Source organism: Apis florea, unplaced genomic scaffold, assembly GCF_048593485.1.
Source record: "Apis florea isolate Af1SG1 unplaced genomic scaffold, ASM4859348v1 contig_3203_pilon, whole genome shotgun sequence".
Classification (NCBI taxonomy): domain Eukaryota; kingdom Metazoa; phylum Arthropoda; class Insecta; order Hymenoptera; family Apidae; genus Apis; species Apis florea.
Window position 1 is genome coordinate 7,926,814 of NW_028256723.1, and position 1,025,687 is coordinate 8,952,500.

General features: G+C 27.4%; 102 protein-coding genes, 40 long non-coding RNA genes and 2 other non-coding genes across 290 annotated transcripts in view; 72 read left to right on the plus strand and 72 right to left on the minus strand.

Moving 5' to 3' along the window:
- The first annotated feature begins 778 nt into the window (after window positions 1-778).
- l(2)k09848 (WD repeat domain 74 lethal (2) k09848) lies at window positions 779-3,182 on the plus strand. Its single transcript, XM_003692443.4, has 8 exons — window positions 779-1,186; window positions 1,338-1,485; window positions 1,550-1,645; window positions 1,718-2,024; window positions 2,101-2,198; window positions 2,276-2,477; window positions 2,553-2,834; window positions 2,926-3,182. The coding sequence occupies exons 1-8, from the start codon at window positions 1,129-1,131 to the stop codon at window positions 3,010-3,012; spliced, it is 1,278 nt and encodes a 425-aa protein (XP_003692491.3). The 5' UTR covers window positions 779-1,128; the 3' UTR covers window positions 3,013-3,182.
- Window positions 3,183-3,258: 76 nt separating this feature from the next.
- SNF4Agamma (SNF4/AMP-activated protein kinase gamma subunit) lies at window positions 3,259-100,987 on the minus strand. Its single transcript, XM_086910943.1, has 17 exons — window positions 99,261-100,987; window positions 80,934-81,647; window positions 78,894-79,172; window positions 78,413-78,732; window positions 68,974-69,067; window positions 68,552-68,886; window positions 67,944-68,159; window positions 59,953-59,992; window positions 37,411-37,544; window positions 24,278-24,326; window positions 7,704-7,841; window positions 7,431-7,583; window positions 7,161-7,339; window positions 6,878-7,081; window positions 6,647-6,793; window positions 6,345-6,438; window positions 3,259-6,261 (listed from the first exon to the last, which is right to left on the minus strand). The coding sequence occupies exons 2-17, from the start codon at window positions 81,637-81,639 to the stop codon at window positions 5,981-5,983; spliced, it is 3,369 nt and encodes a 1,122-aa protein (XP_086767069.1). The 5' UTR covers window positions 81,640-81,647; window positions 99,261-100,987; the 3' UTR covers window positions 3,259-5,980.
- LOC147657242 (uncharacterized) lies at window positions 12,256-16,221 on the minus strand. Its single transcript, XR_015292862.1, has 3 exons — window positions 15,559-16,221; window positions 13,261-14,473; window positions 12,256-13,126 (listed from the first exon to the last, which is right to left on the minus strand). It is a non-coding gene; the product is annotated as an uncharacterized LOC147657242 (long non-coding RNA).
- LOC105735043 (uncharacterized) lies at window positions 28,007-34,578 on the minus strand. Of its 5 annotated transcripts, none has more exons than XR_015292866.1 (6): window positions 33,755-34,578; window positions 30,538-30,806; window positions 30,173-30,354; window positions 29,877-30,087; window positions 29,407-29,700; window positions 28,007-29,154 (listed from the first exon to the last, which is right to left on the minus strand). It is a non-coding gene; the product is annotated as an uncharacterized LOC105735043 (long non-coding RNA). The 5 variants fall into 5 exon arrangements; XR_015292864.1 differs by having other exon boundaries at window positions 32,962-34,041; XR_015292863.1 differs by having other exon boundaries at window positions 30,173-30,398; window positions 32,962-34,041.
- On the plus strand, window positions 33,227-34,584 carry LOC147657243 (uncharacterized). The gene is made up of 2 exons (XR_015292870.1): window positions 33,227-33,765; window positions 33,947-34,584. It is a non-coding gene; the product is annotated as an uncharacterized LOC147657243 (long non-coding RNA).
- Window positions 42,041-43,306, plus strand: LOC147657244 (uncharacterized). The gene is made up of 2 exons (XR_015292871.1): window positions 42,041-42,737; window positions 42,798-43,306. It is a non-coding gene; the product is annotated as an uncharacterized LOC147657244 (long non-coding RNA).
- LOC147657245 (uncharacterized) lies at window positions 79,335-86,760 on the plus strand. 2 transcript variants are annotated; one of them, XR_015292868.1, is made up of 2 exons: window positions 79,335-79,583; window positions 85,509-86,760. It is a non-coding gene; the product is annotated as an uncharacterized LOC147657245 (long non-coding RNA). The 2 variants fall into 2 exon arrangements; XR_015292869.1 differs by lacking the exon at window positions 79,335-79,583 and adding an exon at window positions 84,245-84,382.
- A 12-nt stretch (window positions 100,988-100,999) lies between the features above and the next one.
- Window positions 101,000-104,423, plus strand: AsnS (asparagine synthetase). The gene is made up of 10 exons (XM_012484771.3): window positions 101,000-101,760; window positions 101,868-102,011; window positions 102,102-102,227; window positions 102,312-102,548; window positions 102,614-102,788; window positions 102,870-103,099; window positions 103,170-103,297; window positions 103,424-103,713; window positions 103,785-104,019; window positions 104,101-104,423. The coding sequence occupies exons 2-10, from the start codon at window positions 101,886-101,888 to the stop codon at window positions 104,267-104,269; spliced, it is 1,716 nt and encodes a 571-aa protein (XP_012340225.1). The 5' UTR covers window positions 101,000-101,760; window positions 101,868-101,885; the 3' UTR covers window positions 104,270-104,423.
- A 159-nt stretch (window positions 104,424-104,582) lies between these two features.
- Window positions 104,583-104,655, minus strand: TRNAR-CCU (transfer RNA arginine (anticodon CCU)). The gene has a single exon. It is a non-coding gene; the product is annotated as a tRNA-Arg (tRNA).
- Window positions 104,613-108,089, plus strand: Pgant35A (polypeptide N-acetylgalactosaminyltransferase 35A). Its single transcript, XM_003692340.4, has 7 exons — window positions 104,613-104,974; window positions 105,154-105,502; window positions 105,687-106,368; window positions 106,480-106,597; window positions 106,668-107,156; window positions 107,248-107,379; window positions 107,460-108,089. Exons 2-7 carry the CDS (start codon window positions 105,154-105,156, stop codon window positions 107,619-107,621), a joined length of 1,932 nt encoding a protein of 643 aa, XP_003692388.3. The 5' UTR covers window positions 104,613-104,974; the 3' UTR covers window positions 107,622-108,089.
- A 469-nt stretch (window positions 108,090-108,558) lies between these two features.
- On the plus strand, window positions 108,559-110,522 carry LOC100863400 (transcriptional adapter 1). Its single transcript, XM_003692341.4, has 5 exons — window positions 108,559-109,033; window positions 109,254-109,290; window positions 109,365-109,574; window positions 109,656-110,168; window positions 110,254-110,522. The coding sequence occupies exons 1-5, from the start codon at window positions 108,963-108,965 to the stop codon at window positions 110,383-110,385; spliced, it is 963 nt and encodes a 320-aa protein (XP_003692389.3). The 5' UTR covers window positions 108,559-108,962; the 3' UTR covers window positions 110,386-110,522.
- Window positions 110,523-110,742: 220 nt separating this feature from the next.
- Window positions 110,743-113,076, minus strand: carmine (AP-3 complex subunit carmine). Of its 2 annotated transcripts, XM_003692342.4 has the most exons (9): window positions 112,849-113,076; window positions 112,441-112,625; window positions 112,122-112,356; window positions 111,883-112,042; window positions 111,673-111,786; window positions 111,436-111,615; window positions 111,205-111,363; window positions 111,047-111,097; window positions 110,743-110,980 (listed from the first exon to the last, which is right to left on the minus strand). In XM_003692342.4, exons 1-9 carry the CDS (start codon window positions 112,881-112,883, stop codon window positions 110,846-110,848), a joined length of 1,254 nt encoding a protein of 417 aa, XP_003692390.1. In that variant the 5' UTR covers window positions 112,884-113,076; the 3' UTR covers window positions 110,743-110,845. The 2 variants fall into 2 exon arrangements, with proteins under 2 accessions (XP_003692390.1, XP_086767097.1); XM_086910971.1 differs by lacking the exon at window positions 111,047-111,097 and having other exon boundaries at window positions 112,849-113,006.
- fws (Conserved oligomeric Golgi complex subunit 5 four way stop) lies at window positions 113,028-117,057 on the plus strand. 2 transcript variants are annotated; one of them, XM_003692444.4, is made up of 14 exons: window positions 113,028-113,327; window positions 113,416-113,508; window positions 113,592-113,716; window positions 113,861-114,080; window positions 114,161-114,303; window positions 114,377-114,643; window positions 114,763-114,883; window positions 114,941-115,058; window positions 115,137-115,277; window positions 115,397-115,777; window positions 115,847-115,972; window positions 116,040-116,148; window positions 116,224-116,445; window positions 116,521-117,057. In XM_003692444.4, exons 1-14 carry the CDS (start codon window positions 113,288-113,290, stop codon window positions 116,710-116,712), a joined length of 2,298 nt encoding a protein of 765 aa, XP_003692492.3. In that variant the 5' UTR covers window positions 113,028-113,287; the 3' UTR covers window positions 116,713-117,057. The 2 variants fall into 2 exon arrangements, with proteins under 2 accessions (XP_003692492.3, XP_086767090.1); XM_086910964.1 differs by having other exon boundaries at window positions 113,189-113,327; window positions 114,941-115,042; window positions 115,199-115,277.
- LOC100867397 (uncharacterized) lies at window positions 116,850-119,400 on the minus strand. Of its 3 annotated transcripts, none has more exons than XM_086910968.1 (9): window positions 119,362-119,400; window positions 118,765-118,922; window positions 118,427-118,549; window positions 118,236-118,356; window positions 118,053-118,158; window positions 117,847-117,981; window positions 117,402-117,748; window positions 117,104-117,326; window positions 116,850-117,026 (listed from the first exon to the last, which is right to left on the minus strand). In XM_086910968.1, exons 2-9 carry the CDS (start codon window positions 118,853-118,855, stop codon window positions 116,874-116,876), a joined length of 1,299 nt encoding a protein of 432 aa, XP_086767094.1. In that variant the 5' UTR covers window positions 118,856-118,922; window positions 119,362-119,400; the 3' UTR covers window positions 116,850-116,873. The 3 variants fall into 3 exon arrangements, with proteins under 3 accessions (XP_086767094.1, XP_086767093.1, XP_012340290.2); XM_086910967.1 differs by having other exon boundaries at window positions 119,256-119,393; XM_012484836.3 differs by having other exon boundaries at window positions 118,765-119,398.
- A 455-nt stretch (window positions 119,401-119,855) lies between these two features.
- LOC100864588 (putative phosphatase phospho2) lies at window positions 119,856-122,016 on the plus strand. Its single transcript, XM_003692349.4, has 2 exons — window positions 119,856-120,364; window positions 120,669-122,016. Exon 2 carries the CDS (start codon window positions 120,669-120,671, stop codon window positions 121,401-121,403), a length of 735 nt encoding a protein of 244 aa, XP_003692397.1. The 5' UTR covers window positions 119,856-120,364; the 3' UTR covers window positions 121,404-122,016.
- A 149-nt stretch (window positions 122,017-122,165) lies between these two features.
- On the plus strand, window positions 122,166-128,798 carry LOC100863887 (zinc finger MYND domain-containing protein 11). Of its 2 annotated transcripts, XM_003692344.4 has the most exons (8): window positions 122,197-122,364; window positions 125,452-125,862; window positions 125,947-126,277; window positions 126,383-126,696; window positions 126,899-126,931; window positions 127,045-127,545; window positions 127,613-127,795; window positions 127,877-128,798. In XM_003692344.4, the coding sequence occupies exons 2-8, from the start codon at window positions 125,467-125,469 to the stop codon at window positions 127,997-127,999; spliced, it is 1,881 nt and encodes a 626-aa protein (XP_003692392.1). In that variant the 5' UTR covers window positions 122,197-122,364; window positions 125,452-125,466; the 3' UTR covers window positions 128,000-128,798. The 2 variants fall into 2 exon arrangements, with proteins under 2 accessions (XP_012340296.1, XP_003692392.1); XM_012484842.3 differs by lacking the exon at window positions 126,899-126,931 and having other exon boundaries at window positions 122,166-122,364.
- LOC100864345 (protein LZIC) lies at window positions 128,407-130,962 on the minus strand. The gene is made up of 3 exons (XM_003692347.4): window positions 129,898-130,962; window positions 129,679-129,814; window positions 128,407-129,586 (listed from the first exon to the last, which is right to left on the minus strand). Exons 1-3 carry the CDS (start codon window positions 129,996-129,998, stop codon window positions 129,245-129,247), a joined length of 579 nt encoding a protein of 192 aa, XP_003692395.1. The 5' UTR covers window positions 129,999-130,962; the 3' UTR covers window positions 128,407-129,244.
- Window positions 130,963-131,077: 115 nt separating this feature from the next.
- On the plus strand, window positions 131,078-170,270 carry Eif4g (eukaryotic translation initiation factor 4 gamma). Of its 16 annotated transcripts, none has more exons than XM_086910951.1 (27): window positions 133,752-133,894; window positions 134,498-134,716; window positions 146,317-146,695; window positions 151,772-152,130; window positions 152,310-152,552; window positions 152,787-152,913; window positions 152,980-153,180; window positions 154,197-154,393; window positions 155,031-155,919; window positions 163,357-164,153; window positions 164,241-164,342; window positions 164,533-164,844; window positions 164,920-165,141; window positions 165,243-165,319; window positions 165,546-165,705; window positions 165,789-166,053; window positions 166,356-166,453; window positions 166,551-166,711; window positions 166,953-167,005; window positions 167,205-167,431; window positions 168,062-168,231; window positions 168,459-168,538; window positions 168,721-168,947; window positions 169,046-169,183; window positions 169,275-169,350; window positions 169,436-169,594; window positions 169,673-170,270. In XM_086910951.1, the coding sequence occupies exons 3-27, from the start codon at window positions 146,365-146,367 to the stop codon at window positions 169,885-169,887; spliced, it is 5,886 nt and encodes a 1,961-aa protein (XP_086767077.1). In that variant the 5' UTR covers window positions 133,752-133,894; window positions 134,498-134,716; window positions 146,317-146,364; the 3' UTR covers window positions 169,888-170,270. The 16 variants fall into 16 exon arrangements, with proteins under 16 accessions (XP_086767078.1, XP_012340229.2, XP_086767074.1 ...); XM_086910946.1 differs by having other exon boundaries at window positions 133,756-133,894; window positions 152,310-152,558; XM_086910947.1 differs by having other exon boundaries at window positions 133,759-133,860; window positions 152,310-152,558.
- On the minus strand, window positions 157,774-158,866 carry LOC147657246 (uncharacterized). Its single transcript, XR_015292873.1, has 2 exons — window positions 158,417-158,866; window positions 157,774-158,356 (listed from the first exon to the last, which is right to left on the minus strand). It is a non-coding gene; the product is annotated as an uncharacterized LOC147657246 (long non-coding RNA).
- A 2,823-nt stretch (window positions 170,271-173,093) lies between the features above and the next one.
- Burs (Cuticle-tanning hormone bursicon) lies at window positions 173,094-174,906 on the minus strand. Its single transcript, XM_031915666.2, has 4 exons — window positions 174,829-174,906; window positions 174,532-174,698; window positions 173,755-173,880; window positions 173,094-173,382 (listed from the first exon to the last, which is right to left on the minus strand). The coding sequence occupies exons 1-4, from the start codon at window positions 174,845-174,847 to the stop codon at window positions 173,233-173,235; spliced, it is 462 nt and encodes a 153-aa protein (XP_031771526.1). The 5' UTR covers window positions 174,848-174,906; the 3' UTR covers window positions 173,094-173,232.
- On the plus strand, window positions 173,570-187,995 carry LOC100864114 (zinc finger CCCH domain-containing protein 10). Of its 2 annotated transcripts, XM_086910970.1 has the most exons (6): window positions 173,570-173,892; window positions 174,538-174,705; window positions 185,194-185,797; window positions 185,949-186,234; window positions 186,310-186,490; window positions 186,569-187,995. In XM_086910970.1, the coding sequence occupies exons 3-6, from the start codon at window positions 185,268-185,270 to the stop codon at window positions 186,778-186,780; spliced, it is 1,209 nt and encodes a 402-aa protein (XP_086767096.1). In that variant the 5' UTR covers window positions 173,570-173,892; window positions 174,538-174,705; window positions 185,194-185,267; the 3' UTR covers window positions 186,781-187,995. The 2 variants fall into 2 exon arrangements, with proteins under 2 accessions (XP_086767096.1, XP_012340271.2); XM_012484817.3 differs by having other exon boundaries at window positions 186,310-187,995.
- Pburs (bursicon subunit partner of burs) lies at window positions 176,172-176,851 on the minus strand. The gene is made up of 3 exons (XM_012484820.3): window positions 176,710-176,851; window positions 176,505-176,629; window positions 176,172-176,431 (listed from the first exon to the last, which is right to left on the minus strand). The coding sequence occupies exons 1-3, from the start codon at window positions 176,849-176,851 to the stop codon at window positions 176,261-176,263; spliced, it is 438 nt and encodes a 145-aa protein (XP_012340274.1). The 3' UTR covers window positions 176,172-176,260.
- On the minus strand, window positions 177,244-178,473 carry LOC105735057 (G patch domain-containing protein 11). The gene is made up of 2 exons (XM_012484819.3): window positions 177,956-178,473; window positions 177,244-177,810 (listed from the first exon to the last, which is right to left on the minus strand). The coding sequence occupies exons 1-2, from the start codon at window positions 178,176-178,178 to the stop codon at window positions 177,299-177,301; spliced, it is 735 nt and encodes a 244-aa protein (XP_012340273.1). The 5' UTR covers window positions 178,179-178,473; the 3' UTR covers window positions 177,244-177,298.
- Slmap (Sarcolemma associated protein) lies at window positions 179,472-183,075 on the plus strand. The gene has a single exon (XM_012484815.3). It carries the CDS (start codon window positions 180,130-180,132, stop codon window positions 182,515-182,517), a length of 2,388 nt encoding a protein of 795 aa, XP_012340269.2. The 5' UTR covers window positions 179,472-180,129; the 3' UTR covers window positions 182,518-183,075.
- Window positions 187,996-190,195: 2,200 nt separating the features above from the next.
- Window positions 190,196-192,345, minus strand: Dpck (Dephospho-CoA kinase). Its single transcript, XM_086910974.1, has 3 exons — window positions 191,691-192,345; window positions 191,253-191,544; window positions 190,196-191,134 (listed from the first exon to the last, which is right to left on the minus strand). Exons 1-3 carry the CDS (start codon window positions 191,800-191,802, stop codon window positions 190,831-190,833), a joined length of 708 nt encoding a protein of 235 aa, XP_086767100.1. The 5' UTR covers window positions 191,803-192,345; the 3' UTR covers window positions 190,196-190,830.
- A 67-nt stretch (window positions 192,346-192,412) lies between these two features.
- Window positions 192,413-198,083, plus strand: Haspin (haspin). Of its 3 annotated transcripts, none has more exons than XR_015292872.1 (11): window positions 192,413-193,018; window positions 193,091-193,322; window positions 193,426-194,965; window positions 195,430-195,693; window positions 195,779-195,929; window positions 196,020-196,193; window positions 196,269-196,536; window positions 196,671-196,823; window positions 196,994-197,045; window positions 197,152-197,427; window positions 197,659-198,083. XR_015292872.1 is itself a non-coding variant. In XM_031915665.2 (11 exons), exons 1-10 carry the CDS (start codon window positions 192,810-192,812, stop codon window positions 197,384-197,386), a joined length of 3,369 nt encoding a protein of 1,122 aa, XP_031771525.1. In that variant the 5' UTR covers window positions 192,413-192,809; the 3' UTR covers window positions 197,387-197,427; window positions 197,659-198,083. The 3 variants fall into 3 exon arrangements, 2 of the variants coding, with proteins under 2 accessions (XP_031771525.1, XP_086767089.1); XM_031915665.2 differs by having other exon boundaries at window positions 196,903-197,045; XM_086910963.1 differs by lacking the exon at window positions 197,659-198,083 and having other exon boundaries at window positions 197,152-197,466.
- Window positions 197,826-206,486, minus strand: LOC105735027 (uncharacterized). The gene is made up of 22 exons (XM_086910962.1): window positions 204,473-206,486; window positions 204,239-204,391; window positions 203,862-204,144; window positions 203,748-203,800; window positions 203,595-203,675; window positions 203,247-203,519; window positions 203,067-203,171; window positions 202,909-202,977; window positions 202,681-202,830; window positions 202,417-202,611; window positions 201,913-202,333; window positions 201,673-201,836; window positions 201,395-201,614; window positions 201,055-201,321; window positions 200,381-200,852; window positions 199,616-200,273; window positions 199,190-199,546; window positions 198,888-199,055; window positions 198,640-198,826; window positions 198,404-198,551; window positions 198,242-198,320; window positions 197,826-198,169 (listed from the first exon to the last, which is right to left on the minus strand). The coding sequence occupies exons 1-22, from the start codon at window positions 204,680-204,682 to the stop codon at window positions 198,080-198,082; spliced, it is 4,803 nt and encodes a 1,600-aa protein (XP_086767088.1). The 5' UTR covers window positions 204,683-206,486; the 3' UTR covers window positions 197,826-198,079.
- Window positions 206,487-206,960: 474 nt separating this feature from the next.
- Window positions 206,961-210,230, minus strand: par-6 (partitioning defective protein 6). Of its 2 annotated transcripts, none has more exons than XM_003692355.4 (6): window positions 210,112-210,230; window positions 208,983-209,178; window positions 208,596-208,827; window positions 208,196-208,323; window positions 207,825-208,103; window positions 206,961-207,683 (listed from the first exon to the last, which is right to left on the minus strand). In XM_003692355.4, exons 2-6 carry the CDS (start codon window positions 209,037-209,039, stop codon window positions 207,372-207,374), a joined length of 1,008 nt encoding a protein of 335 aa, XP_003692403.1. In that variant the 5' UTR covers window positions 209,040-209,178; window positions 210,112-210,230; the 3' UTR covers window positions 206,961-207,371. The 2 variants fall into 2 exon arrangements, with proteins under 2 accessions (XP_003692403.1, XP_086767098.1); XM_086910972.1 differs by having other exon boundaries at window positions 210,030-210,121.
- Window positions 210,042-213,318, plus strand: Dredd (Caspase-8 Dredd). Its single transcript, XM_086910966.1, has 7 exons — window positions 210,042-211,118; window positions 211,210-211,793; window positions 211,887-212,146; window positions 212,235-212,427; window positions 212,543-212,668; window positions 212,742-212,876; window positions 213,004-213,318. Exons 2-7 carry the CDS (start codon window positions 211,244-211,246, stop codon window positions 213,204-213,206), a joined length of 1,467 nt encoding a protein of 488 aa, XP_086767092.1. The 5' UTR covers window positions 210,042-211,118; window positions 211,210-211,243; the 3' UTR covers window positions 213,207-213,318.
- LOC100865614 (sodium channel protein Nach) lies at window positions 213,305-217,148 on the minus strand. The gene is made up of 11 exons (XM_003692356.4): window positions 217,035-217,148; window positions 216,669-216,913; window positions 216,256-216,462; window positions 215,692-215,857; window positions 215,244-215,395; window positions 215,038-215,149; window positions 214,577-214,871; window positions 214,352-214,402; window positions 213,933-214,125; window positions 213,607-213,713; window positions 213,305-213,445 (listed from the first exon to the last, which is right to left on the minus strand). The coding sequence occupies exons 2-11, from the start codon at window positions 216,833-216,835 to the stop codon at window positions 213,315-213,317; spliced, it is 1,581 nt and encodes a 526-aa protein (XP_003692404.1). The 5' UTR covers window positions 216,836-216,913; window positions 217,035-217,148; the 3' UTR covers window positions 213,305-213,314.
- Window positions 217,149-235,036: 17,888 nt separating this feature from the next.
- Window positions 235,037-237,501, plus strand: LOC147657247 (uncharacterized). The gene is made up of 2 exons (XR_015292875.1): window positions 235,037-235,738; window positions 236,539-237,501. It is a non-coding gene; the product is annotated as an uncharacterized LOC147657247 (long non-coding RNA).
- LOC147657248 (uncharacterized) lies at window positions 237,336-242,806 on the minus strand. The gene is made up of 3 exons (XR_015292876.1): window positions 242,704-242,806; window positions 238,858-239,260; window positions 237,336-237,782 (listed from the first exon to the last, which is right to left on the minus strand). It is a non-coding gene; the product is annotated as an uncharacterized LOC147657248 (long non-coding RNA).
- A 581-nt stretch (window positions 242,807-243,387) lies between these two features.
- Window positions 243,388-244,361, minus strand: LOC147657249 (uncharacterized). The gene is made up of 2 exons (XR_015292874.1): window positions 243,850-244,361; window positions 243,388-243,746 (listed from the first exon to the last, which is right to left on the minus strand). It is a non-coding gene; the product is annotated as an uncharacterized LOC147657249 (long non-coding RNA).
- Window positions 244,362-245,137: 776 nt separating this feature from the next.
- Window positions 245,138-249,873, plus strand: LOC147657250 (uncharacterized). Its single transcript, XR_015292877.1, has 2 exons — window positions 245,138-245,335; window positions 249,512-249,873. It is a non-coding gene; the product is annotated as an uncharacterized LOC147657250 (long non-coding RNA).
- An 11,926-nt stretch (window positions 249,874-261,799) lies between these two features.
- On the minus strand, window positions 261,800-268,744 carry tj (Maf family bZIP transcription factor traffic jam). Of its 2 annotated transcripts, none has more exons than XM_012484846.3 (5): window positions 267,720-268,744; window positions 265,312-265,834; window positions 264,414-264,742; window positions 262,960-263,422; window positions 261,800-262,202 (listed from the first exon to the last, which is right to left on the minus strand). In XM_012484846.3, the coding sequence occupies exons 1-4, from the start codon at window positions 267,801-267,803 to the stop codon at window positions 263,033-263,035; spliced, it is 1,326 nt and encodes a 441-aa protein (XP_012340300.1). In that variant the 5' UTR covers window positions 267,804-268,744; the 3' UTR covers window positions 261,800-262,202; window positions 262,960-263,032. The 2 variants fall into 2 exon arrangements, with proteins under 2 accessions (XP_012340300.1, XP_003692407.1); XM_003692359.4 differs by having other exon boundaries at window positions 264,423-264,742; window positions 267,720-268,225.
- LOC147657251 (uncharacterized) lies at window positions 263,705-266,317 on the plus strand. The gene is made up of 4 exons (XR_015292879.1): window positions 263,705-263,824; window positions 265,346-265,785; window positions 265,923-265,960; window positions 266,031-266,317. It is a non-coding gene; the product is annotated as an uncharacterized LOC147657251 (long non-coding RNA).
- Window positions 268,745-271,777: 3,033 nt separating the features above from the next.
- Window positions 271,778-274,548, minus strand: LOC147657252 (uncharacterized). The gene is made up of 4 exons (XR_015292880.1): window positions 274,421-274,548; window positions 273,136-273,259; window positions 272,943-273,046; window positions 271,778-272,318 (listed from the first exon to the last, which is right to left on the minus strand). It is a non-coding gene; the product is annotated as an uncharacterized LOC147657252 (long non-coding RNA).
- Window positions 274,549-277,668: 3,120 nt separating this feature from the next.
- Window positions 277,669-279,028, plus strand: LOC147657253 (uncharacterized). The gene is made up of 3 exons (XR_015292883.1): window positions 277,669-277,949; window positions 278,358-278,437; window positions 278,520-279,028. It is a non-coding gene; the product is annotated as an uncharacterized LOC147657253 (long non-coding RNA).
- A 1,398-nt stretch (window positions 279,029-280,426) lies between these two features.
- On the minus strand, window positions 280,427-285,303 carry l(2)gd1 (lethal (2) giant discs 1). 5 transcript variants are annotated; one of them, XM_086910976.1, is made up of 12 exons: window positions 285,092-285,303; window positions 284,880-285,024; window positions 284,684-284,796; window positions 284,231-284,603; window positions 283,782-284,156; window positions 283,284-283,661; window positions 282,847-283,223; window positions 282,234-282,409; window positions 281,890-282,153; window positions 281,552-281,590; window positions 281,117-281,207; window positions 280,427-281,019 (listed from the first exon to the last, which is right to left on the minus strand). In XM_086910976.1, exons 1-12 carry the CDS (start codon window positions 285,149-285,151, stop codon window positions 280,900-280,902), a joined length of 2,511 nt encoding a protein of 836 aa, XP_086767102.1. In that variant the 5' UTR covers window positions 285,152-285,303; the 3' UTR covers window positions 280,427-280,899. The 5 variants fall into 5 exon arrangements, with proteins under 5 accessions (XP_086767102.1, XP_012340265.1, XP_086767103.1 ...); XM_012484811.2 differs by having other exon boundaries at window positions 282,847-283,217; window positions 285,092-285,234; XM_086910977.1 differs by lacking the exon at window positions 281,552-281,590.
- On the plus strand, window positions 285,110-288,121 carry VhaAC39-1 (V-type proton ATPase subunit VhaAC39-1). Its single transcript, XM_003692360.4, has 7 exons — window positions 285,110-285,436; window positions 285,930-286,161; window positions 286,288-286,638; window positions 286,760-286,917; window positions 287,033-287,209; window positions 287,343-287,420; window positions 287,518-288,121. Exons 2-7 carry the CDS (start codon window positions 286,041-286,043, stop codon window positions 287,677-287,679), a joined length of 1,047 nt encoding a protein of 348 aa, XP_003692408.1. The 5' UTR covers window positions 285,110-285,436; window positions 285,930-286,040; the 3' UTR covers window positions 287,680-288,121.
- Window positions 288,122-289,556: 1,435 nt separating this feature from the next.
- THG (tRNA-histidine guanylyltransferase) lies at window positions 289,557-291,253 on the minus strand. The gene is made up of 3 exons (XM_012484812.2): window positions 290,818-291,253; window positions 290,383-290,627; window positions 289,557-290,071 (listed from the first exon to the last, which is right to left on the minus strand). The coding sequence occupies exons 1-3, from the start codon at window positions 291,185-291,187 to the stop codon at window positions 289,613-289,615; spliced, it is 1,074 nt and encodes a 357-aa protein (XP_012340266.1). The 5' UTR covers window positions 291,188-291,253; the 3' UTR covers window positions 289,557-289,612.
- Window positions 290,766-291,428, plus strand: LOC147657254 (uncharacterized). The gene is made up of 2 exons (XR_015292884.1): window positions 290,766-290,966; window positions 291,155-291,428. It is a non-coding gene; the product is annotated as an uncharacterized LOC147657254 (long non-coding RNA).
- Window positions 291,429-291,584: 156 nt separating this feature from the next.
- On the plus strand, window positions 291,585-296,997 carry LOC100867763 (tRNA (guanosine(18)-2'-O)-methyltransferase TARBP1). Of its 2 annotated transcripts, XM_012484814.3 has the most exons (10): window positions 291,585-294,338; window positions 294,408-294,637; window positions 294,715-294,919; window positions 294,977-295,129; window positions 295,211-295,375; window positions 295,439-295,624; window positions 295,758-295,932; window positions 296,031-296,365; window positions 296,432-296,568; window positions 296,628-296,997. In XM_012484814.3, the coding sequence occupies exons 1-10, from the start codon at window positions 291,594-291,596 to the stop codon at window positions 296,776-296,778; spliced, it is 4,482 nt and encodes a 1,493-aa protein (XP_012340268.3). In that variant the 5' UTR covers window positions 291,585-291,593; the 3' UTR covers window positions 296,779-296,997. The 2 variants fall into 2 exon arrangements, with proteins under 2 accessions (XP_012340268.3, XP_086767101.1); XM_086910975.1 differs by lacking the exon at window positions 295,439-295,624.
- LOC100867274 (ATP synthase F(0) complex subunit g, mitochondrial) lies at window positions 296,898-298,270 on the minus strand. The gene is made up of 2 exons (XM_003692367.4): window positions 297,558-298,270; window positions 296,898-297,264 (listed from the first exon to the last, which is right to left on the minus strand). Exons 1-2 carry the CDS (start codon window positions 297,595-297,597, stop codon window positions 297,005-297,007), a joined length of 300 nt encoding a protein of 99 aa, XP_003692415.1. The 5' UTR covers window positions 297,598-298,270; the 3' UTR covers window positions 296,898-297,004.
- LOC100867040 (ankyrin repeat and MYND domain-containing protein 2) lies at window positions 298,023-300,579 on the plus strand. The gene is made up of 3 exons (XM_003692365.4): window positions 298,023-298,462; window positions 299,078-299,455; window positions 299,579-300,579. The coding sequence occupies exons 1-3, from the start codon at window positions 298,262-298,264 to the stop codon at window positions 300,221-300,223; spliced, it is 1,224 nt and encodes a 407-aa protein (XP_003692413.4). The 5' UTR covers window positions 298,023-298,261; the 3' UTR covers window positions 300,224-300,579.
- Window positions 300,580-303,031: 2,452 nt separating this feature from the next.
- On the plus strand, window positions 303,032-309,881 carry LOC100866680 (uncharacterized). Of its 8 annotated transcripts, none has more exons than XR_004224567.2 (14): window positions 303,032-303,243; window positions 304,065-304,239; window positions 304,689-304,867; window positions 305,033-305,142; window positions 305,218-305,343; window positions 305,404-305,569; window positions 305,643-305,891; window positions 305,969-306,112; window positions 306,193-306,332; window positions 306,420-306,551; window positions 306,646-306,819; window positions 307,098-307,330; window positions 307,739-307,860; window positions 309,023-309,138. XR_004224567.2 is itself a non-coding variant. In XM_086910981.1 (13 exons), exons 1-13 carry the CDS (start codon window positions 303,180-303,182, stop codon window positions 309,078-309,080), a joined length of 1,917 nt encoding a protein of 638 aa, XP_086767107.1. In that variant the 5' UTR covers window positions 303,037-303,179; the 3' UTR covers window positions 309,081-309,187. The 8 variants fall into 8 exon arrangements, 5 of the variants coding, with proteins under 5 accessions (XP_086767107.1, XP_086767109.1, XP_086767108.1 ...); XR_015292886.1 differs by having other exon boundaries at window positions 303,037-303,243; window positions 307,131-307,330; window positions 309,023-309,146; XR_015292885.1 differs by lacking the exon at window positions 307,739-307,860 and adding an exon at window positions 309,299-309,881 and having other exon boundaries at window positions 303,038-303,243; window positions 309,023-309,134.
- A 115-nt stretch (window positions 309,882-309,996) lies between these two features.
- Window positions 309,997-311,387, minus strand: SmB (small ribonucleoprotein particle protein SmB). The gene is made up of 3 exons (XM_012484808.3): window positions 311,132-311,387; window positions 310,273-310,807; window positions 309,997-310,173 (listed from the first exon to the last, which is right to left on the minus strand). The coding sequence occupies exons 1-3, from the start codon at window positions 311,132-311,134 to the stop codon at window positions 310,058-310,060; spliced, it is 654 nt and encodes a 217-aa protein (XP_012340262.1). The 5' UTR covers window positions 311,135-311,387; the 3' UTR covers window positions 309,997-310,057.
- Window positions 311,388-311,803: 416 nt separating this feature from the next.
- Window positions 311,804-313,623, minus strand: LOC105735055 (uncharacterized). Its single transcript, XM_012484807.3, has 2 exons — window positions 312,432-313,623; window positions 311,804-312,342 (listed from the first exon to the last, which is right to left on the minus strand). Exons 1-2 carry the CDS (start codon window positions 313,138-313,140, stop codon window positions 311,933-311,935), a joined length of 1,119 nt encoding a protein of 372 aa, XP_012340261.2. The 5' UTR covers window positions 313,141-313,623; the 3' UTR covers window positions 311,804-311,932.
- A 25-nt stretch (window positions 313,624-313,648) lies between these two features.
- On the plus strand, window positions 313,649-314,715 carry Cbp20 (cap binding protein 20). Its single transcript, XM_003692366.4, has 3 exons — window positions 313,649-313,872; window positions 313,996-314,316; window positions 314,407-314,715. Exons 1-3 carry the CDS (start codon window positions 313,798-313,800, stop codon window positions 314,509-314,511), a joined length of 501 nt encoding a protein of 166 aa, XP_003692414.1. The 5' UTR covers window positions 313,649-313,797; the 3' UTR covers window positions 314,512-314,715.
- Window positions 314,693-322,133, minus strand: LOC100866799 (ras-like GTP-binding protein RhoL). Of its 12 annotated transcripts, none has more exons than XM_086910992.1 (8): window positions 321,688-321,730; window positions 321,503-321,603; window positions 317,599-317,840; window positions 317,277-317,437; window positions 316,284-316,413; window positions 315,996-316,110; window positions 315,780-315,897; window positions 314,693-315,338 (listed from the first exon to the last, which is right to left on the minus strand). In XM_086910992.1, the coding sequence occupies exons 5-8, from the start codon at window positions 316,334-316,336 to the stop codon at window positions 315,139-315,141; spliced, it is 486 nt and encodes a 161-aa protein (XP_086767118.1). In that variant the 5' UTR covers window positions 316,337-316,413; window positions 317,277-317,437; window positions 317,599-317,840; window positions 321,503-321,603; window positions 321,688-321,730; the 3' UTR covers window positions 314,693-315,138. The 12 variants fall into 12 exon arrangements, with proteins under 12 accessions (XP_086767118.1, XP_086767122.1, XP_086767112.1 ...); XM_086910996.1 differs by having other exon boundaries at window positions 317,599-317,853; window positions 321,688-321,726; XM_086910986.1 differs by lacking the exon at window positions 317,277-317,437 and having other exon boundaries at window positions 321,688-321,728.
- Window positions 322,134-322,728: 595 nt separating this feature from the next.
- LOC105735028 (uncharacterized) lies at window positions 322,729-323,919 on the plus strand. The gene is made up of 5 exons (XM_086911093.1): window positions 322,729-322,874; window positions 322,995-323,230; window positions 323,377-323,440; window positions 323,532-323,716; window positions 323,811-323,919. The coding sequence occupies exons 1-5, from the start codon at window positions 322,791-322,793 to the stop codon at window positions 323,917-323,919; spliced, it is 678 nt and encodes a 225-aa protein (XP_086767219.1). The 5' UTR covers window positions 322,729-322,790.
- A 519-nt stretch (window positions 323,920-324,438) lies between these two features.
- Window positions 324,439-330,343, plus strand: Cse1 (chromosome segregation 1). The gene is made up of 16 exons (XM_003692369.4): window positions 324,439-324,658; window positions 325,241-325,386; window positions 325,478-325,816; window positions 325,910-326,017; window positions 326,085-326,177; window positions 326,268-326,435; window positions 326,502-326,631; window positions 326,731-326,894; window positions 326,968-327,157; window positions 327,232-327,430; window positions 327,807-328,067; window positions 328,145-328,236; window positions 328,317-328,620; window positions 328,717-328,884; window positions 328,963-329,273; window positions 329,443-330,343. Exons 1-16 carry the CDS (start codon window positions 324,574-324,576, stop codon window positions 329,586-329,588), a joined length of 2,904 nt encoding a protein of 967 aa, XP_003692417.1. The 5' UTR covers window positions 324,439-324,573; the 3' UTR covers window positions 329,589-330,343.
- Window positions 330,344-331,058: 715 nt separating this feature from the next.
- Window positions 331,059-339,654, plus strand: TM9SF2 (transmembrane 9 superfamily protein member 2). 4 transcript variants are annotated; one of them, XR_015292889.1, is made up of 15 exons: window positions 331,059-331,528; window positions 332,262-332,329; window positions 332,432-332,525; window positions 332,948-333,083; window positions 333,157-333,278; window positions 333,437-333,560; window positions 333,651-333,790; window positions 333,878-334,054; window positions 334,267-334,411; window positions 334,495-334,672; window positions 336,586-336,745; window positions 336,903-337,054; window positions 337,195-337,319; window positions 337,388-337,559; window positions 337,650-339,464. XR_015292889.1 is itself a non-coding variant. In XM_012484675.3 (15 exons), exons 1-15 carry the CDS (start codon window positions 331,400-331,402, stop codon window positions 337,715-337,717), a joined length of 1,977 nt encoding a protein of 658 aa, XP_012340129.3. In that variant the 5' UTR covers window positions 331,059-331,399; the 3' UTR covers window positions 337,718-339,654. The 4 variants fall into 4 exon arrangements, 2 of the variants coding, with proteins under 2 accessions (XP_012340129.3, XP_031771492.2); XM_012484675.3 differs by having other exon boundaries at window positions 337,208-337,319; window positions 337,650-339,654; XM_031915632.2 differs by having other exon boundaries at window positions 334,255-334,411; window positions 337,208-337,319.
- On the minus strand, window positions 339,288-346,026 carry Acn (apoptotic chromatin condensation inducer acinus). 5 transcript variants are annotated; one of them, XM_086911002.1, is made up of 11 exons: window positions 345,677-346,016; window positions 345,515-345,602; window positions 345,264-345,380; window positions 344,809-345,010; window positions 344,349-344,557; window positions 344,015-344,239; window positions 343,602-343,862; window positions 342,686-342,835; window positions 342,217-342,321; window positions 341,154-341,244; window positions 339,715-340,361 (listed from the first exon to the last, which is right to left on the minus strand). In XM_086911002.1, exons 1-8 carry the CDS (start codon window positions 345,805-345,807, stop codon window positions 342,713-342,715), a joined length of 1,356 nt encoding a protein of 451 aa, XP_086767128.1. In that variant the 5' UTR covers window positions 345,808-346,016; the 3' UTR covers window positions 339,715-340,361; window positions 341,154-341,244; window positions 342,217-342,321; window positions 342,686-342,712. The 5 variants fall into 5 exon arrangements, with proteins under 5 accessions (XP_086767126.1, XP_086767125.1, XP_086767127.1 ...); XM_086911000.1 differs by having other exon boundaries at window positions 339,288-340,361; window positions 342,217-342,835; window positions 345,677-346,026; XM_086911001.1 differs by lacking the exon at window positions 341,154-341,244 and having other exon boundaries at window positions 339,636-340,361.
- Window positions 346,027-348,943: 2,917 nt separating this feature from the next.
- Window positions 348,944-358,474, minus strand: Kr-h1 (kruppel homolog 1). 2 transcript variants are annotated; one of them, XR_001111798.3, is made up of 4 exons: window positions 358,335-358,474; window positions 354,840-355,614; window positions 353,712-354,514; window positions 348,944-352,932 (listed from the first exon to the last, which is right to left on the minus strand). XR_001111798.3 is itself a non-coding variant. In XM_003692370.4 (3 exons), exons 2-3 carry the CDS (start codon window positions 355,590-355,592, stop codon window positions 353,765-353,767), a joined length of 1,503 nt encoding a protein of 500 aa, XP_003692418.1. In that variant the 5' UTR covers window positions 355,593-355,614; window positions 358,335-358,474; the 3' UTR covers window positions 348,944-353,764. The 2 variants fall into 2 exon arrangements, 1 of the variants encoding a protein (XP_003692418.1); XM_003692370.4 differs by having other exon boundaries at window positions 348,944-354,514.
- Window positions 358,475-358,569: 95 nt separating this feature from the next.
- Window positions 358,570-360,145, plus strand: LOC147657255 (uncharacterized). 3 transcript variants are annotated; one of them, XR_015292891.1, is made up of 2 exons: window positions 358,570-358,851; window positions 359,842-360,145. It is a non-coding gene; the product is annotated as an uncharacterized LOC147657255 (long non-coding RNA). The 3 variants fall into 3 exon arrangements; XR_015292890.1 differs by having other exon boundaries at window positions 358,570-358,712; XR_015292892.1 differs by lacking the exon at window positions 359,842-360,145 and adding an exon at window positions 359,513-359,568.
- Window positions 360,146-363,579: 3,434 nt separating this feature from the next.
- On the plus strand, window positions 363,580-366,824 carry LOC100868202 (eukaryotic translation initiation factor 2-alpha kinase 1). Its single transcript, XM_086911005.1, has 9 exons — window positions 363,580-363,855; window positions 364,183-364,347; window positions 364,575-364,731; window positions 364,820-365,289; window positions 365,382-365,572; window positions 365,667-365,843; window positions 366,023-366,178; window positions 366,243-366,380; window positions 366,458-366,824. Exons 1-9 carry the CDS (start codon window positions 363,786-363,788, stop codon window positions 366,671-366,673), a joined length of 1,740 nt encoding a protein of 579 aa, XP_086767131.1. The 5' UTR covers window positions 363,580-363,785; the 3' UTR covers window positions 366,674-366,824.
- Window positions 366,825-367,269: 445 nt separating this feature from the next.
- LOC100868323 (divergent protein kinase domain 2A) lies at window positions 367,270-369,278 on the minus strand. The gene is made up of 4 exons (XM_012484830.3): window positions 368,419-369,278; window positions 367,998-368,298; window positions 367,743-367,873; window positions 367,270-367,637 (listed from the first exon to the last, which is right to left on the minus strand). The coding sequence occupies exons 1-4, from the start codon at window positions 369,016-369,018 to the stop codon at window positions 367,440-367,442; spliced, it is 1,230 nt and encodes a 409-aa protein (XP_012340284.2). The 5' UTR covers window positions 369,019-369,278; the 3' UTR covers window positions 367,270-367,439.
- Window positions 369,209-373,743, plus strand: Tango6 (transport and golgi organization 6). Its single transcript, XM_012484829.3, has 8 exons — window positions 369,209-369,285; window positions 369,431-369,548; window positions 369,682-369,913; window positions 370,004-370,537; window positions 370,623-371,813; window positions 371,893-372,097; window positions 372,218-372,369; window positions 372,531-373,743. The coding sequence occupies exons 1-8, from the start codon at window positions 369,231-369,233 to the stop codon at window positions 372,822-372,824; spliced, it is 2,781 nt and encodes a 926-aa protein (XP_012340283.2). The 5' UTR covers window positions 369,209-369,230; the 3' UTR covers window positions 372,825-373,743.
- Window positions 372,844-395,739, minus strand: Rab3GAP1 (RAB3 GTPase activating protein subunit 1). Of its 2 annotated transcripts, none has more exons than XM_086911004.1 (14): window positions 395,007-395,739; window positions 394,577-394,859; window positions 394,342-394,478; window positions 394,000-394,213; window positions 393,510-393,918; window positions 393,095-393,309; window positions 375,818-375,875; window positions 375,476-375,563; window positions 375,158-375,296; window positions 374,873-375,053; window positions 374,437-374,536; window positions 374,015-374,334; window positions 373,726-373,929; window positions 372,844-373,507 (listed from the first exon to the last, which is right to left on the minus strand). In XM_086911004.1, exons 1-14 carry the CDS (start codon window positions 395,200-395,202, stop codon window positions 373,280-373,282), a joined length of 2,772 nt encoding a protein of 923 aa, XP_086767130.1. In that variant the 5' UTR covers window positions 395,203-395,739; the 3' UTR covers window positions 372,844-373,279. The 2 variants fall into 2 exon arrangements, with proteins under 2 accessions (XP_086767130.1, XP_003692419.3); XM_003692371.4 differs by having other exon boundaries at window positions 375,158-375,299.
- On the plus strand, window positions 376,715-393,089 carry haf (leucine-rich repeat and fibronectin type-III domain-containing protein hattifattener). Its single transcript, XM_012484827.3, has 7 exons — window positions 376,715-377,146; window positions 388,725-389,599; window positions 389,719-390,034; window positions 390,181-390,767; window positions 390,848-391,280; window positions 391,676-391,852; window positions 391,928-393,089. Exons 1-7 carry the CDS (start codon window positions 377,143-377,145, stop codon window positions 392,209-392,211), a joined length of 2,676 nt encoding a protein of 891 aa, XP_012340281.3. The 5' UTR covers window positions 376,715-377,142; the 3' UTR covers window positions 392,212-393,089.
- LOC147657256 (uncharacterized) lies at window positions 376,840-378,959 on the minus strand. Its single transcript, XR_015292893.1, has 2 exons — window positions 378,822-378,959; window positions 376,840-377,127 (listed from the first exon to the last, which is right to left on the minus strand). It is a non-coding gene; the product is annotated as an uncharacterized LOC147657256 (long non-coding RNA).
- A 1,751-nt stretch (window positions 395,740-397,490) lies between the features above and the next one.
- Window positions 397,491-410,959, plus strand: mnd (L-type amino acid transporter minidiscs). Of its 2 annotated transcripts, XM_003692373.4 has the most exons (8): window positions 397,491-398,788; window positions 403,662-403,880; window positions 404,280-404,550; window positions 405,565-405,688; window positions 406,294-406,494; window positions 407,453-407,602; window positions 408,440-408,617; window positions 408,956-410,959. In XM_003692373.4, exons 1-8 carry the CDS (start codon window positions 398,524-398,526, stop codon window positions 409,015-409,017), a joined length of 1,470 nt encoding a protein of 489 aa, XP_003692421.2. In that variant the 5' UTR covers window positions 397,491-398,523; the 3' UTR covers window positions 409,018-410,959. The 2 variants fall into 2 exon arrangements, with proteins under 2 accessions (XP_003692421.2, XP_086767132.1); XM_086911006.1 differs by lacking the exon at window positions 408,956-410,959 and having other exon boundaries at window positions 408,440-408,685.
- A 1,001-nt stretch (window positions 410,960-411,960) lies between these two features.
- Window positions 411,961-415,008, minus strand: LOC147657257 (ubiquitin-conjugating enzyme E2Q-like protein 1). The gene is made up of 4 exons (XM_086911009.1): window positions 414,852-415,008; window positions 413,675-413,944; window positions 413,035-413,442; window positions 411,961-412,765 (listed from the first exon to the last, which is right to left on the minus strand). Exons 2-4 carry the CDS (start codon window positions 413,921-413,923, stop codon window positions 412,637-412,639), a joined length of 786 nt encoding a protein of 261 aa, XP_086767135.1. The 5' UTR covers window positions 413,924-413,944; window positions 414,852-415,008; the 3' UTR covers window positions 411,961-412,636.
- Window positions 413,266-415,273, plus strand: LOC147657258 (uncharacterized). Its single transcript, XR_015292894.1, has 2 exons — window positions 413,266-413,448; window positions 413,712-415,273. It is a non-coding gene; the product is annotated as an uncharacterized LOC147657258 (long non-coding RNA).
- A 1,033-nt stretch (window positions 415,274-416,306) lies between these two features.
- Window positions 416,307-418,013, minus strand: LOC100868367 (transmembrane protein 231). Of its 2 annotated transcripts, XM_086911008.1 has the most exons (6): window positions 417,897-418,013; window positions 417,485-417,634; window positions 417,167-417,330; window positions 416,924-417,046; window positions 416,655-416,862; window positions 416,307-416,585 (listed from the first exon to the last, which is right to left on the minus strand). In XM_086911008.1, exons 2-6 carry the CDS (start codon window positions 417,621-417,623, stop codon window positions 416,314-416,316), a joined length of 906 nt encoding a protein of 301 aa, XP_086767134.1. In that variant the 5' UTR covers window positions 417,624-417,634; window positions 417,897-418,013; the 3' UTR covers window positions 416,307-416,313. The 2 variants fall into 2 exon arrangements, with proteins under 2 accessions (XP_086767134.1, XP_086767133.1); XM_086911007.1 differs by having other exon boundaries at window positions 417,485-417,979.
- Window positions 418,014-418,027: 14 nt separating this feature from the next.
- LOC100868569 (centromere protein I) lies at window positions 418,028-423,316 on the plus strand. Its single transcript, XM_012484682.2, has 15 exons — window positions 418,028-418,404; window positions 418,520-418,645; window positions 418,724-418,873; window positions 418,964-419,052; window positions 419,229-419,359; window positions 419,431-419,611; window positions 419,675-419,787; window positions 419,858-420,012; window positions 420,106-420,306; window positions 420,667-420,773; window positions 420,959-421,150; window positions 421,314-421,438; window positions 421,505-421,622; window positions 422,019-422,189; window positions 422,330-423,316. Exons 1-15 carry the CDS (start codon window positions 418,350-418,352, stop codon window positions 422,396-422,398), a joined length of 1,983 nt encoding a protein of 660 aa, XP_012340136.1. The 5' UTR covers window positions 418,028-418,349; the 3' UTR covers window positions 422,399-423,316.
- A 3,921-nt stretch (window positions 423,317-427,237) lies between these two features.
- On the minus strand, window positions 427,238-431,960 carry Trf2 (TATA box binding protein-related factor 2). Its single transcript, XM_003692383.4, has 5 exons — window positions 431,831-431,960; window positions 430,485-430,781; window positions 429,223-429,473; window positions 428,310-428,404; window positions 427,238-428,166 (listed from the first exon to the last, which is right to left on the minus strand). Exons 2-5 carry the CDS (start codon window positions 430,770-430,772, stop codon window positions 427,889-427,891), a joined length of 912 nt encoding a protein of 303 aa, XP_003692431.2. The 5' UTR covers window positions 430,773-430,781; window positions 431,831-431,960; the 3' UTR covers window positions 427,238-427,888.
- A 254-nt stretch (window positions 431,961-432,214) lies between these two features.
- On the plus strand, window positions 432,215-435,210 carry LOC100869542 (uncharacterized). Its single transcript, XM_003692384.4, has 5 exons — window positions 432,215-432,950; window positions 433,041-433,141; window positions 433,258-433,454; window positions 433,591-434,062; window positions 434,141-435,210. The coding sequence occupies exons 1-5, from the start codon at window positions 432,938-432,940 to the stop codon at window positions 434,312-434,314; spliced, it is 957 nt and encodes a 318-aa protein (XP_003692432.3). The 5' UTR covers window positions 432,215-432,937; the 3' UTR covers window positions 434,315-435,210.
- A 2,133-nt stretch (window positions 435,211-437,343) lies between these two features.
- Window positions 437,344-438,042, minus strand: LOC147657259 (uncharacterized). Its single transcript, XR_015292895.1, has 2 exons — window positions 437,711-438,042; window positions 437,344-437,638 (listed from the first exon to the last, which is right to left on the minus strand). It is a non-coding gene; the product is annotated as an uncharacterized LOC147657259 (long non-coding RNA).
- On the plus strand, window positions 437,737-442,724 carry mts (protein phosphatase 2 catalytic subunit mts). Its single transcript, XM_003692381.4, has 6 exons — window positions 437,737-437,876; window positions 439,041-439,250; window positions 439,380-439,643; window positions 439,710-439,882; window positions 440,021-440,128; window positions 440,287-442,724. Exons 1-6 carry the CDS (start codon window positions 437,775-437,777, stop codon window positions 440,357-440,359), a joined length of 930 nt encoding a protein of 309 aa, XP_003692429.1. The 5' UTR covers window positions 437,737-437,774; the 3' UTR covers window positions 440,360-442,724.
- Window positions 442,725-445,108: 2,384 nt separating this feature from the next.
- On the minus strand, window positions 445,109-448,782 carry LOC100869067 (mitochondrial coenzyme A transporter SLC25A16). The gene is made up of 7 exons (XM_003692380.4): window positions 448,501-448,782; window positions 448,049-448,141; window positions 447,828-447,961; window positions 447,283-447,468; window positions 446,849-447,005; window positions 446,289-446,430; window positions 445,109-446,195 (listed from the first exon to the last, which is right to left on the minus strand). Exons 1-7 carry the CDS (start codon window positions 448,562-448,564, stop codon window positions 446,021-446,023), a joined length of 951 nt encoding a protein of 316 aa, XP_003692428.1. The 5' UTR covers window positions 448,565-448,782; the 3' UTR covers window positions 445,109-446,020.
- A 242-nt stretch (window positions 448,783-449,024) lies between these two features.
- Window positions 449,025-450,752, minus strand: mRpL15 (mitochondrial ribosomal protein L15). The gene is made up of 5 exons (XM_003692379.4): window positions 450,495-450,752; window positions 450,115-450,269; window positions 449,691-449,856; window positions 449,462-449,621; window positions 449,025-449,380 (listed from the first exon to the last, which is right to left on the minus strand). Exons 1-5 carry the CDS (start codon window positions 450,591-450,593, stop codon window positions 449,079-449,081), a joined length of 882 nt encoding a protein of 293 aa, XP_003692427.1. The 5' UTR covers window positions 450,594-450,752; the 3' UTR covers window positions 449,025-449,078.
- Window positions 450,521-454,039, plus strand: Rack1 (Receptor of activated protein kinase C 1). Its single transcript, XM_003692382.4, has 5 exons — window positions 450,521-451,691; window positions 452,298-452,506; window positions 452,788-452,994; window positions 453,181-453,291; window positions 453,686-454,039. The coding sequence occupies exons 1-5, from the start codon at window positions 451,583-451,585 to the stop codon at window positions 454,001-454,003; spliced, it is 954 nt and encodes a 317-aa protein (XP_003692430.1). The 5' UTR covers window positions 450,521-451,582; the 3' UTR covers window positions 454,004-454,039.
- On the minus strand, window positions 454,034-456,054 carry LOC100869780 (NFU1 iron-sulfur cluster scaffold homolog, mitochondrial). Its single transcript, XM_003692386.4, has 4 exons — window positions 455,517-456,054; window positions 454,968-455,389; window positions 454,674-454,777; window positions 454,034-454,328 (listed from the first exon to the last, which is right to left on the minus strand). The coding sequence occupies exons 1-4, from the start codon at window positions 455,594-455,596 to the stop codon at window positions 454,107-454,109; spliced, it is 828 nt and encodes a 275-aa protein (XP_003692434.1). The 5' UTR covers window positions 455,597-456,054; the 3' UTR covers window positions 454,034-454,106.
- A 37-nt stretch (window positions 456,055-456,091) lies between these two features.
- On the minus strand, window positions 456,092-467,312 carry LOC100868683 (thioester-containing protein 1 allele R1). 2 transcript variants are annotated; one of them, XM_086911011.1, is made up of 28 exons: window positions 467,116-467,312; window positions 465,502-465,577; window positions 465,114-465,306; window positions 464,816-465,040; window positions 464,497-464,747; window positions 463,659-463,817; window positions 463,417-463,588; window positions 463,125-463,325; window positions 462,934-463,035; window positions 462,712-462,845; window positions 462,520-462,640; window positions 462,284-462,427; window positions 462,074-462,193; window positions 461,943-461,997; window positions 460,903-461,125; window positions 460,198-460,315; window positions 459,927-460,113; window positions 459,690-459,850; window positions 459,421-459,559; window positions 459,043-459,161; window positions 458,827-458,966; window positions 458,531-458,750; window positions 458,062-458,442; window positions 457,723-457,875; window positions 457,335-457,510; window positions 457,083-457,254; window positions 456,901-457,003; window positions 456,092-456,710 (listed from the first exon to the last, which is right to left on the minus strand). In XM_086911011.1, exons 2-28 carry the CDS (start codon window positions 465,564-465,566, stop codon window positions 456,508-456,510), a joined length of 4,437 nt encoding a protein of 1,478 aa, XP_086767137.1. In that variant the 5' UTR covers window positions 465,567-465,577; window positions 467,116-467,312; the 3' UTR covers window positions 456,092-456,507. The 2 variants fall into 2 exon arrangements, with proteins under 2 accessions (XP_086767137.1, XP_086767138.1); XM_086911012.1 differs by lacking the exon at window positions 460,903-461,125 and adding an exon at window positions 461,532-461,667.
- Window positions 467,313-469,446: 2,134 nt separating this feature from the next.
- Window positions 469,447-472,606, minus strand: LOC105735041 (uncharacterized). Its single transcript, XM_012484755.3, has 9 exons — window positions 472,256-472,606; window positions 471,827-472,045; window positions 471,257-471,443; window positions 470,984-471,198; window positions 470,753-470,881; window positions 470,337-470,673; window positions 470,040-470,269; window positions 469,780-469,948; window positions 469,447-469,694 (listed from the first exon to the last, which is right to left on the minus strand). The coding sequence occupies exons 1-9, from the start codon at window positions 472,483-472,485 to the stop codon at window positions 469,566-469,568; spliced, it is 1,845 nt and encodes a 614-aa protein (XP_012340209.2). The 5' UTR covers window positions 472,486-472,606; the 3' UTR covers window positions 469,447-469,565.
- A 307-nt stretch (window positions 472,607-472,913) lies between these two features.
- On the plus strand, window positions 472,914-478,613 carry RpI135 (RNA polymerase I subunit Rpl135). The gene is made up of 16 exons (XM_003692375.4): window positions 472,914-473,085; window positions 473,165-473,497; window positions 473,559-473,798; window positions 473,864-474,186; window positions 474,274-474,533; window positions 474,612-474,854; window positions 474,945-475,222; window positions 475,283-475,480; window positions 475,566-475,673; window positions 475,939-476,115; window positions 476,333-476,547; window positions 476,625-476,763; window positions 477,249-477,405; window positions 477,500-477,753; window positions 477,817-477,981; window positions 478,362-478,613. The coding sequence occupies exons 1-16, from the start codon at window positions 473,017-473,019 to the stop codon at window positions 478,569-478,571; spliced, it is 3,369 nt and encodes a 1,122-aa protein (XP_003692423.1). The 5' UTR covers window positions 472,914-473,016; the 3' UTR covers window positions 478,572-478,613.
- VhaSFD (V-type proton ATPase subunit VhaSFD) lies at window positions 478,593-483,185 on the minus strand. 4 transcript variants are annotated; one of them, XM_012484757.3, is made up of 10 exons: window positions 482,979-483,185; window positions 482,457-482,538; window positions 482,173-482,362; window positions 481,335-481,553; window positions 480,719-480,811; window positions 480,004-480,209; window positions 479,841-479,925; window positions 479,326-479,732; window positions 479,149-479,262; window positions 478,593-479,038 (listed from the first exon to the last, which is right to left on the minus strand). In XM_012484757.3, exons 1-10 carry the CDS (start codon window positions 483,034-483,036, stop codon window positions 478,945-478,947), a joined length of 1,548 nt encoding a protein of 515 aa, XP_012340211.1. In that variant the 5' UTR covers window positions 483,037-483,185; the 3' UTR covers window positions 478,593-478,944. The 4 variants fall into 4 exon arrangements, with proteins under 4 accessions (XP_012340211.1, XP_012340213.1, XP_012340212.1 ...); XM_012484759.3 differs by having other exon boundaries at window positions 482,437-482,538; window positions 482,979-483,155; XM_012484758.3 differs by lacking the exon at window positions 480,719-480,811.
- A 3,263-nt stretch (window positions 483,186-486,448) lies between these two features.
- On the minus strand, window positions 486,449-505,030 carry Hr39 (nuclear hormone receptor FTZ-F1 beta). The gene is made up of 8 exons (XM_003692377.4): window positions 504,657-505,030; window positions 493,039-493,579; window positions 491,326-491,753; window positions 490,725-491,069; window positions 489,573-490,254; window positions 488,431-489,314; window positions 488,051-488,341; window positions 486,449-487,765 (listed from the first exon to the last, which is right to left on the minus strand). The coding sequence occupies exons 2-7, from the start codon at window positions 493,370-493,372 to the stop codon at window positions 488,075-488,077; spliced, it is 2,940 nt and encodes a 979-aa protein (XP_003692425.1). The 5' UTR covers window positions 493,373-493,579; window positions 504,657-505,030; the 3' UTR covers window positions 486,449-487,765; window positions 488,051-488,074.
- Window positions 500,680-501,477, plus strand: LOC147657260 (uncharacterized). Its single transcript, XR_015292896.1, has 2 exons — window positions 500,680-501,066; window positions 501,220-501,477. It is a non-coding gene; the product is annotated as an uncharacterized LOC147657260 (long non-coding RNA).
- A 704-nt stretch (window positions 505,031-505,734) lies between the features above and the next one.
- On the plus strand, window positions 505,735-507,968 carry LOC147657261 (uncharacterized). Its single transcript, XR_015292897.1, has 2 exons — window positions 505,735-506,049; window positions 507,782-507,968. It is a non-coding gene; the product is annotated as an uncharacterized LOC147657261 (long non-coding RNA).
- LOC100868610 (GTPase-activating Rap/Ran-GAP domain-like protein 3) lies at window positions 507,750-526,777 on the minus strand. Of its 8 annotated transcripts, none has more exons than XM_086911017.1 (18): window positions 520,771-521,234; window positions 517,238-517,705; window positions 516,062-516,128; window positions 515,421-515,504; window positions 514,900-514,981; window positions 514,490-514,608; window positions 513,957-514,021; window positions 513,825-513,891; window positions 513,570-513,672; window positions 513,141-513,239; window positions 512,505-512,717; window positions 511,910-512,181; window positions 511,252-511,564; window positions 510,719-511,161; window positions 510,151-510,487; window positions 509,876-509,962; window positions 509,513-509,782; window positions 507,750-509,022 (listed from the first exon to the last, which is right to left on the minus strand). In XM_086911017.1, the coding sequence occupies exons 2-18, from the start codon at window positions 517,561-517,563 to the stop codon at window positions 508,772-508,774; spliced, it is 3,198 nt and encodes a 1,065-aa protein (XP_086767143.1). In that variant the 5' UTR covers window positions 517,564-517,705; window positions 520,771-521,234; the 3' UTR covers window positions 507,750-508,771. The 8 variants fall into 8 exon arrangements, with proteins under 8 accessions (XP_086767143.1, XP_086767142.1, XP_086767145.1 ...); XM_086911016.1 differs by having other exon boundaries at window positions 520,684-521,234; XM_086911019.1 differs by having other exon boundaries at window positions 511,252-511,498; window positions 520,498-521,234.
- A 6,238-nt stretch (window positions 526,778-533,015) lies between these two features.
- On the minus strand, window positions 533,016-556,351 carry pot (zona pellucida domain protein papillote). 7 transcript variants are annotated; one of them, XM_086911023.1, is made up of 8 exons: window positions 556,153-556,351; window positions 546,808-546,888; window positions 546,418-546,744; window positions 545,232-546,202; window positions 541,955-542,291; window positions 541,151-541,307; window positions 540,245-540,602; window positions 533,016-539,976 (listed from the first exon to the last, which is right to left on the minus strand). In XM_086911023.1, the coding sequence occupies exons 5-8, from the start codon at window positions 542,289-542,291 to the stop codon at window positions 537,838-537,840; spliced, it is 2,991 nt and encodes a 996-aa protein (XP_086767149.1). In that variant the 5' UTR covers window positions 545,232-546,202; window positions 546,418-546,744; window positions 546,808-546,888; window positions 556,153-556,351; the 3' UTR covers window positions 533,016-537,837. The 7 variants fall into 7 exon arrangements, with proteins under 7 accessions (XP_086767149.1, XP_086767152.1, XP_086767151.1 ...); XM_086911026.1 differs by lacking the exon at window positions 556,153-556,351 and adding an exon at window positions 549,381-550,188; XM_086911025.1 differs by lacking the exons at window positions 545,232-546,202; window positions 546,418-546,744; window positions 556,153-556,351 and adding exons at window positions 549,381-549,696; window positions 549,840-550,186.
- On the plus strand, window positions 540,476-540,968 carry LOC105735046 (uncharacterized). The gene is made up of 2 exons (XR_004224562.2): window positions 540,476-540,633; window positions 540,730-540,968. It is a non-coding gene; the product is annotated as an uncharacterized LOC105735046 (long non-coding RNA).
- A 2,401-nt stretch (window positions 556,352-558,752) lies between the features above and the next one.
- On the minus strand, window positions 558,753-581,051 carry LOC100868795 (innexin shaking-B-like). 7 transcript variants are annotated; one of them, XM_086911030.1, is made up of 7 exons: window positions 579,296-581,051; window positions 576,159-576,245; window positions 574,305-575,598; window positions 566,672-566,891; window positions 562,364-562,653; window positions 561,425-561,678; window positions 558,753-560,045 (listed from the first exon to the last, which is right to left on the minus strand). In XM_086911030.1, the coding sequence occupies exons 3-6, from the start codon at window positions 574,665-574,667 to the stop codon at window positions 561,430-561,432; spliced, it is 1,122 nt and encodes a 373-aa protein (XP_086767156.1). In that variant the 5' UTR covers window positions 574,668-575,598; window positions 576,159-576,245; window positions 579,296-581,051; the 3' UTR covers window positions 558,753-560,045; window positions 561,425-561,429. The 7 variants fall into 7 exon arrangements, with proteins under 7 accessions (XP_086767156.1, XP_086767158.1, XP_086767159.1 ...); XM_086911032.1 differs by lacking the exon at window positions 576,159-576,245; XM_086911033.1 differs by lacking the exon at window positions 579,296-581,051 and having other exon boundaries at window positions 574,305-575,505; window positions 576,159-577,103.
- Window positions 562,696-563,457, plus strand: LOC147657262 (uncharacterized). Its single transcript, XR_015292904.1, has 2 exons — window positions 562,696-562,990; window positions 563,305-563,457. It is a non-coding gene; the product is annotated as an uncharacterized LOC147657262 (long non-coding RNA).
- On the plus strand, window positions 573,616-575,473 carry LOC147657263 (uncharacterized). The gene is made up of 2 exons (XR_015292903.1): window positions 573,616-573,847; window positions 574,207-575,473. It is a non-coding gene; the product is annotated as an uncharacterized LOC147657263 (long non-coding RNA).
- Window positions 581,052-587,823: 6,772 nt separating the features above from the next.
- On the minus strand, window positions 587,824-596,043 carry ogre (optic ganglion reduced). The gene is made up of 4 exons (XM_003692388.4): window positions 593,948-596,043; window positions 592,712-592,819; window positions 591,004-591,159; window positions 587,824-590,044 (listed from the first exon to the last, which is right to left on the minus strand). Exons 1-4 carry the CDS (start codon window positions 594,194-594,196, stop codon window positions 589,472-589,474), a joined length of 1,086 nt encoding a protein of 361 aa, XP_003692436.1. The 5' UTR covers window positions 594,197-596,043; the 3' UTR covers window positions 587,824-589,471.
- Window positions 596,044-599,287: 3,244 nt separating this feature from the next.
- Window positions 599,288-604,781, minus strand: LOC147657264 (uncharacterized). Of its 7 annotated transcripts, none has more exons than XR_015292899.1 (8): window positions 604,499-604,592; window positions 604,068-604,390; window positions 602,587-602,712; window positions 602,158-602,509; window positions 601,807-602,084; window positions 599,976-601,309; window positions 599,769-599,853; window positions 599,288-599,649 (listed from the first exon to the last, which is right to left on the minus strand). XR_015292899.1 is itself a non-coding variant. In XM_086911036.1 (4 exons), the coding sequence occupies exons 2-4, from the start codon at window positions 604,257-604,259 to the stop codon at window positions 602,285-602,287; spliced, it is 387 nt and encodes a 128-aa protein (XP_086767162.1). In that variant the 5' UTR covers window positions 604,260-604,390; window positions 604,499-604,781; the 3' UTR covers window positions 602,061-602,284. The 7 variants fall into 7 exon arrangements, 3 of the variants coding, with proteins under 3 accessions (XP_086767162.1, XP_086767161.1, XP_086767163.1); XR_015292898.1 differs by having other exon boundaries at window positions 601,433-602,084; XR_015292900.1 differs by having other exon boundaries at window positions 601,433-602,084; window positions 604,224-604,583.
- A 1,022-nt stretch (window positions 604,782-605,803) lies between these two features.
- Window positions 605,804-607,604, plus strand: LOC147657265 (uncharacterized). Its single transcript, XR_015292902.1, has 2 exons — window positions 605,804-607,097; window positions 607,322-607,604. It is a non-coding gene; the product is annotated as an uncharacterized LOC147657265 (long non-coding RNA).
- A 406-nt stretch (window positions 607,605-608,010) lies between these two features.
- On the minus strand, window positions 608,011-614,690 carry Inx7 (innexin 7). The gene is made up of 7 exons (XM_031915629.2): window positions 613,171-614,690; window positions 612,946-613,036; window positions 612,014-612,095; window positions 611,365-611,542; window positions 610,534-610,874; window positions 609,670-609,860; window positions 608,011-609,204 (listed from the first exon to the last, which is right to left on the minus strand). The coding sequence occupies exons 1-7, from the start codon at window positions 613,256-613,258 to the stop codon at window positions 608,949-608,951; spliced, it is 1,227 nt and encodes a 408-aa protein (XP_031771489.1). The 5' UTR covers window positions 613,259-614,690; the 3' UTR covers window positions 608,011-608,948.
- A 4,401-nt stretch (window positions 614,691-619,091) lies between these two features.
- Window positions 619,092-622,816, minus strand: Inx2 (innexin 2). Its single transcript, XM_086911038.1, has 2 exons — window positions 622,537-622,816; window positions 619,092-622,473 (listed from the first exon to the last, which is right to left on the minus strand). Exon 2 carries the CDS (start codon window positions 621,934-621,936, stop codon window positions 620,860-620,862), a length of 1,077 nt encoding a protein of 358 aa, XP_086767164.1. The 5' UTR covers window positions 621,937-622,473; window positions 622,537-622,816; the 3' UTR covers window positions 619,092-620,859.
- Window positions 622,817-623,642: 826 nt separating this feature from the next.
- Window positions 623,643-625,166, minus strand: LOC116414108 (uncharacterized). The gene is made up of 2 exons (XR_004224557.2): window positions 624,965-625,166; window positions 623,643-624,284 (listed from the first exon to the last, which is right to left on the minus strand). It is a non-coding gene; the product is annotated as an uncharacterized LOC116414108 (long non-coding RNA).
- TRNAR-ACG (transfer RNA arginine (anticodon ACG)) lies at window positions 624,198-624,270 on the plus strand. The gene has a single exon. It is a non-coding gene; the product is annotated as a tRNA-Arg (tRNA).
- A 661-nt stretch (window positions 625,167-625,827) lies between the features above and the next one.
- On the plus strand, window positions 625,828-628,329 carry KFase (kynurenine formamidase). 3 transcript variants are annotated; one of them, XM_086911042.1, is made up of 8 exons: window positions 625,828-626,645; window positions 626,710-626,800; window positions 626,921-627,022; window positions 627,226-627,360; window positions 627,460-627,538; window positions 627,618-627,809; window positions 627,882-628,017; window positions 628,095-628,329. In XM_086911042.1, exons 1-8 carry the CDS (start codon window positions 626,637-626,639, stop codon window positions 628,155-628,157), a joined length of 807 nt encoding a protein of 268 aa, XP_086767168.1. In that variant the 5' UTR covers window positions 625,828-626,636; the 3' UTR covers window positions 628,158-628,329. The 3 variants fall into 3 exon arrangements, with proteins under 3 accessions (XP_086767168.1, XP_012340139.1, XP_086767167.1); XM_012484685.3 differs by having other exon boundaries at window positions 628,115-628,329; XM_086911041.1 differs by having other exon boundaries at window positions 625,844-626,140; window positions 628,115-628,329.
- Window positions 628,043-631,994, minus strand: Daxx (Daxx-like protein). 2 transcript variants are annotated; one of them, XM_086911039.1, is made up of 5 exons: window positions 631,801-631,930; window positions 631,304-631,373; window positions 630,019-631,186; window positions 629,252-629,950; window positions 628,043-629,156 (listed from the first exon to the last, which is right to left on the minus strand). In XM_086911039.1, the coding sequence occupies exons 2-5, from the start codon at window positions 631,364-631,366 to the stop codon at window positions 628,522-628,524; spliced, it is 2,565 nt and encodes an 854-aa protein (XP_086767165.1). In that variant the 5' UTR covers window positions 631,367-631,373; window positions 631,801-631,930; the 3' UTR covers window positions 628,043-628,521. The 2 variants fall into 2 exon arrangements, with proteins under 2 accessions (XP_086767165.1, XP_031771484.2); XM_031915624.2 differs by having other exon boundaries at window positions 631,304-631,994.
- Window positions 631,995-632,600: 606 nt separating this feature from the next.
- Window positions 632,601-642,411, plus strand: kto (mediator complex subunit kohtalo). 8 transcript variants are annotated; one of them, XM_086911043.1, is made up of 12 exons: window positions 632,601-633,349; window positions 633,848-634,560; window positions 634,948-635,728; window positions 636,304-636,620; window positions 636,814-637,345; window positions 637,444-638,037; window positions 638,277-639,991; window positions 640,078-640,503; window positions 640,606-641,077; window positions 641,223-641,509; window positions 641,600-641,761; window positions 642,050-642,411. In XM_086911043.1, exons 1-12 carry the CDS (start codon window positions 632,806-632,808, stop codon window positions 642,254-642,256), a joined length of 6,750 nt encoding a protein of 2,249 aa, XP_086767169.1. In that variant the 5' UTR covers window positions 632,601-632,805; the 3' UTR covers window positions 642,257-642,411. The 8 variants fall into 8 exon arrangements, with proteins under 8 accessions (XP_086767169.1, XP_086767171.1, XP_086767173.1 ...); XM_086911045.1 differs by having other exon boundaries at window positions 642,056-642,411; XM_086911047.1 differs by having other exon boundaries at window positions 641,223-641,491.
- A 1,503-nt stretch (window positions 642,412-643,914) lies between these two features.
- On the plus strand, window positions 643,915-644,846 carry RpS23 (ribosomal protein S23). The gene is made up of 3 exons (XM_003692394.4): window positions 643,915-643,948; window positions 644,291-644,450; window positions 644,529-644,846. Exons 1-3 carry the CDS (start codon window positions 643,945-643,947, stop codon window positions 644,794-644,796), a joined length of 432 nt encoding a protein of 143 aa, XP_003692442.1. The 5' UTR covers window positions 643,915-643,944; the 3' UTR covers window positions 644,797-644,846.
- Window positions 644,847-644,857: 11 nt separating this feature from the next.
- LOC100869379 (uncharacterized) lies at window positions 644,858-647,480 on the minus strand. The gene is made up of 6 exons (XM_031915605.2): window positions 646,946-647,480; window positions 646,792-646,850; window positions 646,584-646,709; window positions 645,887-646,114; window positions 645,175-645,366; window positions 644,858-645,091 (listed from the first exon to the last, which is right to left on the minus strand). Exons 1-6 carry the CDS (start codon window positions 647,151-647,153, stop codon window positions 644,954-644,956), a joined length of 951 nt encoding a protein of 316 aa, XP_031771465.1. The 5' UTR covers window positions 647,154-647,480; the 3' UTR covers window positions 644,858-644,953.
- A 164-nt stretch (window positions 647,481-647,644) lies between these two features.
- Klp3A (kinesin-like protein 3A) lies at window positions 647,645-653,212 on the minus strand. Of its 2 annotated transcripts, none has more exons than XM_086911051.1 (14): window positions 653,074-653,212; window positions 652,396-652,621; window positions 651,874-652,309; window positions 651,509-651,774; window positions 651,002-651,439; window positions 650,134-650,527; window positions 649,660-650,026; window positions 649,284-649,581; window positions 649,054-649,181; window positions 648,689-648,877; window positions 648,425-648,595; window positions 648,164-648,346; window positions 648,002-648,075; window positions 647,645-647,928 (listed from the first exon to the last, which is right to left on the minus strand). In XM_086911051.1, exons 2-14 carry the CDS (start codon window positions 652,619-652,621, stop codon window positions 647,916-647,918), a joined length of 3,183 nt encoding a protein of 1,060 aa, XP_086767177.1. In that variant the 5' UTR covers window positions 653,074-653,212; the 3' UTR covers window positions 647,645-647,915. The 2 variants fall into 2 exon arrangements, with proteins under 2 accessions (XP_086767177.1, XP_003692507.3); XM_003692459.4 differs by having other exon boundaries at window positions 653,013-653,080.
- On the plus strand, window positions 653,201-655,827 carry rho-7 (rhomboid family intramembrane serine protease rho-7). Of its 4 annotated transcripts, none has more exons than XM_086911054.1 (9): window positions 653,201-653,420; window positions 654,066-654,131; window positions 654,206-654,392; window positions 654,542-654,643; window positions 654,734-654,899; window positions 654,970-655,187; window positions 655,252-655,353; window positions 655,460-655,557; window positions 655,619-655,827. In XM_086911054.1, the coding sequence occupies exons 2-9, from the start codon at window positions 654,085-654,087 to the stop codon at window positions 655,713-655,715; spliced, it is 1,017 nt and encodes a 338-aa protein (XP_086767180.1). In that variant the 5' UTR covers window positions 653,201-653,420; window positions 654,066-654,084; the 3' UTR covers window positions 655,716-655,827. The 4 variants fall into 4 exon arrangements, with proteins under 4 accessions (XP_086767180.1, XP_086767179.1, XP_003692443.1 ...); XM_086911053.1 differs by lacking the exon at window positions 653,201-653,420 and adding an exon at window positions 653,423-653,602; XM_003692395.4 differs by lacking the exon at window positions 653,201-653,420 and adding an exon at window positions 653,532-653,813 and having other exon boundaries at window positions 653,885-654,131.
- A 225-nt stretch (window positions 655,828-656,052) lies between these two features.
- LOC147657266 (S-formylglutathione hydrolase-like) lies at window positions 656,053-658,078 on the minus strand. Its single transcript, XM_086911056.1, has 5 exons — window positions 657,748-658,078; window positions 657,409-657,479; window positions 656,964-657,341; window positions 656,363-656,588; window positions 656,053-656,302 (listed from the first exon to the last, which is right to left on the minus strand). Exons 2-5 carry the CDS (start codon window positions 657,477-657,479, stop codon window positions 656,120-656,122), a joined length of 858 nt encoding a protein of 285 aa, XP_086767182.1. The 5' UTR covers window positions 657,748-658,078; the 3' UTR covers window positions 656,053-656,119.
- On the minus strand, window positions 657,997-662,680 carry LOC100871060 (coiled-coil domain-containing protein 39). The gene is made up of 11 exons (XM_086911052.1): window positions 662,525-662,680; window positions 661,836-662,261; window positions 661,525-661,746; window positions 660,718-660,909; window positions 660,416-660,631; window positions 659,901-660,284; window positions 659,568-659,822; window positions 659,001-659,483; window positions 658,670-658,882; window positions 658,326-658,611; window positions 657,997-658,224 (listed from the first exon to the last, which is right to left on the minus strand). Exons 1-11 carry the CDS (start codon window positions 662,678-662,680, stop codon window positions 658,130-658,132), a joined length of 2,928 nt encoding a protein of 975 aa, XP_086767178.1. The 3' UTR covers window positions 657,997-658,129.
- Window positions 662,144-664,665, plus strand: LOC100871374 (putative peptidyl-prolyl cis-trans isomerase dodo). Of its 7 annotated transcripts, none has more exons than XR_015292905.1 (5): window positions 662,474-662,760; window positions 662,974-663,135; window positions 663,665-663,877; window positions 663,989-664,289; window positions 664,422-664,665. XR_015292905.1 is itself a non-coding variant. In XM_086911057.1 (4 exons), the coding sequence occupies exons 2-4, from the start codon at window positions 663,081-663,083 to the stop codon at window positions 664,207-664,209; spliced, it is 489 nt and encodes a 162-aa protein (XP_086767183.1). In that variant the 5' UTR covers window positions 662,144-662,487; window positions 662,974-663,080; the 3' UTR covers window positions 664,210-664,665. The 7 variants fall into 7 exon arrangements, 4 of the variants coding, with proteins under 4 accessions (XP_086767183.1, XP_086767184.1, XP_003692447.1 ...); XR_015292907.1 differs by having other exon boundaries at window positions 662,482-662,760; window positions 662,925-663,135; XR_015292906.1 differs by having other exon boundaries at window positions 662,483-662,729.
- Window positions 664,666-670,920: 6,255 nt separating this feature from the next.
- Window positions 670,921-692,834, plus strand: Gs2 (glutamine synthetase 2). Its single transcript, XM_003692403.4, has 3 exons — window positions 670,921-671,443; window positions 688,947-689,137; window positions 690,595-692,834. Exons 2-3 carry the CDS (start codon window positions 688,954-688,956, stop codon window positions 691,515-691,517), a joined length of 1,107 nt encoding a protein of 368 aa, XP_003692451.1. The 5' UTR covers window positions 670,921-671,443; window positions 688,947-688,953; the 3' UTR covers window positions 691,518-692,834.
- On the minus strand, window positions 692,821-695,487 carry Surf1 (surfeit locus protein 1). The gene is made up of 5 exons (XM_003692406.4): window positions 694,528-695,487; window positions 694,252-694,373; window positions 693,982-694,170; window positions 693,732-693,905; window positions 692,821-693,390 (listed from the first exon to the last, which is right to left on the minus strand). Exons 1-5 carry the CDS (start codon window positions 694,747-694,749, stop codon window positions 693,174-693,176), a joined length of 924 nt encoding a protein of 307 aa, XP_003692454.1. The 5' UTR covers window positions 694,750-695,487; the 3' UTR covers window positions 692,821-693,173.
- A 940-nt stretch (window positions 695,488-696,427) lies between these two features.
- Window positions 696,428-706,823, plus strand: Tsp (Thrombospondin). 4 transcript variants are annotated; one of them, XR_015292908.1, is made up of 16 exons: window positions 696,428-696,703; window positions 697,460-697,630; window positions 697,824-698,056; window positions 698,908-699,460; window positions 700,539-700,624; window positions 700,698-700,761; window positions 701,772-702,003; window positions 702,690-702,815; window positions 702,891-703,167; window positions 703,295-703,447; window positions 703,538-703,919; window positions 704,078-704,431; window positions 704,546-704,773; window positions 705,020-705,529; window positions 705,756-706,008; window positions 706,182-706,823. XR_015292908.1 is itself a non-coding variant. In XM_086911060.1 (15 exons), the coding sequence occupies exons 1-15, from the start codon at window positions 696,625-696,627 to the stop codon at window positions 705,878-705,880; spliced, it is 3,573 nt and encodes a 1,190-aa protein (XP_086767186.1). In that variant the 5' UTR covers window positions 696,428-696,624; the 3' UTR covers window positions 705,881-706,049. The 4 variants fall into 4 exon arrangements, 3 of the variants coding, with proteins under 3 accessions (XP_086767186.1, XP_086767187.1, XP_086767188.1); XM_086911060.1 differs by lacking the exon at window positions 706,182-706,823 and having other exon boundaries at window positions 705,756-706,049; XM_086911061.1 differs by lacking the exon at window positions 706,182-706,823 and having other exon boundaries at window positions 701,796-702,003; window positions 705,756-706,049.
- On the minus strand, window positions 704,518-724,312 carry LOC100871728 (C-Maf-inducing protein). 3 transcript variants are annotated; one of them, XM_086911063.1, is made up of 10 exons: window positions 723,938-724,312; window positions 718,938-720,913; window positions 716,369-716,554; window positions 715,255-715,844; window positions 713,351-713,440; window positions 713,019-713,271; window positions 712,695-712,952; window positions 712,214-712,514; window positions 707,925-711,901; window positions 704,518-705,263 (listed from the first exon to the last, which is right to left on the minus strand). In XM_086911063.1, exons 2-9 carry the CDS (start codon window positions 720,228-720,230, stop codon window positions 711,777-711,779), a joined length of 3,096 nt encoding a protein of 1,031 aa, XP_086767189.1. In that variant the 5' UTR covers window positions 720,231-720,913; window positions 723,938-724,312; the 3' UTR covers window positions 704,518-705,263; window positions 707,925-711,776. The 3 variants fall into 3 exon arrangements, with proteins under 3 accessions (XP_086767189.1, XP_086767190.1, XP_086767191.1); XM_086911064.1 differs by lacking the exon at window positions 723,938-724,312 and having other exon boundaries at window positions 718,938-720,573; window positions 720,689-721,284; XM_086911065.1 differs by lacking the exons at window positions 707,925-711,901; window positions 723,938-724,312 and having other exon boundaries at window positions 718,938-721,284.
- A 430-nt stretch (window positions 724,313-724,742) lies between these two features.
- Window positions 724,743-726,797, plus strand: LOC147657267 (uncharacterized). Its single transcript, XR_015292909.1, has 3 exons — window positions 724,743-725,139; window positions 725,941-726,045; window positions 726,688-726,797. It is a non-coding gene; the product is annotated as an uncharacterized LOC147657267 (long non-coding RNA).
- Window positions 726,798-727,059: 262 nt separating this feature from the next.
- On the minus strand, window positions 727,060-734,986 carry Dip-C (dipeptidase C). Its single transcript, XM_003692402.4, has 9 exons — window positions 734,572-734,986; window positions 733,004-733,202; window positions 732,693-732,932; window positions 731,940-732,001; window positions 731,819-731,863; window positions 728,446-728,715; window positions 727,801-728,245; window positions 727,458-727,609; window positions 727,060-727,375 (listed from the first exon to the last, which is right to left on the minus strand). Exons 1-9 carry the CDS (start codon window positions 734,604-734,606, stop codon window positions 727,333-727,335), a joined length of 1,491 nt encoding a protein of 496 aa, XP_003692450.2. The 5' UTR covers window positions 734,607-734,986; the 3' UTR covers window positions 727,060-727,332.
- Window positions 728,910-731,473, minus strand: LOC105735061 (FAST kinase domain-containing protein 3, mitochondrial). Its single transcript, XM_086911066.1, has 2 exons — window positions 731,248-731,473; window positions 728,910-731,176 (listed from the first exon to the last, which is right to left on the minus strand). The coding sequence occupies exon 2, from the start codon at window positions 731,174-731,176 to the stop codon at window positions 729,029-729,031; it is 2,148 nt and encodes a 715-aa protein (XP_086767192.1). The 5' UTR covers window positions 731,248-731,473; the 3' UTR covers window positions 728,910-729,028.
- A 1,584-nt stretch (window positions 734,987-736,570) lies between the features above and the next one.
- Window positions 736,571-739,921, minus strand: LOC147657268 (uncharacterized). The gene has a single exon (XM_086911079.1). The coding sequence runs from the start codon at window positions 738,958-738,960 to the stop codon at window positions 738,415-738,417; it is 546 nt and encodes a 181-aa protein (XP_086767205.1). The 5' UTR covers window positions 738,961-739,921; the 3' UTR covers window positions 736,571-738,414.
- A 471-nt stretch (window positions 739,922-740,392) lies between these two features.
- Window positions 740,393-742,834, plus strand: LOC100872405 (bolA-like protein 3). Its single transcript, XM_003692407.4, has 5 exons — window positions 740,393-740,755; window positions 741,395-741,633; window positions 741,892-742,018; window positions 742,476-742,564; window positions 742,653-742,834. Exons 2-5 carry the CDS (start codon window positions 741,592-741,594, stop codon window positions 742,716-742,718), a joined length of 324 nt encoding a protein of 107 aa, XP_003692455.1. The 5' UTR covers window positions 740,393-740,755; window positions 741,395-741,591; the 3' UTR covers window positions 742,719-742,834.
- Window positions 742,835-742,864: 30 nt separating this feature from the next.
- Window positions 742,865-743,868, minus strand: LOC147657269 (uncharacterized). The gene is made up of 2 exons (XR_015292911.1): window positions 743,731-743,868; window positions 742,865-743,630 (listed from the first exon to the last, which is right to left on the minus strand). It is a non-coding gene; the product is annotated as an uncharacterized LOC147657269 (long non-coding RNA).
- On the plus strand, window positions 743,434-746,172 carry LOC100872169 (sodium-coupled neutral amino acid transporter 7). The gene is made up of 5 exons (XM_003692405.4): window positions 743,434-743,637; window positions 743,824-743,987; window positions 744,284-744,644; window positions 744,843-745,092; window positions 745,192-746,172. The coding sequence occupies exons 2-5, from the start codon at window positions 743,879-743,881 to the stop codon at window positions 745,846-745,848; spliced, it is 1,377 nt and encodes a 458-aa protein (XP_003692453.1). The 5' UTR covers window positions 743,434-743,637; window positions 743,824-743,878; the 3' UTR covers window positions 745,849-746,172.
- Window positions 746,173-752,219, minus strand: LOC100869741 (E3 ubiquitin-protein ligase RNF123). 3 transcript variants are annotated; one of them, XM_086911076.1, is made up of 11 exons: window positions 752,035-752,219; window positions 750,689-750,796; window positions 750,291-750,613; window positions 749,193-750,140; window positions 748,989-749,116; window positions 748,787-748,890; window positions 747,558-748,627; window positions 747,155-747,483; window positions 746,919-747,084; window positions 746,696-746,842; window positions 746,173-746,607 (listed from the first exon to the last, which is right to left on the minus strand). In XM_086911076.1, exons 2-11 carry the CDS (start codon window positions 750,784-750,786, stop codon window positions 746,297-746,299), a joined length of 3,624 nt encoding a protein of 1,207 aa, XP_086767202.1. In that variant the 5' UTR covers window positions 750,787-750,796; window positions 752,035-752,219; the 3' UTR covers window positions 746,173-746,296. The 3 variants fall into 3 exon arrangements, with proteins under 3 accessions (XP_086767202.1, XP_086767201.1, XP_003692509.4); XM_086911075.1 differs by lacking the exon at window positions 752,035-752,219 and adding an exon at window positions 751,133-751,439; XM_003692461.4 differs by lacking the exon at window positions 752,035-752,219 and adding an exon at window positions 751,133-751,405 and having other exon boundaries at window positions 750,689-750,964.
- Window positions 752,078-757,285, plus strand: LOC147657270 (uncharacterized). Its single transcript, XR_015292910.1, has 3 exons — window positions 752,078-752,431; window positions 754,712-755,910; window positions 755,975-757,285. It is a non-coding gene; the product is annotated as an uncharacterized LOC147657270 (long non-coding RNA).
- On the minus strand, window positions 752,095-790,717 carry LOC100871605 (SLIT-ROBO Rho GTPase-activating protein 1). Of its 8 annotated transcripts, none has more exons than XM_086911067.1 (15): window positions 789,862-790,068; window positions 789,720-789,787; window positions 789,451-789,613; window positions 763,914-764,097; window positions 763,561-763,726; window positions 762,950-763,174; window positions 762,341-762,469; window positions 761,083-761,313; window positions 760,374-760,649; window positions 759,196-759,791; window positions 758,736-758,957; window positions 758,583-758,653; window positions 758,323-758,503; window positions 756,846-757,116; window positions 752,095-754,745 (listed from the first exon to the last, which is right to left on the minus strand). In XM_086911067.1, the coding sequence occupies exons 3-15, from the start codon at window positions 789,527-789,529 to the stop codon at window positions 753,720-753,722; spliced, it is 3,657 nt and encodes a 1,218-aa protein (XP_086767193.1). In that variant the 5' UTR covers window positions 789,530-789,613; window positions 789,720-789,787; window positions 789,862-790,068; the 3' UTR covers window positions 752,095-753,719. The 8 variants fall into 8 exon arrangements, with proteins under 8 accessions (XP_086767193.1, XP_086767198.1, XP_086767196.1 ...); XM_086911072.1 differs by lacking the exon at window positions 789,862-790,068 and adding an exon at window positions 769,079-769,486 and having other exon boundaries at window positions 789,720-789,782; XM_086911070.1 differs by lacking the exons at window positions 789,451-789,613; window positions 789,720-789,787; window positions 789,862-790,068 and adding exons at window positions 769,079-769,486; window positions 780,280-781,670.
- LOC116414129 (uncharacterized) lies at window positions 772,535-773,653 on the plus strand. Its single transcript, XR_004224591.2, has 2 exons — window positions 772,535-773,196; window positions 773,290-773,653. It is a non-coding gene; the product is annotated as an uncharacterized LOC116414129 (long non-coding RNA).
- On the minus strand, window positions 781,153-783,059 carry LOC147657271 (uncharacterized). Of its 3 annotated transcripts, XR_015292914.1 has the most exons (3): window positions 782,643-782,836; window positions 782,395-782,510; window positions 781,153-781,281 (listed from the first exon to the last, which is right to left on the minus strand). It is a non-coding gene; the product is annotated as an uncharacterized LOC147657271 (long non-coding RNA). The 3 variants fall into 3 exon arrangements; XR_015292913.1 differs by lacking the exon at window positions 781,153-781,281 and having other exon boundaries at window positions 782,139-782,510; window positions 782,734-783,059; XR_015292912.1 differs by lacking the exon at window positions 781,153-781,281 and having other exon boundaries at window positions 782,139-782,510; window positions 782,643-782,915.
- On the plus strand, window positions 783,040-788,333 carry LOC147657272 (uncharacterized). The gene is made up of 2 exons (XR_015292917.1): window positions 783,040-783,606; window positions 787,270-788,333. It is a non-coding gene; the product is annotated as an uncharacterized LOC147657272 (long non-coding RNA).
- Window positions 790,718-790,978: 261 nt separating the features above from the next.
- LOC100863097 (intraflagellar transport protein 74 homolog) lies at window positions 790,979-794,259 on the plus strand. Of its 2 annotated transcripts, none has more exons than XM_003692411.4 (3): window positions 790,979-791,071; window positions 791,737-792,232; window positions 792,376-794,259. In XM_003692411.4, the coding sequence occupies exons 2-3, from the start codon at window positions 791,895-791,897 to the stop codon at window positions 793,898-793,900; spliced, it is 1,863 nt and encodes a 620-aa protein (XP_003692459.2). In that variant the 5' UTR covers window positions 790,979-791,071; window positions 791,737-791,894; the 3' UTR covers window positions 793,901-794,259. The 2 variants fall into 2 exon arrangements, with proteins under 2 accessions (XP_003692459.2, XP_086767203.1); XM_086911077.1 differs by having other exon boundaries at window positions 790,983-791,579.
- A 2,440-nt stretch (window positions 794,260-796,699) lies between these two features.
- On the minus strand, window positions 796,700-798,230 carry LOC116414128 (uncharacterized). Its single transcript, XR_015292915.1, has 2 exons — window positions 797,841-798,230; window positions 796,700-797,754 (listed from the first exon to the last, which is right to left on the minus strand). It is a non-coding gene; the product is annotated as an uncharacterized LOC116414128 (long non-coding RNA).
- Window positions 798,231-805,950: 7,720 nt separating this feature from the next.
- On the plus strand, window positions 805,951-806,703 carry LOC147657273 (uncharacterized). Its single transcript, XR_015292839.1, has 3 exons — window positions 805,951-806,132; window positions 806,199-806,272; window positions 806,462-806,703. It is a non-coding gene; the product is annotated as an uncharacterized LOC147657273 (long non-coding RNA).
- An 18,027-nt stretch (window positions 806,704-824,730) lies between these two features.
- Window positions 824,731-825,280, plus strand: LOC147657274 (uncharacterized). Its single transcript, XR_015292916.1, has 3 exons — window positions 824,731-824,842; window positions 824,974-825,023; window positions 825,144-825,280. It is a non-coding gene; the product is annotated as an uncharacterized LOC147657274 (long non-coding RNA).
- A 14,815-nt stretch (window positions 825,281-840,095) lies between these two features.
- LOC116414130 (uncharacterized) lies at window positions 840,096-846,623 on the plus strand. Of its 4 annotated transcripts, none has more exons than XM_086911122.1 (6): window positions 840,096-840,238; window positions 840,453-840,799; window positions 840,871-843,484; window positions 844,376-844,609; window positions 844,716-844,946; window positions 845,331-846,623. In XM_086911122.1, exons 2-4 carry the CDS (start codon window positions 840,477-840,479, stop codon window positions 844,520-844,522), a joined length of 3,084 nt encoding a protein of 1,027 aa, XP_086767248.1. In that variant the 5' UTR covers window positions 840,096-840,238; window positions 840,453-840,476; the 3' UTR covers window positions 844,523-844,609; window positions 844,716-844,946; window positions 845,331-846,623. The 4 variants fall into 4 exon arrangements, with proteins under 4 accessions (XP_086767248.1, XP_086767252.1, XP_086767251.1 ...); XM_086911124.1 differs by having other exon boundaries at window positions 840,111-840,391; XM_086911126.1 differs by lacking the exons at window positions 844,376-844,609; window positions 844,716-844,946.
- Window positions 846,624-854,556: 7,933 nt separating this feature from the next.
- LOC100869861 (uncharacterized) lies at window positions 854,557-856,435 on the minus strand. Its single transcript, XM_003692462.4, has one exon. The coding sequence runs from the start codon at window positions 856,178-856,180 to the stop codon at window positions 854,792-854,794; it is 1,389 nt and encodes a 462-aa protein (XP_003692510.1). The 5' UTR covers window positions 856,181-856,435; the 3' UTR covers window positions 854,557-854,791.
- Window positions 856,436-862,403: 5,968 nt separating this feature from the next.
- Window positions 862,404-867,470, minus strand: LOC100869979 (uncharacterized). The gene is made up of 7 exons (XM_031915650.2): window positions 866,825-867,470; window positions 866,614-866,745; window positions 866,193-866,401; window positions 863,581-866,126; window positions 863,335-863,468; window positions 863,028-863,240; window positions 862,404-862,952 (listed from the first exon to the last, which is right to left on the minus strand). Exons 1-7 carry the CDS (start codon window positions 867,461-867,463, stop codon window positions 862,737-862,739), a joined length of 4,089 nt encoding a protein of 1,362 aa, XP_031771510.2. The 5' UTR covers window positions 867,464-867,470; the 3' UTR covers window positions 862,404-862,736.
- Window positions 867,471-867,879: 409 nt separating this feature from the next.
- veli (L27 and PDZ_signaling domain-containing protein veli) lies at window positions 867,880-870,240 on the plus strand. Of its 2 annotated transcripts, none has more exons than XM_012484677.3 (6): window positions 867,880-868,313; window positions 868,404-868,442; window positions 868,582-868,623; window positions 868,916-869,028; window positions 869,308-869,553; window positions 869,792-870,240. In XM_012484677.3, the coding sequence occupies exons 2-6, from the start codon at window positions 868,406-868,408 to the stop codon at window positions 869,948-869,950; spliced, it is 597 nt and encodes a 198-aa protein (XP_012340131.2). In that variant the 5' UTR covers window positions 867,880-868,313; window positions 868,404-868,405; the 3' UTR covers window positions 869,951-870,240. The 2 variants fall into 2 exon arrangements, with proteins under 2 accessions (XP_012340131.2, XP_086767207.1); XM_086911081.1 differs by having other exon boundaries at window positions 868,178-868,313; window positions 868,388-868,442.
- Window positions 870,241-870,248: 8 nt separating this feature from the next.
- Window positions 870,249-875,683, plus strand: Mfe2 (peroxisomal multifunctional enzyme type 2). Its single transcript, XM_086911080.1, has 16 exons — window positions 870,249-870,945; window positions 871,010-871,147; window positions 871,397-871,549; window positions 871,633-871,905; window positions 871,981-872,097; window positions 872,411-872,541; window positions 872,661-872,732; window positions 872,811-872,871; window positions 873,005-873,168; window positions 873,227-873,350; window positions 873,423-873,598; window positions 873,742-873,918; window positions 874,142-874,259; window positions 874,536-874,739; window positions 874,816-874,910; window positions 874,988-875,683. The coding sequence occupies exons 1-16, from the start codon at window positions 870,885-870,887 to the stop codon at window positions 875,105-875,107; spliced, it is 2,184 nt and encodes a 727-aa protein (XP_086767206.1). The 5' UTR covers window positions 870,249-870,884; the 3' UTR covers window positions 875,108-875,683.
- On the minus strand, window positions 874,533-877,578 carry LOC100870100 (uncharacterized). Its single transcript, XM_012484823.3, has one exon. The coding sequence runs from the start codon at window positions 877,072-877,074 to the stop codon at window positions 875,863-875,865; it is 1,212 nt and encodes a 403-aa protein (XP_012340277.1). The 5' UTR covers window positions 877,075-877,578; the 3' UTR covers window positions 874,533-875,862.
- Window positions 877,579-884,542: 6,964 nt separating this feature from the next.
- LOC147657275 (uncharacterized) lies at window positions 884,543-887,043 on the minus strand. Its single transcript, XR_015292928.1, has 4 exons — window positions 886,804-887,043; window positions 885,361-885,672; window positions 884,908-884,975; window positions 884,543-884,823 (listed from the first exon to the last, which is right to left on the minus strand). It is a non-coding gene; the product is annotated as an uncharacterized LOC147657275 (long non-coding RNA).
- A 4,547-nt stretch (window positions 887,044-891,590) lies between these two features.
- Window positions 891,591-913,523, minus strand: LOC116414109 (uncharacterized). 8 transcript variants are annotated; one of them, XR_015292923.1, is made up of 4 exons: window positions 913,226-913,459; window positions 894,955-895,099; window positions 892,191-892,321; window positions 891,591-892,100 (listed from the first exon to the last, which is right to left on the minus strand). It is a non-coding gene; the product is annotated as an uncharacterized LOC116414109 (long non-coding RNA). The 8 variants fall into 8 exon arrangements; XR_015292925.1 differs by lacking the exon at window positions 894,955-895,099 and adding an exon at window positions 899,797-899,924 and having other exon boundaries at window positions 913,226-913,398; XR_015292920.1 differs by lacking the exons at window positions 894,955-895,099; window positions 913,226-913,459 and adding exons at window positions 899,797-899,924; window positions 900,175-900,314.
- On the plus strand, window positions 894,383-898,223 carry LOC105735060 (uncharacterized). Of its 2 annotated transcripts, XR_001111796.3 has the most exons (4): window positions 894,383-894,722; window positions 895,320-895,515; window positions 896,650-897,156; window positions 897,668-898,223. It is a non-coding gene; the product is annotated as an uncharacterized LOC105735060 (long non-coding RNA). The 2 variants fall into 2 exon arrangements; XR_015292929.1 differs by lacking the exon at window positions 895,320-895,515.
- LOC147657276 (uncharacterized) lies at window positions 900,419-912,514 on the plus strand. Its single transcript, XR_015292919.1, has 3 exons — window positions 900,419-900,799; window positions 908,015-908,578; window positions 911,864-912,514. It is a non-coding gene; the product is annotated as an uncharacterized LOC147657276 (long non-coding RNA).
- Window positions 913,524-914,997: 1,474 nt separating the features above from the next.
- LOC147657277 (uncharacterized) lies at window positions 914,998-916,768 on the plus strand. Its single transcript, XR_015292930.1, has 2 exons — window positions 914,998-915,154; window positions 915,224-916,768. It is a non-coding gene; the product is annotated as an uncharacterized LOC147657277 (long non-coding RNA).
- Window positions 916,769-919,721: 2,953 nt separating this feature from the next.
- ebo (exportin ellipsoid body open) lies at window positions 919,722-925,195 on the plus strand. The gene is made up of 16 exons (XM_086911083.1): window positions 919,722-919,924; window positions 920,486-920,689; window positions 920,914-921,105; window positions 921,183-921,342; window positions 921,528-921,784; window positions 921,895-922,061; window positions 922,149-922,455; window positions 922,533-922,625; window positions 922,715-922,883; window positions 922,941-923,079; window positions 923,161-923,519; window positions 923,608-923,935; window positions 924,013-924,210; window positions 924,284-924,562; window positions 924,635-924,800; window positions 924,880-925,195. The coding sequence occupies exons 1-16, from the start codon at window positions 919,922-919,924 to the stop codon at window positions 924,955-924,957; spliced, it is 3,099 nt and encodes a 1,032-aa protein (XP_086767209.1). The 5' UTR covers window positions 919,722-919,921; the 3' UTR covers window positions 924,958-925,195.
- Window positions 925,146-928,360, plus strand: Aldh7A1 (aldehyde dehydrogenase 7 family member A1). Its single transcript, XM_003692417.4, has 9 exons — window positions 925,146-925,680; window positions 925,808-926,024; window positions 926,107-926,294; window positions 926,367-926,566; window positions 926,651-926,766; window positions 926,834-926,962; window positions 927,050-927,159; window positions 927,430-927,690; window positions 927,749-928,360. The coding sequence occupies exons 1-9, from the start codon at window positions 925,531-925,533 to the stop codon at window positions 927,959-927,961; spliced, it is 1,584 nt and encodes a 527-aa protein (XP_003692465.4). The 5' UTR covers window positions 925,146-925,530; the 3' UTR covers window positions 927,962-928,360.
- On the minus strand, window positions 927,981-928,701 carry LOC147657278 (rRNA N(6)-adenosine-methyltransferase Mettl5-like). Its single transcript, XM_086911084.1, has 2 exons — window positions 928,362-928,701; window positions 927,981-928,293 (listed from the first exon to the last, which is right to left on the minus strand). The coding sequence occupies exons 1-2, from the start codon at window positions 928,699-928,701 to the stop codon at window positions 927,998-928,000; spliced, it is 636 nt and encodes a 211-aa protein (XP_086767210.1). The 3' UTR covers window positions 927,981-927,997.
- Window positions 928,702-928,825: 124 nt separating this feature from the next.
- LOC100864044 (SOSS complex subunit C homolog) lies at window positions 928,826-929,820 on the minus strand. 3 transcript variants are annotated; one of them, XM_086911085.1, is made up of 4 exons: window positions 929,456-929,820; window positions 929,289-929,352; window positions 929,091-929,212; window positions 928,826-929,007 (listed from the first exon to the last, which is right to left on the minus strand). In XM_086911085.1, the coding sequence occupies exons 2-4, from the start codon at window positions 929,314-929,316 to the stop codon at window positions 928,852-928,854; spliced, it is 306 nt and encodes a 101-aa protein (XP_086767211.1). In that variant the 5' UTR covers window positions 929,317-929,352; window positions 929,456-929,820; the 3' UTR covers window positions 928,826-928,851. The 3 variants fall into 3 exon arrangements, with proteins under 3 accessions (XP_086767211.1, XP_086767213.1, XP_086767212.1); XM_086911087.1 differs by having other exon boundaries at window positions 929,580-929,795; XM_086911086.1 differs by having other exon boundaries at window positions 929,289-929,455; window positions 929,550-929,791.
- Lis-1 (LisH and WD40 domain-containing Lis-1) lies at window positions 929,794-949,602 on the plus strand. Its single transcript, XM_003692418.4, has 7 exons — window positions 929,794-930,023; window positions 933,367-933,514; window positions 943,365-943,518; window positions 944,107-944,313; window positions 944,775-945,185; window positions 945,542-945,890; window positions 946,761-949,602. Exons 2-7 carry the CDS (start codon window positions 933,477-933,479, stop codon window positions 946,832-946,834), a joined length of 1,233 nt encoding a protein of 410 aa, XP_003692466.1. The 5' UTR covers window positions 929,794-930,023; window positions 933,367-933,476; the 3' UTR covers window positions 946,835-949,602.
- LOC147657279 (uncharacterized) lies at window positions 936,703-938,683 on the plus strand. The gene is made up of 2 exons (XR_015292931.1): window positions 936,703-936,829; window positions 937,991-938,683. It is a non-coding gene; the product is annotated as an uncharacterized LOC147657279 (long non-coding RNA).
- Window positions 949,603-957,220: 7,618 nt separating the features above from the next.
- The window catches only part of cut (homeobox protein, cut), a 107,695-nt gene continuing 39,228 nt past the window's right edge, over window positions 957,221-1,025,687 (minus strand). Inside the window, 8 exon segments of the mRNA XM_086911082.1 lie at window positions 957,221-959,158; window positions 959,160-959,478; window positions 959,691-959,964; window positions 960,101-960,737; window positions 962,179-962,533; window positions 974,237-975,481; window positions 977,297-977,615; window positions 1,013,331-1,013,537. Of these exon segments, the coding sequence (XP_086767208.1) occupies window positions 957,748-959,158; window positions 959,160-959,478; window positions 959,691-959,964; window positions 960,101-960,737; window positions 962,179-962,533; window positions 974,237-975,481; window positions 977,297-977,615; window positions 1,013,331-1,013,537 (4,767 nt within the window). The 3' untranslated portion in view covers window positions 957,221-957,747.

Consider the following 1,025,687-nt stretch of genomic DNA (forward strand, 5'->3'; position numbering starts at 1 on the left):
AGAAAAAATAATACAAGAACAAAAATAAGAAATAAGGTAAAAATTAGGAAGTTAGCGCCATCTCTAGAGTGTTGCAAATGAAATACATATAGACAAGAAAAACAAATAGCAATGAAAAGAATAAAGATAAGGTAGGAATTGATAATTAGCGCCATCTCTTGAATATTAAAAAAACAATTTTAAATTTACATTTAAAATTTAATAAATGATAATTTTTCTAAAAATATTATTAGAAAATTTTATTAATATTTTTATTCTTGTTGTTAATTCTTATTCTATTTGTATCTTTCTCTTATTATTTTCTTTGTGAATTTTATTCGCGGCACTCTAAAGATTTCTTAATTTTTATTCTATCTTTTTTCCATTATTATTCTTTTATTATTTATTTCCTTGTTTATATTTACTCTGCAAAACGTCATAATTCTGATATTGATTAATAATTAAAAATTAATTAAAAAAAAAGAATAAATAAATAAAAATAAAGAAAACTTGTAAACTTTCTTATATTTTTAAAATAAAATTTCCTTAATTTTTATCAAATTTTCATGAAATCGTCTTTTGTTATTTGTATAAATATTAATATTTATAATTAATATAAATATATATTAAAACTCAAATAAATTTAGATTTAATAATATTATATTTAAATACATTTTTATTAAAAAAAAGTCTCATAAATAGATATTATTTTCATTATTATTTTATAATAAAAAATACTAGCATTAAAATTATTGCTTAATTTTTAATTCAACTTATACATGAGTTTATCGTATTCAGTAGTTAAAAAATTTATGAATAGTTATATGAAACATATAGTGCATAGGAATATTTATGAAAAGATATATATATATATATATATATATAATTATTTTTAAAGTCTATTCACTTTATCAACTTTTAGAAAGGAATTGAATATAATTTTTATACTTAAATCTTTCAAATCATAAAAATACCGAAAATTCTGACTGTATCTTATCTCTAATAGAAATTGCATTTTAAATATGTATTAGTTGTATTGTATTGGCTATTTTGCACTTGTCTATAGTCTATAGTAGTTTCGTCACGTAGTTAACTTTTAATGTATATATAAATATAAATTCTTATTGTTTGTAATTTATTTTTTTCAAAATGAGTGTAAAAGATAATTTTAATGTTTATGTTGGTGGTAAATCTGGAATTTTCAAAGGTAAAGTATTATTATTAATATTATATTAATATTGTTTTTTTAGTTAGGTTAGTTTAGTAAAGTACTATATAACAATTAATCATAAAATATTTTTTTTGTTATATTTTTGATAATTTAATAATAATCATTTAATTATGAACTTTGTTGATAGGTGTAAAAATAGAAAAAGAAGAATATTTAATAGAAAATATACAAAATTTAATTTCCATAACAGATAATGATGAAGTTACATCAATGTCTTGGGGTGATGATGATGAAAGAGAAATTTTAATTGGTTGTGGAGTAAAAGATATTAGAAGGTTATATATGATAAATAATTTATCAATTATGTATATTTAAAAACATTATAATTTTTTTTTGTAGTGTAAAAGTTTATGACTCGGAGTGTTCAACATTTACATGTTCTTTTTTTTGCAATATTGGAACAGGAAAAATAACTGGCATATCTCGATATGATGAGTGAGTAATATTTCAAATAAATGTTTCTGAAATAATATATCATTCAATTTTAATATAATATTTTATCCACAGAGCAATTTTAACTGCTGTTAAATCAGGAGAAGTAAAATTATGGAGATTTAAAGAAGAAGATGGATTTATAATAAGAGCTGGTGAAAATTTAGATAAAATGCGTCATTCAAAAATAAATAAACATGTAATAGCAACTGGAGGTCAAGAACATGAATTAAAATTATTTGATATAGAAAGACAAACTCGAATATTTCTAGAAAAAAATGTAGCTCTTGATTGGTTACAATTAAGAGTTCCTATTTGGATTTCTGATATAGATTTTCTTCCTTATACAGACGAAATTGTTACTGTTGGTAGATATGGACATGTAAGATCCTGATTAATACACATTATGCAATTAGTTAAATATATATATATATTGTATATAAAAAAAATTTTTTAAGGTACGTTTATATGATCCAAAAGTGCAAAGAAGACCAATTATAAATATAGAAATGAAAGATGAAATATTAACAACTTTAAGTGTAGTACCACAACAGAAGTATATATGAAATGCATGTAAAAAATATAATAATTTTTCTTTTAATATAAATATAAAATGTTTTCATTTAATTGCAGACAAATTATAGTAGGTACTGGTAAAGGTAAAATGAATCTTGTGGATCTAAGAAAACCAGCTAAAGTATTAAATACATATAAAGGATTTGTTGGAGGTGTAACTGGAATAGCTTGTAGTACAGTTGAACCTTATATTATTAGTGTTAGTTTAGATAGATATTTACGAATACACCATATTAATACAAAACAATTATTAAAAAAGGTATAATTTAATTTAATATCAAAAGAATAATATATTAAAATGTAATTCATTATATAATTTTATTTTTTATTGCAGATATATTTAACATCAAAAATATCATGTATGGTATTACGTTCAGAATTTTCATTTTCAAAGAATAACGAAATTAATGAACAAAGTACACACAAGTATAATAAAAATATTAAGAATTTTGAAGTAAAAAAACAAGAAAATATACAAACCAATTTAGAATGTTCAGATTCAGAATATGATATGTTATTTGAAAAAATGCAAGTAATTAGTAACACAGAAGATAAAAAATTAATTGAAAAAAAACAAAAAAAGATTAATAAAAAAGATTTATCAGATAATGCAATTGTAAGTATGTGTATTTGTTTATTTTTTTTTATTTATTAAAGACACGAATTAACGAAAATAAATTATTTTTCTTTTATTTTTCAATATATAGATTTCTCGTAAATCTGAACTAAAGAGAAAAGAAAAGGCAAAAAAATTGTCCAAAATAAAGAAGATAAAAACATTAAAATCAACATAATATTATAAATAAAACATTGATAATTATTAATTAATTATTTATTAATTATTAATTAATTAATTATCAATATTTCATGTGAATAATCATTTTATATTTAGATCTCATAAAAACAAAGAAAATTGTCATATTTTTATATGTAAGTCTGTTTGTATAAATGATAAAAAATGTTATTTATGTTAAATAAGAAATTTAAAACCTCACAATATTTAAGGGAATAAGGTATAGAAATCATTACAAATACTGAAGTAAAATGTTTCATTTACGATGTATTTTGTCACTCAGCAATTCGTTTCTTTTTTTTCATTTGTACCTTACATGTACAAGGGACATGAATAATACGCTAATAGCTTTTGCCCTGGATATACAGTACTGAGACGCGACTAAGTGTACTGCCTAATTATTCGATTAATTCTTTATTGTACAATTTATTCTTAATACCTTGTCTATATATTGTTTTGGTTCACGAATGCAGCGTACACCGACTTCAATGGTTTTTAATCACTAATAACGTTTATTTTTTGTTAACATTATATTAACTTGTGCCTTTGTTTGCAATAATAATATTGAAATCGGTTGCGCTGCAACATAGGCTACTGTAGATCTTTTTACGTCTAAAAACTAGAAAAAGTGAACGTGACAACTTGTAAAGTTGAAACGTATTTTGTACTAAAAGGAAACAATATATTCGCAGCTACAGCACACTAAATCTTATTCGGCTATAATCCTTTCAGCTGTACAAAAATCATTGTCCACTACGCCTCTTGTTAATTAATACTAACGTAAATTTTCTTTATCCTGACTCCGTTCTCGTTTGAAATGGAATATTTATTCTTATCCCCATAAATGTAATCTAGGAATAACTTTACTAAATTACAGGCACTGTCCTCTTCAAGATTCAAATAAGTGACATTCATCCATATTTCTATAAACAAAATGGAACTTTGTGCCAAAAAGGAAAATATATTCCCTGACACAGAGGCCATTTATATATACAAATTTTCGCATAGATGTAACATTCCAAGATCTGTATAATTTATAATTCCATCTCTTTTTTTCGTGTAATAAGCGTAGAATGAAATCTGTTTCAAAATGAAACAGTTTTCAGCCTAATAAATCGTTTGTACAGGAATGCTTTCTGCCATTCATTTTATAATTTCTTATTCAATCATATATAATGTGAAAATCAATGAAAATCATATTTTACATAATTTTTAAATATAATTCAACGTTGGTGCTTGTTTATAATCTATATGTGATATCATTAGTTTTATAAATATTTATGAGAATTGATTTTTTCATTTTTTAAAATAATTTCTTTTAATTAATTATAATTTGACTACATATGAAAATTAGCAATAATATAAAATGTAATTACAAAACTTTTCATCCACTATATTTTTCATGATATCAATTATATTTTCGTCAATAATAATATAGAGAATTTAGTCAAAAATTATATAAAAATTTTAATGTTTTCTTATATTTCCATTTTCTTTCTTAAATGAAAATTTATGAATAATTTATTTATAAAAATTTCTTGTAAAACAAATACAAACATAGGAATATTTAAAAGAAATACTACTAAATAAAATTATATGTACACACAAATCTAAAATCAATTTGATGTGTTCCTAATTATTAATTATCATTTTGAAAGTACGAAACTTGAAGAATGTGCTGCAAATATTGTTATATACGTAAAATATTAATTAAAACAATCAGTATAATAATGGCAGCGCATATTAAGTGTAGAATTGTTATCATTCATTTTTATAGGCCCTTTAATACTTAATAGTGTACTTTTGTCTTGTAAACATTACTTTTTAAAAAAGATACATGAAATAATAATCTATAAATTCAACAATAGATAGTAATTTGATTTTATATAAGTATTGCTTTCCTGTACTGAAATATTTCATGAAGCTGATATAGAAGTTACAGTTAATAATACAATAATTAATTTCGAATATTTTTTTCTATTATACATATTTTATTGTTATTCATTGTATGCATACTACTTCCATTTGTTTGCTATATCAGAGTCAGCTGTTAATGCAAAATCAAAAGCACCATGTTTTTTCCTTTTTTTTTATTTTTTTGTAAAATATCACATGCTGTGCAATTGTTTAAAACAAAATCGTTTATTATGCACATCAGTTTCTAGTATTCAGACATCTAACGTGATAATTCACGGACAAGAAGCTACTTTTTTTTATAGATAAGCATACAGGATATACATATTTAGATATTTGCTTAACACTATAGTATTTCGTTCCTGTCAGGAAAAGCGTGGAAGGCCTCTGTAAAAACGAGGTCCATATTTATGAATTATGGAGCACTCTTTGATATAGGGCTACTTTATCATGTCGTCCGGACATTTTTCTACACTATTTGATGTAAATAAAGTAAATTATTTCATAATTTTTGATCTGAAATAAAATACAAAGATTTCAGTATAAGGAGCATAGCAATATTATAAATCTAAAGGATGCAAGAAACCACTATTTTAAAAGTTCTATTGAAACATTCCCAGTATACGATTGAAGAAAGGGTGTATAGAATATTATACCCTGAGTAAATAATGGCGTAGCAATCGTTCCTGGCAAAAAGCTCGAACGTCTATGCTGAGTAGCATTTGTACCATAAAAAATTAAGCTTATCAATTATTATATATATGGAGCATCGCATTATCGTTTGTCGCGTCCAGTAAAATTCATTTCGTTATTCTCACATTCAATGCGATTTCATTATTTCAAATAACAATTAATTTTGTGACGTAAATTGATTTAACGAGCAAAAAACAACATTTCGCATTTTGCGTAAGTTCTTAAGCTTTGAACACACAAGCATTAAGAACAAACGAAAAATAAACTTAGTCGAACATTGCTTATTACTCTATAAAGTTCAATTTTAAAGTAAGTCGATTCACATTATATCATGCTTGATAGCATATTAAGATTACATTGCCTCAATCTCCTCCCGATACGGTTACTTCTCGCCATGCTGATTCTTGAGATTGATTTACTAAAGATGACTGAGGTTCAGAAATATCTGATGCTACAGGACTCAGCGGTGGACTAGGTGTTGCAGGTGCTTCTTCAGATTGGTTCACTTCAGCTGTATCTTGTTCAGCTTCTGTTTCACCATCAGGAATTGAAGCCTCTGATTGCACAGAACTTGGAGCTTTTGACATAGAATCCTGTGCTCTTAACGATATAGAACTATCTTTATTGCTACTGCCATCTTCACCTAAATATGACATTCATTTATTATTATTATATATCTTATGTATTTTTATTTTTAAAAATGTATAAGTTAAAATATATTCTTACCACAAGGCCTAAGAACGAGGTAGAAGAGTAAGTCAGATAGAGAAATTATACCGATCACTTTATCATCATCATCAACCACTACTAACCTATGAACCTACAACATTTTTATATATTTTACTTATTTGTTAATATACATAAGTGTATATAATAGCATGACAGTATATATTTACATATAATTATATTTACATCAAATTATTATAAAAAATAACAAATAAAAAATATATTATTAAAAAAAATAACTTATAAAAAGTTTATATATATATTTATATACACTCTTTTTTTACAAAAAATAAAAACTATACCTCTGCTCTAACAATTCTCTCCATAATAGTAAACAGGGTTTCATCTAATTTACAACTTTGAACTCCTTCAAACCATTCATTGCGGTGCTCATTTGCTTCTCTCAATGAAACATCTAAATTGTTATATGTTTTTTCTGCAGCTAAATTCTATAAAAATATAAATTTAAAATATTGTAAATGATTTCATTAAGAATCAAAATGTACTAATTAAAATTTATAAAATTCACTTACAATAACATCAAATTTTGAATATATATTAACCAATTTTCCTTCAGTATCAATAATTGGTAATGCAGAAACTCTCCTTTCAACAAATTTCTTTAATGCTAAAATTATGCTAGTTTCTTCTGTTGCTGTTTCTATATTTTCAAATGTACCTATCCTCAATTCCCTCAATGTTTTATTTGTGAAAGATGGTTTTGGTAACTCATGTATCTATTATAATAATAATATAATATATTAATATATTAATGCATTATATATAGTGTTTTTCTTATTATTATTTCATACTTACATAAAGGAAGAGGAACCTAAGAATTCGTTTGTGTGTCAAGATATAGAGAACATTTCCAGTATCTGGATCTATCACAGGTAAACGATGAATTCTATTTTGAATTAGAGTTTTAATAGCTTCATACAAAGATGCATCTGGACCAATGCTCACTAATGGATGAACTTGATCTTTTAACACTTCTAAAATATTAAAATTGACCAATTATATTATTCTGATACTTATTAAATCTAAAATTTATCAAAGAAAATTTTATCAAAGAAGAATATTTACTTCTCCATGTATCTAATTCATGTTCTTCTAATTCATCCATTGTTACAGATGGACTAGTATAGTACATCTGCAAGATTTTTATAAAATCTGTTATTGTTAGCATTCCAACAAACTCTTGTCTTGCACTGTCCCATAATGGTGCAGCTCTCACACCTGGAAATAAAATCAAACATAATTTTTTTTTTTTTATTATTGAAATTGATTGTCAATGAAATAAAATAATAGCATTAAAATATATTATAATTGAATATTTTTAATTAAATTTTAACTTACCATTATAAACAAGAGCAAAGAAGGCCTTTTTAACGAGGAGATGCGTATCGAAAACGACCAATTTGGCACTGGTCGGTATTAGGTCATAACATTTGTGAAATTTAAAGAACTTCACGAAAATCTGTGATTCGTCCTCCTCTGAAAGTCCAAACAGTTGACAGTAGAGTAATGCTTTCTGGTTGCGACGAAGCATCTTTTTTTATACGATGTCACAATGTTGTTACAATTAATATTTTTCAAATCACTTTCAAGTTTTTATTATAGGAAATTATTTACTATTATTCTTAATCTATATAACAATAAATTGACACTTGTCATTTTTAAAAATACTTTAATTTTGATGAAACAATTGACAGTCTACCTGTTAACCGCGTTTTTGATTACATTATGATAGGTTATGGTGATAAAATTCAGCACAGCGCTATCTTCAAATACTATAATAAATATTTTAATGAAAATGCATTGTTAAAATGAAATTTATAAAAATATATAAGGATAATAGAAGAAATGTAAGATAAAAAATATAAAATAAGAAAATTGGAAAATCAAAGAAAATTGCGTCGTACGTAAAATGTACACAAATCAATAAAACGTATATTGAACATTATGTTTTAATATCACGAATAAAATGTAAAACACTTTCTTTCACATCGTTTCATTCATCTTCAAAGAGCAAATAATAATTTTTTGGAGAACAAATAGATAAATAACAAACGAAATAGATACGAGAGAAAAAAAAGGGGAAAAAAAGAAAAGAATGAAAAAAGTAAAACTCTCGCGAACGCAAGTATACTAGATAAAAGAGAACAACAGAAAAGGAAAAAAAAGGATAAAAAATATGGTGAGATATATAAAAAAAAAAAAAATAACGAAACTGAAAATAACTGCAGCATCTATGTCAACAGAATGAAGTGTTATTCAGTTACAGCAATGAGTTAAAATGGATCTGTACCAGATAAATCGAGAAAAATTCTAATTAAATTCGAATTGCATCTATTCTTTAAGAATTTTATCTAAGAATTTTTCTCGAGCATAATAATTTCTTTATCTTGTGAAGATAAACATGCAAGTATATAAAATAACTTTAAATTAAAATTATATATCAATTAAATCAAATTTCTAGTGCATAATTGTTTTTTTGTCATAGTATTGTCATATTTAATATGATTTTCCTTATAAAACCGATATAAATTAAAGAAATTTTTTTTAAGATTGTATGATTCTTTTATTAGGTTATTCATCAATTATTTCTAATAAATTATCTAATATAGAATCTAATTAATCTAATAATCTTTTTAACCTTGTTTTAAATATATTTTATATAATTTTTTCAAGTATTACATATTATATTGTTAAATTGTGGATAATGATACAATATGAAGAGAAATACAAATTGGAGCTCATCATTTAAGATATTTTATCCTTTCATCTCATCATCGTTAATTATTGAAGTAATAAGTAGAATCAAACATCCAACGCAAGACACTTATATTACGCTTAAGAATTCAAATAATTTTCAGGAAGATGAAGTCTGAGAATTCATTGAGAGCCTGTTCAGAATACTAAAGTTATATTTTATATTTATTTTCTTATATTTTAAGAATACAATTTTAACAATTTTAACTGTTTTTTAACTGTTAAAAAAATATAAAATCTAATATATAGATATTGGTGTACACATTACATAATTATAAGCAATTAAAATAGTTGATTGATTCACCGGTATAAAAAATTATATATATATATATATATAGGTAATATCTTGTTTTAAATCTCTAATTTACATATATGAAAAATATCAAGTAATAATATGCTTATTAATAACACAATGTTAAGCGAAGAACGGAGAATTCAAATTACGTGTAAATGAGTCATATTTAACAAGAAAAATTAATCATTATTTCATGATAAAACTTTTAAGGTTGTTTTTTAAAATATCACGAAACGATCAGATTGTAGACAAAATTTCAAACGATAATTCTATAAATTTTACCAATTGAATAATAATAATTATTACTATAAATAAAATTCGTTTCAAAATTTTAAAATAATGAAAAATTATTTTTAATAAAATATTTAAAATTATATTTATTTTTTAACATTTATCAATTATATATATTATAAATTTATTAAAGAATAAAAAATAGATTTTAAGAAATCACAAAACAGAAAATAATTTCTTTCTAATTTAAGATAATTTCTTTTTAAGAAGTAATTAAACAAATATATATCACATCGGTTACAAAACAATATTCTAATTCTATAAAGAATAAAGGCCACTCGATCGATAAATGGAAAAGAATGAATCCATTGAATCGTTCAAAAATTGATCAAAACCTATTGTAGTTACATAACGTGACACTAGCGGCAAAAAAAAGGAAAAAAAAAAAAAAACCGGTGACACGCGGTTTACGTAATTTTTATGTGAAATCTGAGGAATGTAGTCATCCATATTCCTTCATACTATATGCTATTTCATAACGAACCACTCTCACAATCAACCTTGCGATTCAATTCTTACGATTTTTCTTAATACCGTAAGTCAATCTCATTAGATTTTGCTATATTGAAAAGGAATGTTATACTGAAATTCTCGGTTTTGCCTTTCCTGTACGAATGTCATCCAATTATCGACTGGAAATGCAATATCCTAATCTTACTTCCGTATCGCTGGTAGGGAAAGAAGCTAAAGTGGCGACACTGGCGAATCGAATTATTGGAAAGTTACAAAAATGTTACGTAGAATAATTAATTAAATGGAAATTTGGTTTAAATCTAATCTAAATCTTAGAAAAATAAATACATTTATATTTACGATAGTTGTTAATCTAATGGAAATTTGGTTTAAATCTAATCTAAATCTTAGAAAAAAAATACATTTATATTTACGACAGTTGTTCTTAACCTAATGGCTGTTTTTAATCTACGTAAATATGAAGTATTAAAATCGATCTATATCAGTAGATTCAAAGTTATATAATTTTCATTATTAATTAGTCTTATTAAATGATCATTAAATTGACTAAATCAAAAATAATCTAAATATTATTGAATTTATCATAATCATAATCCTCGGAATTTTATATTTTCACGTAACTTTGAATCATGAAGAATTTTCATAGTTGTTCTATTAAATCATTCAGTTTAAAATAGATATATAAACATATGTATGAATAATCATAAAACATTCATTAATATTTTCTATTACAAAAACCTAACCTGATCGCTTATGATTTCTTATTGCTAGAGTCAGATCATTAGTCTAGATACTTATCACTAAATTCATTACAACATATTATATAAAAAATATTAGAATTAAAATAATATAATTTTTCAGTTTAAATTAAAACCAAAATTTGACAAAAGCAATAGTATATTTTTAATAATGACAAATACAATAAATTCGAAATCAATCAATTTAATTGATACAATTCTAATGTTCTAAATTCTATAGAGAATTAAAAATTAAAGAAGCTGAAAAAATATCAACGAAGCTAATGATCGTAATGTATAATTAACTTTACATGCAAAAATCAATTAAAATCTTTGCCAAATTTTTTGACACTTTAATTATGAATCTATCAATCGTTAAAGAAAATTTATAGCAAATTCACTATTTTTTAACAAAGCTATTAATATTCTACAAATATTAATATAGAAAATAACTTTTGCAATAAACCTACAAGTAAAAATAAATTAAACTTTTGTCAAACGAATTTTCTACATGAGACATATGAATGTAGCGATTGTTAGAGAGAATGTACAGTAAATTTAAAACACTGATATAGGTTATAAACACACTAAAGAAAACAAATGAATTTCGTGAACTGTATTGAACTAAGTGGACACGTAGAAATTAGAGAAACGTCCACTACACTGACTTTCGTACACTGCTTTCAGAGATCATGAAACTACTGACCAGTGAACAGTTTGTGCACTTAAGCGTTTGTTCGTCGACAAGCATATTGCGAACACACTTAATCGAGATAGAGATGGTGAATCGGCTCAGAAACACGTCAGTACTATTACGATTTTAATGTGTAATTCTAATTTAATAGAATAATTTTTCATATTAGAAAGAATAATTTTTGACATTACTGAATATAAATTTTAAAATAAGATGTGTATTGCTTTTTAGATTTATTTATTTCAGATTAATTTCTAACTGAACGTAGTAAATTAGGTTAGAATATAAATTTTAAAATACAAGATATGTATTGCTTTTTATTAGATTTATTTTCAGATTTAATTTTTCGTCTAACTGAATTAGATTAGAATATAAATTTTAAAATAAAATATGTATTGCTCTCTTTAAGATTTATTTTTAGATTAATTTTTGATCTAACTGAATGTAGTAAATTAGGTTAGATATATGCAAGAGAGTATATTGCTAAATTTAATTATAGATGAATTTGCGTTATAATTATAGGTAACTTAGAATCTATGCGCAAGAGAATCTATATGCAAATAATTAAATCGAGCTGACTTTTTTCTAAGTTATAAGAAGTCAACAATTTTATTTAAATGGTTTGATATTTTTATAATTATTTGAAAAATATTTTATTAAAATAAAATTAATATGAATATTAAAATTGAATTTACATAAAGTTTTAAATTATTCATATGGAGAGTAATTTTATTTTTAATACTTCTCAATAATTTTTTAATTTCCGTTTCATCTTACGATTATACAAATTTTTCTACAAATTTTTCTAAATTCTGAATCATCCTTTATGTATTGATACAGACTCGTTACTTATCTATTGCCAACGTAAGAAGAAGAAGATACTGATTCGTACACACATATGTAAGTTATACTCGATCAAGGGATCGTTAACCTAACACAACGTACACGTGAGAATATAAATCGACGACTCTGAAATGTTATGTTCAATTGCACTTTGTTCTTAAAATGGAATCACGTTGGTTCGACGACCTGAACGCGTCTCACTTTCCGGTTTTTCGTTTTTCGCTCTCCAACATAACCTACAAAAGTCTCAATGGTAACTGTGTCACGGTTATTACGTCGATTCTCCGGCCAGGAAATTGACGCAATTCGAAGGTACCCTCGACGTTAAAATGATTTGCATGGGATCCCATTACGCTTTAATGGAATGACATTGTATCCCCTTCCTTCCCCCATAGTTGGTACAATTTGTCGACGATTCCAATTAGCGAGTTAAATCTTGTACTTTGATGTTTCTTGATACACGACCATATTTTTTCTTTTCTCTTATAATTTTCTTCGACTATACTTATAGATTATTTTATAAAATAATAACATTTTATAGATATATAAGTTTAATTTTACTATTTCAATTGAATATAAATTTTGTAATGTATTTGTTAACTCGGATTATAGAAGTTTCGAATAAAACTTTTGAAAATCGTCGATAATTTCTTTCTCGATTTTCAGTTTCAGACTGCAATCGATAGCATAATTTAACAGTTATTAATCGATTGTGTTGTATATATATTGTATAAAGATCTCTACATTTATAAACTCTTTCTCTAGAATCAGGTAAGATTTTTAAAAAATGTCGGAAGATCGAAATACCTTTTTTTAAGATCCAAGCGAGCTCATCCTCGAGGGGTGGATTTTCCACTTCGAATTCTTTGATGAGGTGTTTCGAGTAAACAGGATCATCGTCCTCGCTCCACCAGCCAGTCGTGACCTTGGTCAACGTGGCACGGACTCCTTTAGCATTCGAGTAATAATGCAGGGTCAGCATTATTTCCCATCGTCACTTCTCGTGACCGGACTATTGCCCTTATTATCGATTTTTTACGAGATGACATCGCCTCGAAAATTCGACTACTTGGATTACATTGTCAAACGTTCATCGTGTATCAAAGTATCTATCTTGGTAATTTAAATCACCAACAAATTTTTTTCTCTAGTTCAAAATTTTAATCAATTTACATTTATATTTCTTCTTCACGTATCTTTAGTTTTTCTTTCTCTTTTTTTTTTTTTCTTTAATTTTATTAGATCGAAAGATCGAAAATTTTAAATATCTTACTCCCACACTTTCTACTAATCTTGATTAACAGTATTATTCGACGAAATTTCAAAACACCTGAAATCTAACTCATAGACGGAACGATCAACGTATCAAGTGCATCTGATGCAATTTCATCCATGAAGTACTGAAAAAAAATTTTTTCAAGGATAGAAGAGTAAAAATGGATATCCAACTGATCGATAGAGGAATATAAGAAGCCTGAAAAACTAGTACTGTGCAAAGTGGAAAATTCATCGAGGTGGAAATACATTGTACGATCGACGAATATCATAAGAAGAACAAATAAATTTTCGATCACACCGATTTTACGAAAATTTTAAATATATTTTCGCTCGTTTGAATAAATTAATCCTGATTTGGATTTGGATTTTAAAAAATCGAGGATCGAAATACGAGTTTGCTTGCTTGGGCGATCACCGCTTCACCTGTTGGCCGAGAAATGTATCACGATGAACCTTGAATATTTCGAATCCCTCAAATAAAATTCACGATTCACGAACCTCCCCCCCCCCCTCCGTGTGTTTTCTCCGACAATATTTTCAAGATAAACGCTCTCGTTGATCTATGACAAATATCGGATTTTATTTTTAGCTTTTAAAGCGTTCGTTTTCATGGATGATGACTTTTTCACATGACTTACCATTTGTTGGTTAATAGGATTAACCGCCACTGCGACGGCCGGATTATTATCATTGTAATTTCGTTCCGACGTTGCTTCCTAATCCAAAGCTTGAATAAGAGAATCTATTTGAAGGAAGATAATTTTACTTTCTCGTTAGATAGGATAAAAAAGAATATTGTGTTTACTTGTGATCCAAGAAAAAAAAAAAAAAAAGAATACGAATGTTTTGGACTTAATTCCAAGCAATTTATTACTATTTAAAAAATTTTTCATGAAGATGCACACCTGAGAAGAACGATTATTTATAGTCTAATGTTCATACCTAATACGCGTAGAATTCGAAGTGAACGTAGATTTAAAATTTTCTCGAAAATCGGGATTTTTTTTAATTTAATCGAACACGAAATGGAATTTTGTCATTTTTATTCAAAATTATGCGTGCGTAGGCTAAAATTTAGCCAAGAATATGCAAAACGAAATTCCTAGAATATTCGTGAGATGTTCGCGAAAAACAACCAAATATAATATGAAAACGTGTTGCAAATGTACGATTTATAAATAGATACGTTTCCATTGGTAATATCTATGTGACGGGTAATTGACAGTTGGCCAACGTCCAAACGTAAGGTGGTCAGTCTATAATCGCGTTATCTCAGCGCCAATTGATTCGTATCAATAACGCATTTAATTATTAATCTTACGCAAAATTCATATTCGTTTGTACATAAACATATCTATCGACATTGCAAAGTGAGCAAGAACATTCGAATTAGTTTAATAATCCGATTATTCGATGGATTTTTGTTCAGATTATAAGAAAAATAACGAGCGATATATTAATGAGCGAAGAATTACCTAAACCGATTAAATTTTTACGATCAAAATTATTATTAACACAATCAAACTTTTTTTTATTTTAATAGAAAAAAAGAAATAGAAAATTTAATCGTTGTAAGAACTTATAAAGCACACAATAAGAAGTAATTAATATTTTCTAAAGATATTTAAAATTATTCGATTCTTCGATAAAAATTATTATTGCAGAAATTGAAGCAATTAACATCTTCCAAAGAGATCGGAAATAATTCGATTTTTCGATAAACGATACACGATCCAATCAATTTTCTCTCTACTTTAACAGAGAAAGAAACGAAAATTCAAATATTCAATCGTGAGAATTTGTAAAACGCAATAAAGATTAACTAACATATTAACGATCACATTCTTAGATACAATTTTCTCCAGTACGAAATACCGATTTTCGATTTTCTTCTACCTTTACGAAAAGTCGACGAGAAAGAAGCAACAAGGTCGAAGCAAGGATCGAGCAATCGATCATTCGTGATTGGATATGCCGCGAGATCGTGTCAACGAATCGGACGAGTTCAGCCGACAATACGACATGTCCGCGACAAAATGAATCGGACGGTAGGCGATAATCATCGGCCTTTGACCGACGCACGTCGCGAGATTTCCCGGTTCCTTTGCCGAATAACCGTCTCCAACTACTCCGTACCTTCCCTCTGTTGCTGACCACCACCTCATCGACGATGCTCGTCACCGTCATGGACGATCGTGCCAAGAATAACTCCACACGAAAGCCGAGCATCTTGCCAAGAAAAAATTCACCCGTGAATTTTCTCCATCTTCCATCTTTCTAATTCTCACACACTTATTCTTCCCGATTAAAATTGCATTGCAAAGTATTGCAGAAAAAGGATCCACCTTTTAGTTGTTTTCTCGATCGTGTAAAACGATATGCAGAAAGATATAGGTTATATCGCTTTGTTGTCATCGAGGCGAATATAACATAGGGTCAGAGTTGGTAAGGCAAACGCGTCTGGTCGATGGCAACGCTCGAGTTAATCTGGCGAACTACCAGCAAGGGGCTCGACTGGCCAATTCCTCCTTTTACGACGTTACTCGCGTGATACGAAAGTTTTCAAGGTGAAAATTACTTATTTACTGGTGTAAAAGAATTGTACTTTTAAGAATATTTTATCACGAGTAGATATTGCGTTCAAAGTGTAAGAGTAGAGAGAGTAACTTTCATTTACAGAAATTATTCACTTGTGAAAATTAACTCTCGAAAATTTCATATAACCTAACCTAACATTAAATCGATACCGATAGACATATTTCTTCGTTTGTTTATTTTTGGATATTTTACATCACATATTTTTGTTTTCTTTGTTTTTTTCTTAGTGTTTATAGTATATATATATATATATATTCTATATTATATATATATATATATATATATATATATATCTATATATATATATGTATGTATGTATATTCGAGCACGTTGATCAAAAGTGTTTGTATATTTTTGGAAAATAAAATCAAAATAAATGGGTAAAATAAAAATGTTATATGATTAAAAGAAAGAACAATCTAGTGATAATAAATAAAGAAAAAAATGTTTTTTTTTTATTTTCAAATATATTCGTATCCTTGGCCATTGGAAAATGTTTATTTTCATTTTCCTGTATAGTTAGATTATTTAAATAGATTTTATTTTGCCGGGGTAAGTTATAAATGAACTGCATTTCGATTATTATTTTTGATCTAATTTAAGATTGTTATATATAATGTATATGGCGGAATAAAAAATGTAAAAATATCAGGAAAATAAATAACCAATGAAAAAAATTAAAATAAACTGAAATATATGATTATCATAATTTGTGCAATATCATTAGCACTTATGTTTTAACACAGAATTATATTTATGCTTTATTTTATTAATGATATGATAATTTTTTATCTTTTAAAAAGTTATAATGGTTAATTTAATTGTTAATTTTAACATTTATTTATTTTAATATAATTAATACATTTTTTTCTATTAATGATGTGACATTAATTCTATATAAATAACAAACAGAAGAAAAATAATTTTCTTGCTAGAAAATCTATTTTTTCAACTGTAAGAATACATATACTTTTGAAAATGAAACTTTTCAGAATATTTTTTTCAGAAATTAATATTAAATTAAGAATAATTATTTGAAAGTAACTTTCATTAAAATACATTTGTGAAAATTTCACATAACCTAATCTAATTACATATATATTGCATTATATTAAATACTAATAAATAATTATATTCTGAAATATTTATCTCTATAAATTTTCTTTACTTTGTTAAATTTAATTTATTATTTTCTACTGTTGTGGAAAAGGGCTAGATTTAAGAAAAACAATTAGGAAATAGAAAAAGAAATAGACACAATATGTTCAAGCATCAAAAGAAAATTAGATTTATAAATAATAAATAATAAAGAAGTTGGCGAAATGTCATCTACAAAAGAGTAAAAGAGTACGCAGGAAATATAAATACATATGTTCGTGAAATCCACAGGATTATCATTAATGAAAACTGCCCATACAAAGGTATTGAAAGCAATTGAAACTACTCGTACAGGGGATAACGATAAAAAGATTATTAAGGAAATTGGACAGGATATATAAAAGCTTTTTCAAATTCAATTGAGGTCACCGATCGATTTGTCGTATATCGCGGCATTTTTTTCGTGTCGAAAAATAAAAAAAATTTTAATTCATTCATAAGCCGCCGTTTTTATGCAGAAAATACAATTTTAATGAATAATTAAGATTGAAGAAGTAGATGAGATGAGATGAGATGAGATAATATTAAAGAAAAACAACATAAATCATAAAATATATAGTAATTTAAAATTTACGAATATTCGAATAAAAAATTATATGAATTATAGTTTCAAAAATAGGGAAATATTAATCACTGGAAATATTACGATCAGAATTCCATATACCGTTAGAATTATCGATTGCTTTGGTTTAGCAATAAATACAGTACACGAGCATAGCGAAGGTTAATCGATAATACCATTACCATGATTGTTATTACGCAGCAATATTAGCAGATCCCATTTTCAACGAAATATTCGAAGAAATTTCAATGGAACATTTGTATTCTTGGGCTTGTGTTGATAATTATTTCTTAGGAAGCGAAGTAACACGATATAACAACAATCGTAATGAAATTAGTTTACTCGAGATACATGTGTCAACATTGTATCTGCTTCCAAGAATTGCAACAGGTGACTCTTGCATCATGCATTCAATACCCTAATATATATCGATTTCGCGCCATCTTGTGGATCACTACTTTATATATATAGAGAGAGAGAGAGAGAGAGAGAAAGAATATTTTTTTTTTTATATTAAAACCTTTATCTCATGAACAAAGAATCATGTCAACACAAGTCCATGAGCTTTAAAAATAAAAGAATATATATTCGTCGAAATAAAGAAGAAATTTTGAATAAATGTATAAAAGTTGAAAAGATAAATATTTATAAAAAGATAATTCTCAATATTTTAATATGTTATTAAAGGTTACCACATTGAGTGTTGTGAAAATTTTAATTGGCATGATCAAAAAGTTATAAATCAAAAATAGTTTAGATTAAGTTATTATTTATAAAGAAAAAATTATTAATATAATCTAATTCAAATCCAATATAAATTATGAAATCAGAAATTAAATAAATTTTTGTTTCGCATCAATTGACAATGTGTTAATTCTAAGTTTAATTTAATTGTCAAATCAAAATTAAATAAGAATTAAATAAGAATTCATTTAACTTAGTTTAACAGTTTGCATTGAGTTGAAGCCATCAATTATCAGTAACAACAAAACTAATCTAACTTAAATTGTTTCGAAAAAAAAGTTTTAATATATCAAAGATAATCTTAACAATTAACAATATTGAAAAATCACCAATAAAGATCTTTTCATAAATAATTATCAATATTTAAAACTAAAATTAAAAATCTAAAACAATTTTTAAATATCTTGAAAATTTAAAAATTCTTAAATATAGATTAGAAAATAACTTTTGTTTGTTATTAGAAGTCACAAAAAGAATTCTGAAGTTCATTAACCAATTTTTAGCTTTGATAGTGTGAACAAAATCAACTATTATTCAGATCTCGACCCATATTGTTAAATTATAAATAAAGCATTCCCTTAGTAGAAACATCACAAGTATCGTTGTGAAAAAAACGAGTTCGAATATATACACCAAGAGTAATACGTTTCTTTGTGAAGAGTTTTCACTCACTCAAGTGAATCCTTTGTTTCGCAACAAAGCTCTCAAACTTTTTTTATTCCAGCCTGTACACGATCATCGGCACTTTTCACATTTTCCTCGAAATTTCATTCGATTGAGATTATATCCACTGTGCTCGAAAGTTTTTTAAAAGTATGTATGTAGAGGGCGCTTCGAAAATACATGTTGATCGACATTCGCCATTTTGAAATAAAATTGAGAACAAGGAAAAGAATTATATAAATAAGGAATAAGGAAAAGCAGATAAGAAACAAGGAAAAATTATTCGAAAAATGGAAATTCGTCTGATTGAAATTTTTCTATCAATGAAAAGCTGTAATAAATTTCTCATAATCAATTCTTTTCATTTTCAATATTAATGCAAATTTAAATATTCATTATAATTGTTAATACATCCTACACATCATATACAATCAATCCTACATAATTGATTTTCTTCTTACTCAATAGAATCTTATTTTCACTTTCGATACAAATAAAAATAATTTAATTATTCTTCGATTCAACAAAATTGAATTCATTGAACACCATTTATTTCCAAACTTGCACAAATAATTTAGGTCGTCATACTCGTTAATACCTACGTATAAGTCATATCTAAACAATTTTACGCCATATTCATTGATTTTTTTCGAACACAATGGAACTCCACAATTTTCTTGATTCAACATGGTGTATAGAAACAATATTTTGATATACCAGAGCGACACGAAGCAGCACACAAAAATTCCATTAGCACGCTTTGTCGAGTATTATTATCGAACGCACCCTATGACCTAGACCCAAATCTATACGAATGCATCGTAGAATCGCCCGACCTTGCACGCTAAAGCTTGCATCCTTTCGTTCCTAAGAAACGTTCCTTTTTTTCCTTCGATCCCCTTGTTCGATCATTTTTCGACTCGTCCTATATAATCCTCTGAAACATCACTTTTCCCCCTCTCCTTATTTTTGCCCTATGATTTCTTCATTCACATTCACGAACTATCACTGTATACATTATATAGTGTACACCGTTTATTGCATGTGTAAAATGATGGAAATACGTTTGATGTGTATATAAAAAAAAAAGAAGGTTGGAACAGTGTGATTTTGCACGATGGAATTTCTCTGAGTCACACAGGTGTTTTCGCGTTTCACTTGTTGGTTATCTGCTTGCTACTTTACTATATATCATATGTTTTTATGCGGCAGTTAATTTCTTTAAGGATTTGATGAAACACGTGAAATTATTTTTAGGTTAGGTCGATGGTAGAACGGTAAATATTAATTTAATTTATTACGTATTATTTTTGCACGATTTGTTTATTATAATTTGTAAGCTGATGAAATTCGTTATCTCATAAATATTCATGGAAACGTAATATTTTACGAAATTGTATTACGTTTATTATATTACGAACGTACATATTTTTACGAAATTAACATTACAAATGATTGTAATTAATGCCGTAAAAATAATACTGTCTCAAAATTAATATTAATTTTGTCGAAAATATTTTTACATTGTTTTCAATCATCGTGAAACAATAATCATACAAAATCAATTTTAAAAAATCATTTTGATTCTTTCTTTGTTAATATATATCGTTTAACCTAAATTCAATTATCTCTTCCATTTTGCATGCTAACCTAACCTCGCAACAAAACCGCATCCTTCCACATTTCTTCATTTATTTCAATATCGATACACTTTCTTTCCCTTCACCATTATCCTTTTTTTTTTTTTCATTTTCTTCTCTTTTTTTCAACATTCACATCTCCATTATGTATCTTCTTTTTGCCATTTGCCCGTCTACTTTATCCGCGATGTTCAAGAAAATCGACCTATATGTAACATTCTCTCTGTCCCACTTCCGGTCCTCTCGAATCGTCTCTCTCTGTCTGATGTGCACACTGAGCGAGCTGGACTCCCGGGAATTCATCGATCCATCCACCCACGACAGACAGGAAATGGAGGGAGGGGAGGAGAGGTAAAAGAGGAAGCAGAAGCACGATTTCAAGGGACAACCGATATAGATCGTCGAGCACGTGGTTTAAACTTGCCTTCGATTCATTCTCGGCCCGGGATACGCGGTATATAATCCTTATGTGTCTCTGATACGAGCTACAAACATCATATACATTTTCGAGTAATGGATCGAATGAAGTAAACAATGTATGTATGTATTAAATTGTATATTTTGTTAAAGGTTAGTAAATATTAATCGGCGTAGAACGAAAGAATTATTGAAAGAAAAATTTTATAAGAACGTGTACTTGAAATGTAGTAATAGTACAAATTAGAGGTTAGGTTGGAATTTTGTTAGACAATGATTTATAGACCGATATAGAATCGAATAATTACTGAATGAAAAATTTTGTAAATTGTGTCTTTGAAATGTCTAAGAAATAAGAAATTCAGGCATGGAAAAATCATAGATGATTTAATTGGGATAAAGATAGGTGATTTATAAAAGAAAAATTTTATATGAACGTATTCTTCTGAATATATGATTAGGTTGAAATTTTGTCAGACAATGAATGAAACAAATTTTGTTTAAAATAGGATAAAATTATAAATACATGGACTAGTAGAAAATGAAAGAATTTTTGAATGAAAAATTTTATTTAAACGTATCCTTGAAATATAATTTGCATATTTGAGATTAAATTTTATTAAATTATGAATAGCAATTTTTTTCCTAATCTAGAGTAGAATTAGAGATGGAATTTAGAATTGATTCAGAATGAAGGAATTTCTAAATAAATGAATTTTTTAAATATAATGATTAGGCTACTATGAAGTTAGGTTAAATGAAGTTTTTTTTTTTTATGAATGAAACAGCAATTTTGTTTAAAATAAGACTGAAAAATTTAGAAAAGAAAAGAGAAATTATATCTTTAACGATTTTAGTTATGGATCATCTATTTTTCAGCTTAATTTTAAAGATAAATATATCATTTTTTCCTGTTTGTTTTGTTATTTATTTCGTTTTTATTTTTTTGTGTCTTATTAATATAAATCTTTTTTTAAAACTCGTATGAATGTACAACATCTATATTAAATAATATAATGCGCGTAGTACGTCGGCAAATTTTAGAATATTCCAAGACTTCGTAAATTTTTGAAGGTATATTTATATTACATTTACTATTCGAAAACATGACCTGAATCAACTGGTACCTTTCTGCTTTAGTGAAATAGCCAATAAACGATTACAAATTTCCATGAAATTTCATTTCCGTTTACTCTCGTTCTAGTCTATATATTGCGTAGTTAATAATAGGGAATTTTTATATCTGAAGTTGGTACTTCTTCGCAACTTGTTTCTGCTTCGGTTTCTTTCGCCTCATTGCGATCTTATGTAAGTACTTTAAGATTTTTTTCTAATGGACAAGGTAAGATAACTGGAACTTACTTCTCTCTTTTTTTTTTCCTTTTTTTTTTTATTACCATAAACACGACTTAAACATAAATGGAAATGAAATGTATTAAACGATACCGATTACTGTATCTCTCTTTAAATAAACAAGGATCATTTTTCGATTGCATTCAATAATTAATTTTAATAATTGTAATTGTCGATACGAAAGAAATTAACGTGGATTATCTATCTTTACTCATCAATGTATTTCCAATACATTTTTATTCCATTCATAATTTCAAATTTCGCTCGAATTAAAATTAACCTCAACACACACATAAGTATTACGCATAATCAACTTTGTTAAATTTCCTCTGAATTTTTTTAAACTTCTTTTTTTTCCACAAAATTCCAATTTTATACTTTTTTTTTTTTTTTTTTACGTTAAAGTTAATAATACCGTTTTTTTTTTAATCGAATATATTTTAACCGAATGATAAAAATAACACTCGAGCTTTCTACGTCACTAAAAATTATTCTACATTATTCTATAAAAGGATTAAAAATAATCGTTTTTTATTGATATTTATTATTAGATGTACGAGCAATAGATAAATTCCATTGTAACCCTAATTATTTCGATATAATTTGTTTAAATTCTCCTTATTTACGCACTATTCTTTATTTATAAATATGTCACCTGTTCCATCGATTTATCAGCTTTTACCTTTTACCCTATTCACAGCATTTTCTTCGCCTGAACATAGTCAACTCGGATGGTAAAACAAAAAGAAATGGAAATGCAGACGAATGTATACAAGTGAGTGAAGAAAGGGAGGAAAATGAGAATTTAAATTTTATTTTTTCAATCAAGGAATTTGAGATTTTTCTATTGGAAAATTTCCATAGAAGAAATTAAATTGGAATTCTTTTAACAAAGGATTCGATTAGAAATTAAAGAAAAGTAAGATAATCGATGAAAATTAATAAAAATATAACTTTTCATATAATAAAGAAAATCTGAGGTATCTGAGATTTTATTTTTCATATGGAATTTAGAAAAGAGATTTCAGTGTTCAATAAAATATTACATCTAATAAGAATTATCCATTTAATTTTTGATATGTAATTATTATTAATATAAAAATTCTTACTATAAATTGAACATTGTGACTTCGTTTCATTTAAAGATATATATATATATATTAAATTTGATCAATCTTCTGGAACAGTTCTTTTCTGCTTGAAAATGAAATAATTTTGTCTCGATCGGTAATGAAGTATCGATTTTTTTCCCACCGAAATAATATTATCACCATTACTTCTCAACTATTCTTCAAATATTTTTTTTCAATCTAATTATACGCTGCTAATTATTCATTCTCGAAATTATCCAGAAGATTAATCGAAGCCCGAATTAAATAATCAAGGATCAGAGAAGAAAAAAAAAACTTACCGAGATCAGACAACGAGACTTTCTCCAGGAAAGGATCCACGACTGGCAGCTGAAAATTGAAAGAATGAAAATGAATATCGAATTCTCGATATTGTAAAGTCTCTTAATTATAATTACATCTCTTCTCTTTTACACGGAACAATTCGTTTGCAATATTAATTTTTTAATATTATCCAACGAGAAAAACAACGTTCTTCGAATTATTATCTTTTTAACAAACATTCGTGCAGATAATGAATCGTGACATGAAAAAAGACATCGTGTGAAAGCGTAGATGTAATTTTTTCTTTTCTTAATGCATAAATTTTTAAACTTTCAAATCGAAGATCTCCCTCCTTAAAAAAAAAAAAAAAATATCATCGAAAATTTCTCGAGCTTGCGTTGCAAAGAAATTCATTCAGAAAGAAAATCAATCTTCCCCAAGATCATGATAGATAGATAACAACCATTTCTTCTTCGCTTCCAGATTAATAGACAATAATGCTTCAAAATATTCTCTTCTCTTTTACAAATTAAAATAATGCAAGAAAAAAAAAAAAATTCTCGAAGAAAAAAATTTTCTTACTGTGTTTCTCTGTGATCCTTCTGCAAATATCTCTTTTACTTTCGTTAATTATTTCGATCGAAATTATTTTGGAAAAATCTTCGAACAAAGAGAGAGAGAGAGAGAGAGAGAGAGAGAGAGAGAGAGAGAGAGAGAGAGAGAGAGAGAGAGAGAGAGAAGATAGAAGAGATCGAAAAAAAAAGGTTAAGTACCAACGCCTTCTTCAACAAAGATTTCGGGCTAAACGGTTGCCTCTTCTTCACGTTCGTAGTGATTTTCGAGTACCAATTCGACAAGATCCCGGACGAGCTGGTGCTATGCGCTATGCTGGGGCTCTTCGTCACACTTCCGGTCGGTTCGCTGGTTTGTCGACGAAACACCATTTTTTTTTTTTTTTTTTTTTTTCACCGAGCAGCAACTCACTCGAGCAACGATTATTCTCTCTTAATTATCTCGTTTAGAAGAAGAAAATGAAAAAAAAAAAAAAAAAAAAAAAAAGAAATGCACTCGAAGAATTTCCAAAAAGTTCTTTCAACTGTCGTATTCTCTTTGAAAAAAATCCTCGTGAGATATTTTTTCCTCTCGATCCTCTCGATTTCCGGTCGGTTGATCGTGAAACGCGATTAAAATTGTTCACAAACAGTTGCGTCAATTTTCATGATTGTTCGAAAATTTTCGAGACGGGAGAAATTCTAACGTTCGATCGAAGATCCTCCGTAACGAAGCGGCGGCGGATGCTCTCGCGTCATGGTCGTTCCTCGAAATCGAGTTTTTCACGTGATTATCGGAAAATAATTGAACATCGAGATCAAGAGGCAACGTATGAAACACATTTTCTTTAATTGTTCTTTCACGGCTCGTTCACTTTTATTCCCTCCTTTCTTTTTTTAATTCACGAAATATAATTCTCTCACAATTTTTTTACTTTCCCAAAGATACGAAGATCCACGACCGTCCTTCGTGCAAACGTCGTTGCAAATTCGGATTATCCGGGAAGGCAGGAAAATCGTCGAATCTTCGTGTGGTCGAGTATTTTCTGGGCTATTCGTAGAAATGATACGGTCAGTTTTGATTAATTATTTCGATTGGAAAGATACGGGGAAAAAAGGGAGAAAAAATAGAAATATTTTGCCTCGAGAATATTGGATGCAAACAATTTGATTATGAAAATCTCGATGACGAGTGTGCGTTGCACTCTGTGTCTTTCGAGGAACGGACGACCGATTCGAGTAGCGCAGATGCCACATTGGCATTGAACGCCGATGACTACCGTCTCTGAATACGAATGAGCCAAGTACAACGATACAGAGAAATGATTCCTTCTGCGACATGATCCGAACTGCGCTCGATACCAACTGAACCGAAAACCCGGTATCCCTTTTGATACTTTGACTTGGGAGAGGAAGAAAAAAAAAAAGAAGAAACGTAATAAGAATATATCTTTTCATTTGTAATTGAAATTTTCATAATGACGAATCGTCAAGTAAAAAATTTCCAATCCTATAAATTATTGAAATTGAAATGATATAAAAAAAAAAAAAAAAAAAAAAAATTGAGAAACAAGATTCTACGGAAAATTAATGTAAATATATGATACACAGAATACCGATATATTCGAGAAAAGATTCTACTAGGTACGTAAAGATGTCGTTTGAAGCTTATTTATTAATAATAAGACATTGACATCTATTATATATTTACGTTTCTTTTCTTAATTTAAATTATTCCAAATAAAATAAAACTTTTTAATAATAAGAATAAAATATTCAAAGCAATATGACGATCACTGCAAAATACCAAATACCTTTCGTGTCTTGTGTATCTAAAGAGAGGTTATGTTGTAACCAATTAGACGTAGAGATAACTCTATCTCTGTCTATGCTCTATGTCCGTCTCGCTTCATTCAACGCGAACTTCACTCGTAACTTAACAAACAAGCCTAAACCAAGATTTTTCTTGTCATCAACTTTTGTATTCGTCTCTAGAATCCATCCTCTAAACTATTCCACGAATTATTAACATTCTACATGTGTATATATATATATATACATATGTGAATATTTAATATATCATATATTACAAGTGTAATAGAAACAAACTGTTATCTGATCGGATGTAAAATTTACATATTTGATTCCAACAAGATCAACAGTCTACGCTATGGTATTCTTGCTTAATTAAAGATTGTCACCCTCCTTATCGTTGATAGGACGCTATACGCCGTATTCAAATGATCTGCAAACCCGCTTATCATCCCAATGCATATTGTACAGTTGTCGTGTATCATATTTGCAGACCTCTGGCTGGAATCTTTTAAACCCATTCATTGACTTACATAAATAAAAATTAATAATAAAGATGAATATGTTGTGTAGAAAGAGTAGGTATATCCTTTCAAAAACTTTGATAAAACTTTTGACCATAATATTTTCAAGATCATTTGATTTTTATTTATAAGAATTATTCGCTTTTTCAATCGATTTTCATAATAGTTTTATCACCTTATCTGACTGAGGATTATCTTGGATCATATTGTGTAATCTATGAAGCTTGGATATTATATTGACACTAATATGTTATTGATATGTTATTGATAACTAATCTACGTCTTAATAAAAAGTAAAGAAATAAAAAATTTAAAAAAAAATCTTCAACATACATATATACATACATAGGAATAAAAAATGAATTATAACAATTGATTTTTTTTTTTTATAATTGTGGAACTTAATCTCTAAGCAACATATCTTACTATTTATTTTTATTTAGAGAAACTATAGTATAAAATTTCATCCATTGTATTGCACGTGTGTCATTATATTTATGCTACATAAGAATAGAGTCAATATTTATTGACACGAGGAATTATCTCAAATACACGATTACACATCTCATAGGAAATAAAATTCGAAAGGATTTAAAGAAAACTGCAAATTTTGAACGATACTTTCATAAAATCATTTACCTTAATTTCTAACCTAACTCAACCAAACTTAACCTCTTTAAACGAAAGAAAGGGATCTATCGAGATGATTCGCACGGGTAATCGCTATTATTTGCAAAAAAAAAAAAAAAATGATCACCATAAAAATTTATCTTCATCCTCTTTTATCGCTTATTGTAAATTGTAATTGTTAGAATAGAAAGATAACACTTGTTGATACGTTTAATGATCATTCGTAAAATATTTGTATCAATATTTATTCATTTGTTCATACAACTTTTCTAGCTTCCTTAAAGACAGAGAAAAATGACACGAATATGACTAAATCTTTGATATTATATTATAACTTTGATATATTATAACATTACCATGGAGAATATAATGTAAATTTGTAATAAATTTTTCATTAAATAAAATTAATAAAATTATTCTTAATTTCAATTATTTTTCTTCTAAGATATATATATCATAAATAAATTCATGATAAATTTATTTTTATAAATGATTAATTTATACCGAGTTTTATTTTTTCATCGAAATTTTTCTTAATTTTAATTATTTTTCAAGAAAATACCAAATACCAGAAATAACGACGATTATTTTTCCTCCGTCAAAGGTGAAATATCGAAGGAATCGTTCAGGATATTTTGGAAAATTATCGTGGAAAAACTCGTTGGTGAAATAAGCATGTCGATCGTGCGTTCGTTTATTGTACTTGTTACGTGTATTTTTTGTAAAAGCTGTCTACGATATATCACTATTCCTGGCACGGATCGAACGAGTCTGTCTCGCATGTACATAAGTGTATACAGTGTCTGAAAAATAAGAAAAAGAGGAAAACAAAACGTTTCGTGATCAATAATTCACGGAAAACAATGATTTCTCGCATAATTACCGACTATATTTAAATTTTCAAGAGTTTCTTAATCCAAAGAGATGTACAGTTAATATAAATAATATTATTGGATATCTGAAATATTTTTATATTAACAATTTATATTGATTAGATAACTTGCAAATTAAATGTTTCTTACTAATTTCCTTTTGGTAAAATTTTTTGGTATATTAACACGTTTTACTTATCGGTTGTGAATTAAACAAAAGACAGATCAGTTTAAGAATTAAAATTTTGACTATCGTGCAAAAATAAAATGAAAACTCGAGGCATCATTTCTATTCATCATTGCTTTCCAGATAGTATTTGCATATATTTGTATATTATTTTCAGTATATGTAAAATCAATGTATTGTAAAAATAATTTAAATAAATGTATTGATACCAATATCTCATCATTTATCACCATTATCCAACGAACAAATAGAATTTGTTTTGACGAATGATCCAAAAATATTTCATTTTCGTTTTTGAGAGTTATGATCAATGGAAAACTATAAAAAAAAAATAATAAAATATTATTATTAATAATATAAGTGCTTAATGTGTTTAATAAATTTTTTATCATCTCTAATAAATTCAGAAAAATTAATTATCTATCAATCGATAACGAAAATCAACAGAATACCGATTTATTTTATTATCTGTTATCGGTCAATAAATATGAGTGATATAAAACACATAAATAATATGTTAAATTGTGTTAAATTAATACAGATTAGCGATTAAATATATATTACTATTACCCATTATATGCTGTATTCAAAAATAAGTACGTGAACACTTAATTCTTGCAATTATTTGAAAAAGTTTCGTGAAATTTTTAAGAGAAGTTTCGTTAAATTTTTGTTCCATTGAACTTTTATTTTAGAGTATTGGAGATCAAATTTTAATAATAATTTATATTTCATTAATAATAATGAAGAACGTATATTTCCTTCTCGTTTATCGTTTGGCTTTTATAATCGTGACATTCCGATTATTAATTATTTTCATTATTTCGCTGCCAATAAGATTTTCATTTTGATTTGTAAAATTTCCTAAAAGCAAAATAAATTTTTCTCCGACTATGGACACCGTTCTCAAATTATCCAAATTTTAATTTGTTCAAAATTACTATTACATTATCTAATTACTATTACAATATACATTTTTATAAAATAATAAATTTAAAAAAAAAAAAATTTGTTCAATATTAATAATTTACATTACATACGTAACACGAATTCCATAAAATTTGGAATCCACAAACTTTGATCGCTAATATACGTCAGTGAATGATCGTATTAAGGGATAAAGTCGCGCGAGGGTGTGTAGCAAAACAAATCAATTTCCTGAAGTGACCCCTACAGCTTTCCTCGCCATATGATTCAGGGCTTCATCTGGTATCATGTCTACTTATAATCAGCAACCGTTTCAACATCTTTCTATAAGAGAAAAGAAAAATTGTAATTGTAGTTATTATATGTTTTACCAAAGAAAGAAAGAAAAAATATATATATATATATATACCCTATGAAAGGAAGAAAAATGATCAAAAAATTGCTTCGCCCCGAGAATCATGCGGCGAGGCGAAATTTCGACTAGATGAAGGATAGCGTAACGTGTGTTGTTGTTCGTAATGACCTTGAAACTAAACACACCGTCTCACATATTGGTCAATAGAAATGGCGACTCGACCGAATTGTATTATCCTTGGGTATGTAAACATAGAGGGAAAGGTTGGAAAAGAAAATACCTAGGACGATTATCGTGAATTTACAGATTGAAAAATTGTGAATTTTTTATGATACGATCATCCAGAAATGAAAAATAATAAAAAAAATTTGAAAAATATATATGGACAGAGTGATATAGGAAATATATAAGATGTGTACCTTTCAAGTTTTATGGAGATACGAGGGTTAATAAAACGTGTGAGTAGTAGCTGTATACGTTTCATTTTACGATTATATTGGCCTCTCTTCGGAGAATGATAAAACGTTAAAAAAAGAAGAATCGAAGATCAATAGATATAAACAATCTTATTCATTTCTCTTATTTATTTCTTTCTTTCTTTTTTCTTATGTTTCGTTAGCGCCACGAAGAACGCTCTGAATATATGCCAGTTAACAAACGCCTTCGTAAAATGAACTGTGTTGTAACACTAGAAATAAACAATAAGCGATAAATTACATTATAAATATCAAAGTTCTCTTGATTTGTCCTCTTAATTCTTTTATCGTGTTTGAATTGTCAATGATCTAATCTTTGAAAAAAATTAAAAATGAATTTTCTTATTTTGAGACAAAAAAATATAAAACAAAAATTCCACGTATTATAATAAAAGTTAAGAAAGCAATATTCAAAAATAAAGCTTAAGAATGAGATATATTATTATAAATAGCGCGCAGAACATCAACAATAACAATAAATCTAATGAAATAGTTTTGACGAAGTATTAATAACAATTTGTTGCTTTAAATTATTTGTCCAAACATTTCTGGAAATGTTCCATGACGAGTGCCAGAAAAAAAATCTTAACTCAATAATTCTGGAAATATTGTGAAATTCTTATTGGATTAATGAATCGATATCATTGTACAAATTTCGATAAAAAAATTAAGACGAATAATGTTAAATTTGAATTAAAAATATTGCTCGTTTGATTTAGAAATTAAGTGGTATAAAAAGAAATTTATGGCTTTCGGGGGATAAAAGTAGGGAGAAAAAAAATTCTCTAGATTTAAAGGGGAAAGAGTGAAGATCGAAATTCGATTGAAAGGAACTCGTTTTACGCAACTGTTGATTTGGCACTGACAATTACACGTTATGTAGCGATATCTTTGTTGACTTCGAGCTTAAAAAGGCGCAAAGGAGTTGATTCTAAAAATAAAATTTACCCTCGTTTCTGGCGTGTATTCAACCGCGATCGACTATCGAACGCATTGGCCATCGATCGATCAAATAGTTATAAATTAGAAAAACTATTATCGTCAATCATTTAGATTTGCAATTTTAAATTCGTTACGAATTATTTGTTATTAATAATATATCAATTATTATTATATTCGACTATACGTATGTAATGATAAAATTTATTTTATTATTAATATTATTTAATATTGTTTACTAGGAATTTATTTTTATAAATATAGTAAAATTTCTAGATTAAATAAACGATGAATAAATTAATTTTAATAAAAACAAATTTTTTAATGTTTAATTAAACTAACAAAAATTTGACCATCATACTTTGATTATGTGAAAATTTTCGTACGTTGGCAACACTGAATTTTACGTCGAAATTATCGAACGAGCTTAGGACAGAGCACGAAACAAATTCGAGTAATTAACAAATGGAAAACTTATATACGAGTTGTCGTTCTTTACTTTTCTTTCGTTCATCAAAACGTCGTGAAACGGACATACAACTTGAGATAAGTCTGGATTTAAATGGGACACCTACGCGAAAATTCCGTTACTATATATTATAAAGTACTTTAGTACTTGGAGGCTGTGTAAATGACACAAGAATCATTATCTGCGAACATGACATTTTAACGCGTCATTTTGATTTTACGACACAACAATAAAATTTCCAACCAATTTTTCAAGTAAAGATTTAATTTTATTTTAACAGAAACGAAATAAGGTTATGTTGCTTTAAAGACAAATTTAAGACTCGAGAACGAAAAAAGGATTAGATTTGTAAATAAATATACAAAATTATATGAAAATGAAAATATACATTGATCATAAATATTGATCCCGTATATATTCGCATCACTATGTTATCATGTCAACGTGCATTTTGGATGATGACCGTATTCTTATAATAGCGGAATTTATGTTTCGCTGAGAACATCAACTACCAGCAGCTTGCCAGAAATTAGAGAAAATTATTTGATGCTTGTTATTCTTACAGAATTGTCAACCACAATCCAAATATATGTATTTTCCTAAACAAAAATATTTACCAACTAGTAACTATAAACATTATCAATCGTATGAAGATAAATTTGGAAATTAATCATTGCAGTCTTTTCCTTGACGAGTGAACGAGTATATAAGAGAAAACGTATATAAACCGTCATTCAAAAATTTACATTCATAACATGCATTGTAAAAAAGTATCAAATTTTTACAGAAAAGTATCAAGCACAGAAAATGTATTGAAAAATTAAGAAATTAATTTCTTAATTTTTTCCTTTCTAAAAAAGGAAAATAATATCTAAAATTCTCGAAATTTTAAATATAGCATTCACAGAAAGTTATCATAAAAAAAAAAAAATAAGAATATACGAAAAAGCTTGAATTACCTCCTAATGAATGATACGTCACCATAACCTTATTAGGAATATTTATGAAACTTCATATTACACGATTGTTTCACATCACAATAATAATAAAAAATTTTTAATTCACTTATAACCTATAAATGAAATTCTTCGTTTAAAAAATGGTTTTACAATACACGGATAATTCTCATTCAGAACGATTCGATTTAAAAAATTGAATTCATTCTATTCGCGTGGGAACAACGGTATCTAAGATAAATTTCGATATTTTACAAGTAGAACAGTCGATTCTGTCTCACGAGCGCAACAATTCCACCAGAAAACAATGTTGGAGAGCAACGGCAGCAGTCATTCGTTCGACACACGTCTCTAGCAACAAGTGTTTGTCGTGGTTGTCCATCGGTAACGAAGCCCATATTAGTGTTCGTGGCGGTGTTCTGTCTGGAGGGAAACGCATTCCCAACGGTCTTTGATCCTGTACGAATTCAATTTCAACACTGACCTAGCATATCATCGTTTGATTGATGACGTCTTATCAACTCGAAACGACTGTATTTCTTGGAATACCGTCTATAATGAAAATCTAATGACTTCGAAACGACTTCGATGATATCAAGAAACAAGAATGCCTTTATCTTAAAATCACGTTCATGTTTCGTCAAGTTTCCGTCAAGTTCGTCGCAGCCGTTATGTTTCAAATTACGGACTACCATCTATCGACCTATCTACGAAGTTTCGACGTAACAGAGGGGAAACTCGGGAAAACTGGTTCTCACACTTGGCTAGACTCAATTTCACCTTGAACTACACTGACCTAAATCACTGGTATTGTTCATCGTCACATTTTCGACCGCACGAATCGTCTTTTCGTTCGCCGATTATTTAACGAAACGAGATATTTAACTCTTCGATATTTATCTCGTCTCGATCAAAAACTAAACTTATCGATTGAACATCAATTGTTATTTTAATATTATTCAAAAATAATGCGAAAATTTTCTTTCAGGATTGATTTCAAATTCTGATTTAGATCCGTTCGAGGCAAAAATGTCAAAGTCGGGGGGGAGGACGAAAATTTCGCTCGTGTTATGGACGACACCAGCGCGGTCGCTCGTTGCGAACTGGATCGGCTTTCAAGCCGGCAGACACGTTGTGCGGAATTTACGGCGCATCGCGCTTGTATGCGCGCGCGACATAACCATTGCAATTTCACGGACTTTCTGTTTCTCTCTCCCTGGGAAAGTCACGTGCGCCGCGTGAATCTTCATTTACGTCGATTATTATTCTGTCATCTTAATCCTGTGTGCAATCTTTCGTCACTTGAAAGGACCCGGAAAAAAATTTATGTCAACATGGATTACGGTCAATGAAAGGAGAATTATGGAAGTTGTTTGACCAAGGGTGAATATGATTGATCGATGTATCCTATCCGTATTATTAACATCGTGATACTCTCAAGTTTATTTTGCGCACCTTAAATTTTGTGAATGTTCCATAGCTTTTTCGAAAATTGTGAAAAAATTCAGATTTATTTTTAGTATTTTTATGGTTTTTCTATATCTATCGATAAGAAAAATAGAATATATACGAATCAGAATAATTTTTATAAAAAAAAAAATTACATAAACAATTTTAAACATTCTATCTACTTTTTTTAATTCGCTTTACATACCAATATTATTTACTCTCTGACATAAAATGTAAATGATCGCGTTTCGATACTTTTAAATAAAGATAAAAATATGATTCTTAATATATAATAACTACGCGATATAAAAAGAATTTCTTTACGTGCAAAAATCAATTTACGACGAGATTCTTGAAATAACTCTAGAAATTATATCTCAATCGATTTGACTATCAACAAATTCACAAAAAAAAGTTCGGTTGTTGCTTTACTGTTATCCACCGTGTACTTAACGTGTATAATTTGCATGATAAGATTCGTTCCTATCGCGGCCTCTTTTAGATGTTTCGCGAAGGAAAAAAAGAAATAGAAACAATTTGCAATATGCAAAGCTGTGGATCAGTGGTGGCATCGTTTGCTCAAAACATAAAATACAGTCGATTGTTCACGGTTCAATTACTCTACATAGGGAAAGCATTTCAACGATGCTTAGATAATCGATATTCAATCACACTTGCGAAACAGCCTTTACGCGAACTGCTACAATGGCCGTTTTACCGCGAAACTTGGTGTTCGTTACGTAACTAATAAATTTTACGACAGAGGGATTTTCTCTTTTTTAAATATTTAAATCCAATTAAAAAATTATTGATCTTTTTTTTACTTTATGTCGAGGTATTTAATTGCTATTTTATTCATACCTTTAAATATTGTTATGGCCATTCTGATGGAAATCATTTTAATTAATATTTTCTTAGAAATTAAATTTCAATTCCTAAATTTTATAATTCAATCTTTATGGACAAATTATAAAAATAAATCTGTATACATATATCTTTGATTGCTATACATATTAAATGTTATTGTTCTCTCTACTTAACTTTCTATATGGTTATTTTTTTGTTAAAAAAAAAAAATGATTTCCAAGAATTTTAATCTAACAAACTACCTGAAATTATCTGAAAAAAATTACTTGTATTGAGATTGTAACATGCATACGACCTTTAGATACGTTCTCTGTACAGAAGTGTAACCGCTTTTTATCTTGTGCAGTCGTTCAACTATGGTAACTCTGGCGATAAGACTTCAGATAAGCTCAGGAGCATGTGCTCATAAATGTAACGTGAATAAGAGAAAGTACTAAAAATTAGAAATTTATTCTTAAAGAATCTTTCAAGAATTTTAAAAAAATAAGGAATTCGAAAAAAAAACTTAAAAATTGTTGAATGTAAAAAAAAAAAACATAAAGAAGAGAAAAAAATAGAAAAATAAAATTAAGAAGAAAAAGTGAAAAATAAGTTTTATATAACTCAATATTTTTTTTTTAAATCTACTTGTAAATGTATTTATCACTTTAACCTCGAATTTCATGCATTCTTGACAAAGATCCAAAAATACAACTTAACAAATCGTAAAAGTTTCGATTGTTAATCCGCGTTTAAATAATAGTAAAATTTCAATAAACAAATATGTTCCTTTATATGTTTTCGAATAAATTTGTTAGATTGGCAGAGTTTCGCGTCATGGCAAATAATTATCAATGTTTTTAAATTGATAATTATAAATTCTTTTATGTTGTATGAAAGCTTCATTGTGAAACAAGTTCAATAACCTATTTTCTAGTCATTATTAATAAAACAATGTTTCAATGATTGTAAATATAATAAAATTTTATATTTTATTTTCTATAATCATAATGTTGGAAATGATATTAAAAAAGAACATTTGGCGCCACCAAACAGCAAAATAAGAAAGAATGAAAACCAACAGCCAGTATGAGTTGATAATATAGAGAAAATGTTTTATCATGTAAAAAGCATTCTACATTTTCATCTTTACCGACTGCCAAACACATTTTACCGACTGTTACAACTGGGTCAATTCATTTGTATCTTTATTGATGAAAAAAGAAAATATGTAACGAATATTAATATTAATTAAAATCAAATTGAATTTATCATAATAATTTATAATTTGATACGTAAATAAAAAAGAATAACGTATTTTTACGGTATGAAAAAACCTATAAAAAGAATATCACTTCTTTTCTATGATTTGGCTGAATCTTTCTCTCTCTCTTATGTTTTCAGTTTTCATCATGACCTACATCCTCTTGCGTATCGTTAAATCGATATGTACAAACAGTATACATACAATAAATCGTTAGAAGAGCGAAAAAAATAAGTGGCTTGCATAAACATTTTGCTTATGTTTCATTTGTTATCGATTAAGAATTGTATTGTTATTCGTGAGAAAATCATAGAACAAAGATAATTCAGATATGCAACGCGATAAAAATATTACATATCGTCGAGTTGTACAAACAAGAAATATCTCGGAATTTGTGATAATTGATAAATGTGATGCATCATAAAGTTTACTGTCATCAAAGTCAACGACAAGAAAGTAAAAGAGATATTTATATACATATAACGTATTTATATTAATTATTTTAAGTAATGACTTATAAATACACAACAAAGTAAACAATAACTAAAAACATAAATATTGATTGTCAATATTTCAAAATCCTATTAAAAATACAAAAATCAATACAATTGAAATCAGTATTTAAATATGTATACATCTAATTGAAACATTTTTATTAACCCGATAAAATAAAAAATATGAAAATTAAATAAAATTATTTTTCAAAATTACTTTTACAATATATTCGTATGTTTCAGTTATATAGAACATCCTATATAATACTTGCTTTCAACGAAATTAAAAATAACGATATCTTATTAAATTTTTCAATATCCACGAACCATTATAGGACTGAAATATTTGCTAAATTTAAAAACCTTGGGCATAATCGAAAGTTAAAGTTTAATACTCACTCCTCTCGCATCTCGGAAGAGAATGGCGGCGTGCACAGGATCTAGGCAAGCATCTGAAGCTCTGTGAGGGACGGCAGGTGTACCCAAAGAAAACCTTCTGGCACCTGGATCCAAAGAACTCCTTCTAAGCGCTCCTATAATTTAAAATTCACAATTCATAATTAACATTTCATTTATCTAATGTAATGCAATTACTAATATTACAAAATCGAGTATCTGATATAAAAATGGTAATATATCTAGATTTTAATGATTTAGAAAGAAAAACAAATTTCAAAGAATGTCCAAATGATCATAACGTTTATATATAATTAATAATATCTATCATCATATTATTATAAAGTATTTATTTTAATATTTGACTTTAACAATATATAGGTTATAGTATTATTATTATTATCCTGCAAAATTTTACACTTAAATTATTACAGAAAATATTGTGACCCAATTCGTTTACATATTATATGGTTGGTAGATATGTAAATTGAGTTTATCGTAACCCATATGTAACTCATCGAATATCTGTTAGACATATTTTTTTCCTGACAAACTACATCCTCACCGGTTGACCATGATGGCAGTTAATTTGAACGGGAATTACAACACTGACCTTAACTCGTTACAATTTAACACAATTTATGAGCATACGTGCACAATCTTCCATGGGGTTACGTAAAATGTAATTCCTTATTTACATTTCAATTGCATCCACGTTCAAACCCGCTTATGTGTCTCCACGATTCATCTTATTATACTTTTCTAACCTCACTTTTTTTTATTCGAAATAAGTGTAATATTTTTAGAATAATTCATATTAAAGCTTTTAAAAATACTTTTCGATAAATGATATTAGAATTGTCCATTTTGATATAGAAAAAAAAAAAAAGTTTTTAAGCGTTTATCAATTATTAATATCATAACATAAATAGAATGCAAAAAGAAAATGATATATTAAGCATATATTAAACACTTGATGTTAATTATTTAACGTGAAACGAGTATTTTTTTAATTTTTTTAATATTAACACATTTGCGAATAAATTAATCATTCAAATTATATTTCAATACTGAAATTTTTTTAGTGTGATTCATATTTAAATAAATTATTTTTAAAATCATATATAATTTATTAATTTATATATTTTTGTAAATAACAACTCAACTTATTTTATTTATATAAAAAAAAAAAAAAGGAATCGGTTTAGTACGTACCTTTCTAATAGCGAAAGAAAGATCATTCTAACCTATGTATTCTTTACAAGAAAACAATAACCTTTCATGTGACACAAAGTATCTGATTTCTGTTTCGAGTTATATCACGTTTGCATTCCTCGTAACGCGAAAAACAAAAGATTCAAATTCTGCACGTTCTTGCAGTTTCGACGGTGTTAAGAACGTGAAGGTTTCCGACCATGTGTTCTGCAAAATAAACTTTTTCTCGGTTGAAGAACGTCAAACGTGTAGTATTACAGCGCCACGGTAGACCGGAATTTACTATCCAATTGCACGCTATCCTTCTTCGTTTTCATCGCATTCGAATATTTTATCGTGTACAAAAAATTGGCGTGTTTAAACAATTTATATGGTGAAATTCAATATGGAAAATAAATTTTTTGATGTTATCAATTAATTTATAAGAATATCGATATATTTTTCACACTGTCTTAATTTTCGCGTGAATTGTAAAGATTTGATTTTTCACAAGTACGTTCTCCTATTACACGTAGTATAGGAAAAAATTTTTGAAATAGGAAAAAAATATTGAGTTTGGAAATTTTTTTATTACACATTTTTACTACTCGCATTTATTCAGATGATATTTCATCTCATGATCATCTAATTGACATTCTCGATTAATTTTACCTTGAATAAATTTAACCTTTTTTGTCTTAATACTTTTCTTTTTATTTTTTTCGGGTATTAAATAATATTTGCATTTTATACGTGTTTATATTTTTTTAATTTTACATAAATGCATGAACATTCGCAATCCCTTGGCGATACACTTTTTTTGATCATGTTTTATCATGTGAAAAGGCCTAGTGAAATTATAGAGATAGAGATGATCAAACGATCGAAACTCTGCTTTTAAAGGTTACTTTTATTTGCTCTCAATTCTTACAGAGAGACGAAAAAAGAGCTGAAGCTGAGCTGAATGAAAAGAAAGCGAAAAGAAAGCGAAATGAATGCGGATAAAATTTTCAAATAATTCAAGTAAATCATTAAAATTTATTGTTTGATAAATATCATTCGCCCTCATTATTGCAAAGAATCTACTCGATTTCGGAGAGAAAAGAAGTCTGTAACTTTTATTAATTCAAGTGAAAGATCAAAATTATGAAACCGTTTCTTCTATCAAGAAAATGAATAGTGAAATTTTTCAGGATTTACGTATTCGAGAAATCGGTCTTTCCTATCATTGCTTGAATTATTGCCAAATCCTCGAAAGGTTAAATCTATCTGAAAGCTTCGAGAAAGAGAAAGAGAGAGAGATGGAGGAGTTTAATATCGTGATTATTTGCATTGTACTGTCAAGGTAAGAAATCTTGTTGAAACAATAGAATACAATAGAACACCCATTATTTCTTTCATCTCCATTTCTAAGCTTCTCCACCACCATTACGTTTCCCCCACTTCTCTAGTGACGGTTACTCGTAAAATTCGTTTTTCTCGTTGCAAAGATAGGCGACGACGTATAATGTATCCGCAGTTAATATTCGCTTCCTCAGCTTGAAACGATAGCCTTATATCCTCGGTTTATCATGATTGTTTATTTCTCTGGCGCATTCTCGTCTACGCAATGTCAATGACAGACGCCACGGATGACAGACTCTTCGTCAATGATAGGTCAAGAGAATATCGATATATTACACGATAAATAATGAGTCGTGAGATTTTCGACGAAAATCGCGCAGTCGTCCGTTATCATTTTTTTTTATCGTGGATATGGATTTGAAAATGAAATAGCGCGGAAATTTATGGAATAATTAAATAAATAAATAAATAAATAATTATACTTGGAATAATTTTAGGAATATATTAATAATATTACTGTTACATTCTAGCTACTAAAAAAATCACAAAAATTATGTGATGAAATCATATTAACCTGAATTTGATGATCGATTTTATACGAAAATTTTCGAATATTAAATTTTTCAAAAGATTGCGGTCGAAGAAGTTCAACTGATTAGAGCAGTGGCTCGAAAGTTGGGGAAGCTTGAGAATTCCGGGTGAATAGACAAATAGGTTAATTCTTTTTATTTTCATGAAATTTTCAGAACGTACTTCGATCATATAACTTTGTAGATTTAATTTTCTTCAAATTCTTTTCTTTTTTTTTTTAATTCTTCAGAATGCTACGAAAGAGAATTTTATAGGTTAAATTAAAATTGACAGCTTTGGCCCGATATATTATGAAGAAAGTTGATCTACGACCTGAACAAGCATCACTGATCAGCGTAATAATATAGATTGAAAATGAATTAATTTTTAAGACTATTTTAAAAAATTTTTCTTATTATCATTATTGTACAATTCGAGATAATTTAATATATTTAAAAAAAAATAGACACTTTTTGATTTATATTGATTTAATTCAAATACTTGGTATCAATTTTTTATATTTGCAATATTTTTGAGATAGAAAAGTGACCTTTAAATTTTACATATACTTTTTTTTATATCGAAACTTAATATTTTTTTATTCGGTGCAAATAATTTATTTCAGTTAATCAAATTTTTTTGGAGGTACATACATCATGCATATGATTTTGAAAAAATATCTTGAAAAAAGCAATTTTTTAAATTAAAACAGATTTCTACAATTATTATTTTTTTAAAAAAATGGAAAAAAAACCAAAGAGATTTTTTAAAAATTTCCATCATATTTTTGTACAGAAGCGTAAAAAAAAAAAATTTGAATTTATACAAATTTTTGGAAACAAATCACGATGGTTCACTTGTTTTTCGATATTGTGCCATGAATCGTTAAAAAAAAAAAAAAAAAAAAAAAAAAATTTCTAGTTATATTTTGCAATAAAAAATAAATTTTCGTAGAAACGTAGATATAATTATGTAATGTTGCATAATAAATTCATACAATATAGTCGATGATGTCACTCTAAGAAAGAGATGATGTTATGAAATATTTAGTCTTTTTTCTGTCCAAGACTCCCGGATTTATATTCCCTTTCGAGAGTCGCCACTTCTCAAATAGCTAAAAACAGAATCCTCTCTCTGCCTCCGCGTCAACATTCGCAAAACTTAGAAACTATTGACGTTAGAGCAAAGCTGTACATAAATAAGACTTCTGTTTTCGTGTAGAATTGGATAGAATTTAAAAAAAATTAGATCTGAGGATTTCTTTCAACTTTGAAACTTTCCAACAAATGTAAATTTTATTTTTAATATTTCTTACAACAATTCTTCGAAATTTTCAAATTTTCAAATTCTTTTATCCGAGTATTTTAAATAATTCAATTCCTATTTAAATTTCATTCATTCCCAAATCAATTCAAGTCTTTGATCAAATTTTCTATAAATTAATTTTCTATAAATAAATTTTTCACTTTCATACTTTCCGAGCGCGAATATTCTAAAAACATTCATCCAAAACCATTGACCGATCCTTAGCGACGACTTTACCTTATTAAACCTTTGACAACCGATCACAATGTGAAGTCGAGTCCATTGATGCGTCTATAGAATGCATTAATTATCATCATTTAAAGAAGCCAGTTGGTTTATTTTAAGCAAGGAGAATTCAACATCGACCTTGCGGATCGTCGAGTCGACTCGAAGGGAACTGCGTCAATGGACTCGTTGCAGCTGCAGCACGTAAGTAAACGGGCGAAGAACACACATACTTTGCGCGAATAAACCCAACAAACTATTAATTTTATTCCCCATATTCTGGAGATATTGTTGGAAATATTACGGAACAAGATCGACTCTCCCCGAATAACGAGAGTGAAACGATAATACTCGATGAAAAATGGCCGACAATAAGCCTGTAACGATGGATGGAAAATAATGCGTAATGGGAAAGATGAATAATGAATACACTGCGAAATTATTTTCCTCGAAACACATGTTTGTGATGTACAAACATGTATATATATACTCGTGGAAATATCTTTCGATCGATTCTGAAGGCCAAAACAAATACAAAAGTTGGTAATACGAAAATGTCGATCGTAAATTATCGCAAGTTACAAGCGACTGAAGTTTGCGTTGGGCGGGACGAGAGATAGAGATAGAGTAAGATTGCTATCTCTCTTACACTCTGTGCCTAGTTTCACTTGGACGAAAATTCAAACAACTTGGTGAGTAATACTTAACCGAGATTATTGTGTATCAATTTTTATACTTGTTTTGGTTTCTAGAAATCATCCATTTATTAATATACAGAGAAAAGATATATATGAATCTATATATTTGTGAATATTATATAAATATATAAATCAGTATACATATATGTGATTTCTATTAGGAAAATTCGAAGTTGATTATTCTGTTTGTTTGCTCGTCGAACGTGAATAAAATATATATGTAAATTTCATCATCAGATCATCAGAAAGATAAGTAAAGAAGATAAGAAGAAGAGATGTAAATTAATTTCCTGTGAAGATCATCTTACTAAAATAATAAAAATATTCTATGATAATATTTTTATATGCTATTTTAGTTTATAATTCTGAATTCAATTTCAAATTCCTTGTAGATAATTGTATGTTGTAGCAAAATCATAAAATCATTTTCATACTGCATTATAATAAAATCGAAAGATAGAACCTAACCTAACCTAATTTAGAGAATTCTCATAATATGTTTTTAAATTGTAATGTATGCAACTTGAACGAGATTAAATAACTAATAAATGCGAAAAAATGGATTTTTATCAATTTGTAACTGTAAAAAAAAAAAAAAAAAAAAAAAAAAAAAGCATCACTTGAAATGAATTTTCGAAAGTAGAAAGTGTTCGAAGTGGTTGGTCATACTTTCCAATATAAACTTCGAACATATTTTCTCGTATTTTCAATTTCTGCCTGATAAACACGTTAAATACGAAAAATTACAATTTTTCCACATAATAAAGAACGTGTTGTTAGATATAAATTGCACATTGAACAGTTAGCTGTCAGTTTTATGCGTTGTCTAACATTGAATCGCTTATTTATTCACTTTGATAAATTATTTATCCGATTTCGCGATTATGGAGAATCCTGAAACGCGTTTGATGTAGCATTTTCAAGCTTATACGAGCCATTAAACGTTTAAACGATGCATAAAATTACGTAAATGCTTAATCTTCCCTTTCAACAAATATATATTCGAAACGAATATCGCAAATATCGAGCCTTTCTCCGAATAAAAATTTTATCCATCATTTTCTCCTGTTTTCATTAATTTTTTCATTTTTTTTTCGATAACATATTTATCGAACATATGATTCTGAATAATTTTTCAGTCCTCGAGTTATATATTGCAAAAATACATTACACACGATATTTTTTTTAATATTTGATACGCGTGAAATTAAGATTAGGTTAAGCTTTAGATTATTAAGCAAAAATATATTTTCAACGTTTATGAAATTGCATTTGATGCGAAATTAGGATTAAGTTAGGTTAGGTTTTATAATATTAGTCGAAATCTAACATACACACACATGCACGAAGTTTTCATTCGAAGAATCCACGTTTATAGGTACTTTTATTTATAGGCACTATAAACAAAAAGTAAGGTTAGGTTTGAATTAGTTCATTATTCCGTCGTCACGAGGCGCGTGCAATCGCAAATGCTAATGCGTTGCCACGATTGTGCATAGAATTTTGCATCGATATCGAATATGCCGAATTATTATATATATAAAAAAAAAAAAGTTAGTTCAGAATATTAAGAACATATTTCAAGGTCATCAAAAAAAGAAATAAACATTTCTTTCGCGAATAATTATCATCCCGGGATACGTAATTTTTAACATTTACATTTACGTACACGCGATGTACAATTTAAAATAACATCGTGACAAGATTATTATATATCAGATTACATCATCGTTAAAACCGTATAATAAAGTAATTTTAAAACTCGCTTATGCACTTGGACGACCGATAATACAGGATGATAAAATCTTATAAGCAACCAAGTTTCAAATTCCGCAACTACACTTGTTATATAGTGGATTAGTTATACAATCGGGTCAAGGTGGTTCTCGCGTTTCTTTCAATGGTGAACTGAACTCGACGAAGGTTGAACTTGGAGAACAAAATGTTACGTAAAGTCATTCACTGAGCCAAAAATAGAAGCAGGCTACCACCGTTGAAGTACACAGCGTCAGAAATAACCGTTAAATGCTAAGAGGATGTCCGGGAATAAATTTCAATGAATATTAAATTCAAGGAAGATCGTCCTTGACCATGATCATATTTACGACATTGTTATTTATCGTTGCGTTGCCCAATTTTGTTAGAGTGAGAAAGAGAAGGAGCGAGCGAGCGAGCGAGCGAGCGAGAGAGAGAGAGAGACGCGCGCGCATGCGCATAAGAAGGCTACACACGAAATATAAAAGAGGAAGATTGCGTGTTTACAGTTACCATATTATTACAATGTAAAAATAAAGTCAACGATATTATATTGGGTTGTTTGTAAGGTAAAGTTTTTGGCACGTATCGAATATCACGCATTCAATCCGGAGAGAGAGCTTATTTATTATTAAACTTCTGCCGAATAATAGAATTCTGGTTTCAAGTAAATCTCATTCGAGAAAGAACAGAATTCAAACTTAAATTTTTATTGATCTTGATGATCGAAAATCGAGAAGATTTATAAAAAAAAAAAAAATCAAAAAACTCCATCTAATTTAAATCTACCTAATTCACATTTTAAAAATATAACATGTAATTTAAAAATATTTTAATCCAAGTTAAATCTCGATAAAATTCTTCGATGCAAATATTTACCAAACGTATTTCAATCGTCTCAATGAGAGAGAGAAAAAAAAAAAAAAATCAAATTGACAGCCCGAACACACATTTCTCATTATTATTCTGTTACCTTGCCTGAGAATGCTTTCGTAAATTCTGTAAGTTGTCTCGCAATCGGCATCCCTTAGACTGGGATACCTCACACCCCCGTCCAAACTCTGGCTCCTGTTCCTGAAGTCCTCCTCCTTCTTCCTAGGCGGATCCTGGCACTCGCTCTGCCGCCTAATGTGGCCCAACCTCCTTCCAAAATGGCGTATCATCTCTTGAATGCTGTAGTGATGGTGATCCTTCTGATGATGGTGCTTCTCGTGATCCCCGCTCGGGCTTGGCAACGTGGGCGACGCTCTTCCACTGCTCGTCAAATGGTGTTGTTGTTGTTGTTGTTGTTGTTGTTGCGGGTGCAGCTGGTGATGGGCATGATAAAGGGGATGATGATGATGATGATGATGGTGATGATGAAGCTGATGATGATGATGGCTGCTGCCGTGGATCGTGTGGTACACAGAGTGGTGAGCACCGTGATGATGTGACGAGGAGCTGTGATTGGAAGAATTCGAGCCGTGAGACGAGCCGTAGGACGTCGAGGAACCGTAAGAATAGGTCGAGCTCACTGAACCTCTCGATATTCGTTTCTGGATATTTTTGTGGTTCAACAACTCCTGGAGGATCTTCGTGTCGTGGTGTCTGCTCATCGTGTCCGACGCGGAGGAACTTTTGTTGTTGTCCTGGTGAGGATGATGGTGGATCATCCTTGTGTCACCGTTATGAGAGTTGTGGTGAGAGAGTAGGTGACTTATCCCGTGCATCTTTTATTTTTTCCTTTTTATTCTCGATTCGATCGAAGTGGAGATTTCAAATTTTGGACGAAGAGCAATCTTTTCTCGAAAGTTTCGGTCCTCGAGGATCGGTCGTTGTTGATCGTTAATGTATCGAGGGAGATGATAATGCGCGTTTCGGTAACACTGCGACAGATAATTAAATATTACGTTTAAATGGAATAAAAGAGGACGGATGATTTGAGAGAGACACGTGGACATTATCGATATTTTGTTTTTTTTTTTTTTTTTGAAAAGAAAAAGAAAAAATTATTAAGGGAATGAAATGGAAGAGATAAAATGGAATTAATATTGCTTCACTTCGAAAGTTAAATTCATTGGCTAAATTTATCAAAGGTTCGAACTCTTAATAAAAATTGCATGCAAAAATGTAAATTACAAATTTGCATGAAACAATCGACGAAAATTTTATGAATTAATAGATTTCTATCTTCGAAGAGATGGTTCGAAATTTAGATTGGCGCGTACGAGTGAATCAATTTCTGGCAACGTGGGAAGCGATGCGTCGTTTTCTATAAACAACCAACTTCGTGAAACAGCCACGTGATACGGCGACATTGCGCGAAACTTTGGCATAATTGCAGAATTACGGATGTGTTTAAACGATACTTGGATTTTTAAGCGTTTAGCTTAAGTTCGTTTCGCTACTTTTCCCCTGTATATTATTTGCATTATTTATAACTTTCTAAAGTTATAAAAGAAGAGAGAATGGAAAATTAAATTTCAAATTTCTTCCAATCAAAATAGGAAAGCAACTGAATATACAACGATAAATTATCCGATTTAATTCTTCCGTCCTAGAAGCAAGACCATTTACTTCAATTAAAATCGATCGTTAAGTGTCTAACGAGAGGCTCATTGAACCTTGTTACCAGCTAAACTTTATCGTTGATTGTTCAAGATTTAAAGTTGGAAACAGATCCAATCTAAACAAGGAATAAATAAGTGAACTAAATATACATTAAAGAATTTTTTGCGTATTAATAATTTTATGAAAAAAAAAAAAAGAATTATTCAATTCGATTATTTATAATCTATGATAAATTAACAAAAAAAGTTGGATAATTGCAGAACGATCTATGACGCGGTCAGCCTAACCTAATCTAAATATACGCAATGAAATATCTTCGTTTCGACTTTCGTCCTTTTTTCTCTTTCTATACTTTCCTATGAAATACAAGAAGAACTTTAACAATATTGGAAATACGAATCGATTCCAATATTACTTCGTAACTATCTGGATTAAGTTCTAATTTTCGAAGAAATATACTTTACTATATCGTATCTTTGAGATGGCCAAAAAATCTTTTTGGAAAGTGCAAAAATCAACGTAAACGATACGCTTTCAAGATGCGACAGTTTGTACCAGTATTTCACGGTCCCATGAATACGGATAAATGGTTTAACGGTCATCGTAGTTCTCGCTACCGAATGCGAAGGCTGCGCATGCGCATTTCTTTATGTACATATTATATACGTGCACGCGTGAAACTAGTATAATAAGAACACATTAGGAAAGTAAGAGTGTTTTTGTTCTGTCTAATAGAATTTTAAAATTATGACGGTTCATTCAATATATCATTCTCGTCTTTTCTTTAATTATTATTTTTTTTTTTGTACTTTGTTTTCGATCTTCAATAAAGTTATCCCTGATCTATTTATTTCTCAAACAAAATTGGCTTTCACGATATCAAATCATTTATAATATTTTGTTAGAAAATATCTTTTCAGTTTCAAGATGTTTAAGCGGTATACATACATAAATGTATTACCTTCGAGCGAGAGAAGTTAAATTAGAATTCAGAAGGAAGCATTTAGCACACGCGATTGATTGCGAGATTAGAGGAAGTAATCAGAGTAACTGATTACTATATGTTGTTTCTACTGAGAATGATCCGATTTTCCTATTACTTAAAAACAAATTCATCGATAATTGCTTCAACGATATTGTAATTAATTTCGTTTCAACTTAATTTAAAATATTATCGTTTCTAATTTAAGCCATGTAAAATTAAAAAAAAAAATTTCCATTTTCACTTCTATTATATTATAAAAAATTTCTCTACGTCAAATCTTTCTATGAAAAGAGATATATATTCTCTTAAAAAACGCGCTATAAGCGAGCCTTCAATTTTATTTTAAAGAACAGTTTACGATAAAAATCGATTTAATTTCGAATCGTTCAATCGTTCATGCTCTTCCAGTTTCACCGCTATCAGGAAGTTGAAATCATGCTACTAGCCTTCCGGCTATACACTTGAAAATGTCCCGATTTTGACAACGAGGTCGTCGATGTGGCAAATTTCGGGGTCGTGGCAGAGAAACTGGGTCATATCGATTGACTGTCTCCCTATTCTAAAGGAGTGCGCGCTCAAAGGAATTATTATAGTTCTCTTCTTTCACTCCTTTATCTAACAAGAGGAAGGAAAATTGGCGGTTGGAACTAAGACAAGAAACTTGGGCAACAATAATATCAACTCGTATCATTATTTCACTTCCTGTCCTTTTTTTCATTTTTCATCTAATCATATTTCGAAACTTAATCTTTCGAAAAAAAAAAAAAAAAAAAATTAAAAATAATTTTTCTATAACATATATAAACTTCAATACTTATTTAATCTAATTTTAATTTTTTCGTTTATATTTAATAATTTGATATTATTTTTGAATTTTTGCCTCTTTTTAACAATAAATGAAATTAACAAAAAAAATTAACAATAAAATGAAGAGAGAAGAGATATTATTTAAAATATAAATTCAATTTATCTAATTTTTCGGAAAAATGGAAATGGCAGAATATGTATAAAAGTTTGATAAAACTTTTTTATGTAATATTTTAAAATAATAGATGACGTCTGCAGAATCATTGTTTTCCCAATCACGCATAGCACTTTTAACGGAAATCATTGTTTTGCATATCATTGATAGAAGTGATGCATTGAAAAAAATTACACACGATTGAAACGATGATGACACATAAATAACGATACTTATCAATTTTCAATGATATTGCTATCTCATTTTAAATCTATTTTTAATCGATTTACACGTTTTAATGGGAAGAAAGATTATATTGTTAAAATAAATTTTACTAAAAAAAATTATCAGGAAAGTAATAATGATAAATTTAAATCTATATATAAAATTTAAAAAAAAAAAAAAATTAAATTTTAACATTAGATTTTAATATTAAATATTATTATGTACCCAAAATGTATCGTAAATACGTTTTTGCATTTTATTTAATAATGTCAATTAAAAAAAAGTTATATAAAAAAATGTTAATATTGATAACGATTTAGATAATGAATAATCTACGCTTTTAATGCAAAAATAGAATATTTCTAAACACATATGTTCATCTGTCCTCTATATTTCTATATTTTCAATTATTTTACGTATATTCTTTTCGAACATTCTCTTCTCGAAATCAACTTTGATTTCAATGCAATTTCGATAGAATTTACGCGTCAAAGACAATAACTTTTTTCGCTGCAATTACTTCTAAAATTATCTGAGAGAAATTCATTGGAAAACTTTAAAAAGTTTTAGAAAAATAAACATAGGATTATCAACGATATAATTGAAAAATAAAATTGAAAAACAAAATAATATCTTATATTCTCAGACATTGTTTATTTTGCTCGACGACGATTTTATCGAAACTAATTACTTCTTACATTATTTTTTCACTACTATCAATCCACAGTTTTATCACGCGTGTAAGAAATCAAGCAAAACAAATTTCTCGTATAAAAGTTTATCCGAACAAGAATAAGAAAAAAATGTACAACAATTATTCTCTTGTCCAATTACTTTCACCGGTGATTGGTTCAACGGTGAGAAAAGGGATCTTTAAGACGACAACAAACAATTCATAATATCTTAAAAACAAGAGAGAAATTTCTCCTAGTAAAGGTCAAACTCAAAGTCATTGTCATTAACATGAAAAATTATATCAAAGGGGATCTATAAATATGTTTTAGATTATCAACTCATATATTTCATCGGTTTTATTGCGGAGGTTCACCGAATCGACCTTTAAAATGTCAAACACAATGTGATTATGCTGTGAAACGTTACCGACAGAGTAATACACTTTCTCTCTAAATACGTTAATTACGATTCGACATTGAACGTTGAAATCTATCTTACACTCGCGTCCACTCTACGGAAACATCGTATATACCGATCGAAATTAAGTTACCGCTTTTAACGATAGCTATCATCGTCCACGATATTGGGTGCGTGTGTTCGATAGAAGTGAATGCAGAAAATGTTTATATTTACAGAGTGTGTTACTTAACATGCTCACTGTCTATTGGATTTCCGTTATTTGTGATATGGTGTGATATTATCGCTGAGAGTTTCTGATTCAATAATTAAATCTTAATTAAAATGATGCTCTCTTCAAAATTTAATCGCTTCTAGATAATACAGATAATGCAGAATATAGTGTTTTTTATACGTACGAATGTATACTTTATATACTGTAATTAAATTTGACTTTGAAATGTTTTTGAGAAAAAGACTTAAAACTTTTATCTTATAGAGATATAATAAAAATTTAATTATTTCACGATTTTTTTCTAATTTTCAAATATTAATTAAGCTGTTTAATCCAGTCCAAGTATTGTATAGATAAGCATGCAAAATAGAACAAAATAGAATATTTTTAATACCCATTATACACTAATCTCTTTGCAAGAGCAGTTCACGGCACGTCGCAATATCATCCAAAACAATCGTTTTTCTTTCTTTCTTAACCTGCACTACCGACGCGACAGCATTTCTATTTTAGAGAGCTCGAACATTTTTCGACTCGCGTAGTTATGTCTTGACAACTTGTAATTCATATGTCATCGTATCTTCGACTGTTTATTAACACTTTATCTTCGGAGCGCTTTTCTTATTAACAATAGCCTATTATTAAATGTGATATCGTCTAGTATGTTTACGCGTCACTTTGCACGAGCCAAAATGTATTTCAATATTTAAATTTCATTCATTGTGAAATGTAAATGTGCACAACAATGTGACCATGATGATGAAAGAAACAGAAATTTATTTTTTCGAATTTGGCGAATAATTTATATAAAGTGTTAATATATTCGTGATACGTTCTTCTTTGAAGAATTTATTTTAGAAAACTAAAACGAATATAAAACTTGATACGTCGGTTGAGACTTGTTTATTAATTTACCGAGCATAATATAAATTTGCGCGTAGAAATGAAAGAGTAAGAAAACATGGCGTTGCGACAGTGCGACAGAGATGGAACTCTTATCTTCATTTCTCTTCATCTAACGTAAATTTCAATTGCTCATAACGTAAAAAAGTAAAACTAAAACGATATTTTCTTACTATTTTGTATATACCAATTTTTGTTTTTATTTTGGCCTGCAATTGATCTTATCTCACGTATTGAACTGAAATTTGTATTTACTTTTATTTAATTTATTTTATTACAAAACTACTTACAATAGCATAAATTATGAATAGAGATATTAATGTTTTTTTTCGAAGATGCACAACTTTTTTCTACATACAATGATCATCCAATAAATGTTATTATTGCAATTTTTAATAAATCATATAACAAACTAGTTCAACATATTGAGATAATATTAATAATATTTTTAATAGTCACATATTAACGTTATTACATTATATTTATGAATTATTTTTGCTTTAGAATTTAAAAATTGTAAAAAGTAAAATTTTACTTAAATTAAAATAACAAACACAAAAAAAAAAAATTTTAATATCGCGTAAATCAAATTGAAAAATGTCTATATTTACAACATTTACAATAATATGAATATGATTATTTAGAATCGATCCAATTAACAACAAGGCTTTGCAAACAATAATATGCAAATTTGTATAACATTTATACGAAACAAACATGTTTACAATCGGTCGAATGAACTTTGTTTCAGTTTTTTAAATTAAATTTTATCATTTTCATTTTTTAAGTTATGTAATAAATAATATTACATAACGCAATGAAACATATGTTTCTAACTAATTTAATATTCATTGTGTACTTGAAATATACGTGTAGATATATATATATGCCGTTTGTTTTAATAAAACAAAAGTTTTAAAGTTTTACGCATTAACATTCGATGTAATAAAAAAAGATAATAAATAATTTATGCAAAACTATTTTGTTGCATATGTAAATTAATAAACTGCAGATGGAATATTTAAACAAAAATGTATAATGTAACAAAATGCATATAATAAAATGCAAAGATTACACAAAATAAAATATTATGTTTAAAGATATATATATATAAATATAAAACAGATTTTTCTTCAAGTTTCTATTTTTCTAGTTTGAAAAAAATTTACCATCAAATTGCATTTTAATTTGACATAATGCAAAAATATTAATATTAATAATATTAAAAAGAAAAAAAAAATACCTTGATTTAAATATTACCAAATATCATTATTGATGTTAAATTTAACTTTTTTAAAGTAAAAATACATGTCAAGGTATTCTTTTCCATTACTTGGTTAAACAATGTTTTCCTTCATTTGCAAGTTAACAAGCTGACTGATTCGCAAAATAACAACACAATGTTTGTATTTCTACGTGTAAATGAAAATGTATCGCTAGCGAGCAAGTCGTCTTCAAGAAACAAAAATATACGAATACTCCAGTGGATACGAGTAAAGCTTCGTTTCTATTCGACTGAAATACTATACTATAGAGCGATGGGCTCAAAATAAATTTCTTCTTCTTTTAATATTTAAATACACCATATTAAAAAAAAATATTCATTTATTAACGATTACACCTCGACAAAAATATTTTAATGAATATTTATTACTAAGAAACTGGAATTCCCAACACTTATACTTATTTTCAAGGGAACCAAGACTGAAAATCCGTTGCACATGTATGTAGTTACAGTTAGAACACGATAAGATACTTTGTAACACTCGAGTTACATGATACATCTAATTATCATGAATATGCAACGAATTGTTCTATCACTGAAACCTCGCACCTCGTCAACTGGCAATAATTTTACGATTGTGCTGCATTTTTATTCATCGAAATTGCAAAATTCTGTATAATTCGTTATTATTACATTATAACAAAACACCTATATATAGAACTACATAACAGATTATATAGAAAATATGATGAAATTCGTCATTATCAATTTAGTATTGATAAAAAAAAATCCGTAGAAGAAATCTGATTGGTCAGAATGGAAGAGGAATGTTTACTCTCACACGCATTTTTATTTCCAGCTTGTTATTTGTCAACACGTACTGACCTGACTGGGATAGAAAAAGACAATAAAATCTAGTGAAACGATAAGATGAAAAAATCTCTCTAATGACTTTGTGATTGAAAATAATTAATTATCTTATAATGGAATTTCTTTTTATCCACTGGAATATTCAAGCGAAAGCTATAGTGTGTGATATTAGGAGGCTCCAACGCATGGTCTCGAACAGCATCAAGAGTGGGGATAAATGTTCCTTTCTTCGTTCCGCAAAGTATCTCTTTTGTGCCGTTCTTTTCACCAGTGAACAGTACACATGTGTGCTAATAACCTATTCTTTTGCTCTCTGAATTTTAAAGATTTTTGCTTCAGAACACGATTAATAACACGCAGAATAATACATTTTCGAGAAGATTGAGAAGAAAGAGAAAAAGGAGAATGAAAATGATTCGAATATATTGCTATATTAAGAATTACGGATCGTTGATATCTGGAAGTTGTAACTCTGGTATTACATAACACTGTTAACTAATGCGAGTAACGCTAAGACATCGGGAGAAAATCGATTAAAACGATCGAATTGTATTTGAAACGTTGAATCTTTTTTTTTTTTTTTTTTCAAATCTTGATGAAACAAGATTATATCTATTTTTATATATTTTTTTTAATTCAATATCACATATACGATTTCAATATTGATAAGTTGAAATGTATTCTTATAATGATAATATTATCACGATTTTAAAAATATTCGTTTATTTTATTGAATACATGCCACATGTATGTATACGTATAGTACACACATATTGATTATAGCGCATTATTAACTGCAGTGAAGTGATGCAGCACACAATGACTACGTCGAAGGGCCAATTCTTTTTCAGACTTGGAAATTCGATATCATAGCAGGATATATAACGAAGTATTACGTCACGAAGACTTTGAGATGTGGATTACAAGCAAGATTCCTTGCAACGAATTGTAATTCGATTTAAAAGAATAGTATATATAAATAGTATATATATATATAATATGATGTTTATTTCGAAATATACGAGGATCTAGCTAATAAGATAGAGCATTAATGGGATTTTCGAAGCTTCCACTGATATTGCACAACTCGTGTCAAGTATTATATCAAAATTTGACACGAAAATAATAGTTTTTTAGTATTCACTGTACTTTATAAATTTCTGTAAATTCGTTAAATATAATACTTGTTATCCAATCCTTTGTAGATACATATTTCTTGTTTCGTTTAAAATGTGCTGTCGAAAATAATTAAATCGTTAAATTATTGATGATGTTTCATTTCGTGTGGCCTCGTTAAACGATGTAATTATTAATAGTTTATACATTCCAATGAGCAATATCGTAAACAAAATGACAGGTAATAAATATGATATTTATGTGCGAAACCAATGAAAGGTTCGTAATAAATCATGTAAAAAACAAATATATGTAATCACGCTTCATATAATAAATATATTAATAAATATATATATTTCACATTCCATTCAAACCATGAAATTTTAAAAAGATATTTTTGTTCTCATTGTTATGAATGTAATACTGATGAACACAAAAATTCTAATAATATAATATTAATAATAAGAAAAAAAAAAAGGAAAAAAAGAAATCATCTATTTTGCATCTACTGAATAAATGTTTAAAGACTGTAAATGATAATGTACATGTGAAAATAAATCTTTCACGCTCTTTCATAAAATATTTACTTTACCATCGATACGTAATAGCATAAAAAAGCATTTTCTTCGCGAGTAAGCAGCTATAAGCTATGAATTATTCGAGAGTGTAGAGAGGTTAAGTTAGAAACTTATATAAATGCTGCCCTCTCAACGTAGACACGTGAAACAATGAAAATCGATATATAATATGATTTTAATATCACGAAAGGAATGTGTATCCATAGACAAGTGTTTTAACATTACATCTTCTCCCAAAACACGTTTCCGGTTTCGAACATCGATTCTATCGACATGTGGATCTTGGAACCGGTTCTTCAAGGTCGATGAAGACCCGTCAGTACTACTACTGCATTTCCAGTTGTGGTGAAGCGTTTACCATACTACTTAAGAAGCGTGTATTACTTCGACGATCGACCTACATATCTAAAAGTATGTAAATTATGTTTCACGAATAATCGAAAGTATTACTTGAAAACCGGTTATTACATCATAAGTTTTTCTCTCGGGTAGAAGATTTGGCTTCCCTTTGAAAAAATTTTTTTTTAAATTATATTTAAAGTTAAATCTATCGTCGTTATTATTAACACGTTAATTTAATTTTAATTAATTTTTTATCAACTCATTTCCAATTCATACGTGAAATATATCAGTATGCTTAATATTGTTATTTAATATATATATATATTTAATTTCTAAAAAATGGAAGCAACACAATAACAATAAATATTTTCCATTTTTAACTTAACGATATAATGGAAGATGGAAGAAAATTGAAAAATCTAGAGATTCGATTAAAATCATAAACAAGGGAAAGTATGAAAATTAAGAAAATAATCATATCTTCGACTATGCACAAATTTAATTACAAGCATCCTTTTATCCTCGACTACATCATAATAAGAACGGGAGCAGAAGATTAAGGAAAAGAAAGCATCCATGAGAAAAGGGTCCGTCCTGTTTACGACGAGGGGAATCTTGTGTACCGTGTGACCTTGTCCTATCCTTGAAACACTACTATGTTCTGAGGAGTTGACAGAATAGAGGAACTCGTCTCCTATTGGTTACTTACACATTGCGCACGCCACACACCGATGAACCAGTGTCGCCACTCGTCCGTAAGTGTTATCTACTGGTGGTAGTGCGAACGTGTGTTCCTACTCTTCTCTTGTATCTGGTCTTTGTTCAAAAAATGCTAACTAGTAAAATTTCACATCTAGCGAAATATAGTTCAAGATGATTGTTCCTTGGAAATTATAAATTACAAGAGTTTGTGTGTCCAATCGTTAAGAATCGCTTTTACACGAAATACTTCGTTTCTATATACGTATGTAAAAGTAAAATTAACTTTTCGATTTTCGAAGAGAGAAAAAAAAAAAAAACGTCCTTTGCGAGCGTGGAAATTAAATTGAAAAAGTTTATTGTGTAGCTTTTGTATAGAATAGATAATGTAATTAAATTTCGTTTTCTTATTTATAAAGATTATGATTAAGAAGAAGAGTATTAAAAAATTTGCAAAAAAAAAAAAAATAAGAAAATTGATCTGAAGATGTAGAAAAATTAAAATTTTCTAAATTTTACTTTTGGATTATAAAATTAAATAATTGAAACATTGGTGTTATAATTTCAAAATTTTTCGATTATTATTTATTAACCAAATAAGTATTACTTATATACTTTTATGTATATTATTTTTAATTTATAAATTTATAATTGTAATTAAAAAAAAAAAAATTAACAGCGACATATGTATATTTTTTAAAATTCATATAGCAGAATATTGACTTTGTCCAAAGAATGTCCAATTTACGAAATTATCACAAACTTCAAAAGATATTTTATACAATAACGATATTTAAATCGAATATAGAAACTTTTCAATTACGTAAAATAGTTTCGTACAATAATTTATAATTACGAGTTTAAAATTTAATTTCAACCAATTTGATCTACCAATGACCTACATATCTTATATATCTTGCATAAAAAGAAAAAAAAAAAGAGAGAAAAAGAATGAACCGTAACGAGCATTAGCTACGACTAATTTCCTAACAGCGAATAAAGTTTGCTGGATTATCACATACGAGATCCGTAGTAGAATTAATGTCAACTAGGTCAGTAATCTAACTCTATAAAAATCTTTAACTCTGAAAATTAACTATTGCCAAATGATGATATAAATAATTTGCCATGTTTTCTGCTAAATTCTTTTTATTTTTATTCCGATTTCAAGTATTTGAACTTGATTAAAAACTTTCAAGTTAAATATTCGTTTATTCGAAATAAAAAATTGAATTAAAATTAAAGCATTTAAATATCTTTGCAAATCTTTCTTCAAATACCAAGAACATAAATATATAATCTAATGAACGTAAAGAATAATGTTTATCATTTTTGTGATTTTTAAACAGAATTACGTACTTTTTGCTCTTTGCATGCTGCAGAGAACATCGAGATAAGCTTTTCACTTTCATTGATACACATGAGTTTGGAACGTACATACACAAAAGAATTCTATTTTAAAATTCCTACGTACGGTAAGTATACGATAAACGTGAATTACGTGAGCGATAGTGTCTCTAGATACACAAATTAATCGATTTATATTTTTAATGTCGATATAACCTTGATTGAGCGAAATAAATAATATGTAAAAGAATGTTTTATATCGCTTTGAATTAAATTTATTACTTGAAAAAAACGATAATCCTTAAACTCGTTATTTTCTTCTTTACTGCTTATTAATTCAAGTATAACCACACACGGAGTGACTAAAGGAGAACACGAGAAAACAGAAAATAATGTATCTGAAATGTATGGTGCATATTTGCGTGAACATATACCATACATATTGGCCAAGAATATTGGTACATGAACACGATGACTCAATTTTCGTCTGCATTGCCGCAGAAAAAAGCAAAATCCAATCACGAAAGTATAAACGAAAATCTCAATATTTTAATACGTAATAAAAAAAAAAAAAAAACAATTTAGAATTTGCATGCATTTTGAATGACTATTTCATTATTATTTTCTCTTTTTGAATTTTGATATAATTTTTAAATTTGAATTGTGGTGTATAATTATGAATTATGATAAGAATTGAAGATAATTGATGATATAACATTAAGATGTTTCGAACCTTTAAGTAATGTCAAATGTTCATATACATGTATATACTTCATTGAATAAACGTCCACGTTTCTCGATTCGTACGGAAATGAAATTTCAATGAGATGAAAAAATTTATTAATAGACACTTACCAACTGTTGCAGAGTATATCACTTAGAATATGTTGAACAATTCTTCAATTTTTGTTTTTCACTTCGAAATTTCACAATGCACTTCACAACTTATGAGCTTAATAAATTCAATTTTTTTAACTATCAGAACTATAGACAGAAAACAAAATCTTTTTTACATCAACAAAAATAAACACATAATCACTTGCACACAATAAATTTAAATTTGTAATGACTTTACCGGTTGTCACTTCACGAAAAAACGGCAAATCAAACGTTTCTTAATTCGACGCATAAATGAATATTATCGGGAACATTGATTGGAAGCACCATTAAACAGATTTTGCGCAACGAACAAATTATCATCGATTAAGTCGATCATCAACAAATAAAAACTACCGAAGTTCGATTGACGAATAAGGAAAGACCGGTTCTAATACACATTTGTCGCAAGATAATAAGCAACGCGTAATAGTGTTTACGTTTACAATCTTAGATCGTGCCGTTATTGATACGTTCTTGTTATAATCCGTTTGAACAGCCATTCGCTTGTTAATGTTATCAACAAAAATTCGCAAAAACCAAGGGATATAATATCGAAAGTTTTATGTTACAACCGTTAAACTAGACCCGTGCGAACTCTCCTTCGATGTTACGTTACATTTCGCACGTACGACTTTTCTGCGACGATTCGCGCGCGCAACAAAACAGTTTTAATCGAACGTGATTCTAGGTTAAGAACGGGCCATGACTCGTGCACAATCTCGATAATAACTCGTGCTTTCAAGGAATCGCGGGCATTGATCATTAAGCTGGTAAGTGAATACGAAGTGAACAACTTTCAAGCACGTGCTACCGTACGCGTTGCGGTACAAAAACCTTCTGAGGCGCAAGTCCCGCCAGCATTGGCTACCTACGTACTTCAGAATATACGCGCCATATTAAATACACGACCTAAAGTCGACATCTAGTGTGGATACCGTGAATTATTACGAAATATTTCATCTCCTGAGATAAACAAGTTCTCCAATTTTATAAAGTGTATTATTTTATAAAACATCTTATTTTACAATAAAATATATTGAATTATTTATTGAAATTATTTATCTAAATATTGAAGAAATTGCAGATGCATTAGGTAATATTATTTTATAGTCATGATATAATATAAGAAAAAAATATGCGTTTACAATTTAATAATTTAATGCATTTAATATTCTAACAAAAAAGACTACTTTTTTTTTATTATTAGTAGTTTTATGTTATATCTATCTGAATATTGATTGTATGTGACATGTATCGCGATGAATAATAAATAAAGAAAATAAAAAATAATAAACTATATATATATATATATATATATATATATATGTTATTTTTCAACTATCAAATATTTTTCAATTACCTTGAACATATAATATTTATTACTTTGTATAAAGTTAGAAATAATCAGACACTCGATTTTAAATCTATTTAAATATAAAAATATATATATATATATATTTGCACTTACCTTGTGAAGTTGATTGAGACTGATGTTGGGCCGCAGTCCTCTGAAACAGAAATACGTGTTTATTTTAATTAGATCCTGAAATAGCATAAAAGTTAAAAATACATCTATATGGATATATGTATTCATTGCAATGATGATTGTTTGTTAAAACCATTGTCGCCAAAAAGTCGGAAAAATTATATCATGTAAAAAAAAAAAATAAATTGCAAGTACATTTTGAATAATCAGTCGTATCCCTGATGCCTCGAGACTCTTCGAATCTAAAGAACGACTTCTTGGTTTTGCTCCAAAGTAATCATCCTTCTTTCCGCTCTTTATCCATCGAAAATATGAGGACATATTGTTTTTTTTTTTTTTTTTTAAATTTATCACACTGTCACAGTATCACAGTAAACACATAATCACATAATATTCAATTTTGACGTACATACAACGTTTTCTTTTTCACCACATTTCCTGTATAACATAGATCAAAATCATCAAGTATAATATCAAAAATAAATTATCTTTATGAATGAAATGTAATATTACTATTTTTTTATAATGAAGAGAAAAAAATTGGGTGGGGGGGAGGAAAAATAGAATATAAAATAGAAGAATTACTATTCTTAAAAAAATGGAAAAAAATATATATATATCCTGTTACCAATCAATATTATAAACTGTAAAAAGTTATGTGAACAATGATAATGTCAATGTCAAAAGATCAAAAAAAAAAAAATTTGTTGAAATATTATTATTAATTTAATATTATTTATTATTTAATATTTTTTATTAATTTAATATTAATATTATTATTAAAACATTATATCAAATTGGATATGGAGAAACATTCTGCTCAATGAGTAATCATGCATGAAAAAAAATGCACACTTTCTTTTTCTAATGTAATTCAACACTTTCTCGTTAATAAAATCATTCTATTATACATTGCAATTGTTATATAATTCACGATACGTTATGTTACGATGATATATCCACTTTTATCAAGAGAGTAATTTTTAAATAACAATTTCACGTATTCCATACGAATTAACATTATATATATATATTTTTTAATTGCGCTTTCAAAATCAAAATCTCTATATTTTTCTCATCAAATGAATAATCTATAAAAGTTTCTCATTCAATTGAAATGATTTTATAAATTTGCTTATAAGGATAAACTAATTTTAAACTAACGCAATAAAAATTAAACAAATAAGAGCATGTGTTAAAAATGTGTGCAATAACAGTTGTACAAACAAAAGACACACGTTATTACGACGAATCAAACGAATCGCATTATTCGCATTATTATCATGGTTAAATTTATTTAATGTGTGTTTAAAGATAGATCAATTATTTATTTATTCATTATCACAGGATTCTAAAGATCAAAACAAGTAGAAAAATAATATGCAAAAATACCGATTGAAGTTCGTTTACTAAGCAATTTAGATTTTCGTTGGATGAAGCGAGAGAGAAGCTAATGCGTGACCTCGATGTGACGAGGACAGAGCTATCCCACTCTATCTCGCTCCATCCAACGCTATCTTAAATTAATTTACAAATTAATAAATAAGCCTCGATCAAGATTTCTCTGTTAACGTATAAAATATATATATATGTCATCTTTTTAACATTTAACCACGTTATTATTTATATATTAACATAACATAGTGATTCACGTATTATCGATTATAAATAATTAATTTTCCTCGTGTAATTTACAATTTTGTTGAAATTAAATTATCGATAACGCGTCGCCAATTAACTTCAACTTTTTTTTTTTTTTTTTTTTTTTTTTTAGTCAATACACAATTTATATTTCAAATCGAAGATAAAAATTATCGTTTCAATTGATCTATCTTTTTGAAAATAGATCGAATCGGTTTTTTCGCATTGGTAAAATATTCTCGAGCGGAATAATTTAGTCCTAATTTTAAATAATGATAAAATAAAAAATGCTATCTAATGAAAAAAACATTATTCCCGTCGCATTTATTAACATCGTACGATTGGAATACATAAATAATATGAATGATGTCAACCAAAAAAAAAAAAAAAAGAGTGTAACTTCTTACCTTTAGAAAACATTTTTAGAATTGTAAAATAATTAAATTTATTTCTTTATTTAATATTTTTTTTTATATATGCATTTAATATTTTACCATTGATGCAACAACAATGCATCTTTAACTCGACCAAAAGGACTTTCGTTGTAACAATTTTTTTTTTTTTCTTTTTTTTATCTTTCGTGATAAGAGAAAGATATTGGAAAAATCGTCGTCGTTGTGACATTAGGTAGGAAAAGTCCAGTTTGTTATGTAGACATAATGTAAAAAAAAATATAACATAAAATATGAAAAAAAAAAAAAAAAAAAAAAAATTGCTCGATGGAACATTCCAATGTTATGCAAATGAAACCTTCGCCTCGCTTCAACATCGTACACAATCGTCACGATTTGCACAGGTTATCGCTTTCATAAGGCAGCCAACGTAAAAGAAGAAGAGGAAAAAAAAAAAAAAAGAAAAGAAGAAGATATGCACGGCATAGTTTACATTGGAGACAATGAATCTAGGTCGTTCGCGAGAGAGAGAGAGAGAGAGAGAGAGAGAGAGAGAGAGAGAGAGAGAGAGGGAGAGAGATCCCAAAAATTTCCAGAAATCTGCTGCAAAGAATATAAATAATTTCAATGTGAGAAATAAAAGAAATGAAAGTAGAAATAATTTATATTCGATCGTATCATATTATTCAATAAAATGTAGAGTGATGTGTACAATTATATAAAACGTATTTTTATATTCAATTTTACTTTTTAACGAAATTATTTTTTTTTTTTTTTTTTTTTTTCCGTTTTCAAATGCGACTATAAATAATATATAAAAGGTGTACATTGTGCAGCCAAGTAAACATTAACGTTGCACATCTAATCGAGGCATAAAGAATACTATTGTGAAGAAAATTATTATGAAACCGTTTAAGCCGAGAATACGTACGAAAAAGTAGAATATTGTTCGCGTATTATACGTTGCGAACCTCTCTTGGATCTTGGTATAAGAAAATAAAGCGAGGGAGCGAAGAGAAGTAGCATAAAACTGCTACCTTTCAATTTAGAAGAACCGAACAATAGAACGAAGGCTTCGTCGATGAACTCGAGACATCTTCCGACATGACCGTAAGTCAACCCATTCCGCGGCTTTTATATTTAAGAAAATATATGTGTGTATTTTTTTTTTTCTTTTTTGTTTAATATGTATAAGTATGACTAGGTGGAAGTCACGTGACTGCGATATCTTTAGTAACAAAATAGGATTGTTATTTTTCTACGCAATTTGAATAAATTGTATCTATTGCAATCATAATTTTGAGACACATATAACATATATCTTATAAATAGAGAAGTGTTTCTTAATTCATAGATTATGAAATGAGAGATATTCGAATCAAAATATATCTATTTTAAAAAAAAAAAAAAAAAAAATGATAATTTTAATTATCTAAGTAACGTAAAATGACTGTACTGTAATTTATTAGATCTTCAAATTTTAAATTTTATACCATTAATATTTGAATCGCATGATATATCGTGTGACGAAAAAATTGAAGAAATGTTGTTATACAGTATAAATATATTTAAGTTTGGAATATCAAACGTATAGAATACCGCAGCGTCATTACAATTCCGAAATAATCGCTGGAAGTAACATCTTCTCTAATCAAGAAAATCTTTGATATCAACGCGTAGAACGCGTCGTTGTGTAGAAAGAACAAGAAAGATTAAACTTTTACTGAACACAATATTTTCTAACTAATTCCATAACTTCATTAATAATCTCTATTTATCACCTATTCTCCGCTAGAAGATTCTACACACATAATAAAATCGAATAATTTTATACACTGTGAACACCGATTATTTCGAGATATTTATATCATTTGAAAAATAAGAAAACCGAATATTGAATTTTAAACAATTAAAATTTAATTATTCCATCTTCATCCAACAATAATACTTATAATTAATTATTAATGTAACTTTTTAATTGATAATTATATTCAAACTTAGCAATTTTCGCCACCGTGTGCTTTTTTATTACTAAAAAAAAAAAAAAAAAAAATCATAATCAAAGTCAAATATCGAATTTTATATAATTAAAAGAATATATTTAATATATCCTCACGATAATAACCAAAATAAAAAATAAATTATTATCACATTCTTTAATTGACAAAAATTACCAATTATCACTATATACTACCAACCTATTTTCCCATTAAGTAAAACCACAATGATATGTATGGTTTTCGATTTAATAGAAATGCAATTAATTATTGTATAATACGTAAAAACTGACGTTAAAAGTGTTAATATTTCAATCACCGCACTGCTAATTCTCCATGGAACTTGAAAAATAGAATTTCGATGATCGAAATGAAAGATCCAATTGTAAAGGGAGCGCGCACGATTCGACAAATAAAAATGCGAGCACGTTTCCCTAGCACCTTGAACGCCGCAAGTTCCGTAGCTCACTGAGTGAAAAACGCGCGTCTTGAATCTGTCTTTTTCTTCTGCTCTTTGCTCGCATACGTCACATACATGCTTAGACCGTTTACATGTGCACCGGCTCTTACATAAAAACGTGACTCCCACCAAAATACTACCGGAACGTCATAGATTCGAACCACCTGTGCGTCCAACGAATTCTATTTACGTATTATATATATCGAATCGAATCGCGAGCTAGTGAAAAATTCTAATTCGAAAGAATAATGATATTAATAATAACGTGACAGGATATATTAGAAAAAATAAAATGTTTTATCGATGGAGAAAGCATGCTATAATTTAAGTGGAATACTTTGAACTATTTGTTAGGTTATCTTAAAAATAACACGTTTTAGAAATGTAATTTAACTTATATAGAATTATTTAATATTTTAACCGTGTAATCGAGTTATATTCATTGTGTATAATTCGTATGAAGAACTGGATAAGTAATGTATAATTATGATAAACAAACGAGCGACAATCTGCCAAAAGATTCTTTTTCAATGTTACGATATTCGGTTATGTAAAGTGTTAATATATTCGTGCGACTACTTGGAGAATCAATTCTAGAGGTCAAAACAAACATAAAAACTAATATATAAAAATGTCGGTCGAAGATTATTCAAGCTATAAGCAATTGAAATTTGTTAGATCAGATAGAACGAGATAACTTTATCTTTGTTGCATTGCCGTATCGCTCTAGCTCTGTCTTGCTTCATCTAATGCAAATTTAAATTGCTTATAATCAAATAAATAAGCCTCAATTAACTTTTATCAACTTTTATGTTTATTTTGACTTCTGGAATCGATTCTGCAAATATATTAACTGTATATTATAAAAGCAATGATAAAATGAAGTAAATAGATTGTAGAATAAATAATTGATATTAACACTTGATTTATGAAATTTTTTCAGGTTTCACGTTTAAAAATTCAAAAAATATAAATTTTTTTTTTTAAAATATACATATTATAGCATTTAAAATAAAACTGATTGTAAAAAATTGCATCTTAATGTTAAACTCATTAAAAAGAAGGATTTCAGAAAAAATAGATAAATAATAAATATCCATAAATCTAACAAATCGATATATATATATATTTATTCATTATATTCTTTTAACAATATTAACGAATCCCCGTTTATTTTTTTTCATTTTTCATTTGATATTTAAATTTTCAACTTTTTCAAGTGGCAAAATTTTTCAAAAAAGGATAAAATATCTTTGGAAAAGAGAAGTAAAAATTTGTTCATTAAAATTAATCATCGAAATGATATTATGAGATGACCTATTATATTTCAACATTGTCAACTGCGTAAAAAATAGATTTCCTAATAGCGCAAAGAGTTTATCTGTTACTTAAATTATTTTTCCTATGATATTTCAAAATAAACTAAATTTAGCTTACACGAGAGAATTAAAATCAATTGATAAAAATATATAAATTATTCGTTCCAAAAATTTATGTGAAAATAAAATGAATTAATGAATTAATTAATCTTGTTCCATAAAGTTCGAATGAAAACATTCTCTTCGTACTCGATTAAATTTAAAATTTCATTTCAACATATAATTTTGAAATTTTATACGATGTCTTTTAGCTTTTAAATAAATTCGAAAAATTCTATGCATTTTTCAAAAATAAAATCGAATCTCGAATACTTTTTTTTTAAATAATGGCGTTACAAAAAAAATAATAAAAATTTCAATTATCTCAAAAAAATTTTAATTCTAAAGAGAACAAGAGAATAAATTTCCAAGAACGAAGTAACGAAACTGTTACGGTATTGTGATCGGTAGGAGAAGCGAAACTGGTTTCAGCACTAACGAGTCATGTGACATATGACCAAGAACGTTGAAACGCGAAAAAGAGTTTCGTTGGAAAATATTCAGATAAAAATCGTTTTATGGTTAAATCATGAAAAAAAATAAAAAAAATTAAAAATAAAACAAAGCATCGAAGACAAAAATAAGTGAAATAATAATTCAATCAATGAATGTACAATTTATTGTTTATTTAAGTATTAGATAAAATGTATGTATATTTAGAAATAAATGAAGTTGATTAATGTATAATTTTAAAGATAAATAGGCGGGATTTAAAAATCTTCAAAGTTTGCAAGTTTTACTGACATAAAAAAAAACTTGAAAACTATATTTATTAAAATAAACAATGATGAAGAATGAATTGATGATTTCAATGTTCAAACAAATACTATTTACAACTTTATTGTAAGAATCACTGCTGTTCAGTGAATTCATCTCTTCTATGTAAAAAATTAAATTAAATTTTTATGTTAAAACAACACATATGTATAATAAAATATAATAATTCGTTTTTTCATTTAAATTAATATTCTAATATTGTGATAAAATATATAAGAATTATAAGATATGATAGTATATAATAACATGTTTGATGAACAAAAATTAATGCTAAAATAATTACAAAAATAGCAAAAAATGTTTTTCTAAAATTATATAGTCGAAAAAAAAGGTAAAGACGTAATCATCAACATCAAAATTTAATTAACATTCTTTTGTTTGCTGAGATTTTATTGTTAAAACGAATCAAACAATGGACCTTAAAAGTCACGCTTTGTCGAGAAGAGAAACATTGAAACGACATTTTAACTTCTTTGTTTAGAACTCGGGCAGAAATGAGCATAACCTATAAGAATTCGCCCTAATTTTTTAGTTTCCTCATCCAATTTTTAGAAAATTTTTCTTGTAAGATATATTGATACATGTATCAATACTTAATCTCGAAATAATTTAAAATAAAATAAGCAAGATAAAAAAATTGAATAAATTTTTTAGTATTATAATTGAAATGTTAAATGTTTGTAAATCGTACTTTGTATTCTTTATTAACAGAATGCAAAAAATTAAATTAATAACATTATTATATTTATTATAAAATTTTAAGCGTTAAATCAATTATTTTATGTATTTAATATTAATAAAAGTAGGTACGAAATAAACTTGCATTTATGAAGCTTTTACCATTTGAATGTAGTTTTCAACTTTAACGATTCAGCAGAGAATAAAATTACAGAGCATTAGTTGTGATGAAAATTAAAACTAAATGTAAATGTATAAATTGAATTTCAGATCTTTTACACGATCGGTAATTCAGAATATGATATTTCAACGATGAAATCTCATAAAATAATATATCTATTTATTTATTTATTTAAATATAATTGTTATTCGGATTTTATTTTTAAGTACGAGATCATGTCCAGTATGGCTATACATAAATAAATTTATTTTATATTTCACATTCTGATGAAAACAATTACCAAGTTGTATTATTCATGATAAAGTAGGAAACTATCTTAAACGCTAAGTCGGTTATTCATAAGTATTCATAACAAACACCATTGCAATATTATAACAAAAAGAAAAAAATAGTGAATTTTAAACTTCTATAATAGAATAAATCGCTTACCGCTTTTCGTTTGTCATCTGCACTAAGGGTACTGTGACTTCTGTGTCTAATTAGATCCATAACTTTACTAACAGGATTTCTGCTACTTTCTGAACCTGCTCGAGGACGTCCCATAGGTTCTTTACCTTCCTTATGATCCTTGCCATCTCTATGATGATCCCTATCTGTACGTATATCTGTCGTTGAACTTCCATGTGAGCCTCTGTGCAGAGAATGCTGCAAGATATCCAATGGTTTATTACATTGACATAATATGATTTTTTTATTGATTTTTTAATACAAATAACTCTCGAAACATCTCAATTGGCCATTATAATTAATTTCTTATAGATATATATTATCCTATTTAAATCATTTTACTTCTTTTTTCATGATATTTCATCATTATCTGTTATACAAATCTTACGTCATTACGAAATCTTCTTTAACAACGGTTGGCAATTTATAGAATAAAATTATGTCTGTTATATTCGCGATATATATATATTATATTGTATATATGTTCAAATATTTTATAAATATCATTTCATAATATAAGAAACTATATATTCTATTCTTTTCTACAATTCATTTCATTTCATTTTTTTTTACAAAAATTATTATTATACCTGCATAGCGCTCTTCATATTCGCTATAATACTGGGTTTTCGTTTGCTAGCATCAGATTTACTCCTTGGCCTAAACGCATCAAAGAGTGCTGGTTTTTTGGTAGGACTGGCTGTGTCATCAACAGTTCCACCACTTCTTCTGCGTTCCGCGCTATTACTACGGCTATTACTACGACTAGTGGAGCCAGATCGCGTGCCAGAAACTTTCTTGCCTTTACTTGAACTTGATGAACTTGAAGGCTCCACTTGCTGCGGGAGAGGAGTTGATTTTCCAGAACCAGGAGCACTGCCCGAGGTGGGCTTCCTGATAGTTCTAGAATGCGAACCCCAAGTCCCTGTCGTAATGATTGAAAACATTAGAGATAAATCTGATAAAAAATTTAACCATGTCATTCAATTAAATGATAATATAATCATTTTACCTGCTCGTGGCCTATGACCTTGATCGTGAGACGCTTGACCCGAAGTATCTGCATCTTCGGTTACGATAGTTGGTAATGGTTGCGATCCAAGTTCCTGTAAAAATCATTATAATAATTATTATACATATAAAATATATATAATTATTTTAAATTATATATTTATATTGGAATTTCAATTTATATAGATTTATAATTATTATTATACAAAATTTATTATACTATTCTTACTATTCCAATTATTAGAATTTGTTATTATTTTGATTTCGATTACTATTATAATTCATCATTCTAAAGCGTATGACATATTATGAATAATATTTTTCAGGAAAAAAATCTTATCAGTTACTGAAGAAAAATTATTCATTCACTATTGACTTTGATACTTTGAAAAATTAATAGACAAAAAGTTGTAATAAACTTCTATTGCTAATGGAACTAAAACTTTACAATAAGAAAATAAGATTAGATACGATTATTTAATCAACAAAGCTAGATAATACGATGATGTTTTATATTTAGCTCGATTATCATCGATCGCTTTTTTTACAAAATGTCTTGCAACAAGAGATTTCGATATGTCATATGTTTTCTTGATCATAAGAAATATCATTCGAGTTATCGTTGTTGAAAAAAATGAACGTTTATCACGAATAGCCGTGAATTCGTTAATTTCGCATCATTAATCTTGATATTAATCATATTACACTTGACGATACATTATAAAATTTATATTAATAAAATTACAAAGAAAAATCGACAAACAGAACACGTACCGAGATAGCAAATCGATTATGAATCTATAAAAAGATAAACATAACCTAAAAGTTATTGTATCCAAATTTGTAACTAGTTGGTTCTTCTAATTTTCTGGCTATTTTACTGCCATGGAAAAGTACACGTAAACAATCTCAAAATATTGCAATAAATTAAAATTTTCGGTTTGTTTTTAATAAGAATTCTAAAGATTCGTATATTTTTCTCTTCCATACATCCATAACATTTTTAGCATAACGCCATCTCGATTCATAAAAAATTGAATAAAATTTTAATCGTTTAACTCTCGGAATACGAGTCATGGAATGACAAAAGAGATTCGTGTCAGTAAATCCAAACTTATCTAATTTTTATTATCTATGTAATTAATGTTATCGTCCATGGTTAAGTCAACTGGATCAAAAATGACCCAGCCATTGAACGGCGAAGATCATATATAGTATTACCATCTGATGTATTATTTATAGCTCTTAATATTAAATTTTATTTGATTTCAAATGCGAAAAAAGATAAAATGTCACAATTAGTAGAATTGAAAACTTATTATTGACATTTATTGTTCGTGATAATCTACCAATCCAAATGATGCTTATATGGTATTAGTACGAAATTCTTGGGATTTCAAATAATCTGTTAAGCCAGAGAAATATTATTTCTCGTTTTTTACACAGCATCGCACAAATTCTTGGAATATTTCCAATTATATTGAACAATCGGTTGGAATATTTCCAATGAACAATCTATTATATACATATATATAAATGATCTAATGTTTTATACACGTAAACTCGCTTGTTATGAAAAATAATATAACCTTCATTTCGATCATTTGAAAATCTATTATTAATTATACGTTAAATATAAACTGAAAAAAAAATGTAAATTTATTTTATGCAAGATTTAAAGGATTCATATATGAACTAATTAAATACTTTCATTTAACAGAAATCATTATTTTTAAGTAAAACAAAAGATTACATTACGTATACATTGTCATCTATGTTTCCCAATAAAAAATGAAATACATAATAAATGATGCAGAAACTCATGTCCTTATCTATGATCGTTATTACCATATGATGATCTAGTATTTACACATATCTTATAAATTTTCATTTATTATGATTATTAACCAGTCAGATAAGAAATATTAGCTACCTAACCTAATATAAAAACAGAACCAAAGAAAAGCACGCTATATTTTTATATTTTACGTCTCCTGAAAAAATATAAAATAATTTCTATTAATAATAAAATTTTAAAATAAATAAAAATATATCCTTTAAAAAAAAAAAAAATAAGTACACACACGCGATTAATCATACATTATTCTCTAATATTCTTTAAATTGATTTTCCTTTTTCATACCCTTCGGACATAATTTGGTATCAAATCATTGAGCAAACTCTCGGCAGTCTCTTGAAGATTTCGCAATACAAAAACTTTGAAAATCATCTCATGTTGAGATGGCAAACATGCACAAATATTTATTTTACTTCACCATATTACAAACGTTTGTCGTCCAACTTGCGCGACATAACCTCTCTACCTGACTGAATTATATTTTTCTTTTTAATTTATCGGCCCGTATTAAATCGTACGATGCCAAGACGTTTCGTAGAAATACATGGCCACGAAGAAACCGTATAAATTCGATCGATCGTTACCATTCGTACAATTGTATTCACTCTGGACATAAATTCTAATCCTAACCTCGATCGATCTGAGACATCATCCGTGTTAAGAGATTTTACGTACGTATCCCCAATTCTTTTTATTTTGGCGCTAAAGCATTTAAGTAATTTTCTTCTTCGTTTCTTTTTGCGGACAGATATTTGTAAGCACATTTTAATATCTCTTAATTAATTATATAGATGAAATTATTGTTTTATTATATTGTTGTTTATGATTTTATATCGCTCAACAATATGCTATTGATAATATGCTTCGATTAAAAAGTTTCATGATTTTTTTCAACTGTAATAATATTTTTCTTTAAGTCTATGAAATCCATATATCTATAATGATTATTATTATTGGCACGTGTCATAAGCAAGGAGATAGTTAAATATTTCATTTGTATACAAGGTAACAAATTAAGAGATACGATAGTGTCTGAATAAATAATGTGTGTAACTGTATATGCAAATAGTACTTCCGTATCGTGTACACTATACAGAGTGTCCAATTCGAATCTTTAAGCACAGTTATTCATTTCATAGAATTATCCGCTATATCCCAACAAATACATATCGTGATTGTCACAAATTTTATCTAGATGAATATATCTTCAATACTTCAAATTTTTTAAAATTTATGAAGGTAATTTTAAAAATTACAAATCGAATATCAAATTATGCATATAATTATATCACCAAGATATAATTTTCACGTCATTTTCCAAAATGATGATAAATATAATATATCGTTAGAAAGTTACGTAATTATTTAATAATATTTAATATATTTTTTGGGAAAAATAAAACTCTCGATGATAAATAGAAAATTTTCAAAATACATATAATTATACGTGATCATTATCTCGAAACGATAAAGTGTGATTCTGACATCATAGTGTAAAAAAATAAAATAAAGAGATTCAGTGACCATAACAAAAGCATGCTTAAAAAATTATCTCGCGCTCTTTGAGATAAAAATTTGTAAAAGAAAAATATAGAACTCGATCGAGACAAGGTGAAAAAGGAAGATAAAAGATTCATCAGAGATAAAAATAAAATACTTATAGCGCCAGGACGAAATGAAAGAAAAAGAAAAAGAAAAATAAAATCAATGCGAACATAAAGTTTCAACGGGACAAAAGGAACTACAATTGAAACAAAACAAAATACATGTGTCGCATGACACAGGGATACAAAATGGTCGTTCAACTTCACATAACCTTTCGTGCAATTTATACATCCGTTATTAGTTTCATCGAACAAACAAGTGTATATTCGTGTAAATCGCGATTTGTTTTATTCGCTGTGCCGAGCTCGACTGCCGTTTTAAATTAACGTTGTTGTCTAGGTCTAAACGTCTAGATAGAAGACCACGTGAATCACATGACACAATAACGATTGTTATGAAATCAGAGGTAAATCAAAATTGGTGCTGGATCTGGTAAGGAAATCGACCAATGTTTTGTAGTATTTTAAAAAACTTCTGAATTTTAAAGAAAAACATAGATTTATAATTAGATATACATGTATTTTGTTAAAAATGGAAATCAGAATGATTCGAAATTCAAAAGAAAATGTTGAAAGAAAGTCATTTTGATGACTTTATTATTAACATCAAGTGACACAACAGCTACGAAGAGCATTTCAAAAGAATATTTCCAAAATTGTTTTCAAGGATGAGTAACATTGGCATTGGTGCATAGCTTTCCAAGTATATATACTTCAAAGGTGGCTACATTCAAGAATGAGGCACTTACATAGTAATTTTATCGCAAAGAGTTGGCGAACTTTATTGTGAAACCACGTGCACATTGCTGAATCGTTCGATACCGGGGAACAAGGACGTACTTACAGCTTCCAGAAGGACGGATACAAGATGCCAACGAAAATAAACAACAAAGGACGCGAGTTGGAACTCTTTGGAAAAATAAAGAATGACTTGGCTAGTTTGAAAATTTATGTCAGAACTGTATCAGATTGTAAGTAAAATTAATTGCACCATAAAGTACAATATGTATAAGGACATACATACGTATTTTTATTATACCGAATTATTTGAAATTTAAATAAAATAAAATAAATTATAGATTGAAATAATAAAAATAAGGAATGATAAATAGTAAAACTTAATAAAATAATTTATTTCAGTTTGTTATATATATATATAAATAGCTATATTTTTTATTTTTTATTTTACGAATGTAATTTTCTTAATCTTGATGCAATTTTTTTAATAGTCAATTACATGAATTAAATCAATTAAAGAAACATAAGATAAGATTAATAAATATCTTAATTAACACAAAAGATCTTTGTTAATATAATTTGTAAACATGTAAGAGAATTTCTTGTGAGAAAAAAAACTGTTAATTTTAAGGAATATTTTAAAGCGCAAATAAACCTCTTAAATATTTTAAGAAATGTAAAAGTAATTTTAAAAATATTATTTGTTGTTTATTGTTAATTGATGAAGAAAAATAATATTCAAAAATAAAACTAACTGAAATGTTATTCTTTTTAAATGAACGAATGAATGAATAAACATTATGTGAATTACTCTAATGAATTAATATTAAAAAAATATATATATATTTATTTTTGAATAGCAAACATTCGTTAATTATAATGAATTATATTTTTAGAATCACGTTTTGTTCAATTACTTAATTATTATATATAACATTTAATAACATTGTATTTCATAGTTGAAAAAGAATTTATTTTAAGAATTAATTTTCTATAAAAATTCATATTTGCAATTAAATTAAAATCAGCATTGAAATCAGAACCAATCAATGAAGTGTATAAATATATGCAATTATTGCACAATTACTTCCGATCAATATCAAGTAAATTTCTAAGTAAAAAGAACGGATGTATCTCTAACAAATTATTCAAACAGATCATCAGATGACTATACTATCATTTGCATCATTCATGTATTCTAATTATATGAATCGCAAATCAAATTAAAAATATCTCTCGTTTAATAAATATTTCAAGCAATTAACATTTACCTAACCTCAAATCAAAATCATACGAAATAAATTATTTGTTAATAAAATAGATTTTTACAACAAACAAAATCATACGTTTTAAATTTATTTTATTTTATATTTTTAAATTTAAAGATTAGAGAAGTAGTTTCGAATACCTTATAATGTCCATCAGTGCCACGGAACTCTGGACATCGATCTAGATACGGGACTAGAGAATATTTCCGAATTCGTCCCAATGACACTGTCATATTTTCATAGGTTAAAGAGAAAATAATGCACTACCAAAGCTTTCAAATAATCATGACGCAAGTACCGTCGATCCTATCGAGATTTCATCGTAGACTGACAGTGCTCGTGGGTGGTACAGGCCACAGAAATTCACTATCATTTGTTTCGTATCTTTTCATATTGCCGAGAAATCATATCGATAAATAATTTTCCCTGGAGGATTGTTGTAATACTCTCTTATCACGAATAAGATAATACTTCGAATATACACCGGTTCAAAAATTTGAAAAACACAACCTAATCGTGATTTCAATACACATTCTTGTCTAATTGATAAACTCAATTGTTAATCTATTATCGTATCATTCACGATTATATAGAATGAATTACACATTACATACCTATATATTTCTTTTCTTTATATTTTATTATCTTGTTACGTTGAATACCAATATATTTTGCAACTATAGGCAAAAAAACGATTATTGCCATCACATAATATCAAGAAGGTTAGAAAAAGTTATTATACAGTAACAGTAATTAACGATTTATACTCACTGATTACAATGATTTCTTTACATCTTAGAACATGGGAATAACATGCAACTAATCACTTTATACTCATGATTGTTTTATGGTTGCCTAATCTAATAAATAGAAACAAAATATAATATAATTTTTACATTTACTTATTAATTTTTAATAATTTCGTGATAAAAATGAAATTGAATATCAATTACTTTTCTTAACTCGTATTCTTTTTTTTATATCCTTTGATATTGAAAATGGTAAAAAAATATTCTATACGATGAGATATAAATATGTTCCACGATTCTCTGAAAATATCTATAAAATATGAACTATATGTCATTAAAATGCAACGGAGTCGAAACAAAAGAATAAATTATTTTATTTACAACGTTAACAAGTTATACGATATTTGGATAGAGGGTTTAAAATGTTCAATTAGTTTTCATTTAAAATAATTTCATAAAGATGGCAGCTAAGGTACAATATATCGCATCGCCATCTATCAACGACTAGTGCAAATAATATGATACTATATCGAGAAGTGAACGTTTGATGATAAGGATGTATACCAATTTCTTTCCATCTCAAAAAAAAAAAAAAAAAAATTAAAAATGTTAAACGACCCTCATTATCGAAAATGTCGATACAACAATTATTCAAACAAATACGGTTTAAGAATGTTACGACTAAAATAGACTAAATATATAGAGTATGCAATTACTCAGTTCGAATGCCTATAGCGAACACGAAGCACGTGTAAAATTCTTTGTACTCTAAAACGGGCTTATGAGTCGTCAGACAGCCATGTTACGCAACAAAGAGTAAAATATCGCAAACAACAAATAAAACGCGTTTATTTCACTTAATTTTACTAATAGATTTTAACAAATCTTCATATAATACAAAATCATACGATTAAGAATGTAGATATGTATTTATATTACACTTTTCTTCAATATTCAATTAGCATTATTGATCGATATACTATAAACATATCGGTATATATTCGTTACGAATTTTCTTTCGTCCTCTTTTATTTCTTGATCTAATCTCTGCGCGTTACTAATTCAATGAACAATCCACGCACGAAAAGCATTCGTAAAGGAGATCTTACGTGTCGAGGCATCCATCATAACAGCCCTCAACGCATTGTAATTCGTGTTTCGACCGAATCGATAGAGCTTAAAAGAAGCCTTGTACCTAACCTCCCTCGCCTATGAAACATTAAAGTCACATATCGGGATCTGGGCCGAACGATATCACGAATTCAGAAATGCAAATCTTTATGTCTCTAAGATTTCATGTGATTGATTTCAATTGAAATTTTTTTTAATAAGAATCGTTGAAGATTACAGTATCACGTAAGAATTAATAACGATAATTCATTATTATTATCATACCATTGAAAGTGAAATAATATTTTCTACTCTTTTTAATTTTATCTACTGTTATTCACTATAAAATATATACTTTTTATCTAATCTTTAGGTGAATATCTAATATTTTAATATTGCATTGCAACTTTTGCAATATATGCATTATATGTCAATCTCAACTTGACGTAACAACAAATTTTATTTATATGTCTGACGTAACAAATTTTATTATATGTTTTATTTTTATAAAAATCATATAAATCGATATATATGATCTTGACTTATTCACTTCTTTTGAAGAAGTATATTTATAAAATTATCTATCTATAATTAAAATAAAAAGTTTGGAAATTTCTATATTTATTAATATTATTTTTAATAATAAAATATAAATTTGCTAATTATTTTACTACTATATGAATATATAGAATATTATTTTACGAATAAGAAAGAGTTTATTAAAAGGATTCGTATCTAGCTTTACTTTGCGAAATTTCATATTCAAAGCAAATGTTTCCAGAAGAAAAAGGGAAATTTCTTGCGATTATTTCGCTTTATATCCATGTTTTATAACGATTGTTCGTTACTTTCGATATTTATAAAAGTTGGCTTATTTGAGTCACAAACTCTGTATTCTTGAACATGAAATTTTAAAGAAACGCGATTTCACTATTCGAAACGAATTTTTAAATTCGTTTTAATACCAAACAATTAACAAAAAAAATCGTACATCACTTAAAGTGTATTTAAAGTAAATGTATTTAAAAAAAAAAAAATCGCTCGATGAGATCACGCGTAAAGAAAAAGAAGAACCAATCAATGATGGCATGCCAGTGATTGGTCGTTCGTGAAGATTATAGTTAACGACCACACCTTGCTGATTGTAAACGATACTTTAAATGGTCACTCGGTTATCAACGAACGTCCATTTTTACACATTTAATTTTTTTCTTTAAAGATAACGATGTAAATAAAATAATGTATTTTTCATGAAACTACCTATTATTTTTTTCCATTCTTCTAGCGGAAACGAACACTATTATTGCTATCGATCGTTTCCTGTCCAAGCACAGGAAATTCAGTTGAAAAGTATCTAGGCTCTATAATTTTCATATTGTTTATTCTCTCCATGATAACTAATTCGTAATTGGATTAAAAAAATTTTCCAAATTCAATATCAATTTAAATTCGAAATTTATTTTTACACATAATTGCGTAAAATCACTTTTTACCTAGTTGTCCATCTGTCTGTGTGTATACACGCCTAGCGGGATGTTTTATGAAGATTGTAAAATAAAAGAAGATATAAAGCGAACAATCGTGTCGCAATCTGAAACTCTATCTTCCATTTCCGTCATCTCTCGCGATATTCTCGCGCGACCGTTCACTTTCGCAACCGTTCAAGTGGCAAACGTTGTAAACAAATTTGCTAGATAGATTACTTCTCCGTACCAATTAATCAATTATTGCAATTAGACGTAACAAACGTTCCTGCTACTCGTACGAAAATTCGTGTAAGCGAATTCTTAACGGTCAGGTTAAGTTTTAATGGCGTAGGGAAAATTTTATAATATCTTTTCTCAAAATGTAAATCACGATACAAAATATATACAGGGTGTCTCAAAAATGTGGAAACATTAACACCGGATTTTATCAACGACGTATTAACACCGGCCAATCACTTCGTTTCTCGTTCAACCAAGTATTAACGTGATTGGCCAGCGTTTTTCGTTAATAATTTTCGTCAAACAAAGCAACGGCGAAGGAAAATGTTCATCTCACATTTTTCTCTACACATCCCATACTATATTTGCGTATTCGAACGAAAAAAATAAAGAAATACCACGCTCACCTTCCTCTTCCTCTCCTGGACAAAGTCCACTCTGCGAACCCACACCTCCTCCGTCGAGTCGTAATCAAGGGTGCTGGAGCTGCTCGCCTGACTCTTCATCTCTATCAAACTGCTGTCGAAGAACCTTTTGTCGAAGTGAGGGCTAGGGAGGGGGCTGGTCCTGGAGAAGGTCATGCTGTTCGAATACGTCGGCGGATCGGTGGCTGGGAAGGTCATTCCTGGCCCGGTCGTGTGCCTCCTTCTCAACGGAGGCTTCGTGCTCGACGTCGGCGAGGTCACCGTCGACGTCGTGAACCTGGACGACGTGGCGGTGGTGGTGGTGATGGTGGACGCGGCGGTGACGTCGTCGTCGTCGTCGTCGTCGTCATCGTCGTCGTCGTCGTCGTCGTCGTCGTCGTCGTCGTCGTCATCGTCGTCGTCGTCGTCGTTGTCGTCGCCGTCGTCGCCACCGTTGTCGCCGCCATCGGCGTGGCCGTCGACGACGTGGTCGTCGACGTTGTCAACGATGCCGCCGACGCTGTCGTCATGGAGGTAACCGTGGAGGTAGCGGTTTGACTCTTCGGCTCCGGGATGCTCGAGGAGGCGGCGGGATACGATTTTTGATCGATCCTTTCGGAACTCGATTTCTCGGAGGAAGATGGACTAGAGGCTTTCGAGGAGACGCTCTCGTTCCTCTCCTCGGATTCTTCGGTTTTCAACGTGGCATCGTCCTTGCTGCTTTGCACGGTATCCTCGGCGCTCGAGGCGTCCATGTTTTTCGCTGGAACACGAGACAAAGAGGGGGGGGTTAGAGGAGTAGGAGGGGGAGGACGACCGTTGGCGACCGTTGGCGACCGTTGACGCGCAATTCGAGACAAAGAGCCGTTATTCTTCCATTCGGTCACGCTCGCCCTCTTCAAGGTTCTCGGTTATGCTAAATATTAGTCTTAGATCGTACGAAATCTAGCTACACTCGTGTGCCAGATTTTATCCTGTGACATCGTGCGCAACGTTATTGTACACGTGTACGTGTATACATATTTTTTTTCACGCGAATATTTGGTTATTCTTATGTGTTATGAAAAAAAAAAAAAATAGTAATAATAATAATAATAATAACGCATCATTCTGAGAGCTACTCATCGTTTCGATAGATTTCCAATTGTTTTAACAATTGGAAGGGAAATTCTAAGTAAGTACTAAAGCGAATAATTTTAAATATAAATTGTAAGAATCCTTCACAGAAGAAAAGGGGAGAAGAAAATTAATTTTTCGAAATTACAAAGATTCGAGAATGTTGCGCGAAGAGGCTGTGCAAGCGCTCTATTACATCGTTACAAACGCGGAATATCATGCTTCCGGTGACACTCTATAAATAAACATCGACTGAATGAAATAACTGTTCGCATCTATAGCTATATTCATGTGTTCCATAGATCGCAAGCAGCGTGAACGTTGCTCTAGCAGAGATGGCTCGGCTGAAAAATAAATCGTGCACGGTAATAATTTCCAGTCGTGCAATGATCACGCGTTATTATTTCAAAATGTATAAAAAAGAGAGAAAAAAAAAAAAAAAAAAAAAGTTTCCTATTTAGGAAGATAATCGATAAATATAACGTGTGAATATTGGCTAAGTGGAGTGTGTCTTTCTCGCGGTGTTGGTAAGAAGTAAGAAACGTTGCCAAACGGAACTAAACGAAGCTAAACCACTGGCCGCGCTCTAATCTTAGCTCTCATTGAACGAGTGCGAGCGAGCTCCTGTTAATAGCTCTCTTCGCGCGATTTAATGCCCGAATCGCGTTTCGTAACGCTTTTCTCGCAATCTTCCATAGGCATTCGCGGTGCACACGATCGAAACGAATCGATCGCGGTTTTTAAAGCGGAACGATAATTCAACCATCCGCTCACGCGTTTCTACATATTCAACATATCGTAAATGATTCTATAATTTTGATTTGATCGAAATTGGGCGATGAAATTACGTTTGCATCTTAATAGAATATTAATATTATTAATATCAATCTATTAAATCCTAAAGTTATTCGTTCCGGGAGAAAAATTTACAAATAGATCTTATCGTCTTAAGATGCTTAAGATAATTTTCCTTTCTTAATTCTAACATCATTCTTAATTTAAAAAAAAAAAATTTAAATATTTCTTATATATCGCGTTTCTAATAATCGACAAGAATTTAATAACTTTGCTCAAGCGAGTAGATAATTAATAATTCAATTTGAATATATAATATTATTTTAATTATTAAATTATCAAATAGAATATATTTACAAAACTCGTTACTGGGATAGTATAATTAACGTTTTTTTCTCACATGAAGTGCAGTAATACGTCCGTCGATACATTAGCATAAAGCAAAATGGAAGAATCAATAGAATTTAAATTAGAATCTTAAAAAATTCGCGTCTCTTCCCTTCTTTTTACATTTTTCACTTTCGAGGCGATATATTTAAAACGAACCATCCTATTTATTTTAATTTCTTACCAAAAAAAGAAACGCATTAAAATCACAAGAAATCTCTCTTACCATCCTCGTTCTCGTATTCATCCTCTTCCTTGCACTCGGACAATCTTCTGCCCCAGGGATAAGGGCTGTGCGTCTGATTCCTCGACGGTAACCTGTTCACGTGGGAGAGGAAGTAATGATGAAAGAAACTGTCCACGCCGTCCGAATCCTCGCCCGAGGATTGCAGCATATCCTTGAGGGCGGCCAACGAGGTGATCGTGTTATAATTGATAGCCGAAATTAGATCGTCCTCGATGTCGCTGTCGTCCGTTGTGTCGTCATTTTTCGACGTTTGATCCTCTTTCTTCGCCTCGCACGTCACCGCCTTCGTGTTATCGGCCTTCGAGGCCTCTGTTTTATCGTCCGAGCTTGTCTCGGACTCGTCGTCAGACGTGCTTGTCGACGTCGTCCCGCTCGACGTATCCTCGTCCTTTTTCCCATCCGTTTTCTCCTCCTTGAGCTCGTCCTCGTCCGACCCTTTGCACTCGTCCTCGTCATCCTCGTCCTCTTGGGAAACGGCCTTTGATAATTTATTCGAAGCCTCGTCATTCTGACTTATATTCTCCAAGTTCTTCAAATTCTTCAACGCCTCCTGCTCCCCCAATTCCTTACTTATTTTCACGTTACTGTCCTCCTGGCCCGTCATTTTATTCGTATGATGCTGATTATTGGCAGTCACATCGCACTCGTCCGATTCGTTCTGCTTCTCGCCACCGGAACTCTCCATCGAGGTATCTGAAAAGTATATCGACAAATTTTCTTATTAAATAATAATATTGATTTCAAGGTGGAGCAACGATTGATGAACGGTGATCACTTTTATGAATCTGTCTCATAATTCTCGATCCTTTTTTCATTTTACGCGCAATTCGATTCGCATCGATCGATTAAACCGAAGAAAATTCCCCGGTGAATCGACGTTTTTATTTCGATGCGGATAGGAGAGAAGCGTGAAATTTTTTATTGTTCTAACATTAGACTGGGGAAGAAGAAGAAGAAGAAGAAAACATTCTTTGCATTTTTAATATAAAGGGGATTATTAACACGTTTCGTGTTTGCATAAGTTTTTTCCACTCTCTTGGACACGTGCGTCAATAAGACGACGACGATTCTTTAAAATTACATCAACGTACGGCGCAAGCGGATAAGTGGAGAGAAAATTGTTGTCTTGAAAATTTAATAAAATCGTTTTTTCCTCGAACAAGCATACTTCCGGTGTACAACGTGAAAGGTTTCCCTCGAAACGGTTAATGATGGTGTTCACTACCTCGCCTATTCATTGCGCGATCGTTCTCTTTCCTTTCTTGAACATTCACTTTTCTGATCTTTTCTGTGAAAGAAAAAGGGGGAGAAAGGTGGGAGATTTATATTATCGGGGCGACGATGAACTAGGACACCGAAAAAAAAGGTAAAAATAACTCGTCAATCGATTAATTAATTCTCTAATAATAAATGCTCGCAAACGTTGACGCGTTAAGCTTGTCCTTATTCCATTCATGTGGATAGTAGTAGGTGTTTATAATTATTCACGCTTCTTAGTGAATAACGTGTCAAAGATAATGGAACAATTTTATCCAAGATGTTATTCTTCTCTTTCCTTGTTTTTTTTTTTTTTTTTTAAATCTAAAAGACGAAATTAAACGGTAGTAAATGATTTATAATTAAAATTGAAATAATTTTCTTCGAATATTAGAAATATTGGATATTTCAATTTTTTTAATTTTATTATTAAAATTTATTATAATTATAATTAATGCGAGATGTATAAATGATATAGTAATAAGCAACGTAATAATGGAATACATGGGGAAATATAAATATATTTTTTGAAGCAAGTTTTAATGAGAAACGGAAAAAAGAATCTCGAGAAATATCGCGACAATGTGTGAAATGAATAAAATCTTAAGCATCGTTCTATTCATGTAAGAAACGCGTCCTTCTTCTTATTGACCAACAGTATTTATACCGTGTTGAAAAATTGTTTGAGAAACTTGCATTTATTCTTTCTATAACTATATATAATGCAAAAAAAATATTGTGAATATTTCAGTAGATTCCTATTGAATGACATTTTATTTTGAAACGATAATGTTACATCAGGTACACATTAAAATTAAAGGTACACTTAAAATTTCTTTTTTCTAACCTCAAAATCTTAAATATCACGATAAGTGGGAAAAACTTAATTTATCTAATCTAGCGAAAATAGAATTATAATAAAAAAAAGAAGAAGAAATAAGATTCAACAATCAAAATTGATGGATCAAATCTCTTTTCAATTTTTTCAACTTCCGTTTCTTTACCATTTCGTAATTTCGATACGTATTCGACTTACCACCGTTTAAATCTTAGAGTTAGAGGAAAAAATAAAAATGGCTGGTGACCTGGATAATTTAATTGATTAAATTCAATCAGTCGGCAAACAAAACTTTGAATTCAAATTCTAATCCGAGTAGCTCAATCGATTGATTCTTTTTTCTCTTTTCCTTCTTTTCATTCTGAAATTTTCGTTTTTTTCGCGCAAAATTCTGAACAGTTGCACTCGAACGTCTCTATCGAAATAGAATAAATTTACCGTATATTTAGATTCGACTGGCTAGCGCGATAAACGTAAAAATTAATAATAATAAAGTGCGAATAGTGAAAATTATTTGTTAAATATTTCTTTTTCCTCCCCCCCCCTTTTTTTCTTTTTTCCTTTTTTCTTAAAAATGAAAAAATATTCTTTGTTGCATTCGTGAACGCGTCACTGGCGCATTGCGGTAAGTACGCCCTCTATTTCGTAACCGTGGAAACGTTTGTCTGTATAGCATGCAAGTTCTGTTATAGATGCGTATCACACAGCAACTATGGTCCTCTATTATACGCGGCGGGAAGAGCAAGTAAAACACAGTGTAACAAACAAAAAAATATATAAATATTATATATATATATATATATATATAGTTATGACTAATTATTTTCGTTGGTAAATTTTTTACATATTTTCGTATCGATCGATGGTTAAAAAAAAAAAAAAAAAAAAAAAAAAAAAAAACAAAATATAAAGTAACGTTAGTTTACAGTTAGTTTATAGTTCGTTTATAGTTTGTGTTTTATATTGTTTTCAAAAAATTATTACCAGTAAAATACCGATAAGTTATATTAAAAAAAAATCCGATTTTATCACGTGTGAGGTTATATTTACGAACTTCGATAGCAATTGAATGCGAATAACTTGTGACGAATTAATTCCAATTTGAAATAAAGTTCGTTATATAATAGCAATTATAACTATTGTTAATTCAAAATTTCTTTTTTTAATTAACAATTGTTAAACCATTTATATTTGTCATAATTTTATTGAAATAAAATACACGCCAATATATATATACATATATATTTAGATATTACATTTAACCATGAAAACTTTGTCGAACGATTGAAGATGCAATCATCGTGTAAGATGAGGAAATACGATATCGATAAAGGTCAGTTTACAAAGTATTACTGCTAATACAGCAACAGGTATGGTTTGCTCAATAACAAAGTTGCTTGTTCCCTGAGATATAAATTAGATTTCGTTCAACGAATCTAATTGAATATAAAAGACGAAAAAATTTGAAATAGGCGATCAATCGTAATCCCCTTGAACAAAATTACGTTGGAATAATTTTATCTACCAAATTTAATGGGCAAGGTGATAGATAATGTTTGCAAAGCAAATGTGATACCACCGATAAGATAAATAATTTTCAGACTAGTTTATATATCAATATATGAATGCAACAAAATCATAGTTCATCGGAGATAGATCTATAAGTACTTTAAATTACAGATAATCTACAGTGATCGATCGAGTGGAAACGAAATAAAAATAGAAGAATAAAACAATTAATAAATACGCATACAACGCATACACTGACTGAAAAAAAAAAGAAATTACAAATAAAATGTTCTGTTCTATCGAATTAATTTTTTTCTATCACAAGTTGCAGAATAAAATTTACCGGAAGAGAAGGAACAGCGTCGTTTAACACGATCTTGACAGGAGTAATGTAAAGTGACGGTGATATGGGCGGACATATATCGCGGGAATATACGAAAATCTTTGGCAATATGCCAAACTCGTTTCGCGAATACTTGTTTACCGCGTGCTACGTAGTGACGTAAAACTCTATTGGGCTCGTAGACCGATCCGGAACATGTGACGATCCTCCACACACATATATCTAGATCTTGCTAGTGTCTAGTTTCTTTCTCGCTAGTCTTAAAATGACCGAAGTCGAGACGATCCAAATCGAACTTAGCACGAGACACAATGATGATATATATTGAGCGACAGACAGAATCGAAAAAATTAATTTTTATTTTTATACCTCGATTCAACTTTCGAGAATGCACATTTTTTCTCGACTTGACCTGAATTTCGTAACAATGATTCATCGCTATACGTCGAATCAATAATGTCTTTTAATGAGCATAAAAATAATTAATCTGCAAGCTCATTCGAAACGACGACAAAAATATTTTGGATAAATTTTTGAATCGTAAAATCAAATTGTCCAACCAAATCAAACGAGATATTCAAGGTAATTCGAATTATTTTGTTTATAGGTTATAATTCTTCGCGTCGGCCGTGTAACGTGATGGTAATATAGAACAGAGAAGCGTACAAATTCGAGTATCGACGTGGGATGAGACATCGAACGAATGTACGCCTTGTCGCAAGTGTTTGCAATCGTATCACGTATGACGAAATCTACATGTGTGTGTAATGTGGAAGAAGAAGACATTCGAAACGCGACTTTCGTGCAAACGAATGAAAGTATTGAAAATGCTAAAGTTTCGAAATTGTTATGTTTAATTTATATATATTCATGATCAAAAATTGCAAAAATTTTTTAACGTCATATCGACGGAAATTCAAATAACTTAACAAGGAAGGAAGATTTCACAACAATTTTATTGACAAAGTTATTCCATTCTTTTCAAAAATGCAATTAATTGATAAACGATTTTAAATATTTTTTTTGTTAATCCGTTTTTCTCAAACGGATTCGATATGTCGAGTACGAATGAAAGCCATACGAATGACCAATGTTTAAAGGTAAATAAAATTCCTCGATACTTAATACTTGTTGAAGAGTTAAACAAAAGTTACGTCGATATCATCTCGTTATCGCGGAAGAGGAGGAAATATACCGATTACATACTTTTATCGGTAGTGAGAAAAAAATATTGGCTTTCGCAGATACGTCCATTGCGTGCAGGCAAGAATAACAGTAATACGATGAAAACGCCAGTAACCGTGTAAACTGGAGGAACGCATGAAAGAAGTGAAAGGTTCTTATTTCTCGAAAGCGTTCAAGGAACACTACCGTTCTTTTGTAATTATCGACAGGGTACTTGTGTTTTCTACCTAAGCTAGAGAAAAACTAAAAAAAAAATTTATTTCTACAATATTTCTAGATATATTTTTCCGATCATTAAGATAATTTCATTACTTGAAAAAGTTAAAAGAAGTTTTCGAACGTGATTCTCAATATTTTAACGAGTTAAAAATAATCACAGCGCCAATATTAAACGATTGTTGCTGTCAATAATTTCGTCAACAATCGACAATAATTTACGAATTTAAGAAAAAGTTAAACTTTTTTTTTTTTTTTTTTTTTTTAGGTAAAATTTTTAAATTTCAAAAATTCACTAAAATTATAACTATTGCCGGCCTACATTTAAGTGTTAATGTATCGACAGTATATAATTGACTAAAACAAAATGATTATATTTTTTACCTTCGTTTTACTTCATCTTCAATGTAATCTTGAATGAAACGTTTATGAATTTAATAAATAAGTCTCAAACTCAATATTTTTGTATACCAACTCTTTTATATTTGTGTCACGAACGAAAATATTAATATTCCAATATATGAATGGAGATTAATTTATAATCTTTTTAAATTTATATTTTCAGCAATTCATATATTTTCAAGCTTAGATTTATAACATAAGATAAAATCTGATGAATCTGATTCTCGATAATATTTTTATCATAAATTTACTATACATAACTATAAAATTTGGAAAAAAAAAACTAGGGCGGAACGATATGTCGATGATAATAGTGTAAGAACAAAAAAAAAAAAGACCCTAGGAAATATTGACGAAGCTTTCCATTCTCGTATTGTCGGTGCCATAGTTCCATAGTATCGATCACTTCAACCGCACGAGTGACGAAAAAACCTCGTGGAGAAAGAAAGTAAAAATGGAAACGGTCGCAATAAACTATGAGTCAAAGTTTGCTTCGTGTGTTTCGTGCCCCGCAGTATTCTCCGAGAATATCCAACGAGGTGCACGCGCTTTAATCCGGCATGCGAACTCGGCGAGTGAAAAGGCAGTTATGAAAAATACAAGAGAATATAATTCTAATAAAAGATTTACACTGGAGAGGAACGTGTCTCTCATCGAGTCGCGTACAGTTGCTCTCAAAAATAAATGAAGATCGATACAATTCGAAAAAGACAATGAAATTTTACATTGGATATTTGGATTTAAAATTTGTTTTATTATTTTTTACACGATATCTGCAAAATATTTTTTACGAATCGTCTACGTTTTACGTATACTTATAAAATATTACAAAATCATATTACATATTAAAATCATGTATGAACGTAATCGTGTGTTCGTGAATACTTTTTATATCAATTAAATAAATAAATTAAAATAACTCTTTTTTTTTTTAATAAAATGATAATACGAATAATATAATATATAATGATATTAATATGAAATATCTTCTCGTTAAATGGAGATATTTAAGAAGAATATAAAAGCAAATCGATATCATTGAAAAAAATTTACGATTTTGCTCGATTTTACGATTCGATTTTAGTATCCGTACCGTTTCACGTATGACGTAACCGATTTTCTTTTCCCCCTCTCTTAAAGCCCCCTGTTAACGATCCAATCTCTTTCATCCGATGACGAGTGAAAACACGCGAATGTACACTCATCGACGAAAATACAATATGAACCAACATCTAGATATCGTTACAGGGTGATTCACAATACCATTTTCTAGGATGAAAACTAAGAGAGGAAGAGTCATCTAGACAATGGAGAATCGGTGACCCTTAACTTTCTGTTCTACCATGATATAGAAGTATCTCTGAAAGTGAAATCGATAAAGGTCAATGTACCGACCGAGTACGCAGCTCGGAATAATTGGAAGATTTTATTTACTCGAAAAACGAGCCAATTGTCGAAAATAAGAAAGAATGTTATATAGTCATAGAGAATTGTCGAGTCAATTAGAAACAATTTTCTAATATTATTTATTATCATTTATTATAAAAACGATCTCATTAATTTTACAAGGATTCCATTTTCCAATAGACTAATAAAAAAAGTAAGGTTAAGATAAAAAAATTTCATAATTTTTTTATTTGTAATCAATATCTTTCTTTTTTTTTTTTTGAAAAAGAAACAATAGAAATTCTTTCAATTCTATTCCGTATAATAAATAATGTATGATAAATAAAATATTATAAATAGTATACAGGTTATGTTTTACCACCTCTGGAAGGTCGATTCTAGAGTTCAAAACAAAAGTTGGTATAAAAAAATGACGGTTGAGGTTTATTTATTAAATTAATAACGAATTTAAGTTTGTTAAGTTAAACGAAACAAAAAAAAAAAAAAAAAAGCAAAACCGTTCTGTCCTCGTTACAATATCATATTCTATTTCATCTAATACTTCACCGGATTTAAAAATGCTTATAACTCGATAAATAAGATTTAACCGAGAATTTTACATACCAATTTTTACGTTTGTTTTTGCTAAAATCTACTCTCCGATAGTATCTCATAAATACGTATAAACACAACATATATATATATATATATATACTTGTCAATCATTGAATAATTTTTCTTCTGAAGATATATATATATATATAAGTTAAAGTATCATTTATTATTCGTTGGTAGACATATCTATAGACAATAAATATAGACAACGTATCTCTATGTATACCGAAGGAACGGCTCGAACAACTGAATACACAAGTTTTATAGAACACGCGTTGCATTAATACCGGTCAACATTGAAAGCAAACAGCTGATTCAAGGCTGACGCCCATTGACGTCGCCCGTTTCTCTAATAGTAATGTTTAAGCCCACATTACACCTAACCTCTGACCTACCTTAAGCAACGTGATGAGGGCGACACGCGTTTATTCCTTCATCTTCATTGGTCTATTTTTACGCAACGCTGTCTCTCTCTCTCTCTCTCTCTCTCTCTCTCTCTCTCATGAAGAAAGATAGTTATATTGAATATCTCTCGTTATCGTGTAATTTTCCATCAACCGTGATTTCAACAAACAGTTTGTTGAAATCTTGGTTAATAGATCAGATCACGTCTGGCCTGTTAATAAGCGTGAATTGAATTTTAAGAATGGAAGAATGGAGTTAATATGAAACTGCGGCGAAACTGGAGGTAATTAAATGGAAATAGTATTACCATTTTGAATTGAATTTTTTCCAGGATCGAAATCTCTTTTGTGATGAATGGATAAATGTGATAATAAATGTGGTTCTTTTTTTTTTTTTTTTTTTTTTTTTTGAAAACGCGCAATATCAATTTTTCAAAACGAAAAGTGGATATTTTATAATTTTATAATTTCGATATTGATAATAATAATTTGAAATAATAGTGGAATAGTTTTATTTACGGTTGTATTAATCGTGATAACGTGATGATCCTTCCTACCTCACGTCACAGACGATTACGATATCACGACTTTTTCCTTTACATAATGCCGCAAAAGAGATGTTGCTCGCTTCAATTGGCAAACGGTGTATGAATTATAGCGGATATACCAGAAGTTATTTCTGACGGAATTTTTTGGCATGATTCGAAAGCAATTTGCCAACGATTAAAGTGTTCCATTAATAAGCCACGGGATCTTTATGTTAACTGTATTACTGTCATCAGGTGAGTGTCTCATTAAGTCTCGTTGGCAAAGTTTAAATTGATTATCTAATATCCCAGGGATATTATCGAATCACATTCTTTTTTTCCTTCCTTCTTTTTTTTTTTTCATCTTTAATATCAACGATAGAAGAGAAACTTGGAAAATTCAGAAAGTTTCACGTTCGACTTTTTATGATTCAAAATTTCGAATTGTAAAAATTTAAAGATTTTTGCTTATCTCTAATTTTGAAAAATAACTTTTACAAATTTATCGAGAAAGAAAAGTGAAAAGATGAAATGTGATCGATATGTTATTCGTGAAAAAAAAAAAAAAAATTTCAAATTCAAATTTCGACCGATTTGTTAATAATTGAAAAATAATAAAAATAAAATAATAATAAAAGTGATCGCATTGTACGTGATTTGTACGATAAATTTTTTTTAAAAAATTGTTTATAATCAAAATGTAATCACAATTTTTAATACGAATACGACACAATGTACGAAAACGTTGTATCGATTTCAATACGTGTGCGTGGGTCGCTGTTTCGATGATCCATTGAATATTACTAAGCAATAAAGGAGGAAAACTTTCCATTCTGCACCAGAGTCTGGAAAAGTACCGAATGCTTATGACGCAAATTTTAACAGAGGACACAGGATGATTGCCAATATTCCATCCCATAAAGACGAAGGATAATAAGAACTTCAATTCGTATTAAATCTTATAAAAATATCAACGTCCAACAAAAAAATTCATATGTTCGTTTATTAAAACGAGTTTGTTGGATAAATGATGACGATATGTTCGTGGAATTAATAAAATTTTTATATTTCAACTTTATAGCTTTTCAAAATATTCAAAAGATTTTGATTGTCGAAAATGAATAAATTTTCAAGAAATATTAAAAATAGATAATAAATAATCTGAAACAGTTGTTAAATATAATTTCAAAGTTCAAGAACAATAAACGTGACTATCGATTCAACTTTTAACAAACTTTTAATAATCTCCAAAAATTAAAAATTTTCGATAGACAAACAATGATAATCTTTGACTGACTATGCATAAATATTCTAGAAATAAATTGCCGCATTATCGCTATTTTTTTTTTTTTTTTTTTTTTTATATATATATAATTAAGTGTCTTCATTCCGTTTTAAAATTATCTGCATATCTATTTTCTGTATCTCATCTCATACATATATATTTCAATTTCGAACAATCTATCTTAAGAAAGAATAATAAAAATATGAAATCCATTGCGTAATATTTCTGCAAAAAAAAGTTGTCAAAGGAATAAACCGATTAATAAAGAAACACGCGCTCAATAAATATCTAATCACGCGGTTACCACTGAACGATAAATCCGTACGTTGGTAAATCATGCGATTGTTGTACTGAATCGCGGGAAACTTGTATGAGAATGGCGATCCGTGGTCGACCACGTGACAAACGTTGAAAGCACGTGCTCCGCATCAATTATGGTCGAAACCAGTGAACAACGCGCGACCCGAGAAGGAATTCCACGCAAAGTGACTCGTTTCTCCTCAAAATGCACGAATGCGCACACGGAGAGCTCGTGTTGCAACTGTTTCGCAACCGAAGAAGAAAGAGATGCGGGGAAAAAGATAATAACGCATATTGCGTTCAATGAATAGAAACGAACTAAGAAAAATGAAACGTGTCATCGAGTTAATCGGTTCGAGAAAAAGAAGAACAATACTGAAACTCAATTGGTATACGGTGATACACGTGAAACGTAATTGACACCGCGAAAACAACATGGTTAACATCGATCAGAATAATAAATGAAATGTAGGTATATTTTATCTATCGTGAAATATTTCTAACTTTTAAAAATTGAATTGAATTAATTGAATTAATCGATTTATTTTACATTTTACAATTATATCAATTAATTGTTTAGAGATACGATAATAATCGTACATCTGTAATAAAAAAAAAATAATATTAAATATGAGAGAATGAAATAAGCAAAAATTAATAGGAATTTTTCGAAATAAAAACGATAAAATTCGCGAATGAGTCACAATGGAACAATTTTTAAATCAGCTGAGTATACTAAATGTAACTAGAGGAATCAACAATTACGACAGATTTACTTAGAACTTTTGTTTATATGCGTATATGACTTCATCTTTGGCATCTTCGTGGCAAGAATACAAAGCAAAACTAAAAATGATTGAGAGAGAGGGAAAGAACGTAAGTGGGTGTACGAGTTATGAAATCAGGATAAGGACGAAGATTACCCTTGGAAAATCTACTAACTTCTATTAATTGGTATTACACATTCAAAATTCATCACTAACTTTCTAAATCTTTATTTCTCTATGAAAAAAAAAAAAAAATGACAATCTTTCCGATGTATATAACCTATAAAATTATACGACATTGCGCAAAGGATTAAAAACATTAATCATACTTTAAACATCGATAAAGAAAAAGAATAACAAACGAAAAACTCTTATTAATTTGTTCGACTTTCTCTGCACACTCGATTATGCTAGATTTCTCGAGAAGAATCGTTGCCAAAGGTTTTTGCAAATGACAATCAAGAATCGCTACAACAAAGAAAAGCACTACGAGCAACAAATGATGGCAAGTCGCCTTGGCGACCCAGTCGGTAAATTCCCGTCGCCACAATGTCTGCATCGGCGAAAGATAATCGACATACATTATTTCTTTGACGATCTTGTTACTCTCGTTAGAATAAGCCGACTATATATATATATATATATTTATATTCAACCAAATAAAAAGAAAGACATGGTGATAGTAAAGGATTTAACAAAGCAAACTTATATATATATATATATACACTATTTTATAAATGCCTGAACATTTTAGTAAATTAGAGGTTAGAAGTACTACTTGAATTTTATCAAAATATAAAAGATTAATGGTTCACTAATATTTAATATCTTTGTATCAAATTAGTAAATATAAATATAATTTTAAAGATATTATTTAATACATAAAAAAATTTAGCAATAATATAATTTTCATAATTATAAATAATCGTAAGATATATAATTATAACGAACGTGCTATCGAATCATTGAAAATGTTTTTATTTGTAAATAAAAAAATTAAATTCTCTCTCTCTTTCTCAAAAAAGAAAAAAATATTTAAATATTTTTTAATTAATAATATAATAAGCAGCAGAATGCCAAATCATCTTTTTTGATGAAGGAAGTTGAGATTACGTATCGTGAATTGAGGATTTTCTAATATTGATTTTTGCATTGAATTATAAAATTACAAATTTGATTCGAAAAATACAACCACGATAATGTATATCATTCGAAAGTGATAACAGCGCGAACACGATAAGAGAAAACGTAATTAGAAAAGTAGATTTTTTTAACAAATCTTTTGTAATGTTATATATACACGTTTATATATGTTTATTATTCGCTAATTCTATCGATTAATGTAGTTGAAATATAATAAATAGGTTATATCCGATAGATACCAACTTCTTAAAATCAAGACTGAACTTGAATTTAACTCGGTTACGAGTAAAATTTTTTTTTTTAATAGAACTATGATTCACTCACATATGCCAACGGTAATTTTCCTTTACCAATTATAAATTACAGATTAGTCATAGATAATTGCAATATCGTATTGTTTTGTAATTGTCATAACTTTTCTTTTTTTCATCGATCGAAGGTCACATTCGATCTTCTCGTAAAATAGCTTATTAATCTAATTTATAAGAATGCGAAACATGAATAACATGGCAATTATCCGATAGAAAGAATATTTATAAGGAATGAAATAAACGCGTGCGATATACATGCATCTAGATACATCACGTACTGTTCGATAGAAAATACACTATTGAATCCATTCCTAACGTAAGCGATGACGTATTACCGTATCGTTCATAATATCTAGAATGACACACTTTTATGAACGTGAAATATATTTTTGCCGTTTTAGAAATTATTTAACAAATTTAATTGTAAAATACAAAATCCAATAATAAAGGATATTAAACGAAAAAGAAAAAGATAACTGTAATTTTTTTTCTTATTTCCAATATTCGTCGAATAAAATTTCTTCCACGAAAATTTTATATTTTCAGCTGTTACAAAAGCAATTACAAAAGATTACAAAAGATATTTATCACTGTGACGAAATCTGCATTGTTTTATTGAGGAAATATGAAAATCATCGAGTTTTTAGTAATAAAATATTTGTTGTATAATTCATATATGATGTATAATAAAACTTGTAATATACTATAAAATATAGTATAAAATAATATAATAAAATTTGAGTTTTTTTTCTTTAAAAAAAAAAAAAGAAACGATTAACTAAAAAAAATCAACCACTCGTGCATTTTATCATCATATTTACGAGAGGCTTAAACTTAAAGTATATTATTGAAAAGTTTCGATTATTTATTAACTTCACAAAGTATCGTTTCATTAAAGTATAATGATACATTATGCTCGATTTTATATAAATGACGTTATTTTTTTTTTTTTTATCAAGAATAAAACAAAAGTTGCTTGATTCCTCGATTTTCCATTATATGAAAAAAAAGTTACATGGGTTCAAAGAAAAGATCAAAAAACAAGGAACAAAAATTTCATGAAAAAAATTACTGTAATACATTGATACTTGGAAAACTCAAACTTCTCAGTTGGTATTCTAAAGATTGAAAGATTTCTATATTCGCGAAAAAGAATCGTTAAACAAAGATGCAATGCCTTTTATTACCAGAACTTGATTCCGTTTCGTGATTTAGATACGGAAAATCTCAATTGTTTCCAACAATTTGCAATTCATTCGACAAACACAATATCCAATTTTGAGGTTAGCAACATTAATCGAGCAATGCCGACGACTATATAGGTTAACGCTGTTTAACCAACGCGAAGATCAAACAAATAAATAATTCCATGAAAAGCGGATAACAAAGAGCGGAAAAAAACTAGAATGACGAATGATATATAAGATGATGAAAGATTAAAACGAATTCAATTTGACTGTTGAACGCGACACGAAATATGACGATCGCGTTTCTTGTATAGTACGTGCACAGTGTCACGCGCATTATCCATCAGAGGTGACATTCATCTTTCTTCCGTAAAAATACCGGCTAATTAACCACTATGCCTATCCGACCTTGCAATTAATCGTACTGTTGCGCATGGATACGTGTTTGCTTCCGGCGTAATCCCTGATATACTGCCAATAGGCTTCTTAATTACAACCAGCCGTTCCGAATTACACTTTCCGCCAGAAATATAGGTTAAGTACGTACACTCCTGGCTTCTAAATGTCTTACGACATTTATTTCTAATCAGATTTTAATACTTGTTATAAATTGTGATTTTTTATTGTGCCTTTTTTTTCATTAAAATGCATCTTTCTAATATGATATATAAATTGAATATTTATGATTATCATTAGATCAGGTTAGCTAATATCGATTTATTATAAATTTTTTATTATTCATATATTTTTATATTAATTTTTTCTTTAAGACAAATATAATGAATATTTTTTTTTTGATTTTTGAACGGGAATGTACATCCTTGAAATAATGTGCTCGTGCACATTTCGTAATAATATACATTGTTTGAAGTAATCAGGAGGCCAGCTAAATGTATTCTGATGAGTTTGCTGATATTTTATGAAGCTTGGAAAATTCAAATCGAACGCTAAGTAAATTAAATAGATGAAAAAGAGATATTATTATTCTAATATTCAGAAGGATTTATTAAATTGTTGGAAACATTTGAATCTATAAATACGAATAGTAATTGAAAGTAGTTGAAACTAGTTAACAACTTGTCTCATATTTTATGATAAGAAGTTTATTACTTATATGCTATAAGGAAAATTTTAATGCTCGAAGAAAGATGAACGAATTTGAATTTCAGATATCTTCGTTCATCTTGTAAACTCGGTTATATATCTATGGACAAATATATTTATCGAAAACAACTGGTCTCTATTTGTACAACTTGAATAAATAAGCCGCAGAATCTTCGATGCAACATATTCGAATGTTTTAAATATCACAATTGTTTTATTAACACATTATGAAACGACGATATTGTATTAAAATGAAATTAAATTAATTTAATTTTAAATCAAAAAAAAAAAAAAAAAAAATTATTACTATTATTAAAAAAAAAAGAAAAAAAAAAGAATACGTTGATGATAATTTATATTATAATTTACAAATTAATTTTAGAAATTATAATATATTACTGATATGATCACTATATTAAATATTCACTCAAAAAAGATGTATGTCATTATTATTATTAGAGTGTGATAAATATAGCATATGCAATGTACAAATTGCCAATATTGACGAACGAAAAATCACTTGAACTTTATACAAAGATTATATTAAATTTCTGAAATACAGACAACGTACACACCTTACCTAATCCAATTCGAACGATAACACAATCATCGGATTAGATACACATGACTTCAGGATCATGAGAATCCTTATAGAAGACATTTCATCGTATCGTCCTACAGCAAAATGTAACATGGATATAACTTGAATTTAAAATCAGATAAAAAATATATAAAATTTAGTTAGTTAGGAAAAACATAATTAGATATAATTAGATATATTAATTAAACTTTATGATAGAAAAAAAAAAAAAAGGAATGACTTTATGCTAAAGCCCAAGAATCCAAACGTAAAACTTATTAGGTTAAGACTGAATCATATATTTTAATTAGGTTATGCATTATTTATTTTAATTCGACTTTCTCGTGATGGCTAGCTAATTAAATGGATTTATTTAGTTTGGGATGATTTGACCTTGGCTTGAAGTCTTAAAAGATACTCAAAAGATACATTTGACATGCAGATTAACAAAAGATTATGTTTCACAAGGTTAAATAAATCAAAATTAATTTACAAATAAATGATTGGGTTAAAGAAAATAATAAATCTAATCAAACCCTTATACAAATCTAAATCTGTTCCAAATGTAACTCAAACTAATTTAAGCTAAATCTAATTTGAATATCTATCTCAAATTTCGTTGAAAATGCACTTATAAATGCACAATAGGATAGAAAATATTTTTATCGAAGATCAGAATTAGTGAGATAGCGGTATCTAAATAATTATCAAATAATAATTTATCAATAATAATATTACTACGTCGCAAAAACAGACAAATTCTAGTTTTTTTTTTTTCTCTCCTCATACAATTGATTTCATACAAATCAAACGTTTTAAGCTTGTGAAAATAGACATACGTCTACCAACGATATCATAAATATTTAAAAAATAGAACGATGACGTAAGTAACCGTTACTAACCTAAGTTGTAATATTTACGTTAGGAACGAAGTCAAATCCGATCTATCTGGGAAAAATCACATCCCACCAAGAACATATCGAAATAAATCATGTATAACAATCTTATGCATATCTATAATAAAGTGGATCACAAAACTGAGCAAAATGTAAACGACCCAAATATCTGTTATCTTAATTTGAAAGTATAAAGAAATATAATTCTGTAACAACGAACAAGTATATTTTTACATTCTACAAGTTATAAATTATTATAAATTATTTATCCAGTTAGAGATAAATTTGAATATATATAAAATAAAATCGATGAAAAATCGATGAAATATAACATTGAAATTTTTAAAAAATAATTCATATATAGTCAATTCGTTTTAATTAGGTATATAATCTTTCGTATGTAATTATCTTAATAACGTAAATATTAAGTTATAAATAACGTTGTTTTTAAATAGTTTAGCTTTCTATAAAAAATTAATACTTATTCTTATTTTTAGTAGATACTTATCTTATTTTTAATAGATAATATATTAATTATTATTGGCGAGTTTTTATTTTTTATTTATAAAATAATTTATTAATTCCGTTTAAAAAAAAGTCTCGCTTTTTGTAATTAAAAAAAAAAAAATTGATCTCAAATATTAATTTATTGACAATTGTATTGTCAAATACAATTTTATCATTTTGTAATGAATAAAAATAAATGATAATTTTTAATGCTACATCAGAAAAATACAATGAATATATTGAAATCGTTTAATTTTTATCATTATTACTTTTTTCCATCTATCAAACTATATTATATTAAATTAATTAAATTAATTTAATATCAGTTCAATTACATTCAATTTTATAATTTAAGCTGTATAATTTAAAAGTTTGTAAGAAGTGATTGGTGTAACTTCTAAAATATTACAATGCTACTCATAAAATAAGAAAAATATAAATTTATATTCATGTTCTCTTTAATATCATATTCTATTTCATTATGCTTAATTTTTAGGCATAAATAAAATCATTTTATTCATTTGATTTAAAATATTTTATGTTTTTATCCAGAATGGATAAAATAAATGGAAACAATTGACAATTAAAAATCGTTTCCTATTAGATTTAAATTAAATTAAATAAAAGAGCATTCTTATTGCACAAAACAGTAATGATCTTCATCCCTTATTTTTTATTTTATTATCTTTCTTTTTTAATAAATATATTTTTAGATATATATATATATATAACTTTTGTTGTAAAATTTATAAAAATTTATAAGTTATAAGAGCATGTATCAAATTTATCGAAAATTTCGATTTATCTATATATGTAACGGTAATTAACATGGATAATTATAATTTGACTAACGGCAATGTTCGACGAAACGAGCGACTAAGTGATTACAAAAACATTTACACATAACTGAATGTGTAACAGCTCATAAAAATAAAAATAGAAAATTAGAGCTAATACGCTTCATATGAAACATTTCGTAATTTTGATTTACTTAGTACTATATATATACTATATATATAGTATATATACTATATATATACATCTAAACATTATTTGTTCGAATAAATATGAAAATATAAAATAAATAACTATAACTAATTTTCGAATCCATGATATCAAAGCCAAACATGATTTATACAGTATTTATATTATAAATTTATTCCAAACATATCTAATTTTTGTCATCTAATTAATATTATGACTCAATCGCTAAATTGTATCAAAAATGATTCGGCTATCGAATTACAAAAATTAATTGACATTAAAACATTAAAACATATAATCTATTTTACTAAATCAATTACTTACTTCAAAATCATTTCATAAAAAAATGAATAATATGTTATAAAATAAAAGTACGTTACGTTTTATTTTTAAATAATTTAAACTGAACTTTGATATTATAATAAGTATATATAATTTAATTATTATTAAAGATAGAGATTAAATAAGATTAAAAAAAAAAAATTAAGAAAAAATTTTATAAAATGAAATGTATTAATTAATTATTTTATTTTTACACCATTGAACATATATGTATTTACCTTGATACGATGCGTTGTACTGTTTAAAATTTTTTAGCAACGATGTCGTTAATTTGTGTAATAATCGTTCTTGTTGCTGCTATGGAAAATAATCGTTGCGTGCTTTCCCAATAGCTGCTTTGCTAGTAGCAATGAAATTGTTAATATCAAAAAGCGTTTCACGAATTATGTATACACACACTGGACAAATTTTTCACCATTAAACTCTGTACACTGTCGATAAATAGATAATGGCACAGTGTGTTTTCTCTTTTCCAAGACCGAAAGATTGTTAAGTACCAATTATTATTTTAAAAACCATAAAAATTAACTTCATGTATTCTCCAGTTTATTTCATTGATAAAAATTAAAGTAGTACAGATTTCGATCTATGATAAGTACTTTGTATTATTTGCATTGAGGTTAGGTTTTTGCATTAAGTACAAAAATGATGTAAACTTTTAGATGATATTGATAACAAACCCTATGATTTGTTAATACATGCCAATCATATTTTTTTGTCATTCAGTTGTATATATTTTCTTTTGGTTTTTTGCATATAAATATAAATTAATAAAGTCATAATTCCAATATTCAATGATTCAATAATATTATAACTGATTAAAATCAGATTTTATTTTATTTTATTTATTTTGTCAAATTTTATTTAATTCATCGTATTACGTTATCGAAAAATCATCTTATATCATTCTCATTTGTTGAACGCATAACGCATAATCATCAAACTGTTGAAAAATTTACAAATTTTCTTTTCTAAAACACTTCCATGTATTAATCGATTTGTGTTTGTAAAAATTTTCGTTACACCAAAAAGCGCACACAAATATATTGGATTTGACCTCTTGCAATGGCGAGCTTCGTCTCCTCGTTTCTTCACCACAATGAATGACGTTTATTGCTCTTTCTCAAAGATAGAATTCGAGCACTTGTTCAACATTCGTAAGAAAAGCATTGAAATAATTGAGACGACAAGTAGGTATCTGTCTCCTTTTGAACTTGTCATTCAATGATGGTATGTTGACACTTAACCTAAGCGCGTCGTAAAAATGCCGAACGCACCACCGTCTTCTTGAAAATATTCGTCGCTTTTAACCTTGAAAATACAAGTTTTAACATCAAACTTAAACTTTACATTAAGTACACGGTAAGTAACGAACGTCGACGATCCTCGATATCGTTTCCACCGTGAAAAATGATTCGTCACCAAAAACTTTTTCGCCAACGATTATTCCATTTTTGCAAATATGTTAATCACACTCTTTACACCGGACGGATAAATAAACCACGAAATAAGGATATTTTATTAAATAGCCGAGGCTATGGTGCCGCGTTATAGGCCATGAAGCGGCCGGCACGCAAGAAACCGGTGGCAGTTTCAAGAAGCGTACACCCCCGATCGCACATCCTTCTTGGAGCCCTGGCGAGAGCCAACTGCTCCATGCACTTGTATGCCAACATTCAAGGCGGTTCTACAAGTGACCAGCTGATTGAATAAACGATCTGGACGTTTGATACACACACGATTCAATTATCATGTTTTCTATATAAACATGATTTTTATAATTAAGTATGAATTGATCAAATTTCAAATATGTATATTATTAGAAAAATAATCTGTGACAATCGAGAAATTAAATAAAAAAAGAATAAACGGAAAAGAGGTATTGCGATCATATCTCTTTCTCGTCTTTAATATAATCGCCACTTCATATTACCAAATTTTTAGATGCATTGGAAGAGGGCACCACTAACTACAAACGATATATGAACATGTTTGATTATATAGTTTTTTAACAAATATTTGCCATAAATAAAAAAAAGATAAGGCGAAGATAACTGTTTAACAATTTAATTATCTAATACATTACTTAATTAAATTAAATAAAAAAATTCTATCTAATATCAAAAAGATTTTATATAATATGTTAAAGTACAAATGTGTACAATAAACATATTTTAGAATTAATTTTATTAAAATAAATAATTTTAAAATATACTAAGAATATAGACATTTTGACAAGATAAGAAAGTAATATTTTTCATTTAAATTAATTATACTGTTTCTTATATTTGTAATGTGAAATTAATTTTTTAACTATATAAAGAATAAAGAAAAATTTTTATTTTTTTAAATTTATTCCAATATCTTAAATTTTTACTATGATATTTTCAATAATTTTGTGTCTATTATGGAAAAATTATATTGCAATTACAAAAGATAAAATTAAAAAATTGAAAATGTGTTAAAATAATAAGATTTGTTATCTTTGATAATAATGAGGTAAAATAAAAAAATAAAATCATCAATTATTCTGAAGTTTATATTTTGTGCATTGGCATATTGATAACGAAATGTCATAAATATTACATCAGAAAACTGTATGAAATCGTATATTGCACAATATATATGTACGTGAAATAACCGCTCACGTGTCCATTTGCTGTTGATGTTCACGATTGCAATTTTACACACAGTATAATACAGTATAATAGTAATAACGTAATGTATTCTTTATTGTTTTTGATACTTTAATCTAATATTTATTTAAAAAATATTTTAACTTCTTATGTATAATAAATCAATAATAATTTATAATTTTTTTATAGGCTAATATTATAAGTAAAATGTGTGGAATTTGGGCTCTTTTTGGATTAAATGTATCATCTTTAAGTAATATTTGCAATAATTTTGAAAAAATAGCACATCGTGGTCCAGAAGCATTTAAACTTGAATTTGATTATACAATTAAGGTATAATTTTATGAAAAAAATTTTAAATAATTATATTTTTATTAATATAATCATACTATATAAATAAATTTTTACATTGTTCATTTGTAGAATAGTTATTTTGGATTTCATAGATTAGCAATTATAGATAATCTTTATGGTATGCAACCAATGAGACTTCATCAATATCCACATTTATTTTTATTATGTAATGGTGAAATTTATAATTGTAAAAAGGTAATATTTCTCATTGTTTATTTAAAAATAATTTTAATTTCATTTAATCATTTTACTTATTATATAATAAATTGAAATTTACAGCTTGGTCTAGAACATGGATTTACATATACTACTCAATGTGATGTCGAAGTGATAATACATTTATATGTGCATCTTGGTATTGAAAATGTGACCAAGATGCTTGATGGAGTTTTTGCATTTTGTTTAATGGATATTAAAAATAAAAGAATTCTTATAGGTAGAGATCCCTATGGTATTAGGCCTCTTTTCAAATTAAATTCTGATGATGGACAATTAGCAATTTGTTCAGAAAGCAAGGTATCAAATTAAATGATTTATTTTTATATAAAATAAATGCATATAATATTGAAATTTTTATTTAGGGACTTATAGAAATAATTAAAAATATAACTTCAAAATGGACATTAAAACCATTTCCACCAGGATATTATGAAGAATATGAAATTTTAAATGATGGTAGAACAAAATTATTAAAAAGTGTAAACTATTATCAACCTGGAGACAAACCCTGTTTTCAAGCTTTTATTCCTTATAATAGTTTGTTGAAACTGTACTTATTATGTAATATAGTATTTATAAGTCTAAATGAATGAAATAATATAATAAATTATATTTCAGGTTTGAATAATACAGATATACATGGAAATATAAGAAAATTACTTTCAACTGCTGTTCAAAAAAGATTAATGTCTGATAGAGAAATTGGTTGTTTATTATCAGGAGGTTTGGATTCAAGTTTAATTGCTGCTTTACTTGTAAGACATGCAAAAGATGCAAATTTATCATATAAAATAAAAAGTTTTGCAATTGGTATGGGAGATAGTCCAGATATTATTGCAGCTAGACAGGTTAAATAATAGTTTTATATTATATTTTGATATATTTTGATTAATAATTAAATATAATGATATTTATTAGGTTGCAGAATATATAGGAACTGAACATCATGAAATAATCTTTTTTCAAAATGATGTAATTGATATTTTAGACAAACTTATTTATCAGTTAGAGACTTGTGATATTACTACAATTCGAGCTTCTATTGGGTAAATTATATTTTACTGTGAAGTATTTTATAATTATGATAACTTTATAAATAATAATTAACATAATAAATTTTATAAATAAATAATAATTAATAATTATAGTAAATATTAATTTTATTTTCATAGTATGTATCTTGTCTCAAAATATATCAAAGAAAATACAACAACAACTGTGATATTTAGTGGAGAAGGTGCTGATGAATTGGCACAAGGATATATTTATTTTAGGGATGCACCAAATCCAATAGAAGCTCATAATGAATCTGTACGATTATTAAAAGATATATATTTGTATGATGGTTTAAGAGCAGATAGAACAACTAGTGCATTTAGTTTAGAATTACGAGTTCCATTTTTAGATATTCAATTCACAAATTATTATTTATCATTAGATGCTGCTTCTAGACAACCTCAAGGTATGATGTTATAAAAAAAAAAATTAAGAAGATTAAGATTAATAGATTAAAGTATAAATTGTTCAATGTAGGAGGAATTGAAAAATATTTATTGAGATCTGCATTTAATGATACAAATCTTTTACCATCAAATATATTATGGAGGCATAAAGAAGCTTTTAGTGATGGTGTAACATCAATTAAGAAATCGCTTTTTCATGTTATATATGATATTGTAAATGCTCATATATCAGATGAAGAATTACAAAAAGCTCATTTAAAATTTCCACATTGTACTCCAAAAACAAAAGAAGCTCTTTATTACAGGTGTAATATTTATATATTGTTGCAATAGTTTTATATTTTATAAATTAATATTAGTATTTAATAAGCATATTAACATTTCAGAAAAATTTTTGAGAAATATTATGAAGGACAAGCTGAAAGTTTTGTACCATATTTTTGGATGCCACGATGGATAAAAGGAATTTCTGATCCATCCGCAAGATTTATTATACATTATGCAGCAGATGTAAAAAATAATCAAAAAGAAAATGAAACGAGATTAAAAGTATAAAAACTAAATAATTTAAATATATATATATATAAGTTTGTAATTACTTTATAAAAAAAATTGTAAAAATGTAATTTGTAAAAAAAACTGTATATTATATATTATTTATGTTGTAATACAATAAACATTTTAATAATAAGATATTTATGTAAATATATATGATTATTTTATTTTTATTAATTTTTTTATTAGATTTTTGTTATTAGAAATAATATATAATTTTTGTTATTATATAGAAATAATATTATAGAAAATAAACATTGTAAATATTATAAAAATATAAACATTGTAAAAAAAAAAATTAAAACGTATAAATTACCCCTGGTGGGACTCGAACCCACAATCCCCGGTTTAGGAGACCGATGCCTTATCCATTAGGCCACAGGGGCTGTTGTATAAGTTTTCTTATATCTTTAAATTACTATACAATTAAAATTAGAAATAATTAAAAAATCATATTAATAAATATATATTATACAAATACTATTTTTTGACATTTATTATAATTATTTATATTTATTATTATAAATACGTATATCACAAACTAATAAGAAACAATAATTAGATAATAGTAGATATTATTGCTAAATTCCAAGATGGTGACATGTATTTTATAGTAAAGTTACTGTATATTTTTTTCAACCTTAGAATGCAATTTAATTAATTAGTTGCAATTTAAATTGGATTAACAAAAATATATTCTGTAAAGTAAGTTAGAATATATGTAATATTCTATTTATTTTTAAAATAAGTTAAGTTTTAATAAAATTAATATTCATATAACTATATATATAATATATATATAATTAATATTCATAATAAATATATAGTAGAAATGAAAGATATTATATATTTATAAGTTCTATTTACTTTTTAAAATTTTGTAGATGATGTCAACAAGATATATTTCATTTATATCTGGAATAGTAATAGCCTCGTTAACTTGGACTTTTAGTTTATATCTTTATTCGAGACTATCTCAAAATACTAACACTGTCAATCCAACAATGATAGTGTTAGAAAATTCAAAATTAGGAAAAGAATTAGAATTTTATCATAATATATACACTAATAAAGATTTAAGATTGCATAATAATTTAATTATTCATCATAATAAAGAAAATGCAATACATAAAAATACTTATAATTTAAAAGGAAATAACTTTAAAAATAATGACAAAATGTTACAACAATTAGGATCTATATCAATAAAATCTGCTGTTACATTAGAACAAGGTATATTTAAAATATATTAAAAAATTAATTTTTAATTTTATATAATTATTTGTTTTAATTTCTCAATATATTATGTTTTAATGTTATTATTTATCAAATATTAATATCAAATATAATTATTTTTATTGAAATTTTATTTAATTTTTAAAGAATCAACCTAATTTCATTGAAGATTTATTTATAGGTTTAGATGAATTGGGAATGATTAAAAATTTAGATGATCAACGAAAACGAGATGAAGGATATAAAAATTATTCTTTTAATATATTAGTGTCAGATAATATTGGATTACATAGAGAATTACCAGATACAAGACACAAATTATGTGAAATACAAAAGTATTCTTCTAAATTATCAAATGCTAGTATTGTTATATGTTTTTATAATGAACATTACATGACTCTTTTAAGATCTTTACATTCCATTATTGATAGAACTCCTACATATCTTTTACATGAAATTATTTTAGTAAATGATTGGAGCGATAGCAAAATTTTACATGAAAAAATTAAAATATATATTGCTAATAATTTTAATGGTAAAGTGAAATATTTTAAAACTGAAAAACGAGAAGGTTTAATCAGAGCAAGAATATTTGGTGCAAGGAAAGCAACAGGAGAGATTTTAATTTTCCTAGATAGTCACATAGAAGTAAATAAACAATGGATAGAACCGCTTCTCTCACGAATTGTTTATTCAAAAACTATTACTGCTATGCCAGTTATTGATATTATTAATCCAGATACATTTCAATATACTGGTAGTCCTTTGGTAAGAGGTGGTTTTAATTGGGGATTACATTTTAAATGGGATAATGTACCAATTGGTACATTTGTGCATGATGAAGATTTTATAAAGCCTATAAAGTAAGAATACATATATATGTATGTATATATATATATATATATATATATTAGATATATTTAAATTTATAATAATATTCTGTTATGTACATGTTAGTAATTGTTACTAAATAGATCTCCAACAATGGCTGGAGGTTTGTTTGCAATGAATCGAGAATATTTTACAAAATTAGGAGAATATGATGCTGGTATGGATATCTGGGGTGGTGAAAATCTTGAAATATCATTTAGAGTAAGTTAATAATCATTTAATCATATATTGTTTAATTTAATAATAATTTGTAATAAATTTTTTTTTTCAGATTTGGATGTGTGGAGGAAGTATTGAATTAATACCATGTTCAAGAGTTGGACATGTATTCAGAAAAAGAAGACCATATGGAGCATATGATCAACATGATACAATGTTAAAAAATTCATTACGAGTAGCACATGTTTGGTTAGATGAATATAAAGATTACTTTTTACAAAATATTAAAAAAATTGATTATGGTGACATTACAGAAAGAATAAATTTGCGAAAGAGATTGGCATGTAAAAATTTTGCATGGTACTTAAAAGTAGTATATCCCGAATTAACTTTACCAGATGATAATAAAAATAGATTAAAAGATAAATGGGCAAAAATTGAACAGAAACCAATACAACCTTGGCACTCTAAAAAAAGAAATTATACTGATCAATATCAGATTAGATTATCTAATTCAACATTATGTATTCAAAGTGAGAAAGATATTAAAACAAAAGGTTCCAAACTTATTTTAGCACCATGTTTAAGAATTAAATCCCAGGTAATTAAATATAAATAATAATGTTCTTTAATTTGAATTGATATTGTTAATATTAGATTTTTAAAATTTTTTAAATTATTTCAATTTTTAGATGTGGTATGAAACTGATAAAAGAGAATTGGTACTTGGTCAAATGCTTTGTATGGAAGGAGCTGAGAAGATTCCAAAACTTGGAAAATGCCATGAGATGGGAGGCAACCAAGAATGGCATCATAAAAAAACTGTATTTATTAGTTTCTTGATATTTATAATTAATTTATATATATATATTACATATATATTGAATAATCATATCTTCTTTAGAATAATACACCTATATATAATATGGCAGCTGGTACATGCTTGGGAATATTGCGAGGAGCAAAAGATATTCAAATTATAATGGATTTATGTACTAAATCAAATACAAATTCAATATCTTGGGATTTGGTACACTTTAAAATATTTTTAAAAGAAATTAGATGACATCAGATAAAATATATAAAATAAATATAGTTATAAAAACAAACTAAAAGAGCAGCTCTCTAGATCAAAATAAAAGCAAAGAATTAAACTCATAAATTTTTATGGACATTTGTGATGTAAAATAGGTTATTGTAAAAATTTTAGAATTTTTATATTGTTTTTATACTATTTTACATTATAAGAATAAAATGATATGTGATTAGTGATCAAAATGTATAAAAATAATGAACGAACTTCTTTTTAAAAAATTTTAAATATATTTTAGTTAATTTTAAATATATATTTTCAAAGTAATGCAATGTTCATTATAATTAATATTTTTTTAATCAAGAAAAGAAATTAATTTCTTTTAAAATAATATGTTACGTTTAAAGTATATGTTATAATCGTATATTTCTATTTGTATATATATGTTCATATCTTTGTATTCATTCTTTACAAATTAAATAAAATTAATATATATCCTTATATTATTTTATTATATAAGTATAATTTATAATTTTGAATAATATAATATTTATATAATTTAAATATTTTTTCAAATTCATGTTAAACAATATAAACATTAAAAAATATATATAATATATATGTGTAAAATATAATAATAATAATGATAAATATATATAATTTATATATATATATATTTCTATATATATTATTTTTATATAAAAATAAAAAAATCAAATTGTTTTGATTGATTATGTATTTTACTATATATTATATTAATATGTACAAGCAAATAAAACTTCAAATTTTAAAATAAATTTAAAAAAAATTTCTAGTATGTTTATTCTGAATATATAACAATGATTATGAATCCAACCGATCAATATCATTTATTTATTAAACATAATATAATATAGATATAAATATTGTTATTGAAATTTAAGAAAAGATTTTTTATTCTTGTTGATTTCGTTTTGATAATTAAATTAATAATTCATATATAAAAATTTTGTTTTCAGTCGATATTTCAGAATACGAAATACAAAATCCTATAAAATCACATATCTATTCTGCATGTTATCTATGATTGAATGTATAATATATAATATACATATGTGTATAATTACTTTATATATCAATATAATAATTAGTATTCAGTGTTCAACATATATTAAATATATTAATTCTTTTTAAAGAAATTAATTATTATTGAAAGAAAAAAAAAATTAATTTATATATAATCTTATAATATAAAATTTTATTAAAATACAACGCTTAATAGCATAATTAAATTGAAGATATTGTAGTAAAAATAAAAATAAAAACAATAATTAAAATTCAAAAATTATTCAAATTAAGAATATTTGGTTATAATATTTGAAACTTATTTCAAAAATGACAACTTCAAAAGAATTAAATTTAGCTAGAAAAAGTCTTGTAGCCTCGCTTGGTGAAAATGCAAAAATGTAAAATATATATTTTAATTTTAAAAGTGAAATAAAAATTATAAATTTAAAATATTTGTATAATTTTAGTTATAAATAAAACATTAATTCAGAATTTCAAATAATTTTAAAATTATAATTGTTTCAATTTCTTATTTATTTCAATATTAATTTTTTATTTATTATAAAAAAAAATTCTTAATTTTCAAATATTATTTAAAAAATTTTATTTTGTTGACAGATACTTTGAAAAGATGAAGCTTTGGTTTCAAATGAAGGTGCTATTATAAAACTAATATTTTAAAAATTTATAATTATTAACATTATCATTTATAAAATGTTATAATTGTAGACAACGAAAGAAGAATTTGATTGTGAAGCACGAAATATTATGACAGAAGATCAAGTTCATCTTCATAATGAATTTCTTCTTTGTTTATTTAATAAAGTTAGAGGTTTAGCTGCTGCAACACCTACACGTAAATTAGATCGAGATAAAGCTATAAAAGAAAAGAGATTAAGATTAAAACGTAAATACAAAACTGATAAATCAAACTTTGAGGTATAAAATAATTATTAGTTTTTATATAATTAATGTTGGATATATAAATTATAATTTTTTTTATATTTGTTTTATATTTAGCCTGCAGATATGTATGTTGAAGTTTTAAGTCAAACATCATCACCTGTTGGAGATGAGCCTATTGGAGCCAATCGTTCTAGTGCTCAAGAACTTGTTTTGCCAGATAGAACTTTTGTTTTAGCAAGATTAATGTTAGCAGCATGGGAAAATAATATGGATGGAGCAGAAGAAAATACTGCACATATAGTTATTGCAGCTACACAGATTTTTTTAAAAAATATACTTACAGCAATATTTACAAGAAGAAAAGGATATGCTATTAGAGATGGTTCATTTATTTATAATATTGGAGAACCAGTACCTAGTTCATGGAAAAGAAATTCTACTCATATATTAAAATCATCAGAGTATACTGCAACAGAAATAATAGATCCTTATGGTCAAGTCCCTATGATAAAACCAAATATTGAAGAAGCAGAACAAGCTACAGCTTTTGCTTATGCATGTTCTCCACAAATTATTCCACCTTCATTAAAACCTGTTAATACAGCTGATTTACAATATACACTAAAGGTAAAAAAAAATTATAATTATTAAAATTATTTAAATATATAATATGTAATATTTTATAGTTTTAATATCTTTTTATTTTATATAGATTTATAAAAATCTTGTTAGCAATCATACTATATATGCAACTAATATGGAACGTTTATTTACATATTCTACACATCCAACATGGGAAGATCTTGAAGCTAAGAAATTATCATGTCATCAATATATAATATAAATAACTTGTTCTTATATAAATAGATTACACTTTAAAATAATTATTTAAAATATATATAAACTAAAGATTTAGATTTATATTTTGTAATAAAATATACTTTGTTAATAAAATAAATTGTAAATTAATTAAGATAATAATTATAATCTTTTCAATATTTTTTTTCACAAATTTTATGTTTATTTTCTTAACTATAAATATTTTTTTACTATTTTATTATTAACATGATACACTATGGATTAAAAATATGATTAAATTTGATTAAATTTGAAAAAATATGATTAAGATGAATATATTTGTCTAGAGATTTATAAAATATATAAAAATTTGATATATTATGTAATATGAATGAAAATCGAGTTTATTTTATAAGGTTTTATTTTCAATTATTTATATTTTTATAAAGTTTAAAATATGTATTTAGTCTTAAGAATGATATGAGATATTTTCACATTATTTTTATTTACATTCTAATTTGAAATTTTCCAGCTTTAGTAATATATTTAACGCCTTTGAATGGTTTATATTTTTCTCCATACATATCTAATCGATTAACTTTTAAACCAGAAACTGCTAATTGATTGATTGTAAAATGAACCTAAAATAAAATAATTTTTTAACTTTATTCTATGAAATAATAATGTAAAATATGAAATATCCATACATTAATTGCAGGATTAGATTCCATTGTACTTGCAGAATTTTGAACAGTAATCTAAAAAATTATTTTTTTGTAATTTCTGCATATTTCTTTAAATTTCAAAAGATATAATTTATATTTTATTATTATTATATTATTATTATTATATTTTATTATTATACCGAGCCTCTTAAATTAGGTAGTTTAGAAACATCTATTCTTCCAATATCCCATAATAGTATTTTGCTAACAGGGTCAAATGAATATTTTCCTTGATTTGGAGTCAGTGTACAATTTAAAACTATTTTTGGCATAGGAATTTCTAATGTTACATTTTCCACCTAAAATATATGTAATGTTTTTTAAATTTATATTAATTTTCATATTTTAATATAGAAATAAAATATACATACAGTTCTGCCAATGGTTTGTTTTGGTCCAACAGTTATATCTAATCTGCCACCTCCTAATTCTTTAAGGCTTATATTATGCCTTACATATATTGGAATTGCCACAATACTTTGTGATCCTATATGATAAGAAAGAAGACGAAAATTACCATCTGGTGGAATAAAAGAAAGTATTCGTTCAGACTGAAAAAAAAAGTTTTGTTAATAAATTAATAAATTTAAATATTTACTTATTCTTACCTCCCATCGTTTGAATCTAACACAAGGATGAAAACTAACATCATCAAATAATCTAGGATTCATGAAGGAAAGTGTTAAATCTGGCATACCACTTAATTTTATACAACAGTCAATCTATAATTTAAACAATATATTGCAAATATTCTTATCAATATATAATTAATATTTTTAAAATTTATTAATATTAATAACATTAGACAAAAAACATACATAGCCTTGAATTTCTGCAAATACAGTTGCACCAGTTCTATCAATAATAGCATCAACTTCTTCCACAACATCAAAGTATGCTTCATTATTTGTATATTTAACACCAGTACGTCTCCAAGGAACATTAGATAATTGTCCACTTGGTAATGTTGCACTAACACTATATATTTATACATATATAGAATTAAATATAACTTATAATTTTTATATTTTCATTTAAATATATTTAGTTAACATACTTAGATTTTCCTGTAACAGTATTCGCAATAGTTCTTAATATATTTGGTGGTTTAATAAGTTCTTTCAAGATATTAGATTCTGTGGCTAATGGAAAACCATTGTCCAACATTTCATCCAATAATTCATAAACAACCACATAATTTTCTTTTATAATAGTTTCTGTACATTCACTAAAATAATCTTCAAAAGTATCTACTACTCTATGTAAAAATTCTATTACGAATAATGGTGGAACTAATACAAAAATGTAAAACAAAAATAATATTTAGAATAGAATTTGTAATTAATATAATTTTTCATTTATATTTTAATAAATACCTTCCGTCATACATACTGCAACAAAAAACATATTACAACGATATATACTAATAAGATAATGATGAGGTGTAGCTATTACAGGTGGTGTATCTTCAGGAGATAAAACTCTCCTTTGTTGATCAAAAAAATAGTCACATAATGATCGTGCCACGGCACTTTTCCAATGCTTTTCCATAAAAACATCTCTAAGAATAATATTAATAGATATTAATATTTAATTTTATTTAAATTAGAATTAAAAACTACTAAAATAAAAAATTAAAAATATGAAATATTTTTTAAATATGAATAAAAACTTTGAATACCATACAATAAACATATACTATATATTATAACAAAATCATATAGACATTTAACCAAATACTTATAAAATATTAAATATACATTTTTCTTTTGATTTATGCTTACCCTGACGAATTAATAATAAAAAGACTATGTATCATTTTTTATAAGAAATTATTTTACACAAACCAATAATGTTTTAAAATATTTAAAATTATTTGTCAATTTTATATTTGATATTCTACATATACTTGACATATGGTTCTGTATTTACAAATTATACTAACACTCGTGCATCATGAACCTATATTTATAAGCTGCATGCTGCATGTAACGAAGAAGATAGCTAAATGCAGAAAAAGATATTTTTATCAGTGAAATCTTGGCGTAAAATAAGCATGAATAATAAAATACATAATAATCAATTAGTATAATAAATAAATATAATATTTAAAAATTAATTAAAAATAAACTGATTACAATTTTTATAAAATTTGATTACGATAAAATAATTATTAATTATCTTTTATTTTAAATTTGTACTTTCATTATTATTAATTCGATAATGGAAGAAATTACAAGTTGGAAGGATATAGAAAACGATGGTAATTAACATATGTTATATATTATTTACATGTCATTCTTTTAATTATAAAATTGAAAATATTCTTTTAAGTGTTAATATTTTTTCAGACTTTTTTAAACAATTTTTTAATGATGAATCTAAGATGAATGATATTAATCAAATGCTATCAGTAGCACAACAAATAAATAAATTAGGACAGGGTAAATAAAAAAATTATTTCTCATTTCACATCACAATATTATAATATATATAATATTACATATTATATATTTTTTTGCCATAGCTATTGAAATCTTGAACACAGAATTACAAAAACAAGTATTAGCTAATCATGAAGATTTATTATCACAAGCAACTTGGGTAGAAAAATTAGAAAGTGTACTTTCAATAATGCAATTACATGTTCAGGTATGCATGTAATATAAATGCATTCTTAAATATGAAAAAAAATATAAATTATTTTGAATGAAAAATATATTTTATTTAATTATTATTAGTTATTATACATATATTCATTATTGATATAGATATTAATAAAAATTTATATTTTAGAGTCTTTTGTCAGCTGTAGAACGTTTACGTGGAAAAATTATTGATCCTTTCAATAGAATTGAGACTCAGACAATTGTCTTAGCAAGACTTCATGAAACTTCTGATTTGTTACGAAGAGTAGCCAGAATGCAACATTTATCAAAACGTTTATGTTCTCAAATGACAAATAACATGCAAGGTCCAGATATTATAAAAGCTGCAAATAGTCTTCATGAACTTGGTATTAATTTATTTATAATTTTTATTTCATGACATTGTAAAATATGTTTATAAGAGAAATATAATAATCTAAACTTATAGAACATTTGATGATGGATACAGATTTAAATGGATTAGATGTTATTGCTGATGATCAACAAGTTGTAAAATCTCATAGAACAACAGTACAGAGACTAGCAACTCATACTTTAGCTCAAGGATTACAAACAATGGATAGAACTAAAGTATATAAATATATATTTTGTATTAATTAGATATTATTATCTTTTATAATTATTAATTATAATTTGCAAATAGATTAGTACAGCTGTACAAGTATTTCAAAATCTGAGAATTGTAAATGGAGCTATAGATAATGTTATAGATACTGCCTTATCTGAAATAGAAAAAATTGCTACAGAATCATTAGATGTAACTTTAACAACAAATCAAGATCTTGGAAAAAGAGCAGCACCTGGACGTGCTGCTATTCCTTCTCCAGGATCTTCTGGAAATTTACGCACTCGAATTTGGGAAAATCTTGAAAGACTTTTTCAAGATACTCTTTATACATATTGTTTACAAGTAATTAATAAACATTTATTTTACATTTTTTTGAATTCTACTTAATCATAAAGAATATTATATCTTCAATTGTATTGTTACAATGCATTATCAGTTGTATTATGTATATTTTATTTTAGATTGAATTATTACAAAGAATACTATTAGAACATCATACAAAGGGATTAGATGAATTATCACAAAAATTTTGGAATAGTGTGAATTGTCTACTTTCAAAAGTATTAATTGAACGTACACAAGGTAAATATCAATCATATTAATTTTTTAATGAAAAATTTATCTTATTTATATTTTAAGGATCATCATTTGTAAAACAAGCATTAGAAGGCGAATATCCAAAATTTTTAAGAATATTTCTTGATTTGAGAAAACGTTTAAAGGAGCGATCACAGAGTATTGGTATTTACAAAATTAAGTAAATAGAAAAATATTTAATCAGATTTATTATCTAGCTTACTTATGTAATGCAAATAATATATTTATATTTTTTTAGTCATGATATATTATTACCATTTGAAAATGCATATTTATCTCGATCAGTATCACGTTTATTAGATCCAGTACACACTATGTTTTCTGGAGAAGGATTACCAACACAAGATGAAATTGATGGTCTTATACGAACAATAACAAAGTAACTTAAAATAATACATATATTCAGATTCAACTATAGCTTAACTCAATAGATAATCACACTTTATAATTATTATAACTGTTATATTATATCAATATTAATATCAAACTTCATTACAGTGAATTAAGTGTGTCATTGGTTGATGATGGTCTTTCAACAGTAGTTGCTCGTAATGTAGGAAAAGCTATAAGATTATTTTGCTTAAAATGTGAACAAGGATTACTTGTGGGTGGAGAAGCTAGTCAAGTAATCGATTCTCCAACCACTGTTCAGCAGACAAATGTATCTCTTGCAAACCTACTCTATTATCTTTCTACTCAAATAACTCGTGTAATAGCAAATTTATCTGGTCTCCCATCTGAAGGAAGTTCAATAATTTTTATAGCTCTTAAAGAAATAGATTTATTAACAAAAAATATATTATCGCCATTATTGGCTTCAATTAATGATGCGATTGAAAGTATTATTTTAACTATGCATGATGATGCAGAATTTCGAGAGTAAGTGAATATGTTATTATTTTAAATAAAAGATTAATTTAAATATATATATATTTTTCTTTTATACAGTCCAAGTAGCCCATTAGGCAAAGAAATTAATTGCTCACTCTATATGCGTGAATTGCAAGGATTTATTTTACGTTCTGTAAATACATTTCTTATTCCATATAAAAATCAAACAGTAGTTGCTGAATGGTAATCAAAAAAATTATTACAATTTTTATATTATATTCTAAATGTAATACAGAAATTGTTTTTTTAGTTGTAAATCTGTTGCTTCGCGTTGTATTGAACTTTTTGTAAGACATGCTTGTTTATTAAGACCATTAACTGATTTTGGAAAAGCTAAACTCATTATTGATTTTAGTCAGGTATGTTAAAATATATAGAAAATTGAAATTATATATTATATTTAAGTTTAAATTTTTTTATTTTTTTATTTTTAGATAGAAATAGCTGTTGCTTTATTATGTAGAGGAGGACAATTGGGATCATCAGAACAACAACAGTATAGAACATTGCGAGCATTAAAAGCATTGCTTCCACTTAATGCAGATGAAATTGTACAAAAGGTTTTAGAAGGAGAAGGAGATTGTGGCGTACCTCCTTCTCTTGTTCTTTTACATTTATTTTCTATTGCTCCATCTGAATTAGAATCTCCACATCAGGTATGAAAATATACATATATATATATTTATTTATATATTTTTTCATTATTAATTCATTGATTGTTATTAATATAGAGTACAGGTTGGTCTGTAAGCCGTTTATCTCAGTGGATGGATAAGCATCCAAATGAAAGAGATCGATTAGCTTTTTGTAGTGGATCATTAGAACGTTATCAATTAACAGTTAGACAACAGAATCTTCCAACATTCCATCCATTATTTCCATTAATGAAAAAATTAGTCAATTTAAATGAACAAAATTTGTGAAATTTATACTACATAAAAAATACATATATGAATTTTAATAACTATTTTCTATATTCATAAAAAATAATATTATTGACAAATAATTTATTAGTGAAATTGAAAAAAGAAAAAATACTAAAAAAAATTATATATAAAAATTTTAAATAAATACAATTGTATTTTTAATGATGTATCAATTTTTGAATGCAAATTGTTTTAGATACATAAACTCCCATAATTAATGTAATACTTAAAAACATAAGCCAATTTATTTTATATTTTTTTGGACCAATATATGCTGCTGGCATACCAATATCATTACTTTTTTCTTGAATCTATATTAATAAAATATATGTTATCATTTAATTTGAATGTATTTGAATGTACTAAATAGTATCTTATAATACCTTACCTTTTTAGAAAGTATTTTTACTTGTACAAGTTCTTTTTTCAAAGAACTAAGAATTTTTTGAGTCTTTTTAAGTTCTTGCTTATAATTAGATATTTGTTTTTTAGTTAAATATATGTTTTCATTATTTGCTTTTAATAAACTATTTTTAATATACTGAAAACTAGAACCAATAATAGCAATTTGTTTAGATACTATACCTAATGAAACTACACCATCATACAATCTGAAAAATAAATATACAATCAAATTTTTATTATTAAATTTTAAAAATTATAGTATTATGAAATAAATAACGTACGTATAAGGTAATGATTTATTGATAATACCAATACTTTGTATACTCCATTTTTTCCTATGAAATTTATGAAGACATTCCATAAATTGAATTCTATGTACATTAATATCCATTCCTAAATGATATAAATCGTTTTCAGTTAACATTAAAAATTCTGTAAGTTTTATTCCTTGAAAAATATAAGTATATTGTTCTAAACCCATTCCATGTAAAATTGTAAATATATCAAAATCTACAGTTTGATTATTTATGTTAATTAACGATGGAAACATATCTTTCCAATCACATATTTTAGATATTTGATAAGTAGGTACCATTTCTGCTTCATCAAAGTTCAATAATGATGATATCTATAATGGTGTATTTGTAAAAATATTTGTAAAATTTGTAAAAATTGTATTTTATAAAAATATTGCATTTTACAATAAGATACCATATTTTAACTTACTTTATCATATCCTTTCATAGAAGCTATGTCATTTGCAGTTAAATCATTGAAGTCAGTTAATGTGATATCTGCTCTATTTTCTATTAATATTTTGACTATTTCTGGTTTATTAGCTATTGTTGCATACATCAATGCCTATAAAAAATAAATTATTTATAATTTTATTGCTATTATAAAAGATTGCTATGATTGTTAAAAGAATTTACAGTTTGTTTTCTATTGTCATATGCATTAATATTTTTTACATATTTAATTAATTCTAGTACAAATTTTAATTCTTGTGACATACAAGCATACATTAGAGGGGTTTGTCTGTAAAATATTAAATAATTATAAAAATGATTAAAACATCAATATATTGTCTGGAAAATACGAGATATAGTTAATACCTTTGTTTATTGCTTGCATTTACATTAGCACCTGCTTCAATTAATATTGTTAAACATTTTATACGTTGTTCTATTGTTCCTTTATTAGAACTGCATAATGCCATTAATGGTGTATAACCATCTAAAATTTTATATTATCATTACATTATAAAAAATAATAAAAAACGTATTCAAATTGAAAATATAAAAACCTTTATGCTTATTGACATCAGCTTTATTGTTTACAAGATATTTAATAACTTCTAATTGTGCACTAGATGTAGCATACAGAAGTGGAGTCCATCCATTGTATAAAAATTTATTTATATCATATGCTATATATAATTGCATAAAATTATTTACAAAATATATTCAAAATATATTTCAAATTAAAATATTTTAAATTATTATAATATAATATTTATATATATTTATATTCATATTTAGTATATAAATATAGTATATATATTATTTAATATTTAAAATATTATTATCTTAAAATTTATAATAAAATATTATAATTTATATAATTAATATAAAGAATAATTACATTCAAGATATTCATTAATAATTTCTAATTGACCCATTGTACATGCATTCATTATACGATATTCAATCACTTTTTCCTCATCAATATCCATATCTTTATATTGATAAAATATTTCGTTTTTCAATACTAAACTTTTTTGTACATAAGTACAATTGTTTCTATGTAATACGAAATATAAAATATTAAATATCTTGTTATTGAATAAAATTTTATTTCAGATTAATACAACATTAATTATCGTAATAGACAAATATTAAAATACTGATTAAAACTTATATATTTCTTCAGAAAAAATATTATCACTTTTCATTTTGCTATAAAAAATTTGAATAATTCTTATACATGTTATTTATTATTTTATTAATACTATAATGATATATAATTACAATACTATAATAATATATAAGGTTATATATTTTTAACTTAACTATACAGTCTTAACTATATGTTCGAAAATGATTTAAATTTTATGTGCATATACTATGAAATACCATTAAACATATATTATTATGAAATATATTATTATTAATAATCGAAAGAAATGCCAAATCTGGTTGATTTCAGTAAATTTAACATTTAAAAAAATACGCTCTTTACATTGATTATCGCATCTCTAGATAATATCTTTAATACTGGGTATCTGTGAAAATAAATGTACTTGGCGTTCTATTTTGATCTTGTGACTTTTTGATATTCAATTTAGCAACAATACTATATATAATTTATATTAACTCAATTTAATTTTTAATATATGATGAAAATAAATTTAATTAACCAGAATTCGAATTTTTACTATGTTTATATTGTGATTTCCCTCAATTCGGTGAAATATTTGTTTATAATAATATGTATTTTCATCGAAAATGAATGAAAAAATTATAGCAGAGTGCAATAACATATATAATTTGGCAAAATGTGATATATTTATATTAATTAATTTTTATATTATTTATGTCTAGCATAATTATATAGTGATAAAATATTAAAATCTAAAATAAAAATTTTTAAATACATATAATTTATTGATTATGTATAAATTACATAGGAGATAAATACATTTTTTTAAAAATAAGCAATTGAATTTTATTACTATTCTTAAATTTTAAAAATGAAAAATATATAAATATATAAATAGTTATAATAATATCTAAATAATAATATCTTAATTAATTAATTTTATAATAAATTTTATAAATTTATTAATAAGAAGTGATTAATTATTCACAAAATATTATATAAACATAGCATTAAATAAATAAATGTATCAAAATTTAAGAAAGTAATAAGATATGTAAAAAATATACAATATTATATTTAATATATATTATACGTTTATATAATATATTTATCTATATATGAAAGAAGAAACAACGAATTTGCATCTATTATTTATTATCTTGCTTAATCTTTAAGTGTCAGTTATCTATTTATTGGACACTTGCTAAAAATTTAATTGTAGGTTATCCATTTATATTTCGTACTGCTTAACCTATGTTAGTCATCTGATATCTGATACAGAATCCGGTTGTAAATTTTTTCTTATTTATAATTTATATTGTTAAATTAACAATTTTATGTATGTTTAAGAATTTATCTAATAGTAAGTAAAATATATAATTCATAAGTAACTACATAATATATTCAAATAATATTTATCATTAAAATAATATTTTTATAATTATTTAAATATAAATATTATATTATACAACATTGTACAATTTTATTTAATATTAATAACAAAAATACAAATTTCATCTTGAACATTAAAAATTAAACAATGAAGAAAAAATATAAAAAAACATTCAAAATTAAAAAAAATATTACAAAAAAAATTTTTTTTAAATATTCAGATTGAATAATTGATTAAAATCGCGTGCATTTATAATCTATTTGAATTTTATTAGATGCATCGATCTATACTCGTGGCATTTGACTTTGATCATACGATTACCGATGATAATACTGATATCGTGGCTCGAAACCTGTTACCTAAGGAAAAAATAACAGACAACGTGAAGAATTTGTATCGTTCTAGTGGTTGGATCGCATATATGACAAAAATATTTGAATTGCTCCATAGTAATTCCATCGATATAAAACAAATCAAAACTGCTATCGTTAATATACCTCCTGTATCGGGTATTGAAACTCTATTAAAAGAATTATATGTTCGAGGGTACGAAATTATTATTATTAGTGATTCAAATACATTCTTTATTAATGAATGGTTAAAAAACAGAAATTTAAATAATATTATTACTCAAATATTCACAAATCCTGCATACGTCGGTGATGATGGTATGATAAAATTAGACATGTACCATGTTCAAAATTCTTGCAAATTGAGCACTGTTAATTTATGTAAAGGACAAATTTTGGAAGATTATATTAAAAAAAGAAACAATGAAAACGTATATTTTGATCGAATAATATACATCGGAGATGGAAAAAATGATTTGTGTCCTATTTTACGACTTTCGGAACGTGATATCGCATTTCCGCGAGAAGATTATGTACTTATGAAAATATTAAATAGTACTGAAAATAATCAGATTCCAAAAATAAATGCACGTATATTTCCATGGAACGATGGTATACAAATTTTAAAAAAATTAGAGGAAGAAATTGGATTTTCTTAATCTTTTTTATAATTTAAAGAGTAGTATGAATAAAATGTTCATATTCTTCTTATATCAATTAAAGATCAAATAAGTCAATAGGTTAAAATATTTATACTATTATTAGTAATTAATATGTGATTGATCTTACGATTTTCTTCAAAAATAATATATATATATACATATGACTTCTCTTTTTCTCTTTTTTCTTTTTTTTTCCATATTGTTTTAATTTGATAGAAAATTTTGACGACATAATACACAAAATAAAAATAAAATAAAATAATAATAAAGATTCAATTATATTTAATGATACTATTGTGTACTATTTAATATATCTTTTTATGTAAACATCATTCTGTGTATTTTATATAATGAAATTATATTATTTATATATGCAATGTATGCGATTTAAAATTAAAATTTTAATTATTTAGTAAGAAAAAGATTCATATGAAATTTTATAATTATTATTTATAAATATGTATAATTCAAATATGATAAACAATATAATTTAATAATGATTGAATTATGTTAAAAATATTTTTCAAAAGATTACTTTTAATACAAAGTGAAAATTTAAATTATATATAAAATGTAAAAACAAAAATAAATTAATTTATTATATAGAAAATAGAATATTTTCTGAAGTTCAAAACTTGAAAAAGTTAAATTTTATAATAATGGAATAAAGTATGATTATTTTAGTTTTTTTCAATACTTAATTTTAATATGCGCGCGCATTGTTGAAGTTAGGTTAAAGTTATGACGTACTCGATATGTGCAATGTAGTTGCGCGTCTCTAACATTAATTATTGTCTTATTATTGCTTACGGGCGTCGGCAAAAAATTTATTTTTGTTTTAAATATATTTTATTATAAAACAGAAAAATATGAATCATTAACTATAATTTAAAGTTGAAATTTTTATTTACGATACAAAGTAACAGTATATGAACTACAAATTAGTGTTTTAGCTTTGGTAAGAAACTTTAGACTCGCATAAAATTGTATACTGAATTATAATTATGAAACAATAATCAATTAAAACATAGCAGAGATAAAACTATTTATTTTTCAACAATGTAATATATATTATATTATATGAAAAAAATTTGATAAAATAATATTTTAATTAAATTTAGATAATTTCACTTAAGATCTAATAAAAAGCATTATAACGCCATTTATATGCATAACCAAAAATATATACTATATATAATTTTTAATATAAAATTATATATAATAAAATGTTTTTAATCATTTAAATAATTAAATATAGTTCAGATTTATGTAATAGGATGAATACTATTTGTTTTTTTATTGTTCATATTCTTCTCTTGAAGTTTTATCATTTTAAGATTAAAGATATTCCGTAAAGTATTAAATGAAATACCTGTTAAATATGTTATATTTAATAACCATTCTGGTATGTATAAAACTGTAAATACTTTTATTAAATATTCAAAAACTAAAGGTGTCCATAATAATATTCCACAAAGTAAAGACATTTTAATATTATTAAAAAGATGTAAAATGTTTTCTATTTGATGTATCGTGTTTAATTGTATTTTTTTCTCATGAAATGAAATATTTTGTTGATTATCTTTGTAATGTTTATTCCAATTTTGTTTAAAATCTTCTTGTCGACTTTTTATTGGATGTAATTTATTAAAACTTATTGATTCTTGAATGTTTTCATGTAAAAATGTAACATCTTTTGAATTACTAGATCTTTTAGAATTAATTGAAATATTACAATGTATATTATAATCTTTATTTGTGGTGTCAGAATCAAAATTGTTTAATTGCATTATATATTTTGCTTTTAAGTTTTTTAGAATAATTTGACATTTTAGTTTACCATATTGCTGTAAAATTGAAGAGAATAAAATTGGCAGAAAATATATTACAAATATTAATGCAAACAAATGTAACTTTAAAAATTTAGTTGATATAAAACATTTATCCATTACATATTCTTGTATTATCTTTGATACAGTATCATTTTGATAAGTATTGATTTTAATATTTGATAATACATTTTGTTTATGGAAAATTGAATTATATTGAAAAATTTCTTTTGATAATTTTTTTATTTCTTTTTGTTGCTTTTTATTAAGATGATTTTTATCTTTATGATAATTTTGTATATTTTGTTCAGAAATGTTATAAATACATTTAAATATATTAACATATATTTGATCATTTAATATAATTGATGTATTATATCTTTTAATTGTATTTATAAAATTATCTATAATGTCTTTACTTTTATTAAGACACATTTGTAATTCCTTAAAATTTAATTTTTTTGTGGCATTTATATTAATTCTATTGTTAGCAATTTTTTCCCTTAATAAATGTTTTGAAGAATTTGTTGTTAAATAATTAAACAATAATTCTTTTTTATCTTTTTCAATATAATTATTTACTTGCATATTGCTTTTAAAATTTGTATCATTTTTAATATTATTTATATCAAGTTCACTTTCAACACTCTTATTTTCCTTTATAATTTTTCTATAAATATCTAGTTCAAAATATTTTGTTATATTTAAAAACTCAGAAACATTTTGAGAAATTATGTTGGAGGGAATAGTATATGTATCATTCATTGCAGAAAAAACAAGATTTTGTATTTTGGATATTATTTCATTTACTTGAGTAATATTAGAAGTTTTCATTAAATCTTCATTATTAATATAATCTTCATATAGTGGAGTTGTATATATTTCAAAATTAATATTCTGTGGCATATTTGTAAATTTTATATTATAATAACAATCATCAAGAAAAAGTATACTTTCACTAAAACATTTTTTATTTTCCATATCATTTGTAGGATTTATATCATATTCAGATAAATATAAAAGTCCAGTAACAATAATAGGCAAAATCCATTGATTTAAGACAAATATGACAATAAATTTTGTATCTTTTTTCATTTTATTACATTTGAATATATGTAAAATATTCTTCATATTTTTTTTTATTCTTGAAACTCTTTTCACTATTTTCACTATAGAATTAAATTTTATTTCAGTATTAAATTTATTTATATTAATATTTTCTTTATATATCATTTCTTCAGTTTGTAGTAATTTAAAATATTGATTTTTAAGATGAAATGCATTTAAATTGCATTGTACAGAAAATATTAACAAAGACACAAATGAATTTGTAAATGGAAAGAATAGCATTCCATATTTCATTATTATATTTATTATATTACACTGTGGAATCATGTTAAAGTTGTTTTGATTTATATTAATAGTATATTCCATAAATCTTTTAAATTTAATTTGTTGATTAAAATTAGCATCTTCTATATTCCATGTACTTTCATTTATTGGAAAGACTTTATTATTCACTTTATTGTGATTCAAATAAGTAATACGTATCATTAAATTTGTAAATATTATACTTGATGTAAATATAGAAAATAATACATCAGATAGTGACAAAATATATAATGGTGTATTCCTCCATTCTTTAAATTGTCTTTTTAATAAAACTATAATAGTAAAAACACTGGATAATAATAACATGTACGTAGATATATTGAGTATTATGTAATACATCTTATGTATGTATAAATTTTTTATGATTTAACGTGCACTTGTGTTATGTTATATGCAATAAAATTTTAAAAATTATAACTATTTACTTGTATACTTTGTGCAATTTAAAAAGATACTATTTAGAAATGCTATTGAATAGAGAAGCATGGTATTTTATTTTAATATATAGTACGTTAAACATGAGGCTATCTCAACAACTGTTACATTTTAGATATGATAAATATTGTAACATGAGGGTATATTGATTACTTATATAATAACAAATGTTGATATGAAAAATGTTGGTATGAAAAATGTTGATATTTTATTTCTAATATTCTTATATATAAACTATATTTATATAATAAGTTTTAATAAAATAATTTATTCTATTCTAATAATTTAGAATAATATATTCTGACAAAATATTTTTTTATTATAATTTAAAGTTGTTAATTTCTTAAAAACAACATACAAGATTAATATTCTTTTGATATTTGTTTTAGTGTTTACTTATCATCATGTCGATTCGTCGTAAAACTGATCCTCTTATGATACAACGAATATGGGATGCTATCAAAATAACTGTACATCAAAGAAGTTTACCAAGCAATGATCGTATGGTACGACATTTAGCTCGAGTTTATGGAATTACAGAACAAGAGGCACAAGAGGAATTAAATAAAGCTGTTGATGATGGACTTGTTTACTTAAAAAAAGTACCAACAAAAAATGGTATAGAACAAGAAAGTTATAGATTACCATCTGATATTATACCTAATGATGGTCACGATTGGTACTGTTATAAATGTCAAAAAGCAGGAACAGTGGAATGTTGTCAACAATGTCACAGAGTTTATCATCCTGAATGCCATATGCTCAATAATGTTAAATTGAAAATATGTAATTTCTGTGAAGTAAGTATAATTGTATATTGAATTGAAAAATGAAATTTAAAATTTTATATATATATTGATAAAATATGGAAATAATTTTTACAGAGCATAAATAATGATACATACCCAGATAAAATTGATCTCAATCATATTCTAAGTTTTACTTGCGGACACTTGAAAGCAAAATTACCACCAGAAATTACAAACCGTACTATTGTTTTTAACAATGATCCTATTGTTACACCAGCTAATAGATATTCAGGTACAACTTGGATTAGTGAAGGGGAAGATGCATGGCGACCAGGTGTTCTCATAAAACACCATATGGATTTAGCTATTATGGATACAAAAATTAAGAAGAATGAGTACAATAATTTGGCTGAATTTCAAGCTGATGCACATAATATTTTACACAATATTATTGTATATCATGGAAGTACGTATACACATGCGCACACGCATATATACACAACAAATATAAATTATTTATAATTTAAAAATTTAATTATGATTTATAATTTTAATTCAAATATTTATTTAGCACATAGTATAATTGGAGAAATGGGTCATACAATGTATCAAGATTGCTGTTATGATCTTCAAGAAATTCGTCGTTGTGCTGACTGCTATAGAATATCGAATGAAAAATCAGAAAAACTGTGGTTTTGCATACCTTGTAATCCACCACATCAGTTAGTTTATGCAAAACAAAAAGGATACCCCTACTGGCCAGCTAAAGTGATGCAAGTTAATGGCAACATTTATGACGTTCGCTTTTTCGGAGGTCATCACATGCGAGCCAACATCGAAAAAATGTTCATTCGACCGATTACTACCAGTCTACAAAGTTTACAGGTAAAGATAAGTCACAAAATTATCCGGCGTTCAACGCGAAATTGTCACGCGAACACTGTGAAATTCTCGGTTTAGGTTACACGCCATTTACAATGTATTGTATCACTGACACAATAGAAGAGAACTCTTGAGAGAAAAAGAAATTTAGAAATTGTTGTTGCACTTAGGTATATTATTATCTTAACAACGAATTCTTGCATAGCCTTCGGAAAAAGGAAAATGGAAAGAAATGAAGGTATGCATATACTGTGGCCTAAAGTGTACAACTAATTTCTCACCACTCTGTTTCATTGTGCAATTGGAAGAAAATCAACTTTTCTTAAAACGTGCACAATTTACCTTCCATAGATAAAAAGATCCACTGCTTGGAACAGAGCATTTGATGAACTGAAGCATCATCAGAATTTGCTGCAAAAGTCGGGCAAGACCATCGAAGAATTGGACATCGACGACGATAATGAGGGTCCTAAACCAAACAAAATCCGAAATATAGAGTCATCAGGTTCAAAAAATACAACGGGAAATTCTACGAAACAACTTTTTAAGGATTTAAGAGTTAAAGTAGAACGTCTCAGTTCGGATGGTCACAATGATATACCATCAAACCAAAAGGGAAACGAACATAATGAACGTTCTTCAAAAACTAAAGCTAAAAGTGAAGAAAGACAAGTACCCTGTTTGCCAGTAGCAGAAGAAGAACCTGCAAGAGAAATATCCAGTACATGTCCTCAAGGTTTGAAGAAAGAAGGTTCTCAAGAAGATATGGTCACTTCTAGCTCTCAAGAACCAAGAACCAAGTGTGTTTTTGTACAGACAGAACAAATACAAACAGAAAAATTACCAGCAAAGGTATAATATTTAATAATTATTAATTATCATTTTTATGATTTCAATTTTATTATGTTATGTATTATAGATAAAAAGAGAACGCAGAACATCAGAACAACCTACTACAACAGCATTAGAAAAATTACGTCGTGAATTGGAATTGGAGAAATGTAAAGAATTAGAAAAATTACAAGCTGAACATGCTAAAGAATTACGACAACTAACAGATAGACATCAACAAATTATATCAGAAATAAAGAAGAAACAATGGGTAATAATTCTTTAATAGTTTTATTTACATACAATCTAATATTTCCTTTATATATTTTAATATCTATATTATTAATTCTAGTGTTATAATTGTGAAGCTGAAGCAATATATCATTGCTGTTGGAATACTGCATATTGCAGTACTGATTGTCAACAAGTCCACTGGCAACGTGAGCATAAAAGAGTTTGCCGTCGAAAGCGTTAAACTAATAATGGATATAATAAATATGGTAATATTAAAGAATTTATAAAAAAAAAATTAAAATTGCTGTATTTGAAAAAAGAAGATACTTTGTAGAAGCATATTAATATATTCTTGACACTAATTTGACATGCCTTGATGTAAGCTTTCTGCTTGAATGGAGGCATTTGTAATATGTATGCAAACAAATGTAAATCCTTTGATTTGTAATTATTAATTATAATTATAAGTAAAAATGTAAAAAGATAATAAGCGATATTATTATATATGTATATTTGTTTTCAAATTCAACATTTTTGGATAATGAAAAAGTATTTTATTTTAATTATTTATTAAAATGATAAAACTAAAAATATTGTTAATCTAAAATCTTTAGATGTTAATAAGAAATTCATATAATTAAAAACAAATTTATTAATATAAAAATAAGTTTATTAAATACATTAATGAAATATGTAATATTGTTTTAATATTATAAATAAATGTTTTTTAATATTCTATTCATAATATTTTTGTAAAACATATGTATGTATACATATTAGTAATGATACGATCTGAAATATTATACATATAATAAATACATACATGTCTCCTTATTCTCATATACATATAATTTATATGACAATGAAATAAACATATTTTATATATTAAAATATTTAAATATATATTATATATTTATATATAATATACGATTATATATTAAAATATTATATAAGAGATACTGATACTACAATGATATAACTAGAAATAAATACATATATTTAAAATGTAAAAAAATATATTAAAAAAAGATTATTTATAATTATTTATTATACATTTCATATTTTATTTATTTTGAATATTAATAACAATATTTTCAGTCTTCAGTCTTAAATGTTATAATTTAAGAGCAATTTAATCAATAATAACCAAATAAGCAAATAATAAGCAAATTTAATCAAGATTAATAATAAAATGAAGATAAATATTCAAACAATTAAAATAACAAATGATACAAATTTGTTACTTTAGAAATCATTTATTTATAATAAAAAATATTAAATAGTAAAATTAAAAATATATATTAATATCTTTTATTTTTATTAACTATTAATATTATTTAAACATTATATTTCATAAATAATGATTTAAATTTATTAAAGTATTTAAATTTAATGTATCAATCTTTTCATATTTAATTTTTTATTTATATGAAGTATCATTCGTTTATAAAAAATTAAAAATTAATGTTAAAAAATATCCTAAGATTTAAATATTTTGAATTCTAGCCTCATCACCTACTACTGCCATGGCCATTCGACCTTTGTCTACATTTTCAGTTACTTGCACATAATTTGTAGTATCAATATTATTAAGCATCAATTTTTCCAATAACTGTAATTCTTGAGGTTCTAATTTTTCACCAAGTTGTCTAAGTGCATTTAATACCTCTGCACGCTGAAGATCACAAACTTCTTTTGTTATTTTTCCAAGTTTCATATCATGTTCAATTTGACTTAAGCGGTTTCTAAGTTGTGATGTTTCACGTTTTCCAAACATTCTGATAACAGCTGGTGTTTTAAATGCTTCACTAATTGCTGCTTGAATGGCCTAATTAAAATTTTAAGAACATATTTATGATATTTATTACATTTTATAATAAATATTTTTTCAACTTGAATGTATGCATTTTTATAACATACCAATTGTATTGCACCTAATTGATCAATTAATGTTGTATCACCAGATATCAATCTTTGTAAACTTTCATTGAATTCTTGTAAATCTTCTTTTGTGAGTTGCATAGCTTCTTCATATGCAGCTGCATCTAATAAATTCCTATTAATTGCAATAATGTTATAAAAAAAAATATTAATTTTAAAATTATTAAATTAACAATTTGAATAATTTATCAAGTATACCTATTTTCTTCTATATCCTCTAATTGTTGTATTAGTCTATCCAATTGTGCCTCTAAATTTTTTTTTAATTTCTCAGTTTCTAATTTACCGTGAGAACCCATTTTTAAATGTGAAAACAATAATAATTAAATAAATTTGAAAAAGTAAAAATTATTATAACTAGCTGAACTTTACGAGTGAAGTCACGATTAGAATTAATTTTTTATACTTATTACTTGAAAGTTACTTTGCTGTATATTTATTTGAAGATCTTTTATATTATTTTATATATATGCTTATATATTTTCATCACATATATATTCACACTGGTTTAATACATTTTTTTTTCAATTAATAATCTATTTATTTTTTTAATTTTAAAGATATAAATATGATTGTGATTTTTATATGCAATTTCATTCTATTAAAGCAATATTAAACAACAAAAATATAATGTTTTAACAAATCATCAATTTTAGATATGAATATTACATGTAAAAGTAGCATATGCACGTGCATATCTGCATATATGGATAAGTAAAATATATGATCTTACGTAAGTACTAAGTATTTAATGATTCTGTTTGTTTAAGTAATACAAGTACGTAGATATACTTATATTATATTATATTATATATATCCATGCGCGCGCGCACACACATACACATCATATAATTATCTATAAAAAATGTGTAAAAATAAATGTATATTCGTATATAAATCTAATAATATATATTGTTTGTTCTGTTGTATATTTTTTAAAATTAGAATTTATTAAAATGGAAAAATATTTAACTAATTTAAATATTAATATTAATATAATCAATGTTATGTCTTCAATATAATTATATGCAATAATTTATCTCTTTTTACGATTAAATGATAAAATATTTTCTATTAAAATATATAATTAATTTAATGATAAACTTATTTTTAAAATTATTTTTATTCATAAAATAATAAATACTTTGCATATCAATAACAGTTGTATAATGTTATAATATATAGAAATGGTTTAAAATCCATTATTGTATTTTTTACATTCAGATATAGTATTAACTATCCAATGTCTGTATAACCGTCAGTGTGGTTAACAGTCAATCAAATAGTTACCTGATTGACTCTATATTCCCTACATAGTTTATGCCAGACATTTGATTGGTTGCTGTAGAATTTTGTTTCACTATGTTACCACAAATCCGTTTGTGTCGTTTCGAAAAAATAATATCTTTTGGACAAATTAATTAATGCGCATGTAATTCTAATTTATAATTAAATAACTTAACAAATATCGATTATCGACGATTTTTTAATTTGTTTTGAATTATCTTTATATCGAATGTGTAACAAGTTTAGATTCTTGTATATTACCATTAAAGAACGGTAGATAAGAGGAAATGGAAAGAAAGGCGTGCTGTGGTTGTGCTCAATGTATGGTGCGCGTCGCTTCTTTTTTCTTACAAGAAAACAAGTCATTTACTATTTGTCAAACAATTTACGCGACATTTTAGGCAGGTAGAACGATCTAGGTACGATTATTGATGATAATAGTTTATTAGTATTTCAAGAAGGAATAAGTGATCGTGCGCAGTTGAATATTGCAACCGCGCGCAAATCTTGGAAAAGTAATAAGAGCGTAAACACTTTTGATCGAACGAACCAACGGACAAAGACGTTGTGCAGAAAAAGTGTGTAATTTATTGATGAGTACAAACGAAAACTGTTATTTCGATAAAAACAGAAGTATGGAAAAAGTGAATATATAGTTTTACGTATGAATTGACCGTAGTTGAAGTGCGCGCGCGTGTAAATGTGCTACCAGTTCCGTACGGGTGACCGAACGCTAACCATCGTTTTACGTACGTCGAATTTTTCAGCAAAGTTTGCTTGGACAAGAAGTCTTTCGACAAACATTACGGTTAACTACGTGCGTGTGAAAATAACGTACCTATGAGGACCTCAGCGAGCCACATAAGGCAACAAGCTTTGAAGGTAGTGGAGAGTTTAAAGAAGGGAGGCCTACGCCTGCGATGAGCATGCCAACGAAAGGGAAACATCACCACCTGCCCCAACATCATCAACATCATTCACAGCCACATCATAATCCACCACAACATCAACCTCAACTCATAGTGAACGTCAATCAACCAAGTGTTCATTCGTCTCAAACTTACAACACTGTGGTTACGACTAATACACCGCGTTTTGTACCAAATGCTGGTGAGTACAAATTGTGAACTATATCTTTAATTTCTTTTAATTTTTATATATGCTAGTATATATTTATTTTATTCATTTTATATATATATTTTTTTTACGTCATTAGATTTTTACGTATAACTTAAATACTCAAATGAGGTTAGGTTTTAAGGTTAGGACAGCCATGCGGTCCATGTGGCTATCTTTTAGGGATATTTCGTAAAAATCTCTACAATGATGCATTTATTTTCTTACATTATTTTATACCCTTTATATAAGAATTAATTACTATTTTTGTTTTCGATATTAATTTTATTAAAAAAATGCTTAAAAACGTTGGAATTCTAATTAAATAAAGAAAACACTACGTATATACAAATTGATTTTTCTATAATTTGTATATTTTTGTTTTAAAAAGAATATATTGAGATTATGGCTTCCCAAATCTTTAATTTAAATAATATATTTTTAATGAATTTTTAATAATTAATTTATTTTGTTGCTTTATATTTTTGTTTAAAACGATAAAATATATTTTTTAAAAATTATATTTTATCTTTTTATATTTTATATAATATTAATAGTAGTGATGTTTTGTAAATCTTTTATTTTATTTTTTAAATCCTTATCTATTTATTTTTTTTTTAGGAATTATGATTTTTTAAATATTTAATAATGTTAATATATTATTTGAAAATTATTTGATTTCATTTACATATATATAGTTAACGATTAAATATACAATTTATTAGTTAACAATTAAATATATAAGAAACTTATGTTAATATAACTTAATGAAATTATGGAAGCCATGAAAGAAACATTTATGTTTATGTTAGTTTTATTATTCTCTGATACAATTCTGAATTTTTTCATATAATTTTACAAATTGTGATTATTATTATTTTTTATTTAGTTATTATTTTATAAAAAAATTATGTAATGTAAATTATTTATACATATTTTTATATATTTTTTTTTAAATAATTCTTTGGAGAATTATCTATCAAAATAGCATAATTCACATAAAATGTAACATCTAAAATAAATATATTTTTAGAATAGCTATAGATTTATTGATGATATACATATAAAAAAAATATAAAAAATTTATAGATCATAAAATAAAAAGAATTTAAAATCATGAGTAGAATTATAATTATATTGAAAAAATTTGAATTTTTTGTTAAAAATATAAATATTATTATATTTTTAAGATGACTTTATTTATAATACTTGATTTAAAATATTTCTTTAAATCTACAATTTTTTGATTTATGTTTATTTTGCTTTTATTTTTTAATCATAGTACAAATTCTTTTTTAAAAAAGTATATTAAGGAAAAGGAAAATGACGAGGCAAATATGCTTAATATATATATTAATAAAAACAAACGTGAAAAAGAGACAAAGTGGGGGAACAATCTGTTGATTCTTATGAAATAGTTTTGTATTAATAAATTAGGAATTATTTAATGAATGAATTAAAGTAATAAAAATTATAGATATATGGGTCATGTGAAAGGATATACAGAGAAATATCCTAAGAGAAAACAAAAAAATAATTTCTGAAAGAAAAAGAGAAGGAGAAAGATAGAATGAAACGAGGCGACATAGCTAACTTGCCGAAGATTTACGAAAATATCCGAACATTAAGTTCGGCTATATGTCGCGCGTAGTCTGTGTACATGTGGCAATCAAGCCACACGGTACACACGTTTCTTGCTCTCTTTTCTTTTTCTTATTTGACTTATAGTGAAAATAATCGAATATAATTTCACGACAAGTATATAAAAGTTCATGATAATATATTAAAAATTGTGCGTAGTATCATTAAAGAATCGTTATATTTTTTTTACGGAATAATATTTTCAAGGTCTCTTATAATTTTATGGTTTGAAATATAGTTAAAAATATATTATTATTTCTTTTAAGTCATTTTACAAAGTTAATTTACTTTTGTATGAAAATTTTCCTGTTTATATTTTGTATATAGTAATTTTTGCCAGCAAATTGTGTTATTTGTGTATTACGCAGAAAATTATCACTACAAACAGCATATGGTTATTAAAATGCTTGTTAAAATGTATGAATTGAAGTAACAAAACATATTTAACATAATTATCGCAATAATATAAGTAACATATATAAGAATAGAATGTAAGAAAATATTTTTTAATATTTGACAAACGAAATAAATCTTTTTAAAATTTGGTGATTTACCGTACGAGAGTGAGTTTAACGATAGTAGTAACAGCAGTGGTATTGCCGGGTTTCGTGGTTAGTAACTCGCATAAAAACATCGCCTTACCAGTATCATATCGTCTTTGCTACCGCGGAGGTTATATAATTTCGACAGCGGTCTTTTCGTTTGCAAAGCACGAGTGTCCATTCATTCAAATAGCCATCGTTGTTTTTTCAAGTATTCGCGCCATACGAGGCGTATATTCTTCAAGGAAGAGACCTCGTGTGTTACCTTCGCATGTTGAGAACGAAAGTGGATAGGATCACCAGTAGGCAATCACGCCACTAAAGATGTTCTCGATCATCATTGTTTCTTACCATCACTAGCAATAACGGTCATAAGAGAACTTAGGCTAGGCGTACAGCAGCACACAAGCCAAAAATGTCTACTGTGATAGGTAAGTTGAATGTCATGCTATGTTCGCGACAGTTGTTTATTTATTCGAATGATCGAATGTTTTCATATTGCAGATACATTTTATACATAAACTTATAGATAGTAAATATGCTTCGCTACTTACAATAGTCGATTATTATTAACATATTAATTACACAAATCATTGTGATTATTATAATTAATTTTTATATTTGTTTTTATTTTACATAAAAATAATTCATAATTTTTTCGATAGATAAATTAAAACTATTTAAGAAATATCAAATGAAATAATACTTATGATAGATTTCGGGAGATGTCGCGTGAGTCAGTAATCATTTACCAGTTGGATGTGTCACGTGTGTCACGAGAGCACGATTCTTTCCTAAGATTGTCTGATATTTTTCAAATGGTTAATATCAATTATAAAAGTATGTTTTCTGTTATGTACAAACGCATGAATTTTGATAATTTTTATAGCAGCTGTAAAAAAACTCTATTTAAGAATTACAATTACAGTAACAATTTATTTATATTTATATTATGCCACTAAATAATCAATTTTATATATAAAATTTATCTTTTATTATTTATTTACATATTTTTATATAAAAAGTTAAATTTATATATTTTTATATATAATTTTAATTTAATTTAAAAGTTTGTTTCTTTTTAAAAGATTTTTTCTTTTTAAATTTTTTTTTTATATTCTTATATTTATAGTTTTATATATTTATAACTATTTATAACTAGTTTTCTGGAAAACATAATTATCGTAAATATGACTTCTAATTATGCTTTATTAAAATGTAATATGCAATGAAAAAATTGTTCAGTATTAAGATTTTATCGAATTTGCCAAAGTTTTTGATTTTCATCTTATTGAGAAATAAGTATATTATTATTATAAAAGTCATTAGGAAATTGTATAATACTTGAAATAAATAATAATATCAAAAAAATACTTCATTAACAATTAGTTGCATATATAGTTTATATTTTTTAACCACATTTTCAATTTTATTGGATAGTACATTCTTAAAATACATGTTTATGATTATAACTCATGATTTAGCAAATATAACTTTCTTGTGTCATCTTTGTTTTAATTATATGTCTTTTAATAATTCTAATATTCAAATACAATACATTGTATATAAAAGTTGTAATTTTTTATATTTATAAAATTTTTATTACGTATCAGAACATAACTTTTTACATAACAATACTAATTTTGCAATTCAACATAATTTCAGATTGAATTTTATATAAATTTCATTATTGATTTATTTCGTGAATCTTTTATACATGTAATTTAACTTTTCTATAAATATATTAAATTTAATTTCAAATTTTTTTTATTTTATAGATATACATTTATTTTTCTATAATATATCGTATGTTATATTGAATATTATCGTATGCATCATACTTCATTTTCGTGTCCAATAGAAACTTAGTTATTTATTCGAGTTAAAACACTTGGGAACTTCCTTTCTCTTTCTATATATATATATATATATATATAGTAATAATTTAAATAAGAGATTAAATTATTTAAATACAATAGATTATAAACATTGATCTTGTTGATTTTTAATTGAATATTTTAAGTTCACGCTTATAAACAAATCATTGATATTTTGATTGAATAACAAAACTATTCACTTGCTCACGATGCAAAAAAATATTATTTTATTATTCTAGTTAATAGCTTGAATAACAGAAAATAATAGAAAAAAAAAAATATAATTAAAGATATTTATTATCATAGTATCAATTTTTGAATAAAAATTTATTTTCATATAATTAAATAAATAATCAATTTGAAACTATAGATGTATTTTTCAATTATTTTCTACATAACATATTCTCTTCATATTCAATAAAATTAATTAAGAAAACTAGAAAATATTCGAAAGAAAGTTGATCATCTTAGAAAGGTCCATACGACAATAAAGATCATGACGAAGTTAAGCGATAACAAGTACGGTCACGTGATTAAAAGACAGTTGGGTGAAAGGTAGTAGACGTCTGTGCATCGATTCGAATCGAAGCCAAAGTAAACGGTGAACCGGCAGAAAATGTGCATTCCTGACAAGGCCGCTTGTACGAGAAAGAGGCCATCAGACATCCGGGGAGAAACTAACCGTACTTTGCTTGCTTCTTACTGATCTTTGCTCAACAACTATGCCTATTCAACGACCATGCTTTTACGATTGCACTTAATTACTATTCCCTTTTTAGATTTGTCAAATCTTCCATATACCTGCTTTTCGTCCTCTGTATACCTGAGAATAATTTTCCCTGTTTGTTCCTATGTCCTTGGAATCCCATCAATAATTCTTTGTCAATTCAGGCAATATATTTTACAAATCAGGGTTCATCTTTGTCACAATAAGGATTATTATAAATCTTAGCAAATCTTTATTTTTATTTGTAAGAGATTTTTATTTTAGAATTTATCGATTTTTTGATAATTAGAAAGAAAGTATTTTTCAAAATTCTATGATTTTCTTAGTCATGTGATTATTATTACAAAAGATGTATAAATAAATATTAGAAATGGCTTAGAAAGTTTTAATGAAATGTATAAATAGTTTGATCAGTTTGTTAGATATGTCACAAATATATATGTAATATGTAAATGTTTATTCTATATTAATATTTTATGTTATTAATGAATGTTAATTTATGAAAAAGGAAGTTATTTCAATTCAAGTTTAACATTAATATTTTTTTGCAAATTTTTTTCTTATAATATTTAAATTATTTAAACGGACAATGAAATAAAGGAGAATTTAGAGGAACAAGAGTATTGCAAGATTTCATAATCTATAAAACAAATATTTTTTGTTCTTTTTTTTTCTTGCAAAAAGTGAATAAAAAACTTACTTTCTGTGATCGTATTCTCAAATTCACACAAATCAATTGATCTACGATTTGTATTTGAATTGTAACTGAATTAATATTTTATTTTTTGCTAAATAACATTTTTTTAATAAATATTTAAATCAGAGTTATAAATAATTTAATATAAAAATATTAATTAAATTAATTTTCTATATTTAAAATTAGTCAAGTAAAAAATTAGAAAAAAATATTTTGAAAAAATTTATATTCCATGTTTAAAATTATAGCATTTTAATATAAAGAATTTTTGAATTTTTTTGTCGATACAATTTAGTTATAAGACCAATTCTAATTACACATTCAATGCGTCCTTGCCAGCAATGCGGTAAAAGATTATGAACCAAAATGCGAACATTGGCTTTTAGAATTTTATTTTTCAACAGTTGCAACTATTTTTTGACACATATGTTGACGAAATTACTAAATTTAAAATTTTTAAAATATTTACATTTATTATTACACTTATATTTATGAATATTGAAATGAATTGTTATTAATCTTATGTATTTTGATTTCAAAATGTGTATTTGATATTTTATCTTTAAAAAGTTTCTAATTAGTTAATAAAAATATTTTATAATTATCCTTTTTTAATATTTTTTTATTCAATTTTTATGCAATATATTATTTCAATAATATATTATTGAATCATTTAAAAATACATTAAAATATATTCTTACTGAGAATTTATTATATAATTTATTCATAGTGAGTTATAGCAACTTAGTATTGTGACATTTAACACGCATGTTGTATCGGTTGGTAAACCAGGTTTCGAACAGTTCCTGATAGAAAGTGCACTTTTACACGTTGAATAATTTTTATATTGATATACATGTATTACATATACATGTATTTATTTCAATTACATACATATATTTATTTCAATTACTAAAAATTATTTATTTTTGATAATTTGCTTATATTTTATTTTTAAAGTATGACAAATATTGAATAAAAAAAATTTGTTCTCTTATCTTTCTTCTTTTTTTGTATTTGAACCGTGGTTTCATAATGGAAAAATAATTATTAATTTTTTTAAATTTAATGTTTTTGATTATCAAGAAGATATTTCTCTCAAGATAACAATTACGTACTGTTAACATAACTATAAATTTAATTAATTTTTGTTTTTATTATACTAAGAAGTCTGTTATTATTAATATAATTTAATAGAGGAATATAGTTTTCGATTTTTTTCAATAATCATTTTTTTCTCTTGAATAGAAATTTGTTCAATTTTAAAAAAAAACGAGTAATTATAAAAACATTAAGAAAAAAGTCAAATAAAGTCAAATTCTTGAATTATTTATAATTATTTTTACAATTATAGTTAAATTTTAATGTAAATATCCTTAAAACATGTTATATTTCATTATGTAATATAATACATATAAAAGTCACTGATATGACATGAACAGTTTTATTTAATGTTGATTTCAATATTTTGTAGAGTACATATGCAGGATAAGATAGTTGCTTTTAACTTCGAATATAAATGAGAGCGTATATTTTCTAGAGAATTGTTTACACGATTCGAAGATATTTTTGTGCGATGAAGTTGAAAGAAAGAAATATATAATTCTTGGAAATTTCCGAGACAAATGAAGTATGTAAAAAATACATTAACAATAGCGGATGTTATCCGTTTCGCGATAAGCACGAAAATATTCAAATATGAAAAATAAAGGCAAAATCAATGAATACGCCAGTGAAATAATCCTAGAAGAAAACTTATAAGATAAGTTAGAAATAATAGATAAATTTCATTAAGAATCATAATATTTTCATGTTAAATTTTTAATACACATGTGTGAAACATGATATAATAATTTAACAACAGACTTTTTGTTAAAATAATTAAATATAATATATAATATTTGATAGGCCTATTCAGTTTTATTGTTTCTTCTTTCTCAGAATATATAACTGATTTTGATTAAAAATTTGTTTGTAATATAGAACAAAAATATATGAATAAAGGAGAAATGCTATTAGATCAGTTAGTAAAATTGTTACTTCCGCTTGAGCTTCATTCGATGTAACTAATAGAACATACTTCTACTGTGCAATTCTGATTTGAGAAGTTGAGATGTTGAAATACACATTCGTGATCGTTTAAAACATTTATACTATGTTTTTCGGTATCTTTATTATGCAAAATTTGTCTTTTATTTTTCTATATTAATGGCAATAAAATTTTAAATTTTTAAAAAATTTTTCGGATTTAAAAATATTAAAAATATATAGAATATTAAATGTTATGTTTATATATATATGTGTTAATAAATTTATTATAAATAAAACTATATAAAATAAAATTTACTTTAGAATATAATCTTAAACAAGATGAAAAAGAGATATTGAAAAAAAAGAGAGAGGATTAGATTAAAATATATGAAATTAGATTAGGATATTAATGAAAGATTTTCAAATCTCTCTTTTTTAAACGAATTTCATATTTTTACAATCAAATATTAATTCGTACGAAAGAAATCATTTTAACATGTTTTTTACCGACTGAGTAGGCAAAATTCGTTGAACTATTTACATATAGGTGGCAGTACAATATCATATTATACATAGTATTTTTTTACTTAAATATTAAATAATATCATATACATTATATGTACACTTTTTGTATCTACTATCATAAAATTGATTAACATTTTTATTTTCTGATAGCTTTATATATATTGCACGTGTGATCAAAAATATCCATTTACTATGTTATACATGTGAAATTGAATGCAGACTTAAAAATAAATTTAAGAGCATATTAAACATAAAAAATACGCTTATATTTTCATTAGAATAAAAATTATTAAAATAAATGATTATTTAAATTAATTTATTTATATTATATATATATATATTATATAAGTAATTATTAGTATTTTTGTTAGTTAAATAATATAAAAGTAAATGAATTATGATATAAAATTTATATATGAATTATGAATTTTAACGTTTGAAAATTGATTTTTTTTAAATAATATATTCATTTATTGTGAAATCTTTTAGTGAAAATACTATAATTTATATTTGTTAATTCTTCTTTTTCTCCTTCTTCTCTTTTTCTAATCGATAAGTTTTCCGTTTTGTGCTCTCCTCTATTCAGTGAGCCATGGTCGGGTCCTCGCTCTTGACCACGACGTCTTGGTAGTTGGTGGGTGTCTCAAGGGACACGAGTTGGTTTGTTTCAGGGTTAGAACGCAATAACGTAGCGACACTAAGGGTAGTCGGAGAAGGGGAAGAAGATTGTAGGTAGTTGAACGTTGGGAAGAAATAGTGAAGGGGTTGAGAGGCGAGGTAAATTGAATGCAAGAGAGAAAGCGATATGAAGGGTAAAAGAGCGAGTTCAGTGAATATGCAGGGGTGGTAGGTCGTTGCCCGGCCAAGAGAGGGGGGAAGTCGGTAAATATCGACCCTCTCTTCACAGAGAGACTCTCTGTCTTTGTCCAGACATACGTTAGCTCGTATTACTCCTTCCCTCCGCATTCGCAACCGGCCTTTTTCCTCTCGCAAGCTTGTAACCTCCTACCGGACGCCCACGAGAGGCAGAGTACTACTGCTCTCACACCACAAGATCTCCGTGCTACCTTTCCAAGGTCAACGGCTTGAGGGCTCAAAGACCCCTGGAAACCAACTTCTATGGTTTGTGAACACCTCTGTCTACTTTCTTCTCGTTTCTTATCTTTATAACCATTCTATGGAATTTCTATAAGGCACATATATATCTTTGGCCAATTTGGAATACTAACGATTTTATATTTCTGCTGTTACTTTACTAAAGAAAATGCATTCCTAAGAATATTACAATTAGAATCTAAATTTTTATTTTCCTTTTTAAATAATATTCTTCATGGATATGGTTTTGGAAACGATTAATATCGTATGCATTTTCGTTTGAAAGATTTAATTATCAGTGAATCATACTGTATACTTTGGAAAAGTTCGCTTTCATGCTTGCTTTCCTTGAATTCTTTTGGCAAGCATGAGTCAGTAGCTATGTTTTCTCCAGAGGACTTTGAACTACTACGTCTCGACTGGGTAAATTATTTGAACCGAGACAAACGAAGGTTGTCAGAGGTTACTAGTCTAACCTCGCTTTTTTTTGCTACCATCTTTATATAAATTTTGTACATCTTTGATACACAATTTATCTCTCATCCCTAATTCATCATATTCATTAATTTTTTTCTATTTAAATAGTTAAACAATTTTTTTTTCATCATTTTGTTCATTATCTTTATATGTACATATGAAAATATTCGCTGTGTATATTTGTGTACATGTATAAGATATTAATTTTTCAATACTTTATGCGCTGATATCGCTTTAGTTTATGATTTGAAATAAAAAAATAAAGATTTCTTATTATTTTTCTGATATTTGTATGCAATTAAAATTTGAACATTAAATATATGCATTATATTGGAAAATTAATATTTTTTATTAATTTTCTTATGATATAAGAATATTAAAAAAATTAAATTTTTAAATATTTTTTTTTTTAATATCTTTTGAAATACATTAAGTTTTTTTGTTCTTATGTTATTCATTGTTGTTATATATATTGATATTATATATGTGTAATATGATACATTTTTATCTTTACTTATTAAGTAAATACATCATCAAAATTAAAGTAGGAATGTTTATCGAGATAAGGAATAATCCGATGATAAGAATTGTTAATATTATTAATTAATTTAATATATTAATACAATAAAATATTTTTTTGACTCTATTGCCAATTTCGAATTCAATACAATTTAAATCATTTTCGTTACATTTTTTCTAAGATGTAGGTCACACAGTCCCCTTCTTGTACCTATCCTAGACAAGCGAATCTAGGCTGTGAGCAGTACCGGGTGCATATAGGTATCGATCGTAAAACGGCGTTGCTGCAGCCTGGCCTGGTGTACCGGCGAAACTGGGTTACCTACCTAACCTATACACATCATTCGCGGATCTTGTTCCTCATTTGAACAAAGTCGAGTACGCCTCTCGTGTTTCTTCTCTGTATTTACGCGTTCGTGCAGTTTCGCCCACGCATGGCACACGTTCGTGCATCTTCGTGATTCGTCTCTCTTTTCTTTCTCTGTTTGCTTCATCGTTCTGAATGTCGTTAAGAAATATACTATCCTCATCGTCTTTTTTCTTCATCTACAATAATAATATATATAGTATATTCGCTGTGGCAATAATATATATATTCTATGATCACGGAGATGTTTTAATTCATTTAAATCAATGTTTATTATCGTGAAGAAAGCAATTTAAATTAAAAGATTGGATTTCACCTGTTTTATCGTATTATTATTTATGCAGAAAAAGGGGTGATTCATTCTTTTTTTTAATTTTTTAAAAAATTTTTTGAAAAGATAATTATTAATCTTAATTTAAGAAATATTGAATAACTAATATATCTATTTAAAGGAAAAATATACAATAGAAATTCTTTATTACATGTATATCTCAATATACATAAGTATATATATATATATATATATGAACGATTTCAATACATAATATAAAATTATAATATTAATTCTTTGAAATATAATGCATTAAAAATGATAAAGAATATTAATCAATCTATAAATATTTACGTTAATCTTATTTATAAAAATTTTTTTAAATTTTTGTAGAAAATTGAATTTTCATTCGTGTGAAATAATATATTAATATTTTTTAATATAAGTTTTTTAATATAATTATTAAAATTTTAATGATATATAAATAATATAAAAATTACCAATTTTATATAAATTATATATTTTATTATATATTTTATATAAATTATAAATTATTTTTATTGTATTCTATATTATATTGTATAAGTGCGCAAATAATTTTAAGAAATATTAATTCCATTAATTTGATAGTAATTAATGAAAATTAAAAATATTTATTTATATCTTATTTATATTATTTAATTTGAATTTTTAAAAATTTTGAAATATATTTGAGAAACATATCTACATCAAATATATGCGCGTTTGATTCTTGCGGTAATAAAAAGTGAATACAAATATACGGGTGTGACAAAGTTAAAGCGAATAAACTATATGTGCGCATGCACAAGGCTGCACGTCACCTTACCCTCAAGTGTTGTGGGGCTGCGCCTACTGCATTCATGCGAGTTGAAGGGTCTACCGTGTCGACGTCCATTACGCATGCGCAGGGTTTTGCACTCTGTCCACTGGTCTGCGCACGCGGCCGTAGGTATATATCTTCCACTCAGTGTGAGTTTGGTGTTTGACTACTTTTCAGGGCCGTAACGTAACACGTGTATTTTGCTTTTATAATATTTGAGTTTTTTAATATTTCAATAAAAATGTAATGAAAAATATAAAAAAATAATAGATCATTTATTTATATTTAAAATATATTTCATAAAATAATTTGAATCTTAATTGCTCTAAAAAAATAAAAATTTATTAAGAAAAAATATTCATAAAAATTGACATTTTAATATATTTAAAAATAAAAAAAGAATTTTTATCACGATAAAAATAAAATAGTAATCATAAATTTATTCATTTAGTTATTTTAAACAATTTATTTAATTATATTTTTTTTGTACATAAAAAATAATATATAATTAATTTTCTGTTAAACATTATTTAAATATTTTGTTTAGTAAAAAGATAATTCTATAAAATTTTAAATCATCAAGTTTGAAAGGGTACTTATAAAATCATTACACAGTCCTGTCGCTCCTTAGTTGCAGAGCGAAACGGGTAGGGGGCCGCGGGTCGCGATTCGTGAGTCGTGTGAGAAGGACTAGCCTGCATCAGTCTCCTTCGCGTCCCTTGCAAAAGGGTACGCTCGTCTTCACATCATTGTTAATTTATTTCTCCTATTTCTGAGTGCACACGTTATATTGCTATAAACGCGTACGTTAAATATATATCAAGCTTCGATTGCAATATCGAACAAGCAAAATTCTTGAAAAAGGGTGATATTTTGAGACACTTATGGTCTCCGAGAAAGAATCTCACGCAACCTAGGAACAACTTGACGCCGTTTCAATTTTCTGTGTAATTTAAAATCTTTTATTGCACTTTTTTTGAGCATATACGCGTGTGCTATTAAATATCCATAGTGCTACTAAAAACGTGCGTGCATAGTGTTGCGAGTAATTCGCTTCTTTACCTGCGGCGCTTTTTATCGCGTTCATAAATCTCAATACAGAGAAAACTACATAGAACGCAACTCGGTACTTTTCGGCACGCGGCCGAATACTTCCGATCATCAATCTTGAGACTTTTCTTAGTGATTCAATAGTAAAGAAAGAAGGAATATGTGAAAAGAATTTGGAGAAATCTATTGTGAATCAAAATCCTATGCTGCTGGATTTCATTCGAATGCTAAATCATTGGTGGACATAACCTGTATGTGTTCTGTGAACAGGAAGTTTCCCGTAGCAAGAGTGGGTGGTACGAAGAGGGAGACGCCGGTCGAGCCTTAAATATCGATTTTGGTATGGAAGAGGTACGATAGTCCGTCCGTTTCAACGTGTCTCTTACCTTAGTGTATCTCCACATTAAGAAGTTTTGACAGTTGAATACTAGAATACTTCATCAAGAGGAATCGCGTGCATCGATACGAGACAAAAACAATATGGCGCGATATTCTCAAGTAGAAAATTAAATTTCATGTGAAGTCATTTTTGAACAATGAAATCGCATAAATAAATTAATTTGTTTTATTTGAAAAATATCGAATGAAAATGTTGCTTTCAGATTATCACGTGTACAGACATTTCGTCTATAAAACACGTCTTAGACAGCAAAATTCGATGAGTATCTATCGATTATTTAATTAAATCTTGGTCAAGGTATTTTATTCTTTTCATTTAATATCTTACCAATGGAAATTTTTACACCTTTCAAGAATTTGATCAGTCCCTTTAATCGTCAAGAATTTCTGTTTTCAAGAAAATTTTTCCAATATTATCTGTATTGAATATCTTAATATGTAAAATTTAAAATATATTACTAACTAATTGAAAAATAAAAAATAATATTGTTTTGAAGATGAAAATTGGAAATAATTATACATGTATAAATAAAACAAATGTTATGAATATGTAAAGAAAATTGAAGAAATTTGAAGAAAACAACATTGCTATTAATATTTTCAAAAAGATTTCTCGTGACTTCTATAGGGCGTATTCAATTTTCACGATAGATGAACACTGTTCAATAAGACCCTTTGTTATATTACCGATCAAGTAGACAATGACATCATGGTACTACATTGCCGATTGAGAGATTCAAAGACAACGAAAAAAGTGTCAGTTAAAAATCGATGAATTTTTTATACTTAATACTATTGATCATTTGTTCGTCGTGTTGAATCAATTAGTAATTCTGAGATCATCAACATAACAAAAAAAGAAGAAACGAAGAGAAATAAAAAAAAAATTTATATTTACGGCTTGAAAAATGTGCTTTTTTACGGTTACATATATTTTATATAAAAATATGAACGAATGAATACGTATGATCATACACTTCAACAATAAAAACGTTCAAAGATAAATTTATGCAATATTGTTTTTATCTATTAAATTTATAAATATTGCATATACGAATCCTGATGCATTCGTCATTTAAAAAGATCTTAAAACCAATCTACGAAAACACTTTCTTTTGATCGATTCTTTTTTCTTGATCAACTTTATCGGCCAAGGCGTGTATCATTGACGCTGGATAAGAAGAAAAAGGTACATCAGGAAGAATGGTTTCGAGATATGGCGTCTCAAAGGAGGGCGCAGTGGGTGTAGCCGTGGGTGTAGGACCTATGCACTGTCTTTTACCACATTGTGGAGGGCCTCACCACCACCATCACCTTTCGGCCCCTCATCCACAAAATCCTCAGCCAGGTCATAATCACCACGTGCATCCGGTCCATCAACCACCACCCTCGCCGAGTCCCCACTTGAATCATCAGCTGAGCCATCATCAATTGACTGTTAACATTAACCATCTGAGTCATCAGCAGCAGCAACAGCAACAAACCCAGCATCAACAAGCACCGCCACAGTATCGAGTCGTTACTGCAAATGCTAGTAAGTACAAGAACAAACAATGCAGAAAGAGAGGCGGGAGAGAAAAAGAAAACGATGTTGAAAATTATATTGAAAATCTTACAAACAATATTTTTTGTGTAATTATTTCATTTAAAATAAATATTTATGATTTTTTATGAAATTATAAAATTAGTTAAAAAATAATGAAAAAATATAAATCTTTTATATTTGATGATATAAAAATTAATTTTTTTAATATATATATAAAATGCTGCAAAATAATTAAAAATAACGAACTAGTTATCTGAATATAAATTAAAAATTAATATTTTAATGACTTATTAATATTTTCATTGATTATGTAGTATCATTTTATTTTATAATTTGAATATTATCATTGATTTTTGATTGATTTTATCTATTTAAAAAAAGAATATTTTAATTGTTTAAATTAGCAATTATATTTTACATAATAATTAATCTTCTAAGACAAATAATAATAGTAATCTCTTACACTTTTTAAACGTATATATTACACTATTATATATACTACGTACATATATTAATAGTATCAAAACAAAATTTGAATTTGATTTAAAAAAATGACTACTTTTGAAAATATTAATTAATATTTAAAATTTATATTTATATTATTGAAATTAGCCATTTGTGAATTAAAAAATATTTATAAAATAAATATATTGAAGAAATTTATCTTTTTAATTTATAACGGAGGATATATATTTGTGCATTTAAACAATTCTCATAAAATATTCACTATATTCATAATTATATGGAAAAAATTTTTTCAAATTGATCTGAATATATAATTTTCCAGTATCTATCCAAAAAAAATTCATATAATATTATTGTATCATTCTTTAACGTGCAAATTAATTAAAAGATTTATATTATTTTAATAATATTATTTGATTTAATATATAATAATTAATAAATAATTTAATAAAAAAATTTTTTATTTAAAAAATATTAATTTAAAAATTTTGATAGAAAAAAAAAATAAAATAATGTAGTATTTTATAAAAATATAAAAATTTAGTTTCTGTTATTTATAGTTTTTCATGTTTTCTTTGTTCATCATTTTTATAACACATTGTCTAATAAATAAAATGGAAAAAATTGCCTTTACTCACGTTATTAGATATTTGTTTACATACTCTTTAACATTATGTTTTCATTTGCTCCATGGACATACATTTTTGTGACCAATGGAAGCATTGTCTCATTTAGATTTTATGTGTTTATTTACATTCATTTTTAATTAAAAAATTTTTGTTCACTTAAGACAAGTTTTCATACTCCATCAATTGATATATATATATATATATATATATATATATATATACATTATATATATTGTTCAATTGCAATTATAATTAACCGTATCTGATACAATTTATATTGATTTGTTATCTCAAATTCTCAATTTTTATCTTAATCTACAATTTTTTTTATAAACAATAAATGTATAGTACATATTTGTGTGACACATTTATGTATGTAGAAATAGATATACATACATGAAGCCCGTTATTTTCGAGCACTGGAGGTAGTTAATTTGACCTGGTGCCCTATCTGTCAGAAGTCGAATCGTTTGCATCTATTTGTGGATAGACGACTAAGCTCGATTTATACTACGATGATTATAAAAATAAATTTATTTTTTGATATTTTTATTTATAACAATGATAACTGTATTCTTAATTTGCATTAGTTTTTTTTATAATTAGTCCAAAATGATTAATAATTCTGAAAATGTCATATTTATTTTCATTAAGTTTTTATAATATAAAACATTTTTCTTTAATAAAAAATTATTTTATTATTAATCAAAATTTTTTGCATCAGATGAATTTTTAAATTTTTATTCAATCAATAAATTATTCGTAATTTATGATACGTTACTGTATCGATATATCGAATTTCATAGTATTTAGGTTAGTCCTTAGCGCCCCTGGGCGGCATTGTAGACAATTCACGATATAGGTCAATCGATAAAATGCTTTCTACCTTGTACAGTCGTGGAGCTATACACGTTCGATTCTTTCCTCTTGCACGACATGCCTCGCTACGATGACGCCAACATTCTAACATTTCAAAAAATTTTTACCATTCAAAGAATTATAAAGTTTGTTAAATATTTTATTCATTTAATATGAATTAATGAAATTTGTTTAATTACTTTTAAAATATATTATAATACAAAAAAATTTAATTTATATAAACATATGGTATTATATAGATTCTTTTTATTAATATTTTTCAGCATTGATAAAATTAGATATATTTATATATAAATTAAATACTACATTAATTAATATTGTAAAATATTTATAATAGTATCATTCTATTTTTATCTGATTTATAAAAAATACTTTGAATTCTTAATTGATTAGTAAAATATCAAGCATAAACTATTAAATTTCATATTAATCCATATCGTAAAAAATGATTCTATTATATCTTCTAAATTTATTATATAAATTTTTATTTAATGTAAATTGTCAAAAATAAATTAATATGAATTTATATTAAAAAATATTTATCTTTTAATATACGAAAGCAATAGCAGAAATTAATAGCAAAAAAATTTAACGGATAAAGAAGAACTTCGATATTTATTATTAGTATAAATAGGAATTATATATATATAAATTATATCGTTTTTCTTGTAATCTATATATATTTTGATAATAATATGTATTTTGCTCCTAAAATTTAATATTTAAAAAATTTTACAAACTTGATACAAATTTACAATTTTATAATTCTCTTAGTATTTAAATATCAAAAGACTTATTATAATAACATTAATGATTGATTTCCGATGATAATATTCTTTAAAAGATCTTATTTCTATGCTTATCGTTTCAACATGTTATTGTTCTTAGATTGATTTAGCCACGTGGCTAAAGCGTGATCGTTCTAACCTCACTTTTAGTTTTATACGTATTATCTTCTTATCCATTTATAATTTTTCCTTATATTTTTTTTACATTTTCAAATCATATTGATGAAAATTAAAATTTTTATATGATATATTTGTTATATATAAATTTATATATATAACAAGTATATCATATAAAAATTTTAATTTTCATCAATATATTTGTTATATGATTTATTATTATATTAACATGGAAAAGAAAAAAATAGAAAAGCAAGAGAGAAAGAAAAGAAAGAATTAACATCGGAAATGACGTATTACATTCCCGATTGTATTTTCCAGGCCACGATTTTTTTATTCTGTTGATATATTATGCTATGCCTTAAGGTAGCCAATGATAAACAATAAATAAATAGATAATAATTTTTCAATTTTTTGAATGTAATTGTATATCAAAAGTAAAATGAAATATATAAAAATTATTTTTAGCTTCAATTATTAAATAAAAATATTATAAATAATATGACAAATCAAATTTTAAAATACATTCAGTGACATTAATATTGTCATTAAAAAAAAGATTACGAAAAAAGTAATTTAAAATATGATTTTAAATAAAAATAAATATGCAATTTTTGTTTAATTATTTATAATATATTATATTATATTATATTATTTTGTAAAAATATAGTTGACATGTTATATATAAATATAATACTATATATATATATATATATAAACTACTATAAAATACTATATATAAACTCTAATATAAGCGATCAATTGTAATATTTCAAAATTGAAATTCTAAACATTTTTTGAGATATGAACATTTAATTTATCATCTTTTTACTTAATACGATCCTGATGATGAAGTTCGACCTCGCCCCCCTTTTAGTAATCAATGCACTCACGGGACTACAGATAGCAGCACTGCTCTGGCTTCTGTCCACATGTGCAAAGATGGCCGTTCGCGAGGCCGTCTTCTCGGTTTCTTTGCTCACGTTAGAGCCTTGTTGTCACTTCATTGTTCTTTCGTTGTAAAAATCCATTTATGCAAATAGGCATAATATATACTTGACGAAAAACGATAACCAGCTTCGTACCGATCTTCAACGGTGAGCGTCGAAGTATCCATATTTTTTTTATTCCTTTATCTTTTATATCCTTAACGTATTTTTTTTATGATGAATTCGTAGCATGTGGTGAAAAATATTTTCCACATTTTTATAATATTATTGAAAATTTATGGAATTTTTCGAAGATAATAATTCTAGTACATTAAATATTTTGATAATGCATATAATCGATTGCACTATATCTCTTAGACAATGACGACGACGTGTCAAGCGATGTCATGCAATTCCACGCATAATCGCTTTCACAAGTAATTCGTTTAACGACAGAATGGCGAATACAATACGGCAAGATACTATTACGCATATACGAATTTAAATGTGTAATTAATTTATTTTCTTTTTTTTTTTTAATATCACAAAACCAGTATTTAATAGTTAAAAGATAAACAATTATAGTAAAGAAGATCTTGATACATATTTTATAACAATTATTGATATAAATTTTTTCGAATCATTGTTTGATGAATATGAAAAAAACAATTCCAGATATATTTAAAGTATAAAACTAAATTTTTTTTTTCCATATTTTACTTAGAACAATTGTATATAAGAATACATTAGATTTATAAAATTTATCATAAATTTATCAAAAAAATAAGTAACAATTAAAATCAAATTAATGTTTATTAATTTTAATAAATATCTTCTCGAAATTCAATATAATTTTATTTTGATTTTATAATATGATATAAAACATTGATTGGTAATATTGTTGAATTGTTAATTTAATCACCAGAATCAATCTCAATTTTTACATCGAACAAATAACTTTTTTTTTATATATACGCTCTTAATTAATTTCATTAAAAATTTGTTAATTGTTTGTTAATTTGTTAAGTGTAAAGTAAATAATATAAAAAAACAAATATATGAATTTTTAAAGTTATATATTATTGTGGAAAAATTTATAAATCTATATGTGAAAAAATTTTGTGATATGAATCAAAACAATAATGAAAACAATTAACTATATTTTTATTTATATTGAAGATTTAATTATTCTTCATATCTAAATTTTTATGTATTCCAAATTAAGTATTAAGCGAATTCTTTTTCTTTGAATTTCAGGATCAGATTTTCATGTGTCTGGACAAAATTACGGCACCCAACCAGGGGGCCAGGTGGGCGGGGGAGGGGGTAGTGTAGGAGTACCTGGGGGCAGAGGACCTCCACCACTCGGCGGCTTACAATCTATTGGACAGTCAGCAGCAGGAATTCCACCAGGAGGTCCTGCTGGAGGACAAGCACCACCACAAACCCCGGCTCCCGGGGTACAGTCACAACCGCCGCAAGGTCCGGCTCCCACCACTACTCCCCCGGTACACACACCGTCACCTCAGGAAATGGGAAAACAGGCCCATTTACAACCTCAACCACAACCTCTTTCACAAGTATATGGGCCAACGCAAACAAGGCCGACGTCACAAGTAAGTAAGAATAGTATCGTTTATATCAGTGATATAAATTCGTACATTACGAATATTTTATGAATTTTATACTATAAATGTACCATATTATAAATTCTATCCATGTATTAATATAAATTTGATTAATGATTAAAGAAATATTTATAAATTTTACTTATTATTTTAATTATCAATTTCAGGGTTACTATCAAGGACCTAGACCTCAACAACCTCGAGGCATTAGTCACAGAGGAGGACAAGGAGGTACAGGTGCACAAGTTGTAGGAATGTCAGGAGTTGGTGGAGGTGGAGGCCAACCAACTGCGATTTATCACCCAGGTGGTTTGCCAGTTCAAACTGGAGCAATATATCCAGTTCCTAATCTTCATCCTGGCCCACATCAACAATCTTTATACGCAATGAACAATCAAATGCCCCTTCAGGTAGTAGTTAAGTACTGTTGATTTTATATATTTGTCATCATATATCATTCATTTCATTTATATTAAAAAAATAATTTTTCTGAAAAATTTATCATATTTGATTATTATTTTTATAATAAATTTTAAACTTTATTTCTTTTTTATTTTAATCACATAAATGTGTAAAATCATTATCATATTCATCATTTTTATCGGTAATAACTGTAAATGTAATAAATATTTTTACTATTTTAGTTCGGTGGTCCTCCTCAAAGGCATCAAACGCATCAAAATCAATCTTATTTTCCACCATTTCAACATTCGGCTATTCTAACGCAAAATATGTTTGGATATGGTGCACCTGCACCAACTCCTCAACCTTGTAAGTAATGTAAAATTATAGAGATTAAAAATAAAATTTAATCATTATTATATTTTTTTTTTATAGATTATTGGCCTACTGGTCAACCACCAAATACACCACTAATAAGTAGGGCAGGTGCAAGCGCTGTTACTGGTGGAGCACAACATGTTGCAGGCCCGCTGGCCGGTGCCCAAGGAGCCCCAGTAGTACCACAAGGTACACTTCAACAGCCCACACAACAAGCGCAACCTTTACCCCCAATGGGTATATCTCTTTCTCAGACTGGTAAGTTGTGTAAGATGTCTATCATATTTTAATATCATTAATTATCATTATCTAGATTGTTATATCTTTTTTGATAATAAATAGATTCTGTAATTAAATCAAATCACATATATGTAAAGTCTTTTTTAAACAGTATTAGATGTCAAAAAAAATTATAATCTTGTATAATTTTTTTTGATATCTAAAAAAATTGTTGAATTTAAAAAAACTCAATTTTAATAGTTTCAAAATTATTTTATTTATTAAATTAAATGTTTCTAACAAACTTATATGAATGATTTATGGTTAGTAAATTTATTAAAAGAAAATATTTTAAGAAAGATGAAATAATGAAATATACCTGAAAGAAATGTAGAAAGTACAGTTCATTTTATTTATGACTTAAGAATTCAAAGCAAAATAAAACTTAAATTTCTAGATACTATTAAACCATTATACCTGTTTAATCTTTTTGGTACAAACGTCGACTTTAATTGACAGCTTATGCTTATTATTTTTCAATACCGTTATCGACCTTAGGATTTATACCTGTACTTTTGTCTATCATATATTTTCTTTGAGACGACCTATTATCGTACCGAAAAAGTTAAAAGATTTACTCAGGTAGAAATATTGTGAGTTGAAATATAAGGAGAAGTCGTACTTCGACATCAGTTGAGGTACGTTCAAGGAATGGAACAGTTGTACTTTTGCATTAGTTGAGATACATTCGAGGAATAGAACAGTTGTATTTTTGCATCAGTTGAGATACATTCGAGAACATCATGTATGTTGTAAACAACGTATATAAAATGTATGGTATGTTACTGATTAAATGTATTTGAAAAATATATATATTTATAAAATAGAAATATGCACTATATATAACGTGTAATGTATAATTATTACATATATGTATGCGTAAATAATACAAATTATTAATAAATATTTACATTTATATAATAAAAATATTATAATTAATTAAATTATTTACTTTGTACACATTGTATATAAATCATGTTTCTTTTTATTTGAAGATGTATATTCGGGTCATAACGGTGGTGCAGCGAATACGACAAATAGTACGACAAAATCTCGGAAACCAAGAGGACAAAACGCTATTACTGATATAGTTGATCCATCAACTGGTAAAAACATAAGCCATGAAATTTATAAAGATAACGAAACTATTCAAAGTGGTGAATCTAGCAATCGTGAAACACCTCAGCCACAAGTGAGTAATATTAGAATGTTAATAACTAACAATTGATTATAAGAGACAATTAAAAGAACAATGAATATAAAATTAGAATTATATTTCTTATATTAAATAAATAATTTTAAGAAACTAAATGAGCTTTAAAAATAAGAGATGTTCTCTTATGGTCCATTGTTTATATTATTAATCTGTACCCAAAGCCATGAAATTAAAATATTTATATTTTTAATAACTTGTAACTTCAAAAATTCTTAATAATGTATTTTTTGTATTAGTAGAAATAGTAGTAATATTAAATTAGAATTGATATAAATTGATGGAAATTTGAAGAAATTAATAAAATAAATTTTAATTGTAGTTACTTTTATTAATTAGGAATTATTTTTATCTGGACTTTATATGTACATTATTATATAAATATATTACTTACATACAGTTTTATGATTCTGCTTATAGTATGCAAACCATGGCTGAGGGGTTACAGAGGTATAAAATATATTGAATGTTTATTATTTTATTTCTTTTAGTATATTTAGTTTTATTTCTCGTCTTCTATGATTTAAGTTTGGAGCCAGTTTTTAGTTATCAAGCATAATCTTTATCTGATTGCTATGTATCATTGTCTATCACGCAGAATTGGTGATTGTTACAGAATAATGACGCTGAGGTGCAAGCCGAGTTTGCAGCCCGGGTTGCAAAAACACTTGCGAAAGCCGGGACCGAAGAGTCTAGTTCTGACTCGACGGTACCGACTTGTGTACCAAATACATCTACAACTCAAAATGTAACACAAAGTTTATCTAATTCTCAAACAAATTCTACTAATGATGTGAATAGTCAGTGTAACACAAGTTCAACAACGCAGAATATACCTAACGTAACCACGATATGTAGTCAGTCGTTAGGTACCACTAGTAACGTATCTCAAATAGATTCCTGTATAATGAAAATGGAGTCTAAACAATTACAAATTCCTGTGAAGGAATTTCAACCTCGAAGTGAATCGAAAAGTGTGGTCATTGAAGAACCACCACTAGCCGTATCGCGTAACGTAAACAAGGATGATATTTCTGCGCAGTTACCCGTAACTGAAGTTGAAGTCAAGAACACGAGTGCCACACCTATTATAACACAGACGTCAATTCCCATTGTGACTATACCAAGTACGAATATTCCGGAGGTCCCAAAATCGTCCACCACTGCCCCAAGTATTAATCCCGTTCCTGCCAGAGATCCTTTTCCGAATTTATCCAATAAAAATTCATCGAGCTCACCACCTAGAAGAAAGTCCCAGACTCACACTCACAATCAATCTGCTGCTACTGCTGCTGTTTCTACCGGTGCAACTGAGTTGCCGTCGAGTGCCAAAGAACAAAAAGAAAAAAAAGCGAGGGAAAAAAGTCTTAGTTCTAGAGGCACTACTCCTACACCTACTCACAATCAAACTGAGCATCATTTGAAAACCAATGGAGATGCGACTGGCGATAAACCGGAATCTGAACCTGTTCGAAGTGAAGTACAACAGCAAAAGTCATCTGATGGTAAGTTTTTGAAATATTATAATTTTTTATGCGTTTTATATGCTATTTTATTTCTTTTACATGTTAAAATTGTATAATTAATAGTTATATAATCAGATATATCAGATATATAATTAATAATTATCAGAATCAACATAATAATGCTCAAATATCATGTTTAAAAATTATCTATATTTTGATATTTGAGTAACATTACGAAAAGGATTTTTAAATTATAAATAGAAAAATTAAAATAAAAGTCAAAAAATTAATGCAAGATGTAAATTTTATATCTATCTTTCTTAAATCTGTTTTTATGATGTAGGTTAAAAAATTACTTCATTATTGTTGCTAAATTTAAAATATGTGCTTAAAAAATAAAAATAAACTTAGAGATTATTTGAAAAGAAAATTAAAAAAAAAAAATTATTGAAAAGATTATTTGAAAAAATTTTAGTTAAAAACTTATATATATTTTATATATAAATATACAATTTTACTATTATTATTTTTATTTAAAGAATTATTAAATATTTATATTACATTTTTTATAGATATATCATTTTAAAATATTTATTTGTTCTTAAATATTTTTAGAGCCAAAAATATATATTATATATTATATATTATAAACATAATTTTTTGATATCCATACAGTATTTTTGAAAAATCATTCAATATTTTGATTTATATATTTTCTTTATATAATATTTTTTGCATTATTGCATTGTATTAAAATTGTTATAAATATTTGTAATGGATGTATGATATACATTTGCTCATTTCATATATAAAATTAATTAATTTATATTTAAAGAAGAAAAAATTATTTATTTATAATATTATGAATTATTTATCAAATAACATACACTTTGCATTTATATATTGCAATTATTTTTTTTTAAAAGTGAGAATAATAATTATAAAATTTTATATATTTATATAAATTTTATTTTTACTTACATACAGTTTTATTTACTAAAAACTAATATATATATATAAAATTAAAATTATAAGTTAGAATTTTAATCACTTTTCTTCTTTCTTTTTACATATTATTATAATTTAAACTTTATCTTCATGATAGTTTCAATACTCATCATTGCATATAATTTTACATCAAAATACCTATAAATAATTATTTTAATTAATGTATTTTTATGCATGTTTGATAATTTATATAAGTTCTAAAGTCACTAAAAATCATGATATATGACATATAATATATATGTTTATTCATTAGATGTCTTTATTTAGGCATATATATATATATATCATATGACATAAAAAGAAATGAATTTCTGAAGTTATTTACATATAAATAAATTTTGATATTTTTAAATTCTTTTTTTTATACAAAATATTTACAAATGAACTTACATATAGTTATTTTATATAAAATATTATTAATCAAAGTTGAATATTTTTGTGCTATAACTTATTTTAATTTTACCATAAGTTTTACTTTTTTTTTCATAAAATATTTATTAAATTTTATGTTTACATATAAATTTTATTTTAAATATTTGTTTATAAAAAAATTAAGATATTAAATGTTTTTTAAAATAATGTGAAAAATAATATTTTTTTTATAAAATTTTTAAAATGATACGTTCTGCTCATATTATTAATATTGAAAAATATTTAAATATTCGAGCAATTGAAGTAATGATATTTGAATCATGATTTTCAAATTCGTAATTGATATAATCTTTATAGAATAAAAGTACAAATATTTTATAAATATCAATTAGTATCAATTAGTAATATTTTTATATCAATTAGTTTTAATATAATTTAGATTTTTTAAAAATAAGAAAGAAAAAGAAGGCTAAATTAATATGTAATTATTTTTACAAAGACATTGATAAAACATTTATTTGCATTTACCATTTATTTTAATTTTGCATTAATATTTCATTATAGATGTTATATCTTAGAAAAAAGTATAATTTAGATATTTCCAATAAAAGAACAGATATAAATATAATATAATGTTCATTACAGTAAAGTTATTTCTTAATTGCATTAAATAATAAATTAATAATTTCATTTTTTTTAATTAAATCATGTTTTATATCTATAATTTGAATTGCTTATTTGAAATAATTCTCAAAATTGAAAAATATTATTAATAAAATAGGAATAAATTATAATAATAAATAATAATAACAACAATTTACTGCACGTTTTTAATGTGAACGGATGTTCTTTCAATTATTGAAACGCAAAGCATGGAAGTATAGAACTCCGAAAGGAGCTTCGTGCCAAATGGTGACATCATCATGTGACGAAAAGGTGCGAAAAGTACCGAAGTTGCACGAACATTGACGATCTTATTGCTGGAGGGAGGTTCCCGACTTCTTTTCTCATCGAACAACGGAGTTCCTCCAGTAGCCAGCACGTGCTGTGCTAGCCGGGTGTATTTTTTTACTCCGTTTTTCCCATTTCCCTTTTCCTTTATAATTACTTTTTTAAACAATTGTATATTCGTAGTTATATATAAGTATATACTTACATTCATACTATTTAAAAAGTTATTCATTTTCTAACTCTTATACATTACAACGTAACGAATACGCTTAATATATTGCGTTTTATTGCATCCCGTTCCTATAAGGCTTCTTTTTTGTGTTAATATCTGGTAGAATTTGTACATATAACTTCTTATTTAATTATAACGAGCGCCCTTTACACGCATCGTTTTCTTTTTCTTATAAAATATATATTCTATTTTTAACTTCGAAGTCTTACGTACCGGCTTTAAAAGTTTTATTGCATTTTTTACTTTTTTATTTTAAATTATTGTTACTGTGACAAAGTGATCAAGCGGATGCAACGGCGACGGCAGAGAACTATCTTGATTCAAAATGTATGTATAAATTATTTTGTTACTTTGAAGCGATCTTCGATAGCTATAGACGCAATGTATCTGCTTTCTGCAACGTGGTTCCGACATTTTGTACTCACGAACATTTCTCAAATGTAAGATTAGTTATAATACAAATACTTATCTAATCATTGAACTATATATTTATAATTAGTTAACATTTTTTTTTATCCAAAATTATTATATTATTTCTTAATCAATAGTAAATGTTAAATCATAAAATTTGTTTCAAAGATTAAACTATAACTGTGTTCAAATATGGCTGCTTTTGACCTCACTAAGTGTATATTGAATATTATATATTTGATTTTAATAAAAATAGCATTTAATAAGATTAAACATTAAGAAAGATATTAAAAAAATATATATATATATAAAAAAGAAATATTCAGTTATTTTAAAATAAGTATTTTTGATTAAAACTTAATTAAATTTCATTCACATATTTTAAACACGTGTATCCAAATTAATATAATGCTTAAATATTTTATTTTTTATCAGATATTTATAAAGTTTATAGGCTTATAAGTTTATATTTTATAGATTTTTTATATTATTTTTTTTGATTAATTATTTTTATGAGATATATAAATATTATCATAATTTTATATTTTTATATATCAATATGTAGCCATTTTGTGAATGATCTCAAAAGATAGCTACTCCATATTTGATCATTAGTTCTATATGTGATAATTGAAATCATTAGATCAAGAATTTGATATTGAATTTATTCACTTCTTTCTGTTTTAATATTTCTTTATACAATTAATTGTATTATATTTTATTAATTTAGTTGTGAATCATTAATATTTTTTTTATAAACAGAATTGTAAAAATTCTATTATAAAATTTATTATCGTTTAAATTAAAAAACATATTTGATTGTCTAAAAATAGCATAGATATATCACTATTTTTTTTTATTTGTCCAATTTCATTTTTTCTAAATTTTTATAATTCTTGAAATTAAATGATATTGAATAAAATTAAAATGAGAAAATGTTAACTTGATAAAAAATCTAATTCATCGAAAATTTTATCATTTTCTATATCATTATCTAACTTGAAAGATTGTTTCGTGATTCGAAATAGGATACAATTGATTTTTTTAATATTATAGTAAACAATTTATTATTTGATCATTAAAAACTCATGAGGTCACGGCCACGCATGTATGGCGAGCTCCGTGCATGGTTTGAAGGTCTCTTAACGCCATTTCACAAGAGCACGCGTCGTGCGTGTGCAAAAAATATCTTAAGACTTTCGGCGTCAGTGGTAACCTTGAGCGTTCACCAATCGGGTGAAAGGTTCTTACTGGTTAGAAAAATGATCGAATGGACTGCATATATTTTCCATAAGATAAAGTCCGATAAATTAGAATAATGTGATATTATATATAATTTCATGAACAAATTCAATAATATAAACTTATAAAGTAAAAAGTTTCTTCAATTTTATTAATAAAAATATTGTTTTTTATATAATAAATTGTTCTTTATATATTGAAATTATAAATTGTATAATTAAGTTTGTGCAAATGAAACTATTACAATTTTTAAAAAATCTAATCATCATTATTAATTTGTTTTCATACTTGTTCGTTTCGTATTGACAGTTTTAATTTTAGTAGCATACTAGTACATATAATAGTACTATAAAACATATGTTATAGCCAATGTTATTATCATTTTCTATATGTCTTTATTGTTTGAATGTTTGAATTAAATTTATAATTTATAGATTTAAAAAAAAAAACAATGAAACGGAAAAAATATTATGTATACCTTCGACAATCATTTAGTATTCTTTTTAGATATTGTTACCTCGACCTGCTTTTGTAAAATCTTACTCAAGCTACTTTCATGCATCAAATTAACACTACTTCATAGTGAATTACTTTAAATTTGCTGATAGAAAATAATATATAAGAATATAATTTTTACAATTGTTTGAAAGTAACAAGATAAATGTCATTTTAGTTCAATTATTCAGATGAATATTAAAATGTACAGAAAATAAGTAATGATACAATCAAAATGGAATTTTGTATGCAAAATTTTTTTTCATTTAATGTTTTGTTTTCAATCAAATTTGAAATCTTATCAAAAAGATATTTAATTAAATTTAATTTCAATTGCATAGAAATAAATAATTAACAAGAAATTAATCTATATGGAAAAATAACTAAAAAATGTAAAATTTTTTTTATTTTAGAGTTTATTTTTGAGAAGATTGAATTTAAAAAATTCATCGAATGTTTAAATAATTTTTGGTTATATATTTCAAACTCAATTTTCTTATGAACAAAATCTTAGATAAAAGATTTTTTATGTACTTTTGTACATTTTTTTTATTCATTTTCGCATATATCTTAATATGATTATCCATTCATATAATAAATATTATTTTCAATTTGATTTATTCATAAACATTTGAAATGAAAAAATTTTATTTTCATTTTCAATTTCATATTTGTAAAATCATTTCCTTCCTGGTTGTAACATCACATGATACATTTGTATATATAATTTAATTTGACATACATTTTATTTTACATACATATATGTGGATTTCATTTTTATATTATTATATTATTTAAATGATATTACTCGTATAGAAATATAAGAAATTTAAGAATAGTAAATTCTATTTATTATATTTTTCAATATAAAAAATATTGATAATGATTTATTATTAAAAAAAAATTTATTCAATGATTTTCTTATTATTATATATTAAAATTTATTTGCTCAGTTATTTCAATGTATAATTTATTTTTATTTTTCTGCTGTCACGTTTCATCTTAAAATTTTTAATTTCGTATTTTAATTTATATATCTTTGTACAATTATAAATTTACGAATTCTTTTTATAATATAATTAATAGAAGATTTCAGAAATTTTTGTATCAATTAAATATTATTGCTAAAGAAATCCGCACATTAAGTTAGGTTATCAAAAAAGTTACTAGTGCGCTTGCTCCGGCGCGCAACCGGCGAACAGAACTAATTTAAGAAATCCTGTGTCGTGCCTGTCGGTTTGCACCAGTTCACAGGTTAAAATAGATGCGCGAAAGTCGTGTAAGAAGAGCTTCCAAGGGAAGTTTCAAAGTGTTGCCACAATTTTCAAGTAAAGTGAACTGAAAAATCTTTACACGACAATTTTTTTTATTTAAAATCATTAGAGCCTGTTCTTTTTTGTCGGTTTTAACAAGAATTCTGTTCTTATTGCTCTATATAATCTTGACTTTCTCCTGTGTTCTCTTCCCTTGTAAGAAGAAAAAAGTTTTAAATGCATACTTCACGGTTGCTCATTGTTACGCATGTGAACATGGATCCATCTACCTTAGTTTTGGCAAGCTTTTGGCAGATTTATAAATAAATACTGATTCAGTGCAGCAGCAGCAGCAGCACATAAGCCGTTGAAACTCGAGCCGCACAGAGTTTTATATTGCAAGAATGTGATTTGTAATATGTGATATGCTACTGATATGGAAAGAACAGGCACTGTGGCTTAACATGTGTAAATAAACAGTGCGTGTATGATTATCGATAACCGTGAAAATGAGTGATTGCAAAGTTAACGGTAACGCTCGTGTCAGCAGTAGTTCCCGATCAAGAAGTCGTAACCGTCGGGGGTCCAGAGACCATGGTATATATGCTATTGTATATTCGTTGAAAACGTCAAATCATTATAGTAGTATCACATGTTAAAGGAAACAATGACTACTTATATATATATATATATATATATATATATATTATATATATATATATAAAAATTAATAATAATAATAACAATAATAATAATAATAAATATATCATTAAATTAATTATTAAATTTTTAAATTTAATGAAAGATTAGTATATATTTTAACATGATTTGAAATTAATAATATAGTCATTTGTTTTTTTATCTCTGAAATTATTAAAAAAATTTATAATCTTATTTTAAGATTGGTTTAAAAAAAATATTAAATATATTATATATAAAACAAATATAAATTATCAATTTATATAATTATATATTAAAATCTGTTATCGAAATATTATTATAAGAATTGTAATCGAATATATTTAAAACTTGTTGAAATGAATATTTTTACAATAGTATTTTTATAAAAAGATTGAATCTTTTTCTCTCTTTTTCTTTTTTTTACAATTACAAAACGATATGTATTAATATTATTAACATTTATAACTTTTTTAATTTTTATGAATTTAAGATATATAATTTTATGAATAACTTAATAAAAAAGTGAAATGTCATACTACGAAATGTACTGTGATCTGGGACTATAATTATCCTTGGCTTGTAGCCGAAATACTCACTTTTCTTTACAGCTACATCTCTCGGTACTGATATCAACGTAATAATACTTTTGTATTGGCCATTTATGATTTTGATATGAATCCAACAAATATGTATATTTTTTATATATTCTATAGTTTTTTATATAAACTATAATTGAATGTTATTTGTTATAAGTTATAATTTGTTATGTCTATTATTTTAATATTTGTATTAATTTTAATTATTATATTTTATGATGTCTTTATTTAATAGGTAAAGCCATGCAGAAACAGAAAAATAAAAATAAGCTTAAGCCTCGAGAACTTAACCGAAAAGGAGCAGAAAAAGAAGGTACAGATATGGATGCTTTCGTAAATACTGTACCTCCGGTGCAATCTGAAATGAAACGAGATCCTTTAACACCAAAGGATAGCAATAAAGAAACAAATCGCGAGATTATGAAAGATAACAAGGAAAAAGATAATTATGAGCCGAAAAAAGAGAAGGAAGTTATTTCCGTTAATACAAAGACGGAGAAACAAACTGTTTCCGTGACATCAGAAATCTCAAAAGAAAGTGTTCTCATACAAACACCTGCTATAGAAAAACTGCCAAGTAACAAAGAAACTATAAAAGAATCTTCTCCTAAAATAGAGGATAATAACAAAATGAATGTATGTAATATGCAAACAAAATCAGTTCCTAATGATGTTGTTGATCATGTGAAAGTTAAAGAAGAACCTGATGTGGAAGCAATAGTAGCACAAAAAAATGAAGAGAATTCAAAGGTTTCCGCAATTCGAACATCTAATGAAGACAAGTCACAAGTATCTTCTGTTATTGAGAAGTCAGCTGAAAATGAATCTTTAATTCAAACTGAGATCACACCAATTACAAATCAGATACAACTAAAATATAAGTATAAGGAAGATCAATGGAGTCCTATCAATAAAAACGGTAAAAAGGTTTACGATCGTGAGTTTTTAATGAAACTTCAGGATGATCCCAACAGCAAAATTAAACCATCTAATTTACCAGATTTAGATGTTGTTTTGAAGGATAGTTCAAAGGTATTACATAAAAATGATTATTTCTAATTGTTATCATTTTAATGTACTTAATGAATAATAATTTAATAAATTAATAATTTCTTGTAGGCAAGAACTACTCTCGATCTTAGGCCATTTAAAGATACAAATATGAATAGACACGATGTTTTATTTCCAGGATTCATAAAATCAACTTTAAATACACGAGTGGTAAGTCAAGAAAATTGAAAAGTGCAAATTATATCAATAATTGAAATGATTAAAGAGTGATGTATTAAAAATGAAAGTAGTGGACTGAAATTATTTGATAGAAAATTTTTTTCTGATATTTGAATATTATTTTATATTAAATTCTTATATGTATTTGTATTTTAATACAACATATTTATTTCTATTCTAGCCACCTCCTAATCGTAAAAGCCATCCAGGAAAATCATCAAAACCAACAAAACCAAATGTTATTCATGTTTCATTATCTCTTAGAGAAGATGTAAAATTAAGAGAAACTGAAAATGCATGGAGACCGACGAGATTAAAAACGTTAAATCTTAGTGAAGAAGAAGCAAAAACAGAAGCTCTTTTCAAGAGAGTTAGAAGTGTATTAAATAAACTTACACCTCAAAAATTTAATACTTTAGTTGATCAAGTACGCGCGTTAACTGTGGATACCCCAGAACGACTACAAGGTGTAATTAATTTAGTCTTTGAAAAGGTAAATTTATTAACTATAGTAACTAATTGATTATTTATTAATTATATACAATATATTTAATTATATAATTTTTAGGCTGTTGATGAACCAAGTTTTTCTGTAGCATATGCACTTATGTGTAAAGAACTTGCTGTTATGGAAGTTTCAGGCTCAGATAAAAATTCAGATAAACAAGAATGTTCGTATACTTTTAAAAAACTCATTATTAATCGTTGTCAAAAGGAATTTGAAAGAAACCCAGTAAATGAAGTTGCAAGAGCTAGTAAGCTTAAAGAAATAGAAGAATGTACCGATCCTGTAAGCTTAATATATTTTTTTACATAACATATTCCTTGATTACATTTATATTAATTGTATATGTTTTCATTATTAATAAAATTTATTATATTTAAAATTAGGAAAAGAAAAAGGATTTGCAATTAGCACTTGAAGAAGAAGAACGAAGAACACGCATAAAATCAGTAGGAAATATTCGGTAAATAATAAATATAAATGTATAAAACATTTTTTAAAAAATAATTACATAAAATATTAATCTTTATATAATCTAATTTTATTATATCTAATAATTTTTTATGTTGCTTCTAGTTTTATTTTTTAATTTTTTTTATTGAATTTTTTATTGTGTATAATATATATATATTATTATTCTTTTATTACATTGTTAACTTTATGCTATTTTTTTATTTTTTACATTGTAGATTTATTGGAGAATTGTATAAGCAAGGAATGTTAACAACTAAAATTATGCATCGTTGTATAAAAGAGTTATTAATTCAGAGCGATGAAGATAGTCTGGAATGTTTGTGCAAATTATTAACAACAGTTGGAAAAGACTTAGAATCAAAAGTATCTCCGGAAGTAAGTTTATTTTATTTTATAATTAATAACAAATCTTTAATGCCCCCTCCCTCAAATATTTATTAGTTTTTTTATTTTATTAGGAAATGCAAGATTATTTTAATAAAATGCAAGATATTGTTGCACGACGGGGACATGGGAAAATAAGCTCTCGAATTCGTTTCATGCTACAAGATGTCATAGATTTAAGAGCAAATAACTGGATTCCAAGGAGAGATGATAGTAATCCTAAAACAATAGATCAAATTTTAAAAGAAGCTGATTCTGAAAGATTAGATAGCCAATTAAGTAATACTCCTTTGAATACACCTCGAAAGGATGAACGTACTAGTGATAGAAAAAGAAATCGTAAGTATTTAGTCAATATAATATGAAAATTAATATAAATAATAAAAGTGCAATAAAAATATTATAAATAAAAAATTGTGAACTAATATTTTACAAACAAAAATTTTTTTTAATTTAACAGCATGATGATTTTACACATTTTTTGCCAGACTAGAGTTTCTGATACAAATGATTTTATTGTGTATTCTGACAATTTATATTTAATTTTTTATATGTAATTATAATATTAATTAAATATAGTGATTTTAATTTTACATTATTATTTTTTATAAATAATTAGTTAAATTATGATTTATATTTAGGTGGTGTTGGTCCGACTGATGATGGTGGTTGGAGTCAACCTGTTGTAAGAACAAGACCGCAGTATTCTGTTGAAACAGCTAAACTTAAAAATAAACCTGTAAATTTTTATATTATTAACATTTTTATAAAATATTAAAATTTTACAATTACAAATATATGAATAACAATAATTAAATGTATTGTTTTTATTTTAGCCTCCAATGGATGATTTACAATTAGGTAGCAGAAATGTGTATATGTGGAAAACACCTTCGAGTTGTGGCTCAAAGGCAATAAATTCAAATAAATTTGCATGTTTAGAAAATGTATCAACTTTAGATCAAGATAAACGAATGACATCTCCACAACTCTCTGGGTAAATATTATATATTATGTATTAGTGCATATTATATGCTAAATATTATGTTTTTCATTATTTAATACTTATTCAAATAGATGTGATGAAATATAGATTTTGCTAGGCTAGAGTTTCTGACGTATAATATGATCTAAAAAAAACATTCTGATTAATTTTTTAATTATCATGTATAAAATATATAAATTAATTGAAATATTTAAATTGTTATTTAACAATTTATTGTTTGAATTTGTTTTAGATCAAGGTCTACTGGACCAAGAGAGTATGGTCGTGACTACAAACCTTCCTATGGTATGTCTATTTTTTTTAAATAATGAGATAATTAATATAATAAATTTTAAAACATGATGAAATATTTTATTTTTGAAAAGTTAAACTTAATGTTGTTAGCCAAAAGGATTCTGATTTCTTAAACTTTTAAAAAGAATTTAATTTAATTCGCTTGTATTATACATACTTCTCATTTATATTTTTTATTTTATTGTTACAGATGGTAGGAGTTCACGCAATGGTAGTCATCAATTAAACAGTTCGTCGTCAAGTAGAGAAAGTTCATTATTAGATAATTCACAAAGTCAAAACGTTTCTATGCCACCACCCTCATTGAAGTCTTCACAATCTACCTCTAGCAGTCATAAACCTTCGATGACACATGAAGAATTTTTGAAAACCTTAAATAAGATAATGAAAGATTATTTAAAAAATCCTATTGCCGAAGTGAGTTTTTTATTATATTTATATTATAATGAGTTTTATTATTATATTTATATTATAATGAATTATTACGTCACAATAATAATTATTTCATGCTAAGAAAAGAAACAAATATTTTCATAGAAATTTTAATTTAAGATTATAATAATTAAATATTTAAATTAAAATATTTTCATTTATAAAAATAGAAATAACTAAAATTATACCGAATTGCAAACATTTTTATCTTTATTCGTATCTTTATTTACTAAAATTTATTACTAAAATTATTTACTAAAATATTATAAAAAATATCTTTATCTATTCATGAAAATTTTATTACTATTAATTATCTTGAATTATGAAGCATGGAATATATTATATAGATGATAATATTTGCACGCTCCTTAGATCCATCTCTATTTTTTTGCAGAGATGCATGAGTCATTAGTGTGCTAGATTACGCAATACCTTCTTTTTGATCTTTTTAAACAGTGTTATAAATTAACTTTAATGTTATATTTATATAAATAACTAGTTGTATGATCAACAAGAGGACATTTTATAAAAAATTATTTTATAAAAAAAATCTATTTTAATAGATAAAAATTTATTTAAGCATGAATTATTTCATTAAAATCTTTTTTTTTATAGAAAGTTTCATTGGCTATTCAACAAAATTTCGACAACGAATTATCAAAATTTACATCTGAATTGATTAATTTTGTACTTGAAAAATCACCCCTTGATAGAGAAATCATATCGTCTCTTCTATCTCACTTGATAACTCAAAAGATTTTACCTGTATCACATCTAAGGAATGGGTAAGTGATATTTAATTATTTATATCTTATTGTAAAGTAAATAAGATTAAATCAATTATTTTTATTTAATCATTATGTAAAAATGAAAAATGATGAAATTTTTATACAAAAAAAAAAAACGTGTTGATTAATAAAAGTATAGCCAAAAGGATACTGATTAAAAATCTCAATATAAAAATTGTAAGAATATGTTTTTTCGATAAAACTAATTATAATTAATTTTTTAGATTCATTGAAATATTGGATGTAGTTGATGATCTTGTGCTTGACATACCTAAAGTTTGGTCATATATACCAGAGATACTATGTAAGTAAATAAATTAAAACTTCTTATGTTAAACAAAAACTCAATTATGATGATTATTTTTTACCATAGAGTTTCCATGCGGGAATTTTTGCTCAACAGGACTGAGAGTCACAATATGAAATTTTATTTTTATTATAAAAAGAAAATTTATATTACGGTATTTTTTTTTTTTTTTTTTACAGCACATCCAATAGAAGAGGAAATACTCTCTCTAAATGAATTGAAGCCTATATTTGATAGCTTAAGAGGTCGGGGATATGTAGGAATATTCCTTGGAGAATTATTATCAAAACTATCCCGGGATAAAGGACCGAAGTGGGTTGCAGATAAGTGGGACCAAAGTGGACTACAATTGAGTAATATAATTGATACAGAACTTGAAAAAGTTGATAAAATTATTAAAGATTATGTAAGTTATTGTTAAAAACATCATTTATTTTTATAAAACATCAATATTTTATTTTTAAATAATAATGATAACATTAACAATGACGTTATTACTTTCAGAACTTGGAGTTCTGCACTGGTGATTATAATAGTGCCAAAAGTTCAACTAGTAATCAGCTCACATTACAACAAATTCATGATGAACTTAGAAGACTCATGAAGGAAAGTAATTTCGATGTAATTTGTGCTTGGATAATTGTAAGTATATTTTGAATTTATTAATTATATTTATATTAACTCATTATATTTAAAAAATTTTAAATAAGATTTTATTCTTTGATTATTGCAGGAAAATGTAGGTAATCGAATTAAAGAACCTGAATTTATTCGAGTATTAACGACTGCCATTTTAGAGACGTCCATGGGTATATTTTGCTATTTTAATATAGAATATTTTAATTTTTTTTTTTACTTTATTATTATTATTATTATTATTATTATTATTTTCAGAACCAGTAAACACTAACACAAATAGGTGGTGTTTAAAAACCGATGTTTTCATTAATTTACAACAATTAATTCGTCGGTTTGTCGATACAAATGAATCTTTAGAATTACAGTGTCTTTATGCAATTCAACTTCATTTGCATAATTTACAATATCCACACGGTAAGATATGATATTTTTTTCTTTATAATAAACTATCAATAGTTATTGTATAATTATATAACAAAATTCTTTCTGTAGGAATTCTGTTTAATATTATGACAAGTTTATCAGACTATAATATAATTTCAAGTGAGGCATTCTTGACATGGAAAAAAAGTCCTGAGCCAGCTCAACGCGAGTGGCATGGAGTTGCGACGATGGCGTTGACATCATTTTTCACAGGTTTACAAGAAGCTGATGATGCTTCTAGTGTAGAAGACGTATCAACTAGCGTGAGCCAAGACCGTTGTTGACGATACCGTGAACGGGTACATTATCGTCTGTTGAAAAGACTTAAATATACGTTCCCTCGTTAAAAAACTACGCGAAGTGAGATCAAATTGCAGTTTTTTTAAAAAAACGTCGTATATAATAAAAAAAAAAAAACAATGGAGTGATAGTAGTGCGCGGGTGTATGTAATATAGTCTAGAACTTCGAAGAAAAAGAAGTGAAAGATAATAAAGAAGGTTGTCATATAAAAACGGACACAATGGCTGAAACCGCTATACATAATGAAGATAAAGATTAATTATTAATTATGATACAAAAGTAAATGCAAGATAATTATTATATATAATTCATTGAAATGGTTTAAAGTTTAAATAAAGAAAAAGAAAAAAAAAAAGAAAAAAAAAAGAGAACATTATCGTATTTCTTATGTCTTGCGAAACGTCACTACAGCTTGTCAATCGCCCAATTTAAAATTTATGTATAATTTTTCTTTTACGCTTTGTATTGGAAAATCGTAAAGGATATATTCAATTTCATCAAGCGATATTCGCAAAACAGCCGGTGTTTGCTGTGTATAACTTAGATAACAAATTGCAGATCACAGGTGTGTATAAGTAGGTCAATTTTAAGTAAATTATATTTGAGACATATACAAAAAGAAAACTATTGATAACCAAGTCTGATGCAAGGGCGACGGTTCTTCCTATTATTATAATAAATATAAACAGAATTACTAATTTATATCTTGCGAATTTAACAATGTATTCAACTGTATGAAGAAAAAAATACATTCGTAATTAAAGAAGAATGAGAGTGAACAGTCGAAACATAACATTACGAAATAATTCGTAATGTAAAATATGTTGAAATTAGGAAACGGAAGGATACAAATGGTGTGAATATTAAGGCGCTACTATTTTTTAAACTAGTTATTTATGAACATTGAGAGAGCAAATAATAGTGCGTGGGATGGAATGTTTGCATGAATAACAGGTGGCAGGTGTCGTAGCAAATTGTATAAAATTATTATTCTAATTTAAAGTACAGTGTGAAAAATACATTTTTTTTTTTTTTTTGGATATACTATATATTGTGTATATATATATATATATATATATATATATATATATATATATATATATATATATACACATATACATATAAAAGAATATATATAAAATGAAATAGGAAATTTGAGTGCAGTTATGAAAAATTATTTTCATTTAATTCTAGAAAACAATTCTCTACATTATTTTTTGTCTAATGTTTTTCATATCAAACATATTTTTATTTATAAATTATAATTATTAATTAATACCAAGATATTCAGATTTGTTACTCGGTTATTAGCAAAGTTTGCCATTTATATTTTTTATGGACTTTCTGCTTTGTTGAAGAAATAAAAAAATACCATGTATATTGTATTTGACTCGCATGAACACATGTACGTTTAAACTTGTGTTTGTACATTTTCCATGTATATACACATGGGAACATACAGTGCTACAAAATTATAATTATATCTTTGCTTATAATAGAAAGTCTATACTTCGTCTTTAAATTTTTATATGATATATGTATCCTTCATCGTGATTTCTTGATATTATGATTATATGTTTATTTTCTTCATTGTATCTTATCATCATAGTATATAATTTACTTGCATTCCAAATGCATATATTATGTTTGATAATCCAAAATTAATTACAGGATGTTTAAAAAATCCTTTTATTACATTTTTATCAATTATGTAATAGAAAGTTTTAAAATATGAAAAGCTACATATTTTTTTTAATAAAATGAAAAGAAAAAGAAAACTAGAAAGAAAATAGAAAGGATGAGAATGAAGAAAAAACTAGATCATCGTTATTCCTTTTTTCACACTGTAAAAATGAGATATACTGAAAAGTGTGAATGAGTTAAGGATTAGTGATTTAAATTTGTCTCCTTGAAAGATTCCATTCTACTCCAACAGTAGAATGTTTCATTCGATGGGATAAAACATGAAATGCACTTGAGACGCAGTAAATAAAATTAAAATAATTTATACATAATTAAAGAAAACGTTGTTGGAAACATGTCGATAAATGAATTACAAGAAAAAAATTATCGCTGTAAATATTTAATAAGTAAATATTGTAAGAAAATCGATTAGATTGCAAAAATAGAGAAAAAAAGACAGCATTGTTATTATGCTGCTTGGAAATGTTGCACGTGCATGCGACGCATCGTGTCGATAATTCACGTATGAACACGCACGTATATCGCAATTTATACATATATTTGCGTGTGCTTACGTTTATATTAATATACATATACAGAATATAAATAAAATATCACTAAAAATTCCAAAACACAATACATAAATACATACACTTCTATGATAAATCATATCTATACAAAAAAAAAAAAAAAAAAAAAATAAAAAAGAACTCCATGTCAAACTGTTGTTGATTATTTTCTCGAATATATGCCTGTCGATCATACGCCGAAGGAAATCGTTAATTAAATCAGTAATTTATATTACTGATTTAAAAACATGATATACAAATTACATACATACACTTCTATGATAAATCATATCTATGCGAAAAAAAAAAAATAAAAAAGAACTCCATGTCAAACTGTTGTTGATTATTTTCTTGAATATATGCCTGTCGATCACAACGCCGAAGAAGTCATTAATTAAATCAGTACTTTATATATTTTTTGTAACAATTCATATACAATATTGTTTCTAATCTTAAATAAAATACGTGTAATACTGAACGAATTATATAAATATATAAATCTTATTGAAATTTCAACGTTAATATCTGATGCATTTGAAATTAAAAAGATGTAGATATATATCTACATATATATATTGTATACTTGACAGAATAATTTACCATTTAACATTAAGATGCAATAATTATAATCATACTGTAACGTATTACATAAATACGCATTTTTAAAAACATTAACGTGTAATATCCTATATTGTATATTTATTACAATGTAGTTATTTTATATGTATGTAATATAATTGAAATTATTTATAACAAAATAATAAGGCTTCTGATGTACATCCACCAAAACGTTAATTAATTTTTACAATTAAATTTTTCATTTTTTTTTTTTTAACTAAAAAATACTAAGATGACATAAATAATACATGACTTTCAAAAGATTTCTAACTATACAAATTATTTAATAGAAATAAAATTGATATTTTTAAATATTTAATTATTTTTATATTGTTTTATATTTTTATTTTATCTATATTTTTATGTTTCATGCATACAATAAAATATTTCTTATTTTTAACATTTTTCTTCATTTGTTATAATAATATATAATTGTTATGATACGAAGTTAGATGAAATTATTGCAAATCGGAAGATCGTCTGAAGTGTGCTGATGTCGTAAACGGACCTTCGTCGGCAAATCCAGCGATCTCTTGTGGGATAATAGCATATTCTTCTACGCTTGTGCACGGTCTACACATACATTCTAAAGGTGCTTTGGTAATTACCTGTTAAAGAATAATTAATCATAAATTCATGATATACTATACATAAATATATAAATTTAAATCATTTTATATAAAAATATTTTCATTTGATTTCTTATCGTTTGTTATAAAATATAGAAATAAATATAATTTTATATTTATTAATTATTCTTATAAAATAATTTAATTCAAATCACGCGCGATATTCATTTTCTGATGTGCTTCCCACTGGTCGGTTAGATGAAAACAATATGGCTGCGGGAAACTCGTGGTGTCAAAAGTTTTGTTCTTGATTTTATGGTTCAAGTGATTAATTGACCGACGTCTTATTAGTTTTTAATATTTGTTCAAAATGTTTCAAATTTTATGATTAATTCAGAGCAATAATTTAACCTTTCGGAATTTTTTTTCGCCTGGTTTGGCTCTCGGACAAAATAGTGATACACTGGCCTCTCTTTCGCCGCTTTCTTGACAACACATGCAGCTTCTTTCCATTTGCCAAATTTTTGATCCAGACACCTGTAGAAACAGGTATGAATAAATAGACATTTATGTGTATATATATATATATATATGTATATATATATATAAATTTGAAAATTTTCTTTGAAATACATATTTAATTTTTTTAATGTTGCATAAAATACAATGGCATCCAACAATTATAAGTATATAAAACTGATGCCTATATGTTTATATAAATTCTAAATAATGAGTAATGGAAAATGTTTAGAATTTTTATACATATTTAATTAATAGAAAATAATGGAAAATATAATAAATCTTACATTTTATTATTCAAAATTATATAATTACATAAAGAATTGAAATATTATAAAAATAATGGGAGAAAAATTTTAATCTTAAATATTTAAATAAATTTAAATTATTTTAATATTAAAATTAACTAATATTAAGTGACATATTAAGTAACATAAATTTATATATATAAGATTTATAAAAAAATATTAGTATAAATAACATTTTTATATTGTTTTGAATAATAGTTAATTGAATAAAGATACTTTAAATATGACTGTTATTTTTGTTAACTAGTGCAAAAAAAATTATACAAAAATTCATAAATTTATTTGTATAAAAATAAGATATAATATTAATAAAATGGAACATATTTGTAAATATATTTATATATTTATTCATACATATTACCTGCAGGTAACTGCTGCAACGTCCTCTACATGCATAACTGGGAATTGGTTTTGGAACACATCCAGGATATTGTAAAAAGTGGATAACTGGAGTTGCTTGACATTCATCAACACCTATAATTGCTTTCGCTGTTTCATTTAGCAAGCATATTAATACACTGGCACCTACTACATAGTAAGTAATAGAATTATATAAAATTACATTTTTATTTAATTTATAGTTAAAAAATCAAATTATTTCATTTTTTTACTTAAAATTTTTTTTGATTTTAAATATGAGTATTAATTTTCTATTTACCAATATGATAGAGTAACATAGTGTTAGTAATAATAGGATACTTTTGCTCCTAGATCTAATACTTAACTGTGCTTAAAGATTGTGCGCTCTATCCTTTTATACTCTGTGGGTAAGCATGTTACTCCCCTTCTATGATTGTGTTATGTTAATAACACAAATAAAAGGATCAAGTATATAGAAATGCTATTAAAGAATAAGTGTTCTTCTAAATACTGATTATCCCATATTTATTTTCATGAGAAAACATTTTCATTAAATATTTTTACATTTTTTATAAAAAATTATTGTGATAAAATTGATTATTATGAAAGCTATTACATATAAATTGATTAAAATTAAAGTTTATAAACTAAAAATTGAAATTTAATTTTCTATATTATTTTTATTATGTTTTATTATATATATTTATATTATATATTATATATATTTTTTAATATAATAACTTTATATATTGATTGTATATGATTTTCTGAATATAATTCTAACATATATATAAAAATCATATTTTAAAATACAATAATATTATAATATTAAAATAATTAAGATATCTAAATCATAAAAAATTTTATTTATTAGAAATATTATAATTATGTAGAAAAAGTTCTATTAAACATTTTTTTTCAAATCAACTGTTTAGGTAACATTACAAATGATTTTTTTATTGGAATATTATAGACTTTCAAGAATAATTTATATATTTAATTAAAATTAAATTAAATTGATATAAGAACAATGACTGTCATATAACTATAATATTTTAATCTAAATAGTGAAAGAATTATATTTTATTATATATCTAATTATATAAAGTCTATCTAAAGTCTTATCTAAAAAATAGTATTATTACTACTTTTTATATTTTTATTTTCTTTAAATATTTTTTTTAAATAATTTCAATAATAAAAAAATTAATAAATTTCATTTATTATTTTATATTAATCATATTAATAATTATATATATTCTTTAATTTGTTTTTTAATAATATTATTATTAATAACCAATATTATTATTATAAACAATAATATTATTTAAATATATATTATATAATATGTTATATATTATATGCATTATATATCTCAATTTTTAAAAAAAAATTAAAATTTCCAAATGAATAATTATAAAATTATATAATAAATAAAAATAAAGTATTGAATATAATATTCAATCAGTTTTTAGTATATAACTTATTAAATTATAAAATAATTCATTTTAAATAATATTATAATATTTAAATTTATTTAATTTTAAAAATAAATTTAATATTTAATAAATTGTATTTTTATATTATTTAATATTATTTATAAATATAAGGAGATTAAGGGAAAGTAAATTATTTTATATGTATTCTGTATATTCATTTTTATTTTGAACTATATAATTTTTATTACATAATTTATAAATGATAATTTTATTATCACTTTTATAATTTATTTATTGTGATATATCACCACATTTAATACATTTACATTCTACTGGTTCACGTATCTTGATTTCCATTACTCCATTTTCTTCATTTATTAATTTTATACCATCTGCATCATAACAATGATGTAGTGTAATATGTCTTTCTTTTAAATAACTTTCACGACAGCAATAACATTCCTATTAAAAAAAATAAGAATTTTTTTATTGCTTTTATAGAAGTATTTTTTGTATTTTATCTTAACATTTTCACCTTTGAAAATCCTGTTGTACTTGCTACACTTGGTTGTACCTGTGAATTACAAAATCCTTCACATTTTGTAACAGATATATCTCCACTACATGTTCTTTTCAACCGACCTATTTCATCATATTCATCTAAAATAAATAAAAAATGTTTTATTTTCTTTATACTTATTTATATATTGATTTAATGAAATTAAGAAAAAAAATAATACCTTTTGTAATATGTACTTCTGATTGTAATGTTTCACAACTCTCATCATCTGTTACTTGAGCAACTGTTTCATTAGTATATATGAATACAATTAATATCAAAAAAATTGAATATATAAACATAATACTGAAGTTTTCTTTCATTGATATTTTATTGATGTTTTACAGATTCTGTTTTTAATATAGCAAAGGTATGCTTAGAGATTCTAAGTGAAATGAAAGAACAGAAAATCAAACAGATGCTTTTATAGGTAGCTTTCCCTCCAACATGTTGTTACTTGGGGGTGCTGAACTCCTGCTAAGACATAATAGCATATCTGAAGCAGGATTAGTTTCCCTTACATTGCACACTATTAGATTTTTTTCTAATATAGAGATTGTTCTTTTTTAGTATTTTGCATTATGACTCTAATGGCCTTTTTATGTTTCCACTCTCTGGGTGATCATACTAAAGAAGCATTATTAATATTTAGATCTTAAATCTTTTATATTTTACTATGTGATTGAAATATAGGTGTAAGTAAAAACATATTAACAAAATTTTAATTTATTTTTATTTATGCACATTTAATTAAATTAAAAACATCCCATTTAATGATCATTTCTTTCATTTCCTGGACAATTATCTGCTAAATCTTTTTCATCTAGAAATGCTACTCCACACCAAATACAATAAAAATATTTTTCTCTTAAATATTTTGTTAAAATTTCAAGTTTTTCGTTAACAGAGAAGAAATCATCATCTTTTTCACTATCGCTATTTTCATCATCTTGAGGCAACCAAAACCATATTTCTTTAGGTTTTATTATTTCTTGTTGCATATCTAATTTTTGACAAATTTTTTGACTTTTATATAAATCTGTTTTTAATAATTGTTCTTTCCTTTTTTGTGCAATTCTATCTCGAAAATCTTTCATACTCTTATTATCTAATTTATCATTTAATGTATTATTTTTATTTTTTTTTCCTTTTCTTTCATTTTGTTTTCCTAAACCTTGCCTATCTAATTTAATGTCAAGGTTAATTGGTTCAGTTCTTCCTGATTCTGTTTTACCTATACCATGACCAGGTTTATATCCCATTTTCATAATCATTTCATAACCTAAAAACAAACAAAATTGTATAAATGATAGTTATAAAATTATAAAAATTATAAAAATATTTTAATAATATTATATGATATAATATTATATATGATATATATATATATATATATAAAATTTTTATTAAAAGATAAAAAAACAAACCTTTATTAGAACTTGTAATTGCAGAAGATAAACCTGCTTCTCTATTTTCTTCTTCAATATGTTTTAAAGAATGTTTTTCATCTAATTTTGCTTCAATTTGTTTTTTTTTTTTTAAAAGTTCAAATTTTCTTTTATCTGCATGTCTATATATGAGACTAGATGAAGTAGGTTTTTCACTTCCTTGTAAAAATTTATCTGACATATAATCTTCTGCATCTGACATTTTTATTTATTTTTTTATTTTGAATTATTATTTCTTGGTTATTTATATGAAACACTAATTCTTATAAAATTCCATTTATTATTGAAATATAATTCGTTGCATTTTTTTATTTCATATATTAATTATAAAAGAAAAAAAAATGAATTTACACAATAAAAAATTAGTTATTAAAATTTAAATAATATTTATATATTATTTATATATGAAAAATTTTTTTAAATTATGAAGTTTACTATGTATTATTTACTAGGTTATGTTCGCAATGTTGCCATATACAATAAACCATTCAAAAAACATTGGCCTTTGTATGTTCACATAAGAATACTTGAAGTATATATGCTCAAAAATATTATCTTTATTTAAATTATTGATTTTTCAGAAATCTCTATTCAATTATTTTCAAAGATTTGCAACAAAATTTTTAAATCCCAAATTTATTTCTTATAAATTGTATGCAGATATAATATTATATAATATTTAATCATAAAAATGTGCATTAAAATTTTATAAATAAAATAATAAATGATTCATACAAAAAAAAAATAAATAAAAAAAATAATTTAATAATTTATCATAATTTAATTATTTAATTTTTGAAACTAAAATTTTTTGACATATTGATATATATATATATATATAATTTAATAATATTTTGAAATTCTAATTATTATTTTTAAATCTCAAATAAATTAAATTATAGTATAAAAAAATAAAGTATAATATAAATCATAAAAACTAAAATGTACAGTATTTTACGTTTAATAAAATATTCTATGAAATATTTTATGTTTTAAAAACAAATTTGTAACATTTTTTATTCTTTTATTCTATATATTTTGCAAAAAAAATATAAATATATTTTTTAATAAAAAGTCGAAATCAATATTATATATCTTAATTTTTAGTTTTGTATTTATAATTTTGATTGATATTTCAATATTATTATTAAATTTTACAACAAATTTAACAAATTCTTTATTGCTAAATATAAATAAGGAAAATCAAATATACAAATCTTTTAATAATTAGTATAATTATAGCGCTTTGTTTTATTATTTCAAAATATATACTAATATTATAACTTTTATTTCTATCATATTTTTTAATGGTTATAAATATCTTTTTAAACCCTCTTAATAAACCCTGTTAATAGTTGTTTGCAATATAGCACGCCCAAGAATTTACTACTTTGAATTTGCTACACCGTTGTAATCGTATAGATGACTATACTGCCGTCGGTCGATAAACAGCGAAACGCGGAATTGAAAAGTACTAAGTTAAAGGAACGTGGACCGTTTGTATCTCAATACAGTAATGCAGTAGTTCGAGAACAATATTTTTGGTCTTTACCTAGTTGATCACAACATTACTCGATTCATTATGTTCGAGTATTGTTGATTACGTATTGTGTGTTTCACACTTTTCTAATGAACTTCCTTGAATATACCGTCGAAGACTTCAAAGTGCAAGGGAATTGGTACGAAGGACGAAAGTGTGAAAGCGTACGCTCACCGCTACTTACGCGAAGAAACATATCTTTTGACTATTTTCAATACACTTAGAAGATTTGATCTGATTATATTTTGATGAAACATTCGTTGAAATAATCAAGCAATTAAGAAATATTCTAGACTTGACTAATTGACAAGTACAGTAACCATAACGTTTGTACTAGAAATTTTATGATAAATAGAAAAGAAATACCACAAGGTCGTTGAAATAGTAATAGAATCTTTTTTGCTGTAGAGACATTTGAATACGTATGTCGGGTGTGAATAGTGGCTTTTGTGACAAATCAAAACGACAGTAAAAATATTCAATGATATTAAAACGTGTGATTTTCAATTTTCAAACTTATTATTCTTCATTATGTGTTTGTAATTAATTTTTCTTTATACGTGTTTTGTACTGTTCTTGGAAAGATTTGTTGTTTTTGAATTTTACATCGGCTATGGTTGTAGCCAGTGGTGAGTGGGTACAAAATGCCAGTTTTCCTGCCAGTCAGAATTCCAACCTGAAAATAAATTCTGTGCAAAATAACAAAATGACAGCAAAGGGAGTCTTAATTTGTCGTGATAATTCTCATCCTTTTGAAGAGCGTACATTAATATTGGACCAACCTGTTAAAATTGGCCGTTCTGTAGCGAGAGCTAGAGCTACTCCAAATAATGCAATTTTTGATTGTAAAGTATTATCGAGAAATCATGCATTATTATGGTATTCAGGTGGAAAGTTTTTTTTACAAGACACACGTAGTAGTAATGGAACATTTGTTAATAATCAAAGACTCAGTGCAGCTAGTTTAGAATCAGCACCAAAAGAAGTATGTTCAGGTGACATAGTGCAATTTGGAGTAGATGTAATAGAAAGTACAAAAAAAGTTAGGCATGGATGTATAGTTGCAACATTAAAATTATATTTACCAGATGGAAAAGAAGCTAAAGCTAGTCATAGCACAGCTGTTACATCACCATTTAATAATGTTTCTTTGGAAGATGTGTATAAATTAAACCAAGTTATGCAAGAAGCTTCAAGACGTGAGAAAGCACTTTATTCTAAGTTAGCATATCTTCAACAACTTGTAGCAAATACTCGAAAAGCTGCCAATCAATCTTGGAAAGCATTAATAACAGAAGACCGGTTATTATCTTGGGTGGAAAGTATGGAAAATCAATTGGCAGTTTATTCTAAAAATTACACAGAGGATAAAATTAGAAATGAATTAGTAGCACTTCAAGAAGAAAAGATACAATACCAAAATGCAGCAAAAGAAGCATTACAAAAAGTATTACAAGAGAAATTAGAAGTGACTCAGAGATTAGTTCAATTAGAAGGACGTTTAAATGAAACAGAAGAAGAATGTCAAAGTCTTCATAATGTAGCAAAATATACGCAAACAGAGCTTCAAGAATTATGTAGTAAATATACTGAAGCACAAAAAAAATTACAAGAAACTACAAATAAATTAAAAGAAAGTGAAGAAAAAATAAAAGATATAGTACAAAATACAGAACAAGAAAAGCAAGAACTTTTAAAGAGACTTGAAGATCAATCTAGAATTGAAAAAAATTTGCAGGCAAGATTACGTGATTCTCGGTTAGATTCTGTTAATATTTATAAGCAGATCACTGCCCTCAGAAATTATATGCAAATTCTGCAGGATATGAATTCAAAGTTAGTAACAAGTGATATTATAGATTTAAAGGATGAAGAAAATCCTATTGAGGCTATCAATATTATTCTTAACAAATTAAATTCCATTCATGTTGACAATGTAGATATTGATGCAGAGACTAATTTTTATTCTTTGAAAGATGAACATGATAATCAAATTAATTCACAAGATATTGATTCAAATCAATTGAAAAATTCTGATGATTCTTTTTCAAAAGAACAGATGGATGATTCATTGGCTAATAATGACAATTCAACAGAATATATTTTACCCCCACCTTCTCGAAAAACTTTAGTTAATGGGAATGTAAATATAGATAATACAGATACAAATTCAGAACCTGATGCTAATTCAGATGTAACTGATGATGCATGTAGCATTACCAATTTTGATACAAGTGAAATATCTGTTTTTGAAATTCAAAAAGAAGAACCTTTATATGCAAGAGAAGAATTTTTTGTACCATACAAAATGGAAGTTAGATTTATATGTGAAGAAAATAGTAAACAATTAGAAACTTCTAATTTTTCTCAATCTGTTCAAAAAATAAAGGAAAATGAAGAAACAGAAATTAATATTGACAGCACAAATAATATTAAAATTGTTTCAAATGAGCCTTTTATAGAAATTAATCAACTGGAAAAGAAGGATGAAACAGATAAAGATAGCAATGAATTAGATGAACAATATGAAGAACATTTAGAAGGAGATTATGTTAAAACCTTAAAGCCATTATCCAAGAATGATACTATAGAGCATGGTATACATACAAGAGAATATATGTTGCAAACTTTGATAGGTTCTTTAGACTCATTAACAATCGAAGATAATTTAGAATCACAACAAATCATTAAGAAAGAATTAGAAAGTCTCAAGGATTGGTTAATTTGTGAACCTCATGAAGAAATTGTAGAAAAACTGAAAGAAATATATTATCGTGCCAAGAATGAAGCTCAAAGAATTGAAGAACTCCATGAAGAATTAGTTATTTTAAAGGAAAAATACAATGCGTTTACTGAAGAAAAGGCAGAACTCTCAAAAAAATATACAACTCTTAAAGCACAATGTGGTGACTTGTTAAATACGACTTACACTGTACCAATACATTATGTAGCACCTATTGCAATTATGTTAATATGGATGTTGCTTGAAAAGATATTTTAATGTTTTCTTTTTGTTTTTTGTATATAATTTTTACAATTGATTAATATAAAATTTTCTTTTTTTGCTTTTTTTTTTTTTAATTAAGTTGTTATAAATATTCAAATGATCAAAATATAATAAACTGGATGGTGTATAATTTCAACAAAAAAATTTGAACATTTTTATACCAATGAAAATATTAAAAATTGTATATATTTTTCTGATATTTGTTATTAAAACACCAATCTCAGAAGATGTTCTAATAAATTATAAAGCAAAGGTATACCGTGTTACCATTTAAAAAAAAGAACCAAAATCAAATTAAGCAGAGAATTGTAGCAATAAATATGTATATAGAAAAAGATTTTAGGCTAGGAGGAATGTTTAGAAAAATATAGACAATACCATGTAAAATGTTCAATATGCTGCCAATCTCATATCTTCTTGAATAAAATGGTATTAATCTCGATTTAAAAATATAATACACAATTTACGTCATTATTTTTTGCAATCAATTTAAGCACTGCACCTAACAATTGTATTATTATATAAATTATAAATAACGTTTATATGCAAAAACCGATTTTTATAAATGCCCGATATATCCTACGTCTTAATAATCTTCCCTTAATATTTCTCCTAGAATTAATCTTGAATCTGTGCTAAATTAAAATACTCGATATTTATTTTAAATGATTCAGAGATGTGTTCAAAGCGTAAATCATTATTTAGTTCGATTTTTTCAACATTTTTTAATATTAAAAATTTGTATAAGAAGAATAATAATTATAAGCTGAAAGAAATCGAATTTATTCATTCTTTACGATCAATAATCATATTATGTATATTTTAATTAATAACATAAATTAATGTTGATTTAAAGAAATTATTTAATCTTAAATATTAGTCAATTTTAAGTTGTAATTTTTTCTCTCTTTCTTTTTTATTTTAACTAATGTAATTGTTTCCTGTACATACTTAAAAATCATTTATTAATGTATAATGTTTAGCATGATTTAATACAAAGCTTTGATTAATAATTATTTTTCATAGTGCTATTTTTTTTGTATATGCGCTTGTCTTCCTTTTTTCTTTTATTATTATTATTATTATTATTATTATTATTATTATTATTATTATTATTATTATTATTATTATTATTATTATGCTCTCTTATTTATTTTAATTTCTTTTTTTTTTCTGATAGAATGACAATAGAAGCATATCAACTTGAACGACCTAATAAATTTTAAGACAAAAAACAATACTTCAACGCGAAACTTTTAATATGGTTCTTATTAAATCAGTGTATTCAGCGAATTTTTAGATAATAATAATGGCCTAAGTGTCCGTTTCTAGTTTATAAAAACAGCAAAAAAAACATTATAATTATACTTTTATTTACTATTTATTTTGTTTTTTTTTTTTTTATACAAATTAACATTAGAATTTACTGTATTTTCTTAATTCATAATTACTGTGCCATTGTTCGATCTATTTTTGTCCTGTTAAACAATAAATATTGATCGATTGTATGTAAGCGAATGATAAATATATTCATTTTCCCAAAAAAGGAAAGAACCATTCTTTCTTGGCAGATTAAATGGATCTTATTTTTCTTGGTGAATTGAATATATATTTAAGATCGTGATGGTTTATATAAATAATAAGATAGTATTGTACATAATATTGTTGAACACTCTTACAATTCATGTAATAGCCGCTATATAAGAAAAAATAAAAAATTAACTTAACTGAAACTCTTTACTGTTATTTATTGGTAACCTTTATTGATTACGTTAATATCGATCAATTTATATCGATATGATATTGATGATTTTATTATTTTAAATAATTATACACATAATATTTCTGCAAAGATCAGAAAATTAATATAAATTTGTAAATACATTTATCATACTAATATTTATTAAAAATATGATTTAATATCATGGAGGATAAATATAATTGATATAAAAGATAATTATAACTCGAACACATTCTACCTTTAAATATTAAATATCAAATTATATATAAAGTTCATAAAATGCTTTTGTTATATAATTTTTTTTCTTGCATAACTATACATTATTAAAAATAGTATAGATATTAATATTATGGACATTATATACGAAGAATATATACGAATAATCGTAATAAATATTTTAATCTTACAATTTTTCATTGATATGTAATTATTATGAATATAATTGAACAATTAGTTTCCATTCATTTTGCAAGAGATTGAAAATTGTTTTTTATATAGAATATATATTGCATAAATGCAAAATTCTATGTAATAAGTGTTTGTATTTGATATTTTTAGAGATTTTCTTTTTCAATACATTTTGTTAATGTATTACTCAACGCAAAAAAAAAAAAAAAGAAAAAAAAAATGTAAGTCAAATATAATTCAGAATAAAATAAGAAATTAAGAACATTCAAATCATGTATGTTTATCGATTACAACAATAAATCTTGTATTTCTAAATGTCTTTATGACAAATAATTATGAAAAGCTTTATTTTCGTATGAAATAAATCAATGAATTATTAAATATATAAGTTTCAATGTTCAACGATATGTAGTTTAGTATTTTTAGTTTGCTCTACAAATTTTATCTTTATACAAATTAAATTAATTTATTTATTGATATTTATTATATTTATATTATAACAAACTATTTTATAATTACAGCATATACATATAGTGTGTGACTAATAACGATCGACTAAGAATTCCTTACGAGGTATGAGCGCAATGTATCATCGATGAAGAAGCTGAAAAAAAAATTGGATAGCGCGAGAGGTGGGCAAGCGAGCAAGACAGCAAGCGCCACAAATACAAGCGGAGATGCATCACCTACCCGTGTGTGTAGAGATTTCCTGCGAAACGTGTGCCACAGGGGTAAACGTTGCAAGTATTTACACGAACGTTCCGAGGACGATCCTATAGATGAATATACGTTCTGTCATGACTTTCAAAATGGTATGTGTAATTGGCCTGGATGTAAATTTCTTCATTGTACGGAAAGTGAGGAGAAGAGATTCCGAGCAACAGGGGAATTACCTGCTCATATCTTGAGTAGGCTCAAGAATAATAATGAGAAATCTGAATATCCCATGTGCAAAGATTTTATCAAGGGTAGCTGTCAAAGAACAAATTGTAAATTCAGACATTGGAAGAATGAAGAACCACAGCATAATTTGATTGCTACTTCCCATCATAATGTATCTAGACCACAACATAATTTCAATGGCACTAGCAATGATGAAAATCGAAGATACGAGGAGGATAGAAAGTAAGTTTGTTCAATGTTTTTTTTTTTTTATTCAATTTTAAAAGAATACGATTTTTTTAAAAATATTTAGTATACTTTGTAAAATTTTAAACATAAATATTTTTGAAATATATATATCTTTAATAATATATCTATATATCTTTATATTTAGTTTCCACTGGCAAATGGAAGATCAACATAATTTAGTTACGAACAATGGTTACAATACACCTTCACATCCACCTGATTATATAGGACCTCCTGAACCAAAGAGACGAATAGTTTCTGGTGAAACTGTTGTTCATTTTGAAACTTCACAACTTGTAGGTCAACATACTGCACAACCAGTTACACCAGGATACTATTATCCAGTAATACCACGTAATGAAGCTAGAGCAATTGTTTTAGAAGATGAAAATGCTTTATTAAGAAAAAAAATAGAAGAATTGAAAAAACAAGTTAGTATAATTTTATTATTATAATTTTTTTCACATTCTATGCATATGATAATTTTATATATTTTATTTTTTAAGGTTAGTGATTTAACAGCAACTAATGAATTTCTTTTGGATCAAAATGCTCAGTTAAGAATGTCAGGGAAACGGACTGCAAATGTAACGGCTGTTACAGTTCCTGCAGTTACTATTACAAACACTGTTCCACCATCACAAGCTCCAACACCTCAACAAATGGTTAATGCAGCAGTAGCTGCTGGTACCTTACGTACAGTTACTGCAAGTGTTGCGACCGTTCCTGTAAGTATAGCTACAGTTGCACCTGTTTCTATTGCAGCAGTTTCAATGGCACCAGTATCAATTCCGCCTCCCATCGTTACAATGGCTCAACAAACTATTACGATGAGCGGTTCAGGTCCACAAGCAACTAATCAACAGCCACCTAATACACAACAACCAGCTAGCTTACCTCTTTCAATATCTGGTGCTACTGCACCATTGGTTTCGTATCCTATTATGACTCAAGAACTTAGGCCGGTATTGCAGTAAATACACTATAAACAAAAAATGAACATCAAATAATACCTCAAACATTTGAAGAATCAAGAATGCTGTCTTCTGCATTCAGTCTTTCAAAATGATATTGTATTTCTACTATTTTTTCGAATATAAATTATGAATGAAAAAAAATATCTTCAGACGATCAAAAATTTTAAAGAAATAAATTGTTGAAAATATATTAATAAAAAAAAGATGCGACATCCTCAATATTTATGTAGAAACTCATAGAAATTATGTACAGGATAAACAAACATAATGATCATGACTGTTTTTTAGCAGTATGGCTTAAATAACACGCCCTTATTATAATTCCTTAAGTCTAGTATTTTCGTTCCTTTCAATAGTTTACCCTATAAAAGGTGTTGACTACATTAATATGTTAATATGCAAGAATAAATGTCCAAAGTGTGTATAGATTTAGATTAATAAGAATACTGATCTAAAACCATGTTGAATGGTTGAGAATGATATTCTCTTATTCTTTTTTTGATATTGTAATATCATAAAAATACAAATAATTTTGTAGGTAATTTTTTGTATCATTAAAAAAATAATCAGATACAAGTAAAAAAAAAATGTAAATTAAAGAAAATATAGATAAGAAATGACTTGTTTAGGCTAATATGTTAAAATAAGTACAAAACTAGGATGAAACATGTAAATGAATTATATTAAAAGTTCAAACTTAAGGTTGCTGTTTTCTAATGGTAAATCTTACATATTCTGTATGCAATGCTGTAAATAATATTTTGTTGCTTCCTCATTTTCTCAGAAAAAATTTTTATACTTCCATCTCTTTAACAAATAAGTTAACTATTCTTATAAAATAGTGATATTTTAATAAATTAAGTACTTACTTATTGTGGTTTTTTGTGTTTTTACAATTTTATTTAAGTAAATAGCTTTGCATTCAGGTGATGGAAAGTAAAGACTATGGTTTTAAGCCGAATGTAAAAATCAGATACACAGATATATAATGTGCATCCCATAAACCAAATAAACATATGTACATGTTTTCAAGTTATATTATCAGTCATGGATTGATATATGTGTAAATATATTTTGCGTAATTAGTATAAGAAATTGAGCAATAAGTACATACTCTTGTATTTTATATATGCATACAAATGTATAATCTTTTATGTATCATTTTATGTTAACAAGCATCTTATTAAAATGATAAATATTTAAATTCTTCAAAAATAGCATTCATACTATATTTTTTATTAAAAATTTGATGCGTATATATAATAAGACTTTTTTTTATTTAATATTTAATTTTATTTAAAAAATTTTTAAAGACAATAATATGTAATATATTTAAAATAGCTTTTTGTATAATTTATCACATTTAAATTTTTATTTTCATTTTAATTTCCTATTTTAAAATATTTGTTACCAAACCAAAAAAATAACTTTAAACAATAATTAAAGAAGAAATATTGATATTGATATGATATTAATTGATAGCAAATATGAGTGGAAATTAAGTATTGATTATCGTAGTTTATAATATTGTCTATTTGATTAGTTGGTGAATATGTCAATAGAATCTCCATAATAAGATGTTATTACAATATTTTTACTCTTATAAAAATAATATTTTTAATTTTTAAATAAACTGTGAGATACAGGAGTTTCATTTAAATAATTTCTAATTACATTATTTTAACAATTAAAATATTTAAATGTAATTTATTTTGTTAATACATTGATAAATTTTGTTTGATTTATTTAACATAAATCTAGAATTAAATAAAAGATCTTAAATATAGATATACAAATTACTTATATTGAATTTTATAATTATCATTATGACATTTTTTATATTAATATTTTACATTTTTTGTACATAAATAATTAAATCTCGGAATAAATATATCTTGTTATAAATTAAATTATTATTTATATAGAAAAATATTCATTTATAATTTATAAAATTTATATCTAAATATGTATTTTATAATTTGCTAATATGATATAATAAGATCTTTTAAATTTTTCCTATGAAAATAAGAAAATTTTATTAATTCATGTGGAGTTTTTTCTCAAGACCAAGTGAAATATGATTGACTTTCCATGATCAATCTTATAATAAAAATACGAAATTAATAAATGAATGTAAAAATTCTATCATAAGAATAGAAAATAAATATGTAATGAAAAATGTTTCAAAATACTATTACATAATTTCATAAATATCTTTTTTCACAATTATTCTATTGCTTTTGTATTTTTTTTGCCGTTGTAGAAAAGTTTTCATTATAACAACATTTTATAATATTAGATATTTAATATTAGATGCTGTATTTTCTATCATCTTTTTTATATCTCTTTTATTCGATGTTACACACGATTTAAAATAATAACTACATAGCAAAAAACTTCTTCTAAATCTTATTTTTTGTTTACAAAAATTATCGAAGAATTAAATTCATCATATTCACATGAATAGATTCATTAAATTACATTTCATATTGATATATATAAGTATATATATTAAAAATCCTTACTTCATATATATCTAAATACGCGTATAATAAATGAAATTGAAATTCGTGTTTTTTAATTTATACATGTTACATGTATATATTATTTTTATATTTCTTAATATAAAATAGATTATGTATATATAAATTATATATATATTTGTATTTTTATGTTAAGAGACAATAAAGATAATCAGATCGAAATCATTTGAGCACATGAATTTTGCACAGTAAGTATATAAATATAAAAAAGGAGAACAAATGGAAGAAAAATAGAAATAAGTTAAAAATTAAAAAATCAACGCCATCTCTAAAGTGTCATAAAAATGTTTTATTATATATATATAAAGATATTTTTATCTAAATATCTAATTTATAATTTTGTCACAAAAAAAAATAAAAAATTACTTCATTTGTGACAGTAAGAAATCATAGAAATTATATTCAATTCAATCACAAAAATTGAATATTAAATATATATATATATGTATATATATATATATATTAGATGAATTCATAATTGCTATTTAATTGCTATTAATAATAAATAAATGTACGAGTCTCTTGAGCAGAAAAATAAAATAATTAATATAAAACAAATATACATTGAGATCAAATAGGAAGATAAACATAGGATAAAAATTTATTGTCAGTATTTTGAATATTTATATCAAAAACATTTTTTTTAAAGTATTAAGAGATGCTGATGGTAAATTGTTATTTTATTTTATAAATTTATATTTATATTTGTTTCAATTGCGATATTTTAGAAATCTTTCATTCCAGCTAATTATTATCTTTAATTTTTATAATTATCTTTTTTTATTTAGCTGGTTTTTTTCTTTATTATTTATTCTTCTTTATACTCGTTTTTGGCGTATAATAAAGATACGGGACGTTAATTGAATACATCATTTTTCTTTCAAAAATACGTTTTAATCTTTAATATATAAAATAATAAAAATAGATATATTTTTGATTTTACAAAGTATTTTTAGAACAACAAATCTTGCAAAACAGGCCATAGCAATGAGATTTAAATTTCAAAAAGTAGAGAAAATTTTCGCGTATCAGTTCTTTTCTAATTATATTCTTCTGACTTTAAATTGTAAATTCAGACAAAAATTTGTATTGTTGGAAATTTCGATTTTATATTGGGAGAATATAAATTGAGATAGCATGTATTTATTATCTTTATCAGCCGTTTTGTTTAAGCAAAATTCAAAATGTTACAAATATTAATATAATTTAAATATCATTCAAAATTGAGATATTTTGGATTTTAACTATATAAAATGTGTATCATCATTGATTCAGAATTTGTCTATAATATATAATACATAACAATAACAATAATCATTACACCTTATTTTTTAAAAATATGTTTAGAATGATTATATATTTTGATTAATTATTTTATCAATATTTACAAGTAGATTAATTTTTTAATTTTTAAATTTGGTAAATATAATATTCAACCATTTGATATTGATTTGATATGATTGATAATTTGATATTTGTATCCACAAATATTTTTAAATAATATTTTTTATGCTATTGTTAGCAAAGATCGTAAAGTTCTATTTTTTAACCAATATACACCTGCTAATAAAATGGTACAACAAAATCCAACTAAGAATCGTAATTTCCAATGATATTTGGAAGCTTTTAAAACATTAATGATTCTAATAGATTGCTGTCTAGTATCATATTCACTACCAGAATTTTCAATAACAAAATTTGCCATTTCTGCTTTCTTTTCCAATGACATTTGTGCAGCAATTCTTAATTTTGCTTTAGCTTCTGTGAATCCTGTTCTTTCCATAAGCCGTTGTAATTGTAAATCTTCTTCACTAAAATTAAACATAGTTTATATATATATATATTATATATATAGTTTTTTTATATTTAATAACTTTTATTCATTAATTATATCTATATCTTTGTATAAATGAAGGCCATTTTTTTTACCAAGTTACAACAATTATTTTATGTAAGTAATTTAACATATGTCCTGTTTCAAAAAGTAATGGTAACTCCATGAGTATAAACTGATGACCTTGTAAAAAATATTTAAATGCTTGCCAATATATTTTCTTATATATATATGGATGTGTTATAGCATTTAATTTTTTTCTTTTTTCTATATCGTTAAATATTAAATCTCCAAGTTTTGCTCTATCAAGTTCATTTGTGTCTAAAAATATTTCCAAACCAAATTCTTTACGTATTTTATGCCAAGCTGGTTTTCCAGGTTCTACAACTAAATATAAAATATATAAATTTTTAAACAAATAAAAAATAAATGTATTAAAATAATCTTGTAAAATATCATAAATATATTAAAATAATCTTATAATAAAATATATTATAAATTTCTTAAATGATAAGTTTTGTTTTATTTCTAACCTTTTCGTGCAATTTGATCAGCATCAATGACAGGTATGCCGAATTCTTGAAAAACAGCAGCAACACTACTTTTTCCAGTAGCTATTCCACCTGTCAAACCTACTAAAAACATTTTTCTTTGATATTTATTTCTATACTTTAATATTTATTTTTTAATAATTAAATGAACATCGTTATTAGCATTGCATTGCAAAATTTGATCTTATTTAATATAAATTATATTATGACAGTTTTCACTAAAATTGAAAGTTTTTTTCTTTTGTATAATTTTAATATAATATATATATAAAATATATATGTATATATTTTATTGAAAGGCACATGAACCAATTAAAGATGGATAAAACGAACAGAATATGAATATATATAATTAATTATATGTTTAATTAGAATATATTGTTTCAGTTAATAGTATATTACTAAATTGAAACAATTAATTTATAAAAATAATTTTTTAAATTATTAATTTTTAAAATTAAAATTTTAAAATTATTAATTTGATCATTTGTATGAATTGTTATACTTTTAAATAACTTTTTTTTTAAATTATTGAAAATTTTAAATCTATATTAAAATTCGTAATTCGTAGGAACCTGAAACTAGTAACATTGTCTACAAAACAGAATACTGAAGTGAAAGTACAGAATCTGAACATTGTTGCCGGATTTTTCATTATGTTTTTTTAATATCTAAAATAGTGTGTTATTGTGTAAAATATGTCAATATTTCTAGATTTGTGAATCGTCCTTAATTTCTTTAGATTTTGATCATAGTTTTATTTACATCGGTTTGTTGAACAATATAAGAAACTATAATCATGATATAATATTACCTCGCCATTTTTAATTTTGAAAGAATTATATTTTGTATTATAATAAAATCATAAAAAAATTTGAATTAGATTATTGGATTTCATTATATTGTTTTATTTAATTTAACTTTAAAAAATTAAATCTTAAAAATACTATTAAAATACTATAAAAATAATATTACATTGTAAATAATAAATATTTTAATATATTTTCTATACTATTGACATAATTTTTATATTCATTTAACAAAAATTAAAGAAGAAGGATTTATATAGAGAAGTTATAAGATTATAAAGAAAAGATTAAAATGAATCGCCGGTTTAATAAACCTATTCGTACTTATGAAAGGAAAAAAATTAGAGAAGTAGTAATTTCAATACCAAAAATAAATAATTCAGATGATGCTAATAATAAAAATAATGCTTTGTTGAATCAAAATTTAAACGAAGAAAGTAATGATTCTATGTATGATGATCCTTTTGAGACTACATTCGATAGACTCCTTAAGAATACGAGGTAAAAAATTTTATAATTATTTTATTAAAATATTTAATAGAATATATTAATAGAATATAAACCTTTATATAGAAAACCTCTACCACCAGCACCTAAAACATATAATGATACAATATTAATAACTAGCACAGATAGTAAATCTGAAGTAAGTAATCATAAGTCTTCATTACTTGAAATATATAATTTTGATACAAAATTAATTTCTAATGAGAAAGTAATGCATAAAAAGCCAAAAATGCGAGTTGTAAAGAAAACAATAATAAAAAAAAAAACATCTATATCACAAAATAGTAAAAAATTTAAAGTAAGTATTTATTTACTATTATAAAATAATATTGAATTTATTATCATTTATTATTATATGTATCATTATTATATAAATTAAAAATATTGAAATAATTTAATAGGTATATAAAGATGAATCTCAAAAGAAATATGAATTACGTAAAACAAGAAATAATAAAAAAATATTATCTAAAAATTTAAATGTTGATTGTTTAAGTTTTAATTTTAATGAAACTCCTCAAAGTAAAAAACGCAATCAAAATAAAAGAAAAACTTCTAATAAAAAATATTTTGTAAAAAAGAAAAGAAAAGATGATAATAATATCTCAAGAATAAAATCTTCTAATAATATAGAAATAAAATCATGTTACGTTAGTTTGGATAGATCCATTGTAACACAATGGAATAATAAGTTAAATGCAATAGAGAATAATTTAGTGAAGAAAAATGATAAATTATTGGATCAATATTCGATTATTAATACCAATATTGATAATTTTAAATCTAATATTGAAAATGTGAAATGTTGTTCTATTAAAAAAGAACAATTAAAAATAGATTCATATGTAAAACCATTCAACATTGAGAAAAAATATAAAGATATATTCAGTAGTACACCTAATGGTAAACCTATTAGACCATCTGTTCATTTGATTCCTTTATCACCAATTTCTATTGAACATTTAAAAAAAAATAAAAATTCTATAATGCTTGCAAATAATACTTTAATTAATGAAAATAATGAAGTTTCATTAGAATCCAAATTTATAACTAATGATATATGCAGAAATATAGAAGAAAAATGTGTATTCGAAAATAAATCTAAGTTATTATCTAATTTCAGTGAATGCAATTTAAATCAATTAGAAAATATAGATAAAAAAAATATTAATTTATTGACTATATTTAACTATACTACTAATGAACATTGTAAACAAAAAAGAGAATCTTTAATAAAAATAGATTCAGAACAAAATATTTCAAAAAATCAAACTAAACAAGATGAGCTAAATAAATTAATAACACAAGAATATAAAATTTCAAATATAAAAATGGATGAATATTACTTAAAATTTTCTATTGATGAAAATAACTCATGTTCTTTATTTGATAGCAATGAAAGTATTCAAAATATATTACATAATTTTCCTGAAGAATCTAAGGAAATTGAAGATAAAAACAATAGTATACTAATTGAACAAACTTTATCAAATGAAAACAATATATCAAATAAAAAATATTCTTCCATAGATAGTGAAAACAATATATCATCATGTCATGTAGTTTTAAAACAATTGCAAGATCCCTTTAGAATTACAAGAAGAAAAAAATATTCTAAATGGGATCTTGAATTAATTGCAGAAGATTCTAATAATAGTATCAAATTGAAAGAAAAATCTATGCATTCAAAAAAAGAAATTAAGGATAAACAAATATTACAAAAAAGATCATCAATTTTAGAAAATGTAATAGAGAAATCTAATAATAATAATTGTATAGAAATAAAGAAACCTATATATTTAAAACCAGGCAAATCTTGGGCAAGATCTTTATCAATTTTAAATAATATACAAACTGAATTTAATTTAGAAAAATTATCTGTTGGAAAAGGTAAAAAATGGAGAGATAGTGTTCAGGATATTTTGAATATGCAAACACAAGGTAATTATAAATTTTAATATAATTAAAAATGCTAAATTTATTTTATTTAATTAAAAATTATACTTTATTAAAATTTTTTTATACTTTATATTAAATTTATTTCCATATAAAAGATTAATACACAATGTATATATAATCACATAAACATTTGAATGTTGTTTTTATATTTCACAAAACAAAATATTTTATTAACCTGAAACATTAATATTTTATGCTTTTTTATGATATAATATACATGGTTTATTTCATATTCTACTTCTTACATATGTATTTTATTTTTTAAGAATGTTATTTTAAAATAAATTTTTATTCCAAATATGCATTTTTATTAAAAAAAAAAAAAAAATAAAATATATATTACTTTGTAAATATGTTGTAAATGGGTAGGTCTTTAAAGTGAAGAAACATGAACAAATATTTATTTAGATTATAATATTATAATTAATTGAATTTTTTACACATAGGAATTATACAAAGTTGTATAAAAAAAAATGATAGTGATAAAGAATTACAAATAACTAATGAAGTAATTAATAAATCTGAACATGAATTGGTTAATAAAAAGAGTAGGACCTGTGATTCTACCAATTTTGGACGTGTTTCAAGAAGGATATCAGTTCGTGTTATTCCAATTCATAAAACAGTAAAATCCATTGAAGATGCACCATTTCTTGAAGTTTATGGCATTGTTCCTGTTAAAAGTCAGAGATTTACATTATTAAATAATAGTAAATAATATCAAATAATAATTTTATTTTATATTGTATATTGTTTATATTGTTTATATTGTATATTGTATATATTTATTTATAGATCCTCGAAAATCTTCTACATGCAACTTTCAACATGATGATATTGATGGTCAAATTATTAGAGAACATGTAGTTTTAACAGCTAGAGAAGTTATTTTACAAAGATGTTCACAAAAGGATTACATATCATTTTCAACATATTTTTCAGATTTGTAAGTATATATATGTATATATGTCTGTGTATAATGAAATTGTTAAATTAATATATGTATAATCATATAATAATTTATTTATATACTTAGATACTTAGAACACTGTCGAAAAATTGGAGAAGGTGTATATGGAGAAGTTTTTCTTTATGAACAAGAAAATAAAAAATCTGTTATAAAAATTATTCCTATAGAAGGTAATGATTATGTTAATGGAGAACCACAAAAAAAATTTCATGAAATATTATCAGAAATTGTAATTGCAATGTAATTATAACTTTATTATTTATGATAAATGTTAACAAATATTAATTATAACATTAATGTATTGATAAATTTTAGGGAATTACATAATTTGAGATTCAATGCAAGATACAATACTGATGGATTTGTAGAAGTAAAAAATATTAAATGTATAAAAGGAAAATATCCAGAAAGACTTATAGAATTGTGGAATATCTATGACGAAGAAAAACATTCGGATAATGATTGTCCATCAATGTTTAATGATGATCAGTTATACATTGTTCTTGAACTTGGACATGGTGGTCAAGATCTAGAAGCATTTGTATTTAATACTGCAGAGGAAGCTCATATTTTATTTCTACAGGTTACTTCTTAATATTATTATAAAAATTTTATATTAACAATCTAAATTATATTATTGTATCTATAATTAATAATATATTAATAATTTTTTAAAATATAATTACTTTCGTTTTAATAAATAACAATTTTTAATAGGCTGCATTAGCATTAGCTGTTGCAGAAAAAGCTGTTGAATTTGAACACAGAGACTTGCATTGGGGAAATATATTAATATCTCCGACAACTGAAACTTATGTACATTTTAAAATTGGACAAAAAAACATTGAATTGATTAGTAAAGGTGTAAAGGTAAACAAAAATATTTCTTTTTTAATTATTCCATTTTTTTCTAATTATATAAATAAAAATATTAAATTTCTGTATTTAGGTATCTATTATAGATTTCACTTTATCAAGAATAAAATATCAAGGATGTAGTGTATTTAATGATCTTGCATCAGATCCTACACTTTTTTCAGCTCAAGGTGAATATCAATTTGAAATATATCGATTGATGAGAGATAAAGTTAAGTAAGTATTTAAATATAATTTTTATTACATATGTATTATATACATATGTATTATTACATATGTAAAATAATATAATTATTATATAATTATTTAAAAATTATTTCAGGAACAATTGGCAAACATTTGAACCTTATACAAATATTTTATGGTTGCATTATACTTTAGATAAAATGATTACAGCAGTTAGGTATAGAAAAAGAAATTTAAAAACTCATAAAAATGGCATAACAAAGTTGAAAGAATTGAAAAATGAAATTTTGATATATAATAGTGCCTTTGAGTTTGTAACAAACTGTGATAAAATTGATAATTTATTACACATTAATCCAAAATCTGGGTGACACATATATAAAAAAGAAAAATATACAATTGTATATAAACAGTAAATAACAATACAATTTTTTAATATTTATGCTACAGATTCAAAGTAGTTTATATTATATTAATAAGTATAATAATAAAATTAAAATAAATATTTCATAATATTAAGATGAAAAAAATTACAGAAATTAAAAAGAAATATGTAAATTTATATATATATTATATATAATATATATATACATACATACATACATATGATATGATATTTTAAATATTTTTTTTATTTTTACAGGTTTGTTAAATTTTCTTCAAACTTTTAACAAGTTTTAAAATCTTCTTTAGATATAATTTGATTTAATTTAAAAAAATATATTACAAAAAAATTCTATTTTTTATGATTTTTAAAATCATTTGTTGTAAATAAGTCCCGCCTTACTATAAATGACAAATGCATTATAATTAATTTTGTATTTTTTATTAAAATTTATTACAAGCATTTTCATTTGATGTTAAATCTTTTAAAACTATAATAATATAATTTATATGAGAACAAAATTACAGTATCAAAATTGTTATAACATTAAGATTCAGAATAAATATCTTATAAAAATATATTGTATTTTTGACAAATTTTATTTCAAAAAATTTTATTGTTAAAAGAACAAATTTTTTGAAATATATTAATAAAATTTATCTTGAAAACTTTAATAATATTAATCTGTTGTTTTAATATATTCATGTATATTGCTCAATTTATGGTAAACACTACATTGATTAATAAAACTCCATCTTTGTTTATCAAACTATAAAAATAAAAGTATATATTAGAATAAAATAAATATAATTAAAATAAAAATTTATAAAATTAAATATACAGTGCTATCTTTTTCCATTTGTTTTTCTTTCTCATATTTATTTTCTAATTCTAGAGATTTTTCTTCACCATTAAAATATCTGTAATATATATTGTAATATAATTTAATAATACTTTATGCAAATTTAATAATATTTTTTTTATAATAATATTTTTAAGTTACCCAAAATTATGTTCTAAACTGAATTTATAATCTTGTGTTTGTAAAGTTGGATACTTTTGATCATTGAAAGATCTAAATTGCCATTGATTTTGTAAATGTGAAGTTTTCTCCTTTACAATTGATGACATCATTTTATTATACATTGATTCTTTAAAATAAAATAATTATGTTAGTATCTTGTATAAATTTAAGATAGAATTATATTTTTTAAATATTATTATTTTATTTATATTTACCTTCTTCATTCATCGGTAACATTTGAAATTTCTTTTCTGGTTCATTTAATTTTGTATAAAATTGCTCTTGAACACCATTATCAGACGAACATTGATTTACATTTTCCATGTGTATTATATTAGTGTTGTTATTAATAATTACATTTATTCGTTCATGCAATTCCATTAATTCTTTCATATTCAATGACTAAAAATATTTAATTATTATTAATTAAATGTTATTATTATATAAAAATGCAATTACATACTAATAACCAATTTTCTGAGTCAAACATTTTTTCATTTTTTATATCATCTTCAAATTGTTTTTGTAAAATTTCAATATTTGCTTTATGTCTCTCACAAAGTGCATTTAAACTACTATCATAATTTTTCTTCATTAATATTAATTTATCTTGATATTCTTCCATCTGAGACTATGCAAAAATTATAAAAATATTAAAATAAAAGTATTATAGAATATATATAATACACAAAATATATAGTTAAATATAATTTAATAATTATAATAATATATTTTATTCTTATATTAATATCAAATAAAAATTACTTTAAGAATAGTACGAAGATCATCATTTTCTTGCATTAAATGTTTTATGACTTCTTTAGGATGTTTTATTTCAAAATCTTTATTCTCCATTTTATTTTGGTTTACATTATGTTCATTTATAATATTTTTTTCCTTATATTTTGTATTTATGTTATTATCTTGCAAAGAATCAAATCTTTCAAACGTTTTATAATTATTTTTAAATATTTCGTCTTTTATATTTACATTATTTAATAATTGTATATCAATTTCTTCTATTTCATTTTCTTTTATTTCTCGTTTTTGATCACTATATTTTTGTTTGAAATTTTCAGTTGTATTATCTATAGTTAGTTTTATTTCTCGATCTTGATGAATCTAAAAATAAAACGAGTATATAATTAATTAATAATAAATAAAAGATATATAAGAATATATTTTACTAACTATATATTTATCTTGCAAATTTTTAATATTTGATGATTCTTCTAAGTTAGATAACTTTTTAAGATTTAATAATCTTTCATATATTTTATTAGAAAGAACATATAATTTGTTTTTTAGATTTTCTTCTATCATTTCGTTGCGTAGTCTAATCGATAATTCAGAGATTTCATTTTTCCAATATTCCACATCTTTTTTCAAGATTTCATTTTCACGTAGAAATGCATCTAAGCTAATATCAAGTTTTTTATTATTATTTTGATCACTTATAAGTTGATTTCTTAAGTTATTGAGTTCAATTTTTAATTTCTTTTCATTTTTATCCAATTTTGTTAGATTCTCTTGCATTGTATATATAATATTAATTTTATCATTTTGTTCAGTTAAAGATATAATTGTTAGATTCATTTCCATAAGTTTATGTTCCATATCTTTTACTTTTTCATTTAATAACTTATTTTCATTTTCCAATTTCAAAAGTTCACAATGCTTTCCTTCCATTGCATTTTCATATTCAGCAACTTTTTGTGATAAAATATTATCAGTTTTATCAATATTACTTTTCAAGCTAATTATAGTTTTATCTTTTGTAGAAATAATTATATTAGCTTGAATATTATTTTTTTTTAATTCATTATTTTCAAATTGTGAATCAATTAATCTACAAATATGTTAAGAATTAAAATATATATAAAAAAAAAATATGCTACTAATGAATTTAATGAAAAAAATACTGTTTATAATTTTATAAAACAAAATAAGTATTACCTTTTTTCTATTTCTTTAATTTTATTTTCCAAAACAGTATTTAAATTTTTAGTTTCAAGGAATTCATGAACTTTCTGTGATAAATTTTTAATTTGTTTGTTTTTCATTACTAATTGTTTCTTGCTTTGTTGACATTCTTTTGATAATCTATTTTTTATATTTTCTAGATTTTTGTTCTCTTTTTTTAATGTATTACAATCTTTATCATATATAGACAACTCATTTTTAAATACTTCAAGTTGCCCTTCTAATTTCAATATAAGATCATCTTTTTTATTAAGATCCATGATCATTTTTGATAACTGTTCTTTAATATTATTTTCAAACTTTTCTTCTTTTAAGGAATCACCTTCTCCTCTTTGTTGTTGTGCCATTTCCTTTTTTAATTGAGCTATTTCTACATCTTTCCTTTTTAATTCTTTTTGTTGTTCTCCTATTCTTTCAATTATTTGTATATGTTGATCTCCAGAACCTTAAATTATTTTTTGACATTAATTATTATAAATATCTCTTTATTGTTAAATTTATCATTTTTAAATATTTCTAAGTAAATAAATAAAATATATATTAAATGATGGGTATATATATTTAATATATTTATATTATATATTAATATATTTTATTTATTTATATTTAAATAATTATATTGCATTATAATTATTTAATATAATTACCTTGAAGAATTGTATTTATTTTATTAATACACGATTTCAAATATATTTCAATTGCTCGATTAATTTTTTCATCACATAAATGTTTTTTTTCCGTATATAAAATTTCATTTAATAATTGATATAAAATTTCTTCAATAAATTCATTTATCTTATTTTGTATCTGTAATAAATCACTAGGAAACTCTTTAATGTAAGAATTATACTTTATTTGTTCTTCTTTATGTTGATTATACAAATCAGAAATTACTTTCTTCTTCGAGATTATATCTAAAAAAAAAATAATATATTAATGTATATTAATAATAATTTTGTAAAAATACAAATCAGCAACTTAAATTACCTTGAGACATATTAATAGCTGATTGTGTATCTTTAAGAATTTCGTAAAAATAATAAGTTTGTTTAATCATTACAGGACGTTCAATTTCTATATATATTTGTAATTTTTGTGTAAGCGAACGCAATTTTATAATAAAATGCGTAAAATATTTAATGATTTCTTTTTCTATCTTATCTATATTATCATTTCTACTCAATTTAATCATATAATTATGATATTCCTATTAAAAGATATATTATTTGTTTTAAGAAAAATATTAAATGAATGAAAAATATTACCTTTTGGAATTCAGGAGAATCGAAATTATTTATTGTTTCATTTGATTGATTCATTGTTAAATTTGTATTATTAAATGAATTATTAGGTGAAATAATGTCTAATTCTAATTCATTTGAATTATTTTCATTTTGTCTTACATCAAATAAAACTATGTTGTCCTTAACTAAAATATATGAGTTTGATAATATTGATCTTATTCAACACAATATATAATTTATATAAATTTTGAAGAACATTACTTATATTTTTTGAATCTTCTTGAAAGTCATTAAAAAATTCTTCACAAATTATATTTTTTAAATTTTGATTAGAATAATTTTGCTGTTTATTATTTTTTATATAATGTTCTAAATCTCCTATTTGTTGTAAATAATTCTGTCTTTCTATTTTGTAACTTTGAAATCTTGTCATAATAATGTTTATATTGTATAATATATTATTTGCTTCTTCACCGATGTCCAAGTTACATTTTGTACAACTACAAACTTCTTCACAAACATCATTAAGCTCTTCTAAATTGTTTAAAATGTATTTTATATTATTGAAAAAATCACTAATATCTTGCTTCATAGAAACTAATTGCTCTTGATATTGAGAAATCTTAATATCTTTATTTTGAATTTCAGTTTTTAAGATCTCCAATGTATTGTTTGTCTCCATCTAATAATTACAATTAAAAAATATAAAAATATAAAATATAATATTTAATAAAACATTTAATACATATAATAAAAATAATATACTTGTTCATTATATTTAATAGATAATTCTTTAATCACTTTTAATAATTGATTTAATTTTTCTTCTTGATCTGTTAATAGACAATGCTGCTCATAATTTTGTTTCTTAAGTTCATCTCTTTCTTTTAATATATTTTTTAACTGTTCTAAAGATTCATTATAATTTTTTGTTAATTCTTCCATGTCTTGTACTTTTTTCTACGATATAGAAAGAATAAATAATATTTTTTTTGAAAATTTTAATTTTAAATATGAATAATAACTAACTAAAAGTGACTCTTTTTCTAATCGTAATGTTATTGTTTCTTTAATACATAATTGAAGCTTTTCAATTTCCTGAGAATATAAATAACAACTTTCACATTTCTCATTTAAATCTTGTTTGAGTTGTTCCATCAAGCATTTATAACCATAGAGCTAAAAAAAAATAAGATAATATTTATAAAATAAAATAATAACATTAATAATTATATTACTATTAAAAAATTATATTACTTTTTGCTTCAAATCTTCTATTTCATAATTACGTTCATGATCTAATTTGAACAATTTTTCATGTAATATCTGTATAACAATTATTAAATTAATTGACTTAAATATTTTTATACAATATATTTTAAAATTAATTTGTAAAATTATAATTTATAACTTGCTTTAAGATTCTCTTGTTGAGTGTGTATAAAACTTTCTTTTTCTTTTAATAAAATCTCCAAATGTTTATTCATATCACGTAATTCTTCTAATTCAGCATCTCTTACCTGAAAAAAATAAAAATATAAATTATTATATAATTATAGATTTGTACATCATAATTATAAACTTATATATCATACACAAAGTTCATTTTTCAAGACAATGATTTCAGAATCTTTTTGAATGATAATTCCTTTGTGAATACTATTATGCCGATCAAAATCAGATTCTGTTCCTATTTCAGTATCAGATTCTGTTGGACTTTCAATATCTTGTGAGCTATCACTACAAGATGCATCACATTCAAAACTTTGTTCCTCATGATTATTTGTTTGTGTACTACATTTGTCTAGATCTACTACACTGTTATCTTCATCACTAGATTTGGATGTGAATGATGTTTGTGACATTGTCTAAATAATATAATATTTATATAAATATTATTAAAATAATAAAGAGTACAATTAGATTGGCAATTAGATCCATACAGATACTGTTATAGTTTTATTTAAATATTTATCAACTTGATCATTGATTTGTACTTCTACATCACGTGTTTCTTTCTCTACCTATAAATAGATATTAAATTTAAAATGATATTAATAATAATATGAAAAATTTGATTGATATAATTTAACTACTTGTAAAGCTACATCAACATATTCTATCCATGATGATGTCTTTTCACTGTATTCTGCAAATTAAAATAAAAAAAATTAAAAATTTTATAAATATTCTTATTTATATTGTTTTACCTGAAATAGGAAATGATTTCAAAATAGATCTACATGATGATATTAAATTATAATTTTTCAAAGATGAATCAAATGCTGTTAAAGAATATAAGTGATTATGATTTGTTATGGTTGATGCATTTTGTTTATTCTGTAAATTTCTCTCACAAGGTATATGAATTGATAAATATGAATTTGAATGAATCACAGGACCTGATTTATTCATATTAAAAAATGTATCCTTTAACAATCCTGTTGTATAATTGTTTTTCTGTGACGAAGTTTTTACTTTTGAAATATAATCCTAAAAAATAAAGTAATAAAAGATTGTTGCATAATTTTTTTATTATATATAGAATATTTGTACTATATAATAGTATAATATAAAATATGTTTACTAAATTTCTTAATTGTTCTTCTTGTTCAGGAGTAAGTCTAAGACTCTTATATTTGTTAAGTTCTCTTTTAACTGCTTGAAGTTTATTTTGAGTTTCTGAATTGAGTTGAATAATATTATCAATGACTACATTAAATGGTATTATTTTTCCTATCTACAAAAAAGATAGTTGAAAATTTTCATCTTAAATTTTATTTTTTATTAATAATTTTATTATTATTACTTAAGTACATACTGATGAATCATGTTCATTGAGTTCACGAAAATAACGTGAATTTTCTAAAGAATTAGGACTCCAAGCTCTAATATCTGAACAAGAATCATGTAATTTTAATCGACCTTCTAAACGTTTCTTCGGTAAAACATAATCACCATATATCAAAGGTGTTCCAGAGTTATGTTTACTAGTTAAAAAAATTCGGGGTCCATGTTCTACGTAAGACATATTTACTTTCTTTATTCAATATCACTTTATACATTAATTACTATTGTTAACATAATTGATGAAATCTATATAAAATTCTTCTTTTAAAAATACAATTTATAAAATAAATTGCATTATTTATTTGATTGTTTTTATTTACATACTATAGTAACTATTAAGAAACAAAACCTAAAATAATGTAAATGGTGATCAACATAAAATTCATGCATAAAATTCATAATAAATATTTTATTTTATAAATAATTATTAGAAAGAATTGTATTACATTTATCATAATTTTTCGCTTCTAAAATAATATAATCTATAAAATCTATAATACGAATATAATATGAATATGATATGAATTTTGTAGTAAATTAGTATTACTTAAAATATAGAGAATAATGAAATGAAGATTACAAATAATTTATACTGATATGTATATTTAAGTATAAAATATTATATATAGATTGTCAGAATATATATATGTAATTTATAAAGACATATATGTATATCACTACATTATTTACTGCATAATTGACAAAACATTACTTATATATCTGTTTTCTCTTACGAAAAAGTTCTTATTTTAATAAATAAAATTCTACAAAATATATTTCACATATTTTTTTCTCGTTTATATTTGTAGTAATTAATATAAAATCAAATCAAATAAAATTATACATGAAAAAATTTTGCAAAAATAAACTTCTTTAATTTAATAACTAAAATATTTATATATATTATATATTTTCATATATATAAATCAATTTATATAATTGTATTACAGTGAAATATTTCTTTATTATGATGTATTTTTGCCAATTTAATTGAAAAAATGTAATTAATTAATATGCATAATTAATTAATATGTAATATTAATATGCACATTAATGATATATATAATATTTAAGATTAAAAATGTTTTCTTTTTAATTAAATATTATAAAGTATATTATATGAAGCATTATATATTTTTCTTGCACTACAAAAATACTATATAAATGGAATGCCATATACAATTTATCACAATCCATTTTTTGTATTAAACAATAAATGATAAATAAAGAAAGTACATTTTACATCTCTATAAATATATCTTGTAATATTAAAAGATTTTACAACTTGTAAAATATATACTTTAATATCTAGTATTCAATTAGATAACAAATAACATTTATAAAACTGGAATTAAAATTCAAAAACTTCAACATTCTTTAAACAGAATACATATAAAAGTAGATGTGTTTCTGAATACATTGCAATAGGAGTATTCTCAGTTTTGTATATTTGTATTGTAAAAAATATTTGGAATGTATAAAATGTAAATATAAGGCCACTCAATTATTTTTTTTTTACTTCTTATATTCAATTTGAAATGAAATATTCATATTAGTATTTCACTTTCTAATAATTTATATACATTTTGTTTATTATTTAATAAAAATTCTTCTATTTATAGTGATAAATTAAATTATCTAACTTCATTATAACTGTATATACTATTATAACTGTATTATATACATAAAAAAATAATTAAAAAAATTAATGTATCATAAAATAATAATTTTAATATTAATATTAATAATAATTTTAATATTATTAAGCAATAACAAATTACAAATTATCAAATGCATGAGAATAGTAAAACATAATTTTGTAAGAATTTTATATATTAAATTTTAAATTTTCATATTTGCAGTTCATTTCATTAAGTAAAATTTAAGTACATTTTATGTATTAAGTACTACAAATATTATTTCAATACTTTTAAAATTTACTTTTAAAAACTTTCAATATTTTTCTCAGCACTATAAACAAATAATAAATGATTTATATAAATATATATATGATGTGTGTGTGTGTGTGTGTGTGTACACACGTGCGCGCGCACACACACACAAACTGTTCCTTTGTATTAATTTATCTTGAAAACTGATATGAATATTTTAATATTGAATGTATACAAAATATAATAATAAAAGAATATAATAAAAGAATCATTGAAAAATATAATTTTTCTAAATATTTCACATAAAAAGACTAAAAAGTTTTTGTTTTTAACTAAAAGTATAACATGAATCATTTATTTTCTAATTTTAATATTTTTTAATTGTAATATTTTATCTATTTTATCTATTTCCATTTATCATATCATATCATTTTTTTTCAAATAAATTTATCGTTTTAATACTTTCTATATATAATATTTATATTAATTTACAAAAAATATTAAAATATATGAATTATTATATAAATTTTAAAAAAATTTAATTCTAATCTATAAAATAATTCTTCATTTTGTTTCTTTTTCATATCAATCTATTTTATATATGAAACATATTTCAATTTAAAAGACATACATTAAAAATTTTTTCATAATGATTTAGCAAAATTAACTTGTAATTTGTAATATTAAAGAATAACTTTAATGAAAAATATATTAAATTAAAAAAAAATAATGAATCTTTTGTAAAATATTCATTTCATATAAATTTTATATTAATTTCTTTATTTAAATGAATTAAATTATTATTCAATTATGTAAAATGTAGCTATCAGACTTTATAATGCTTCATTTATTTCTTTATCTCTTATTGTCATGTTATATTTTCATATTTCTATATATTTCTTTTTGTAAATGAATATTTGAATTAATATTCGATGAGCATGATGTAATGTAAAAAATAGAATTTTACATTTTTGTTACTTATAAATGTAAAACACCTTGATCAAAATGATTTTGATGATGATGATGATGATGATGAAAATGATGATGTTGAGCAGTAGAAGTAGATGTTGCTGCATCATCTTGTAATGTTACACCTGTTAAGTCTACAATTTCATCTGCATCTTCATCGCTACCAGTAGCAGCACTTTGTGTAGACTGATGACTTCCAGAGGACAATTGACTATTACGTGAAAATGATCCTCGTCTTGGAGCAGCTAATGCTGCTCGTTGATTTGCTGGTTTTACTGTGATTATGAGATTTGAAGAATTGGCAATCATCATATCTGTCACCTATTTAATATACATATATATATGTATGTATGTATATGTGTAATATATATATATATATATATATATATATATATATATGTAATATATATATATATATAAATAAAAAAATGCAAATAAGATAATAAATATGGTATTGCATACTTGATCTAGAGTTTTTCCAGCAACCTCTATACCATTTACTTCAAGAACTTCATCATTTACTGCCAGAAGTCCTGTACTTTCAGCTAAACCACCTGGTACTAATCTACTTATAAATACACCTGGAACCTTTTCAATGCCACCTCCAGCAGATGGTGGCAATATTCGAAAACTTTCTCCATCTTTAATATAAAATCCTAATGGTTTATCAGAACCATGTTTTAATAAACGCACCCGACGACAAGTTTCTGGCAATATATCTACATCAATTATTGCTGATACCTATTATATTGTCAATAAAATTTGTATTTTATATTTTAAATAATATATATAATTATATTTATAATTTGTATTTATATAATAAATAAACTTACCTGCCTAAAATCATGAGGATTAGATATAGCTAATGATTTTGGTTTGCCAGGTGTGCCACCAAGAATACTTGATATTAAATTTTTTGGTTTCATTGTTCCATATCCATTTATATCTTCTAATCCATCTCCTATTATATACAAAAAACTTATTTTTATGTAAGTTATAAAGATGCTATCAATATTAAGTTATAAAATTATTATCAAATTTAATAATAATATTAGTAATATTATTTAATAACAATAATAATAATAAAGAGATAAACAATAGATACATTCTTTATTATTACAAAGTAGATTTTTTCTATTATTAAGATTTTTTTTTTACACATTTTAAAATAAATATTGATAGATTTACATATAAATTTATATTTTATAATTATTTAACATAAAATTATCTTACCCTTTATTCTTTGAATAAAAATTCTAAGCAATGGTTTTGCAGCAAGTAATGCCCTTGCTAAATTATTATCATTGTTAATAGGTAATAAATCACCATCAGTTGGATCAGTATACCATATTAAAAAACTTAAATCAGGACCAATATCATGTCGCTCAGCTAATAACTTTCTAAAATCCTCATAATTAATTGTATCATTACGATTGACTGAAAATCTTATTATATCTGCGTCAAACTATAAAAAACAAATTGAAATTCTCTCTATAAATTTAATAATATAAAGAAAGAAAGAAAGAAAATATACTTAAATCTTACTACATCATATTATTTCTATTTAATAACAGCATAATAGTAAAAAAATAGGAACTTCGACATTAAAAAGAAACTTACTTTACTCTTTACTGCTACAATATTGCTATCGACTTGATGATGCTTACTTTTAGACATGATCTTTAATTTTGAAATTAGTTTAATTTCGAAATAAATCTACAACTCACAAATACGATGACGTGACGTCAAAGCACCTGTTTAGTAGAACGTACTTGACCGCAACCGACTCTAAGTATAAGTTGTGTTGAACATAAATCTGGTAACAATAAGAAAGTCCAGTTTCGGTATAAACATAACCTAGTCAGTATTATATATTCCCGCGATTTTATAAAATATTTGTTTATCGTAATATGTCATTACGATAAATAATATGTAATAAATGAATGATAATAATGACATAATCATAATGCAAACATAATAAATCTTAATCCTATTTATGAATAATAGATTGTGTATATTTAGAAAAATATGGAAAAAATAAGAAAAAAATAAATTTAAGTAAAAAATAGATAATAATAAAATAAAATAAAAATCGTATCAATTAATATTCTATCAATCAAACCACTGCTATATAAATATATAGAAATATTTTATAAGATATGTAGATATATAATAAAAGTATTTAATCAAAAGACAAATGGAAATAATAAAAAATCTCTTTTAATCTAACAATAAAAAATTCAAAAAGTATATTTAATAAATATATAAGATAAATTTATATTTAACCAGAAAAATATAATTGAAAATTTTAAGCTATTTATTTAAAAAAATGGCTTATTCTTAATATTTTATAAGACTAAATTTTTAGGAAATTAAAAAAAAATATATTTATTCTTTTATTTTCAAAACATTTCAAAAATGTAATTAAATTTTTTTTAAAACCTGTTTGTAACCTTTTGGACAAGGATGATTATTAATAAAAAAAATATGCAGTAAACATTTCTATTTTTATTAGAATTAATATATAAAAACTTAAAATTTTATACTTCTAATATTAATTCCATATTTTTTACCTATTTTTAAAAATTTTATTTAGAATCAGTCATTTTTTATTTTATTATTTGGTTAAAATTAATATAAATTAAATAGTTTAAATATAAATCAAACCATAAATTTTTTAAGGACGAAAAAAATACAGAGTACATTCAATCCACACGAATTAAAATATTTACGTGTAACTTTTACTTACTAAATATTATGACTATATTTATAATAATTTTTTTAGAAAAACGTTAATTACATTTCATCAGAAATTTTATAAGATATTTGTAGAAGCAGCGTTGCCACGATTTGTAGATCCTAGTAATTAGACATATAGTAACTTAGCTAATTCACTATAAATTTTTTAGTGAATAAACTTAATTTCGATGGAAATGATATAGAAATAGTTCAAGATACTACATTTTTTTTTATTTTTTTATTTTAACAGATAAAATTCAAAAACAACAATTTTAAGAATCAAAATTCAGTAATTCCAAAATTATTTATAAATTATTTAAAAAGTTTTGCATTTTGAAAGATTTTTGAAAGTTATATATTAGTTATAAGTCATATTGAATTTTTATTCGATACATTTAGAAAAAAATACCAACACATGCTAAATTCAAATAGTTTTTAATTAAAAAATTTCATGATACATTTAATATTATAATATATAATTATTTATTTAATGAAAAATATATTGTTAAAAATAAAGAAATATCATATAGGAAATATAAAAATGTAAGAAATGATACAAGAATAAATTGAGATTGTTAGTGGGGATTTGGAGATTATATGTACACAGAATATATGTGATGCGACACTTTCGTATATTTTATGTATAACTTATTTTAATAATGTTGAACTTGACAATATCAAATCGAATAAAAAAATATGCTCGAATAGGTTTATTTAGTTACTTATTAGTGAATGATGAAAAAAGTGTGATCTTGATCAATTGATTGTATTGATTTTATCATAATAAATTTGAAGAAAAGAATTTTTATAAATATTAATAAATAAAAAAATAAGATGTCATAATATAATATTTACATATTGATATATGAATAAGAATATAAAAAAATATATTGTATTATTATATATTATATATTTTTTATATATTGTATAAAAACAATAATCATATTTTACATAAAATAAAAGAATAAAAATCATATAAATATTTCAATAAAATTGCAAATAGGAATATCATACAAAGTAAGTATTATTTTTATAAGTAATAATATGTTATATTTATTTGTTGTTAAATTATGAGTTTATTTATATTAATATTTTTGTTTCTTTTTAGATTAAAATTTATATGTAGAAATTTTTAGGAAGCAATGTTATCAATTGATGCTTTGCCAAATCTTGTTTTAAATAATGATATAAGTAAAATATTAAACAAAGATATTTTATGGAAAATAGAAGATGATTTTGATATTGATGAAAAAATATCTATTTTATTTTTAATGATAACTGATTATGTGCATAGTTTTAAAATAATTTATGATTTATTAAAAATACATCAAGAAAATAAAGCTTATATACTTACAGAATTTATAAATAAATATCCTCAGAATTGGAAAAATAAATTATTAGAAGCTATATGTATTATACAAAATTTGCAAATTATACGAAAATTAGGATTATCTTTTAAAGATTTAGATTTATTCTACTTACCAAAAAATAGATCATTTTCTAGATATGTGAATTTAACTGTAAAATGTTTATATTTGTTATGTGAAACTCTTTCTGAAGATAAAATAAAATTATTATTACATTATGTCAAAACTGATATTATTGAATATAAAGTAAATTTGAAAGATTCAGATTTTCTTGAATTACATATGTTATATTGGATGCAAGAAAATTATATTTCAATAAATTTAGGTTTGTTTTTTAATTTAATTTGTAACAATATTTTAATATTTTTTTTATTTCTGTAATAAATAGATATAAGTTTTTGTAATTCTTAATTATTAGATGGTACAGTAAAACTTGAAAATTTGTTGAAACATTTGAAGAAAATTGAAGATTTAGAGTCCATTTATAATGATTTGAAAAACCTTGAAAATCATCGAAATGTAGATATTCAACATATTAGTTCTGTTAATACATCTCAATTACAAACATTTTTTATAAAAGAACATAAAACTATTTCATCAAATAATGAAGAAAATATAAGAAAAATAAAAAAGGGTCTTTGTATTATTATAAATCAAATGTTTTTTGTAGGAGAAAAGGTATCTAATTACATTAATATCAATATAAATTTTATTTTAATATAAATTAAATTCTATATATTTTACATATATAATATTTTTGTTTTAGTATGAAACCAGATTTGGAACGGAAACTGATTGCATGAAATTATTAGAAACATTTAAAGGTTTTGATTTTATTACTAAAGAATTTAATAATTTAAAAAAAGATGAAATACTTACAATGTTAGAAGATATTCCAAAAACTTTTGGTGTTGATTATGATTGTATTTTTGTATGCATCTTAAGTCATGGATATGAAGGTATGGATATACTAAATTATTTTAGTAATTATATAATATAATAAATTATAAGTATTATAAGTATTTCATATGTATAAGTATTTACATATGTCATAATAATTTATGAATATCCTAGGTGGTATTATTAGTGCAGATGAAAAAGAAGTTAAAACTGAAGAAATTGAGTATAAATTTTGCAATGCAGAATTAAAAGATGTTATTAAAATTGTTATTATACAAGCTTGTCAAGGAAAAATAATAGGTAATAAAAATTTTTATTTTATTATATTAAAATTAATATATATTTATTCATTCATAAGAATTTTTAATTTTAGGACAAGTAGAAGGTAGTTTAGTTACAGATGGTTCTATAAATTGTAATATTTCAAAAAATATTTTAGCATACAGAAATTTTTGTATATTCATGTCAACTATACAAGGTTTTGTATCTGTGCGCCATAAAGAAAAAGGTAATAAATAATTATATATAATAATAATATAAATATTTTAATAATAAGTTTTAAATATATTATTTATATAATTTATTATATAAATATATTAAATTTATTATAATATATTAAATTTATAATTTCGTAGGATCATGGTTTATACAAGAATTTTGCAATATTTTACAAAGTGAAAAAAATAAACTTACATTTTTGAAAGCTGTTTCAAAAACAATTGATTTAGTAGGGAAAAAAAAAGGAGAATTAAATGGAATAAATTCCGTTGCTCAATTACCCGAAATAAAATCATGTCGATTATCTTCGGATTTTCAATTTCCAGAATATCGAGCATAAGTACAAAAAAATAAAAAGTAATATTTTCAACATAAAATATAAAATTATAAAATGCAATAACATATGTATATTTAACAAAATTATTTTGTTAATAAAAATTTCTATCATCTAATTCATGTTTTCTGTGTTTCTTCTTGCAAATGCATCTGTTAGAATTCGAATAACAAAAAAATAAATAATTTCAAAAATGAACATGAAACTAAAACCAGCGAATATCCCTAAAAGACCGCCATATGTTGCTAAAAAAAAACATTAATATATATTAATATTGTTACTATTATTATTATTATTATTATTATTATTATTATTATTATTATTATTATTATTATTATTATTACTAATATTAATATTCTATTTTAATTTAAATTCATTCATTATTTCCAAAAATAATTAATATTACCAAATATGTGACGCCAACCATAACGCGTATCTCGACGATATCGAATAGAAATTAAATCTCCAAAAAATATATGAATTATACTTTGATTTTTCCAAGCTTTACCTTTGCTATAAAAAAATTAATCTCTTTGTAATATCTAATGATCTATTAATAAATAATATAAAAAATTATTTATTTATAAGAGTTTATAAAAATTCTTATTTTTTATTAAAAATAGAAAAATAAATTTTTTTTATAGAAGTTTTTTAATATTTTGATATTTTGAATATTTTCAATTTATATTAATATAATTTTAATAATTCTAATAAAAAAATTATTATAATTACCTGAAATAAGTTGTATAGGTAAAATCATTATAATAAACGCGTTTGTCAAGACTTGCTGCTGAATTTTCCATAATATAACGATAAAAATTACAATCAGGTTTACAATTACAAGGTCTATTTCTAATATCTAATTCTACAAACGGTAAAGTTTTAGGTGACATGTCTGTTCCTGGCCAAGAGGTATCATACCAAACTGAAAATTTAATATTTTTTCAGCTATTAATTATAAAAAAATTTAATATAAAATATTATTGCGTTTTATATTTTAATAAATAAATCATCTATAAATATAATTATAAAGATATAAATATAATATATTATAATTATAAAGATATATAAAAAATTATAAATAATTTTAATAAATATTTATAAGTAAATTTATAAATAAATCTTAAATTTATTTAATATTTTAAACTTACATTTAAATGTTTCTAGACATTCGACATCTCTCAAATTACATATTCTGGTATCTGTAACAGAATATTATTTATTTTAAAATTAATAAATAAAACAACAATTTACAAATATTGTTTCTCTTTTTATCCCATTTAATCTTTAATAATTATTTAATAGATATAATATTATCAAGTATTTTTCATGTTTACAAGATATGTTCATGTTGTAATATTTTTGAATAAACTAACTATTTTGTGGATAATAATATGGGATGCATCCACATTCTTTTTTAATTACAGTTGCTCGACAATCCGTCAAACAATTTACGAATGAATATTTTGAAGAAATGAAGTTTCTTTTCAAATTATCAGGTATTGTATTTCCTTCATTATATAACGTGCATTGTTTATTAGATACCCATTTGATATCCTTAGTTGAATAAATCTCCATAGGTTTAACAGTTAAAAATGAATATTTATTTACACCTATTAATTTGCTTGATGCATCATAATCAGGATAATCATAAGGATCGTGTAACATAATCTGTAAAAATATAAATATAAATATTTATTTAAAATTTATTAAATATTAATTCGATTACGTTTCTTGAATTATTCTTAATTTAATCATTTTTTTTTATTTATAAAAATATATTTTATTATAATTACTTTAGTAATTAATTTCTTTTTCAGAGGTTATACAAAATTACCTTTATTCCTATAGATTCTACAATACTGGCATGATAATCTTCAACATCGAAATTAAGCAGAATTTTGAGTCCACTTTGATATCCACAAGAAGTTATTTTATGTGGTTTTATGCTTCGAAATAAATTTTGAAAAAATATGATAAAAATAAAAAATGATATTAATAATCAACAATATATAAAATAAAATATATAAAATAACTTTATACCTTGGCTGTTTCATAATCAAATCATGAGTGATATAATTAAAACTACAACATATACCGTTACGACTCATACTCGTTTGAAATATACTACTGCAATCTTCTTTTTTTGTTTTCCATTTACACAATTCTAATAAACTTTCACAACTTCGCGTAATCTGAAATTTAAATTCCATGTTTCTGTTTATAACTATATATAATGAAACATAAATAATAATAAATAAACGATAAAAGATATTTGATAACAATTATTTTTATGCTTATAATTTAAAAAACATAAAAAAAAAATTGCATGAAAATTTAATATTTCAAATTAGAAATTTTTCTTATTAAATATTAAAAATTTCTTTTTTTAAATATATTCAAAGTTCGTTATCTTCGTAATTTGAACTTCATTACATTCTTAAAAAATTTACCACATTTTATTAACAGTTTATTACATACAGTTACATACAGAATTCATGATGATCGGTATTGTGAGATAATTCATGTCAAAAATATTTTGTAATAGTGAGAGATTATTTCGAATATATAATCCATGTATACCAGGATATAACAATTCGTCCAGTAATCTCATTTCTTCAACAACAAATTCCTTTGACACAGCTGGTGGAAGTTTTCTACAACAAAAATAAAAATATCTTATTAAAATCTTATTATCTTTTATAATATCTATTATAAAAGATATCTTATTGTAAATGAATTTTCGAATTTTAAATATTTCCTTATTTATCATTATCAAAATCCAAGTAAATAATATAATTTGTATAATATAATATAATAATAATAATTGTATAATAATTAATTAATTAATTTTTACTTAACCAATAATAATCTGCAATGAAGTTAAATCTTTATTGAATTTTTTGAAAACTATGAAATAACAATTTCAGCTCCAGATTTAAATGATTTTTGAAGTGGAAAAATGAAAAATTATAATTCTATTTTTAATAAAAAAAAGTAATATTAAAATAAAAAATTAAAATGAAAATGAAAATGTAAGTAATAAAAAACTTACAAATTATCGACTAATTTTTTTGTCAATTTGAGAGATACACGATTGAAATCGCATATCGTGACCGCTGGAAATGGATAATTCCATATTCCATGATGCGTCGTTTCGATCACTGTGAGAATATGATTTTTCATAAAATATTCGTAAGTAATTTTCATCATCCAAATCGCGATGCACAGGGATGAAAGCACCATTACTGCCCACACGACTCTGTTAGAAACACTTAATGAGTATTTTTCGATTATATCGCGAATTTAATTGTGATAAGGTGAAAATAAATCTTCTTTAATGATATCTATTTATAATCTACACAATAATTCGTTTAATCGGTGTACCAAATGAATTTTAAATCGATTGATGTTCAATTAAAAAAAAAAAAATAAACAATTTATATTTCTAAAATTTATATTTCTCACCTTTCTATCATTGAACGTTGAGGTTCGCAAATATATTTGCATCCATGAAGTCCTGTTTTCTGACAAAACTCCGAGATTTGTTTCATAATGATTTTCAAACAATTTCGTATTATCTTTTGCAAAATATTGCAACAATTTTGTTTTCGCATGCGTTTCATATTTTTCATGGATTTCAATTTTATTTAACAACTCCTTTTATAACGAAAAAGATTCTTCGAACACTTCTTTCAAATCTCTGTTCTTTACTTTTAAATTATCAAATTATTTAAATTATTATTGAAAAGGGAATAACGAATATATAAAATTTTTTACAATTCTAAATAAAATATTACACAATATATAATTTTTGTATTAAAGATCACTTACCTTTTAATTAAATAAATTATAGTTGATAATCATTACACATTATTCACATAAAATTTATCTTACCTCTACTAAATAATAATAAGAATGATTTTAAGCATGTAGTATTAATACGACTATCTATCGAATGAAATGCAATATGTTATTTAATAATATATGATAGGAAGCATGCTATGTCTAATAAAAAATTCATCGTGCATTCTACTGATTGTGATTCTGTGATAAGTGTAAAATATGCATTTTCTACTATGTACTTGTAAACGATTTTTTATTATTCATAGTTAATATTAATATTTCATATTTTTTTAAATATTAATATTAACACATGAGAATTCATAGAAATAAACGCGGATATGAAAGAAAAAATTATTATTATTATTAGATTTTTCAATTTTGGATAAATAATATTATAAATTTTATTTATTGATAAAAATCGAGATTATTAAAAAAGAATAGAATTTAATCAAAGTCAAACAATAACTACTATTTATTATATATATTATATATTATAACTATAATATAATTGTACCATATTTTCACAATGATTGATTCGTCTTTATTTCAATTATTTTGCAAATTTCTCAAATTTGGAACACAAAATTAAAAACATTGTTCAAAATCTGTATTAAATCATATAATCGTTTTTATCCGTGCATTCGATTTATACCACGCGACGAATTTTTTGTTCAAACACATCGCGCGCAATAATCGAGAAACGTAATGAAAGATAGATCTCTGCTTCCCTCTCGCGGCAAGATCCTCAATTTCTGTCCTTTGGTTGGTGTCGCGATAGAATTCTTTTTTATATTTGAACCACTTGTCCGCGGTACTTGTGCGAAATAAAAGCGTACTCGTTTGCCGCGAATAGGCGACACTCGATTCTCTCTTTCTCCCTCTTTCTCTTTCTCTATTCGGCCAGGGTGAAGGATATTGGAAGCGAAATGTCCCGGCCCACCGGTCTCGAACCACGAGTGTACTACTCTTCTCGAGGCCAACCGCGGCCCAAGTAGTCGGCCGAGTGACTCGATTCTTCGGATATTAAACTCTGAAGATGCCGCACTTCGCCGCGGCATCTGACTCAGCGAGTGTCATTAATAACAAGGAGGAGATAGATAAAGTGCTAAACACTGTGGAGCCGTGTGCTCGAGCACACGTCATTACCCTGACTACCGAATCGCTCGATTAAAGGGTTCCTAAATGCATCGACCTTGTCGAGGTCGCTACTTGTCACCCTCCTTTCAAAGGGGGCTTTATTATTTTTTTTTTCTTCGCTGAGTGAGATTGTCGAAAAAGTTTTCGAACAAGATATATTAAGTTAAATTGTAAATCCACTTTGATGATTATTTACGTTTATTTCAATTATAATGGAACGAATCCTTTGTATTATAATTTTTTGTGCGATAACTTTATTTTTTTTTTTAATATTGACGAAATGTAATAGAATTGTCGATTATCGGAATTAATCAATATTCTACTATACCGATCAAGATTGATATCGAAAAAATTTTTGAATGAGATTTATATCAAGTTAAATGATAAATCCTTTGTACTGTGATCTTTAGCGTGATAACTCTATTTTTTTTATTATTGAAAAAAATAAAATAGTTATAATAGAATATTGATTATATTGAAATTAATTGTAGAAAAAATCCATTCGGATGATCAATTAAGAAAGACCTATATGATGAAATAATTAAAATTTTTAAAGATAATTTTTAAAAATAAAAATGTTTATTATATAAGACATAATATATACTTGATAAAATAAATTTATAAAATCGTTTTTAGTCCATATTATAATATGGACTAAAATGTAAATATTAATGAATATGTTAATTTAAATACACATATATTCATTATTCATCTTGTATTCGAATAATCGAAATTGTATCGTATAATGCAAAGGATTAAATTTTTACGATTATTCTCTAATAATGAAACAACGAACTTGATAAATTTTCCAATTTTATTTTCCTCAAATGGTACTCGTAACACATTTAATTTAACCTAACCTAACTTTCAAGTATATATTTATTTAATATTCGCTAAATACGTTATATTGAGTGAATATCCAACTCGAACGTGAATTAAAATAAGTTGAAATTAAAAACTGTGATCTGCTGATCACGAGAAATTCTGTGACATCTTCATCTCCGTGAAGAAATCGGAAATTTAGTAACCTATGCGTTCCGATCCCGTTGTATGATATATGTGCGTCCCGTATATCGATATAATCCAATATTAGGGTGATTTCGTGGCACCCCATCTCGAACGACACGAAGAACTTTCGTTCCGCGGAGGGCAAATGTTTTAAATCGACGGGCAAAGATTGGAGGGAAGAAAGCTGGTATTTGCCACCACCCTCATTTTCTTCTCATTTAAACACTTTCGCGCTTGAAATAGGAAAATTTAATAAACAGCAATTTTAAAAGCAACATTTGTATATTAAATTTCGGATAAATGAAATTGCTCGATATTTGAGACGATATTTCATTATAAATCTCATTATAAAAGATACTATAATAATTTTAAGGCAGTATTTTTAAACTAAATTAGATTTATTATTATTACTTAATTTATTATTATTTTATAAATAAGAATTTTATACACAACTTGTTAAGTTTTAAACAGTTATCATGCAACAAAGAAATATTCTTTAATATTTATCTTCATAAAAGTGAAATGTGACTCATATACGTTTTTTATAGTAATTATGATTAATTATGACTGAAAGTATCACATATGTTTAAATTATTTTATAAATGTTTATTGATCAAAATTTTATTTGTAATAAACAAACTGTAGCGTATTTCACCCATCAAGAATTGTCTAAAAAAATATATAAAAGTTAAAGTATTGTATTTGTCTTATTGTTATCATTCTATAAATAATGTCATTTTAAGGAAAGAATTTTTAATTCTCTTTCAATGATAAATTGTTTATCATTAAACAAATAAATTGAAAAAAAAAAAAGAAATTAGAAAGTTGGAAAAATTAAAATTAAATGAAAAAATGAATGTACTATGATAGCAATGTAAAATATCGATGATAATTAATGATAATTAAGCGACAAATAACAGCCGCGACGAATATAACGTAAATTCAACGCGTGTTAGGGTGTTGAAGTCTCTCGATGCGTACGTATAGTACGGTAATTTTAATTATGAGATAGTTCACTCCGATGTCGAGTTTCGCGCGGAGAAAATTACTGCACGTGGAAGGGGGAGTTGAATCCGGTGGATGGGGTAACAATGTATTATGCGTTCCCCTGTCAACCCCTCACGTTAACCGCAAACCCCTTCTATTCACCCCCAACAATTCGTTAACTGCTATCGAATTGACTTTAACCGGCCATAAGTCGAGAGCGTGGAACCCCGCTCTGCCTTTGACGAAAGTTTACAATCGGGATCGTTGGTAATTGTATCTCTCCTTCCTGTAAATAATACAAAAAAAATTTATAACAAATGTGTATTAATTCTATTCTACTTTTAAACTGAAAAAAAAAAATTGAATTACATACTACCAATTTTTTAAATTTTGGAAATTTTGAAATCAATTTTTTCCTTTTCTTTTTATTGGATCTTCTTTTAATTGTAAATTTGAAATATTATAATAAGATAAATTGAAAGAAGATTTAATAAAAAGAAAATTATAAAAAAGTAAATTATAGCCTTGTTATATATATATTGAAAGAATTTTTTAAAATTAGAATGAGTAATTCTGACATTATACTTCTCCACGTGACATTCGTGTAGATATGAGACCCCCTTCGATTACGTATACCTCGACGATAAAACCTCCTTTGCGTGGATTAGTCCGCTCAATCAGGAAATATACTTGGAGCCCCCATAAACTTCTCCCGGCGTGCAAACCCCTATGTGCGTTCTATGTACCATCCCTCTATGTGCTTCCCTTCTTTTACGCATTCTCGTTGTGCTGATCGCACATACCGACAGATAAGAATTTCTATCTTAATTGACACACCGAATCAAAAACATTTCTCTTTAAATTTTGTTCGAAAGAATCGTTCTTTAACTACTGGAATTTGAGGAAAAAGTCGATCGTTTCAAGGAGATCCATCGTATAACGACAAATATGTAAAAAAGTTTTAATATAATCAAAAATAATGTGTTGCATTAATAACCTAACATAACCTAACTTAATCTAATCTTGTTGCAATGTTAGACTAGTGATAATTTGTTGTTATCTATAATATAAAGAAGTATCTCTAATGAAAATAAATAAGATAAGCATTTATCTTAAACAAAATATGCGTTATATTATGTGTGACGTATTATAACGAAAGAATTAAAATCAAAATAATTAATTGTTTTAAATATTTTTCCATTTGAACGATTATTTAATCTAATAATTATTTTCAACTTTTTCAATTTAATTTCAATTTAAATCTTTCACGATATGATTTATTTTATATAAAATTTTTTTCCTTACATTAAATCGTTCAAATTTTTAAACTACAAACAGAAAGAGAAGTTACACAAACAGAAAGAGAAAGAGCCAGATTCGATTTCGGATGTATTTTAAAATCCATGGGGCTCAATGTTCCGCGAAATACATCGCTCCCTTCCAATCGGTCCTATAATACAGATGCCGTATAGATGGCTACAAATCCCCCGAAACTCTTCATATCTATAACCTCTTTTCATTCTCGACAACAAGGGCTCACACGCGACAGGGTAGTTTTAAACAATTCACCCTTCAAACCCTCCCACGTGGTTAACTTTATTGCTACTTCCTGGCGTATATCATGGAAAGCACTTCGATTTCGTTTAAGTCGGTAAAAATTTGATAATACTACTGTACACTATTACTATTATTAGATTCACTTTTAAAAAATCTAAAAGTCAAAAGTAAGATAAACACAAAAATATTAGTTATATTTATGTTCACGTTAGATGAACACGTGAGACGGAAACAGAACTACTCACTCTCCTTTAATTTCATTTCGTTTAACCTAAATTTTAATTGCTTATAACTCATGAAAAATGTTTAATAATGTTTTATCTTAAATAAAACAATATCTAAATAAAGTCAATATAAGAGTTTCGTTTAAACTCAAATATAGAGATAATGATTATATTTAATTGGATTTGAAAATCTTTCGATAAAAAAATATCAAATTTTAAATTTAATATCTTTAAATAGAACGACACCTATTTATATTTATATTTATAAACGTGAGAGTTTCTCCTAATTTTGCGTGCAGTCAAGTCATACACTGTCGTTCATTCTTATACTTACTTCGATTCGTATTTACATCTTCGCATGGTATCGTTGTTTGTTTCGAGTTATCAACACACGGATCTCTCATCCATTGGATCGAGTTGCCACGAGATTCGTCTGCAATGATGTTTACGATAAGCATAAATCCGCGAAAGTCTTCCGAGTTGGGATTCGAAGAATTGAACTTCCGACGTTTAGTTCTCGAGAAGAGTTGGCTTTCTGATCCCTCTGTCACCCCAGTCGTATTCTTCGAAACCGAGAATTCGAGACACGGCCTGGGCGGATCTGCGCCGCGCTCTTTTAATCGTAACTTGCGGCCCGATAGTAAGCGGGCCAAACTTAACCTATACGGGAGGTCTATTTTTATCGTTCCCGCCGATAGTACAATCGTGCGTTTCCGTATTTATGGCAGAGTGAATAGAAAAGACTTGGAAAGGGTCCTATATAAACGGTATCCCAGACTTCTCCCTTCGTTACTGTCCATTTCGATGATAACCGTTTCAAGACTTCGATCGAAGAGAAAGTTCGAATCGTTCTGTGCTTAAACGTTGCATTGACGAATAGCGAGTTTGCGAAAGTAATCGCCTCTTATGTGTGCGTGCTCATGCGATGATTGGTCAAACGTAATTTTTTCGAACCAATAATGTATTTGCTTTTAACCGTTCGAGAAATGGATCTATTCCTATCAGAATTAGACTATTGCTCATTATTCGTTATCAAAATCCTTAATATTGAATCCTTATATTCATTATATTTTTTAGAAAAATAAAAAAATATTTCGATATTCATCTTTAAGAATTTTTTACTACACGATACATTCCATAATTATTTTTCGATAAAAAATTAAATTTTTGCTTAAAATTTTATTTATTTATTATATCGAAAAAATTAATTCTATTTTTATTTATTTTTCTTAAAAATGAATTAATAATGAAAAAAAGTTTCTTCCGTATACGTATGATCTCGAGAACGTTTTGAATGTTAATCTCTTTACATTCTGATCTAAGTATGAAACAAACGAATTGTATGCGCGAAGCCTTTCGAATAAAAGCGACAAAAGGGTGTCGGCTAAGCGGTCAGCCTAGCTACACACACTGGTTAATGTGTAGACATTTGGTGTTCACGGCTGTATCAGAGCAAAGAATGAATATTCAACGGTAAACAGCGGGCAGCAGCGGTTTGCAAAGGGTTGTACGCGGAGATAGAGAAGGGATAGGAGGCAAGGTGGTTCCTGGTTTGGCCAGCAGGGGAGATCTGCCGTGACTTGTGCAGATATAAACGTGGCCACGGTTCAGAGGGGCGTTGTTTACGATATTACATCTGTAATACCCGGTCAAGTGGGCAGCGTCCACCGGTGTTCCGTAATCTCTTCCGTGCCAGGACTTCGTTCCTAACCAGATACAGCACGTCGAGCTACGGTAATGGTGGTGGCCTCGTAAGTGCATCGAGGATAGTACACCGTGGTTTAATACTTTCTCAAGTATCTGCTGCAGTGTACGCTGCCTATGCGACGTAACGTTGGGGCATTATATTTTCAGCGTTATCAGAAAGAGGAGAATAAAAGATAAGACGAGAATTTAGGTTTGTTTGATCAAAGTATCGGTATTCGCGAGGATGGACAATTTGATCTTTTGGAAATTAATAGAACGATGCGTAAGATAATTTTGATGAGAATCGTAAAATTATTTTTTTTTTTTATTATCAATTAGAGATTTGTTGGATATATGATTTTACTAATAATTTTCTTATATATATAAAAAATGAAATATTTACTGAAAACTTGAAATAAATTCTAATGTACGCGTCTTAAAATTCGAATACATTTTTCGAAAATATTTTTTTTTAACCTATATTTAGAGTGTTTGTTCAATGACAATTAATCACACAGTTATATATGAAAGAGAAAGGATGATTTAATTATATTTAAAAAAATAGTAATGACAAAAAAAGTACTCGTGAATTCTTTTCTCGTTTTTTTAGATTTCATTCGAAAGAATAATATTAACCGTAATCAGAATTGCTAGATTCGATTTCTCCTGTAACTGGCAATTTACTGTTAATTAATACAGCGATTTCACCGATACCAACTGTCCGCCTTAGAAGTCAATGGCCGAAGGACAAACATCGGTGTAGCTAGGGAGGACGATGTTTTGATTCTGGCTGTTATAGGGAAGACATATATCACTGGTCCACCCTATTGCTATAGATGCTAGTAGTTAGGGTGGCGATGTTGGGCCCGAATGGACATGCAGCGATTTATTGCTACGTCCGATATATATAATTATTTAAATCTTTTCCAACTATCATGGCTTCCTGCACATAAAATTTGAGGCGAATATTTGGGAAAAATTTTAAATTTACTTTATAAAGATTATTCGAAAAACAATGTATTCTTGAAACACAAATATATATATATATATATTATGAAAATCAATTGTGATGTAAAAGTTTAAAAATTGACTTTATAATTTGATCTATTACTTCTTTTAAATTTTATTTTTATTAATGAAGCATTAATTTTTTTTTTTACTTCAAATATTATTTTCACTATAATTTCCATTTCATAGGACAAAATTTACTTTGACGTGTAAATTCCTCGCATGAAAAGCAGAAAGGCGTGTAAACGTGGACACGAAGCGATCTTGGATGTTGGCTGGGAAGTCCGGTAACACGTTTCCGTTATGGAGATTGGTTCTGCTGACGGAATACAAAGCGCGTGTGTTGCATGGGATATAGTAATGGCGAAACTAAGGACACGAACCGCGTATATCTTGAACAGATCCGTCTCGAGTTTATTGAGATTGACACTTGCCTTTAACATATCGAAAGATCTTTAAATTGAAGTTTCACCTTTTGTTACTTGGTTTCGATTCGTTCGATTATTAAGCGGATCCGTATTCTTTGAGGTTATGTATAAATTTAAAAATTTCAATTTTATTTACTCATGAATTTACAACTAATAATTGTTTTAATTATCTTTGGTTTTAGATTCTTTTCTATGAGCTTATAAATAAATAATGAAAGTATATTAAAATCCATAATAAAAGAAAAATTATACGAGATACAGTCCTCTCTTCACAATGCCTCGAATTCAACTAACGAATACTTTTCACAGGCAATGACTTTCACTTTAACGTAGTATCTATTATTATATAATATAATAAGAAATAATTTTTGAAAATAATTTTCGTTCGTCGATATAGTTTTTTGATCATGTTATCGAATATATTCAATTTTTTAACCTATGATTACTTTTCCATATTACTTTATTTAGAAAATTGTATCAACCAATTCAAGCAAAAATTAAATCTGGATATTGTAAATAAGATATTGTAAGTTGCGTTTCTCTATCTGTCCAAGATTAAAAAGATGTGTGAGAAGGAGTTACGATGCAAAAGAGATCCGCGACGATTCGCAGCGAATACAAAGGGGGGGATCGATGGATCGTCTAAGGCCGTGTCTGACAGGAAAGTCGAAATCTGTCGGTGGCAGAAATATTCGAAGCGCATGGCGTATTTCACGCCTAATTTCTCGCGAATTCCGCGCTGAATATTCTTCGTTCTCGATCTCATGCGGGCCACGTGCCATTCATCTCATAGCCGGCTGAATCTTTGAATCGCGGTTTCAGTCACTTTAATCTTTTTTTTTTTCTTCTCCCATTTTTTTTATCGTTTTTTTTCTCGTTAAATTTTTTTATTTATTAGATTGTAGATTTAATTTCTTCGAATTTTTCATTATTATAAATGACAATCATTATTTTTTTTACATATATTTAGAAAAATATTCAGAAAAATAACAATTCATTGGCCAGTTTTTCAGTTTTGAAAATGACAACAATGAAATTTACATCTAAAAAAGGAATGTAGAATTTATTTTATTTAACCCAAAAATTTTTAAACATACAATTATTTTTGTCATTTGGCGAAAAAAAGAATTATATCAAACTTTGATATTATTTTGAATAATGTCAAATGTATCCAAAATATATATACATTTCATACACAAAAAAATATATGATAACAATATTGACAAATTTATTTGAAAATATTATTTTGAATAATGTAACGTTAAACGTGTCTAAGATCTATTTATACCAATTACTTAATATGCAAAGACAAAAAATTGGAATATCTAACAAGCTCTGAATTATTATTTTAAAGATTTTCAATAATTTTCACATCAAAGATCTATTTATATTAATTTCACTTAATATGTAGTACATAACGAAGAAGAAAAAATTGTATCGTGTATACACCACAAATTTTAAAAAATTATTTGAAAATATTGTTTTCAATATTATTTTCATATCAAACATGTTCAAAATTTATTTATACTACATATGGAAAAAAATATAATCACATATATGTCACAAACTTTAAGAAAGTAATCAAAATTTATTTATTTATTTGTACATGCCACAAACTCTTTACAAAATTATTTTAAAATATTATTTTGAAAAACACATAATATCAAATACCAAGATCTATATCACTCAATATTATAAAAAATTAACAAAAATTTTGATAAAATTATTTCAAAATTCCAATTTCGCTTGATGAAGACAAAAAAAAAAAAAAAAAGTTTGACAAAATTATTTCGAAATATTATCTCATATACAACCCCTAAGATCCCGATTATATCAGCATGAAAAAATATTTGGCGACGAGTATCGTTCGATTAACAATAAAAAGCATTCGGCTTGTGGATATTTCGGTCAGGACGCGCGTTGTACTTGGTGTCGTCGGTTCACCCCATATTTCTTTCAAACCCATCCCTACCATCCCTACACACGTACGCACACCAGCCCAGAAATTCATTAGGGGTATCAGATATTTCTGGTGGGTGGTTCGCGCCGGAATAAATCATACGCGCGGCGGGCCACGGAACCGTTTTGCTTCTTTCGGCGCATGCGCGATCTATCCGTTTTATCTGCTCTATCCGAAAGAAGGGTGAAAGATGAGTAAATGGACAAAGTGGAGGGGCGAGAGAGACAGAGAGAAAGGGAAAGAGAGGGGAAGGGAGGGAAAAAGGAGATAGAAACGCGGAGTAACTGGACAGTATGAAAAAAAAAAAAAAAAAAAGAAAGAAAAAAGAAAAAACGAAGAGAGAAGCGCTTAATAGCGTAGAAGGAGGCAAAGTGCTAATAATAATATTGGAAAAGAAATAGTGAAAGATGGAAGAAATTATCTTGAAATAGGTTAAATAGGTTAAATAGGTTAAAGTAACGAAGTGTATACAAGTGTAAATAATGAATGAAAAGAAGGGAAAAGTGAATCGATTAAAAGTGAGATTAAGAAAAGGAAGATAAATTGAAAATAGTAAGTGATATATAAAATAGTGAAAGAGTTATCTTGAAAACAGATTAAATATTTGGACAAAATGTAGCAATGAAGAAAAGGAGGGAACGAATGCAAAGCGGTGTAATATCGAAGAATATAACGAAAAATAAAACAAATCGATCAGGAGTGAAGAAATCTTAAAAAAAAAGGGAACAAGAAGGAAAGGAATAAAATAAAGAAAAAAAGAGGTATAACGTTGAAAAAGACTGAGAAATACTTGAAAAAAAAAAAAAAGTCGGTCAAAATGAACAAAACCTCGAATGAACAATGAAAGATTCGACGGATAAGTAAAGTGAACGAAGATGAAGAAACGAAGGAATCGATCGAAAGCAGAGAAACTTTGAAGACTAAATAAAATAAAATTATTACTATAGATGTACATGGAAATACAAATTAATGCAGTAACGTTGAAAAATAAAATATCAAAAGAAGACGAATGATCGAAATGAAGAGAGGAACTAATGCCGCATATTTCGAGAGAAAGAGAGAGATATCGGAAGAGAAACAGAAAGAAGAGGCGAACGAATCTTTGGAAAGCGTTTACGTATAAGCGAGTATGTAAGAAGAAAGAAGGCTAAACGTTTGAACGTGATCCGAGCTTAAACCATTCCTCTGGACACGAAGGAAATCTCGTTACCGACTCGACCGACCACCCCCCCTCCACTAGTCAATCCAACAGGAATATATGCTTTATACACAGAGGAAGCATGGTCGAGATCTAAGAACCTCCTCCCTTCCTCACTCTCTCTCTCTCTCTCTCTCTCTCTCTCTCTCCTTTTCTTCATCGGCTCAATCTTACCGGCATTCGTGACCGTTCGAGCGTGGGCAGCGTCTTACCGTGCCTCCATCCGAATAGATTGAAATTAATTTCGGTATTGCGATTGAAAACTCGATGACCGATACCGACGGATGGACGGATATCTCTCCCCTTTAAAGGCGAGAGAATTATCGTATTTCGAACGATTGGACGGATCTCTCTGGCAAGGAATGGAGAATTTTCTTCTCAAGAATTGTCAAAGTGACAAGGAGGGGGATTCGTGGGGATTCGTTTCCGAAATATTTGTTGCGCGAGGATGAACGATGGATTCTCTTCGATTGAAAGTTTCAAAAAGTTTGGAAGTATTTTTAAAAAAGAGATGTAACTAACATAACATTTTTTTAATAAAAAAAAAAAAAAGTTTTTGAAGAAATTTCGAATTCTGGAACTGGAAAATTTTTGAAAAAAAAAGTTACGATCGTAAATGTGACGTTTCAAGGTGAATGATAGGATGAGAATAGGGATGTAAGAAATCTTGAAATTTTCGATTTTTTCTTTAAAGAAGCTGGAATCTTTTTTGTTATATAAAGAAGACGTAAATTAAATTTATTTCGAATATATTTTAAATATATTGATAAAGCTAATGATAAAAATAGAAATGAAAATAAGAAACACTGAGAAAGCTTCGAATCTTTTGTAAATATATTTCGAAAAATTCTTCGAATTTCAAATTTCTTTTTGATAAACAAAACATTTCGTAGATATAAATCTACGTACAAATCTTGGAAACTCTTCGAAAAAAAAATTCTCGAAACTTCTCTAAAAAAAGCTTACAAATATATATGTTTATATAAACGAAACGAAAAACGATTGAAAATGAATGAAATAAATATATAAGAAGATGGAAGAACGATTGGTTGATTAAAGCGATAAAACGTTAAACAGAAAAGGGGAGAAAGTTTGAGGGAACGCGAATATAGGAGTCGCGAATTATTCGTACATTACCGAATTCAAATTAATTTCACGCGGCGCACCGTAAATCAAAGCTCGCAGCTCTATAACGGGTGGGCCCTAAATCACAGCGCGGTAATTGCACCACAGCGCGGTATACGTAGCGGAACTAGCTAACGGACCACGGTATTGAACGGAACAGTTTCTTCCGTTGAAAAGAGATTAAAGACCCGATCTTTTTCCCCCTTCCTCGCGTGCCAATATATGTACATATATATATATATATAAGTGAGGAACCGAATAAATATCAGGAGCGATGAAATTATAAGAGTGTTTATTATTGTACGTATCAATATATATATATTTATATATATATATATAAAAGTGACAAACCGAATAAATATCAGGAGTGTATGAGATTATAAGAGTGTTTATTATTGTACGTGACAAGTGAGGCAAACATCGAAGAATTTAAATGATATATGTGCTCGTATGAAAATAGTGTAAAAGAGTATAAAATAAAATTTTACATAAAACGTGACGAATGAAATGAAGTAAATGTTGGAAATTTAATGTATCGAAATAATGTATAGTAATTTCTATTTTAATGAAGAATAAGTAATCAACAGTTGCGAATATATTTGTAACAAAAAGAAAGAAATAAAAGTATGAGTGAATCAAGAAGATTTTTTTAAGAAAATTTAATTCCATATTAATTCGATGGCGAGAAAAATTCTTGGAATGGAAAAAGCGTAGCAAAATTTTCTAATCGGATATTTTCCTTTTCATTCGAAGATTAATTTTCGATAAAATTAAAACTTCCGCATTGAAACACTTACGAACCTTAAAATGAAATATTTTCGAGTTATAGTTATATAGAAACAGGCGCTTTTCAATTCTCTTCCCAGTGAAACGCGGTGTATTCTACGTTTTCACGGAACAAACGACGCGAGGAGGTTGGTTAACGAGGAGGAAGGTGAGATTTCGCGCGAAAGCACGTCAACCCGATATATTGGAGCGGAGCCGGGTCAGTTTTAAAGGAAAAAGGTAGAGAAAGGGCGGGAAAAGGCGAAGGCGCAAAGGGCCGTCTTTCAACAAGGCTAATTTTTTCGCACGACCCCTCTCTGTATCAAGATCACGTATGCCATTCGCCTCTGGGCACGATTCTGGTGAAAATTCATGCGTCGTATTTCTACATTCGCTTCTTATCCTTTCTTTCATTGACGGAAGGGGAAGACCGAGCGATCTCTTTTGCTCGAGAAAATATTTATCGGAATTATTATATCGATTTATGTCTCTTTGCATTTCTTCGTTGTCCATCTTAGTTATTTCTAAGTCAATTAAGTCAATTAAGTCAATTAATGGGATTAATTTTAAATGCATTTTTAATTTTTCTTGTGTCTTCACTCGTTTTCAGCATAAATCTAAAACGTATTAATTTAGAATTGTGACTATCGATATATCAGTTAACGACGATAAAGACGAGTATATAGAGTTAAGTTAGGTTAAAATAGATGTAAACTAGACTTTTAACCATTGATTATCGATATGTTATTAACGATAAAATCGTTAAGACTATCGATATATCGTTAACGAATAAAGATGAATATATAAAGTTAAATTAGATTAAAATATACTTAAAATAATGACTATCGATTATTAATAGCTTTTAATATAAGGATACATAGAGTTAGATTAAAATAGACATAACCTAGAATTATAATTGATTATCGATATGATTATCGATATGTTGTATATAGTTTTTGATATATCAATAATAAATTATGAAATACATATAAAGTAATTATTATTAAAAAAAACATAGAACCTTTATCTTTAATAAATTACATACGAGAAATATATAAGCTTACCATATCGATATCATCGATATTTTCGAACGTATCGAAAACGAAACATCATCGATCCACCAATACTTCTTAACAACGTATAACAAAACTACATCAACGACAAATATTTATCAATAACTTAGCACAATTACAATCTCTATTCCAATCTAATCTAACCTAACTTCTCAACATCGAATTCGCAATTTCTCGTCTAATTACCAACTTCACGTAATCTCGTCCCCTCTGTCGAGGATAACGTGGACTCCTAAACATCCTTTTTTAGGAAACGGAATCCAACAGTCGATGCAGTCGATCGTCGTCACTCGGTTACGCAGGATTGCCCGAGACTCAATGACGACTGACGAGGTTTGCCAAAAGGATGGACGTAGGCTGGAAGGAGAATTCTTATTAAAGGGGACGAGGAGCAGTATAAAGAGAGAGAGAGAGAGAGAGCAGAAAAGGAAGATAAAGAAAAAGGGTGGGAAGGGAGGAGAGTGTGGCTAGTGATTGGATTACAGTCAGGGAGTCCCCGTGGACTCGGCAAATGACCGGGACAAATTGCCCCTCGCCTTCGGGAATACTTATATATCTGGAGCGATAGAGTGTTCGCGTGTCCTCTCAGGTCCTGTTGCCTTGCTCCTGTGCACACCCAGTCTGTACGTTCGTACAGTGGTTACGAATGGCAAAAGTTGGAAAAATATCCAGTGTAAGATGTTTCGACTTGATTTTCGACAGAGGTTTGGATTTAAGAATATGCGTTCGTATTTTTAGGTTATGTTTCGATGCAATGTTAAACTCGCGAGAATAATGCAGCTTTATTCGAGAGATTTGGATTTAAGGATTTAAGAATGTGCGTTCGTATTTTTAGGTTATGTTTCGATGCAACGTTAAATTCGCGAGAATAACGCGAGAGTTTTATTCGTAATGTTGGACAGGAATATTTTCAAAATTTTATTTTGAAATTTTAATCTTCAAGAACGATGAACGATTACTCGAACGATTACTGCAATGTATTCTTCGTACTTGTGTTTCTGAAAAAATTAAAATAACATTGTCGATCTCAGTGTAGTATTCATTTGATCAAAAATAATCTCAAGAGCAATTCTCGAGAATGCTTCTTTTATTTTAATTCTCAAAAAAAGTTAAAATAAAGATCAGTCAAAAGCAATTTTCGAAAATTTTAATCGCAATCCATTTATTCGAAAATTTTATCTGTTCAAATCCTTATGTATTTCTGCTTCTGAAAAAGTCAACATCTTATAATCATTCTCAACGCAATGTTCATTTATTCAAATATAAAACAATTCTCGAAAATTTTATTTCAAAATTCTCATATTCTCTAAATTCTGTAAAAATTTAATCACAACCAGTCGTGATATTCACTCGTTCATAAACGCTCTCAAGAATAATTCTCGAAAATTTTCTCTCTCGAAATTTTACAAATACTCACAGTCTAAAAAAAAAAGGAAGAAAAAAATAGTACCATCGTTGATCTCGTGCACTGTACGGTGAAACAAGCCAGGAAATATGTCCAGCCCGGCAAGGTGGACACACCTCTCGGATGCGGCAATTCCATCCCTGGTCCGGGCGTTTCTCACCCCCTACTACTCTTCTTGACGTAATAACCTGGCGTTTACCCATTGTTTATAGTCGTGGAGGATCGTAAATCGCGCGCTGGTAGTTATTGCCGGCGTATGCATCTTCGTGAGAATTCGAATTTCTGCAGCTATAGATCGATAGAGATCCGTGTATCTAAAAATGGTGGATAACTGCATTGTTCTATTCTTCATTCTCTGTGTATATGCAAAACGTTTCAGATATTCAAGCTTAATGATGCGATTGCTGAGGTGATTTCGACGAATTTTTTCCTTTGCAAAAATTTTCGTTTCGGTTTAGTTAACGAATTATTAACGAGAAACGAATTGGAGCGCGAACGAATGGTAGCGTTGGGTGTGAACCGCTCGCGAATCGCCAAAATTTGAACAAAAAGAAAAAGAACACGAATAAGTTTAAGAATAAAAACTTTCGCAAAAGTGACTTTTGATTACTTTCAATGCAGTGCAACACTCGCGATAAATAAATATTTTTGAAGGTAATAGTTTTATTTTCAAGTGAATTTTACATATAGAATATTCATAAAAATATCTGAACAAGAACAAAGAAATTCATCTAATTGTGATTTTTAATGAAAGTATGTATATACGTACGCATGGCGAACATATCAAGTTATCAAGTAATTTATTTGTTGATGAAAAATCTTTTTAAAGTGAAATCAAGCCTAAAGTTTCAACATTTTTTATTTTTTAAATATAACTTTTGCCTGGCGATTTCCTTCACAATAGTATGATAGAGCATTAAATTTTAAATATTTAAAATTATGTTTTATCTTTAATATATAATAATTATCATCAACTTGTTCGAAAGCAGTTCAGAAATCGTCAATTCACTTTTGTCAGTTAATTTTCAGAACATCACATATAGCAAATATACGCAAAAGGGGAACGACGACGACGGTGACAGTAACGAGTCTCTCAGGAGCTTTGCGAGAGTGTCGAAACGCTACCGCTGCCGAATCCGCTGATGGTCTTTTTACATACTATCCCTATGGTGCTTCGCGGAAAAAAAAACAACGATGGTTAAAAAAAACAACGTGTAAAAAATCGAGAGCAGTGTGACTCACCGAAATCGTATTTTTTTTTTTTTTTTTTTTTAGAATTAAAATAAGATATCAATAGAGGTTTGTAAAGAAGGATTTATTCTTTAACATCTTTTAATATCTTTAATATTAGAAGGTTGAATGTTAATTCTAAAAATGTATCATAAAGATTTCTTATTCTATGGCGGATGATGCGTCATGAATTTTTCCAAAAAATATGAAAGATAGGAAAGAATTTTATTTTTCCGATTTTTTTTTGCATACATGTATGTTCATATTTCACAAATATGCATAGTTATTTTGAATTTTATCGCATTTTTTATAATTGCTTTTACTTTTATCGAAAATCAATATCCGTCACCTTTGATTTCTAATTCTACTTTATTATATACACGATATTAAATCCATTGAAATAAATATAATAAAAATAGTTACTATGTTTTTACATTTTTTGACAAAATGTTACATTTAACAAAGTGCAATAATCATTTTTTTTTGTCAAAGATTCAAAAAGAATGTCAAATTAGTACGATATTTTATGGAAGGAACGTGATATAAAAGAACATGCGGAGAAAAAAGTGGAAAAGTCGATCGACTACAAGCAGAACCAAAGAGGATCAATGAGCTATACGCGATTCTTTACGGGTCTAATTGAGCGCAGAGATAACGCGACCGATTCCTGCTGGGTAATAACGTTTCCTCCGCTTTCTTTAATGGCCGACCTAATCGCTGCTGGTACCTCGACTATGCCTATAGATATCTCGTTTGCAAATCTATTGTGCGCATTAACCACTTTTTTTATCGTATAAAAAATTTATAGATATAAATGGAATATATTCAATCTCTAATAATAGCATTTTCTATTTCTTTCCCTAATTATCTATACACAAATTAGAAGAATCCAACATATATATAACTTTAAAAGATTCATTCGAAAGTTTGTTTCAACATTCGAAAATAATCTCGAATTATATTTTCACTTAATCTATTCAGGAATATTATAAAATATTAAAAACACCGTCATAATATTTTTAAATCATTTTCAAGTCAAAATAAAATATCATTAATGCTTCAAGTTTTTATTATTGAAAGATTTTTCAACAGACTTTAATTTTTTTTTTTAATTATAGTATAGATATATGAAACAAGTGGCGTGAAAAACAGAATATGTATATATGTTCCTATTCACTTTATACATTGAAAAAAAAAATAAATAAAAGACAAAAGAACATGGATAATCTAAGCTAACCTAACTTTTAAAGACACATGTAATTCAAAAACTAAAATTTCCAATTCTATAAATTCTTGTAGAATAATTTCACGACAGTACAATTCATTACACATACAAATATAATGAATTGTAATATAAGAATACGTATAAATGATTATCCATGATGAAAATAAAAGGATAAGTGACAAAGTGTTTGTGCACATATTTCGATTTGTGTTAGAAAGAAAACAGAGTATCGATGGGTAACCTAACCTAATCTAATTTATCTTTAAAGGCATACGCACGCTTAAAAACTAAAAGTAATTCTACGAATTACTTCTTATAGAATAATTTGGCGACAATCAAACATTATAATTTTATACAAATTCTTGTAATTTTAATTTTTAAATCCTTCCTTCGTCCAAGTTTCACCATAATTGGGTGAAATCGATAAAGATATTGAGAAAGAATTCTGGATATAAGAAAGTGGTGTAAATGGGACAATAAGACCGAGACCCTCGATTCACCCTCGCCTGAGTCTGGCGCGTAGGGTTACGGGAAATCGGGATGCAGGATATCCTCGATCTGATTGTTCACGGATACAGCTGCTGACATTCCCTGTACACGTCCGTCGAATAGATATTATCCAGGTCTCGAGAGGATTGCCTCGAGCACGTGACCATTGCGCATCGTAATAAAACAAGTATTAACCTAGTTGTTAACCAATTGCGTTATTTACGCGGATAAACACCACCAATTATGTACATTTGATTTTTTAGTGAACTTTGATTTTAATCTTCGTTACGTGATTAATATTTTGTATTAATAGACTTAAAACATTTATTTCTTGTCTTTATTTGTTTTTTTCTCTTAAATATGAGTAAAATTTTAAATATGAAAAAAATGCTACATATTTGAAATATTAGATAAAAATATTAACCAATTTGCAACATTATAAATAACAAATAATTTATTAATGGTATTTATATAAAAATTGTAATTTCTGATTTAATCTACAAAAGAATAAAACATCAATTTCAAAAAATTTTTGAAACAATAATTGTTGAAATCACAATTAAAACTCAAAAGTAAATCACTTATTTTTAAATCTATTTATTTGCATTTTAATACACACAATGTAAAATATTATTACAGATTGTAATATATTCGTGAACTTTTAGAAATAAACGCAAAAACATCATCTAAAATTTCAATTATTCATAATTTACCAAATCTCGACATTTTTATTAATTTTTATATTTTCTTTGATCTTTAAACTCTGTAAAAAATTAATTTTTACACGTATATAACCATATATAAAGAAACTCAATATAATAACATCAGTACATTTCAAAAATCTCTAACTATATTTTTAAATCCTAAACAATTTTTTTATCAACAATAATAATGGTATAAAACGAAATATGGTACATGAATAATAATATTTGAATCTGTATATTTTTAACATAAACTATTAAATTCAAGATATCATTTTCCAACTAGATTCACCTTCAAGAACTAATTATCAGTGCCATCTGTGAACGTCGCAAATCATCGTTGACCAATCATCTATCCATTGGGGGGAATCGGGAATCAGGTCGAAGCAATTAAGTCGCAAATGCCCATTCCGCCTCGTGAGGGAGAATTTACTGCTGTTTAACCCCCTTGGCTAACTTCTTCGATAAATAAGCTATACAAGGAGGAGAGACACGCTCTCTGGCAGAGCTTGTTGTCCCAAACAGTGGCAATCTGATTGCCCGTTAGCGAAGTCGAGTTAGCGCCAGTTCTGACTTTCTGACGAGTCCACTCGAGTCAAGGGAGCTGGGAAGGGAAAAGAAGTATACGGAGAAACGAAAATAAAGGAAAGGAAAGAGGCGTCGAATTGAATAAGAAGAAGGAGGAGAAGAGTCTCGTTTCGTTGAAAGAGGGGGGAAGTGCAAGCTCCTGATTAGTAGCCTTCGAAGCGAACAATCGTCATCTAATTTACCAACCGATTCCATCTTCTTCGGTTACTTTCTCCATAGCGATACTTATTCGTTTTTTCTTCTTTTTTTTATTCTTTCTTTATTTCTCTTGATATTTTTGTTTCTTTCTTGGCACGTAGATCGTCTCACAATTCCATTTATTAATGAAGAAGAAGAGCCGTGAAGAAGAACAAGAATTGGCACTGAAAATTTTTATTTTATTATGTGTCGAATAATAAATAACAAATAATGAACTGTGAATTTTTTTTGGAATGAGGAAAAAGATCTAACCTCTTCAGGAACGCTATGAGATGTTAAAATAATATAAAATATTACCAGTGCTTCGAATCTTTTGTTTTTATTGTTATTAAAAGATTCTGTAATGAAGAGATTCTTCAATAGATTTTAATTCTTCTTTCTTAGAATAATTTTAATTTAATATATACATATGTGTCAATGTATCTGAAAGATAAGAAATAAATTGAAATGATTGGTTTGAAAATAATGATTTACAAGAAATGAAGAGGTAGTAATTAATCAATAGATGTTGGACAATTTTTTATCGATCCTCGTTTATCTTCAAATGTTTTCCTTTTGCTTCGATTCTGCAGGGATTTGGTTCCCCAAGGTGCATTACTTAATTGCTTCCATAATGATCTTGTGGAGGAGTGAGAATTCGAGGGATTGTTATTCTTCTCTAGCAAGAGAATATATCTTTCCATATTAATACGCTTCAACAATACTTCTTTGATCTTTTTCCTTTCACAATTTTCAATTTTTATTCTACAAAACAATAGAAAAAAATTTATAGAGCGAATTATTTTAACAAGTATTTCTTAACCTAAAATTTAAAAAAAATTATTAATTTTCATCTATCTCTAAAAAATTTCTATATCTCGATTCTTTAAATTACAAAATTTACCATCGATGAAATCTCCTTTCGTCAAACATTTCTTCCAACTAGAAAGAAAGTAGAAATCTTCGATCACCAATTCGATATACCGATTAGGCTTATAACGTTTCACGCGTTTCCTTGTTATACGCAACTATATAAAGGGTGATCGATTACGCGGAAAAATAGGACGAAAGAAGCACGAAACGCGCCGATTTTCGTTCCAACTGCTCGGATTGGAAGCTGAAATATGTCTGGAGCAGTAAATCCTATCGCATCCGTACCCCCTTTGCTCCCATGCTTCGGTGAAATAACCGAAGGAGGGTTGACGCGAGAAAGGGGTGGGGTGGTGGCCTTCCAGGGTGTGGAAGGCCTTAAAAGTTGTACGTCGATCTTGAGACGGGTTTAATACGCTGGCAGTCGCATCGGGTCCAAAATCGAGTAATTCATAAAGGGGCCAGGATATTCGATAGACTAGCTGACGGTTCTGGAAAACTGGATAAAGAGGTTATGTTTGCCTCCTTGTCGCAGTTTCTATCACAGTTTTTTTTTCTCTCTTCCTTTTATACATCAACCGTCTTTAAATATATGTGGAAAGTTTTAATGGAAATATCGAGAGAAAGGTAGGTTTTGCCACACTTTTTGAAATATTTGTTTGGTAAGACGTTTTGGAATGCTTTTGACAAGTTTATAAATTGGATAAAATGAGACTTGCGAGTAAAAAAATAGATTATTTATTTATTTCTAAAAAAAAATCTAATTTTAATAAAAAAGAAAATCCATTTTTCTCGAGATAAAATTTTCCAGCTTTTCTATCTAATCATCAAATATTATGTGCTAACCTGTACACTGCGTAATGTACCATGTTAAAATTTCTAAGGAAATAAGTACTATGGTCTGGAATACCTTATCTCTTCCTAATATTCACGCCATGTTCTCCTCACGACAGGTTTGAACAACACTTACGCAATCTTCACTGGTAATCCATGGCCGGGTCAGTCCTCACACTTTCCATGAACTTGTTCAAGTACGTATGGCAGGTATAGTAGTTCGGACAAAAGAGCAATACGCCTCGAACGACCCTGATAGCGTATTGTCACTTGTCGGGCGCAGCGTGTATTGTCCTCGCCATGGAGGTCCACTTGATCACGATCCACCGGCACTCGAAGCTCGCTCGTGTACTAGATAAGATGTCGATTGAAATTCATGCAGTCCTCTCCCCACCCTGCCTTCACCTATCGCCAGCACAAATCGCTCGTCGTATTGTTTCCGACCGAATCTCGGATCGGGCTTCCGAGTGTCGACACAACTCGAGCCGTGTTGCGATCAAAACGATTTGCAATTCTTCGACCGCGGCATATTATCTCACCTGGAAAGATCCAATGCGAAACTCTAAATCGATGTTTCCTAATCATCTTTCCATCATGCTTCACTTTAGCTCGTCAATAATTTCGATGTTTCATTTCTAGATTAAGTATTTTTATAATTTATTCTTTATATTTTTTATATTTTTATGTTTTATATTTTACTTTTATGATTTTTATGCAATACAATAAAATAAAATTGATAAAATTAATTCTATCGGTAAAGTTCTTCAATGAACAATTTTATTTCTGATTTATCGATACCATAAATCAATAATCACAAATCAGTCGAAACGAACTTTTCCATGCAGTGTATCCTATCCGCCATAGTTCTACTAACCTCAATTGCGTTCTCGTGGACATTAGTTTCAATTTAACGTTTCAAATTTGCGACTAAAGAAATTCTTTCGAGTGGATTGTTCAGCCTCATCGAAATTTCGCTAAACGATCCGATTTCAAGGATCGAGTTATCCAACAGACGTAGAAGTAGCCACGATAACGATTTACGTCGAAACGCGCGTTTTCACGAACGATCGATCAAAAACAGAGAGAAAAAGCTGTGCTGAAAACCAAGGGAGGGACGAAGAGAGGAGAATGCACACTCGCGTCGCGTCTTTCGAAAGGAAAAGGAAGGACTAACGAGAAAAGTGTCGAGAAGGAAGACGATCGGAAAAAGAATGAGAAAGAGAGGTTAGAGGGGATGGACTTTTCTTTCTTCCACATCCCCAAGGAGTAACTAACTGAACGAGAGTCAGGATAGAGGGTGTTAAGGTAATGCCCCATTAGTATGTGGCCCCCGTAGTAGAGCCGTAACACCACCGCACAGTGGTCAAACCGTGGTTTGTCTCATCGTCGTGTGTCCCCTTGCTTCTAGAGAACGATGTGTGTCTCTACACAAACGCACACACAAACGCAATCTTTCACTTGTACACATGTAAACGCGGGACGTATATACGTGTACGTGCCACGCGTATGTAACGGGCGTTCGAGAACGAGACCTGTCAATAGCCGGCTTGTTACCGCGACAATGATCGGCTTAACCAACGGGAAAGATCCACCCAGACGTACTGGATTTTCGGTACGGAAAGACCACCGGATAGCGTGTCAACATCGTTTCCCTTCGTCGCACCGCGAGGCTCTATAGATGGGAGATTCTTCTCCTGATTCGAATCGTCATCTCGATGAATTTAGGAGGACTCGAGGACCCGATTTATTGCCTGGATTACGTAGGACCGAATAATCGTAAATATTGAAAGCAGAGTTTTGAAGAATATATGGAGTAGCGGAAATATCGAATGAAGATTGTTTAATCGTTACTCTCAATGAAATAAGCTAGTTTTATTAGTTATCGAATATTTTTTTCCACACGAAAATATTTAAAATGATTTTTAACCACAAATTTTGATAAAAGAAAAATTCACATTAAAATACAAAAATATTTCCTCGAATACTTATAAGTAATTGTTACATATTATTTTTAAGTGTCAAATGAAATTATCTACAACATTCTCAAATTTACTAACAATGTTATATACCAAGAAAAAAAAAGAAATCAAGTTCTCAAATAACTTTACAAATAAAAATGTTTTCTAGTAACATGATCGAGTTTAAAAAGATTAAAATACACTATATAACTTCAACGACAACGGTATTGAGTTATTATCATTGATCACGATAGATCCTGTTACAAAATTAATTTTACACCGGCAATTTATTTACCTGATACAAGAACTGATAGGAACAATGTAATAGTAGATGCATACGTACTGTAAAATCACAGACGCATCATGCGATCATTATTTTCTTAGAGTTGACAGGGATTATGTTAAGTTCGCGGGTCACATGAGACGTGTGCGTGACAAATACGCAAGTTGGTTATCGTTCGGATACATCGACTACCGTGAAACCACTGCTGCCCTCTTTCTCGCTCTCTTTCTGAGAAAGTCTCAAGAGCGCGACTTATAAAATGATACTTGCATTGAAATTAAAACTTTTGGATATTTGAAAATTCCTTGAATTATCTTATTTTTCATTTTTTTAAAAAATAGCATGCAAACTTTTATTTTAATACTATATATTTATTATATAATTATATAATATATACTAAATATATACTATTATATATATTATATTATATTTATTTTAATACTATAAATCATTACATCAAAGTTTATAACGCGAAAGAAGATTTTCCAATATATTTTTTTTGAAATTTTTAACAAAAATATAATACCAATCATGATGAATTTTTCAAGAATCTAACCACTTATCTCAGTTCGGCAACAAGGATGCAAGTCACCTACCCTGTACCGTAGGAAGACGTTGATGTGAATTAATGGCAGCTTAAGTCATAGTTAGTGCCCGAGTGTTGCGTTTACAGGGGTGCCGGTAGCGCAGTATTAATTAACGCGACCCCAAAATCTCTTCTTAACCCCTGAACTCCCATCTAAACGGTACTGTATCATGTTGATGCCCGGTAAAAGGGGAACGAGGGATTCGTTCGTTGGATTCTCGAACGAATTCTCCATAAATATTATCTGTTTCTATTCTGATATAAATGAGGGTCTGGTATGCAATGATAGTCGATTATAAAATTCTATTAAATTCGAATAGCTTTATCCCTAAAGATATTGTAACATTTCTTTTAATTTTTCTTCGATTATTTCTTAATTTCTCTCTTCTAAATAAGAATCACATCGTCATATACATTTTATTGTTAACCTAACCTATTATTATATCTAATGTTATTGTTAATTTACATAATATAACCTATACATACCTAATCTCGTTATGTTTTTTTTCCAGTAATTGTATTATTTTAGAATATAACTGAAAATTGCAAATATAACTGAATATCAATTTCAAAATTGCTGCGGGAATAAGTTTATTTCACCGACTCGCGCGATATATAATACCCGAGAAATATTATATTACAGAATTCCCTTTTATGCGTGGAAACTTTATTCCAGCGGAAAGTTTCTTCCTTAAACGCCAGAGAAAATAAGTAAATCGTAGATCTTGGAATTTCCTTCGAAGAGACGAATGGGATCGTCGAGGTGGCACCGGAGATTCCCCCAGATTGGAAAGAAAATCTCAGGTAGGGAAATGGAATCGAATGGGACGCGATGTGTCAGTGGTAAAAAGTGAAATTTATAATCCGTAAAAACAATTATATATAGAGGCCACGCTAGTAGAATCTCGTCCCGTTGCCAGCAAAAACGACCAATATCCATCGTTTGATTTATATGATCGTGATATCCGTGACTTGTACAGGGGCCGTCGATATTAAATAGAATATTAAAGATTTAGCGAAAGACAACAACGAGAAACTTCGATCCCTCCTTTTTCTGTCGAAACGTTGCTTTATGTCGTCGAATGCGAAAAGTCATATTCTTTGCTTCCGTATACACTACATGCATACACTACGTGAATAAATGCCGGCACTTACATGCGAAAGATCAAGAAACGTTTGGGCGATCGCAAGGGACGAAACCAGGCCGGCCATTTCAATAAACTGACCGTCATAAATCGTACGCGATACGTACTGGCGCGAACATACACGCATTTGCATGTGTCGCCAGCTAGCGTTTTTATATTCAAGTTTTACAAGTTGCATTTCTATTAGAATTTTTCTATAAAAACTTTTTTAGGTTATTTTAAAAGAATAATTTAATAAGTTTGTTTGTAAGTTATGAATGCATTTGAAATGCAAGTTAATTTAATAAAAGTATTGAGTAAATAAGAAAAAAGAAATAATAAGTGATATATATTTATTTTAAAGACGATAATAGTGTCTAAATGCGTCCATAATAATAGTTTATCTTATATTTTGCATTATTTCAAAATTTGTACTTTTATGAAATTAATTCTGATATATCTAATATTGGTAAAAAATCATTATTAAACAATTTATTATTAATTTATATAAAATTTATGTTTAGGTTATGTTCAATAGTGAAAATATCAAATTAATTGATTCGTCGATAACATGGAAGTTAATCTTTTTAATATTGATTATTTCTCGAATAATAGACATAAGTTTTCTCAACTGATCACCATTATTAGATGTAATTTGCATCTTAACCAATTGATATATCAAATTTATCAATATATTAATATATCTGTTTGAATATTATTTTTAATTTAATATTTTATTATAATTGTTAATTCATATCTGATATAATTTATTCGATATTATTGCACGTTACAACTATGTTACATAGTGTTTTCGCATTTATATGGTTAGTTTTTTTTTACACCTCAAATCCCCACTCTAGCGTTTTTCTTCGAACGAAGCCCCTTTGCGGTCAAGTAATAAAATTGGACTGTGGGCAGTTTCGTCCAGCCGGGGCGAACACCTTATTGCATGTAAAACATTTATGTTCTGTGGATATTGGCAAATTCCTACGTGCCACTTTCGACTCCGCGTACATCTTCTTTTCTTTCGATTCTAATCGTGTGTGTATCAGTTTTGTTAACATCTGTTTCAATCTATGAGGCATTTTAATTTTCAAATACAATATGTTAACAGAGATTTCATCACATTCGTTCGAAACATTAAATCTTATACGTGCATTCATTTAATCTATCTTACCGACAGTTATTCCGATAAAATATTCAAAATTATATGTAACAAAATGTTATATTTCTTTCACATTTCGATGTTTCACTTTCTCTCGCGTAACTAGCACATTGTGCACAGGGAGAACAATAAATTTACACGGACACGAGTCTTGGGACGTGTTACACGGAATTATAACGATTTGACAGCATGGATTCCGTGCCGCGAAACGCAACGCGGACCGTCAACGTGACGTTCAACAGTTGTATCGTGCTTCGGGAAGCGCGACATTAATCACATGTCGTACGGGACGTGACGCCAAGTATATAACGGATACCGGTCGCTCCGTGACGAGTGTATTAGCCTCGTTAAGGGTGACCACGGTGTTTCTCTGATTCTTCCTTTTCTACGCTACGCAACCCTCTCGTCCATCGCTTTCGACCCTTTGGTTTACGCACCGTGACGTATTCGCGTGCGTCTCGCATTCGTTTACGTGCATGCGTGCAACGTCATGCGTGCAATTGAATTTTTTTCGATGCCAACGCGCATGGCAATTTTGGTACATTCAACTTCAGACGGTTTATGGTTTCGATAAAAGTCGATATTATTTTATATTTGTAAAACTAAATCTAAAGAGATTTTAAATTTGATAGAATTTCGAATATATATATAGAATTTCGGTTATACATGTAAAATATATATTTAAAGAAAAAAAATACAATAAAATATTTTAACACATAAATAAATTAACACACGAGTAACTACAGTTATAAGATCGTGATCGTGCTAGACTTTTAATTGTCGAATATTCGAGCGAGTTTACATGGTTCGATTCGCTTCAGAGCCAGATCCCTCCATCTGTGACAGCGCGTCGCGATACACGCTTGGGGACCATTTAAATCCCCTTTACGGTCTATTTTAAACAATTTGCTGCCCTTGCAAACAGACTTTCCCTCGGTCGGTAATAAATCGAAAAAAAAAAAATCGACAATAGGATGGAAAATATTTTTAACCTAATTCCGTTAAATTAGACTTCTCATTTCTTTGTTTCCTTCGTTCGTAACGATTAATTCGATTGAATTGATCAATAGTCTAATCCGCTCTCCGATAGGTAGAAGTCGAGAAAAGTAAACATCTTATTACGATAGAAAAATGATACGCACATGATAAAACAATCGTACGTGAAAAACATAATAATAATAATAATAATAATAATAACAATAATTCGACTGAATGTCCAAGTGTCAAACACGATCCAATTGAAAGATGATCTGAGCTTAACGAATATTACGACTGACGCAAGCATCGCAATGTATAAGCCAATTTCACACGCGTCAGTTACACACATCGGATCATACAGGTGCGGGTCAAGAGGTAATGTTTCTCGTTGAAACCGATTTCGCGCTAAAACGTTACGTCGAAGAATGTAACGATCAGCTGGCCTACCATACCGAGTGTCAAGTATGATCCAATTGAAGATGACCCTAGCCTACCTAGCGTCACTATTGGCATAATAGAAGTAAGTAGCCCGCAGCTAGTATCCGATACTATCCGTAGTTGCGACCACACGATGGGGCTTCGATTCTGTGGTACGAAGCGAAGGTGGTACGGTCCATCTCCCCTCCACCCCGCATTCTCCATTGTGTGGCTTCCACGCTCGACTCAATCTGCATCTACTTAACCTTATTTACCCAGCTGTAAATTCCTGAATCCATCTCGAATTAAAGGCAACGAGTAAAGTAGACTTTGGCGGACTAATAGTTGACTCGTTTTTAATCCGTTCGACTTAAAGATGAACAATGATATTAATCAAAGGATGAAAATTAGATAAATTTGGATATTTTTCGGTATGGATTACTTTTGACTCATGCTTCGTAGTCCTATGAGGATTATCCGGTGTGGATTTCGATTGTGGAGGGGGAAAGAAAAAAAAGAAAAGGGCTCGAAATGTATCGTTCTCGAACGTAGACCAGTCGCTCTGGACCACTAAATTTCTTTTTATGGCTCGAATCTGTGACATCATCGACACCCATAAAACGCCTTAGGTGTCCTTCTTGTCTTGAACAACTTCCTTCTTGATACGTCTCCTTTCATCCAAACCTTCTATTTTTCTTTATCTCTTTCTTTCTTTTTCCCTCTGGCATTGTTTTTTCCTTCGTTCTCTTTGCCAGAACTATCGCTTTTCCTCCACTTTGTTATGACGAACTATGATTTTTCGAGATTTGACAGGAAATAAAATTACTTTGAGTAGCGTGATGCTCGTAATGTTCTGTCAAATGTGGATAAGGAGAAAGTTAGGTTAGATTGAAATTTTATATTGTTGCAATTTAATTGAGGAATATTTATCGACACGTAAATATATACGGTGATGCGTAAATCAAAATAGAGATTCGAATATTGGATTAATATATTACATGTAATGGAATACTTAATAAAAATTCGAATTCTTAAGAACTCGAACCCATTCGATAGAAAAGCAAAGAAATTCTAACCAAACTTCGTAGACACTTAACCTCCACCAGTATTCGGATGAAATATCATAAGTTTCGAAGAAGAATCTTGTTTTGAGAACTGAATATCTTCTAACTTTTCTTCACGTTCAATTTCGCTTGATATGTACTTCGTCTGGTTCTTCTGTAATAATATTAATTTTTTCTTGGACAAATAATAAACTTTTTAACTAACTATCAAATATTAATATCTCTTTATACTGTAAAATCACCATTAGCGTGACAAGACAGCTTCATTATTTATGAATGACGCTTATGAATAATCTGATACTCGAACATACAAAAATTTTATTTCTCTTATTAATTAAATTGAATCCTTTGCACTGTAAGGTCACTGCTAGCGTGACAATGTTAACATCATTATTTATGAATTATGATTAACTTGATACTGAAACGAACAGATTTTTTATTTCTTTTATTTTCTCGTATAATTAATTTAGATAAAAGGTAAAATTTGATTTTCAGTCTGCCAATAATATAAAAAATTAATTTTAAACGATAAATTAAAAAATTAATTTCATTTGTAATCTATGTGTAGATACTTACATTATTAAATATTCAATATTAAAGATGAATTATAAAAAAAAAAAAAAAGAATCAAGTGAAAAACAGTTGGCCGTTTGCCAACGAAGAGGACCGTTTCAACTTCCCTTTCACGAGACTGTACTATCTGATACACGCTATCTTTATAGCCGTTACATATATGTAAGTTATGTACGCGAAGATCCCCCGATGCGTGCACGCATGCTTACACACGGGCATCGGATCATTTCGATATTGAATCCCATTGATATATCCCAGCCTGTTATTATTCCACCTCGTCTAACCACGGTTCCTCGTATATCTACTTTCTTTCGATTTCTTTCCATCCTCTCAGGATGCTTATACGTTCTTCGTTTTGTCTCTCGACATAAAATCCTTCAGTTCTCTAATGATCCAATAGGATTGAGTTGGTCGATGAAAAATGATAATTCGTATTCCTCTTGCAAAAAATACGAGTTGTCCCACTTGATAAGTTATAAATGTTTATAATTTAAACGTGAAATTATTATTGAAATATTATAATATCTATTTAACCTCTTGGAATAATTACTTTCTCAAATAATAATTAATTTTCAATCTCAATCTTGTAGTACTCAATCTTGTAGGCACTATTATATGTAACAAGAAAAATGAACAAATATTAGTAGTTATTTCATAATCTTAAAATAAATTAAATAATATTTTTGTATATTTTTCAAGATGATCGAACAACTTTTTAATTATATTGAATTATTTTCAAAACTAACAAAACCACAACAAATTTTAAATCAATACTGATTCATAAACTCTTATTTTTCTAAAAATATAAAATAATGACAGTCACCAGAATCTTTCTTCTAGTTATGTTTGAATAACAAAATCATTAAAAAAAAATTGCAAATAAAATCATTGATTATAATTATCCAATGTACAATTTTTCCACTATTTATAAATCACAATAAGAATTTAAAAAATCCATGGTGCGAAAATAGTACTTTAACTAGTTAACCTAAGCATCTAACCTAAATCTAGAAATGTTATACACGCGCCGGTACTGACCCCTGTTGATCGGTAACAGAATTTACGACTAGAGGAATCCACATTACTCCTTCTACCGATTCCATGCAAACTGCCCAGTGTCCCGTGGACTTGCACTCGATTAGCATGACAACGCCAAGTTCGAGAAGTAGTTCGCCTCTGCTCCCTCGGTTGGATTTCCAAGGGTCGGGCCACGAGCGAGAAAAAGGAAGGGAGAGAGGGTTGGTCGGCTGTCAGGCAGTATTTTTTATCTAGTCACGGTCAACTGGCTGATCGGCTCACCCGCCCATTATTAGCGCAGCACACAAACCTTGCTTCGGGGTCGCCGTTGCCCATTGTGAACGCTTGCCTCCTACAAGCGTGGTTCGTTCTACGTATACGTGTGTATGTGTGCGTGTGCATGTGGCTCGTCGATATAAAGAGGATGGAAAATGAGATGGAGCATGAATGGAAAGAAAAAGAGAGAAAAACTGGACTCCCATGTCTATCTACGTAAGGTTGGTAGCTTATGGGCCACCTAGCCTCGAAGCAATAGCCGACCGTGTTCCTCGAAGGGTGGACACCCCCTACCAGAGGGAAGGTTTTATCTTTTTAGTATTATTGCGCGATCGCACCCCCCTTCGAAAGACACAGGGAAAAGGAAAGTGATGGAGGGGAAGAAGCGATCGGTGCCGGCTGCGATCTACGAACTGGCGATTTGGACAATGGTTTGAGAACGTTCTCGTTAGCATAGGAACGACGAGTCGCATTGCTCTGCGTTGGAAATTGTGTGAAACCGCCGGAATTAGGGTGATCTCATGTGTGTGTCCCTGATTGGAGACTATTGGCTGATCTTGCGTTTAAACAAGATTATGTATATCGTATCTTGATCGATTGAAAACTAGATGGATAAGTTGATCATAATATATCTAATCTAATTTGTGCATGGAATATTAAACTTATAGAAAAAAAATTACTAATAATCAATATATAAGTAATGATAATAGTATTAGATTTTAAAAAGTAGATTTTATAGATTGTAATATATCCAACCTAACCTATTTGTAGAATATCGAAAAAGATAAAATAATCAATTTATAAGTAACAATAATAGTATTAATTAAAAAGGTAAATTTTATAATAACTTAATAACTTAATAATAATTATAATAACTTAATCTAAATTAAATATATAATATTTAATTTGACGAAAAAAATTAATAATTAATATAACTAATATTATTAATTAAAAATTAACATTTCTTCTATCATGCATATGAACTTGATCAATCGACCATCTGTATCGACAGTCGTAAAGAACCGCGAACAAATGGATCCAGACTGTGCCAAAGTTGTGTAGGACTTGACTTATGAATTCTTCTGGAGGATGGACGATGGGCAGCCGCCTATATAATAAAATAAACTGTCAGCAGCAGCACGCATAAAAATGCTAAAAAGCTCCATACAACCCCTGCGTGCATCGTCCAGATGTTCCCGCACCCTTGATTTAATTTTACCGTTTTACAAATTTTTGTCTTTTTTTTTCATTCTACTATTATTATGGATCATTTTTGTTTTTCATCGTTAATTATCACGCTTTCTTCTTATTTATTTTTCTCTCTCATTGCTTGTTTTTTTCATTACTAGGTATTCAGAAGGTATTCCGTTGGCCGATTCTGTTATGCAAGTGTGGATATAAGATGACCACTTAGCGTCCATCGGGTTGATGAATGCATCGGAGATAGATTCCTATCTTTCTCTTCTCGTTCCTGTAAATCATTGCCGGGACATTTAACTCTCGGCCGGTGAAGCTTGCTAACCGAATATATGTAAGGGATGCCCGTAAACCAATTATTATTCCCAATATAATTTTGATTTAATATTTAACAAGGAACAAAAAAAAAACTCACTAATCAAAAATTTTCCATAGAAGAAACATTTATATTTCTTTTTTTACCTCCAATATTATTTAAATTTACAAATTAAAAGAGAAAAAAATATAAATATCAGTCATCTCTCTTCCTTCTTTAAATATTCACATCCAAAAAATATTAAAAACAAAATTATTTCCATGAATCATCCATTCGATGAAATCTCGATGGAATTTCGATTTAAAATTCCTTTTATTTTTCATTCGAAAAACGTCTTATTATCTCCTTGCTATATCCTAACCTTCTCAAGCATGCATATCCACAAATTTTACGTGCGAAACGTTTGCACACCAGCGAAATATTCCCACTTCAATGGCCTACAATCTATTCTTCCCAACCTCGAACTATTCCCTCCTGTTTACGCAACATACGATTTCGGATTTCTCGAAAAGACGCGTAAAGTGACTTCGACGTGGCTCTACACGCGGATTAGGTCGGAAACAAGAGGTGTTCCATTGGCGAGAGAGTGGAGGAGGAGGATAAAGGTGGAGAACGGCCACAATGATAATAATAACCGGGCATTGGGGGTGTGCGAGAGTCGAAGGTTGTATCGTGAGTGGGCGGGGCCACCGATGGCAAGGCGCCTCGATTCCAACGAGGAGCACCGAGGCCGACCCTACAACCGGATAGGTATTTCCCCGTGCCATAGAAACTTCATGGAGAGCGACGGCGCGAGAACCGCTACCCCCTGGTCACCACCCACACCCACGATCACCCTCTGCGGGGTGTGTTCGAGCGTCTCTCCACGAGAATATGCTGTTTCCTAACTCGATCAAATTCGATCATTTCTACGTTTAATGATCGAATTTCGTGACGCGAGAAAACTAATGACGCCATGATGGATCGCTGATACGACACCAGCGCCGCGTTATTAATTATTGGAACTTGGCATTTAAAACGACAGAGAGCTACATCAGTGCGTAATATGTGAACTTTCGTGGGTTTGAATAATTATTCAATTAATAAAAATAATGACGCTGTGATAAATCGATGACGCGATACCAGCGCCGCGCGGCTATTAACTATACTAGAATTTAATAAAGCGCTGTGTGTAAATCCATGTCATTTAAAACATATTTTAGGAGTAATGTGTAAATTCTCGTAGATTGAATAATCGAACTATTTTTAGCGACGCGATATTTCGTATCGCGTAGCTATTAATTATCGAAACTTATACTGTTTTAAGGCGTGAATTTTCATGCGTTTTTTATAGTGTTGTGTATTTCTAATTTCGATATTTTAATGTTTCTTGTTTTTTCATATTTCTAGCTCTCATTTCTTTCCATCAATTCTACGTATACTTTTTACTTTTACGTTACAATTAGATTAGAAAAGTGCATTGAAAGTAATTTGTTACCATTGCTATATTTTTGAAATTTACCCGTTCCATTTACTTTCCTTTCGTCTATATCATTACAATTCACTTCGATTAAATTGCGATTACAACATCATCATCTCAAAATTTACCGATTTCATATCGAATTTCTGATTCACGTTTTACAACATATTTCATCGCGCTTACGCGGGAAGAAGCGTACGTATAAAGCCGCGATGGGAGGATTAAAGCACGCATCGCAGGGGTGACGTTTAACGAGATCATCTGGCGCATCGCACGCATCTCCAAGGGGGTCTTAAAACCTTTAACGATATCACTCGTCAATCACGGTGATGAGTGATTGATGCAAAGGAGAAGGAAGGAAGGAAGGAAGGAAGGAAGGAGTTGGACGGCGTAATGCCGGAAAACACGATCAAATCTGGGTTTGGCGAAACGTAGCGCGCAACAGTGGCGCTCTCTCTCTCTCTCTCTCTCTCTCTCTCTCTCTCTCGACTCGCATCAACGACCATGAATCGAATCGTCGTCTACCACCACGATAAAAGTAATTCCATTTGACCGGACGGGGAAGAACCGTTCGTATCCCAGCCGATCTGACTTCAAGTTCAACGAGTTCAAGGGTTGAAAATCGATACCTTCGACGTTTTTCAGTATTACAATAGCAATTTTTTTTTTTTTTGCACGTGTGATTTATGAAGCAGATATCGAAGAATTGATATCCTCAGTTAATGGAATAACAATTGATTATTCTGTTAATTGTGGATAATGATAATAATCAATATGGAGTGCAATAATCTGGTGAAAACTGAAAAGAAAAATACAAAAACAATATTAATGATTTTTAATTATAATATGAAATATCATACTATGAAAATGCTGATTTCAACAAAGAACAATTTTTCCCTTCTCTGATCTGAATACTCGTCACAAAAACAATATGTAATATCTTTGAGTGTTAACGGCATCTCGTTAAATAAATTTTAACAAAAAAAAAAAAAAAACAAGAATCTTCTCTAATCTAAAATTCACTGAAAGAATGCAATATGGAAGATCGCGACAAATTTCAATAAAAAAAAATTCTTCCTTCTCTAATTCGAAAACTCGCCGAAAACTCGCATAAAAGGAATGCATAATTCCTTTCGGAGAATCGAATACTTGGATGACTTTTGGCGTGGGCGTCATCAACGTCACTCCGAGCAATCGAGGTCTCACCCTCTTCTTCTTTCCAGCTCGCCGCAACCAGTGTACCGCTTCGGTGTGTTCCTCTTTTAACGGGGAAAAACGAGTGGCGGCACCCCGTAGCTGTTTGACTTAATTTTATGAGGGGTCGCTCAGGACATGGAGGGCGGTATACCCACCTCCCTGTGACGCCGCAGTTGGCCGAAAGGGGGGGAATCCACGACGGAGGCTTAGGAGGATAAAAATTATCCGTTTAAAGTCGAGAAGCGCTATAAAAGTGTAGTTAAGGTAGCGCCTCGGAAACGGGCTACCTATTACCATCCTCGCCTCCTCATTTGCCAAACTCCCTATAATAATTATAATTGATAAGTAACCGAGGGGACCGCGAGGAGAAGAACTTTCGAGAAATTAAACTTCTTCATTCTCTAGATCGGCTCCAGTTTAATCCACGAGCTCTTTCCTCGTTTCAATCGTAATATTTCCCGTTTTTATTCTTTCGTTTTTCATTTATTTTTTTTTCTCTTCGATTGAAATGGATTTTTTTTTTTTTTTTTACCATATTTTTATCGTTATCGTTACTATTTATAATCGTTATTATTAAATTATGGCAATGCCGATAGGAATAATTGAATGATTTAACTGATGATTAATATATCGCGAAATTATTTCTTTTAAATCTTTTTTGAAAATCTAAAGTATAGAAATTGAAATGTTAATTGAAAATATTAATTAAAAGGTTGCTACGATCGTAAGAAATGATCCTCTCAAATTGGAAAGCGTTGTTACACTCCTACCATACAATTGAATTTCTTTCTAGTGATATTTTTTTACCATCAAGGTGGAAAAAATCACTAAAAGGGTTATCGGCAGTGCAAAGGATAAATTTCCACCGTCTAGTGGAATTGAAAGAAATTTGACGTCGAAAAAGGATGGTAAGGCCAATGGTATGATCGCAAAGCTTTCGGTCGAATGGGTCACTTTTATTTCTCTTTAAGAGAAAAAAAAAAGTAGAAATGGACGAACACGCGCGTCTCCGTATGCATAGAAAAAAAAACACCTAATATTTATGAGCAAACTGATCGGTCTCAGGTCTCCACTCGCAGATCGGATCTCACTAAATCACCGTTGGTATACGCCTAGGAAGGAACTAGTCGTTCCCTCGTCCCTTTTACGGGCGGAAGACAGACCGTAAGGTCCAGCGTATGTTTCGTACAACGACCAAAGACGAGGAATAAAGGAAAGGGATATCGATCGAACGGGAACAGAGGCGAACGATATCTGCTTTCTTTTAGTTTCTTTGAAAACTATACGCGTTTGTAAACATGATTAATAAATTGTTGATTTTTATCAACAACAATTTTTATCAACAGCAGCTTAAAACAAGTTATTTACAGAGATAATTGAATGTGATATGATATAGTGTGAGAAATACTATTATACAAAATAAAAATTATTGTTACTAGAATAAATACCTAGAATCATATTATTTTCACGTTAGATTACTAAAATCATATTACTAGATACGATAAGTTACCAACGTGATAAATATCGATTCGATAGAAATTCGTTTCTTAAAGAAAAATGAACACTTTCTAAGAAACGTGAGATATTCGCAAAACCAAGTTCAGAATCATGTACGTGGTCATCGAGGAGGTAGAAGAAGGGTAGTTTGATCTGATTAGTGAGTATCGATTCTGTTTGACGACCCAACTGTCCGACTGGGTCAGGGTAGTATTCTTCAGGGTCATTACACTATCTGTATTAACATAATGTCGTGATTTCATGAAAATATCATGTCAAAAACTGTATCAGAAAGTTTTTACTTCTTCATTCATCATTCACAAATTCTTAAAATGAGATTTTACATTTTCTAAATTTTTAAAATATAATTATTTTCTACATTTTTCTAAATTTTCACTTTTTAAGTCATTTAACTACCGTTACGAAGTATATTTTTCAACTTCGTGTCAATTATAATAAAGTGTGATTATTGATTATCGATATCTTATTGATAGTTTTCAATATATCGATAATATAATCGAGATATCATTGATAAATAAAAAGAGTTCCAATTTTTAGTCGAAATTATTATTAAAACACTTCATAATGTTCTTTTTAATAAATTTCAACAAAATAAATTAATTTTATCGAAAAATTATTCTGTAATCTACCTGTAATCTTCTATTGATTGTATTATCGATATCTTAACGATATATAAAATTGAAAACTCAATGAAACATGATTAATCCATAATAATAATCGTTAACAACATTTTTGATAATAAATTTGAATAAAAAGAAATAGAAATTTTAATTATTTTCATTTATTATGAATATCTTAATAATATTATCGATATATCGAATCATCGATTATCATTTTGAATTATAATTCAACACTAAATAATAGTAGTAAATAATACTAATAGAATCGACATTAAAAACGAACTAAAGAGTTAAAACCAAAAACAAAAAATATTGAAATGTCAAAGAGACAAGCAAATTACTTGATCGGTCGGAAACATCGTGAATTTCCATGGTAGCATTGGACGCGACCATTGAACACGGATCGTCGATCGAGTCGTCTACGAAGAGAGTGGGTCAAGGTGGTCGTCTTCGTGATCTCCTTAGTTCCGCGTTCTACTGGCGGGTTTCGTTCATTCGTTTATTCGGTGAATATGGATCGTGTGTGCATCGACATGTACATACACGCGTGTTCCTTCACTTATACGTATGTGCGACACGATTGTATATAGGTACGGATATAACCTATATGCCGCGTCATCAACCACTGCGAACCTACACCGTCATCAGAAGTGAAAGATGCTGGCGTCGCCAAATCTTCCCTTTCTCCACCTTCTATACAGAGAGAGTAAACGTGACGTCACTAGCTTAAAGCTGCTAGACGAAATGAGAAGAACCGATTGATTCGTCCTTTTCGTTTCGTTTACCTTCGTATTCTCTCCTTCTCGGAAGTTATCTGTATAAGTGATAAAGAATCTTGGATTCAATGAAGGAATGAACTGTTGTTATTATTGTTACTGATGGCTGCATATATTTTTGAAGCATTTTGAATAGATTGTTATTTTTGTGATCTTTTCTTAGACCTCAATCCGAGGTGGCTAACCTAAGTATTGTAAGTGACGTGATCTAACTTAACCTAAATACAGATTTCACTGAAGTTGCACAAAAACTATTTTTTCTAATTTTGATGATTTTTAAATGTGTTATAGAAGATAACTTTTTCTCTTAGTTTTTGAGATATTACAAAAAAAATTATTATTATTATAGATATACATCTATAACTTATGTATTAATATCTTTATATATTGTTATATATAATCAATGAAATGACATCATGCCACCAGCATAGCAATGCAAACATAAGAACAATCTTGATACTGTCATATGTGTGTGGTCTGTGATAATTTATAATCGTGATATCAATCCCTCGAAAGAAATATGATTAATAGCTGTAAACAAGATGCAAGAAAACAATCCATTATACACTGGAAGCATTTTAACATATACTGTATTGAAGTTTTCAATGTTCTTAGATTATGATATAGAACATTTACTTTCAATTTACACGATTGAAGATCAAAGATTTTATCTATTTTTATTCATTTTCTATCTATTTCAACCACTTGTGCTCATTCGTTCCACATTATTCTTCTATACGATTGATAATAATGTATAACCTATAAATAACTTTCGACGAGATGAAGCATGTTATTCCAAATGCAAATCGTTAATTCTCAATTTTTCAAAATTAAAAAAATGCAAATTAATTTGATCACTATATTTTTAATTCTAGGAAAGAATCGAAACCTTTATATAAGATCCGAGACTCGTATACACACTTGCCACTGTTTATCTAAAATTTACCGACACACAAAAGGTAGGTGAACGAGATGATGCACGTACAGAACAGAATCGTTACGTACTTACATTACATACGATCACAGATGGAAGAGGCAGCAGCGTCCACGTCACTCGGTAAGGGGGTGTCACAGAGGAAAGCCGGCACAAGGGGTGACGACGGTAGATAGAGATAGGCCACGATGCCCGCGTGACTTGACAATAAAGCTCATCTCACCTCCAACTCGTTCTGCAGCCTCCTTTTTCACTTCCCTTCTTCACTCTCGCTCGTCCTTCGTGCCACGATTCACTTCCCCGCTATATACCCGCTACCATCCGCTTCATTCGATACCCGTACGATGTAGAACCTATCTATGAGCCTTATTCGCCTGCACACTCACTTACATTCCTTCTTTTTTTTTTAAGGTATCGCTTGCCAATTGGCTGGGTGCTCGAAACGTTTCATAATGCGTTCGAAAGGAGTTATAGAACGAGCGAAACTCGAGCCTGCAACCGCTCTACGACTCTCTTATCTTCTCTTTTCAAAACGATGCCAGATGCACGTGTATATACACGAATGTTGACACGTTCGGTCAACCCATTTCCTCTCTTTCTTAATAGAAGAAAAAAATCGACAAAAATGAAAACGATTTGAAGGACAAATAGATGATAATTTAATAAAATGGTCAAGAGTTTATGAAGAAGCTAGATTATTAAGAATCTTTATCTTATTAAGAAGAAGATAAAGATTATTAAGAAATTAAATAATTACTTATGTTGATTGAATTGATGATTTTGGATGTATTTGAAGCTATAAATGTTAAATACTATCTCTGCGAGATAGATATGATATTATAATATTAATAGATACTACTTATATTATTATAAGTTTTTAATGATATGGAATACATTTGCATGTAGAATTCTTGAAAATTATTCTTAAGATATTTTTTATATGATAAAGTTCGTTGAATAAAAATTATTGTAGAGTTATTTTCAATGCAGAGGAATATATGCAAGGAATATTCTCGAAAGGAGAATTTAATCTTAAATATATCAGTTCTCTAAGAATTGCTCTTGAAAGTTATAATTCGTTAATGATGTAATGGACAATGCATCAAGGAAAAATAAATTTCGAGAGTTTTATTGTCAATTGTATTCGTATACAAACATTATGATCTAAGTTTCTGGTTCACATCTACCCTCGATAATCGATTAAACGAATAATAGCGTTATTACGAGGTGTTTCAATGCTAACAACGAGAATGAAACACCAGTAGAAAGTAGCGATCAGTCAATCTGTCAGTGTGACGAGCGACGTCTGTTCAGAGTTGGCGAGGGTCGAAGACAAGCCCATTGTCAACCGACCCCTGCGGACAAGTTAGTTAAATCCTCGTTAGAACTTTATCCACCTTCCTGCTTGACACCTATTGCAAACGTTACTGTAATTTGACTTTTCGTATTTTCACATATATTTCTATAATAGTTATAAGTATTTACATTACAAAAATTATTTGAAAAATTTAAAATATTAAAGCTAGAATTAAAATGACATAATAAAAATAAATTATTATATAATTTGTTCATCTGATATTATCATCTTGAAGAAAGACAAGATCATTTTGCGTTTTTCTTGTCTTTTATATATCAAGTTTTATAAATTAAAATGTTAAGGTTAAAGTATTAAAAAATATATATTTTTTTATGCGTCCGAAAAATCTGAAATTCATTATTTTAATATATTTTATAGTTCTAATATTAAAATAGTTCAATTAAAACAGAGAATTCTAAAAATTCGAATTAAAAAAAAAAAAACGTGAAAACAAGAACATTATACAATTATATAAAAACGCTAATGATATTTACGATCTGCCAATTAATTATGCGTTATTAATTCTCCTTATAAATTTTTCTATATTTCCGAATATCCGAGATTATATATATCCTCCGAATTATTTGTGCTCGTAATTTTACGGATACGTATGTATGTGTGTATACACGGGGCACGATCTTATGAACCATTCTATTCCACGCTACGGGTTTCACCGAAAGAGGTGAACGTTTTGTTTACCAACGTTCCATCTCGATGGATTCATCGTGGAACGGCGGTGTCAGCAGAAACGGCGTTGCAAATAAAGTGAGGGAAGCCGAGAACGACGCGACTCCACGTCCATTCGCGGCTTCTGTGAAAACGCGTGCCAATGTTTCTCATTTTCGAAAATAGAACGTGTCAAAATGATAAATTTTGTGCTTGTAATTGTTCAACGTTACAATTTTGATCATTAATCTTAATTAAAATTTAAATATTTTAAGAAGATTGGCAAAGGAAAAAGCTAAAAAGAAATTTTAATTTTAGGTTAGATTAATTCAATTTAGTATCTCGTTTTAAAATTGGTCGAATTATTTCAATTTTATTATGTTATATTATATATTATAATTATGTTATATAAAGATTAATAAAGAAAATCAGCGAAAGAAAAGAATAAAGATTTCAATTTTAATTTTGTTATTCAATTTTGAATCATATTATAATTATTTTCTTTCCCAGTACTTTTAATGCAAATATTGAAATAAAAATGAAATTAAAAATAAAAAGAAAAAAAATTTAATTTTTTAATCATTAGACTAAAAGAAATTAAAAAATATAATATATATCTGGAGGGTATGGAAAAATCACGAAGTTTTAATTCGCTCGATCGTCACGTTGATTTTATAGTAATTCGAAACTGATACTTGCACGTGTTGCAAATATTTGTTGGTCAAAGGGGAGGTTAATGAGAATGGCAAAGAAAGAGATAGACAGAAGGAGGTTTGTTGGTGCATAAAAGAATGAAGGGGATTCCATACCCAATGCTCGTGTCTGCCTCTCAAATAAAATGCTGAGCCTGCACATTGCACGTTACACCTAGAATCATGCGAAATGCGGACCGCCGTTAACCAGAACTTTTCCTTCCACAATTTCTTTCTTCATCATCTTTTCTTTTCTTTCTTCGTACGCTTTAATTAAGAGCAATATTATTCTTCTATTTCTTAAAAAAAAATATTATTATTTTTATTAAAATTAGGAACCTTGTAACAATATTTATTTTTGACAATTTTTAGGTTAGATTTAATAAATGTTTTTGAATAAAAACTTGAATTTTTTAATAATAATTAAAAAAAAAAATACGGTATGAAAAGAAAAAAAAATAATTCAAAATTTTTTATATTTAGTGTATATTAGAAAAATTTATTATTTTTTAATAAATTATCTCAATAACTATTCGATTATATTTTTACAATAAACATTATTTTTCATTTTCTAAAATATAAAATGTCTAAGGATAGGATACGATTATAGAGAATATACGGGTGAAAAAGAGAGGCAGATATATCTGAAACTGCCGATATCGACATTTATTTATAATAAGAAGTATAATAATTATTTTATATACACATGAAAAGATGTAACGGGAATTAAAACATTCTTAAGTCGAATTGGAAACATTTTCGGTCGACAGAAACGACCTAAAATAATCCAATCACGATAAAACAATAATATAGTACTTCATATGTCATCTGATATGACAGTGGCGTAATTTTTGTATCAAAGGGATATCTTATCATTTTTATACTCATACAATTACAAATTAAACAAAAAAATGAATAAAAAAGTTTTATTTATCTTTAAAATTTTCTTTTTTAAAAATTTTCATTTTCGAAAATTTTTTTCGATAATTTATTATCGCGTAGTTATATGTCAGATAATCGTTTAAAAATTTCGCGCCAAAATTTACGCCGCTGTTCAACGCAAAAAAATATAACGAAGCCCCCTTTTCTTTTTTAAAGAATCCCCTAAAAAGAAATCTAAAATTTGGCCAATAATTTATAGAGCTACCGTATACAGATCAATTTGTGCCATAAGTACTAAGATCGATATCACTGTTCGCGTAATGAAAATGTATCAGCACGCGTTCTTATTTTTTTATTTTCTTGAGATCTATCTGGCTCTCGATGTTCGTCATTTCGAATATGATGGAAAACGGATAATTACCGATCCATTCGCGCTATATGCGATCGTAAATATTAATAGTAGAAGCCAGAAACAGATTTTATCTTTTTATTTGGACGATGCGATCTTTGGAATGCGATTTCGAGTCGGATTTTGCATCGCGAAACGATAAAACGAAACAAAAGCCAACAACTAATTTGTAAAAATCAATTATCGCGATGAAAATGAAAAAAAAGAAATAAAATATAAACGATATTCATTGGCACAAAAATGCACAATGAGTTCGTACTATCCTCTATTTCACCGATTAATCCTCGAAGTACGGGCCGCAGTATTTGGTAAATGAAAACACGCTTACATCGATAGATTCGGATTCTATCTAATTTTTGTTGTTTAGCGTTTTCGTTGACCGCTAGATGGCAATAACCGAGTCTAAAATGATCGAGCCGCAAGAATTAAACAATCATGACCAACGAAAGATTTGACGATTTTCTAGATGGATTTATATAGTTATTTGAAAGTATTCTGTATAAATTTCTAGAATAATTATCCTAACAATAAGATGTATAATTTTGGTTTCGTCGCAATGAACAATAGTATAAAAAACTATGTAACATACTATACTCCACGCACATAACCATTCAAAATGAATAAACGAAAGAAGGAACAATTAAAAAAGATATCGAGTCATGAAATATTAAACTAATGCTATCCAAGCTTTTTTTTTTATGTATATTTCTATCGTCCCAATGTATCATCTTCTGTTTAATAAAAAAAATAGAAAAAAAAAAAATAAATAAATCATACTAAATCTGTTAATCTCTCTCTGAATCGTCTTTTTCTTATAATGACAAACAGGATTAGAATAATATAAGGCGTGTTCCACTTTATAAGCATTGTTCTAAAATATTTCTCATTTACATAAAAAACTAAACGGTTTCTAGAAATTAAAATATTAAGGAAAATATCGTACTTGACACAATGAATAATTCTTGACTGGTATCACAGGTAATTAACACGATTTAGATTAGGTTAATTTTAGAGCATTTAACTTTATTTTATATTAAATATTTCACTATTAATATTCTTAATATTCATTTCTATATAAATCTAAAAAGTTTTTTCTAAGCAAAAAAATTATGCACGCTTTTTACTTAAATTTTTATTTAAATATCCTACATATATATATATATTAAATTTTACTTATAAAAAATGAAAATATATTTTTAATCGATAACTTAATCTAATCTTAAAATAATACTCTATTTTTTTAAATCCAAATAATTTGAATCTAAAAAAATAAAAAATCTTGATGTATTATTGCAAAATTTTATATATATATATATTAAAAAGGTTAAATAACCTAAATAACATAACCTAAATTGTTGCACTCCTATGATCCAGCACCGCTAGTCCAAAATTAATATTACTAATAGCAAAAATAATAAAAAAATTACAAATAGCAACGAACACTATCCAAATCAATTATTCGCGACGAAACGTATCAAAGAAATTATATTATGATATTATAAATTAAATAACAATTAATAAAATGCTAAACCTCTTGAACAATAGATTTTCGAGTATGAGCTTCATTCTTACTTCGTGTTTTTGTTGCGCTACAACAAAGTAAATACGATTCGCTTCTATTTTTCTTCTCTTTATTCCCTTTTTGGTACAATATTTGGTAAAGACGTCCAGTCTACCACGAGCAATATATTCATATATCTATGAGAATAGAACTAATTATCTTTAATCTAATGATACCTTAGTTGCGTTGGTAACTCCATACGCGATTTACAAAGTCGATTTAACAGTCAAGGCTCTTTTTTTTTTTTGCCGTAGCTCTTAACAAATCTATACATATACATAAGAAAAAAATATGGAAGAACTAAATACTATATACACGTAGACGAGATTAAAGATGTGCTTAAGACTTAAGTCACAGATCGAAAGAAAATGAGAAACGCACATTTCTCGAAGTGTATACCCGGTTGCTTGTCTGGTCTTTCTTTTTTTTTTTCAACCCACGCGCATAGGTATGTCACTGTGAACAAAATTTTGGAAAATGATCATCTTTACGGTTTCTCTTCCCCGAAAAATATAATACTTATAATAATTATTTTAATTCGTTTATGGAGAAAAATTATAAAACATTTTATATCTAATGAAGAATAAACGAAAAATTTACAAAAATTTTAAATTCGAATTTTTAGTTTCGAAATAATTATCAATTATGAGAATTTTGATCAAAATTATTTATGAAAAGATTATAAATATAGTTATTATGAGATGTAAAGCTGAAAGGATTTTCATCATGATACGAGGATTTACGCAGGATTACGAGTTGATCCGATAGAAAATCTAAACGACAGCTTTAATCCCATTCGAACAATCACGTTATATTCTTCTTGACAAAAATATTTAACAATAAGATACAAAGCATAAAAATTCTATCGTACTAACTTAAAAGTATAAATAGAATATTTGAAATGATATAAAATATAAAAGTTGCCACTATAAAATGTTACTACTATAAAATTAAGCATTAAATATTCTATTAAAAATAAGCAATAAAAAACTTAAGAAACTCCATTTTTTAAATATCATTATAGAAACTCAAGGAATTTGAAGCAATATAATTGTAAATCGATGATCCTTATTAAAAACATATAAGAATACGAATTCCATAACAAAAAAAAAAATTCTAATTGAAATAAAAAAAAATATATTTATTATATCTATATTATAAGAAAATATAAATTTAAATATAAAGAAAATATATAATATTATTTTTTACTTACCAATCAAGAATCTCCCGATCGCACGACGGATATCTCTTCAGGTCCAGCAAGCGCCTCCTCGGCGCTGTCGATGTCACAGATAGACTTCTGGACTGGCAGGCGCCGGTTGATGTTGTTGAGGCGGCTGCTGTTGTTGTGGTTGCTGTTGCGGTTGATTTTGCGTCTGATGTTGCTGCGGCTGTGATTGCGGCTGCTGTTGCTGCTGGGATGCCTGTTGCTGATGATGATTGTGATTGTGATTATGATTGTGGCTCTGCCGCGTTCTCAGAATCTCGCATCGTTGCTTGTAAAGATCGCGTTCTTGCTGGACCCGTGCCAGCTCAATTTTTACCCGTTGAAGTTCGTTCTGCAGGTTACGATTTGTTGTCTCGAGGTCATGCCGTTGTTGAAGTCGCTTGCTACGACAATTTTGAGCATAGCCACGGTTCTTCAATGTACGTCGCTTCTGCTTCAGGCGTACGACCTTCGCAAAATAGGAGGATTCCTTTTACGAATGAATTCGTTATGGATTTCGGATTAATAAGAGATGAATTGGTTCTGTCTGCTCGATTGCTATTCCTATATGCAGTTTTGTTAATTGTTTTTGTGAACTGGAACTTGGAAACAGCTGCAAAAATTCGAACAGAATCAAGCAAAATCTCAATACGTACTGCCGTATTATTCTCGAGACTCGACTCGAGATATAAATACGAGTGGTAATTCGACTTCGGATCGACTCGGCAATAATCGGAACTGGTCGAACTTCAGATCGAAACGTCGATGATCGGAACCGACTCGTTCGAAGATATTATTGTGTTTAAAATGTTTAAATGATAAATTAATAGATTCATTAAAATATATCTACATTTATCGTTAACATGTTAAAGTAAGTAGTTAACTAATTTACAAATGAAAATAAGATATTCGTGATACATTTTATTTGTAATATATTGAAATGTTTTGTTTTTAAACAAACTAACCTTTTCGTGTCAACTCGAATTATTTCGTAGGCCAAGTGTTTTGAGAGTTTCAAATCTTCATGGATCATGTTTGAGATAATATAATTTGTATATTCTATAAAAATTTATAGAAGTCTCACAAACTGCAAATTGATATATCGAAAAAGAAAGAAATTTACATTCGATTAGGTAATCGAACGATTCGTGTCGGACGAAAGAACGATTCATTCTACTGCAGTCACAGATACCAATTCACTCTCGTTTTGCTTAAAATTATCTACCTATGAATCCTATTGATTTCATAATTATTTCATCTTTATCTCTATCTTTATCGAAAAGATTTCCACGGATAACGTAAATATTATTGCTACGATGAAAAAGAATTGAATGGAAAAGAAAAACTTAGAAAGAATCGATATACAGAGCGAAAACGAGAGGCGAAATAAAGAAAAATTTGTGAATGAAACCAAGACGAGGCATTACCTATGCGAAAGTGTCGTTAAAAATGTAAGAGACCTGACTCACCTCTTCCCGCGGGCAACCATGGAGGCGTTTGTTCAATTCACGCACGGAAAGCGACATGAGCAGCTCGTCGTTCATGAGTTCTTCCTGGGGATTATTATTCCCGCAATTTGGATAAAGACCATTCCCTGTCCTATGGGCTGGACTCGGTCCACTAGCGCCACAAGAACTCACTGAGCAAACGCTCATCGGTCTTTGCATCTGTATCCCTTGCATACTGTCTTCCATTCCTGAAATTCCACTTCCGCCCGCGGGAAGCATCCCGCCGCCTGATCCAGCACCTCCACAGTATTCTATGTGGCCTGACATCGTAATGTATCCACCTATGATAATAACATTTTCTGGCCTCGAGTATTTTTCTTTTTAAAGGACAATGATGAAAATTCAAGTTTATTCAGAATCGAGAAAAATAGATTTTTTAAATAATTACAAATATAAATATAAATCTCTTATTTGAATTGTTTCTTATATTATGTTACATTTGAACGATGTTTAAAATTATTACTCTTCGCAACAATATTTAATAACAATAACTTTTTATTATGTTTTCATAAACGTACGTCGATAAATATAATAATGATATTTTTATAAAAATAAAAACATAAAAATACAACGTCAAATTCGTAGAAATTTCGTAAGATCAATGTGCAATATGTTTACAAATTGAATTTTCAACCACTGATCATCATTAATCGCACATCCCTAATACTAAACTTATAATTCTCACAATAATATCTATATTTCTTTATGTAACTATTACTATTTCAAAAAGAAATTTATTCACAAACTTCTATATATACTATTTTAAACTAAATTATTTATTTCTTTTTAGTTATTTCGAAAATCTATTTTCCTCAGTTCTATTGGTATTAACCAAAATTCCTTCACTCACCAGTATGTCTGGGATAACGTTGCAAACGTTGCAGGTCTTGGAAATGATGATGACTCGGCCAAGCTTCGTGATGCGGTTCCGGCGGTTCCTGAGGACAATGAGGTCTGAGATCGAGCGGTTCCTGCCTAAGAGACTGCGTCAACCATCCCATGCCACCTGTGCTGGGCTGCATCTCATCCTGTACGATCGAGCCAGGTTGTTGCAATTGCAGGAACAATCCTCTCTCGCGCGAATCCTGCTCGCTCCTATGCAATTGCAACGGTGGCGGGGACGCCGAAACCGGAGGCGTGTCCGGTGGTGTTCCAGGATGCGAAAGGGTTGTCAGATGAGACGCTGCACCCGGAGGTGCCTTCACCAGGACACCGTGCTGCACTTGGATGTGCGGTTGACCATATAAAGGATGAGGTTGCTCGAGCTCGTGCGCCGGCGGCGTCAAAGGCGCCAGAGCTAGGCCTTGAGTTTGTACCTGGCCAGGTAATTGTACTACGCTACCGTTCACCATCATTGGGGAGCTGATTCGTACCTGAAACGAAACAGTCGATATTAATCTCTTGTCTTTCTTTCATTTTTCCTTTTTTTTCTCGCTTAACTATTTTTTCTTTTTTTTTTAGGAAAAGTATTACAAGTTATTTAAACATTGGAAAAAGAGGTTAGAAAATTCTGGATCAAATGAAGGTTAACTTTAACGATTTTTTACTTTTAATTGAATTCACTTTTAGATACTGTTGACATTTTGGATATAATCGTGTAAGTAAAATATGAAAATTATTGAAAAATAATCTTTTGTGAATGATGATGGTTAACGTGAGTTCTTTCAATATTCGTTTATGATACAAATAAATGTTATCATGGTAATGTATAACTGTATATGAATGAAAAAGTGAAGAGATAGAAGTTATATAATTTTTAAACAGAAATTAACAGCTTTAAAAGGTATAAGTATAATAATGTAGATTAAAGTTGTTATAAAATTATTGTAATTAAAAAACGAAAATTCGAATAAAAAGTAAAAAATTTCTTTTTACAGGTTTTTAAAAAAGGAAGATCTTGAAAAAATTTCAAAAATTATTCGATTTAATATCACATGTGGCAATTACATTTACATTTAATTCACAAGAATAAAATATCTCTCAATCAATGTATAATGTATGCAATAACACTGAATATAAATTTAATATCTCCAATGAATACGAAAAGTGTTCAATATTTATATGAACCAGTACTCATATAAAAATGTGTTTCATGTTTTTTTCTATATACATACACAATGTAACAATTTCAAGCTTATATAATGCAAAACGGCGCACGTGACTCTATATATACATACATGTACACAATCTCAACTTCAGTGGAAATTTTCAGCGTGTAATAAATTATAATGCATATGAATTAATTTGTTGTCTCTCTTTGTGAAAAAAAAAAAACATGATAAACTAACTTGTGAATGACCTCATTCAATGGATCTCTCCTCGATGAAAGTTTCGAATTAATCGACAGATATTCGATTAGTGTAACGATTAATGTATGTAATTTGAATGTGTAATATCTTATCATAGATTTTTATTGCTTAGAAACTGTGACATATTTATTGTAACAGAGAAAGAAATTATGCAAATATATTTTATTTTTGTGAAAAAAAAAAAATTTATCTTTTAAACAAATTGAATATTTACTAAACATTTTTTAATCATATTAAAAATACAAAAATTTATAAAATTTGTAAAAAGGAAAAAAAAATTAATTCAATAAATGAGAAGAAAAATGATGACAATATATTGCGAAATGAAATAAAATTTTAAAACCTGTATAAATTATCTACTAAAGTGCGGGTGCAAATTTTAATTTTATGAACGCTAATGAAATGAAGTACAAATGTAAATAAATTAAATAAAACTTGAATAGATATTAATTTTAGATATCTTTTTGTTTGTCCATTTTATATATTTTTGTGCATTTAAATTTCTCATAAATATATAAGAACACCCGTAGTTTAATTAATTCATTTAAAACGAATGATACAGGATTATCTCTGATAAACCGATAAATAAAAATGAAAATAACACAGAATTGAAAAATAAAATAAAATTCAATTATCCATTAAACCAGATTATTTGTGTTTCAAATTTATTGCTAAATGTATGAAAGCTAAATAGAGATTCGATCCTCTCTTTAATTATTATAACGACTATATTATTTTAGAGAAGTAGAGAAATATTAAGTTATTATTTTATTTTCTTTTAAGAAAAAAAAAAAAAAAAATAAAAATCGATTTGAGAAATTGTTTCCGTTCGAATCTTTCAATTTTTCACATGTAAGATAAAACCAATTATCGCAATTATAATTATGAAAGAAATAAAGAAAGAAATGGAACGTACCATGTACGATAGTGGTAATAATCAATCACTAACCTCCCGTTTGACGTCGGCGGGATCGAGATGATCGAGAACAAACTCCTGTACGTATTCCCTCGCGAGATGCTCCTCGGCTTCCATCTTAACCTCGTCGACCTCTACCTCCACCTCCTGCGCCTCCACCTCCTCTACCGTGCCCGTTGTAGCTGCATACGGGAACGTCTCGCTGCCTCCACCACCTCCACCACCACCACCACCGCCGCCACCGCCCTCGCCACCTCCTGGACAACTCGTCACCGTTTGTTGCGTCGTGACCACCTTTCCAGACGACTCCGCCTAACGACTATCGAAATCGCTATTCCCGATCTTCTCGCAAACGTGATACCGATTACAAATACACGCCACGTGAGCTAAACTCTCAATTTTTCACTTTAAATATTCACTGGTTAATATTATTTTGTTCTCTCTAATAAACGAAGATAATTATTTTCGTTGATCCTTGATACGATACGCGTTTTTCAAGAACACGTCGTTTTGTAACGTTTGTCCCTTGTCTAAAGATGCTAGAGAATGATGGAATTGGTAAACTTCAATAGATATTGAAGTGTAAAATAATGAAATAGAGTTTTAATAGATTAACTTTATATCGGCGGGAATTCTTTTCAAATGTAAAAAAAAAGTGGTGTTTATAAGAGGTTAGTCAATCACTTTCTACGAACTATGTATATTTTATCACACAATTATTCCACAAAACGATCGTTTCGATTAAGAAATCAAAAAATCCACTGATCGAGTCGCTCGCAATTAGACGTCTATCGCGTCTTTGACAACACTGACAACACTGTCACTCACGGCTCACTTTTTCGCTATGTTCCCGCCAAAAAGCGAATCTGTTCCCAATTCACAGTCCTTTCGATCAATGAACTTAAAATTATTTCGCCCGATCGAAAGTACAACAACAATTTACAAACTCCGTTGCGAAAAAATCGACGAACTGTCTTCTGTTTTATCGCGATTTTTCTCGCGTGCGTGTACGTCACAAGCCGGGATCCGGTGGAAAAGAAAAAGAAGACGTGTGCGGTAAGCTGAATACGTCGTCCGAGTGGTGACTGGTCCGACGAGTGTGGGTGAGAGTACCTCTACGCGCAGGACACGTTGACGTCGCGAATGGGTGTGGCCAACGTTACTCGGCCCTCGAACGCGTGCAACGATTGGTCCGATGGGAGAGGAGTCGCCATTTGCACACTCTACTCTTGCTCCCACTACGGAGGTCCACCTTGTCACTCCCGGCACGGATCTCCCGTGCCTTCGCGGAGGTACCATTAATTTCTAAAGTGATTATTATAATTTTTCAACGGGCGCGCTGCTACTCTCCCCCACTCTTTCATAATATGCGCGCACATCGTCTCCTGATCCTTGCCCGCGTATACTTATTCTGCTCTCTTTTCTCGAAATTTTTCAATTTAGCGCCGCGATTCGTACATAAGGGATGACCCGTTATCAAGCGTTCACGATCTGGAAATTCGGAAAATAGAGAATTTATCGCGGGAGAACGATACGATTTAAGGCGTCACTAAGCTTATATCACGCACTTGAAACAAGGAACGACGAAATGCATGCCGATGAAATGTGCTGACGGCCGCGCGACCGAAATTAGGGAACGCAGAAGTTAATGACCGGTTTTCAGCGGGCGGATTTGAATCGGAAAAATTTCGCAAAGGGAAATTGAAGCGCGAGATTAAATGTGTGGCCTCATTCGTGACGACACGAATTCGCGAGAATCGTCCAAGATAAATAATTGTTATCATTTGTTGGATCATTTTTTTAATTTCTCGACAATTGAAATATTGAACGTTGAGGTTATGGAATATTTTTGTTTCGTAACGTAGATATTATTTATCTTTTTGTCCTTTTTCATTTATTTATCTTTTAATCCTTTGTGCATTTATGATTACACATAAAATTAACTATGGAAAATAAAAAAAAAAAGTAATAAAACGCACAGATTAAATAAAATAATAAATAGATTGACGTATAAATAAAAAATTCCACGAACTATTTATAATTTCTTTTTTCGTTTTTATTTTCATACGCGATACATTCGTTACTATTTATATTCCTAACAATGAAACTAACAAAGAAACAATTTCTAAAAATTATTTATAAAAGTAAATGTCTTTTTTTTTTTTCTTTTTTCTATTAAACAAAGAATTCGAATTCGTCTCAAAATTCACAGAGAAAATGCGAACGCGATGGGCGCGAATCGCGAACTCGCATTTAAATAACATTTCCACAAATGTGTACGAGTCTACCCTTGCTTAGCAGTCTATATTCTATATCCATTTCTCGGATGGCACGACTTTAAAATGCTTCATGAATATCAAATTTTCGTTCTCTTCTCGCACCCTCCCTTCCCCCCGTCTATAACTCCCCCCACCAAATTCCTTTTTTCCTCTTCTTCCATTTCTTTATTTCTCATTTCCACTCGTCAATGCTCCGCTTGGAAACAAATTCGTGCAATGCCATGCGTTTGTTACGTTCCGTTGTTTTGCATATATAATTACGAAAATTACGTAATTAACGAATATATATATATATATATATAAAAATCCTCTTTTCACGATCTTTTCCCTAAAAACACTACCCTCTTTCTGAAATATCATTTCAGGCCTAAACTTATTTTTCCAAAACGGGTTAATAAAATTCATTTACCTTCAAATCTCAAATCGCACAGGTGTACCGGATTCAAGGCGTGAAAAAATTTCTGAGAATCGTTGGGCCACGTCGATCGCTGCGATGCAAAAAATTTTTTTTCAAACTCGTCGCATCGCGAAATCTGTGCTCCGCTTTTGGTATGGAGTGAGGAGGGCGAACGACGAGGGGGGGAAAAAGAAAAAGAAAACGGCAGGCAGAGGACATCGAAGTGCAGCGTCGACAAATTCCTCAGCCAACAAAATGGCCAATCCTATCGTCCTCCTCCACGCTTCTATTCCGGGGTCTTTGCGACACTCGCCCGTCTAGACCAACAAAATTCTGTCTGTCTTGTCACCTTGGCACAGGCTAGGTTAAAGCCACGGATAGACCTTAAAGTTTCTTACGTTTTTCCTCATCGTTTCTCTTTCCTTTTCAATCGAAACGGTTTGTATTATTGACACTTTTGCATACAATCGATATTACATTTGATCAAAATGTAACGATAATCGTAATAAAGATTCGTAATAGATTCGTCGATGAAGACACCAATATGTTATTAATTCATTTTACGTTGGTCTTCGGTGAAAATGTTTCTCCTTTCGTTGTTTGCGCGGTGATTCATACTCGATGCTATTGATAACCGTCCATGATCGGTATTAAACTTGTCCATGTCATGTTGTTTAAAATGAAATAATAAATTCGTCGTCGCTGAAATTAATAATTAATAATAGCGTACAAGTTGAATAAACAATTGCATTTTTGTAATTGCAAATCTTAAAAAATTGAAAATTAAAATCGATAGATCGAAATACGTAATATTTATTGGATCGTGGTTCGATGCCCTTCTATCGTCGGATGGGCGACGACCTTTAATCGGCTGTTTGCATTCGACAACGCGTGTCCTAAAGAAGTGTCGAGCGAAGAGAAATAAGCGTTAACTGTAACTGGCTAAAAAAATTGCGAAACAGGCCGATGCGACGTGAAGACATCGGTATGCTTGTTTCAAGTAACTTTTTTTTTTTTTTTTTTTGAATTTCTTTTGTAACGATCATTGTAAAATAATATTTTCCGCACGAATGATCGCACGTTAACGCATGACGATTCCCAAAAGAATTTTAAGATCCTCATTAAAGAGGTTATAATTTATAACCTAATTTATAATATCGTATCACTTGCTGAAAAAAATTACCAACTTAAAATTTATACTTACTCGAGTTATTATATAAAAGGAATGGAAAAAAAAATCATTGTTCGTTTATAATATAAATTTCGAAACTTGCAATTTGGCATTCTTGATATTCTTACAATCATCCTTACAAAGATTCAAACTACGCAAAGTCATTTCCACTAGAATAATTTAATTAGTAAAATAATAAGTAATAATTTTTGTCACTTTTCCGGCAAATGTACAATAAAGAAAATTGATTTTAAACGAAGTTTATTTTCGTTTGCTTGCGTGGAGGATCGAAACATATAACACTATTAAACACATAGTTGCAATATTGTATGCATAGTTTATAAATGGAATGGGGTGAAGGTCAAACGATATGTGTGTATATAACTTGTTGCATTTTTAGAATAGTGTAGAAGTTTTAAGCGATAATGCTGCTGCAATGCTTGCTCTTTATAGATGATTACATCATGTTATAAAATGATATAATTAATAGGACAATGTTGCTTACCACAGAAAATTATAATTAAAATTGCCAATAAAGATTTTCGCCACATGTGTTTATGAACATAGAAAATTTCAATTACATATTATCAATGTCCAATGTACTTATTTCATCATTGATAACAATAAATTAATTAAGGTAGTTTATTACCAACCATATTTTTCCTATATATACAGAATTATATCTCGCAGATTAGATCTTTTTTTTTTTATATTCTCATTACTTATTTATAGATATTCAATATTTTTATAAACAGACATAGATAGTAACAAACTTATTGCAAAATCTAAAACACATATTAAATAGATTAACAGTTTCAATTTTCACCAAATCTTGTATTAATTTTTAAAAAAATAAAAAATTATATTTATTTTATTTATTATTTTAAAAATATCCTTCCATGCAATTAGAGGATAATGCTATTATAAAAAAGTTAGGAAACAGTATTATAAATGGAAATACGAGATAATGGTTCCTTTTGCTCGTTATCATATAGTTGCATGACAGGTCAAAGGACACTGATCTATTGCATCTGGTAGAAGAGGTCCGGTTAACGCGCAACAAACTTTATACCGCGAGATTTACGACAAGCAATTGCATTCGAAAGCCAAACAATTCCAACTCTCGACCATATTCTATCTTTTTCTTTCACTCCACGTTCGAACGTGGATTCCTTGGGCTATGACTCTTTTGATCTTAACTCCAATACCAATCTCGGCCATTTATCCATCTTCTATGGATCCCCAGTCGTTCGACCAATGATACGAAATTACGATATATCCAAAACTTTCCTCTGTTTATCCTTTCTTTTCAAACGCAACCAATCTCTTGTACAACTCCTACTCTTTTTCATGCATTAAACGAAACTCTGAAAATATTGAATCATTAATTGAACATCAATGATACACACCGATTTTGATGAAATTTTGCACGATTTTTCACTGATTTGATTTTATTATGATAATTCGTATCTCTTTTTCATTAGACAATTAAGAGAGTTTCGTCATTTTCTTTCTGCAAAAGAACGTAGAAATTAAATTTTTATTTGCTAAAATAATTATTCCGTTTAATAGGAAAAAAAAAATATAATATCAATATTATACTTATAAAAGTTACGATTTCAGAATTTCTTCTTTTCTTCAATATTCTCTATTTTTAATTTTGGAGATGATTGTTCATTGCCCAAATTTAACAATTTTTCATTTCCCATCTAATATCTAATATAACCTATAATAAATAAAAAGAAAAATTTCAGAACTTCAAAAAAATGAAAGTTAAAGTAGAAATTTTCACGGTGATTTTTTTAAACATATTTCATGAATTTATAATGTAATTGAAGTATAATAAATAAATATAAGTAGATGTTATATTCCTAAATCGTAACGTAATGGAAAATATCGATTAGACTTAAATAAGAATTATTAGTGTTTAATAGCAATTAATAGTTAATTAACAATCTAATGAATAAAAAAGCGACACGCGTGCTACTAATCGTTGAATTAAAAAAAGCAAAAAATAATTGTGCGTTTTTTTCTCGATAAAAGGCTATTTGATGTTAAATCGATAACCCAATGAAACGATGAAGCAAGAGTAGTCTTCCTCATGTCGTTGTATCTATATTTCAATATTTTTGCATTCTTTTTTTTTTTTGTTCATATCATGACATTCATGTTATCATTTATATCCTTTTAAAGTCGCATATTCCGATCCCCTCTATTATTATTACTTTAACGATATAACCGTCAGAAATGTATCGATAAGAGATTGTTTTAGGAGTACGACAGGAATATTCGATCGTTGATTCAATTCATTTTAACGAATTCCTTTGTTCAATAGAAAAATTAATACGAAAAGATTGATCATAACGATATTATATTATTATATTTATATTCTTATATTTATGCCCTTCTTTTATATGTAATATCTTACTTTCGTTAGAATTTTGTAATAATGATACAAATTTTGATACAACATAATACATATAATATAATATCAATATCTCAACGAAGTTTGTCAATTATTATTTCTTCTCTACAAATTTCCATCTTTTTATTTCTCCAAATTTTTATTTCTCCAGTTGAGAATCAATCTGGCTTCTACTTAGCGAAAAATACACGATTCTCTATTCTCGTTAATTTTCAATCCCATTATTTCTCAACTCAATAGTAATATCAAAAACACCAAATATCTCCATATCTATATATTAGCATCTATATATTATAATTATAGAATACGAAAGCAACTTGGACAGACAGAAAATGGTAATCTTTACAGATGCAAATTAAAAGTCATCAACCGCGACTCTAAGGAGGTTAAGTTTATGGAACGCGTTTCAGTGTGAGGCTAAGACTACGAGAGAGAGAAGCAAGAGTAAAGGTGGCTGCTCACGGGAAGAAAGAGGAGGAACGAGGGAGAGTGCTGAGCCAGCATAGCTGGCTTGCCAGCCTGCACATCGATACCAACCAGTCAGCCAACGAGCCAACCTACCAATGAACCCACCTACAGTCGATAGGAAGGTTTTTCTTACGAGAAAAATTATGTATGTGTAATAATTCGAGAAATTGAAATTTTTCAATTGGAATCGTTATCGATAACTCGGCTATTAATCGATTATTCCGTTTGGTGCGTCTAATGTTACTGAAAGTTTACCTTAAGGCTAATTATAATGAGTCAATAACGATAAAAATGATAAAAAATATCATTTCATTACTGATCATAAATTATAAAAATTGATTCCTGGTGAAATAGGATTTTTTAATTTTGAATATTATTTTATCTTTGTTTGTTAAATAATTTAGTAATTTGGTAAATAATTTAATAATTCTGAAATTTAGTAAATAATCTAGTAAGTAATCTAGTAATTTTGTAATTTAGTAAATAATCTAGTAGCAACTTAGTAATTTTGTGAAAGATTCATTCATATCAAAAAATTTATTTTTAATATCACGTAAGAAACATATTTATATTAAAATTTTAATATCAGTACTGATTATTTTATCACACATATTTTTATGTTTTTTTTTTTTATTATATTACATATAACTACAATTATATAGAAGTATAGAAGTTGTATACATACATATGAACTGAAACTGATACGTAAAACTGAAATGTAATAAACTAAATATTGCGATATTTTGTTATTAATTTACTTTAAAAGAATATCGATGTGTTTTTAGAATATGTTTTTTAAAATACATTTATTTGAATTAGTATCAAAGTGATAGATAAGAAAATATTATACTGCTAATAGTGATTTTCAGTACGACTGATCTTACAGTGAAAATAGCACATCTTAATCAGACATCGAGGACCATTCTAAAATTCTAAATATATTTATGCGATCTATTATTTAATGTGTATTTATTTAAGATACACTTAAAAATAATCAGTATTACTATTTTGCAAACATGAAAATTTTAGGTTTAAATTTTTCATACTAGATTCTTATAATCGATCAAAAAACGAGAACTGATAAAAAATCTCCATAATCTAAAATGTTATCGATAATATCGATAATAGATATTATCGAAAAATTATCGATATATTATCGAAATATTATTAATATTCCAAAACGAATCCAAAATTTATTTTTATAACAATTTCCTAATATAACAATTATTTTATAACCAACAAAATGGATTTTCAAAAGTGTAAAATTTCAATCATGTTTCAATTACAAAACAATCACTGTGTTAATCGAACTTTTAATTATCCGTCGTCGGCTTCGATCACCGCAATCAGTCATCTAGTGAAACTCGAATGGTCGAATAGAAACGAAACGATTCGCAATCAAATCCCACGGCATCGAAACCCTAACCTTTTTACAGAGAAAGCCTAACTCGTCTACGCTAATATCAATTTCTATCAATATCCAGGAATCGATTCGTGAAATATTTCAAAAATCACGAAACAAATTAATAATTATGATGATCGTATTTAAGAATAAATTCATTTATCGTAAGAAGAAAAAGTGAGATAGAAAAGGAAAAGCATAAGAGTGGAAAAAAAATTGATGGAGAAAAGAAACGAAAAAAGGATATGAAAGGGACAAAGAAAAAAAGGAAATAATAAAAGAGGAATATAGAAAGGAAAGAGGAATTTGGAAAGAGCGAAGGAAGGAAAAAGGCGACGACGATAGAGAAGAGAAGAGAGGAGAAATTGGCAAGAATGAGAGAGGGAGAAAGGAAATTTGACGGTGGAACGGCGAGAGGGGAAAAGGGAAAAAGACGAAGAGCGTTCGCCGGATAATCCTTGGAGTCATTTGTCTGCCGGCTGTTGAGACGCTCATTTGTTCGCGGCGCGATGACAGATGACAATGAAGTAGAGATCGTGCCACGGTCATGGAGCGTGGGTTGATAAAGGTGGAGGAAAGGGGGAAAAAAGCAGCGGTATACCCCACCTCTAGCAGTTAGGATGCAGATCTGTTTGCCGTTCGTGCCTCAATTATTCTCGGATCATCGTTGTGTATCGGTCTGCAGAACAATCGAATCGTATTTGTGTCGCCGTGATTAAAAACATAATGTTCTGTTTCGCAAGCGATAAGTCGCTCTCTGAAAAGAGAGAAAGAGAAGGAAGTATCACATTGAACGTATTCATATACAAAACTTTTACATACAATTCTTGTTATAACATTTTATTATTTAATCGAACGTCAAATCAAAAAATTCGTAATGCAATGATTATTTTAATGTTTTAGGCTTTTATTTTTATTTTTTTACTAAAAATATATACCTAGTTTATCGAAAAAAGAAAATAAAGTAAAATATCGAAAAAAACATCCGGCCGGTCGAAAACGAGGAAACGGGGAGTCGTGAAGGATGAAACTAAGCGCTGGTATATTTAGCAACTTCCGGGCTAGATCGGAAGTTCCGTCATATTTGTCACCATGCCGTTATTAATGGCAGGTTTTTATTGTTTTAGCAAAGCTGAGGGGGAAATAGAAGGAAGAAGAGAGAAGAAGAAACCATCGTTTCTCTTTCTGGCTATTAAATTTAATAGCCAATATCTCCCCTATTGCTAACACTTTTTATGCCTTTTATCTTCTTGCGATTCTTTCAAGATAAGTAAACATTGATTTTCTTTAATAAATCGATCCTTCTTGTTGATTGTTGATCCATATTTTTTACAACTTTTTCTTTAATAACATTCATCATCTATTTATTTATTATAAATATTTATCCAATATTTTACTACTGGAAAAAAGAAAAAGAAAAAGAAAAATTAATCGTGTATATATCGTATATATAATATCTGTTTAACATATATAACATATATAACAAATTTTACTATAATATGAAAATAATAGGATTAAAATTTTTTCATATTACAGCTTCAATTTTGTGTAACAATTATTATTTGTGTATAATTGTTATTTGTGTAACAAATAATAAAATAAATAATTTATTTTTGTTCGGTATGTATTTCTAATATTAAAGAAAAATTAAATGTGTAAATACATATTCCTCGATGGATCTTACAATCCACGATTGTATCAAATGGCGTCTTTATAAACGTCTCATACAAACGTGAGATATCGCAGCATGTCGAACAACAAAAGTAGATTGTAACGACATCTTGCACGAGACATCGATCTCTACAAGATCTCTACAAGAGATCATAAAGAAGCGACACTCGCACAATTCAATTCACGTTTCTCGAAACCACTCAATTCTTGGTAATGTCTTATTAATAAATGGATTCACAGTATAGTTCTGTCTTTGTTAAATTTGCAGTCATATACTGATCGCATCTGCGAGATCTTCGTCGTCTTGACTTCAAAACAGTGACCTTCGTACTTCGTTTATTTAATTTCTTTTTCTCATGAAATAATATCGTGATAATGCTTATTTCTGAAATAGTTGAAAACCTAAATAATGAACCCAAAATGAAAATAATACTAAAGTTTTTTTCAAAGGTTTGTAATGAAAGTAATGAAAATAATATTAAAATAATATTAAATATAATTTAACAATTTAAGTTGTACAGATGTATTTATTGAACATATATTATAATACAAGAAAAACGTATCGCATATATATATATATATATATATATATATATGCAATTGCTGCGCATAATTTAACTGCGCAATTAGTATAAATTAAAATTATCCCGAGGATAATAAATTTTTCAAATTGCTTGTTTCGCCTTTCCAACAAATAAAAAAAAATTTAATAATTCAGAAAAGATAGTTTATCGAATTCAATGGTCTTGAAATATGTTGTCAAAAATAAAATTCTGAACACCTTTTTTTTTTATTTCGCTATTCAATTTTAGAAATATCAGCAAAAATATTTTTAATACAATGTACTTTTAATTTTAGGTATAATGTTCGAAATAAATTTTTGAAGCCTAACGAAAATAAATGTAAAATATCTATTTTATAATAATTTTTTTATTATGGTAAGTAAGAATTTTAATTTTATAATAAATATTTTATATTATTTTATACGTTATATTCATATGTTAAAATTATGCGTCGTAGATTTTGACACGAAAGACGATCAAACGAAAGCATCACGTAACGCGAAGCCGCGGCGTGATCCGCGAGGTGGTTTCGCGAGGAGAAGGAAGGCAAAAGAAACCGGGTATCGGGTCGCATCTGGCATCTGCAATCAACACTCGCATGGTTCCAGTGACGTCACGTCCGGTCATCTGCCGAATAAGCAGAAACCGCGTAACCAGACTCTATCTACGGGAAATGATTTCGAAAAAGAAGGAGCGGTCAACGGAGAGCACGTGTCATACAAAACGAACACGGAGATTTAGTTAAATTTTGTGATCTAATTAAAATTAGTAATCTTCTTTATATCTTCTTTATATCACTTTAACGGATATACTCTACATACAAAAATTAATTAATATTAATAATTATCATAATTTTATATAAAAATATTTTGTTTTTTTATCTATTATAATAGAATAATTGATTGTGAATCTAATTTATTTTAATATTTTTTAAACTTCTAAATACATAGACGAAAAAGATCAAAATAGAATGTCCTATAACCTATTTTTTAACATTTTATAAACTTTCAAGATTCAAAATTAAATCGCGTGCACAAAGAAAGTAGTGCAGCTAACGATCAGAAAAAAGCGCAATAAAATTGGTGAATCAAGGCAGACCAAAGGGTTGAGAACAAACATCGTTAATTTGCACGCAGAATCCCGCTGGTTGAGGCCGGAAGGTCAACATTAATCGCAGTATATATATATGCTCGTCAAACACTTTGCATTGGACCGTATAATTTGGATTCGTAGTACACCGAAGTTTCGGTTGCTTGTGCTACTCTGCGCCCTTTCAGCCGACCTAATTGTCTAATTGGCAAATAAATCCCATTGTTTTCCAATAGTCAGATCGATACGTATACCGCGGAAAAAACTTTTGTCTATAATTGATAAAAATTAACCATCGATATAGTTAAACAATTTTTTAAAAATCATTAGATATCGATTTTTGACATTGTAAGTGTTAACTGTTTTTATGCATTAATCTTTATATTGTATTGTTGTATTCTTCCTTTTATTGCATAATGTGTTTCTTGCAAAAGTATATGCAAAAAGTTGATGAATTATAAAAATTTAAAAACTTTTAAAAAATTAAAATTTGATCTGTTAAATTTTATAAAGATTATAATAAAAAAAATAAATAAAATATTTAATTTGAATTATACGAAAGAAAGAAAACTAAATTATATTTACAATATACCAATCATGATCTTTACAAATTAAATTTATTTATAATTAATATTTCTTATCAAAAGTTAAAACGCGCATTTTAATATGATCATATAAGAATCAATATATAATTTAAAATAAGATTATAATAAGAAATATTTAATAATATATGCATGTAACATTTAAAAATTAGAATATAATGATTTTAATATTAATTGTATTATGTCTAATATTGTAATAATATAATAATAATAATAATAATAACAACAACAATAATAATAAAAATAATAATAATTGTATTATGCTTATTGCATTCAATCAAATATTTGTTTTTGTATTCAAATAAATAAATATTTCGTAAATATTATGTAATTTAATAAAGATTTTGTGGTTAGAATCACGTGCAAGGGAATGAAACAGTAGGATGATAAATTGAAAGGAGACAGAAATCAATCATTATCAGACAATAGTTTGTTAGTGGGATTCACTTGATGTATTGTTCTCTGGAAATGTGGATTCAGCTTCAATCCGCAATCGTTCTTTCTTCACGTTTAAACCCTTCGATATATACAATTCCCTTACATGCATACTAATTAAATTGACTTACTTAAATTCAGCTTCTACTTAAGGCTTAACTATTAAATTACATCCCTCTTTAACTAATTGATAATAAAGATGTTTGGTAATCTAAATTAACGTAATAATTCAACAATGTAATTAATATAATCTTTTATATACATTTCATTAATCTCTTTTACATTTTAAAAAATAATTTATATATTTATTATATAGTTTTCATCTTTTTTATTTAAAAATAAATGATTAAAAATTTATATTTTTAGAATACATAAAGTAATTTAAATTATTTATCATGATTTATCATTAATTATAAATAAAAATTTTCTTTATACACATATTGTGTTCTGATATTTACATATTAAATTGTGCTCTTTACATATTGTATATAGATATTTTTATACATATATTTTTATGATTGGATATATTATATTATTACAAATTATTATGATGATGAATATATTCAATTAATTTCATATCAATTTGAAGTTATTAATAAAGCAAAATACAGATTTCTATTACATTGTAATTAACAAGTTATATTTCCAAGGCCTCAACAATGCAATTATTAGCAAAGAAAACTTCAAATCACAATTCCATAATATTATATATTAATAATCAATAATTAACCACTTGTCTGTAATCTTTTCTATTTGTTTTGTAAGAATCGGATTTCTCAATCGTATTTTTAACTCAAGTTTTCCACCTGTTGGCTTTCTTCCATCCATTAACTACAATAATAAAAAATTTTTTTTAATATAAACATATTTTAAATAATATTTAAACATATATAAAAATAATATTTAATAAATAATCTTTATTATTTACCGGAAAAGAATCGTGAAGTACACATTGAGTTTCCAAGGGTTGTAATTTCACTGTCACTATACCTAAAAGACTATCACTTCTAAAAAATCCTCTGTAAGACAAGAAATTTATATTACATATAATAAAAAAAAGATGAACATTATAATTCAAAGTTAAAATTAAAACAACAATTACGTTGCTACAGATTGCTCGTGCAATATAAATTATATATATCTTATAAATCATATATATCAATTTAATCAATATTAATTGTTTCTTTATATAATCAATTTTTATTCATTTCTCCGAATAATCAGTTGCAATAAATTTATAATAAATGCTATTTTCAAAAAAAACATCTGCAAAAGCAAAAAAAAAAAAAAAAAAAGTAAAATAATAGCATATTATGAATAGTTCAAGAATTATAACAGTAACAAAAATATAAAATTTTCATACCTTGGATTAATGCAACACAGGATAGGATTCAGCGAGCATCTGCAAGCAACGTACTAATCTATTTACTATTTTTAATATAATTATATATCTGATATTATATACAACACTATATAAAATAGTATAAAATATCAATTAAAAATTTGAGATACACAATGTTTTTTTTTAATATTAATATTTTAAAAATATTATTTCCAAGTGATAGATAGTAATGTACAATTTACTTAATTCTTCTAAAAAACTAAATTGTGAAAAATAAACTTATAAATCAATATACTTAAAAATATATACAAAAAGATTATTTAAATATCAATAATTTGATTATATCACTATTTCATTACCCTTTAGCCCAAACTTGACATTTCAATGCATGTCTCTTGAATGCTCGTTGACATTGTCTTGATGTACGATCTATTCCAGTTAATGAAAATATTGCCTCATATTCTGGATTACATGTTCCTTTAATAGTAGTTGTTCTATCTGATTGAGGATTATCTGAAGGATAAGGAAATTCCAACATAACATAAGTATCTGCATCTTTTGAATAATTTACTCCTCTAATTATTGAAATTTCTATGTCACTATCACTTAAATCAGTACAACTTCTGTAAACCAGCATATTTATAATTATAGAATAATAATTTTTATTATTAAATTATAAATTAAGAAACATTAATATACTAACTGAACAATTGTATAAGTTTTTATCTCATAATGATGTTGTGGCGGTGGCAGTGCATCACGTTTTCGAACTATTAGCATATCAAAATCTCGTTTGTAATTCAATGCAAGCCGTTCCCATTTATTATATCCAGATACATCTCCTAATGCTTTACAGTGATCTCTCGTGCATAAACACCACTATAATATTGTATAATTTACAATAAAATAAAATAAAATAAATATAAAACAATTTAAATTATAATTTAATTATAGAGAATATTCCATTTTAAATGTATAATATAAAAAAATATTTTAGTAAAAGTTATATGGCATATGTTGTAATGATCAATGTTTGGAATAATCTTGTCTTGTGAATTATATTTAAATTTTTAATAAATGATTTAATAAAAGATAAGATATATAATAAAAAATATAAAAATTTCATTTAAAAATTTAAATGATTTTTGTGCTTCAAGACAATTCAAGATTATCCCAAAATCAAATACTTATTATAATAATATATATTCATCAATATTATAACTTTTGTTTGAAATATTTTTTCATATTTTTGATTATAGAAATAATCATATGTATATATTTAAAATGGATATAATATGTATATATTTTCAGTTTACCTTAATTTGTTTTGTTAATTGTGATTCAAGATTTTCATAAATTTGTTCGTCTGTTCCATTTGCTTCTTCTAAACAATCTTCGGTATTAATTATTGTGAAACTATCATTCAATGAACCTATTATACTATCTGCATTAAGTTCTTTTTTTGCTTGTGGAGATAATGGTATGGAATTCATATCAACAGGTAAGCCACCTTTGCTAGCTTCAATCAATGGATCTATTCCTTTTGCTTGTCTTAAATAAGTACGAGCTAATTCTATATCTCCATCTTTTTTTGCATTAAGAGCAGCTTGTTTTAATTCATGTTGACGTTGTTGCAATAATGTTAGCTGTTTCTCTGCATGTGATGTCTTTTGAATTTGTTTTTTTCCTATTACTTGTATATTATTAATTAAATATTATAATAATAAATTAATATATAGAATACTAAATATACCTGTTTGTGCTCTCGGAGGAGAAATAGAAGTTTTTGGATCTGAAGAAAGTTTATTTTCAAATGATTCAGATTCTGAACTAGTTGGTAGTTTTGATTCTGGTGGTTTATCATTTTTTTCTATTGTTGGATCAGGAACAGATTGTGTAATAACTGTTGTAAGGGGTTCAAAACCAGGTGGAGTAGGCAACTCATCAAGAGGAATGGGTTTTCCACGAACATATAATTTAATAGCATCTTCAAACTGTTTACAAATACGGCCATATCTGCGAGCTTTATGCGAATTTCCTTCGCTTTCTGCAATTGCTTTCATTTTTTTACATGCTTCAAGACGTTCTATTAAGGCAGTTTCTAAATTTTCTGGATTTGATGATTTCACTTCTGTTTTTCAATAAATCATTATGTATTTAATTTTATAATAATTTTTAACTTTATACTTAATATCATATTTGCATAATATTATATGTATAAAATAAGTTATAAATTATTATAAAAATTTACCTGCTGGAGTTATATCTATGGAAGATTTTCCTTGTTTTTCACTTTCTGTTTTTTCTGATTTTTCATTTGATGATATGATAGTAGCTGAATCAGGAATGTTTGGAGAGAGTGGCATATCTGATAAATCTACTGTTTCTCCTTCATTTACTGCTGAAATAACTATATCAAAATGTTTTGCTATATTTAACAATTGAAGTGCCTCTTTCATGTTACCAGCTTTTTTCCATGCTATTGCAGCTATTTTATATTCTTGTTGTCTATCTTTTAATAATTTTAATGCTTCTTCATCTATACTTTTTGTAGAAGTAGGCTTTTCAACAATATCTATTTTTGCAGGTAAAATAGTATCAGCCATACTTGTAGCAATATTTTCTTCTAAAAAATAGTGAATGGCTATACAAAATTATTCATAAGAAAAAACATAACTATTAATAAAAATGAAAAAAAACCTGTAGATTCTGTTTTATTAGTTTCTAATATATTTGCATTAGTTTCATTTATAGCATGTGATGGTAATTGTGGTGGTATATCACTTTCATTAATAGGTTTCCCAACTTGAACATTATTCAATAGTTCTTTAAGTGTTTTAATGCCTCTATTAAATCTTCTTGCTCGACTTAATTCATTTTCTTGTTTTGCTTTTTTTTCAGCAATTTGATAAAGCTGTAATCTTTCTTGTAACAATTTAATTATATTTTCTATAGATATATTATCATTTTGTGTTTTTGATTGTTCTATATTTTCAGCTATTGAATTCTCTTTTTTTTCTGGAAACACACTTTCAAAAGATTCCTCTTCACTTGTAATCATCTTAAGTTCACTCTAATATAATATAAAATGTCAAAAATCATTTGAATAAAATTATTATTTAAATAAATAAAATTTTAAAATAGAATTTATACCAATAATTCTGGATCATTTTCTCCATCAGACAATTCTTCCTCAAAATTTATATCTTTCATATTTTCAGTTACTATTACATTTAAATTTTCTTTAGGAAGTAATTTACGAGATGCTATATATATATATATATATATAAATCAGAAAAGATATTGTATTATACTTAAAATAATAAATATATATGTAATATTTATTTACCACCATGTCTAGATTTTCCAATATTATCATCATCAGCTGTTAAAGCTGCTAATTCAGCTTCCAAGTCATCATTATCATCATCGTCATTATCCATAAAATTATTTTCTATACCATCCAAATTTTCTGGCATATTGAAGATTCCATACTATTAAAAAATATATGTTTAAAATAATCAATTAAAAAATAAGGTTAAAAATATTACCAAATAATACCTGCGCTAGGTTATCAGCAGGTCGCGTTTGTCGTTTTAAGTTCTCTCTTTTTCCAAACATATTGTTTATGAAATATACTTATTATCATAAATCAATCAATAAAATATTAAAATTATTTGAATAATCAAAATACATTAGGTACAGGATATTGTAACAAAACAATGTTCTATACTATAATGTGTCATCCATCATATAATATACAAGGCTAATGTAATATTTTAATATAGTATCATTCACTATTTTCATGTATGATATAAGTATTTAATTATTTAAACTTTTATTATTTCTCAATAAGAATAAATAATTTCATAACTATATATACATATATTTCATAAATATATGTATGTAAGTATATAAAACAATTTTATTTAAAGAATTATATTAAATTATTATATATTATTCTGTAAATTCAATATATTATTTAATTTCATTTTTTGAATATATTAAAAATATTACTTTTTAAATTTTAAAAACTATAATATATCTAATTTCTTTTTATAGTATATTTTATTATTTATTTTATATTTTTTATAATTCTTAGTAATGATTATAAGTTTCTAATAATATTTTATATTTTATTTTACATATTTTACTTATATTTTAAATTAAGAATAATTTATAAAAAATATAAAAAAATATAAAAATATTTTTTTCTTATTCAATTAAATTAATAATTATTTCAATTTTTGATTTTCAATAAATTTCCATATATTATCTTGTATAATTAAAAAATAGCTAGTTTTAAAAAATCAAATTTGAATAGTTTAATCAGATATTCGATAGTTATTGAAGTCAGTATTATTTAAAAATTTGGCCATATTTTTTTTATGGCTTGTAGCAAACTTCTCATAAGATAGTCATATGATCGACACGAAAAAGGGCGAGTCCAACTTCAATTTTGACGGATCCATATTTAAAGTGGAGTAATTGTGGCAAAAAATTCTCCAAAATGAAGGGTTGTATGTTTAATATCGATGCAGGATATTTAGAGGGTCTTTGCCGTGGATTTAAATGTGGAATTCTTCAACAAAGTGATTATCTTAATCTTGTACAATGCGAAACTCTTGAAGGTAAATTTTATTCAACATTTATATTTTAGTTTTAAAAATAGTAAATGTTATCTAAAATTTAAAATAATTTAATTTTCAAATTGTTATTAATTTATATTTAGTATTAATTATTTTTTACTTCTACAGATTTAAAACTACATTTGGCTGGTACAGATTATGGTAGTTTCTTAGCTAATGAACCATCACCACTTTCTGTCAGTGTGATTGATGATAAATTGAGGGAAAAACTTGTTATAGAATTTCAACACATGCGCAATCATTCTGTAGAACCTTTATCACAATTTTTAGATTTTATTACTTATAGTTATATGATTGATAATATTATCTTACTAATTACCGGTACTTTACATCAAAGACCAATTTCAGAATTGATTCCTAAATGTCATCCACTTGGTAGTTTTGAACAAATGGAAGCTATTCATGTAGCAGCTACACCTGCTGAACTTTATAATGCAGTTTTAGTGGATACTCCTTTAGGTATAAGATATTATGAAATATAATATTAAAATTTTTTTATAAAAAATTAAAATCATAAAAATATTATTGTTTTATCATATTTTAAATTATATCAAATTATATATATTCAATAAATTTGTAGCACCTTTTTTTGTGGATTGCATTTCTGAACAAGATTTGGATGAAATGAATATTGAGATAATTAGAAATACATTATACAAAGCTTATTTAGAAGCATTTTATAAATTTTGTAAAGATATTGGAGGAACAACTGCAGATACCATGTGTGAAATACTTGCTGTAATAAATTTTATAAAATTAATAATATATAAATCTATATAATAAAGATAATTAATAGATTAATTAATAAATAAAATCTATTAAATAATAAAATAACTGTATAATTAATTTACAGTTTGAAGCTGATAGGCGAGCTATTATAATAACTATCAATTCATTTGGAACTGAATTAGGTAAAGATGATAGAGCAAAATTGTATCCCCGTTGTGGAAAATTGAATCCTGATGGATTAGCTGCATTGGCAAGGGCAGATGATTACGAACAAGTCAAAGCAGTTGCAGAATATTTTGCTGTAAATAATTTTTTTGAAATGAAATCTTATACTTTTTAAGAAATTTATATCTTTGAATTTATATATTATTCGTATATTATTTATATATTTGTATAAATATAATAATAATTTTACATTTGAATTATTTTTGCAGGAATATAGTGCTTTGTTTGAAGGTGCAGGTAATAATCCTGGTGATAAAACTTTAGAAGATAAATTCTTTGAGCATGAGGTAAATTTATATTTACTTCATTAAACTAATATTATGATAAAAATTAGTGCAATAGATATATTCAAATCTTATTAATTTTAATGTTATTACTGCACAGGTTCGTCTAAATGTTCATGCTTTTCTTCAACAATTTCACTTTGGAGTATTCTACAGTTATCTTAAATTAAAAGAACAAGAATGTCGTAATATCGTATGGATAGCGGAATGTGTTGCGCAAAAACATCGTGCTAAAATAGACAATTACATTCCAATTTTTTAATAAGTTTTTGTTTCGTTGATCATTTATATTTAACTGTATAACAATATCGAAAAAACTAAATTTTTCTCTTTTTTCTTTTATTATCACATTCTTTAACTATGAACAACTAATAATTACAATATTTCATGTTATGAAAAAAGAAAAATATCTCTTAAAGAAAAAATATAATTATCTAATTAATAATTGAAATAAAAAAATAATTGTATTTAGCCAATTGGACAGATGATATCAAAAATTATTATTTAACATTATTGTCATATGTAATAAGAGTTTATATCATATAAATGTATATAGTGTATTTTATTGTAGATTAGTATATTATGTTTGATATTAATTAATGTTGTAATTATCAATTCTATTATAATATAAAGTAATATATAATTCATTCCAATTCCAAATTAAAGATACTCACTTCAAATAATAATATCTTATATTAAATTGATTTTTAATTTTTCTTTACTCTAACCCAAGATAATAATAATTTTAATTATATTAATAACTTTGCAATATATATACATGACTTTTTAATCTTTCAAAATTTCATTTCAAAAATAAAATTTAATCAATCAATTTAAATAAATCAATGTATTCAATAAAAAAAAAGATAAATATTTCTAAAGAATACTTACAATATTTTTATTTATAAAATATGTATATTTTTTATATCTTTTCCAATATATAAAATTTATTTTAATAAATCAAGTAATAATATTCTAATTAATTCATTTATATAATAGTATTTGAAATAATTGGATTATTATAAGTTATTAATGATATAAACATACACATGCAAAAATAAAATTTTATACTTGAAATTAATTCAAAATATTTCATTAAATGACAGAAGTAAATATGAATTTTTGTAATGCTTAAAACAAGTCTATATCCTATACCTTTATGTTTATGAACAAAATTTTTTATAAAAATCTTAATACATTTATTCTAGAGCAGCCTTTCATTTCATAAATAATTTAATAGTATTTTTGCTATTAAAAAATGATACTGAAATCAAATAAGTCTAAAATATAAAATCCTAACGAAAAATATTTCACAGATCTATATATATATATATATATCTATATATATATATATATTTATATATATAAATATATATATTTATATATATATATATATATATATATATTTATATATATATATTTTTTAGGATAGAAAATCTTGTTTATATTAGCATAATTTGCTAAATTTTATAAAATTTCGAAACTCTCGAAATCTAGAATGCTTATTTTTTCCTTTTTTTAAAATATCTATTTTTTATCATTTAAAAACTTAATAAATTTTCATTTTTGAAATTCTTTAAACTCAGATTTATAATTATTTTATAATAATAATCATATTTTTGGCTTGTAATTAAATTTTTATATTTTATCTTTTTTTACATAAATTGGATCAACGAAATTGTACTGATTAAAATAAATATAATCTAAATACAAATTGGATTATTATATTTAAATGTCACAACATTCTTGTAAGTTTTTTTATATAAATTACACTATATCTAGATTTTGAGAGTTTTGTATACAACAAAAATAGCAAAAAGTTTTGAAGTTCAAAAATTCAAAACTTTTTGAGTTTTAACGGTTCAAGTATTCTATCTGTGATATGTATGTATATATACATACATATAAAAATACACATACATATATAAGTATGTAATTTATCATATAAAAATACACTTTCTAAAAAAATAGTAAGATAAAATTTAATTTTTGAATGAAAGATTTACAAAAAAATCAAATATAATCAGAATTATTAATTCTGAATTTTGTAATTCTTTCACCATAATTAATATTTTATAATACCACTTCAGATAAAATGAGATGAAAATATTTTTAATTACTGGAAATAAACTTTCATTATTTTCCGTTAGGATATTTTTCAAATTTATTATAAAAAAAAGAGACATAAACACTGCTTATCTTCTACAAATTCGTTCACTTTCACATTGCATTCTTTCTCCATCTGATTCTCTACTTCTTACTGGATGTACTTCTTCATTTATAGAATTCACATTAGCAACTGAAGATGGTGGAGTATTATTAATATGTTTCATGTTAGCGGTTGGTGATGGTGGTTTTGTTGTTCTGATTGGATTTGTAGTAACATTATTAACTAAATTTGGAGGTTGATAAGTTGCTAAACTTTTTAATCCAAGTACTTCTGGATTTTCTTTCCAAAAACGATCTCCAATAATATCATCTACCAATGGAACGACTGCAGGTTTTAGTCTACCTGTTCCATCAGGTACTAATTTTCTTATAAGTGTAGTTCCTTTTCGGAAAAGTGGTGGTTCATTATTGTAATTTATACCAAATTCTTGAAAAAGTAATTCATTTTTATGTGAAGCCAGTGTACCTCTAAGCTTAACTTCTGCCTAAAAATAAAAAAATTATAATTATAAAATAAATAATTACAAGTAAAATAATAATTTTAAAAAATATGATATAAATATATATCTATATAAAATAATATAATGAATAAAAATAAATAAAATGAATAATATAATATATATTTATATATAATTATTATTTTTATAATAATATATATAGAAATATATAAAAATTAAGAAATAATATAACATATATTTATATATAATTATTATTTTTATAATAACATATATAGAAATATATAAAAATTAAGAAAAGCTAATTATAATAATTTAATTATAAAATTATAATAATTTACCTGGCTTGGAGTTAATTTTCCTTTTAATACAAGATTCCAAAAGCAAGTATTATATAAATTATTTACATGAGCATCAGCTTGTCTCCATGCTAAATAATCCCTTAAATTTTTATCCGTAGGATATAATACAACGCGAGCATCAAAAGACGGTGGATAATATAATTCTTTGCCTTGGAAGAAACGAGGCCAATGATAAACATATGATGATGCAAAAAGAGAATTTACATTTGTCATCAATTTTGAAGCTAAAATATTATAAAAATATTTTAAATAATATATTTATATTATGGCACTATAAAACATAAATATAATATAATATAAATAATAATTTTAATAATAAAGTAACGCATATATCACATATATATATTTTTTGTTTTTTATTATTTATTTATTATTTTAAATTTATTATGTTTTAAACTACTTTTTAAAATATACCTCTTCGTTTGTAAAGTTCAGTGTCTTTTCGAAAGACGAAAGAATATTCATCACTTTGACCAAATCCTAAAATGATTTCTTTGAAATCTTCCATAACCGTAATAGCCGCGCGATTCATTAATTGCAAAGCAGCTACATCGTTCGGTTTGGTAAATTGATGCGCTTCACAAAATTTCGAAAAATTTCTTCCATCTATTCTAACCACAATCCAACAATTTGGCAAACAACAATCATCACGTTCAAATTCTTTTACATATTCAAATTTACTTTTAGCCATTCTCATCAAACTTATGTGCCGGCTATTGACCACTTGTTTGACCAAGCTAATGATTTTCAGGAAGTTGCTTCCTGTTGTCAGAAAATACAACATTTCCTGAAACTGCTGAGTGTTGAAGTCTCCACTGTCGAGTTCATTTCAGTTTAAGATGTGCACAATATGTCTCAGAACGTACTTATTAAAAAACTGCCATTAACTTTTTATGATGAAATAAATTAACACTTGATACGTATATTTCTAAATAGCCACGTGTGCGTTTATTGGTTAGGTATAATCATTTGTGTTATTATGTACAAAAATATTCAAATTAAATAAAATACTAATTTGTAATAAATTCTTATAAATTAAGAATATTTAAATAAACGAAAAATATATTTATAATTTTAATATTTTTATATAAGTATATTTATATATATATACACACAGATATATATAATATAAATTTATATGTATATATATATATATACATATATTAAAAAAAAAAAAAAATTGTAACAATATGGATTTACACGAACGCTATATGCATATTTCAACAATAGATTTCTCGATTTTAGAATTATTAGAAATTGCATTTAAAGATGATCCATTTTTATTGCTACATCGTTTAAGTAAATATTATAACAATGAAATAATAAGAAATAATTTACACGCAAAAAAATTATATACATTTCGAATGATTTTGTGTTATGAATATCAACTTATATTTCATACAACAAATAAGTATGTTAGAATAATTCCAAATGATTTATGTTTCAAAACAATAGAAAATACTTTATTTGTAAAAGATAAATTACAAAATTTTTTTGAATATCCAATTTTATATGATATTGTAATTTTACAATTAACGCTTTACTGTAATTCACAATGTATTGAGCAACACATGATAAATTTTCGTAAATCGAATGTTAATAATTTAAATAATAATGAAAGCAAAATTTTATATTTGAAAATATTAGAATGTTTTTTAGAATCATTACAATTAAAAAAATATTTATATAATGATTTGGAATCAAATCTATTGAAACGTTTTAATTCTCTATATCTAAAAGATATGATATTATGGTTACAAATAAAAGAAAATAAAGAATGGCAATTATTTGCTTCAATTTTGCCAAAATTAATAAATACTTTTGGTTATGAAGATATTTTGCCACCCATGTGGAATTATATTTTAAATAAAATGGATGATTTAAAAGATTTATTAAGTGCACTCAGCATTTTAACAGATATATGTTTTTCTGTAAATTTAAAAAATATTAGTTTCATGCATTATGACATATTTTATATAGAAAAACTATGGTTGTTATTATTACAAAGTTTAAAATCTTCAATACAACAATATCGTAAACAAGCATTATTTATAATGAAACGAATAACTGATTTCATAAGTACTATAAATGAAAATGACTTGAAATCAAAAAAACATAAAATTATTCCTTTCATTTGCCATCAATCAGTTAAAACAAAAATATCAATAAATGACATTAAACAAAATTATTTTTTAATATTAGAAGCTTTAGAAGAAAAACATCATCATTTAATATTACCTGCATTAACTTATTTACCAATATTGATAAAAGGAAACAAAGAACATACTGTATGTAACAATTGCTTTGACAATATTTGGTTACAATTAATTTTTGAGAGAATATTATTACATGAAAATAATACCATAGTAAAACAAGGTATATTATATATTTGTAATTCACCTATCTTTTTGTATGACAATCAATTTTTAAAATTATTTATACATGTTTTAAATAATACATATTTATATGAATGTCAAACTTATCAACAAGAACCAGAAATATTAAATGATATTATAAAATTATTTATACATGTAAAAACTGAACAAATTGAATTTCTTAATAAAGTTTTTAAGATAATGAGTGAAGAAACATGGGCTCCAATACCAATATTTTATATGTTGAAAATTTTAAGAATAGTATCAAGTAAAGTATCAAATTATTGGGAAGACAATCAATTAAATTTAATTAAATCTTTGATTCAGAAAAATTTAAGTATGCACTCATATATATTAAGGATTGCATCTCAAATTGAACTTTTAAACATAATATTCCTTTCTGTAAAAAAAATTAATGATTTAAAAATTGCAATGAATATGTTATTAGAATTTTCTTTAGAAGAAATATTTATAAGAAATTCATATCTATGGGATGATATAATAACATGGCTGAAAAAAATATTGATAAAAGCAGATGTAATAAATTTTATTAAATTTATTTGTGAAGAATATACATATAAAAATTTGCATCCCAAATTCAATCCTGCTAAATTTGCTATTATTATTATTATGTTTTATGATACAAATCTAATAATAGAACAGAAAACATGTCCTATAGAGGAAATACTTAATAATTGGCTATTAGCTATTAAGAGAATAGATGTAAGACCTTATGCAAATATTACACATATTTTCTATATGGTAGAATTTATGTCACATTTACTTAATTTAAATATTACAAAAAATCATAAAAATATCAAACAACTATTGTCTTTATATATTAATGATGCATTAAAATTTTTACTTAAAAATAGTAGAAACATACCATATAAATTCAATTATGAAGAAATGAACAGATACCTTATTACAATTATTTTAATTCTTAATAATGGATATTTACTTTTAACAGAAAAAGAAATTTTATATTATGTTGAAAAATTTAAAAATGAAAGTATATTTATCATTGAAAATATAAAGCAATATACAAATATGCATTATTTATATGCATTACATATTTTACATTGTACACAAAATATTTTGTGTGCAAATTATGCATCATTTTACATTCAACCATTGTTAAATATTTGTGACATTCGCATATATAATAATGATGAAAGTGAAATAAAATTTAAAGGAAAGATAGCATCAGATTGTTATATATTACTTGCAAAACTTATAAATCAATTTTTATCAAAAGTGGAAATTGAAATGTGGCCTCAGAAAATTGATTGGAATAAAAATATTTCTTATTTATTTGAAATGGGAGGAAATGAAATTGTTCCAGAAATAGCATTAATATTGAAAACAATGGTTAATAAGGGAGCAATGCAAAATCTAGAAAATAAGTTAAATTTAGAATCTATTTTTACTGATTGTTGGAAGACCACATTATTGAGTACAAAGAACAAAACTTACTTCCTAGCAATAGAAAATCTTATAGGAGTTATTATAAATAATAATTTTTTAATACTACCCAATATTAAGAATTTTGTAAACAATGTAAGAAAGTGGCATATTAATTAACAAATTAGTATTTTTTAAAATATTAAAATTATTTTAAACTTTTAGTTTATCAATCAATTACTTGAAGAAAGTAATAATGTATCAAAATTAAAAAAATTTTTATTAAATGAAATGAGATTATTAAATACATATTGTTTAAAAAATTTGCAAGAACCATTATTAGCATGTCTACTTCATGGACCTGTACTTCGAAAAGACAAACAAATAGAAAATCAAGTTTATTTATATATTATAAAAAATTATCAAAATTGTTATCCACAACACATACAAATAATGTGAGTATTTTTATAATTTTTAATTATATTGTATATATTTTATATACTTGTAATTAATATTTTAACTTTATTAATAGAGATTATAATATCAGAGCAACTTCTGTTATTCTGTTACATAAAATAATTAATGAAGATAAAGAATTTGCATCAATATTTCTTCCAATTATTTTACAAAAATTAGAAAAATACAAAAATAAACGATATTTTAATTATTCTTATATACATAAAATAAAACATAGAATTATGCAAATTTTGTTAATAATGCAGCCAATTTTAATTAAGGTAATAAAAAATACATTTTATAAAGTAGTAAATAAAAAAAATTAAATTCATTTACAGGATGATATTATAACATTACAAGAATTTCTTTTAAATTTATTACTTTTGGAAAGTAATCAACATAGTGTTAGAATAATGCAAGAATGGATATTAATAAAAATTTTTGTAGAAAATGTGGAATTTCATCCTAAAATCTGGGAATTTTTTGAAAAGGTATTTAAATAAGCTTTGTTTCTTTTCCATAAAATTTATTTTTTATACATATAAAAAGTTCAACTAATTTAATATGTGTAGGGTATTACAATACGTCCAGGATGTGTTAGTTCCATAATATGTATTGTTTATCATATTTCTAAACTTCTTTCTAAAGATTCTCAAAGCAATTTTATTTTAATAGCATTGAATTATATTGCCCGTTGTTGTTTAGGACAACAATATAATATGCGTCTTTATGCTCAGGTAAATTATATTATATTAAATTATAAAATAAATTATAGTTATATTATTATTTGTTTATAACAGATTATTTTTGTAAAATTGTATAAAATGTTGGAACAATTAAATTCTGATCATGTTATGTTACAATATGAAGGATTATATAATGCTGCAATTACAAGTTTAAAAGATGGATTAATAAGAAATTCAAGTAAAATTGAAGATGATTTTTATCTTTCTACATTTCATCCTATATTGGATTATACCTTACAAGTAAATTAATTAAAAATAAAATTAATATTTAAATCTATTAAATGGAAATATTCATAAAGACATATATATGTATATATATATACATAATTATATTATAAAATTATTTAAATAATAAGATTTTTCTTATTTGTAGACAATTTATTTTGAATTACCTCGATTGACTGATATGGATGCAAGTGAATGGATAACTCCAAATTTCTTTACTATTTTGAATTTCAAAAAATTTAATGGTCATGCACTTCAACTGTATAATTTAAATAAATCATTATCTGATATTAAAACATCATCATATTTAATGAAACGTTCAGGTGATTTATTAAAATATATCATCATGATTATAATAATTTCTAATTACATTTTGTATATATATAATAAATATTAAATATAAAATAAAAAAAAAATATAGGTGATACAGAGCCATTCATAAAAAAAAGTAATATGGACTTTGAAGAATTAAGTGATATTCAAAAAAAAATTAATCCTATAATGTCTGTCAATTTATCACATAATGATATTTTTCCAACAATCAGAGAATCTATTTCTCATAAAAGAACATTGGATGAAGAAAGCCTTATAGTTGTAGCATGTCTTCTTAGTCGTATTCCAAATTTAGGAGGACTTGCTCGTACTTGTGAAATTTTTAATGTCAAAGAATTAGTTATTGCTAATTTGAATCAAGTTAAAGATAAAGAATTTCAAAATCTTAGTGTATCAGCTGAAAATTGGATAAATATTACAGAGGTATTTCAGTATTATATTAATAATGATTCAGAAATTCTTATAATAAACTTAACTTAATCATTACAGATAAAACCATATAAATTATGTAAATATTTGTTGGATAAAAAAGATATGGGATGGTCTTTGGTAGGAGTGGAACAAACAGCTAATAGTATAAATTTATTAAATATGAAGTTTGAAAAAAAAACAATTCTTGTTTTAGGGTAAGTAATTATAAAATTAAATAGATCGATATAAATTAAAAAATAATTATTATTTTCAGAAATGAAAAGAGTGGAATTCCTGCAAATTTGATACCTTTGTTTGATACTTGTATAGAAATACCACAAGCTGGTGTAATTCGATCATTAAATGTTCATGTTAGTGGAGCAATATGTATATGGCAATATGCAAAACAACATATATTAACATAGTCTTATTTTTTATCATAATAAATAACTATCTAATATTATGTCTAATATTAATTTTTTATAAATAGAATATAAATTTTTTGTTTAACCAAATTTTTATTAAATAATAGAATAAAAAATGCTTTATTAAATAATATTAATGTTTATTTATATAATTAAAATTAAGTTTATATTTATGTATTTATTTGACTATTATACAGATTATATTCATATAAACAGAAACACATTTTTATACTTTATATCCTGCAAGATGTTGTTTTCCAATACATTCTCCAACAAAAAACCAACATAAGACTTCAATTCCAACTAATGTATTTAACCAAGCTTCGCGTACAGTAAGTTGAAGAAATCGTCTCTCTTTGGCAGAAGTAATCAGATTTTGGAAACCATTTCTTATAGCAGGAATATCAGATATTTTTGGTGGAACTAATTCAACCTTTGCATAATATGTAAATTTTCTTAAAGCAGGTCCAGATTTTGTTACTCCAACTGTAATAAACACAATTATAAATCATAATTAATATATTTTATTTAAATTAATAAGAAAAAAACTATTAATGTCAATATCAATATTAATAAAATATCAATTAATAATATTATTAATGAATTATTTAAAATCATTATGAAATGCCAATGATGAAATATAATTTAAATTTAAGGAAATGAAAAAATTAATTCTAGTACAGAGAAGATATTAGTGTTATATAATAATATTTTATAACTAAATTATAACTAATTTCATTATAAAAAATGATTATAATAATTAAATATCAAATACATACGTTTGATTAATGTTGTTAGTTCTCCTACAATTTTCGACATTTTTAATCACTATAATTGTTTGTAAAAGTACAGAAATACAACTGCTCTTTACAATTCTTTTGCAAATGATAGTTCTGACATCTAACGGTAAGTAGAATCAAGTCGATAAAGTATATATTCGATATTTTTATTTCGATATTAAATATTTATTATTATTGTCGATATTTTATTGCAATAAATTTTTAAGTATTTAAAAAAAAATAACCATTACATTGAATATTGTAATCATTTATTAAAAGAATAGGAAAGCTATAAAATAATATTTTGAAAGTTTAACATCAGTATCAATATCAATTTGTAGATAGATTCAAACTAGTTTTTAAAATGATTATCATAATTATAAATTCAAATTCATGAATATTATTGTATAGACGAAAAATTAAATTTCTTTACTCGATAAAGTAGATTCTCGAAAATATATATATATATATTTAATGAAAATTTAATATATACAATTAATGAATAGACCACCATTAGTGTAGATTTATAAATTTATAAAGAAAAAGAAAATATTATATTCTTCTTGTTTTCATTTCGATTGTTTTTATCATTTTTCAATAAATTGTTTAAAAAAGATTTTCTATATGATTAATTTTCATAAGATAATAGATTATATATTTCATTTATGCTTATATTTTCGTTATGCTAATCGATAGTAAGAAAAATGGCGCCTTCACCAGAGAGTTTAATTGCTGTACAAAAGCAAATTTTTACAAAAATCAGCAATAATGAAGTATCTGAACTAAAAGTATTATTAACAGCAAATAAAATCAAAATTGATTTTGTGGATGAAAATGGTATGAGTCCACTACAACATGCTTGTTACAAAGGAAACAAGGAAATAGTACAGATGCTGTTGGACCAAGTAGGTTAACTTTTTAAGATTGTATGAAACAATAAAATATAATTTAAAAATTTTTTAAATTTTAAATATCCAAAGTTATTTGTAAAAAAAAATAAATAAAAAATGCATATTATTTATATAAAAAAAAATGAATGAAAATATATTTTATATATAAATTTTTGACTTTCTTTTTTTATCTATGTAATAAATAAAATTCCTCAACAACAATTTATCAAATATTTTTTTTTAATTTTTAAAATATTATCTCTTTTCATTTTACATTCTAACAAATGAATACTTGTTTTTAAATATAATTAACTTATATATGTATATTAATGAATTTTGAAAATAAAATAATTTTTATCAAAAAATATTTTTTGAAAGTTTAAAAAAAAAATAAATAATGAATATTATAAAATTATTAAAGATTGGAATTTATAATTGATTATTCAAAGAATTATTGTATAATATATTTGAAAAAAATTAAATTCTAAGAATATTGAGAGTTATTATCTATAAAATATATGAAATTTATTATTTAAGAAATAAATTTAATAAGTAAATATTGAATAATATAAAATATAATCATAATATTAATTATATGATAATATGAATAATTAAAATATTTTATTATAGGGAGCAGATGTAAATGCATGTCAACATGAACATGCATATACAGCTTTGCATTTTGCCGCTCTTAGTGGAAATGCTGAACTTTGCCATCTTCTAATGTCTTATGGAGCACGTTTAACAGCAACAAACAGTGTAGGACGAACTCCAGCACAAATGGCAGCATTTGTGGGAAATCATAATTGTGTAGCAACTATTAATAATTTTATTCCAAAAGCTGATATTGATTATTATGTTAAACCACAAGGTTTACAAACTGAATCAATGCTTCCTCCACATTTGGCAGATTCTTTTCACAAATTTATAATACAAATAAATGTACATCCTGTACGTGTAGCTATGAATTTACAAAGATATCCTGGCCTTTTAGAAAATGCTACTAAGGTAAAGTTAATACATATTTTTTAGATAAATAGATAGTTATAATTTATTGAATTATAATTTTTTTCTTACAATGTAAATAAACTAATAATTTCATTACTATTTTTTTTTTTTTATAATTTTTAGGTACAAAAAGTTTTAGAATCTATGCATCACAAAGAAATGACAAAAGGTGCAGAAACAAATGAAGTGATGGCATTTAAATATCATTATCTAAGTTGTGTTGTGGCTGAAGTGATCAAATTTCAGAAGAGACAAGAAGCAATGAAAGCAGAAAAAATTGACAAAACAAATGAAGAAGGAGAAGAAAAAAAATCAGATACTATTGAAGGTTTAATAAGAAAATTTTTAAAATGTAGTAAAAGTGATGGTATACCAGAATATCAGGAAGCTTTTCTGAGAGAAAGTGTAAGAGAATTTCCATATAGAGAAAGTACAATTTTTCGTCAAATGGTTGCAACTCTTGCAGCTAGTGATCCACCATCTGCAGTATCAGTAGTATCAGCTGCAATTGATGGTCAAAGAGCTTTTTTAGATAATACTACACTTTGCATTACATGTGGAGAAGATAAAGCTAACAAAAAATGTAGCAAATGTAAAGCAGTGCAATATTGTGACAGGGAATGTCAAAGACTTCATTGGTTTATGCATAAAAAAGCATGTACCAGATTAGGTCAAAATATAACGCCAAATGCAAAAATAAGTGATGCGGATAAGGAACAAATAAGCAATGCTGTAAGCTCTAGACTACAAAATCTAAGTGTTAACTAATATAATAAAAAATTTAATTCTAAACAAATAATTTTAATGTGCTGTATGTATCTATTTAATTTTGTATTACATTCTTCAGTTGAAAAATTGAAAAAAAAAGATAATTCTATTTCATATATTCGACGAATAGTTTTGATTTTTTACTTTTTAGATTTACAAAATCTAATGAATTTTTTATGCATTGTAATACATTTTTATCCTCTTTAATCTGAAAAATTCAACATATGTTATAAATAATTATTATCATCATGTATTATAAATAGTGTCAATATGCAACTCAGTTAAAATGTTATTTCCTCAGGATTGTATTCTTGTGGTTGTCATCGCCATAAAAATAAAATATACTTATAATCAAATTTGTATTATTTTAAAATGTTATTGCTTTCAAAATATCATAAATTTGTCATATACATTGAAACTATATACATTGAAGTGAAGCCTAAAAATAATTTTTTTTAAATATTTAGGAAATATAATTTTTTTAAATATAATGAAAATATGGCTTGATTGGTATATACATAAGTAAATGACAATTAAAATATTTAAACATTTTTAATTATTTTCAGATGACTAATTTGTCTAAAATTTTAAATTTATTTTTATATTACTTGTTATATGTGAATTATCTAGTCCTTATTATACGTTGTTTTTATATTTAATTATTTTTGTATATGACAGAACAAATATATTTTTAAAAAAAAATCATAGTTAAAACTCCAAATTATATATCTTGCAAAAAAAAATAAATAACAAAGACTAGATTTGTTTACCTGTTTTAAAAATGAATTGTTTTTTTGTTTCTATAAACATTACAAATTATTTTGTCTAATAATAATCTGTAAATCCTATATCAAAAAACATATCTTCTGGAAATGACTGTTTTAATATCATTTTTTAACTTTTTTTATAATATTTATTAACCATATTGATAAGAAAAAAAAATATGTTTTCTAATCTTCTAAATTTATTTTTCTTTTTAAAAAAAAATCTTAAATATATATTTTCAATTGATATACTTATTTTTGTTGATATGTTTAGAAATATAAGATTTGTACTATATAATGTTAAATATTATGATAAATATTAAATTCTATCTTTTCTGTTTTTATAAATATATTAAACAAATTGTAAATAAAAAATATTTTACTAAATATCATAAAATAATTGTAATTCAAATAAAATTAATATATTTTATTTCTTTATTTATTTATCCATATATACTTTCAATACTGATATAAATTAAAATATATTATCTTTATATTTAATTTGAATTATATTTCATTTATATTTTTAGGAATTTTTTAAAGCTTAATAAAATTAATTTTATTACAAAATTAAATATATTGACCAAATAATTTTAATTATTTTATCATAAATTATATTATTTAATTTTGATATATTTATTTTTAAATAAATATATTAAAAAAAATAAATATCTTATAAATAAATATATTTTTTAATATTTAATAATACTGCATTAATTATAATTAGTTTAATAAAAATCATTTTTAAAACATATTTAAATTTCTTTTCAAATAATTAAATATATAATAATAAAGTGTTTCTATTACATTGAATGTATGATTAAGTATCTAAGACTTCGGGTTTTCATCTTATTCATAAAATCTACTTACATATATATATATATATATTTATATCATCATATATATATATATGTATTTCATATATTTCATATGAATTCATAATCATAAAATTTTACTTTATGAATTGATTTGCAAATCCTTCTATACAAATTCCAAAAACATTTTGACTTTATTAACATTGAAGTTGATTTATAAGTTCTAATGATAGATTTTTTAAAAAGTAATAAAAATTATTGTTTTTTTGAATAATATTTGTTTCGGTTATAAATAATATAGAAAAAAAAATAATTCGACAATTTTATATAAAACTATTAAATTAAAAAAGATATTATTGATAAAGAATTAATGTTTAATCAATGTAATCTCTTTAAAATATATCTATGCTATTTAATAAAATTACACAATAAATATTCAAATTTTTCAAACTTAGTAATATAATAAAGCTACAGATATCAATCAATCAATTCATTTATATTATTTGAATCAGTTTTTTTCAATTTGTTCACAATTTTAAATATGTATATATATAAAGATATAAGATATAGATATATATGCAAGTTATGGAATATATAAATATAAATATATTTCAAATTTTTTAAAATTTGAACTAAAATAGGATTTTTGAAATTAACATAAAATAAAGAATTTATCTTTTATATTTTCTCTCTTGTTTCTTATTTTTTTATTATACTTTATAAGATCTTTGAAAATTTCTGTGATCTTCAAGTATATATCAAATTCCTATGATTTTAGAAAACTGGTATATGAATTTCGACAAAATTATATCTGACATAAATTATATCTGATATAAATTCTTATAATTAAAAAATTTTTTAAAAATTTGTATAAAAGTTAAAAAAAATAGTAAAAAAATTATAGTATTTTAATATTTAAGTATATGATAAGCATATAATATCAAATCATTTAATTTTTTTTTTGTAAATGTATTTTATGGATATTTTTATTTAAAAAGAAATTTCTTTTTTTTGTTAATTGCCTATTATAATATAATTTAATATGATATAATATAATATAATATAATTTATAATAAAATAATTTGAATATAATTTAAAAAAATTCAATTTATTAATATTTATAATATTTTTCCTTTTTTTTTTAATTCTGCCATTTTAAGTTAATATACTTGTAATTCAAGTTAGCCAACACATTGCCAATACTACTACTATCGTATTACCAACACCACAACAAAAACCAGTTACAATAAAAAGAATTATACGGCAACTTCATCTACAACTTACCATACTGTCAACGAAACATCGAAAATGTGGGAAAAGTGTACAAATAGTTATCACATTTTATGGCGTGTATTATAACGATTAAATCATGCAATCATGTGGCCGATGAGATACGAAAACATGACTCGCGATGAATGTAGAAAATGTTTACGATGTTTAGGTAAGGTTATGTCTGGAATAATTGTTTTCTTGCTTCATTAATATTTAACGTTTTATAATAATATTATTATTATATATATAAAAATATATTCTAATTTTTAAATAAATATTAAATATTATAATAATTATATTTTATATAATTTAAACATATAAATAGAAATTGAAAGTACTGTATTTGATTATCATTATTTGTGAATGTATTAAAATTTATTAGTGTTGTATAAAAATGTATGTATTTTTTATTGAATATAACTAGGGTTTTATTCATTGTGTTTTTATTTTTAACAATACATTTATAACTATTCTATGCATGTTGTTATTCAAAACAATTCATTGTAATATAAAAACTAATTTTGCAATAAATTATGTTATATTAAGAAAATAAATAAATTTACATATATTTAAATATGCAACTTAAATAAAAACTATTTACCTTAATCTTTTTAGATAATTCTCTGTTAATATTGATGATATAATTAAATGTATGTATGTCGGAAATAATGTAATGATACATAATGTATAAATTTTTGTTATGATTAAATATTATTATAGATGAAAAATTAAATATTACATAATATATAACATTTGTTAAATTTAAATTGATTTAGTTTAATTAAAAGTTGTTAAATTAATTGAAAATATATTATTATATTAAAATTATATTAAAATTTTTTTATAGATTATTAACAATATATATATATATATGTATATATAATAACACGTTTTTTATTAAATTTTAGACTATTACATAATTTTAAATAATTATATATTAATATTATACATTTTTATTTATTAATTAAAATTAAAATTTTTATGATATAGAGTTAGAAGCTTATGGAAATATGGTGTCTGTCTTACGTGCTCAAGGTCCATTTACTAGTGAAAAACAAAAGTTGCTACAAGAACTTGCTAAAGTTTTACATATTTCTAATGAGCGACATCGTGCTGAAGTACGAAGAGCTGTTAATGATGAAAAATTAGCAACAATAGCTGAACAGTAAGTATTTGTTTATCATTTAATTTTTATTATATTAATTAAGATTTTTAAAATATCTTTAAATTACGGCAAATTTTCAGAATTAAATTTTTTGATTTTGTTTATTTTGAAACAATATATATTTTAGAAAATTTGAATGAATTCTTCAATAAATTTATTTAAGAATTATTTAATCATAATTACATAATTGGTATAATATTTTATTATTTTAAATAACATATACATAATAGCAATTTTAAAATAATTATATGAGATCTCATTATATGAAATATTACTGTTTAAACATATTAATTATTCTATTAAATATATAATTTTCTATTATTTTCTTAAGAATCTTTTTTAAAATAGCCATCTAAATTTGATTTATTTCATAGACAATGTATTAAATTTTTAAATTTTATATTTTATATTTGAGAACTATTTTTACTTTATGAACTATTGTTATATAGATTAAGTGGTCCAAATACTGGTACTGATTGGACTATTGAAGGTCGTCGTGCTATTCCACTTTTGCCAAGATTAAAGGCTCGATCTGCATTCACAACATTAGCAAATAGTTTATCCCTTGCAACAGTAGCAGCAAACAAAAGGAATCTTCCTCTTCACGAGAAAACAGAGGATGCAAAAGGTTTTAAGGAAAAATATTATCTATTTTGGTAAATGTGTGGTTTTAGTCTATGTAAAATAGTATATGGCTATAGAACTGTAAGTTAAGCAGATTTAATCAACTAGTATTTTTATGCATGATAATTATATCAGAAAGAATTCATTATTTTTATGTTTGTTTCTATAGATATTAGAAATGAATCTCCCTTGAAGATTAAAGTACAAGAAAACTCTTTTAATAATCATGAGATTGCATCTAATAAAGATAAGTTAAGTGATGAAAATGTTTTAACTGAGGTAATTTAAATTTTTATTTATAATATGAATAATGACAAAAATATTTTTAATTTTATTTTATGTATTATATCATAGGTTACTGAATCAGATAGGAATAAAGAAATTAATAATCAAAGCAATACTTCTGATGGCAGTGAAAAATATATTGTTTCTGAAAAACGTAAACCTTCTTCTCCTCTTTCACCAACACTTCCAAATAAGGTAAGTAAAGAATAAAAGTTAAACATAATTTTACATTTAATAATTTTATATTTGATGTAGGTTTTGGTAGTATCTTCAAGTTCAATAGGAGCAATTAATCATGGTACTACTGATAAAGGATCATTTGAAAATACTATTCATTTATCACGAATGCCTACAAATTCATTGCAGCATCAAAATGTCACTATAATACCATTAAATATTAATTGTGGAGAAAGTGATTCGGGTAATTATTTTTAATTATAAGTGATATATTTTTTCTAAAATAAAAATTTTTTAATTTAATAATGTTAATTCAGAATCTAAGGAATTAGCAGTGCAAGACAGTGAGAGTAATCATTCGATAATTTCATCTAGTAATTTTATGAATACAGTAATTCCAATAGGTACAACAAATATTACAAAAGCTAAAGGAAGAATTATTACAACACAAAACAAACTTAATACAAAAATTGGACCAGCAATTTTAGTGTCTGGCAATGTATCATGTGCATCTGGAAATAATTTTCAATCTGATATACAAGATACATCTATACAAGATAATTTAAGTAAGAATGAACTTCTTTTAGAATATACATATTATTCATTTGAATCTTACTTCTATTAATTTTGCATAATGTTGTAGGTCCTAAAACATCGTCCATATCTCATAATTTACAAAAAGCATCATGTTCAGAAAATTCAAATTCAATTACAAGCAACACAAAACGTATTGTGCCAGTAATACATTCTAATGTAAAATCTCCAATAACTAAAACTATTACTTCAAGTGAGTGTTGTTAATGTTCAATTATTATTCAGTTTGGAAATCATAATTATATAATTTACTTTTTTTGGAATTATTCTTAGATAATTCACATCGACTGATGACTGTTTGTCCTGTTACAACAGTTTCTAATGGACCAGGACCACCTCAAGCTAAGCAGATAACAACGTTAACTTGTAAAAAATTACCTACAACGCTCAATAATCAAAGCACTGCCAAGATGGTACAATTAAAAAAAAAATAATAATTATATGAATATTATTATAAAAATACTAAATTTAAATATAAAAATATATCTATAATGTTTTAGGGTGTTACATTAAATTCTAATAAAACTGTAAATATATCTCACCATCCTGATACAAAGTTAGGATCTAAGACAAATGTGATTGTTATACAAAAGGGTCAAACCAAAGGAGTAACTCTTTCTCAAGCAGGCAAGGTATGATAATTTATAATAATAATTTATAATAAAAATAATAATTATTGTGATTTATATTTTAAATATAATAATAATGTAACTTTATATATTGTAGGAAGTATTAGGAAAAGTAATAATGGGTGGAAAAAGTTTGTGTGTCACGAGTCAACATAACACCTCCATTAATGTAGTACCACGCCATGTTACGTTGAATAATGGAGATCAAGGTTTAACTGTATTATCCACAACAAACTCGTCTCATACAGAATCTATAACACCCAATATAAAGGTAATAGCTATATTTTTACAAACTTATAATAATTTATTAATATCTATATATTTTTTATATAAAAATAAATAATATTTTATAATGTTGTAGATCTTTCTAATTATAAGTTTATATTTAATTGTAAAATATAAAATTTAATAATTTGAAAAAATTAAATATTGAAAAATAATATCTATAATAAAATGTATAAAATAATGTATAATATAATATAATAAAAAGAAACAAAAATTGATATTTATCAATATTTATCAATAAATCAACAAATTTTATATTTTCAGTCTGGTAATACAATTATGTTCAATCTTCGGCAGGATGTTCTGGAAAAAAATAAGGCACTCTCTCATCTTCTTGAATCATCTAATGTTCTTACCTCTGAATCTAAGACTGTGATACAAAATACTAATGCTCTTCTTTCAAAAGAACCAAGTAACAGTGATTTACATGTACAGGATAAAGAGCTAGTTGTAAAAACCGATGCTGTAATTACTACTGTTAAAGATGAGACACACAGGTCAGTTTGAAATTATCGAAATGTAATACGAAATTGTTGTGTTAAAAAGCGCATGTAATACCATCAACTAACTTTATAATTACTTTAAAGATTTTTTGTAAATTGTTCATTGTAAATTAATAATATGTTTTATGTGCAAACTATTTTGCGAATTGAAATATACCCCAAAAAAATATATGCTTCTTGAATAGAATTAAACACTATTTACAAACTTCTTACAAATGAATAAAAATTGACGCATGCATAACAAATTAAAATTTTTTTATTAGTAATTTAAAAAAAGAAAAAAGAAGAAGGCAGATTATTATCTTACTTTATAAATTTAATTTTTTAAAAATTATTTTCTGAAATGTACTTCATATATTCTTATTGTTTATGCTGCGATTAATTCATATTTTTCTCTTTAAGGAAAGTAAAAATATGTATGCAAATATACATTTTTATTTAACGAATTATATATGGAGATCCTATGAAATATTCAAAAAATAAACAAATATTTTCAAATTCAAACTACAATGTAAATATATAAGGTAAATCGATGAAATCCTATTTGATGGTTTTCACGTTTTAGTATTATTTTTATTTTTTTATAACATCATAAAATGTCGTTTATATTTTTTTATCTAAATAATTTATTATATTCTTTAAATCATTTTCGACAAGTTTTGCATTTGATCCGAATAATATTTTTAATTTTCCATACTTATTAAATATATATTATGTATTTTAAAATAAATACTGGAACATAGAATTAGAATTACAATTATTAATTTTGAAATATTGAATAATTAAATTTATAAAATTATGTTAAAATTTATAATCATAATAATTTATTAAAAAATTCTTGCTATGTGCATTACTTAAAACAAATTTTAATAAAGAAAAACTAAATATGTTGTATATATTCCTGTGTATAAATCTTAAACAGATTTTAATTCTTTTAAAAAAAAATAAATTTCTTGTAATTTAATTAATTTATAAAATTAACATTTGTTTAATAAAAAGTATGGAAAAATGATTTATTTAAATATATTTATAATATATTTGATATGTGCCAAATTTATAAGTTATTGGCAATCACACATTTAATAAAAAAAATTTATCAATTATTATATTAACAATACTTTATTAAATCTATGAAGTATATCAAGATATTATAAAAAATTTTCAATTATACAGTTTTATTTAATGAAATATTATAATTTTATATTTTGTATAATGTAATTTCTTACTGACAATAATTTTAATATTCATATTATTTAAGTTTTTCTCAAATTTTGTATAAATATATTCATTAAGTCATGTTATACTATTTCATGTTTGAATTTACAAAGATAAATGAAAAAAAGAGAATGATCATAATTATGTAAATTATACTAATATATTAAATAACATTGAATACATCATTAAATTATATTATAACTTGTATATTTTTCTAAAAAAAGCTAATAATAGAAAATTTCATTTATAGTTAGTATTATATTATCTATTTTGCATTTTAAGGTAATTACTATGTACCTAATTAAGAACTAATTTTATATTTAATAACCTCTTTTCTTGAAGTTGTCTTAGATAATCAGATTTTAAAAAAAGTAATGTTTAATAAACGTGTATTAGTAATGTTTAATTAACGTAGAATTTCTTTTTTGCGTAATTACTAAAACTGATATTACATATTTTTTATTGTTGCAGCCAAATCGAGCACGCAACGAAATTTTGCACATATGATATACATATATACGTTAAATAGAAAAGTTTATGATTCTGACATTTGCTCACGCTTTGTATCATTAACATAATGCATGTAAGATATAAACAAAATCTTTAAAGATCTAAGTAGGATATTAAGTAAATCTTATATATTATATATATATATATATATATATATATATATATAAAATCATACTACTAATACTATAGTACTAAAAATCATAAATTTTAAGATGATTGTATTGATTCTGATTTTAGGTCTTTAGAAATGACTTAATGAATTTTATTAATAAAATATTTAGAAATGTAAATTTAAAATAATGATAAATATTGACATTTCTTTAAAATAAGAAAAATATTAATTTCGTTAAATATATAAATTAAAAAAAATGATAAATTTCTAAATCATAAATTATTTATATAAGTCATTAGAAAAACATAATGTTCATTTAATAGAATGTTCCTGTATATAACTTCAATGTTCAGCTATTCCACAATTAAATATAATTTATTCAAAATAAAAAATTTGTATTAATTTAAAAAATAAAAAACAAATCTTCATAAACTTTAAGAATTAAGAATTATAATATCTAATGAAAAAATTTAAATGTAAGCTTAATTTATGAATTGGAATTTTAATGGAATGGCTGAAATATATAATAAATATTTATATAAAAAAATCAACATTCACATATTTATTGTTCATAAATAATTATTACATAAAAATTAAATCTATTAATTAAAAAAATGTGCAATATTACATATTTCAATTTATTACAATTTATTACATATATGATTGTATTATTTTGATACTCCTATAAAAATAAGAACTATTTCCCAATTATATTTTTCATTGCTCCATTTCCTTTTCTTTTAATAAGAACTTAAGAATTATATGTATAATAACTGTATCTCTACTTATCTTATGTACTCATATCAAAATGTGAAAACAATAATAATATTATAAAAATGACCTTTATTATCATTAGTTACAACATTGTAATATATTAAAAGGTATTAATATGGACGAGGAGGTGGTCCACCACGCATCATACCTGGAGGTGGACCTCTCATTCCAGGTGGTCCCATTGGTGGACCTCCACGTCCCATAGGTGGCATTCCTGGCGGCATTCCTACAAACAATAAATTTTTAATTTTTTAAATATAGAAAAAAAATTTTTTTTTTAAAAATAATCCTTTAATAATTTAAACAAAATTCTATAAAATATTACCCATCATGCCTGGTGGTGGACCCATCATTCCAGGTGGAGGACCTCCAACTGGCATACGTGGAGGAGCACCAGGATGCATTTGTGGTGGTGCAGAAACTTGACCTCTACCTCCTGGAGTCATTATTTGTTGTGAAGGACCTCCAACACCTCTAACAGGACCTTGTAAACCAGCAGGTACTCCAGCAACATTAGCAGGCATACCACGTCCTGCAGCACGACCCATACCAGGTCCAGGTGCTGCACCAGGAATAGGTACTCTAGGTAATCCTTCTTCTGGAGGTGGAGGACCTTCTACAGTGAGAGAAACTATGTTTTCTCCTCTTAAGAGTACAAAGCCTAATACACGTTTATCTTCTCTTTCTGGTTGTTTTGTATTTTTTGGTTTAATTTTACGAAATTCTTCACAATCACCAAGTATAAGATTCATATGTTTATCAAAGGCTTTAAATGTGCCTATGAACGTCCTTGAATCTTGCAAAATAATTCTGACTCTATAATTGATATGTTGTAACATTTTATTGTTTTTACCAATCGTCTGAAAAGAAATGCATGTAATTAACATAATTTTAACAAAAATTGGTAAGTTTAAAAATATATAATAAATATTAATTCAATTCAAAATAAAATGAAAAATTTTGTTTTTAAAAGTAAAAAAAATTTTAAGAATTATATTTTTTCTTATATTGAAATTTTTATTATAATTATTAAAATATCAAAAAAAAATTAAAAAACAATATCAAAAATTTTTTATATAGTTTGTTCAACGCTCATTAAATTTAAATTTTAAATTCATGAGGTTATGATACCAATATTCACATTTGTATTTAAAAATATTTATATAGTATTATACTTCATTTACCATTTTAATTGATTTTATTAATACCAAAAGAAATTAAAAACAAATTATTATATTCTACTTATTTCATAAATAACTATCAGATAATACAGATCTCGAATAATTACACTAAATAAAATTGTTCGTCTAATAACATAGATTTCCTATACGAATTAATGGAATCAAGATAAACAAAACTGTTCACGTGATGCCACAATTCCAACTATTGGCTAGAACAATATGCTAGTGAATTATGAGTAGAAAATTTTTTTATTGTTTTTAATTGTTAAATCAAATTAATTGATTTAATTAATTTGAATGATTAAATAATTTAAATTTGAATTTAAATATATTTTGTTAATCATAAATATTAATTATATTTTATAAATAATTTAAATACAAGTAATTAACTATATATATAGTTAAAAATAACTAGCAAAGACTAAATTCTGGTTGGCTTACTAATTTAAAAATGTTGGATTCTTTTTATATTTTTTTATAGATTTTGATATGTAAAATTCAAAAATGTCAATTTTAAAATTCACTTGTTCAAAATTTATTTAAAGTAAAATTAAAAATTTTATATTTTTGAAATATTTTATAGATTTTTATAAATCATTTATAAAATAAAAACATTAGTACATATCAATTTAGATTAGAGAAAACGAAGAATTAGAATAGAAAATAGAAAATATGTTTTTATCTTCTTTTTTATTTCTTTATTTTGAAGCAAAAAAATAAAAATTTTTATGATAAAATAAACATACAAAATTAAAAATTTTTTGTTTGTTTATTACGAAACTAATTATGACTTAGTTGCATTTGTTAACTTATATTAAAATATTTACTTAATTTTTGAGAAGTTTTAGAAGAGTATGTTTTTGATTTATAATGCTTTAAAATGATATTCCATCTTAATATTATTTTTGATGTATCAGTTTTTGTAATATTTTCCAATAATGTTTTAGATTGATTTACTAGTGATTGATGATTCCACTGCAAATGATTATTAATTGACTTGTAATCTTCTGTATTCATTTGATTTGTGTTAATGATTGATTTCACAAAATTTGTAGAATTACAAGATATTTTATGAACAGATTGAATAATAGGTTTTTCAATAGAAGCACAATTATCTTGGAAATCATCCAATGTTATATATTTCATTTGATTTAAACAATAAATTCCTTTATCACCTTTTGAATTAATTTCAGAGCAATTTACATTTCTAGATTCTGAAACAATATCAAATTTATTATCAATTTTTTTAAAATTTTTAAAGTTATATGTAAAAATTATATGTATCATATAAAAAAATATAAACCTCTTTTCTTTAAAAATGGTTCTTGAACAAAAGTTTGTGATTTGAATGCCTGTTTCATTTGATGTTCATTATTTTTATTTAAAAATTCTTTGAGAGACATTTTTGTAGATAAAACACTTTTATTTTGCGATATATTTAAAGGATATGGATCTTTTGGTGGTCTTTCTTCTTCTTTCAAATTTGGATGGAGACTACTTAAGGTATTCATCAATTCAGTTATTCTAGTATGATAATTATCAGAGAATGTATGTTTTCTATTTCTTTCATTCAATAAAGCTCTATTTGTATCAGGATGTGAACATTTATTAGAAATATCCAGTGATATATTTTGATCAAATCTATCAGAATAATATAATAATGATTGAGTTTCAGATGCAGTTGAATACATAGTAGTTAATTTTGTTTGTGATTGTGGAGTTTCTTCATTGGAATTATTTCTAGTCTCAGAATTAATTTTATTTTCTAAGACATTTTTTGGCATTGAGAAAAGAACAAAAGGCACACGTTTTACGACGAGTTTTTCAACAATATAATCATATTCTTTAACATTATCATCCATGATGTCTTCTAAAGATTCTTTTTTACGGTTAATTTTAAAACAACTTAAAAATAATTGGCAACATTTAGTTTTGGTATTAGAACTGACTCTTGACGAATTAGAAATTGCAGTTTCGCATGAACTAACAGAAATTTTTAATTTACCACTCATTTTAAAAGTATAGAAATATTTTTAAAAATGTTCAAATATTTCAAAAATATATCTATTTATATGCAATATATAACATAATCAATTTTTGTAATTTAATTGAATTCAGAAAAATTTATAATTTAAAATTGTTCATTTCCGCAATTATTGGAAAACTGTAATAATGACATTTGCATCACAGATATTTTATTTGAAAGAAAGGTAACACTATATCATAATTTTTAAAAAAAATATTTAAATTTGTAAATTGACATGCATATTTTTATGTTTACATGATTACAAATTTTCAATTGAGATTTGATGCTGATAAAGTTTTAATTTATAATATTTTATTGAATATATTTATTTTCTTGAAATCTAAAGTTAATTTTGATTATCAAAATTGTTAATTTGTATTTTAGGTAAAAATGTGATTAATTATATTGAGAATTATTGATGATGAATAATCCTAATTGAATTTAAAATGTCAAATCGTATAATTTCAATATTTGTTTACTTTCTTTATGGATAGATGGCAGTTTTGATGTTTCGAGAATATATATTTTTTTATGCGTTCAATAATGTTTACAAGTGTTATTAAATAAAGTCGAATGCTTAGAATTATAAGAAAAAATTGAAGAAGGTGATAAAATCGCTAGAAGATTTGTTAAAATATTTAAAATGGCAACAATAAAGTTAAATCCATCAAATTCACCTTCTGTTGAATTAAGTTCGTATCGCGATCAACATTTTAAGGTTAGATTCAATTTTTAAACTATAAATTTTTTCTTAATATTTTAAAGAAATGTTTATATTTATTCTATTATATAATAATAATAAATCATGTAATAATATTATATTCTTTCATAATAATTACAGGGTTCAAGAGCTGAACAAGATAGACTATTAAGAAATTCTACAACTTTATATGTTGGAAATTTATCATTTTATACTACAGAAGAACAAATATATGAATTATTTTCAAAGTGCGGTGATATTAGAAGAATTATTATGGGACTGGACAAATATAAAAAAACACCATGTGGTTTTTGTTTTGTTGAATATTATCAAAGAGTTGATGCAGAAAATTGCATGAGATATATTAATGGAACACGTTTAGATGATAGAATAATTAGAACTGATTGGGATGCTGGTTTTATTGAAGGCAGACAATATGGAAGAGGAAAAACTGGAGGACAAGTATATAATTTAATATAATAATTTGTATTACATTTTATTTTATATTACACTATATATTTTATTAATATTATACAAAACAAATTATTACAGGTAAGAGATGAATATAGATCAGATTTTGATAGTGGGAGAGGAGGTTATGGTAAAATAATACAACAAAAAGTAACTCCTCTTTCGGATGGAGCTTTTGGACGTTAAAATTTTATGAATGTGACTATTTCTCAACATAAAATTTTTTATGTATAAGAGAATTATAATAGTGTCTAACTGCATTTAATGATAAATAATATGATATTTAAAGTAAATAATTATAACAGCTGTATATAGTAAATAAGGATAAATATGAAATATAAGTAAAAATTATTTATAAATGACTATATATAATAAATGCTGGCAATTTTATTTTTACTTCAATTCATTTCTATTACAAAATAAAAAGAATATTTTAATAAGAAATATTATATAAATATATCATAAAAAATTATTTTTTATTTCATTTAAAAAATTTTGTTAAATAAATAATATCTAAAAAATAAATTCTTATTTATTAACAATATTCTATTTTATTGTTGTATAATAAACATTATTCTACTTTAATTAATTATATAATAAACATTAAAATATTTATGTAAAATATTTACACTTTTCGAAATTTATTAATTATTATTATCATCAATTATTTCTAAAAATTTTTAATATTAAAAAATATAGAAAAATTGTCTTTAAAAATATATTTTTTGTGGAATGATATGTTTTTTGAAATTAAAATTATTATATAATCAATATTTTTTAATAATTAATTATAAATACTTTATAATTTAATTTTTAAAATGAACAACAAAGTTTACTAGATGGTTTTTTCAATACTGCCCGAATTGCTTCATTGAAAACTTCTTCTAAGTTTTCCCGTTTCAAAGCAGAACATTCTACATATTTATAAGCTTTTATTTTCTTTTTCATTTTTTTGCATTCCTTAAAGGTAATTGTATCAACATTTTCTGCATTTCTAAGATCTCCTTTAGTACCTATGCATATAAATATAAAATATAAAAATAATTAAAAAATTTATATCTATTAATATTAATTTTCTAATATTACAAATTTAAAATAATAGGAAATTTTATATAAATATAATTATTCGATATGTTTAATACTAAGGAGAAATTCAGATATTGAAATGAAATAAGTTATATTAAAATATTAATAATTAAAAAAAAGAATATTTTTATTAAATTCTAGTATTTTGATCTTAATTTTTTTATTTTTAATGAAATTTATTTTTATTTATTATGTATTAAATAATAATAACTACTACTATTATTAGTAATAATAATTTAATATTATGTTTAATTAAAATCTTATGAAAAAATATAAAATAATGTGATTTACTTCATATAATTTATTTTTTTATTTTTATTATTTAATTTATAACCAAATTAATAATTATTTGTTTGGACTTAACTTACCAATTAAAACTATAGGTGTATTTGGACAGTGATGTTTAATTTCTGGATACCATTTATTTGCAATATTTTCGTAAGAAGTGCGAGAATTCACTGAAAAGCAGATCAAGAAGCAATCAGTCTGAAAATTAAATGATAAATTGTTATAATTTACATGTTAATTAAAAAATTAAAAATATAAATAAAATGAAATAAATAAATAATTAGTTAAAAACTCACATTTGGATAAGATAAAGGCCTAATTCGCTCATAATCTTCTTGGCCAGCAGTATCCCATAAAGTCATATCAAATTCTTGTCCGTCTACATGTATTGTTCCTGCATAGTTATCAAAACTAAAAACAGATATAAATATCATTTTCTGTTTTAAAATAAATATGAAATCAATAAATAATAAAAAATTTTTCATTTTCACAATTATAAATTTTTGTTTATTTCGTATTATAAATTATAATTTAATAAAAAATAAAATTTATCATTTTTATATTTATAAATTAAATTTACTTACACAGTAGGTACATATTCCGAAGGAAATTCATTTGTTGTATATGTAATAAGCATACATGTTTTGCCGACAGTTCCATCACCGATTGTTGTGACTTTTATTGGTCTATGTTTGGAGATCGTATTTTTATTTTCTGAAAAAAAGAAAAAAGAAATTCATTTATGTTATATAAAATAATAATTGGTATTTAATTTTAATTTTAATAAATTTTTATTTTATTTTGTTCAATTGTTATTCGCTTTTAAAATATGCATTTAATTAAATATAATAAAAAAAATTATTTAACTTTTATTTATTTGTGATAAAATGAAATGAATTTTTAAAATAATAGAGATATCAGAAAAACATTAAAAAGAGAAAAAATTATGAGTTTGATAGTTTTATTAAAAAAGTAACCAACACATCTGACGAGCGTATATCAAGGCTATCCTTGTCATTGTTTGTTGTATAGCATATTGATTCAGATTGAAAGATATTATGTTTATTATTTTATTATAATAACTAAATTAATGCTATAGTTAAATATTAATTTATTATAATTAAAATTTATAATAATAAAAAATTAAATGGTTCTTTTATATAGAACAAAAATTATATTTTTTTATTTATTTATATTATATTAAAAATTGTCAGAATTTATATTGTTTATCAAAATTATAAATAATTTTATAAAATATGATAAATTTTTAAATTTATTAATTCAATGTCGCAGAAATTTTTATTATAAAATTAACATACAATTTTAAGTAAAATCTTTTTGTAAATGATAAGTAAATGCAAAACATACATACATACACATACATATATATATATATACATATACATATACATATATATATAACTAAAATAATATAATAATATTAAAATTGATAAAATTTATTTTTTTATATATTTTTATATCTTCTACATGCATGATTTTTATACTATTTTATATATGTATATATATTGCTTGAATCACATATGTATGCTGTGTTCGTGCGTTTTCAAAGTGCATGCCTTTGCCACTGTATATCTTGAATCATCAATGTCATTTCTTTTCTTTCCATTCTATATACTCCCGCTATAACTCCTTTTAGCTCTTATACGTTATTTAACCCTGCTTTTCTTCATTACTCTTTCTTTTGTTCATCATATTAATATATATTTATTTTTTCAGTCTATTTTCAAAAAAAATAAATTAATCTTTATATGTAATATTTTATGACAATTCTTCGTAACTTTTTATTCTTTTCTTTTTAAACAAATTTATTGAATTAAATTAAACAATTCTAAAATAAAATTTTTTTACATTTAAATTAATTCTTCGTTTACTATTTACCTTTATTGTTACTGCACATTGCGCGCACGAATAAAATCCAATAATTACGAGTCCACTATTGTTCTTAGCCTTCCGTTCAATTTGGCGGCGGTTTTTATCAACAGTCGGTGTTAGTATTTATCTTTTGTCATCCGGCCAATTTCATTATCCGTTACATTATTTAATTGTAGAAAAATGAGAAAGAAATTGATAGTTCTGTGATAATTTATATCAATACGACTCAATGATATGCATACGTTGATCTGAAACGTAAAACTTTTTAAAAGAAAATTAATAACGTTTAATTGCATAATTGCAATTAAACGTCACAAATGATTATTAAATGCTAATAAAATAGAAAATTGTTATATTTCATATATTAATTTTGAAAAATGAAAAATAAAAATACATTGATTTTGATATTTTTATAATTGAGAATATAATTTATAAAAAGATATGTCGATTATATAAAAAAAAATTTATATAAAATTTAGAATAAAATTAATTATATTAATAATTTTAAAATAAAATTTTTTATTATTTAATAATATATAAATGAAAAAGTTTTTTAATTAATATTAAATAAATTATTACAAAGCATTTGAATAATTATAGAGCTAAAAAAAATAAAAAATTTTTTAAGATCATAATATATTGTGTGTTACAGTAACACAACATTTCGAAGCAATTTTAATCAACATTCATATCAATGCGGTTAAAATGGAAACCACAAAATATTTTCCGTCTGATTCACTGGAACACATTACGGTTAATATTTGTTTAATTGAAACGATGGAATTATATTTCCTAATTTATGAAATTATTCAATCATATAAAACTGAGATCATCATCTACTTTGTTGTCAGTGATATTATTACTTTTTTAGAAAAAATGAAAAAAATCATGAAGTTTCATATAAAAATTTATTTTTTATATTAAATAAAAAATTAAAATGTAATCTATAATAATTAGAAATATTACAGTTTATCAGATCATAATTATTATAAAAAAATATTATTTAAAGAAATTGCATGATAAGTTGTAAAATAAAAATTAATAAATATTTCTAATATTAGTTAAATTTTTATGGAAAATTAAAATTAATAATAAAATAATACTATTAAATAAGTTATATAATCTCATATAATATTTATTTGGGAGGAACGAATTATTTTAAATTATTATTTAATTTATAAATAATAAAAATGATAATCTACACTGGGGATTGACTTTGCAATAACTATGTAAGGGAAGAACAGGTCGATGATACGCGAAATATGAGAAAATTACAGTCAGACAAAAAGGTGGGTAGTACGCGTAGGTAGATTGAGGGTGTGCCTTCAACACACGACACATCAAATAATTCTAACCACGCCCTTCCTTCCGCATTCCATTTTTCTATTAATTTTGGAAACCGAATCCTTAAATAAATAAAAATTTAAAAATAAAACACATACATCATATGTTTTCCGTTTAAATTCCATTTAAAGGGAAAAAGTAAATTAATTTTTTTTAATTACTCAAGCTTATATATTTTGAGGTATGATTTGATGTATGTAATACATAATATATTAATATTTATATTTAATATAAATACATATTTAATTTAATTTATGCATCTAGAAAAAATAAAATATAATTTATGAAAAAAATAATTTAAATATTGATATTTAATTCATATTTTATTATTCTATTATAAATAGTAAATTGTATATAAATTGTATACTGTATTTTGAATGATGAAAAAAAAACTGATTTAATTTTAATTTGTTTTATATAATTTCAATAAAATGAAAATAGAAATTTAAATAAATAAAATAATTTAATATAATAAATTTTTAAATCTTATATTTTTTAATTTTATAAATTTTATAAAATATATAGAATTTTTTTCAGAAAACGAAAAAAATTCAGAAATATGAACAAAATATTGTTTCTGAATTTTGATAATAAAATACAATTTTTTATTTATATATATTCTTATTAATTATTTTTTTACGTATACAATTTTACCTATAAATTATTTTCCTTAATATTATTCTTACATTCAAAATTTATAAGAATATTTATTAATTGATTTATCAATATTTCTAAAATCGATTAAAATATCGATCAATCATACAGTTACAAAATTGTTATTTATAAATAAATAAATTAAATTAATGATAAAAAATAATAATTAAAATGTTTATTTCTGTTACAAAATGTTATCCCGCTCTGGCTCAAAGATTCAATTATTTACCTTTCTCCTTCGCAATGAGGTAAGACTTTTATGTAAATAGGTTAGAGACTCGCAAATAAAGTAGCGATGACATAATCTAACTGTTCGTGAATCTGTGTGTTTGTGTTAAGCTTTCAAAGGCGCGTAATTAAAAACTACAGTACATCGTTTTTTATGACACGATTGTCTTATGTAAAAAAATGCATTTTAACAATGACATACATTGAAAATTTATCTTTACAATATATATATGTATACGTATCTCGATCAAAAATAAATTTTTTTTATGAATATTTTTAATCATTATATAGCATTTTTTTTCATAAGTGAACTTAAAATTTTATGAATTTAAAAACGAAATGTTATATATAATCTCTAATTATAATAATATATAACAAATAAAAAATTTAATAAGAAAACATATAATTTTTAAAAATTATTAGCATAGAATTAATTTTAATGTTTATTTTTATTATTTTTCGGAACTTTAAGTTTAAATATTAGTTAAATTTAGTTTAAATATTAATATTATTTAATATTAATTATGATAAGTTATTAAAAAAATATTATAATAAAGTTTGACAAGAATTTAATTCTTACTTTTCTCTTGCAATAAAATGAAATAATGCCAGTTCCTGCTAGATTATCAATGCTCATCCTGTTTCATACTAGCATGAATTCACATGGCTCGTGCCATAAATTAATCGCATTCATAGTATTTTCTATTAATTACTCATAACTATTTGATAAAATTTTCGAATGCGAAATATATACAAAAATCATTTTATTTTTATTAAAAAATATTCTATTTAAATTATTTTACACTTAATGCAATTCTTATAATTATAAGTTTAAAACAACAATGATAAAGTCTTTGATTTCCCGTATTGATAAAGATTGTGATAACGTTATCAAACCATGATCCTTATCATTAAATATTTCGATGAAATTCCATTAATTATATCAAATTTAGTATAACTAAAATACAATGATCATAATATATAAACTATTAAAAAATAAAAATATTTAATTATTTATAGTACAATTCATTTACAATTTAATGCAATTTAAAATGCAATTTGATAATATAGAGCGAGCCATAACTTTAATGTTTATGATTTATGATTTTTTTACTATAAAAAAATAATTTCTCTGGTCGATATAAATGGAAACAATTTTTTCAAGTGTAATTTTCTTCTTCTGTGATTTAATATAATTAAAAAAATTAATTAATTTTTTGTTTGAATTTGCATATGTAACATATTTCGTCATATAATATATTATTGCTATTAGATTCACATTGCTCTTTAGATTCTTTTCTAATTTCAAGATAAATTGTTATTTTTACGTAATTTAACAAGTAAAAGCTGAGAGAAACGAAAAAAATCATAAAAGCGAATTATAACAAAATGTAACATAATTTCCAACTGACTGCACGCATATTTATAAAATTATATTATATTTTAAATATGTATATTAAAATCAAACTTTTTTCGAAAATTTTACAAAATAATAATTTTTCAAATTTTTCTAACGAATCTTCTTTTTTAATTTGAAACATAATTTTTTTCAATCTATTATTTAATTTCAATCTATTCTCTCATTCTAATGAAAAAAAAATATATATATATATATATATATATATATATATATATATAATATACTATAAAAAAAATAGTATTAAAAGCAATATTAATGACTCACCTAAAGAATCAGAAAGATTTTGATGAAAAATAATATAATTGGTCAACATTAAGATTCCGTCTAGGAATAAAATAATTTCCTTTTCGTTGTATAATTTTAAACTGTCGAATCAATTGAAGAAATTTCCTTATAAATTATAAGCAACGAAAAGCTGCGTGAACGCAGTTCGCGCGACGACTACTTACCGACTACGAAACATCACCGACGCGTTTTACGAGTAAACTGAAACGTCGTCAATTACGCTATATGCCTTGTCTCGATAGATAGGAACATACGTTACTGAACGATGAGTCTCTAGTTTGATTTTTTAACGATATTGAATTATATTAATATTTTATTAAATAAATTTAATAACAGTTCATTATCACATTTATTCTTTTATAAAAATAATTATTAAAATTATTAATAAATTAATTATAATGATCAATTAATATAATTATTTATATAATTTATATTATTGCATTAATTTTACATTCTCACGTAAAAATAAAAAAAATATCCTATGTAAGTATTGTACTTTTGATTTTTAATAAGTTAAAAAAGAAACATTTATTTATTGAAAAAAAAATATTTTTAACTTAATATTTTAACTTATTGATTGGAACGAAGTATAAAATATCGTGTTGAGAATGATCGTTTCATGGTGTACATAAATTAAAATTCTAAATTACACGTTTCCCATATTTAGAATGATGCATAGTTTTATATTCATAAATAGTATTCGTCTGATGACGCAGACGTTTTAATTAATGATCGCACAGCGAAACGTTATTCCGATTGTTTGACAAGTTTGGTACAATGCCGTGATTTACATCGTTCCAATAGTTATATCTTTCGAACATAAACAAAGATGCAATTTTATTAGTGACTAATTTTAATTTTTGTAAAATAAATAAATTATTTGAACAAATATAATACATTAGATTAAGAAACTAGCATTAATTAAGAAAATTATTTAAATAAATATAATACATTAATAATATTAAAAAAAAAATTAAATTAAAATAATTAAGAATCAATTTATATGTGTATATACATAAAATATATTTTAAAAAATATTTGTAACAATTCTCATATCATAATGAAGATAAATATTTCAATTTAAATACTTACATTTATCTATAAATATAATATGTGTAATTTCATGTTTTCTCAATAGAGGTCTCGACAAACGCAATTTTCTCTGTCACACAATCATAGAGAATATAAGATCATAATATATATGGTAAGATAAAAAAAAAAAAAAAAAAAATAGAAAAAGCGAATATTATTAATAAAACAATAAAATATGTCTCAGCCTTCTAAGAAAATTGAAGAAGTTTATGAAGAGTTTAATAATCAAGCAGATCGAATTAATTATTTAATTAAAAGAGTAATAATTTTATTAAAATCTACTATTCTATTTATTATTCTGTTTATTTTTAATTAAATAAAACTGAATTTCAATATTTTATATAATATAAAAACATACGTCTCGTTCTATTTTCGAAAGTTTACAGAATTGAAAGAAACAATCTGTAAATACAAAAAGATTCGAAATTATTGGGAATCGCATTATTCTACTTTATCTATGAACATTTGGGCAGGACAAGTGAAATATCTAGAATTACAGAAAAAAGAAGCCAACCTTAGAAATGAAATCTCGGAAATTATAGAAATAATCAAATTTCAACAACAAGAATTAAAAAATTTAACAAAAGAAAGAACGATATATTTTACGAAACAATGGTATTTCTCTTTCTAAATTTTAAACAAATCATTTAATTTAAGTTTAATTATAGTTTTCATGTTCATGCATAAATTTGTCATCAATATAAAAATACATAATTTCTTTATTTTTTATCATTAATAATCATTAATAATCATTTATTTAGCAATAAATTTCGAATTATGGATATAAAATATACAAACAATTTTCTGCGCGCCCAAAAAGAATACGTATGTTTAATTATATATATTCTAAGTTATTATATAATATTATACAATATAAAAATAATTTTTCAAAAAAAATAATCATTATCTTTCATAGTCAAATGAAAATTTAATCAAAGATATTCAAGAATTCCAAAAAAAATACGAAAAAATATATAGTGAATTGCCAATATTTAAAGAAAAAGTAATAAAACTACAAACATTATGTGATTTGAATGATTTAAATTCTAAGAAAGAAACTGAAGAAATATTGAAAATTAATCTTGTTCTAACAAATATAATGTAAGTGTAGTAATTATGAATAGAATTGTTATATACTTAGAAATTCATAAATATATTTTTAATTATTATTTATTATTTATTAAATATTATATAGGGAAAATAATAATAATAAATTATTACAAATTACACGTATACAAGATATGCTAAGAAGATTGGAAAATGAAATAAAACAGAAAAAAATGTTTAATAACTTTTCAGAATAAATAATTTATATACTAATATTATATTATATATCAATATTAAGATACATTATAATATAATAATAAAATTATAATAAATTATATTACATAAATAATTATAAATAAAATTATAATATTAAAATTAAAATTTATTTAGTATATATATGCGATTATTATTTCATTTTATTATAAAATATTAATTTATTATAAAATGTGAATTAAAATTTTTATATACATAAATATTAAATAATAAATATATATATATATATTCTTTTAAATCTTTTAAATATACGAAATATTTACTTAATAAAAAAATTATAATAATTGTATTATAATCGTATGAAATGTCATGATATATAATATCATGTAAAATAAACTTTAAAATATAAGGTAAAATGAATCGATTTTCAGTTAAATTCAACAATTTTTTTTACTTATAACTTTTTTTTATTGATATAATTCATAAAAATTAAATAAAATGTATTAGTCGATTCATTCTAATAAAAAGTATTCCCGCGTAAATCATTGTAGAAAGCGCCAACCAACAACGGTGACAACGATCATTGGTTAGAAAATTGAATTTATCAAAAGCCGGTACTGCGTTGTTTCAACATTTTTTTGTGAAGATTTAATATTTTTTTGAATTGTGGGTTTACGACATTTTTAAAATAAGTCAATATGGAACTCACGGATGACAATTTGCTTACTCTTAGTGAATATCTAAAGCATACACTTAGTCCAGATATAAATGTTAGACGACCAGGTGAATATAACCTCTCTGTTAATAAAAGTTCTTGTTGAAACATCATAAAATATTTTACATAATCACGAACACTATATATTGTTATTCATAAATATAATTAATATTTAAACATTTTGTTTAATTAATTTAATTATGGTTTGAAATTTAATTTTGTAATAAATCTGACATGCGGATATCAACAAGTACTTAATTCAATTTTTTTTCAACTATTTAAAAAACAGTTAACTTACCAATAAATTTTAAAAATAGATGTATCGATTGAGTTTATAGAAAAAACGAAAATCGAAGAAAAATCTTTTTCATTTCATTATTTTTTTTCAAATAAATTTTTTCTTTTTTTTTTTATGTGCATATATATAATTAAAAATAATTATATTTAATTATTAAAATTTATTATTAAAAATAATTTATATTAATTTATATTTTATTTTTCATTATTTAAATATTATATAAATATACTTGTATTTCTTTAATTTGTATTTTTATTTTGATTCTTTTATAAATCTTTTATAAAAAAAACTTATTTTTATTATAGATGTTATAAATTATAAAATAAATTCATAAATTATTATTTTGTTTTAGCTGAAAAGTTTTTAGAATCGGTTGAAGTAAATCAAAATTATCCGTTACTTCTTTTACATCTTGTGGACAAATCTGAAATCAATATAACCATTAGAATTGCTGGTGCAGTTGCATTTAAAAATTATATAAAACGTAATTGGAAAGTGGTAATTAATTATATTATTTATTAATATAATTTTTGTTATATTTATAATATAAATAATTAATTGTAATATTTATAATTTATTTCATATGCAGGGAGAAGATTCTGTAGATCGTATACATGCACAAGATAGGGAAGCTATTAAAAAATTGATTGTTAATTTAATGCTTCATTCTCCTGATTCTGTTCAAAAACAATTATCTGATGCTGTTTCAATAGTTGGAAAGTATGATTTTCCAAATAAATGGCCAGAACTTATAGATCAAATGGTTGAAAAATTCAATACAGGAGATTTTCATGTTATTAATGGTGTATTACATACTGCACATTCATTATTTAAAAAATATAGATATGAATTTAAAAGTCAGACTTTGTGGACTGAGATAAAATTTGTCTTAGACAGATTTGCTAAACCTTTGACAGATCTGTTTGTTGTAAGAATTATATAATTATATTATTATATTATTAAATAATTTTTTCTTTATGATATATTAACTGCTTCTTTAAATTTTTAAATTTTGTTTTAGGCTACAATGAATTTAATGCAAGTACATGCAAATAATGTAGATGCATTAAAAATTATATATAGTTCTTTGGTAATTTTATCCAAAGTATTTTATTCTCTTAATTTCCAAGTGAGTAAAATTATCATCAAATATAAAATATTACATTTTTTTTTTACTAAAATTATTTTATTTTTAGGATTTACCCGAATTTTTTGAAGACAATATGGCTACATGGATGAGAAATTTTCATATTTTATTGAACACAGATGTACCATCTCTACAATCTACTGTACTGTTACATATAAATTTGTTATTACATTTTTTTCTTCTTTTCTTAATATTATTTATATATTATAATGTTTATAATCTTTATATATAGGATGAAGAAGAAGCAGGAGTAATTGAACAATTAAAATCACAAGTTTGTGACAATATTGGCCTTTATGCTCAGAAATATGATGAAGAATTTCAACCATATTTACCTGAGTTTGTAACTGCTGTGTGGAATTTATTAACATCTACTGGCCAGCAACCAAAATATGATACTGTATGTAAATTTAATATGAGTTAGATGTATTAAAATTTTTCTAATGATTTTTTATATTTTTTACAGTTAGTATCGAATGCTTTACAATTTTTAGCAACAGTAGCGGATCGTGCACAATATAGACATTTGTTTGAAGATCCTACTACTTTGAGTAGTATATGCGAAAAAGTTATAATACCTAATATGGAATTTAGAGGTAATTATTATAAATTGCTTAATTAGAATATATATTTTATATATACATGTATATATAAATATTGTATTTTTATTAAGAAAAAAATTTAATAATTAATAGAATCGGATAATGAATTATTTGAGGATAATCCCGAAGAATATATCAGACGAGATATTGAAGGCAGTGATGTCGACACACGAAGACGTGCTGCTTGTGATTTAGTTAAAGTACTTTCTAAATATTTTGAAGCAAAAATAATGGAAATTTTTGGTGCTTATATACAGGTAAATAAAATAAAAAATAAAAATATATAAATAATTTATATATGTTATTGCATTTTTGTTTTTTAATTTTTAGGTCATGTTACAAAATTATGCTAATAAACCTGCTGAAAATTGGCGAAGTAAAGATGCTGCAATTTATCTAGTCACCAGTAGTGCAAGCAAAGCTCAAACACAAAAACATGGTGTTACTCAAAGCAGTGAACTTGTTCCATTACCTCAATTTGCAATGCAACATATTGAACCAGAATTAATCAAACCAAATGGTACATAATATTAGTAAAATAAAAATTTATTCGTTAAAAATTATGTTATATAAAAAAATTTTAAATATTTACAGTGAACGAATTTCCTGTACTTAAAGCTGATGCAATTAAATTCATAATGACCTTCAGATCGATATTACCTAAAGAAATGATAATTGGTAGTTTACCACAATTAATTAGACATTTAAGTGCTTCAAATATTGTTGTTCACACATATGCTGCGTGTGCAATTGAAAAAATACTTGCAATGAAAGGACCCGATAATTTATTTTTGTAAGAAATTTAATATTTCACTTAGTAATATAATAGGATCCTGTATAATGCACTAAAGATATAATGATATACTGTTTTTCTATACGCGATTAATGTCTCGTTTTTTTTTTAATTAATAACATATTTATGCTATTAATTTTTAAAAATTATTTTATTTGATAAAACATAGAATACAAAAAATGATATGATAATAATCAAACATATTACTTTATTATTTATATTATAAAGAAGAAAATTCTTATCAGCATGATTTGCTATAATGTGAATTTATATAATGCACATTAATAATGCATAGCATTTTACAGGAATCTATTGTAATAATAATAATATAATGATCTTAATGTATGTTTTTTAATTAATCAAATTTTATTTATAGAGTTAAAGCTAATGATTTATCACCATTGACATCGGATTTATTAAAAGGTTTATTTGCATGTTTAAATATATCTGGCTCAGAAGAAAATGAATATGTAATGAAAGCTATTATGAGAAGCTTTGGTATTTTACAAGAGATAATCGTACCATTCTTAGCAGATCTTTTGCCTAAACTTACAGAAAAACTTGCTATAGTATCTAAAAATCCAAGTCGCCCTAATTTCAATCATTATCTCTTTGAAACTTTTGCTTTATCAATTAAGTAAGTAATAAATTACAAAAAAAGATGTGAATAAATTAATAAACAAAAATTTAAAAATATATTTTATATAATTTTAGAATTGTTTGTAAAACACATAAAGTTGCAGTTTCATCATTTGAGGAAGCGCTATTCCCAATTTTTCAAGAAATTTTACAGCAAGATGTGTTAGGTAAAATATTTTATTTAATATAAAATTATTTATGTTATTTAATTGTATTATTTATTTTTAATATATATTTTTATATTTAGAATTTCTACCATATCTTTTTCAAATTCTTGCTTTACTTCTGGAATTACGAACAACTCAAGATATTCCAGAAGCATATTTGGCTTTATTTCCTTGTTTATTATCATCAGTATTATTTGAACGTCAAGCTAATATTCATCCTTTAAATCGATTATTAAGAGCGTTCATTAGCCATGGCGCACATCATATAGTAGCACAAGACAAAACAAATGGTTTGTTAGGTGTATTTCAAAAATTGATTGCCTCAAAGGCCAATGATCACGAAGGTTTTTTGTTATTACAAAGTATTATTGAATATTTTGCGCCGTAAGTTTTCTTATCATAATATTTTAGATTATAAATATTAGAAATATTATTAGAAATAATTATATATATATATCAATAATATTGTAACATTTTTAGAAATGTATTAGAACCCTATATGAAACAAATATTTGTATTATTATTTCAAAGACTTTCATCATCAAAAACGACAAAATTTGTTAAGGGTTTAATTGTATTTTTTGCATATTATATCATTAGATATGGTTCCAATAATTTAGTTACAATTATAGATCAAATACAATCTCGGTAAGTTTTTTTGTATTAAAAATCGATAAAATAATCATAATTGAAACTAATTAATAAATTGCAATTATTTTATTTTAGAATGTTTGGCATGGTTGTAGAACGTGTATTAATAGCAGATATGCAAAAAGTAACAGGTGATATTGAACGAAAAGTTACTGCAGTTGGAATGTCAAATTTACTAATTGATTGTCCAGCAATGCTAGAAAGGCCATATAATACATACTATCCTCGTTTATTAGCAACATTAGTAGAATTTTTTGAATTACCACAAGATCAGACTTCTTTACCTGAAGATACTATATTGCCTGAAACTGAAGATGCACCTGGATATCAAGTAGGATATAGTCAATTACTTTGTGCAAGAAATCCTCCAAAAGATCCTCTGGAAGGTATTATTATAAAAATACTTTATTATTTATGAGATTTTTTATATCTCATTATATTAAATTTATTTAATATTTTACTTTTTTGTTAAATTTATTTTATTTTATTATATTTTAACAAATAAACTAGTAAAAATTTAATCAATTTTCTAATAAATTTTATTTTAATAAACAGCTATTGGTGATGTACGTTTACATTTAGCACAAGGACTTGCAAGATTGTCGCCAAGACAATTACTTAGTATTCTTGACCAAATTCCAGAACCTAATGCTAATCACCTGAGAAGCTATCTTCAAACGGTTGGCATTACCGTTGCATAATACGAACTAGATGTCCGAGATAGATTAAAAATTCATCTGATTGCTCGGAAAATAAACAATATTGAACTGAATAAATTGTAATAAAAAGGCGAAAAAAATTGTTTTTCCGGTATTTGTGTTATGAAAGCTACGAGACTGAATATTATATCACTTATATGTCATGTAATTGAATACTTTAACAATTATTTATCATTTTTATGTGATATATGTTTGGAGTCCGTGACTCCAGAATCATAAAAAAAAAAAATGCTAACATTGTAGCACAAAAATTATTGAAATAATCAATCGCTGCGTGTTATTCATGTATAAAACATTCCTGAGGAATTATTTAAATCAATTCACATTTTGTAAAATAACAAGAACGACAAGTACATGTTTTTCTAGTTTAGTTAATCTCTTGTTTAATAAATACGTGCATGTCTAATCAAGTGACACCATGTTAACTAATGGCCTGCGAATAAATTAATTGTTGAATACTTTTTAAACATAGATATAAAATTTTTATGCTTCTATCTTTGTAAAGATTGTTGAACAAAAATTTTAATCGCATTTTATATTTTAAATAAATTTGTTTGTATTTTGTTCCCTCTCATTAATGATCATAGAATAAAGTATTCATATATAAGTCTTCCATAAGTAATGTATGATGTAATATATTTACAACAATTGTAATTATAAAAAATGAAATGCAACAGCGTGAAAATGAATAATTTCAAATTATTTTTTAAATTTTTCAATAAAATAATTGCAAGTAAGATTTTTCTATATTATTAAAATTAGATTTTTTATTTAAATAAAAATATATAAAAATAATAAATTAATATTGAATATTACATGTTAAAGTAGTGATCTTAAAAAAAATTTTTACGTAAAAAGATTTATATTGAAATCTACTTATATAATAAATTATAATAATATATATTATACTTGAATTGAATTATTAAATTAATCACAAAAACTTTTATATAAAAAATTAAACTTTATTTTATTTAAATAATGTTTTATACAATTATATATCATTTAATTTTTTATTATTTTCAGATATATTTAAAAAATTTATTATTTAAGATTATTTAATAAAATCACAGATAAAATATAAAATAGATCTAAAACTTTATAGAATTTTATGTCATTCTATACTATCGATCGTATGAAAAATCAAAAATTTTTATATTTGATTTTTCTACGATTTAAACCGAATTTAGTAATTATATTCAATCGAAACATATCAAAATATTAAATTTGATAAAATTAAAAAAAGTAAAAAAATCTTTTTTTGTTATTATAATATATTCTTAATTTTTACAATAAATTTTTTATATAATAATTTTAATAATAATATTAATTATATGTTTAATTCTTTTTTTTTGTCATAACAATGTTATCTTTTTTTATTCTGAATCGATAATTCATATGAAATTCATATATATAATATAAAATTAAATTGGATGATATGTCTATATTATATTTAGTTTGTGATAAAGTGATTTAAAATAAAAGGCACTTAAAAATTATAAATTCATTATATTTATATATTTAAAGACATTACAAATACGTTAACAATATAAAAATTAAAAAAAAAAGAATTCTAATTATTTTTTATTTTTATCTGATTTATTAAAAATTAGATTAATTAGAAATTTGATAATATAAATAACAAAACTGCCACGCGGTAAAATTACCGATCTGTGTCTAATACGTCTGTTATCAATGACGGTATCATGGCAGTGTAGTGTCCGATGTTTTTCATATAATAATTGACATATACTTGCACTAGGCAAGTAGTTAGTAAGAACGAACAACAATACACAATGGCGAAAATAATTTTGCTGTATTTATTGTTTGTTGTATGTTCAATTCATCATTCATTAGCTTTTTATTTACCGGGTTTAGCGCCCGTGAATTATTGCAAAGTTGGAGAAACTTCTGAAACGTGTAAAGTGCGTATGAAAAATTTTTAAATATTTCAAAAATTAATCATAACTACATTAGTTTATCATTTTTTTTCTTTCTTTTTACAAATATAAATACTTTATATTCGTTATTATAATACTTGTCAAGTATTAATAATACTTCATATTTTAATCTAATTTTTATTTTTGGTATTACATTAATTAAGGATTAATTTTTAGTAATTACAAATATCTTTTGACGTGGCCTTTCGTGACATGCGATTATAGTATTAAAATTGAGCCACGAAAGGTTTTAATAAAAAATATAATTATTTATATAATTTTTAAGAATTTGAGATATTCTTAATTTCACTTTGCGAATAAATATTTTATATTTAATTTGCATTCTGATTTGTATAATGAAATGTCAGCAATATATAAATTATAAAAAATAATTCTTATTAATTAATTATTAATATATTATATATATTTTATATATTTCTTGTTTTATATAAATATTATATTCAATTTTTAAGTTTATGACTAATAAATTAAATACAACAATATATTTTAAAAATATAAAAATTTAAATATTTTTTTTTAAGTTTATTTATATTATTTATAATTTATAGAAACTTCATAAAAGTTAATTTAAAAAAGAAATAATTTATTTCTTAGATATTTGATAATTTGAAAAATGTAAAATACTTATATATAATTACAATCTATTTAAGTATTAGATAAGTATTTTGTTTTGTTAAATTTTTTTTTTTTTTTTCAGTCTGAAATTAAACTGTATGTAAATCGTTTAAATACTGAGAAGTATGTAATACCATATGAATATCATCAGTAAGTCTTCAAAAAAAATATAAGTGTATAAATATAATATAAATATGATATGTGATATAAATGTTTGAATCATTATATCATTATAATATCATTTTTCTTTAGCTTTGATTTTTGCCCTTCTGATGAAAGTCAAAGTCCTGTTGAAAATTTAGGACAAGTTGTATTTGGAGAACGAATAAGACCTTCTCCATATAAGGTATGATATTAAAGATCTTTATAAAATATAAGAATTATAATTATAAAAAATATAAAAATTTATAATTTATAAATATTAAATATCAAATTATCATATTATTAAATTACTAAAAAAATATAAAATAAAAGAATTATATTTTTCATTTTCAATTTACTTTTCCATATAGAATTCTTTTTTTCTATCTTGTATAGATTCTATTTTGGAATAAGAATTGGAAAAATAATTTTATCAATTGTATAAAAAATTTCAATAAAATAGTTTTTTTTCTGAAAATTATATTTAAAATATTTAAGTTTGCTCTTGAAAAATAATTTCATATATGTAAAAAAAATTAAAAATATAAATATTAAAAATTAAAAATATTAAAAATAAAAATATAATTTATATATATAAAAAAAAATATAAATTATGTAAATTTTCAGTTAGAATTCATGAAAAATGTTAAATGTGCAACAGTGTGTCAAAGAACATATCAAGGAGGAGATAGAGATTCAGAAAGAAAATTGGAATTTTTGAAAAAAGGAATGGCATTTAATTATCAGCATCATTGGATAGTTGGTAATATATTCATAATTTAATGAATTTAAGATAAAATAGCCATATTATTATAACTATATTAATTTTTTTATAGATAATATGCCAGTTACATGGTGTTATCAATTAGAAGATGAACGACAATATTGTAGCACTGGATTTCCAATGGGATGTTTTTCTCGAGAATCAAGATCTCAAGTGGATAGTTGCAGTATTAATGTAAATTTAAATCAATATTATTTATGCATTAAAAGAAAATCAAAAAAAAAAAATAATTATTATAATAAATCTTTTATAGAAGATTTGAAAAATATTTATTATATCTTAAATTTTAAACATATACATTAAGTAAAATTAATTAATTTCTTCTTTATTAGGCTGCATATATCAAAGCAAAAACTTATTACCTATTTAATCATGTAGACCTTACAATTACGTATCATAGTGGTGTTAAAGAAGAATGGGGATCTGCATTTAAGGAAAATGGTGGACGCATAATATGTAAGAATTAAACTTTATATCTGTCCTTTATCTGTACTTTAATTTCCATTTACTGAATCTTACTGAAATCATATTTATTTATTTTAATAGCTGCTAAAGTGGTTCCTCGTAGTATTAAACATGGTAATATTCCTGACTGTGAAAACAAAGCACCATTAGACATACCACATGATCCACTTTCTGCTGGTCAACAATTACTTGTTACTTATACATACTCTGTAACATATATAGTAAGCATTAATATTAACAAACTAAAAATAATATATTATTTTGATAATTTTATTAAGCAAAAATTATGATTATATTTTTAATTTTAGGAAAATAGTACAATCAAATGGTCATCTAGGTGGGATTATATTTTAGAATCTATGCCGCATACAAATATTCAGTGGTTCAGTATTCTTAATTCATTAATAATCGTTTTGTTTCTTTCTGGAATGGTGGCCATGATATTGCTGCGAACATTGCACAAAGATATTGCAAGATATAATCAGGTATAATAAAAAAACGTACTATTCATTTAGTCTGCATTTTTAAAATTTTTTATTTTATTAATCATTAAATTTATATTTCATGCAACTTTTAAAATTATTAACATAATATTATTGTATTATTGTATTAATTAATGAGGACATACGATCCAACATTTTGTTTTGTATCATAAAACTATAATGTCTGTGTTGCAATAACGCAGGCTTCTTTCCAGATAGAATCAGGAGAAGACGCACATGAAGAATTTGGTTGGAAATTAGTTCATGGTGATGTATTTAGACCTCCTCGTAAAGGAATGTTACTCTCAGTTTTACTTGGATCTGGAGTTCAGGTGTTCTATATGACACTTGTAACACTTGGTAAGTTTTTAAATATATATGTATATATATATTTAATATATTTAAAATGTAAAAATTAAAAAACTTTTTTATATTATCAATAGCATTTGCTTGTTTGGGATTTTTATCTCCTGCAAATAGAGGAGCTTTAATGACTTGTGCCATGGTTTTATATGTTTGTCTTGGAGCTACTGCTGGTTATGTATCTGCTAGAATATATAAAAGTTTCGGTGGTGAAAAATGGAAATCAAATGTAGTATTGACATCTATGCTGAGTCCTGGGTAACACTTTACTTTTATCTTATTTAATAAAAATTGATACATAGTAAATATTATTTCATAAAATTATAAAATTATTATTAAAATTAATCACAGCTTGTACTATTAATATTGTTGGATATAAGAAAAATCTCAAAATGATTAAGTTTTTTTTGAGTAAAATGTTTATAAAATTCTATATTTTTTATATATATATAAATTTTTTGTATTTTTAAAACTGAATGTTGGCGAAATTTTTTTAAAAATATAGAAACTGATAATTATTACTGAAGATCTTCTTGCATCTAACACTACAATTGTAAATATATGTCTCGTAAAAAATTTTTCTTGAAAATATAAAAGTTTTACATGTCACCTTTTCTTGAATTATATTTTCCTAATATAAAATAGAAATTTTTGTAAATATTTTCGTAAAAATTCTTATTCAAATTTGCAATTTTGTATTAGAATATGATTAAAAAATAAGTGACATATGAAAATTTTCTCTGATTTTCGAAATATCGTAACATAAAAAAATCCAAAAATAAAAATGAAATATATACATAATAAAAAAAAATGTATATAAAATACGCATATATTTCACATATAAAAAATACAAAAATATATATAGAATTTGATATAATGTAATATATAAATATAAATTAAATAATGCCATCTTGCAAGTGATAGGAACTCTGACTTATTAATTTATAAATGATAAAGAAACATTGTATGATGATAAAAAAGATATCTGCTACTAATTTTGATTGCAATTCTTAATTATTATGAAAATTAATTAATTAATATTTTTCTATTAAAAAATTCTATATTTTTAGATCTTAAAGCTAGAAAATTCTCTGAGTAATTTTGTTATTTAAATTTTACTGAAGAGTATTTTCCAATAGTTATTATTTATTAATGATTAATGCATTATATCTAAAATAATATGTTTTTTACAAATTTCATATTATTATGAGATTTATTTTTAAATATGAATATATCTCAAACTTTTTTTTTTTTTTACATTTATATATAATTTTTACTTATAATTTTAATTATAATTAAATAAATTAATTGTTTATTACATTAATTGTTTATCGGGAATTTGCAATACTCTACACAATAATTATTAATAAATAATTAATTTTTTGTTAAAATTTATACGAAAAAATTATTTAAGATTTTAGCTTTAAAATGTGAGCTTTAGCTTTAAAAGAATTTACAAAAATTTTTTGAATAAATATGAATGAATTGGAATATTAATAATTAATTAATTTTCAATATTGTACATTTTCGAGATAATGAAAATGTCAGGAACCAAAGTTAATAATAAAATATAAATATAATAATAACATCTTTTCAGCCAATATTATTTTGACTATAAATATAATAATTTCTTGCACATTGAAAATGATATAGAAAATAAAAAATTGAAACATCTGTAAATTGAAAGTAATTTTAAGCAACATTTTTCTTTGCAAAAGTTTATAACTTTGTTAACAAGTTATAACACATTAACTAATCATAAAGCACATAATTTAGTCGAGTTGCGACAATAGCGTTAGCTATGTGCCGCCGACCGATCATGAACAGATTCAAACAATATATTTAAAAAAAAATATGTTGAATATTATTTATTTATTTATTTATTTATTCATTGTTATAATTATATAACATAGTCAACGGTAGGTCCGTGATTATTTTTTGTTAATAACTCGTTAACAAAGTAATAAGTAATGAAGGTTTTTGCAAAAGAAAATGTTGTTTGAAATTATCAAGAATTTCTAGTTTATGAATGTTCCAACATTTTTAAGACACACATACACAGAATATTCTATATATATATATAGAATGAATATTAACATAAATTATATACAAATTCATATAATACTTTTTGTCATGTAAAAAAATATTTAATTTTATTGAATTATTTACAGAATTGTATTCAGTTTATTCTTCATAATGAATTTAATATTTTGGGCAAATGAAAGTTCAGCTGCAGTACCATTTAGTACTCTTATTGCCCTTCTAGCACTTTGGTTTGGAGTATCTCTTCCATTAACATTTATTGGTGCTTATTTTGGATTTAGAAAAAGGGTAATTTTTTTTTTACAAAATCTTTCTTTATTAAAAAAAGGAAATGTAAAATCTTTCTTCTTTTTTCAAAATATTTTCCATCTTGTTTATATATTATATAACTGTTTTATATATAATAAAAATATATTTCATAGAAAAATTAATAATTTTATTTCAGTCTTTAGAGCATCCTGTAAGAACTAACCAAATTCCTAGACAAATACCAGAGCAAAGTTTTTATACTCAACCAATACCTGGGGTAATAATGGGTGGAGTTCTACCTTTTGGATGTATATTTATACAATTATTCTTTATTCTTAATTCTTTGTGGTAAGTATTATTAAAATATATTGTAGTAGTTTTTGCAATCACAAATATTATTAATTTAAATTATTCTCAATTATTACTAATTTAATATGTATAAATAAAAGAGAATTTTTTATTTTTAACATTTTTATTCTAAATTTTAGCTTATTTTTTCAGGGCAAGTCAGGTATATTACATGTTTGGATTTCTCTTTTTGGTATTTGTTATACTTGTAATTACGTGTTCAGAAACAACAATTTTACTTTGCTATTTTCATCTTTGCGCAGAGGTAAATAAATAATATTTTTAATAAAATAGATATAATTATTAAAAATATTTAAATTATATTTTTTATAGGATTATCATTGGTGGTGGCGTAGTTTCCTAACATCTGGATTTACTGCATTTTATTTATTAGTTTACTGTATACATTTTTTCATGACTAAATTGGAAATAGAAGATGCTACATCTACATTTCTCTACTTCGGTTATACTTGTATTATGGTTTATTTATTTTTCGTTTTGACGGGTAAGATGTATTTCTTCTTTATTAATAAAATTATGATGTTTTATAAAAAATAAACTATTATTTTATATTATATATTTATATATTTAATAGGATCAATTGGTTTCTTTGCCTGTTTCTGGTTTGTACGAAAAATCTACAGTGTCGTGAAAGTCGACTAATGTATTAAATGATGCCCATCGAAATAAAATAAATGTGGTATGAGTAAATAATAAGCAAAATGAATAATTGATATCAATTTTGAAAAAAATTTTAATATATTTGTATTAAGCCCTTTTTATATACAAATGTTTTATTTTCAATTTATTTTTTAAATCAATGATATTTTGATTAAATATTTCAAATACTATTTATTATTTATATATGTTGCTAGCAAATATGAAATAAACTCAGTATAATGATAATATTTAACGAATATTGTACATAAAAAGGGTTTTAATTAGATTATTTATTTTATTATTTGAAAATCGAAACATAAAATATCAAAAATTTTTCAATATAGGAATTAAATTAATGCGTTCATCATTAACTTAATATGCATCCTTTTGATAACGAGATAAACGTATCAAAACTATAAAAATACGTGTATACGTTTTACAAATAAATTATAAAATCCAAATATAATATATTATCGTTAAATTCATTTGTTTACAATAATAAATTAAAGATCAACATTGTAAAAAAAATATTTTTTTTTTTTATAATTTTCAAGTATTATCGTTCAAATTTTTTGGATTATAAATTCGAATTGTAATGTATACACACATTTTTTATTATATTTATAAGATCGAATCCTTTATAATCCTATATTCAAACTTTATTTTTTAAATTGAATGTATTGCAAAATTAATATAATCGCATATATACATTCAAATTATATATTTTAAATTAATTAATTGTGATGCAAATGCGACTGCAAAAGATAAATTTCATTTCATTAAAATTTTATTGTTAAATATGAATTTTTAGGCAAAATATTTATAAATTAAGAAAGAAATTTTTTTTAGAGATTGAAAATTATTGTTAATTTCGAATTTCTTAAAATAATTTCAGAATACCATTATAAAGAATAAAAATTAATGAAAATATTGATTCTTAAAATATTGATTATTATCCTATTGATGATTCATGTATTGATTCTAATTATTCTATTAATGATTCATATATTGAACTATCTAACTATATTAATTAACTATTTCAAACTATTTTTCTATAGTAACTTATTACAATTTTATTCCCATTTAAATAATCTAATTACTTTATAAATATAAATCTGAAAAGTTTCTTTTTTCAATTTTTTAAATTGATTCAAGAAAAAAATTTTAAATATTTATTATTTAAATTCAAAAATTAAAATATTTCTAATATTATATGTTGAATTATTTTAGCATTTGCTTTTTTAGTTTTATATAAAAAATACTTATACATATATGTACAATAATAAGTCATATTAAAATATATATTAGTTGTAGGATCAATACGATTTAAAAATAAATTTGGAATTATAATCAAAACAAATATTACAGTTCTTTATAATCGTTTCAATTCTTGATCTTTTTTATGAAATAATATAAAATAAATGAAAATAATAAAAGATGTATATTATTGTATAATTATGTTTTTTTTTTAAATGCGAAAGAAGTGTTTCTTGAACATAACATTGTTAAGATTAGTTTAATTGCAGAAAGGACATAATAGTGTACAAACTGGTAGTTAAGTTAAACATTAAACTTGAAATTTTCAGTTCAGTTTTATTTTTCCTATTTATAATATTTATGATTGTGAGATGTTTTAATTAATAGCTGACATGCACACATCTTGTAATTCACGATTTTTGTAAATTGAAGCAATTACAATGTTAGCGTTAACGATGTTAATATAAATAAAGATCGAATAAGTTTACGTAAACAATCGTTTCCTGGTTGTAATGAAACATTAATTGTCACATGCTTGAGTTATTTTGTTATATAATTCCTTTCCTTGTGAAATGGTTTTCTTTCCGATTATATGTTAGTAAAATACATTCATTCGAATCGCACGAATTCGAATACAAATAATAAAATAAATATAACGAATAAATTTATTTTCTGTTTTAAAAGTGTATTTTTTTCGTAAATCTTTCGATCTTATTTCAAGGATGAATGACAAATCTTCTAAATATGGTGTGACATTGTATAAAGTAAGCGGCAAATGTATTTTTTATATATAACCTATAGTGTTTTACATTTATTGATAATTTTACATGTCATATCACGGTATATTGAATTATATTTTATATATACAAATGTGTTTCTGGTTGTGCAAATTTATTGCGCGAAAACGAGAAACACCAAAACTTTACATTTTACTACCAAATTTATGGTAGTATATGTCAGAATTCAAGGAAGTCAGGCTATTCTACCGACAAAGAAAAGAAATAACTCCAGGGAGAGAAAATACTCTCATTGATGCTTTAAGATAACTTCGTATCAGTCAATACCACAGTCTCTCGCCATCATCATTTCGGGTTTTTTGTTTGTTGCTGCTTCTAACAATTCGTTCAACTTTCATTTCATTTCATTTTTGTTTGTTTTTATTTTATTTTGTCTTCTTGTAAGAAAACATTTTCAATGATCATGAATATTAAGTTTCAAGTTTTTTTCCCTATGTGGACAGTTTTTCGTTTGATTATCCTCCAATTCCCAGGGCACGTTTTGCGATATCGCACTACGACGTATCGTAGAACGTGATGCATCACTCCTACACGATGCAAACACTATCGTTTGTTCTACAGTTACGCCGCACTGTTGGATAGTCAATGTCGACCTGTAAGAAGTATGGTTTAAGGGGATATTCTGGTAATCCGGTTTCAAAAAATCAATTTTTTTTATACATTTTTCGAAAGTATGTATCTTTAAAAATGTTATCTGAAAATTTGATAGCAAAATTCAAAATAATTTAGACTAATATAATTTTTTGTAACGAACAAGCCGAAGCGCGCCGCATGAACACTAGCGGTCGAGCGGCTCGTTTCGGTCTATTTAATAATACCTAGTTTTATCTCTAATTGATTCTATAATATTACTTTATACCTTCCAAATATTTCTCTTATCTTCGAAATATAATGAAATTTTCAAATATAAATATTATTTCAACATTGAACATAGATTTCCCTCGTATAGTATGAGCGACGCATATTAAAACAATGCATGACACGAAATCATGCAATGTGCGACGCCAACCACGAAGATACGATGAAAATAGACGGTATTTTAAAAGTTTTGAAAGATCTATCAAAAAATATGACGAAAAATATATGATTGTTTCATTGGAGAATTAGATGCGAAATCTTAAGAAGATGACTTCATTAATAAGAAGAAAGAGTGCATTTTATATATGAAGAAATGCGCGAATATTAAAAACAACTTACTCAGTTGAAAAAGACACAAAAACAACTGCAAATCAAGGACGAATAAATCAAAGAAAAAGAGGAAAAGTACAATGGCGAAAAAATATAGTTGACAAATAAATTGATAGAGGAATTTTTTATTACTAGCTTGGCTATATCGACACTCAAATTCAATCGAAGAGATGAGGAAAGCAGTATGAACGACTTACTATCGTAAAATTTCGACTGTCGAAAATCCTCAGCATTCCTATTGCGCAGAAGGACCTGAATCTTGATGTAAATGGCACAAGGCTGAAGCAGCTAAAACATTGGAAGATTATAAACATCCATTTGTTATTGATGATAAGATTCGTGATACTTCGAAGCCCATGTATAATGATTTCATATAGATGATTATAGAAAAATGTTTGGAGACGAACACGCAAAAGAACAATAAAAGTTTTAACTCTTGCATGTAACGCTTCCCAAATATATTTTTTCTGAAAAAAAGTCTTAATAAAAATTGCCATGTAATGTGCTGCTTGCACATTAATGGAAGAGTTAAACTTCTAAAAATAATGCAAAGGATGAACATGATTATCGAGCCAGATGCCATGTCAGTCACGGAGAAGTAGAACGAAACGTGAATCTGCAAAATCAGAACGCGAGAATACTAACTTCAAAACAAGCCAAGTCGATAGAAATGTTAGATCAACTGAAGATAAAGAGTATGAAGTAGCTAAAGGCATTTTATAGAGCCAGAATTGCCGATTGAATATAAATTTATATTTATTAAATTTAAAAAAGTCAGTATAGAAAACTTTTTAATTTTTCTCGAAACGACTTTTTTCTTATTGGCGGAATAAAAATAAAAAAGATTATATAAATCAATTAGTTTGAAATTTTTTAAAATTATTTTACAAATCATTGACTATTGTCGATATACTTAATTAATGTATATATATATATATATATATATATTTAATTAATTAAATTGAATATTACATACTTTTTTTGCAGATAGAAATTGTAATTAAAAAATAATCTTTCGTATTTAAGAATTAGTCACTTTTGGCATAAGTGCTATCGATTAAAGCCATAGAAATTAATTAGAAAATATGTAAAAAATTTTTGTTTCAGTTAATTTTTCTATTCCGCCAATAAGATTTTCTTAGAGATGTTATTGCACATTATTTTATGTAAAAAAACTATATATAAATTATATATAAATAAAAAAAAGTTAAGTAAGCATTAATATAGTATAAAAGTTTTACAAAGCTATCATTTATTTACCGAGAAAAAAAATCCTGAATATTGCTTATCTTTTTGGCCGGATTACCAGAATACCCCCTTAATGCTGAAATTTCAGGGACGATGGATCGGAGATCGGGACGTTTCCTGATCATGCAACAAATTTGTACAGTTTCTGACCAATGAACAAAAATCAGCGATTGAACGAATGAAATCAAACAGAGAAACTAATACGCGAAGTCGATACAGAAACAAAAGTTTTCTGAATTAAAAAAAAAAAAAAAAGAAAAAAATTGAAGAATAAAAACGCAAATTCTAACACCATATGTTAAATCGTAAAACAGCCTGCAAATCGTGGAACGATTGAGAAAGTAAAATTTAAAGAGTATGTTCGGCAAGTCTGTCTAATGTAAAAAGAAAAAATTCATTTGTCTTTCCGTGATTCATAACATCGTTTTTAAAAATGTAACTGATCAAAATCGGAATTTTTGCATCAGAAAGGGAAAGGTACGTTTATCGAAAGTGGTAGATCAGAGAACTATTTTCTCGGACTACGACGGCGACGACTGTTTCTGTTGTTTCTCTCTGCGCGTCTCATTTCTTCTAATCTGCGCGCATGTTCTGCCATATGTTGCCTTCTCATTTCTTCTTTCACAACTATCTGTAATTTAAAATATTTGTATAAGTACCTTAATAAATTATAATAAATTATAATAATAATAACATATATTTAACGGATAAAATAATGAAAAAATAATTTAATAAATCTAAAATAAAATATTCTTAAAATAAACAAAAATAAAAAAATTTTGAAGAATTTAAAAATATAAAGATATATATATACTGTATATATATATATATTGTATATATATTTAAGAATAAAACTTAAGAAAAATTATAATAAATAAAGTCATTTTAAATTGTTTTCACAAGATATAAAATAAGATACTTTATATTTATAAGTATAAATACACTTTAATTATTATTAAAAAATTATGAGATCTCTGTATCTAATGAAAAGAAGTAATAACATTAAAGAATTAAAAAAACGCCTTAGTGAAAGATATATGTACTGACTTTTTAATCAAAAGTCATATGTTTAAATCCCATGGGTTCTCTTCATTTTTCTTTGGTTTCAATATTATTTTTTTTTATAATAATATTTTTTTGTCTTTTTATTTTATCACTAGATCAAAAAATAAGAATGATATTTAATACTTTATAAGATATAAAAATTAATAAAAATATAATTTACTATAATTAGACGAATTAATATTTAATTAAAAAATAAAAATAGTTATAATAAAATTCAATAATAATCTGAAATGCAAAAATAAATATATTTTTCAAATATTAAAAAAAAAATTAATATACATTTGTTCTCCTACTTATAAATATGAAATATATTTGATATATTTTTAATGTACCTGTTCATTTATGAGTGGTAACCAATATATGCATGGCGTTGCTTTTGTCTTCCTAAAGAGATCATCTAAAAGTTTAGCTGGTGGTGGCTCATCCTCTTTCTTTTTGAATTTACGGGCTGGAGCTGGCAAATGTGCTTCCACCGCTGGACTCCGACTCCTCTGCCGTCTTTTTTTGTCATGTTCTTTTTTTTCACGTTCTTTTTCTTTTATGTGCTGCTGGCCATCTTCTTTACCTAGATCCCATTCTCGGACTACCATTACCTATTATCAAAATTCTCATTTAGTTATTATATTATTAGAATTATTATTTTTTTAAAGAAAAAATCTTTTTTGAACTTTTACATTTTTTCTTTAAATTCTTTACATGTTTAATATATATTACATATGTTCAGTTATAATATTATAAAAATAACCTTTGTATTTGTCCTTTCTTCACGGTTCCAATCTTGTTGCCATGAATCGGATGGTACAAGAGGTTCTGTTTTTCTTGGAATAGATTGATCCTTTGACAATTCTCGCGCCAATTCCATATCATCTTTGGTTGCATATTCAACATGAAGCCTTTTTGGATTTGAAACAGGCCAGGATATACCATGTAATGCTTGTCTTGTCTCAAATGCCTGATCCTCATTTGCATACTGTGACAATTCAATTAATATTATCCTTTATATACCATTGTTTTAATTTATAATATATTTATAATATAATATATTAAATGAATATATTATTTAAAAATAATTTTGATACCTCTACAAAACATTTAGATTTAATTCTATCCATCCAGAATCCATTTTCAACAATTGTGCCAGTACGTGAAAGTAACTCTTTAATTTGATTTAAAGTGAAAGGACGAACCAAGTTTTTGATCAAAAGTATATTTGTAGGTTTTGTAGCAGGTGGACTCGGAGATTTTATATGTGGCACTTCTTTAACAATAGATATTTTTCGTCTTGCCGCTAAAAATCAGAACAATTTAATAAAAATATAAAAATTTTTAATCAAGAATATTATATTCAATAAAATATTCTATATTATAAAAACAAAGATTTTTTATATCTTTCAAATATTTAAAACATTAAAAGCAAAATATTCTCTTGCTATTTAGAACAAAAAATCAAATTGTTTTGATTAATCTTTTGAAAAATAAAACTTGACAATGATCTTAAAATAATTTACATAAAATAGATTATTGAAAATATTTACATACCTATATGATTATCTATTTTTGCTTCTCCTTTTTTTGCTGTACCATTTTTTTGTACATTTTCATCACCAGATTTATTATCATTTATTCCCTCATTAGAATTGTGCCATTTTTCACTAATCTGATAATGATCTCTATCTTCATCATCATCTTTTGAAAGACGAACTTCATTTATCGACAATGGTCTTGCTCCTGGCACTAATGCCTATTATATAGAATAAAACTTTATAAATAAAGTAATACCTAATATATATTACATATTACATATTTATATTATATATTATAATTATATGATAATTTTTGAAATCTTTAAAATTATAAAATATATTGAGTATAGTAATTAATAATGAATAAAAATCAAGAAAATATTCTTCTAAAAAGTACAAATGTATTATTATTATTATAATATTATTATAATTAATAATATAAATGTATATTATTAGAAATGGAATTATTACTTTAAGTGAATCTGTTGAAATTGAAAACGAAGGTGTAGTATCTGTAGACAATGTAGTACCCCATCGACGTTTTCTTGGAATACATTTTAAATCTTGTTCACTAGTATCATGATTTTCCTATGAAATACAATTTTTAAATTAATTCAAATTATGTGTTGTTTATGTTCTAACTATTATAATATTTCTAAAATATTTGATAAATTATATATATTATTAATTAATTTGTTTAAGAAAGAAATATATTATCAAACCTTGTTTGGAACATTTGTTTCATTATTTGTATTTGCATCATTTTCTTCTTTTTTAATATCATTTTTCTCTGTTAACATTTTCGAAGAACTGAAATAACATTCATAGAGGTATAGCAAGAAACTACTGATATAAGTTTTGACAAATCAATGATTAATACTCACAATGATCTTTTCAAATTTACTTTCACAGGCTTATAAGTCATTAACTGAGTTGTTGTTGGTGTAGAATATTCCGATGTATCTCCTGGACTATCTAACTTTTGTTTATTTCCTTCACAATTCTCTATTTCCATCTCCACGTTATTTAATAAAAACTTAGGTTAAACTTCGTTTTGGAGCACTAAAAATTATTAAACTTTTTTTATATCGTCCAATAGATTTTGACCAGTAAAATACAAAAATATCGATTTCAATTGTTGGAATTCATTGAATCAAAAGTTTTGCGTATGTAAAACTTAGCGTTTTTAGCGTATTTTACGGGTTACATTGACGCCATATTGGCTTTTTATAACATCCGATTGGACGATAGAAATACTATCACGCGCCAAATTTAAATTACCTTCCTTTTAAAGAATAGAAGGATAATATAATAAATATAGAATACGATAATATAATAAAATTAAATTGAATCGTAATAATCAAATTGAATTCATAATTATGATTTCAACTTAAATTGAATTATAATTTAAAATCAACGAAAATTGATTCAATATCAAATCAAACTCATGTTGAATTTAAGTCAAAATTAAATTGAGTTATAATCAATTATATTATATATCGATTGTTTGTACTTTATGTAATAAATTATTAGGATAATAAAAATATATGCTATACATTTGTATAACATAAAATTTGAACTAACCTATTAAAATATATAGTCATCATTTATGTTCATCTGTTGACTTGATTGATTGAAAAATCTATAAATAATACATGGTTTCAAAGTAATCGTAAAATACACTAAAAATGCTAAACTTTATATATATATAAATGATAGTTTTTATATATAAATATGGTTTTATATATATATAATATATATATAATCATTATTTTCAAATCTTATTTATTGAAGTGTATCACAAGACAAAAAATTTCTAGTGTTTTAAAATGAAATTTAACTAAGAATTATTTATTCTTGCTTTTAAAATCTTTCTATTTTTACAAGATAATCTTTCTATTCTATTCGTTAAAATTCTTTTATTTATTTTTTCTATTTGTATATAGTTAAGAGGTAAAAAGAATTTAAGTTTGAATGTCTAGTAGTGAAAACGCATGAACTTTTTCACCAATATTTCCCATTGTAAAATAATCTAAAGGTATGTTTAAACTAAGCGAACAAATACTTTAATAAAATTTTAATATTCTACGAACGTAATTAAAACATTTTATTAGATATTGTTGTTACGAATCTAAAAATTAAATTAAGAATAATTATTGAGAATTCTAATTTTTAATTTAATCTCGACAAATATTCATTCGCATTTGAAAAAACTTTTTTGATGTAAACGAGTTTATAAGTAGATTTCTGAACAAGATTGCCAAAAGTAGAAAAAAACAGGAATGTGAAATATAGTAAAGAGCGAAATTAGTAATGTTGGTAGAAACTATAAGATTCTTAACAGTGTAGCATTTTTGATTAATATGAAAGTATAGGTAAATATAGTTCATGGAGATTGTGGCGTAGAAAAAACAAGAAAATATTAATATCATTGATTCTCATACTATTGACACAAAAAAAATGATTTTCGAATTTCACTTAATTATTCTTAGCATATATATAAAATCTATATAAATAAATAATAGTTTTATTATTAAAATTATATATTAAAAATAAATATTATACGTAACATATTACTAAAATATTGCATTCAAAATTAAAATTATGCTATTATATCGACCATGTACAACAATATAATTTCTCTAAAAATATTAATTTAAAATAAAAAATTGATTAAATAAGGATAATTGTAAATTATATACGAATAAATAAAAAGCTTGATAGTAATTTAATAGCAATTTAACTATTTATGTGTAATAAATAATTATAATGATTACTTATATTTCGTTAATAAATTTTTCAAATCTTATTTTCATCTATTTTCATTACTATAAATTATATAGTAAGATTATATATATATATATAATACTTATATATATTATAATAATTTTTCAATGAATAAATAGAAAGCAATTTTGAAAATAATTTTTATAATTTTATATTAGAATAAATCAATTATATTAACTACTCTGAAAATCTTATAACAACTAATATTAAATAAATAAATTATAAACATTAATTAATATTTTTTTTTTACTTATAAATATATTATAATTTTTATATATATTATAATTATATATAATTTTAAAATGATTTTTATACAAATTAAAAATAATTATATTATCAAAAAATATATCGAGAAAATTGATATTTATAAAATTTGTTTTATATATGTGTGTATTTGTATAATACATAAAAAGAACAGTATAATAAAAATTCATAACTCGATGAATGCGATGTATTAATATTTAATGTATACTTATTTAATAAATTTGCTAAATACAATAAAATTTATGGAACATCTTACACGTATACAAAATATATCATTTTAATCTTTATCTAATTATAAAGTTTACTTGAATTTATTTCTTATGGACATAAATTTTGCGTATACATAGATGATTTTAAGATTCTTTTTAAATTAAATTTAATTCATATTATATATATATTTTTTTTATCTTAAGTTTTTATATAAGTTTTTTAATAATTGGTCTTTTGATATCATTCAAAATCATTCATATTACAAATTTTTTTATTATATTCAATTTTATTTTATTATATTTATATTTAATATATGAATTTATTTTTTTTTTTTTATATATTCTAACTTTGAAGAATAGTTTCATTTTATATTTTTTTTTCTAATAATTTTGTAAATAAATAATTCTCACGATGAATTCTCTCGATAAATTATCTTTACAAAATATTATATTTTTATTGTCTTACATGAATTGTAAATTGTAAATAATTTTGAATGATTTTGGAAGACACATAATAAGAATCGTTTAAAATTTATGTTCAATAAATATCTCAGCTCAGAATGTTTTAAAACTAATTGATTTAAAGATAAAGATTTTTACTTGAAACTACTTTTTTTTAATGTCGAAAAATTTGTAAAATAATCACATGTAAAGATTAAAATGAAATATCTTGTATATATATTGTGTATATATATTTGTATACATCTAATATCTAATATTTGTATATATATATATTTTTATATATACTTGTCAACAGCAGGCAGTTGGCGCTACACATTATTCATTTTTATTTTAATGTTACATAAAAAAACTATAATATTAAATATTTTTCTTTTTTTTTTTTTTTTTTCCATTGAACATACATACAACCTCGAAACATTAAAACTACTATTGAAAATAAAAATTAATCAACTGTTTATTTCAATTAATAATTAATTAAAAATTAATTATTGTATTTATGACAACTACGTACACATCATGAGTTTTGTTAGAGGCTGCATAATTCTAATTTTAATATATTTTGTATTTTATTGTCCGTGAAATATATAACGAGAAATGTAAATATTCACTTTTCAAATACTCAATAATTGAGTATTTTTAATTGAGATGAAAATATATTATCTATACTCAGAATAATGGAAACGAATAAATTCATGAAATATGCACATTATATCAATGTATATTTTTGTATATTATTTTCTTATTTAAAATTAATAATTTCAAAAACAACATTTACGATAGAATATATTTTAATGCAATGAATACACGTTTTTAATTTTTTCCGACATTCAGCAAAAAAATACATATGTAAATAATATATATAGATATAGCTACATACATATATTAAATAAATAAATATATTTCCTCTGTCGGAACTTATGACTATGAAATTATTTGTACGCACTTTGGCGGAATAAAATGAGAAAATACAATCATTATCGCTTATTGATAATCGAAAAGCTTTTAATTTCGGAAAATTTTTATTTTGTTGGTAAAAAAAAAAAAAAAAAAAAAAAAAAAAGTAAAAATAAAAATAAAAAATAACCAAAAATAATGTTTTGACAAATAATTGATTACAATTAGAATTATTGCAGCGAGTCAATTTTGAAAGGAGAATGTATTTTTCAATTTGCGCGTTGGTCGTTTCGTCATTGCATACATATTTTATTAATTCATTATGAACACCGATATTTTATTATCGTTATGCACTTTCTTCTTTATCGATCGATCATAGAAGCGCAAAATTGAAAAAAATGCTTTCATTTAGACTCTTACAAAAACGTATTTTTCTATTTTTGTTGTAAGTTTTTTGTATATAATGAATCTCTACAAAAATTTTTTTCTTCCTTTTCTTCTTTATCATGTAATCAGTTCCACACGCTTGAAATAATGGGATAAAACACATCCCATTTGGCATGTATTTGTATATCTTAAAAATAATAAGTAATAACAGATTATTGTAATATTACACTAGAATTATTTCTGCACATTTCAATCTATTTCTCATTATTATCATAATACTTAACAATTTGCATCCATTCTTTTTTTTATGTACTATCACGTGGCCCATATTCGACGACTTATAGCAGAAAAAAAAAAAAAAAAATTTATATTTTAACCTAATTTTAAGCGCTTCGAAAACATATACAATATAACAATTCTTAAAATTTATAACAATACACTCGAGTATTTCCTCATTTAAAACTTTGCCAAGAGTAAATAAAACAATAATAAAGAATGAAAGCTAAGCTTCCCAAAGAACTTAAATATACGATTGCACATAAATTTTATGTCACGTGAGGATTCACATGATTAACGAGAATATAATTCGCATATAACAAAAAGATCGATTTACTTAAATCTTTGAGAAATAAAGAGTAGGCCACGTGTCAAATTATTGAAAAAAAGGGAAAAAACGAATAATATACATGAGCTCCTATATAAATATTACATTACTTATTAATTATAAACATAGCTCAGTGTATACGCAAAGCTTTTCTCTAAACCACAGATTGATTAGTGGTAGATTCAATCGCAAAGTACATTTAGTATCTCTTAAATACTTTTTAATAGATATATGTTTAATAGATACATATTTTAATATAAAATATTTCTGAACTAAAACCTTAAAAATAGTATCTTAAGTACCGCAATTTCTTAAAATTTCGGACTTTTTGGATATTACATTAAGGACTTATTCTTTTAATATTAGGTGTGTGTATCAAAAAGTTTAATTATAAATACGAAAATAGAGTTAAAACTGAAATGTAATTTATATTTCAGTTATATGCACTTTGCGGAATCTTCCATTAAATTATTTCACAATTTATAAAACATTTTGTATTATTTCATACTGGAGTAATGCCAAATGTAAATACAAATGGCTTTAAATTATAAATATTGTGATAATCTAATACAATTTAATATTTAATATTAAACTCGCATGTACGCTTACACACGCATACTTGTACTGGCAGTGAGCATAGCTCCACTCAATACTCTGGCAATAATGGAGTTCTTAATGTGTTTGGTACTTTCTTCTCTACCAATTCCACTCTTACAGTGAGAATTGTGTAATCGCTTATACGGTATAGTACTATTTCAATAAGACCTGCAAGATCGGAAATCAAGCCTCTTAAGATGGTCAATACTACTCGTTGGCAATTAAATATACATATATAATATTAATTTTTGTTTTGTTTTTTTTTTCTTAAAATTGTCGAATCGTGCATTTCGACTCAACGCTTTTGTACTTGAAATTAGTGTGCTTTTGTAACTATATTTTTAACCTCGGAATTTTAATGAAACGAAACCATTTACTACATATTTCTCATAATAAATATTATTACACGAATGATTTCGTTTTAAAATTAATTTGATTTCCTATTGAATTGAAATTATTTATACCTCGATAACATAAAAAAAATTCAAATTTCGTTCGTGCTAAATTTTTAAAATAATTTCAGATAAATCAATGTGATTAAATTTTAGATAACATATAAATTATTATGATATTATAAATATTACCAATTTTAATGTGACAGCAAACTAGCGCCATCTTTCTTTAAAATTGAAAATTATTTATGAAAATAAAATTGAATTCATATAATGCCTTTCAATCATTCACTTTCTATGTAATAATAAATCATCATAAAGCCATTTAAATATTTTGTTCGAACAAAAAGTACGAGATTAAAAGCAATGAAATTGAGCAACAATATATTTTAATATCACTTTTACCACTTTTATCATATTAATACGTAATTATAAATTTGTTACGTAAAGAAAGAAAGTTTTTTTCTTTAGACTGGAATCAGTCTTGTTAATTTTGGCAAGAAATTAAAATCTTTGATTTTCGTCTAAATATTGGGCACAAAAAAACCTGTACAATATATATCATAAAATATATATTATAAAAACACGTAGCAATCAATTTAATTTTGGAGAACAAAGAAATAAATCAAAAAAAAAGAAAGAAAATTTTTTGGTGCAGACATAATCGATACATTTTGATTATTTAAATTTTTTAAATTTCAAAGAAAATTTTTCACGCGTTTCTTTCAAAAAAAAAAAAAAAATCAAATTTACAAATATTCAAAAAACATAACAAATGAATTATATATTTCGTACATAATCTCGTCTTGCGTCAAATGTTCTTTGTACTTTATCTTTTGATGTAAAAAAATTAAAATATTAATCCGAATTTAAAAATTATCTCGATCACGTTAATTTCAAGCCTTTTTTAATGATGATGCTAGTTGTGCCACAGCGATATTCATTACTTTTACTAATTCGTTATAATTTAATGATGTACATACATATATGCACGCTCACACACACACATATTTATAATATATATATTATGAAAAATTACTCAGAGCACGCCAGCTATAATGATTTTTTTTATAATTAAAATTTTTAATTATTTTAAAAAAAATCATTTAACTTTAAAAATTATGTAAATATTTATTGGTTTTAATAATAAATTCATTTTAAACTTATTAGGTTCGATCAATATGCATTTTAATTTTTGAACCTTTTCTATGATTCTTAATGAATTCATTAAAATATTAAATAAATAATTTTTCATTTTGCAAAATATATTAATGTTTTTCTTATATTCTGTGGCAGTTTATAAATAATGAATGATTTGCTGGCGAATTCTAAGTACGTCGTTTAACCTGAGGTATGTGTAAATAGTTCTCAGAACTAGTCGAATTCACAAATTTATGAGGCCACTCAATTATAATCCTATTGGATTGCAAAAAGATTTAAGATTATTTTTTCAAATAGTAAAATTACTGGACGTTGTTCTATTGGTTCGTTTAAGGCTTGTGAAGCATATTTTCCATAATTTTTTGTTTTTCTTCAAACTTTCTCTGTTTAAAATGCAAAAAAAGTTATTGTCAGTTTGATTAATTAAAAATTTTTTATTACTTGTATAATATTATAAATTAAATATAATAATTATTAGAAAAATTATTTTTTTCTTATTTTATTTTGTATTTGTAAGATACTTGAAAGTTTGGAGAAAATTCTAAAATATCTAGAAAACATTCGGTGTCGAAACAAAATTAACTCAGATCATATAATACCACAAAAAAATTTCGCGGCAATATCTGTTGTTTCTGAAGCGCAAAATTCTTTATTTAATTAGCGATGGGCATTTGATATTCATTTTGCTTTTAAAACTTTATTTTATTTCAATGTTAAAAATCTTAAGTCTTAAAATATTTGAATTTATTGTAACAGTATTTTGTGATGGGATTAAAATTATTTCTATTAATCACATTTTAATTTTTTCATTCCACAATTCAAAATTTGTTACGACAATTAAAAATTTAACAATTTTTGTATATTTTCTAATATTGATTATTTGAATTTTTTCAGCCCATCACTATTCCCAACATGTATAATTAGTGAGAATGATATAGTAAGATAAATAAAAACATTAATCGACGATATCGATATTTTGTAATTCAAATTAAAATCATATACATTTTAGAATTTATAATTTATATAAATATAATATGTTATACAAAATATTGATAAGTAAATTAAAAGAAAAAGTAACTTTGATCGAAAATAATAATCTCACTATATACCTTCCACTAATTATACTTAGATTTTTATATTTTTTCATGAAATTATGTCTCACCATTTATGACATTATCACTGGTTCATGATAATTAATTTGTTCCATATCTTCTACTATGATGCTTTTGCAAATTGAATAACAGAATTCTGTCTTTGAGAGGCAATGAGACCATTCCTTTCAATTTCCATGGACTCCAATATCATTTTACACCGTTTTCTTGGAGGGAGAATTAATGTTTCTCGTACAGGAATTGCCAAATCAAGAGGATCTGGCGAAGGTACAGGACTCACAGGATTGCTACTTGGAGGAGTTAAAATTGGATCTCTTTCAACCCTGATTCCATACTCTCTTTGCCTTTCTTCTTCAACTGCTTCCAGCGCAGCCTCAACTCTTCTACGAGCATCATTTCCTGGCAAATTGAGAAGAGATGAACAGTCACCAACAAAATCGGTACTTTGAATTCCAAAACCAGTGTATGTTGAAGAAACTTCTGGATACAAAAATAAATGAGGCTGTTCAATAGAGACAGTAGGTGTTGTTTGAAAGTCTCTATTTTCACTAGATATGAGATGTGATTGTGAATACTGCTCTCTGGAATACATATAATAAGGAAAATCACGTGGAGTGTTATCGTAAGTAGCAACTTCATCGTTTGACTCTTCAGTCTTGTGGTTTTCCTTGTCACTGCCAGTGCTTACACTATTTTGTGAGATTTCAATTTCTGGTTCAATTGGTGAATCTCGAGGAGAACCAACAACTGATGAGTCTGAATGAGTTTTAATATGTAACTCCATTGTTTTCTTTGAACCAAAAGTTTCGTGACATAATGTACACTTATAAACTTTTTCACCATAATGGGCAACCTGAAACATTTTTTTTATATTATTATGCAATAATTAATTATTTAAAATTGCAACAATGTATTAAAGTTGAAAAATTATAAAATCTGTAATTTGTTAATCTATACAATATATTCTTAAATATTAATAAAATATTTTTTGATTTTATTTCTAAAAAATTAAATTTACTTTATATTTATATTATCATACAAAAAAATAGATAATATAAAATATATATTATTATATTATTATTATACTTATAAAACATAGTAATCTCAATAATTAAAAATGTTAAAAAAAAAAAATAATTATATCTAAGTATCTACGTATCTAAAAAAAATAAACATACCTGATGTAACTTTAATACGTGATTATAACCAAAGGACTTCCCGCAAATGTCACAAGTATATGGTTTCTCTCCGGTATGCGTACGCGTATGTACTTTCAGTTGCTTTGAGCAAGTGAATCCCTTGCCACATGCTTTGCAAACGTACGGTTTTTCTCCGGTATGCGTGCGCATGTGAATTACTAATTGTCCGCTTTGAATGAACGTTTTTGAACAGACAGTACACTTATGCGGCCGTTCCCCGGTATGAATTCGCATATGTCGATGTAGTTTACCACTATGTTCAAACGCGCGTTCGCACACGTCACACTTATAAGGCCGTTCTTTTGTATGTATACGACGATGAACGCTTAAATTCTCTTTTACGGAAAACGATTTATTACAATATTCGCATTGATACGGTTTTTCACCAGTATGTGTACGATAATGTCTGGTCAGTCGCGCAGGTACCGCAAAAGTTTTCCCGCAAATATTACATCGGTATGGATCTTCACCTTCTTTACCGTGAGAGCGCAAATGACTCTGATATAAATTCTTTTGATCAAAGGCTTTCTGACACAGCAGACACTGGTATGTCTTCTCTTCGATATTTGTTAACGGAGTTTCAGAACCACATGCCGGTGAAGTGAACACACTTAAATCCGGACTGCATACGAGGCTTTTCACAGGATCTACTGGTTCCACAGTCGATATTTCGTTCTTGACCGACATCGTTGTGGAATTTGTAATTTGTTTCATTTGATAATAACTCACCATTCTTTGCTGTAAGCAAATAAATCTGAAAATAATTGAGAAAAACAATTATAATTAATAAAATTAAATAAAAAAAATATTTATCATTTAAACAATCATAATTTTTTACAAATATAAATAATGTAAATAAAAAAATTCTTATTAAAATATAAAATTTATTGCCTGAAGATAATGTTTAAAATTAATGATAATATTTTAAAAACAATTATATTTTATTTTCAACATTTTATAGAAATTTAGAAATTTTTTTATAGAAATATAGAAATTTTTTTAACATTTAAATTCATATAAAATCTTTTTTATTTTCATAAAAATAAATAACATTTGAATATTAATATTGAACAAATTCCATGATATTGAATATTTTATCATATATAATTTTTGTGGATTGTAAAATTTATAAAATATATAAAAAATATTAAAATATTTTTAAAATTTCAATCTGTTGAAAAAACAATACTAAATTTTTCTACAAATATTTAAAAAAATCTTTTAAATTATAAATAATAAATTGATTGACGAAATATATAAAATTTTAAAAGTTTATAATAACAAAAGTAAATATGAAAAAATATTCTCATAAAATACAAAAAATATCTATTTTAATAATCTTGGTCATCAATTTTAATTTAAAGGGCAAAAATAAAAATAAATACAATATTTGAAACATCATCAGGTCAATTTACCTGTAGAATAATAACAATAACAGAAAAGCATTTATTTGTATTTTGGAAGACTATATTCGTGAGGTAAATTGATATAAATAAGAAGACACTCTTTAGGAATGTCGTCCTGCGTGTGAACGCAACTATGTATAAATGTGTTTCGATTATGCGTTATTCTGAAACGGAGTAATACAGCTCCATTCCCCACTACTCGCCCTTTTTCAAGTCCAAAAAAACACCTACGAATCGTGCGACGCCCCGTGTGTACACGCACGCGCACGCATTGCGTACGCATACGCATTCTATGACTTTAGCCCGTCCCCAATTTCGCTGGGCCTATGATGAACCGTGTATATTATTGACGTATAAACTTGCTATTTCAAAACTTCTTTATTTCCTTTATTTCCTTATTAAATTGAAGACAAAAATCATTTAATCATCTATAATCCATAATGAATTTTTTTCATAATATGATAAAATGAGGAAAAAAAATTGAAAAATATGTTACGTATAATTTTAAATGATTCGATAAAATATATATATTATGTATATATAAAATATATATATAAAATATATATATTTTTAATTTAAAAAGAAATTTAATTATGTATTATAAATATAAATATAAATATTATAAATATAAATAGAAAATCATTTATAAAAGAAAAAATTAGATTTGTTTTTTATTTGCATAATAAGAAATTAATAAAGTTTATTGACAAATGTAAAGCAAAAAAATTTATTAACCATTATTACCTTATTATTTTTTTTTACAATTTTCTGAAATCTTAATACAATTGCTAGCATTCAAATTAGAAATTTTATTTAATTTTTTTTTATTCTAGTTAAAAATATAAAGATAACATTGAACAAAATTTTAGTATGCATATTATCTTAAATTAAAAATTAATGACTATCTAATTTGCCGTATTATGAAAACTAATAAAAATATTTTTATTTATTAAAGATATGTATACAAGTAATGATTACTTTTACATCTGAAAATATTTTTACTATATAATACTATATAATATATACACAATACTTTTCATTAGTATATATTTTTTCGTATATTATAATTTTTAATTATCATTATTATAGAAATAGCAACATAAAAACAAATCTCTCAATATCAAATATATAATTGAGTTTAATAAATTTGCATATTAATATTTTCAGTAAAATTAATTTAAAATATTCTTTATGTAAATTTAAATTTAAATTTCTAACCTAATAGAAAACATATTGAAATCCGACATTGTTCGCACATTTATACGAGGTCGTCGGTTCAGAATAGGTTAAGGCTAGGTTAAACCTGCACGCGCGCCTCTCGATGAGGCAGTCGTCGTGGTCGGCGGTGGTGCAATATCGCGCCGCGTCGCGGTAGAAACCGCCTGCCGCTGCCTCCACGTGTACTCGCCGCATTTTTTTATAGCGATCACCGACCTCGTGCAACTCGTCGCGCAGTAAGGACGTTGAGTTACATCACGGACCGTGACTATATATCGTCTCTTCTAAACAAATCTATTGTGATGTTTCTTTCTTTTTTTTACATAAATATCCTCAAACTTTATTTTTTCTTTCTTAATTTTATTTCTAGGATATGGAAAATGTAATTGATCGCGAAAAACGACGCTACTAGCGCGACCAAAGTTCGCGGCCAAGGAGAAAACTACCGATTTCAATATCAGCAATTTTTTATTTTTTTTTCTCTTCTTTTAAATATTTATTTGAAAAAGTTTTAAAAAAGTTTTATAAATTTTATAAAGTTTTATTAAATTTTAATTGCAATTTATTGATATAAATTCAATTATTCTATACATTTATACAATTTGATTTTATATAAATCCAATATTAAAATAAATAAACATTAAAATAATTATTGAGACAAATCTACTGATTTTATAATTTATATAAAATGTTATTACACAATTAATTCAGTTAACTGAAGAAAAAGAAAACAAAATAAACATTAATTTATATATCATTTTCAATATTCATATTTCAAAATAACAAATTTTGATTTTAAATTCATTCATTCTCCTATAATATATAATACAGAAATGTCAAAATCTCCCACCTGTGAGGTTCTTGTTAAACCTTTCCACAGTCCAAAAATCCCATATTCCGATTCAACATCCTTTGGAAAATGAATTAACGAAATAACTTAAAAGATCAAACCAAACGAATTGAAATGAGTATGCACGACCTCTTTAACGCATGTCGCGTTCGTTTGTCACTTCTCACAACTGAATGCCGTCGAAAAACTCAAAGTCGAAAACCAAACCAAAGGACCCTTAGGACACGGCCAATCGTACTGTGTAATGTTTACCGCCTGGCTGTACCGAACGGCGACGGAAATCATCGATCATGACCGAAGTACCGTGTTCGGTCCTGCCCCTCCACTCCGACTATCCCCACCATCACCACAACGGCGGCGACCTACAATTTAGGGCGAGTAAGTGCTTTTCGCAGCACGTGGAGGCAGTCGTCGTGGTTTCAGCCGACCCGCGGTACAAGCATGACAAAGAGCGCCGACAGACGGAGATGTAGATATCTCCGGTCTATAGGGACGCGTCCGTATCCTATACACACGCGTATGTGACGCCATAGCATGTTATGATAAATTAATCATGAATTCGTTATCATACGGTCGAATAATCAAAATATGAACTACTTCTGAATTTTTATTTTTTTTAGTATTTACGTCAAATTATTTTATGAATTAAGTTGAATTTGAAATATATATATGGTAATATTTAAATAAAAATTTAATGTTTTATAATTATAACAAATTTACATCAAAAATACAAAAATTATGTAAAAAATAAACAAACAGTAATAAAAAATATCATAGTATCTTCATTTCATTTTAATGTATATATTAGTACATATATATTAAAATGTTAATGTTAATTTGAAATATTATGTTATACAAATTAAATATTAACATAATATGACAAATATTGAAAAAAATGAAATCTTTAATTTTCAATGTTTATACAGATGCATTGTTAAAAATATAAGGAATCGAATATTTCAATAAAAATAAAAAAAATTCTGTGAATACAAAAATATTGACATATTGAAAGAAAATGATTATTAACGATGAAAAAAAAAAAACTTGCATGAATATATGCATGTATATATGAATGAATAATGGCTGTCATCTAAAACTGTGTGGAATTCAATTGTATTAGTGATACAAATGTATTAGTGAATTCATGATCGTATATACTTTCTCTTTCTTTTTTGCAGCTTTCATCACTAGTCTAAATATCCTTGTTTGACTATCATTACTTTTATTGTTTCAAAAGTAATTTTATATTATTATTTTATTTCTTTATTATCATAATATGTAAACTATACTATACTATAAACTATACGATATATTGTTTGTGTTTTTCTCAAAAAAATAATAAAAAAAGTCTATAGTAATTAATAATATAAAAACATTAAAAAATAATATTATTTTTTATATCTAATAGTACATATTAGGTAATTAATTCTGGACAATTTCATTCGATTTCGTGATGATCATGCCTCGGACAAGTGTCGTGCGCTATAACGATATTACTTTCCAACAGAGGAGAGCAATGACCCACTGCGCGCGGTGCACGTGTGCCGAGTGGAAACCGCGACGACTGCCTCTGGACAGGGCATTGGACGCCGCGTGCGGCAGCAAGAACGACGACTGTACTATATTCTTTGCTTCTTATGTAGTGGTGCTTTTGAGTCTGTAGCAATGTGTAGGTGATAGCAGTGACGGTAGCAACGGCATTGATTGTCGCATCTAACGATGTTGGAACTTTACAGAATTTTTTTAAATATTTTAACTTTTTCTTGTATTAATTTTATAATAAATAATTATTGAAATTGGAAATTAAAAAATCTTTTAAAAAATTTCTTAAGTTGATTTTGAAAAAAATCATAATTTTCTTAATAAAATTTAAAATAAAATAAAATTGAAATTTTTAAAATATACATTGATTTATTTAGCTTTTTTTTTTAGTTTTAGTTTATTTTAGTTTTGAATTATCTTAATGTATAATTGTATTTTAATTTTTGAAAATATTTGTAATCATGTTCTGACAACAATCGATACATGTTCGTTGATCCCGATATTGGACAATATACTTTTAAATTTGATTTTATCGTATGAAATTCAACACTTGAAAAATATTTATTATTTTTAAATTTGGAAAAATAGAATTTTTAACCCTGACAAACCATTCAAACATTTTTAATATGAAATATTTCATTTTTTATCATATGGTATTAGATTAACTTTATCGTTGATAATTTTTATAGATATTATTGTATTGTAAAAAATATTTTTAAAATATATTTTCGGAATTGTAATTAACATAATAACTGTCAAATGATATTTTGCAATCATTATTGCGCATTCATATTTCTATTACAAACAAAGATAACAATAGACATGTTAAAATATTACATAATACGTTAATTAATGATAATTTTAAAGCGCATTCGAAGGATAAAATACGTTGACGTTGTAACACGTGAATGTAGATAAGATTACTATTTAAAATGTTAATCATTATATACTATATAATAGTATATATTACATTTTTTTTTATTATAATGCATTTTTCTTTCTTTCAAATATTTAATTAGATAATACTATAGATATTAATTAGATAATATATAGATAATACTATTGAAATTTTGCTTCATTAATATATTTAAGTTTAATGTATTTTATTTTTGACAACATTAACAATAATAATCTATATAAATAATAATACAAATATTAAACAGATTATTAATAAATATGTATGCATATTTGATGAATAATCATTTGACATAGAATCAATAAAAATTTATAAAAATATAAGGTGCTATTTATACAATATACGGTCCTGTAAAGACACGTGGGTCAACACGACTTACGTGGCTCAAAACACACGCAGTGTCGGGGTCGTGGCGAGATCGACAAGGGTTCCGAGCATCGAAGGTAGAAGAGGTCGAATGATAGGTAGTGGTAGGGGTATGGACCAGCTACGAAACTCGAGAGCGGGGAGGAGAGAATAGTGGGGTTAGGGTCGAGGTAGCAATCAACTCTAGAGCGATGTCGTACCTTGACCAATCTTAACGCGACTTGTTTTAAGCTATGCCAGTAGCGACCTTAGAAATGACTCGCGATTGTGTAAAATCAAAATAGCAAAGAAAAGAAAAAATATAATCTAATTCATTTTTATCAATTTTTATCAATCAATTGTATTCTTCCAGAAACTTACAAGTTGAAAAATTATGATAAATGAAAAATTGGTTTTAATATTATTCAATGTGGACTAAAAATGATTATTGATGAAATTGATTGAATATTAATATTTTTTTTATTAATCAATAACAATAAAATAATATACTATGTATCAGCATATTATTATCCTTAACTAAAGTTTTTTATATTTTATTTATGTATTATCTATTATTATGTATATTTTATCTATGTATTATCTATTATTATGTATATTTTATCTATTATTTTATCTATGTACATTTAATTTTTTTAATAGCTAATTTTATTTTATTTTGAAAAATTATTTTATTTTAAAAAATAATTGCAAAAAAATTACTTTTTTATTGATTATTATATTTATAATATAATTTATTTATTTTATAAAATATTTAATATATTTATTTAATATAATATATATATGATATGATAGATTTAATGTTATTTTATGATAAATTTAATTCAATTGATTGATTGTAATTAATTTTTAAATATTTATTGTTTACATAGACGCATTTAAATATATATAGAATCATTATTTGTATTAATGATTAATACATTTTTTTCAATCTTTATGAACATTATATTTGTTATATTTATATTTGTTATGTTTATTATATTTGTTATAAATAATTATTACAAAAAGAAAAATCAATTTTTATAATCTACCGAAATAAAAATATGTATCAAATATACATTAAGTGTTTAATCAAAACATTTTGTTTATTTTACTGTAATATAAAATTGTTTATGAAAATTAATTTACTTTGTATTCCTTTTATTTTTTAAATAATTAATTATTCAATACACAATTATTTAATAATATAATTATTTTACACATATTGCGTATATGTAAAGAAAGAAATAAAATATTAAAGAAGGTCATACCAACGTTAAGTAGAAAGTGGAAAGCATTTCTAAGGTCAATGACTTCATACCACGTGTAATAATGTATGCCACCAACTGCACTACAAAGTATATTATATTTCAAGGTCATATGAATACCAACATGATAGTTGGTATTGTTTAGCTTTCTCTTCCGTATCTCTTTTCAATGTTACATAATTCAAAAATTACATACATACATACATACATACATATATATATATATATATATATATATATATATATATATATACATACAAAATTACATACATATATATTGATTTTATAATAATAAAATTTAATATATTACGAATTGATTTATAATTAATAAAAATTACTTTTATAAATTTTTATATCTCTGATATCTCTCTAATTATATAAATATAATATACTAATAATATACTATTATATATACATACAAAATAATTACGTTAAAAATTTGATTACATTAAAATGATAGATAAATTTTATATTATATATCGTTTATGAATTAACATAACAATCAATAAACGTAATTTATTAATTAATAATTACTATTATGTTAATAAATGTAATATTATCTAAACAAATTCTAAAAAAATATATAAATTAAATTATGAAAATGATGATTTTCTTATATTTATTGAATTTATTATATTTTTATTTATTTTTATTAGATTTTTGAAATAATTAAATACAAGAATTTATAAAAGAACTTATTTTCTATTAAAAATTAAATAAAATACTTATCTATATTTATTTCTTGTCTTATAGTAACATTGTTTATTATAACATTATTATAAATTATTATAAAATATCTATAATTAATTGAATTCATATTGTTTTTAATAAGTTATAGTTCAAATATCGCTTTTATACAAATATTTTAATTAGAATTTTAAATAGTTACACAGTATATAGTTTTCACTATAATTTCTGCTCTCAGCATAATAAATCGAATTACTAGAAATTCCTAGTTTTGAACTCTCACAATTTTATAAAATTTGTGTTATAATAACATATATATATCATAATAAATTATATAAACACTAATTATTGTAGAATTATTTTCTAGGATAAAAATTTTTTTTTTAATTTAAAAATTAATTTTTTTTATTTATAAGATAATTACATTTAGTATAAATATTAATTATTTGATATTAATGATTAGATATTAATGAAATTTAAAAAATATAAATAACTTGCAATTTATTAATTTAAATTTTATATATATATATATATAAATAATAATACAATTTAAACATATGATCTATTGTTTTATATTCTCTGATTTTACTGAACAAATATAGTATAAGACGGACATAACCGACATTATAATTTAGAAATCTATATTCAGATTTACAATAATACAAGTTTCACTATAGAAATGTAACAAATTTGAAGATGGAAAATAATAAATCGTCATTAACTAATCCTTGGGATACATTATCTACTGTAACTACATTTGATAAGGGTAAGTAACATAACCTTAAGATACCGCGCATTTTTAAAACATTTTTAAAATAGAATTATAGTATATAAAAGTTCCTATTATTTTATATATATATATATATATATATATATATATATATAGTAATTATTATTTATTTAAAATAGTAATTTAATTATTTTTATTAAAAAAAATTAAACAAAAAATTTTGAATAATAGATATCCAAATTAAATAATTTTAAATATGTAATTTTAAATATATATTATATATATATATATTAAATTTTAATATATATTTTTTATATGATTTTATACTTTTTTGTAATTAAGTTATAATGGTTTTATTATTAGGTAATGATGCAAAATCTACAATATGTTTAGACAATGAAAATAAAAACAATGGACAAATTATAAGCATAGTTACAACTTCTACAAGTCTTTTAATTGAATCACTTATACAGCAATCATGTATGTTATTTGAAGATGATTCAGAACGCAGGAATAAATTATATTTAGGTAATATAATTAAACTTTTAAAAAAGATATATAATAAACATTTATTGTTAAAATAAATATTATTAAAATAAATAAAATAATAATAAAATTATAATATTAACGATTTACAAAATAAAGATAACAAATCAATATATGTTTATAAATTTTTTAATTTTGTAATATTCTAATAAATTTTAAAATATAAAATAATAAATAATAAAATAATTTTTTTTTATATTTATTTTTAGCTATTTGTGATAGACTTCATAAATTAAAAATAATTGATAGTTCTTATAATATGATTGAATTGGAACCATTAAGAGGTCAATATCAACAAGCATTATATCACTTATTTACAGTTGCACGAGCAACAATTGGTTGTGAAAATGCATTACAAATTCCAAGGTAAAACTTGATTTAAATTGTATTTATTTATATATGATTAATAAGAAAATAATATTATATTTAACTTTTATGTATTTATTTTGTATAGACCATTAATGACAGAATGGTCTCGTTATCATAAAGAATTTCAAGAAATAAGTTTTATTGCATCTGGAGGATTTGGTAATGTTTTTAAAGCTTTAAATCGTCTTGATGGTGTAGAATATGCTATTAAAAAGATAATAGTACGTTCTAATAGAATAAAAAATATAATGCAACATCTTGAAGAAGTGAAAACTCTTGCTAAATTAAATCATACTAATATAGTTTCATATAAAGGAGCATGGATTGAACCACCATTAGCTTCAACTGCTATACCATGTTTAGTATCCCCAAATTATTCTCAAAACAAATTAAGTTCTATTGAAGATAAACGAAAAATTGGATATAAATCATGTATAAATCGATATTTTAATTCACAAAGTCAACAGAGCTCTGATACTGAGAGTCAAAGTCCAAAAGAAAGTGATGAACATTATATGTCATTGCAATATAATAAACAAAAAAATTACGAATGTGGTATGTATAACTCATATTAGTATGTATTACTCATGTACTCATAATATTAAATGCATTATATATATAATTATTTATTATATTATTTGTTATAGAAAAACAAGTTGTTATAGAAGAAAATATTAATAAAAATATAGAGAAAACTAATTCAAATAGTATATCTTTTAGAAGTGATAGTGAACATCAAAATAATAAAATAAAAAATAATATAAGTTATAGTGATGGCAGTAATTCAAATGAAGAATACAGTAAAAATAAAATACTTTTACCATATATGTCTCAAATGGTATATATTATATATTATTGTTCATTATAATTTTTTATTTTTATATATCATTTATTTGAAAAATACATAAAATTATATATTTATGTATTTATAGAATAAAAAATATACAACATTATATATTCAAATGGCTCTTTGTGAAAAAACACTTCAGCAGTGGCTTGATGAAAGAATTGAAACAACTCCACAAACAATAATCATTGCTATATTAACACAAATTATTTATGGATTAGATTACATACATTCTCGCCGAATTGTGCATCATGATATAAAGGTAAAATAAAAGAAATAAAAAAGAAATAAAAAGAATCTAAAATATTTAAAGTACTTTTATTCTAATATGTATTAGTTTTTATTTTTCAATTTGTTATAAATATTATAATTGTAACATATAAATATTTTTTTTTTTAACAATATGTAAAATTTTTTATTCTATTTTTTATTCTATTTTAGCCAAGTAATATATTTATTTCAACGTCAGGACAATTACAAATACAGCTAGGAGATTTTGGATTAGCTTGTCCATTACAAAAAGAAAATCATCATTCAATTCTTGGAACACATATGTATGCAGCACCAGAACAATTACAAGGAAAATGTGATCCTAAGGTATTTTTTTGTTTGAATAAAATATGAATTTTAAAAAATATTTTAATAATTTTTATTTTTTCAGAGTGATATATATAGTTTAGGCATAGTACTTTTAGAATTATTAGTACATACAAGAACTAGTATGGAAAGAATTGAAATAATTAATAATTTGAAAAAAGGACAAATACCGACTTCATTAACTGCTACTTATCCTAAATGGGTATTTTTTTAAAATAATTATATTTCTTTTAGTTAAAAAAAAAAAATTTAAAAATAAAAATGATAAATTTTTATTAGGCTTATATAGTAAGTCAATTAGTGCAAGAAGATCCCGAGAAACGACCATCAACTAATCAATTGTTACAAGATTTAAACGAAGATAAAGATATGATGATAACATGCTTAAAAAATGACATCATTGAAAAGGAAGATATAATTAGAAAGTTACAAAAGAAGATATCAATATTAGAAAACCAAATTGTTAAACATAATATATTGTTACAAGACATATAATTTTATGTATTATTACATTGCAAGATAGCGAGTTTTAAAAAAAGATATATAGTATTATTTTTTTATAAATTAATTATAAAACAACAAAAAAAAAGTACTTTTGAAAAGTGCATTCTCTAATAAGAAGTAATAAAAGAACATTTGTAGAATATATATTTATTAAATAACTGACCTATGCATTTATTAGATACAAATGTTTAATATATATATATATATATTAAACATATTATTTTGTTTGATAACAAAATAAATATATTTATTTCATTTTATATTAAAATAAGATATTTGTAAATAATATTTGAATCTCAATATTCATTTTTGGTTTTCATAATAAGAGAAAAGAAGTTTTTTATAAAAAGAGGTAAGAATTTTTATAAAGGAAAAATAAAAAGAAAATATTTTTATAAGAAAAACAATAAAAAGAAAAAAAATATAAAAATTTGTATTTTATAAAATTTATTTATTGTATTTATTTTTTTATTTATTATATTTTTAATTCTTTTATTTATAAAAATAAAAACATGTAATAATTCAATATTATATTATATAAATTTCCAATATCTTTGTTTGAAATATATCAATAAAAAATTACTATGTTTATTATAAATAATTAATTTTTCAATCTCATCTTTTATTACTTATATTACATTTTATTTATATCTATATACAGAAAATCAAATATCAATTTTATATGAAGATTTATATATGGAATTAATTTAAATACTTTTAACATAGTTAATTGAATACTTAGTTAATTTTTATATTTTTATGTTTGGTTTTGTATTATAATATCTAATAGATTTTTAAATTGTATTCCAATTAATATTCTATTAGATGATACAGGATTCACACATTGTTGTAATAGATGTTGTATATCTGGATAGCTTTTTAATATTTCTACAGGTATATCATGTAAAAGTCCACCAGGAAGTATATTATTATTTATATTTAATGCTAATAATATCTGTAAATATAAAATATTCTATATAAAACTGAAAAGTTTTTTATCAAAAATAATTTTGAAATATATAATAAATTAGTATTATGTTTTTTAATAATAAGAACCAACCTTGCATATTGCATAGTAATTGTGATCACTAACTTTATGATTACATATATCAATAGAAGAAAATGCAAGACATTCTGGACAACTAAAATTTTCACTATTTACTTGTAATTGATTCCATGTAGTTGATCTTTCTAAATAACATATATAAAAAATTTTTAAATAATTTTTTAAAGTTTTTTTACTTATATACTTACTTTCTATAGTATTTTATTCTTTCTCTAGTAAATAATAATTCTTAAATTACAATTTTATTACCTGCAGGTGCAATATTTTTATCAACAACAATGATATTTTCTAAATCTACAAATTTTGCATTATTATTCATATCAATTGCTATATTATCAGCAGATACATCAGTTAAATAAAAACCAAAATCTTTGTTTTTATATGTAAACTTGTAAGCTGCATCTAGAAGACTTGAAGCTATTTTAGCTCTATGTAACCATGGTTCATTATAATAAGCAGTTAATGGTAATCCAATATATTCCTCAATTACAATACGTCCACAAGCACCAAAATATTTTGGTACAGGCCAATCTTTATCTGCAGGTAATATCTATAAATATAAGTTCTTTTATTTTATTTTTTCTATTTTATTCCATGAAGCTTTTTTTTTTATTAAATTTTATTAGATTTTTTACTTTTATGAAAATGTATAAATATATGTACAATATACCTGAAGAAAGAGAGGTTCAGGGTTAAGAACAATTAATGTCCAAATATTAATATCAAATATTTTTTTATGAACATCTTTTTTATTATGATATACATCTTTTAATAAATTATCTAAATGTTGGATTGTAGGACAAAGTTTTAAACCATTAAAATTATTTTTTATAAAATTCAAATTGACTTCTTTTTCAATGAATTTATGAAAATTAATATTAATATTATCATCTATGTCCTTTATTGTACAAATATGAGAAATGTTTTCATTTTCACAAACTATTCTGTCAAATTCATCTAATTCAAAATTTTTAGCCAATTTCTTCAGAACAATCCTATTTTTATTAAAAGAGCCAAAAAATACATTTTTTACTCCGAAAAAATAAGAAAACACGGAATAAAAATCATGAAATTTAATATCTACTTCATGAATATAATTACACGCAGAAGTACCAAAACATAATGGACATTTATGTAATTCCATTAAACGATTCATATCTGGTCGAAATGTAATAATTGTAGACCATTTTAATGCTATTAAAATTGTTAGAAAAAATAATAATTCCCATTTTTTAAATTTTAATATATTATAAATATATGATAAAGTCATATATTAAAACTTTCTACAATTGTGATTAATTATATAAAATATGATCAATTATTAAAATATAAATCTTATTTTATAGGTTAAACTTGATATATGATTAATGTAAGTACTATAAATATATGCAATATGAAGCAAATAAGTAAAGTAACTATGTTTGTATATAATTTATATATATATATATTTTAAATAATAGGTTAATTTGAATAAATAAAGATATGGATTATTATGAAATACTACTTCATTTGACAACTATTGATAAGACTGAAAATGGTATGAAAATATATTTTATACTTTATATTTTATATTTATTTATAAGCAATAATATTTAATTATTTATAAAGCAATAATAAATTTTATATTATGTTATATTATATAATAAATTTTGATGATAATTTTACTATTTTATTTATTTTAGAAGAGATTAAAGATTTTGATGGAAGATTGCAATATATTTTACAAAAAGTAAAACGAATTTTAATGAAAAATAATAAAAAATTCTTAAATAACAATATTTATGATAAAGACGATATTAGGTAAGGTTACTTTATAAAAAGATAATTTTCTTTTACAAATTATTTAAAATTTTGCAAAAATATATAAAAATAGTTTAAATTAAATTTAATGATGATATATATATCTAATATTTATTTATATTAATATTTTTAGATATCAATATATATGTATTACTATACATATTTTACAAAATATAAATATATGTGATTCTACCAATAATGAATCTTTATTCAGTGTTAAACAATTCCATACTTTAAAAATTTGTATAGAACTGATAACAGCAATGGGAATTATACCTTGCCTTTTACCTGGAGTTGGAGTTGATATGGTTAAATTATGTCCCAGAGCTTTGACAATTTATAATGAAAAACTAACAGATTTACAAGTATAAATTTTAAAAAATTCTTTAAAAATATATAAATATAATAATACAAGATATAAATAAAATGAATTTAAAATATTTCTTTTATTTTAGAAATATAAACGATTACAATTCACAATTAATTCTCTTATACAATTATACAATGAAGTTATGTTTCGTCCTGCAATACTTGCTCAAGTAGGACCATTATTAGCTGCACTTTTACAATTAAGTTATGCTCCATTGATGAAACCATCTGAAAAGAATATATCTAATCAATCAAAAAATAGAAGCAAAGATGAATTTATAATGACTGAAGATTTATATAATGAATTAAAAAAAGATCAAGAACATTTTATATGTTTGCTTCATGAATTCTTAAATATTTGTCCTTTATCTACAAGCATGAAAGAATTAATGGTAATTTTTGGAATCAAAGGAGCACCAAAATGGCTCCAACGCAAAACTCGTCACTATCTATTACAACAACTCATGCAACCTAATGGAATTGTTTCAATCATAACTGCTATTTGTGAAGATGTATTGGATTTTGGAGAACATTGGGATAAATTGGGTATTATTTCCAGATTAATAGCTACATCACATGGAAATAATTCTAATGAATATTACGAATCCATATGTACACAAGTATATTTTATAAATTATTTTTATAATAATTCAATTTATTTTCTTAAATAGTTATTCATTTTAGAATAAATTATATTTGTTTCAGTTATTGAATCTTTTAACATCAACACCGATTAAACATTCAACAACAATAGCAAATTGTTGCATTACTGCACTTTATGAATATAATGCTAATATTTGTTTTAAAAATATTGTAGCAGTAATATGTAATCCATTATTGGAAATATCAAAAAATGATCAAAATGTATTAAAAAACGAAAATGAAGTAGAAAAATGCATTGAAAATTTAACAAAATGTTTTATAACTGTGGAAGCTAAATTTAAACAATTACCTTGTGAACTTTTAACACATGTGGCTGTTCCTTTATTTTCATTATATAATAATTTTAGGCAAAGTGTTTGTGCAGAGAAAATCAAAATTAAACAACTCATATTGTTACTTTTATATGAAGAATCGTTAAGAAATAATCTTTTTGCTGTATTTCTTGGTCACAGTATAACTAATAATTATGGAAATCGTTTAAAGTCGAGGTTTGGACCATCAGGTGGAATTGAAATTATAGGAATTGATGAGACTTGTAAATATGAAGAATTTGCAGATAGTTTATTTGATTTAACATTTACTATAGAAGTATTATCAACTAAATTATTTTCCTATTTACTAAAATTTCTATCGAATTCTATAGAATTAGATCAGCAAAATTTATTAGAAACAGAAGATGATATAATTGATAAAATTGAAAAACAATTAGCAGCTATAAAACTTTTATCAAGTTTAGCTAATATATCTGCAGTACAAGAAGCACAAGTTGAAAATCCAACATCGTTATTTTGTTTTATAAAATCATTATTTAATCAATATATTAAAAAAAATCAGACTTCTTCAGATGAAAGTGATTGTGAAATTTTGTATGTCAGTTTAATGTTAATAAAAATAATTTTGAATGAAAGAAAAAAACCTTTAAATTGGGCAATATTCAGTAATTTTGTAATATTCTTAAAAGAATGTTGTATTTCCAATATTTCATCACAATTGTTATTATTAACACGAGAATTGATAAAATTGATTGAAACTCAAGGTAAATCTGAACAAAAACATTATGAGGATCTCTCAGTGAATTGTAAGTCATTGAACAAATTTGAACAAGCACTTAAAGATCTCGTAGATCCATTACTACCTGTGCGTGCACATGGTCTTATAACTCTTACCAAATTGATTGAAAATATGGATCCATATGCAATTGCTAGAAAAGCAATTCTTTTACAACTATTTACAGTTGAGTGAAAAAAATTCTTTTAATTTTAATTTTCTCTAATATATTTTTTATATACATATTGTCAATTTTTTATTATAGGAAAATTTGAAACATGAAGATTCATTTATATATTTGGCAGCAATTAATGGATTGTGTGTTTTAACCACTTCATATCCACAAGTGGTTATCGAAATGTTAATACAAGAATATATTAATATGCCACAACGTGTTTCAGCAAAAGAAATAACTGTAGAAACTAGGATCAAGTTGGGAGAAATACTTGTAAAAGTGACCAGAACTTTAGGTATATCTTATTATGATTCTTTTTTTCTATTTATATAATTTCTATTTATATATTATATATATTCTATTTATATATTTTCTATTTATATATAAAAATTTCAACTTATACATAATTCAATAGGTGAAATGGCATCAGCTTATAAAAATATTTTAATAAATGGATTCTTATGTGCTACAAAAGATTTAGATTCTTTAGTACGTGCATCTAGTCTTTCTTGCTTAGGCGAATTATGTAAGGTTTTAGGTTTTCGATTAGGAGATATTGTTATTGAGGTATGTTTAATAAAATAAAAATTTCATAACTAAATATATAATAAATAAATTTATATAAATATAAAATTTAGTTAAACATTCTACATTTTAAAATATTAGATATTAATTGTGTAATATATAAATTTAATTATAAATGAATTTTAATCTAACAATATTTTTAGGTAATCTATTGCATTAGTTGTATTATAAAAACAGATAAAAATCCCGAATGTCGACGAGCTGCAGTTATGGTTAGTACTTTGTTACTTCGTGGCCTTGGAAAAGATACTCTAACAAATCTCGGTAAAGATTTGATTGATTTATATCGTGGTCTTAAATATTTACGGGATAACGATGAGGATACAGTGCTATGTTTACATGCTCAACTAGCTCTGGAAGAATTGGATTATATAATGAGAGATTTCCTTTTTTCTGCTCCAAAACTCGAAAAAAGAATATTTTTGTTAGGATCATAATAATAGTTAATAATAATAATTATTCTGAAAAATATTATTCAAGAATATTTACATCTTGATTTTTATAAAGAATATTTATAAAAGAATTATTATTATTTAATATATAATTTTTTGTTATTTATCATAATATAAATCTTAAATATAAACGAATAAAATCAATTTTTTCTAACATAAGTTTTTTAAAAAAAAAAATTTTATATTTATATTTTATATACGTTTTATCATTTTTATTATTTTATATCATTTATATTAAATTGATTGCTATTTTTTATGGAAACAATGAAATAATTATATATATACTTAATACGAAAATCAAAACAAATGAATTAACGTAATTAGAAAATATATTTTAACAATAATATTATATTTCATATAACTGAAAGACATAAAATGATAGAAATAACTGAACTTCTAGTACTTATCAAGTAATTATTAAAAAAATGTTGAAATATGGACTACAAAAATATTGTATCCTCCGAAAAGAATCCAGCTAAACGAATATCATCTCGTTTGAGACAGACATATAATCTTTGAGGTTGTGCTGTTGATGTTGGTGAAGGCCGTGGTGTTACAATACGTAGAATAAATTCTTTACAGCAAGGTTCTGGAAATGATTTAAATTTACTGTCTCCAATAGCATCTATTTCTGGATTAATGTTGAGAGAAGACATTACAAGAGCAGCCTAAAACATAAATTTATCACTTAAAATTTATTCCAAATATATAACTTAAAATTTATTAACTTTTTTAAATAACATTATTTTTTAAATAAATAATTAATTAAGAATTTTATAATTATAATTTAAAAAATTAAAAAAATAATAAATTGCAAAAACTCGATTCTTTGTATTTTTAATAATATAATAATCATATTTATAAAATGAAATGAAATATATAATACTTTTTGAGCATCCCTAAACATTGTTGTTATTCGAGAACCGATATTTCCTCTAGATCCATCTGGTACTTCCACTTCCTTTCCACGCATTAATTGGACGAGAAACGAAGTAAATTCTTTAGAATCGTTATTTCCTCCTAATTTATGTTGTAATGAATTTACTTGAGCAACAAGAGCTTCTATACCTTCTATATCTCGAATAATTTCCTAAAATTAATTTATTTTTTAATTTTATTGTTTTTTATTGATAAAATATAAAATGAAAAATTATAAGTATATAATTTAAAGATACCTCATATATATATAATTTTTGATGAATAGGTTTCGTCGCATACTGTAATTTATTAAGTATACTGGATGCCACATCAAGTAGATTTGGTAGAGCATCTTGTTTTTGTTCGCTTAAAGTATGAAGCGCTGCATGAGTTAAAGTTGGTAAAAGAAGTTGAGCAATTTGACCTATACGTTTTGTACTTAAAAAATGCAAAGCTTTTTCAGCCTCTCTTGTGTCATCAAACAATCGTTTCTGTCGATGAGCAGGTACAGGTTGAGCTGAATTCCAAGTTGTAGACCATGGATTATTCGGAATTAACATTCTTGCTGATAAATGTCCTGTATTAAATGATAAATTACATTATTATTGATTTTAAAAAAAATTTTTTTTTTATTTTATAATTCTAATTTATAAAATATAAGCAAATTAATAAAAAAAACCTTTAAGTTGACCCCATTCATCTATTTCATCTTCTTCAATCCAATCTCTTGGAGAATACCAACGAATGAAATCTTCTAAAACTGCTCCAGGATTTGCTGCCTATTATATTAGTTAAATTCTTTTTATTATTTTATAAAAAAAATATTCAAAAAATAAATTCTATATATATAAATTAAAAGTAATTAATCGATTTTTAAAAAATTAAAAAAAATTTTTTTCATAACTATTTTAAAATATCAAATTTACTATTAAAATATTTTTTATAGCAAAAAAAAATTATCTTTATAAAATTTAATTACTTTATAAATTATTTAAGATATTATATTCATTTAAATGTTTCGTCTTAAGAATTATAAAAACGTATAAGATATTTACATTTTTCCTAAGTATAAAAAAATTAATTTTATAGGTTTGTATATATCATATTATTATTACTTTAAAAGATTCCATATCAGATAATAATGAGGCACTCATTAATCTAGCTCGCATTTCTGAAGCATGTTTATCAGTTCCAAGCTGCATCATTACTTGAGCATCTTCTTCGAGTTGATCTTCTGTTTTTGGTACAGGATCTTGCGTTATCGGCAAATAAAGAGGATCTCCACTTTGAATTAACCTACACATAAATTAATTATTTATAATAATATTTATTTTTTTAAATTATATAATAATAATAATAATAATAATATAATAACAATAAAATAAAAATAAATTTTATACTTGAGAGAAGGATGTTTGGCTAATCGTCCTGCAGGTTTGTTCCATAATAGATGTTTCGCTTTCAGCTGTGTCCTCGTTGAATCGTCCTCGTTTGCTGGTTCCTCGCTAGTGCATTCGAAAAACTCTTCTTCTTCTGATTCTGCTAAAATCAGAAACGTTATAAATTACATATTGGATTGAGTTTTTTAAAAAATTAAAATAAAATTTATTTTTTTCCTTTAAATATATATATTAATTTAATTATTATATATAATTAATATTTTTATAATACGTAATATCTGTTAATATATTTTTAATGCATTACTACGTTATATATACCTGTTTCAAATTCATCAGTATCTATACTTTGAGATTTATGTGCCATTTCTTCCCTTGCTTTCTTTTTTTCAATACAACAATTCATCATCTAAAAAAATAAAATATAATAAATAAAAAGTTTAATATTGGTATCAGCATCGTATTATATTAAAAGTAAAAATTAAAAAATTATTTTGAATTTTATGTTGAAATTAAAATTTCAATTAAAAAAATTTATTTAAAATTTTAATATTAAATTTAATATATAATTATACATATATCATATTATTAAAATTAAAATTAAATTAATTTAGATAAAGATATTATTTTTAAATTTTTAAATTAAAAAAAAATGAATTTTACCTGAAGTTTTTGATGCAATATACATGTTCTTACTGAATCTGGAAAACCAGGACTGACTCTAAGAAAAAAACATTTAATTATAATAGATCTTTTATCATAATTTTAAGAATGTAATATTTTTATTTTAAAAATTTAATCAATGTAATTATAAGAATAAATAAAAATTTGTTTTTTTTTAATGACTTTAATATAATATTGCGTTATTTTGATATATAATATAAAAATTTTTACAAATGTTATTTTAAATATTATTATACAATATATATATATATATATATATCTATAATTAAAAAATACAAGTGAAAAAAAAATTCATCGAAATAATTTTTATATATTTCAAGAAAATAACTACTGTAAAATAATAATTTTATTATAATTAAATTCAAAAGATTGTGATAGCGAAATTTATATATTTAGATACATTTTATTTTTTCAAAATTCTTTTATATTTCAAATACGTTTAAATTGAAAATTCTTAATATTTAAATTTTAATTAAAGATGATCATGTAAAATGAAGGAAAGATCGAATAATTTATACACAATATTAATATATTCGTAAGACATTTTTGAAAAATCGATTGTTGAGATTTATTAATAAAATAACAAAATTTAATATACAAAAGTATCAATTGAGATTTATTCATTAAGTTATAAACAATTTAAGTTTACCTCATATATAAACAAAAATAGAATGAGACAATTCTATTTTTTTTTACTATCCTCTTCTATCACATCGATCTGATAATCGCCGAAAATCGGGAGAGTGATTCACGGTCGAAAAAGTTATTGAAGATTCGTTTTCCTAAGGCTCGTATACTATTCTGCCCTACCTCAGCCTATGTCGCTTCGAGAGAGAGAGAGATTCTTGGGGGGGTCACACAGCAGCGAATTCTTGCAGTCTAGTCGAAGACCGTGATGCCGATGCTACCGAGACGAACTTAACGGTTCCCAGTATTAAACGTGTCACAGTTCGAGGATCACGCGTGTTCACATCAATTGTTTAAAAATAAATCGAATTATATGATTTTATTAGATGATTTATGCCACCGATTACATACATGAGATTAAAGGTAATTCGAAGTGTATATCTGGGAATATAAGTTCATTTCGGGCGGCAGTAACAACAGGTGGCGTCAACAGAGGCCGTTGTTTTTGACGGCATTCTTCATAGTGCGCTCGTTCGCGTATGAAATAGACCGCCTTTCGTTTCTCCGTGCGTTTTTTTTTTTACGCGCGATTCTTTTAAAACTGAGGTGATAACAAAATTCGGCTTGGCCGGAACACGTCATGGATCATAACAGGCTGTGAACTAATAGTAACAAATATGAGTAAGTAGATTCTATATTGTTCTTTTAATTAGTTTTTTAAGGATGTTATAAGTTAATTTGATAATAATACGAATGTTAATTATTTAATTTCTTCCTTTTTTTTTTAAATATTTTCATATTAAAAAATTTTTAATTCCAATTTTTTCTAATTTTTAAAAGCTTTAAGCTTTCTAATTTTAGTTATGATTATTTTCTCAACTCTTTAAATATTTTGGATGTTTTTATTTATTTAAAAATTTTTATATAATTTTGATTTTTTTTTAAATTTTAAATATAAAATTTTTCTATTTTTAAATATTTTTTATAATAAAATATCTTATAATAATATATCTTTTGCCATTATTTTATATTTTAATAATCTTCCTTATAGAAGATTTAATTTTCGCGCTCATTTATAATATACAATCTTAAGCGCATATGACATATGTATAATTTTAAAATACTTAACCATGCAATCTTCACCCAGCATTATTTTTATTTTAAATGACTTATAACTGTATTATTAATTACATTATTTCTTCTTAAATAATAATAATAATAATGCAAATTAGAAAATTTATCTTACAAAATGAATATATAATAATAAACGAACGAATAAGTAAAAGGTAAACGAAGAAATAATTTTAATTGTTGAATGCGAAGAGTAAACGCGAATTAAATTCGAATTTCTTTTAAACGTGAATGAATTTTTATCATATAAATTATACTTTTATTATCGACTGTGTAAGTGATCATTATCATTATAATCAATATCTAGTTATTGTGCTAGTTGTTTATAGAGATGATATATCGAATGAGGAGAAAAAAAAAAAAAGAAAAGTGATCGTACACGTGTCTATTAAATAAAAGTTCCTCTGTGAATTTCTGCATGATGTTGCATAGATAGTTACATTCTTTGCTGTTTTATCCCTTACAGCTTGAACAAGTATAGTTATATTATAGCAGCAAGTTTCAAAGGGTGAATGCACCTACGCATACCTCATGTATCGTCTTCGGTGTGTACTGGCCGACCTTGAACCATGTACTACACGAGGCCAACATATATAGTATGCTTCTCCATGTATTTACTTACATGGAGGATGTAACGTTAGCTAGGATAAATTTAAGAGATAGACATCTTGCATCTTTATCGACTTTGGAGCAGAATTGTTTTGCTTATGAAAACTTTGACATAATTATCAACTTTTTTAACATAATTATTTGTGAAATTAAATTGTGCTTATATATATATATATATATTTTTTTTTTTTTTTTGGATATTTAAAATTGCAGTAGTATTTATTTTTAGTAGTAGATGTATTAAAAATTTAGGAAAGATATTTTAAAAAATTAAGTACAAATTTTTATACTATTATATCAATGACGTATTATTTTCATTACAGAAAATTAGAATGTTCGTTTATGCATTTGAATAAAAAAATATTGAATTTGCCGTTCTAACGATAAAATTGTTAAAGTAGACTTTTTTAGAAAGGCAAATTTTTATCGATAAATATTTTAAATTTCAGAGAGAATCGATCGAAAATACAAGTGTATCTCAAGTATTTTAATATTGTTTGAACGAAATTCAAGATATAATTATCTATGCTTTGCTATGGAAAAGAAAAAGATCAATATAATGAGATTATTTCATCAATTCTCGAATAATAATTAGCTTATAAAAGAAGAAAAAAACCTTGAAAAATGTTACGTCCTGTTCCACATAGTTTTACGCTAAAAATTGAAGACTATGATAATTCCGTCCTATCTGGCAACTATTACGAAGAAATTTCTACAATTTCCTTGTGTAAAGTCCAACAAGCGTGGCGATACTGGCTTGCCCAGTTGCTTGCTCGCCATAACCATCGAACCATACTGTTCTCCTGCCTCGATTCTTTTATTTCATTACTTGCACTTCTACAATATCTCCTTAATTAAATTAGGAAAAGATATTTACAATATTTGCAATTGTTTGACAAAAGCGTTTTTATTTTGTTTCCTTTTTGGACAAATGATAAGTTAACTTTTCATTCCAATTGAGTTTAATCATTTATTTCATTTAGAAATAATATGATTGTTTTAAATATATCGATCGAAGTATTTCAGAGTATTTTATTTTTTTACATTCCTTGATTTCTTCTATAATTTTGATTAATTTTACTTTGCAACGATCTTTTATTTTAATTTTAATCTTGTAAAATGAAACGTGTTCACAAATAGGAATATACATATAAGATATGCATGGGAATATTTAATATTGAGAATTCCGTGGTTAATGAACTCACAATGTGGTATGATTACCATAAATTATATCTATAACAAGTTTCCAGTTAACGTAATAGTTTTCTATTCCGCGAGCGATGCGTTGAAATCTCCAACTGGATATCTATTCTTTACAATACAAATGTTATATTTTAAATATTATAGTATGAATTAGAAAGCTTTTATCTATAGTTATTAAAAATAATTGCTTAGAGAATAAATATTTAGCAGATTTTTTTTTTTTTTTTTAGCTATCATATCGATTATATAATTTATTTTGTATGTGTATAAAATTTTTGAAATGACAAATTATTATACACGAATAATATTGATTTGATTTTTAAAATAGAAACAAAGAACAGAATGCTACGTTTTTCTTTAGCTACAGTTCAACTTTCTTCCAGTGTTGTTTAATTAAGCGTAACATTTTTTTTATAGTACATAAATTAATCCATTTCTATTCGAGATTTCTACAGAAACGATTTTAATGTGGAGAAAAATATAATAATAATAATAATAATATATAAACAAATACTGTATATTTTACGCATGACATATATATATATGTTAATCCATATAATACTCTGCTTCTTTTGTTTCTATTGCAAGAATTAAACAATCAAGAAAAAGATTATTAAACGTTTAACTATGATCTGAAGTTTCATTTGAGTGAATTTAAAAATATTAAATATAAATGTGTGTGTATATATATAAAAAACTTCGTTTATCGATCGAGCTCCGTCTTTATCCTTTCTTTATCTTTCTCTCTCTTATCGGTTCGGAAGGAAATGATCGGTAAGCGTAGCGCACGCGGATTCTAGTCGAAAGCAATTCCATCCGCGGTGGCGAGGCTTGAAATTGCATCGTATCGCGTTCAGAGAAAGGTATACGGTATACTTACACGATCGTTCGAGTTTTTTGCATACTTGGGAAAATAAGCTGCAGAAGTGAATGTTAATAAATGAAGGATTTCTCTTTTACGCTATGAGACGAATGAATAAATAGAATAATTGACCGTTTAAGGAATAAGAATTGAAAGAAATCATGATATGATGGTTGTTCGTGAAGATATTTTGGTCTTTAACGATGTTTCTTCTTGTTGAAATATATGCTATTGATTAACAGTTTGAGTTTATTTATTTATTGATAATTAATATTTGCATGCATAATTACATTTCGAAAAAAAAAAAAATTATTAAAAATTGTAAAAGTTATCATTCAGACTAAAAGACAGTACACGTTAACCCACATCCTGGGAAGGTCGAGGGAAACTGAGTTTAGCGCGGCCAACGGAGCTCTCATTTCCGGAACCGCTTCTTAACTTCCGTCATAGGACTGATGGCGTAATTGCGGATGGATTCGGTGCTCGCCGAGTAACGTCGATCGATAAAAATGCGACATTTGTTACCGTTTTACCGTATGAAATTCAAGAAAATAAAATGTTAGGGAATGAAAAAAATGTTAAGGAAAAAAAAATTAGAGAAATTTTTGAAAATATCAAAATTACGTACTTTGGCTGAAAAATAATTATTAATGAAATTTCAGTTTGTGTAATACGAGTGACGAGTGAACGACTCGAATGTGAATCAGCGTGCTGAGAAAAAGATTCACAATTATCACAAAAGCGATTGCTCTACCGATTGTGACGATTTTTTTGAATCCGGTAATTAACGCAATGATGATCCTACATTTCCTAGTTATTGTGCCTCCGTTTTTCCCTTTGTGCGTTTCACGTTCGGTTGTTCATTGTATCACGTTCTCACGACGCGCAATGAAACAAACAGGCGCACTGTGTTACGTTGTTCTTACAACGTAACTTACAATAAGATTCGTTCTCCCATCTTTTTGAAAGGAAGAGAATTTTGCAATTTATCCGATGCCCAATTCTTGATAGTCTTTTTTATGTTTATTATATTAATAATTATTGGTCTTCTAATCATTTCTTAATGAGATATAATAATATAATATATTTCCTCAGAATCGAATGTATAATGTGTATATATAATAAAGGTGTATATCTAATTGATATCCTTTTCACTCCATCGCGCATGAAAAAATGAAGAAAAATTAAAGAGCGAAAAATTCGAAAGATATAGAAAAATAAAATGAGATAGATAATAACGTTAAGCGTTTAATTTAAAATTGAAATATGAATATCTATTTAATAAGAAACGATAATTCATTTCTAAAATTATTTTAAAACAAATACATATTTCGTACTGATTGTAAAAATATAAAAATGTAATAATATTGATTAAAATCACATAATACTACGAAGTACCGTAATAATGATAACTTATCAAATACCATAAAACTAGTAAAACAATTTGTGATAAATATAGTGTACGTATCGAGCAAATACGGCATGGAACGCTATTCGCGGAAGATCATTAACACGTAAAAAGTCTATTGCTTTCTAATAGGAGGAAATAGTGAAATTTGTAAGATTTGTTTAGCTCGTGTGAACTTCGACTTGTTCTCTAGTTTCCATAATCTGATTTTCAACTATTTACATCTAATTATTTTTTACTTATCTTTATTAAAAATTAAAGGTATACATTACATTAAAAAAATGATCGTGCCATATAAACATGCCATCAATTCTGTTTATTTCCATTATATCCATTCTAAGGAAGTAATTTTCAATTTGATCAATTAAAAAATTCCTAAATAAAACAAAAAAAAAAAAGCTTTAATCTTTTTGATCGTGTCACATCATATTGTAACAATGTAATCAATATCTGTCAAGTAACACCAGTTAACCACTTTCGACTACGATACGATTACATTACGCCATTCGCACTCGGTAGAAACTTAACACATGTCTCGCGTTTGATTTCTTGAATGAATGATTGCCCATCGGATACAAGCGGAACCAATAGAACACCAATCATAGAAATGGTATGCTGCATTATTAGCAATATCCTGTCTTATGAATGCATCCGCGATGTCCAAGAGAAATATCTTTTCTTTTTCTTTTGTTAGACAGTTTCAGCAATGTAATTGCCAGTTACGAAATAAACCTGATATTGCGCGACACTAATTCCACCTGTGTGCCTTTCTGCGGACTTTTAGGGGCATACGAGTAGAGAAAAGCTGATCAAACGAAGAAGTCAAAGATATTTAGGTTTTTCACCTTTTTTTGTTTTTTAATATAACAAAAAAAATATTGAGTAGAAATACTAAATAAATAATATTAGGAGAAATATTCATCATAGAAATATTTTTTATATAAGATTATTATTCGTAAAATTTTTAGGTTAAGTTTTGCATTAGATGCAAGATGACTTTTGATCTTTTTTTTAATTGCATCTATTTATGCTTTTATATTTATGAAAAACTATTTATCTATTTTCATTCTATTTTTTATATAGTATCATATCAATAAATATGTAATTTTTAAACCTTAGAGTAATAGAAGATTAATAGAGAAAAACGACAGGATTGAAGATTGAATTAACATTGATATTGAACAATGCAGAGATCTTTGTCACAAGAAAATTCTTCATTCATTGTGGAGTGTTTGCTAGGTTGCGAGATGGAGCGGATAACAGTACTTCGACGGTTCGTTTCGCATACTGTTCCAACTGGTAGCACGAACCGTTACAAGAATATGGAAAGTCTGACGGATCGTGAAGATTCGTAAAATAAAAATCGAAAAATATAAACAATTTATAAAAAAAATGATAAAAAATTTTATAACGTGTTTCGTAAAATTGTGCTTTTGCAATTAATAACAACAACGATGATTCTTCTTTTTCAATTGTATCTATTCATTTTTTTATATTGTTTACTTTAATATTATCTATTATATATTTAAGTTATATATTTAAATGATATCGTTACATATTATTATTACAGATATTACAAGTTCTTTAATAATAATATATCATAATTTCTTCTGTTTATATTGTTTTTTACATAGTTAGTATAGTACAAAATACATAATTAGTCTACTTTAATGGAAAGTTTAGTAATAGAATTTTAAATCGGTGAAAAGAGTGAAAATATTTGGCATTTTACCAAATTTCTTCCAATTAGTTTCTTTTCTCGATTTGTTTGTTTAAATAATAATCGATTAGTATTCTACCATTACCATTAAAGAAATTATTTCGAAATGAATTGTATTATGTTTTTAATTTTATAGGCACTAAAAATTTAATATATACAATGAGTTTATGCAAAGAATCCTAGAGAAAATATAAATTTTCAAAAATATACATTAAACAATTCTTTTTTGAAACTTGAAAATAAGTAAAGAAATAATATAAAAAATATATTTTGATTTTACATAATTTCTATTTTTGTATTAAAATTTAATTTGATGTTTTTTCTTCTATTAAATATTTTTAAGACAATTCTTTTTTCTTAATTTATTTACTTTTAATGCAGATTTTTTTCTATACAGAGAAAATTACAATTCTATGAACAAAGAAGATATTAGTATTCTTGATGTACAATTTTATTTTCTACATTCATAACTGGGAAAAATGTATGACACGTGAGAATATTATACGTAATAAAGATTTATCATCTTTGTATTTGCATGGGAGTGTTTATGTTTAAATTTCCACTTACGTTGCTTCATAACTTTTAATTATATTGTTTTCTATTTTTATTATTTTCGAAATTCCATCTTTAGATTAGATTATTATTATTATTATTATTAATAATAAATTAAATTCATTTTGATAGATATTATAATAAAATATAAAAAACTGTTGATATAAAAAAAAAAATTCATAATATTGTTTGATTCATATAACAGATATTCGTTAGGCAACTTAACCTAACCTAACTGAGAATAGTTTAGAACAAATCTTAATCTAATCAACATATCTAACACGATTAAATCAACGAATGAAATCATGGAAAAATAAAAATAGAAGTATGTTTGTATTCGCATGTATTGTACTGTATATGCATTGTAAAACTTTTCAAAAAAATGTAGAACAGTACCGTGAGAATTGACTATCTATCCGTGATAAACATTGACACTGGCCGACCTATGGCTAATAGTAATGTCGTATCGACATTCTAAATCTCCGTTTTATCTTGCATAAATCTACCTTAATAACATGGCCCGCGATATTTCGTGCATGGGAGCAGGACGGAAAATTGAAAGAGAACGAAAGTGAAAGGCGCGAATTCCATAGTCAACTACATACGAACTGGCCACGTGCCTCTTATATTTCTCCATATACTGCCGGATGAATGAAATAATAAAGAATTTTTACATAATGGCCATAAATATCATACGGCAAATCGTGAGAAATATATAAAAATATTCGAAGAGAAAAGTTTTCGAATTTTGCCAAGTTTAAAAAATATCGAGAATCGTGTTTTAGAAGGTTAGATTAAATTACTTTGGAAAACATTAAGACGCACGTTCTCGAATTCTGTTCTGAAAGTTAAAAAATACGCAAGGATTTTCGTCGAATATATTTTTTTTAATTTTAAAGTTGAATAACTTATTATTCTCTAAACTATTATAAAAAAATAATACAAATAATATAAGATTTTTAACAAACAACTTTTTAATTTGTGTAACAGAATATATTCAATTCTTAAATTCTATGCTCGATAAAACAGGCTCAATTTTATTAATGTGTTTATCAATTAAAATTGAATATAAAATAATTATAATGTATGTAATTATAATTCATACACAACGTGATATTAAAAATATCCACAATTTGATCGCTATAGGTAATAATTTCTCTATTCTTCAATGAAAGGTTAACCAGTCAAGTACATCAATGGAATGTTGCCGTACCAAATGATCTCAGATATTTATATTTGCAAATATCACGTAATAACGAATAACTTTCACTTGATGACTATTTTTGTTTCTTAGAAAGAATGAAATTATACATATTATATGACCACCATCTAAATTTTTATGACATTATGTGTATCCTGTTGTGTATAGCTATATTAACAAATAGTTTAAATATTTCACAAATTTTTTAAACAATTACGATCATTTAATTATGGTATGTTATTTTTTTTTTTTTGGGAATATAATTAATTACGTAATTATTTTCTATATCAAATTTTCATCTTCTTTTGTAATAGCAAGATCTTTGGCAAGGAGTTATCATTCGTCATAGTCTGATAGTCATACATGTTGTTAATCAGTAATAGATTTGATGATTAAGATTTTTCCATTCAATTACTTTATATATCAAATTTTATGATTCATTGAATAAATTTTTGCAAAATAGATCTGATAGATGTATAAATTTGAAATTCATAAATTCAAATATTTTTTTTTCTATATTACTTACTTTTTCATACAATTGCATTTACATTTTTATAAATTTTCACAAGATTTCTTTCGATGTGAATCATCAATTTCATGAACAGAATTTATTTAAATGTTATACATCACATCTCTCCATAAATAAAAAAAAAAAAAAAAAAAAACTAGAAAAACTTTCATTCGACTTCTTTTCTAAAAATATGTCAAGAATATCTTTCTCTAATTATATTAGTTTTATATATTTATTTAAATAATTAAAATAATTAAGATGTGTTAATGTTTAATGTTTATGAGTACATAACACCGATATAGATATTTTATAAATTATTTTAACGTTTATAACAACTGCTATTAATTATCAAAGAAATTGGTCAAGCAATGGATAGCGATAATGGTATACGGTGAAATAAAATATATACGGTGAGCGCTCCTGTGCTCCCATTAACAAGTATTCCAAGATCGTCACTGGCGTGACGAACACATTAATTAATTAAGTATTCTGATCTGTTCTTATTCTTTTCCTTCAACCCATAATGAGACTCAAATCGTTGACTTCGCTCTAGAAATTCGACGATCCTGCCAACTGAACAAGTTCCGGAATCTTTGCTTCTATAATAATATTGCCGCTTATTAATCTTATTAATTTACGCTGTTAGGTTATTTGAATCAAAATGATGCTACTACATTTAAAACATTGACCTTTTTCTAAATTATTATAACGGATACAAAAAATATTTATTATCTTATTTTTTAATAAAGTATTTTTTTTTTATTAGATTTTATATTTCATTTTTAATAGAATCACGTAATTTCGTAATCGTATAAAATAAAATTAATGTCGCGGATAGGAAGGAATAATTATATATGAAATATATGTTATATTTTTTTCATTAATATTTATACACATATATCGAATATATAATCGAAATAACAATAAAAAATTTTTAAATTATCGTTAGTTTTGAAAATTAATTAATTCTGTATTATGTTGTTAACATGATACAATTACAATTGCACGTACTCAAAATGAAAATGTTTCTAATTTCTTGTGCGATTTTACATATCTTTATAGTTCGCTTCTTGATTAAAACATTGCGTGACTTATAATTCCTTATCGAATGTAATTTGAATTACATTGCAATGTTTTTGATTTTCTCTTTAATTTGTTGAATTACAATAATATCGCAAGTATACATTTTTCTTTTCGCATAAAATTTAGGACGTTTACTTTGAATTTCATTTATTTTTTTTTTAGCAAACTATAGATTTATTAAATTAGGAAAATATAAAATGTTTAAAAAGTATGTTAATAAGTATATTTAAAAATTTTGAAACTTTTGTCTGTTTTTACATGCATATGTATAAATAATATGTGGAAAACACAATGATAATATCTTCATAAGGATGTAAAAAAAAAAAAAAAAAAATTAAATTAGATAATTTTGTAGACAATTATTGACAAAAAGTTAATAATCAATTTGTCGTTACAAAAAGTTTTGTACGATCAAAGAGATAATATAGTTATCTAGTACTTTTTTATAACGATCAAGATTGTGATTAATGGAGTTATTCAGACATTTTTTTCTAGAAATATTGGAAAGTGTAGAACGGATAATAGAAAGGGAATTATTACACAAGGGAAATCTCAATTTTACCTGAACTTTATTTTCCTTTCAATCTATAATTGACTTACTTGTTAAATTGTAGTAGATACTAATAAAACTGGTATAAAATAGTTTCATCTCTCTCTCTCTTTCTCTCTCTCTCTCTCTCTCTCTCTATATATATATATATATATATATATATATATATATATAAAATTATGGTAATAAAAATAATAACTCGTTCAAAAAAAAAAAAAAAGAAATATTCAAAATTTTCATAAATAAAAACTATATGTATAATTTTAGAGACAATTCAAACAAAAGATTAAATACATAGCTCTAGAAGATATATTTTTAAATAATATAAAATGATTAATGTATGTGTGGTAATCAGAATAGATTAGAAAAAGAAATCGTATAAAAAAAACAAGGATTGATATTTTGTTGATAGGAATTCGTACACCGTTGGTCGAGTGCCATCGATAGAGTTTGATGGCAAGGACATGCGTTTACTGCGGCCATTGACTCGTAACGGGTTCATTCTATGGACCCTTGCTTGTTGCGGTTCGTTTAGGCTGCACAACTTTGGTCTGTTCGTACGTCACGGTTCTCGATGACCGTTGTATCCCAGTCCTACATTCGACATATAGTACATCGAACATTTTTCCTTTTCACGTCCACACGAGAAATCGTTCACAAGTTCATAATAACCGCAAATATTTAGAAATATTTAGCAAAGATTTATAAACAAATTCTAACCTAACCTAACCTAATTTTCTTTTTTTGCAAGAAAATCATTCATAGACACTTTGATATAAAATATTTTCAAAAATTGACGAGTATCTTGACGAGAAGAAACAAATTAACTATGAATATATGTAAAAATTGGTGAATAATTCATACACAATGATCAATTAGAAATTAATATTTATAAAGATAGCGAATATTTGTATAGAAATAATTAGATAATAATAATAAACATTATCTTCATAATAAATATCGAAAATACGAAGTGAAGTCGATCGAAAAATGATACTTCGAATTGATGTAATAATCCATCCCAAGGTTGCTCAGTGAACAGTAATAAGTGGCGGTGTAATTCTAGAATATGTTATATGCGTAATTGCACGGCATTTCGAAAGCACTCATGTTCCCCGCATGTATTCGTTTATGAGAAACAGGTTAACTTTCTCTAACGAATTCAACCCTCTCAAGAAGAGAAATGAACAATAGAATTTTTAAAAACAATTTCTAGAAATTATAACATTTGAAAAATATGCATTTCATTGATTGATATTGTTGAATTGTAAATCGGTTTTCTAAACGTGCTACTTTTACAATAAATTATTTAATTTAGATAGAAAAGATAAAAAAAATATATATATATATTTCTTTAAGAAGAAATCTGTTTATATTTTTTTGAAGAATATCTTTCTTTAGAAGAGATAAATAATTCAAACGTTTTCAGACATACATCCGACGGTGCTGCTGCTGCTATTTGCAAGCATAATCGCTAGTGTAGCAGCAACCTCTAGTTGTCCATGGGCGCAACACATAGCTGATCTCGAAAGTTCTTGCATCTGTGACTATAATCTGGCCAGAGAATTGTCCGTACAATGCGACATCGTCAATTATGAACAACTACTATCTGCTATACGGCATTACGTTTCGAAAACCACCATAGATCTATTTTACATAAACAACAGCACCATAGGGGCATTAAAGAACGATTCATTCGCATTCGTAAAAATCAACAACATGCAATTGTCCGGTTGTCAAATTAAAACGATCGAGCCAGAAGCATTCAAGGGACAAGAAAATTCTTTGAAGAGTCTCAATCTAAAGGACAACGAATTGACGGAGATTCCCAGTGCCACTTTGAAAACTTTGAGGAATCTTACTATATTAGATCTCTCGATGAACAAAATCACAAAGGTGAATGACAACACTTTCACAGGATTGAAATTGGTCACGTTGAAACTTTCCGATAACGAAGTAACTTTGTCACCTGGAGCGTTTCGAGGATTAGAGAGAACGTTGAAGAATTTGAACTTGAAAGGTACTAGACAAAAAAAAGTTCCTGAAGCGCTAAGAGGTCTGAAGACATTGGCTTTTCTCGATTTATCGCAGAACAGTATCAGAGAATTGCCTGGATCTGCAGGCATGAAAGCTTTCGAAGGACTCGATTCGTTGACTGGATTGAACCTTGAGAGGAATTTGATTCAGAATATCGGGCCGGATGCCTTTTATGGAATTAAGAATACATTAAGCTCGTTAAGTTTGTTGAACAATCTTATTCCAGACTTTCCTATGGCTGCTATCAACAGTGTTCAAGACCTTAGGGTGAGTGAGCTCAAAAAAAAAAAGTTTGCGCGATAAAAATTTTTTATGATTAATTAATTTCAATTATATTTATTGTTATTCGGTAATTCTATTTGCTATTAATTTTTATTTTAATTTAGGTGCTCGATATCGGATTCAATTTGATAACAGAATTGCCAGTAAATGCTTTCCAAAAAAATCCATCCATAACTCTACTGGCAATCGATGGAAATCCTTTGTCAACTGTCCCAGAAGAGGCTCTAGCTCGATTGAATGGAACACTTCGAGGTTTGAGTTTGGGAGGTCGATTCCTTATTTGCGATTGCAAATTACGATGGATCGTCGAATGGATAGAAACGAGAGATTTGCAAGTTACCAGTCGGGAACGCAAACCGCAATTCTGTGGAAGTCCGCAAAAATTGCAGGATAAAAGCTTTTACAATATCAGTCCAGGAGGTAATATTTTACAATTATCAGTGATAAAATATATATTTAGAATAATCGAAATTAATTTTTTTATTTATTTATTTTTTTAACTATGTTTCATCTAAATCAGAATTATTAGAAATTTTTTATATATATTACAAAAAAATTTTTTTTAGAAATGATCTGCGAAAATGCTCCAGAAATTGTAGGAATCGGCACGGTAGAAAGTGTGGACACAAAAGAACCTATTGCATCCGCTGGAATAGTTAATAGTTACAATCCAATTACTCGACCCTCGATCAATGTACCTACTATACATTACAATGTAACAACAACTACTACATCAACCACGACACTTGTATCTTCCACGACAGAATCTCAAAGAATTGAAACAACACCATCTTCAACCACTCCGAGAACGATCACTAACAGACCAACCGTTGCACGGACAGGAAATGTAGTGATAATGAGAACCACGTTATCTCCACCAAAACAAGTCCAAGATCAATTACAGCAACATCAACCAAGACCACCGTTGGTACTTGGTTCGCCGCTTTACAAATCGAAGTTAAACGACAAAGATATTATAGTTAAAGATGTGCTCAGACAAGATAATGCGGTGATTATATATTGGGATACAGAGGCGACTAATATTTTAGGTTTTAAAGTAATTTATAGATTGTTTGGGGACAACAGTTTTAAGCAGGCACCTCCTTTAGAGGCTAGCGAACGAGAATTCAAAATTAAGAACGTTCCTTCACAAGTAAAATACTTTTATTTGTAATTTTAATTAAGCACATGTTAAAATATAGATTTTTAAATATTTAAATTTTATTTTTTTAGGAATGTATTGTAGTTTGTGTGGTATCATTAGAAGAAACAAACATCACTCCTGCAAATGTACCTTACAATCAATGTAAAGAAGTAAGAACAGAAAATTCGCCTACGTCTAATATGGATAAGATTACCATTGCTGCGAGTGCAGCCATATGTGCCACTATAGTGGTTGCCGTGATAATATTTATTGTTGCGAATCGACGAAGGGCCAGAAAACTTCACACCCTTCATAGTATTGATCAGACAAAAATGGGTGGACCTATTGCTGGATTACCGGTAAATTGTTGCTCCAATGTCGGTCCGACACCAAGCCCTGGTGGTCCGTTATCATCAATGGCAACTCTCAGTGCTTATAATGCTCAGAAAGAATGGGATCAAGTATCCGCGTATAGTAATAGAAGCATACCAAGACCAAGAATATTTCCCATAGACCGACAAGGTATCGACAATGAATAATATGAAAAATTTGTTTAAAGAATGCTGTTCACGAGCGCTTATTGCTCGCGAGATTGTGAACAGATATTTATTCGGGAAAGTTCCCTGAGATCCTTTCCTATTTTCATGGCCGTTAGTAGATCTGAACAAGGAATGATGCTTTGGAAGTACTGTTTTTGTGCGTTTTGGCACGGCCGGATCTGAATCGATTCTCACAAAAATAGTACTAGAAGCGTTTGTTCAGGTCTAGTAGCGGCCATGAAAACAGGAAAGGATCTTCACAGGAAACTTAACCGAACAAATGTCTGTTTACAATCTCGCGAATAAATGTAAACAGAAGAAAAATATTATTTAAATTATTGCAATAATTTATAGATATTTAAAAAATTTCTTTTTTAGGTTCGATAACTAGAGCTTCCTGTATCGATGATGTTAGATCTCAAACAGGACATTATAGTGGAAAAGTATCGACTCGTTCTATAGTCGATGGTCAATCTCAGCACAGTTTTTCTAACACATCAACAAGATATTTCGGAAATAATACTCTATCTTCCAATCTTGCTAATACAAGATCAGGTAAGACTTCTTGTTCAAATTATCTGATAAATCAAAAAAGATTTTTTTATCATTGTTTAATCTTATTTCTTGCAGAATTGAGACAATCTCGACAATCTTTAGCAGCAGCTTCTGATAGAATATCGCGAACAAATTTTTCACCCAGTCATATGCCACCACATTCTTCGTCCAGAAGGCAAAGACCAAGATCGTGTAATCGTACTTTAGAGCAAAATCCACCAAGACCCGGTAGCAGATATAGCATAGCCGATTCGACACATACTCTTAATAATTACGAAGAGAATAATTGGACTGATCATGATATGGATATATATATGGCACGCAATCCAACCACAAGGACTGGTCTCATGCCTCTTTGATTCAATACTCTGTGTGTGTATGATTTTGCTCAAACGTGTTCAGTGAACGTGTTCAATTTTTTTCCAGAACATCTGAACTGCTCTTATTCATGTAATTGTATTATATAGCGTGAAATTTTAAAAGATTCGAAGAACGAAGTTCAACCGTTAACCAGAAATATTTGTTAAAATAAAAATCTAAGATTTACGTCGTTACAAGTATTACTGTGTAATACATGTATTGACATAGTATGAAGAAGAACATTAAAATATAGCTTTAAGATAATTGATATTGAAAAAGTGTTTAAAGATACACATTTAAATACATATACTGTGTGTGCTTGAACAAAAAATTCAAATAGTTTCAGTACACGATCTCTCAAAAAAATAATAAGAATAAATGAGTCAAATTTAATATGTATGAATGATGGATGAGTTTTTATCCAAAGACTGTATCATAAAACAGTATCTATCAAGATCTGTATTGTGTTTAATATTTTATGTTTGGTTGATGCATGTTTACAAGAAACTGTACTGATCTTAAAATATTCTATGACATGTGATATGTTTTGGAAATGAGAGATTTTTTTCACTAAAGACATAACATTATTTTATATAAATTTTTAAGTAACGATAATTTTATATTTCAACATTAGAAAAAAAAATAAATATACATACAAAAAAAATATATACTCCTTTAATACTAACAAATTAGAATTAATAAATTTTAATTATTAATAAATTGATAAAAAATTAATAATAAAAAATGATTAATAATTTCTCATTTCTTGATTATATCACATTTTTTAAAATTAATAATAGATAATAATATTTTAAAATAAGGATTCACATATTTTATTTTCTACCATGCAATTAATTAATAAAATACTGTGCAAATACTTACCCAGATATAAGAATATTCCTTTCCCATCGAAATCTAATTTCTTGGACGAATTCGTACCATAATTGTGCTAATGCTGCTGCTCCTCCGAGATTATGCGTACAATGCGCTGCAACGACTGCAAGACGCCACACTAAACTATCCATTGCACATGTTTTTACACCTTTTCCCTGATCTTCATCCACATTAAATATAGTCAAGTCACCATAGGGAGTTTTCTATAACATTAATGAGTTTAATTATCTCTACAATTATATTTATTTTTTTAATCAAAATACAATAGTTTTTAGAAAATAATAGAAATAAAATATCGTATTTTGTTCATGTTCTCTTAATAAATTGAGAAAAAATTCTACAAAAATTTCATTGAAAAAATATGATATCCTGAAATTATGACATTAAAAAAATTATTACTTACAGAATTTTCTTCTGCATCAGGAAAGAGAAAATAAAGTATTGACAATAGTATTTCTTCTGGTATTGGTCCTTCTATATCTTTATTCTTCTTTGTAGTTGCTTTACTAACAACTGTTGAAATTGTTGGTATTTTAGATTCTGTTAATATGTTAAAAACCGAACTGAATGCTTGATCTTCTTGTTGAGCATAAATAACAGCATCACCCAATAAATCTATTATAGTTTTTTGATTATTACAAAGATGTAAAAAATCTGTTAAATATTCTCCAAGTAAACAGACTGGTGAAGAAACCATTTTCACTTGTACAGACCATTCAAGGGCAAACTGTGGTTCTAAATCTGTAAAACCTTCACTATCGACAACTACATTCTCCGACATTTCAGGCCATGTGGCAAATAAGTGAAGTTCCCTATAATAATTTAATTAAATCAATTCTTCAAAAATTTATGTATTTTAATTGCTTTATATAAAAATAATATAAAAATCTTACGCAATTGGATCATATGTTGCTCCAAATGGAAGTTTTCCAAGTTCAGCTACACCTAATGTTTCTCCTTGCATGAAATCAAAATCTGGAGGCTCTTGAGTCCATGTGCTATTAGTCCAATCTTTCAACAAATATGAAAACCTTACAGATATCATCACAGGATCAAGTCTTGTTCCACAACCTTCTCCAACTTTCTGTTTGAATAAAGCAAGTAAACCTAAAAATAACATTTGTTAAGAAATTGTTATATATTACTGAAAAAATAATATGATTCAAATTATATACAAATTTGCATAAACTAATATAATTACTTCTATACTTTTGTGTTAAAAACTGTATTCGTACCAGTTAGGTACTTGCAGTGCAAAGGTACTTTTTTTAAGTGTACCATATCAAAGTGAGTGCAAATTCCTTTTCCAATACTTGTTCCAAGATACATTTTTTGCCATGGTTCTTGTACTTGTACTAATGCAGGTATATCACTAAAATAATAAATGTTATATTAATAATTAATCTATTTATAATTCTCCTTATCATATAATGTGGTAATAATATAATTTCAAATAATTTTTTTAATTACCAATTGGCATTAGTTGCTGCAATTGCAAGAGAACTAAGTAAAATTCTAATTTTAGTTTCATCCATCACAGAATCTTTTTTAGAGGATTGTAAAACAAGAAATTCTCTAATGCCATAATAGCGAGCTATTTCTAAATGATTTCCATCAATTCTAGTAAAATCATTTGATGCATTTAATGCATCCTTATGACATTGTATTTTTTCTTCATCGCTTTCTTCTAAAGGATTATCTGTATCTTTATCTTCCAATTTCAATTTGAAATGTTTCAATGTAAATTCTGCATCTGTAATAAAAATAAAACATCTGTTTTTATTATATATCGCCATTTAAATGAAAAGAAAAAGTCTATATGAAATATATTTTATTTGAATTCTAATAAAATTAAAATATTAATATTTTATATTAATATTTTAATTTCATATTAACAAACCAGCAAAATGAAGTTTTTCCGAATTTTCGTTCCATTGATAGTTGACAAAATCTCCGGATTTTAAGCATGGACCGATTTTTGTATTTGGTAATTTCCATTCGTGCATAATTTCTTCCAATCTTGCAATAAACACTTCCCATTCTGAAGCTGTCGTAAAGTCATGGTGATAAAAGTCTTCAATTTCAAAGTTATTCATTTTTTAAAATATACAATAATTTTGAAAATGTTATTTATACGAATTAATAGATTCGTTTAAGGTTAAATGCTTGACGTTTATTCGTTATCAATTGAGTAGTTGTTTATAAAGTATAAATATAGAGTGCACAATGATATTTTTCTAAATAAGAATTACTATTTAATGTATTCAAAACAATTATTATAATACAATGAAAATAATATCAACTTATGAGATTGTTTTAATAAAAATAAATTTAAATATAATGTTATTAAGTTAAATTTATTTAGACATCTTGCTAATATGCGAATATAAATGTTACTTATAAATGTTATTATAACTTATATGTTATTCATATAATACAAACAACCAAATATTAAATTTCATAAAAATTTAAAAAAAATCAGAATATTTTATTATCAAAATCATATGAGAGTTTTAAAGCGTTTCTTATTTTTATTTCTCTTTCACCGATTTTCAATTATTAATCAAATATTAAAATCGTCTCTTGAGTTATCTCAAAATATATTTTATAGAACAAGCATAAACAAGAAGAGTAAATACGAAGGTCAGAAGGACAAAGATAGATTAAAAATTGTGGAATCAGCGTCATCTAGAGTGCTACAAATGAAATACGTATATATACAAAGAGATCAAATAAAAGAAAGTAGAGATAATAAGTTGACGACTGTCAGTACTATCTCTTGGATTCGAAAGATATCTTTTTAAAGACAGGATAAGATAGAACAAGAATTAAAAGCGCCATCTCTTGAAAAAAAAATAGTTCATTTCCAAAAAAATAATTCTTTGAAGAATTGTCTTCAACACTTGAAAGATGACGTTGACATCATTTTATTTCTTATTCTATTTCTATTCTTTTTCTAATATTTGTTTTTGTTTATATTACTTTCATCCGTGACAGAGAGATGGCGTTGATTCTTTAATTTTTATCTTATTTTTATTTTCCCATTATTCTTTCTTCTTATCAATACTTTTGACGTGTGATTACAAACAGAATATCAATTAATCATCACTTTCATTACTTTTCTTTCAAAATTTCATGACTTAATTTTTAATTGAAAAAATATAAATATTACATTCTAAGTCAGATTAATAACATTAAAAAATAGTAAAAGAATTTTATTATTTTTATGACATGAAACAAAAAATACGTTAATATTAGATTTATTTTGTATTTTATCTGTGAAAATATAAAATTGTTTTGAAAAATTCTTTGTTTTTTTATCACGAATTAAATTTGAATGAATAACTGAAAATTATTATTATTAATTTTTATTATTATTTTTATTATATAATAATATACTTGAATTACTTAAATCTCTCTTTTAATCATAAAATTTTTATGATTATTAATGATTTATCATTTATTTTAATATTAATTTAATTATTTTATTATTATTTTATTATTATTTTAATTAAAGAATTTAGATAAATATATAAAAACACTTAACATATTAACATAAAGATATTTTATTTTAAAATTATTTAAATTTATCTAATCGTTTAATTATTAGTTAAGTTTATTATTATATTGCTTTGTTTGTCTATTATGTTTGTGTTACATATAATTTAATTCAATTAATATAAAATCATATTATATTAATATAAGAGATAATTTTAATTTATATAGTCCGAATTAATATAAATGTCAATAATGAATTAATAATATTTTTTACATACAAGTAATTATAAAAACAGGATCATAAATATATTCTTAGTTTTATAAGGTAATATAAATTTTATAAAAAATTAAATTTTTAAATAAAAAAGAAATTATTCTCTAATTTTTATATAAAAAATAAGAAATTAATAAATGTATTATAAATATGAATTTCATATTTCATTAATACAAAGAAAAATGAAGGGAAGTGCACGATACTGTTGCAACGGATATGAACACTGGTGTAGACCACAAAATTTATTTATGATAAAATGTCATTCTTACCTTACATATCATATAAATACAAGTATTAAACATTCCTAATTTTTATTCAAATTAATTCGGTATAAATAAATAATTTACAAATTCTGAAAAAAAAATATTTTTCAAGAATATATATATAATTATGAATTTCTAGTATAATATTATAAAAATAGTACTCAATTGTTTTTCTTCTATAATCATACTTTAAAGATTATCAATTTTCATATCAACGTTTATATATATTCGAATTATACATATTACAATAATTCGTATATTTATATTTTTTTATTTTTTAAGCAGAGTCGACGCTAATGCAATGTCTCGTTTCGAGGGTTTCGACATGATGCATTAACATATGGCATATAGTATGGATGATATTAACACGCCGTGCGGTTGTGTTAAACGGAATTCGTATTTGTTTTCAATACTTTCTCGTGATCCTGATACGCGAAATTAAAACAAATGTTTCCAAAACAAAGTAACTTAAGGAAAATATCATTTGTGATCGAATATGCCCGATATTGGATTTTTAAACGTATTCATAGTGATGACACAATTACTACATTTCACATAATATAATGCAGTAAATTTTCATATTTATAAAAATTCATTTGCGTAAAAACTTAGTTATATAAGTATGAAAAACTGTGATAACATGTACTATATATATATATATATATATTATAGTTCTACAATTCTACGTTTTGTAAAATTATAATATATAAATCTACTATTTACAATAATTTTATAACGAAATTATCGATAATATAACATAAATATATCAATTTGATATTGATGTAATGTTTCAATTATACATATATAATTAATATTAAATTATAATTAATTTTTATTATATATAATATAATATTCAATAGTTATAAACGATTGTAACGAAATTATTTGTATAATTTGAAAATAAGATTGAAATCGATATTAAATTATAATAAAGTATTATTAAAAACTAGAATCACTTAAAGAGAAAGAAAGAGAGAGAAGAAGAGAATAACAAATCATCATGCGTACGTCATGCAAGTTCCCGCGCTTCGATAGAAATAAGTCAGCTGATTGTAAATTCAATCAAACGGGAGGATACGTAAAAATGTAACGGGTAAGTTGCGTGTATCAATTGTAGAAATGACGATCGACGGTCGACAGACGGCGCCACTCTCGCTATTGCAGACAGAACTGCAGTCGCGCACGTGTATCCGTTGAGTGAACGCCACGCGGTCAGAGCCGGTGATTATCTGTGTGCGTGTTTCTTCCCTCTTCTTTGCCGTTTTCACACGTGCATCAGGCGTGTATCGTTCTCGGTATGCTCGTACCGTTCAGTACTTTTTCAGCTGTTAACAAGAAAGTGTGTGACGAACAGTAATTTCGGGAATAAAGAAAAAAGCACGATGCCGGATAAAGTTGCACCGGCCGAGAAACAGATCTTAAAGATCGCGAAAACCATCAACAGTGACAACAAAACAGTGAAACTCAAAAAAGAACTCGGTCTATTAGACGGTGTAGCAATTATCGTCGGCATCATCGTCGGCGCCGGAATCTTTGTTTCGCCAAAGGGTGTATTAGAAAATAGCGGTAGTGTTGGCCAGGCTTTAATCGTTTGGATTTTTTCTGGTGTTTTGTCTCTGATCGGTGCATTATGCTATGCCGAACTAGGTAAGTATTAAAAATCGATTAGATGTTTTTAATTACAAATATCATTAATTTTAATTTAAAATTTTCACGCGGTTGTGTACGCGTTATTTACATATACAGGATTATCTTAAATATAAAATCACAATTGATCGATGAATTATATATTTCAGAAAAAATAAATTATATATAAATTATGTTTTTTTTTCAATGAAAATATAATTCGTACAAAAGAAAGAAATTTATTCATTGAGAATAAAAAAAAATTACTTTGAAAAATTAGAATGTAAATTATAAAAGTAAGAATAAAATATATGAAAATCGATATCAAAATAAATTATGTGTTATTTACAGTATTATTTACATCATGGGAATTGCAAATTAGATTACGCGAGTAATCTGCTATAAAAAAATTGACTTATCGATATTTATCATTCTACAGTTTATTTTGTTCTAAATTGTTCTCTCATTTTATATAAATATTTATCTTATAACTTTTCTTAAAAAATAAATAATGAACTACTATGAAAAATGTACAGTTTATCATTGTCTTCATATTTTTATTTATGTGTTCGCAATTCTATGCGTCTGTAGACAGATCTTTCGATTCTTGCATCACCTTTCGCTCTAGCCAATTGACTTAGAAAGTAGTTACTAGTAGATACTACTAGCATTTATAGTTTGCTCCAATTGTTTGCTCCAAATTAAGCAAAAAATGATTAAATTATCTTTAAGATCAATTAAACTAAATTTTAATCTATAATAAAATACAATTTTTATAAAATAAATTAAAATAAATGTACAAATTAAATAGTTAAATTTAAATTAATGTAAATACAATGTAGATATTATATTTATTTGTAATTGTATGTAATATTTCCATATTTTATTATTAATCCCAATTATCCATTACATTTAAGATTATTTATTCTTGTAATAATTTAAAAATATTTACATATAATGTATCGTAAAAAAATAGTTTAAATAATAAAATAATAATATTCAAAATTATTATGCAAAATATCGAGCTCCTGTATATTTCAAGCATTGCATTTCGTTTCGTTGAAATTAATGTACATAGATAAACTTTTAAGTTTTTCACTTATTAAAAAAAACATTAACAATACAACATTTTTTATCTTTTTATGTGTATTGAATATCTTATTGACGTTCTATGACGTTATATATATTTAGTACATTTACAGAATAATTGATGATTTCAACAAAAATTATAGAGAATTTTATCGATTGAATTTTAATATTATTTTTTACATTTAATTACATTTAATAAATCTTTATAAAGATATCAGATTCAATTACTTTTATGTAAATAACAATATTTTGTCAAATTACGATTTTATATCATATTATTTTCAATTTCATAGAAATAAATTTAAACATATAGAGGAAATATTAAATTCATATTTTTTAATTCGATATTATTGCTTGAAATTATGCATCGAACGTTTCCAATTTCATCAATAGAAAGATTAATGTATCACATGAGAATGGCAAATATTATCTTTTAAGATAAATAGACAATTCTAATTCAGAATAATATTTTAAAATATAATAAAAATAATGTTATTATCAGTGTTAAGAAATGAAATATAATATGACATATTATAATATGTTATGTAAGCAATTTATAAAAATTGCTATATAATGAGAGAAACCGTTTAACGAAAACAATAATCCGAACAAATGGATTAAATGTTAGGTTTCGAATTTAAAATATGAACGATGTCAATTTCACTCCTATGGATTTTAAGTGAAACTACGAGATCTAACGGGATGATCTTTTAAAATCTTTCTTTCTTTTTCAATTATGAAAAAAAATGAAACATTTAAATAAAGTTAGCTTTATCATATTATAAAAATGATTTGTTTATCTTGTTTGATTATCATTAATTATACATAAACATATTAATTTTAGATATCTTTTTTATATATTTATTATATTCTAAAATTTATTATTATTGTTGTTAATATTTTATAAGATAATTAAACGAATCATTGGTTGCACATAAATTTCAAGAAAAAAATTAAAGGATAAAGTAACATTTAACTTTACGAAACTGAAGAATATTTATTATTTATTCTCTAACGGAATAAAAAGATTTTTATCTTTTCTGGAAAATATGTTTTCGTCCCAAAAAAAATAATCTGTTGATCTTTGCTTCTGAAGCTTTGAGAGGACTGTTTTATTACGATTGTTTTATTATATCACGAAACTGCAGAACACGTACAGTTATTATTATCAGTTATAAGCGTTTTATCAATTACGGTCGTTCTAATTATGCTTTTGGTTCATCGCTCTACGATGAACAATGTATAGCGTATGATCAAAATACTATAAAGTTTAATTTGATTGTGAGAAAAATTTCATCGTTGAAAAATTATTAGGAATAAAAATTAAATCGAAACTTTTGCATTATTTTTTAATAATGTTTTTTTTTTTTTTTTTAAGAAATTTATTATTGTGTATGTAAAACTTATGCATATATTTTACATAAATAAGACACAAATGATAAAATGAAAGATAACAATAAATATTAAAATTATTGAATAGATGATACATATAAAAAGAAAAAAGCAAAATATAGGCTGAATGTTAACGGAAGAAAGCCTATAATTTCAATTTGTAAAGTTCACTGTCATCACGATCTTTTCACGATTTCAAAAACACAAGAAAATATCTATAAGGCACGTTCAACGTAATGCCAGACTATCTTCAAATAACTATGTGACTATAGCAAATATATATATACTTACGTGTCTATATTGCCCGACTTATTCGAAAATTATTTGGCATAACAATCTTGTTACATTCGTAGATACTGTAAAATATGATATTGAAAGTATTTAAATATTTTCACGCTCAAATGTTATCACAACGTTATGTATGCAGTGAAATAATTGAGATTACGATAAATTGTTAAATAGAAATAATTTTCTAAATGTTATTAAATTGTTCGATCCTTTTATATAATACTTGGCTCAATAACTGTATCATTTTCAACTTAGTTTCTAAAAGATATTGGTGATATTTTCTAGTATCTTTTTTTTTTTTTATCTTTTTGTCTTTTATCAATGACAAAAAGCATTGCAAATATTGTAAATATTTTGTTAAATCCTTCTAAGATATGAAACGGTCTAATAAATATTTCGGTTATGACTCATTTTTGTTAACTAAAAACCTCGTACTTTCGTAAAAATGTATAGTTTCTCTTTATGAGATATATCGTAATTGTAAATCATCGTATAATTTATATATAATTAGATAATTTTTCGCTATAATTTTTTTGATATTGCTGAAATTCAGCAGATGAAATAATTTTGGGCTTTGAGTTGATCGATTTTATAACTTTGTCATGTTATATCTATGAAATTCCGTGATTCGGTCAAATTTTCGCAATGAATCATCTTATTTATTTTAAAAATAATAAAGATTCGTTTCAGAAAACTGAGATAAAGTTCAGAAAAAAAAATAATTATTGCAAACTCTAATTGCTGATAATAATACATGCGCATACATGATATTCAGTAATCTTCCTATCATTAAAAATATTAAATCGAACGTTTAAACAAATATTATTGGTTCTTGTTAATATCTAGAAATGCATGAGTCAATTGTTGTTGAAAATAACATGATTGAAATGTGTCATGGCACGCGACCAATTTCACTTGATCTCTGAACTCTGTGAAAAAGGTCAATGATACTTTATTAAGTTATTGATGTGATTAATTGTAACGTAATGGAACTGATTCCGTTGAATGTTGTCTGTAAAATTTCTAATTCAGTACAATTCACTGCTTGTTGAGAATTAAGAATTAAGAATTTTCGATTATTTTTTTTATTTTTTTTTTTTAGCAATTAATCATATTTATTTTATATAATTAATACTTTAAAAATATTTATAACTTTTATTACCTATATATCTATTATATCTTCAAAATCGACAATATTTAAAATAAATCGTAATTGCGATTCGAGCGTTCAATGGCATTTAACGTAATACATTTCATCTCATTGAAGAGTGAATGAGTTCCAAGTATCAAACTATTCAGATAGATGAATTTAGTTGACATACGTTCACTATAGATTAAATTTATCATGATTATTCATAAATTGGCTTATAACGAGATTTAAATAGATGAGCAATGTTGTAAAAGATTTTTCAAACCAAACTTTTATTCTATTAATAACACACATCGGTTATTATTAACAAGAATAAATTTTCTTTTATAAAAAATATATTCCGTGAGATAGACAAATTAAAAGGATCAAATAATTCAATTTCTTTATATATTCTTTTGATTCTTTATTCATTTTAATCTTTTTTATGTTTATCTACTATAGAAGCTATTTATATATTTTCATTACTTTTATTTTTTACTACAATTAATGCCATATAATTTTATTTAATATATTCTTCATTATCAAATAAAATTATGGCATCCTTCGTTATTTCTCGTAGATATTATCAACAATCTGTTTTCAAAAAGAAATTCTTTTTCTTTCTTTTCATTATTAATTCATTATTATCATTGTTAATGACATCTACTTTATACTTTTTATTATATATTGTATTAATTCTATGATGAAAGTTCATTCAATCTTAAATTCTACATATCACAACATTAAACTAACCTAACATTTGCGCGCAAGCTTGTTTAAATAAAATTCATAATTTATATAGTTTCTATAGATAAAACAATATTAAGAAAATATATTCCAAAATGACTAACATATACTTCAAGCAATGAAATTTTTTCAGAAACTATAATTATTTAAAACTGTAACTTAACCTTAAAAACTAACTTGTATGAAACTAGTCTAGAAACAAATGTTTAATTTTTATTCGTTTAAAAAAAGAATTGCGTCAATTTTCAGGTACTATGATCCCAAAATCTGGTGGTGATTATGCATACATTAGCGACGCTTTTGGACCGTTACCGGCGTTTCTGTACCTCTGGGTAGCATTGTTCATCCTTGTGCCAACAGGAAATGCTATTACAGCTTTAACATTTGCACAATATATCTTGCAACCAGTTTGGCACGGTTGTATTCCTCCGTATGCAGCAGTACGACTACTTGCTGCTGTTATTACGTGTAAGAGCATATTTTATTTTTGCCTGTATATGTCTGTATATCATTTTCAGTAATAATAATTTTTTTCCAATCATAACATTAATTTGACGAAACGAATTTTTCTGAAAGATGAACATTTTCGATGTTATAGGGAGCAAACAATTTTTAAATATAATTATCGATTTGGATTTATCTTTGAAACTTTTGGTTTAATAAAGAAAACATTTTTTAGTTCTATCTATAGAGTGATATGTTCAAGAATGATCAATTATTACTATCAATTACAATTATCTTTGAATTTATTTATAACAGAATTTTTATAATATTCGAGATATATAATAATAATTTAATAATTATATAAAAAATAAAATTGTAATAATTGTCCTACCTCCAAACTCAAAATAAAATTATTATTCACAGGTTTATTAACTGCCATCAATTGCTATAATGTGAAATGGGCAACTAGGGTGCAAGACATATTCACCGGGACCAAAATTTTTGCCTTACTGATCATCATGGTCGCTGGATTTTGGTGGCTTTGCATGGGTCATACGGAAAATTTTCGGCATCCTATGGATGGAACGAATACACAACCCGGCTACATTGCTTTAGCCGTTTATTCGGGCCTATTCTCTTATTCTGGATGGAATTATCTGAATTTTGTTACCGAGGAATTAAAAGATCCTTACAAGTAATTTATTTTTATTAAAATTTTAATTGCATTTTAATTGTATTATATATATTGTAATTAATTATATATATTATTATATATCATGCATTAATAATATAGATAATTTTCTATAACATATTAATAATTTTAAAGTACATTTTAGATTGAAAACTAATTCGTTTTATCTTTAGATACATTGGTTGGTGAATACTTTCAGCAACAACAAATCAATATACTTTAATAATAATTTAAATATTATATTTGTTTGAAAATTGAAAAAAGAAATAAGTTGGATATTTATGGATGTAAATTCCCCCTATTCATTTCCACTATTGAAAAGACATTTTTCATGATACATATTAAAACAAACAATATTTATTTTGATCTTTTTTTCTTTTTTTTTTTTTCACACGATCTTTTCATTCGGTAAAATACAAGGAAAACTCAAAATTTTAATCGAATTATATTAGGATTAAATATCAATATAGAATATATTGATTTATGAAAAATTATTCAACTTTTAATGTAATCCTTAATATATAAACATTAATTATTTTATATAATATTATATAAAATATAATTATGTAAAATAATAATATTATTAATTTTATAATAATATTAATATTATATTAATTTTATTTTAATATAATTAATTTATATAATATAGAAAGTATTATAAGCAAATAAGATAAATATTGTAAGAATTATATTTACGATAGATCGTGACTAATAAATACAAATTCATAATATTTTTTTGCCTAACGAAATAAACAAAGAAAGAAAATAGATTGAATTTTTTAATATTATTGCAAAGAAAGTTTTTCTTTCAAGAATTCAGTGAGCTATATTTAAAATGGAAGTAATGCATTTGCATATGTTTATATTTAAAATATGAATGAGATTATTATGTTGGAGAATTTTTATAATTCCTGTTGTATTTTTTTGTCAACATTTATATTTTTCAAATATAAAATATAAAATTCATTTTTATAAAAAATTTATATTACATTCATATTATCTTGATTATTCTTACAGAAATCTTCCAAAGGCGATTTGTATATCGTTACCATTGGTAACTATAATTTATGTTCTGGCGAATATTGCTTATTTTGTGGTACTAACACAAGATGAAATTCTAGCATCGAATGCTGTTGCTGTCGTAAGTTTTTCGAATATTATTTATCTGTACATATATTATTACTCTTATTATTTGTTATTCATCTTAATTATTGATAATATTTATATAAATGTAATTAATATCAATTTCAGAGGAAAAATTACTCTAAACAAATATAAATTTATCTAATTTATGATTGTACAACGATAAGCCTGGTCTTACTTATCAAATTTTAAATAAGTAAAGTAAAAATTGTTAAAATATGCTTGCTATAAAGAAAATAAAAATAATGTTTAATACAATGAAAACCAAGAAACCCAAAAATAAGTTTCATTAAAGTATCAACTTAATTTTACAAAAAAGTAAAAAAATGTAATAGAACTATTAGTTTTACTAGATTACAGTTGAACTATGAAAAAATGATCAAAAACTTACATTAATTTATTTCTAAAATGTTATATCATGCACAAAACAAAATATAATTTCTGATTATTCTGTTTATATGAGATTTCATATCTCATTTCACTCAATATTATTTACTCGCTAACTCGACATTTTTTGAATTTCGAGATTTCGAATATTTTATAACCTTATTTTAAAAATATCAGAAGCAATTTCTAAATTTATTAATCCGTAATCCTTTGTAGACTTTCAGCGACAAGCTATTAGGCGTGATGTCTTGGATAATGCCAGTATTCGTGGCTTGTTCAACCTTCGGGGCATTGAACGGAGCAATTTTCGCATCATCACGATTGTTTTTCGTAGGAGCCCGTAATGGACATTTGCCCGCCGCCATTGCCCTCATTAATGTTCAAAACTTAACACCCACGCCTTCGCTTATTTTTCTTGTAAGTATATTTTATTTTTTTATATATAAATATATTTTAATATATTTTAATACATCACATTATAATTATATTTTTTTTCTGAAATAAATATATCAACAAATAAATGAATCATAGAAAAACAAATATATATATATATATATACATGATTTACTTAAATTATGTTAAATGACTTTTTAAACAAGAAAGATATTAAAAAAAGAAAAATCTCTCCATTAGAAATATGTAAGATAAAAAGATAAAATTTGTTTTTAACATGTATATACATATATATTTTTTAACACGCGATATACTTTTATTTCGAGTAGTATTTACGTTACAATATTAAAAGTTGATTCTTCTTCTGATATTTGAAGTGTTGAAGATAATTTGTAATATTCAAGTAATCATAAAAGAAAGATTAAGACAGTATTATCGAGTGATAGATTAAAACAATATTTACGGTAGCATCTTTAATCTAAATTGATCTGATTCTAGAAATATATCTGTATTTTTTTTAATGATTTATAAAATTGTTCTCATCTTAATTTATGATTATTAATTGTAATAAGTTAGATTTTTCATTTCGTTAATTTGATCTATAATGATATATTGATGATGATATAATGATATAATCTTATAAATTAAAAATAATTCGATTATTCAAATTTTGAAAAATAATTTTTGTTCCAATTTTACAACTTTTATAATTATCTTTTATAACTATGAAAAAAATATTATATCAATTATCAATTATAGTATATATTGCATTATTAATAATATTATTTTCTTTAGAACATATTTATTATTATCTTTTTTTTGTTTTTTGTTTTTTGTAAAAATATAAAAATATAAAAATTTAAATCAGAGATTAAAATGGATAATTGCAATTAAGGCATAATAAAATATAAAAGTTTAATTTTTTTCTCACTGTTGTGCTCCAACTATAACTCAAGCGTTAAACTATAATTTCCGTTTCTAGTGCATTATCACCCTGGCACTTCTGATTATAGAGGATGTCTATGTGCTAATCTATTATGTTAGCTTCGTTGAAGCACTATTCACCACACTCTCGGTGTCTGGTCTCCTCTGGCTTCGTTACAAAAGTCCTGATCGCATACGACCTATAAAGGTACATGAAAAAGTTTACAAATTTTTCTTTATTTTCATTAATTGTTTAATAATTTTTATCTGTGTATAATTGTGTTATAGTGAAGTATATAATATATAATAATAATAATAATAATAATAATAATAATATAAAGGATATCTATATAATAAAATAAAACTTTAGATGTCTAAGAAGATCGATATGATATATACAAATTGAATATTATATTAAAATATTGTTATATTAAAGATACAAATGTAATGTTTTTTTCGAAAAAGAATAGTGATGTTGATAGTGATATTTTTAAAGTTTTATTTTTTTTTAATATCTCTAATGCATATAAAAAAACAACGTATATATTGCGTATCAAATTAATATTATTTCTATTTTGGAAAAAAATATCTTTCAAACGATTTCTTTTAGATTGTTTGAGATTTATTGACCTGATAATTAAATCAATACAATACTTTGACGTTTTTTTGATAACATAGTGATATACCTTTATTAAATTTTATCTTTTATCATATTTTTTATAAATTGCCAAATAATATTTCTTTGATAAGAAAAATCATAGGGGGAAAAAAAAAACAAAAAATATAACATTATTATGGTAATATATAATTTTTTTGTTTAATATTAAATGTAAAAAAATAAATAAAATAAAATGTGTAAAATGTAAAAAAAATGTAAAATTATCGATTCTAAGTAATTTTTAAAAATATAATAAATAATTAATATATATATGATAATTAATGTTAATAAATTAATATTTGAAATTAAATAATTGAAAAAAAAAGGATTGTCATCTTTAAAAACAAGAAAGTATATATACAATATTTGTTTATGATTTTGTTTTAGGTGTCAATTTTATTACCAATTATATTTTTCATCATTTGTGCTTTCTTGGTAATATTTCCATGCTATGTTTCACCATGGGAAGTTGGTGTAGGAGTGATAATCATTTTATCTGGTATTCCAATGTATTTGATCTTTATTTATTGGAAAAAGAAACCTAAATGGCTTATTCAATCGTCTCGTAAGTACTCATCGTTAATTATGATTTTAAATTCTCTTTATCTTCAGTTATTAAAATTATTAATCTAATTATATATAACTTTTGTAATAAATATGAAAAATACATAAAAAAATTATTTATCATAAAATATAAAAAATCAATATAAATTAATTTTTTCAATGAAAAAATAAATTAATAAAATTCAATTAAAATATTTAAATTTATATTTAATATTATTATCATTAAATCTGTAAATTTTTAATTAAAAAGAAATATATTTAAATAGAATAGTAAATATTTAATTTATAAATATAAAATTTAGAATACATATATAATTAAAAATGATTTATTTTTTACAGATAATTTCAATATGATTTGTGCTAAATTATTCATGTGCGTACAAGAAGAAAGAACTGATTGATCATCAATGTCCTTTTATTATAATATATAATTTCATAGATAGAAATTTCTACTATATGAATGTGTGCTGCAATGACTTATCAATTTGTTCATTTATAAATTTTAAAAACGACAATAATGATGTATAAAACATATATAAGAGAAAGAACAAATAATCATCTAATTTGATATGAAAACAAACATAACATTCCAGTAAAAAAAATCTATGTTGTTTTTTTTATAAAATTTATAAATGAACTTTAATCATATTTGATTTATATTTTTGCATGTATGGATGATATGTCCGTAATTTTGATTACCTACGTCAATTGAATATGAAAGATTCATCATTTATATGCAATAATAATTTTTTACTAATCCATATTCATAAAAATATAATATAATATAATAGCAAAATATCATTCATATTTAAATATGAGAGAATTATTGCTTCTTTCATTTTCAATTTTATATTCATTAAATTTTTTATTTATGCAAACTGTTTCAAAATTGTAGGTATAATAAAATAAATATCTATACTAAAAAAATTTTAGATATAAAACGAATATACTAAAAAACCAATTACTTATTTAATTAATTAGAGTTTGTAAATATGATATTATTATACAAAATAAATGAAAGAAAATATGAATATTAAGAAAAATCTAAAAGTAAAGGGATATTTTAAAAATTAATTATTTAATACTATTACTATAAATAAAATATATTATTTTTTATACTTTTATTTTTTCTTTCAAAATATTAAATTTTACTTTATTGAAAAAAAATTATTGATTTTGTTATGATCTCTTTATAAATAATCCTTATAATTTATTTTAAGTAGACCTACAATTTTTAAACATTTTGTATATATAATCACGAAGTTGTTTATTACATCTTGTAGATAATACATACAATATAAATCATAAGACTGCAAGAAGTATTCATTTCATAAGAATATATGATCTTGTATATTGGCAAAAATTAAATTAAAAAAACATAATATTCATAAGTATACAATGAAATTTAAATCATATAATCATTGTTTTAAAAATCTTTTGAGCACAATTTTTTTGATAAAAGTCTAGGAAATTTCTTGATAAATAATTATGAATATTGCATCTACAATAATAACTACATGCATAATAATAATAATATAAATAGTACAATCTTAATATTTAAATTATTTAATTGTATATATAAATTGAATTATTATTTTATTCATTATAATATATTTTTTGATTAACTATCTTATTCAATAGGTAAACGCTATAAGCGTGATCGATAAACCAGTGATAATAATTCTTAAATCTTGTTTCTTTATCATATTTTATTGATTCTATTTATTAATAAATTATTTATAAGATGCTCAAAAAAATGATATGCTATAACTTGTATTGAAAAATATACTTTGTAATTCATGATTATATTTCTACTATTATAGAAATATGTAATATCATGTCTGGTCAAATTTTGCATTTAAAAAATAAAAAATATAACGATATCTTGCATATTATATTAAGAATACTGGATATTTTATACAATGTAAAAAAAGGTTTTACAAAGAGATAATATTTTATACTGCGTATTACTATATCAAATATTTGTAAATTAACAAATTTAATCTTCTATTATTATAATACCTTTCTAGCTTTTTTCTAAGAATGTATCAGTTTTAATTGTAATGTATATAATTTAATGAATAAGTTTTTTAAAAAACGAAATAATATTGTTGATATAATATAAATTTCTTTTTGAAATATCTTTTAGTATTTCTATGCCAAAAGCGATTGATTATAACAGTAAATGTGTTCAAAAAATAATTGATGTGCCTTGTGTATAACGAAATTCTGAATCCTACAATTATTGTAATATAATTTTTTAATATGATTAGATTTATATTAAAAAATTAAATATAATAATGTTAAATATGTTTTTTTTTAATAAAATTTGTTGCTAAATAACTTGTTATTAATTTAATTAATAAATAATATTCTGAATATATTAATTATTTTTTAATTTACTCAAGTTTATAAATTGGTTTAATAATTTTGTTTTTGGAACAACACTTTTCATTACAAGATAATCAATGATTATTTTATAATTATATCAATATTTAAAACGCTGAATATTATATTATATTGTAAGATTATAAGATAAAAATTTTTCTAAAACCTTAAGAAAAATTATGATTATTAATTTAAAAATGGTTTAATATATTTATAATATAATAATATGTAAATTATGTTACAATAATATAAATATGACTTATAATATATAATATATTATAAATTATATTATATTATAAATTTAGTCAACTTACAATTGACAAAGTAATTTTTATACAATATTATTGAAATAGATTAGTGAAAATTAAAGATTCATATATAAACTTATTATTTTGTACTAATTACAATGATAAAATTGAAATTAAAAATACATGAACAATATTAATAAAAAAACGCATATAATAATGAAAAATTTATAAGCAATAAATATTATGATAGACATAACATAATAACATATTAATGTAATAAATTTTTTATTTAATTAATTTTTACTAATTTAACTTACTAAATAAATAATATTATTAATTAATATTTTAAATTAAATAATAAACTATAAACAATATTTTATATTTTTCATTTTTTTATGATCAATAATAAATACAACGTATCAAATAAATAGAACAATATATCAACATACAATCAATGCATTGATTTAATTAGTACAGAATTTTACTTGTATGTATCTGTATATGATGGAATAATCTTAATTTCAATATATTAGAAATTATATTACATTGTTCTATCCTAAATTGGTTGTATAGTAAAAACGAAACTTAAATCTACATTTTTTTTTAATATTAAATATTAATTAAATATTAATCGTCGCAATATAAAAATTTATGCATTTGTATTTGTGGCGTCATAATACTTAATAAATGGAAGTTCAAATAAAGAAATACTGAATTGAAAGACTACATTTTCCTTACTCCGTTTTATAAATACAATTATTATAAATATACATTATTTTATTAAATTTTGTATTTTTTACGTTTATTAAGATTACTTAATTTTATTATTATGTTTATTGTAATTCGTGTAATTTGGCAACGCAAATTCCTCGATTATCGTAATATAAGCTCAATTTATTTATAGCATTAATTCTTATTCTTATATTTTAATAAAATAAAATCAAATTCATAGATGAAAGACATTTTTTCGTAATTTGTTAACAAAAGTATCGAAATACTTTTGAATAACTATATAAGAATTATAAAATATATATCTTTATAATATGATTTTTGTTCATACAAATGTCACGATAGATTTACAATAAATTTCACTCATTATAAACTTGAAAAATAAGATTGATTAACGTTTTTATAAGCGAACTTCATTGTTTCAACCAAGTCAAAAATTCTAAAAATTTCTTAAATATTTTGCTATCGTCCATTATTCCTTTCCCAAATATTGCATTTATAAAGGCATTATTTAATGCTATTATAGTATAATTATATTATTACCGAACGGAAAAAGAATATAATGATACCGACTCGAAAGTCACATTCATAACCTATATATGTATACTTTTTTAAATAACAACGAAGTCTTTTGTTTTTCAAATGATCTGGTAGATCAACCTTCTGCAAGTGGCGGTGTGACCCAACCATATTTCTCATGCGTTTTTACTAAACTTCTGAAAGATTCTTCTGCAGAACGTCTATTAAATTCTTTGTTCGTTTTTGGTTTTCTCGCTACACGACCCTGAAAAATAATTTTAAATAAGTTTTTTTTAATATATCAATTATTTATTAAAAATATTATTATAATATTTATTATTTATTAAAAATTATATGAAGAAATGTATGGAAAAACTGAACATTTGAAATTAGAATGAAAATAATATTACATAGTTTCAAATGGATAAATGTATCAAATGATAGTGGAAATGATAGTGGAAATAAGAGTTCAAAAAATTCGAATAAATAGAAAATTTAAAAATAATATAAAAGAAAATTTCAAAGACATTTCACCTGGCCTTTAACGATGCTAGCTGCAAATTGTGTGATTACAGCTTCAATAGTATATGCACTAGCCCAGCCTCTAGGTGTAAGAAGTTCCATACAAATTGCACCTCCTTCCATTACGAATCCTTTTTCAATTCTTGGTGAAATAACACGCATAAAAGGTGGTGCAAACGGAAAATTCTCAGGAAATACCACGTGAAGAAGTATATAAGGTATATTAAGCTCTCTCATATCAGCAGCCAGTTCACTTTCCGGATCAATCTTGTGTAGTCTCACATGCCATTCGAATAAATTGTCATTTACCAATTCTGCAGTGAAAGTCGATTCCAGTCGATGCTGCATTCTTTGAATCTCGCTAAGTTCCTTCATTAAACGACGTAGACGAACTCTTTTATCCGGCATCGCCATGGTTCCCTAAAAGTAATCATAAAATTATAAAACATAAAATTGTATTTAAAAAAGTTTTTATTTTATCATTATATATTTAAAATTTAAAAAGTAAAGTAAATTTAAAATTTAAATGAAAAATATATTTAAAACTTCTAATTTTGGACAAAATTGTTTTTAATCTTTATTTTTGATATAAGAAATATATTAGATGTTTGGATTTATATTATATTATAAATAACTATATAATATAAAATACCTGCGTAGAATTATTAGTGGTTTTTTTCGATTTGAAGAAACAACTCCCATGATTGGAATTACTAACACCTGGATTATCTGACAATCCACTATCAGTTGGAGTAACTGCATCCGGACGATGCCGACTTAGAAGCCTTCTCGACGGTGAACTCGTCGAACTACTTGCTCCATCTTGTTCCGAAATCTTCTCTGAAGATCGAAAAAATTTTCGGAAAGCAGCCACCACTTTTTCTTTCGATCTTGTAGACATGATTTTTCCAGTATTGACACACTAATTATTCATAAATTTTTAATTAATTTATTATTTTATAATTTATTATTTTTTTACAATTATAATCATGATCAAATAGTTATCTTAATCATTATTTTATAACAACATAAATGATAATTATAATATGAAATGGTAATTATGGCTATTAAAGTAATAGTAATTAAACATTAAAATTCAATTTTTATCATAATTCTTTTCAATTGAAATTGACAAGAGTTTAAAAAATATTTTTATCGCAAAAAATAAATAAAACTCATTTACTAAATATGAAATATATATTTTTTAATTTTAATGAAAAAGATTCGTAATATTCGTAAAATTTGTAAAAATATTAATTATAATAATAATAATAATAATAATAATAATAATATATAATATTAGAATTTTATAATTATTGTTTATTAGAATTATTAGAATATTTATAAAATATTAGAATTTTATATATTGTTTATTATCATATGGCAAAATATAATAATTCATAATTTATAAATTATGATAAAAAATAAATAAACTAATAAATGTTTAATTATTATTGTAAGTTATTAAAATTACTATAATAATATTATAATAAAAATTAATAAATCATTATATTATAATACAAATTCGTTTTCACTTTAGAATCACAATTTATCTATTAACTTAAAAACGACATTGTATATGATTCATTATAATGATTATAAAACCATATTACCTGTCCTTTCTTGAAAAAGAAAAAGAAATTTTTTTTGAAACTGCAAAAATGTATTTCTTGATGAAAGTTCTTAAAATATAATAAAATACAATATGAAAAGCAAAAATATTCGCCATATGAAATAAAAATACGGAAGGTTTGATGCAAGATTCGGTAAACATTGTGGTAACATTCGTAATAATCTCTACTAATAATACTTCTTCATTGCACACTCACCCTGTTCTCTTTTTGCGATCAGGGTTTATTTCTTTCTGACATACTCGATTGTTTGCGAATCATTTTAAATGGCCACTAAAACATTTGTGGTATAAATAATTTACAAAAAAATCGCGTGTCAAGAATACGATGAACGAAGAATGGAACGGAACACGGCGCAGTCTCCACCCTCATTGAACTGGCCGGGCGCGTAGTTCAGAAGGGTTGCTAGTTCCACCAATCACAAGATCCTTTCAAATTTCTTCGAAGCGTTTTTTTATTTATATTCGCGAAAATAAATTTTTTTTTCTGTTTTGTGTACAATTTGATGCGCTTTCTAAAAATCTTGACTAAGATTGACAATAATTTTCGATCATAAATTATCATATCTCTAAGAAATAAACTATGTATTTACAATTAAAATAAAAGCAATTTTTTTCAAATAGTGAAGTTATATATAACTAATAAATTTTAAAAAGATATATAAAATCGATTTAAAAAATTTTATAAAATAATCTTTTATTATATTATTTCACTAATAATAATGGCAAAAAAAATTTACTTATAGTTCAAATTGATAATTAAATTAATCAATTCCTTCTATATCAAGAATAAAAAAATAAAAATTTAGTTATAAAAAATATATATATATAGAAAATTCATTTTGAATAATAAAAAATGTATCTTTTTTTATATAATATATTTTCTATTATATAAAAAAATAATTTATTTAAATAATATTCAAAATAGATATTATGTAACTTAAAATTATTTATATTTGTATATAATTCTAAATATATGCGAATCTTTAAATAACAATTTAGAAAAAGAACAATTGTTAATTTTATCTATATATTAATAAATATAAATATTAAAACTTATGTGAAAACATTTTATCAATTAATCTAAATCTATTAGGAATAACAAAAATAAATGTTATTTACAAGTTTTTGTTATTTAATAAATAAGTTATTAATATAATAAAAAAAAATTGATTTTCCTACACAATTAACGATTATTAAAGATCAACTATAATTATTTATATTTTATAACCATAATATAATAAAAATATCATAAATATTTCTTATTAATTTTTTTTTCTTTCTATTGTAATTATATATAATTATTATTTTTATGAATATTCAAAAATATAGTTTTATATATAAATAAACAATTTAATATTGATCCAATTTATGATATTCCATATTAGTATTTAAATATTATATTACATAGAAATATATTGTAAATTTAATATGTCATAAAAATCGCATAAATTAAAAAACTTATCTAATATAAAATTTAAACAATGTACAATATAACATTAAAAATAATATTGTAAAAATCTAATATTTTAACTTTTAATACTTTTAATATTTTTTACATTAACAATTAAATTAAATAATTATTTACAATTTATGAAAAAAAGTTATAAGTCTAATAAAAAAGAAGATAAAAGAAATAATTTAAATAATTGAATTATTTACTATGCATATTTTTTATTTTTCCATGGTACTATTATATAACAATTCAAATATCGATTTGAAAATAAAAAAATTAAAATATATCTTACTACATAAGTAAAAACAAGAAAACTAGACAAATACTGCACCCATATCCATTTTAATTCTTCCAGAATATTAGGCTGATAATAAATTAAATGTTCTCTATAAATTAATTCTCCTTGAATGACTATTATATTTTCATTTACATTACCTATTTGTTCACTTATATATTTATTATTTATTTTAGCTGTAACTGAAATAAATTTTATTTTTTTATTATATTTTTTAACTACAAAAAATTTTACTAAAAAATGCTACTAACATTTTTTATTAAAATTTTGCATAAGTATTTCATTCAAAGAATAATCAGCAATTTCCAAACTATGATTATATACTTCATATAAGCCTTCACTAGTAAGAAGACCTTTTTGTTGCAATATCAAATCTCCATAAAACTGTATTTTTTGAACTTCTTCATTTAATACATGAGTAAAAAATGCAATAGATTCTATTGTTGCCTCAAACAATTGCTATAACAAATTAATATATTATTAGTTATAAATAATAAAATAAAAATAATCAAATTTTTACCTTTAATTGAAAATTAAAGAAAAGTAAAAGTTTAAGAGACTTTATAGGTTTATTTGTATAAAAATGAGCCTCAAATTTTAAAATATCATTTTTACCATCAATATTTGTATCTATTTCCCGAACCTAAAATCTCAAAAAATTAATATAAAATATATAGAAAAAAAAAACATTAAGTAAACATTAATATAATAATTTGCATTATATAATTTTTACATATACATCATAATAATATAAAGATAAAACCTTTATTAATGTACAATTATCTTCAATTTCATTATCCTTATACATTTTAAAACTTGAACAGACTATAGGATTTGTGTTAAAATCTCTATTTGCTAATAATAAATATTTATAATTAAAAAATACATCAGGTTTTTCCATGAGTACACGATTCTTCAACAAAAAACCTAAAAATTATAATAATTAACTGTGCAACAAAATAGTAAAAATATTATAATTAATAACAACAATCATAATATTTGTAATAATATACACATCAGAATTTGATTGTATAAATCATACTGATATAATTATATAAAAATAAAATATCAAAAAATGTACCTCCTGTGTTATAAATAATAAAAATTGGTGTAATCAATGATAGAATTATGAGTAATAATACAATAAGAAAACTTAAAGAACATATTTTACTTTTATATTTATAATCAATAGAACTCGAAAATATTTCGATGGCAGCCATGATGTGTTGTCCTGACAATGATTAAGAAAATAAATATATATTCACATATCTATATATGTAATAATTTAGAATTTTTAAAAAATAAGATAAATTAAAAAGAAATACAAGGTTTATTAAAATTTTTATCTAAGTAAAATTAAGTTAGCAGTATAAAAAATATAGTATGATGATATATAAAAATAAATTAAAAATACTTAAATTATAATGATAACTATTTTCTAAAATCTACAATATTGATTTTAATAACTTTGAAAGATTAATATTTTAAATAACTTTTTTTAATAGATGCAAAAAATATTAATATTGAATTTCATGCACTCTTCACTAAGTTCCACAATATGTTTATAGAAGTAGATATATATAGAGTGATCGCATGCTACATACATTATCATATATATATATATATATATATATACAATGAAATGAAATTGAATGTAGCAACTATTTTTGTAAATATCTCGATAATTAAGACCAAACGTTACATAGGAAAAAGTTATTTAAAATATTGATTTCTATAATATATATCAAAATCATTAAAATCAGAAGACCTTATTTCCAGTAATATTATTGTAATGTTAATAGGTTATGGCATTTTATTTCACTTATTTTACTAGTTTAAATGTTCTTTTTAAAAGAAGAAATAATTTGATTAGTAAATGCGATAAGAATGATTTAATTAAGGAATAATAAACATAATATATAATAATAATTATACAATATACAAAAATGTCAATTGATGAAGAAAGAAATATTGTAGTTAAATTTTTAAATGTTTTAAAAAGTATGTTACTAATGATACTTATTTTATATTTAATTTTAAAATAATATTTTTAAAACTTTTTCAGTTGTATATATTTTAATAATTATATTTTATTTATTTTCTATTATTTCTTTAGTAAAGAAGAAAGATTATCCTGCATTTGAAGAATCTCTCAGTACATTACAAAATTATGCTGCATCTAAAGGTTTGATGGATGAAGATATTGATTTATTAGTAAATATTATTATAAATACAGATTTAAGTTAGTATATTTCAAATATTGTAAGAACCAAACAATTACATTTTATAAAAAATATAAAGTAAGAAATATATTTAATAGGTGCTACTAAATTGGTATCTTTAGCAAAATGTTTAGTTCCTCAATATAAAATATCTGAACATACAGTTAAATCCATTATTTCTTGGTGTTTATCATCTATAAATAAACTTCCTATTTCTGTATCCATCATTATTATGCAATGGATAATTGGTAATATTATTAATATTAATTTTATTAAAATATAATATATAATAAAATAGATAGAATATTTGAGATTAAAATTAAAATATATGTTTTCAGGTATATTGGATCATCAATTAATAGATAAAAAAGTTATAAATATATATTATGATGTTTTCTTTTATATAATATTAAAAAAAGAAAAATTGGTAAATGTATTTTTTGCCTATATTATTATAATGTATTGCCTATATTATATAATTCATATAAAAAAATTATATCTTTTAAATTTTAGAATTTTTTAATAGAATTTTATATAATTAGAAATTTTGATAATAATTATAATATAATTATATTATTGAATATTTTTTTATTATTATCATAGGAAAGACAGATAGCACGTATTATTTATGTATTGACAAAACCAGAAGATGTAACACGTAGAAATATATCTAGATTATTAACTCTCCATCAAAAATATTCAAGACCACAAAAACATATTATTGTTTTATTATCGTAAGTAATTATAATTTTAAATTTCTTATTTTAAAAATTTAACATTTTAATTTGTTTAAAATTTATTTTAGATTATTTAAATCTTATAAACCTGAATTAGTTCCTGAAAAAATTCAATCTATAAATACAGAAAGTGTATGGAAACCAATACCCGAAGTTTTACGATTAATGTTTCAAGATGCTAAAACTCGTTTAGAAATCCAACAAACACAGGACTTACATCTGGAATGTTTTAATTGGAATACATTTGAAGTAAGTATAATAATTATAGAATTCATTTAAAAATGAAATTTACAGTTTTTTTAATTTTGATAGTCCAAGAAAACAAAGAAAACTGTGACACCTCTATTACCATCTGTAGGATACTTTCAAATTGGTTCTAGTATTTTTAAAGAGAAGAATAAAAAATCTATTTTCGACATTTCTAGGTATAATATAAATAAATTTTATTATTCTAAATGTTTATTGATTTATATTTTTTATACTGAAATATTTCAGCATAGAAGAATTGGGAAAATTACAATTAAGTATAGAATTACCATGTAATGCTATATCTCTTTTAAGTAATACTGCTGGATATCATCTTCTCACATTTAGCAATTTCCAATATCAAAGTAGATTTTCTTATAATCTTTATAACACTTTAATAAGAGGTATATTTTAAATAATATGTATTATATCTATTTTTAAACATTTTTATATCTGTAATATCTTTTTAGAAAAATGTTTAATGTATTTCATTTCAGCATTTATGTTGGAAAATGAAAAATTTTCTATAGAAGAAATTAATAAATTACTTGATATGACTATAGAATTTTCACGATATATGCAACAAGATATACCTGTTGTTAATCATTTTCTTAGTGAATATTTGTATTTTAATACAGGCGAATATCAATCAAAATTACTAATGTTATTACAATGGATGACTTCTCTATCTATCAGTGGTATATTTTTAATAAATATATTCATTAAGGGATTCTATGCAAACTATTATATAATAAAAAATAATATAAATAAAAACATTTTTAAAAATAATTTATAATTGAATATTTATAATTATTATTGTGTGAAAATATATATATTTTTTTAATATTACATATATCTAAAAGAATTATTAATAATCATATTAATTTATAGAAAACATTTTTTTATTTTAAAATAAAATAAATAAAATAAATTTATATTTTAAAGGAATAATATAATTTAAAAAGATCTCATATATTTTCTTAATTTTTTTTTAATGTGTATATAATCCCTTAATGCTTTTATATATAACATGTATTATAAAAATAAAATATTTTTAGATTTACAAGAAAAAATATTAGTACATGTACAAAATATGTTTTACGAATCATCTTTAATGATAAAATGTGAAATCATCAAAACATTAAAAATATTGATAACAAATTTGGTATGTTAAAAAAATTATTTTATTATTTATTTTAATTTTTATAATTTTTTATATCAATCACTCAATTATTTTATATAAATTATTTTTAAAAGTAGATTAATATCAAAGTTAATATTAATAAAAAAAATAATATAATTATTAATAAAATTGTAGAATTAAATCAGTCTTTAAAACATTTTTTATAGTTTATTAGTCAAGGATTTAAAGAATGCTGCCATAAAACACCTGCACCATTTTTAGGACAAGGTGCAATGGATAATTTAGAAGAAGTAATTCCTATTCTTACAAAAATCTCTGAAGAACTTATTGTATCTGGCTTAAATATACATTCATACAATATTTTATTACTTTCAGAAGCATTATCATTTTATGAAGAGGTAGGTAGATATATAGAGTAGGTAAATATATATATATATATATATATAATGAATAAATAATATAAATATAATAATAATAAATTATTATTAATTAAATGGAAACATTATTATATGAGAAATATTAATAATACAATTATCCAATTTTTTTATAAAAAATATTTAGATTTGTATATTGGAAAATCAAAGTACCATATTATTCTTTACATTAGCACCTTCTTCAGTAATTTATGGAGCTTTTGTTACAAAACATCTTGCGATTTTATCAAAAATATGTAAATTGTTATTAAGGTATATATATCTTATTATTTTTTTTATGTTTATAAATAATTTTTTAATTTCAACATTTATTCATAGGTATCGCGATAGAAGTTTGCAATTAAAAACTCCTAAATTACAAAAATTATTCAAGAAAAAAATTTATACAATATCTATTTATGCTCAAGAAATTGTTGAAGCATTATGGTATGATGAGGTATGTAAATATTTTATTTCAGTTATATCAGTTATAAAAAAATATAATTTTAAAATTTTTGTTCAAAAATAATTTAAATTGAAATTGAAATATTTATTATATTTGATTTTTTTGCAAGAAATTTTTTATATTAGTATTATAAATTAAAAGTAAATATTTATTAAATAAAATTGTTTTCATTGATTTAATTTTTAGAAATTTTTGTATTAAAATAATTTATATTGAAAGATTATCGATTAATTATAATCAATAATATAAAAATATAAATATGAATAAAATAAAAATATGAATATGAATATTATATTATATTCAAAATATTTTTCTATGTAAAATCATTATAATTAAAAATAAAAAAGCTGCAAATAATATATTTTTTGATAAATTTATATTTTTCAGCCATTTAAGAATCACAAAAATAAATATTTTCTAAAAGATATTCCAATAGATATGATGGAAGATTTAGAAGATTGCAATATAAATTGCCTTTTAAATATTAGTAATCATTATTCTGTTTTACCTTATAAGTGTACATTGAGCAAAACTGGACTAAATATTAGCACAAAAGAGGTTAGTAATAAAATGTAATTATTGTATATAATTTATGATAAAACTTTCAAAATAATATTAATATATACAATAATTTTTAATATTTAACAATATATCTTAGATGATAAAAAGTTATTTTAAAAACAATAACATTTTTACAGGATGCTATGAGTATAGCTTTACATTACTATCCAACAATAAATGAATTTCTTAGTATATTTCAGAATTAATTAAAATACTAAATATGAATATAAAAATGTTTATAATATTTCTGAAATTTATTTTTTATATTTAAAATATTCTTGAAACATAAAAATATTTTCAATTATAAATAAATTATATTTTTATTTATAAAATTTACATTTATGAAGCCAAGTATATACATGAAATAAGTCAATTTAAATTAATCGTTATGTTTTATTTTTTCATTTACATAAAAATTTTCATTTACAGTTCATTTAACAGTCTTTAATATATATCTGTCTAATAAAAAATTACAGATAAATTATAGTGAATGGTTTGTTTTTATATTTTATAAATTATACAGTTTTTTTATTTTTTTTATATTTTTTGTCTACGTTTATTTTATTTGTCTCATGCATTAATATTTAATATTGCAATAAATTATTCGCGTTTAAATAAATAAAAAATTATTTAATAATAATTATGCAATAAGTTTCTCTTGAGAATTCAATGAGTGTGAACATCTCTTAAATTTAAAATTTATAATATTTATTGAACATATTCTAAATACACATTGCTTCTAGAAAAGGCCATTCATGCAATATTTTTGTATTAAATATATTTTATAGTTACTATACTTTGTGTGTGTTACTATATTATCATTAATACTATTGATAGTATATTAAAAAATTAATAATCATATCATATTGGTACACAAATTATCTTTAAACAAAACAATAAAATAGATTTAAAAAATTTTATACAAAAATAATAATTCAAATTGAAACTGAGTAATATATTTTTTTGCTACAGATTAATTTTTAAAAAATATATATGTACGATTAATATATTTTTTAACAATAACTATCTATATTGCTTAAAAATTCAATGATATTACGTGATGAATGAATAAAAAAAATGTATAATACTAATCATATTGAATTAAATGAAAAATTTACTATATATATTACTGCATATAATATGTGTATTATTCAATTAATATAATATCATATAATACATTTTTCTACATTTTTTTCCCCATTATAAACTGATACAGCTATGTTGTAGTCTGTCATGATTATAATAATAATTTGAATATAGGAAGAAATATTCATATATGTAATGATAACATCAAGAACTTAGAATTTCTATCAATATTATAATATGTTATAAATTATCTCTAGTTTTTAATTAATCATTTGAATCTATAGAATTTTATTTAATATCATAATATTTATATCATCTAAAAATCTTTTACATTAAGCTGCAAATTAACTATTTTTAAAAATCGGTGGAATAACTAGATATGTGCTCATATGTCTAATTATTTATATGCACATTAAATTATAGTTATTAATAAAATAATATGCTAAAAGATTATATTTTGTCAAAATATTTATAAATGTTGTGATTATAAAGTACATAAAAGAATTGACAGAGAATGTTCACCTCTACCAAAATTTTCAATAAATTCTTTTTTTTGTAATAATATACAAAATAATATTTCATTTGCAATTATCATGAAAAATTGTTATATATTTTCATTAATAATAAGCATTTTACTATGAATAGTATAGTTAAATGTAATCAATCTTGAGCAATGTATTCATGTTATCTATACTATTTTAAATTGTAATATGCTTTTATGGACTGTCTTTGGCGTACATATATTCTCAGACTAGAAAATGATAGTATTGGGAGGCCTGGAATGTGAAATTCTATTTAAAAATAATAAACATGGAATTTAGCAGATTTGGTAAAAGTGCACATTTTTAATAATAAAATTTTGTTTTTCTATTGCAGTAATTATAGTAAATTAATTATAGTTAATTTGTTCAAATTAAATAGTACATGCAACATAAGATAATTTTTGAAAATTAAAAATATATAATGATCTCAGAAATAGAAACATTTGTAGCAATTATATCCAATGCTTATGGTGCATGAACTACTTTGAAAACCTAATATTTTATTATAAAGATAATAGATAAATTATTATTATAAATTATTATCAAAGGAATTTATTATAAACATACAATGTTATAGCAATAAACAATAACGATTAATATTTTATTGTCATGAATTTGAAAAAATCATTGAAATAGTTATATTTATTCAAATTAAACTATGAAATAGCATTTATATAATTATAGTCTATGACTGGCAGTCATGCATTCAATTGTAATACACAATGATTTATTTTGAAATTAATTTAAATTAATACTAATAATATCACTGCAGTTCCATGTTGACATTAAGTTCAATTTGAATACAACTTTATCGATAAACTTGTTTTTTCAAATTTCGTTTTTTCAAAATATATACCAAAAAATTCTTTGAAAAAATAAACATAATAATAATAATAATATTAGTAATATATTTTTTTTTACAACATTAAATTGTAAATTTAAAAGAAAATAAAACATTGGCAGTTATAATTAAAAGAAAATATTTAAAGAAATAATTTTGTTTATTTTTAACATTTCAAATAAGATTTACTATTAAAAAAAAAAAAATGATTCCTAATCATAATTATATAGTTTTTATTTTATATAAACAATAAATATTTCTGTACTTCATGCATACAATCATACATTAATAATATTTTAAAAAATAATTCACTGCAATAAATGTTACTTTTAGTGTCAAAAATGCTGTAAAATATAAAAAAAATTCATTATGTGCGTTGTGATAAATTATTTTTCTTTTTTTACATAAATATTGAATTGAAAAAACTATTATATTATTGAATTTTCTTAAATAATTTCTTTAAATTCCAATTTTAAAATTTATGGAACAATGTCAGAAACACACATTTAAATTATTCAATTAAAAAAGAAATATTTTAAATATTGAATAATTATTGAAATATAATTATAAATATTGAATTTCTAAAAAAAATTTTAAATTTATAAGCTGCATTATTATAATTTCATAGATAAGAAAATTTATTTCATGTAAAAAAAATTAAACACAAATTTTATAATCACATTAAAGATGATATTACATTATTTAAGATAAAAAAAATATGAATTTATTTTCACTTACATCGCAAATTTCAATATATATATTTTATATTTCATACTCTTAAAAAAATCATTTAAAATTAGTTAAATATACATGAAGAACTTTAAATAGAAATAAAAAAATTGTATAATTTTTTAACAAAACGGATTTTATGTATTATATTTATAAATGCTAAATGAATGCTTATGACAATTTTATAAATAACTTTTCTTTAAAATTTGAAATCAATAATATTTTGTTTGAAAATGATAATAAATATGAGTATATAGTGTTTTATATATATTTATCATATATTTTTAAATTCTATTAGAAAAAAAAATATTTATATACTTTAAATTTAATAAAATTGAAAATATTAATAATATTAAAAAATATATAGTTCTGACATTATTGCCATTTCTAAAGAAAAAAATTTTATTAATATGATTGCATTTTATGGACAATATAAAATTAATAAGGTGCTTCATTGATGTCATATACATATATTTGATTAAATTTGAGTTCTTATTTTTTGCACCAAATATACTAAGGGCAGTGACTATAGTATTTTTGTAAAAAAAATTTCTTTTGCAGTTTTACAATTATAAATTAAAATGAGTTATAAAAATCAATGAAATTTTGTTTTGTTCAATGTAACAAATAATTTTGTATGGCACGAGGTACAGATTAATTTTTATTATAATATTGCCAATATTCTTTTTCATTCACATATATGTAATGAAAAGGTATCATTAAAAATGCGCGTATATAATTAATAACAAATATAAAATAGGCGTTTTGTAATATTCGAAGAATATGCAATTAATTGCATATTGGTATATTTAGCATATCATAATTTGATTTATGTACACTATATCTTATTTTAAGTTTAGCTAATATTTTTAAATAATTGAAAAGTAGTTAGAAAAAGTTTCTGTTAGTCTTAAAATACAATATTTATAAAATTTTGTATTTTATATATTCATAATTTTTATTATCAAACAAAATTCAAAAATAGCTTTATGTCAGTCAAGCATCTCGTATTTAAAGTATTTATATTGAATGAAACAAATAATATCATTTATTATTCTTCAAACTACGATATACAACATAGACTAATTCAGATTAACTAGCAAATGATAATCATAATACATAATTCAAATGCACTTATCGTCATGAGGATACTGCAAGTGATAAATAAATAAATGAGTAAAAATCTTTTACATATTGATAATTAGTATTAGAAATTAAAAATATATATTATCCTATTTTTTAAATTTTTAAGCAATCGTCAACAAATAAAATAAATCACTTCATTGATATTACGATTTATGCTTCATTTTTTATATTTTGAAATAACAAAAACGAGAAATTTAACTGACAATTTATATTAAACTAAAATTCAATTTTGAAACTAATCTGTACAATGATATAAATAGTGAAGCCAAATATTAAAACATCTGCAATCAAAGCCTATGTAATTAACAGCTAAAGATAATTATTTTAAATAGTATTCTTTATTATTACTATCAAAAACAGTCATTTAAAAGAAAAGCAAATAAATGATAAATATAAAATTTTTTTCAATATTTCATTTTTTAACTTGTTCAACAAAAAATAAGTTTTTTTTTAAATGAAATAAAATTAAATAAATTTTTTTGTTATTTACTATAAAAAAATCATTTAAAAATATCTTCGTGTCTATTATAATATGTAATGCGAAAGTTAATTGTAATAATTAAACAAAATTTTTAGTTTTTTAGATATCCTTGATCACTTTACCTCAAATTTTGAACATCTATCTTTGGCACAGTATGTTAATTAAGCGAAAATAGATTATATCTATAAGTAGAAAGAAATGAAACAAAAGACAGCAAAAATATGCATACACGCTTTTCATCACTATCAAAATTTTTCAGTACATAATCTATTATTACATAATGAGAAACTTAAACGCGAATCGTGCTACTATTTAAATTATAAAGGAGTATGGTTACACAAATAAGTCCTTTTTAAAATTGTTATTACTTAAATATAATAAATTCTATTAAAAAGAAATGAAAAAAAAAAAAAGATGAAAAACGTTGAACTTGAACTCGAAATGTTGAGATGTTGTTTGCTAAACACAATGAATATGCGTACATTTCTATGCCTAACATTTATATGTACATAGATACATGCATGTATAGATATATATGTGATTTATATATATATCTATATATATATGAACGAATCTATGTACGTATACATATCATTAATGAAAGTAAATTATGATGATATTGTTTTGATAATGAAATTCAGTTCAATTGATTCAATATTAGTATAACCATGATTAAAGCACTTGTATGTGCATATTTGTCTCTAACACTTGCACATTGTCTTTTCACTATTGAATGCTTCACTTCACTCTTTACAATAACACTTTTATACACAAAGCAGTATGTATCTATTTCTTTTTTCTTTTTTTCTTAAAAAAGAAAATATGAGTATAACAGTTTCACAATTAACAAAAGAGCAACAAAATAAATAGCTCAGTCCCAACTGGCATCACTCTCACCCTCATCTTCTTCTTCTTCTTCTTCTTCTTCTTCTTCTTCTTCTTCTTCTTCTTCTTCTTCATCAGAAAACATAGTATCATATATATAATCTGGATCATGTAGGAACTCATCACGACTTCTTTTACTTAGCCCCATTCTACGCTTTTTCGTTGTTAAGGCAAGTTCATCTTCTGCTGTTCTTTCCTTACGAAATTCATAGACTAGTGGGTAGATATATTCAATTGCAGCTTGAACAGCAGCAACATTGGGAGCTACAATAAACAAAGCAATTCAAATCGAAAACAAAAAACAAAATATATATATATATATATATATATATATGAATATAATATCTTCATAATTATAATTATTAAAATATAATTAATATAAATTGTAATTCAATAGTAATACAAACCTGTTACAGTAACACTCCCAGTAGAAAATATTTTCAATGTAGCTTTTGGTTCTTTTAATTTATATGTAACACCAGGATGAAGTTCTGGTTCATAACTAAAGAAAATAAATATTATATAAATATTTTTAAATAAAAATGATATATAATATTTTATATATATATATTTATTTATTTTATATATAAATATATATACAGAATGTGCTAAAAATATTAAAATATCCGTAAATTGGAGGTTCCTGAAGTAATTTCAAATAATATTTTCCTTTATACATCTTAGTTACATCTTTACGAATTATTAACAAAAAATATTGCCTAATTATAGAATATATAGCTAGTCAAACCATAACAATAGTATTATCTACATGCCTCCGACCGAATACAAACAAGTCTAAGCAATATATAGTAAGCATTTCTAATCATAGAATATGAGATGTAATATATAAATAATGAATATATAAAAAATTAATATAAATATTTTTTTATTTTATTATTTTTATTAAAAAATTATATCGAATTATACCATGAAAAAAAGTATAATACTCAACTTTTTTCGACATATGTTGTTTGAATTTATTCGTATTCGGTCGTAGCTAACGCTACTGTGGCGACTTGATTAGGTTATGTGCTCTATAATTGGCCAATGTTTTTTGTTAATAATTTGTTAATAAAATCATAATGAAAATCTTTGTGAAGAAAAATATTGCTTGAAATTACTTCAGATATTTTTAATTTATGGATGTTCCAACATTTTTAGGATATTCTATATATTTATAAATAATTTTTAACATCTATCTATATGTATCTAAATAATATATATAATTATTATATTATATATATAATTATAATTATTATATTATATATTTTTAAATATATTTTTATAAATAAATAAAAAAGAGATTATAAGTATACTCACTCTGCATTTTCTTTATGACATGATGAAAATGATGTTATTTTGATTGCAAATGGCATGCAACATGTACCCAATACATTGACTACTCTATAATTATTAAATCGTACTTTAAATCCAAGCTTCTGAAGCGAACGAGCAAAACGGCGAGCTGCAATTTTTGCTTGAACTTCACTTGTTGCACCAGTACATGTTACTTTACCAGAAGACCATATAGAAGCAGTAGTATAAGGTCTTCTTAATTTCATAGTTATCATCTATAACATACATACATATTTTAAAAATATTGTTTACAAATATAATTCAATGTTTATTAAAAAAATTCTTTGTTTAATTATAAAAATTCATATATATTTAAAATGCAAAATAAATATATCAAATTTAAAATTGAATTAAAGGATTATTGATTAATTTTTTATAACATTTGAAAAACTATAAAATGAAAAGAATTTGTACTTTTAAATATTTTGTTATGAATAGAAAAATTAATATAAATATAATAAATATATTGATTATTATATTGTTTATTATAGATATTCATATGTTTCTTTTTATAAGTTCAATAATGATAAAAAGTATTTATAAATAATAATGTTTGTAATAAAGCTAAAGATAATCTAATTTTTGAAGCAATTAAAAATTGAAAATGAAAATAATAAATTTCTTTGAAATTAAACTTAACTAACTTAATTTCATATTGGAAAAAAAATTAAAAAATTCATATTGGATATATTATGATTTATATTTTTTTTTATATTTTTAATATAAAATTCCAAATTCATTTGTACTAAATTTCTCATAAGCAAAGAAAATAATAAGCATTAAATATTAATTAATATTTTTGATATGATTAATATGTTTACATAATATGTTTACATAATATAAATAATATATTAATTTATAATAATTGTAAATATTATATCTGTAATATTAATACATTGTGACGCAATACAATTATTTTTTCAGCATATGTAACTTTTGAATAACAGATTTGAATCATGCTAAATCTTTTCATTATAAACAATTGTTATAATTATTATACTTCAGATATTATATGAAATATTTTCAAAACAAAAAATAATTATATAAATATGACAAAATCTAAATATCAGAATATATATACACATATATATATTTTGAATCATTTTGAATCATTTGATCTGTCTTTGAATTACTAAAAAAACAGCAATTATATATTATACATGTACACATAATTGAAATATATTATATTATAATTTATTACAAACAAAAAACAAATTAAAACATACCCCATTTTCTCTTCTATATTCCACATTAGATCCATTTAATGCAATTTCTCGTAAATTTAAATGACATCTAACACTAAAACTGCAAACTACGTTATTAATAACAATATCCAATTCACGAGGTTCCTGTTCATGAGACTCCATGTAAGGTTGAATCTGTCCATCAAATATCCTTTCATCTTTTTCTTCTTTACATATATCAGTATCATTCAAATTCTTTACATCTTCTACATGATTTATTGATGTGTTTGTTAAAGGTTTCATGCCATTCTTTTGAATAGCAGTTGCCATAATATATACCTAAAAAAATGATAATAATTTTTCTATTATTATTTATATATGATTTAACAAAAAATATGTAAAATATTTATCAATAAAACTAAATAATATCCAATATAAAATATCATTTTATTATATAGCTTTTAAAGTTATAAAAGATCTTTATTTTTTATGAAAATTAATATTATTTAATATAATATAAAATAAATTATTTATTTTTTTAATAAATTATTTATATTATTAAACAATCATTGATTATATAGATAATGATGAATATAACAATAAATATTAATAATAAATATTTAATTAATTTTATTATTAAACATTTTATTTAACAATTCTGTCATAAATATTATATAAATCAATTTGTACTTTAATTTCAAATTTGGATTATATCTGCTTTTTCTAATTTTTTAAATTTTAAATTTATATTTTTTAATTTTTAGTAATTTTTTATTTATATTATTTGCTCAAATTATGTAAAAATTTTGAGAAATTAAACAAAAACAATAGCTGAAAAATAAATTATTTCTTACAAAAATAATTTTATAATATAAAATAATGCTTTAAATCACCTTATATAAAGATTAAAATAATTAATAATAATATTTTATATATATATAATATAATATATAATATCATTTAAAATTATCATTGATGAAAATTATCATCTTATATGAATAATATATGATAAATATATATTTATATTTTTTAAAAAATATATAAAAAAATTAAATTAAAAAAAATGATAAGTTTTTAAAAAAAATTAACTTAAAATTTTATGAAATAATTTTAAAGTTATTATGATTAAAACATCGTAGAAATTTAAAAAGATTTAAAGGATATGATGTTCGTAGAAATGCTTAAATATCTACAGAAAATTTTAGAAAAGTATATTTCGAATATGCTAAAAAATATTCGAATGGTTTTCTCCGATGTTAGACAAAATGACAGTAAGAAAAGATGAAAAGCTCAATTACTATTTCTTATAGCATTAAATGACCATTATATTAAATGAGAAGGTTAAAATTTTGAACAACAACGACAATCATGATAAAAATCATACTCACGTGTAACTATGTTAGATGCTTCAGTTACTTTTTAATTAAAGATAACTTCTTTGTTGACAATTACTAGGAGAATCCAAAGTTAGCTCAATAATCACTGCCATTGTTTTCGGCCATCTTCACTAGACTAGCTACAGATCAAAGTCACGGACGCGGCAATGATATATAAAAGGGAATACACATCATTAAAATATGAACATATAATTTTCCTAATATATTTTTAGCAAACTTTTGATTTTATTACATTTTACATAAATATAATTCTTGCTCAATATATTATTTAAATAAATATAATTAATTTTTCTATTTTAATAAATCTTAAGTATTGAAATAAAAATATCACCACTAAATTTAAATATATCTTTAATTTAATCCCTAGATTTCTTCTAGAATTCAGGTAAAAATTTTATAAATTATATTTATTTTCTTTTATAATTAATTTAAATAAGATATTAAATATGAAAATATGATACTAAATATGAAAATAATTAATATGACGAAAATATTTTTGTATAGTTTATTATATTTTTTAATATATTTTTAAAAATATATGTGAATTGATCTTAATATTTCTAAATCAATACTGTGAAATCTATATTTAGTACTCGTTTTCATTAAGTTTTATAAAAATTTTTTATCGTTCATTAAAAATGTTTCTATAGTAAAATAATATAAAACTAGTATTTTCAAAACTGCGACGAAATACAAAAACAAAAGAATCGTTTATTAAATAACAACTTTATATTCATTTTTTATTATTAAATTTTTAATTCTATTTAAATATATAAATTTAAAAATAATTTTTCTGTAAATATTTATTTTATTGTAAAAAGTGTAAAAATTAAAAATTAAAAATCATAAAAAATTTTTACAACGTATATGGTATAATTGTCATTTTTACGATATAACAATTTACATTCACATTTTGAGATGGAACTCACTACAGTGTAGTTATTATCATTTGAAATTGTTCGAACCAATACTACAGTAGTACTTTGTATTTAATGCTAAATCTTTATAAGGCAGTATAATTAATTACAATTTATTACGCAATTTTAAACTAAATATTAATTTCATTATTGAGATTATTATTAATTATATTTTGATATAATGGCAAATAATGGTAATTGTTTGTAAAAATAATTGTTTATTATAACACAATAATCAAATATAAAAAAATTCAGATATTTATAAAAATATATTCATGTTTTAGAGGATAATAAAAGTGAAGGTTCAGCTGAAATTGAAGGTGAAAATGAAAATGAAGAGAATGAGGAAACAGAAAAAATTCTTATCATAGATCCTGATAGTGAAGTTTGTTTTTAATATTCTTTTTTTATTAATAACAATTTAAAATTTTATAACAACATGCTTTTTATATAAATAATATAATTAATATAAATAATATAAATAATATAATTATGTTTTAGGAATTAGATTTTAATCATTCAAGATTAACAAAATTAGAAAATTTAGAACCATTGAGGAAAATACGTAGATTATGTTTTACATGGAATCTGATAAAGAAAATTGAGAATCTTGATACACTTACAACTTTAGTTGAGTTAGAGTTAAGAGATAATCAGATTGTTATTATAGAAAACTTAGATGTTCTTGTAAATTTGGAGTATGTTATATTTTTATATAAACAAAATAAAAAATAATTATATGTAATAAGCAATATCAATGAAAATATCTTATAATACTTTTATAATATTATTAATATATGTGAATTGTAATGTAAAATTATTATATACTTTCAGACTTTTAGATTTATCTTTCAATCGTATCAAAAAAATAGAAGGATTGGAGAATTTATTGAATTTACAAAAATTGTTTTTATCATCAAATAAGATTCAATGTATTGAAAATTTATCACATTTAAAAAATCTTATTACTCTTGAATTGGGTGATAATAAAATAAGAGAAATAATTAATCTTGAAGGACTTGAAAATCTAACAAATTTATTTCTTGGTAAAAATAAAATAACAAAGATTAAAAACTTGGGATGTTTACAAAATCTTCAATTATTAAGTCTTCAAAGTAATCGTATTACAAAAATAGAAAATCTAGAAGAATTGAAGAATTTAGACCAGATATATTTATCTGAAAATGGTATATCATGCATTGAAGGATTATCAAATTGTTCAAAATTAACAACCTTTGATTTAGCAAATAATAAAATAAAAAAAATTGAAAATATTGAACATCTTGAAGATTTAGAAGAGTTTTGGGTAAAAATATTATAAAAAATTATATATATATTTATTTAGATATTTTTTGATATATATATATATATATATATATTTTAGATAAACAACAATGAAATTGAGGAATGGACAACTATAGAAAATTTAGCTCTTAATAAGAAATTACAGACTGTATATTTAGAGCATAATCCTATTGCCAAAGATCCAAACTACAGAAGAAAAATCAAATTATTGCTGCCATGGCTTGTTCAATTAGATGCAACACTTTGCAGATAGAAAATATTATTTTGCGAAATAGATATCTTTGATAAAGATTCTTTGATCTATATGTACTGATTGTTGCTTATCTCTTTTTATTGCTTTTAAAAGATTATTTTTAGCAAATAAATCAAAAATATACCTATATTCTTGTCAGCAAAAGGTATGAAAAAATTACAATTTTTTTAACTATAAAATGTATTTTTTTACGTAATTATTTTTTATTTTACATAATTAAATATTTTATATTTTGTTAATAATCTAATTAATATTGTTGTTAAAGAACTGAAATTTGTTACTATTTTGAATAATTTAGAAACATAAGTATTGTAACAAAAAATAATATAAATATTTAAAGATTCAATAGTTCAACATTTTTTATAATTTTAAAGAATTATTCAAGAATAATGTGATTTATTATGATTACATAATATTTTTCATTTTATTCAATTGAATACATACGCATTAATTTTTTTTAATTTCTAATGTTTTAAAGATATTGAAAGGGGGGAGAGCAAAACTTTACATAATATAAAATAATTTTATAATTAATAGAAAAATTTAATTAAAAGATATTCAATATTTATGAAAATACTTTATGAAAATATTAAAAATAGAAAAAAATCATTAAATATTAATTTGTACAAAGCCATAAAAACTTATTATTTTTAAATTAAATATTTCAATTTCTGTTTGTAATATTCATAACAAAATATTTAATGTATTTATTTCATTTTTCAATGTTACTATAAAGATCATAATTCCCATAAAGTATTTATTATATGTGTAAACTTATTTGTAATTGACTTTATACTTTATAAACTTTTTCATTACATTAAATAATATTACATATATTATAGTTTTATGTTTACTTATGATATGTATATGTCAAATATATTGCAATTATTTAAGTATATAAATGTTAAGTGCCTTATATTCATAAATCACATTATTTTATCCATTGAAAGTTTTAATTATGCAATTCTTCTATTCTATCTAAATAAATTATTGTGATAAACATTAAAAATTATTTTTAATTTATAAATGAACTACATTTATATAGCATTATGATAATTATATATTATAAAAATATTAATTTTATATTGAAAATATTTGTATTCATATACATAAGTTAAAAGTTCATATAATGGAAAATTTTTATGAACTATTTTAAAATATATAAATATACAATAAAAATTTGATTGAAATCTAGATACAAAAAAAAAAAATATTTATTATACTTACTTAAAATATAATATTTATATATTCAAAAAATATATATTAATGTTATGTTGATAGAACAAAATAATTTCCAAATATCTATATAAATACAAATACTAACATTTAAAATATACTATATGCAAAGTGAGTTTAATTATATTATTCCTCATATATATAAAATTTCATTATTGCTATAAAAATCTATAAAACTTAATGAAATCATTCTTAAATTTATTATTTAAACATAAATATGAAATAAATTATTATTTCAAAACTTTATAACAAAAATATTAAAATAATTAATTTAATTTTTATTCTTAATGAAAAAATAATTTAACTTCTATTAGTTTAATATCTACATATAAGTTCTCAATTTAAAGATAAAATAAGATATAAAATAAGTAATAACCTTATTATTTATTACATTAAGTATTTATTACATTAGAATTTTCTACATTTATTGTATTAGAAATATAAATTAAATATTAATATACTTAATATTTTCAATTATAATATTTCATTTAAAGTAAAAGATATATACAAATGTTCATGAAATATTTAAAATAATATTAATTATAAAATAAAATAAAAATTATACTTATATATATTATTATTATTTTAATATTATATTATTAATAATATTATATATATATGATTATGATAGTTTATAATATTGAAAAAACTTGACTAAATATAATTTTTAAAAAAAATATTTGTAAATTATTCAATATATAATATATTCAATATATTCAATATATAATATCAATAAAAATTAAAAAAATTAATTTTTTTTCTTTTTTTTCTTTTCTTTTCTTGTTTTATCATTTCTATTTCATTCTTTTTCTTTTTCATCTCTTTTTCTCATTTTTCTATATTTTCATGTTTAAAAAATTTATTTTTATTATAAAGAAAAAATTTTTCAAATTTCAATATTTAAAATATATAATTTAATATAAATTTAGATCATAAAAAAAAACTTATAGCTAAAATAAAAATGTATAAAAACTATAAAATTATAAATAATATTATAAAAATAAGCTTTAAAAGCATTACAAATTACATTATAAAGAAATATATTTTTATAAAGATATTGTAATATCGTAAATATAATTTTAAATAGTTATAATTATATAGCTAGAATTTTGCTTTAAATAGCAATATTAACTTTATATTTTAAATAAATAAATAAAATATATTAAAAAAAGAAAAATTTTTTCACCTTAATTACAAATATATATTAGAAAAAAAAAATGTTTTACTTTAAATAATTTATTTTTCATTTATTTTTACTTATTAAATTTACTAATTTATTTAAATATTTATTGCATAATCTTCAATTTTCAAATAGTAATAAGTAATAAAATATTATAAATATTATAATTATTTAAATCGAAATAATTTTTTTTAAATTTATTGATTCTATTTTATTATTTGATAATTGAAATATAATTAAAGCACAAAATTACTTGAGATACATTATCATTAAATAAGAATTTGTAAAATTAATTGTTTTTTTAAATAAAAAATTTAGACAATAGTTAATATGTTCCGAAACTAATCATCTTGATCCGTTATTTTTTTTTGATCAGCAGCTAAGTTCAAGTTAATATAATTGATATATTTCGAATATTATTTCGTTTAGTAACTACTATTAATAAATATTAATTAATATTTATAATATAACTTAATTTTTAATTTATTTTTTAATTTAAAATTTTGTTGATTATTATGTCGATTAATAAATTTTTTATATCAATATACAATATAAACAATTAGATGTAAAATGTAATATTAAATTTGTAACAAAATTTGAAAATCTCATTATATATTTTATATTAAAATATTTTCTTTTATTCCTATTAAATTTTATCTAATGTTTGTACATTATTGTAAGACTGATGTTTCCAAGAGAAACGTAATCATTGTCGTTAAAACGATGCAATCATGGTTGTACAATAGTACGTGTGACAAGAGTAAAATCGACATGCGATTGGTTCAAATAGGATAAACGCCAAACGTGATTGGCCAATATGGTAATCCAGGTTATAGCTAGTGAAGCACGCATGAATTGAGTGTGACGTCACCATCAGTACTCGCAATCGGCCATTTTGTGAGTGTGTGCTGGATCGGGATATTTGTGTTAAAAAGCTTTTCCAGTAAAACCGAATGATTTAGTTTACGAGACGGACTCACTTTACTTTTATTACATGTGCTAAGAGTGCGGGCTATCCGTAGACTTCACGCGTAGATTTGTACGATGGAGGAAAAAGCGTCGTTGAAAGAACTCGACCAATGGATAGAACAATTAAATAACTGCCAACAACTAACAGAAAGCCAAGTAAAATCACTGTGCGAGAAGGTACTTCATTCATTAAAAATCATCACTATCAATTTTTTTTGTGTATCTTCTTTATCAAGATATTTTTTGTTTGTCTCGCAATTAATTGCATTATGCTGTTTTATGTTCGTTTATTTGTACTTCACTGAACCACCGAGCATAATTTGACATGTACAAATTTCATTATAATATATTTGAATATATTATATGTATGTATAAAAAGGAACTATCGATATTTCATGTTTTGCAATTTTGCTAAATTCAGTTTCAATAGGTATTTTTTTTTATCGTAATCGGATGCTATAAAAAACACCATGTTCGGGGCTATTCTATAAGCTTTTTACATCTACTTGTTCGTAATATACAAGCTTGAAATTAATAAACAATTTTATTTTTACTTTTTATATAAAATTTTTTTGGTACATAAAATGCTTTTCAATTTTTATGCTTGAATATTCGAAATACTTGTGATGTTGCATTAAAATAATTTTATGCAATTATTCTTTTTCGTTGAAGTGTTATGTGTGTAATATTTACAGATAAATAATTTTTTAAAAATATTTAATAATAATAAATAAATTTATATAATGTAATTATTTATAATTAAAATTTGAAGTCCAATAATATGTATATATTTATCATAAGTAACAAATATTTATTATTTATTCAAAATTAAAATAATTATCAAATTTTTTAAAATATTTTATTGATAATTATAAATTTATTTAATTTTTTATAATAAATAAAAATTTAGTAAAAATGTTTTGCAATTGAGGAGAAATAAGATATATATTTATAATATCATTTTTTAATCTATTATATTATCTAATCTGTTATATTATCATATCAGTGCTGTTTGTGAAAATATTTTTACTACCTTTCACGTAAGTTGTATCAATTAATGTTACTATTAATTTATTTTAATTTATAATATTAATTGATAATATATTTATTAATATTTATATTAATTTAATTTTTATTAAACAATTATTTTCTTAAAATAATTTTTTAAAATAATTATTATAAAGATACTCATATACCATTAATATTGTTATTATTACAATATTGCAAATATTTGATTGGTAATTAAATCATTTTATATTTTTATTTTAAATTATTCAATTAAATACAAAATAAAAATTTTTAATCAATAATTATAAATAATATAATAATTTAACTTTGTAGGCAAAAGAAATCTTAGCTAAAGAATCTAATGTACAAGAAGTAAAATGTCCTGTAACAGTATGTGGAGATGTACATGGACAGTTTCATGATTTAATGGAACTGTTTAGAATAGGAGGCAAATCTCCAGATACAAATTATCTTTTTATGGGTGACTATGTAGACCGTGGCTATTATTCTGTTGAAACTGTTACCTTGCTCGTTGCACTCAAGGTATAGTTCTGAATAAATATTATATATAAATATAATCTACAAATATGAGATTGTTTTTATACATATATAAAATACATTATATTTTTTATATCTATTTTTGTATCAGTTAATAAAATTTTATTTTCATAGGTCAGATATAGAGAAAGAATAACTATTTTAAGAGGTAATCATGAATCAAGACAAATTACACAGGTATATGGATTTTATGATGAATGTTTGCGTAAATATGGCAATGCTAATGTATGGAAGTTCTTCACGGACTTGTTTGATTATTTACCATTGACTGCATTAGTAGATGGTCAAATATTTTGTTTACATGGTGGTTTATCACCTTCGATTGATACTTTAGATCATATACGTGCTCTAGATCGTCTTCAAGAAGTACCACATGAGGTTTGTGTTTGTAATTATTTTTTAAATTTGAAATATATATATATAATATTATTCATATTATTTTAGGGTCCTATGTGTGATCTTTTGTGGTCAGATCCAGATGATAGAGGAGGGTGGGGTATTTCTCCTCGTGGAGCAGGATATACTTTTGGACAGGATATTTCAGAAACTTTTAATCATTCTAATGGCTTAACATTAGTATCACGAGCACATCAATTAGTTATGGAGGGTTATAATTGGTATATTTATTAGAATTATTTATCTGATATAATTTGTTAAATATTATTAAATATTATTGAGTTTTTTTTATATATAAATATATTTTTTATATATATTTTATATATTATATATTATATAAATATATTTTATTATTATAGGTGTCATGACCGCAACGTTGTAACCATTTTCTCAGCACCTAATTACTGCTATCGTTGTGGAAATCAAGCTGCAATCATGGAATTAGATGATGCTTTAAAATATTCATTGTAAGTGCAACAATTTTACATATATTTTATATAAGATGATAAGTAAAAAAAAATTCATACTACAATTTTTTTTTACTTATTCATTTTTATGTAATTTTTTATTTTTTTTTTTTTTTTATTTTTCTTTTTTTTTTCTTTTTTTCTTTTTTTTTTTTTAGCCTTCAATTTGACCCAGCTCCAAGACGCGGCGAACCACATGTTACTAGGCGGACACCAGACTATTTCTTGTAAAGAGTCAAATCCCTGAGTTATCTATTAAGGTAGGGATATGGAAATCAGGCTTTATAGCAATGCCACTAAACATAATTTATGATAGAACATCAATAAAAGTGTAAGGTTGCAGCTATCCTTACACATTATATTATAGTCTCAAGTATTATATCATGACTCACTTTGTGGTGTCTTGTTGAGAAAGGAACACACAATTGAGTATTTCGCGTGTGTCCCGCACCATACATGTAGACACAACATTAATTGTATACAAATAGAAGAAAACAAACAATAATGTACACACGTACCAATTAAAATTCACGTATCGCATTAAGTTCTACTTCATTGTATTGCTTGTATTTTTATTATCAAGAAACAAAACAAAAAAATGAACATAATAAGTAGAAAAAACTGCATGGTATTGTTTTGAAACCTTAAACAAATATTAACTTATTGAAAAACTATTTATACGAGCAAAATTCTTTGTTGCGTGTACTGAATAGAAATAATGTTGTTTAAGGTTTCAAAAAATATACCAAAATGATAACAGTTTATATTTAAGAGAGTGTCACATAATTATTAGAATGAATGGAGCATAAAATGTTCCACTTGAGAGGAATACAAAAAGGGTTGATGCAACAGTAAATTCGGCATATACAAATTGTGCCATATAAACAATTTAATAAATTCTTTAGTGAATTTTATTAAGGATTGTAATATAGCATTACACATAATAATTCATCAGAATCATAGCAATTGATATTTTTGTTTATAGTAATGATATTTTATTAAATAGATCAAAATAATTTTGTGTAAGTCCTATTTTTATAATTATCCTACAAAAATATAATTTAATGCAAACTTATCATTCATGTTTATGCTGTAGCATTTATTTTATTTCACTTATGCTATTATTGCTTTTATTTTTCAAACTTATTTGCATAAATGCAGTTTTTAAATGTTTATATTAAATATAAATCTATATGATTATCTTAAATTTTATAATTTAAAAATAAAAAAAACTTTTGCATCAATCCTGTTAAAACTTTCTAAGTGAAACACATACTTTATACTAAACGAATTCGTACATTCACAATCATTAAATTGAAAGTTAATTGCTTGTGAACCTACCGACAACTTTTTTACTAATTAATAGTATAAAATGATGCTTCTGGTAAATAAACATGTGTAATGCAAGTTAAATGAATTTACTGTGTTGTGTCAAATCATTCATACTCGTCAATACACAAGCATTGTATACATAAGCATTGAATGTATTCACAGAATACATAATTTTATAGAAATAAGCATGTAATTTGAACATATGCATAATGAAACGATACAGTAGTAGCAATAAAGTAAAAAAAAAGATGAAAAATGTATAGATGCACACTATAGCAATTTACTAAGACTGTAAATGTAAAAGAAAATAGCACATGAACCGTAACATTATGGATACAGCAATTCTTTCTGCATGATGCAGAGTTAAGCATTTTTTCATTTTTGTTTTATACATTATATCTTATACATATTTTCTGGATTATAAAAAAAATAAAGATAAAATTTCCTTCATAGAAAAAGAAATTATAGTATTATAACAAAAGCAAATGAATTAAATGTTTTTTAGAAAAGTCAATAATAGATCTTAGAGCTTGTATAGATAATTTTGTATTTGCTCTATTTATTATCTTCTTTATAAAAGAGATAAATTTCAGTATCACAATAAATCTTTATTTGTTGTTAGTTCTTAGAGATTTAATATTTTCATTATTTTTTTATTTTTTAAGTTCTATTTTGAATAATATAATATTAAATCAAATATTTTCTTTTGATTGTAAACATTAGATTTTTTTCTGTTTTTCCTTAATTTTAATATTAAATGTTAATATTTTATGTACTTATGCATATTTTTACAAAGTGATCACTGATTAAAAAAAAATATTCTAAAAAGGAATATGCTTTTATTAAAAGCTAATTGATCAATCACCAATGCACATGCATAAATTCAGATTAAAATGATTGAAACTTATTTTTTATGTACATAAATTCGAAGTAATACAATCAGTTTATAAGTGTATATAATTATTATATATCATATACTGACTACATTGTATATATCAATTTGATCTAATATCTTTCACAATATGTATATCATTTTATATTGATTACAAAAATGCTTCAAATAATTGTGAGTTATGTGTGTGCAAATTGGTTTTTAACTTTCAGTATGTCTCTGTTTTAGATTTTGTGTATTTTAAAAATATTAAGTTATAAATTTCAAAATGGCTTGCTGAAGTAAGGTAAACAGTATGCCTTGAACTGATATTATGTCGTCTCATTATAAACAGAAGCTAGAAAAATAAAGAAATATTATCATATTTAGAAAGTCTTATATCATTTTTACACATTGAATTACTGTAATGTAAGATTAATATGATAAGAAAGACTAATTATTAGTCTTAAGACTAGTAATATAAATAATTATTTACATATGTATTTTAACATATGAAGACTTTAAAATAAGTTTTTATAGAAATAGGTGAATTTTTATGATATCATGAATATCATCATTTATAAATTACATAATTAGTGATATTTTAAAAATATGTACAAAAAAATATTTATTACAAAACAGTTAATTGAAAAATAAACACTTGAAATTAAACAATTAATGAGCAAAATTATTTATTATGCATAGTGTATTAATTAAAAACATTTCAAATATTTTATAAGTAATAAAATATTATTCAAAATATAACAAATTGCTATACAATATTCTAAAACATTGATACTAAAATTATACTATTTTGAGAATATATGAAATATTGTTATTATATTTTGCATCTCAAATGATAAAATTTTCAATTTCAAGAAAAAACCTTATTATGATTAATGGTACTTTCATAATTATCTATAATAAAATTTGAAATAATTTCAACATTAACCTTCAATAATATAAACAATATTGTTGATTGCAGAATATTACTTAAAATAATTTATTTATAAATTTGATTATGATCTAATAATTTTCAATTTTATATATTTTCAATTCAATGCAATAAAATTTATTCAATGAGTAATTATAAATTATTATTTATATTGTTGCTTCTTATAAAAAGTAATAAATTACATCATTTAAATATATTAATAAGTTTATTGAATATATATCAATTACATTTAAATAAAATTATATATTTAAATATTAATTTCATTCGATTATTCTTAAAGTGAAAAATTGTAAATATATGACTAATTAATAGATATAAATTTCATAACCCTCAAATTTTATAGAAAACAAAATACTAAAAATACTGGTAGGATATGATTATATTGCTATATAATGTACCAGTATATTTATCTATATTTACGAGTAACTTTTTAATTTCTTATTTGTAATTAGAATTTAATTTTCAAAAAAATTAAATTTAAAATCGAAAAGTTTTGTTTTTACGTTTTTACGTTATTATTATTATTATTAAAGTCATTAATATTGTCACATAATATCGAAATGTAATAAATTGAAAAATAATGATCAGCATTTTTCTAATTTTCATTTATTCAATAAAAATTTTTTAAAATACATTTTTATTTATAAAATAATTATTTTTTTTATTATATTATGTAATTATATATTTTTTTCTAAAATTTATACGTCATTATAAAAATTTTAAGTTTTTCTTGCAAAAATATTAATTATTGATTTGATTTTGTTTCTATTCTCAAAGTAGAATTTATTTGTAAAAATGTTGGATTTAGATAAAAATAAATGATAACAAAAAAAATTCAAAAACAGCAAATAAGTATTGTTTTATCTTTACTTACCATCTTAATACATATATACATACATATACATATACATATATAAATATATAATGGAATAAAATGATATATATAAATAATATATATAAACAAAATGAAAAATATAAAAAGTCTATATCAATTAAATAAAAAAAATTTTTATTAATATTATTCTTTGTATAAATTTACGAATTATTGGAAATAGTAATGACTTTAATTAATTTTTTTTGATATTTAATGTAATTCATGATCTTGTTTAATTGAAGATAATTTATGTGATGTTTATAAATTTTAATGGAATTAATTACAAATCATATACGAATAACAAAATTATTAAAGAATATAAAATTTTTTTATGAATTTTTTTTATAAATGACTATTACACATACGATAAAAATATATATAATATGATCGCGAATAATTTATTAATAATTAATATTATTATATATTATATTAATATTTAATATTATTAATATAACATTAGTACGATATTGAAATGATGTCATGATGTCGGCACTATATCGAATATTGATATATCTATTATATGATAAGTATAGAGTAAGAAAAACCTCTGACATACATTCTATATATTAATCTGCTTTATATAAATACAAGATAAGGATAAAAAAGCTTGATAAGATTGTAAAATATAAATAAATGAAGAACTAGAAAAATATTCTTATTTTAATTATATAAATATCTTTATTATTTCTTAATTTTTAATAAAAACTAAAAAAAAAATTTATAAAAACTTGCTATAATGAAATAAATTTATAAAAACTTGCTATAATGAAATAAATTTTCTTAAACTACAATATCAATTTGATTTCTTGAATATATTGCATAAATTTAATATCAATATTTAAAAATATTTTATATTCTTTATTAATTTGAATTATTACCATTTTTTGAATAATTTATTTATTTCTACTTTTAATTAAAAAGTTTTACATAAAATACCTAAATTAGAAATAATTTTTAAAAAATGATAATTTATTTTTAAATTTGAAATTACAATATTTTCATTATAATTATTTTTACATATATTCTTTGAATATAATTATTTATATTATTATTTAACACAATTATGTACAATACAATAAATATAGTAAATTTTAAATTAAATCTTAACTTATCATGAAAATTATCTTATAATATATCTTTGATTCTTAAATATATTAATATTTCAATATATTTTATATAAAAAGAAATATAATATAATTTTTTTATCAAAAAAATTATTTGAAAATCAAAAACATAAAAAAATCCATAAGTATATTAATTACAATATATAAAAAAAAATATTTCTTTTTTATATCTACAAAATAATTTATTTTTGTAAAAGAATCTTAAAAACATATTTTTTTATTTTATATTATTTTCATATTATATTATTATATTTATATATGGAATGTTTATAAACTGAATCTTGTTACTGTAAACTACAATAATTAAAGATTTTATAATATTTGAAGCTAAATTTCAATGGTGACTATTGTTGTTTACTATAATACTTTGAACATATTTTGTATAAGCTATTAGAAGCCAAATTGATCAAATCTATTTTTTAAAAAATATTTTATTTTAAAATTAAAATATATAATTAGTATTTAATTTTTCAAAACCAAATAATATTTTGTACAGTTGATCGGTTTAACTTCTATATGACTTATTTGTTATATAAATTTGTATAAATGTTTAATAATATAATATAATTTAGTAATCATAAATTATGTTTGAAATATTATTTTTATATTATAAAATAAAATCGAAATGATATTTATATTTCAACAATTGTACAAAAGTATTAATGCTAATTTTACTAATTATATATTAAAATATAAAAATGGAACATAAAAAATATATATATTTTTGTTAAATAAATTACAATTTTATTCCTGTATCTAATTGTAGTATTTGTTTCATAATCTCATATGTTGTAAAACTAACTGATACCATAGGAATTGCTCGTAAATAATTAATGCTCATTCCACGATATAGACCTTTTATAATACCATTTTCTTTATATATCATTTTTATAGTCTGTAACATGCTAGAACTAAAAAGAAATTGTAAATTAAATATTTCGTAATAATACTTTAATAGAGTTGAGTCTTTTTTTTTTTTTTTTTTTGTAAACTAATAAATTTACCTATATTTGTGATTAGCATGATGCATCATACCTAATTGCATATGCCTTCTAGTCACATCTAATGGATAAGAAAAACTTTGAGCAACAGCACCTGCAATACCTCCACATAATAATCTTGCTGGTATAGTTAAAACTAAACCACCTGTAATTACATAGATAACTGAATTTTAGTAAATATTGAAAGTAATTATATAAATTAAAACTATAAAATTTAATTATAATTTTATTTAATATGAAAAATTGTTTACCAATTGCATACAAAAATGCATACAAAAGTTTTAAAATTTAATTATAAATTAAGAAGAATTTGATTACATGTTAATTAAAAAAAATGATTATTATATTGATTAAATTATTATATATTATAAATCATTATTATATATTGATTAAATTTAAATTATTATATTATATTAATATAAGATTTTAAGAATTATTATATTATATTATATTAATATATTACATATCTTTCATATTTATGTTTTCTAAAATCATATTATTATTAATAATTTTAATTTAATAATAATAATTTTTAATTTAGAAAAATGTAAAATTGATCATACCAGTATTTCTATCACAATTTTCACAAAAATAATTTGATGCATATTTCATGCAAAAATATTTTAGTTTCTCAAATGAATAAAATGAAAATCCTGCATATGGAATCATGCCAAAAATAGTTGGCCAAAATCCTCTGTACAATGCTCGAATACCACCTTCCTAAAATTTTGAACAATATTAACAAAATATATTTTATATTTTAAAAATTAACATTCAAAATATGTCTTAAAAGTGAATATTGAGATAATATAATGATATATTAATAATTTATTCAATATTTTTTTTATTTATTATAAAAAAATATATGAAATTTAATAAAACATTGAACTTTATCTTCTACCTTTAAAAAACATCATAAATTAATAAATACCATAAAAATATCAATATAGATTATAATCAATTAACATTTAATAAGATGTAAATTGATATAACTTACATTTTTAAAAATTGTAATACCCGCATGTACAATTCCTATATAAATATGTTCTCCAGCAACTTGAAAAGCAAGTCTGGCTCTGATGATGTCAAGTGGATATGTTAATGTAACTGCAGTAACACCAGCTGCAGATCCAGCCAGAAACTTATCTATATGTGTATGCTTTCCAAATAAACCTCCTAAATACTGATAAAAATTAAAGATGATTTTTTTTTATAATCTTATCATTTATTTATTTATTTTTTTAACAAAATTTATTTATATCCCCCCATTCAAAATTATATATTTATTTTATATTCGTAAATTTAAATTATCAAATATATTTTTATGAACTTATTTATATCTGTCTGTGTGTGTTTATGTATGCATCCGCATACATAAATACAAAAGTGAATCTAAATTGTAAAGGCTCACCTTTAAATTATGAGCATGTCTTTATATTAATAACGGTTACTTCGCTCTGTGGAACCACTTTACCCAGAACAAATTGGTATTATTTTTTTAATTGTTTTATTACAAATTATCATAGATTAAATAGTAATTACCTTTTTGTATAATTCAAATGTAGTAAATTGTGTCGCAGCATATGGAAAAATTCTAATCATTTGAGCAAAATTTCCTTTATATAGAGCAAAAAATCGTTCACGTTGAATAACTTCTTTTAATCCAGAAAGGACTCCTAAAATAATCAAATGTTTAAATTTATATATGTAAAGATATTATATATATACAAGCTTAAAATTTTTTTTTTATAATATTTTTTTACCTAAATGCTTATAATATTTATTGTGTGCTTGCAATAATATTTTTATCCTATCTAATGGAGCCACTGTTGTTTTTGAACACATTCCAGCTACTCCTATGAAATTTTTATTATTAATAATAAAATTTTTAATTATTATTAAAAATATAAATATAAGATATAATAAATATAATAAATATGTAACAATATATGTAATAATTTTTTAAAAAAATATTCTTAATAATAAAAATTTTGAAATATTATTAAAATAAATATTGTTATAAGTATAAAAAAATTATAAAATAACTAAAATATTGTTAATATATAATTAGTATAAATAAAGATATAATATTCTACTAAAATATAAACGTTCTAATTCAATTTTTACCAATATTAATATTTAATATTTAATTTAATTATAAAATAATTAAATAAGAAAGAATTATTAAACATAAAAATATAAAAATATAACTCACCACCGGCAATTAAACTTTTTAACAAAAATCCATAATCCTTTTCGGTCTCAATATGAAATACCATTTTTAAATCGTTGACATAAGCAAATATTATATAGGAAAAATGGATTGAAATATTTATATAGCTATTATAAAAAAACACTGCATTGTTATTGACAATACTCCATTGCGTGATAATGAGGTCACTGATTTTTATGCTACTTTTATTATACTTATATCAAATGCCATATATTTAGGTTATGTTTTAAGAAATATTCACTTTCACATATGATTACGAAATATTTCTAAAAACATAAATTAAAACAAGAAAATATATATGATAATCTGAAATATTAAACATATTCTCTTCAAATTTGCATTTATTTTTACATGTTTAAGATTTCTTTTATTTAAGATTATTCTAATTTGTTACATTTATTTAAATTATTTATATTACTTATATAGAAAAAAAAATATATCTGCAATAATTTAGTCGTAAATTAAAATTCTAATTTTTACTTTAAAAATTGTTTTGTATATATATATTATTTTTAAAAGTTATTCATTTATTTATTAAATACATTTTACAAATAAATATTTTAACTTGAATAAAATTTCTTAAGATATTCAGCTTTAGGTTTAAGAATTGCTTTGTCTTTAAGACTAACAACCCAACCAGGTGAAAGACCATAGAATAATTGTCTAGGATCTTTACGTTGTACAAGCATTTCATAATCAGGATCATTTTCAATTTTTGGTAATTCATAACCATATTTTTGAGATAAAATCAAACGTTCATGAGAAATTTCTTCAGGATTTGCTAAATATCCTCTTGTTGCTGCACTCATATAATATTCTAAACAATCTGTTGGAGGTAGTAATCTGCGTGGTATTGGTTCCCCTAAATAATAAACATGATTTAAATATATTATCAATTACTGTTTAATATAACTTTTATTTATAATATACATTAAAAATTTACCAGTAGTAAAAAATCTTTCAACATCCTGCATTGCAAATAAACAATTAGTATCATAATAAGCAGTAGTAATAGTACCACCATTTCTTTCAATTGCTGCAATTACAGGTTCACTAGCCCATTGTACTTCTATATTTACTTTTGCTTTAAAATTATCAGATCCCTAAAAATAATATCAAAATATAACTTTTATTTTAAACTAAACATAATATTTAATATTTAATTGTAATACCTCATCTGTAAGATGAATACCTGCATGTTTCCATTCTATTTTAAAGTCATATAATCCAGTATTGATTATAGATACAAAATCAATAGGTTTAGATGGATCTATTCTGTTTGTATCAATGTATAATTGTAATTTTTGTAGAGATAAAGGAGGATATTCTCTTCTTAAACTACAACATCAATAAAATAAGATTATATAATATATCTCATTTTATATTTCAATAATCTATGATCTAATTAATATAATTGATATAAAAATAAATCTATATTAATTTTTTTTTAAGTTAATATAAAATAATTTTAATCCAAATTATAAATATAAAAAATATATTTAGAAGAAATATAAAAAATTATAATATATAAAAAAAAAATTCTTTAACATACATATTATTTATTATATAATATATATATATATATATATAACTTACTGATGTCCTTTATAATATGGTTCATAACTAAATCTAAGATAAAATGGATTATTTCCAGTTTCATATCCAAGTCTCATAAAATTCTGTCTTTGACCTGAACCTTTATTTCCAGCTCCATGTTTATTTCCACCATGTTGTCCTCTACCACGTTTTGGCTGTAAAAATGTATAATTTTTAAAATAATTATTAAATGTAATGGTTACATATTTGTAAAAAAATATTATGTTATATCCATTTAAGCAATGTGATTTAAATTAAATCTCTATATAAAAATAAAATATCAAAATTAAAAAATATCTTTAATAAAAATAAAAATATTCAAATATTTATATAAAATTTAATTTTGAACATATTAAATATAATATCAAAGTAATACTAACAGCTTTTCTTGCACCAGGATTATCTCGAATATTATTTAAAGATAGCCTCGGTAATGTTCGCAACATTGACAATGCTAAATCTTTTCCTTGTTTGGCCATTATTTTATAAATTTTTATTATTTCGTTTAAATTTTCTTATTTTTTTGAGTAATAACAATATTTATAAGATTTATGTTCATATATTTTTTTCTAATTTCGTTGCACTTTGAATACTTTGAAATATATAACCTTAATATTAAAATTCATATTATAAGGTTGGTTTTCATGTAATCTATTTTTAATACTCTACTATCACTATGTATACTATTCTATTAATTTCTTTATTTTATATAGTAAACTTATTTAATATATTAAACTTCAAATTTCGTTTTAATTGATTGATAAAAATAAATTGTGATTTTTTTTTTATAGTTTTGTTAATGTATAATATTGATAATATTATATTATGTCTAAATTTTAAATATAAGTAAAAAATATTATGCATATATATATGTACATATATTTTATTTATAATTTATATATGATATTATTGGATATTATCCGATTAATTAATTATTCATTTAACTGAGCCAAGGTTCAATCCGTTGAGAATTTATGTTGATTAAAAAGTAATTTATTAATTAACTCTAATTAATTTATTAAATTTGATATAACTGTTTTAAATATTATTAAGTTGTTAAAATTTACATAATTCGTTATTTTCTTTTTTAATATTGTCTTTTATCAATAGATAATAAAATGATTTCAAATATAAACAATTAAAAAAGAAAATAAAATTTTATATTAAAATGAATTTAATAATATTGATATATTATAATTTAAGTTATATCTTAAGATATATTTAAACTTTACTAAAAATTTTTCAATGAAATATTTAAAATTTTCTATTATATATATTATGCATATACTTTAAGATTTATATTTTGTACATATGAGTTGCACATCTACAAAAGATATAAGTCGTGATAATATACATATTTGAAAAGGGGAGGTTCATCGTTCTTTTCGTTCAACGTGTTGTTGAATGTGAATCGTAGAACGGAATCTATTTGAATCTATAACGTAAAATACTTTAACGTAATTGTAAAATGACTGAAACTCTTCAATTAAGAGGTACTCTTCGGGGACACAATGGATGGGTTACCCAAATTGCTACAAATCCAAAATATCCGGATATGATATTGTCTTCTTCACGAGGTAAATAGAATAAACAGTAATTTCTCGCGTAATCTTAATTAATTAATTTCTATAAAATATTTTGTAATGAAATAATTTTAATCAAATATAAAAATATATATAAAATTATAATTTATGCAATTATTTCTTAAAATTTTCATATTACAATATATATATTTATATTACTTATATGTTCACAAAATTAAGATAAAATAAGAAAATTGTGAAAACTTTTATTTTTTAAGTAATCGAATTGTTTTATAACAAAAAATTATTTGAAATAGTTTAAATACTTCTATTTACTCGTTTCTTTTTTTTATATTTTTTCATGCATCATATTATATCGTATATTATATAGCATCATATTATAAACGTATTGTTTGATGTTAATTGGACTGTGTTAAACGAGAGATGATATAATTATTTTTTCTAATTTTTTTATTTCTATATTTTATTTTATTTTAATTATTATAATTATATATATTTATTTTACCAAAATAATATTAAAATTTTTATGTATATATTTAATCTTATTTTCTATTCATTTATATTTAATTAATTTTAAAGAAGCTAATTTTATATATGATCAAAAAATTTATTTTTAAAATTTATATATTTTATTTATAGATAAAACTTTGATTGTGTGGAAATTAACACGTGATGAAGCTAATTATGGTATTCCTCAAAAACGCTTGTATGGTCATTCTCATTTTATTAGTGATGTAGTTCTATCGTCTGATGGTAATTATGCTCTGTCTGGTTCATGGGACAAAACTCTTCGCCTTTGGGATTTGGCTGCAGGTCGTACCACAAGAAGATTTGAAGATCATACCAAGGTGTGAAATTTTTCTTCTGATCTATCGTCGCTCCTCATGAAATATATGGAAGCTTTTTTTTTTTTAATTTTTTTTATTGAATGCCATTGGCAGAAGATGTAACTGTATGAATGTTTAGGAATATACTGAAGCTTTTTTTTATATATTTTTTTTTTTATATTTAATAAATAGAAGAGGTGGGCAATTAAATATATAGTATTGTAAGTATTAATCATATTTTTGATATGCAAAATTATGTTATTGATAAATTAACTATAAAAATTAAATGGTTATGTTAACAGGATGTCTTAAGTGTTGCCTTTTCTGTGGATAACCGTCAAATTGTCTCTGGTTCTCGAGATAAAACAATTAAATTATGGAATACTCTAGCTGAATGCAAGTATACTATTCAAGATGATGGGCACACAGACTGGGTCAGTTGTGTACGTTTTTCGCCAAACCATTCAAATCCCATTATTGTTTCTGCAGGTTGGGATAAATTAGTCAAGGTATATTAATTGCTTAAAATATTCATATTTATTTTATGATTCATTATGTGATGCATAAATACTTATTGAGCATGATATTCATGAATGTATGCGGATATGGGACTGATTACGAAAATTAGTTATAAATTATTTAATAAAATTTTAATTATTTTTATTTTTAATAAATTATTATAAAATGGTTTGTAGGTATGGAATTTAACAAACTGCAGATTGAAAATCAATCATTGTGGACATACTGGATATCTTAATACAGTTACTGTGTCACCTGATGGTTCGCTTTGTGCTTCTGGTGGCAAGGTATATATTACAAAAATGTTATGCAATATCATTTAATATTATTTTTAATCCTAAAATTAATCATATTTTTAATGTTAAAATAATGAATTGAAAATAATGATTTCTTCTATTTTTTCAATGTATCATTTTAATTTTGTTTCTCCAATGAAATTACAAAATTATCTATAAAATCAATTAGAATATATATTCATATAATGCATTAATGTTATCATAAATTTTGTTTCTCCAATGAAATTACAAAATAATTTATAAAATCAATATTAAAATATATATTCATAATGCATTAATGTTATGATAAATTAAATGTAATTATTGGTATATTAATTGATATATTAAAAATTATTTCATATATATATTTATATATTTTTCAAAAAATTAATTTTTTTATTTATAGGATTGTAAGGCTATGTTATGGGATTTGAATGATGGAAAACATCTCCATACCTTGGATCACAATGATATTATAACAGCTTTGTGCTTTAGTCCTAATCGCTATTGGCTCTGTGCTGCATTTGGACCTTGGATCAAGATATGGGATCTTGAAACCAAAGAGATGGTTGAAGAATTAAAACCAGAGGTTGTATCTGCAACAAGTAAAGCAGAACCACCTCATTGTTTATCTTTAGCATGGTCTACTGATGGACAAACACTCTTTGCTGGTTATTCTGACAATACTATCCGTGTCTGGCAAGTTTCTGTGACTAGCCGTTAAATGTTTTAAATTAAAATAAAATAAGAAACGAACAAATAATTGTTTAATTTATTTATATGTATATATAGTTTTTTTTAAATATTATTAAACATTAATTAAAACTCTATTTTTCATTAGTTTTAGAATTTTTAATTTTCTCTTCAAATTTTTCAAATTCTTTTTTTGCAATTTGATCAGTTTCATCTTCAACTTGTACTACTCCAAGAACTTCTGGAATATAGAATTGCATCATATTTTGGACTCCATTCTTTAAAGTAATCACTGAACTTGGGCAACTTGTACAGGAACCTTGCATTTTTAATTTCACTATACCTTCTTCGAAACCCTGTAATCCAAAATATTAACACTACTTTTATCTATATAATATTTTCTTTATTATTTTTAACAATACTATTTAAAAAAGAATAGTAGTAATTATTTGTATATATAAAATCGGAAATATGAATTATTAAATTTATTTTAAAATATTATTATTATTTCAAATTCAAAGTCAATTTCAATTTATTAAAATATTCAATTTTAAATCATTGATTACAAATATATTATATTTTAATTTAAAAATTAATTTAATTAAATATCTTTTTACTTTTGAAATTATTCTATTATAATATTTGTAATTTTATCATGCAAAAATTTAAGTTAACAAAAGAGAAATGATTGTATTACATACCATAAATACAATATCACCACCATCTTCTTGTACTGTTGGTCGTATTCGGGTATCTAATAATTCTTTTATCATTTGTACTATTTCACTATCATCATCACTAATTTCTAATAAAAAAAAGTATCATTAATTATAAAAATAAAAATTTTTAAATATTTTTAAATATGTGTAAAATATATTATTTATAAATTACTAAAATTAAAAAATGTATAAAATATTTTTTCATTTATAAATATATAAATTCTTTAATTATTTTAAATAAATTATTTTATATATAAAAACAAAAAAAGAATTTACGAGTATCTGCTGCAGGTTCTTCATCAGTTAATATAGGTAAACCAGATGCAAAAAAATCCATTATAACAGCAAATATTTCTGGTTTTAATAATTTCCATTCTACATCTTCATCAGCTTTTGTTATTGTAATAAAATCAGGACCAAAAAATACAGATTTCACACCATCAATACGAAATAACATTTTTGCAAGTGGTGAGCAATATCCATCTATAGCATTGGGAAAATCCTTAGTTTGACCTTGTTCTAATACCTTAACTCCAGGTAAAAATTTTAAACTATTGGGATTTGGTGTATCTTGTGTTTGTATAAACATTGTACGTTTTTGCATAATATTAAATGATTTTGTGACAGGAAGCAAACATGATTTTAATAACCGATTATTATAGTTTGTATACATACGTACACTATAATTTTTAAAAATTCTGTAATATAATAATATAAGTCATTAACACTTTTATAATATTAATTCATTTATATTTAATTAACTTTAATTTGTTTACATTTTGTATTTATGTTTTTATAAATTAATAATAAGATTTATTAGCTTACTTTGAATATTGATATGTTGCAGAAGATGTACATGCTAATCGTCGACTAATATGTAATGTGTTTATTAAAATTTTATCCATTATTTTTACATTAATTATTTTTCATTGCTACTATTATATAAATTTTAAGGTTATATCGTATACACGTATGCTTCTATTTCTTGTTCGCAGTTTGTTTTTAATTTATTTTCGTTTATTAATACATAAAGAGAGTATTTTTATTATTTATGCAATTTTATACTATTACAATATATATTAACGGATATGACGTTATCGATTAACAGAATTTTACTAATATACATAATTTTTATGCAACAAGCAACCTTTCTAATTTTACGAGGTTATATAAAATGACAAGTAAATAATATAAAATAATAATAAATATGATGTAAAATACAAAAAATAAATAATAAAATAGAAAACATTTATTTAAGTTTATGATTGTGATAATTAATATCTTTATATATATAATTGACATTATTATATTAATTTATATAATTATATAAATTATAATAGTTTTTTTTCAATTAATTAAAAGCATTATAAATATTATTAAAAATAAATAGAAAGAAAAAATTTGTATTATTATATTTTATTCAGGATTTTATTTATAAATAAATAAAAAATTAATGCATTATTAATAATACATATAATATATATAAATATAAAGAATATTTTTAAGAATATCTAATATAAAAATATCAGAATACAAAAAAATATGAAAGTTTAATAGAATAAAGTATTATATTTTTAATTGAATTTGTATATAAAATATATAATATAAATTAAAACAAAGTTATTAAAAAGTTTTGAATATTAATTTCAAATGACTCAAGATTAAATTATTCAAAATTTAAATTATAATTATTTAAATAGATTATAATATTTTACATAGAAAAAGCTTGATATTTATATATAATATACTTTGGTTATAAATTGTTTATACAAAATTTTTATGTAAAATTTTAAAAAATTTTAAAAAATATATAAAATTACAAATAACCAAAGTATATAATATAAAATGAAGTAAATAATGAGTATAGATATATACAAGTTGATAAATATGAAGCACTGGATTGTGAAAAATCTTTTTGTTTACCAGGTTGCGAAACACATAAATCTTCACAATCTTCATCTTCACATATATCACAAAGAGTAGCTTTTCGTGGTTCATAAAATACTCTTGCTCTTCTTGCTAAACATAGTATATAAAATTATTAGTAAATTAATTAATTATTAATAATTTAACTAAAATTAAAATTTATAAAATAAATAATATAGTAAAAATAATAAATTAAAATTAAAAATAAGTTATTCTGATATGAAAAGATGTTAATTAATTGAATAAATTATAAAATAATATATTTAATATTTAAGTAACTTACATGAATCATAATAATCATATATAGTAACTGGTACTGGTTTCTGTTTTGCTACTTTATGTGTTCTGAATGCAGATACTGTAGGACAATATTCTTGTCTACTCATCTGTAAATTTGTATTCTAATCTTAGATTGCTTAATAATATAAGTTATTATTTGTATTATATTTATATTTTTTTTTATACCTCATCAAAATATAATATTACGATTGTATCTCCGTTTTTAGTTTCTACTCGTTTTACATTTTGTGATACTTCAAGACTAGGTAATGATTCCTTATCTACAGTAAAACCAGAAGGCAAATTGACTTCCATCACAACCATATTACTTTCATTTGCTTCTTTAGTTGGCACAAATCTAATAGGACATACGTTGCTTTAAATATATAATGTTAAATATAATTTTTTAATAAAATATTTATATAAAGTATAATATACCCAGAACAAATTGAAAGTTGCAAATGATTGGCATTGGAATTTTTATCTACTTGTGGATCTAAAGTGAAAAGTGGCCATGCTCCAGTTACATTTAAATTGTATTGATATGTAACTTGAACCAAAACAAATCCATTTCCAGTAGCTGTTATATTAACTAATCTCGTTTTTTTTGATAACTTAAAAAAATAATAATAAATAAATATATATATATATATATAGCAAATTAAGGTATGCAAACACAAATTAAAGCAAAAATCTTCTATATCTTATATATATATATATATATATAGATATAGAAGATTTTTGCTTTAATTTGTGTTTGCAATTATTTTCTGTTTTTTATCAAAAAAATCAGTTATTAATATATTAAAATATAATTTAAATTTACCATTTGTTTTTGAAGTATCATAGAATTATCAGAATTTATATTCATTTGACTTTGTCCACCTCCTTCATATGAAAATGTTACAGAAATATTATTATTTTTTGTTATTAATTTTTCACCTAACTTTGCCAAAGCTTGAATACCAATTACTGTATCCTAAAAATTAGAATAAATAAAATATAACACATATAAAATATATATAATATATATAAAAAAAATATTATATTAAATCTTTGTTTTATTTTTTACAGAGATTACTTTTTGTTTAGTTATATTATAATTATACTTTTCAAGTATAATTATAATATAATTATAATATAATTTAGTATTTTTGATATTTACTTGTGTAGATGCAAAACCTCCTTCTGCATTTCTTTGTTTTACCAGCCACTTCATTATAGGTATAGAATCAGTGATTAAATTACGCTCTAAATAAGTTAATAAAGAGTAAGATGTCATTTCAACGTCGACAGATCGTGGTAGAGAATAATACCACGGATTTTTATCGTTTACTGGTATCGGTTTATTCCACCATTTTATATCTTCTTTGGTCATAGCTTTAGATTCTAGCAAATTAAATGCTGTATTTTCATATGGATGTTTTGCTAAATTTAAGGCATATGTGCATATACTCAAAGCATAAGCATCTTCTAGATCATTTATATTACGAACGATATAATCAATTCCTTTATTTATTGTGTTTCTATATTTTCCATTTGTGTTCTACATTATGATGATATATTATATTTTTCATTATTTTATAAAGATTAAATTTAATTTTCTTTCATAATATTAAATAAATTATACTTACTGTATTTTCAAGGAAAGCAATAAGAGTAAATGCTGTCAATGTAAGACCTTTTGCAGCTCCACCTTGCATGTCTCGATGACTAACTCTTCCTACTTCAGGAAAACTTCCATTAGGAGCTTGATTATTTGATAACCATTGCAAAGCTTCATCTATTATTCTATCTTCAATTGGAATATATGCAGCAGCTTGTTTAAAAGCTTTTGCAACAAATGCTGTAAGCCTAATAATTAAAATATATAATATGTTATAATTATTTACAAATATAGTAGAATTATAAATTAAATATTTATATATACCATGTACTTCCATTGCTATCAGACATGCCAAATGCACTAAATGATCCATCATTATGTCTATAAGTTAATTCTCTTTGATAGCCTATTTCCATATATCTAAGAGCTTTGTTTTGCACTGCTTGTGTTAATTGATTTGTATTCTATATAATTTTAATATAATTAAACATTTAGAAATCATTTTTATAATGCATTATATTATATGCATATCATACTTACATTGAGATAATTTAATATCATTATGTTTGGAACAAAATTTAACATATTTTGTTCCCCACAACCAGATGGCATTTTGATTAAATTTGCTAAATTCAAAATGCTTGGACCTAAAATATCACCTAATAAAAATAAAATTTAATATTAATATAAACAGTAACTTTTTTAAAATTAAAATTCTAAATAATATAAAATGTTTTTTCAAAGTTTACCAAATATTTAAAAAATTAGAAAAAAAATGAGATTGAAAACTATATTAAAGTGTATTACATAAATCAATATTGTAATCGATATAATCATATTATAATCTATAATTATAAAAAATTATATAAGAAAATATTATTTAAATCTAATAATGAATTCTAATAACTAGAACATTACCTACTGCAGATATTTCAATGTGTTCTGAACCTGGAACAGCATTTTTGGGTATATCAATTGTGACATTAATTGATGTACTTTTTGTATTTCTAAGATCTAAGAAAGTTGCTCTGTTTATATATTGCGTTTCTCCTTCAGCCTATATTTATGTTATAAATTAATTACAATAAAAATTGAGATTTACTTTCAATTAATAAATAAAGTGAATAATAAAATTTATTTTCAATAAAAGAAAAACTATATAAAAAATTGTATGAAATATAATTTACCTTAACAAGAAGTTTACGATTAACACTATCTCCAGCTAGTATACTATTTGCAGTTGCTTTAATTGTAATATATCCCAATTCTCGTGGAATAATCATGAAGGATATGCTGCTTCCAGAATTAGCTTTTACTTCTACTTTCTTTTTACGATATAATTCTAATTCTAGAAAATTTTTAATAATTTATTTGTTTCAATATATGAATTGTATAAAATGTATATTATAATATTTTAATTTTACTTGGTACATCTTGAATTTCATTGGATATTTCTGCAAAATCAAACTGGCCTTCATTTGTTAATAAAACTTCAGCTACAACATTTTTATTCATATAATTAAATACAACTATTTGAATTGCAACAATTTCGCCTCGAATCACGGAATAAGGAAGATCCATTGCAATGAAAAATGGTCTAAAAACTTTTAACTGAAAAAAAATAAATTTTGCTTTTTATATTCATATTAAGTAAATTTTTGAATTATTATAACTTATATAATCTCTTTATATTACCTTTTGTGGTTCTTTTATAAGACCTAATCCATGAACATCATTTACAGAAAATGCAGTAAGCACCCATGATGTAATTGAATCAGGTACATTTCTTTTTAGCTCATTTTTTCCCTCATGCCTATTTTTAATTTATAGTTAATTTTTGTTTTAATCTTATTTTTAAAATATTTAAATATAATATAATTCAAAAAAATAACATTTCTAATCTTCATTGAATTATGAATCTATAAGCATGTAATGTATTGTAATAAAAATTTAATATTTTTTGATTAATAAAGAAATTATTTATAATATAATGTATTTGTTCATAAATATGTATATAATTATATATATCCTATATGTAAAATAAATAAATAAATTTTTAATTTTACTAATAAATGTTTTACAAAAATTTGAATGCATCATTAAAAAATTAAACAATTTTTTTTATAAAATATGAAAGAAACAATGATTGAAGAATAATAAAATGTAAATTGAATTATATAGAAATTAGCAATAATATATTATACTATATTAATGACTAGTTATAGTATACTAGTTATATCAGAATACCCAGAATATTCCAGCTTTGATTTATATAGAAATATTTTGTACAAAATAAAGCATGATATCCATATCATATGATCCATGAATGTCATTTGTCAAACAATGTATACAAAGCGTGTACATAAAGCTTCATAAATTGAAAGTATATGAAATAAATACCCTGCAGAGAAGTTTGTAAAAAGCCAAGTGTTTAAGATGTCATGCATTAGGAAAACACGGGGCTTATTCCATACAGGAGGTGGGATGCGAGAGAAGGCATAAGGACCTGCCAATGGTGGTCTTGTTGCTAGTTTGTGCATAACAGGTGGACCAAGGTCTGGTCGAAGTGTGGATGCTCCATGAGGTGAGCCTGTTATTCTACCTTCCAGTATTCCTGGTTGTTCTGTAATCCAATTCTATACATTGTATTATATCAGCACAACCAAGGAAATAAAAAAAAGCAATGTAACACTATTACAAAAATTTAATTTGTTATTATATTTCATTTAAAGTAACTTATTTTTTATATTTTGAATTATATTATGATGATGATAATTTATATATTTTTTTATATTGTATATAGGATATAATATTAAATGATTAAATAGCAGAAAATGAAATATGAGTTATAATAAATTCATCACCATAGCACATAAAGCAATTATTAAATATTAGTAATTTAGTTAAAATGATATAGTATGTTTAGATAGTTAACATTTGGTAATATTTATGTCTATTCAATGAGTTATTAATAGCTTTAATATAATAAAAAAGTATTTTTAGCAAGTAAAAATTTTCAATGGCATTACCCAGCATCAAGCGTTTGCCAAAGCCAAGTTTCAGGGAAATTCTTGCGTACTTTCGTCTTCTTTGATGGCAATGCAATTGAACCGATACTTCCAACAGCTGATGGAAAGGCGAACTCTACAGCAGATCTGTAGTATACTATACAGACATAAGCCTTGTTAACTGATAAATACCTAATTTGATTAACTAAAGATTTGATAGTAAGTATTACATGAAAAATTAGATTTGAGAATATTCTTCTCATTCTACATTACAAATAAATAAAATATCAATGACTAATATGTTATTAGATATTATAATATTATAATATTATAATATGGTATTAGAAAATATTTAGTATGTTTCACATGTAAAGGAAAGATAAATTAATATTAGTAATAATATTAATAAGCCACAGAAAAGAATTTACTTACTAATTGGTAAATTTTCATGAACATATCCATTTGTTATGATAATAGCACCACTTTCCTATATCAAAAATTTCATATTATTATTACAAAATAAAAAACAAAAATAAATCTAGAGAAAATGATAATTTATTTACTCTGAAAACATCTTTTGCTGTAGCTGAACCAGGACTCCATAAATATCGATCAAAAATGGAATTTGCATAAGGTGATTCATGTGCATTATCATATGATTTTAATTCTTTATATACTTGTTCCTATAAATAATTAAAATATATCACAATTATTTCTAATTATAATATAAAATTTAATAAAAATTTAATGTAAATTGTCTATTTATTACATACATATGAAATATCATTGCCAGATTTTAATAGAAGAGATCTTTGATCTACACCTAATAATCCAATATATGAATTTGGTTTTGATGTAATAATTAAATTAACATTTTCTCCTGGTGCAACTTCTTCAGGTGCCATTTTAATATCAACCTTAAATAAGAAAGAGAATAATATTTAAGATCATTAATTTATTATAATTTTTACTATAACTTTTTTTTAAATTCCTTAAATTAGTAACTTACAAAATTTTGAAGTACTCCTTCTAGCTCTACATCTAAAGCATCTGCAATGACTTCACCATCATTTCCTACATAATATACAATTACATGTGCAGTAGGAGCCATAACATATGTTGCTAAGAATCTAAAATATTTTCATGTAAGTTTTATAATATAATATATGAATTATTTTATATTTAGAAAATAAATATTTACTTAAAATTTGTTGTATGTTTATTTTGTACATATATAGAACCTGCATCCAATATATCGCCGCGTCCAAATATTTCATAATTAATATATTTCAATGGAATTGTAGAATTGACTTCAATTTCTATATCTTGATTAACCTATGAATCATATATTATATTTAATATTGATTTTTATATAAATATTTAGAATAATTCACATAAAATAATAAAATAAAAATTATCATACCATAGGTTTTTCAGTTTTCAAAATAGCTTGTATATATTCATTATTTTGAGACATAGCTTGATTTGTTGATGGAAACCATTCATAAAGATTTAAATATTGAGCCTATTTTATTAACAATTTTTAAATAAAATTTATTATTAGAAGTCATTATTTTTGTTATTAATGTTAATATATAATATCTAATACTTTACCTCAATGTTTAAAGGATAAGAAATATTATCATTAGTTTTTGGTGGATAAAAATCTAATTTTACCATTCCATTTTCATCCAGCATACCAGTAATATTTGTATATATAGATTGATTATCAATATTGTAACTATATCCATATTTTATCGTAACAGGATTTTTGTTATCTCTTACTGGTGTTCCATCATGATATGTTATTTTTATCTATAAGAAAAATAGAAAGAAGAGGAAATTTTTTTTACATATTTTGCATTTTTAAATTTAAATTTATGATATTATATATAAATTTACATACAAATGCTGTATATTTTAATCCTGGTTTATAATACTCTGATGTTTTTATTAAATCCATTGTATATTTATTTTTATGTAATGTTATATGTGTAGAAATGTTCTGTCTTCTACCAGTTAAAGATTCTTCTACTGTAACATCAAGCATGACTGGTCTTTCATATTCATCAGTTAATCTATAAAAAAAATAGTTTTTATATTTTTTCTTAAAAAATATATTTTAATAATTTATTAAAATATACATACTTTAATTCATCATGAATATCAAAATCAACAATTACTTTTCCATTTATAGGAATTACTTTTCGTACAGGTTGTTGATATATTGGTTGTATTACACCAGAAAAAATATCTGGATAAGCTGTAATTGTTGCTTCGCCTTTTACTGGTTTACCATAAATATACCTAAATGATTTGCACTTTGAAATAAATAATTTTTGTCAAATTTTTTTAAGAGATTATTTATATACTGTTACTCACATTAATATTAATTCGAACTATGTTTTGTTTTTGAATTTATTATCTTTTATGAGAAAAATATTTTTTAAATATATTAATAGTCTTCTTATATAATAAATATAAAAATAATTATAGTAAATATATATTGATATAAAAAGTATAAAAAAAAATAATACATAATAATAATATATTTCATAATATATTTAAAAAATTCTTTTAAATGTATGAATACATTTTTATCAAATGAAGAGAATAATTATAAAATATTAATCTCATATTTTTTATTATATTATTTATCATATATTTTATTATTTTATTATTATATTTCATAATTTTATTATTATTTATCATAAAATATTCAAATATTTAGGACAATGACGAACAATAATTTATTAAAAATTTTATTAAGTTCAATAAATGATTTATATTATATTATAAAAAAATGCGATATTATATCTTATATATACAAAGTAACAATTAAATAATAATATTAATATAATTACATCATGTATTAAATAATATGAATGATATGACTAACTGATATAAATTAAATCTAATTTTGAAAACTATGAAAAATTATATATTTATTAAATTATAAATTATTTATTTATTAGAATCCACTTACTTGGCATAAATTGTTGCAGTGATTTTTGATTCTTTAAATGTAAAATGTTTAGAAGCATCAATTGTTACTTCAAAATTAGGTAATACATATTCAGCAACTTCAAAATCTTTTTCAAATGTTTGATCTCCAACATTAGCTGTAATTTTCCAAGTACCTAAAACTGGAAATTCAGATAGTTCAATTTCTCCATTAAAAATTCCATGAGTTACAGGTGGGCGAATCCATTGTTTAATTCTATTTCCTTTTCCATCCTATAATGATATAATATAAATTCAAAAATTTGTTTTGTTATATATATTATTTGTTTCAAAATACTTACTGTAATATAAATATCTACTAATCTTTCAAGTGTAGGTCTAAGTCTAGAATTCAATAAAATACATCGAAACATAACTTTATTTCCTGGTTTATAAATTGCTCTGTCAGTTTGAATAAAAACTGAATAACTTTTGAGAACATAATCTATTGATTTAGAATTTGAAAATTCTATTCCTGACAAACCACGTGCAATTAATTGATATTTGCCAGGAATAATATCACCAATCTAAAAAAAAATTTAATAAATAAATATTATATGTAAAAAATAAAAAAGTTATAACAAATTTAAATATATTTACCTCAAATTGTAAAATTCTTGTCATGTATGGCTGTACACGTATAACTTGAGATACATTGAATATTTCTCCATTATCAAGCAATCCATTCAGTTCAATATATATTGTTGATGGTGTTGATATACCAGTGGTACTTACAGCTACATGATATTCAGAATCAGCTCGTATTACCTTTGGAGCTATTATGCTGTAATATCTTAAAAAATATATCATAAAATGTGATACATTTTAAAAATATATCATAAATATTATGATATAAAATAGTAAAGTATTTTAGATTATTAATTTTAGAAAATATTTAATAATATAATATTTGTAACCTATGTTCATATTTATATATATTATTTTAATTTAACATTTAATAAAATAAATAAAATTTATATATACGTACGATTCTGCAGTAACATTTAATATTATGCAGGATAAAAAAAAAATATGGAACCACTGCCAAATCATTTTTGTAAAATCTGTAAAATTTAATTTTTCCTATATTTTTTCAATTAATATATATTAAAGAAATAATTATAAAATATTATAATAGAATTAATAATTATTGCTAATAATCATTATTAAAAAAAACTATATTAAAAAATCAAGAAATTATCATAATTACTAATAGATAAATTTTTAATACTATATCATTCATAATAAGTAAAACATATGAATGATAAAAAAATTTGATTATTTTGATCAAGGCAAATTCCTACATTCAAATATCCTATAAATATAGATGATATCATTTTATTATATAATTTTGTAATTAGTAATACATATAGTATCAAACTGGTTTTTCCATCAGCAATTATGCAGTCTCTTGCAACAATAAAGTGATTTATTTGCATGATTGCATAAACTAAGGAAAAACCAAACATTGAAATTTCAAGACAAAATAATGTTACTTTCTCAATATTTAATAATTTATATAAATAGATTTAAACAAAATTATTATATAAGATATTGTTTTATGAAATATTTTACAATAATTATTTTAATAAAATAAAAATTTTACTTATAAATTATATATTCAATATATATATATAATGGATTTATATAAATTTTTAATTTTTAAAATTATATTATAATAAATTTATTACAAAAATCAATATAATGATTTATAATATTTTATATATATCAAAATCTATGGTATATTTATACACATTAATTAATTTATTTTTGTATAATTGTTAGTAATATTATAATTATAGATATTTAAATAATCTATAATATAGTATATAATATATCATTATATCATTTATATATGATTATTAGAATAATTATACTATTTAATAATTATATCATATGTTTATTATATTTATTTATGATGTATTTAATACAATTTATCATAACTATTTCAAAATTAATTTCTTGAGTATTTGATTCATTATTTCCTGATTGCTATATAAAAAATCTATATAAAATATTTTTTTATTTAAAAATAAGTTAATTATTTATAAAATTATGTGACATTATTATAAACTAATTAAAATGAAAATTGAAATTGTTTTATAAAATATTCAATTTTTATTTAATACATATTTTTTAATTATAATTTTTTGAAATATACTGAAATATTATTAATATTTTTATTATTCTATATTATTCTTATATTTTATATTATTCAAAGATATATTTTTTTTCATTTTTCATTAAAAAATAAAGAATATTAAGAAAAAGAAATATAAAGAAATGCATCTGTCATCTATGTTATGTTTTTTTGAATCGAATGGTCAACGGAATTATTTGATTCGAAAGTAGTACAATAGTTTACATTTTATAAGTCTCCAAACTCCTATCTATCTAATGAATATATTCACGTAAATTTTATTAAGTAATTGCGAATTCAAAAAATATTATTATTATCAATAAATTAAGAAAATTTTTGTATTTATTAAAATTTTAATTAAAAGAGAAGGAATATATATTTGCAATAATTTTTTTCAATACATAAATGAAAAAAATAATTTATAATAAAATCACGTCATCTTAAAAAATATTTGTGACTCACCAAAAGGATTGTCGACTTCAAGGATGTCACGCTGTTACCAGCGCTTGTAGCACTGGTTCTTTTCCAAAGAAAGTAAAGAAGAAAATATAGAAGACCTTAAAGTATCAATGTTTTCAATGCAACAGTTAGATGAATACTAACAAGAATTGGGACCAATCATGGTCCCAAGAAAACAAGTAGGCAAGCGCAAGTTTCCCTTCCTTTTGACTGCTAAACTTCAGCTATATATGTCTATTACGTTTTTACCGTTATAGAAGTAACAAGCTATTACTATAAATTCTGATTGTTTATTTGCATAAATTTTTTCATTATCTTATTGTATATTTTAATTAAATTAATTTACAGTATTCCATAATGTTACAATCTCTCATTTAATATTTATTAAAATCAGTCATAAATTAATAAAATAAATCGAAAAATAAATAAGTTTTAGTGTTCAATATTTCTTCAATTATATTTTTATATATATTGTTAAATAAATTAAGAAATAAAATAATATATAATAAATGAATATATAATATTTTCAGAAATTTATTAAAATTAATTTATGATACTATCTTTTAATGAGAAGAATTTTTAATTTGATAATAATTACAAAAAGCATTACATTATTTTATTCTTTTTCTTTTCAATAATTCTTTAATTTTATTTAATTCTTTTGTAATGTTAATATTTCTTTATTTCTTAATATAATTCTTAATATAAAAAATTATCGTTATATAAATTAATAAGTTTTTACAAAAACAAAATTAAAAAAATCAAACAGATTATTAATCATTGCTAGTCATTTTAAAGTTTTCAGATTTCATTTATCGACCTTGATATAAACTCCTAACATAGTTTAATGTATGTCATGTTTAAAACAAAGAAAATTATTACAAAATTCATTCCTTTCAGTATTATAGAAGTATTATTTAAAATATAAAATAATTAAAAAAAAATGAAAATATTGCTATTTTATGAATAGATACTGTTTATTATTAAGTTCATTAAATACATTAGAAAAAAAATTTTGAAACAATTTATAAATAATATATATAAGAATTTTAAATACAGTAACAGTGCTATACATATATATATATATATAAGAATTTTAAATGCAATAACAGTGCTATATATATGTTATATAGAATATTATATAAAATTAGATCGACGTATAAAATCATGAAAGGAATGAGTCTACATGAAAAAGTGAATAAGAAAATATAAAATAAAATTTATTTTTATGAAAATCGTAAATGAACTGTCGAAAAAGTCATGCAATCAGTGAATTTTCAAATTTCATTTTTTCGAAAACTAATTTTTATAAAAAAAATTTATTTATTTTTTTTTTGCTTATTTTCGAATTTATTTTTATGTCGAATTATCTTCTATCAATATCTAATAGAGAAATAATTAATTTTGTTTGTATTTGAAAATTTTTTATATTTGATTTACTTGAAAATGAAATTTCAAATGAAAAAATTTTATTCTAAATTTTCAATTTATTTTTCTATGTAAAATTATTTTTTCCTCATGATGTATCATTATGTATCATTATTCAGAATATCCTATATATTTGATAAATCAACAGTGAATCAATATAACATAAATGGCACTCTTACATTTGATGTGCATTGACATGATTTTTTTTTTTATATAAAATAACTTCAATAAATAGCTTTCGTGAATATAAGGCATATATTGTTCTTTAATATAATATTTTAATTCCTTTTTTAATAATATTTGTTTTTTAATAATAATATAATTTTATTTTAATATAATACAAACATGATTTAAGAATGATTAGTGAATAACAATATATATAAATTTTATTTTCAGAATTTAAAATATAATTATATTTTTTTTTCGAAATATTTAGTTATCATCATTATTTTATCATTCTTATCATTATTATCATTATCTATTATCTATTATCATTATTATCATAATTCATTTTAAACAAATAAATTATTTTATGTATGTATATATTATATACATAAGTATATAATATATATAATATATATATATATATTATATATATATATATATATAGTATAAAATACAAGTTTAAATAATGATTTCAATGCTTGAATATATATTTTCAGGGAACAATAATAAATAGAAATATTTAAATATTTCTATTATATTGCTGAATTCTTATTAACTTGTTTATTTTTATCAATTTTTATTAATTAATATAAATTTTATAATTATTTATAAAAGATTAATGTAAAAATTAAATTTTTAAATAATAAAATTTATATTATATACTTTTTAAATTTTTGGAAAAACAACTTTAATTTATATTCTTCTATCACAAATTCGATATTTTAATTTTCAATACAAAAGTTTAAAGAAACAAAACTAATTTATTTACAGTAATATTTTGGAATAGTAATAATAACAGATTTTTATAAGTATTAAAATAATATTAAATATAGTTCAATTATTACACATTTTATTAATTTTTAATCATTAAAACAAGATTTATTTCCCATAGATTTCATTTCTTTATATATTTTTCTTAATGTATCAGGATCAACTAAAAATCGTTGCCAAAGAATATTTTTTTCTCGTTCAAAACCTATATCCGCTTTCTATAATAAAAAATTTAAATTGTACAAAAATATATTTACAAAAATTTAAATTGTATATATATAAATTGTAAATATATCAATTTACCCTTCGTTCTGTCATTTGATTTCTTATTTTCAACAAATCATTTTGTATCTTTTGTAAATTATCAAATGTTTCATCATAACATGTTTCAATTTCATAAGAAATTGGTTTAAATGTACGAGTAGATCCTTTTTGAATTTCATTTAAATATTGTAAATTAATTTCATTTTCTCTAAATATTATAATAATTTTATAATTATAACACTTTTTTTAAATGTAGTGTAATTAAAATATAATGTAAATAAAAAAAGATTATTACTTACAATATTTCTAATTTTTGAGTTTTTGAATTCAAATATGTTTTCAATATAAATTGTTTCTTAGTTTTATTTTCATCTATAAGATCATTGTATTTATCCAGTACTGGATTTAATTGATATATATTATCATTATTGCATAACATTGAAATAAAAAGTTTATGGAATGAATTATGTATCTTTGATGAAGATAATATAGTTGCAGAATATTCATTTTGTTGTTGTTGCATACTTTCCTATATATAAATAAAATTTAATTATAAATTAAAATTTATTAATTATTATGATCTATTAATTACTCACACATCTTTTAAATGATAACAAATATTCTGTTTTTAAATAATGATAAACATCAGCTACAAATTCAGAAACATTTTTAAGACAATGAAACTGCATTTCCATTAATATTCGTAACAAATCAGTATGCACATGACCATGCTCTCGTGCAAAAAATTGAAGATTTTTTAATTTTTGTAAATGATTTTTTGTTTGTTCAAGTCGTATATGAGCATCTTGTTTTAAAACTTTAGTTATTTCTAATTCTGAGAATTGTTGCACTACTTCTGTTAATTGATATTCTTGTAATAAAATTTCTTCTTCTAAGAAATCTCTCTTTTTAGTTAATTTTACAATTTCTGTTCTAATTTTAATATGTAAAAAATAAAATATACTTGAAAAAATAAACATGAAATGATTATATTTAAAGAATTTTTAAATACCTTAATTCAGATTGATTTGGTATTTTCAAATTTCCTAAATTATATATATTTTTTATGCAATCAAACATTGCAATGTATGATTTTTCTTGTATTTTTGCTAAAATTTCTTCTATTTTTGCATTAGTTAATCTGTAAAATAAAATAATAGACAATCATTTTGAATTAATAAATATAAATATAAAGAATTCTATTTATAATAATTATTAATATATTATAATATATTATAATTACTTTGTTTTATATAATGTTAATTCTTGTCTATTATCAATGTCTTTTTCTTTAGTATCATTAATTGAAGAAACATAATTAGAATCAATTTTTTGCTCATTCTCAGATATATTTTCAAATTGCCGTTTTATATGAACATCTAAATAATGACTATACATTTCTATCTTTTTAATAAAAGATTCTAATGGCATCTGAGTCCATAACAATGGTATTCCTTTCTGTAAACATAACATTATTATTATTGTAAATTATGAAAAGATTTTAAAAATTACTTACATTTTCAGCTGCATCTGCATAAACATTCAAAAGATATTCAACTTCCTTAAAACATTTATGATTTTGTATATCAAAATCTTTTAAAATTACAAAACATTCTTTATATGCTTTGTCGGCTTCAATATTTTCTCTATCTAATAATTGTTTTTCTTGTTCTATATCGTTATCTAATTCTATTTCTAATTTCCTATAATAATATATTATTTTATATGATATTAATTCTCCATAGTATTTTTGAATTAATTTGGGTTCATTTTTTCATTTTATATGAATAAAATTTTATTTTTAAATATTTTTATTCTTATTTGAATATTATTAAGAAAAATGTATATTTTATGTATAATTAATTTATAAATTTATTAAATAATGAAATAAATATAATATAATAAATAATTTGAATTTTTTCAAGAATTTTAAAAGCCTAAAACATTTAAAAAAAAAATGATATAGATAAAATAAACCCAAAAATATTACAATATTAGAAAAATTTAATATTATAAAGAATTAAATTTATCTAAATAAAAGTAAATATAATTATTACATAAAGTAATTATTATAATTATTAATTACTTTAAATTCTGAATTCCATTTTGCAATATACGAATATAATTTTCATCTTCCTTATATGAATCTTTCAATATTTCAAATTCTGCAAATAAATCATTAATATCTGTATCATCAAAAGAAATGATTTTTAATAAATCAGGATAATCTTTAGTTATTTCTTCTAATGAATGATCTAATTCTGAACCTTCCAACCATTCATTTGTTTCTTTTAATTTATTCTTTCTAAAATATAAAATATTAATTTTTAATTTCAATTCAATATATTTTATTTATCATTTTTATTATTAAATATTTATTTTTTCAAATAAATTTTCAAGAATATTTGAATTAAGTTTAATGTAATGTTAAAATATTCTAATAATTAATAAATATAATTATTTTCTATTAATTAATAAATAAATAATTCTATTAATTATTAAATAATATTATTACATTTGAACATCCTCATCTGATAGAACATTTACATAATTAACATTTTCACAAAACCATTTTAAAAACGGTTGAACTGAAGGATTGTCACAAATTTGATCTAATAAATCTGGAGTAATAACATTCGAAAGTTCCGAACGTAAACCTCGAACTTTATCATACAATATTTTACCAGAAATATCCATGATATTAAAAATAGCCAATATAAATTCAAAATTAAATACACAGAACATTCATTATTCAATACAAATTGAATCAGTTAATTTTCTACGCTTGCGTATTTGATTTTGATCACGTGACTTTATTACTGATTTGATTACTTATTATTTATTAGTTAGACAATCATATAACTCTTTAGTTATCATTAATGTAACTAGATAAGACTAGAATAAAAAAATTCTTAAAATGAAAAATTTTACATCCAAATAATTTTAAAATCTTTAAATTTCAATAATTAAAATTATTCTTAGTTTCTTTATCAAAATTTATAAATATATATAAAAATTAAAAATTTTATGTATATTTTAATGAAAAATTTAGCGAATAAATTAATTCATAGAAAAATAGCTTTTTTTTCATATTTTACAAAATTATAAATTAATCCTGATGAATTTAGAAAAATATTATAGGAAAAATTGATATAATAAGTTGGTAACATTACAATGTGCACATGAATAAAAACATTTATAAGCATATATAATGTTATAACTGAATTTTATTCAAGATCTTCTTTTTTGCTTTAAAAAAAAAATATATATGTAAAAATGTTGATTGAACCAAAATTAACAAACACATCAAAAAATTTTGGTAAACCACCAGAAAAGCAAAATCCTGTAAATAATTCTTTTTATAATTTAACTATTATTGTTTTTAAAAATATTAATTTTGATAAATTTTTTTTGTATATTTTAGTTATTACAAAGATTAGGTGCTCCACACATAGATTCTTTTAATTATATGCTAGAAGATGGTTTATGTAAAGCTGTTAAAGATAATCCACATGTTTATATTCATCTTCCAAATAAAGACAAAGTAGCATTATGGATTGATGATGTATCTATTGATCAACCTAGTGTTCCATCTGGTATAATTGGAGTAAAAACTCATAAAATTTATCCTACAGAATGCCGACAGCGAGGATGTAGTTATAAAGGAAAAATAACAGTCAAACTAGGATGGTCTATCAATGATAAATTACAAGAGATTCTTGCAAGAGATCTGGGAGAAATTCCAATAATGATTAAAGTATGTAATATAATTTTGTAAAAAATAAATAATTTATTTATATGTTATTTGTATGTTACAGTCTAATAAGTGTCATTTAAATAAGATGAATCCTAAAGATTTAGTTCTTCATGGAGAACATGAACAAGAATGGGGTGGATATTTTGTTATTAAAGGACTTGAGAGAATTATAAGAATGTTACTAATGACAAGAAGAAATTATCCTATTGCTATTAAAAGATCAGGATGGAAAACTCGTGGCATACAATTTAGTGATCTTGGTTTATTTTTAAGAAGTGTTCGAGATGATAATACCACAGCTGTATGTATATAATAATGAAAACATTTCTGATAAACTAAATTATATCATTATATTATGTTTTACAGAATAATACTTTGCATTATGTAACTGATGGCTCTGCAAAATTAATGTTTTCTCATAAAAAAGTTTTATATTATGTTCCATTGATTTTAATTTTAAAATGTTTAGTTGATGTCTCAGATATTTTTATTTATAATGCATTAACAGCTGGATGTGAATCTGATTTATATTATAAAGGTTGTATTTTGAATATGTTAAGAGCAGTACATGAACAAGGTTTAAATAATCATGAAGAATGTAAAGCTTATATAGGAAAAATGTTTAGAATAAAATTTTTTGAATTACCTGAAGATGCTAGTGATATAGATGTTTGTGATTTTATCATTAAGTAAGTTTATTATCTTATTAGTAAATATATATTAATTTGTCATTAATATGTAAATATATATTAATTTATATCATTAATTATTTTTAGACATTGTATAGCAATTCATCTTAATAATCCATTAGATAAATTTTATTTACTTGCTTTTATGACAAAAAAACTATTTGCTCTTGCAAATAATAAATGTGCTGTAGAAGGTGCTGATTCTGTAATGATGCAAGAATGTTTGCTAGGTGGTCATTTATATTTGCAAGTATTAAAAGAAAAATTATATAGTTGGTTAACTAATCTTAAAATGGGTATTTTGAAACGTGCAAGAAGTGCTGGTAATAGATATACGTTAAACGTGCGTAAGTATTTTGAAAGATAATTTAAAAATTATGAATCAAAGATTATTAAAATTAAAATTATTTTATATATTTATATAGAGGAAATGTTAAATGTAATGAAATATGGGAATTCATTGGAATCGCAAATGGAAAATTTTTTATCTACTGGAAATTTACGATCATCAACAGGTTTAGGATTGATGCAAAATACAGGACTTACAATTGTTGCTGAAAATATTAATAGAATGCGATACATGAGCCATTTTCGTGCAATACATAGAGGTTCCTTTTTTCAGGAAATGAGAACTACAGAAGCTAGACAATTATTGCCAGATGCATGGGGTAATTTTTTATTATATTTAAAAATAAGTAAAAAATAATTAAAAATAGTGTTCTTATTATTATACTATAGTAATTTTTATAATATTATAGGTTTTATTTGTCCTGTACATACACCTGATGGTGCACCTTGTGGTCTTCTTAATCATTTAACAATGAATTGCATTATCACAAAACATCCAGATGCAAAATTAAAAGCTAATATTCCTATTATATTAATGGATCTTGGAATGATTCCATTGTCAATTGCTGATAATTGGAAAAATTCCTATATTGTAATGCTAGATGGAAAATTAATTGGACTAATAGATGATAATATAATTACACGAGTAACAGACAAACTACGATTGCTTAAAATCAAAGGACAAGAGGTAACATAAATTTTTATTTCTGTATAAAGAATTTGTATTTTCTTTATTATTTATATTTAGGTTCCATATATGATGGAAATAGCACTAGTGCCAAAGAAAACTGTGCCAGCACAATATCCAGGATTATATTTATTTACAAGTCCAGCTCGCATGATGAGACCAATAATGAATTTAGCTGCTAAAAATGTAGAATATATTGGAACATTTGAACAAATTTATTTAGATATCTGTGTTACACCTGAAGAAGCTTACGAAGGGGTAATATATTATTTTTTTTATTCTTTTTTATTATTTCTTATTTACTATGTTATTTTATTTGTAAAAATATTAATTACTATTACAGTTAACATCACATCAAGAATTATCAAAAACAGCTTTCTTAAGTAATTTAGCAAGTCTGATTCCGATGCCAGATTATAATCAAAGTCCACGAAATATGTATCAATGTCAGGTAAAAAATTATTCAGAATGCTTGAAAATGTTTGTGATATAATAATAATAAAAATTTTTATTGAATGTTTTTATTAAATGAGTATTAATAAACAAGAATTAGTATGTTATTCATAAGTAAAATTATATCATGAAGTCTATAATTTCTCATCTTCATTAAATCTTTGAAATTAACATTATTCAGATATATTTTATAATGTTTTCGTTTGTTATAATTATTAATTGCTAATCATAAATATTTATAAACTATCATTTTTGTTTTTCAGATGAGTAAACAAACAATGGGTACCCCATGCCATACATGGCAATTACAATCTGAAACTAAATTATATAGATTACAAACACCTGCAACGCCTCTTTTTCGACCAGTACATCACGATAAAATCAATCTTGATGATTTTGCTATGGGTACTAATGCAATAGTTGCCGTTATTTCTTATACAGTAAGAAAATATTAATTGTTAGATTGATGTACATGATATTTTGAAAAATTGAATTTAACTTATTTATTTTAACTTATATAAGTTTTTTTTAACATAATTATTAATATGATTTATAATCTTATATTTTTTATTTGTGTAAAAATGTCGTAAATGTGAAAATAATTTAATAATTAACACAAATTTAAGAATTATTTTTAATATATATTTATTTTATTAGGGATACGATATGGAAGATGCGATGATCATAAACAAAGCAGCATATGATAGAGGTTTTGCACATGGGTTGATTTATAAATCTGAATTTGTAGATTTAAAAGATCAAAAAAGTTATTTTGCAAGAAATCCTGATAAATCTGAACTTGTAGAAAAATTAGACATTGATGGTCTTCCTCTACCAGGTACAATCATTTCAGAAGGTGATGTCTATTATTGGTAAGTTTGTATTTATTAAATTTTTAATGTTTTTATTAATTTTTTATTTTATTGAATGAAATACGTTGTTTTAATAGTTATTACGATGCAGATCAATCAACATACATTACTGGTAAATATCATGGAAAGGAAGATGCTTATGTTGATACTGTAAAACTTTGTGGAACATTACATAATCATATTCCACGTAGAGCCTGTATTACGTTTCGTATTCCAGTTAGTAAAATTTCAGTTAATATTTTATTTTATAGAATGTTCTTAAATAAATATAATAGAAAATGTAGAATGATTCCACATAAAAAAATTAATCAAAGATCTAAAATAAAACCAACTTTTAGATAAATCGATTTTGAAATTTTTATTAAATTTTACTATAAGTTTATATAAAATTTTCAATAGATATCTTATTATTAAAATTAAATTAATAAATAAAATAAATCAGCAAATTATTATTTTTTTAATATTAAAAAATATAAATATTATTTATAAAATCTTTATAAAAATCAAATTTAAGATATTATTATTCATAGAATTTTTAATTTAGTTTTATTGAAAATAAATGAAAATATGTATAAAATATATATTATTCTACATTTTCATTTTATTTTTATATGTAGAAATATTCATATTATTTGATTGTGACAGTGCAATACATTCTATTTATATAAATTTAGTAAATATAAATTTATTCTAAATTTCAGCGTAATCCAAGTGTTGGAGATAAATTTGCTTCAAGAGCAGGTCAAAAAGGTATCTGTTCACAAAAATGGTCTGCAGAGGACTTACCATTTACAGAAACTGGTTTAATTCCTGATATTGTATTTAATCCCCATGGTTTCCCAAGTCGTATGACAATAGGTAAAAAAATTAAAAAAATTATATATTAAAAATATTTATTTTTGAATTCATAATGGTTTAAATTAAAATATTTATGTAAATATATATAATATAGCTATGATGATTGAATTAATGGCTGGAAAATCAGCAGCCATACATGGATTGGTACATGATGCAACGTCATTTAGATTTAATGAGAACGAAACTGCAGTTGAATATTTTGGAAAATTGTTAGAACGTGGTGGTTACAACTATTATGGAACAGAAAGAATGTATTCTGGTATAGATGGAAGAGAAATGACTGCTGATATATTTTTTGGAATAGTACATTATCAACGATTACGTCACATGGTTTCAGATAAATGGCAGGTTAGTACATCTACATAACACTTAAGATTTAAGTTTTTATTTATCTCTTTATTATTTTTTTAGGTTAGAAGTACTGGTCCAATTGATGTTTTGACAAGACAACCTATAAAGGGTAGAAGAAGAGGTGGTGGTGTTCGATTTGGAGAAATGGAAAGAGATTCATTGATATCTCATGGTTGTTCATTTTTACTTCAAGATCGTCTTTTCCATTGTTCAGATAAAACAACGGTAAATATGTTTAATCAACGAAATTTAGTTCTTCATAAATATTATTATTATAATATATATTATAATATATATATTATAATGCATAATCCCATTGACATTAAAATATTTGTTAAATATTTCCTAGGCAATTTTTCGATAGATTTAAATAAAATTTTTGAAATTCATTCAGTTCATGGTACAGATATACATTTAAAATGACAATATAACTTTTTTTTAAAATAGATTAAATTAATAATTAGCTACAAATTAATTTAAAATAAAAAATGATTACAATATTATTATTAATTTTAAAAATTCTATTACAATTTTAAGTAAATTCTCAATGATATAATATTTCTTTATAATCATACATTTAATTAATGATAATTTTGATATTTCAGACTTTAGTTTGTCAAAAATGTGGTACATTGTTGGGTCCAGTATTGGAAATGGCTTTAAATGCATCAGGATTAGGTAACAAATCGAGATGTCGTCTTTGTGGTGATGATGAATCTGTGAGAGAAATTGACATACCATACATTTTTCGATATCTTGTAACACAATTAACATCTTGTAATATTAATGTAAAATTATCATTTGCAGAAAAATGATAGAAATGAAAATACAATTACTTTTGTATTTCTTTCTAATAATACTTTATTTTTCTTAACATTTCATAAACATTTTACTTACAAATCCAGTAGCATTCTATAAATACGTTCATTCCATTATTCAATATTTTTTAATTGTTATATACATTTTTTGATGAATCAAATTTGACAATATTTTTAACGAAATTGTTTGAATATATATTATTTTTCTATCTACATAACTACATACAATAGAATATAAAATAATTTTTATAATATATCTTCAATTAAGAATTTTTTTTTCTATATCAGTTTTTACACATAATGTAAATTATTTGAAGATAATTAGAAAAGAAACAAGATTTTAAGCAAAAATTGCAATTATAATATATGTTTAAGCTTTTGCTGGAATTTGTGCACCAGGTTTTGTTCCTGGAGCATTTGATGTTCCAGTTTGTTCTTTTTCCAGTTGTTTTCCTAAATACTCCCTAAAAATTCAAAATTTTTTATCAATAAGTTTCACAACTTGTTAAAAGTTATTTGGAATTTTTTTTAATTATACAAAATTTTTTTAATATGAGGTATATTAATTACATACCAATTATGTACCATGAGTTTTTGAACTGCAAGAAGAGCTTCATATCTTACATTAGGATCTTCATGTCCTAAAAGTTGCATTACCCGCTGTTTACCCCCAAGTTGTTCAATTATACTGAAATAATTAAAAAAATTATTTTATCAAATAATTTTTGAAAACAGAGATAAGAATACATACTGTTTGCCACGTGGATAATGTCTCACATATTCTCCTACATCAAAACTAGCTACACTGAGAACCAAAGGATCTTTACTAGTTTCCAATAAATGTACTAAAATACGCAACAATTCATAATTCTTTTCGTTTAATCGATTAGCATTTTCACGCCAGAATTTTCCAGATTTATGAACGGGAGACCATTCAAGACGTCCAGATTTTACTTCGGTCGAATACTCGTCAAAAGAACTTAAATCTTGAACAGATGCTTGTAACTTATCATTCAAAAATTCAATATCATCAGTGATATCTTCGTCGTCGAATTTACGTTGTCCAAGGATCGAAAGTTGTTTCAATACTTTACATTGTACCATAGCTATGCAATGTTCTTTAGCAACTTGTCCATCCTCTACTTTTTCAATCAAGTTCTATAAAATATGAAAAAATAAAATAGCAATAATAAAATATATTTAATTAATTTGATTGATTAATTAATCTTTAATTCAAAATTATTTTATACATTATATATAACTTACCCTAAATACTGCTAAAATAATACGAGTTACTTTTTCTTTAACAGAATCACTTAATATATCTGCCAAAATAGGAATAACACTAAATCTAAAATTAAAATTTATGAATATATTTTTGCTATAATAATTTTTTAAAATGTAATTATATAATACATATAATACATACTTATTCATTTTTTCTGCAAGCAATGGATTAAATGTTAATACCCATATACAGAATATAAGTTGATATTGTACTTGGAAATTTACTCTGCCTGATAGAACACTTATTAAAGTAGAAATTCCATCAACAGATACAAATGCGAAACGGTACTCGTCTATACGAAGCATCATTTGTAAACAACGTGCCACAGATTGAATGTACTCATTATTCTAAATAAATACAAATAATATGTAATTAAAATATAATTATTGATAAAATTAAAATTTTAATTATGTGTGTGCACAAAAAAAATAAAAAATGAAAATAAAAAAGATCATTTTGCAGGTAAATGCATTTTTACTTGTATAAAATAAAATAATTTATATTAATAATAATTAATATAAATTATATTATAATAATTATAATTATAATAATAATTATATTGTATTATAATAATTTCTTATTATAAAAAATAAAAAATATATTCAATAAATATATTTAATTAATTATTAATATTATATTTAATTAATAATTTTCATTTTAATCTTTCTCTTAAATAGAAATAATTTCATAAAATATTTACTTTTATTTCATTTTTTTTAAATTTTAAATTTATATTTAATTTTATTATAATTATTTTCTCATATCTTATGTTTTTATTTTATTTTAAATTTAAAAATTGATTAGAAAATAGCTGCATAATATTTTTGTATTAATATTTAATTATTATAAAACCAACCGGACTTTGTAGTTCATGTAGTTCATTTGCCTCCTTGTCCATGTTGTCTTGTTCTATTCTTGCATGCAAATTTGTATCCTGAGGAGCTTCAAACTAAAACCCCGTGTGATTTGTATATGTGTTCAAATAATTGCAATTCAAAAACATTTATTATTATGTTATAAAAAGCAATATTAATTTGCTTAATACAAGTTACAATAAGTTTATATTTTTTATATTTAGTAATGCTTGCTTTAGGGCAATCTATTGACATTTTTGTTTATTTTACATTTTAGTAAATTTTTACAAAATTTATTGTAAGAAATATATAACAATGTATAACAAATGTATAACAAGAACAAAGATACATTTCTGAGATTAATTATGTTATGTAATAATTTATGTTATAATTTTAAAAGTTTTATTATGTATACATATATAATGAGAACCAACACCAATATTGTGTGCACACACATAATTATATTACATAAAAATGGAAAAGCAACAAATTAAAAGCACATCATACTATTGATACCATAATAACAAATAAATGATAAAAAATAAATATTTTATTTTCTCTAATATTTTTATAATTATTAAATTATCAAATTATATTTTTGTAAATATAAGCACTTACACTGAGTTTCAATTGATCTTTTAACCATGTCAAGTAAAATTGAAGATCTGTTTTTTCCATTAGATCATGACTCCAACAAGCAAGTTTGGCAATAATTCGGGAAGTCATATTCATTATAAATCCATCTTGTCTATTCAACAAATTCAAAAAAGGACCCCATACTGATTCACGTTTGCGAATTGAATGTTCTCTAAAGATTTCTACACGACTACGATCTTCCTAAAATTTAAATATAAACAATTAAAAATATTTAATAAATATTAATTATTAATAAATAAATAAATCATTTATTATAATTAATTATTATAATTTATTAAAATATCCATTTATTAAAATGAATTTCATATTTTAATATCTGAATTCTTATTATTTAAATTAATAGTGCACATTAAGAGGAAAATATGAGAAAATATATTAGAGAAATTAGAAAAAAATCTATTACTTTTTTATATAATTCAAATTTTTTTAAAAGATTTGAAAAATGAATGTAATAGATGGAAAATTATTCTAAAAAAAAGGAAATTATGTTTTGGATTAATATTTAAAAACATATAATAATAAAATTATATAATAAAATTTATATATAATAAAAGCTTTTTGCTTGTATTAAAAATAGTGGATTTTTTCAATTTTTTAAAATATATAAATAATTTTTAATATATATAAATTCAGTTTTTTAAATAAATAATATAAATTGTTATAACATCTAATAAATAATATAGAAAACTTCTATTACACAAAAGATTTGAATCATGTTATTTTTTGATAAATTTTTTCAAATAATGTTTTATTATATTTTATTATATTTGGTTTATTATTATAATATGACTTAATGTACCTGAAGCATGTCATCGATCATTGTAAGTATATATTGAATAGTTTGATCTTTTGAAATATGACCAAGTAAATTAAGAAATGTTTTAGCAGCTTGATTTGGATTTTCCTTGAGTTTTGCATCTCGAACATTAGGATCATTTGTATCAAAAGCTACTATAAAATCATGATCTTCCTTTGATATCATATGAGACCTATGAAAATAATTAAATATTAATAATAATAATATTGTATTATAATACATACAATACATTAATTATGATATTACTTATAATGATATTCTCTTACTGTAGATATGATTGCCATTTAATCTGTTGATTCCTAATGTCAGCAGCTTGTTGTTGTAGAATACTTGTAGCTGCTAGCATATCTAGAATATTTCAAGTATTATTTAATGTTAACTATGATAAAACATCAATAAAGAAATAAAAATTTAATGCAAACATTTATATAATTGTTTATTAATTTTAATTTCGTGTTTATGATAACAAATTCTTAAAAATATAAAACATAAATATATAATTATAAAAAAATAATTTGTTATAAAAAATAGATATTGATAATATATAATTTAAATTATTATAAAAAAAATTCTTGTTATAACATAAAAGATATAATTATTTATTTGAAATTATATGTACAATATAAAATTTAATATTTTTTTCAATTATTTTATTTATTTACCATTTTTAATAAATTAATAAAATCGAAATAAAAATAAAAACAATATTATAAATCACATAAACATATCACATTAATGGGAGGGGCAATGTCAAATTAAAAAATATATATATATTTGAAAATAATTACCAATTTTTTCATCTGGCAAAGCCGGTATCATTTCTTTAATATTTACACGGTCAACCATTTTTTATTGTTCCTTAAAACCAATATATTTCAGTTAAAACTTCAGTTGCAAAAAAATTAGACTTCCTATTGCGAATTGCACCTCCCTCAATAGTTGGATCACAAGATCGATGTATAACCAATTGTTATTCAAAATTACAAAAACTCCCTAGTAATAAAATTAAGTATTTCTAGTTAATATAATATTATGTTGTTAATAAATTACGAGGGACATTTAAAATTATTTTTATATACAAGTAAAAAATGCAAAAACATTTTTTGAAATGAATTATTTGAAATAAATATAAATAATGTTTAATAAAATCTGAGATATTGAAGAAATTAAAAGCTTACTTTTATATTAATTTTTAATAAATTATTTTTTATATATATGAAATGAATATGATGAAAAATTATTTCATAAAGAGTAAAATAAAAACACAATATTTTATAAAAATTTGTTTATTTTGTAATGAACATGTTGTATGTATAAAACTATCATCTAATTATATTTAAATAGCTATTCTTCTGTATATTGGGAATATGATTTTCTCCTGATTATACTTTCGCAATTTGTCTTTCTTTGATCAACTGACTTGATAATGGAACAAAATATATTTATAATATTTTCCAATAATTTTTCAGTTCATAGTAAAGAAAATATTTATTCGTTATTAATATATTTGTTATTAAATAAATAAAAAGTTATTACAGAATATTTTCAATAAAATAGATGCAAGTCAGTTCATCGTTCAGTTTGGATGATAGATTCAGATTCATTAATATTTTTACATGTTATATATAATAATTTTCCACTGCATTTGATAATGTATTAAGATTACATATTACACTATATGCGCGAGTAGTATTTATTATTATTTCTAGAATATAATTTTTTTAGTCTTAATACGCGCATATGAGTTAATTATTGTTATAATCTATTGTATTTATAAGCTCCTTGATTAATATATATATATATTAATGGATTCTATTATTTCGTATATTGTCATGATTGGCAAATTTTTATCAATTTTTTATTATTATTATATATTATTAACATTTTTCATATTTATGCTATATCTTAGCAAACGGAAGACCATTATTATTATTATCTTATCAAACTTCTAATAATCAAGAATCAATTCAAACTGCGCTTAAACTGAAATTTCATATATATATATATATATAATTAAATGAGTATAAAACAAAATTTACTCGTTGATAATTGATCAATTTATAATGTTTGCAAATATTTTTTTGTTTTTTATCAAACATAAATGAGTTTTTTTTTTTTTTTTTTTAACAAGTTACAATATAACATCTTTATAAATCTATTTTGTCCACTTCCGTTCAAAAAAATATCATATGCTCACAAATATTCTCTTTTTCGCGCATATATGTTTTTTTTCTCTTTTTCTCATATTAAGTATATTTCATCCACGTTTCAACAATTTGCTTTTTTTTTTCTCTTATTTTCTTCTATCTTTCACACATAATATATACGTTACAGAAAAATATTATTCTGTATATATTTATATTTACAATATTATGTACTTTGCATATTCCCTTAGCTTTTAATTGGTGCTGAACTTTTAACATAAAATTAATTTTTAATTCTCATAATTATTAATGATAATTTACATTCTGCATCAATAATGAAAAACATAGCACCGATTAAAAGTGAAGGTAATTTAATATTTTAAAATCGTATCTTTTTTCATATATTTTTTTTTCAATAAAAATACTGACTTTCCATTTTTTCTTCCATTCCAACAATTTTAAAATTTCAACCGATTTTCTTTTAATTTAATTGTAATATGTAATAAATATAAAATACACGCATAAAAGATGTAAAAAATATACATATGTATGATAATATAATTATATTTTTCGATCTTATATATTGTTTGATTTATTACATTCCCTAAAAAAAAAAAAAAAAAAAAAAATCAAATAATACAGAATTTTTCAATTTAAAACAAACGCAAAATTTGAAAACACTGATCCGTTTAACATAAGTTTTTTTTAAATGGAGAAAAATACATTGATTTTTTGTACTATTTTTTAATCAATTAAAAATGTATCCAAATTTTGATAAATATTTCGTGAAAATTCTTTATTAGTTAGTAATTTTAATCAGATTTTCGATTGTTGATTGTTCGCTATTTCTACGCAATTTTTATTTATTTAATTTTTTTTATTAATTCGCATCATAAATTATGAAAAGATTGAATTATTACATTTCATAAAAGGCACAAATATTTCAATGTTTTTCTTCTTATAGTATTCTCTATTCGTTATTAATTATAATTTTTTCAACAAAAACATTTTTTGGTTGTTAAAAATTTTATTTTAATTCGAATGATGGATATTTCGTTATAAAACTTTTTATATTTTTTAATATAATATACTATTTTTTTTCTTTTTAAAATTACAACGACACTAATAATAACTAAAATACTAAAATAATATTTTCAAAAGTTTCAGTAGGTTATTATATACGTTGATTAATTTAAAACTTAAAAAGAACATGAATTATCAATGTTATATTTATAATTAGAGATACTTTAATTTTGTTGATTATTTGAATGGCTTATTTAAATAAAATTTCTTTTTTGAAAAAAAGAAAACTTGTCCTCTACAAAAAAAATCTTTATATATAATTATAAATAACAGTACAGAAGTTTTTTTATCTGTAAACTTTCAAATATATTTTCAAATTTCATTATTATGAAAAATTGTGTCTCAGCGCCATCTGAATTTAAAAATATAATATTAAATGACAAACAAATGAATATTTTGTGAATGAGAGATATAGTAACTTAATATTTCAGAAAATTCAATTTTACAAATATATTTTACTATGCATAAAATATGTGTATGAATATTTTACTATGCTTATAGAATGTTTCATTAAAAATGATAAGTAAACGATTTTTTTGTTTTATTGAAAAATATTTCAAAAATGAATTTTAAATAGTTACATTAGAATAAAAAAACTTCATATTAAAACGATTGAAAACAAATTAATGATTATTTCCACACGATTGTTTTTTCAGAATAAAAAAAATACTTATTATTTATAATTACAAATAAATATTTTTTTTTAAGTTCGAAATTTTACAAAAGAATTTATAGAATAATAAAATTTTACATATCATTGTTAATAAAAATTATACTTTCTATCATATTTAATGAACACTCTGTAGGATAATTTATAATTTTGCACAAAAAAATTTCTTGTAAAGATGGGAAGACGATTCTTATAGATTATATAATATGAATCAAAAAAAAAAAAAAAAAGAAAAAATTACTTAATTGCTGCATTAATAGATAGAATAATAATGCGTTGATATGACAGTCTCATTATAGTACCAACGACAGAAATGAGTATTCTTTATTTTAAAGGAGACTTAGCTCCATTTCATAATTGATTTTTTGTAAAAAATTTTGTATTTATTTTTAAAATATGAAATTGCACCAGCTTACAACTAAAGCGCAATACTTTTTTGTTATAATTTTATAACATCTTCTTTAACAATGATATTAAATGAATAACAAATTAGCTTTACATTTCGATAATGTAATGTATTCTATGAACGTAATAGAATTTTTTGAACAAATTATTCGAATATTGTGAATATAATTTTATATTCATTTGTGTAAGAATCTTTAATCACTGGTTTTAACATTCATTATGACGATATATATTTTTTACATAAACATAATAAACTAAACTTAGTTTCTAAATAATAAAATAATCGTAAAATTTTAATAACAAATAAACAATTTTTATAAAAATTCCATAAAAATTTAATTGAATACAATATAATTTGGAAACAAGTGTTTTAAAATAAAATTTATTTACAAAAAAAAAAAAATGATTGCAAATCATTTTTCGCTGTTTAAAAACAGACATATACGTTGGTAAAATCTTTCATCCGTCGTTGGCGTGTTATTAAAATATACAGAGAATAAAAAAATGTATTTATATAATAGATAAAAACCATAATGTTTTGACAATATGTTAGCTCGATATTACTACCTATTAATTATTACACGATTAACTGCTCTATAAGTAAACAATTGGTCGACTCATATTTTAAGTACACTTTTATTACCGGGATATAAGACATTATTTTGTGTCTTATTTTTAAGTAAGCGCAGAACAATATAAAATACTGGTTGTTTTATTATTATAATAATTATCAAGGTTAAAACTCTGTATTCGTCGTTTACTTGAACAAATTGAATCTACCTAATAAAATTTAGCATTTTTATGCTATTTGATATCGATTCTCACACTCTCTCATTCTCTCTATCATTCTTTCTCTCCCTCTCTCTCAATCTTTTTATCTCTGTACATTGATATTATTGTAAAAGTAAATGCTCTGTATCTCTCCTTCGATTATATTTTCAGTCTCTTTTGCAAATATGCATGCTGAACATTTCGAGCTTACCGCTTAGGCCGCTTCGAAATTCATGTTTCAAGGCGGAATTGCATTATGCAATACCTCCATGAAAGTATTTTTAATTTAAAAAGAAAAAATAAAAAACAGAAAAGAAACATCATTTCTCATTCGCTTTATGCATCAAGTAATCAACTTCTAATTAGTTCTATAAGAATGTAGTCCCTTCACCCAGAACTAATGTATCATGGACCATAATGTTTATAGTTTTGTTTCTATTTTTGTTGCTTCTTGATTATTTAATCCAATTCCTTAAGCTTACAGATTTTATAAGCGTGGAATCTGGAAAAAAAATAATAAAATAATTTATAATAAAAAATTTATATTTGCTATTTATGAAATAATATTAATATATTTTAATTTAGTAACTTTATAATTTATTAATCATTTATAATAATATGATACAATAATATGATAATATAACAAAATGAATTAGAATAAAGAGATTAGAATTAGAATTAGAATTAAAATTTATCTATTATTGAATTTTTTAAATAAAAAAAATTTCACATTTATAAAATTAATAAATACATTTATTGTTTTCAATGAATGTAATAAATAACTTACGGTATTGTTCATTGTGATAATAATTCAATGATCTCCTCTCAACAATTCCATTAACAAATTAAACGAGCTACCTTCTCCTTCAGCACGTTTCGCACTTAACAATTCTTTTCCTGCTTGGCATGTTCTTTGTAAATCTGGAATTCTCAATAATAATTCACCAAATTTAGCAGGCATTTCTGGGTACCTTGCTATGGTATATTGTTGTAATGCTTGTAAAGCCTTCTCCTGAGATGCTCTAACTTTTTCAGGTTCCTTCAATTCACTCGTATCAGAGGTCAATAACACTATTACCTATATATGATAATTAAATATTATATTAATTTTAAAATCAATAATTTTGTCATTCATAAAATAAAAGTAATAAAAAAAGAAATAATTACCTTCATTGCCACATATTCATATTGATCTACTCGAAGTCTTCGCAAATTATTAGTAAATGCAAGCATCCTCTCGATGCAGGTCGCTAAACCAAGCTGTCTAGCCTGTTCTAATGTAATCGACTTGCCGAGAGACACTCTAATTTCACCAGGAGTGCTCATGCTCCGAAAACAGCATGAAAAGAGCAATAATTCGCACCAAGAATTAATTAACAGACAAATCTGATCATCAATTGAAATGTTTTTAAATAACGGTAAGCTCTTACACCATTTCACTATTTTATAGAGGCGATGATCAGCGATGTTGCAAAGGTTTGATAAGAAATCAGGATGTTGAGTTGAATTACCATTTGTATTATTAATTTGAGAACTGCTACTAATGGGCGTAGCTCGTTGTTCATTACCGACGTTAGAAACATTAGAACATGACCTCTCATCTCTTCTGTTATTGGGATTACCATTTCCTGTGGTTCCATTGGAGGAACATTCAATATTCGAACTCGTATCATTTCCTGTTCCAGCCCCTCCACCAGTTCCAACTCCCAATAACATTGCATCATTATTTCTAGTAGTATTTATTCCTCCACTTTGAATTCCGGTCATACGATCGTTATCATTGTAATGCCACAAATGCTCTACATCCATGATGTCTTGTAAAAGTTGTGGTACAACTTGTATTTTATGAGAGTGATTTGAATGATGTCTTGCCGGATAGTGATGTTCATTACCAGTTGGAGCTGGACTACAATTTCCTCCAGTAGCTAATTTATCGCTAGCCATATTACTTGCGGGACTACCGACAAGGCTTGCTGGAAGAGTGTATGTACATTGATAGGTACTTCTTCCACCTCTGGTGCGATCCTCCCTAATCGCCTCGAGCTTCATACCTATTAATACAATACAATATAATATGGTACTTTGAAAATATTTTAAAAATATTTTGAGAAATATATTTGTAAGTTCTTTTATTCTTTTATCGTTTTATTTAAAAAAAGAATAAGAATCTTATTTAAAAAAAAAAAAAGAATAAGAAAAGAAATTAAGATAATATGTAGACATGATAAAATATGATAAAATTTTTTTTTAATTTTTTAATTATATTTAAAATCGATCTATAAATTTTATAATTAATTTTCTTATCTTACCCATATTGAGGCACTTATCAAATCGGCAGGCGGGGCATTTCTTTCTTGTAGCGACAGTAACGGGGCAGCCCGCGCCTCTAAGGCACACATAATTTTTCCGGTTTTGGACGGTGCGTTTGAAAAATCCCTTGCACGATTCGCATGAGAAGATTCCATAATGAAAACCACTAATCTTATCTCCGCATATTGGACATGGGCTATTAATTAATTGTTGCCTAGTTGAAATACCAGACGGTGCTGACGGTATTCGACAATCTTCTTGATCATCTGTAGTAGCGTGTCCTTCAGGAGACAATTCAGAACCCGGTGCAGAGGAAGAATAATGATGAGAAATGGCAGGTGAGGCTGTAGCCGGAAGATGAAGAGGACTTCCTTGAGCAACTTGATGTTGATGATGTTGCGGATGCCTTGGTTGCTGGACGGGTGAATGCGTGGGTGGACTGAGAGAGCCATAACTGTAACAGCTGCTTGAGGCATCTGAATTGTTTCTCGAAAGCGAATGTGATAACGATAAAGATAATGAAGAAGTCGAATTGTTGAAACTATGTCGCGACAAAGACAATGATGAAGATGGAACTGGACTTCCTGGTCCTAGAGCAGAATGACGAGCTGCATGAGGACTTTGCGTAGGTGAACTAAATACGCTGTATGCGGAATGAATCGCCGAGTCCGGTGACGGTACCTGAAAGATTTTAAAGATTATTAGCAATTATGATAATAACATTTCATAATTTACATGTACTTACATATGAATTTTATTTATTATTATTTATAATTTTTAATTAATAACAACTTTATTTATTCCATGAAATCCTATCTTAGAAGATATATAAAAATATGCCTTTAATTGGTTTATGAAAATAAATATATGTAAACGAATTATTTTAAAAATCATGAAAAAAAATATGAATATGATATTCATTCAAAAAAATTGTAAAATTATATTTTTCATAGAAATAATAAAATAAATGTTTATAATATTAAGCAATTTTTTAATTTATTTTTTATTTTCTTAACTATTATCTAAATTATATCTAAACTATCATAATTTTTGTTGTAAACAACATTTAAAAATATGAAAAAATGAAAATATATTTAAATTATAAAATACATAGTAAGTCACCAAGTAAATCAATAATAATATTATATTACCTGTGATCTTGTGTGGCTATGCTTTGTCAGATGATGTCTAGGATTTAAAACTGGACTATGATTTGGAGTTGAACTATTATAACCACCAAGTAATTTTCCTACGAGAAGAGGCAAATCGTTTTGTTGTGTCTGTTCAAGATTTTCAATGTTGCGTTGTTGTTGTTGCTGTTGTTGTATTTGGTGACCATGAGTCAAAGGTAATCCTGTATCATGAAAAGAACCAAATGTAAATCCAGGACTGGATCGGAAATCTGGTTCTGGTTTTATAGGAAATTTCTGCTCTATAGGCCCAGGACTTGCACCACATATTTGAACACCTTCCATTGATGTATCTTCATGTGTATCCTACAATAAAATAAATATAATGATCGAAAGATAATAAATGAATATATAAAATTTGTTAAAAATAATCATATAGGTTACAAAAATTCTTAGAATTCTATAATGTTTTACAATTATTCTCAATATTTTTAAATTTATTAGGAAATTTTTTTCAAGAGATTTCAATTTTTTGAAAAGTCAAATCCTGAGTTGTCTCAAAGAATTAACAATTTTATCTTATAAAACAACATCGATAAATTAACAAGTTACCGACACATACTTGATTTGTAATTGTATTGGAAGACATTTCTTGATCTGATAATTCTCCTTCCCATGACATAGGTCTCTCCGGTTGTTGCTGGGAAACGTCGTTCCCATCGTAACAACCATTTGCATCTTCTACGTCGCCATCACCGATTTTTTCACCGCTCTGACTAACCGACACATCTCGCTTCTTCTTTGTGCGCAAATTTACCCCTCGAAAGTCAATTTTGCTTATCTCGACATCGCTGTCCTCAGCATCTTCATCTGCTGTATTCTGGCTTAGAACATTGATACCGATACCGATGCTCTGTGTACCGGTGCTGTTACCGATTCCCGTAGTAGACACGACGTTTGCATTTCCACAGCCTAGTACGGATCCACAGCTTGAAACTACGGACACTGTCACACCATTCTGGCCGGTGAGATATTTGCATATACCCTTGCCTAAAAAAAAAAAGACGATTGATTAAATCTCTTTGTTAAATTTAAATTGTTTAATTTATATTTTAAAGAGGGAATAATGATTGTAAATAAAAGTAAAATAGATTTTTGATGTAATGTAGCAAGCGTGCGATATTATGGAGGATGTTCCGTAGAGTAGAGAGTAGGAGAAACCGGGGCAAAGCGGAACGGTAAATATCGTTTTATGCAATGCTAGTAGTGCTATGTTGTTGTGAGACGTTCTAATAGATGTGTTACGAAAGGAGAGCAGTCATTGGTGAAAAAAAGAAATTCTTAAATTATTTAAAATTTTAAAATTGAATAAATAAAACTGTTATTTTTAAAGATAATAATTTAGGGACTTATTAATTTTATTATAAAGAGTTAATTATTCTTGATATTTATCTCAAATAAAATATAGCATTATTATGTATGATATTATGAATTAGCATTGCACAATATTAAAACTTCAAATATTTCATTGTTTTCAATATGAGATAATACTTGGAAAATAATTATTTATTCTATGATTATTATTAAATTCTAATTGCAGATAATGTGGTAATATTTATGTTCAGTTAACGTCAGCGAAACAATAATTATTAAAACATTATTATATATCTTATTGTAAATAAAAAAAATCAAAACTTACAAATAATTTCCGATCGTGAGAACTAAAATCACTCTAATTCAAATTTAATCAGAAATAAAATATTAAAAATTGCTTTCATCCTTCCTAACCTAATTCATTTTATGCCTTAAAAATTATATAATATCGTAAAAGAAAAAAATAGGCTCTAATCACAAAATTTAAATTATTTAAATAATGTAATTATATATCACTATAAAAAAAACTTTTTGATTAGATGATTATTAATAAGACATTTAACCATAATCGACTAACAATGAGGTTAAGTTTTATCTAAAAAAAAAAAAAAAAAAAAATCAATATGATATCCTAAATTTCTATTAAAAAGTTGAATATGAGAAAGAAATTTGAATCATCGGATTACTTTTCCTTTACAATTTTCAAAAGCTATTAACGATATTAACAAAACTATAAATCACTATGAAAAAAACTTCTTCGTTTACTAATTATTAATACGGTTTTATAATATAATATAAATATCAATTAACTGGTTAACTAACTAAAAAGAAATCAATTTGTAAACTTAAAAAAAAATAATAATAATAATAATAAATTACTAAAAAACATAAATATGAAACTTTAAATAAAAAACTCGGATTATCTTTTCAAAAAGATAGATACGATAAAAAAAAAAATTACCATCGTGCATATCCTGATTGGGTGGTACATTGATCGTTGTGACAGAGACATTTTTCCCCGTCTCGGAGGAGCGAGCCGCGGTGATCGTGCATCCACCGGGTGTCGAGGAACAGCAGCTGGTCGAAGAAGTGGGCGAAGTGGTGGTCGCCAGGGAGGAGGTAGAGGTAGTGCACGAGGCAGAGACGGAGGCGGAGTTGTCTGGTGCGGTGGAGCCGGTGGACGAGGAAGTCGCGGTGCAAGAGTTCGTCTTCCAAGACTGCGAGGCTGGCCACCAACCGGAACCCGGCCCCGGACCCGGTCCTGGGCCTTCGCTGGGCCCGTTTTGCTCCGACATCCTCAGCTGGTTAATTTGCCGCACGCTCGTGACGCGACTCGGTGTGTTTGAACGATCGCGAAACCCTGCGGCATCCTGGAAAGAACCTCTCTGACTGCGCTAGCTACTTCTCGCCACTATCCCAATATGTAACGTAATTCCTAATTTTTCATCCGATCTGGGTGTCTTTATCGATCATGTAAGTTCAAACATTTGATACCTGTGTGCCTGTGAACAGAAAAGTGAGAATTTATGTATAAAATAAAATTATAATCGGAAATCTATATTTTAAAAACCTATTTTTAATTATATATATATATATATATTTGAAAGGAAAAAAATGTTATTATAAATGTTATTAAAAAAATAATATTATAAATATCGCCATATGTATACAATACAAAGAACAGCGAATATAAAATATTAATATACGATATCTACGATTGATATGCAAAAGTGGGATGTATGGAGATAGAATTGTAAAAAAAATTTAAAAGAAGTTGAAGTATGAATTCGTATATTAACGACGGAAAAGTTAAGTTTAATATCCGGAACAAATATAAAATTAAATATGCGAAAATGTTCACTTGGGGGGGGGGAGGGGGGGAGGGGGAAAAGTATAATTCTCAATCAAGATGATATCAAATTTCATCGAGATGCGTCAGAAGAAAGTGCATCCAGGTGCAAACCGAAAGCGTTTACTGAACGTGTCTGGGAAACAGAGCCTATAGAAGCGGTCACACACATCCAAGTTCCGCTAGTATGCACTGACGGCCGTCCCGCAAGGCCGGTCCACTTCCGGTCCCGGAGAGCCACCGATCGACCTTCGTGCGGAAACGCGCTTCGTAGTTGTACCTTTTGTTTGTAACTGATCACGCAACACGATATAACACACCGAGCAAGGAAAAACCGGTACAAAATTGCGCTCTTTGTCCGTTACGTCTGCTCGATGCGTCAACACCGTTAATTATTTCCAGACGATAGTGTAACACTTAGCTTTACTAGCTTTACGTGTTCCAAGCGATAAAAATTCAGCATTTTACTGGGCGCGATTATCTACGAACCGCTTGGTGGTTTTAGAGAGATATTGTTTGAGAAGGAAAGATGCATTTTTTTTTTTTTTTTTTTTTAATAAAATTATTTATTACGAAAGGAAAAAAATTTTTTAAGAAATTAGAAAGAAAAAATCTTTTGTTCTCTTAAAAATCGCATTCGATGATCTATACGATAATAATTATAAACATTATACATAGTTTGAAACATGAAAATTATTTCTTATTTTCAATTTTATTTTATTTTGATTACTCGTTGTTAAAATGCTGTTAAATAACAATCATTATACATAGGCATAAAATTTCGATGGAAAATTCACTTTTCACGCTAGTGGTACATTCATATAATAAAACATTCTTTCAACGGATTTTGTTGAAAGTTAATTTTGATACTGTTAGCATGCTAACTTTGGAATAAGTTTTCTTACAAATGTAATAAATCTAAGATTACGAAAATGGGAAGAATTAAATTGTAAGAAGAAGAAGAAGAAGCGTTACGCGGCTTCTTCTCGGAGGTTCGTAAAGGCCACGACGATGGTAGTTACAGACTATGGCTGCGACGCCGACGGTAAGGTCAAGGCCCTCTGCAACCGCCCTACCCAACTCCACTGTACCTTCGTGGTCACGTGACGCGATTCAAGGTCTTTTCTCCCTACTCTGACTGGCGCACCGACCACGCCACTGCCATCCACTACGATGCACCAAGATTGCTCTTTTTCATATATTTGGACGAATGTAACCTTGCCACGTTTTACCTTTCTTCAAAACTTCAAAAGGCATTCGAATCATTTTCAATTCCGCCAATCAGATTCGATGATTTTATTCTCTCAAAATGAAAATTTTCTAACTCTTCATCTATATATATATATGTGTGTGTGTGTGTGTGTGTGTGTTCAATTTCAAAATTGATCGTAAATAATTTGGATTAATTAATAATTAAACTGTAAATTGTTATTATATTTGATTACACATGGTTCTTCTGGTATATCGAGACATGTTGCAAATAGTTACGAGTCAATGACATTGCTTATATAAAGTTCGATGTCCAATGCGTTAAACATTATAGAATCAGAATTGCAATTTTTAATTTAATATTATTAATAGTTGAAGAAATAATTGCATATAATTTCAAATGTATATAATGTATAATAAATTTCAATTATCAATTTAACAAAAATTTGTACGTAAATAAATAATTGACGATATTTTAATATTTTTACTCTTAAAAATTATTATTATTAATTTATATGATGAAGAACGAAAAAACTTATCGATTAGACAACTATTACTTCGCTCTTTTTTTTTTTTTATATTTATCAGTAAACAAGCATTGAGAGAGAGAGAGAGAGAGAAAAAAAACTAACACTCTAATTTATAAACTTTCCTTAAAAATTTTACTTTATCATTTACATATTTAATACGTACGACAATGTATTACCTCGTCGAAAAATTGCAGATCTTTGTTAAAATATACGTTAGATTATCCTATTATCATGTGATATTATGTTCACGTCTCGATAGGTGTAAGCATGGCAGGTGACGCGGAAGAGGGATCGATGACCTTAAGAGTACACGCTGGCTCTATTTTGAGCGGGTCGTATATACCATAGACCCCGATTAAGACTCAGAATGACCATGAAAGAAGTATGAAGAACTATGTTTGTTTTCCTATTACGTTAACCTCATCACTGTCCACGAGACAAATAAAATATTATCGTTAACCACCAACCACATCATTTGTTAAGAAACATTTTGCCAACAACAATCGTCAAATGTTCAATCAATTGAATTAATATATAAAATATATTTTTCTATATTCTACACGATAATACGGAAAAAAAAAAAAAAAAAATGTTAATTTATTTTAAAAGTATTCGTATATGCATCTATTTCCGCATTTTGTTGGAAAAAGAAAAAAAAACCGATAATATTTAATCATGTCATATTACACGATAAATTACTTATACTTTAAAAAATTGCAAAGCAACATACCAATATTTTATTCATTCTTGAAAATCGCGTAATTTTCAGTTGATCATTTAAATATTGAATTGGTCATTAATCATTTCTAGCTTTCACAATTTCGCGTTGGTTAACTGCGAGAGGCAAATTTTAATTATCAAATAAAGTATGTTTCGTGGAAATGCATATCGACAACGTGAGAGGTTGTTCCTATCGGGAACGGTGTACACTTTCTAAAGCGATATTAACGAAGGATAAACGAGTGTAACGGACATTTGACTTCGATATAAAGTACCCAACGTAAGTTAATCACATAAGTCACGAGTTTACTCAATATAAATAACTTTGCACAAATCAAATAAACTCAATCAGATGAAATTCGAATTCATATAGTGTGAATAAATATAATTATATCTTTAAACAAAAATATACATGTATATATATTATTTTCGTTTAATTTACATATATATATATATTTTTCTTTCTATTGTGTTTTATTAAAAGCAAAAATTGAAAGGAAAATATCATGTTTGAAAATATAGTACAAAAATTCTTCAAAAAGATTGGATAAAAATCAATAATTAATAATGGATGAATTTATTTTTAAAATTTTTAATTAATTCTTGTTTAAAATCATTTAAATTTCAAAAGTGTGGTTAGCGAAGAAGGCAGAAATGCGATCGAAAAATTTTCCCGTTTCATATAATCATGGATTTTTTATTACTTTTACCGACCGATAATAACACGCGATAATTGTGCATTTACATGACTGTCCGTTACACAATGATCATGTTAAGGTATTTCATAGAAACTTTCCTCCGTCTCCGTAGTTGCGTTCCAGGTATAAAAAGTACTGGATTTGACGTGGAATCTCTCTCTCCCTCTCCCTCCCCCCGCCTCTCTCCCTCTCCCTCTCTCTCTCTATTTCACTGGAAGGTAGGCGCGGGTTTTCCTTTCACCCGGGCCAGTGAGCTCGTGCAGGCCCAACGCATACGTTTAAATACGTCTCGTTGAATGCGATACGTAGTTTACACATATTTTCTGATTATGCACATTTATAAATGCGCGTTTTCTTTCTCGATTGCAATTTTTAACATTGACAGAGTTTCTATATATTCTATATTCCCTTCTGTATTTATTTGATTATCGATTATTGATTATCAAATTCATTATGTGAAACTATTAAAAAAAAATAGGAATAAACGATAGAAATAAAATGGGCGGTAATAATAAAATAGGATAAAAAAAATTCATTGAAGAAAATCATAAAATACGAATATTTTCATTAGAAAATGATGTTGCATAAAGGAATTAATGCACGTTTTTTTATCAATTCAATATGTTATTGAATATTAGTTTTGATTAAATACTTTATCCATTTTTTTTTTGTGTAATCCGACCTTTATTTATTTATTAAAATGAAAAATATAAAAACGCTTTTGCAATTCAAATAATATAATCTATATTTTTATATATTTCTTTATATATCTCATATTCCTCGATTGATTAGCGAAGTTGAAAATTGCTAAAGATACCATCGATGTTAAATAGTGATAAAAGTAAAACCGTTATCTATCCACTATGTAATCGAATCTAAAAATAAATATATATTATATTACATTCGTTATTACACCTTTGTATAATTTATTATTTAATGTATTTTTAATATATTATATATATATATATATATACATAAAGAATTAATCGAAATTACTATTAATTCTAATGAAATTAAAATATATTACTTTCGTTATTATTCTTGCTTGATCACGTTCCAGATCATTGTCGAATGATAAAGCATGAGCATGAAAAAATGAAAACGTCGCGACATCTAGATAAAACGTTTGAGATTACGTAAAAATACCAATAATGTTCATTTTTCATTTGCCGGATACGATACCTCGTACGAAGTTAGGTATATGAACATACCGATCGAGAATACTCTGATCTGGTCTGGGTGTCAATTAAAATTATTATAGCCGGTCGAGAAGCATTTTTGAGCAACATCAAGAACCGGTTCGGTTCGGGATTGGCTGCAACAGCCAGCTACCGTCGTCTCGTATATACATTGCCGCATTTTGTTTTCGCTTGGCTCAATGAGATCGCGTCGAATTGGCTTTATGTTAGAAAAAATTGTATTTGTGGTGGAGAACAATCGATAATGGCACACAATAAGCTAGATAATTCTTTCGATAATTCGAATTGAACAAATACCATAATAATTACTAAGATTTATTCAAAAACAAAATTTAATGAAATTTCGAAACAATGCAATATTATATTTAATTGTATATTAATATAAATATAAAAAATTTGTATGGATAAATTTATGAATTTAATTAGGTATCATTTTTACAGAATGTTGTTTCGTTTGATAATTCTTGAAATATAATGATCATATCTTTTATAAATAAACTTTGTTCAATTAAAATAAAAAAAAATACTTGATTTCTTTGCTAATCTAACTTAGTTTTATATATATATATATATATGATTTGATGTCTTTTGAACGATAGTAGAAATTCTTTTCCTATTAACTTTATAAATTAGAGGTTATATAAATTACAAATACATATATGCATTTCAAAATATTTGATTCGAACAAAATCCACACAATTTTATATGCTATTCGCAATAAAAAACAAAATTTGTGAGAAAATGATAATTTTCTGCTATATTATTTGTTAATAATATTTTTCTATTATTCTTCTATTTTCAAATTTATATAAAAATCAATTAAATCTTACTTTGCATTCCTATTCATAATTTTTAAAGGAATAATATATTTTTAACTCTCTATACATAAATTTATTCATATCAATTACAACTAATTACATTTATAACGGCATGTCTGTTAAGTTGAAAATATATATCATGCATATTTTCATATGTAGCAATCACCATATTGAATCCATTAAAGAGTTTTCAGCGACCTCTGGAATGTGATATTCGCATATTTATAATTGATGCAGCAATTCTGGATCAAAACCTTGAATTAAATCGTTTTCCACCAACATATGTGAAGACAGTGCGAAATATTTCTTTTAAAACGAATATATATATTTACAAACATATGAGATGATTAAAAACGTGCTTGTACTTTCTTATACGAGGTATATATCCGCAATCTTCACAATACCTTAAACACATACGAAAGAATATTGATTCTTTCGTTCAAAAAGATTATCGATATATATTATATATTATCTAGCATGCGTATGAATTATAAAAAGCTATTTCATGCATAAAAATATCATCATTATTAAATGACAATTTGAAATCGTGAAGTAAGTTTGCAATAAACACTATTACTAGTGACATCTAGCGGCTGTGCATGCACAATTGTCACTTATTGAATAGATAGGAAAGTAAATGAACGTAGGAATTGAAAAAAAGGTTTGACTAAATGGCGTAGGGGCTTGGAAAAATTAATTTGAGAAAAGATATATAAAAGAGAAAGAAAAGAGGAAGATCGCTGTCGAGTAACAAATGTTGAGGTGCGGTCGGGCAAGTACGTCGGGAAAGGTTCATCAATATTCATAAGTCGCACTAGGTCTATCCGTGTCTCAAGGATCCAGGGAGTTTCCAGCACACACTCTTTCTCTCTGTCTCTTTTTTCTTTTTCACATGCAGGGTGTGGGACTGTATATATATGCAACGAAAGCCATTTATGCGACATAGAATTCTCTACGTAATGTGCACATATGCGCACATACCTACTTACATTGCATTCTATATCTATACATTGTCATATCGCATTACTGTTTTCGTGTCGCTGTATATGCAAGGAGCAAAAATGCATTCAGATGTCTCTTTCTACATCAGGCCTGATAAAATGACAAAGTAAACAAGTCAAATAGTGTGTGATATTAATCGTGTATTCAAATGTGAAAATATTCTTTACAGATTATTTTTAATTATGAAATGACATCATTTTCACAAAAAATTTTTTCACAAAATAGTTTGTTTTGAAACGTTTTGTCAAACTCAATATTCTCAACAGTTTTTTCTTATATACACTGGTTTTAGCTTTCGAAGTGTCAGCAAATTTTTTTTAATATCGCAACTAAATGTAATTCAAATCTAATCTAAATCTATTCTAAGTCCTAGAAGTATAATATGTAGTATTGAAAATATTTTTATTGTATATTATAGTGTTATTATATTATAAATAAATAATTTAAAATTATTTATTATATTATTATTCTTGTCATATTTATAATATAATTTTTGGTTAATATTTCTTTTTTTTTTTTTATTTTACGAGATATTAAAATTGTCAAATAATTTATAATCTGATAAGTTTCATAGAGTAAAATCATTTGTTCGTAATTGTTTTAATACACCTTGTATAGGTTAATGTTTTTCATATTCGTTTACTTTTATATATATATTATATGCATATTCGCATATATCATGATAGTCGTGTATGTAATGTATACACTCTGCGGTTGTGATAAGATCGAGAAGAAGCTTGCGCAATCTCGAGTAGCGATTACCAGCAGTATCATAGACAGACCCGTCGCTGCCAGTACTAATGGATTTTACCTGTGCATCTTGTCTGTATATAAACGAAATCCTGCCTTGAAAAATTTAAGAATAAGTTTGTAATAGAAATTAAACTTTTCAATAGTTTCAGAAATATTTCAAACAAAATAATTCTTTCAACTTGCAACACAATATTTTCGTCATATTTTAGAGGTTAACTTGACACTTTTATTATCATTAATATCATTAAATTTTTATTTATTTATTTTTTTTTTTCATTTAATTCACTTTCATTTGAAAATGAAATGATAATGCAAAATTTAAGGAAATATTTTTTATTTTAAAAACTTATATTATATTTATCAGAATGAAATAAATTTTCATGAATATTGGTGAAAATCCACAATGACCTCACAAAGTAATTTCCAATGTTTTGAGGAAGATGATTATAAATTTATTGAAAATGTCAGATAAGAATTCGTGATTTCGAGAAAATTTTAGAAATTTATCATAATATGAAGTAAATGAACAATTCTTGCAGGTATGATAATTATAATCAATTTTGTATGTAATTTTATATTTTGTAATCTATCACAAATAAATAAAACTCATTTAATAAATTAATACAGATTCTTATATAATGAATTTATTTAAAAGCATGAACATGATGCTTATTTTGTAAAATTTTGTAAAATTCATATAACATAAAATATTATCCAATAATGAAATCCATTGTGTTCCAAAGAAAAATTTATAATATAATAAATTTTCATATTATAAGTTATAAAAGATACCTTATATATAATATAATCATATAACAAGCGCAATTTTCTATAAATTTTCTATAATATAAGTTAATATAAACAGATTTTAGATATTTTCAGTTTTTATAATTTATATTTTAATAATTACATAACAAATGGTTTCTGAAAATTATTTTTATTCTTTTCTATGTCATTAAAATAGAATATTTCATTGATAATTTAGATATTATCAATTGTAGGTAACATGAATTAACATAAATTTTAATTTCTTATAATTATTAGAAAAAATATTCCTATAATTATTGATAAATAAAATTTTTCAAGAAGAATATTTTATTGGAATATTTATTAGAAACGAGTGTATTTTTTATAAATACTTGTTACAAATACAATAAAAGCTTACATTAACATTTTATCATTAATGTTTGAAATTATTTGTCTGTTAAAAAAAATCATATTTAATATGATTAAATGATAAAGAGAAGTATTAATGTTCAATTTTGTGTCAATAGCGTCATTACTGACTGTATTCATGTATACCGCTATAGGCTAATGCCCCAACCATTTGATCCCGTTTCCTTTTTTCTGTAACAGTCAGTCTCGAGCCAGCGATTTTCTCGTGCTCCTCTACTTCTATTCTATCCCCCTCTCCCCCATCGTTTTCATTTATATTTCTCGACTTATTCAGTTATTTCCATATTCCATTTAAACAATAAATCGAATATATTTGTTTATTTAACAAGAATATATATTTTTTAAATCACTGTGAACTGATAATTATACATTATATTGTTTTTAATTAAACAGATTAAATTAAATTGAAAAATTTGATACAAATGTAAAGAACATGATATTAAACATAATATTAATTATTTATATAAAATTTTATTATTGTAAATTATCTAGATTTTGCACACAGATATAAATAATATCACAGTGAAATAATTATAATATTTTAATTTACAAATAATAATTTTAAAAAAGATATTTTACTAATTTGAGCGATTTTTTATTATAAAAATTGTATTATAAATATAAAATGAGGAAGGAAGATTAGAAGTTAGAAGAAGAAAAAAAAGATGTTACGATAAAAAAAAGTAAAAAAAAATTGTAATGATTGTTTAATTTAATCTATATCCTTTATCCTTTATCCCATCATCATATATCATTTTTATAATTTCTAGATATCGAATTTTGATCTAATGACAAATATGAAATTTTCATTAACTAAAATCCAATATAAAGCAATTGTAAGTAAAATGTCAGACTTTTGTTTGAAGTTCCTTGATCAAAGATAACTTGTTTACGTGTTAGAATTCGCATTCGACCTTCGATTTGATAACGTTAGGATAACGTTCCGATGAGAATGCATTTATCATCGCAAAACGAATCGATTAAACCTGACTCATATAAGATTTCACATGATTATTCTTTCTAATAGGAAAAAAATAAAATAAAATAAAAAAAAAAAAATGAAATATTAAATTATATAATATTAAAAAGAAAACTACAAATTTTCTAAGAGTATTTTTTCATTTTTCTATATTTATATATTTTTAAAATATTATTTTTTATATTTTATTTTTATAATTTTTCATAATTTTGAAGAATAATATGTAATAATATAATATAGAATAATATATTATAATATGTAAAATACATAATTTGAATAAGAATAAATTATTTTTGCACTTTCATTCATTGTTAATTCTATTATTTAAAATATAATTGACACTACAATTCTTTCTGTTCATATATAAAATCACTAAATTCATTGTAGTGATATAAATCGAATTTATGTAATTCTTTAATATGTTAAATCACAATATGAAAATGTTAAATTTCAACAATGAATTAACAAAATAACTTCATAGATACGAAACGAGATAACTTGTCTCCTTGGATTAACGGGTTCACTTGGAACATAAAACGTCCTTATGCAGCGCGTTACGAGAAAAAGAAGTTAGTGCACGCGCGATCGAAGAAAATTCCCAAGCACAAGAATCTCGCGTTGAGGAGCACTGATCTGCAGTGTATATCGTGTATTACCTATGGTGGGGATGGAGGTGAAGAGTGTAAGAGGAGAGTATGGAGGGGCTCAAGGCCGGTCACGCTGTCAAGCCAGAAAGCCTGCGCGCCGAAATATCAACATGATTGTCCAAGTCGGTTAGCCTCGCTTGCTGCTCCGATTACCTCGGTCGTTCGTAGACACGCGGCTATATCACGTTCTCGTTCTCATCGCGTTCCCGACAAGAAAGCCGCGTAATCATGAAAAATTTGTGTCAACTTCTTTCCCTTGAATCGATAAATTGATATATGAAAACAGAGGGGCAAACAGAGGTGAAAAAAACGACAAAGTTTAAATTGTGAAGCCAGACAGAGAAAAGGAAGAAAATCGACTTTTGGACAGGTGGTACGAACACGGAGGCTGACAGCTGATAGTTCGTGATTCTTGTATCGAGGGAAGTTACGAAACTCGTTACCACGAGAAAGGCTATGACATGGTCTTGCAGGAAAGAAGCGGAATATGTCGGTGTATGAGAACGTATGTGTGCGAGTGCCTTCGCGGCTCGCAGCCGAGAAAGAGAAAGAGGAAAAGGACGTAAAGAGACAAAAGGGAGAGACGCCAAAAGGAAGAAACAGAGAAAGAAAAAGAAAGAGAAAGATCGGTAATCAATCGGTGATTAATCGATCTGCGATTGAAATTCATCGCAGCGATTCGATATCAGAGTATCGAGAGTCTCTGGATAAAGCTAGACTGATAAAGTTAAAACGATTTTCTATCGATGAGAACACGTTCGCAACGAAAAAAAATCAAGCAAAGAATGAGATGAGAAAAGGGGGGAAGAAAGAGAGAGGAAAAGAAAAGAGAGAAAAAGAAAAAGAACGATGAAAGGAAAGGGGATAACGAGGAGGAGGAGGGAGTCGAGGGGTCATCGGGAAACATAACCTCTGTACGCGCAACGTTCGAATAGCCGACTAAACAATTTTCGACTTTACCTTCGTTTCCATACACTTCCGTGTATCGCGTTTCCTTACCTTATGTTTCGTGCAACTCGACAACTGCAACGAGGATTGTCCAAAGCGTTCGAGTTGAAAGGCAGCGTCTGGGACACGACAATCTTGACAGTTTTCCACGATGATGTATAGCTCGGCTGGTACAGTTTTTTCGGCTAGCACATGAGGACAGATAGGCCGATAGATCACACAACACTACTACCGACACTTTCGATATGCGACACTATGGTAGATGTGCGATCGGGCGTCTTCGGACGAAGTAACAGGCAACCGAAAGAGCTTGGCACACCTTCGCGTCACGTTACAACGAGTTACAACGAGCCACGGGCAGCTACAGGCACGGGCTACCTCGGACTCTCCGTCTCCGTCTCCGCTGTTGACTGGTGGCTACGACTACCTCACACCACAAGCTCGTCTCGTACCTGTGTCTCTCTTTCTCTCTTTTTCTCTTTCTATGCTCGTGTTCAGAGCCAGTACCAATAGTACAGTGCATCACCACCAGATGGACGACGTTGTCGCGCGTCGATGTACTATAATATAGCGATTCTTCATGAAATTGATTTGAAATGATACTCAAAAAACGTTCATAAAATGAAAGAAACTTTAAAAATTATTTTGTCCGCATTTCATTGATTATTTTAACTAATGCATTCATTAAGATATCTTGTATTAAGGTAAATTAATACAACAATGAATAAAATGAAATGTCAATTTTTAATTAGATATTTTTCAAGTAAAGACGGAATTATATATATTATTTCTTTATACAACAAACATTTAATGTATTTAAAAATTTTTATCATAATGATTGATAAAATAAAATATTTAATAAAAAAACAAGTTAAATGAATAGTATATTGCTGCAAAAAAACTAATTGTTAAACAACGAATAAAAAACTTAATTAATTAAGTGTTAATTAACAGTTTTTTCTATTAAAATATTTTTTTTGGAGTATTTTATTATCATCATTAACTTATTAGTAATTAAAAATGTAAAAAAATAATTGAAAAATATTTTTAATTATTGGTATTAATATTAATATTAATTAATAAATAACCTATTTAATTAACAATGATGGATTGATATTTTTACCTTTCGAGATATTTTATGAAATATTTTTATACTATACTTTGTTAAATACGTTATATTCAAATAATCTTTAGAATCAATTTTGTAGCTTTAATTGAGAAGTATCCAAAAGAAATAAATATATCACACGGAAGCATGTTTCCAATATGGCGACGCGCAACTTGATCTAACCGGAACGTTGCGTATAAATCGAACGTATGCTTCGTTAATCATCTTTTAAAATATTTTTATTATCAATATCGTTTATTCTGTGATTTTAGTGGAATAGAAGAAGTTAAAGAAATATAATTAATTTTTCCAAGTGTTTATTCACAAGGGGATTACGTATGTATTTTTGATCGATAAAATAGAATTAAGAATTTTTTAGTTTGTTTTATGATTTTATTTTTGAAACAAATTACAATTTTATTCATATATTTGATTGATTAATAAAATCTATCTATTATTGATTAATATTGTCTATTATGTTTTATAATAATGATTTTGCAATATGATTATTTAAAAATTTTTTTATTAATTAATTTTTCTATTTTATTTATATTTTGTAATGTTAGATATATAAAATATTTATATATTTTGAAACAAAAGTCGTTTTAAATGACGTTCGAGAATTGAATTAATTAATTATATGTATTTCTTTTATTATAAATTTGAGAATGAATTTGTTACTAATTAATAATCAGAAAATCTTTATTTATTATTCAATGTTCGAAATAACTAAAAGAATTAAATATGAAATGGTTATTAAAATAGTTATTAAATATGAAATGGTTATTAAAAAATGTTTGAAAAAAAAAAGAAATAGTAAAAATTAATATATAAATTCAATATCAAATGAAATTGTGATATTTATCTTCTTATAATTATATTTTTTATTTTATTTTTAAGATTAGATTAAAAATAAATAATAGATAAAAAATATAGAAATAAATAAATTTAATCTACAAATAAAAATATTACACTTCATCTATACTCAATTTATGAATTTATTTATCTTTCCAAGAATAATTAAATTTATAATTTTAAAAAATTAAACAAGATTTAAATTTCTATGTATTAATTTCAGAAAGATTGAAATTAAAAAATATAATATATATATATATAACACTCGGTTGTGTGGCATAAAGTCAGGTAAACGTAAATGATCGTAGTTCAATGCTCGAGACTGACCGGGGTCGCCAAAGCATTTTCCTTTAGCTCCGCTTGACAGCGATTGGCATCTATAATTCTCGGCGGTGTAGCAAAAAAGTTACGGAATGCGTTTGATTCGAACCTGTTTAAACGCGTTTCAGGAAACGTGAACTAACCTTTTTCACTATTTATAACAATAATATCTATTTTTTGTTTAAGTAATTCGAACAAATATGAATGAATTGTATAATTATATGATTTTTCAATTATTAAAAAAACGATGAAAAGAAGAAAGAGGTTAATTTTATTGATAAACTAATTTTCCAGTCAAATTTTGTGAATTGTTATATGGATATAAATAAAAAGAAGACACATATAAATTTGTTTTGAGAATTGTTTTTATATTTTTACAATTTTTTATTATTTTGTTATATGATTATATTTATAATTGTATTTGATTTTGAAGATTTATAAATTTATATGTAGAGTTGTAAATTTATTTCGAAAATAAAGATCTAGAAATTTAAAGTACATTGAAAAAATAATTTTGAAGTTGAATATTTTATTAAAAATTAAATGTTTTATGAAATGTAAAAATGAATTTAAATTTTTCAATCAAAACTTATAATTAATTAAATGCATGTATTTCAATAAATTTTCGATATTAATATAATTATAGAATAAGTTAAAAATTACAAGAATAGGATATTTTGATACTGATATAATACTTTTGATTCTGATATTTTGATTGATTAACAATTAATTATAATTATATAATGAAATAGAAAATAATAGTTTCATCTAAAAAAAAAAAAAACAAAATTATGAGCATTGTTTTAAATTTGGTTTATGATTTAACAAACTTTTTGTTTATATATTAATATTAATGCGTATTTTTAGATTATTCTCTTTTTATTTGCAATAGATACATACATGTAGAAACTGAACAAGTTAGAATGAGAGACGGAAAATCGCTAGGCGATTTAATGACATGAGCAAGTTCGCAGCGAAAAATCTTACCATGACAGCATACATTTTATTAATAATTATTTTATATACATGTGGTCGTATTGTACGTATTTATTAATAAAACATGACCACTGACGTATAAAGTATAAGTATTTATGAATCACTTAAAAACAATTGTAAATGTGGCACAGCCCAAGTAAATCCCTGAAGAAAATCTTTAAGAATTAATAAAATTCCTTTTATTTATTATTCCTTTTATCATAACTCACTTCCTCAAACTGATAAATCACTAAGATAATTTTTATTCGCTAAATTTGATTATTATTTTGATTTATTAAATTTTTTGATTCTGGCACTGAATATAGCACACAAAAAATGAAAATTTTTATAAAAATTTTATTAAAAAATAAAATTATTGTAGAATAAATTCTCATCTGCATATTTTTAATAAATCTTTCCCTTCTCTTCCTTTTTCTATTTCTTTTCTTTTGAAATATAAATTTTTATTTAAATTTTAAAAGCCAAAGTAATTTGTTATATATCATCATTTATCATTATCTTTTTTTTTTTCAAGAAATATATAAATTTAACATTTATGATATGTCGAGGAGTTACTCGACAAAGAAAATAGCAAAAAAAAAAAAAAAAAAAAAAAAGAAGAAACACGTTTGTATTTAAAAAACTATGGAAGAAAAGCATATCTAACAAAAAAGATTTCTCTTGACTTAAAAAACACCAAGGACACTTCTTGCACGTATGGTTACGTTATCTATTATAGCAAACTTGTCTCGATTGCTCTTTGCAACGGCAGTAAGTTCTAGCTACATTTTTTTAAATGCATAGAATTGTGCATTATCCATTGTCAATCCTACCGAGGCACGAGCGTCAGGTACAGCTGCGATCTTTTAAAACATCACTAAAAGAAACTTCTCGATCGCGATTTAATCTATTTTCTGAACCGTGGAGGAATTAAAGTTGTCGGCGTTGGTGTTGGACTGCTGCTACATGATCTGCTCAATGCTCTGTGAGGTTCAACACTGAGAAAACTTTTATCAGTGGTTGGTGGTGCAGAAGAGATGATTTCCGATTCTCCTGGACTGGGACATCGTCGTTGCGAGCAAGTCGATAAAGTACTTCTCGATAATGTTTGCAATGGTATTTGATAGATTCTTATTGGTTTCCAGTCGCTCTGATTATCTATAAAAAAGAAAATACATTTTTTATTCAAAATTATAATAATATTCTGATGTAAACTATTACATACTACATTTAATACATTCATTACTGATTTTACTTAGACTTATCGGTCTATTCGATATTACGAATACTTTGCCCGAATTTATCCGATTTTTTTTGAACTGATCCAAACAATATATGTATTTAAATACATCTCTATTCATATAATTCATATATTTCATCGATTTAATTATTTTATTCAATTATTTCTTTTTTGCTTTCCTGATTTATCTTTCCCTGCTTCATTTTTTAGAAATCAATTTTTTATCGATATTAACAATACTACTGATAATTTCTTTATAAAAAAAAATTTATAATTCATAACTATCATTATTGTAGAACTTGTAATCGTTAACTCAGATATGTATTAAACAGTTGTATTATGAAACATTCATTCATGTTGTGCAAATAGTTGGAAAATTATGATCCGTTTTAAAAAGATAGCGCATACTTTGCAGATTAGATCGAGACGACGAAGATTGTGCGAAAGGAGGAGGACTGGAAACCGGTTCCTCCTTGTCTGGGGGCTTTGAATCCAGTCGGATTCTTTCGCATTTTCCTGGCAAAAACTCCGGCGCTGTTGTAGCGAAGAAGATATCTTGCTTCGAGGTGATTAGATTTAAATTTGGCATAGCGATTGTATGTACCAAATTTCCATTGATTATCAATCGTATTTCCATGGTATCATTGGTAAAGGCGATCACGTAGGGAAAGGCACAAGCTACAAATTAGTCGAGGTTATTAAAAAAAAATATATATATATATTTAATAGGAATATTATATTAAAATATAAGTAAATAAAATAAAATTTTACCTATTGCTGCCGGTACGGAATTCCAATTAAAATCGAATTCCGTTGGTGCGGTATTTTCTTCCAGGAGCTTTTGAAAATGACACGTATCTATGATAAATTAATAGACATTAAGAATAAATTATTAATTTTTATATTGTTTAATCTTTGATTAAACTTTAAAAAAATTGATCTTTTAAAAAAGAAAAAAAAGAAATAAATTTCGACAACTAATTAAAGCACAAATAATTCAAGAATGTATTAAAACTTGAGATTAATTTACATAATAAGTTACATACTGTTGTAACAAAGTAGTAATTCAGGTTCCTCATCTTCACAAAGATCCAATGCTGCTACTAGATGCGGTTTCGGCATTCCTTCAATATGAAGAATCCTTGTGCTTCCAGAGGCTGAGATTAGCTCAAAATGATGTCGAATACCGCAGCAAAGTGTCCATTCATTGCTCGAATCTGTATTTTCAATTATCGTTACTAACGATGGGGTTTCACTAGCGTTGAAGTCTTTTAAATGCAAAAAACCCTCGACAGTGTCTGTGTCTGCGGCAGAACACCACGCCGTCCATGCAGCGTTATGTTTCCACTGAAGAACTGTTAAACGTCGTCCTACTACCGCACACTAAAATATAAAATATCATCAGTTAGATTTATTATCATTTATTATCATATTAGAAAAGTATCAATTATTATGATATATTTAACAATAGAAAATTTATACATTTCTGTGGAATGTATCTTCACTGATGAATAACCATAATGCTAATGAACATTTTATCTCTTTGTTCAGCTTTACAACAGATATTGATTGATCGAATCGTTAAAGAATTAATAATACAAAAGGAATATTTACCATGCGCAAATGAGAACCACCAGGCATTGTAATGGCATATAAATGACAGCCCCGAGCTCTAGGTAATCTCCTTTCTTTTATATGGGCTCGTCCTCGAACAGCCAAAGGGCGTACACGAGCATGAGTTCGACGAATTACCGGTTTAAATTTCGCGGTAGCCCGCGTGAAATTGTCGTAATCATTCTCTTCGCTTTCATCAGCATCATCGTCCGCGTCATTCTCGTCGCCATTGTTTTCGTATTCTTGGTCATCCTCACGATCGTTCAACACCTCGGCCGACCTATTCGCCGTATTGTTCTCGAATTCTTTTAGACGGAAAACGTAGATGTTGCTTTCTTTGCCTTTGTCGCCGGCACGGAACAATAATATTCCATGTTGCTCGATTACATCCAGTTGTTTTATTTGCACGGATTCGTCAAAGATTAGTCTATGAGACAAGCTATCTGGAATAAAAAAAAAAAAAAATCACAATGTAACGGAGAATTTGAACGTGAATTTATTACAAAAAAAAAAAAAAAAAAATTTCATCTTACCTTCGATTAAAAAAGTTCCATTCTCGCTAGCAAGGATCAATTTGTTATCCAGCCAAACATCTCCGCAGACAACCTCGTGGGGGAAGTCAGGATAGATGCACCTCGGTTCCCAGGGTCTTGGCTTCAACGGGCCAGCCGTGGCCAAAGAAGTTGGCGCCAAACCTCTCACGATTGCTTCCAACTTCAGAGCTTGGCCAACGCGCACCATCTCCACAGCACGTGTCTCCTCGCGACGTCGACCTGGAGCCTCCACGACATCCGACAATGCTCGTCGGTTTAACATACTCTGTGAAAATTCGATCGATTTTCCTTTCTACGGGGGAGAGGGGACATACAGCCAAGACAAAAATTTTCTCTTTACGGATTTTTCTTCTTTCTTACGATTATTCGCTAGGTGAATGTGCTAGGATTTATTGCAAGATTGAATTGGATGGAAGAGTGCAACTCTTACATTTTTATGCGAAGTAAAAGAAAAATATCTTCTAAATCTGCTTCGTGCGATTATTTTATTATTATTGTACGTGGATATTAATAATTGTGTTTGAAATTTCTTTTATTTGTGAATTGTTCTTTGAAAAGGAAATTAAAAGATATTACTTACAGGGAAAAATCTATGAAACTATCAATGTAAAAGTATTATATTGTTAAATACACTTACGTTGCTCTTACTTTCCTGCGAATGTTCTTGATACATATCTCGAAGAAGGGCATCTAATGTTCTTTCTCTTTTTTGGGCAAATGTTGGCGTGTTGAACGTAGCCTTTTCGCCATTTATTAATTTCACGAGAAGAAATTCTCGCAGAGTATATGGATCCTCAAAGACGGGTGGACAAGGAAGGCTTGGCCCGAATAGAGGAACATTTTCGTCGCAGTAAATTGCCACTCGCCATCCTTTGTCATTTTCTTCGGCAGACACCACCGCAAATACATCTACATTCATAAACATGGATAAAGATTAATATCGATCCAATTACGATATTTCGAAAAATACTTTTTGAAATAAATACTTTTTCATCAAGTTATTTGAACAAAAAAAAAGACGTTTTAATTTTCAGACTTTTTAAATCCGCGTACGTGAGATGAAACGATAAGTTAGAGGCAATATATCTGTTTCTTTCTAATTCGTTAAAGTTCGGCTGAATTCGTCCATATTCGTTTGTACAACTCCAGTCAAGTTTAAATCTAATTTTACGCTAAGTAGAAGAGAGGTAGATATAGAGAATAGGTGTCTCCCATGAATTTTAGAAACTTACGAGTAAATTGACTTCTAATGCAATTCGGGTTGAAACTGTCTATGGCGTCAAGATCGTCCGTGTAAACGATGTTAACAATATCGTTACCGATATGTCGCTTTCTCTCCAGCTGTTGTGGATTGTCCTTTGAATAAGGAAGCATTGTACTCACGTGATACATGACTTCGTGTCCTGCATATACCGTATAATAACTTTCTTTTCCGGTCATATCACCTGGTAACATTCACAGAGGAAAACGATACTTGTATAACTGCATGGAACGGATAGATAAAATAATAGTAAATATTAGATAGTGGAAAATGAAATCTGAGAAAAATATTTATTCAGATGTTCAGATTTCAACAAGGAAATTTTTATGTTTTATGCATATTATGTTACAATTGAAAATACTTGTTATAACGAATATTCTAGTGAAAAATTCTAATGAAAAGCTGTTTTCAATAATAGAAGAGAATAATGAAAGAGTTATTATAATAATGAAAATTTATTTACGATAGATACGTGAAGAATTGTTATATAATATGTATTTCTTTTCATAACATTTTATATCAGAGCTTTTGAAATAATCGATATCGAAGATAAAAGTTTCAAAGTAACATTCTATGTAACATATCTATATGACTGGAAAAAAAATACCTTTTATGTCTAAACCACCACGATATTTGTCCCAATTCTTTAGTCGTATTCTCTCGCCCAGAATCTCGAGAAATTTGTCGAAGCCTGGACTACCCTTTTCTGTAAATGAAGCATATAGAGATTCCTTTTCATATTTCGTCTCTTTGATATATCATAAATATTTATTATATTTCGAATCACATATAATAATAAAAATAATTTTGATAAATAAATAATTCAATCTTTTGAATGTAAAAAATGTAATTTTAATTTTCTAAAAAGAAATTCGATTAATTTACTTTTTTCTATTACCAGAAAAAAAAATATAAAAAAAAAGAAATAAATGTGTTTCATTTTCAAATGGATACAATCACCATTGTTGTTGATGATCAATCAAGTCTCTAAAAGAAAACTTATCGGATTATTAAACTTGAAGTTTTAATCGTTTACCATTAGACAACATCTCATCATCGGTTGTTTGTCCTTTTTTCGCATATATCACGCCGAATTTGAAGTTGACAGAGCCTTCTTGTTCTTCCAATAAGAGCAGATCCTGAAACACAAAATTTTGACCTATCGACGCGATTTTCTAAAAATCAATAAATACATTAGCATTCTGCATACGAATTTATTTTGAAATATCGATTATTCGCAAAAAGGATTATTTTCTAGTTATTGATAGGATTTCTCGTTTAATTAACCAACCTTTTGAATTTCTGGAGAAAATATTTCACGTGGTGCCTTGTCGAGCTTCTCCAGTCCAAAGAAATTACTGAAATTTGAATCACCAATCACCGTTCACCTTCGATTTTTCGAGCGAAATAGCACGATATTTACCTCAGGATCTGTCTGATTGTCATTGTTTTGTTTGCAGAATACGGCAGCGATATCTTCTGCGCGCCCTAAATTTTTTTCATCATTTCTTTTTATTTATCGTTCTATAATTTTCATTAATTTTTCTTATTTCTTTATTTTTTCATTTATTTATAATTATAAATAACAATTCTAATTGTCGTTAGATTCTAATTTTTTTTTTTCTTATAACACTAAAATATTTCCTATTTTTTTATATCTTCTATTCTTTAGTAACCACTTCATATATTGTCTATCTCAAAACAATCTTAATTGTATATACACATATATACATTAGTAGTCTAAAAATAAAACTAATTTTCTAAAATTTGCAAAAGAAATCTCGTTTTTTAAATTTATAATCCTTTTGCAATTTTTCATAATATCTTTTCACTCTTTGCATTTAACATTTATATGATAAATATAAAAAATTTATACTTTATATAAAATAATTTAGATTAAATGAAGGGAATTGGAGTTCTTTGATGTCAAAGATTTCGCTAGTTTATTTTACTCACGGTTTTCCGCCATAAAATCACTCTGTAATGTGGTACGCTTTGATCACTGACTTCACTTGTCACAACTGAGAGAAACAGAGGATTCCTCTCTTGATCCGCAGCAACGTAATTTTGATGCACTAAAAAAAAAAAAGAAAAATATTAAAAATAATAAACAAAATTGAAAATATTCTTGAATTAATAAAAAAAAAAATTATAAAAAAAAGCTGCATTTACTAGGTATCATGAACATGAACGAATATTAAATAAATTCTTAAATAAATGAAATAGATCGTTGCATGAAATTTAAGCAAAAAAAAAAAAAAAAAAAAAAAAAAAAAAAACTCGACTGAACAGCTGTTGTTGAACTGCTATCTAATGCATTTACTTATCTAAAATTCTTAAAAATATCAGCAGCACACTCTACTCACGTTTTCCGAGAAAGTACTTGAAGTACCAACGAGTCTGATATTCAGGATTTTCCAATATTGGCGTACTCGGTGATCCGAACATCTGCACATGTTCAAAATCAGTTCAACCAGAAATATAATCCGACTTTATCAATAACCAAACGGCGGAAGAGAAAATGAAAATACAAGCGTAGGATGTGACTTTGTCTTTTTTTTTCAATTTTTCGTCAATAATTTGAATTTGTTCCTCTTTTTTTTTTTTTTGACGCAATTTTCGTTTCTTCATTATCAACGATATATTTAATTATCCAATATTTTTGTTTCATCACGTTAAATTTTGCAAAAGAAAAAAAAATTAAAATAAAAATATTTCACTTATTAGAAAATATTATCTATGATAAAATACTAGTGTCATACCAATACATCTTAACGATTTTTAACGATAAAAAGTGACAATTCAAAAGTGCTAACTTTCACAAATATAGAGATAGAAAGGAAGAACATGAGGGATGCGAGAAGAGGTAATTATGCGTTTCTCTTACTTCCTCCTTCTCGCCAAGGGAATCGCCATTCTCTACTCGAAATCTTCTCCCATTGTCAGACCCGTCTTGCTCGATTTGCGGCAGCTGAAAGACGATTTCAAGCGGGCCAACATTAGATCGCGTGGAATACGAAGAAGAGGAAGGAAGAGATGGAGAGACTGTGTTCCAGTTTCGGAGGGCCATCGTTACGCATGGAAAGCTGGCGAAATGAACGTCATTTTACGACCCTTGCCCTCTTCTCTCCTCTCTTTCGACCCCTTTCGCGTAATTCTTTCGTAATTAACTTTCTTCGCGAACTGTTTCAATTGTCAATTGTAAATTTTGACATTGACAATGATAAAGGAAAAGATTATGGTAAAAAGTCGAATAACCGAAAACAGTCGAAAAACCGGGGATAATAGAGTCGAAGTTTAATCTATAATGGCTCGAGCGAAGTTTCGTATTTCACGAAACGTAAAAAAGGATGGAGAAGAAAGATCAAAACATCAACATATCGTTCGTACTCGCTTCTCCTTTAACGGCGTGGACAAATAGAGGTCGCTTATACCATTAGGTCGTTTCGAAGTTATTCAACTTCGACTTATTTTGAAATTTCATGTCCACCGGTTTTATAAATATGTACGCATAAATTGAAAACTCACCATTTCGACGCTGCCATAATATCGTCTGGAGAGAACACCTCGCCTGGAAATAGCGTCCGTGGTAGACCTAAAAACATCATATAACGTTCAAGGATCACTTGACAAATTGCTTTTTAATGCCACATTTCAGATTAACAAAGGCGATCAAAACAAAAACGAAGAAACAGTTCTTTCTAACGAGTTTTCCCCGATATTTCTTGCTTTTTGTCAACTCAAGATATCTAGGTTAATGAGGGCAACCTGCAAAAAAAGGATCTAGATTGCATCAATTAACATCTTATCTATCTAAATTCTTTCTATATAAAAGGTACTTGATTGCAATTATTTTTGCTAAAGTTGTTGAAACTTTTGTAGTATCGATAAAATATTTTTTTTGCTAATTTAATATAGAAGTAGTTATATAAAAATAGTTTATAATATTCGTTAATTTTTAAATTATAAATATATTTGGCGTATTTTGTGCATTTTGAAAATAATAAATCAAAATTATAATATTAATATTTTGATTTATATTTTTTAATTTTTTCATTTCCGCTAAAATTTAACAGAATCATTACACGTAAACAAAAAATATAATCCAGCAAAGTTATTAGGAGAAAATATAATCTCACAGAGATTAAGCATCTATGAGATAATCGCAAATTGATTTTTACTCGATTCGTTGAACGAGATACACAATGTGACTCCTGTCATGTATTTTGTTACGATATATACTATATTCTTCGTTTTGTAAAATATAATTCAATAACGTTTGAAACACGTAATATAATATCATTCTAAATTATAATAAATAAATATATAAATAATGTACTTGGATTATACATATTAAATTATTGAATAATATATTTATTATGCCTGTGTAAAACGTAAACGTAAATATGGACAGTTATGGATAACATTCAAGTAATGATAACGTTTCGACCAATATCAGTCAATATACCAATCAATATAAAAGACAATGAAAAAGAACCGATAGGATTTAAAGTTAATTTCATTCTTAGCAGGGTTCGTGGACAAATGTAAATGTTCATATGTTCAAACTACTTAGAACGTCATTTCATTTTTCAATTATACACCGATGGTAGAGGAATTGAGTGATTAAGTAAAGCAATTAATTGCGGCTTATGGGAAAAAAATTTGTTACCCCTGAATTAAATTATCGTTTGAGAAACGTACACATGATGACTGGCCCGCCGATGAAGGAATCTCGATTGTGCGGAAGACAAGGCAGACACACAAACCGATCTCGACCTGTTTCTGCGCATCATCTCATGCGCAGCCGGCAATGTTTCTTCCTCGCTATCGCTTTCCGTTACCGAGCTCCCGTTTCCACCACCAGTGCTCTTTCTTCTTCCTTTGCTTCGTTTGCATTTCTCTATACCGACACCCGTCGATGAGGTCGAGGTCGCCAAAGAGGAGACCGGTGACACGTTTGTGGACGAGTTACTCGTCAACGAGACTCCTCGCAAACGAGAGACAAGCTTCATGTCCAAGCATAACATCTTTGTGAACTTGTTTTACGAAAGTTCTTTTTCTCCTTTTTTTTTTTTTTAAATTTTTTTTAAATTTCAAATTGATTGAGATTCTTTCATGAGATCTTCAATGTTGACTTTTGGAAGTTGAATTTGACGGGCATTATCGTTACTATAATCGTTTAATATTATTCATGAACGAAGGATCTTGTTTATGTTTGATGTTATTTATGTTATTTATTAACATTCTTTTATTTCTTTTTAATAATTTAATTTCAATGCTAATTTATACTTGTAAGTATTTAAAACAATGCTCTGAATTGAATCAATAATTTTAATCTTAATTTAATTTTTATTTATATTTTAAATTTACATTTAATTTGAAAATTAATTTTTGATAAGTTTGATTTTCTAAACATGAGGAAAAATTTTTGCGGATTTTTTTCTAAAAAAAGATTAATTTTAGAAAAGTAATTTATGCTGAATTTTCGTTTTCCTGTTCTATCTCAGTTGAACAGTTAGAGAACAAGATATCTTTGGCCATCGAAAGCTTTACTTGTGCCAATTGTATATAGTACATATTACAAAACATGTTCAATAAAAAATTCGATAAACATTATATTAATAAACCGAATTTATTATATATAATTATATATAATATATATTATATATTTATTATATTTAAATTTATATATAAGTTATATATAAATTTAAAATTTTTAAAGTATAAAATAATTCTGAAAAACTAACACTAGTAACACTAACTAACTAAAGAATATATCTATTTTTTTTATTATTCTTCATTTATTCATTTTTATACATTTTGTATAATTTTTTTCAGTATTTTTGGGTCCATTGTATAACAATGTAATTATAAAACTGAAACAAACATATTTCTATTCTTTTGAATAAATTTACAAAAAATAGATAAAAGGAAATTTTACATAGCTCAACGAGTTTTTACTTTTTGTGATTCGCATTTTCACGAAAAATATATTTTTGAACGATAAAATGAAAATTTGTTTGATAAAATTGCTATATGGAAATTATTTTACGGAATTGCAAAAAAAAGAAATTATTTTTTATAAAACTACTACTGTTATTCTGTATTTTTAATATTTTTACAGCCACTGATAATTGTATTTAAGAATAATTTTTTTCCTATTTAATAATAAATATTTTTCTATAAAAAATTTTATAATTAATATTACATAATTTTATAATTCAATTTTCAACTTTTAAGAGGAAAATTATTGTGAAAATATGTATGAACATTCCAATTCTAAATATTAATATAAAAATATATTGAATGTTTTATATACTTTAATGTTAGCTTTCAATGACCAGAAATCATCAATTATCAATTTGAATATTGAATATTTAAAAAATCCATATACTCTTTATTTTTGATTCAAAATGATTAAATCGATAACCAAACTCGAAGAGTTACACAATAAATATAATGAAAAAATTTAATTTATAGACATTCACTATCATCACAATAAAATATAAAATGAAAATTCCTATATCTTTTATGTACCGTTTAAATTCATTTGGCAACGAATAATTCTCTGATCTCTATGTAGCTGCTTGAACCCCATGGGTTAATAGCATTGACGCCAAGTTCTGTGAACTATAACCATCAATAAACTTCCATCGTACAACCCTTTCAAAGATCCTGTCTCTCAGACGCATGTGAATATCAATATCATTGACCGAGTTTCATCGATATTATTGTTCGAGTTTTCCGAGGTCCGTAACCTTTTCGAGGATCGTCAAGTCTACATAATAAAGAGAAGAGAGCATCGATGACACTGACCGAGTCGTTTTATCATCTTTTTTCTTTCTCTCTCTTTTTCTCTCTTTCATTTTTTCGCTTAACGAGACCTTTGATGTTGAATGAAGTTGTGATGATTGATAGGTGGATTTTATTAACTCTCTACATAGTGTTTATTCGTTATATTCTTTCTCTTTCACAATTGCGGAACCAACTGTGGCAAGCATAGCTATTACAGACATGAAATTCTAACCTAATTTTATCTTTGTAAACGAACGTTGCGACTGACAAGCGTAGCGAAAAACGAAGAAAGATTCAAACATTCGAAGAAATTTATGATATATGATTTTAATATGAAATTATTCGCATCAATAAATCCATGAGAATATTTAATATTAATAATAGAAATGATATTCAAATATATCCGAGACAAGAGACAATATAACGGATAAATATTGTAAATTGATTTTTGCGTCATGAAGAAATTAAATTATCTATATTACTTATATTTTAATAAATTGTTTCAAAATTCAAAAATAAATAATCTTTAACTAAATCTAAATTATAATTCTATTTCATTCAGATTGTAATATCATTATAATATAAAACCGAGTTTCGTCTCATAAAATATAATATGTGAAATGCATGCATATTGTCATGAAATAAATAATTAATGGAAATAAAATTTATTTCTATATACTATTAATTGAATGATTTTATTAAATTTCTATAAATTATTATTATTATTAATTATACAAATTGGTTATAATAATTAATTCAATTTTATACATTTTCATCTAATTTTTAAGAAATCAATTAATATAATGTAATGTTGGAATTATTAATTGCACATGTGTGCAATTGCTCATTAAAAAGACTAATGATATAACACTACATTCTATTCTTTTCGTTCTATTTTTACGCGACATATATTAGTTCTAACCATTTGTGTTTTAAAATTTTCGAATTGTTATATTACAAAATAATTCATCTTAAAAAAAATAATTGTAAAAATAATCATAATATTTAATATAATTGATATAATACAAATAAATATATCAAAAAGAAATATGGTAGAATCTTCAGAAAATTATAAATATTTTAATAATATTAAAATTTTCTTTATTTCCATTTAAAACATTCCTGCTTTTTTCACAAAAATATAAAATAATATTTTAAATACTTACAAGTTTCGTAATACTGTAAACTTTTTTCAAAAAATATTAAGAAATTGTCAAGTAATAAATTTATTATTTCACGATGCTACTTTTCGTTTCGTTATTATCATGATTATTATTATTTAATCATCGAATAATTGAAAATTAATCTTGGATTATCTTTCAAAAGAATAATTAAACCGAAAGGTCCTCGACCTGCAAAGACGCGCCCGATCGCTCGCGCGTTACTGTCTCCTGAGAAAACATTATTCTCTTATAACATTATCTGCGACACACAATTACCGAACAATTTTCTCGATGTGCATTGCTTCTACAAAAGCAATTATTGTCACAAATTTGAGCCGAATTTCCAATCGAGACGATCACCGCCAATGAACGATTCATCCGATTATAATAGCTGTGCACAGCCACTGTATTTGAGAATCCATAAACTCGTGTCTAGGCGACCTCAATCTCGAACACTGATTCTTCATATTTTTGTAAGAAATAAAATATATAAGAGAAAAAAATGGAAAAAAAACACGCGATGAGAATGATGTTATTTCGTCGATAAGTGAAATATTGATACAAAATCCAACAGATCAAGATGATCGAATAATTAGATAAACGAACATCGAGACAACCGACGGGTTTGCCACGGGTCTGCAACCCCTACTGACAGAGACAGGACACGACCCTTTTCAAATGGGGACGCAGCAAGCCACGATGAGAGAGCAAGTACTCGTAGTAACACGGCGACTCGACGACTGGCGCCGCGTCGTCGAGCTCATTAGCTCTCTTTTCCGACCCCCACTAACCTCCCGTCTCTGCGCTTCTCTTGCGCTTTCTGTCTTACCACAGTAGTTTCGTCTTTTTTGCTCGCGATCATTTGCCGTCTTTTTCTTCTTTACCGGCTGATGGCGTCCTCTTCTTCCTCTTCTTTCTTTACCGTATTGTTTTTCTTCTTTCGGGATTCTGCGTTTTAGATATTATATATCTTTATCGTAATTTTTCACATTGAGTTTTTAATTGTTTCAAATATTTCTTTTTTCTTTTTTTTTACGTTTTTCATATTTTTTTTCAAATAATGGAGACATTCTTTTTTCGGGTTTTAATAAAATTTTTGTCTTGTCAAGTGAAAAATATCTGCTTCTTTTTAATTACATTGAAGAGCTAACTGTTTTTATTGATTATGATTTGCTTCCGGGCTTACAAAATTAGGTGATTCTATATATATATATACATATATACGTATATACATTTCTTGAATCTTCGTTTTATATATGCTATTGATTGTTTCGTCATGTTTTCAATACTATTATTTTTTCTATGTAATGATTCTTTATTTTATTCTTTAATTTCTTATAAATTTCATTTTGAAAATATTCTATTTTAAATTTTTATCGATTGCGTAAAAAATCAGATTTAAATATAATATTATTAAATCTTAATTTATTTATTTTATTTATTTATCACATATTATATAATATATAATTATAAATAATAGGGTTTATGTAATAACACTACAATAACACAACAAAATATCGATATATCGAAAGTTTAAAAAATATATTATTAGAATTATAAGATTTTAAATTATAAACATTTCTTATTTTTACTTATTTTCTCTTTTTTTTAGCATTTGATTGCTATCTTTGTTATATGGAATAATAAATGAATAGCAATATGAATGCACAAATGTTTGTTTTCTATAAATGTTTGAAAGAATATAAAGTATATTTGCCTTATTTGTGTGTAAAAAAACAAGTATGAGAAAGAGAAAGAATAGTAAGAAAGACAAAAATAAATTAAAAATTGTGGAATCAGCGCCATCTTTAGAATCGCAAATAAAACATACAAGGGAAGCAAATATTAAGATAAGGTAAGAATTAACTGTTAGCGCCATCTCTTGGAATTTCAAAAATATTTCTTTAAAGATAGGATAAGGTAGGATAAAAAATGATCGTCATGACATCTCTTAAATAAAAGATGATTCTTTAAAATATGACACGTAAAAGATGACATTTATAGTTATTTCTTATTTTATTTTTATTTTTTTTTTAACTATTTGTTTTCATTGTTTATATATGTTTCATCTACGACATTCTAAGAATGGCACTGATTTCACAATTTTTGATCTCTGTCCTCTTATTATTTGCTCTCCTTGTCTATATTTGCTTTTGACGCGTGAGCACAGATTAATTGTTGTCATATGTTTTCATTATTTTTCTTTCAAAACTACGATATTAATGTTTAAGTGAAAAATATGTATATTAAATTATTATTCTTAAAACAATGATCTCGTATATATCATTCTATTTCTAAAGTATTTTCAATTTCTATTTAAAAAATTTTAATTTCTAAATTTAAAATTTATTTAATTGTTAAATTAATTTTAATAATTTATCTTTATTATATAAATCTATTTACATAGATTTTCGAAGCATAATTATTTTCTCATGATGAGATTTTGTGATGTTATTATTTTTCAAAGTATAATTCTTGATTAAATAAAATTTTTACTCAAAAAATTAGAAATATTATATTAAAAATGATTACTCTTTAAAAAATGATATCTGAAGCTATTACATGCATTCAGTATAGAATTTACAATATTCTCTTTGGGTATCTTCATTATCTAGATTGGGCTGCAAGTCATATATCGCGGAATATAAAAATTACATTGTTCTATATAGTATTTCTTCGATGATTTCTTTTTAACCAAAGCATAATTTATTATATTATAATGAAATATAGATTTAAAATAGATGCAATGGATACAGAAATGTCAAGTGTCAAATATCGAGTATCAAGTATTAAATGTAAATTATCAAGTATAAAATGTTAAATGTCAAGTAATAAACGTTAGGCGTTAAGCTTTAAGAAAAAAAAAGTTGAATATTAAATATTTGCATTTCAAGAAATTTAATCTAAAAAAAGAATTACACATAGAATAATGTATAAACATAAATTTATTGAAAACGCGAATAAAATAATTTATATATCGTCAATATTTAAAAAATTTATTAACAAATAGATCTTATGTTATACAAATTTTATCCCCAAATTAATTTATTTCCAAGCTGTAAATCACATAAAAAAGAACTTTTTCTAAACTGCAATAAAAACTACAATTAATTCAATCATATTTAAAATTGAATGATGAACAGAGCAAAATATTACCTATTTAATTTTACTATATTATTTAGTATTATTTAGTAAATTTTTTTAATAAGTAACTTTACTAAAAAAATTGACAAAAATTTATTGATTTCATCTATTCGTCATTTTATGACCTGTATTTGCATTTGTGTTATATATATATATGTATGTATGTGTGTATGTGTGAATATATGTATGTAAATGCAAATACAGGTCATCGAATTGACGCAATTCTCGATATATTCGCGAGACAAAGTAATCGGAAACGGTCTATTTCTCTTGCGTTCGTTTTCGTGCGCAAGTGCTTCCCATATCTAACCCTTGTATACACATATACACACACATAACACCAAACGTTTTTCCTCTTGATCTTTTCGTTCAGTATTTTTCGTATGCATCTCGTATCCGATCACCGATTATTCCAACCCTCTTAGGACTTTATGTTCGTTCTGTTGTATCTTTTCTAACTCGAGCTTTTCTCGATATTTCTGCGCATTGTTGTCCCTCGCGTTACTGTTTTACTAACCTCTACGCTCCCTGTTTGCTTCGATCTCCCTTTTTCTTTTTTCCTTCTCTCTCTCTCTCTCTCTCTCTCTCTCTCTCTCTCTATCGACGAGTCGAGATGCGCTGCAGTCGACTTCCACTTGGTCGAGCGTGATCGAAATTGATCTACGCGGTACAAAAGAGTGTATCGACGGTCGGGACACTTCGGTCGGGCCGATAGCAAAAGAGTTAATTATAAAGAGCCGAGCATCAAAATCCGATACGTTGTCCATCGTTGTTACTAACGGCGACGACCAATGAAGCCTCAGTGCGCGTTCGCTCGATCGCGAACTGTACGTCGACCGGTTTATCGGACATGGTAAGATCGATACGTAGCGGCAGATAGGTTAAAAGAAAGAGACGCTCGATTTCATAATAAAATAAAAAAGCATGAAGTTCGTTTTTATTCAGACCGGGATTATCTGAGAATCGATGGTTGTTGTGTACCGGCATACATGTTTTATTGTGATTGAAGAAAGATTAGTTTGTATCGATGGCGCTGCCGTTGCAATTTTTTTTCTTCTTTTTTCTTTTGGTATAGTGTATTCCTTAGTACACACTATATGTACGCTGTAAGCTGACGAATGTAAGTAATACGGTATTATAACTTTGAAAATCACGAGAGAAGTTTCAGTGAAGTTTTTATATGAAATTTGTACGACAATTGTATATTTTCGATTGGATGGTGTATTGTCGAGTATTTATTATAAATCTTTTTTAATATCAACTTTCATATTGAATCTAAGAATCGATATAATCTATAAAGAATTACACAATAGAAGATGTTCTATTTATTCTATCGAACACGTGCCTCGCTGCATACATATATATATATATATATATATAGTACGCTGCCATGAAAACCGGCTCTTCGATTTATGTTCATCCTATTGGTGTAACAACGATAGAACGTTAAAATATTTTCAAATTCTAAATATCAATTTGAAAATTTAATTCAATTAAAATAACCTATATATAATTATTTGTTTTTCTTACTTCTTTTTTTTTTATTTTAAATTAATTTTTATTTATAAATCGGTTTTATTTTCCCAGTAAATCTGTTATTCCCTTGATTAATGTTTTCCATGAACTCGCAGAAACGACTTTATTTTATTAACCCCAGATTTCAAGTTGATTGCCTCTAAACAGTTAATGGATTACGTCGAATGCTTCGAGAAAGTTTTATCTTTTATTGCAAAACGGGAGCGTTGTGAGCAATGGGTCGGGTATTTGGAATTAACATCAAGCCAAAGTTTTACCTGTTGCAGCGGAGCAATCACGGAAATTACAAACTCCCCCGCTTTACATGTATTCACGTGCACGATCCTTCGTGATCTTAACACGTCAACCTTGGCCTTATTAGATTTTCAAAGTCGATATCTGTTTCTAATTTAAAAATTGTTTCCCAACAATTGTATGTGTTTTCGATTCGACACGTTGAACATTTTTTTTTTTTTTTTTATCGAAATTCGTTTATTTCTAACATGTTGAAAACAATCGACGCTCATTACACACGCGATAATTATTTAAATTTCGCCCAAATTGAAAATTCTCGCTTCGAAAGTATCTCGATACGAAGGAAAATATCTTTTATACCAAATAATTAAATTATTCCGTGTCAAATTTGCCCGATTCGTGATATGATGCGATATTTTCAAGTTCAATATTGAGATAATTAAACACGTTACGAGAATATCGACATATCGATAATTCCACACAGTTAAAGCGTGAAGACCAACTCTTGAAACCTATTCATCGTTACCTCTTTTGTTCTTGGTGTTCTGATGCTTTCATTGATCTTTTAAGTGGCTACCTATTACTCTTCATTAAAAATACTGCTTCAGAATACAAAATAAAAAAAAATTAATAAAAAGCAATTCAAGCATAATGCAATGTATTTCTAATGCAAATGTAAAGACGCATTAGAAAAAAGCGAAATCTTTATTGAAACAAAGTGTAGAAATTTTTTTTTATTCTTTCTTCCCTTTAATCTTCAATCTTTCATCGATGATTTATGAGATCTTTTTCTGATTAAAGTAAGATCCATATAATTTGAATTATATCCGTTTATTCAAAAGAATAAATTGTTCAAATTACATCATAGAGGACAAATTGAATCACGATATTTTTCAATAATTAACTTACATCTTGCTTTCTTTGCAATTAAATAAAATATATTGGAATAAGGAAGAATATATAAACTCACCGTGCCGTCCATGGTAAAACTTTGGTGCCCTCCAAACTGATGCTCCTCAATTCGTATTTGGATCTGTGGCGAAGCGGTGAACCAGGCGCTGTAGTCGTGTGGACGACGTTCCTCAAGCTCTTCGAGCTGTTTCCGGTGAGCGCGTGCCTCCTACCTCCGGCACCTTCTCTGGTCGATTGGTTTGTCGATCTTTTTAAAGAGCTCATCGTTGATACAAAGATTATTTTCTCGAACAACAACTCTCTCTCTCTCTCTCTCTCTCACATCTTTCTCAATATTCGATCTTTGATAAATTCTTCTGAAATTGGAGAATCAGCTCAGGAGAAGGAGGACAGTATACACATGTTTCTTGATTTTTGATTCAGAAGAAGAATTCTAATTTAAATAGCACTTTTAGAATTTTTCTTGTCGTCCATTCCAAAAAAAAAAAAAAAAGGAAAATTCAAATTTTCAAAGATGATGGTTTTTTCTCGACGATTTCTAATTCTTTGATCCACTTTGTGATTTCAAGAATTAATATATATATATATATATATATTTATTGTTACAAAAGTAGTTTTTCTTCTTTTAAATTATTTCTTTCCTTTCGAAAAATAGAATTTTTTTGAAATTATTTTTCAACAAGTCTCATTTTTCGAGCAGGAGTTTTCATTCGAACAATATTGTCGGTTTAAATCGTTAATTGGAATCTAAAATATACAATTTCGTTGGGAATATTAATTAATTTCAAAAGATTTCTTATTTTCAGAATAATCCCATTTATAGGGTATTAACAAACAAGGTTTCCATTGCTGATTGAATTCTTCTTTTTTGAAATTTCACGTTCAAATTGGCTGATCCACTTTGCGATCTCCAAGATAAATATATCGTGCCACTTTCCAAAGAATCATTTAAATCACTTTTCCACTTGGGAAAACAACTTCTTTTTCAAAGAATAGTTCTTTGCTTCGAAACTTATGGGACATCGTCAAGAAATGATAGCTCCAATCGTGAATCATAGTTTTCTTGAAATTTCGTGTCGAAACTCTACCATTTTATGGAGTATTCTTTGGGACAATTTTTTTATTCTAGAAAATAACGTTTTTTTAAGAATAAGATGGGAGAAGAACAATAGATCTAAATTGTATTTTGAGTTTTCTTCATAATCTATGAGGTACCATTGAAAAACTAATAAATATATAATTTATTGTTAATTCATTATTATAATTCCTCTTGAAGTTTCGCGTAGAAAGTTTTAATTCAGTCTCTTAATCACAAAGGTAAACTTTATTCCTCTTAAAATCTACTTGAAGTGTAATTTATCTTGAAGATAAGATATTTCTTTAAATTTTCGTTTCACACATCTCAGAAATTAATTTTGATTTAAGGAAAAATATTCAATATTCGATCGATCAAAAATTTTCTAGAGTTATATATCGATGAAAGAATTTCATATTCTTGTATCAACAAATATCCTTCATTACGTTCCACAAAATCTTGCCCAAACTTTCTTAATCTTCTTCAAACTTTTCAACAGCCAATCCTCATTTATAAACTGTTATCAAAAATTCAACAAATCTTTGATCGTTCAATTCAATTTCTCCAAAGAATTTATTTTCAAAATTCTGATTCCTTTTTTGATTTTAAAATATAAACATTCTTCTCTATTCTTATACAAGATCTTTTATTTTCTTCAAAAACCTTGAGCACAAAGTACTCTTAAATTTTCAAATTCGATGATAAAATCAAAAAAAAAAAAAAAAAACAAACCTTCAGATTATTATTTGATTTAATATTTAAAATCAACAATTCAACAATCAAAATCGAATTATTTTTCAAGTAATCAAATTCCTCGATCTATTTTACTGCTTTCAATCATAAATATATCTCTATTTTCCACAACGTTCTTTAAATCGCTCTGGTATTCCAGCAAAGAGGCTATCTTTCGATATAATGCCCCTGAAAAATTTCTTAATTTTCTTCGGCGAATTCTTCGGAAATACGTCTTTATTTGAAGAATATCGAATCATTAATTCCCTTCAAGGAGAAATGTTAACATTTTTTAAAGATGAATAATAATTTTATCTTCTAAAAAATTCACTTAGCAAAATGCAGGATAAATCTAAATTTCTTTCATAAATTCTTCAGAAAAAAACATTTGTAATTACACAGCACTATCAAAAGCAAAGAATTCTCGAATTATTGATCAAATTCTTTTTTTCGTAGAAATATTGCACACTTTCAACCATGTTCCTATTCTTCTTTGGATCACAATTTTTCGCAACAATAATCTTCAATCACAAAGTTAATTTTAAAAAAACTACCAATCGTTAATCAACATCTTGATACATTCATTAAATATCAAACATATTCCTCAAATTAATCATTCAGGTACCACTTTTCTATCCAAAACGCAATGTCTTCCAATAAATCATTTCTTCTTATTTTTTAAACTCTTCTTTCTTCTTTCAAATCAAACTGAATTCCAAATTATATAACAAATTTAAACTTTGACAACAAACAACAAATTCTCTAAATACTAATCAAATTCTCCGACATAGTATTCAAACGTAAACATACTTCGCACAAACATCGTTCAGATATCACTTTTCTCTCTCTCTCGAAACTCTATTTTCTTCCTCTTTAAACTGTTCGAAAGCTTATGCGAGCTCTCGATTATGGAACAATCGATTGTAGAAACCAATAAACTTCCGATGATTAATGGAAATAGAATTTCATAAACGTGTCGGTTCCATATAGCGATTCTTAAAAATCGAGCCGACTGCTCATCGTACGTTCGCCATTTGAGGTTTTTGTCGTTGTTGGTCAGACGGGCAACTGAACCGTCGGATGAACAACCGGCAACCATAAATGACTGCGCCACCTTTCAACCCCACCATGAAGCATGGTTCGCCACCATAACTGGCCGCGAGCGTCGTGTCTTGCTATCCCCACTCCCATCGCGTCTCTTCTCCGATGCTTCGATCATCGGACGTTTTTCCCCGGCCGATACCCTCTTTTCAACTAGTTATGTGCTTCAGTGATTCGGGATCGATCCACCGCGAGATCCAAACGCTTCCATTCTACCGGTAACCTGTTGATAAACAATCAAGAACATCGCACCATCAACTTTCTCGCTCTTTTTTCGTCCGATTGAACGATACTATATATAGTATCCACTCTTTTCTGCCTTCTTGCGTTGCTTAAATAAAACTTGGAAAGGATTGCGATACGGTTCATACGGAAGAGAGACACGTATTTATGGGTACATACATCAAGTAATGTGTAGTGACGGAGAAAGTCGGCTTTCAAGCATGCGGCTCGAAGTGGAGGTTAGGTTTGTTTCAGCAATCTTTCGATAATGGCGACGATGGTGTTCTCTTACGATGCTGCTACTTACTTTCTTCGTGGAAATTTATTGTTTCACAGTTCATTGATTGAATTACTTTTTTGAAGGTTGTATTTTTTTTGTTATGATCGTTTCTTTAATACATCTTTTCTTCTTCTTTACTATTATTATGTCACGATTACATTGATTGATTACACGTTTAAGAATTCGAAATTGATTCTACCGTTCTTTTGAATCAAAAAAATATTCATACATTCTTCGATATCTCTCTTCTGTACGAAAAATTCTCTGTCTAGTAATAAATATTGGTTTATGGTATGATATATCAAGATATTTTGAAGTTTTCTTCGAAAAAATCGAAAGGAAAAAGAATAAAATATTTTACGATAGATTTCTTAACAGGATTGCTCGATAATTTGCGGCAGACATTTCTAAAATATATATCTACGAAGGATTCCATTCTTTTTATTGATTTTCGAATGATATTGATTCAAATAAATGTTGGAAACTATTTAATCTTAATTTAAAAGGTTATGATATTGTTCGAAAAAACATTTTTTTTTTATAAAAAAATACGGAACTCGTCTCATTTATTAATTTGTAAACAAAATACAATTAATTTTTTATTAGATTGAAGATCCGAGGATCAATAACAAGAAAGTTATTCGAAAACGATTTCAATTAAAATTTATTTCACATTTTTTTTATTTATTTTATCAACTTTTTGTATTTCATTACTACTAAGATATTTCGATGTATATATTTTAAAGCTACGTTGCGAAAAAAATTAATTGCAAATTAATATCACTTCAATACACATCCTTTTAACCTCGCTTGATAAATTATTTTATATCTGCAATATTTCTTACGAAATACTTTGTCCAATTTACACGTATAAAGCGATTAACGGTTCATGTGTAGTTTTTAAAAAATATATTCATGACACGTAGTTCATTAACGATAATTTAAAAATCGTTTATCCTACTAAACAACGCCAAAAAAGGCGTTTGACAAATTCCTTTGACCACGTGCATCTCACACTCATTAATTTTATTTACCGATCGTTCTCATGTTCCCTTTCGATGACAATACTCGTATTCCAAAGATTAAAAATCTTTTTTGCGATTCTTTTGAAATCTTTCTAATATCTAATAATAATATAATTTTAATAATTTCATAATAATAACGATAATTCTTTATAATTTTTAATAATAATAATAATAATAAAATTTAGGATTTTGGTGTATATGAATGAAAGTAAAATAATTTTTCAATTTTATTTTTTAAAAAATTTGCAAAATACAAAATACAGTGAAATTGATTTTTTCGAAAATGAAGATCATATCTTCGTTTTGTGAGATGGTTTTTTGAAGATTGCTTTAATTGTATTTCGAATAATTTGAAAGTTTGTTAATTGAAAGTTAGATTCGATAATGGAATATTAAATCTGGTTTGATAAAGTAGTTGTAGAGTTTGCGAAATGTAGTACTATCTTTTTTCGCGAGAAAGAAATTCAATTTCTTAAAATCTAATTTAAGAGGGAAGATCAAGTACTAGCATCAATCTTAATCTATCATTTCATCTATTGTGGTAATAGAGTAATTTATCATCGAAAATACTTTCACTTCTTTTTTTAAAACATTTATTTTTCATAACCTGTTAATGTATTGATATTAATTTATCATATTGAATAATAAATTATTAATGATTTTTTTTGTGATCAAAGAAAATTGTCACAAAATGTAAGAAAACATTAATTTTTTTAAACAAAAGCTACACGTAGAGATTGATATTTTCATTTTCTTTTTCATCGATTTCATTAAAAATTATTTTGTGGAATATAAATTTCAGTTATCTCTTTTCATAAACATTTTCTTCCGGGAAAAGTAAAATGAATATAACTTCTAAAACATTTCACATAATTTAATAAATTTAATTCATCAATTTCGATAAAAGTAATATCCAAAGAACAAGTCACATAAATCTCCATTTTAAAAAGATCTTTAAACTCCATCTTGCGCAACAATTACTACCTAAATCACACCTGTTAACCTCCATTTCCACCAATCCTTCATCGTTTCTAACAGCAAAGTATCAATTTTTTCAAATAAACAAAAAAAAAAAAAAAAAAAAAAGAAATCAAAAAACCAAATGAACTTCATAATTTAACTTAAAATTTCCACTTTGTCACACACTATAAGTAAGTCGACTTCTCTCTCCAAAAATTTTTCTTAAATAAAAAATTCAATATTAATATTATTCCTGGATAATTATTTTTAAACATCAAAAAATAAGAAATCAAAACTTTGTTAGTGTTGGCCACTTTGTAACAACTTGGAATCTCCTAACAAGAAAAATTAGAAAAAAACTAACTATACAATATAACATAGATATTATTGTCGAAACGATCAGTAACACTGTCTTCGAATAAATTAACGATACAAATATCTTTGTATAATATTGATGTAAAATAAATAAATATTAAAAATTTTTATGTCATTGTACAATTATTGATTTAACTCTTTCTCGAATTTCCACCTAAATAAATTTTCCCAAACCACGAGGACAAGTTTCTCGAGACACGAACATGAGACGTAAAGCGCGAGAACGAGCGACTCGTTCGTCGAAGACTGATGCTCGATTCACGGCCAAGATTATTTCGCGAACGATGAAAGCGGCGCGTGCGGAAATGCGCATGCGCAATAGCCACGGATACGATCAGAAACGCAAGTGGAACGCGAGCAAGAAAAACGACTGAAATATCGTTTTCCAAAAAACGAGACCTGCGATCGTATCTGCCCCCCAAAACGTGTCCTTTTCTCCGTCAAAATCGATTATGGGAAACACTCTTTGGCCCAGTAATCATCATCAACTGTTTTTCTCCCGTGCTCGTGTGTGGACTTTGGATATTCATTTGGCCCGTTAGCCCAGTACAAGGCGATTCAAGATTGCAGATCGGTCGAGATGAGAAGAGTACGTGGAATGGGAGAGAGTAATTCTCGATCAGAAGAAGGTGTGTGTGTGTGCTATGTTTTAATTGTTTGATAGGAATTGAAAAAGTTGTAGATTCGAGTATTCCATTTGAATTTTTTGAATGTAATTATTTATTATTTGAAAAAAATATTTCAAAAATGTAATTTAGTATTTTAATAGATTTATATGAATTTTAATTTATTGGACAATAGTTTTAATTTTTCAACTCTCGATTCATTTGATCTACAAGTTTCACAAGCATGTCAATTAATAAAGTTATAATATATTAATTCACCGTGGGAAACAAGTTAAGTTAAGGAAATGAAAAAACCAATATTTTGTTTCATAGTTTTAATACTTTCTTTACACTTATATTTATAAAACAGTTATTTTGTGTAGATTTTTTTCTATTAAAAAAAAAAAAAAAAAAAAAAAAGAAAGTTATTTTCTTCAAGGAGATCCTATATATCTTTCATTAATCGACGTTTAATCGACACGTGTAAACTTCTTTTTTTTTTAAATGCTGTCTTTTTTCCCCTCTATTTTCTTTTGCAAAAGGAAGGAATAAAAAAAAAAATTGAACGAAGCATACAAAATTCTTGACTCGAAAGAATTAATTGGATGGAAAATTTCATAGGAACGATTATTTTCTGTTAATACACATAGATATATATTACATATACATATAGAGTGTCCCGTTTTAATCTTTCCATGCGATTAGCTTTCGAAACTATTGGTTATTCAAATAAGTGTTTCGAGATGATTTTGCGGAGAACATATTGTCATCCTTCTGGATAAAAATATTTAAAAAATTTCAAGATCTATAATTTTTTTAAAAAATTATTATGATGTTCCTTTTATTACTTTTTTAAAAATATTTTTTAAAAAATTCTTTGCGCGAGTAAAATGAAATTATATATGATTTTTGTGTAAAAAAAAATTAATAATAAAATTAATTTTATTTTAATGAGAGATATTATAAAATTACACCTTTATGTCGCTAAGATATTTCTACCTAAATTTACTTACAAAATATTTCAACGCAGATTACATTTAGTTTGAATAATCTTTCTTTGAACTACAAACCGTTCCATACCAACTTTGCATATACGAATAATTGAAATAACACGCTTTCAATATGCCAGATCCTGAATCAAAAATAAAATAGTTTTTCATAAAGATTTTCATATTCCGAATTAAAATATTCTCAGTTATATTTTGAAAAATCTTTATACATGACATTTTTCAAAAATCAAAATATTTTGAGATAAAAATTTAAAAAAAATTTAAGATAAATATTGATCATTCATGTTGATTTTTCCGTTATTTAAATTTGAAAAAAATTAAATAAAAGTTAAATGTATGAAAATCAATTTTCATTTATTTCATCTTGTAAAAATCTGACAGTTCAGATATTGCAGGTTAATTAATTTAATTTTGATTAACTTTTATTCATCCAAATTTTTATTATAAAAATTAATTTATAATATACAATTGCAAATTTAAATTAATTTTTATTCGTTCAAATATACAAAGATAAATTCGATAAAATAATTTTTAATTCTTCAATGGAATCGTTAATAACCTCGAGGTTTCTTTCCTTTCACAATTTTTTCTTCACAAAAAGATATGCGTATGTATAATAATTTATTTTTTTTTCAAAACATTATTTTTTTTTTTTATCACATCTTATTTGTGACTCAGGAGCTTTTCTACGTCTTTAAGAAAGCACAACTCACGAGATATCTCGTGTATAAGTACATACAATATTTATTCGTTATAAACTCGCTTCGAGATCCAGCCGAATAATATAGCTATTAGATACACGAAACTTTAACCTCATTTTATTTTTGTCGATAACAAACATTGTATCGAGAATAGTAGAATATTTGAAAAAAAATAATGCTCCTTTTAGCTTTCATCATTATTCTTAATTATCATCGTTAATTCTTAAAAATAGAATTTTAGAATTAATTTCGAACATGTTAAATTAACTATAGAGTTTGAATTCCGAACGAAACGATTCGTTACAAATGTTAGAGCGAACTGCACGGTATATTGTTTTGGTATATTAGTCGCCTGATTGGGGAGTCCAAGAGTGGGGAGACTATCCTCATTGGAGGATAGGAACGACTCCCGTGTTTATATCTACGAGAAGAGCTCGAGCGTATAATTAATAAATATTGTAATTGCGAATAAATCTGTTTACGTGTACGTGAAGGTTGATATCTCTACGGGACCATCATACACACGCTATGTAATAGGATACATTTAAACTCTGAGAGAAGATTAAGTACGTCTTGAAGAAAGGAAATCCTAGCTATTGTTTCAAGCGTATAACCCAGCACCGTATGTTTCATTACCTATTTAAACAGACTATTATCGCAACGCCACCACCCGACCGAATATTTAACACTTTGGCTAACTTCGTTTTCCACCGTATTATTCCCATTGTCCGCGCTACCTGCAGACCTATGAAGCCATCGTATACGGAGGTTAACAGTGTTCAAATTCAATTAAGCACGTTCCCTTGTAATTGCTTTTTATGATTATCAATTATAATTCAAATAGATATTACATAGAATATCAAATTTAACTATTTATTATTATCTTTCTCAACTTTTGTAATTACTTCTTTTTATATAATGAAAATATATTATAAGATTAAAGATTAAAAATGATCAAAATGATTAAACCAGTTTAAATTGTTATGAAAGACAAAGAAAAATTTTATTTTTCTTTCCTATATGGATCCATCAAGATTTATATTTCTTTCTCTAAAATAATAAAGCATATTATATTACGAAAGAAGATATGCAAGTTTGAATATCAAATATCGAAATAATATACATGCGTATCTGATGAATATGTTTTACATTGGTTCAACGTTGATCTAACGTTTTTTCGACAGTAATGTAATTAGAGAAAAAATACAGAAAAGATTTAATTCTGAAAATAGATATATTTTTCTTATTGAAAAATTGTAATCTTTCATTAGCCGTTCGTTAAAGATTAATGATTAATTATAGATAAATACAATTCAAATTTCATAATGCTTATGAAAACAAATAAAAAAAATTCAATTATACCAGATTCGCAATTTAATCCTAAGTAAGTAAATTCAATAACAAAAGTTTTATGTCTCTCGTTTTGTATTTCAACAAATATTTCATGACTTCTGCTTGCATAAGGCACTATATATTTTCTGAAAAGTTTCCGAAAAATTATCGCTATTAAATTCACAAGTATTTTGTTCTTTGTAATAAATCAAATTGCGTTATATTATAACTATTAAAAATAATAGTTATAATGTGATAAAATTAATATTTTTTTTAAATATGCTTTTATAATAATTTTATATTATGAAACTTCCAGTATCCAACTTAATAAGATTTGCTTGATTAAAAAAAAAAAGAAAAAAGACTATGCTATATCATTTGATATATCAATATTTAAAAAATTCATTGCAAAAAATAAAAATTAACATGTTCCATTGATAATGGTGTGTGATAAAAAAAAATTTTTATTAGGTAAACGTGCACGTTCATTATTATATATTTTCTAACCGTATCAGTTAGATATTAACTATATAACAACTGTACCACAAGTACAGTTATCAGATGCAGATAATGTCATTTTATTTTTAGAAATGTTTGCGAGTATATTGAATTATAAAGCATTGTTAATTATGTAATTTTCTTATATTTTGCAAATAAGATTGAAGATTTCCTGTCATATAAAACAAAATTTGATGAATGAATTGATGAAGATAAACTTAATAGTGTTATAATAAAAATACTTTTCAAATAATGATTTTTTATATAAAACTTGAAAAAAGAAAAATTCAAATTCCATTAGATTTATATAAAAAAAATTTAAAAAAAAAATGAAAAAATAAAAATTTTTCTTATTTGATACGTATTAATCCATAATCTTAATATATGTTTCATATATTGCATTCAAATAAAATATATTAATAAAATATTATATCTCTAGTAAGATTTATCTTCATCTTTTTTAAGAATTTCCCAATTTTCAATTTAAAAGATAGTGAAAGATATTAAAATTTTTAAGCAAACTTTAATAGTAAAATATTTTACAGAAATTCGTAGCAAAAGTGTTAAATATTATTAAAAATAAGGTCATGGTGGTTTTTAATGATCGTAGAGATCTTCAAAATGCGCCAGTCGGTCATTGAATGTTAAAAAAGCGATTTTGTTGCATGGTTACTTGTAAACTTTTTTTACTATATTTTAACTTATTTCAAGTTAATTCCTACATTATGATTTAATTCGATCGTTTCCACCATATTCTACAATTCCACTCGTTCTGCAATATCGATTCTTCTTATCTTTTCTTTTTTCTTTCTTAATTTGCATAATTCGAGTGGCAAGTGGAGAAAATGGCTAATTATATCTTCAACGTGTTGACTGTTCAGCTTCAAGATAATTAGGAAAACGTTTAATATTTAATATTCACTAATTAACAGAAATATTTATACATAAATCAATTTGATAAGTCATGAAATGAAATTATAAATATATATATATATTTTGTATAACAATAAAAATAATTAAATATTTTCATTCAATTGTTTTGATATTTATTTAAAATTAGCAGATTTTTTACTTGATCCAACAGTCAACGCATCGAGTCGTAAATACACGTTCGTTCGAGAATGTTTTCATATTCATAAAGAATATCTTCAAACTGTGTCTTCTGATTTGCCAAATGCGAGTAGGCAGTGAACATTAAGAAATCGCCCTCTTGATTGATAAAAATAAATCTACTAAACACAATCACAATTAATATAGAATAGAAAAAAGATATAAAAGTAAAAGAATCGTTCATCGAAAAGTTATTGCCAATTTAAAGAAACTTGGATATTGTAATAGAGGTTACAAATATTGATCTTCAAAAACATTTTTCACTCACATTTTTAAGTATTTTCACTATTTCAAAAAAAATGATTCTTCTATATTACCTATTTTTAAAGATTCGTGTCTCGATAATGATTTCAAGCAATTATTAATGTTCATAACCTCTATCACAACTGTCAATCAAATTTTGCATTTGAATCACAGAAAAATCGAAGGAAGGCACTTCAATAGGACGAAACACGAAAACGGATTTTTTTCCAAAATTCTTAAAAAAATTTTCAAATCTGCATCTCCGGCTCGGAATCGTCATGGAACCAATTCGAACTCCTTTGATTCTCGGTCACGTGCACACTATTCAACTCTCTCTCGATATACCGACTCGATCTAGTTATCGACGATCCCTGTCTGCGATCATCGAACGACGCCAGAACCTCCAAACGGTCGTTTCTCCTCACTACTCTCGGCGTGGTTTCCACGGAACTAGTCCCTTCCTCCTCGGCCGCCCAAGGCGGGAGATCCAGCATGCCCGACGGAATTCCCCAGTGTTCCGTGAATTCTGAACCACTTCTGGCTAGACTGGGTTGGCTCAATGATCTCACTAGCGAATCTGCACCTTCGAAGGAACTCAAACTCGTCAAATCGTCCCTGTCCACTCTGGCGAAGTCCCTCACTGTCATCTCTGACATAGATCTTACGTCCACTTCGCTAGTGCCACCTGTACCTCTATGACTCGAACCAAGTCTGCGCAAACGATTAGATTGGCTCATTGTTGTTGCCGATTGCGACATCTGCAGTCGATGGCCCTGAGTACGAGCGGAACTACCTCCGTCGCTCTCGTATTCGTACAAAGTAGGCAGAGAGGATCTTCTCGATCTGGTGTCCCATTCAGAGGACTTGGATCTTTTGTATCGTTGTCCGTGATTTTTCCCATGAGTGGAAGAGGAAATTGAACCCGCTTGCGTCAATGGAGGACCCAATATTCGAATGATCACATCCCATTTCTCTGGTAGGAATAGATTGGTGTATCTGGCATCTTTTCGTATTAACTCGTAATCTTCTTTAACCACCGCCTCTGTTAACAGAGTTCGTAAAGTGCTATCCGTGGTAATTATTTCGCGCCATTTTATTCGCTCTTCGTCCGTCAATTCGGAGGCGTAACGGGGATCCAAGACGCGAGACAATCTAGAGAACCAATCGGAATCCGTCTCATCCATGGAACGATGAGCCACCGGAGGTGGTCTGCAAGGAATCTCGGCTCTAGCAGTGTAAGTAGGTTCGATATTGATATCCGGTTCCTCGTCAACTGGCCCATCAGGATGAATTCCTATTGGTTCGTTGGTGATAGTCAGGTTAGAAGTGGAGCTAACATCGGAGAAATTTTCCAAATCAGGAGGAGGTGGTGGGAAGTTCTCCTTGGGATAATTTCTGATAGTCACGTCCCATTTAGGATCGGGTGGAGGTGGTTTGGTTCTGTACTCTGTCACCTGGCGACGATGGCGCTCAACATCTTCGATAGTTTTCTTCTCTGTCACCGTTTTCAAGAACACATCGTCTACCTCATGAGTGGTTATCTCTGGACGTCTGGGAGCGACAACTTGAGGCTCAACCAAAGGTTCCGTCACTTCTTCTCGGAACAAACGATGTTCGCGATGTTGAACAGCTGTATGAGTAGTGGTAACCGTGGGGACAATTGGAGGAGGTGGTGGGGGAGTTGGAGCTAGAATGTTGGCCACTCTGTACTTGGCGTGCGTGTGATCGGTTACTTCGGTCAAGGAACGTGTTTCTGTTAACTCGGTGTTTAATGAAGTTAGAGATCTAGGTCTACGAATTTCATGGTGTTGCAGAGGCGGCTGCTCGACAGGAGAAGGAGACGGAATTCGTTCTTGAATCATACTAGTGCTGGTCGTGGTCTCTCTTTCGGCTTGCTTTCTCAATATTCTCGAATAAACTGGCGGCGTTTGTTGTCGAGAGATGGTGGACGTGGAAGACGTGCCTCCTGGTGGTCCATGAAGCTCGGGAACGTACGAGAAAGTGGTCATTCTGGCAGGTGGACTCTCCAGACTACGCGTGAGACTGGATTCCTCTTTTTCCAGAATAGTGGTCAGGTTTCTCTCCAAAGCGACGCTCGCGATATCAGATTCTGACGGTAGAGGGCTAGGAGGGGGAAGTGGCACTCTCTTTACTCGCATTTGGACATCGAATTTGGGTTCGATAGGCGTGGCCACCATGTGACGCGCGATCGCGGTTCTCGAGGCGTTCGCAGCTGTCATTGAAGATGTTTCCACTTCCGCGGCGACCGTCTCGGAATAGAGGGAGCTAGTGGTACGCATTTCGCGTTGGTGCGTTTCATGATGGACGAAAGCTTTGTTGTCATACGAACCGGCCGATGAAACTGGCAACGAAGGTTCCTCATCGACCTGTGAACAAAAAAATGATTTGATTTTCGTTAATTCTAATGATAATTATTTGCTGAAATGAAAATTGAACAATTGGCAATGAAATAAAGATAATCAAAAATAATTTAATAATAAGTTAACCTCAATTAGAAATCATTTACACAAGTCAAACTATACTAATGAAAAATAAATGAATATTTTTTAAATTTCAATTCAATGTTACGTTACATTAAAAATTTCAAAATCAAAATCACAATTTTTTTGTATCGATATATATTGAACAATTTACCTCGGAGCTCTCGCTCGGATAATCGCTTGGCAACGAGTGGTCGATCATCAAGTTCGCATCGCTTCCGGTAGTGGATGGAGGTGCGTGCAAAAGTGCATGAGCCCTGGGTATCTTTAGACCCTCGAACATGGTGATATTACTCAAAGAGGATGTGGAGAGTTTCGTTATCTCCGAGCCCGAGCCACTTCCGAATGGATGTCGGTGAATCACGCGAACATTTCTACGTTTTAGACACATGTATGAGCAACCGAGGCCGAGCAACAGCAACGAGAGGAAGAGAATGGCGCAGATGATGAGCATAATTTGAAATCCTGTCAATGGCGGTTCGGGCAACGGAGCTGGCGCTGGAGTGGCCAAACTTGTTGGGGAAGAAAAACATCCAGTCTTAAGTAACTTCTTAAGAATAAGACAAAAAATTTGTATTAAATTGGCTTTTTATTTCACGTGAAAATAGGTCAAAATGAATAAGAATACGATTTTTACAGGAGATCCAATTTTCAAGAAGCATAAAGGATCCATTTATTAATAAAACTGGATAAGAAATTTCATGGAAGTAACGGCAATAATTTATCAAGATGCAAGAAAGAAAAAGTATTGAGGAAAAAGAACAAGTGAATGATGACTTATGAAGCATAACACTTCGTCGATAATTAAATACTTTTTTTGGTAATAGAATAATCGAAACTTTATACTTATATATACAAATAAAATTTTATACTTCTAATGTTCGAAATTAAACAAATTCTTATGAAACAATTGAAAACAGTAAAATTTAAAGATTTCAGAGTAGAAATCACCAATTTATTTTCATCTCGTTGTATATTTCAACAGAATATATCGAATAATTGAAGTTCTATAAATAAAAATAAAAATAAAATGGAAAATAAAGTAAGAAAAAAGATTCACATGCTGGCAGGAGGAGCCGGTGGTGCAGGCGCCATAGGCGGAGGATATCTGCAAACTATCGTAATAACTTCATCCCCGTCCATTTCGAGGCCAGGATGGAAACGAACTACAACGTTGTTTGTGAACACGCGTTGAGGATCCTGCCTCGTACCGCATCCTGTAACAAAGCATCGAGGCTGATTAGGCGTTGTCTAGCCGCGTCAAGAGCTTTATTAACCTAGCTTTTGCTATCCATGATATGAGATATCTGGCAAACTTTAAACGCAATGTTCCCTGCGTTACACAACTTCACAACAAGACGTTTTACGACGTAACGTTGCTCGTGAAATATGTATTATTGAGATCAGACAGATCCTTGCGTTCTACAATAATTCAAAAACGAGGTAAGGTATCGAGTAAAACAAAAATTTCCTCAGGATGTAGCAGAAATCATTTTAACCATTATTTTTCGCGTGGGTACGTTCGAGACTTCGAATTTCGCTCGTAAAAACTTGGAATCGTTCGAAACAGATGTAGCGGATTGTGTATGTGTGCGTGCGTGCGTGCGTGTGTGTGCGTATTCTAAGGAAATAGTTATGGTCCAATCTCTATAACGCGAAAGCAACCTCTACGCAAGTCGAAATAAGGTATTCTCGCGACAAACGAGAAGATCCACGACAAATGTGAAAATTTTATTTCTATCTGATAAGAAGAATCTTCCTTGGAATCTGTTGAAAAAAGAAATGAAGAAGAAATGAAGAGGGGGAAAGAGAGAGAGAGAGAGAGAGAGAGAGAGAGAGAGAGAGAGAGAGAGAGAGAATATACCTTTGAGAGGTAGTTCCAACTTGGCGCTGGTCGAGCCACGTCCTTTGAATATGCATGCGCTGTTACGATCGAAATCAGCGTAGGCGACTCCGTAAAATGGTTCCTCGAACTTCAATTCAACCTGCATGCTACCCTGGCTGCAATTCAGGTACGCCTTCGTGCGATTCAGAAATATCATCGACGAGATGTCGTCCAATTTGGTTACCTTGCCGTTCAACACCGTGCTTGGCGGTAAACCTGGTTGGTATTCGATACTATTTCCCTGCGATGCATAGTTGCTCTGCGACAGCACCAGAGGGAGTGCTGTACAGAGCACGGCCAGCAATTTAAGTAGCATCTGAAAATATTCACTTGAATTTATTTTAAATATTTTTTTAGATTTCTAAAGTGTACATCTTATTTCAGATTTATGCACTAATGTAAATTGCGATAGATGGAATAGTTTTATTGATTAAAAAAATATATTATTGTAACATCGCTATGTTATTGCCGTTATGATAATTGATAAATATTATATATCGGATGTTATATCGATATAATATTATTATTATACAGTATCAAAAATTCATTTTAATCTTTTATTACAAAAACCTTTAAATATTACGAAAATCACGATCAATGTCATCCTATATGGTTATGCAAGCAAGACTCGACCACTGCAAATCTATCCTTTCAACGATTTCTTTTTTTCTTGAACACTCGAGCGCGAACAAACGACGTAAAAATCGTATCGATCGTGAACAGTAAACGTAAGAATTCTATCCGCGAACAATCCAATCTGACATTGAAGTTTGCAACACTGTACGATAGTTTTACGCCTCGAAGGGAGATACAACGTTGGAGAACGGTCCCATAACGTTCCAGTTAGATTAGGTTAGGTTAGGTTATTGCTTAGGTCCGTTCCCGTTTCTATCCGCCGGAATTTTGATTCTTTCGTGGAAAGGAATGTAAAAACATGTTTGTAAAAACTTGGAAACAATGGAGTGAAGCATATTTTTATTATTCAAGAAAATAATCTCTGAAGTAAAATATAAAATATATTTACAAGTTATTTTCATTTATATATTTTATCTTCCATATAAATAACATTTAAAGAAAACACTAAATTTATAAATTCAATATACAATAAATTGTTCGAGGATTAATTATCGATAAAGTTATTAAGGAAATTATAATTAGATATTTATAAAGAAATTAAAACTGAAAATTAATTTAAAGAAAGGATAGAATGTCATCCGTGACTTAGATACTTTTAATACATTATGAAAAATATATTATTTATAATGTTCCTATATTTAATATACTTTATTGAATGTCAAGCTAATTTTGCAAAAGTTATTTCCATGATTAACTCAATACATTTGTTACAGCTTCGAAACCCTTGCAAGCAGGAATAATCAAGGGTATGGTTCATCTTGAACATCCACGCTTATCTTTCAAGCAGAAAAATTTCCTATTTAAACCAGCGTTGAATTTCTACATTGCAAAGATTACAGAACACACACATATATATATATGTACATTTAATTCTCTTTTTCTCTATTTAAAATAAATAAATATACATGCATAACGTTGATACATAAATATTATTTCTTTACTTTTTGTGAATTTTGTGATTTTTTTATATGTGTTAATGTGAACAACAACAGTTTTAAAAATATTAAAACGAAATGTACGGTAGAATGTTTATTCATAAATAAATATAGATATAAAGTAAACACCGAATTGGATAAGTTTTCAAAATGAGTTGCAAATCTTGTTCTTCTTGCCAACAAAGAACAGCTTTAGCATAGCATGAAACATTTCATCGATATGTTTATTTTGATTCTCAGTCCGCTTTCTATTTCTATACTTCTTAGTTTTCCTAATTTCCTTATCTTCTCCTTGCTTTAAGATTCTTGAAATGAAAAGTGTGAGATGCTTTTCCTTCATTATCGTGTAAAAAATTCAGAAGATTCTCCTCGAACATTATAATGTTGTTAATATGTAAAAAATTAAAATTATCTGAAAAAGGAAAATAAGAATTAAAAAAAACGTGAAAATCCGTAAAAGTTCCGAGCACGCGCAAAATGAATACTGGCGAAGATATGTACGTTCGTGCTACTGCATATTGATTAAGTAACCGATATCGGATGAGTTCCAACAGATGTACTATGTAAGTGGAATTCAAAGAAAGCGCGATGAAAGACGAAATTTCCTCCTAATAGTTTTCACGTATTAATATTCCATGGTTAGAGTCAAAGGTGGTGATAGAATTTTACACATGGACGAGGCTAAATACGATTCAACACGATTCTCTATAATCCTGTCATTTTGAATGGGATTAACTCGATTTGTGACCACTCTTGATTTCATTTGTAATTCTGATTTCATTTCATGTTTTCAGAATTTTCGTTTCAATTTTAGTTAAAGTTCGTATGAGAGGAAAAATTAAACAAAGAGAAAAAAGAATTCGTGTTTTAAAATTATTTATATAAATGTTAATGTTATATGTAATAACCTAACCTTAATAATAGAGTTACAAAATTCAACTTCATTAAATTTATTAATTTATTAAATATAAATATTATTACGTTGTAATTTAACAAAATCTTGATAGAATTACAAGTGTATTATAGTTAACTTCATAAATTTATTAATAATTCACCACTATGATCAATATAATTATTCAAACAATCAATGTTTCACCGAATGAACTTTCTTGTAAAATAATTATTACAAAACTCATCCAATGATTCATCCAATAAATTAATCGACAAGTGATCAAATTTAAAATATTCTTTCGTTTTTTTGTCGCCGTTCGTCATCCAATTCAATCAGCTAGATGCTTACAGGAAATGGTTATGCTTGCACGTGGCGAAATAAATTCAACCGCAGTGACGATACTAATGAATCATACGCTTACGATACATCCTCTAGGAATATTGCTGTTGAACCAGCAAGAACTATCGCGAATAATCCAGCATATATAGCAGTTCCAAGCAACACGTGGTCTGCTTTGTGTGCAAATCAGATCTTCCTTGATCTATATACGGTTGCCTTACAAAGAAACCACTTGCTAATTTTAATGAAACTTTATTTTAACGAAAGTGGATACATAATTGAAATAAATACATTTACCTTTATTTGATTGTTTATAAACAAATTGTAACAAGCTCTTTAAGCGTGAAATGACTGCTAAAAACCTAACCTCAATAATCAATTATTCAAAAATTAATTTACATTTTCTAACCTATCAATCAAAAAGAAATTAGGATAACCGTATACTTTTACCTACCTATTTAAAACTTCGAATTTTCTTTCACACAAAAACTCGTACACATGCAATTTTGATCCTCTATTCTTCTCTTTCCAAGATACATGACGAAATTACAGAATCTCCATTGGAGAGGCCATTTTTCACAAGGGTCACGGTGAATGTTTCATCCGCCTTCTTAAAAGAGGAAGATTCCGTGGCGTTGAATGACGATCATTAAAGGATCAAATTTCTTCCGCGTTGCATTCCAAGCGGACCCGAACCGAGCAGAGTTGTATCAGGCATCATCCCAAGCTTTGTAATGGAAATATTGCGCAACGTGCACAGAGAACCGCTTCGATACTTCCTTGCTCATCCGAAACCCTCTGCCAGCTCTTGTCGCGTGATGCTGCTTCGTCCAAGGAAAGTTCTGATATGGTCTGATGCACTCGCACCGTTACACGCCACGATAATAGTCCTTTTACACAGAATCACTAACGAACCGGCGCGTTTGTTTCACCTATTCACTGGTATTCGTCAAATCCTTCTCTGTATCTGGCTTGTCGCAGTCAAAAGGTTTTTGTTCTTTTGTCGAGCTAGCTTCTAGTTTCGTTTGATCGTTTAACCGAATATTTTCGACTAGAAAAGATTTAAATAATTCGACTTTTCCTCGCCAATGGAATTTATTCAATTTATTCAAAGAATAACGGTTTCCAATCTTGTTTGAGATTTACTTTCGAATCATTCGTCAAATCACTGTTTGATTTCGATATTTAAAATTTCGTAGAAAATTCACGATAAACGTTGAATAACTGTACGGGACGAACTATGGCGTAAGCCTCCCCACCCACGACTTCTAGCCGTGGAAGGTGGGGATTCTCGAAACACTAGAACGAATCATATGTTTATTTTGATCCTCGGCTCTTTTTCTCTTTCGCTCATATTATCTTTTTCAATTTCTTTTTATATGTAATATCTCATTCAATTGCATATAAATTAATTAAATATATTTCCTATAAAAATCATTAATATATATTATTTTGATTATTTGATTATTGATAAATAGATTCAATAGAAATAAATCGTTATAATATAAGCAGAAAATCTATTCTGTAGATTTATAGATATTTATAGATATAGATACAGTTATATGTTACGAATATTTATTCAATATCCGATACCACTGTCTTCCTTTCTTCGTCGTTACTGTTTATTTCAAAATACATACCACGAATCCATCTAATAGCCGATGAAGATTATATATATAATGCTTATGCCATCACTTAAGTTAGCAAACTGCTGATTCATGGGAATCATGGATAATAATGACCACTGTTTCAATACTTGGCTTTATAAATTTCACGTTATGTATACAATTTTCACTAATGAATTACGAAATTAACACATTAATTTCTTTTCCTTTCTAATATTGAATTATATTCATCGTACATATTAAAGTAAATTCATTGTCTAATTATTATATTCATCAATTTTTATCGAAAGATTACAGTTTTATACGTGTTGAACATAATTATACGTATTAAATAATTTTCGCCTAGATTAAATAAAAATGCAAAATATTTAAAAAACGAATTTTTGAAACTTTTGTTATACTTACGTTTATTGCTTTAACCGCGTTAATATTTAAATTTTCTTCTCCTTGTCCCTCGATTTAATCTCGCTACGATAATCGCATGATCTGGAAATTAAATAGATAAATAATAATTAAATAAATATAATCCAATTTTATTGCGTTTAATGTCACAATTAATAATTAGTTTTCTTAATAATTATTATAATGCTAAGTGGGAAATTTTTTAAATAACGTGATACACGAGATACACGTTCACGAAAGCACAAGTATGTTGCATAACTATGTGCATGCATCTAACCATTGCTTTTTCTTTCATCTATCGCATGATTTCGCGATTTATTTCTATACATCTAGTAAAAATATCTTCACGTAACGAACATAAGAAATATATTTTCTTTTTCTATTTTATTATTTTAAACAATTTTGACATATTTGGTGTTTTCAATAATCAATAACATTCGAATAATTTTCTAGATAAGTACTCATATTTTTTTTTTATGCTCAAAGGATAAGAGGCAACTGTTTAATCAAATATCTTGCACCTGTTTATTAATAAACGATAATTTGAAAATTGTCGATGAAATTATATATCTACGTCCTATTCACATTGAAAATTAATATTACTTAAAGATTACTAATTAACGATTATTAATGACGTTATTTATTATAATTATTTCACAATCATTTTGTCCAGTATTGAATCTCTTCCATCAATTGTTTTTTATTTATTTATTTTTTTTTTTTCAAACAACTTTACGAAATATTATTTTATCTATCATCTAACTATCGAGCATGCCTAGCTAAAAGAATCGGTCGAGGTCTCGGCGAGAAGAGAACGTACACACTGGTAAGTAGAATAATTACTTGTTGCATGTGTATGAACAGGAAACAGGCGAGGTCGATACCACGTAATTTTTCATCTCGCTAAATCATCCACAAATAAAGAGGAATAATTAAAAAGAGTCATATCTGAACAACTATATTTAACCTCCATCAAAATTTTTTGTTTCAATCTTTTATTTTCTATACTTTCTTTTCTTAATTTTCTTTAAAATTAGCGAAGTAAAAGTAGATAGCGAAGATAAGTATAATGGAAATTTTGTTTTATATGGAATCACAAATTGTTCGTTGCATATAAAAAAAAAAAATTAAAAAAAGAATTTTTTAAAAATGCAATATTTATTTAATAAATTATTTTATAATGTAGTTAGTGTTTTGCATAATAAACATCAGTATGAATTATAATTTTATAAGATTTTTAGAATTTCAAAAAATACACGGGAATAGAAAAAAAAATGTGAATCAGGAAATATGAATATAGCGGATCAGTCGTGTTGACAAGTTTTCTTATTACGCAGTGAAAGTTTGTTAGGTTATGAAGAGTAATATTATCCGAGAAAGGAAGAGAAAAATTTTACGAAGATGTACACGGGAATGGACGAAAAATTTCAGAAAATGAGAATCAGGAAATGTGAATATAGAGGATCAGTCATGTTGACAGGTTTTCTTATTACGCAGTGAAAGTTTGTTAGGTTATGAAGAGTGTATTATGCGAGAAAGGAAGAGGAAAATTTTACGAAGATATAGAGGAAATTTTTGTGAAGTGAAATATGTATGTAGGTCTTGGGAATCTCTAAGGGAATATGTCAAGAAGAATTCGTAAGCATATGTTCAAAAATCTAAAACAGCATCAAAAGTTTTTAGTTTGTGAAATATAGAAAGCGTTAGACTGTTTCATGTTTGAAACTTTCAAGGTTTTGCAACGGAATAAAGTTTGAACTTTTATTTTAGGAAAGCGTTAAAACATTATAAATATATAGTGTTTTTAAATTTCTTATTATTTATTAAATAGGACACTTAGGATCTTGTATTTTTAAAAAGCATAGAAAAATCATTATGAATATCATAGGATATAACCTCTCTTTTGATTTCGCTACGAGTCGGTAATACAACATTTAACATTTCTAATTGGCTAATTATGTAACTGAAACAGAATTTTTATGTTTTTATTCATAATATATATTATTTAATATAATATTTAATTATCACTGATATTTTTATTCAAACTTTGCAAAATTTTTTTCAAATATTTTATAATACATTGAATATTTATTTAAATTGTTAATATTTTGATATATATATATATTTTATATTCACATATTTTAAAATATCTAAGGAATAAATAATTATTTTATAAACTTTAAATTTTCAACTAGAGAGTCACAACAGATTTGCACAACAATAATTTCAATAATGGAGAAACACTCTGGAAATGAAAGCTACTGACCCCTGGCCAGTTCCTCTCTAGTTTTCTTCACTTCCACTTTACCCATACTTGTTTACGTAATAAGAAAATAAATTTTAAACAAACATATTTTTCTTCATATTTCAATGAACATACTATCTCTTTTGATCATATTTTTAATGATAAAATTCAATAATTAAAAAATTTATAATACAATTTATATAATTATTTATTTAATTATTTAATTAGAAAAACATTTGATCATTTGATTTGTCAATTCTTTATCATAAAGATCATCGTGAAGATAAAGCTTAATAACAATGAGTTATTCATAGGAAAAGTGTTTAGCTACCTGCACGCAACTGGATGGAACGAAATCGTCTTGTCGATCACGTTCTGAGTCGGCGAATCGGGTGGAGTTGTCGAGTCTACACGTATTTTTCGTGTAAGAGACGCGTACGTGTTCGTAATTGGTAATTTGAACAAGGAATGTTGTGACACACCTCTTCCACAGATTGTTTCTTCCCGACAGTGTGACGCATCTCTTTTTCTAGATATATCTATTCCATTCTATTTTCTATCTTTTATTACTTTTTTATTTATATATATCTTACTTTATCTCTTTCGCATATTTTATTTGCTGTCTTTGAACTCAATGTTGTTTAATTCTAAAATTTGCAATTTAAAAGTGATTTTCAATTTCAAAAATTTGTTTCATACACCACCTATCCTTTTCTATCTTTTGTTTTTGTATTTGTTCATATATTTATTCTGTTCTTCGAATCCATGTATGCAAAGCGAAATCACTTACAATATTGCCTCGTTGAGAGATTGGTAAAATTATTTTTGCCATTTTTTGAAATTACTTCGACCTAGCAATTTCCTGCAGTTTTTTTTTTATTATGTATTATGTCATGAAATAGTCGAACGTATATATTCATTTTATTTTTCACAATCAATTAATGTTTTTCATTTTCTTTAAAAAGTAAATGAACAAAAAATATTGGTAAATCCTTAAATCTAACTTAACTTAATTTTTTTAGACAAAATTAGTCAAAAAGATCCATCCGCATCTATTGTCAAGGAACTACTACTAGCGGTATAGAGACACTACGTTTATCACTTTCTAATTCGTTCAAGTTCGTCTAAGATCGTCTAAATTCGTGTTCGTGAAATCTAACCATTGCGCACGAGGATACTAAAGGAAGATAGTAAAATCTTTTTTCTGTTTTTAAAACGTTTGTAACGAAAAGAATGAATCTTACGTGATGATTGAAAACCTTCAATACAATGATTCAATAAAAATGAATATGCAGATCACATGCCAAGCCATCGCATCATTCTAAAAGATAGTTGTTCGATAATCGCCTGTAGAATCTTTTATATAATAATTTATCTTCTCTCTTATTTTTTTTTTTTATTTCTAAAAATCTAACATTTTTATATTCTATTTTCTTTTTCATTATGTTTTTATACATACATATTTGTGCAAATTTCGCATTTATTAATATATATTTTTTATTAGAAAAAAAAAAAATAACCTTAAATAGTGCAATTGTATTTGAGAAATTTCGCTTGAAATGCTTTTCAAAGTTTGATAAGGGGAAACGGAGAATAGGATTTTGAAAGCTTTATGAGAATTTTTGGAGGGCGTTTCGAGAAGCAACAAGGTTTATTGCCTTTTTTTGATATGTTAAAAAAAAAATGTTTTATTTTAACAAATATTTAGACATATTTCTCATCTTTGTTTTTTTATTTTAATAAATTTTTATATCATTTCAAAATAATTAAAGAATAAAATCAAAATATATTTAAAAAAAAAAATCATATATTCCATTATTTCATTCAAATAACATACATACAAAGATAATTTCTTAAAATTATTTCACAAAAATTACAGAAATAATTCTGTGTAAAGATCAATAGTAGAAAAGATCATAATTTGCAAATTGAATTGTACTACTCTTCCTGTGTTTATGCGTAAACGTCGTTGAGATTATCTTTTTCAGACCTCATTTTAAGATTGTTGCCGTTATGAATACCGTAGGAACACGCGAGCCATTTCCATGCCAATCAAAAGAAGAAACAGACTCCCATGGTAAAAATACTGATTCAAGGGAATAAAAAAAAAAAAAATGGTGAACGCGTAACGAGAATGACGTTAATAGCCGGCCAGGTTGAAAGTCTAGGAGACAGGCATCGAGCCTTTAAAGTCGAACCAGTATCCGAAGGAGACAACATTGTCGTCTCGTTGCGCAAACACTCTACTTTCACTAGCGCACGCACACGCGAAACTCTGGCTTGTGCATGCGCCATGTGCCCTTGTACGATGCACGTTAAGAATCAATCGAAATGTGTCAAGAAGAGGTTTTATGCAACTTCATGTTTCAAGTTTGTTCCTTGTATTGCAATTTTCTTGTATTGGCGATCGATCTTGTTTTATCTAGTTGTTAAAAGGAACAGGGCCAATAGAAATATAAATTAGGATGAAATAATAATGTTAAAAAAATTTTATCGTGCTCGTAATTTCTAACTTTTACGCGGTTACATTTGTACAGGATATTCCAACAGATTATCGATATCACGATGCCAAGGTTAGCACACTTAACGGTTTTAACACTTTTATTATTATTATTATTATTATTATTTAGACGGCTGAGAACTTTACATTTTTATCTTCTAATTTATCAAGAGGTAAGAATGAACTCTCTTATTTTAAGATAGAATCTTTAATTTTATAATATAACACGTTTTACGAATGTCATTACAAAACATTATTAGCAGTAAGATATTGTATAATTGTTTTTTTTTTTTTAATTAACAATATAATTAAAATCTGGAGTCTGTCAAATTTTATGATGTAAAAAATTTTAAGATTTTACATAATAGAAAAAATATTGAATTTATTTATTTGTAAATAATTTATATCATTTCCTTTTCCATTAAATAACAATTAACAATTAACAAATAACATTACGTAAAATGGAACTTTGTGAATAAACAATAATAAAACTTTCACATCTCGTTAAAAGCAATTAGAAATGAAACAAACTGGCTTTTTCTTAATGCATAACATTAACATACTATACCTCTTGTGGCCTAGAATTACTAAAAAGATTACCATCTTAGAATTGATTTTTATATGTATATGTTATTATGTTACGAATAATACATTATACGTATTTTTATTTTTTTATTTGTATCTATTGTAAATTACAAGTAAAGTATGTTATATCTATTATACAACACATTTATATAAATATATAATTAATATTACGGAATTAAATTAAATTCATAGAGAAGAAAATAATAATAATAATAACATGAATAAATAATTAAAATTAATAAATAATTATATTTATCGATAGGAAATTATAAATTGTATTCTATTAATTATATATTCATTTTTTATTCATTTTATATCTTTCATCAAAAAGATAGATTTCTGCATAACCGGTAATTCAAGATTAACTACTTGCAATTTTATCGAATGTTTAATTTCTTACACGTGAACATGAACATTTGATATATTAAATATCGTACTAAATTATTTTTTTACTATTTTAAGTAGTAAAATGTTTTCAGAACAATGATTACAATTCAACAATTGAATAATAATTAATGAGAAGTAAAAAGATAAAATTAAAAATTAAAAATATTAATTTTATAAAAAATAATTTTTCAAACTATTTATCAATGTTTTACTATTTTATCGGAATAATAATTATGCTAATTTTCATTTACATCATTGAACAAATTTTTTTTTATATTCATTTCTTTATCGACAGGTAAAAATATACTTGGTATGAGTAAAAAACTTCTATGTACACAAGTACTTATATAATCACATCTATTTTTTTTCACGTGTTTCTTATTTATATTTTACATGCACATACGCAATATTTGTAATGTAAAATACTTTTACGAACTTTTATATTATATTATATTAAGATGGTTTTAAAAAACTTAAAGTTGCAGTGAAAGTTTCAGTTGTTGCGAAATCCAGTATTTATATTCGAATATCAAATTATCATTTAAATCCAGTTCTTAAAATGTCGTGTAAAGTATATTTCTCTTAACATTGCACATAATATATTCATTTATATTAGTATGTTTTTATATATTAGAAATTATTACCATTATTTATTGTATAATTAATAAATTAAATAAATGTGTATTTATACAAAGTTTATTGAAATGATATTAAATTTTTAAGTAACTTTCATTTTTTATTTCGCTTCATTAAAACAGTTGGACAAGAAATTACAGAATTTAGATTCTAAAAAAATCATTTAAGATCACTGTCACGGAACATGAAACAATCCACCGTATATTAAAAGTTATAACTTTTGACAATTGCTCATTGTGAAGATACATATTCTTGATTTTTTTTTTTCATTTTTCCAGAAATCTCAAAATATTCATTTATTGCATTTAAATCAATTTTAAATAAAAAATACATTTAGAATTATATAATGGATAATATTTTTTTTTTATTTTCATTGATATAAAAATTTGCTTCGTTTTAAAATATTTTTTTGCAGTTAAATAACGATAACAGAAATGATTATTCTTTAAAAATAGAACTTCTTATCTTTGTCGTATCTGACGTATAAGACAAGAAACATGACAAAACACTAAGCTAGAACACAACTGTTCATGGTGAAATCGAGTTAGAAAAATGAATAATAAAATATTGAATATTTTTAAAATAAAATATGTGACAAATTATGTTTCTAAAATTTTTTTACAATATCATATTTAATACAAAGTTTAATGAAAATTATAAACAATTATTTTATTAAAAATTTTTAAAAATTCAATATTATATTATTCACCATTTGACATTTTGTTTAAAATAATTTATTTTAATTGATAGTATGTATAAATGTAAAAGATAATTATTTGCGATTAGTATAAATAATTTTTAATATAAATAAATGCATGAGATTTAATCGAATGCATAAATTCACTTTTAATTCTTTTCACTTTCAAATATACGAGAGACTTTAAAAATAAAATGAATTATTAATCTTATCCCAATAAGAAATATAAGTATGGAATCCTTGCTATGCAATACCATCTGAAATTGCAGAAAATACATAGGCGTAGGATCTTAAGCAATGCTCTATTGTGTGATCATTATTTAGACACCATCATCATTGCACATCATCATATTTACCATATCATGTATAATTTAATGCAAATCAATTCGATATATGAAAAATAAACAATATCATCATTCATAACAATCATTAATAAATCTCGATCGACGATTCTAAGATCATATTTTCGTTCATAATATTAATTATAATTGTACTGTAATTACACTATTAATTTTATCAAAATTATACATTAAATTTTATTTTCCAAAAATTTTAAAATTTATAAATGATTTTTAATAGATATAATACATAATAATTAATTTCAGCTTTCTTGAATAATTATTAATTTTAAAATATATATATATATATATATTTCAATAAATTTTACATTCTGATTTATTTTTACTTAATTTCATTGATGACGATAGAGTTCCATTATAATAAGATTTTGTCAAGGGATTAAATTTCTAATTAATTTTATAAGCAATATTTTAGTCTAAAAGTTAACAAAAAGAAAACATCCACCTAAACAGAAGAATCATCTGCACCGTGCAATCTCTCTAGAGATCGCAGAAAATGCATAGGCGTAGGAACTACCCCATCAATCCCATTGTTTACATCCTTCGAATAGTAATCCATATGAATAGAAATTCATTCAATCTAATCATTCGTGTATTAATCATAATAATAAAAATTATTATTAAATCAAAAATAATTTCATAATTTCTTTATCATACGATTTGCTAAAAATAATTTCGCATTTCATGTATTATTTCGATGGATTAATTAATCTCAACTTTCCAGAAGAAAAAAATCAAAATGAAAATCCAGTCCAGTTCAATGAAATAAATCCTTTTTGAGTTAAACTATGAAAAATTGAATAAAATCGAAAGGCAAAATATCAAGGCCCATTCAGCAAAGCATCGCTATTGGCCGCGGTCCCTGTTTCCATCTCTAGCTGCAGCTAGAATTGAGCAAGCGGCCGTGCCTTGTACCAATGACGTCATTCTCAGCAGATTCAAGATGGCGATCGCGTGTGTTCACCAGGCAAAATCGGTTAGCGGCCGCGAGCAGGACCGGTTTTCGACGGGGGGCGGGACCCGGACTCGGTCGGCTCGTTTATCCGCACGGTTTCGTCGTTTTGCGGCCGAAATGTAGAAGCTGCGAAACCTCTACGGACCTCCCCAGCGCGTCGTGTTCTGTATAATAGCGAGGCACGCACACGGATTATTCGACGGCTCGATTGCAAGGCAACCAACCAGTGTCGGAGCAACTGGATCGTTTTTCCAGATTGTACCATCTTTCTATAAACACCCAACACTCATTGTTAGTGAAAATAATTTAATCCTTACGCACGAACAACTTTTCTTACTAATATTTTCTTACATCTACAACTTCGTTAAATTGACGGATACATCGATAGTTATCGACAGTAGATACACGATATATATGAAAGTAACAATTATGTATGTGAAAGAAACAGTCACGTTTTTTTCGAGAAAGTGAAAACCAAAAGTGCAAGCAGCGTGGAAAATATTCGAATTATTGTTTAAGCAAGGAATTACAAAGAATGAAATGAAAAAGAAGGAAGAGAAAGACAGTGACGTTTGATGATCACGCGGAGGCGTGCTAAATGTCAGAAAGAATTCGATAAGAAAACTTACGACGGAGTATACTATATGTGTATAGTTTTCGATCTACGTGGGTGTCACGATGCCGTCATCCGCGAGGACGAATCTCCTTTTTTTCCCTACAAATCGAATCAACGTGTGCACGCAGCCGTGTCGAGGCCGAATTGCCATACCTATTATATTCACTTCTATACCACTTTATAGATTTATACATATTTTTCACTATCTTTCACTAGTTATACGAGTATATACGAGATGAAGAAAGATAAACGAATCAAATGTATATAACATAACCAAAAATACTATTCTAGCTGAAAGCAACAAACTTACGATAGAATCACTGAATTGTTTTGTATATATAGGAAGCGTAACAGGTAGTTTCTCGTACCTTGTCTAGCTGGATCGGTTGCAATGTGTGAGGATGCGATTCTATGGCACTCGCGAGGCTCCCGGAGCGAGCGGTACACTCCTGAATCGAAGAGTTTGCACGCGCAGGTAAATGTCGTCCAACGCGATCGCGCGGCCGCAACTGAACTCACTTTCCAGAGGCGGCGTTTTACCTGCGACAGGGGAGACCTCTTAACACAGCCAGTTCGAGCGGTTCTTCTCTCGACACCCTCTCTCTTTCTTACTTTCGGTCTCTGTGTATACACGCATACACGCGAATCATGTTCACATATACACAGAGATCGCGTTATGCACAAGAACATAGCATGCACCATTGGTTCCTTACGACTATCCTTCCTGCCTACCTAACCACCCACCTATTTACGCCTGCGAGTGCGTGGCCTTATGTCGTAGTACAGGACTTCGCAGAAACTATGTACTTTTGCCCCTGCTTCTCTACGCTTTCGAAATTTTGCTGTTAAGATTTTGGATCGCGAAGCGTGAGTTTGATTCAGAATAACGAGGATTTTTGAATTGCAAGTTAAGATTATTTCGTTTTATAGAATGTAGCATGATAGGAATATACAATATAGCGAAAAATTTTTAGATCTTACCAAATTTTTTATTTTTACGTATATAAATCTCATATATTTTCATACATTCAAAAATCATAAAGTTGTACAAAAATATTTTCGCACAAAATAATTAATATTATAATTAATTATAATATTAATAATTAATAATAATAATAATTAATAAATAAATAATTATTATATTTACCATCTCTATAAAGATATTATTATCTAATCATTGTAATCATAATATTATCCTCATCGTTCATTTTACATGAACACATTCATAAAGAACTTCAACGACAATTTTCATAGCCATTATCGTCGCTTCATAGAATCATACCTCCATAATTCACATTAATTGTGAGAAAAAAATTTTTAACTATGAATGACAAAGTTCAACGTCCTCAAGATGAAGATTTGTGTTATTCTTTGAGCACTTGCGAATAGGCTTTAAACACGCTATGGTTTTTCCTTTCTGAATCTTTCAGATCCATATTCTCAGTCAGTCTTGTTCATTGTCGCTGCTCTCTGTGTCCGGTTTTGCATACAACCGTAAATGGCAAGCTGAAGACCTTGGACACCCACATCCAAACTTTTCTTCTTTTTCTATCTCTTATAATTTTCTTATCCCTCTTCGATATAAAAAAAATTAATATAAATAAATAAAATTAATACTTTAATAATTTCTTATAATGCAATTATAAAAATAAAAAGAAAAATTACAAGTGAAATATTATGTTGATATAAGGTTAAAGGTTAGGTCTAATAGGTTAACTTTCTACCGATCATATGGAAAAATGTTTTTTAAAAAGAAAAAAGTGAAAGAAAAAAAGTAAGAATGAAAAAAAAAAAAAAAAAATTGAATAACAGGATTCCAACAAGAAGGAAGAAAAAAATGATATTGGGATGTAATTGACACGAAGAATTACCAGGACAGCAGCGGTGGACAGTGAAAGGATATAAAGGATCTTTTAAATGCCAGTGCTCTTGATCAGATTACGCAGAAGGAACGTGCGTTCACCTCCACGTCCTTTTTCAGAGGCTGCCGTGTTTCACGACTGTTACATAGGATCGATGGACCGGTTGGCCAGTGCTCGTGGGTCCTTCTTCTGGCCACGTATTTCCGAATAAGGCCAATCGTACACACATCATGATCTTTTCTCGAATTTGCCGCCTCTATACGCGAAAACGTTGTTACGCATTTGAGAAAGCATTTGGTAATAAAGATAACGAATTGAAGCAAGTTTATGATGAAAACGAAACATCTACGAAACTTCTATTCAGTAATTTGTCAAGTAAATACATAATAATGATTGAATTGTTTTTTAGATTTTTGAAATTCGCGCGCGAATTTAATTAGAAATAGTACGTCTATCTTTTTTCAATTCGTCCAACTTCGGCTAGACTCGTCCGAATTCGTATTCAATCCTATTCATATTCTTATAGTCGAAATAGCGTAATAAATGTTATTGCTGTGAAGTTTTATTTTGATAAATATGTAAAATTTTTTTTGTAACGATGCGAATCTAATAAAATCTTTTTTCTTTTATTTCTGTTAAATATTTTGTGCATCGCGAGAGACGTTTTTTTCAATTTTTCTTTTACACAATATTTGTTTTCTTTTACTCATTTATCTTAATAAGTGATTTGACAAATTGTAGATTATATTTTTCTTTTCTTTCGTACTAAATTTTGTAAAATTAATTATCCGTCTATACCTTACGATATCTCCATCGATCTTTTGTAATTTTCTAAAAGCATTTTCATCTACTTAATGCATTTTTAGAGATATTTGCGATAATAAATTAAAATCGGACTACCTATATACAAAATAGAGCATGCATAACTGAAACTACTTCAATTCCACAAATAATAATTTTAATGAAAATCAATTAAGATGAAATTATTTAATTTAAAGAAAATTTGCACTATTCGATTTTTCGTGGTTTTTAACTCGATTTTAAATTAAATTGTTTTGTTTTTACAGACACAATGAATATTATGAATAATAAAAAAAAAATTCTCGTTCAATAACAAAATTTCTATATTTCACAGATGTAATCATTTTCTTGTTATATCTTCAAAGATACAGACAATTTATAACAGGATTTGTGATAAACATCATTTTCTTTTTTGTTCTCTCAATATGATAAATTATATTTATTAAATTATCTTTTAAATAAAAATACATTTATTTTTCACGATCGGTAAAAGTTACTCTCGCGAGTTCGTTTTACGTTAGCACAGTCTTTGCAAAAGAAAAATATAGTTAACATTTTCTCATTGCAGAATCTTCCTATCAATATATCAAGTTGTTGCATATAAAATGGCTTCGACAAATATTTCATTGAATATTATTTATTTCAGGATTTCACAGTTTCAAATATTTCATCTTTAATTAAATTATATATTAATACGAATCATAGATGAAAATTAATTTGGAAAATATTTTATATTCTATGCAAGTTTAATTTTGAAGCTATTCAGAATATTAATTTAACCTAAAAATTGAAAAAAATTCTTTTTCTATGACTTCAATTTCTTACATATCAATAGATACTATTTTCAGTAAAATTTCAATCATTCTATATTTTATTGCAAAAATTTGATCACATCATCTGTAATAACCTAATACGTAACACGTGTTTCATGAGAAAATGGCGGAGTTCCAACCTGCCGGCTTTCAACGTAACTGTACTTACGAGGTAGAACACTTTAGGTGAAAGGAAATATATATATATATATATACTTTTATTTTCATTTCTAACAATATACTAGGAATTTCAATGTAATAAAAAACCATTTTCTCGTCTTATATTCTTATTCCATTGTAAGAAACTAATTTTTTAGTTGGTTGGTCAATTGTAAAAGTGGTCCATGGAAACTCTATCTTTAAACCCATATTTCTTTCTCAACCTCGAATATAATATCGTTACAATTTCGTCGTTCGTTCTTTCTTTCTTATTATTCTATTCTCCCAATTTATAAAATTCGAGTGTGACAATATGGTAAATGCTTGAAAAATTTAAAATCGTCGTAAGGCACGCTGGCAATTTGTCTTTTACGCGAGCACGATTAATACAAATTTCTTGGTATGCGCAACGTTCATAAAAATAATTCACAAATAACACTCGAACCGTATCGAAGATACAAGGAAGGAAAACGCGCGATTCCAGTAGCGGATATAAAACGATCCGTTCTATTTCATCGCATGTCCTTGAATCTCCGCCTTTGGCATCCTTTGCACTTTTGTTTTTCAGTGAAAAATATTCTCGTCGCCTCGAGAATCGTGTTCGTTTCCATAGCTCTCCGAGGCAATCTGCAAGATCGACAAAAATACGAATATTAGATATACACACACATATATATATATATATATTATTTCATTTGCAAATCATTAAAATTATAATAATTTTCATAATTGAATTATCAGAGGAATATATATCATCTTCGTGAAATCTCATAATATCCGCCTCCTAATTTGAAACTTGGAATAAACGAAACTTGTTACGCGCCAACCTAACCTAACTACATGCAGAGTGCAATATCGATTTGCCTGTTGCGCGTCGATGGACAAATATACCATCCGCATTCTTTCCTTTTACAACTGATGTTTCGCATGCGTCGCTTTCAAGATGATGCTGTTATTTCGAACCGAAACTCAACAGAACAGAGCCTCCTCTCTTGCACGGCTGGCTGTTAAATGGCCGAAAATAGGAGGACGCGTTAATGTCCAAAGCTTGTTGCCGTCAAATTTATGCCCCCTGCGAGTTTATGCAAGCAAGTCTGTATCGGGGATATCAGCCACAAGTGGTCGTATGACGCCATTTCACACATATTCAGAGGTTTTTTTTTACAAAAACACTTACGAACAATTTGAAGAAAATTCATATATAACCTCTCTTTGAATATGTTTGAGGTTACTACTTGTACAAAAAATATATTTCGAATGAAAATTGTACGATTTTAGAAAATAATAATATTCCGATGTAATAAGATAAGTAAAAGTAAAAATAAAAATAAGTAAAAGATTTTTATTTAATTTTTTTCATTCCTGTTTTCATTTTATTTCTTTCTTTTCGTTTTTTTTTTTTATTATTATTTTTTCAGGAAGCAAAATTTTTAATAAATTTCAATTTCTGAAAGTTTACAAACTCATATTTAATTGACCGATATTCAATTTTTTAGTTATGCTCGCTTAATCAAAGGCTCTTACATTTTTTTTTTTTTTTTTTTTTTTTTTTACAACGAAAAACAGCGCAATGTTTATATATAGAGAGTATATCCTGTTTTTAGCAAGGAAATTTTGAAAACGCACGAAAGCACTTAAAATGAGCAAAAATGCTCGTATAAACACACGCGTATGCACAAGTTTACAATAGTTCCTGAAATACAGCGACGTTAGTATTGTTGATTCGTGGTTACATTGTCTTTGGTTGGCAGAGTACAAAAGAACATTGTGATCGTTGTAAAACGGAACGTTGTAAAATTTATTGCCTCAAGCAAATGACGAATATTGCTTTTAGATCGATATTTAAATTTATTTGCATATTTTCTTACGTTTTAAAAATTAAAAGTTAGAACGATGATTTGTTTTTTTTTTTTCGTTCATTTTTATTACATAATGATTTTGATGTGAAAAATTATTTAGTTAATCAAAAAAAAAAAAAAAAGAATTAACGAAAAAATTGCACTCACTTCGATCAGGCTTCCTGTAGTTCTCCTTTGATCCCGGGCACACTGTGATGATGTCTCGAGGCAAGCTTATTCGCGAGCTCGTGCATCACATCCCTGTATATCACCGTGTCTAAATTCTCGCCGAGCATGTAGAGAAGAAACCAATCACCGACCTTGCTCCGTCGAACTATCGTTTCTACGGCCTCTCTTCTGACTAAACGAAATCGTAATCGTAGAAGGTATACCCTCGTTCGTGGCGAAAATATAATTACGATCTAAAAAAAAAAAAAAAAAAGAAAATAATAAAAATTAAAAAAAAAAAAAAAAGACTGAACGAATATAAAAAAAAATAACATAATAAATAGAATGAAAATTGTTAAAAAAAAAAAAAAGGGGAAAGCATTTCGTTTACTTGAGTATACATTTTAAAAAGAAGATTAAGATAAATGTACATATGCAAGGAGAAAAGAGTAGGTTTTCAATCATGATCTTTTTTAAAAAAGAATGTTTCAAATGTTATTGAAGATATTTAATTGAGTATCATAGTGATAATAATTGTATTGTAAGAAAGAAAATATTTATAAACAAACATTTCCGCGCTTTTCCATTTTAATTTTTCCATTTTTCTGAAAAGAAAACTATTAATATACATATTAATAATAATATCTCAAGCTACTTTAGATATTTACAGAAATTTATAAATTATAAATTTTCTCTTGAAATCTCTTAACCTCTGTTCATTATGTTCAAAATTGAACAAGATTATCTCTTGAACAATGAAAATTTAGAATAAAATTTACAATAGATATTTTTCAATTTATTTATTATATTCATAACGCAAAATTATAAAAAATTACAAAATCTTAAATCTTAAAGTAATTAATTTGAAAAGAAGTTTAAAAACAACGCTTTAAATTGGAAATTTATTTAAAAAAAAAATATATATATATATATATTTACCCTGTATAAAACCGTGATGAAACTAAGCACGCCGAGAAAGAGGAACCAAAACCATAGAAAAACATATATTTTTTCGTTGACAACATTCAAGGGCAGTATGCAAACGGCGTCATGCCTTTCGACTTCACCGCTTACGCCATATTTGTAGAAGGTGCATTTGGTCATCCGCGGGAACACATAAATCATTGGATCGACCCGGTCTTCTTGATCCGATTCGAGAAACCTGAGCACGTCGATACCAAACGTCAAAAACGCACCATCGAAGAACCGGTTCATTAGAAACATCTGACCTGCGCAAATTCAAATATTTCTTGCAATTTCTATTCGTTTATTCTTTCTGAATTAAACACAATATTTATTCGTTATAAATTATCTATGATCGGCAACAGATACGAAGTTTCGAGTCTCGGATTCATCTTTGCTAACATCGACGATACTAAAAAGTGACAGGTGACGAAAGACAAAGAAGAATGTGAGTGTGAGTGTGAAAACATTTAAAAAAATTTACGATCTATTGTTTCAATGAAATCATTTAAGAGGGATCCTCTCTTCCCCAATAATAGCTCGAATGACTCTCGAGCATATATATATTCACGAGAAATCAAGCATATAACGAATAAATATAATGTAAATATAATAGATATCTAAACCTAACCTAATCTAACCTCTATATTTCGATATCAGCGCTTTCACATATTCGAAAGAATTAGCACTATGAGTTGTAAAAATTCATTAAAATAATGGATTTTATATTTTTTTATTATTTTATATATATATATATATAAAAATTTGTCTGATATTGAGAATTTTGTAATAAGAGTGGAGCATGTCCAATAAGTTTTCAGGAATATGTACATACATATACATTTCCAAGTATCCTTTGATCTGTAGTTTCATATATCATTTTGACAAGCGAATAACCATGATCTTTATCTTCTTAGGTTAGCTATTTTTAAGCCGGAAAATCACTTGACTTCTTTCATCAAAAGAAGAAAGAAAAAGTTATGTTCGAGAATTATTTCTTTCTCTTCAAGCCAGTTCTAATTTAGAACTAAAATTTCTTATATAAATAAAAATAATAGTGACCCACCAAACTACTTTATATCCTCCTTGGGCATCACGACATAGGTAAATAAAAGAAATGGGAAAAATTGTTAATTTTCTTGACAATTTACAATTTTTTTAATCATTTAAAGAAATAAAATCATTATAATTGTTTTGACTACACACGAGGCTATTTTGAAATTGAATTCAAAGAAAGTCTTTTCTGTTTCCAGTGAAACGTGGACACGGCATTACAGGGCATTCTGTATGTTTCTCTTTGCCCATCAAAATTTTCCCATTTACCATTTCTTTTACCCATTTTCCCCATGTCGGCCGCTACCGTTGATATGTTTATCTTCTTTCTGTTATTTGTTTTACTTTTAACGATTCTATATTTCTTTCACGGCTGACGGATTTTAAGGCCACAGACTCGACTTTTGTTGCTTCCATATTTTTTCCTCGAATCAGCATGCAAAAGCGATTCTTAATCTTCTGTAACCGGAAAACAATTTATGATTAATCGCGGTTTCTTATTTACGAGCGAGAGATTACATAAGAAATGAGAATCGTTATGGAGAAATTTTTTAATAGCAATTCGATGACATTAAATAAATCGGTAAGTACGTATTTGTACTAATTTAACTAAGAAATTGTTGGTGACATAATATTATTTCATCCAATTTTTCTATTATTTAATCTAAATCAAATTTAACAAATAATTGTATTCTGTGAAAAAAAATGTTAAATTTAGGTCAAATTATTGAATTGTATTTAATTTAGTTTTTTTGATTCAAACATTTAATTGTTAATCAACTGGATTAAAGAAAGTAATATATTAATCTGATCTAAACACTCTCTAAACCTATTCCCAGAGTTCCAATTTCAGATATTGAGGATAATTCCATGACAGTTAAGTATCACTCTAACTCTATATGTACAATATTTACCTACATATTTGCTTTAACCTTCATCGCTTTGGACATCAATTCTTAGAAATGGAGATTCGAAGTAAACTTCAAAATGTGCCAAATGAGATAACCGCCGAACGAAATTTGACACCGATACTTTGTTTATATTCTTTTATTCTCTTTCATTCGCTCAAGTTGAATCCGCACAAGTCATTTGTCCAGTTCAGACTGCGAATGCTAAAGCGGTTGCACTATTATAATTCTGTTTTACGTATATAAATTCATCAAACAAACAAATGTCAGCAAACAGAAACGTCAACGAAATAAACATGGGCGAACAAACGTGGATAGCACGTACAAACGATCGTGAAACGGTTCTTTCCTCGGTTATTGGTACATCAAACCAAAATATTCACGATCATATAATAAGGATGAAACGTACAGACGTTCTGTGCTTAGTTATAGGGAAACCAGACTTGTGGAATCAGGAATCAACAAACAGTGTCGAATCGGATCTTGACTGCTCCCTGTGCATTCGTTCATCTTTACTGCTATTCATTTATGTTAATTTGAATTGGTTCGAGTTTCCATCCAGTCTGCTCATTCGTCAGGTATAGGTTATAAAGAGGAATCGGTGTTAACAGGCAACCAGTGAATGAACGATTCACAATAAAATTTGGCAACGATACAACTGACCACCTGCTCTATGCATTCTAAAAGGCCAATATATGCGACTGTCTTGCTTTTCTTTAAAGCTATTTTGTTCCATATTGTTTCTGTCAACAATTCTACTTGTTTCTTCTTAAAAAATTATGTAGAGTGAATTATTACATAATTATATAATATAATTTGATTAAATACGTAAAAATTACACATTCATTGTGTAGAATGATGGAAAATATTCATTTTTGATGATCAATAACTTCATCTGTTGAAAATCAATACAATTTTTTGAAAAATATTCATTGCGTAATTGGATAGAAGTTTTTGTTTGGAAGACTTTATTTCAAAGCTTTTTAGGTCATTTATTTATATTAATTTTAATAAAGCTTAATAATAACATTCTTCTCCTGTTTTCATTTGTCTCTTGCAAAAAAAAAAAAATAATAAAAACAATGGACTTGTAATGCTGCATGTTATAAATTATTCTCCATATATTGTACATAAAAAAAACTTAACCTCTAAGGAGGCAAATATACGACTGAAAATGAATAACGAAAAAGAAAACAAAAAAAAAGAAAAAAAAGAACAAGGGAGAGAAGAGAGTTTATGTTACAGACTTAAGTCCATTAGAGTAGCTTGACGAATTTATAGTGGTTTATGTCATTTATTCGTGGTATACTTCTAATGGGGATTGCAATTCATCCTCTTCTGGAACGACAGTGAAACTTCAAAAAGTAACTAATTTATCCTTTGGTGTTCATCAAGAAATTCATCGCCATCGTATTTCTCATCTATTTTTGACAGCATAAAAAAGAATTTATATATCTAGAAAATATATATGTAACTATTTGATAATTTTTATCAATTTTTGTACGCGACAGAAATTCTGCTATCTAATTGAAACTTAACCTTGTTACCAAGCGAGAGTTGCTGCTACAACTCATTACGGTAATCATATGATAATGATCCTGAGAATTATAAACGATGTTCACTCTATCCATCTAATCGATATCAACCATTACCATGACTGTATTTTAAATTGAATAAATAAATAAAATTGAATAAATAAAATTTCGAATTCAGACAAATATAAAAACATTATTTAATTCATTGATTTATTGTTGTTTTATTAATTAGAAATATTGTTTCCTGTTGCATCTAGAATAAACGAAATTTTTATTGTACAAAACAATTTAAAATCTCAAGTGAATTATTAATTGTTTTTCATTGATATTTTTTTTTTTTTACAGATATATCAGTTGATTTTTTTTAGCTATATTACGTGTAATTCAAAAATTTGTCAAAAATAAATCTTTTCCCGTTCCAATCCTCAATTGATTATCATTATATTTAATTACACTTTCTTCCGTCTAGTGGCGCTGCTACCTCATTCAATTCTGAATCGATAATGTCACATGTGACACGAGAATGATAATAGGAATTATGTATCCTTCGAACTACTGACACAGAAATACATTAAATAAATAATGATTCTATTTCACAATATATAATTTACGAAGAGGATAGAAATCTTTTTCAAGAATTTTCATGATCTTTTATAGTATAACTTATATGAAATGTAAAATTTCGTAAAATGAAGTTGGAAAACAATAACGAAATAAAATTTATGAAAATAAAATGTGATTTGTCACGTATCAATAAAATCATCGAGGAAAAATATCGTGTCACTCACCGACCACATTCAGCAGAGCGAGAACTTCACAGAGGTAGTACCTGTAAGCCCACCAATTGTGAAATCGAAGATTCTCCCATAAATAGTCGAGTAACATCTTCTTCTTCTGCTTCTTCTCAACTTCGGAACAAAGACCGATGTCGAGGTCCATCATCAACGCGTGAATCTTGCCACCCTCCCAGCCTTTCCATAGCCATCGAGGCGTATAGAAGAGGATTGCCTGGAAAAAAAAATAGTTATACGTCTTAATTTTGTTGTACAATGTTGTGTAAAACATTTTCAAATATATTTTGCTGTTTCGACAATGAATAAAACAATATGAATATCTTAATATCTCGTCGATAAAATAATATCTTTTTTAATAAATAAATCATTTGCCAAAAAAATAATTAAAATTTAAATTCAATAATACATATGGAATATAATTGGAATATAAAAAGAAAAATGAAAATGAAGTTGTAACTTTCCTTTTTTTCATATTGAATAATAAAATTTATAAAATTCTCTAGAAAATTTTTTTAATTTTAATGATTTTATTAGAGTTGAATATGTTATTTAAAAGTAATTTTAAGTCTAATTAAATTTCATTTATTATCCTATTTGTCAAATCTACCAAAATAAATGCATTGTCATCTTGCCAAAAACTTAAATAATTCTATCGTTATAACGCACGGAATTAGCAAACTATACGAGATCAGTGATCTCGATCGATAGATCATCAACACTGTTCTCAGACTCTTGGCACGCGCCTAAAGATATCAAATTAGCTATGGATTTCGTTGGAAACGATAAAATCGCAATAAATGGGAGTATTGTTTTCAGCAGGCGAATTGATTAATTGTTATTGATCAAAAGCGATTCATTTATTTAACGAGTTTATACATCGTAGAGATGACTAAACGGAGAAATTTTGTTACGAGAGCTATTAAAAGTTCGAAATGTTACGATTAAAGTGGATTCGTTTTATGTGTACACATATAAAAATAGAAGTGATAAAGCAAAAAATAAAACTCTAACTTTTAAATATGTGTTTCCAATGTATATACGCATGGATTGCTAAATTTTAAAAATATTCTGGAAAAACTTTAGTATGCTAGAAACTTTGACAAATTAACTTTCATTTGTTATAATATATCATGCTTATATAACCTCTTTCAGATTTGCGCGAACATATCGTACGATGAATAATTTTTCATTTGTCACAGAATAGTAAAACTAAACTAACCTAACCTAACTTGGAACTCTGCAGATATTTTCTTAATTTTTCTATCGGAAACAATTCTCTTACCTTTACTGTAAAAACATATCGATTGATTAAAAGTATCAATCGACGAACTTTTTTTTCTTCAAAATCAAAATTATAAATCGACAAACCTTCGAATCCAATGGAAGAAAAAAAAGAGCGTAACTATAGGACGTTGAAAAGAGTCGTTCTGTTTTTGCGTTGTGCATGTATGTTGAACGCGAATCCAACACAAAAAGGAAAAATCCATGGATGGAAATAGAACGAAGCTAACTATACTTCACCGGTGTTCACGTGCCAGTTGGGTGCATGCACTGTTCGGAAGAAAAAAAGGAAGAACAGCAACGCCACGTGGGAGCAGGCGGTAAATGGATAAAATTGGCCAAACAAGCGGAAAACCCGGTGGAACGGTTGGAACACGTGACAGTTCTTCTTGTCTCATTTCGTCCGGCATTTAACCACTTTGAACGCGGCAAAGAGGAACAGAAATGGAACATTGCGAACAAGGGAAATGGAGATTTTTAATGAGTATGGGCATCAACTCGTGAAATCAATTATTTAACCCTTATAATGAATGGAGAAAAAAATTTAAACTATAATTTTTCTCTTAAAAATTTTAATTTTATTTTTAATTCAAAAAAAAAAAAAAAAAAAAGAATTTTTTTTAACTTTTTTTATTTTATTAGAACATAGTTTAATGAACATGATAATATAGATTACGGCATAAAAAATTCATATATCCGTTATAAATGATTTTTTTTTATCTGAAAAAGAAAGGTTAAATAGGATCATCAAATACTAAAACTCAAGATTGATGATTCATAAAAGAACAACGATGCTATTTCTGATCGTTCCCTCGTGAATGAGATCTATTTCCAAGAACTGTTCTAATTACGCATAACCTTCCGGCGAAGAGATTTTCCCATGTTCTGCGTTAAGACGATCACATCGAACGCAGTTACCATATTATTCTGCTTAAATAAAAACTAGTCGAAGGATTAAGATCAAACCTTGACTTATGAGTATGATTATAATCTGTTAACTAAAATCGATAATTAGAAATAGTTGCTTTTTATCTAAACGATTAATTTAATTATGACAGTATCACACTTTTGATTTTATTTTTATTAGAAAAATCTCTATTTTAATATTAAAATGTATTAATTATTCTAGAAATCGAATAATAAATTATCATAACGAATCAGATTTATTCGTGAGAATTTAAAAACAGAATTTACGACAAAAATTTTTCCATATAAAATAATACCCCTTTAAGGGAACCTCAATTAAAATTCAACTTCCAATATTATTCAATTTCAAATATCTACTGCAAATAACGAAACAATTTTCTCATACTTGCACTAGTAGGAAAAAGATGACCCATTGATAGTACTTGTGCTGTTTGACCAACGGATGCGACACGTGACCGTGCATTCCATCACCTTTGCTGTTCGACACACCAGGATACGGCACTGCTTGGCCCAGACTCTTGTTAAACGCGTGCACCATGCTGTACGTGGTATGGAGCCAACAGAAAGTCTCTAATACGATCTTATCCACGGAACCGGACGCCTCGCAATGAATCGGCGAACCGGAAATACTTTTGCAGGCCAATGTGACGCATCCACCGAGGAGTAGCGCCACTGTTGCGCGATAATGCAGCCGAAATGTCATCGTGTCGACAGAGATCTTTTGAATTTTGAACAGAGACCTCAACGAGCCGAACACGTCGATCATTTTCAGCATCAGAGGCATCTTTGTACGTCGTATTGTACGGCGAACTGCTTTCGAGATCACGGAAGTATCTTCCTCGAGAAGACAGTCGCTCTCTTCTCCGTTTAGCTGATCCGTTTTTACGGACGGTTATTGAGTGACGTGATAAAAATGGAGATCGTTGGATGGAGAATTGGTCGATTTGAAATTGACGTTGGTTTGATCGTTGAGATATATTAAATTGAAAATTGAAGAAAGAATTAGATTGAAGTTGATTAATCAGGATTATTGAAAAAGTTAGGTTAGGTTAGAGAAAACAGAAAAGTTAGATATCACAAAATTAATAGCCGAGGAATTATTATTCAAATTGATAAAAATAGTAATGGAATTGAAATTAATGGTTGAGGAATTATCGAGGCTGAATAGAAGAATTAATTGAATTGATAAAAATATTTAGAAAAATCGAAGTCCTTTTTCGTGAGTGAATCTTAAACGATGTGTTGAAAATGGAAGAAGACTGGTTGGAATTGAGGTTAAGATTTGGAATATTGAAGTTAAAGTTGGAATCACTGAGAAATTGAAAATACAGCAACAAAAATAAAAATTGTTGTTGAAAAATTATAAAAATTATTGGAAATTATTAAAATGGTATAAATTCCAATTCGAAAATTCCAATTCTAATTTTATCTTTTTTGCAAGTAGCGCCAATATGAACTGATGTTCACGATGTTCACGATGTTTACGAAATTTCTTCGTGTATCACAGAATTCTCGATTTATCACTGATCTAACGTGTGTTGAAAACTTCTCTTGTATATTTCGAAAGATTTTCGCGGACGAAATATCGAAAAATCAGAGAGAAATAATATTCATTATTGCGGGTCTGTTTTCCTCGTCGCGTTCTTCGTGACTGTCCCCGCAAAATTCCGGCCGATTGAATTTTTGCGATCGAATCGGGAACAGCTTCGCTACGTGCATTTTGCTTACTCTCCGCTTCTCTATCTTTCGAATATTGATTTGACTCCACCAATATTTTTTATTTTTTTTTTTTTTAACAAAAATATTACATCTCATTCTCCATTTTTTACCTGACTTCTTTCAATATTTCTATCTCTATCTACAAACTTTTTAAAATTCATCATTAAAAGATTGAATGAATCGACGATCTCTTGGAGAAAATTTCTTTCTTCAATCTCCAAAGTTTTTAACTCCAATAACTTGTTGAAGAGGAAATCTTGAAATTATCAGATTCACACGCGGTTTGTTTTTTTTTTTTTTATAGAAAAATGATTTTTTTTTTTTTTTTTAATTTATGGGCACATGAATTGATTAAACACACAGCATCGTTTTTTCTTTTATCTGTTTTTTTTTTTTTTTTTCTTTTTATTTTGACAAAGAAGCGTATGAATGAAGTAGAAGAAGAGGATGAAACGACTATTCGGACACGGTGAGACACACGTGGGGCGCGGAAGCAAGCCGTTAGAAGACTGGCCGAACTTGAGAGGCATCCCTTGGCCTCGATGCTAAACACATAACTTATATGATCTTCTCTTGTCATGACAATGAAATGTACGTATTCGTGTTATTTACCGTGTTTTAATTATAAAAAAGTTTTTATTTCGTTATTGGTTTCTTATAATAGAATTTTCATAATGCTTTATTTATTATTATTACACTGTTGTAACATTTGTAAATGGATCTAAACACGCTTGAAGTAACGTTATTCAAAAAATGAAACAAACAATTTTTAATTTTTTTTTTTAATTTTCTTTTTATGTAGAAAATAGTATCTGGATACATAAACATTAATATGATACGTATATCGGAATATTTTCATAAGTTATTTACACAAACTAAATTAGGAGATCACAAAATTAGGAGAAAAAGTTTTGAAATTTTAAAAATTCAAAATTTTTCGAGTTTCGACAGTTCTTTTTCAAGTTTCGAGTGTTCTTAGTTACCCCTAGAAATTTCTAGTGATCCCTAATTCTTTCCTTACAGCGATTCAATTCATTCAAAATTGTTTTCCCTAAAAATTTTTGATTTCATCATCGTTAGAGCAAGTGTGCAACACATGCAAACGCGAAATATTTGCAAAAGTAGGTTGGAAAGAAAACAAACAAATAAATTAAGATCACCAAAGGCGTACAGTCTTGAGAAAAAGAGAACGCCGATAATTTTCACCGATATGACGTAGTAGGTTGAAGGGAAGAAATAAAAATTTTTGACGAGGTTATGATATCTTGTTGAATAATACACCGCGATTATTAAGAATTGGCTTTCTGCCAACAATACTTGTCATCGAAAGAAAAACGGACACCGAGAGTCAAGGGAGTAAAAAGGAGACGAAACATTCGGGTCATTGTCGCTCTATAATTAGATCCAAGGGTCTACATTACTTTGGTTTGGATTATATTCGAATAGTACTGGAGGCAATTATAATTATCTCGAAGAACGTTTGGATACGTTCCATGCTCAGTTAATTATGGAACTATGCTTTATGTATGAATCAACGAAGAGATTTTGGGTTATTACACGGATCGCTAAATCGAATTTAAATATCTTGTTTAATCAACTCTTACCGTAATTAACTGTGATGTAAGAAAATGTGTTTTCAATTTTTTCTTCACATAAAATATATTATTATACATTTTATGTGAAGAAGAAATTTAAAAAAAAATCAAGTTAGATCAGATTTGATTAGTATTTAGATACAGCCAATCATAAACTATTTATGAGAAAGATACTTTCGAATATTTTTTTTAAACAGATTATTGTTATCTTTTTTAAAAAATTCAAGAGAATCAATTTCGAATTCTTTCGCATCATGCGAATTTATTATCATAATTTATTTACCTTTATACGCACCACAAAATAAAATTGTATTTCGCTGTTCACTGTTCACTAAACTTCATCGTAACAGATACTTGCCACATTCGATGATTGCAATCATACAAAGCTATGTAAATAACTTCCACGGATTTTAGTTTACGTAGCAATAACCTCAAGCATATCTAGTTTTGTTTGTAAACACTTTGTGTTTGGCTTCGAAAATTAGTCGAACGCATTCTAGAAATTTTCCATTTTTAGAAATTTTATTATTCGTATCGTTCATTTTTTTAAAATTGTTTTGAGAATATTGATTTATTTATTTGCAAATAGCAAAACAAATAATAATTTTTTTTTTTTCAATATTAAAACGAAAATAGAAATGATGCTTGCGAAACATTTACGTTTTTTGTTAAATCTAACTATCTAACCTAATCTAATCTAATTACGAAGAAAAATATTTGATAATTTAACAATAGCGTAAAAAGAAGAAATTTACTTTTATATTTTGATGTATACATATATTAGAGAAAAAAAATTAACAATCTTTTTCCAATGGATCTTATTTTCTTAAGTTTACAAAAAAAAAAAAAAAAAGAAAAAGGAAATCGCGTGGCTAACCGTCTATTCCAACGATCGATATTGAATCAAGTGTATCTAATTCCGTCTAACAACATGTTCTAGTTGAAGAGATCAGTTGAAAGGTGACGGTGGAGAAGCGTCTTTGACCAAACGTCAAGGCGACTCTCGCGATAGCGACCCTCGGTGACGAAGTATAACGGCTAGAAGTTTAACGAGTTAATATGCTTAGGGGTTTCCTTCTTGGCAATGAACTAGATATAAGCTTCTGTAAGCACCGGGTAAATTCCTCGGCCGTAGCCGCAACCAGTTCGCTCGTTATCCGGCTTTTCTTATTGCCGAATCTTTTTCGATGCGATTACGTGTAAACGAATTAAAATTCAAGCAGAATCAAGCACGACGATATTCAACCTAAGTTGCGAATCTCACTGAAAAAAATTGTAATAGTGGGGGGAAAAGTTTGCTCGAGAGTGGGAGAAAGTAAGAGTGGGGGAAATAAAGATGGTGGCACAAGGAGCGACTGGTGTTACATCGCATCATACAATAGAGCACTCGCCATTCGTTCTTCCACCATCATTTTTCCCACCACTACTTTCTCCTACTGTTTCCATAGCGAGATCTTTTCGGGAGATCCTGTGTCCAAGTCGATTTCATTGCAAAGTATGAGGTTAAGCTGTGCGAGATGTGTCGAGTAAGATCGACAATCGGACGTCGATATGTGATCGAATTGTGTTTCTAATGTTTCGACTTTGGTTTTACGAAATTCAAGTCTGATAATAAAATTCTTTTTTTCTCGTTAGAAGGAAATAGCAGGTATCGTTTAACAAATATTGAGATGTTATTAAAAATAATCTAAACAGCAAGATGAATAACGTCTCGACTAGTATTAAGCCGTTCTATCGTTGCTCGTTACTCGGTTCAACAGGAAAAATAAAGAATATGGATAAATGGGTTTTGCACCAGTTGTACGCAAAAGCTTCGACGGTTATGAAATCGACACCTTGTTACTCGAAAGAAATAAACAGGATTCGCTTTTGAAATTGATCGTTATTTATGATGAAAAATAGATCTCATATACCAGTGTCAAAAATGTTGAATCATTTTTTTTTTTTTTTCGTTCGTATAACCTCTCCTTTCAAAATTTTGTTATTAATTTGAAATTATCGTTACAGATATATCAATCGTAATTCCGTTCAGCTGAATATCAAACAAGATATAAAATAAAATTCACAAAAGCATGAAACAATAAATAATCTAATCGATCGATTACCTGGAGAAACAGCATGAAGCAGACCCATTGATAGTACCTGTACTCCTTCCTCTCCGCCTCTGGATGCGATTTGGAATTATCCACCCCTGGGAACGGCACTTCGAATCCTTCCCGTTTTCTATAAGCCGCTGTGATCGTGTACGTACTATGGATCCAGCAATACGTGTTCAGCACATCCTCCGGTAAATCCTTACTGTGGATACAATCGATCGGATTGCCAACGTATTGTCTCGTAGTAACGATCAACGAAAATGAGATCAAGAGGATCACGGTAAAACTGTAATGCAATCGAAACACAGCTGTATCGATGTGCACATGGGAGATCTTGATCAGGCTCTTCAGGCCCCGGAATATGTCCAGCATCTTGGATACTTGAAGAAACGATTAAGTTTCTTTTTTTTTTCGTTACACGACGAAACGGTGCGTTATCGAATCACCAACGATTCCAAACATCGTTCGTCGATCTTCTTAATACTTTTTACATCTTTCGATCCTTTTGATCCGGCTTCTAACCTAACTTAAAAGACGAAGCGTATTTGTTAAGAGGTTATGTTCGTGTCACGGTTCAAAAATTTTATTCGTTGTTCGTTTGAAGTTGATCCAACGTTGACTGGAGAGATGAATGTTTGGTGGGAAAAGAAGAGATTTTTGCAATTCGGTCGCGTTTCCTTCGAAAGAAATCGCCGACGTGGGATCCTTTAAATCGGTCGGATCCTTTGTCGTCGTTAATTTCTTTTCATTCATTCTTCCTTGCTTTATATCATTTTCAAACCCACCAGTGTTTTTGAGAATCGACAATTTTCTTCGATTCAAGTGTCCGAGGAGATGGATGTCCAAATATGCGCTCTCTTCGATATTTTTGAATATTCGCCGGGTAAATTCATGTTTTCGATATGTTTGGAATGATTTTTCTTAAATGTAAAAATGTCTTTAAAATTCTCTCTCTCTTGTTCTTTTTTCTTTGGAAAACGGAAACACTATGTGTTTCGATATTAAGAAGAAACGTCTTCTTTTCGATCGATCGATGGAGAGATTTGAGGTTATAAAAAATTATATCCTTTCTCGATCATTGATTATTTCATTTATTTGAACGATTATTATTGGTAAATGGCAGTTGAGATAAATCACTTGATTTTAACACAGATAAATAAATATCCATTTGAAGAAAATTTGCACTTTGTATTCTACACTTACAACATTCCTAGATTTAATGATCACCATGTAAATACGTCTTTCATTCACCATTAAAATTCTTTTAACAAATCACGTTCTCGATAAATATTAAGAAACTCTACTAAAAAAAAAAAAAAACTCTCACTAAAAAAAATCACTTTTAGAAAATTGTTTAAATGTACGACAAATATATGAATCGAATGATATTTTAATTGAATTTGACATCAGTTCGTGATTCTATCAAAATATATATATATTTATATATTTACATTTGATTATTTTTATATGTATCCTTTTGCATTCAATTTATTGAAAATAAATTTAAAATTTTCAAAAAAAAAAAATTTTTGTACCAACAAAAATCTTGTACGTATTATCAGAAAGTCAAGAAATCTTCTATCATTGTTTATTTTTTATTTATCTTCTCCTTCCATACAAAGTGATCATATCTAGACACGAAATCATCCTTACATGAAAATTTTCAATATTGTTGTATTGAGAATAACCAGATCATTGACAAGACGTCTATAAGCTTGAATCACAAAGTATGGTATATATACCTCATTTCGATCATCTCATGTGAAAATAATCAAATGTTAAATGACGGGACACAGAACTCTTAGTTATATATTATCTCGTAAAGAAAGTCGGATAGGACGTGTGTTTATATGCATTTCTTACTGCTGTTTTCAATTGATGAATCAAGCTATCCCTCGAACTACATTTCATTGATATCGTAATATCACCGTGCATTTGTGACACGGTTGCCTGTTAATTATCAGTTTAACGATTAATCATGTTCGATAACGTTGGGAGATAGTGTTACAAGAAATCGAGTGGAACATGGGCTGCCACGGGAATTGGGTAAAGGGGTCTTATTCACGGTATCGTAGCTTTGTTTAATATGCCTGCCATTCTATTTTAGCGTTTACGCGTACGCACGCTATTTGTTTCAAACGGGACCAGCAGGCGAAGAACCGATGCCCGCACGGAAATGCACACGATGACAACACGCGCATGGCAAAAATACATTTTCCTACTCGACTACTAACTTTACCACCTCGAGTCCGCTCCCTGTGTCGCGGAACGAGAGTTTAACGGCAGAATTCTTCGAAATTATTATCTATTTAATCTATTTTTGTTAATTCACATGCAACGAATTTTATAACGCTTTTATCCATCCTTCTTTCTTCGAGAATTCTTTCTATATATAGTTAGATTTATTCCCTAGTTACTCTTGTCTAGTTACTCTTGTCTATTATTACCATCCGTTGATAAGTGTACGTTGTAGCATACTTTCCCGAACGAGATGATTCAATTTAATAATCGGTTGCAACAATCGCAGCAACTTTAAGTTTAAATTAAGTAATAGAATAACAAATACAATGACGATCAAATAAAAAAATGGTCTTGTTATATATACGACATAAGATATTAAAGTATTCGCGCGTTCTAAGCTCACGGAATATTCGAGAAAAGAAGTCGTGTACAGCAATATGTATAGCCTGGATCGCACAAATTACAGTACTATTACGCCCCGTTAGCACTTTCTACCACGAGGGATACGAGCAATAAAGCACCATCGTCGAGTCGATAAATCCCTTAATAAAAACCGGTTGAAGAACACGCGAGTCCCCCTCCCTCTCCCCTTTTCCTCCCCCGCCAACAAAATGGAAGGATACAGGGATAAACGTGTCAGCGCGAAGCGATCCGTATGATTTGTCACCAATGAAAAGGCGCGTTTCAATGACAACGCTACACGTCACGTCACAAAACAAGCAGAGGGCGCGCGCAAGAATTTTTTTTCTCGCTTTCGAAGACAAAACAACTCGATGCAGACGATTTATTTTATTAATGTAATCTGATGATGGGTAAATTAAGCGTTAAGTGTTTTTGGAAACTCGTCACGGTTATTTTTATTTATATATAAATGTGATATAATATATATATATATATATATATATATATATATTTATACAAGAATTTCTATGACGAATATTTTTAATATACAAGTAGTGGCAGGTTAATTGTCGCAGGATCGAAATATACGTATTGATTATCCGGGCAAATAGAATTGTTCAGAGAATTATTAGCGGTTAAGTGAATTAAATTATGCAATTGTCGAGGTGGCGAAGGGTGCCATCGATATATTAAACAAAAGTTTCTTTTTTAATTTCTATTATAATTATCTATTAAAAATAAATGAACTTGGATAATTTTAAAAGCTTTTTAATTTTCGGTTTATATATATATATATATTACGAAATATATTATTAAAGAGAGATTTTCAATTGGAAAAAAATAAATTACGTTGCTGAAATTTTTAACAAAGATCGAGATTGAAATCTTATTAATTGAAAAAAAAAATGTCTATTAGAAGATATTATATAACAGATTTTTTTGATCGTGTGACAAAAATTACCAAAATGAATACTTTTTTAATTTACGAGAGACATTCGTGGAAATTATAAAGATGTATAAAAAAAAATTCTATCACTTCATTGAAAATAAAATATAATATTAGATAATAATAATAAAAAAAAACAAATTTTTTTTTTTTTTTTTTACTCGTAAATTTACCAATAAATTTTTATTCCACCAAATTTTCCAACTTCAATTAAATGTATCTTGAATTTTTAACACATTGACAAGTACATAATTCTTTCTTTTTTCTAAAATAAATTTTTTCGATCATTTTCATCTCCACGAAATTCGAATCGAAAGAAAAGAGAAGGAATGAAATTTTTTTTTCATAAACCTAACATTCAATTCCAATTAATTTCATGACGAAATGAAATTCGAAAATCATTCGAGGCCGACCTCCTTGGAGGTCACGATCTTCGAGTTCTCAATCCAGTTGGTTGAGAAAATCGATATATGTGACAACAAAATTAGAACGTTGTTCAACGTTGAAACAATTTGAACGATCCAACGTGTTTCTCGTATCGTTCAACGAACCCATTTTTGCGGTTAATAAATTTATCTCGTTTCGAACACGCGAGAGGTCGGCTACGAAATATGGTAAATCGTAATCTTTAACGTGATAACGAATTACTGTTTTAATTTAAATTAATTATTGCCAAATACGGTTGGAAGACGAAAAATAATGATCGTTTTGTCTTACGACGACAGTATTTAATCTTGGCTTAGAAATTTAAAAAATTTTTTTTGAAATGAGAAATTAATAAAAAATATTGGATCTATTATCATTGTATTTTATATATATTTTTCGATATTATATACTTTTATTAAAATTAAAAAAATAAATTATTCCAAAAAGTATTTATTTTGATCCGCAGTTTATTAACAATAATTAATATTGATAAATATATTGTAAAAAAAAAAACAACTTAGTTTCTCTTACGTAATTGAATTTCTCAATTCAAGACAAAAAATTTTTTACAATATTTTTTTCTCGAAATGGGTCATCAGCGCGTCAAAAAATATGAATAATTTTTCTTTTTAAACAACTATTTCTCTCGTAGCTCGAAAATGTTTAGCCACACGATCCATGGAATCTCGTGGATGGCGGTATAAATATCGAGAAATACTTTATTGTATAAATTTATGCACTGGTATAAATAATCAATTATAAGAAAAATTGAATCTATGATTTATGATAATCAACAATAAATATCGAAGGGAAATAATTTTGAAACGATATATTCTTCGATCGATGATATAACTTTTAACAATGAACAATGATTATTCGTAATAATCGTAAATTCGATCCGCGATATAATACGAATTTTTACGGGAATAAAAGCGACGAGAAAAAAAAAAAAAAAAAAAAAGATAAATAAAAAAGTCGAATTTACCTTAAATTAAACTTAACTTCGAACGTTTCCCTCGTCGAGATAAAATTTTTCGAGTGTTACGAAACGAATATGTCGTTATTTTTTTTCTTTTTTTTTTTTTTTTTTCCACAATGCGTTCCTCCTTTCAAACTTTCTCGGGAAATCCGAAGGTAATTGAGAACGGTCAAGAAGGCGCATAAAACGTTCGAAGAATGAGTCGACACGGACACGCGTCGAATACCAAACTCAACACTTGCCAAACAAAAAACATATGATTCCTTTCATTGCACAAAATCGATTTGTTTGCCGCGCGATCCACGTACACAAATGAATTACGATCAATAAAATTTGGAAATGGAATCATCGGGTTTCTTTTTCTTTTTTTTTTTTTTATTAAACGATTTTCAAGTAAACGTAATATACAAAGGAAAATTAATTGTCGATCGAGAAAAATAAATATATCTGCATTTTTCATTAAATTCGATTTAATCTCCTTTGTTTATTTCCTTGACGAAGGAAAGATGAGAATAAAAAAAATTAAGGAATCAATAAGAACCTCGTTATCCAACCTACATGATTTATTATTGTTGACGAAGTTAATCAAAAAAATATTTTTTAACAATCAATGGAACGCCTTTACCACGTAAAATATAATACTGTCGAGAAAACTTGTACACCGAATTAAATTAAATTCGCATGTTTGGACGACTAGAAATTTTTCGTTGGCAAAAATTAATCAATAAAAGCACGGCCGAAAAATTTCACACCGAATTCGCAGTCTTAAGTTTGTCCAAAAGTTTACGCGACATCGATTTTTCACTCGAGGAAAAATTTATTCTGGATTCACCACACAACACGTCCGATCATTTATCGCGGTCGGTAAACGAACGTCAAACGCGATCGATTTCGCGCGCGTGTCGCGACGCTAATAAATATATCGTACTGAGCTCAAGCCCGAAAATAGTCGGGGTAATTGAAAAATTTTCACCGACGCGCCACCGAGAAACGCCGGCAAAGACACCGCGACCCCCAAACACCGATCATTTTCACATAAATCGTCAATGGACGATACACAAAATTAATCGCGCACCGTCACAAATTCACCTAACCTAAAAATTGTATAACCTCCATGATTAACTGTTGCATAGAGACTAACGGTATAAATTTTTCGACGGAGAATTGATCTTCGAAATTGATCCTCGACGAACAATCTTTGATCAATTTTATTGTTACTAATTTGTTTATCATTTCTTGTGTACCGCACACGCTTTTTTGGAATTGTTTCCAAAATATTTTTTTTTCCCCGTGTATGAGATAAAACTTTTTTTTCTCATATCAAAGAAACGAGAGGACACAGCGAAACTTAGTTAAGTTGCGGTAAAAAAAAAAAAAAAAAAATCGTCCTACTCCTACGAAATTTTTTCATTGAAAAGAATCTAATTTTTCCGAAACATTCTTGCCTAGCTCCATATCTCCCCGTAACTCACCGAATCCATGAAAAAAAACAAAATTTTTCGAGCACTGTCACGCCGTTAAAACATACCGATAAAATACTCGGTGGAGCAGAAGAAATAATGTAAGGAGCGAGGAGAGAGAGAGAGAGAAAAAAAAAATAGAGAAAGAAGAGAGAGAAACGAAACGATCGATAGAGTTTCTTTCCTTTCGATGAATGGAACGAGCGTTTTTTTTTTTTTTTTTTTTTTTTTTTTTTTCGATTTAATATTTAACGGCACGCGCGCACAGCTTTCACACGCCACGTATAAAATCACGTTAGACACTCGACACGGCTCCGCTCGACTCCGCTCGACTGTTTGCTAGCCAGGGCATAGCACCTCCCGTAGGAGCCGAGCGAGGAGTCAACCCGCTCCAGGAATAGAAACACCAAAGCCCGAAATCGCTCGAGAGCGTTGTGGAGGCGCGACGCCGCGACGCGAGAAAGAGAGACGTTGCTCGAACCCGCGAAAACTCGAGTGGATAGGCCGTTTTAATACCGTGTATTTGGCCCGTGCTCTATCTAAATGCCTATTGGTCGAAATGGATTTGCCGAAATATCGTTCAACAACAGTCGAATTATTAATATTTTATCAACGCCTGATAGAACGTTTTATAAAGTTACGTGATATTTTATAACACGGTACGTTAATAATTGGGGAAATGTCGAAATTTATCGAATAATTGAAAATAATTTTTGTATCGTACATGATATATAAAATTCCTCTATATTTATTTTGAAAGGGAATATGCGAGAAACATAAAATTGTATGTCTCTGACTGATCAATCTGATTTGAAATTGATGGAAATTGATTAATCAGATGGGTGAAAATTCTCGAATTAAAATAGATGGGGTTATAACGAGGAAGTATATAAAAGTTGGAAAAGGTAACGTTTAAAGTGTAACGATCGTGTTGCAATTTTAATATTTTCACAGCTTCCCTGTATTTTCAGAGAAAACAATCGTCAGATTTCTCTAAATATTTTATGTCGCCGCGATATTCGCGTAATAAAAAACACGAAAGGGAAGAAGCGGCGAAAAACATGGGAAGAGACTTCGATGCTCGATAATGTGACGTGAAACGCGGTTCTTAAGGTTAATTTAGACGGAGACCACGTGGCCAAATGATCTATGAGAAAATGTCTAGTAGGCAGCAACCGTCCACGTGCCAGTTGCTTACACATTGGCCACGATCGAACACTTGCAACCTGGCTCTTTCGATACAGAATATTTCGATCAACGTATTTCAGCAATATAAAATATCTTAAAATATCTCGATACATTTCTTCAAATATTATTTTAAAAATTAGTACAAATAATTATTTATATTCCTCGATAAGAATAATAATCAAAGCAGATTTATAATTTTTATTACAATATAAACTAGGCTCGCGTGATTTTTCTTTGAATTACTTAACTAACTAGATTTGTCAATAATATATCAAACTCGCAAATTTCGAAGAAGGATTTAAATATTTGCAAAGATTGAAAAATATGCGAAAGTATCAAAAATATTGGATTTCATAATTTTAATGATATTCTCGAATTGTAGCATTAGAAAAAAATATTAAATATATATATATATATATGTGTGTGTGTATAATATTTGATAATTAACTTTTATTTTAAAAAAAAGTTCAAAGAATTGAACACATTTGAAACAACATTTAGGTTGAAGAAAATAACAATACTTGAACAAAGTATACATTTCTCCATTTTCGAGTTCTTGTCACACAGATCCAACGTAGAAAAGGGGTTCAAAGGCGGTGTGTATCGTGAAAAACAAAATAATCAATTTCGCATTGTGCTCAAACCGAAACGGTCGGAAACACCTACACGTCAATCAGCTCACTTCCCGTTTTCCGACTCCTTAAACACAAATCAATCATATCCGTACTGGCAAGTTCTATTTGTGTGCTTTCCTCGGGAACACGTGTTTCATTAGGAAAACGTGTTGATCTGGTATTACACAGATTTGGTAACACGATGGATCGCTTTTTATACGATTATTCAGATTTGTGTTAATAATATATACAAATATGATTAATGATCAATTATTTTGAATTTATGTCATACTTACACAAAATATTTGATTAGTGTCTTTTGAAACAATTGTCTTTCTACTTTAAAATTAACAAAACATTTTATGATCGTTTTAAAAGAATTGTTTTTTTTTTCTAATTTAAAATTTGTGTTTATATATATATATATAATATTAGTTACAAATGATTGTTACTAAATTTGTATTCCATTCTATTAAAAATAACGGAATTGTTATTTGAAAATCATGTCTCTTGAGAAATATATATATGTAATGGAAATCGAGTTTCCGCGTATCTTTAGCGAATAGATATTTTTTTAAATTTATTTGACACGTGATCTAAATATAAGCAATAAAATAAAATACTTATGACTTACTTGCAATATTAAGACGAAGGCGACCCACTGGTAATATTTTACATTTTTTATTGTCTCCTTATTGGAATATATATCGTCTTCTTGATCATAACGATGATTTCCATGAGAAGACGCAACTCCAGGTGCCACAACGTCTATGCCATTGGTACCGAGCATAGCTCTGGTCACAAAATATGTACTGTGTATCCAACAATACGAATTGAAAGCCTCGATGGGTATATCTCTGCAAAGGACAAATGAAATAGAATGTAAAACAAGCAGAGAGAAAATAGTAAAAATAAAGAAAACGAAAGTAAAAATAGCAAATTCATATATAAATTGTATGTATATTGATCGTATCGATTATATTCCACATTCGTTGGAAATTATTTATAATAGATTTATTCGCGTGTGATATGCTTATTTCTGAAAAAACTTGAAATTTATGTATTATATACGTTCAAGTGATTCCCGAATTGTATAAGAAAACAATAATGAGAGTTTCGCAGAAACCATGTGTCATCTAATTTTTAGAAATATTCATAATCGATTATTTATATAATCAAGCGCATCTATTTTAATATTATATTGCTATTAATCAAATCTCAATCATAGACAACTTAATCTAATTTTATCCGTTTGGAACATATGCATCAAGAGTCTACTTCAACTTCTTGTTTAAAACTATGCATATACACATCAACAGATAAACTATGATATAAAACTAAAAATAGATAAGTCACTTTTTAAATGATAAGACAATAAAAATATTCAGATGAAAAATAATTTTTTACAAACTGAATGACACAAAATATCGATTTTTTTTTTTCAATGAAACATAAATTTTACTTTTTACGTATAAATTGTCAAAATTCACATATCTCGAAATATTTTACACGATACAAAAATACATGTAACATCTGGAACATCGGATCATCATTAAGCTTAAAGAGCTTAAGGTTATGAAATAGCACAAGGAGCAAAATTTATGACTGAAACATGAATTAGACTTACCCAAAGCAATATATTCGCCATATTAAACTGCAAAATTATATACATATTCAAAATTGAATATGGATAATATGAAATATTATCTCGAGAAGCAATACGACCGTTTATATTTTAAAGATACACGACCATAGATTACGCACGCGCATCCTAAACTAAAAAGAAGAAAAGATGGCGTGTGAAGACAAACAAAAATAGAAGTGACACCTGCCATCAATTAATATAAGTATGTGTATGGCGATTGCAGATGCATTCAACAAAAATAAAAAAACACAAATTATATATATAAGTAAGTACAAGAAAATTTATATAAAAGAATGAAATCAATGAAGGACAAATAATCGTTCGATGATAAAAGTAAAATCGTATTAAATTAAGATATTTTGAAATGGAATCTAATACTTTTTTGATGTGTTACTTAATACATCAAAGAATTACTTAGATATGTGTTTAAATTAGGAGAAGGTTAGTCATTTAAAATAATTGAAAATAATAAATTCTAATCGATTATTTGTTTTCTGTAAATTTTTGTTCGTACCTGGTATGAACACATTCTATTGGATTTCCTACAACTTGTTTGCTACTAATAATTGCTGAAAACATCAGTATTAGAATTGTTGTTAAGGAGTGTAATCTGATAGTGATGCTATCGGTTTTCGTTTTATTCATCTGTAAAATTATATTTCTTTATTAGCAAAATGTTTTAAGTTTATATATAAATAAATAATTATATATCTATTATTTGTTTTGTATTGTAAAATATATATACAAAATATTTATATAAATTTAGGGATCAAGTTTTTAGGGATTTTTTTTTTTTCTTCTTTCCATCCTTATTATATCATAATTTCATATCGTATATTAATAGTTATAATTTTAATAAATCATAATTTCAAGATATAATTTTAGTAAGTTTTTATATTGTGTTTCACATTAATATTCGCATATAATTTTATTTAAATTTAAAATTTAAGATTCGTAAAAACCATATTATTCTTTATCACGATTTATTGCATTTTATAATTTCGCTTATTGCGTTCCTAATTTCCATTCTAAAAAACAGATTTTCTCATAGTTCAGAGATAAGCGAATCATTACAACTAATTTTAATTCATATTTCAATTAATGCATGAAACAAAGCAGTCACTTAAGTGAATTGAAACGCTTGTGCTTTGAGTATTGTATTTTAATGAGACGTGTATTCGATTATTCATATATCATGAACTCACATGATCAAAAATATCTCGTGGTTTTTTAAAAATCTATTTTCTTAAATATATATATACATATTCTGATATAAATATGAATACATAAAATGTTTCATTAGAGATATTAATTAATCAATTTATTACATTAATGATATTTGAAAGAATTTAAGAATTTATGTAATATTAAAAAATAAATATAATTAGCAATAATAATAATAATTAAATGATAAATTATTGAAATTATTAAATTGTTGAAAAAGGAAATATCGTAATTATTAAAATATAACGCTCTATTAAAAATACTTCAAATCAAAACTTACACGCAAAGAATAACAAAGTGCCATGACTTTATCTATCATTTTCGCTTCGCTTTTATTTCTATTTCGAATTGTTCTAATTGTCACATCATTGTATCCAACCAAAACTCTATTTTCCAAAGTTTTATTTGACGAAAATATAACTTCTCCATTTACGATAATTTTTGTGGAAGAATTGACATTAGATACATACTTCATACTCGAACAATTATAATTCGACGAACGTCAAATACTTTTAATAGTATCACTAATCTCTAATTTTAAATGTTAAGAAAATATTCATACGATTGTTTTTATTTATACAACTTATACATGGTAACATCTCCATTGATAAAAATTTTGTTTAAAAAGTTGTTAAAAACATGAATTTATTATTATTCTCTTGATCACTTGTTCGATACACAACATAACATCCTCCTTTCAATTACAACGCGTGTTAAATTTCAAAAAATGAAATATATTCCTGATTATTTTCATTTGTCCAACTATGTGACATTATCATATATCATTATAAATTATACATATTATTTTCGATTTTACGAAAGTGTATATACGATTGTTTTTATTCGTTTATCACTCGGCTCAAGTTATGAAAAAAAAAAAAAATTGAATTTATTATATTTTATTTTCTGCAACGAACTTTATATCGATTATTTCCGAAAATTTGAAGAAGAAACACTTGGAAGCAGGATAAGAACGGAAGAACGTCCACTGGTTGGCAAAACATGAACACCACAACTGTTACTTTTTCTCTGATCTCTTTTAGTTCGAGTCAATTTTATTTTTATATTTTTTTTTTTTCACCTTCGTATCTCTCTCTCTGTCTTTCGCTCCTTCGTTCTTTTACCACTATTTCGATCAACCCCAAGCTTTCTTAAAATTGCTTTGGCGCCGAAGTGACAACACGATTCACTCGCTATTTTATCTAGCGATGGCATTAAGTAGCTTTCGACCCGTATTGAAAAAATTTTTTTAAATTTTCATTTTTTCTCCCAATTAACTTAAACATTTTTTGAAACGATTTTTTATATTTTATTGTGTATTAATCTTCGAAGAAGGATCAATTTTAAATTATATCTACCATTTCTTTTTTTTTTTTACGATTATTTTTTCATGGAATGTTCCACGAAATGTTTAAGATATTCGAACGTTCTATAGAATCGTTGTCTTTTCAGACGAGAAAATTCTTCATCATCTGAGTGTCTGAATTGCTCGGGATCAAAAGGGATTAAAAGAATTAAACTTCCATCACTCGAGAAACTCGAGAAACGAACGCCTACGCTTCTCGATAATCTACACATCATCGTATCTCCACTGGAAATTTCACAGAAATCTGGCATCAAAATAAATGTGTGTCATCCAATCGCTACATTTAGTTTTATTACCAAGTTATTCCTTCAAGCATTTGGTCACGCTGCACGAGTTGAGCACCACTGTTCCGGTCTCCATTAACTCGATAACCGTTGGAAACATACGTTGGAAACGAAATTTCTTAGAGATCTTTTCAACGCGTTGTCACATTTTCGAGCGATTTTTCTTTCCAAAACCAGGTGTACCATCGATTTTTATAATTGTTAATATATGTGTGTATCTCTTTCTTTCCTTTCTGTTTTTTTCCCTCTCTCTCTTTCTTTCAAAAATCTTCATAAGAAAATTTTAAAAATTCATCAATTTCACTCTCCGCACATAATAAAAAGTTCTATGAAATATGAATTAAAAAAAAAAAAAATAGCCTTTTCAAACAGTAGGAATCTTTTATTTTTTTTTTTTTTTTTAAATACTAGTATAATAATACTAAAAGTGAAGCATATAACGTTATATGCGTAATTATAGCATATTATCCTCGTGTATCAACGTCTTTTACATTCACTTAGTAATTATAATTGATAGTTAAGTTTCTGTGAAACTTTTAAGATCAAAAGAAAAAAAAGCATTGCATTTGTATGCGGCAGAACTATATTATACGTTACGCTTATAGCTTAGCAAACAAGTTGAATACAAGGATTAAAATCGAGACAAGGAATAAAAGTAAAAAATATTCGATAGTTTTATCAAGGAGAAAATTTAAAACAAAAATCTTATGACCAAGATTAAATATCGTTGAATGGAATGAACAACAATAGGTGTGCTTATTATACGAATATTTCATTTCAATACAATATTAACTGAAAATAGATAAGTATAAATTGTAAAGTCGTATAAAACATAATCCATATTTGTCAATCTTTAATTCTCTCATTTAATCATTTATTAATCGCCTAAAAATAAAATAAAATAAAGTAATACCGTTAAAATTCGGCTTTCTGTGTTTAAAATTCGTTTCTTATTTTCCAATAGGAAATACATGCATATGGTACAATTTGTTTAACGCTTATAAAGTCATTGGACATAGATGTTGAAACGTGATGAAAAATATTATATAGCGTTGGAAAAAAAAAAAACGTTTAATAGAAGTCTTCTTCGACAATGTTTCCTTGCCGACGGAACACAAATGGGTAAATAGTCGATCGATATACATATACATATATATATATATGTGTGTGTGTGCGTGTATATATATATATATATAGTGTTTACACCAACATGCACTTTTTTCCATTTTTTCGCGAAAATGGACGACAATTAATTAACAACTTTATAATAACAATTATTTAAAGATCTTCAGTTCATTCTTTTTATTAATTAAAAAGATACTATATGTTTTAAACGCTATTAAAATAAAAACGTATGTTAGAGAAAAATCCACCGAATAAAATATTCATTTTAGCCATACCAAAATTCTTACAACTTTCCAACTACATTAACATATAATTTTAATTCGTATTGCGATTACTTAATCGCGTGAAAAAAGATTATCCCTAAGGTATTTTAACATAAAATATACGTTTAAAAATTCGGTATATGTATTAAAAGAAAAGAAAAGAAAAAAAAAAAAAATCTTTTCTTTATTTTAAAGAAAAAAAAAAAAAAAAGTGAATTAATTTGTATATACGCTATACAGGAATGTATCATAATAGCGTCTTTCGTAAGACACAATATACACGTGTTGTCATAACCACGGAGATCGATTAAAAAAAAACCAGTATGATCTCATAGCAAAAAAAGACGTTGTAAACCGGTAAAATACATATCCTTGCACGTTATGATCCCCACGGTCAATAGATTTTTCTAATCCTAGTGAAACGATTTGCTTTGAGCAATACTCGAAGAAATAAAATAGGTTTGTTTGCTTTGGAGAACGAACACTAAATGAAAAGTTACAGAACGATTCTCTCGGGACCTAATCGTTGAAAAACAATGATGATACACGCGTGAGTATACATAACACGCAGCTACCATATCCACATATACACGTATGCACACACAAGTACGCACGCACAAGCACACACACACGCACACAGAGATCCTAAAGTGGTCACTTCAATGCGGCATTAGGAATGTCTTCTTCATCGCATTTTTCTACGTCAGTCGTATATAGCAATTGTTTCTTTCATTTAAGCGCTAGTTTAGGAAAATATCTTTATGAATTCTCGCTTCATTTATACAAATGCGCAGGTCTACATATATGTGTATATATATATATATATATATTTTTTTTTTCTTTCAATCTCTTTCTTTTAATTTTCTCTAGAGAAAAATAATCTCTCAGGCAGAAATTATAGAATGCTGCTTATTGACCAATCAACGGAATCAGTCCATAATTCTATCTTATCTTTCAATCTTTTGTCTTTTAATCTTTTAATTGTATAATAAAACAATAGCAAAGTGTAACACCTAGGCAACGACTGAATGTGAATCGCTCATTTTTTTAGTAAGCTCTTGCAAGAAATCCCTGTAGATCAACGAGTCCATGTTAGAGGAGAGGATGTAGAGAAGCCACCAATCGCCAAGGTCAATCTTCTTGCTGATACTGTTGCAGGTTTCTATGGAGAGAAGTCGTGATGACAGGCAAAGCAATCTTGGTCTGACGGCTGGGGCGAAGATTATGGCGGCTCTGTAGACCATCAAGCCGATCAACAAAATCGATAGGATGGTATACCAGAACCAGATGAAAATGTACGTTTTCTCGTTGACGATGTTCAACGGTAGGATACATAGAGAGTCGTGCTTCTGTATGGTCCCTGATGCACCATACTTGTGGAATATGCATTTGGTAACGCGTGGAAAGACGTAGACCATAGGATCTACACGTTCTTCCTGTGGAACGTCGGATAATTGTAAGACTCGCAGTCCATAGCTGAGGAACTCGCCGTCGAAAAATCGATTCATCAGGTACAGTTGAAGGAAAATATTGACAAGGCAGAGGGCCTCGCAGGCGAAATACCGGTACACATACGTGTTGTGCGTCTGAAAGAAGAACAAGCAATCGGTGAATTGGCATAAATTGGACTCAATGAAGGCAAATTGGATTTAACCAAATCGTCTCAGCCCTCCTTCTCCTCTTACGTTCTTTCTCCCAAGATATGAACTATCATCGTTGAAATTTGTTTTAGTTAGAATTGAAAAATTTTAAATAATTACTTGATCAGTTGTTATTACTTTTATTATTTTCTTAACTTTACATTTTAAAATTTAAATTTTACAATTTTTCTTTTCAAAAAGAATTGTATTTAATTTTTCTAATATTATAATTAATTAAATTTTGAACTATCATCGTTGAAATTTGTTTTAGTTAGAATTGAAAAATCAGTTGTTATTACTTTTATTATTTTCTTAACTTTACATTTTAAAATTTAAATTTTACAATTTTTCTTTTCAAAAAGAATTGTATTTAATTTTTCTAATATTATAATTAATTAAATTTTGAACTATCATCGTTGAAATTTGTTTTAGTTACAATTGAAAAATTTAAAATAATTACTTGATCAGTTGTTATTACTTTTATTATTTTCTTAACTTTACATTTTAAAATTTAAATTTTACAATTTTTCTTTTCAAAAAGAATTGTATTTAATTTTTCTAATATTATTTTTGAACTATCATCGTTGAAATTTGTTTTAGTTACAATTGAAAAATTTAAAATAATTACTTGATCAGTTGTTATTACTTTTATTATTTTCTTAACTTTACATTTTAAAATTTAAATTTTACAATTTTTCTTTTCAAAAAGAATTGTATTTTAATTTTTCTAATATTATAATTAATTAAATGTATTTTAAAAAAGTGTCGATGAATTCATTATAAATTTAGAAGATCAATTTCATAATTTTCATAAGCTATTCCTCGTATTCTCAAAGAATGTAATTTTTTTTTTTTTCACTCAATTGAAATAATATAATCACTTATAAATATATAAATAAATTTACCTTTCTATATTGCATTAAATAAACCATAAGCATAGATTTCTTTTTTTGAATATTATCCTCGTGATCGAGACCATGATTCATACCCATAACCAGTGCGTTGATCAAACCGCCCTCCCACATATTCCACAACCATTGTGGAACGTAGCATAGTACCGCCTGTGAAAAATTATAAATATTTCGTTGATTGAGAGGAAATATTTTTTTTTTTTTTTTTTTAAGCATAAAAATATATATTTGAATGAAATTATGAGCAAAAAAAAAACATTTCTTAAAATTAGCAATCACTTTATGATATATTTATGAAAACACCGACGACGGTATAATCCATGCATAATAAGCTATGCAGTTCGCATAAAGGGGGGCCAATATAATATTGATGCCTTCGCGATATACGCAGATCTCATATTACATTTATCAGTGAAAGAAATTCCAATGGTTACGTAAAAAACATATACATTTACACTTGGAAACTTTTTTTATCTGGACGGAATCATGAGACAAACAGTTCTTATATGTAACTGGAGCGCATATAAGAGTATTCCGATTCTCTTTATTACCTATCATTTCTCATTTAAGCAATATGAATTCGTACTCGGGTAAATAGAATCAATTAATACCGGTATCGGAACATATTATGATAAAAGGATACATATTATCTATAAAATTTGCAGATATAATTATAATGTAATAATAAATTACTAATAATTGTAATAATAATAATAAAAATTCAGTTATTTAAATATTTTGTTATATTCAAAATAATTTTTTCAATTTGGCATCATTTCTTTTACAAAATCTATTATACAAATAAATATTACATAATATTATTTTAGTCCTATAATAATTCCATAAAGATTATATATTATATCATCTATATATCGATTATGTATTAAAAAAACAAGTATTAATAGATCAATAATTCTGAATTATTAATTCGTGAATACAGTCATTGTTTTGTTATCATTTATTGTTTTGTTATGATATAATGATTAAGATATCTTCAACCTGAAGAATTATATTTCACGTCTATTTATGTTTATCTAAATCTTTCTATCTGAAATCATTCCCTCTGTTTACGAGAGCTTAATTAATTAAAAAAAAAAGGCAAAATTTTTAAATCAATTATGATATAAAATACAGCATATGTATAACGTATTATATATACGTATTATGATAGATCATTGGAATTGTTGCAGAATCGATAGATATTTGTAGAATCGAAATTAATAAAATCAATATAAATCGAAATCTCTCTTTCCCGTAATGCACTGTTTCAAAATTTTTTCAGAGACAATTTTTAATAATTTATTGATATATTCATATGCAGAATCGTTTTAACTTCTATTTTTTATATTATATAAAACATAATGCAAACTTGTTGATGATTCTTCTTAACTTAATCTAATAGAGTCTTTCGACTCTGCCGGTAAAAGCGTCAAATAGAGCGAAACTACTGCCAAAGCAGTTCTCAAGACAGGTAAAGACAAAAACTGATAGCACTGCAAAAAAAATAGATAATCATCAGTACAGAAGTGGCGATAAAAAATTTTAACAAGTCAATTTTTTACGCTCATGCATTTACGTCCGCGAATCAGATATCCAATACGAGAAAGATGAGAACAGTAAAGAAAAACCTAACCGAGAAGGCGCGTGCAGCTGTCTGTGTTTTATCTGTCGCGTGGTAGATTACTGATAAACGAGCCTTTACCTGGAAGAATAACACAAAGCACACCCATTGGTAATAAGTATAATATTTCCTCGCATCTACATCGCCGAAGTCGTTCGCTACTCCTGGATGCGCCACCTCTAGACCAACCTAATGAAAGAAATAAATGCTCTGTCAACAATAATGTCGAAAGAGTGCGGGTGCGTTGATTAATTTTATATTTTATATTTATATGCATTTTCTACAGTCTTTATAGAATGTATCAGAAACATCAATCAAAAGAGAAGTGAAATAAACAAAAAATTTTATTTTAAAAGGATTAATTTGGAAGAATTTATTTGGTACTTGATAAAAGTAAAGAAAATTAAAACACAATAGACAAATTATTAATCTCTATTTTATGTCTTATATAATTAAATATATTCTGTAACTGTAAAATATATTCATAAATTTACAGTATAATATTTACCGAATTGATTTTGTAATAAAATATATATATATATATATATATATTGATTTTTTATATATTAGACATTTCAAAATTTCATATAAAATGAATAATTATACATGAAATTATAAAAAATAATGAGTTACCGAGGTTATTAGATAACCTTAATATAAATTCCAAAATTTTTCCATTGGCATATTATATTTTTTTTTATTTCCAATATAAAATAACATTTCAGACAATTATTATTATTTATTAATTATTATTATCAAGCAAAATTTTTAAAAGAAATTTTTTTCAAAGTCTATTATTTTTTATAATTGCAATTATTAATAAATATATTTTTGCTTATAACAAAATAAAATCTAAATTATTTATGAACAACGGTTATTTAAATAATTAATTTAATAATAGTAATAAATATTTTAATTAATAAACTGAAAATTAAATAATCTACATAATATAAATATGTATGTAAAGAAAGTAGAAAATTATATGATTACAATACATCAAACATTACAAATAAATATTTATAATGTTAAAAATAATTTTTAATAATTAATTTGTAAATTTTTATAACACGTATTAATTTAAAATCTTTTTAAATTATGTTTTATTTCAATTATATAAAAATAAAATCTATTCTATAATTTTATTATATCGAAAACCAGTCGGTACAACATTTTTCTATAGTTATCAACGATTCGTAACCCCACACTATACCCGTCAAGGTTTCGAAGGTTAGAAATAAGTGGTCTCTGTGATACCGTGATTAAATATGAATCTAAGTTAGAAAATTAGGGACGTAGTCGTTAAACCAGATTACCCACCTGCCGATTAAATGCGTCCGGCATAGTAAATGTAGAAGTTATCCAGCAATAAGTGTTGATAGGGTGCGTGGGTAAACCCTGAACGATGCAAGAGATTGGATTGCCTACGTATTGGGTGGCCGTGATTACCATCGAACACGTGAAAAGTAGCACCGTTGTAAAGTGGTTGTGTAACCGAAACACCATAGAATCTGTTGTGATTTCCTGCCATTTCAAGTATTGTCCAAGACCTCCTAGTAGTTTATACATGATTGTTTTCTTTAATCAAACGCGTTAGGTTGTTTACAATCCTCGTATGTTTTCTTCTCCTTCGCACGGTTATTCCCACGTGGTAGAATCGTTCACGAACGAAAAAAAAAAACAAAAGAGAAAAGAAACAAGAGAAACACGTATCGGAAAAATCAGATATTAACTGAAACTTTCCCGAGTCTTCATCTACCACGCTCAAGCTCGAAAAGCGGTAAAACGAAACGAAACAGACACGATCGTACGGCTGTGTCCACGCGGCGTGCCTCCCTCTTTTCCTTTTCTCCCGGTTCTCCTTCTCCTTTGGCGTCCTTCTTCCTTTTCTTCTGCCCTACTCCACCACTACTTCTTGTTCTTTCTTCGGACCGAAGAGAGTGCGCGCGCGCGCACACGCGATCGGTCACCGAACCACGTTGAACGAGATCGCGAACGACCACTTTAGACTTTACACACGCACACGGTTATCTTCTGGCAGGAATTTAATTCTGGAATGCGTTAACGAAACAAACGTGTCCTGTCAACATTTTTTGCCGCCAATCAATCGGTTCGAAGGCGTTAAACACGTTCAAGTGAGTCGTGATAAACAAATAACCGTGCGTGCTACTGGAAGCAAACAGTGTTTTCTGTATCGATTGTATGTCTTTTTCCCACGTGATCTCTGTGGATAGGTAGAGCTACATGTAATCGAGACGCGCGCTCGTTTCGTCTAGTTCTCTCGATCTCCGTATAATCGCGCTATGTCACGCCACCAAACTGATTGATTCTTCGCTTCGTGTCAAAGCTACGACACTCACTGTCAATTTTGCTGCTGTTCTTTCTGTCAGTCGAGGATTTCTCAGAGAGAAACACAGCCTGACGCAAAGTTGTGCAACACCTTGAACTCTCTCGGCGTGCCGCGAACCCCCTCTTTCTCCTTCTCTTTCTCTCTCTCTCTCTCTCCTCTTCGCGCAGAACTTTTTCTCTCGATATATCGTGCAGATAGATCGTACGATGAACGGGTTGCGAGCAGCCAACACCGAATTGTGTCGAGCATATACACGTATGTACGTAGCAGTCTTCAACGTCGACTGACGAGAAGTCAGTGGCTTGTTGTTCAGCAGAGGGGCGAGAGGGAAACTCTTTCGATCTGCTAGGGGGACTGCCGGAGTAGAAACGAGTAGGAGAGGGCCCAGGAGGTGGGGATCGAAACGGTGGGGGACCGACGGCTGCTTCAAACTCCCCCCTTTATATACCACAATATATTGTATACCCTGTTTCCATAGTGTATGCTCCTGCGTTCAACGATGAGGGCTACTGTTGTCAGATTCTTTTTATTTTTTAACAATTTATTTCGTATGCTTAGAACGTATATATTTAAAATTAAAAAATACAAAAAAAAAACTTATAAAAAGATTATCACATGGGTTTTATTTTTTATTTCCTTTTTTCTGTTTAATTTTATTTATTATGAAAACAATAGATAGAAAAGATTATTTCGAATTTCGAGCATACGAAAATAACATGTAATGTATGTAAGATATTTCTATCTAATATTCAAAAAATATGAATTACAATAAAAAAAATTTCATATAATTATAACATATAATTATAAAAATTTTTAGTTTTCCTTCCTTCCGATAATATTCTATTTCAAAATTTATGGTGATTTAAAACTTGAGGCTCGCTCCCATTACCGTTATTTGCTTGCTTGTTTCTCTTTCTTTTCTGTTCTGGCCGGTCTCTTCTTCGCCTCGAATATCATAATGAAAGTAAATCGGTTTAATTCGATCGTTAAATTCAATTGAACACTGAGGTCGACAGAAGGATCATATGCAGAATTTATACGAGTAAAATTTATATTCTAAATGACAACATCGTGTTTAGAATTATTCTACATATAAAATTAATCAATATATATATATATGTATCAAAGAAAAAAGTTACAGGGAGTTTCATATTTCCAATAAGTATCTTTTCGTTTCTTCCATTATTTCTTTGATTTAAAGTGTAAACAAACCTCGAATATCACAAGATAAAATATATTTATCTCATATTATATTTAATTTGTTCGTAAATTCAATAAAAAAGATAACTGCACGTCGAAATGCTGAATAAATAATTTTCATCATTTCATTTTATAACATTTTTAATATATTAACTAAAACATAACGAATTTCTACTATTTATGTTAATACTATTAGTATCATTAGATGATATTTGCAAATTGTAACTGGTAATAGATTATACTGCTTTCTAAATGAAAAGTAACAGATAATAGAATTTAAAAATTAAAGTGAATAAAAAAAATTTGATTAATAAAGAATAAAAGTTGATATATGATATAATCGAAATCGTAAAAATAAATTTGCATGTGAAATTGCATAAGGCAATGTAACAAGGAATTATCCAATCAATATCAGCAATTTTGTGCTCGCTTCTTCTTCCTTCTCTCGTTTTATGCCTTTATTCTGTTTGACAAAGGGTGCTTGCTGCAATTTGTACGTGACCAGATGCACGGTTCCTGAAAGAACTGCATTTTACTCTACGAAAATACCAGTATCTCTTGTATTCATAGTCATTTCGTTTGTGATTATGTTAGATTCTGAGATATATATTAAATTGCAACAAAAATAATAAGAATTAAAAAAAAAAAATTTGTTCGATAATTTTTTTTTTTATGCGTTTAAATTTTATATTCGTAATATTTAGTTGAATACTATAGAAATAGAAACCTTGAAACTTGTATTTTTCCATTAATTTGAATATTTCATTTTTTTTTTTTTTTTCGACATTTTTATCTTTAACATTTATAATTGATACTTATTTTCTTTATGATTATATGTGTATATATTTTTTTATCTATGGTAGAATTGTTCATTTTTTAATTTTATATTTAAAATTCAAATTCAGATTTTATCATACAAAACGATATTTTTATATAATGTACAACTTTATAAATCTATAGTGATTATATAAAATTGGACAAATTGTCTTAAAATAACCGTTTATCCCAATAACTACTCGATAAAAATTCATATTTTTAATTCCACATAGTTAAATGGAAATAAATATCTATGTAAATTTATCGCGTCATAATTTTCAATATCAGTCGACTGTACAAAGATTTCGAAAAACAAAGAATCTTTACACGAATACGATATTTTTTTACATAAGCTGTTGTTCATTGCCATTGGCATAAAATTTTTTTTGAGATAAAACGAAGAAAGATTTAGAGAAACAATTTTTTAAGTTATGAAATTTTAACGTATTTTTTCTTAGAAAAAAAAAATATATATATAAATAATTTATAAGATGTCATTTTTTTAAAAAAAAATATAAATTCTAATTTCAATAAATAATGAAAGCTATTTCATTCTTTTAAATATTTGAAAATGGGATGTTAGATTTGTGATCGGTTTAATTTATACCTACTACAAATACAAATACTAACTCGTGTAAAAACGATGGTGACACATGTTACGCACATGTTTACGGAATCTCGTAAAAGTCTTCCAGATACAAGGCAAGAGTTCCGGTTACTAAGAAACTATCGCTGCACTTAGAAACTAATGTTCTACGAAAGAAAATCAGCAAGACTTTAATTCGATACATAAAACGATACATAAACGGTACGTTGGTGTACATCTATGACGTATCAATAGCAAATGGTAACATGATATTACGTAAATATTTTCATAACGCTCGTCGTCGTTTATCGCTTGTGCTTATTAGAAGATATAAAGAAATTTTCGTTTGTATATTTCGTGTTTGTAATAGGCAAAAAATTTTAGGGAATAATCGAAGTGGAATATTTTCAAGATATAAACAAGAGGAAACTTGCCTAATTTCTTATCGATCGATGAATGTATGAATGTATGTGATATGAATTTTGCTTCTTCTTTTATGAGATTTAACAGCGGTTCCCAACCTGTGACATTCTTTAAAATATTTTTCTAACGAGATTTATTAAATTTTAATGAACGTCGGAATGAAAAATTATCATTTCTTGATAATTATGAGAATATAACGAGGGCAATATATATATATATAGTTAATCAATTTAAACCTTGTTTCATTCTTGAAAAATACCTTTCACTTAAAACCTTGGTTTTTTACTGGCTATACCTTTAACCGAGAAACCTACAAATAAATATTTCTTCTGAAATTTCAGAAGAATTTTTAGATTATAAAAATATCATACATGATTCAATAAATTTAATATAATATAATAATAATAATAATAATTTAACATAATCATTTACATCATACATTACATACATTAAAAAGGTTAAGTTAGACTGAGTGAAAGTGAAAGGGTTTGGGAACATGTTACAAGTTCCCAATAAATTTATCTTATGAAACAAATTGAAGAATACAATAAAATAATCAATAGCAAAGAAAGTCATTTTTTTGTTATATTATCGGTTAGAAGAAAATTCTGCTCCTATTTACCTATTTGGTGAAAATAAACTTTGTATAAATAAGCATTTGCTAGATAGGATGCTGTTGAATCACGTTTCTGATAATTCAAAAGTTGAATCGTTAAGACTCTGCAACTAGTATCGCATTCAATGTGAAGAAAATAAACGAGATACGAATACAAGTGAATTAAAAAGTCAAGGATACTAGGGAAAGCCGTTCTCCGAATATCAATTTACCTTGAATCTGCAATAGATCGAATGTATTGAAAATTATTATATTGAGATTTTTCAAATTTTTTTTTTTTTTTTTAAGTGTTCAATTGAAGATGCAATTTTAAATTATCCAAGAAAATTGCTTCGAATGATTAAAAGATTGAGAGAAAGCCATCTGGAAAATATAAAAAAATGGTGAATATAATCTTGCTATTCTGAGAATTCAGAATTTAAGGTTTAAGAAATAAGAATTGAATATATCAGGTTAAAAATCAGGATTTTCTGCATTTCTTATTATATGAATAATTGAAACAAGAAGTCAACAATAATGGACATACCACAAATCTTTGAGTCAAGAATACTTTGATACAACAAACAACGAACTCGTATATGAGAATCTTTTTAGGTCTCTATCCACTTTCATCACTTGCATCACTTGAGTAATCGAGTTTATTAATGAAAGAAATTTAGATTCTGGAAATTGTTAGCATTATTATTATTTATTTTTACTTTATTAATAATAATTAATAATAATATGAATTAATCTTGATAATTAGCTTGGAATTTTCTTTCGTCGAGCACAATAAAGGAACAATAAATAAGAAAGAATTAAAATAAATTAAAATAAATATGCAAGACTTGACAACAAAGTTTGCGAACTCGATAATAGTAAAATTACTGTGTACTTTATTGTATTGAATGTCACCATTTTCAAACTTTCTATTTTTTGTAAACTGCTTTTGAGAAGCTATGCCTTGTCCACTTTCAAAATTGACTTTTTTCTTTTTGGAAGGAAATTTCTTCAGAAATGTTATTTTTATCATTATCTGTCCTTAATATTCCCTTAAGGAGAGTTCTGATTAGATTAGATTGAAAAATATTTATACATAAGTACAATTAATAATATTTAAATTATATAAAAAAAAAAAATAAAAAATAAATAAATTCTTCCGTTTACTTACAGTTCATAATAATCATTCTTCAGAAATAAATAAAAAATATTGAACGATATTTTGATGATCATTTTTTTCTGCACGATATTTTTTTCTGAAAAAAAAAAAAAAAAAGGAAATTGAAAACTCAGAATCTCAGATCAAAGCACAATACTTTACCATTTTTGATCATTCTTTTTTTCGAGCGTTTTTGTTCACGTAAATTACGTTAGTTACCGTGGTTTTCATATCGTGGTCTCGTTTTCGTTGCAACCGGTCGCTGGTCCAAATGTGCAACGTGATGTAACCCAAGCTTTTGTGCAGACGCACCGCAATACGATATCGCCACGACCCACCGACATCTCGGTTTCTCCACTATACACAACCAGGTTGATCCTTGTGACCGTGTTCCATGCAACGAACGTCGCGCATATAACGAGATAAAAATGAAAACAAAACGAAAAAGAAAGAGTGAGTGAGTGAGTGAGTGAGCGAGAGAGAGAGAGAGAGAGAGAGAGAGAGACGAAAAATGAAAGAGGGGGGGGGAAAAAAGAAAAGTAACGGATACGAAGAGAAAAGATCGAATGCCTGCACTGAATCCAAGATCATCCAAGTCAATTGAAATTTATTCGAAAATATATGTGTTCATTCTTGTGTGATTCGTTGTTATCTTATCGCAGAAAGTGACCTCTCTCTCTATAAACCTATTGAATAATATCACCCCACATTATAGTGTATGTGCATTAAACTCGGTCAAGGCACTAAAAGCAGCATTTAAGAATTATATTGAACCCCTACTATACTAACGAGTGACGTTTCTAGAAAGATGGCCACTTTTATTAATGATTTTAAAGAGGAATTTTGACCACGATTTCGACAAGTCCATCAAATTTTCTAAATGCAGAATTTTGATTTCATGCGATTTTGATTAATACTCATAAATTCTTAAATATATATATATATATATGAAATACTAAATAAAATATTAAAAACCGACACGATTGGAAAACTGATTTTATTTTTATGGAAGGAATATTATAACCAGATAAAGAGAATAAAGATATAAACGTTTTTCTGATGAATTGAATCTTTCCTTTTGATTTATTATTACGTTTTTTGAATTTTGAGTTTCAATTTCGTTCCATAAAAATATCATCTGCAAATGAATTAAATGCTTTCGAACTTCAAAATAAAAGATATAATAATCATTAAGTTTCCTTTTATCGAAATTCCATGCTATCTCTTCAACCAAATAATATGTTCGAGTTTAATGGTTCGTCCCCTTTGCTACGCTTTAAACGCGTCCTTAGTTGCAATTATCTTAATTAGAGTTTATAAACGACGACAATCACTCGTTTTGTCAGCGAAAAATTGCTCTTTCCTCCTTACTTTTCGACCGAACCGCTTCACGTGCATCGTCCACAATAAATCTTACAAGTCTCCTCGTCACCTGTGGTTTGTTCAAAAACCGTGACCGCCATTCGATGCACTCGATCGCGTTCCACGAGAGTTGCGTTCTTCCACGTCGAACTAGACTTCCCTCGTCAAATTCTTCCTTCTTATTTGTAAATCTATTAATTGGAAAGATACATTTAATAATAATATTTATTTTATCTTTTCATTTGGAAGAATTTTTATTTTATTAATCAATTTTTACTTTTTTATATATTTATATATATCAGAGGTTATAATACCTATCATGTATTTCTTTAAAGAGGTTAAGTATGCTTTATATTATTTTTCTTCCTTATATTAATGATATCATTAAATTGTTTATTATTCTCTTATATTTTTTGCAAAATTCACAGGATACGCTATTTTCAACAGGAAATAATTGAAATTAAATTTAGCTAGTTCAAGGTAAATATATTTGAATCGAAGTTTTAATTTCTGACGCTTTAAACATAAAGAAATTAATATCCTTTCACGATTTAGAGAATTGTGTCACTTTTTTTTTTTTTAATTACAATAATGCATCTTTTACTATTTCCCAATCGACACAATGGAATCATACTTAACGTCTCTAATATTATTCATCTCCTCCTTAGTACCAACTAATGTATCTGACCTATTTAAAACCGTAAAGCCTTTGATATTATATAATTTCAAATATTCCGTTGATCATTATTCGTAAGCGATCATTTAACCAGGATGTGTTTAAACGGCATTTCCTCCAGGATCTTTTAGAAACCAAGCATCGTAAATTATTCTCAGAATTCACTCATGAACTTACGTAAATTCGTTTGAAATTCAAATTTCAACGAAACAATTATTATTTGCACAATTAGATCTACGGTAAATTTAAAATAAGTAACTCCCAGATAAAATAAAATCGTGAATTTTATACTGTAATATAAAATATATAAATATAATACGTTTTTAAAGTTATGAAATATATAAAGTAAATAAAATTTAATACCTTTTAAAGTTATAATATAAATATTATACCAATTCTATTCTATCTATATGATAATCTACGATATGTCCATTAGAATTCAAAATTTTGTTACAATGATTTATAATACAATAAATTCTTTCCTTGAATTCTAATATATATTATTAAATTTTTCCTTGGAGCTCCTCTTAACGTCTGTCACTGTACTTTCACGAGAAGAAGCGAGCAGAGCACCGATATCGTTTGTATTCTTGAACCCTGTCAAACCGGTTTTCACGAGACTCCATTGGGTTGAGAACCGCTGTAGGTCAATCGTGTCAATTGTGATGAATGTATGTCGACTCTGCTCGCAGTCTGGTCCTTGTAATTCTTCGTGCTAAATTGTATAATCTGTCATAGTGCGTGTAACATGCATCCAATAACGTGGATAAAATAGTAATGAGAATTGTGTACCGATCGAGAGCTTGTTTTTATGGATTTCTTTGTTCTTCGAATTAGAATAGGATTTTCATTCGTCCTCTTTTCCATCAATGTATAATATAATGCGACAATGATAGCAATTGCAAATTCACCAGTTATCTGAAAAAAGAATCTATATAAGAAAATAGAAGAAAATATTTATTGCTTTTTTTTTATTAAAATTTTTATCAAATTGTCATAAATAAATTGTATACTAGGAAGTATACAATTTAATGCATATTTTTTATGTAATAGGTTTTTCATGGTATCATTTTAAATGTAGATTTATTAACAACTATATTTGATGTTATTTGATATTATTAATTATAAAGAATATGTGTTAGCTGTTACAAAAAAATTTATAAGTTCATTGATCTACTTTCTGTAATTACTATTAGTTTAATTTTTTCTTTTCTTTTTTTTTTTTTTTACTACTTTTTCCTATTTAACCTTAAACAAAATTAAAATGATTATATAGAAAATTATTTTCTAATTTTAAATTTACAAAAAAAATAACACTTCTAAATTACATTGATTACTTATATCAATCATACATTAAAAAAAAATTGTAGTGTTAGCAAATTTTTTAATGACCAATTTTCATCAACGTTTTAAAATTATTAAATTGATTAACAAACATTTATTAATACTATAATACTATAAGAGTTTCTTGAAATATCTTGTTTAAGTTCTTAGTACGAACGAATAGCAATTGTAATCGTGATATTTCTAAGAAATTATCAATACAAGGTGTATATGTATATCTGTGTGATATAAAGAATACTAATTAAAATTTTCTTATTATTTTATCGCTGATTAAACATTCTGAGGAGATTCTACACGAGCTAAAAATAACTGATAATGCAACTCATGTAAGACATAACTTAATAAGCGGTCACGTTCATAATACATCAGCGATAAAAAAATCATTGTAAGCTACCTAGGTGACAGAAGAATAAATGTTTGAATAACAATTTAAACAAAGCTATTCAAAAATTAACTTTAATTTTTTAACCATAGTTGCTACTAAAATAGAGAAAATTTGATAAATTTGGATTTACTGATATAGATTATTTTTCATCTACTTATCTTATTTCGTAATTTTAAATATTATTTTTCTATTTATTATATTCTTTTTATTATACTATTATATTTTAAATTTAAATCGAATTTAAACCAAAATCGAAAAATAGAAAAGAATATTAATAACAAATACATACAATATTTCAGTAATAAATAATATTCAATTCTTAATAAATATGTACATTTTAAATTTCAATAAAAATATTTGTAATTTTTAAAAAACTTTTTTAAATTTTTAAAGCTTTTATCTCCGTACACAAAATCAATATAGAATATAAAATTAAACTAAAAATGCAAGATTGTTTCTTATATATATAACATCAATTTAATATTTATTCTTTAATGAGAAAGAAAAGTAATAGAACTAGTTGCTGTTTGTAAAGTGTACTCACAAAATTGTTGTCTAAATAAAGCAAGTGAAAATTACTGGTCAACCAAGGATACGTTGAATAATTATCCATGTTGGTAGATAGAAAGAAGGAAAAGACTGGGACTTATAAGGACACACTTGATCACGTTGTATCCGAGTCGGTCCGATGTGTAAATACCTTACTCGATGAGTGCACGTTAACCTCATTATCCATGCACACGTGGTCTCTGAATCTCTGGACGTTCACTGTAACCACGCCAATACGAGACACACATTGAATAAAGATAGAATCTTGATACAACAGCACCGTTGTTTATTCATGAATTTCCACGTCGTCTCGAATAACTGAACGAATACAAGATACTATTATACCTATACAACTTATCCGAAAGATTTCTTAGAATTAATTTTTGAGAAAAAAAAGTTAAAAATTTGACTGTTAACAAATTTTACTTTGAAAGCAACAATATAATCATAGTTGATTAATTTTGTTATTGAAAAATAACATGCAATGATGCCATTCATCTGTAGCTACTGTGGCTCCACTGATAAATTGTGGTTAAGGATATAACTACAGTGGTAGTCAATGTGTTAATATTTCGTGAAGACTTTTATGGATAACATATTAGATCAGTCGTTTTCATTTTTTTTGAATTATTATTCAAAATTTTTTTAAAAATAAGTATTCTTATGATGTTAAAACGAGGCATTACTTGATGTTTACTTTTTTTTTTTTTTTTAGAAAACACGCATATCTTTAACAGAGGTACATCGATTGGTCATTCAAAATCCTATCACGAAGAGTACAAGAGTAAAATACTGGATGAAATACGAAATGCATTCTTATTCTTTCTGTATCCTTCTTGCTTCTTGAAACGTTTTTAGAATATTTTACTCATTGCCACCAATGAAGAATGCCATTTATGCTGCTAATGAGTTTTATCGTTATTTTAATTGTTTTCGTTATAATTAATTTTGGCTACTTTTCATAAAAGTAAGTCTTAATTTGTTTTTCTTCTCTATAAGATACTAAATAATAAAAGACAAGTATATAGATTATTCTATAAAAATTCTATAATAAATTTTATCAAATAACATAATAATTTAGTTTAAGAATTTTGAAAAATCTGCTTAGGATCTATAATTTATATTTTCTTTTAATCTTTATAAAGAAGCTTTGTGCTTAATATATCGTCAAAATGCAAACAAAATCAGAAGTAGATAATATTGTACCTATTTTGAAAATATTCAATTGAATAGATTTTATCAATCTCTTCCTGGCGCGAAAACTTGAACTTTCTTTCTGTTCCGCGAAGGAGCAACATATACTTTAATCGGAAATTCCTTTCAACTGACGAACGGCAGTGACAGGTTTTCTGAGCGAGTAGATAATAAATTTACCATTTCGTGAGTCAGTCTGACTGGTTTTGAAAGTGCATGTGTGTGTAACAGTACGAGAATATCAACGATAGCCTACGGATCATTTATTGCGATATTTCATCAGATTTCTATAAATTACAATAAAGATATAGCTTCGAAACTATTAGCGAAAATAGAACTTATAGAATGAAACAAAAGTGTCTGAAGAATATAAATTCTAATTTTTATGCTTTATTTCTTTCATCTATTCACTGTAGTTCAAAATCTTTAGTTCAAGATATTTAATTTTTTCTTTACTCTTTTAGACAATGATTCTTAATGTATGGCTCGCTACAAACTACAAAAAGATTATATAAATCACATTGAAAACTAAAAATTTATTTTTCTTTATTATTTTATTCTTCTAACAAATGGATTCCAAGTATTTAAATAATGATGAACATTTGAGTTAATGAATTTTTAATTACTGTTGAATGACATATATTATAATGCGTAAATAAGTTCTTAATGACATTACTACAAAATAATCTTGAAATTCATGAACTTTTGTAAGGATAATTTAATAGTAGTTTTTTACATATTAAAATTTAGAATTATTAAAGAAATTAAAAAAGATAACCTCAAAAAGAATAAAAGAAAAATATTAAGTGCAAAAATATAATATTTATTTAAAATTATTTAAAATTATTAAATATGATATATTAAAAATATAAACATATTATACATCAAATGTTTCAAATTTCTATAATTATAATACCAGATACGAAACAAGTAAGATGACCAGATTCAATCATTTCAATAAAAAATATAATACTAAAAATGTGTCCGATAATTATCGGAACATTTGCATTAAATGCATGCGTATGTTACGATCATCAAAGAATCTTCCGTATGATATGCATGTTCTCTTTTCTCATGCACAATTGTCATTTCCCGGTTGTGAGAGAGAACATAATGGACCATGTTCCGGTTGCGATGACTCTTCTTTTCATAAAAGGAGAACAAAGATCTCGTAATTTGATTTTGCAATTTATCTCTTGATCCAATACGCACGATTGTTTAATTATATTTCATTTTTTATTTTTAACTCAGTCTTCATTTTCCTCAATATATTTAATTTTTAATCTCAAATCATATTTTTCTTATTTTATTTTATTCTATTTTATTAGTATTTTATAGTTTATTTCATCCTTTCGTTTCGTTTTTAAGGTTATATTTATTGCAAAATATTATTAATGTATATAATATTTAATATAAGTTATAAATACATAAATAATACAATGATTTATAGAAATATAATTTTTTAATACATTTTGTACTCTATTTTTCTACGTTATTCTTATAAATTTTCTTACCATATACAGCAGATTTTCAAATATTTTCTTAATATCAGTTCCCGATAACGAATTAACAGTTGGGTAATCAGTTTTTTTATTAGTGTCGATGATACAACTCTCTACCGACATATGTTACAATCTTTTGATAAGTCTTCCATTGCCACTATTAAGATGAATTAATATCTATTTAAATTCCATCCTTTTTTTCCAACAATTTTTCTTTTTGAAACCATCGTTACATCCAATAATTCTAGAAATCGAAACTAAACTCGTTATAAAGAAAATGATATTTATGATTTCCAAGGCAAATCTGAAGGAAGTTGTTACCAATCCTTGTAAGTATTTTTTATCATTTTTTAATAATAACTTCTAAGAAAATTAGTATATCTTAATATGTTATTGAAATTCTAAATATATTTATTATATTCGTACAATTGACTTGAAAATGAGGTTAGAAAATTTACAGATGAACGTAAATGGATTAATTTAATGATAAGTCACGTTGCAAAAACCAATCAACTTCTTAAACGATTTAATAATTCCTATTATTGTTGAACAGCTGAAGAGGTCAGTTTAATATAACCCATATTTACTTGTATACATAACGGTGCATATAAGTGCACTCTAATCGAGATGTTTCGAAGGAAGATACACGTTGAAAAACTTAAAGAATTATGTAACTTCTATATTATCTTCAAAATTATATATTGACTGTGTATATATATATATGACTTTTATATATTTATGTATATAACTTTTAATATGCATAAAAATTTTGTACACAAATAAGTAACTAAGATAATATATAATAATAATAAATAAAATGATATGATAAAATTAAATGGATGTATGTAATTATATTTGTATTTGAAAAAATGCAATATTAATTTTCCTCAAAAATATCAGTAATTGTAAAACAAAATTTTTATTTATATATTTATTAAAACACAAACTTCTAATATTAATAATTTTAAAATATTTAAATTTTCATTTTATTTTATTCTTTTTACAACATATATATATAACAAATTTTTTTATTTTTATAATAAAAATATTATTAAATACATAGATATTTATTTATAATGATTATAATGTTAAAAAATTGGCAAGAATTATGAAAAGAACAAATTTTCCTTTCAAATAAATGCTTACAATTAAAAATATAGTTTCATTCATACAATATTAACAAAAATTTCCATGTAGGTATAAAATTCTCTGAAATGTAAAAAATAGAATCAAATTCGATAATTTGATGATGATGCAATCTTTCCATCTTTAGATTTATTTACATTATATTACATAATTATATAAACCACAATATAAGTAATACATATGAATAGAAATTATACGAAGTATTTACAATAAAAATTACATTATATAAATATATAAAAAGTAATTTACAACTGATCTTGACTAGGCAAATATATAAATAAAATATTTTATTTATTTTAAATATTTATATTTCGTATGCTAATTACGTTATTTGTATTTAAGTATAATTTTTTTTCTTAGATTTTTAAAAACTTTGAAGAAACTTTAGGATATTATCATTATTTTATTATATAATCATTTGTTAAAATGAAAAAAACTTTCTTCAAATTTTTAAAATTCTTGAAATTATTTCAATAAATACATTAAAAAATTTTGAAATTTTTTTCAATAAAGAGAAATAAAATTTAAGAAATTCTCAATAATTCAATTTGTTTGCAAACATAAAGAGTTAATTTAATCATATAAATAAATTGAACTTCAAAATAAAAAAAATTATTTGATACTTTTTAAATCTATTTATCTTCTCTTATCTTTTTATAATATTTATTCATTCTATTGATGTTTATTTATTAAGTTTATCGATATTTTTATCTGATATTGATCTGTTTATTTTTCAGACTTTATTCAACACTGATTTATTTGACATAATCATCAAACTTTATATTTTATTACATATTTTTATTTACATTAATATTTACATTCTTTTCTTTGCAGAGATCATATAAAGATCAATATCAAAAAAAAAATATAAATCGTATTATTTGAAAATTTGTTTATCTAAAAATAAATATATCATTGTAATTTGATTAATAATTTTAAGTTATAATTTTAATTTAATTTTAATAACTTAGTTTCATGTTTCAATTTTTTGATGATTTTATAATCAAAAATATGTTCACTTATGCATAGATAAATTAAAATTGACTCCCTTTATCGTTTAACGGTTTCTCTTCGTTGGATATATTGTATATATTTTGACGTCTTTCATCCAGATCACCGGCAAGTTTCACCAAGAATTCTTTGAATATATAGTTGTCCAGATTCTTCGCTATATAATAAAGAAATACCCAATCCCCATAGTGGCACTCATGAGTGACGGCCAGCACATTCCACGGATTGTATTTCCCAGGACAAGCCATGGAGAACACTATCTTGTTGAATAGTTCGCTTCTAATCCATATAAGAATATTAATTTAAAAAAATCTTAATATTAATTATATAATAAAGTTAAAAAATGAAATTCATCGAGGAAAAAGGAATTCTAAATGATATCATGTGTAAAAATAATTAGTAATGGACAACTTCCGCTTCTTCTTCAAAACCGAAAAATCTATGAAAATTATCCAACAATTTCAACGCATTCTTTTAAGTAAATTCGTTAACCCAATTGCACCATCAATTGCGTAGGAATTTATATTTGAACGAGCACTTCCTCAAAATAACGATTATCCGCGATACCGATGTTATTCCGCGTGAGATCAGAATTTCGCGGAAGTTTTTCTCACACGCGATATATTGTCATGGATTTAGAAATACACAGTCAATGATACATTAGTTTAAAGAATCCGTATTTCTTGGAAAAATAACTATCTACAAGGCGTGAGATACGTATACATAGATAAATAAAGTAATAACCTGGCATGCAACACCATAGTAAGTAACCTCCAAAGCAATCCTAAACCGGTTATCACCGAGAGAATAATGTACCAATACCAAAGGAACACATAGATCTTCTCGTTAATGATGTTCAATGCCATGATGCATAGAGCATCGTGGTTTTGTATAGTTCCTGATGGACCGTATTTGTGAAAGATACATTTAGTCACCTGGAACATTTATTCGAAAAGATATTTTTTTTCTTTGAAAAGATAAACTGTGAAACGAAATTCGTATAAATTCTAGATTGTAAACAAATCCACTGAAACTTCAAAAAACTTTTAAACGTGTGTTATATATGCGACTTATATATGCGATATTACTACAGTAATGCCAACTGTTGCGAAATCGAAACTGGATCCCATCAATTGTTCAAGGATAATTGTTGGTAACTTCCTTTTCGATTTTGTTCGCTTTATTGAATTGTGAGAAACGAGAGAGAAAACTTTTTTTTTTATGAATGAAATAGAAAAAAAAAATTTATATTTTGTTATACATGTACATATTTTTTTATGTGTATTTAAGTTTCTAAGAGAATATATGTGCCTCAAAAATAGGAGTTCCATTTCCATAGTGGGGGAATTGGAATAGTGGGAGTACATAGAATAGGGGAGCGACAGTTGAGTGGACAGAAAGTGCAACAGTTAACTGAACACTACTGTATACGTGAATTTAACATTTGAAAAGAATGAAATTTTTGCAGTTATGTTATAAAGCGATTTTGCAGTTATAAAATATTAAGCTTATATATTCTGCATGCAATTTCATGTCTTCAATAAACAATTTATATTCAATTCAATTAATATATTATATTATATTCAAAACAAATATTATTGTCGTTACCTTAGGAAACACGATATCAAGAGGTTCGACTTGACCTTCTTCGGATCCATATTGTGCCAACATTTGTCCAAGACCGAGAAAAGCGCCTCCGAGAAACCAGTCGGTCAGATATATTTGCAAAAGAACGTTAATGAAATTGAGAACTTCGCATAGACCCAAATAATACGCCCACGGTCGATTCAAGTGAATACGATTCAGAAAAGCATAGCGAATTTGATGTATTTTCTCGTCGCATTCATCTTTCGACATGATGCTTATACCATTCTCGGTCTTCAGAGATGTTTCACGAAGAGCCATTGACGCTGTATGCAATCCGCTAACCAATGCCTTTAAACGGCCTCCTGGTTTAAGAATTTTACTTCTTTTAATTAAGTAAATCATTATGTCACAAATGTTCTACCTAATTAAATTTAAATTTACATGTACCGCGTTTTGCTTTTCATTATTTTTTACTATCACTTATATCACTTTGTTTGTGCACAGGTATACGTCTATATTCACAAAGAAATTGGAAATTCATGTAAAAATGAAATTTGTTTAAATGAGAATCCAACTCTTATCGTCTAAGAAAATTATTAGGAGAATTGAAAATAAGATGACCACGTTAAAATTATATTATTCTCATCTATCGTTCAAGTAATTATCATCAATATCATATTATTCGAATAGAAATATATTTCGTTTTTGAAACGAAAGAGCCGGAGAATTATTATAACGCACATTATTACGGAAAATTCTTTTTTAAATAACAAAATCGAAAGAATAAAAGTTCGTATAATATGCATGCGAAGGTATGCAAGATAGGTTGGTGGGTATTATAGCGAGACTGACCTTCAACATTCCTCCACAGGTAGTGAGGCGCGTAAAAGAAGATCGCCTGAAAAAACAGAACGAAGGGCACCCACTGGTAGTAGGCATGATGTACCACGGAGTCTTCTGAAGTTGCTGGTCCCACGCCAGGATGCGCGATCTGACCCAACTCTACCGATGTTTTGTTCAAGTGTTTTGTCTAAAAAATTCGTATTGTCGTTTTCTTTATCGATATAAAGTTATAAAATTTTTAGAGATTTTAAAAATATTTTTTTTCTATTAATATTAAAATTTAAAGATTTTCTTTTTTTTTTACTTAAATATTAATATAATCGTGGAACAACTTTGGAAAATAGATTCTAGAGATCAAAACAAATGTAAAAGTTGCTATAGAAAAATATTAGATTTATTTATTGAATTATGTGTAATTTAAGTTTGTATTAGACGAAGTGAGACGGAGATAGAGCGAGATGGAGTGATAGAGATAACCGAGATCTCGATTCGTTTATAAATACAATCGTTAAATACAAACTTAAATTATTTATAGCTCTAATAGATATTTTTGCATATTTTTATATTTGTTTTTCAATAAGATTCTTGTTTTTTCTTTTTACGAGCAACATTTTTATGCGCAATATTAAATAAAATTGAATATATTATTATTATTTACCACAGTGTAAGTAGACGTGAAAAAGCAGAAAGTGTTGATTACTTTCACTACGTCATCGCTCATTCCGTGCCCAGCGATACACCTTATCCATAAAACATAACATTATATATGATTACCTCTTTTATTAGGAATTTTTAATTGATAAATATATCATCATAAATGCATTATCTATTTATTTATTTATTTATTTTTTAATATTATGTAAGAAATAAATAAAAGTCTTAAATTAAACATGATATTATTTTAAAATAAATGTCACGCTTGTAGATTTTCTTCAAATATAGATGTTATTTTTATGAAAATATATTTGATAAAATGTTTCTTTAGCAAAATTACGCATAAGAAAAAGAAGATATTTTTAATACAAATTTTGAAAAAGAATATGTTTCTTGTTCTTAAAAAAAAAATATTTATCCTGCTTAAAAAAAATACCTAATCCAAAGGATTTTTTATATGATAAATTTTTTTTCAATTGACGATAATATATCTTTAAGTTGAATATATATATATATATATAAATTATTATTATCGATTCAAATATATACAATGCTCATTTCTTATTCTAATTCTTATGAAAATTTAAAAAAAAAGAAGACTCTTAATGGAATTTTTTTACGTTTTTATTAATAACTAATACATAAGCATTTTATTATTTTTATATATATATTTTTAAATAATTAATTATCGGGACTCCCTTAGATATTAAAGAAAAAAATAAATCTCGATTTTAAAAATTCAAAAATTTTATTTGATAACGCACACGAGGACAGATAAAAGAGAACTCAATCATTAGAAGTCTATTATATGATAAAATTAGAAACGTATCGCGTTTATTTATTTCACACATATTTAGTGATATCAATGAAACAGCAATGATAGCAATGAAACACTCAAAGCTAGTGTTAAGACTAGAATATTACTCATAAATGTACCTGATATGTTCTCCGATAAATTGTCTGGCTGTTACCAATAGCGTAGCGATCAAGAGTATCAGAAACGTGAATCTATAGTGCATCTTGAAAACTGAATGACATCGAATAATCAATTGATTATTATAATAAGAATTTCAATAATAAATTTCAATGAAATAAAGGAAAGACTACAACAAAATGAAATAAAAAAAAAAAAAACTGTTCAAGTGTCATCATTTTTATTACCCAAGTTATCAATGGCGACAGAGTCCTGCGAAACCTTCCACTTGACATGGTCCTTGAGGACCGAGAACGTAGCTAAAACGGTCGTCATTTCTTTGAAATACCGTTAACTATCTCTCCAAATCACGAATCTCTCATCCGTTTCCACGAATAATTCCTCGACCAGTCGGTTCAGGATCTGAGCATCCACCGATCAATTTCCAGTATTCCTCTCCCTTCGTGTTCCGATACAATAAGAGGAATATCGCAATGGTTAAAAAATTGCACGAAGATCTCTCACAATGGCAATGTGACCGGTCGATCCAGTTTACACTGAACATTCGAAGCTGGTAAATCTTATTTCTCGTTATCAGTGACTACGATTGCGCAGTAGCATCGTGAGTGACAAACGTTTCACGAAACTCCATGGACTCGTGGTTTTGAAGGTGCGAGTTACAAAGCCACTTATTCACTTAGATAAGACTAGATAATATCGCGCTTGTTACGGGCAATTTAAAAGTAGAACGAGAACGTTATTATTTCATCGAAGATACTTGATCGATCGATTCAATTGATCTCCGATGATCGTACATATTGATCGTTTCAAAAGCGGTTTCAAAACCGCGTTGGGACATTTCGTTTTTCCCCTAGCGCGTTCCAAGAGCATGCGCGTTGACTCGTTCGACATCCCACGGAGAAAAATATTTTGATTGCATTAATTTTACATAATTAAATACGTACGAAGTTTAGCGAGTAAATTTAAATAAATGTGATCAATAAACGGTATATGTTATGAAGGAACTAGGATGTGAACGTGTTAGATGGGATCTAGGGTTAAACAGAAGTAAAGTTTTGAAAAGAATAATTTCTTCGCTCATTCATAGAAATAAACTTCTCTTTTAATATATTAATTCTTGTATAATATATTACGTACATATGTATGTATCTTATTCAGTTGATCAAACGTCTGCTTTTCTTTCACGCGAAAATTATTAGTGTTATTGTCGCCACGTTAATAATCATTGCTTTTTACGACTTTCAAATACGTTGAAATTCAACGATGACAACAGAAAATAAAATCTTATCCACACGAATTGTTGATCTCGATGATTAGCGCGTAATAAAACTTATGAAACTTCTATAATCTCTATCAATTAGATGATTTCACGATAATAATCAATCGGATGTAATATCGAGCACAATCATGATGATTAATTGTATTTTATCAAGACGTTTTCTTTCAAAAAATATAAGATACGGACAATAGTTATCGTGGCAATCTAAATGATAGTGATAGTAACTTTTTCCAAGTTTTCCAAATTATTAATTTTCCCTTAGCTCTTAAATTCTATTCTAATAATAAAATTAACTGTTAAAGTTTATTTGTAATAATAAAATTATGTATTTACGATAAATATTTTTATAACATGAGGAAGAAACAATTGTATTTTTTAACAATTTAATTATTAATCATAACCTAATTATCATATTTTAAGTTATTTATTTTTTTCTTTTGAATTTGTGTTGATTGTTCTTGCAATTATTCTCTTCTATCTTGATTATTAGTATTAATTATAAATCAAGTGGTAATTATACATATATAGTTTAATTTTTAAACTAGGTTAGAACCGATCTCGTATAAGCCAACAATAAACTTTGTGAAATATGTAATGAAAATTTCATACATGTATTATTAATTTTAATAATTTTAAGAATTTTAAAAATTCTTCAAAAGCTAGTTTCATTAGATGAATTAATCATTTATCGATCAAATAAAAAATTTGTTAATATGTATAGAGAAGTAAATACCGTTTGGATTAAACATAAGTAAAGAAATGGAAAATTAAATAGAGATTTACTTCAAATATCATAATACGTACTATATCATATTGCATATCATATGTATTTTTGTAAATTCAAATTTTACTTAAATGCATAATCTCAAAATTATACAATCTATTAATAACTGAAAACGTTGGAAAATGTATTTCGAATTGGTATCTCTAAAAGCTATATCGATATTTAATTATTAATATTTTAATATTAATTATTACTTTATTTTCTTTTTTTTGTAACTTTCTTATTTTCCTATTGCCTCTACAATATATACATTTCTATATCAAATCTATACCTACATCGAATTAAAAAATCCGCAAAAAAAAAAAAAAAAAAACTCGAAAATAGAAAATCGATTCGAAAAATCGTTTCGAAAGCGAATAATCTGTATAAAATTTAGAAGAAAAAAGTACAAAAGGAAGAAACGGGAGGGGACGAAAGAACGGTCAAAATTACAAGGATCGAAGAGGATAGGAAAAGTACATAAATGTAGAGGATAGGAAGAAAAAAAAGAAAAAAAGAAAAAGACCAAATAAGATAAGGAGACGAGAGAGGGAACAAGTTTAAGGTGGAAGAGGAGTAAAGTCGCAGGAAAAGGAGGAATGGTGAACAAGAAAGACAGGGAACAAAGAAATGGAGGGGATAGAATGTCGAAGCTAGGACTTTGACCGGCCGTTGCCCCTGATGCGGTCGTTTCTAACCGGCAAACTGAACGGATCCTCCCAAGAAAATTCTGTCCTCTGGTCTCTCCATTCGTGTACATATATTATACACATCCAGTTCCATCGTTATTCCTTGCTATATCTGGTCCATTCATTTGTAACGCGAGAGAAAATCATGAAATAATTCGAAAGTCGAACAATTAATATTACATTTAAAATTTGGAAAAGTGGTTTTAATGTATAATGTATAATAGTAATCTTGGTAGTCTTTTTTTTTTCCAATAAATACATTTTTTTACCTTATACGTGACAATAAGTCATAAGTATAAAAATAATATTTATAAAAATTAGATAAAGGTGAAAGAAATTGAATGATCCGATTTATCTACTTTAGAAATTGCTAACTTTTTTTTTTTATCTTGTTTAAATGTAGCTTATCGATAAACAATGGTAAAAATGTCGAAATTTATTAAAATATTTTTTATGTCATAATTTATTGAAAGTTTACATAAGAACTTTACAAAAATAAATATATTCTCTTTTTTAATTTAAAATTTCCTTGCAACCCAATGGTATCGATTTAAAATATCTTTAGCATTTAGAGAGTATCTATTATATATTATATGTCACCAGTGTTTATAACCTTACCTTGGAAATAAGTTAAACAAAAATTGGAAAGAACGCAATATTTTTTTTTTTTTTTCACAAAACCATGCTGGATTGTATTAATTTGTCATTGTCCTCTATATAAAAATTTTTAACATAAAATAAAAACGTTCTTTTATAAAGAAATTTTGCAAAAATAGTTGAATCTATGAAAATAGCTCGAACGTGAGATAATGGCTCGATTTAACGTTAAGGCTATGCTTCGAATTACATATTAATCAGTAAAATGAGAATAATCTTCATGTCCCCTAATGTGATGTAGAGGGAACCGAAATTGGTTGGACCTCGAGCATCGAAGTTCGTTTCGATGATCGTCAATCCCAGACCGGTACGACACGTGCACGTACAATGAAATCTTTTGGAGATTGCATAGTTTAGTAAATTCCATCTATAGTATACCATAGTTATTGGTTAAATTTACCAAACGTTAACACAGATATGAAGTTTTTTTCATATGTAATATAACATTTTTCACTTTTAGAAAAAATATTTAATTTTTCATGAAAAAGATTTATCATATAATTATATAATAGTTTTAATTGTAATATTTTTTAATTCCTTTATAGTTTTTGAAAATTGGTTTTCTTTTTCTAGAAAAAATTTTCATTAAAAAAAAAAAAAAAATACAAGAAAAATTACATTATTAACCAATAGAATTTCCTTAATCTCCTAAAATACTATATTCAATTTCTACCAATATTAAAAAAATATTCAAAAAGTTACTAATAAAATAAATTTTTATCATTTACAGTTTTTAATTTTAAAAATTAATTATGATTATTGAATGTACAAAAAAATTTTGTTGAAATATAATAATTAATATATATATATAAATATATTAATATGATAAAAATATATATTTTGATAACATTAATTATATCTTTGATATATGAATTCAATTTTTTGATGAACGATTTATTACTTACCCATACATATATAATGAAAACGATATATATGGTAATCATGAAGGGAAATATGGTCCTGAAACTCAGAAATTATGGGAACTGTTTAATTACTCGCTGACATTTTATTTGTTGAATTTCGTAGAACATTCTTATGAAAATATATAGAATATTCTGGCAGTACATTGTTTATGTTCAAAAAGCATTGAATGAAAACGCAAATAGCAAAATATACGCTCTCTTTCTTCTAATATAACGATTTCATAGAAATGCAAATTTTTCGCAGGACGCTTTAATAAAGAGTAACTATCACTATCAACGAGTAAAGAATAGGATATTAATAATAAGGGGGGAAAAAAAATATATAACGTGGCAATTGTCATTACTAATCAATTATCACTCGTTATTCCAGCAAATCTGGCTAACTGGCTTTTTATAATTCTATATATATATATATATATAATATATATATTTTTTTTCTTTATATATAATTGTTTTTCTTATCTTATCGCTTCTACAAGCGCGAGGAAGCACGTACACGCAAGGTACATGTATACGATTACAGCTATATTACGTTTCTTCACTAAGCAGCATGGACATTCATTAGAATAGAACAATGCACCGACGCTCTATCACTATATACGAATGTAATTTCATCATTCATTACACAAAAATGCATACAGAATATAGGCACTTTTATTTTTTTCCTTGGTTTTCATAATAATATAATATAAATTCAAAGTTTGATGTTTACTTCTCTTGGCGATTTTCATATTTAACACGTTCCGTGTTGATAAAAAAAATTTCATAGTATCGGCAAGTTTATAATTTTTTTTTATAATATAAATTAAGGAAAAGAGTAATTTTAGTGATTTATTGATATTTAAATCTTTTTTTATAAGTTAATCTTATCTAATTGATGTTTATATTGTTTAAAAAATTTAAATTTAAATAGATTATCATAGATAAATAGATATAATACGAAACGTGTTATTTAATTATAACCCTTGGATATAATATAACCTACACTTCGTACTATGTTAGGTTAGAAAACTGCATCCAAAGGCACTGGGATACTACATCGTTGCTTTTCAGCATCTTTTGATTCTTCCTCTTCCGGTGGATTATTTCGCGATGTTTCAATAGAGAATCATTCAGAGAGAGAAAAAAGGAAAATAAAATTTGAGAAATTTTTTTTTCGAAGAAAAAAAAATTCTCAACATCTCAGAACCAGAAGATTAAATTCATGATATCGGTTATAATATTAAAATTATCGATATAAAAAAAAAAAAAAAATAAACGGAAGTAAATTAAAAAAAATATAAGACAAGGAACAAACACCTCTAAGAAGTTATTATGCGAATAGAATTAAACGAAATCGGAAAAAACATTGGCATGAAGTAAGGAAAAGGAAGTATATAATATGTATATATATATGTGTGTACATATATATATATATATACACACATATTTATAAATTATATTATTATATATATAATATATAATATATAATAATATAACAAATATAATCACGAGAAAATGTTCTAAATTCTATTCACGTGTACAATCCTAAATAGATATAAAATACAAGAATCACGATGATATGGAGTGTTTCGATTACTTGGCAGTCTTATTTTGAGCGTGAATCTTTCAAAAAAAAAAAATGCATTATTTCTACATTTGATAATGAAAATATTGGCGCGAAAACGATTCATTCACTTGCGCACGTTTCTTTTTCTAAATTCTTATGAGCTAAGCGTACATATTTTTATTGTCTTTTATTTTTTCTTAATATAGATCTTTTCGTGATCTTTAAAATTTTAGCTAGATTGCATGTGGTATAGGACGGTATTACAATGATTTCGGCAGTTAATAATAATTTCAAATATGTAATAAATTTTTTTAATTTAGCAAAATGAGACATTATGGAGAATTATGGACGAATAAAAAATAATACTAAGAAATAACGAAGAAAAAAAATCTACGGGTGTCCTCCTTTTTGTATTTTTTTTTTTTTTTTTGCCACTTTTTCTTTTCTTTCTTTTGGTCCCTCGATGCATACTATATATATATATGTAATATAATATAATATATATGTTGTAATTATCGTTATAATAAATCAAAAATATTAATAGAAAAAAAGTAAGCGAAAAAATGGATAAAGAAAAATTTCCGAATAGCATTTTTTTCTTTCCTAAATTATCTGTGCCTGACTATCTTTCTCCCTCTCACGCGATCCCATTCACTCCTCTCTCTCTCTCTCTTTTTCTCGTATGCGCGCACTTTCTTATCCTCTTTTCTTTCTCTTCTCGTTTATTTCATTTTATTGCTATATATATATATATATAAAATAAATTTTTATATTCTCTATTTTATAAGATGTTCTATAATGTACAAGATGTACGCTTCTACATCTACGATATAAAAAAAAAATAATAATAAGTGGTAAGCAGCAAAGTTATATTTCTGGGAAGACGACGTGTCAGGGAAGCAACAAAAAGATTAATTTCGTGACAGATCTGCAACTTTTTTTCTCGCATTATTGTTTCATCCAAGGAAAAAAAATAACAAAAAATAATCGAAAGTAATCTATTCCAAGCAAATGGAAAAAAATTTATATAAAAAAAAAAAAAGAAAAAAAGAAAAATAATGAGATGGAAGAAAAAAATCGGGAAAAAGCAAAATAATTGAAAACGTCGTCTCCCGTTTTATATCACACAATTGAAGTCTCTTTCTAGGAAGAAAGAGTAATCTTTCTTTCTTGCAGAGCAATTTATACTAAACTCTTTCTCTCTCTATCTTGCATGTACTGGATGTGCATATCTATACATTCCATCATGTTTACACTATTACCAATGCTTCCAGATTTATTGGGAGATATCGGCCGAACAAAATATTTTTGGAAATAAAAAATACATTTAAAAAATAAAAGCAAAAATAACACGTTTGTTTTCTCCCATTTAGTGATATCTCGGAATAAATCTTAGAATATTTTTTAGCACTATATTTAATTTTTTATTATCATCTAAATTGAATTTAGTTACAAAATGTTATTGAAAAAAAAATAAATATTAAAAAGAAATAAAAATAATCTAAGAATATTCTTAAAGTCAAAGGATTCGGAGAAATTTTATAATGATAATGAAAAAAAATCATGATCATTAAATAATTGTCCACAAAAACTGATATTTCTAATCTGGTATTTATAATAAAGATTATAAATACATAATTTAGCTAAAAAGAGAGAGATAGAGAGAGAAAAAGAGAGAGAGACAAAAAAGAATAAAGAATTATTAATTTCTCCATTCACTTCGCTCGATATATCTTACTACAAAAATTTACCTCCAATCGAATTCTCTTATAACGATCGAAGGGGAAATTCATTTTATACGTACGCCATGATGAATTACGAAAAATTTTTCAAAAATATCAGAATGCACGTACATGTTTTACACATGTAATATACATGTATGAAAAGTAAACGTAATTCAAAATGGTTTTTAATCTTTGAATAAACTATAATGAAAATACAGTAAACTATAATGATGAACAACTCGACTAATTAAATGTTTAAGAATCGAATAAAAGAATAAAGAAGCGAGAAAAGAAAAGAAAAAGAGGTATTCTATGAATATAACAAACGGAAACTAAACAGATTCTTTGCCCTGAAGTTTCGTAGCGAGATCCACAACGAGTTGTTGATATACCACCGGGTCTATATTCTTGCCAAGTTGATAAAGAACGAACCAGTCGCCGATCATACACATTTCCGCGATCGTATTAATATGTTCTGGCTTCGAGAGACGCGAGCGTGCACGCAATAGCACCAAGCGAAGCTTCGGACCAGCTATTACTGCAGCACGGTAGGCCAGGGTTAAACCGCTTAACACGGATAAGATGATGAACCAGAACCAGAGAAACACGTAAATCTTCTCATTGACGATGTTTAACGGTAGTACGCAGAGACCATCGAATTTCTGTACCGTACCGGACGCACCATATTTATGGAATGTACATTTGGTAACTTTAGGGAATACCCGTGACATCGGATCAATCCTCTCTTCAGGTTCCATTTCCGTGAATTTAACTACGTCCGAACCATAGGTGGTAAACTCGCCGTCCAAAAAAAAGTCCATGAAATAGATCTGGCCAACTACGTTAACGAAGTTCAACACTTCGCACAAGAAGAAACGAAATGCATAAAAATTCTGTGTATGCCAATTCGTCGCGAAATACTCGACCAATAATTTTCTTCTTTCCAATTTAAATTCATCACTCATTACAGGACAATTTAAATCCAGGACCAGCATCTTAATTCTACCACCCTCCCAGGTTTTCCACAAATAACGTGGTACATAAAACAATATTGCCTGGAAGAAGAGCGTAAAGCACACCCACTGATAATATTTATGATACTTGATTTCGTCTTCGCCCTCAACGTGAGATGCAACACCTGGTTGCACCATGTCTTTGCCAACGACACCGGTTCGATCAGGAATCGTAAACGTTGAGTAGATCCAGCAGTATGTATCCATTACATGAAGCGGTATTTCATCCACGATGCAGTCTATGGGATCTCCGATATACTGTCTGGATGTAACCAATAATGAAAAAGCAATTAATATGATCACCGTCGCTTTGTAGTGCAGCCGGAATACATTATTATCGATGCAAACGCTGTCGAGCTTTAACAGTCCCTTTACAGATCCAAATACATCAAACATGGTTGATAATTTTCTCTCGAATTGATATCACAAAAAATCAAGCGATTTATTCCAATCGCGAATTTATCAGACTATTTATCAAATCAAATCGGACACCCTTGGGTTATTAATGACCCGCGCGACGTGACGCCGCGCGTCAAGAGGCGTCCCTAAGCCACCCTGTACACGCACAAAACAAATAGCTTTTAAAAAATTCGTTTCTCACGTTAATAAACGTATTCTTCTTCGTTACTGATGTAACACTGTTTAAATTTCGTTCGTATTTTCAAAAACACGTGTGTCCAGTTTCGATTGTTCCGTGATCACTGCGCGCGTGAATACGGTTCTATCGCAGCAAAGCGTCACCGAGAGCGGTTGTGTCGTAATGGCTGCGTTCAGAAACTCTGTACGACACGAGCACGCGAGGACATGCCGTTCCGCAAGCTGCTCCCTTTTATTTTCTTCTCTGTCTAACTTTCGGATTGTCAATTCGTTTCTTCTCTCTTGCATACACCGTACAACGTCTTCTCTCTATCTCGCTTGTCGATCGTATACAGCCTGGTTGGAGACGCAAAACTATACGTTCCTTCTGCTGCACACTAAGATTCTATCCCCACTTACAATATGAGAAAACTCGTCTCTTTTTCTTTCTTCCTCTTTTACTCTTTCCTTCTTCCTCTCTTGTCCCTTTACTACACCTAACCCCACTTTTCGTCTCTTTTAACCGTCGCGTCGGCCTGGATCACAGGAAACTTAGGCTTGCTATTCGTATAGGTTCGATCGCATTCGGCTAACATCGGTTCCAGCAAAATCTGCAGACGCTTGCACGCATGCGTAGTTGAAAAACAGTCTACTCCATTCTCAAGCATAATGTTGCATTTTGAAATAAGAAAATATGAAATATTTGTTTAGAATGAAATTTTTTATTTATCGTAAATAATTTCTCTTTTTTCATAAATAACATTTCTTTTGTTAAAAGTTTAATTGTTTTTTTTTCAAATAAATTTGCTAAGAACATTATATATTTATTTCTCAGGTAAAATAATCATTTAAGAATTGATAATTACAGTTTACTTCTTTGCCGATAATTGTACTATTCACATTGTTTTCTTTCTTATATTATTAATATCATGTTCGTTATTAGAATTGAAGACTATTATTGTTTTTAACTCAATCTTTATTAATTGAATGAAAACAGTCCAATGATAAAAATAAAATCATATATTTTAGCAAAATATATAATTGATAAAAAATTAATCAAAATAGAATCAAAATTTAAATTTATTGATTACATTAGTCTTTTTTTATTGTTATATAAAATATGTTAATATTTTAAAAGATTATTAAGAAGAACATAAAAAAAATAATTGAAATAACTTGCACAATAAATATCATATGCTTCGTATTACAAATACCAAGCTTAACATATCGCTTTACATCTGAAATTTTACACCGTTCTATATAGATACTATACTGATACTATACAACAATCACTAATAAATAATTACTATCTTTATTACTTTACTTTATAATATATTACTTCATTTAATGCTAGTACATCAATTTATTTTAAATTTATTTTAACACATATATATATATTAATTATTATTGATATAAAATCAGTAAATAAATTATATTATCAAATAAATTAGATTATTTCTGTAATTAACTATACGTTAATTATAAAAATTAGAGAATATGATATATTAATTGACAAACACAGTCGATTACATTTTAAATATATTGTTTTTATTATAAATATTTGCAATATTCAACATATTATATTTAAATATCGTCATTTGCTCTTAATCTTTTTTTATCTATTTTTGATAAAAAATTCTGACGTATTCCATTGAAATCTTTCTATCATTTATTTTGCCATATTATATCGTTATCTACAGTGAGTCTACATTGATGTAATTATATCTTCATTATGTTTGATTATTATAGATAAATCAGAATTAGTATTGGCATTCTTAAAAAAAAAATACTTCGAATATAGCATAAGAAATTAATATTTATATCATACATACTTTTAACAAATCATAAATCGTTGCTGTCATATCTAGTTATTGTATTAATATTATTAAATTATAGATATTAGTATACATATATTATGATCTTAATTAAACTTTTTACGTTTATAAATTTTATTTTATTTAAAAAGAATTATTTCATTTTATTAATTATTATTTATATTAATAAGTTATTTTAATTATATTTATTATATTGTTAACAATATATTCTATTTCTGATAATATATAATACACCAAATCAAGGCCGGTCCTGTGGCGCAACGGATAACGCGTCTGACTACGGATCAGAAGATTCCAGGTTCGAATCCTGGCAGGATCGAAGTTTTTTTTTTCCTAAAATTTTTAAATAAATTATATTACAATTAATTATTTATGTATGCGAGTTTGTGTATGGAATATTTATGATTTTTTATATTTCTAAATGTTCTACGATATATTTTACATGTATTCTGTTAAGAATGATTCGAACATTTATATAATATTAAATTACAAACAAATATCGTTACTATTAATAGCTACAGTCCAATCCAAATTCCAATGAAGACAATGTGATATAAAAGGATACTTACTTAATGCCGTGGAAATTAATTGGAAATGAACGTAGTCGGTGGGTCAAATAAATTAACCTATGCACATGAGAACCGGTTGCAAGATAATGTAAATTGAGAAGGACTATCAAGGTAGATATGAAGATGATCCTTCACAAAGAATTTTCAATTGACAAAATCATTTTATATACCATCTTAGTTCTTTTTTATTACAATTTTTTTGTTTAAAATTAAATTTTTATGAAGGAAATTTTTTTTGTTATTGAAATGATTGTACAAATTTTCAATAAATATCATTTATGATTCAATTAGTGCTTTTGATTTCAATTGAGAGACTGATAGAGTTCGATGATCGTGCTATACTATTGTTCATAATCCCACTGCATATATTGTGGATTATTCAGTTCTCTCGAACAAAATATTCGTTGAATCATGGGATTTTTGACTGGAAAAGGTTTCTCTTACCTGTAGTTTGTGGGTAGGCGTCGACGTGGCACGATACTCGATACATCAGCTGCTATGAACCTACCTGTGACTTCTCCGTGGAGAATGGCGCATTACGAAAGAGTGGGGCCAAAAGGAAAGGACCGGTTTTTCTGGTTTTCAATATCTTCGACTCTCATAGCCTATTCTTGCTACCTTCACCACGGCATGCTATAAGATATGTAAGTATATATATATATATATATATGTATTGCGTATATACATTATATATTATATTTCATATCCTTCTATGCTCTCTCTCTGCCAAATATGGCTTTTTGACTTATTCATTTTTGTGTTAACCGAAATATAGAATATATCAAGCCATTTTAAAATTTTTTTATGAATGAGATGAAAAAATTTAAAAAATTTTTTCATATTATATACGATTGACATTATTATAAAAAAAAATATAGTGATTGATACTGATTGATACTTGTTTTACTTATAATTAATTTAATTTATTAAATTATAAAAAAATCTAAAAATTTATAATAAACATATTTAAATATAAATAATAAATATAAATATAAATATAAATATAAATATAAATAATATGAATTATTTAAAAATTATATTTTCTTATATGAAAATATAAATAAAGAACATTTTTACATGTAGATTTTTTATACTTTTTTAATAATAGGATATCAGCTGTTACTCCAAAAAATAGAAATAAAATTTGAAATATTTCTCTGAAAATAAAATTTATATATAAATTATTCTGCATTAATATTTTATTGCAAAAACATCGAATAGTTTAAACAATACAATACATATATGCATAGGAATAATTATAAAAGAATGTATTAAAGAAATTATTTTTAAAATCTGCTGATTTTAGCAGTTTTTATAGTTGAATTGAATCTATTCAAGGTTTTAAATCGTTAATCAAACATTCCGATTTTTTACACCGATATTTTGATGGGACATATTTATCCCATTAAATCCTATTAAATGTTAAGTTTATTTTGCTCTCATTTGCAATATAGATTCAATAATAAAAATTATAAAACTCATTGACTTGTAGAGTTGCCAGATATCGGAACAAGATGGCAATCAGTAATATCAGAAAGTAACAACATAAATAGAGTAATAATAAAGATATGATACTCCTGTTTCTCTCGTCTCTCTAGAGAGAATGAATTATTTATGACAGTTACGTTAGTCGTTTGCACGTATCAATAACATAGGATAAGAGTGTGAGAATTAAAAAATATTTATGAATTAATATCATAAGTTCATAAAATAGAATTTAACCTTTACATCTTAAAATAGTTAATTATAAGTAAATAAATTGTATTTTATAAAACAAAAACTACTTTGACAATATTTAACAAATGGAGCGTATTCCTACATAAATTTTCAATGCAAGTGTGAAAAACATATATTTATTACATACTTGATAAAATATTTTATTACATTTTAGAAATGAGTTTGTGAAATATTTCAGCAATTAAAAATTTAAAAATAAATAAATAAATAATCCAATAAATTTAAAATCCGAAAAATAACTTGCATAATTTAATTATCAATAATAAAAACAATAATAAACAGAACAAAAATTACTACTTTGTCAATTATTATTCCATTATTAAAAAAAGAATAATAATATAATTATTATTATTGAAGTGATAGTGAAATTTTATTAACAATGTCTTCGGTAATTATAAATTTCAAATTTAGTAGAGAATTTTTATTTTTGAACTATATTTTTTTGTTTTTAGGATCAGGAAGTACTTTATAGTCCGAGCAAATGGAGCAAAAGATTCGATCAAATACAAATATTATCAAATCACTATAAATTTTCTAAAGAGGGTAAAATAAAATAAAAAAAAATTAATAAAATTATTTAAAATGATAATATTATGATAAAATAAAATGAAATGAGTTGATACTTTTTTTATGAAATAAATAATGATTAATTTATTATTATAGTTACCGAAAATGCTCGTAAAACTTTAAAATGTGAACTTGATATTTCGTATGGAACAACAAAAGGAACTAAATACGATATTTATGGAACTGATTTACCTAAAGGTATAAAATAGAAATTTTAATGATTTCTTTAAATATTAAAATATTGATGAACCAAACCTATTAATCATTATAATTAATTATCATATATTCATGATATTTGAATTTTTTCCTATTTAAATTTTTTAGAATGTAAACAATGAATTTGTTTAAATATTTTATTTTTAAATTAAACTTAAAGTCAATATTTTAAATATTTTTTTCAGACTCCCCTATATTTATATTCATTCATGGTGGTTATTGGCAAGAAGGTAGTAAAGATATATCTGCATATGCAGCTCCTGTCTTTGTTAATAAAGGAATTAAAGTTATAACCATTGGTTACGATTTATGTCCTAATGGTAAATTTTGTTTTCTTTTATTCCAATTTTGCTTTAAATATAAAATTGAAAACAATATTCTAAAAATATTAATTAATTTCAATATTTTTTATATTTTAGTTAAACTTAGGGATATAATATCGCAGATAAAAACAGCAATTACACATATACTAAAATCTGCTTCGAGTCTCAAATGTCGGTATGATATTATTAATATTTACATTATAATTTTGTTAATATACAAATTACAAATTTGTTCATATAAATTGGATATATAGGAATGTTTGGATGTCTGGCCATAGCGCTGGTGCACATTTAGCGTCCAGTATTTTATATGATAAATTATGGTTAGATGAAATGACAAAACATGGATACTTATATCTATTAAAAGGTATCGTGTTAATAGGTGGCATTTTTAATTTGGAACCTCTTGTCAATACTAGTAATAATATAGCTTTAAAACTTACAAAGTAAGTATCTGAATACTTTGATAAATTATTTATATTTCATTTATATTAATATGCAATATATATATATTTCAGAGATGAAATCGACGCATACAGTTTTACCATTCTCAATACTAAGAATAATACTCCTATCCAAGGGTTAAAAGTTATTGTAACCAATGGAGAATGTGATTCACCAGTATTTATCAATGAATCACGCGAGTGTGCTCAGGTACTCATGTTATTTAAATAAGTGATAATTTACTCAATTATTTTAATACATTCTATCTATTATAAAAAAATTTACAGTTTTTTTTTTCTTATTTTAGAAACTTATTACAATGGTTGATAATGTTCAATATATTTTGTTAAGAGAAAATATCGATCATTTTGATATCGTAGAAAATCTTACAAATGAGGAATTTATTTTGACGAAAATAATATTACGTAATATTTTCTATGATTAAAAAAGAACTTATATAGAAATAATATCGAAACGTACATATTGAACATACACTCAAATAAATTTATAATAAACATTTAATGTATAAAATTTATTTAAATATTTGTAAAAAATTTATCTAGTGTAATATATTAGTGTACTTATATGTTGATAAATTACAAATTGTCCATAAAAAAATTAGTATGTTTATTTATTGTAATCCGTTGGTCATCTATCGTTTATTAATTTTGCATAACAATGGTCGCGATGAATTATTTTTACTTTTTCTATAAGTCATTTGGATTGTGAAATTGATGAATTTGTTTTTGGACATTGAGAGGTACTTTCTTTTTGTTTTGTAGGTAACATTATAATTTGATTAGATTGAGAAATTTGTACAGTTGTGTTTTTTTGTTTATTTTGTGAATTTTGTATTTGGTTATTAATATCTACTACCTGATCTGTGGATAAATTTGATGACAAATGTATAGTTGTAGATTTTGTATTTTGCTGCGAAGATATAACTGGATCATTTTTTAATGCAGTCATAATATTTGAATTTGTCAGTCTTACATAATTGTTTGTAATATTTTTTACATTAATTATGTTTTTACCTGCTGGTATCACTAATGTTTTATAATTACCTTTTACAACAGGAAGTACCTTAGATTCAATTTGAATAGTTGAACATTGACGAACAGCTGAATTTTCTTGTGTAAGATCTTGTGTAAGATCTATTACATCTTTAACAATTAATGTATTTTCATTTTCATTATATTCATCTACTTTTTCTTGTATATCCTTCCATGTATCTGGAGGTTTAGCAAAAGAGCACACTCGTAACAATGGTTTTTCTTCTGTTTCTTCTTCTTTTTCTTGTAATAACTTATCATCCATTGGATCTTTATTCATAATATTAGGATCATCCTCTATAACACATACACATCATATATATTATAAAATCTAAATGTTTTTGTTTTTTTTAATAATTAATTTTCCATCAATATTATATTTGTACACTAACCTTTTGTTTCATCAATGGAAATTTCATTATTTGTTATAGTTGAAAACATTATATTAGGTAAAATATTTAAATGTGGTGTCACATTAGGTGATGATGCTGCATTATTTTCTATTGATTTCGATTCAAAATTATATTTACAATTAGATATATTCTCAACATTAATTTTTGATTTTGAATTATCATTACTATTATTTTTTAATTCATCATTCATATTTGTTTGGCATATTTCTTCTATTTTTGTGATATTTTTTTCTATGTTAGATTTTATTTTTATACATGTATTATTTTTAAATGTTTCACTCCCATCTGTACTATTTTTATCTTCTTCTGAATTAGTTTTATCCTTATCTATATCCAAATCTATATCAATTTCACTAACATCATCATCATCATTATCTTCTTCATCATCATTATCTTCTTCATCGTCATTTTCTATACTATTCTCTTCATCCTCTTCATTCTCTAATGATGTTTTAGAGTCTTTATTTTTCATTTCTTTTTCCTTTTTTACATATGTTTCAAAAACATTGGATAATCTCTTCTCACCCTCTCTTTGATTCTGTATCAATTTTTCAGCTAACATTGGATCTTTCAAGGCAGGATCTTCTTCATTTTCAAGAAATAAGGAATATGTATCCCAATAATCATTGTATCGACATTCTTTCAAATATTTTCCCCAAGCAATAAATGCATTTTTTGCTATAATAATAAATGTATATTTGATGTAAAATATTTATATTAATTTGAAAAAAATTTTAATAACTTACCAATTTCTTCCTGTCTTTTATAATCTAAATTTAAATTATGCAATTCATTACATTTTGTAACACATTTTAAAATATCATTATAATCTGGAAAAATTATTGCTTCTCTAAAAGCACCAATTTTTTTCAATTTATTTTTCTTTGATATTTTAGAATTAATAAAACTTGTAATAGCATGATCTACAGCAACAATTCCTGTAGTATGAAAATGCTTTGGTTGTAAGTATATGCGATTTGCATCAGGATTTGCTCCAGTATATTCACAGTATTTATTATAAAGTTCCACCATTCGATACTTATATTTTTCTAGTTTGATATAATTACTATTATTTTCATCATCAAAATTGATTTCTGATTCTTCAAGTTTTTTTATATATGTTTTACATTTTTCCATTGTTTTTAATATTACATTAATTTTTCTTTGTATAGCAGGATCCATTTCTTGTTTTTCTTCATCTGTATTAGTTGATATAATTTCATTGTCATTAAATACATTATTAATTGTATATGACATATTTGAACATACTGTAGTAACTACATTTAAATTATTATTTTTATTTAATTTATTTCCATCAGAAGAACAAATTTTGTTATTTAATAATAAAGATGATTTTCCTTTATAACTATTTTTCATTTCATTCATTACTTCAGCTATATATACAAATAATTTACTATCACTATTCATTATAGCATTTCTTTTATCATTTAAAAAATTAATAAAAGCTTTGGAATTAACATATTTAGGATCTAATTGTTCATAACGTCTTTTTAACTTATTAACAATAGTTTTCATATCTTCAGAACGATCTCTTTGCAAACATAAACTAATAAACATAGGAAATACATCCTGCTCCACAGAATATATAATTTTTTTTTCTTTTACAACCAATTTTGGTTTCAATAATGTTTTATTTTCTTCCTTTTCTTTTCTTATTTCTTTTTCTTCTTTCTTTTTTATATTATATAATTTAACATTGCTTTCTTCTTCACATATAAATACTTTTGAGCTTTTTTCAGAACAAGAAACATCATTATTTATTTCAGATATTTTTCTTTTTAATGCACATTCTTTCGTTTTTTCATAATTACTTGAAGAAGCTTCTATTTTTATATGAGAATTAGAATTGTTTCCTAATTTTTTAATAAATGAATCTTGTTTATCTTGTTTATCCTAAAATAATAAAATAATGATATAACTTTTTAAATTCTTTATTTATTATAACTTATAAATAATAAAAAATAAATAAATGATATCAATCGTTAAGAATTTATAATAATAAATACAAACCTGTTTTATATTTTCATCATCATCTGATGAAATACATATAATTTCATCTTTTGTATTTTCCATATTTGTTCTATTATAATTTAATAGAAAAGTTGGATCATATTACAATATATAAAATCCATCACCAAATTTGATTCATTTTGCGATTGAAAAATAACGAAATTATTATTAATTCTATTATAATTATATTAAATATATTTCATTATATATATATATTGTTTGTTTGAAAATACACATTGTTATTTAATTTATTACATATCATTTTATTTTTATTTTAACTTAAGACTAACAATATAGATTTAACAATATAGATAAATTTGATAAAATAGAATTATATATACGATTAATTTTAGAATTGGATTTTTAAGAAAATTTCGACTTTTAAAAAGTTAATGTAACATTAAAAAGAAATTTAAAATAGTTATAGAAATAAATAATGTTCAGATACTGTATTTACAAGCAATTATTAACTTTTAGGGACTTCACTTCGTACGTACCATCTTAATCGCGCAACTTTAAGTTTTATTCTAAATAACTGATTACAATTACTACTTGAAACAAAACTTAACAAAAAATAATAATATATATTCTACGTTCTTTTAAATAAAAAAAAAAACAATTAAAAAAGATTTTATAATATTAGAAAAAATAAAATATATTAAAGTGATTTAATTAACGTTAATTATAATATAACCTAAATTTATAATATTTTCGAAATAACCTAAATTACGTAGTTTTTATTATTATTTGAGCAAAATTTAATATTAATTTTGGATTTAAATCTAGAGATTTTTCATAATATTGTTAAGTTGGTATTACTAGAAATTTTAAAATAATAACTAAAAATAGTAATATATTTATAAGTATATATTTCCAATAGATAAATATTATACATAATATTTTTATTTTTAAAAGTTTAATTATAATATATTGTTTTTATCACAAATATATCTTTCTATTTTAATTTCTCAATTATTTTTAATTAATGTTAAGAGACATATCATATTATAATCATATTATATTTCATAAATGTATGAGATATTCATAAAAACATATTATTTGAAACATAAATTTTTGGGAAATATATAATTGGTGTTCACATTAAAAATAAAAAAAATTCTTCACTTGTTTACCATTATATGTTATGAAGTTATAATTTATTTTTTGTAGATTTGAAACTATCAGCAATTCAACCAATAGGTGTGCCTTTTTTAGTCTATCAGAAATAACCAATCAGATTCTATATTTAAGTATTCATATACTTCAGATTCACAATTCTAATAACGACACGCCATCTAGAAATCTCTGTATGTGTAATGATTGTGTCTTTACTTGTACAATATTGGATAATTGTAAATATGTCATTAACAAAGGTTATATGTCGAATGTAGTCTTTTATACGAAGTCATAATTTTAAAATCATTTCATTAAATCCTGTATGTTTAATATATGCTTAAACAATGTCAATAGACATCTATCAATTTTGATAATTTCTTTATACCATGATGGGAATATTGTATGAAAAGAGGCCACTAAAACGGCCAAAATTAGGGCCGCCTGACGTTTATCCTCAAGAACCTAAACAGAAAGAAGATGAACTTACATCTACAAATGTTAAACTTGGTTTTGCTACAATGCCCCAGATGTCAGAAGAATTTGGCACTGCAAGACATTGTAATGTCACTGCTGCCAAAGTAGGGGCATATTTTAATGCAATTTTAGCGAAAAAAGAAGAACTTTCTACAATGCCAGATACAGCAAGAAAAAGACAACAGATTAATCCAAAGGATAATTTCTGGCCAGTAACTGCCAGAACAAAAAATGGCATTGAGGCATGGTTCAAGGATTTGTCTGGATGTAAACCATTGATAGCTCTTGCTAAAAAGGCGCCTAACTTCAATAAGAAAGAAGAAATATTCATGATGCTTTGCGAATATCAAGTACCAATGCTACGAGCAGCTTGGTTCATTAAACTTAGTTCCGCTTATACAGTAGCAGTATCAGAAGCTAAAATAAAAAAAAGACAATTACCTGATCCAACTACAGGTAAAGTCTATTAAATTATATTATATTTAATATAATATAATATAATATTATATATATAATAATATAATATAATATTAGCAGAAAAATAGATTTTTTCAATATATTTACAAACATATGAAATAATACATATATTTATATATCAAAAATTATATAGATTAAGAAATAAATATGTTTGATATATATTTAAAATTATAATTTTTAATCTACATTTGCTTTCATGCAATTTTGCTTTCATGATAATTTATTTATATTTTTATTATAATAATAAAAAATATATAAATATATATGCATGCATACATATATTTATATCATTTATACATACATATATATTTAATAATTTATTAATATTTTAAATACAATGATATATATTTTATATATTTGTTCTAATGCAATAATAATTTATGATTAATTATTTATATTTATAATTACATACTTTTTAAAAATAAATAAATGAATTATTATTTATCATTTATAATTTTTTTTTGTTTATTTATTTAGAATGGACAGGAACACTTATTAAGTTTTTGAAGGATCAACTTTCAAAACTACAAGAATACTACCACATAAATAATCATATAACAAATAATACTAATACTAATGGCATTATAAGCAATTCTTGTAATGGAAATAATACTGGAAATAATAATAGTAATAATAATAGTAACAATAATGTCAGTAATAGTACTAATAGTAACAATGGAGTTGCCAATAATCAACCAGCTACACCAAATTCAAATAATCAAGTAATAACTGGAAATGCCATAAATGAGGAGCATAAAATAGCTCTAAAACAATGGCATTATTGTGTACAATTGGCAAAATATATGTTTGAAGAGGGATTATTAGATAGACAAGAATTATTGCAATGGATTCTAGAATTATTGGACAAAATTAAATCTTCTCCTTCGGAAAATGGAATTTTGAAACTTCTGTTACCATTAGCATTACAATATTTAGAAGAATTTGTACAATCTGAATTATTAGCTAGACGTTTAGCATATTTGTGTTGTCGTAAATTGGCACACATGTGTAATAATGTGGAAACCAATGCTAATCCACAAAGTCCAAACATAAGTAAAAATGATGTAAATATTGGGAAAGATACTGCCATTGCTAATCAAATTCAAAATCCATTAACTATTGCTTTTAATGATTATTTATCTTGTCCACATCACAGAGATGTAATCTATAGTTTATCAACAATAATACAGGTAAGACTTATATAACATAATAATACAAGAAAATATAATATATTAATATATTATAATATATTTACTATATTAAAATCTAAGAAAAGTAAATATTTTCAAATCTGAAAATCAAAAATTTATAATAGAATATTCAATTAAAGAAAAATAGTTTTAAATTCTTTCATTTTTTCTATTTTTTACTTAAATAATGTTTAAGTAAAAATTTTTTACTTAAATAAATAAAAATATTTTTATTTTATCAAATGTTGTTAGTTGTGTGTTATTAATAGTTTTTGTAACAAAATGAATATAGAATAGAAATAAAATAGAAATAAAAATAAAATTACACTTAATATAATAATAATATAATAATTTATTTATATGGTAATAAACTTAATTTCTTGCCAGGTTATTACATTAGAATGTCCCACTGCATTAGTGTGGAATAGTGTTGGTGAAGGAAAAGCACCATCTGTATTAAATGGTTCTCCTTTAGATTATTTACAATGTCCTCCTACAACTTTGCCATGTCCACCTGTAAGTGCAACTAATCCAATAATCAAACAATTGAAAATTGCTCAAAAAAATATTCGAGCAAGATCTCAAGCTGCTGAAGGAAAATGGTCATGTGATAAATGGCAACAAAGCAGTGCTGGAATAACAACTACTAAAGTATTAGCTGCATTAGATGCTCTAGATCGGCATAGTTTTGATAGAATGGATTCTAGCAATTCTTTAGATACATTATATGCTAAAATATTTACATCACCATTGAAAGATAATGCCAATGAACGAGATACAAAAGTAGAATATAATCCACAACAAGATTCTGCTGTAGTTGAAATTTTATGTGAATGGGCAGTAAGTGCAGAAAGATGGGGAGAACATAGAGCAATGGCAGTTGCAAAGTTACTGGAAAAACGACAAAGTGAAGTTACTGGAGAAACAAATGATAATGATGATAAAGATAGTATCTGTAGTAATGGAAATCCACCTGTGCTTCCGATTTTTCAGTCATTACTTATGAAATTTTTGGATATGGATGCCCCGGTACTAGATAATACAACAACTCAATCAAAAGTTCAGTTTACGAATTTGGTTCACTTATTTTCAGAATTAATTAGACATGATGTATTTTCACATGATGCATATATGTGTACACTCATTTCAAGAGGAGATCTCATACAAGGTAATATATACATTTAATGATTACTTAAAAAAAAATCTGTTTTAAACATTAAAAAATATTAGTTTTAAATGAAGAATATAATTGAATAAAAAAAATTAAACTTATCTTTGAATTGAGTTTATTTAATTTCATGATAGATTATATCATGAAAAAAAAAAGAATTTAAATAATTAGAAAAATACATAAATATACATAAGAATAATTACAAGGAAAATTTGAATTATTCGATTTTTATCTTATTTTTAATTATTTAAACAAAATAAAATAAATACAAAAATTCATACATTATAAACTTGATTTTCGACAAACGTTCTATAAATGTTTTCATTACAAATTCTAAAAATTAAAATTCTAAAAAATTATGAAAAACTAATTTTAGGTTTCATAATATTTTAAGATTTGTATTAAAACATAATATTATTTTTATGCAATTTTATATTTGTTTTATAAATTTTTTTATAAATATTTGATATTTTAATATAATTCATATTAGATTTTTTTAATATAATTATTTTTTATATTTTCATTTTTTTCTCATTTATTGTCAAAAATACAAATTTTATTATCTTATTTAGGTCCTGCAGCTAGCAAACCTGGAACTCCAAATAATCGAGAACCAATTGATGAAGAATGCCTATTTCCTGGAATAGAAACAAAATTGGAAGTATCAGATCATGGACGAACAATGGATTATGATGATAGTAAAATCGACGACGATTTAGATAAATTATTACAGCATATTAAAGAAGACCAACAAAATAGCATGGATGCTCCAGATAGTCCTAAAGAAGATGCACTAACTGGACATGGAACCCAAGAAGGATTGGATTCAAAAATACCATCAAGTCATAGTAGACATTTGTTATATACAACACATTTTCCATTACCACAAGTAATGATTAATATTCAATATTAATCAAATCATTATTATACATATATATATATAATATATATTTATATACATATATAAATTAAAATGTTTATATGTTAATATTAATATTATCAAATGTTATATATGTATGTAACTAAATATGAATTAATGATTTTTTGATAGTAACGAATATAATATTATATTTTATTTTTAGGATGAAACATGCAGTCAACATGATTGTAATCAACGACATGTATTACTCTATGGAGTAGGTCGCGTTAGAGACGATGCTAGACATATTGTTAAAAGAATGACTAAAGAAGTATGCAAATTATTTGGAAAAAAATTTAGTATTGATGTTGCAGAAGGTGGAAAAGTGAAGAAACATTCTCGGAATGAATTTAACTTCGAGGCAATTACACTAAAGTTTCAAAATTTAAGTTATTTTGATCAACATGTAGTAACGTGGCAATGTGCAACACAAGTTATAGAAATGTTGAATACTTTTGCGCTGGCTGGATCGTCTTATTTACCGGTTCAAGAACATGTAGCATTTTTATTTGATTTAATGGAACTAGCACTAAATATATATGGTCTAATAGATGTTTGCATACAAATATTAAAGGAACTTCCAGAAGTTGAAACACAGTTAGGAGTTAGAAATAGTCAGCTCGCTAGAAGTTATACTACAAGTTTAAGTTTGTATGTTGTAGGAGTATTAAGAAGATATCATTGTTGTTTGTTATGTAAGTATGAATATTATAAATAAAATTTATTATATATATATATTTTGTGAATATTTAAGTAATGGACATTATAATTATACTTAGCTTAATTATTTCAGTATCTCCGGAACAAACAACGGCAGTATTTGATTTACTTTGTAAAGTGGTAAAGCATGTATCTAATCCTAGCGATTGTAGTTCCGCTGAACGATGCGTATTGGCACATCTTTATGATTTATATTCATCTTGTTCTTTGTTGAAAACAAAACCACATGGAGTGGAAGCATTTAGTAATGCTTATCCTAAAATTCGAACAGCTCTTTATAGCACATTACAACCGACAACGTCGAGTCATGTATATAATTCGCAATTCATGGTGGATGTTTTTACTAGTCCAAGACGAGGAGGGAAAATTGAACCACAATGGGCTAGACAATTGAACGAGACACCAGCAAATCGCTATAGTTTTGTTTGCAATGCAATAGTTGCAGTTTGTAGCGAAACGGATAACGATAAATTAAACGATATCGCAATAACATGCGCGGAATTAACAGCTTGTTGTAATGCCCTTAATGCCGAATGGCTCGGAGTTCTTATGGCACTTTGTTGCTCTTCAAATAGTTCTACTTTTTATATTGATGTATTAAATCAAGTTGATGTACAAGATTTAAGCATACATAATTCTTTGGCTGTATTTACATCAATTTTAATTGGTAAATTTTATATTTTATAATTTTATATTATAAATTTATATTTATTAATTTTGTTGTTTTTGTAAAAAAGTTTTTAAATATTTAACAATTTTATATTATATTTAAATTAAATAATAGTAATTATTTAATTAAATTAATAGAAATTAATATATTATTATAATAGACATCTTTGATGAAATTTATTAAAATTTTTGATAATTTAAATATAAATAATTAAAATAATTTTTTTTTGTTTACAGCAAGACATTGTTTCTCTTTAGAAGATTTTGTTGTGCATATAGCATTGCCATCATTAGTTAAAGCTTGTAATGAGGGTCGTGGAGATGCAGATATGGAAGCTGAAGCTGGAGCACGTTTAACATGTCATTTACTTTTACGACTTTTTAAAACAGTTGAATGCCCTCAACCAGCACTATATTCCGTGAGCACAAGCCCTCATCCTTTACCAAATGGAAATTCCAGAGGTTATAGTATAAAATTAAGTTGTGACAGACATTTGTTGGCAGCTGCTCACAATAATATTAGGGTTGGTCCAGTTTTAGCTGTACTTAAAGCTATCTTAGTTGTCGCTGATGCAACTGCTGGTAAACAACCACCAAAGAAACCAGATGTACCAATGAATCATTCAAATAAAGCAGGGGGACCAGCAAGTGTTGGTGTCGGTGTTGGTGTGACTACAGGTGGACCAAGTGAATTATCTATTAGCCATATCTTAGGTACCAGTGATATTTTAGGAGGTGGCGATGACTTGGGACTTGATTTAGCAATATCTTCGTCTAGTAGTAGTGCTGGAATGACTACAGAAAATGTAAAAGGATTGTCAGACTTCGCACAACATGTTCTTAGGCAAATTTGCAGTCAAGAATGGGTACTAGAAAGATGTTTACAAAATCCAGAAGAACTTTGTCATCCTGATATGTTGCTTGATAATATGTTGACGCCTCGTCAAGCTCAACGATTACTTCATATGATTTGTTATCCTGAAACTTCTACAGATGCATTTATTGATCAAAAGACTCACATAACAAATATATTAGAAAATCTAGAACAATGGAGTTTAAGAATGTCGTGGCTTGATTTGCAACTCATGTATAAACAATTTCCTCCAGGATCAAACGAACTTTCACAATGGTTAGATACTGTTGCTAAAGCTGCAATTGATGTATTTCAATTGAATACTATGACTAGTAAATCAGATAAACGATCTGGTTCAATATGGTTAGTTGCACCACTCGTTTCAAAATTACCAAGTGCGGTACAAGGTCGAGTTTTAAAAGTAGCGGGTCAAGTATTAGAATCTGGAAATTGGTCAAAGACAGCAACAGGTCGTGAGAGAAATAGATCAAAATCACCATCTCTATTTAATCATCAACCTTTCCTTTCGTTAGTACTCACTTGTCTTAAAGGTCAAGATGATCAAAGAGAAGGTCTTCTGATGTCTCTACATTCACAATTATCACAGTTCTTAAATATTAGTAAAGAAGAGAAAAATTTCGCTACCGAAGATCCTAAAACGAGAGAGGTATTACAAGATGCATTGCAATTAAGATTTAGTCTCGTTGGTGGAGTTTTCGATACTATACAAAGAAATACTACTGCTACCACAGACTGGGCTATTTTATTGGTTCAGTTGGTTAGCTATGGTGTTATAGATTTAAATAATAATTCCGAATTATTTACCACTGTCATAGATATGTTAGCAACTTTAATACATTCTACACTAGTTTCTGATTCACAATCTGAAAAAGATGAAAATAAAAAACACTATCAAAATTTGATGAAAAAATTAAAAAAGGAACTTGGCGATAGAAATTCTTCCAGTATTCGATATGTCAGACAATTGTTACCACTGCCAAAATTAACAATGGAAGTTATTACATGTGAGCCAGTTGGATGTTTAACAGATACAAAAGGCAATAAAATAGCTGGTTTTGATAGTATTGATAAGAAACAGGTAAAGAAACATAAATTAAAATATTTTATATAATATTTAATAAAAAAAATTTAATAAGAAAATGATACAAACGTATGTTAAATTAGGGTTTGCAAGTATGTGATTCTCAAAGAGTATCTGCATGGGAAGTGTTAGAGGGCCATAAAAATCCAGCACCTATTTCTTGGGCTTGGTTTAGAGCAGTTAAATTAGAACGTAAACCTCTTACGTATCAAAATGCTCATAAACTTTTACGATATCATACACATAGTCAAATTAGAGCTCCTAGTCATTATTTGGATCCACCGCCATTACCTCCAGAAGATTTAGAACCAGACAAGAAGGAATCAGAACCTGGCAAAGCTGATACACCTATGAGTATTGATTCCCCTGGAAGAGTAGCAGGCAGTGTTGGTAGTAGTGGAATTGGTAATACTATTACCAATAGCAAAGGAAAGGCTATGAAGACTCGAAGACATAGAAGGAATAAAGGAGCTGCTACGCCTACTACACCTGTCTCACAGCAAATTCAGGTTTTTTTTTGACTTTTTATTTCAATTTTTAATATTTTTTTAGTTTTATATATTTATATTTAATATTTTTTATATTATAATATTTTTATATTTTGTATATAGCAACCACCAAATCAACTACAACAAATGGCATTTGGAAATCAACAAGTACCTGTCAGCCAACAACCTGGAATGTTTACTAATCAACCACCACAACATCAACAGCCTTGGTATACTAATCAACAAACTCATACACCAGCTCAACAATATGGATATGGTCAACAATTACCACCAACTCCAGTTGGACCAAGATATGATAGGCCAGGCATGAATAATCAATCAAAACAAGCACTTTCTCATATGTTACGTTTACGATTACCGTCCAATCAATTAATAAATTCCCAACAACAACCAAATGCTACACCTGTTGGTGGACCAGGAGCATTTCAAGGAATGCAGAGACAACAATTTATTAGGCAACAATTAAGAGCTCAACATGGAGCTCCTAACATCAATCCACAGCAAGGAATGTTTGCTTCACAACAACAGCAACAGCAGCCACAACAACAAGGAATGTACACTGGAATGCAACAAGGTACATTCCTTATATATTATTCCTTATAATGATAATTATATATAATGACAATTGATAAGATTTATAATGACAATATTATAACAATTTATTTTATGTAATAAATATCTTAGAGGTTATAATATATACTATAAATAATATTTTTTAGCAGGAATGAATCAAAATTATGCAGGATATGGAGGTCAACAAATGATACCACAGCAGCAACAGCAACAACAACAACAGCAACAAGCACCTCAACAGGCACAACAGCAGCAACAACTATTGCAACAGCAGCAGCAGCAACAAGGTTTAATAAATCAACAACAGAATATGATGTTTACTAATCAACAACAAATAATGGGACCTCAAAGAGGACAAGAATATATACCACAACAACGTATGCAACCTGGAGCTACAAGACCACCGTACCTTCAGGTACCATTTAAGAAAAAAGTAGATATAATTTTAATAAAAATATTTTTAACAAAACATTTCAAAATTTTTTTTAAAACGGAATTATAAATTATTATTTATATTTTTTAGGCTCCAAATGTCACAATGAATACAATGGGTCCAATGGGAGGTGGAGTTCAAAATCAACCAGCACCACCCTACAGGCAAACTAGTGGGAAACCTGGTACAGTTGGAGTAACAGGTGTAGGCACTAGTAATGTTGGTTTACAACAAAATCAACAATTTCAACAGGTAAATTCATTATACTATTTTTTCGTATCACAGATTTGAAATATCTTAATATAGAATTGTATCATATTGAAAATTTTGATTTATTTCAATTGTTTAATATCATATAGAAAAAAACTAGTAATGAAATTTTTTATAAATTTTAATTTTTAATTAAAAAAATATCATCATAATTTTGTTGCATCACACTAAATCTATTTATACAAATAAAAAAATATAAATACAATATACACATATATTTTTAGATTAAATTTATTTTAAATAAATAGCTTTAATTATTTGAATTATTAGCAACAGGCGATAAACCAACAACGTATGAGGCAACAAATGCTTGCAATGCAACAACAACAACAAGCACAACAACAACAACAAGCACAACAGCAGCAACAACAAGGTAATGCTGCTGGACAACAACCAACTCAACAATTAGTAACGCATTTACAGCGGCACTTGAGTCAACCTCCGCAACATTATCAACATCAACCGCCGCCTTATTAGGATTTAATATGTAAATAATTACGATAATTGTATAATTTACATAAAGCGTGTAAATCTAGTTCACAAGACTTATGTAACTTAATTTACAATGAATGTGTAAAGCGTGCCATGACAAAGGCAATAAAATGGAAAGAATTTCAGAAAAACATTAAAAACTATTTCTTTAGTTTTTACTTCTTTTTAATATTAATAGTTTGTATACAAAAAACTTTTATTTATTTTTTTTTAGTAGTTTATAATTCATATATTTGCAAATCAAATATTAAAATATAAATTTTTTTTTTATAAAATTGATAATAAATTCCATATTTTTTGAAATTAATAATATTAAATACTTAATAATACTAAGTGTAATATAACTTATTTATCAAATTGCTTACAGATAAACAAATAAAATTGAATTACAGATAAAAAATTAAATAAAATTTGATTATTAATATTAATAAAATTTATTATTTTATATATCTGCATTGCATATTCTAAATATGAATAGAAAAAATAAATTTATCAATATCTTTATTAATATAAAAATATTTTATATTAATATATTAATGCATTTAATAATATAATATAATATAAAATTTTTTTTACAAAATTTAAAAAAATTTAAAAAGAAAAAAAAATAACTTTTTAAAATATTGTATTATATAAGTTTATTATAAATTAACCAATATTATTACTTAATTTATTAATAAATGTATTAATAAAAATATAAACAAAAAACAATTAATAAACATATAAATAAATATAAATATACACAAAAAAATTTTTTTTAACAGCCTTTAATAATTATTTATTTAAATACAAAAAATATATTTTTTATATAAATATAATTTTTATATAAATAACTTATATATATTTATAAAAAATATACATTATAATATTTTAATTTTTTTTATTTAAATCTAATACTATATTTAGTTATATTTATTCAATTTATTTAAATTATATTCAATTATTGTAAATATATTATTATTTTAATTATTTCAAATATTATTTTATTATTTTATTTAAATTTTGATCACATGATTTTGTTCATATCCGATAATTCGACTCAATGAAAATAATTTTATTACTTAGATGAAGTTATTATATATACAGACAAAAGGATATCATATAAAAAAACATATACATTATTCACTGAATCAACTTATTATATATAGGTGAAATAAATATATAAAAAAATTTATATATAAAAGAAATAAATTAAAAAATTTAAAATAGAAATATGAAATAAAAATGCACATTTTAAATAACAATGTCAATCAATATTCTATTCACATTTTGCTAACCAATAATTAAAATTGTATTATTGTATATCATTCTACTGACATATATTATTGTATCTTGAAAATTTTAAAAATACTCTCTTGGAAAAAAAATATTTCTAACATATTTTTTATATATGTCCTTTAATAACATTTAAATTTAATATAAAATTTTGTTGTATTATTATAATTAGAAGAGATATTTATAAAAGATAATTTATTTAAATGAAATAAATAATCTTTATAAATAAAATAATGTTTTGTAAAAAAATAAAATATAATAATTTTTTAGGAAAATTATTATATTCATATTTATATTACAATAAATATATATTTTTTTTAAATCCACCGGTAAAATTTACGTGATATTTCCGTTAATGAAAGTTAGTTCTCTTCCGGTTATACAGTTTATTGGGTAAGATGGGTAAGTGATCGGTGTTAAAATTATATTGTTTTTAGAAATCTAAATTTTCATCATTAAATATTTATTATCCTTATTGATTATTTAATGCTCTCAATTATAATTTTCTTAAGTTATTTAATAAAAAATTCTTAACTAATTTATTTTAAATTATATTGAATGTAATGTTGCATATGTGTGTGAAATTAATTAAATTTTTCATGGAATTAATGTTTTATTTTTTATAATTTATAATATTTCTTATCTTTTATAATGAGAATTACAGTAAATTAAAGCAGTAAATTAAAATTAAAAGAAAATTAAATAGTATTAAATAAAAATTATCTATAACCTAACTTTTTATAGGTAAACCGCGTGGTCTTCGTACTGCACGTAAACATGTAAATCACAGACGCGATCAACGTTGGAACGATAAAGATTATAAAAAAGCTCATTTAGGTACAAGGTGGAAGGCCAATCCATTCGGTGGTGCTTCTCATGCAAAGGGTATCGTATTAGAAAAAGTGTATGTATATTTATATTAATATTTTTTTTATATTTGAAATGTTTTTGTAAATATTCTTATTAAATGTTATTCTTTTAGTGGTGTAGAAGCGAAGCAACCAAATTCTGCTATCCGTAAATGTGTACGAGTACAATTGATTAAAAATGGCAAAAAAATTACAGCTTTTGTACCTAGAGATGGCTGTTTAAATAATATCGAGGAAAATGATGAAGTTTTAGTTGCAGGATTTGGTCGTAAAGGTCATGCTGTAGGTGATATTCCAGGAGTTCGATTCAAAGTAGTGAAAGTTGCTAATGTTTCGTTACTTGCACTCTATAAAGAAAAGAAAGAGCGACCTAGATCATAGAATCATTGTCATGTATTTCTAATAAATCTATATAAAAGTTTTTAAATAAATTAGTATATTATTATTATACCTATAAATATTTTATTTTAATGAAATTACATAAAATATAAATTTAGAAATTCATTTAAAGAACATTTCAGAAAATTAGTATTACAAATTAATTTTCCAGTTTAATATTTATAGCTTCTTCAGTATTTCTTACAGTATTTTCAATAATTTCACTTAATGGAGTATTTGATTTCTTTATTTCTTTTGGTATATTAGTCTCCAATATTTCTTTCCTTGCTTGTAGAAACTAAACATTAATTTATTATGTTTAGTACATTATAAATAATTTTATAAATTAATGTTAATATTAATAAATATAAAAATATAAACCTGTGTTAAAGAAGAAAAATTTGTATATATATCATTAATATCAGTATCCATGGAATATATATTATTTTTTACATTTTTTTCATCAAAAATTGATTTACATGATTCAATTGATGAGAATGTCTCTATAAATTTTTTTTTCTCTTCATTAAATAATAAATCTTGATCAACTTTATTATTTTCCTTATTTTCATCCTATATTTTTTATATTTTGATATATTATTTTAACATAAAAGATATATAAAAATTCAGGCAAATAAAAATATAAAATTTAAAAGATGATTCTAGAAATTAAAACAAACATAAATATTCATACAAAAATATCTATTGAAGCTTACTTTTCAAAAGTTATAAATAATTTAATTATATATTAGATGAAGTGAGATAATCTATTTCCTAACATTTTTGTATATCAATTTTTGTGTTTGTTTTATTTAATTTATATTAATTAATTAATAAATTCTGTATATATATTAATATTCTGTATCATATAATATATAATGCAATCAACAAAGATGATTTTAATATAAATTATTAAATTAATTTATAAATCATAGAAACGAATAGTACGTTTAAAAATTTGAAAATAGATATATTAAAATTAAATATATGCATATTTACTTGATTTTCTTGAAACGCAAATAAAAAATGTATTAAATATATTATAATATAATAATATATATTATATGTAATATAAAATATACTTTTAACTTACTTTTTCATAAAAAATCATTTCTGCTTCAGTTATATTCCAGTTACATATTGCTTCACATGGATTATGTTCCATTAAATATTCTTTGTTTTCAGATTTATAAGTTGATAATAAATCTTGATGTTCATTCAAACATTTTTGTAAATTCTCAAAATATTCTATAGACTCAGAATAATTTAATTGGGGTTCAATATTATATGTAAATGTATTTGAATCTTCAATTATATAAACCTGACATAAAAATATATATATAAGTGTGTAAATATTACATATAATAAACATATGATATATAAAGCATAACAATAAATTTTCAAAAATGATTCATAATATTTAAAAAATACATGAAAACATATTTTATAAAATATACAATATACAAAAAATCTAAAATATATTGGAAAATATTAAATTTTTCAACATTTTACATATACATATATAGATTGCTATATATGTATATAGATTCAACTTAAAAACATATAGGATTTTATTTAAAAATAATAAGTGCTATTTTTGTTTTAGAAATTATGTCTAAAAAACTTATTATATTGTAAATAATTGTTCTTCTTATATTATTTAAAGAAAAAGAACTACATAAATACATATATTAATTTCGAAGATATAATAACTTATTATGCTATATATATCTCATTTAATACATATAAATCTAAATTATATATTTATTTTTCAAATATTTATTTATTACATTTAATATATCATCAGTTGATTTTTTTATATCATGATTAATTTCAGAAGATTCTATGAATATACTCTTTATAAAATCTAATAATAATCTTAAAGTTGGAATTTGTTTTTCCAATGAACAATTTCCCTGCAAATAAGTATAAATTTATTTTATACAAATAACATAAAAAATTAAAAAATAATATAAGGAATTGAATAATATTACAAACCAATAATAATTTCTTATTACTGCAAATACCAATTTCAGAATAAGATATTAACAATTCTTCTGTAAAAAATGAAAATGATCAATAATTCTTTTGCAAAAAAAATCTTATGTATTATAATGTATAAAATATTAAATATTATACAATTATAACAAACCTTCTAAAGCAGTGCCTTTTAATTTTTGTAATTTTACAGCTGTCGCAGGAGATTTTTCAGCCAAAAGCCAAGACAATAACGAAAGTCGATTTTCTCCACTAAGAATTGTTAATTCTAAATTTTTTATTGATGCTGTTGTAATTTTTGGATATCTTATTTGTACTAAAATGTTATAAAAATCGGTCATAAGTTCTTCTATATTACTCATTATTATAAACACAATATGCTAATCTTTATTTTATTATATATAAATTATATTTTATATCTCATTTATTTTATTTTTGAATTTTTTAATATATATCTTTTTATAATAACTTATAATAACACAAATTAAATAAAAGAACACATAGTTACAATTCAAAGTAAATTACTTATACATAATAACTAATATAACTAACTAATATAAATGTATAATATGTATAAAATTACATATATTTTAGTACTATGTGTTGCCAGTAAGTTGGCAATGAAAAGAATATGGATTTGGTTGGTCAATTTTTATAAATCTAAAATAATTATAAAAATAAGCACGTATATTTCACATTATATCAATAAAATTGTATCACAAAAAAACAAATTTTATAAGAATTAGGACTTTACTAAAAAAATTTTAAATTTTTATATTTTTTTATAGTACTTTTAAATATATCAAAAAAAATGCATAAAGAAAGTGATACGATAATAACACCAAATATTATATTTTGTTACAAAGTATAAAATTTTATTGTCATATTACTTAAGTATACAATTAAATAATGATTATTAAATTTATGTATAATTAATATTAGCTATATAATTCCTTATAACTATAAAATTTAATCAATATCCAATAGTCAGAAAATATTGCTTTCTGTTTGTAAAATATTTTTGAAAAATTATGATACAAAATATATTTTTTTTAATTTGTACTTTTGTCCAGTTTTAATATAGTACACTATTGTTGACATCGATGATGCTGATAACATTACAATTAATCCAGCAATCTATTTGAAGAAAATAAATCAAATTTTTAAAACATTTTGTATAATTAAAAATATATAAATACAATGTAAATACCTTGGCTTTTTGACAAATTCATCACATTTTTCTCTTTCTTCTTCTATATTTTCCACAAATAATGTACGATTCAACTAAAAATAAAAGAAAAATGTATAATAATCATATATACTTTATAATGTAATTTTAAATAATAATCATTATAATTAATTATAAATTTACATTTTTTTTATCTCTATTTTGACAATGTTCTAAAGTACATTTACAATTATTGCCACATATAGCTTTTCTTTTACGACATTTGCAAATACGTGTAGCACAAGTTGTTTTACAATTACATTTTATATCACCATTTAATGTTTCTTTCAGTGACATATCTTCAAATGGCAAATTTCTCGTTGTATTCTGAAAAAAATTATATTATTATTCACGATTAAATAATTGGAAGAATATTGAGAAAAATATGCTTAATCAATGAATTACTATAAGACTTTGTACGCGATTGTAAAGTGGCGTTCGTTTCCAATCTGGATCTTTTTCAATATCATCATCCTCTTCATTAATACTATCATCTGTTAAAGGAAACTCTTCTATCTCTACTTTTCTTACTGTTTTTGGTTTCATATTTTCTTTATTTTGTATTTTATTTGACAGCTGAAAAATTCCAAAAAAACAATAATAAAACAATTATGATATTTTCATTGATTTAATAATAAAATTGAAAGCAATATTATATATAATATTAACTGTTTGTTCAAGCTTTTGACATTTTTCTTTGTAAAACTCCAATTCTTCTCTTAATTTATTGTTATCTTTATTTTCATATTCTTCAATATTATGTGTATCATTTAGTACAAGTTGCTTTTGCATGCATTCTTCTTTCTGCCTAATGCCATAATATTCATCCATCTGTGCTTGCAACAATTCATACTTTTCCTAAAATTATATTTATTATTATAAAATTATAATGAAAAACATATAACAAAAAGTAAATTGAAAAATAAATTATATATTATTATACAAAGAATTAAATTTTTTTTCACATATATTTTACTATTTACTATAATATATACTATATACTATATTTTACTATTTACTATATATGTACAAACCATAAATTCAGATTCTTTTATACATTGCTTTCTTCTATCCTCTTCAATATATTTAAATAATAATTTCAAAGTAATTTTTGCTTCTTCTATCGAATGTATTTTTTGCCACCTTAGATGTGATCTATTTTCTAAATCAATAAATATTTATATAAAAGCATCCCCATAATTTATTATGATTAATAATTATAAAAATAAATATATATTATATATTTAGTATATAGAATACTTACCTTGATCAGATTCAATTACTTTTTGTTGAAGATCAGTAATTTGTGTATTACGTAAATTTAAAAATTCATTAAGTTTAGCAATTTTTGTTTCATTTATATCATTGCTATTTTTAAATCTTTCTAACATAGATGTTAATGATGCTCTATCTTGCATTAGTTTTTCAAGAGAATATTCTGCATCAATAGTGCTTATTAATATTTCTATTTCCTGAGTCAACCAACTTTTGATTTTTTCAGTGTTAGTACTATTCATTTTTTCTTTTCTCATAATTGTTTTTTTTTGTAAATCGAGTGCTTCCTAAAAGTAATAATAAAAAACAAAATTAATCTTTAAACTTTAATTAAATTATAGCAAACATTTTATTTAATTTATTACTTTTAATCTTTTATTAACAGCAAAAGCTTCTTCCATTTTTCTTTTAAATACAATCTCTTGTTTATTATGCCACATTTTTAAACGTGTCACTTCGTTTACTTGTTTTCTATTTTGATCTTTTAATCTGTTTAATTCTTTGTTCTTTGATTCTTTCCATTTTGTAAATTTATCAGATTCATTGCGCATTTGTCTAATTAATTTCACTCTTGTTTGTTTTAATAATTGCATTTCATTTGTTAGATTTTTTATTTGTTGATCTTGTTTATCTTTCATTTTGACTATTTTATCTTGTTCTGTTACCTTCCGTCTTAATTCTGTTATCTTCTTTTCTAATTCTTGTACCTTTTTACGTCTACTTTCTGCCAATCTACAAAATATATAATTTAAAATATAAATTTCAAAATTTAAAAAATAATACTAATTATCATGATTGAATAATAAACTATAATTTTGATATTTAATTAAATTTCATACTTTGAGCTAACATTATTTGTTTGTACATTTTGTAGTGCTTGTAAAAGTTCTTCCTTTTCTGCCTGAAGTGCTTTTATTTCCTGCTCCATTTCTTGTATTTCTTTAGAATAATCGACGATTTGAGATGAGTTTTTTAAAAGCTGACATATAAGACTTTCCTTAATAGCAAGCTCCTTATTGATATTTTGTACTTCATTGTTTCTTTTCACTTGAAGCAAAGTATGTTCTTCTTGTTTTTCATCAAAATCATCTAAACTATCTGGAGAACATATTTCCTCCGTAGATACATGTTCTATATTTTCTTCGTGATTTATTGTAAATGTATTTGCATTAACGGACGTTATTCCATAATTTATAAGTTCTTCTGATGTCTTTTTCTGATCATTTTGAATATCTATTTATTATAAATAAAAATATTTTATTTTAAATATTTTATATTATTAATTTATTATATTAACTTATTTTTTCATTGTATCAAATAATTAAGATATTTTATAATAAATAAAACTATCATTAGATAAAAATATCTTTTGCAATTTTATTACAATAATTCAACTAATATAATGAAAGAAATAGAATCTATATTCTAAATAAAATCGGTTAAAAAATAATAGAATTTTATAATTGTTCAGGAAAATTATTGTAAGCTATGACATATAATTTTTTTAACAAGTTTAATTGTTATAAATAAAATGAGATGATAAAAAAATAAAAATTTAATTTTAATTTTCAAATCTAGTTTTTCAATTTTAAATATCTTGATTAAATATCTTTTTTAAATATCAACAAACCAATGTATAGAATTATTTATATAAGTTGTAATATATATTTTTTTATATTTTGTATATGTTAAAGAAAAAGTTATTACCAAGAATTTTTAAATACAAAACTTCTAATCTTGTACGATATTCATGCTTTTCAAGATTTTTATCAAGATCATTTAAAAGTTCTTTACATTCTTCTAATATCTTTATCATATCAGTCTGAATTTTTTCTCTTGCTTGCTCAGCTAATTCTGCTCTCTCATGCATAGTTACAGCTTCAATTAAGTTACTATTTAACTTTTCTGTTAAATCTCTTATTTTTTTTTGCAAACATTGATTTTTTGCTTCAAGTTCTTGATGTTCAATTGGACAAGAAATTTTAATTTCATGATCCACTAAAGCAACTTTTAATTCTTGTACTAATTTATTTAAGCGATTTATTTCTGAAATCTTTGGGTCTTGATTTACTATAGGTTTATTCTTTATTTTACATGCTCTATCTGCATACCTTAATGTACTCAAAGTTTCATCTAAATTATAATCTGAAAGTATTTCAAATAAAACACAAATACTAATATTAAAAATAAAATATATGTTATATTTATAACAACCTGCTGGGCTAACACATGCTATCATGAGAGTTATGGAATTACCACCCAAAGAATCTTGCAACAATCTTGTCAGTTTACTATCTCTATAACCAACATATGTTGCAGAACCACCTTCACCTAATTGAGAAATAACATTTCCCAATGCCAATAAACCTTTATTTATATTAACTCCTTCTTTAAATCTTTCACCAGTTGCTTGAGTCTTTTTACTACGTTCAGATCCAGCTAAATCTACTAAATGAAACTTTGCAGTTGTTGCTGTATTGCTAAATTATATTTACGAAAAAATAAAATATTAAAATATATATCATAAATGCATAAAAATTGAAATGTTATATTATAATTCCCAAATATATAATACTTACAGATCATCTTTTTGATGTTGATATATGCATAAAGTAAATATTGCGTGACTTCGACTACTGTTTGCATTCATTGCAGTTGCACCTGTTGCACGTCCTAAAGATCCTTGTGTTAAACAATTTAATGCTTGTATTGCATTTGTAACTTCTTTCTCCACTAGTCCAGTAATCTTTATATTTTTACCATCATCTCTAATATCAACAATAGATTGACTTCGTTGTTTATCAGTTAATAAATCATATAATTGTTCTTGATAAAGTTCCATAAATGAAACTGTAATTTTAAAATTCCAATCTTCTTTTGATGAAATTATATTAAATATATCATGTACTGCTCGTGGTATAATACCCATATCTTCTTTTTCAATATAATTTGTACCCATTGAATGAGTTTTACCACTACCTGTTTGACCATAAGCTAATATAGTAACATTATAGCCTATAAAAAAAATTTGTTGAAATACAATTATATTTGTTGAAACAATTATAATATTTTATGGAATTATTTTAATAATATAATTTTACCTTGAAAAATATTTTTTATCATATCTTTAATAGCAGTATCATAAAATTCTTCTTGACTAACGTCAGATGAAAATACATAATTAAATGTAAAAGTTTTAGCTGTATTACATACAATTATTTGTGGCTCACCAGGAACCACATCTAAACATGTTTGACAACCTCGTTCAATTTCAGTTTTTACTAATGGACGAATACGAACAGCAACTTTAACTGAATCTTCACTCATCTACATTGATATATATTTTTAAATAATTTACATAATTTTATTTTGGCTTTCATAAGATATATAGTTTTTATAAAATATTTTATAATTTGTTTATACAATAATATTTTTATAATTTTTTGTAATATATATTTATATAATTATTATTCAAATTCAAATTATTTTATTTTAAATTCTACATTATTTTATAATTTTTATAATATATTTATTTATATTGAAAACCTTAATTTTTAACAAGAATTATGTTATTACTATTATGCATTATTGTATATTATTTTCAAAAATTATATAATAAGAATATAAAATATATTATGAACAATTTCTTTTTTGAATATAAATTTAACAAATTATTTTTCTGATATTTTATTTCATTAAAAAAAATTATAACTATTACCTGATTCATTTTATAAGTATATAAATTACTTTGCAAGTTGGAGGTAATAATATTTAGTTACCTTTAGTTTATTCGTTGAAATTTTATATTTATATTTATATTATACTTTATTTTGTATAATAATAATAATAATAAATATAGATTTATAATTACTGATTTTTGAAACTCGTCCAACAACCGTTGTCAATATATTTGAAATTATGCGGTTTCGCATGAACTATATAGTTATATGTATGGTATGTGAATTTGAAATTGTTCAGTTTTTTAATTGGTTATTATTTGTTACATTAATATATTTTTATAAATTTTATCAGAGAAAGAAATTTTATTAATAAAATAAAAAGGAATTTTTTTTTAATAAAATAAAGTTAAATGAAAAAAATAAAAATCAAAAAGAAATAAAAAAATGTAAGTTAAAAAATAAAACGAAAAATTATTATTTAGTTTAAAAAGTTATGCTATAGTTTACTTAACCTTTCTAATTCATGTCATATTTTTTTTAAATATTTTAACAAAAATATATTAAGCAATAAATATACATTTATATATGCCTGATTCCGGCATTAAGATTTTAAGTGCGAAATTTTCATGTATGTATTTAACATAGTCATTACGTGTTAAGAGATTAATAAAATAACTATAATTATCTATAAGTATATTATTATATATACTTAATATATAATTAGAACATGCATAATTAAAAAATTAGAAATTTATATATCAGTCATTATAACATTTGGTTTGTGGTAGACTTTTGTACAATTATTAATTTATGGTTATATTTATGTTTACAATAAAAAGGTGCACGATAATTATACATTTAGAAAGCGAATAATTAAAAAATTGCTAATTTTTTATTTTTAAATCCATAGAAAAAATTCATAGAAATGATTTTTATAAAAAATAAATAATAATTTGGAAATCAGTAATTATAAATCTGTATTTGTTGTTATTGTTCATTATTATAATAATTGCAATGAATATTGCCTGATTATAATATCATGTAATTTAAATATTTTATGAAATCAATTTGCAATTGATATTTTTCTGCAGTTTTTGAATTTCCTACAATATGGCTTTTAAATCATTCTTTCATTTAGGCAATAATACGTGTAAATGGTAAGATAAATTTTTATATTTAAATTTTTATGTTCATCAATAATTTTAATTATATTAATTTATTATTTTTTCAGTGTTTTTATGTCTATACAATTTAAATCTAAATTATGTATTATTCAAGGATATACACAAGGGTATAGACAAATTAGAAATATTCATAAATTGAGAGGTAGAACAAAACTATCTATATCAAATGATTTTGTTAGTAGACAATCAGGCTATACCTCCAGTTTATGGAAACCATTTACTTTTACTGTTGTGGTAAAACATTAGTATAAAATAATATAAATATATAGTTAATTGACAAAATCTTTCTTTTTTTTATTAAAAACTTTTTATTTATTAAAAATTTGTTTTATTTAAATTTAATTATTTTAATATCATAAATTCTTCTTTTTTCGTTAATTTAGTTTAGTGCAACAACATTTATTGCTGCTGCAATTTGGGAATATGAACATATTAGAAAAAAAACCTATAGTATAATCAGAAATTACAAGCAATGGGGAATACATGTTTGTATATTGAAATTACATATAAAATTTTATACATAAATGAAAAATGATGTTCTTTACAGTTTATTATAAAATATTAATTTTATTTAGCGAACAGGATGGAGACACAAAATGGAAACTTGGTGGAGAAATTTGTCAGAAGGAGAAAGAATATTTGTTCCTATATGTTTCTTAAATGTGCTAGTATTTTTATCATGGCATATACCTGCATTTCGACCAACAATGTATCGATATTTTTGTAGCAATCCTACATCTAGTAAGTAATATAAAATATTTATTATAATATAGATTTTAAAAGTTATTTTAAATTTTATATTCTGATTAAGACCGATGTTGGCCAATGTTATTCGTAACATTTTCTCATTATTCCCTTCTTCATTTAATTATCAACATGTACGTATTATATGACTTCTGTAAAATTGCTGTTACGGAATTGGGTAGAGAACAATTTTTGGCCCTTTATTTGACTAGTGGAGTAGTATCTAGTTTTTCAAGTTATTTATATAAAGCTACAGTTGGTATAAAAGATCCTTCTTTGGGAGCTGTGAGTATTTATATTAAAAGTTATATATATAATGTTTTTATTCATACTAATAATTGCACTATAGTCAGGAGCAATAATGGGTGTCCTTGGATTTGTATGTACTCAGTTTCCAAATGTATATCTATCTATTGTTTTTCTTCCTATGTTGAAATTTACAGCAAGTTCGGTATGTTAATATATTAATAATTTTAATAATTTTATAAATAGGTTTAAGTTTTATGAAATAGGTTTAATAGATAATAATAGATTTTAATAAAAATATTTACAAAAAGGCCATTAAAGCTGTAATGGGACTAGATACTGTGGGATGTCTTATGCGTTGGCAACGTCTTGACCATGCTGCACATTTAGGTGGAGCATTATTTGGAATGTAAGCATCTATATTAAAAACTTATATGAATCTATATATTTCTTACTTTTGTTTATTATAGATTTTGGCAAATGTGGGGTAATGCCAACATATGGCAAAAACGTGAACCAGTATTAGTATTTTGGCACCAACTGCGTGAACCACCTAGGTCTCATTAATATCTATTTGTTATATATAATTGATATTAATATGTACTAATATATATTTTTAACATTATGAAAAGTTGTAAATTTATAAAAAGTGAAATTATATATAAAAAAAAAAAATGAATTTTATTTTATAATTAATTTAGTATTAATATTATTAAAAATTAAAGAGTAAAAAAACAAAATAAGTGACAATATTAATGAATAATTTCTTTAATTAAAATCTTTTTAAAAAAAATTATAAAAATAAAATTATTTTGAAATAGTAAAATAAAATAATTTTATTAATTATTATTATTATTATTATTATTATTATTATATTTATTTTTATCATATAAAAATACCAAAATTTATTACATTATTCATATTATTCATTTATTTTTCAATATCAAAAACATTTAAAAAATAAGTACATATTAACATTTAAGATATTTTACATGATGTTTAATATGATCTTCTATGAATGTGGATATAAAAAAGTAGCTATGATCATAGCCCTCTTGAAATCTAAGAACTAATGATAATCCAGCATCTTTTGCAGCAGATAACAAATTTTCTGGCAATAATTGCCCATCTTTTAAAAACTTATCTTCTTTTCCCTAAAGTTATATATTACATTTATTTATTGTAAATTTTCAACACAGTTATTTTTATTATACCTGATCAATCAAAATATCCAAAGGAGGCCCATTGTATTTTTTAACCAATTCTGTAGCATCCCAATCTTTCCATTCAACATTAGTTTCTGATCCACCCAAATAACCAGTAAAAGCTTTTTTTCCCCATGGACATAAAACAGGATTACTTATTGGTGCAAAAGCAGATACAGTTTTGTATAAACCAGGATTTTTTAAAGCACATATTAAGGCTCCATGTCCACCCATACTATTATTAAAAATATTTACATAGATAAATTATTGTAAATATTATAATTTTTAAATGATTTATGAATAAAATAAATTAAAAATTATATTTTATATATATATAAAGATATGTATAATATATATATATATAAAAGATATATAAATAAATAAATAATTTTTCAATTTTTTTTCAATCTTTTAAAAATATATATAATTTATATAAAAATACTACTTTTTTAAATAAATTAAATTTTTAAAAGATATAAAATAAAACTAAATATAAATGTTCTTACTATTTAAGTGGATTTAATAATAATGATTCAATTTATATATTAATAAATACATTTAATCTTATATGAATTATATGATTTAGTTAAATAATTATCTTTTGTGTTACCTATGACCCATTATGGATTGTTTGTATGGTAAAACAGGAAATTTTTCATTAATCAAAGCTGGTAATTCTTTAGTAATATAACTGTACATTCTATAATTTTTTTTCCATGGTTCATTTGTTGCATCAATGTAAAATCCAGCACCAGTTCCAAAATCCCAATCATCATTTTCTCCAAGTATATTAAGATTACGAGGACTTGTATCAGGTGCAACTATGATAACACCTTGCTCAGAAGCATACTTTTGTGCACCTGCTTTTTGAATAAAATTAGCTTCTGTACATGTTAAACCAGATAACCAATAAATAACAGGTTGAGGTCCTTCTTCCACTTGGGGTGGAAGGAAAATTCCAAAATTCATTTTACATCCTAATTCATAGCTATATTAAAAAATTATTTAAGTAATCTTATTTAAACAACTTTGCATAATAAATAAAATTACAATACCTCTCATGCAAATAGACTTTTTGCCATCCGCTAAAAATTTTATTGCTAGAAACTTCGATAATATCTGGCATCTGAAAACATTTTCCAATATTAAAAATAATTAATTATTTATTTTTTAATTGCTTCTTATACTCTTTTTTTTAAATTTTTTTTTTTTCATTATTAAAAGGTTAGATATCATTAATAAAAAATGAAATAATTTGATATTTGAAATTTTGTATATTTAATGATAAAAGAAATAAAAAAATTAATTATATTAAATTAATGAATCTTTTTTACTATTCTTCAATTAATATATTTAAAATATGAATTAAATATTATTTTAAATAATATACTCACTTTGTATCGCAAAATATTACGTAGAATATTTGTGATTTCTTATGAACTTTGAATAATTATGAGATTCGTGACATAATAAAAATATCAATTATATATTATCTAATAAATTGATAATAGTTTTTTCTAATACGTTTGTATTGAATTTATGTTATGTTTACATGTTATTTTAATAAGAGAAAGTAATATAACCTCAAAATAATTGGATTTATGACTATATATAAATTAAATGATTTTTATAATTTTAAAAAATTTATATTTCAATTAAAAATAATTTTATTATGACTTTATTTTTTTAATATCAATTAAAATTCTTATTTGTATGCTATTTTTGGCAAATATACATGATAAAATAAAATTAATATATAATATTCATAAAATTATATTAAAAAATTTTCTTTGTTAATTGTGCTTGTACAGAAGCTTTTACAGATAGCTGCTTTTGTTTTGTATTTCTTATTGTATTTCTTACTGGTAGAACTGAAATGTAATGATTTAAACAAATAATAAATTATATATAAATTAATTACAATATATTTTATGATACATATGTATAATAAATATATGTTTTTATAACATACTTTCAAATTCTGGTTGTATATTAACAATATGTCCAATACTTTCTTTAGATTCATAAATACTTTCACGATTTGTACTTTTTGGTAGACATTCTGATGAATTTGTATGACTATGGGAATGATTTGATAAAGATTGACTAAATAAAATTGCAGAAGGTAATTCTATATTTTGAGCTGCTAATAATTTTTTAATATAAGATTCAACTTCTACGTGAGAGATTGTAAATTCTGCAATATCTTGTAAAACAATGGAATTTTGTTCTTGAAGTTCACGTAGCTCAATCTCCTTCTATTAAATGTAAATAAATTAAAATAAGTTTAAAAAATATGTTAGATAATTTACAAACCTCTTGTATAAGAACATTATTGTCCCCTGTAGTTTCATATAATCGATGAATACTTTTTTTAGCATTTTGTAAATTTTTATCAGCTCTAGATATTTTTTCTTTTTGTTCATGAATTTGCTGCTTTAAGTCAGTTAAATATTGGGTTTTATTTTCTTTACATTCTTCAATTTCTTCTATGTCCTTAAGAATTTGTACATACTTATTTTGTATTTTCTATAAAAATTATTTTAAGATTTAATTTTTTATTATATTTTTTATTATATTATATTATTATATTTTTTATTATACAAAATTTTTTTTTTATTATATGAAACTAAATACTATAAAATACCTGCATATTTTCAGTTAACAATTGTAATTCTTCTTTTTTTTGATTTAAATTTTGTTCAGCATCTTGTAATTCTTTATCCAATTTTTTATGTTCTTCTACTTCTGATATGTCTTGATCATTTGTACTTAATGTTACCTTATATTTGTCATTGCAAATATTTATCACACGTAATGTATTTTCCATAGCTTGTATTTCTTCTTCAGTTTTTCTTATTGTTTCATCTAATTTGTCACCTTGTTCTTGTAAAAGATATCTTTCTTGCGCATTTTGAATTTTCAAATGTGTAGTATTCATTGGAGTGCCATCAGGATTAGTACCTAATAATGCAGTAGAATTATCGTATCTTGCTTGTAATTGTTTTATCCGTATTTTTCTTTCAGCAATAGCATTTCTTAATTCTGAACATTCACCGTCTGCAACTCTTTTTTGAATATTTAAAGATTCTTTTTGCACTGTAATTTCTGCTTTTCGTTCTCGCACTGCCTAATAAATTTTACATTCTAAGTTAACATTTTTAATTGCAATATTTTTATTATTCCTATAAATAATATTTTATCAAAAACTTACTGCTTCTAATTCAAGTCTATATTTTTCCAAATCATAAACATTATTTCCAATGTTGAATATCATTTTTTCCATTTGAGATACTTTAAGTCGTAACATACTTTCTTCTACTTGTTTTTCCTCATAACGATTTTGAACAGCTTTTAATTCTTTTTCTCCTACATTCATAAGGAGAACAAGATTTTGCCTTTTATCTCTTAAGAATTCTAATTCACTATTACTACTTGTTAAATTGTTTGATATTTTTCTCATATTATCCTATATAGTAAAAAATAGATTCAGTGCATCTTAAATAAAATATAGTTTAAATAAATAAATTAATTTTAAATTATATACTTCTAAAGATGTAATTTGTTTTTGCAATAGCTTAAACACATTCGTTTTTTCATCTAAATTATTCTGAAGCTCTTCTATCTTTTCTTGTTTTTTCTCACTTTTAGACTTATCATATTCGTGACCTCTCAATCTGTTCAATTTCATTTCATATTTTCGAATTTCAAATTGTGTTTGATACCATACTTCTTTTTTATCTTCCAAAATTTGTTCGTCTTTAATACATAATTTATCTAATAAATCACATTTTTTAAATTCTCTTTCAAGTTGCATTTTTAAAACTTTCTCTTCGTTTTCTAAATCTTTTATTTGAGTCATTGCGCGTAGATTTGTATTTTGTAGTCGATTTATTTCTTTAATTATTTTAGCTTTTTTTTTCTCTTGTTCCTATATTATATATATTTTAATATGTTATTTTACTTTATTCATAATAATAATATTTCATAATAATAAATAAATTATATATCATCAATAATTATATATCATAATAATAAATTATTATTTTTAATAATAAATACCTCTATCATATCCTCCAGTTCTTTTGCTTTTTCTTCAATATTCAATTTTTGACTTTTAATATTTTCTAACTTTGTTGTTAAAGCAGTTATTTGTTCGTTTGCTTTATCTATTTTTGTATTTTTAGTTTGAATTTGCAATTTCTTATGTTTTACGTCAGTTCTTACTTGTTCCATACGTTGGGTTAAATCTTTCATTATATTTTTTTGTATAAGAGACTAAAAGAGAAAAAATTTTAGAAAAATTCTAATTTTTTTCTAAAATAAAATTAAATTTTATCAGAGTATATTTTTAATATTCTTACCTGATTTTCATATGTATTAATAATTTCTTTCAGTTTAATTTGTTCTTCTTTCATAGAACCAAATTCTTTTTCTAATTTTTTAATTGAATCTTGAATTTGCTTATTATTCGCAATTTGTTCTTTTAAAAATTTTTCAGATTCTTGAAGTACTTTTTTTTTATCTTGAGAAATATCATTTAATATTTCAATATCCTTTTAAAATAATTTATTATTGTTTTATAATAATTTTAATATTATTTAATAAAAATCAAATTGAACAAGAATTTTTTAATAAATATTATAAATATTATAAAAATTATAAATATTTATTCTTTTAAAATGATAATGAAGAACAATGAAAGAAATATTTTTTATATATTAATTATCTTCGATTTCATTTAATATATTAATTGAAAATAGAAACTTTGGATATTTATGAATCAATAATCAAGTATTTCTTCTAAGATTTTAATAAAGTTTCAAATAAAGAATAATATATTTTAATATTAAAATTTTGTATTTTTATCTTCATATTTAAATATATTAAATCATACATTGACAATTAATATTTATTGATATTTAAAACATTATTTATTTTCTATAAAAATGCCTAAGATATAAAAAAATGTTTATTAATTTATTAAATATTATTACATTCATTAATTTTTAAAATAAAAAAAGAATCGAACTCATGTTCATTAGACAAAAGATGTTTCTTTCATTATTTTTTATTATTTTTTATTGATCTATAATTTCGAAACATTTTATATATTTAATTGATATAATTGCTATAACAATCATGAAAAATAATTAAATATTTAATCGTACTTGAATGATTTTTTTAATATCATCATTTTTTTGCTGTAATATGTTTACGCTTTCTTTCCATTGATTAAACATTTGTCGATATTCTGTCAATGCCTGATCGTACAATATAGTTGTTCGATTAAGAATAATTTCCATTTCTTGTGCTTCGTTAGATGTTTTAATCATTGCATTATTATATGTTTGTAATTCTTTGCTAAGCTTTTGCCTTTTTAATTCCAGTTCCTAACTTTTACAAAAAAAAAAATTTATATTGCATAATTAAATTTTAATCGTATTAAACTTCATTTAAGATTTATTGATTTCTTTTTTACCTTATATTCTTTTAAATCTTCTTTCATATATTGTTCTATTAATTCATTATTATTTTCATTTTCTTTTAATATTTCTTCCCATTCTTTTAAATTATTTTCATCATACTTAAGTACATTTTTGGATGTTTCTATTTTTTTCGTCATTTTTTCTAATTCTTTTTCAATATTTGATACTATCTCATTTATTTCTTTCCATTCTTTTTGAAAATTTCGCGCTTTTTGGCGAAGACTTGTTTCAGTGTTACAGCTTAGTCGGTAATTATGATCTTCGGTTTTAAGTTGTGCCGAGTGATTAGTTAAAAGTTTTTGATTCATATTTTGTTCTGTCGTCAAATTGTTAATATGTTTTTTCATCATTTTAATTCTTTCCTCTGTTGACTCAAGTTGTATGGTCAAATTTTCTTTTAGCTTCATTTTTTTTTCAATCTTTCAATTAAAAATATAATATTATGGAAAATTGAATAAAAACGGAATAAATGTATTAAAAATAATAAGTAAAATAATATTTCAACTTCTTAAAAGTGCCATTATTTTTATTTTTTATTATACATTTAATTTTTATAAAAGTATTTAATTTTTACTACTGTGCAAAAATTTATCATGCTTAAAACTAAAGTGCAATACAAACAAAAGAATTTAGATATATGAAAACGTGAGTGAAATTAGTATTATATAAATTATAGTATTACTTCTTCTTCTAATAGTTTGTTTTCTTCATTTGCTACCGGTATGCGAAATCCATTATTCCATCCTAACTCAGTTAAAACTGCATCGATGTTATTATTCATATTTAACTTTAATTCTTCTTTTAAACAAGTCTCTAAAAGATAAATTGATGCATTCATTCATCAAAGATATAATATATAAAAGAAGCGTTTATAATTTGCCGTCATGGTAACCATAATATGTTATATTGATAATAATAGTGCGTAAATTATAGCAAATTTATTTTATAATAAAAATTTTGATATCTTTCTATTCTTTTATTTGTCTTTTATAAAAATGTATTTGTTAATTTACAAATTATTATAGTAAATATATAAAATATTTTTTATAATTAAGAATATAATAATATAAATTAATTCCAAGTTCTTAGAGAAAGTTATGAGAAATATAATATAGTAACTTTATCAATAAGGTTACTTAAATTGATGAACTGCATCAAAATCTAGTATGTAACTAGATATAGTGAAAACGTGTTTGCTGTGTTTGACGTGAGACAAGAGTAAAAAATATTGGATAACAATGGCGGACGAAGAACTACCAGCGGGTTGGGAAAAACGTTTAAGCAGATCCACTGGTACGTCAATCTTTTTAATATTCGTCAACTTATACAAAAATACTTTTACATAATTAATTATTTATTTTATTAATATTTTTTTATCTAAGTTACATTATTTTTTTGTATCGGTGTAATAGGGGATGTTCGGCCGGCATTTTTCCGGCTAACTAATATTACGCTTGTTAAATTTTATTATTATTAACATAGTTACTAAAGAATTATGGAAATTTAATAAATACATATATTGTTTTTTATATTTTTATAATATTTTAATCAATCATCAATATAGCGCTAAATGTGTTGAAAAAATGTATAATTTTACAATGTCAAAATTTTAAATAATTTTGCGATTTAAGAAAATATCATTATTTTCATTTTTTGTAAAATAAATGTAATAATATTTATATATTTTTATTTATATATTTTTTATAAAGTATTTCATTATAAAGGCAATAATATAAATTAATACCGTAATTTGTAACATATATATTATATTATATTGAAAAAATCCATAATGTTTTATTGATTAATATACTTTTATTATTAGGACAACATTATTATTTAAATATTTATACTAAGGAAAGTCAATGGGATAGACCAGATAAACCAGCTGATCCATCTGGAAATAATAAGGGAGATGGCCCAGAAGAAGTTCAATGTTCCCATTTATTAGTAAAACATTCAGGTTCTAGACGACCATCTTCTTGGCGAGAAGAAAATATCACAAGATCAAAGGAAGAAGCTCTTGAACTTATTAAATGTAAGATATCAATAATTTATTTTTTAAATTTTATTATATTAATATTATAATTATATATATTATTATATAATTATAATTTTTTTATATATCTTTATAATTTAATATATAAAGCTTACAGAGAACAAATTGTGTCAGGGAAAGCAACATTTGCAGAACTTGCTTCAAAGTATAGTGATTGTAGTTCAGCTAAACGAGGTGGAGACTTGGGACCATTTAGTCGAGGTGCAATGCAAAAACCTTTTGAACAAGCAGCATTTGCTCTCAAAGTTGGTGAATTATCTTCACCAGTTCATACAGATAGTGGTATTCATATCATTCAGCGAACAGCATAAAATATATTAATCTCATATAAAATATTAGATACTTTAAAAGAAACTTCTCTCATTTTTGCTAATAAAATATGTTCACAAAGGTAGGAAATTTTCATAATTGTATTCAGAATCACATATGTTTATTTTTTTGATGAATAATTTTTTAAGAGCAAGATATAAATTGTATATTCTTTTCATAATTCAATGTCCAATTATATATTTATGTCTTCCAGCAATTTTAGCCGAAGTAGTATATTACAAAATTTTAATTTAATGATATATCATATGCATCTGCATACAATGAAAACAAAATTTTTAAAAATGATACAAGATAAAGAAGATAAACTTTATGTATACCTTTAAGAATATTTCCTATTCTAATTTATTAGTTTTACATTCCTTAAATGTTAGATACATTAGATTAATCGTTTTTATTGGTTTTTATTGTAAAATATAAAGTGTTTTATAAAAAACAAATATTTAAATTTCTAATCTTTTCCTTTTCTAATTTATTCTAATTTAGCATTTGTTTCTTATATTCAATCCAATGCATTAATTGAAACAAGTTTGGATATTTGTTATCAAATAAGTATAAATTATATTACAATCTCTTGTATTACAGTAAAAAATTGAATTTTCAATTAAATTGTTAAATAAATTTCAAGTGAAATATTAATCCAACTAAGATGAATTTAACATAAATAAAATATAAATATGTATAATTACAAAGTTTTTGCTCAAGCACAGATAAATATTCATATTTTAATTTTAGCATTATTGCAGCTTATTTTATAAATGGATATACTACTTTTTATGACTCAGAAGACATTTATATACAGTTTAGTTCAAGAATATTTTTATTTTTCTTTTTCATAAAAATACGTAATCATCGTATGCAATAATTTAATTTTTATTGATATATACTTCAATTTTTATTTTAAACCATTTTCTTTAAACACTAAACAAAATAGAAATATGAATATTGCTAGATTTTGTTAAATGTTATAGATGTGTCATAACATTTTAACATTATAACATTTATAAAGTATATAATTATTTAAAATCAATTAATAATAAATTTTGGTAAAAAAAATACTTATATACACTATTGTATTATTTTAATATTTTAATTTAAACGGCATATAAAAAAAACTTGTTTAGAGATTATTACTGTTTGCAACACTCAAGTTTTCTAGTCTTTTATTCATACTAAAAATTTGCTATATTTCTAAAAACTATAAATATTAAATAGGAAAATATGTCCTATTTATTATATTAGATATATGTTTTATTATAATAATTATTTCTTACTATTTAGTTTATATATTTAGTTTAATCTATATGTATGTGTAAAATATGTATGTGTGAAATATTTTGTTTCTTATAGAAGATATATTACAAATTAAGATTAATTCTAATACATAATGCAATGCATTTATCTAATTAACGATTTAGCACTTTTAAATAATATTAATTAATGTATGGAATTTAAGTTTTTTTTATATACAATTATTATATAAATATGTGTATTTATACACTGTTTTTATTAGGGTCGTTACTTATGGATAAAATACTATTTTCTCAAAAGTAGTAGTCATGATAAATGCATTATATTAATAAATGTATTTAAAAAAGAAATTGCGAAAAGCAAATATATATAATAAACATTACAGTGTAGTTATTCATTTGCGTCCTAAAATGAATAATCGAAGTCGTTCTTTTTTTTTCATAATACAAAAAAAATTGATAATTATGATTATAGTCACATTTAAATTTAGTCACGACAATAAATTTAATGTCAAATTGTTAATTTACTGTGTTTATAATATGTTACCTATTGTTTATATATAATGTTCTAATGTTCAATATAACTAAAGGAAATCCGTTATTCAATCACTTCCCTCTTAACTGGGAACCCCACATGAAACTAGTTTTAAATCATTATATAATCACAAGTAGGAATATATATTCACTAGGTACCAAGGGGTCAGAATATGATTGGCACAATAATGTAGAGGACGTTACTTACATATCTACAACGTTGTACACGCTTTAAATATAAACGATTATCGCGGTTCAGTAGGTCAACTTAAAGGTGATAGTCCTATATTATGTACATTTTTTCTAGATTACTTTCTTTTTAAAACGAAAAATTAATTGGTTCAGGAATATCATAAAAAAAGGATAATGTAAAAAACATTTATTTTTTTATTTTTAAATGTATTTTATTTTTTGTATTAATTATTACTACATATAATATAAAGTTATTTATTATCGAATTAAATATCTTTAAAATAAATAATTATTAATAATCAGTATAATTATTCAATATTAATTTTCTTTCATTTTTAATTAATTTGATAATTTATTTAAATAAATTAATCATGTATTTAAATTCAATATTTACTTTTCGAACGATCTCATGATTAAAATTACACGAATACAATGTGTTTTATTAAAAATAAAATATATATATATATATATATATATATATATATATATATATATACATATTATAAAATAAATAAATGATATCAAACAAAAAAATTCTGAATATGATATGTTTCTGCATAAATATACATTTATATACTGCATTTGTGTTTTAATTAGTTCTGAATGAGAATTATTTCGTAATAAATGTATGTAAAATGAAAGAATAAATCAGGGTGGACGTGAATATATATATATATCTATATATTTATTATAGAAATGAGTTTTAACAAAACTAAAAATTATATAAATAAAATTTTATCATAATATAAATAACATATATATAGTTAAATATAAAAATATATATATTATTATTGTACATAAGTAACTTTATATAATATAATTTAATAAATAAATATGAATTTAATATCAAAAAATGCTTATTATAGTATTGATAATAAAAACGACGCAAATTGAGAGGATGTAATAAGTCAAGATAGCATTAATAAAATTGGATATCATTGCTCGTTACATGAAATTGGCTACATTGTACCAATAATGAGTATGTATGTAGCATTAAGATATATACATACATACATATATATATTATTATTAAATCGAACAATAAAAAATATAAATTTTAGAAATTATTTACGTAAGTCATTTAAATTATTAATTATATATAAAATTAAATTCTATAATTTAATATCATTATAAGATTTTTTTATTTATTTTATGTTTTTATTTATGCAAATTATTATATAAAAAAATATGACATTATTTAATTTGTTTATTTCATTTTAGTGAATAAAAATTACCAAATAAATAAATAAAGAAACATAACATTAACAATATTGAGTAAATTTGATAAAATAAAGATAATCTTGATTAAAATATATTTAATCAATAAACTAACAATAATGTATATAATTTATATAATTATATAATTATTATAATAAATATATAATTTATATTGTATAATTATATAACTCATAATTTTTTATCAAATAACAAACATAAGTATTCATTTTAAGAAAACTTAATTCTTTTCTTGTATAAAATATTTCATATTTTTTTATAAGATGATTTATATATCATCCTATACGTATTAATTATGATAATCTTTTTGAAAGTATTATTAACTTCTCATTTTAATTATTTATTTTATTTTATTTTTTTTTATCATTACGTATAAGTAAAGTTTTTTTTGACTTAAATGATTTCATCATTCTATGCTAACTAATTTTATTGAGGCAATTCTCGATAGAAAATCGGTTATCTTGCTTCATTTTAAGCTTTAGTAATTGTTTACACACTCATGTTGTTTAACAGAAATTACATTTTCTATGTCAATAATGTGTTCCTACTGTTAATAATAAAGATAGTAAAACCTATTGAATTTTATTTTTCATTATAATTCATTATATTTCCATAATAATAACCGTGTTAAATTATTTCACAATGATAATTATAAAAAAAATTTAATAGACAAAATATAAAATTTTAAAAATTTCTATTTTAAATTTAATTTTAAATTTCATGTGAATTGATGAATATATAAGAAAAACTTTTATTTTGAAGAAACAAAATTTTTTATAGCATTTAAGTTTCTTCATTTTTTTTTTTTTTTTTTTAATAAAAATATAATAATAATATAAAATGGGAGAACTTGCTAATTCAAAAATTTTTCAATTTTTAACATATATTTGAAATAAGATTTCTATACTATACTTTTTATCAAAAGAAAAAATATAATTTTATTTTACATAAATGAGTTGCTGTCTTGGATTATGATCTATAGAAAAATAAAAAAATATAAATATGATGCAATATAAGTACTAATGTATAAGAACAAAATTTAAACGAAATATTAAATAATTTATTTTTAAACGAATTATTTTTTAAAAATAATTCACATTTTTCCAAACATTTTCACAATCAGAAATTCAGAAATGATTTAAAATTCAATATGAATAAATGAACTAGAGTTTATGATCCAAATATAAAAAAATAAATTAACATTTGATAATTATATTATTTCAATCACTTGTATTAATATTTATATTTTATGTTCAAATAAATAATACAACAATATAACAACAATATGAAAATTGATTTTAAAAAAAAAACGAATGTATTATTACTTTAATTAATATTCTAATAATTAATATATTTTTCTTTCTAGAATTTAAATTAATAAATTCATAAAATAATATAATAATAATAAATTTATATGTATTTGCATTTGAGTTCTTACATTCAAAATTTCGTTAATGAATTTTATTCTTTATTGCTAATTCCGTTAACAATTAATTAAATTATTCTATTGTAATCGAGATTTAAAACAAATAAAATATACGTTTACATACATACATAATAAAATATTTGGATAACGAAACTTAAAATTTTTTTGTTTTTATTTCATAAAATATTAAATATAAATTTCATATATATATTTTTTTACAGTTTTCATGAACTGCACGGTGCATATTATATGTAAAAAAGATTGCTATGACGCTACGAGTTATAAATTTAGGTGACTGTATTATACAGAACAAAAAATAATTTATATTTTTTTTCATACATTTTATTGAACGTTTCTTTTGAACTATTTTATTTGTAATTTATCCACACTGGAACTGACATTAATCTGCACTTTATCGAGTATGATTCATATTTGTTATGTATTTTTTACAAAATAAACAAACAGTAATAACACTTATCTAAAGATTATATAATTAAATTATATAGATAAGACGTTGTTATAGTTACGTAATTTTTCAATTATTTATTGATGATACGACGAAAGACACATAAATGTATTTATAAACAATTATTTATATTTTTAATCGATAATATTTTTATGTCTGATATTTTTCATTTGTTTATAAAATAATATGATTTTGTTTCATATATATATATATATATGAATTATTATTATACGATAGCCATCATATTTATAGTGATTATTTAAATAAGTGAAACTTTAGAACATCGTGTCATTTCAATTTTGTTAGAATATGTGATAGAAATTTAAGTGTAATTTATTTAAGCGTCAATTTTCGTGAGAAATGAGAAACATGAGTAATTTTAGAATTATAATTAGTAATTATAATTAGTAATAAAAATTTAAAAAAACAAGAAAATAGTTTTATTTGAAATATTTCTTACTGAAACACTTTTAATTTATTCGTAATTATATCAGAATAATTTTCGCAAATGATATTTTAAAGAAGTTTACATATATTTTTTAACTGTTAATTTAATTTGCTAATTATATTTGTAAGATTCCTTTTAATCATTTTTTGAATTTTGAATATGTGATATATAATTAATATCTTCATTATTAATTCATTTTATATAAATAAATACATATTATTTTAACAATTAAAAATATAATTTGTGTAAAAAATTTTATTTACTTAAATAATTAAATAATTACTTTAAATAATTTATCTAATTTATTTATATTACTTTAAATAATATATATATATAAAACAATTGATTTAAAATTTGTATGAATGTTTTGAATATTTAAATTATTTTAAATATTTAAAAAAAATAGTTTCCTATATTTAAAGCAAACTTAATTTTTATTATTTGAATAATTTTATTATCAATTAAAATATCTTATGAAATTTTTCATTTTTAGATAAAGAATGACTTCTATTTTATATTTCGTTATTAGAATAAATATTTTTTATTATTAGAATAATACTTTATTGCTTGTTCGATAATTACGAAAATGCAATATATCATTTTAGCTCCATTGTTGTAGAACTTGCTAGAACATATTTTTAAAGTATAATTTGGTCATTTATGTCATTATTTATTTTTTCTACTTTTTTATGTTGATAAAACATATTGCACTAAAAAAAGATAAATTTATTTTGAAGATATCTATTTAATGATGAAAAACTGTTTTTCGTTATCAAATATAATGATATTGGAAAATATATATTTAATTTTATGTAATCGTATGAAAATTGATCAGATAACTTACACAAACGTAGTAATAATAGCAAAAAAAATATGGAATAAATTGTTCTAGTTACATAAAATAAATAATCTCATATCTATAGAGAATAGTAAAAATAGAATAAGTTAATATCAAACAAAAATTTTAATCACTATTATCATAACGATATATTTGATTATACAGTAATTTAAATTCATCATGAATATTATTTGTCAACAGCTGATAAAAAAGAAAAATTTTTTCATTAATCTTATTTTCACTTAATAGGGAAAAATATATTTTGCACTAGTTACCTATTTATCGATATTTATCGATATCTGGTTATTTCTTGAAGTTGCTTCGTTTTGAAAATTCATCTAGTAGGATTGGAAAAATTGTTTGTTAAAACTTCCACACGATAATCAGTGATGATTTATTTTAACCTTGGACAAGTTCAAGTTACGTCATTGAAAAAGAATCGCGAATAATTTCGGTCAATGGTTCGTAACTGACAAGTACCATGGTAACAGAAGCAGACAAGAATTTTCCGGCATGTAACGATCCAGTGGACCTACGATCACATCGGATAATCACTTTCAAGCTAGAAGAGGGGAATCGCAACAGTCGAGAGCGCGGGGTAAGCGACGCGTGCGCCGAAACGCTTCTCTACATAAATATCGCAGCCGCGCTCTTACAGTAGTAACACAGACCGTACTATCAGACGCTCGTTGCCTTTATGACCAGTGCCTTTTAACTCTGCAACATAACACGATAAGACGCGACGCGCAACTCCGCTTCACAGCCATCGATCAAACGATCATCTAGAACATCACACTCTACACGATTGCTGGACCAGCAATAATAGCGGTGAGTAAGAAATCTTTCTTGTATCGATATTCCATTGATTTTTTATCAAAGTGATTTGAAAAGAAAACAAATTTCGAATTCGATTCTTAAAAATGATTTAAAAATTTAGTTGGAAAAAGATTTTTTTATTTTATAATTAGTAAAAATATGTAATTTGATTTAATATTCTTCGTAACGTTGATAATTTTAATGAAATAGATATAATATAAATTTCGGTAATCATTTGAGATACATGAATTCATATCATTTTTTTAGAATTAATAATAATTTTTTTTTTTATATTTATTCTAAACAATGAAAATATTTGACTTTAAATTAAATTTAACGTGATATAGATTAAATATAGATTAAATATAACGAAATTTTTCACAATTGTATGAATTTGTGAGATTTAAAAATGAAATTTTTTTTAAATTTTTAATAAAATATATGTAATGTATATGAATAATAATGTAAAACAATTTATTTTTTTAATAAAAAATCGATAATTCAAAATTTTTCTCTGTTTAATAAAAAAAAGTTATAATTTATGCTAATTAAAACTTTAAAGAGAAACATTGATAATAACATATAAATAATTATCATTTGTTATATGAATTTTCCAGACAATGTTCTTTGAATAATAATGTATTTTTTGTACTTATATGAAAAAATTAAATTATAAATTGCTAATAATAAAACTTATCTGAATAGACATATTAATTTGACAATTATTTAGTGAGTTTTTTTTTTAGTTACAATAATATAAATTTAATTTTTTTAAAGATTTTGTAGTATAATAATTTATAATATTTAAATTTAAATATTAATGTTTAAATAATATTTAAATAATAATATTTCGCTCACGAATAACTCTTATTTTCACGCTAATGACTATACCAAATAATATTCAATAATTAATTATTAAAAAATCGTATGATATATCTTTTTTTAATTTTTTTTTATAATAATATTTAATAATTAATAATGAATTGTTTCATTAATATTTGAAATATTCTTTTGATATTTAAACTTTGAAATGAAAATGATTAGGATATCTTTACTAATCAAATAAGGAAAAGAAAAAATATTGTCTTGCTCTTTGTACGATACAAAAGAAATCTCTGATTTCTTAGTAATGAATTGTATTTTGTATCTTGTATAAATATTTCATTGCTTTGATAGGCAGAGTTGAATCATCTGGAGATTGTATGCTTAAATTTGAATCAGGTCTCTTTCACGAACATTGATCTTTTATAGTTGAATGAAATTGTTCGTATTATATATAATTCATAGTTCAGTTTTAGTTCATAATGTTTACATTAAAAAATTTGCTTAACAATTAATTTTACTTATAACTTATATCTTTTTTTTTCTTTCGCATAAAAAATATACGGTTATTTTTAACTTTCGGTTGACTCTGAATAATTAAAAAATAATTGATTATTTTTTGTTATCCGTATATATATTTAGAATACTCACGGGAATCAATCGCGAACTATTTATCTCACGTTAGAGAAATGTAAAATAAGAATAATGATGAAATAATGAAATAGTAAAGGAGAATTATGATGCAGAATTCTTTTCAAACATTTTTTTACTCTTGAAACGTTTTTTCACTTTTGAAACAAAAAGTTAAAAAGAAAAACACTTTTTTGCAAGATTAATATTTATTTGTTATAAATACAGCACGAGACCAGCTGCGATATATACGTATACATATAATTGCTAGTGACATGAAATTCTAACCTCATTTCATTTTTGTTCACAACATGTAGAGAATGACATCTAGAAGAAAAATTGAGAATTTAAGTATTTAAAGAAAATGTTACATTATATTGTTTTGATGTGAAATATATTTCATTGGATTCTAGGGGGATTTTATCTTGAGATGAGATGATTTCGATAAATCATATGTCTATAATCAAAATTCAAACTCATTATGAATAAATATTATATCTAAAAACTTTTTTTCCTTTTTTAAATAAATATTCTATTTTAAGTTTTGTTAACATATCACATATGACTCAGGGGCGATTGCACGTATCATTGTCGATTGATGTCTATTATTATCATAAAGGAAATACAGACTTCAAATACTATTATCATTTATAATATATATTATAAAAAAAATTGTTTTTATTATAAAAAGTTAATATTATAGTCCATAAAATAGTTATGGAACAATATAACAAATATTAAGTCGTAATTTTAATTTCAATATTCAAGATAAAAATGTTATATAACAATTATTATTTTGTGTATTCATTGTTATTTTCATTTTATATTTTAAATTGAAATTACTTATAAATTTTAATTATAATATTATTTTATACTTATTTAACATGAAATAATGTTTAGCATTGCTTTAATGTTTAACATTTTATTAACGAATTATTTTTTAATTAATTAAAATATTTTTTTTTTCCTATTTTTTTTTTACAACAATCGATTACTTTTATTTCTAACTCTTTTGCATTATTTTTTCTATTTTTTTTACATATATTTTTTATATCTTTTTTTATAATTATACATATAACATATTTTCATATTATTATCATCTAAATAACATGAAAAAAATTCTTTTTTCTATTAAACTTTTCTATTAAACATTATTTTTCTATTAAACTTTTACAACAGTTAACATTATTCTAATAACAGTTTTTTTATCTCTGTTTAAAAAAGAAATGAAAATTAAAACAAAATACTTTTTATTTTTCTTCTGTCTTTCTAAATCTTAACAATTTATTTATAAATTGTAATGATACACTCGACTTTGAGTCTTTCTTTTATCTTCCACCAATTATACTTGCAATTCATTTCTATCGATTTTTTTTCGGTGTCTATCAGAAGAATTAACCGGTGGTTATAAGCAAGACACTGACCTACATCGTTAAAATAGAAGTTGTCGAATTATATGAAATTTTCATTTAGCGTATCGGTTTGCATTTCAACCAATTGAACTACGCTCTCGCTTACGTGAAATACGATGCAGTTTCTAATGGATCCAAATATATACGTACATACATTTAGCCACGATAGATAATTACTATGATTCCGGGAATTTATTTATGCAGTTAAAAAAAATGAGATACATAGAGCCATGAAAAGTCTTCAACTCGGTTTAATTGTCGATACGAATGCATCGATTGCAAGAATTATGAAATGTCAATCAAATAATATCTCATTTTTTTCCACAATAATCATGGAAAATTTGCTAATAATTTTATCTGATGAATTATTATTTCTGTTTAAGAAAATTTAGATTGATTTAAATTTATTTTAAAGAATTATAGAATATTTGGAATGACTTATTATTATTAGTTACTTTATTCAACTTATTTTATAATTTTAATATATATTTGAATTAAGATAATGCAATGAAAATTCAGGATAAAATCAACAAAAAAGTAGGTCGCAAAGTATATATATATTGATTGATCCATTTCAGTAGATCTAAATTTATCTAATTGTTTTTACAAAGACTAATAAATATAGATTATTGTCTAAGTTAAGTAACAAATGATCAGATCGTGAATTTTGTAATTCAAATTTGAATTATAATAAAAAAATAATTATATAAGAAATTTGTTAAAAAAATTTTATTCATTTTTGTTTTCGAAAAAATAAATTTTATCTTTTATCCTTTGATAAACATATGAGTGGAAAGAATCATTTAATATTGACATTCATTCAGACAAGATGCTAAATTAATTCATTTTAATTTTAAATGTACTACACATAATGTTTTTCTCGGCAACAACACAATAATAACAAATACATGTCCTCTATAATATTCAAAACCATGTGATGATGTCATCAAAATCTTGCTCACCAATGTTTTCTTCAGTATTAAGTATCGTGAAAATCATATTAAATACTTGTATCTATTTGCATAATGTGATACGACTTGTGATATTGGTAAGAAGCAACTTCCGTAAACAGTCTGATTTAATCAATTTTCTTCACTTGTCCACACGTTTCCACATTTGTTTTTTATATTATATTAAATCATCTCATATTAAATAATTAACTAATAGAAGTGAAATTATAAGAATATTTATTAATAAAAATTAATTTTTATGAAATAATTGATTAAAATATTCGTATTCTATTATCTTATTCTATCTTATTCTATAATTGATTTTAAAATAAATTTGCAAAATTTTTAAAATTTATAAAATTTGAATAAAAATAAAAATGAAATAACAATTAAACGAATAATAAAATTTTTAATGAAAACGAAAGAAAATCAATAGATTTGAAATAATGATACAATTAGTTTATAATGATATATATTTGTTAGATTAAGCGTAAATAAATTTATATATATGTAAATTTATATATATGTTAAATATATAATAAATTTATATATATATATATAGATATTAATTTTGTTTCATAAGAAAAATATTCTCATTTTACTTTTTCTTATAGAATTATCTATTTTCAGATTGTACCATCAATATGAAATATCGCCTATTCTATACACGTGTCATAATATTAATCATGCGTTAATAACCAACAAAAAATTACTGAAAAATAAACTAAGACAACTGACACGCAGAAGCCATATATGCACGTGACTCATTTTTGTGTATACGATACACTAAACCCGACTGAGGTCGAAAATCCACGATCATGGAAGATTGGGTCATTGGGTCTGGTAACTCGTATGGTTATGTTTTCGCGAGTTTCTATGGTAATAAATCATCAACATTGAATCGATTCAAAGTTCTTTCGTATTAACAAGACTAGACGTGATAGTAGAAGGGACTGTGGTAACACTTGTAATCATCAGACAACGCGTATGCGTCTATTCCTAAAAGTAATGAAAGTATGTCGTCACACTGTCGTGAACACTTTTGTAACAGCCTGATCGTCTGTTTAGACAAACATGTTCCAAAAATATTATCTGATATCTTGATGAGCGGATTATTATGATTATCGTGTATTTCGTGTTGTAATTTGTGCCCTTTGCGTTGTAACAGTGATGTGTAAAGAAATTTCCAGAATAATTCGTAGAAATATTTTTTTTTATAGATATAAATAATATACAATTTGAATAAAAAAAAAAATACAATAAATGTAAAAGATTTAAGATTACTGTAACTATTAGATATTTTACATAGTATGAGATTTCTTTTGATATATATAGATACATATTAATAAAGAATTACAAAGAAGGATGTTTTGTTAAATTTTTGACATTTGTATTTTAATATTTCTAAAAGTTAAGATTGTTATTTTCAAAAACGAAACTGTAAATATATCAAATATCATGATATAGTAATACATTCTGTTGGACATGTAATCGATCGTTTTATACGAAGATGTAGAACGTTCTCATTTAAACTCTTCGAAAATAGAAGGAAAGTATTGACTTTACTGGAAGTGACACTGTTTCTTTATCCGTACCGTTTTTCTAAATTATAGGCTCAATAATATTTAATTTAAGAATTCAATTTTTTTACATTGATCTAAGTTTTTTTAATGATCTAAATAATAAATATTTTTATTATTATACATCTCATAAAGAACTAAATAAATAATTATAAATAATAAAAACATTAGATAATCATTTTAGGTTAGATTGAATAATTGAATTGAATAATAGTCTTCGAAAATTTGAGAATTTATATATATTATTTATATATATTGAATTAATAATAATTTGAAAAAAATTATTCAAAAAGAAAATTTTCATTTTTTTAAAAAGATATTTTATATTTTAAATACATAAAGATTATCGGTGTATTAATCTTATTAACAGATAAATATTATTTCCTCATAGAATTCTCACATATAAAAAGCTAAATATATTATCATGTTCATAAAAAAGAATTTGACTATTTTAATATTAATTATATTATATTACATTATGTTTTTAACGTATTTTGAATCTTATTGATAAATTTGTTTTCCTCTTACTGACAACATGATAAAAAGTATGATAAAAAATAAAAATATGTATGACTATATATTTTGTTACGCGATATATTTATACGTAAAAATAAACACATAATGACAACATGATGAACGCGTGAAAAAATGCATACGATTATGGCGCTTCCACGCGGCGGGAAAAGGAGTTTCATTATAACTGACAATGACCAAGCATTTTAAGCGGGGAATTTCCAAACCGCTCTTCTACTCGAAAGTTGAGTTTACTTTCAGTCTAGTGCACTTTAATCCGAAACTAAAACTATTCTCACTGTCATGTTATCTATACCAATAACAATTTCTACTGAAGTCAGTTATGTATATATATATATATATATATATATATATATCTTATATAATATATATATAATCTTTCAATAGCATTTCGTAAACTTCAACGTCTATGATGACAATATATATATTAATAATCTTCGCTAACTAAATTAAATGTGATATTATTGCAATTTAATTTCAAATTAATTGTTTTTATATTTTTGTATAGCAATGATTTGAAAAGTTACTTGTTGAACTTTGATAAAAATCATTTTTTTGTATGTTGATTGAATATTACTTATATAACAAACTTAGTTATATTTATAAATTTATATATAAAATTTTTGGTAAAATAATAATAGAATAAAAATGAACAAATTAATCATATTGTACATACATATTTAATTGTATATTAACGATGAAAATGTATCAATTCATCAATTTAATTGTATAATTCAAAAAAAGAAAATAAATGATACTATTTTAGATAAATGCGAAGTATTTTAAATAAATAATTAATTGATGATTAATATTCTTTATTAACTAAATATGTAAATTAAATCGTTATAATATCAAATTGTATTTGAAAAAGATAGTAATATAAAGTAATAGTAGTATTAAGCAAAAATAATTTAAACATATTTTCTTCGTTTTATATTAGTTAATTTTCAAACAAGATTTTTTTTATATTTATACACATATTTTCATATTAAAAAAAAAAAATCTGCAAAATAATAAAATGATAATTTCATGAAATATATTATTTTATGAAAAAGATTATTAATTTATAAATTAAAAAATATAAAATTAATAATAATACTAATATTAATATATATAAATAATAATAGATTTATATTATAATTTTCCAATTTTTATTTAATTATTTATAATTATACATAACTGAATAATTTATTGAACGACGAGGAAAGCTTCATTATTTTGAGCAGTTTAATTACCGGAAACTGTTACATTGGTATCAATTATCAAAATAAAAACAAGGAAATGAAAATTGTAATGTTAGAAGGCCATTACGAGAGGAAACAAGCAAGGATGAATCATGATTTATAAAAAGTTCTTTTGATGCTTTGAAATAGTTTGCAGAATATCATAAACTATTAAAAAATTCACAATTCATTGTATTATCATTCAAATTATAAACTTTTATTAATATAATGATTAAATTTTACATATAGATATGATAAAAAATAGCAATAAAAATGATAATAACATAATGATAACAATATCTAAAATTTTTTTTATTAAAAAAAATTTTACATTTAATTACATTTTCAACATAACTATATTGTTGTACAATACTGTAAAACCTGAATTATAACGCATCGATTAATCATAATTATCAGACACGTGCCAAAGCTCTCAAGAATGATTCTATAATCGAAAGTATCGTAAATTTAATTTTAGAAACATGTTTTATTTAGCTTGTAAATATTAACGTCATAAATAACTTCGATGCATACCAATAAATATTTGCATAGACATTATTGTATAACATTAACTAGTTAATTGATTCATGTAACATGATTTTATAGAATGGATAAAATAAAAATATAGAAAAATTCTTTATATAATCTTCTTTAGATTCTTTTTCTAATGAATTATATATTTAATAATTAAAAAATATTTTCATTATATTAAATATACCTATTTATTTTCATATGTTAATTATAAACAATTCAATTTTATATGTTTCTACGAATTTTCATTCTTAAAAAAAAAACAATTTTTTATAGAACATGATATCGTACAAAGTTTTTATAAATTTTGTTTAAATAGCATCGAATACCATCAGCTCTTCAATTAATATCCTTTAATTGATTTCATGGCTTCTTTTCAATCTGAATGATGTGTCGCACCAGCATGAAGCCATTCATTTCAATGTATTCCTCAAAAAACGATTGGAAAATTACTAAAGAGCATTGAAAACGCCAAGGAATTCTTGAAAGCTTTACGAAATGTAAAATTTAGAATCAAGGTTAAAATGATTTAAATTTGCACTGTTTAGTTTATCTTTCTAACTAATACTTATAATATTTCAAAATTTTGGCATAAAATGATGTACTATGATTTTTTTATTTCATTCCTTGGCATTTGTACTTATGTGTTTAGTTGTGAATACTGCACTAAAATTAAACAATCATTTTTATACATATCATTGCATAAAAAAATAACTGTATAATGACGAATAAAACGATATTAATATTTTCTATACGTATACTATATAGAATATATTAGAATATCGTTTAGGTATCATTATGTTATAATTGTTCCGTTTGTTTCCGTTTGTTGATATTCTTTTTCTATTGCACTTTAATAATCTTATTTTAGGTTAAGTAGTTTTAATTTTCTATTTAAAATCTATTCTTTTGTTTTCTTTTTTTTTTACATCATTGTTATATTATCCAACTTATCTCAATTGAAGTAAAAGGATTAAAAGAAATTTTTTATTCGTTACTACATTTATCTATTATCATTTGTAAAAAATAAAATTTTCTACAAAATTGAAAATTATTCGATTCACTATAATAATTTAAAATATATATATATATACATATTCATTTTTATTATTAAAACACAATTCATCGGATATTAATTAAATATAAAGAAAATCAAAATTTTAAAAATTATTTCTATCAAAATAGGTTAGTAGAATATTTTAGCATATCTCACGAATTAATAATTTACGTTTTTGTATGTACAATAGAACATGAATTTAATATTTCAACAATTTTTTCGATAAAATCTTATTTTGAATAATTATCAATACTTATCTGTATTTGACTTGATATTTCTCATCCAAATACTTGTGCAAATATTTTGTTTCTTAATGGCGTCATTCCATAAAATTTATCGTATGTGTACACGTATTAGATCTGATTAAATAAATACTATTTATTTACGAACTTAAAATCAATGTTTTAATAATGTGATCAATAAAAAATAAATTCATTCAAATGGAATGTAGTCCAGAAATCAAAAGTAAACTGTATTATTTTACATTTGAGATGATTAATTTAATATATCATTTGAAGATTTATAAAACTTTGTATTATTTCATTTCATGTACCTATTTTCCTTATATATTTTTTTTAATTAGATTTTAATGTCATAAATTTTTTATCATGTAAAGAAATGTTTATTATAATATATATATAATATATATAATAATAAAATGTATTTTACAGATTTTATCATTGTATGAAAATATAGAAGTAAATTAAAATTTATATAAACAAATATAAATATGATTAACTTCTTATTAATAAAATCTTTGATAAAATTTTTTTTTTAAAAATGTTTTTTGAATACTAATTTACGATTTCTAACAGAATAATAGGATAAAAAAAAAAAATTAAAAAAAAAACGATTTTATAAAGTGCAATAATTAATTTTATAAACGTAAAATCAAATTATCACTTAATAGTCACCTTTAAATATTTTTTTTTTTGTATTATTATCAATGTTTATCATCAATGATGTAAAATTATTTTATTTATATATTCAATTCATGTTTATTTTTATTGTTATTAGAATATTTGCAACTACCAATACTATATAAGAGATTATAAGAAATAATTTATTGCACTTACTTTGATTACGAATTGAAATCGATATATGTTTTATGTATATAGGTTACATCGCATGACTCCTGTATACTACATAATATATTAAGTTACATTGATACATCTCGATTGATCTTGAGGTTTGTCGATATTCGACAGTTATATACCAACTGTAGCACAACATATAGATAATTATTTACTTATAAGAAATAAAACAAAAAAAAAAAAACAAAATATAATATAATAAATATTGTATAATGTATTTTAGATAAGAATAAAATAATTTATAAATTATAAAGAAAGGAAGAAGAATAAAAATTTTCAAAGAAAATCCACAAATTTAAAATTTATCCTAAATACGATAAAACCGGTATTCCTATTGGAATTCAGGATAGAAGGGATCGCTATATAAATAATACCTGCCATAGTTTATGTTAGTGGGTTAGCGAAGTATACATCGATCTTTAATAATTTCGTCTTTTCACGTTTTAAATTTTCTTGATATTTCCTTATTTGAATAGGTTTATTTTTATATAAAATCAAAAAAAAAAAAAAAAATTATCTTATATTTATTTTTTTTTTATTACTTATTGTCTTCTTTACTTTGGTGGATTTTACTTAAGTTTACAAATTAAATAAAAATCGATTATTACAAAAAAATTAAAAAAAAAGTGGAGAATAGATTAAAAAATGAGCTCAAACATATTGGTAAAGTTGTGTGGAACTAGATTCTTAAAAAATGTTGTTTTCGATCAAAAACAAAAGTGGATCACCGTTGGCAGAAGTTTTAGGTTAGTTGACTTCGATTAATTAACTAACACCTTTATCTTATCTTTTACTAACTTAATGTGAAAAAATTTTAAATGAAAAACAAAGAAAATGATGGTCCAAATGGAAAAATATAATAATATAAATGATTTTCAATTTAAATATTTTTAAGCTTCTAATTGATCCCCTTTTTAAATTATAAAAATATTAAGCGTTTATTGATATGATAAATTTTATATATATCATGTGTAAATCGTTTTTACTTATTTTTTAATATAAATTGATTTATATAATAAAAAATGTATTATTAATATATAATAATTCTTATATATTATATTATATTATATTATATTGTAATATAATTAATTAGTAATACTATGAAATGAATTGAAATATTAATGTCTTATTTTTGATATTTACAATGTGATTCGTAACATTTATATCTATATTATAACATAAGATATGATGTTCTTTTTACGATATTTATAATATCTGTATACATATCGAGAGTTATCGAGAAAATAACGGATTCAAAACCTTGAATCTTGTTCTTGACGTTGTTTTTCTTTTTGTTTTTTTCTTTTTTCTTAGATAAAATATCAATTGTTTACTTAACCTTCTTTTATATATTAATTTGTATTTCTTAACATTTAAAAAAATATATAAAATTTACAGTTGAAATATAAAAATAAAGATACAAAATTTATGAAAAATTTTACAGAGAAATCTAAAAATTAAAAAAATAATTCTTTTATAATTTCTATTATCTAGATTTTTTTTCGATAAATATATCGAGTAATTTTCCAAAAAGATTCTAAACACTCCAAACACTAGAATCGTTTACTTTTATTTTTATTTTTTATGATAAATCAAAAATTGTTTGATTGCTGATAGAATATAATAAAGTGTTAAAAGTTATAAAAATGAAGTATTTAAACTCTTCTCTCTGATTTATCATTTAGATATAATCAGTAAATAAGTACTGTTTTACTGATTAAAGATATTTTAATCTGATTAAAAGAGATTACTACTGGAAATAAAATAAAAACGAAATCATATAAATCTTGCAATATAAAATATTTTTAGAATCATATTTAAAATTTAACAGCAATAAATTATAAAAAAAGAATATTCAAAATCTATAGAATAGTTAAAATTATTATTAATTGTAATTAAATGAAATAATAATATATAATAAATGGCATACATCTTCTGTAGCTTTTTATAGATAAGTACGAAGAGATTTTCAGTACGTATATAAGAATCGAATAATTTATTTAAGAAATGAGATAAAATTTTTCAGAAAATTTATAAACGCATCTACAGTATTCAAGGCAGTATGTAAGCTTGACATGCTTTCTATAAATGACAAGGAACCGGTAAATTATGTGGCATGTTTCTTAATGTAATACATATAAATGAGCAAGATGCTTCAAGGAAAATGGTATTCTTAATTCACAATACTGTTCACTATTTCACAACTGAAGCAAGAAGAATATATGAATATATTTGGAAAAAAAAAAGATCGAGATGTTTTTTGAAAAATAAAATTTATTTTTATTGTTTATTTAAAATTTCTCAAAATTGATAAATAATAATTAGATAAATAATAATAGAGATTAGCCAATTTTATTTGCACTTGAAAAATTGTCAAACTTCAGATACTCGAAAACGAATCCTTAAAAAATATTATTTCTTTTTTAGATTCATTTTTTTTTTTTGTTTTGCATATAAAATCATGATTTAAGTGGATTAACATTTACATTTTTTATCGATGATGTACGATTATCTTTTTTATTATTATCTTTTTAGAACATGATATTATGAGCACTCGAATGATATTGATAACATGTATTTAATCGCGAAATAAATCTTAATACTTAGATAAAAATCGAATATTCTTTTTTTTTTAAAGAACTGAATATAAAATAAAATAGATAATTATATTGTTTAAAATAAAATATATATTATATTTATTATTCTATTATTTTCGTTGATTATTATATTTTATTATTGTTATTATTGTTTTAAGAAAAATTTTAATAAAAAATTCAAATGATGTTTTTTTTTACAAATATTAAACATTATAGTCGAAATATATTAAGTTTCAACGTTGACGATATCAGTATGTCGACGCTCGCTTTCACTTTCGCATAATGATTTTCATCTGTTGAAGAAACACACTCTGTGTTCCATGATATAAGTGTATCATGTATTATCGATTTATAAAATGTTATTAATATTTCCAACATATCATTTATGTGTATTTATGAACGATAAAATTTTACTATATTTAATAAAAAAAGCAAAAAATTTCATTTTGTTCAACATCAATATTGTACTAATAATGACGAAACGATAAATTGATGCAAGCTAACAATGTGACAACAACAAATAGCTCAGACGTGCTCTAGAGTAGAGTTGTAAACTTGTTAATCGTTTAAAAGAATGGATAATAGTTCTTCAAACGATAAACTGTGTTTTAATTAAATGTAGACATTATGGTTAAATTTAATTTTCATACAAATAAAATTTATATGATAAATTCAAAACGAATTGAAAATAATGATTTCGAAATAAAATTTTATTCAATTCGTATAAAAGTTCATCAAATAATTGAGATTCGTTCTATCATTAATATAAATACAAATTTAATATATAATAATAATAAAAAACTCTTCGTATATAACATAACATCATTTGGAAATTTTCATATATAACTAGATTGAGGATATTTGTGCGAATTAAAATTTTTACCAACACAAATATAGAAATAAAAATCTATTTAATTATTCTAAACATCACAATATGTACTTTACTTCGGATATTTTATATTTTTTGCACATCATATGTATTCTATCGATTTTTAAATTTTCCATAAATGCATAAACATCTACAGTCTATTTATAACAGATGGATAATAAAGCATGTATGTCGTAATATGTATGGATAAATGTAAAATAAAGTATAAATAAAAAATAAGTGTATAAAAAATGTAAAAAACATTATATATATAAATTAAAAGTACATATAAACGATTACCATTTACCATATTTACCATTCATAAACGATTTATTATTACATACATAACATAATAATTGTGTTAACTCTGATCTTTATTCTCCTTTTAATTCTAACACGACAAATTAAATTCTATGATACAAAAGGACAGTTATACAATTGTGTTTCTTATTTCAATTAACTCGTGAATCATTGATATAATGGTAGTTGTAATGTATGGCGTATAAAAATATCTGACTCAGACGCAAAAATTGAATTGAACGAATAAGATGTAGATGTTATATTTTCTTTTGTGCAATATATAAAAGATGCATTATGTTCGAAGTAGAGCTATAATAAGAATACATGTATAATAGTAATATAGTACATAACCAAATAAAAAACTTAGCGAAACGTATTATTGATTTTTTTAAATTAATACATTTTGTCATTACACTTATGTATTTCGGTTAATGAAACATATAATATTTATAAAATTTTGAATTTATTAAATTAATTATGACATTAGTAACGAACTAGTCTCTATTTTTTTTTTTCTCCATGTTTTTAAGTAATTCATGCAATTATGGTTGTTTTAGAACTCGTTGAATCATAAAGAACACGCATGAACAGTTAATGTTGATTAAAGATGATTATATAATTACAAAAGGAAAATGATTTCCTGATTGTGATACGTATGTGTACATGAAACTGTAATTTTTTTTCAGAAACGAACACGTTAGTGGAAACTTTCCATTCATTCGTGGCAAAGAACTATAGTATAAGTATAGTATAGTTTCTGTACTTCCTTTGCATTAATGGATCACTTGGCTACTGATGATCCACGATAGAAAAATTGGAATTTATTTAACATATTACAATTTATTTTAAATATTATTTTATTTAATATTATATATGATTAATAATATTAATAATATTCTTCTATTGTTATTTTTAATTTTTCCGTAACATGATGATATGTTACTGATGATGATCGAACTCAGAAATTTCAATTCTTTCATTTTTTTCTTATTTAATAATTACTAGATTTATTCGGATTTTGCTTCTAAAGTTTTCATTCCTCGTTTCTTCTATTATATATCTGATTTATTAAAATGAACAAATGTTTCTCTTCTATTTAATCTTTCATAATTTTATAATTTTAATTTTTTATTTGCAAGTTACAATACCTGTTTTTTCCCTAAATCTATAATTAATATACAAAATTTTAAAAACAATTTTTATCTTTTAAAATGACTTATAATTTGTTTATTTTAGATAATTTATTTGTTCTTGTAAAAAATAATCTGTTATCAGATTAAATAAATTGCAGTGATTAGACATTATGAGCGATAAATTAGTGATTAATATTTAAAATTTAATATTTCATATCGATTATTATGCAAATGCTTATACAAGTTATATTTCATAATAGGAGTGAAAACTACTTTGTGAAAATTTTTTAATCAAAATATGATCTTATTTTCTCAATACTTTTAATTATATGGTGGCAATAAGTACGATGAGACGAAATACGATGAAACATTGCAAATTTTATTATACGTTTATATTGTATATAATTGCCTCTCGAATAATACGCGAGTTAGATCGCATATAATTTTTCAATTTAATATTTAATTGCACTACTAGATTAATTACAATAATCCACAGTATTCCATTTATCTTTAAACCTTATTTATTGGAACGAAATTCTTGTTAATACTTAACTAAATGAATTGCCTATTGAAATCACTTATCTTTTATTATCCTATCATAATTGAATGAGAAATTATAATAGTGGATAGAATCATTGAACTCTTATTCTGAAATATGAATGCATGAACTCTCACTTTTATATCAATGGTTTGTTTCTTAATAAGTTTTAGATAAATAGAATTATATTGTGTACTGAAAGCTATCTTTCATATTTTAATATCTAATTAGTTGATGTTACATTTATAATTTTATTATTATTCATAATAATAGACGATAAAAATTGAATAGTTAATTTGTGAAAATATGATATAAACTTACATAAAGTTCGAAATTTTTGATGAAATAAACTTAACCTATAAATTAAGTAATTAGACTAAAAAATGTTGTATGCAGATTAATAATAGAAATAGTTATTGGTAATTTATTAGTAATTTTATAAGGATTTATTGAAAAATTTGTTTGTCATTGAATTAACATATGGAATATTTTTCTCTTACTTTCGATATAATGTAATCAAGTTTTTATCACATAAAATGATAAAAAGAAAAATAAACACGTAAGAGAAAATTCCATGGCCATTTTAGTTGCTAGTTTTTTATTCATAATTGCTATACATATGTCAATATAAATGCAATGCTGTTTTTATTAATTAGCATTTAGTTTGCTATTACTTTTCACATAATACTGTAAATAAAAATTATACATTATATGTGTACATTAAAAATCGAAACATATTTTAATTTATTAAATTCAAAATATAAAGAAAAAAAAGAGAAGTTAATAATTTATAGGATAATTTATTCTTTTTTAAAATATGAAACATAAAAGAAAATATATAAAAAATTTTTTATTTTAAAAAAATGTGATTTTTTTTCTTACCATATTTTATATTATTATATTTTTGAATATAAATTTGAAAACATTTTATTATATATTTTATTATTATATTTTCTGAAATTTAATGCACAATTTACCTTTTTTTTTCTGCATTAATTTATATGAAAATTACTGCTATGATAAATTGGTAAATGTATGTTGCCTTGACTACCAATTCATTTACAAGGTCGGATTCGTAATTCTGTATGATTAATATTAGATATCCCGTGTAATATTTATTTAAATAAAATTTTGATCTTTTATAAGTTGAATAAGAATTTTAAGTATTTATTTACATATTAATTCTAAATGGATTACAAAATATTATGTATAAAAAAAAATTGCAAAATAAATATCACGTAGTATAATATTTTTAAAAAATATTTTATTTAATAAGTTATAGAAAAAACTTAATTTCATTAATATCTTCTTAAAAATATCATTTATTTACATTACTCATTTGCATTTATAGTAAAATATTTTTCATCATTAATATAATTTTTTGCTTTGTACATTTAATCTTGCAAGTTTTATTATTTTTCCTTAATTTCATTCAAAATAGAAATATAAGCTTAATAAATAAGTTATCGAATACATTCTGTACACTCATCGTTTACAAAATACGCTTACAATCTGACAAATTTAAAATACATACACATGATAGCGTGAAACTTTTTAATATATATTTACTATATTTTTATGTTCTATTCTATTTCACCAATTGTTCAAGGAAGAAAGAGAAAAAATGATAAAAATAGTCAAGAATGACCTTCGAAACGTTCGAAATATTTGCACGTGCGTGGTTAGGGTTATGATATCGGTTAAAGACTTCAGGAACGTCATTTGAACGCTTATTCGTAGACGACTGGCAGCATGCGTGTATATTTTCCGGAATAACACGCAGTTCCCGCGTGAATGATGCGTGATGCCTAATGCGTGTTGCGTGATATGTGGGCGCACCTCTTTACTCTATCGAAAATAAATCAAGAGAATCCTTTATACTTGTGTACCACTGCATCTAACACTTGCGAATGGATCCTCATTAATATTACAAAAATACGCGTTCCCGCTACTATGCGGCGCCACTATTCATTTAACTCTAAACCAATGTTCTTCGTTAAATATTGAAACGAACGATTCGAATGTAAAAGTACGTGTTAGAAATTTTTTTCTATTTGAAATTGAATAAACCTAGAACATAAAACATAAAATTTGAAATTATTTCCATTTTTCAAGAACGAGTTTTTATAATATGAGAAAATTAAGATGCAAGATAATTGAAATATTGAAATATGTGATGTTTGAATGATATATGTAGTATATACATTTACAAAATATATTTATTTACAATTTTTATCATGTTGCAGCATCACAATGTCACGTGTTATACTCAAGGAATCGCCGAATGCGGCCTTAGACAAAACCTTGTTAAATAAGTACCTCGACCTGCCTCAACCGGAAAATAAAATTCAAGCGAAATACATCTGGATTGATGGTACTGGTGAAAGTTTGCGAAGCAAGACTAGGACGGTAGATTTTGTACCAAAACATGCATCAGGTTAATTTATTTTATTATATTTTTTTTGTGAAAATATAATTTAACATCTTAGAAATTTTTAATTCTGATAAAACCTAATACTTTTTATTTTTTTTTAATCTTTGAATAAAATGTGTTTTAAGAAACTTTTAAAACAAGAAACATTAAAATGTAATAATTTGAATAAAATTTTATAAATAATTTTATTAGATTTTCATTCGGTTACTTACGGAAATATTTGAGTAGAAAAAATAATTTTCTTTGTTTATGAAAAAAAGTATAAAAAATTTTAATTATGGATTAAAAACATATGAAAAAAATATGTATATATCTTTTTCATATCTTTTTAAATTCATGACTTGTAATTTATTCAAATTGATATATCTCATATGATATTCTTATGAGTATTCTCTTTCAAAAGGACACGTACACCGAAAACCTCATTTAATATTGATTACAGAAACTTGACCATGAATATTTCTTAATATAATCTTATATCTTCAATAACTTTCATTACTTATTTATTTATCTCGTTTTATTTAAGTATTCTTTGTTTTTTATATTCTTTTTGTTAGAAAAGTTAATCTAATATTAATTTCAAATTATTTAATTTAAATTATGAAGATAAAAAATCTGATTATTTATATTTTCTATATTTATTTGCGAATAATATTGTACTTTTTATTTAAAATTTATATAAATAATGAAAGTAATTTTTTAACAATAATAAATATGAACATTAATACGTATAATTCGATTAATCGAAATATATTCATATTCTAAATATATAATGCTTGTTGCAAAAGCATTCAGTTATAAATAATGTCTTATAAATAATGCAATTATTATCTAATTATCTATTACATTATATTACTAATTACATTATATAGGAATTATATTTAATAAATTATATTTAAAATTTTATATACGTTAGATATTTACATTTCGAAATATTCATCATTTTTTTCATTTTTTACATGGATGTAATTCACGAATAATATAAGATGAATATTAATACCATATCTGTAAAATTATTACTACTTTTTATGCTCGATACATATTTATGATATTCTATATGCCATTAACTACAGCGCATAAAATATAAAAACATTTGAATGTCAACGATTGGTAGATTCGATTATACAAGATAGAATGATCGTTTGTCAAATTATAAAATAATATTGATATTTAAATATATTTCAATAGTTGAAAATCGCAATTATGTTTTTTTGGTAATCTTTTGGATTACAGCAATTTTTCAGTATTTTCATTTAATTGAATCAGTTTAATATCACTAATATTTTTAAAAGATTATATTAAAATTTTATTATAAATTTAATATTACTAATAGATCAGATTAAAACTATAAAGAATTCCATAATATACAAATAATTGAAATAAAAAAAAAAAATACAAAATTTATACCAATTACATATTAGAAAATATTTGCTAATCAAGTATCAATTTCTTCTTTTTAGATTTACCAATATGGACCTTCGACGGTAGTTCAACTTACCAAGCAGACGGCGCAAACAGCGATATTTTCCTTTGTCCAGTGGCAATTTACAACGACCCCTTTCGTCGTGGAAATAATAAACTAGTATTATGTGATACCTACTATAGCGACATGACTCCGACTACATCTAACAAACGTTCCAAATGTAATCAGGTCATGGAAGCTGTTAAGGATGAAGATCCATGGTTTGGAATTGAACAAGAATATACTTTTCTTGATTTTGACGGTAGACCACTTGGTTGGCCAAAAAATGGTTTCCCTAAGCCTCAAGGACCGTACTATTGCGGTGTAGGCGCCGACAAAGTAATTGGTCGCGAAATCGTCGAGGCTCATTATCGAGCTTGCCTTTATGCTGGCGTAAAAATTGCCGGTACTAATGCAGAAGTCATGCCCTCACAATGGGAATTCCAAGTCGGTCCATGTAGCGGAATATCTGCTGGCGATGATTTATGGATTGCTAGATTTATTCTTCATCGTGTAGCTGAAGAGTTTGGTGTGATTGTAAGTTTAGATCCGAAAATTATGGACAATTGGAATGGTGCAGGTGCACATACAAACTTCTCGACAAAATCGATGCGTGCCGAAAATGGCATTGCCGAAATTGAAAAAGCAATCGATAAGTTGAGCAAACAACATCTAAGGCACATTCAAGCGTATGATCCACGCGGAGGAAAAGACAACGAGCGACGTCTGACTGGAAAATGCGAGACCAGTAGTATATATGATTTCAGTGCTGGTGTGGCCAATCGTAATGTTAGTATTCGCATTCCTCGTGGAGTTGCTGAAGAAAAGAAAGGCTATTTGGAAGATAGAAGACCTAGCAGTAATTGCGATCCTTATTCGGTGTGTCATGCTTTGGTGCGCACTTGTGTTTTAAATGAATAAAAAAACTCCAAGTTATTTCCAAACAGGCAGCGGAAAGGAGAAATTGGACGAAAAATTTTGTAGTGCAATAGTAATCGTATCTTCGTGAAGCATATTCTATGAAAATGTATAAAATTATTTCTAAAATTAAAAATATATATATATATATAAAAAAAAAAGAGGATAAATGCGAGCGAGATATTTGATAAAAACATAAATTTACTTTTTCTTCTTTTGTTTTAATGTATTTTGCAAAATTTTTGCAAATCAAACGATTTATAGTTTTTATTTAATATGTTTAAAGAATATAGTAAGATCGTTAAAATTATATATGTATACATTAAATATTAAGAGAAAGTTATTTTTCGATTATTTTCCGCGCACAGAATGTTTAATGCTTTTTACAGTTATTTAATTATAGCATCGCAATAAGATGAATTTCATTTGTTATATCGTTTAATATATTGCATAAATGTTTTGAAATCAGAATGATTCATCAACTATTGTTCATAAATCTTGGTGCTCATAAGAAGAAAATAGAGAAGAAAATATGTATGTCAAATATGAATATGTATACTATACTTCAATGATATATTGCATTTTTTGGAACAAATTTTGCGATCAGTTCATATGCAATAAATCATCTGATTGTTTCCTTCCTGAGTGCTATGATTTAAAACATTAGGATAACAGATTTTAAGGATAGACGCGATAATCTTATGAAAGTACTAAAGCTGCATACATTTAATCTTCCGCATCTCTTTTGTTTTTTAATACATTTGAAAATGTATATTTGGTTAAAATACTACAGTGATGTGAAACGATTTATATACCGTTTATAAAATTTATCATTTAAACGGATATTATTACAGAATAAAGTAAAACACATAACGCATAATATTATATTAAACATTGTTTTAATAAAATATATGTATCTTTTGAATAAATATAAATATTTTTTGGTACCTGAAATGCTATAATGAGTGCCATCGATTGTATATCGCTATAATGTTATATTATATTTTATAAAGGCACAACAAATTGGAAAGTTGAATAAATACGTCCTTTATCACAGTTATCGTTTGAATTATTACTCGCGTATTGCGAAAGCGATAATAAATATTAATTATTATGTTATTATAAATACGTATATATGAAAAAAAGGAAAGTCGATGTAAGTGTGTATTTTCATATTTGTATGGTATATTTTCATATTTGTATTTTCTATGCTGACTTCTTCAATGTAATTGTATACCATGACCATTGTTGACAATTTTGTTGGTAGTGGTTATCATTATTGTTGTTATAATAATAAAAAATAACATTTTTGATGAATAATCGATATTTTTTTCTTTATATAGAATATTTTTTTTTATATTATAATATAAAAAAATTTTATATCATCATTAGATATTAAATTATATAAAAATAAATATTAAATTATAAGAAATATTAAACTAGATAGAAATATTAAACTAATAATAATCTATGATTTAAATATACATATATATATATATTCATATAATGTATTATATATATCATATAATATGATATATATACATACGTACATACAATATGATCGCGCTAATATAGAAACATAATTTAATTTATATAATATTATTTTCTAATAATTATTTTCTTTATGCTATTACATGTTTATGTAGTATATACTTGTTTTCATTGTGTAAATGATATTCGTTTTATAAATTTCCTATACCACATATACGCAGTTGCAGCAGACAGACAATACCATGTAAGAATGTAACTTAAATGCTCATTTCGTAATTCCACTATTGTTTGACCACCAAGCGGATATTGATTTGGATTATTGTTAGCAATCATTTCTATATATATAGGAGATGCATCCCCTTTTTTAGCCATAGCATCCACATCTCTAAAAAGTAAATAAGTATATAATTATTGTACTATTATTAATGCTTTAATGAAACTAAAAATTAATTTCATGAGAAATAAAAAATATCCGATTTTACGTTATCGATTAACTTAAGATATCGTTATTTTAAGATAATTATAATATCTTTTAAAAAAGATGTAAAAATTATTGATAAATAATTATCAAAATTTTAATCTAAAATTACATTAATGATAATCAAAATTCCTTAAAATTAGTTTTTTAAACGATTAATAATATGAGATTTTAATATTATTTATTGCTGTTTATATTAGTTTAGTAGTTTATATTAGTCTATTAGAAGAAAAATATATTTTTATTACCTATAATACCATATATTATTATGTGGACGATTTTTAGGAACAAAAGGTGGTCTTCGTTCACTTATTCTTAAAATTCCAACAATTTCTGTTTCGCCTTTTACTTGATTTTCTTGTTGTTTTAATGAATGTTTAAGTGATTTTGGAATCCAACCTCGATTCACCAAAATTGTTAAACTAATAAGATATTTTAAAACTTTACATCAAAAAAAGAATTTATAATATTTAAATAAACTTAAAAACTTTTATTTACTCTCGATTTGCTAATTTAAAAGGTGTAATGATATGATATCCTCTTCCTCCCTTATTCATAGCAAAATTAGTTTCTACTGGTTTACCATCTTTTATTAAACTTTTATTAATTGCCACAAACTCGTTGTCATATAAAAAAGTTCCTTTTACTTTAATAGGATAATATTCTTTTGATTTCAAATCTTCTAAACTAAATAAAATCATTTATTACTTTATATAATTTTTCAATTATAAATTTAATTATAAATTACAAATTTAATTTAAATCTTACTTTTCTGGTAATTCAATTGGTACATGATTAGTACGACTTTTCAATTTATCTATTAAATTTCTTTTCCACTGAAGTCTTTGAATTTGCCATGTACCAAGCATAAAAGCACAGATTGGTATGCTCTATTTTAACATTTTTTTAATATAAAAAAATATTTATTATTTATTAGTCTATAATATTCATTATTTTTAATATTTATATATAATATTATTAATATATATAATATATATTATAACATTATAAATGTTATATATAATATTTATGATTTTAACTTACCAATAAACAATATTCGATAAAAGAAGTTTTTTCTTTTGAATCATAAGAATTATCATATTTATTTTTAAATAGGTTAGTTTTGAAACTTCTATTATATGGTTTTTGAATATTTATAACATTATATGATAATCGAGATAAATTTTCTTTGCTTAGAAATCGAGTAATGATAACATAATATGGGTTTCTTACTTTCGTAAAAACTTTGATAATTGGTAACTTCATTATTTATATATATTTGCTTGAACTTTTATAGGTTATGTTTCGTCTACTTTGAATAACAATAAATATATAGTATTAAATTACATATATATGACAAGTAGGATAATATAGAAATAAAAAAAAAATTTTTTTTTCTTAATTATAATAATGAAAAAAATTAATGATAAAATTTAAATATATAATCATATTATTAATATTATTATTAATATAAAAAAAATTAAATATTATAATAAAGTATCAAAAATTTTATGAATTATTATTATACGTTATTATACATATTTGTATATTAAAATATAAAAATTCTTTTTTTATTTTTAAACAAAACTCATATTTTATATTTTTAATTGGTCACTATTTGTTAATCTAATTATTAGTATACATTATAAATATAAATATTTATAACAAAACATCGATGATTTCAAATTTAATAAAAAGTAAAAATTAAACATTAAATTCATATGAATGTTGTTCTATATAATAGAAAAATAAGTTTTTTCTTATTTTTATGCTGGCTAATTCATCAATCAATCAGATTTTCAAGCCATTTTTTAATATATAAATTTCGCAAAATACGTATAGCAAGAAAAACAATTGGTGAAAAAAAGATAGAAATAAATAAAAATTAGCGCTATCTATAAAAAAAGCTAATGAAACTAATATGGACAAAGAATAGAAACAAGATACAGATATGGTAAAAATTAGAGCTATCCTCAGATGCTGTAAATGAAATATATATAGAAAAAACAAAAAATAGTGGGAGAAGAATAGAAATAAGTTAAGAATTGACTATTAACGCCATCTTTTGAATTACAAAGATATTTTTTCAAAAAAAAGACTAGAATAGAGGATTAATGCCATCTTTTTTAAGCTTAAAAAAAAATATTTAAAAAAGATATTTCGAAGTTCAAAAAATGGTGGTGATTATTAATTCTTACCCCTATCTCTATCCTTTTCTCATTATTTCTTGTTTTTTCTATGTGTATTTCATTTGCGGCCTTTCAGAAATACTGATTTCAATATTTTTATTCTATTTCTGCCCTTTTCGTGATATTTGGTTTTCTCGTCTATTTTTACCACATAAAAGAGATAAAATACAGAATATCAATTTTCTTTTCTTTAAAATTAAAATATATTTTAATTTCTAATGTTAAAAAATATAGATGTTGCATTCTATATATATTGATTTTATGATATTTCGATATTATATAGTAATGAAATAGTATTTCATTTATTGAATTTTTTAATTTCTTTTATATTCAATATAATTATTTCATATTTAATTATTTTATATATAAATGATTTTCAAATATTTGAGAAGATCGTATATCATAAATATTATTTTAAAAAGTATCAAAAAAGTTGAAAAAATTTTCCCTATTATTCTAATTTCGTCTTTTAAGTTTAATAAAAATTTATTTATTGTTTATCATATGAGAGAAGCATAAAAAATGAAAGAATAGCAATGAGAAATGAAATCACAAAAGTGAATTACGTGAATAATGAATAAAAATTAATTTTTTATTACAAATAATATCTTGCGATTTATCTTATTTTTATTCGTCATAATATATTAACGATATTATCGATATATCGAATAACATTTAGATATTATCGATATTTATTGATAATTTTACCTTTACTTTGTACATACTCGATAATTCCGTGGGTGGTTATAAAAGCAATGAACGCCTTTCCTCCTTGTCTCAGTCGATGAACGTCCCGCAATCTATTTGTTTGTTCAGCATCGATACGTATCGTTTCGAATCGATTAGCAAAAAAATTATAAACACGAAGAAAAAAAATTAGTAAATCGAAAATAAATAGAAAGAAAATGGATTAATTGTAAAAGTTGCAAATAAGAAAAAAAAGTGATTTAAAATGCGTGTTATTATAACATTGATTATCACGATATTCTTCGTTGTTTATGTTGTCGATTCTAGTATTACACGGGATGAAGGTAAGATGATATTATTATTTTGATGTTTTCATTTTTTTTATTTTTATTTAAATTTTATAAGAATTTCTTAATTATATATATATTATAAAATGATGGAAATTTGAAAGAAATTAAAATGATTCAAAGCTTTTTAATCTCAATATAAAAATTATCGAATTCTTTGATTTTATTTATATTTTAAGATATTTTAAGATATATAACAATTGAAAAACAAATTTTTTCTATTTTATTTTTGTTCTAATTTTTTCAGATGTGATATATTGATATTATTTTATTTTCTTTTATTTTATACAAGAAAATATTTTAAAACTTTAAATTTCTTAATATTATTGTTATAAAATGTTCTAAAATTAATTATAAAATATTTAATTTTATTAAAAACATTAATCTTGAATTCATAATCAAAGTCTTGAACTTTAATTTTAATTTATATTAAATTTCAATTTGTTTAAAAATTTTAAGCTATTATTTTTTTATTTGGCTTTTTGAAAATAAAACAAAGTGAAGTATAGTAAAACACCGTCGAACTGTTCTCATAAGATATTTACGGTATTGCAAACCAGTCTCCCTGCAAGTTGACAAAAAACCCGATAACGGCTCGCACAGGGCAATAAATTGTTTTCACAGTCAACATTTTAATTTGAAATTATTGTTCTCACGTTCATGTTCAATTGTAGAAATAAATTACTTCGAATTCGAAATTTAAAAGTTTATGTCATTTAATATTGCTTTTCTTCATTCAAATCTGTTTTGTAGATCTGGAGAAAAATCTTCGAGAAAGATGGAACGACGACTTTGCCATTGTTTTTTCAAACATCAAATCAAAAAAGAAACAATTTCAAGCAATGGTCGAAGTCCTTTTAACAATAAAATATGAAAAATCTAAATCAAAAATGGTACTTATGCTCGACAGACGAGCAAAACGAGGTAAAAGAGAGAGCTTTTGTAAAAATTCACTTTTCACCTTCTCATTACTTATAAATCTTTATAAAATAACATTTTTTTGCACAAGTACACCTATATCTTTTTCATATAATAATTCATTTTTTTTTCAGAATTTCATTTTATCATTTTCTCATATATAAAAGAAACCGAAATTGAAACAATAATCATATTTCAGTAATCCTCGAGAATATCGACGAAGCTGGCCATCGCATAGCACAGCATATTAACATGGACAATTTGAATATGAATTCGAATTTTCCATCAAAGAACATAATTTTCCTGTTCCATCAATCTCAACCAGGAGCTCGAATGGCCGTTTACATCGATTGCATTTATCGAGGCGTGATACCTTTGAAGAAAACCTTCCGTGAATTAGCAAATAGCGAAGATAACCTTCTTATAGAAGCGGTGAGTTTTTATAGCAAATAATTTCCATGTTCGAAAAAAAACTTGAAGCTTTTTGAATCTCGAAAAATTTTTACGTTTTGAAGAAACTCTTTCAAAATGTTCCTCAATTAAAACACATCATAGAAATTTAAAAATTATAAAATTTCGTATATTGTCCTCACACTTATTTATTTCGCATTTTTAAAAAAAGTGCACTTATCACCATTTTCTTATTCTTTTTTTTTTTTTTTTTTCATTTTTATTTCACATCTCATTTTGTCGGAGAATAAATGATCAAATATGCTTCCTTTCTTTTTTCTTCTTTTTTTTTTTTTTTTCTTTTTCTCTATTTCAACAAGAATTTCACAGTTGTTAGAATCGGTTACGTTACACGCCGTAGGATGATGTCTTTCCAAATATGGCCGGCTAAGGCAAGGCTGCTCGCCTTTATTACGTACAGTTGCTAACTCGTGCAACGCATTTAAGCATAGCGAATTGATTTCGATTCGCTTAGGCTTCATCCTTATTAAATATATATATATATATACACGGCCCACTTTCTTACAATTGCGCTTGAGATATGCACGCAAAAAAAAAAAAAAAAAAAACGATGATCATATAATTGATGATGGAACAGGAGAGCAAAATAAGATTTTCCTCGTTTAATATTCATCAAGACTAATTGATATACAGATCATTACATATTTCATGAAAATAAACTTGTTAGGAATGATATTATTTCTTGCTAGTTGTAATATTTTATCGTTGCTTTATAAATTAGGATTATTTAACTTTAAATTGATATGTAACATATAAAATCGATAATTTACAAATGTAAGAATAAAATATTTTTTCGGATATTATGTCTTCAGTTTAGGGAAAGGAAGAGTCAAGTAAAGGTATATCCATTAACAAGAAACATGGAGGCTCTGCAAGAAGAGAATTGTCTTAGCACTTTAACTGATACAGATATAGAGTCTCAAGAATTAAGATCGATCGACAATGATAACGATTTCGAGACACCTTCGTTCAATATTGCTCGTATAAATTTACGGAACAAACAAAATCATCATGCTCATCAATCGAAGGAATACAATCACGATGAAACGACCGATTCATTCGAAGGTATAGATCAGGTCAATTTGGATTCGAGACAATCAAATCACAATCGTCATTCCGTTCGAGATCGATTGAATCGATATAGTCACGAAAACGATCGTAATAGGTATCCTGAATTCGATCAAGATTTTTCGAGTCTAATGAAACGTTTGCAACAACCTGAATATTTCAATGAACATATTCAGGAAAAGCTTGAAGTATTAAGTAATTTGAATGAATCGGATATATTGAATCAACCAATTAGTATACATCATAAAAGGGTTCCAAGAAGAGGAGACATAGGGATACAATCCTTGGATGAAAGAGGTAAGTGTATTGAAGAAAGATGAGAATATAATTATTGAAAACATTGTAATCGAATAATTATAAAAATACAATCGTTCGATTGATCAAACGAGCGAAATTATTGACACTTTTTTCATTTTGGAAAAATTTAACCTCTTCAGGAATTGACATGTGTATATTTAATTTTTTTAGAATTTAAAATTATTTTAAAAAATTAAAATCTGTTGAAGAATTCTTCATTATAGAATTTTTTAATAATAAAAAAAAAAGCATTGATAATATTTTATTTTACTTGACAATTATTATTTTGAAAGTATTGTGCCTTTGATATTTTAATAGTATCCCTAAAAAGGTTAAGTGAAACAAGCATTCTTCAATTATTTGTCAAATAAGAAGATTGTTTTTATTTTTTTTATCTAAATCTTAAAAATTGCCATTATGAAGTATCTCTTAGATTTAAATAATTGAAGTTAATTAATATATATTTTCAATTTTTCATCAATTTAATAATGAGAATATTTAGATGTTTTGATTTTTGTGATTCACCCTATATATCTGATTAGTCATGGAAAAAATAAAATGAAATAAATTTTTTTCTATGTGTTAAACAATTTTTAATGATATTTTTAAATTTTCTTATAATTAATAACATAATAAGGAAATAACGCGTCTTAACTTTTATTCTTAACGACATTTTTAGAATATCTTTTTTTTATTATAATTGATTGACTAAGCAAAAAAATCACCGCTTAGAAATTACTTTATTACTATGAAATATTCATGTTTTTGCTTAATTTATAAAAGTTAATGACACTAATAAAACACTTGTTTTCTTCATTTCCATTGCTGATTGAATTTAAATTTGCAATAAAAAAAATTGTATATAATTATATAATGTTCTATATGTTTTCTTAGAATAATTCTTTAAGATTATATTATCATTTTAATTTTATATCTTAAAGTTAATAAATAATTAATATTTGAATAATAATAATACATAAGTAAAAAATTATTTTTACATTATAATTTATTATTATATAAATAATATATAATATATAAGTAATTTTGAATAGATTAATTAAAAAATATGATTTCATAGTTTGTCTGACAGATAATCAGATAGTGAAAACATTGAACGAGTTGATTGGAGCTACCAAAAAGATCTGGCGAGAAATCGAGTTAAACGTGAGTAATAACGTTATTCGAAATTATTCAAGAATATTTAATAGATTGTTCTTAATCAAGTATATTTTTCCAGAGATTGGAAACGCATCGCGTTCTCCAATTAATCGAAAATTGCGCAGCTTGTCGTGAACCATCCGGTGAGTGAAGTTCTGCTGTATTGAAAGAATTAATTTAATCGACAAGAAAATGTCTTGATTCTCCATTGTTTCTTCATTTTTAAATTTTCTTTTCTCGCTTTTCTTGATTGTTTGCTTCGCGACAATTTCTTTAATTAACGACGTTAGTTGTGTATACATAATTATTGGTTACATAGATGATGAAAGATCATCTACATAAATGTATAACATGGCCTTACATTGCAATAAATGAATATTTTTTGCAAAATAATGTTGTCTCTTAAGAAATTCCAATTTTTTTTTTTGTTTGAATAACATTTCGTTGCGTTTAATTGTGAAACGTAATTAAAATTAAAATAATAAGAAGATCCTGAAAAACTTAGAAAAAAAAAAAAAAATGTTTTAAAATTTTGAAATTCCCACATCTGCATTAAATCACATAAATCAGTTAAAATTAATTAATCGAATAATAAATTGCACGAAATTCAAATATAATTGTCGGGAAAATAATAGAAAAGCGTTAAATTATATAAAAGCCAAAAGTGAGTTGTAAATATACAATTTCAAATAAAACATTACACATGTATATGTTTTTTTTACTAATAATATATTACTCATTTTTGACTTTTATCATACATTTATATTTTTATAGTTTGTTAATTCGTTAAATTAGAATAAAAAAGATTGTCAACAAAATCGATTTAGTGATTGAATAATGTCTTAAACTCTCGGACGATTTACCTTGGATCATCTTATAATTTTCTAAAATTTATTTTCTTTTTTCCAAATATCCTTTTCTAGTATCATTTTTATTAACAATCATAATATGTAATTTTATCAATAATAATCCAAGATCGAATCATTACAAATTGATTGATCGTTCGAGGGTTAAGAAATTAAAACGGATTCCGAGTTTATCTTGATTTAATTTCGCAAAGAGAAAAATGTTTAAAAAATGTCAAAAAAATTCTGACGGACAGAAATCCGTTAAATGGCCGAAAAAATTCTTGAAATCACGATATCCTGTCAAGAAATTGATCTTGGCAATTCCGCAGTTCTGACCACGACGCCAGCACCACCTAGTTGCTCTTACAAATCGCCCTGCTTCCCTGGCACAGAATGTCGTGATACACCACACGGACCACAATGCGGAGCATGTCCGCCAGATTATACCGGCGATGGATATCGTTGTGTGAAAATTACTTGTGCACATAATCCTTGCTTTAAAGGAGTCAGGTGCTACGATCAGTCGGATAGATATAGGTAAGAGTAAAATCGATGAATTAGATATTAAATATTTGCTGACAATGTTTTATGAAATTATTTCCTATGATGTGTGAATATTTTTTCTTAATCCTTTAACACAGAGTTATCTTATAAAATTTTTTATCTATAAGATATCCAGATAGAAACAATTTTCCCAATATTTGAATATTGTCATAAGATAGGAAAAATTACGTTTAATTAAATTTATGTTAAATTAAATATCCACGTAATCGTGAAGAATAGATAATAACTATAGAGTGTTTCAACTAAAGTTATTATATATTATTTGTCGAATATTTAAATATTTAATATTTAAATATAGTAAGTAATATCTATTTTAGCGATTTTTATCGTTATTTTCACCAATTCTCATAAATAGGATTTTAGAATGAACTTCAAACATACCAAATGAAATAATTATTAAGTGAAATTTAACATTGATTTTTATCGATTTTTATCTATTTCATATACGTATCAATGACTTCGAAAAAATCATGTCTTTTGAAAAATGGAATTCAATTCCAAATGACTAAAGTAGGCATTAATTATATTTTTGGGAATCAAAGATTCCATTCTTACCATTAGAAGAGAACCTTCCTGCATCTATATATTATGAATCTATATATTTTTTCTTTCTTATTAATATTTTACTACTTATAATTTTATTGTTTAAAATTTTTCAGTTGTGGAAATTGTCCCTTTGGTTACATAGGTAATGGCAAGCATTGTGAGCTTAAGAATGTTTGTGAACCTAATCCATGTTATTCAGAAGTGCAATGTGATTTGATTTCTGAACCACCATTTTATAGGTAATAAAACAAAACATGAAATTAAACTATTTTGTAGTATAAGAAAAAATTTTGATTAAATGTAATGATTTCCAGATGTGGTGTTTGTCCAAATGGATTCACTGGCAATGGCTCTGTATGTGTTGACATAAACGAATGCAAATTAGCACAACCATGCTCTTTAGGGGTACAATGTACCAATCTTCGTCCAGGATTCAGATGCGATCCTTGTCCACCAGGATATACTGGTACAATGATCGAAGGAGTTGGCTTAGAGATTGCAATGAGTCGTAAACAAATTTGTCAAGATATAAACGAATGTGAAAATAACAATGGAGGTTGCGATCCATACATGGAATGTATTAATATGGAGGTAATATAATTTATACATTTATGTATGGATGATAAAATTTTTTGAAAAATAATTTTAAATAATTTTTATATATTTACTTAAAATAAATAAATAAATTAATTAATTAAATTCCATTTTTTTGTTTTAGGGCTCGTATAGATGTGGTGCATGTAGGGCAGGTTTCATCGGAAATCAAACAGTAGGTTGCCATCCTAGTCACAGCATTTGTCCAGATTTAATAACCCGTTGCGATGTGAACGCCGAATGTGTTTGTATAGATACTAATGTATATTCATGCAGAGTAAGAAAATTATTAACTTTTATTATTTAATATTGTTTTAATTATGTCAAAAATGTTATAGATGATTAAAACATAAAAATATAATTCTAGTGTCGCGTGGGATGGACTGGAGACGGTCTAATTTGTGGCGTAGATAGAGATAATGATGGAATTCCTGATAGGAATCTTCATTGTCGTGATCGACATTGTCGTATGGATAATTGTCCATTAACACCAAACAGCGGACAAGAAGACGCGGATAGAGATGGCATAGGTGATGCATGTGATCCAGACGCTGATAATGATGGTGTTTTAAATTCTTCAGATAATTGTCCTTTCATTTCAAATCCTGGTCAAGAAGATAGTGATAGTGATGGTCCTGATTTAATAGGAGATATTTGCGACAATTGTCCTCAAGTAAGAAATCCGAAGCAGGAGGATAGCGATGATGATGGCATCGGTGATGCTTGTGATCCCGACATCGATAATGATGGTGAGATTTTAGAAAATAATATAAAAATTTTAAATAATATTTGTGTATAAAAATTGAAAAATTGAAGTGTTATTTGATATACATTTTTATGTTATAACGATCATATTAACTATTTCATAAATTAGGTAAAAACAACAAAGAATGATATAATTTTGCAGGTATTCCGAATAATCAGGATAATTGTCCAAAAATAAAAAATCAAAATCAAAATGATATAGATGAAGATGGAATAGGCGATGCATGCGATAATTGTCCTTACGGATATAATCCGAATCAATTAGATCAAGATGGCGATGGAGTAGGTGATGATTGCGATAATGATAATGATAGAGATAGAGATGGAGTACAAGATGATAGAGATAATTGTCCTGATGTGGCAAATTCAGGACAAAATGATGATGATCGCGATGGTATAGGAAATGAATGCGATAATGATATGGATAATGATGGTGTGCCAAATTCAAGTGATAATTGTCCTTATGTATATAATCCAGATCAACGTCATACGCATAGTAAGTAGAATGTCATTGGATTGTGTTGTTTGAACGTATAAATTTGAAAGTTTGATAAATAAAATACCATTGTTAATCATTATCAGTTTATGTATAAAAAGAATTTATTTGCAGATAATTTTATCGGAGATGCTTGTTGGCATGATTATGATAACGATACCGTGAAGAATATATATGATAATTGTCCTAACAATAGTTTGATTTGGGCGACAGATTTCAGGAAATATACTACAATTGCTTTAGATCCATTTGGTACAGCTCAAGAAGATCCTGTTTGGGTAATACACAATGATGGTGCAGAAATACAACAGCTTGTGAATAGTGATCCTGGAATTGCCATTGGTAAAATTTTAATATTTATATACATTTTTTTAAATATTAAAATATTAATTTACGATATTAATTTTTAAAAAATCTGAAATTATTATCAAGGTTTACAAGATTTACCTATATTTAAATTATTTTAAATATTTAGTAAAACTTCAAAGTTCTACTTCAAACTACTAAGTTCAAAGTAACACAAATTTAAATATTTCAAAAAATTCCGAAATCTTTTATCTTACAACTTTTAATTCTTATTTGCAACAGGACCGGACATTTTTAGTGGCGTAGATTTCGAGGGTACATTTTTTGTTGATGATGATGGAGACGATGACTTTGTTGGTTTCGTATTCTCCTATCAAGATAATCGTAGATTCTATATTGTAGCCTGGAAAAAAGCTCATCAGCCATATTGGGTGCCAACACCATTCAGAGCAGTAGGTGATCCAGGAATATACTTAAAACTTGTCGATTCAGATACTGGTCCCGGTGAAATTCTCAGAAATAGTCTCTGGCATAATGAGAATACAATAAATCAAGTAAAAATTCTTTGGCACGATCCAAAAAAAATTGGCTGGAAAGAAAGAACGTCATATAGGTGGCAATTATTGCACAGACCTAAAATAGGTCTAATCAGATTCCGACTTTATCAAGGAAAACAGCTAATGGCAGATTCAGGAAACGTCTACGATTCAACCTTGAAAGGAGGAAAATTAGGTGTTTATTGTTTTTCTCAAGAAAAGATTACTTGGTCGAATTTGTTATATGTATGTAAAGGTAAGAAAAAAAAGTGATGTCTTGCATTCAGATCGGAATTTTATCTCGCAATTTACTTAAACTATATTTAAATTCATAGTAATTGAAGTAAGTGAAGTGAATCTTTATGTGTTAGTGATAATTAACACAAAAATAATTAACTATAGCAAAAACATTCATTATTTTAAAAAAAATATACCTTTTTTTATCTAATAAAATATTTCTTAATTTTTGTAATATTTTTCAGAAACTGTTCCTTTATCAGTATGGAATGATTTGCCATCGAACTTAAAGAAAGAAGTAAACGTGGATATAAATAACGAAATAAAATCTCAATACAATCAAAAATCTATCTATTACGACTCACATTAAATTTTCAAATTTTATTTTGTTACATCGGACAAATGCGATTAAATCGAATATTATAGATTTGATTCATATGTCCCGTTAAAAAATGAAAAAATACTCGTTACTATGTATATACATATGTATGATTTTATGTAAGTATGTCTTTCATTTAATATGATTAAACTTTGTTCTATCCTTTTTTTTTTTAACTTTTTTTTCATTTTCTTTGTATGAAATTCGAAAATTTATAACATTTAAATGTATATGATTGAAGATATAATATGACAAATATATTTTAATTAATTTTTTTTTTTTTTTGCTAAAGATGAACAAAGTTTATACGAGCAAAATCTTAAAAATATATTATATTTTGTGAAATATATATATATATATATATATATATGCAACGAATGCTTAATGCTATTTAATAAAGGAAGATTACAGTCTAAATGTGCGCTTTTTGAACAAATTGAATTACATTTATTAATTCTCAATTGGTATCAGAAACCGAAGATAATTCACAAATATTTGAATTAAGTTAATCTAGCTTTACAGTATTTCATTTTATTTTCATGCAGTCAGGCAAGACTTTTATCGGTTCTGATCTCGCCTAACAACTAACAAGTTCTTCTCAATATTAAAAAACCTATATGAGTATATACTTCAACATTTGTATTACATATAAGAAAATATCTATTATAATAAGAGATTCTAATGTATATTTATTTTGTTTAAAATATTTCTATTGAATATTATAAAAAAAATATAATTTTGATGAAATAAATTTACTACAACGAAGACAATTTATTATAAGGAAGAATCTCGTATATGACGGAGAAAATTTCAAATTTCTATATGTTGTTTAAATTAAGAAAAGATGTGTAATTTATTAACAATATAATATATTGTAAGGTACCAAAAAAATGTAATAAATATTGAAATAAATAATGCATACATATACATAATATTTAGGCCCCTACAAAAAAAAGAATTTATTTTTTATTACGAATAAAATTTCATTATACACTTTCTTTGATTTACACGAAATATTGATTCTCCAAATTTTCATTTGATTAAAAATAGCCAAAAGAAAACATAAGAAAAAAGTCTTTGCCCGATGTAAAAATATTTATTTCAAGTATTTATAGAAAAACAATAATAATTAAAGTTTAGAAAAAACAATTTTTGTAATTTTATTAATTGTTATTTTTCAAAATGATCAATCTTTTCTTTTCGTCAAGAAAATTAACTAATCGAATGCATAAACTAATAAATCGAAATAATGTAATAAGAAACGATCGAATAAGAATTTTAAACAATAACAATTTCATACAGAAATATTATTTTGTAAATGATATGTACAAAAAGTTCGTGTAAATCGAGAAGTGAGTGTAATTATTTTTCGCTTCTTATTCGTTTACAAAAATTATTATATTTATAATACTTTTTTTTTGAATAAATACTTGAAAAAAAGTCTAGTATTAAATTATTTATGAATTCTCCTATTTATCCAATGTGTTATTTTAATATTTTCCATGAAAACACAAAATCCATTTCATTATGTAAAATTATGTTTTTCCTACCAGATCGTAATTAAAAATACAACTTAATTTTATATATCTGTATTTACACTAAGGAACATATAGATACGATTATTTTTAAAGTGTTGCAATTCCTTTTTGAGAAAGTTTATAATTGTAATTGTGGAAGTGAAAGTTATGTTTCTTTTAAATGCGCTATCCATTGAAAGAGGCCGAATAAATATACAATTATTATAAAATAATAATATAGCGTATATATAAAGTACATAAGGAATAAATATAATGAATTTACAAATAAATACTTATTATTATAGTTAAATTTATATGTATAGATATTAATCTAAAAAAAGACGAGATATCCATAGAAACAAAATAACAATGTTACGCAATATTAATTTATAAACCGTCATGTTTTCTATTTAAAGACTATAAAAAAAAAGTAATATCAATCATTCATAATAACTTCATAATTTCCAAAATATATCGTATACATATAATATATAATACTTCTTTTTCCATATACTTACAGGATGTTAATATAAAGTTTTTTAAAGGATCGATTCTAGGCATTAAACAAATACAAAAGTTAATATACAAAGAAGGTTAACTGAAATTTATTAAATAATTAGAAGTTGAACAAAAGGAAATGGAAATAAAATAAGAGTATTTCTGTTACACTGTTGTCGCATTTTGTTTCCATCTCACTTCGTTTAACGCTAATTTCAATGTAATGAATATATCTTAATCAATATTTTTATATATTTGTTTGTTTCAATCTTTAGAATCGATCTTTCAAAGATATTTCATGAACATATTAACACTCTGTACATGTATACATATGTAGATATTTGAAATACATATTTTTAAACCGATTGAAGATTAATTAAAATCAAGAATTAATTGTGAAGTAAAAAAAGTTAGTAGTTAATAGATTAAAAATTCGTAATTTTATTATTTTTATAGAAGTTTCAAAGAGAAAATAGAATATATTAATTGTAAATTTCGATTTAGTAAAAGCTTATAAATTTTCTGAGTGAAGAAGAAGAAGAAGAAGAAGGTGAAGAAAGAAGAGTAAAATATGTATTTAATTCGTCATAGGCGAGAAGACAGTCAATCGACGAAGTTAATGATATAAATTTTTTCCGAGTCTTAGAATAAAGTTTGTTTTGCGATTTGCGATGCAGGGTGTTTCGAAAACAGCTGTTTAATTTTTTTAATATTATGCATAATTTAAAAAAAATATTTATAATACAAATATGAATTCAAATTTTCTTTTTAAACTTTATAAAACTATATATTTATTTTCATACAACGTGTAATAGCAAGATATCCTGACTCTGCTTTATCGACGCTGCACTGATTACGTGCAATTAATCCTCATTGATAGTATTGGATTTTTTTCAGCAATGTGTTAAATCATCATTTGAAGATCACTATTTTTTAAACTAATGTAAATAACAATAACAATAATAATAGTTTTGTAGCTATCTAGAATAAATTAAATAAAAATACAATTAACACTTTTTCTCATTGGATGCCGCGATTCTTTTTCGAACGATTCTTTTTCCAACTCATGACATTCTCGTATGTATCTATGTGAAATGATATTTTATTTTCTACATATGATTTTTTAAAGTTCAATGAAGTAAAATCATTTGTAAAAAAAATAGATAAAATAGATAAAATTGTCAGAAAAGAAGCAATATAAAAAAAAAAAATAAGTTTCGTATTTTTCATTTTCGTTCTATTTTGTTTTGTTATTTTTGCAGCTGGATAATTTTCCGAAACACCCGAAAAGTTAAAGTTTAAACGAAAAATTCGATTTTAACGAATGAAACGAACAGTTAAGGCTGTTCCAGTTCGCACTCGTTATGGCAGTGATCGCTCAGAGTTTGATCGCTAAGGCAGTTGAGCGCTATTTAAAGAAAAAAAGAGCAAGAACTCCTGCAGAGAATCATCTTCAAGAACACACTCTCATTTGATAAGATTCATCCATATTTTTTTTTTCCTAACGTACAAGCTAAATATAGATAAAATAAATCTGATGTATTTCACATGCCAACGTACACTTTTTCTTTTAGTATACGAGGAAAAGTTATAAAAATAAAGAGATTCCATTAAATTCAAAAATTTCGTTTCCTAACCTAAATTTCATATTGGAATCTATAATGCGTATCTCTCTAAACATCTGCAAATAAATCAAGTTTAAAAATTTCTAGTAAAGAAAATTTAATAAATTTCAAATGAGATACGAGTAACCTTTAATTTTTAACTTTTTCTCATACATTCGTATAACATTCACTTTTTTTTCGAAAAATTTTCTTCCTCGATTTTATTTTCAAATGTATAGTAATCAACTACTGAACACTTCGACCTTCAACTGGAAATCTATAAGTATGATTACAATTGATGTAACTTTTTCGTTCGACGAAGTCAGTGTTGTCGAATTATATTTAATAGAAACTATTGATATACAAGGTGTCAAAGAAAGGAATATATGTATATTTTGAGAATATATAGTATCAGAATTAGCAAAAATGTCATAAGCAATATTTGAAGTGCAATATATACTTGTTATACATAAAAAAAATGCCATAAGCGCCATCTTCATTCTTTTAAAGTTACGTTATATCAGCACAAAATAATTATTTAAATTTATAATTTTCCATAATTTATTTTTTTAATTTATTTATTTATTAATTTATTTTAATTTAATTTTTCTATATTATTTGTCTATAATATTTTTTGATTCAATTTATAATAATTGAAGCAAATAATAATTAATTATATTTACATGATACTTTTTCATTATTTTATTTTTTTTATTTATAAATATTTATTTAGCAATATAGTAAATTTTTATGTATTTTTACTCATTTTACTATTCTCTAAAAATATACGACATATCAAATTTTTGAACTTGAAAATTTAGTGAAAAAAATCAATTAGAATCAATCAGTTCTAAATATTCTAAAAAATTATTATCCTTTCTTTAACACTCCGTATATATCTTCGTTGAGATTATATTTTTGTCGATAGTGTACACATAATTCAAATTTTTATTTTATAGATTCGATTATTAAGTTTAAGATACTATTTTGTTAATTGAACATCTTAACAACAAGTTTTAAAATGTATATATTAAAAGAACAAGTTGCAATGAACGAGTTCTTGGCTATTTTATTTGGTGGTCTAACTGAAATCAAAATCAGAAAGAAAATACACATTCAGAAAATCTATTTTCACTCACAGATCTATTCGATGTCCTAATATCTGCACAATCAAATCGAATCTCAATTAAATGCATATTTCTGTTCCCTTTATAAAACTACATTTATCTAACTATGTAAATCACATTCGAAAAAATGTCTTTCGAAAGAATATCCGTTAAGAAGAATAATATTTACAAGGAACAAAAATGAATTTGAGAAAGTGAAAAAATTAAACAAAAAAAAAAAAAAAATTCTGCTAGATTGACTTTAACAAATAACTAAATATCTATTATAAATATAAAATAATAACATCGTATAACGAATAAAAATTCAATAAACTTCCAATAAATTATAGTCTTTACACTCTATTGATTATTACATCGATAAATAATATCTGTCTTCGAATATAAACTTCAAATGATTAAATTAAATAAACATATAGGATACTACACAAAAAGGCAAGGCACTTGGAGACTTGCGCTTAGCCGAGTATAATATCCCGTCTCGAGTTTCGAAGAGCAAGTCCCTGCGCCATCGATGTCCTCTTACTTATTCCCACATGGATCAACTATTTATAGAGTCGTTACGAATTTTCATTCTCAGCTATTCTAACTCTGACGCGTGTCCTCGAACGGATCTTCTTTTTTATTTCCTCTCTTTTTTTCTTTAATCAAGATAATAGTTCTTAGGCAGATACTTCTTGGAAGTTTTCTCATTCGTTTTCTTTGAATAAAATCTTCTGACTCTTTCAGGCTTTTATTGTGGTCCTAGTCACGTGCTTTTCTATTTTAAATCAATTTTAACAACATTGTAAATATTCTTTCATTCATGTAAACGAAGAAGACGATATCCACACTTAATAAATCTCTCTCTCTCTCTCTCTCTCTCTCTCTCTCTCTCTCTCTCTCTCTCACACACACACACAGATTCCATCCATTTCGATTTCACCATCGTATATTATTATCTGTTAGATTTAAATAACATTCTTGTTTCACTTATAAAACAATTACACACGAAATGCTTCGAAATAGTTTGAAATCGTATGTTTTACCGCTCGAACCTTTACTTCGTTTATCTAACTCTTATCTAACACGAACTTTGTCTTTTCTTTTTGATAATGAAGTTATTATTGGAATAGTTCGATTCAATATAGGATAAAAGCTCTGGTTACCAAGCATCCGTATATCTTACGTCAAACTCTTGCAAAGCTGGTAAACATTTCTTCAGGGATTCGAACGTTTGGACAGAAAGTTTGGTGCTGTTTAGATTCAGTTTCCTTAAGCTCGTTAACGCTATAAAAATTAAACGAACGTCAAGGTTAATTGCCACAAGGGATATAATTTGGATTTTTCATTAAAATTGAAATTTTGCAAAATTATTATCCTTCCAGTAAATTTTATGGATCAAATTCCTAATTTATATTGCTTTACACTTATACTATACATATCTAATCTAATCCCTAAATTATAAATACGTATACATCTCATGCACTACCAAGTTAATTGGATAACTAACTATTAAAATTTGGTTGCAATAATCAGAGTTCTATCATGCTATATTCTATCTTACATACTATGTTCTATCATACATTCTTCTGTACTTACAAACCAAGGTAGAGATTCCTTTATCAGAAACAGGGGTCTCGCAAAGATTCAGAACCTGCAACTTTTGCAGATGTTCACTGATCATTTGTAGGCCTGCATCACCAAACTGCGTAGCCCACAAGTTTAAATGCCTTAAAGCTGGTAATTTGATTAACTGCTCAGCACAAGCTGAAGTGACCGAGGTAAAAGCCAAACTGAGATATTCCAGGCTACCAAGAGCTCTTCCATTCAAAAGAAGAGCGACGTCTGCGTCTGTTGCACGGGCTGGTAATGTTAATCGTCTAGGACCTCCTTTTCGCAGCTATTTGAATCAAAAAGTGAACGAGAATTATTATATAACTCACTTATTATAAGAACTCATAAGAAATATTTATTCTAAATAATTATTCTAATTTTTTTTAAATTATTAAAAAAGAATATTATATATTAATTACTTGTATGTAATTCATCCTAATTAATACTTGTAATTTATGTTACTCACCAGTTGCTGTAAATTCTTTTGTCTTTGGCAAAGAGCAGCATAACGTTCTTTACCCGAGGTGGTCGATTCCAACGCACTGACTATTTGCAATTTAGCTTCTTTACTCGACAACAAATGCCACTCTAACATCAAGCAAAGAGCTTCTTGGGCAGCTTCGCAATCTCTTACCGCCAATAATATACAATCATCGCGTACCTGTTTGGTCAACCAGCTGATAAACTTCTTTCTTCGACAACAGCATGCCAGCAGTGTTGTTAGCTAAATACAAAAAAATTTGAGAATTAATATCACATTATGATAAAAAGTAAAAAAAAAATTACTTACCATTTCACCGAACAATTCTCCTTGATCAGGACAATCTGGACTAGATGGCGCGGCGATATGAATCCATCCAGGTCTAGATTCCCTGACTGGAAGTAGAACACGGTGAACAACGCACCTTGCGTCTTTTGCCAAACGGTTTATCACGCACATTAATATAGATTGTTGAACCTCCTTTAAAGCAAAAGCTTCATCCGGAAATGGCACCGGTTGCAACAAAGCACCCATTTCTGGCCTCCAATCGGCATATTCTGATCTGAAAAAAAAAAAGATTTAACAATCAATTCTTAATTCGGTCGAAGATTTATGTTTACTGTTTATGATAATGAACATACGTAATATTTAGCACCAACAAATAACAATCCAATGGCGGGAAAGTTGACGATTTCTCGTTTTCTGGTAAAGAACGTTTAGCCACTTCAAACCTGTAATTAAAATATGATAAAATTCGCATTAGTGCATAATAAATTATTATTTTTATTCATTCGCGTATACGCGTGTGTTTCATTTAACATCGTAACATGCAAGAATGTTCTCTACTGCGATTTATTTCATATCGTAGCAGATTTTTTTTTTTTCTGAACAGACGTGCTTTTGGCATATCGTGACATATGGAATTCTAAATCTTACCTCTTTTTTTTAATGCTCCTCTGCGTGTATAAAAAAAAACAAGCTGACGTATTTACAAGCCAACACAAAAGTAACAGCTACTTCAAGTTGGAAATAAAAAAATTTCACTTGAATATTTTTTGCTTTTCATTGATCCTTAACAACATATTGTTGAAGAATAAGAGTCTGAGACTTTAATGGATTACTCGTTGAGAGGGATAAAAAATTCTTGATTCAGCATAAAACCTGAAATAAATTTTTTCGGAGAAAATGTAACCTTTGTATTATTGTAATATTGTATGGGTAATATATTAAATTTAAATAAAATAAATAATTTAGAAATATGTTTAATTATAAAAATATAAAAGAGATATTATATATAATAATTAAAATTTTTAAACATTACATATCAATCAAAAATAATAGAAACGCAAGAAATCTTTATTTTTGCTTTCACAATATATTCAGAATGAATTTTTTTTTTATTTTATTCTATTTAATTCATCTTTATTTCTTCATAAGAAAGATTGTGTATCCTTAAAATCTTAAACTCTTTTTTCTTATTATATGACATTTTGTTTAAATAATGAAAAAGAATACAAGATATAATACAAAATTATATCAATGTAATGAATAATTCCCATTGTAATAAAACAAAATATTGATAAAAAAAAAATTGTATAATTTACTATTAAGGATAATGAATTGAAAATGAAGCAATACATTAATTTCACTTGATTTTCTATAATTTAGAAAATATTTTATAATGTAATAATATGTAATATATTTTTTACAATATATTAAATACAATATTTATAGCATATTTTAAATAATATAATATATAATATAATAACAATATATTATATATTATTATGTTTTTATGTTAAAAGTTGGAACTTTAAGCAAAAATAAAATGAAAATGTTATTAAAAAAAAAAAAAAAAACTTTAACGTCAAACTGTGTGAGATTTTCCGTAAAATTGTTTCCAAGCAACTAACTAAAGTCATATTCTTCGCTAAAGGGTTTAGTTTCTGCACTTTCAAACAAGATACGCCAGAACATCCGTGCCTTTGATACTCTTTAATGAAGCATGGATAAAATACAGGGTGAGTCACGCAATTTACAACGATGCACTCACCAAGTGCAATTAGTCTTTTTTTTTTTTTTTTTTTTTTTAAATAAACTCATACGTTTTCTTCAAAAAAAAATACATCTTCAATATCATTTTGTATGACAAATATTATTATAAAATAAAATTAAAGACATCTCGTGAAATATTTCAAATCTATTAATTATCTTAAAATCTTAATTCCAATTCTCTTAACAGTGAATCTTGAACATTGAAACCATCGAATTTTGAGACTATAATATAAGCCTAGTCAAGATTTCATCCGATCTCGCCCGAATATTTCCGATCTTTCCCGAAGTTCGAGTTTGAGACAAGGACAAGACTGCACGCTTCTAGTACATAATTAAAAATCTATAAGCAAGTGTTAAATGTACAATTTACAATTTGTAAACCGTCAAAACGATCTTTCTATGTATAATCCTTATTTAATATCACATATCTGTACAATATAATCGCATCTCTTATTCGTGAATAGAATAAAAAACAAAAAAAAAAACTCACCTATGAAAAATCGCAGCAACACAAACGGACACTAAATTAGGAAGCATCCTTGGATGAGGACAGTCGCTACCAGATCCATGAATCGAAGCGATGTAATCCCTGATAGCTTGCTCTCCGCCTGTCGCGTATAGGGAGGCTATGAACACTTGTAATAGTTTCCTCATGTCCAAAGATTTGCCGAAATCCACCGTGTGCTTCAAACATCTTGTAATCGCAGGGCTTATGGCTGTAACCAATGACGACTGTGGATGTTGTTGGGCTAGCTTCACAAGAACTCTCGTCAAACAAACCGGAAGCGCTACTTTGTCCAAAAGTGGGGACACCACGGAGAGAATAACTTCTGCCCAATGTTTACGATCGTTTTGATATTGAGATATTTCCTCGCTTGATTTTTCCGAATTATTTTCGATTGGAGATTCGACGACAGAATCCTCCAGATGCTTCGCGACAGCTTCCAACGGTGCCACCGATACTCTCTCGTCTTGAAGCGATGTCCATAACGCGAAATCTACCATCGATTTTAGCTCCTTGATGATCACTTCCTCCCGAGTATTTAGAGACACTAGATGCTGATATTTGAAAATACTCCTCTGAAAAATTGAAAAATTTAAAAACAATTAAATATAACTTATGATAAAATGAAATCCTTGACTATATATATACATATATTTTGATATTATTCGATAATTGTCAGAAATACATTCTCAGTAATTTTTCTATGTATTTCATTGTTATATAAGTTGTAACGTGTACCGGCAGTATATAGATGCAAATTTGAACGGACGTAACCGAACTGGGACGAATCAGAAAGAGACGGGAATATCGTCTAATTGCAGTGTTTGTTCGTTATAAGCTTGGCTATAATAGAATATGACAACTATAGAAAGATAAAAAAGAATTTAGAATTGAAGAAGATTTTGAGAAAAATTTATAATATATATTTTAGCGTGAAAATTGTTTTAATTCAAATTCAAAAAAAATTTTTTTCAATTAAAAGAATGAAAAGAGCATGAATTATATCATTTGTGTAATATTTAAATTAGTGTTTAAATGAATTAAAATAAGTGAAGATTTAAAAAAGAGATAAATATATTCTAAATTCAAAGAAATTTACCTTCCATAGTATCGAATGATACCATTGGTCCCTCGTATAAGCATTATTCGCTTGGAGAAGAAGAGAACTGTTTGGCAGAACTATGCTAAGGCAGTTCTTGTAAGTAGGATCCCATCTTGTAACAGCATATTTCCGTATATCTGACATGTTGCTATACGGTATCGGTTGTCGAAAAAATCCCGTTCGCTGAAACAAATTGCACATCAATTAATAAATTATATACAGTTGTTGAATTTATTTAGAAAAAAAATTTATAAAATCGAATATTCCGTATCAGCGGCATAAATCGTACCAACAATCATAAAAATCGATAATACAGGCGGTGATTCATCGAGTCGACTCGGTTTACACTGTAATAAATATAATTTTGTAAAATGAAAAAGTGAATATTCCAGGCTAGCTGATTTTTCACACTCTAATTTATATTTGTATAGCATAAAACACGAGACGTGTTTGCGTGAAATTGCAACGTGTGTGATTCTCGATGTATGTACACGCACGTGCGTTGTGTAAACACCCACACACACACACACACACACCACACACACACACACACACACACACACACACACGATACAGGACAAAAGGGAGATGCACGTGCGTATACGTGTACGTGTGCCTCACTTGCGTCAAAGCTGACCCTGAATGCGTCTCGCGACCGTTTCAGATTACGCTTGCATCGTGAAAAAGACAATTTGATTTATTTTTCATTTTTCTTTTTTCGTGGTTACCTGATAGAATAACGAGTTCCAATCCGGTTATACGTATATTTCGATACAAGATTGTTATCCACGTTAATTTTTCGAGTTTGAATATTATGGCGATCACCAATGTGGTGGAAGATATCGTTTCGAGCGAAAGGCAAACGTTACATTGGGAAAAAAGGAAATGCTCGGAACGAAGGAATAATATTAATACAACAATTCTTTGAATGCTATTGAATTTGTTAATAAATAAAATAGAAATTGTGTTGATATTATTGTAATATAAATAAGATTGAAAAAATTTTAATTATTTTTTCTTCGCTTGCTTTTTTCATAAGTGATATAAATTTACAATAATAAACGATCTCTTAGTTTTATGTTTCTTATATTAATTCGTAATTTGTAAATTGCTTAAAATTGCTAACGCGAAACAATATTAGAATGATTTATCGCAATTAATATATCTATTTTTAATTTTTAACAAATTTTTAACTCTCAACAATTATAATCTATGAATTATTAACTTTTAATGATATCATAATTAGGAAATATTATTACAACAATAATTATTTATTATTATTTAATACGGTATTACTAATAATTATTAATAATTGTTCTCTTAATATTATATATAGAAATTATGTACAATGAATTATATTAGATAAATGAAATTCAAAATTGAAATTTTTTTGAAAACATTTAAATTCCTTTTTTCTTAAAAATTATAAGTATATTATTGTTGCAACAATGAATAATATATATTTTAATATGATCATTTATTACATTAAAATTAAAAAAAATTTGTTAAAAAAAGCTATATCGATACTCGAGTTCATAAAAATTAAAAAGTATTATCAACATTATAAAAAAATATTATCAATTCATTTCAATACCGAAAATACAAATACATAATTAAATTACTATTATCACAAAGCTATCTAAATTGTGATATTCGTACAAAAAAAAAATAAAGAAATCGAAAGAAAACTATTGGCACAATATGTAAAATTGTATAAATATTTGTAATTTTTTTGTGATATCCTATGTTGGATAAGCCGTTTGAATTTGATAACTGCACGACACTTGCGTGGCAATGATTTGATTAATTGTACACAAAACTAAGTTGATGCAAATGATTAATTTGTTTTTTAATTTTTATCGGTAAGTTTATATAATATAGTCTATTTTGCTTATGTATATATTAAGCATGAGAATTTATGAATTTTATTAAAACTTTTGAATCAAATAAAAGTGCACGTTAATCATTGAAAAATGTACAAGTAATAGATGATAGAAATTTCTTTTAAACAGTTCTTTGATCTTTTAAGTCGATAATATGGTCAATGAAGTGAAAAACATGTTTCTTTGGATAATGAAAACTTTACCTTTGGGCCATTGATGACGCACATGACACGAAACTTATTAAAGTCAATTATGTACAAAGATACGATAGATTATGACATGCAAAATACAGAAGTTCGCAGTTTATTTCTACGAAAATTTCAAATTTGCATTGGAATGAACAGAGATATAAAAAAAATTGAACGAAGAAAGGTATCTAGCTTATACAATAATTTTAAATTATATAATCTGCCTAAATTTTATAAATCTATAAAAATTTAATTTCTTTTTAAGTATAACAAATAACAAAGTATATATATATATATATTTCAAAATTATATTATCAAAATTAATAATATAAAATAATAGTATAAAATAAAATTAAACATCTTATACCGTTTTTATCTTTAAACTCTTCAAATATTTATTTTCAATGATATATCTAAATCTTTTAAACTAAACTTGAACTTCGTCCAAACTTACATTCAATATATTCGAATAATAATTTATCAAGAAAAACTTACCGTCTTAGACGAGATGCAGGTATCGTTCAAATAAAGATGATGCGTCTCCCATCTTCTCAGGTATTTACTCGATAATATTTTTTTCACCAGATTCGTATAATTCAAAAAGCACACCTGAATGTCCCCCTCCTCTATTGGTTTAAACCTAGGCCCAACAGGACCTGGGCTAGGACTAGAACCAGAGGATCCACTAGTTGGCGAACATCCAGCACTCTGCCTCTCTAAATTAGGACAAGATCTCGCAGCAGGTAAACAAAATGTGCTTTCCAAACTCTCCGGTTTTAATGTGTCTATTCTAGAACTCTTTTCCACGTTAAACGAGTTACAAGCGTCAACCGGTGTCGATTCGGCGCTTGATCTATGATTACTATCCGAGGACAATTGCGGGGAACTGGTGCTGGTCATCTCTTGTCGCATAGCTCCACCATTAACACAGAGAAAATTGTAATAAGGTACAGTTGACGAAGATAAACCAGCGGTAGATGGGCCAGCGGGGCTCAACGGCAACGAGGATCCTTCCTCCGTCTCTGTTTCCGTTTCCTGATTGAATATATTCTTCTCTGATTCGCTGAACACATTTTGCAACGAGGATATATCGTTCTCAGACACGGCTGTCACTCTCGAGTTTCTTAGCGCGTCTTCCTCCGAGTCTACAGAATCGATCAGCACCGACGGCGACGAGTTCGTGAGTAGCGTCGTTTTTCCGCTTTTATATTCTTTCTCTTCGTCTCCGCATTCTTTATTCGAGACAGGTGAAATGGGTTCAATCGAGTCGTTAACCGCATCCAGACTGTCTTCTTTGTTATTCGTTGAATTTGAGGAATCATTGGAACGAAGACGGAGAAGTAATTTCTTACACCGTCTATTACTGTACGATTGCTTTTCCGGCACAGAGGAAGGAATCACGTGGTGATTCTGTTCGTTATCTTTTAAAAGTATATTGCGATCGTTCGATTCGTCTATACCATTCTCGACAATGATCACGGAAGTTGGTGCCGTCAAAGAATCTGGCCCAGGTGACAAAGTCTCCGGATCTAAGTAATCCGCTTTAATATCCGGAAGTGTACTGTCCGTGCTACTAGTGTCAGAGACTAGAGGTTCTTGATCAATATATCCGATTGAGGAGCCAGAACCTTCACTCGCAACTTCCGAGTCTTGTCCATCGCACTTAGAGCTCGAATTCTTATTCACTGGAAGAATGATACTCATAGAGGAAGTCTTCGTTTTATTAGAAGACAAGGAAGATACGAGCACACGTGAGGCGCGTGTGAACGGCGTTTGGAAACAAAACATGTCGAATTGACGATCCTACGTATTATACACGCACAAATGTTTGTTCTCGTTTGCACTTGGTTTTTTTTTTCTATTTAAAATTTTCGTTTAAAATTTTGCTTGATCACTCTGGGGTATCTTTCAATGACCCAATTTGGTCCGCGCCGTTTTCACATTTGACGTGGAACGATCGACACCAAGCGATGCAATCAAGGCAATAAAAAGAACGATGTTTCTTGACGTTAAATCTCAAAGAAAGGAACCTTTGTCCCGAATTCCGCGTTCGATGTCCCAATTTTCCTCGACTCGCTCCTAGAATCCCTCGAACCGCGTCAATTAAGCTCCAGTGGATCTCTCGACCGACCTAGAAACGGTCGTTCACCGCCACCCCATTCAGACAAAGCAATTCAATGAGCACAGTGACATACACAGGGTTGCACAACAATGATATCGAATCAACAACGCGCATTAGCACATACCGATTTATATCCGATCCGCATATATAAGATAACCTTCAAAAATAATTAAACCACACTGTGATCGAACGTTTTCTTCATGCATTGTTGGTCACAGCACATTTTGCCACGAAACGACATGCACCACTTGTTTCTCTATCTAGCTATTCCCGTGATTTTCGATTGTGCCACTCGTTCAATCGAATCACAAAACTAATCACTCGCGCGGCGATCAACACGTTTCTTGCTCTGGAAACAAAAAAAAATGAAAAATAGTTTCACGCGGTAAAGAAGTACTATCTGTTCGCGCGTGTTGCATGCACCAGTTTCTCTCTTTCTATCTCTATCTATTCCTATATCTTTCTCTTTCTATCCGTTTCCATGACAGAACGAGGAAATATGAAACGAGCACCAAGTTTGTCGACGAATTCTCCTTCTGGCTGACAATGAGTCGATGAACGACAAATAAAAAAGCGAAGAAGAGAGAGAAACAAAGGAAGAAGAGAGGAGAGAACGAGAGAAAGAGGGAGGCGTGTTTCCGACGTGACGCTTAAATGTCTGACACGATTGTGAACAAGCACAGGTGGGGACGTACTTGGGGTTAAGAAAAGGAGAGAGGGCGTCGCGGCGCTCAGCGTTTCGCGGTCGATCAATGACTAGTCGCGAGTTCGTTTCGAATTATCGTGTTTCTGCTACTTACTCTTCTCTTTCCATCCCTCTCTCTTCCTCCTTCATTTTCTCCCTTTTTCTTTTTATTTTCAATGCTCATTTCGTTCATCTTGTTTTGTCATTTCCATTTCGTTCCTTCTTTTTTCTTTTTATTTTTATTTCAAGTTTCATTTTAAATGGTAACCGAGAAAAGTAAATTTGGCTTGTGTCTGGGATAAATATACTGATACTGTTTAAAATTATTCAAAAGGTTTTTCCGAAAATAATTTCCGACAAATTTTCCTGACTTTTTTTTCTACCATTCGTTGGATTTCTATTTTTATGCGATTCACAATAATATGCACGTTGTGCACAAATAAAACATGAATGTTGTTAATGAGGTTATGATACATTGCTTTTTCGTTTTAAAGAGAATTTATATATCTCGTACAAGAAAAAATCAATTTCTTTTGTTTTATATTTCTTAACGATAACGATATAGAATATATATGTTTTATAATATTTTCATCGTATATATTATAGTTTATAATCTAATGTGACATAATCTAATCTAACAATTAATAATAATACTTTACTTATATATATAATTTTTTAATTTTTTAATATTTTATGTTATATTTATATGAAAATCAAAATAAATATCTTTAAAAACTTCAAATTAAAGTATTTTTGCATTGTTATAGATAAAAAATTATCAATTTTAATATTCTTTATAATAAATTTCACCAAAAAATAAGTTTTATTATTATATAGAATAAAATTAGATTCTTTTAAATATTGATTATTGAGTTTTTTAGCTATTTAATCTCTTTTAATTTCTTTTATATTATTTTATAAGAATTGATTTTACAAAATTGATTTTATAGAATTGATTGCATATATTTATTTGTCATACATTGTACTATTTTTGAAAGAAGGAATTCAAAACTTTAATATTAATTAATATTATAGATAATAAATAACTATTGTAAAAATAATAAATAATTATTTATTATAAATTTTAAATATAAAATTATTTTTTCTATCAATGATTAATATTCGACTCTGTTTATTTCTCAAAAACAAGCATCAATTAATTAAACGATATTTAATTATCAAATAAATTAGCATTACATTACAGATTTACAATTAAAGATTAAAATTCAGTTTTTTACTTATAATATATAAAGTAATATCATCAAATCTCAATTTTTATAAATAAATCAATAAATGAAATAATAAATTTACTTCTCCTTTAAATTAGAATACCAATTTCAAACAATTTCATCGATTTTAATGAATTTTATTTTATTACATTTATAATTCAATGCATCATTTCAGATAAAGTATGTCAGATTTTCATTTGAACTTAAAAAACTGATAAAATTATTTGTTTACAAGTATTACATTACTTGTGTCTCAAAGATTGATTGTATTTCGTCTTGCATTGAAAGAATTCATAAATAAAGTTGGCAATTATTCGAAATTAATATATACAAAAATAAAAATTAAAAATTAAAAAGTAGTCTTAAACCGAAATCGCTATATTTAGTTTATCGAACTGATTCGACTGTTCACCCGAATGACATCATCAAAAAAAATCACGTTTTAATGATGAAAAAGAATGAAATTTACGACTCGAGAATTTTGTCAAGAAACACTGTAAAATTATTGATAATATTGAAATCCAATTAAATTTTTCTGTAAAAAATTAAATAATAATAAAATAATTATATAAAAATAATAATTAATCTTTCTTCAAATATTTTTTTTTCTTATTTTAAAATATTTAAAAACTTTTAGATAAATAATCTCAATTAATAACTAATTTTTTTCTTTTTCTTAGTTTCAAAAATATTGAGATATATTTAATTTTTCTAAAATATTTTTATTAAACTAACATTTTTTTTATAATTAATTATAAAAATTATAAATAATTTTTATAATTAATCAACTAAAATGAATTCGATGAGAAAATGTTTCAATTATTCGTATTACATCTTCGTTATTTGTTATCTTTGTTATTTAAACAATTTATTGAATAAACTTTTTATATTAAATTTTTGTAGATGAATTGCTGAATTCCTAATAAAATTTCTAACATTTGGAAAATTATATTTAATTAATTTCAATTAAAAAATAATATTAATTGAAATATCGTATAATAGATTCAATATATTTTGAGTATATTATAAAAAAATATTTATTATTAGAATTAAGATCTTTAATTGATCATTTATTGAAACATTCTTGATTTATTTTTTATACACTGATTTAATTTCGTCATATTTGTATCTATCGGTGAAAAAATTTTGCCATTTGTATGTATCTTTGAAAAATTGTGAACTTTTTTAATTTAATTTTCTTTAGAGAATATTAATAGAAATATTCCGAATGAAGTTAATTAAATAAAAAATCAAGAATACATAGAAAGTGTGGTAATATATTTTATTAAAATTCCCTAATTATTGAGTAACCATCGCAAGACTTTTCTTTAATTCTCACTTCAAACAATACGTCAGCAATTTGTACACATCATTACGACATCTGTAGTTACTATTTAGAAGTTAGTTTTTATTTGAGCCTATTATAACCACTAAAAAAAAATAGAACTTTTGTACTCACCTCATTTCTTATTTTAACTATATTTTATTGTTTTTTTTCAAATTCATTCTGTCAAAACTCGATATATTCCGAATAATTATAATTATATTGTACACATAATCGAAATTCAGTTAATATTATAAGATTCGGAACATGATTATAGCATCGTATCCAACTGTTCACATAAAGTAGAGGTTTGTTTAACATCTCAAATCATTGACATCGCAACCTCGTGACGAGTTCGACTACCACTATTCCGGTCGTATGATGCAGCTGACTGTCATATATTTATGTTGCGTCAAAGGTTCATATTTATAAAGCTTCCTCATTCCTCTACGTAATAGAAATCGATGTAAACGGTCCGTCTTCATTGATTACCTTTAGTTTGATCGCTTATAAATTAAAATAAAGCTTACGTTCGCAATGAAAAAATAAAAAAAAAAAAAAAAGAAAAAATCAATTGTTAATAAACAAAGCAAATTGCGAAAAAAAGAGATTTTATTATGAAGAATTATTATTTTGTAATATTTTTTTTTGCCATTATACGAAAAATATTTACATGAATTTCAATGGAACTCAATTATAATAATTAATGAATTAATTACAAAGAATTATTATAAAACTATTTTGTTAACGAGGAAATTAAATTGTAATTATACATTTGTTATTTTTGTTTTTTGTTTTATGATTTTACATTAATATCTAAATCACAAAATAAAATTTATTAATTTTTAATAGAATCTAATATTCATCAGAAAATTTTAAATAAAATTTTCAAATAGTAACAAAATTTATAAATTTTAAATTAAACAACTAATGAAAATTATTTTTTTTTAAATATTGGGCATCAATTCATTCATTTTTTATTTTATATTTAGTAACAAAATTTAATATGCATCTATTTCGCATCATTACAGAATTACGTTTAAAAGAATGAAAAACGCATTACACTAAAAAAAATTCCCAAATAACATTGTATCATGCTTTTGATTGGAAACTTGATTTCACTTCCAAAGAAATTTCCTGTAGAAAAAAAATTGTTTCGTATGTAACCTATTATGTTTTACATGCATATAAATTCCTATTCAAATTAAAATTTTCGAATTAGATGATTTTCGTCTAAATATTGTAATTAATAACTATATATATACTTACTGAATTCGAATTTTAGTTAATATGCGCATAAAATAATAATTTGTGGAAAAAAAAGAAATGATAAATAGGTAACTATATTATCACTTTTTCTGGATAAATGACATACATATGTCAACTATAAATCTTTAATTGAAATTATTTTTTTACAATCTAAAATAAAATATTTAAAGTAGTAAAATTCATTTAAATTTTTTTACTTTAATTTAAAATTATCGAATTTTTCTATTATTTAGATTATCTTTTCTTTTTTTTAATTTTATTATCACATAATGAAATTATTATGAATAAATTTTATTTTATTTATTAAACTTTATTTGTTATATTTAGAACTATTTAAATTTCTAATGAATTTTAAAAAAAATGTTGATTTCAAATTATTAAAAGATTAAATATCTATTTAATATTTAATTAAATATTTATTTAATCTTTTAATAATTTTTTTCCGTTATTTCACTTCAAAAATTTAATTAATTCTCTACTTATATTACTATAATTACAATAACAAGCTAAATAAATAAAAAATAATCTTTTTAAAATAAGTATTAATTTTAGAAAAAAATTGCAAATTTAAGATTACTAATTTTGCTTAAAGATTTATTAAAAGTTAATTGAACCAATTATTAAATCCAAATATTTAAATATTTCTAATAAGTATTAATTAATTCATTTATTCAAAATTTTATAACCATATGTTCCATCTATTAATAATTCGATTAATTGTAATTAAATTATTGTATAAATTATCTTTTATTCCATTGCATATAAAATTTTTATTTTTAATCACTGATTAGTAGTAGACTTTTTCATTGATGATTAATTGTTTATTACAATTTATCAGCTACCATTATATTCTATGTATCTTTGAAAAGACAGGTCAATCAGCAAATATCCAATCTCTTTCGCTTTTGATGTCGACATCAGAATACATACTATGAATCTTCATTAAGAAGAAAGGAAGTCATATTCGTCTACAAGTTTATTACTTTTCTTTAATTTAAAATTTAAACAATTGTTTTTTTAAATTTTATTTTAATTTTAAATTTAATTTTTTTTTTTAATTCAAATCTTAATATAAAATTATGTAAAATATACAATATAGATATTACTTCAAAATTTTTATTCAAAATTAAATTACATGAAAAAAAAATGAAATATTTCGTAAAATAAATCTTTATTAACATTCTAAATAAAAATTATTGAAAAATTTTGTTTCATTTCAATTAATAATAATAATAATAATAATAATAATAATAAAATTCATTTCAATTACTTAATAATAAATGTCATTAATTAAATAATATATAAAATGTACATTAAATACATTATATAGATTTTTGAAGATTCATATACATAACTTATCAATTATTCAACTATGAATTATTTATAAAATCTTTTTCAAATATTATAGTTATAAAAAAAATTTATTTTTATTAAAAATATATATTAATATATTATAGATCAATGTGCATTCTTATACACATATGTTATAAATAATTTCTAAAAACATACGTACCACTAATGTATATAGAGAAAGAAAGATTTAAAAGAAGAAAATAAAATGAGACTTTAATAAAATAATACTTGTACATTTTTTCGATCTCTTTCGATATTCTCAGGATACGAGGAAAACCACACGCGTTCACACCGCGACCACGACTGTAACACCATATCCGATAATAACAGCGCTCAAGCTCTCTTTCAATAAACTTAAGATATCGCATCCAAGGTTACATTTAACACTATTCTTCTTCATCTCTCTTTCATCTAACAAAAAATTATTATATACGGATTGAAATTCACGATAAAAATTCATGCATCACAATTTTCTTTTTTTATTATATATATTTATTTAAATAAAACATATTTTGTTAATATTTAAGAATTATTATCCAATCTTAATTAAGTATATATATATATATTTATATATATTTTTTCATTTTTTCAAATAAAAAAAAAAACATAATATTTTTTAAAAGAATAGAAATATGTTTTGTAACATATAATAAATAATATTCTTTTATTTATTTATTTTTTTATATACAATTTATAAAGGAATGATTTAAACTTATTTAAAATTAAATTTTGTATAATATGTATTATAAACAATTCGTGTAAAAAATATTTTTATAATTTTATATCACAATTGTTTTTATATCATAAAAAATAGAATATGTAAATAATGATTCTTTACATAAAAATCTTAATTAAATATTCGCATACATTGTGTAATTTTTATTGAATTTCCTTGTTGGTAATTGATTTCAATTTTTTTTAATAGCCATCCATTTTTCTATTTCTTCAACACTTTAATTAAATTTTTTTTAAATTAAATTTTATAAATTTTTAATTTAAAAAATATATATTATTTTTGCAGTTTAAAACTTACGTGCGAGGTACATCTGTTAAATTTTTTACACCAGTTTCTGTTATAAGAATATCGTCTTCAATCCTGATACCACCCGAACCACGGAATCTTTTTAATTCTTCAATAACGATAAACTTTGATTGATTTGGATTTTTCAGTGCCGCATCTAATAACTAAATGATTGATCATCAAAAATGTATAATAAAATTTTTCATGAAATAAAAATCGTATCATTTATATATATATATTTAAATTGAAAATTTTGTACTATTATTATTATATATAATTACAAATTCATAAATTTAAAAAATTATAATATTCAATATTTTATTTATCTTAAAATTCAATCATATGTTTTACTTACACAGTCAATAAAATAACAACCAGGTTCAATTGTTAAAACCATACCAGGTTGCAAAATACGTCCAGTTCTCAATTTTCTTAGACCTGGAGCTGATGAACGTTCAGGATGTCCTGGAAGATATCCACCAACATCATGAACATCCAATCCCATAAGATGTCCAAGCCCATGAGGTTGGAAAATTTCATTCAATCCTACTTCTATCATTTCATCAACATCGCCTACTAACAAACCATTACTCTTTAATGAAGTTAGCATAGTCTTATTTGCTAAAATATGCATATCTGTCCAAGCAACATTTGGCTTTGCAGCATTCATTACTGAATTACGAGCAGCCAATACTGCATTGTATATCATCTTTTGATCTTCTGTAAATTTTCCATTGACTGGAAAACTGCATGTAATATCAGCTGCATATCCACAGTAGTTTCCACCCATGTCGAAAAGGCTTATAAAATACAAGAAAATATTAATTTGCAAAAAAAATTTCATAACATGATATTTTATTATTTTCTTGTAAAAAAGAATAAACTTTTTTTTTTATTTTATGTTTTATAAAATAATAATAGGATTTTAAATCTGAAATTAATTTTATTTAAAATTGCACTCAAAATTTAATTAAATTTCAAAAATTATATCAAAACTTACCATATATCACCATCATTCATAATTTTATTATTGGGTGCACCAGCATGTCCATAATGTAATATAGAAGCATTATGTCCAGATCCACATATACAAGTGTAAGATACATGTCTACAACCTCCCATGGAATATACATAATGCATAAAAGCTGCTTCTGCTTGAAATTCTGCAAGCCCTGGTTTTACCATATGCATAATAGATTTGTGGGCATTTGAACTTATTTTAATTACATATTCCAATACCTCAATTTCTTGTGGAGATTTTATAACTCGACTATAAAGAAAAAAAATATATATGTATATATCTTTATATGTAATTTATATCTTATAATAATATTAATATATAATTAATATATTTTAATTATAATTTATACAATAATTCATACAATAATATACAATTCAACATTAATTTAATTATAATATAAAAACTTTTAATAATTTTCATTATTTTATAAAAAATTATTCAGCTTTCATCTGCAAAAATTTTTATTCTATACATTATACAATGTATTTGATTTATAGATTACTTTTACAATTTTTATCAAAAATAGAGAATTTTTTATTTTATATTTTTATTTTATTATATATTATAAAGCATTTTCTGCGGAATGTAAACTTTTTAATAAATAAGATGACAATTCATTAGATTGATTCCAAAGTTCCTGAATTGTTACATAATCTAATGTCATAATTTTAAAACCTAATTTTTTAATATGTCTTTTTCTCATTATTTGAGGTCCTATCAAATGATGTGAGTTTCTACAATAATATTCTGGTAAGTAAATAAAAACTGCAGTGTTTACATTTCTTTCTTGATCTAAATTCAAATGAAATACTGAAGTTGATACCATGCGTGGATGTATTAAAATATCAAGAACATAGAAATTTATAAGCGGTAATCGATTCAAAATTACATTTTTACTCAATTTTTGTTCTCCCCCTACCAAAGATGCCAATGGTTGATATATTATATTGACTGCTTTTCTAACTCGAGCATCTAAAAATAATGGTTTTTCTATTCTTTCCACAGGGAAATACAAGGATTGATATTCTTTGGATTCTAAAAACATAGTAGTATCTAGTAATTTCAATTTATTTCTTATACGATTAAAGAAAACAGAATGATTTCTTAAATGAATTTTATGTAATAATTGTGAGATAAATATTTTATCAAAAAATTTTACAGGATATTTTTCTAAATAAGTACAGGAAAGAAAAATATCTAAAGCATCATCTAATTTTAGATCATGAAATTTTGTAGATAAAACTTCATCAAAAACTTTCCAAAATTCTATGCTATTTGGTGGTTGCACATATAATAAGCCAAATGGTGTAAGCATAGAAGGCAGTAAAGAAGTTGATATATTCATTGCATGTTTGATAAAATATTTTCCACATTCTGATAAAATGCATTCATTTCTGACTTGTAAATCTTTACAATAATTCATTATTGTAGCTATTAATTTTGAGTTATCAATATGTGATGCTTTAGATTTCAAATAATTTTGTAAAGTATTTTCAATTTTATCATCAATATAATCTTTTACATGTAAGCTATGTATAAAATTTATTAAATCTTTTTCGCTACATGTATTCATATTTACACTTGCCCATTTACTAGCACTTATTAAACATCTCATTGCAGAATTATCATCATGAAAACAATCTAATATTTCTGCAATTTGTGTGCCAGTTAATTTCAACCAACAGTCAGAAAGTTTTCTTTCAAGAATAAGTTTCACCATATTTTTACTCTGATTAAAATATTTTAATAGTTTAAATAATGCTACTAATGTATATGTATTAATTTCTTGTTCTTGAAGCAATATACCAACCCATAATGTATCTATTGATTTACGATACTTAGAATCCTTATAAGATGATAAAATCTTTATCAAATTTATTAATTGTGCAGGTGAAAACTCTCCATCTGTTGCTCGACTTAAAGCTTCATCGCACATCAAGTCTCTATATATGTTTCTAGATGGGCTAACTTTATCTTTTTTTAAAGCTACAAGTCCTTGTATTATCATCTCAGAATCATTACTATTAATAATTAACTTAATCAATTGTTTCATTATCATGTCTCTAGTTGTGTTATCAACATCAAATTGTCTACTTTTTTGCATTTTGTTAGATTTCTGTTTAAACCAATTATTTTCTAAATTTATAACTTTTTTTAATCCTTCCAAAGCTACTCTGCAATTTATTTCTTGTGAGATTTTGTTTTCTAACATTGGATATACACCATTGGTTAAATTAAATAGATGTAATCCCTCTAATGTCCCTTCTACATCCAAATCTTTGAAATAATCAAGATCTGAACAAAATAATACTGCAGTTCCTTCATCTGTTTCAATATCTATTCTTCGATTTAATGGTTTATTCTTCACAGTATTATTGTTAGAATTGGCATTATTTTTATTAAATGTAACTGAATTATTCTTTTTAGATATATCAAAAACCTTGTAACAATTATCAACAATAGAAATATTTTTTGAATTTTTGCTATTACATATTGTTTCAATATCTTTGATTTTTCTAACAATTAAAGGCACTTCTTGTATTTTTAATCCTTCTTCTATAAAAATGCTAGTTTGTGTTAGATTTTGTTGTCCAGCATATTTCCCAGAGTTGGATTCATACCATCTTCTAATAAATTTAGAAATTAAAGTAGAGGATTGCATGTGCATTCGCATTAAAAATTTTGCCCATACATGACCAGCTAGTATCATCTGCATAGAGCATACAAGCATCTAATAAGATTACGTTTAACAATAAATTTTTCATGTTTTATTTAATATACCTTTTCTAATTATAAAATGAAAAGAAGCAGCAAGGAATATCTTTTTTAAAGTGTAGTAAAATTTCTCGTTTTGTATTAAAATAACTATACAACTAATATTTATATTCTAAAACAATTTTCAATGATACTTTTAATTTAATGATTTTGGATTTATAAAAGACATTATTAAAAAGCTTCATATAAAAAATTCGTGACAAATATACGGAAAATAATTACGATATATATCGATTATAATAAATCGATTGTTAATAAAACAAATCGATAATTATAAAATTTCGATAGTAAAACTATTTTTAAAATTTATATATATTATATAAAATTTAAACATTAATTTCATATAAATAAATAGATTTAAAAAATATAATAATTTAATAAATTCTTATTTTTTTCTATAATTTATCAATCTCTAGTAAAATATTAAATATTAAATATTAAATATAATAAATTATATTATAACAGTTATATTAAAATATATTATATAGTAAAATTAATTTTAAAATATAAATATAAATTTTAAGTTTAATTATTTTATTAATATATAATATAATAATTAATTTTATTTAACACTTACCATTCACATATTTCTGGATATAAGATTTTATTGTCTACTTTAAATCTGTAAAATATAAATAAAAATAGATAAAAATTTTAAATTTATTAAAAAAATTGTAAAAAAGAATAATAAAACATACTTGTCAATACCATTAAAAATTGCCTCTTTTGTCTGCAAACCACTATCACTATTTTGACCATTCTAAAAATACAAATAAAATATAAATATTTATATAAATATTTTATAAACGTATATTAAGATAACTATTTATTAAAAAAACTATATATATATATATATAGATGACATTAAAAAATCAATTTTTCACTAATGTTTTTTACAAATATAATCATTGAAATACACATTTATATTCATATATTTTACATCTATGAAGTTCTCAATATAATTATTATTTTCTTTTTCTTTAAATTCAATTAATTAAACATGATGCAAAGCATTTTCAGAAATAAAAATATAAAAAAGGAATTACAATATCAATTTCTTCTCTTGAAATTCCAAATAAATATTATAAAAAAATTTATTTTTTAAAATTATGATAAATTTTATTAATTTACTATTTTAAAATACAGTTATTAATTTTTACTTTCAAATGACAATAATATATATTTTGCATCATAAATTTTTATATCAGCAATTATTTTTTAAATATATTTTATGTAGAATGTATATTTCAACATTTCAAAATAAAATTGAAATTGTTGATTGAAATTTATATTGAGATTTTGTTAATTATATTGAGAAATTGTATTACACATTTATATAAGTTTATATATAAGTTATAAAAAATTTATTTTTAATTATATTAGCCATCCATATATATATATCAAACTCTTAAAAAAATTTAAAAGCAAAAAATGTTTAAAAACTAAATTACTAAAGTTAAAAGAAGAATTGCTTGTTTTGATTTTAAAACATTAGTTATCTCATCAGTATAATAAGTTTCGTCTACTGCATATCGTTTTCTAAAATCTTCTAGACTATGCAATTTTCCTTCCCAAATTGCATATTCTGCTGGTAATCTTGGCACAAATAAAATAGTTGTTTCTGTTGATAAGTCAAGAGCACCATAACATCCTGGTTCTTCAACACCAAAACACCATTGAAAAAATGACTCCTAATAAAAAAAATAATATAAAAAAAATATTTATCAAAATATTGCCATATGAAAATTAATAATTTACTTACTTGTCTAAATGGCCAATATATATCTGTATCATTAAATGGAACTTCAACTCCTCCTTGAAGAATAATGAAAGTACCTTTGTCTGATATTTTTTTATTTGCTTTAACACGTTCAATTAATCTCTTGCGATTGTTTTGGAAAAGAGACATAGGTACTTTCAAAGTATGATTTCCCCTTTGGAAGCAAGATTCTATTCCATTCCTAAAATATAGTATTTTCATATTTATCAAATAGAAAAATAAAATAGAGAAATTAAAATTTTATTATTTAATAATAAGTTTTATAATTTTTATTTAATTTTTATATATTCCATAATATATTTTTATATCATATTTAAAAATATTTTCTTTAATAAAAATTAAAAAATTAATAAAAACTGTATAAAAAATGATAATATACAAAAATATATTTTCAGGAAAATAAATAATTTAAAATGACAATGATAATTTTTGTTAATTTATTCAATATATATACAATTTGCTTACAATTAAAACAATTACATTAAAGAAAATTAAATTTATATATTTTTTATATATTTTAGTTATAATTGCTTATAAATAAATTTAAAAGTATACATTAGAAATATACATTATATATTATTTATTAAACATATACAATAATTTTAATAAAAAATGTATAATATATTTTATTATGAAAAGAAAAAAACAAAAAAATAATAAAATAATAATATAAATTTCAAATTAAAATTTTAATTCAAGAATATAATAATATTATAAGACTTATTAAAAACCTATTTTAAAATAATTTTATCTGTAATCAATACTTCATTATAATTAATCATCAGTTATTTGCTAATACACATATATTTTATATACTGCTAATATACATATATATTATAATCAAAAATTAATAAATTATAACTGATTAAAAATAATTGATTGAAGTTTGGTTACTTTCATAAAGTAAAATATATAAATATATAAACCATTATGTTATATACATACATATATTATGAATTATGTCATATATAACTGAATATATAATTAATCAATTATATATAAATAATATTTTTATTAATTTAAAAAATAAATTTATTATTTTATTATTATTAATTATTATTTATAGAATAATATAAAAAATAAATTCAAATATCTCAAAAATTAAAATTTTCATTCAATACAATTTAACATTAATTATAAATTGAAACTAATATTTATATCATTTCGTTTAACATAAAATTTTTGTAATGAGATTATCATTTATGTTTTGCAAGAGATATATTTTTTTACATAACCTCAAAATTTGAAATATAAAAATATATTTCACATTTTCGATTCATTAAATACTTATTGTTTTTATATAGAATAGGAGATGTTGTGTTATATTTAATAAAGCAATAAGCTATATAAATAAGAACAATAAATAAGAATAATAAAATAAGTTATAATAAAAAGTGATAATAAATAATAAAATATTTAAAATATAATGAATGAATTATTTATTGATGTTATTATAACAATTATATATTTTATATTTATATTTAAACACAGTTAATTTCTACTTGATAACAGACATATATAATAATAATCAATAAATTATCTATACATACAAATATGTAGAATCCGCCATATTAATTTCTGTCATTTGTCAATTTGTTAATGATTATTTTTTTTTCAATATTAGTTGAATAAAGTTTTTATAATGAAATCAATGATTTGTATATCTAAATTATGAAAATGTTATTAATATTTATAGAAATACTATGCAAATGCACGATTCACGACCCACTTTATTATCTTTTATCTACAACAATGTAAAATGAAAAATCACGTGATGAATTATAACGGACCAATAATAATAATATTTTCAACTTCCACGTAATAATATAAAGTGATTTGATTTTATTATCATTAAATATATTTTTGTATATCATATGTATATCAAATTTATCATATAAAACATATTGAGTTGATTTCAAATAAATTAATATATACAAGAATTATATTCATGTCTCTAAATTATAATCTATAAATATAAATAATAAATAATTCAACATTTAATTCAACATAAATTTAATCTTGAAATTTTATATCTTAAATTTTTAATTATCGATTACGATAAATTATTATTAATAGATTTCAATGAATAATTATTCTCATTATTTCAACCTTTTCACTGAAAATTATATATATATAATCTTTTATATATACATAAAAATATTTATTTTTTGCAATACAATCAATTAAAACATTGTTTTTTAATAAATAACTTTATTATATAATTATATGACACTATTTGGAATTAGATCATGTAATTGATTATTTTAAGATATGTTTTTTTACTAATACAAAGTTAATTTTCATTATTTTTGCTTCTGATTATTATTTATTTACAAATGATTTTATTATAATAATTGCTTAATAATAATTGATAAACGATTATAATTTAATAATTCACTAGAGAATTCTTCATATACACATTTTCGAATTTTTAATTCAAAATTAAATATCTAAGATATAATTAATAATCATTAAATGTGTACATGAATATTATATATATATATACATTACTTACGCCAGAAAGAATAATTTTAACTATAACTATTTATAATCATACGTTTACGTATACCGATTTCCGTTATCATCTATTTCTAAGAGGTGACGCAAACGTTTCAATCCAGTTACATTCATTATTTAAAATGTCGAGAATTACATCAATTCTTCCTTTTAAATTTTTGTATTATATTTCAATGTCCTTTATTAAACATGTTATGCTAGTATCAATGAACGTAATAGAATAGATTAATGAATATGTCGCTTATTTTTTGTGGCTTTCTATTTCTATTTCTTCATACCAAAACAGTATTCATTACGTAATATTCATTAAGTAAAGCTAGAATACAATAAATATTAATTATCTGTAAATAAATTTATTTTTATAATCAATTAAAAATGATTGGAAAAATTTATCGATATTATTTTATTGTTACTTATAAATTATATATCAATGGTGAATATTTAAAAAAAAAATTAAAAATTTAAAAAAGTAAAAATTTTAATTTTTAAATATTTTATAATTCATTTTTACATTAGTGTTATTATAATAATTATTAATTTATTATAATAATTTTGGATCATTTTTAGAAATAAATAGCAATTAAGTATAATATATTAAAAAATTATTTTTAGATAAGTTTATTAATAATTTAAAATAAAAATCTATAATCTTTTTTTATTTTTAAAGATTATTATATTTCATCATTTCATGAAGAATATATCTTTGTATATCTTTGTATATCATCATATAAAATATGTTTCTAATATATCAAAATTAATCTTAATATAATTTTTTATTTTTGATAATACATCTTTTTATCATAAAAGAAAAATTAAATTAGAATTATATTTTAAAGTATTAATGTTATTATTTTATATTATAATATATATTATAATATAATATTATAATAAATAAATAATATAAATTGAAAAGTTGATAATTAAAAATAAAATAATTTATATATAAATATAATATATTTATATATTTATATATATATTTAAATATTATTTCTAAAATATAACATATTGGGAAAAAATATAAAAAGATTAAAATGAAATTTTTTATTTGTTTATTCATAATTAAGGTTTGTCGGATAACAAGTCCGACCATCACAACGAGGTATATAGCTTCCTTAATTTACACTTTAACGGTAAATTTAAAGACAAATCTCTCATTATCTGCACACTCATACTTACGCAAATCATTCACTGCATATGCATACATATAGACATAAAAAGAAAAAACGCATTGATTTCCCATTCATTCATTCATATACGTTATCACATGTTCATCAGAACTGTGATCTAACTCAATATTTGTAATCGTGAACTAGTTAACATTTGTACAATACGTAACATGACACAGTGCGTAATTTTGTGCCTCCATTTCGTCGGCTTCTCGCAGAAAACATGCTACAATTTATTTATCCGAATTCTTCTCATCAGTTCCGATATCAATAAAACGAATCACACTCTATCATTAAACCGAACACCCATGTGCACCCAATATGCATATATATATGTACAACAAATTTACACGCGCATACAGCATTTGTTACGTCGCTAACGATCGATAGTGATAAATAACTATATATGTATATACTTAATGTGAAGCGAATGTAAACCTACTGTATGTTGTTGATCATATAACAAATTCACGTACTTGTGTTTTATGCTAAACCAGTTTACTACTTTTTTTTAACCAAGTTTGCTAAATACTTTGAAACGCACAAAATGGCAATAATTATGTGCGTGCAACTTAATTTGAAAGTATATATATATATATTGAACTAATAAATGGTATCCTATCTCAATCAAATAACTTGTTCGTTGTTCAGAAAAAAAATAAAACAAAAATGAGATCACTATCCTTCGAATTACGACGCTTCCGCGCGCAAAAGGCGTTTCTACAATTCGTTGATTGATTTCTTAGACAATTCATTTAATTAATTTTTCTAATAGTAACTGGACCATAATAGCCCGAACAAATCGAGCAAAATTTTCAACTAATATATCTTATAGGATACTTTTCGTTCATACGCGTGCTCTTTTCAGTATTTCACGCTATTAAAAAAACTATAATATATACATATAACAAAGGTAACAAACGAATTAAATAAGCGTTAAATAACTATGCTGAATTATTATGCTGTCAATTCATATTAGATCACACCGTTGTTCATGTTTTCTTTTTTTAGTTACATTGCATTATTTGTATGCTATCATTATTAATTTGCATAGTTATAAAAAAAAAAAAACAAAAAATGATCAAAATAAATGAAAAATTGAAAATTTCTATAGGAAAACAAATTGTATATAAACAGTTTCATAATCTTATCGTCAATCACTATTCCAGAATTTCATTTTTTATTACCCTGGACACGAGCAACATTCAGGAACTCTTCTTTATCTTTTTCTTTATTTATAAGAAGGACGAACTCGTAGCTTAAAAAAACGATGAACCTTGTTGTCATGTAAATCGAATTCGAGGGCTCGAATCGAGGCAGCCATGTCTTCCACGTAAGCTTCGTGGATTGTCGATATGCTGACGATTTTAGCCGAAGTTACACGAAGCTGTGAAACTGCTTCGAATAACAACATACCATATTTACAAACACGACCATGTAAGGCGAGTTCTTGGTTAATTATGTTTACCTCGTTGTACTTTCTTTCGATACAAGCTACACATGCTTCACTTAGGGGGCGAATGTTCTTGACAACACTTTTTCGCGTGTATACACATATATACACACGATATACCATCAAGAGGTAAATCGAGGAACGAGAATGACTGTTAATAAAGAATTCTGAACTTTTTCACTCTTATTCGTGAAGTACACTAAGAATCTTTCTTTAAATTCTATACCGGTCAAAGCCGGTTACACAATAACTCAGTTTCACAGCTCAAGCGGCTCGCACACTGGTGGTAACTGTTCATCTTCAGAATCATAGAAGTAAGGTTTTCTTTGATAAATTATCGATGACTGTTCATCATCTTCTTCTTCTTCAGAATTATCCAAATCAACAAGATTCGCTTGAAGTCTCTTCACAGCCTCTTTTATTAATCCACCTTCCCTAAGTAATTCTTGTAGAAGCTCATATGGATCATCATCTCTTGTAGTAGATCTTTTATGATGATGATGATGATGATGATGATGATGATGATGGTGATGATGATGATGATTTAAATGATGACGATCGTGACTGCCGGTATTCTTCGCACCACATATCTCGCAACTATTCGGATCTGCCCACGACCTCGATGGTATTTGATAGGGCGATGGTCGATTTTTATGGCTAATGCTGGACTTAGCTTTCAAGCTGGATAGTCGAAGATTTTCTTTAATTTGTGATACGAGAAGGTCCACGTCGCGGGAAAGAAAATCCTGCGTCGTGTTTGGTACTACTTCGATCAAATATGTTGTTTCTTCAGCGCTCGGCATGGCGTACTTTCCTCCGTTCACCGGCTACGAGAACAAAAGGACAATAACACGAATGCCGTGTTTACACCTCCACGTCTGCGATACGGGCGAGCAGCGGACACAATAAAGCCGCGCTCTCGGCCAACGTGTTATTGTCCTCTCTCTTTCTTTTCCTTTCTCCCTCTCTCTTCTTTTTCTTTTCGTAGATACACACACGAAATGTTCTTCACACTACACAATATTTTTCAAATATATATTTTTTTCGTCTTTTTCTTTAATCTTTTGTGAAAGTAAAATATGTTCGTCTTTAATTAATACACGATCTAACAAGTATCTAAAGTGATCAATCTGAATGCTTAGTTTCGTTTTGACGCACACTTAGTGTTTACGAACATATTTAGAAACGTTCGTGTAAACATAGATGGCCTAAACTACCAGCCGCGTCTCGTAATATCATGGAACGCGTGATTCACTGTGTAAATACGCACCACCTATCCTTCCCCCTCTCTTTAAGCCTTTCCTTTTCTCGAATGTTGAACGAATCATCAAGTTTTGTTCGTGCTTTACTTCGAGGAATTGAATGAATACATTCTCATTAACAAATACATAACTCACTCGAGCATAAATGCAATATATATACACGCTAATTGATTTAACATATACAAATATTTTTGTATTCTTTCTTAAATCGATCACAGTTATTTCAATGTTAACATCGTCTTATTTTCGATCTTATTACATGTCGATTCGAGCACACGTTGCACAATAATACACGTTTTGACGTAAGTTTGGCTCCGGCTCCACGTATATACAGAACTAAGGAATCCACTGATGATTATGTTATTTTGAATAATCACTAGACAACTGTTTTTAAGGAGGTAGAACTTGAACGTTTATCATTCGATTGATTATATATAAGAATTAAAAGGGCATGATACGTTCGACACCCAAAGCGAGCGACCGCTCGTCCGTTAGCCACAAACCTTCTACTCTCTTATTATTGTTTTGGTTCTGCCGCGCATGCGTACTTTCCCCCACGCTCGTGTAAACAAACCGTTAACTCGTGAGCTCTGGCGAATCGATAATATCTTTGCCACTTCCTTGTTCCACGGTACCCTATCCCCTCGGGAAATCGTGGACAAGCGTAAGATGAAATGATTTCACTTTATAAATGTCTCACAATATATCATGAGATTTACAATAAGCAGGAATTTTGAACAGTAATAAAAACCGTCATGCGCGTCGTACGTGAGTTTAGCTCTCACTCTTGAAGTGCTTAAGTTTGGATGAAATAGCATGATCAGGGGTCGCAGAGTAAGAAGAGAGAGAGAGACTGCAATGTACGGATCAAGGTTACACTTGAGTCCGTGTTAATCTACGTCATCCTCTGCCAAGTTTATGATGCGTGCGCATACGCGCGTGTTCTCGATTTCCACTTGTAATATATATGTTTACATGCACATTTATCTACAGCTAGCGAATCATTCATTAGACCTAATCTGCAGAATAACATTACTTATTGTGCACTCATTTTGGCAAAGACTTTTAATGGATTGAAAATTACGAAATCTTAAAAAAAGTTATGTTAATTGCATCATTACGAATCTTGAGTTTTATTATATAAGTATATAATTGCAAATTATCAAAGAAATAATATTTTCTTGCGATCTGTTTATTTTGTTAACAATATAATACTAAAATACCAATACACGATTTATTTAGATACACAGAGATGAAAATGATGCCGGTTGTGATATAACATTCAGTAAAAATAGCTTATAATTTTACGAAATGAATAGTTACGAAAGTTAAGTTAGTAAGTAATAAATAGACTAACCTTACTTTTTATAAAATGAATATTTTATAAAAGATGTTTTATTATTTTTTTATAAAAAATATCAATTCAAAAAATTATATTGTATAACATATGATTATTATACATTATACATAATGTTTATATGTATCTTTAACATTTAATATATAACATTTAATATAATAATTTTTAGTTTTATCTTGTCTTTCATCTTCCACAATACAAAATTTTTAATTTTTTTGCTATATTAATTACGGATATATATAAATATTAATATTATATTATTTTTATATGAATAATTAATATTTAATTTAAATAATTAATCATAAAAATGAAAAATATATTTTAATTAATATTAATTTTAATAATAATTAATTTTTTTTCTTTTTTATATAATTCAATTTTCAATATTTGAAATTTTTTATGAATATAATTAAAATTGACCAAATGTGATTTTTAATGAATAAAATAATTTATATAAAATTAAAAAAAAATTGAATTATAAAACAGAATCTTTTAATATTGTATTTAACTCATAGATTTTTCATATATAAATAATATTAAGTAAAAACAAGTAAATACATGTAGACTTTTTTTATATAACAATTTAAAATATATATTTTTCCTTTTTTTATGTTCTAGAATTAAATAGATGGCGCTATCATAGACTTATAGTTAGAAATCAGCTGATTGAGTAAAATATTCGTATTATTCGTGTACTCATGCTCTTGCAGTTGCTATCGTTTTATTTGATTGTTTTCAGCAAAAAATTGTCACGCGTTAGATTGTAAATAAAGAAACAAACGAAGTTTAATCTAACGCAATCTATTATAATAACTATGTTTGGTCGTATGTTTATGTCAAATTTTCGTAATATTTCGGTAGGTACAAAACACATTCTCACATAAGTGCATGTTTACTTTTATGCATATTGCTTCATAATTGAGAAAAACTTTATAATACATATTTTCTTCATTAACATGTCGAAACCAGCTCGTTAAATATTTATTACTCAAGTTTGAAGAAATTCCCAATACTCTATTTCAATATCCTATTTCCATTACAAAATATTAACATAGAAAATAAATAATACAATCCCTTCAAGAATGCAAAAGATAAATAAAATGAAAGTTTTACAGCTTCTATCGAGAGTATGGAACGGACCCAATAGTGCATTGGCTGGCAAACATGCTGAGCAAAAAATGATATCAATTTTAAGAAACAAATTTCCTAAAGCTAAACTTATAGAAGTAAATGATGTATCAGGTAATAAGATAATAAGAAAGGATTAAAAAATTATATCATCATTTAAATATATTTATTGTATATAAAATATAAAAAAATTAATTTTATTCATTTGAGATTTTGTATTATCTTTTAAATAATCAGTATTATTATTATAATTTTATCAATGTTGTAATTTAAAAGACTAATTGTTTTTTAGTTGTATAATAATATAATAATATTAATTATATGTAATTATATATATATTATATAATATTATATATATTATATAATATTACTATGTATATATAGTAATATATAATATATAGTAATAATATATAATTATTATAATTGTATGTAATAATTATAATTATTACATATAAAAATTATTTAATCTATTAAATTTAAAAATATTTTATTTTATAAAATTTAATGATTTTTTTCATTTTTAAAAAAAATTTAAAGAAATATTTAGAAAATTTTTAATCTATTGTTGTAGGAGGATGTGGTGCAATGTTTGAAATAAATGTTGTAGCACCAGAATTTAAAGGATTGAACACTATTAAACAGCATCGGTTAATTAATGAAGTAAGAAAGTCTTAAAGCAATATTGTACTATTTCTTTTTTTCTTAATTATATATAATCTTTTTTTCTTAATTATAATTATTTTTATAGGCTCTTAAGGAAGAGATTAAGGATATGCATGGTGTACGAATATATACAAGTGTTCCTGAATCTTAGACAATTCTTAATTTTTTTTACAAAACTATTTCTTATATTATAAAATATATCACAAAATGTATAATTAAACTGTACAAAGTTTTGTAAATTTTGCATATAAATATTCATTATACATATTTTGTGATTTATTTATGTTCATATATATGTATACATATAATTAAAATATTTATTTAATAGTTTTTAATAACATAAATTACATATATACATAATAGAAATATATATTATATATAAACTACTTATATAAATACAGACTATATATTTTTATATCTTTTTTATACATTACTTTTCATATATTCATTCAATTGAATCATGTTAAAAAAAAATTCATATTTTTCAATGTTTTTAATAAGTTTTTAATCATTTATAATTTGTTTTTAATTTGGTTTTAATCATTAATAAATTTCAATCATTGGAATATATGTAAAATTATATTCGAAAAATTATTTACAAACAGAATTTTTAATATTTTATTATATCACAAAAATTTTTTAGAAAATAAAATTTTAAAAAATTTCATGTATTTATAATGTTATTTTAAAAAATAATAACATAATTTTTAATATATACTTACTTTTTAATTAGTTGCAAGTAAAAAAGAATGTCTACAATATTACAATTTATTATCTAACAAGTGTTTAAATTTCGTAACAAAGTTAATACAGCGCCATCATACGGATCTAATAGTTTAATTTAAAATTTAAAAAGTTTGAAATTCACTGAGTTGCCAACATACATACAGACAAAATGGCTGATAGAGAACATATGTGATATAAGACATGAAGACAATGGAGAAGCAATACTATATCGAACAAATTATCGTTTTAACGATTACAATGATTCTCCTATTACGAAGTCACATGATACACTAATACATCACTGCCGGCCATTTTGTTCCGGGCAATTTTGTTCTCACTAAAATGTAAATAAAATAAATATATAAATATTTCTTATAATTAATAAAGTCAATCAATCCAATAAAATAACATATTGAATCATTTTGTAATAATCTTACATGAATTTTTCTGAAGTAACTTTTAAACTAATCATTAAATTATAAATATTATTGATAAATATTTTATTTTTTCTTAAAGAAATATCATTTTAGATAAAATTAAATAAATTGTCAATCAAAATAACCGTTCAGTTTGTAATCATCAAACATGAATTGTTTAATAGGCGATAGGGAACAACTTATTAGTAATGATATGTTATTATGTACTGCACCAAGTCCTTCATCTATTCATAATAATCGAAATAATAACCAATCAGGTAATTTATGTTTTATATTTATTTCTAATTTTAGATTAATTTTATTCAAATATATAATAATAATAATATGATAATAAATAAATCATTAATTTGTTATCTAATTTATTTATTACACTTGTTTGTAAATTTGATAATATTTGTTTGTAAATTTTGCTTTTATAATAGTACAATATATGTGTAACAGAACAAAAATAATATAATTTTTAATTCAACATCTTATACATTATAATACTTTAAAATTTAATGAAATCAAACATTTTATATATTTTACAAGAATTTTTTGTATATATTTACAGGAAACAATATAATAAGTACAATTTTTTTAATTGTCAATGCTACTTTAGGAGCAGGCCTTTTAAATTTTCCACAAGCCTTTGATAAAGCTGGAGGATTGGTTACATCCATTAGTGTACAACTCGTATTACTTGTCTTTATCACTACTACTCTTATAATTTTAGCTAATTGTAGTGACATTACAAATACCTGTTGTATGCAAGATATGTTTGCTAATTTTTATGGACAAAAATCATTTCTCTTATGTGCTTTTTGTATTATGATATATAGTTTTGGATGTTGTTTAACATTTTTGATAGTTGTTGGTGATCAGTTTGATAGAGTTTTATCAACATATTATGGATTTGATTATTGTCACACATGGTAATTGGAAAAATTTTGAAAAATCAAAGCATATATTTGAAAAATATATTTATTATTAATATATATTATTAATTATTATTATTAATGTATTAATAAATATCAATATATTATATTAATATTTATTAATACATTATATATAATAAATATTAATATATTTATTAATATTATTGATTTTTATTAGCAAAATTAATATTTTAGGTATTTATCCAGAACATTTGTCACAATTGTAACATGTAGTTTATTTATATTGCCTTTATGCTTTTTCAAAAGATTGGATGTTTTAAGTTATACTAGTTCTATTGGATGCATAACTATTTTATATGTAGTATCATTGATAGTCTACAAGAGTTTTACTTATACTGAATCTCCTATTAATCCTATGAAAATATGGCCAGACAATAAACTTGAAGCACTTCAAATAATTCCAATAATTTGTTTTGCATATCAGGTATTATACTTTTAGCATTATTATAAAGATGGAAGAAACAAAATAATTTTGATTTTATAAATAATTCTTAATTATATTGCTTTTATATTATATTTACAGAATCATATGACAGCAATACCAATGTATGCTTGCATGAAAGAACGAAATCTCCGTAAGTTTACATTATGTGCTATAGTAAGCATGATTATTTGTTTTACCATTTATACAGTGGTTGGTATTTTTGGATATGCAACATTTGGTATTGATAAAGTACCCAGTGATATTCTTCAAGGATATACAGATAAAAGTATAATTCTTACTTTAGGCATTATATTTATAGCAATTAAAAATTTTACTACATATCCAATTGTTTTGTATTGTGGTCGCGATGCTCTTTTAAGTCTTCTAGGAATGGACATTAATATAACTATTAAATTTAGAATTTTTATTACGTTGATTTGGTATATATTATCTTTAATAATTGCAATATTACTACCAGATATTTCGCCAGTTATTAATTTATTAGGAGTCTTATCGGCAGCTTTTATTTTTATTTTTCCAGGCATTTGTTTGTTTCAATGTATACTTTTAAAAGATTCAGAATTACATCTAAACAAAGATCGATTACTAATATTTTTTGCAGTTTTTATCACTGCACTTGGTGCATTTGTATCTGGAATTATATTTGTAGAAACAATAGAAGATTTAAGTATAACATCTAAAACAATTCCATTAGTTACTGGTTTTAAACATTTAAAAAAAAATTTATGTACTTAGTATATTTTATTCTGTTATAAGAAAATTTTATATAAAAGTATTTTCCTAAACTTTTTATAAGTAAAGGAACTTTTTAAAAATTTTGCTCATTATACTTCGTGATTTATCACTCTCTTGTGATTTAGATAGATATTTTAACAGATATTGATACATTATTTTAATTATAATAGAAAATCAGAAAGACTGATATATACAAATTTTATTGTTATATTGTCTATTGTATTATAACAAAAAACTAAAATTTGTAATCTTTTATTTTTGTACTGCATCTATAAACTTTTGAAAAGAAAATAATATTAAATAAATGAAATCTTATACATAAAATTTTATACAATTTGTTTACTTTTCTTCAAAATGTGTTATAATTTTTACAAGAAATTTATTTTTATAATTATTTTCACAAGAAACTATAATTCATAATATATATCTATCAAGACGATTTCATGAATTAATTTGAAGATATACTATCTTGAGTAAAGTCGTGTAATATATTACCAGAAAGGTCTACAACTTTTTCGATTGTTATTTTACAAAAAAAACATGATCTGTTGTTTAAGAGATGTCGATCAATACAAATACGACATGTTTGATGATTACAAGGTTTAAAAGTTACTGCTATAGGTTGTGCATAGCATATTGTACAAGTATCACCATTATCACTAGAAATTTTTGAATTTGGCAAAATAATACGACATTCATCTAAATATTCAATCATGTCTTTCACTTTTTTTATTTCTTCCTCTGTTACATCATTTGGATCTATAAAAATTTCATTTTAAAAAGTTATATGAAAACATATTTTTCATAATTATTTCTAACATCAAAATAAATACTTATTTATACTTACAATTCAAAAAAGAAAATTTTTTTATATTTCGTTGCTGTTTATCTTCATGTTTTGAATCTCCTAATAAGAAATATAGAGTACTCATTTGAAAACTTGGTTCTATTAATAAAGTTTGAGTAATCTTTGGTACTTCCTTTTCATATTTTGCTAATAATATTCATATTTGATTTCTATTATAAGTTCTGAATATGTCATTTATGTCGTAATTAAAACAAATACTTACATTTAAAGTTGATCATATCTTCATTCAGTAAAGCAAATAAAATACCTGTAGCAGCTGCAAGTATTGGAAAATGATCTACAGATTCTAAATCTGGAATTTCCAATAATACAACATGTCGGAAACAACTAGTTTGTGAACTGATTCTATTTAAAACTTGACAAAGTAGCTAAAAAAAATATAATGATAATTATATATCAAATAAAATATAAAAATAAAAATAACTTAGGAACATATACTTGGCACAATCTGAACAATAGATTTTCACTGAAAGATTGTGATGCATTATTGAAAATATTTGGAACCACCGTGATGATCATCTCCAAAACTCTCAACAATGAAATCGTTAAATCAAAACATGTAGCACATATTTTTAACTGTCTAGATTCAATGAAAACTCTTTCAGGTCTTGATGAAACATTATGGATCTCTTGCACCATTCCAATAAATTCCGAAAAAGTCCAGTTTAATAGATTTAATAAAGAATTTAAGAATGCCGTTGTATCTTGCAGATTTTCTAATAACACATCCCTTATGTGGCCTTGGTATACAATGGATGGACATGGTTCTAAAGAACGGAGATCAGTAAACTCACTGATCATCCAATTTTTAAGGCATTTACTGAAAACAAAAATTACATACTTCTAGGTTGAGAAATTGATTCTTGTTGAAATGATTTTGATCCACCTTTTTTCAAAAGATGCGGGCTTCTGTCATATCGAAAGGCGAAACCGTTACCTTGCCAAAATCTGACTAAAATCCAATTCGATTCGGCCCATGCCCTATTTTTATATGATTTTAATAAGTTTGTAACCAATTTCATTCGACTTTCTTCTGGTACATTTTCCATAGCTTCTAATGTAAGTGGATTGAATACAAATCCAGCCAATGTCAAAAGTAATGTGCTCTTTGAATCTATATTTACTATACGAGGATCCATAAAATGATCACAAAGAAATTTAGCTATGGTTAAAAACATTTCTTGATAATTTGGAATTTTTTCAATATGTGCTGTTGGATGCATGTGATTTCGTAAACCAACACATAAATCAGCTAATGCTTCCAAATAAAAGTCTGGTACAAAACTAAACATATTTCCTTCTGAACTAGCATTCATTAAAGTCAATGTAACCACTTTTAGAAGCCAAGCTAATAATGATTGTTTTTCTTCTGAATAAACAGCAGCACGAATCCAGGCCATGTGTCTTCCCTGTTCTATTAATTTGGTATTAAAAACATTTATCGATCTAGACAATTCTTGCTGAACTGTCTCAGATTCAACGTTTTTTTTTTTTGTAACTTCTCCTAGTCGTATTTTTAAATCTTGACTAGCAGAAATATATTCTAACATGCTATTCCTAAGAAAAGCCACTTTTGCTAATGGCTTTTTTGCTACTAGATGGTAGAACAAAATAATACTATCAAGTAGCTCAAGCAAAGATGTAGTCGAATCTACAATATTTACGGGTAACGGTGCCGTATCAAGAATTATTGATCTTCCTTGATCTAATGGATTCATATTTATCACTCGAACGAGTGCCATTCTAGTATATGAATTAGATGAATCTTGAGTCTGTTCCGTTGTAACAATTGCTTCATGTTCAGGACCTAATATCTGTACTAGTTCATTCCTATGCAACTTGTTTAAATGAGATACTACACCACCCAGTCTTTCAATTCCCAAGTAATCAATTGATCCATCGTAAAATACCCTATTCATTTTAATTTATAAGTTATTAGATGAATTAATATTAAAAAAAAATATTAAATAAAGATAAATAAGATATTCAATCAATAAAATGTATATAACATTAAATAATATAATGTATATAACATATAAAATATTATAAATATACTTGATGGAAATTTACTTGCAAGGCACATAAATAGGAGATGTTCCAACTTCAGCATCCCATAAAATTCTGAATGCAACCAGAAGTCGATAAATGCAACATAGTGTAATCGGTGCAGAATTCTGAAGTTATTGATTATTCTCTGTAGAAATACTAACTAAACACATAATGCTACATAGAGTAATTTATTCATGAATAATTTATCAGTCTTCTAACTTACATTATTTGCTATAGGTACAAAACGTTTAAATTTCTTTAAAAATATAGTTCTTGAAGTTGGTCTCTTTTCATTTCCATCAGAATTATCAAGAAGAATTACTAATAATTGTACTTGTAATGTTTCTAATTCTGCAAAATATAAATATAATAATATGTATAAAACAGGAAATGTTATATAGCAAAAATATTTATTTATTGATTATACCAGAGATTGTAGCTTTAATTTGTTGACATGCTTCCATATAACTTTCCTTATTAGCTTCAATCGTTAAATCTACAGGATCTGTTTCCCACCATACATTACTGACTATATCAATTAATCCTTTCCTATCTGGTGGTTTAACATTCAAGAAATTTGGAAGCCTTACTTGATCAAAAAGTAAATGTTGTAGTAAGTATTGTCGCGTCAATATATGTTGACAAATTTTTGTTAAAAGAAGTATACTTTTACACTGATCAAAATATTCAGATAAATAAGATACATGTTTGAATGCAGATAATAAAAAAAGGACAATAGTTTCCAAACATATTTTGATCTCATGCTCTTCAAGAAATGTCCATAATAAATCTAAACAAGTTGATAATAAAGAAGTAAAATTTGTTTTTGATTCAGAAATATGTTGCATGAAAGGAACTAAAATATCTTCTGTAATATATGGTATTGCAACTAAAGGTCCTATATGTTTTAAAATACAATTTGAAAGACACATTAAATAGGCCTTTACACTCATATTTTCATCAGACAACATAATTTCTTTATTCATATTCTGTCTTGTATTTATCTGTTCTATTATTTTTGAAAACCATTTAAATAAAAGTTTAGCTTGATGTATTTCTTGTTTTGGAACTGCTTGTAATGGTTCATATCCTTCTAAAGGATAATGCATTGGTGTGCATCCAAAATTGGCTGTTAAACTTTCTTTTAATGCAAGACTGACTGTTGGAAAATATGCAAATCCACTACCCATTGATATATTTTCAAATGCTCGTCCTAAATGTCTACCATTTCTGTAAAAATCAACATATCCATTGTCTAAATCTATTGCACATCCAATAATATCTCCTGCAAGCCATGATTCTCCATATGAATATGTAGCCACATTCCATTTTCTAATACGATTTCCATCATAAGCATATGAATTAATAGTATCTCCTAATAAGAAGGTATTACATTACATTTTAAAATTAAAAGATATTATTAAATAAAATTATATTAATAAGTATTTAAATTTTTTTTAATAAAATAAAATTAAATATTTCCAAATTATATTATTAATAAATATTATAAATATTAATAACATACCAACTCCAGATTCTTGAGTGAATTTACAATTAACTGTACTCCAACCAATTTGCATAAGACCTTTGGTTCCAAGTTGTATTTCATATAACCATTTTCCTTGATATACTGCTGTATTTGCTCTCATTGTACTAAAATTACTTCTAGCATTAACAGTAAGTCTATCAGGAGAAATTGAAAATAATCCAAGACGTGATGATACATCAAATCGAACTATATCTGGTCCAATTCTGCCAATTCTACTGTCTTGTATATCTTTTACCGGAGCATCTTTTAAAAGGGTACTTTCAATATATTTATTTATCAAATCTAAACTATGTGACACTCTAAAATTTTAATACATATATTTCAAAAATCATTATTTTAACTCATTTATAAAGAAATAAGATTGATAAAAATACCTTGAAGGCTTTTCATTTTCTTTGCTAAATTTTGTATCATTAGATTCTAAGAATACATCCGGCCCAAAGATATTTCTTATAATTTCATCAATTTCCATGTCTGAAAATCTTTATCGTTTGTCAGCATTGAAAATATTAAAATAAAATAAGTTTAAATGACAAATAAATTTATTCAAAGAATCGCGTTAAAGGCAGTGACTTCGTTCAACTAGTTAATATATTTTCAGATTATAATAATTAACATTATATTTTTAATAATTTCTTTAATTTGTTCATCTGTAAATAGTATAATAAGTTATAGTAATTATCGAAAACTAACCACATTTTTAACGAAATCGAGCAATAATGTCAAAAATATAACAATTGAATTTGAGAAAAATATATCAATTACAAATGTAAATATTTGATATGCGAATTATAAAAAAATATTCTAAACATACATACCTGTAAATTAATATATTTTTATCATTTTATAAAGAACACATATGTACAACTGACATTAGCTGATATATCAACCGTATTTATTTCTATTAAATATAAATATATCTTTCCTTGTTCGTATTTCGCGCTAGAGATACTGATGTAGGGAAAATTGTTTTAGAATATTTTTCTATATCGAATTTTGTGAAGTGAAAGTGTATACAAAATTTCGTTATTTGTTTAAACTACTGAATTCGCTATGTGTAAAATATTTTTAAAACACGAGTCGAAAATGAACGATTCCATAATCATAGCCTACTTTATACAAACTAAAGTAACAGTAAATTTGGCAACAGTGTTTGAATTCTTACTTCAATTTAAAAATATATTAAATAATTTATATATTTTTAATATTTTTTATATATTTTTATTTTATATTTTATATAATAATTTAGTCACTTCAATCTCCCGCGAATTTATGAAATAGTAAAATTTAAAGTATCTCGTTACGACAAATTATATAATCCTAATATAATGTAATAGTATATATAATAAATAGAATTAACTATAAAATGGATTTATTGTTTAAACATTCTTACTATATAATTCGAGAAATTTGTCATATAATTCTTCTTCGATATTTAAATCACAAATATAGTACAAATATTCAAATATCTAAATATCTTGAGTTTTAATATTTTGAAATCAAATTTAAGTTTCGATATTTTGAATATTCGAATGCCCAGATAAAAAAAAAAAATAATAATATAATATATATATATATATATATAAAATAAATTTATGTATATAATAATATGACATAAGTTTATAAAATATAATCACAATTTAATTCATTTATCAATTTATCGAATTATTTTCAAAATAAATAACAATAAAATAAAAAAAATATTAAAAAATTTACTTACCATAAAATTTGTATAAGTTAAACTTAGAAATATAATTAGGTTTGTTGCACAAACGGTCAATACAGCCTGCAAGTTCCTTTATTGAAGTTAATATCAGTAACCGTAACGAAATAATCAAATTAGGCTTCAGTATAGGACAAAGGGTCACATTAATATAAATATGTAACAACATTAAATTATACATTAAATTATACTGCATTCTCATGAAACTAACAATTTAGCTTGAGAATAGTTATAGAAAAAATGATTGTAAAAGCACAACTCTCACCGTGAACTATATAAAAAACGAACGCATCGTTAGAAAACAGAAGATCTGGCGTCATGTTCACTCAACAAATATTATGGTACAGTCGGAAAAAGGGCAATAATCCATTGGCTTTGGTATTTTCTTATTGCGGTGGGTATAATGTGATAATATTTCGTACTAATATTTAATCAGTAACTATAAAGAGTATTACGATAGTCAATCTTAACTGATTCGCATCATTCGTTATTCAGCGGATTACGATGGTTTATAGCACGTTTCGAATGATTTTTCCACTCAAAGTATAATTTGTAAAATACTTGCATATAGTATCATATTGCATATACTGTATGCATATTATTTAAACGAGTACAGTGATTTTTTTTTAATGATTATAGGAATGAAGAATACGTTGAGATGTTATATCGTTTTCTTCCGATTTCGTTAAATTCTTTTTTCATAGTAGAATTATTGGTACATATCTAGAACTGACGTCGAACCATTAAATACTCGTGTATTATTGTACACTTATTATTCATGAATATATCGAACATCATTGTCATATTATTATTATTAAAGACGTTCGTGACATGTTAATAACGTTTAATAATGATAATAATAATAATAAAAATAATAATAGTAATAATAATAACTCGGAATTCAAATCCCATCAAAAACCATCTCACTCATTCTCAAAAACGAACTTCTGGGAAAGGCTTTTTTCTGTTTTGTTTCAAACTCATATTTACTCGCGTACGTTTTTAAAGGAACATCAAATTTGTTTGTTGCAAATATCAGACTGATAACACGTTGAGAAGAAATATTCCTTGCAATAAATTACAAATCGTCCAACGTACAAAATCATTTTGTTTTTATTCTATCTCGTTCGCGCTCTTTCGCTCAAGTCTCTCTCTCTCTCTCTCTCTCTCTCTCTCTCTCTCTCTCTCTCTCTCTCTCGACGAAAAACTGCTTAACCTCAAAATTATTTTTTTTTTCTTTTTTTCTTTTTTTTTTTTTTTTTCAATGTTTTTTCGATGTATTTTCTCGCTCATACATTTCTCGCATCGTTTCTTCAATCGTCGTTCGATGACTAGAAACATCGTTTCGCGGGTCATTTGGTAAAAAAATTATGCGAAAATGGAAAATAGTCGTAGAAAAAATAAACTCGGCCCGAGAATAGCATCAAACCTTTCATATGCAACTAAATTCCTGTGTTTCGTTTCATATTAAGGGGTGATGCTGTTCGGCTTTCCTTTCTTTTTGGGTACAGTAACTAACACACTTCGTGTCCTTACGATTTGGGCGGAGTAACTGGTCAATGGAAAGTCAGTGGCAAATCTATGCGTCTGGAAATCTTAATCAAACACGCATGGATCATAGAAAATAAATATTTCTTCGCTGCTAAAAACTCTCTTGTTCTTTGTGATACCCTGAATAGCAATTAATTGGTTTGTTCAGTGCTTTGCGCTTGCTTTTCAATCTTCCTTGCGAGCTCGGGACTCATATGTGGATGTGGGAACGGTAACACTGGTTTTCTAAGGATCGTTGGCTTCACTTTTATTTGTGGTTTGAATGAAGATACCTGACTGCCACCAGTTAAATGCATATCTGCAAATTTTGCCGCTATCTTGGGTGTTGAACGTGGTGGAAGAGGTGATCTTAAGGACATCGAATCTGAAATCTGATTAGAACTAGTCGATCTAACGATTTCTTCGGATTCTTGTTCGGGATCATGCTCGGTTTCTACACGTTTCAATTTTGATGCATCTGGATTGGACTTAGTATTCTTTTTTAAAGTGCATTGGTTTTGTTTGGCAAATCTTTCTGCGGCTGTACTCATGTCAGGAGATTCGGGTCCCCCTGTTGGCGACGTGGCTGCTTCGGTACGAGATGGCTGTGTGGGGGTTTCTTCATCTGAACTGCTTAGACTGCTCGATGAAGCTGATTTTTTGCTTGCATCTTGCGCAGATAACGGCAGATCCATTACAAGATCTGGTGTATGTTTTTGACGCATTTCACGGAATTCTTGAGAGGTGCGAAAAATTTTATGATTTGGAGGTGCAGGTGGGTTCAATTGCGTCTGTGATGTTGCACGTCTCTGCCAAAGCTCTCGATTTGCTGAAAACGTCGGCTGTTCCTGTGGCTCTTCCTCTTGAGAGATAATGTTGCTAGTTTGAACAGAATTCGTTGTTTGCTGTACAGTATCGCCCATACTCTGGGATTTCCAATGTTGTTTCCTGCTTGTTCCACGCTTTGTTCCACTGTCCAAGCTCATCAAAGAAATACGTTCTGTCTCTTCGCTATCTTCGTTACGTTGTTGTTGTGACGATTCACTAAATTCTAATATCTTCTCATTTTCCGTGTTATTAGTGATAATAACTGACATAGGATCTGTACGATGATCGGTAACGAAGATATGTTTTTCTTTTTCAGGTGTTGATACTTTTGCCATTCGAGATGCGCATTCCTGGAAGTAGTTTAATTGTGTGAAATAATTATAAATTATAACATAGACGTTTTAAGAAAGCATTTATGATGAAATGTCTTGTTACAGTAAATAAGAAACTAGTAACATTTTCCAAATTACCAACCATGTTTGTTGCAATGAAATGTAAATTATTTTCTGTGTTGTTATTGCTATGTAGTGCCCTGGAATTTTGTCAAAAACTTATGTTATTTTTTTCTTATATATAATTTATATTTAATATTTTGTAAGAACCTATAATAAAAATAAATTTATAACAAAATATATTTATCAATATAATAAAATAGTAATTGATTAAATGCTAAATACAAATTATTAATTTAACACAGAAAATTTATTTATTAAAATAATTGATACATTAAAAAAAAGTAAAATTATAATATAAATAATAATATTGTATTCTAGATGATCATTTTCAAATGAATTTTTTACTTTTAAAATGATTATTAAATAAATAATAATGAATTTAATTATTATTTAATAATTGTTTAGCTATTAATGTTTTTTATAATAAAAATAAAAAAAAAATAAAATTTCAAATTTCAATCATATACAAAAATAATTCATTAATTTTTGGTATTTTTTGATAAATGATACAGATTGATTTCTTATTATGCAAATTAGATAATTTTTTTAATTTATATAAATCATTCAAATAGTTAAGATAAAGTAATATTTTATAAAATTTCAATTTTCAAAAATTCAATTCAATTTTATTATTTTTTTCCTCTACTTATCTTGTCTATTTTTATATTTCACAAAAAAAATTGATTATTAAACCTTCTAATCTAGAATACTTCAAAATATTTTAGATTTATCTAAAATAATTTGCAACATTCAAACATGTATACAAGAATATGAAGATATAATATGATTAAAGTGAATCTTTCTGCATGCATTAATATGAAAATAAAGAAATGAATAAAAAGAAGTGCATAAGATCAATATTCATACCAAAATAGAATTAAAAACTGCTCGTAAAACTGACTATGAGTAGGATGAATACAAGCAGGCAAACGTGTAAACATGACAACAGCCTTGTATTGATACCTATCTGTCTACAGATGTCAACGACAAAGTTAATTATTAACTGATCTGAGGGTGAGACACTTTGTTTACTCACCTAAAGCCAAAAGAATATCCGCTGGTAAGTAGACTCTGCGAGTAGCATTCCATTTTGGTTTCATCTATAGACTGAAATTGTTTTACAGAATGCTAGGATTCACAAACCAACTGAACTGTTAAACAGAGGCACTCCTTCAACGAAACGAAAAACACAAACGACAGAACCACACGACACTTGGCAGCAGTTTTATCGAACAGTTTTTAGTCCGTTTCGCCCACTACCTATGTACGTGAAACTTTTCTTGTCAACTAAAGGCTGACTAAACGTATATCTGGAAAAACCATCCCAACTATTAACATTGAAAGTCGTAATCATTACAAAAAAGAAAAAAATGACGCAAGACAACAAAAAAAGGACATAGGCGACACAAGACAAAGAGACCAAGGCACATGCAGCAACAAACATGTATATATTTCTATTTTATTTACAAATATATCATACAAATAATTACAACTAATTGAGATTTCGAAGTAAATTAAACTTAACATAATCTTAAGTTCACGTTTTCCATTTTAAGTTTACAATTAAATGAAACCAACAAGATCAATAATAAAAAAAAAAAAAATCATCGGAAAATACTTGTTGAATAGAAAGAAAGAAGAAATTATAACGATTCTAATTTTTATGTATAAAATTTGAATTAACATATAATTATTATTTTCGTATATTTCTATTTAAATAAATAAAAAATTTTATAACATATTGTAGTTTTACGAAAAGCAATGCTGCTTTCTAGATGTATGTGATATACAGGCAATAAATCTGCATTTTTAAGACGGCAATGTGCATTCCTTCGCTGCTACTGCATTTAAGGAAAATAGTATTATAGCACAATAGCCATGCACTTGTGCATAAAAGTTCAAAATCTTCCGAGTGCAATTATAGAAAATGTACAAGCAAACGAATGTATGAAAAGAAAAAACCGAATAATTATACTAAACAGTAGTTTCCAGTACCTCTCGACTGATGATTGGTTGTGTTGACGAGATGCAAGGGACATTTGTCACGACTGCTGGGATAACACCGCTGTTACTGCTATTCTCTGTTGCGATCGTGGTAGACTGCATATCAGATGTAGTACCAGGAGGCCAAGTATTTGGATTTCCGGATGGTCCCATCAGTGGTGAATTGTTACTTGAAAGAACACTGTCGGCAGAGCTAGAAGTCCTTCTTCGCATTGATTCTTCGCTGGACGATTTCAGGAGTTCCTTTTCACGTTCTTCGTCCCTAAACAAAAAATAGAGGCCTTTATAAAATGGCATTATATAAAAAAAAAAATAAGAAGATATATTTGCATGATAAGCAGTCCTGGATTTATGAAGAAGCTTTAGTATTATGTTTTTAAGAATTAAGCAACAAATTGTAATATAATAAATATTGATCTTAAATCCTATAATAATAGTATTAGAAAAATTCCTCCGCAATATTAGTTTATATAAAAAACATTGACCGTAATTAACCATATTGATAACCACAATTTCCTGAATTTTTAACATATTACTGTCTTGAAGATTATTAATGAGTATTTTATTGTCAATAGCATTATTATAATTTAAATAAAAATACTGTTAATGTTAAATATATATATATATTATATGAAACAAATGAAATCATTTCAACATTAGTTTATAGAATTATTAATCCTGTTAAATAGAATAGAATAGAATATTATTTTATTACTTTATAATAATTGAAAATATTTATGAATATTTGGAAATATATTAGTAAGCATATAAGAGGAATACTTATTGAGTATTTTTCATTATTATTATTTTCTCTTCTAAAAAAAATGCTAGTGAATAGTAAGTAACATAGTGAATAGTAAATAATAACAAATTTTATTTGAAGTATTAAGAAACATTAGCAAATATTTTTATTTATGCCTATATATATCTCTGTAAATTATTCAAAATTTTCTTTTTATTCAAAATCAAATGATTCATGTAAATTAAATTTTTTAAATTATATTTTTTCTAAATTTTTAAATTAAATTTTAATGTAAAGATGAAATTGAAATGAATGAATTAATGAAATGAATGAATAAGTGCGGAGAAATCTTCTTAACGCATTAATTACAATTCTATACTTTCTTACTCCATGTTTAATTCTTTCCATAAGAAGTATCCTATTTTGAAGAGAAATCATCCATATTCCGAATATTTTCACAAATGTCATAATAACAAATTCAAGATATAAAATAAAATTAAGTAACATGGAAAGGATTAAAAAGGAAAAAAGATTCATTCGCGAAAACTAAAATAAATAAGCATCTCTAACGTAGTATCCTAAAGAAGCTTTTCCTTTTAAAAAGCAAGCACAATTGAATTCATCCGAATTTCGTTCCCTCTGGATTTATTAAATTTAGCCGCTAAATTCAATAGAAGGCATTTTCGAAGGAAATAATTCACCACTGCGTGATTAAGTCTCACTTACTTTATCTTGATCATTATATATTTATCGGGAATAAGCCCCTCTCTACCGGCCAAGGCACCTCGCCACCAGTCATTACTGACTTGTGTGTATAGAGTCAAGGTATCTCCCTTTTTGAAGCTTAACTCTCTTTCGGATCTTGCATTGAAATCGAATTGCGCTGTGGCTTCAAGGTTTTCTGATTCTGGGAATATACAAAACGAACGTAGATCGCGCTTTGTTGGATTCCGGACAACTAATCAGCTATATCTGGCCTTACTCACCATCCTCGGATGGATACACCTCAGAATCCATGTCTTCCTGGGCTTGATCTGTCGGCGAGTCTCCTACATCTCTGCATTAAAAATTTACTTTGATAAAAAATTATAAATTGAATATATAGAATATTTTAATGATATAATACACGTCATACTTACACGTCATCGGGTTCTCTACTGATGTATTTTTCATATTGAGTACCTCCAATGTCTTCTGGAAATATTTCTTCGCAGAATGTGATAATATTCTTGATGAGTTCGTTTACTTGATTTTGATATTGTACTTGATCCTTATCTTCTGGAACAGGTACTAATGTGGGACCAAAGCAAATTGCCAAATTATATGGATCCATCATGTTTTCATCCGAAAATTCTGAGAGACTGTTAACAGAATTAAAAAAAAAAAAATTAATTTATTTTGGAGCAATGTAAAATGCTATATGAAAAAATATAAAAATTATATAAATAATTATAATAAATGAATTTATAAACTGGAATTAAAAGCAAACTTTAAACAAATAATGCTCTTTAAAATCTTAATCTTTATCTTAATTTTTATTTTATATTTTATATTATATTTTTAATATAAATCTTGATTAAAAATTAATAATGTACTTACTGATTGAGAAAAGCGAACAGATATCGCATTACTATGACAACTGGTCTTGGAAGACTGGAAATCAATTCTTTCATCTTGTTAACGAACTCTTGCTTTGATTCTAACTGTGCTAGTTCCATTAAATGTTCGAAATAAATAATAGGAAATAATGGTTCTCTCAATTCTCTCAAATAGAGCTTCAATACACCAGCAACACTGTTTATATCTGATGCATCTGTGACATCAGCCAATGGATCTTCTCCCCTCTCAAACCATTCTCGGAAATTATTAATTTCTACTTGGGAACCAGAGACTCGGAAAATACCTTGATGATGAAGACCATATAGATTGATCACTCTGATACAACTTTTCATAATTAAAGGTATTTCTTGATTCGTGCTTTCTAAATATTCTTCTAATGAGCCACCAAATAATTTTGGTTGACCATTCATTTGCAATCTACCAATTCGTTTTCTCCGAGCTTGTTTTTGTTTCGTTGTTGATATTGATGGATTTGGGCTAGCAGTCGAGCCATCCAATAGGCTCTGCCGAATATATTCTTGTTTCGCGTCTAACCTTGCTATTCTTGAGGTTCCAAGAAGATATTCCCTGAATTTCTGTAAAATATCAATAAAAATTGATGTTATAATTGACATTTCTTTGAAATAAATATTTAACTATTATATTTAAGTACAATGCTTTTTGTATTATATTGATTGGCTATATATTGATAGATAACAAGAAAAAAATGTTGTTTATCTTAATTAAGTTTATATATATATATATATTTATCTCAAAAAGTTTATCTAATATCTATTAAATCTATTAAATATTATCTAATTATCTAATTATTATCTAATTATCTATTAAATCTTTATTTATTTAATCTCGAATGATAATGTTATTAATATGAAGTAAAAAAGAATTATTATATGATATATTAAGTTGTAATATAATAAGTTAAATTATAATAAATATATTAAGTTGAAATAATATTTTATTCTATGTTAATATATTATTCTAAAATATCTTATTAGCTATAATAAAATTAATTTTAATTAATTAAATTATATATTCGGATAATTACTTAGTTAATTACTTTTCACTAATATGTAATATATAAAATTATTTTCATATTTTAATCATTTAATCGTTTAAACTTAATAATTATATATATTTATTGATTGAATCAAACTCACTGTGAGGTAGAATTCTTCAGTTTCCTGTCTGTCGGCCCTAAGCTTGATTTGCACGGTTTCCGGTGGTCTGGAAGTGGGAACAGCGTTCTCTCCAAAATATCTAGAACAATCGTAGTCTTTTGCAGTTAACATTTCCAATAGACTAGCTTCTGCTGTTTCCAAAGTTTTCCAAACTTCTTCAGATTCTGTTCTCAAGGAAGTTAATCTTTGTTGTAATTGAGCCAATCGTTGCTCCATCTCAGCGTGCAACAATTTTTGAAGTTCTGGTTCGGGAGTCTATAAAAAAAATATATATATATATGTATATATGAATATTAAAATCTTGAATATGAAAGAAAAATATGATGAAAGAAAAATTGTATATCATTTTTGCTTTCATTTTTCGTTATATGAAATATAAAATACTAAAATAAAAGAATTGTTATTTTTTCATAAGTTAGTTAGAATCTCTGTTTAGAATTTATATCTATATAATATATAATATAAATTTAACATATAAATTTAATATAAATGATTTTTAGTTTCTTTAGTTTATCTATTAAATATTTCCATGCATTTTATATCTATATTTATGCTAAATAATATCTTTTGTGATTACAGATATATCAGATGTTTATCATCTTTAATAATATACTATTTATTATTACGATTCAAATTGTTCGTGACTCAATGACGATTAAAAACTGGAACTGGAATTTATATAACATACTTCGAGTACCTCATCCCCTCGTTGTCCTTGGAATTCGAACTTCTTAGGAATCATGAAAGCAGCATGATGAGATTCCAGAAATCTTTGTTTATCCGCCCTAGAGTCTAGAGCACCAACACAAGCAGCCAACTGTTCAGCACCAGATTGTAGTGAACGTTGTCTACCTTCCTCTGCGCTACAATGCATCAGCAAAGCTCTAGCGATACAATTGTGAAAACCGAAATCCATACACTGAAAAAGTCGAATCATACAATTAGTATCTTCACACAAGAGCAAAAAGTGTGAAATTATTACATATATTGCTTTTTTAAATAAAATAATATACAAAATCATTAATCATTTCTTTTTGAAATACATAATAATAAATTCTGATTAATTTCTTATTTATTTATAATTATTATAAAGATATATAAATGATTTTTAATGAAACTTATACTTATTGAACAAATTTTTGAAAATAACAATTAAGAAAACCAAGATTACAATCAATTAATTTTTAATAGAGAATTTTCAGAGAATTTTTAGAGTTAGAGATTCAGTAACCCACTATCGAGTAACATATATATGGTATCAAGAAGCCTATCTTGTGCTCTCCTAAATCGACTTGTTGCAATTAGTTCGCAGATCGCGTGTCAAATATACATTCGATCATTTTTCATGTTGAAAAGCTTTTCATTATTGTAATAAACAGTGCGGAACAGTAAATATACAATAACGTGAAAGTAACGAAAATTCTTTTTTGCTTGCTAAATATGTTCTGTAATAGTTGTTGCAAAATTTTATGTTGTTGGCAAAAATTTATATCTGGTCTATCTGATTATATCAACATTTGACACAATACTAATTTTCTTATTAGTTTCTATTGTCGAACAGATTATTACGAGAGTATATATTAATAATGAATCGTTGTGCGATATTTTTTTAGATTAATAAAAATATTATTTAATTTATCCGTATATTATTAACAAAGTAGAAATTCAGAGTTATTATTTTTCTGCATCATTGCAATATTTAGTGTAATATTAAGATAAAATTTAGAACTATGTTTCTCTCTTCAGTTTTTTTTTTGACTTAATTATGTTTTTTTTTTTGAACTTTCTACTTTTTGAAACGTTCTTTTAAAATGAGGCAGATATAATAAATTATCTTTTTATTAAATATTTTAAACTTCAATATTTTGAAATTGGATTTTGATTAAATATTTTTATTATAAAGAATATTTTATATAACGTAGAGAAATTATTCTTTTATAACTTACATCGATAAGATCCGAAAGATCATCCACGAAATACTTATGTATTGTCGTATTGGATGCTTCAAGACATAAAATGTACTCGTTCCTTGCTTTCAACGCTTTCAGCTTCGCCTCTTGATATTTAACTTTCCTCTGAACAGAATAAAAAGTATATATAAGTTTAATCAATATCGCAAAAATTTCAATCGTTACATTATAATTACATATCTATTTGCAATTATTTAAAAATTATCCCGTATCCGAACATTCATCAAAACATTCTAGACAAGCAGCACATTAACTACATGATATAGCGTATTTTCTAAGAACCGATGGTAAGATGAGAAATTTTGACAAGGAGATGAATGAAGTCGTGCTTTATTCACCCAGAGAATGCATACTAGAGGGTAGGTCTCGGTTCACGTATTCCCCACATAAAAAGAACATGATGGAAATCGATACTGGCACGTCTTGAGGTATACTCGACCTCGCCAGGGTCATAGAAACAGAGGAAAAGAAAAAGAGAGAGGAAGAAGGAAGAGAAGAAAGATAAAAAAAGCTGAACAGAAAATAAAATGGAAAAACGTGGGCGAGTACACTCGGATACTTTCGACGGCCTTGATTTTAGCCCACCTTGTTCACTTCCTTTTCCATGAGTTTGTATTTCTTGCTGCGCGCGAGCTTCTCTGGAGGAGCATTTGCTACCTCGAGCTTGCTACGCTGCTGTTCCGCTACGCGAAGCTTCGTTTCCGCTTGCCGTGACCCGGTCTGGTATGTCTGATACGTTTTCATCGTGGTATGCAGCTCATCCAATACTCGAAGAATTTCCTCGTGCGTCTCATAACCTATTTCACGGCACTGAAATCAATCGGTTCGATTATTATTTTTAATGATTCTGATTGCGCGCATCTTATATATTTTGATTTTGGATTGGTTAAAGATTCGTTGAAGAATTTAGCGAATTATTTCAATTAAGAAATAGTAGAATCAATATAAATTGAAAAAGATTCAGGAATTTTCTTTTTCAAGACAATAAGCTTTGAACATAACAATTCAATGTAATAATGATTCAAAATGAATTAATCAAAAAATGATGAAATCAGTTTTTGATAATTTCTCAAATATTCATTTATTTTTTTTAATATTCTTTTATATATATTGTATTTTTTTAATTATAAGAAATATATTGTAAGTATACTTTCGATATCGTTTCCAATGATATGTATGTACTGGCATATACTCACACGTTTGTATATCCGTTGAACATCTTCCATCACTTGATTAAGACGACCAACGAGATGTGTGCTATATACTTCTGACAAAGCTGCATGATCTCTGCTTAAGGATTTAGTCTCGTTGATGAGTTGCTGCCAGCAAGCATAGCTCGAGAATAGGGGCCATTGTTCTCGCCTAGGAATTGCTTACTGTTAGTGATTTACTTCAAGCATTTATTAATATATATATATATATATATATATGGAATTTAAAATTTTGAAAAAAAAAAAGATCATGATCATCGATTTACGCGAATTTAAAAAAAAAAAAGAAGGAAAAAGGTATAAAAGAATAAAATACAGAATTAGAGATAAATACGTACTTTTGCTTTTGCTCCTTGTGTCTGAGTTGTATGCTTCTGGCCAACTTGTCGAGAGACTTGCTGTAATCGAGCTCGAGCTCGGCTCTCTTTCGAAAAAAATCCTGAAGCTCCGCCACGATGGCGACTTGGGCCTCCATCCGGATGTCGAGACATCTCAGCTGTTCGTTCAGCTGCAACCGTATGTCTGAAAACAGGAATACGTCAGATAAAGACTTTCTGTTGAATCGTTAGGTTAGGTTCGTTTTTCGTTAATCGATCGATCGACCGACCGTTCGGTTCATCGAAAATCGCGTTTCGTGTTACGAACGCATTTATTATCAATCGAGAAAATCTCGATTCGATCGTGCTCTGCTTTTTTTACTCGTATTTTATCCTACACTTGCCATCGTCTTTCGATATTTATATATATATATATTTTTAAGAATAAAAATAACAATATTAATTTAACAATATTTTTCTATAATTTATAGATTGGATTAAATTTTATATACAGATTCAAAAGAGTATTTGCTCGTTCAAAGGGTTCTCAACTTTTTATATGATTCAACATATTGATTTAACATGTTAATTATTGAGTCAAATATTTATAATACGATTCAAACATTTATAATATACAATTTTAAAAAGCTTAATAGACTGGTATCTCACTATATTTTATATGTCTGTATATACACGTTTAAATCGGCAATTCTCAAATTTTCCAAAAATATCATTATAAATAGAAATAAAAGTTATTATAAATCAATAAATTATTATTGATTCTATTGAAATTTTATTGTTGTTACGATAAAATTACAAATTTAATACAAGAATATTTTTAAAAAATAATAATAAAAAAATATTGAAGAATTGAAAATAAATGCATTCTATTTTTTTTCTGTTTTAGTTTAATTTCTTAATGATAACCTCGAATCGAACTTACAATTGCATGTTACACTGTTATTTAAACTATTTTAATCATTGCAATTAAATACCAAGGACAGATACTATGTACATTTTTAAAGGAAAAATAAAATAAAATTACACTTATAAATACATGTATTTTTCAAACTTGAAAAATATAAAATAAAAAATTGTGAAAACATGAAAATATCAGAAATTACAAAAAATATAAAAAATTTTCTAAAAATTTTCTGAAACTTTTTTTTTTTTTTTTTTTAAAAAATGTTCATTCCTCCAACTTTTAATTTATACAATTTTTCTGAGAAGATACATATTGGGGGACAAAAAATACAATTCCTGAAACTGTTGAATGCTTTTAGGAAGTTGTACGAAACCCGATAATAGTGTCTCATTAAAACGGGGGGGAAGCTACCATGTGCAATCACATATGGTGCCGACTTTGGTTCCAAGAAACTAATATAAAAAGAGGAAGAGAAAAAGAAGGAAACTGTTTTCTCGTTGATCTTGACTGTCTTCTCGTACGAAAGTTAAGCTCAATAATTTTTTTCTTTCTTTCTTTCTTTTTTTTTTTTCTTCATTCCACACGAAAACGTGGGACGAGTATCGATTTTTCTCTGGTGTGATTCATTCCCCAAGTGGCCACGAGATTTTCGACCCCGCCATTAAGGGTAGAAGTGCATGAATCGACGACCTGCCTACGCCCCTAAGAACGTAAATAAACGCGCTAGTGGTGCTCATATATCGGGTGGTCCAAAGGTAATGATAAAATTTAATTATATTCAATCAAAGAATTGATTTCTTCCATCTCGATTATGATAAATTCTTGATTATCGAACATTGTATTGATTATTCGGATAAATTGAATGTGATAAAATAATTGTTAATCCGTTAACAATAGTTAGATTGGAGAAAAGAGAGAAAGTCCTGAGATGGATAATATTAAGATGAAATATATTCTCCATTCGAGATAAAATTAAAATAAATCTTAAGAATATTCGACTGTGGTGGCAAGTGAAATTAGGTTACACGAGCAACTGAAAAACGACACCAAACCTTCAGAACAAAGAGATCTGCATAGTTACAGGTTGATGACATCACTAGACGATAAGAGTGTATATGTAATGTTGAATAAGAGCAACATTTATTCTAAAAATTTTCTACGTCTGGACTTTCTTTGGTCTGGAAATTGGTCAGAAAGAACATTTTAGAAAATGAAGTTGTACAGATTTATTGAAAGAATCTGTTCTTTCTCTTTTTGCCTATCTATACATAAGATTTTTGTAATCCTAGTTGGAAAATGAAATTTATTTTTAATTCTAATACCTTTTATATTATTAAAAATCCATTGTGGTAAGAAAAACAGAATGATCTTTGTTCCATAGATACTTATATATAACAATTTTGGAGGAAATAAGATAAAGATAAATGAGAAAGATAAAAATTAGAATTGTAGTAAAATAAAAAATGGAATTTGTAGAAAAATATTCTTCATTTCTATGAAAGAAATGTTTCTAAAGAATAAAAAATGAATTACATCTTTAAATCACTCCGTATATGGTACTGGTCGATCAAAAATTTTGAAGGGTGAATAACCAAAGATTATCATAAAGCACTCACAGACGCTTGGCAATTTCCTTTCAAAAAATGTCGATGGTTTTTTCCAACGTATCATCAAAATATTGATATCTTTACTACAAATTATATCTATTTTAAAAATAGTTGTTTCAACTTTTTATACTCTACATGATTATCGACATATGTTACATAATCGAGTTTAATAATAATTATAATCTGCAGAGGGCGCGCTCTAACGTCTTGTATTCGTGAAACTTTTAATTCTTTTTACATATGATATTTTTATCGTTTTAAAAGTACAAAGTAAATCGTTATAACAGATATAAAATTAACTTGTGTTTTAATCTTTTGTGAACATAAGTGAGATGAAAATTATATCGTGTGATATCCTGTATCCGTAATATTTTTTAAATCAGCAAAGTTGTGTGAACGAAGAGGTTATATTGATTTGTACGAGTTGAAAAGAAAAGATACGAGTTTAAAAAAATTGTTTAGAAAAAAATGTAGGAAATTAAGTTGAGATACGAGATACAAATTTTTCTCATGTCAAATTTCTCATATTTCACGATATAATAAAAATACATTAAGATATTTCATCCGTATCTCATGAAATAGCTGATTGCGACATATATATTTCGTTAAAAGGGATAGATAAAATATTCGTATCTAAGATATTTCTTTTTTTTTATAGACTTTTAAAAATAAAAGAAATATACATATTCATTTTTTTAATTAAATCGTTTAAAATTTGTATAGAAAGAATATAAAATATTAATTATATTTAAAAATACATATTTTTTTCATATCGTTCCTTTAAAAACTCGTTATTGGTAGAAATACACGATGAAATTGACAATCGTTCGAAGGACGTAACAGGATCCATTATACAACTGCTTGAAAGCTCATATGAATTGACAAGAGAAGTAACATCGATAAAATTGTATAACAAGTGACTGTAACGCTTATTGTGCGATTTCAATGGAACCACTTTGATAACTTTATTTTCACGCTGCGTATTTTTATACTAGATATATTTTCTATATATTTTCTTGTACTACTCGTGAAACCATGTTTTTCTTTTTTTCTAATAGAGATTATTTTTACAAATGAACTTATTCCAGCAAATAAAAATATTTTACTCTTTTAAATTAATTTCATTCCAAACAATTAGAACATTTTTCAAAACTTGTACACATATAAATTTGAGATTTGAAATCAGATTTTGTTTAGATTGAATTTTTTGCAAATAATTTCTGTAAAATTGAAATTGATTCACATTTAAAGGTACAAGATGAACTTGATCCAATTTAATAGCAAACATTCGCTCGGAACAAAACACTTCGTAGTAACTGACACATTATTAACATGTGCGATGCACATGTGAAATAAGATTTATCGTATTATAGGTCACCCATGACCCAACGCGACGTTATGATCACTTCCCATTTTTATCTGTTCCTGTACACTGTACAGATACATTTTCTTTCATAAACTCAAAGATAAAAAAAAATATTATATAGAAAATAAAAAAAGATTGAAAGTAATTATTATTAATAGAAAATAATGATTATGAATATAAAATATATAAATTTTAAATAAATTAAATGCAAGTTATATCTTGTGTATTTTTATGTAAATATACATATATATATATATACAGGATATGTAATATTAAAAAGATGATAATAATTATTATAACGTTGAATTATTTTTATAAAGATAAGTTTCGAATAAAAATTAAATTATAATTATTTTATAGAATAAAATTAATTAAACAAAGAGAACAATGAATTTTCATAACTTAATATCTTTTATTATTGTTTTCACCTTGAATTATTATCTATAATATTGATCAACAGATTAATTTATCAACAATTATGGTTGATTATAAATGTACATATTAGACATGTATTATAGATATGTATCTATCGACTGATAGATTAGATTAGATTAAATTTAAATGGAGTTTATTAGTATTATCAAATAAATTGAAAATTTAAAATAATATATAAGAAAAATAATTGACATTATTTTTATTTTTAATTCAGTTCAAAAATTAGTTTAAATAAATTAGTTAAATAATATGATCAATTAAAAGCAACAGATTTAAATAACAGAAACATGACTTATAAAAAATCTGTAAGTGTATTCGTGAAAAGAAAAATGTTTATTGCAGCATAAATGAGAACGTTAAATTTACAGACTTTCTCTAATGCCATTCGTTATTTCGAATTTTCGTATTTCATAGAGCGTGTCGAAAAATTGCGGTGCAACTGTACAAAAGAGGTTACTTGTGCTAAACAAGCTGAACACAATATTACACTGTTCGGTAAAAATTGACTGATCGTTCAAAATTATTTAGATTTTATTCAAAAACAAGAAATAAATCGTAACAACTCGGATTTTTAAAAAACACTGATCAAAAACATTAAATTAAAAATATTAATCAAACGTAATTTTATTGACGAATGTCATTATCATGCCAGGATCTGTTCACAAATTCTCACATGAAGGGGCAATATTCATGCAAGATTTTATTCTCTTATAAAATGTATCTTACACGTACGTTTCTAACCTTTAAACATGTTTTCAATAGTTGTAAACTTGTCTCACGATAAAAGGGTAGGGATACACGTATATAGAATAATTGTTTAAAAAATTGTTTTGTAAACGGCAGCGCCATTTACCTTTCGTCAAAGCCTCCCATTCCTGTCGTCCAGCTAGCTTGAACATTTTTCCCCGTTCCAACTGTCCACCACTCTCTCTCTGGTCCACCGTCGATTATTCCTCGTGTTCACAAAGTTCACTATTCCTTTCGTCCGTTTTTATCGCGTCCTTTTTTTCGTTTTCTTGTGTTATGTTTTATACACACACACACACATACACACACGTGCGCGCGCGTGAAATGAATTAGTATTTTTAACAAATCACGAATACACACGTATTTTTTTTCTCAAATTATTATCGAATAACTGCAATCAATGAGCTACCATAACGCGATTACAACTCTTGGTAACTCTTGAAACACGCTGCTCGCATGTGAACCGCTTGCTGGGATCTTTGACATTCCTTGGCTTCGAATGGCGAACTTGCATCTAGATTTCATTGATATTAGTCGATAACTATGTATTATGCGTTCTGAATGACATTAGGGATGATAGAGTGGGGCAGCACAGGCGAAGAAAGCACGAGAGAGACTATATGTATGTATAGCATACGATAGAGAATCTAATCGTGATATTCAGCTATTCATTGCAACGAATGGATTGGCAAAAAATCGAGCGCCATCTCGTGACGATGATATAAGATAAATGCGTGTCGGATTATTGGAAAATGTAATAATGTTTCATAACAGAATGATAAAATGCCTAACGAAAACATTGTTTTGTGGGAATAAACGTAGATAGAAATGAATGAAAGGATAGAAGTATATTCGATATAAAGGATGACTTATAATTATATATCGTTAAATATATCCAGAATGATTGCAATTACGTGATGAATTAAATAATCATTATTATTACAAATAATTATAAAGATCGATAAAAAATAAAAGAATTGTGAAAAATAAAACGTTTCAATAAATGTAATGTTTAAACATATCTTATACATAATTGTAATATATATGAAATAATGTTATGAAATAATTCAGATATACATAATATGATTTTATGCATACTTTCTACTGTTTATTATTTATAAGGCAAGCACTTTCAATATGCAAAAAAGTGAAAAATAGTTTTCAAAATATTGAAATATATAATTCGTATAATTTTCTAATATTAGATAATATCACATCATTCATATTTTCAGAATTATCACCGCTATATCTTACATGACCCAGTTTATATAAATAGGGATAAAAACACGAATATTTGTTATTGGATATTTAAATAGAAAATATAGAAATCTCTTATTTTCGCAATAGATTTTTAGCTATCGTTTATTTGTAATCTTTAAATATGATTATTTCATATTTTATAAAATTGCATTGTAGTATATATTAATTAAATTAAAAGTAATATAATTTCTTTTATATTAAAAATTATAATATTATATACATAAAAGATAATTAGATCGTAAAAATCTTCTTCAATCTAACTGCTTTCAATATTTTAAAAAGATAAAATACCATAATTTTACCATAGTCATAATTAATTAAGAAAGTATATATATATATTTGTGTTGATTATCAGCAGATTTTGTTTATATTTTTATAATGTTATAATGTTTTATTTATAAGATTAAATATTTTTGAGATTCTACACTGTCTCTCACTCTTCTTCTTAAACAATATGTATAACCTATACAGCATAACCTCAAATACTAAAATATCCAATATACTTTTTGCTATTGTATTCTCGTGAATGATATCAAAGGAAAACGAATACACTCTCTAACTAAATATGTATTAACATTTCGATGTATTGTTTTACGATCAGCAAAGCGTACAAAGGTCTATTTCGTGCGAGAAAATTGAAAGCGCAGTGGCATAAAAATTCTAGCTCCTCTATACTCCCGTTATAACCTCAGAAAGGATTCCGTTAATAGAATGCAACCATGAATCTATATCTCTCTTACTCTATCGCTCTGGTAAACGATAAGTTGCCGGTGTTGCAAGTTTTATGCAAGCTTTGCAATTATCGGGCCCTGATAGATTACAACAGATAATGGTTGCACGTTGTGCGTGAAAGTTCTCAAAGAACACGATCAACAACATCGTTTTCATAGCGTGATGGCCACGTAAAGGATTATTTTTAAAATTTGCCGCTAAGAGATGACCTTAATAGGTCGTTTGTAAGATGAATTGTTGTAAGAAGACAATTATTATTATTATAATATATAGGGATTGTTTTTCTTATACGTGTCTAACTTCAAAAGCACGCTAGAAATTATCGAGGTAAGATAAAAATGTTATTTATATAAACGTATATTTGTGTATCGTGTCGCAAATTACGCATTATTTATCCAAGGAAATCGAATAGAATAGAATATTTTTTTTGTTTTTAAAGAAAGTAAACTTTTGTACTGCCCTAACCTAAAAATTTTCCATTTCTTTATATTTTTTAATAGATATATATATATATATATATTTTTTTTTGATGAGACATTTTATAAAATTGAAGAATTATTACACGTAAAAATACAGAATTATTATTATCATTTTTTTAAATACTAATAAGTTTTACAAATTTGATATATTAATAAATAATATTCGTAACAATTGAGATATTTTTCTGAGGCGTTTTTCTTTAAATTCAAATAATCTTTCACTAAATCATATTATTCCTACTTCTTATACGTGTAATGCGTGTTACATTTGTTAACATAGTGCTGGTCAGTTATTGATAAAGCAACAAGTACTGCAGATGAACTGCTTGGTAAGAAAATAAACTGTGAACGAAAACGTGTTATCAGGCCAATAATACTACTATATAACTTGCTAATAAAAAGAGAATTTGAATTAAAAAGATTTAATAAATTTTTTTTTATGTAATAAAATAGACATTTACAAACATTTTTACGACGTTTTTATCATTAAAATTTAAACATAGAATGAAAGTATATTTAAGTGAATTACTATTTTTCTTTTTTCCCACATTTGCAAATAAAACGAAGATAAAAAAAAAGGAAATACACGATTTTATTAATAAAATTAATAATATTCATAATTTCCCACTACGTTTGAATATCTTATATTTTATAGAATTTATAGAAAAACTTTAAACAAAGTAAATTTAATAATCGTAATTCGTTCAAACAATTTTATATATTTTTAAATTAAATGCACGAGTAAACGTATAAATACATACTAATTTGTTTCAATATTTTCTGTTCCTTAAGATGCGCATTCCCCCAAATGTATGCTTTATGATAATAAAATGATGTTATCGTTCTTTAAATAGATACAATAAGAAGATAAATTCTATTCAAAGTTCGAATTTCAAACATTTTCCTTCTTTGTACACATGCGTCAATCTATGAGATTACAATTTAAAAGAGAAAAAAGGAAAGTGCGGATGCACTGATGCGTTTAAAAAAGAAAAAAATTCGATTAGATATACGAGTGAATCCAGTTCAAGCATAAAATGGTTCTATCAATTTTTACCATCTTCCTTTAGGAAACGGTCATAATCCGGTCTAGTTTCTACAATCACTGTGCACACGTCAGCACAGAATAAATTTGACGAGTAAAAACACGATCATTCAATCCGTGTAATTTTGTCAACATGATTGTTTAATCGAATTATTTGAAGCGAGCAATAAATAACAATCGAATAAGTATGAAATTTAGAGCAACGGAAAATAAATAAAATGCAATTTAAAGTTAATTTTTTTTTTTTTTTACCTCCTCTGATTGATTTAATACGATTCAATATGAACCGTATTTTCTGTTTAAATAAATAAATTTTTATAAAAAGGTATTATCTTATGAAATTTATCAAAATTTTTGTTTCTTACTATTAATTAATTAATCATCATACAATCATTGTTACGTCCGTTACGACGCAACAAAACAATTAATATCTCGAGATTATTGATTAATCGACTTTTTACGAGATGGCGTATTTATCATTAGCACATAAGAAATAACGATTAAACGGTGCAATTTCAATAATACGGCCGTAAAAAAACCAAGACCGGAAAAGGAAGTCGTACGTCTGACAATGGAGAAGATACACAGAATAAAATATAGAGTTTGGCCGTGAGTTTGTTCGTTCGTTCGTTCGTTTGTTAACGAAGCGAACGCCCACAATTGATTGAGAGCGTCGGACTGTTAGCACAATTGCCCTTAAATTGAGATGTAAGTACTTACAGCTATACCGTTTCGCTCGACGTTTCGAATCGACTCGAATCCTCGGTCCTATAGACTTACGATGTCCATCTATTGATCTAGGTCATCCTAAACTCGTTTAAAGTCCTGTTTCTAACGAGAAAGTATACACGAACTTGAGAAATCGACGATTTTTCTTCCGACGGACGATAGTGATAAAACGATGCAAGAAATATTATGTAGGTTATGTCCGGATCGAATCTATAAGCGTGCCATATTGTTCATGATTCCGAAATTCCATATTGAGAAAAAGAAAATATAGAAAAGATAGAGAGATATAATACAATATACAATAAAGATTGATATTGTTTACAGTTTTTAAGAGAAATCCTATTGTGAATACAAAAAAAAAAAAAAAAAAAACCAATACGCCGCTTAAAACTTGCCAAACTGGAAAATAAATGTTATGAATCATTAATATTTATAATATATGTGATTAATTAATTGTTCCGTTTCCGACAATTATTTTAAAAAATTTCTCAACCTGTGTTCAATTTACTGGTTCTCCTCCATAATTAATCGTTTCTACTCTTAACCAACAACTGGGAAGTTTTTAACACCACCACGTTTGATTTTATCGTAACAGTAGTTTCACGACCGGTAACACGATGCTGTTCGTTCGAAATATAAACATATCTTTCGATGACTCAGTGGACTTTTATGCAACGGATGAGAAAAGTTCAGCAACAGCTGTGCCTCAAAAACTCTATTCCTACCACACCGTTGTTTACCGTTTCATTTCAGAACGAAACTGAACGGCCGATAATATTCCTTTCGAGAAGGTAGCATGCTTCGAAACGAAACTACAAAAAGCCACAATACGTCGCGGTCGCGGTCTTACACTCGTGTGAATAAGATTAATTTTCACTCTCGATCCGTTCACTGTGTGCGGTATATTATTAGAAAAAGCGGAATCCTCGTAAATGTCACGCGTCTCTAACAACGAGACATCATTCGACATCAATTCTCGTCAAGCTTCACACAGTCACAGTAACACATCTTGATGACCAATTGAAATAGTCAATCTCACTTAACGCATAAAACAACTTTATTTTGATTACTGAATATACATTCGTTATATGGATTCACAGTGAACGCGATCTAACATCGAAATAATTTAAGGGAGTTTATGTTATACGTTCGATTATAGCGTATCGTATGCAATACAACGTTACACGATTAAATATAAATACTTTCTCTCCGTTCACGAATCATAAAAGTTTACCGGATATCCTGCGAAAAAAATAATAAACACGTGCTTCGACATTGACCGACTCCTATCCAACTAATGTCGACTGTTTTTTTTTTTCTACGATAGAGGGACTGGGACGACACAACGATATATATGTATATATATACACACAGGATATAGCACACTGCACGATAGTGAAATTTACAAAATGAGACTGTACACAAGATGAAACTCGATCGAGATTGTTTCCTGTCGATAACTGGCGTTATTAAATCGGCTGAGATTATTGTCTATAGTGAAATTACCGATAAAGTTTGTACGATGATTTCGCAAATTCGATGAAACAAACAGAATTAGCGACGAGGTTTAATAATTCGGTTTAGCAAATAACGGTCGTGTGTAGTTTCGAGCCACGAGGGTATTGCACATTGGTCGATCAGTCGAGTGGGACTTGGTCGCGTGAACTGACCAGTAAGGACAGGCAGTCGTTGCTTTGACTGTCGTTAAATTAACCACAATTACCAGCGAGGCCTACACGCACGCGCCTTCCTCTATACGCCTACCGTGTATGTATTGCCGTCGTTTATATGCGTGTATGTATACATATCCGTCTTAACTTTGCTCACTCGTGTGAGTTTACACTTGCGCGAATGCCATTAAGTCAACGATATACGGTGATCTCAAACTGTTATTGAATAATGTGACGATTCAGAGGTGATTTATGGAAACAAAAATAGTAACATTCAATGTTACGGAATCTATTATTAAATTTTTTTATTTTTATAGTTTCGAAAATTTTAATATAATAGAATATTTTAAATTTATATTGAAATAAAGAATCATAGAGATAAAATAAAACAATATTTCGTATTGAAAAAATAAGAAAAAAATTTGGTATAAAATTTCTTTATTCGATTCCTCGAGAAAATTGATTTTAAAAATTTATTAAATACGCAATACGAATGAGTACATTCCATTATCGATTATCTATATCTAACACTATTTATAAATAATGACAATAATATTGTTTTTATACAGATCATTCATTCTTTATTGTTCATTGTATTGCAAGTATTGAAAAAATATCCTTGCTATATACATTATTATGTTCAACAAATTAAAAGTAACTAAATGGACTGTAATATGTTATTGATTTTTAATCTTTCATATTTCATTCAGGAATATTTCGCTATTCAAAACATTTGTACACTCAGAGCAGAATATTTGATCTATATTTCACGATCTAAATTTAAATAAATCAAGTTTATTCATAGTTTAATTCACATTTTATAGATATGAATGTTTAATAAAGTGAACATTGGTCTGGCGTCTCGTAACAATACAAACATAATGGCGGCTAGACAAATCTTATCAAGAAGGATATCGGTATCAATGCAACTCGTAAAAACAAGCTTTTGTTTACAAAAAATAATTAGAGAAAAATAATTTTTTTTAAAATTAATTTTTTATATCTAATATATATCTCTTTAAAATATATATTTTTATGCTATTCTATCAGAAAAAAGATTTGGCTCCTGTAATGAGTTCAATTTCGAGAATTCAGATGGCGTTGAGTAATATTCAGAACAATGGCGAAATATCTGCGTGATTCAGTTCGAGCAAATTTGGGAGGAGAGGGATGAATGACAACAATTAACAAGTTAGTTGTCAATTACGTTATCGTTCGCGATACCGTCTCACACGAATGAACACGTCATGCATACAAACAGTTGATAGCTTTATTGAATTAATTTTTTTTTTTTTTGTATCCGACTACACTGTTAGCCGGCGAAAAAATAAAACACAAAAAAATAATAATTTAGCAGAATCGTGGTCGTATTATTTTTTGAACTGTATCATTCATCTGTATCATTTTCTTCCTCCTTAAGCAATGGAAAAATAATATTAATTTTTCAGGAATAAGATGTGAAATATAATCAACACAGTAAGCTTTAAAAAAGGAATAAAATAGATAAAGATATAAGATTAAAACGCGACGATTGTAGACAAGATGAAAGGAGAAAAATCTTCACGCGCATAAGCCGTGCACATAAATTGATATGCAGTGCAATGTTTCTCTATCAACTTCCTTCCTGCACGAATTGAAGGGAAGCGTCAAATGGCTATTGCGTCGTGCTCGGTTCAGTTCATTTTTCGTTATCTCAAATTCAACGTATACCGGTTCCTTTATGTACGTAATTATAACGTAACGTGTACGTAGTGAATCGAAGAGCTGTTACTGTAACAGCAGGTGAAAAAGATAGGCCTCTCAGTGCTTGCTATAAAAATTAATCCTTAAGCTCTCTTTCACACAAGGATTCGCCTCGTCAATTATCAAGATTTATGTTACGACCGGCACGCCCTCTTAAACGAATCATCGCAACCATGCATTAAAACGTAGGTTAAGAATACACACACACACACACACACACACACACACACACACACACACACACACACACACACACACACACACACACACACACACACACACACACACACACACACACACACACACACACACACACACACACACACACACACGTACAAATCGATTTTTAACGAAATGGCCATCAATTTGACAAATTTTATGGCCAATAGTTAAATTAATAATAAATAATTCAAACGCATGGTCTCTATATCATAGTATATTCTAGAATTTCAAAACATACATGAAAATCAAAATTTTTATTATTTTCTTTTTAACTTCCTTCTGACGAAAGAATCAAATTTGATTTGATTCTAAATCCTTAAAAAAAAAAAAAACAACTATATCTAAGATAAAATTTCTTAAAATTAATGAAAATTGAAATAAATGTAAAAATTATTGTATATCTTTTAATTTATACATTTATATATATGGCAATTACTTAATGCACGTGTATATTTGGACAAATAATCATTAAATTTTCAATTATGATGAATTTTGATTTTCATTGTGTGAAAAATAATTTTTCTTCAAGTCATTTTAATTTTTCATTTCATCATCAAATCTTCTTTTATTAAAATACAAATAAAACTCGTTTCTTGACAATATGCTGTGTGACCAAAAAGAAATTTCAAAAATCTTTATTTTTCTGAATTTCCAATATTACTGAAAATTTTCCGCGAAACGTTTAAAACGAATTTGCATGTTTTATTACTTTTTTATTGTATTGTGTAAAAATTGAAATTGAGAGAGGAGACAAGAGAGGAGGAGAGAAAAAGAGATAAAAAAAAAAAAAAAAAAAAAAAACTATAGAATATCATGTAAGAGACGGCAAAAATATCGACGTTTTGTAATGAAAAATAATAATGTAGAGAACTACGTAATTTATTTAAAAAAAGAAACTTAAATTGAATTGATAGAATTAAAAAAAATTCAAATTCAACTCTGTGCATCTATCATCTTAAATCAATAATATTTTCATTTAAATAATTTAATTTTTTTTTCAAAATTATTATTCAAAATTTCGATTATTTATGTTTCAAAACATTCAAATATATATATATATATGTGTGTGTGTGCATATAATTCTTTAATCGTAAAAACAGATTAGAAGTTCCGACCAACAAGGAAGCCATATGGAACCCCTTGATTTTCTGTGTTGGGATGTTGGTATGGGGGACCTTTACACGATCGACCGGAAGTTAGCTACTAGAGTTCGTATGCCATATGGTAGGAACGAATTTATTCGAAGAACACGACGTAATTCTGTTCTGGTGCAATGCTCGCCTTTGCACTCACCAATGATTTAAAGAAAAGTGCCTTTTTCCTTTTTTTAAATCATTGCATTTAAGAAAAAAATTCAATTTCTCAGAATTAATTTTATCGTTAACGATCGAAAATAATAAAAATTTTTTATTAATTATGCTATTGGAAAGATTGTTTTCCTAATAAAAGGAAGTTTGATAACATGCTGGTACAATAGAATACAGATTATTAAATTGAAGGGTGACTCATAGTGTTAAGTCGGTCGTAATACAATAATTAATTAATTAATCCTCTAGATAATATTTTTTTAGATAAAACAAAAAGTTAGATAGAGAATTAAAAACCTTTGATATAAAAGAATTTCGTTAATTTCCAACTTGAAAGAATGAATGCTTTGAGGAGTAAAATAATTTTTTAAAAATATAAATGATTCGAGAAAACATTAATTCTCGAAATACCAAAATGCTTATTCACTTTTTTGTATTATCGTAATAATTTTTAAATTACATCTGAAAGATTCAATTTCCTTTCATCATTGTTTTCTTCATTATTCACAATAAGATAATTATAATAAATATAATAATTATAATAATTCACTTTCAATCTTAATAAATATTTAATATAACATATTGATTTCAAAAAAAAAGAAAGAAAAAAAAATTATAAGCTTTTGTTAGATAATTAAATATGATGAATACAAATTTTTATAATGTAAAAATAACATGTACTATTAAATAAAGTAAAAAAGATAAAATATTTAAATAGTAATTTTTAATAAATAAATAATGAATTTGATGAAATAATGCTTCATATCAACTTTACATATGTCACGTATTTAACAATATCATTCACATGGTTAACAAATCTCTCTTTCTCTCTCTCTCATATCTACCTATCTATTTATCTATCTATCTCTCACTCTTTTTCTCTTTCACAGCATTGGCATTTTCCAATTAACATGTAAGGAAAGAGATAAATAATGACGAATAGAAAACCTCGTTTAATCTGAGAATCCAATCGACGCAAAAAAAAAAAAAACGTACACTGGTACAAAGAATCAAGAATACCATTTGCGGTGCATTCAACTCTAAGAAGAGGCAGATACGTAAGTAGAAAGAAAGAAATAGCAGGAGCGCGAAACGACCATGAGAACACATCTTGATGTTCCTCCTAATCACTTCAGAAGAAACGACGGAGACAAAGCTCGAAATGAAAGTCGTAATTACCCCTGCTAAATGCGATTACTTACGATCAAACTACTCTTTTGATTCTAAAATTTAATTATACTCGAAGATTTCAGGTAATTTTATAATTTAATAACTCGACTTCCGTTATTAAGTCGTAAGATTATGAAAGACGTGAAATTTAAAAAAATTAATTATCCATATTTTCAAAAGATTAAAAAAAAAAATAATAATATTTGCCTCTACATTTAACATTTTATATTCGTTTTTATAATCGAATAATTAGAATTTCTAGCTCTAACAAATATTGTATATGTATATTCTGAATTATATAATAATCATTATAAATATCAATAATCAAATTCCTCTATTCATTGATATTTTATTTTGGCGATGACTGATCCAATAACCTCCAAGATCATTTTTTTTATAACTCAACATTGCATCGCATTTTCTAAGGTAACTTGACGAGAAATTCTATACATTTAAACGAATGTTCGCACAACTCTACACCGGCATTAGATGTCCTCGCCTATCTAGAATTTCCAATATGTATTGTATAACGCACACATTGTGTGAATTTGTATCATAGCAAAATTGTGGAATGAAAGACATGATATAATGCACGAAAAATATCCAAAATGTACAATGTCTACGAAACAAAAATGGGATCGATGTAAATCTAATTAATATGTTAGAGATTACACGAATACAGTGAAGAGGAATGATGGCATCCTATAGAATATTTGAGATACAATGATTATTTGAACATAAACAACAATTTAATTAATACGCAAAAGAATAATGAATAACTAGCTACAGGTTTTAGGTTAGATTAAACGACTACTTCTCTGCTTTGTCGAATTATTATTGAAGAAAAGGTATATAGATTATACTATTATGTTTAACGCGTGATGCTTTCATCTCCAGCTACTTCTAGAAAAAAAAAAAAAGCGAACGCATTTGAATCTAATGAACCATACCTGGAAGGACGTCCTTAGTGTCGGGGTTATAAGGATGAATCCATCCGTTCCTCTGCTGAATAATGCACTGGAACATATTGCTGGACTATGCGTAGGTCTCGATTCGCGTTGATCGGCTGTAACGAGCGAGAGCAAGAGCGAGAAAGAGAGAGAGAGAGAGAGAGAGAGAGAGAGAGAGAGAGAGAGAAAGAGGAAAAGGAAGGGACAGAGTAAAAAGGATAGAGGGAGAGTATACAAGAGTGACGAAGAAAGATGGGAAACAGGATGAAAAAAGACACGAGATCCGTTATAGTTGGCAAGTTCTTTCAATGGGCCACCTTCTGCCTCTGTTCTTTTTTAAAAAATATTTCTAGAACGTGTACTAATTATTGTAAGATCGAGTTCTTCGTTGATTATCGATTAATATTATCGTTCGGCGGGTATCTGGAGCGGAACTTGATTCGATCAAACGCATAAAGATTCTTCTAAGATTATTTCTCCGATAAGATCCTCGCACTTCTTCGTAGAAAGTTCCTCTGGTGATGTATCACCATTACCGGAACAATTTAATTTATCAATTGTAGAATCAATTCGATTCACGATTCGATTAATCGGCATGGATTCGAATTATCGTAATGCCCGAACAGCTTGAAAAATGTGCACATTTTCATTTCGAGCAAAGATATTTCCGCATTATTGTAATGTTCCCTCGAAGAACAATATTGCAAATTTGATTGATCCCCATCTCATGGTAAAAACCTTGAATCATCTTATTATCAATTTCACATAATCTCGAAATATCATTCGAATCCTTTTTATTTCTTCGAACATGGGTGCGCGTGTATTCACGCATACACTATATAATATATGTGCACACACCGTGTCTCTATGTGTCTTTCTTTGATTCGTTCGTTTACTTTGTCTCCGATAATGGACCACTCTTTCTTCTTCCGTTTCTTGATTCCTTCCCTTTACATCTGGCTCCCTCCACGATGATCCTCCACTTCAAGAACCATTCTCATCCTTTCGTGACAAAACGAAACACTATTCAAAACGATCTTTCCACCATTCAACACATCACACACGCGCTTACACGCAACGCACTCGACCGATCGACCAACCGACCGCTCGTTTCGGCCTTGAAACGTGTGCACTTTTCTCTTCCCGGACTAATCGAAATCTATCACCGATATTCGTTTGTTCGTACACTAACTACGTTATTTTGTTAATACAAAAAAGAACAAGGGTCGAACAAGAAAATTGTCCGTTATGTACTAGGGCAGGGAAACAAAGGCGCGATTGAAGAAAGTTAAGAATGACAAGAAAAAGGCAAAACGAAGGCAAAAGGTAGTCGCCTTTTCTCGTTGCTCCTGCGCCCAGAGGGTGGCTGGTCGGCTGGCTGGGATCGAACTAGATGGCTCGTCGCCAGGCAACCGGATTTTCTATCTCTCTCGCGCGCGCACGCCACCTCCCTCCCTTCACACTCATTCTCTCTTTGTCCATTCCTCTTTTTCTATCCCTCTGTTCCTTTCTCTGTCACTCAGTTCCGTACCGGTGCTTCTCTCGCGTTCGCTCTGCGCGCTCACTCTTTCCTCCATCTCTTCGTCGGTTATCATTGCTCTGTCTCTCTCTCTTTCTCTCTATCTCCCTCGTTCTCACACTGAAGAGCCGCAGCAGCAGCACATCACATCATATACACACCGGTTCCACTAGCGCTTTCTCTCTTTCTCTCTCGATCTGTCGACTCGCCACCCCCTGCATACTCCGGGAACGCGCAGAAGATTCTCTCATATATATACCTTGGCCGATGACTTTAGGCAGACCGCGCAACGATCTCCACCGTCGTGTTTCGAAAATACGAAAATTCGATCAAAATTGAATTTTCTTATTTCTTTTTTTTTTTTATGTAATAATAAAAAAATAAAACTTAAAGTCATAAAGATTTTTTTAAGGTTTTTAAAGACTTCTTCGATGAAATAAAAATTGCACGCATTATTGCATATATTATTGTTCATTATTTCATTGTTGATTTTTATTATGCGTAAGAAAGTTATTATTAATTTACATTTATTAGCTTAACTTCTCGTGTAATACGTGTACTATTTTGATTGAGTATCGCATGATAATATAGCTTACATGTTTCTAATTGTTGACAATACGTGGATTATCGTATTTTCGTACACGATCAGTCACGATAAAATGTTCATTGTGTTGGCACGGAATGTTGGCACGTTATATCTCCTGTTCATTATCTAATTTATCAGAGATTTAAACAAATATAAAAAAAAAAAGTGCGAGGAAGTAATGAGAAATAAGTTTCGAATTTGAAAAGATAATATCAATATTTTACAAAATTATTGAAAATTGAAAGATTAAAATATTACAAAGAATAATAATATGTATAAAACATAAGCTGCTTATAGAAAATTCGATTATGAAAAGTCAAAATGGCGGAGAAAAGTCAAAATGGAACACTTGATTGTGATTATTTTATTTCTTGGCGCATTTTGCTTTCCCCATTGTGAAGCACTGGCACGTCCTCAAAACTGCGATTCTCATAGTAGTAGATATGACAATTCTGCGATACGAAGAACGAATCGTGAGGCCGGTGTAAAAGGAAACTGCAGAAAAGAAAAAAAAAAAAAAAAAAACAAAAAAAGAATACTCGAAGCAGAATCGTCGAGAACTTTCTACATTGAAAGCGTTTCACTTGTAAATGGAAAAGGGGACGAGTTTGTAGGAAACCGATTATATATACGAGAGAAATTCCGCGCTCTCGATGCACCGTTTCGAAATCAACTGAATCGCGTAATACCGTTGTAGAAGCGTGGAGCGGAAAGCGTCATATATCGTACAAACGAGAGGGACAGAGACAGCTAAAAAACGAACGAGATAACCATTATTTGAAGAGGAAGAGAGTTAATGAGAAGTCAAGCAGAAAAGAGACGTTGGGAAAGAGATAAAATAATGACAATAAAGTGAAGCAAAATGGTGCAAAAGAGATGACCGCGCCGCTGGTAGGGGAATCAATGAGTGGTTACTCGCGCCACCGCTTTTGTTTCTCTCCTCGTCTCTCCAACTGCATGGTTATACGTTGTACACCGGGTCTCCCACCGTGGTGTTCTATATAGGCTCGTCCAACCCTCGAAGCGTGACCGTGACTGTGACTCTGATCAAACGAAGTGCACGTGTCCACCGTGTATGTATATATACGTTACTCTCTGCGCGCGTGTTCTCGTCCGCTTGTCCTGTCTCTGCCTACCCGTTGTCTCATCACGTGGAAACGCATCACTCTTAGTTTTGCCGCGGTTATTTCACGCGATACACACTTATTGTGCAACAAAAGAGGTAATCGTAGTTTTTGTTTAGTCAACAAATGTTTAATCTTTTCGATAGGTTATATTTCAATTATGCATGCCACTTGACCGACCGAGATTCGTAACTAACCTATTTGTTCATTTTTTTTTTTTTTTTTTTTACAATACGATAATTAATTTTACGATAATTAAAAACTAACTCATTAATTAAAGCTCTGAAAGAATATTCTCTTCAATTATCAGAATGAAATGATGATTAAAGTGATTTAATTATTTTTCATGTCATGAATTTTATAATCTTTAATGCGATCTATCTTTACAAAAGTCATATATGTTTTCGAAGATAAAATAATATTATAATTTGATATTATGATTTGATGTTGTAAAATTGGCAAATGTTCGTTTTTAAAAAGTATAAATTCAAGAGTGCAGTAGAGAAGGATTACACTTGATATAAAAGTGGATCTTATTTGCTCATAGGGTCATGTACTCTCGGCACTAAATGAACAAATTGCTTTTCATCGGCCACTTCGAGGGCACTCAGATCATCTTACCATCGGGTTAGTTTATCATCAGATTGCTACCACTGTTAGTTTTTCTGCATTCTTCTTCCCTTACTTCATTCATTCTTTGGTCAAAGAAAACATATTCAAACTGTTTTTTTTTTTCGATCTATTTTTAATTTTTAACATTCCAAACTTTTATAAAAGATAATAAATAATACAATTAATGATAAATATCAAGCATAAAAATCACACTTTATACGCATATAATATAATTTCACTATTTGGTTTTCTTATGAAATTATTTTAGAGGTTATTTCAATTATTAAATTCTGAATTTTGAACAAGTGAATATATGTGTCTTATTTCATAAAAATAAGTTCAAGTTCAATAGATTCAATATGTAGCAATAAAAAGTATTTTTATCTAAATTTAATTTTTTTTTATGTTTTCATTTTACTGTGAAAATGAAATTTACGTAATATAGAACAACCAGCGTCATCTGTTATTTAATTTCCAAATTATAATTGAATTTCCTTTTCGCAAAATTTTACACAAATCGATTTTATACATATCTTATATATTATATTCAAATGAGTTTTCAGTGAATAATTTGCTTTCTATCAATAAATTATTCTTATATTGGGAAGTTATTTTTTTACTTATTTTTATTCTTAAATTCATAAATATAGAAATAAAAAGGAAATTATATCCGCACGATCATATAAGTTTCATTTATACGAGAAGAATATTATATTTCAAAAAATATCTATTTCATTAAATTATTTTATCGTAATTAAAATTTATTCTCAAATGACCGATAAAATAAATTGAATGGTATTATTTTATTCATGTTATTTTTCATATATATTTGTTTTCAAGATATAATCACGTAAATTTAAATCTGTAAAGTCATAAAAAGCACTTATGAAAAATGCACTCTGAACTTAGTATACTCGCAATTGGCTGAGTCGGCCAAGTGGTTCAATGAGATACCGCGCCATTTCATTGATGCCGCTAACCTTATGGTAAGCATCGTTGACAATGTCTCGTTTCTTCTTTTAAATTTTAAATTATTTCCCATGAAAATTGCATACAACACAAGTTACTTTTATAACATTTATTTCATGGTAAATTAAATTAACTGATTATATCTATACAATTTGATATTTATAATTATATTTTATAGTAGGAATATAGTAGCTACAATTTTCATTATTGGTCTACTAATTTTAATAAGAAGCATCTCAGAATTGGTAGATAATTATAGTAGACAAAGTTCATTCAGCGTGTTCACTATTCTAAAAGTGAACTCTATTCATGTGATCGTTACGTAGTATCGCTATTTTAAAGCCACAGATCGTTCGGGGTTTCGCGACCTTCATCCAGATAAGCACGTAAATTCAATACCGCTTGACCTTCTTATCAAGTACCTATATCCAAAACTCGTCGTCAAATTTTTTCAAATTTATTTACGAATTTCTTTTTTACACGATTTTCTATTTTTTAAATTTTTAAAAAAGTATAAATCATCATATACACATCTGTGCACACTATTATAATAAATTTAATCGTACATATTCTCAAACAATTCTACTTTTAAAAATTCGATTGACTCTTTTAATATTACTTATTTTATATTCTTTTATAATTTTTTACCGATAAAATTTTTTTTAAATTCTTTTTTTTTTTCGATATCAAAAATATGAAATCATCTTATCAATCTGATAAATGATAATGATTAATTTGATATATATATTTTATATATATGTATATATACTATTTCTTATACGATATTAAATGTCAGTAGTATAACCCCATTGCATTTGCCTTGCTACTTCGTTAACGAACTCTATTGGTGTTTCTGAATAACTCGTGACATTTTCCCCTGCAGGTTTAAAATCTATCGAATGAACTGTATTTTTAATGTCAATACATAATTGCTTTTTTGAAAAAAAAAAAAAAAAAAAAATTGTAAACGTATCCATATAGTATTTTATGTTACACGACATTCAATCGTTGTCACGATGAGATTATTCAATTTTTTTTTTCAGTAATTTATCTCAATTAAAGGTTCACTTCGATAATTAACATCATGTATCCAGATGAAAATTTATGCCACGATTAATCTAACAATGATATAGATGACATTAGGAAGATGTATTATTTCCTTGTAATTCCTTCTCTTTACCCTGGCGGAACTTTGTCGTCAATGAGCTGAACTAAAATGAATGGCCTTGTTACACATGTATGCACGTAAAAAAATTAAACTCTGTAATTTTTTTTTGTCGGCCGTGTGTTCTAAACGACCAGCAGCTTAGAAGGTTCAAACCAGAGTTCGTGATATTTATAGAAAATTAAAATAAAAAGTATCAATTAAAATTATTGAAAATAAAATTAGTGAAATAATTCCTTTTTGACAAGATTTTTTTTTTTTTATATTTTTATTTTTCAAACTATCTTTTTCTTGTTCTTTTCGCGTTGACCAATAACAAATGTACATAAAATAAATATTTTTACTTGTGTGATTGTTATTAATTGTTAAGAATACACAGTTTTTAAAAAAGTTAAATAAAAGTTAAATAAAATGCGTCATTGCAATAATATCCGTGTGAAAGAAGATACATATATCTTTCACCAAGTGAAATAGATACTCTTCTTTGACATTCTAAAAATGATCTGTTCGTAAAAACATCTGTCGCACAAAACAGGAAATATCTTTTTTTTTTTTATTCAGATTTTTTTTTTCTGGTCAATTTATATCATATATTTTTTTTCAGTACATGATATTTTTATTAAATTTATATAAAAAAAATTATTTTAAATATTTAAATTTATATCATAAATTTTTATTTATTAAGTATTGATATCTGCTTTTTTTTATAACTTATATAAATTAATGTAAATATATTTAAAAAAATGTAATTATACAAATGTAAATGTCTAAAGATATTGTCATAAAATGACAAACATTGATAATAATTTCTGAGCAATTATTATTTTCATTATCTCTTTTACATGAATAAATTATATGCCAATTAGTAACAATTAATCAAAACGATATACATATACATATATCAAGTTATTAGATAAATCTTATTTTTACGTGTATTTTATTTATAAAATCTTAAAATTTTATTCAGCAAATAAATATAATCTGCAAATATCATTTTATCAACTAATTTTACTAGAAAACTCTATATAACGATGGACAACTAAAATCGATTTTAAAACATCCAATGTTGCAAGCATACGGATATAAACACAAAAATCAAAATGCATAGAGGAAACGGTCGACGCAGTCACGCATGACCGTATGGAAGGAGTTGCGGCGAACAATGAGAATGTGCGCATGCGTTACACGGTATGAAAGAATATATAGACGTTCGCATCTGAAAGTGTACTATGTGAACGTGTTCAACGGGGGAGGTATTATATACATAGTGGGAGGAAAATAGAGGGGATGGAGATGGAATACGTGTTAAAATAAAATAAAAACAACCTTGAAAGTTTGTAAACGGAAACAGGGATGGGCATCCGATGTATATTTTTTTGAAGAACTTCCGATCAAATAGGTTATGATACATACGATATGTTTTACGATACATTGATACGAAATTAAATAATTTTAAAAATTATAAAAGTATTTTGTTATTTTGTTCACGATATTAAATCAGAGATATATTTATATAATTAAAAATATTTTATTTAATGAAATTTAATTTTTGATTTAATAAAACTGCACAAATATATTATACGTATTATATTAGAAGAATAATGAATTACATATTTATATGGAAAAATGAGATATGTTTAATTCAATAAATAAGAATTTTTGCATGAATATAGAATGTGAAGGAATACCGTGAAACCTATCCCTGTTACTTCTCACGACTTTTAATATGCAGACGAAGCAATTTCAAATGCGACGCGCCAACATTTCAATCGAGAGACGTGCAAGCACCTCATTTACTCCATCGAATAACGATCGTTCATTGATCAAGTGAAACATTGTTTCCTTCATTTCAAAACTTTCAAATATTTGCAAAGATTTTCTTTAGTAAAGTTATTATATATATTAATAATTAATTAATTAAAATTTATTATAAGAATTTGAATATTATAATAAATATATATGTATAATGTTAAGAAAAGATAAATTATAAACTTGATTACTAATAAATTATATGTTGTTGTAACAAAATATTATAATTAAAATGATTAAAATTGAGATGATTTCTCTTAAGAATGTTAAGAACATAATTTTTTTATAATTATTACGTACCGTGTTAAAAAATTAATCACTAATATAAATGTATATTAGTATAATAATACATTGATATCGCAATTGAAATCGCAATTTTCGAAAATACATTCACAAAGAATATAATAATCTCCACTTGATTATGCAATAGTTTTCAAATTGATAATGACAATATCGCGATATTATAAAACTTAATATTTTTAAAATAAAAATTTTTCCTTCAGTTTTCATAACTTTTATGATCATTTTATTATAGTAGATACGAAAGTATAATTCTTTCATTTTTGAATATTTATCATCGATATTACACGAATAATTGAGCAATGCTGTAATGGATAAAATATATAAGAATTTTTTTTTTTTATAAAAATATCGCAGATCAAAAAAATACATAAATAAATGCAGTATTTTCACCATAAAAACATCGACACAACGCGTCATTCTTTAAAATGTATCGTCAGTTGTATATTATGAGATTTTCAAACCTCTGCTAACTATACAGTTGTTATATTTTTTATATACATTCCTAACACATCAAATGTTAAAAAAATGTTTTCCGTATTAAAGAAAACAAAAAAAAAAAAAAAAAAAAAGAAAAAAAATAATATTCACTGTTTTATCGATGGATGAATGAAACAAATTGCATCTTTTCAGTTAATCGAGTTGCAATATCCCAATAGACGATGAAACGAATTTTATTGAAATTAATTTTTCGATTTTAAATATGCAACGAATAAATTTTAAACCAAGAAGTTAAATCTATATTTTTATTAAAGGATATGATAACAATAGCGTCTCAAAATAAATTTTAATAATTTTATAAATTAAATCTTATATAAATAAGAAATTTCATTGATAAAAAATCATTTAAAAAATTATTTTTAATTTTTTAGTTTAATATTAATATTATTAATAATAATAAAAATAAGAATTTTGTTCATTGTAATAAACAATTACTTATTTACGATTGATAAAAGATATACTAATTTAAAAATTTAATTTTCTTTACAAATAAAAAGAAATAAATATATAAATGAGCAATACATAAGAAATAAAAGAAAATGAAATAGAAAGAGAAAAAAATAAAAAATGCGTGGTTACAACTTACTGTTAAAGACAAGCAGCTTCCGCGTGGAGCCAAGCCTTTTGATGGGCGACTTCACGCCGTCAATTTCTTCTTCGTCCATGTCGAAGTGTAGTAACGGCGTCTCAATTTCAAAACAACTTCGGAGTTGTTATTTCGTGTTCACGTATGTACGAGCCAACAGTTTCTATGAACGTGAGCACAAAATATTTGTCACAGTTTAAAACATTCTCGAGCACGAGGAGGTCACCGCTTGGTTGCGGTAAAACCGGTTTATCGGGCAGCGTTGATACCTTTCTATGATCTGCACTAGATGTATTATCACTAGGTACATGTGGCCAGCCGTGCATACAACTATGGCCTATTGAGCAAAGAAAGGAGAAGGAAAAGGAAAAAGAAAAGGCAAGTTGAGAAGAAATGCCAATGTGAACGAACGTGTATAAAATGAGTGAGTGGCGGACGTTTATATGTCGACGGGACGAATCGCGATGCCACGGGGAACTTAGCTGCGACGCGGGTTACTGTGGTAACGCCGATTGGTTTCTGGCTATCCCGAGGCACACTGAAGATATTCTTGGACTCCCGTATATTAATTCGAGTTTGGGGGGACCGGCGTCGCTACCGCCGTCACCATCGTCGTCGCCGTCACCATCGTGCTTTGCCACTTGGCTAACACACCGCGTCACTTTTGTTGCTTAGCAACTACTTAATTCGAGATAACGACAACCTACTGCCATCTTCCATTCTTTCATTAAACTAAAAATTTGAATTTTCACTTCATCAATTATTTGAATAAAGATCAATAACGACAAAATAAAAAAAATATAGATAAAATATAAAATAAGGAAAAATAACTAATTAAAATAAATTAATATATTAAATAAAGCGAATTATTTTTTAAAAATTACAAATATTTTCAAAAGGCACGATTTGGAATGAGATTGCAACATTAATAATGGTTAAAAGTGAAATTAAATTTCATTTATATAAAATTTCAAATAAAAAAAAAAAATATTTTTTTGTCATTAAATGATGCCTCATGTTAAAATATTCGTAAAATTTATATATTGTATTATATTTTGTCAAGTTGCTATCTTAGAAATATATTGTAAAGAATATATATTTTTACATTAAAGATTGAGATTACATTGTAATTTTAAGAAAAAAATAATGAAAATGTCTGACATTTGCTACTATCTATAATCATGCCAAGAACAAATATAGAGCAAGTAATGAGAAAAAAATAAATATATTGAAATTATCTCTAGTGTTGCAAATAAAATAAAAGCTAATAGAAGAATGACAGAAATAGAATAAGAATTGACAATCAACGCCATCTTTTGGATTTCATCTTTTTTTAAAAGTTTTCTAAAAACATTGAAATGGCATTAACTCTCAATTACTCTGTTTTTTGAATTTCAGAGATATAAAGAAATATTTTTGAACTTTAATAGATAACGCTGTTTGTCAATTCTTTTTATATTTTCTTTTTCTCTCGTATTTCCTGTTCTTTTTATATATGCATTTCCTGTTTCATTTGATATTCTGAAGATGGCACTTATTTCAATATTTTTATCCATTTGTCACGTCTTTATCCTATTATTTGATTTTTTGTTTATAAAAAATTTTTGCAAAATTTATGCATGTAAAAGATAACTTTATTGTCTCGTTCGATTACTAATTTATTGATTAAAATTCTTAAAAATTTTAAATTGTTAATGTTTTTATTATTTGTAATAAATACTAACATTTATAATGCAATATATATATAAATGAATTTAATAATTAAAGTTTAATATTATTAAATTTATTAATAAGTGTTAAATATTATTAATATTATTAAATTTTTATGAAAAAAATCAAATCTATTATATTATTTTTATTTTATAAAAAAAAATATAAACAAAATCTTTAATTTATGAATAATTCAATTCGATTCAACATGAGTTTGTTTACTTTTTATAGAAGTCGAAATATTTATAGATATAATCCTAATATAATATATAAGAATATTTATAAAAGGATATGTTAAAAAAATTATTTCAATAATTTTTGTGATTGAATATAATTCATCGTTGTAAATCGTAGAGAATATATCAAGTATTTTGATTTTTTGCGCAATTGATATTTTAAACTTTTTCATTGGACATAAAGTTAAGTCTGTTCTGTGTCTTGATTTTTTACATTTTTTATTATAAAGTTCTCTTTATAATGTAATTTTATAATATCATTTAAAATTATATTTTTTTCGTATAATTATATATAAATTATAAATAAATTTTATAAGTAAATTAATTTGGAATTATATAGATTCTATGAATTGGTTCCTATGACAACCAAGTAGAAAACAAACGGATCATAATGTACTTTAACTGAACAACATCAACTAATTAAATATCTACAAACTATTAGTTCATACCAAAAATATTTTCAATAAAGACAAAAAGTATTTTAAATAGATCAATATAATGCAAAGACCACAAACTAGTACTGCTGTATTACAAAATAAATTTGAAAGGTTTTACAAAGGAACAAAGAATGAATCAGTAGAGTTTTCTGGGAATACTCGTCCAGGCACACCTGGTCAAAATGTATTGGCAAGACCACCATCATCCTTTGCTGCACTCAATCAAATATCAACTGGTAATTCACATCTAAATACAATTAATTCAAGTAATTCTGGAGCGCATAATATTGCATTTCCCTTGTCTGGTCAAATGAATATAAATATTTTGGAAAGGCCAATCACTCAACATGGAGTGGCAGGTCTTAGACCTGGAACCGGTAGAAATTTGTCAATGACTAGGTATAAATTTCTTCTTTTATATTTAATAATACTTTTTTTAAAGTTAATTATTTAATCTAATTAAATTAAAATATATCAATATTATTATGATAATATTAATTTTTTCTTTTATTATTTTTTAATGTAAAATTTTCTATTTTTAGGCAAATTCAAGATAAAAGATATTACAATGGACTTATGCAATTAAAAATTAGAGAATTAAATCAAGAAATTGCTGTTATTATGAAAGATATTGAAGATCAAAATAAAGAAAGAGCTACTTATCTGCATTATGATAAGAGAGCCAAAGATTTGGCTATGGAATTAACAGCTTTGCAAGGGCAGCTAGCTGACTATAATATCATTGTAGATAAAATGACATCTGATATTGGAAAAGAAATCATTGAAGAAGAAACTGAAAAACTTGCTAGAAAAAATGAAGAAATTTTATCAAGAATTGAAAATATGTTTGAAGAAAGAAAACAATTAGAACAAAAGCTAACAAAAATACAAAAACAGTTAGAAGATGAAAAGAAAAGAACAGAACGACTTATAGACAGTATGGATTTTGATACAAAAAAAAAATATGAAGAATTATTAAAAGAAAAAATAAGAGTGGAAGAAAAAGCAAATGAACTGCAACAAAAATTGGATGAATTATACAAAGAACAAGTTTATTTAGAAGAAGAAATAACATTATCTCCTTTGAAACAGGAAGCAGTTAAATTACATCTTAAAATAATAGAAATGGAAGAAAAAAGAGATAAATTAAAAGAAGAAGAAAAACAAAGAATTTCACCAGAAGAAGAAAAAGAAAAATTATTACAGAAAATTAAGCAAGATAATATGGATATTGCAGCTGCTGAAGCTCAATTGACTGAGAAAAAGAAACAAATTCAAGAAACAGAACAAAAACTTGAACAATTAGAAGCAGATATAGAAGATACTCAATCTGAAAAACAAATTAAATATAAGGAGCTTCGTAAACGAGAAGAAACCATAGAGCAATTTATGAGTTCTTTTGATCAAAATAAAGAAGATGAAACTAAAAAATTGCATAAATTAGAGAATACAATAGTTGAATATTTGGAAAATATTTCGAATATGTTAAATATTGATATTGATTTTATAGGAAATGATGAAATGGCAATTCTTAATAGTTTACCATCTGTCAATGAATATGAATATATTAACAAGGATTGTAATTTTGAAAAATTAACAAAAGAAAATTTAAAGTTGCAGCAAATTTTTAATAAAATGCAAATGTTAGAAGAAAAACTTAAAGCAGAATTTGCTGAATTTAATGAAAAAATGAATGATAAAGAAAATAAATCAATAATTATAGAAGATTTAGATACTTTGAAAACTAAATTAACACTAAAACAAGAACAATTAATAGCAGAATGTGAACAATTGAAACATGAACAAGAAAAATATGAGGAAGAGATTAAAACAATTCAATCAGAATATAATGAAATAAAACAACGTTTAGAAAATAATGATATATATATTCAAGTTAGTGCATTGGAAAATACTGTAGAAAAATTGCAGAAAGAGCATAAAAATATTGAAGAATTTATTACCAAAGAAAAAGAACGTGGTAATTATGGTCCAGTAAAAAAAGAAACTTTTAATACAATAAATGTTTACAATTCTATGTTAAAAGAAAGTCTAAAAACTATTTATTAATTAAATTCTTTATAACTTTGTTTGTTTTTATTTTATCAATATTAGAAAAGCTAATCAAAATAATTTGATTTATTGATTTTTCAATACAATGTTGTATAATATTTAGAAATTAAATATAAAAAACATTAATTTATTTATAAAAGTAATTGTGAATGTTATCATTTTTTTATATTATTAATTGCATTAAATTTTATGAAATTATTTTGTTAAATTCGAAAAAATGTGTATATACAATTTTCATATAACCAAAACAATTCGAAATAAATAAAGTTATTTCGAAAAGAATAAATTTTATTGAGTTCTATTCTTTTGTTGTATTGATTATATTGTGATCTAATAAATAATGATATATATATATATATTTTTTGAATGATTATAAAATAAAATAAAAATTCAATAATATATAATTTTAAAACTATACTATATTTAAGTAACAAATTAAATATAATAAAATTTTTCTTAAAAATTGATATTTTTGTATGATGCAGTTTTATAAAATTTAATATTAGTATAGAGTATTTGACATATATATTTTAAATTATTTGTAATACTTACCTAAAATGTAACATAAGGAAAGGTAATATAAAAATGACAATAACTCAAATATAAATCAATATGCTTTTGAGGTTTAAAATTTTATTCGGTATAATTGAATATTTCAAGGAAAAATTAATTTTTCATTAAAATTGTTTATACCAATTACAAAAATATGATTATTAAGATGGATATTATGAATTTTAATTGAAATCATGATTTCTGAGAACAAAATTATTGATTACAATTTTAATTATTAATAAATATAATATAATATTAAAAATAATACACACACACACGACACGCAAATATAATGATAATAAATATGCAAAAAAATTATATCGTGATATATATTATCATATTAGATATTTGATAAATATTCGAAAAAAACATATAGCACACAACACAGCAAATTATTATTAATACATTATTAATATAAAAAATATACTAAAATACAAGTAGTATGATTACCTTACTTACATTCTAAATTTTTATACTACAAATTTAGTTCATTAAATATTTTATAAACTATCTTATAAAATCTATTTTAACATATAATTTACCATACATAAGACACTTATAAATTATATCTTCTTATATTAAATTATAAACTATGATGAAGATTTTTATTTTAAATTATGATAAGATATTTTTAAAGTTAAAAAGTTAAGTTATATATATATTTAATTATTAATTATACTTCGAATTTAATCTTGATTTTTTCGCTTTCTTCAGAATATCGTAGACTAGATTTATTATCCATGGACTGAGATCATACATACTCTACTAAGTTGGCCAAGTTGAATATAAAAAAAAAATTACACGATAAAATATGTTGTAAGATTTACAAAATGTATGTGAATTATTTTTCTTCTTTTTTTTTATTAATTAACACATTGTTCATTTAATTAATTTGCTTTTTTATTTTTTCTTTTGAATACCTGGATTTAACTGTTCGAGTTAATGTCCATAGATTTATTGACTAGATGCCACTCTTAATAATAATATAGTTATGTTAATTTGAATAAAATTTTTTTGATAATCGCTGTACAGATAAGTAATATAATAAATTAGTTTGTCGTTATAATATTTCAAAATAAATAAAATTATAGTGAATTTTAAATGTTAAGTATTATCTTCAGTCGGTATATTTATGATTGGATATTATCGAAATGTACTAATAAAGATATCTAACTTAAAAAAAAAAAAAGAAAAAATGAAAATTATATTAATTAATATATCATTTTTCTTATTTATTAAACACAGCCTCGTAATACTTTTATAAATTCGCATTTTTATCTAAAAATATATGATTTGTTTTAATTTATTTGTGTTTAATAATTTTATTATTTTGAAATTATTGAAAAATATATACTAATTTTATCTTTAAAGCTGCCTTATAGGACCTTTTTTATGGATTTAATTAATTTTTCATCAAATTGTACGAGTTTAGAAAAATATCAAAATTATCAATACTGTATGTAGGTAATATTTGTTTTTGCCGACAATCGCATTAGTAGTATATTGATTTAAAAAAATGATTATGAAATAAACTATTGCCAAAATTTTATTTGTTTTATATAGTTGGAATTATATTTCATTAATAAAAAATTTTTCTTATGAATTCTATATGATAATGTAAATTACTGGCACGTTTCCCGAAATAAATAGATTAATCAATAAATTATATTAATCTATATATGACTAAATAATATATATACATATATACTGCAACTTTTAAACTATTTTTAATTTTCTTAAAGTTATAAAAATCGAGTATATTATATTTTTGCAATTTAACTTTTTTATGGCATCGCATCCACACATATTTGTTTGAGAAAATATATATAAATATATGAACAAATGTTTATATGACTAGATACTATTTGAAAAAAGTTCCAAATTGCATTCATATGTGGCCTGCATATCCTTTGAGGAATATGAAATGAAACTTATAATATCTATGTATTATTTGAAAAAAACGCAATGACTAGAATGCAATGACTATGGTGTGATTAGAATCAAAAAAAGACACGAGAAAGTATGTACACAGCCTCGTTGATGCTACGTGAAATTAAATTAAATATATATTTTTTGTAATTTATCTTCAGCTTAATTTTTAGTAATAATCCACAAGAAAATTTTAAAAAAATTGTCGCGAAATTGATTCGTGGCACCAATTGGAATATTAAATAATGACTAGAATATAATATATATTTTATGATTAGATAAATATTACTCGATTTTGACTAGATCATGACTATATTTTTCTTTTTTTTTTTAGACTAGATTATCTATATGTTTTGATTCTCGCATTAAATATTTAAATCTTTATCACTTGTTGACTAGATTGTTAAATTGTTTTTGTTTCATTTTAATTTCAAAAGAATTTTCTTTCTTTTGCTATTATAATTTAAGTAAAGTAAAAGAAAGAAAAACTAAAATGAAATTCAAAATGAAAAATCATTGTTAATCTTAAAAAAATAAATTACGATAAATTACTGCTCGGCGTTTTGAAATCTTCGAAAATTCTATAAATTTCTTAGAAAAATATTTTATTATTATTTCAATTTAATTTCTAAAACTCTAATTTCTAAAATCTTAAAATAAAATACTTATAAAAACTTATAACTATTTATAAATTATTATGAATAAATATTAGAATTAACATTCACTTACATAGAAATATATTTACATTAATGCCAATAATCATTCATCGCAGAATGGTCACATTTTTAAAGTTTTGCATTATTTAATTGAATAAAAGATTAATACCAATAAAATGTCAGAGTCGAAGATTATAATACAGTTTTCAATGATCTTCATCCCATTAAGAAGGTAGTATGAACAGAAACAGATCTATTGTAATAAATTATACATACATGAAACTGCTATGAAACTTGTTGATTATTTAATATGTCTTCTGTTGTGTAATATATCTCCCAAAATATCTTTGCTTTTTTATGAAAATAAAGAATTTGTAGAAGTTATTGGCTGTGTATAATTGTTTCTTGAATACATTAGTAGTACATGTGATCTGCAACGCCGACTACTGGCCAATTTCGAAAGAAATTCTCATTCACCGAGCATGTTGAGTAGCGTTGTACTTTTAATATCAGTACTCTACATCTCTCTCTTTATACAGATTACGTATACGTGTTGTATATACAAATAAATATATTTACAAATCCTCGATAAAAGAGGATTTTTGCTTTCCCTTTTCCAATTTCGACATTATTGACGATCCGTCAAACAATGTTTCAGCCGTATTTTATCAGTGAATAGTGTCATCATATCATTTCGAATCAATTGATGTTTGTCTAATAAAAATATTTATTCCGTAATTTTTTATTTCCGTATAATATAATATGTATGAACGTTATTTTTATAAATGCATGGTACTTACAGTGATTATTATCAGCTATTATTATCAGAATATTCTTCAATATTTTGCCAGTTCGATGAATTTCATTTTGATTTCACTTAAGAATCTTCGGTGTATTTCTTGATCCAATTTAGGTAGGTTCGTATTATCAGTTCCAAATTTGGCCTGGCTCAACAATTGCTCTCGGTGATTTCAATTTAACATGTCGAATCGGATGAAAGGAAAGCAGGGAAGATTGTAGACCCTCGGAGATTGAATCGATGTTCTGAAGAAAAAGATGAAGAAAAGAGAAACGAGAGGAAAGGAAAATGTGAACAAAAACAGACGAGAGGGAAAAAAAGGAAAATTAAAAAAGGAAGAGAACTCTCCGAGGGCCACGCAAGCGCATAGTCACTCGCCTGCTCACAGACTACCTTAAATTTTGTTCATCGCGCTCCAAGATGCATATTTCCCCTACCCTCGATCATACCCCCACCATACATCTCTTTGAGTAGAAGTTGGCACGTGCCCCACTTCTACATTTCTGCTCTATAGAATGCTGCATATTATCCCCCACTATTGCTTTTCCCCTCTTTACTGACTGGTTGTTACATCCTACAGAAACGGTTCATCGCTCCGTTCTGTTCTGGGATTCGCGCGATTCACCCCACTACACGCTCTATTTCGAAGATTTTGCCCCCCTAAGCGCGCGCATGTGCATGTGAGTCTAGTATTAACCCACTGCAACATTATTACAGTGAAGTCGGGAGATCTTTTGTACGCATGCGTTTGATACGTACCACGTGCAATTTCTATAGTGGTCATGCTCTGTGCGTGCATCTCTTTTCTACAATTGTTCTTTTGAAATAATCGTTTAATTTATTTTAATAGTAAATACAAATTATTCAATTTATCTTAATAGTAAATACTTTGGATATTTTAAATTCATATTTTTATAAATAGAATATTTTAGAAACATAAGTTTAATAAAGTATGGAAAATTTCTGTTTGCTATTCTGCTTTGAAATTATTCTTCATTTAATTTTATACTTTATAATAATAAGATAATAAATTAAACGAAGATAATAAATTAATAAAATTCTTTTATATAAAAGATTTAATACTTCGATTGATATTTCTTTAATTTTTCGCGTTAGGTATAATAAATATATATTTATATAAATTATCATCATAAATTCTTCTCATTTCTTCAAGGATAGATTTTAAAAATATATAACGATGTAAAGAATTTTTAAGAATGTAAAAAAAAGTATGTAAGGTATAAGGAAGGTCACGATAATCATTATAATATGTCCATGAATAAAATAGGGGTTTGGCAATGTAAAAGGACCTTAGATTGTAATTCGACCGTGAATACCAATATCGCCCGCATTGTCAAAACATGTTGCATTTCAAGATTGTATGTTGAATTAATGATTAGTTTTATATCTATAATATATTAAATATTGAAAAAAAGAAAATTATCGAATGCAAAAATATACAAGAAATAGAAAATGTCTAAATTTAAAGATATCTATTATATACTTAGATCATTATAACTATATTTAATTTAATAATTTATAGATAAGAATTAAATTGAAAAATGGAATTTAAAATTTATGTAATCCTTATTAATAATGTTCAATATTATTTCAATTTTATATTCATTGTGCATATATATGATATTTCTTGTTTGCTTGGTTACTCCAGCGTTGATAATCACATCAACAGTATGCATATTATCATAAATCAGTAGCGTGATTCTAAGCAATTGGTCAATTCAGTTATTTTTATATGATACCTACGTTAAAAACAGTGACTAAATCTAGCCAATATTTTTATTAAATTATTGAAGAAAAATTATTAAAAAAAATGTACTTCATATTTAAATGGTATAATGAAATCATGTGATATATTTTAAAAAAATATAAAAATTTCATAAACTGTTTTATCTAATATTAGATATCTATGATGTTTACAATTTCAAATTAAGTAATTGTTTTATGAACAGTTATATATACTTCCAATAGTTTTAAAAATTAAAATAGGAATCCATTAAAAAAATGAAATTCAAAAGATATTGTGATGATAAATAATAATATTATATAAAGAAATATACTTAAGTTAAAACTTTTTTCTTTTATCGTACATCCAATTTGTGAGAACCGGAACCGAACAGATACAAAAATTGATTGGTTAATAATATATCAACGTATTTCATTTTCTATTTATTCAAATCGATTTTATTTATTGATTCACAGTATACAATTTATAGGATTCAAATGAAATTAATTTTTAGATATTATTCAGCCATGACAAACAATAAATTTATAGATTTCGATTAAAATAGTAATCGTTAGAGGATAAATGGTTTTGGCAGGTTATTTTTTATTCCATTGACACAAAGATAAAATAAGATGTTATATTGTTTTCAAATTACTTGCAATGCTTAAAGAATTTTATAGAATACATATAATATTATTTTATTATTTTGAATAATAGTTTAAATAAAATAACATTTTCAAATACTTCGTGTTTAGATATTTATAACCTAACCTAACTTAATCATTGTCCTCTTTGACTTAACTTTCTAACCTAATTCTCTAACTTATTCAACGATCTTATTCTCTTTGGCTTTTCATCTCAGTTTTCCATATTTTTTATTTTTCTAACCTAATCTTTAATAACCTGTGTTGTTTAATAACTTATCCCCTCAGACAAACTATTCAAAATAATTGTTCAAATAAACAGTGATATCTTAGCCAGTGCAATTTATTCTATTACTATTCAAATTAAAAACACTTTGTCTACAGAAAAAATAAATAACTTCATTCTTTCCCATTGTTATTTTTGTTAAAATATTATGTCTGGCCGAATCAAAAAAGAAAGAAGGAAAAATGTCCAGATGCGTTCGTATTGAAAATAGTTCGTATCAATAACGTCTATTCCATTTCTTAGCGTGACTCGAAATTCTGTGGCACCCTTTCGGGCCACGAGCATTTACTCCTGGCTACGTTGGACGAAGAGGTTAAAGGAAAGGGATGGAATTATTGCCTGGTGGGTAGTAAAATGTGGTGTAATAATGTCCCGCCGCGGGCATACTTAGCTAATTAAGTCGCATAGGATACCTATTCGTATCGAGATTAGGTTACATCGGGGCATGCGAAGCTTCGCAGTTAACCGGAATCCTTCGAGGATACATGTAACTAAACACATACATGCTCGAATTATGAAGCATTATGTGTAAAACATCGAATGGATATAGAAAATATTCGAATACATTGAATAAAAAATAAATGCCTATATTTATTTATCCACAAACGAATGATATCGATGATCTTTTATATAAAAAATTATATAAGAATTATAAAAGACATGATGGTTAAAAATAGAATAAAATATATTACATCAATTAGAAAAATTAAATTGTTACACAACAATTTCAATTCTTATAATGTAATAAATATAATTGTTGTTAATTAATTGTAATAATATTGTGAAATGAACTTGCGATTATTAGAATATATAGATATATTATATAGATACGATGGATATATCAAAGTAAATGGTAGGCTGAGAGGAAGAAGTAAATTAGATATGGAACGAGTAAATTCTATAACATGTTGCCTTATGGTACATGTTCAGATATACAAACTTACCATGTACGCAACGAGGACACGAAATCCCTAAATCGACACGATAAACGGTTCATCGTGGGGCCACGCAATGCTTAATCGAATTCATGGCTTGAATACACGATCGGACATCATTCGAGAATTCTCGTGGTAATTCAATCGATTCGATTCACTCTCTCAGTATTCTTATATTACCCATAGGAAAAATAAAATTGTTGCGATTACCTTTATCCGATATCTATGTATTTTGAAAACGATTTTATTTTATTTCAAATGTATCATTAATCGCTAAAGATTATAAAATGTAAAAATGTTTTCAAATTTAAATGAAAGATAAAATAAAAAATTAAATAAGTCCATATTAAATAGATTAAACGTATATAACCTAATTTAAACAAGATTAAATAAAAACGTTTATGAGAATATTTTTAATTGTTTTGTTTTCTGATTGTTATTCGAGTATTTCCATATGCCACAAAATTTCCATTGTATTAACAAAAAATCGATGTTCTATTATTTTCACGCACACTCTTTTCGATTATATTAAGTTCATAATTCAGTTACTACGGATTCGTTAATGTAAGATTTTCATGATGGTGTCAATAATGTTTCCCACGAACAGGTGGTGTTTAAAGACAAAAAAAGCACAGACGTCCACTCGGAACCAAAGTGGCCTTTTTGTTTGACGAGAGGCCCTATCCGTATCGCGAACCTATTGTTAAGCGTTGTTTCGGAACCCATGGAAATTACAAAGGTGCTTCACTACAAGTGTCGTTGGCTGTGTGCACGTAAATTGTCACAGTCTCCGATCTAATATTATCTGTCGATAACTGAATATAGTTTTTATTCGATCATCATGCATATTATATATATTACGTATTAAATCACTATACATAGATAAAATGATCGAATTGGTTAAAATATGATGTATCAGATTCCGTATATTTTGATATCATAAACTGATGTTAAGTTAGGTTAGTTTTTAACAACTCTATTAATATAGAAATGAATTTTTAGATTAATCTTAATTTACGTATAAATTTAAACTTTTTCATAATTTCTTTTTCTCTCTTTTCGTGTTTCTTCGTGTTCATTCATCAGGTACAAGTCCAGTTTAATAGTTGCTTTGTAAAGCATTTTCCTCCATGAAAATTTATAGAACTCGAATAGGGTCGTGCGTTGATCACCGTGTTAAACTAGTAGAGAGTATGGCGGTTGCAACAGGTGGGCTCTTTCGAACGCTCGCCAATTCCTTTCACATCTCCGTTGCTTGTATAATGATGCGCGTTCTATCCTGTCTCGTATGAAAAGCATTATTCAATTCGATGAATGCTACGAAATACAATAAAGTAGAAAATATGATATGATTTTTATTAAAAATATATTATATACAAATGTATTTGTATATATATTGAAAAAATTTTTTTTATTATTTTTTTTTATTAATTTATCATAATTTTATTAATTTCTTCAATCTTTAATTTACGAAAAATACTGTTTCGTTGCGATAAATTTGTGTTGATATATAATCTATAATAAGTTTTTGAAAAAGTAGCATAAAAAAATCGAATGATTTTAAATTAATATTATATAGTAGTTAATATGTTATATTATTTGCAAATACAAGCTTGCTATTAATTCATGTACAAGCAGACCACATGACGTTGATTTGGGTGGAACATGAACGCAGGAAAAATACTATTTTTACGGTCTATATAATTTTCTGGATTCCAATTAAATGCTTGTCAATAACATACCATACAATCTTTTTGTGAGTACATTCTCAATAAACTATTCTTATTATATCAATTGTATATTTTCTTTCAAAAATATTAAGAGAAAAATATTTCATCAATTAGAGTTATATACAATAAAAAAAAAAAGTAAAATCTAGATATAAATTTTTCAAAATTAAAACGTCTGAGTTTTCAGGATTAAACTTGGCGAAGATTAATTTCATTTTTGCGAGGAAAAATATGTAATCTGCATCCATCCATAAGCCCTGAAAAAAAAGTTAGAAATCTCGTAAGGCATTTAGAATATGATAAATATAAAACTATAGCAAGCGTTGCATTATTATAAGCAATTAACGATAACTTCACGCCAAGTATAAAGTACCGTAAAACTGTCGCTGTTGGGTTAGTCGAGCATGCAATCAACGAAGGCATAAACCACCTATAAACTTCCACGTGGCTCGAATAAAATTTTTATAAGGAGATCCGCGACTCTGATTAAACGAAACTTTAAACGAATCTGAACCCAATTCATTTTTGCTTTCAATCTCGCGAAACATCGTATTTATTCATTTTTCTGATTTCATTAGAATTTTCAAAGTAATCAAATGTTTAGCATATAAAAATCGATCAAAAAAATATTAAACAAAATGACAGTTATTAAAAATCTTTTCATAAAAAAAAAATAAAAAAATGTTTTAAGAATAAATTTCTAAAAGAATGAACAATTGTAAGAAAAAATTTAAATATTTTTAGTTTAGTGAGATTTAAGAATCCAAAGAAATGGCATGTTAAATAAGTAGCTACTTCGTAATTATTAGGTAGAACTTTGAAAGTAAGTACTTACCAACGGGGTATCGATCTTTTGGAAGAAAAAAAGGCAGACTTTTATATAAAGGCAGGCGACGATAAGAAAAGGGAAAATGATCCATAACGATCCAGGGAACTGCGCCTTCAGGGGACGGCCCTATCGGAAACGGCAATTTTCTGGCAATCATTTACCAGCGACACGGTGTAACATTTATAGCATGGACGTGAGCGTGTCTCGTGCATGCCACACGTTGCTGCTTAGATCCTAGATTAAAAGTCCCTAGTATGTAGGACGGTGATCCTCGATATGCATCTGCTGTGTAACTGCAAATCGATGTTTACAAGAATGTTTTTCAAAACAAAAATCGCGTCTGTTTCTTTAAGATATTGAAATGCGCGTGTAGTTCATTGCACTAACATATTATATTATCTAAAATTTGAAGAAATTTTGAGATTAAAATTTCGAAATAGCGATCGTTCACATTAGGATCAAACAGTGATCGTTTATTAAAGTGATATGAATTTACTGTTTCACAACATTCGAATTCTACAATAGAAATCTTTGAATAGGAACTTAGTAATGTCGCGTACGCGTCACTTTTTAGATGATCAATGACTTCTAAGCCCTATTGTGTTACGCACAGTTACGCAAACGAAGGGTGCAAGAACAGAGGCACTCGTTTTCTCCTCTTCTTTTACGCGAGTGACACATGAATGACAGTCTGCTAAGGATTCTGTGACACCCTAATACCGTATTTCCAATTACCGAATACGCTCTTGTTGTTCAATGCATTCTGTCATTGCCTTCACGCTATTATATCTGAAATATTAAGATCTTTAATTAATCGAAAAAGAAATAATAAAAATGCGATTAATATAAGAAGTGGAAATTGTTTTTTGCATAAATATCGAAAATTTAAGTTTGATTTTGAATTTTTTAAATTATTTTTTGATAATAATAATTGTGTATTTTATGCCGAATATTCTCATGCTCTATTTCAATTCTACGCTACTTTAATCGTAGAAATTTCTTCAGGTTTCAAAAGAAATTTTTCGTAAGGTTTCCCGTAATCTTCTTTCACGATTATTTGAAATTCTTTAAAATGTTAGATCTTTGTTGTTTCTATTTTAATTCATTGAAGATAAAAAAATTCATTCATTTCTAATTTTCAGAAAAATAGATTTTTAAAAAAGTTATTGTGTCCATTGTGTTTAAAACAAAGATTCTCAATAATTTTTTTTATAACTTTTAAAAAATAAAATAAATCTTTTTATCAGAAAAAAAATAAGAATCATAATAAAGATAAAGGAAGGTAAGATATTCTTTTCAAAATATTTCTCGATTATATTCATCTTCATGTGATTACAAGTATGGATTATTTAATTACCAGGATCGAGAGATTTAAAAATTTCGGATCATGGACTCGATTAATGCACAAAATAAGTCCGCGCTAGTTCTCACGAAGTAATCATCGTGGAGAGCCTTCGTGTTAGACGACAATATACGTGACAAGTATACGTAATAAGATTTGTATCGAGTGGCGGTCACGCCGGTAATTTTCATCTCAGACTTGTTTAATTGCGCGGTTGTACGTCGTCGTGAGGGAGTTGCATTAAGGACTAATCTACTGGATTGCCGCCAAAGATAATGTTTCAACTAGTGTAACTATCAGAGAGCTTAACGTTTACATACAGGATGTTTCACGAAATGAGTTCATTTAAGAGAAATTTCAAGAAATTTTAAATATTTGGTAGAATTCAGATATTTGATAGATTAATAAAAATTATTTTGCAAATATTTTTAATTTGTTGATTTATATCGTTCTTGGTATTCCTTAGTTTTGAATAGTTTATATTTTATTCGTTTTTTGTCATCCAATTGAAAATGAATGTTAATATTAATATAACGATTCATTCACAATATAATTGAGTGACAAAAATGCATAAAAAAAAAAAAAGAAAATAACATCGATTAATATTCACTTTGAATATCGAAAATCAGATAGTATCGTCATTAGGTTAAATTAGGTTAGGTTTTAATCTACGGTTGGCTGCCATAAGTTTTTTTTTGATCAAGTCATAGGAGTAATGGCACGTGCGGAAGATATCGTAACTCGATGGTCTTCAGGAAACATTATAGCTTTAAGATGCATCTGGTACGAAATTATGTATATCTACCTGAGCTCTCCAGTATCGAATATACCGCGGCTCGTTATGTATAGGTTGATGGTTGGCAAGGAGGAAACGCGTAAAGGGATCCCTTTTGCCACGTGCCAGGATGCGACGTGTCTTACCGGTACGCTATTTCATTTTATTGATTCGTAGAGGAAGTTATGTGTCGTCAAGATTTATGAATTACATACATGTTCACAACAGATATATATTTGTTACAATACTTATATTCATTTTTCTTTCGATTTTCGATTTATTATATATCTATTATCTATTATCTATTAAATTGCTAAATAATATGGAATCCATGCAGATGCTCCATATGAAAGAAGCTCTCTAAGAATTAAGAAAATTTAAGACCGCAACTAAAGATAGACGAAACCTCTCGTGGTTAAATTAAATCCAGTTTGCTACTTCAGGCTTATTAATTGTTAGTTTTGGAAGATATTTTATCGAAGTATAATGTCGGAGAATAAAAGTGAATTAACAAATGTGCTTTTTTTATAAGTTAAAGGAGAATAATTTTTTAAAATAAATTTTTATTAAAATTAAAAATCGTAATTGTATAGTAATTTTTCAAATATTTTTATTTGAATTTTTATTGAAATTGAATAAATTTATGTGTGGTGATTCGAAAAACAATCGATGAACAAATGTGTGTTTTTCCCACGGTACACGACAAAAAGGGGGATGATGGTACACAATGTATGGTTTAAAAAGAGGGTGTACCTTCCTTGTACAGGTGGGACAAATGGATGAGTTTATGGTTTTTATCGTGTATGTAGTTATGAGAATTTGTTTCCCTATTACATAAATTGCAATTCGAAGGTTTTAACCGTTTTTTCAAACTTTTTAATTTTTTCATACTATTAACATCTGCAATAAAAATATAATATAATAATCTGTAGTAAAAATATTTGTAATAAATATATTTTACAATTTATTGTTAATTCTTTTTTTGATTAAATTAAATATTCTTTTTCTCATATCTTTATTACAAGAAATTAATAATTAGAATTGCATCGAAACATGAAGCTATGTTTAAAAATTTCATTTTTCTTCATACAATTATAATTATCTTACATAGATTGCATTAATATTTGTGTAATGTGTATGTAACATTGTATAGTATTATTATTACTTTTAACTATATATTATTGATAATTCATGATTTTTCAAACTTATAACGATAAAGAATATAAATAAAATGTATTTTAGAAAATTAAAAAAAAAATTTAAAATAATGATTTTTACGATATTCAATTCTCTCATACAATGCGGCGTCCAAACATGTATACATCGAATGCACGAAAGTAGAAAACCAGCAACGAACATTGTGAGGAAAAAAGGGAGCGAGAAGGAGAATAAAATATAATATTTATCCAGATCCTAATTATGAGCTACGAGGTATTAAATGAAGCCCTTGCTACCCCCGGTAGTAATGGCACTTGTACGGTGTCCTATAGTGGATTACTTTACCATAGTACCTATACGCCGATATCCAGAGCAGCTGTCCGGAAGAGCGACCCCGACACTTCCTTCCTGGATACCTCCTGCCTATCTATATACTTTCTACAGTGTTCCTGTCCCATGCTCTCGAACCCGCACGAATGCTGCGAACGATATTCGTCACTGATACTCTCCTCTCAGTCTTTATACGTGTTTTTTTCTCCGCCTCTTGCACCTTTATTATATCCTGTTGAAAGAATCGAGGTGTAGGTATAGGTTAAGTTAGATTAGGTTAGATTAGATTAGATTAGATTAGATTAGATTAGATTAAATTATTCTTTAAAATTTTATATATATCATATTTTTAATATTTCCAATTAAAAGAATCGGCAAAAATAACTTAGATTAAAGATCGATCTTTTATAATTACATAAATACTTCTAATTGTTGAAAATCTTCGTGATTACTTACAGCAATCGTGATTTATTTATATCATCGTATTATTTACTTTCTTTGCAACTATAATGTTAAAATGTTATTTTATTAATGGATTGTTAACGAAAATGTTTTAGATTCTAAAAATTTTATCTAATCTATTCCTAACCTTCTTTGCGCATTCACGAAAAAGTACGATCAGAAATTGCTGCAACGATTTCTTCAAGAAAAGAAAAATCTCCATGGTAGAAACTTGGTGTATCCTACGCCGATGTATTAATAACCCGCGATTAAAAGTTCATTTCGTCTGGAATTTTAATTGCAATTAGATCGGCATGCCCGCCACTTATCTAGTTAGAAATTGAACTGAAGGATCATATTGGAATATAGCACAGTATACGGGAGGGCGCCATCTGGTTCTAACCTTCGTGCGAACAGTTTGATAACCGTTCTTTGGCAAAGCACTTGAAAGAGTTTTATGAGAGGATGAATGTCGCTCACGGTAGTTTGGAATTCTTTTTTAAAGAAGAAGCGAAAAACAATGCGAGAGAAGAGAGAGGAGATGAAAGGGAAGAAAGATAATTTTTAATACCTCGTCTCCGGAAATAACTTGATGTTAATAATTGGTCATTTCATGACATGATTGTCCCTTTGCCTCGAGACAATTAGGAGATATTAACCTTTTTTTTTGACATTTTTCACAGTCTTTTCCTCTGCGAATATTTGTCGGCGTTCCAATGATTTAACTATTATGAATACATAAGTATAATTAATTTGTCCCATTTTATGTTTCTTTCATATTAATAACGATGGAAATCGTCGTCTGACGATTCGACTCTTATGATTGCAATTTTATTAATCATCGGTTGAATTGCTTTTTGCAGTATTTTCGGAAATCTGTAGTTTTTTCATACAAATTTGATAAAAAATTTAATACCGTAAAACTGAAATGCTAAACTTAATATAGAATAATAGAGATAATAAAGTATCAGAGTATAAAATTTATAATATAATATATGCTACTTAATTTTAAAATTCAAGATACATGTCCTTATTTATATCATTTTTTATATTTAGGAGGAAAAAATATTTTACATTGTATATAATATCAAAGGTAAGAATAAATTGCTTTTTTTATGCTTTCTTTTATTGTAAAAATTTTATGTAAAATATTTCGTATAGTACTATCAATTTTTATTATTTTTCTATTTAAAAAAATAAAATTAAAAAAATTCTTCTTTTCGTATTTTTTCTGTCTCATGTTTTTTGTTCATTTCATCAATTGAGAATAATTATTTAGTTTTATAATTCATAAAATTTCTTCTAAAATATACTTTCTATATTTATAAATTATTTAAAATTTTTGAATTTAAGAAATATCTATGTGATTTTTAAATTCTTCTGACATAAAGCTACAAAAATTTTGTTTTTAAAAATACTAGAAAATATTGAAAAACGCTTTATCTATCGAAAATATATACTATCAATATTTATATAAACAAAATCTGAAATAAAATTGTCTGGTTAGTCAAATACGTAGTATTTCAAACTATTTCCATTACAGAAATTATAAATCACAATGATTTCTTTTTATAAATTTCAAATAGAAATCATGACAATAAATAGTTTCGTAAATTTATCTTTATTAAAACGATTTATCAATTTTTCCATTATATTTTCATTTTTCTTTTGTCAAACAATCTAAAATAAATTCTTTTCTCGTGAGAAATGAACGAATGAGAACAGACATCCTGCATATTTTAAATACGTTAAAACCAATTTTAAACTCTCGAATAATGCTTTTAATCATAATGATTACCTTGAAAAATTTCTTCAAAAAATGATGCTGGTAGTCAAACTTTTATGAAAGGGATCCGTTGGAATTCGATTGAAAAAAAGAAATATCTTTACAATTGGATTCGTTCTCGAGATCTCTCGCGTGACAAGCGTCCTATATATCGGACCCGTATCTCTGCATCTTCGTACAGGCAATATGGGTACTTGGAGATCTTTGAAAAAACGAATCATTATGAGAGTATCTTCGCGTTTTCACCCGTATGCATTCAGGAATATTTTAAGTGTGATCTTCGAGCATCATTCTAACCAGGTTGACCAAATACATTCTCTGAAAGAAATAAAATAAGTATAGTGAAATACAAGAATCTAGATTCCCGCTGCGATTTATATTCTGCGGGTTATTTTAAATTATTCATGAATATCGAGAAAATTTATTATAGAATATTATTCATATCGATTAAATTTATTATATTAAACTAATAAATTATTTTATTACAACTGATACGTTTCGAAATTTTTATCAATTGTCAGAAATTTTTAGGTTAGGTTATTAGCCTAAAACGTAATTTTTATAAAGACTTATACATGATTAATTATTCTGATAATAAAAATTGTCATACTTATTGGTCACAATTAATTTTGTCTTTTGATAAATATCTAATCTGCGATTAAGATCATACTATATGTTTCTCTTTTCCGTTCGTTATTAATATATAAAGTACCAGTGGCCAGACATGCTCGGCATGTGGTCAATGATAGAACTTCTAATGTTCGTATTCTGTGTTCTCCAGCCGTATTTACCGAGGGATGCTGGTGGACAGATGTGTAAGTGGGTATAGTTCCCTTATAGAAAGCTTCCAATGACCTCCCATGACTGGAGACAGACCACATACTATTAATCGGATAAAAATAAAAATGAATTTCAGATTTTTTGATCGATCGAAAAATATTTCCATATTAAAAATTTTTATGAATAATTTAACTTTTTACAAAATAATTGTAAAAGGATAATTATTTGTTATTTATTTCATGCATACTTTTTTTATTCAGAAATGAAATAAAAATATCGATTTCTTCTTTAATTTAAAAAAACTAGTAATATGTTAAAAAAAAAAATAACATTCATCGAAACTCAAAGTATATGGAAAAAAAAGAAAAACGAGAAGACATCGATTTAGATAGCAGAATTTTTTCTAATCGATTTGAATTATTCCTACGCATCTGTGCATGAGCTCTTTCGCGTATCAAGCACGCATGATGAATAACAAAAGCACGACATATTTAACATGTACATGTGCATCTTCGTTCCTCGAGGATAGGTGGCGTAACGGCGCCAATCGAGTGAAGCGTGTCTATTCGTAGCTTGTGCACGTTCAACCGTAATGAATGTGCGGTTCGAAATGTGAACGCGATCTAGTGTTCTCGAGATTTCAGCATCGGGGAGTCGATTGTGGGGTGCGATGAAAGAGAAGTAGAAATTGAAATGCGGAGTCAAAAGTTGGCAAACACCAATCCTATATTTTATTGCATTTCTTTTTCGATAAAACATTTATGCGATATTTTTATTTTAGAAAAATTGTATGCACAATACATTAACGAAGTTTAAGAATGAGATTGATAAAAATTTTAAACTTTCGAGAAATTTATTTTTACTCATTCCTTGTAGTCTTTTGCTAAATCTGTATCATAATGAACATTATAATTATAAATTTTCAAATTTCTAGAAATATCCAATAGTTGGAATTCTGTGCAATTAATGTCTGAAAATATTAAGTATTTATATTTGTATGTTATAATCTTTTAAATAATTCTTTTTAAAGTTTAGGTTGATGCCAAATACATTCTATAAATCTATGAACATATTTAGATATATTTGAGTAGCGTGTCTCGTCAATAGATATCGTTCATTTTTTTTTTTTAATCAGTGTGTAAAATCTATTGGTTATTACCCATGCACTTATGGTCACCATCTCGTGCTGATATGGTGAGCTATGCATAGCTTATTTTCATGTATTTTCATAGATAAGATCAGGTAGCACGTGGCGAGGCACGCGTTCTCCCCTCATCGTAGAACAATTCAAATCGATCGGCTAATCGAAGTAGTTCTGCAATTCTTTCTCACGTTTCTACGAAATTTTTCTGTAAATTGTACATTCATGAAAATTTTTATCGATTTAATAATAAATTAATTTAATATACGTATTTATATTAATGATTTCATTACTTCATTAAAAACTATCTCAAAAACGAGAATTAATAACCTAAAATTATATCATGTTAACTTTTCACGATATGCAATCACTCTATTTTCAAATCTCCATTAGATTTTCCCTTAAAAACCATAAAAATAAAAAAAAAAGTTAAAACTGCGCAGGTGGTGGTATATTTATCAATTATAATGCAAAGTGTCATGAATCTATTTTCCATTGTTATATATGAACTCGTACAATGTCTTTATCTTATCGTGTCATACGACACCCTCTGCAAACCAGGATTCGGTAAACTATCGTATGTGTTTGATGTCGCGATAATTATATTTGATCACCGTGGATCGAGAAAGAAGGAAAGTTGCTTGATTACGTGTAACTTTTAATCTAAACGACTAAAGTTGTGTGACTGGGATCCGCATGGAAGAAAATTCGATTTTATTTTACAGGATAGGCGAGGAATTCTGAAACAAGATAGAAACGTTCGTTTACAGAAACAATTGATTCTGCAATTTTGAATTGTTCAGTATTAAATTGTTACAAAAATTTCTAAAAAAAAATATCGATCTACTATATGATTTTCGTTATATAATATAATCGTTTTATTATAATAATATTCACTTAATAATCAACTACTCCGTCAAGAATATATTTCATGCGCATTCTTTCTCACTCTTCATCTTTCTTCATCCGCGCATACAAGGATGGTGACATCCTTAATTTCCTTCGAGCGTAAAAATCTGGTCCCTTTTACGCCTAGGTGTGCCAAAACAAATCCGGTTGGAACGATAGGCTAAACCGCGCACGCGTACTACTTACATTCACGCGTATGCGCTGTTCTGGTGTGTGAAAATGTACACGTGCCATTGCAGCTCGTGCACGAACGACCCGACAACAGAGAGAAAAGACGACACGTCTGTGGCCTATAGTATGTGCCACGTGTGAGCACGAATACATACGGAGGATGGAGCCCGGTGTACCTAAAGTTCCAAGGGGGGTGCACGACCCCCTCGTGTACACACATGCAGATAGGGCCAGGTGGTATGACGTGGCTCTCTTATGGGGGCGCGTATGGGGTTCTTCTGCAGGCAGCTGCAACTTGATTCCGACAATGCACCAGCACAAAAAAGTCCAAAGGAAAGACCACCGTGGCTTCGTGGCATGGCCTGTACTGCGATTACGGAAAGGGCAGGAGTGTGCACATAGGCTTAGATACTTCTCTTAGTTTTGCTTTTGGAATTTTGACTGCGATTGCTGATGAACATATAGAAATAGATATTTATATATTATTTAATTTACTTCTTTTTTTGTTGTTTTACTTTCCTCTTTGGAAAAATCCTTATATTTATGTTTTAATATCTTTAAATTTAATAATAAAATTCGATAATAATACTTAATTCAATAACTAAATTATAGATTTTAAAATATTTTTTTATTTATTCACTATATCTATAAATAATATTTATCGACGAATATATTATTTTCAGATAAAATGTAAGTCCATAAAAGCTATAACAAGTCTTACGCCAATGTATGAGTAAAAGACGTCACATGCACCTTGAGCATGCTGTCTCAAAGACGTGTGCGTTTGTAAGAATTATGACGTCACATATAAACGTAGAAGAAAGCAGGTTGTATTGAAATCATGGTTGTAGAGCAGCTTGAGGTGTACCTATGGGGGGGTCCATTCATTGAGATATATCTTTGGCGCGTGCCTTCTGGAGGGGGCACAAAGACGTTCACCTTAGGTTACAAAGAAAATGAACACAAAGGCGATTAAGGGTGCATTCTCCTATCGGGTGTATACATGAGAAACGCGCAAGGTGTATGTTTATTCTACTGTGAAGAAATCGACCTGAACATTTACTCTCGACCTTTTTTTTCGAGATAAGAATAAGAAACTTAAAGGAATTTATATATATATATATATATATATATATATGACATATGTTTATGATTACGCTATAATGTATACATATCTATGTTATTACATAAAGTAATGTTAATCGTAAATAATATTAAATAACAAATTTTTATGATAAGAAACTGTACTTGGGAGAATAAAATTTTTGTAAAAATTTTATAATTTTAGAATGATCATGTTAACTTATATTACATTACATTACATACTGTAATTATACTGATGTATCATTGTAAGTAGCTATCAAACATTTGCCTCTGATAATGCATTCAATCATAGTAAGCCCCTCGTGGGGGCAAATATTTGTGCAGGAAAGATTATTCGTGAACTAAATATGTACATATCTTCGTCATCAATTCAACATTGCTATATTGGAATGTCAGTAAGTATAAAGAATATGGTTTTAATCCACATTATTTTAACTTTAAGAGAAATCATTCGAACTCTTGAACTATGCTGCGTGAAATAATTTTTCTGTAACGATGAAATAATTCAAAACTCATTAATAAAAAATTAGATTTTATATCGCATGTAATATATTATTTAGTAATAATTTTTTTCTTTTTTCGGATAATATTTTTTACACATAACCTCACTTTCTATTCATATATTATAATCACACCGTTTCGTCACACCCTACACAGAAGTGGAGACTTGCACAAATATATATTAAACTGTTTAACTGGAATATCCAATTCCTTTAATTACATTGTAACACAATCATTGAGATAGATCATTGCAATAAAGTCCTGTTCTCTTTAATTAATAGGCGCGTGTTTGTTTTAAAGGCAGAATACTGTATCTGCTATTCGGTCACTTCGAGTAGCCCATATGGCTTAGTCTCTTTACAAACGTGTGTGGCATTACGATGCTTAGCTATTAATTAATTGGATACGTATTTAGTATGCAGATAAATGTATCTCAGGGTGGTCATCGGCACTGTTCGCATTCCATATGTACACGCATGGATCTCTCGAAGTGTTTTTAATTGCGATGATCGCGTCATATATAGAAATACGGAACAGGTGGTTAATTTAAAAAATAAAGAACGATGATTTCAATATTCATAGGATATTGTAGAAAAATTTTTATTAATATTAATATTATTAAATTTTTTAACATTTCTATTAAAAAATTTTCAAATCATTAAAGTGCCAATTATCATACATTAATTAGCACATTTATATTATTAATTCACGTATTATTGTAAAAATTAAAAATGTCATATAAAATATTATAATTTATTTGAACATAAATTAATTTCTTACTTTGGATAATTTTGACGCCTGCGGTGTTAGTAAGAAAATACAAAAATATAATTTAAGAATATGGATAAAATATTTGAGGTGCATCAATAGCCGACTTATACTTTTCAAGGAGTGGTCGAGAGAAATCAGATTCTTAAATTAGGGTAAGGTCTTTCAACTGGTGAATTGCAACCAATTATATGCTTTAAACGCATCAGAAACATTTAGGCCATCATCGCGTTATTCGAAGCGTGACATACAAAAATTTAATTCAATTAGAGGTTATGTACAAAATTAATAAAAATTAGCCTCTTTTTCATTTTCTCCCTATCATTTTTTTCCTAATAATAAAATACTAAAAATATCATCATAAAAAATGAAATGTTCAACAATGTACACATCATAATTATGATATTTAAATTTATTTTCTCTAAAAATTCCTGCACATGTATATGGGGGTTATAGCAATACCGTGAAATTTGCTGAAGTTCGCAGATTTATCGTCGATGTTCGAATCGATGAACAGAACTGGCATGCGTCTGAAACAACGTGGTCGAGAAAGGGGAAGACGAAGGGAGGAAGGAATTGGCTCGTGTCGAGACTCTATGGAGTGGCGGCACACGCCACTTGGGGCTGCAGGAATGCATCGTTCGTGTTAGCCGCGTGCAGGCTAGGATGCAAACAATGGCGAAAATCATGCATTGTGGCGGCTCGTATTGTAAGTCGGAAAGCTGTGACATTGAGTTCAGGCAGCTGCGCGCTACCTACCTCTCCCTACCCTGGATCCCTTGCCATCCCCTTTAGCTGGTTCCAGGGGTGGAAGGGCCCTCCAATCCCTGCCACGGATACGTATGTATCTGTAGAGAAAGCAAATAGTGAAATTTCGTTTACCGAGTATTATCTTTCGAAAAGGATGGCTGGACTTTTTCTGATGCTGCCTCTGACCCATTAACTCTTTTTTTCTGTCAAATAATGAAGACCGTGCTGATGATGATACATCGGTGGGAAAAATATTTTTGAGCCGTGACTTGATGAAGTTTGATTCCTTAAATATCTTTATATTGAAATACTAAAATAGAAATTGAAAATACTTTTTCAAGGCTTAGCTTCATTTGTCATAAGATTATTGTTCGCAAAAAAATCATATCGTCACATTTTTATCAATATTACAAATTTCTCGTTATTCTTGATAAATTTGTAATCTAGATATGTAATCAACTGATAAGATACTTGAAGCTTCTCGCAGAAAATCTCATAATTGCGTTTTATTTTAGATTATCTTATAAATATTCCATCACTGATAAATCTGAATTCCATATCTATTCTATTATCTACATTGTCTCTTTTTTGATGTAAAAATCGAACGAAAATATTTTATATTGGATAAATATTCATCGAACGATTGATGTTTGAAAGATGTTAAAAACGTGGCAGAAAGGGGGCAATGAATCGAAAACCGGAATCTAGAAATCCATTTGGGCACCTGGACAAATCCATTCAAAAGGATGCGTTAGCACGCAGCATCGAACAGATGTGGAAGTTTATATACTACCGCAGGCATGGTTCGATCCGATCGATATTATGAATCAAGAATGTTTTAGTTAGTCAAATAAACAATCCGTCGACTATAGACAAGGCTACAGTGTATCTATAATCTTTAAGAATAATATAATCTTTAAGAACTTGTAGAATTCTTTATTCGTCGTTTCATTCATTTTCCAATCTTCATCATGATATTCCTGTAAATTTTCCAAAAAAATTAAAATTAAAATAATTAAAATTATTAAAATAAAGTTTAAATTATTCTAAAAATAAATGGTTATAAACAAATTATCCAATTAAATTATCTATATAATTTGTAATTATTATAATTTATCTGATAGATATAAAGTTTTAGTTCTTTTTATTCTCCAATCGTGTTAGATTTTTTCATTCAACACAAATTTACGACACAAATATTCCTAGTATCGTTAACAATTGTTACGGTTTCATTCACCGTCATGTTTTAGATCTTTGGAAGAGGGAAGCATATTTATGGTTTCTTACCATAGGTCGTATTACGTCTTCTTCATTCATGAGTCGATTCACGTAAATACATATATAATACATCAATGTGTATATAGATGTTACTGGACATACAAATATGTGTCTTGCAAGGTAACCCAAAAGCATTCAGCTTCTCTTCCATTCGATTTTCGTCGTTTCATTCATTTCTAGGCATCAATGTATTTGTGTATATCGTTGTATTATCAGTTGAAGGAATATTTTTCTCTTCTCATTAGAAACTTTTTTATTCGAAACATAAAATATCTATTAAACAAAAGAAAGATAGCTATAAACAACAATTACATACGTTAACGAAGAAGATATTTTAGTTATAACATTTAAAATATAATCATTGTCAAAACCTTGATGTTCCATATTTCTATTCTATTTCAAATTTATACAATCTCTTTCCTATATATTGCAATATAAAATTTGCCATAACATTAATAAGAATCTATTCCTCTTTTTATGTTTCTCCCTTCTTCATCTCTTTATTTTTTTTGTTAACATCGTTCGTTTCTTCATTTCGTTCTTTCACCAGATGTCAAAGGTAAACGATATCTTGCAACCCTACAATTCGCAAGGAAATTTGTGTGTTCCGGTGAAGAGGTCCAACAGAAAAAAAAATTCCTCTCCACTAGCGGTTTTCAAGGGGCTGAACGACATGTTCTCTTGAATGGAAGAAAGATTACGAGACGCCCCTTTTTTCCTTGGGGCGAGTCTTGGATCGAGGGTTCCTCGTGTAAATAGACGCTGGTGAGCACAAGGTGTTACAAGGCACGCGACACACCAGAGAAACAGGTCTCACTGTCTTCGAGTCCAGCCCTAAGGAACTCGTAAGGTGATCCTGTTCTATTATTTCTCTTTGTCCTCTTTATCCCGACTAAAGATTGAAGGTGAATCAGGTTCACGAGGGAATCTGGCGATTCTTTTAAGATTCTTGATTACCTGAGATAATTTTTACATCGATTGTTGTTTTTACACTGTCATTGATTTAATTTCGATATAAAATAATATAATGCTTTTATCTACGCATCTTTATATTTACGAAATTCTAATATTTAATATCTAATAAATTTAATTCATTTTAAATTTTCACAATTTTTAGAATTTATAAATTTTATATTCCTATCTTAAAAAAATATTATAAAGATTAAACAAAGTATTTTAAAGTATCTAGTTTTATATCATTTACAATTAATACTTAACAAAATTCCTACATGTACTGTTTGTCAGAAGATGTAGTTAGATAGAATATTTATTATTATTCTATCTCAACTATTATATTTCAGCTATTATATATATTGTTATTATAAGAACAGTAACAAAAGTCAACAATGAACAATGATGTTATAAAATAAAATAATTTCACAGCCTGCATACTTACATTCTTAACTATAAACAAATAGAATTCTTTTGATACATCGATGCTATAACCAATAATTACAATGCAGAGATGAATTATAATGCATAATTTTAACGATTGAAATTAAGAATAAAATTAGTTCAATAAGTTACTTTAATAATTTATTATTCAAAGTTTTAAATAATTATAGATAACTGTTATTGCTTAAAACTTTACTTAAAATATTTGAATCACATTTTTATTTGCTATTATTAATTTTCTTCATATATAACCTCAATTTTCTGGCGCTACAGTTGTGCGCGAATTTTAACTAGTTACTTTTTAGTGCTCAATTCTGCCACGATGCGTGTGATGGCAGAAGAGGTGGAATAGAGCGAGAGCATAAATACTCTTTTCTATTTTACTTCGCCATCTTGGCATACGTATTATACATATCCATTGACATTAAAATTGTCCAATAAAATTTATTTCCAACGATTCCATGACTCGTGATATTATAAATCGGGTGTTCCGTCCGTAGATGGGTAAATAGCCGTACAATGCACCCCAGTTGGTTCACGCACGAATCGGTATCTGGCCACGATTGACACGCGCGCGTGCACGTTCGAAAACACGAGGAATCGGCGTACAAGGAGAAGGGAGAGCAGAATAGTCGTAGCAAGCGCGTACTACTACGTGAAAAAAGTAACGGGGTTCCCTTTTGGTGGAGTTATGGGGTGAGTCATCACCTGGCTTCATAAAAGGGAGAAAACTGGGCTCATAGGAACTACCGTGTTATACCTTAAAGGGGTTTATAGGTGGGGTACAGCGAGATTCCTGCTGGTCGTGCTGTGTAAGGCAGGTGGGGACAGGGGCACGAGCCTAATCGACGCACTTACCGTGATATTGAGTAAGTATATTTCAACATTGAATATTTGCAGATAAAATGTTTGTTAATTGTAATATATAGAAGTGTTAAACGCGATATTTTATAAAATTAATGATTTAACACATTTAACATTAAAAATACTAGAATCCTAAATAAAAGTTGATATACAAATGTTTGAAGTTTATTGATTAAATTATAAGCAATTTAAATTTATTTTATATAAAATGAGAGAGTGAATCAATATAGAAAGATATGTAAGGAAATAGAGGAAGAGGAATTGATTTAAATATCTAACTTTTGTTTCAAGATTTAAACCTGTTAAAAAATTTTAAGATATAACTTCAATGTATATTAAAAATATATTTGCTTTATAATATAGAATTAAAATAAATTGAATGAAAGTAATATGCACTAAATTTTAGATTTAAAATAAAAAGAAAAATCTTTACTTTTAAAAATGTGGTAAATATAAATTATTTATAAAATAATTCAAAAAAATTGCATATTTTTAAAATATTTAAAAATGTTCAAAATGTAGATAAATGTTATTTACAATAATCAAACATTATTAAAATATTTAAAAATGTTCAAAATGTAGATAAATGTTATTTACAATAATCAAACATTATTAATTTTTGTTTTAGCTTCTTAGAATTGACAACGAATATTTAAATTTTGTAGATATATATATATATAATAAAAATTAATATAGAAAAAAATTATAATTAAATTGTGAGAATATTTATGAATTTTGTATTATATTTCCATGAAATTTGTGCAAAAATCAATATTTAAATTAAAAATATATATTGGAAGTATTTTTCATTTGCGATGGAAGATACGAAGAAAGGGCGAAAAAGAAGCAGAGGGTTAAAGTGCGTATATGCTCTATACACAGATATAATAGCTGGTGGTCGGAAAGTATCGTCTTTCATTAAAATTACCCCGCAGCTTGCCAATCGATCTACATTGCAATATGTCTATCATACCGGCTATGTAATTTTCGTTGAACTCTTTATATTGATGTTACTTCGAGCTGAAGAATCGTGGAATTTTTTTAAAGAATAATACAAAATTGAATGAACTTTATACGTTCAATTCAATTTTCGATTCAACACAACAATTCAAAATTCTTTGTACCAGCGTATTATTAGTTGAATTAAAAGTTGAATTGAAAAATAATTGAAAAATTAAATTAGATATTCTTAAAATTTATATCATAACTTAAATTAATTATATTAATTATTTTATATAATATTTTACTATAGAATTTTTAATTATAAATTTTATTTTATCTATAAAATGCAAAAAGTTTGAATAAATCTTTAATTCGATGTTTTATCGAACGATCGGCCGATGGCTGTGAATAAACAACTCAGATTTTTTTGTTGCAGTAACTTTCACGACATTTCTTCGAAATAACTGAATCATTATCCCTACGAAGTTTTACTGGACATATTATTTCAGTTGGCAGAATTTTAAACAAGTTATAGATTGCGTGAGTCTGCTACACATTGTATGATGTGTCCCTTCATTTCATATCAATTTTCATATAGATAGAACAAATGTATTTTAACGGATGTAATTTCACAGGTAAATTCATCGAACACAATAGTAACTGAATTATTTGATTTAGACTACGTTGCAATTATTTTTTTCATGTAACTATTTATGTTTTGATACGATATAAATAAATGTTTAAAATATATATTTTTTATATTTTATATAAGTTTTTGTTTTGAAATTATTAATCATTACAAAAATAAATATAATATTAAACAGCATACATTATCCGCATTACATTATCGATATAAAATCATTCGTACAAACCAAAATCACTGAGAGCATTTCCCCTTCAAATAACAGAGAAGAGTAATTCTCCAGGGAATAAATTCTCCTACCAATTCAATCCCATTTTCCAATTTATCACATTGAAGATACGCATAAATAAAATATCGATCTAAATATAAAAGAAAAAACTTGAATGTTTGAATCTAATAGCATGGAAAAAGAAGACAGGATGATATTTGAAGAAAGGCAGAAAATTCTGACAGTCCAATCGATTTCGTACGCATAATGCACGTGGTCGACTGTCGATCGATATAATTGAGCACACGTGTAGCTACGTACACGTAGTACGCGAAATGTACCAAGTAAATTGATGATAATAACAAATGATTGTCACGTGCTATTCGCAAATTACGAACCGTCTGAAATTTTTATTTTTTGAAAAATCTGTTTCATCTTTTCTTATAAACGATATTTTCGTAACTAATATAGATCTATTATGATTTTATATCTAGAAAAAATTTATATTTAGGAAAAAATGATGCGTAAAAAAATATAATATTTTACTTCATTTTTGAAATTTTTTAAAATTCATCGTATATTTTTACACTATGGAACGATAAAAAAATTTATGGATAATATGTACTTATATTATATTTATAGGTTATATAGACATGAATCTAACCTATAATGATTTCAAATTTTCAATAGCCTTCCAAGACATTTAATTAATATAATGAAAGATAGCGAACTGACTGTTAAGTAAATTGTGATCAAATTACAGAGAACAGAAAAAAAAAAAAAATAGTGGCGGTATCCTCAGTTTTCAAGACACGTGGTAGTCATGGACACCCCTCATGGTGTCTATGGGTGTTACACAGAAGCCAGGCCTTTTGAACATTGACCATATGGTGCACCTATGCCAGGGCCATGATTTATACGCACCCGACCTCATAGGTACGCAACCATAAGATTTTATTAATTAATGCTATCACGAGAGCGTTTTATCTATTTAAAAAAAAAAAAAAAAAACGAATCGAAAAAAGAATTTTACATTGAACATTTTTTACTATTATTATTATTATTATTATATGATAATTTTTACTTTATATATATATGGCTCATTTAAAATAATAATTTTATTCTTTATTAAAAAAATTTATTCGTGTCATTTAATATAAATATTAATAAAACAATATGTAATAATGCTGATCATATTTAATCACATTTCGAAATACCGATTTCTTCGTGGCAAAGCGACAAATAAAATGAAATCGAAATAACGAACGAAACATTGATGAATTATGAAGGATACTCAAGCCAAACACACGATACTTTTTCCACTGATAAGTTATAGATTTGTTCACGAGACAACCAGAAATGCGATTATCCACGGTGACATTTCGTGCATCGCGATGACATATATTCGAATTATATCGGAACTAGTAATATTCCGTATGGTACAAAAATAATTAATTGATTTATCAGACGTGTCACTAGATTTTTTCCATCTATTCCAAATATCTATATGCATTTTAATATCGTTATAAATATAAATTGAAAAAAATAATAAAATAACGTGATTAAAATATAAAAAATGATACATAACCTTCAAAAAGTACGATTAAAAAGATTCATATTTAGATGAATTTACGACATTGAAAGGAATAAAAGAAAATTAAATATCGTGCAAAAGACAAATTGATTGAAAAATTGAAAATGTTTGTATTGAAAGGAAACAAAAGAAAAGAAAAATCTTATTCTAGAAACTAACAAACACGCACGACTTCGCAAATAATTTCAACTTTACTCTACGAATACGAATTTGAACGAGCTTAGCCGAAATTGAACGAATCAAGAGAAGATTCTAATTAGAATTCTTAATTAAGCGCGCGCAAATTCGAATAAATATATATGAATAATATACAAATAAATAATGAAAAAATAAACTATTTCTATATTTTTAAGTTAATCGATACTCGTCATGTTTACGCATGTGTACGTGAAAATTTATTGCTCGAAATCGTTCGTTCCATCCCTTGTTTTAATAAAAAAGTTGAAGAACATATGGCGAGCCTTAATTGTCATCAAAGTTGAATGATCCTAACCAGCGGTTTCGTTTCGTCATCGAAAATCGGTTCATTTTCGACGTGAAATCTCTCAATTATCTGATAATACACCTTACATGCTGCCCTTATGTGATCAGGATTATACGCACTATGCGTCAGATGACCAGATGTCGTCTTTTAAGCTAATATGGCGACACGCAATCTTCCGCTTTTAAATGATATATTTGGGTTTCAGAAATTGCGTATAATTATCCCAAAGATCAGATTATCGAAAAATACTTAATTATTAATTTCTAAGAAGATTTTTTTTTTTCTTTTTTAGCCGAGAATCGAAATACCTCGAATTCGAAAATTCATTTTCGACTTTGAAAACTTTCAACTGTGTTATTAAAAAATTCCATAAAGGTAAAAAGGTGTAATGAAAAAGGCAAATGGATGTATCACGCGAGTAAGAAAGTTTGGATAAAAATTGCCCGATATTAACATTTATAGAGGATATTAAGTGATACGAGGAGATGATGCCGCTGAAACGGCAGCATGCTGTATTTTAAACGGACAATTTTACGAGTCCTTGGTCACTGTAGTGATTTCATCCCCTCCTGAATGGCGGAAGGGCGCTAACTACCCTTATATCTACTTGCGACAGGAGGGACGCGTGTTCTCTCTCTCCCCCAGGCCTAAACGCATCTTGAACGCCTCAACAGGTCCATGAATAAGTTACGGGGCGAAGTGTCGAAGACGTAATAGATTTCGAGTTCCCTGCACTTTTAAAGGGGCTTTTCTTCGAAATTGAGTAGAACGTGCGGGCTGATTTACTTTCAACCCGGGAGAGAAAAATCGCTATTTGATTTCCCATCTTTCAGTTTCAGAAGCATATTTTAATAAATTTCATAGATTTTTTGGGACTGTAGTGTGTATTTCAACGTAAAAAATGATTAAGTACGTATAATTCCATTTCTATCTCGATAAATTACAATATTAATTATTTTGTCAAAAAAATATTTTCTCGAAAATATTTCCAATGCTAATATCGTTAACATTTTTTTTTTTGATTTTTAATCGTAAAAAAAAAAAAAAGGAGGAATGATTTTTTTTTATCAAAAGTTTTTATCACTCGATATTATGAAAAAAGTTGCGGGATAAAAGTAAATCACAGGCCGCTGCTAACACGGCAATTCTAAAATAAAAATTAAATTGAACGTTGTAGTAAGATCGAAGGAGGAGGGATGCGCGGAAGAGGCAAGTGGCTGCAATGAATTTGCATTGAAAGTGGCTCTTAAACGATTTCTCCCACCCAACTGATCCACCCTCGGCTCTGTCTTCGATACCACGTTAACCTCTAAGCAGATTGCAAGGCAAATTTCTTACAAATTTCGTATTAAATCGTTCGATAGATTCATTTTGTGTCGCACAATCGTACCCGATTTATCAATGAAATTTTCTTCACCATTTGGCTCATTATTTTTCAGCCATTGATTAAGTTTTATTTAGATGTAGACAGGTAAAGAAATTTATACAACTTCTTATACGCGAAACGATTATATACGGATACTATAATTATTCTAACCTCTCTTTTAATCACATACGTTTTTCTTTATAACGTATACCAAATAAAATTTATTATTGTTTCAGGTTTATTTTCGAGAATTCGATGCTTATCAGGATTGACCTGGCATGACGAGGCATGCGTCGCCACAATAATTACCGGGAGATGCGTGTCTTTACGCATATTCTAACCTCTCTTTTAATCACATACGTTTTTTTTTATAACGTATACCAAATAAAATTTATTATTGTTTCAGGTTTATTTTCGAGAATTCGATGCTTATCAGGATTGATCGCATACCTGGCATGACGAGGCATGCGTCGCCACAATAATTACCGAGGGATGCGTGTCTTTACGCATAGGGCCCACGTGGAGGGGTTGCGTGGACGGTGGCACACGCAACTTACGGCTCCAACTATGATTCACCTGAGCCATCGTGTTACTATAGTTACATATTTGGTAGTTACTGATGAGAAATTTTCGTTTCACCATTTTTTGCGCTGAAAAAGTATAGAAATTGGTGAGAATCTAAAGGGTCAGAATCAGAAAGAATATGCATTGCTTGAAACATTGACAATGTTCTAGGTTGATTGTCCATAATTCTTTATTTTTTCTTTATGAGAATTTAATAAAGTTAGAGCTAATGTTTTTTTTTAAGATGTTACACGATTATAAATGTTCTGGATATTCATGTGAATTTAGATTTTTATAAACACAACTAGTGGAGATAGAAATAGAATTAAAATAAAGAAAGATATGTTTTATTCTTTAAATATAATATAGATACATACTTTTTATGCATTTAAACATTTTTAAACAAATATAATAAACATCACTTACTGGAAAATCATTAATATTATCAATCTGAAATAATTAAAAGAATCTCTCAGTCACTTTTCTATCACACGTATAATTTGCTTTGGATATTTCACATCATTCTACATTTAAATTTTCAAATATATAAACATCAGTTTACTGAAAATTGTATCATCAGTGTAAAAGAATTTGAAAAAAAATTTCTCAGTCACACATGTAAAATGTTAAAAAAAAAAAAAATCGGTTAAGACAGCAGGCCTTAAATAGTACGGTGTCAATAATTCACGTGACCCTGAAGAAGGAAAGGGAGTAGTCGGATGCAACGAGCGAATCAAGGCTTGCTCGCTTGTGGAACTATTTCAAAGCACCGTGTGTCATTGCGTGCACGCAATATTTAGCCGTACCCCCTACAGTCGGATGTCGGCGTCGAGTGAGTCAGTGCGACGACGTCAACGACATCCACGACGACAACGTCTAGACGCCATCACCCCACCGTCATCGTCACTGATTTGTCCGCTGTCCTCCTGTTCTTGTTACCTCGTAAAATGGGTGAAGTCATTCTCGAAATCTGATTCAGTGTGTCTTACACAGGAATGATTGTTTATTCGTCACCACTTAATTTAAAATAAAGATTTAAACGGAATATTTATCGAAAAAACTGTGAAAATAATCAGATAATAATCAGAATAGTGATGAATCTTCTTACCTTCTGTTTCATTTGTTTAAAAATTAAAAATTTTCAAATCAGAAAACTTACCTTGAACTATCTTTCACAAACAAAAAAAAAAGAATAATTTTCCTGTCTTCTTTATATAGATATCTTTCATTTGTCTAAAAATTTAAGATTTAAAATCTATATAACCAAAATAACAAATTTTTCAAATATCTAAATCTTTTCCTAAATATTTGTAAATAAAAGTAAAAGATCTTTAATCTCTAATATATACTTCTTTTACGTTGAAAAGAAGTATGGAAAAAAGAAAAAATTAAGCAAGTTAAGCATTAAGATAAAAATTTTTGGTTTTTGGAAAAAATAATATTCTGATAGTAAAGTATATTTAGGGAAAGATTGACTTTTTGAGGTAAAATGGGGAGGAGAGGAGGCAATATTTTACAAAAGAATTCTATAATTGGATTCTTAATCTTGTTTACGGTGAAGAGATCAAGTGGTCTTTGTCAGGGTCGCGTATACACGATGTGCGTGCGTGTGCCAAGGGACACATTCCTGCACGGGTGGCGTCAACCGAAATAGATTTGCCATAATAGACACTCGAGCGCACTCGTTCCGTTTCTGGGACATCGGGAGGGAAAAACGGGCTTGATGAGGCCGTATCTCAGCCTCTGCCACCTTTATTCGCCCTTTCGAGCTTTCGTTGAAAGTAATTGCTCGTGTGAATCGTTGAAATATCTCCGGGTATATTTTAAACTGGCCGATGGAATGTCTTCGAGAATTCGCGAGGATGGCACAGGATGGATACAGAAAACGTTTACAAGTACTCGAGATATTTAACCAATCTGTAAATTAAATGATTTAAGTACGTATTTATTATTTACACAAGCTATTTGATGCAACTCGGTCTAACAATATCTTTTAGACTCACATTGTAAATAGTTAGGTTAGGTTGTTAATTGGGTTGAGCGTTTAAATGCAATTGAATCTAACGATATCTCTTAAATTATGAAAGATGGAACAAAATTAAACAGTTAAATTAGATTAAGTGTAAAATCGTCTCTATCTTTTTCTTTTTTTTTTTTTACGAAACTACATTATGTTTCTTTATATGTCAATCGACACGTTTCCTTTCTATAAAAAACGAATAACTATATATTTCTGTTACACGAAATTTATCAAAGTATTTAAAAATTATAGTGACAGTTTAGAAAATGAAATTACAACTCGCCCCATGTTTCAGAATCCAACAGCTGTTTCTATATGGAATAGATCGTGCGAAGCTATAATGCGTGGGAATATCAAAATTTGTCTTGAACGCGCCATTGAAAGAGCCTTTCGAACGATGTGACCGTTACTTCGAATTCCAACCGGAGTTTCGACCAAACTGGGGATATTACCGTAATTAACGCATCGATGTTCACTTAGGGACCCCCAGTAAACAGTCAGTTGTGCTCACGTGGGAACTTCACATTCGAACGCATTCCTTCCACAATTTTCAATACCTATATATAGAAAGACTTCAGATTTTATTATCAATAATTTCCAAATTTATCTTTTCCACGGAGGGTAACATTGATTTCAAAGTTTAAATTTGATATAAATAATTCGAAACAATAGGAATTAATAAACGAAGTTCTTCTGAGTTTCGACTTTTTGAGACGTCCTATACGATGGTGCTGTATCACACGAAGTCATTTGAGTTTACTTCACTTCATACTTTTTTTTATCTTCAACTATTTCAAAACTGTAATTCTATTCTACAATTGCATGGCACACATCTGATATAACCTATGTATAACCCTTTGGCCACGGTAGAACTGGCTACCGGTAAGGCTATCGTGGAACGAGATTCCGTGTCATAACCTACTATGTTTAATAAAAAAGAAATCACATTGATAATTAAATATCATATCGCTATTTAATTTTAATCGCGTCATCGATTACTACAGTTTTACTAATTTTCACTTAATATATTAATATATTATATATATTATATATATATATTATTTATTTTATTGATAATTATTATTATAATATTATGAGCAATACGTTATTGATACAACAAATAAACTACTAAAATTTTTTTACTTTTTTAAAAATTTTGTGCCTGCTAATATCGATATACGATTATAATCAGCATTAGAGACAATTGGATTACTTAATAATTTTTGTAAAAATTAAAATATTTAAAAAAAAATATTTAGAAAAAAAATCGTGTGTATCTCGTTGTTAGTGAAAATGGTAGGTTGGAACCCTTCGAAATACAATAGTTGACGGTTGATCGGTGATTCATACTAATGACGAGTGTGGCGTTCATCGATTGAATTTGTAACGCTTGCCGGTACGCACCTGCGCTCGTTACGAGCCTTCCTTTCACGCAGGTAAAGGTGTTTCTTTATAATTTCCAACCGGTGGCCAATAATCGATCAAACATTGATTGAAATTCTAAACGATCTTTATTATTTTCGAGACACGTGCCATCATCCTACCAGAGAAATTAAATTAATCAGTCAAAATTTCTACGAAATTATTATGAAGTTTCTAATTTCACTTAAAAGATAAAATATAGAAAATATTTAAAATTAAAAATATTAATGAAATTTTAAATATTGGTGAAATTTTAAATGTTACAACATATTTTGAAAATCGAAAAAATATTAGATTGGAAGTTTTAATTAAGAAAAAGTACTGATCGATTCTTAAAAGTACCATTAAAAAGAAAAAGAGTGTCCTAAATTTAATTTTAAATCAATCAAAGGAAAAGTTAAGAAAGTTATTTAATTAAATTCTTATGAAATTTATGCAAGCTTCTTAATTTTACTTAAAATATGGAACTTCAAATATTTTAACATATCTTGAAAAAATGTATTGGAGGTTTTAACTAATCAATTCCCAAAAGCACCATTAAAAATGACAAAAGAAGGTGTCCCACACCTAATTCTAAAGCAATCGAAGGAAAAGCTGTTTAGCGATGTTGAATACAGTAAAGCGAAGTTTATGTGTGCCTATAGACGAACGATCTCGCACCAGCAGTTACTTCGAATAACTTCGTTACTTCGAAGAGAGTAGAGGTCGCGTCAGTTCCGTTTAACCCTATTAACGCGCGTACGCCGCGCTTATTTGCTGGATATTTGCTCGACTGTGCCCCCACCACCTTCCCACTTCCGCCTCGCGCACACCGTTCCATCGTAGATCATGCATCTACTCGACCCGTGGTGTATGTGTTAATTGCTTGTATTCACGTACAATCCGAAAGGGTTGGCGGGCGCACTTCTGAATAGTGTGGCTAAATACACCGTCGTAATTCGTTTAAATGGAAACAGCAAGTGCCATGCGACTAGCAGGCGAAGAAAAGTGGGCAAAGTTGTGCTCGTTCGCTGTCTACGCGAATTTTCCCGGTTAATTGGCCGGGCATCGGTGGAATAGGGATTGACGAGGCGACTCCGCTCGAAAGAAATCAAATTCTCAGAGCTCTGGTAGCTTGTAACTTTCGTCCTTTTTTAAAATCCTTTTCCTGGCGAAAGATAGATACGATTACAAAATAGAAGTAATCGATTCGTTGTTCAAATATCTTTCTTGTTATAATAAGTAAAATAAGAAGGAAAAATAGTGAAAAATTTATCTTTGAACGTTCTAGATTTTTAATGACGAAAAATAATTTCTGTGAAGTTTATCGTTAACATGCTATAAAAGTCACGTGCACATGTCATGTATATATAACATGTATTTCTTTAGGATAAATGATTGTCATAGACAGTGACAAATTATTGTTAGTTTGATATTACAACACATTGTTTTTTTAGGTTAGCTTAGATAATTTTAAATGATTGACATCCAAACAACGATAAATTACTATTAGTATTATAACACGTTGTTTTTGATTAGGTTAGATTAGGTTATTTTAAAATTTCTCGATTGACAAAAATTGTAGGATAAATTTAGATATACAACTCTGTATTGTTTTCCACATTTTACACATTTATTATTATCTTTTATATGTGACACATATGTTACAATTCTTATAAAAGCGTAATATCTTATTCATTTTCATTATAGAGATACTTCTAGATATATATTATAAACAATAACAATTATCACCAGTCTATCAATTATCAATTGTTTTTGATTGAAATTAAACTATTTTAAAAATTTTCTTCCGAATAATAAAAATTACAGTTATATATTATATCATAAGACAATGAATTCTGATAAAAAGGTTAAATACATTACTGTAAAAGTTTTATTCGAAATTACGAGAATAAACAAATCGAAAGAGACAATCGATGCAAATATTTGGACATATGGAATATCGTAACGGATGTTCTATTAGTTTTATTCAACGACTAGTTATCATCCACCATTCCCAACAAAGATAGCGCGTGAAAGGAGACACAGACGACCCCATTAAGAGATATTTCGCTAGCAAATTGTAGGTTTGCCATTCATAAGATAGAGATCGGGGGATCTGGATTCTTTATTCCAGATTTTTCTTTTAGACTTTCCATTGACATCGGGGCTCGGAGGCGTAACAATGGCATGGCGACGACGCGACCGACTAAACTTTAATGAGCGCGTGCCACTGACAGAAGTACACCACCATTATGCGTGCATGCCCCCTCGTTGCTGTAAACGATGCACAGAATAATGCTAACGTGCACGTGGTCATTTTTCTCTTAATACAGCGTTCATGACTATTTTCATCTTTGCACAATGTCGTGTAAGTAGTAATATAAAGATGAGGAAAAATAATGGAGGATACGATTTACAAAGATGGATTCCATTTTGATTAATAAAAAATATAAACTAACAAAATTTTGTTGCTCTTTTTATGATAAAAGATTCTAGATTGCTAAAAAAAGAATATAAAAAACAGCTAAACTTACTTAAAAGTAAAAAAAAAAAAAAACTTGAAATTAATTAGAATAACGAGTTCACACACGACTCGAATTAAAAAATCTTTCCATTATCCTCAATCAGAGATGAACAAAATTTTTAACAATTTTTAAGCTCGAGAATAAAATTACTTCAATAATTTATCATTAAACTATAATCTTATCATTAACTCTTCATCGACCGAGATTAATTATAATAGCTACTAACTATAATAAATTTTATTCAAATATAAAATATAAAATATATTCGAAATTTTAACTAATTAATTTTTCTCGACACTACGTCGTTCACTCACCCAGCGGAATCCTCTCGAAATTAAACAGTTCAGGATCGTTTAATACCATAGCCGATAAAATGGCGGGAGATCAAGCCAATTAAAAATGCGCAAGGGCAGGCCGAAAGAGCTCGTAATAAAATTAACAGAGTTGGACCCTTTTTTCAAACCAACCCCTGTTCCACAGTCCTACCGGATCAAACACGAGTTGGGAAAGACCTCGAAACGAAACGAGAATCGTTCGCTCGACCATTTTCACGATGCAAGATTGTTTGTTTATAGGGTGGCGTTACCACGAACCCTTACACACCGTTAGATCCCTCCACTGTTTTTCGGTATTGCAAGGTTGCGTTTCATTGGCAGAGGTTGATCCAGTCAACAAACTATTCTGTGGCTCGGTGACGACGTGTAATGGGTTGAATCCACGCCTATGAGTCAGTTTCTGGTCACGACTGTGCATATGCGTAAGTAAGAGCGCCGTCTTGTCGCGACTTACGCACAGACCCACCTATACACGCGTGTACACGTCGCGCATGGAATATATATATATATGTATTTACCCTATCGTTCGATTCACGAGTTATGGACGATTTAGGAACGATTCTTCGAGCCATCGTTTTCATTTTCGGAATTTAGTAAATGGATTTTGTTATTACATCGTTAATAGAAATGGGCAAAATCTTTAATTTAGCCGAAGTTAAAGAATAAAGTTGTTTCGATAATTTATTATTTGAAAATTGGAATAACAGTTACGAATAAATGTCATTCGAACATTTTAAACAAAGTTATTTAAGTAATTACTTAAAAGGAAATTTATTAGAAATTTTCAACTAGTTTACTTTTTAATATCTAATTCTGATAATAAGGGCTGTACTATAAATTATATTCTTCCAGTATAAAATGAAAGCTTTTGTTTTATTTATTGCGTTGTTACATACATTTATTTTGTGAGATATCTTCGAAGGATACAAGAAAAATCGCTGAGGCTTATTTATAGCTTTTATACGGCTGTCACGTATTCGAACTCATTCGAGACAAAAAATGCAATCAAATCCAAAATGGATGTACGTATTGAACGCGTATGAGAAATAAAAGTAAAATATATGGAAAATTCTTTTCTATCTTTCACTTTTTTTTATAGAAAAGTTTATAATGCGATTGTACGCATCAACTACCATAGAATAGGTAATCTTCATGACGCATATGTTGTATCATCGATTTCGAATATCTTAAAATGCTTGTAACATAAGAGAAATAAATCGCAACTTACATTTTTGTTCGTTCGTTAACTTCTGGCGTTTGTTTTGGCTTCTAGAAACACACTTTTAAAGAATGTTAATACACCTTGTATTTCATTGCTACATTATTAATTTTCAATGTTCGAATCGAAATGAAAAAAATTCAATCATGAGAATTAAGAATACTGATGATATGCTATGTTAGAAATTATTAATATACCGATATTATAACTTTCTCATTTTGCGAAATTGCTCGTTTAAAAGTAAGCTTGATCACGGCCAATAATCGTGAATTCTACTGTAGTAGGCTTTTTTTACGCACGAGCGTGTGCGAACGCATGTCGCCACTGCCACTGTCGCCACTGTCGCCAGTGGCGGCAGCGATGACGGTGTCCAAGGCGGGGTCATTTCCTTTGATGTCTTCCGTTGGTTTTGCCCCGTGGACGAGAAATTGCATAGAACTTCCTGTGTATCGGATTTCGACATTGTCATGACATCGATACTATCGTTTCGCGAATGTGTGACGAGTTTATAGGTATTTTCCTACATGTGATCCTCTCAAATAGATATGAATCGCGTAATTCTGAAATTTCTGATTTGTTAGAAACTCGTCACATGAATATTTATATCACGTATATGTATATAAGCTTTAATTTTGTATTCAATATCGAGAATAAGAATTACTAAAAAAAAGTCGTGTTGTCTAAAAATCTAGAATCGAAAATATTCGAAACATAAAATTCCCTATAATTGGAATAAAAATTACCAAAAATTCAAATCATACGACGAGTAGCAGAAACCCAGAATCGAAAACATTTGAAACGAATAAAATTCCCTATGATCTTTTACCAAATTCCAAATACTATCAAGAATATAGATATCACGAATATTAAGAGTAATTATCAAAAATTCAAATCATACGAGGAATATCAAATTAATCCAAAATCGAAAACATTCGAAACATAAAATTCCCTGTGATCGAGCTTCGGAACACGATTCTCCAAACTTTGTTCTGACACAGCCGGGGCAAATTTCCAGTTAGGAAAAGCGATGAAGGGAAAAGAAAAGCGTTGGATACAGAGAGGAGGTTGGTTAATCTAGGTGGAGGTTGGCTCGACACGTGTCGTGCACGCGTCGAAATCGCAAATTTTCTACCTTCTATAGTCGCATTGTGCTCTCTGCTCCCCGTTGTTCCCATGGATGAGACGAAATACACGTACACAAGTGTGCCCCATACGTATACCAACGCTCAGATACGTCTCGAAGTCCCTGCGGAGAGGATCGCGCGCGCCAGTAGTAATCGACCAAGACCGAGTGTATCTACTGTAAAATGAGTTTGGTCGAGGGTCGTGCTGCGCCTCGTCACCTTGTTAATCATGGCTGCGTGATGGAGAATTGTTTAAGAGGAGAGTTAGCGTGTAACCAAATTACTCGTGATTCAATTCGATTCGAAATACATGTTCAATATTTCCCCCCTTTTTTTTCAGATGTTTTCTTCCATTTTTTCTTCTTTACCAACAGATCTATATATATATATAGAGAGAGAGAGAGAGAGAGAATGAAATAATTTTAGAATGGATACAAAAATGTCGATTGAAACTATCTTTTCTCATTTTTTTGTTCCTTTAGCAATAGATAAGTAGAACGAAATAGAAAATTTAGAAAAAGTGATTTTTTCCTCATTTTCTGTTCTTCCTTTAGCAATTATGAAATATGCTCATTATAGCATATACAGTGTGCTCGGATGAAATAAGTAGAAAAAAATAATTTTAGAATTGCAAAAATTTTGACATACTCAATTCATTCTTTATTAATTGCAATTTGTAAGTTTATCCAATCCTTTATCTCGTATATTATATATTACTATAGAATCACGTAAATTTCCAATATCAAGAGATAGATATTCTAGACACAGTTTATCACGATGCAATAAATACTGACACACTGGGACGTACCCATCTCGATGACACTGCTTTTTAATTTCGTCCAATGGTAATATTTCCAACACGTGTCGGCTCGTCCCCGAATGGAAACTCGCCACTATCGGTGGCTTCCTTTTTACCGAGGAGAGCGGAGCCGAAACACCGACCGTGTAAACCAATTTGCACACCATGAAGCCTCTTTTGATAGCGATCTGTCGAGCGCACGAAGGGTGAAGATATTTCCCACAGGAATCGGTGGTTGTGCACATCGTGCCGAGAAACGAGTTCCCACAGGAGGCGCGCCTCTCTATGGGAACCTACGAGCATCGAAAAGTATCCGTTGAATGGATGAACGGGTTCTGCGAAACAATGGCCCAATGGTTCTTCTGTAATTGAAAAGCTCGCGATAACGTAACAGCGAAGACGATGATCAACTCGCTGGATAAGGAAGGGATACCGATCGAGTTTTGGTCTCAGGATGAATGAACGCTCATTTTTATCATTTTTTACGCGTGTATTCTGATGTTTGCTCCCTTTTGTGTTTCGAAGATTGACGAAGGATCGTTTTTTGTTAGGAGACTCTTTGAGATTCTTGAATGAGTTGAGGGTACTTTGGCTTCGATCAAAAAAATGGCAACGAAACGACGTATGTACAAATACGAATTGTAGAGATATTTCAATGTTCAAATATCTTGGATTACGAATCATGCTTGCTGCACAATTTTATCGAGTGAATTGATCGACGATGGAATTGGAATCACGCGTGCGTTTAAGAGAAATGGTAAAAAAACAATGGCAGTTTCTTGCGATGGTAATTACGAAACAACACCGGGCGCACAACTGAGAAATTTAATCGGGACTAATGTATTCCGTTCTCTTATGCGATTTCTGCACGCACACAGGACCACAAATGTCCCTGTAATGTTCGATAATTATGGCGGTAATAATTAGTAATTGCATCCTGGACGAGGGACGAAAGTTATCGAAGGGCCACCATGATTAGCGATTCTGAACCAAGATTTCTGGGCCAACAATTGCCACTGTTCGAATCATTCACCCCTGCAATTGCCCATCGTCGTGACCTTATCTCGATTGTAATTCGAGTAGATTCCGAGGAACTTGTTTCTCTTAATCCGTTTGTAAATACAGTGGAGCTCCACTTATACTGAATAATAAGACTTGATTATCCTATTTTAGTATCGTCCCATTTATTACGAAACATTGCAATGTGACACGATTAATTAAAATACTATTATTTTATATTACTGTGATACAAAAATTAATCGAAATTTAGATATAACATTTTATATAGATGAATTTCTATTATATCAATTATTACAAAATAAATAAATAAACAAAGTGTTTCGATAAAACAAATTTACAAACAAATCTATAATATATATATAATAATGATAATAAATATCTTGAGACAAAAACCACTTTACGATCACATCAACGCGTTTCCATTGAAACTTTTCAACGGTTGTAAAATCGTTCATTGGTCGCGTAATAGCGGGTTTCTAGGTTAGCCGACATTTATATACCGCGTTAGCATTGGTCACGATGTTATCCCTTTTTTCCCCTCCCCCCTCGTTATCTGCATCGACTCGTTCGATAAATTACAACGTACGGGTCCGAGAAGTGTAAGCGCGAATAATATAGTCCACCCTCCGCGTGTACGATTACGTATGCAAAATACGCGGCAACAGCAGCAATACCGAGCGATTTCCTAAGAATTTGCTAATTGACTGCTCGTGCTGGTGCCGCTGCTCGCGACACTCCTTCATTCGATACTTGGCAACACGGAGATTTTTACAAGCTGCTAAGGTCACGAAATTCATTCCTGTCGCTTTTAATATTGCGTTGTTCGAGATTGAATTGAAGGATTAAAATTAAAATAACGTTTTAGTTCAATAGTGGAAACTGCCTGATCAAACTTTTTGAAACAAGAATATACGTGATGATCGAGTTTGTCGAAATTATTTGAAGAAAGATATTGCTCTTCGATCTTGATCATTTTTATTCGATATAGTTTCAAGTCAAGATTATTGTCTTAAGTAGTGTCGTGAGGATTTTTACTTGCCAGTTATTCGTTATAAGAAGTTATTGAGACAGGTTTTTTTTTAACAGGTTAGGTTATTAATTTAGTTTTAATTCATATCCCAAACACGATGCAAGCCACATCAAATCGATTATCAGATAGATGAATTTCTATTTAATTTTAATTTGAAGTGAAATTAAAGTGAGAATAGATGTGAAAGAAAAATTTATTTAATGGCTTGATAATAGTGACATAACCTAACCTAATCTATCTTCAATTGTTAATCATTGTTTCAAATAAATAACAATCGAATAAAAATTTGTTATTAAGAAAGCCTAAGGATCAAATATCGATGTCGATCTTTTTTTTTTAAATAATTTATCCTATAAATTTCTAAAAAAATTAAAAAATGTTCTCCTATCTTATTATACGAACGTTCTACTTTTCTATCGTTAATTTTTCTCTCTAAAAAAAAAAGAAAAAGATTTAATCATTCTACTGATAATAATCCACTGATAAATCAAGGAAAAATTTCTGCGTTAAAGGTTTAAACGTATCATAATTGAGATCCAGTCGGTCGTGGGAATCATTAAAGCACGCACCACATCGAAACTCCGTATATCGAATTACATGGAACGAAGTAAGGCTCCAGGATATCTCGTGTCGTTGGAAAACTTTTCTTTTCTTTTCCTTTTTCTTTTTTTTTCTTTTTTCCTCTCTTCGAGCGAGGTCGCACGAAGCATTTGTCCTCAAACTTTGCCCCATGTCGATCCTGATAAAAAGTTTGAACACACTTCGTTTGCATCGAGCCTGGTCGCTCACTAAACGTTGAATGTCGTGAGAAAAGGCGCTGCATTTTTTTTTATCTCGAGAAAATCATCGTTCATAGGTATACTATGGGAGAAAGAAAAAGGAGAAACGGCGGATTTGTATTGGATTCGTGAATTTTTTTCAGGAAAAGAAGGAAGGAGAAAGAAAATCGAGCACAAGAATTTTTTGACGACGGTACAAGAGGTAATGTGATTTATTTAAAATTAATTCTATGCTTTTACACTTTTGAATTTTGTTGAAAAACATTTTCTACGTGTTACTTTATTCTATTTATTAATTTAGAAATAATCGTAATCTTGAAGTCGTTATACGTATATATATATTTTCGCTAGTGATTCTATTCAGATATAAAGCTTAACCTCATTCCTAATCTCAAATAACACTTTATGACATATTCGTTATAAACAAGAGGTTGGAAAAAAAATAAAGTATATAATTTACGTTAGAGAGATACTATACACTTTATTATTATTATTATTATCTTGTTCTGCAATATTATTTTTTATTTCGAATAATTTTTTATATGATAAAAGAGAAACATTAATTTTATACACTTCAATACGATTATTATTTTTTTGCGCCAAATTTTTGACACTCGTTCATTCTTATACTTATATTACTTACCTTTATTTCGAGATAATTAAATTGATACCTAACCTTTACGCGATAAACAGAAATGATACATTAATTTCTTCTAATTGCTTCGATATAAAATATTATATATTATTTTTATTAAAGTCAAGAGTTGATATTTATCTTACCATAATACGAAACCCATTTTTACGGGCATCAATCCGACGTGTCAAGCTCGTTTGCAAGAGAACGATTAAGTTGTAAGAATAAAAGTGGTTTTGCACGCCTATCAGAGCAGCCAACCGGCTTTTCGTGTCGGTTCACTTCTTTACTCGTACTACTTTGACTTTTCCTCTTATGGTGTTCCATTTGCCTCCCTTTCTCTCTCCCATTCTCCCTCCGTACATACTCCCTCACCCTAGTTTCCGCCATCCCCCCATCCCACGCTGCACTTGTTGCTTCGTCACGAAATCAACTTGTCCGAAATTTTCAATCTTATCGTCGGATTATTGCGTACCGTGTTAATCTCAATATTTTTTTCTTTTTTTTTTTTTCATTTGGATGCAAGAGACAAAGCGGAAATTTCGAAAAAGGTGGATATTATACGTTGAATGATATTTATTTATATGTTGTGAGTATTATACATTTAAAGTATTGTTATTCGCAAGATTTTGCATCGTTCGAACAAATATTTATTTCTATTTACAGTGACTTAGGAAAATATTATCGAATACTTTTTTCTTGCTTCGACGAACGATTTTGTATTTTTTGTAACAAAATTTCTGAGAGCACGATTTCGTTTCTTTTAAATGTAATTTTGTAACTTTGATATCAGATACTGTTCTTTTTTTTTAATTAAACAAATCTTTTAATTAATTTACTTTATGCTGTAAACAAAATTCTCGGATGAAATTGAATTAAAAATTGGAAAAAATGTTGATGAGAAAATTTCTTCATGCATGTAGTTTATTGCACAAAAATTTTCGTTATAATTAAAATTAGAATTTTCGAGTTAAAACTTTACTCTTGTAAAATAATATTCGAATATTTTCATATATATATATCTATTTTAAAAATTCATATTTTTACGAGCCTCTTTCCCCTTTTTACTCGATGCGTAAAATAAGAAAAAGTAGGAATGAATAAAAATAGGAGACAGGCGGAGAATTAAAACACTTAGGCGCATGATGTTAAAACGACGTCGTTGCTTTGGAAAATTAATAAGTCGATGCACGATGGAAGGCTGTACGTAATAATTCAACCTGGTACGGTAGAAAAGGAATGCAGATCGACAGAGGTGAGGTATATTAAATGCGTGTACTAACTACCTGACTACGTGATGAAGCATTCCATTGCACATGACTTAACATCACGACGATCGTCGACAGTTTCATAGAGGGAATTTCATAGCTCTCCATTAGCTCCTTTGCCAGCATGATAATGGCTCTTTGATTGCAGAGATGCAAATGCATTTAGTCAACGTCATCCGTAGAGGTTAGTTCACAAGATTTGACGGCAAACTCTGGCTAAAACAAGATACTTTTTCAAACGAGTTATTAAAAATATCGATATATCATTTTTAATTTAATAGAAATAAGAAATTTTTTTGTATTAAAGTTCACGCAATAAGAAGAAATAATATTTATCCGTTTGCAAAATTTTTCATTTCGTTCTATTTAATATCCATCATGTATGATTATTCTAATTTTCCTGATTGCAGTTGCTACTTATAGTGGAACAATTAAATATCTCATTAAACAATTGTTCAAATTGTAGAAATAATATGTTAATAATTTCAGTACGTCTGGAAACTATATTGGAACTATATATCTACTTAGATACATAACGTAATTGTTATAACTATTTTCGTGTTTAGAGAATTAGAAATTCGAGAAGCGAGGAATCGGTCAATTATGCCCAATTTCACGTAAACGCAAACCTCAAAACAATCCACGCAAATTCATTTGTCACAGTGGATTACGTTCAATCAATTGGAAATTTAATAATGGGCAAAATGTGATTTTATCGATTTATTTCTGATTAATTTTTAATTTATTTTAAATATAAAGCAGGAATGTATTTCGTTCGTTGTAAGTATTTGTTCATTTCGCGTCATATCGACAATGTGAATAATAATCGATAAAGAAAAGTCGTGTTAAATATGTAGGCTTAACCAAAAACGAATATAAATATTGTGCGAATTCTTTTCTTAAATGTTAATCAAGTTAAGATTAATTAAATGGGTACGTACAATTTATAGAAAAAAATAATCATACTCACGTTAATTTTTTTTTTTTGATACAGTAATACAAATTGAATATACTTGGAATGGCATATCTCTACATCGATCGACTAAAGAGCGATTTTCAACGATCCGATTTTTACAATCCACGCACGATAATATACAAAAGATGGTGTCCGCAAATTATAACGAAATATCTAAATAGTGAGAATTTCGATGATCTTTACGTTTCAGAAAACGTCATTCAAGTCAAAAACTCTTCTATGCATTTCATACCCAAAGTACCAAAAATTTTTTCGATCGGTTTACGATTAGATAACAAGGATAAAGATGATATAAATTCCGTTCAATTTTGGGTCAATACTAATATCAAGAAATTTTTGGAACAATATTTTAGCTTTTTTCTAAGGTATTTTCAATTTTTCTTTTTTCTTGAATCTTTACGTCATTATCGAATATGAATTAAAGAACTATTTGCAGATACCAAAATTATTTGCATATTTTATTGGAACCGAATGAAAATAACGACCAATCGAACGTTTTCTATTTCACTTCTTTCAAATCGATAATTTCGAAATGTTCGAAAAATATGAAAGAAAAATCTCCCGAAAAAACTCGTGCTCGAAACTCAAAATGCATAATGCAACATTGCAAGCGATGTTGTAATTGTACAGCTTTACATGATTTTCAATTACCGACAAAACAAAATTATTCGAAATTAAAACCGTACGATAATCAGTGTATCAATCAATACAAAATAGAGAATTCTGACACTGGTTCTATTAGCAGTCAAATTAATGACGAAGAATCGAATTACAAAGTAATAATACCTACTAAATACTTATCGGACAAGGAATATGATTCTAAATATAGCTCACGTACGTCTTACGATGATCAAATCACGAAAGAAAGTTATTCCAAATTAAAACTGCACGATAATCAGTACACCAATCAATGCAAATCTATAGAAAATGCCAATATTGTTTCTACGATTAGTCAAATTAATGACGAAGAATCGAATTACAAAGTGATAATACCCACTAAATATGCATCGGATAAGGAATATAATTCTACACATAGCTCGCGTACCTCTTACGACAATCAAGTGACACCACAAAATTATTCCAAATCAAAACCGCATGATAACCAGTACACTAATCAGTACAAATTTATAGAAGATACCGATACTACTACTGTCGTTGGTCAAATTAAAAATAAAGATTTGAATTATAAAGTGATAGTACCTACTAAATATTTGTCGGACAAAGAATATAATTCTAGATATAGTCCGTGCATCTCTTACAATAATCAAATTATTAAAATAAAAAGAAATGCTGGTTGTCAAACATCGGAAAAGTGTAAGTCGTATCACACGTACAAAAAATCAAAGAAAAAAATTGAAAGTAGTAAAAAAAGAAGTATCGCTTATTTTTCAACGAGCATACCATCTTCTAAGGATATCAAGACAATATTCGAAACTAATCGAAAAAATTTTAACAATGGAAAGAGTAGAACAAATTTAGAGTTATTAGAAACTCAATATATCAAAGAAATAAATAAGAATAAGAACAAGAAAATAGATAAAAAATCAAAGAAATACGATAAAGAGAATTTGATACGAAAAAAGAAAAAAAGTCATATAAGCAATGATAAAGAGAACATATTTAAATTTAAAAATGATAAAGAAATAAGTACGAGAGAAAAAGAATTAAAAAATGAAAAGATGCTTAAAAATATTGAATCAAACATCGATTCTGAAATTTTCTTCGATTGTAATAGCATGCCAAATCTTACGGACGATAACCTTACGAAAATATTTCGAGAATATAATGATAGAAACGAACGGTTAATGTTAGATGAAAATGGAGATTATGTATTTCAAGAAAGATTAATTAATAATGTTAAAAATAACACCAACGTGTCTGCTTATGATGACACAACAAATTTTTCAAATAATAAAAATTGTACGAAAAATAAAGAGAAGATTATGCTTGATAATTGTGATATGATTAAATTAAACGAACCTTCGTCAGAGATGAATACGTCATGGAGATCGCAAACTTATTTGATAGAAAATAAAACTTCCGAACTAATGATTCTTGGAAATGTAAAAAAACGATTAGAAGAGGATTACGATGATTATTTTTCATTATACGAAATAGATGATGATACACATGATCTAGACAACGATCTTTTTCTTGATGCAAAAAACTCAAATGATATTTTAGAAATTGACAAGCCTTGCATTGAAATTAAAGCGGATTATCATGCATCGCAAGATAACCTCAAAACTTTAAAACAATCTATGTTGACAGCATCGATAAAAAAGAATCAAGAAATGAAAGAAGTAACGCAACAATCGATACGTACTTTAATTTGTCCGTGTTCTATTTGTTTTTTAAATTCGAATTTGAATAATAAGCAAAACAGTATTTATACGGCATTAAAAGAACGTGAGTGCAGTTCAAGCTCATCAATCGAATATTGTAGTGCCAGTAATATTCCTTTATCAAAGAAATCTACTCAAAATAGTTCTTTCAACACGATATTTCAAACACACTCGGTGGATACTGCTGTGTTATACGATGATGACTTGAAGAAATCAGAGATACAAAATAATTGTTTTTTGAACGATATTTCATACGAAGACGACAACACGCTTCACGATACTAGGGAATTTTTCGATCGGACGTTATTAAATTCGTATATGATGTGTTGCTGTCAACGGAACTCGACACCAAACTTTTCCAAGTCAAAACTGGTCACAGAATCGTTGGATTCTGGAATTTTAACCGATTTTTCACGAGATCAGCTTCGAATTATATCAGACGAACAATTTTGTGAGAAAAGTGAAAAGAAAAATAGAGGTGAACGAAAATGTTACACGAAGAAAGTGGATTTGTTGCCGACCTTTGATTTCAATACGGATAGCAGTTATTCGGACGATTCGCTTAATCGAAGGGTCGATCTTGTGGTGAAAAAATTCACAGAAAATTTGATTCTAACAGAAAGAAAGGCAAGAATCAAATTGAGGCGGATGGAGAATTCTACGAAACGTAAACAAATAAAGAAACAATGGAAGAATCGACGACAAGTACGTCTAGAGATTATTTTGAAACAAATTAGAAAAAATTTGGGAAAACAAATAAACGTGATTTAGGGATGTATCGTATCAAAGCTCTTTGAATAATAATATTAGAGGTAAAATTTATAAGAAGGAAATATAATTTGAATATATATATATTTACAGTATTGTTCAAAAATTATTTGGATAATAATAATAAAATCATTTGAATTTGAATTGAAAAAAATAATATCTCGAGAAACAAGTGTGATTTAAAATTTGAAATTGTTTAGAAGTAAGAAAGATATGTATACCTATAGCATTGTTATTTAAATATTTGAGTCAAAATAATAGATACAGATAATTGTAAATGAATTTTTTATATTATAAAATTTTGTATAAAAATTATGTAAATTATAATAATATTTAAAAAAGATATACGGATAAAATCTCTAATTTCAACATTTATTATCATTTTTATATTTAAATATATTATATTTATATATGATTTTATAATGTATATATATATATATTTAAAAGAAATATATTCAAGATAAAACAATGAAACGAAGTTTTGTAAAATTTTATAAATATTAAATATATAAAATTATTTTTATTATTTTTTAATCGATGTATACAATCGAAAATAATATAGACAATTACAAAATACAAAATCAAAAAAGTTAAAACTCTAAAAATTAATTGTAATTCAAATAACTATAAACAATACTGTATGTATAAAATAAAATAGTAAATTTTATAAAAATTTTTAAATTTGCATATTCGTAGTGTGATACAACTCTGTTTTTTTATTCAAAAAATTGATTTAGATTTATAATCGCATAATTCTATCAATTATTATTACAACAAGTATAATAATATGTTGAAAAATAAATAATTGATATAAATAATTAATAATAGATACAGAATATATTAGAACATATTCCCAAACGAAATTTTGTTTGTAAATTCGAGCCTTCTCCATGGACGAACGACGATGATTGGGCTATAAATAATTCTATGCAACCAATATGCTCATTCTCTGATTCTGAAATCGATCCTTTATAATTTATTAAAAAAACTTACACATTTCAATTTTATGGGTTTCTATGAAACGAAGCAAAGATAATCGAGATAATTATTCTTCGCACACACGTACGATCTATTTTATTTCTTAATCATTTTCACATTCAAATAATCTTAATTAATTAATCTTATATTTGAGTTAAAAATTAAATAATTTAATTCTTTTTTTTTTCAGATTTTTAAGTTATCTACAACTCAATTGATACCAATTAATTAAGGATTAATTTATGATTAGAAAATTTAAGAGGCATATAAATATATATGCTTTTTTTAAATATTTAATTAAAATAATAGAACCAAATAATATTATGAGAAAGGATTTAAAAAAATTTAAAGATTTAACATTAAAATTACTCTAATATTGAAATGAAAAAAAATCTTGAAATCTTTCATCTTGCCATGATTGGTAATTTTAATATTAAAAAATCTAAACCATACTTTCAATTAACTTATATTATATTTGTTATTTTTTTTTTTAAATTAATTAATTAAATTAGTTCATTCATTTTTAAATTATTCACAATTCAAGGATATTAATTAAAGATTATTAATTATGATTAGAAAATATAAAAGGCATAAAATTGTTGTGCAATAGATTTTTAAATAGTTAAGTAAAATAACAGAATCAAATAATATTATAAAAAAGAAATTTAAAACTATTCATTTTGAAATCTTTTCTTGAGTGCCATGGTTTATAATTTCAATATTAAAAAGAAATCCAACGACTTATTATAATTGTTTGGCTCTGAGAAGATATACTAAACTCAAACGAATTATCTTAAACTTGCAGGAAAAGTATTGCACCTGTTCACAAGCAATAAATTCACGGATCTTTCTTCCAACGCACGAATAAGCAAACAAAACGATAAAGAAGACGAAATTCAATGAAAGGACATTAGGTGGAAAGTCAGTGAAAGGTCAAAATGTTTGGACGCGGCAACAATCAAAATGTAGAGACACGTTGATTCTCTGGTTGGTCCAAACGGAAGTTGGACCGTTCATTAGACGAGACTGACCGCCTCTGTACTGTGGTTTCCTTTGAGGGGAGTCGAAACGAGAGAGCGTATACTCGATAACCAGCCGAGCGGAAATGCATAAACGACCAACAGACAGGTCTTTCCTACGCTCTCTGTTCGAAAGGAACAAGACTACATCCTTCTCCTATCTGTGTATCGGTTGTCCGACAAACCATTTCTCTATTAAACGAGGGTCTGTTGGAAAAACTGACCGTCGCTACTGGACGACACCGATCAAAAGAAATCTCGGTTTGCGTTTGTCAACTGGATGCTCTTGATTTGTTAGAAATTACTTTTCTTTCTTTTTTCTTTTTTTTCTTATTTCCGGAAGGCGTCCAGTTTCTTTGTTTCTTTTGTTTGTTTGTTTTTTTTTACCATTTTTCCTTGATTTATATAATATGAAACTTGGAGTAGCTAAGAATGAAGAGTGATACTTAAATATTTAATTAATAGTTCTACGAGTAGTGATAAGTATAAATTTTGGCAAAAAATAATGAAAGATACTTAATGAAAAGTACTTGTAATTCAAATATAGTTAAAAAATAATTTTTATATAAAATTATAGACAAAAAATATAGGTTGTTAATTTTATAAATTATAAGCAAATTAAATTATTAATTAAATTTGCCCATAAAATTATTCATAAAATATTTTTATAAAAGTAATACACACATTAATTAGTAAACATACATAATACGTCTACGTTTCATGACGTAATATAATATATTGTAGAACATGTTAAGCATTTGTCATAAGAAAAAAAAAGGAAAATAATGTTATACAAGAATGAAATAATTAGCGCAGAAGTAAACAAAAAATTAGAAAAATTCGAAAATAGGAAAATTTATTTATCGTTTGCATAAAATCATTTTGTTTTATAATTATAGTATTACGATTTCCAAAATATTCTATATATTCTATATATTTATTCTATATATTACTATTATTTAATGTTATTCATTTTTTTATTTTTTGGTTATTTAATTATTGTGATTTGTTGAATTTATGTAAAAACTTTTTAAGAAAGATTGAATTAATTGAATAAATAAAATATTTATTTAAAAGTTCTTTTGTTGTATTACGTAATTTTTAATTATGCTACAATGTTAATAATAAAAATTCTAATATCACGAATGATATTGAATTAAAAATACAATCGTTAGATTTCCAAGAATGCTTTTACGCATGTAGAAAATCAATATCCATTGTTACTAAATTTTGTATGCATAAGACAAAACCTATAATCAGTTGTCCTTGGTGAAGGCGTGAATCCTTAACATTTTCTATTCTTTATAAAATGTTCTCAAGGGTGTATAAATGAAAAAGCTCTATGCGAATTGCTTCATCGTAGTTTTAGTCGAAATAATTTATATTTCTTATTAAAATTATAAATATTTTAATAAATTATATTTCACGAAAAAACTTTGCGTAAATGCATATATATATATATATGAATTAAAATTAAAATTGAAAACATTTTGAAGAAAAAAAAAGTTTGAAGTATTTATTTTCGATGGTATCAGTCTCATTTAAATTACAAAATCAAATAAATTACAAAATAAATAAGATTCCTTTAAAAAGATATTGCGTTAAAAAAATTACTTTACATTATTTCGGAAAATTTCATTAAAAATTTCATTAAGAAATTTTTCGTTTTGATAACTTTTTAGCTTGTGTAAGTGCAGAGACTTACAATTGAGAGGTTAGGTTGAACTCGCATAAGGCATATAGATTACTCTTGTGATTGAAGGTAAGTAAATACTTACATATATATATAGTGCTCTAATAAAAATCACAGTTGGAAGGAGCATAATTACTCAAGTACACGTGGTAGCGGATCGAAAGAGACAGAGAAGGAAGAAAAGAAGAGCAAGAGGGTGAGATGGTTAGGGTAGAATGACGGTTGGATTCAAGCATTGGAGAAATCCGCATTCACGTAAAGGAGGATCAGCCGTGGAAAAGCATCTTACACCGAGTCTACGATATCTAATTCCCGAGAGTTCTTTGATATATATATGCTCACACCAGTTCGTTCTGTCGTAGCAGAAGAGAGTCTATACAAAGGGAGAAATAAATATCACGGTAATCTCGAATCCACTATATGGGACACACGGAGATCTTCGACGTCTTCGTCACCGTTATACACGACACAAGTCATTGGGAACACCTGCTTTTTAAGCAGGGAGCGTATGTACACCTTACCAATGATTATGAGAATTTTATTCGATTTATAATACGATTACTCTATATAATTTAATATATTATCGTATCTTAAGAAAATAAGAAAACTTAAATAACGATGATAATGCAATTTTTATATTTATTTATTATTATGTAAGAAAATCAAATGGCTGCACAAAGGTTATTCATTTTTATATATATATATCCTACACGAGACATACCAAGTTGAAGAAAATATTGCCAAGAGAATCAATTGATCCATGAGAATGGTCGAAGAATGTGTGAAGGCTGGAGACATCCTGGGGGTTCGGGTCAAAGCAATTTTCGGCTTCGGAGGCAATCGTGTTCTAATACCCCGAGATAAAATAAAAGCAAAGGCGACGTGCCCTTCGTGAAAGCGATTTCACACGAATGGCAAATCTCATTCTCGCGAGTTGATTTAATTTTAAACTTTTCAATTGTCACTTTCGTTTGATTTTTTATTTACGAATATTTTTATACATAGATTCTGTATTAAAAAAAAAGTATTTACTGCATAGTTATTTAATAATTAATTAATGTATTTTATTGTATACACGAAAGTTTATAATCTCCAGAGGCTTGAAATCTTCGAAGAAAAACGTGCTTTTAAAACGATTGCACAGAATTTGTTCATATGTTACCTTTTATATGTATTGTACGATATATAACAGATTTGCAGGAAAACGTACGTGAATCAAGAAGATATTCGGAATGCCCGAGGCGAAAATTTCTCTCTTCCGAGAAATCCAATGTGCCAAGGAGTGGCAAAGGTTTCTGAGACGTACTTTCCTAAAGCTTTCACAGTTATTATCCCACAGATGTTTGTCGTTTAGGAGATATCGAGGCGATATTGTGGCATCGTGCACTATACCCGCCGATTGTTTACCTAATGATAAAAGCGCCGTATTCTGTTTGCACAATCGTCTTTCAAATAAGATTTTTCAAATACGACTCGACCTTCCATTTTTTCTGTAGTAACACCCTTATTCTTTTGTTAATTTCTTTTATTTCTATAAAGAATAAAGCAGTGATTTTTTTTTAAAATACTACTTAGATATAATTTCTATAATTTGTTTTAATAAAATATATAAGAAAAATTGTCATTTCAAATTAATTTTAATTATACGATGGAATAATGAATTTAATTATTCTAAGTTTTAAGATAAATTAAAATCAATTATTTAAATGATGATTTAAATAACAATTTTAAAAAATAATAACTTTTTTCAGAAAATTTTTCTAATAGATACTATATAGAGACATATATATGTATATGTGGAGATAGATACGTATGACATGCCAAGGGGGAGCTTCCCACGGGAGAAAGCGATTCTGAAAATTCTTCGAAGACACGTCGATAAAGGACTATACCGCTACACTCAAGAGAGCTCCTCTTCCGCTCTTCGTCTCTCTTCTGCGAACACTTTCTTACCCGAGGAAATTGTATTTCGACGAGGAATAGCAAAGCGAAGATGACAAAGTCACGAAGAAAAATTGCGAAATTGCTTGCTGCAGTGGCGGCGCACTCTGGATACTTGATATACCTAACCTCTTCCGAATCATAACCTCTTCCTCTTTTATCGATCGATCAATGATAGAAAGATGAAAACAGACAGAAGACGAATAACAGTAAGTGAATCTTCTGATTTCGACAGAATACCTTTTCGAATACTTGTGTATCCTTTTGACGCCTTAATGTGCTAGAAATGTATTGAAAATCAAATTCTATCCTTCAAAGAGGAACTGCGAAAACGAAATTTTATATATGTGAAAAATGTTATACATAAATGTTATACGTATATATATATATATGTAATACTGCTACAGAAGTAAGAACGCACTTATTGCAACGATGTGTTGATAGTTTTATTAATTGAAAAGATCTTGTTTGATTCTATATCTTACAATGTATTTTACAAACATTACGACAAATTATTCACACAGAATTTTACACTGAATGTTATATTTTCACTTGTTGGCATCGTACTGAATCGGAAAAAAGAAACTACAAAAGAAAAATTGCAAAAGATGTTACAATTAGTTTAATATTCAGAATAATTTAAGTACTTACCTAGTAAACTACATAAATTAATTAAATATATTTATTTTCATGTCGAAAAAAAATTGATAGATATATCTTTTCCTTTAACACTTTTATAAACTAAAATGCTATAGATATTTACATCAAATAAATCTTTTCAGATTTTTTACACAATATCATAGTTTTAAGAAATAATGAAAATAGAATAAAAATGATATCAAATTTATATTTACTATACTAATACTAATACTAATATTTCCTATAATTTTCTATAATTTATAAAGCTCCATTCAGAAAGTTTCTATCACAAAAGTTAATAAGAATTTTTTACGAATATAACATGTATGAAAGTCTTATTACAAAAGAAGGGGAATTCATGTATGATTGGTAGATTTAAAAAGCCCATCATATGGAAGCGGGAATTTCGAAAAATCAGCTTCATGGATTTAATGGTCCCTGCTGAACGGCGAGGGCGCGACAGATCTCTTTATTCGAGCGGCACAAAGGCACCACGCAGATTACAGAGCTAGCAATCCCTCCTCTATGGATTCTACAGTAAGGCATTATACGAGGACATGCCAAGTAACGTGGAAGGACATCATCCCTGGACAATACTGACTTAGATCATTGTGTATCTATATCTGCTTTATTGATCTTTATGTAGGTTTCATAGAATCAATAGAAATCAATTAGCTTCGAAATTGTGATGATTAATTTATAAGAAAGTTAATATTTTATATATATATATATAGATAATAAGAGATAATATCATTTAAAATATGCAAAGAAATACCTTGTAAATTTATAAAAATTTGAATCTAGAATATTTTATTATATCAATTTTATTTCATATCAATATATGATGAATATATAGAATAATTTAACATAACATTGTTATAAATAAAAGTAATAAGAACTTAAATTCTCTTTCTATCATTTATCACTGTTTACACTAAAACAATAATATTTTTAATAGAAAAAATTATTTTAGTAATAAATACTTATGTAAATTAATCAATTAAAGATTTTTAATTTAAAATAAAAAAACTTAAAAAATCGAAATTAAAAAGTTAAAATTAAATAAAAGTCTTAATACAAATATTCTCTGCATTAAATAATTATTACACGATGTGAATAAAGTAGTCATTAAATAGTGATAATTCAATTTCAAGGTTTGTATATTTTTGAGAAATGAAATTTTCTATATACAGTTATAAACAAAAAGTAAATATATTTCGAAACTAGTCTAAGTCACATACAATCAATTATACTTGCGATTTTGAAAGTGTGCGATGATGCAAGCTCACATGGACACGTTATTATTATACATATTTATATATAAATGCAAGTGTATGTTTTGCAGACAAGATTATTATATCTTATTATATCTTGTCATTAAAAAATTTTATGAGTTTTTATTACACGAATAAAATAAAATTAAATACTAAATGCTTATTTTAATAGATGAAAATCTTTTTGGTTCATTTGAACGAACACGCAATCTTTTGTGCTATCATAAATGGTCTATTACTATACCATCTTGGTATATTTGTTTCTTTCAAGTTTTTAATTTTCAAATACAATAGATATGCATTGTGAGTTATAATATACTTAATTGATTTTCAATTACTTTGAATAATGTATAAATAATTCATTAAAAAATATATCACACAATATAATTCGACAAATTTTTTGTAACAATCTAACTCATACGTATGTACATACAATCGTTTCATTGACTACCGTGTTAGAAATACATAATTGAAGATATAAGCTAACTATACAGATAATTTACTCGTCTTTTATCACCGACAAATTTTTACTTACGTGCTAACCTTTCTTTCATACATTTTCCAAAGATAGTAAATATCTACTTATTCACGACTAGCCCTGACTAGATATTGTTTTATTAACATTCACAGCGTTCATCTACGTTTATCTGTTAACAGTGTCCCACTTTCTTCGTGCGTCTGTTAAACGTTGCTTGAATATGCTTTCAAACTATGGTAACATACATAATTATTTTAGTGACTTTTTGAAAATTCTAATTACATTTTGTTATATCGAATGAATTATGTGTAGACGATTATTTTTATAAATATACAGCAATCACATGATACATTTACATATGATGATTGTTCTTTGTAGTTTTTATTATTTACTTAACCTTAAAAAGATACCTGCGCTTTTCATTCTATGCTTGGACTAGATTATACTCTTTTATTCTAACGAATAGAATAAAGGATAATGCAAAACTGAAAAATAAATAAACTAAAAGTTATATCAGTGATTTAAAATAACATTATTATTAAAAAATTGTTTTTGTTTTTTTTTTTTACAATTCTATTTTTTTTATAAACAATGTAATAATTTTATTGAATTAAAAGATTTCAAAAGTTTGATTGTAACAAATAATAAAAAGAACAAAAAGTCCTGTGAAATTTTTAATATAAAAAATTGGAAATATCTTAAAATTTCTTATTTTAAATCACCTTAATAAAATAAATGACAAACGATATAATCTATATAACTATACAATAATTTAATATAATAACATTCGCACACTCATTCACGAATTTATGATATACCTATTAGATATTGTTCTTTTATCGGGAAAAATTATATAAGCATTTGAATTGTTCATCTCGAGAAAATAATTCTTTATTAAAAATTTTGTATCTAATATAAACCATGAAAAAAATATAGATATTTAAATTTCAAAGATTCAAATAAATATATTTTAATAATTTAAAAATTTTCCTGCCAATTTAAAACATGTTAAATTTATGTTAAATCAACTATATATTTGGATGTGATTTCGTTCTTTGACTAGATAACTGCTACAATTTGGCAATAATAATTAATTTATATATTTTTCCGACTAGAAATTACTTAGAAACAACTCTTTTTATATATGCGCATTTTACTTAAGTATACATGTATATCATTTATAAAATTTATATGTTTAAAAAATTAAATAAAACAACATTTAATATGTGTCAATGATTTCATTAGATATCATTCAATATTTCTTTTATTTCCTACCTTAACCTTTTAACCAATAAAAATGAAATAATTCGATATACTAATCATTTTAATTTTTTAAAAAATTATATATTTGTTAAAAATATTATTAAAATATAAACTATATATTTATTATAAACAAAATGAATTAATTTGCAATATTAAAATAAAAATCATCTATGAAATATTTCATCGAAAAATTATACCGATTAATAGGTTAAGTGTTCACAGCAGGACTAATTCTATTACTATGAAGTATCCAAATATACACAATTTAGTAATTTTTTTTATTGCATCTAGCGATAATCAGAAATAATATATAATATATTTTTTGATTTAAAGTCATTTATGAAAGTTTACTGAAATCTATTTTTAATGATTAAAAATTAATTACTTAATTATTTAATTCTATATTAAAAGTAACCAACTAATAGTTGGTGACCCTGTCGACTAGATTTGTTCGTCTTAAGTATCTTTGATGTTTAGCTGTATGATCACGATCCGATGGATCAATGATTCAATCGGTGATTTAATCTAAATCCTAAAAAATACCTATTCGAATAACGTGCGTTCACTTAATCTAAGATGAAAGATGACGGATCGCTTGGATAAATATTACAACACAGATAAATTGCCAGGTATGCAGTATATGTATGTACATGCATAGTCACGGTTTATAGCTGGTCTCTCCCACTATCTACAGATTTACATCATACGTAACGTCGTATTAACCTTGTTACTTCGCTACATTTAATTCTATGCAAATTTACAGTTCAATTTGTCGTGTCGTTCGCACGATATACCTATGTTCTGTTGCAACGATTATTGTCTCGAATTTATGAGAATCGAAACGTCGCTTTCAAATGATCGTTATTGAAATATGTGCTTGCTTCTTTATTATGCTTCTAATATCGTTTTCAACGTCTTTTAAAAATTATAATCTTAATTTACAGAAATGACTTTATATCAATAATAATATTATCTTAAATCATTAATTGTGTTTATTATAGTATTGCAGATTTTTTTATCAATGATAATGTCGGCGTTAAACAATTACTATTGAAATTTATTACTGCTTGTTTCATTATACTTATTTCTAATATTATTTTTATGTTTTTTAAAGGTAAAATGTATTATTACAAACGTTCTTTATTGATAATTTTGTTTACTTATCATGCATTTTTATTTCTGATATTTTCGAATGCAGTTTTTTAATACTTATGTATTCGAAAAAGTATTTTTAGAATACATAATAGAAATTTTCAGATGCAAAATGTATTTAAGTATAATTATTATTATTATTTTTTAATTCAGTGAATATTAAAAATTTTTTCAGAATTTTATTATCAACTATACTATACGAATATTAATAATATGAAAACTGTAAAAAATTAATATAAAACTAAAAATATTAAAATAAAATATTTATATCTAATTAATTTTCGAAAAATGTTTCTATTATTATCTTATCTTCGAATTTTTATAAATAATAATAATTATTTAAATCTTTGATAGAATGATTTAAAATAAATTACACATTTATCTGCGTTATTTTCCGTATAAGTGTAAATTTAAACTTGAAATTTATCGCACAAAAGTTGCACCACGAATTTATTTATTTTATAAAAAAATATTAAAATTGCACGTATTACAAACTTAACTAAAAAAAAAAAAAAAAAAAAAAAAACAAACAAAAGAAAAGGAAAAACAAAAGGAACAAAATTCTTCTCGCTGTTATACGTATATACTAAAACTTTAAAAATTTCAAAAATATCTATTTCAACAAGAATAAAAGGGAATGCAAGAAAGCTATATAATACACGTCGATTGCCTCTTTCCATAGATTCAACGATTCATCAATTGTGAAATTTTATAATCAAAATTAAACTAGAGAAATCTTTACAAATCAAGACCGAATCTCCAATAGAGTCCCGGCCTTCGAGGCAAAGGTCTCGCGGGGAATTGGTGTCAGGGTATCTCGGTGTTCAACGGACCATCGTTAACCACCTGAACAACATCAGTCTTACCAACAGCGGCTCCTTGCGTGTCCAAAATAATGTTGTTGTTGTTGTTGTTGTTGTTATTCGCCTCTGGATGCTGGCTGGCCAGATGTTTCCTCAACGCTGCCTGCCTGGTGAACTTGGCGTCGCACCTGGTGCACGGTATCTCAATACTTGCCGTGGAAGAGGAATGTTCGCCGTTAGCCAATCTAGGCTTGTGCCAGCGTCGATGCGATGCCAAGTTGGCCGGACAGGAGAACCTCTTGTCGCATTCGGGGCATCTGTACTCGACGTGAGCTATCCTCGAGCATCTGTGCTGGGCCAATTGGAACGCGTCTTCGTGCAATTGTCTGCAGAGCTTGCATTGATACGGGCCGAGCCTGTTCTCGATCTTGGCCAGTTCCGCCCGCGCCTCCTCGGTGACTTCAACGATGTTGAAGGCCGGATCAATGTCTCCCGTGACCACCGCCTCGTCCGGGCCCAGAATCACGGTGCCCGACACAGGGCTGCTGGTGTCCTCGTCAAACTTGAGCCTTCTGGCGTGCTTCTTCTTTGGCCGCTGGAGAAGCTTCTCACTCGATCCCGATCTGGACACGCCTGTATTGCTGGTCGTCGAGGCTGGACTCGAGTCTTCTTCCCTGGCTTTTCTTCTGGGACACTGCGGGGGCGATGGTGTGCTAGGTGGAGTCATAGGCGCGTGCTGCATCCCCTGCAAGTGATGCTGTGGAGTCAGCAAAAGTTGTTGATGGTAGCCTTGTACGGCCGACTGCAGATGGTTGGGGCTGGTTAACAAAAGTTTTTGATTGTGCGCATAATATTTGGAGGAAATTTCGTTGGTCGAGCCGAAGGGAACCAAACGAGTGGCCTCTTCGAAGGTGCAAGCTTTCACCGTCAATTCTTGAGCTTGCAGAGGCTCTTTCTTGGACAGAACTTGCTCGTAGCTCGAATGACTGTGCACCGAGGAGCTTCGAGGAACGGTGTCAAAGTCGTCGACTATAAGGGGACTCGACTCGTCGCTGTTCCTTCCATATCTGCAATTTTCCGACTCTTTATGCGCTTCATCCAACGTTCCGTGATCCTTCTTCAAATCTGATACCACGATCGAATCTTCGGTCTTGGGTGTGCTTGGTGTAGGCGGTGGTTTCAGAGATAAGTCGAGTGGACACGGCGTGGACGATCTGGACAGATCCCAGGTTTGAAGAACGTGATGTTCGGGGACCCTTGAATAGGTCGGGGGGTTCTCCATCGGAATGTGCCAAGTGGTACCGTACGAATGCTGATGGATCTCGTCACCGTAGTAACCCAGATAATTCAATCCAGGGGCGAGGAATGCCCGTGGTAATGAACTGTGCAACATACTGACGCTCGTTTCTGCCAAAAGTCGTCACCTGCCTTGAGATCCTCTTTAAACGAACCATCCGTTCAAAGTTTCGCCAATTTCCATTTTATTCTTTATCCTCGAGACCACGATCTTGCTCGACACGTGGAACACAATGGGTTCGTCGCTCGATTGCGATTTTACAATGATCTTCGTGATCTAAAGATCTTTACCACTGAATGAAATGTATCTCGACGATCGTTTCGAGAGAATTTCTCGTATGTACGACACACTATCTTCCCCTTCGACGGCTAAACGCCGTTTGACAGAAGGACGCCAGCACACCGTCTGGTATATTCGAATGCTCCGCCCGGGAGCTTGGTCTCACTTCGCTTTCTATTGGTCGGTCTATCTCCTGCCTCCTACTCCCACCACTCGCTCCTTTTGCCCACCACTCCGCTGGAATTCTGGCGCGTGCTCGTGTAAACGCTCACCGCCCCGCTCGACCGCGTAACTAATGAATGTATATCTCTTACGTCGCTGCATCGTTGCCTCTCGAAACACGTCGTTCCTGTCGATTCTTTAATAGAGAATGCCATCCTTTAAGCTTTAGTTTCTTTACTTACTTTACTTTATCGCCATGTTTCGAGTTTTTTTGTTTTTTTTTGGAAAATTCACGAAAAAGAATTTATCAATTACGTTCCATGTTTTGAATTTGATGTTGGAACTGGTTGGTTGACCTTCGCTGTCTTTATTTTTCCGTAAGTAATTGTAATACGATACGATAGATTTGAATAGGAAAAGAAGTGCTTTAAGTAAATGAAAAATATTTTCTTTTACTTTTAAACAAATTTAAAATACTTATATTACCAATAACGTATTCTTAATTTATTCATGAAGTTTTATTTCAATATTTGAGCACTCATGCTAGGTGCTTCCATTTACAATTGTCGCCGTTAAATTACATATTTGTCACGTGCAGCCACACGATGTAAAATTTCTCACGCTGTCGTATTCTAATACGACGTTTTAGACGATTACGTATTTTTTCTTGCTTCAAAATATTGTATTTTTTATTTAATTTTTTAGAATAAGTAAAATTGAAAAATTTTAATTCATTTTATTCATTTTAATTCATTTAATTCCTTTCGAAATAACGTTTGAAGAAACGTTTGACGATCGATAACTACAACGATTTAGCGATGATTTCGTTGATTGTTGATTGTCGTTGGTCTGACGAACGTCTTGGCCTCAACAGCCTCTTGTCCAATTACAGTAGGCGATTGTCCATCCAACGAACGATTCCCAAGGGCGAGGATTAACTGTAGAAATCGGCTGAAGCTTCTCCACGCTTCACACGTAAGTCCATTGACGTCGAAATGCGATCTCGTTGCGCTGATGAATCCATCAGCGGCTTGAAATTATTTATGACGATTAATCGAACATACTCCGCTACTAATTAAGTAAGAAGATCAAGAGATTACGATGCGGCCACAAAATCATTGAGCGTGGGTCCTTTTACTTTGCTCGCCAACCTTGACGGGTAAATATTTTCAAAGATGATGATGCTTCATTTGATACATTCTTTCTTTTTTGAAAATGGAAAACTAAATTTCTAAAATTGAATGGACGAGCAAGTGAAGTTTCAATTTTCGATTAAAAGGATTATTGGATTATCGAGGATTTAATCAATTTTGAAATTTAGAAACTTGAAATTTTACATTATAAAGATGATTAGATTATTTAAAAAAAAAATTAATAAGTAAATAAATTTCAAATTTATTATTTTGAAACAATATTATTTTCTCGATAAAAAGTATGTAAATGTTGTATAAAATTTTAATCTCTCATCATCATTTAAAATTAAATATGTAATTATTTTTAATACGGAATTTTATATCTGCTTATAAAATATTTTCAAATTGTAGGAATAAAATAATTTATTTTTTTAAAATGAATCGTATTTTTAAAATATTCATTCAATGAAAGATGCAAAAATTTATTATATTTTTTACTTAAAATGGAAAAATGAAGCGGTATCCCATTCTCTTGCTTGCACCTCACTTATGAATTTCATCGCATTCTGCCTAGGTATTATCAAAGTATTATACATTATTTCAAATAAGTAGACACATAATATTTTCCACTCAATATTATGATTCACCTCGATGCACACAATATTTATTATTTATTTAAATTCATTAAATATTTCTACAAAGAGAAATACGAATATTGAGTTTCATACGAGAAATATTGATCTATAAAATTTACGTTGATTAAATATTTTTTATTCTTTGAAAAAAATTTTAATATCACATACAACAACTTTTCTATTAATATCAATTAGAGAAAAATCAAAAAATCCAAATTCAAATGAAAACCATTTCCATTCATAATTAATCAAATTTAAAAATTTTATCTTTCAATTTCCTTTCTACTTTATTCCTTCCCGCTTAGTTGTTAAATATTTCCCTATTATAAATAAACAAGTCAAAAGCAACATCGGTACAGAGTAATCTTTGACGCGAATATTATAATACGAAAACATTGAAAACACGTGATCGATCGTATGTGTATGGGGGATAAGTTTAAAATTTCATATTCGACGTAATCATTCTATTGGCTGAAGGAACCAAAAACAAATGGCAAATGATCCATTATTACGTGCAAACATCGCGTGGACTAATACCGCTTGCGGTAAGCATAAAATATAGGTATTAACGTGGGATAAGTCGGTCGATACGGATTTGCCATGATTATTTGATACTCCGTGAAACATTTTACCACGTGTTGCACTCTCTGCTTCCGGCTACGTATGCATGAACGTCTGAAAACACCGTTACGCGTTCGATACTCGAATTACAGAGCGCTAAAACCTCGTTTCTCCATATTCTCCGCGTATATACACGAATCCACGTTATATGTGAAAATCTGATTGATAATAGTTCAGTATTTCACGTAGCTAACTTCACGTACGCGCCCCACTTTGGAATTAAATACGATAAATACGATACGAAACATACGATAGAAAGTAGCATATTTTTTTAGTTGTAAAATTTCATCAAAAAAATCAAAATTCTTCTTCTATAAGGTAAGATATTACCCCATTCGTTTTCATTCGTTCTCAATTTTTTTTTTTAATTTTTGAAAAAAATGTCACAATATGCAGAATTTTCATTAAATTCCTTTTACCTTTAAGATTTCTTACCTAAGAAAGTATCCGAGTAATGGATTCTATTCTATCAAGTATAACGTATTAGCTAATTCATGAAATATTGTTGACCAATATTTATTATCAAATGTTACAACCGATTCCGAACGATTTTTAAATAAAAATTTGAAATATATCTTAGAAAAAAATATGAAACCTCCTCTCGTATATTTTCCGTACATTAACGAAAACTTAGAAGGAAAATCGACGATATGTTTCCTCATATTTTCCCTCGATCGATTCACGCACGAACCTGGATAACCATCGAAACGAAATACGTTTAAGGATAAGAAAACAAGAAGGACGAAGAAGGAGAAACGAGTAAAGCGACTTTCAGGACGAGCAACCTTTTTGCCTGTACGGATGTCGATGAGTGGCTCCCGCATCCGCCGGTATGGAGAGAACGAGAGGGCGGCTCTACATATTTGATGCGATTTTAATGTCTCTGCCCGGCATATCCACGTTCCGTGCACCAATAGCAGGAGGAACAGCAATCCGCCGCCACGAGGCACCACTGACTGCCGTGATGCTTTAATCGGCTTACGCAACAACCCACCTTTATCCCAACTTCCCATCTCAGCGCCCTCTCGCCTCGCCTCGACGAACATCAACGTCCTCCAACCATCGCCTTCGATAGTGGCACCCACAGTTACTCTCTGCGGTTCGACTCTAGCTGCGATCCTCTTTCCTGCTTACTTTATCCCTCCTTAAAATATATATGCGCATCTTTGTTTCGTTTTTTGGAGAAACGTCTGCCTGCTATTTCATCGTAGTCACCGATGCATCTTCTTTACTATTTGTTTTCTTGTTCGTTTCTTTTTTTTTATTCTTGTCTTTCGACGTTTTTTTTTTTTCTCCTAAAAAAAGAATGAAAATATTAATATTATCGTTCGTTTATCGTGGAATAAAAATGGAAGTAAGAATGATTTTTCCTCGATTCGTGAGAGATAAGCTATTAAAAAATGAATTTGAAGATTAGACTAAGAGTTATATTACTTGTGAAAAATGTTTAACATGTGTATAAATGAAAATATGAAATTTAGAGAATTAATATTGAATCAATTCTGTATAGATTATACAGAAATGAATTCCTATGTTACTGATTTATATGTTCATGGTTATATATTTACGAGGTAAATAGAGACGATATGCAATATTACTTTATTCAGTATTCAACAATTATTCGGTTAAATATTTTAGGTTTGATAGAAAATTGAAGAATAATAAATGATGTTATAAATTTAACATTGTTTACGATTTGTATTTTATATAATAGGTAATTATATTCCCGATCTTTCATTTATTTTCATATTTTATTATTTATACCAGTACCAAAATATTGAATGTAAAATTTATTTCTAATCTTTTCATTCTTTTATATAGAATATTCATTATAAGTATATAGAATATTCATTTTATATAGAATATTCATTATAAGTATAAGTAAAAAAAAAATTATCAGTTAATTTTCCTAAATTATTCTAAAAATTTAAAATTCTCGAAACTTTTTCTTTCTAGAATATAAGTACCTACTTATATATATTATTTATATGTTCAATTATTAATGTGTTTATTTATATCTGTATTTATATTTATTATATATTTCTTTTTTTTTTATATTGAATATTTTTTACATTTTAAAAATTGAAATATAAATACGACAAAATGAAAAAATATAAATAAAAATCAGAACTCAATGGTGAAAAATCAAATCAAACAGATATTATACTTTGTAAAGATATCCAAAAATAAAAGAGATATCAATCAAAAAAACGTAAATGCAAAATTATTATAAAATATTAGAAAATTAATAACATTAATATGATAATAATTAAATTCACAAGTAAAAGTAATAGATCATTTTAAAAATATTTTATTTATATTGTAATTATTTCTTATAATTAATAATAAATTTTTTAACATTACTTTTTTTTACATCTATTTCAATTTATAAATATTGATTATATTTAATATAAAATATAAATTAAAATTTTATATCTGTTTAATTCTTTTCTATTTAAAACATACTAACTCTTGAAATGAAACAATTCAAATGAACGGACTGCATATTTCATACTGTATGCGAAAATTGCCCTAGGCAAGGACGCGCATTATTGGATAGAATTACATTAAACAAACATTTGATATATTGTCCTATCTCTTTTTAACAATGTTTTTTTTTTTAAGTTAAAAAATACATATATGCGAGTTAATTACTGATTTCAACATTAAACTTTATTAATTTTACTTCTTTTTTATTATACTAAGAAAAATTTATTAAATTGATTGACGTGTGATGCATCTTTTTAACCAAAAATATTTGTAATTGCAATTTTATTTGCATAACAAATAAAGATTATTACGTTTATTACTTTGTTGACGAGTCAGTTTTTCGTTTAATTCTATCATTATTATTAAGTCTTGTGTCAAAATATTCGCATCATATATTCATTATATACTATGTTTAAGATTGTCATAAGAATATTGTAAAGTTCAAAATATTTATATTTACTTACTATAATTGAAAATATAATATTTATATATATTACATTGATTAAGACACATTCTTCAATTTAGAAAGAGAAATAATGAAAATACACGTTCAATTCATGTTCTTCATTTATAGTCACGTGCCAAAAGCAATTGTAGATAAAAAAAGCAAATAATGAAAAAAAGATAAAGTAAAAAATACGACATCAGTGTCATCATTTTTAAAGTGCAAATAAAACACACATAGAAAATACAGAAAATAGAAGAAGATAGAGATAAAAAGAATTGATTGTCAACGCCATCTCTTGAATTTCAAAAACATTTTTTTAGGAGTAAAATAAAATAAGAATTAAGAGTTAACACCATCTCTTGAGTACTTCTAAAAAAATGATTTTTGAAAAATATCTTTAATACCGGAGAAATAACATTGATGGTTATTTCCTGTCCTATGTGTGTTTCGTTTGCAACATTCTCAAGATGGCGCTAATTTCAATATATTTTTATTTTGCCTTTTCCCACTATTTGTTATCTATATATATATTCTTAATTACGCACAAGCTGTTAATTGAACACATTTATTCCTTTTCTTTTTCAAAATTACAATGTGTTTTAATTTTTAATGTATAAAAATATATAAAAATATAGATATTACATTTTTTTCTTTACAATATACTTTGTAAAATATAAATATAAAAACATATTCTGATATAAACGAATAAAAAAATACATACACAATTATAAAATTCTTATAATATAACACATTCTTAAAATTTATAAAAAAGAATTTTTTTATAATACTTGAAATTCTTATAACAATTTTTATGTCATCTATTTATCAATTTTATATATATACAAAAATTTTAAATTTATTATGCACTAAATTATATCAATATATCAATTCTTTTTGTTAACTTTATTTTTGATTTCTTTTTGTTGAGTTTTTTTTGCGATTGAAATATTTTCATCTTCCGTATTTACATCAACATGTGTAAAAACAAAGTTTTTTGCGTTTATCGTCGAGAGTGGTGTTTCCTTTCGTTTAGCCAAAGCTGCTAAACGAGTTAATGTTTCTTCTCCTTTAGCAAGGAATGAACGTTTCTGCATAACATTCTAGAAAATTTATAAATGTTATCATAATGGTATTTATATTTTCACATTACATTTTATAAATTTTAAAGGTCTTACATGTATCGTGCGTGATGTTTGATTCAATTCTGAAGTATTTAATATTTCTGTAATAGTATAGGGTACTTTCAATTTCGGTTCAGAATCAAGTGCTTCTACTAATGTATTTTGTTTTTGTGATTCATCAATTCGTCTTTTTTTTAAAATTTTTAAGCCAAATTTAAAAATTTTACTACTATTTAATTCATCTTCAATTTCACTATCTACATTTTTCTGAAAATTAATAATATATAATATATAATATAAAATAAAATGACTTATTCCAAATATATCATTCAGATATCATTCAAATTAGAACTTATTTTACCATTTTTTCTGCTAGGAATTTTTCTCTTTCGTGTCGTATTTTACGCCACTTTGCTTCGTCTTCATCATCAGATAAATCTACCCAACCATCTTTATCTTCTAATGGTTGAGAATTATCATTATCATCTTGTTTATCTAAAAAAAACAAATAAAAAGTTAAATATTTTATTATAGATATCAATACAAATTATCAATATAAATTAATAGAAAAAGAAAAAATATAGAAATATAAGTTTTTTAAATTTACCTATGTTTCTCCATTTAAATTTTCTTTCTCGTGTACTTTCACTAAACAAATCTCCATCCTCGAATAATAATTCTTGAAGCATTCTTACTTCTCTCTGATCTTCATCCAACAATTGTCTCATATGAAGCTTCCCTATTTGATTCTTTACTTTTGTTTCATCGATTTCTTCATTATCTCCATCTTCGAATTCCAATTTATCTAAATCCTGTTCATCTTCATCTGCAGATACATCGCAATCACTTTCACTAAGTTCTGCTTCTTCCTCTAAAAATTTAGCTGCATATTGTTTTATATCTTTTTTTGGAATAATTATTTCATTCTCTTCTGAATCATAATCTATAAATTTTTCATCATCCTTCTCATCATGCTCATCGTTACTACTTATTGCAGAAGAATTTTCTTCATCATCGGATAAATTTAATTTTTTAATTCTCTTTTTTGATTTCTTATTAATTTTTTCTTCAATTAAATCTTCTTCATCAGAAGATAAGATACGAAATTTATTCCAAGGTATTGTTTCTTCTTTTGATTGTTCTTTATCTTTTTTATCTGTTTCATAATATGAACAGTTTTTTTCATCAGATATTTCCGTATTTTGAAATAATTCATCTCTGTCAATTAATTCTTTATCATTTGATTGAGAATTAAATGTTCCTGAACATAATTCTAATAATTGTGTTTCACTTATATTAGGTTCTTTTGCAAATTTCGAGCAAATAAATTTATCATCTGGAAATTTACCTGAGCATATTTCCATGAGATCCTCATCTAATACATTATCTTGACTAACAAATAATTTTCTTTGTAATGTGACTTGTTTATTAATATCTCGCATTTGATGAAATAAATCTCTAGTTTCTGCAACTTCTTCCGTTATTAGTTCGTTTTCTTCTCCTACATGAGCATTTAGTGCAGTTAATTGTGTTATAGGAGAAATAAAATCTAAGGTATTGCTTTTAATTTTAGGCGTTTGATTCTGATATTCTGAATCATTTTTTGTATGTATTTGAAAAACTGGAATATCATTTTCATTATCGCTTAATTCATTTTCTTTAAAATTTTTACCATCTAATGTTATTTGAGGAAAAGAAGTCTCATTTTCAATATTTTTATTATTTTCAATGATTGAAGATTTTGAGTCATCATCTAAAGATTTTAAAATCCGCTTAAATGTTTTATGTTTTGTAGATACTTCATTACTATCACAACTGCTATTTTCATCTTCATTTTCTGAAATAAGTTTTTCATATATTTCGTCTTCTTCTGCATTTTCTTCATCTTCATCTTCATCTTCATCTTCATCTTCATCTTCAATTTCATCACTATCATTTATTTCATTTTCACTGACTTCAGCTTCATCATCCATAAAAATATTTTTTTTTTTCTTTTTTTCTTTTTTTATATATATATCATCTTCTTCTAATTCATCTTCTTCAGTTCTGTGAGATTCTATACTTGGAGAATATGGTTCATTGAAATTATCTTCTTCATTTATGGATTCATTCCACTCTATTTCTTGTTCCTTCATTTCTTCTTCTTTTTGTTTCCATTCTTCATTACGTTTTAATACCATCTTCTGTTTCAATTCTTCTTTTAAACGTTTTAACTTAGCTCCAGGTTTTTCCAATTTAGCATCTTCATTTGCTATATTTGATAATTTGTATGGAAGTGTTTCTTTAATAATTGACAATCCATTTGAGGATTCTTTTATTTGCATTGCTGTAAGTTTAATATCATTAATATGTTCTTTGGTTTTAGAATGTTTACATATGAATCGATCTATCAAAGCACTTATTCCTTTCTTACTTGGTTTAATATTATCTGATAAATCAATCACTGTACCTGGAATGCCTCTTAATTTAGGTTCTAAACCTTTTATATTTATTAAAGTTTTCTTCTTAATAATATCAGGTGATTCATCAAATTTAGGCGGTGGCAAACCATATTCATTATATTCATCAGATTCATCTGTTGTTATTCCTAAAGATTGTTTTACAATTCTTGCATAATCATTATTATTTTTTGATGTAGAAATATCTGAATGTTCATTTACAATTTCTGAATCATATTTATTATTATCAGTATATACATTTTCTTCTTTATTTTTGTTTTGACTAGAGTCAGTTTGTAATAAATAATCTTCTTTTTCATTTTTAGTTGTTTCAATAGTATTTAATGTAGACATTATATTCTTATTCTCAATTTTATTAAATTCACAATGTATTTCTGCTATTTTCAAGTTTGTTCTATTTTCTTCTGTTTTATCATTTATATTTGTTTTATTATATTCAATTTCCTTTGTTTCAGTTATTGTTTCACTAATTTCTTCCATTATATCATTTTTTTCTTCATTATTTTCTAGGATAGATAAATTGTTATCAATAAATAACTTTCGTGAAACATTATTCTTCTTCAGGTCTTGCATATATTTTATGTTCATATATTCTTTATCTACATTTTCTTTATTAATTTCTCTAATTTCGTCTTCTGAATCAGAGGATTTATAAAATATTTCTGCTTCTTTTTCTTTTTCTTTTAAAACTTCACTGTTAAAAAAAAATCTTAAATCTTTACTGAATTTAATAAATAATTAAATTATAAAAAATACTTACTCAACAATAATAGAAGACATTTTTAATTTAGCTGCCATTGTAGGTGCTTTTGGAAGAGCTGTTATTACTTTTTTTCTGTTTAAAAATTCTTGCAATGTTCGTTGTTTTGGTTTATGATATGGAAGTGAAATCTCTGTTTCTCGAATCAAACGTTGAGTTTCACTGTGTATTTGTTTCATAGCTTCTTCTTTAGAAGCTCTTAATGAAACCTACAATATAATATTACTTTTATGAACTTTATAAATATTAGGTTGTTTGGAAAATAATTTTATTTTTTTTCATAACAAAATAAATGAAAAAATGAAATTACTTTCCAAACAATCTAATAATAATTATCTAATATTCAAAAATATTGTTATCTTAAAATAATAATTTTATATGTTATTTAATTTTTGAAACATTTTAATATATTGCAACTTACTTTCCTCACTTTAGAATATTTTTCTTTGCCTTTTTTAGTTTTACCATGTTTTATTGGATTTAATGGTTCTTTGTCATCTTGTCTTTCTTCATCTGATTCTGAATCTATTAAAGTTTGAAATTTGTTTTTTATCTGTGAAATGTAATTATTTAATAATTATAAATTACTTATTTAATAATTAAATTATATATATTTTATAATTATTACTTACATTATTTGTAATTTTTTTTTTATTTGAAATTATTTCTTCAGTATCAGTTTGATTAAGAATATTATCATTTGTATCACTGTCAAATAATTTCATAATATTATCTTTATTTTTTAAATGACTTTTATCATATTCAGAACTAGACATTTCATCTTCTGATTTATTATAAGTAGACTTATTTTTATTGGAATTAAAAGTAAATATTTCTTCTTCTGAATCACTATCTATTATCCTGGATAATCTATTGTAGATATCATTGTTTTCAGGTTTATTATTTGTTTGATCAGATTCTACATTTTTTTCTTTTATAGTTTTATTAACTATGTTAATTTCATTATCAGAATAGTTATTAATTTCATTTTTATGTTCATTATTTTTTTGATCAAACTTATTTTCTTCTGTAGTTTTATTACGTATTTCATTATCATTGTCAAATTTATCATTTGTTTCTATCAAAATTTTATTAAATGTATTATTTATATCACTATTAGAGAAATTTTTCATATTAAAAAATTTATTTTCCTCTTTTTTTGTAATATCTTCTGATTTCTTAACATTTTCTGATTCTTTAAATTCACATTGTACATTACATTTATTATTGTCAGCATTATTATCATTATTCAAATCATAATTTTTATTCATTGTTAAAATTTTAATTTCTTATTTACTACGTTTGATATTTAATATTTAATATTTGATATTTACTATGTTAACATTTATTACGAAAACATGAAATTATAATGTAATATCTATTTTTTTTTTATAAATTATTTTTTTAAAAATGTAATTATATGTAATAATTATTAAAATTTAGTTGAAAACTATATTTTTTTTTAAATTTATTCACAGTATTAAAATTGTACTATATTATGCAACATACAACAAAATTACATACTTATAACAAACTACAAATGGTTCTTAAGCACTTACATATGTACTATCTATTTTGATCAACAAATTTGGCGCGAAAACATCAAAAATATTAATTTATCTTAAATTATCTATTATAGATGGCAGCAATATCATTTCAATTCATACATTCTTTTTCTTTTTTTTTTAAATATTGACTTCTGTATTATTATTGATAACTATTTATATATAATATGATATTTAATGGATTATTTTATAATTATTTGAAATAATTATATTTGAAATGTAATAATATCATTTATGGTTTATACAAAATTCATATTTTTATTCACTAATTTTAAATGATATTATATTGTGATGTTTATTGTAATAAATTAAAAAAATACTTTAATAAACAATAAATAAAAAATCTCATTACATTTATTATATAGATAAAATTATTATCTAGGGAATCATTTTGACTTCATCAAATTACTAGATTACATAGTCTCGAGAAAGCATTTAAAGACCTTTCAAGTTATTATAAGTTCTCGGTTGACAATAGTTGGTCGATAGATCAAATTGTTGACGTATTTTTTTGATAGTTTGAGGCTACGTCATTATCGAAGGAAGTATTGTATTTGTATGTTTTCTAAATTATATATTGCATATTGTTTTTAATAATGAAATATAATATTATATAAGATATCTTTTAAGATTTTTTTATTTTTAGGCATGGTTACAATGGGCGAACCCCTTACATTAGCGAATGGTAAATTTTTTTAAAATTGTTTAAAAAATAAATATATATATACACAAATATAATTTTATAATAGATAAGATGAATATGATATATGATGATTTATTGTTTAAGATTTATTTCTTATTAAATTTCTTATTTTTATTTGCAGATGTTAAACGATCTATTGAATTATTAGACAAATTACAAAAAGGTAATTGATTAAATACATTTTAATTACAAAATATAATAGTAAGAAATAAGAACATTGTATGAAATATTATTGCAAAAATTACTTGTTTATGTAGGTCTTCATAATGGTCATTCCTTCATAATGTTCTTGGTTTAATTTACTTTCATATGTAAATCATGTACGTGATTTTATTTTGTAATAAATTTTTATCTAATAATCATAATTTTAATATTATTAACTATAGAATTTAATTATTATTAATTATTATAATAATAATTATTATTATTAATTATATTAACTAGAATTTTTTTAGGTGGTGAAGTACCTGCAACAAAATTAGCTGCTTTACAAAAAGTATTGCAAAGTGATTTTCTTAGTGCTGTACGTGAAGTATATGAACATGTATATGAAACTGTGGATATTCAGGTATAATATATTGTAACATCTTACTATTATATTATTATATTAATTATATATAATTATATATAATTTATTTAATTTTTTATTTTTATCAATATTAATCAGACAGATAGATAATTTTGTAAAGATAAATTGTGTAATAAGTAATAAAATTATTATAACTGAAAATAAAAAAGAAAGAAAATAAATATAACATATATTGATAAAATAGAGTTAATAAAATAATGATTAAGACTATGATATTAAGAATAAGAAATTTATAATTTTATCAATTAATAATTTTAGGGATCTCAAGATGTTCGTGCATCAGCTACAGCAAAAGCAACAGTTGCTGCTTTTGCAGCAAGTGAAGGTCATGCACATCCACGAGTAGTGGAATTACCAAAAACTGAGGAAGGTCTTGGTTTTAATGTAATGGGGGGTAAAGAACAAAATTCGCCAATTTATATTTCACGAATTATTCCTGGTGGTGTTGCTGACCGTCATGGTGGTTTAAAACGCGGTGATCAACTTCTTTCAGTTAATGGAGTGGTTAGAATTGTTTTTGTTTCTTCATTTTATCAATATATTAATATCAAAAATGAGTTCATATATAGTAAAAAAAAAAAAAATATAAATAAAAAAATTCTATTTACAAAATTGTGTTTACAATTTATCTTTGTATCTAATATCATTATATAACATTTTTTAAATAAGAAAAACCTAACATTATTCGATATTGTATAATAATGATATTAAAATTTATATTAAATTTGTTTTTTTTTTTCAGTGTGTCGAAGGAGAAAATCATGAAAAGGCAGTAGAATTATTAAAACAAGCTCAGAATTCAGTGAAATTGGTTGTACGATATACTCCACGTGTTTTGGAAGAAATGGAATTACGATTTGATAAACAAAGAGCTGCACGTAGGCGTCAGCATATGCAATAAAAGTAAAAGTTATTATATTCATTACTTTTTTTCAATAAATTAATCATATATATGTATACATATTAATATTGTTTTAATTTTATCTTCATTTTATATTATAAAATTTTTCATCTAATGACTTTTATGAAAATAAGACTTAAATTTAATAATACTTTATAATTATTTAATAGATTTAAATTTAATATACTTTGTAATTATTGTAACTATTGCTACTTTTTATGTTTTAAAAAAATATATTGTGTATAAATGTTATATAGTTTTAAGAAATAAATTTGAAAAATAAGATAAAATCTGTTTTTCTTTTATTTATTTACTATTTAATCCAAATATTACATATGAAACACTTAATAAAATTAATTTTTTTAATGAATCTCAATTTTTTTTATTGAATCCTAATTGTTACAAAATTAAAAATGATTAATAACTATTAATATCATTTTGATAATTTTATATAATATTTTATATATTATACATGTTATTACGCTATATAATATAATAAAAATAGTAAATAATAGTAAAAAATAACGAAAGTATGAGAAATACAATTCATACTTTCCCTCTTTTCAATATTACGTTTTAGTTATATAAATTAGTACTATCTGCAAATAAATTTCATATATAATTTTTTACGTATATTTTATACATAATCATTAGGTATAAAAAAATCATTTAGTATAAAAAAACTTAATATATTTTTATAAGAAGAATTTATACATATATAATGAATTGTTATTGGTTAGTTAACGAATTCTTATCTGAATAACAATATACTTTATGTTTTTCAATATTAATGTAAGAAACAAGATTCTAAGTAAAATTCCATGAACTTTAACCTTTTGTTTTGCATACTCATTGTAAGACATTTATATATAAGTTCAGATCGATTTAAACTCTCCGTTTTTAATTTATTTTGATCAGTATTGAATTTGTTATCATGGGAGAAGAAAAATTATCTTTCGTCGATCGAGTTGTTGTAATAACTGGAGCTGGAGCAGGTAATTTTTATTTTCTAATCTACCATATATAATTAATTTTCTTTATATTTCAATTTTTTTCTAGGTTTGGGTCGTACATATGCCTTACTTTTTGCTTCAAGAGGTGCTAGTGTTGTCGTAAATGATTTAGGTGGAAGTAAAGATGGTGATGGAAGTAGTACTAAAATTGCAGATTCAGTTGTCAATGAAATTCGAAAAAATGGTAAGACAATATATTGGAATTGATTTATATATTCATATGCAACTGAATGCATTATAAATATATATCTTTCAATATATATCATATATAAAATTATAATATTTTCAATACAAATAATAATCTATGTATATAAATTGTATATTCTAAAATATATATCGTATAAAATTCTGAAATTATATAAAAAATTTATTTTAGTATATATTAATAATTATTTTATAATTAAAAAAATATTGTATTATAAATTAATACTAGGTGGCAGAGCAGTGGCTAATTATGATTCTGTTCTTGATGGTGAAAAAATTGTTAAAACAGCTATTGATGCATTTGGACGAATAGATATACTTGTTAATAATGCTGGAATTTTAAGAGATAAATCTTTTGCTAAAATGCTAGAGAGTGATTGGGGTATGTTATATTGTTATATTGTTATATTGTCAATTAAATTGTTATTTCTCTAGATTAAAATAAAAAGCTATATTTAATTTTAGATTTGATACAAAATGTTCATTTAAAAGGAGCTTTTAAAACAACTCAAGCTGCTTGGCCTTATTTTGTTAAACAAAAATATGGTAGAATAATTATGACAGCAAGTAATAGTGGCATATATGGAAATTTTGGTCAAGCTAATTATAGCGCAGCAAAAATGGGTCTTATTGGTTTGACTAATACATTAGCTATCGAAGGCAAGCAAAAAAACATACATACAAATGTAATAATACCAACAGCAGCATCTCGTTTAACAGAAGATATTTTACCACCAGGTATATATAAGATATAATATTTAAAATTTATTATATTTAAATACACTAATTTTGTCAATTTTGCCTGTTTTGTAGATTTCTTTAAAGAATTAAAACCTGAATTAATAGCTCCTGTAGTAGTTTGGTTGTGTCATGAAAAATGTATGGAAAATGGTTCTATTATTGAATCTGCATTGGGTTGGGCAGGCAAATGTAAGTACAAATGATTTATATTTCTATACATATATGAATAATAAAGATTTTAAATAAAGATTTACTGAAATAGTTTTATTATGATCTAACAGGAAAATTGCAAAATTATAAAAAATTATAAAAAAAAATCATTACTAGTTAAAATCTAAAAAAATGGATAATTCCTGGATAATTATTATTAAAAGATATAAAACATTTTATATAAAATATAGATATAAAATATTATAAATATACATAAAAACATATATGTAATTTTTAATGGAAAATATAATTTTGAAAGAATTTTTTAGTAATATTAAATATTTATTTCTAGGTCATATAATTCGTTCATCAGGATCCACATTAAGACAAGATTTATCAAGCGAAGTCACTCCTGAAGATGTTGAAAACAAATGGCAAGCTATCACTGATATGTCAAATGCTAAACATTTTAATTCTATTGAGGTGCATATAATTTTTTATTATATATAAAATTATATATAATTTTATTTTATTTTATTTTATTATCTTATTTATAAATAATTTATTGCTCGATAAAATATTAAATTCCTTATATTTTGTAGGAAGTAACAGGAGAATTCATGACTACAATTGAATCAACGAAATCCGAGAATTCTCAAACTTCTGAATCACAAGTAATTAAGATAATTATTTTAATAAATTACTTAAAATTAAATGCTATTATGTTTTATTATAAATTTTTTTTTTCTTAGAACAGTGACGTCCTTAGACATACTTACAATTACCGGGATACTATATTATATGCATTAGGAGGTACAATTATTATTAAATTTTAATTATAATTACGTTAATAGTTGATTAAAAATTATATTATGCTTTATTAACTAAAGAAGTAGAATGAATTTAAAAATATAAATTTAAAATACAAATATAATTTTTGCTTCAGTCGGCGCCTCTGTTCAAACACCAACTGATTTTCGTTATTTATATGAAAATGACAGCAATTTTGCTGTATTGCCTACATTTTACGTTGTGTATGCTCCAATGGTTGCTTTGGAATTTTCCATGTACGAAAAGTTTTTACCACATATTGAATTGGATCCAACAAAGGTAATTTATTTTATATAATATCTTTAAATAATATTTAACAAATTTATTATATATTTAGATTTTACATGGAGAACAATATATTGAAGTTTATAAACAATTACCAACAGAAGCTACAGTGGAAACACGTTACAAAATTGTGGATGTAGTAGATAAGGGAAAAGGTGCCTTAGTTGTAATACAACGTACGTGAATATCATTTTTATAAATAATATTATTTTATGTAAAATAAAACTAAAATATTTATTTTTTTGCAGATGATACATTTGATACTAGTAATGAAGATAAATTATCTACAGGCCAAATGATAATATTTGTAATAGGAGCTGGTAATTTTGAAGGAAAACGAACATCTTCATATATTATACCAACTATTGAATCTCCAAATAGAGAACCAGATACATCGATTACTCAACAAACAAGTCAAGATCAAGTAAGATATCATATATTCAATTTGTTTGAATTTGTTAATTTGAAATTATATTTTCGAATAATTTTAAACAGTTTCTGAAAAAAAAGAATATTTTTTTTTAATCATTTTTAATTTTCTAATTGATCTCATTTTTGAATTTTTAGGCTGCTTTATACAGATTAAGTGGTGATCAAAATCCTTTACACATTGATTCAAATATGTCAATGATAGCTGGCTTTAAACAACCAATTCTACATGGATTATGTACACTTGGATTTTCCGTTCGCCATATTCTTCAAACTTATGCTGGTGGTGATTCAAGTCTCTTTAAAGCTGTAAAGGTTAGTTTATAGATATTTATATCATCAATCAATATCATTTTTATATATTTATTATAAGATTTTATAATAATAGTTATGTAAAATACACAATACATACAGTTTAATTATCTTTTTTATTTTATAACATTTATACAGTAAAAAAATCAAAATTATATGTGTGTAAATGAATTTTATATAAATTAAGGTATTTTATATAAATTAATTTACTTAATGAATATCACAGACACGTTTTGCAAAACCAGTAATCCCAGGTCAAACATTACGAACGGATATGTGGCAAGAAGGTAATAGAATACATTTTCAAACACATACTGTGGAAGAAAATATATTAGTTTTATCAGGTAATAATTAATTAATTATAAAATTATAAATTATTTAAACTTTATATAATAATTATTATGTATTAATTTTAATCATTTTAAAAGCAAATAATATAAAAATAAATAAATAAAAAATAAGTTTCTATATTTTTAAAAGAATTATTAAAATATAAAAATGCATGATACAATTTTCATACAATTTTTTTACATAATTGATTGATATAATTATTTCAACATTTTCTTTTTTATTCTTTTCAATAATTATTAAGAATCATGTTTTGAATTTTTGCATTGCAGGTGGTTATGTTGATTTAACAAATACAATATCTATACAATCAAAAGAAAATCTTTCATCTGACATTAATAATACATCTCTTGAAAGTGATGCAGTATTTTTTAAAATTGCTGAATATGTAAAAGCAAATTCAGATGAAGTTAAAAAAATCAATGGAGTATTTCTTTATCAAATTTTGGTAAAAGGAAAACTTCAAGCACAATGGAGTAAATATATTTTTTCTTTTTTAAATCTATGTTAATCTCTGAACTTTATTCTTAATTTTTTTTTATTATTTTAAAGCTTTGGATTTGAAAGAATCCGAAGTATATAGAGGAGAACCAAAATCAAAGCCTGATGCAACATTGACTCTTGAAGATGCTGATATGATTCAAATGGTAAATTTTTTTTTATATTAATACATTATTTCAAACATGTAAATAATATATTTAGTTTATAAATTATTTTCATTCAGGCTTTAGGTAAATTGAATCCACAAATGGCATTCGTTCGACAAAAATTAAAGATTACTGGAAATATCATGCTTACTCAAAAACTAAAAACACTTATAGAAGCAAGTAAATCAAAATTATAATATTAACAAAATTCCTCAATTAAATAATTACATTATATTTATTATATATATATTATAAAAAAATGAGAAAATAGCTAACAGAATGGTATAAAGATAAAGGAATTTTGTTCTATCTGTGATAATTCCAAGCCATTATTAAATTTTCTGCAGCATTTTAATTTTTATCTTCTTAAAAGTATTAATAGTAAATACTTTGAGTCACATCTAATCAAATTTTAAATACTTTAAGATTTCTTTTGGTACTTTTGGTAATATGTGATTTAATTTAAAATAAGACAGTTTTAATTTCTGATAAAAATTTATGTGAGAAATGATTATTAAATTATCTTAATTAGATCATTTTATTTATAAAATATCAATCAGATCTGCATTCCTTTTACTAGCCATTTTCTTATTTTTACATCATAGGTATTATATTTTTATACTAATTTTTATTTACTTTAATGATTATATGGCTAGGGTAAAATAAGACATAAAATATTCATATATTTGTTTTATACTATGAATTAAAGAAAGTTATATTTGTATATCCACTTTTTTTTAAATTTAAATAAATATATTTTATATTATTGCAAATCTTGATATTTTTTTTCATCATTTATCCAATAATCTAATAAAATACAACTTTAATCTAATTTTATAATTAATAATAAATTTTATATAAAAAATATTCCATTTGTATTATTTTTTGTATTACTATTTATATTTTTTATTGTTCAATATTAAACTAATTATAAAATAAAAACACATTCAATTTATTCATCGAGATTATTTTTTTTTTTCAGTCTTTGTTTTATTAAATTTATGAATTCTGTATCAATATTATTTTTAGAATCTTTTTTTTTAATTGGTTTTTGAGAAAAATTTTTTTTCATTTTACTTTTTATTTTTACATTTTGTTTTACATTTTTTAAATTATTAGTTGAGATTTGATTTGTTTTTGTCTCTTCATTATTTAATGATAGTGAATCTTTTTGTGAAGATTTATCATTTTCAAAAAATGTTTTTACAATATTTTGTGAAATACATTCTTCAAAATTTTGTGATGAATCAGATTCATTTGTCTCCGATATTTCATTAGTTTCTCTATTTTCATTAAATTGAAATTTCTTTACAATAAATTCTGTACTATAAGCTATTGCAACATTTTCATCAGACGTATCTAAACATATGGTATCTTTATTAGCAATTCTTCCTCCATGTAAAAATGCAGAAACATTTTTTCGTCTCCACATTTTTGATGTTTTTGGAATAAATTGTTTGCATTTTCCTTCAAACAAAAATTCTTGTATATTAACGTCTTTAATTTCTCCTTTTAAAAATTGTAAATATTTTTTTAATGCAGTAAAAAAATGTAATTTATCTGTCATTCTTGGAAAGTTTGCACAACGAGCACTACTAGATGGAGTGACCCAAATTGCAGTTTCATTAATGCGTTCTAATTGTAATCCAAAATTAAAATTACCCATTTTATTAGCAAATACTTCATAAATACATTTGCCATTAAAAACAGCAATCTTTGGCTTGTAAAGTTTTAATTTTTCTTCTATGATTTTAGAACCCTCTTTGATTTCTGTACGTTTTAAATCAGCAGAAGATTTTGTAGCTCTGGTCACTATATTTGTTAGACCGATTCCATATTGAAGAAGTTTATAATCTTCTTCATAATTTAAACATCGAGATGTTAATCCTGATTCATATAAAAGTTTATAAAAATGATTACCTGGACCTGCATAATATCTACCACGATGAGCTGCCATTAAACTTGGATTTATGCCAACAAAAACTAAATCCAGATTCATTTCTAGATAATCTGGCAAAGTATACTGTTGTACTTCTTCTTCTGTTAATCCATCAAATCGGTTAATGTTTTTTCTTTGTTTATTAATTTTTTCTATTGGTGTTTTCTTTTTTAATTTACTCAAAGAGAGTGAAGACATGGTTCTATACCATGAAATCATTACCATGAGTTAAAAAAAGAATAATATATCTTTTCAGAAATATAATATATCTACATTTTGTTTGTTATATTAATGCTTTTAATAGTAGATTTCTTTTTACTGTTTCGTGTTAATTTAGGTTAAGTCATAAATCTAATGTTCATTCAATGATGCCGTAACACTGGTATTTTGGCATAAATAAAACCACGTGATGAAAATAAACACAATTAAAATCATAATTCAAAAAGATTATTTTTCTATGTAACGAAATACTAATAAAAAACATTAAAGTTTGTAAATTAAATGAAAAATAGTAAGCTCAATTCAGTTCAATTAGATTCTGAATTTATTTGATAAATAACAGTAAATAATAACAATATGGATCAATAAAAGTTCAATAAAATTATCATATTAATGCAATTTTAAAGAATTTAACGAAATATATTATGTTTCATCCATGTATCAATATTCAAATGATAAATTTAGGACCATATTCAATCAATGAATCGGTTTATCTAAATTCAACCACTAGTACATATCCTATATCTGCTTGTATAATCGGATGTAAGGTATGTGCATAATGCGACATATCTGCAGAGGTACAGATAATATGTACTTACGTGAGTACATTATTATACATTATTTGGAAATATCTATTATATATCTACGAAAAATATTTATTATTTATTATTAATTTTTGAATTGAATTTTTTTTTTTAGATTTTACATTCATTGATTCTATTTTTTAATATATAAAGTAGCAAATTATAATATTATAAAAATCTATATTATTTGATATTAGATTTATCTTATTTAAGAATTTAATTACATATAATTATAGCTTACATATTATACAAAAATTATATTTACTACACAATTTCATTTTTGTGTAGATTGATTTTTTAGTTTTGAGATACTCGATTATTTATGTTTCTTTATGATTATTTATTTTTTTTTATTTTTTTCATTCATGATGAAAGTTGAATGAATTTTACAGAAACGAATATAATATTCATATGATGATAGTACAGCACATAATTAAACAGAGTATTTACAGAGCATACCTGCTAATCTAGCTACCGGAATGCATTCAAATTGTGTTGGTCTTTCGGTCTAGCGAGCATAGTCGACATTCAAACACATAGTTTACTATTATGCGATCTGCTTAATTTTTTTACTATATAATAGTATTGAATTTTGATTTTTGAATCTTAAGACATAAGTTTAATTATAATCATGTATATCATAATTTTATGTTATTAAGAAGATGATTTTAATTTAATATATTAATTTTAATTTATTAATTTTGACGTTACTAATTTTTAGGTAATAGAATTCTGGTAGTTAACAGGTACTAATATTACAACTTTACGAATTTATTATTAATTGTGTAATATTAATAACAAGTTGTAGTTATCATTAGAACCATATAATTCAAAACTATTTCGATGTTATAATGAAGAAAATTCTATAAAATTCCTTGTTAAATTATCAATTAACTATTAATCACATTGCCAACAATCAAATATCAAACAACCATAGGAGATAGTTTTGGACACTTTTATTTATTTATTTATTTTTTTTTTTTTCGTAATTGCTCATAATTAGCATGATTGGTATAGCGATTATTAGTACAGTGGTATATAGCGAATCGTGACCGTTGTTTCACAGATTCGCGCGCGGAAACTCGAAACTCGATTTGTGAACTGTTTAATTTTCACCAGTTATTCATTAGCCAGTTACCAACTCGTTATTACGGACCAGTGAATTATTGCACGCGTATACTGGCTTGTGGCATACGTGTTCGTCGTGAAACCACGATTTCCGGCTCTCTTCACGCGCCACACCGCAAACGAGCAGATTTTGGCGTACGCTCAACACTATTAAATGTCCGGTGAAGACGTAACGATTATGGGAAAAATCGACGAGTTTGAGGTTAGATTGGCGAACCTCGGGAAATCCTATTATCGTAACGAACCGTTGAATCCAGTCACACGTTACGATTATATGGATTAAAATGGTATAAGTCTTAATAAGACAAAATCTTTAATTTGAAGAAATTATGAAGTTTGATATATGTATATGCGAATAGTATATTGATAGAATAATAATAAATGTTAAAAAATCTTAATTTATAATATATTCTTATTATATATAATATATCTTTCTATTAATAATAACGAATCAATTTATGATTTTTAATTTTTATAATTACTTTTATAGTTAATTTTAAGAGTGTTTTATTATTCGTTTTTTTTCAATTGTATAGAAATTATAGCGAATTGTTCGATAAAATTAAGATCCATTTCAAAATTTATTGTATTTTTGAATCTAACTGAATTCTAATACAAATTTTTAATAGAATTCGATTATTATTCAGAAAAGATGATGTTCCAATTTCAATATTTACAAAATGATCATTCGGCTTTGAACTTCAAAATATAGCTTCTAAAAATATCTACTTGTAAATATTTTTACATTTGAAAAAATCGAATATATATCATGAAAGTAATACTCAACTGTGTATCTGTAAAGGAAGGAAAAATATGCATATAAAAATAAAATAAAGTAATATTATTACGTTTATTTAAATTAAAATTGACAAAGAAACGTAGACTCCAATTTCATCCATATAAATTTAGTTAATAAAATTTTACGCAGCAAACACCGATTCTACTCTCGTATATGACTAGTATAATTGAACTTAACGAGAGTATTACACTTCGAAAAACATTGGAAAAAATATTACGTTGCAAATACTGATTTTCGCTTAAAAATTCTCTGAAAATAAAGTTATATTAAAGTTATATTTTTTGATGAAATAATTTTTGTTTAAATAATTTGTATAATTTTTTTTTGTTTTATAATATTCTCAACAAACTATTTACATTAAAATTATTTACATTGAAAATATATTATATATATTAATTACGAATAACATATTAAATATAACAATTATTTCTATCAAAAAGATGATAGAAATGCAATATATGCAATACATTTGTTGCAGACTAAATTAAATATCATGTTTCTATGAATAGCTAAATTCAATGTATAAATATCATAATTATGATATTTATACATTGAATTTCTATAATATTAATCGATTTCAGCAAAATATATTATCACGGTCAATCAATAATAAAATCAAAAATAAAATGAACATTAAATTAACAAAAAATTAAAATATATTTATTTAAATAATTTATATTAATATTTTGTGGAATTGCTTTTTGCAAAAGTATTTCAAGTATTAACATGTTGTGTTAATTTGCATTATTTGCATCTACTTGGCGTTATCAGATTTAATGTAACTCCAAAGTGAACTAACTATAAGAAAGGTCAACCAGACCAGGGTCAGTATATAACATCCATCATCACTGAGGTAGTTGGTAAATTTACTCTAACTATGTAACAACCACACTTTCTGGTTTTATCTTTTTTATCTTCTTCACAGGTTTCTTAGCATTATATGAATATTAACTATATGAATGAAATAACGATTATCTCAACATTTCTTAATTTATAGATCTATATAATATCAATTTCAATCATTTTTCGTTTTTCAAATTAAGGTATATACGAATATTCCACGAATACCTTATCCCGATAATCTAAAAGGAAAATTCGCAGAGGGCATTGACGATGCGACGAAACGCGGCCAATGACGATAATTCTTGGATCATAATTCCATTCGAGCCCGGGAAAGATTCGTGAGCAAGGAACATCGCAATTGCTGAATTGCGGAAGTGTGGGACCGATGTTCAGGGAACGAAGAGGGAATTTCCTGTTGTTCCTACGTCTACTCTTAGGAACGAAGGAAATTTAATTAGTTGAGAAGCTACCAATGCCATGTGCATTCGAACGTATCGTTCGGAACGACGATACCGGAAGCGTGGAATGAAAGAGGGGATGAAGATGTAATGATAGACGACATTTCTAGGAGAAAAACAGAGAGAGAGAGAGAAAAAGTAAGAAGAAAGAAATGGCGATACAAACAAAATTGCATATTCACAAAAAAGAAAAAAAAAATACAATTGGTAATCTTTCGATTATTTTATGCATAATTTACAGTAATATTTAAATTTATAAATTTTTTTACTAAAAATTAAAAAATCGAATTTTCAATTGGCTCTATAATTTGTACGAACAATTTCCATTTAACCAAAGAGTTTTTCTTTTCATTTCTCGATCGAACACGATTGTTTTCGTTTATTCTGCCACGAAAATGATTACAGCTCGTGTCGCATAGTGAGGAGTTGTGTAAATCACATTAGACGCCATAATGAGTTTAGAAACGAAGCTGAATGAAAAGATACATTTCTATCTTATTTTTTTTTTCCTCTTTATTTTTAGTAATTTTAAATTTACATAACTCGAAATTTTCTCGAAAACTCTTGAATTCTTTATTTCTTCTTTTCTTCCTTTTCTGAGGGATAAGTTTAAGATTTTATCGAAGAGAGAATAATCTTAAAAACAATCTTATTTTTTCCCTCGATCCGGATCTCTCATTTTTTCTGCTTCTATTTTTCTTCTTTTTTTTTTTTTTTTTCATTCGTAGGTAAAAAGACGAACGTTTCTTTGAACAGGGGGCCAACAGGCATTCTTCGAGATACAATAATGCATTCACGGATACACAGTGAGCACGATGTGTAATTAGTCACTCGTCAGAGACTGCTTGAACAATGGAGTCAACGTATCCTCGCCATTTCCTTGCATTATCTCTGTTGTACAACGCTATCTGAGCCAACTGCGCTTGATTAGCACGGATTACGACAAACGTAATTGATACACGCGCCGATGCAGTGATCAGATTACGTTTCAAACGTATCTTCTCTCCAAGCGTCTACGTTCTAGTTCAAGTAAACTGTCACTAGAATCATCACAAAGCGTCGAAACAAGCATTGAATTAACATAATATTCTAGATTTTATGATGCACGTAATTAATACGCGAGAAATTGTCTTACTAAATAAATTTTAATCTTTTGATATTTTTATTAAAAATTTTGCAAAACAATTTAAATCAGAAATAACGAATGAATTTTTTAATTTAGAAATCATCATCGATTTTTCACATTATTAGGAATCGCATTATCTACTCCATTTGAATTGAATTTTTTTCCCTCACATTTGTTGTCACGTAATATACTTTGCATCAATTTACAGAAAGGGCACGGAAAAAGTGTACTAGCATCTCTTATCTTACCACGGCAGAAGGTTGACAGAGCTAGAAATATAGGTCAGAAAGATCTTTCTTGCTGATGGCGTGTTTCTTCACTGAACGTATTATGTATACATATATAACAGTTGAAGTAGTAGTACAACCATACGTATGAGCTTCCACGTACCAGAGCTTTATAAAATATATATTTCGTAATAACGTATATAACTTACGATAATAAGATGATTTTGCATGAATGGATAAAATTTATATAATTCGTATATATAAATAAAAATATATTTAATTGTTTTGCTAAATTTTACGAGTTCAAAATTATAAATTTTTCGAGTTTAATAATATTCGCGCAAAAATTTAAAATTTAATACATTACTGGAATATTATATATTTTATTTTTATTATTGTCAGTTTGATATTTTTCTCTCAAATTTTTTTATCTCTATAAAAACTTGTTGTATTCAATTTACATCTATTTTCTAAAATGAATACTAAATAAATATACTAACACTAAATAAATATACTAACACTAAATGAATATACTAAAAAGTTTTTTCCTTTTTTTAAATTTAAATAGAAATTAAAATTGCAACAATGTTGAATGATTTTTATATTCAAATTAAAAAAAAAAATAATAATTATAATGAAAATTTGTACTTACCAAATTCTTACATTTGACAAAAAATTGGGTCCCTTTATTCCGTTCTACGATTTCGGTTACACCTTATACACAACGTGCTAAAGCCATCTGGATTTGTCGGAGGATTTATATAATTCGTAGTCCGTGATATTCCAAGTCCTGACCACTAATGCTGATCCTCCTGTATTTATCGCGCTCCTTAGAGATATTCGAACAGGGAGTCTAAAAGTCTAAAGTTTAAACGCTGAGGACTCGGTATAATTATTATTTCAGAGTGTTTGATCATTTTATCTTCATTTTTTAAATCTAAAATTATTTTTGATGTCTAAATTTCTAGAATTATTTTATACCTTGTATCGAAAAAGATATTGGACAAAATTGTGATTTAAGATTAAACGAGATATAGAATGAAAGATATTTTGTCCGATTCGATGGAGAATATTTTTAGGCTGATTGATCTTAGAGTATAGTTATCAAGATTGCCTTTCTTACTCTATATTTTCATGGATGGAAATAGAACATGTATATTTCCGTTTCCATTTATAACAGTTCAAAAATGTTTGTGTGAAAGAAATATGAAACAGAATTTTACATCGTAGAAATTTTAGTAAATAAATTTCAATTTATGCCTAGAAAGATTTTTATAAAAAGAATAAATTTTATTTTACATTGGAGAGATTTTGTTCCATAAATTTAATTTTAGAGATTTTACTAAATAAATTTTACTTTATGCTGAAGCTTTATGCTTTTGTTTAATTAAATATGCTTTTACTTTATGCTTTTAATTTAAAGATTTTTTAAAATATTATTTACGTATTCGTATTTGCTGGATCAAATTTTACTTTTCTAATAAAATTCAAATGTTTAATATATTAAATTGAATCCTATCGATCTGACCCTACTAGAATTATAATATTTGTTATTATTTGCGGTTTCAGATATCAATAAGGGGAACTTGGAATCTATTTTCGTGGATTTGAGGGTTTTACTTTACATATATATATATATATATGTGTAAGATATTACGTATGTACGATGTTTTCATTTATTTTTGAATACGAATACTTTTCATTCAAATTTTTTTTTTAGAAAAATCTTTTGAAATTTACAAAAAGATTTTACTTTTTGATCTTTAGTTTTTAATTTTTCGTAATAAAAAAATATCTAACCTAAATCCAATATAAACTATGAAATCAAAAATTAAATCATCTTTGATATCAAATAATTTATATTAATTCAAAAATTAAATAAAAACTCAGTTAATTGATTAAATGATTTGCATTGGGTTTAAACTAATTTTTTTAATTTGGCGGTCATGAAGTGGTCGATTTTCAATTCTCTGTAGAGAATAAATTTGAAACTTATTTAACTTAACCTAACCTAATCTAAATTATTTCGAACAAAAGTTTTTGTTGATAACTTCTTAATAAGCAAATAAAATCTTCACAATATTATTCAGGATGATGACCTTCGTAATATATTAAAAAATTATCAATCATCAAGAAGGTGATAATTTTTTATAAATAATTATCCAATCTTCATACATCAATAATAACGTAAATAAATAACAAATTCAATTATTTTTGATATTTTCAAATCACTTTCGTGTCTAACAATTTTGATAAAAATAATTTGCTATATTTTATATTAAAGGAAAATCATAGACGAACAAAGCAAATCTTGTTTCGCAATACTTTAATTGTTGAAGATAGGTCGGGCGTCTCGGCGAACAACTTTCGCCGATGTTCATATCCACTTTGCGCGATAATTATATAGCGAAAACGTGATTACAGTAAAATCTGCAATACCATCGATGGGGAACATTTTGCCCGAGTAATGTTCTTGTCAATTCACACCATCCATAACGTGAATGCACACCTCCATGCCATCTTTTGTTCTCTGTGTACGTATGTGTGTCCACTTGAAAAGCACGACGATAGGGAGATTGCGTGACACATGCTGTAAACGTTCATGGAGCTTGAACTTATAGACACATCGACAGAGTGACGCTTGACATGTAATTTCCTAGAAACTCTCACGTACCTGACTATATTAATAGAGAACACCTCGCACGTGTCTGCACGTAGTATGTTCGAGCATTTTTGTAAAAGCTATTAGAAAAAAAAAAAAATAAGTACTCTAAAATAAATACTCTAAAATAAGGTACAAAATCTGTAATAAAAAAAAATTCTTTTAAATAGAAATAAGATAATAAAAATGAAATTTTTCTAAATGATGTATATATACACTATTATAAATTAAAAAATAATATTTTTAGAAAGTAAGTAAGCGTAATGTGATAAAAAATTATACTAAGTTTACTAATTTAATTTTTGAAGAATAGTCATTGCATAATTTAACATGACAATGAATGATCGTTATTTTAAGAAATGATTATCCAAGAGAGATTATCAACTGATTTGTATCGATCTTCAAAACTAATTATTGTAAACTGTTCCTCTAACAATAATCGATTTAATATTATATACCACTAACTATTTGCAATTTAATTATATATAATAATTTTGTAATGGACACGGGACAGGTGCGCTGCGGTGACTTGTTAATTAAACAATATACGCATTCTTGATGTAGCTCTTGTTCATAGCTTCTTGCCTCTTATACCCGTCTCGGTAATCAGTTTAACAAGCTGTAGCCTAGTCGAGCTTCCTGAATTTACATCTTCGCATAAGTTTGCTTCCGTTCTATTCCTGGTTTAATTAATGGTGATAGAAATAAAGCAAACCAGTGTTTTCCAATGTTTCTGAATTAAAATCCTTCTTTGTAATAATCTTCTTTTTTTTCTTTCTGTAAGATAAGAAAAATTAAAAAAATTTATATATTTTTGTTTCGTTTGGTAGAAAGTTTTTAAGCCTAATATCTTTCAAAAATAATTTTATAAAATCAACACATTCGAGATAGAAAATGTATACATCATCTTTCATTCTATGGCGCAATCATGAACTTTTTCAAGATGAAAAAAGATTAAAAAATTTTTTTTGCATATTATGTTCAATACAAATGTTTTTAATACGATATAGTTTCAAAGAATTAAATTTGTTATAAATCAAGGCTACAAAACCAGGTGGATACATATCAAAGGAATATGATCATAGAAGGATTAGATGCGCGGACGAACTTGATGCGAAATCAAAGAGCTTCTTGGACTTTTAGAAGATTAAGATTTCGTGAACGAATGCGATATAAAATCAAACAATTATTAGTAAAAAGATATCATAAATCTCATTAAAATGTTGTTAAGAAGTTTGTATACATATGCAACAGATGAACTTGACCTAGTGAAGGAGTTGTAGAATTTATAGACGAACTTGATTGAAAATGAAAAGTTACAACAAATGCTTTTAGTTGAATAGCGTGAACATGATACGATGATTGAAAAATTGCAAAAAATTTTATTAGATTAGATTTTGTAATTTTTAATTTTTTATCAGAAAAATATTATTTTGTCAAAGAATAGATTTGTCTATATTCGTATTGTATATTTATAGTAAGTTTTTAGAGAATGCATGAAAATTCTTAATATGTATTATCTTTCTCATAGAATCAATGATAATTTACAGAATATAATAGGAATACTTACGTGTAATTGATAAACATTTATATTCTATACATTAATTTATAAAGAAATAAAATGACAATTGCATTTATTGAACAATTATTTGTTTAATATTGTATCTTGTGCCGAAATATATCTTATTTACTAATTACAATAATGTTGAATCAAATGTAATCAATGATTCCAATAAATTTCAAATAATCACGTTAGATTTAATTGAGATAACTACAGGAAATTGCTATTATATCTACAAATAAATCAGATAAACTTACAGATAAACTTTAATAAATTAAAAAAGTTAATTAAAAAAATAATAGAATTTGTCAAACGTTAACATACTGTTAAATCTCAATTTTACTCACGAATTATCCATGTTGGAATTTTGTGTCCGAAGAAACTTTTGAATGATTAGTCCAAAGGGATTTCAGTTTTCGTACTAGTATTCGACTCTCTTTGGCACCGTCTTCTGAATGATTAATGACTTGGCAGAAACTGCTACTATAGTTTATTGGAAACAGTCCATATATCGATGATGTATACAGCGATGTTATACGAGCACGGTAGGCCTTGTTGTTTCATGGGTTAATAGAACGACCAATAAGATAACGGCTGCCATTGACACGTTATACACGTTCATGTAGCGGAACGATGCACACGAGAATCACGTGTAAAATATTTACAGTTATAGGATTTGCTATGATCATATCACTGCAACCAATTCTGTGATATATATCGTACATACAGCTGCCAAATTATACTGTTCACGCTATTCTTGTCATAATCGAAATATGCATTTATGAAGTTCGTTTACAATCTTTCTACATAAAATGATAGATAATATAAATAATGTATGTTATGTATTTTATACACGTGTTTAAAATGATAGAGAATTTAAAAGAAATTTATTAAGTTTGATTTAACGAAAACTTATAAATTTATTTCATCTCAAAAAAAAAGTCTGAGAACGATTTAATTTACGAGGTTATGAACGATCCCATTTTACCTTGACCACATCAACTTGCCGTAATTCGAACCACGATCTCTCGTTTCAATCGTATTTTCCTTCTTCCTAATTTTTTTTCCACTTTCGAGGGCTCATTAATTATAATACTCAGTGCGGTATGAAGGATTTATTGTTCCTCTTGCCACTCATGATTCAACCTCTTTATTGGTCCACTTGCGGCTTACCAGACTATAGAATTTCTTTCTTCGTAACTTTCGTATTGTTTCTCTACGGTAATTATCGTTTCCATTTTGCGCAAGTGCGTATATATTTTTTTTTTTTTGAATTACAAATTGTAACTTAATACTATTGTTACAATAATAATTAATAGTTTGTGTTGAGATATAATTAATGAAAAAGTTCGTTTAAACGGAATGAATTTAAATTTAATTTCTTTTTAAAGTTATTCGTTAATTAAAATTCATTTATTAAAATAATTTAGAAACGAGGCAAAAGAATATAATATCAATTTAATTTTATTATTTAATATATTTCAAGTAGCTTAAATTAGAAATTTCATAATAATTATACTTCATTTGTGGATTATATGAAATATTTATTTGAATTTATGCACTTATCGATAAATAATTGGGAATAATTATACACACTAATATTACAATATCGTACATTTATAGTTGTAACGTTTTAATATTATTCATAATGATTTTCACGTTAAACAATGGATATCTGTAATCATTCGTAATTCATCGATAAATGGCAAAATTGGAAATATAGAATATTCTATATCCCACAGGTCGGCATTAATATTACTATTATTATTAATACGAGAAAGATTGTATTAAAATTTATACGAATATAATACGAATCGACTAAAAATTAATTCTAAAGGAAGGTATCTCAAGATATGATATGTATTTCTTTTTCACTCATATCTAAAAATTAAATTACTTATTTTAAGTAGACATAGATTAAGATAAAAAGCATAAATCGTTTTAATCGTGGATAAAATTAAATTTAAACTATCTCGAATTTAAAAATAAACAAGAAAGAACAATTCCAAATAACGAAACAAATAAATTCGCCAATATCTCTTCATTTAATTTTTATTTAGAAAGTGCAAAATAAAATAACCTAAAAATTTGATAAACATCCGAAAAGTGGGCAAAAAAACTTTGCGGAAACAATTAGAAAACCGCGTAAAAAAAACTATTTTCGGGGAACTTGTCGAAATATTGTTAAAACTGTATGTATTTTTACCGAAATAGCAAAGGGGTTATTTTAAAAACGAGATGCCTTTTGATTAAAAATTTTTAATTAAAAACTTACGCTAGATTTATTAATTCTCTCTCTGATATATTTATACTCTGTCAAATATGAAAATGCACAAAGGACGACATTATCGTTTATTTCCTTTCCTCGCGCGTGACACAATGAAAAATTGTACCCCCTTATAATTTTTTATTCGTATAATAGGACAGAAAAATTTTGAAAAAGAGACGCACAAATTTTCAAGATTCGAAGAGATTTCAGCTTGCATACAAATTAATTTTTACCCGATCCTTTAATGTAAAAATGATTCTCTCGTCCCTTTGTGTCCTTTTTTATTAAATTTCTCGAGGATATATCGATATCAAAGGGAAGAAAGAAAGAGATTCGTGCGCAAACAACGGTGTCATCAAACACGATCAATTAGGAAAAGCAGCATTCGTCTTTCGGTGATATAGTCGAGCTTACGTCGGGACCAACTAATTAATCCGCAGCATGATTGCAAGTAAATCGAATCCAGTGTGGTGGAAAGTGGCGAAGGATCCAGGGGAAGGACACGGGTGGATGAAGTATGGAGTATGTTAAAGGAACGCGGAGGGTTCGGTGGTTCAGTTAAATATGCAAATCGAGTTGCACTTATGTCTCGGCCCGCTACTAGGGGAATGGTTGCCACAGGGGTGCAAACACAGGGCTCCGCATCCCCTCGAACCTGTCGGCAGCGGTGCACTCGAAGGGAAGTGCTCCCTGACCCGGTATGCTCTTTCTAATGTTTGTTCAATCAAATCCTATCCGTCGAACCACCGATTTCCTCCATTGGCTCCATCCTGTGATTTTCGTCTCATTGATCCTCCCCCTGAATTTCTCAAATTCTTAACCTCTTTTTCAAAGTATTAATAGAAATTGATAATAATGGATCAATATATTTCGAAATTCGTACTATTAATCGAGGGTTTATTTATTTCGATTCGAATTTTTCATATTCCCCGTTCTTCTTTCCAAATATCAAATCGATCAAACGTTGACATAAGTATTTCCGTTCGTTTCTGAAATTTTCCGAATTTTCCTTTTTTCAAGTTTCATCAATCCAGTATCGATATATTTAGTTTTCCATTTCTATTTCGAAGTATCGAACTTATTATCGATTTATTATAGATATTTCGATTCTAAAATTCTTCTCTTTCTTTTCGAAGTATTATCATACATCGAGTATTAACATACATCGATTCGTTTCTCTAATTCTTCGTAGATATCCAAATATCGATCATATATCGATATATATTTCGATTCGAGCACTGGAGTGTAAGATTTGCAATGGTGGCACATATGTACGGTTTTATCGCGCGTGGTCAATTGCCTCGAAAATTTCGTGTCGCGAAAGATAATAAAAAAAATTAAATAACGACAGTTGTAAAATGTACATGTTATCAATTTTCCGTAAACGTTGTATTATTCTGCTGGATTTATATTTATTTTAACGTGATGCAAATATTAAATGTCAATAAACGCTTCGAATTACATCGTTGAATCGTTATAGATCCGTTGTGCAAAGATATTTTTAAATTTTTCATTAATATTTCGTTTTCATCTCATTTAATAACACCTATCTAAAATCAATCTAACCAAACATAGAACTGTGCAATCTATTTAGCGTTCTAGCTTGTGATACGAGGAAAACAACGATCCTTTCTTTGTATACTCCACGCATGACTATTTTAGCGGCAACGAGATCCATGAAAGGTGTAAATAAGATGATAAGTACACCCTTCAACAGAGTTTCCTCATTAAGCTCATTAGCCGCCGCTCTATTTCATTAGCAAACTGGCAACAAGGAAGCATGGTCAAAGAAAATTATGACTGTCACACGTTTTGTCCTAACTTCTCTCTAAAACGTTCTTCTCTCTATTTGCTTTTCAACGATCCATAATTAAACTGATTCTGACTTCTTGGCGATCCTAACTTGTTGAGCATTCGATTTTGGTTCCAGACTAATTCTCTGAATTTTTATAGAATCCAAAATATCTCTTGAGAAGAAAGAAGAAAATTCAATTTCTTTTTTATGTGTCTGACGTTCCTTTTTGCGAAAAATATTTAATCGAGGACCAAAAAATAAATTTAGTTTCGGGATGGAAAATATTTTTTCTGATATTTAAGGCTAAGGAATATTTTATAAATTTGATGAGAAAAATATTTTGTGAATTATTAATAACATAATTCGTATCAAAATTGGATTGGACATCTGATACGTCTATTTGTATTTAAATATGCATTTAAATTTGCATTTAAATATGTAAAAGATTACACAATAATAGGTCAACATCTGTTGCTACTGTGTAAAGCGTTTAACGTGCCAAATAGTCGCCTGTTCATTTCCACAAATGGGCTATGAACATTCAAATGAATATGTAGGGAGTAATAAATGCCAAGTAAAAGAAATAAAAATGAATTTATAGGATGGAATTGACGGGAAAAATTGTTTTAAACCGCTGTTGTTCCTTAGATGTTCCAGTAACAGCCAAGAATATCTCAGAAGATGGATTTTTCTCAGCATGTAACCAAGAAAGCAAGGTGAATTAAGATCGAAGGCTGAGGAGATTAGAAAACTGCCAGAAGCAAGCCTGAACCATTTGTCAAATGCTCGCAAATTCGATTTGAACGACGCAAACACGATCTTAAGTGGGGTCGAAGTTTCATGTTGTCGAGAATACTGCTCACGAGGAAGGGAACAAGTTTAATGTGTCTTAAAAAATTACTTTTCTCCAGGAGCTGAAAAAAATATAACGAAATTATAAACTATTTGTTGTTTTAAGTATATCAAATATATCTACATCGATCAAGCATATAATCTTTCATAATATTCTGCAACAAAACATTTTATTAATAACGTTAATATTGCAATGCTACAGATTAATAATCTTGATATTTTTTTGCAATGTTTTATTTCGTTTATTAATCTGTCTTTTTAATGATGTACATGATACTATTTGAGAAATTTTCTTATATTCAATCATAGATACAACAATTATAGATTGCAACAAAGGTATAAATTGAAAAAATTTTCAAAAAAAGAAAGTGATGTTACTCTCGATATTATTATTCACTTGTTGCTCACCAATTTTTGAAGATAAAAATGAGCTTTGAACTTTTCATGTATTATTTTGTTCTGATTGTTCAAGCGTGCAATATTGTATAATGAATTAAAGATAGAAAACCTTTTATTTCTGAAATACGGACTTTCGATTGCAAATTTTCGATCGCAAAGGAGTTTACATTACAGCAAGCATTTCCTTTCGACGCCTCGTCGCTCGATATAGTTGCACTTTCCTTTCCGGAACTCATATCAGTCTCATGCATATAACGTGTGTTCCACGAGGCACTGGTTTGAGTAAACACCATGCAAGGTTGAATGCCGTGATTTCCAGTCAAGGATTCCTGGAAAATGTCGAGAATTCAGAGATCCGCGATGCAATGCTGCTATTTCTTTTCGAGAAAGGATAGATATGAAACATGACATTCAATTACGTTTAGTTTCTATTGCGTTTCGTGGTTCTCTAAACTTTCTTCTTTTCTTCCAATGTGTTTCTTCAACTCTATGCTTTTCCTCCGAGAAGATGGAATTTAACTTAAGATTTATTTTAAACTTTGAATATAGTCTGAAAAAAAATAATTTCACTGATAATTTTGTCTGATCGTCGATGAATCATTATTAATTATCGATCTTTTTCTGAAGAAAATATTTTTTGAAATGTACAACTTGCAATATTTTAATCGAAAACATTGTTAAAAACTGATCCAAGAATGGTTTATACGCGTTTTAACGAGATGATAAGATTGAATGCACATGTGCAATTTCGAATGTAAATGAATTAAATGAACCATGATTGTTTTAACAAATTATTGGCTCGTTTGGAAATTAATTTTCAAAATATCGTTTAATACGATTCATTGATTCGAAGAATCAATATGCGTGCATCCCAATTAATGAATTTCGATTCACAAATTCGACAGACTTTTCGCCAATTTGTTTCACGACATGAAGGATGTCATCAGGGAACTTATTCGAAATTGTAGTCGTGAAATAAAATAATTGCGGATACAATTAAACATTTCAATCAATTGAATAATTATAATATTTAATATTTTCCAGCACCGTTTTATCAAATTTTTAAATATGTTTTAAAAATTTGACGAATCTCTCCAATAAATCATTTATATTATAAAATATATTGTGATATATATAATTTATATGTTACGATATATTACGATGGAAATATAACACGTGTAACGTAATCAGCTTCATTTATATTTTGATAGATTGTTTGAATTAGACGATATCATGGAAGGAACATGATATTACGTGCATAATATTTGAAAAAATTAAAAATTGCACAAATTGACAAATTGAAAAATGAAAAAAGACATTAAATTATTATTGATATCTTTTTATCCAATCAATCGATGATATTTGTTAATAATACGTTATATATTTCGTCGCAATAAAATCGCATTTGCCCGGCGGAATTAAATCGATTTATGAGAGAAAATCCGTTTCAAATGTCTCTGGTACATAGCACCCGGTCTCCTTATTATTTATGGGATTGCATTACACTGTATCACTGTTTCAATAATTAATAGCCATGTCCCCATTTTGATGTTACCCTCCCGCAAAATACTAAATCTACTCAACGTAAAGGTAACTGCATCGATTCACTTTAACCGATTCCTTCCAATTTCTCAAATTATTTGTACACTCACTCTGTAAATATGTACCTAATCAGCTTTCTCTATCAAGAATACATGTTCAAAGGATTAAATCATTGTAAAGCTTCTTCATCGTTTGTGTTATATATAGTATGTCAAATTTGGTTAGATTTGATTTACTCAAATTATTTATACATTCACTGTGTATAAAGTTTTCTGATTAGATCACTATAAAGCTTCTTCATTGTTTGTGCTATATATATGTTCTAAAAATATAAAAATATCCGTTAACTGGAGATGACCAATCACGAACCACGTAGCCTAGTTGAGACGATATCATTGGCTATATGCTGTTGATCTAGCACGAATAAATCCAAGCAACATATATTGAAAAAAGAGTATTGAATATAATAAATATTTTTTTATCGATAAAAAATTATATCGAGTTATATCACGAACAATGAATAAACTATAATATTCAACGCATTTTTTTCGATGTATATTATTTGGATTTATTTGTGCAGGATTTATTCATATAGCCAACGCTATCATCGCAACTCAACTAGGCTATACGCTCCGTGATTGGTCAGTGTTTTTTGTTAATAATTCGTTAACAAAGCCGTAATGAAAGTTTTTGCAAGGAAAAATATCGTTTGAAATTATCTCAAGAATCTTCAGTTAACGAATATACCTATTTTTGAACATGTTGCATAAAGAGAAAAAATTGATTGAATTTGATTTTCTTAAATTATTTGTATATTCACTATATATAAATATGTACCTAATCAGCTTTCTATGTTAAGAATACACGCTCAAAGGATTAAATCGTTATAGAATTTCTTCATTATTTGTGCAGGTATATAAGATTTAATTAAATTTCGTCTTCTTACGTATAAATATATATCTGTGTCGAGAATAAAATATTCAAAAGATTAGGATGATTATAAAGTTTTTTCATTTGTATTATATATAGTATGTAAACAGAAAAATAATATTAATCTTCTCTATTATAGATTAATCGAATTTTATTTAAAATTTATCAAATGAAAGTTTATTTAATAATTTTTGTCAAAGATTTGGGAAATTAATATTATCAAAATTTTATCCGATAACGAGATAAAAATCCTTTCTCAGAAAATTTTATTTACTGTTCTGTGGAGATACAGATTAATGGAACCGCAGCACGCTAAAATTTACTTTAGAGTGTATGTAACCAGGTGTCCTATAAGCGCAAGCACTGAAACCAAATTAATGTAACGAAATATCTAATATACGTTCCACGGTTGGCTAACTGGCTACCCTAAAATTGCGTTTTAGATATTTGGTCAGAAGCCAAGAATCACAGCTACACAGGTATTGCATAATTTACACTTTATACGATAAGATTTGTAACAAACAATTCTAAAAAAAATTCTCTTTCCTTTTTTTAATTTTTTTTTTTAATTTCTATAATTCATATTTGATAACAGGATAACAAAATTCAACGAATTCACCATCGATTAATTAAAGAATTAATGGAAGAAACGCGAATTTTCGAGTTTTCTCGAGCAATGTTTCATGAATCGTTGATCCTTGATGGATTTACCTTCGAATCGATCTGAAACGTAGCCTCATCCCTTTCACTAACTACACAGAACCGCTCTCCTCCCCTCAGCAACGTCCAGGTCAAAGTCCTTCAACCAATTTGCTCTCTTCCTGGCAAAAACTCGTCTCTTCCTCTTCAATTCCCTCTAAACAGCGAGAAGAAATTCTTTTGTAACTCTCCACGGTTGCGACATTCACCTACTCCCTCTTCTCACTTCCTTCGACTCGACCTTTTCTTTGTCCCCGGCTATTGTTTTCCCCATCTCTCCGTCTTTCTTTTTTCCCTCCCTCTTATTTTATTTTATTTTTTTCTTTTCATTTTTAACCCGATGCAGTATTTGACTTTTCTTTTTTTTTTTTTTCCAGACAGAACCGGTAAACACCCACTTTTAATTAAATAACGCGACCCAGCAACGTGTGCAAAATACCAGCGATTTCTTCTCTTATCCTTATTTTATCCCCCGCATTTCTACTACTTTTGTTCGGTGGAAATTGTAATTAGTTCCTATTAAATTTCGGTATGCAATGGTTGTAACAATGGAAAAAGGAGGATAATACAGAGGTAAGAATCTTCTCGATTATTCATACTCTTGTTTTACTTTTTTCCTCAGATCTTTTTTCACTTAGAATTTTGGTGTACGCATACACAGTAAATGTGAAATAGTTCCAATCCACGAGATTCTTTTTATTCCTTTATTTCTTTAATCGTTGAAGTCTAATTTCCAATTTCTTTTTTTTCTTATTTTGCTCTTTGTGCACAGCTATTCCTGAAATTAGATATCGAATTACACGAGGACGGATACGCAGTATGATCATTAGGGGAAGAAAAAAAAAAAGAAAAACTCTATTGGAAATTGAATTTTATTTTTCACACGAAGAATCCCTCTAATACCTTCATTTCACTGGAATTTGGAAGCTTAATATAAAGATTTTTGAAGAACTTTACTTTGCAAAGAGTTCTGCGTTCGTCGAATGTTGCAACTTGTCGATTTCGAGGAGAAACGTTTCCATCCCCTCGCTTTGTCTCGAAAAGTCTCGACATCTTCAAGACAGATATGTACACGATTGAGCTGAAGTTTATAGTCGACGTAAAAGTCAACTTTGCAATAGTTGCAAACGTGCAAGTAGGAATTCTCTCAGCATCGAGATTTTCCTGTCACTGTCGGTTGTAGTTTGCACCACTTTGAACGCGATTTCTCAGTTAAAGAGACACATCTGATGTCGCCTATCTTGCGGAGGTAGTTGCACGCTTCCCAAGTTTAAGTCTCGTTCAGCTTTTAGGGACTCGAGGATTCAAAGATCATATTTCGTCAACGCGCATTACATCTCTTTTCCATTGTTTTTTTTGTTTTTCTATCAATGTTTAAAGGATTCAAAGCATAGTAAAAAAAAAAAATGTAACGTACAATGAAAATCTATCTGATAGTTTTTTTTCGTCTCCAAAAGTTTCAAGCTCTAAACGTATTTCAAATGAAATTTAAACGTTTATTATCATATATATATATACACTTTCTATCCTAAAATTCGCTTCTCTCGTGAAATTAATAATCTTCGTTAATAAATTGCGAGAAATTATTTGTTTATTTGATTAATTTATTAAGATATTTAAGCATAAAAAATATTGTATGAAAATGTTATAAATGTAACGTTGTCTATGTAAGATTTTTTTCATCATGTTGTTTTATTAATTTTACAGAAACCCATTTAGAAGAGGAAATGTCGAATGCCAATAAGTTTTACATGAAAAAAAGAAATCGAAAAATTCATTATATAACTGTCACGAACGAACAAAACATTTCCCTGACATTTAATATGTGATATAAAAAAGAAGAAAAAGGTAGACAGAGTGCTATCTTCTTGATATTTTGAATTATGTTATAAATGAAATGTATGAAAAATCATGTTCAAAAAAAAAAAATGAATCGGATTCGAAGTAGAAAAATATCACGATGGATAATAATATTTTAAGAATAAGAAGAGGAATAACGTTTCAAGTAGAGAATGAACCGTTCCACTATTACTCGTCGTGTAAAAAAAAAGTAAAGAAAATGGGCAAATGGATTTCACGAGTTAAGCTTGTACGAAGGAACCATAACGAATGGAGATTGTCATCTTCAAGAAAATAAATGTGGATCAGAATACGAAATTTTACTTCTATCCTTACTCATGGATTATCATTCAAAAATCTACAGAAAAATGAATTGTGTGTAAACTAAAGATATTTTTCATTTTTTTTTTATCCTTTTCATTTTGTGCAAAGTGGTAGTAGATCTTTAAGTATTCATAACACAAAGAGAGAAATCCAATGATATAAATGTTTTCGTGGGGCTCGCTTAACAATAGTTAATCACATGGATAATTTCGTTAATTCGAAACTGATACTAAGATGATTGAGAAATGATAAATAGAAATTTAGAAATGGAAATATCAGTAAGGATAGGCTTTCTCAATGATCTTGAAAAAATAATGTAATTGCAACGGAACAGATCTATTTAAGATACATTTTTCTTAAATAAAATGTAATAAAGAAGATTTCTGCTGTTTCCCACACAAAACCATTAGCATATTTACATTTATTCTTTATCGATACTTTGAATAATACCTTGTTCACAATTTGACTACCTTGCATATAATGAAATTTAGTCGATATTTTTTATTAAAAATTCGGATATTTCATTTATTTTTGTCATCACTAATTTATCATTTATTTGTAGGATTTAGACCGATATGGAACATCTTTGGATATTTCCGGATTCTAGATCCATGATTCTGAAGACCAAAACGGACACAAAATTTCTGTTCAAGTTTATATCATTAAGTTATGAGATTTAAGTTTAGATGAGGTGTAGATGGGACGGAGGCAGAACGGTATCTCCTTCTCGCTTATTATTCACCTGATGGTATTAAATTCTTGGAAACGACAAAACATCAAAAGCCTAGTAGGGAAGTTTCGTTGCAGAAACGCTTGCACATGACTGGAAGATCGTTAATGAGCGCGAATAGACTCCTAACGGTGTTAATTGTTGCCACAGGCCAAGACGGAAGTGCTTGTATTTACGTAAGTTCCTCCCGTTCAAAACATTGTCATAATCATGGCGCAACTCTGAATAAAGTTACCAACAGAATATAGTATATATATATATATTCGTGCACAAATGTTAATGACCATCAAGATTACTTGGCTACCCTGATAACTTGGGCCACACAGTCTAATAATTACGGTTGTCAAGGTTAGAGATTTCGCTTTAATAAAAGCCTGACCAAAGCTGAGACCAGAGTTTCCGTTTCTTGGTAATTATTATAATTATCACGATTCAAAAATTGTGAAAATATGTTTTATTATTTGGAAATGGCTATTTCTTACTTGAAATTATTTATTACCAGAGCTACTATATTGAATTAAAATAAAAAGGAATAAAAATTTGCAATTTGTAGAAAAATGAATTTTGAAAAAGACTTCCTATTAAATTAGGAAAGAGAAGGTTACTTTTTATTGGATATATCATATCGAAATGCTTTGTTCTGAAAAATTTAACAGTTGAAGACGATGTTTCAGGTAAGGCTGATAACAAATTCAGAAGCTGAATGAATAATAACGTTATCGAAGGTGGGAGAAAAAACTTTGACGTTCTGTATCCATTAATAATTTTACCTTAGTTTCCGTAATTTTAACTTAACTCTTATGTTAATTTATGTTATTTAAATTTTTACGCTGCTCTTGACGTGCAGCCTTTTGACAGTGGGCTCAGCTGTCGGTGGCCCTGTACTGAATTATTCATATTTCTGCATAATGAACTGTATTGGCGTTTTATAATAGGAACATAAAATTACAATCTTTTGGGGAAAATTTAATAAATTATTATTAAAATATATTATATATTATGAATTAAAAAGCGGCAAGTGGGAAGGAGAAATTGTACAAAGAATTTCATTGCTCGATGAACAATGCACATGTTTCAATTCCGTTTTTTTTTATCGTTTTAATTATTATTCGCAACTCGTATGCGATGTTTTTTTTTTTTTGATAATATTTTTATATTTTGATAGATAGTTTATTTGCAAAATCATTGGTAGAAAAAAATGTATAAAGCGTTCTCTATCTACTCTTTCTTCAAAATTATATATACATCTATAAATGAATGATCGATGTATAAGTAAAAATGGAAAAGAAAATTTTATTTGCATCGAATAAAAAGAGATAAAAAAATTTACAATTTGAATGATGAATTGAATTTTGAAAAAATACAAAATTATTCCTTTCTGCGATAAATAGAAAAGAATCTTATCATTTTTAAAAACATCATCTTCATAATCAAGCCTGCAACGATACCTTTTAAAATAGTAATAGGATAGTAGAAAGCTCAATAGGGAGCGCAATGAAAAATTAAAGAACAACTACAAGATGGAAGAAAATTGATTCCTTGATCGAGGACCTTGCGAAAGAAAGAACGAAATAATGAAAAAAGTGCAAGTTTCAAAAAGTAACTTGAACATAATGCATCGAAAAAAATACTTTTAAATTAATATTTAACAATTGTATAACCATTGTGTATGATTAAAATGGTGGAATCAATTTTTATCTTTTTAAATTAACGTTTTCTTTTATTCGAAAAAATGAAATTATCAACTTTTTCTTTTGCATCATCTTTCTAATTTTGATATATTGAAACACTTTTAGTTAAATGAGATAACTAGATGACATTGAAAAACAGGAAACTTATCAAATATTTCTCCTCTTCAATCCTACGATAAAATATCAGTAATCAAAAAAAGAACTTTCTTCAATATTAATGATATATTATGATTATATATTACTTAATTTTATTAAAATTAAAATTATTACCGTCGAAAATTTTGATATCGAAGAATCGATAAAACAATAGAACGTCAACAAAAATAGAAGAATTATCGACTCCATCCTCCAATAATTAATTTTCAAGAAGATCCTTGCATCAAATATCCGAATTTCATCTATAAAAAAAAAAATGAATTTATGAATATTTTTCTCTAATAAATTTTCTCTGATTATCTTTAAAACAAAAATTGCCAGCTACAAAAAATCTTTTATCTAATTTCGATTCGAAGTCTAAATCCTGTAACAGAATTGAGCATTAACCTAATTTGAAAAAGGCAACTAGTTAAAAATTTCGAATAAATTTATTTTAAATAATTACTTAAATAACCTTATTTATAAAATGCTCGAATAATATTTATTCAATACCTATTACAGTTGATCCGCTCTTCATATAACTTCGATTATTTACCACTATAGTTATTTGCGGTTATTTCATATTTCGAATAATAAATTATCGAAATAACTTTATTCTTAACTTTTAAATTTTGCCCATCCATGCCCCACAATCCGTATTTCGACAACAAGAGGGGGTGGAAAGTGGCGGAGAGGGTAGTCGAGCGAGGTCGAGGGGAAATCGTAACCCATAAAGCGTCGCTACTAGTCACAGCCGCGGCAGTAAGCGTCCTGGCGTCCGTCGAGAATGCGGTATGCGGTGTACCTCTGCGTCAAGATCGACACGTGGTTGCTCGAACGATACTCGATACCCAGTTGCATGGTTAAATCGAACGATATTATAAATACGTCCATTTTACTTTTCTTTAATGTCTCTCTCTCTTTTTTTCTTTCGTAACGTGATTATTTTTACTCAATTTGCAACGATGATTGTAAATTGACATAAATATATGTACAATAATAGAATATAATCGAAGCAAGTGTTTTGTGTCTTCTTCTTCTTTGGAAACGCATCATTACGTTTTCGTTCTGTGCGATGTGAATTGCTTCGTTGGATTGGTTGTCTACGCGCGAAGATGATTGCGGTGATTTGTCACGAGTAAGTTCGTTCGTAAAAGTTCTATCTGTGTAATTTTGTCGAATTTTGAGAAATTTCATTTTGTACAATAATAAATGATATATTTTTTTTAATCTTGAAGAAACATGGATTTGGGTTAGATTAAGCATTTTATTTTAGATAATTATATTCTATATAAATTTATTTGAATGATGTTGAGAGATGTTTTCTTGCTGAAAAAACTAGTTATTTAAATCAGACATCGAGTTACTGCGACATATTTTGCCATGATTTATGTCTTCAGTCAGTCTAGAAAGAATAAAGATCTGAAATTTTGATGAATGTCGAGGTAAAAATATGTGAACTTTTTTTATAATAATACTCGTGAGGTTAAAAATAATTCATATAAATCTTGTAAATGATTCTTTTTTTGTTATTGGACATAAAAGATTTATAAAATTTCCTCTTTTCTCAATGATGATAATTTCAGATATTAGAAATTAATAATTTTGGCTAATAACATAACTTTGTAGCAAATGAATATTTTTATACAATTGTAAATTTTTATTCATGAATTCATGTGTATAGAAAGAAATTCAATGAAACTTAATCTTATTAAGAGGTTTTAGAGAATAAACAAAAAGGAATTTGTTCATATTTTTAATTTTACGTATATTATGCATCTTTTATGTTTAACTTGATTTTCTTCCCGATAAAAGTTGATACACATACTTTCTCACGATCTTTTCAGCATTAAAATTATCAAATTTTTATGTGAAAAATGAAAAATTAAAACTTTTTTCCGTTAAATAATAAGATCGATAAAAAGAACTTCATTATCTACAATATAAATTTAATATGCATAAGATAACTTGATTTTAAAATTGAATTGAAATTTCGCTTAAAATATTACTCGTACAGCGAAGTAGAAATATTAAGAAAAATATTATTCCGATGTCACGATCCAAGAATAAATACTTTTTGTACGACTTCCTACTTTTAATCTTAATACAATTATCGTTAATACGATTATAGAATCTATTCCATTCCACTATTTTCTTTCCTATCTTCCCTATTCTCTACCTCGACCAAATTATGCAATTGCAGTCACAATTAACAATGAAGTCGAATAAGTGGTCAGAATGTGTAATAAAGGAACTTTCATATAAATACGAAATATAATCGTCGAAAGAATTGCATATAAAGAAAAAATTATACATTTAAGAAAAAAACGATATTTCTTTAGAAGATAGAATATAAATAAAATAATAACTTTTTCGTAAATCAGTTTTTAAAAAAAAAAATTAAATTTAAAAATTTATCGATCAGGTTAGATTAAATTAAATAAACTTACGCTATAAATACGCTGAAAATAATTTCCAACATGTGAGTTATTTTAAAACAGAAAATTTAATGCACAATGGAAAATTGAATTCTTCTTCGGGAACGAAATAAATACAGAAAGATTCCATATTTATCTACAGAGTTCTCTGATTCATTTCTTTAATAAACCTCTGTAAAGAAATTATAAAAATACGTTTAAATGAATAGAAATTTTCTTGTTTTTCTAAATTTTTAAATTTTTTCCACACGTAAAATTCCATAAAAGATTTGTACCATTTTTCTTCTATTTAGTGGAGGATTTGATTTTTCAGAAAATTTCTTCGAAGACAGAAAATTAGATGAACTAGTTATTTTGCAAAAACTGGAGAAATTTATTACCGATGAGAAAATTTATGAGATGAAAATTATCGAATCTGCCGAATAGGTAATGGGAAAATTATTTAAAAAATTGTGCATACATTATTCAATAAAATGGTAATAACGCACATCTAAATGATAATCTTATAATATATATGGATAAAATAATAATTACATAAAGGCATGAACTCTGGAATTTTCCACAAATTTCAATACGAATATTACGAATAATCAAATGTATGATCGAAACAAGATCGATCGACTTTTGAAATAATTTGTTCGTAATTTGTGTAATTGTGATTCTCCATAGCATATATGTTAAAAGTGGAGATTGATTATTCGAAAACTCTTTAAATTTTGAAAAAAAGACTCGAACTTTCGTTTCCAATTTGAAATTCAGATAAATAATAAAACGATATAAATAATCGAGTTTATTGGAAACATTTAGAATTATCGGTTAATTGATTAATCACTTATTAATTTTAATTTCTCGAAGATAAATATAAAAACTTTAAAATTTTAAAAATAAGAACGCTATATTGGAAGAAATTTCAAATTTTAAACAAAATTTAAATTTTCTCTACAGATACCACGAACAGGATTATTCTAAAATAAATATGGCAAGAAATTCGAATCATTTAGATATGCATTCGATTCGAAATTTCGAAGTTAAAGTGCACCGTTGTTTCTCTCTCGTCCCCTTATCAGTTCTTCCCTCTCTTAGAAAGATTCTCACGATGCTCCTAACCATTTCCAAGATAACAAAACGTTACTTTCCGTTCCAACTTTTGCATCTCTCGAAAGGTAAAACGTTAAATAAACATTACGTATCGATGATACTTACCTTCGTTGAAAAAAATTTAATTTCCGAAAAAATTAAATCCCACGATAGCTGTCCAAGTGTGTACAAGCTTCCTGTGAAATTCGTCCAATTTCACACACGATTTTACAAAGTCCTGATGACGCGGTTTTAGAAGAAACGATCGTTGTCACGATCGTTCGCTCGAAAATTCGAAGGAAAAATGGCGCGATAAATTCTATCGGGTAATTTGTACGACAGTATGGCGGGCAACGAATCTCTCTTCGATGTAATTACGAAGGTCGTCGAGTAACCGAGTCGAGTGCGCGTAAAAGGGGTTCCGTGTAAAGCGTGGGGCGTAATCATCCGAAGAATGAGCTAGGTAAGAGAAATCCGCACGTAAGCCTCGCGAGTAAAAAAGCGCGATAAATTGCAACAAACTTGGAAACCTCGTGCTCGTCATCTTTTTTCCCTCCTTCGATCGTAGCGGACAGTAGACCTCTTCTTCTCTTCCAGCCTCGTCGAATATATTTTTTGATTTCTTCCTTTTATTTTATCGTGTATTTTGGTCGTAATTTACACGACGATGAACAAATTTTCGTTTTATCGCGATCCTAATATATATCGTGATCATTTCGATCGAAAATTTTATTTTAAATATTTTTTTATTTTATTATTTTTTTTTTTTGTTCCAATATACGAGTCGAACAAATTCTTGTTTCATCGCGATCTAATATATCTGTATCGTGCACTTTGGTCGTTTGATACGTAATTTATAGAATCGAACAAATTTTGGTCAATCGGATCGAAATTTTTTTAAAAATATTTTCCCATTTTTTTTTCTGTTTTTTGTTTTTGATTTTATCTATCTATCACCCTAGTGTATCCTATATATGTATTTCGATCGTAATTTACAGAGATCAATCGAAAGATGCGATTTTGAAATTTTTCGTCACAAATCTCGAAACGTTTGAAATTTTTTTTTTCGAACGGTATAAATAATAAAAATGTACGTACAATAATAAATATATATTCGTTATAGGTAAAATTTTCTTTGATGATGGTACGTGGTATTATATTAGATTCTTCTTTGAGCTTCGTTTTTAAAAGAAGACACGTAAAAACGTATCTATTTCGTACTACTTGGATGTCCTTGGATACTTGGATCATGTTCCTTTCATGCTTTTAAAACAAAGTAACGTGCGTCATAGAGCTACTTTTTTTTTTTTTTTTTTTACAATAACATAAATTATATTCGAAAAAAGAGAACGTGTGTGTGTGATGTGAAAATGTCCGATTTATAAATAATTATAAACTTTTGTATTAAAAAAAAACAATTTCTGCAAACCTTCTGAAAAAAAAATTGAATAAATATATAGAAGAAATTGCTTTATAAATTTCTTTGAAAATAATTATTGCAGGAGTTAATAATTTTTAGATTAAGCTTGGACAAATTTCTCAAAGAAGAAATATAAAAGAGAAAGTAAAAAACAAGAAAAATGATGTATTTTCAATTAATTTTACTTTTGTATCTCTTCTATGTATTGTTTTGGTTAAATTTTTACCGATTGCACACAACCATGATCGCGTAATACGATTAAAAGATTTTTAATGTAAAAAAAAAAATAAAAAAAAATTTCCATCAATTTTGAAAAATTGTCAATTTTAATTGAAAGATTTTTTCCAAGTTGTGCAAATTAAACAATAACAAAATTAATTTATGCAAAATAAGATTATATATAAATGATAAAACTTTCAAATCTTTTTGTTTAAACTAATTGCTTTTTTAGTTTAATTTCCAGAGAATGGAATTGGATTAGAAAGGGAGAAATTCTAGAGTTTTTTCGCTTATACTCTGTACAGAGAGAGGATTGACCGATAAAAATCATCGAGTTTGAATGTACCTGGTATTACTGGAAAGTAGAAGAGGGAACTTTTTTCGAATAAAAGTTATTCGAGCTTCGTATCTCGCTAATGACTTTGCAAACAAAGAAAATCGTTATAAGGGAAAAGTTATTTATGAGAATTATTAATCTAGAATTAAAAGATTTTTAATTCTCAAACGTTCATCGTATTACGTACCTTTATTAGTTTAAATCGGTAATCGCTTCACGCTTTTTTTTCATCGTGTTACTTGTCCCGAATAATATTGTAGAAAATGTTGGATTGGCGGATAGAAACTTTTACAAGTAAAATAATATACCATCGAATATACAAGCAAGATTCTCAATATTATATCAAAAAAATTATAAAAAAAATCTTTATATAATCGTGGAAATACAAAAGACACGAGAATCCTTTACTTTCGATATATTTTAGCTTGCTTTAAATACGTTACGTTTCCGAAAGAATCTTTCTATCTAACCTCGATAATTTCGAGCATATTCATGTCGACAAAATCCCTAATACCTAATCATCAAAATCTTTGGGAGAAAAAGATGGAAATCAAAGTGCATGCGACTAGCATGCTCGCGTGTCATTTACATGAGTGCAGTCCACTTCTTTTTTTTTTTTTTTTTTTTCGACGAAACGAAAGGCAATTCACCGTGAGTCAGAGCTATTCAACGTTCAGGTAAAAAAGACCCCCTGGCGGCGATAACTATAATTTAAAGTTCGCGTCGCGAAAAGAGGATCACAAGAGGGCGGGCGTTGAATATAGTGGCTCGGTAATTCTGTGTATAAGAACGACGACGGTGATCCACCACGGAGGCATTAAAGGGAGGGGAGGAGGGAAAAAAAAGTTCGTTTATTTCTATGGAGAATACCTAGTGAAATTTTTCTAGAGGAAAAAAAAATAGTCACCATGTTCACTTTTCTTCAAATTTTCGTGAATTATTCATAAAGAACGATCGATTATAATACCTTCGGGATTTCGATCCTCTGCTCGTCAAAAATTTAATTGAATTTCGTTTTATGATATTTTAAAGCGAAATTTTTTTTTTTTTTGAACATTTGAATAGCTGTGGATTATTTAAATGGAAGATCGAAAGATTGTTATGAATTCGTATTTTATTACGTATAAATGTAATCGTAATTAAAGTCGCGAAAGTAAATGTGTAAAATTATATTTCTATCGCGACAAATTGCGATATTAATTTTGGCCAAAAACATTTTCATGTTTTCGATAAAAGTGTGAAATCCGTCATTTTAATGAGTTTCGTTGTCTAATGTTAAAGAGAGTTGAATGAGATATAAATCCAAAATATTTTAGATTAAACTGAAATTAAATCTATTCTAACCTAAAAAATTATTCTTTATATTTGTTAATTGTTCTTTTAGATAGAATACAGTAAAAAAAAAAAAATGTATTGATTTTATATAATATGGTTTTCTAAAGAAGAATTAAAATTATTTCATTTTTTTTTTTTTTTTTGCAAAATAGAATTTATATTTATTCTGTTTAAGTATTTATTTGATAACTCGATTATTCGATGACAATAATAATTAAAGATTATAAAATATCTATGATTTATGGTTTATGCAAAATGCACGTTTACAAATAATCACGACAACGATTTAATTAATAGGAAAATGGGAAATTTGCAAGCTTTGGGCAAGTTTAACCCAATTAACAGGTAAATCGCCTGTTTTAAATTAATGAACTTTTGCCTTTCGTACGCGCTGCATACCGTAAGTGATGTAATTCGGATGAGCATGGCATTCGAATAATCAAATTACTTACTTCGTTACAAACGAAATAATAGAATTTGTTCCTCTGACAATCAATGGATATCAATAATCACGCTAATTAAAAAAAAAAAAACTTATCATTAAATGATGAATATTCGTAATTAATATGTTCCTAAAGAAATAATATAACATGAAATTAAAAAAAAAATAATAATTTATCGTTAATCAATATTTTTATTTCAAATGAATATCTATCGCATTCATTTATATAATTAACAGGTTTACATTTTTCTTCGTAATACTATTTATGCTGATTTCTATTTAATTAACGAGGCAAATACACAGAATGCCCCAAAAATGTTGGAACATTCGTAAATTTTGGAACATTGGAAATTTCTGAGGTAATTTCGAACATTTTCTTTTGTAAAAACTTTCGTTATAAGTTATTAATAAAAAATACTAGCCAATCACAGAACGCGTGACACAAGTCCAAACAACGTCGAAAAAGATGTATTGAATATCATATTTTACAATCCGATATATATTTCTTATCCATACGTTATATATATTGCTTGGATTTGTTTGTGCTCGATCGACGCTCGTAGCCAACGCTACTCTCTTGATCACACTATGCGCTTTATGATCAGTTAATATTTATTGCAAAGGAAAATGTTGCTTGAATCTCATATACGGATGTTCCAATATTTTTGGGACACCCTATCCTATGTATATGCAAATTCATTTTCCAATTCTTTTATTTTACGTTTGTAGAGACAGGTATGTAAAAAATATTATTTTCTTAGTATTAATATAAAAATTTTGGAATTTTCATACTTCCAAACGTAATAATTCTAAATACGAATTAATGTTTTTCGATGGATCGGTACAATTCACGTTTTTTTATCCTCTTACATTCACTAGCTTTTCAAAAGATGCAGATGCCCTTGGCAAAAACATCTCTCTAATTAAGTGATGTAATTAACCGACGGATAAAGAGAAGAAAGGACGAAAGAACATGGAAATGTTTATGTTTACATTTCTCCTTTAAGATTCAAAAATTAAACAAATGATTAGTTTGATTCTTGTCTTGTGAGAAAATTGCTCAAATGTTTCATCCTTTTTTACAGTTTCTCACAGAAGATCAAGGAGGACAAGCACAATCCCATTCATTCCCCATGCGGCCAGAGACACTTGCATTGTCATTGTCAGGTGGTGGACCGCACCCAGGATTAACCGTGGAAAAAAGCATCAAGAGTTTATCCTTTAAAAAGAAATCGTTTTAATAAAATTTTCTCGTACGAATTTTTAAAAATCCACGAAGAATTATTTTTCGAAGGATGAAATGAATTTTCATTTTCATTGAGAAAACAATGACGAACACGAAGGGAACGCGATAAATAGATATCTCGCGAAAAGTACAAGGCGAAATAGAAGGATATGTCCTGTGATAAGGCATCGAGACGTCTCAAGCTCTTGCTCGGCAAGGCGAGGAGATCTGGTTTGAGCATAGACGAGATTGTCGACTTGCCAGCGGCCAAAAGGCTACTGTCCACTCGTGTCACCCCCTTCTCCACAGTATGGACGATCTTGGCCATGCTTGCCTTAATTCTCGGCGGTGGCGCTGTCCTAATCTTCTTCTGCGCTCCCTGCGCCACCAAGAACAGAACGTGATCGTCCATAGTCTGCCCAAGGTAATCGTTTTTCTTTCTTTCTTTTTTTTTTGCATAATTGTCGCTTAAAGTTCGTATAAAAATCGTATCTGTTGATTCTACGAAATTTTCATTATTCTTAATTAAATAACAAAGCTTACGAATTATTCGATACAAATTATATCTCGATGTATTATTTCGATCGAAGCAACGAAAGAAAAGAAAAAAAAAAACAAAATAGAGAAAATAGATGTAAAATTATCCGATAAATAAAATAATATTGGAATTAATTAGGGAAAGTTAATATTGATATGGAAAGAGATACAAGAAACGCGTGTGTATATATATATACACACATATATACATACGTACGTTTAATGAGAGGTAAATATTTCTTCTATGGTGTGTTTTATTTACTCTATGGAGAGAGAGAGAAAGAGAGAGAGAAAATATTAATTATTCGCGATAAAGATGGATCGAACCCATGCCCGGTTCTCTCTGTATTAACCTATCAAGCCGCACGTTACTCGTTGCAAATTAATAATTTAACCGCGAAATTTATTTATTATGGTCGATCGGTATTCTCGCCTCGCAACAAGCTACCAAGCACAATTATTTTCACGGTTGATTAAATTCACGTGATACAATAATAATAATAATAATAATAATAATAATAATCGGCTGTGGGAAAAACCGATTAAAGTAGACGTTTCGATTTTCGAACGTGGAAAAAAGTAAGCTTGAAGTAAGTAAAATTGAATTATTTCATCATCGTGCAATTACTTGATTCCTCGCCTGTATTATAACCGACTTTCTATTCGAGAAACGAAAAGAAATAAATGGTATTTTTCGTCACAAAAAATATTATCCACGCGAATATTTATTATCTAAATAAATATTCATTTTCCACCTCGTACACTCGAAATTCTCTCTCGTAATATCCCACTTGACGAGTCGATACACGCTCTCGATCTTGTGATATAAATAGAGGATACACAGTGGAATTTTCGCGTTTTGAACCGATGTCTCTTGGATTTACATGTACCAACGTAAATGTTATTGATGGTGGGAACCGCCGCGTACCTCACTTCAATTCGTTTTCAAATGTCGCGTGTCGCCGGCTTGAATTTTTTAAACCATATTCCCGCGCCATAAATTTACATACCGCTGTGAACAAATCGTGTATAAATTTCCCTCGACGTTTTTCGACGGAGTCCTCTCCCCCCCTCCCCCGCCATATTTGCATCGAACAATCGTACAAACAAATATTTTGTCCAATCCGGAGAAAACGGATTATTGCAATTGTATTTTAGCAATTTAAAAGAACCGTTGAAAAAAATTACACCGTTCAATTCAATTTAACGACATTTGATCGATATGAAGTAGAAAGAAGTGGAGGAAGGGAGAGGAATGGAGAATAAGAAATAGGAAATATATTGAAAGGGATCAGTCTTCTTTGAAAGAGAGGACTTTTCCATTGACTGAAAGGAATAGTGGAATAGCATGGGGAAAAAAAAAAAAGGGAGAGAGAGGAGAATTTGAAAAAAAAAAAAAAATATTTTACTAGCAAAAGACTGTGCGTGGATCAAAGCACGTTACACGGTTTTCGGCCGAGTTGGAAAGAAAACTCTCCGGAGTCGGAAGGCAAAAAACGTGTTTCAAAGTTGCCATTGAACAACAAGGGAGGGGATTGGCCTTGTGCGCTTTTTATCCTCGTCGTATCGGGCATGCTTTAAATACTATACACAGATCCTAAACCACGTGGAAATTTTTTGCTTCTTTTCAATTAACGGCTTATTACTTGAAGTAATCTTTCTTTGGATTCGCAAGTAAAATAATTTTTTTCGAGATATGTTAGATCTAGCGAAATCTTTCTGGAAGGATCCATCTCAGGAGAAGGGGAGAATTTTTATATGTAATCTCTTTGAGCGAAGAAAGTGGAAATATCTCAATCAATGGATGTATGTTTCATCAAATTTATTGCTCTAATTTCGTGAGAACTAATTACTTCTCGGGGGGGAAGGCTAACGGGATTTACGAGACGAACGCGCGCGCACAATGTCGAAACTCGTGTATTTTACGAACTACCTTCGCCAGAGTAGAAATTACATCACGCCAGCCAACACATGCTCTGTATAGAGAACAGGCTTTCCACTCTCTCTTTCTCTTTCTCTCTCTCTCTCTCGACAAACAGCTCGACGTATTTCGACGAAAGTACACGGATAAATGTTGTTAGCCGCGGCGATAATTTTAAAAAACGTCGATGGAGAGTTTGAAGAGAATTTAAAAGTCGAACGAACGCGAGATGAGAAATTTTGAGAAACGACAACATCGATAAAACTTCTTTCGTCACGTCGAAAACGAGATTTAGAAGAAATTTTTTTCAGGGAAAAAAAGATTCGATCGATTTTCCTTCGAAATTCGAAAAATTCTTCCTGCCGAGAAAATGGCGATAAAAAATTATTTTACCCGAAATCGAAAACTTCTATTAAATATTTTTCATAAATCCTTTTCCATTGACGTTTTCATCCAACTTTTTTTACGAGTAAACTGTAAATTGCATTCGATTTTTACCTTATTTTTTACGGACAATAACTAAAACAATTAATCTTTTTATATTCTGAAACGAAAACTATATTCTGTACAGACTAAATTGTCGCAATAACTTTGACGGAAACAGAATTATGAAACTTTACATCGTATACGTTCCATTGAATGTATATAATTTTTCCAGATAATAAATGTATCTATCGCTTCGTTTTCATTAAACTCTATTAAAATTACGAAAATTTTGAACCGCTATAACTTCGAAGATAGTAATGCCCAATCAACCAGTGAACGATCGTTAGAAGCGAGAAATCTTACTCTTTAAAACGCACCTTGTTTTAGCTCGATACGACTTCCGGTTCCCGAGATATCATCGTGTAAAGAGAAATGTAATTTTTAATCGGTTAAACTGTCTCTCGTTAACTCGAAATTCTCGTCTTATTGATCTATCCAATATCTAGACAAGCGAAAGACGCTATTGTTGGAAATGTATATAGTATATTCATAAAATAAGTCACTATATGATTCATTCATAATTTTCGATCCATCATCTCAAACTCTATTGACACTTTAAATAGTTGTATCTCGAAATATCGGAATAAAACAAAAAGCATATTCAATGGCATAACTTCCTCTATTTTTCTGAACGGATTTTTGATAGGAAAATTTTTCTTTCTTTTTATATTTTTCTATATTTTCTATATGATCACGATTTAAAATGTAAGATTTATTATTTGTACCAATCAACGATGTCACAATTGATTTTCGATTCTGTTTCAGACAAAATCTGTCCTTTGGCTCGCGGAGCTGAACCGGAAAGTATTTTTAAGAATTGATTTAATTAATTTAAGCGAGATATGGTTGTAAGTTCATTAATACTCGTATAAAATTATGATGAAATAAATAAACGAGAATAAAGGATAATCCGTAGTGTCCACAATGTAAAAAATGCAAGAAGAGATGCGAGAAGCCACACGATGTATTGTAAAATAGCTGCGTGATTTAGATCTTCCATAATTTTATCTTACATCTTGGATAATTTTAAAAAAAAAAAAAAGGTACATTCGACGATTTTCGAAAAGTTACGCGTTGTAGCGGGTAAGAATGGTTAAATTTGCCTCGAAAGATAACTTCTCGAAAGATTATTTTTTCTAAAATATTATTAGGGGACAAGTTTTTTTGTTGATACATGCAGAGCAACCATACGACAATATAGCGTATAAATAGGATATTTCCTAACTACGAAACGCTACGATGATGGAAAGAAATACCGCGTGGAAACGAATCGATTTACCCTCGAGGGAATCGAATTTAATTATCACTCGATTAGAATATTGCTCAAACACGTACGAATCATTTTTTAAACATTGTATCGAAGCCATGTAAATTACTTTTATATGTGATAAAAATAAATTTTTAGTAAATTAGAAATTATCTGCTTTTGATTCCTTCTTTATCGTCGATCGATGATAAAATTAATTGAACGACAAAAAAGATTATTTGTTAAAAATTATTCCTCTGCCTTTTCCGTTACCTGTTATCTCGATAATTATCGTACAAAATATTATTCTCTTAATCAATTTTATACATTTCCTTATATTTCAAACGTGAAATAATTCAGCGAGAAAATCGAGTACAATTAATTTTACTATTATTTTCAACAAGACGATAAATCGACATATATAACACGAATTATAAAATATCAGTAAGTACTGAAATACTCGGCATACACATTTTGCCTATATTTCGATAATAATTCTATCGAAATATGTAATAAATTTTATATTAAAATTATAATCGATCCAAAAATTTTTATAAATTACTCACTTATCAAAATTTACTTTGGATCTTTTGGAGATGAAATATCAAATGATGATTAAATTACAATTATTATTATTTATGAATATATAATTACGATAAAAAAGTGGGCAGATAAAAAAAAATGAAAATTATTGCGCAATTTTAAATAACGAGATTATTTAATGTAAATAATTTTTTTGACAATTTTCACGCTTCAACACGATAACGATAATACTGATAATAATAATTATTATTAATCGAACTTGGAAATTTTTTTGAAAGATAGGGAGAAGAGGTTAAGAAAAAAAAAGTTATAAATATATCCGATGTAAAAATACATACGTTCTCTCCATCCGTATCCATTTCTCTCTTTTCTTCGTTCCATCGCCACCTTTCTCGCGTATGTTATCTGTTTTCTTATTAATCTCTCCTCGCTATCCCTCTCCTCATGTCTAACGAGAGTTTGGCAAGAACTTTAACCTGATCTACGTCACGGATGTTTTAGCAACAACTGCGCATGTGTGAGATCACAATGTACACATACGAAGTGTAACTCGATATCAACGATCGTAACAATTGCCAGAACGGCCTCTTAAACGACCAGCAAAACTTGTCGGTTTGTACTCGTCCTGTGCTGTCCTCTGGACCACTTGTGTAAATTACGAGAAGCAAGTGGAAATATTTATTAAGAAATTGTAATTAATTTATTCGTTTGTGAATCGAATCTAAAATCTTAATACTTTTAATGTAATTATGAATATTTATGAAATAAATAATAGCAATGCTGGTCGAAATAAATATATTTGAATCACAATTTTGCGAAATTCGATATTGAATTCATATAACGAAGTTGTAAATTTTTGAAATTTAATTGTTGCATAGAGATTTTTTATTTGTTACAAAAGAGTTAATGAAATGTCATTAAGAATTAATGAAAGTACTTATATATTTTTAAAACATTTTTCAAGTAAATAATTAAAGAGACAGATTAATGAAACTTTTCACGTTTTTAATATATTTCTTTAATTTATTAACCTCTATGCATCCGCAAAAGGACGAAACAAAGATTCAGAATCCTCGTCTAACCAACAGGAAAAAACGAATGCTGTATTGTCCATTCCATAACATCTCTTCTTTTCCAATTTCAACATACGTTATTAATTTTGTACGTTGAATGGAAATTTTTTTTTAAAAAAGTTTTCCAATAATTAATAACACGTATTAATATTATTTTAGTCACGTGTAGAAATTCACACACTGATGGAAAAAGAACTAATTCGTTCATTGAATGACAAATTGAGAGAAAAATGATATTAGCGATATAAAATTGATTTGAAGAATTAATTCAAAGATGGAAATAAACTTTTTAAACATAAATAAAAATTTTTTTTAATGTGTTATAAAGAAGCAAATCGAACACTTTTAAAGAGATTTCTAAATAAATTACGTGATGTTATTTTTAACCAAATAATTCATATTTTTGTGATCGATACGAACGAGTCACGACACTCTCTGTATTGAAGAAGAGGATAAAACGATGAGTCTAGCTCGATGAAAAACGTAAAAACTTTCCTAATATAAACTTCGTCAATGTCGAGGCTTTTGCTTGATTCTATTCGCGAATACGATACGAGACATGTAATCTCATAGTTTGTACAGTTGGCCCGATATATATCTCGTCCGAACCAATCTTCGCAACATTATTTACCATATAATTATATCGTTATTTGCTTTTCTTATCTTCATTTTTATTGCAAACGAACGATAAATTTCAAACAATGTACATTCGAAACAAAAGATTGAAAAGTTCGAAATCCAATAAATTTAATTGAAAAGAAAAGGGACAAATTGCCATTGTATCTTGATAAAAAATTTTTCCAAAGATGTTTTCTTTGATTCGCGTAATAATGTTATTATAAGGGGAAATAATCTTGAACAGATTTTTTTTAATTATTTGAATTTCATTCAAATTAATTCTTATAATTTTTCTTTTTTTAATTTTCAATTTTTTTGGGAATTAGGAAAAATATTCACAAAAATTTTAATTCTTATTTTGAGAAGATTTATTTTCTTCTCTCCAAGAATTTACAATTTTAATCCTTTAGACACTAGATAGGTTAAGATATACTTGTGAGCAGTGATGGATAAAATTTAATAATCGAAGTTACGAATAAAGTTACTTCGATAAGTTAGTTCGATAATTTATTGTATTCTTGCCAAACAACCGAGATTATATGAAGAGCAGATCAACTATAATAGCTGCAAATAAATGTTATTTAAGCATTTTAAGAAATAATTACTTAAAATAACTGTATTTTTAACTAGTTCCTTTTTTTCTAGGTTAATGCTCAACTCTGCTTGCAAGCAAGCACAGTTAAAGCAAAAATTGTAAATTCCTTTAGCGACGAATGTATAAAGATTGCTACATTATTTAAAAGTTCGATAAGTTATTTCAATAATTTATTATTTAAAATATAATAATAATCTCAAATAATTATAATGCCAAATGAATGAGGTTATATGAAGAATGGATCAATTATAATAGCTATGAATAAATATTATTTAAGTATTTTAATATGTAATTATTTAAAGTAACTTTATTCGAAATTTTTAATTACTTACTTTTTTTAGGTTATGTTCAAATTTGCTTGCGAGTTAAAGCAAGAATTATGAATTCCTCTAATCTGAACGTATAAGGAAAAATATAAATTATTTGAAATATTTCAGTACAATTATCTAAAGCGTTAATAAGGAAAATTATAAAGTTGTTAATAACATCGAAACGCGTGACAGCCCGTACAGATGGCAAAAGTCTTTACCGTCTATTCGCATGAGCGGAATCTTTGATGCTCAGCTGACACGTAATTTCCTCGCCTTCTTCCTTCATTCTCACCGTGCAAACGGGCCAAGTTTCCTTCACGAAGGGGATCCCGATCCTGGCCATCTCTCGTCGTTCAAACTTATTCCTTTCATCCCGTGAAATCGAACGATTCCTCTTGGATTTCATCTCAACGGTGACGACTCGAGGAAGGAAACGGCTGTCTCTTCTCAAATTCAACGATTCTGAACCACTTTAATAACTTTATCCATTCAACATGGCAATAATTTAATATATTTAAATAATTTCAGAAAATAGATATTAATTTTAATGATAGAGAAAAAATTATTTCAGAATATTAACGAAAAATATATCGAATAAATGAAACGGGAAAAAGTTCATTAGGAATCCATCTATACACGAATCGAAGGATTATTCATATTTATGGCAGTTGTGCAGGATCCATTTGCTATTTGCAGATTTCCTACTTTGGACTTCTCCCATTACAAACGTCAGTTTTGATTAAGATCTAGGTAACCATCGATTATCCCCGCGGATACTGGCCTCCTTTACGAGCAAGGTAATACCACGGCCATGTATGCATGTCCATTTGAGAAACACGAATCTATTAATCCGACATCGATTAGCAGACTCTCCCATATCATGTTTCGCATGTTACGGAAGGTCTATTTGATATATATATAGCACGCTTATATTGATTATATAGAAATTAATTATTAATGTGGAAATAAATCTATTCTCGTAAATAATTCTCATCTAATATTGGAAAAAAATCTGTTATTAGAACCATGAATCATATCCTTTTTATTATTATTAAATCATTCAAATATACATTGCAATTAGTTTTTTAATTTGATTTAAAGTAAATACCTTCTGATTCTGTTTATGAATACAATTTTTATTTTCTTATTTTTTCATTACGTGAATTTAATTCTAATTATTCTATTTTTTTTTATCCATTATTTAATTAAATATATGAGAAATAAGCATTGCAATTTCGTTTGCCGAAAACGAATTTGAATTGAAATAAATTTTTTTAAATCTAATTAATTTTCTTTTCATCTCTTAAGATTACCATTAACGTAAACAAGACGTCCCTTTCTCTCCGTGAAACCGTATTTAACCGTGTTCGATGGTAATTTTTCCACCAGCTTCGCAGCGTTTCACCTTCAATTCCTCTCCCCCTCTCCCCTCCTATGGATCGTTAGTATTTAAAATTTGTCTGATTAGAGGAAGAAAATGAACGTTGAGCGTGGCTTTAAGTTAATTGGGACGCAAAAAGAGGGGCGAAGAGAGAGGTTACATAGTGACTGACAATTTCACACTCGAGCGTCAACGGTAATTAAACTGCAACGCAGTGTAGAAGCTAGGTTATGTCTATTTTCTTTTTTTTTTCTTTTTCTCCCTCTCTCCCCCTACCAGATCACGGATCCTTGTAACTGGCATGACCGATCCTTGCCTGCAAGACTATTTGTCCGGTTCTCTTGGCGACCACGCTTCCCCTTCCCTCCCTTGAATGGAAAATGCGACAATTAGTTTTTGCATCCTCTCGTTTTGTTTTAAAGGGAAGCAGAGCGCGGAGAAACAAATCGAGTTACGTTAAAAGCCGTTTAGAAGGCAAAAACGTTGAAATATATTTATTGGATTTGCATAGGAATAAAGCACACGGTGGAAACATCGATTATTCGAATTTTGATTATTGCAATTATCGTAGAGCGAGTATATATTTAAATTGATGCGTGTAATAACTGAAATTCTGGAAATTATTCTCTTTGAATTTTTAAATTGTAAAAAAAGGAGAGATTAAGAAGAAAGCTCGTAAATTCTTGGATAGAGCTTAACATATGGAACTCGGTGTATATTACGGAGATGAAGATTAGGACATTGGCGTAGATGACATTTGAATATAACGATAAGATTTCCTTTATATGTGTCCTATTTGCATAATGTGTATATGTAATGTATTCACGTTTCTGTTTGCTAATGTATTTAATGAAAATTCGAAGTGAATTATAATTATATGTTATTATTATTTTTTAAATTTCGAATGTACTTCTTAACTACTGCTTATTGCTAATTAGTGTTATTAAATTTTAATCACTAAGCTTTGTATTATTTACATAATTACTAAATATACAATTGATCGAAAAAGAATTCATTGGGATGATGACAAGAAAAATATAATTCCATATAATTGTTCCATATAATTATCGAAAAGTAATAATATAAAATATATATATATAAATTATAATGAACAAAAATCAATGGCTACAATTGTTTAAATATAATTTAAAAAATTAAACTTTATAATAAAGAAATTTTAAAAATGGACTCGATCAATTTCGAGTGATTGATATGTGTATTTTCAACCATATTGCTCGGCTAATATTATCGAGAGAGTTAACCGCGAGTGATAACGAACCTACCACGAGCTGTACGGGATGTTTCAAGTCTACACTGGAATTGATTTAAATTACAGCCACAGCTTGAAAATGGATTGTGAACGAAAATTAACTGCAACCGCAATATGGCTTTCCTTCAATCGGTTATTTCTTATTTCTTCAATTTTTTTTGTATGATTAAGTAATTAAATAATGATAATAAAACACGTTCTAATATATCTAAAAAATTAGTATCAATATTAGTTTGATATTGCTTCTTATGATCTAGAGTGGTGAGTATTTTAATTAAGATTTAATTAGATACAGAATTTAATTAAATAATCTACAGTTTAAACTATGTCAAAATATAATAAAAAGAATATAAAACATATAAGTTATTAAAATTTATATTATATTGTAAAAGAACGAAGGAATAACTTTATAAATAAAAAAAATATATAAAAGAATAAATAAATCAATAAATAAATGATGATGTAAATTAATAAATGAATCGATAAATTAAAAAAAAATTTTTTAAATATATAAATAAGTGAATAAATAAATGTATAAGCAAATGAAAAAGTAAATGAATAAATAAATTAGTAAATAAATAAATATACGAATAATTAAAGAAATAAATATTTAAATAAATTAAATATGTGAATAGAAAAATAAAAATAGCGATAAATAAATTAAAAAATAAAATGAATATGTATCATAATATTTATAACAATATTAATCGTTAATTTATAAAAATAAATAATTCAAAATTATTTTCCAATGTAAAATTGTAAATTAATTGTAAATTATATATATAATTATATATAATTATATAATAGTATATTTTGTATGATAATAATAATAATAATATATAATTATAATATTAATTCCATCCGTTCGTTACGGAGGTTCGTTGGAAAATGAACTCTGTCTCGCGACGTGCCTCGTATTTATAAGGTCGTGGCAATAGTTACGAAGTTCGACGAAAATATACGCTCTTTACCGATTGCATTAAAACCGATTTTTCGAATACAGTGATCAATAATTTATTAATTTTTAGATTTTTATTATTAATTTATACATCTAACAATTCATTATGATATTAAATATATATTTCAGAAGATACACATAGATTAAAATGATGTGAAATAAAAATATTAATTTATGTTAAAAGGAAAATAGTAATAACAATGTATATGATAAGTAATAAATATTTGTCGTTTATTAACTATTATTTATATAATGAACATTTATAACTTTACTTTTGTACTTTTCTTTTTACTTTCAATATTTAAATTACATATTTAGATTATATATTCATTTTTTTTTAATTTTGATTATTAAGATGATTTATTAAGATTTTTTTATTATAAAATATGAAATAGATAAAATTTATAAATTTTAATGAACTGAATAATAATAATTATTAGTAATAAGCCTATGTATTTATAATATTTAAAATTGTTAATAATATAAAAAAGTGTGATTTTAAAAATTACATATAAAAGGTTTATCTAAATTAAAAGCTTTACTTTTCGCGGTAAAAATAATGATCGAAATGATCCTTCAATAAGGAAGTTCACTTTTTTCATTCTTTCCTACGATTGGCTACACTTCTAGCAATGGTATAATGGCTTACATTCGATACACATATGTCAGAAATATATATTGAATAATATTTTACCAATCGAGAAATCGAATATTTAATTACTTCGTTACTTCAAACATGACGTTTGACAACTAAGAGTCTAACCTTGTGTGATTTGTGTATTTATATACTGCATTTATAGCTACACGCGCTATTTGACTGTAGCTATCATGGTATGTGAAATAATTATTGTTCGTTTTATATTTATAATTAAATACATGTATAATATATTGTAAACCAATTAAAAATTTATACATAGTTAAATAATTCCATAATTGATATTCAAATTATTTTAAAAAACAAATACAAATATATTAACGAATATTTAAAGATAGCAAATAAATGTGTTTTAATATCTATTATTAAAAATATGCTTTTTTAATTTCAATTACATTAAATAAAGAATATATTAAAATATATTAAAAATATTCATAGTTTTAACTTCTATAAATATATCAATAAACATTGATTCATTTTAATGATTCAATCTTATAAGAATTAATTTTCTTTTTTTATTTCAAAATTAAAGAAGCAAAATATTTTTAATTTATATTTACAACGATTTTTAAATAAATTTAAAAACAATTTAAAAGGCTTAAATCAAAAGATTAAAGTGATAATTATAATTAAAACTATAATTTGTGCAATATTTTTCATACTATTTATATAATACTTTTATGTTTCTGTTTAATTGGTTATTATTAGTGAAGTGCAAAGTAAATGTTAAATTACAGGACAATGATGCAGCTGCTTTACAGAATTTGGAGCATCTTATGACTGAATTTTTTTCTCCAGAGACAAGTAATGAACGAAAACGTACTATTGAACGAAGTTTTCAGGAATTTGCAGGACAAATTGATTCCTGGAGACCTTGTTTACATTTTTTGTCTTCTACTAACAATCATTATGTCAGTATGTTTGCTTTGTCTACATTAGAGGTATGAACTAACATAATTAAATTCTTTAATTTACTTTTAACTTTTTACAATTGAATATTTTTATTTATTGTAAATACAAAAAATAATATTTTATAATATGTTGTTTTTAAAAAATATCTTATTAAACTATTTATTTTTAATATATAATTTAAAAAAATTTAACAAAATTTTGGATTAAAGAAAAAGAGATTATGGATTTAATTGCATAATGAATATTGTTATAGACAACAATAGGAAGAAGATGGCCAATACTTCCATGGGAAGACAAAGCTCTTACACGATCAACTTTATATACATTATCATTAGAAAGAGGTGTAGCTCCTTTTGTAAGAAACAAAGTAGTCAAACTAGTCGTAGATATTGCTAGGCATGATTGGCCACATTTTTATCCAGATTTTTATTCAAATATTTTACAGGTTTGTATATATATACTGGTATGGAATTTAAATTATTAATGAATTATTTCAATCTAAAATTTTATTTCCTTTGACAGTTATTAAGTCACAAGCATACAAGATTATTGGGTCTTATCTATTTGCGAACAGCTTCAGAAGAATTGGCAACTCCAAGAGAAGATTTACCAATACAAAGGAAAAATGAGTTATTTAGGTTTCTTAGTGCTCAAGTGCCTTTGACTTTGGATACTCTTACAAGTACAATTTTTTCTACATTATGCATATATATTAATTTCATTTAAATTTGAAGTAAAATTTAAACTAAAAATTATTTTAAATTTATTTTTATAATTTAAATATATAATTTAAATAAATATTGAATTATTTAGACATATTATTTAAAAGATTATTTAAAAGTAATTACTACTTTTTTAAATATATAGTTCTTCTAAAAGAAACAACAAAATTACAAAATCGTTCTGGAACAGTTACACCACCTCCATCACCCACTAGTGGACAAACTGTAGCAACTGCAAGAACTATTCTAGATGTAGAAGGATTAGCCACAGGAACTAGTGAAGTGTGCATAGCAACATTGGATGTATTAGCACATCTGTTTAGTTGGATTGAATTATCAGAACATATTTCTACAAATTTATTGGATGCTATTTTTACCTGTGCCAGGTATCATGATGCAATGGTAGGATTTTATATTAAATTATAATGTATTGTAATTCAGTTAAAAAATATATTAATTATTATTTTTTTTTATATACTATAATAATTGTATTAATTATATGTTATCAATAGAATGGTAAACAAATTGAAATGGCTGTTCAAGCCGTGACCACGATAAATGAACTTTTATATCGACCATTATGTTCACCTGATGTAACCGATAGATTATTAGTAGAAATATTTCAAAATGGAGTCACATTATTTCAGCTTCTGGAACGTTTAGATTCTATAAATGAAAGGTATTAAGTGATCTTTTATCTTATAAATATTTATATTTATAATTTAGAGATTATATTATATTTATAAAAGAAATATTGTATTTTTAGTTACATGGAAAAATTGACGGAATTCTTACAATTATTCGTAACAAATCACCTAAAAAGAGTTGAATCATGTTCAAAATTTCCAGTAAATACATTATTAGAAGTTTTGTGTCACCATACTTTTCAACAATGTTCAACAGTAAACGGATATCTACGATGTTTAGATGTTTGGACTACTCTTTTAGAAAGTACTCAATCTCGTTATTCTCCAGTAGCTTTAGCTCTTGCCGAAAGAGTATTGCAAAAAATGAGTTTTAAACTTAATACTCGTACACTAAAAGATCTTGATACAGAAAGTTTGGATGAAAATGTGAGGAAATTCACAAAATTCGATTATGTTAGTTCTTTTCAGTTTATATTTATTTTAATCTTTATATCTTTTTGTAGGAAGAAACAGAATGGCAGCATTTCTTAAGATGTAACATAGAATGTTTAGCGAAAATAGCAGATATATCTCCAATTCCAATTTTTACACTATTGGTAAAATTTTAATTAATTTTATATGTATACATATCACATATATATATATGATTTAATTTGCAAATATTAATCATTAAAAATTTTTTTAGTATCGTTCTTGGAGGGAAGGATTAATAATGTTTGGAGAATTAGGATCCGTTATTGCTAATAATCAAGTTATTTTGTTAAATGAATCAGAGGCATCAAATGTTCATGCACATTTACGAGATTTAGCTTCTACTACTCAAGCATTAGCTAGATTATATTCACTTTTTCTTGGTAAATTAATTTTTAATAAGATAATTATATTTTATAAATAATTTTTTATAATAACAGGGGATGATCAAAGTATTGACCAATCACTAGCTGAAGAATTAATATCTCAGACATTAGATGCATGTAAATTTGCCAAAACAAATCAATTGTACAAAGCATCATTGCAACCAGCTGCAATTGTAATAGATCTCATTGAAGTGTAAGTAACATTTATGAAACAAATCATTTTTTTTTTTTTGACAAAATTATTATTACATTTATATTTTATTTTTCTGATTAGTCATTCACAATTGTTAGCATCTCTTCAAGCTTGGTGCCATTGGATAGTTAACAGACCAGAAAAAATAAAAGAATCACTTTGTCAACGATGTATTGATTCATGTATTTTAGCATTAGATTATACAACATTCTATGACAATCCACCACCAACAAATTTAACTCATTCCGCTACACATCTTTTCCAAAGCATCACTGCTATTCTGAAACCGGTTCTATGGGATGAACCCGCGTTTAGAAACTTAATTTCTATGGTAACATATCCATTTTTCAAGCCTGATACAATAAAAGTATTGCGAAGAGCATTAGTGAATGCAATTATCTTACCACCTGGCGATGGATCTATTAGAGAAAGATTATTAGGTAAATAAATTTTAAAAATTATTAAATTGTTAAATTTAAATGTTTAAATAATAATTAGAAATAAATATATTATTTTAATTTAAATTAGGCACAATGATATCAACATTATCTACACCTCTCGGTTTAGAAGGGCAACCCGTACCTTCGGAATCTACAATTTCAATAACAATAGTGCCACTTACTCAATTATTAGAAGACTGTTCTGCTTCATCTACAACGATAAAAAAAATGTTACATTCATGTTTGGGATCAACTATAAATCGAACATTAGAATTATTACCATTTATGATAAGATGTCAGAGTGTATGTGAAATCTTGCTCCGTTTTTTGCATTCAGTATTTTCAGTGTTACAACAACAATTGGGCCCGGAATTTACTCAAAATGCAGTTCAAGGAATGTTACATATTTATACCAGGTGAGTTATTTAATTTAATAAAACATAACAAAATAATGTAATAAAAATTTTTTATTTCATATTTTATTCATTTATAGAGAAAATATATCCGCAGGACCTGCATTAGATCAATTATTAGAGATTTTAATATTAGTTGTATCAGCACCTAGCAATGCATTTAAAGCATTTGTTCCTTCAGTGACTAACTTATGCTTAGGTCAAGTATGGCCTGCTGTCGGAAATGATCTTAGCGCGCATCCAGATACTACACTCGTTTTATTAAAACTTTTCCATAGGTAATGAATTAATTTTATTTTGATTATTTTAATTGTTAATATAATTTTAATAAATGTAAAATATTTTATTTAGTATACTTATGCATCGGTGGCAATATTTTTATAATACTTCGATATTACGTACTCTTGGTCATACTGACGAAGAAGAATCTGTTGAACATAAAGAAGAACTAGTTGCAATTTTAGAAGCTTTTGGTCAAGCTCTTCTTCAACCAGATGTTAACATATTTCGTCAAAGTTTACAAAGTCTTGAACAATTAAATGTACGATGGCGGCTATATCAACGAGCTGTATTTAAAGTTCATTTACTCGAGAGATTTCTAATGGCATTATTTACTGTTCTGTTTCAACAGTTAGTTGAATATTTTTTAATCATTATTTATTATTTAAAATAACAAAATATTTTAACAATATTTATTTTCAGATCCCATAATTTATTAGCAGATGAAATTGCAACTGCTATTCATAGTTTAGCTTCAGTTAATATAGCATGGTTTTTTGGACATTTTTTACCGACATTTTTAACAAGTTGTGAAGGCGTAGATGATATGCAAAAAGCTACATTATTAGGAAATTTTGACAAATCTACTGTAAGTTAAATTTAACAATAGTTGATTTTTCAAATAGTTAATAAAAAATATTTTTATTGATTTTATTACATACTAATAGGATCAACCAACTTTAACAAGATCAGTACTGCAGTTGATCTCCGATCTACGATGTTACCAATTTTGTCGACCTGGCTGAAATAATCATATTCAGATGAATTACAATGACATGTTTAATACAAAAATTTCAATAATGAAATTTAAGAAAAACAAGTGTATTTCCATGCCTCAAAGGATATCAAAGATTTTTTAAGCATAAAATATAAAAGAACAAATGTCTTTTGAAATTATTATTCTTTGTAAATCACTGCCGTATCGCATTGTGATGTTGGTAGCGTTATTGTTACGGAATAAAACGCGTTTTTCTAATATTTTAATTACTACATTTATATTTTCTAATTCAACCTTTTCACAAATTTTATTGAAAAAATATATTTCTATTATTGAAGCAAATATATATAATATATATAAAAAAATGTTTATTATAAACTTTAAATGATGTTACATATTATTATCAAATTAGTAATAATACTAATTATAAAATTATTTTGTAATATGTATAAAGTTCAAAATTAATTGCACTTTCTTGAGATATTTATTGATTTAAACTTATCACATCCCTCCTTTTTTTTGATAAGCGGTTATTTTGATAACCCGTAGTCTTCTTATATTGTGGCAGAAGCTTCAAACTGTTAGTAATAAATAATTAACAATGTTTCGTTTACTGTCAAGAAATAATGTTCCACAATGGCAAATGGTTAGACACTTAGTCACTGATCCGAAATATGGATTTTTGAAACAATTAGGCCTTACAACTGAAAATCCAGGACTTTATGATGGACAATGGGGAGGATCTGGCAAGGTATTCTTTTTTATTTATTTTTTTTTTTACGGGAATTTTATTTATTTCATTATTATTTAAAATTATTTTTAATACGAATAAGTTAATAAAATTATGATTTCGTTAATGTTATAATGTTATAATGTAGGTGATAAAATCAGTTTCACCTGCAACCGGCAAAGTAATAGCAAAAATTAGAACATCAACTCCTCAAGAAGCAAGTAATGCTATTACAAAAGCTCATAAAGCATGGGTTCAATGGGCATCATTACCTACACCTGCAAGAGGCGAAATAATACGACAAATTGGAGATGAACTACGAAATAATTTAAGACCATTAGGACAATTAGTATCCTTAGAAATGGGTATATTTTCTATATTATAGTTTTTCCATAATTTTCCCTATTCAACTTGATTTTTATCTAATTTCAATGTTTAATTTTACAGGTAAAATATTGCCAGAAGGTATTGGAGAAGTTCAAGAGTTTATTGACATATGTGATTATGCTGTTGGCTTATCTAGAATGCTGTCTGGCAATATATTTCCATCAGAAAGAAAAGATCATGCACTTTTAGAACAATGGAATCCTCTTGGAGTTATTGGAATTATTTCTGCATTTAATTTTCCTGTTGCAGTACGTGGAATTTAAAAATAAATTATAAAAATTGAAAAAAATAATTAAAATTATGGAAAAATATCGTTTTAGGTATTTGGTTGGAATAGTGCAATAGCAATGGTATGTGGAAATGCATCTGTTTGGAAAGGAGCACCTACTACTTCATTAACTTCTATTGCAACTACAAAAATTATTGCAAAAGTATTAGAAAGAAATGGTGTATCAGGTGCTGTTGCAAGTTTAGTAACTGGTGAATCAGATGTTGGTGACACTCTTGTTAATGATACACGGTAAAATGCAAAAATCTTAGTAAATTTTTTGTTTTTAGTATAATATTATATTATATACTAATATATTATCATTTCTATTTCTAGTGTACCTCTAATTTCGTTTACTGGAAGTACTAAAATTGGAAGAAATGTGGCTGTTAAAGTTCAAGAACGATTCGGAAAATGTTTGTTAGAATTAGGGGGCAATAATGCATTGATAGGTAAATGAAACTATAATAGTTATATCGTTTTTATACAATTATAGTACATGAATTTTTTTTATAACAGTTAATCAAGATGCAGATTTAGATTTAGCAGTCAGAGCAGCATTATTCTCTTGCACAGCAACAGCTGGACAAAGATGTACAGCTACTAGAAGATTAATCCTTCACAAGAAAATAAAAGATGAATTTTTAGGTAAAATTATATATTTTAATTAAGACATTAATAAAATTTGAATTTAAATTATAAGAAATCTTTAAATAAATAATATGCAAATTATAGGAAAATTGAAAATTGCATTCAAGAGTATTTTGGATCGAATAGGAGATCCTTTAGATGATAATGTTTTATATGGACCATTGCATAATCAAAACGCGGTTGATGCATATAAGGTAATAATATATATTCTTATTATACTCTATCTAGTATGAAATTTATAAAAAAATTTTATTTTTCAATTTCTTTTTTAATATTATATTTTTATATAAACTCAAACTAAATATCTCAATTTGTACAAAAAAAAAAATAATATCATAATAAATAATCCAAATAATTAAAATTTTATAAATACTATTTTCATTTTTATAAATTTATTTTAATAAATAAAAATATTTTTACGAAAATTTTAATTTTATATTAAGAAATAAATATACGGATTTTAGGAAGCAATAAATACTGCTATACAAAGTGGTGGTACAATTGAATTTGGTGGAAAACAAATAGATAGAGTTGGTTTTTATGTTGAACCAACACTTATTTCTGGTTTATCACCTAATGCTGGAATTGTTGAAAAAGAAACTTTTGCACCAATTGCATATGTTCTTGAAGCAAATTCTTTAGAAGATGCTATTGCTATTAATAATAGTGTACAGCAAGGATTAAGCAGCGCCTTATTTACGAAAAATTTAGAAAATGTTTTCCAAGTATGTATATATTTATGTTAAATTATGATAATATTAAAATATAAATATTTTTCTTTAGTGGATGGGTCCTCATGGTTCAGATTGTGGAATAGTAAATGTTAATATTGGAACTAGCGGAGCAGAAATAGGTGGTGCATTTGGTGGGGAAAAAGCTACAGGTGGTGGTCGCGAGAGTGGAAGTGATGCATGGAAGAATTACATGCGACGTGCTACTGTAACTATTAATTATGGAAATGAAATGCCGTTAGCTCAAGGTCTAAAATTCGAATAATTAGTTAAGATGTACAATATTTTTTCATGAAAATATTTAGTAATTTAATTCAAATCGTATAAAATCCACTTGAACATCTACAGAGATTTTTTTATGAAACTTATATGCTTTTGGTAAATCATATCTCAGTTCTGCAATAACTTTGCCTTTGGCTCCATATTGTGCAGCTTTCTGAAGGACATAGTTACGGGTACTTGTTTTATGTAATGAATACACAGTATTTGATGCTAATTTGGTTGCAACTTTTAAAAATTTCATATCTATACCTGTATTATGCTTTGTACCAAATGGTGGATTCATAATAATTGTATCAAAGTACTTCTCAAATCGGTCTGTAATATAATAACATAAAGATTTATATAAATTTTTTTAAATAAATTTTATATATTTACAAGCCTACCTGGTAGATATTGTAATACATCACATTGTATAGCTTCCACAAACAAATCTATTTCATTACAATTTTTAGATTGAATTTTAAGTGCATCAGAATCTATTTCAAAACCAATTACATGACTTGCTCCAAGCATCTGTGCCCCAAGTGATAAAACACCACACCCACAACCTAAGTCACCTACTGAATGTCCCTCTATATCATTAAATTGAACTTCAGCACAGTACAACATGCGTGATGCAATATGAGCACTAGTACAATATTGTTCAAGTAATATTTTTGGTTTATCAAATCCATCCAACTGTTGTAAATATTCTTCTAACTCACGAAGTTGAATGTTAGCCATTTTGATTAATTATTAATTATCACCTTATGCTTTAATTTCACTATAAGAAGCGCACTTAAAAAAACATATATAGTTCAAAATCACTTTCATCACACAATTTAAAGTCTGCATAGTCATTTATATAATTTGAAATTATGCAATTTAAGTTCTTTATTTAGTGTCAAATCTAGGAAGAACTGGTAAAATAAGATTGCCAAAAGAGGAATCCTGTGTTACAAAATATCCTGATGATGCTGCATGTGCGTTATGTAAGGCAGCTCTTTGGGATGCACTCATAGCAACACCATCAGAGGGTTGTGTAGAAGGCTAAGAAATAAAAATATTTAAAAATACATACAATTCTATTTTATAATTTGAACAAAAATAATACATGAATACATATTATTTACCAAATTAGAAGGAGAACCTGTTGAAGTTACTAATGATGTATTCAATGTTGGTGCTACACCTTGTTTTAAAAGCATTTGTTTTTTTAATTGCAATTCTTCCAAAATTTTTCTGTTTTGTAATTCTGCAATCAGTGAAAGTAAGGATTTCGTTTTTATTAAAAAAAAAAAAAAGATAATAATAATTATAAATAATATTACCTCTCGAATTTGATTGTGAAAAAGCCATCAAAATTTCGATTTTGGTTCTTTAAATGGTATAGTTCTACAAATTTAAAATTTACAAAACATGTAAATAGACATTAAGTAGAAGCAGGTTACGTCGCCGGTTGACGACGTAACAGATTTAATTTATTTTTAAATCTTACCTAAAAAAGTTTATAAACGATAAATTTAACAATATTGAATGTAAATAAATTTTTGTTGACAATAAAATTTCATCAATATTATATCAATGTTTACATTGTTGATGATTTTTTGTTGATGTATTACCTTAACCTCTTCAAAATTCTAAATTTTCAAAAATGTTTCGGTAAAAACTAATATTTTGTTTAATATTATAAATATTTATTTATTTCTCTTTTTTATATACAATTATTTACAATATTAAAAGGTTGTGCTTGTTAAATAGTTACGTGTGTATTCAAGATTCCCTAAAGTTCTTATAGAAATATGTAAGTAAATGCAATTAATGGAAAATTCCCTAGTGACTACAATGGTCGAAATATAGTTTTCTCGGACAGTGAGAAAGATTAGTGACATCGATATTTAGCGCATGCGTTAAGAAAGAAGACTTTCGCAGGCGCCACCTTGTGAGACAGTCCTATCGCAGAAGTTATCTCCAGTAGTTCTTCGGTGGTTGTGTTCGTCCGGTTTTCCTGTGATTTTTTTTTCCGATCTCAAAGGATCCCGGTTATTACTACTCCGACAAAAAGAGTGAGTATCGAATGCTAAATATGTGAGCTTCGATTCCCATATTGTATTCGTTACTTCGTAGATTGATCTGACTCTAAAATCTACAGCAACCAGACGTGACAGGTTCTAGCAAAATGGCCGTGCACGATTTACAACAAACGGTTGTTCCGCGTTCGTCCGACGATTTTGTAGCAGCGCTTTTTGACCGACGTGACATTGTCTGACAGTGTATACTTGATCAAAAACCGATTTAGACTCTGGTTGATGACTTTCAGTCAGTCATCCAATTATGTTCCACACATATTCAACATACATGTTGCACGTCACTTCGAATTGATTTTTTCGCGAATGACCGTTTGCGTTGTGCGGTAGTACAACCGCTTTGTCGCAACTGCCGAGCCATCGTACATAAACCTTTGTACTGAATTTCATTTTCTTTAGACTTGAGTATTATCTTATCTGTCAAGTAATCTACAATAGAAAATGTTCTGATTGCATCTTTTGACAGACGTTGTTTGTACCTAGTTGCTGTCGAGTCAGCGATCAGCTGTCGAGTCTGTCATCGAATTAAATTCTTATTGATATTCCTATGTGGAATACAAATGGAATGATTATTTATAAATTCTTATCGTAGGTTGAAGTTTTTTAAAGTTATGCATATTTTTCCTTGAAAATTAGCATTAGTACTACTGTTACTTAAATGAATCTCATTTTATCTTTTTGAACGCGCGAAAAATAAATCGTTTTGATGTTTGGATCTACCAACGATCTTAACTTAATTTTTCGTACTAATATGTAAGTAGATTAGTTGAGAAAAGCGAAGCTACAGGTAGATTGTCGTAGTGTAGTTGCGAGGTCGAGAAGGCCAAGAGTCGCTCACCCGTACTGATGATCCCGGAAATAATTTACAAAAAAAATCATTGGTCATTAATATTACATATAAATACATTTTAGTAAATTCGCGAATTAAAAAAACAATCTCTCAATTATATAATTGTTATTGTTTAAAATAATATTTGTGTTTTTTTTTTAATATTATAAAAATTTCATTATAAATTCAAGTTTCTTCAACTTAAGAAAGATAGATTTTTATTCCAAAAATTTAGTATTATCAAATTATATCCACATATAAATTGGCTCGTAATAAAATAAATACATGAAAAATAAATAATATACTTATTACAGATGTTGTCAATCAGATATATTTAGAATTGATCATAAGATATTTTAGAGAATATATAGAATATATTAACATGACTGGATTAGAGAATTAAAGGAGGCCGTCATGAATATTTGAATGCACCGTAAGGTGAAATACACAGCAACGAGGGTGGGCGGACAGCCGGTTTATCGATTACGGCGCATCGCGCCGATAAGCATCGTCATAAAGCGTCGCGACGACGCAGCGCGCTTTCTCGATTGTCAAGGTCCTTCCTCTTAAAGTATTTCTTCTCATGACACGTTTCTTTGCGTACAAGATTTCTTGCGTACGAAGACAATCGAAAGATTGTTCTCAAAGATTTTTTAGTCGTCGATCAAACTCGAATGTTACCGGGAAAAAATGGCTGCTCTCGATTCGTTCATTCTAATTGGTTGATTTCATTTCGTACTCACCAATTACGTTAGACTTTTGTAATCGTCATTTAAACATCATTGTCCAATTCGTTTCTATTATTTGATCGTGGCCCGCGTATTTTGCCAAATGTTATGTCATTCCACGGATTGCATCGCGAGGGTGGGTTTCGCAGAGAATATAATCAATATTCTGATTCTTGTACGTTGTTTATATATAAATTTGTAGATAAATTTTGTAATAATACTTATAATTTATGACATAGATAAAAATGTATTGATTTTTGTGTTCAAATAACGTGTTTAATCTCACTCAAAATATAAATATACAAATTTATACAAAGAATTAGTGATACAAAGTGAAAAATATGAATATACATATGTTGATGTTTACAAATGTTGTTTACGAATACATACTATACTTTAACAATTATTGTGCAATCGTTATAAATGTACAAAAATGTACACAGTGAAATGTTTCTTTTTCCGTGATAGTATTCGATAGTATAAAATTATTTTATATAAAAATTTGCTTTATTGTTGATATTATCAATTCGATTAAATTTTAAAATGGTATTATTGTTAAGAAAAATGATTTCATTTATTTTTTAAATTGAAATGAAATTTTTATTTTTAAATAAATATTACGAAAAATTAAATTTAATATTTATAAACGCTGTTATATTTTTTTCTTTCTTCATATATTAATTTTTTTTTTTTTTTTTTTTAATAAAAATACAAATCCAATAAAATCATTTTTCGTCGAGATTATTTTTTAATTTTATAACAAAAAGAAATTAGAAAAAATGATTGTTTTCATAAATCTTGATTTAATAAAGACAAATTTCTATTTTAAATTCTATTTTCAATTTATAGTTAAAGATTAAATTTACAATGTTAATAATTACATTGTTTTAGCAATAAAAAAAGAAATAAAATATATTTCTTCGTTGAATCGCCTTGTTTTTCTATTGACGAAAAAACAAAATAAATTATAATTAATTTAGAGCATATTATTGTAATTAATTAAAGATTTTAGGATATATATTTGTGTATTTCTTTCTTTTTTTTCGCATTTACATTTTTTTTTATTTATTTATGAAACAATTGTTTACATCCTTAATATTTTTTAATTAATTTTTTCCTTTTTTTCATCAAAATAAGCATTATAAAATTTGATTTATATTTTATTATTTATATTAAATAATTGTATATCTTAAAAATAAAGTTTTATGTGTTTTTACACATTATGTGTATTCGATGATGATTAATAAAAATCATCATAAAAGTAAAAAGAAATCTTATAATAGATTATCAATTCATAATGAATGCAATTTAAAGATTAAGATATATGGTGTTACACACAAGTTTTGATTTTTTGAATGAAATTGATTCTGAAATTCTTTCATCATTAATAAATTATAAATATTTATCCATTTAAATCAAATTATGCAAAAATATACAATATATTCAAGAAAGAATTATTTGATTACACTAGTTTTACCATTATTTATCCATTTCTTCAATTAATTTCACCTTCAATAAGGAATCTAATTTTAGAATCTGTATTGAATCATAATTGATAATTATGTTGATTATTCGTAACAATGTTTAAAGGAATTTCTATGAAATTTAAAAAAAAAAATATTTCACTATCGCTTCTTTCATCCCATTTTGAATATTGTAATAGTACATTTTTTTTTTTTTATTTCTTTAGAATGCAACAATCATTACAATTTTTAATTCTTATTATTTATTAACTTTATGCTTAAAATTTTATGCTTTATTACAGGCGATGTCGATGGCTGGGTATTAAACTAATCAGGAGCTGACTGGAGAAGAATCTAGTCGCGCTCATTTGAATCACTGTTGAGTATCAGCCAATAAACACACGCAAGGATCATGAAAATGGTGCTGTCTCAACGTCAGAGGGAGGAGTTGTAAGTTTATAAATTTTCACGTTTATCCAATAAAGAAAAGTCGTCGGTCATTGCACTTAAACCTTTCCAGAAATAAATAATTTACACAACTATTGTTTCTTCCATATAAGCGAGTATAAGTATGATTTTACGTATTTAGTTATGCTTGCTAACCAACATTTCTTTAGGTAATCCCCTCATACTTTTGAAATGTTCGAAAGCAAGGAGTTATTGTTGTTTACTCTCGTTTAAAATGCGATTAAAAACATTTGGATAAAAAGTTTTTTTTTTTTTTTTCAATTTAATAAACAGGATCGAAATTGTGAACAGTAGAGATGCACGTATCGTTATTGCGAAACATCTGCGGAAAAGAAATACGCTGCGTGAAATTTTTATCGTGCGATTATAGCCAGAGCATGTTTTGTAACACGCAATGCATACTAATTATTAATGAAGAAGCACCAGCTATGGACTACGATAAGTGGGGAGGATCAGATCTTCATATTTGATAGGAAATCGGCTGATAGAAACGACGATAAATCAATTCAATTTGGTTGTACGATCGTAGAACTTTAGTTATACAATCGTTTTAAGTTCATAATAATTTAATCTTAAACATTTCATTTAAATTATTTTGCTCTGCTACATTTGGAATGAGGAATTTTTCATCAAGGAAATATCGTTCCACGATTATATTTCCAATTTGTACGAACAAAAGAAACGATAACTTAAAAAAAAAAAAAAAAAAATACAGGAGTAGTAAGAAAAGATATAATGCAATTGTTTGTAAACTGTAAGCAAAGTAAAGGGTCTATGAATATACGTAATATACGTACGTTAATTTTAACAAGAATTCTTGGAGGGATTTTGTAAGGCAGAGAGGAGTATGGTGCGACAGAGCACATATTATGTCAATTGTTACGCAGGAAAGCAAGTCGAGGATAATAAGTATCATCGTAAAATTATCCGCGAGAAAAGGAAAAGATGAAAGGGATTGCAACGCAACGAAATTTTATCTAGTATGGTCACATTAATCTTGGTTGAATAGACGAGAACAAAAGGCCTTATTGCATACTCGCTCATTTTTCTTTTCTTTCATTTTTGTAACGACAGAAATGAGACAAAACGAATCTATAGTAGATATCGAAATCTATCGTATCTTTTTTCTTTATTTCCTTTTGATTTTATTAGAATTAAGGCACAACATAATACAAACAAAGTTTGCACGAATAATAATTATTCTCAAATTCAAATGATAATTATATATTGATGAAGATGTAGTCTCAAACTACATGATTTATTTATTATAATACGTTTTCATTCATTCGAACGAAATGATCTGTAAACATTAGTCTCATTCAGGATCATCGGTACGTGAATTAATTGTCATCATCAATTTATGACTCATTATATTTCTAATACGGTAGGAAATTGGAATAGCAGGAAAGAAATTCGTGTTATAGGAGAAGCTTAACGAAACGGTTAAAAAAAAAAATAAAAATTTCTTTCTATATTTTTCTTGTTCAATATTTTTCTTCTTTTAAAAAAACATATTATAGTTTTTGAAACTGCTTGAAAATCAACGTTAAACATACATGTATGTATGTACTTTCGGAACTTTCATCGCTGTACTTGAACCAGAAAACGTTTTTACGCTTCATGAAGATATTGCGAAAGAAGTTTTTAAACGAAAACAAATTACATTACATTATTGAGCGAATCGGATAAATTTTTTTTTTTTTTTTTTTCAAAAAATGAATTTCAAAATAAAAATAATAACATTGTACATACTCGATAAAATTGATGTTATTTTAGCAATGTTGATTAAGCAATAAAATTTATATAAAAGCAAACAGAAACAAAAGTTGCAAAAACAAATTTCTTCTCTTCTATTCTACAAAATGTCAACTCTGCAAAATGTCAATACCAACTATGAAATGTCAATTTTAACTCTTCTAACCTTAAATTTTTATATACATACATATCGTAATGGTGAGGTCAAAGTAAAGTCTTAAGTAGACGAAAAATTGTCTAAGATATTTAAGTGGAATCTTAAAATTTTTAATTTATTCGCAATATTTATTAAAAGAAGTTGTAATAGATTCAAAATTCCCTCGTTTTATCGAAACAATCGATCATCGAAAGAATTAAATCTAACCTAAGAATTAGCATCGTCGCTGCTCGAAACCTTAAATTCTTCTAACCTTAAATTTCCATATACACATGTCGTGAAATCTTCGAATTTTTAATTTATTCGTATTATTTATAAAAGAAGTTGTAGTATTAATTCTCCGAATACGATAGCTAAATCGAAAGTGATATACAATAAATTCAAAATTATCTCTTATCTAATTAAATCAAATTTTCTGATTTTATCGAACGAAGCAATCGATCATCGAGAGAGTTAAACCTAACCTAGCAACTGACATCATCGCTGCCCGAAACCTTATCGTTACCCTCGAACGGTCGATTAATCGGAGACGGGCGAAACGAAGGCAGAAATGGTCAAAGATCAATAAGCGAGCGTGACGAAAAATGCGGTTGCGTTTTCTATAATTATTTTCTCCTCGAAAGAGAGCAACGGCAGAGCCGCGAAGGATGGTCGATACTCGCGATACACTTCCCTTGTCGAGTTATTAATGGGGAAAACGGGACACCATCGATCGTGTTGTCGATCGATGCTGACTAATTCCGGTGACGTCAAATCGGTCGTGGATCGACGCGTGTGGTGCGCGGCAGCTGCCGCAGGAGAGGGCGTCTCTCGAGCACGCGCGAATAGCGGGATCGATAACGCGTCGAAGAACCGGTGGACGCCGCCGGCAGCCCGCCACCACATAAAGAAAGAAATGACCAGAAGTGTGGAAATGTAGGGATGGACATTCCGGGACAGGGGATCATACTTTCTCGAGATAAATTTTCAAATCTTCTTCTTTATCTTTATTTCGTTTCTTTTTTTTTTTTTAAGGAACGTATGTGGCATGTATGAAATGAAAGTTATCTGTGAATTTTTATTTAATCTTTAGACTCTTATTTTTCATTTTTCTTTAACCTTAATATAATTTCTGCCGTTATATTTTCTTAGTTATACTATTTATAAAAATTATGTTAAGCAGGAGGTTAATTGTGTAGCACTTAGGGCTGTGTAGTGGGGAGTTGAGACGTGTGTTTTCATTGGTCTTTCTTTAAGTAGGATGGTATGTCTCAATCGTGATGCGTAATCGAATCATGTAGAATTTCCTATAAGAAATTTTATCTGATTCCGTATATACAATAATTGGTTATATATTTGTAAAAAATATTGTTCGTTAATGATTATCTTTTTATTTGATTCATCGTGTAAGTACTTAACGTATATGCATTTGTTATTCTTCGAAGTGAACATAACCTCTCAGGAGGATAGATAATAGTGACTAAAGAGCTGAACACCAGTCCATTGGAAATTGTTTTCATTGTCTTTCGAACAACGTGAAAAGATAGAATTATCATATATGCTTTTTTATTCTCGTTATTGTTAAAATTATACAGCGAATATTTCTTGTCAACACATTTTCACTTTTAATTATTCATATAATTACAATTCAATAATTCTATTATTGTATTATTGAATCATTCGAGAATTTTTGCGTCAAATTGCACGTGCTATTCCAATATGAAATTTTATGCACGTTTACGAATACAGCTACGATTTCGCAGTGATACGCGAACGAATGAATCACGAACGAAAAATTATGATTTTACAATTAACAGATTAAGAACACAGTATTACGCGGCATTTAAGTAGGTCATAATATAGAATCAAAGTATGATATAATATATGCAGGGAATGTGTTGCATGCAATGAATGTTACAATCTTGATTGCGACAAATATATAGGTAAATTGTTTTTAGGTTAGATCACATAGAGAAATTGAGCGTTCAATGTCGTATAATATGAATGGGAACGTACATGGATTTGCTCTAGTGCTTTTTTTATTATTATTAACCGGTATAAAATAATCATATATTTTAATAGATTCTTGTATCACGAAATAACTGTCTTAAAAGGGCGTATAAAGAAATTAAAAAAATATCATTAAAAATCAAAATGATATTTACGATATTGCGAAAGAGAGTTGAAGAATAATATATCGAACGAATGGAATGTATCGTGGGAAAATGATGTAGAAATAATTTATCGAAGAGAACGGTAGTCTAAAAATAAAAATGATAGAGTAATTGAATTAGCATCTTGTGTGCAAAATTTATAGATGTTTTTTCTGTTAACATATGCTTCATAATTTTTTGTTTGATGCATCAAGAACGTATCGAGGAACGTTTAGAAAATATAAAGTAAATTTATTCGAATTCGAGATGTTTACATCCTCAAAAATTGAGAAATTTTTCAAATTATTGATTTACTGATTTTCGAAAGCACGAGCAATAAAAAATATCGCGAAATAAAGTAAAATAAAGGAAAAATAATTACCAGATTATCTTCTGGTTCTGGATTAATTGCAGCACTTAAATATTTAGCAGCACCACAATTTCAAAAACATCTGGTTATTAAAAAGTAAAATTACTCGGAAGTGGCTGGTTAAAGGTGCGCCATTAACCGTGTTAAAGTAGAACGAGATCTTGGAAACAAAGGAATAAATATAGACAAAGAAGATGGATAATATGATAAAGGGTTTCATTACAGGTGGCTACTCAGAATATCATCTACAACACCTCTTATCAAGCTCCGGTGCATCATCTTTCGAGTTATCAAGTGAAACTTAAGCCTTGTTAAAACGATCATTGATCCTATCGTGTAATCGATAACTTATTCTTTTTCGCTTCCTTATTTGTTTCCATTTTGTATGCAAAAATTGAATTAAAACGGTCATTAAAATGTTGAAATCCGGGAAACAGGAATAAATAGATGACTAGCTTTCGTTATCAGGAAATAATCGATTTAAATAGCTGATGAAGTATTTATTTATTTTTGTTGAAACGAGATTATTAACGCGAAAAGCGTGAAAGTAGCGGTGAATTGATATCATTTCGAATCCATCGATTCGTTTTCTACAATGAAAATTAATCTTTTTGAAATGATGTTTACAAAGTGAAATAAAATTCAGTGTTAAGAAAAAAGTTTCGTTCGAATGAGCGATAATAATAAAAAAAAAAAAAAAATGATCGTGTACAAGTTATAACAAATTTTAAAACATTTAAGCAGGAGTGCACACGTCGCGCAAACGTCCTCAATGTCGAGTGTGTGTACGAAAGTTAAAGATCGGTTGGCTACAATGAGAGCTAGTAATCGATAAAGCTCCTCCCCTTCATTTGCCAGCGTTTCTCCTATTCTGTTTCGTTAACCATATAAGAAAGTGGAAAATAATAGGGGAGAAGGGTGAAAGTGGTGTAAAACGCGATCGATACGTATTACTGTGTAAAGGGTTTCGGGGGAGATGTTCGAAGGGATGGAACAAAGAATTGCACCCCCGACAGAAGTGACATTTTTAACGTGTACACGCGTTTCAGAAAAAAAACTGATCTATCTTGCGTGACAGGATATTATTACGATAAAAGGCGATTTTTTTTTTCTTGATAACAGATTATTTCCTTCGAATCGAAGTTCTTTTTTTTTTTTTGTAGATTTACATAAAACATTTGTGTCTATTATTCAGATTTAGAATTCGTTATAATTTTTATTAAAATTATCATATAATTGATTTTCTCACGAAATCATAGGTATTTTTGTTAAAACTATGAAAAGAAAAAAAATCGTAAGAGCACATGTTTAAATATATATTGATAGCTTATGAATTTATTATTATAAAAAAAAAAAAAAGATTAATTCATACATTCATACATTAACTTATTATTTTTCATTACGTAATAATTGGAATCTGCATCGGAAAATAATTATTCTTTAAATTTTTTATTTTATTGATCTTCTCATAAAAACTAGACTTTCAACGGACTTTATGTTAGGAAAATAATAAAAGTAGCATATTTCGTTTGTCTTAAAGAAAAAGAAACACGTTTGTGTTCGAAGTTCGATTTAAACGATTATTACACAATCATATCTAACCTAACCTAACCTAAATTAACACGATTCACTTTTACCATAAAGAGAAACAAATTTATATGTTTGATTAGGAAAATAATCGTGTTGTCATGTTTTAATCACGAAAATGTTGCAATAATTTTCAATAATATTTCTCTTAAAATGATAGAAAGGTTACCTACGAATAAATAGATTGTTTTGGTCGTTTGCCACAAAATTAACTTGTTGGCAAGATCGACTATACATTTCACCACAATCGATATATCGATATAGAATCTATCTGGTCTAAATCATAAATGTTGAAACAATTTTTCGTGAAACAAACGAAATATGTTATTTTTCGTAATATTCTATAAATTAATTATTCATAATTTGTCCAATATTTTCGTAAATTGCCATAAATAATAGAATTGTTACATGATACAAAACACGAGTGATTCGTATAAAAAATGAATCGATCAATTATTATTAAGAGAAAAAAAATATATGTCCATTTTTATTGATTTTTTTGAAATTTTTATATTATTTAATGGAACAGAAGTAATATTTTTAATATAATTAATTAAGTTTATAAATTTTTTATATATTAAATTTTCTAATTGATAAATTCATAAATTTGTTACCTAATTTTTTTTTTTTTTTCCTTTTCTTATATTATTACTTAAAGAAAGAAAATTATTTACATAAGTAATAAGCTCGTTGAAGTGGAAAACTTTCGTTGATTGAAATAAGAATTACTTTCTAAAATCTACTATCTTCTTATTTCGATTTATATATGAAGCTATAATTAAGATTTGAAATTTACATATGTAGTTAATAACCGCGCTGGCTGGTTTTATTGCAGTGAAATTAATCTGAGTTATCTTGTAAGTATATATATACCCTATTAAATGATAATAAGCATTTAATGATACAAACAGCGTTGATTATCTAAATTTATTCCGTGACTACGTTTACTTATGTACTGATGATTGTCAGAGGTTTCAAGTGCGAATAGAAAATATAACCGTTTGCAAAAAGCAATAGAAAGAAATTAAAATTGCGTTTTATAGTGGTAGATGATTGGTAATAAAATTATTGAAAAAGATTTGAATTACATGTATATTTCTATATGAAATTTATAATTATTGTACACGGCATTAAACTCTTAAATTCCAATTTAATTTTCTGTTTTAAGACAATATTATCAATTTTCAGCAATAGATTGTCATTTTGCAAATCTATAATTTTTAAATATAATAATTATTATATATATATATATAATATTTTATTAAGATTTTTCTTTCATTTTTTTTTTTTATTTATTATTTTTTAATTTTGGTTTACTTTATTTGAACATGTAATGTATAAAATTATAATGAAACATAACCTAATATTATTATTAAAGCGTGCGTATGCTTATGACATACATATATAACGTATATGTGCAAAATATTATATAATTATATTACTCTTGCTAATACTTAGTTTTACTTAATCTCAAATTAAATTTCACACATTTTATAATTTACATTTAAGAGAGAGAGAGAGAGAAACGCAAAGTTCACAATTAATTTCAATATTAATGAAAATATTTTGAGGTTATGTATCCAATCGTACATTTACGTAATCTTTTAATAATAACGATCTCAGTAAAATTCTTTCTAATCTAATTAAATAGAAGTTTCAAATAGAAGATATTCGTTCGCGAATTAGATAAATTAATTCGAATATAACATATGTAAACAAAATTCATGAAAAGAATCTAAGCGTATGTATATACGAGTGCAGTTCTCGTTCCTGCGAGGAAACCTTATATCTCGTGTACGTGATACCCGTTGACGGGTGTGTAAGATAAATAGAAAAAGAAGAGGCTAAAAGAGAGTGGGAAAGGGATCGTCTTCGTACAAAAGAAGTTCGAGTCGGTCGAGCGACCCTCGAGATCCTTGAAATTTATGCTAGCATAAACGACGAAAATTTTTATCCGACCATAATAATTTTTAGCCTTAGGTGAATTTCGATCAAAAAATGGATCGATCTTTTTCTTTTTCCTTTTTTCCGTTGCCTCGAGTGACGGCTCGACGAATATGTTTTCGCGCTCACCTGTAACTTTCTCTGCTCGAGAGACGGCCGGTCCCTAAAACACTCGTGAATAATTAGCAAAATGGCCAACCCGGAATACTACGGTAAAGTGGTGGTTTCTCGCATAGCGATGGCAATTTATTATGTTGTCCCGTTCGATGAAGTGAAAGGATCTCTAGGATCGTTGAAAGAGAATCGATCACGCTTTCCGGCTGTGTTTACTTTGTTTGCCGGCATTTGAACGGTGCGGAACAAAACTTATAGCGATAATTCGCCACGTACTATCACGTGGAAGCAGGTGAACAGAGACGAACGACCGACTTCAGGCCTTTCACCCCGACATAATTCTGCCCGACTTTCAATCTCTTTCCCACGTACTCAACCTGTGCCCTCTATTGTATCGACCTAGCTTGCAAACGGTTGTTAGCCAAATGTCATTATATCTCGAAAACTATATCGATACTTGGCCAGCCGCGAGATAGCGCTGCGTTAGATTTCAAATTCTTCAGAGATATGAATGTAACTTGTTCGCAAGCGTTGCACGTAAGAACGATGTCTGATAGACACTCTATACGTCTACTACACGTGCAAGGAAGCGAGTTATGTGTACACTACGATTCAAAAGTTTTGGAACGTTTATCTTAGAAGAGAAGGAGCTCTTTTATGAAAAATATAGATTCTAATATACATTGACACGTTAATTAATTATATTTATTTTAGTATAACCATTATTTATATTTACATATGCTATAAATAATATTACACATAATATGCAAATATAAATAAAAATAAATTAGCATTGGAAATTTTTTATTATAGAACTTTCTACAATAGTAAATAATTGCAAAAAATAAATAAATAAATAAATAAATTGTGGTTATATTTATTTATAAAAAAAATTACGCAATTATAAAAAGAAATATTACGCAGAATATAAATATTACAATTGCGAAGCATGCTGTACTGTGAAGGCGGAGTGATACGTGCAAGTTCGCGGCGTTATTTCACACGTTGACGAAGAAAGTGTGTTTCACAAAATGAGGCTAACGGAGAATGTTCAAGTACTTCTGTTACTTCCGCTAACACAAAGATCTCATCTTCGTCTTGCCGAGAGAATTTCAATGACGATATATTTCATTTGTAAACAAAAGGATGTCATTAAGATTCACATTATGAATTAACGGATTACTGAATTACATATAGAGATCCGTCGCCTAATTATATATAAATTATATTGATGGTTGAAAATAGGAAATCGCTTAACGTAAATTAATTTGTAGCGAGTAAATAAGATAAGATTAAACATCCACTTAAATGTACGTTTATTTTATGATTGTTTAATATCGATTTTTTTTTTAATTATATGATTATATTTAAAACACTTTCCATATTATTTTAAATTTAATCAATATAAAAATAACTATATAAAATGAAAAAAAAAAAAGAGGGAAAGAAAAGAAATGAATTGATCTATGAATAAATTAAAATGATTAATGTTTTGAAAAATTCTTCTTCTTTAATTTGCTTTTGAATGACGTAACTTGTTTTTATGTCGAATAGTAGTCATACAACATAAAAGTAACAATCGAATAGATTTTTTTTTTTTTTTTTTGCATCGATAATTAATGGTCAGGAAAAAGTTTTCATACGTTACGGTGTTTAATGAATTATACCTACTACTTAAAACTGGTTTTAACAAGGACAAATGCAATCTTTAACTAGCTTCAAAGATATGCTATAGTTAGTGTGTTTTTTTTCTTTTTCTTCTTCTTCTTCCAGAAATAAGGCGATCGCGGACTATCTCAGCACCAATGGTTATCAAGATGCGCTTGAGGCGTTTAAGAAAGAAGCCGATATGCCCGGGGAAGTGGAGAGAAAATATGGAGGCCTTCTGGAAAAGAAATGGACCTCGGTCATACGCTTGCAAAAGAAGGTAAAATTTTATATAGAACATTCTGAAATTCTAATAATATCTTTAATTGATTAACTTCATTAATAAGTTTTCAGGAGAAAAATGGAAATATCTTTTTTAGAAAATTGTGAAAATGTATAAAAGTTATTGCGCCATCTATTTTAATAATAAAGATCTCTAGTTTGAAATAATTTCTAGGATTAATTTTAATTATTAAGAGGATTCATTACTTTCTAGCGCAATATAAAGTTCTGCACACCATTTATTTATTATTTTGTCAAAACATACACAAATAAGAGAGAGAGAGAGAAAAAAAGAAAAACAATTGCGTCAGCAACGCTACCAAGAACTAGATAATTGAATCGTGTCACAACGTGTGCATAAATTGCAGCGAATGTGTCATAAAATTGTAGAAAAAGAAAAATGATTCGATTCAGAGTAAGAGTATGGATTAATTCAAATTTTTATTAAATAATTTTTCATTAATTTTAAATAGTAGAGTGTAAATAACTCTATATTATTAAAATTTGTTTTTATTAATAACGATACATCAAGTAAAATTGTTGTAAAACACGCAATAATAATATTATCTTAAACATTTCATATCAGGTAATGGAACTGGAGTCGAAACTCTCTGAAGCTGAGAAGGAATTCATCGAAGGGGCACCAACACGTAGCAAACGATCACCATCCGAGTGGATACCAAGGCCGCCCGAAAAATACAGCCTCACTGGACACAGAGCCCCTATCAACAGAGTTATTTTCCATCCGGTTTTTAGTCTTATAGTGTCCGCCAGCGAAGATGCCACTATCAAGGTAGAATCATCGACTTTGAAGTTGAAAGTGTGATTAGTGGAATTAAGCAAAAATAAAACGAGTGTGGTGTTCTCTTTGTTCCTCAAATTCATCCCCATGGAATCTAAAATACACACGAAATTTCTAACTATTCAACGTGTGAAGTCATCGAGATAACAAAGAAAAGGATTATTCAGTCAGAATTTTAAGAAAGGAGTATCATCTTCCATTTCTCTTCATCGTGTAAATTCGAACAAACAAATTCTTACCCCAGAGTAGAAAAATTCTTGTTCCAGCAAAAAAGTACAATATTATTTATTTCGAGATATAAAAAAGATCTTCTTCAAAAAATTGAAATAACCAAAATTTTAATCTATAATTCAATGGTATATATTTCAAACTAGCCAACTGTTTTATCATGTTTTTCATTGTATCATCGCGAAAATTCATTCATATTCTCATGTGTTAATTTTTACCCGAAGGTGTGGGACTTCGAAAGCGGCGAATTCGAAAGAACGTTGAAGGGGCACACCGACAGCGTGCAGGACGTTTCCTTCGATGTCTCCGGGAAACTGTTAGTCTCATGCAGTGCAGACATGTCTATCAAGTTGTGGGACTTTCACCAGTCATTCGCCTGCGTGAAAACCATGCACGGGCATGATCACAGTGTCAGCTCTGTCGCATTTGTGCCACAAGGGGATTTCGTAGTGAGCGCCTCCAGGGATAAGACCATCAAAATATGGGAAGTAGCGACAGGGTATTGCGTGAAAACGTTAACGGGGCACAGAGAGTGGGTACGGATGGCCAGAGTCAGTCCTTGCGGAGAATTAATAGCTAGTTGCTCGAACGACCAAACGGTACGAGTTTGGCACGTAGCAACGAAGGAAACAAAGGTACGCTTCCAGTTTCTCCTCGCCAAGATTTATATTTCGAGCGATAGAAATGTTTAAGCTGCCTTCCTGTGTTACAACACGTTTTATAATCTTCGAAAGTGTCGCTAATTGTTGGATTATTGTATCTTGAATGATAAAACATTATGTAACGGAATTAAGTTAAGTTGAGATAATTTATTACGCGATATTAATAATCGATTAAAGTAGCGAGCAAAGTGAATATAAATTTAAAAGGAAATTCGACGAGTGCTTTTCCTCTCTCTACTTTTACTTTGCCTACGTTATTCTTGTAAAAAGCAATTTCTCCAAAAATAAATAAAAATATTGTTGTAATTAAGACACAATTGTACTTTCAGGTCGAACTCAGAGACCACGAACACGTGGTAGAGTGTATCGCATGGGCGCCGGACAGTGCAAGAGCATCGATCAACGCTGCAGCAGGGGCGGACAACAAGGGTGCCCACGAAGGTCCTTTCCTCGCATCTGGCTCCCGAGACAAAGTAATTCGTGTGTGGGACGTCGGTGCCGGTGTTTGTCTTTTCGCCCTGTTGGGCCACGACAACTGGGTCCGCGGCATCGTCTTCCATCCAGGTGGCAAGTTCATCGTCAGTGCGTCTGACGACAAGACCCTGCGAGTCTGGGACACGCGCAACAAACGGGTAATGAAAACCCTCGAAGCGCACGTCCATTTCTGCACCTCCGTTGGTGAGTAACAATTCCGAGGAGCGTCAATTGGTTGGAAAAAACACACGTTGGAAATTTAAGAAGATTTAATTACTCTCGTGTATGTGCAGCAGAGCCGACTTGAAGAGATTAAGAGATCCAATAACGAATTGAATTTTTCCACGCGCTCTTATGTAACTTAAGCACCTATTTCTTTTTTCTTCTTCTTCTTCTTAATTATCTCTATTTGTCTCTATAAGTATATATATATGTTCAATGATTTTCAGAATATTTTTCTTGTTTCATCTTTATATTCAATTATTTTCTGTTTTTCAGGTTTTCCAAATTTCTCAAAGTGACAGAGTTTCGTGTAATTTATTACTTATTCCGATTAACAATGAATCATAATAGAACCTTGGTTTATAGAGTATAGCCAACGATGTGCTATTTTTACCATACGATTGATCGAAAGAGCAGCTTACGTATCTATCGGTTCAACGAAAAAAAAATATTACAATTTTTCGCGTTACCATTATTTGAATATCGTATGATTTGCTTTTTCTTATCTTTGTGCATGCATTAAGAACGGCATAAAATAAATCAATAATATATGAATCTAAAAGAAAAAAAAAAATGATAAAACACACGAGAAAAAAGTATAATATACCATTTTTATTTATCAAAACTATTTATCGTATAATTCGTTCAATTCGTACAATTGAAAATCTATTATTCGAATAAATAAACAATTCAACTCTGCTGCAACTGTATCCCATAAAAAGATTTCAATTGCACAAATTAGATATCATGTAATAATGATCGCAAAAAAAAAGAGAAGAATTATAAAATATTTTCTAAAACTTTTCACACACGTATATCGATAAATTACTAATAATAATCGTGTCTTTGTAGATTTTCACAAAAGCCATCCTTACGTGGTCACCGGTAGTGTCGATCAAACGGTGAAGATCTGGGAGTGCCGCTAGTCACCAAAACATCAGGGTCTCGTTGAACCTTCGTCGAGAAAGAAAGATTTTGGAGAGAAGGCGAACGATGCGCGTCGAATTCGATGAAAACGGCCGAGAGAGTAAGCTGCTACAAAAAAAAAAAAAAAAAAAAAGTTATCGTACATTACTACTATTATTAATATTAATATTATTATACACACATAAACATGTACGATTAAGAGCTCTTTAATTAATTTATAATAAAGTATAATTAGTAATTATTAATATTACATATACGTTTTACGGTAAATGAACTGCACGATTCGAGGAGAGTCGGTCGAGATTAATTAATTTTCGTTGAAAAAGTGAGGAGGACATTGCCATAATTTCATCGACGGTTAGAAGAGAAAAAAAAAAAGGAAAGAAAATTAAAAAATGAAATGCAACATAATAATAATGTAAACCATACTCGTTCGAATGATCGATCGATCGTTTGTCCCTTCGTGAGAAGTGTGCTACTTATTTACTATATACATCTTGGCTTGTTAAAATAACGCGTCGTCCTCCTCGATCCACCGACGATAATGGGAATTTCGGCTGTCTCTCGAGATATAAGAAGAATCATGGTCGCTCGTTCTCATTTGCCGTGCCGACTTCTCCTCGAGCGTTCTTGACGATGTGACATCCGAAGATGGCACCGAGATACGTATGACATACACAAGAGATACACAAAACACACACACACACACACACACATATACGCGTGTGCGCATATACGTTATATCATTAAAAGAAGGAAAGCGTCAACCGAGTATGCTGAGCGTCAATTTGATCGGGTACGTGGGCACGTTCCTTCGTGCAACGCATATAAGATGTAATAATAACAAAAAGTGTGAACGTACGAGCGTGTAACGAACGTATTATTATATAGCGAACAGATTTCAGATTAAATGATTGGAAATCGGCGAGCGTTTGTCTGGAACAGTTTCGTTCTAGTAATGTATGCTGCGTATGTGCGTACCTACTCTTCATGCGACAAAAATATTTCTCTCGGCATTAAGTCGAACGGAAAAAGGAACAAAAAAAGAAAGGGAAACATCTAACCGAGAGATTGGCCGAACGCGAAGAAATGTACCGATAACAATGAAATGACTGGCTTTCGGCGTCAGTGCGTGGCGTCCAATCAACGTGCATTATTATATAATATTAGAAGGACGGCCGACTGGAGCGTGCGAAAAAAGAAAAAAACACATGAAAAATAAACAACGTGCAAGCGTGTATTCGTATGGAAGTACTTCAGCCGCATAATTCGTTGCGTGGGTCCCGAGATATGAGGGGGTACTAGTTGTATATTTAGCTCTAAACTACTATTAGCGGTAGCGCAGACGTAACGTAGACAAGAAACAAGAGAGAGAAAAAAAAAACAAAAAAGGAAAGGGAAAAATAGAATCAGGCCACGAGTGTACGATCGATCGGTACACACAACACACACATATACTTACGCAGCCATTCGTCGAGACTTCGTGTAACAATGCTTAATCAATTAAGGCCGATTTTTCAAATCATATCTATTATCCATTGCTATCCATTTTTCCTACCATATTTCCTTCCTCGGTCCTAAGTAATAAGCGCCTTCCTCCTGCTCGTGTCCATTCGTTCCCCTTAAAACCCGAGAAAACTCCAGACCGTTTGACTCGATGTCGTAACTAAATTATTTTGTTGAAAAAAAAAAAAAAAAAAAAAAAATAAAAATGAAATTCTCAATTAAATCGATTTAACTTCGTTCTGCTGTACTATCTGTGTGTTTCGTCGTCGTTCGTGCATCGTTGTTTGCCATCGATAATTTTTTCGATTCATTGGTAATAAAACCGTAGTTAATCACGATAATGGAAGTTGTGTTCTTCTTGGAGGGACAACTCTCCCTATTTCGTCTAACGACCCGGTGAAATTATAGAAATTCTTCCATAAGACAAGACCAATTGTAATCGTTTTTTTTTTTTTTATTCGAGACAAACAGGCTTCGTTCGTCTGTCGATCTAACTTCTGTCTACTTTTCTTTCTCCCGACAGAATTTTTAATGTAGCACTCTTGTACAAAAACGATTCTTTCGGAATCGGAGCGTGACAGGATCGCACGCGTACACAATTTGTTTGATGAAGGCTCGCGTGAAAAAGCAGAACGAATTTCTTTCTTTCTTTCTTTCTTTCTTTCTTGTCAATCGACCGACCTTTTACACCTCGATTTCGATGCTCGCGAGGCATGTACTCGATACTCGCAAGTTCCATTTGAGGCGAGCAATGCGTACGATTTAAGTCACGACTCCGCAAGTACATGCATGTCAGTATTTTACATTTATATATATAGAGAGAGAGAAAAAAAAAACTAACACACGTACACGAAACACGTATATACTCATATATATTTATAATATATGGTATATATTATACATATATATATATAAATATACATGCATACACATACACAAGTATATACACAAAAATACGTGTGTGTATATTATGTATACACACAATTATATTATTGTAATTGAGCAGTGAAAAACGAAAATACGCGTACCGAACAGTTAAACTTAACCCAAACACAATTCGATGTTCGGTATTTATACGTAGGATGACGTAATAAAAGTAATGTCGTAGTTGCTTTTCGTAAATTCCGTTGCACTTGCTTTAGTAATTTTTTTTTTCTCGCTTTTTCTACCCGCCCTTCGATAAAAAAGATGCTGACACGTTTGGTAGAGTAAAAAAAAAAAAAAAATAAAGTTTTATCATCATTTGTGATATATACGTATACATCGACAAATTTTTCATTAAAATCCTTGCGTTGTTGTTGTTGGATTGGAGTATAAAAAAATTATTAGCGAATCTGTAGGGAAATAAGGGAAAAAGAATGGACATGTTTTAAGAAACCGCTATGGCGAGTTAAATGCTTGTCTTACGCGTGTATGGGCTCATTAAGAAAGAGCTTACAATAATAAGATCGTCAATAACAATTCTTTTCATAAATTTAAAATCCAAATCCAAATAGAGAGACATATATATGTATAAATATATGTACAGTTGAAGATAAAACGGAAGAAAATGACAATACAATTTTGGAAATATATTAATGACAAAAATTTAGTTTGAAAAATATATTTTGAATAAGATGGCCAGTATGATGATATAATGAAATTGATATAAACTTGTTGTAATATTTTTATATTTTTACAAATTTTAATTTCATCAATACTTATTACTAGTACAAGTTTTAATATATTGTTTAAGATAATCTTTGAAGAAAGGTACAAATTTTGCTATTCGTTAAGTAATGAAAGTTTATTTTAATGTATTAAGTTTTTAATATCGAATACATTTATAATTGTTGTAAATAACTATGATATAACTATTAGTTACGTGATTTAAATTCATAGAAAAAAAAGATTCATAAGTTTAGTTAAAATTGGACGATCTCATTATTTCAATGCTCTTTTTCATCACTTGAAGATTAAAATTATTTTGTATTTCTTTATATTGTTTCTTTCTCTGAGAATTTTTTATTTTAATATATTAAAACATATAAAGAGTTATTTTTTTGCAAATTACTAATCACAGAAGAAAGAATTTATGTTTTAAGTGTAAGATGTAAAAGATATATAATCTGTAGTAATTTTTGTCCTCTCGTTATTTCAAAATAACATTAATGTTTTCTTTTTTATGAGTTAAAAAATATTTTAAAATTCGTAAATAATAGAAAATAATTTATTATTAATTATTGCTACGTAATAAAAGTGCCAATAAGAAATTCTTATTAATTATATATTTATTATAATAATATTATTATTATTATAAACTATGTCAAAATTTTACCTTATTTAATTAATGAAACATAAATGAATCATAAGTTATAGTTTGATGAGATATAAGAATATCAGATAATAATAAAAATTAGATTTAAATTATTTTTTTTTTTTTTTTTTTTTTTTTTAGATTTCAAAACTAACATAATTTCAAAATTATAATATTTTTGTTCTTAGAATAATATGATAAAAATAATTTTTATTATTTTAGAAGAATATCTAGTCTTACAATGTATTATTATTTCATTTTTTATTGATTTTATTTATAAATCAAATTAAATGATTTTGTTTTTAACATATTTGAAATTGTATTATGAAACACAGTAAGTATATTTTTTCATTCTTTGTAAAAATTATTATAATTTTTCTCATGACAAATTTTTCAATGAAAAATAAGAAATATAATTTCATTACTTTTAAAAAAAATAATAAATGAAATTCATATTTTTCAATAATAATAATAAAAATCACAAAAATGAGATTTTGACTGTTATGATAGATTTAACTCACAATGGATAAACTAATCTGATGAATTATCCATAAATTCAAAATTACGTTCGTATTTTTTATTACAACACGGTAAAAATATGAATTTGTGTGATCAAACAATATAAGAAAGATAGAGATAAGGTATATAAATATTGATATCAGCGCCATCTATTGCATGCCTCAAGTGAAACAAGCAAATAAAAAGGATAAGAAATGATAATGAAATGAAAGAAAGAAAGAAAGAAAATTTTTTCGTAGATCTTTTCGTAGTATATAGATATATAAATATGTATATTTTTTTCGAGTACATGAATATAGTTTCGATATTAGCCGTAATAAATCGCAGAGGGCGTAAGAAACATTCTGCTTTGTTCGAGGTCGGTATTTCAAAACATGAGTTACAAAATCCGTGAGTAAGATGTCATAGTTATCTTATGCTAACCTCGTCTAAAATATGATCTTTAAAATTTAGAAAACGATATTACTATTTGAAGATAATAAAAATATATCAATATCAGATAAGTTTTGTTAGTTCAATTATTGAACGAATTGTTTTCGATGGGTTGTATTTTTTACGTTTTTTTACGTTTTCCGACCATAATAAATTGCAAAGTTGTAACAAACGTCTTTATTTTTCGAGATCGATATTTCAATACATAAAGACATAGATGATTTTCTTTATTATCAACATGTATTAAAATGGAATTTATATAAATGAAAAATAACGAAATATTTATAACTTATATTTTTAAAATATTTTAAATTTGAAATATAATAATTTCAACGAAATTAAATTTATTTTGAATACTGCAATTATTGCAATTATTCTTATATTTTGTCTTATTTTTTAACTGAAATAAATTCGTCAAAAGATCTTTAATAATACGCAATATTTTCTATGCCTAAAATTAGAAACAACGATTTTCTCTTCTTTAAAAAATATTAAAATATTAACAATTAAATTCAAGACATGGAGGGATCAATAGAATAACCGCTATAAAATTTGTAATACAGTCGTTTTAATTTAGAAATTCTTGAAAGGAGACACTGATATGAATAATATAATCATATACGTATATACAATAAAGAGAATTTTCCATTCGTATTGTGTTTAAATCGTATTATTGCGTGTCTAACGCTATCGCGGGATTCAGATCGATGTAGACTGTTTATCAAGTTTCCCTACCAAACGAGAATTAATTGATCTGTACACCACTGTAAGTCGTGTATCGTTCGAGACATCGAGTTGTATATTTCTGTATATTTCATGTTTCACGTGTTTTCAGTTCAGATTCGAATGATTTATGAAAAAAAAAAAAAAAAGAAAAAAAAAAGAAAAACGTATTTGTACCTCTTAAAAAAACAGAGTGATTTTTAAAATTATCGTAAAATTTATTATCTCATCATTTAAAATAATTCGTATAATTTGTATCGTTTAAAATGCGTTGTAAAGTACAAAAAAAGTTTATTACGTTGGAAAAAAAATTTGTATTACATGTATACACGGCTCGATGCCTCGGATGATGCATCGATTTCTACAAATCGTAAAGGAATCGTCGAAGATTCTCGTAGATCGAGATTCAGAATAAAATTTCCCATGTGTCTTCAATACTTTGTATACCTTATTTATTTTTCTTTTTTTTATCTTCGTATAATAATCATAAACGTACAATTTAAAACAATAGTGCTCGTGTGTGAGTGTGTATGTGTGTATGTGTATGCAATGTACAGGATAATCTTTAAGCTATAATACAATTTGAAATGAAATACAAATCAATAAACTATTACGTTAGGTAAACCTTCTCGTTTCATCATTTTTTTTTTTTTTTTTTTTTTTGTTTTAATACAATTATTTTCACTACTGAATGACAATGTCCCATTCTCGGCGTGTGTAAATATCTCGCTACCTCACTTTCCAGTCCTATTTTTTTCTATTTTTCCCCAAAATTTTTATTTTATTATTCTTTTTTGATCATTTCACGCGGCGCAACCAACGGCACCTTGTACAAGAGCCACAAGATAATTTTTATTTCTTTGTTTCCCTTTTTTTCCCCCCTTTTCCTCTCTTTTGTTTCTTTTAATGTTTCTGAACGTCTATCTACAGAGTTTCTTTTTTTATCCTTACGTTCTCTCTCTCTCTCTCTCTCTCTCTCGCTCTCTCGCTCTCTCTCTCTCTCTATCATTCACTTTATTTATTTATTTATTTTTTTTTTCTTCCCCTCGTTTATTTTGTCTCGCTTCTGTAAAATATTCATTATTAGGTTTACGATATGATTTTTCCCTCCTTCCGGTGGTCCTTGTGTGTGACCTCCGCTCGTTTGTCCGCACGAACCTCCTTCCACTCCCGCTATATTACAAATTCCACACCCTAAACCCGGGTGATTGCTCGCCTAGAAAGTTACCGTTTACCGCTTAAATAATTAAAGCTATCTGCTATCTAGAGTCTATTCGGTATCTACAGAAGAACCTATATGCCTCGCGTCTCGTTTCGAGTAAATAAGAGAAAAGAGAAAAAAAAAAAAAAAAAAAAACACCAGAGTGAAAAGAGAAAGGGTGGGATTTTGTGTGTGTGTGTGTGTGTGTGTGTGTGTGTGTGTGTGTGTGTGTGTGTGTGTGTGTGTGTGTGTGTGTAGGACGGGGGGGGGGGTGGATTACAGGAAACAAAAGGGGTCTTGCCGCGGCGCCAATCGTCCTCCGTTAAGATCGGGTTACACGTTGTTTAATCAACTGCGCGGCGGTCGGCAACGATCGGCTACGATCGGCGGCAATCGGTGACGATCGGTGTGGCGGGAAATTCTCGTGTCGTAACATAACGAGATTGACAATCGGACGGTCACATCGGGCTGTAAAATCGATCGATTTGACAGGCATTGTATACATTTTTAGATACCCTTCCCTCCTTCGTACATGTACATTTCTTCTTTATAGTTTATTGATTTTGTATTATCATATTGTCTGTTATTTTTCGATGCCATTGGTGGTGGATCGTTGGGCAGCCCCATGCGACTGGTCGATATCATTAAGTTACGAGATGATATATTGTAATAATTATGAAAAAGGTAATAGTAATGATAATAAAAATCATAATAATAATAATAATCATAATAATAATAATAATAATAATACTAATAATAATAATAATAATAATAAATAAAATAAAATAATAAATAATAATAATAGTAGTAATAATAATAATAATAATAGTAATAATAGTAATAATAATGATGATGATGATGATGATGATAATGATAATAACAATAACAATAATAATAAAATTAATAATAATAATAATAATAATAATAATAAAAAATAATAATAATAGAAATAATAATAATAATAACAATAATAATAACAGTAATAATAGCGGTAGTAATAGTAATAAAAATAATAAGAATTAAAATAATAATAACAATAATAATGATAATAATAAAAATAAAAATAGAAATAATAATAATAATAATAATAATAATAATAATAATAGTAATAATAATCATAATCATAATCATAATAATCGTAATAATAATAATAACGTGAAGAATAATGAGGGTGACATTAGCATTAAAGATGATAATAGTAATGTTTATGTATAGTTCACACTATTCCCCCGATGGTTATAGATTGACGAAAAAAAAAAAAAAAACAACATAAATTGAAAAAGAAAAAAAGAATGTCGGATCACTGGTCTCTCAATTAGCAATGCCCTTTTTGTTTAAGTGTTTTCCTCACTGGTTGGCTGTCGATCGCATGTCGTCTTTTTCATTTTGCTCATTCGTTTTCTTCTTTCGTTCGTTCGTCCACTTACTCTCCCTCTCTCGTTCTCTCTCTTTCTCCCCCTCGCTCATTCATTCATTCTATCTGTCTATCATTTTCTCACATCTCTCTCTCTCTCTCTCTCTCTCTCTCTCATTCCCCTTAGCCATTGTTCGTTTAAATTGCGGACTAGAATTTAATCGAAGATTAAAATTTAATCTGGTAAATACAAGTTTGATTCGTAATATCGAGGATAATTTTTGCCCTTTGTCTCTCTCATACAAGCATACTCATTCACCCTCACTTCCTCTCCCTTCTCAGGCATCGATAGTGTACGGTAATTTTCATAATTATGACCCGTCGCGTCGCGCTTACCAACCTTAAAGCCACGTTTCCACGTGTGTGTGTGTGTGTAATATATATATATATATATATATATATATATATATACACACACATATATATATATATACACACACACGTCTGGTTTACATCGGTGAAAAGGGACTCGTCTCAAAATTTTTCCTTTATCGACGATCGATTACTCATAGTTCGATCGTCTATAGTTGGAAACGTAGCGTTAAGGGGTCGTTGTACATGGTCGCTCTTAGTTTCGTGTCTGTGAATAATACCGCTATTAGAGAGTTAAGTGTGGTAATTAAGTATAATATACAAGATCATGTATGTGTAATGTTTTCGCATGTTCCGAGTTTCTTCTTCTTCTCTTCTCTTTTCTTTCTTTCTTTCTTTCTTTCTTTTTTTTTCTTTTTATCTTTTTGTACAGTTATTTACATATGGATGCGAGCTTTACGGTGCCACCGCTTTATAACGTCCGGTTTAAAGATGCCGGCGCATCTTCATCGCACAGAAGAAAGTCTCTGGCCTTTCGGCACATTCGGCTCTCTTTCTCTTTCTCACACACATACTCTCTCTTCCTCTCTTTCATTCTTTCGCCTCTCTCTCTCTCTCTCTCTCTCTCTCTATCAACGCATATAAGCTCTATCACATTGGCTTTAAAAGCCGTGTCATTATCGCGATTAAAATTCGAATGGTAATAAAATAATACAATATGATCAATAATAATAATAATAATAATAATATTAATAATAATAATCGTAATAATAATAAAATAGCAGTGATAACGTAAGCCTAATAATACGGTAATATTGGTAGTAACTGATAACCTCGATCACCGATCGTTTTCGTATCTCTCACTTTCTTTCTCTCTTTCTCATTCTCTCTTGCTCGCTCGTCTCTCTCTCTCTCTCTCTCTCTACAGAGAAATAGAAAAAAAAAAAAAAAAGAACTATATTCGTAAGTGGACAGATTTTTTTTTTTTCCCTTTGATCCTGCGTTGCTTGTCCATAGAACGGAAGAACAGCAAACGGAAACCACGAACTACGAGTTACGACGAAAAGGAAAGAATAGGAGAGAAAGATAAGAGCAAGATAACAATACCAACCGAAGTTCCTCGATGATCAATGCTTGCTCCTTCGTAAGTGAGACAGACAAGCAAGCAGCAGGATGAAGATATCGAGAGGACACAATTTTCCTTTCCTAATCGTTCACTTTGTTTATTTTTTTTTTTTCTTTTTTTTTTTTTTCCTTTTTTCCTTCTTCACGAAAGACGACGCGCCCTATTATATAATAACCGAACAGACAAAAAAAAGGTACGTAGTCGGAGAGCGGAGTGTAATAACATTAACAGCTTAATGACTATGGGATAGGAGAAGTGTATAAACAATATAACATGAATCACAATTATGCAATAATTATTAATCGCTCATCTTCGCCGCATAATTAGATAAAATTAATAATAATTCGATCTAACAATTCTCTGGTTTTACTCGTAGATTGCACTCTATCGAACCCGGACCATTTCCGTTCACTGATCGATCATCGCTTTTTTCTTTTTCTTTCTTCTTTTTTTTTTCCTTTCCTTCTCTCCTCCGCGCGATATTTTTTATCCCTTATCTACCTTTCGACCCCTCCAACCCCCCTCTCCAACAGTTCCACCGAAGGAAAAAACGGAAGCGGCCAGGGTTTTCTCTCGGATTTTTTCGAGCGAATGTGCGACGAACGCCTTTTCGTTTTTATTTTTTATTATCTTTCGCCCCCCCTCCCCTCCCCCCATACCCCTCCCTCCTCCCAGGCTCTGTCTCGTCGCGTCTCACAGTCTTCTTTCTAACAATTACGAATCACGCCGAACGTAGCAACTGTGCATCACACCATCACAACACCATTTCTTGACCCATCGTCAACTCGCGCAGATACGCAGAATCGCCGTTGTTACGAGAAAAAGAGTTCCTTTTTTTTTTTTCCTTTTCTTTTCTTTTTTTTTTTTTTTTTTTTTTCTTCCTTTTTTTGATTGAGCTCCGTCTTCTTTGATAAGCGGCGTGTCTCTGACTCCGTTCGACGCAGAGTCAGTCACCCGGAAAGTCTTTTTTTCCGGGCATCTTTTCTCCAAAATACTCCACTGACGTGTCTTTTTATTCATTATCCCTTATCTTTTTCTCTCTCTTTTTCTTACTCATTTTGTTTCACGTTATCCTAACTTTGTATTTGCCTCCCTATTGATAATGCCCTCGTGGTAGGCAGGAATCGACCAACCAGGTCTGGCCGAATCCTATGACTGGTTTTCTTCTTCCCCCCTCCTCTCTCCCCCTCCCCCCCCTCTCTCTCTCTCTACGAACTTAACTAGGCCGTAGTCCACGCTAGAACGGGACTGCACACTCGCATTTATTTTGGCATGTTTTTCTCTCTCGCTCTCGCTCACCCGGCTCGAAACACCGTGTTCGAATCGTCACGGAAACGGATATCACGAAAACAGCGTACACAAAGACCCGAACCCGCCGGTCCTTTAATAATCCCACGTCTCTTCCGGCTCGTGTTTCACCACGCTCTCCTTGGGGCTCCCCTCCCCGGTGGACTGCTGGGTCTGGTGAGCGGAGGGCGGCCTCGGGGACGCGGCCGGGCTGTTCTGGGCCGACTTGGGGCTTGGCAAAGGGCTGTCCCGGTCCTGGCCGTTGTTTCCAGAGACGGAGGACACGTCGCTCTGCGCGTCCTCCTCGTATCTGTCCTGGACCGGGGTCGGCTCCACCCTGATCGTCTCCTCCGCCTCCCTCTTCACCCCGTAATCGTCGGTCTGCATCACGCACACCCCGTTTATGATCACCTCGTCCCCCGCCCCCCTGGCAGGCTCCTGCCACTCGGGGTTCACCCATTGGGGGGCAGCCGGTTTCCTCCTGTTCGATCTGACCGTGGTGGGCGCGGTGGGCGTCTCGGCCGGCTCCCGCTTTATGCTGCCCGCCGACCCCTCCGAGTCCTCGCTCCCGAGGTTGCTCATCGCGTCCTCCGCGTCCTCGTCCTCGAACTCTTGGTTCGGCTCCCTCTTCAAAGCGTTCATGGAGAGGTCGAGGCCCGAGCATTGCTCCTTCAACGCGTTCCCCACCAAGGCGGCCAGGTTCGGGTTGAAGTAGGGGGTGTAGGGCAGGGGCACGTTGCCCAGGCCCAGCCTCTCCTTCTGGATCTCGAACAGTCTTTGGTTTAATAATACTCTGAACTGGACAGGGTCGAACGGCTGGCCGGGCTCCCTGGGCGACTGGGGCTCGGGCTGGCCGTGGGGCGTCTGCTGTTTCAGCCTCATCCGATGATTGTGAAACCAGTTGGTTATCGTCCTCGAGGAGAGGGCTAGCTCGCCGGCGAGGAACTCGATCGTGGCCACGTTGGGGTAAGGGTCGAGGGCGAACGCCAGCCTCAGGGCCTCCTTTTGCTCCTCGGAGAAGAGGACCCGTTGCTTCTTGGCGGAGGCGGGGCCCGGGCCTGGGGACGCCGCGTGGTAGAACTCGGCCGTGTCGTTGCTCGACGTGTCCGAGCTGTTGTCGTGGCCTGGGCCGCTGCTGCGCCGCCTCTTGTTCGCCTCCCTGCGCTCGTTCTTCAGCGCCTGTAACCGGTCGACGTTGTGAGCGTCGGATAACCATAATTGCATCCTGATGAACGGTTCCCGTCCCTTTATGCTCAGCATGTGCCACGGCTTCGGTTTGCTCAGCAACTCGCTCACGGACCCCTGCGACAACCCGAGGACAGCCTCGCCGAATATCTTCTGCCCTATGTTGTTCGCGAGCAACGCCTCCTTTATCTTCGTCGTGATCGTCTGCGTGTCGAGGTCCTGGGTCAGCGCGGCCATCTCGTACACGCTGGGCGAGATGTGCGGGTGGAGGCCGCGGAGGGGCGAGGGTGTCATCTGGTGGTGGGGCGAGTGGAGGTTCATCCTGCTGCTGCTGCTGCTGCTGCTGCTGCTGCTGCTGTTGCTTCTTCTGCAGCTCCTGCATGCTGAGCTGAGCGTGGGGGTGGTGGGGCCCGGGCGGGGTCAGCATCATCGGCGGAGGCGGCTGAGGATGCTGCGGGTGTTGGGGACTCTGCTGAGGGGGGCCGAGCTGCATCGCCGCCGCCTGGCTCTCCTGCTGGTGCTGGGCCGCCGCCGCCGCCTGGGCGGCCGCTTGCGCCGCCGCCGCCTGCGCCTTCGCCGCGTTTTGAAGCTGTTCCTGGACCAGTTTCGTGGGAGGCATGGGCTTCATCGGTGTTCCGCAGGCTGTAAAGGAAAGGGGGGAGAGAACTTCCAGTGAGAAACGCTCAAGATTCGTACGGTTCGAAAGCTCGCTCTCTCTTCCTCCCTCGATCGAACACTCGCTCATCGCTTTCATCATTCACTCGCATAACGGACACGCGTGATGTAAGATAAGAGCTGTCAAATTATGTCGTGTTTCTCTTTTTTTAGTAAAATAACAAAACATCTATATTGACCTGAGTTAAACTTACGAGGCAGGCCACCGTAGCCGCCGGTCCTCATCAGCTTCTCAGGGGCGATCTTGTATTGGCTGGCAACCAGTTTGTGAACCGCGTTGTCGTCCTCGAGGAACATCTTCATCCTGATGAACGGCTCGCGGCCTTTCTGCGTCAGCATGTGCCACGGTTTGGGACGCGCCAACAGGTCGGAAACGGATCCTTGGGACAAGCCCAGCACGGATTCGCCGAACAGGCGTTGGGAGATGGAATACTGGGACAACTGTTCCTTCACCTGCGAAAACATTCGATTCGTTCGTTTCGAGAAGAATAATATGTTGCCGCGAGGGAAAAAAGAAGGAAAGTAACGCGCGATCTCGACGCGAAGGAAGGATAGGTTAAGTCGAAGCGACAGTCGCGCCGCCACTTACTCTCTTTACTATATCCTCCGTGTTCAAGTTATTGTACAGGTCGAACTGTTGTTGAGTGATGGGTGGAAGTACCGCTTTCAGCGGCCTCTGGTTGGCCGTGTGGTGGGTAGGCGTGGACGGTTGACTGATCAGACTATTCGTGATGGAGGCCATCCTCTGTAGAGGGCTAGCCGCCGCTGCACCCGAGAACTCCTCGCTAGGTGTCATCGCCGGTGGAAGTATCGAGTTGCCGAGCGGCGAACTCGCGCTGGATCCACCTGGCGTCGACTGTGGCGCCGTGGACGCTTCCTGTTTCGGCCTGACCAACGAGAAAGCGCTACCGGCGTGTCTCATCGCTTCCTCCATCTTCTCTTTCTCCTCCTCCGTGACACCGTTTATCATCTTGCCCCTCGGATCTTGCACCTTGCCCAGGCTCAGGTCTTGGACACCGCCGCCGTTCGTCGCCAGGTGGTGCTGCTGAAGCGCTTGCTGCTGAAGCGCCAGCAGGCCGGGCAGCCCGGCCAATCCCGGCAGTCCGCTCAGCGAAGGGCTCTGACCCGGTGTGGCGTTCAGTTTCTGCATTTCACGGTGGTACGCGCCAAGTGCCAGCCGGAAATCCTCCTGCGTGCCGCTGAAAAAGTGCGTGAACATCCCGCCACTATTAATCGAGGTCACTTGCTGTCCTCAATAATGATCAATCGTAATCGAGATCCTCTCCTCCCTCCAGTGTGATTACAATGGGGAGAGCGAGGATGTAATACGAGCTTTCGGCCAAAAAAAGCCCGTGTTTACACCTGACATTTTCGTGTGTTAAGTAACGAAACAGATATAGCGGCATATTAATTTTAGCCGCGCACGTCACTCCGTCGTTCGGCATAGTTCTCTCCGCGTGTCGAGCGCGGCCGCGATCCATCGTGACTCACATGATCTATGGGATGCGCTACCGGTTCAGGATCCAGAGAGAGAGAGAGAGAGAGAGACGCCTCTGAACCGTGTTGTGTATCGACCAGTCTTTAACGTGCTTAATCTTTTTTTTCTTCTTTTTTTTTTTTTTTTTTTTTAACAGAGCGCGTCTCGCTTTGTTGATTTACAAATTTTCTACTCCGCGCAAACGCGTTTCGTCTCTCGTCTCTGTCCTTCTCGATTAATATAAAAAGGATTTCGTTTACGCCGACGCGACAGTAACTCGATGATGCAGGAGAGCCCATACTCTTGGCACGATGAATATTTACGTTTTGGGAAGGGAGGGATAAACTATTAAAATACGACGATACCGCGAGTGATCTTTTCGTGTCTCGCCGCGAGAGATCTCTTTCTGAATCGTGCCGATAAATTTTCTTTCTGCGCGACAGACAATATTTATCGAATGCACGACCGTGACGAAACGGAATTAAACCGGAGTTTTCGATCGAGACGAAAATTTACGCGTGCTTTTGACGATCAATTCGAGATAATTAATCTAATAATTTTTTCCCCTTTTTCTTTTCCTTCCGACACGTATACGCGCGTTTAATTTAAATTAAAATTATTCTAAAAAAAGGCAGAGAAAAAGAGAAAGAGAAAAAAGACATTAAAACTTGTCGAAAAACTCGAAACACCGACTCGAAATATATATTTTGCTCTACTCGACAATCACTGCTTCAAAAGTATCGTGTACGATTAAACCGATAGAAAGACCCTGAACATTAATTTAATAACACTAAAATTGATGCACGCTCGTAAGAGACGCGTCTACTGCCAAGCTTTTTAATAGACAATTTAAATTTACAATACGATGATTTCACAAGCGGATGGAATTTTCAATTTTGATCCGATCATCACGAATCATCGTCAATCTCAATTCCAACTCGATCCCTAAATCCTTTCATCCTTCAAATCTTGCCAACGCGTCAATCAAACAAAAAAAAAAAAAAAAACCACGGTGTCGTCAGCCAACGAGCACGATATATTTCACTTCGGAAAAGTGTTTGGAAAAGTCAACGACTCGATCAGTCACGAGGTGGCATCCATCTTTGATCAACGTGATTTCATGGCGGACCCACCAGAGGGCCTCTAAAGCGCGACTCGACAGTTTACAGGTTATTTTGCACGAGCCTCACCTGGAAGAAAACTCTCTGGGTCCACGCGTATCCTCCACCTTTCTCCCCATTATTTTGGCCAGCTCCTCCTGATAAATCCTGACTACCTGCTCTTGCGGAATGTCGTCGTTCTCGTATTTCTTCAGTCTCCTATTTTGACTGTCGAGCCTCTCTTTGTTAAAGGGGCTCGGACAACCGATTCTATTCGGACTTTTGCTGTCCGCGTCGTTCGACACCTCGTGCTCACTTCTCATTTGTAAGTGGCCCGATTCCGAGAGAATGTGCGCCAACCTCTCGTCACTCATCTCAGGTGGGCCACCTTCCTGTGGGCCACGCGCGAACGCTGGCATTCCCTGCTCCTTGCCTGAAACATACTCTACGGGTGAGGCACAACTTGTGGTGCGTTCTTACTCGGTTTTTGTCTTATAGGTATGTATAGAAAATATGCATTAGATTATATATAAGATGTATAAGGGGGAAGGGGAAAAGCGGCTGACTGTTCCTTCCATATCTGTGCTGTTCCTCCAGAGTCGAATTGTTCTTCTCACGTGGTTACACGTGGTTAGAATATCTCGTTTCAACGAATTTTTTCTTCAGAGATAACGAATGTACTAACTTTTCTATCGTTACACAATATTACGTTTTACTTCATCGTTCGTTCGAAAGTATCACAAGTGTCTCTGAAGAGGTTAGAATTTTTGTATCTTTTTTTTTTTTTTTTTTTTAACTTATTTATTCATTCATTCACTCTGACTCTGGACGTACAGACACAACATTTTTTTTTTTTTTTATATATATATATCTCGTTCGAGCGATGGCTATATTGAAATAGGTGTAATTTTCCTTTTCTGCCCCTTCGTGAAATATAACGAGTTTCTCTAAATTTTCACGACGAGAGGGGAACACACTTGGGAGAGACATTATCTCGGCTAACGTTCCGAGAGCGCCTTTCAATTTCACCCGTTCAACGGACGAAGCGTTCGGTAAGGAAGCGGCCCCCTCGAACCTAATCAGATCCAAACAGGAGAAGGAGGGGGGGGGCGGGGAAAAGAGGGGTTCTGATTCCACGTTCGATCGAACGTGGGAGCAATTAATACAACGCAAAATCAATAACACCGAACCCGAAAGCAGAGCGTAAACCCGTGACGATAATTAAAATATCCTTTTCCTCCCTTACACGTAGCCAAGTGTACTTCTCCTACGTGTTTCCTGTCTAATTGACCAATCAGCCGTAAGATTCAGACGAATGAGCCATCGATCATGTCTTTGATTGCTTCGGCTGCCTTTCCCTCCCCTCCCCTCCCCCTCCCTCCTACTCTGCCAAACATTCTCGCCACGGATCGACGCGCACGCCCTCTCGAAAAATACAACGGGATAGGTTACTCGTTGCCGCGTGTCTTCAAGGGGGAGGGGTGGAATAACGTGAGAGGATGGAAGATTTTTTTTTAATTTAATTTCAGAAGATGAAAGGGAGGAATGTTATGGGGAGGGGAAAAAAAAAAAAAAAAAATATACGCATGTATATATAAACGTAACGTCGCGAGGACGATCAGTCGGCGAGGAGTTTGAACTTTGCGAATCGTTTCTGTTGCTTGTCCGTTTTCACTTTGACATCAGACTGTTGCATAAATAGACTGTTGCTCTAGTGACTAGTGTTGTATTTTAAATACTCTATTTTCTATCCAGCTCCTCGAATCCACCAGCTCCTTTTGTCTCCCTTCTCACGCTTTTAAGTCTAGACGAATTTAATCTCGAACAGAGGAGGAGGAGGAGGAGGAGGAGGTGGTGGTTGATATCGATCGAATTTTTATCACGTACTATTTCAAGAGGATCATTATTAGGAATGAGGATTTAATTTTCGGAAAAATTTCTAGGAGGAGGAATTTTTTCTCTCGATCGAAGCTCGGTCGATACGAGAGAGAACTTCCTTCCCTCCCTTCGTATTTTTATCCCATTAATAGAAGAAACGTATGCGGTCGTCCACGCACGAGAAGGAAAGATTAATTGGTCATTAAGGTCGGAATGTAGACGACGATCCAAGAAACCGATGTTGCGGTTATTGCGGGAATATTGGTCGACGGGAAATGTTTCAAGAAATCGACAACGTCGGCGGTGGGTGGAAACGTTACGGGGACAATGACGACAGCCGTGGTTCGGGCCCCGTGCATCTGTGGAAGAATCGAAACGCGACGTGTACACACGTCCCGTCCACGAGTGTGTTCCGTAGCGGCGTTTGAATCCGTGCCAACAGGCTTCGACTTATGCCAACCAACCTTCTCTACGTGTACGTGTTCATACGACATTTTCGTGTGCGACATGCCTCTTAACGAAAGGATCGAACGGTTGCGAGGCTGAGATTAGCGGATAGGAATTCGATTCTCTCCACTCTTGCGAGCCTTAGGTTTGTCGTTTTCAAATTCTCGAAATTCCTCTTGGATACTTAGAAGAGAAAAACAAAAATACGGTGAAACGATGTTATCCGTTGAATTATCGAAAATTCGTATTACGTTCTAATATAGATAAATTATAAAACTGCGTGATTTTCGAGTGAACTTTTTTTTTCTTTTCTTTGTGTGTGTGTGTGTGTGCGCGCGCGTGTATGCGTGTAGTTCAAGTTTCACGTCTCCTAGAACGAGATATGTGCCGTGGAAGAATCTCGTAATAACGAACGGATCGGTGAAAAACGTGTTTTCAGTTCGGTTACCGACAGAAAAACTTCATCGAGATAAAAAAGAATCGAGGTTATTATTGCTTTACTTCTTTTTCCTCCGAGCGGACTTTTTGTGGTTCGAGCTGATGAAATTGACATTATCGTTATCGAACGGAATACTGATTAACGCACTGCAGCAAGAATAACCACACTTTGTGACGTTGTATTACGTACAAAGATTTATCGAATCGAATTACCATCGAGTTCCTGCGTTAATATTTTTCCCCTTAAATCTCATGTATATTCATAACGTCTGCTAGTAACGCGTGAATATATTATCAATCTGCATAGATAACATGAAAAAAAGAATTGATCTTCGGATCGTGTCGCCTCATTATCGACCGATATCGTAATTATTGCAATTTCGTAATCGATATTTTCACCCGTTGTTAAACGTTCGAAGTGGAAATTATATTAAACACGCCGTGTATAATATTCAATTAAATATACGAGATTGTTCCTTTTTATACGCGATAGAATTTTTCAAAACGATTAATTCAATAATATACACGGTTGAACGATAATTTTTCGTGCCAATTAGACAAAGAATAATCTAGGTGTCGCTAGGTCGTTTCCGTTGCGCACGCAGTCTTTCCACCATCGTTTCTCCCGGATGATGAAACGTCACGGTTCGTTCGTTCAGATCGCGCCAAGGCATCAAAGACCGGCACGTATGAATCGTCGAAAGAAAGAACAATCGAGTTCGTAAGGACAATGGCCAAGCCGGATAAGAAATCCATATTGCATTTTTACGCGGTAAAAAATATCCCGTGGTAATTATACTTGGCAAAGAATACCCGTAAGTGTATATCTTGACATTTATTTAAGGTTAGATGAGAGAGGTTTTAGAGGTGAATATATCGACAATGGTAGATTACAAAATTTGGAAGGATTTCGTGGGAACCTGTCACCTGTGTTATATATATATATGTATGTATGTATGGCTTAAGTAACGAAACGATTGTTACGAGACCGCTTTGTGTTCTCGATTTGTGTTCTCGACAACGAGACTTCTTACGCCAATCGCGATTGTTGCTTGACCCGTGGAAAGTACACGTGTCTGTGGAATCGATAGAAATCAGGGACGATAAAGAATAGGCTCTAATGTACTGGCGTGCGCGAGTCCCTTGTATTTTTGGATCATAAACAATGGTCGTGGTTGCGAAAAGAGAATAGAACAGGTTGAATATCGATGGGAACTAGAGCCAACGCGTTGATTGTCGGTTAAACAGGCGACACAAAATATTTCGATCAATTAACAAAGTAAGTAGAAACATTATATTTTTACGTATTTCTAAAAGTCAAATTCATCGTTGTATCTCTCGAAAAAAAATATATCGCTTTCAGGCTTAAACTACGGATTACAACGAGGAAAGAATGTAAAGTTGAAAAGATATATACGAGACAGGAACGATACTGGCGTATCGAACATCGGTATCGCGTACAGGTGGCAGCATAGGCATAGTCCCATAACTCGTACGAAATGGCCGAGGCTGTTTTTCAAGATCCACCTTCAAGACCGTGCAATTTCCGTGGCTTCGAACGACGACAAGGGCTGTGCGCTCGAACGAGCGAGGCGTCAGGAGGTGGAAGGATACAACCGGGACAGAAAATCTGATAAAATCGCTATATGAAGCAGAGTAGCCTCGCTAATGAACGTAACTCTTTCGCGTTGCGCCGGTGGTTAGGTTAGGTTCTCTTCTACACGCGCAAGATGTGCGTTACTGCATATAGTGCGCGTTTAATTGACGGTGAAATACGCGACTACGAGGCACCGTCGGGGGAGGGGTTCCTTCTTTGAATCCGTGCTCCGTAACAACCACGAGAACGTTCGTAGTTGTCGACTCGAACGAAATTCGGAATGGTCGGCTTTGCTCGTGGAAAATCATCGTTAAATCTAACTCGATGTCTGCTCCAGATATATTAGCTCTACACGTACACGTGTATAATGTCGTTTCTATGGAGTATGAATATGATAGCACACGTTTATTAAATTTCTCCCATTTTGTGTAATCGAGAGAGAGAGAGAGAGAGAGATATTTAGAATTCGTTCTAACATATCGATTATTTTAATTTTTCTCCTCGCGAAATAATATAATGTTATTTTCGCGATAACATTATCGGCCCGGAAATTTCGTTATCAAACGATACAACAGTGTATAGAACAGACAACGGAATTGATTCGCGTTAGAATTTCCATTAATGTAAAAAACTTATGTAAAAAAAAAAAAAAAAAAAAAAAATCGAACGAATACTAATTAAACATAATCGTAGAGTTAAAAAGTTATTTATATACGTTTATTACAAACCGTGGAAATAGAATAATTTTAAGGTACAACGATTTATTTGAATTTATGTAACTGGTCGGAAACATCGGTCAACGTAACTAATTTTTTTTGTCTCGAGGCAGTAATTAGAGAAAGACGTTGGTTTCCAGCGATAAATCGTATACGATTCCTCAGAGGCGATCGGTCAATCTTTCAACGTTCCGCTTCAACCCGATGCTTTCACGCAATTAAGGAATTAAAGCGTGCAATTAAAAAAAAAAAAAAAAAAAAAGAAAAAAAAAGGAGGGAAAAAGAAAATGGCTGTGACGTTTGCCATTGTACGAGTGAAATTCGAGCCGACTGAGAAAACTCATTAGAAAGCGCGCCCGCTTGGTGAAACCTGAACAACGATTCTCGATACCGATTTCAAGCGAAAATTTCAAGCGGTGCCGATCATTATTAACGTATTCATCGACGCCATCGTTGGCCATCGCGCGTGACTCTTTCAACTCTTTCAACTCTTTCATCCGTACTCGATTCCTACGCAGTCGGATTTCGAAATAGCAATCGCGCGCACTGATAAGCCCTATCTCTGCCGGATTAGGTCAACGAACGTCGAGTTAATTATTTGCTTCGACTATGATTCTAAAAACGATTTCACATGATCGGGATAGTAGACTTACTTTTCTCTCTCTCTCTCTCTCTCTCTATTCCTCGAATTTTTTTCCACTTTTGAAAGGAGATCTTTATTCTATTCTACACGAGAAACACCGATCGTGTTTATTAGCTTGCTCGAGAGATATCGTTATTCGAAATATATATATCGAACAGAGGCCGATCTTTTCGAGCGATATTATTTATTTAAAAAAGAAAAATGATGAAAAATTTTTTTTCTCTTTCCGATAGTTCCTTCGAAAAGGAAAAAAATCAAAACTTTTCGTGCTCCGGTTCCCTGTATTTTACATCCCATTTATTTACCCGGTCTCGCGGCGAAGAGGAAATAACAAGCATATTTCAAGCGGCGCGCAGTAGAACAACTTTACAATTATAATCGGACAATTAGAGTCCCATGACCGTGGTGATGCATATCCGCATTTCGATAAACGGGGCACGCTCTAAAGGGTATGTAACTGAATTGAAAATGAATTCCTGGCGATTTCAGATAGTTGGTGCCAACGAACGAACGTACGTCAGAATTTAAAACCGGCCGAATATAATATAACGAATCGACATCGAGGTAATAAAAAAAAAAAAAAAAAAAAGAAGAAGTAAAACGGATAATCGGCGATAATTTAATCGTTCTTTTTTTTTTCTTTTCTCCATAAAAATCACTAATACCATTCGGTCGGAACGTTATTGAAAGAATATTACAACCGTTTTTTTTTTTTTTTTTTTTTTTCCTTTCCAACCAATTGGTTGAATTCTTTTAACAATCTTTTTATGTTTATACGTACATTTGGATGTTAATTTACGTTTTTTTTTTTTTTTTTTTTTTTTTTTTGAAGGATAACATATACACTTTTACTATCCGATTTTTATGGATCATCTGTATTTTTTTTCTTTTTTTTTTTTTTTATTATTATATAATAATACTTCTATCGACGTTTTATGCAATTCTTCGCAGATTTATATCTATCTACCTAGACGCTATAACGATCGAATCAAATACCATCGCATTTTATTAAATCTGAACGTTTTATCGCTTAATCTGGATTCAATATTAACATTAAAAAAAAAAAAAAAAAAAGAAAAAGCAAAAACTCGTATTTTACATGTGTAAAGAGAGTGGAGCAATGACTTTAATCACCTTGAACGTCTCTCCGCTATTTTTAAAGACACAAGTGGTGGAACTTTGTTTGCAAAAGTTGTGGTGTAGTAGCTATATATGAAGAGAGAGAAAGAGATATATACGTACACACATATATATATATAAGATTACAATAATTGCAATTGTTATTTTTCTTTTTTATTATTATTGTTTACAGATTTCAAGATCTTACTTCTATCTACTTGAACGCTTTTTTTTATACTCCTGATAAAATTTAAAAGAAGAAGAAGAAGAAGACTGTAATTCCTTCCTTGGAGAGAAAACAGATAAAGTAGTATCAGCACGTAATTCTTCAAAAAGTTTACCATTGGATAACCTCTTCCTCTTCGAGTCCTTCCTGGTTTCTCGAACGCTTCGAAACAGAGATATCTTTGTACGTCTAGGAATTAATCGTCGACATCTCTCCTTTTTCACGCACAACAATCGTGAAAACGAGAGAAGCAGAGAGAATTTTTATTATTATTATTATTATTATTATTATTATTATTCTCATTATTCTTCCACGATTGATCGAGGACAGAAGTTCGCGCGAAAAAGAAAGGAAGAAAATATAATCTTGTTGGGTAAACAGCGTTGGACCGGTACCAACTATCTTTATTACGGTAATCTCGCGGTGCGTTGCTCTTGGATCGGTCGTTGCTTGGATCAATTGTGTTGCACCGCCCGCGGGCAATAATAAATGGTGTCTGAACAAGGTTCGTTGAGCAGTGGGCCAAGATCCAGATATATTTGTCACAGGCTTACCGAAGTTTACCCAAGTTTATTATTTTTCCAATAATATAATTTAAATATTCATTTCCCGTCCTTTCCCGTTTCCGTTTCCGAGAATTCGAAAATCGAAATCGAAATCGAAAACGATGTATTTCGAATATGGCAAGATTGGAATTTCGCCACGAAACAGTGCCAACCTAGTCCTGACCGATCGATATTTATCGCGTCAAATCAGACAGGTTCGATGGGAACAAGTCGAGTCGCTGGCTTTCGTTTTTTACTCGATCGGGAAATGGCCGACACAAAGAGCTCGTTGTGAACAAGGGATTGGTGAAATAATTAACGATTAAAGTGTCCACCACCGGATCGACCGTTCCATATTTTTATATAATCTTCTTCGAGCTACTTTACTTACACACTTTTATCAGTCGTTCTTTCTTTTCCAACGTTAAAAAAAAAAAAAAACCTAACCTCCAAATAATCCTGCCACGATATCACAAGGAAAAAAAAAAAAACTCGATTCTGGCAATTTTTTTCTTTTGACAATTTCAACGGATTCACGGATGTTCAAGGTACAAACGTAAGGTGGTTTACGTATCGCGCAGGTATTACGGCGCAGCATCGAGACAACGAACGTTATATCGCGAGTCCCCATTTTTTTCGCATCGTTTCTTCCTTTCCTCCCCGCCTCGACCTCCTTCCCCCTTTTCCCGCGCCGCAATTCCTCTCTTTTCTCTTCTTTCATCAGTATTACTATTATTATTTTTATCTCTCTTTTTCTTTCCCTCCCCTCCCCGCGCGATGCACATGATTATCGTTGTCGGAAACCGACAATCCATTGATGCACGACGTTGTCGACCTTTTCCTCCCCTTCCCTGTGGGCGATCCGCCTCCAACCTGTCCAACCGTGGTATATTCCATTCCAGTTTCACTCGTGTATCTCGCGACATTTGCTCGCTCACCGGCTCGCTCGAAATTCTTTTATCTTTGCCAATAATAATAATGTATCGGTACGTGCGAGAGCGAGTGCGAGTGTTTGGAACGAAGGCGGGAGAAGGAAAAAGAGATTGGCGAGGTAATTTGAAACGGCACGTTTTCCTTCCCCGCAAAACTCGCTCGTTACTTTTTATTCTACTGGCGAAAAAACACCAGGCGCGCGCACAACTCGGTCGGCATCGGCAACGTTGGTTACCGACCGAGCGCGGAACAAGGAAAAGTGTGTTTTTGCACGGGTGAAAAATTATTACGTCGAATTCGATGCGTGCGATCGAACGAACGATAATGAACAATATAATTGATTGGCAAAGGGATGATCCATATAAAAGAATGAGGAGAATATACAAGGGATAAAATTTCGAGAAATTTTTATCCCACGTTTCTTTCTCAACCAACTTCGCAACAATCGGAATCGATACCACGTATCGTGCACGTAACGTTCATCCTGTACGACACTCTACAGACGTGTGTAGTGGGTTATATTTGCCGCGGATGTCCCATTAATGGCCCATCCTCTCTCTCTTCCACGGTATCGGTATTAAATAATATTTAGAGAAAGGGAAGATGGGGAAGAGAGAGAGGGAGGAACCGAACCATCGACGATGGTTGAACGATAGGCGGCGGCTATAGAGGTCGACTGTGCGGAGATGGGGAGAAGGATGGTTTTAATAAGTGAGAGACGAACGCACAGTGGTGTTCGACGAACGTGACCTTGTAACGATAAAAAACAAGGGACCATGTATCCCGGAGAGTGATTCATGTCGCCGGCGAAACGCGAATGCTTTATGACGGAACACGGATTTCGACGCGTGTTCCGTACCGAGTAATGAATGTTTGCATTGTTTTCGCACCGACAGATGGACATTTCGGTTGGTTCATGGAAATATATAAAGAATGGCCGGTTACGCTGGGATACCTTCCTCCTCGCCGGGGGAGGGAAACGAACGTTCTAATCACACGATTGTAGGCGAATTCTTATGCAAATTCGGATTTTTACGAATAGATGAATCTAACCTGAAACCTGAGAGATATATGGCCGGGCGAGAATGTATCTTAGAGGTATACACTTTTCCTGCCATTTTAACCTGAAATGCGCAAAAGAAAACTTACGGTTATTTCGTTTATCGAAAAAAAAAAATCGATCGATTATCCGTTAAATTCAATACGGGAGAGAATTCGGATTTTTGGAAAATACTTTTTGCTATTCTAACCTAAATTTGAAACTATTATCCTTCGAGGAATAAAATTCAAATGAACGAATTGGGGAAAATTTATACGAATTTTCAAAAGAAGATGAAAGGAAGAAAATTACGGTTAGAATTCGAATTAATTTATTCGAATTTTTAGGAGAGTTTCTCGTTCTATTCTAACCTCGAAAAAAAAAAAAAAATCGAAACGATCAAATTATCCTTCAATCAGTTTCCAGTGAATATAGCGGAAATTTAATTAAAATAGAAAATTCTCTTCTTTCGTTTCTTAACCTAATTGAGAAAAACCAGTTGGAAATAATTCTAACCTAGAAAAAAATCGAAACGATCAAATTATCCTTCGAATTCCTTATACGGCGAAGATTCGTAAACAATTAACACGGTTGGAATCGAGGAGAACGATCTTCCACGACGATTTTACCGATTTACCAACCCGTCGAAAGTGTAAATTACCTTTTGCGATAAATGCAGCGGTGCACAGAACGCGTACCCGATCTCTCTTGCACACCTCCCCTTCTCCCCCGTTTCCTTTCGTATCCCCTCGCCCCTCCTTCCTCCTTCCTTTCCGGGTCCCTGGAACCCTTTATGTATCGCACCCTTGCCTAGAAGTCATCCCCAGTTTCCTACTCCCAACAGCTATTAGTCCAAACAATATGGCTGCCAAACGCAGCGAACAATCGATAGCGAGCGAGCTGGTGGGCGCCAACTGGCTGTATAATCGAATTAAGACTATTAAACGCGAAATCGAACGTCATCTTCCAACTGTTTTGCGTGACGCACGTACAACACGTCGCGCGATCGATCTTTGTCCCACAGATTATGGCAAACCCATTGCTTTTTCTCTCCAAATGGGCCCCAAATCGAATTATTAATTGCGTCGTCGTTCTCTTGGAATATTCTCTAAGAGAGAATAAATAACTCTTTTAAAACGTGTGATTCAATTCCTGTGATCCGTGTCGATTACGAATCGATTTCATTTCTCGTAGATAAAGTAGAATTTAATAAATTAAACGCTTCGAGGCGTAAATTGATTCGTTGGACAAACGAACGAACGTTTTTTGTATCATCGTAGTAGAACGTTCGCGTTATTGGGCAGGGAGAAACACCTTTGTTGCAGTTCGGTCTCGGCACGTGGCAACGTCGGCGGAACAGCCTGTTGCGCAGTATCCCTATAACGCTCGGAACATCTAAATTTGTAAACACACTTAAAATATCCTCCTCCTGTATCCTAGCGACTGTTCAAGCCATTTCTTTTAACGAACATACATACATACAATGTGTACGTACATCGAGTCGTAAAGATACCTGTATGTTATCGTAAAAAAAGAAGAAAAAAAAAATTCTAGAAATTGGGAATGGAAAGCTCACGACGTCACCAACGCATGTGCTACCTCGATAATTAATTAATTAATTAATTAATTCTTTCTTTCTTTCTTTCTTTCTTTCTTTCTTTCTAGCTTTTATATTTATATAGAGGGATGCGACCTCCGGTTGTTATACGTATTCCATTTTCTTTTTTTTTTTTTTTTTTTTCCACGATGAAGTTAGGCCAAGTAGAAGTACCATTGACACCCCTTGTATTAGACAGCCGAAAAAAAAATAGTTAAAACTGACAGGTTGATGAGGTTAGTGATTCGGCAGAACAGATTATTGGCAGTGCGAGGCAGAAAAGAATTCGTAGGAGATTCAAACGGGCAAATTGTCATTGTAGGCGAAGCCGAAACGAGCCATCGTCGATATTTGTTTACTATTTTCTTTTTTTTTTTTTTTTCTCCTCTCTCTGGAGCGAACAGTCATCATCAACGGGTCGAGGCCATCTCGAAGATAACGACGAGAGAGCAACAACACGATATCGCCGGGACACGTTGATGATTCGATCGTTCCCAAACGATCGAAGAACAAAACGGAAGCGATCGATTAAATAACTCCTTTCAACCATCCTCTTTTTAATCTTCCAAATTCTTCTTCGATCGATCCGAGATCCGGATCAGCCAAAAAGCAATCGTACACCAAAAAAAAAAAAAAAAAAAAAAACAAGTTCTTTCGTTTACTTATCTATCCATCTTCTCCTCTTCCCCCCTCTCCCCTCTCCCCCTCCACCCTTCCCCTCCCCTCTCTCTCTCTCGATCGAATCCTCTTCTTCGAAACAGAGACTTCCAAAGCAGTAACACTCAGAAGAGAGAGAGAGAGAGCGAGAGCGAGAGAAAGAGAGAAAAGAAAGACGAAGACGAAGAAGAAGAAGAAGAAGAACATATGGCGGGAGAAGTGGAGAGAGAGAGAGAGAGAGAGAGAGAGAGAGAGAGAGAGAGACACAGAGGTGGAGAAACAAGTGTTTCTTTCTTGTACTCATTGTACTCACCTTTCTTCGGTATTAGAGATTTAAGCAGCATTACAGCGTTTTCGTCGCACGCCCACCCGTGCATCTTCCTGTAGCTGTCTCGCCCCTTCTCCGTCAGCTTGTCCCACGGCTTCGGTTTGCTCAGCAACTCGCTCACCGTTCCCTGGCTCAGCCCGAGTATATACTTGGCGAACAACCTCTGCCCGATGTTGTGTATCGACAACAGCTCCCTCACCTTCCTAGCTATGTGCAACGTGTCCAGATTCTGCGACGCGTACTTGTCCATGTTGTAGCGAAGCATGTCTTGCAGCCTCGCCTCCATCGGATCCCCCTTCGGGATCAGGGACTCGCCCAGCCTGACCGGCATCCCCGTAGGCCCGAACTCGTCGCTGAATCGGAACGGATGCGTTCTATCGTCGAACCGGAACGGGCTCTTCAGCGTGTCCAGCACGCTCAACCCCCCTATGTTGTTGTTGTTGTTGTTGTTGTTGTTGTTATTGTTATTGTTATTATTGTTGTTGGCCAGATGATGACTGTTGTTGTTGTTGTTGTGGCAAGGTTCCTGGTCGGGCGGGCTCTTGGGGGGCGGCGCTGGGGCAAGGACGGCGGGCGTGAGGGTCGCGCCGTTGACGGAGGCGGAGGGGGTGGTGGTCTCGATGACGGAGGTCGGCGGTTGAAAGCTCGGTGGCGACGTTAACGCTGTCGTCGAGGATGGCGTAGGTGGCGCAGGTGTCTCGTGGCCGGAGACAGGTGTCGGCGCTTTCTCCGCGTCGAGGCAACTGAGCGGGGTCGTTCCTAGGGGGGTGTTCGATTTGGCGGGGGTGTTGGAGCTGGACGAGGGATCGGTGGGCGATGGAAGATGATTCAGGCCGCTGCTCGCCGCGGGCGGGTGGAGGCCGATCAGCGGTTGTTGTTGGCCTTGCTGTTGCTGCGACAATTGGCTCAACGGGTTCGATTGTTGTTGCTGCTGCTGTTGCTGATTCATGATGGACCTCTCCAACGTCCGCCTCCAGTTGGCGACGATCTCTTCGCCGAGGAACGAGCCGAACGTCTCGACGTTTTGCAGGGGTGGGGGGAAGAGGAGGCTGGACGTGGTCGAGGTGGCAGAGGATGGCGTGGGGGTGGAGCGCGGGGGGAGGGAGACTGCTGCTGGGGCGGGTGGCGGCGGTGGTTGCTGGGAGGACACGTGGGACGAAGGCGGCACAACACCCCCGACCCCGTGGGGCGAGGCGGTAGAGGCGCGCTGCAGGGGTGACGATAGCCCACCTGCAACCACCAAAAAAACACACAAGGGGCCGCGTGAACACGAGCGTGTGAACTGTCTGGATGGGCTGGACGGAGACCGCGAGACTTTCTTTCTTTTTTCTTTTTTTCGGGGAGGGGTGGGTTGGGTGGGGGAGAGGGAAGGGGGAGAGAAGAAGAAGAAGAGACTCCCGGCGGAGTCTCCGTTACAGTGCATGACAATTTAGATTGTTGTTCAATTTAGTTTCTTTTTTTCCCCTTGGAGGCGCAAGGAGGACGAAAAAAAGACCGGAGGAACCGAGACTCTCTTTTTCGAGACGCTTCGTCGCGCGTTTGATCGCGGGAACAAACGAGGAACGACAAACGAGAGGCCCAACGAGAGGAAAAGTGACGGACGACGCGGGGACGGACACCTCTCTCTCGTCCTCTTTCTTTTTATTTTTATCTTTATTATTATTATTATTATTATTACCGTCCCCCCCCTCCCCCCTCTTAACGCGAAACTCTTAAAGGAAACTCTAACGCGAACTCTGCGAGGATCGGTTCGAGAAACTGGTGTTCTTTTTCCCGAGGATAAACACTTTTTTCTTTCTTCACGCTTTGCGCCCCTCCAACGTGGAAACGCGTTCAACGAATCGCGCGTGTATACATAAATAATATATATATATATATATATATATTTATGTATACACAGAATTTGCGTTTCCCAGCGTGCAGATGCTCGTGATTTGGGGGGGGGAGGGGGAGTGGGACGATACGAGGATAACGTGGAGTGAGGGAATGTATGGGGAATGTATATAATAATACGTACAATTAAATATATCGTGCGTGGTGTGTTGGTCTCGGTTAGTACCATCTAATCAACAAGGCGCGTGGTCGACACACGGCGCCATCAGTAGTAGCTCGAGAAAGTGTGCGATCTAAGCGTGAGGTAAGGGGGGGAGGGGAAGGGATGGGGAGAGGATAGGTGGGGAGAGGGGTGTCTGGAAGAAATTAGGCGGAAGAACGGAAGAAGAGGAAGCGCGGTAGCGACAGAGAAAGAGATAGAGAAGGAGAAGGAAGAAGAGAGAGAGAGAGAAAGAGAGATGACGGATGTCGTATGAACGATAAAAAAAAAAGTAAGAAAGTGAGAAAGAAAGAAAGAAAGTCTTAGCGAAAAAAAAAAAGAAATGAAAGAGGAAGAACGAAAAGGTAATAAAGGAAAGAGAGAGAGAGAGAGAGAGAGAGAGAGAGAGAGAGAACGAAGAAAGTTATATATATATAAAAAAAAAAGTGCGAACACAATGGCAAGCAAAAGAGTTACATCGTTGTTCCTTTTCTCTCGGTAAGCTCCTTCAGTCATCCCTCGTTCTTTACAGAAGCGTCCGCGTTGCGTGACTCGTGTCCTTTTTCTCTTTTTTTTTGTTTGTTTCTTTGTTTGTTTGTTTATTTTCATTATTATTCACATACATAACATTGCACGATTATACCGAGCCCTTCGACGTAGCCTCGAAGAGAGAGAGAGTCGGGGGATCGAAGACCAGAAGACTTGCTCTTTAACGCAAGTCAAAATTGTTTTTACATATATATTATATACAATTATATATATATCCAAACAAGCAAGTCTGGTCTATGAGATTATCGTCTCTAAATCATTCTTCCCAATTCGAATTCGAAACAAGACCTACCGTGTGTATTACCGACTCGATGGAGACGAGATGTACGAAAATGTGAAGCGAGATTCCTCCATGTATGTATATATACATATATATATATATATATATATATATATATATACATATACATATAGCTTCGCAGTATACGAATAGAGCGGAGAAAGTGATATTTGGCTGGACTTACCGAGCGCGTCCGGGGTGTTGGATGGTTTCAAGCTCTCGGTCTGTTGAAGCGCCTTCGAGCGTTCCATTAGAAGGTGCTCCAAGCTCTTGCCAGGTTCACCGGTTGGTATCTGGGAGAGATCGACCGACCTTAGCGCGTTTATCTCGCGTTTCAGGTCGTCGTAGTCCCTCTGCCGCTCCAGTTTGCTCTCCAGTCTGTTGATGTGCTGTCTGCGCGCCTCCAGTTCCTCCTCGAGCCGAGCGGTCGCCTGTGCGCTCGTCTCTTGGAGACGCTGCAGGCTCTGCTGTAACCTGGACACCTCCTCCACCAATTGACCGATCTGAAAAAAAGAAAAACGAAATATTCCCTTTTTTTTTTTCCCCCTCTTTCTTTCCTCTCCCTCTCGCCTCTATTAATTATTATCGCCTCGATTAATGTTAACGGGCGGGATTATTAATCGCGCTCAAAGTCGACGGCCAATCGGCATACCCCTCCCCTTCCCCTACCCTACCTACCCCTCCCCCGCCCCCGCCTTATCCCCCGTTCCACGAAGTTGTCACGAAGCGACGAGCACGAACGATGGTAATTACATTACCATCGATACAAATATAGAATCACATTCTAGCGAGTGGAATCCGCTCGCTTTCCACTCTCCCTCCCCCTCCCCCTCCGGGCCGCCACGCTCCGCTTCCGGGGCTCGTTTATCAGCGGGTAAGGAGCTTAGCGGAGGAGGAGCTCTTTATTAATTTTATCGAATCGATTGTACCGAATCGATGTAGGGCCGCTCAAGGGGGGAGGGGAAGGAGGAGGAGGAGGATCGGATAACTTTGAATCTCTCTCTCTCTCTCTCTCTGCGGTTCGTAAATGATATAATAATTATCGGTAATAGTGGATCGGAAGGATTAAGTTAAGATACGAATCCTCGAGTCGTCACTGCCCCCCTCCCTCCCTCCCTCCCCTCCCTCCTCCCCCTCCCCCCTCCTCTTTCGAGAAATAGCGAATTTTTTTTTTTTTTTTTTTTTTCCCTCGCGCGATAGTGCACGCGAAACGATGTACCCTCCCTCCCTCCCTCCCTCCCCCCTCCCCCCCTCTCGCGAAAAATCGCGAAATTTATTTTTTCGTTTCCTTCCGCCCCCCCCCCTCCTCGCGCGATAGTGCACGCGAAACAATATATCCTCTCTCTCTCTCTCTCTCCCCCCCCTCTCCCCCCCACTCACTCGCTAACGGAGGAATTTATTCCGTAATTGTGGAAATAGGAGGAGAGGTGGAGATAGTCGAGTCCTCGCATCAATAACGAAAGTATTATTATTCCGCCCCCTCGGCCCCCCTCTTGGAAAGTAATCAATTGCACGGAGAATTCGAGTCCCATCTACCTGTTTCATTCGGGCCTCCTCCTCCTCCTCCTCCTCCTCCCCGTATGAATAGGTAGGTACAATGGATACGTACGTGTTGGAAAATGCGATCAGGAGGAGAGAAGAAAGGAGGGTGCGGGAGGAGGCAAAAAGGAGAAATGAATAGCAGCGGATCAAGTGGAGAAACAAAGGGAAAAAGAGGAGAACGGGGAGGGAGAGAGAGAGAGAGAGAGAGGCTTAGAGACATACATATATTGGGAGGAGGTGGAGGTGGAGGAGGTGGAGGAGGTAGGGAAGAAAAAAAAGGAAGGTACGATTAAAAAATAGATTCGAGGGAAAATAAAATCGAATAAAAGGGGGATGATAATGAGTGGGATGGAATTAATTTAATTAAATTAAGGGGGAGCGCGATATTATCGGGCAGGAACGTGGAAGCAGCGTAGTAGTTGATCATTGGGTCAGAATTTTGCAAGGGTTTTTTTGTATAAGTATTATTATCGCGACTTCTGTGCGATTCCTTTCTCTCATTCATCGATTCCCAAGCCCACCAGATTAATAATTTACCACGGTTCTCGCCACTTGCTATCTCCCCTGCCTCTCCTGTCCCCCCCTCTCCGTGGACAGGGAATCATCGTTCGGTCACGAACGAATGCAATCGCGGAAAAGGATAGCCGATAAATGAAACAACATCGGGATTTTTGCAACGCTACTTTCATTAAAAATCCCAAACCATTGCTCTAATTTAACACTGTGTAATATTAATATTATACAATTTGGTATAATAATGATAAAAATGTTTTCGAAATTGAAATTAACGCAACACTCTCGAGTTTCATCACACGTTCCCCTTAAAAAATTCGCGTTAGACAGAGAGAGAGAGGGAGAGGGAGACGCGTTTGTTTGTTAAACACGTTCGAAACAAAGAGAGAAAGAAGGAAAGGGGGAAGAGAAGGGGGAGCGAAAAAAGGAAGGTCTCCTTTTTTTAAATCCCGCGGCTCATTCTATCAGGCTAGACCTGTCGATGCATGCCGGAGGCGTGAATTCCGCGAAATTGAAGCTTTGCTCCTCAATTAACCCCCGGAAAAAGGGATGATGCCTCACCGGGGAAAAACAATTGATACGATCTCGTTCGCATCGCCCGCTGCACCCGTGCAAAACGCATTCAGCTTTAAAATCGCCTCCCCTCTACTACTACCCTTTGCACACCCTCGCAGGCAGCAACGAGGTGTACTTTATCGCCGACACGTGGACCTGGTATTATTCCCCCCGAACACTTTTCGCGTTAAAAGGCAAAGTTTCGTTTGCGTGTACACAAATTTTTCTCGAGAAAAATCGTGGACTCGTCCGGTTTTTTCACCCCTCGCGTGATATATAATTTGACGTGATATAACGATCGTATCGGACACAATTGGATACCTCGACCCGGTTAAAAAATTAATTCCAATGTTAATCAATGGTGCTCGACATATTCCCTCCTTTTCAAGAATTAACAATCATCGGGTCGCATCGGATCGATTGAATTGAATTAGAAAAACGACCACGAATATTTCTTTCTTTCTTTCTTTCTTTCTTTTCTTCGACAAAATTTCCCCCCTAATAAATATCAACGTTACCACTCCGCTTAACGAGTTGGCCAAGCTTCGCGAAATTCGCCACATTTATCCGCGATACACAGATCCCAGAAATTCGATTAGCCGGCCAAGGAATTAGCCGGATTACGTAGAACGTATTTCTCGTCTCGCGAGTAATAATTCGAAAATTTCGAGGATCCCATCCCTTCTTCGCAAAGAACAACTTCGCAACAACATCGAAACGGAAGGAAAGGGGGGGGGCTCGTTAACCTCGAGCAAGTGGCGGACCAATTCCAATTCTCTCCATTGTTTCTTCGATCATCTCCTCCTTCTCTCGGACCGACCGCCACCGATTTCTTTTTTTTTGCCATATTTGCATCGCGCGCAGGGTGGGCCCAAAGGAAGGGTCTTTGTTTGTCGGGCTATTGATCACATTTTCTCCCGCGGTATAATCAATCTTCGCACACGCACACGCGGGGGGAGAGCCGCGCTCTTACGTGGCCCGCGGCGCACACGTGACCGCGCCGCCGCAACACCGGGCCTCCCTCCCTCCCTCCCCGTGTTATCAATTCTCCTGTCCACTGGTGACGCGGAGAGAAGAAGAGGCGGAGGAGGAATTTTCCTTCCTTCGACGACCAAGCATTACAACGACGAGCGAACAACCAGGAGGAGAGGGAGGGAGGTAATCCTTTCTTTCAACCAGCTTCTTCTTAAGCACAGGTGAGACACGGGTCACCACTCGCTCACTCGCTCACTCCTCCTCCCCCCCCTCGTCAGAAGAGAAAGGATGGCTCCTGTCCTTTTCTTATAGCCGCGGGAGAGAATGCCAATTAAAAGCCGGGGTTGGAAAGAAAGGCCAATCGATATAGGAGAGAGGCGGCTATCATCGTCCCCCCCCCCCCTCGCCTCCTCTTTCCCTTGCTTATTCCGATTCCCTTTCGCTCTCCCCGGAGGAGGAGGAGGGGTGGAAAGTAGTGGTAGTAGTGGTGGATGGGCGAGAGAGGCGAAGGGTTGCCCAAACTGGGAAGTGGGAATTATGGGCAGGATTAATATGCAAGGACTGGATACGTGCGGTGGCGGATACGAGGGGGTGGCGGCGGAGGATGGGAGGCAACAAAAGGGGTCGAAGGGGTAGGGCGAGGAGGGGGGGTGGCCCCTCTCGGTCTCCGTCCGTCTGATGTCGACGGAGCCTCGATTTCCCTCCCTTCGCCGCCCTATCGGCTCGCATCTCATCCCCCCACCACCAGCGGGGTCTCCTCCTTACAGGATACACGGGGCTAACGGACACCCCCTATCGATTTTACAACTCGATATATGTGAATACCCACTTGTCTAATGACTGATCGGGGGGGGGGGGGAGGCCAACCCTTTCCTCCTCGACCGAGGAGGAGAGAGAGCTGCTGCTTCTCCTCCCGTCGACCAATGTATCTCGCCTCATTACACCGGCTACGTGCCTTTGCCCGACATCTCGCGCTGCATCGACGCGCGCAAAAAATCCATCCCTGACCCTCCCCCCTCCTCTCTCCTTCTCTCTCTCTCGATCAGTTTTTTCCGTTGGAAGGGAGGGAAAAAGATTCGTTCCACGTTGACGTTTCTTCTTCTTCTTCTTCTCACTTCTTCTTTCTTTTTTTTTTTTGACCGCTCTTCGCGCCAAACGTTGCACTTTTTTTTTTCCCCTTCTTCTTCTTTTCTCGATCGAGAGCGAGTTCGTAACTCACGTTCATATTGTTCACGTTTATATTTATATTTGTTATATTCTTTATAATAGAAGATCGAGGAGAGACGCGTTTCGATATATATATATATATATTTCGTAGATTTTATGTGTTTGTTATAGTTACGGAGGGGGGGGGAAAGGGATATTTTATTAGCCGCGTTATCCGCGAGCGCGGGGTGGACGGGTGGGTGGGTGAAGGGAGGGCGAAGAGGGCGGAATGTATGATATTTTATTTTAGGCGTTCTTCTGGCCGCAGCTAGATAAGCCTCCGAGGATTTATGCTTATTACGAGCGAGCCTGGCCAGCCCGCGCGAGGGCCACCTCTTCGCCGAAACCTCCACTTTCCGTCCCTTTGTTTCCCCCTCTCACCTCCCTATACGCGCATCTCTCTGCCGTCTCCTCCTTCCTTCTCGAATATCTCGAATTTTTGAAAGAAAAATTTTGGCAGCGACGATTATCATTAAGAGGAACGAGTAAGGAGGAGAGAGTCTCCCTCCCCTTATTCCTTCTGCCATCATCTCCCCCTTCACGAATGTGGAATTTTAAAGAGAGAGAGAGAGAGAGAGAAAAACGGAAGGGAAAAGTTTTGGCAGCGACGATTGTCCGGGAACAATTAAAGGGAACGAATAAAGAGAGTCTCCTGCCCCCCTCCCCCCTTTTTGAAATTTTAAAAGAAAAAAAAAAGGAAAAGAAAAGTTTTTCTCGAATGTGGAATTTTAAAAAAGGAAAAGGAAAAAGGAAGAAGAAAAGTATTGACAGCGACGATTATTAAAAGGAACGAATAAAGAGAGTCTCCTGCCCCCCCCCCCTTTTTGAAATTTTAAAAGAAAAGAAAAGTTTTTCTCCAATGTGAAAATTTTAAAAAAGAAAAAAAAGAAGAAGAAGAAAAGTATTGACAGCGGCGATTATTAAAAGGAATGAATAAGAAGAGTCTCCTGCCCCCCCCTTTTTTGAAATTTTAAAAGAAAAGTTTTTCTCGAATGTGAAAATTTTAAAAAAGAAAAAAAAGAAGAAGAAGAAAAGTATTGACAGCGGCGATTATTAAAAGAACGAATAAGGAGAGTCTCCTGCCCCCCCCCCTTTTTTGAAATTTTAAAAGAAAAGTTTTTCTCGAATGTGAAAATTTTAAAAAAGAAAAAAGAAAGGAAGAAGAAAAGTATTGACAGCGGCGATTATTAAAAGAACGAATAAGAAGAGTCTTTTGCCCCCCCTTTTTTGAAATTTTAAAAGAAAAGTTTTTCTTGAATGTGAAAATTTTAAAAAAGAAAAAAAAGAAGAAGAAAAGTATTGACAGCGGCGATTATTAAAGGGAATGAATAAAGAGAGTCTCCTGCCCCCCTCCCCCTTTTTGAAATTTTAAAAGAAAAAAAAAGAAAAGTTTTTCTCCAATGTGAAAATTTTAAAAAAGAAAAAAAAAAGGAAGAGGAAAAGTATTGACAGCGGCGATTATTAAAAGGAACGAATAAGGAGAGTCTCCTGCCCCCCCCCCTTTTTTGAAATTTTAAAAGAAAAGTTTTTCTCGAATGTGGAATTTTAAAAAAGAAAAAAGGAAGAAGAAGAAAAGTATTGACAGCGGCGATTATTAAAAGGAACGAATAAGGAGAGTCTCTCCCCCCCCTTTTTTGAAATTTTAAAAGAAAAGTTTTTCTCGAATGTGGAATTTTAAAAAAGAAAAAAAAGAAGAAGAAGAAAAGTATTGACAGCGGCGATTATTAAAAGGAACGAATAAGGAGAGTCTCTCCCCTCTCTCCTTCTGCCATCTCCTCCTTTCTTCCTTCTCGAATATGGAATTTTAAAAGAGAAATTTTGACAGCGACGATTATTCGTTATTATAAAGGAACGAACAAGGAGAGTCTCCCCCTCCCCTCTCTGAAATTTTAAAAGAGAAAAAAAAAAAAAAGAAAAGTTTTGACAGCGACGATTATTCGTTCTTAAAAGGAACGAACAAGGAGAGTCTCTCCCTCCTCCTTCCTTCCTTCCTTCCTTCCTTCCTTCTCCTTCTTCTCGAATACGGAATTTTTAAAAGAATAATTTTGGCAGCGACGATTATTCGTTCTTAAAAGGAATAACGAGAGAGTCTCTCTCTCCTCCTCCCCCCCCCCCCGCCCTTCCTCGACGCGGCTCGATCAACAGTTAGCGAATCGTCCCTCCCTCCTTTCCTCGCTGCTTTTTTTGCCCGTCCGTCATTTGTCTCCTCGATATCCCTCCCCCGCGAGGGACAATATATCGAATAAGCCGCAACGACAAAAAGAGCGGGCGAACGAAGAAAGGAAGGAAGGAAGGAAGGAAGGAAGGAAGGAAGGAAGGAGCGAGCGGTTGGCACGGCCCGTCGGAGGAACAAAGAGGCACGCGAGGATAGCGATAGATATAAGAGAGGAAAGGGTAGCCGACCGCGTATATTATACGTGTGTGTATATATATATATATATATATATATATATACGCATAGGGAGGCGCAGACGGAACGAGAGAGCGAAAGAGACAAAGGAGGAGGAGGAGGAGGAGGAGGAGGAGGGAGGTGGCATTTAAAACCGAGACGCGCGGAGAAAAAGAGATTTGCATTGCCCGGCACGATGTGGGGTGGGCGAAGGCAAGGGTGGAAGACCGTTGCGGAAGACCGAGGGGATGAGTAACGACACGTATCATACGCGGATACCGTATAACGTCGGCGGACACGTACGTTCGATATCGCGCCGCTTTTTACGGAAGGGAAGTTCCACCCTTCCAGGATCCACCAATTAGACCACGCGAAGGAAACGAAGCGGCGGCCCTCCCTCCACTCCGCTCCCGTCCCACCCCGCTTTATTTTTCGCCAACGTTCGTTACGCGCGCGCGTGTGTATACGTGCGTGTATATATATATATTCGAATTATTCGTTTCTATCATTCGAGATCTCTTCGAGATCGTATATTTCCTTCGCGTTGAACACGACGACCGAAAGAAAGAAGGAAGGAAGGAAGGAAGGAAGGAAGGGAATTGTCGAGTTGTCGAATTTTATCATCGCCACGCGATCTCTCGTGACGATACGAGGGAAAGAGAAGAAGAAGAAGAAGAAGAAGAAGAAGAAGAAGAAGGGTCGAGAGGAGAAACGCAGAGGAGGGCTAATGAACTTCTCATTGATTGGTTAAAATTTCGTTAATACGCGTGCTCTCTCCTCCCCCCCCCCCTTCCTCCCTCCACCGCCCCGCGTATTCTCGGCTCCTTTCTCGAAAACGAGTTCCACAACACCCCTCTCTCTGGCCGAGGGGTGAATTTCGAAGGGTGGCTTGGAACGTTAGTTAGGCCTCTCCGCGGCGGTGGTGGCTCAAGTACCAACACCAACCGCCGCCAACCCTTGCCGCCTTTTATGACTGGAGGAAACTAACGAAATTTCCCTATCGGCGATCAATCCACCCCCGGGCAACCCTTTTCATTGATCTACCACGCCGGCCTTCTCCTCGCTCACCCCTTATCGTAACACCCTTTCCACGCGATCCCTCCCCCACCCACCCTCCCTCCTTCGCCTTCCTCCGCCAAAATATTACCACCGTCCGAGCGTGTCCCCACGAGGGAAGGGATCTCTAATTTTAATATCGCTCCAGTTTGCTTTGAAGTGCCCCCCTTCCCTCCCCCCCTCCGTCAGGCTGGACGGCCAACCTCTCTCTTTGGTGGAGGATTTTCTTCTTCTTCTTCTTCTTCTTCTTCTTCTTCTTCTTCTTCTTCTTCGTAGATCACGAAGGATCGATTCCATCTGTTCCTCCTCTCCAAAAGGTTTACTTCGAGAAGAATAATCTCTAAGAAATAATTTGCTTGTTGATCCCTAACCTCGGCCAACTACGGGAGAAGGCGGAGAGGAGGATCGAAAGAAGTTTCTGACCCGCTTACGGCGAGTTCCCGCTACTTCACAAGAGTTTCCAAAGTGGCGAAGCAGACACCCTTCCCTCTCGTTTCGGTGGCATCCCCTCCCTCCTCGCGCCAACCAACAACGTCCAACCACGTTGCTCGCCCCTTTCGCGGAGCGAGCGAGAGAGAGACGCGGCATTTACTTTCGCTGGAACGGAGTGAAAGTGAAACGCAGCCACGTTCAGCTGCCCGCGAAAACTGGGACGCCGTGGAATTTCCAACCGACTCCCCCTCCCACCCTTCTTCCTCATTCCTTTTCTCGAAATCCGATCGATCGGATCCGATTAAACCGCAACCACTCCATCTTTCGATCTTTCGTTCCGCACGACGCGGCGGGGGGGGGGCGGAGGGGGGTAGTCGAGGTTTCGCCCAGGCTACGTGCGCGAGGATGAGGAACGAGGAGGCCGGGTGGTTTAAAGGCGGTTGATAGAGAGGCGGCAGGCAGCCGTGGTGATGGTGGTGGTGGTGGTGGTGGTGGTGGTGGTGGTGGTGGAAGGAAGAAGATGGAGGGAGAGGATGATGCGGCGTGTGTATATATATATATATATATGTATATACACACACACACACACACACATATACACATATAGACGATACTACTAGGAGGTGGCTTTAGCTTCATCTCGCTCCGGTATCTTACAGCCTAACCCTCCTCTCCGCTCTAACCCTTTGCCGGGCGATTCATCCGTCCCCCCCTCCCTCCTCCCTTCTCTTTATTTGAGTATAATTATTGATTATCGGAGGACGGAAGGCCGGCTACTCTACTAGTAGGACGTGGAGAAGGCAGCAGGAACGTTGGTGTAGGTACCAACGTTCGAGAGGGTTGGCTGGAGGTTGAAGAACGGTAGGAGGGTGATTAAGCTATATGCCTGGCATATCCCTCCCTCCCACGTCCCTCCCCGACCGCCCTCCTTCGTCCTCCTTCTGCTGCCGCGTTCGCCTTTCACTCCTTCACCCCCCTCCCCCCCGCCATCCGTTCTTCCGATACCGCCGCCGCCGCCGCCACGAGGGGGAGGGGGAGGGGGAGGAGGAAGCTCACTCTCCCCCGCTGCTCTCTCTCTCTCTCTCTCTCTCGGCCTTTCCGTACTGACAATTAGACTGATAGGTATATCTTAGTCTGCTATCGATTTGATTCCACCCTATCGTGTAGGGGTGCACACCACCCGGGCGAAATTTACATCGTGTATGCTTACAACGACGTCGATCGCGGATCGTCCTATATATATACACGTGGCCGTAGCTAGTAGACGATTCTATCTCCGTTACGCGTCGGGAATGGTTGCCCTGCCTTGCCTCCTTCTCCCCTTCCCTCCCCCCGTTCGCCTTCTTCTCGCGCTGTCCACCTCCTCCTTCGGATTATAACCGCCGAACCGAACTCCCCCGCCCTCCTCTCTGTACGGCGCCGATACACGATCCGTCGAAGGAATGGGAGGTTGATTAGTGTGCGTTCACGCTCCTTCTTCCGATCTTCACCCTCCCCCCCTCTCCTTCTTTGAGCCGAGAGAGGATCGGTAATTGTGGGATCAATTATGGAAGTTACATCCCTACAGGCCGAGATCGTAATTCGTAATTCCCGCGTTTCCGTGGGATTACTAATTCGCTCGCTCACCTGAAACAGAGGAAAGAGAGGGGGGGCGGGAGGGGAAGAGGCGTCAGGTCGGTCGAAATTATTCTCCTCTTAATTCTATATTAATTCTAATATCCGTTTTGCGAAAACTGTTACACGCGATCGTGTCGTTATACGCGTTACGTATATACGTATTGTAGGAGGGGGGAGGGGGGGGAAAGGAAAGAGGCGTGAAAAGGGGGAGAGAGAGAGCGAGCGAGCGAGCGAGCGAGCGATGCCGATTATTAAAATAAAACCGCAACCGTCGAAAAGCGCGGATGGCGGTATAGGCGCTCTATTAATTGTCGAATAATGAACGAGGTTAATCGACAGCTCGACGAGTGTCGGCCACCACATCGGCTCCTACTCCTCCCCCCTCCCCCTCCCCCTTCCCCCTCCCCCCCCCTACACGATGCGGGACGACACCACCTTTATATCATTATATGACGAGCTAATGAAATTTTCATAGCGTCGAAATATCGATGCCCGGTGCCACACACGGCTCTCTCTCTCTCTCTCTCTCTCTCCTCTTTGTATCCGGTCTATCAATCACACACGCTCAACCTCCACCCCCTGCTCTCGGTGTGTGTACACACGACGGGAGAGACAGGTGCGCGCATCGATTCCACCACCATCACGCGCAGCACGCATCCCCCCCACCTCCGCCCCGCGCGCGATATATAATTGACGTCCGTCCGGCCTGTAAACGAGTGGCCGTCGTTCGTTGTCACTCGACTCGAAGTCGATTTTTCGAAGCGACGAGCTCGAACGGGGAAAGGGAGGGATTAAGTGGCACGTCTTCGGGACACGGATGGAAAAATTACTGGTGGTTGTATCATGTAAACAGGGAGATCTAAATATGCGGAAATAAAATCGCGCGAAAGAAAATGTTCGAATTATATTTTTCGATCGTAAATTGAATGAAAAAGAGATCTATACATATATATATATATATGTATATACGTGTAGGAAGAGGGATAAAACCGCACGTGGATATGCTCGATTAACCGACAACGGTTTACTGCCCTGCCGCGTTCACCTGCCCAGGGGGCATCTGAGATTTTTACGACGAGTCGCGTGTCACTTGGGGGTTGCAGGCGATAAAATCCTCCCGTTGGCGAGATTAACCGTATCCTGTACCTGGAGGACACGCTTCCCCCCCCCCCCCCTCCTCGTTTTTCATGATCGATAGTGTTCTTTTTTTTCTCTCTCTCTGTCGCGCTATTACACCTATTCTACGTAAGCCGGTAAGAACTGGTAAACACCGCTGGACGAAACAAAGTTTTCTCCCCTCCCATACTTCGGGAACCTCTCGTTGTTTGCGTACGAGTTCAACTCGTAGGTAAAAATTGTAAATCGCGAGATGCTGAGCGTCTTTGTTTGAACGAGAAATCGTTTTAAAGCTTTTAAAAACGTTCCGTTTTTTATCGTTATTATATACGTTACACGCGTACCGTGTATACGAGCTATTTACCTTCTTCTATTATTTGCCGCGAATTTTTTCTTTCTTTGAATTTCATCGACTTTGTCGAATACTCGAAGAACGTGGTTGAAATCCATCCATATAAAATGAGATACGTATAAAAAGAAAAAAGGAAAAAAACTAACTAACTTTTGGAAGAAGATATATCTTCGCTTCGAAACCGATATATACTCTGTAAAATAAAAAATTTCGAAACGAATGCGAGACGCAAAGGGACGTCTATCTCTACGTAACCTACGTTTAAAAACGTGCGAGATGTTCGCGAAAGCGAGAAAGAAAAAAAAAGGGGGCGGGAGGGAGGGAGGGAGGGAAGAAACGCGTGATATAACCCGTATAAACGAGGAGGCAACGCGAGAGGAAGTGGCGCAAAAAAAGAGCGGAACGGGAAAAGGAAGAGGGAGAGAGCGAAAGAAGAGGAGAGGAAGCTCGGCCAGGCGTCGTCGGTTAATACGTTTCCCGTGGTGCGTGCGTGTGGGTGTACGTTTCAGCGGCGCTAGTGCGTCGTTGACAAGCTTGTAAACCCATAAAGAAATTTCATAATAAATAGAGAAGCCCCGTCCGGCGTCGTCGCTTTTTATCGGAGCGGAGAAATTACGCCCGTGAGCGTGAGCGTGCACGTATCGTTTGAATTTACAATACTTGGAGCCGTAAAAGAAAAAAAAGAGAGGAGGAGAAGGAGGGCGAAACAGGAGGAAGCAGGAGAGGGCAAAGAAAGAAACGTGGCGTAGGCTGGTAGGAACGAGATGTTCGCGTGCGCGTGTGTGGGCACGTGAGCCGTTTTTGAGAAGGAAGGAAGGAAGGAAGGAAAGAAGGACAGAGACAAACGGACAGAGAAACAGAGAGAGATATCGTTCGTTCATCGTGGAGAGGGGGAAGATGAGGAAGCCGGTGTCATGCGACGTAGGTGGGACATTTATGCGGCGGAGAGCTAAACAAAACCGCGTTCACGTGTATTACACGGTTTTACGATGACTGGGTGATCTCGTAGGATCTCGCTTGGCGGCGCTGGTGTCGTCGATCGAGTGGACTTCGATCGAGAGGATTCTTGTGTTGACAGCGGGTGATATTATCCGTGCAATAAGTGTGCAATCGTAAGGAGAGAGAGAGAGAAAAAAAAAGGAGAGTTAACGTATTTAACGATATTTATCGTTGTATTTTTGTTACACGTTTTATTTCTATCCTTTTGGTCGTTTTTTTTTTTTTTTTTTTTTTGGTTAATCTCTCCTCGGCAACTGTTTCGAGGAGTAACAACAGAAAGGAAATTGTTCGATGCAAATTTTAACGGTTTTATCCGTCCAATCTTTTTCGTTCGTTCATCATCGGATTATCCAAATGGAACAAACGTTGCGTTACGTATTTTTCTCGCGTGGAATTTTTCTTTTTTTTTTTTTTTTTTTAATATCTGCGCTTCGAAATTAATCGATTCGAACTCGATCACCGCTGAAAATTATCATCACGCCTCCGTCCTATCCCCTTTTTTTATACCCACTCGATGAATCCTACGCGGTAAGCGTAAGCTAGTAGATAAACAAACGTAAATAATTATTTCGTTACGTCCGACCGAGATAAACGAATAAATAATAAGTATGGTCGCGCGATAGAGGGCGGCGTGAGATGAGACAAGAGCAGGAATAATTGAAAATTTGCCAGAGAGTTAGGCGAGGAGAGAGAGAGAGAGAGAGAGGGCATCGACTAGATGAGGCCTGCAAAATCGATGCGATATATTGAAACTGGAAGTGGCTCGGGGGGATTAGAGTCAGTTGAACCGTCGTTAATCGATACCGAGTAACATCTATCGAGACGTGTCTCTTGATAATAAACCCTTAGTACGCCCGGACAACCGGTTAAATTGCATTAACGCGGCCGGTGAGTAGAGACGGACGGAATTTCCAGGCAGGAAACGAGTGATAAAGAATTCAACGCTGTCATTCCGTGTCGCAACGCTCGTTCGGAGGAAACATCGCCGATAAACCAGCTCTGAATAATAATAATCGATCCCGCGATAATTAATCGCGTGGGCCTAAACAAAAAAAGCCTCAACAACTTCCTACGCGATTATTATTTAACTCGCAGCGGATCCATTTATTTTTCCAACACTCTGTTTCGACCTCGCCTTGCCGCGATCCGATTTCGGCAAACGGGTTATCGATCGAGCAAACGGCATGGAGCCCGATTAATTAAAGGTGTCGCGGACCGACAATGAGAGCCGAAGTCGAGACCAACGACACTTAATCGGAACGGAACCCCGTTAATGGCGGTGGCTCAATTCGCTCGATCGCCGTTACCGGCCGTCCACGAGCGTGTATCGACAGAGTCGAGTGTCGCTCGATGAGCGAACCGCTTACCAACCCGCCACCGGCGATTCTCCGCGCGTTGAAAAGAGACACAGAGAGAGAAAGAGAGAGAAAGACAGAGAAAAACCGCATATTTCGCGCCACTATAAAGTAACTCGTATTTCGTCTCGAGATAAATACACAGGCGACCAGATATTAGATAGAACGGGATAGACATCTCGTAAGAGTAAACGAGTCGCTTTAACGACTCTTCACCTCGACGGTGGAGAAGAGAAGATGAAAAGTTGGATGAATACCGGGGCACGGTATTATCTATAGACTTGCAACTTGGCAGAGTTGTTCCATCGATAATGCCCGGATTCTAAACGGCCGCTCAATAACAAGCGCATATCCAATCCATAAGTTATTAAGGCTTCGTGTGCGTTCGCCAGTGGCTGGAACGTCACACGTACGGGGTGTAACAGATTATTCAAACGAAAGAAACGATACGATCTCTCCAAGATTTCCCTCTCTCCGTATACAATATAATATAATATAATATAAGAAGAAAACTAAAGGAGAACACGAGCACGACGATCCAACCGAACCGAAAGATTTTAAATCTTTGAAGATTTTCTCCGCTTCACCCCTCGGCTTGGAAGCGGAGAACAAAAAGAGGAAAGAAGGGAGAGGGAGGGAACAAAAGAAAACAGGCGACCCTTGTTCCAAGCACTCCCACGATTTCGTGGCACGCGAACTCTATCGGGTTGTACATTCCACCCTCTCCTTCTCTCGCTCTGGAGATCGGGAGAAAAGACGGCTGGGGCCCGTCTTAAATCATCGTTTAAGTGGCTGGTAGTAGACCCATTATCGTCTATCCGTATAGTTTCGTTTCGACTCGTCGTCGTCGTCGTCGTGGGTCGCGAGCAGAGAGAGAGAGAGAGAGAGCGACCTCCCCCTCCCCCCACGAATCGAAAGCAAGAAAAGCGAGGGGTGGGTAGGTAGGCGGATTATCGATTGTTCCACCGGTTGAAAATAATGCCGAGACGGCGAGAAAGTTGCTCGCATGCGATCGAATAGCGTTGTTGGCCTCGCGAAAATATAAAGCAGAGCAACGATTATTCCATTATTCTTCCAAGATGATCCACGCGCCCCCCCCCCCTTTTTCTATGAACTCGAATGGCGCGCCATTCGAACGAGCCATTCTCTCGCCTTTTTCTGACACATTGCTGGCGTTTGGAGAATTGGAGAGAGCGAAGATTTAAATGCATACAATAATAATTCCCATTTTCGATCGTCACCAGCCTCGTTAAATAACAAACACTGTGAGTGCAAAAACTTGCGTTAATTTGGAGGAATCCTTCGTTTGGAAGGAAGAAGAGGCACACATGCGAGAAAAGTTGAGGTGGAGGGGGGCAAGAAGTTATCGAGGAAACGGAGAAACAATTATCGAATTGTGTGTGTGTGTGTGGATCCATTTTTTTGCCGAGGCGAGCCGACCGTGGGAAGATAAAGGAAGGCGATTAGTGTCATTTGGGGAACGCGGCAAGAATTTTTTTTTGCCCACGAGGCAAGGAATCCAACGACGGCCCACAGTTTCGACAGTGCCGCTCCACCAAACGCAGCGTCGAAACGCACGACGACTGTAATTTGCCCATCCTTGTCCATCCATCTTATCCTTCCACCGCGAATGGGCAAACAGATGCCCTCGAAAGAGATTCGAAACGACACAGCCTGAGAGAGCGCCTCTCTCTCTCTCTGAGAGAGAGAGAGAGAGAGAGAGAGAGATCGATTTATTCCGTTTCTCTTCCTCTCCTTTTGGAAAATTATCCATCATACTTGGAGAGATAAATCCTCCTCCTTTTCTCCCCCAGAGAAGACGAGAGATAGGCGGCGAGACGTGACGACGCCCACGGGGCCCACTGCCCCTCCATTAGAATATCTCCATCTTCAACCCCCGTGAAAAACAAAATTCCCTTCGATGGGGGGGGAGGGGAGGGGGGGGGAAGGGAGAGTTGTTGAACAAAGTTGTTGCCTTCGAGATTTTTTTTTTTTTAATCATCTTTCCACGAGGAGGAAATCAACGAGAAGAACGCGGAGAGAGAAGGAAGAAACCGATGAATTTATTAAACTCGATCGGATCGAGCGAAAACGCGACGAATCTCCTTCCTCCTCATCCTCGCCCTCCTTTTTTATCTCACCTAACGACGCCCTGGACCAATGTCAGAAGAGCAGGAGGAGGAGGAGAGGAGGAGGAGGAGGAGGTGGAGGGAGAGAGGGGGGGGTAGATTAGATTTCTAAATTGGAAACGATCTCGACACGGTCGCGTGGTTAAGGGGAAGGATCTCTTTCGAATCTCTCCCGGAATTAGCATATCTCTCGGTCGAGGCGCCTCCGCCCCCTTCCCCATCGACGACTCGTAATTGAATTATTCTTAAATTCCCATAAAATCGGGCAAAAATTACCGACCGAGAGGTAAGGCCGATGATGATTATCCGGGCAACGATTAATTTTCTGGAACGTTTACGAAAACGTTCGAGGACGGAAGATCGAGATCGAGATTCCACCCCTCCCCACTTTCCCTTCTCCCTCCGTACTTATAGCGCATGGAATGATTCTTTAATTGGAGGGGTCCTCGATTATCCGAGATATCCGGCGGTTTTTCTTGGATCGCTCCCCCCACCCCACCCCACCCCACCACCCTTCTTTCGCCCTCGACGCGAGAGAAATGACGCGAGACGAGAGAGAAAGAGAGAGAGAGAGAGAGAGAGAGAGAGAGAGAGAGAGAGTGGCGTTTCGAAAAATTCGAGTTTCTTTATTTATTTATATATACAAAAAAATAGAAAAGGCATAGAAAATTGTAAAATTCGGAAAATTCCGAGAGAGAGAGAGAGAGAGAGAGAGAGAGAGAGAGAGAGAGAGAGAGAGAAATTTGTAAGAATTCGAGTTTCTTTATTTATACATAAAAAGATCGAAATTCGAAAAATTCAGAGAGAGAGAGAGAGAGAGAGAGAGAGAGAGAGAGAGAGAGAGAGAGAGAAATTTGTAAGAATTTGAGTTTCTTTATTTATACATAAAAAGATCGAAATTCGGAAAATTCCGAGAGAGAGAGAGAGAGAGAGAGAGAGAAAGAGAGAGAGAGAGAGAGAGAGAGAGAGAGAAGTTTGGAAGAATTCGAGTTTCTTTATTTATACATAAAAAGATCGAAATTCGAAAAATTCCGAGAGAGAGAGAGAGAGAGAGAGAGAGAGAGAAAGAGAGAGAGAGAGAGAGAGAGAGAGAGAGAGAGAGAGAGAGAAATTTGTAAGAATTTGAGTTTCTTTATTTATACATAAAAAGATCGAAATTCGGAAAATTCCGAGAGAGAGAGAGAGAGAGAGAGAGAGAGAGAGAGAGAGAGAGAGAGAGAGAGAGAGAGAGAGAGAGAATTTTGGAAGAATTCGAGTTTCTTTATTTATACATAAAAAGATCGAAATTCGAAAAATTCTGAGAGAGAGAGAGAGAGAGAGAGAGAGAGAGAGAGAGAGAGAGAGAGAGAGAGAGAGAGAGTTTGGAAGAATTCGAGTTTCTTTATTTATACATAAAAAGATCGAAATTCGAAAAATTCTGTGAGAGAGAGAGAGAGAGAGAGAGAGAGAGAGAGAGAGAGAGAGAGAGAGAGAGAGACGTTTCGAATAATTCGAGTTTCTTTGTTTATATAAAATAAAAAGATCAAAAACGAGCATAGAAAATTGTAAAATTCGAAAAATTCCAAGAGAGAGAGAGAGGGGGGGGGGGGAGAGAGAGAGACAAAGAAAATTGTAAAATTCGAAAAATTTCGATCGTCGGGCAGATTATCGGAAGAGGAGGAGGAGGAGGAGGAGGAGGAACATAGGAGAAGAATAAAAATTAAATTTTTCGGTTCAGCAGAAAAGTTGGAGGAGGAGGAGTCGCCACCTCCTCGAACGAGCAAAATTTTCTCGCGTCGGGGTAAATCGACCCCGAAAAACTACTACTCTCCCCCTCCCCCTCCCCGCCCCTCCCCCGCTCGCTCGATTTTAACAAACATCTCGAAAAACTTCCCCGCCATCGCGGCGAAACTCCGCGATAATCGAAGCCGGGACACTCGAAGGGGTGGCTCCAATCAGCGCCACACGAGATATATATATATATATATATATATATATATATATGTATTTCCACTAGCATCCATCCACTTAAAACTAACTGCACGCCGGGGAACGCGCGCGCCACTCCCCACCACCACCACCACCACCCCCTTATGATAATTTTAATTTTAATTTCCATCCCTTCCTGCACCCCAGTTTCAACTCTCCTCCTCCTCCTCCTCCTCCTCCTCCTATCGGCCGGGGTGGAGGAGTTAAGGAGCCTAGATTTAGAAACGTAATCCGCGGCGCAAACTCGTCCTCCCTTTCTTCCTTCTACCTCCTCCTCGAAGCGAGCCTCCTCGTTCTCGCCGTAACGAAAACGAAAACACGTTAACGGATCGAAATTTTTTTCCCCCTCTTTAATCGAAAACGCGAGACGCGTACGCGTGTGTGTGGGTGTACGCTCGATGGAAATGAGAAGTAGAGGACAGAGAGCAGAAACGGAAGTTTCAATAAACTCGATCCTGAGATCACGACTCGCGAATAACGTACGCCTCATCGCGCGTCGCGAGACCTGTCACTCCGTACGGCTCGATCTACGATTCGTACGTGAAGTAAGTTTCCATCTTTATCTATTTCTCTATATTCTCTCTCAATATATATATAAAATCGAGACATTAGAGTGAAACAAGATGCATATATATTCCAATCAAAAATCAAAATCTTTTCGAATTCATTATCGACCGAGCAACCGTAATTACACTCGAATCTATATATATATATATATATATTTTTTCGAATTCATTATCGACCGAGCAAACGTAATTACACTCGAATATATAATCGAGCAGGTTTTCCTCAAATTCCCCGAATCGTTGGATCTTTAAATTTAATAATATCTTGCCCCCTCTGTGTAATCTGTGTAACGGGGTAAAAGAGAAGGGGAGGGGGGGGGAGAGAGGAGAAAATAGAAGAGGAATAAATTGGAGTGGAGTAGCTGGCGGGAATTATCGGGCGAGGGACGATTCGAATTAGACGATGTTTTTTTATCGGACAAGCGCGGCCGATCGATCTCTACACCCGCGGCGACCTATAAATGTTCATTCGCGTTCCGCGACACCGGGGGCTCGGGAGACCGGCTCGAGTTTCGCGGACGTCTCGCCGCCCGTTCCGCTCTATAGATTTTTCGCCATACGTAACCATGACGTGGCGATCGTGCCAACGCTTATGTTTATTTCAGATGTGCCGCCAACGCTCGCGCCTATCGGCCCGCGCCTCGCCCGCCACCTCCCAGCCGCCGACGTAAATTCGAGACTCGAAACGGCGTGCGAATTCGAAACTTTCGGGAGAAGATTTAACTTTTTTTACATATATTTTTTACGATGAAATTTAACCTCCTCCCCGATTGATTTGGAAAATTTGTCTAGAAGAGAGGATTTAAAATTGTTTAGTCGATATTTTTTTATATATTTAAAAATTAATATAGATAACGTAGAAATTAGGTACTATTCAGCTTATATATTTAATTTTTAAATATTTTTAAATGTTTTAAGTATTAAATTTTTTAAGTTTTTTTTTTTTATTGAATATATACGGGCTTGAATTGGTATAGGGTAAAATTGACCTTGATTTGTAAAATTTGTTTAGAGGAAAGGATTTAAAATTGTTATTTTTTTTTTTTTTATACATTTGAAAATTAATGTAGAAACCGGGCACTTTTGAGTTTAAATGGAGATTTAATTTCTAGAGGACGATATTAAATATACGGATTTGATTCGATTTATAGAATATTTAATATAAAATTGGCTCCTTATTTGATTCGTAAAATTTGTTTAGAAAAGAGGATTTAAAAATTAATAATTAAAATTTGTTTAAAAATTATATAATTGAAGCGTTAATTATTTTTTTATACATTTGAAAATCAATATAAAAATTAGGGGTACGTTTGAGCTCGTATATATTGACATTTAATTTTTAAATATACAGGCTTGATTTCGTATAGGATAATAAAATTGGCTCTCTATCTGATTTGCAAAATTTGTCTAGAAAAGAAAATGTGTTTAAAATTGCTATTTTTTTTATACATTTGAATATTAACGTTAGAAGACTAATTTTTAGAAAACGATATTAAATGTATTAAAGACTATATTTCGTTTCGAAAAGAGGTATAGTCGAAGCAATCTTGTCCAGTTATTCGAGCATCCTTGTCCGGATGTAGAATTTATAGAAAATGCTTCGAATTCGACAAATGGTGCGAGAAATGATATTTTCGAACATCGTGTTATTTTACAAAAAAAAAAAAGAAGAAATTATCGATAATTTATAACGATTAAAAACAGATTATTAATTTATTCTGTATTTATTTCTCGACCCAATTAATTGTCTGCCTGTATCTTGCTCGATATATCGAAAAACAATCGGCTCCTTTAATAATCCCATTTTCGTTCAATTCGATTTAATGTTGTACAACATCAAAGAATCGCAGGAGTCTGTTCACGCTTTTCCTAAAATTGGTCAAGATTATGAAAGAAGTTTTTTTTTTTTTTTTTTTTTTTTTTTACGAATTAAAAATATTATCTAAAGATTTGCTGAGAATTTTCAAAGATTGATCTCGATTAAAATTTTTCTTATCCGAGAAAAAAAGGAAGGGAGAGAAGAATAATAATAATTTCGCAAGGATCGAAAATAAAATGTTCAAATCGAATCCATCCACCGAATATCGTAATATCGATCGACAAAATTTACATCGTCTCTTCGGAAAAAAAATTATTCTTTTTACCGACCGAGTCTCCTAATTCATATCCCCTCGTATTAATCTTACAATATAATTTCTCAATTCCATTCTCGCTCTCGAAATATATATATATATCGATTATTCGTCCCAATGTACGGGCACAGAGGCAAGAGTATTTCAATACTACTTGCCGCTTTTTCGTTCGACGAAAAAAAAAAAAAAAAGAAAAAAAAATTGCCAATAAAAGCTCTCGAGCTCCCGTTGCTGTGCGCATAATTATATCTGAAAATTAATTCTCTCCACACCAGTCGATACGCGTCACATTACATAAACACAAGCAACAAATAACAAATTCTATGGATCTCCATCGATCCACCTATATATATATACGTATATATATATATAGAGAGAGAGAGAGAAAAGGAGCGAAAAATTGGTCCGTCGATCAAATCAAGAACGGAATAATATCCGCGCGGAATGGTGCTCGATCGATCTCGAGGAGAGAAGAAATCTTTTTCGGCCCCTAATTGCCGTAATTAAATCCGTGAGTGAGTGAGAGAGAGAGAGAGAACTTACCCGATTCTCCGCTCGAGATGTGGAATCATCGGCGCGCCCCCTCGAATTATTCTCAGTCACCCCGCCGCTTCCCGTGCAATCCAGGCCGTCGAGCATTTGCTTCTCCTTTCCAACCGATATATATATATATACATATACACACGGATTCTCTATCGACGAATCATCGTCGTTGACCGAACTCTACGTAACTCACCACTCTTTCGTGTAAAAACGAAGAGAGAGAAAAAAAAAAAAGTCCATCATACACCGATGATACTTTTTTCCCGCGTGGAACAACGATCGAGAATAGAATGGAATGAATTTTTACTTCTAGAGAGAGAGAGAGAGAGTGAGAGAGACGCCACGAGTGAGAATGACATTTAGACCGGTCGATACGATCGATCGATAAGGAAGGGAAGATGGACGACTTGTCACGCGCGCGGACGATTTGGAAGTGACGATCGAGAGGGCCGAAGCTTCCTCCATCCTTGCCACCCGTCGTAGGAGCGTAACAGTAAGCTGTTTCACGATTAGCCGAAATGTATAAACTTATTTATTTCGGTGGCAGATAACCCCAAGCTTCCCGCAATAGCCGAGCCGCCCATTGGCGTCGAATTTCTTCGTAACGATAACGATGGGATCGAAGCCCCCCTTTTAACCCGCATCGATCGATATTCATTCACGTTCGTGTTCACGAATTCACGATTATTAATTTTATATTAATTACGAAAGATCGGGCGAAATAATTTTCATGATATTTTTCTCACGGACAACGGAAGATCGGCTCCTCCTCCTCCTCCTGGAATCTTGGAAGGAAGGCGGGAAAACTTAGGTTAGATTAACGAGCGCGAAGAAAGAAAGAAAGAAAGAAGGAATGAAATACTAGCCGCAAGAAAAAGATTATCGAATTGACTGATGAACTATTTTTCGTTCCGATCGGTCCACGCGCGGAAGTTGCCCGCTGATAATTGATAAGAGGTCCCCCTTTCCCCCGTTTCGGCCACCACACAACCAATATGTATACTTATATATACATACATATATATATATATATATATATAAATAGGTCGCATGGGTCGGCACAATTGACCGTATTCATTCGATCACGAATTGATTTATCGATTGTTATCAGGTCAAACTTTGTAGCCGAAAAACGATGTTGCAAAACGAACAGAAGAACCAAGATAATGTCTACCAAATATATATATATATATATATTTTTTTTTTTCTTAATAAATTCATATTATCGCCTCTGGTATTGACCAGATATAGATGAGAAATAAAACTTTCCGAGTATAAAAAAATTTTTGATACAGTAGCATCGAACGTTCGAAAATTCGTGTTTCATCAACGATAACCAGAAAAAAAAAAAAACAAGAGAGTGAAAAAAAAAAAGAGAGATCTAAACCGCTCTACAATGTATCGCAACTTACGTACGCTATATATACTATACTTTATTTTACTTCGTACATTTTCTTCCACGCTTCTTCCACGTCTAAAAAACATACACACACATACATGTACGCGTTTTTTACGATCGCGTGAAACAGCCCAAGAGACAAACGGACAGAGAAAGAGAGAGAGAGAGAGAGAGAGAGAGAGAGAGAGAGAATATAATAAAGTTAGTTTAGTTTTCCGTTCGTATAATAGGCAGCGCTCGAGCGAGCGAGCGAGCGAGCGAACGAGCGAGGGGTGGGTGCGATAAGCACGGGGATTGCGGGCGGGCCGATCATTGGCCGGCTCCTGTGCCGGCAGTCACATCGAATCACGATCACCGATCCGGCGGATAGAAGGTGCACCGAAGGGATTTCCGGCGCAGATTGGCCCTAAGCAAATGACAAAGCACAGGGCAGAGGAGCGGAGGGGGAGGGGGAGGGGGAGGGGAACGGGGAGGGGGAGGGGAAATAACGGTAATCCTTGAAACGGGGAGCGAGATCAGAGAGGGTGGTTTCCTTGGGCAGCCGCAATCTGTCCGAGCTTGGCCGGCAAAGCTCCAAGAAGGGTGCCCGGCCGACTGGCCTTTCGAGTTTAGAGCCACGGTGCAACCGTCCCTCCCACCCCTCCCCCCTCCTTCGCGCGGGCGGCCAAACATCGGCGGAAATCGAGCGAGATTCCTATTTATCGCGAGACGCTTCGCTCCTCGATCCCTTCCGGTTAACGGAAAGCCGCATCCACGTGGCTTCGAGGAATCGTCCAAATTCTCTTCTTTCATTTTTTTTTTTTTTTTTTTTTTTTTTCCCCAATTAAGAAATTATCCTTCAACGCGAGCATTCGCAACTGTGAACGACACACCAGAAAGAGAGAGAGAGAGAGAGAGAGAGAGAGAGAGAGAGAGAGAGAGAGCCAAGTTGCCGAGAATTCCCAAGAATTTTGGACCGAGTTGACCAATTTTGCTCGAGATAAATCAAGAAGTGGCACAAAGTGGCCACAATACGACAAACCATATACACAGTGTAATTTCCTTCGGGACGAGAACGAGAGAGGTGGCGATAAATATCCGTCAAAAATTACGCTCACGTCCTATCGTATAGATGTTCCGAGGGGGCTAAACGCGAGTCGATGAGCCGTATCCGGCCGTGTCTTGGCATAATCGGGCCGTGTTGTCGTCAGGATTAACCTATTAACGCCCACTGTCTACCTCCGGGTTTGCCAAGAGTAATCGGCTCCGCGTCGAGATTTGGACGTGCCGCGAAACACCGGCATTTGTCACTGCGCTGTTCGAAAGACCGAGCTTCAACAAGTAAGTATCTTTGCAAGGGACGGAGAAATATTGCTGCTCGCTCGCGGCCAAGACGCGAGCGAGCTCCCCGTAATAATAACAATAATAATAATAATAATAATATCGGCAACTCGGCCGATAAATCTGCAACACCGACCGAGCAGAAATTCCTATATCCCCACCTCCTTTTAGCTAGGTTACTCGATTCGTAACCTATTTCACACCGTGGAAATAGGTGGTGGCTCGACGCAACGATAATAATAACGCTTTGTCCCGAATCGAGGAGAAAGAGAAGAGCATCGGATTACAAACACTACCGCTGTATCGAAATATCGAAAAAGAGGAAGAAGGAATAATATCGTCGTTGAGAGTTGAAACAAGGACGAAAGAGAATCCATTTCACGAAATTCGATACGAAGATCAAAGCGCTTCGCGATTTTTTCTCTCGTTCAATGTCTCTCTTACGAACAATATAACCAAGAAAAAAAAAAAAAAAGTACTCGTCGCAACAAAGCGTTAACGAACCGTTCGATTCGACTTCGACGAACCCGTTTATCCTCCTTCTTAGCCTCGATGGCGCAGTTCGAAGCTTCGGTGGGAAAAAAGAATAGAAAGAAAAGGAGAGAGAGAGAGAGAGATAGAGCGAGAGAGAGAAAGAGAGAGACAGAAAGGAAGCTCCGTGGCGAAGCGACGAAAATGCGAAGAGGGAATGAATAGAGGCGCGGAAAACGAAGCGGAGAAACAGCGAGCGGGACGGGAAGGGAGGAGAGATGGGGCGGGCGGGCAGGCAGGCAGGCAGGCAGGCAGCAGCCGTCAAAAGTTGCCGAACTAATAGGACGATTTTCAGCGCGGAGCGTTTAATTAAATTAATTATATGCGCGCCTCGGTCGTAATATAAATTGTGAGCAAGCGTCGGGGACGAGCGTGAGGGGGAGGGGGGTGGGAGTGGGGGAGAGGGAGGGGGGAGGAAGGTTGAGTTCCGGTTGTACGCGAGGTAGGGGGAGGGGAATACCGTCAAGCTGCGATCGCCAACTTTGATAGTTACGTTTCATCCATCCATCCATCCATCTATCTATCCGAAATACACGTTTTCCGCGGACTGGTTCGACGCAAACTTCGAAATCGCTACGCGGCGGAGTAGTAGTTGCCGCGCGTATCGAGTTGTCCGATTAAAGTTGCCGCCGCTTCTCGCGTATCGCGATTTTCGCGGCGAAGACAACAACTCGATCGACGAACAGACACCACGCCAAGGATACGTGTTTTTTTTTTTTTTTTTTTTCTCGAACATTTCGTATTCGAACTCGAACAATATACATATGTATATATATATATATATATAAAGTAGCAACTTAAGATGATTTTGCGCATATATGATCGAGTGTCTTATAAAAATGATTTTACACACTTTCCGATAAGGGAACAAAGATCTTAAAGGATTTGTCCCCTAATCAATATCATTATCAATATCGCTCTTATTAACACTCGCCTCTCGATTTAACGTCTCTTCGTTTAATTTGCACGATTGTTCGAAAATGAATGATCCACGAACACGTTCACGGTGTACATCCATATATAAGCAACGAACGAGGAGGCAAGCGAAGTTGCTTAAGCGCGCATAATAAAGAGGGAGGGAGGGGGAGAGAGAGAGAGAGAGAGAGAGAGAATAATAACAAGAATCCTCCAAGAATCTTCGCGGCAAGAACATCCTCCCCTTCTTCTTCCTCCCTGAGGGGAAGGCGGAGGGGGGGGGGAAGAGAAAAAAAAAAGAAAAAGTAGTAAAAAAAAAAAGCAAGAAAAGAAAAAAAACCCAGAAAGAGACAACCCTCTAATTCCAAGCTACCGGTCCAATCTACAACAATCGAGTTCGACCGCAAGGGTCGCAGGAGTTCCTGGCAAGGGGTTTTCTCTGCAATTCCCCCCTCCCCCTCTCCTCTCTCCTCTCTCCCCTCCCCTCCTCTATACGGAGCCGTAGAGCCGAAAAGGTTTGAAAAGGCTGCCGGGAAAAACGGACTCGCGGCTTCCTTCGCCCGCGCACGCGCCCCCCACCCCGTGTGTTTGCACACACGCACCCGCGGCGGGCAGGGACACGGGGGGAGGGACAGGAGGAGGGGGACGAGTTGCTGCAAAAGCCCGTGGCGCGCGCTCGCCTCCTGCGGTTTCTACGTCTCGAGATAAAGCGGCGAGGAGGAGGAGGAGGAGGAGGGGGAAGGAGGGAGAGGCACACACGCTGAAAACGGGGGTAAACGGCCAACTTTCCAACGGCGGATCGCCTGGATCGCCTTGGACGCCGGGCCAGACGGTAAATACATTTTTAAATAAGAGTTTTTTACTCCCATTTCGGCCGGATTTTCGTCCCCGTATCGGGGAATTATCCTTTTGCTTTGCGCGCATTATCCTTCGGCCCGCGGAAGCAAGCCTGCGGTGGGGATGGGGGAAAGGCTTCAAAAGCTTCGTCCACGAACCGGACCGCGCGCTCTCCCCTCTCCCTCCCTCCCCCCCCCCGCCCTCGATTTCGTCTCTCGTTTTGTCTCGAGATATCGACGAATTCTTCACTATTAGGAAGAGAGAGGTAATTTCTATTCGATTTCTCACGTTTTCGAAGATCGGAAAGAAGAAGTTTAGAAGGTTGTATTATACAATTTGGACGACAGCTGACTATTATAATTTGAATATATTGTTGGATCATCTGGTCGAAATATATTTCGAAGATTGGAAATCGTAATTAATCGTCTACACGATCGAGGTAGTTTGGATATCTCTCTCTCTCTCACAATCGAATTAGCATATGCGACGAAAGTATCCGATCCTCTCTCGTGCAAATCCAATTATCCTCGACGACTATTTCTCAAGAGAAGGAAAGTGTGGAACTTTTCGAGAATCGTTAAAAATTCGAAAGAAAAGCTGCTTCTGCAAACTACTACTACTACTACTTCCTTCCATTCCAAAGAGGAGATATTTCAAAATATCGTGAGCAATATTAATTCAATATACCGAAAATTGGATCGAAGAAAAATTTCCTTCCATTCGAGATCAATGGTGGGGGTCAATGTTTCAAATCATTAGACACTCGTCCGATTCGAAAGCGCACGTCACCTTCCTTCCTTCCTTCCTTCCTTCCTTCCTTTCTTCCTTCTCCTCCTCCTCCTCCTTTTTTTTTTCAGACCGATGCCACGTCCTCGCCGCTCGAATTCAATTGTGATTGATCACCGACGGTGATTGAGGATTCGAAATGAAAGCCTCGGCGGTGGCAAAGACAAAAAGACGAACCCCTTCCCCCTTCCTTTTTCCCATCCCTTTTCCACGAAGCTTCCTCCTTCCCCTCGTCGTACGAGAGAACCGGATCCCGGCTCGCAGACGGCGGCGGCGGCAGCCAGACCGAATATAATGGAGTAAAATTCATACGACTCCATATCGGCGCGATAAAAAGACAGGCGGGCGGGGCGGGGCGAGCGAGAAGCCGGGGACGGGGCACAAAGGAAGGATTAATTTTAAATATCATATACTTGGCCGGCTAAAAAGCGGAAGGTGGGAAGAGGGCTCCGTAGCCGGGCAAGCTCGGAGGACTGATAAGTTACGCCAGGGGGGGGCACCACGCTTTTCAGAGGATTTCCCTTTTCGGTTGGTGGAAGAGAAAAGGAAGAAGAAGGAGGCAGCTCCTCCCCTCGAAAAATCTCTCCTCGATTTCGGATTGTTTCGCGAATCGGAAAATTGTACAACGAAAAACCAACGAGATTTCGAATTTATTTAAAATTCGAATTCCTCGCTCTCCTTAATCGTTGATCCAAGTTTGAAAAATTGGAGAGAGAGAGAGAGAGAGAGAGAGAGAGAGAGAGAGAAGAAAGATCGGAGGAAAATGCTCGCAGAGACATATCCATGTTCCTCGAGTAATAAAATACACCTTCTTCGTTTCGCGGTTTTTGCTCGTTTGAATTAACGTCGAATTCTCATCCGACGATAATTCAACCTCTCCGTAGTAGTAACGCTCGCTCGATTTACTTGCTTGCTTACCGTCCGCCCGGCCAAGGAATGCGCCCGTTATTATTATTATCGCGCGTTTCGAGCCTATACACCTCCCCCCTCCGCGCCACCAGCGACGAGAGGCGACAACGACGAGAGGCCTCTCTCTGACACTTTGCCAATTCTTTGCGCGAATTCTTCGCGAAAGAACGTGCTCTTTCGATATTCGAATCGAGATAAGATAAGGAAGGAGGGAGAGAGAAAGTGTGTGTGAGAGAGAGAGAGAGAGAAAAAGGGGAAAAAAGATCGCGAAGCACGAAAAAAAGGGGGAAGAAGCAAAAGAGGGTGGCTCCGGTTTAATCGTGAATTATCAATTCGGGACGGAGCCGAGTCGAGAAGGCGAAGGAGAGGGCGGCGGCGGCGGCGGCCGGAGGGCTTCGCTGACCGACGTTTCTGGTTAATCGCGTTTGCGGAAAAACGGAGATAATTCCTGGCCGTCGTCCGTCTGGACGATATATATATACATATATATACACGCGCACACACGTAAGTACGTACGTGTACGTGAAGGAGAGAGAGAGAGAGAGAGAGAGAGAGAGAGAGAGAGAGAGAGAGAGAGAGAGAGAGAGAGAGAGAGAGAGAGAGAGAGAGAGAGAGAGAAAGGTGGGGTCTCGTGGATGATCTCTTGCCGTGTGTATGGAGAGAAGGCCAAGCGGGCACATGCAAGGGACGTAGGGTAGGGTAGGGATTGATATTCGCGGGCACACGGAATTTTTAACTAGCCCGGCCGGCCTTTAGCCGTTCCGCGCCGCAGAAAGCGCAGCAGAAAAGTTATGAATCTAATTTTCAGCGTATTTGTGTCTCACCCGCCCCTACCCTCTTCCCGCCTCCTCCCGGTTGCTCCGCCATCGCCACCAGGAACACCTATATCTATAATCTCCCCCCCCTCCTCCCCCTCTTCCTCGATACACGCGTCTCCTGCCTCCCCCCTCCTCCTCCTCCGCCTCCACCGCCTCCGTCCGTCGTTCGCTTTCGCGTAATAAAGCGCGCCGCGGCTTCGTTAGGTTTTTATCTCGGCCAGCAAAAAAAAATTAATTTCGAGAGACGCCATGGTTTTCCGTCGCCATGGGTGGTGGGGGGAGGAGGATCACGCACCCCCTAGTTACGCGCGTCCTTATTCCACCCCGTCGCCGTGGAAGGGCGACGACGTCGTGCGTACACGCGTAACCGGAGAACGGTGGAAGCTGATGCGGTAGTACTACGCCTCGTCGTTTCCTTTATCCCCACCTCCCCGCCGATTCTTTTTCTTCGTTTCGTTTTGGCGAGAGAAGCTGGCTGGATAAACTCTCGACACGCGATTAACCTATCCACGTTGCGTCCAGCGGCCAGGAGGATTTAGAAAAAGGAAAAACTAAAAAAAATTTAAGCAGCCTCGTATATATTTTTGAAGAGTCGTCCTTTTCTTCTTTCTTTCTTTCAACAGCGATTCACTCAAGTCGTGTAATGAAATCCTTTTTTTTTTTCTCTTCAAAATTGTAAACAGCGAGGATATACTGTGGAGAAAGAAGGGGGAGAGGGAATCGATCGTCGTTCTAATCGGGCGAATACCGTTTCCGCGTTCGAGCCATTAATTTCACGAAGCCGGCTCGCTAAAACGCCTAATATCCACACGCTTCCAGTCACGCTCCCCGCAACGACGTCCAATAAACGCTCGAATCCCGTTGCGACCACGGGGGCCACGACACGACGACGACGGTCGCTGGTGTGTAAATCAAGCCAAAAACTCCCTATATTTCAGCATACATCAGTTGCGCGGATCGAGCGTGTAATTCCCGAGCTCGCGTTCGTCACGGTTATAAGCGATAATTTCAGTTAGTGGTTCGAGTAGCCTCTCTCCACCAGTAGCCACGTTCACATGATTGAGCGCGCGCGCATGCGCCCGGCCACGCGTATATCTCGTTCTAGATCGCGCCTCGTGCAAGCACTTACGGTATACGATGCAAGTCATGACCGGTACGCCATCGCGGTACTGCCTCGTTTCTATAAATCTTCGGTGATCCGATAAGAAAAAGAGATCGCCCAACTCGCCTGAAACTCGCCTGAATCCCTCCCCCCCCTGCTCCTTCCCTCAAAAAGGGGGTCGAGAAAGAAACGCGCGAGCGCTACTACTCGGTGTGACTTGGAGATACAGGTTAGGTTAGGTTGGCGCGATCGTGTTCCCGTTAAATCGAAGGGTACGCGCTTTAACCGTCTCCCTCTCTCTCTCTCTCTCTCTCCCTCCTCCCTCTCCACCCCCTCGTCGGTTTCCATCGTCGAGGTTCGCGTGCTCGACGAAATATACTTAAAACCGTAATTACGATATAATCAACGGCCGCCGTGACCAGATACGCATCTCGGGGATGAAAAGAAAAAAAGGAGGGGGTGTGGGTGTCGATCGATCTGTTCGAACTGGAAAAACCCTTTTTAAAAGTATACGGAGCAAGGGTGAAGGTGTAGGAGAGTGTGGCGAGAGGGGAGGGAGGGAGGAAGGGGAGGAAGAGGGGGGGGGATTTAACCACTGCCGTTGAGGCAGAGGAAAACGGTCTTCCCCTTCGGCTACTCCGACGACGCGCACACGCCTCTGTATACGATCGTGTGCATGTGCACACGGAGGGAGGAAGGAGGGTGGCGGAGGGGGCAGAAACGAGTTTTACACATCGCGTAAAAGTTAGTTCCTAATTATTCAGATTTTCTAATTAATGTTTCAGCCGACAATGATGGAGCATCCGGCTCGTCTTTCCTCTCCCTCTTTTTTCCTTTATCGAGCGCCCACATGCAGCCCCTCGTGTGTATGTGTATGTATATATGTGTGTGTGCGTGCGTGCGTGTGTGCGCGCGCACGCACGCACACACACCCTTCTCTCTTCTTATTTGTAATGATGATGTCTCGACCGTTCGGCAAATTAGCCGTTTTCAGACCTATTTTTAATGCGAATTTAACGCTTCTTCCATGACGAATGACGCGCGAATATCGTACGTTATGTCACTGGCCACAGTTGCCTCTTTTGCACTTTTGTTCTCAATGTATCGCGAGCCTCGATCGAGAATCTCTCGCGTAGTAATCGAACGAGTAGATTTACGAAAAACGATGAAACGAAAAATCAAACTAGCGTTTAATTTGGCGGAAAAATTTTGTTTTCGAGAATTCCGATACTTAGCATCGCTAGACGCCGTAAAATGCGTTAAAGAAGATGGGACAAGTTTGAAACGATAATCCGTTGACGAACGATCGTATCGTTTCGACGACATGCAACCGCGATAAATAATAAAGAGCACTTTCGCGAAGAGCCGTCATTACGACAACCTTATCAGCCGCTCCACCGTCATTGAAAACAGACTCTAAGGATGTTGTCGGAGCGTATCGACAGATGGCGCTGGCTCAAGTGCGATTCTCACCCGAGTCGATGCTTTAAAAACGCTTAAGATGCCGGAAGAAATTTCAAAAGAAGAGAGGATTGAAACGCGATTATCCAAACTTTTTTTCTTTTCTCTTTTATATCGCTATGACGCTCGTTCGCGAGGAGATCGCCCCCGATCGTCGAAACGAACATCCGTCGATCGTCGAGAGGGAAGAAAGCGAGGTCGATTCTGCCTCCTCCTGCTCGCCGAAACATATCCATCGTCCTCGTTGCGAGCGCAATTTCACGGGTTACATAGATAAGAGAGCGGGCTCGCAAGTTGGCCAGCCTGGAGGTGGGGCGGGGAGGGAGGAGAAGGGGGACGCGAAAAAAACGAGCGGTGGGCGGGCAGCTATTCCGGATTCAGTTCCTATATTTTGTTCTACTTGAAACTTACGAAACGAAACGAATATCTAAACGAATATTGACTCTTTTGCCGGGGTGGTGCACCTCTGGACTCGCGTCATTTTTCGCTCGAGTGCAAATATTCCCCCGGCTTTTTTGTCCGAGTTCACATTCCTCCCCTTTCCCCTCTTGGCCCCGGAACCAACTAACGCCGGATTCATCACGGTGTCACGGTGGAAACCGTACCGTGGAACGTATTCGTAGATATCGCACGAATCGTCTTGCCGACGACGAAATGAAATTCCATTACGCGTGAAAGCAAAGAAACTTCTTGTCGAAATTACGTAATGACGTGACGTGTTAACACACGGAATTGAAATGCTACTCGCGTCGCTTTCGAAAGGTGACACGAAATAACGAATTTTCACGGCGATATCGATCCTTTTATTCACCGTACCGTACCGTAATATTATTTACCCGTTCAACAACGCGATGCAGACAATAAGATAAGAAAATGATCTAAATTGATCTTCACGGTGAGAAACGATTACTTTCTAGAGACTCTCGTTCTAATTACGGAATCTTTTTCTTCAAGCAACTGTATAATATATAATATACAACCTGTATTCTCGAACCTAACCTCGTTCGTCGATCCACAGCCACGTAACGTAACGCCATCTCATCGAGAAGCGCGCCGTGCTGGAACGAAAGTGTCTGGATCGAGATTTGTCGCGATTCGTAGAAACGGTCGATCGTGACTGTGCATAGAGAGAGGCGCGGCGAGATTTTCCCGAGATTCTATTACGCAATCGTGAAAGCCTTAGGTTTCTCCATCCATCTATCTATCTATCTATCCATCCATCCATCCATCCATCCACCCACCGATCCGTCAGTCGGCCTCTAATCCGTTTCACAACAGTCGGTTTCACGACGAGCGTGCGCACACTCGATTCGAGCGATAAAATTCGTCGTTCCGGCCGTGGCGATTGTTTGTCCTCGCGTCGCGAGTATTGCGCACTCGATTGCTCCTTATCAGCGGTAATTATCAGCAAATCTTGGTATCAGGGCAAATACCGTAACACATCGTGGCGGGAATGCTTCGCCTACAGCGAAATGGCCGCGCCGTCGATGTCTCCGCGATGGCTTCGCGCGGTCCACGTGATCGCCCGCCGATCGCAATTATCGATAAAAAAAACAGGGAGGGAGGACGATACGGCCGTCCGACATTTCCCCTCTTCAACATTTTTCTTTTCTCTTTTTTCCGCTCTTGTTTCCAATTCGTATTCGATTTAATCCAATTTGTAATTGAATATCGAATAACAATAAGAATGATTCTGAATCAAAATTTCAAACGATAAAATAATTGTGTATACATTCAACAGAAACTGTATCGCTGTATTTGTGTCATAAAGTATTTCAAGCATTTTTTTTTAACCTCTTCGTCAACCTCGCGATCTTTTTTAAAAAAAAAGTACAGTGATATTTTACAGCACTACTCGAAGAAAGTTATATTTACACATCTTTCAACTCTATCAATGGAAATGGATATCTCCTAACAAAAAAAAAAAAAAAAAAAAAGAAAAACACGCGTTTGTCCGAAATACTTTTCCTCCCCCCCCAAAGAAAAATAACATCCTTCGAGAGGCGAAACAGGAAGTCTGGTCATGGCAGAAGATCTTTTATCCCGCCCGGCTAGAGAGAAGTGCGAATATCGTTCTCGGTTATTTCTTGATCTATCGGTCTGGGTACATTAGCCAACGTGTTTTGAAACACTCGTGGAGCGTATTTGCGTTGGCATCGGGCGGCGCGTTGTCCCTCTTTCATCTCGCCTCGGAGGAACAAAGTCGTTAGCCGGTCTAATATCGCGAACCCTTTTCCCTTCCCCGAGCACGATCCCGCGATTTTCCTCCTCCAACGGAGGAACAGATCAAAGACACGGTTCATGCGTCGCGGCGTGAACAGCCCTGTCAATCATCCGAGGACGTGGGCCAAAAGGGGTCTAATTACCCTTCCACGGTGATCCATCCATGGTGGAATCGTCGTCGAGATCGAATCGAATACGAGATTCTTTTTTTTCTTTCTTTCTGGTTTGGATTTTGGAAAAGGATTAATTTAATTTATCGAATCGTTGGTTGAACAATTTGGGGGCTTCGATAATAAGTAATAATAATTTTTCGACTCGGTAAGCAAGCATGGTTACGAATTGATAACCGATTCGTAACCGCGTATTAAACTTGATCGTTATCTGTGCTCATGTGATCACTGATTTATCACAATCTTCGCCCTTTTATCTCGCGGTTGTCATCAATTTCTCGCGGCACGAGAGCCTGATTTTTCGAAAATGTGAAAGCCGTTATATATCGGCCGTTGCCAAGTTGCGATAATAATAAATTCATTTATTGCCGTCTTGTCTGAACGGATAAAAAGCAAATGATCCCCGGCCGTCATCAGTTTCATTGTTTGCCGCGGCGTTTCGCGACATATTTACGATCGGATCGCACAAATATGTTTGCCCCGATTCTCCTCCGTTAGAAAGTATCATCGCGTGCTTATCGAACGAAATTATTATCCTACCTTCCCCTCCCTCCTTCCAACTTCAACAGCTTCGTTTCGTTTCTCCACCTTCGTGATCGTACACGACACACAATTCATCACATCCGAATTTTCCCTCAATTCTTCCCACCCCTTTTTCTTTTCACATAGAAGAAAAAAAAAAATAAAGAAGAAACGAGAGAGCATTAAGACGAAAGGAGAAGACGAGGAAAATATTAAATCTATCGACATCTATCTAAATCCAATTGATTTCCACGCTTCATAAAACCTCCCTCGAATCGAAGATAATCGAACAACTCCTTTCTCCTTGCTACAACACTGTCCCATTATTTACTCCTCATTATCGTGGCAGGCATACCCCTCCCCCCCCCCTTAATCCCTTTCCCCTTAATCGAAGGATAATAAAAATCATCCCCGGAGCGATGCCTTCTCAATAAAGACATTGTCCAGGGGAGGGGGGGAGGGGGGGGAAGCAAATTCTTATCCGTGAAAAAGGCCTTCCCTTCCCTTCAGAGAGAAGTGACGCGAGGAAGGAGAAAGGGAGAGGAGGAGGGGTTGGATTATCGGGTTCGAGATTACAACTCTCGTTTTCCTCCCCGTTCCAATACAAGGGAAGGGAGGGGGGTGGTGAACAGGGTGGAAAGGGGTTTATTGGCCCTAAGCAGGATACTTATTGAACTCTTAGCGGTGTTTTTATCGCTCCTTCTCTCTCTCTCTCTCTCTCTCTCTCGCCACGATAGGCGGCTTTTAAGTGTTTTCGCCTTTGTTTAAAGGACTCGCTCCCCCGCTCGCATTATGCACCCTCCTCCGCGCGCACAACGGAGAGAGGTTCTTGCAAGAAGAACCTCCTCCGCTTCGTAAACTCCGTGGCTCAAGGGTTTGACCACTTTTCCGTGTCCTTTCCCGAGGGGTGTCGAGATTCTACTCCTCCTCCCCGGGTGTACAGGCGAATGAAAGAGGAGAGGAGATTTTTCGCTTCGAGAAAAATTTAACATCTTCGATAACGTAACAATAATCGATGGAAAAAAAAAAGAAGGGTTGAACAATTTGAACCGAGGGTATTCTCGCGTAAATGATCGATATCCAACGTTCGAAATATTCTTGAATATTCATCGACGATGAACCTCTCCTCCCCCCCCTCCTCTCAAGCGTTCCCTATTTATGACGGTTCTTTCATTACCAATTCCGTCGGTTCCGCCAGGCTGCCATTAGTCACACTTTCCGTACCGAAAGCGTGATTTCACCCGCGTTTATCGCGAATCGGTTGAAGGTGAAGTGCACTCGGGGGTGAATTTCACGGCGAGGAGGGAGCAGGAGAGAGAGATGGTGCGCGCGTTCCAAGAGAGAGAGAGAGAGAGAGATAAGCGATTGGGCGGCGAGGGGAGGGGCCACCCACGTGCTCCATCGAGTGCTCCGTCAGTCATTCGGCTGAACGCGCACGCAGCGGAAAAGCAGCACAGTTGGTGTGCGACACACAACAGTTTGAACGGTGGAATTACACCGTTGCCGGTTGTCCCGTGCCTGCCTATGCTATGTGTACGCGTTTTTTTGCGGATGAAAAAAGCGCCCATTAAACCGAGCCGTTGAAACGTCTCGAATTCCCTCGAAAAATTCGTTATTTCTCCTTCTCCTTTCTCTTTCGTTCCTTCGTTCGTTCGTTTCTCTCTCTCTCTCTCTCTCTCTCTCTCGGTTTTAAAATTTTAGTGGCTTTAGATATAGGTTGAAGGAAGAAAGAGGATAGATAGATATTTGGTATATTGACGATAGAGTTGAAGAAACTCACCTCTTTGTCCTTGGCTTGCAGTTCCTGTTCCAGGTTCGCGTTGGGCGTCCTCCTGGGATTGCTGGCATCGTGCACCTGCTGCTGCTGATCGCTTCCTCCCTGTGGAGTCTGAGACAATTTGTGTCCCTCAGTCTTCGAATTTCCATCGTTCGCCGCGGCAAGTTGCTCCTTCAGTGCGGACACTTCCTTCTCCGCCAATGTCGCCCTCTGCGAAATCAAACGAGAATAAATATTCGGATCGATCGAATTTGTGTATTTCGAGAAGATAGATTTTGCGGGAAATTTAACACTTTCGAATCGGTTCATATTTATTACGATTCCATCTTATTATATCTTACACACTCGCTAATAAGTCTTAAATATTTGAGGCTACATATCGCGAATATAGAATTTTACGATTAATCGAATTTTCTATTCATAATCATCTCGGGATTAAAGCGATCTAATTTTAAGCGTTACTTTATCGATCTTATGAATATTTGGTCAACAAGCGAGTTATATCTGCTGTTCGGAACGTGAATATTTATATACCGTGTTCTAAAATTAAACAAAAGAGAGAATTCTTCTCGATCTTGTTCAAAAATTTGAAAAATTTATTATTTTCGTTCGAAAAGAAAAAAAGGGAAAAAAAGGATCGCGATTCGTTAACGACGAACACGTGCGGGGGATCGAGAAATCTTGTACGGCAACGTAACGGCACATGCCGAAAGCCATCAATCGGCATCTGGAAGCAATTAAAGTAAAATCGCGAATCGGGGTAGTAAAATATCGGAACGCCGGCTTGGACTAAGCCAAGGCAACAAGTACACGTCAGTTTTTGCTCGATGCATCGAAGCTCGATGCATCGATCGTTCCGCGAAACAACGACGCCAACTTCTCCTCTTCGATTCGAAATTGTACGGTAACACGGAATCTACGTACGTACATACATACATACTAGTCATTCTATAACGTAACGTTCGTTCACGACCATTATTATATTTTCCACAGTTAATCCTATCTGAACCACGGTTTCCTCTTTTTCTCTCTCTCTCTCTCTCTCTCTCCTTTCTTTATCTTACACACAGATTTATTATTACTATTACACGTCACGTTATTATTATATCCGCGTCGTAACTATCGCGGTATTGTATTTTCTCGCGTGGAAAATTTGGAAGGAAACCAATCTCTTTTTCTCCTATTCGAAGGCAATAGCGGATTCGTTCGTAAAAACAAATTTCGAAACGAAAAGATCCACTCCTCGATCGTCGTCCAAATGGCTCGAACGAAAGAGCGAAGAAACACGATGGACACGTTGGTAAAGAAAAAAGAAAGAGAGAGAGAGAGAGAGAGAGAGAGAGAGAGAGAGAGAGAGAGAGAGAGAGAGAGAGTTGAGGGCGAGGTACGAGGTAGCTGTAGTAATGACCCATTGTTTCCTGCAAAAAGCCTTGACGATGTTATCGATAATTACGAAATGATACGGGAAGCATAAATACATATCTGAGACCGCGATGCACGTTCATTGAAATGGCGGACCGAGTATCGATAGGCTCGGTCGGGACTCGCGTCCTGTGTATTTGTCACGGGAGCTGGAAAAGTGGGGGGAGAACACGAGCGGAGCGCTAAGGCCTATGGAGAGGAATCGAGAAGATCGCCGATAAAGATCCGTACCGTCGTCCGCGATCGTCACATTAACGGCGGAAGTCGTTGAAAGATAATGGCTTCTTTGAACGTTCCTGACGACATTGCTTTTGTCGTTGTTCTATCAATAATCGGCTGTTAAGAATTTAAGTTATGGGATTACGGGAAACTCGAGCAACGTTTCCGCTCTTTCGATTACTTCGAAGCTCTTTCAGATTCGTTCTTCGATTGTTCGTCTCGATACGAATTTCGACGATCGTTGATTTCCGATAGATTATCTATTAAGTCTGATCTCGTCGTTAAAGTATCGTCCGAGTCGATACGTTTAAATGCGAATATCGCGAAAGAAACGCAAAAGAGAATTGTTTTAAACGTTTCTTAAATGTGGTCGATCGTTAAAAAACATTATTCCCGTGGAATAATGTGAATGAAAAATATCGAAAGAAAAAGTAAAAGGGAGGGGAAAAAGAGAGGATCGTTATTAAAAAAAAAAAAAAAAAGAAAAAGAAAAAAATGTACGTTACCTAAACGTTAAAAGCTTAGAATCAGCTGAAAATATAGTATCCAAGATTTCGAGAGAAAGTTAGGTTAACATTTTCCCATCTCGAAGAACGAAGTCGATGTACATGTTACAATACACTCGCTAATAACTAATAATCGACGTTAATAATAATAATAATAACGTTGAGAGGATACGAAACGGACTGTATTTTCATTACAGAACACGCATATTTCGGACACGACCCGGGAGATAGCGTCCACGCGTTATTCGTAAAGTCGCCATGATCGCGATCTGACCTGAAAATAGTTGGGAAGTAAATTCGATGGATCGAACCGCGGTCCGTTCGATTCGATAGTTAGACAGCACCAATTACGTACGAACTCGCCTTTCGACTGTGAGTAGAGGGCGTGGTGGGAGGTGAGTTTCGATCACGTCGAGGCGTTTCGTCTTGGGTCCGACGCTCGTCTTATATCCCATCGCAAATTGACGGTTATCCGACTTGCACGGTGTTCCGAGCATCGATCGATCGCCACTCACCGATTCGATATACGGAATCGCGGCTCATTGCACGTTCCGCGTGTGCAAGAAACTGCTTCGGGGCTGCTTTTAGGCACCGGTGGTCACGCACTTTTGGATCAACTACCATCGGGGCATCGATCGGTTTCTGTCGTGTTAATGCTTGTTTCCACGTTTTCTCCAACGCGTTCAACAACTTCGTGTGTCGTGTAATTAAACCCTCCCTCCCCCTCCCCCCGTAATTCGTTGTAATTTCGCGGCCACGGGTTTCGTATATCCTCAAATGTGGCCACATCACATTTGTAATTCAAATCTTTCTCTCTCTCTTCGCCAAGTTTTCTCCTCTTCGGAAGAGCGAAGAACGCCATTTTTACATCGGCGATCATTTTTATCATCGATAGATTGTTTGTTATACGTTGTTATTACGTAGTTTGTTGTCTTTGTTGTACTACAAGTTGTGACACTGTGTGTGTGTGTGTGTGTGTGTGTATATATATATGCTCTTGGAACGATGGATGACAAGTTTGGTAATGGTTATGTTATACTGGCAAGATTAGTCTTCGACACATAACGTGAGTACTAACCTATAAACGTCATTGTTTCGCTTCGCGCCACCAATGCTATAAATTTCCAATTGTTATGTTATTACGGATCGTTTATTTTCAAACTCTGATTGTTCAGGGACTAATAATAATTTACTATTATTCGACAAACGTTTGAAGAAAAATGAAAAATTCTTTCCGACGATCCGGTCGGTAAATGGGGCGTTCGAATCGAATCGTGTCAAAGATTGGGGGGAGAGAGAGAGAGAAAAAAAACTTTCGACGTCGAATTCGATCTCGGTGGTCAGAGTTCAGACAAAGGAAAATTGGGGCCACCGCCAATGACCACGCGTGCAAGTTGGCGTCTATAAGCGTGTTGGCGCGCGCACGAGCGTACGGCATACGAGTGTCGCAGCTGGCGACGCACGGTGTCGTAGCCCGTCAAACGCCGAGCATTCTTTGTGCCCCGCCGCCGGAATATCCCGAATAGATCAGCCTCCCTCGCGCACCCACCCCGCCGCGCGTCTTTCTATTTTTACGCCCTAGCCCCCCCGAATCATCACCGTGCACCGTTTCTTTTCTACTATTTATTTCGTGACGGTTGACTAATGCGCGAGACCCATCGGGAATTCCGGTTGGATCGATGTGTACGTATTTCGTGTACGTGTTTCGACGCGCCCCCATACCACTTGACTCTGAATCTCGTGGTGTGTTGGAAAAAGGAACGGAAACAAGGTCGATGCTTCGATTTAATTTTATTAGAGAGTGGAATTTGTGTATATGTATATATATATATATAATTATTTAGATATAGGGATTTTTTTTTTCTTTCCTTGCACTAATCTTGTATAGGGAACGTTTAGGAAGGGGGAATTAAAATGGTATCATGCGTTGGTCGTATCGGTCGTAGAACAAAACTATTTCCACATTAAACGAGCGTAACAATTTCAAACGACAACGTACCGAAATACATTTTTTTCGATTTGCTTTGTAAATGGAAAATTTATTTTCAAACATCTCACACGTGCTTTCACCTCGAGTTTTACAGCGAAGTAACTCATTTATTCTGAGACGTTATAGAGGCGTTTCCACATACCGCCTTTGAAACCTCTTATTGAAATGAATTTTAATGATCGTGTGCCACGCTATTCCCCCCTATATTTTTTTCGAAATAAAAGGAAATCCACGGCATTCAGGCGGCTGCTAAATAAAGCAATTTATACAACCCACTAAAACGAATATCTAATTAACATGAAATGCATCGTTTACCTTTACGACGTGTTTTACTACGCCTTCGGTTTCATTTTCCAGATTCGCGTGATCCAACCACTCGCGACTTCTTCCGTCTTTGACCTTTGACACGTCGTAACGCCCAATAATTATGCGTCGTTCGCACACCATCTCGGCGATAAAAACGAAACAACCGATCGTTCCTCTACCTCCTCGTAAATGGGAGGGAATACGTTACGTTAGAGAACACGTTAGGGAAAATCTCCGCTCGAAAAGGAGATCGGCTCAAAAATACCACCCGCCCCGCTGCCGTCTCCTCACCCCGTCCAAACCATATTTTTACCAACCTCTCCCACGGAAATTCCCTCGATCGATACGAATCGATCGGATGCAAACTAACTCCCGCGCTATCTATCTACACCTATGCATCCATATATATACACGCGCGCGTGTATAAGTACGATCGCCAGCAACGAAGTAGCATTATATATATATATATATAGTGGTGATGGTGGCGGCGGCAAGAAAGGGAGGAATACCTTACCACCGGCCTTCTTTATAATCTGCCTCGTGGTAACAGAGGGGGTGGCGGATCAGCCGTTTATGACTAGCGGCGGTGTTATATTTTTTTGGGGGGAGGGGAGGAGGAGGAGGAGGAGGGGGAGACGGTCGTGATATTTCAAATTTTCTCATTACACCTCGAGGTGCGAATGATCTCCTCCCCCCCCTCTCCGCCCCAACAGACTCTTTCTTTCCTTCTTCTGTACCCGATGTGCAACGCCGTGGCGCCGCACCCCTCCCCTCCCCTCCCCTCCACCCCTCTCCCCGCCCCCCCCTTCTTCAATCTCACACCAACCAGCCATCAGAGGGTGAAAACCCCTCTTGTATTTATTATTAAGATATCGACCGGCCCCTCTAAGTCCCGCTGCAACACTCGAAGCGTGCACACACGAGAGTTCGCGAAACGGAGAGAGTTCTTCGTTCGACCCCTCTTACCAGACCCCCTCCCCTCCTTTCTTTCTTTCTTTCTTTCTTTCTTTCTTTCTTTCTTTCTTTCTTTCCTCGACCATAGGAGCACCACCATCGATGCTAATTCGCGCTTTGTCGTACGCAGAGAGAGAGAGAGAGAGATCGCTCTTTGTTTCGATCCGATTAAAATGGCGCGCTGAATCAGTGCGACGTTCCATGAGGGGGAGTAGCGGGGAGGGGACGCTCTGCCTATATTTCTCTCGATATTTTCACTCGATATTTTTCACTCGATGTCTCGATATTATCCTACGGAACAGAAGGAGGAGAGACATCGAGTTTTCGGAGGGTCATCGACCGTCGCTCTCCTCGTTTGCTTTTCTCTCGAAGCATGTGCTGCGGGGACACTCCATGTGGCGCAGGTTCCCACGTGTGTGGGACCACGGAGAGAGAGAGAGAGAGAGAGAGAGAGAGTGCAGAAGGGAGAGGCGATATTTAAGAAATGTCAATACACGGGCGGCGAGGAGGAGGAGGAGGAGGAGGAGGAGGAAGAGGAGGATAGAAGTCGACGGCGACGACAATGCCAACGGCTGGGGGGCCCCGTCATCCCCCGGACGACTCAGCCCCCGAGGCAAGTTCGGTTAAAAAACGAACCCCTTTGATGTCCACCCCCCCCCCTCCCCCTGCACGCTGTCCTAATGAAAAATTAAAGCCCCTTCTTAAACATCATTAGACGCGGCCACTCCTCCTTTTTTTTCCCCTCGATCCCCCTCGTCCATCCTTTCCTGCGAAATTTTCACAGTTAATTGCTCCTCAGATTCGATCGATCGGTATATATCGAGGAGATCATCCTCGAGTTTCTTTTTCAAATGCGTTCTCGAAAAAAAAAAGGATGCTTGTTCAGGGTTGAAATTTAAATAAACTCGTTCACGATCTTCTTTCCTTTCGCCTGGCCGCCCGAGATCTTCTCACGCGCGATCCACTAAACATAAATCACGGGGCGGCGGGGGGGGGAATTCGTGGCGATCATCTGGAGGGGGAGGAGGGGTGTGGAGAGGAAGGGGCCTCGTCAGGAACACTCCTTTTTGTGCGGGATTTTTGTTCGAGATACGACACAGAATGGAATAGATTAGTTCTACTTCCTACTTCCCCTTGCTTCCGTTTCCTTGAAAGTCAATTTCAAAGTAATCTGGTTGCCCAAACATGTCGTAGCAACGCGTTGTATAATATCACAATTGTGACGTATAAAACGCAGACTTGGTACTTTTGAAACCCTAATTTCCTATCCTATTTTATTATCACATTATCAGCAATAATATAACAGAATTCTATAGGCAGAAGCCTCTACTTACTCGAATGTCGACAACCAGTCTTTCAACAAGAAATGTTGAAAGTTAAGCGAAACAAGTTAAAATCTTATTTCTCTCTCGAAGAAAGCGTCACCGTATATATAAATATATACCGTCGATTTCACGGCGAAACGAGAGGATTATCAACCCGGTCGCGGTTTTTTCTCTCTCTCTCTCTCTCTCGCACGAGCGGAGGGAGGGGGGGGGAGCTTACAAACGGAAATTCGGGGCGGGACGAAAATGGCGGGGCGAGGGAGATGGACCCTCGACACGCGGCGAAAGGGACAGTGGCGGCCGAAGAGGAGCAGGAGGAGGGGGAGGGAGGGGGGGGGCGATTGTTGGAATTTGCATGAATCGATCACGATTGTTTGGCCGCGAAATGAGCGGCGGCAACGGACCTACGCCGAATAGACGAATAATTCGCAATCCGTGTACAGGCCGAAATCGAGTTACCGTTTGCCATTTTCGATTCTGCTCGCTCCAACGGGCCACAATGCCCGCAAAGCGAATCATCTTTGTGATCCCGAGCCTTTCCTCCGTCCTTTTTTCCTCCCCCCCCCCTCCCCCCTCCACTAATTTCCCCAATTTCGTTTCAAATTCCATTCGCCACCGCGAATTCCTTCTTCGATCATCGCGCCAACCAATGTAATTTATACCGATATTTCTATCCATCTATGAAAATGACCACATATATATAAGATATATATATATATATATAAAGAGAGAATAGGAATGAATATGCATAGAATATATACAATATATATATGATATATATATATATATAAAGAGAGAATAGGAATGAATATGCATAGAACATATACAATATATATATAATATATATATATAAAGAGAGAATAGGATACAAATACTAGAATGAATATGCATAGAATATATACAATATACATATATTTATATATATATATATATAAAGAGAGAATAGGATGCATATATTAGAATGAATATGCATAGAATATATACAATAGGATGCATATACTAGAATGAATATGCATAGAATATATACAATATACATATATAATATATATATATATAAAGAGAGAATAGGATGCATATATTAGAATGAATATGCATAGAATATATACAATAGGATGCATATACTAGAATGAATATGCATAGAATATATACAATAGGATGCATATACTAGAATGAATATGCATAGAATGTATACAATATACATATATAATATATATATATATAAAGAGAGAATAGGATGCATATACTAGAATAAATATGCATAGAATATATACAATAGGATGCATATACTAGAATGAATAGAATATATACAATATGTATATAATATATATATATATATATATAAAGAGAGAATAGGAATGAATATGCATAGAATATATACAATATACATATATTATATATATATATAAAGAGAGAATAGGATGCATATACTAGAATGAATATGCATAGAATATATACAATATACATATATAATATATATATATATAAAGAGAGAATAGGATGCATATACTAGAATGAATATGCATAGAATGTATACAATATACATATATAATATATATATATATAAAGAGAGAATAGGATGCATATACTAGAATAAATATGCATAGAATATATACAATAGGATGCATATACTAGAATGAATAGAATATATACAATATGTATATAATATATATATATATATATATAAAGAGAGAATAGGAATGAATATGCATAGAATATATACAATATACATATATTATATATATATATAAAGAGAGAATAGGATGCATATACTAGAATGAATATGCATAGAATATATACAATATACATATATAATATATATATATATAAAGAGAGAATAGGATGCATATACTAAAATAAATATGCATAGAATATATACAATAGGATGCATATACTAGAATGAATAGAATATATACAATATGTATATAATATATATATATATATAAAGAGAGAATAGGAATGAATATGCATAGAATATATACAATATACATATATTATATATATATATAAAGAGAGAATAGGATGCATATACTAGAATATACATAGAATATATACAATATATATATATATATAAGATATATATAGAGAATAGTTGGAGCGATAGTTGTCGAAAAGGAGTGGTTCATTTTTATATGGTCGGCCACGGTGTCGTCATTGTTTTCTTCTTTCCTTCCTTCCTTCCTTCCTTCCTTCCACCTATCCCTTACAACGCGGCGCGGCTGCCATTCAAAGCCACTTTTTCATCCCCCCGCCCCTCTCTCTCTCTCGAGGTGCTCCACACGCATAGATTACAATATTACCACCCCACGTGTAACCCGCGCCCCCCAGGCGGCGCGTCCTCTGATATATACGCGCGCACTTCTGATCATAACATAAATTTTAATGATGGCCGTGATGAAAATATAAGAACGCGGCGATATTTACGAGCGTACACGCTCTCTCTCTCTCTCTCTCTCTGTGTGGAGGAGAAGAGAGGAGCTCCAAGTCTCCTCGTCGAGGTTTAATCGTCCATCCGTGGACTCCTCTCTCTCTCTCTCTCTCTCTCTGTCTCGAGATGACAGCTGTTCCTCTCTCTCTCTCTCTCTCTCTCTCTCTCTCTTCGTCCGTTTTTATCTCGCAAGAGGAAATATCACGTAATCGTGTTAAATATATGTACGGATAGGCGTGCGGATATTAAAAATTCGTCGAATCCATTTGCCACTGTTCCTTCCTATCCCTTTCGAGGGAAAAACAGAAATAACTCGCTTCTTAATCCTAATCCTTTCTGAAGAGAAAAAAGAAAAAAGAGAGAGAGAGAGAGAAAGGGAAAGATTCTGAAGAGGAAGAGGGAGAGAGAGAGAGAAGGATCTCGTTTTTCCGTTTCAACAAACCTGCCTCCCCTCCTCCTCCTCCTTCTCCCCCTCCTCCTCTCCCTCCTCCTCCCCCTCCCCCGCACTTTTGACGCTTCGCTTTGGAAATCCTTTGATTCCCATCTTCTCGAGGCGGGGGAGGGGTTGGAAACGTCGATGCTTCGCACGAAAAGGGGTCGTCTCTCTCTTCTCCTTTCCTGCCGAGCCCCCTCCTGATTGGGACGATAAAAGGGGGCCGCGAGGGACGGCTGCAGAAGGAGGAGGAGGAGGAGGAGGAGGTAAAACACTAATTAGTTATCAAAGGGAAAGGAAGGGTTTGGCGACAAAATAGTAGATCCTCCTCTCCCGTCTTCTAATAGCCCGCGCGGCCGTATTGATTTTCGAATCATTCGAATTCCTCCTCCTCCTCGAAAATCCAAGCCTCGTGTCTCCGAGAGAGGATCGGTTAAAAATCGGACGAACGCGGCTCAACGCGGATATCCGCGACACTAATTAACCGAGACATCCACCGGGAGGGAGGGACGCGCGGCCAACAGTGGAAAATTGCCAATTTTCCCGATAATGAAAATTCCCTTCCCCCCCCCCCCTCTCTTCGCTAATTCAATTCGCCTTGATTTCGCCGCGGAAGATTACGATCGCGGAAATCCCTCCCCGTTATACGATTCGTGCGAATTATTATTAAGCGAGGTGTGTCAAACGGCTGAAACACCCATTTCACTACATTCACCTATTCATTCACCTGCCACGAGCGAAAATGGAAAAAAAAAAGAGAAACACTTGTATCCTAACGTGGAAAGAGATATTTGGGCTAATTCGTTGAGACTAAACGAGACGTTAAGTATCGAAGAATGGGTTGCGTCTGCATCAACGAAAAAGCGAGTAAGTCATACGGTAACATGGTATGCGAGAAATTGTGAAGGAAGTTTGAAAAACGCGTAGGTTTAGCGTTGAGTAATTGGTTGTCCAATATTCGACACCCTCCTGCGTTATATAATTTCGGATTTGAAATTGTACACGTAAAACAAATGGCAGATTGGTGGCATTTTAAAATTTGTTTTAAAATTCCTTTAACCCTTCGCACTGCTCACACATTCCTATATGAGCGGTGAAAAAAAAAAAAAAAAAAAACATTTGTATGTTAACGTAGAGCAAGAGATTTTTAGCTAAATCTCTAGGTTCGATATCTACACCGAATTTTGTAAAGTCGATAACTTTGTATACTTTGTAAATTCGGAAGGAAATTTCAAAAAACGGTCATCCGGATTTTGGAAGAGATTGGTCGTGGCGAGGTCTCGTTGACGATAGGAATAGAGAGGGAAATTGGTGTTCGTTGAAAAAGAATGATGCTTCTAGGGCAATTTGTGCATACATCAGGCTTGGCGCACAGGATTTTTCCGAAACGAAAATTCCCTTTCGACGAATTTTTCGTCGAAACGAAATGCTTTTTATCGAGTGTTCCCTTCGAGGGGAGGGAAGGCAAATATTTGTTGAGACGCGTGTACTCCCTCTCCCTCCTTCCGAGTTATCTTAATATTTCAAGGTGATTTCAATCAACGCGGCAAATAACGGATCGTAATTAACGGATTGTAAGTCTGCCCTCGATCGCGATCGTTTCTTTCGTTTGAGGAAAGGGGGATAGTTTACCTTTACTCGTTAAACAAAAATGTGTATCTCTGTTAAACCGATAAGTCGCAGGAGACTGTTTCTAGATTCTTCCTTAACTTTTTTACTCTTTCTTCGATTCGACGCCCGTTGTTATATTTCGTCAATATTTCGAGCACAAGGTGGATCGATAATGCGTTCAACGCGAACACGTTTTCGTGCAGAGACACGAAACGCGACGCGTGCCAACGAATTTCGTGCCGAATTCCCTCTTTCGAAAGAAGGAAAGGGGAGAGGTGTTCCTCTCCCAACTTTCGAAATTGTGCAGGGGAAGAAATTTCGAAAACAAACGTCTTATCCTTGTTGATTGGAAGGTAAAAAAAAAAAACTCGTCCAAGAATGGATTTCCCACGAATTTCGAGATGATTGAAATTTCGAAAAGGTAAAAGAAAAAATTAGTTAGTCGAAGATAATCGGGCATTTGGGGCACGTTTGACCAGTTACTATTATTATATTATTAATGAAACGCTCTTTCGATGGATTTCCAATGATCGAAATTTTTAAATTTTGACACGGCACGTGCTTGTTCCAATTACGACTCGCAATGGATTTATAAATAAAGGAACTTCGAAAACAAAATTAGAAACATATTTGTTCTTGTTCGAACTGGAAGACTCCTTCGATGGATGGATCTCCAATGATCGAGAAGAAATTTTAAAATATTGAAACGACAGAATCGACGCGTGTTTGTTCTAATTACGACTCAAAACTAGAAACTGGCGCATATTTGTTCTCGTTACGGCTGGAAGGCTGTTTCGATGGGTGGATTTCCAATGATAGAGGAATTTCGAAAACGCGACGGAATTAGAAACTTAGGCACATTGTGTCTGCTCTTGTTACAATGGAAAGGCTGTTTCGAGGATTTCTAATGATAATAAAAAAATTTGGACAGGAATTTCGAAGAGTTGATCTTATTTACGATTGATAAAAAAATCGTCCTCTCTCTCTCTCGATCGAATTTCTAACGATCGATAGGGATAATTGACGAAGAATTTCGGAAACGAAATTACAGTTCGTATCAAACTTGAAAGGCGATAAAAAAAATCGTCCTTTTTCATCAGAATGGATTTCTTGTGATGATTGAACAGTAATTTGTATGAAAATGTAACAAAATTAAATTTTATTAAAGT

What these genes read in the sequence shown, in the direction of transcription:
- LOC100869780 (XM_003692386.4), bottom strand. Translation starts at nt 455,596, where the DNA reads ATGGATAAAATTTTAATAAACACATTACATATTAGTCGACGATTAGCA. An exon ending in AGAACCTGCAGCAGATACTC is followed by an intron (nt 454,778 to 454,967) that starts GTAAATTCTTTT and finishes TTTTTTTATTAG; the next exon opens with AAATTAGTGATGATGATAGT. An exon ending in GTGGTGATATTGTATTTATG is followed by an intron (nt 454,329 to 454,673) that starts GTATGTAATACA and finishes TTTGGATTACAG; the next exon opens with GGTTTCGAAGAAGGTATAGT.
- LOC147657278 (XM_086911084.1), bottom strand. Translation starts at nt 928,701, where the DNA reads ATGGCTAACATTCAACTTCGTGAGTTAGAAGAATATTTACAACAGTTG. An exon ending in TGTATTACAATATCTACCAG is followed by an intron (nt 928,294 to 928,361) that starts GTAGGCTTGTAA and finishes ATTATATTACAG; the next exon opens with ACCGATTTGAGAAGTACTTT.
- LOC100866680 (XM_012484804.3), top strand. Translation starts at nt 303,180, where the DNA reads ATGTGGCCGATGAGATACGAAAACATGACTCGCGATGAATGTAGAAAA. An exon ending in CTATAACACCCAATATAAAG is followed by an intron (nt 306,820 to 307,097) that starts GTAATAGCTATA and finishes TTATATTTTCAG; the next exon opens with TCTGGTAATACAATTATGTT. An exon ending in GTTAAAGATGAGACACACAG is followed by an intron (nt 307,331 to 309,022) that starts GTCAGTTTGAAA and finishes TTATTGTTGCAG; the next exon opens with CCAAATCGAGCACGCAACGA.
- LOC100871374 (XM_086911057.1), top strand. Translation starts at nt 663,081, where the DNA reads ATGGCGGACGAAGAACTACCAGCGGGTTGGGAAAAACGTTTAAGCAGA. An exon ending in ACGTTTAAGCAGATCCACTG is followed by an intron (nt 663,136 to 663,664) that starts GTACGTCAATCT and finishes TTTTATTATTAG; the next exon opens with GACAACATTATTATTTAAAT. An exon ending in AGCTCTTGAACTTATTAAAT is followed by an intron (nt 663,878 to 663,988) that starts GTAAGATATCAA and finishes TAATATATAAAG; the next exon opens with CTTACAGAGAACAAATTGTG.
- AsnS (XM_012484771.3), top strand. Translation starts at nt 101,886, where the DNA reads ATGTGTGGAATTTGGGCTCTTTTTGGATTAAATGTATCATCTTTAAGT. An exon ending in ATATTATTGCAGCTAGACAG is followed by an intron (nt 103,100 to 103,169) that starts GTTAAATAATAG and finishes GATATTTATTAG; the next exon opens with GTTGCAGAATATATAGGAAC. An exon ending in TGCTTCTAGACAACCTCAAG is followed by an intron (nt 103,714 to 103,784) that starts GTATGATGTTAT and finishes TGTTCAATGTAG; the next exon opens with GAGGAATTGAAAAATATTTA.
- LOC105735041 (XM_012484755.3), bottom strand. Translation starts at nt 472,485, where the DNA reads ATGTTCTGTGTATTTAATTTTGAATTTATATTGGCTATTTTTAATATC. An exon ending in TCAGATGAGGATGTTCAAAT is followed by an intron (nt 472,046 to 472,255) that starts GTAATAATATTA and finishes TTTATATTTTAG; the next exon opens with AAAGAATAAATTAAAAGAAA. An exon ending in CCAAATCAATCTGAATTAAG is followed by an intron (nt 470,674 to 470,752) that starts GTATTTAAAAAT and finishes TATTAAAATTAG; the next exon opens with AACAGAAATTGTAAAATTAA.
- LOC100872405 (XM_003692407.4), top strand. Translation starts at nt 741,592, where the DNA reads ATGTTTGGTCGTATGTTTATGTCAAATTTTCGTAATATTTCG. An exon ending in AGAAGTAAATGATGTATCAG is followed by an intron (nt 742,019 to 742,475) that starts GTAATAAGATAA and finishes CTATTGTTGTAG; the next exon opens with GAGGATGTGGTGCAATGTTT. An exon ending in AGCATCGGTTAATTAATGAA is followed by an intron (nt 742,565 to 742,652) that starts GTAAGAAAGTCT and finishes TTATTTTTATAG; the next exon opens with GCTCTTAAGGAAGAGATTAA.
- Lis-1 (XM_003692418.4), top strand. Translation starts at nt 933,477, where the DNA reads ATGAAAATGGTGCTGTCTCAACGTCAGAGGGAGGAGTT. An exon ending in TCATACGCTTGCAAAAGAAG is followed by an intron (nt 943,519 to 944,106) that starts GTAAAATTTTAT and finishes ATTTCATATCAG; the next exon opens with GTAATGGAACTGGAGTCGAA. An exon ending in GCGAAGATGCCACTATCAAG is followed by an intron (nt 944,314 to 944,774) that starts GTAGAATCATCG and finishes TTTTACCCGAAG; the next exon opens with GTGTGGGACTTCGAAAGCGG.
- Kr-h1 (XM_003692370.4), bottom strand. Translation starts at nt 355,592, where the DNA reads ATGGTGAGTTATTATCAAATGAAACAAATTACAAATTCCACAACGATG. An exon ending in ACGTATTAAAGTTACATCAG is followed by an intron (nt 354,515 to 354,839) that starts GTATGTTTATTT and finishes AAAATGTTTCAG; the next exon opens with GTTGCCCATTATGGTGAAAA.
- LOC100867040 (XM_003692365.4), top strand. Translation starts at nt 298,262, where the DNA reads ATGGCGCCTTCACCAGAGAGTTTAATTGCTGTACAAAAGCAAATTTTT. An exon ending in TACAGATGCTGTTGGACCAA is followed by an intron (nt 298,463 to 299,077) that starts GTAGGTTAACTT and finishes ATTTTATTATAG; the next exon opens with GGAGCAGATGTAAATGCATG. An exon ending in TTTTAGAAAATGCTACTAAG is followed by an intron (nt 299,456 to 299,578) that starts GTAAAGTTAATA and finishes TATAATTTTTAG; the next exon opens with GTACAAAAAGTTTTAGAATC.
- Slmap (XM_012484815.3), top strand. Translation starts at nt 180,130, where the DNA reads ATGGTTGTAGCCAGTGGTGAGTGGGTACAAAATGCCAGTTTTCCTGCC.
- LOC100871605 (XM_086911067.1), bottom strand. Translation starts at nt 789,529, where the DNA reads ATGGACGAAGAAGAAATTGACGGCGTGAAGTCGCCCATCAAAAGGCTT. An exon ending in AGTAGAGAACCCGATGACGT is followed by an intron (nt 758,654 to 758,735) that starts GTAAGTATGACG and finishes TTTTTAATGCAG; the next exon opens with AGATGTAGGAGACTCGCCGA. An exon ending in GGTGTATCCATCCGAGGATG is followed by an intron (nt 758,504 to 758,582) that starts GTGAGTAAGGCC and finishes GTATATTCCCAG; the next exon opens with AATCAGAAAACCTTGAAGCC.
- LOC100863097 (XM_003692411.4), top strand. Translation starts at nt 791,895, where the DNA reads ATGCAAAGACCACAAACTAGTACTGCTGTATTACAAAATAAATTTGAA. An exon ending in AGAAATTTGTCAATGACTAG is followed by an intron (nt 792,233 to 792,375) that starts GTATAAATTTCT and finishes TTCTATTTTTAG; the next exon opens with GCAAATTCAAGATAAAAGAT.
- Dpck (XM_086910974.1), bottom strand. Translation starts at nt 191,802, where the DNA reads ATGTTTTTAGTAGGTTTGACAGGTGGAATAGCTACTGGAAAAAGTAGT. An exon ending in TGATCAAATTGCACGAAAAG is followed by an intron (nt 191,545 to 191,690) that starts GTTAGAAATAAA and finishes TTTTATATTTAG; the next exon opens with TTGTAGAACCTGGAAAACCA. An exon ending in AAAATAATTGTTGTAACTTG is followed by an intron (nt 191,135 to 191,252) that starts GTAAAAAAAATG and finishes GTTTAATTTTAG; the next exon opens with TGAAGAAGATTTACAATTAC.
- LOC100869861 (XM_003692462.4), bottom strand. Translation starts at nt 856,180, where the DNA reads ATGTTGCACAGTTCATTACCACGGGCATTCCTCGCCCCTGGATTGAAT.
- LOC100871728 (XM_086911063.1), bottom strand. Translation starts at nt 720,230, where the DNA reads ATGTTTTGTTTCCAAACGCCGTTCACACGCGCCTCACGTGTGCTCGTA. An exon ending in TTGTTGGTGCTAAATATTAC is followed by an intron (nt 713,272 to 713,350) that starts GTATGTTCATTA and finishes TTTTTTTTTCAG; the next exon opens with ATCAGAATATGCCGATTGGA. An exon ending in GAGAATTGTTCGGTGAAATG is followed by an intron (nt 712,953 to 713,018) that starts GTAAGTAATTTT and finishes TTTTGTATTTAG; the next exon opens with CTAACAACACTGCTGGCATG.
- LOC100864588 (XM_003692349.4), top strand. Translation starts at nt 120,669, where the DNA reads ATGCATCGATCTATACTCGTGGCATTTGACTTTGATCATACGATTACC.
- LOC100864044 (XM_086911085.1), bottom strand. Translation starts at nt 929,316, where the DNA reads ATGGCTTTTTCACAATCAAATTCGAGAG. An exon ending in TTCACAATCAAATTCGAGAG is followed by an intron (nt 929,213 to 929,288) that starts GTAATATTATTT and finishes CACTGATTGCAG; the next exon opens with AATTACAAAACAGAAAAATT. An exon ending in CAGGTTCTCCTTCTAATTTG is followed by an intron (nt 929,008 to 929,090) that starts GTAAATAATATG and finishes TTTATTTCTTAG; the next exon opens with CCTTCTACACAACCCTCTGA.
- tj (XM_012484846.3), bottom strand. Translation starts at nt 267,803, where the DNA reads ATGGAAGCCGAGGAGCATCTCGCGAGGGAATACGTACAGGAGTTTGTT. An exon ending in CCGCCGACGTCAAACGGGAG is followed by an intron (nt 265,835 to 267,719) that starts GTTAGTGATTGA and finishes GTTTCGTTTCAG; the next exon opens with GTACGAATCAGCTCCCCAAT. An exon ending in ACGTTATCCCAGACATACTG is followed by an intron (nt 264,743 to 265,311) that starts GTGAGTGAAGGA and finishes TTATTATCATAG; the next exon opens with GTGGATACATTACGATGTCA.
- Rab3GAP1 (XM_003692371.4), bottom strand. Translation starts at nt 395,202, where the DNA reads ATGAATAACTTTGAAATTGAAGACTTTTATCACCATGACTTTACGACA. An exon ending in GCACTGCAAGTACCTAACTG is followed by an intron (nt 394,214 to 394,341) that starts GTACGAATACAG and finishes TGTTATTTTTAG; the next exon opens with GTTTACTTGCTTTATTCAAA. An exon ending in TGAATGGGGTCAACTTAAAG is followed by an intron (nt 374,335 to 374,436) that starts GTTTTTTTTATT and finishes CATTTAATACAG; the next exon opens with GACATTTATCAGCAAGAATG.
- LOC147657268 (XM_086911079.1), bottom strand. Translation starts at nt 738,960, where the DNA reads ATGCCGAGCGCTGAAGAAACAACATATTTGATCGAAGTAGTACCAAAC.
- LOC100870100 (XM_012484823.3), bottom strand. Translation starts at nt 877,074, where the DNA reads ATGGTAATGATTTCATGGTATAGAACCATGTCTTCACTCTCTTTGAGT.
- mnd (XM_086911006.1), top strand. Translation starts at nt 398,524, where the DNA reads ATGCCGGATAAAGTTGCACCGGCCGAGAAACAGATCTTAAAGATCGCG. An exon ending in ACTTGCTGCTGTTATTACGT is followed by an intron (nt 403,881 to 404,279) that starts GTAAGAGCATAT and finishes TATTATTCACAG; the next exon opens with GTTTATTAACTGCCATCAAT. An exon ending in CATCGAATGCTGTTGCTGTC is followed by an intron (nt 405,689 to 406,293) that starts GTAAGTTTTTCG and finishes AATCCTTTGTAG; the next exon opens with ACTTTCAGCGACAAGCTATT.
- Inx2 (XM_086911038.1), bottom strand. Translation starts at nt 621,936, where the DNA reads ATGTTTGATGTATTTGGATCTGTAAAGGGACTGTTAAAGCTCGACAGC.
- LOC100866799 (XM_086910985.1), bottom strand. An exon ending in AAATCTTTCTGATTCTTTAG is followed by an intron (nt 316,414 to 321,502) that starts GTGAGTCATTAA and finishes TCTTTTTTTCAG; the next exon opens with AAAATAAAAATACGATCTCC. An exon ending in GGCCTTTATCTTATCCAAAT is followed by an intron (nt 315,898 to 315,995) that starts GTGAGTTTTTAA and finishes TTTAATTTTCAG; the next exon opens with ACTGATTGCTTCTTGATCTG.
- LOC100867397 (XM_086910968.1), bottom strand. Translation starts at nt 118,855, where the DNA reads ATGGATATTGATGAGGAAAAAGTGATTGAATATCGTATAATGAATGCA. An exon ending in TATTAATGAATATCTTGAAT is followed by an intron (nt 118,550 to 118,764) that starts GTAATTATTCTT and finishes AATTATATATAG; the next exon opens with CATATGATATAAATAAATTT. An exon ending in AATGCAAGCAATAAACAAAG is followed by an intron (nt 118,159 to 118,235) that starts GTATTAACTATA and finishes AATATTTTACAG; the next exon opens with ACAAACCCCTCTAATGTATG.
- mts (XM_003692381.4), top strand. Translation starts at nt 437,775, where the DNA reads ATGGAGGAAAAAGCGTCGTTGAAAGAACTCGACCAATGGATAGAACAA. An exon ending in GTTATGGAGGGTTATAATTG is followed by an intron (nt 439,883 to 440,020) that starts GTATATTTATTA and finishes TTATTATTATAG; the next exon opens with GTGTCATGACCGCAACGTTG. An exon ending in GATGCTTTAAAATATTCATT is followed by an intron (nt 440,129 to 440,286) that starts GTAAGTGCAACA and finishes TTTTTTTTTTAG; the next exon opens with CCTTCAATTTGACCCAGCTC.
- LOC147657257 (XM_086911009.1), bottom strand. Translation starts at nt 413,923, where the DNA reads ATGTCTACAAGATCGAAAGAAAAAGTGGTGGCTGCTTTCCGAAAATTT. An exon ending in CCACTAATAATTCTACGCAG is followed by an intron (nt 413,443 to 413,674) that starts GTATTTTATATT and finishes GATTACTTTTAG; the next exon opens with GGAACCATGGCGATGCCGGA. An exon ending in CTAGCATCGTTAAAGGCCAG is followed by an intron (nt 412,766 to 413,034) that starts GTGAAATGTCTT and finishes ATTATTTTTCAG; the next exon opens with GGTCGTGTAGCGAGAAAACC.
- Burs (XM_031915666.2), bottom strand. An exon ending in GTTGCAGCAGTTACCTGCAG is followed by an intron (nt 173,881 to 174,531) that starts GTAATATGTATG and finishes CTGTTTCTACAG; the next exon opens with GTGTCTGGATCAAAAATTTG. An exon ending in GCGAAAAAAAATTCCGAAAG is followed by an intron (nt 173,383 to 173,754) that starts GTTAAATTATTG and finishes ATTCTTTAACAG; the next exon opens with GTAATTACCAAAGCACCTTT.
- pot (XM_086911023.1), bottom strand. Translation starts at nt 542,291, where the DNA reads ATGCTACTTAAATTGCTGGCCGTGCTCTGTACAGCACTCCCTCTGGTG. An exon ending in CCGGCTCCTCCTGCCAGCAT is followed by an intron (nt 540,603 to 541,150) that starts GTGAATCTTTTT and finishes TTCCCCAACAAG; the next exon opens with TTTGGCCACTCCAGCGCCAG. An exon ending in ATCCGAGCGAGAGCTCCGAG is followed by an intron (nt 539,977 to 540,244) that starts GTAAATTGTTCA and finishes TTTTGTTCACAG; the next exon opens with GTCGATGAGGAACCTTCGTT.
- Pburs (XM_012484820.3), bottom strand. Translation starts at nt 176,851, where the DNA reads ATGAAAGAAAACTTCAGTATTATGTTTATATATTCAATTTTTTTGATA. An exon ending in AGAAGTACATATTACAAAAG is followed by an intron (nt 176,630 to 176,709) that starts GTATTATTTTTT and finishes TATTTATTTTAG; the next exon opens with ATGAATATGATGAAATAGGT. An exon ending in GTACAACAGGATTTTCAAAG is followed by an intron (nt 176,432 to 176,504) that starts GTGAAAATGTTA and finishes TTTTTTTAATAG; the next exon opens with GAATGTTATTGCTGTCGTGA.
- fws (XM_003692444.4), top strand. Translation starts at nt 113,288, where the DNA reads ATGGAAGAAATTACAAGTTGGAAGGATATAGAAAACGATG. An exon ending in ATTGGTATTTACAAAATTAA is followed by an intron (nt 115,059 to 115,136) that starts GTAAATAGAAAA and finishes ATATTTTTTTAG; the next exon opens with TCATGATATATTATTACCAT. An exon ending in AATTAGAATCTCCACATCAG is followed by an intron (nt 116,446 to 116,520) that starts GTATGAAAATAT and finishes TTATTAATATAG; the next exon opens with AGTACAGGTTGGTCTGTAAG.
- LOC105735027 (XM_086910962.1), bottom strand. Translation starts at nt 204,682, where the DNA reads ATGTCTTACGTAGAACATGGACCCCGAATTTTTTTAACTAGTAAACAT. An exon ending in AAGAACAATTAAGAAATTTA is followed by an intron (nt 204,145 to 204,238) that starts GTAAACATATTT and finishes TTTATTTTTTAG; the next exon opens with GATTATATTTCAAAAGTAAA. An exon ending in ATTAAAGAAATAGAAAAAAG is followed by an intron (nt 200,274 to 200,380) that starts GTAATACTTATT and finishes ACATATTTGTAG; the next exon opens with ATTAATTGATTCACAATTTG.
- Gs2 (XM_003692403.4), top strand. Translation starts at nt 688,954, where the DNA reads ATGTCACGTGTTATACTCAAGGAATCGCCGAATGCGGCCTTAGACAAA. An exon ending in TGTACCAAAACATGCATCAG is followed by an intron (nt 689,138 to 690,594) that starts GTTAATTTATTT and finishes TCTTCTTTTTAG; the next exon opens with ATTTACCAATATGGACCTTC.
- THG (XM_012484812.2), bottom strand. Translation starts at nt 291,187, where the DNA reads ATGTTGTATTTTCTGACAACAGGAAGCAACTTCCTGAAAATCATTAGC. An exon ending in TGAACTTTACAAACGAAGAG is followed by an intron (nt 290,628 to 290,817) that starts GTATATTTTAAA and finishes ATAATATTTTAG; the next exon opens with CTTCAAAATTGATGACAAAT. An exon ending in GAAAATTAACTCCAAGCCAG is followed by an intron (nt 290,072 to 290,382) that starts GTAAATTATTAT and finishes TTTTATTTTTAG; the next exon opens with GCAGAAGTTAAGCTTAGAGG.
- LOC100863887 (XM_003692344.4), top strand. Translation starts at nt 125,467, where the DNA reads ATGTCGATTCGTCGTAAAACTGATCCTCTTATGATACAACGAATATGG. An exon ending in AAATATGTAATTTCTGTGAA is followed by an intron (nt 125,863 to 125,946) that starts GTAAGTATAATT and finishes TAATTTTTACAG; the next exon opens with AGCATAAATAATGATACATA. An exon ending in GAAAATGGAAAGAAATGAAG is followed by an intron (nt 126,932 to 127,044) that starts GTATGCATATAC and finishes TACCTTCCATAG; the next exon opens with ATAAAAAGATCCACTGCTTG.
- Aldh7A1 (XM_003692417.4), top strand. Translation starts at nt 925,531, where the DNA reads ATGTTTCGTTTACTGTCAAGAAATAATGTTCCACAATGGCAAATGGTT. An exon ending in GGGCAATAATGCATTGATAG is followed by an intron (nt 926,767 to 926,833) that starts GTAAATGAAACT and finishes TTTTTATAACAG; the next exon opens with TTAATCAAGATGCAGATTTA. An exon ending in AATAAAAGATGAATTTTTAG is followed by an intron (nt 926,963 to 927,049) that starts GTAAAATTATAT and finishes TGCAAATTATAG; the next exon opens with GAAAATTGAAAATTGCATTC.
- Cse1 (XM_003692369.4), top strand. Translation starts at nt 324,574, where the DNA reads ATGGAACTCACGGATGACAATTTGCTTACTCTTAGTGAATATCTAAAG. An exon ending in TACCATCTCTACAATCTACT is followed by an intron (nt 326,178 to 326,267) that starts GTACTGTTACAT and finishes CTTTATATATAG; the next exon opens with GATGAAGAAGAAGCAGGAGT. An exon ending in AGCAACCAAAATATGATACT is followed by an intron (nt 326,436 to 326,501) that starts GTATGTAAATTT and finishes TATTTTTTACAG; the next exon opens with TTAGTATCGAATGCTTTACA.
- LOC100865614 (XM_003692356.4), bottom strand. Translation starts at nt 216,835, where the DNA reads ATGAAAAATATGAAACGCATGCGAAAACAAAATTGTTGCAATATTTTG. An exon ending in ACCTATACAACTTATTTCAG is followed by an intron (nt 213,714 to 213,932) that starts GTAATTATAATA and finishes ATTTTTTTATAG; the next exon opens with CAAAGGTAAAGCTTGGAAAA. An exon ending in TGGTTGGCGTCACATATTTG is followed by an intron (nt 213,446 to 213,606) that starts GTAATATTAATT and finishes GTTTTTTTTTAG; the next exon opens with CAACATATGGCGGTCTTTTA.
- veli (XM_012484677.3), top strand. Translation starts at nt 868,406, where the DNA reads ATGGTTACAATGGGCGAACCCCTTACATTAGCGAATG. An exon ending in ATTAGACAAATTACAAAAAG is followed by an intron (nt 868,624 to 868,915) that starts GTAATTGATTAA and finishes GAATTTTTTTAG; the next exon opens with GTGGTGAAGTACCTGCAACA. An exon ending in TTCTTTCAGTTAATGGAGTG is followed by an intron (nt 869,554 to 869,791) that starts GTTAGAATTGTT and finishes TTTTTTTTTCAG; the next exon opens with TGTGTCGAAGGAGAAAATCA.
- TM9SF2 (XM_031915632.2), top strand. Translation starts at nt 331,400, where the DNA reads ATGGCGAAAATAATTTTGCTGTATTTATTGTTTGTTGTATGTTCAATT. An exon ending in ATATTGCAAGATATAATCAG is followed by an intron (nt 334,055 to 334,254) that starts GTATAATAAAAA and finishes GCAATAACGCAG; the next exon opens with GCTTCTTTCCAGATAGAATC. An exon ending in TATGACACTTGTAACACTTG is followed by an intron (nt 334,412 to 334,494) that starts GTAAGTTTTTAA and finishes TATTATCAATAG; the next exon opens with CATTTGCTTGTTTGGGATTT.
- LOC105735057 (XM_012484819.3), bottom strand. Translation starts at nt 178,178, where the DNA reads ATGTCAGATGCAGAAGATTATATGTCAGATAAATTTTTACAAGGAAGT. An exon ending in AATTACAAGTTCTAATAAAG is followed by an intron (nt 177,811 to 177,955) that starts GTTTGTTTTTTT and finishes GTTTGTTTTTAG; the next exon opens with GTTATGAAATGATTATGAAA.
- Inx7 (XM_031915629.2), bottom strand. Translation starts at nt 613,258, where the DNA reads ATGACGACCGTTTTAGCTACGTTCTCGGTCCTCAAGGACCATGTCAAG. An exon ending in TCACGTCTACTTACACTGTG is followed by an intron (nt 611,543 to 612,013) that starts GTAAATAATAAT and finishes CGAATTTTTTAG; the next exon opens with ACAAAACACTTGAACAAAAC. An exon ending in TTGATATCGTGTTTCCTAAG is followed by an intron (nt 609,861 to 610,533) that starts GTAACGACAATA and finishes TAAATGTTCCAG; the next exon opens with GTGACTAAATGTATCTTTCA.
- rho-7 (XM_086911054.1), top strand. Translation starts at nt 654,085, where the DNA reads ATGGCTTTTAAATCATTCTTTCATTTAGGCAATAATACGTGTAAATG. An exon ending in TTGTAGCAATCCTACATCTA is followed by an intron (nt 654,900 to 654,969) that starts GTAAGTAATATA and finishes ATTCTGATTAAG; the next exon opens with ACCGATGTTGGCCAATGTTA. An exon ending in TGAAATTTACAGCAAGTTCG is followed by an intron (nt 655,354 to 655,459) that starts GTATGTTAATAT and finishes ATTTACAAAAAG; the next exon opens with GCCATTAAAGCTGTAATGGG.
- KFase (XM_012484685.3), top strand. An exon ending in TTACGATTTATGTCCTAATG is followed by an intron (nt 627,361 to 627,459) that starts GTAAATTTTGTT and finishes TTTATATTTTAG; the next exon opens with TTAAACTTAGGGATATAATA. An exon ending in AATCACGCGAGTGTGCTCAG is followed by an intron (nt 628,018 to 628,114) that starts GTACTCATGTTA and finishes TTCTTATTTTAG; the next exon opens with AAACTTATTACAATGGTTGA.
- SmB (XM_012484808.3), bottom strand. An exon ending in TCCACCACCAGGCATGATGG is followed by an intron (nt 310,174 to 310,272) that starts GTAATATTTTAT and finishes TATTGTTTGTAG; the next exon opens with GAATGCCGCCAGGAATGCCA.
- Rack1 (XM_003692382.4), top strand. Translation starts at nt 451,583, where the DNA reads ATGACTGAAACTCTTCAATTAAGAGGTACTCTTCGGGGACACAATGGA. An exon ending in GATTTGAAGATCATACCAAG is followed by an intron (nt 452,507 to 452,787) that starts GTGTGAAATTTT and finishes TTATGTTAACAG; the next exon opens with GATGTCTTAAGTGTTGCCTT. An exon ending in TTTGTGCTTCTGGTGGCAAG is followed by an intron (nt 453,292 to 453,685) that starts GTATATATTACA and finishes TTTTATTTATAG; the next exon opens with GATTGTAAGGCTATGTTATG.
- kto (XM_086911043.1), top strand. Translation starts at nt 632,806, where the DNA reads ATGATGGGAATATTGTATGAAAAGAGGCCACTAAAACGGCCAAAATTA. An exon ending in ATTACCTGATCCAACTACAG is followed by an intron (nt 633,350 to 633,847) that starts GTAAAGTCTATT and finishes TTATTTATTTAG; the next exon opens with AATGGACAGGAACACTTATT. An exon ending in GTTTATCAACAATAATACAG is followed by an intron (nt 634,561 to 634,947) that starts GTAAGACTTATA and finishes ATTTCTTGCCAG; the next exon opens with GTTATTACATTAGAATGTCC.
- LOC100869542 (XM_003692384.4), top strand. An exon ending in TCATAGATCCTGATAGTGAA is followed by an intron (nt 433,142 to 433,257) that starts GTTTGTTTTTAA and finishes ATTATGTTTTAG; the next exon opens with GAATTAGATTTTAATCATTC. An exon ending in GATGTTCTTGTAAATTTGGA is followed by an intron (nt 433,455 to 433,590) that starts GTATGTTATATT and finishes ATATACTTTCAG; the next exon opens with ACTTTTAGATTTATCTTTCA.
- LOC100869379 (XM_031915605.2), bottom strand. Translation starts at nt 647,153, where the DNA reads ATGAGTAATATAGAAGAACTTATGACCGATTTTTATAACATTTTAGTA. An exon ending in AAAAGGCACTGCTTTAGAAG is followed by an intron (nt 646,851 to 646,945) that starts GTTTGTTATAAT and finishes CATTTTTTACAG; the next exon opens with AAGAATTGTTAATATCTTAT. An exon ending in GTAATAAGAAATTATTATTG is followed by an intron (nt 646,710 to 646,791) that starts GTTTGTAATATT and finishes ACTTATTTGCAG; the next exon opens with GGAAATTGTTCATTGGAAAA.
- Hr39 (XM_003692377.4), bottom strand. Translation starts at nt 493,372, where the DNA reads ATGTCGGAGCAAAACGGGCCCAGCGAAGGCCCAGGACCGGGTCCGGGG. An exon ending in ATAGCCACACAAGATCACAG is followed by an intron (nt 490,255 to 490,724) that starts GTAATATAATAT and finishes AAAATCTTTCAG; the next exon opens with GTACCGTCACCGGACTCGGC. An exon ending in TGATAAGTGCCTCAATATGG is followed by an intron (nt 489,315 to 489,572) that starts GTAAGATAAGAA and finishes TTGTATTAATAG; the next exon opens with GTATGAAGCTCGAGGCGATT.
- LOC100868323 (XM_012484830.3), bottom strand. Translation starts at nt 369,018, where the DNA reads ATGACTTTATCATATATTTATAATATATTAAAATTTAAAAAATGGGAA. An exon ending in CTGAACCTCTCTTTCTTCAG is followed by an intron (nt 368,299 to 368,418) that starts GTATATTGTACA and finishes TTATATTTATAG; the next exon opens with ATATTACCTGCAGATAAAGA. An exon ending in TAAAAATATTGCACCTGCAG is followed by an intron (nt 367,874 to 367,997) that starts GTAATAAAATTG and finishes TATGTTATTTAG; the next exon opens with AAAGATCAACTACATGGAAT.
- Haspin (XM_031915665.2), top strand. Translation starts at nt 192,810, where the DNA reads ATGAATCGCCGGTTTAATAAACCTATTCGTACTTATGAAAGGAAAAAA. An exon ending in AGACTCCTTAAGAATACGAG is followed by an intron (nt 193,019 to 193,090) that starts GTAAAAAATTTT and finishes ACCTTTATATAG; the next exon opens with AAAACCTCTACCACCAGCAC. An exon ending in ATTTACATTATTAAATAATA is followed by an intron (nt 195,694 to 195,778) that starts GTAAATAATATC and finishes ATTTATTTATAG; the next exon opens with ATCCTCGAAAATCTTCTACA.
- LOC100872169 (XM_003692405.4), top strand. Translation starts at nt 743,879, where the DNA reads ATGAATTGTTTAATAGGCGATAGGGAACAACTTATTAGTAATGATATG. An exon ending in TCGAAATAATAACCAATCAG is followed by an intron (nt 743,988 to 744,283) that starts GTAATTTATGTT and finishes ATATATTTACAG; the next exon opens with GAAACAATATAATAAGTACA. An exon ending in TTTGATTATTGTCACACATG is followed by an intron (nt 744,645 to 744,842) that starts GTAATTGGAAAA and finishes TTAATATTTTAG; the next exon opens with GTATTTATCCAGAACATTTG.
- Mfe2 (XM_086911080.1), top strand. Translation starts at nt 870,885, where the DNA reads ATGGGAGAAGAAAAATTATCTTTCGTCGATCGAGTTGTTGTAATAACT. An exon ending in GTCTCTTTAAAGCTGTAAAG is followed by an intron (nt 873,919 to 874,141) that starts GTTAGTTTATAG and finishes TGAATATCACAG; the next exon opens with ACACGTTTTGCAAAACCAGT. An exon ending in ATGCTGATATGATTCAAATG is followed by an intron (nt 874,911 to 874,987) that starts GTAAATTTTTTT and finishes ATTTTCATTCAG; the next exon opens with GCTTTAGGTAAATTGAATCC.
- LOC105735028 (XM_086911093.1), top strand. Translation starts at nt 322,791, where the DNA reads ATGTCTCAGCCTTCTAAGAAAATTGAAGAAGTTTATGAAGAGTTTAAT. An exon ending in ATATATTTTACGAAACAATG is followed by an intron (nt 323,231 to 323,376) that starts GTATTTCTCTTT and finishes TCATTTATTTAG; the next exon opens with CAATAAATTTCGAATTATGG. An exon ending in TGCGCGCCCAAAAAGAATAC is followed by an intron (nt 323,441 to 323,531) that starts GTATGTTTAATT and finishes TATCTTTCATAG; the next exon opens with TCAAATGAAAATTTAATCAA.
- LOC100869741 (XM_086911076.1), bottom strand. Translation starts at nt 750,786, where the DNA reads ATGGAAATTGATGAAATTATAAGAAATATCTTTGGGCCGGATGTATTC. An exon ending in CACTCAAGAATCTGGAGTTG is followed by an intron (nt 750,141 to 750,290) that starts GTATGTTATTAA and finishes CCTTCTTATTAG; the next exon opens with GAGATACTATTAATTCATAT. An exon ending in TTGTACCTATAGCAAATAAT is followed by an intron (nt 748,891 to 748,988) that starts GTAAGTTAGAAG and finishes CAATAACTTCAG; the next exon opens with AATTCTGCACCGATTACACT.
- mRpL15 (XM_003692379.4), bottom strand. Translation starts at nt 450,593, where the DNA reads ATGGCCAAACAAGGAAAAGATTTAGCATTGTCAATGTTGCGAACATTA. An exon ending in ATCCTGGTGCAAGAAAAGCT is followed by an intron (nt 450,270 to 450,494) that starts GTTAGTATTACT and finishes ACATTTTTACAG; the next exon opens with CCAAAACGTGGTAGAGGACA. An exon ending in GTATTCATCTTACAGATGAG is followed by an intron (nt 449,622 to 449,690) that starts GTATTACAATTA and finishes TATTATTTTTAG; the next exon opens with GGATCTGATAATTTTAAAGC.
- LOC105735061 (XM_086911066.1), bottom strand. Translation starts at nt 731,176, where the DNA reads ATGATACTAGCTGGTCATGTATGGGCAAAATTTTTAATGCGAATGCAC.
- LOC100869067 (XM_003692380.4), bottom strand. Translation starts at nt 448,564, where the DNA reads ATGGTATTTCATATTGAGACCGAAAAGGATTATGGATTTTTGTTAAAA. An exon ending in AAAAAGTTTAATTGCCGGTG is followed by an intron (nt 448,142 to 448,500) that starts GTGAGTTATATT and finishes AAAATTTCATAG; the next exon opens with GAGTAGCTGGAATGTGTTCA. An exon ending in AAATTGTGATAGAAATACTG is followed by an intron (nt 446,431 to 446,848) that starts GTATGATCAATT and finishes ATGTAATTACAG; the next exon opens with GTGGTTTAGTTTTAACTATA.
- carmine (XM_003692342.4), bottom strand. Translation starts at nt 112,883, where the DNA reads ATGATACATAGTCTTTTTATTATTAATTCGTCAGG. An exon ending in AACAAACCATTGGCAGAACT is followed by an intron (nt 111,364 to 111,435) that starts GTATGTATATTT and finishes CATATATTTTAG; the next exon opens with GTGGAAAATGTAACATTAGA. An exon ending in AATCTAATCCTGCAATTAAT is followed by an intron (nt 110,981 to 111,046) that starts GTATGGATATTT and finishes ATTTTATTTTAG; the next exon opens with GTTCATTTTACAATCAATCA.
- Pgant35A (XM_003692340.4), top strand. Translation starts at nt 105,154, where the DNA reads ATGATGTCAACAAGATATATTTCATTTATATCTGGAATAGTAATAGCC. An exon ending in TGCTGTTACATTAGAACAAG is followed by an intron (nt 105,503 to 105,686) that starts GTATATTTAAAA and finishes ATTTATTTATAG; the next exon opens with GTTTAGATGAATTGGGAATG. An exon ending in GTTTAAGAATTAAATCCCAG is followed by an intron (nt 107,157 to 107,247) that starts GTAATTAAATAT and finishes TTCAATTTTTAG; the next exon opens with ATGTGGTATGAAACTGATAA.
- Eif4g (XM_086910948.1), top strand. Translation starts at nt 146,365, where the DNA reads ATGGTTTCGAGATATGGCGTCTCAAAGGAGGGCGCAGTGGGTGTAGCC. An exon ending in ACAGCAAAAGTCATCTGATG is followed by an intron (nt 155,920 to 163,356) that starts GTAAGTTTTTGA and finishes TTTATTTAATAG; the next exon opens with GTAAAGCCATGCAGAAACAG. An exon ending in GTATCACATCTAAGGAATGG is followed by an intron (nt 168,232 to 168,458) that starts GTAAGTGATATT and finishes TTAATTTTTTAG; the next exon opens with ATTCATTGAAATATTGGATG.
- VhaAC39-1 (XM_003692360.4), top strand. Translation starts at nt 286,041, where the DNA reads ATGAAGGGTTGTATGTTTAATATCGATGCAGGATATTTAGAGGGTCTT. An exon ending in CCATGTGTGAAATACTTGCT is followed by an intron (nt 286,918 to 287,032) that starts GTAATAAATTTT and finishes ATTAATTTACAG; the next exon opens with TTTGAAGCTGATAGGCGAGC. An exon ending in ATAAATTCTTTGAGCATGAG is followed by an intron (nt 287,421 to 287,517) that starts GTAAATTTATAT and finishes ATTACTGCACAG; the next exon opens with GTTCGTCTAAATGTTCATGC.
- Tsp (XM_086911060.1), top strand. Translation starts at nt 696,625, where the DNA reads ATGCGTGTTATTATAACATTGATTATCACGATATTCTTCGTTGTTTAT. An exon ending in TAGTATTACACGGGATGAAG is followed by an intron (nt 696,704 to 697,459) that starts GTAAGATGATAT and finishes TCTGTTTTGTAG; the next exon opens with ATCTGGAGAAAAATCTTCGA. An exon ending in CTAATGTATATTCATGCAGA is followed by an intron (nt 703,448 to 703,537) that starts GTAAGAAAATTA and finishes ATATAATTCTAG; the next exon opens with TGTCGCGTGGGATGGACTGG.
- Klp3A (XM_003692459.4), bottom strand. An exon ending in ATCGCGTACAAAGTCTTATA is followed by an intron (nt 648,347 to 648,424) that starts GTAATTCATTGA and finishes AATTTTTTTCAG; the next exon opens with AATACAACGAGAAATTTGCC. An exon ending in AAAATAGAGATAAAAAAAAT is followed by an intron (nt 648,076 to 648,163) that starts GTAAATTTATAA and finishes TTTTATTTTTAG; the next exon opens with TTGAATCGTACATTATTTGT.
- Daxx (XM_031915624.2), bottom strand. Translation starts at nt 631,366, where the DNA reads ATGGAAAATACAAAAGATGAAATTATATGTATTTCATCAGATGATGAT. An exon ending in TAAAAGACAGGAAGAAATTG is followed by an intron (nt 629,951 to 630,018) that starts GTAAGTTATTAA and finishes TTATTATTATAG; the next exon opens with CAAAAAATGCATTTATTGCT. An exon ending in TTCCATTGATGAAACAAAAG is followed by an intron (nt 629,157 to 629,251) that starts GTTAGTGTACAA and finishes TATGTGTTATAG; the next exon opens with AGGATGATCCTAATATTATG.
- LOC100868795 (XM_012484781.3), bottom strand. Translation starts at nt 569,669, where the DNA reads ATGCCTCTGATGCTGAAAATGATCGACGTGTTCGGCTCGTTGAGGTCT. An exon ending in TCTTTTTCCTACTAGTGCAA is followed by an intron (nt 566,892 to 569,270) that starts GTATGAGAAAAT and finishes TTTTTTTTCCAG; the next exon opens with GCAATCCTCTTCTATACGCC. An exon ending in CGCTCTGCTGAATGTGGTCG is followed by an intron (nt 562,654 to 566,671) that starts GTGAGTGACACG and finishes GAATTTGCGCAG; the next exon opens with GTCAGATGTTTCTAATGAAC.
- ogre (XM_003692388.4), bottom strand. Translation starts at nt 594,196, where the DNA reads ATGTATAAACTACTAGGAGGTCTTGGACAATACTTGAAATGGCAGGAA. An exon ending in CGGACGCATTTAATCGGCAG is followed by an intron (nt 592,820 to 593,947) that starts GTGGGTAATCTG and finishes TTCTTTCATTAG; the next exon opens with GTTGGTCTAGAGGTGGCGCA. An exon ending in GCTTTGTGTTATTCTTCCAG is followed by an intron (nt 591,160 to 592,711) that starts GTAAAGGCTCGT and finishes AATTTTTCACAG; the next exon opens with GCGGTACTATGCTACGTTCC.
- SNF4Agamma (XM_086910943.1), bottom strand. Translation starts at nt 81,639, where the DNA reads ATGGAGAGTTCCGGTGGCGAGAAGCAGAACGAATCGGACGAGTGCGAT. An exon ending in GACAACGTCGACGACCACGT is followed by an intron (nt 78,733 to 78,893) that starts CGTCGACGGCCA and finishes CGTCCACCATCA; the next exon opens with CCACCACCACCGCCACGTCG. An exon ending in CCTCGTTCTTAGGCCTTGTG is followed by an intron (nt 6,262 to 6,344) that starts GTAAGAATATAT and finishes TGTCATATTTAG; the next exon opens with GTGAAGATGGCAGTAGCAAT.
- LOC147657266 (XM_086911056.1), bottom strand. Translation starts at nt 657,479, where the DNA reads ATGCCAGATATTATCGAAGTTTCTAGCAATAAAATTTTTAGCGGATGG. An exon ending in AAAGTCTATTTGCATGAGAG is followed by an intron (nt 657,342 to 657,408) that starts GTATTGTAATTT and finishes TTTTTAATATAG; the next exon opens with CTATGAATTAGGATGTAAAA. An exon ending in TGGATATTTTGATTGATCAG is followed by an intron (nt 656,303 to 656,362) that starts GTATAATAAAAA and finishes ATATAACTTTAG; the next exon opens with GGAAAAGAAGATAAGTTTTT.
- Trf2 (XM_003692383.4), bottom strand. Translation starts at nt 430,772, where the DNA reads ATGGCAACTGCTATTCAAAAGAATGGCATGAAACCTTTAACAAACACA. An exon ending in AATATAGAAGAGAAAATGGG is followed by an intron (nt 429,474 to 430,484) that starts GTATGTTTTAAT and finishes TGTATGTTATAG; the next exon opens with ATGATAACTATGAAATTAAG. An exon ending in TGTCATAAAGAAAATGCAGA is followed by an intron (nt 428,405 to 429,222) that starts GTGAGTATACTT and finishes TATTTTCTTTAG; the next exon opens with TTATGAACCAGAACTTCATC.
- Dip-C (XM_003692402.4), bottom strand. Translation starts at nt 734,606, where the DNA reads ATGACAGAAATTAATATGGCGGATTCTACATATTT. An exon ending in TATCCAGAAATATGTGAATG is followed by an intron (nt 728,716 to 731,818) that starts GTAAGTGTTAAA and finishes TTTTCTTTATAG; the next exon opens with TCGAGTTATAAAATCTCCAC. An exon ending in TTAACAGATGTACCTCGCAC is followed by an intron (nt 727,376 to 727,457) that starts GTAAGTTTTAAA and finishes ATTTAATTAAAG; the next exon opens with TGTTGAAGAAATAGAAAAAT.
- LOC100869979 (XM_031915650.2), bottom strand. Translation starts at nt 867,463, where the DNA reads ATGAATAAAAATTATGATTTGAATAATGATAATAATGCTGACAATAAT. An exon ending in ATGTCTTCTATTATTGTTGA is followed by an intron (nt 866,127 to 866,192) that starts GTAAGTATTTTT and finishes TTTTTTTAACAG; the next exon opens with TGAAGTTTTAAAAGAAAAAG. An exon ending in AAACATCACGCACGATACAT is followed by an intron (nt 862,953 to 863,027) that starts GTAAGACCTTTA and finishes TAAATTTTCTAG; the next exon opens with AATGTTATGCAGAAACGTTC.
- RpS23 (XM_003692394.4), top strand. An exon ending in GGTATCGTATTAGAAAAAGT is followed by an intron (nt 644,451 to 644,528) that starts GTATGTATATTT and finishes TTATTCTTTTAG; the next exon opens with TGGTGTAGAAGCGAAGCAAC.
- LOC100868610 (XM_086911017.1), bottom strand. Translation starts at nt 517,563, where the DNA reads ATGTTATGCTTGGACATGAAGCTTGTCTCTCGTTTGCGAGGAGTCTCG. An exon ending in CATTAGAAGTCAATTTACTC is followed by an intron (nt 512,182 to 512,504) that starts GTAAGTTTCTAA and finishes TTATGAATGTAG; the next exon opens with ATGTATTTGCGGTGGTGTCT. An exon ending in ATTACTACTTTGTTACAACA is followed by an intron (nt 509,963 to 510,150) that starts GTATGTAACTTA and finishes AATTTATCATAG; the next exon opens with ATACGTGTCATTTTCAAAAG.
- haf (XM_012484827.3), top strand. An exon ending in ACAGTGTTCAAGACCTTAGG is followed by an intron (nt 389,600 to 389,718) that starts GTGAGTGAGCTC and finishes ATTTTAATTTAG; the next exon opens with GTGCTCGATATCGGATTCAA. An exon ending in TTAAGAACGTTCCTTCACAA is followed by an intron (nt 390,768 to 390,847) that starts GTAAAATACTTT and finishes TTATTTTTTTAG; the next exon opens with GAATGTATTGTAGTTTGTGT.
- Cbp20 (XM_003692366.4), top strand. Translation starts at nt 313,798, where the DNA reads ATGGCAACAATAAAGTTAAATCCATCAAATTCACCTTCTGTTGAATTA. An exon ending in ATCGCGATCAACATTTTAAG is followed by an intron (nt 313,873 to 313,995) that starts GTTAGATTCAAT and finishes TAATAATTACAG; the next exon opens with GGTTCAAGAGCTGAACAAGA. An exon ending in GAGGAAAAACTGGAGGACAA is followed by an intron (nt 314,317 to 314,406) that starts GTATATAATTTA and finishes AAATTATTACAG; the next exon opens with GTAAGAGATGAATATAGATC.
- LOC100868569 (XM_012484682.2), top strand. Translation starts at nt 418,350, where the DNA reads ATGTCAATTGATGAAGAAAGAAATATTGTAGTTAAATTTTTAAATGTT. An exon ending in AAATATTGATAACAAATTTG is followed by an intron (nt 420,774 to 420,958) that starts GTATGTTAAAAA and finishes CATTTTTTATAG; the next exon opens with TTTATTAGTCAAGGATTTAA. An exon ending in ATATGTAAATTGTTATTAAG is followed by an intron (nt 421,439 to 421,504) that starts GTATATATATCT and finishes ATTTATTCATAG; the next exon opens with GTATCGCGATAGAAGTTTGC.
- RpI135 (XM_003692375.4), top strand. Translation starts at nt 473,017, where the DNA reads ATGTTGATTGAACCAAAATTAACAAACACATCAAAAAATTTTGGTAAA. An exon ending in CTGAAGAAGCTTACGAAGGG is followed by an intron (nt 475,481 to 475,565) that starts GTAATATATTAT and finishes TTACTATTACAG; the next exon opens with TTAACATCACATCAAGAATT. An exon ending in TGGTTTCAGATAAATGGCAG is followed by an intron (nt 477,754 to 477,816) that starts GTTAGTACATCT and finishes TTATTTTTTTAG; the next exon opens with GTTAGAAGTACTGGTCCAAT.
- LOC100867274 (XM_003692367.4), bottom strand. Translation starts at nt 297,597, where the DNA reads ATGTCGAAAATTGTAGGAGAACTAACAACATTAATCAAAC. An exon ending in ACTAACAACATTAATCAAAC is followed by an intron (nt 297,265 to 297,557) that starts GTATGTATTTGA and finishes TGTTTATTACAG; the next exon opens with TTGGAGTAACAAAATCTGGA.
- LOC100867763 (XM_012484814.3), top strand. Translation starts at nt 291,594, where the DNA reads ATGGATTTACACGAACGCTATATGCATATTTCAACAATAGATTTCTCG. An exon ending in TTAAGAATTTTGTAAACAAT is followed by an intron (nt 294,339 to 294,407) that starts GTAAGAAAGTGG and finishes TTAAACTTTTAG; the next exon opens with TTTATCAATCAATTACTTGA. An exon ending in TCTGGGAATTTTTTGAAAAG is followed by an intron (nt 295,130 to 295,210) that starts GTATTTAAATAA and finishes TAATATGTGTAG; the next exon opens with GGTATTACAATACGTCCAGG.
- Surf1 (XM_003692406.4), bottom strand. Translation starts at nt 694,749, where the DNA reads ATGAAGTTACCAATTATCAAAGTTTTTACGAAAGTAAGAAACCCATAT. An exon ending in CCAATTGAATTACCAGAAAA is followed by an intron (nt 694,171 to 694,251) that starts GTAAGATTTAAA and finishes GATTTTATTTAG; the next exon opens with TTTAGAAGATTTGAAATCAA. An exon ending in TTTAAATTAGCAAATCGAGA is followed by an intron (nt 693,906 to 693,981) that starts GTAAATAAAAGT and finishes ATATCTTATTAG; the next exon opens with TTTAACAATTTTGGTGAATC.
- ebo (XM_086911083.1), top strand. An exon ending in GACTTTGGATACTCTTACAA is followed by an intron (nt 921,343 to 921,527) that starts GTACAATTTTTT and finishes TTAAATATATAG; the next exon opens with TTCTTCTAAAAGAAACAACA. An exon ending in ATTATATTCACTTTTTCTTG is followed by an intron (nt 922,884 to 922,940) that starts GTAAATTAATTT and finishes TTATAATAACAG; the next exon opens with GGGATGATCAAAGTATTGAC.
- Dredd (XM_086910966.1), top strand. Translation starts at nt 211,244, where the DNA reads ATGTTATCAATTGATGCTTTGCCAAATCTTGTTTTAAATAATGATATA. An exon ending in TTGTCAAGGAAAAATAATAG is followed by an intron (nt 212,669 to 212,741) that starts GTAATAAAAATT and finishes TTTTAATTTTAG; the next exon opens with GACAAGTAGAAGGTAGTTTA. An exon ending in TGTGCGCCATAAAGAAAAAG is followed by an intron (nt 212,877 to 213,003) that starts GTAATAAATAAT and finishes ATAATTTCGTAG; the next exon opens with GATCATGGTTTATACAAGAA.
- LOC105735055 (XM_012484807.3), bottom strand. Translation starts at nt 313,140, where the DNA reads ATGAGTGGTAAATTAAAAATTTCTGTTAGTTCATGCGAAACTGCAATT. An exon ending in ACCATTTTTAAAGAAAAGAG is followed by an intron (nt 312,343 to 312,431) that starts GTTTATATTTTT and finishes ATATTGTTTCAG; the next exon opens with AATCTAGAAATGTAAATTGC.
- LOC100868202 (XM_086911005.1), top strand. Translation starts at nt 363,786, where the DNA reads ATGGAAAATAATAAATCGTCATTAACTAATCCTTGGGATACATTATCT. An exon ending in TACCATATATGTCTCAAATG is followed by an intron (nt 365,573 to 365,666) that starts GTATATATTATA and finishes ATGTATTTATAG; the next exon opens with AATAAAAAATATACAACATT. An exon ending in AAGGAAAATGTGATCCTAAG is followed by an intron (nt 366,179 to 366,242) that starts GTATTTTTTTGT and finishes TTATTTTTTCAG; the next exon opens with AGTGATATATATAGTTTAGG.
- LOC147657264 (XM_086911035.1), bottom strand. Translation starts at nt 604,136, where the DNA reads ATGGATAATTATTCAACGTATCCTTGGTTGACCAGTAATTTTCACTTG. An exon ending in TTTATTTAGACAACAATTTT is followed by an intron (nt 602,713 to 604,067) that starts GTGAGTACACTT and finishes TTCTTTTTTCAG; the next exon opens with ATAACTGGTGAATTTGCAAT. An exon ending in TAAAAACAAGCTCTCGATCG is followed by an intron (nt 602,510 to 602,586) that starts GTACACAATTCT and finishes TATACAATTTAG; the next exon opens with CACGAAGAATTACAAGGACC.
- LOC100864114 (XM_012484817.3), top strand. Translation starts at nt 185,268, where the DNA reads ATGAAGAAGCTGAAAAAAAAATTGGATAGCGCGAGAGGTGGGCAAGCG. An exon ending in AGATACGAGGAGGATAGAAA is followed by an intron (nt 185,798 to 185,948) that starts GTAAGTTTGTTC and finishes CTTTATATTTAG; the next exon opens with TTTCCACTGGCAAATGGAAG. An exon ending in TAGAAGAATTGAAAAAACAA is followed by an intron (nt 186,235 to 186,309) that starts GTTAGTATAATT and finishes TTATTTTTTAAG; the next exon opens with GTTAGTGATTTAACAGCAAC.
- LOC116414130 (XM_086911122.1), top strand. Translation starts at nt 840,477, where the DNA reads ATGGCATATCTCTACATCGATCGACTAAAGAGCGATTTTCAACGATCC. An exon ending in TATTTTAGCTTTTTTCTAAG is followed by an intron (nt 840,800 to 840,870) that starts GTATTTTCAATT and finishes AACTATTTGCAG; the next exon opens with ATACCAAAATTATTTGCATA. An exon ending in AATGGAAGAATCGACGACAA is followed by an intron (nt 843,485 to 844,375) that starts GTACGTCTAGAG and finishes AATTAATAATAG; the next exon opens with ATACAGAATATATTAGAACA.
- LOC100871060 (XM_086911052.1), bottom strand. Translation starts at nt 662,680, where the DNA reads ATGAATGCATCAATTTATCTTTTAGAGACTTGTTTAAAAGAAGAATTA. An exon ending in ATATTAAAAAAATCATTCAA is followed by an intron (nt 660,910 to 661,524) that starts GTACGATTAAAT and finishes TTATTTTAAAAG; the next exon opens with GATATTGAAATATTAAATGA. An exon ending in TTAATACATATGAAAATCAG is followed by an intron (nt 660,632 to 660,717) that starts GTAAGAATATTA and finishes TTTCTCTTTTAG; the next exon opens with TCTCTTATACAAAAAAATAT.
- Acn (XM_086910999.1), bottom strand. Translation starts at nt 345,807, where the DNA reads ATGGAAATAGAGAATTGTGAAGGAAATAAACAAAAGTTAGATAGTCCA. An exon ending in AAACAAATGTTCCAAACAAG is followed by an intron (nt 345,381 to 345,514) that starts GTTTGATAATAT and finishes TGTATTTCATAG; the next exon opens with GAAAATCATGATACTAGTGA. An exon ending in AAAAATAGATAATCATATAG is followed by an intron (nt 344,558 to 344,808) that starts GTATGTAAATAT and finishes TCTGATTTTTAG; the next exon opens with CGGCAAGACGAAAAATATCT.
- Tango6 (XM_012484829.3), top strand. Translation starts at nt 369,231, where the DNA reads ATGGATTATTATGAAATACTACTTCATTTGACAACTATTGATAAGACT. An exon ending in AAAAGTGACCAGAACTTTAG is followed by an intron (nt 372,098 to 372,217) that starts GTATATCTTATT and finishes ATAATTCAATAG; the next exon opens with GTGAAATGGCATCAGCTTAT. An exon ending in TAGGAGATATTGTTATTGAG is followed by an intron (nt 372,370 to 372,530) that starts GTATGTTTAATA and finishes CAATATTTTTAG; the next exon opens with GTAATCTATTGCATTAGTTG.
- LOC100863400 (XM_003692341.4), top strand. Translation starts at nt 108,963, where the DNA reads ATGACAACTTCAAAAGAATTAAATTTAGCTAGAAAAAGTCTTGTAGCC. An exon ending in CTTGGTGAAAATGCAAAAAT is followed by an intron (nt 109,034 to 109,253) that starts GTAAAATATATA and finishes TTTTGTTGACAG; the next exon opens with ATACTTTGAAAAGATGAAGC. An exon ending in AGCTTTGGTTTCAAATGAAG is followed by an intron (nt 109,291 to 109,364) that starts GTGCTATTATAA and finishes TTATAATTGTAG; the next exon opens with ACAACGAAAGAAGAATTTGA.
- LOC100868683 (XM_086911011.1), bottom strand. Translation starts at nt 465,566, where the DNA reads ATGATTTGGCAGTGGTTCCATATTTTTTTTTTATCCTGCATAATATTA. An exon ending in TTTACAAACTTCTCTGCAGG is followed by an intron (nt 460,316 to 460,902) that starts GTATTTATTTCA and finishes AATTAAAAATAG; the next exon opens with GCATGAGGGAAAAAATGAGC. An exon ending in ATATGATTATTATGATTCAT is followed by an intron (nt 456,711 to 456,900) that starts GTAAGTTACTTA and finishes TACTATGTTTAG; the next exon opens with CAAGAAGAGCAAGAGTATTT.
- VhaSFD (XM_012484757.3), bottom strand. Translation starts at nt 483,036, where the DNA reads ATGGTTGACCGTGTAAATATTAAAGAAATGATACCGGCTTTGCCAGAT. An exon ending in TGATCGATGACATGCTTCAG is followed by an intron (nt 481,554 to 482,172) that starts GTACATTAAGTC and finishes TTTAAATTTTAG; the next exon opens with GAAGATCGTAGTCGTGTAGA. An exon ending in TACATGAACTACAAAGTCCG is followed by an intron (nt 480,210 to 480,718) that starts GTTGGTTTTATA and finishes GTATTTATTTAG; the next exon opens with AATAATGAGTACATTCAATC.
- LOC100864345 (XM_003692347.4), bottom strand. Translation starts at nt 129,998, where the DNA reads ATGGGTTCTCACGGTAAATTAGAAACTGAGAAATTAAAAAAAAATTTA. An exon ending in GAGGATATAGAAGAAAATAG is followed by an intron (nt 129,815 to 129,897) that starts GTATACTTGATA and finishes TGCAATTAATAG; the next exon opens with GAATTTATTAGATGCAGCTG. An exon ending in AATTAGGTGCAATACAATTG is followed by an intron (nt 129,587 to 129,678) that starts GTATGTTATAAA and finishes AATTTTAATTAG; the next exon opens with GCCATTCAAGCAGCAATTAG.
- LOC100868367 (XM_086911008.1), bottom strand. Translation starts at nt 417,623, where the DNA reads ATGGCTGCCATCGAAATATTTTCGAGTTCTATTGATTATAAATATAAA. An exon ending in TATTATTTATAACACAGGAG is followed by an intron (nt 417,331 to 417,484) that starts GTACATTTTTTG and finishes TATAATTTTTAG; the next exon opens with GTTTTTTGTTGAAGAATCGT. An exon ending in TCTTTAATTTTCAATTAAAG is followed by an intron (nt 416,863 to 416,923) that starts GTAAAAATTTGA and finishes AATTTGTTATAG; the next exon opens with CAATTGTTTGAGGCAACAAT.
- par-6 (XM_003692355.4), bottom strand. Translation starts at nt 209,039, where the DNA reads ATGTCTAAAAGTAAGCATCATCAAGTCGATAGCAATATTGTAGCAGTA. An exon ending in TTGTAGCAGTAAAGAGTAAA is followed by an intron (nt 208,828 to 208,982) that starts GTAAGTTTCTTT and finishes TGTTTTTTATAG; the next exon opens with TTTGACGCAGATATAATAAG. An exon ending in ATCCTCATGATTTTAGGCAG is followed by an intron (nt 208,104 to 208,195) that starts GTAAGTTTATTT and finishes ACAATATAATAG; the next exon opens with GTATCAGCAATAATTGATGT.